Source organism: Balaenoptera physalus (genome assembly GCF_965194825.1).
Source record: "Balaenoptera physalus genome assembly, chromosome: 2".
Lineage (NCBI taxonomy): Eukaryota > Metazoa > Chordata > Mammalia > Artiodactyla > Balaenopteridae > Balaenoptera > Balaenoptera physalus.
In genome coordinates, this window is record NC_138883.1 from 176442930 (window position 1) to 177422779 (window position 979850).

Here is a 979850-nt window from a genome sequence, read left to right on the forward strand (position 1 = left end):
GCTAAAAATTAGAACAAAACAACAAAGATTAAGTAACATGGCCCCTGCACAAGGATAACGCACAAATTCGTGGAGCTGTTGCCTACTTTTAATTAAATGTCCTCTGAGTTCAAAAATATATATATGTAGATCACATCTGAAAGGTTTGTTTATTTTAAATTAAGTCTTCAGGGACTTCCGTGGTGGTCCAGTGGTTAAGACTCTGCGCCCCCAAGGCAGGGGGCCCGGGGTTTGGTCCCTTGTTGGGGAACTAGATCCCACATGCATGCCGCAACTAAGAGTTTGAATGCTGCAAAAGAAAGAAAGAAATTAAGCCTTCATAATCACTGACTTTATGTGGAAATAAATCCACAGGTCTCTCAAACTGAAGTAAGCAGTTCTTGAAAGTACTTTTTTTTTTTTTTTTTGGCTGCACAGCGCTGCTTGCGGGATCTCAGTTCCCCGACCGGGGATCGAACCCGGGCCTCAGCACTGAAAGCGCCGAGTCCTAACCACTGGACCGCCAGGGAATTCCCAGAAAGTACTTCTTTCTTCATTAAATGAATGCTTCCAAATTTTGAAGATTTAGAAGAGAAGTGGATTTTTAAAAATTGTGGTAAAATACACATAAAATAAAATCTACCATCTTAAGCGTTTTTAAGTGTACAGTTCAGTAGTGTTGGAAGAAAAGTGTTTGGTTTGGGGGTTTTTGTGTGTGTGTGTGTACACAGAAATTAGCTCAGGACTGGAAATATTTGTGTCATGATCTACACCAAAATATTTATTTAATGTTCTTCAGTTCATATTAGCTTGATGGAATGATGTTATTAACGTTATAAACTTTCAGATGTTTCCACTGTAGGTAAAATCAGAACTGAGGACAAGTATTTAAAATATTCAAGAAATTAACTCATTTTTTTCACCCACTTAACAGTCAAGAGCCATTGGAAATGAAAAATCAAAATACTGTAACTAAATCTGAGAAATCCCAAATAAGTGCCCATTGTTTCTTGAGCGGCAGACAAGACATCACCAGTATGAGTTCCAGGAAACACCCACGTTACCATCTTAGATATATTCTTTTCTTGCCGAATAAAAAGTTAGGCACACAGCTTTTCTCTACAATAACTGGAATTGTGCACAGCCGCCCTGCATTCTGCTCTGAAAATGAACTTTTGTTTTATGCAAATGTAGGCGAATTAGAATGAACAAAAGGCGCACATTTTAAGGCTGAGAACATTCAACTGAAAATGAAAAACAGATTTTTCTTCTGATAGAAAGCCAGCTGGAAAAATTTTGCAGCAGGCCGATTGGGGGCCGACCTGCGGCCTCTCAGCAGTCCCCTCTTTGCAAGGCAGCTGCCCACTGGCAAGGACTTTCTAAATGCCCCTGTCAGGGGTCCCGAGGTGACCCCTCTGCAGGAATAAACAGGAAGAGGCGGGGCCCTCTCTCTGGTGCCCCCGGCCCCGTTGGGGGGGGAGGGCCAGCTCCTCCCCGCACCCACCGCTGGAACCACCTGCTAACCCCAAGGTCTGAGCCGCCTGCTGGACAGCGGGGCCCACAGAGGTCTGACAGGGCTGGGACACTGCTGTAGACCCTTTCTTTTTTTTAATTTATGTAACCGAAGTATAGTTGATTTACAGTGTTGTGTTAATTTCTGCTGTACAGCAAAGTGACCCCGTTACACATATATATATTCTTTTTCATATTCTTTTCCATTACGGTTTATTACAGGATGTTGAATATAGTTCCCTGGGCTATATTGTAGGACCTTGTTGTTTATCCATCCTATATATAGGAGTTTGCATCTACTAACCCCAAACTCCCAATCCATCCCTTCCCCACTGCCCTGCCCCTTGGCAACCACAAGTCTGTGCTCTATGTCTGTGAGTCTGTTTCCATTTCATAGAGAGGTTCATTTGTGTCATATTTTAGATTCCACATAGAGGTGATATCATATGACATTTGTCTCTGTCTGACTTACTTCACTCAGTATGATCATCTCTAGGTCCATCCATGTTGCTGCTGCAGACCCTTTAAGAGGACTTTCCCAGGGGAGGAAGGAGGGCTGGAGACCCCTGCTTCGGAAGCCTGATGAAAGGATGCTTGGTTATTCAGGAATGTTGAGGTCCTGGTTCCTGAGCCTGGACACAGAGGCAACCATCAGAGAGCCTTCCTACTCTGCCCGCCACACACATTCCAGGGTCTGTTTTCACTCTGATGTCTAACAATCGTTCCATTGAGAACTCTGCGGCTGGCAGCTCCATTGCCGTGTCTTCACGGCTGCAGCCTTGGGCCCAGCCCAGAACGAGGCACCTCTACCCTGTCCAATTCACACTTTCTTCTCCACTCTTCCCTCTGTCCCTTTCCCCCCAGGAACTCCTTCATCCATCCCTTGGATTTGGATGTTCCCTTTGCTCTTCTGGCAGAACACGCCTTCTAACACGTACCCTCATGACTTTAAATATTATCTATATGCTGATAAATCCAAAATCTGCTTTTCCAAGCCTAATTGCTCCCATAAATTCCTAACTCATGTATCCAAATGCTTGCAGGCCATTTGCACTTAAAGACCCCACAGGCACCTGCAATTCAACACGTCCAAAGTGAACTGAAAAAACCCCAGGGATTATGTGCATAAAGTCCACAATTGCTTACTTGAAATCCTTGGGGACAAATGTTTTATGGAATTTTGAGTTCTTCAGAATTTAGAAAAGGTAATACATAGTATGTATATAGCAGTACCACTGAGGTCTAGGCCAGTACCATGGAATCAAACATGATTTTTCTCTTCAGCAAAATGTACCACTATTCACATTCAGCGGAATATGCAAAGGCTGAAAAAAGTGTCATGTCAGTTGAAGTCATGTTTTATTATCAAAAGAGTTGCACCAAACTTACAAAAAACTTAATTTTCAGAGCCTCTTAGCTATTGGACTTGTGAATATGTGATTACTGAACTTTGTCACATATGACATTAAAGGGCTAATATCCCTAATATACACAGAGCTCTTAGAAATTAACAAGAAAAAGAAAGGTGAAAACCCAGGAAGAAAATGGACCAAGGAGGGGACTTCCCTGGTGGTGCAGTGGTTAAGACTCTGCACTCCCAATGCAGGGGGCCCAGGTTCGATCCCTGGTCAGGGAAGTAGATCCCACATGCATGCTGCAACGAAGAGTTCACATGCCACGGACTTCCCTGGTGGCGCAGTGGTTAAGAATCCACCTGCCAATGCAGGGGACGTGGGTTCGAGCCCTGGTCCGGGAAGATCCCACATGCCGCGGAGCAACTAAGCCCGTGTGCCACAACTACTGAGCCTGCGCTCTAGAGCCAGTGAGCGACAACTACTGAAGCCCACGCACCTAGAGCCTGTGCTCCGCGACAAGAGAAGCCACTGCAGTGAGAAGCCTGTGCACCACGACGAAGAGTAGCCCCGCTCGATGCAACTAGAGAAAGGCCACGCACAGCAACAAAGACCCAACGCAGCCAAAAATAAATAAATAATTAATTTAAAAAATAAAATAAAACTTAGTAGCTGTAGAATTCACAAATTTTGCTCCAAAGAAACAGATCGTGACTTTCAATAATAAATCTTTATTTCCATAAACATTCAATAAAAACACACTATAATACAATGTCAAGTACCCTTTATGAAACATGTGGTGCAATATTCTACAGGTGAGGAATCTAACCAAAATTATATGAAGCAATTCTTCTTTCTTTAAGGGGATTATGAAGAAAGAAGAGTAAATGATCTTAAGCTAAAGGAATAGTGCGGAAAAAAAAGATGAAACCAAAAAAAAAGGAAGAAGAAAAATTACATGGCATCTGTCAAGAATATCCATAATATTCACGTATACATGTAAGTGTCTTCTGTCTACTTCCAAAGCAATCCAAAGTGGCTACTGTATATAATAAGATGTGGCCTCACGCAGTGGTCTAGACCCTCACGACCCAAAGTGTGGGCTCAGCATCAGCGGCTCTGAGATCACCTGCAAGTTAGAAACGAAGAATCTCCGGCCCCAGCAGACCTACTGGGCAAATAGTATTGTCCAAATGTAGCCGCTACAATACGTCCCATCCCGCATGCTGTGAGGTTGACCCTCCTGTCATCCAGTGACAGGGGCAATGTCTCTTCCCCTTAAACCTGGGAAGATCTTTAGGACAACCACCACTGATGGAGTCTGGCTGAAGTGATGTTAGGTGACTTCTGAGGCTAGGTCATAAACAGGCCACTTGGTGAAACCCAACCACCATGCTGTAAGGAAGCCAAGCATCCACGTGGAAGGGATACGTGTGGGTTTCCTGGTCAACGCCGGGCCTGGCATCTCAAGGCAATAGCCAGCATCAGACTTCCCCGGCGGTCCAGTGGTTAAGACTCCGGGCTTCCACTGCAGGGGGTGCAGGTTTGATCCCTGGTCGGGGAACTAAGATCCCACGTGCCGTGTGGCACAGCCAAAAATACAAGCCAGCATCAACCACCAGACAGAGTGAGATGATTCAGCTCCCACCTTCAGTATCCAACTTCCCCATCTGAACAGGTATGGGAACCAGCTCTCCCCGCCCAGCCCTGCCCAAAGTGCAGGCCTGTGAGCAATATAAATGATGAATCATTTGATCGCTGTTGTGAGCCACTATGTTTGGGACGATCTGCTGTCCCGCAACAGATAACCAGAACACTGACTGAACTGGTGTCTGCGTTTTTACAAGAGCCCTCAGTGATTCATGTGTACATTACAGTGTGAGAAGTATTGGTTTAAGTAAAATTGGGTAACATGAATTCTCCTACTGCCCTCAACGGCACTGACTGCAAATTATGAAAAGCTGCATAATGAGTGAAACTCATATAAAGAGTAATTATTCCTAGAAAGCTGGGTAATTATTTTCTGTTAAATCTGCTGTGTTCTCTAGGTGTTAGAACTTGTCCAAAGCTTGGGTCAGGCTCACAGTTGGAGGGTATCTTCTCCACGTGAGAGAGAAAAAACTGGCAAAATAATTGAGGCAAGCCAAAAAATTTTAGAGGCCAACAGTCCTGAAAGTTTGCAAAGATGAACACTGAGGATGTGTGACTAATATCTAGTAAACTCACTGTATCAAGGGCAGTAATCATTTTAATAGCAGATGGCTTTCAAATCTTTCAAAAACAAATGGTGTCATGCTATCAAAGTTAAGTGCAGATGAATATATGCAGGTGTTTGCTATTAGTTTTTTAAATATTTATTTACTTCTCTGGCTAGCCGGGTCTTAGTTGTGGCATGTGGGATCTAGTTCCCTGACCAGGGATTAAACCCGGACCCCCTGCATCGGGAGTGCGGAGTCTTAGCCACTGGACCGTCAGGGAAGTCCCAGGTGTTTGCTATTCTTAAAGCATAACGACAAACCTGTCATTCAGATCATCCTCCTGGGGTCGAGTCTGAAAGCATATTAGCTACATGTCTATGGTTTCATAACGCAGTATACAGGGGTAGCTTTCGTACCTAGTAGTATATGGGGGTAATTAGCATCATGCTTAAGGTCTTTGTTCATTTTAGTTTAGTTTACTGTTCTAAGTTCTAAATCAACCCAAATCACAACTATCAATGAATAACGATCATCAGCTGTCACACGATGTCAAACAACTGGATGTTTCACAACATCTATAATTTTTTCATGAATGTTCGTCTCCAACCAGGTGTGTGGCATCCAGTGGGCACAGCCAGGTCATTTAGCTTTTCCTCCTGACCCTCTCAGCCCCACCTGGGATTAGACTATCCCTGCAAAGAATGGTCCTGTAGCTGCTGTTATATTAAGTGCAGCTTGCCTTTTTCATTTTCCAGTTATTAAAAATAACTTACGAGTAAGAGTTCTTAGTTGCAAGCAACAGAAATAGATTCTGGTGTACTTAAGCAGAAAAGAATTTATTGGAAGGCTAGGAGGGGCTCATGAACACTATAGGAGGAGGAAAGGGCAGAGATCAAGCAAATCCCAGCCCCACCCACTTCCCCATCCCCAGTGCCATCACCGCACTAAGACCATCTGCCCAAAGACCCACCCTTCTTGTAGCACCGCCTCCTGGGCCAAAGCCCTCTTGGCTTCCATAAGCGAGAGGTGGATGTTGGAGCTACAGACTGCCCTCCTGCCAAGACTCCTCCCAGCGGGAGAAAGATTACTCCCCGTCAGAAAACTGGGGTGTTACAAAAAGTGGGATGACGCTGGACATCCAAAACCCTACATATGTCTGCTGCAAATAACGTGCAGTGTTGTTTCAATTATAAAATAATGCCTGTTCATTGTGGAAAATACATAGTATTGTCTTTCTATATTTTTTCCTGAAATTGGAATTCTATTGAACTATTGTACTATTTATAACCAACTGTTTTTCACCTAACAATGCACCGTGATCATTTTCCATGCCATTAACTGTTCATCTGCAATGTGATTTTCGATGTTGGGGTGGTCTTTCTTCTCTATATTTATTTTAAGTCACTTAGGCAATTTTTCTTTTACTTTTCACCATTGTAAATGATGCTGGGCTGAACATATATTCCTTGTTTTTTCCCTCTTTGGCTTACGTATACTGAAACCCGTCATGCACCAGGCACTGTGTTAAGTGTTTCGTGGGCATTTTCTCATTTACTGCCCACAGCATCCCTGTGTGGTAAATCCTATTATTATCACCATTTTACCATGAGGAACACGCTGCCTGGAGGCTTGCCTAAGGTCACTTGCCTAAGGTCGCACAGCCGCTGACAGTCACCAGGTAGCCTGCGGGTCACACAGACGGCAGATGTAGAACCTGCCTGTCAACCCTGGCTTGTCCGCTTCCAGGCTCGGGCTTGGACCTCCTACCTTCCTTTATATGTAGAAATAGTTGGGCAATCCACGAGTATTTCCTTAGGGTACTGAATCAGGAGGTGTGGAACTGAGGGAGTGAAGGCTTTTGACACGTACTGTCGTCTGCTGTCCTGAAAGTTACATCAACTCATACTGCTTCTCCTTTCCCACACCACTGGCCAAACCTGGTGGGCATCATGTTTAGCAGAGAACCTTTGCCAATCTAGCTGGTGCAAAAAAAAGGTATCTTGATTTTTATTTATTTTTTTAATTGACGTATAGTTGATGTATAACATTATATAAGTGTACAATGTAGTAATTCACAATTTTAAACGTTATAATCCATTTATAGTTATTAAAAAATAGTTACTATATTCCCTGTGTTGTACGGTATATCCCTTTAGCTTATTTTATACATAGCAGTTAAATCCCCTACCCCTATACTGCCCCTCTCTCCTCCCCTCTCCCCACTGGTAACCACTAGTTTGTTCTCTATATCTGTGCATCTTCTTTTTTGTTATATTTGCTAATTTGTCATTTTTTTTAGATTCCGCATATAAGTGATATCATACAGTATTTGTCTTTCTCTGTCTGACTTATTGCACTTAGCATAACACCCTCCAAGTCCACCCATGTTACTGCAAATGGCAAATTTCATTCTTTTTTATGGCTGAGTACTATTCCATTGTATATATGTACCATATCTTCTTTACCCATTCATCTGTCAATGGACATTTAGGTTGTTTCCATGTCTTGGCAGTTGTAAATAATGCTACTATGAACATTGGGGTGCATGTATCTCTTCGAAATAGAGTTTTTGGGTTTTTTCAGATAAACACCCAGGAGTGGAATTGCTGGGTCATATGGTAGCTCTCTTTTTTGAGAAACCTCCATACTGTTTTCCATAGTGGCCGCACCAATTTACATTCCCGTCAACAGTGCAGGTAGGGTTCATATTTTGGTTTTTAAATTGTGCATGTTTTGTATTATATTATAACGCCAGCTACATTTTATGGTTGTTTACTATGTGTCCGTAGAATGTAAGCCCAGAGAGGGTAAAGACTGGCATCTCTTTTGTTCACTGCTGTATCCCCAGCACCGAGCAGAGTTCCTGGTACCCAGCAGTCACTCAATAAAAATTTGCTGAGTAAATGAACAAATAAGCGAACGTGTGAGGCACCGAGGGCAACCCTCCACCTGGGTTATCTCATCCGGTCCTGACAACTCTCTCTGTTTACCTGGTGTGAATACCGCGCTCACAGGTGTCTCTGACCAGTGGGGGCCCCAAGAGCCTTGCTCTGAACCTCAGGTTCGGCTGCCATACGTAGGACTGCCCACCTCCCTTGGCTTTCCCCAGGGTCCCCAGCTGGCTTCCTGGTATAACACATAGGCTACTTTTAAAGTCACATCACCCCAAACATATCCCCCAATTCGGTGAAAATATGCCCATCCACTTTCCCATGACTTAATTTTTTTTACAAGCCTTTTGATTTAAAAAAAAAAATTAGTATTCAAAAAAGAGCTCATTTTTAAATTTAACTTTTGGTGACACACCATCATGGAAAAGAATATGAAAAAGAATATATACGTATAACTGAGTCACTTTGCTGTACAGCAGAAATTAACACAACGCTGTAAACCAACTCTACTTCAATACAGTCTGCAAAGAAAAAACACAAGTTTAGCTTTTCTGAGTCTGCGCTTGTGCCTGCAATACTTTCCTAGTGATTTTCTGCTCCTCAGAAGAAAAGGGCACTTGACCCTGTCACCGACATGCTTAGCAGCCGGGAGTGGGCCGGGATGACGTGGGCTTTTGTTTTCGGCATCTCATAGGAATGCTCAGTCTCAGGCGCGAACCCCTTGGGGTTGACCCGGGCAAAGGCCACATGCGGGTTCCGGTGCTGCCCCACTCGGCCTCGTGTAAAAGTGAACAACGCTGACGCCAGGGGCTCAGGACCGCCTGATTCGACGGGCGGTTGTGTCGTAAGCCGGCCTAGAACTGTCGCCCAACGTAGACATTGCCACCTGCCTCTACACCCAGAAGGCGAAAAGAAACAGAAGCCTAATTTTATTTATAGAGGTTGGAAAGAACTCTCTGTGTATTAAAAACATTAGCCCTAATCCTTTGCCATACATTCTGCAAATACCTGCCATCATTTTCATTTCCCTGTGAGTTTTATTTATGATATATATATATATTTTAAACTTGCATATGTTTTTCCTCTTTTTGTAGCAAAATCTTGTCTTCCCCTTTATGGCTTTTTTTCTTTCCTGTTATATATAGAAGTCTTTTCTGCTTTAAGTAGGCTAATAAGCATACATAATAACCATTTCTCTTGGGAATTCCCTGATGGTCCCATGGTTAGGACTTGGCGCTTTCACTGCTGAGGGCCCGGATTCAATCCCTGGTCGGGGAACTAAGATCCCCACAAGCTGCACGGCAAAAAAAAAAAAAAAAAAAAAGGCCATAACCAACTCTCTGTGGAATTATCTGGAGTTGGGATAAAGAAACCTTACCTTTTCAATGTAAAATCAAGGTGGTGGTTCACAGAATCCCTCCATAATGGTGCTGCGCTGGCACCACATTAGCTTTGCAACGATTCTGGGGCAAACTACCCACTCCCAGGCTGGGGTGTCAAAGTTCTTGGCTCTGGGGGAGAAGATGGATTCATCGGTTCTGTTTCTTCTCCGGGTCCTACAGACTGCAAAGCATCCACCATCACAAATACTGTAACCGAAAGTGGGGTCCGGCTGCTCCCGCTCAAAAGCCAATAAAGAGGCCAGGCTGGTGGAGAGGAAAGGTTGCTTTATTTCAGAGGTGGGCCATGGGGGGTGGGGCAGACCCCTGTCCAAGGCCAACTCCCCCCACTGACAGCCAGGGGGCAAGAGCTTTACAGGCGGAGGGAGGGGGCTACGTGCAGAAACAGCACGGGCATCTCTGCCAGTCATCTTGACATTGGTCATCGGTGGTCTGACCAGCGTCATCTTGATTGTTTTAAGTACAGTTAATCTTCAGTTCCAGGGTCGGTTTGTTTCCATTTCTTTGCAACCAGTTCTCAGAATTGTGGCAGCTTGGGTCATGGCTACAGTCTGGTCATCATGTAGTTAACTTCTTCCACCTGGTGAGGGTTTCGGTATCTGTAAGACAGCTCACAAGGTATGGCTCAGATTAGTATCTATATCCCTTGAGAAGGAACGAAAAGTCCTTGACTATGCTTGATGACTAAACTGTTATTATTTGGTCTCCTTTGACTGTTTTCCTTTGTTTCTGCATCTTCTCACATCTCTGATTAAACTTATTCTTTGGCTAAAGTTGTTCCACAGCCAAAGGCAGGCTGAGGACATGGGGGGCAGGGAACATAGGGTCCTGCCCCGTTTCAATACTACTTCAGTTGCTTGGGGTCAATAACCTTGCGTGTTACCTGGCACTCTTGTAGGCAGCAAGGAGGTATGTTTGCATGAACATGTATATAGTCATACAATTTTTCTCATTAAACTTCTAAGGACTGAAAAACAACAACAAAAATTAAATAGCTTCAAAACAGTCCTCTACAGTCATAGAAAGTTAGATAAGGAAGGAAAAGGAAAAACATACAAAAAAAGCACAACTCACCCGAATGCGATATATGTTAAAACATGGAATTTTCTATGCACATGAGCGAGAATTGGTTAGGATTGAAGGAATTTGCACCATAAAATGAGTTTACTGGTTATTCGTAATAAATTCTAAGTATTCACTGAATTCCCATGAATTCCAAGTAAAGGGCCCTGCTTCCAGTTTCTTGGAAGAAAACCTGGATCCCCTAAGAAGGTGGGAGGCATATTAGAGGCTTATTTTGAGACACTGGTCTCCCAAAATATACAAGCAAATCAACTTTGTTTTGGTTCTATATCGAGCATGCTAATTGTCTGAATACAGCTATATCTTACAGAAATCACAGCAAATGCAATATCATCCCCTGGGCTATGTAATTATCAAAAGCATCTTCAGAACTTGTTGGAGCCTCCCTCTGTTGTATTTGAAGAAATAAAGTTACAGCAGCAGTGTGAGGTTATGTGGTGACAGGATGGAATGGTACTCAGCTGCTAATTAGAATTTTCTGAAATATTAGGGCAAATATCACAGGACTATATCACTCAATGTTATTCATAAGTTTAAAATGCCCGAGGGTAGCTATTAACTTCCGAAAATAGTAGCAGGTATAAGCCCTTGAACTGAGGTTAATCAACACATCTATGACCTACACAGTTTGCAGAGGCTACAGCTTGATATTTTTATAGAGCGATGTCAGTCTGGTTTTTATACCCAGGCTTATGGATTTATACATTTAAAAATATCTTTTATTTTTATTGTAAAGCTGCTGCTAAAGAAAACTGGCTTCAGTAAACATTCTTTTGATATTGGATTCCGTCCTCTTTCTTTTTTCCTTGGAAATTATTTTAGGCTTTTCATCAGGGAGAGGTGCTTAGGTAACCTACAAACACAAGACATAAACAGATCTCAAAGACAAAGTCATGTTGACCTTATACGGACCTTCAGTTCATGAAGATCTGTTTCAGATCTTTTGAATGAGTCAAAGGAAACTTGGCAAAATGATTCTTTTTAACATCAAATTACAATTGAAAACCTTATTTGAACCATGAAAAAATTAGAGAAACAGTCCAGAACATAGCCAAATAATGTAGTCTTTACCTAGCTACAGGATGCTGTAACTGCTGAATCTTGATTTAAGATTTGTATTTAATAAGATGCATGCAGCTACTATAGAGTCAGCCTACTTACAGATAAAAAAAATACCCCATCGTTTCATCCAGGGAAGAAAAGTTCATTTTCTTCACATTCAACACAGAAAATATTCAAACATATGGCAGAAATCACATATGACATTTTAACAGATTCTTTTGCCTGATCCTGTATGTATTTACCTATTTTTGGTCATAAGAACATAAATATTATCTTACTGCACCAACCCCAGTGTATTAGTTATCTATTGCTGTTTAACAAATTGCCCCCAAATTTAGTGGCTTATAGATTGAAATGTCAGTCTTTCCGTTTTTGTGGGTCAGGAATCTGGGCACAGTTGAGCTGAGTTGCATGAAGTTGCAGGTGAGCTGACAGCCAGGTCTGGGGTCTCATCTAAAGACTAGACCTGGGCAGGGGTGGGTGGTCGGGGGAGGAGCCACTTCCAAGCTCACACACCTGGTTATTATCAGTCTCAGGAAATCGGCTTCCAAGCTCACACACCTGTTTATTATCAGTCTCAGGAAATCAGCTTCCAAGCTCACTCACAACATGGTCGCTGGCTTCCCCAAGTGAACCAGGCAAGAGAGAGCTGGAAGGAGAGTGTCCAAGATGGAACCTGCAGTCCTTTGTCACCTAATCTCTGCATTGAGGCCATCGCTGCTGCCATGGTGTCTTCTCTAGAAGTGAGTCACTAAGTCTAGCCCATGTGGAAGGGAGGCGGGGATCAGAGGGGGATTATTTCAGAGGCTCCTACCACGACCAAAATCAGCCTACGGTGACCTTGTGGAGAGGAAGTAGCGAGTTGTGCTCTGTTGTTTTTGTCTGCCTACTGTCTATTTGGGGAATGACCTCTTCCTCCTTCTCAGTCTGTGTGGCTCTGGAGACTGAAAGCTCCCCTCACCCTGGCTCTTGGGGGGTGGGCAACTTTGTGGCCGGAGGGAGTGATTCCAGGATGAGCCTTTCAGAGCCTTTTTCAGGAACTGACAGGAGTGCTGGGAGAAACAGGGTCTCCTAAGATCACAGGTGCTGTGAAACATGGAAAACTGGAATTCTTCTGTCTTCTATGTCTATATATAGGACTCCTTTGCTCCATGTGAAAAAATTCTTAGTAACAGAGCTGAGAGAAGCAGGGTGAGTGAAACACACCAATCCTCATAACATCTCCTGCCCGTCTGTGCCCAGCTTTGCCTGAAGTCAGGCTTAACTTTTCTTTTTGCAGTTAGTTTTGAATCGGGTTTTTATCACGTGCAACAGCAATAGAAAAATGGTTCTGACATATGTTAGAACCATTTGGGACCCCATGAATAACATGGAGGGGGTCCCAAATACTCTATCTTCCCTTAATAATACCATCATAGCAGTGCCTTTTATGGAATTATCTAAATACTTACAGTATATTTAAAATTTTCAACCTTATCAGCATAATGCTTAGAAAATTAAGCTCCATGTTTTTCCTATTGTGTGAACCATTTCCTTTATTCACCTTAAATTTACTTTTCTCAAGATTCAGGAAATGTCTTCTTGTTCCATTTAAGTTCCCTAAGAGCAGGGAGAAATGCCTTCTTTTTTTAATAATTTTTATTTATTTGTTTATTTTATTTATGGCTGTGTTGGGTCTTCGTTTCCGGGCGAGGGCTTTCTCTAGTTGCGGCAAGCGGGGGGCCACTCTTCTTCGTGGTGCGCGGACCTCTCACTGTCTCGGCCTCTCTTGTTGCGGAGCACAGGCTCCAGACGCGCAGGCTCAGTAGTTGTGGCTCACGGGCCTAGTTGCTCGGCGGCATGTGGGATCTTCCCAGACCAGGGCTCGAACCCGTGTCCCCTGCATTGGCAGGCAGATTCTCAACCACTGCGCCACCAGGGAAGCCCCAGAAATGCCTTCTTAATTATTATTTCCTGTCCAACTTGTAGCGCAATAGCTGGCCACATAGCAGATCCTCAGTAAGTGTTTAATGAATGAATGAGTAAACGAATCTTTTAAGTATCCTTGAGGTTACTGTTCCCTAAGTTCAAGACTTTATTTTTGCCCATATGAAGACCAGTTCAATATTTTCACGCTAACTTCAGGTTATTCCTATGTACTTAGGCTTTTCATAATCACTGCTCCAAATAATTCACAAAAGCATTAAGCAAGACTAATCATAGGAGAATGCCAATGTTTACACTTCTTCCCCCAAGAAGTGCCCTGAATCCTAAACCATTGTTTCTCATCTCTAAGCAACTTCCCTCTGCGTCACCCCAGTCTCCATCATACCATGATGACTCAATTTTTAAAATAGGCTTTTGTGTGGAACTTTGTGAAAGGCTTTTTGAAAATCTTAATGGATGCCATTCATGAGCTTTTGTCCATATGCATATGCACCTCCTACAAGAGCTTTATTAGATCGATGAGGCCTGATCTCCTCTTGGAAAACCATACGTTCCCCTCCAGCTCCTTCCTTGCCTCCCCCAGGTGAATCTGTGTACAATTGTCTTTGGGGGAGAAGGGCTCAGATCTTCTCTGTGGATCTGCTTTGATGGGTCTTTGATCTTTGTCAGGTATTGTAGAATAATGTAAGGTGGAGAAGGCCAAAATCAAACTCTCCTAAAAGGGATGAATAACTATGGTTAAGTTAGCATGTTGAGGTCAGAAACAGGGAAATAGGGACTCAGGTGTGGTCAATATGGGCAGAAAAAAGGAAGTTAGGTTAGAAATATAGGAAGTTGGTGGTTGCCAGTCAAGGGTCAGGAATGTCTCAGGTCCTTTAGGAATTTGATAGTGTCATTGGTTTCCCCTTTCTTCATGTTTCCATCCTGCCTTGGAAAATGTTCCTTCTCAGTCGTTCCCTGGAGGCTTTTTTTGTCTCTTTAATGTGGTTGTTTTCCAGGTTCTGTCCTTGGTTTTATTGTGCCTCCCTCTAATGTTCTCCATTGTCAATTTCATGTCCTCCCTTGGATTTAGGTTGTCTATTTATTCTATAGACTGATAGAAATGTTAAGTCATAACAGCAATACATAAATGTGTAAATTTCGGGCGCACGCTTCTTCTCTGAGCTTCAGATAAGTCTATTCACCTGCCTAGTGGACATTTCCATGTTGATAGCCCATAGATGCTCCAAACCTGTGTCAAAAATCAAAGAACATCTTAACATGTCCAAAATCAAATGCATTATCTCTATATAATTTAAGGCCTTTTTTTTCCCCCTTGGCCACACTGCACGGCTTGTGGGATCTTAGTTCCCTGACCAAGGATTGAACCCGTGCTCCTGCAGTAGAAGTGTGGAGTCCTAACCACTGGACCACCAGGGAATCCCCGAGGCCTTTTTCATTACAGGTGACCAAAACCAACCAAACAAACAACAACAACAAAAAGAAACCCACCATATTTCATGGAATCTAAGGAGAATCTGAACAGGATAGCAGTACAGCTAGGATCAGAAAGACCTGGAACCAGGACCTAAAATCCTGATGATTTCTCTCTCCAAATTATACCTCTACATTCCCCCATTTATCTGTTTCATAGCTCCCCTTGATACAGACTAAATTCCTCTGCTTCTCCGTCTACCTGGTGGGAAACAGCAAAGATTTCCATTTTGCCTGCTTCAGTCATACGGAGCAAGACTGACCTGATTCTTTCTGTGTCTTCAGTTCAAAATCCCAAAGAAGAAAGTCATTGGCCTGGCCAGGGTCAAGGTGTCCGCCCATCAATCAGTCAACTTTGGCCTCACGTACAGGGTTACAATGTACGTAATTTGAAGTTGTCCTGTAGTTCACTGATGCTCTGCTCATTTTGCGTTCAACCTTTTTTCTCTGTGTGTTTCATTCTGGAAAGTTTCCATTACTATGCATTTCTACTCTTTTCTTCACTTGTGTCTTAATCTGCTACTAATCCCATCCAGTATATTTTTCACTGTAGATATAATATTTTTTGTGTCTAGAAGTTGCTTGGTTTTTTACTTTATTCCATTTCTCTACTTAATGAGCTTAATCTTTTGTTTAGATTCTTAAGTATATGGAATATATAATCATATATAATTATTAATATAACAACTGTTTTAATGTCTTTGTCTACTAAGTCTATCTTTGTCTAATTTAATGTCTCTGTCATCTCTGGGTCTGCTTCTATGGATTGCTTTTTTTTAAAAGGGAACTTTATTTTTATTTATTTATTTATCTATTTATTTATTTATTATTATTATTTTGGGGCTGCGTTGGGTCTTCGTTGCTGCGCACGGGGTTTCTCTAGTTGCGGCGAGTGGGGGCTACTCTTCATTGTGGCGTGTGGGCTTCTCATTGCCGTGGAGTCTCCTGCTGCAGAGCACGGGCTCCAGGCACGCGGGCTTCAGTAGTTGTGGCACAAGGGCTCAGCAGATGTGGCTCGCGGGCTCTAGAGCGCAGGCTCAGCAGTTGGGGCGCACAGGCTTATTAGTTGCTCTGCGGCATGTGGGATCCTCCCGGACCAGGGCTCAAACCCGTGTCCCCTGCACCGGCAGGCGGATTCTTAACCACTGTGCCACCAGGGAAGCCCTATGGATTGCTTTTTCTCCTCATTGTTCATTGTACTTTCCTGCTTGTTTGCATGCCTGGTCATTTTCCACTGGATGCCAGATGTTGTGAATTTTACCTTCTTAGGTGCTGGATATCTTTCTATTCCTATAAATGTCTTCTTGAGCTTTATTCTGGGAAGCAGTTAAATTACTTGGAAACAGTTCAATCTTTTCAACGCTTCTCTTAAGCTTTGTCAGGCAGGATGAGAACAGCCTTTATTCTGGAGCTCATTCTGCCATTCCACTGAGGCAATGCTCTTATGCATACTCTACCTGATGCCCTGTGAATTACAAGGTTCTTCTTTCCAAGATTATTCCCTCTGGTCCTACCCTTGAGTAGCTTCCCCACACTCAGGTGCTGATCAGTACTCACCTGAAGACTTTCGGGGACCCTGTGCAGGTCTCTGGGGCTCTGTCCCTGGGCCGTGCTCCCCTCCCTGTGATGCTGCCTGAGATCTCCATGCCAGGGCCTCCCCAGACACCCAGGCTCCACGCTGGCTCCCGTTCTCTAAGGTGCCCCCTGGAAACTCTCCAGGCAGGAAGCTGAGACAATCACAGCGCTCATCTCATTTGTCTCCCCCCTCTCCGGGAGCATTGTCCTCTGCTGCCTGGTATGCAGTGTCTGAAAACACTTGTTTTCTGCATTTTTCCTCCTTGTGAAATTGTTTCAGATGGAGGAGGGTAAAGCCAGTCACTGTCACTCCATCTTGGCCAGAAGTAGAAGTCCAGTTGAATCTTTTGGAACTATTCGCAGCTTTTAAAAACTTTGGGCTCTTGGGGCTTCCCTGGTGGTCCAGTGGTTAAAACTCCACACTTCCACTGCAGGTGGCACAGGTTCAATCCCTGGTCGGGGAACTGAGATCCCACATGTGTGCAGCGCAGCCAAAACAAGTAAAAAAATAAAAAATAAAACTCTGGGTTCTTGAATGTCTGTGCACTTTTATGTCCGCTTGCAATGTCCTTCCTTTCCACCCTGTCTGCCTGGCAAGACTCAGTTCTGGCATTAGCTCCTCCCAAACCTTCCCAGTGCCCTGACACCTGCACAAGCACTCTTCCTCTGTGCTCTGTGACATCATTCACACACCATGCAGGCTGGTCCCCTCAATGAACTCCAAGCCCTGTGTGCGCAGATCAGAGCTTATTCACCTTTGTATCTTGGAATTTAACACAGCAGGTGCTCAACATATGCTTGGTGAAAGGAATTGAAAACTGTATATAATTATACCCAAACAGAGAACAATCTTCGCTGTTTATTTCACAGTATTTTATAAGCTGTTACCTGCAAAAATGGGCTATCACTTAAACATTCCTCTATTCTGAAGTTCTGATATTACATGTCTTTGAGTCAAGTGTATCATTAGCAAAATTCTCAGCCATCAGACTGAGGCGATTCTCAACCAGAGTAGTTTAGTTAGAAGCGTATCCCTCAAGCCCTCCTACTGAGGAGGGTGGCAGACGGCTGGCATATGTCTGTGCGTTTGGTTTGTTGCTTTTGTTGAACATGAGCTCTTTTCAGTGTGTCACAGATTTTGAAAAAGGGCTTGTGTATTTACAGCTCATGCTGAGAAGAGTGCAACCGCAGACTCCAAGCAGACAACTTCATCATTTGCTTCCTCATGTGGTGAAATGCTTCCCTGACTCGAATCAAAGTCACACCACCGTCTCTAGCAGTGCTTCAGAGCCTATGGAGGTGCAATGGCCACTCAGTGGAAATAGATGCTAAAGTTTGACATTAGATTTGTCAGGAGTTAGACCTCTGAGATTCCATCATGTGTCCTTCCTGGACTACACATGTTCTCGTATGGTAAGATCCCCCCACTGCTCCCTTCCCAGACCTCTAGCACACTGTGTAGTTTGAGCTTAAACCTACTTGAGGCCTCAGTGCTTTCCTTTTTAATCTAAATAAAAAATTTACCAGGGGAACTTCCCTGGTGGCGCAGTGGTTAAGAATCCGCCTGCCAATGCAGGGGACATGGGTTCGAGCCCTGATCCGGGAAGATCCCACATGCTGCAGAGCAACTAAGCCCGTGAGCCACAACTACTGAGCCTGCACGCCACAACTACTGAGCTCACGTGCCACAACTACTGAAGCCCGCGCACCTAGAGCCTGTGCTCCGCAACAAGAAAAAGCACCGTAATGAGAAGCCCGCGCACCGCAACGAAGAGTAGCCCCCGCTCGCCGCAACTAGAGAAAGCCCGTGAGCAGCAAGAAAGACCCAACGCAGCCAAAAAAAAAAAAAAAAAAAAAATTACCGGGACTTCTCCGGCGGTCCAGTGGTTAAGACCTCGTGCTTCCACTGCAGGGGGCGAGGGTTCAATCCCTGATCGGGGAACTAAGATCCCGCATGCTGCACAGAGCAACCACAAAACAAAACAACAAAATTTACCTGAAAAATAACTGACATAAATAGGACATGTTAACTGTAAAAGAAACAAAATATGTGTATGAGCAAGTAAATAATAATCACCTATCATCACACCACTCAGAGTGTATTATATATCACATATTATATATCACAAAGTATATAATATGTATCTTACATCGTACCTGCTACTTTGTAAATTGTAATCTCCTCCCGCCCCATATCTTTCTAAGTCAACTAATATCTTTTCTAATTCTCCAAAGCAGTAAAATTTAAAGCAAAGTCTTTTACAAACATTACTTTTTGTTATGCTCCCTCTTTCTTTCTCTCTGGAGTATCTGCATTTTAATTAAAAACTCTTCATTTGCAGCAACATGGATGGACCTAGAGATTATCATATTAAGTGAAGTAAGTCAGACAAGGACAAATATCATATGATATCACTTATATGTGGAATCTAAAAAAAGGATACAAATGAACTTATTTACTATAGAGAAATAGTCTCACAGACTATAAAAACAAACTTATGCTTAGTTACCAAAGGAGAAGGGGGGCAGGGATAAATTAGGAGTTTGGGATTAACATGTACACACTACTATATATAAAATGGATAATCAACTAGGACCCACTGTATAGCACAGGGAACTCTACAGTAAGTCCCGTACATTTGAACGAGTTCTGATCCGAGAGCACGTTCGTTAAGTCCAACAAAGTTAGCCTCGGTACCCAGCTAACACAATCGGCTACATAGTACTGTACTGTAATAGGTTTAGAATACTTTTCACACAAATAGAACATAAAAAACAAACAAACACAAAAATAAAGAAAACATTTTTAAAGATCTTTTTTTTTTTAATTTTTATTTATTTATGACTGTGTTGGGTCTTCGTTTCTGTGCGAGGGCTTTCTCCAGTTGTGGCAAGCGGGGGCCACTCTTCATCGCGGTGCGCGGGCCTCTCACTATCGCGGCCTCTCTTGTTGCGGAGCACAGGCTCCAGGCGCGCAGGCTCAGTAGTTGTGGCTCACGGGCCTAGTTGCTCCGTGGCATGTGGGATCTTCCCAGACCAGGGCTCGAACCCGTGTCCCCTGCATTGGCAGGCAGATTCTCAACCACTGCGCCACCAGGGAAGCCCAAGGAAACATTTTTAATCTTACAGTACAGCCCCTTGAAAAGCACAGTAGTCCAGTACAACAGCTGGCATACGGGGGCTGGCATCGAGTCAACAGGCAAGAAGAGTTACTGACTGGAGGAGGGAGAGTTGGTGGGAGATGGTAGAGCTGAAGGATCGTCAGCAGTAGGAGACGGAGGGCAAGCGGCAATTCCACTCACGTCTGACGTTGATGGAACGCACGTTCGCACCCTTGAGTGTTCTCAACTTTCTCTAGCCTCAGGCCATTTCCTCACACGAATGTGCTGATCACACACATGAAGACCTGAGGGGAACCCTCTGCAGTTCCCCAAAGCTCTCTTTTGTAGTCTTCTTAGCTCTCCAGTACTCCTCCCTGCACATTCTAACCACTTGCATCTCAATCCTATCATTTTCAACTCTGTTTCCTGGACTCAAAGAATCCCTTGGGCGCCATTTGTGTTTCTCCTCCTTGAGCTACAGCCTGGAAAGTGCAGACAGTGAGCTGGGACGATGGTAGAGCTCCCCTCACGTGTTTCCTTCTCTGAGATAACACTGTCTTTTTTTTTTTTTTTTTTTTTTTTGGCCACACTGCCTGGCTTGCAGGATCTTAGTTCCCGGACCAGGGATGGAACCCGGGCCCCGGCAGTGAAATCCTAACCACGGGACTGCCGGGGAAGTCCCAGGAACATTGTCTTAAGATTCTTGTGGGCCAATATCTGTGAACCAGTGTTTCATATATTTTGTCCAGTTTCTTAGTTAAGAGGGTAAATCCAATTCTTATTCCATCATGGCTGGAAGCATAAACCACTTGATGCTTTTTGATCCCACTGAGTGACCTTACTCATGGTGTGATATCTAGTAACAAGACAAACAGGCCCAGGGAATTCCCTGGTGGTCCAGTGGTTAGGACTCTAGGACTCGGTGCTTTCACTGCTAAGGGCCCGGGTTTGATCCCTGGTTGGGGAACTAAGATCCCACAAGCCACACGGCATAGCCACATAAAAAAGAAAAAGAAAAAAACAAAACAAAACCAAAGAACCAGACAAACAGGCCTGTAATTAGACTGATACACTCGGTCAATTATCTGCTGTGTATCAGTGACACTTTGTATCATGGGCTGACAAAGAAGCTCCCTGTTAAAGACTAGTCTCCAGTTTTTTGGATGCCAATTTTTTATTTTAAAACATGTGAACCTATGGAAAATTTGAAAACCTTGAACAATGGAATCCATAAGCCCTTCATCTAGGGTCACAAATTATTAATATTTTGCTGCGTATACTTCATGTCTCTCTATTTTTCAACCAATTAAAAGTAAGTGTTACACCTAAATATTTATCCTGCATCTTCCAAGAAAAGGACATTCTCTTACATAACAATAGCATATCCTCCCTAAGAAATTTGACACTGATACAATAATACTGGCTCAGATATAGCTCGTATTCAAATTTCTCTAATTACCCTTTCTTCTTCCAGAACCACAGTCCAATCAAGAATCATTCACTGCCTTTGGTCTCATTAAGCTCTTTTTCTCTGAAACAATCCCCCTGCCATTTTTGTCTTTTATAATGTTGACAGTTTTGAGGTGCTCAGGCCTGACATCTTGTTGAATTCAGATTTTTAGAAATTATAATTGTGTTAGTAAATTTTATGACAACTTGGGAAAAAGAAACGCCTCATTATTTTGGAATTATATTCATCCTGTCACTTTGAAGACTATGTTAAATTTTGCCTGTGAGTAAATCTCACGTTAAGAACTAGCATATCTGAAAATTGCTCAGTGACTCAAGTGTGCTATTACAGAACTTAGAAGTGGGAGCTATCTAATACTGTATTTCTCCCTGGTGGAGGGAAAGGCAATTGAGACATTTTAGCTGTTTTGTTTTGTCATTTTTCTGTCTTACAGTCACAGGGTTACTTAAAAATGTGGTGCAACTTTTTCACAAGCACTGCTCTTGTGATCATTATAGAAAATCAACACTTTCATCTCTTCAGCAGCTGAACTTGTTGCATACTCCACCCACACCCCCCAAGTGAAATGGAATAGAAAAGTGCTTGTCATTTTAGTATTTTTTTAAACTTTTTACCTTATATTGGAGTAGACTTGATTGCCAATATTGTGTTAGTTTCAGTTGTACAGCAAAGGGATTCAGTTATACCTATACATTTATCTATTCTTTTTCAAATTCTTTTCCCATTTATGTTGCTACATAATATTGCGCAGAGTTTCCTGTGCTATACAGTAGGTCCTTATTAGTTATCCATCTGGTCCAGTGGTTAAGAATTTGCCTTCCAGCGCAGGGCGTGTGGGTTGGATACTTGGTCGGGGAGGTGGGATCCCACATGCCTCGGGGCCACAAAACCAGAATGGAACAGAAGCAGTATTGTAACAAATTCAATAAAGACTTTAAAAATGGTCCACATCAAAAAGCTTTTAAATAAATAAGTAAGTAAATATAGCAGTGTATACATGTCAATCGCTTGTTGTTTTAGAACCCCAGGATATGCATGAGAGAAATGAATGCATTTTTCTCCCGATGAAAACTACTTTACTTCCGGAAATTTCAAAACTACCATCTGGTAGCCAACCCTGTTTTTCCACCAGATGGCAATAACCCATCATGGCTGAGCACGATGAATGGAATGTACACAAGGGCGTGCGCATTAAAAGGGCTGTGAGCTCTCAACGCGTCATGTAAGAAAAATGATAAGCCCCAGGAGAAGAGGATAAACAATGGGTTGCTAAGTCTGGCCCACTGGGGGCTCAAAACAACCATCATAAAAGGCATCACGTCATTCATCCTTGACTTATTAGCGTCAAATTGTAGAAGGAAACAATCTGCACCATTTCTTTTTTTTGTTTCCAGAATCGCATAGTAAAGGAAAGCTGATAGAGTGGAGAGGTTGTTGATATTTAAGTAGAATTAATCACATTCAGGGCCCAAAAGACGTTGTATGTTTTTCCTAACAGAAGTCACGAATTCAGGAAGCGTATTTTAAGAAAAAGGAGGAGGAAAGGAATTTGCAGGAACGGCTGATGCAACCTGGGAGCCAGTTCTCCGTCCGGCTGATACTTCTTTGTTGGTCTTTCAAAATCTGTGTAGTTAGTATATCTCCTTGGTTTCGATTTTAGGTGGCATCACAAAAATCCAAGCCAACACTACACAGTCTCAGGCAAATTATCCGTGATGTGCTATCATCCAAAATCATGGTACACGGTGGGATAGGGAAGATGGGAGGGAGACGCAAGAAGGAGGGGATATGGGGCTATATGTATACGTATAGCTGATTCACTTTGCTATACAGCAAAAACTAACGCACCATTGTAAAGCAATTATACTCCAATAAAGATATTTAAAAAAAAAAATCATGGTACAATTCTATTCCTTGACAGGCCTTATGTGGAGGGACTTTCCACCTCCCACTGAATATCTGTCATTTTCTCCTCCTCTGGGTTCTTTGTTTCTAAGTACTGGATAGGCCTCTGATAAAGGCCATGCTGTTCTTTTTTGAAGACTAAATAGTACCAACTTTTATCATTGTTTTTACCATTTTCCTTTTTGAAAAATAACAATATGGTCACAATTAAAATTTAAAAAGAAGTTCTAGCTTGGAGGGAGATGAGAATTTTAGAGTTCAAAGTAAACTGGAAAGAATCAAAACAAAGCTGTGTTTTAGGGCACATTCATACAAAACTTCTAAGGAAACTGTTAGGAACATTTCTTTTTGTTTTGGTTAATAGATCAATTATCTATTTAGTATAGGTTAGGATAGTATAGAAATCAAAAAAAAAAAAAGTAATAGTTATGAGAGATGAGGTCCAGGGAATTCAGTTTTTCTTTCAGACAATATATTTAAAAGGGGACTATGACGAAAAATGTTAAGCTTTTATCTTTTTATGTTTTTTTTTGGCCATGCCACACAGCGTGTGGGATCTTAGCTCCCCAGCCAGGGATCAAACCCACGCCCCCTGCATTGGGAACCCGGAGTCTTAACCACTGGACCTCCAGGGAAGTCCCAAGCTTTTATCTTTTTTTAAAAAATGCTTTTATCATTATAAAAAGTCCTAAGTGATCAATATGAAACGATTCAAAATACAGAAAAGTAAAAAGAAGAGTTACTAATCTGAAGACAACTCCTATTAACATTAGTGATTTCTTTTATTGTTTTTCTAGAAATAATTTTTTTTTCATCTTTAAGAAAAAGCTATTTGTTTTCATGGTTTTTATGACCTAATTTCTCACATTACATGATAACATATGTATTTTCCTATGTGATTAGAAACAATTTTAATTGCTTCACAATATTTTGGTCAGGACAAGTCATACCTAATTAACCTATCATTGGACATTTATTTAGTATCTCCTTCTTGGTTTAACAAACAGCCCTACGATGAACACATCGCTGTAGACAAAATGGTTTCCATATTTGGACTTTCTTAGAATGGATTCCCAAGAGTGGAATTACTAGTTCAAAAAGCATAAAATATTTTAATGCTTTAATTTTGATTTGCATCACTGCCAATTTTCTTTGTAACAGAGCTAAATCTGTTTCCACTGCTGCTAGCCATGGGCCAGAAAGCAGCTTTCACACTGATGCCAGTGTGAGTATTATCATAAACAACAAACAACCAAATGCTTCGCTAAATGCTCTCTCATTAGTGTTTTAATTTGCATATCTTTGATTACTAGTGAGATGGAATCTTTTCCCACTGTTTGTCACACAGCTGAATTTCCTCTTTTGTGAATTGTTTACTTATGTCCTTTGTCTGTTCATATCTTGGGGGTCTTTGTTATCCCTACTTACAAAGAAGACTAACAAGCACTGCCCAGAGAAAGGCCTTCTGTCTGCAACACTGTGAATTCCTCCCCTTCTAAGTCATTTCAGACTCAGCATCCGAACAGTGAGTGAAGCGGAAACTGGGAAGAGTAGGAAAGATAAATGATGCATTTTCTCTGCTATACCAGGGAAATGAAAGTTCATGTTACTGTGATTCAAAGGCTCTTTTCCTTCACTAAACCCAATTCTCATTTTAATACTGCATTCTACACGTTTTCAAGTATCATGTTATATATATTATAATAACACCAGGAACATGTCTCAGCGTGAATCACTGTGAAGCCATGGTGGCGCCACAGTGTCACCATTCCAGGTAGCTCTTTAAATGACTTAGATGTTATTTAATTTAATTTAACTTGGAGTAGCATCCTTTATTTTGTAACCGCTTCCTGAAAGCCTGGCATTTCCTTGTATTTTTCTTCCCTGGATGCAACGAGAGCAAGTACAAGACAGGGATTTAAATACAGACTCCTTGGCTTTGCAGTGATGGGCGAGGAGCTGAACTATTTATTCTCACCTTGACCTGGTGACTACTGAGAGCCAGCCTCAAAAAATATGCCTCCGGGCTTCCCTGGTGGCTCAGTGCTTAAGAATCTGCCTGCCAATGCAGGGGACAGGGGTTCGAGCCCTGGTCCGGGAAGATCCCACATGCCACGGAGCAACTAAGCCCGTGTTGCTCACAACTACTGAGCCTGCGTTCTAGAGCCTGCGAGCCACAACTACTGAGCCCGCATGCCAGAACTACTGAAGCCCGTGTGCCTAGAGCCCGTGCTCCGCAACAAGAGAAGCCACCGCAATGAGAAGTCCGTGTACCGCAATGAAGAGTAGCCCCCACTCGCCGCAACTAGAGAAAGGCCACGCGCAGCAACGAAGACCCAAAGCAGCCATAAATAAATAAATAAATTTATTAAAAAAAAAAAAAAAAAAGATAAGCCTCCGACCGGCAATGACAGAGCTTTAAGACCAGTAAAAGGGACTCAAGTGTTGATAATGACTCTGAACTCCCCAAATTTCCCCATCTGGAAAATGGGGATAATAATAGTTCCTCTTCTTATCCAAGGGGTATTTTACAGATTACATTATACAAGAAAAATATTTTGAGGTTGAAAGGAAGAGTAAGTGTTATTATATTGTAATGTTATTTTAAAACTTAGGTCAAGACCCCAAAATGATTTCCTTTGTCAAATACCTTGAGGTCATAAAGAGAATCAAGGAATATTGGGGATGAATAGGATCTTAGAATCATCCCAGCCAACTCTGGGAAGAAACTGAGGAAGAAACTGAGGCTGTGAGAGGAATTATCCAAGATGACACTTGTATGAAATGACACTGCTAATTAATGACAGAGCTGGAATGTTAATCTAGGAGTCCTGAATTCCCTCAAGAAATCTTTCTACTGCCTTCCCCTCCCCCAGTGTGTAGAAAGTTACTAAGCGTCATCAAGTAAAGAATTCAATTTGATTTCCTTATCATCTTTGATAGACACTGTTTCCAGCTCCCTTTTTATTCTACCAGAGCTAAATTTTTGTTCATAGTAAAAATAATGACTTCACACAGGCTAAACTATGGATATAAAGATTTCTGATAACAGAATGTGAATCTATGTAAATGTAAAACATTATATGTCTAACTTTAAGAAACAAGCATCAAAGAGCAGAGTTTAATCAAACTGAAGCTTCTTTTGAGACTCCCACGGGCAAGGCACTAGCCTTCTCTATCAGCCTGCGGGGGACTGCAAACACCCAGGAGAACGAAGGTCACCGAAATGAAGTGGAACCAGTTTGGCAGAGGGTAATGCAATCTCATGCCACCAGGTTGACTAGGACACGAAGAAATAAGTTTGTTAGCCACTCCGGAAGAGGGTTCTGGAATCTTTGTGATTTAAGAAAATACCTCCTTCTTTTCAGCTCATTGTTTAAGGAGAAGTGTGTGGACTCTCTACAGGAACGATGCGGATTTGCCATAAGGAAACTGAGTGTCAGTACATCAGAGAATCTTCTTCAGCAAAGACTGGGTGAACAGGCAGCAAGTTGGTTTATTTGTGTGATGCTATGGGACATTGTATTAGTAGGTCCACTCAGATGGTCAAGAGTTCAGACACGTGGTGCCAATGAAGCCACATGCTCAGATGGAGAGCCGAGACCATCTGTCAAATCAAGGGAGTTTTTTTCTTTTTCTCTCCCAATTTCTTTAACTATTAAAGAACTTTAAAATTTTATTTTATTATTTTTTTAAATTGAAGTACAGGTGAGTTACAATGTTGTGTTAATTTCTGCTGTACAGCAAAGTGATTCAGTTATACATATATATACATTCTTTTTAATATTCTTATCCATTATGGTCTTTAAAAAAATTTTTATTGAAGTATAGTTGATTTACAGTGTTGTGTTAAATTTCTGCTGTACATCCAAGTGATTCAGTTTTATTTATATGTGTATATATATATATATATTCTTTTTTATATTCTTTTCCATTATGGTTTATCCCAGAAGGTTGGATATAGTTCCCTGTGCTCTACAGTAGGACCTTGTTGTTTATCCATTCTAAATGTAATCGTTTGCATCTGCTAACCCCAAACTCCCAATCCATCCCTCCCCCACCTCCCCTCCCCCTTGGCAACCACAAGTCTGATCTCTCTGTCTATGAGTCTGTTTCCGTTTCGTAGATAGGTTCATTTGTGCCATATTTTAGATTCCACATATAAGTGATATCATATGGTATTTGTCTTTTTCTTTCTCACTTAACTTCACTTACTATGATAATCTCTAGGTCCATTCAACTATTAAATAACTTGTGCTTTCTATCATGCTCTTTATTGTGGCGCACGGGCTTCTCTCTTGTTGTGGCACGTGGGCTCAGTAGTTGTGGTTTGTGGGCTTAGTCACCCCGTGGCATGTGGGACGTTAGTTCCCCGACCAGGACTCGAACCCACGTCCCCTGCATTGGAAGGTGGATTCTTAACCACTGGACCACCGGGGAAGTCCAATATATATTTAGATATACAAAATTCTCTCCTCTCTTGGTCTGTACAGGCATACACACATGTGCAATAGTATGAACGTGTCAATCAAACTGAAAAAAATGGTGAGAAAGTCCTACGTGGCAAGAACTTTTCTGGTGAATTTTCAAAGTAACCATATTATTTGCCTATTTTTATTGCTTTTGTTAAAATAAATCTTTTGAAGTTTGCACAATGTGGATCCATTAGATGGTTCACTCTGATCTCACAGACCTTGCAGAATACTATGCAAAGCATGGAGACTTTACCACGACTCTGGATTTGAATTCGGTAGTCCTGACCATTTTAGATTCTGTGATGTTATACCAGGAAATGAAGACAAAAAATACCTCATTTTAGCCATTAGTTTCAATCTTGTCTCTTGCTTTCAAACAAAACTGGTAAAGCAGCAAAAAGAGCTGTTTTACTCTCTTACTGGCCTTGCACTCGAAAGATGAAAATGAAGAATATGTTGTAAATATGTTAAAAAAAAAAAAAAAAAGGAATTCCCTGGAGGTCCAGTGGTTAGGACTCGGCACTTTCACTGCTGAGGCACGGGTTCAATCCCTGGTAGGGGAACTGAGATCCTGCAAGCTGGGAGGCGCAGCCAAAAACAAACAAACAACTACAGAAAACACAACTGCAGCATGTTATTAAAAAAAATATGTTTGCCTAAAAGACAAAAAGAAAAGTAAAACCTGCCCATTGGCACAATGTGAAAATTTGCTTCAGAATCAACGAAAATACACTTTACAGGAATATGTAATGAAGCCAACACCTTGCTCTTGTGTAAAGTGTCACAGATCACACAGTGGCTGCATTTTACGTCTCATATAAGGGTGCGCGTACAGCGCTGAGTGAGGGCTTTGGTATTTTCCTGACTCACAAGGACAGGAGTGCGCCACCCGCTGAATCATCTTCCTTGCTCCCTGGGGCGCCTGTGTTCCAAGACACTAATGGAAGATTAAATTCTGGTTACCATGACAGCTACCTAAATGCTGTCATGATAATATCAACAGATGTAGTGCAGTGTTCCCTGGAAGTTGAATATTCTTCCCTTTCAAAACCTCAATGATTCAATCATTGCAAGTGCTTCAATAACTAGGCAGAGTTGATCTAAAGAATTGGTAATGTCCTTTTTCTTAACTAGCTGTATTAGGATACAACTCGTCTCTTTACTTAAAATGTATTCCTTCTAGTGAATGGTGACTGACATATGATGGTGCTTATTGTATTTTTGGAAATTAAAATAAGTAGTATCTGAGTAGAAATAAAAATGAAGGGCTTCCCTGGTGGCGCAGTGGTTGAGAGTCCGCCTGCCAATGCAGGGGACATGGGTTCGAGCCCTGGTCTGGGAAGATCCCACATGCCGCCGAGCAACTAGGCCCGTGCGCCACAACTACTGAGCCTGAGCGTCTGGAGCCTGTGCTCCGCAACAAGAGAGGCCGCGACAGTGAGAGGCCCGTGCACCGCGATGAAGAGTGGCCCTCACTTGCCGCAATTAGAGAAAGCCCTCGCACGGAAATGAAGACCCAACACAGCCAAAAATAATTAATTAATTAATTAAAAAAAAATGAAAAGTGTAATCAATTTTCTTAAAGTTATAGAAACTGAAATTTGAGAAAACAAATCTGAATACCTAGAGCATTAGCTGGCATCTTGTGGTAATGGGTTTTACCTGTGCCAGAGCTGATGTAAATTGTTACATGTAAGGACCTGATGGTGGAGATGTGCTTTTGTGGGGTTTTTTTTGTTTTTTGTTTTTAACATTTATTTATTTATTTGGCTGCATCGGGTCTTTGTTGCGGCCGTGGGCTTCTCTCTAGTTGTGGTGTGCAGGCTTAGTTGCTCCGCAGCATGTGGGATCTTAGTTCCCCAACCAGGGCTCGAACCCGTGTCCCCTGCATTGGAAAGCGGATTCTTAACCACCGGACCACCAGGGAAGTCCTGAGACTGTGTTTTTGGTAGGAAGAAGTTCTGTCCCTCTCCTTCCTCCATTCTGATAATTAGAGCCATTCCTGAGAGCAGAGAAGCAGCTGTAGAGGTTCCTAGCGAACCTGTATTTTTATTTTAAAAACCTCCCTTTGGGGAGGTTTACAGTATCTTTTAGGAGGATTGCTGTGGAGCTTCAACTACTCAGGAGCACTTAGAGTCCTCCAAATAAACATCATAAAAAGATCAGTGACGTCGAGGGTTCTGGAAAAGCCTTTACTAAATGTTTTCCAAACAGCTTGAGCACTAGTTGCTTTTTTTATTCCCCTGCTTTTTATATAGTGTTTTCTCCTTTCATTTCACTTGCCCTCAGGATGTTGGTTATTATTATTATTATTATTATTTTCGCTTAAGTATTCTTTGGAATCCTTCTAATTTCAATGGCACAACATATTACCAATGGCCTGTTATATTTGTTTTTGTCTTTTTTTTTTTTGGCTGTCCCACACGGCTTGAGAGATCCCAGTTCGCCGACCAGGAACTGAACCCAGGAGTGAAAGCCCAGAATCCTAACCACTAGGCCACCAGGGAACTCCCAGGCCTGTTATATTTCTAAACTGTTCCTGGTTAGGAAAACAACCAAATGTATCAGCCAGAATCCTATCAGGAAAAGGTCCAGCTAAATGAATTTAATGGAAGCAGATTCAACATGGAACTATTTCTAGAGATGGGGGCAGGGATAAGGGAACTGATAAGCGGGTGGTGAGGCCTGCAGACATTAGTACAGCCAGGAGTCCTTCCTGGGCCTGGGACTCTAGGTGGAGGAGGAAAGACCAGTGTTCCAGAGCCTGGAGAGAACAGGAACCATGACAGAAAGGCTTCCTAAGGGAACTGCATTTGTGGAGGTGAGCAGCTACCTTTCCAGCAGAACCTTCCAGGCAGGGAGTAGAGAGGAATGAATACCCTGACCTTTCTCTCTTTCCACCCTCTATCCTGTGTCAGTGCCTTCCAGCCAAGAGCCACGGGGCAAGGGAGCCTGGTTGTGATGCAATTCCAAGGGATTAGCCTCCAGGACATAAAGCAGGACAGAGAAGGGTGGAGAATGCATCTGGGGATGGTGGTTGGGATGGAGAATAACCAGCCTGTTGAACTCAGAATTTTGGATCAAGTAAAAGTTTTGTGCATGAACTCTGTTCCACCTTAGCGCTAACTCACCATTTTTTTTTTTCTTATTTTTTGTTTCTCAGCTATTTGGATAGTCTATATTGCCAAGATATCTGATTTGTAGTTGATCTGACTTACAGTTTTGTAGTCATATCATCACATTTGGCTTGATGCTGGGAAACAAAACGGTTATACTTTATGTAGCAATAAAGATGACAATGTGCATTTTAATATTCTAATATTTTTAATATAATTCTGACTGCACAAAAACATTAATTTCTTTTTAAAAAATTTCTATTTTATATTGGAGTAAGTTGATTTAGAATGTTGTGTTAGGGCTTCCCTGGTGGCGCAGTGGTTAAGAATCCGCCTGCCAATGCAGGGGACACGGGTTCGAGCCCTGGTCTGGGAAGATCCCACATGCCGTGGAGCAACTAAGCCCGTGCGCCACAACTACTGAGCCTGCGCTCTAGAGCCCGAGAGCCACAACTACTGAGCCTGCGTGCTGCAACTACTGAAACCCGCGTGCCTAGAGCCCATGCTCTGCAACGAGAAGCCACTGCAGTGAGAAGCCCGCGCACCGCAACGAAGAGTAGCCCCCGCTCGCCGCAACTAGAGAAAGCCCGCTCGCAGCAACGAAGACCCAACGCAGCCACAAATAAATTAAAAAAAAAAAAAAAGAATGTTGTGTTAGTTTCAGGTGTACAGCAAAGTGATTCAGTTATACATATACCTATATTGATTCTTTTTCAGATTCTTTTCCCATATAGGTTATTCCAGAGTATTGAGTAGAGTTCCCTGTGCTATATAGTAAGTCCTCAAACAAATATCATACACGATTATAAGGGTGAATTGGAAGTACAAAGGCTGCAAGCAATGCAAATGTCACAGGCTCAACTAAAAGTGGCCAAGGCCCCTGCTATTGTGGGGCTGGAGGGCACATCCAGGATCTTCAGGAAAATACGATTGTGATGGCCAGCTCCATGCGCACATATGTTTTGAAAATCCCACAAAATCAAGTATGTATTTGAGCTTAGGGCTGCTCAGTTTTATTTGAAAATGAAAGAGAGGTTATTCTTTCCAGCTCCCAGAATTTCACTAGTGGGATTAACCTCCAGCTGCCTGCAGGCTGGATTCAGCACCCTGGATGAATTGCCTTCTTCCCTATCTCACTTCCTCACTGCCAATACTGGTGCTTGCATCACCTCCCAAATAATCTTGCACTTTAATCTCTGCCTCTAGGTCAGCTTCTGGAGGAGCCCAAATTAAGAAAGAGGTATACTTTCATCTCCTGCGTAAATCTGTAAAGGTGTGTCTTCCACGACTTTATAACAAATTACTCTTTTACTAAGAGTTGAAAAAACTCTACAGAACTTCAGTTTTATCATTTACTGACCACTTGCCAAATGTCAGGTGGCACCAAAAGGGCTAGGTGTTTTATCTCATTTAATCCTCCCAGCTGCCCTGATATACCAATCATATGGATTTTAGTAAAGTGATTTGTTTGGGTATTTTATCTACTGTACCAAATTACATAAATTTACATAAAGTTTTATCTGCAAATTTACTTATCACCAGTTACTTGCTAGAACCACCAGTACAATGTTGACTGGAAGTGGTGAAAGCAGATATCCTTCCCTCATTCCCAAAGTTAGGGAAGTAGTTTTAGTTTTAAGTCAAGAAATATTGGGACTTCCCTGGTGGCGCAATGGTTAAGAATCTGCCTGCCAATTCAGGGGACACGGGTTTGAGCCCTGGTCCGGGAAGATCCCACATGCCACGGAGCAACTAAGCCCGCTACTTAGTACTACTGAAGCCCGTGCACCTAGAGCCCGTGCTCCCCAACAAGAGAAGCCACTGCAATGAGAAGCCTGTGCACCACAACGAAGAGTAGTCCCTGCTCGCCACAACTAGAGAAAGCCCACGCACAGCAATGAAGACCCAATGCAGCCAAAAAAAAAAAAAGAAATATTTCTATCTTAGCTATGTTTCATATTGAAACATTGCACTACTGTCTAGCTGTGGCAAATATTAAAGGTTGTTCATGCATTTAAAGTGGCTTAAATAATGATTTTTTTTTTTAAGTTTCCATGGAGTTAAACTTTCTTTTTTTAACTTTCTTTTTTCATCTCTGTGACCTGTGGGAACAGGAGGCAGTTGACATTACAAAGTGGGTGAGTGAACAGATACACACAGAAACACGTGCCTTCGGTGTTTTTTCTCGACCTTAATTAGGAGATGAACAAATGGTCCATACAATTCTAATTTTATTGTTTAAGACAGAGGATCCAAGTCGTTAAAACTTAAGGCCCCACTTTAAGAAAAATAAAGCACTCTTGAAAATGTACCTATATTTGATACGATGTATACTAAGCCTCAAACTGAATATAGTGACTGGATCTTAAATTATTATAGTAAAGAACAGATATTTGAACTTAATGAAAATAACTCAATTTTTAAAAAAGTTTACCTGGTACGTGTAATAATCTACCTGATATTCTTATTCTAACCAGGTAAACTTTGATAAAATAGATGAAGCCTGAATGTTTTAATAACAAAGATACTGGAAAATTTTTAAATTAAACATTTTAATTTGTTTGAATAGATAAATCCTTCTCACGGTTTGAATATCAAAAAGTTTAAATATGAATACAGTGAAAAGTCCTACCTATGCCTTCCATCCACAGATTTCTCATACCTCAACAGTTCCTTTGTCTCAGTTTAATGCATATACAAGCCAATACATTATTCTGTTCCATTTTTCTGCTTTTTTCATTGAACAAAAAAATCTTGGAGAGCTTAATATTAAAACATATTAACAGCTACATAGTGTTCAAATGGATGGATATATCATAATTCAACTAGTGTCTTGTTGATGGATATATTTAGGTTGTTCCCAATCATTTGCTACTCTCAGTGAAGGATAAGGAATACCTTATCATTTCTCATGTGTGGAACTACATCTGTGGGCTAGATCCCTAGAAGTGAAACTGGAGGTTCAGAGTAGGCGTGCATTTGTAATTTTGATAGATGCTGCCAAATTCCTGTTTCTCTATATTTTAGCCAAAGTAGTGATGCCAGATATAATTTTATGCTTTTTTTCATTTCATTCAGAAATGCACAGTGAAAAGTGGGTTACCTATTAAAGAATAAGGAAGCAAGACAAGTTTATGTGGCAATTAACAGAGTACATTTTCACTCAAAGATACATTCAACAGAAATTTATTGTGCATCTACCGCACGCCAAGTGCTTTTAGGCTTTTGGACACACGTATCTAAACAAATCAAACTCAAACCTCTGCCTTTGTGGAGCTTACATCTTGGAACTCTAGGCTACTTCTTAAGAAGCGAGTTAAATGTCAATATCCTGAAAATGATCCGTTGCGATCCTGAGCATTGGCGCCAGACATACGCTACCAGTGTGATTTAAAAACTAACTAGAGGCAATGTTGCATACGATTTCATAGCTTTCCATCAGGTCCTTTTAAACAACACACTTGGGCGAGAGCTCGTTTTATCTGACTCCATCTGCTGTTGGTAGTGATCGGCATGCTGTGGGCATTGTGGTAGCATCTGAGATTAGGTTGTGAAATAGGAAGCGGGGTTACAGGCAGATCAGCAAGGATGTGCAAACTGTTTAGTTCTATCTTTAGCTGAAACCAAGGGTGCCCAACTCAGGCTTGGGGCGTAGGGAAGATAAGGTTATCAGCACATTCCCATCAGGGCACAGTTTCCTTATTGCTGTCTGTCCCTGTTTTGGTTCTACAAAGAGATCACAAGGGATTTTATGGAAAACAGTGTCAGAATCATACAGCAGCAATACTGTGTCTGCTGAACGAGGGCATGGAAAAGGTTACTTGTTAGGAACTGAGGGAGACAGAAAAGACTATTGATGCCAAGGAAAGGGGGTATCGAGTGTATTGGCAGAGATAGTATGGTCTCAGGCTTATGTATCTTTTCTTTCTAAAAGGAGAATATCGTTCAACTTTAGACTCCCATTAGATCCAGATCCAATGGCATCTTCAAGCATGAGGTGAAGAATAGAAAAGAGCCAGTTCCAGAGAGTGGCTCTTGAATCACAGCCTGGCCTTTTTTCTTGTATTATTAAAATTTCATCCCAGCCATAATAGATACGATCAACAACTGGTTACTAATGAATGGTTTCTGCAGTCCTAATACACATCAGTTAGTTTTCTCAGTCGGTGAATCTTAGAGTTTAGAAGGAGACTTCGGACTTGTCAACATGCTCCTTTGACAGCTGAAGCGAGAAGGGTGAAGTGACAATGGCAGAAGCCAGGTCTCTCTTGATTCTCAGGCCAGCACAACTCCCGCCCCCGGATCCCCACGGGAAACCTTTTCACGCCTCTGACTTCCGGAGTCTGTGCTGCCATCCTGCAAGCGCTGCAAGCTGGGGTGACTTCGGGCAATGACACCGTGGCCCCCCCGGGGCCTGCACACTGCAGGCCGGTGGATGGCGGGGCGCGGGGTGAGCGGTCAGGCCGCCCTGGCGCCGCCCGCCCGCCCGCGGAGTGTGCGCTATGGCCCCGCACTCTGCCCGGGTGGTCCTGGCGAAGGACAGCTTCGCAAGGACCGGGTCAGGGATCAGGGCCTCCAGAGTTGCGTTCCGTCCCGCTGAGGTCGCGTGCAGACTTTTCCCGAGCCTCCCCGCGGGATTTCCGGGCGCGGGAACGGCTGACCGACGCCGGCAGCGCTCCCAGCGGACCGAGGAACGGGGCAGACCCTCCTTCCCTGGGCCCCACTTCCGCCACGCCGCGCTCGAGCCGTCTCCCGTGCGCCCGTCCCACGTTTTCCCCACGAGCGCTTCCTCGGCGTCTCCCACTACGCGTTTACAAGGCGCCGCCGCCCCCTCCGCCGGCAGCTCCGCGCGCCCGCCGCGCCCCTCCTTCGGCCTCCCCTCCCCCTCCCGGCTCCGCGCCGCCGGTCCCCCCCGCGCCCGCCGGTCCGTCACGTGGCCGAGCCCCGCCCCCGTCACGTGGCCACGCCCCGCCCCGCCCCCGCGCCGGCGCGCTCCGACGTGCCCTGGAACTCTGTCTCCCGGGGAGGGCAGCTTGCGGGGACGCGCCGGCCGCGGCCGCCGCCGAGTGAGCGCCCTTCGGGCTCGCCTGGGTGCCCCGCCGCCGCCGCCGCCGCCGCCGCCGCCGCTGAGCCGGGCCAGGAGGGAGCCGCCCCCCGCGAGGCCGCCGGGCCCTCGGTGAGGGGGGGAGCGGGCCGCGGGCGGAGGGCAGGTCGGGGAGGCGCTGCACAAAGGCGCCCGGGGCCGGGGCTGCGGGGCCGGGGGAGGCGTGTGCGGGCGCGCAGTGGCGCCGGGGTGCGAGAGGTGCGGCCATGGGCGCGGCCGGCGGGGTCGGGGCGCGGGGCGGGCGCGGGGCCGGGGGCCGCTGCCGGCCGGTCGGCTGACGGGGGCGAAGGGGTTTAAATGGCTGGAAGTTGCGGCTCCTCTGCCCCCCGGGTGTCCTGACTTCCTGTGAGAGGGCAGTGCCCGCCGCCCCGCCCCGCCCCCAGGAAGGAGGGTGTTGGGTTGTGTGTGTGTGTGCGTGTGCGTGTGCGTGTGTAAAAGGCCGGCGGTGCCTCCCTCCTTCCTGGCCTCCCGCCGCCGCCGTGCCCGCTCCGCCAGCGCTGCGGGGGCTGCAACCTCCCTCCCCCGGGAGCCGACCGGGGCCTCCCCTCGAGGGCTGTTGACCTCAGCGCTGGGCACGCGGGGCCCTGCAGCCCTCAGAGGTGCCCCGCCCCTGCTCGGTGGGCTCTTGCTCCTTTCCAGCCCTTCTGCGAGGAATCTCCTCCGGGTCCTTGAGTTTAAAGAATGCTGTGCACTGTCCTCGGGGGTGGTGGGTTGTCTTCTAAGCATGACTGCCTTTGACGTGTTGCGGCTGAAGGTACCGCAGACCCTTTGAGACGAAAAGGCCACTGGGTCATCAGCCCTGAGAAGGGCACGGCCTCCTGGCGTTCTCGAGGCGTGTGATGTTTTCCTTCTGACTGCAGCCGCAGTTTTCAATGCACTTGCGAAGGCGAAAACAAAAATGTTCAGAGCGTGGCTTTATGAAAGTTCTGATGTCTTTCCAAGTAGAGTGTGTGTTGTCGGTAGAGCCTGTAAACACTCGTGTTGCCTTATGGTTAATCATGACGCGAGGAGGTAGACTTTATTGAGCAGTTACGCACATGCTCCTAAGGGGAGGTGACGTAGAGAGGAACGAGCTTTTAATGAGGAGTCGCTCGGGTTCAGATTCTGCCCCCCGCGTCTAAAGGCGAGACCTTGGAAGACTCTTCAGTGTTACAGTGAAAGGTGGTTAAAACAAGTGTCCAGCTCCTAGCCACGCCTCTTTCCCGCTTAAACGCTGGGAAACGGAGGCCTGCAGGTGTATGTTGGTCCATATCCAGTGTTCTTTCCTGATCCGCAGGAGGGTGCGTTACAGGATGGGGCATCTTTGTCTATCTTTTGGTCCCAGTAGACAGTCTGGCTGCTGGTTCCAGTATTTTCTCTTTCTTTTTCTCTCTGTTTTAAAAATGCCTTGGAAATGTTTCACAGCAGGTATTTGGGAGCCCAGAGTAGTGAGCCGGGCTCTGAAGACTTGACCCTGAGTGGGGCACCCCGAAGAGCCAGAGAAGCTGGGCATGTAGGTGCGACCCGTGGTTGCAGGTAGTAGCTCTGCTGCTCTGGGGGGGCTCTCTCTCTGGGGAAAAGTGAGTTAAATACAGTCTAATGTACCAGATTACGTGTGCATGCCCCAGTACTGGCTGATAGGTTTCTATTTATACTTGATCAACGACAGTCGTTGGAGAAGATTGCTAACTCATTGATTCTTTTTTAAAATTAATTAATTAATTAAGTTTTGGCTGCGTTGGGTCTTCATTGCTGCACGTGGGCTTTCTCTAGTTGCGGCGAGCGGGGACTACTCTTCGTTGCGGTGCGCGGGCTTCTCATTGTGGTGGCTTCTCTTGCTGTGGAGCTCGGGTTTTAGGCGCTCGGGCTTCAGTAGTTGCAGCACGCAGGCTCAGTAGTTGTGGCTCGCGAGCTGTAGAACGCAGGCTCAGTAGTTGTGCCGCATGGGCTTAGTTGCTCTGCGGCATGTGGGCTCTTCCCAGACCAGGGCTCGAACCGGTGTCCGCTGCATTGGCAGGCGGATTCTTAACCCCTGCACCAGCAGTGAAGTCCCTCATTGATTCTTAATATGATGCCCTTTATAGAATAGTTGTCCATATATAGTCAATATTTTATATACCTTTAGATTTTTCAAATTACTGCACTAGTTGTTGTGAGGCACAAGTGAAAGTATGTAAACACTGCAGAAAAACAGCGTATTATTTGTAGTCAGTCATTTGGCTTTTCTTTCATTAACTAGAAAGTATCTGCTGAGTGGTTTTTTTAATAGGTTGACAGAAAATGGGTTTTACGAATGTAAGTTCTTTAGGTAATGCAGTTGACGTTTCTGAGCACAAAAGGATAATAAACAGTTTAAGTTAATTCAAACAGTGAATGTGGTGATGTGTAAAATTACTAAGTGGTAGTACTGATTTTTGTTTATCTGAGAAAATTGGTACTAGGAAAAAGCAGCTAAAGGTAAATCTGCCTAAAATAGGCATTACAGTTTTATAATAGTGGGAGAGAAAAGTGAAATTAAACGTTTATTTTATCTTATACTTAACAGTTTTAGTCGTAATTGCAAATACGTGCTGCTTTGTAGAATGAATCATATGTGAGGGCAGGATGGTACCACACAGCATCATTGTGCTTCAAATCATGCTTTTCAAGTCATTCTCTTTTGAGGAACACATTGGGCCACTATCTTTGTGTTTTCTTCAATTGTTGACTGTTCTAATTGTGCCACATCCTCATCTGTGGATGGCTTTGCAGTGATTCAGCCATTTTCTTATTTTATTGACTCAATATTTTGCAGTTTCAGTTTGCAGTTGAGCGGCTTTTCATTTGAACTGAACTGCCGGACACTGATGTCTCTAAGCGCCCTTCCCCTGTTGACAATCTAGTCCTTCTCAGATTTCTCTGTGCACGGGAATTACCTGAACTTCTCATGAGCCCCAGGTGATACCGATGCTGCCCGGACTTCAGACTCCTGCTGTCCAATAGAAATGTAATGCCAGCCACCTGTGTAATTCTCAAGTTTTTAGTACTCACATGATAGGTAGAGTTAAAAAGAAACCATGAAATAAATTTTATTATCATTTTTGTCTACAAGACGTCTTCAAAATCCCGTATGTATTTGACACTTGCAGCACGTCTCAGTTTCGATTAGCCATACTTCACATGCTCAGTAACCACGTTTGCCTACTGTGTTGAACAGCACGGTTCTGGAGTCTAGAATCCAGATCAGTGCTGTTCTAAGTGTGTGTGCAGATTGGCCCTATCAGCAACCCTTGGGAACTTGTTAGAAATGTACATTTTAGGGCCCCCCCCCAAACCTACTCTCATTAGAATATCTGGAGTTTCAGTAACTTGCAGCATATGACTACAAAATGTGTATGTGATGTTTTGGATGGGATCCCAGAACAGAAAAAGTTCATTAGGGAAAAACTAAGGAATATGGACATTATTAGGTATCAGTATTTGTTCATTGAATATGACGAATGTACCATACTAATGTAAGATGTTTGTAGTAGGGGAAACGGTGTACAGGGTATATGGGAACTCTGTACTATCTTTGCAGTAATTCTGTAAAGCTAAAGCTCATCTAAAAGAACTTTTTTTTTTAAAGAAGCTCTCCAGGTGATGCCATCTTTCACTAAAAGTGAGAAGCAGTGATCTAGATCGCTAATATGACCTGCCTGCAGTTTGGGTGGGCAGGATGGAGGCTACTGTTAGGTCTCGTAGGGTAATAATGGTATTTTTTTTTTTTGGGGGGGGGCCATGCCTCATGGCTTTGGGGATCCTAGTTCCCTGATCAGGGATCGAACCTAGGCCCCCTGCAGTGAAAGCTCAGAGTCCTAACCACCGGACCTCCAGGGAATTCCCAATAATAGTATTTTTGTAATAAGAGCTAAAACTTACAAAACACTTAGCATGTGCTAGGGATTATACCAAGTACTTTACACATATTTACTCATTTAACTCTCCCAATATGTGATATGTACCATTAGTTAGCTCCTTTTTTACAAATGGAAAAAATACTGAGGCTCAGAGAGGTTAGGTGACTTGTCTTAGGTCACACAGGTAGCAAGAGGCAGAAACAGGGACGCTTGAGGAGGGACTAATTTAAAAGCAATCAGTTCATTTGTGAGTGTTTTCCTTCTCTACAAGTTTTGCTTCTCTGAGTAAGCATTGATTAATGTGGATGTTCTGTATCATGCCTGGTAGTTTACAAAGTACTGTGTTCTCTTTCCATTTTCACAAGGATCTTTTGAGGTTTGTGTTGTTTCTTTTGTTTTACAGATAGTTCAGGTGCTGAGGGCCTGAGAGCTAATACATGGCAAATCCTGATTTAAATTTCAGTCCTCCGACCCTGAGTTCTCTGTTCCTTTACTACAGGAGAATTCAGAATACATTTAGAAGTTAGAGTGATATCTTTAAAGTTAGTTGAAAATTACCTGTATTTTGCTGTATATTACTGGTTTGTTTAAAAAAAAATCAGTTTTGAGTTAAAATATACATACAGTGAAATGAAACACTCAACAATAAAATGGGGTGAACTGCGGATACATACAAAGACATGAATGAATCTCAGAAGCAATGTTCTAGGTGAAACAAGCCAGACATGAAAGGCTACATACTGTATGTATATATGCTTTTGTCTCCATTTGGCTTCCTTGAGTAAGCTTTTTATCACACTTTATAATTTACTAAGTACTTTTTCATGTTTTCTCTACCCATTTTCACAGGGATCTTGTGAAGTTTGTATTGTTTCCTGTTTTACAGATGAGTGTATCACAGTTAGTTTAGGCGTTCACCAGTTGCTAGGCCTCTGGGTCATTTCCAATTTCTGGCTGTTATGAATAAAGCTGTTATGGATGTTCATGTAAGGCCTTTTCAAGGATTTATGGTTTCATTTTTCTTGGGTAAATACCTAGAAGAGGAATTGTGAGATCATATGTTAAATGTATGTGTAACTTTATAAGAAATTGCCCAAATGCTTTCCAGAGTAGCTGCACCACTCTGCATTACCACCAGCAGTGAACGAGAATTCCAGTTGCTGGTATCCTTACCCTACAAAATATCCTTTGTATGTATGTAAAGCCATTCTAAATATATATAAAGTTGCTCTGCGGCATGTGGGATCTTCCCCGACCAGGGCTCGAACTCGTGTCCCCTGCATAAAGCCATTGCATTACAAGGGTTTTGTCTTAACAGCTTTATTGAGGTATAATTGCTGTAAAATAAACTGGACCTATTTTAAGTGTGTAGTTTGATGAGTTTGGACATATGAATAGCTATGCCTCTAAAATCATCACCATTATCAGGATAGCAAACATATTCATCACTCACCTCCCAATTTCCTTGAGCCCAAAGGTAATTTGTTGCCCTTGTTCCCTGGTAACTATTGATCTGCTTTCTGTCACTATGTATTACTTTGCATTTTCTCGAATTTTATGTAGTTGGAATCATACAGTACGCACTCTTTCTTGTCTGGATTTTTTTCACTCAGCAAAATTTTTTTTTTAACATCTTTCTTGGAGTATAATTGCTTTACAATGGTGTGTTAGTTTCTGCTTTATAACAAAGTGAATCAGCTATGCATATACATATATCCCCATATCTCCTCCCTCTTGTGTCTCCCTCCCACCCTCCCTATCGCACCCCTCTAGGTGGTCACAGAGCACCGAGCTGATCTCCCTGTGCTATGCAGCTGCCTCCCACTAGCTATCTGTTTTACATTTGGTAGTGTATATATGTCCATGCCACTGTCTCACTTCGTCCCAGCTTCCCCTTCCCCCTCCCCATGACAAGTCCATCTTCTACATCTGCGTCTCTACTCCTGTCCTGCCCCTAGGTTCTTCATAACCATTTTTTCCCTTTTTTTTAGATTCCATATATATGTGTTAGCATACGGTATTTGTTTTTCTCTTTCTGACTTACTTCCACTCAGCAAAATTATTTTGAGATTCATCCAGTTTGTTGTGCATATCAGTAGTACTTTTTATTGCTGAGTGATATCCTATTGTGTGGATATTACACAATTAGTTTATCCGGTCGCCTGTTGGTGGACATTGGGTTGTTTCCAATTAGGGACTATTACAAATAAAGCCACTGTGAACATTCACATACAGGTCTTTGTGGGGACATGTGTTTTCATTTTCTTTGGTGACTACCTAGGAGTAGAATCCCTGGGTCATATGGTAGATGTATATTTCAAGCTTTTAAGAATCTGCCCAACTTTTCCCAAAGTGGTTGTACCATTTTACATCCCCACCAGCAGTATTTAAGAGTTCTGGTTGCTCCACATTCTCAGAAATACTGGTATCGTCAGTCTCTTAATTTTAGTCGTTCTAGTAGACGTGTGGTGTTATTTCTTTGTGTTTTCATTTGCATTTCCCTAATGACTAAAGATGTTGAGCATCTTTTCATGGGCTTATTTACCATCTATAGATCTTCCTTGGATATGAACACTTGTCTGTTCCTATCTTTTTGCCCTTTTTTAATTGGGTCATTTGTCTTCTTAATGGCTTATACAGTTACTATATATTCTAGATATGAGTTCTTTGTTGGAGATAAGTTTGTGTCTGAGACATTTGTGTGTTTTCATGAGAGATATTTGTCTGTAGTTTTTTTTACAACGTCTTTGTCTGGTTTTGGTATGAGGATAATGCTGACTTCATAGAATGAGTTGGGATGTTTTCCCTCCGTTTCAATTTTCTTTAAGAGGTTTGTAGAATTGGTATTATCTTCCTTACATTTTGTAAAATTCACCAGTGGAGCCATCTTGGCCAGCAGTTTTCTTTGTGGGAAGATTTTTAAAGACGGATTCAATTTATTTAATAAATATAGGACTATTTAGGTTATCTGTTTCTTCTTAAGCAAGCTTTGGTAATTTGCCAAAGGAATTTATCTGGTTCACTAAGTTGTTGAAGTTATCAGCATAAAGCTGTTCATAATGTTCTCTTACCTTCCTTTCAGTGTCTTTAGGATATGTAGTTATATCTCCTGTCTCATTCCCGATACTGGTAATTTGTGTTTCTTCTCTTTCGTTCTTGATCAGTTTGGCGAGAGGATTGTCAGTGTTACTGATCCTTTTGAAGAACCACCTTCTGGTTTCATTGATTCCCTCTAACGTTTTTCTGTCTTCTCTTTTACAGCTTTCTGCTCTGACCTTTATCATGTCCTTTCTTCTGCTTGCTTTGGGTTTAATTTGCTCTTTATCTAGTTTCTTAGAATGCAAGTTTACATCACTGATTTGAGACCTTTTTCTTTTCTAATTATGGGCATTTAGTATATAAATTTTCTCTAAGCACTACTATAGCTGCATCCCACAAATTTTGAGCTGTCACCTTTTCGTTTTCATACGGTTCAAATTTCCTGTTTGATTTCTTCTTTGACCTCTGAGGTATTTAGAAGTATGTTGTTTAAATTCCAACAACAAATTTGTGGGTTTTAAGATATCTTTTTATTAATTTTTTTTTTTTTGGTTGTATTTCTTTTTTTTTTTTTTTTTAATTTTTTTATTTATGGCTGTGTTGGGTCTTCGTTTCTGTGCGAGGGCTTTCTCTAGTTGCGGCAAGTGGGGACCAGTCTTCATCGCGGTGTGCAGGCCTCTCATTATCGCGGCCTCTCTTGTTGCGGAGCACAGGCTCCAGACGCGCAGGCTCAGTAGCTGTGGCTCACGGGCCCAGTTGCTCCGCGGCATGTGGGATCTTCCCAGACCACGACTCGAACCCGTGTCCCCTGCATTGGCAGGCAGATTCTCAACCACTGTGCCACCAGGGAAGCCCTCTTTTTATTAATTTATAATGTAATTCAATTGTCAGAGAACATTCTTCATATTATTTCAGTCTTTTTAGATTTATTGAGATTTGTTTCATGGCCCAGAATATAATCAACAAAAAATGTATGCTTAGGGACTTCCCTGGTGGTCCGGTGGTTAAGACTCCATGCTCCCAGTGCAGGGGGCATGGGTTCGATCCCTGGTCCGGGAATGAAGATCCCACATGCTACACGGCGTGGCCAAAGAAAAGAAAACAAAAAAGAGAGAGAAAGAAAATGTATGTTTATAAGAAACTACTGAACTGCCTGCCTGTACCATTTAGCGTTCCCACTAGCACTGCATGTGTGTCCAGTTGTTGGTATCCTGGTCAGCACTTGATATTGTCTTTGTTTTTTAAAAATAACTTTATTATAGTTGGTGGGTAGTGATATCTTGTTTTGGTTTTAGTTTGCATTATAGGATATTTAACGGTTTGTAGAATAATTTAAATGGAATAAAACTTAATAATCATGGAATTTTGTGGGTTTTTTTTTTTTTCCCCCCAGTAGAGGACAGAAACCTCTAGGGGATTGGTAGCAGTAGTAGTTCATCATTGTCTGTGTGCCACAGAAGTGCTACTTTTCAGTTTCCTAAAAGGTTGAATGTTTATTTGCCTTTTAATATTTACTTTGAAAGAGGATTTGTAAAAGCTCTATGAGGATTTTAGTGATTTTTATGGTTTTGGGATAGACAGGTATAAGGTGATTTAAACTGCATTCTCCATTTTACATTTCCACCAGCGATGCATAAGAATTCCAGTTTCTCCACATTCTCACCAACACTTGTTATTTTTACAGTAGCCAACCCTAATGGGTGTATCATTGTGTTTTTTTGTTTTGTTTTTATAAATTTATTTATTTTATTTTTGGCTGCTTTGGGTCTTCGTTGCTGCGTGCGGGCTTTCTCTAGTTGCTGCGAGTGGGGGCTACTTTTTCTTGCCGTGTGCAGGCTTCTCATTGCGGTGGCTTCTCTTGTTGTGGAGCACGGGCTCTAGGTGCACGGGCTTCAGTAGTTGTGGCACGTGGGCTCAGTAGTTGTGGCTCGTGGGCTCTAGAGCACAGGCTCAGTAGTTGTGGCGCATGGACTTAGTTGCTCCGAGGCATGTGGGATCTTCCTGGACGAGGGCTCGAACCTGTGTCCCCTGCATTGGCAGGTGGATTCTTTTTTTAAAATTTATTTTATTTATTTATTTTTGGCTGTGTTGGGTCTTCGTTGTGGTGCACGGGCTTCTCATGTTGCAGAGCACGGGCTCTAGGCGTGCGGGCTCAGTAGTTGTGGCACGGAGGCTCAGTAGTTGTGGCTCATGGGCTCTAGAGCACAGGCTCGGTAGTTGTGGCACACGGGCTTAGTTGCTCCGCAGCATGTGGGATCTTCCTGGACTAGGGCTTGAACCCGTGTCCCCTGCACTGGCAGGCGGATTCTTAACCCCTGGGCCACCAGGGAAGTCCCTGGCAGGCGGATGCTTAACCACTGCGCCACCAGGGAAGGCCCTATCATTGTGGTTTTGATTTGTATTTGATTTGCTTATTGGCCATTTGTGTATCTTCCTTGGAAAAATGTCTATTCAAGTCCTTTGCCTACCTGACTGTCCTTATCACAATTTAATTTGAAGTAGATTGGCATAATTTAAGCATTATAATGAGTACTTTTTTCTTTTTTTAAGTAAGTTGCTGATGTCTGACTAGAACTTTGCAGTGACCAGACCATAATAATCACTGTACTTGTAGCTGTATTTGTCTTTGTTTTGTGGACTATATCTTTTTTTAAAGCATGGGATTAGGTAAACATTTGAAAGTGGTTGAATGTAAATAGTCATCTCCGAGATTGAGACGGTAGTGCGTATAGTTTTAGAGGAATATCTGAATGGGTTGGGGTGGTGGTTAATGCGTGGGTAGCCAGTGGAGTTGTGAAGTGAATGGAGTTTCTCTTCTAAAGTGAATTGTTAGAGGATTGGAAATCCTATTAAACTTCTTAAAGACCAAGATTATGATTTTCTCCTTAATATGTAACAACTTGTATAATGATGTGGACTGAGACCCTGGGCATGGGGTTGTTACAACAAGCAGGATGGGCGAGATGCCACAGGGGCAAGAGGAAAATTATGTGAACTGTAAATGTGTTAATTTCTTTCTTCTGGGTTTTTTTTTTTTAGCTGATTATTTTATTTTAGTTATTTATTTTTTTGGCTGGGCCACACGGCTTGCGGGATCTCAGTTCCCTGACCAGGGACTGAACCCAGGCCACGGCAGTGAAAGCTGGCAATCCGAACCACTAGACCACCAGGGAAATCCCTTAGCTGATTATTTTAGAAAGTTCTTAGTGAGAAATTAAAATATGGGACTCAGGTGATGAGGATATAGCAGGAAGAATCCATTGACTCGAGTGCATGTAGCAGGGAGTAAAGAGCTGAAGAATGCAGAGGCTGAATGATGATCATAGAAGGCTGGTTTTAAAGGTTGATGTGGAGCTATTGTTGGTATAGGTAGCTTTTGATGACACAGAATATGAAGGAAAGGGAAGTTTAACCTACTGGTTCAAGAAGAAGTTCTTTTTGTTCCTCAGACTTTTTACTGATTATGCGTTTTTTACCTTTAGGCTATCTTCTTGGTATCCTGCATCATCACATTAAAACTCTTAGTGTGTGCAAATGAATCTGAGGGGTTTAAAAGCCAGTTTAATAGTCTTTGGTCTGAAGGGCTTGATCAGGGCTGTTTTCCTAAAGTACTGAATTTGTGAAATTTTTTGGAATACAGTACGCTCCTCTCTTTCTGCCCAGTGTCAGTTGGGTCAGTAGTTACATTTCCATGTATAAGAAGAGATCATTTTATAATGATTTTAAAGCTGTAACAACCGGTGGTAATGGAGAACTCCTAATACCTCTTAAATAATTGTAATTTGTATTTTGATGAGAAAAGCAGTGTGTAAAAGTAAAGAACAAAAGACATGTAATTTTGTTTAACTTATTTAAAGGTGGGACAGCATAATGTAAGATATGTTAATAGGAATATCAAATATGCATGATACCACTTTTAATTTGAGTTACGGTTTAAGGAGACAGTTGTCTAATGATAGGAAGCGTTTAAATCAAGTACGTAAAAACCAGGTGGGGAGAATGTGTCACTGCAGGCTCCAGGCTCACCTTGTATATTTCCTGCCCCAGTCCCTGAATCAGTCATTTCTCCAAAGAGCCTCGGTTCCTTTATTTGGAGAATGGTATTAGAAACCAAATCTGGGTGCTAGGTGTGCTTGTTGCTGCCAGGGTGTCATTTTTACTGACAGCAAGGATCTGTGTATGGTGTACTAAGCAGTGTATAGACATATACCTGCAATACTTCTTTGTTTTTTTTTTAAAATTTTTATTTATTTATTTATGGCTGTGTTGGGTCTTCGTTTCTGTGTGGGGGCTTTCTCTAGTTGTGGCAAGCGGGGGCCACTCTTCATCGCGGTGCACGGGCCTCTCACTATCGCGGCCTCTCTTGTTGCGGAGCACAGGCTCCAGACGCGCAGGCTCAGCAATTGTGGCTCACGGGCCCAGCCGCTCCGCGGCATGTGGGATCTTCCCAGACCAGGACTCGAACCCGTGTCCCCTGCATTGGCAGGCAGACTCTCAACCACTGCGCCACCAGGGAAGCCCTGTAATACTTCTTTATGTAATCATCTGTATCTGTGGTAAGCTAAAAGTGAGTTCATATTTCTGTCTCCAAGTCTAGTGTGTTATCCCAGGACCATTCTAGCCTTCTCCCTTTGCATGTCTATAAATTCATATTCCAACATTGGGAAACTTGGTGCCCACATCTGCATTCTGTGTACTTAATTCTTCAAGTCCAGTGTGTGTACATGTAGCAGTATCAGGATTTTTAATTCATACCCCCATGGGAAATGTTTTTTATGTGTTAGAACACAGTACTTATGTGCAGTTCCTTTATCTGTGTTCTTATAAACCTCACTTATTTCCAGAATGAGTGAGGTCAGCCTCTCCCTCCATCCCCTCTCCATTCAGTGAGGTCGTTCCATGTATGTGTAATACCGTTAGACTATCTTGTCACATCTGCTTTCCATCCTGGGATTCCCTCGACCTCCTAAATGATTGTTTAGAATTTGCAATCATTGAAGTTCATGCTTGTGTTGTAAAGATTAATGGGTTTTGACAAGGGCATAATGTCATGTGTCCACCATCGCAGTATCATACAAAATAGTTTATTGACCTAAAAGAATCCCCTGTGCTTCATCTATGGAATCCCCCCCACTTCGTCCTAACCCCAGCAATCACTGTCTCTATGGTTTTGACTTTTCCAGAATGTCATATAATATAATCATTCCATATGTGGCTTTTTCAGGCTATGTTTTTTTCTTTCACTTAGCAAAATATATCTAAGATTCATTTCTGTCTTTTCGTAGCTCAATAGCTCTTTTCTTTTTATCACTGAATAGTATTGTAAGTCTGGCTGTCTCACAGTTTATCCTTTCTCCTATTGAAGGACATCTTGGTTGCTTCCAGTTTTGTGCAGTTATTAAGCTGCTCTGAACATTTGCATGCAGGACTTTTTGTGGAAATAAGATTTCAACTCATTTGGGTAAATACCTAGGAGTGTGATTGCTAGATTGTATGGTTAAGACAACATTCAGCTTTGTATCAATAGAAACTGTTAAACTGTCTTCCAAAGTGGCTGAATCATTTTGCATCCCCATCAGCAGTGAATGAAAGTTCCTGTTGCTGTATACCCTCATCAGCATTTGGTGGTGGCAGTTTTTTTGGATTTTAGCCATTCTAATAGTTGTACAGTGGTATCTCATTGTTTTAATTTACAATTCCCTAATGACATAATGTTGAGCATTTTTTCATGTGCTTATTTGTCACCTGCATATATTCTTTCATGATGTCTCTTTTCAGATCATTTTCCATTAAAGAATTCGGTTCTTTTGAGTTTTAAGAGTTCCTTCTATATTTTGGATAAAAGTCTTTCATCAGATATGTATTTTACAAATATTTTCTCCTTGTTTGTGGTTTGTGTTTTCATTCTCTCAGCACTACCTTTCACAGAGCAGAAGTTTTTAATTTTAATAAAGTCCTATTTAATTTTTTCTTTCATGGATTATGCATTTAGTGGTATATCTAAAGACTCACGTTGTCAAACCCAAGGTCATATTTCTTCCTTTTTAAATTGGAATATTTTCTTCACTCTTGTAACAATCCAAGAAAAATTTCTTACGTCCACCTCATTTCTTTCTTTCTTTCTTAAAAAAATTAATTAATTAATTAATTAATTTTTGGCTGTGTTGGGTCTTCGTTGCTGCGTGCGGGCTTTCTCTAGTTGCGGTGAGCAGGGACTACTCTTCATTGCAGTGCGTGGGCTTCTCATTGCGGTGGCTTCTCTTGTTGCAAAGCATGGGCTCTAGAGTGCAGGTCAGTAGTTGTGGCACGTCGGTTCAGTAGTTGTGGCACGTGGGCTCAGTAGTTGTGGCTCGCGGGTTCTAGAGCGCAGGCTCAGTAGTTGTGGCGCACAGGCTTAGTTCCTCTGTGGCATGTGGCATCTTCCTGGGCCAGGGATCAAACCTGTGTCCCCTGCATTAGCAGGCAGATTCTTAACCACTGCGCCACCAGGGAAGTCCCTACCTCATTTCTAAGAAAGACTTGATGGCACAAATCTTTCTGAAATACCCCATGCAAATATCATTTTTATTAAAATATGCTTGCTCTCCCAAGTACTTCTTTTGTTGTTTCCTCATTTTTGTTTCATATTTCAATCTGGTTTTGAATTTCCTTTACCAGTTTATGCTTGGCTGAGTTTTCTGCTGCTTTCCACTTACCTGATTATTTCCTGTATCCTTTCTGCTGTTCCTATTTTTGCTATTTCTTTATGACCAGAATAGTTTATAATAGCAATGAGTATATTTTGCTTCTCTTCTTTAGGCCTAAAGATATATCTTATATTCTATACGTTTGTATTCTTAGAAAACAGGGATCATGCATTAAGAAAAAAACCTTAGGTGCCCTATCATGGCCTATGATTTCTTGTTAAGTATACAGTCTACAAAATTATTTGGTGGAATAATTTCTTATTGTGGAACTTATGCTGGAGTTGTTTTTAACTTTTTTGTTGTGCTCATTAAGTTTAATTGATTTCTTTAGTAGAGGGTTGTTTAAGGAGTGTTAATTTTAAACAAGTACTTTTAAAGCTACTGGAGGACTTGGTGTCAAGAATCGGTGCTTAAATTGTGGTATTTTTAAGTGGGTTAACACGTGTGTGAGGCTATATTAGCATTTTGTTGTTCATGGTGTTAGAATTGCTAAATATGTTGTACATGTATGTATCAGACATAAATTGTAAGGTCATTAATTATGGATACATTTATCCCAGTCCTCTTAAGACTTTGTTGACTTGTTTACTTTTTGATGTACCTGGTAAGGATCTCATGCTGTGAGATGTAGTTGATTAAAGCAGATGTCCTGGGGGAGGAAGATAACATTTGCTGGCTGTGTAATTTGTGCTAGGAAAGAAAATGAGAAAAATTAGTAGACAGAAAGGAGGAGGCCATTAGGTATTAAAATAGCCTGGTAGAAATGAATCTGACTTTGGAGGGGGGGAAAGAAGTTAAAGCTGTAAAAAGTTGTGTGTCTCTGGGTGTGTCTGTTCTTGTTGAAGCTGGAGGAAGAGGACCACTGGTAAGAGGCTTTTCACGCCTCAAAGAAAAGCAGTGGTTGTTACCTAATAGTAGATGCGCAAAAACTCTGTCCTGGTGGTTGGGTGCTTAGTAGTCGTGCGTGTGTGATGAAAAAGGGTGGAGGAGTGTGGTGATAAGTATAGAATATATTTCAGTTGGAGGAGTGTTGTGCTCAGAGGGCGTTGTAGTTGAATAAGATTCTAACCGAAATACTTGAGAGGTTAAGATAGCAGGATAAACAGTGCTCAACCGAATCTAAAGAGAAGAATCCACAGTGGGGGGAGGGATAAATTAGGAGTTTGGGATTAACATACACACACTACTCTGTATAAAATAGAAAATCAAGGGACTTCCCTGGTGGCGCAGTGGTTAGGAATCCGCCTGCCAATGCAGGGGACACGGGTTCAAGCCCTGGTCTGGGAAGATCCCACATGCTGTGGAGTAACTAAGCCTGTGCGCCACAACTACTGAGCCAGCTCTTTAGAGCTCGCGAGCCACAACTACTGAGTGTGCGTGCCACAACTACTGAGCCCGTGCGCCTAGAGCCCATGCTCCGCAACAAGAGAAGCCACCACAGTGAGAAGCCCGCGCACCGCAACGAAGAGGAGCCCCCGCTCACCACAACTAGAGAAAGCCCGTGCGCAGCAATGGAAGACCCAACACAGCCAAAAAATAAATAAACAAAATAAAATTAAAATTAAAAATAAAAGAGATCACTCTTAATTAAAAAAAGAAGATAATCAACAAGGACCTATTGTATAGTACAGGGAACTATATACTCAATATTATGTAATAACCTATAAGGGAAAAGAATCTGAAAAAGAATATATATATAGGGCTTCCCTGGTGGCGCAGTGGTTGAGAATCTGCCTGCCAATGCAGGGAACATGGGTTCGAGCCCTGGTCTGGGAAGATCCCACATGCCGTGGAGCAACTAGGCCCGTGAGCCACAACTACTGAGCCTGCGCTCTAGAGCCCGCGAGCCACAACTACTGAGCCTGTGCGTCTGGAGCTTGTGCTCCGCAACAAGAGAGGCCGCGACAGTGAGAGACCCGCGCACTGCGATGAAGAGTGGCCCCCGCTCGCCGCAACTAGAGAAAGCCCACGCACAGAAACGAAAACCCAACACAGCCAAAAATAAATAAATAAATAAAATTAAAAAAAAAAAAAAGAAAAAAATATATAACTGAAGTGCTGTGCTGTATAGCTGAAACTTACATGATATTATAAATCAACTATACTTCAATAAAAAACTTAAAAAAAAAAAAAAGAATCCACAGTTTGGGGAATAGACGAAGAAACAAACCAAAATTAAAACCACAAACAGGGCTTCCCTGGTGGCACAGTGGTTAAGAATCTGCCTGCCAATGCAGGGGACACGGGTTCGAGCCCTGGTCTGGGAAGATCCCACATGCCGTGGAACAACTAAGCCCGTGCGCCACAACTACTGAAGCCCACGCACCTAGAGCCCATGCTCTGCCACAAGAGAAGCCACCGCAATGAGAAGCCCGTGCACCGCAAAGAAGAGCAGCCCCCACTCGCCACAACTAGAGAAAGCCCGCGCGCAGCAACGAAAACCCAACGCAGCCAAAAATAAATAAATAAAATGAATAAATTTATTAAAAAAAAAAACCCACAAACATTTGTTTTAATACAGCTTATGTTTTTAAATAAAAATAGGTAGCATATGTTATTCACATATATGCAGATAAATTTCCCTTAGATCCAAGTTTTTAGAGCTACCCCACAATTATTTTAATTTTATTTGAATCTGTAGTTTATAATAGGGCTTTTCTCTTCATATTTATTTTATCTCACTTTTCCTAGACCTTGGATTGTGATACATAATTCCTGCTGCGTGACTTTCTAGAAGTTTATTATTTCAGTCGTCTCGGGCTTCCCAGTTCGTCTCCCACCCCCATCCCCGTATTAACTAGAAACCTGTTCTCAGCTCCTGCTACCCCTGTGCTCACTCTTGCTCATGTCATCTGCCTTGTATCAACTGCCTGTTCTATCTGGATGTCTTTCGACTGCTTCTCCGTCTTTCTTGTCCTCCCACTTCTCATTTCCTTTGCAGTACTGACAACTGTAGTTTGGGTGTCCCATGTTGGGCGTGGTGAAGCTGATTTACCGTTTTCCCTGGCTGCTCTTCCTCCTTACCTCTGCAGTCGGTGGGGAAGGTGTGGTCATAAAGCCTGGCAGTGGGAGGCCGGGCGTGGACGCCTCTAGCCTGTGCTGCACCCCACCCCATGGCCCCTCCCCTGCTACCAGGAAACCATGCGGTTTACTCCTTATTCTTCATACTTCCCTTTTCTCCATTCCTGCGGATCAGTGTCTGAGCAGTTGTGGTACACCTGAGCTCCTGTAGCCTTCTGTGTATTCCCTGACTTGTTTCAGTATCTTCAAAAATGTTTCGTAAGTTATTTTATTACTTCCTGGAAAGTAAAAGAAAAAAACGTCACCTGAGGATAAGTATTTCAATGTGGAACTTTGAAAAGTTGTAGTGAAAACCTTTTATGTAGGTAAAAGGATTAAAGTTCATAGTGACTAATGCCCTGGTAATGCGTGAAAATAAAGGCTGATTGCTTTGAAGCTTAGAATTTCTATTTACTGTGTTGGGAAAGACCAGGCAGATTGGGCAGGGTCGGGGTAGATTTTGGATATGGTTAAGTTTTAGGTACCTGTTAGGACACTGAGTGGATTTGGTTGTTGTGTGTCAGTAGTCGCCTTTAATCTAGAAGAATCTCTCTTTCATTTTTCATGAAATTGAGTTTTTGAAGAGTTCAGGTATGTTTCTCATAGAATGTCTCACATTCTGGGTTTGTATTTTACTAACGATTTTACAAAAGTTGTTTCTCATGTTATTAGAAGTTTGAAAAGATATTTCTGTCAGGATAAAAACTAAGGGCAAAAATGAAGTTGAAACGAAGTGGAAATGAAGTAGGAGGGGCAGTGGTAAAGTGTAGTTTGTTTGGAGGGCGGTGCTGGACACAGTCGTGATATGTAAAATTGTACTGTGTTCCTTACAGCTGTTGTAAAAAAAGTTATGCTTCTAAAACCACGAGCAACATTGCATTCTTAGCTTTCTTTAAGCAATCCTGGTTAAAGTTAATGAACTTTATTATTTTTTTTCCTATAGGTTTAAATGTAAGACTGGCTGTTTAGTTCTCCTTCTAAGGTAAGTTTTTTATTTTTATTATTTTTTTTGAAACAACATTACTGTATTAAATTAATTATTCAAGTAGGTTGTCTAGAAAGTAAATTTTAGTTGCTGAAATTGTATGCCTAACTAGTTATCACCTGGGCTTTGTCTGTTTCAGAGGATGTTGTCCCCAGGGGCGTGGTGGTTACTGCACATATAGTGTAAATAGTGTGCTGAGGAAAACTGGGAGGCTATGCGACCTTGTGGGAACATTTCTGGTACATCTCACTAGTCAGAGTTACTCTGGTTTGCCCGAGGATCCTGGAGTGCTGGGTTGAGCGTGTTTTCCTAGGCCTGCTGTAACAAAGTGCTACCAACTGGGTGACCTAAAAACTACAGAAACTTTTTCTCTCACTCTTCTGGAGCCAGAGGTCCTCTGTGCTCCCTCTGAAGGCTCTAGGGGAGAATCCTTCCTTGCCCATTCCAGTTGCTGGCGGTTGCTGGCATTCCTTGACTTGTAGCTGCTTCACTCCCCATTTCTGCCTCTGCCGGGTCTTATTCCCCTCTGTGTGTCTCCTCTCCTTGTCTCCAAGGATTTGAGGCCCACCCTAATCAATGTGAACCCATCTCAGATTGATTGCATCTGCCAAGACCCTAGTTCCAAGTACGGTCACATTCACAGGTCCTGTGTTAGGACTTAGACATACCTTTTTGGGGAACACAGTTCATCCCACAGTAGTTGGGGCTCGACTTGAATTGTAGCAAAATCGAGATGCTGTGATCATTCTGAAGCTTGAATGCTGTGTTTTATGAGGTACTAAAATATTTGGAATTGTAAAAGTGAATCCTAGGTTTCTCAAGCCATTTTAGGGCTATTTCTAGTAGACTTTGCATGGTGTGTGTGTGTGTGTGTGTGTGTGTGTGTGTGTGTGTGTGTAAAATTTACAAATAAAAAGACTGGTTATTTGCTGGGATGTGTGGGATTCAGCTTAACGAGGATGTGGTCATCCTGGGGTGGATGTAAGAGGAAACAAAAGTAAACTAGCAGTTTCTTTTCTCTGTTTGTGTGTATTTTGCCTAAAAGTAACAATGCTGCTTTTTAATCAGTTTATATTAGAAAATGAAACATACATTTGGATAACTTTTTTTTAAAGCTCACTAATGCACTTGATCATTTTAGAAAATAAAGAATGCAGGGTCAGTGAATGAAATTCAGGGTCATTGAAATTCAGCCTTAGCTTCAAAGAGGGTTTTTGATAAGGCATACAGTGAACCTAGAGCAATGCCTGGCCTTGGTAAATGCCTAATATGTATTAGTTATTGTTAGTGAGCCTTTCTAAGAAAGTGAAGGAGGTTTGAGGTAGTCATGAAAGGAAGGAAACTTCTTCCCACCTCTTATTTTTGATAGTTGGACGTCTGGTTGGTTAGCGTATTTACCCTTCCAGTCACTGGTTCAGTTTTGGTCATAAACGACTGAAAAATGTAGATTACAGTTAGAATGAGAGCGTTTGTAATGCAGGACCATACGTACAATATTAGACACATGTTTAATTTCTGGGTTTGAGATTTGAAGGTAATGTTCTTTATTCTGTGATGCTTGTGAATGAATATTAAAAATCCAGACTATGTTAACTTTTTTCTTCATTCTCTTCCTTCATTTAAATAAAAATAGCCGTATTGGTCCAACAAGCCACAGAGCCATAATGTGGCAAAGCATCCTTTTTGAGAGGTGAATATTACGGAACGAAGATGGCTGACAGAGGCGGGAAGATTGTTCCAGGGCAGGTGTGTATTGAAGTGGAGTATGATTACGAATACAAAGTGAAGGACAGAAAGGTCGTGATAAAGCAAGGGGAGCGGTACATCCTGGTGAAGAAGACCAACGATGACTGGTGGCAGGTCAAGCTGGACGAGAACTCCAAAGCGTTTTATGTGCCTGCCCAGTACGTGAGGGAGGTCGGCCGCAGAGCCCTGATGCCGCCTGTGAAACAGGCAGCGGGGCTGCCGAATCATTCTGTGAAAACGACGCAGAGTCTCCACCTTCACAGGTCAACAGAAAATGTGAACAAATTGCCCGAGCTTTCAAGTTTTGGAAAGCCATCGCCGCCTGTTCAAGGAACAGGTCTTATTCGTGATGCCAATCAGAATTTTGGACCCAGTTATATTCCAGGTCAGACTGCCAACCTCAGCCTGGACCTGACCCATAATCATGGAAAGTTCAACAGTGACTCACATTCTCCCAAAGTTTCTGGCCAGAATAGGACACGGTTATTTGGTCCCTTCCCTGGTCCGGAGTTCTTGGACGTAGAGAAAGCTGGCTTCTCCCAGGAGCAGTCTTGTGATTCAGCAGGAGAAGGCTCGGAACGGATACGTCAGGATTCGGAGTCCGGTGATGAGCTTAGCAGCAGCTCCACTGAGCAGACGAGGGTAAGACTGAAAGTGGATGATGGAGCACTTGTGCCACCTTCATAACCATTTAATTATACGTGTTACTCTTTTTTTTAATTTACTTTATTGAAGTATAGTTGATTTACAGTGTTGGGTTAGTTTCTGGTGTGCAGCAAAGTGAATCAGTCATATATATATATATATATATATATATATATACACACACACACACCTTCTTATATTCTTTTCCATTATGGTTTATTACAGATATTGACTGTAGGCTCCCAGTGCTATACAGTAGGACCTTGTTGTTTATCCATTCTTAATTATAGGCTTTATTTTAATTAAAATCTTTGTAAGACTTAGGAATTGTTTGTTTTGCCTTATGTTTTCAGAGTACGTGGGTTTATCCCAACTGAGAGAGACAGAGACTATGTGAAATAACTTGTGGGATGATGGAGGTTCACTTTAGGGTTTCTCTGATTCTTCTTGTTCCTTTATAGGACTAGAACTTCCAGAAGTGTGGACACTTTTCTTCCCCCCTCTATTGATTACCCATTACGTGGAAAGGATTTACTTAGTTTATCCAGGGATGATATTTCTTTTACTGGAAAAAGTATGTTTTCTAGCTGCACTCATTTTGATTTGTTTTCACTAAGTCTTCAGGTAATAATGGATATAAGAGGAAAAATGTCACAGGAATATTAACTACTAATACTAACTCTTGTTCTTTGAAACTTGTTTATTAACCTTGAATATTAAATCTATATATATATATATATCAAGAGAGAGAATGCACAAACCTTTACCTCTGTTCATGCACTTTTGTGTCTTAAGTGTCTTGCATTGAATATTAGCCTTGAAAAAATTTTGCATCTGTGGTTTGATATCCACCCCCCCCTTACCTAACTTTATTTTGAGATGACTTTGTGTCAGTTTGTCAAGTAAAGTGAACTAATTTTAAAAGCACATGCGTGAAACTGAAACTTGAATGTGTTTAGAAAAGTTTAATTACTAGTGAATTTGATAAGTTTGGGCCTAAAGCTCTGTTGTAAGATTTATTCATCAAATTAAGTCAGTGAGGCTGCTCTTAAGGTGTGGTCTGATTGTAATGGAACTAGTATGTTCTTTTTCTTTTATAGGTTTTAATTTTTCTTATGACATTTTGAATGGAGATAGGAAAAAGGGAAGGTTCTCTAGAAAAACTTCTGATGCTTCAGATCAAGGCAGTTACTGTCAGTTTATCATCATTGGTCTTAGTCTTTTCTTCAGTCCTTACGTGATACTTTGACGTAGAATATTTCTTTCATGTGTCCTGGAATTTTTCTGTGTGTGGCTCCTTGTGTATTAGCTGGACTTGGGGAAGACGTGTGTTTTCTCTTCCATCTGGCCATCACCACTGTTTCACACCTGAATTTACGCTTCATGTGTAGGTCTACTAGCAGCCCTGTGTTCTCTTCATTGTGCTCGTCTTAAATGCACTACGTGGAAGGTCGAGGCTCCTAACCTCTCCTGGACTGTTTGGAAATCCTGTTCGATTTCTCTAGCCAGACCTCGTCCTAGCTCTTCGTGGCAGCTGTTTCAAACCTTTTCCGTTTTATTCAGTTCTCTGATTCACCTGCTTTTCCCTGCTATCTTAGCAGATAGTCTTGCCTCCTGTTTCACGGCAGAAGTGAAAACTGTGGGGTGGGAACTGCTTCCGCTTGGGGAGGACGTATGCACAGCAGTTAATCGAGCTGTCTTTAGATTTGAATCCGGGTCCATGTCACTTACCGGCTGAGTGATAATTGGGGCCAATTACTTAACTTCTGTGTGTCTCAGTTTCCTCCTCTTGACATGGGGATCACAAGTGGGTTCCTGTATACCTAGCACGCTTACAACTGTGCCTGGCACTTAAGCAAGTAGAGTAGGTATCTACTGCTGCTTAATAAATTACTCCCAGATCTCCTGGCTTAAAAGAGTAAACATTTATTATGTCACAGTTTCTGTGGGTCAGTCATTCAGAAGCAGCTTAGTTGGTGGTTTTAAAGGCTTAGGGTCTCTCACGGGGTTGGCGTCTTACGAAGGCTTGGCCGGGCCGGAGCAGCTGCCTCTAGGATGGTCACTCACGTGGTGCTGTTTGGGCCTCTTTGCAGATGCTTGAATGTTGTGACTAGCTTTCCCCGAGACACAGCCATCCAAGAGGGAACAGGGTGGACGCTGCATTGTCTTTTATGCCCCGATGTTGGAAGTTGCACCCTGTCATGTCTCAGCGATCACACAGCTCAGCCCTGCTCTGTGTGGAGGATACAGCACAGAGTGTGAATATCAGGCTACGGGACATTGAGGGTCACCTCGGGGCGGGCTATCGCAGGACGCATTCAGCACACAGAGCTGTCATTACTGTTGTCGTTGTCGTTTCTGTTACAGTTATTCCCACCATGAAACCTACAGGTGCACCAGTGTCACGAGTGATCTCCCCCAGTACAGGCAGTGCAGGCGTGGCATCTTCTATCAACGAGCGGTCTCTTCATATTTGCTTTTCCCTCTTTTTCACAAACCTTTTGCTAAACATTGTGTAGCGTTGTGCTCATATGGCTTTAGACTCATTATTTACCAAGTTTTTTCCTTCAGGATGTACATTTGCTCATGTTTTCCTGTTTTAGTAAAGCTCTTCAGCAATACCTTCCCCTCCGAGTATCACCTTATCACTCTTTACTGGCAACTTCTGGAAAGAGTTGCACGTATTTGCTTCTTTGTGTTTGCTCATTTCCTGCTCATTCCTTAACCTGGTCTCATATGGCTTCACCACCCCACCTAAACAGCTTCTGCTAAAAGCTGCCCACGGTTTGTTTCATTGTTGATAAATGTACAGACAGTTAAAAAAAAGTTTTATACATAATCACATCATGATTACAGTGAACAAGATTAATAATCAAAAGGCAACTTAAAATAATTTTTCATTGAGGCATAGCCTGTAATCACGTGTGTAAATTGTCCTGATCTTAAATGTATGGCTTGATGGATTTGTGCTTACGTACAGCCATGAGCCCCTTCCCACTCAGTATCTACACCCTCCCCGCCGTGTCTCTGCTAGGAGATTTTCATTCTTCTGACATGTTAGTACTGATCAGTCTCCTTTAATTAAACTTTCATTTTGAGATGATTGTAGCTTCGTAAGCAGTGGTAGGAAACCATAGTGAGGGGTCCCCTGTGCCCTCTGTCCATTTGCCTCCGTTGTAACGTCTTGCCAGACTGGACTGTAGTATCACAGTCAGGGTGTTGACGTTGGTACAGGCGAGGTGCTGGGCATTTCCATCAACACGGGGACCCCTTATGTTGCCCTCTTAATGGCCACATCCGCTCCCCTCCCACCCCCAACGCCGCTTAACCGCTCGCCACCACTAATCTATTCTCCATTTTTATAATATTGTCATTTCAGGAATGTTATATAAATGGACTCACAGCCTATGTAACTTTTTGGGGTTGGCTTTTAAAAAAAAATATTTATTTATTTATTTGGCTGCGTCAGGTCTTTGTTACGGCACGCGGGATCTTTGTTGCAGTGTGCGGGCTCTTCTTTGCGGCACGTGGGCTTCTCTCTAGTTGTGGCTCGCAAGCTCAGTAGTTGCGATGTGCGGGCTCTCTAGTTGTGGCGCGTGGGCTCATTAGTTGTGGCGTGCGGGCTTAGTCGCCCTGCAGCATGTGGGATCTTAGTTCCCCAGCCAGGGGTTGAACCTGCGTCCCCTGCGTTGAAGGTGGATTCTTAACCGCTGGACCACTAGGGAAGTCCCCGGGATTGGCGTTTATCATTCCACATAATTCTCTGGAGGTTGATCCAGGTTGTTGTGTGTTTCAGTGTTTGTTCTTTTTGTTGCTGACTAGTATTCTATGGTACGGATGTACCGTACTTAAAAATAATTCACCCATTGAAGAATGTCTGAGTTTCCGGTTTTTGGCTATTGCAAACAAAGCCGCTACGCATAAACGTTACTGCACAGGTCTCTGTGTGAACGTACCTTTTTTATTTCTGTGGCATAAATGCCCGTGTGTATAATTGCTGTTTAACTTTTCAAGAAAATTAAACAGCAATTACATGGCATTTGCACGTTTAATTTTTCAAGAAACTGCCAAGCTGTTTTCCAGAGTGGCTGTACATTTACATTTACATCAGCAATGCTTGTGATCCAGGTTCTCTGCATGCTCACCAGCATTTGGTGTTGTCACTTTTTTATTTTAGCCATTCTGATAGGTGTGTAGTAATTGCTCCTGATTTTACTTTCCATTTCCCCAATGGCTAGTGATGTTGAACATCTTTTATGTGCTTATTTGCCATCAATAGATCCTTCTCATTGAAATGTCTCGTCAAGGCTTTTGCCCATTTTTAATTAGACTTTTGTACTGTTGAGTTTGGAGAGTTTTAAATTTTTTAAATTTTATTTTATTTTTTTAATCTTTATTGGAGTGTAATTGCTTTACAATGTTGTGTTAGTTTCTGCTGTACAACAAAGCAAATCAGCTATATGTATACATATATCCGCATATCCCCTCCCTCTTGAGCCTCCCTCCCACCCTCCCTATCCCACCCGTCTAGGTTGTCACAAAGCATCATGCTGATGAGAGAGTCTTTTTTTAGTATAGTCTAGATACTAGTTTTTTGTCAGATATATAATTTGCAAATATTTTCTCCCAATGTCTTTTTGTCCTCTTTTTTTAAATTAATTAATTTATTTTGGCTACATTGGGTCTTCATTGCTGCGCCTGGGGCTTTCTATAGTTGTGGTGAGCAGGGGCTACTGTTCGTTGTGTTGCGCGGGCTTCTCATTGCAGTGGCTTCTCTTGTTGCGTGCAGAGCACAGGCTCTAGGCGCACGGGCTTCAGTAGTTGTGGCATGCGAGCTCAGTAGTTGTGGCTCGCGGGCTCTAGAGCGCAATCTCAGTAGTTGTGGTGCACGGGCTGTGGCTCACGGGCTTAGTTGCTCTGAGTTGTGTGGGATCTTCCCGGACCAGGGCTCAAACCCGTGTCCCCTGCATTGGCAGGCGGATTCTTAACCACTGCGCCACCAGTGAAGCCCTTTTTGTCCTCTTAACAGTGTCTTTTGCAGAGCAAAAGTTTTTAATTTTGATAAAGTCCAATTTATTAATTTCCCCTTTTATGGATCAGGCTTTTGTGTCAAGTCTAAGAACTCGCTATATCGCTCTATTAGGGTTCTCCAGGGAAACAAGCAGTAAGGCGTGTGTGTGTGTGTGTGTTTGTGTGTATGGAGAGAGATTTATTTTAAGGAATTGGCTTATGTGGTTATACAAGTTGGCAAGTCCAACACCTGCAGGGTGGGATGGTAGGCGGGAGACCCAGGGGAGAGCCAGTGTTGAAGTTCAGATCTGAAGTTTGTCTGCTGGCAGAATTTATTCTTGCATGGGAGGTCAGTCTTCTGTTGTCTGTGGGCCTTCAACTGACTGGATGAGGCCACCCACTCTGTTGGGGGGGGGCAACCTGATTTATTCAAAGTCCACCAATTTAAATGTTAATTGCATCCAAAACACCCTCACAGAAACATCTGGAATAATGCTTCACCAAATATCTGGCCCAGCTGAGTTGACACACAAAATTAACCATCACAGTAGGTTTAGATTCTAAATATTTCCCTCAAGTTGTTTTTTCCCCTAAAAGTTTACAGTTTTACATTTGAATCTGTGATCTATTTTGAGTTTAATTTTTGTATGAGGTTAAATCAAGGTTCATTTTTTTTGGCCTGTGGGTATCTGATTACTACAGTACTGTTTGTTGAAAAGCTATCTTTCCTGCAATAAATTGCTTATAAACTTTTGTCCAGAATCAGCTGGCCACACTTGTATGGGTCTGTTTCTGGGCCATCTCTTCTGTTTCACTCAGAGACATGTATGTCCCTCCTCTAATACCACACAGGCTTGATTACTCTAGCTATGTAATAGTCTTGAAATTGAGTAGACTGATTCCTCCTACTTTCTTCTTTTTCCAAGATATTTTTGCTACTGTAGGCCGAAGAGGGGGAGAAGGTCTTTGCAGATATGATTAAGGTAAGGATTTTGAGATGAGGACATTATCCTGGACCCTACATGCAACCACAAATGTCCATGGAGAGGCAGAGGGGCACCACACAGAGGGAAGGTGTGAAGATGGAGCAGAGGGAGGTTTGAAGATGCCAGCTGGGATTCTAATAGGTATCATCTGTAGGTTGATTTGGGGAGTAATGCCGTCTTAACAGTATTAACATTTCTTGCAGGCAGGTCTGGTAGTGCTGAATTCTCTCAGTTTTGTTTCTTCAGGAAAGTGCTTCACTTTGATGCATGATTTCTTTAGATACAGAGTTCTTGTTGGTGATTTTTTTCTTTCAACACTTGAAATATTTTACCCACTCTTGTTTGCATGGTTTCCAGTGAGCAGTAACTCTTATTCTTGTTCTTAGTAGTTCAGTGTTTTTGCCTCTGGCTTCTTTCAAGATTTTCTCTTCATCTTTGGTTTTCTGCAGTTCGTGTGCGTTTTTCTGTATTTTAGTATTTGTGTAAGTTTTTGGTATTTATCCTGCTTTCAGTTTGGGAAATTTCTGTTGACGTACCTTCAAGCTCATTGATTCTTTTCCCAGCTGTGTCCAGTCTACTGATCATCACATCAAAGGCATTTTCTCTTTTCTGTTGCAGTGTTTTAATTTGTGGCATTTCTTTTTGATTCTGTCTTAGATTTTCCATCCCTCTGCTTGCATTACTCATTTGTTCTTGTATGGTGCCTACTTTTTCCTTTACAGCCCTTAAAATATTAATAATAGTTATTTTAAATTCCGCCTGATAATTCCAACATCTGTGCCATATCTGAGTTTGATGCTACCTTTATCTCTTTAGATGGTTTTTTTTCTTGCCTTTTGCCATGCTTCGTAGTTTTTGTTGAGAGCCAGACATGTTTTATTGGGTAATAGGAATGGAAGTAAATAGGCCTCTAGTGTGCAGTGTTATGTTCAACGGGCTAGAAATTGGACTGTGTTTAAGGTTTGATGTAGTTGTAGGTACCAGACAGAGGCTTTAACTTCTTCAAGTACCCATGTTTTTGGCCTTCTCCGAGAGTTCCTCATTAGTGCCTGGCCCCCCAGTACATCTCCCTGCTGCCTACCTGGCCGGGACGGGGGGCGGCGGCAATGCCTCATTCCTTGGCCCACATGCCCTCCACCGACATGCTGGTAAGAGGATGGCCTCCTTGCCGCTCGGCGGTGGTGCAGGTTCTGAGTCTCCAGTAAGCGCCCTCTGTGTGTATGTACGTAGGTGGGAGGGGTCTTGTGACTGTCTGGCAGTGACCGCCCTGGTTGCTGCCTCTGCCTTCGCTGACACCACCCTGGCGGGGGTCTTGGGGTGCCTGTTACAGCCCTGCTTGCCGCCGCTGGTGGTCTGTGGGTGGAATCGGTGGTTTGTTCTGTGGCGTTTGGCTGGACTAGAGCGGTAATGTCCAAAACCTTTCAGTCTTGCTGGTCTTCCCCTTTTCTGGTTCTTCTGCTAGATGCAGAGCAGGGATTTGTTGGGGCTTTTTTGGTCTGTGCCTGTTGGTGTTTCTGGGTTGCTGACTTCCCTCTTTTTTTTTTTTTTTTAATATTTATTATATTTTGGCTGCGCCTGTTTTTAGTTGTGGTGTGCAGACTTCTTAGTTGTGGCGTGCGGACTTCTTAGTTGTGGTGTGCAGACTTCTTAGTTGTGGCATGCGGACTCTTAGTTGCGGCCTGTGGACTCTTAGTTGCGGCATGCATGTGGGATCTAGTTCCCCGACCAGGGATCGAACTTGGGCCTCCTGCATTGGGAGTGCAGAGTCTTAACCACTGGACCACCAGGGAAGTCCCTGACTTCCCTCTTCAAACCTGAGGTGTATGAAGCCACAAGTAAACCCAGGGAACTCACCAGCATGTTGTTCGTTGGGTCCTGAGGTCACAGTTGGTTTACCTTCTCTCTGCCTTTCAGAGTCGTCTTCTGTTTGTTTTATATATTATGTTTTTATTTATACCTAGTGTGCGGAATAGGGTAAAGTACATTTCCTCCTTTTTCCCAGAACTGGAAGTGATCGGTAAGTTTTTAATGGTAGTTTTTAAGTACTCATTGTCTTGACCTCCTAACAGTCTTGGTTAGAGGATGGCCTCTTTGCCACTTGGCAGTGGTGAACGTCCTCTGGGGGATCCTCTCATCACAAGCTTCCATCATGCCCTGTCCTTTTCCTTTGCTGTACTCATCACACTTATGATTGTTTTCTTTCTTCTCACTAGTCAGTCTGTGGTCTCCAAGGCCAAGCTATCTACCGTGTCTTGTTTATCTCTGTCTGTCCAGTGCCTAGCATGGTACCCTGGTACATAGTAGATGTGCTAAATGCTTCTGTAATGATGACCAGTGTTTAGCCACAAATACATGGAAGGGGAGACCTAGATTAATGTCCCATCAAAGATGCATGTTTCTGTTTGAAAAACAGCCATCCAGCAGTGCTATGACCTTTGACACAGCATAGGCTGTATGAAGAATGTTATTAGAGAGGTGAAGTTGGGGGTAGAAAACTGTAATGCAATAGAGAGATTCCAAAATTTGAGTTAAAAAAAAAATCATAAAATTCAGTCTCCCCCACCCCCGCTTAAATTGGATACATCATATGCAGGGTCTCCAACAGAGCAAGTTTATAGGTCATTTCAAAGTTTATACTAATGGTTGATACGAAGATGAAACTGAAAAATCAGTGTTAGTTCCAAGCTCCAAACCTTAGAACAGCCTTAAAAATTATACGCTTTGCTCCTGATGCCCTATTTTTCTCTCATGATCTCATTAATATTCCTTTAATATGTGTGTCTTACCAGCCTTGAGTATCAAGTTTCCTGGTTCCCTGTAGTTAGAAAGTGAGGTCTAAAGCTGGAAAGTCGAGATGGTAGACCTTCGTCTGTGAGGCTGACAGGATGCCAGAAGAAGTGATGACTTTAGGAAGAAGGCCAAAATACTGTAAAGCTGAGAATCATGTTATTTTAAAAATACAGTATGAATGTTTATGATGACTATGAATCTAGAAATGTTTATGTTCTATACTAGCTTTTTTATGTTGGCAGATATATTTATAGAAAGACTTTCTTCATTGACGGTGCTAAACTAATGTATTTCTGGCATTTGAAATTAATTATTAAATTCATCTGGAAAATTTTATATATGGAACAATTCATCAACATTTCTAGGTGTTATAGTACACGAGGTTTACAAAATCAATTCTGTAATTTGTTATAGATTGAAGCTTTGTTTCTAATTGAAAAATATTTAAATATTTGTTTTTAGTCTTTATTCCCATATTATGTGGACTGTTAATACAGATGGTTATTGTACTTAAAAATACAGATTTTAATTATACAATCATACATATATCTGTGTATTTACAAAGTAAGAATCGTACCATATGTGCAATTTCACCATACGGAGTATTTTCAAAATATCTATTATGCAAACAGAATATTTGTTAAACAAAGAAGAATGCTGAGAGGTGTAAATTTTCAGGCTAATTGGATTTTCTGGTTAATTCAGGATTAGGTATAAAAGGTTTCAGTGTTTGTTAGAGATTTTCCTAAATCTGTTTCCACAAAGATGGTGCTGAATCTGAAAACAGACGTAAATTAGCTTTGTATAGCAGCAGCTAATAATGTCCCCTTGCGTCCAAATCCTGGCTCGCTGTTGGTAGACCTTTTTGTGAAGTCCTCCCCTGCCCTGCTGCTGGGACCCCTGGAGTCATTACGTAGCTTCCTTAAAATTCTCTGAAATGCTGCTTTGTCACCTGCTCAGACTCAGCACAACTTCCTGTTCAATTTCTTTGTTGCTTAGAGCAGCTCCCAAATTAGGAATTTTAGGAGATTTGGGTGCTGATGGCTTATACTATATAATGGCTTGAATAAGTTTTAGTGAATTTGTCTGAAAACCTGATCTTCAGCATTTATATCATGATTTTCTTTGGTAAAGTATGGATGAAGTTCAGTGTCTTATTTCAAAGCGGTTGGAATTGTCTCTTGAGTACTGGTATTGTTTATTTTACTTTTGTTGTTGTTGTCTTTTGTGATTTGCTCTCAAATTATGTCTCTTTTTTTTCAATAAATTTATTTATTTGTTTATATTTATTTTTGGCTGCATTGGGTCTTCGTTGCTGCACCCGGGCTTTCTTTAGTTACGTCGAGCGGGGGTTACTCTTCCTTGTGGTTCACAGGCTTCTCACTGCGGTGGCTTCTCTTGTTGCAGAACACGGGCTCTAGGTGCACGGGCTTCAGTAGTTGTAGCACAGGGCTCAGTAGTTGTGGCACGTGGGCTCAGTAGGTGTGGCTCGTGGGCTCTAGAGCAGAGGCTCAGTAGTTGTGGCGCACAGGCTTAGTTGCTCTGCGGCATGTGGGATCTTCCTGGATCAGGGCTCAAACCCGTGTCCCCTGCATTAGCAGCCGGATTCTTAACCACTGTGCCACCAGGGAAACCCTATTTTACTTTTTAAATTTAGGGCAATGTGGTGTCTGAACTTGAGTTAGGACAGATGTGGCTTTTAAGATTTGGGATCTGCTGCTGTGTATCTGTATGTCCGTGGGCAAGTCCCCTAATCTCTGAGCCTCAGTTTTCTTACCTCTAAAAATGAACTGAGAATTGTTGTTATATTCAATGAAATACTGTGTGTGGAACTCCTTGTGTATCTGGCACAAAGGGAAGCCCCAAGCACGATACTAGTTCTATTCTCTCCAAGTCTTATAGTTGCTGGCAGTCTTAGAGATTAGAATGCCCAGACACAGTATGTTTAAGGGTTTCACTGCTCTTTCAGAACCCTTAGTTTTCTAAAACTTGATGTTTTAAGTTAGTATATATATTAAACATCACTAAAATCTTTCTTAGACCTTGAATCATAGGAGATGAACATTTTCAGTGGTTCCTGGATTTTTAAACAATTTTCAAAATTATTTTTAAATGTTTTTATAAAGTAGAAAGCTGTACCTTTACTTATTTGAGTGTGAAGGTGAACTTTGTATTCCTTTTGATAATAATTATTAGTAGAATTGGTGGTATATTTTTTTGCACAGAAACTGGAGTGATTAATATCTCTACCTAATTTCAGAAAGGCGATCTCATGGGTGGCAGATCTACTTAATCAAAGCAACTGGCAGGTATATTTAGTGGCTTTGCTTTAGAAGGCTGGCAAGCTAATTTACTGTCAGATTCTGGGTTTTCTATATCCCCCTGCCCAGAATGCATAATCTAGTATTAACAGTACTTGACTCTTGAAAAATTAGTTAAAACAGTTGACTGTTTTGAGACAACCAAGATAGGTGTATCTGGTGCTTTATCTTTAGAAAATAAAAGGGAAAAAGCTGGTAAACTGGAACTGACATTACATTTAAATAACTAAAATAAATAATAAATAAAAGACTCAATATAAGAATAGATGTACATGAAATCGAACATATTTATAGTAAGCCCTTAATAATCTCTGCCTGTGTTGAACAGGAAATGTATTAATGTGAAATCTGCAGGTGGAATAATAAAATAGTTTTTCTCTCTCCCCTCTTTAATCTTTTTTTTATTCTTTAAACTTACCTTAGCAAGTAGTAATTGATTGGCATTTTAGTCCCATTCCAGTTCTTGGACTGTCCTTTGCTTGTGCATATAAAGTACTAAAGGGGTGGTGGGAAGTAAAGAAAAGGGTTCTGATGATCTGCAGAAATGGTCATCATCGCCACATATGGAAAGTTGTTTGTATTAAGATTGAATCTTATTTCAGTAATATTTTAATTCGTGACATCCCTGGGAGTGATGAGATCAGCAGTGCTTTTTTGGGTGGTTTTGTTAGTTTGACTTTTTCCTTTATAATCAGCTGTAAATAAAGACAGCCATATTTAGGCAAACTTATGAAGTTTTTCAACTACAGTGTCCTTTAGCTTTCCTTTCTTTGTATTTTCCTCCTCTGAATAGCATTTGGGGAACTCCATGTTCTGTTTCTAGGATCATCTTCTTGTCAAATCTTTCTACTAAATCAAAACAGGAAAGAATAAAGTTTTTTTGATTTTATTTGATTGACTACATACATATTTATAAAGTCACAGGATTTATATGAAAAATGCAGTTTGATGAAAAATGCAATCAGAATTTGGTGAAAAATGCAAACTCCTCTCTCAAGAAATGCACATTTACATCAAATTTTGCTCTAATTTCAAGGTATCCAGAAATCCATGTTCTTAAAGTGAAAGTTTTGGGCAAAGTAATTATGGAGTGAAAATTGATGAATCCTCTTTAAGGAAATTTAGGCATAAATGTCTTAATTAGATGGAAATTTGGGAGAGGAGCTAGATCTGCTTGAGATGACATTTGGGTCAAACCTGAAGGCAGAATTAATTGAGATCTCTTAGGATGACTGCTCTTACTCTCTTCGGCATGCCTTCTATTCTCCATCAGAAGAACACCTTGTTCTAACTGCTGGGGGTCTTTTCTCAGAAACTCTTGATATTAGAAAGTAAATGCTTTATCATCTATCAGTAACTTCCTTCTGGAATAAAGAGACTGCTTTAATTTAGCATCGATCTGTTTATCGGCTCCTTCCTCTTTGGTTGGTTGTGACCTTTCCGAGGATCTAGTGAAAGCCGTAGACCATCTTTTCAAGAAAATGACTGCATGTATATTCATGCGTGTGGTACCACTGGGTTCACAGTCCACAGGAAACTCTTTACGTCCACCTCCCTTTCACCTTTTTCCTGACCCTTTTCTCGCCTTTGCCTTTTCTGAGACAAGTTGGTCTCTTCTTTACCTTTCCTATGAACTTTACCTGTCCTTCTGCCTCATGATCCTAGATGCACTTGGCTTTATTTTACCCTTTTCTGCTTTAATTCCTGTCTGTTAGTCAGAACTTAGTGGTAGAAACCCAACTGTGCCTAGTTTAGGCAAAAGGGAGTTTACTGGCTCATGCAACCAAACTAGAGGAAGGGTTTATTCATGTAGGCATTAGGGGTGATTGGACCTAAGGCCTTCTCACTGTCAGGATTCCTTTTATCCTTTCTCTCTTACCTCTGATTCCCCTTCCATGACTCTGTCATTCTTCCAAACAGACTTCTTCCACATGGCTATAGACAAGTTGCTGGCAAGTGCTAGGGTCACATCCTTAGTTTTTCTATTAGAGCATCTATTTTTCCTCCCTTAGTTCTAATTCAGAAAATCTTGGAGAAAGAATTGGCTTGGCTTGGGTTATGCTTATGCTTATGACCAGGGACATGGTTGGACCATACCCAAACTGCGTAGTTGGAATTTGAGGAGAAGCAGTTCCCCCTCAGAAGTGGCAGACGTGCTGCTCCCAGAATAAGGGAGAGGTGCCAGGCAGGCATATAATAGTTGTCGACCATATCTTCTTCTTCTGAGGTCTTCCCAGTTCACACCCATTCTGTGCCAGGTCAGTTATCAAGTGCCATGAAGGCCAGGGGAAGAGCTGGCCAGGACAGAGTTATCAGACTGATTCTAGTTCAGCGTAGGAAGAGCAAAGTAATATTCCCTTTGTGCATGTCCTACTCTCTTCAGATTGTAGTCTTTAAAGCCAAAGATTGTATCCTACCCATTTCTGCCAGCAAACTTCTGACAACAAATAATATAGTAAAGAATCTGTATAGTGAAGGCAATACTGATTTTAAAAAAAGCAACTTAATATGCTTAACATGATATGTCTGCAGTTGATAAGAGGTGAACTTGTGATGGTTAATTTTAAGAGTCAGCTTGGCTGGACCATGGTGTCCAGATACTTGGTCAAACATTATTCTGGATGTTTCTGTGAAGGTGTTTTTTGGATGAGATTAACATGTAAATTGGCGGACTTTGAGTAAAGCATGTTGTCCTCCATTATGTGGGTTGGCCTCATCCAATCGGTTGAAGGCCTTAATAGAACAGAGAATAGAACCTCCCCTTGGTAAGAAGGAATTCTGCCACCAGACCACCCTTGAGCTCGAACTGCTGTGTTTCCCTTGGTCTCCAGCCTGCCAGACTGCTCTGTAGATTTTGGACTTGCCAAGCCTTCACCATTGCATGAGCCAATTCCTTAAAGTAAATCTTTTTCTATGTCTGTCTATCTGTCTGTCTGCCTGTCTATACACATCTTCTTGTATCTGTTTCTCTGGAGAACCCTAATATACAGGTTACAGCCGCTGACTGCGCCACGCTTTTATCATCACAGTCAGATCCAGAAGAAAGACCTGAAGTGCGTACGTGAAATCCTTTGCAGGGACAGCTCGCCTTAGCGTAATTAAGTCTTGTGCTTGTCTCTGGACCAATTCCTCTGGTAGGTGGGCTGAGCACGCTGATGCGTCAGCACTGTGTTTGTTGCCAGCCCATCACAAAGAAGGCGTGAGGTGCGCAGGGTAGTATGATTGGCAGTACCATCAGAATCACATCATTCGGGGGAGGGCACATAACCGAAGAAAGGACGGCGGTGGTGCTCGTACCTGAAAAGAGGGCCTGCTAGGCAGTCAAAACAATACATGTTCATATGGCACAATTATTTGCTACACGTTGGAATATATCTATCTTTTGGAATATGGAATGAGTGTATTCTTTATGTTTTAGAATTCTTGGATACTGTGTAACATCAATTGCATATAAATTTCTTCACTTCTGTAGACCAGTTCTGATGGACTTTAATGCATGAATTTTCCAGTTTGTGATTTTAAGTCTTAGACATGTTTAAAGATCAAAGTCACAGTGTCAGTTGACTTGAAATACTGGAAATTTCTCTCTGTCTCTTTAGATGTATATATGCATATGCGTTTGTATGTATGTGTGTGTATGTGTGTAAGTATGAGTGTATGTATGTGTATGTATGTGCACATATGTGTGTACATATGTATGCATGTATGAGTGTGTGTATGTGGGTATGTATGTATGTGTGTATGTGTATGCATGTGTGTGTATGTATGTGGGGGTATGTATGTATACACACATACATAATTTTAGTATGATTGTAGTAGAGTAGCAGTAGGAAAAGATGGTTGGAAAGATGACATAATTTTAAGAGTCATTTAAAAATGTGTTCATTAAAAATGTTAAAATGTTCTGTGTTTTCACCCTGTTTTCTTCGTAGGAAAGAATTTGCTAATCTAGGTGATATATCAACAAAAACAACAGATGTGGAAACATTTTTGCATTTTTGTTGAGAAAAATCTCATCTGTATGCATAGAATATCTTTAGCAATTGCTTCAGTAAATGCCAGACAGATGGTTTAAACTCAGGATGACTCCTTGAACAATTTTATCACAACAATTATTTTGAAGCGTGTTATAACAACACTCGAGCTCACATTTCTGGAGAATCATGAATGTAACTTGGTACATTAAAGGGAGAGGGAAAGGGCTAGGCTTCTAAACCAGAGAAATTTGTGTCTCAGAGCCTTTCTACAAGATGCTTGACTTCTGAAGCCCTCTTTCTGTAACCTATGGTTGAATACTACCTGTCTGTTTTTCTGTCTCATAGAGAGGAATTCAGTAACTTAAAAGTGGTTGGAAGGTAGGTGAGTGACAACTTGGTTACAGAAGAGAAATAGAAAAATGAAGAACTAAAGGGGATTCATTAATATTAATATTATAGTGAGAGACAGGATGATGGAAGGAACTAACCATGGTTAGTTGAGCATCTTTACTGTGTCAGGCACTAGAATAGATACTTCCATATGTGGTTGCTTCCCAGCTGCTTTGTAAGGCAGGTAGGGATAACTTTCTTTTTACATTGAATAAACTGGCATATTCTCAGTTTATGAAGTCAGGGGAGTATTTATACCTTTAAAAATACTTAAAAATAATTATATCAAAATTCTGACCTTGTTTGATTTTTTTTTAATATTTATTTATTTGGTTGCACTGAGTCTTAGTTGTGGCAGGCGTGGGCTCCTTAGTTGCCTTACGTGGGCTCCTTAGTTGCAGCTCACAGGCTCCTTAGTTGTGGCATGTGAACTCTTAGCTGCAGCATGCATGTGGGATCTAGTTCCCCGACCAGGGTTTGAACCCAGGCCCCCTGCATTGGGAGCGTGGAGTCTTTAACCACTGGACCACCAGGGAAGTCCCCTAACCTTGTTTGATTGAGTTGTGAGTTTAACCAGTTACTTTTTTAATGGAACACCAATTTTACTTGAAAGAATGACTGACAGACTGCTTATTCATAGCAGGGCATTTGTTAGACATTTTCTCAAAAATGAACAAAGTAAGGCCATTGCTTTAAAAAAAATTGATTTTTGTTGCAAATGATAAAAATCAAGCTTTCAAGTGAAAATTAGAATCTTGAAAACTTGTATCTGCCGCCGTGAGCTTATAGTTTTTCAATCTCGAGACTTTCCTGATGAAAGCAGTGGTGATGTTAAAGATTTTGTATTTGTTTTTTTGTTTTTGATACTGTGTAATGAAATGTTCCAACATTTGGAAAATAAGATAAGCCTAACTCAGTGAATTCATATTTTTCAAATGACCAATGCATGATGGATACAAGAGTCATTCAGAGGCAAGATAGACCAATGGATTTTAATGTGACAAAGTACAAATCGTTAATTGATGTGATTTTAGATTCCACATTGCAACTAATCTTTAAGAAACTGCTACTCATTTTAGAGTTTTGGAGGATGTTAAAGAATGTCCACAATTATCTGAAAAGCTTATTAAAATAATTCTCCTTTTATTGTCTGTATGTCTGCATAAGACCATTTTTTCTATATGTGCTTCAGCCAGAACAACATATTGCAAGAGGTTTAACGTGGAAGCAGGTATGAGAATCCAGGTAATGAGGAGATTTGAAACTGCGAGACAGTGCTGTTTTCCTCACTGATGTTCTTGGGGGAGGCTATCATTATTTTTCTAAATACATATTCATATTAACGTGCAATAGGTTTATTATTTTTAAATAAATTTAACAAATAATTTAAAAATTTCCTAGTTTTAACTTCTAATGGTAAATATCAATAGATATGATATTGAACAGGAACAAAAGCTCTTTTGTATCCCAGGTAATTTTTTAAGAGGGTAAAGGGGCTCTGGGATCAAAAAGTTTGAGAATGCTGTTTTGGTGAAAGGGTCTGCACTTAGCTAAGGGAAAGTACTATCTGACTGAGGCCTCACAAGATTCTTCTCCTTAGAATCTAATGCCTTTATTTATAGGTTCAGGGTGTATGTTAGTGGTTTAGGGTTTGATGATGATAAAATTTTTTGGTAAAATGTTTTAAAATTTGGCCAGAGACATTTTGGCTGAACTCTATTTCAGTTAGAGAGATGAATTCTTTGTTAAAATCTATTATCAGTTAATTTGGTAGGCATATAGTCAGTGGTCTTTTTTTATTTTTTAATTTTTAAAATTTAATTAATTAATTTATTTTTGGCTGTGTTGGGTCTGTTGATGCGCACGGGCTTACTTTAGTTGTGGCGAGCGGGGGCTACTCTTGATTGCGGTGTGTGGGCTTCTCATTGTGATGACTTCTATTGTTGTGGAGCACGGGCTCTAGGCGCGCGGGCTTCATTAGTTGTGGCACACAGGCTCAGTAGTTGTGGCTCGCGGGCTCTAGAGCACAGGCTCAATAGTTGTGGCGCATGGGCAAAGTTGCTCCGTGGCATGTGGGATCTTCCCGGACCAGGGCTCGAACCCGTGTCCCCTGCATTGGCAGGCGGATTCTTAACCACTGCGCCACCAGGGAAGCCCATAGTCAGTGGTCTTTTAACAATACATAGAATTAAATTTAATTTTTTTGCTGTAAGCATATATGCAGTGTTATGAACTATAGTAAGATTAAAATGTTGGAAATTTCTTGCATTAGAAATTGTTCATACTTACATATAAAATTATATATAGTTTACATGAAGTCCCATCCCCACAGGGAGGGCACAGCAGGAGCGCACTGAGTTTCAAGATCTGAGAACCCTGACCATGCAAAAATAGAAATGCCAAGAAGTGAAAGACGTGTGTCTCTAGTAAGGATGGAAAAGAGGAAGATTTCCCGCAGTCAGACTGTTTTAAATATTTTTTTGTGCTGAAGGTAGAAAATGGAAAGCTTAACAAAGGGGCTGGGTTGGGGGGAAATCTGCCTTCTGAATCTGTTCTTCCTTAGGCAGAATGAGAGATGGCTCAGTCAGTGCTGGGACTGTTTCTCAGTCCTTTCCTATAACATGAATTAACACCATTTCTCTTCTTTTATCTTTTTAGCTTGTTGAACTAAAATTTGAAGCACGTTCAGGCAAGGAGATAATTAATGTGAGTCTTAGGGAGTAAATAAATATGTAGCTTTTAATGCACTGAAACCTCAGTCAGTTTTTCTGGGGGATAGAAATTTTTGCCTAATTGAATATCCAGTATCTCTGTTTCATTCGGCACCTATTAAAGGTTTTCTATGTGCTAGAAGAGATGCCACGTCTAGTCTGGTTTCTGCCTTTAAGGAGCTCATAGTTTAGTGTATTTCACTCTGCTCTCCAGAAATAGTAAAACTAGCATATGAAAGATTATTGAACCTTCCTTCAAAGAATCAGACGTTTGTAGTCATCATTATTATTACTCTTAGTTGTCTGTATAGTACATAGTATATTTGTTAGTTCATAGTGTCTCCAGGGCATACTCAGCGTTACTTCTGTAGGAAAAAAAATAATTGTACTGTCAGGTGTCATTTGTCTAATTCTGCTAAAGTGAAAATGTTGAAAAATTCCAGGTAACAGTTTTGGTTAGATAGGCTCTAATTACTATAATTTTTTTTAATGTGTATGTTTACTTTTCTTTTTGTCTGATTAAAAAAAAATACATCTAAACCAAAACACTTGTTTCTCCTACTCTGTGATCTCTTTATCTCTGTGTTCATTATTCTGACATTCACTTAAAATCCTATGGATGTGGACTTATTTTGGTGACGCTACCCTCTGAATTTTTTTTTTTTTTTTAAATTATTAACACCTTTAATTATTATTTATTTATTTATTTTTTTTTTGCGCTGTGTTGGGTCTTCGTTTCTGTGCGAGGGCTTCCTCTAGCTGCGGCAAGCGGGGGCCACTCTTCATCGCGGTGCGCGGGCCTCTCACTATCGCGGCCTCTCTTGTTGTGGAGCACAGGCTCCAGACGCGCAGGCTCAGTAATTGTGGCTCACGGGCTTAGTTGCTCCGTGGCATGTGGGATCTTCCCAGACCAGGGCTCGAACCCGTGTCCCCTGCATTAGCAGGCAGATTCTCAACCACTGCGCCACCAGGGAAGCCCTACCCTCTGAATTTTACTTATCATTCTTGGCCTCTTAATGAGAGCCCAGAGCATATGTCTGGCCTTCTTTAGCTCTTTTTTTTTTTTAATATAAATTTATTTATTTATTTTTGGCTGCGTCGGGTCTTTGTCGCTGCACGCGGGCTTTCTCTAGTTGCGGCGAGCGGGGGCTACTCTTCATTGCGGTGCGCGGGCTTCTCATTGCGGTGGCTTCTCTTGTTGCAGAGCACAGGCTCTAGGCACACGGGCTTCAGTAGTTGTGGCTTGCAGGCTCAGTAGTTGTGGCTCACAGGCTCTAGAGTGAGGGCTCAGTAGTTGTGGCTCGTGGGCTCTAGAGTGCAGGCTCAGTGGCGCACGGGCTTAGTTGCTCCACAGCATGTGGGAATCTTCCTGGACCAGAGCTCGAACCCGTGTCCCCTGCGTTGGCAGGCGGATTCTTAACCACTGTGCCACCAGGGAAGTCCCATGGCCTTTTTTATCTTTTTGTCTAATAGCTTCTCCACAGATGAAGACCAGAGTTGTGTTAGTTAGAATCTCATAAGTACCCAAGCACGTAATCTAGTGGAAGGTTGTCAGTGGGGGGAGTTCAGCCTCCCTGTCTCTTTGGGAAACTAGTTGAGTTGGGGGCAGGTGTCCCATCCCTGGCTTTGGGAGAGCAGACAGGTGTGGCACCTGTAGGCAGAAATGTATGTGAAGGTCATTTAGAAGAAAAAATGGTGGGTGTGTCTTGGCAGTTATTTTATAGTTCCCAAGTGATTGTGATTTTTTTGTTACTTCAGCATACTGAAGAGCCATGAAATGAATCTTGAGAATTCTTTTTTCGCTTAAAATTACCTAGTGTCCCGTATTTACAGGTGCTCAGTGACTTGGGGTATTGAATCAAGGAATCTGTTTCCTAGTGAAACACACTTCCGCGCTGTTAATCATCCCGCTTTTATTTTGCATTGCACACTTAGCTGGAGAGCTGGCAGCATTTTGAGCTTGGAATTTTGGTAGTGTCGTGGTGAGGCAGCCGTACTTACCAGACCAAAAGTCACAACATTTGTTCTGATGAGCGTAAGTGAGAATGTACTTCTGGGGACGAGTGGGAGGTAGTATTTGAAATCTGAACTGCATCAAATGGTTGCCGTGCTCGTGGAGAGGAGAGCATTATTTATTTAGGTAAGTATTTATTGCTTACTTTTGCGTGACAGGCATGATTTAGAAATTATAGACCAGTATTCTCAAATCTTTCACTGGAAGATAGGCAAAATGAAATTAAAGTGGAATAACTTAGCACTTAATATTTCTTGTTAGTGTTTTTCTGTGTGTAACTTTAGGGAGAGAGAATGTGCCAGTTCTTAAATTTGAAAATATTTTACACTATGATAATAAGAGTATTTATTAAACACAGCTGTAAGATATGATTACTGTCACTTGTACTTGGTAGGGACAGTATAGGTAGTGAGTAATAGCCTGGACTTTGAAATCAAACAGACCTAGTTTTAAATCTTGGTTCAACAACTCCCTTGTGAGGAGGGAGGAATCATGGGTGCTGAGGACATTAATGACATGAGAGAGTCAAGTGCCTCGAACAGAGTATATGCTTAGTAAATATTCATTGCTATGTAGTATTTTTTTTATTGCTAAAGTAAAATTTTATTTAAAAAAAGACAGTTCTAAACTCTGGGTTTCTATTTGAGACCGTTCAAAAGAGATTTTCTAACTTCTAAGGACACAAGCAAAAAGTTTTAAGAAATGCATAGTTGGCACATTGGGTTAGAATCAGTTTATTTGGCTGTGTGCTTTATGTATTTTGTATACTATATTGGGCCTCTTGTAACACATCTGTGGGCCCAGGGCATTTATTCCCATTTCTCAGCCTATAGGGATAATGTTACTCTCTTAGGCAGGTTTTTTTTTTTTTTACCATGACATTGGTCACTACATTTATATATTATATTTGATAATCCTTTGTCAGTTTTAATGTTCTTATGGAAAGCTGACGTGATATAGTTTTGGGGGGAAAGCCTGTGATGTAAAGTCTGGGAAGTACACTTTACTGCTTTGAGCCTTGCTTGTCATTCCTGAGTTGCAGAGCCTCTCAAGGACAGGGATTTGTCTGTTACTTTTTTCTATCCTGTCCATCAGGATGTATTGAACATTTCTTGAATGAGTAAGTGAATGAAGGAGAGCATAAAAGGCTCTAGTTAAATCAAAAGACATTAAAGAGTATGACTTCTCATTTCTGTTTCTTAATTAACATACGTGTTGTCAAACAGAAATCTTACTTTATTCACTGGCACAAGTCCTTTTCTTGTTTTTCCAATTTAGCCTATAATGTACTTCTAAAGAAGACATGAATTTTTGTGTGGTTTTACATTTTATAGCTCATAACTAATAACTCTTTCTAAGAATTCAATATTATATTGATAACTTTCATAAAAGTTTTTCCCATTAATCAAGTCTAGAGGCAGCATAGTATAAGAGAGGCAAAGAGCCAGGTTGCCTGGGTTCAAAGTTCAGATTGATCACTTTCTAGTTGTCCAAACCTGGACAAGTACCCAAACTTTTCTGGAACTGTTTCCCCATCTGTAAAGTGGGAATAATAGTAGTACCTATGTCATAGGGTTTTTATGAAGATTAGTTGGATTTATATAAGTTCTTAGAATAGTGCCTGGTCCACAAATATACTGTTAAGTGTTTTCTATATTTATGTGTAGGTGTACTCTTACTACTTTGATCTCAAACATACCCATAGAGCTATATGTTTTTGACATTTTAATTAAAAATAGAAGAAAAATAGCACAAGCCTATTTTAATTATGTAGGAAATAAAGTTTACTTAGTAAGTGAATGGATGAATGTATAAGTCATAGAAGTATAATTATCTATCTGATCAAAATATTAAAGGTAGAACTTAATTACTAGGGTTATTTGATATAGATAGTTACATGTGTATCTACATTTGGTTCTTTTCCATGAAGTGATGTCAGGCTCTGTTTTCTGGATAAGCATTTTTCTGAGACCATAAGTCAGGATATTTGAAGATAGAATCTGCAGTGTCTTCCCTGTGTTTCAGAGAGGTTTGGACACATCAAATTAAACAGTAGTTTTTTTCTTCTCTTCCAGTTGTAGCGAGATGCAGTTGACATACAGTGCTGTGTACGTTTCTGTACAGCATGATGATTTGACTTATACACATAATGAAGTGATGACCACAGTAGGTTTAGTGAACATCCATCACCTCATGTAGGTACAACATTAAAAAAAAGAAAACAAAAAGAGTTTGATGAGAACTCTTAGGACTTACTCTCTTAACTTTCATAGGTAACATACAGCAGCATTAATTATATTAACCATGCTGTTCATTGCATCCCTTGTACTTGTTTATCTTAGAACTGGAAGTTTGTGCCTTTTGACCCCCTCCACCCGGTTCCCCCTCCCCTCACAGCACCCTCTTCCCACCTCTGGTGACCACAAATCTGATCTCTTTTCCTGTGATTTTGTTTTTTGGAGTATAATTGACCTACAACACTATGTTAGTTCCCGGTGCACAACATAGCGACTTGATATTTCTATACATTACAAAATGGTCACCACTAGGGGCTTCCCTGGTGGCACAGTGGTTAAGAACCCGCCTGCCAATGCAGGGGACATGGGTTCGAGTCCGGGAAGATCCTACATGCCGTGGAGCAGCTTAGCCTGTGCGCCACAACTACTGAGCCTGCGAGCTACAACTACTGAGCCCACATGCTACAACTACTGAAGCCCGTGCTCTGCAACAAGAGAAGCCACCGCAGTGAGAAGCCCGCTCGCAGCAACAAAGACCCAACGCAGCCAAAAAAAAAAAAAAAAGTAATTAATTTTAAAAACATGATCACCACTAAACAACAGTTTTTGAATACCCACTGTGAACTATCGGCTTTAATAGAACTGTTAGATTTTTTTCATACATATTTGTTAAATATTTTAATCATTTTTTATTTAGAAAGGAAAACACTGATGGAAAAGAATAAAATAAAACAAAAACCATAGCTTTAGATTTAATGGAATAATTAAATAATTCGCATTCACTAAATATTTGTTGAGCACCAGCTGTGTACCTTGTATCGTGTGAGGTTCTGGGGATTTGACGGTGAGCACAGAGCATATCTTTTAATAGAGCCCTACTTTATGAATGCATACAGGATACCTATGTAGAACAGTGGATCATTTCTGTTGCTTCCCTATTATCTCCCATAAGAAAATTTTAATTGGACATTCCCTGACCTCCAGGGGTTGTTAAAAGTACCTGCAGAGAATTGCCGGAAACCTTGTAGAAGCGTGTAGGCGCCGTTACTGTAACCGTGGAGGAGCTGTGTAGGAGATTCTAGTACGGCTTTGGTAGTGCAGGTGGCGGCGATTTTAGTTAAGGAATACATTTGATATAAAAACTACCAGGGCTTCCCTGGTGGCGCAGTGGTTCAGAATCTGCCTGCCAGTGTAGGGGACGTGGGTTCGAGCCCTGGTCTGGGAAGATCCCACATGCCGCGGAGCAACTGGGCCCGTGAGCCACAACTACTGAGCCTGCGCGTCTGGAGCCTGTGCTCCGCAAGAAGAGAGGCTGCGATAGTGAGAGGCCCGCGCACCGCGATGAAGAGTGGCCCCCACTTGCCACAACTAGAGAAAGCCCTCGCACAGAAACGAAGACCCAACACAGCCAAAAATAAATATAAAAAAAAATTAATTAATTAATTAAAAAAAAAAAAACAAAAAAAACTACCAGCCTAGTGTCAGTCTCTTAGTCTATATTGGCTTTTTTTAAAACTGGAGCCGGATGTGAGCGTGTTAGGTGCTTTGTGGGGATGCAGGTAATTAGTAGGGTAAGGCAATGAACTAGGTAATACAAGATCAGAGGTCAGAGGAAAGATACATGGGGAAGGATAAGTTAAATAAGTTAAACAATAAAGTTTAGCAAGAAAGCTAGAGATTCTGCACTTAATTTTTGTGACTATTTGACTTAGGCTAGGTCTAATAAAGTTATATTTTTTAAATAAAATTTTCCTTTTTTAAAGGAAACCACTGAAGTTCTCTGATAAGTGTTTATTTCCGTAGTTAAGGAAGAGAAAATTTCTTATCTTTGAAATAGGTATTAAAACTAACATGTGGATTAAGAAAATCAGTTGAAACTCACTGTTAACATGGAAGTGACACTTGTACGTAGCTGAAGATTGCACTTTCCGTCCGTCCTTTCTGAGGTTTCTAGAGAAGGAGAATGTCAAGGTTGAAGGAATCTAAAGTTTGTAATTATTTGAAGTAGTCGCTTTGGAAGAATGCAGCACAATGCATATGCATCTAACTTTTGTGTGCTTGGTTTTAATAAAATCTAGCTTAGCTTGAGGAGGGCATTTTCACAGGAGTCGGCAAACTTTCTCTGTAAAGAACCGGAGAGCAAATATTGTAGGTTTTGTGAGCTATGTGGTCTCAGTCACAAGTATTCAGTTCTGCCATTGTGGCATAAAGCAGCCAGAGACAGTGGGAACAAAGGAGCATGGCTGTGCTTCCGGCAAGCTTCATTTACACAAACAGGCAATAGGCTGCATTTGGACCGTATCTTGCCTGTCCCTTTACTATAAATAGGGAGATGCCGCAGTATTTTTTTTCCACTTTCATAGTTTTACCTTATTTTAAAAAGTGTAAAATTCAATAAAATACTCAAATACAAGACTGCAGAAACATTGCTATACAGAGAAATCTAAGGCTTCTGAAACAGAATTGTTGCCATTATTTGCTCAAAAAGTTCATCAGGTGGTATAAGACAGTTCAAATTTTATGTATGAAAGGAAGCTTAGGAGTTTGATTTTGAAAATATGGAAGTGCAAGCTGTTTAAAAGTTAAAAATTCTAAGCAAAAGGTCACAGCCTGCACCTATTATGATTACAGCTTCATTGGAGACATCAATAGGTTATACTTGAGTAGTTTTTCTGGAGGGTTTTTTTTTTTTTTCCTTTTTAATTCTAGTCTCTATTTTCCGTTTTTTTATAAAAGGAAGATAGATTTCTTCTTTGCCTTTTATATCTGTATTTTATAATTAAAATCTAACATTTTGTGCAGCTTATTAATACATCACTTTTCTAGCCAGCAAAGTATGGTTTCAAAATTTTATCAGTTACCTGCAAAATATCTCCCTTGAGTATGTCAGGTTTTCCTTTACTTGATTTATTATGCTTACTGTAGAAAAGCATTGAGAAAGACCCATGTCATGTGGATGTTATTGCTAAATATTCAAGTAATGTAACATATACATAGAGATTAAAACTTCTTGTTTTTATATAAAAACCATCTATTTTACGTTTTAGTTAATCTTTCTCATCGACAGTTTTGTTACTATAATTTAAATGAGTTTATGGAGAAAAACAATCAGTTTATTCTTCAGTTACAATAACTTAATCGCCAGCTGTTAAAGAACACGTGACATAATCAAGTGGGGAGGAATGTGACCTTTTTATCTTTTTAGCTACAGCTTTAACGATTTAAATAGGAATTAATAAATCTCAGTGTTCCTATAAAAACTAAATACGCTGTAATTAGAAAAATGGTATGGATACTCTTAAAATAGTTACTTGCTCTGACACATTCGTATCATAGATTTTATGTTAGTGCATTCACCAAAATAGAACGTGGAGCCTGAAAACTGTGATAACCAGACTTGTTCCTTCCTGTGGCCAGCCTTTTCTTCTCTTAAAAGGAACCAGGCGTCTTTATGCCACTTTCAGTATGTCTCATTCTGAAGAACAACAGTATCCCAAAAGGACAAACTAGGCAAGAAGTTAATAAAGAATTTAGGTCTCTGCCGCAGTTGTTCTCTAGAGACTTCTGAACCCTGAATGAAAACCTTTTTATTTCTCCTGTGAATGTTCAGATACCTGATAAAAAGGAACAAACATATAAATAACTGATTTGGGGGACTTCCCTGGTGGCCCAGTGGGTAAGGCTCTGCGCTTCCACTGCAGGGGGGGCACAGGTTTGATCCCTGGTCGGGGAGCTAAGATCCCACATGCCTTATGGCCAAAAAACCAAAGCATAAAACAGAAGCAATATTGTAACAAATTCAATAAAGACTTTAAAAATGGTCCACATCAAAAAAATCTTAAAAAAAAAAAAAAGCGCTGATTGGAAACAGAGGGAGCCACCGTGTCTCAAGTGAGCCTTGGAACAGGGTAGAGTAATTGTGAGTCTTAGATGAGGATTGGGGTTAATTTGACTTATGGGAAACATGTCTTTTGTATTTAGGAATCTTTTCTGAAAATTCTGAACTGAGAGCTAGCTGTGATGAAGAAGAGAGGTTGGAAGGGGCTCTAAAAGGAGACCAAGGATCTTGGAAAACAAACTGCAGCTTTGACTAGCTTAACTCTCCGTTGACCTGGAGTACATTTGTTAGGTGGATTTTGTTTCCTGCATGTTAAAATATAAGTAGAATGTTTTATATTTTTCTCCCTGGGAATGGGGCTGTATGAGGAGGTCAAGAGGAGCAAAAACAAATTGCTTTTAAACTTAAGCTGCTGATTGATTTTCCCGCCTCTTTTGGATTAATGGTCTTCAGTGTGTGTAAGATGTTGGGAAGCGGAAAACATGTAAAGCATCAGTGTTATTTTTAGGTAATGACCTCTAAAGGTAATGGTAAGCCTTACTTAAGCAGTTTCAAGAGAAAAGGGCTCTGGGTATAAATCTATCAGTCAGGGTTCTCCAGAGAAACAGAACCCACAGGGTATATGTAGATACATATCAGAGCATATTTATTACAGGAATCAGCCCATGCTGTTCTGGAGGCTGAGAAGTCCCACGGTCCGCCGTATGCGAGCTGGAGAACAGGAGAGCCAGTAGCGTAATTCAGTCCAAGTCAGACACCCTGAGACCTGGGGCGGGGTGGGGGGCGGGGTATGTCTCGTGGTCCAAGGCCCAAGAACCTGGAGAGCCATCGTCCTGGGGCAGGAGCCGTGGATGTCTCATCTCAAGCTGGGAGTGAATTTGCTCTTCCTCTGCCTTTCTGTTTTGTTGAGGCCCTGAACTGCTGGGTGATGCCCACCCCCACTGGTGAGGACAGTCTTCTTGACGCAGTCTGCTGATGCAGATGCTAATCTCTTCCGGAGACACCCTTACGGACACGCCCAGGAGTAATGTTTTACTGTCTATCTGCGCATCCCCTTAGCCCAGTCAAATTGACACATCCAGTCAATCATCACAGTACCCAAAGGAATTGAAAGCAGGGACTACAACAGATATTTGTATGTCTATATTCATAGCATTATTCATGATAGCCAAACGGTGGAAGCAACCCAAGTTCCATCAGCAGATGCATAGAAAAAATTTTGGGTGTACATACATACAATACGATGTGATTCAGCCTTAAAAAGAAGTAAATTCTGACATATGCTACAGCATGGGTGAATCTTGAGGGTGTTATGATAACTGAAATAAGCCAGTTACAAAAGGACAAGTATTGTGTGATTCCACTTATATGAGGCACCTGGAGTAGTCAGATTCATAGAAACAGAAAGTGGAATGTTGGTTGCCACTGGCTGGGGTAGAGGGGGATGGAGAGTATTGTGTAATGGGTACAGAGTTTCAGTTTTGCAAGATGAAGAAAGTTCTGGAGATGGATGGTGTTGATGGTTCTAAAGAAAGAAGGGCTGGGAATGATTACCCAATGTCTAGACAGGTCTCAGCTTGTGAAACTTTAGGATGAACGGCTCAAAGAGGTGCTAGACTTTTGATCACTGTCATTGTAGAACAATCCCATTCTCCCTACCGTGCTTTATCCACTAGCTACTTGGAGAACTTGCTAAAGGGAGCGCTATTCTCATCGTGGCTTATTATGAGGGTCATAATTCTAAGTTCAGTGACTACATTTTTGGCTTAGAAAGAACCCAAAATATCGATGACCAGGAACAAGCCCTTCCTCCTTGCCTGCTCTAGACTTTCTGGGTAAACTTGAAGTTTTGAGTATTGACTTCCATGGATATCATAAATGTTCTTGCCTTTGTAGCTTAGGCTATAGAACTTCCTAAAGGTCATTCCAGAATTGTTTTGTGGGTTTAAAACTAATGGCCTTTTTTTTCCCACAAATTTTTAATCTTCAAAATAAATGTGCTCCTTGAAGAATAAATTAGAAAATACAGGACTTCCCTGGTGGCGCAGTGGTTAAGAATCTGCCTGCCAATGCAGGGGACACGGGTTCGAGCCCTGGTCCGGGAAGATCCCACGTGCTGCAGAGCAGCTGAGCCTGTGAACCACAACTACTGAGCCTGCGCTCTAGAGCCCATGAGCTACAACTACTGAGCCCGCGAGCCACAACTACTGAGCCCATGTGCCTAGAGCCCGTGCTCCACAACAAGAGAAGCCACTGCAATGAGAGGCCTGTGCACCGCAGTGAAGAGTAGCCCCCGCTCGCAGCAAGTAGGGAAAGCCCGCGTGCAGCAACAAAGACCCAACACAGCCAAAAATAAATAAATAAATAAATTTTTAAAAAGAGAAAGAAAATACAGATAAACAAAAACAAAACAAAACCAGCCGTAATTCCATGAAATAAATTGCAAAATCTTACATAGTGTGTGTGTGTTGTTTTTTTAAAAATAAATTTATTTATTTATTTATTTTGTTTTTGGCTGTGTTGGGTCCTCGTTGCTGCGCGGGCTTTCTTTTAGTTGTGGTGAGCAGGGGCTACTCTTCTTTGTGGTCCGTGGGCTTCGCATTGCGGTGGCTTCTCTTGTTGCGGAGCACAGGCTCTCGGTGCACAGGCTTCAGTAGCTGTGGCTCGCAGGCTCAGTAGTTGTGGCTTGCGGGCTCGAGAGCACAGGCTCAGTAGTTGTGGTGCACGGACTTAGTTGCTCCACAGCATGTGAGATCTTCCCGGACCAGGGCTCGAACCCGTGACCCCTGCATTGGCAGGCGAATTCTTAACCATTGTGCCACCAGGGAAGCCCCTTACGTAGTGTTTTGATCTTCTTTCATGCATGTATGTATGTGTGTGAAAGTATACACATATTTTTATATGTATAGATTCATACTATATGTATTTTAATACGTATTTTGAATATTTTTTAAGGAATTCAGGGCTTAAGTATTTCTTGCTGGGCAATCAAAATGATGGTAAATCATCAATTTTTTATTCACTTTGTATACTTAGACCTTCTTTCAGTATAGCTTTAAGGAAGTAATGATTTAAAACATAACTAACACTCAGTTTGGAATTAATATAATAATAGATTATCCAAGGAGTTGTATTACAGTGTTCTCATGCAGACTTGTTAATGAATTAGGACATGTGGTAAGTTAGAAACCCATTTATTTAGTTGTATTATTCGAAATAACAATTTATAAATTACTTTCCTTAGATAATGAAAGTTTTTCAAAATATTTTATTTCCAGAATCTTACTTTTGAAAAGCAAAAAGGAATAGTCATTTGTCAGAATATTAGAGGAAAGATAGTATGTCAGCCCTTTAAATGTATCCCATATTACTATGGATTAATTTTGTACCTTTTTGAAATTATTATATTTTTTGCTGTTGCCAGATGCCTCAGCTTCTAAGCTTAGATTTGTACATGTAGTACATGCTTTCAATAATTAAACACAGATGCATTTTTTTCCCTTTGTAATTGTACCATAAACTTTTACCCTCTAGAAATTTCAGCAACAGGGTATTCTTTAGTCATCCCCTGGGTGCTGATCCTAGAGTTACCATTCAAGTTCCCAGGGAGGGAGATTTGTAACAATGAATGGCAGTGCACCAGGCCATTGCACTGTTGCTTCATCAGCATAAAATAGTAACTAAGTCTTGTTATCTCAGCATTATGTCCTGCTGAGGAATTTTGTTTGCTTAACTGACCAAGGACAAGCAACTCTGGTTGAATACTTTTAACACAGATTAATAATGAGGTTTCATCAATAAATATTAGTATCTAGCAGCTATTCCCTTTACCTTTCTACTTTAAAACATACTCTGGACTGGGAAAGCAGTTACTGGGAAAACAGAAATCATCAGAGTCTGAGTCAGGGCTTGAGAAGGGATCTTCAGTTCTAGACTTTGAGAGCATATGATGATTAAGACGTGGTCTTGCTCTGAACTCTTCAGGGACCTACAGTTTACTGGGAGGCAGAAGAACAACAATTAATTACTGTGGGGTGTGCTGGGGACAGTTAGTACAGGTGAATACGAAGTGCTGCCAGTTGGCCCTATTTGATCTAGCGGCCACTGGCCAAGTGTGGTAATCGAACACTTTGAATGTGGCTAGTGAGGCTGAGGAACTGAATTTATTTTATTTATTTATTTATTTATTATTATTATTTTTTTTAGAAATTCACAGTCTTTTATTTATTTATTTATTTATTTATGACTGTGTTGAGTCTTCGTTTCTGTGCGAGGGCTTTCTCTAGTTGCGGCAAGTGGGGACCACTCTTCATCGCGGTGCGCGGGCCTCTCACCGTCGCGACCTCTCTTGTTGCGGAGCACAGGCTCCAGACGTGCAGGCTCAGTAATTGTGGCTCACGGGCCCAGTTGCTCCGTGGCATGTGGGATCTTCCCAGACCAGGGCTCGAACCCGTGTCCCCTGCACTGGCAGGCAGATTCTCAACCACTGCGCCACCAGGGAAGCCCAATTTATTTTATTTTATTTCAGTTACTCCAAGTTAAAATTTTAAAACTCATACTTGATTCATTTATGGGAAAACTTTTAAGACTGTTTGGAATCATTTGAGTCTGTGAATCTAGTTTTTAACTGTAAATTTTACGAAATCTGTATACAGATCAAGTATTTTTGATGAAAGTTTAGGATCTGAATTGAGATATGCTATGAAATACATGCTGGATTTTGAGGACTTAGTCCAGAAAAAATAAAATATCTCAATAATTTTGATATTCATTATACAGTAAAATGGTAATATTTTGAATATTAGGTTGAATGAATATACTATTAGAATTCATTTCACCTCTTTATTTTTACCTTTTTAATGTGGTCATTGGAAGATTTTAAACCACCTGGCTCATGTGATATTTGTGTTAGTGCTGCCCTAGAGGCACAGGAAATCTACAAATTCTGCCCTTGAGGAATAGAGGTCCATCTCAAAGAGAAAGTGACCTTTGAACCAACTCGTTATGGTTTATATGTGGTTCACGGGTTGGTGGTTGGGGACAGTATATTGTAGATAGAGGGATAATGATTTGAAGGTGTAACAAGGGAAAATAGCATGACATTAATAGAATTGTGAGTAACATGGCGGTTTTAGACAAAGAATGTAAAAACAGTCGCAATAAAAGGCAGAAAAGATTGTTTGGGACTGAAGTTTTTAGGAGCCTTCAATTCTCTGCTGTGATATTTGAACTTCTACAGTCAATGAAATATTCACTGATGTTTTTGAAGTGGGTGAGTAACGAGATCAGATTTGTTTTTGGAGAATAACTCTTGGGACTGGAGGATCAGTTCGACAAGGTGGAGAAATGGGACTTGTCCTCACTTATTCACTGCCTCGATTAAGGCGGTTGTCTTGGGATAGGAGAGGAAGGAATTCAAGACAGAGTAGGGGGAAGAGTTAGTAGAAGCTCACTGGGGTAAAGAGAAGAGACACAGGGTGACTTTGAGATCTCCCCCTGAGGAGCTCGCGATGCCGCTGTTTGAACTGGTGAGGATACTAGGGTAGTGTGTTATGGACAGAGGCTGAGGCCGAGGAGGTGATGAGTCTGAGCGTCCGGAGGATGCATGCCAGTAGGTCTTTCTTCACAACACGTCTGCTGTTCAGGGGAGGGAGGTGGGTGTTTGAGAGAGAGTTTGATTTTTTCGAAGCAGTGGAGTCAGTTAAGATTTCCCAGGGAGACTGTAAACACAGGAGTAGGAAATTAACTTTAGTGCATGGATTTCATGATAGCTTCTTTAGTTCTATAAAGGTAATTTTCCTTTAAGAACATCCTGAGTGTTTACCGTGCGCGAGTGCTGTGCTTGGCGCCAAAGACGAAGCGAGAAACCAGGCAGCCGTTTCTGCGTGAAAGGCGATCGAGCTCCAGAGGGAAAGGCCGGCAGTCCATGTGGGATGACACTGCAGTGTCGTAAGTTCCACGACAAGCTGCGGGGTAGTTAGGCCCAGGAAGGGCCCACGTGAGGACAACAGAAGCTGACACTGGAGAGGTGTGGGCTTGATCTCCAAGGGGAAATTTGTCACTTGTCCCTTTTTGGCGGATCTTTTACTTGTGATAAACCTCCCAACTGTACGCACACCCCCTCATGACTATGTATGTGTTGGGCCCCAGGACCCTGGTCTCTTCGCTGTGGTGTCTGTCAGCTGCTGTCTACCCACCCTGTAGGTCCAGAGTCTTGAACCACAGTGATTTCTGTTGATGGCGTGGCCCGGTTGCTCTGTTGGCAGCAGTTACGTCAGGTTTGGTGGCACAGGAATGACTCCAGTGTGTTTGTGTGGTTCCCAGAAACGAGCATCCGTCAGGCCTCCGTGCTTTCCCGCCTGGGACCTGCCTTGTTTATGTCTGTCGGGGAGGAGGCATAAGTGACGGACCTGTGATGATGTGAAGGGCTCCTTCAGGTTGTTGGCCACGGTCCGCGGAGCAGGGGGAGGACAGAAGCCAGGTGGAATGAGAGCCCTTAGTAGCTGAATGTAAGACAGCAAGCCCCGGAGGAGTTGGGCAGCCTTGGGTTGCAATAACTAGAAAACCAGTAAGAAAAAGAATTTACTTACCATGAAAACAGCACTGAATTCACTTAGCTGCCGGTTATGTTTCATTATTGAAAGACTGCGTTTCATTTCCGTGTGTTATGTCAGCTTAAACGCCTAAGACCGTGAGTGTTCTTGGAGGGTCCTCACCACCTCTCGGCGCCCCTGGCTTCCTCCTGCTTTCCTTAAGATGCAGTTAAACCTGCCGGGAGCCTTTTCCCGACCACCCCATCTCACCCTCTTCTCTCTCTTGAGTGCTGCTTCTCCGTATAACTCTCAGCTCCTGCCCCTGGAGTCGTGTTCTGCCTGTCTCTTCCTCTTTGCTAGGCTGCTGACCCTGAGGGACAGGGACTGTCTCATGTTCATCTCCCACCGGGCTCATAATTAGTTCTTAAATGATAGCTAAATAAGTGAGTTGCAGAAAATATCAGAATACTGTACAGAGCTTGAAATCTCAGTGCAGCCATGCGTTAAGATATGAACACTTCAACTTGCAAGTGTTTGTATTTAAAAATTATTAAACAGAGGGTAATATATTTCCCTCCTCCCCCTAAAATTTGACTTTAAGTGAGAATATTGTCTTTTGGAAAGTTGCATTTTCCAGTTTAAAGTTGATGTGCAGGGCTTCCCTGGTGGCGCAGTGGCTAAGAATCCGCCTGCCAACGCAGGGGACACGGGTTTGAGCCCTGGTCCGGGAAGATCCCACATGCTGCGGAGCAACTAAGCCTGTGCACCACAACTACTGAGCCTGCGCTCTAGAGCCCACGAGCCGCAACTACTGAGCCGCACGCCACAACTACTGAGCCCGCGCGCCTAGAACCCGTGCTCTGCAACAAGAGAAGCCACCGCAGTGAGAAGCCCACGCACCACAACGAAGAGTAGCCCCCGCTCGCCGCAACTAGAGAGAAGCCCACATGCAGCAACGAAGACCCAAGGCAGCCTAAAATAAATAAATTTTTAAAATAAATAAATAAATAAATAAAGTTGATGTGCAATTTTCAGTTGTGAAACTAAAACAAATTTCAGTCCTATTTTAACTGAATATTGGCTTGTGGACCATATTTTTTCTTTTTGTCCTCATTCTGTTAACTGACCCAGTGTTATTATAATTAGCAATTATGGTAAAGCAGAGTTTAAGCAGGTAAATTACCAAAGGCACATAAATGTCTTTTTTCCACATGAATTAAAATAGAGTTTAAAAAGTAATTAGAATTCCATTTTGGAGTTTGATACTTTGGTATATGTTTTTTTCCCCATAAATCTAAATCTAAAGGTATGGTTATAGGCTGCAGGGACTGATTATTCTAATATAAATTACTGATTATTCAGTAATATAGATATAATTTGGCATTTATGGTAAGGTAGATATAATACTTAAGTATTAGTACAGAGTAGCATATGCTAATTAAGAAACAAGAAGTGTAGCTAATATGTATTCTCCTGTTCTCTGAAGTTTATTTTAGAAACAAGGACTGAATGTCAAAAGTAAAGAGGGGGGCTTCCCTGGTGGCGCAGTGGTTGAGAGTCTGCCTGCCAATGCAGGGGCACGGGTTCGAGCCCTGGTCTGCGAAGATCCCACATTCCGCGGAGCAACTAGGCCCGTGAGCCACAATTACTGAGCCTGCGCGTCTGGAGCCTGTGCTCCCAACAAGAGAGGCCGCAATAGTGAGAGGCCCGTGCACCGCGATGAAGAGTGGTCCCCGCTTGCCACAACTAGAGAAAGCCCTCGCACAGAAACGAAGACCCAACACAGCCATAAATAAATAAATAAACAAATACTTAAAAAAAAAAAAAAAAAGTAAAGCGGGCCAAATCTCAGTATTTTTGGTATTAAAGTAAGAATTCAGGTACAATCAAAGTTTAAAGTTACCTTCTTTATATATGGCTCCCCAGTTTTTCCTTTCTGTGGATAGTGGGAAGACTATTTTCGTCTGCATATAGATAGAAGTGGAACAGGCCAGGTCTTTTTTTAAATATTAAATTGGGTCATGTGCAGAGGTACTGGTCCCAGTTCAGTTGTTAATTAATGACAGATATGACCCATAAAATTAACTTTGTTTCTGTGTTCTCCTTTTAAAGATTTTTTTTTTTTGGTATGAAAAATCCACTTATTTTTGTTGGTGACAGTTCATGAACAAGGCTCTTTGTTCAGTTTAAGTGTGTAATACTTACGTCTTATAAATATTTGAGAACTAATTTTTATTTGATTCATGTATTGGAAGTACTTCTTGTTGCTTATTCTTTTAAGACTTCTTCCTTTGAATTATCTGCAGAGTAAGAAGCTGGTGGTATGGACTTAAGAATCGTCTTTAAGTTTTTTATGTTTTTTTATAATACAAGTATATTGGACCAGGGGCCCGGTTTGCCCTAAGTCCATTCAGAAAGATTGAGTATCTTCTGAATAATAGTATACATAAAGATCACATAGGGTACTTAAAAATACAGATTCTTGACTCCCACCCCCGTTACTCTCCACCCCCAGTAACAAGACTTTTAATCAGCACCCCTAGAGGAGTCTGCTATGGATGACCCACTGACCATCCCGTAAGAAACACTAGTTTGTGTAGTGTTAATACTATTGCTGTCACTTTATGAGTCCAGTAGACTAGACGAATGCCCCAGACTCTTGTCCTAATCAAACTCTACGGGTAATAATTCTCATTGTGGTGAAATTGGGTAATAAAGCACATAGAAAAAAATATAATTGCATTATGCAGAGAAAACTAATTTTTTTAATTTTTGGCCATGCCGAGTGGCTTTGGGGATCTTAGTTCCCCGACCAGGGATTGAACCCGAGCTCTCAGTAGTGAAAACGCCAAGTCCTAACCCCTGGACCACCAGGGAATTCCCGAGAGAACGGATTTAAAAATTTTTAAATTTTAATTAAAAAATTTTTTCTTCCGGTTTTAATGAGATATAATTGCCATACAGCACTGTGTAAGTTTAAGGTGTACATTATAATGATTTGGTTTACATACATCATGAGGTGATTATCTCAGTAAGTTTAGTGAACATCCATCTTCTCATATAGATACAAAATTTAAAAATAGAAAAAATTTTCTTTTTGGGATGAGAACTCTTAGAGTTGACTTTCTTAACAACTTTCATATATAACACAGCAGCGTTAATTATATTTATCATGCTGTACATTGCACTCCTAGTACTTCTTTTTTTTTTTTTTTTTCCCTAGTACTTCTTTATCTTATATACCTTTTGATCACCTTCATCCAAGAACCACCTCTGGCAACCACAAATCTGATCTCTTTTTCAATGAGTTTGTTTATTTGTTTGTTTTTGAAGTATAATTGACCTACAACACTATGTTAGGTCCTGTTACACAACATAGTGACTCAGTATTTCTATCTTCTCTTCCCTTGTGTGACTTCCTGACTATGTTTATTGCTGTGTTTGGATTTCTTTCTCTTTTTTGTGTGTATCTATTACAGATTTTCGGTTTGTGGTTACCACGAGGTTTATATCTATCTATCTATCTATCTATCTATCTATCTATCTATCTATCTATCTATCTATCTATCTACGATTATCTTAAGTTGCTGATCTCTTAAGTTCCAACGAATTTTAACAACCCTGCTCTTTTACTCCCCTCCCCCCCAGGTTTACTGTTTTTGACATCGTATTGTACACCTTTTCGTTTTTTGTATCACTTAATTACTTACTGTGGATAAGATGATTTTACTACTTTTGTCTTTTAACCTTCCTACTAGCTTTATATGTGGTTGATTTACTACCTTTACTGTGTATTTGCCTTTACCTTTCATAATCTTTGTGTTTCTAGTTGTGGCCTTTTTCTCTTAGAGAAGTCCGTTTAACATTTCTTGTAAAGCTGGTTTGGTGGTGCTGAACTCTTAGCTTTTACTTATCTGTGAAACTTTTGATCTCTCCATTAGATCTGAGTGAAAACCTTGCTAGGTACTCATAATGTTTTAGCTTGTTTTTCTTCACACTTTAACATTTTAAGTTGGAAGTTCGATGCACTTTTATATTTTGCTTTTCTCATTAACCTCAATTTTTTTTATCATGTTAAGAAACTGTTAACATTTCATTGCTTTTATAGTATTGCCTTATATATTAGATCATTATTTACTTAACTATTCTGTTGTTGGATGTTTAGATTGTTGCTAATTTCTTTCTGATAAATAACATTGAAATGAACATCTTTGTGGGAAAATTTTTTTCTATGTATACAATTTTTTTCTCCCCTTTCCCCTAAAAATATTTTTAAAAGCTTTTGAAACATACTGTCAAACTGTTTTCCAAAAGGGTTCATCTAGTTAAAGTTACCAGCAGTAAACTAGAGTTAACATTCATCTTCACCAGCATTGTGTTCATTTAAAAAAAACCCATAGTTTTGGTTCACTAGACAAAATGGTATATAATTATGTAAACATCCTTTGTTGTGGTTAATACATGTTTTGGGTGTATGTAAAAATAAGTTTGATATTTTATACTAAGTATTTTTTCTACCAAGAGTTTAAGTTTTCAAGAGTTCTTGAAGAAACTTGTTAGTGATCAATCAGTGGTCATTCCCTTGAATTTTTCTCAGTGGTTTGAGTAGTTGATAATTAACAGGGACAGTGTCTTTTTGCCACAGATCAGAATATTAAAAATACTGAGTCCTTTTCTGTTCTCTTTCTGCACATTTTGGAAATTGAAGGTTTAAGCTGATCATAAGTTTGGAGTTAATTTATTAAGAAAACAAAGTTCTTATTTCTACTAGAAGCTGTTTGTAACAGCAAATGAGCAACATTTCAAATGAACATCTGTCCAAAAATTTAGTGGTAAGAGCGTGAAATATTAAAGTTTTACCATTCATCCACCATCAGTAAACCTCTTCTTTTTTTTAAAATTAATTAATTTATTTTTGGCTGTGTTGGGTCTTTGTTGCTGTGTGCGGGCTTTCTCTAGTTGCAGCGAGCAGGGGCTGCTCTTCGTTGCGGTGCGCGGGCTTCTCATTGCAGTGGCTTCTCTTGTTGCGGAGCACGGGCTCTAGGCGCGCAGGCTTCAGTAGTCGTGGCTCATGGGCTCTAGAGTGCATGTGGCTCGCGGGCTTAGTTGCTCCGTGGCATGTGGGATCTTCCTGGACCAGGGCTCGAACCCGTGTCCCCGGCATTGGCAGGCGGATTCTTAACCACTGCGCCACCAGGGAAGCCCCCTCATGTCTTCTTAACTCCTGAATCTAGTGGTTGTTTCACGGCTCTCGTATTGAAGTCTTCAGAGTGAAACAAGTTCCCCTTGTTTTGAAATTTTCCTTCTCCTTGACTTTTAAATACCATCTTTTCCTGTCAGGCCGTCTACTTCCGACTTTGTTTCCTTTACTGGATCCTCTTACTTTGCTTAGTACCTTAATTATATTCATTGCATCAGTAGTTGTAGTAACACCGCCCGAGGTCACGGTGCCAGACCCCAGGCTAACTTCATGCCTGTGTCCTCACTTTACCTCGTAACGCAGCTGCGTGGTGCTCCCCAGGGGCCTGTCCCCTCTCCCTCTGTGCGCCCTCTTAAGGTCTGGCCCCACCAGTGTGCTGATGGCTTTTATGTTTTTAGCGCTGATTCTATACTGAGCTCCCAATCTGGGTACCTGGCAGTCTGAGCATTTCCACCTGGACTTGAAAAGGAGTTCCAACCTACTACAATCTAAGTGGAACTCCTCTGTGTTCCTCTCTTCATCCTGTTCTTCATCTTGACATTATCTAACCCATGGTTAAACACACACACACCAAAAAACATGCTTCACATAAACAGACATACAATCTGCATGCTAACATAACTTTCTAATTGTTTCTCGCATCTGGCCCTGCTTCTCTGTTCCTACTCCTCTTGTCCTGTTGCCTCTCTCGTCTTCTGTCTGTACCGACCTCCTAACTGATCGCTGCATCTAATTGTGTTCATCTAAAATCTGCAGTATTTCAAAATTTTGACTCAGAATGTACCTCCTGGCTTAACTTCTCCAGTTATTCCCTAAATGCTGCTGGGTATAACGTCTGCTGTTGAACATGACACACAAACTCTCCTTGTTCTGGCATTTGCTTCTCTTTACATCTTTCCCGTGCCTCTCCTCTCACCTGCCCTCTGAGCCGGCATCCTTCCCTGAGTGCACCGTGCTTTTTTTTCAGACGTTTGTTCTTCTGCCTCCTGTGTCCCCTGCTTTGACCTGGCTAATTCTGATGTATTCATTTCTGAGGCTTATTCCCTTGGTTCCAAGTCTCTTTGATTTTGCTCCTACACTGTCCCATGTGTAGCTCTAGCATGAGGTCTGTTATGCATTTAAATGACCTTTGTTTCACGTTCTTTTACTACATTATGAGGTCCTGGAAGACAAGACTAATTTTTAATCGTATTTGTAACCTTAGCACCGCTGCGTGTTTGACGCTTAGTCCACTTTTAGTCCTGTCTTAAATGGTGACACAGTTGTCCATCCTTGTTCCCAAGCTAGAAGTGTGGATGATTCCTAGTTTCCTCTCTTTATCACGTGTAACCGTTTCCAAGTCCTTCAGTTTTGCTTTTACTTGGGTATATATGTTTGCATTCTTTTGTTCACTTGTTTGTTCATTCAACAAATTTCCTTCAGTGCTCCTGTACGCAAGGCTGTGAACTAACTATACTGTGTGCCAAACATTGCATTGAATTTGTAGAATTTATAGATTAATTTTTTGAGAAGGAACACATTTACAAAATTAAGGAACAACAGTTTATCTAGAAGTACTCCTCATTTTTTTTTTAAGCTTATTTTTTTTTAAAGCTTTTTGTTAAGCTTATTAACTGTGTTTTAACAATTCTTAGTGTGAATGAGATTTTTAAAATTCTGTTACAGTTTCTAACTTGTCATTGCTCATGTATCAGAAACTGATTTTAAATGATCTTTTTATCTGGCCAACTTATTAAACTTCTTAGTAGTTTTCATGGACTTAGGTTTTCAAATATTCATTATGTCAGTGACAAATATCAGGGTTGTTTTCCTACTGGGTATTTATGAGTTAACTCATTTTTCATGTCTCAGTACATTTCATATCTTAGTATTGTACATTTGTTGAATAAAAGCCATGGTACTTGGCATGCTGGGATTTTTCTTCTTTTGGCTGCGCTGCGTGGCTGGCAGGATCTTAGTTCCCTGACCAGGGATTGAACCCAGGCCCCCTGCAGTGGAAGCGCCAAGTCCTAACCACTGGACTGCCAGGGAACTCCCCCTGGAATTATTCTTGACTTTAATGAAAATGCTTCTCTCAGTGTCTTGCTGAGTATGATGTTTATTTTGAATAATAATTTAAAAAATCAAATTAAGGAGGCATCACCTGTTCCTCACTTGCTAAGAGTTTTATCCTGAATCCATGTTGAATTTTATCAGTAGCTTTGCTGGTGTCTGTGGAGATGATCAAGTTAATCTGTTAATGTAAAGAATTACAGTAAGAGATTCCAGAAGACGGACTCCCTTAATATTTCTGCTTTTTCCTGATTTATTTAATGCAGTGCTAGATTTGAGTGCTAATGTTTTATTTAGTATATTTTCATTTATATTTATAAGTGAGATTGGTTTGTACTTTTCTTTCATTTAATTCTCTGCTTTTGTTTCAGAATTATGCTAGCCTTATAAACTTTGTTAAGGCATTTCAGTTTTTTTAAATTGGGGAAAACTGTTTAAATTTGAATTGTTTAAACAACAGGAATGAGTTATTTCTTAAAGCTGTAGTACAATGTGTCTCTAACATTGTTTAGAAAGTTGCTGTTTCTTGGCGTCTTTATTTCCCCAAGTCTAGTGAAGTATCAGGAGCAAAGAACTTTAACACTTGTTGAATTTTCTAGATAAGGTCCTGGGAAATGATTTACTATATAGAATTGCTTGTTATATTAACAGAGTTGGTTTTAGTCAGAGAAGCACTGTTATCCAGCTAAGTCATCAGGATCTGGAATTAGTCTGGAAGAGAAACACATGGAAATCTGTCTTCATGGATAGACTTTCTTCATAGAAAAATGCTCTTTGGTGATAGTCTAAATTCAAAGCTAACATTTATAGGAAAATGGTCTAATTTGTATCACTGAGTACAATATTTGCATAATTACCATGTTTAAAAAGACCAAAGGTAACCGTTTTATAAATGTATTCAGGTGTCGGGTTAGTTTTACTATTTTCTTTCATTTTTATTTTTCTATTTTTGGCTGCGTTGGGTCTTTGTTGCTGCACGCGGGCTTCCTCTAGTTGCGGCGAGCGGGGGCTACTCTTCGTTGCAGTGCACGGGCTTCTCATTGCAGTGGCTTCTCTTGTTGCGGAGCACGGGCTCTAGGCCTACGGGCTTCAGTAGTTGTGGCTCATGGGCTCAGTAGTTGTGGCTCGCGGGCTCTAGAGCGCAGGCTCAGTAGTTGTGGCGCATGGGCTTAGTTGCTCCGCAGCATATGGGATCTTCCTGGACCAGGGCTCGAACCTGTGTCCCCTGCATTGGCAGGCAGATTCTTAACCACTGAGCCACCAGGGAAGCCCCTACTGTTTTCTTTTGTAAAGCTTATTCTGTGATTTAGATTCATTATAATTTAATTTATAGGCAAATAATATTTTAGAAGTTAAAGTACTTTAATTTCAGTAAAACTGATTCAGTGTATCCATCTACATTTCCCTTTTATAAAATTTTTATTAGAGTATAGTTGATTTACAGTGTTGTGTTAGTTTCTGCTGTACAGCAGAGTGACTCAGTTATACATATACATATATCCACTCTTTAATTTTAGATTCTTTTCCCATATAGGTCATTACAGAGTATTGAGTAGAGTTCCCTATGCTATGCAATAGGTTCTTATTAGTTATCTATTTTATATCTAGTAGTGTGTCTGTGTCAATCCCAGTCTCTCAATTTATCCCTCCCTCCCTCTTCCCCCTTGGTAACCAAAAGTTTGCTTTCTACATCTTTGACTCCATTTCAGTTTTGTAAATAAGTTTATTTGTACCATTTTTTTAGATTACACATATAAGCAATATCATATGATATTTGTCTTTCTCTGACTTACTTCACTCAGTACGGCAATCTCTAGGGCCATCCATGTCACTGCAGGTGGCATTATTTCATTCTTTTTCATGGCTGAGTGATATTCCATTGTGTATATGTACCGCATCTTCTTTATCCATTCCTCTGCTGAATTTAGGTTGTTTCCATGTCTTGGCTATTGTGAATAGTGCTGCTGTAAACATAGAGGTGCATGTATCTTTTTGAATTATAGTTTTGTCTGGGTATATGCGCAGGAGTGGGATTGCTGGGTCATATGGTTACTCTATTTTTAGCTTTTTAAGGAACCTCCATACTGTTCTCTGTAGTGGCTGAACCAGTTCACATTCCCACCAACAGTGTAGGAGGGTTCCCTTTTCTCCACACCCTCTCCAGCATTTATTGTTTGTAGATTTTTTGATGATGGCCCACATTTCCCTTTTTTTTTTAAACATCTTTTTTGAAGTATAATTGCTTTACAGTGGTGTGTTAGTTTCTGCTTTATAACAAAGTGAATCAGTTATACATATACATATGTTCCCATATCTCTTCCCTCTTGCATCTCCCTCCCTCCCACCCTCCCCATCCCACCCCTCTAGGTGGTCACAAAGCACCGAGCTGATCTCCCTGTGCTATGCGGCTGCTTCCCACTAGCTATCTATTTTACATTTGGTAGTGTATATATGTCCATGACACTCTCTCACCCTGTCACATCTCACCCCTCCCCCTCCCCATATCCTCAAGTCCATTCTCTAGTAGGTCTGTGTCTTTATTCCCGTCTTGCCACTAGGTTCTTCATGGCTTTTTTTTTTTTCCTTAGATTCCATATATATGTGTTAGCATACTGTATTTGTTTTTCTCTTTCTGACTTACTTCACTCTGTATGACAGACTCTAACTCCATCCACCTCATTACAAATACCTCCATTTCATTTCTTTTTATGGCTGAGTAATATTCCATTGTATATATGTGCCACATCTTCTTTATCCATTCATCTGTCGATGGACATTTAGGTTGCTTCCATGTCCTGGCTGTTGTAAATAGAGCTGCAATGAACATTTTGGTACATGACTCTTTTTGAACTATGGTTTTCTCAGGGTATATGCCCAGTAGGGGGATTGCTGGGTCGTATGGTAGTTCTATTTGTAGTTTTTTAATGAACCTCCATACTGTTCTCCATAGTGGCTGTATCAATTTACATTCCCACCAACAGTGAAAGAGTGTTCCCTTTCCTCCACACCCTCTCCAGCATTTATTGTTTTTAGATTTTTTGATGATGGCCATTCTGACCGGTGTGAGATGATATCTCATTGTAGTTTTGATTTGCATTTCTCTAATGATTAATGATGTTGAGCACTCTTTCATGTGTCTGTTGGCAATCTGTATATCTTCTTTGGAGAAATGTCTATTTAGGTCTTCCGCCCATTTTTGGATTGGGTTGTTTGTTTTTTTGTTATTGAGCTGCATGAGCTGCTTGTAAATCTTGGAGATTAATCCTTTGTCAGTTGCTTCATTTGCAAATATTTTCTCCCATTCTGAGGGTTGTCTTTTGGTCTTGATTATGGTTTCCTTTGCTGTGCAAAAAGCTTTTAAGTTTCATTAGGTCCCATTTGTTTATTTGTGTTCTTATTTCCATTTCTCTAGGAGCTGGGTCAAAAAGAATCTTGCTGTGATGTATGTCATAGAGTGTTCTGCCTATGTTTTCCTCTAAGAGTTTGATAGTGTCTGGCCTTACACTTAGGTCTTTAATCCATTTTGAGTTTATTTTTGTGCATGGTGTCAGGGAGTGTTCTAATTTCATACTTTTACATATATCTGTCCAATTTTCCCAGCACCACTTATTGAAGAAGCTGTCTTTTCTCCACTGTATATGCTTGCCTCCCTTATCAAAGATAAGGTGACCATATGTGCGTGGGTTTATCTCTGGGCATTCTATCTTCCCTTTTTTAATTCAGTGTTTTCAAGTGTTCATAAAACGGTATATTATAGAAGTAATTGAACATCTGAATAATTCTAGGACTAATATGGCAAAGGTTCTCAACCAGGGGCAGTTTGTCACCATGAGACATTTGGCAGTGTCTGGAGACTCTAATTGTCACAGTGAGGGGAAGCCACTGTCATCTAGTGGGTGGCGGCTGGAGATGCTAGTGAACATTCTACAACGCCCAGGATAGCCTCCCGCAAAAAGAATGACCTCCTCCCAAATGTTAGTGGTGCTGAGGTTGAGAAACCCTCTTGTAAAAGGAAAGATGTATACACAGATACAAACACACAGTATTAAAAAGGCGTACTTTTTCTTTCAGTAGTTCTAATTCTAACTTAATACGGTTTACAGTGTCCTTCTGCAAAGTGTATGAAGAGTATTCTGCTCTTGACTGACATCTAGTGAGACATTTAAAAATAAAAAGTAAAACTGAAGGTTGAGACTGAATAAGCATGTAAATCAGAGTTACTACTAATTGGTTTTCCAGTCTTAGGAAATTCACAAATAAGTAGACTAGGAAGAGAGTAAAGATTTGTTTATGGCTACTGAGAAATTATAGCTGAGAAGTAGTATGTGGTAAATTCTTAGCTGAAGTATCTCCTTTGTCTTTTACTTATAGTCTTGATTTAATATTAGAGCTTAGGATATGAAATCTTTCTTTTGACAGTTTTCTGAATAAATGCTGAGTTACCCATATGTAAGCTTTTTATATTTTAAAAATTGCCTAAAATCATAGAATTTTAGAGCCTATGGGGACCTACATGGTTTAATCCAGTTTCTTCACTTACAGAGATTAAATAGTTCAGTTTCAGAGAGATGAAGGATCTTTTCTGTTGTCTTACAACTTGTTAGGCCAGATCTTGAACTGGAACCCACAGCTCCTGACTTCTAGTTGAGTATTCTTTCAGGGTGAGGGGAAGTAATTAAGCACACTTAAAAAAAAAATTAATTAATTAATTAATTTATTTTTGGCTGCGTTGGGTCTTCGTTGCTGCGCACGGGCTTTCTCTAGTTGCGGCGAGCGGGGGCTACTCTTCGTTGTGGTGCGTGGGCTTCTCATTGCGGTGGCTTCTCTTGTTGCGGAGCCCGGGCTCTAGGCCTGCGGGCTTCAGTAGTTGTGGCTCGTGGGCTCAGTAGTTGTGGCTCGTGGGCTCTAGGGCGCAGGCTCAGTAGTTGTGGCGCACGGGCTTAGTTGCTCTGCGGCCTGTGGGATCTTCCTGGACTAGGGCTCGAACCCGTGTCCCCTGCATTGGCAGGCAGATTCTCAACCACTGCGCCACCAGGGAAGCCCAAGCACACTTTGGATTCTCTTTAAAGCTTATGTTTTTTTCAAACTATGAATATTAAAACTGTTAAATTCTTATTTCCTTAAAAAGAATATATACACCTGTATATATGTTTTAAAATGAATTAGTATTTATGTTTATAAATCTCATGTTTAATTATAAGCGTTATGCCAGTTTAAACATGGATATTTCACATTTTTCACAGGCGACAACACCTCCAAATCAAGGGCGGCCAGATTCTCCTGTCTACGCTAACCTGCAAGAACTGAAAATATCCCAGTCGGCTCTCCCCCCGATCCCTGGAAGCCCAGCAGTTCAGATTAATGGAGAATGGGAAACTCATAAAGATAGTTCAGGGCGTTGTTATTACTATAACAGAGGAACACAGGAAAGAACTTGGAAACCCCCTCGTTGGACTCGAGATACAAACATAAGCAAAGGAGATTCCCAGAGTCCAGGAGATCAAGAGGTATGAGGAGTTAGGGGGTCAACCAGTGAGTTACCAAGCTTTTTCTCTTCTTGTTCCTCAAAGAAGTGAATAGATTTGCTTCTAACCCTTGAAATCTCTAAGATACTAAATCTTTTCCCCACGTTTTATTATATTACTGCTTGTTGCTTCCTAATCTCTAACTAGTGGACAGCGGCTAGCCTTGTAGCATGCTTACTAGTTCCGGAATTAACTGGGTTAATGTTGCCTAGAGCCAGTAGTTTCCTTCATGCGCTAGAAGATACTAATTCAATCATTGTTATTGCCCAAGGAGTGACATCTTTTAGAAAAAGGAGAGAAGATATGTGATATGATTTAGCCAAACAAATAAAAACAAAGTTATTTAATTGACACTTTTCTTTATGGTTTGGTGGGGCTAGCAAGATACTTGTCAGTTTTTGTTAGAGATACAAGATCACTTTTTATTTCTATGTAGGGGAAATAAGTGTAATTCCTTTGCTGTGAACGGACCACCCTCGAAGTCTGACAGTTCACTCTGTATCGTTATTTTCTCTAACACGTGTCCATGCTGTCTCCCCACCTGCCTTGGTCTCACCCCCCTCCCACCGCTCAGAGGGTGGTGCGGTGAATTGGCCAGCGGGGTTTTGAGAAACACTTATCTCCGAGGCCTGGAGAGAGTCCTTGGGACTGTTCAGATGTGCAGGAGAAGCTTGGGTAGGGTGGATAGAGTGGAGTTGAATCCTGCTGTTTGGTAGACGGCGGCCCCCGCACCCGCACAGGACACCTGCTCTTAGAGAGAGCGGCTGGCTTGCACAGTAAGAACAGAACTCCAGTTAGGTAGGAGCTGGAGAAGTCAGGTAACACATCCTGTATCTAGCAGAATCTGAAAGCTTCTTATAGTTAATGACCCCTCGTCTTATCCCGTTTTTCAGTTGTATATTTATAGCTTTGCTTTGGTGGTAACTTGCATTTTAGTGTTCAAGAATGAGGTGGAGGACAGTGAGAAATTGTTCATGTGTTACTATAATAGGAAGATGTTAGGAAAGTTATTTGAATTTGTGTGTCCAGAAAGATTTGAAAATAAGTTGTCCTGTGTATCAAAGTAAAATCTTATAATTTGGAAAATTTAGGGTAAGGGCCAAATTGTACAATAATTTAAAGAGATTTGAAGTATACATGGGAACTTTAACAACCCTTCTTAGCTTTCTATTTCAGTGACTAGATGGGAGTGATTAGTATGTCAGAGTCTGAGCTCACACCACTCACTCTCTGCAGGTATTGTGTAAAATAGGTATTTCCAGAGTGGCTGGAGCATATCTTCCAGTAACTTCTTGAGAAAGGTTGTGCATGGGAGGCAACACTGAGACTTTGTGTGTGAAGAAGTCTGTATTCTGCCCTCCTATTTAATCGATAGTTGGCCTGAGTGAAGAAGTCTAGGTTGGAAATAAGTTTTTCTCACAGTTGCAAGGCATCTTGAACTTGACCTTACGGCGATCTCAGTTGGCTGCGTGTGGGGCGTCTCCAGGGTTGGAGCCATTCGGTCTTCCCTTTCAGACTGGCCCGTCTCTGCAGAAGTCTTCACGCCTGGACAGTAAGGGCCGCCTGGGTCTTGGTACCCGGCGTTTAGTTTGCACGTAGTTCCTTAGTCTCCCCGCTTTCTGTTTGGTACCTGCATCCCAGCCGTGCCTGTTTTCTTCCAACTCAGCATCCCTCTTGAGAGGGAGTAAAACCCTACACTTGGGCTGGAATGAGGGAGGGGTGCACACCTAGTGGCCAGGCATGAGGAAGGGGAGTCTGGCGATTTCAGCCCTCAGTTCAGTACCCGCGGTTCCAGGAGGACCTAATACTGTCAGTTCCTGGGCCATTTGAAGATTTCGCTCCGCAGACCTGTTGGATTTCATCTTCCCTCCTGGGCGCCCACCCCCCCGACCAGTTTAGATTCTGCTTTCTTTGCGGATAATTTAGGTGTTTGTTCCTCTGCTTCTCAGCCTCCAGAGTTTTGTGGCTGTTGTGTCTCCTTGTGTTCTCCCTGTTCTTGACGGTTCGGGTCTTTCTAGGCTTGTTTCGATACTTTTATTTTAGTAGGGTTTGAGAGGGGGCAGGTGCTCGCCCTCTCATCCGAACTCAGAAGCTTGTCATTTCAGTGGTTGCCCTAGAACAGTGGTTCTCACGTGGGGCAGTGTTGTCTCCGGGGGGCACCTAGGCAACGTCTGGGGATATTTTGGGTTGTCACAACTCAGCGAGGGCTACTGGCATCTCGTGGGTAGAGGCCAGAGAAGCTGTTGAGCATCCTGTGATTCACAAGACAGCTCCTACCGTGAGGAACAACCTGGCCCTAACTGTCCACGGTGCTGCTGATGAGAAACGCCGCCTTAGAAGTTGTAACTGGCGTACTTATCAAAGTCTGCGGTTAATCAGCATCTTCTTGCTCCTTGAAACCGTACAAGAACTATACGTGCAGTGGTGCTATCGTTGTTTATTTTATTTCTGTTTTTTAGCTCCCTTACTACTTGTTCTACATGGTGACTCTTAAAATTTATCCTCATACGTACCACTTTCTTTTTTCACATTTCTTAGGCAAATTAGGTTATCTTGGATAACTTTATACTGTCTTAAGTACCTACTTTTAAATTTCCTTAGTGAGCCTCTGTTAGTGATAGAATCTTAGTTTTCATTTGCCTGCAAATTTATTTTTCATCCTTATTTTTCAAGAATATCTTTGCCTGGTACACAGTTCTAAGCTGATTGCTTTTTATTTTTCCCTTTTTCGTTGAAGACTTTATTCTCATGTTTTCTGGCTTCCATTGTTGATGTGGAAGATTCAACTTGTAGGTCTCTTCTTGCGGTGGCTTTGAGGATCTCGTGTCTGTAATTTCACTATGATGTGATTAGGTGAAGTTATCTTTTTTATTTCCTTCCGGGGCTTTGTTGGGAATCCCAAATTTGAGGCGTTCCATCTTTGATTAGTTCTGGAAAAACTCTTAGGCATTGTCTATATACAGCTCCTGTCCCATTTTCTCTTTCCTCTTGTTTTGGGACTTTGATTAGATGAACGATTAATTTGCTTACTCCGTTTATCATGTCTCTTGATTTCCCTTATACTTTAACATTTTATTGCTGTGTCTCTCTCTGCTTGTTCCCAGTCATTTCCAAGTCAAGCTCCTGTTTACTGTTTTTCTCTTCATCATGTATGTTTGTTTGATATTAAACCAACCCTTGAATTTAAAAAATGTGTTATTTTTAATTTGTTTGGGGGAGCTTCCCCATCTTATTATTTTGAGAAGTTTGAAACATACAAAAAAAGTAGAAAGAATAGTATAGTGAGCTGCCAGGTACCCTTCATCTGGATTTACAAGTTGTTAACACTTTACCACATTTGCCTTATTACTTTCTCCCTCCTTTTACCCTTCTAACTCTGCAGTAATTTTTTTTTTTCTGAATCATTTGGACCAGACAACATCATATTTTATTCTCTAAGTATAGGGACTTTTTCCAGCAAAATCTTTTTGTGTGTGTGTGAAAAATACATTATCACACCCAAGAAATTTAATATTAATATATTATTTAATACAAAGGTAATGTTCGTGTTTCCCACTTGTCAACTCATATCCTTTATAGTTTTTTTCCTGCAGTGAAGGATCCAGTGAAGGATCATATATTGCATTCATTTGTCATATCTTTCTTAAGTCTTATTTTCTACTTTATTTTTGATAATTTCAGTGTATAGTCTTTAAGAGTCTGAATATGCTGTTTTTCTACTGACTCTCACTCCTGGTGTTTGTTTTACATCGTGTGTGTGTGTGTGTTTTAATGTGAGATTATAGTTGTTGGAAATTCATATATAGCAAGTTTAATGCTAGGGTTGAAAGTTTGTTCCTTCAGAGAGGACTTGCTTTTGTTTCTGCCAGGTGCCTGAGGAAACTCGTATGCTGTGAACATTTGAAACTAAATTTTCAGTTTGCGTTTTCACAGGCCACCTAGGTAGCAGTGATTTTGGGTTGCGTGAAGAGTGGCTTGTTGCGTTCTCCCCCAGTTTCCCCTGATTAGTCCCGTGATTTTCCTAGCCTGGAATAAAGGGCCAAGATTTGTCTCTGGTTCACCCCATAAACTGCAGGTATAATTCTTTGGGGTCCCCTTTCTTCATTGTGGGACTCACTGCGTTAGGTTGTTCCAAGTCCTGTTCCCCAGCACTTCTGCATGGCCTTGAAAACTAATGTTCTAGTTCAGGATTTGGCAAATGCCTTCAAGGAGGAAGCTGCTTTTTTATTCTACTTACCTTTCTGGATTCTTCTTCTTCTTCTTTTTTTAAAATAAATTTATTTATTTATTTATTTATTTGTCTACGTTGGGTCTTCTTTGCCGCACGCGGGCCTTCTCTAGTTGCGGGGAGCAGGGGCTACTCTTCGTTGCGGTGCACGGGCTTCTCATTGCAGTGGCTTCTCTTGTTGTGGAGCATGGGCTCTAGGCACGCGGGCTTCAGTAGTTGTGGCTCGTGGGCTCTAGAGCACAGGCTCAGTAGTTGTGGCGCATGGGCTCAGTTGTTCCACGGCATGTGGGATCTTCCCGGACCAGGGATCGAACCCGTGTCCCCTGCATTGGCAGGCGGATTCTTAACCACTGCACCACCAGGGAAGCCCTCCTTCTTTTTTTTTTGATGGTTGAATAATATTTTCCTGTACAGATTGCCTTCTTTTATTCTGTTTCTAAAAGATTTTATTGTACCTCTCCTATATGAGCTTACATTTTAAGTAGTCTCAATTAAATTAAAATAAATCCTGATTTTTGAGTTAGGTGTTTCATTTTTTAAAAACATTACTGTTACAAAACATATATAGCTCACTCTACACAAGGCTTCTGTTAAGTTGTCTATGTCAGTTTTTGTGAACATATTACTAACATTAGGATGTTTACGTATGTTACCTCTACAGCATTGAGAATCTACACATCTTAGTGTTTCAGACCAAATTATGGTAGAAAATCCAGTCTGATTGAGTAGATTTAATTGTAGAAGCTATTTTACCTGAACGTGACCCTGGAAGGGTCATTTGCACATTAGAGTTAGCCTAGTAAATATTACATACTGAATTTTTAAATCTTTCTGTATTGTGTTTGTATTTTCTCAATATTATTTTTTCTCCTTTCAAAGTGTAGTTTTGAATAGTTTTAAGAAGCATTTGGTTGAGTGAGTTAAGAAAACTTGACAGTAAATTAGAACATAAAATAGAGTGTTACAAAGCTAGTGTCTTTTCTCCCCCCATCTCCATCCCACACGCTTTAAAAAAATAGTTCAAGATATATTTATTGAGCACTTTTTGCGGGGCATTTGGCTAGGAACTTGCAATAAATAGGTGAGAAGTTTCAAGAATCTCAGTCTAATGAAGTGCCCTCACCTCCTGCTTTGCTTACACATAGATGTGTGTACACACACACACACACACACGCACCCCTGTCATTTTTTAACCTGATTTCAGTTCAAAAGCAGCATTAAATAGAAGGCAGCATTTTATCTCTCAGTCTGAAAGCATTGTCCTCAATTTCATTATAGTAAATTTTTCTAGGCTTGCATTAATGCGATAAAATAACTTACTAATTTCACCTTACCACTTACAGTGTACCATTAAAAAGACTAAACGATTTGCTTAGAAAACTAAATATTTAAATATATTCAAGATATATTAGTATGTATAACCAAATAAAGTCAATTGCTTAGATTTTCAACTGCTGCATATATATATATATATATATATATATATATATATATATATATATGTTCAAAGAAGAAAAATCCTTATGTTTCTGACTATTGATAGCTTCTTTCATCAGAAGAAAACTACCACAGCATGTGTTACAGCCAGTCAGATAGTCAGTATGGTTCTCCTCCAAGGGGTTGGTCAGAAGAGTTGGATGAACGTGGGCACACCTTGTATACCAGTGACTGTACTAATGAAAAGGTACTTTCTTTTTCTCTCATCTAGTTTTCTTGGCAGATTGCTCTCATAAAATCATTGTGTACTGAAGCTTTAGTAGTATTTTTAAAACTCATGAAAATATTTTCTTGTAATTCTGTAATCATGTCAACTGACAATATGAAAACTCAGTGTAACTACTTATTCATGGTTTTAAACTACTTCCAGTTTACAGTAATGTTTGTGGTGTCAACCTGTTTAAGACAGACCCTTTGAAGAGTAGACCCGTTGAGTGTCAGTCTGCTTACACTTCTTCAGTAAACATATTTCTTTGTGTTTTTCTTGGGGAATAGTGTTTTGGGAATAGTTTTCTCAACATGCTGTTATGACATACCACCTCACTTCCTACACTCCTTTTTCTTTTGTAACCAAGTTACATAAAACAAAAACCATGAATCTAGTATTTTATGATTAATTAACTAGTTTGAGAATGCATGTTGAAATTTTATGTGTTTATCATCAGAGAAGGTAACGGGTTGTTGTGCTAGTTTAAAGAATAAGACCCTTGGGAATAAATGGAGATATGCTTTTTTTTTTTTTTAATTAATTAATTATTTTTGGCTACATTGGGTCTTCCTTGCTGTGCGGGCTTTCTCTAGTTGCGGTGAGCGCGGACTACTCTGTGTTGCAGTGTGCGGGCTTCTCATTGCGGTGGCTTCTCTTGTTGCGGAGCCCAGGCTCTAGGCGTGCGGTCTTCAGTAGTTGTGACACATGGGCTCAGTAGTTGTGACACATGGGCTCAGTAGTTGTGGCACATGGGCTCTAGAGCGCAGACTCAGTAAGTTGTGGTGTGCAGGCTTAGTTGCTCCACAGCATGTGGGATCTTCCTGGACCAGGGCTTGAACCCGTGTACCCTGCATTGGCAGGCGGACTCCTAACCACTGCACCACCAGGGAAGTCCCTAGTTTACTTATTTTTAACAAACTTAAAATGCAAGTCTATTAGTATAGGTTTGTTACATTTCTTTTGCAGTGGTCTTGAGCAAGTAGAATAAAATTCATAAGAATGTCATCTAATATCTCTGGTTGTATAGGCTTAAACTCAATTTTATGTACATTTAAAACATAACACCTGTTTTGTCTTTATAGTGGCTCAAGCATGTTGACGATCAAGGTAGACAATATTACTACAGTGCAGATGGATCTCGGTCAGAATGGGAGTTGCCAAAGGTAATAAACGTTAACACTGGATTTCTGTTTAGAAATAGTAGATGAAATAATATCTGAAAATGGTTACAGCAGATTCACTTTTAAATTTTTATTCAACGTCTAAAAAGCAGCAAGACTAGTTTTTTCAGAATTCATCGAGAATCCTTTGGCTAAATTTTTCTAAGATGTGCATTATCTTATAGCTATATAATACTGATAATCCCTATTTAAAGATTCTTTTGGTTTAACTTGAAATCGGTTTTTCATTGTTCCTGGATACAGTGTCCCCTTCAGTGCCAATAATGCCAATAGTTCCCTTGAATATATTGCGTTTTCTACATGAAGTTGGTCTTATATTTATTTTTTTAAAGAAAGAAAAAAGCAACTCAGTATTCAAGTTTATTCTTGTATGTAGATGTGTGTTGTAATTGAGTCAGTCATCAGCAGCTTGTGGCAATGAGATCTAGGGTCTCACTGGCTCTCTCTAGCTAAGTGTACCAGGGCTGAGTTTATCTAAAGCAGTAGGTTTCATAGTGGTCATATACTTATCACTACTAGTATTCAGATAATTTTAAGTGAAATCTGAGCAAACATTTAAAGTTTAATTGGTACATTATTTTAATGTTTTAGAAGACAAGTGTAAGTAGACATATCTGTAGTGTCAGTTACCAGATAGACTTTAGTTTTCTTTGTCCTGGAGTAAGTCAGTTTAAAGAAAAATATTATTAGTATAAAGATACATGGATATAGAAAAAAAATCATTGAAATATAAAGTGCAGTGGATAGTGTAAACTATAGACAGAGGGACAGGAAGGTAACGAATATTAAAGCATGGTTAGGAGAAATGGAAGATGGGTGGAAAGTTTCCTATATTCATATATCAGGAATTTTAGAAGAAGAAAATGGAGGAAATGGTAGAGAAATAGTATTGGAAAGTATAATTTCTGGGAATTTTCTAAAACTAAAGGAAGGCATGCATTTTTAACTGGAAAATACGCCCTCAATACGGACCAGAAGAGAGAAAAATAAATACACGTGTTGACAGATTTTACTGGATCTATGGAAGTTCAGTAGAGGAGACAATCTTAAAAGCCATCAAAGGGTAGACAGCCAGATTACCTGTGGTGTCAGATTGCAGCATTGGACCCATTCCTTACCCACTCCTGTATCTGTGCTATCTGCTGTGTACCTTTGTAGTGGCCTCCCGCTGTGGATGGGGCGTATTGTCCTGCTGTTACCATGACTGAATCCAGTCTAGTCATGTGACTTGCTTTCACTGGTGGGACATGAGCAAATGTGTCACAAACATGGTATTGAAATGGGCTTGTGCACCAGGGCTTGCTCTTCCGCTTCTGCCACTGCCATGAGAGGAATGCACCAGGCTAGCCTCCTGGACCCAGAAGGAGTAAATACATTTTAAGAAAATCAACAGAGCCTCAGAGATCTGTGGGAAAATACAGAAGATCTAACATTCATTTCATCAGAAATCAAGAAAAAGTGGAGAAAGAGTGTGAGGCTGAAAAATATATGCAGAAACAATGTTTGAAAACACCCAAATGTGGCAAAAGACAAATCAGCAGATTCAAGAAGCTGAATAAATACTAAACAGGATAAACTCAAAGAAATCCACATCCAGATGCATTGTAATCAAATTTCTGAAAATTAGAGACTTCCCTTTTTCCTCCTCCAAAAAAAAATCTTGAAAGCAGCTCAATGAAACAACACAGTACCTGTAGGGTAATAATGATTTGAATGGCAGTGGATGTCTTATCAGAAACCATGAAGCCAGAAGGAAGTGGTGTAACATTTTACAAATGCTTAAAAAAAAACCTGTCAAGCCATAATTGTACGTCCAGCAAAAATATCCTTCAGGAATGAGGGTGAAATGAAGACATTTTCAGATGAAAGTAAACTAAGAGATATATTACTAGCAGTCTTGTTCTCAAAGAATTGCTGTAGGAAGTCCTTAAAACAGAAGAGAAATGATAAATGAAGATAACTTGGAACATTAAGAATGAAGAAAGTACAATGGGAAGGGTGACTATCTGAGGAGAGTTTTGTCCTGAGTTTTAAAAATTATGTTTGACCTTTAAAACAAAAATTATAACATTTCTGAAGAAGTATTCATTGTAGGCGGAGATGATATTTAAAACAACTATATCATAAAGAGGGGAGAGTAGTGTGATGTAATTGTTGGTAAGGTTTCCACATTTCACTTGAAATAGTAAAATGCTGATACTGGTAGACTGTGAGAAATTAAGTATGTACATTGTAATCCCTAGAGCAAGCACTAAAAAACTGTAACAAGAGATAGACTCAAGAAACTATAGGTAAATTAAACTGTAATACTAAAAACTCCTCAGGATAGTCCACAGGAAGGCAGGAAAGGAGAAACAGGAATGATAAACAGAACAGAAAACAAATAAAATAGACTTAAATCCTAACATATAAATAATTACATTAAATGTAAATGGTTTAAACACAGCTGTTAAAAGATTCTCAGAAATGACAAAAAACCATGACCCAACTATATGTTTCTACAAAAAGATCACTTCACATGTAATGATATATTACATCATGCTAAAGGTTATTTATCATATAATCAACAGTAAATCTCATACTTCATCGTGCGATTACAGAAGCTTTGCCAATAGAGTTAGGACCTAGACTATAACTTTCCCATCAGTGTTTCTATTCAACAATAAAATAAGAAAAAAAAAATGAATTGAAAGATTCAGTTGTTCTTTTGATTATTAGAAAATCAGGAGATTCGGCAAACTGAAGAGTGATGGTATTAAAATCAACCTAAAAACTACCCATGTCTCTAATAAAAAGTCAATTTGAAAATGTGATAGGAATAAAGATCTTTTTTACATTAGAAGCAGCAGCAACACTAAGAAGAGTCATAACTAAGAATACACCTGTAGAAGGTTTATAAGATCTTAATGAAGAAAATTTCAGAGCAGAATTGAGGGACATAAAAGTTGACCTGAAATGGTGCAATACACCATTATGACCTTGGGTTGGGACACTTAATTTTATAAATGTCCCCATTGATCTGTAAATTCACTGTATTTCCATTTCCTGTTGCCGTCCCTACCTTTTTTTTTTTTTTTTGAACTGATGCTAAATTTTATTTGCAAACAAAGGTCTATGAAGAACCAAAATATTCCTGAGTAGGGAGAATCTGGGGGCAGGGATGGGGTTCCTGCTGTAGTGATTAAGTTGTGGGCACATGTGTAGAGAAATAGACAAGCAGAACAGAATAGGAATCTCAGATGTGGCATCACAAATCAACAGATAAAGCATGAGCTGTGCAATAAATGTTGCGAAGATTATTGGTTATTCACATGAAGAAATGAAATAAACATAGATCTTGACTTCATACCTAGTAATCAATTCCAGGTAGATGACAGTTGTCAACATAATAAGCAAAACTTTAATGGCTAAAGAATGATATGTCAAAGAATATCTTTGACTTCAGAATGGGAAGGATTTCTTAAACAAGACTGTATAAGGAAAAATTATAAAGGGAAAGATGGACAGATATAACTACATAAAATTCAACAGAACACCTTTTGATACAAAAGATACCATACACAAAAGGCAAGAGATGAGCTTCAGACTTGGAAAAGCTACATTCAACTCACATAGCTTACGAAGCCTTAGAAGCCTAAATATATAAAGAGCCTCCTGGTTCTTTCTGTACACACTAGTGAAAGAGAGAACCCAGTCAAAAATAGGCAAAATATATGACTAAGCAATACAGAGAAGAGGAGATTCATGAAATAAGTATTTGAAAAGATGTTCAAATTTATAAGTAATCAGAGAATGAAAAAGAGGTAACATTTCACTCTTCTAATAGAATTTTAAAAATTTGTGCACATGTACATACATTTATTTTATATACACAAATGCATATAAGTTCAACAGTACCAAGTAGGGCAGTCTAAAGTATTATGTTCTGCTGGTAGAAGTGTAATTAGTACCACCACCTCGGACATGTCCATTTATAACAGAATGGTTAAATTGTGGTATCTGCGTATAATGTAGTGTTACATAGAAGTGAAACACAAATGAGTTAGAGCTGCATACTCACCAATATGGACGCGGTTTTTTTTTGTTTTAATAAAAACGTATTGAGTGAAAACGCAAGTCGAAGATTGATGCATGTGATATGATTCCATTTATATAAAATCTAAAAGCTTACAGGTACTGTGTATTTATAGATACATACACATGTACTAAAGTGTAAAGCGTGTGAGAATGGTGAGCACGGAACTATATGGTACTGTCGGGGAGGGAGGGAGAGGAATGGAATCTGGAAGATGTCTTCAGAGGACTCTAATATTTTTTTTCTTTAAAAAAAAAAAGGTACCTGTTTTATGTTAGATGTGCTGAAGCTTGTGGTGGGTTTTTATTATAGTCGCTGTTCTTTTGTATGTTTGAAATAATTCAAATAAAATCGCAATTAAAATTCTTAAAAGAGAAAAGGTGTTCTAAAAAGATTTCTAAAATGTTGTTTTAGCCATCTTGTTTAACTAGACGTGTGTGTGTGTGCGTGTGTGTGTGTGTATTTTAGCTGTGGTGTCATCTTATTTTTCTTTTCTCTGATTATGTGACACTTTATTTTTGTCTTCTGTCTACACGAGATTTTATATGACATTTTATTGGTGCTTTATTTGCTTTTATAAACATACTGTTGCCTAATAAAATTACCAGCACCTTTTAAATTGTGAATATTACCCCGTTTAATTTTACATTATTTTTCTTGCCCCTTGGAAAGGATTTCTAAACAACTGTAGTTATAAAGCTCAACAGCTAGGGTAGGTATCCATTAAAGTTCATACACAAGCTTACACGCAACTACACGTTTTAATTATTGCTAACGATGATTGTCCGGAAGGAGCTCTGCTTAATAACTCGGTCTCTTTTCACTTAGCGATTTATGGTGCAGAATATTTTGGGGGGAAGCCTTTGAGCTTTGCCTTTGTTCATTCTAGAAATGATCCCTTTGTGAACTTCTGTGACAAATTTTAAGATGGCAGTTTGTTAAGCAACAGTGAACGAAAAACATATACCCATATGTGATTGCCTGGCTTTGGCAAATTTTTAATGTAAAAAACAAAGTAACAGCTTTGGAAACAGTTTGGGGGACCTGTCTGGACTCATTTTGGAAAGTGAAAAAATGGCATATTATGGAGAAAGATGTTGGAAGGTTTTTAAATATTAAAAACAATATAAATAATAATATATTACTGAGATTTAGTAGTATAACTAACATATAATAAAACATAATTTCACTGAAATTACGAGTCATTAAAATTTAAGATTTACTGGGCTTTTTAGAGAAGTAGATATTAGGTATCCTTTGGTTTCAGGGGAAGAATGTATCCCTTAAAAAGTAGACGAATTTTCTTTTGTCATTTTATTATAATTTATTATTTATAATTTATTAAAACTGCCTGCATAAAACAGCATAACTCTTAAACCTCACATTTCTCAAATGTTTATGCCTGGTGGTCTACTTGACATTTCAGACACTCACAAGACCTAATACCTTATTGATAATGTGTTCTTAATTTTATATTTCATTTTCAGTTGGTAGTTATTACTTATCCTTGGTACACAACTGATATGTTCAGGATTGGTGTTTGGAACTAGTACCATCTCCACCTTTTGACTTGGTTATGTTTTACCACTTCAGAGAAACAGATAATAGTGTGTTTGGCCTATATATGGAAAGTAAAAGTAAAAACAAAAACTCCTTTAAATGCGAGAATACTGTTGTATATGAAAGCATCATTAAAAAAACCTGAACCACAAATTGAATTCATGTGGATTTTCGAAGTAGAAGGAACCTTAAAAAATTAATTTGTCCAATGACCTCATTTTATAAATTATAACTACTACTATTTATTGAGAACCTATCAGGGCTACTACATCTGGCACTTTTTATACTGTTTAATCCTTAGAACCCTATTTCTATTATATCTGTTTTATAGTTGATGAAACTTAGCCTTGTGGAGATTAAGTGTTTTGCCAAAGATAACATTAACTTGGTCTCTCCAGTACCCAAATCTCTGATCTTCTTGATTGTGTCACAGTGCTGGTCAAAGATGAGAAAACTCAGGTTAGTGTCACATGGTGAATTTTGCCTAACACCCTGTGTCACTTGGAGCCAGCATGTTTAGATTCCACTTTTGTTTCTGTTATTTATGAGGTATAATTTGTTTTCTTTAGTATAATGCCTCATCTCAGCAGCAAAGAGAAATTATTAAAAGTAGGAGTCTGGACAGGCGGCTGCAAGAACCAATAGTGTTAACAAAGTGGAGACATAGCGCCATTGTGCTGGACACCAATGACAAGGTAGGACCTTCTGAGAAAATCTGCTGCGGACTTTGCCAAGTTCTTTATTCTGTATTTTCTCCTCGGCTGAATCTCATACCTTGGTGATGACTGTTTTATTGTATGTCATATCAGTTTGTCCCCAAGTGGGGTTTGGTTTTGAAGTTTTTTGATTTTTGCACAATGGACTGACTTACATGTGGCATAACGATGTGTTTCGTGATACATTTGGGCCTAGTAGGTGACAGGTGGTTTTTCATCATCTCTTTTTAAAGTCACATATCCATTATTGTTTGTCTTCAATCTCTAGGAGGTTTAATGGTAAAGATGTTTAACTAACTTTCCCATCCCAGGGAAGATTGGAACACTGCTCCTCCTGTTTCCCTAAGTGCTCTTTGCACAAGTGCTTCTGAGAAGTCATGTTCTCTGTTTCAAATAGGGAATGCATTTTGATGCAAACATGAGATTGGAAAAGCCATGAAGTTTTGAATTTCCCTGTGAGTTACATCTTTACATTGTGGCTTCATTTTGGGGATAGAATAGGAAATTAGTACGAATTTGTAGAACAGCAGACATACTAATGTTAAAATCTGAGGGCGGTGGCAACACCCTAAACCTAAAATATTTGTCGCTGGGGACTGTCTGTTATTTTACCACCAGGCTGCTCCTTGGACATAATTAATAGGTTTCCTGCACTTTTAGGTAGTTAGTGAAAACAGGATGAACTCTCCTGAGGCATATTTCTCTGTGTTTGTGTACTTTCAGTCTTAAATTCCTTTCTAAATTATCTCAGTCAGTCAGACAAGTACTTTGAATTTCTACTTCTAAGGATGTTATGTGGTTGAATGTAGGGGGCATATTAAAGGAATGAAAATTTGGAGTCTGTCTATTGAAGAGTGCTTGAAAATATTGGGCTGGCCAAAAAGTTCATTCGGGTTTTTCATAAGCGCTTGTGGGAAAACCCGAACGAACTTTTTGGCCAACCCAATATACTAGCATTGAGGTTAACCTGTGTAGGTAAGAGTCCTAGAGATTTTAATAGAAAAATTCATTTAACTCCAGGAACCAGATTACAGTTCAGTGTATACAGAAAGCGCCTACTGTATGTAATGAAAGCTCTAGTGCAAAAGCCGTTGTTGAGCCAACTCTACTGCCTCTTCGTACTAGAACAAAAAGGATGGTTATTTTAGTGATGTAGACTTAAAATTCGTTACTCCCTTACAGTCTTTCTTGAGATTCATTTTCAGTCTATTGTTAGAATAACCTGCATGAAGTTCTTATTATATATCCTTTTCCATCTAATTGTTTCAGCCTGTGATAACATGATTTTCTTGAGACCAGAGCTCTTCTTATTTTAGGTAGACATGTCTTCCCCCGCCACCTTTATAAATGGAGTCATAGATAGCTACTTCACCAAGTAAACTCTTCTATTTATCATCACACAGTATACACGTTTTTAAGATTTGAGATTGTAAAAGAGAGACTATACCAGAACAAACTAGCTGACTAATATATGATAAGGGGTGAAATGCGTATAACTTGAAAGGTAATCAGAGAAACCTAATACTATGTAGCGAATGTCGTTATGATGATATGGGTTCTAATTCAGTTGCCAGACAACCTTGGTGGAGCTAGGTGTGTGTGCGTGTGTGTGCGTGTGTGTGTGCGTGTGTGTGTATGGATACATCTGTTTGTTTCTGCCTGTGTATGATTTTTACTAAAACCTGCTGCTTGTAGACATTTAAGATGTATTTATATATGCATATACATTTATAAGTATACATAAACAAATGTGTAAATGTAAAATTGTTTATAATAATTATAATCGTTGTGTTTACATTATTACTCCATCTGCTATGGTTTTCATTTCTGGAGGACTGATGCCATGAAAAATAAGTTACAATTACCATTCATTTTATTCAGTTACTAATTTTCTAGTTTATGGGTCACCAAATCTTTCCTCTTTTTCTCAGAGTGTTTTCATATTAGACACCTTTAGAAGTCAAGAAATTGGAAAGTGAAACATCTGAAGCTGTTAGAAAAAATACTTAAATGAGGCTAAACTGATATTTGGACATTAAATGTAGTTAATTTTTATAAAGATATACTTGATAATGATTTTAATGTTTTCTCCATTTATAGTGTAGGTCTTGGATTTTAAGGTTGTTACCGTCAAGGATTTTCCCTGTACAGTTTCACTGCTACCTGGTTTCTGTATTTACGAATTGTACAGGATATAAACCTGAAGACTTTTTTTCTAAGTGAATGGATTTTATTAATGGTTTTTTGTATTGTGATTTAGTACAAATTCCCAGGCTTATCAACAGTACGTTATCCAGTTTCATAAGTATAGTAAAGTAGATGATACAGATGTGAAGATGAATGTCCAAGTAAATTATTTGGTTTTATAGGAAAAATAATAATAGACATTGGCATATGATTTTCCTAATTCTCTTTTCCTGAAATTATTCAAAGCTTCTAGGAGAACAGAGAAAAATAGAGCTTGGCTGTTGGTACCAAAAAATGTTTTTTTCAGTCTTATCCTCCATGAATAGTTTTACAGATATCTGAGGTAGAAATCACATACCATGTTTTAATATTGACAAAGCAGAATTGCTTTAAAAATGCACATTATTGGTTTGTTCTTATGATATATTCTTGTAGGCTTAGACATTAAAATATTTCTTTTTTTTTCCTGGTGAGTTATTAATCTGTAAATCTAAGGTTTCTTCTTTGCATTTTAAACAATCTTGCTTATTTCTAATAATTGGAAAGTTCGCTATAAATTACATTAAATATTAATAGCAATTTAATTTAATTTCTTAATACAAGTTCTCATTCTGGCAGTTGCCAAGTAGTTCCTGTGACTATTCCTTGCCTAATCCTACCAGGATTCATACCAAGAGCACGTTAGTATGGTGACTGTTACATTTTTATCCGTAAGTGTTCAGATTTTACTTATTTTAAATATGGTTAATTTAAGCTCATGCAACATCATGATTTTAAGGCAACATGCATCACTTCTTTTGAGTAATTACGTATGCGGTATTTAAATTTACTGTAATTGGTATAAAATATGCCATATTTCATAAACTTTATGACATCTGTAGTTTTCACATCTGTACCATATTAGTTTCATAGCTGAATATAGAAGGGAAATAACTAGGAAAAAATTTTTCTTAGCCTCCGTTATTAAGCTTTCCCACTGTGAGTAGAGGGAGAAATATAATTATATGAAATAGAGTAACATTTTTCATTACTTATTTCTTGTAGGAATCTCCAACTGCCTCAAAACCCTGCTATCCTGAAAATGAGTCTTCTCCCTCTTCACCAAAGAACCAAGATACAGTTAGTATGATAGCAGCATATAGATAATATAGTCCAATTATTTCAATCAATTTCAGTAAATTAATTTTCTCTAAGTGTAATGTTTAAAAATATCTCTTGGGCTTCTATTAAATTTCATTGGTCTTTCAAAAAATAATCAGATAATAGGTTTAAATTAAAAGTCAGATTTTATTGATTTAAAAATTCCCCCTTTTATGCAAAATATGGTATCTTCGTGATCAACTTGTATACCATATTTGTAAGCAGTGAATTTATGTTTGGCTTTTAAACATAAATATAAAAATCCCTGGAGAATACTGTCAAATTACACTTTACCCTTCCTTCCTCAGGCCAGCAGTCCAAAGGTAAGAATCATTTCCCTCCTTCTTAACGAGCTTAGATGCCTTTTTTTCCCTGCTCAGCTGTCAAGTGCATTGCCCAGCCTAGGCCAGGTAATATTGGCGATGCAGTGACTTCTCTTTAGTTATTCATTCATTCATTCATTCATTCATTTATTCATTTATTTATTTGCTGCGTTGGGTCTTCGTTGCTGCGTGCAGGCTTTCTCTAGTTGTGGTGAGTGGGGGCTACTCTTCGTTGCGGTGCGCGGGCTTCTCATTGCGGTGGCTTCTCGTTGTGGAGCACAGGTTCTAGGTGCTTGGGCTTCAGTAGTTGTGGCTCACGGGCTCTGGAGCACAGGCTCAGTAGTTGTGGCGCATGGGCTTACTTGCTCCGCAGCATGTGGGGTCTTCCCGGACCAGGGCTCGAGCCCGTGTGCCCTGCATTGGCAGGCGGATTCTTAACCACTGCGCTACCAGGGAAGCCCTTCTCTTTAGTTGTAGCTTTGGAGAAATTCTCCTTGGTCTCGGTGCTTGCAGCTCCCCCCGTCCCCAGGTCTTCCCTGTGACTTGCTCCTCCTGCTCGTCCCCTCCAGTGGCTCTCCTTTCCGTTTAGCAGGAGGACTCAACTTTGTGACGAGGTCTGCAGCACGGCGCCTGTCCCAGGTCCTCGTCCCCCCTCCTTGCCCCCCCTTGCGTGTTCTCCTGCAGCCCCGCTGCTCTCCTCTCTGCAAAGGAGCCTGTTCTTCAGCTCCAGGCCCTTCACGCCCTGAAACCCGTCTCCCCCCACATCTTTGCCTGGTCAACTTCTGCTCGTTCCTTAGAGCTTGGTTCAGACTCGGAATTTTCCTCAGATCCTCTAGATTTGGTCAGGTTTCCCAGTGATACTCTTAATAACATTTAATTATATGTTATTTGATTCCATAAAATCGAGTAACTCTTCTCATTTCCTATTTCTTGTAGGAACTTCCAACCCTCAGTTAATGTCTTCCCCACTAGACAAGGGAAAGACTCCTTAGAGCAGGGCCAGAGTAACCCCAGCGCCATAGAGCAGCTGTTCCGTGGAGTTCTGCCGAAATGAAGAAATGAAACTTTTAAAGCTTTCCAGAAGACAAACTTTTATTGTTACTTCCTTAATTTTAAGAAACTATAGTAGACTCTTGGTTATTAAGATACTTCTGATTTTCTACAGGCACAGGTTTTTCACAGATGCTCTTTTCTCCATCCCCTGAGCAAATCAGGTCTTCTGGTTCCCATCACGTGTTGTCCAGCGGTCCTGCTGACATCGCTCAGGCGGGTTCCCTGCCCACCATGGTCCTCAGCCTGTCTGCACCTACACTTAATCTTGTGCTGACCAGTGGGTGACCCCTTAGGGCCTGCCCACGCTCACCTCGGCATAATAACAGCTCTTCTTTTTCTCTGAGCTCTCAAGTCACTGATGGCATTAATGGTGTGAAAATTACCTCGTGTGCCCCTCAGCTCTCTGCTAAGGGTTTAAACTCTGAAGGGACTCAGAGAGAGAGGGGCTGCTTTCTAATAGTTTTTGTCTTTTGCATTATTTAACACAGTCCTGGGTGCATGAACATTAAATAAAGATCAAAGTGAACATGATTTTAGTGGTTTTGTCAGGATTTCCTGTGTGAATGTAAGGTGCTATTACCGCAGTATTCTTAATCTATCCATCCATCTAGAAAAGAAGCAGAAACCCTTTTTAACTTATTTTAAATATGGGTAATACGTAACTTCTGAGAAGACCTTTTATAAATTATTTACATTTTGGTAAAAGGGAATTTCTCGGTAATCCTGGAAACATGAGTTTATAAGTGTTCGCATGGGAGTTACAAAGGACGGTTTGCAAGTTATTTCCCCGGGCAGTTACCCCTTCCTCAAGAGCTTGCCGGTCACCTGACCGCCCCGGACTCGGGGTCCCCTCTCATGGCCACGGCAGGGAACTGCATCAGCAGGATTGCGTTTCGTTCTTCATTCGCCTTCAGGTGGAAGACAGACAGGAGCAGCTCTGTTAATGTTGCCGATGCAGCTCTGTTTCGCTGTAAGTGTGCAGCGTCCTCCCCCCCCAAGCCCCGGTCTAGCCCCCCAGGCTTCTGCTCCCCAGAGCCCCTTCTTTCCTCCTGCAGCCTCTGCCCCCTCTTCTCTACGTGCCCTGTTTGAACGGAGTCTTTTGCCTGCCTTTCCCACTCTTACCCAGTTAATACAAGCAGATTTTTTTCTTTAGTTCTTTGTGAGTTAAAATCCGGTTGGTGTAAAGCCTTAGTGGTAAGAAAAAGAAACTGACATCGTAATCAGTGTTAGTTACCTGATGGCATCTTTAAATCTCTGCAGATTGCCTGTTGACCTCTTGAATCTCTCTTTTTTTATTAAAACCGTATTGAAATATGACTAACGTACTACACTGTTCACCCGTTTGAAGTATACAGTTCAGTGGTTTCTAGTATGTTCGGATAAGTGCACCCATCAGGACAGTCATTTTAGACCATCTTCATCACTTCGAAAAGAAGTACTCGTTGCTGTCACCCCTCTACTTCCACATCCCATCAAGCCTTAAGCAGCCAGTAACGTGCTTTCTATCTCACGAGATCTGCCTCTTCTGGACACTTCACATGAGTAGAGTCATAGAATACATGGTCTTGTTTGACAGGCTTTGTTCACGCAGCATAGGATGTTTTCATTCAGTCTCCTCTAATCAAACCAGATTAAAATTTCATCCCTTAATATAAATTTTAAACATGTTCATTTTTTCTTGTTGTATTTCCAGTTTTCAAATGCATTGTTATTTTTCATAGTCACTTCAAGTCCTTTTTTGAAATAGGTAGTGTATACATTTTTTTAAAATTGATATTTCTCTAAAATCTGACTGCAACACGGATTAAACAGGATTTTGTAGGCTGATCTGAGAACCTCATTCTATTTGTCCCAATGTGCCTATGAGGATGTGCATTTTAAAGTTCTCATTTACTGAATACTGAATACAATTTTAAGTATATAATTTGGAAACTTGAGCTTTTGACCTTGTGTTTCCAATTATGGTATTAAAATGCTTTACTCACTTTGGAGAAAAGGACATTTCAACACGTTCGTTACCAAAAGTGTTTAGTGGACAAATAGGCTAATTTTTTTTCATTGAATATTACTATTCTAAAGCCTTTTTTTTTTTAATTTTTATTATTATTTTTAATTTATTTATTTATTTATTTATGGCTGTGTTGGGTCTTCGTTTCTGTGCGAGGGCTTTCTCTAGTTGTGGCAAGTGGGGGCCACTCTTCATCACAGTGCGCGGGCCTCTCACTATTGCGGCCTCTCTTGTTGCGGAGCACAGGCTCCAGACGTGCAGGCTCAGTAGTTGTGGCTCACGGGCCTAGTTGCTCCGCGGCATGTGGGATCTTCCCAGACCAGGGCTCGAACCCGTGTCCCCTGCATTGGCAGGCAGACTCTCAATCACTGCGCCACCAGGGAAGCCCTAAAGCCTTTTTTAAAAACATGATTTAAACAATTTTTTATAACACTGGTTCTTTAAACATTTTTTTTTAATTGAGGTGAAATTCACATAACATAAAATTAGCCATTAACCACTTTAAAGTATATAGTTCAGTGGCTTTAGTGTATTTACAATGTGTGTAGCTGTCACTCCTGCCCAGTTTCAGGACACTTTCATCACCTCAGAGGGAGACCCCTACCATTAAAGAGTCATTGCACCTTTCCCCACCTCTTCTCCCCTCCCCATGGCAACCTCTAGTTTGAAGGTCTGTATGGATTTACCTACTCTGGAAGTTTTATCACACTGGTTCTTTTTCAACATTATATCACAGGGCAAGGTTACTCACTCTGTATAGAAAGAATCTTTTTATTACATGATTATAACATGATTAACTGAAGGTAAAGATTTTAATGGGAGGTATTGACTTTGATATATAATAATTATTAGCCAAAATTGGGAAATGCTTATCTTACTAAATGAATGTAAAATCAATTAGAAATTCTGGAGCCTGCAAAGTGATTATGAACCTGTGGAAGTTTTCCCAGATTACTCAGTAGAACTGACATTTTGTTGTTTTCTTGCCTTAATTAGGATAGGACAATCTTACTACAATATTTTTGGTTAAAATTTAACTATATTTTGCCAGCTCATATTAAAACATTCCTGCTTATTTTCAACACGAAGTTTCCTTTGGAGTATCGACGTATTTAGACTAAGAAATATTCATGTGTGAGTATGGGCAGTTTTTACAGGACGTAACAAGGTATTTTTATGAAGTTATTTTAGTAAGCTACACAAAAACACTGGTTGACTTTGAATCATGTTAAGTAGAGAAAAGTATACCAAACAGTATGAAATAATAATCTGCCTAAATTTCCCCCTGAAAGCTACACCTGTATAGCCAAACCTATATCTGCCTGCTTGTCACTTTTCTGTCCAGTTCAGAACGTCAGTGTTTAAGAGTTGAAGCTTTATTTTCTGCATCACTGACCTTCTCTTCCACTTCTTGGTAGTGCGATAGCACGGCTGCTTTGCCGGTTAATTACTTCGGCGATCACGTGCTGAGCCCCGGCACCACGCTGGCCGCTGTGCTGGGCGCGGTCGCACAGGGTGAGCACAGCAGATGTGGCCCCAACGCAGAGCCTGGCAGCAGGTGGCGAATAAATAGCGTGTAATTGTGCTTTGCGTCAGGTGCGACGAAGGAAACAAACTGGGGGCCGGCGTCAGTCATTGGAGGGCGGAGGGCTCCTACCGGAGGGGTCGGGGGCGGCTTCTCTAAAGATTGTCGTCGCAGCTGAGGGCCCCCAGCCACCCAGCTGCTCAGGCTGGGAGTCTCCCCGATCTTGCCTCTTACCTCCCGTCCCGTCCCGTCCCTGTCAGTTCTGTCTTCTGATTCGCTCTCACGTGTGGCCTCTCTTCACCCTCTCACGGCCTCTCCCTGGGCCAGGCCGCCAGCACCTCTTGCGTTGATAGGAATTATCAGAATAGCGTTCCGGTGGCTCTGCGTCACCTGCTCCTGCCTCACTCTTTCCACTGCCCCCCTCTCTTGCTGCTGTTCCCCTGCACCCCGTACGCTGAGGGAACTTACGCCTCGTAGAGATGATGCCCTTCCAGCGTCTGTGCCTTTACCCGTCTGTCGTTTCTGTCTGGCCGACTCCTGTTCCTCACTCCTGGCTCGGGGTCTCCGGGAAGCTTCTCTTCCTCCCCACTCCCCTCTCAGGTGGAGTTAGGGATGCCTTCCTCAGAGCACTTCTCACACCGCGTGGTCATGGTCATTGCATTGGTACATTTTGGACGTGGCACATTGTGTTCTTATTTTATGTTCACGTTCGAGTGCTTACTACTTAGAGCATTAGCGCTTGGGTCTTGGTCCCTGTGAGAACTTCATGAGAGCTCTGGGCCTTTCCCTTGATTGATGCGTGTACATGCACGATTATGTGCAGTGTTGGTCCATCCACGACCCAGGTAAGAATCCCTGATCCAGAGTGTCTCTTTCCCCTTTAGGCTTTGGCCGTCTGTCACTGCTGCTGTCCCTTGCATTTTTCTTCCTGTTTGGATGCTGGCATTTCCTTCCTATCTCGGCTGTTTCACCCTGCATAGTTCCAGCTTTGGTGTTGTTTAATAGGCTTATTCCCACCTCCGCCCTTCCAGCGCCTGTGCTCACATCACCAGCGCCCATCCTCCCAGATTAATGTGACTTAGTTCCTAGATCGTTGAAAGGTTTTCTTTCCCTCTCTGCTTCTGATGGTAAATTGGGAAAGTTCTTACGTAACATCCTGTGCATACTTATCACCGTGTCATTGATGTTTTTATTGAGAGGCAACAGAGAGCTCTTATGAAACGTATCAGGCTTGCATGTCTAAGGAGATCCAACCTAAGCTTTGTGAAAAAATTATAGTAATATGGATATTTCCCAAGTTCCCAGTATAACAGAAGTGAATAGCATAATAGTTTGTCAGCTTTGTCTATAGATGTGAGTTATTATCAGACCAGGCGAAACTTTCAAACATTATCTTTTAGACATTAGTGAGAAAATAATGCTATGTTTATCTCTCATACAAGAAAGAATTTTTTTCTAATTAAAGTACATTGAGAAAATAGCTGAGGTAAATAGTTAGAAATAAATTCTGAACGGAGAGTGTTTTTTCCTGTATGTGTGTGTATTGCGTGTGTGTTGTAACTGAAGTAAAACTGACTGCTTTGTCGTTCTCATACAGTGCTCACCCATGGATGATTGCTGTAGGCACAAGCTCATTTTGATTAAATTCATTTGACTGTAGAAGGCTAGCGCAATGAGAAAGTGCTTCTTCACTTCCACCTGGAAGAATTTTAAGATAACATTTAACTTGAGCACAGTGACTTTTGCCTTCCTAGGGTTTGATGATAAAGCTGTGTTGCCGTGTTTTACATCAGCTGACTAATAGATCTAGTTCGTCCAGAGCCCAATTTGCCATCTGATAATATGTTTAATGAAGTACATATTGAATTCTTTATGCCACATTAAGGCCAGTTCTATGCATAGTGCCACTTACTTTTAAGTAATTTATTAAATACAGTCACTGCATTTGTTCTACCTACTTATTTTCACATTCTGATAAAGTAGCTTAGTATCTGAAATAATTTTCAGACTATACTGTTGTAAAATGACAGCAAAGTAAACAGTTCCTTTTCTGTGGTACTTATAGCATCGTATCACTTGCCTTGAACAGGAAGTCATAAATCATTTTTCCAGTGCTGACTTGTAGCACTCATATGGAAATTTAATTTGATTTCACCTTATGGCTGCTATTACTTGAGAAGACCAAGTGTTTAATTACAAAAATAACTGAAAAAAACTTTACAGACATATTAAGAAATTATATTCTTAAGGTAGTCTAGAACTAACCATATTACACACTGACTGATCTTTTCTTTTAAGCTAATATTTAGAGTACCAGATCATTTTGATTCAGTCCTATGTAAGAATTTGGACCTCATTGTATGAATGATCTATAAACAGTAATACCTCTGTTCCATATCATAGGGTCAAGAGAAATATGGATTATTAAATGTAACAAAAATTACTGAAAATGGGAAAAAGGTTCGGTAAGTACACAGATCATTAATGTTCTCACATGTTTCATCTGATTGATATAAATAAAAACTGAATATAATTATATTCTAGTAGAAGTGATTAACAGGTTCAAAGAATTTCAAGTGTATTTTCTAATATCATGTATATAAGATTGTCAGGAAGTAGAGGAAAATTTTTCTTTGCCTTGACGTATTTCTTAAGGTAAGATTAAATTCAGAGGTGATAAGGCAGAGGATTCTGAGCAGGCATTAGCTTTATTAAAATTTTTTTTCAATAAGTAATAAATGCACATGACAAAATACAAACGTACACAAAACGTGTAGTCAAAAGTCAGTCACCAGCCATCAGTTTCCCTCCCCAGAGGTAACCAGTTATGTCCAGTGAGATGTACTGTCTTCCTCCAGAGCTAGAAAATGGATATATTTATATGTGCATAGATTAAATTTTTTTTAACACCATCTTTTAACAGTTTATCTTGGAGATGGTGCTATTTCATTGCATGTACAGCTGGCACATAGTTTTTAACTGCTGCATAGTTGTATGTTGTATGGTTGCATCATAGTTTATTTAACTGTTATTTATTTGAAAGTATGTAAATGTACCTGTCTATTGGTAGACATTTAGGATGTTTCCATTTTTTGCTATTACAAACAGTATTACCCTCCGTGTCTTGCACGGTTCATTTTGCAAGTATGTAGATATGCCTGCAGAACATATTTTATGAAAGTGGAATTGCTAGGCCATATGCAGTTGGTCATTTTCATACAATTCCAAATTGTGCCCTAAGGCCCTCAGTCAGTTCCAACCTCAGGAGCCTTGGATTTCTCCATGCCTTTGCCCATTCAGTATGTTGTCAAACTCTTTGATCTTTGCTAATAGAGATTTGAGAGAAAATGGTATTTTTATTTGTGTTTCTTTTTAGTGGGGTAGAGTACCACAAGCCATTTATATTTCTTTTTTGTTGTTGTTGTTGAATTATCAGTTTATACCCTTTGTCTCTTATTCTGTTGGGTTGTTGGTTTTTTTTTGGTTAATAAATTAAGGAAATTAACTCTTTGTAAGATAAGTTGCATTTTCCCCAGTTTTAAAAAACTGCTGAAATGCTATGGTTTTATAGCCAAAGTGAGATCAGTCTGTTGTTTAAGAAAGAGTTTAAAATTTACATGTAGTTGAGTTTTTAAGATTTGCTTTAATTGAACTGTCTTTGTCAGATTTTGGTACTTGGAAGTTTTTCTTTTAAGTGCTTTGAAATAGTTTTACAAATACTGCAATTATCTGTTCCTGAAGCTGTTCCTTGGTAGAAGTCATGTGAATTGGATCTTTTTTTCTTTTCTCCCTTTTGGGCGTATGTAGTGCAGATAGGTCTTTGGCCACTTTCCCTGTTTTCATTGTTGTCGTTTTTCCTGTGATAATTAGTTTTTTAGATTTTCTACTTATTTTGGAATACTTTTCCTAGGAATATCATCCATTTCATTATATTCAAATTTATTTACATAGAGCCGAGCACAGTGGTGTTTGAATTTCCTGTATTTTAGTGTTTATCAAACATTTTGCTCTGAGGACCTCTTTAAACTCTTAAAAATTATTGGTTAGTGCAAAGAACTTTTGTCTGTATAGTTTATCTGGAATTATTTACTGTAAGAAATTAAAACTGAGAAATTTTAAGAATCTCTATTAACTCTTTTAAAACTAATAACCTGTTACATGTTAACATGAATAACATCTTTTATGAAGAAAACCCCCTGTATTTTCTAATGCAGAAAACTTCCATGAGAAGCGTGGCATTGTTTTATGTTTTCAGAAATATTTACTATTTGGCTTAATGGAAGACACCTGGATTCTCATCTCTGCTTGCAGTCAGTCTGTTGCCACATATTATTTTGGTTGAAGTATATAAAGAAAATGCTCCTTTACATAGATAAAGTTGGAAAAGGGAGGAATATTTTAATAGCCTTCTCAGATAATTGTGCGTATTTTTCTGCTACACCAAAACGCCAAAAATGTTAGTTGCAATGAAGATTCTGAAAAACTATCCTTGAATTTTCAGTACTCAGTTACATTAAAATCCATGGGTCTGTGTTGCATTGTGAATGAATCTTTACCTATACATAATTTTGTAGCATCTTGTAGGTCATTTGGAAAATACTGGTTTACTAGTAAGTTTGCCCATTTTTCAAATGTTGGCACATTTTATTTTATAATATCAAAGAATCATAAATCAGTAATATCATCATCAAAGTCAGTAAGTTTTGGAATATTGTCAACCTCACAGTGGCAGATGTGCCAAGTTTTCCAAAATTCTGCTTTCTGTTTGAAAGCTTTAATTTGTTACTGTGAACATATACTATCATTTATTTTCCTTGAAATGAAAGGCTCACTTCATTTATTTTTGAGATAATGTCTACCTGCCAAGTAGTCAAGTCTAAATAATCACAGTGTATCCGTCAGTTGTTTGTTCAGGAAAAAATTGGTTCCATGAAAAAGGTATGACTAATTCTACCTGCAACTCAATATTTGGATACTGTCATTCATTCAGTATCCAAATATTCAATATTTGTTCTGAGATATACATTCTACAGTTTTTTTGATTTTGAAAATTAAACTCAAAAAGTTTATTTAAAGTGGAAATACATATATATATATTTTTAAAGTGGGAATATATTTTAGCATTTTTCAGCATAGAGAAGTTGGATATTATCTAAAGAAATATAAGATTGAATATAAAATAAATTTACCAATGAAAATAAATCCTTCCAAAATATCTTGAGATCCACACAAAACAAAATAATAAAATAAATGAAAATATAATAAAATGATGACAGAACAGGTACCAAACATATGTGTCATATCAGTATAAATAATGTAAATGCACTATATTCATCCGTTGAAAGAAAAAGGTGCTCAGACTGAAACACAAAGCAAAACCCAATTCAATATTACATACAAAAGAGACATCTGAAAAATGATTCAGAAAAGTTAAAACAAATAAAAAGGCATATCAAAGGCATAAAAAGTAAAGCAGGAATAGGGATCTTAATAGCAGACAGGTTCAACTCAGGGGGGAAGGCACTGAGCATCTTTAAAACGATAAAGCACTGTGGATCAATCCACAGTGAAGATCTTATCATTAGAAATAGCCATTCACTGAGTAAGTAGTGTTAATGACCATAAGCAAAACAACAGGAAATAAAAGGAAAAATAGAGACTCAGTAGGAGTGAACTTTATTTTGCTTTTCAAGTTCAAGTGGACATAAAAAGTCATAAAATAATCAAGTAGGTCTAATTGGTAGATATTAAATTCTACATTCTGAATATGGAGAATAAACCTTCTTTTGAGGGCCTATAAAGTTTTCACAAAACTGGCCATATGTTTGGCTGCAAGGTGAGCCTTAATAAATTCCTGTGGAAGATACATTTGACGTTCATTTTAGCCTGCCAGCACTTATATTGCCTTATAGGGTAAACACTGGTTACCTCTGGAGAGGGGGTTGAAGGAGAAGAAATGGGGCCTTTTTCTGTATACATTTCTACGTTCAGAGTTTTGATGGAGTATGTGTGTTGATTTTGTAATTTAGGGAAGATTTTTTAAAAGCCTCATTTTAGTAATAGTAACCTTAGTTATCAACCAGCATGTAATTTATAAGATCTACCGCTTACCTGGTGTAGCCTTATTAGGGGAAGGAAGATAACTAAGAGATATGAAACAATCTGTATCTACAGAGAATGAGGTAAGATGAGCATGCTTGTCGAATTTTTAACTGTGAATAAGAATTCTTGCCAAATGCAGTGTTCAGTCCGTGTGACTCTAAATTAGCGCCCTTGATCACAGATGTGCTGGATCACCCCCCAGTGCACATAGTTAGGTGTGTAGTTATTCTGATAACTTACATCTCTCATTGACTTCATTTGTTTTGGGGTCGGTAAATGATTGTAATTTCCATTAGAATTATATCCCCAATAAAAACAATTAGAATGTCAGTATGACTGTAAATTGTGGACGACATTGATAACAGCTAAGTAGGTTTTAAGTTTTTGAATTTGGTGGGAAAAACTGGATATGGAGCTTTAATTGGCCATCTTTATCATTACAGAAAGAACTGGTTGTCTTCTTGGGCCGTGTTGCAGGGTTCATCTTTACTGTTTACCAAAACTCAAGGAAGTAGCACAAGTTGGGTAAGTATTTCCTTTCTTTGGAGGCTTTCTACATTTAAATTATGTGGATGGTGTTGCACCTGAACTTCACGAAGTATTCCAGAGTCCTCCTAGCTACCGCTAGCTTGCAAATAAGAGTAAATGAGGTTTTCTTAGTTAAAGATGCATTTTGACTCACAAGAGAAAGAAAAGGGCTACTTAGAAAAGTCTGACTCATATTGTTAAAACCAACCAATTATATTTTATGCATCGAACTGAAAGGTGGCCTTACTACTTGGGCATTAGAGAACAGATATATTTCTTGGTTTGTTTTCAGGATGCCAAAGCTTTCCTGTGTTTGTGACTTGGCTCTTTCAGATATTTAGTCAGAAAATAAGCAGTCATGTGACAAGCCCCACCTTGAATTGTGATCTGACCCTTGGAGACTAGTCAGGTTTCCATGTCTATATATGATATCAGCCAGCTTTGAGAAGAAAAAGAAATGTCACCATTACTTGTGGGACTTTGAAGCTTTTCGTATATTTGAGTGTTTACTATCGTTACTCCTTGGTTATTTGTAATACAAATACCAAAAATTATAATTTGTGACATGTCATAATAGCTAACATTTTTTGAATGCTGAAAATGTATTAGGTCCTGTTCTAAGTGTAGAGGATGGTATATATATTATCCTCTTAACTCTGGGAGAGTACTGTTTATCATTCCCTCTCCCCCTGTTGGAGATGAGAAAACAGTTCAGTGCCTCGCTCAAGGTCTTACAGCTACTAAGTGACAGATCTGGGTACCATTTTGGCTCCAGAGTCCATGCTCTGGATATTTCCAAAAAGGTTTTAAAATGAAATTAGTCTAATGTTTTTAGTCTGCTTTATATCCTGCCTTAACCAGTATTTCTTACAATTACAGAGTTGATTTAAAATTAACAGGATCTATTGACTTTACGTTTGATAAAAGAGAAATCCATTTGTAAAATTCAAGCAAATTTTAGTCATCTACATTTACAGTGCAACCATGTAACATTGTTCTGAGCCAGGACTGCCACAGAGCATATTAGTCCTCTAATACTCTGATATGGCAACCCCAAAAATCTGCTGGATTGAGCACGAACGTGAACTTTCTGGAATGTTTCTCCCCTTTTGCTTCACTGATGCTTTGATTTGCTCTCTGGTCAGCCAGTACAGTGGAACTGACCTGTGATATGCTTTCCACATTAAAAGATTGAAATTTTTGTTTGACTTGTCTTAAAGTAAATTGATAATTATTTCTCCTTTTTCCCCTGAGGTGAAGCATATGGTACTTTTTTGTTTATATTAATGCATTTCTAGAAGAAGATGCAGTTAAATTTCTTCTTCCTACTCGTGGCTCAACTTTTATTTGAAACTGAGTGAAGTGAATGAAAGAAAAGGAATGGAGAAGCAATTAGAGATTAAAATAATAAAAAAGTTCCTGAAGAAAGCTGGATAATGGTCATTTGTTTGATAATTACTGACCCCTAAATATTGAAGGTTGTGGTATATACAGATAAAACAAGTACATAGATCATTTTGGTAAGTGAGGCATCATTGAGGTAGGCAGATAATGTATGTGATTTAAAGAAAATGAAATTTAAAAAAAAATTTGAAGATGTTAAGTGAATACCCTGGCACAGAACCATTAGTACAGGCTGGTTGCATTTTATGAAGGTCTCTTGAAGACCTTACATAATTCAGAACTCATGATTAAAACTAATGCCGACACAGGGTATTTCTGTTTATCAGCTAAAGTTGTGTTATTGCATTACCATGTGGTAATAGCAGAAGCGTAGCTTAAAATTCACTGAGCTAGCCAATTTTGAAATTGGAGAATTCTTAATGGAGTTTTAACTTTAGAGATTTACTCTTTGAATTTTTGCCTTTAAATGAAATTTTATTAATATGTTGTTAATAATACAGTACATTATGGTAATCATTTCAGGTTGGTATAATTAAATAAAATATAGTCACACGGTGTTTTATAGTCTTAAAAACTAAACGGATATGATAAAATGCTTGTTTATACAGTCAATTCTTAATTTTTATTTTATGGCTAATTAAAAAATCTCAAACTGCCTTGCTTTTTCTTCCCATATGTAACACATATTAAGGGAACGAAAACTAATTTAAGTGGTCTAAGTAAAAGCTAGTAAGATTATTCAAATAAAAAGTGTGTAAGTATGTGTAATATATTTTGACATATACAACACTCATGAATATTAAAAATTGATGAAATATGCAAGATGCTTCTTAATTAACTCTGTAATTAGGATTGTTCAAAAAGGGTTTGAAAGAATCCTAGCTATGTTTCCCTGCTCGGTCACCAGCTAGATCTTTCATAGGTAAAATGTTATCCTGTTTATACAGTGAAATCACACCTAACCTGAGGCTAACACATAAGCCCAAAAGACAAAAATCACCTATAGTGAAAATTTCCCTTGAGTGTCTCTCAGGAAGATGCTGTGAGAAGTCAGTCTCTCGCAGAGCCAGTTTTTTCCTTTGATGTTAGAAGAGATTGCTTTTCCTTCAGTTGGGTTCAGATGGTTTGTTCCGGGGCCATGCTGGAGAAGTATGGTTCTTTACAGATTAGTTTCACACCTGGTGCAAAAACCTATACCGAGATCCACTGGAAGAAATAGCCAGTTCAAATCTTACAGTCGACTCCAGGGCATATATACTCATCGATGGGATGCTGGGCAAAATCATCCGTACTGTTTGAAGCTCTGTGTTTAGAAAACCATTCATGCTTTGTGTTTATTTTTGGTCGCATGGGTAGTAAAAACTGAGTAAATGAAATGTGCATATGCCACACGCAGCTCCACTCTAAGATAATTTTACACCAATGCTGTATCATCCAGAATCCAGCGAGCCTTTCCTTCTCCTTGGGATAGGTAGACGTCACTTGTTTTCTGGAAAATATTAGTTATCTCCCGGGTTGTTATATCAGTAACTTAAATTATACTTGCCCTTTTCTTACTTCCTTCACCTCATTTGTTCAGCAGACATAAAAGCCTGCTCTGTTCTGGGCCTGGTGTTAGGCTTGGCGGTTCAGAAGTGAGTAACGTGACCCCCGTCTTCAGAGCTTACACTGTAACAGGGGGACCAGCACGTGCACAGTCATAAGCCGACACGACATACACTGTGTTCCTTGCAGATTTAAATACTCATATTCCTTGAGTATTTCAAAAGTCACCCCACAGATATTGGTAGTTGTTCAAATTCATTTACACGATGCTTTCAGATTTCTAAAAGTAGTGGCTTCTTTGGACCAGATCATACTTTGTTGTGGGGACTGTCTTATGCATTGGGGAGTTCAGCAGGTAACGGCAGCACCCCACCTCCAACTGAAAGCGTCTCCAGACATTGCCAGACGTCCCCGAGTGGCAGAATCGCCTCTGGTTGAGATGCACTGTCCTAGAGGAAGGGGAGGGCAAGCTGGGTGGCAGGGCCTCTCCCGAGAGAGGACACAGACAGGGACCAGAGGACAAGGCCCGCAGTCCACAGGAGGGGCTCAGGGACTCCTCTCCATTCCCCCAAGGCTTCCATTGTGAGTATACGGGAGAACAAGTTAGCTTAAAGTAAGTTGTATGAAGCATTCATCTTAAAAATAAAACATGAATTTATAGAATAAATTCAGAAGTCAGAAAATACTCTGAGATAAATTCTAGGGCCTTTGAAAAATATTTTGGAGATGCAGCTTGGCCTGTGTTACCTGCTTACAGAGTCCTATTTTTGTCCTCGCTGGTTCCGTTACGGTTTTCTCTTGTACGTCACTTTGCCATTGTGCACTGTAATGACATCGTCATTTTCTTCCCTTTTCCCATCAAGTCATTCTGCCGGCAGGGTTCAGTCTCTGAGCTCCTGCTCTCGCTGCTTTCTTCCTGGACAAACTCTGTCAGCCGCCGGCCTGCTGTCGCATATGTAAAATCTGCTCCTGTGTCCGCTGTCACTGTATGTGTTCTTGTTGCATGTCCTTTGCCACGGTAGTTCTGTTTTCTTTGCCATGAATGCATTGGAGCGATGATTACAGTAGAGAAAAGCAGGACTAGATTTTGAGAAATAATGGATAACAAACCCAAAATTTTGCCAACCACATTGAAGCATTTTTATAGCATTCCATGTCATGTGATTGTATTGACATTTATATTTGGTTGCTATAACTTATTTGGTTGGCTACTTATATCTTACCTTATAGCTAACTATCTACAGAGCATGTTATGATGACAAGTTAAATTAAGTTGATTTCTATCATTTTGTTAAATGTGTCCATTTAAGTTTTGTGACGTTTGAGATATATCAGATTTGCTCAGAAAGTTATCTGTACCCATCATAGCTTTATGATTAATTACATGTCTTTTGAATGACAGAAGGTACTAAGGAAGGCAAAGGCTTTGTAGAATTGTTGAAATTTTTGTTGTGAATTTTATTATGATACCACTAATAAAATTCCATGAAATACCCTAAATTTTGTTTTGATTCCACTAATAAATTCCATATAATATCCTAAGTTTTGTTTCGTTATAACAAGTATATTATTTAAGTCCACACTGAAAAGATGAAGTAAGTGGGAACAGATGAAATCAAACCATTTATTAAATGTGAAACTACGAAGTAGTCATTAATGTTATGAATAGCGGTAAGTTACCACAAGATGGGGGGGGGTAAGATCCATTTCCAATGACAAACATAATTTGAAAATATTTTAGCAAATGAAATTTCCTGTAACAAATCTTTATGACCTTAAAGATTACAATTCATCAGCCCTTAAAGACTTTAAAACCCCCAAACCCTACACTAACATAGGAATGCTATTTTCTATTCTCAGTTAACAGACTAAACAGACATTTAAGTTATGATGGCAAGATACAGAGTAGGTCTATATTTAACATAAATGTTCTGATATTTTCTAATCTTGTCCTTATCTGGTTAACAAAATATAATAGCTAAGTGCGGCTTCTTCTCAAACCACCCATGTCAGCTGTTTTCCTCTTCTGTTCACGTTCCTCATTAAATTGCTGAGGCTTTAGAGCACGTGGCTCTAGTTTTTATTTCTAGCAAAGGCTGAATAGAAGAACATGGGGCTTAGGATTTTGTGTTTACAAGTTATTGTTAGTTGTCGACAACATAAATAGTTGATAAGAAAATAACCCTTGAAAGCACAAAATCAGGTTTAGAGAATATTTATTAGGTGGAAAAGAACTTCGTTTTCTGCCAGATATTATTTATACATATATAAGAATATTGCCTTTTGAATACATCATTTTACCTAGTCATAGATAGGTTAGAATAAATTCCAAAAAATAGAATTGCTAAGCCAAAGGATACGTGTATTTATAAATTTGTAAATATAGTAAGCAATTTTTCTTCTCTAGGAGTTCCGATCTATATCCTACTTGCAAATGAGGGCCTATTACTCTGTAGCCTCACCAATGCAGTTTTTCATCGAACTTTTTTTGTTGTTTTTGCACTAATGGGTGAAAAAAGATTTTACTATGGCTTTATTTTGTATTTTTCTTATAATGATGGAGGTTGAGCCATTTTGTTTCCTTTTCTATGAACTATATATAATCATGTCTTACATTTTTCAATTTCAATTTAAAGTAGGAATTGTTATTTTATAATACAAAAAGAGAAGAGGAATTTGAGGTGACCACCTTTTTGATTTATTGTTAATATAAAATTGGCCTTATTCTTTTTGGATACACACATGTACATGAATATAACATAAAGGTTTTTCCTTTTTTCTAAAATGAAGTTTGGGAGTAATCAGTCCAAACCAGAGTTCACAGTGGACCTTAAGGGGGCGACGATTGAGATGGCTTCAAAGGATAAATCCAGCAAAAAGAATGTATTTGAGGTAATAAATTATTCTCTAAGTATAATCCACATTCTTGACCATAGTAATTTCATGTTCTGTTTTGAGTTATTTCGGGAAATGGTCTTTCAGTGTGACTAGTTAAGGCAAAGTTAGTCATTAAGTTACTTTGTATCATAATTTAAGGAAAAAAGCTGGTGTAAAGATCTGGCTTCATTTGCATAAGTCATTGGATCTCAGATGATGTATTACAAGCCTTTGTTCCACAAGTCGTGCCTTTCCCCAGCAACAATAAAAGGGTGTGGTTCCCTTTGCCTACCAACTCTAATATTAAAAAGCAAATTAAAACCTTCCTATTTGTCATTAAAAGCCGGCTGCGGTAATACATGATCCTGTATCAGTTACTTATTGCTGCCTAACAGACCATCCCAAAACTTAGTAGCCTGAGGAAAGAACCGTTTTGTTTGTTTGGTTTGGCCTGTGCGGAGCTGAATGGTTCTTCTGATCTCACCGGGACGTCACCCGGCTTCAGTCATCCAGTGGCTTGACTGGGGCTGACAGTCTAGTTCCCCCCTCCAGGGTTGGTGCCAGCTGTTGGCTGGGCTCCTTCTCACCATCTCTCCTCCTCAAGGAGTTGACCCCAGGCTTCTTCACATGTCAGGGTTCCAGGCGGGCCAGAGTGGGAGCCGCGAGGCTTCTTGGGGCCCGGATGTGAGAGTGAAACAGCAGTGTGTTCCGTGGCCTAAAGCAGGTCGCGGGGCTGCCGAGGATTCACGGCCCCCCGCTGGTGGAGGGGCGGCAACACTGCACAGGGCTGCGTAGGCGGAGAGCAGAGGGCGCTCGGCCCGTCTTTGCAGAGAATCTCTCGTGTCTCAGGTCTTTCCTGCCTGTCGTCCAGGCAGATTAGAACAGTTGATACTTCCTGAGTGGAACCCGGGTTTTCACTCCTGATGAACCTGCCTTTAATACCAACGGCTGCTGGTCTCTCCTTGTCCAATGTTCCCTCTCTTCCAAGACCCACAAGAAACGTTACCACAGCACAGATGCTGCTGCTTTATGCTTTTAACATAGCACTTGTTCTCATGTACCTGGAGCTTTAACATAGCACTTGTTCTCATGCACCTGGAGCTTTAACATAGCACTTGTTCTCATGTACCTGGAGCTTTCATCATCTGTACATAGCACTTGTTCTCATGCACCTGGAGCTTTAACATAGCACTTGTTCTCATGCACCTGGAGCTTTAACATAGCACTTGTTCTCATGCACCTGGAGCTTTCATCATCTGTACATAGCACTTGTTCTCATGCACCTGGAGCTTTAACGTAGCACTTGTTCTCATGCACCTGGAGCTTTAACATAGCACTTGTTCTCATGCACCTGGAGCTTTAACATAGCACTTGTTCTCATGCACCTGGAGCTTTCGTCATCTGTAAATTATTCCCCCGCTAGGTTATTAAAAAAATTTTCTTTTCGAGCAAAGAGACTGCATGTTTTTCCTTATTTTTATAAAGTGAGAACCTCTAACAGAGTACCTTGGCCCACTCTGTAGAAGAAATGCAGGAAAGGAAGTCACTGTTACCTGAGATAGCCTTGTTTCATTCCAGAATGAAGAAGGTCCCACGGTCAATTAAATTTGTGCAATAGTGTATATTTTATTCCTCTGTTACGAGGAATGCGCCCTGGAATAGCAAAACTCCGAGAAGTCTTGAAGGATAGAATCTTGTTTAGCTCTTTTCAATCCAGCATTTCCCAAATTAACATCACATAATGAGTTCTTGATTTTTTTTGAGGAATGCCTTTTAAAACATTACTTCAGGAGCTGTTTGAGGAATATATCTCAGAATGTTGTTTGGGAAACATTGCCATATGTTCCTCTAGGAAAAAAGAAAATCAGACACTTACCAAACAGAAAATAGAAGGAATGATTTCTATAAATACCTCAAAATTCTTCCTCAGTCAGGTGTGAGAAACTTTGAGCCCAGGAGATCATACATAAATGGGTTATTGCGTTCATATAGAATCATATATAGTGTCCTTACTTTAGTTAGTTCTTGATGTGACAATTTAGTGATGTTTCTGTCCAAAAGGGTTGTGACATTTATTGTCTGTGCCCTCTCTTTGTACCAAGTCATTATAATTTCCTATTATATAGTCAATATTGAAAGTCTAACTCTTGTATATTCTCTTTCTACATATATTTTTTTAGCCAGAGAGAGAAATTCTCAAATTTATGTGAAAATTTTATAGATTTTATTTCTTAACAAATTATGTTTCAATTCTCATTTAAAATGCACAGCGTAGATACTTCCACTTATTTTTTAATGATAAAGTATTCTAGATTCCAGCAAGTTTTATGTTGTTTGTGTGACGGAGTTTGGGATCCTAAATTATTAGATTTTCGTTGAGAATTTACTGTGAGAAAAACGTCATGTTTTGTAAAATAATCCAGCTGGTATTCTTTTATACTAAAATAAAAGATAATTCCATCACTGTGGAGTACTGTAACCTTTCCACTATTAATATAACATATGGCATCCAATCTTCTGGTGGTTTTGTAGACTTTGAATTAAATGTATTTATTTACGTCATTGAAAGCACTAACCATACTTTTTTTTTTTTCCTTCTTGTCTCTAAAGCTGAAAACCCGTCAAGGAACAGAACTGCTGATTCAGTCTGATAACGATGCTGTTATCAGTGAGTGGTTTAAAGTTCTCAGTAGCACTGTCAGTAATCAGGTATGTGTTTGATGCAGGTAAGTTTTGTTTTTTGACTTTAGAGCTGTTTTTCTTTTCTTTTTTTTTTTTTTTGCTTTCTAACTGGTTATTATATATCTAGTTTCCAATTTATATTTGAAAAAATACTTTTAAAAAATACATATTTTGACAGAGGTAGGAAAGACAGTGATTAGTTTAGCAATTCCCAGGGGCTGATGAGTGACTTAACATTGTCATTTATAGGATTTTGCCACCAGTAGATTTCACATAACTTTCACATGAGGCATTGGTTCAAAAAAAAAAATAGCTCAGGAGGTAGGGACAGTCTAACTGTGCCTAGTACATAGTATTTATTCATGGAGCGAATGCTTTGGAAATCATCCTATTTGGTGGAAACAGGTCCTGAGCAAAATGGTGAGATGCATGAAGCTGTCGTCTTGTCATTCGTACTTTTTCTTTCCTAGTGACCTTTCTACTCAGAGTACCCTCATGTTCCTGGAAAACTTCTTCTCATGTGTATTACAACCAAAAAGAACCTCGCATTTATATTCTGAAGCTGTGTTTGTAAGAGCAGTAATAAACAACTAGAAGCTGTACTTTCTTAAACTGTACTCTTACCCCCTCACCATATGGGGACATGGTTCCTGATTAAGGATCATGTATCAGTGACAGAAGTGAAATGAAAGTGAATACTTACGGGAGTATGTGATACAGGTTTTAAACTAAATGGAGACAAAAAAAGTTGGGGAATCACTGGCTTTAGTAGAGATGGAGATGTCTTTCAGAGACTTTATAGGTGATGCTTCATTATTCATAAGGTTTGTGATTGTACCAAGGTGTTCTCCTTCTGTGGGTCTCAGTTTTTCTACTTAAAAAAAATAGAGAGATTGCACTGGATTGTCTGCAAGTATCCTTTTAAGCTCCAAAATTTTATGATTCACCCAGTTCAAATCACCCAGATTTGGAATCTGACTATTCTTTAACTCTTCCGCCTCCAACTTTTACCTCTTCTAGCAAATTATTTACCCATCTAGATGTGAATTCTTCCTTTGCAATTTGCAATATTGTGTGATATTTCTGAACCTTGTCCCTTTCTTTCCATTTATTCCTGAAACCATGGACAGGCCTTTAAATGTTGATATTAAGAGTAACCTCCTAAACAGTTTTCCTTATTTCATCTCATCCCCCACCAATGCATTGTTAATGCCACTACTGTATGAAACTTCCTAACGTCACTTTTATAATCCTCCCCTGCACAGAAACCTTACGTGACTCCTATTAGAATTCAACAACCTGAGCCCAGTCTGTCTTCTCAAATGTACCTTCTACTCTACCCAGGACGGGCTTGCAGGTCTAGTCACTGCGATGTGCTCGCTACCCCTTGAGAGCAAGGGTGCCTGCGTCCATCTCACACACGTGTGAGTGCCTTACGCACTGGGGTATAGCAGCGTGCAACCGGATGCTGCACCTTTATGCATGGAGCTTGCAGTCAAAGACAGAAGATTATGGAGGACAGACAACTGAACAGTTAATATAATGAACATATAGAAACTCTGATTAAGTAGGGGCTAATCTAGTGTAGGGATCAAGGGAGGCCTCGCAGAGAAAGTGGCTTTTTAAATTAAGGCCTAAGGGTTCAGGGAATAAGCCAACTGAAAAGAGAGGAACATATAATTGACTCTAAAAATTTTACATGTATACTGTTTACATAGTGGCAAAAGATACTGAGGGCAAAGAGATGGGCAAGATTACAAAACTTTATTAAGAGACATTGACAAAAACTTAAATGAGACGTATATCATGTTCATGGATTAAAAGATTCAATTATGTAAAGTTATAATATTCTTCCAAGTGACTTATAAATTTGTAGGTTTGAGATTTTGGAATCTCATTCAAAATCCCAGTAGGTTTTCTGGTGGAACTTGACAAACTTATTCTAAAATTCATATAGAAATGCAAAGGGCTAAGAATATGCAAGACACCTTTGAAGAAGACTTGCTGTAGCATATGTCAGGACCTTATAAAGCTGTGTATCCATAATGGGATAGATATACAGACCTGTGGAACAGAATAAAGAGCCTGGAGACAGACCCACGTACCTTTGGACACTCTGTGCCAGGTAGAGCATGTGCTGGGTCAGCTGGATGTCCGAGAAGAATTGGAGCCTTTCCTTACACTGTGCACAAAAATAAACTCTGGGTGGAGAAAGGACCTCAGAGTAAAAGGCAGAGCAGTGTTTTTAGCTTTGAGAATTCAGTCTGCTTTTAACTTGTAAAAGTGACTGTAGTTAGGCTGTAAATGAGTTCTAGAATTTCTTTCTTTTTTTAAAAAATTTATTTATTATTTATTTTTTATATTTATCTTTGGCTGTGTTGGGTCTTCGTTTCTGTGCGAGGGCTTTCTCTAGCTGCGGCAAGCGGGGGCCACTCTTCATCGCGGTGTGCAGGCCTCTCACTATCGCGGCCTCTCTTGTTGCGGAGCACAGGCTCCAGACGCGCAGGCTCAGTAGTTGTGGCTCACGGGCCTAGTTGCTCCGCGGCATGTGGGATCTTCCCAGACCAGGGCCCGAACCCATGTCCCCTTCATTGGCAGGCAGACTCTCAACCACTGCGCCACCAGGGAAGCCCCCTAGGATTTCTTTCAATTCCTGATATCCGTAGGTCGTGAGTAATGAGTAATGTCAATTAACTATTGACACAAAGTGCAGTTTTAAAAGATTGTTGGTGTGAAGCAGTTAAGGTACCATTGCTAGTTAGCTTTATCTGTCCTATTATCAACAATGTAGCATCCTCCTGTTCTGTCACCACAGATTATAGCCCAACCTTTTAACTGTTATTACTTGTCACCTGATCAAAATGAGGCAAGATAGCATCACCATCAGTACAAGCGCATTATCCTTGTGAATTATCAGTAATTTTTTCTTTATCGAAATTCAGGGTTAATGCCATCAATGGGGGTGGGGAGAAAGGTATTTTTAAAGATTTATCAAATATCTAAATCGTATATCCTGTATACTAATTGGTTCCCTAAAATCATTTGGAAGAGTTGATTACTGATCATTCTGAGAATTACATCTAAAGTAATAGCAAAAGTAATATGTGTTTGGAAAATCTCTAACCAACAGACAGTAGAACCCGATGAAGCGATTGAGGAGGATATACCAGATTCACCAGGAATAGAAAAGCACGATAAAGAAAAGGACCATAAGGATCTGAAGAAATTGCGTTGTAAGTTTTCTTTCCCTGTGTTGCTAGTGGTTTGAGTGAGCTTATTCTCTTAGCAAAGGTTTAGAGTAAATATATAAAAGCTGAGTGGACTCTCCAGTGTCACAAGACTTCTGAGATTCAGGAGTTGCAGCCTCACTGGTTCAGTGTTCTCTCTCCTCATGAACTCATCATCATTTTTCAGCCTAATCGTATGCACCCCGATGGCATCATATTAATTTTAAGAGATTATGATACCCTTTCAAGAGAAAAAAATGCGCACAACAGAACGCGCTTATGTTGAGGTCTCTAGGAAGCTGAACTTTATTGATTGGAAAATATATAATTACTGTTTAAGATTCTAGATAGACCCTTAGACACTAAGAAGTCAGAAGTCACGGGATATGTACCATAGTTCCCTATTGGATGCCACATAGCCGCCTCTGGACTGGGATATGTCTGTGTATTTAATCTCCAGACCACATATTATGTGTACAGGACCAGAGAAACGCCAGCAGTTGTAAGGATTTCATTTTCTTTCCTTTTTTTTTTTTTTTGGCCACTCCATGCTGCATGCGGGATCTTAGATGGCACCCGTGCCCCCTGCAGTGGAAGCACGGAGTCCTAACCACGGGACCGCCAGGGAATTCCCAAGGATTGCATTTTCTAACACAGGCCTCTTGTGAATTATGTGCTTTAAATAGGCCATTACCCGTGACTTGAACCTGCTTAAATCTATTTTAACAAATCCACATTTAACTGAGAAATTTTTGGTCTTCACATTAACTGAATGATTAGAAAATCAGTTCTCCTTTTTTTCTCCCACATTCTTAAGAAGTTTAGGCCTATTACTGACACTGTCACTGTATAATAGTGTAAACCACGAAACTTTTATTGTTTTAATTCTTTACTAATATATTGTTTGTGCTCTCAACTTTCTTCAAATATGGTTATTTTCAAGAAATTTACTTTCTGGATTTTTATTATTGTAACCCAAAGAGAAATCAGGACTGCAGGCAATATGGAAATCCAGGTGGTCCCATCCTTAGCTCGGAGTAGAGATAATTATGATGAGTCTTAGCTTGAAGTACAAATAATTGTGATGGATATGTATACATATATATCCCCTGACTCCTAGTTCAGTGAGGATGGGGAAGGGTAGGGATTTTGTTTATGTTTTATGGGTTGGTTACTTTATTTTTTGCTGGTCATTTTACCATCTAAACCTGATGGAGAGTCCAAGACTATATCATTTGTGAAATAATGAATATAAATTAGAATGACTTACAAATGTCTTGGCACATATACTAAAGAAGGCACAGTTTGCGGTCAGTGTTTAGTGATAAAAATGAAATGTTTCATTTGGTTTGTCACTTTGAAATTGTGTTAGTTTTTGATTCTTCATGTGTTACTCTTAAACCATATTAAAGTTAGAAAAACTGAATTTATATACTGTGATTTTTTATATATGAGATTAATACGTTTTGGGTACTAGGTGGAAAAATTTTCATCAAAAAAGTATTTTATAAAATGCTTAATATCTATCTGTCTTAAGCCACGAAAGTATCTAGCATAGATTCTTCAGAACAGAAAAAAACCAAGAAAAACTTAAAGAAGTTTCTTACACGACGCCCTACTTTGCAAGCTGTTCGTGAAAAAGGTTATATTAAAGGTAGGTAGAAGTGATGTTTATAATAATGAACTTCGGCCCAAATCGGAAATAAGACATTTTACATTAAAAGCTGAAAATTTTCCAAACGGCAAAAATGTCTCATTCTTTATTCATAAAGTTATCAGGTTCAGTGATTAAAATACATTTGAGTAATTAAAATTGATTTTTTAATGCACATGAAGAGTTTATTTTAACTAAAGCATCGAACAGACATAAATACCAAATTAGCTTTTTAGAAACCCTGTACCAGAGGAGCTACATGGATGTGTTGGGATGGCGTGGCAGATTTTCAGAATGACAGATTTTTAGTTTTGAGATGCACAGATCAGAAGAAATTTCAAATAAATAATCACTAGCTGTAGAAAGAAAGAAAAAATAATGTACAATTTTATTCTTGATTGTTTGCCTTCAGTTCTCATTTAAGGTAGTTTTAAAATTAGGATAAAGTGTTTTTTTCTAACTAATTTTTACGTTTTATTTTCATGTATAAGGACCATAATGTACTAACAGAATTTTTTCTTAATAGGAAAGTATTCTTTAAAATCACATATACTTGTATATACCTTTAGTTTTTACAAGCATGTTTAATTCCAAAGATAAAATTTTCTAACACATGACTCAAAACAGAGACATTTGTTCATAATAAAAATGTAGGAAAAGGTAACATAATTTATACCATATATGTTAGAGCTGTCTTTGATTATGAAGTTTCTAACAAAGACCATTGCAGAAACATCTGTTATGCAAAGCATCTAGATTAAAATACACAAATGAGTTTCATTAAAAAGCTATTTAAAACTTCTAGGAAGAGTCCAGCTAATTAAGTGATTCAAATTAGCGACCTTAAAGAGTTAAGGGTAGACAGGTACCCCCAGATAATGCATGTGAATTTAGCATATTGAGCTTTAGAACCTCAAAAAAAAGCCTGACAAATAAATGAATAGAAACTACGGCTCATTGTTTGTCAGACCTTTTCAATGAGAAATATAAACTGTTGCCATTTTCTGGTGGTGTTCATCCACTTCAAATACTGTATTTTATTTGTTTTCCTGAATATTTAGCACTCATGTGGAATTTCAAAACTGTTGGGTTGAAAGATTACTAGAGCGGACTTTGATATATTTTGTGAAATCAGATGTTGGCACACGATGGGCATGTGTGTTTTTTTTTTTTTTAATTTAATTTTATTTATTTTTTATACAGCAGGTTCTTATTAGTTATCCATTTTATACATATTAGTGTATATATGTCCATCCCAATCTGATGGGCATGTTTTAATAGTTTAAAAAATATTTGAGTATTCGCTAAGTGGTGGACTTGAGCCTCAGTGCTGGGAATACCTATTGGCATTCAAGAATTAGAGGGTCCCTGCCCGCATGAAACTTCTATAAAGATGAGAGACGGACAAGGTAATTCAGAATAATGGTGACTTACGTGAAGAATCTGACACAGTGATAAAACAGAGAGTGACGGGAACTGGGCTTCCTTAGTATGGTCAGAGGGTTCCTAAAAGGAGGTGACATTTTAGCTGAGACCAGGAGTGATGAGAAGAAGCTCCGTTTGGGGGAAGGTTGATCTCTGCACAGGAGGAGAAGGTAAGAAGGGAGCCCGGCAAGAATGAAGGAGGGTGTTCTCGGAGCTTGGAGTCGGAAGAACTAGGCGAGTGCAGGTCAGACAGGCGTGCATTGTGGTGAAAGTGTCTGCATGCAGGGGTATCTTCTGTTGCACTGTGCATCATTTAGCCATTTTGTGAACTAAAGTTTAGCAAGGTGACTCATTTCTTGAAATCTCTTTCAGATCAGGTATTTGGAGCCAATCTTGCTAATCTGTGTATGAGAGAGAATGGCACAGTGCCAAAATTTGTGAAGTTGTGCATTGAACATGTTGAACAATATGGTAAGAAAATGAATTTTTTTTTTTAAAGTTAAGCACACAACCCATTGTTTTGCCATCAGAATCCCTAGGATTTTTATGATTTTGAGTGTTGCAACCAAAAGTTCTTTATAGTCATAAGTTGTCAAGAAAAGCATCTTTTTTGCAAAAAAACTTATTTTTTTTTGTATTGTTTCAAATTAAGACCTTTGCAGTCATCTATTGCATGTTCACTACTTAGGGTTGATTCAGCATATGGTATTCCTTGAAGCCATTGGGAGTTGGCATTGGCTTAAAATGGACGTGGTGATTGTGAAACTGTGTTTATTAAGAAATGATCCAGCAGTGTAAGAGACAGGAGGAGAGAGTGTTTACTTACTAAGGGGAAGTTTCTTCTGTTTATAATAAAAATGAGATGACATTCCCAAACTGCTAAATCAACTCTAAAGTGTGCAAATGGACAAATCCTCTTTATGTCATTTCCTGTACTTCTGAAGACTTAAACTAATTTCTGTTTTGGTTAATTTTAACATGTTTATAATATTTATACTAGCTTTTAGAATAGCAGTATCTTGACTGCAGTCCCATTAACTTATATCAGTATAACATCAGAAATATCTTGTGTAATTAAAATATTTGCATAAACTGTAATTTCTGCTAGTCACAGATCTCCGACTCTCAGCCTGACAATAGAGATGCCAGGCTACTTGGCTTTACCGGAAGTTAAATGAGCAGCACATTAGATAATGTTCAGTGTGTGCGTCATTATCGTTTACTGAATATATGAATTTTCGGGCTTCATTGTGTGAATTTCAAATGATTCTATTTCACATATAAAGGAAATTAATAACGGTATCAAATTATCAGTTGTTATAGAACCATTATTTTAGTTGCTGGCTTGTATTAAGTTTATTTATTACAAGCACTTAATACGAGAAGCACTTTGATTCAGAGAGCACCTTAATATGTACATTTACACTCTCAAATGGCGTGCAAAGAAACGGGTGGGCTGATTTTATCTACTGGCTTCCTTTACTTCTTGAATTATCTTCAGGTGTTTGCCAAAGTTTATCTTAAATTGCTAGTATTTCAAGTTTGAGGTGATTTCCTTGAGATGGTGATCCACAGTCTACATGATAAAGTGGATTTGTTGCTGTTTACCAGACAATTCAGAGTGAATCTCCACCCCTCTCTCTCTGCCAAGCATCTATAAAAAGCCATTTAGAGGAAAAGAGTAATTTTATTTTAGGCTAATGTTAATAAATAAGAATTCTAAAACATGAAAGCATCTTTAGAAGAAGACAACAAGAACTTTAAACATAAAATTATTGTTATTTGTCTCTTAGGGTTGGATGTTGATGGGATTTATAGAGTTAGTGGCAACCTCGCAGTGATCCAGAAGCTGAGGTTTACAGTCAATCATGGTAAGATCATATATTGTTACATACAGAATAAATAACTCATGACTGTTAGAATTGGTTTAAAATAATTTCAAAAACTTTCCCGTTCCTACTGTTTTCCAGATGAGAAATTGGACTTGAAGGATAGTAAATGGGAAGATATTCATGTCATCACTGGAGCACTGAAAATGTTTTTTCGAGAATTACCAGAACCTCTCTTTACATTTAATCATTTTAATGATTTTGTTAATGCAATTAGTAAGTATGTAATTAATGCCACTCAGTTTTTTCCCTAGATGTTGAAAACCCTCTGTAGCTGCTACAACACTGTTTGATATTTTAAACAAGTTTTTTCAAAGGATTGTTTTACTCCAGAAATTTTAAATGTAACCACCAGGTGTCACTGTGTATTACCAAATACCAGGTTCCAAAATAATGTCACTGCTTTCAGTTTCATGCAAAATCTCCAGTCATTGTCTTTTTTCAGAACAAGAACCAAGACAGCGTGTCTCTGCTGTGAAGGATCTAATCAAACAGTTGCCAAAGCCAAATCAGGACACAATGCAGACTCTGTTTAGACATCTCAAAAGGTAAGAGTCTCACCACAAAAGAGAAGGAGTAATTAGGGGGAAAAAGAAGGTCAGAGGAGTGCACAGGTATGAGATGTGGTGCAGGCCCCCCGGGGCCGGGGCCGGGGCCGGGGCCACGCAGACCTAGGTTCAGAGCCCGGCTGTGCTATCCGCTGTCTTTGTAACATGAGAAAGGTGACTTCTCTGAGCCCCAGTTCCTCGTAGGTAAAATGGTTTGGTATAAAGAATACATTGAAGTAGATTTCATATGTGAAGCATTTATATAATGCCTAGCACGTAGTAAGTGTTCAGAAATTGTTGCTAAAAGTTAATTATGTTGAAGGTGAGATTGGTTAAGTGAGGAATATTCAGTTACCTTGAAGTCAAGGTAATTAGGTCAGAGTTACTACATAGTCACTCTGAAACTTCTGACAGAAAGAACACGAGATTACTAAAATAAGTGATCACAGTATGAGAGATTTTTTTAAAAAATAGCATAAAATGAGTAAAATTCAAAGTTTAATCTCTGTGCCCTAATGATATTTTCCCCCCGTCACCCTAGCGGAGGAATCATTGTTCCCTGAATTGTAATAGGTATTCAAGTCTATGTCTTATTTTTAAAACTAAGCTGAAATATCACACATTTAAAGTTTGTGAGAATACGTATACCTTTCAGCTGTGTTTATGCAAAAGAAAGCTTTACATGCTATTCAGACTGAATTCTGTTTGGTTAAATAGTTTATACATACCTTAGGAAAATGAGCATTATTTCTCTTTTCTAAATGCAAGCTGTTTATAATACTCTTTGAAGAATTTCCCCTATTTTAAAATTTTCTCTTTTAACAATTTTTTTTTTTCCTCTTAGAGTTATAGAAAACGGAGAAAAAAACAGAATGACGTATCAGAGTATAGCAATTGTGTTTGGTCCTACTCTGTTAAAGCCAGAGAAGGAGACTGGCAACATAGCAGTTCATACCGTCTACCAGAATCAGATTGTAGAGTTAATTCTTCTCGAGATAAATTCCATCTTCGGACGTTGACTCTTACTGAAGACAGCCTGTGGAATAGAAGCCGGATTTCATCAGATTCCAAGTCCTATACCTGATGTATTTTGTGTGTGGACCAAGCAGTGACTCTTTGATTTTGCACTTTTCTGAGGGATCAGAAGGGAATGGGAGAGTCCAGATGTGTGATAGGCCCTCATATTTGCTGCTTTGTTGCAAGTTGATAGAACTGTGTGTACGTTTGAATTAATTTTATCCTGAATGTTTGCATTTCATACTCTGAATTTCAGTAAAAAGCAAAACTTGCGATTCTAACCAGTCATATACACTGGATAATTTGGTAAGAATACTACATTTTTTCTCCTCAAACTGGATAACGTAGAATTTCTTCTCATGATTCAATAGGTTCATCACTCAATAGAACAATACTTAATATCAGCTATTTTGAAAACGCTCCTGGGCATTTAAAACAAAATGAAGTATATCTGTTTTGAAACCTGTGTATTTTTTGGGGGGGTTTCTGCATGCAGTGGCAGTCTGATTGCTAGGACCCATTATAACCCAGTTGCGATCCCTTGATGAAGGCTTGCTGTCTTTACGGAGTAGCACAGCAGCATACTAATAGTACTTAAAACACTGTGATATACTGGAGTTTAATTTAGCATAAGCCAGTTCAGGGTATTTTGGGGCTGTCTGTGCTACATTGACTTGTAGCTAACAATCCTAATCTACCTGGTGCCATACTGAGTTCTTGGTATGACCCTGTGGAAACCAACGTTATTTGATGTAAATACAGGCTAAAGACTCACTGTCCTTTAGCTTATGTATATAATTGTGTTATATAGTCTCAGAGTACATTCTAACCTCTCATTTCTAATCACGATATTGGTAATTCTCCGTGAATATTAGGTTTCCTCCAGAAATAGGCCGTTATTTGAGAAAGTTAACTGTGTGCACTTTTAGATTTTAATTACATTTACAGGCAAATCACTGTAATGCAAATGGTACTGGAACAATGCTGAATAGACTTGCTAAATGGTAAATGCACTACAAGAGGAACCCTTTAGATTATTTAATATGTACAGAATACATTAGAAAAAATTTATTACAGAATTCTAACTGCAGTACGAATAGTGGAAACCCATATGTAAATTAGAGGGATGTCAGATTGAAAATGACATTGCTAAATTTGAGAATTTCTTTTTACATTACTATTGTAGATTGGTTTGTATAATAAAACAGGGTTTGGAAGGTTTTGTTACAGAGAGCATGGTCTGCTGAAGATTTTTTAAAATGTATTTTTCTAGATTAACTGCTGTATATGAAATGTCTAATCTGAATAAAGAAAACTATAAGAGGTTTAGAGATTTTTCCATTGGAAATGTGCATTTTGGTTTTTAATTTTGTTTCGTTTTTGCATTTACTGGCACACTCTTATAATACCTCATTTAAAAAAAAAAATCAACTGAATCCAGTACTTCCTGTGGCAAATGTTTTCCTCATTTCACACCTTTTGTGCTCCCTGCCATGCCCGTGCCTCTGCCACCCACCCCACCCCTCCCCTCCCCCCTCCCCACCCACCCCACCCCTCCCCTCCCCCCTCCCCTCCCACCCCACCCCTCCCCTCCCCTCCCCCTCCCACCCCTCCCCTCCCCTCCCACCCCTCCCCTCCCCTCCCCCTCCCACCCCTCCCCTCCCCTCCCCCCTCCCACCCCTCCCCTCCCCTCGCCTCCCCTCCCACCCCTCCCATCCCTTCCTCTCCCCTCCCATCCCCTCGAATCCCCTCCCATCACCTCCCATCGCCTCCCATCACCTCCCATCGCCTCCCACCCCTCCCACCCCCTCCATTCTTTATTTCTTCATCAATATTTGAAAGTGAATGATTTGTAGCCAAGACACTTTTTCTTAGGGTTGCATCTGTAATTTACAGATTACTTTTCTTGGGGACAAATATTTTTTGTATGACCTGCGTAAAAACCTCTCACCTGAGTTTTGTGGTGAAAATGTTGTTTGTTGTTGTGATCTTGTTAAATTGATAACAAACCAAGCTACTTGACAGCAATGGGAAAGCATTGTTTTGGGTAGGGAGAAAAAGCTCCCAAATGAGAATGTTTATATTTGCCTAAAGATGTCCTTAACAATATACAGTATGCTTTAGGCCTGGCCTATATAGTGATTGTATGCCAGGAAAACAATTAGACTCAAATCAGTGATGTTCTTTCTCTTGGTAGTTATGACATATCAAAGATTAAAATTGTCCTGTGTTTCTTGTTTCAAAGTACACCTGTGTGTATGTGAAGTCTTAAATGTTTTAATAGTCCACAGCTAATCAGCTTATTGTAATATTGTATGTATAATGAGATCAATGTCTTGTGTTTTCATCCTTTGTGAATTAAAAATTCTCACTTGTTTTCTTGTCATAACAAAACCAGTAATATTTTTCTGTCTTGACAGCTTGATTTTTAGTAGAAAATATATTAAAGGCTGAAATAAATTGTCAGTGGAATTTCATTTACTAATGGGCTTTCCTTCAGAATGTCATTAAAAAAAGTAGTTGGAAATTGAAAGGAAAAAGTATATTCAATATGTTATTATAATCCAATAGAAGGAAAATACTTATTATTTAAATGTTACAGCAGTAAGAAATTTTACCTTTTACTCTAGAAAAATTATGAAATATTTCTGGGAAAAAGATGTTACCTTTTAGATAGAGGCAAATCTATAGATTTTTTTTTTTCTTATGTGAAAAGTACAGATGGAATAATTCAGCCAAACTTTGGGCCTAGGCAGTTGTGTTATATACACGTATGCACATATATGTGTATGTAAATGTGTGTGTGTATGTGTCATTGCTTACATACAAATGAAAACTCATCAATAATAATCATGGCAGATACCTGGAGACCTTTGTACTATTTTAGTTTTATCCTATGATTCTTTGTAAGCCTGTAATAATAGATATTAAGATAGCAGTGAGAGGAAATTTTTCCTAGTTCGTGGGAGAGGCTTCTAATTAAATGTTTAAAGTAAACATGCAGTTTCCCATGACACTGATTGCTCCAACATCTTTGAGCATTTAAAATATATATATATACAGAGGAACCTACAACATGTCATTTTAGTAAAAAATAAGAATAGTCAAATGGGTGTCATCCTCTCACTGATCTTAAAAAGTCAACTGCTCAAATACTGCATCTATATAGAGTTGAAAATGGTAGAAAATAAGATTTTATTGAGTTTACTGGTCTCTGAACTCCAGCCGTCAGCTCTAATGATTCCCTTTTATAGAAAGCACGCCTCTAGTTTGAGACAGGGGTGTCTTAATTAGCGAGTTCAGCCTGTATGTTACGGTCCTGGAGGTGGGGCATCATTTCTGTTTTTGTTTTTTTTTAAACAGTATTCCTATATAACTAATACAGTCGTGTTAAATGCAACTTTAGTTTGAAACCAAAAGGAAGAAAAAAAAGGCAAAGGGGCTGCAAAACCACATCAGCAGCCTTACAATGATAGTGATTAGACACTGTTGGAAATTCACAAGCCGTGAACCCAGGCCGGGCAGAGTCAGACTTCGCCTTCTAGAGAAGGGGGAGGTTCAGAATGCTAATGAGACATTCCGTAACTACTGAAGGCCGGGAGTTCTCCCGAAGAATCTCAATTAGCCTTCTCAAGTGAAGTTTTGTGGACCAGTGCTGGCTGTAAATGTATTCAGCTGCTTTGAGCTTTTACAAATTAGCCTTATGTGAATATGGCACTTAAATGAACTCTTTCATTTCCCTCATTGCTTCCCTTCTCCCACAGGAAAAAAAAAAGAAAAAAGCACTTCCATGGTCCTCATAAACAGAGCACTTCCAGGACAAGGTAACTGTTTAACAAATCACTACAATACGAATTTAAAGAAGTTTGGTTTCTTACTTTCTCTCATCCCCCTGCCCCTCCCTCTGTTTTACTTGCTCTCTCCACGTTTTCAGAAGAGCAGTCTTTGGTAAAGGTTTTAACCGACAGCCAGATCTTCTAGGTGGTTCTAATCCTTGTGGCTGGCACTGCAGGTAGCACTGAAACCTGTAAATTGTCGTGAACCTTGTAATGTTCATGGAACCTACTGACACCAGAGTGACGGCGCCGTGGAAGCTCTTATCAACAGAGCCCTTGCGGAGGTAGAAGTCAAAACAGCTGTCTGGTCAGGGTCATGACTAGTGCGGGTTCCACATGACCTTCAGGGCCTCCTTCTCCTGGGCATTTTGAGAGATTGTTTATATATGTAGTCAAGAGAAATGGGTATCTTGATAGTCTAGTAAAACTGAGTCTCACTGATGGATAAAGCAGGCCAGAACCATAGGGACTCTCACACTCACAGTCTTAGGTTACGGAGGCCCAGAGTGCACGTGAGTGCCTACAGCCTGATGGCTGGTTAGCGGCTCAGAAGCCTGAGGGATCTTGATTAGTTACGTTATTTCTACTTAAAGTTTGTGACAGGGACTTCCCTGGCGGTCCAGTGGTTAAGACTCCACGCTTCTACTACAGGGGGCTCGGGTTCAATCCCTGATCCCTGGTTGGGGAACTAAGATCCCACATGCTACACAGCGTGGCCAAAAAAAAAAAAAGTTTGTGATGAATTTAAGTAAAGCATGTTGTGGCATGTTCACATAAAATCATTTGAGGAGGAAACGTAGCTTGTCTACCTATTGTGGACATCTGTTTTCAAGCTAAATTTTTATGGGACATGTTGAAACTTCTATTTTCTTTCTTTTATATGTTGTGTACATCTCTTATGAATCTGAAGGTGGCCTGTCTCAGCAGTTGCTGTTTGCCTTGGACAGTCAGATGTGTGGCTACTCAGGCCGTATTGGGGCTTGCTGAGGCCCTTGTGTCCACAGTGTCCAGGTTTCCTGGAGAGGGTGGACTTAAAGAGGAATCAAAGGCCTCTACAGAAGCCAGCACAGCTGCGTTATAAAGGGGGACAATAGCTAAAGATACCAATAGCTCTAGTTCTGACTATGAGGTTCCCTGAATTCAACGCCTTACGTTGGGAACCACATCAGATGTGGTGTTTCTGACACCTGGCTGCATCTTATGACGGCCCTGTCTTCTGGCCTGTTACATTAGCCGGATTGATTGCCTGAGCACTGCCAGTACTAGCAGCTCAGCCTTCTTACCATCTTACCACACTCGGAAGCGGCTGGAGCATATTCAGTTGGCATCAGTGGTTCCACAAAGCCAGCATCATACAATATGAAAGTGCTGTTTTAAATAACAGGTAGTACTGCAACATCCCCCACTGAAGAGAATTTAATATAAACAACCTGCTAAGATCGCATTTATTCATTCAACAAATTCAGTGACGTTGTGTTAGGTGTTTACGCCTAGTGTTAACCTCTGGGGATATAGTGGTAAGCAAAACAGAAGCACAGAGTCTTAACCACTGGACCACCAGGAAAGTACCTAGTTTCTAGTTTTGAGATTGGTATTATGACAACTGGTATATATCTAGTTCTGACATAAACCCTTATGGAGTGGGTGAATTGAAATGGTCAGTCTCAGTAGTTTTATTATAAATGTGCCTTCCCAGTCAGCTACTAGTGGCCAGGCCAGGTTGCTGAGATTGAACTAAGATTTATTGCTACGTGATTGGGTATGAGTTGAGAATGACATAATTCTTGAGTACTTGTGGAGTTGAAGTTAGGCAAGTTTGTCAAATAAATAACAGGAGATGTCAAAGGCTTTGATGAAGCATCGTTTCAATGGATGAGGCCTGGTTTTAAACAGCAGATGGATTATCGTGGCATGAAGCAATAAAATGTGAAGTGGGACATTCTCAACTAAAATGTCAGGAAAAGCATTTAACAACATTGTTAGTGGTCACACAAGTAATCCACATCATACCTCCTGTACCAAAATTAATATATGGAAAGGATTCCGGGGAGGGTAGTGGTGATGGCATAGTTTTTCAATTCCCATGTTAAAACAACAGCAAGATGACATTGACAGCAAAGCTAGGTAACAAGATATCTTCACAACCCCCAAAATACGAGCAGCTGGGGATAAAGCACCACCAGCTGCAAGATCTGGAAGGGTACAGTATTTGAAAGAGGCAGTAGGGTAGCATCTGATAAACCTGAGGGCAGGAGAATCACAGTATAACCACCAGCACTGAAGGGGCTGAGTCACTGTCACCCCAGGAATTCTCAAAACTAACTTGCCAGAGATCCCTTCCAGGACAAGGCCTCACACTGAAGAAAAGTTGCTGAGAGTAGAATCAAAATTGGGTGGGTTAGGGACAGTAGATAAAGGAGGTTGTCTAGTTCAAGGTGGGAAGGGGACGTAGAGCCAGGAAGTCCCAGGAATCAAGCTGCCATACTTTTTAACACAATGCAGAAACAACACAAGAATGAATCTGTGAAGTTAACAAAGCTTTCCTGACTCCTTAGTCCATAAGTTCAGGAGAATTAATTTTACATGAAAATAAGCAAAATAATAACATCAAGGCCAGATCCCATATGAAATTATAAGGAAAAAGAATAAGCAGAATAACACCCCTATGGAAAATGGGAGCATTCCAGAAACACGTGCCCATAAAAGGAAACTGTATTTTTTTATTGCAAAATGAGCTTTTTAAGAAATAGTATAAGACATGAAAGAACAACATCAAATCAGAATTATAAGATGACAACTCAGGAAAGAATTAGAAATAAAATATTTTAGGATCATAAATAGAAACATAAGACCAGATAAATAGATAATGCCTTAAAAGAAATAGAAAGTGTAAAAGTTTTTTAAATAAAAAATGAAAGACTTAAAGATTTTTAAAAGATTAAAAAGTGACATTGAAGATAGGTAAAGAAGGTCAAACATAGTACCAGTAGGAGTTCATAAGAAAACCAAGGCAAGAAAAAGACATTAAAAATATTTTAGAAGTACTTCCCTGAAATAAGAAATTATGTATTGAAAGAGCACATCAGATAACTAATATTGACCGAAAATAACCATCAGCAAGATGTACTCTAGTGAAATTACTGGACTGTAAGGAGGAAATTACTAGATTATTAGAATTTTCAACCATACTATTTTATACCAGATGCAGGTGGAGCAATGTGTTTAAGATTCTCAAGAAAAGAAAGTCAAGGATTTCCTATCTAACAAAACAGACTTTGAAATATAAAAGGCACAAATTGTTATCAGCATTTAAGAATTCAAGAAAGCCTCTTCTCATGATCCCATCTTTAAGAATCGATTACAGAAGTTTACAGACTACAGATTACAGAGTTTCAGGCTACCAAAATGTCTTGGAGACATCAGCATAAGGACTGGTGGTTGAGTATTAAATATTTAGTTACTTATAATAGAAATAAGACTAAATGAGGGCCAACAGGGAGGATAGTCCTTAATGACTACATACACCCTTCCAAATGAAGATTTAGTACCATTGTTACGATGAATGGGGAGGACATATGCAAAAATTCAAAAATATTTTTAGTAATTGTACTGGTGGTATTATTCTGGTTGGTGTATGTGTAACAGGAGACTAAACAAATGAACACTTCTGGAATATCCTAATTCTGTCATCCCCTGGGTCCCTGAGAATCAAGATTCTCCAGCTGAGAACAACTGGAAAACCTGGTAACATTTTAAATCAACGTTATTGAGGTACAATTTACATACAATAAAATATGCCCATTTAAGTGTATAGTTTGATTAGTGACAAATGTACTCACCTGTGTAAACCACTGGCACAAACAAGACAAAGACCATTTCCATCACCCCCAGAAGTTCCAAGGGCCCATTTTGGCCAATATCTATTCTCCAGACCTGGTCCCAAGCAAATACCGATGGGCTTTTCTATAACTATAGATTAGATTTGACTCTGCTAGAGGTTCATATAAATATAACCATTATGCAGTTACTCTTTTCTGTCCAACGTCTTTGATTCACTGTAACGTTTTGTGATTCACCCAAGTGTTTGTCTTTTTATTGCTGCGTGGTATTCCATTGTGTCTATTGCATTTGTTTATACATTCATCTCAATATTTTTGTGGGGAGAGGGAATTTATTGGGAAAGAGGCCCAAGGAGTGATAAAATGTGCCATATTTTGATAGATGTGGGTTGTATATTTGTCAAAGTTCATCAAACTATTCACTTAAGATCTTCACATTTCCCTGCCTGTAAATTATGCCACAATAAAAAACGGGGGGAAATGTGTTTAAAACTTTTAAAAGAAGCTTAGCCTCACTGTGGGACCAGAACATCCAGAACATCTAAGTCACAATTTTTCATACAGTGTTTGGCATTCAATTTAAAAAACAAAACAAAACAAAAAAAAGCAGAGAATAAAAGCAATAATTGACCAAAATCAATAGAAAAAACAGACAATAGAAATAGTTACACGTGAGTTCCAAATATTGGAATTGTCCTGTTTTACAAAAGCTGTGATTAGTATGTTTAAGACATTGAATGAAAAGATCGAGAATTTCAGCAAAGAACTAGAAATTATAAGACTCAAATGGAAATTCTGGGACTGAAAAATACAGTAGCTGAATTTAAGAACTCTATAGATGAGCTTACAGATTAGACACAGCTAAAGAGAGAATTGTACCAGAAGATATCTCAACAGATAATATCCAGACTGAAACCTGGAGAGACAAAAGGATAGAAAATAAAGAACATAAGGGTTATATGGGAAATGGTGAAAAAAATATAACATCCATGTAGCAGGGGTTCCAAGAAAGGTGAGAGAGGATATGGTAGAAGCACTATTTGAAGAGAGAATGGCTGGGAATTTTCCAAAGTAGATTGAAAATCGACAAACCATAGTTGGATGGAACTCGCTAAACACACAGGATAAATACAAAAAAACCCCCACATCATTGTAGGGATATCATAGGGAAAGTGCCAAACAGTAGAGACAAAAGAAAAACGACATGTTACCTTCAAATAAGCAATAATAAAATTGGCTACTGACTTCTCAACAAAAATAGTAAAATACTGAAAGTAAACTGCCAACCTAGAATTCTCTACTTGCGTTATTGTGATTTGTAAGAAATATATATTTGGTCATTCAGACATATTTTGGTCATATATATTCAAATATATATAAATTTTTTTTTTCTGTATGTATTTAGTATTTGTCTGCAATTCCTGGCTCACAGCTCCCAAAACACTTGGAATTTCCTGAGAGCCTGAGAGGTAAGAGCAGTGAGAGCATCTTTTGTTATAATATTTGGTCTCTTGTCCTCAGTTCCTGGAAATATCAAAGCCATAAAAGTGAAATGTCTCCCCCTCCTTTTCTGGTCTTCTTTTGATTCTAGTAGTTTTCAATATTTCACTTCTCTTACTGTAACTATTAGCTATATATTTTACTATTTTTTTATGATTAACAGAATAGACAAATCTGTCATAGGCGAAGAAATGATCTCCCTAATATTTAAAGAGCTCTTAGAAATTAAGAAGTAAAAGACCAATAATCCAGGAGAAAAATGAACAAAAGAAGAAAGAGAAGAGCAACCATGAAAGTATTAAGCAATTCAGGCAAGAATCGTCAGTGGATGCTGAACTAGCGAGTGGAGGGTGAATGAGATATGAGGTGTATTCCTCCCTCTTCTTTCAATCATACCCCACACTGCAAGTGCTGTGTGATCTGTAGACTCTAGCCCTCGCTACAGCTTTATTATTATCATTACTACTATTACTCCTCCTCCCCCTCCTCTTCCTTCCCTTTTTTTATATTTTTAAAATTATTTTTTAATAAATTTATTTATTTAGTTAGTTTTGGCTGCGTTGGGTCTTTGTTGCTGCGTGTGGGCTTTCTCTAGTTGTGGCGAGCAGGGGCTACTCTTCGTTGTGGTGCACGGGCTTCTCATTGCAGTGGCTTCTCTTGTTGCAGAGCACAGGCTCCAGGCGTGTGGGCTTCAGTAGTTGTGGCACTGCAGCCTCAGTAGTTGTGGCGCACGGGCTTAGTTGCTCCGTGGCATTTGGGATCTTCCCGGACCAGGGCTCGAACCCGTGTCCCCTTCCTTGGCAGGCGGATTCTTAGCCACTGCGCCACCAGGGAAGTCCTCCTTCCCTTCTTATATCAACCCTCAGTGTCTCTGTGGTAGAAGGAGCTAGGATTGACCTTATTAAGCCTTAGAAACTGCCTTTTACCCTCTTTTGGCATTGATGCTCTTGAAATTACTATCTTTCCGCTTCTGAGAAGACACTATCTTGAAACTGAAGGTTTTCTCAGATTCTCAGCTGCTTTGTTTGGCAACTGGTTATAAGGGATACAATGGTAAAATTAGGACCATTGAAATTACATTTGAAGTGTAAGGAATCTACATTTTTTCAAAGTTGTATTCCACTATTTTTTTTTCAAAACAGAGCATTGGGAAGAAAAATTTCCCCATATGACAGGAATATTTGTGTGTGAGGCTAATCTCAAACAATTTACCTGTTTTTGAAAACTCAATTTCTGAAAAGTCTGATAGGCAGGGGTAGCTGTTAAGACTCTTTTCATCATTTTTGGATGAATTTATACCTGGGCTTAGGGCACCAGAGCATGTGTGACATTTATTAATATATCTCATATTGATGTAAGATTTTCAGTAACTTTGTCATATGTTGCTTTGGGTTGGGGTAACCAACACAGAATTGTCAACTCACTTAAAAAATGACTACATTTTGCGTGACATTCGAAAGGGAAGGAGAAAAACATTTTTCATTTAGTGGCTGCGGAAGTTATTTGTGTGGAGAATGCCCTGTTTCCCTGCATTTCACCTAAACGGAGTGATAAACCTGCATGGTTTTCCAGCTGTCACAGTGATCGTCAACAAAAGGCACATGGTCCCTTTGTCCAAGTAGCTGAGTCTGCTTGAAACTTTAATAGTACTATTTTATTAGCCACACTGCTTCAAGTTTTTCTCTTAGAGAACAGTTATATTTTATTGAGAATAATTGTGCTGCCAGGTAATGGAAAATAAACACTAAACACTGATACTATCATGCTCTTGACTTGTCTAATTTTCCTGGTTCATAATGCATTGGTGGCTAGACTGATGAAATCAAACCATTAATGGTAAATTACCTGTCAGACTGATTTGTCTACTCTGTTCATTATCTTTGGTGAAAATACGGCTGAGGGTGTGTGTGTGTGTGTGTGTGTGGTGTTTTAATTTCCTTGTGCTTGAGGTAGGAGTTGGAAATGTCTCTTTGCAGAAAGTAAACTTAGTATGTGTATATTTAAAATAAAATATCTACCCACTCATAACCTACATAGATGTCCAAAATATAATCATCAAGCACTTACTGTTTGGACTTGTTCTTGTTTATAGTAATTAATCTTAGGGTCCTAGAAAACAATAGTGGAAACTCTTCTGGTTGTCACTCTTTAAAAAAAAAATTTAAAAAATTTTTTTTCTGGTTGTCACTTGTTACCCCCGAGACGCACTGACTTCTGCTCCTTGGGTGATGGACATTGAAAAAAACTTTGCCATAAACACAGGAAGGCCTTCCAAAGAACAAAATGGAAACTGTAAACTGATTCCAAAGTGGACGAAGTGCGGTTCTATTGAAAAATTTAGGAAACAGGACTTTTGGATCTGGAGACAATGGCAAAAATATAAAGCTGGTTTTTGTCTTAGGTTGAAAAATCACTTTTAAAAAACCTTTTGTAAAGTGAAAAAGAACTTCCTTTGGTGTCACCGTCTCCTTGCACGATCTTTTAGACACTCAAGGGCTGCTTGAACACGCCTGTGAGTGGAGGGCAGGGTGAGTGATCGTGAACTGAAGCAGATCTGGGGTGACCTGAGGCCGGTGGCCCCCTTCACCAAAGTCAGGGAGATGCTCTGCAGACCTGGGTTTCCCCAGGAGATCTGGGTTCTTGCCCAGCTGCCCTTATACTGGGGCCTGCTGTGCTCTGGTGACTCTAAACTTCTAGTGAATTTGGGAAGGACATGGAAAACAGAGACCCTCTGGCGTTCCCTCCTTGATTCCAGCCAGCCAGTCAGTTCCAGAGCAGCTCTGGACAAGGGGAAGCTTGGAGAAGACCCTGAGGCTGGGGGTGAGGAGAGTGCAGGCGCTGGGATCAGAGAGACCTGAGTTCCAATCCCACATTTCTCAGCTGGAGTCAAAGCAAATTTCTTGAACTTCTAAGGACTTCAATTTCTTCATATGTAGAATTCAGACAATCACACCTTCTTTGCAGTTTTTAAGACAAGGATTAAATGAGAAAATGTCTTGGAAGCACCTTGCATAGTGTCTGGTTTACAGTAAGTGCCTAATCAGTGTTAATCACAGAGCAAAATATGATATTACTCCAGCTGCAATCCTGTAATAAAACTTACATTTTTCATATATTGGGTTTTACTTGGTCCTTATAAGAACCCCAGGAATTGTGGTGTTTAACAGACATCCTTGCAGTTTAAGATGATACTTTTAAAATAAAATTGTCTCCTAATGATAACTTGAGCCCTGCCACTCCATGGAGAACCAGCAGGACCTGTAGGGTCTTATTTGCAGTTGACATTTTCTATTGTAATTTTGTTCCTGTTTATTTTTCGATTTTTCTTTTTGTTTCACTGGAGAGGAAAGATGACACTCAGTTTTAAATGTTAAAAGAGTACAAGTTGCTTTGCTACAGTAAAACTAAATGTGTACACACAAAAATAAGTCATGTTATTCCATTATACAAGAAACCAAATTTCAGAAAGATCAGTGGCTGACGAAGGTCACAAGACAAGTGGCAAAGTTGGGACAAACCCCAAGTCTTCTGAGCTATTTGTTCAAAAACAATTTTGAGTCCATCCAATGTGTTAGACCCTGGAATTATCATGAATATTACCAGATATGTTTCCTGCTGTCAGGGTGTCTATAGTCTAGTGAGGGATAGAGATATTAATCAAATCATCCCACTAATAAAAGTATAATTCAGAACTGATTTAGGTGCTCTGAAAGCAAGGAACCAGGTTTATAAAAGTGTATTTACAAAGGGGTTTAGGCTTGGGGTAAGAGCAAGCTTCCCTGAGGAAATGCCTTTGGGGCTGAGGTCAAAAGGATGAGTAGGGTGGCAGAGCTGGTGGCAGAGAGAATGTCCAGCCCATGTGGAGGCCAGGGCTAGAGAGCAGGGGGCTCCCAGCAAACGGGAGGAAGCAGAGCTGTGACGGGAGAGGGAGAGGGGGCAGAGGGGGTGTGGAGGGGTGATGGGGAGGCCGTCAGGCTGGCGGCGTGGTGGGCGTGGCTGCTGGCATCCCTTGATCTGTACCTGCCGAGCAGGCCCATCTGGGACCCCCTGACACGCATGCTTGGCTCGAGTTTCCCTGTGAATCTAGGCTGCAAATTCAGTCTAGGGCCAGTGGCCAGGCCTGGGTCGTCCGCTTTCTTTGCTAGCTGCCAAGGCCACTGTCACATGGGCCCCGTGGTGAGTGTGCTTCGGGGGGCAGAGAACGGCTGCAGCCCCGGGGCAGGCCTCCCTGCGGGAAGGGTCTTCTGCTGGGCGCCCTATCACGGTGTGTGTGTGGGAGGCAGGCTTTGGTTTCTGTTTCTTTGCCCCAAGGGGCTGTTAAAGCTAAAACCCGTCAGTTTGCCCATTTTAGCAACAGCCGTTAGGGTAAAAGCAGCCGAGATGCTTGGAAATCTGACTCCTTGCAGGAGTCTGAAGTCCACCTGACGCTCTTGCCCACTGCCCCGCTCCCAGCCTGTGGACGCCTGCAGCAACCTGGGAGTGATGTGGGTTTTTTTCCGCTGCAGAGTTAAGTAACTGAAGATTTTTTTTTTAATTGTGGTAAAATAGACATAACATAAAATGGACCATTTTAACCATTTTAAGTGTACAATTCAGTGGCATTAAGTATATACACAATTTTGTGCAACCATTACCACTATCCAGTTCCAGAACTTTTTCATCATCCCAAATAGAAACTCTGTCCCCATGAAACAATAACTCCCCATTCCCCCTCCCCCAGCCCCTAGTAACCCCTCACCCACTTTCTGTATGACTTTGACTACTCTAGGTGCCTAGTATAAGTGGAATTGTACAACACTTGTCCTTTTTTAACTGGCTTATTTCATTTATCATAACCTCCTCGAGATTCATCCGTATTGTAACGTGTCAGAATTTACTTCCTTTTTTATGGCTGAATAATATTCCATTGTATATACACCATCCGTTGTTTATCCATTCATCCATCGATGGACACTTGGATTGTTTCCACCTTTGGCTGTTGTGCATAATGCTGCTATAAACACAAGTGTACTGGTGTCTGAGTGCCTGCTTTCAGTTCTTTTAGGCATATGCCTAGGAGTGGAATTCCCGGCTCATATAGTAATTCTGTGTTAACTTTTTGAGGATCTGATCGTGTATTTTTTTCTTTCAAGTAGAGTTGATTTACAGTATTGTGTTACTTTCAGGTGTACAGCAAAGTGATTTCGTTATACATATATATGTATACATCTATAGTCTTTTTTTCAATTCTTTTCCATTATAGGTTATTACAAGATATTGAACGTAGTTCCCTGTGCTATACAGTAGGTCCTGTTGGTTATCTATTTTATATATGGTAGTTTGCATCTGTTAATCCCATACTCCCAATTTATCCCTCCTCCCTCCCCTTCGGTAACTGTAAGTCTGTTCTCTATGTCTGTGAGTCTGCTTCTGTTTTGTAAATAAGTCCATTTGTACTACTTTCTTAGATTCCACATATAAGTGATATCGTATGATATTTGTCTTTCTTCACTTAGTATGATAATCTCTTGGTCTATCCATGTTGCTGCAAATGGCATTATTTCATTCTTTCTCATGGCTGAGTAGTATTCCATTGTATAGATGCACCACCTCTTCTTTATCCATTCATCTGTTGATGGACACTTAGGTTGCTGCCATGTCTTCACTATTGTAAATCGAATCATATATTTCTTGAAGTCAGTTTTTTTTTTTTGTCTTGAAGTCAGTTTTTCTGACATGAACTTCATGTCCTGGGCTCCTCCTAGCACAGCTCCTCAAGGCTGATCCTCTCTGCAACAGTGTCCTGCCTGTGTGGTCCTGTAACGCCTACACTGGCCCTATGACCACACAGACTTAGGTGCATCTCCTGGGGTTTCCAGCAGGGCGAGGTCTGTGTCTACTGGACACGGTGCCTGGCAAGCTGAATGAATTCTCTTTGATGGCTATTTTATACTCTCCCTTTCAAGGGTTGTGGCTTTGGAACGTGGCCTCTGAGAACTGTTTCCCCGTCAACTAGACTTAGTGCAGACACAGCCTGATCTGAGTGCTCTGAGCTCAGCCCTGCCCTGACTCTGGCCCCAAGGACACGGCAGCCTTGGGTCTGCCCTGGCTTCTAAGGGTGCGGGCAGAGGGTGCAGCAGGGTGCCGCGAACTGAGGCAAGCCGGTGCTGGGCACCACTCGCTGGCCGGGGCTGGGAGCTCGGCTGGCCTGGCCCTCGGCTCAATGCTGCTCCAGGCTCCCGGGAGCACAAGGGCTTGTGCCATCCCTCCAGAGGCCAGATCTGGAAACCATGGACCAGTCTTTTCTTTATTCCCCTTAGGGGTTTTCCCCATTTAAAAAATGATGGTAAAGTTCACAGAACATAAAAGCTACCATTTTAACCCTTCAGTGTCCAGCTCTGTGGTGTTAGTGCACTCGCAGTGTTGTGCAACTTTCCCATCCGTTTTGGACAGATCTTTATCTGTGCTCAATAGAGGTTTTGCCTTTCTAAATGCTAAAGGGTTTCACGTGAAGGAGGCAGAGTGCCTCCCAGAGTGTGCGGCTCACTGGGCTGGTGAAGAGAGCGTGTGGGCCACAGAATGGGCAGCGCCCTTTCCCTGGGCTCCTGTCACCCAGTCCTGCCTCTCCTCCCCCCCCCCCCCACTTTGTTTGCACAGTATTGGAAGTCGATGTTCACCTCCTAAGGCTTCAGCACCTTTGAGAGGCTGCAGGAACAGTGCTGCTCTGTGAATAGTAGTGATTAATTCCCGCTTTTGTCTGCAGGAGGTGGTGAGGGTTAGTTGAGCCATGGCAAAACTGAAGAGCCGGAGCTGAAGGCTTTCTTGTTTTTACCAAACAATCACTATTTTAAGCTATAAACCCGTTAGCTTTTATTTCAGCGTCATTGTTTCAGAGCACAAGTGCCATTTCAGAAATTAAGCGGCCACAGAGCAGAGCCTTGTTGCCTCGGGCACTGGGAAGGCCACTGAAGCGCCTGGGTCCTGCTCTCAGCTTCATCCTTAACCTTGGGCACATCCGTGACATCTCTGCAGCTCAGGTCTCCTCTTCTGCAAAATGCAGGAAGCAGGCTCAGTGCCTGCCGGGGTCTCTCCACGTTCCGAGGTGCTGGGACCATCTTCCTTCCCACCATCGGGGGAGTCTCTGCACAGTTGTGGACTCAGAACTGGAGGAGCTGGAAGGATCAGAAGGGACTAATCCTGAGCCCATTCTGTAGATGAGTTCATTGTGGTTCTTGGGGAGAAGTGCCTTTTAGCTGCGGCAGATGCAGAAGTAGAAGCAAGCGCCCCGGAGGGAACAAACACACCTTCTCCCTGGCAGCCGCAGGACTGTCTGCACCAGGTTGGGCAGCTCTGGGCCCAAGCTGGCTGCCCTAGGGGTTCTGTTACCACACTGAACTTGGGTCCACTTGCCCTCGGCACAGCAAAGCCAACTTACTGACACCGGGTTGGGGTGAAGGAAGGAATAGCGGGTATTGCAGGCATCAAACAAGGAGCATGGGCAGCTCATGATCAAAAGATCCAAACTCCCTGATGATTTTCAGGGGAGCGTTGTTAAAGGTCACGTCTGGGGGGAGGGCTGCAGGATGCGTGACTGGCTTCTGATTGGTTAGTGGTGAGGTAACAGGGCGACGCGGCAGGACTCTCGGTCGTCAGCCGGTTCCAACCAGTCTGGGGTCTAGTGCTTCTGGTCAGCGTCCTCTCCCTGGGGGCAGGGTGTCCTTAGTTCCTGAAGAATGACTAAAAGGTACCCGCCAGGTTGTTGCCCACATCCCTGGAGGAGGAACTAGGACCCTGCTTTGTTTCTTTTTGGCTGCGCTGCACGGCATGCGGGATCTTAGTTCCCTGACCAGGGATTGAATCCGTGCCCCCTGCAGTGGAAGCACGGAGTCCTAACCACTGGACCGCCAGGGAATTCCAAACTAGGACTCTGTTTTATCCCCGAACCATTGTCATTACTTTTCTTTTATTTTTTTTTTATAAATTTATTTATTTGTTTATTTTTGGCTGCGTTGTGTCTTCGTTGCTGCACATGGGCCTTCTCTCATTGTGGTGAGCAGGGGCTACTCTTCGTCACGGTGCATGGGCTTTTCATTGCGGTGGCTTCTCTTGTTGCAGAGCGTGGGCTCTAGGCATTCTGGCTTCAGTAGTTGTGGTGCATGGGCTTAGCTGTTCTGGGGAAGACGTGGGATCTTCCCCGACCAGGGCTCGAACCCATATCCCCTGCATTGGCAGGCAGATTCTTAACCACTATGTCACCAGGGAAATCCCTGTCATTACTTTTCTTGTTTAACTGCTTTTCCTTTTTCCCTGCATTCCCTCACTTCCCTAATTAATAACGGCTTAAATCTGCTCTTTGGAACTCAGGGAAGGCCTAGGAGACTAAAGCCTTTTTCTACAAACAAGAAACGGAGAAGCAGAGGGGCTTTTGTAGCCAGGAGGGCCCTGAGGGGTCCTGCTTGTTTTCAATCCCCCCTTTCCTTTGACACTCCTCAATCTTGAGGGGAGCTGGTGTAGGACAAGAAAGGGAATAAAGTTTTGGATAGAGAGGGTAATCATGAACTCGGCAGAGGAACTCGGTTTTAGGGGGACTCGGTTTCAGTTCAGAGCCCTGGGATTCTCCCAGGGGCTCAGGACTGGGAGACTGGGGACCCCTGAAGTTCTTGCTCCAGCTCTGCCCTCAGGGCCCTGTTCTCAGTGTTGGAGGACAGCCACTGACCCCTTCTTCCTTTTCCCCCCGTCTTTTCTTAGGCAGGAAGCCTGTTTGGGCCCCAGGCTTGCAGGAGCCTTCCCAAGACCTAGGCCTGATGTTGATTTATGGGGACACGGCTCCCCTGTGTGTGCTGGGCGGCACCCCTTAACGGGATCTGTCACCTTCCCTAACCGCCACACATCTGGGGCCAGAGCAGCTGCCTTCTGTGCCTTTGTCTCTGCTCTCGCCTGCGCAACAGCAGTGGCCCCTCTCCTCTCGCCTGCCCGGAATGAGAGCTCACGGCCCTGCCTACCAAGTGCTCGCGGTACACACAGTTTATGAGAGTGACGGTAAGCAAGTGTCCTTTGTAAACAGAGAGTCGTGGGTGGTAGCATTAGCTCTTAAACATCATAATCAACTCTCCTGGTGGCCTCTTAAATTTGTGTGAGGCTTTTCTTCTCCTCCATAAATAGGAGGAGGCCCCAGAGCTGGTGAGAGAGAGTGGGGAGCACATGTGTGGCCTTTGGAACCTCAAACTAAAGTACAATCCCCGACTCGGCCTGCTGAGAATCCGGGTCCCCCTCCACACATACTTGGACGTGCACTCACAGACACACACATGCACACACACACATTCACATATGCACACACATGCACACACACACACCTGCACACACATGCACCCCCACATTCACATATGCACACACACCCACACATGCACACACACCCATTCACATGCGCACACACACTCACACATGTACACATGCACATGCACACACCCACACATGCACTCACACTCACACATGCACACACCCACACATTCACATATGCACACACACTCACACCTGCATACACATGAACACCCCCACATTCACATATGCACACACACCCACACACCCACACATGCACACCCACACACATGCACACACACTCACACATGCACACAACCACACATGCACACACACATTCACGTATGCACACACATGCACACACTCACACCTGCACACACATGCACACCCCACATTCACATATGCACACACCCACACATGTACACACACACACTCCCTCGCGTGTGTCTCAGTGGGTTGAGCTGGGGGCCCAGGAAGCTGGTGCGTTGGCCACATGGGTTCATGGCAGACTCAGTTGTATTTCCCTGCATCCCGGCCCCCCTCCTTCTGTCAAATCTCAGAGAAGATCAGGTATGGACTGGGAAGGCCTAGTCTGGGACTTTGGTGCTTGCAGCCCCACCTGGGTCTGGGTGGGGAGTGAAGTCCCACCAGGGGGAGGCGGTGTCTCTGAGAGCCGTGTGCCCAGCTGCTGCCCCCGGTGGCCTCGTGCCACACCGGCTGATCTGCCCCATCCTCGGTGGGTGCCAGAGTGTACCTTGGGACAGAGTTCACGACAGACACCCCAGTGACCTGCCTGCCGACTGGTCGGAACTCCAGCCGCGCTGCCTCAAAAATGGACTGCAGGGTCCCCAGACACACACGGGCTCACAGGTCCAGCTTCCCACTTCTGGGCTGTGAGGCATTGGGCAATTTATTTATCCAACTTCCCTGAGCCTGTTTCCTCATCTGTAAACATGAAGATGAAAGAGCCCACCTGCCCCAGGCTATTGATGGGATTAAAAGGCAGCAGGTGTGTAAAGGGCCTGCCGTCTGGGGCTCAATACACTGCAGGTGCAGTCAATAACATCTTCAATTCCTCGTCTCTCTGGGCAGAGGCTTTGCCCCGCGAGCAGGCTGCCGGGCCCAGCGCTGGTTTCCGCAGCGGGCCCGTGGAGCCTCAGCTTTTAGGTGAGAGTCTGAGAGGGAGGAAGCCCAGGCCTTGGGGCAGGGGGTGGCAACCCAGGGCCCCCGGCTCACCCGCTTCATCTCCCCGTCCCCACGCTCCAGTGAGCGCGGGGTCTGAAGCCACCGGGATGGGCGGTGAGTCCCGGGTCACCCCAGGGATGTGCGCTGGGCCCCTGCCAGCCCTGGAAGGCCTCCCAACGCAGAGGTCAGGACGGAGGGCGGGGGCTCGCACCGGCCGCTCCAGGTCAGCCTGGGCGGGAGGCCAAAGCCAGCCCGGCTGGAGGGGAGGCCGGCGGGACCGAAGGGCTGAGCAGGCCCGGGGGGAGCAGGGAGTGTGGCACCGCAGCCCTGGACCACCGGCCTAATGTTCCTCAGGTGCTGGCGCCTCATGTCTGCGTCGCTTGTGAAGACCGACTCTCTCCTGACCCAGCGCCCAAACCACGTTGTCGGACATGCGAGGCCAGGACGTGAAGTCTGGTGAGGTCCCCTTGGAAGAACCGTGTTAGAATAACACAGGTCGTTGCTGAGACCAAGCTGACAGGCAGTCTACCGCCGGGGACAGGGCGGGAAGCTGGGAAGCGGGCCGCGGCCCTGTGCTCCCCCTCCGCCGGCACCTGGTACCCGGCGGGCTTTGCGCAGCTCCTGGCTCACCTGCCGCCCCCGTCAAGCCGAGTCCTGACTGCAGCCCCCCACCTCCCATCCCCCAAGCACAGAAGCACAGCTCTGCGGCTGTGTCCGCTCCCTCGTTTCCAGGAGGACGTGGGCACTCCGCACCCCCTTACCCCGAGGGGGCAGGCAGACACAGGTGGTGACAGCGTGAAGCATTTGCTCCCTGCCGTGTATGTGAATAGATGTCACGTGTGTGTATACACTTTTTTCGTTTTCTTTTAAAATTTATTTCATTTTTATTTATTTATTTTATGCCAGTGTGTCATTTTCACTGGCCCATTTCTGAACTTCATGGCCAGTAAAGTGGATTCCTTGGTCGCTATGGATGTCCCAGGGGTCCTATATGTCATGCACAGCTGTTCTAGATCCTGAATAGGGGTTTTTTTGCATTGCTCGACAACTTGAGTAGGCCTTTTATAATGTCTTCCACCAGTTACAATGCTTTGTGGGCTGCATGTAGCTGCAGTTCCATCACACTGCGTTGCTGCTCTGCCCCCTTCCACAGCCGCGAACAGAAGCCCAAGGGTAGTCTTATTATTTTGCCATTGCCACAGGCCTGAACCAAACCCTTCTGGGTAACTGGCCATGTCCAATTCACAAGCCTGTCCCTGAGTTAATGTCCCTAAAGCCTGTGTCTGTAGTTGTTTAGGGGTGGTAGGTTAGGGGTATGCTTGTCTTTCGTAGGTAATTCAGGTCCTTGCGTTCTGTCTGGATTCACCAGCCAACCCTTTGCAGTCAGATGAGCCACGAGGATGGGGCTGCTACTTTTAAACTGGAAAGAGACTGAGTTTAATAGGATATCATCAACATTATATAGTTGATTTACAATGTTGTGCTCATTTCTGGTATATAGCAAAGTGATTCAGTTATATATTGATATATATATTCTTTTTATATTCTATTATTGTTTATTACAAGATATTGAATATATCACTAGTTCCCTGTGCTGTACAGTAGGACCTTGTTGTTTATCCATTCTCTATATAATAGTTGGCATCTGCTCATCCCAAACTCCCAATCCATCCCTCCCCCACCCCCCTCCCCCTTGGCAACCACAACTCCGTTCTCTATGTCTGTGAGTCAGTTTCTCTTTCATAGGTAAGTTCATTTGTGTCACATTTTAGATTCCATATATAAGTGATATCATACGGTATTTGTCTTTCTCTTTCTGACTTACTTCACTTTGTATGATAATCTCTAGGTCCATCCATGTTGCTGCAAATGGCATTATTGCATTCTTTTTTATGGCTGAGTAGTATTCCATTGTATATATGTACCACATCTTCTTTATCCATTCATATGTCGATAGACATTTAGGTTTTTTCCATGTTCTGGCTATTGTGAATAGTGTTGCTATGAACATAGGGGTGCATGGATCTTTTCGAATTATAGTTTTGTCTGAATATATGCCCAGGGTGGGATTGCTAGATCATATGGTAGCTCTACTTTTAGTTTTTTGAGGAACTCCATACTGTTCTCCATAGTGGCTGCACCAATTTGCATTCCCACCAACAGTGCAAGAGGGTTCCCTTTTCTCCACACCCTCTCCAGCATTTGTTATTTGTAGACTTTAATGATGGCCATTCTGACTGGTGTGAGGTGGTACCTCATTGCAGTTTTGATTTGCATTTCTCTAATGATTAACAACGCTGAGCATCTTGTCATTGGCCATCTGTATATTTTCTTTGGAGAACTTTGTCTATTTAGGTCTTTTGCCTATCCTTTTGAGTGGGTTGTATTTTGTTACTGAGTTGTATTAGCTGTTTGTATATTTTGAAAATTAAGCCCTGTTGGTTGCATCATTTGCAAATATTTTCTCCCAGTCCATAGGTTGTCTTTTTGTTTTGTTTATGGTTTTCTTTGCTGTGCAAAAGCTTATAGTTTGATTAGGTCCCATTTGTTTATTTTTGCTTTTATTTCTATTGCCTTGGGAGACTGACCTAAGAAGACATTGGTATGATGTATGTCGGAGAATGTTTTGCCTGTGTTCTAGGAGTTCTACGGTGTCATGTCTAATATTTAAATCTTTAAGCCATTTTTAGTTTATTTTTGTGCATGGTATGAGGGTGTGTTCTAACTTCATTGATTTACGTGTGGCTATCCAGCTTTCCCAACACCACTTGCTGAAAAATGTCTTTTCTCCATTGTATATTCTTGTCTCCTTTGTCAAAAATTAATTGATCTTAGTTGTGTGGGTTTATATCTGGGCTCTCTGTTGTGTTCTATTGATCCATATTCTGTGTTTATGCCAATACCATGCTGTTTTGATTACTGTGGCTTTGTAGTATGGTCTGAAGTCTGGAAGGGTTATGCCTCCAGCTTTGTTCCCTTTCCTCAGGATTGCTTTGGCAATTCTGGTTTTTTATGGTTCCTAAAATATAAATTTTAGGATTGTTTGTTCCAGTTCTGTGAAAAATGACATGGGTAATTTGATAGGGATCACATTAAATCTGTAGATTGCTTTGGGTGGTATGGCCATTTTAGCAACGTTAATTCTTCCAGTCCAAGAGCATGGGATATCTTTCCATTTCTTTGAATCATCTGGAATTACACTTTTATATACAAAATAAAATTATTGTGTATATCCTGTTTTTGAACCTGATCTTCTCCATTTAGCATATTGTGACTCTGTTCCTGTATCTTTGTATATAGTCTTCTATAACATAATTTTTAAAAACTGCAAAGTATTCCCTTGTGGTCTCCAAAGTGAGGCACATGCAAGATAATCCCCTGGGGTGAGGGAAGAAAATATTGCAACTTCCTCTGCTATTTATTTTTATCCCCAAATAAGCTGATGTCTGGACTCACCATGGTGCTGCATGCAGTCTGTGAGCCTGATGGTACCCATGGTCCTGGGGGAGGCTGGTCGGGGTGGGGAACCCCACAACTTTCTTCGCTTTTAGCAAACTGCAGTTTACTGCAGTTTATGATTTTTGGTTAGAGAGATTTCCAGATCATACTCTTTTAAATAATAACCGTCACAAAATGGCTGAAAAAGCTTCCTGCAAAGAAAATGTAGAAAGTGAGAGGAAAACAAGAAAATAACAGAATAGGTTCTTCAGTGTCTGGTATGAGCTTGTCATAGTTCTTGTTAGATGTAAGAACACCACCAATATAAACAGACCTGAAAACAAGTCAACCTCAAATGTATTAACGTTTTGAGAGAATAATGGATATATTAGCCATTCCGTTTGTAATGGCCTTACCCTAAGTGTACCTTGAGAGCTAATAAGAATATCACCATAAGCAGGACATTTAAAAAAAAAAGGCATTGAGAATATAACGACAAATTTCAACATTTTCCACCGATGTTTAAAGACATGAAATATTTCCGAACTTATACGTTTTGACTCAACTACTACTAAAAAATGTTTAGAAGCTTAAAAGCCACATACCAGGGTAAAACTGGCCAAAATAACACGTGGGGAAAATGTGGGGATGAACTTAAATGTAGTTTTTGCCAGAAAATACTACCGGGTGATGCATAGAAAGCAGTTGCTGAGTATTTGGAGAAACAAGTATTAGAACACACAACACAGTGTGGAAGTTTTGCTCTAGAGGTGGATGAAATCACACACGTTTTCAACATGATTCGGTTACAGCATTTGCTGAGTTATGTTTCAAAAACAAAACACATGAAGTATGTTTTTGTAAGCCACTACAAGAAGGATAACTGAAGGATATATATTCTCAATATTAAATAATGTTTGCAATAATGGTTAAAAACAGCAACAACAAATGTTGTTCTTATACATAGGTATAAGAGGAGATAGAAAATAGAGTGCCCGCTTTTTTTTTTTAATTTATTTATTTAATTTATTTATTTTTGGCTGCATTGGGTCTTTGTTGCTGCGCGTGGGCTTTCTCTAGTTGCGGCGAGCAGGGGCTACTCTTTGTTGCGGTGCATGGGCTTCTCGTTGCGGTGGCTTCTCTTGTTGCGGAGCACAGGCTCTAGGCACGTGGGCTTCAGTAGTTGTGGCAGGCAGGCTCAGTAGTTGTGGCTCGCGAGCTCTAGAGCGCAGGCTCAGTAGTTGTGATGCATGGGCTTAGTTGCTCCGCGGCATGTGGGATCTTCCTGGACCAGGGCTCGAACCCGTGCCCCCTGCATTGGCAGGCGGATTCTTAACCACTGCGCCACCAGGGAAGTCCTAGAGTGCCCTCTTGAGCCACAAGGTTCTTGAACTTCAACAGATAGAGGTAGACACATAGATAGTAGTCTAACAAGTGGGGAACAGCACTGTCCTTGGACCTGGACTGTCATGGTTCAAATTCCAGGGCTGCTGCTTGCTCGCTGTGAGACAGCAAGTTACTTGACCTCTCTGGGCCTCAGGTTCCTCACCTGTAAAATGGGGATAATAATTATATCTGCATGAGGGGAAGTTGCAAAAGTTAAGTGAGTTAATATATCTAAAGTGCTTAAACTATGCCTGACCCATAGTAAGTGCTCCACAAATATCAGCTGATAATTTACACCATGCTTGAAATTTATTTACAAACAAACTACTGTAGCAAGGAATTTGAAACTCGAGTGCAAAGTTCTACGCTGAATATCAGTCACGTGGCTCCATTTATCAAATGAAGCTTTAAACATATAGTAGAATCTTTATAATATTTTTTAAGGACATAGGGAATGAGCAAAAAAGTCTTTTATGTACACAAAGTTTGGATGTGTATCATGTAGCAAATTACTTAAAAGATCTAATAAATACAGGAATTTGGTGGCTTCTCATATTATGTCATTTAAGTTTCAAAACAAATACATGGGATCTGTCCCTTCAAGTTATGGTGACATTTTAACAATGAAAAATAAAATAATGGTTTTTGAGAGAAGTAGTGAGTGCATTTTGATTTCCAATGTTATGTGATTTTTTTGCTGGAAAAAATGCAGTTATATATAAATACTCTCATATTTGCTCAGTTTAAAATGTGGAAACAGAAATTTCTAACTTGTTTAAAGATTTTCCCATAAAAGTTTTCGTGTTTTGGATGCATTTGTTAAAAGTATTAAAAATGTAGGATGGATTAATTGACATCATAGAAGTGGAAAATTTACTTAGCCCAATTCCAGAACAAATCTCTGTATGCTTAGTATATGAGAATGAAAAATTAACTTGATTTATTGTGTGCCCAATTATGCCTTTCTCCTATTTGTATCTGCCTTCATAAAAGATTATTTTCAGTTATGGCAGCTTTATAACCAAGCAGAGAAATATATTGAACTTTCAGCAGTTGCATCACAAAGTGGTAATTACTATTTAAAGAAATAATTGAGCATGTCCAAAATCACTTGCTCTCTCAAAGCCTAAATATTGCTGTGGTATTCATGAATAAAATAAAAATTAAAATATTGCTTAAAATGCCCATATTGTATGTTTTTAAATGCCATAACATTTTTAGTACCACAGTACCCATACACAACTTATTATAAACAAACATACATTTATTTATCAGGATGTGTTCTCAAAAATTATGTTTGCTAGGGGTCTGTAACTGTTGACTCAAAGTAGAAGAGACCATTCAATCCCCTATGATTGGGCACATAGGTTGTTTCCCATTTTTTCTGTTTGCCACATTCCTGGCTTATTTTCTGGGGATGGATTCCTAGAACTGGAAATGCTTATTCAGAGAGCCTATCCATTTTAAGGGAGTAGTTTATATTTATTTATTTATCACAAATTGCCTGCAGAGACGTAGGAAATCCACAATATCTGATGTGCTCACAGGCATCCATGAGAGTGTTTCTCCCCAGCCCTGGGTTTGTCTTCATGTGATCTTATCTGCCTGTTGGAGGAGAGGACGGTGGTCTGTCTCAGGCAGTCGTGGAGCCCAGGTGCCCCAGAGACGCAGTTCTGGGCAGGGAGCCTGGGTGACCTCAGACAGCGGCCACCAAGAGCATCATTTGCCTCAGGCCCTTCCTCTGTGCCAGGATGAGCTTCCTGGGGACTTAGCGGTCCAGCTCCAGGTGGTCAGGGGGGCGGGTGCAGGATGGTGCGGGGACGCGGTCACCTCCCTCAGAGGCGGGAGTGGGATCAGCCAGTGAGGTGCTGTTTCTGGAAACTGTCTGTGGGATGATGATTGTTTACACGCTGCGGTGTCCAGGGATCACATGCAGGGGGAAAGAAGCCTCCTGCACTCAGACCATGTGGAAAGCATTTCTCCCTCACAGGAGAACAAAAGCAACCTTGCCGAGTACTTGGGGCCCTGGCTGTCTGTCTGTCTGTCTGTCTGTCTGTCTGTCTCCCTCCCTCTCCCTCGCCCTCGCCCTCTCCCTCTCCCTCTCCCTCCCCTCCCTCTCCCTCCCCTCCCTCTCCCTCTCCCTGTCTTTTTGCTAACAGAGCAGAGTGGGACTTCCCACCAGAATCCAAAAAGGCAGATTTCGCAAGCGGGGTGGCCTCACAGCAAAGTGCTGGCATTTTCTTCTCCGTTTCCGGGTAGCCTAAGTCGGCACACTGCTCCACGTCAAGCTTGTTTCTCCCTATGGAGGCCCAGACCCCACGAAGGAACAGCCGATCCGACACAGGATTCCCACCAACGTATTGAAAGCGGCTCCTGGTGGAAAGTGTCAGCCTCACACGTGGCAGGCGCCTGGTGGCCTGGATCCCCTGCGCAGGGGCAGCCTGGGCAGTGGGGGACGGTGACGTGGTCAGGGAGCCTTTGGCACCGACCCCCAGCACTCTGGCACCCACCTGTGTGCAGGGAGGGTCCTTGGGGATCCGAGGACCAGCCCTGAGGTTGGGATGGGGGTGGATTCTGCTTCCACCTTGTCTCTGGCCCCACGGGGAGCCCTGACCTGGGGTCTCAGCCGTCACACCCCCTCCTCCTTCCTGGGCTCTCCTAACCCTGCTGCGGCTAGAGGGGGCATCTAGGGATGTGGAAAGCCTGGGCTCCCAGAGCGGGGTGGATGCAGTTGTGGGGTCTGAAGAGAAGGCGATCTATCTGCCCTCTAGGCGCAAAGCACCTGGGGAGATTCTGACGCTTGCTTCAGGCCATTTACGTAGCCTGTATCCAGGCAGCCAAAGAGCCTGGAAGGCAGACTGAGCGCTGTCCCAGAATAAGCAGGTGGCGCTTAAGAGGTGAGATCAATCTCTCCGCTGGCGCTCTTGATCCATCCCTCCTCCCCGGGGGCCCTTCCCTAGCTACCTCCAGCGCGCCCTCATTCTCTCTCTCTCTCTCCCCACACACACACGTTCCTGCCAGCCAGCCATCTACTTGGTTTTCCATTGGTTCATTCAGCAAACATGACGATGGTTTAAAGCAGAGGGCTCCAATCCACTCACTGCTCACAGGACCTCACAGGCGGGCAGGACTTTGGACAAAATCTAGTTCATAGCTTTGCATAAGAGGTTGATTTACAAACCTGGAGGCCCAGAAGCAATACCTCAAGCTAGACTGGGTGGGATAACCGTCCCCTCCTGGGGCAGATTAAAGTGCAGAAGGGGATGTCTACTCAGGCGGCTGCACGGATTTCTTCTCATGCCAAGAAGATTCCTCTTAGGATAATGCTACAGGAGCCCCAGAGCAGCCAGAGCGGGGTTTACAAATGTAAATCAGGTTATGCCTCTCTGTTGCTTAAACCCTGCAAAGGCTCCCCGGCGGCGGTCCAGTGGTTAAGACTCTGCGCTTCCACTGCAGGGGGCGTGGGTTTGATCCCTGGTCAGGAAGTTTTGCATGCCTCGAGGTGCGGCCAAAAATAAATAATAAAAATTTAAAAAATAAAGAATTCATTGTACTTAAAATTCCAACTCCTCAGAGTGAGTTCGAGGCTCTGGGGGATCTGGCCCTGCTTCCTCTGAGCACTTGGCTCCGGCCTCACCTCTCTCTCTGCTCCTGCACCATCCAGCCTGAACCCTTCACGCTCTCCTGTGCTGGGAGCCCAAGCCTGCGGGCTCCGTGAGGCCTGGCCTTGCCTGTCTCGTTCGCCAGCGTACCAGGGCCGGCACAGAGCAGGTGCTCAAAGTGTTGTTTAAATGAACGCGCAGTGCCAGTTAGCGACAGGGTAGGCTCTGCTTTGAACCGGGTGGTAAAAGATTGTGGACTTTGTAGGGTAGAAAAGGATGCATTTTATTTTTTTTTCATTTTTATTTTATCCTGGATTACAGTTGATTTACAATGTTGTGTTTCAGGTGTACAGCAAAGTAATATATATATATACATATGTCTATTCTCTTTCAGATTCTTTTCGAAAGGGATGCAGTTTAGCCCTTTGCCTTTTTTTCTTCTCCCCCTCCTCCTCCCCCTCCTCCTTCTTTTGGCTAGACATCACCATCAACTTCCAGCTTCTATGCAGATGGTGAACCAGTCTGGCTGACTGCTGTTTGGCTCTCTCAGAGCAGCCCTGGACAAACCACGGAGGCACCTGGAGAAGCTGGATTCCAGGAATTGACCAGAAAACTAGGAGAAACCATGGGAAGCCTGCGAAGGGTTTTGAATTGGCGCATGTGATGGGAAGGGAAGAGGCTGCAGCCCGGGTCAGAAGGTGGGCAGAGGCAGCAGGGCAAGAATAGACCTGGAGGCTTCTGAGATTCTCCCCTTGTCTCATAAGTGCTGAGATTGTATTGGAGTTCAAGAAACACCTGATGCTTGGGTAGAGGAGGTTGTCCGAGATGACAGGGAATGAGGTGGGTTTAGTAAAATAAAGGAATGTATCCTGGGATGGCGGCAAGACTTTGCAGGTGCCAAACCCAGTGGATTGTGTTTTGTGGATTTGGGAAATAAGAGGATCTGCTGTACTGCTGAACTCCATCACTCTGCTCTTTAAGGCTTTGAAAGTTTGTGAAACCAGCTGCAAGTCCTGTAAAGCTGAAGCCTTTGTGTTGCAGAATCACTGGAATTTTCAGAGTTTCAGATTATGGCCAAGTTAGAGGCAGCCTCTTCCTTCTTTTTAAAAGGAATGCACCAGAAACTCAGCTTGGTCCTGGCCTCTGAGGTTCCAGGGCTGGATTGTATGTTGCCAGTTATTATTGGACAGTGTGCAAGGAAGAGGAGGAAGACGAGGGGGAGGCACAGCAAAAGGGGGTCCCTGAGTTAAGCAAGCGGCCAGAGCTGTCCACGATGGTGTGGCAGAAAGGATGTTGACTTCCACCTGGCCCGGACAGCTGTGCGGCCTTGCACAAGTCCCCTAGCGTCTCTGGGCCGCAGACTCTTCATCTGTAAAGCCAGGGGGCTGGACGGGATTGTTCACGGCCAATGTCGGCTCTGGCATGAGACACTTCTATCAGTCCTCAGCCCAGAGCAGTCCCGGATCTCCTCGGCTTAGTTGGGAAATTCATCTCCCTTGCAGATTAAACACCTATCGATTTTTTTCCCTCTGGCAAATGGGAATGAGACAGCTATTTCTTTTCCTGCAGACAGAGGCAAAGAAAAACAGCAAAATTACATCAGCCTCCCATTCAGGGCTTTCCTGTTCAAGTCTGAACGCTAAACATCATTGGCTACCCCCCGGGGGCGGGGGTTGTAACTCAGACTCTGCAGCTCAGAGAAATCTGGAGTTGGAAGGGTCCCGACAGACTATGCAGTCCTTCTCTCTAAGCTGAGGAAACAGAGACCCCCGGGTGGGAAGTGACACGGTATCACGGTGATGGAGCCTGAACTCCTGTCTAGACAGACAGACGTCCAGGATCAGCGCAGTCTGTTGGCTCTTCGCACAGACACCATTCCAGGGCCGGTTACTAGGAGCTGCTCGGACTCTCGGTTTGCTCCCTTATATACAGGCGATTAGATAATCTTGCTTGCTTTTTGCTTCTCCAATTGGAGTTTACGTTGACCTCAATTAAGCCATCAGCCTAGGTTTCGTGCACAGAGCGCGGCTCCTGGCCTGAGGGGTCTCTCCACTCTTTGTAAGGAGACGCGGCCGGTGATTGGTGGCTTCGGGGAGCGCCGGGGCGGGCGGCCAGTGGGGCGCGTAGGGAGGCGGGGCTTCCCGGGGCGGGGCGCGCGCGCGGTCGCCGTGGTTACCGCTCCCGCGGCGCCGCGCGGTGGACGCCGGTTCAGTCTCCGCCCCAGAGCCGGGCCGCGTGCAGGAGGCTGAGAGTTCCTCAACGCAGCTCGGACTGCTGTGGTTTTAATTTCACGGCTCCGTCCTCGAGTCTGTCCGAGCGCATCCGCATCACGTGCAGGGCTTCCCGACGGGACTCTGGTGGCTGTGGCTCGAAGGGAGGCTGCTTCCTCGGCCACAGCAAAGCCTCCCCCACGGGCCTGGTGGGAGAGCCCTAAGGCACCTCGGGTGGTCCCTGATGGAGCAGAAACACCGCTCCCCCCGTGCGAGGGCCGTGGTCGCCCACCGGGAAGCCTGGTAGGGATGCGGGGTGGGGCCTCACCTCGAGCCCCGCCCCCACTGCCTCCACCTGTGCTGCCACGCCCACTCTCCCGCGCGCAGGTGGGCACTCACTGTCCCGCTCCCCCGGGGGCGGGCGCTGGAGGGACTTGAACCCCGCACGGCGCCGGGACTGAGGCGGGCTTGTTTCTAAGTCTTGGGCATTTATGACCCTGCTGACCCCCTGGGGCGAGGGCCGCGCAGTCAGCCCATCAGGATCCTAAAGGTCAAGGCAATGCACATTCCCCAAGAACGTGGTTTCACAGTCCTTGTTCTCGTGACAAAACCTGGCAGTCAGTATTTAAGGAGAGTTTCCCTCCTGTCTTCTGGCCACTGAGAGAATAAAAAACTGAAAATAAAAACGAACCTGTAAGTAGAGTGTAGACGTCAGTCTCCTGTCACCTAGGACCTGTCTTGCATCCTCAGAGCCAGCACTGATGTGAAGTGAGTTGGTCTGCATCCTTTGCATTCAGGGTTTGTTTTCCCTCAGATTTTTACAGAATTTCATTTTTTCCACGAGCTCTCATGACGCAGTCTAACTTATGAATTGCACCAAGTAGAAAATGGACCCGTTTGACATAACATCAATTTTGCAATTTTAAATTTCACGGAGCTGGAAGGTCAGGAATAAGGTGTGTGAGCCTTTCAGGGCCTTGAACCTCGTCTCAGTCCCACCCTGGGAAAAAATGTGCTTTCATCATTACTTCTGTGCTCCAAAACTAAGCTGATCCCTGGTTTTGCCCTCAAGTACTAAGAACGCTAAGGGCTGCCTCTACCACCTGAGGCTCTAATGAAACCAAGCAGACGTGCTGTGTTGTCCCACTTCCAGACTCAGCCCCGCCCGGAATCCCTTCCTTTCCTCATCTGATTCCTCTCCACCCTGCAAACTCCCCCTTCTCCATCCGCAACTGGTCAGTCCCACAATCCGGCCCTTAACGGCCTTTGCCTCATTAAGTACTAGAAGAAAGGGCCTTTCAGATGGGAGGGCTGGTCCAGTCCTGGCTGAGGGCCTCCGGTTCCCACAGGGGCTGCCCCTGCCCTTCGTGTGGTCCTGGGTTTGCGGGGCAGCGTGGGAAGGGTCGAGGAGAAAGGGGTCCGTTTGTTGTCAGCGAACGGGGTGTGAAGTGAGGAGGGAAAGTCGAGAGAGGTGCCAGCACAGGTCAGCATCCTTAACTGCTGAGACCTGTTTGGGGTTTGTCCCAAGCTCCATAGTAACCCTAGACCAGACACCAGAAGAATTTGGAGAGCTGGGTTCTTCCCTGTCAATTTCTGACTGGCCGCGTCTGGCCAAGAAAAAGGAGTTGGAGGGAGCATGCCAGGAGCGGTTTGCCAGCAGGCTCCGCCACTAAGGCTGAGTCTGAGACCCAGGCAGGGCCAGAAATTGCAATTAGCTTGCGAATGCCGATCATTTCAGAAAAGAAAACGGCCCCAGCGCTGGTTCCCTGTTGTCTCTTCTCTGCGCTGGCGCCCACCCAGACAGCCCTGGGACGGCCCTTGGGCTCGCAGACCTGCGGCTCACCTGCCCCCGCGGGGAACCAGGCCCTGAGGCTGGGGGCAGGCCCCACCCCCGGCGGGAGGAGGAGGGCCTTCTCCCCCCGGGTCTTCGGGCAGCGTTTGTAGCCGGCCTCCCAAGGAAACCCTGTAGCCAAATCGTGCAGAGTTTAAAACAGGGTCCGGAGGCCATTCACCACCTGAGAAGCAGGTGCTCTCCGTGAGGAGGCTGGGCGCTGAGCTAACATCAGGGGACACAGGGCTTTTCGCCGTTTTTGGCCATGAAGAGGATCGGGTGTGTTTCCACTTTCATCCTCATTTTGCTTGTGGACTGTGGGTGGAAGGGCCTCCGTGACGCCTGCTCTAAGGACGCCGTCCATCACTTGACAGCTCGCGCGGGGCGCATGCCCTGCACGCCTCGCACCCCTCTCCTTCATTAAGTACCGGGGTCACAGGTGATTGTGAGTGGACCCTGGCATCTAGTCAGCTTAGGGAGGCCCCCCCCCCGCCCCAGGAAGGCCTCCCCTAAGTCCAGGAAGAGAACGAGGTAAGGGCGCGGGCGGAGAAACAGAGGCTGGGAGAAAGGCGAGGGTTCTCCCGGGCGGGCCGGGACGCCCGGCGGCATCATCCCGGCGGGCGCTGCCTTCTCCTCTGGCGGGGCTCCCCGGGGTCCTGGCGCAGGTACCGCTGCCTGCGCAGCCCATCAGGTGTCCCCTGAGAGCTGCCAGGAGGGACCTGTGGGCCCGGCGCAGAGAGCCGGCAAAGCCAGAGGCCGGGTGGTGGGGCAGGAAGGGCTCCTGACCCGGCCGGGCTGTGGCCACAGAGTGGACGCCTAGCTTCCTTGATGCCGGCCCAGCGGGACAGCTCCTGGTGCCCGTCCAGCTCTGGGCAGCCGTTTAAACAGTGCAGGCTTCTTGTCCCCAGATGATGGGCCATCTGGGACTTGGAGGCAGACGGACTGGGGTGAGTCCTGGCTCCAGCTTTATTGTCTGTGGGACGTTGGGCAGGTCTGTGTAACATAAAATGTGGGAAACGAGGTCTAAGGAGACAGGGTCACTCTGGCTTAAATGAGATGACGCCTGTGAGGTTCCTGGCGCTCAGGGGGCCGGCGAGCCCCAGCGGAGTCCGTCAGGGTCACATGCAGACGCCCGAACGGCGTTCAAGAGCTCCCTGGAGAAGGCGAGAACCCACCGGGCATCTGGAAACCTGCCTCTGGCTCCAGTGGGTCATGGTCCGGGCGGGGCTGCCCCGCCTGGAGACTGGTCTCTTCCAGGTGGATGGAGGAGCTTGGACTCCGTGACCCTCTCGGTGCCTTCCAGCTCCAACATCCTGTGACTTGTGACTCGGAGCAGAGATCATTTTTAATGGGGCGCCACTGAAGACTGGAAATAGCAGGCAAGGGCCCATCAGATGTCACAAAGGGGGTTTCAGAGGTTTTCCCCAGAGATGGGGGGCGTTTTTGTGTCAATGCACTCTACCCTTGGAGGAGCTGCTGGTTATTTATTTTATATATAGTAGAGTGTATATTTTAATCCCAAACTCCTGATTCATCCCTCCCGCCCTTTCCCCTTTGGTAAACATAAGTTTCTTTTCTACGTCTGTGACTCTATCTCTGTTTTGTAAATAAGTTCGTTTGTATCATTTATTTTAGATTCCACGTATAAGTGATATCATATGATAATTGTCTTTGTCTGGCTTACTTCACTTAGTATGATCATCTCTAGGTGCATCCATGTTGCTGAAATGGCATTATTTCAGTCTTTTTTATGGCTGAGTAATATTCCATTTTATATATATATATATATATATATATATATATATATATATATATATATATATATGTAAACAACATCTTCTTTATCCATTCATCTGTCGATGGACATTTAGGTTGCTTCCGTGTCTTGGCTGTCGTATATAGTGCTGCAGTGAACGCCGGGGTGCACGTATCTTTTCGAATTATGGGTTTCTCCAGAGGTATGCCCAGGAGTGGGATTGCAGGATTGTATGGTAGCTCTGCGTTTCGTTTTAGGAGTCTGCATTTTGATCAGCCCCCCACCCCCCTGCAGGTGATGCTGACGGCTACACAAGGGCACACCTTTGGGACCCCCTGGAGCACCATGTCTGAGAAACATAGGAAACACTCTCCCGAATGTCTTAGCAGCGGGACAGAAATCGCCCCTGAAGCGGCCTTTGACTCAGAGTGTCCTGGCCAGACAGACAGGAGGGCGCTGTGACCCGGCGTCGTGAGCGCTTAGCAGAGCCGGCTGGGGGAGCGCTTCTGTGGGTCAGCACCAGTGGGGCAGAAGGACGAGGCAAAGGCAGAAGGGGCTGTATGCTTTGCCAGGGTGACTGTCACATGGTATCACCGGCGGGGAGCTTAAGCACAGAAATCTATTTCCTCACAGTTCTAGAGGCTGGAAGTCAGGGATGGAGGTGTCGACAGGGTAGCTTTCTTCTGAGGCCTCGCCCCTTGGTTTGTAAACGGCCGGCTTCTTCCGAGCCTTTCACATGGTTGTCCCTCTATGAGCATCTGTGTCCCAGTCTCCTCATCTTATAAGGACACTGTCATGTTGGATTAGGGCCCACCCTCATGACCGTGATTTAACTTGATCACCTCTTTAAAGACCCCGTCTCCAAATACAGTCACATTCTGAGGTGCTGGGGGGTAGGACTTCAATCTATGAGCTTTGGAGGGACGCTTCAGCCTGTGGCAGGAACACCTGGCGAACAGGTGGGGCAACGTCACATTCCCTTCCGCGGGTCCCAGGCTTGTCCCGGGGCCCACCTGGCCTCTCCTGGGCCCCGCCTCTGAGGGCCCACCTTTGTTTGGAAGGGAGCCCGGGGCTTGCTGGAAACCTCTCCTGGTTCCTGTCCCATGTGCCCTTCACCGCCATGCTGTGAGCGGGCAGGGCACGTTTATCTTTATTTTGCAGGGAGACAGAAGTTCAGAGAAGTTAAATGGTGGATTCGAGGACACCACGATTGGCACCCAGAACACTGTTCTTTCCACGGGCCCACTGGGCACCTGCTATGCCTTCTGCGTCCTTATCCTTGGCTTCCAGGGACTTGGGTGCAATGCCTGAGGACAGCTGAGAGCTGCACGGGGCCCCAGGGATTTCATTTCTCTTTTGCTTCGATCACCTCGCACACTCCTGTCTCTAATGCAACTCCTGGGAGAATTAAGCCCGTTCTGTGTCTGTAGCTAAGTGTTTTTCCCTTTTTGCCTCTATTAAAAGCACAGGGCTTGTCTCCTTCATTAATAATACATGTTCCATGTGCCGCGGTGGGGATGCCGAGACGGCTGTAGAGCCGAGGACACCAGGTTGGCTCGCGCTGGGCTGGGCCCCGGGGGCGGGGCCTCGGGGGGTGCATAGCCGAGCTGGGGATTAGTGAGCCGTCTGGAGGACTCGTTCACTCCGCAAGCACTGAACAGGGCTCCCTGTCCTAGGCCGCAAACCAGCACTGCCTCTGCTGCTGTCCTTCTCGGGGCTAGAAACGGAAACAGTCAAGGAAATGGACGATGACGTGGCAGCGTAGTGAGCAGAGTAGTGAGACGCGAGCATCAAGGTCCTCAGTAATGGCAGCGCAGACAGGGCGGCAGACGGGGAGGAGGGGGGAGTCAGGGGATAAAGAAGGAGCTGCGCAGGGAGCGATGCTTACCCCAGCTGTGTGTGTGTGTGTGTGTGTGTGTGTGTGTGCAAACACACACATGCGCGCACACGGGCTCTTCTGGTGTCCTAGTCTGCGCTCCCTGTGTCCCCTGGAACCCGAGCCTGGCAGAGGGAAGCTCTGTGTGATTCCCAGAATTCCCAGGCTGCCCACCTGCCCTTAGCCAGGGCTGGGGCTTCTTGCAGGCCAGCTGGAGGTGCTGCAGGCAGCAGGTGGCCAGTTGGGGAGTGACCAGGACTGGTGCCATGGGGCTCCCCACCCTGTGGTCCCCTAGTTGACAAACTCCTCTGCCTAGGACTTCTCCTGACACATCTCCGAGTCACCGGGGGTGGGAAGGAAGGTGGAAGCATGATCTGCAAAAGCCAGAAACTGGCAGCAAGTGGGCAGACATGATTCCAAGCCACCAGCCTGTGCGGGGCTTGTGAGTGCAGAGTGACCGGCTCTCCTGTCGTACCCTGACTTGGGGACTCCCCCAGAGGCGCGTCCTTGACGGCCCAGGCCCTCAGGACAGGACTTTCTCCTAGACGTGGGGCCCGCTAGTCGCTGGGGAAGAGGTTCCCACAGCGACAGGGCCTGGAGTTCACGTTCGGCACCACCGTCCCCGCGCTCACCGCTTCCTACTCTGGCGCCGTCAGCAGTTGCCTGGAGAGACGCAAAGCCCGGGTTGCCGGAGAGTCTTGGGCCACAGAAAAGTCTGGGACCCTCAGTTTATAAACCGCTCTCTCTGGCCAGGCCAAGGGCAGAACTGCTTGCTTGTTGGTTTTTACATCCTTGCGCGCTAATCAGGGGCCGATGACAGACTTTTACGTCCTCCCAGCCAGGCTCATAGAATCGGGTCTGGATCCTTGATATTGTTTTCCTCCGAAAGCCAATTCCCCATCCCAGGACCGAATCCCCGCCCCCTGCTTCCCCATTTGGTCCAGGCGCTTCGGCCAAGGGCAGGAGAAAAGCTGCCGGGGTCGGGGGCTGCTTCTTCACCAGCCGCCAGGGAGGCTCCAGGCTGGTGACTTGGGGGGGCCCCTCGCTCATCTGCCACTTGCGTCTCCAGCCCCGCAAAGCCCCCATCCCTGCGTCAGACCAGGCTGGACGGGACCCCGCCCCCGGCCGGGGCCCAGAGCTGCACGTCAGGGAGAGGCCCGAGGTGGAGGGAGGCGGGGGACCGCAGCCTGGACGGCCGCCAGCACACAGCTTTGTCTGTGATGCTCCTCCTTCCCCAGACGCCAGCTGCGGGGGAGGGGAGGCGAGACAGGCAAGGGGGGGCGGCTGGGCACAGCTGCGGGCTGGGCCCCCTCGGAGCTCCTGCATCCGCCCTCCAGATCCCGGGGCCAGGGGAGCAGATGTCTTGCTGGAGAGGCCCCCCCATCAAAGCCCCCCTCCCGGCCTCCCCCGCTCCCTGAAGCCCAGCGGGGCAGGCGCCGGCCTCAGGGCCGGCCTGCCAGCTGTTGGCTCCCTCGGGCGCGGGCCTGGCCCTGCCTTGTGGGTGCCAGGCGGCAGGTGCTGGGCAGGGGCCCCGGGGTGGAGGCATCAGGGATGAGGGGCTGCTTGCGGGGCAGCAGGTGGTGGAGACGAAGGGCAGCTGCCTCTTCAGGATTCAGGCCCGGAGGGGGTCCGGAAGGTCCCCCGCCAGCAACAGCTCCGACGTGCGCTAAATACCAGGTGGACGAGGGCATTAAGTCTTGGCCTAAACCAAGGAAGCCACGTCATTCCCTTTTCGCTTGGAGAAACGCCCTCCAACCGTGGTCTCCCCCCCCAGGCCTCAGACTTTCCCAGGACAATGCGACACAGAGGAGGCAGCACGTGGGTGCCAGGGGACATTTCTCAGGCTGGTCTGGCAAAGCCTGCTCTGAAGCGGCCCCTGAAGTCTGCCAGGAGCCACAGGAGAGGCTGAGCAAGTGGCCAGGGTTTCTTGAGGCTTCAGGCCTCTGCTGGGACCGCCCTGGCCCGACCTGCCTCAGAAGCCCTTCAGACACCTTCCCAAGGGTGGGGACCGCAGCAGCTGCAGGCTGCGAGGTCGCCATGGTGACAGGCGACAGCCTGCATCCCCCCCACCCAGCAGGCCGGCTCCCAGCCTCCAGCCCACCGGCTGCCTCGGGGCCTCTTTGCAGTGACAGCTTTCCCTCTGGCAGCATCAATGCAAAAGCAGGGTTCTAAGTTGAGTCACAGGGGCATAAAGGTGTCTCTGGAGGACTCTAAGTCTTTACAAATGTAGGCTATTGTCCCTGTTATAAATAAAATCAAACTCATTACTCAGGAGATGATAAAAATTATGATGTTAGAAAGAACCTCTCCTGGTCAGAGTAGACTGCTTTTCCTCCTGAGGGTCCCCAGGCCTGGTGACTCATTTGTCTGTTTTCTGGTGTCCTGCTGAAATCTGTGCTTTAAGATCGTTTACTTTCATTTTGCCTTCTGAGGTGAACAATGACCGATAAGCTCCCTTCTCAGAAATCTTCAGCTATTTTAAGGCCAATCAAATCTCCTCTTCTTTAAGCTGAGCCATCCCAATTATTCTGACTCAGGCTTTTAATGACTGAACATCTTTTTTTCTTTCAGGAGGATATCGACATATCTGCTCAGTAAATTAACATCAGCTGACTTATTGGGCTCTTCCAAGTCCTCTTGCCGATAGAAAAAAGGGAGAGGAACAGAGGATTAGAGGAAAGGGTAGGGGAGCCATCTCAACATTTACCAAGGTAAGAGGACCAGCACCCAGTTTTTAAACAAATGCGTTACTTTTAACCTTTTTTTGAGGGTCTATTTCTCATATCTTTAATCATCTCTATTGCTCTTCCCTGAATCCCTTCTGGTTCTCAATGTCCTTTTCAAAGGATGTTCATCAAAATTCCCCATTATTCTGGTCAGGGCTCAAGGAGCTACATCAAATCATAGAAGAATTACTTTCAAACCTCTGTAAGTCATACAAGCGTCCCTTATTATAGCCCAGGTATCAGGCTAGCTTGCTTTCTTTGCGTCTAGTAACACTAACTTGTTACTTCACATGCAGCTTGTGGTCCACTGGGGCCCCTGGATTTTTGTTTTTGTTTTCTCTCTTCTATACCTGTGCCTAACTAGCAAGGAATTTTGTGTTTGTATGATCTCTCTGCCATTTTATTTAAAATATTTTCACTGAAGCAGAATAAACACATGCCAAAGTGCTCATATAAGTGTACAACTTTAAAAATTTTCACAAACAGAAAGAGCCCATGTAACCAACATTCAGATTAAGCGACATTACTTTGTCAACAACCCAGAAGCCCTTCTTGTGGTCTTTTACCACCTTTTCCCCCAGTCCGCCTATGTTAACCACTCTCCTGATTGCTAATGCCATAGATTAATTTAGCCTGTTTTCATTCTTTATAAAATGCAGTCAGTGTGTGCGCAGTTCTGTGTCTGGTCCATTCATGTTGCCCTTCATTTCCACTCTTTTATTAAACTCACCCTTTTCAATTGTAGGCCTAGGAGGATCTAGGGACCTGAGGACCAAGGCATTTCAGCCTCAGACCTGTCAGTGTTGACTGCAGCTAACTAACTTAGTCCCTGTGACACACCAGAGTTCTAAGTTAGTCCCTGTGACAGGCCAGAATTCTAAGTTAGAATTTTACTTTAACCATTTATTGGTTATTTTGTCCCTCTTTTTCCTCAAATCAACCATCTCCTCCCAGGTCATACTTTTATGTCAGGGTACTCTCAGAAGACATTGTGTGTGTGTGTGTGTGTGTGTGTGTGTGTGTGTATGTGTTACCATATAAAAAACCCAGAAGGGGGTTTTAACCCTATGGGGAATTATTTGTGCTACTATGAAGGAAATGATTATAGAGAGCTGAGGCTACGTTTAGGGAGACCCTTAATTCAGTGGTTCCGTTCAGCGTTTAGTCCCTAGTTGTGGTTTGTCTAATACACTGTAGGCATGGCAGGGGTTGAGGCAGGGAAATGAGGGTCCCCAGTACCTTAGGGCAAAGCTTCCCAACCTTTCCCACAACATGGCACCACAGAAAATAATACTACTTACATTGCAAACTGGGTACATAGAGGAGATATTTTTGTAGTAGTGGGTGATAAAATGTAATACAATGTTTTACACCATTCAGATATTTACAATAGTTATATTTATATATATATTTATATATAAACAGATATATTTAAATATATTTAGTAAATATATGTAATGTATGTATTTCTATTATTATATGGATTTATATTTAAGGAATCAAATAGTGCCTCCTTTTTCATGTCACATATAATGTTGACTTTTGTGTAGGTGATGATGTGAGTAGAATTTCAAATCCAAGCTAATTTATTTCCCATCAACTGTTTTATTTTTTAAATTTAAATTTAAATTTTTAAAATTAATTAATTAATTATTTTTGGCTGCATTGGGCCTTCATTGCGGTATGTGGGCTTCTCATTGTGGTGGCTTCTCTTGTTGCGGAGCACAGGCTCTTGACGCACGGGCTTCAGTAGTTGTGGCATGTGGGCTCAGTAGTTGTGGCTCGTGGGCTCTAGAGCACAGGTTCAGTAGTTGTGGCGCACGGGCTTAGTTGCTCCACGGCATGTGGGATCTTCCCGGACCAGGGTTCGAACCTGTGTCCCCTACATTGGCAGGCGGATTCTTAACCACTGTGCCACCAGGAAGTCCTGATACTATTTTAGAATAAAGCAGTTCTGATTTGCAGAGTGAACATGCCTTGTTAGAGAGATGCTTCATCAGTTAGCTTAGACATGACTCAAAGGCATGTCACCCAGAATCGCAACAGAACTGTCCAATGTAAGTGAAGCTGGAGGTTGAGTTGAGCCTGTCCGGAGCCCCTGCCCACCCACACGGTCCTTCTCCGGGCACATGGAACACAGGGTCCTCCAGCAGCTCACGGGCCCCTTGTCCATGAGCAGCAGCTGCAGACTTCGTGGCCTGCTGCCCAAGTCCAGGGCCAGGTGGTGGAGCAACGGGTGCGGGGCGTTGCTCTTGTGTGTGTGCCTGCAGGACCATGCGGCATGCCATCGGACCCCGCTCCCCCTGGCTGCCTGCCCAGGAGCCTTTGATGAGGCCACTCCAGCTGCTCAGGTCCTGCCCAGCTGCCCTGGAGGATGGGGTCCTCTCCCGGGTCATTGCCGGAGCTCATTTGCAGCACACTCCAGTTGGCTCACCATTTGGGACCTTCTTCCTAAGATGTTTCAGTGACTGAGCCCAGGGCTCCAGAACCCTTGACCCACTCTGTTTGGGCTCCTGTAACAAAGTGCCATAGATGGAGTAAATTTATTTCTCAGAGTTCTGGAGGCTGGAAATCTGAGATCAAGGTGCCAGCATGGTCGGGTTCTGGTGAGGGCCTCTTCCAGGTTGCTGACTGCAACTTTTTGTCGTAACCTCATATGGTGGAAAGAGAGGATTGTGCTCCTAGGAGTTTTTTGATAAGGTCACTAATCCCACTCATGAGGGTACCACCCTCATGACCTAATCACTTCCTAAAGGCCCCATCTCCAAATATCATCACGTTGGGAGTTAGGATTTCAACATATGAATTTTGGGGAGACACATTCAGTCCATGGCACCCCTCCAGCAAGCAAGTTAGTGTTTGAACCAGTTGAGACAAGTAGGGCCCTGTTGGGCAACTTCTTGATTATCTATTCAGAAGCTGGTGAAAAGGTGTCTGAACACGTGTGGGGCTGAAGACCTTTACACAGGATGCAGACAGGTGAACCATGGATTTACTTTATTGGAATAAACTCTCTGCTGCACTTTCTTTGCACTTAAAGAACATTTTTTCCCTTGTCTCAGGCAACATGTGGTCTATGGTAATGAATAAGGCATTCTGTAGGGAATGATGGTGCTGGCAGTGTGTTATGATCAGGGAAAGCAAAAACGTAGGTAGACTATGCATCTGTTCGTACAAGGGCAAATCACTGCCCCCACGGTGATGGAAAGGATTCAGTGTCATCAACCTGTCACCAGGTGATTGGCTATTCAGCTCAGGTAATAATACCATCTTGGGAGTCTATTCATATACCCCTTCCCAGTCCTCCTTGTCACCAATCTTCCGATCTCATGCTTTCTAAGTCCTTGACTAGTTGGCCAACCCATTAGTCTCTGCTCATGAATCAGTGTAGATCCATACTTCAGTCGTTTCCCCTGTAATGGGTCAGAGCAGCAAACCCAAGTAGGGTATATGTTAGCCCCAAAACCCACAGGTTATCCTGTTTCCCACTGTTTCTCTTTCTTTGTATTAGGAAGCGCATTTTGTCACTCATTCCTGACATCTTTCAGACCCCTGGGTGCCTAGAAACTTTGCAATATGGAACGCCTCTAAACTCTCATGGGGTTTGTCTCCTGTTGCCTGAAGTGCATGTATCTTACTAAGACACCTAAAATATTTGCCACTTCCTGCTCACCAGGTCCAATTTGTACAGTGTCATGAATTAAATATAGTGATGTTCTCTGAGAATCAAGATGATCAAGTTCTTGTGGACTGTAGTACAACAGAGAACAAGAGAGTTGATACAGCCCTGATATAAAGCCTCAGGTGAAAGTGTACTGTTGTCCCTGCCATGTGAAGGCCATCAGCTTAGCTGCTTGGAATTGAAGAAAAGCTTCCTCTAGGATTGTAGCTTCATAGCAGGTGCCGGGGGTGTTTTTGATTTGTCCTAGTAAAGATATTCATCTGGAACTGCTGTTAGACTTGGCATCAGCACATGACCAAATTCTCTATCATCTATACTCATTCTCTCTGATCTATCTGGTTTCTGCACCAGTCAAACATGAGTTAAATATTAATGTGGTCAGAATCACCACTCCTGGATCTTTTAAGTATTTGATGGTTACACTAATCTGTGCCATTCTCCCAGGGTTATGACATTTCTTTGGGTTCATTATCTTGGTAGTGGGGGGAGGGGGAAGTTCCACTTGAAAGGAGACAGTTCCCACTTGGTCCTTCCTGCCATAATGGGCTGCGTTCCATGGGTCAGGGAGCCACTGTGAGATTCTGTGAGTTACTAATGTATCTATTGCTATTATATATTCTGGGAAAATAACAACAGGATAGAGCCTCAGTCCTACTGAACCCACTGTAAGACAGACCTGATTTCCATGGGCTCATACTCTCACTGCGGGACCACTATGGAAATTTGAGTCTCCTGTGGTTAGCATGAGTTTAGAAACAGTATTTACTAGTCCCTGGAAGGTCTGGAGATTTCCCTTTTCCTGTTCTGGTCAATGGTGCCAGGTGTCTTTTGGGGCGGATTGGGGGAAGAGTCATAGTATAGACCTCTGGCTGCATTGCAGGCGCTTGCTCAAAGACAGCCCTACCCCCCACCCCAGCTCCACCCCCCAAGTCAAGGGATTCTGGGCCTTTGGGTCCAAACACTGGGTAAGTTTTGATTCTCTACTATGATTTTGCCCACCAGGTCCAGAATTTTTCTGCTTATATATGTCAAGCAGCATCTTAATAGTCTGTACATCTACTGCAGGCATAGGGACCCCATGATCAGTTAGCCAGGGCCATAGATCCCTAGAGGCCCAAACAGTCCAATGACCGCTCCAGTCTTACGTTATTGCAGTTGTGCGCATTGTGTCTTTGAGACACCTGACCCCTCCTCTGCAGGGATCCCACTTTTTCCATTAACATCAGAGACCCTAATTCCATTGCAGTCTCTCCCACTGTCATTTCCTGCCTGCAGAAAACAGCCAAGAAGAGCTTTTCAAGGAGGCCTGTGAACACTTGACAATGGAATTCTTCTGGCCTCGTGAAGGGAATTATCCTCTGGCCCTCCCAAGGAGTGTGGTTAGGTGTGGCTCTGATATTGTACAGAAGAGACCCCTCCAACATTCCTAACTTCCTGAGCCTTCAAGTTTCCTTTCCTTCAGAATGCTAGAAAAGTCCTCCTTCACTGCCAGCTGCTGTTGAGTCCAGCATAGCTCTGAATGCCCCTCCCTGGGGTTCACGCCAGCACATGAAATCCTGAATCTTCAGTGAGCATGACTGTGTCATTAAATTCTCTCTAACCCAGTTTTATATTTTCTCCATCTCCATCCAATGCCCTTGGAACTCCCTCCAGTAAACACGCCATGATTCCTACTGGTTTCCCTGCGAAACTTTTGGCGTACAGGCTCTCTCCTCCTGTACCAGGCTTTGTCCTTCTCCATCTGGGCTATCCTAGGATACAACTCTGATTATGGGCCTGGAGACACTAAGTGTGTGGGATGGGTCCTGAGGCAACTTGGCAGCCACATCTGTCTCTGCTCCATCGTTCCAACCAATGAATCAGGGTCCCACCTTTCCAACCAGTGGGAAACATAAGAAATCTGGTGGGGTTGAAAATCTAATTGACTCTGTATGTCTGTCACCTGGTCCCCTTTATAATCAGTCCCTGGGCATATCTGCCCAGCAGGAGATCAGTGACTCCCTCAAGGCCACCATGGAGGATTTGGGGGTTTCCATCCATGTTCTGAGTTGGGCATTCAGGACCTTCACTTTGTCCCTTCTTTGTGTAGGTATAGTCTCTGGGGCTGTCAGAAAAGCCATCCACACCACAGACCTGTAATCACCATTGTCAGCACAGACACGGCACTCCATCTGCCAACATCTTGCCTTCCATCTGCATTCTTCCAATGCACTACTGGTGATGATTTGAGCAACTTTGATGCCACCATATTTTATAGATTACCTGTGTTCTATCTCCCTCTGGTAAGGGGGTCATCCCTGTACATCTCCAGTATGTGAGCAATCCCATCCTAGAATCTCATATGAGAGTTATTTTCCTCTGGGGCCATCTCTGGTACCAATGACTTCATCAGTCAGGGTCCCAGTGGGAAAGGGAAAGCACAGTGAAGTGGGGTAATTGAAGAGGGTTTTTACAAAGAGATATTTACAAGGTGTGAGCAGGGTAGCACCCTGGGTCTGGAAAGAGCTGGAATCCCTTGTCTTATCTAGGTCTGAGTGGTTCCCAGAACCTGGAGAGAGAGCTGTAGGTATAGGAAGAGGCCGCAGAAGAGGGTCTGTGGTCTTGGGAAGAGGAATGCTCTTACTGTCAATCCTCAGCTCCAAAGGGCGAGAGCCTGGGAGGGGGGACTGCAATGTTGTCAGGCTCAGGCTGGGGAGGGGCTAGGGAGGGAGAGGGACCAGCCTTTCATCTGCGAGCTCTTCTGTGGGTACAGGAAACCTAGGGGACTCCCATCAGCAAGTCACCCTGGAAATCCTCAAGCTCTGTCTAGACTAGTCACCTCAAAACTGGTAGTGCACACTTCCTGATTTAAAAAAAGAAGTCACCTATTAAAGACCTTTCGGGGGAAATTGGGGAAATTATTATTAGGTAATGTTGAAGACTGAAGCCGTTCTTCTTCAATAGAACGTCTGAAGAAGATGCTGAAGATGTTTTGTTAAGTGTGACGATTTCCCGTGGATGGTAGGATAATGTCCAATTTTTAGGCGCAGTTTAAAAAATGTCATGTTGTCTGTAACATACGTTAAGTTGGTTCAGCCAAAAAGGAAAATATGTGGATGTAACATAGATGCTGCAACGCTAGCAGCTCTTTATTCTGGGTGGTGACTCTGTGGGTGGTCATTGATGGAGTCTTTTTCTGTATGTTTGAAATTTTTCAAAACGAAAAGTCAACACCATGGTAGGATTCTGTGGCCTCCCGTATCCTCAAAGAAGCGGTAGCACGTGGAAGCACTCGACAGCTCACAGCTGTTTGGCAACACGGGTGGACGGCATTGCTCACCGTGGGGTCACTGTATCAGCCTGTATACAGATAACAAGGGAGCTGGATGAAATGCAGATTCCTGGGTACCGCCTGCCTGAATCAGATTGTCCTGTGGGTGGGGCAGAGGCCTCTGCATATGGAACAGATTCCCTAGAAGAGAAGCATAAGTGTGGTCAGTTACCAGTCCAACTAAGGGTCAAGGGCGAAACATTTGGATTCTGTTTCCCACTAAATGGCTGTGTGACCTTGGGCAATTTGCTTAACTTCCCTGGGCCTCAATGCAAAGTGGTGACCTGACATAAAAGCTACCTAACCAGAGCTACCTCACTGGTTAGTTTAATTCCATATTGTATTTTTCTTAATGCTTTCCAAGGTGCTTTCCAGGTAAAGGTGATGAGCTAGGCGGTCAGAAAGAATAAGTGTTGTTTATCGCACATTCATTATGCATATTTGTAAGCATGCCATGCACAACACTGGGTCTGATACTCAGACCAGTGGGGAGAGACAACGATGACCTTGTCTTCCCAGATGAGGAAATGTGCTTGTCCAGGTTTGTGTCAGTTTCCTGCCGCTGCTGTAACAAATTACCACAAACGGAGTGGCTTGAAACTACACAAATTTGGGACTTCCCTGGCGGTCCAGTGGTTAAGGTTCCACGCTCCCACTGTAGGGGGCGCAGTTTCGATCCCTGGATGGTTGGGGGACTAAGATCCCGCATGCTGCACAGCGCGGCCAAAAAAAAAAACCCGACACAAATGTACTCCCTTACAGTTCTGGAGGTCAGATGTCCTAAAATCAAATTCAGCAGGGCTGTGTTCCTTCTGGAGGCCCTGAGGGAGAATCTGTTTCCTTCCCTTTTCCAGCTTCTAGAGACGGCCGGCATCGCTGGCGAGGGCGCCTTCCTGTATCTTCAGCCTGGCAGTGCAGCGTCTTCACATCTGTCTCTTGCTCTCTCTCTGACCTTTGCTTCTATTGTCACATCTCCTCCTCTGACTGTGACCCAGCTTTCCCCTTAAAGAACCCTGTGATTACACTGCCCCTGCCCCCCGAATAATCCAGGATCATCTTGCCACCTCAAAATCCTTAATCACACCTGCAAAGTCCGTTTTGCTGTGTAAGTTGCATCATAGGCTAGGCTTACACTTTAAAATCAAAATGTAAAGCAAACGTCGAGTACAGGTAAAACTAATCTTGAAAAAAATCCTTAAATCAAACTTAATTCATTAAGACCACTGGAAGCTCAAAGCTGAGAGTTAACCATTTGTAGGTCTCTTTGTTTTTCAGCTGTGGCTTCTTTCCCCAGGGCAGTGGGGAAAATATGGTTGACTAGGAAAGGTTAATGGAACAAACAGACGTTTTCCTCCCTGTTTCGCTTCCTCTCCATTCCCTCGCTGCCTCTCTCCCTTCCTTTCTCAGATATAGTTAAATACACATCCACTCCACATTTGGATCTTTCCCGTAGACGGATGCTCTGATGGGTAATTCCGAGACAGTGTGTCCGCTGGGGGCATCAGTGGGGCATCAGTAATGGCATCTCTTCCCATTACTGAGATGAGCATCGGCTGGCGTAGGTGCAGCCTGAGCGCGCCTCCGCCGGTCTCTAGATCCCTGCCCTGGGGCTCTTCTGAAGCCTTGGCATGGGCAGCTGCTGCAAGCCGCTCTCACCCCCAGGTGTGCCATCTGGAAGCGTCGTTGCCCGAGAGGCCACTTGGATCTGTGGCGACAAGAGCCGCTGGGTGACAGCTTCCCCTTCATGCCCAGGTGGGCACTTGCAGAACTGGGTACCAGCATCCACCTCAGGGGACTTGATGACACATCCTCGGGCTGGCTTCCCTCCTTCCCTGTTTCCCACCCCCTGTCCTGCACTGCTGCTTCCAGGGATCACCTCCAAGTGAGCCGTCTCGGGCTCTGCTTTGGGTGAGACAGGCTGGGACCTGGGACGCGGGACCGTTTGCTGCAGTGCTTGCAGCTGGACAGACGTGTCCTCCAGCAACAGAATGCAAAGAAACTCTATGGGACGAGAAATAACTGCACGCAGGCGCAGTCAGGGTAATTACGAACAGTAAGATTCAAAAAGGCCACAGATCACCTGCCACTTCTGAGGGGCTGGGCGCACAAGCAGGGGCGTACTGCGCATGATCCTTACAGGGCACCCCCCCCCAGGGGGTGGGCCGACCAGCTAAGCCACGCCTCCGGCCCCACCCACCGATCTGCCTCCACCCTCACCTTCTTTAAGGAACCAGCCAGCCCTCCTACCCGCGAGCAAGGGCACGCGTTACTTGCTTTCGCTCCCTCCTGCTGCAGCAGGAAAGTCATGCCCGAATTCCTCGTCTGGCCTCTTATCAACTGCTACTGACTAAAGAGTCCAAGGACCCGCGTTGGTAACACGGGGACACCCAAGGTGAGGCTCCAGGTGCGCCCCGCTAGCAAGGTGACGGGGGTTCTTACCCTCCCTCTTAGAATCACGTGGATCACCCCCTTCTAATCTTCACTCGCTGTCACGCAGAACAAGGGAACCTCAGTGTTGTCCTAGCTTACATTGCTTTGACTAACAGTGAGGTTGAGCATTCTCTTTCCGTGGAAAGATTTTTTTCCATGTCATGTAATTCCTTCTTTTATGCTTTAATTATTGAAAGTATACTTATAAGGCTGGGGTTCTAATCTCACTGTGGATTGAGACTTAGTTTTTCATACATGTTGTAATTTGGATCATGTACCCTGTTATCTGGCTACTCGGGGGCCCCTCAGAGCAGTTTTTTTTTTTTTTAATGTTTTTTTTTTTTAAACATCTTTATTGGAATATAATTGCTTTACAATGGTGTGTTAGTTTCTGCTTTACTCAGAGCAGTTTTGCATCTGTTTCTATCAGACAACAAAGGGGCATTACCATTCTAGGACCACCTTTTTTGGAGGTCTAATTGACATACAACATTATATCCGTTTCAGGTGTGTGACATAATGATTCGATATTTGTATACATTGTGGGCTGATGGCCACAGTGACTCTAGTTCTTGACTCCCCACCCCTACCTCTGACAACCACCAATCTCTTCTCTGTAACTATGAGTGGGTTTTTTATTTTAGTTTTTAGATTCCACATATGAGTGAGATCATATGGTATTCATCCTTTTCTGTTTGATTTATTTCACTTAGCATGATGCCCTCAAGATGGTGCAAATGTCAAGATTTTCTTCTTTTTTATGGCTGGATAATATTCCATATTTTCTTTACCCACTTATCTGTTGATGGACACTTAGGTTGCTTCCATGTCTTGGCTATTGTAAATAATGCTGCTGTGAACATTGGGGGGATATATATCTTTTCAAGTTAGAGTTTCTTTCAGATAACTAGCCAGAAGGGGAATTGCTGGATCACATGATATTTTTAATTTTTGGAGGAACCTCCATACTGTTTTCTGCAGTGGCTGCACTAATTTCCATGCCCACCATCAATGTAAAAAGGTTTCCTTTTTTCCACATCCTGACCAGCATGTTGCATTTCCATTTTCACTTGTCTCAAGATTTTTAAATTCTTCTTTTGATTTCTTCTTTGACCTGTTGGTCATTCAGTAGCATGTTGTTTAATCTCCATGTATCTGTGAATTTTCCAGTTATCTTCTTGCAATTGATTTCTAGTTTCATACCATTGAGGTTGGAACAGATGCTTGATACAATATCAGTCTTCAATTTATTAAGACTTGCTTTGTGGCCTGACATATGATCTCTCCTGAGAATATTCCATGTGCCCTTGAGAGGAATACATGTTCTGCTGCTTTTGAATGGAAAGTTCTGTAAATGTCTGCTAAGTCCCTCTAGTCTAGTTTGTAGTTTAAGTCCATGTTTCCTTATTGATTTTCTGTCTGGATGATCTGTCCATTGTTGGAAGCAGGGTATTGAAGTCCCCTGCTATTATTGTATTTCTGTCTGTTTCTCCCTTTAGGTCTGTTATCGACCCCTTTAGAATGTAACCTCCATGTAGGGAGGGATATTCTCTCTTGTGGTCATTGCTGGGGCCATAGCACCCAGCCTGGTATGTAGTCTGCACTCAAAAAATATATGTTGAAAGAGAGAGAGAGAGAGGAAGGAACGGAGGGAGGGAGGGAGGGAGGAAGGAAGGCAGGCAGAAAGGTGGGTCCCCTGATGGGGGTTCAGCATCCTCAACTGTTACCCTGGCTCCCCAGCCTCCTCTCTCTCTCCAGCCTCCCTGCCTCCATCAGCTGCCCATTCTCCTCCCACACCACTTTCAGGTATTCTGTGTTCTCTGCACTTTCACTGGAGTCCACCAAACTCACCTCTGGGAAGGTTCAGGACCAATCACTGTCTTGTTAATATCATGCTTGCTGCTGAAACACATAAAACCCAAAATTTGCTGTGACTTAACACAGTAACAGTTTATTTTTCACTCACATTGTCATCCAATGTGGCCATGTTTGTAGGTGACTGTAGTGCGTTGAACCACGGCCTCCAGAAAGGTGCGTTGAAGTTCTAACCCCTGGTACCTGTACATGTGAGCTTGTTGGGAAAAAGGGTCTTTGCAGATGTCGTTAAGTAAGGCTCTCGAGATGAGAACACCCTGCATTAACTGGATGGAGCCCCAGTCCAATGACAAGTCCTTATAAAAAACATGAGAGGAGGGCTTCCCTGGTGGCGCAGTGCTTTAGAATCCGCCTGCCAATGCAGGGGACACAGGTTTGATCCCTGCTCTGGGAAGATCCCACATGCCGTGGAGCAGCTAAGCCCGTGCGCCACAACTACTGAGCCTGCGTGCCACACCTACTGAGCCCGCGTGCCACACCTACTGAAGCCCGCGAGCCTAGAGCCCGTGCTCTGCAACAAGAGAAGCCACCACAATGAGAAGCCCGCGCACCGCAACAAAGAGTAGCCCCTGCTCGCCGCAACTAGAGAAAGCCCGTACGCGGTAACAAAGACCCAAAGCAGCCAAAAATAATAAATAAAGTTTAAAAAAATTAAAAAAAAAAAACACGAGAGGAGAAGACACAGAGGAGCAGACCACGTGAAGATGAAGGCAGAGATTGAAGTTATGTAGCTACGACCCTAGGAACACCTGCAGCTACCAGAGGCTTGAAGTTTCAAGGAGTCTCCTCTAGAGCTTTAGGAGAGCATGCCTTGATTTGAACTTCTGGCCTCCAGAGCTGTCAGACAACAAATTTCTGTTGTTTTCAGTCATTAGGTAAGTGGTCCTTTGTTAGGCAATCCTAGGAAACTAACACGGTGACCTTCCTTGTGGTCTCCCGGGACCCAGGCCCCTTCCTTCAGGGGCTGTGCTTTTGTCTAGCTACACAGAGCCCTCTCATTCTGCCTGCGCCTGGGGAAGATGACCGTGCGGAAGGCACCTTGATTTCTTAACCCCTTTAGCTTGGAGGGGGCACGCAGCCCCCCGGGTGCGAGGCCATCTGGAGAACATAATTCCCTGCTGGGAAGCCACTTGCCGGTAACTGCTTGTCACCATGAAAGGGCAGCACAAATCTTTGGTGGTCACCTGGCTGTTCCTACCAGGGTCACTTACATTTATTGTACATTCGGATCAGTGTTCGACCTTGGCCTCAGCCGTCTGCCCTTCACTATTTAGCCTAATTGGCGTCTGTCTCCCATTAAGGGAATTGATGGTAGCAGCAGGCAGGTGGGTGAGGCAGAATCCTTGAGGGCTCCTCCTTTGGCCTCTGCGATGTGAAGAAGAAGATAACGGGTTAGAGCAGTTTTCAAAGACAGCCTTGAAAGGGGAAAGGGAGCATCTCAGAAGCCCACCTGAGTGCGAGAATTTTGTGAAACGGGAGGGGGAGGACAGCCTCGCTCATGTGGATCCAGGGACCATGGTCTGGGCTTAATATCGCTTCCCCTCTTACCAAGAACTGAAGTCCTAGCGCTGCTACAGGGGACTCAGGGCAACTGCTGGGACCCTACCTGGCCCCGCGCTTAGCATGGGAGGCGTGTAAGACTCAGTCATTCCCGTCACCTCCTGGGCGCAGAGGCAGGTGCCTGCCCACAGCCGCGGTCGTGTAAGCCGCGTGTTCACGGGCAGGACTTGTGGGTGTGTTCACAGAAGCAGTTCTGGTTTTGGTCTCCCACTGTCCCTCTGAACTTGTCACAGCCGCTACCCTCCTTCTGCCCTGAGTGCAAAGTTCCGGTGGGTGCCCTGACTTTTCTGAGCACTGTTAGATCATTAAAATTGCTGTAGTGAACTTAAGTCCCAAACATAGCCTGGGTTCAGTAACTCCTAGAGAAGACCAGTCCAGACCCGGAACAAAACTCCATCTTCACCCGCAGGTCAGACTCCGCTCAGCTCCCTCAAGAGGCCTCTGCCGGCCGCAGGGGAGGTTGCCTCCATCCCAAAGGCCTTGTCTTCTTTTTCCTTAGTTTGCACATCTTCCTTCCCCAGCTCGGTAATCTGCTTCTGCCCCCTCCGAGGTTGGACGTGAGGGGGATGAAGAGAAGGGGACCCAGAAGTTCTTAGTCCGGTGGTGCCTCTGACTCGCTGACACCGCTGCTTTGGCTTTTCCAGGCTGGAGTCGGCACCAGCCCTGCGCCCCCAGCTGCAGGGACACATCGAGCTTCCTGACGGTCCCCCTGAAGCCTCTCCCAAGGCAAAGGGCAGAGACCTCCCCGCTACAAAGCCACCCTTGAGATGAAGGTGGGACCCACAGCACCCAACTCTTGTTGTGAGTGAAGGGATTCGAGGTTGGGTCACCAGTTTTCAATTATCTACTTCAAAATTCTGCAAACGGCCTCGGATCTCCATTATAACATAGCAGTTACTATAGCTTGGTGCCTTGGATGAAACGTCCAGTTTCACATTCTGCTATGATAATCACCATATCAAGGTGCTACACTAGGGGTTTTAGAAGCTTTGATCTTCACAGCCAAATTTCTAGGTGAGTGTCGTTATTCCCAATTTACAGATGAAGAAACTGAGGCCCGGTTCCTGAAAGAGCCAGTGCCAGAGTCTGAAGCCAAGTGTCTCCTGCTATGTGTGCCCCTTGCTGTGTCACACCCCTGAAAAGGGGTTGGGAGGAGGACCGTCCCCTGCACCCCTCTCTGCAGAAAGATGAAATGTGCTTGTCACAGTTGTCCTTAATTATTTACGTAATCATTTGCTGATAGTTCATTTTCCCGCCAGAACGTTGGCTTCATGAGCTCCACCCCGGGTCTGTCTTGATTACAGCTGGCTCCCCAGCCTGGTCCAGCACCTGGCACCAGTGAGGGCTGCAGAAGTGTTTTTTCTATATCAGGCAGGTAGGTGCTTGGAGTGGAGATGGGCCAGGGTGGGTCTATGTGGGACATTAAGGAATCGGAGGAAAAGGGAGGAAGTAAGAGAAGAGAGGGCATTGTGTTTTTTGTTTGTTTGTTTTGAATTTTTGAATTTTATTTATTTTTTTTTACAGCAGGTTCTTATTAGTTATCCATTTTATACATATTAGTGTATATATGTCCATCCCAATCTCCCAGTTCATCACACCACCACCCCACCCCACCACTTTCCCCCCTTGGTGTCCATACGTTTGTTTGAGAAGAGACGGCACTGTTGTGTGAGAAGGACAGAGGGGAGGGAAGTTTAGTCTGCTTGCAGGAAAGGATGTGTCAACAGCAGAACCATGAGGCAGAGCCTGGAGAGAAAGGTCGCAGTGAGAGTGGGAGAGGCCCTCGTTCCAAGGAACCGAGGCTCAGACGGGGCACCCCAGGGTGGGAGCATGGGTTTCCTGAGACTGAAACGCTTTGGACTTTTCTCTGGGTTCTACAACCAGTAAGAGTGAACTCAACAGCGGACAACCAGGGCATCCCATGATTTGTAGAGATTATTATCTCTTGGAGATCCCTGAATGAGAGCTGCCGTGATTTTTTTTTTTTAAGGCAAAAAGCCTATTGAGGGCCAGCACCAGAATTCTTCTTAGGGAGGGAATTCTTTTTTGTTTGGGAAAATATCTGGACTAAGCTCTTTGGGACACAAAACGAGACCATGAAAGGCACATTTCATTTGCACAGCAAATGAAAGAGCTGTTGCAACTGGACTGCAGGAGAAAATGAAGAGAACTTGATCTCAGTGTGAGAGGAACAGAGAGGAGGGGAGAGGACCCACGAGTTGGTGAAAGGCTGTGTGGCCACAGGAAGCAGGAGGTCTCTCAAAGTGGCTGGAACCTGGGAGCTTAAATGGTCTCACATGAGGAGGGTCCTGAGGTCAGGGGTTCCGGAAGACCCAGGCTCTTCCCACGTCTCTGCCCCGCTGGCCTTGGCCTGGGGATTCTCCCTCCTGGTTGTGCCATATCTGTCCAACTCTGGGCAGATGGTCCTCATGCAGCTGCGTTCAAAGGCAGGGCAGAAAGGGGAGTGGAAGAGAGCTTTTCCTTTCGTATCTTATTATTTTTACCAAGAAAGAAAATACGCTCCAGAAGCTTCTAGGAGACTACTACTGGCTAGCTGTGATTTCTCTGATTTCCTGTGCCCACAGCTATTCCCATCCCTGGCCAAGGTCAATGGGATGGTCAGGCTCACTCAGGCCCATCATGGTTCATCCCCTGGTCCTGTCAAAGGGCTCACCTTTGGAGAGCAGGGCCCCTATGCTTGAATTAAAATGAGGTTTCATTAGCTGGGAAAAGGCAGGAGGTGGCTGTTAGGGAGACATCTAATGGTGTCTGACACACGTGAAGAGTTCGTGAGGTGGGCACTCTGGTGGGGGCGTAGCCACAGTGAATTTTCCAGTAAGAATGATGATATAAGATCGTTCGGTACACAGATGACCTCCCCCCTCGGCTTTCAACAACTTGTACAGCTCACTGTTCTCACCAGCACCACGTGTGTGTGCCTGTGGGGACTCTTTGCCTTGCTGGTGTTCATCTGGTAGCCGTGGTGGGCTCGCCCCGATGTTTACAGCTGGCATCCACTCTGACTGTCAGTGCCTGTGCCGTGATGGGCGGGTATGTCTAGTGTCACCCTGGGTGTGTGTAAGTCAAGGATGGTGTGACCGTCATGTCTTGGTCAGAAAAAAGTGAGTCCAAGATTTCAGAGGTGGAGGCAAAAATGACATGACAACCGAAGCCCCCAAATGCACGTGTGAGATCTCCGGGAATGCTCTGAACACCCGCGAGTCATGGAGAAGAAGGAGAGCCAACCTTATCTAGATCTGAAGTGACGCGAAGATTTAGCTGACATGCAGGTCATCACTACTCACCACTGAGGAGGAAGTACAGGCTCAGGGTCATTTTCAGAGAAGACTCGGATGGGTTTCCCAGGTTACTGTTAAGTACACCTTCCTTGATCTGGATGCTTCTTGCTCCTTCTCTTCGGAGACCATCAAGGTTTGGGGGAGGTCTGTGCAGCTGCAGCCCCTCAAGTCCTCCCCAGACCCCCCAGCCACAGCTTGGAGAGGAGTGGAGTCTCATTTCCCTCTCCCAGCTCTGGAAAGACCAGTGGGAGCTTCCACTTGGAAGGACCCTCTGAGAGCATGGAGGCAGGAGTCAGAGGTCCAAGGCTGGGAGGATTCTCTTGAGGTTGTCAGACGGGGGTCCTTACACCAGCATATTTCCCATGAACTGGGCTCCTTCTCTAAAAGGAATTTTCGGGCACATCCTTCCTCCCATATGAGCTTCTGAGGCATAGCTGCATTTGATTCTCTTGCACGTAGAGCCAAGGAGTTATTTGACAGCAATTGTGAGGAGCTCTGAATAAAACCTACAAAGACAGTTATTAAACTAATCCAGGACAAAGGCAAGAAGGGGTGTTAATTGTACCCGGCTTGACACCAGCCTAATTTCTCTGGCATCTTTCTACAAGTTGAAAGTGGGTAGGAGGTCAAGCTGATACAAAGAAGAATGGCATCTAGTTATGCAGAGCAGGTGACAGCTGCTCTGAGGAACCAGACTCCTCTCCCAGCAGGCAGGAGACAGAACCTCCCCTGAGGAGGCCAATGCTGGGCCCCCACCTTCCAACCTCTTCTCCTCTTTGGTGGCCCCAGATTCACACAGCGTTTGGGGGAGTTGTGCTCACCCTAAGGTTAGCCAGCTCCCTGGGCGCCTTATATCTTATTGCTCCACTGTTTTGGGCTCTGTTTCCCAAGTTTACCTCATGGCCCAAGATGGCTGCTTCAGCTCTAGCACTCACGTCTGCATTCCAGCCAGCAGGAAGGAGAAAAGGGGAAGATACGGGCTTGTCTCCTCCTTTCATGACATCTAGAAATTGTACACACCACTTCTGTTAATATCCAATTGGCCAGAACCCAGTCTCATGGCCTCGCACAGCTGTAAAGGAGGCAAGTTTGCCAAATGAGGCACCTGAGAGTAAAAATTATAATAAATGACAAAGGAGTCAGGAGCAGTACAACAGAATAAGCACAGGGCCTTAGGGAAGAAGGCAGCAGGGGCTCTGGGCTTAACACCAGCCTGCCCTTGGCCCATCCAGACCTGGCCCTGGGCTTTCTACAGGCCTGGGAAGCAGAAACTAAGGCATGGAAGGTATTCCCTGCCAGAAATCGGTGCCTGACATCAAGGGTAGGTTGGCAACACCTCTTTCTGCAGATTTCATGATTAGAACTTCTGAGGTAATAGCATATAATAAGGTTAATCATATAAACACTGTTTTGTTCTGATAATATTTCATCATAAATGATCATGTTACCAAGTCCAAGCTCATACTGCTGGCCACATGAGAGGCCAATAAATCGAGAGACAAGTTGTTGAGGGAATGAATAGCAACTTTCTTCGGAAAGCCAGCAGACTGAGAAGATGGGGGACTGGTGTCCCAAAGTACCATCTAATCCGAGTTAGAATTCAGGCTTCTCTTATACTAAAAGGGGACGGGGTGTGGCAGCTTGTTGCAAACTTCCTGGTGACGGAATCCTTTGTTCCTGCAGCTGTCCAGTAGGTCAGGTCACGATGTTCCTGTAAACCTCCAACAAGACACATGTTATTCTCTGTTCTGCCACGTTTTATCTGTATATGAATGGAAAGGTGTTATGCCTTTAAAGGTCAGGACCTTGAGGATGGGCTATCCTGTATATTTCAGGCAATAGGTAACATTCTTAACTTGTAGCAAAAGCATAGAATACAAAGGTTAGAGTGAAAGAAACAGATCTAATATGGAGTCAGATTTGTTCTTCCCTGTCACAATAATGCTACTGGCAACCAAGTTATACCCTTCATGGTGTAGGACACACTCAGGAGGCAGAAACATAAAGAGTTGTTTCCAGAAACGTTTAAAGTTTCTGTTTCCACTTCCTCTCACAAACTCCACTCTCAGCATTAGTCCATCTGTCGCCAGGGGTGTGTGTGTGTGTGTGTGTGTGTGAGTGTGTGTGTGTGTGTGGTGGGTTTCTGGGTGGTGTGAGTGTTGCTAGAAGGATCTCACTTCTTTAAAGGCTTCACATCTACTCTTGATTATCTCCACATGATGCTCTAATAGTGCTGCATTTATTTATATTTTTGTTAAGTATTTAAAGTGTTTGTTAAATGTTATTATATTTGAAAAAATTGCTTTGACGTTTCTTAATTTTTGTTACATGGAGAGGTTCAAAAATGGAAGTGACTCATGTCTTCCTGTGTCCACCCTGCTGGGTGTATCTTGGCATTTCCTCTCTCTCTGCTCAGCACCACTGATCAGTGATCTGGATGGTGTACCGCCCTCTCTCCAGCCCTGCTCACCCTGCACCAAAGATTCTCTGCCCCTCCCTCAGCCATTTTCTTTCCACCTTCATTAGATTTTGGTGTCAGGGTTATGTGATTTATTAAGTAAATTAAGTTACTTTCCTTCCATTTTTTGTACTCTCTGAAAAAGTTTATGTGACATAGAAGTTAATCACACATTGACAATTTAAAGAAATCTATCAGGAAATCCATCAGAGTTCCAGGTCTGCTTTGAAGGTGGTTTCTGCATAACTTTCTCAGATCTTGTTCTTTTCAAGCCTTCTACGTGTTGTTGCATTGATTTGCATTGCAAAAACTTTGGTTATTTATATTTACTAAGAGAAGCATTTTGGTTTTTGGTAGAGATTCCCAAATTTATTACCATAAAATTGTGAATAGTTTTAACCTCCTTTGTACCTTTATCTCAGATGTTTATCACTTTCTCATTCTAATTAATTTTTTGTTGAAACTGTTTTCTTTATTATATTTGCCAAATGTTTATCAACTTTGTTTCTTGTCAAAGAATCAGGTTTTTAATTTACTTATTTAATTCATTTTTCTACTAATTTATTTTTTTCTGCTTGTATGTTCAATTTTAAGGTATTTTCCTTATTAAAAATTTTTTTAAATAATAAGAATATTTAAGGCTATGATGTTGCCTTTGAGTTTAACTCTTTTTTAAAAACAGACTTTGTTCTTTAGGGCAGTTTTAGGTTAACAGTAAAACTGAGTGGGAGGTACTGAGATTTCCCATAAACTCCCCTCCCCCGCACATGCATCCCTCCCCCATTATCAACATCCCCCACCAGAGTGGTATGTTTGTTACAATTGTCCAGCCTACACTGACACATAACAATTACCCAAAGTCCATAGTTTACATTAGGGTTCACTCTTAGTGCTGTACATTCTGTGGGTTTGGACAAATGCAAAATGACATGTATCGATCATTATAGTATCATAGAGTATTTTCACTGCCCTAAAATCCTCTGTGCTCTACCTGTTCATCTCTCCTCCCCTTTTATCTCATCTTTGAGCCCAGTTGGTTTCAACAGTGATCTCATTATTATCTTTTTTTTCAAAATAGCCTGCCATTATATTCTTAAATTTCTTCTTAAACCATTGCTACTTTGAAGAGTATTTTTCAATATTCATAGGATTAGGGTTTTAAAAATCATTGTTTTAGTGTAAAACATTGAATTTTGGATTTTTTCATTTAAGATGACAGATGAGGGGCTGAAAATTTTATGACCAAAATTTTATTGGAGATTTGTTTTTCTTAATTAGCATTTCATCAATTTTATAACTGTTTCACATAAACTCCGAAAGAATGTGCATTATGTGTTTTTAAGAGCCATCAAATAAGTCAACATAATACCATAGTGGTCAGAAAATACACTGTGTATTATTTCAATCCTTTGATATTCATGGAGACTTATTTACTGCCCAGTTTATGGTCTACTTGCTGAATGTTTCATGTGCACTTAGAAAGAATGTACACTATAGACTTGGGAGTTGTGTTGTAAAAATATTAATTACATAAAGCTAATTGATCATGTTGTTCAAATCATCTATATTTTTACTAGTATTTTTCCCCATCAATTATTGAAAGAAGGATGTTAAAAAATCTTCCACTATCTTTGTGGCTTTGTCTACTCTTCCTTTAGTTCTTTTGATTTTTTTTAAAATTTTTCAATTTTATTTTATTTATGTTTTTATACAGCAGGTTCTTATTAGTCATCAATTTTATACACATCAGTGTATACATGTCAATCCCAATCTCCCAATTCATCACACCACCATCCCTACCTCCCCATAGATTTCCCCCCTTGGTGTCCATACGTTTGTTCTCTACATCTGTGTCTCAACTTCTACCCTGCAAAATGGTTCATCTGTACCATTTTTCTAGGTTCTACATACATGTGTTAATATACGAATTTGTTTTACTCTTTCTGACTTACTTCACTGTGTATGACAGTCTCTAGATCCATCCACATCTCAACAAATGACCCAATTCCGTTCCTTTTTATGGCTAAGTAAAATTCCATTGTATATATGTACCATATCTTCTTTCTCCATTCATCTGTCGATGGGCATTTAGGTTGCTTCCATGACCTGGCTATTGTAAATAGTGTGGCAATGAACATTGGGGTGCATGTGTCCTTTTGAATTATGGTTTTCTCTGGGTATATGCCCAGTAGTGGGATTGCTGGATCATATGGTAATTCTATTTTTAGTTTTTTAAGGAACCTCCATACTGTTCTCCATAGTGGCTATATCAATTTACATTCCCACCAACAGTGCAAGAGGGTTCCCTTTTCTCCACACCCTCTCCAGCATTTATTGTTTGTAGATTTTCTGATGATGCCCATTCTAACCGGTGTGAGGGGATACCTCATTGTAGTTTTGATTTTCATTTCTCTAATAATTAGTGATGTTGAGCATCTTTTCATGTGCTTCTTGGCCATCTGTATGTCTTCTTTGGAGAAATGTCTATTTAGATCTTCTGCCCATTTTTGGATTGGGTTGTTTGTTTAATATTGAGCTGCATGAGCTGTTTATATATTTTGGAGATTAATCCTTTGTCCGTTGATTCATTTGCAAATATTTTCTCCCATTCTGAGGGTTGTCTTTTCGTCTTGTTTATGGTTTCCTTTGCTGTGCAAAAGCTTTGAAGTTTCATTAGGTCCAATTTGTTTATTTTTGTTTTTATTTCCATTACTCTAGGAGGTGGATCAAAAAAGATCTTGCTGTGATTTATGTCAAAGAGTGTTCCTCCTATGTTTTCCTCTAAGAGTTTTATAGTGTCTGGTCTTACATTTAGGTCTCTAATCCATTTTGAGTTTATTTTTGTGTATGGTGTTAGGGAGTGTTCTAATTTCATTCTTTTACATGTAGCTGTCCAGTTTTCCCAGCGCCACTTATTGAAGAGACTGTCTTTTCTCCATTGTATATCCTTGACTCCTTTGTCATAGATTAGTTGACCATAGGTGCATGGGTTTATCTCTGGGCTTTCTATCTTGTTGCATTGATCTGTATTTCTGTTTTTGTGCCAGTACCATATTGTCTTGATTACTGTAGCTTTGTAGTATAGTCTGAAGTCAGGGAGTCTGATTCCTCCAGCTCCGTTTTTTTCCCTCAAGACTGCTTCGGCTATTCGGGGTCTTTTGTGTCTCCATACAAATTTTAAGATTTTTTTGTTCTAGTTCTGTAAAAAATGCCCTTGGTAATTTGATAGAGATTGCATTGAATCTGCACAGATTGCTTTGGGTCGTAAGTCATTTTCACAATGTTGATTCTTCCAATCCAAGAACATGGTATATCTCTCCATCTGTTGGTATCATCTTTAATTTCTTTCATCAGTGTCTTATAGTTTTCTGCGTACAGGTCTTTCGTCTCCCTAGGTCGGTTTATTCCTAGGTATTTTATTCTTTTTGTTGCAATGGTAAATGGTAGTGTTTCCTTAATTTCTCTTTCAGATTTTGCATCATTAGTGTATAGGAATGCAAGAGATTTCTGTGCATTAATTTTGTATACTGCAACTTTACCAAATTCATTGATTAGCTCTAGTAGTTTTCTGGTGACATCTTTAGGATTCTCTATGTATAGTATCATGTCAGCTGCAAACAGTGACAGTTTTACTTCTTCTTTTCCGATTTGTATTCCATTTATTTCTTTTTCTTCTCTTATTGCCATGGCTAGGACTTACAAAACTATGTTGAATAACAGTGGTGAGAGTGGACATCCTTGTCTTGTTCCTGATCTTAGAGGAAATGCTTTCAGTTTTTCACCATTGAGAATGATGTTTGCTGTGGGTTTGCCGTATATGGCCTTTATTATGTTGAGGTAGGTTCCCTCTATGCCCACTTTCTGGAGATTTTTTTATCATAAATGGGTGTTGAATTTTGTCAAAAGCTTTTTCTGCATCTAATGAGATGATCATATGGTTTTTATTCTTCAATTTGTTAATATGGTGTATCACATTGATTGATTTGCGTATATTGAAGAATCCTTGCATCCCTGGGGTAAATCCCAGTTGATCATGGTGTATGATCCTTTTAATGTGTTGTTGGATTCTGTTTGCTAGTATTTTGTTGAGGATTTTTGCATCTATATTCATCAGTGATATTGGTCTGTAATTTTCTTTTTTTTGTAGTAGCTTTGTCTGGTTTTGGTATCAGGGTGATGGTGGCCTCATAGAATGAGTTTGGGAGTATTCCTTCCTCTGCAATTTTTTTGGAAGAGTTTGAGAAGGATGGGTGTTAGCTCTTCTCTAAATGTTTGATAGAATTCACCTGTGAAGCCATCTGGTCCTGGACTTTTGTTTGTTGGAAGATTTTAAATCACAGTTTCAATGTCATTACTTGTGATTGGTCTGTTCATATTTTCCATTTCTTCCTGGTTCAGTCTTGGAAGGTTATACCTTTCTAAGAATTTGTCCATTTCTTCCAGGTTGTCCATTTTATTGGCATAGAGTTGCTTGTAGTAGTCTCTTAGGATGCTTTGTATTTCTGCAGTGTCTGTTGTAAATTCTCCTTTTTCATTTCTAATTTTATTGATTTGAGTCCTCTCCCTCTTTTTCTTGATGAGTCTGGCTAATGGTTTATCAATTTTGTTTATCTTCTCAAAGAACCAACTTTTAGTTTTATTGATCTTTGCTATTGTTTTCTTTGTTTCTATTTCACTTATTTCTGCACTGATCTTTATGATTTCTTTCCTTCTGCTGACTTTAGGTTTTGTTTGTTCTTCTTTCTCTAGTTCCTTTAGGTGTAAGGTTAGATTGTTTATTTGAGATTTTTCTTGTTTCTTGAGGTAGGCTTGTATAGCTATAAACTTCCCTCTTAGAACTGCTTTTGCTGCATCCCATAGGTTTTGGATCATCGTGTTTTCATTGTCATTTGTCTCTAGGTATCTTTTGATTTCCTCTTTGATTTCTTCAGTGATCTCTTGATTATTTAGTAACGTATTGTTTAGCCTCCATGTGTTTGTGTTTTTTACGTTTTTTCCCCTGTAATTCATTTCTAATCTCATAGCGTTGTGGTCAGAAAAGATGCTTGATATGATTTCAATTTTCTTAAATTTACTGAGGCTTGATTTGTGACCCAAGATGTGATCTATCCTGGAGAATGTTCCGTGCACACTTGAGAAGAAAGTGTAATCTGCTGTTTTTGGATGGAATGTCCTATAAATATCAATTAAATCTATCTGGTCTATTGTGTCATTTAAAGCTTCTGTTTCCTTATTTATTTTCATTTTGGATGATTTGTCCATTGGTGTAAGTGAGGTGTTAAAGTCTCCTACTACTATTGTGTTACAATTGTCGATTTCCCCTTTTATGGTTGTTAGCATTTACCTTATGTATTGAGGTGCTCCTATGTTGGGTGCATAAATATTTACAATTGTTATATCTTCTTCTTGGATTGATCCCTTGATCGTTATGTAGTGTCCTTCTTTGTCTCTTGTAATAGTCTTTATTTCAAAGTCTATTTGATAGGAGAATTGCTACTCCAGCTTTCTTTTGATTTCCATTTGCATGGAATATCTTTTTCCATCCCCTCACTTTCAGTCTGTATGTGTCCCTAGGCCTGAAGTGGGTCTCTTGTGGACAGCGTATATATGGGTCTTATATTTGTATGCATTCAGCAAGCCTGTGTCTTTTGGTTGGAGCATTTAATCCATTCATGTTTAAGGTAATTATCGATATGTATGTTCCTATGACCATTTTCTTAATTGTTTTGGGTTTGTTTTTATAGGTCCTTTTCTTCTCTTGTGTTTCCCACTTAGAGAAGTTCCTTTAGCATTTGTTGTAGAGCTGGTTCGGTGGTGCTGAATTCTCTTAGCTTTTGCTTGTCTGTAAAACTTTTGATTTCTCTATCAAATCTGAATGAGATCCTTGCCGGGTAGAGAAATCTTGGTTGTAGGTTCTTCCCTTTCATCACTTTAAGTATATCATGCCACTCGCTTCTGACTTGTAGTTTCTGCTGAGAAATCAGCTGTTAACCTTATGGGAGTTCCCTTGTATGTTATTTGTCATTTTTCCCTTGCTGCTTTCAATAATTTTTCTTTGTCTTTAATTTTTGCCAATTTGATTACTATGTGTCTCAGCGTGTTTCTCCTTGGGTTTATCCTGTATGGGACTCGCTGTGCTTCCTGGACTTGGGTGGCTATTTCCTTTCCCATGTTAGGGAAGTTTTCGACTATAATCTCTTCAAATATTTTCTCTGGTCCTTTCTCTCTCTCTTCTCCTTCTGGGACCCCTATAATGCGAATGTTGTTGCGTTTAATGTTGTCCCAGAGGTCTCTTAGGCTGTCTTCATTTCTTTTCATGCTTTTTTCTTTATTCTGTTCCACAGCAGTGAATTCCACCATTCTGTCTTCCAGATCACTTATCCATTCTTCTGCCTCAGTTATTCTGCTATTGATTCCTTCTAGTGTAGTTTTCATTTCAGTTATTGTATTGTTCATCTCTGTTTGTTTGTTCTTTAATTCTTCTAGGTCTTTGTTAAACATTTCTTGCACCTTCTCGATCTTTGCCTCCATTCTTTTTCCGAGGTCCTGGATCATCTTCACTATCATTATTCTGAATTCTTTCTCTGGAAGGTTGCCTATCTCCACTTCATTTAGCTGTTTTTCTGGGGTTTTATCTTGTTCCTTCATCTGGTACATAGTCCTCTGCCTTTTCATCTTGTCTGTCTTTCTGTGAATGTGGTTTTGTTCCACAGGCTGCAGGATTGTAGTTCCTCTTGCTTCTGCTCAGTTCCTTTGATTTTTTAAATGTGTTTTGAAGATCTCTTATGAGTTGCCTGCATTTGTCTTCTTGAAGAATTAATCCTTTTATTATTAGGAAGGGATCCTCTTTAGTAATACTCTTTGACTAGTAATACTCTTTAACTTAATCCTCTCTGACTTAAAGAGTCAATACTCTTCAACTTAAATACTCTAGTAATACTCTTTGACTTAAAGTCCACTTTGTTTGGTAAGTATATAGCCATACCAACTTTCTCATGCTTAAAATTTGCATGATATGTTTTGTTTTCTACCCTTTTACGTTCAACCTGTCAGTGTCTTTATTTTTTTATTTTTTTATTTTTTTAAATTTTTTTTATTAATAGCTACTTTTATTTATTTATTTATTTAATTTATTTGTTTATTTTTGGCCGTGTTGGGTCTTCGTTTCGTGCGAGGGCTTTCTCTAGTTGCGGCAAGCTGGGGCCACTCTTCAACGCGGTGCGCGGGCCTTTCACTATCGCGGCCCCTCCCGTTGCGGGGCACAGGCTCCAGACGCGCAGGCTCAGCAGTTGTGGCTCACGGGCCCAGTTGCCCCGCGGCATGTGGGATCTTCCCAGAACAGGGCTCGAACCCGTGTCCCCTGCATTAGCAGGCAGATTCCCAACCACTGCGCCACCAGGGAAGCCCAGTGTCTTTATATTTAACTGTATATACTTCATCTTGCTTTTGTATTCAGTCTTTCAAACTCTGACCCTTAATTGGAATGTTTAGTCCATTTTCATTAAATGTCATTATTATATGATTGGATTTATGTCTCCCAATTGAATTGGCTATTATCCATCTCATTAGTTCTTTATTCTTTTGATTCTTCTTTCCTAACTTAAAAAAACACTTTATTGAAATATGATTGACATAGAAAAAACTGTCCATATTTAATGCACACACTTCATGAGTTTGGAGATAAGTACACATCTGTAAAACCATGACCACAATCTATGCCTCAAACCTATCCATTACCTCCAAAGGTTTCCTCTTACCTTCTCTTTTCTTCTTCTTCTTTTTTTCTTTTTTCTTATAGGAACACTTAACATAAGATCTATACTCTTAGCAAATTTTGAAAAATATAATACAGTATTATCAACTATAGGCTTTATGCTATACAGTAGATCTCCAGGATTTATTTACCTTGCATAGCTGAAACTTTGTACCCTTTGACTAATACCTCCTTGTTTCCCCTTCCCATGCATTTTCTGCCCTTTTTGGTGTGTGGGTGAACTGTGTAATTTTTAGTATTCCATTTTATATTCTGTATAGACTTTTTAAATCTTTGTGATATTTCTTGTAGTGGTTGCTCATGGTCTACCTTCTAATAATACACTACTTCATGAGCTGTATAAGAATTCCATTTGCTCCAGCCCATATTTTGTGTTATTATGCTATAAAACCCACAATACATATTATTATTTTTGGTGTAAGTGGTCAATAATATTTTAAAAATTATTTTAAAGTATTATACACATGTTTGCACATGCATATATGCATTACTACAAAGGTGAAGTCTTTTATTTTAACTATTAGCACAGATATTTACCCTTCCTGCTGGTCTTCATTCCTTCTTGCAGATCTGGGATTCAGTCTGCTCTATCTGGTGTACTGTTTCCCTTCAGAAAGATATAACTCTTTAAGTCTGAAAAGTCTTTTAGCATTTCTTGCAATGTAAGTATGCTGGAGACAACTTTTTAAAGTTTTTATGTGTCTGGAAATACCTTCATTTTGACTTCATTTTTGAAGGAACTTTGTATGGGGTATAGTATTTTAGGTTAACAATTTTTTTCTTTCAGTGTTAAAAGAAAAGATATTATTCCATTGCCTTTTGCCCTCCATTGTTTCTGGTGAGAAATGATATGTTATTGTTCTTTGGTTGCTCTTAAAATTTGTTCTTAATATTTGATTTTCAGTAGTTTGATAGTGATGTGCTGAGGTGTGGTTTTCTTTTAATTCATCCTGCTTGAGATTTGCTGGGTTTCTTGGATTTCTGGATTTAGAAGTTTACTGACCATTATCTGCCCAAATATTTTTCTGCTCGTTTCTTTCTGTCCTCTCTTTCTGGGACTCCAATTACACATACATTAAAATGTTTGATATTTGATATTGCCTCACAGATCTCAAATTCTTTGTTTTGTTCTTTTCACTCATTTTTCCTTTTGTTTCAATCTGAAAATGTCTGTTGCTCTGTCTGTACGTTTACTGTTTTTTTCTTTGCTGAGTCCAGCCTGCCATTAAGGCCATCAATTGAGTGCTTTATTTGTAATGTTGTACTTTTTAGTTTCCAGCATTTCCATTTGATTCTGTTATAGTTTCTATGTCTCTAGAAATTCCTCATCTCTTCATGCATGTTTTTCACCTTCCTACTAGGTCCTTTAGCATTTCTATCATAGTTATTTTAAAATCCCTGCCAGAAATATTTAAAATCTGTTTCAGAGATGACTGTCTGTTTCTATTGACTATTTCTTCTTTTGATCATAAATCATATTTTCTTGATTCTTTAGTTGTCTTGTAATTTTTTATTGATGCCAGTCATTTTGTATAAAATAACAACAGAGAGTGAAGTAAAGAATATCTACCTCCAGGAAAGGGGTACTAGAATTGAGGGGCTGAGTTAAAATTTGTGCGATTGGGTCTGAGTTTTATTTATTTATTTTTGGCTGCATTGGGTCTTCGTTGCTGCACGTGGGCTTTCTCTAGTTGTGGTGAGTGGGGGCTACTCTTCATTGCAGTGCTCAGGCTTCTCACTGAGGTGGCTTCTCCTGTTGTGGAGCATGGGCTCTAGGTGTGCGGGCTTCAGTAGCTGTGGCTTGCGGGCTCTAGGGTGCAGGCTCAGTAGTTGTGACGCATGGGCTTAGCTGCTCTGTGGCATGTGGGATCTTCCTGGACCAGGGCTTGAGCCTGTGTCCCCTGCATTGGCAGGCGCCACCTCTCAACCACTGTGCCACCAGGGAAGTCCAAAATGACTGATATCAGATTTTTTTAAAAATTTAATTTAATTTTTTTGGCCACGCCATGCGGCATGCGGGATCTTAGTTCCCTGACAAGGGATTGAACCCGTGCCCCCTGTAGTGGAAGCGCAGTCTTAACCACTGGACCACCAGGGAAGTCCCTTGGGTCTGGGTTTTATTGCAGCTTTATTTGATTGGCAAATAGATGAAAATGTTTTCAGTATATAATCAGGACTTTCCCTTCTCTAGGCCTTGGGGATCTGAGTACTGGTAAGATTCTGAGAATTCTTTGTTCTTTGCAGCTTGGTGACCAGCTTACTGAGCCATAGGAGGTCTCTCCCATTGCTTTATAGGTTATCAGAATTTTGATTTATGAGGCGTTCCCTTTGCTCTCTGCTCTTGCCCCAGACTTTCTATACTATATAGAAAGGTATTCCTAGAGCAGTTTCTCTCAGCTACCCTTCCCTGCCTTCATCTCTTGGCAGTTGGAAATCCAGAGTACCTCATATTGATTTTTCTCAGCTTTCCTACTCTGCTCCCCGCTTCCTTCCCAGATTGGCTGCCTTGAACTTGGTGGGGGCCCCACATACTTCAGGCGATATCTCTCCGAGATCTCCTGTCCTGCCTCTCATCCTTTGGCGTATTGCTCCTGAGGGCTCAGTGAAATCTGTGGGGAGGCATCGGTGGTTGGGAACACACTGACGTTGTGGCTGGGACTCCTTGGAATTCTGATATGTGATGCCAGTCCACACGTGGTTGTTAAAAGGCTTCTACAGCTGGTTTCTCTCTATCCACTACTATGGAGGATTCTCCCTCCTCCTGACCCTTTCCTAGAGACCAGGAGTGAGAGCAGCTGTAGGTGTCTTACCTCCCTCAAATAGCTTCTTACTTTTGGTGGTTGAACTCACTTAGGTTACTTTGTATCCTGAGCTCCAAAAAACTATGGTTTTGTAGTTTATCCAGGCTGTTTTGGTTGTTAGGGTGAGAGTGAGGGTCTCTTGTGACTTTTACACCCTAATCAGAAGCAGACTCAACACAATATATTACCATTATTGTTTAAATCTTTCGATTTACTTTATCCACTATTGGTGCATCACAGATCCATTGAAATATCCCCTGGCAATTGTGTTTCTGTCAATATGTATTTCTAGTTTTCTTACATTATGTGATTTTTGCCATATTTGGCAAATAAACCTTTTGATTATTTTGCTCAGAAAGCAATGGATTGAATAAATAAATCCCAGAATGGTTCTTTGGCACACCCTTAAACAAACAAATGAAAACCCATAAAAACAAATAATTCTCTGGCAAATTCAGTTGATTTTACCTTTGAGAATATAAAATTATTTGATTCAATGATTTGTCTTAAATTCTACTTCTTCTGCTATATCAATATTGCCAATTCTGTTTTCTCTGTGTTCATGTTTCTTTTAAATTTTCATTACCACGATCTTTTTATATTTAGCACTTTTGGGCCATTTATTTATTTATTTATTTATTTTTAAAATTTTATTTATTTTATTTATTTTTGGCTGTGTTGGGTCTTTGCTGCTGTGCATGGGCTTTCTCTAGTTGTGGCGAGAAGGGGCTACTCTTCATTGCGGTGCACGGGCTTCTCATTGTGGTGGCTTTTCTTGTTGTGGAAAACGGGTTCTAGGTGTGTGGGCTTCAGTAGCTGTGGCACATAGGCTCAGTAGTTGTGGCTCCTGGGCTCTAGAGCGCAGGCTCAGTAGTTGTGGTGCACGGGCTTAGTTGCTCTGCGGCATGAGGGATCTTCCCGGACCAGGGCTCGAACCCGTGTCCCCTGCATTGGCAGGCGGATTCTTAACCACTGTGCCACCAGGGAAGTCTGGGGCTGTTTATTTTATATTTTAGATACAACTCTTATAAGCAGAAAAGTTTTAGATTTTGTTTTTCAATTTAATCTGAGGCTTTGGAGAAATTTTAGCTATTTATGTTTATTGTCATAATTTGATGCTTAGTATGACTTTATTGATGTATTTATCAAATATTTATTGAACACCTTTCTGGAAATAAACATATGAACAGAGCAAAATCCTTGCATTTGGGGAGATCACAGTCTAGTAAGAGGGTGTGATAACCACCACTAACAATAACTTGAACCAGGGAAAACGAAAGAGTGATGTGAAAACTGGAGTGTGAAAACTCACTCCAGAGAAAAACTGATTTTAAGTTCTAGTACATTATTCAGTCGAAATGATATGAGGATACAAAACACATGCTTGTTCCTTGTTTCTTTTTATGGTTACATGGAGGACTTTTTTCCCTATCAAGTAATATGTTGTATATATAAAGGAGTTTTCTCGGATCCTGTACTTGGTGTACCATGTTTCTGGAAGAATAATTTTATCTTTGCAACCATTGGATCATTTCAATGTTATTTCAATGTAATTTTTGCCTAGAGGTTGAGGATAAGGTATGTTATAGAATACTATTTTGTAGGCCAGTGGAGTGTTTCTACCCTAGAAAAGAACAATCTTTTTCATGTGAATGAACACATTTCCATCAAACAGTTAAGGCCTTTCTGATTCTGGGGGGGTGGTCTGAGGAGAGAAAAGTTAAAATGTAACTACTTCAGATAATTTGCCTCTGAAGATAGAGGAAGTTGTCTTTTACAAAACTGCTGGCCGGCTGGGTTAATGGGAGGCCTAGAAGGAGATGGCATCTGATCCTCTAGCCTTGCTCAGGACGGGGAAAGAGTCTAGAGCAGTGGCTCTGTCACTGTGTCTGTTAGAAGGGATGATGGAGAATGCCTTTGGCCTGGACCTTTAGACCAATAGCCAAGGATGAGTGAGTGTGGCAGCCCTGAGTCTGTCTTCTGATAGACCCCACAGAGGCTGGCTTGGAATTCCAGCCTCTGGACTCAGGACTCTGCTGGTTTTTGCAGCTGGAGAGAGGACGCTGGCAGAACTCAGGTACTTTGCTGAGAGCAGCTGACAGCTCAGACAAGAAAAGGAACCTGGGTTTCCCCAGTCTGGAGCAGAGCCCCCTTTTCTGGGATGAACAAATCCCCGTTCTCCCCATTCCCGACCCCCGCATGGCTGTCAGTCAGGTGTGATGGCTGAACCGCGCTTACCCTCCTCAGCCCCTTCCACCCATCAGACGTAGGGTCACTCAGGTGTTGCACTGAAAACGAATGGATGCCCGACATTGGAACCAGCACCAACTTAGAGCTCACGGTTCATAGAGCGACCACACGTACCAGTTTGCCTGGGACAGTCACCCTCTACACTTGGTGTTTCAGCACAATTATTAATAGCTTTCCTTTTCACTCTCAACAGTGTCCACATTTAGACAACAAATGATATGGGTACTTTTAACTTCTCATCTGTGACAAGACCCATTCTTTGGCTTATACTGACACCTGTAGGCATGCAAAATGGCTTTGAAGAAAATGAAAACGTGCCAGGCTTTGTGCATCCTCAGTCTCCAGGATTTCTGCCCACCTCCTGAATATACCGAGAGCCCTAGCTGTGGGGCATGTTCTAGAAAGGGGTCCAGGCAGGGAAAGACGTCCACTGGAAGGTGCTGCACTCTCCGCTACCATGAGCGTCCAGGGGTGTACTGACACTTGGAGTAACGTTTTGATCACTACTATTGGTGACAGGAGTCACCCTCAGCTTCAGGTGAAAATATGAGCCCAGATGGCTCTATGAGCTGTGACAGACGTTGCCCGGGTTGGGAGGTGTGATACTCGGGGCCGGTGAACCTTGAGGCTGCAGGTGTTCACAGCTGGGGAGGCTTGAGAGGAGAGTGTAGGCAGGTCAGTTTCAAGGCCCCCCGCTCATCTGCTGGAAATCAGGTGACCCTGGGTCTCCCTGGACCAAGAGGACACGGACAGTGGAGGGCGGATGTGAGCTGTGGTACCCAAGGGCCTCACATTCTCATCCCCCTCAGGCCCCATCATTGACACCTGGATTCCAATCTGAACATCAAAAACAACACAATACACTTAAAAAAAATTAAATTCAGAGGTCAGGACAGCTTCGGGCAGGTCTAATTTGTGTGCTTGGCTGTCATAATGATGGATTTGAGACAGATTAACCTGTGCGCTCCTGAGCCTAACAGCCCTGTAGGGCCCCCTCTCCCTCCATGAAACTGCCTTTAAGGGGGGGCCCCTGTCCCCCCCGAGGCCACCCCTCCCGCTGCCTGACAGCCCTGAGCCAATGGCTCTTGAGGCCGGAGAAGGGAAAATAGACCGTTGTCGAGATAAGAAAGGAGGCTTAGCAGGCGTGTTTGCCCTACTCAGTCAGAGTAAATCAGGATGAGGAAGGGAAACACCGGATGTCTGACTTCCAGCTATTCTTGTAGGATTTTACTGCAGTTCTTGTTTTTGTCTTCTTCTTATTTTTTAAATGATGTTGTAAAGTCCCTGGCAAGATAGAAACCTTGGGCTTCACCAACTTCCTTCGAAAGGGCTTGCGCTGGATTCTTCCAGACTGTGTGAGAAAATCTTGGCCGTGCCCCCTGACCTGCATCTTGGGGATGGGGGGCGGCTAAGCGGGCTGCCTTCTGGCTGTCACTCGCTGAATGAACAGACCATAATGAGTCAATTCTCTGCCGTCTGCTATTTAAAACAACGGGTTCCTTCCTGTTTCCTACGCGCTGACTGAGACTTCTTCTGTGTTAGGGGAAAAAAAGGAATTCCGGGATAAAGTGGGCCCTCTGCGACTGAATGAACCATACATCTCGGCCCGCGATGGCACAAAAGCTCCTAACTGTTTTATCTGTACAGATGGCTCTAATTTGGTGTTGGTGGCATGACTCCGTGAGCTAATTTTCCAAATACTTGGTTCATTGAAGTGGAAGAAGGAAAAAAAAAAAAAAAAAAGCCCTCTAAGCCAAGCGAGACTCCTCCAAAAAATAGAAGTCCTGAATGTTTAACTGCCGTGCTGCTTCCGACGGGGCAGGAGGGGGAGTGAAAACCTCCAGGCTGCATCTGAGGGCGCCCTGGGCTCTGGTTCCTTTGTCCGCCACCCCAGGGAGGTCCAGGCACCCACTGGGAGTGAGGCCCGCCCCCGCCCCTCTCCCGCCACAGCCTGGTCCCCTGGGGAGCTGGACCGGGGAGGGCCGAACGTGGCCTCAGATGATGGGCTGGGGTCTCAGCGATGCCACGTCAGGGCCTAACTCGGGCTGCTTCTCTCTTTCTCCAGCCAAGTGTAAGGATGTAGGAGGGGCGTAATGGTGGTGAGTCTCAGCCGTACCTCCTGGGGCCGCTGCCTGGCCGCTGCTGGGGCCCAACGGGCACCGACATGGTGCCGCTCCGGCCGCCCTGGGGCTGGGCCTTCCTGGGGGCGACAGAGAAGCTCCGAGAGTGCTCGGAACACTGCGGGGACATCCGACCCCTCGTGCATGCAGCAAGCATGCTGGGCCCCGTACCGGCCGCGGGGTGCTTAAGATTAGCGATTCCCACCCCCACCCCGAAGGGGCCGTCATCTCACCGCTCCAGGCAGGAGGGTAGGAGATGCATCAGGGTCTTCACTTGCCCGGGAAGCGGGCGAGGCGTCACAAAGGAGGCGCTGTAGAGCCGAGTCCTGGAGAAAGGGGGTGGGACCATATTAGGTGGAAAAGCACAGAAAAGCTGTGTGTGATATGCTTAAGAAACGGGGGCTTCCCTGGTGGTACAGTGGTTAGGAGTCTGCCTGCCAATGCAGGGGACACGGGTTCGAGCCCTGGTCTGGGAAGATCCCACATGCCACAGAGCCACTAAGCCCGTGAGCCACAACTACTGCTCCTGAGCTCTAGAGCCCACGAGCCACAACTACTGAGCCCTCGAGCCACAACTACTGAAGCCTGCGTGCCTAGAGCCCGTGATCAGCAACAAGAGAAGCCACCGCAGCGAGAAGCCCAAGCACCGCAACAAAGAGTAACCCCAGCTCGCCGCAACTAGAGAAAGCCCGCACGCAGCAACGAAGACCCAATGCAGCCAAAAATCAATCAATGAATAAATTTATTAATAAAACAAAAAAGTGTACCTACTTTATAAAAAGAAAAAGAAATGGTGACAGGTATCAGTGTCGTCTCCCAAGTGCAAATAGTTGGCAGTCTGTAAATAATTGCACATGTGAAGGAATAGATGGCCGTCGTCTACATACGTGCGCGTGTGTGTGCACGTGTGCACGTGGGTGTTCATGTGGGGGGGGCAGGGGGAGGAATATAGGACGCAAGGCTTTGCCCGGTAGGCTGGAACCAGACTCAGAAAAACCTGTTGGCAAAGAAAAGCCTAGAAAAGTTTTCAAAGTCTCGAAATAGGTAAGAGTTGGCTAGAAGGAAACAGTCGGACAGGTATTTCTAAAGCTCATCGTGGATACTGTCTGGGGAAGGGCTGGAGGGGCGCAGATGAGGAGGTGGCCACTCGGGCTGAGGGAAGGGCAGTGGCCGTGGGGGCACATCCAGCGGCCGGGCTGGAGCTGGACGGCAGGGGCAGCAGGGGAGGCAGGGGTCAGTGACCCTGAGACCCCCGGTTCGGGCGGAGGGAGGGTCTGGACACCCACTGGGTGCTGAACACAGGGAGCAGCAGGGGCAGGGCAAGCAGGCGAGTTCAATGTCGTTGGATCGAGGTTCAGAGGGGCAGCAGGGCCAAGCCCATCCCGTGGTCGCTGGGGCTTGTAAACCTAGTGGAGGGCCAGGCAGGGCCCTGGAGACAGGGCAAGGTCTCCGCAGCGGGGAGGGGAGGCCAGGAAGGAAGCCGGAACCGCCGGAGGAGACAGATGCTGGGGCCGAGGGGGACGCAGAGCCCGTCCGGGGGTGGCGGAGGGGGCACGGGCTCCCAGCCACGGCCACATGACCCTCCTGCTTCTCCGCTCGGGTCTGGGCACCTGGACTCAGGGGGCTGGTGGGAGGGCACAGGCGCGGGGCCAGGGGCGGGCACGGGGAGGGACGTGTGTCCCCCCGACATGCTCACCCACATGCGAGGCCGGGTCTGCATCCCGGGCCTGAGCTCTGGCTCCTTATTTCAGGAGGGTCCCCCTCAATGGGGTGGGAGTGAGGGTTGGTGGCGCCTGTCTCCAGGGAAGGGTGGGCACTTTCTACCATGGCTCTCTCAGGACACGGGGCTCCCCCCTTTTCTCAGGGGCGTGGAGCACAGGGGGCAGGGTCCTCACAGGGAGAGGAAAGGGAAGAAGATGGTAGTTTGGACAAAGCAGAATGGCCCAAACCAGTGGGAGCCGGGAGCCACCAGTTGTGGGTGGGAAAGCATCCTTTCTCTGGCCCCACTGAGGGGCCGCAGGCCTTTACGAGAAAGGGGAGCCTTGGAGAAGACTTCAAAGAAGAGAAGGAGGACAGACACCCTGGGGGCTCTCTGCTCCCTCCCCTCAAACAGCCGGATGGGCCGCCACGTCTGGATGAGGCAGGACCACCTACTCTAGATAGGGGTGTTTCGGAGGAGGCGAGGGGCAGAGTGGGTGGAGGGATGGTGTCCAGCTGGGATGCGAGAGAGAGGTGAGGGGAGGGTACAGAGCACGGGAAGGTCAGGTCTGAGCCACCCTGGAGGAGTCTCGGGCAGCCAGGAGCGAGGTCGGGGAGAGGCCAGCGGCGAGGTGGTCAGGAAAGTCTGAGGCGTGAGCCAACACCCAAGGGTTGTGTGCGCAAGGAAGGGAGCAGGAAGCCAGTCCTGGGACGCAGCTGTGGGCGGGAGGCTCGCGGGCAGGGCACCCCACTGAATTCACCGGAGAGCCACGATCACAGGCCAGGGGAGACTCTGGCCTCCTCCGTGGTCAGGGAGAAAAGAGCAAGGAGCTCTAGCCTGGTCTGGGGGACGAATAAGGCTGGAGTTAGAACGGGCTCCAAAGAGCAACGAAGCTGGGCAAGCCATTAGGCCGGTGCCTCTCGGAGCCCCTGGTCGGTCCTCACTCTCTGATGAAAGTAGCTTAGTCGCCTACAGGCCTCACTGGGTACGTGCTCCCTAAAGAACTCCCTGCACAACTGCGGGAACCTCAGCCCCAAGCGTGTGGTCTGAAGGAGAAACCCGGATCCCTTCAGAGAGGCTGGGGGAGCCTCCCGCCCCAGGTGCCGGCACCCAGGAAGGAACCAGCGCTGAGGAGGCCACCCAGACTGCTTCACACGTACAGGAGCGAAAAGGGCGCCCACGTTTCAGGGCCTTCTAAGGCGTTTTGTGCGTGTACGTGTGGACCATTGGACCGCTTTGTCGATTTGGTGAAGCCTATAGATTTCTTCCCAGAAATGTGTGTGTTTTTTTTTTAAATCAAAAGGCATCTTTTGTGTGTGTGTGTTATTTTTAAATGGATAAGATAGACTACTAGATTAAAGTTCATAGTCAAATACAGTTATTAAAGTATAAAAATCGTGATAATTTAATATGCACACCTCTTAATTAACCCATTATTTAATAAGATATAGGGGGAGGTTTCATAACCACCATCCTTTTGAAGTAGTGATGAGTATAAGTGATATTTTGATATAGGCAAAATAACTGTATTATGATGTGAAAGTATCTGATTTCTGTTACAAATACTGCCAGTACTGATGTGACTTATTGACTACATTTATTATTGAAGAAAGTGCTAAATTTAGAGAAAATAAAGATGTAAATTCTTTTCCCATTCAGGTTCACAGTTCTCTTGAATTCTATCTAAGGCTCCTCTGGGGATGCTGGGCCTCTATTAAGAGCCTCTGTTTATCGTATAAAGCCATGGAGATTTGGGGGTTCATATGTTCCAACAGCAGCAATAGCATTAATTATACTAACACATTCGTTGGTCTTATTTGGCCTGGAAGGGGCACCATCCCTACACAAGGAACTTGACCTTCACATCATCTTACTGTGAAGGCTGAATAATGTCCCCCAAAATGCCCATGTCCTCATGCCCAGAATTATGAGGATGTGACCTTATATGGCACAAGAGACTTTGCAGCTGTGATTAAATTAAGGATTTTGAGATGGAGAGATTATTCTGGATTATCCAGATGGGCCCAAAGTTATCACAAGGGTCCTTATAAGAAGGAAACCAGGGATCCCCCTCCTGGTGGTCCAGTGCTTAGGACTCTCTGGGTTCAATAATCCCTGGTCAGGGAACTAAGCATCCTGCAAGCCGTGGGGCGTGGCCAAAAATAAAAAATAAAAAAGAAGGAAACTGGACAGGAGTGGGGATGTGATGACAGAAGCAAGAGGTTGGAGTGATGTGAGAAGAGGCCACGAGTCAAGGGACGCAGGTGGCTTCTGGAGGCTGTGCAGGCCTCCCTGAAGGCTCCAGAAGGAACTCAGCCCTGCTGACACGTTGGCTTGATAGGCTTCACGTTGATAGGCTTCCGACCTCTTTGGGTCGTTTTAAGCCACTATGTTTGTGGTAATTTATCACAGCAGCAGGAAGCGAATACGCTTACGTAAGACACATCATCCCACTTCAAGACATTTTGGGGAGGTGCCCTGTGTGCGTGAAGGGCCGTGGTGTTACTCACAAACTGAGTGACTTTTTACACTTTCTACTCTGTGTAGCCACCCCGGGACCAAGATACAGAACAGCCCAGCTCCCAGAAGCCTCCCTCAGGGTCCCTCCCAGGCAGCAGCCCCGTGGGACCCCTCTTCTGACCTCTGTCCCCGTGGATTAGCTATCAGTTCGTCTGCTGGTGAATAGGTGGAATCGTGCCTTACGTACTGTCTGCTTCTTTCACTCAGCGTTGCGTCTGCGAGGTGGATCTTTGTTCAGTTTAGTCCTTTTATCAGTTTGGTAGGAAATTATTTTTATTTATTTATTTATTCATTTATATTGAAGTATAGTTGATTTACAATGTAGTGTTTTAGGTGTACAGCGCAGTGATTAAGTTATACATACATATATATCTATTTTTTTCAGATTGTTTTCCCTTACAGGTTATTACAGAATACTGAGTAGAGTTCCCTGTGCTACACAGTAGGTCTGTGTTGGTTCTCTGTTTTATACACAGGAGTGTGTATATGTTAATCCCCAACTCCTAATTTACGCCAGCCCCCCAGGAAATTCTTACAACCATGCCCCCAGAAAAAGGTGGAAATAGAGACACCGTCCTCTTCTCCCCCAGTTTCATGGCTGCCCTGAAATGGACCCCAGCCCTCAGATCTCGTCCTTGTTCCTCCTCCCAGAGACCAGGGCCTTGCTCAGCGGCCACAGGGATGGCTATCTGGACTTGGGTTTGTCTCCCTCCAGGACCCCTCCTGACACCATTGCCTGAGCTTTTTGTGGTGAAGATTGTCTTCAGCACCAGAAGGTCCTGGGGACCTTTTATCTTCTCTGTCCTTCCTGCCGCCTCTGACCTTTCACGTAGGGTAACTCTACCCAACCCCCCGGAACCACCCTGCACTCTGTCCCCTGCACTCTGTCCCCTCCTCTGTCCCTTCCACTTTGTCCCCTGCACTCTGTCCCCTCCTCTCTCTGCATTTCCATCTACCTTGATCTGAGCCCTCCACAGGGAGCCCCCTAGTCCCTCCCCACTTTGGCAACATTTCTTTAAGGCAACAGTCACCCTGGCCTTTCCAAGGATCCACCCAGAGGGTCCCTCACTCTGCGAGGTGACATCTTCATTGTATACAGCCAGGGAAGCCTCACGGCGGGGGGGATGCCTCGCTGGCCCTTCCTGCCCCCTCACCCCCCCCTCAGGGTCCCCTCTGGCCTCGGCTCTGCCTGGAGAGGGTCCTCGCTGGGCCATGGGCCCCCCAGCCTGGGGTTTCCGGTTGCCAGAGCGACTCAGTGTGGCCGGGCTGGGGGTTGGTTGGCGGGACAGCGGAAGAAGACGTTTCAGGAGCCGCAGGGCCTGGGCCCAGAGTCCAGGGTGACGGGCCTCCTGCCGGACAGCCAGTCACCAACCTCAGCCTCCGGTTGGCACCCTCGCCCGCTGGCAATTCGCTGCTTTTGTTTTTAAGATCAAAATATCCTATTCATTACTAATAAAGCTGATTGGTGAGTTCGGCCTTCCATCTGCAGTCCAGAGGGTTGCCAGTATCCCTCACTCCCTAGTTTATTTTATTGTTTAATTTTTATTTTGTTTTGGAGTACAGTTGATTTACATGTTGTGTTAGTTTCAGGTGTACAGCAAAGTGAATCAGTTATACACATACATGTATCCACTCTTTTTCAGATTCTTTTCCCTAATAGGCTATTACGGAATATTGAGTAGACCTCCCTGTGCTCTACAGTAGGTCCTTGTTGGTTATCTATTTTATATGTAGTGATGTGTTTATTTTATTTTGTTTTGTCTTAAGCTTATTTATTTCGTTTTATTTTTTCCAGACGCGAAATCCAGTTTTAAACCATTTTTTATTGAAGTGTACTTGATTTGCAACGTTGTGTTAGTTTCAGGTGTACGGCAAAGTAATTCAGTTATACATACATATATATACCTATTCTTTTTCAGAGTCTTTTCCATTATAGGTTGTTACAGGATATTGAATATAGTTCTCTGTGCTATACAGTTGGTCCTTGTTATTTATCTATTTTATATATAGTAGTGTATTTCTGATAATCCCAAACTCCTAAAAGAAATCCAGTTTTAAAGCTGTTGCCGTAGAGAATTTTACATTATTCCTAGTGTTTTCTCAAGCACTTTTTTTTTTTGGCCAGCATTGACAAGAGTCTATTTTTATTTATTTATTTTCTGGCTGCACCGCGCGGCTTGTGGCATCTCAGTTCCCTGATCAGGGATTGAACCCAGGCCACAGCAGTGAAAGCCCGGAATCCTAACCACTAGGCCACCAGGGAACTCCTATTTTGAATTTTTTAGAAAATATTTTTAAAATTTTAATTCAATTTTTAAAGGTTACTTTCCATTTACAGTTAGGACAAAATATTGGCTGTCTTCCCCGTGTTGTATTGATACAATAGTCCCCGAGCCTGTCTTACACCCGGTAGTCTGTGCCCTCCCCTCTCCCACCCCGTGTTGCCCCTCCCCCTCCCCACTGTAACCGCTAGTTTGTTCTCTAGATCCGCCTCACTCCCTCTTTTCATTGAACTGACTCCCGCAAACTTCCAAACTTCCAACCGGCCTGTGTGAGAAAGAACTACAGCCTGTGATTTGAGAATACGGGTCACAACCCAAAGGGGGAGACGCAAGGAGAGAGTCAGGGGGGCCTTTACAAGTTTTATTTAGGGGATGACGGGGGTAGAACAGAAGGAGGGAAGCAGCTCTACCCGTGGGCATTTCCCCCTCCCTCTAAGAAACTCCCCCGCGCCAGGACCGCAGACAAACCCCTCCCTGTAAGACAGCCTGCAGAGCTTTGTTGCGAAAGCTGCTCCCAGGCTGCAGATGCGATGCCTGCCTCCTCCTGCCGCCCTTGCCTCCTGGGGGTTCAGGTGCCTCGGCCTCATCAGGGTTTCAGATAAGAAAGATGTGCTGTCCTTGCCCTCATTAGTTCTTTTTTTTTTTCTTAAAGAAAAATGAGCTCGAGAAAGAGAAGTCTGCGCATAAGAACGTCTCTAGGCCGGGCTGGAGAGGCGAGGAAGGAAAGCTACCTAAGATTCATTCTTATAAACACCATAATAAATAACACGGATTTCGACAGACGGCTATAAATAACATCTGATGTTTGCACTCAACAGTTTCAGGCTCTCAGGTGATGGCCTGGGACAAGTGGCCGCCCGGTCCTGCCCTGCTGGCTCGCTGCCTGGTCACCTAGGCCTCCCTGTTTTCAGAGGTTGTTTTCTGCATCTCTCTCAGAGACTGTAGGAGCGCCAGCCCCTCCCTCGCTGGGCCCCGGGCGATCTCGATCTCGGGGACCTGCCCCTTGGCAGGAGGACATCTGACGGGGAGGCCACTGGGTTACCAGTTTCCTTCCTCAGCGACTCACAGGCCCGCAGCCTCGCAGATGTACTCCCTGGGTTTGTTTTGATAGCTTGTTTGAAAAACAGTTCCTATCCACCAGCTGTTCAGATAATCATATTCCAAGTGGCAACCAACTGGGATTATTTTGGTTGCTGTTTACACTGACCAGCATGGCTCAGCTGGAAAATATGGGCCTGGGTTGGGGGTCCCCTTTCTTGTTCTCGTGATTGCCGCCCAGATTGGCCATAACGAAGACTCCTTTTCCGCTCTCCTCCCCTGGGAGCCCTGTGTTCCCCGGGGAGACGACGAGGGGCAGGAATCTGATGGAAGCTTCTGGAACGTGGGTGTTCTTGGCATCGGTGACCCTTACCCCAAATCAGACCGTTTCACCATCAGTACTGGGACTTTGTGTCCCTGCTTGTGCAGGGCTGGAGGGAAGGCCTGGCTCAGAGGTTGAGCTTGTCCTTCGAACTCTCCCTCCAATGCCCCAAACCTTCCAGGCCTAAAAGCAAACTTCCCACGTGTCCCCCCAGCCCTAGCACCCCTACCCTCTTCCCTCAGCGTGCAGACGGCACCCCCTGCTCCCCACGCACCCACACCAGGCCTGCTGTCCCCATGGCTTTCCTGTCCCTTGACCTCCAAAGTCAGGGGTTTGCCAAGCCCGGCTGATTTTCCCGGGGCGTTTTTATCCTCTGCCTCTATCTCTTCTTTCCCATCTCCACTGCCTCTGCCCACAGGTGCCCCGTCACCAGTCCCTTTCACCGTGGCAGGAACTTTCCATCACTGTCCCAGCCGTCTTTCCTCCTCTTCAACTACACCCTCCCACCGCTGCTAGGCTCGGCTTCCTAACGCTGCCCTCTGTTGTCACTTAGCCCCTGCCCGCTGTGTGCAGCTTGGAGTGACAGGGCCTTGTCTGCTGTCCCAGGCCCTTGGCACTCTGGTTCCAACCTCACCTGATCTCCCTCTTTTGCTCCGTCCTGCTCCCTCCCCCGTCTTGTCAAGCTCACATCTGTGCTTTCTATCAGGACTGATTCCAGGGGCTGCCCCTCCCTTGACAGACTCCATGAACGCACTTCCTGGAGTTGTACGGCCTGTGCGACAAGAGGGCCTCCGGGCCTTTGCACATGCTGCTTCCTTGTTCTGGAGGGCCGTCCTCCCCCAGCTGCCTGTGAAAGCCAAACAATTCTTCAAATGTCACTTCTTCCATGAAGCCTTCGGTGATCATCATTGCTTGAAAGGGTAGCTCATATTCACGGATCTCTGAAAAAAATTGTACCTGACGCTTATAATTTTCTTTGTATTTCAGATTTTGCTTAGAACACAGACCTCCATAAAGAGTATTGATGACTTCCCTGTATATCATTTGCTGTGCCTGGCGCTGGGGCTGGCACATAGTAAGTGCTCCATAAGTTTTTGTTGGATGAATGAAAGAATGAATGACTTATGCTGGGCTTGGCTCTGCCACATTTCACTGTTAACCTCTGGTTGCATTTCAATTCAGGTACACGGCCTCTCCTCATCCTTATTTACTACTAGAAGCAGAGAAGGATTGAGTCGAACCCTAAGGATGGTCCCTCCATTATCCAGACTCAGTTAATGGCGAGGCAGCGATTCTCAGGTACATGAGTCCGCAGAATACTAACTGGTCCAGTGCTTTGCAAACCATCGCTCAGAACACTGGGCCCCAGGATGTGTCTCCAGGGCACGGGGGTCCGGGGGGCAGAGGGCGGTGGATGAGGGGGCGCTGGGCTCCTGCCCCACTACCAGGTCAGCTCTGCTTGTTTCTGTGTCACACCTTGAGGTCTGGTAGAAGCTCTATTCAACCAGAGGCCAAAAAAAATTTTTTTATGAAAAACAGAAACTAGAAAATATATATGTGTAGTTCAACTGGGTAGACATCTTACAAGAAATGCCTGTCTAAACGTATTTGTAAGGCCCTTAAAGCGCATCCCATAGTATCCAATCCAGAGCAGTCACCCACACTGCCACGGGACAGCCCCCCCCAAAGAGTCATCGGGTCCAAGTGGCCCTTTTGTCCAAGGAAAGAGCAGGAGGTTGGGAATCAGTGCCAAGCTTTAGCTCGGCTCTGCCGTGAGCACGTCGTGTAACTCACACCAAGTGCTTTCCCTCCCTAGACGCTGCAGCTCATTTACAAGTGCAAGTGCGGAGTGGCCCCCCCTTGGGAAGGCAGGGCGGCACGGTGGTTAGGGGCGCCCCGGGTGAGCCTGATGGGGGCGGGGGCCGCTGGGAGAGGCGCACCAGGGCAGGAGTGCCAAGTGCTGGGCGCCCCGGCCTCCGCCGAGCCTGGGGATCTGGGAGGCCCGCTCCAGCTCCGTCACTCGGAGACTGACTCAGCTGGCAGCCGTAGGGCCGGTTGCCGGGGGAAATGCTGTCGGCACATTTATTCTGGGTTTGGATATTTAAAGAGCCGGGTGTGTGGCACGGCATTTCGGAAGTGCTTGGGGAGGGAGGGGTTGCGGACTAGGGCTTTTTTTTTTTAACCGTTATAGATATCCTGTCCTGATCTCTTGGTCCACGAGGAGTGATTTTCTTCCCTAAGAATCGGACGTGGGTTCTGCCCATTGTGTCTGCCTGGCGGTGCAGCCTGGCAGGAAGCAGGTGGCCCAGGGTGGGACGTGGCTGCCGTGGGTCCCCATCCCAGTGCCACCCTGCCCCCTGGCCGAGGAGCCTGGCAGCGGCCCCCGAGGTACCGGGAAGGAGGTAGAGCCGTGGTCTGGTTCCCCAAGGGCACCTGGGCTGTGCCATCCTCCACACGATGGAGTGGTCTGGGCCCTCAGGCGTCTCGGGGCCCGGGTGACAGACAGCACAGGTCCCCCAGGGCCACTGGGAGCGCGGGCTTCCTCTTCCTCACTGGCTGTTTGCACTGGCTCCGGAAACTCTGGCTGAAAGCTGGGACTTTGTTTTCAACCCCCTGCGTCATTTTTTACTATTTGAATGGCCTCTTTGGGCTGCTTTTAGGAAGGTGGTTCTTTTGTCACTTTTCTCACTCAGGATGTTGTTGCCAATAGATTTCCTCACAGACGCTGTCTGCTGCCTTTGTTTTCCTTTCCAGATGCATATGGAGAAATCTTCCAGAACTGAGGCCCCGTCCGCGAATTGCACCTGCGGTGCAGTGAGTGGCGCAGGGTAATGCTTCTCTCATGACTTTTATTGTTTTCATTTCTGCTCACAGAGGTCATTTTGTCCACATGCTCATGGTAGCACATTGGAGAAATAGAGGAAATAAATACAGGTGATATAGGAGGAAAAGTAGTACCCCCTGTAGTTCCACGCCAGCCAGAGATCTACACTTGGCAATCTGGCGTTGGTTTCTTTTTTATTTTAACTGGGCTCATCCTGCACACGGTGTAAAGGAACAGGCTTTTCACACCCCGCACTGTAGCGTTAGCGATGTCCCCTGCCCTCGAAGTCTTGTGGGTGCAGTTTGCAAGCCTCTGTGGCTCTCCTTTGGCTCTGCCACCAGCAAAGCAACATCGGAGACATTAGCCCGCGTTAAGGAGGAAGGAGGCCAGGACAACTGCACAACATAATCTGTGTTTGTATGTAGAGCTGAGACGGGTGGGATTGTGGGTGACTTTTATTCTATTATCATTATCTTCTTTCTCTTCTAGAGTTTGCACATTTTTCTGTGACAAACCTGAGAGTAGAGGCAGGTGATGTGATCCGAGGTGCAAGCTCAGTCCTGCCTCCAAACCAGGTGAGTTTCTTGGCCGCCCTGGGCCTCAATTTCCTCACCTCTAAAGGGTGAACGCTGATGCTACCTACCTCACAGGTACATTTTTGAAGGTCAGGTGTAGGTGAAATGATGCCTAAGAAGCCCAGTGAAGGCCCAGGGATGGGAACCATTGTGGCTTTACAGTATAATCATACAATTCTAGAAGTTACAGGATTATAGGCTGAATTATGCCCCCAGAACATTCATCTGTTGACGTCCTAACCCCTAGGAGCTCAGAATGTGAAAGTATTTGGAGACAGGGGTCTTTACAAGGGTAATTACATGAAAATGAGGTCCCTAGGGTGGACCCTGATCCCATGTGACTGGTGTCCTTAAAAGAAGAGTTGATTAGGACGCAGACACACACGGAGGGAAGACCACCTGAGGACACAGGGAGAAGACAGCATCTCCAAGCCAAGGAGGGAGGCCTCCAAAGAAACCATCCCTGCCGACACCCTGACCTTGGACTTCTAGCCTCCGAACGGTGAGAAAATAAATTCTGTTGTTTAAGCCTCCAGCCCTTGGTCCTCTGTTATGACCGCCCACGTGAACTGACCACAGGTCCTTAATGGGAATATCGGTGTCACCGTTGTTCATGGTCTGAATCTCCACCCTGAGGTCCTTACCGTCTAAGCGCGCCGCTGGGAGAGCTCGTCCGAGCAGGACACGGCCCCGTCCCCCTTCCCGCTCCTGGAGCCCCTCTTCTTCCCAGGGGCCCTGCGCTCCTGCTTCCCAGGACCGTCTCTCCCAGGCGATGGCTCTCGACGCCCCTGGAGGGAACTTGCTCCTTCCCCCTTCGGGAGCCTCACTCCGCCGTTTCCCGCCCAAGATGCCCCTCTCGAGGGCACATCTGCCCTTCAATGAGGTGGATTTAAAACTCTCCAAATACCAACAGGAGACTGTGTTCAAGCCTCCACTGGGATCACCAGCACGATGGTCTCTTAGGGTGGGTTTTTTTTTTAATGTTTAACTTTATTTATTTATTTATTCTTAACTTTGAAAAATTTTGGTGTGGTAAGAACACTTAACATGAGATCTACCCACTTAACAAAATTGTGTTTCTGTTTTTGATTTTGTTTCTTTGGCTGCACCGCACGGCTTGTGGGATCTTAGTTCCCTGACCAGGCATTGAACTCGGGCCCCGGCAGTGAAAGCTCTGAGTCCTAACCGCTGGACCACCAGGGAATTCCCAGCAAAATTTTAAGTCTATAATCCATCATTGTTTTTTTAAATTTATTTTCATTTTTATTGACGTATAGTTGATTTACAATGTTGTGTTACTTTCTGCTGTACAGCAAAGTGCTTCAGTTATATATATATATATTCTTTTCCATTATGGTTTGTTATAGGATATTGGATATAGTTCCCTGTGCTATACAATAGGTCCTTGTTGTTGTTTACCTATTTTTATATATAGTAGTTTGTATCTGTTAATCTCAAACTCCTAATTTACCCCTCCTCCACCCCTTTTCTCCTTGGCAACCACAAGTCTGTTCTCCATGTCTGTGAGTCTGTCTCTGTTTCATAAATAAAGTCATTGGTGTCGATACGTATCACGTATCATGTAAGTGACATCATCTGGTTGTAACCCACGACTGCTGACTATTGGTACAGTGTCGTACAGCAGATACTTAGAGCTTGTTCATCTCACTTGACTGAAACTTCATGCCTGTCGATCAGTAATTCCCAGTTGCCCCCTCTTTCCCGTCCCTGGCAACCAGCACTGCACTCTGATTCTATGAATGTGACCTTTTCATTTCAGATACCTCATGTAAGTGGAACCATGTCTTTCCGTAACTGGCTTATTCACTGAGCGTAATGTCCTCCAGGTTCACCCATGTTGTCCCATTTTGCAGAATTTCTTTCTTTTTAAAGTCTGAATGGTGTTGCATCGTATGCCTCTATCACATTTCTGTATCTGTTCACCTATGGATGGGCATTTAGGTCATTTCCACATCTTGACTATTGTGAACGATGTCATAATGAATACAGGAGTGCTAATACCTCTTGGAGATCCTGATTTCAATTCATTTGGATAAACACCTATTAGTGGGATCACAGGGTGGGATCCTGAAGACACGGAGAGGAGATCCCTGGAGCTGTGCCTGCAGTGCTTCCTTGGGTCACAAAGGCACCGCTAGCCCTGCGCTGGAGACACAGGAAAGTGGTTGGGGGCGAGGATATTTTTGTTTTGCAGACTGGAGGCCGGGTCTTTCTCCTGGGCCAGGGAGTTAACCAGTGCACCTCATCTGCTAAGTCATCCCCTGTTTTCTCAGGAGACAGTCTTATAAATCTGGCTAATAACTCTCATTTCATTTCCCCAAACTCCATTAGAGGGAAATTATAATGAAGCTCAAATACTCATCAGGTTATTCACGGGAAAGACCTTTGGCTTTTAAAAAATGCATTTTAGGTGGCCGGATTAATCTAGAGGCGCATTACAATACAGCCCTGCTGAAGTTTTACAGGAGATTCCTGGCACCCGGCATTGTACCTTGCACAGTGCTGCCAGGAGCATGAATTATCTTTACAGGAAGAGGCGAGGATTAATATGTCAGATGGAAAAGACCCACTGGCAGCACCTGATGAAAACCCAGGACCCTGGTTCCTTGTCAAGGTTCTTCAAGGTTAGAGTCATAACCACACGACTGAGGAGCAAGCACCCTCGGCCAGCACCAGGCAGAGCAGCAGAGAAGTTAACGCGCTGCCCCCTTCCATCTGGCCCTGCTCACCCACAGCCTTGGAAAGAGGCACCTACCGAGATGCTTAACTTATGGCAGGCACGCTGAAAAAAACATGCTGATTTCATTCCTTTTATTACCTCCCTGGCAGAGCGAGTTAATTAAAAAAAAAAAGTATGATCGCTGCTTCGTGTTCACTTAAGAGGTTGATTTGCAATGTCAATATATGCATTTGTATGGTATATACATTAATATAAAAGTAATAATAACGATGATAGTATCTATCACTAAATGAGCTCTGGACCCTGGGGAAGGATAACTACACAGATTATCTATAACCCCACGAAGCCAACATTATTCGGTTCATTTTATTGATGGAGAAACTGAGGCTCAGAGTGGTTAAGGAACTTGCCCAAGGTCACACAGCTGATATGTGACGGGATTCCACCTAAGTTATAAGGTAGTATTTGTGGCAGGGTGAACTGAAACTTCTCTCTGAACACTAGGCCCCAATCCCACTTAATCCCCACCAAGGTCAAGGGAGAAACTTGGGCATGAGAGATTGACAGGCCCCTGTTCACTGTTGTGTATATGAGGAAGCTGAGGACTGTAACGGAGAGAAGATCATATCTGCCTCCAAGAAATGCAATGTTATTAAGACACAAGTAGGTTAAGAGTAAAAGGGTGAAAAAAGATATGCTATGCTAATCAGTAATCAGAAGAAAGCTGGAGAGAGAATATTAGTATCAGACAAAGCAGATTACAGAACAAATAAAATACAAGGAATTAAAAAGTCATTTCATAATGATAAAGGGATCAATTAATCCAGGGGACATAACAATTCTAAATGTTATGCACTGAATAACAAGGCTTCAAAATACATGAAGGAGAAATGAATAGAATTGCAAGAAGAAACAGACAAACCCACAATTACCGTCAGAGATTTCAACACCACTCTGTCAATAATTAGTAGAACAAGTGGACAGAAGATCAGCAAGGATGTAGACAACCTGGGCAATGCCCTCCACCAACTCAGCCTGATTGATGTTTATAGATCACATCACCCAACGACAGCAGAACACACATTCCTTGTTAGTGCACACGAAGATTTACCAAGATGTATAATACCCTGGTCCATAAAACAAGTCTCAACACATCTAAAAAGATTCAAGTCATACAAAGTATGTTCTCTGACCACGGGGGAAGTAAATCACAAATCAGTAACAGATATTTGGAAAATCTCCAAATAATTGCAAATGGAATAATACATTTATAACTAACCAATGAGTCAAAGAAGAAATTATATGATTATCTCAGTAGCCATAGAAAAAGCATGTAATAAAGTCCAACATTTGTTCCTGATTAAAAAACAAAACTTGAGTAGTAGAAGGGAACTTTCTCAGCCGAATAAGAGGCAGCTACAAAAAAAAAAAAAAAAAAAAAAAAAATGTATAGCTAACATAATGAATGGTGAAAGGCTAAATCCTTTCCTTTTCTAAAGATCAGAAATAAGAGAAAGATACCTGCCTTCACAACGTCTATTCAACATTTTACTGGCGTTTCTAACCAGGGAAATTAGGAATGATTTTGTTTTAAGAGACTTTGGGTCACTTGCAAAAGTAAGCCCATGTTGCAAAAGTGAAAATTTGCTATTATGTACAATTAAAAAGAAATCTTACTGACCATGAAGATGTTTCTAGGAGCAAACTTACAGCATTGTTGCTGAAATGCATGCTGTCCTCCAAGAGAACTTGTTTATTTGGAATATCACTTCTGAAGAGATTGTTTGTCAAACAAAACCAAACAAAAATAAGTCAACTTCCTTTAGACCTAATCTCTCCCGTCTATCTTCAGCGGGTCATGGGGACTCCTGGGGGCTTCTGTATTCTTATGACTTCCTGGAGAAAGGCCAGACTTTGGTCTCAAATAAATCAACAAAAATGTGTTGTGTGCCCAGCATGGAGGTGCTGATGGAAGCAGAGTATTGGCTTTATCCCTGGAAGAGTTTCAGGACTCAGTGACCAGTTTCTCCTGCAAATAAGTTCCCCTCTCTTGTCAGTATGACAATTAATTACCAGGCACCTACAGGCTACGTTTAACAAGAAGCGCCGCATTTCTGCTAACGTTTTCCTTTCCAAACCTTCATTCATTTACTCATTCGACAGATACACACTGGGCACTTATTTTGTGCCAGGCACTTTTCTAGGTGCTGGAGATACAGCATTGAAGAAAACAGACAAAATCTCGCCTTCATGGTAGCTTGCATTCTAGCGGGAGAAACATATGATAAGCCTAGTATAAATGAAATAGACGGTATGTAAGAGGATGATAAGGGCTCTGGAGGTGAATGAAGCTGGGGAGGGAAATAAGAAGTACCTGCGGGTGGGGGAGGATTTACAACGAGGGAAATCCTCATGGAGAAGGCGACGTTCAAACAAGGACTTGGAGGAGGTGGGGAGTGAGACGTCTGGATTCCAGGGCAAGGACAGCCGGGCAGTGGTAATGGCTTTGAGCTGGGAGGGCTCCTGGTCTTTCCAAGGGACACCAAGGAGGCAAAGGAAAAGACTGTCTGCACTGAGTGAAGTCCTAGTCAGGTCAAATAAAGACGAGTCTTGCAAAGCGGGGTCCTCCAGAGACCCACCAGACAGCTACGGGAATAGGGTTTTGACCCTCTTCAGCCAGGCTGCTGCTTTTCGCTGGGATTGAAGGCTGTTGGTTTTCAAGGCTACTGGGGAACTGGGGAGAGGGGGAACGAGAGTAAGGCAAGTTACAACACCATAAAGCTCATGGTTCTTACTGAGATTCTGCCTTTTTCTTTTCCTAGTAAACACTCCCCGATTGCTGCAAGCCTTTGGTTAATTTTCTGAATTCTGCAAAAGTTGATGGTGATGATTTTTGCCACGGTTCTCAGAGAGGTTGTTCAGAGGTCTTTACACCATCCTTCCCGCCGACACTACTCTAGAAGGGACACTTGAGGCTGGAAATTGACATAAACGAAGTTGACTGAGCAGGATACACCCAGAGTTTTCCATGGTTATGCAACTGTGAGAGGGGAGGAATATTTGGCTGGCTCCGGGGGCCCAGGCAGCAGGATAGTGGGAATAAGGCAGGATGGATAGCTTGGGGCCATGTCCAAACTGGCATTTGAAGCTTTTGAGGAGATAATTGAACATGAATCTTTGAGGAAGATAAAGCTGGCAGTGGGTCCAGGAGGTGAGCTGGAATAGACGGGAGAAGACCAATCACTTTAGTCAGAAGGGAATATTGTATGCCTGGGAGAAGCAATGGTAGCTTGGATGGGAGAGCGTCCCCGAGGAAGCTTTGGTCGATGATGTGTTATTGGGGGAGGGCTTCTAAGTACTGTTGTTTTTTGGAGTTATTGACAGTGAGACACCCCCCCCCCGCCCTAAGTTTTCTTCTTGCCATCCCAGAAATTATGTAGCTTCCAATGGGGCCCTTTTGGCCCTACCCTCTTATACTGCTTGCCCCCATTAAGGACCCTCACGTCTTGAATATCTTGAGCATCTTGAAGTTCATGGCCAGTAATTCCCCCTACAATACTGCTCCTGTGTGGGGAAGCACAGCTGGGTTCGCACAGCCAGGCTCTACCGTAAACACACAGGAAGTTCTTGAACCCTATGGGGGCCCTCATTTCAGGAAATCAGTACATTTGTCATCCATTTGCTGGTGGGCGGCATTGTGCAGACCAAAAGAGGGGCTTGGCACCTTGCTTCCGGGGATCACCGATAACCAGACCCTCTCTTGCGGGTACCGTGGCCCGAACGTCAGGGTTGGGGGGCGGGAAACACATGAGACACAGCAGGTGCCGAGACTGCCCTGTGCTGCTGTGTCTCCCAGGTGGTAGGTCCAAATCCTTCTTCAGAACATTTGGGTCTTTTTGGACAACCTGAGAAAGACCTCAGGTTCCAGGCCAGCTCAGGCCCACAGTGACCTCAAAAGTGGAAAGAATGATTTGGTCAGACACTCAGCGTTTCCCCAGGTGTGTCCCATGGAATTCTGGTCCCACAGGTGTCTCCTCACAGAGAGGTCTGACGAGTGAGGAAATGCTTCATTCTCCATTTCTTTCTAGAAGCGACGCGGTACATGTGAGCACATCGAAGCTCCGAGAAGTCCTGCAGTAAAGGAACTCAGTGTATTTAACTGAGCATTTCCTGCTCGCCGCTGACCCTGGGGCTCTTTCTCCACCCAGTTTGGGGTGAGGCCTTTAACAAGGGCCTCTCCGCCTACCCTGTCTTTCTCTGGTCCTACAAATACGGCTGCCCTCTCGCGTTGATGTCCAAGGGCTTCCATCAGCGCGGGCCCCTTGAAAAAATTGAGGATTTCAGTTAAGTACATAGCAAGTCACTCACCCAGAGGTCACAGCCCCGCTCTGCTTAATTGTCCCCCCCAAATCCTGAAGAGCTTCCAGTTGCTCAGAAACTTGGAAGGCTCTATCCGCCGTCCTCCCTCAGACCTTCCTCAATGGAAAGTGGGGTAAATGGTGCCCGTACTAAGCTCCCAGGATTGTGGAGGTTGCCTAACACATGTTCACGCAGGAAGCGTGCTTGGAACAGCTCCTGGCACCCAGCGAGCTTTCTACGCAAGGAATGCCCATGTTGTAGTCGTTACCGGGAGCTTACTATTGTTCTGTGATGTTAGCGTGGCTCTAGTACTGTTTTTTTTTTTTTTGCATAAATGGTCAAATAGTCCAAAGTAGCAAGACATGACTGTAGGATGTGGGCAAACTCCCCATCTCTGTCTGTCTGTCTGTCTCTTTATACACACACACCCACACACACTCTTTTACTCTGAATTCACCGACTCCCGTTGATCCGTGTCTCAGGCCTGGGGGCCCAGTGACAGACCGGCTGAGGTATGAACTCAAAAGATGAGCGAAAGCAAGAAGAGAGGCTCTTTGGGGAAGATACAGAGGGGGAAGGGGCGGGGCCTGCCACTGTGCAGGACTGTGGTTCAGGGAAGGGCGCGACAGTTTTACGGGACCAGCTCAGCGAGCTCTGGGCCAGCCCTGCCCGCCGAGGGGAAGAAGCCCCTGGTCCCCCTCAATGTCTGGAGAATAAGGTATGTGCGTCGCCTTTTAGAAAATACTGCCCCACACACAGGAGGGAAAAGGATGTAAGCTCGGGAAGGACCTTCTCCCTGGAGGTGAAGGCTGGGGAAGGCCGGGCTCCCTGCCTCCGGAGGAGAGGGAAGGGCAGTTTTGGAAGTGCTTGGCGCTCCTGCCCTTCCCCGCCGCCCCCTTTACCAGAAGTCGAGAGGCTGGCTTTTCCCTGTAAAACACCGCAGGACAGTGGGCCTTCTGCCTGTCACCGGCTAAAGAACATTTCTGAGAAAGTCACAGCCTCCTTGAGGAATGGGAGGAGGGGGGAAGCCCGGGAGGCCAGGGCGAAATTTCCAAACAGAAAAGGCGTGTCCGTGACCCTCAGAGAGCAAGAACCGGGGGAGCCAAGGAGCAGCCTGGGGACCTGGAATGCAGGGCAAGGCGCCCTTGTCTGTGCGCACTCGGGACGGGACGCCGGCCACCTGCGCCGATTTCATGACGAACGCTCCCCCCTCCCCCCATGGATGCTTCCACTTCCATTGTCACCAGCTTACGAATTAAAGATGACAAAGGAAAAACACACGTCGGTGGCTGGCCTTTCCCCCGGCAAGAGGGAAGCTTCAGGTGGAATCGCTCTGCACGGGAGGTTCCTCTTCCTTTTACGCTGTCCCCAGGACAAGCACAGCGCCCCTGACCGTCAGCAATGCCTGGCCACCTGGGCCTGGAAGTCGGGCAGATGCTCATCACCCTGCCGCCAAACAGAACGCGAGGGTGGGTCCCCTGTGAGCAGCTGAAGTCTCACCAGCAGAAGAGGGACATGCCCAGTTGACAGTGGGTCACCGCCTCCGTGCCCAGGCCGGGGAGGCTCAGAGCTCTCCAGACGCCGGCATGCCGCCGCGTCACAGCCCAGACCCTGCTGTGGTGCCCAGGGGCCTCTGGAGGCACTCCCCAGCAGGCTGCCAGGTCTCTCACTGCAGCGCGGGGGTGAAGATGAGCTCCCAGCTACCTCTGGGTTTACTGCTGCTCTCAGGAGGGCTTGCAGAGGACCTCAGACTGGACCTTCACCGCATCTCACAGCATCTCCTGCAGCCAGGCCCCCCTGGAGCTGGGCCAGTCACCCTGGCGCCTCCAGCGCGAGCTGGCTGGTTCGCACGCTCTGCCCTGATTTGTGTCCTTTGGTTCTGATGGAGGAGCCCGCCCTTGGCTGAGGCTTCTGCTGGGCCAGGGCAGGGGGCATTCTGCAGCCCCCCGCACGCCCCCAGCCAGGCCCAGGGCTCTGCTCACAGAGGCTGCCTCTCCAATCAGGGTGCGTCTCTCCCATCTGTTCCGGAAAAAGTCCCCACAGGCAACCTGGGCCTGCCTGGGAAGCCAAAGCCCGGGTTTCCGGGATGGCTGGGGTCTGTCACAAAGCTCAGCTCGGTCTCTGCGCCACTACTGGGAGGCGTGTGGACGCCAGTTCTTCGTGTCCGGTGGAAGAGACCGAAGGCCTGTGTGAGGAAGGGGGCCGCCCAGCTGGGACAAGCCATTTCATCTCGTCTTCCTGGAGGGTTAGGCCAGGCAGGAGCAAGCCCTGGATCTTCCAGCACATTCTGTGCCTGGTGAGCACCCAGAGGCCCCAGCCACGTGGGGCCTGAGGCCGGATGCAGGGAGCCGGGGCTGAGCCGTGATCTGCGGGCCGGGGGCTTTTGTCCTCAGGGCTGGCTGGCCGCCTGCAGAGCTGGGCATCCACGGGCCTAGTGGACGCCCACCCGCCCCAAGACCAAAGCCTCCGTCCATGTCACCCCTTATAAATAGCGCTCACCTAGTCCAAGCGCTAAATTAGATTAGGCTTAAAATAGCCACAGAGGCAACACCTGGTTTACTGCTCCTGGTAACAGCCCCCTCATTGCTAAATGCTCATTTTCTGTGGCCAGGTCCCCTCTTTCCAAAGCTCTCGTGCTTGAATCAAACCCAAAGCTGTTTTCCTTTGGGGCCAGTTGTCGTCATGCGCTAGTAGGCAGGCCTCGTGCAGGACAGTTTGGGAACTGTTGGCACCTTGTGTGTAAGCCTGCATCTCCCCGCTGAGTGGCCCCGGAGACAGGGGAGCTGCCGTCTATTCCTCTTTGTCCCTCCCCGGCCCCCCGGGCCCTTCCCTGTCCCTCGGGGTTCACAGTCACGACCTGCTCTAACCCCTGGCTCTACCCACCGTAACCAGAAGTCCCAACACTCAGGACTTGGTTTCAGGTCAACCTCCCCTCTCTGCTGGGGCCACAGCACCGGGCCTGTCAGCCACGGCGGGGTAGCAGGGGCCCCGTGTGCACGGCTGTACAACAAACACTGATTCGGTGTCAACTACGTGTCAGGCAGTGTGTTACGTGCCGGGGACACGAGGGAAGAGCCACGGCTCCTGCTCCTGAGGCGTTGGAGGCTTTGAACAGAAGAGGTAGCGCTGGTCCTTGACATTTGTTTGTTATTCATTCCAGCTTTACTAAGGGCCTTTCAGGTACCAGGTTCAACACGACGACGCTCCAGGTCCGACATGGAATGAAACTAGTCCGTACCCCGCAGGAGCCTGCAGCCCATGGGCAACATTAGATTCAGCGATGCATACAGCCCAGGGCACCACACACAATGGCAGAAATGTGCACAGTGGACGGGGGAGGGGGGCACCCAGGGGTCGTCTGCCGCAGAAAACTCCGTCCAGAATTCTGGACATGATGCTGGAGTGGAGTTTTCAAGGGCAGTGTGGTAGATCAGAGGTGGCCCCAGGGTCTTTGCACTTCCCCCACTGGGACGTAGACTCTTTCTCTCCTAGAATCTTCAGTGGGCTAATTCGCTTGACCAGTTGGATGCAGCAGAAGTGATGTGCCGGAGCTCCCAGGGCGAGGTGAGAAAAAGCCTTTGCAGCATTTACTTCCAGGCTTTTGGAACTTGTAAGCAGTCTGACCGTGCTGGGGAGGTGACATGGAGGGGCTCTGACTGGCAGTCCTTGCTGGGCCTGGCCTCCCAGCCAAGGCACCAGACATGTGAGTGAAGCCATCCTGGTCTCTCCAGACCAGCCCATCTGCTGGCTGAGTAACACTGAGTGATATCACTGATACCAGAGGAACAGAAGAATCGCTCAGCTGAGCCCAGCCCAAATTCCTGATCGGCAACATGTAACGCATAAGTATGAGGCCTTGGGGACTGCCTGGCGGTGGCTGGTATCCCTGTGATCGTATTCACGTAACAGGGGCAGGGAGGGAGTTCCTCTTGTCCTCCCATCGCAGGACTAGCACAGCCTGCGCCTGGGCTCTCCGGCCTGCCCTCACATGCGTCACCGCCCTCCCTACCCCACAGTTAGGCATTCCTGCGTTGACTGATTCATCCTTCGATTTGTTTGGAATATAATAGTTTGATGTCTATTCATTACACTAAAAACAGGTGTTGACCACTTGTCAGGCCCTGGGTTCAACACTTACGTGAATTATCTAATTTAATCCTCAGGACATCCCCCCATGAAGTAGTTAGTACAGCCAGTTCTGCTATAACACTCGTTTTAAAAATGAGAACTTGTTTCGACGTAATTAATATACTAGGGAACAACTTGAGCATGATGTGAATTTTGCGTTTGCGTCTGTATGATTTTGTCCACACGCACACAGAACTAGGTGAACGCAGAAGACTGCACCCAGCTGCCCTGAGCTTCATGCAAACACACACCGACCCCCGCCAACACCTCCAGCTACCTCGGTTCACGGCGAACAGTGAGCCCCGCCCATGCACACCAGGTGCTACCACTTTCCGTCCAATTTCAGGTAATCCTCCACCTCACAACTCACTCACCGACACCCACTTCCCAAGCAACTTCAGGTCTCGTTCAAGGTAAAGCGCCAGACGTATTCGTAGTAGTTGGGAATTTCTAAACCACGGAACGTGCGTGAACCAGTGCTGCCATTTTTATTAGCTTTTGGGTGTGTCCCTAACCCCATTTTCCCCGTAAGCCCTGTAGTTTTTAATCGTGCGATTTTGCGTAGAGCGGTGATTTTCAGGAACGCCCCTGTCGGATTGTGGCAGAACCGACTGTACCCTTATCTCCACTTTAAAGTTGAGGAAAGTGAGATTCAGAAGAGGCTGGTCCACGCTGGTAAACGTAGGACCCCAACTCAAATTCCTGGCTGAGAAGCTAGACTCCGGCCCTGTGCCCCTCCCCCCGCCCCCAGGTGCTGCGCGTCCCTGTGATGGGAAAGGCCAGGTGGGGGAGGAGCGCTCGGGACGGTTTCCTCACGGGCCCTTGCTCCCGGCCCCGCCCCCGGAGCAGGGGCCCCGCCCACCTGGCCGCACACCTGCCGGCACCTCCCACGAGACTGAAGGCCGAGCTGCGTCTCCCCTCCGGCTCCTCGGCGTGCTGGGCGGGGCCTGGCGCCTGCCCGGGCCTCGGAGATGTTTCTGGAGCCCGACGGGCCTGAAGGCGAGGCTTGGCTGCGGAGAGCCGGCAGGAGGAGGCAGGCTCTCGGGCAGCCCCACGGAACTCCAGGCACGGTCAGGACCCCCCACTTCTGATCAGAAGCCGGGGAGACGCTACCCTGTGGCCTGGAGCCATGGTAAGCTGCCCCAGGGGAGAGTCAGACGCCGGACCCCCCCACCCCCACCCCTCCGGCCACTCGTCCTGTGTCTGACACTCTTCACCCTCCTTTGAGGGCTCTGTCCGGACCCCGCTTCCCCTTTGACGGCTGAACCCACACTTCCTGGGCCTCCAGGGAAACCCCTGCCCCTGCCATCCGCAGGACCCTGTGTCGTCAGGCTCAGTGCCCTGCGCTTCCCATGCTCCTTTGGTAGTGAACCGGGCCCACGCTGTGGTGACTTGGCTCCCCGTGTGCAGGCAGATCCCAGCCAGGGGCGAGCTGTGTTCTCAGGTCACCTGCAAGTGGGCCGCTGGAGTCAGAGCGCGTGTTCCCGTAGACGCTGCTGGGATGGAGCGTGGGCCCCCGGGTGAACTTCTAAAGGCCTAGCAACCCATAACGCGGCTGAGCGGGGCCGTAGCGGGGCTCTGGGTGCCGGGGCACCCAGGACGGGGAGCGGAAAAGAGTTGCTTCTGCCTCAGCGCAAGAGCAGCTGTCAGAAAAAGCCCCAGAACATTGGAAGGGGTGGATGGAAGTGCTTCCATCTCTCCTGGATCGGCTTCCCATTTTCTGTTACCCTCCGCGGCCCCGGGCCAGGTTTGACACAGGAGGTGCTTCTGAAGAAATGCAATGAGAAGCTGTGGGGAGTTGTCTTCAAGCAGGCCTTTGGCTACCGCGTTGAAGGGGCTTTCGATTTTTTTCCCTTTACGTCGTAACGGACAGACTCGGGGGGAGACAGATTTAGATTCAAGTATCTGAAGGAAGTTTATTGTTTATTTTTAAATTGAAGTACAGTTGATTTACAATATTGTGTTAGTTTCAGGTGTACAACAAAGTATGTGTATATATTTTTTCCAGATTATTTTCCATTATAGGTTATTACCAGATATTGAATATAGTTCTCTGTGCTATACAGTAGATCCTTGTTGTTTATGTATTTGATGTATAATATTTACCTTGTATCTGTTAATCCCTACTCCTAATTTATCCCTCCCTACATTCCCTTCCCCTTGGGTAACCATCAGTTCACTTTCTATGTCTGTGAGTCTGTTTCTGTTTTGTATGTAGATTCATTTGTATTATTTTTTAGATTCCACATGTAAGTGACTTCATATAATTGTCTTTGTCTGATTTAGTTCACTTAGTATGATAATCTCTAGGTCCATCCATGTTGCTGCAAATGGCATTATTTCATTCTCTTTTATGGCTGAGTAATATTCCATTGTATAAATATACCACATCTTCTTAAACCAATTGTCTGGTTTTTTTAAAATAATTTTTTAAAAATTTATTTTATTTTTAGCTGCATTGGGTCTTCGTTGCTGTGCCTGGGCTTTCTCTAGTTGCGGCGAGCGGGGGCTACTCTTCGTTGCGGTGTGCAGGCTTCTTATTGCAGTGGCTTCTTTTGTTGCAGAGCACAGGCTCTAGGCATGTGGGCTTCAGTAGTTGTAGCACATGGGCTCAGTAGTTGTGGCTCGCGGGTTCTAGAGCACAGGCTCAGTAGTTGTGGTGCACGGGCTTAGTTGCTCTGCGGCATGAGGGATCTTCCCGGACCAGGGCTCGAACCCGTGTCCCCTGCATTGGCAGGCGGATTCTTAACCACTGTGCCACCAGGGAAGCCCAAACCAATTGTCTGTTGATGGATACTTAGGTTGGTCCCTTGTATTGGTTACTGTAAATAGTGCAGCTATGAACATTGGAGTGCACATATTTTTCCAAATTAGAGTTTTCACCTTTTCCAGATATGTGCCCAGGAGTGGGATTGCTGGATCATAGGGTAGCTCTATTTTTAGTTTTTTAAGGAACCTCCATACTGTTCTCCATAGTGGCTGCACCAATTTACATTCCCAACAACAGTGCAAGAGGGTTCCCTTTTCTCCACACCCTCTCCAGCATTTACTGTTTGTAGACTTTTTCATGATGGCCACTCTGACTAGAGTGAGGTGATACTTCATTGTGGTTTTGATTTGCATTTCTCTCATAATTAGTGATGTTGACCATCTTTTCATGTGGCTGTTGACCATCTGTATTTCTTCTTTGGAGAGATGTCTATTTAGGTCTTCTGCCGATGTTTTGATTGGGTTTGTTTGTTTTTTTTTTTTTTTGAAATTGACTTGTATGAGCTGTTTGTATATTTTGGAAATTAATCCCTTGTCTGTTGCATCATTTGTAAATATTTTCTCCCATTCTGTAGGTTGTCTTTTCGTTTTGTTTATGGTTTCCTTTGCTGTGCAAAAGCTTTTAAGTTTGATTAGGTCCCATTTGTTTGATTCTGCTTTTATTTCTGTTGCCTTGGGAGACTGATCTGAGAAAATATTGCTACAATTTATGTCTGAGAATGTTTTGCCTGTGTTCTCTTTTAGGAGTTTTATGCTGTCATGTCTTATATTTAGGTCTTTAAATCATTTTGAGTTTATTTTTGTATGTGGTGTGAGGGAGTGTTCTAACTTCATTGATTTACGTGTGGCTGTCCAGATCTCCCAACAGCACTTGCTGAAGAGACTGTCTTTCCTCTGTTGTATATTCTTGCCTCCTTTGTTGAAGATTAATTGACTAGGTGTGTGGGTTTATTTCTGGGCTCTCTATTCTGTTCCATTGATCCATATGTCTCTTTTTGTGCCAGTACCACACTGTTTTGATGACTGTGGCTTTGTAGTATTGTCTGAAGTCTGGGAGGGTTATGCCTCCAGCTTTGTTCTTTTTCTTCAAGATTGCTTTGGCAATTCTGAGTCTTTTGTGGTTCCATATAAATTTTAGGAGTATGTGTTCTGGTTCTGTGAAAAATGTCATGTGTATTTTGATAAGGATTGCATTAAATCTGTAGATTGCTTTGGGTAGTATGGCCATTTAAACAATGTTAATTCTAAATATATGAAGGAATTTTAAATGACCCCAGAACTGTTGGAGAACACATGGGCTTCCTTCAAAGATGGCGATGCGTCCCTCATGGCTGTGTGTTTGGGAGGTGCTGGAGGCTGAGGGTCATCAGTTGGTCAGAAAGTGGAGGCAGCGAGGGAATGTTTTGGTTGATGGGATGTTTTGGTTGACCCACGTGGTTTAAAACGTTTGAGCCAACACTAAAGTTTCGGAGATTATACATAAAATATCAGATTTCTGGTGTCTGCTGAAAAATTAGAAGATCTGCCAACACAAAGCCCTCTTTTCTGCATGTTGACCAATCAGCCAGAGCTAGTGGTCTCTTTCCCTTGACCCCAGGCTGCATCCTCTAATTCCTCAAAGTCTTTCCACTCCTGCAGTGCATCCTCTTGACCAGATCGGTTTAGCTCATTTCCATAGCCTGCCTGGCTAGTGTAGGCCTTGGAGTTGACACCCCTGCTGTAGAGGAAGCTCAACTATTAGCCATGGGCACAGCACCCGCTCAGCCTTACTAGCCCTGCTTTCTAACGGGAACTGCCCACCCAGAGCCCCTGCGGCCAAGATGGCTGTGTTTTGTGTTATGTTCCACCACTTTGGACTGAGCAGTTTGGGTTGACACCGGATCCCAGGGCTGTCAGTTCACTGACTGATAGTGACACGTAACTACGTCCATCATTGGACCTGGCGTGGGAAAATGTGCTGAGCCAATCAAACTTTCCCTCTCAGCTTTAAAAACTGAGAAGTACAGTGTGAACCAGAAAGTTGGCAGTGGTTTGATGTCAGGGAGAGGCCAGAGAAGTCACAGAGGGCCACGAGTAAGCTGAAAGTGGGAGGCGGTGGGAAGAAGGGGCTGGTCTTGGGAGGGATGGGAGGGAGTGTGTGGCCTGAGAGGCAAGTCTAGTCACTGGTCTCCAGAGCTGTCTTGGTTCCTTAGAGCTTTTCAGCTTCAGACCCAGTTGATGTGTTTTTCTATAATAAGCTCCTATGCCCTGCACTCGGGATAAGCTCATGAGAGCCACTGTTCAGGCCTCTGCTAACTGGAGAGTCTGTGGTTCTACAAATTGAGTTTAAGGGTTTACCTCCATGGTATGCCCCCCACACTGTAGGCGCATAACACGCAGTGGACAGACAGCAGATGCGTTATGAATCAACCTCTAAGACTACTTCCTCTTCTTTGTCTTCAAGTAGACTGTTTTTTTAAATTGAAATATAGTTGATTTACAATGTTGTGTTAATTTCTGCTGTACAGCAAAGTGATTCAGTTATACATATATGTACATTCTTTTTTATATTCTTTTCCATTATGGTTTATCTCAGGACACTGAATATAGTTCCCTGTGCTGTACAGTAGGACCTTGTTGTTGATCCATCCTATATATACTAGTTTGCATCTGCTAATCCCAAACTCCCACTCCATCCCTCCCCCACACCCCCTCCCCCTTGGCAACCACAAGTCTGTTCCCTATGTCCATGAGTCTGTTTCTGTTTCGTAGATAAGTTCATTTGTATCATATTTTAGATTCCACATATAAGTGATATCATATGGCATTTGTCTACTTCCTCTCCTTTTGCGTCTGCAACAAAGGTATACATACGATTTTCGAGGCATAAACATGCAAGCATCTTAAAATCTAATTTTATTGCATTATCATATTCCCAACGAGAAAAAAAAAGCGTGAAGGTAAAGCTGCTTGTTTTCTTATATACATCTGTCAGCCCTAATCAGACAAACCCCGCTTAAGTGATAGAAAACTATTCAGAGGTTGTCATCATTCTTGTGAACCTGAAGAATATTTAACTTGTTGATTAAGTACTTAACATTACAAATGAATGCAAAACTGTCTGTCAGTTCTGGTGTGATTAGTTTGGAAATGGTGTAAGTGTTTAGGTTGCCGTGACAATGAATGACCTTTGGGATATTTCAGGCTGCCATGTTGCATCACCTTTTCTGTGGAGATGTCGTGCGGGTTCCAGGGAGAAGAAAAGAATGATGCGTATTATAACTCATCATAAAGTCACTGATTTGTCTTCTTTAAGCAACTGCTGTCGAAATGAGATGACAAAGAACTTCAGGCTGTAGCTGCCCCAGTGAAGGGAGCTGAGGAAGGGTAAAGGCAGTGTGTCACTGGGGAAAGCTGCCAACTATGGTGGCATCTCCCTGGCACCAGCCGAACAATCTGAAACCTAAACAGCCACAACGATGGGGGACACACAGAGACAGAACAGCTGGGGAACTGAACGAACTTTCCACTTGGTAGCCTAGTCTCTTGGCGTCATAGAGATTAAGATTTTACTGATCTCACTGGACAATTGTTCAAACCTTTGCCATGCTCTGTTTTCATAGATACTCGTTTCGCATTCCCAGGGAAAAAAACCCCACACCTGCTTAATCATTTCAAACACAATAGATAGAGGGCATTTATTACAAATTTGTGAAAAAAGCGGTTGTTTCCCCTCTCCCCATTTTTTGCTACAATTTCAAAGATTTCCTCTGTCAGAAAAAGATGGCTTGGCAATTTCTAATGATAAAGACAAACTAAAAGGAAAAACTGTGTGAGAGAGAACACGTTTTTTTCTCTTTTTACATGTATTTTTAATTTACGTAAAGTACAACACAGTAAAATTTGCCCTTTGTGGTGTACAGTTGTGTGGGTTTTGACAACTGCATATGCCCATGTATTGTGTTTCCATGAGCATAATCATATAGGAAGAGTTCCACCAGTCCCAAATTCCCTTTGGAGGAGTAGCCCTTCCCTCCATCCCCACCCCTGCCAACAGTGATCTGTCCTCTGCCTTTATAGTTTTGCCTTTTCCAGAACATTCTATAAATGGAATCATACAGCATATAGCCTTTTCATTTGTTAGTAACTTAATTTATTAACTTACTTTTGCTAAAGTTCTCCCAGATATAATGTTCTGTGCAGAGAGAAGAAAAGTGGGAAAAATATTTGGGGGGCTGGGGGAATCTTGGAAGACAAGAACGAGGAAGTGGGGAAGTGGCCACCAGCCTCATCCACAGAATTACCTTCATCTGTGCAAAGAATGTGTCTTCAGGGAGGTGAGAACCCACTGCAAAGATCTGGGCATCCCAACTTAGCTTCTGTGCAGAGCTCGAAGGAAGAATCCGTGGGCTTAGCCTTTGGCTGTCTGTAGCTGCTGGGATCTGACCCAGGGCTGGGTGATTAACGTGTGTAATTAGCTCCTGTTTAGTTATGAGGGCAGTTGTGGTGTAGGCAGCATCAGGCTGGGGGAGAAAAGCGCAAATTAACTCTGCGGTCGTGCTCTGGATCGGCCACCCTTGTTATGCTGTATCAACACAGCAGCTGGATGAGCCCCGCATTCAGTTTGCTTTGCCTCATTATGGTAATTGCCTTGTGAACAATGGCATGTTCCAGCGTGCTTCTCCTTACTAGGGGACAGGATTCGTTTGTACAAGTGGACCTGCTGGCGGGAGGGGCAGCTGGCTGCGCTAATACTTGGGTCTTGAGGTTGATCTTAAATTTTTTTTTCTTTTTTTTTTTTTTTTTTTAAGAAAGCATTTGAATTCAGGGCTGAGTTTGGGGAGGTGAGTTTACATCAGAACTATATTCGGCCATCCAGTCATGCGATGCTTACTGCTTGCATTCCTGTTGGGAATAACGTGGTCAGTTGCATGGCGTCCGGGGACTGGGGCTTAGGTTCCGACTCTTCCATGCATGTGCTGGATGGCTTTAATCGCTCTGCTCTGTAGTCCTGAATTTTTATTTTTATTTATTTTTAAAAAATTTTTTATTGAGGTATAGTTAATTTACAATGTTGTGTTAGTTTCAAGTGTACAGCAAAGTGATTCAGTTACACACACGTGTATAAATATATGTTCTTTTTTCACATTCTCTTCGTTATAGGTTATTACAAGACAGTAAATAGAGTTCCTTGTGCTATACAGTAGGTCCTTGTTGTTTATCTATTTTATATGTAGTTGTGTGTATCTGTTAATCCTGAACTCCTAATTTATCTCCTCCCTCACCCCCTCGCTATCCCCTTTGGTAACCATAAGTTTGTGTTCTATATCTGTGAGTTCATTTCTGTTTTGTAAACAAGTCCATTTGTGATATTAAGTTTTAAAAATCAGGTTAGATCTGCTCTACTAGAGATTCTTGGAAGGCTCGCTGTACATCTAGGCCCTGTGCTGGGTGTATCCACGCACTCACATACGATTAGTCCCATTTTTCAGAGGAAGAGATCTATGTTCCGAGGATTCCCTTCCAGCTTTTCTGCCCCTCAAGGTTTCCCCCATGTTTGTGGGCTCTTGATGACACTGCCCTTTCAGGAGCTTTGACAGACACCCTGCGAGATGGTCACCATGGTGACCGGCTTCTACTCAGAGGTGATGATACCTTCACAGGAGTCACACACTATGTTCTGTCAAAATCCATCCTCCCAGGACATCCTCTGAGAGCTTCACAGCCACCCTGTGAAGTAGACTGAGGGCAGAGAAGCCACATCACTTGAGCTTCTTGGAGCCTCCTTAGAATGGCCGCCGCCCCCGCCTCTCCATGGGATCCTCCAGCTGTGGCTTGCAAGGAGGTTTAGGAAAGACGGCCGAGCCCTCCACCATCCTAACGCGCCAGGGAGTGGTCCCACCTCAGACTCCCTCCAGGGGACCTCGATCCTCATAGCAGTGAGTGAGCCGCTGCCTGGGGGTGTGCTGTCCTGTGGCCCCAGCAGTGTCTGGAGCCCCTGTTAGTCTCTTTGCAAGTGGTTATTTCATGAAGACTGCGTGTGTGTGTGTGTGTGTGTGTGTGTGTGTGTGTGTGTGTGTGTAAAGTGGGAGGGAAGGTGCAAGAAAAGGGGAAAGACAGTGTGGTCTGTTCCTTAGAAAGTTTGTTGGGAAACAAAACCATGGTCATCTCAAACATGGTGGCATTGGTCCTCAGGATGGACACATCCCCACTGGGCCAGATCCTTGTAGGAGTGGTGGGGCTAACCTGGCAGGAGACAAAAAGCACAGGGTCTGGGGTCAGGGAACTGTGGCCTCAGTTTCCGACTTCCGCTTACCCTCTGTGTGACCCTGAGCAAGTTCCTGTGAGCCTCAGCTTCCCCATCTGTAAAACGGAGCGTGGTATGAATACCCTCGTAGGGTTAGTGTGATAAATAAAATCACGCTCCTAAAGCTAATCAGCTGAAGACCATTTGACTCCAAAATCCACGCTCTTAGGCACTAGACGGATACGAATGATTTCGTGTAAGTGTATTAGATAGATGACCCTGTGTGCGCATGGGTTTCTATGACGGCGAGCTCAGCTGAGAATGAAATCCATCGAAGTTTTCTCAATTCTGAGGGTCCGAGGATAAAGCCAGGAGGCTGCATGTGGGTGTGTAAGGGTTGTTAAGAACTGCTAATAAGTATTTCGTGTACAAGACAGCATCTTGGCTTCAACGAGGATTCCACTTAGTAGGGCTGAGAGAGAGGTGGTCTTTTGGAGCTTTGTGATTAAGTGGTTTCTGCCCAACCTCAGGCAGCAAGCGGTGAGCATATAGTGATCTGGACTGAGTATAAAAGCCTGATTATGGAGGGATTTATGTGGCCTGGTTCCAGCCAGCTATTATCTAGTGGGTTTATTTATGGTTAGTCAAGTGAGAATGACAACACAGAGAGCCACCCTGGATGTGATTTTATGTGAGCGGCGTGGTGTGATCCGAAACCACATGGGCACCTCCCATCCCTCGGCTACACTGCAATAAAGCGACATAGCAATAAACAACTGCAAACAACATACACGTCTTCCCTAAGCCATGACCCACACGCCTGCCAACAAAACCCCTGAACTGTGGGTTTTCAATACCTGTTTATAAGAAACCTGCCAGGTGCTCTTTTAAAAAAGAATATTAAAAAATTACCTAAGTTATATGTGTTTATTATAGAAAAATGGGAAAATACGGTTAAGGAAAGGAAATAAAATAATAGTCGCCTTCAAGCCCCCTTCCCCTCCCTGCAAGGTAGCCATGGCTAACATTTTGGTGTGTGTCACTTCAGGATCTTTTAAATGTATGTGTACACATACACAGCACATGGAGAGCCATGTGCGTATGTTTATTTATCGGAATGCGGTTGCCCCACACACGCGGTTTATAAGCTGAATGCTTCACATACTGTCTCATGGATGTTTCCCAAGTTAGGAAGTCTTTGGGGTCCCGTGTCTCTTTATAAGGGGAGCTCCCTCCAACATTAGACATCGATCGTGTCCCTACAGAGCGTAGCCTTCCCGGCCCCCGAGTCTACCCTTTGGGTAGATGTGAATTCAGGGAGCTTGCGTTGGCTACTGGAGCCCCACATGCAAGAAGTCAGCTTCCACAGACACCGAATCAGAACCAGGGCTCTGGTTCCACTTCCTAAAAGTGGACCAGTTCCACTTCCTAAAAGTGGACCAGTCAGCTCGGCCTGCAGGCACCCTGGGCCACATGTGCACATTTGCAATCCGAATAAGGCATCAAACCCTGAGCAGAGAATGCGCGACATAGCCTGCGAGGCTGGGAAATGCTTCCTTGTCACTTCTTTGGCAAGGGACCTGGTCTTCTTACCTCCGACCTACCACAAACCTGCAGTTCTTTTCCCTCTGCGGGAAACCTCCAGCCTGTGGACCCAACTCGAGCGCCACTTGCTAGCAACCTCTGTATTCCTTTGCTCTTTTAATTGAAGTATAGTTGATTTACAATATTATATTCGTGTCAGGTGTACCACATAGTGATTCAGTATTTTTGCAGATTATACTCCATTATAGATTATTACAAGATAATGGATATAATTCCCTGTGCTGTAAATACATCCCTATAGCTTATTTATTTTATACATAGTAGTTTGCGCCTCTTAATCCCCTACCCCACCCTGCCCCTCCCCCTTTCCCTCTCCCCACCGGTAGCCACAAGTTTGTTTTCTATACCTATCAGATTATTTCTGTTTTGCATATACATTCATTTGTATTGTTTTTTAGATTTCATATGTAGTAATGTCATACAGTATTTGTCTGGCTTATTTCACTAAGCATAATATTCTCCAGGTCCATCCATGTTGCTGCAAATGGCACTATTTCATTCCTTTTTATGGCTGAGTAGTATTCCATTGTATATATACACCACATCTTCTTTATCCATTCATCTGTCAGTGGACATTTAGGTTGTTTCCATGTCTTGGCTATTGTGAATAGTGCTGCTGTGAACATAGGGGTGCGTGTGTCTTTTTGAATTATAGTATTGTCTGGACATATGCCCAGGAGTGGGATTGCTGGATCATACGGTAGTTCTAGTTTTAGTTTTCTGAGGAACCTCCATACCGTTCTCCGTAGTGGCTGCGCCCATTTACGTTCCCCCCAACGGTGTAGCAGGGTTCCCTTTTCTCCACACTCTCTCCAGTGCTTGTTATCTGTAGACTTTCTGATGTGAATTCCTCTGCTCTCGAGGGCTTTCGTGCCAGGTCAGACCAGTGAGTCTTGGTGCCTTGATTCTGACACGAGCTGATCCTTGAGGTTCAGTGGAAGAGGGTTCTGATGTCATTTCACAATGAAATGGATGGAATTAACCACAAGTTATCAACCAGCAAAGGCTAGAGATTTCAAAAGTTCTCGCCAGCAGGTGAGGGTGGACTGTTTCTGGGGCGCGGGCTGTTTTCCTGGCTCCTTGCAGGGGACCCTCCAGCCTCCCCTGGGGTTGGGCGGGGGTCTGCCTCTCAGCCTGCCGCTGAGCCCCAGCAGCGGGCGGTGCTGTGCCCTGCTGCCACCTGGCCGTGTGCTCAGGGCTCTCGGTGGCAAGTGGTGCTCGGCAGAACCCGCTGAGGCCTATGGAGGAGAGGATATACTGGGGGCTTCGTGCACTGGAGCCCCGGGAAGGACAGTGGTGTGGGCAGAACCCAGGTGGCCTCGGGGCTGGGGGCCCGCCGCCCGCCTCCTGCCTCTCCTGTTCCCCGAGGGCCCATTTCATTCTCTCCGCGAGAGCATCTCTGCAGCTTCTGCCAACAGGGCCCTCGGGGCTGGTGGGCATGTCCGGCTGGCCTGGTTGGGGTCCCACACCCCTGGCGGGTGGGCCCGGGTACCGTGACAGCAGCCCCTCTACCACCTCATGGGTGGAATGCAGGGGAGGGTCACCGAAAGGCAGTGACCCTTTCTCAGAAGTGGGCAGATAAAAAAGGAGATAGACTCAAGCCTTCCCATCCAGCTTTAGTTTTCAGCTCTGTGAGACAAAAGCCGTCCTCACACTGGTCTCTCCTGGGTCCCCTTCCTCCTCTGACCACCTCTGCTCGCTTGCTGTTGCCCACACTGGTTCCCAGGCCCCAACGCCTCCTCCCCTCCCTGTTTATCCAAGTCCCGCCCGGTACCCGAGGGCTCCAGCTCAGCATGCAGTTCTCCCCCACCTCTTGCAGCCTCTGTGTGTCTCCTTTCCCCACTTGGAGTGATAAACTGCCTTGCGTTCTGCTCCTTCTCCTGTTTCCCGAGTCCGTCTCATCTCCACGGCCCTCGCTTGGCCCCTTGCAGGGAGAGCTGACCCCTTTCTAGCTCTGCTTCCTCGTTTCCACGACAACTTTAGCCCGTCTCACTCTGGGAGCTCTTCCTCTTCACCCGCAGACTCGCCCCTGGCATCCATCCTCCCCAACGGCCACCTCTTAGTTTTTATCTCACTCGACCTTTCAGAAGATCAAGTTTTCAATGAGAAGCTAACCACTCTTTCTGCCTTAAACACTCTCTTCTCTGGGATTTCATGACACCAAGCTCTCTTGTTTCTCCCCACTTCAGATACTCCTAACTCAGTCTTTTTAATTTTTTAAAAAATTTTATTGGAGTCTAGTTGATTTACAATGTCGTGTTCGTTTCAGGTGGATGGCAAAGTGATTCAGTTATACATATACATCTATTCATTCTTTTTTAGATTCTTTTCTCACATCGGTTATCACAGAATATTGAGTAAAGTTCCCTGTGCTCTACAGCAGGTCCTTGTTGGTTATCTATCTTATACATAGTAGTGTGTGTATGTTCATCTCAAGCTCCTAATTTATCCCTCCCCCCGACACTTCCCCTTTGGTAACCAAAAGTTTGTTTTCTATGTCTGTGAGTCTGTTTCTGTTTCGTAAATAAGTTCATTTGTATCACTTTTTAAAAACTAAATTCCACATATGAGTGATATCCTATGACTAACTCAGTCTTCTTTAAAAAAAAAAATAGATTCCTTGTCTTCTATGACCAAGGCTCCTGCTCTCTTTCTGTCTCTCCCCACATCACCGTCACCAGTTCCGTGGTTTGACGTACCAATTACGTGCCCTTGACTCCCAGATTTGTACCTCACCTGCCTCTCCTGAGCTCCAGCCATATATACCCTCCTGTCCAGTTGACGACTTGACTTGTGTGTCTCACGAAGGGTTAGCGCGATAAATAAGATTGTGTGCTAAAGGTAACCAACTGATTAATGTGCTAATCTCCAAGTTCAGATGTCTAAAAATGAACTAATTCCCCAGAAATTTGGCTCTCCTCCAGGCTTCCCTATCTGAGTAATGGTGCCTCTGTATCCCCAGCCACTCGTGCCAGAGCCCGGCTTGACACGGTCCTCCCCTGTGCTACCCGAATCCATCACCAGATCCCAGCTCTGAACTGCATCCCGCTCGCCTCTTTCTCTCTGTCGCCACCGCCACCTCTCATTCTTCACCACCATCCTCTTACTAAACTCTAACTCACCTGTTTTCTTCCTAGTCTCCCTTGCCATCCAGCAGCCAGGGATCTCTTCCCATCATCCCTCTGCTCCAGTGGGAGAGTTATTGCTCTCAGAAGAAAATCCCAAATCCAAACCCTGTCCTATTCAGAGCTGATGAGATGCCAACCTCCTTCTCCAGCTTTATTTCCACACCAGCCTCCTGCCGACACTCCCAGCCACACCGACGATCTTTGTGTTCCTTCAGCCTCCCAGCCCCTTCGGCCCCCGGCCCCTCCCACGGCCTCTCCTATGGTTCCTCAGTCTGGAACTTTCTTTCCTCACTCTTTGCCTGCATCTCTCAGGTCACAGTTTAGGTCACTCCTAAGAGAGGTCGTTCCCTCCCTTCCCCAAACTAAGCTGAGACTATGTAGGATTCTCTGTCACAGTACTTCTCCTTTCCTATGTAGCATTAATGACTTTTTATTCTATGTTACTTGTGTGTCCCACTAAATGCCCCGCTTCACGAAGGCAGGGGGTCGGTCTTGTTTACCCTGTTTCCCCAGGAACACGGTGTCTGTGCAACAAAAAAGCATTGAATGAAGGAATGAATAAATAAATACAACTACATTTTAATATCCACCAGGGACAGAGTGGTTTTTCATTCTTTTCGCCCTCAGCCAAGAGTTTAATAAATACTTATTGACCTCAATACTGTATTGTGAAAAAAAAAACAAGACACAAGAGTAACAACAGCAAGAACAAGGAAAAGAATTACAGCGTTAGAAATCTGTGTGATCGAATGAAAGTCATGGGCTTTGATGTAATTAGTCTTGGCAAATGAGGGACAGGATTATACCCACAGGGTCCCTGAGTTTGTGAAATAGCAATGTGCTTAATAATGTAAGTTTATTATGTTTGGAAATAGCAGATGAATTGGACGCACATCTGGATATTTGGCATCGTGTAGACAAAAACATCTGGATGATTGGCCGAACGCTTCAACATAACTAATGTGTTTTGGAGCTGTGTAAACAGTCACAGAATGACTCTGAAATTATGTTTCTTGGGAGGTGGCCACGTGAATAAGTGGAGAAGGAGAGTTCTCTTTCCAGAAAGATGATGGACTAAGAGACCTGAAATCCCTCCTGTCCCAAACACACAGATGTTCTGAGTAGGTGTGACCCTTGAAAATTGTACAGCTGAGATCATGAGTCTCTGAAACAAGGAGACTGAATATGAGAGCAATGTGGGCCCATGAACTGACCTGGGAGTTTGTTTTCGGTCCTAGTAAACCTGGGGGCTTGGGCTTTAACACGCATTTGAGGACAGGAGACGAGGTCTTGGAATCCTGAGAAAGGTCTAAGTCAGGACGTTTGAAGAGCTGAACTCTCAGTGGAAAGGGGGATTAGGAGAAACCTGGCTCTTGGCACAGGGAGGAGACAAGGAAGCTGCCTCAGCTTGAGTTGAAGGAAACAGTCTCCCTAGAGAAAATTAAGCCCTGGGCTTGCCCTTGGGTTTTGGGTCCAAAACATGTCTTTACTCCACTCAGAAAACCTGCAGATATCTCTGCAAGGCTCAGGAAAACTGCGAGCAGAGAAATAAACATGCCGATCTGTCCCAGAGTGGACACCCCTGGAATGTCTGCCGTCCTAAGTCACCCAGCAGAGGTACTGTGACAGCACTGGCCTCACTGTGCTTTTTCAGAAAATAAGCCTCATTAACGGTGAGCTCATGAGTTTAAAAAATTAGGAAACATACAGTGAAATAATTCGCTGTGAGCAAGAGACAGCAGACACAACAAACAGCAAGATTCCAGTCCCATGAACTTGAGCTAATAAAGGCACAATCAGAGGGGGGAAAAGTATGGTAAAAATGCTTAAAAACATAATAGATGGAATCAAGTCCTGGAGGGAAGATCAAGATGCTGTAAATAAGGAAGGTTTGCAAAATAATGAAATAGGCCTTCTAGAAATGTGAAACATATTCATTGAATGAAAGTCTCAGTGGATGGATGGGACCCTGAATTAGCTCACTGGAGGAGAGAATTGTTAAACTAAAGATTAGAGGCTATTACCTAGAACACAGCACAAAGATAAGATGGAAAACGTGAAACGGAGTTTAAGATAATGAAAATGTCCAATACAAAGCTAATAAGAGTGCTGGTATGTACTCACTGGTGGTATCTCTTAGCTAATAAGACCTAAACAGAGAGAAAGAATGAGAGGAAATATTTGAGGAGAAAATAGATGACTCGGAACTGATTAAAGACATGAACCCTCAATGGAAGAATTCCAAGGAATCCCAAGCTGGGTAATCCCACACCTAGAGACTTCCTTGTATAACCATTAAACACTAAATAAAAGGAGAAAATCTGCAAAGCAAAGAGAGATAAGAGATCACATACAAAGTACCAGTGATTTGAATGACAGCAGATTTCCCAATACCAACAACAGAGATCAGAAGAGAATAGAATGATACCTTCTTAGAGTTATACTATTAATCAAGAGTAAGGGAAAAAAATGAAGACCGTTTTAGCTAAAAATAATGTAGAGAATTTGCCACTCACAGACCTTCATTAAAAGAATGATCAAAAAATGTGTCTAAGAAGGAAGTAGATGGAAGGAAGGAGAAGCATTTACTGGGTAAAAGAACAATAATGAAGGGGCTTCCCTGGTGGCGCAGTGTTTGAGAGTCTGCCTGCCAATGCAGGGGACACGCGTTCGAGCCCTGGTCTGGGAAGATCCCACATGCCACGGAGCAACTAAGCCCGTGCGCCACAACTACTGAGCCTGCGCGTCTGGAGCCTGTGCTCCGCAACAAGAGAGGCCGCGATAGTGAGAGGCCCGCGCACCGTGATGAGGAGTGGCCCCCGCTTGCTGCAACTACAGAAGGCCCTCGCACAGAAACGAAGACCCAACACAGCCAAAAATGAATAAATTAATTAAAAAAAAGAACAATAATGAAGACTTATTTGGGGACTGTTACAACAGATGGATTGATTCACATGTTTCAGTGATTAGAATGGACGTCTTTGGAGGCCACTAGTCTGCCTATCATAGTGTGCTTGGTACTTTTACTTTCAGCATCCCAGTGGGCATGTCACCGGTGGTATCTCCTTGTGGTTTTAATTTGCTTTTCCCTAGTGACTAATGATGTTGAGCATATTTTCATTTGTTTATTTGCCATTTATATATTTTCTTTTGCAAAGAGTCTGATCAACTTGTTTCCCATTTTTATTGGCTTATTATCTTTTTATTAGTGAGTTTTAAGTTTTCTTTATATATTCTGGATTTAAGTCCAGAACAAATAAAAGTTTTATAAGTATTTTTCCCAGTCTGTGGCTTGCTTTTTAATTTTTGAACACTGTCTTTTGAAAAGCAAAAGCTTTAAATTTTGATGAAGTCTAATTTTTCAAGTATTTCTTTAATGGTTCTGCTTAATTTAGCCTACCTAAAAGGTTTTAGCTTAACTCAGAGTCATAAACATTTTGCCATATGTTTTCTTCTAAAAGTTTTATAGTTTTGGGTCTACATTTAGGTCTGTGATCCATTTGAAGTTAATTTTTGTATAAGGTGTAAGGTAAGGGTTGAGTTTCATTTTCTTGCATATGGATATCCAATTATTCCAGCACAATTTGTTGAAAAGACTGTCTTTTTCCATTCAATTATTTTGGTACTTTTGTCTTAAATTAATTGACCATGTACGTGTGGTCTATTTTGGGAGTCCCTATTCATTTCATTGTCGATACCACACTGTCTTATTTACTAGACTTCATTAGTAAGTCTCTAAATCAAAATAGTATAATTCTTCCAACTAGTTCTTTCTCAAAATTGTGGCTACTCTAGATCCTTTGCATGTCCATATAAATATTCAAATCAGCTTATAAATTTCTACCAGAACAAACTCTTCTGGGATTTTATTGGCATTTCCTTGAATTCACAGATTAAATTCAATGAGTACTGACAGCTTAACAATATTGAGTCTTCTGATCCATGAACATGGTATATCTCTCCATTTTTTTAGGTTATCTTTAATTTCTCTTGGCAGTGTTTTGTAATTTTGGGTGCATTGGTCTTGAACATTTTTTTGTTGTTGTTAAATCTTTCCCATATAACTTTATACATTTTTATGCCATTATAAATGGTATTGTTTTTCGATTTCAGTTTCCAGCTATTCCAATATTTTGTATGTTGACCTTTATTTCCACCAGCTTTTTTGTAGATTCTTTAGGTTTTCCTCCGTAGATGATAATATTGTCTCTATGCATTTTATTTCTTTTTGTTGCTTAGTTTCTTTGGCTAGGTACTCCAATATTAAGTTGAATAGAAGTAGTAAGAGTGAATATTATTGTCTTGTTCCCAATCTTAGGGATAAAGCATTCAGTCATTAAAGGTGATATCAGTTGTAGGTTTTCATATATGTCCTTTATCAGGTGGATAAAGTTTGTGTAGAATGGGTACTGTTTCTTCCTTTAAAGTGTATTACAGTTCACCAGTGAAGCCATCTGGGCCTGGAATTTTCTTTGTGAGAAGGGTTATAACTGCAACTTTATTTAAAAACAAGCAAATACTGGGCTGTTGTGCTTATCTTAGTTTTTGAGTGGGCTTTGGAAGTTTGTATATTCCAAGGATTTTGTCTATTTAATTTAAGTTGTCTAATATATTGGCGTAAAATTGTTCATAGTGTTTCCTTATTGTCCATTTAATGCTGCTGGATCTATAGCAATGGCTTCTCTTTCATTCATGATATTGGTAATTTATCTTTTTTTTCTGACCACTTTGGCTAAATGATTGCCAATTTATTGAGCTTTTAAAATGACCAGCTTTTGACTTTATTGTTTTTCTTAATTGTTTTTAAGTTTCCTTTTTATTTCTATTTCATTGATGTCTGCTTTTTTATTACTTCTTTCCTTTTGCTTATGTCGGGCTTAATTTGCTCTTTTTTTTTTTTTTTTTTTGCTTTCTTAAGGTAGATACTTAGTTAGCTGACTTGAAACTTTTCTCCCTCATGTGAGCATTCAGTGCTGCAGACTTCCTCTGACTGCTGCCCTGGCTACACCTCGTAAGTTTTGTTACGCTGTGTTTCCATTTTCATTCAGTTCAAAATACTTTTTCTCTGACTTGTAAGTTACTTAGAAGTGTGTTCTTAAAATCTTGAGTATTTGATCATACTCCAAATATATTTCTATAATTGATTTCTAGTTGTGTGGAATTACATTGTGTTCAGATGAAGTGCTTTGCATGATTCCAATCCTTCTAAATTTATTGAGACTTATGTTATGACTCAGAATTTGGTTTATCTTGGAGAATGATCTGCATACCCTTTAAAATAATGTGTGATCCTGCTGTTGTTGGGAGGAGTATTCTCTAACTGATCAATTAGGTCAAGTTGGTCAGTAGTGTTATCAAGTATTCTAGATAATTACTGATTTTCTGTTTGTTCTAACAATACTGAGAAAGGAGTGTTGAAATCTCCAACTATGATTGTGTACTTGTCTACATTTCCTCTCACTTCTACTAATTTTTGCTTCATGTATTTTGAAGCTCTGCTATTAGGTACATTCATATTAAGATTTATTATATCTCCATGGTAAATTGACCTCTTTATCATTATGAGATGTCCTTCTTTATCTAATATAATCTCTGATAATATTTCTTTCTCTGAAATCTGTTTTATAATAACATAGCCACTCCAGCTTACTTTTATTTTTCTTTTCAAGTGAGAGAACAATGTATTAAATAGGATCTCATCCATGTGAAATTGGTAAACCAAATCATTAACATGGTACATTTGCGGGAAAGGAGACAAAAAAGGGACTTTTGTTTTAACTATATATTTCTTATTGAATTTGAGTGTGGAACCAGGAGTGATTTTTTGAATATCTTTTCTGTATTTTCCAGATTTCCTACAATAAACATATATTAGTTTTGTAATAAATGTCACCCTTTTAATAGTCGAAACCAGTTCATTCATCACCAGTTCACTCATCTTTATACTTCAAAACAGCCACAAGATTTATCAGCTGTATCTGTTATTGAGTTTATCATTTAGTCCAAAAGGGAAATGACATCCTATTATTTATAGAATGTGGTCCTCCTCTTCTGCTGTTTATCAGTGTTTGCCTCACAATAACTTTTTTTTTTATAGTAAGTGTATGTTTACTATTATTAGCCAGCTTACTTTTTTTTTTTTTTTTAGCCAGCTTACTTTTGATTACTGTTTGCATGGAGTATCTTTTGCATTGTTTTATTTTTAATCTGTCTGTGTCTTTCTAAAAATTAATTAATTAATTAACTTATTTATTTTTGGCTGCATTGGGTCTTCGTTGCTGCGCGTGGGCTTTCTCTAGTTGTGGCGAGCGGGGGCTACTCTTCGTTGTGGTGCGTGGGCTTCTCATTGCAGTGGCTTCTCTTGTTGCAGAGCATGGGGTCTAGGCGCACGGGCTTCAGTAGTTGTGGCACGTGGGCTCAGTAGTTGTGGCTTGCAGGCTCTAGAGTGCAGGCACAGTAGTTGTGGCACACGGGCTTAGTTGCTCCATGGCATGTGGGATCTTCCCAGACCAGGGCTCGAACCTGCGTCCCCTGCATTGGCAGGCAGATTCTTAACCACTACGCCACCAGGGAAGTCCCTCTCTCTGTGTCTTTACACACAAAGTGGATTTCTTGTAGACAACATATGGTTGGGTCTTGCTTTTTTCCCCCCCAATATGACAGTCTCTGCCTTTTAACTGTGGTGTTTGGAACATAGCTTTTAATGTATTTGATTATGTCATTGGATTTAAATCTATCATCTTACTATCTCTTTTCTGTTCATTCCATCTTTCCTATGTTTCTTTTTTCTCCTTATCTGTCTTCTTTTGGATTAGGTATTTTTAATGATTCCATCTTATCTCCACTTGTGGCTTATTACGTATGTCTGTTTTTTTGTGTGGTTGATCTAGGGTTTAAAATGTACATTGTTAACTTATAACTGTCTGTCTTCAAATAATATTAAATCACTTCAAGTCTGGTGCAGGACATTTATAACATTACAGTCAGGTTTCCCTTGCCCATCCTTTATGCTGTTGCTGTTCTTAATTATCCTACATAGGTCATAAACCAAACGACATACTGTTATTTCTTTTATTCAGTCAGTCAACTATCAATTAAAGAAATGTTAAACATGAGAAAATCCTTTGAAATTTACCCATTTTCCCCTATTATGGCCTGCTTCATTCCTTTTGTATAACCATCTGCCATCTAGTGTCATTTCCTTCTGCCTGAAGAACTTGTGTTGATACTTCTCGTAGTGTAGTTATGATGACAATTCTCTCAGCTTTTATTTGTCTCAAATAAGAATGAATGTAAGGAAGAATGAGAGGGATAAATGTAAATCTAAATATTTTACTAATTGTGATACATTTTAATATCATTCTGATGCATTTTGTATCAGACTGGATTTTTTTTTTTTTTTTGATGTGGACCATTTTTAAAGTCTTTATTGAATTTGTTACAATATTGCTTCTGTTGTTTTTTTTTTTGGCTTTTTGGCCACGAGGCATGTGGGATCTTCGCTCCCCTACCAGGGATCAAACCCGCACCCCCTGCATTGGAAGGCCAAGTCTTAACCACTGGACAACCAGGGAGGTCCCCAGACTGGATTTTTTAAAATCGTGTTCTGTGCTTTTTACAAGAAACATACCTAAAACATAATGACACAGAAATGTTCTCAGTAAAGATAGATACTAATTAAACTTATGAAGTTACATTAATAACAGATAAAATACACTTTAAGGCAAAAAGCACCATTAGGAATAAAGAGGTTTGTTACGTAATAATCAAAGAAAAATTCAGCACAAGACATGAATCTGAACTTTTAAGTACCTAATAATTTAGCTTCAGATCTTATAAATAAAAAATGGACAAAATTATAAGGACACATTCACAAATCTACAGTTTGGTAGGAGATTTTAACACCCTTTCCCTAGTCATTGATAGATGAAATAGGCAAAAAATTTAAATGATATAGGGATTTGAATAGTGCAATGACAAGGCTTATATATTGAATGTAAATCTATATCTATATATCTATCTATATGTAGAGAGAACCTCAGATCCAACAATTAGAAAATACACATGCTTTCATTCATGTAATTTATAAAATTTATAAGATTTATAAAAATGGAGAAAACTTTAAAAATGCTAAACATTTAATATCCCCCATGTTCTTTACAACAAAGGAAAAAAAAAAATAAATACCACAAGAAAACAAAAACCAACACTGGTAAAATTAAAAACCCAATTCTAAATAACTAATGGTCAAAGAAAGAATCATAATAAAATTTTTTAAATTAAACTTGTGGGATACAGCTAAAACAGTTTTTAAAAATAAATCTATACCTTTAAATGAATATAATAGAAGTGGAGAAGGATAATTATTAATAAAAGAGCAACAGATTAAGTAGAAAGTGTAAGAAAAGAAATAATCAAGATGAGAACAGAAATGAACAAAATAGAAAACAAAGATAGAATTGAAAAGATTAACAAATCGAACAGCTGGTTCTTTGAAAAGACTACAGGGATAAACAAATCTCTAGCAAGGTTTAGCTAGGGAAAAAAATAAGGATACTTAACATATGTATGATTAAGTATATACATATACATAATCATGTATACAATATATACAAAACATATTTAAGCAAATTCTGTGAACAAAACATGACAACTGAAATTAAATAGACAGTTTCCTGGGAAAATTTAACTTATAAAAATCTACTCAGTAATAGAAAACCTACCTGGGTCTGTAACCCATAAGGAAAATGAATCTGAAATGAAGTATCTGCTTGATTCGTATCCTTTGTAAAAACAAAATCCACTGAGTTCTGGCAACACTCTAAGGGACAGATACTTTCTATGTTATGCCAGTTGTTCACAGCATATTAAAATAAAGGGAAAGTCCCCCTCCAGCTCATTTTATGAGATTAGTGTAACCTTGATACCAAAACTCAGAGAGGAGTAATAAGTAAATCATTGACAACCTCAATTATGAATATTGATACAAAATTCTACATAAAATATTAGTAAAATAAACCCATCAATATACAAAATACATTATTACCAAATTCTTGAGTTTTCTGAGAATACAAGAGTCACCCACTTTAATAAATTAATCATTTCAGTAGATGCCAAAAATAAATTTTATGTAACTTAAAACCCATTCCTAACGAAAATCCTTAGTACACTGTGAATAGAAGTGAACTTTCTTAACCTAATAATCTACCAAAACCCTACGGTAAACATTACATTTACTGGTAAAATATCAGAAGCATTCCTTTTTAAACCAGGATCAAGATGAGGCTATCTGCCATCACAACTTGTATTTAACATTAATCTTGAAGTTCTAGCAATAAGAAAAAAGAACTGTATTGATTGGAAAAGGAAAAAATCCTAACTAGTAATATTTCAAGATAATATGTTTATTTGCAGATAAACTATTAGTTGAGTATGAGTATCTAAGCTGTTTAGACTATTAACTAAACTGCGGACAAACTAATGGGAGAATTCAGCAAGGTTGCTATGTAAGGCTTACGTACAAAACTTAATAGTTCTTCTATACACCTGCAATAAACGATTAGGAAATGCAATTACAGACAATATTTTCTATAGCAACAAAAAATAGCAGTAGGATATGATGTGACAAAATAATAGGTCTTTATAAAAAATTATAAAATGTATCAAAAAATATCAAACAAGACCTGAATAAGTGAAGAGGTACTGTCATGATGGAAAGGCTCAATATTATAAAGTTAATAGTTCTCCTAAATTAATTTATATATGCAATGCAATTCCACTCCTGACTGGGAATTTTCCAAATTGATCCTAAAATTATTATGGTAGAGTAGAAAAGGCCATGAATAGCAAAGGTAGTTTTGTGGAAGATTAATGGTGGGCCAAGGTGGGGGATTGTTGTAGATACCAAGACATTGTGAAGCTATGACAATAAAGACAGTAGAACTGGTGGGGGATGGATGAACAGACCAGCGGGACAGCAAAAGATCCCATATTTGTTAAGTAATTTGGCATTTGACAGAAGTCTCATTACCCATTAACAGAGAAGACATGGACTCTTCAATAAATAGTGCTGGGACAGTTGGCTCTCTAGAGAAAAAGAAAAGTACGTTTTTTATGCTAGTTCAGTCCCAGATTACAGACTTGTATGAAAAGCTATAAAACTTTTAGAAGAAAACCTGCCAGAATACTTTTATGACATCAGGGCAGGGAAGCTGTTCTTAGGATTAAAAAAAGCACAAATGACACAGGAGAAGCTTGATCATTTGATCAAATTAGTGTTAATCCTGCATCACAAATGAGACCCTAGACAAAAAGACAAGCCACAGAGAGGGATAACATATCCGCAATCCCTGTGAGTTGACAAAGGATGAATCCACACTGTATAAAGGAATCATATTGTATAAATGAGTACAGTTAAGACAAACACCTCCACAGAAAAATGAGCAAGGGATGTGACCAGACCACTCCAGAAAGGAAACCAGAGTGGTCAATGTGGAGATCTCAGCCATAGTAATAATCTGGGAAAAAAATTAAAATGGCAACAAGTTATTATTTATACCCTTCAGAAAGGCAAAGTTTAGAAGTCTGATAAAAACTGGCAAGGATGTGGGGAAATGGAAATCCCAATAGCCTGCTGGTGGGAGTATACATTAATACAATCCCAGAGGGAAGTGAGGTGCTCTTGTGTTTGAAGATGCGCATATGCTACGACTTGGCAGTTCTTAAAGGAGCCGTGAACAAGGTTGTGCATGGCAGTCAGCCCTCTGTGTGGCAGAGTCATTTCACCAAGGATAATACCACGCAGTGTTTAACCTGAAACACATGGTCTAAATTACCAACCATGCTCCCCACCCCCAAATACACACTTCTTATCCCCTTGTCTTCCTTAAATGTTCTCCTTAGCACTTACCACTGCCTTAATATATTTTTCATACATACAGTGCTTCATATAAATCAGAGTATATATTTTACTTATCTTTTTTATTGTTCGTCTCATAGAATAGGGGTTTTGTCTCTATCCCTTTTTTTTTTTTTCAATTTCAGTACCCCAAAAATTGCCTGGTTTATTGTAGACACCCTATAGCTATTTGTAGCAAAAATAAATAAGTGAAATTGCAAAAACGTAATATTGAGTAAAAAAAGAAAGATGCAAAAGGGTGTGGATACCACACACGTAAATTTGAAAACACATAATAGCACAAAGCTTGTGGCTACCTAATGTGTATGTATTAAAAAGAAGTAAAACATGCATGTTCACTTCAAGATAGTAGCTCTCTCTGGGGAGAACATGTTGGGGAGGCTTTGGAGTGGGACTTTGGTCCCGTCTATAACATTGCATTTCTTAGCGAGTCCAGTGACCTGATGCAAATGTAGCAAAATGTGAACTTCTGTCACCTCCGGTGTGTGAAGCATTTTATATATATTTTTTAAGTTGCAGGTAAATAAAGAAAGAAGAGAAAGGTTGTCAGCTTACCTCCTTATATTAAGGTTGTTCCCTGGGGTTCTGACGCTAAGGCCGCCTTGGGTAGATGGAAATCTTCATATTAACCCCACTCTCCTGAAGGTCACAGACGCCACCCTAGGCCATCACGAACAGGTGTCTCTGTTTCTCTTCATGTTAGAAGATCTAATTCCGCCGTGTCTTATTTAATCAGGGCTCTCTTTTCCTGTGAGGAGAGGGCATCAAGTACCCGGAGATGAGCCCTTCCCTGCAGTCGGCCCCAGCGGCCTGTCCCCCTCCCTGGGCTGGAAGAGCAGACACAGTCACCTCGTTGATCAGATGATGGGTGTCTGCCAGCGAAACAAACTCCAAGGCTGGAGCAGACACAGACGTTTATTAACACAGATAAGTTTTTATTGCATTAAGAGGGAGCACTTAGAAGGCAGACTCTAGAGAGTAAAAGGATTAAGTCATCTTGAAACATTGTTCTCCTGTCACGGGGGCTAGTGAAGCATCCTCGTGGCCATCTGATTCGGACTCTGATTCCGACCCACTCAAGTGCGTGGCATGGCAGCCAACGGCGGCAAAGGAAAGCGCTCACAGGCAGTTTCCAAGAAAAGCCTCTGTTGGTGAGCGTCAGAGATCACCTACCTACAGGACAGTGCAGTGACCAGAATATCCAGAGAATACACTACTCTGATTCCAGAGGAGGGTGACATGTAAGGTACCAGGATTTTTTTTAATTATTAAAGACACAATTAGAAGTGTCGATGTACTTTCCTTCCTTGATCAGTTTCTGTCAATAAGGTTAGACGATGTTACATCAAGTGTCCACCATCTTCAACACTGTCATGGTCATTATTACCCTCATTGCACAGAAAGGCGTGAAGCTCCAGGGAGGTTAAGTACTGCTGGTCATGGGGCAGGGGCGGGACTCCAGGGGCCAGTACTTTTACCTCTCTCGGCTGCTTCTCCTCCCCGCCCCGCCCATCTCCCCGCCCCGCCCCGACACAACACAGATCTGCCACTCTTTGATGACCAGGCATCTTTGGCTCACATTCTGAACACGAAATTGTGTGTGAGGGATGGTTGAACGTGTACTGAACTGAGATAATACTGTATAAACTGCTATTCCAATGATCATTTCTCTTTTCCAAGATTTCTGATTGGTGCTTTTTCCCTGTCCATCTTTTTTTTTGTCTTATAGACCTGGTTATTTATTTAGTCCAGGGCCCAAGCAAGGTTTACACATTACACTGTTTTTTTTTTTTTTAACATCTTTATTGGAGTATAATTGCTTTACAGTGGTACGTTAGTTTCTGCTGTATAACAAAGTGAATCAGCTATACGTATACATATATCCCCATATCTCCTCCCTCTTGCTTCTCCCTCCCACCCTCCCTATCCCACCCCTCTAGGTGGTCACAAAGCACCGAGCTGATCTCCCTGTGCTACGCGGCTGCTTCCCACTAGCTATCTATTTTACATTTGGTAGTGTATATATGTCCATGCCGCTCTCTCACTTCGTCCCAGCTTACCCTTCCCCCTCCCCATGTCCTCAAGTCCATTCTCTAGTAGGTCTGTGTCTATTCCTGTCCTGCCCCTAGGTTCTTCAGAACCTTTTTTTTTAGATTCCATATATATGTGTTAGCATATGGTATCTGTTTTTCTCTTTCTGACTTACTTCACTCTGTATGACAGACTCTAGGTCCATCCACCTCGCCACAAATAACTCAATTTCGTTTCCTTTTATGGCTGAGTAATATTCCATTGTGTATATGTGCCACATCTTCCTTACCTATTCATCTGTCGATGGACACTTAGGTTGCTTCCATGTCCTGACTATTGTAAATATGCTGCAGTGAACATTGTGGTACATGTCTCTTTTTGAATTCTGGTTTTCTCAGGGTATATGCCCAGTAGTGGGATTGCTGGGTCGCATGGTAGTTCTATTTTTAGTTTTTTAAGGAGCCTCCATACTGTTCTCCATAGTGGCTGTATCAATTCACACTCCCACCAACAGTACAAGAGGATTCCCTTTTCTCCACACCCTTTCCAGCATTTATTGTTCATAGATTTTTTGATGATGTCCATTCTGACTGGTGTGAGGTGATACCTCCTTGTAGTTTTGATTTGCATTTCTTTAATGATTAGTGATGTTGAGCATCTTTTGATGTGTTTGTTGGCAATCTGTATATCTTCTCTGGAGAAACGTCTATTTAGGTCTTCTGCCTATTTTTGGATTGGGTTGTTTGGCTTTTTGATATTGAGCTGCATGAGCTGCTTATATATTTTGGAGATTAATCCTTTGTCAGTTGCTTTGTTTGCAAATATTTTCTCCCATTCTGAGGGTTGTCTTTTGATCATGTTTATGGCTTCCTTTGCTGTGCAAAAGCTTTTAAGTGTCATTAGGTCCCATTTGTTTATTTTTGTTTTTATTTCTATTTCTCTAGGAGGTGGGTCAAAAAGGATCTTGCTGTGATTTATGTTGTAGAATGTTCTGCCTATGTTTTCCTCTAAGAGTTTTACAGTGTCTGGCCTTACATTTAGGTCTTTAATCCATTTAGAGTTTATTTTTGTGTACGGTGTTAGGGAGTGTTCTAATTTCATTCTTTTACATGTAGCTGTCCAGTTTTCCCAGCACCACTTATTGAAGAGGCTGTCTTTTCTCCATTGTATATTCTTACCTCCTTTATCAAAGATAAGGTGACCATAGGTGTGTGGGTTTTTTTCTGGGCTTTCTATCCTGTTCCTTTGGTCTATAAGTCTGTCTTTATGCCAGTATCATACAGTTTTAATGACTGTAGCTTTGTAGTATAGTCTGAAGTCAGGGAGCATGATTCCTCAGCTCCGTTTTTCTTTCTCAAGTTTGCTTTGGCTATTCATGGTCTTTTGTGTTTCCATACAAATTGTGAAATGTTTTGTTCTAGTTCTGTGAAAAATGCAATTGGTAGTTTGATAGGGATTGCGTTGAATCTGTAGATTGCTTTGGGTAGTAGAGTCATTTTCACAATGTTGATTCTTCCAATCCAAGAACATGGTATATCTCTCCATCTGTTTGTATCATCTTTAATTTCTTTATCAGTGTCTTATAGTTTTCTGCATACAGGTCTTTTGTCTCCTTGGGTAGGTTTATTCCTAGGTATTTTATTCTTTTTGTTGCAGTGGTAAAGGGGAGTGTTTCCTTAATTTCTCTTTCAGATTTTTCATCATTAGTGTATAGGAATGCAAGAGACTTCTGTGCATTAATTTTGTATCCTGCTACTTACCAAATTCATTGATTAGCTCTAGTAGTCTTCAGGTAGCATCTTTAGGATTCTCTATGTATAGTATCATGTCATCTGCAAAGAGTGACAGCTTTACTTCTTCTTTTCCGATTTGGATTCCTTTTATTTCTTTTTCTTCTCTGATTGCTGTGGCTAAAACTTCCAAAACTATGTTGAATAATAGTGGTGAGAGTGGACAGCCTTGTCTTGTTCCTGATCTTAGTAGAAATGGTTTCAGTTTTTCACCATTGAGAATGACGTTGGCTGTGGGTTTGTCATATATGGCCTTTATTCTGTTGAGGTAAGTTCCCTCTATGCCTACTTTCTGGAGAGTTTTTATCAAAAATGGGTGTTGAATTTTGTCGAAAGCTTTTTCTGCATCTATTGAGATGATCATATGGTTTTTATCCTTCAGTTTGTTAATAGGGTTATCACACTGATTGATTTGCATATATTGAAGAATCCTTGCACTACTGGGATAAATCCCACTTGATCATGGTGTATGATCCTTTTAATGTGCTGTTGGATTCTGTTTGCTAGTATTTTGTTGAGGATTTTTACATCTATGTTCATCAGTGATATTGGCCTGTAGTTTTCTTTCTTTGTGACATCTTTGTCTGGTTTTGGTATCAGGGTGATGGTGGCCTCGTAGAATGAGTTTGGGAGTGTTCCTCCCTCTGCTATATTTTGGAAGAGCTGAAGAAGATAGGTGTTAGCTCTTCTCTAGATGTTTGATAGAATTTGCCTGTGAAGCCATCTGGTCCTGGGCTTTTGTTTGTTGGAAGATTTTTAATCACAGTCTCAATTTCAGTGCTTGTGATTGGTCTGTTTATATTTTCTATTTCTTCCTGGGTCAGTCTCGGAATGTTGTGCTTTTCTAAGAATTTGTCCATTTCTTCCAGGTTGTCCATTTTATTGGCATATAGTTGCTTGTAGTAATCTCTCATGATCCTTTGTATTTTTTTTTTTTTTAATTTTTATTTTATTATTTATTTTTGGCTGCATTGGGTCTTCGTTGCTGTGCACAGGCTTTCTCTAGTTGTGATGAGCGGGGGCTATCCTTTGTTGCAGTGTGTGGGCTTCTCATTGCTGTGGCTTCTCTTGTTGCAGGGCACAGGCTCTAGGTGCACGGGCTTCAGTAGTTGTGGCACGAGGGCTCAGTAGTTGTGGCTCACGGACTCTAGAGCGCAGGCTCAGTAGTTGTGGCACACAGGTTAGTTGCTCCGCGGCATGTAGGATCTTCCCGGACCAGGGCTCGAACCCATGTCACCTGCATTGGCAGGCGGATTCTTAACCACTGTGCCACCAGGGAAGCCCATGTTTCTTGTTTCTTGAGGTAAGATTATATTGCTATAAACTTCCCTCTTAGATATTGGCAGCTCCCCGGCACTGGGCAGCAGGAAGTTTATCCTGCCTACTGATGAAGCAACAAAAGTTTCAGGCTTCCTAACTGAAAGAAATCGACTATGAGAAAATGGCGCTATTTTGTAGCAACTCCATCATTAATATCTGGTCATATCTGGGAAGTAGCTCTGGAGGAGTAACTTTCTAATCTTTCTTGCTGAAGCTGGATTGGGAGCTATGCTGCGGAGGAAGGCGTGCTCGTCACTCGCCTCCCCAGAGCCTGCCCATCCCCCATATGGAGCCCCACTTCCCACAGAGTCTACCTTGACCTCTGCAACCACAGTCACCGAAGCCTAGTCATGGACTAGTACAGGCTTTGCCGAGTCTTTATCCATGATCAGCTTACGGGTCCTATTTCTCTAAATAGATTGTAAGCCCTTTACAGGAACAAATTAGGCATTATGTATTCCTCCCTAACATATAAACACGGCCTATCTTCCAGTGATATTTCCTAAATGAAACAGTGGAACTGGGATAATCTTGCTTTGAGAAGAGAAAATTGAGAAGGAACATAAGGATGTTAAGAGTATTTCTTAACATCCTCAAGTGCAGGGAGGATTCTTTATATGAAGTGTATGTGCATACAGTCTGCAAGTTCGGAAAGTTTCTTAAACGCTATGCTTTATTTCTCCATTTGTAAACTGCAGCTACTAATAGGGTTATTAAAAAGTACATGGGTTAATACATATGAAGTGCTTAGACGATGATCTGGGACATAATGATTGCTCGAATAAATAACGGCTATTATTATTAAGCATGCACTTTCATGTACATGATGGTGAGCTTTCTACTGAGAAACTTGGCTTAAAACAGCAGCATCAGGGACACAGTTACAAGACACTGGAATAGACAGTCAAAGAAACTGACAACACTGCTCTAAATCTACTTTAAAAAAAAAAACCAAGTAAGGCCTTCTGTGGTGGCGCAGTGGTTAAGAATCCGCCTGCCAATGCAGGGGACACGGGTTCGAGCCCTGGCCCGGGAAGATCCCACATGCCGTGGAGCAACTAAGCCCGTGCGCCACAACTACTGAGCCTGTGCTCTAGAGCCTGTGAGCCACAACTACTGAGCCCTTGTGCCACAACTATTGAAGCCCACGCGCCTAGAGCCCATGCTCCGCAACAAGAGAAGCTACCCCAATGAGAAGCCCACACACCGCAATGAAGAGTAGCCCCTGCTTGCCGCAACTAGAGAAAGCCTGCGCACGGCAACAAAGATCCAACGTAGCCAAAAGTAAATAAATTTTATATATATATATATATATAACTTTAAAAAAAAACACAAGTAAGAAAGATCCCTCTCTGTCTGAGGGAAGGATGGAATAAATGCTTCTTTAAGTGAAAAAAAAAAAAAAAAAAAAAAAAAAAAAAAAAAACTTCCCTCTTAGAACTGCTTTTGCTGCATCCCATAGGTTTTGGGGCGTCGTGTTTTCACTGTCACTTGTTTCTAGGAATTTTTTGATTTCCTGTTTGATTTCTTCAGTGATCTCTTGGTAATTTAGTAGTGGATTGTTTAGCCTCCATGTGTTTGTATTTTTTACAGTTTCTTTTTCCTGTAATTGATATCTAGCCTCCTAGCGTTGTGGTCGGAAAAGATACTTGATATGATTTCAATTTTCTTAAATTTACCAAGGCTTGATTTGTGACCCAAGATATGATCTATCCTGGATAATGTTCCAGGAGCACTTGAGAAGAAAGTGTATTCTGTTTGTTTTTGGATGGAATGTCCTATAAATATCAATTAAGTCCATCTTGTTTAATGTATCATTTAAAGTTTGTGTTTCCTTATTTATTTTCATTTTGGTTGATCTGTCCATTGGTGAAAGTGGGGTGTTATAATCCCCTACTATGATTGTGTTACTGTCGATTTCCCCTTTTATGGCTGTTAACATTTGCCTTATGTATTGAGGTGCTCCTATGTTGGGTGCATAAATATTTACAATTGTTATATCTTCATCTTGGATTGATCCCTGATCGTTATGTAGTGTCCTTTGTCTCTTATAATAGTCTTTATTTTAAAGTCTATTTTGTCTGATAGGAGAATTGCTACTCCAGCTTCCTTTTGATTTCCATTTGCATGGAATATCTTTTTCCATCCCCTCACTTTCAGTCTACAGACTATGTGTCCCTAGGTCTGAAGGGGGTCTCTTGTAGACAGCATATATACGGGTCTTGGTTTTGTATCCATTCAGCCAGTCTGTGTGTTTTGGTTGGAGCATTTAATCCATTTACATTTAAGATAATTATTATTTATTTATTTATTTTTTACAATTTTTTTAAAATTTATTTATTTAGGCTGTGCTGGGTCTTAGCTGCGGCACACAGGATCTTTTTTATTTTATTTATTTATTTATTTATTTATTTATGGCTGTGTTGGGTCTTCGCTTCTGTGCGAGGGCTTTCTCTAGTTGTGGCAAGCGGGAGCCACTCTTCATCGCAGTGCACGGGCCTCTCACCATCGCGGCCTCTCTTGTTGTGGAGCACAGGCTCCAGATGCGCAGGCTCAGTAATTGTGGCTCACGGGCCCTGTTGCTCTGTGGCATGTGGGATCTTCCCAGACCAGGGCTCGAATCCGTGTCCCCTGCATTGTCAGGCGGATTCTCAACCACTGCGCCACCAGGGGAGCCCCCCCGGTGGTGCGTTTTGTGGTGTCTGTGAACTTATTATAATTTTAGGCAGCCTCTCTGCTAATGGGTGGGGTTGTGTTCCTGTCTTGCTAGTTGTTTGGCATGGCCTGTCCAGCGCTAGAGATTGCTGGTCATTGAGTGGAGCTGGGTCTTAGCGTTGAGACGGAGATCTCTGGGAGAGCTTTCGCTGTTTGATATTACGTGGTGCCAGGAGGTCTCTGGTGGTCCAGTTTCCTGAACTCAGCTCTCCCACCTCAGAGGCTCAGGCCTGACACCTGGCTGGAGAACTAAGACCCTGTCAGCCACACGGCTTACATGTAAATGGGTTAAATTCTCCAATCCAAAGGTATAGGGTGGCCAGCCTTCTGAGCTCCTCTCGGTCCTCCAGCCAGGTGTCGTCCTCCGGGCCTGGGTGATATGGAGAGCCTGCTTTGGATCCAGGTCTAGCTGCATTCCCTAACATCTAGAAGAAGCAGCTGACACCCCCATCCTCCCCTATCCCTGCTGCAACTCGTCACGATCCTGTCCATCTTTTCTTGTTTCATTGCTTCCTAGTTTTGTTTCAGAAAGTCTTGTTAATATTCTTTCCTGGCCCTCCTTTATGTCTTCAAGAGCTAAACATGCTCATTGTAAATTCCTTTGGAGAGATTGCTTCTATTACATGCATTCACACAGTGGAGGTTTCTCTGTTGATCATTGCTTGTGGGAGCTCTTCCTTGGGGCTACATTTCTGGCATTCTTTAGAACTTTGTTTGTAGGGTGGCCTGGACTGGAAATTGTTTCTGATTTCTCTCTCCCTGGTTTTATGGTTGCCTCCACCGTCCACCTGAGATGGCCCGTGTCCCTGACTTGGGGCTCTGTTCCTTGGTGGTAGGAACCCAGGTGAAGCTCTCTCTGATCCTTCCTCAGCTCTGAGGATGCTTTATGGTACCAGCCACGCTCTGCCCTTCCTGCCTTACTCCCCGGAGCCAGCTCTGGTTTCCCACCAGGAAAGGGAGGCCTTCAAACCCATTTCCCTGCAGGATTGAGTTTGGCCTCCTCTGCCTGGAGCCCCACAGACCTGTGACATCAGCATTCACCACTGTGCGTCTGTTCAATTTCTAGTCCTTGTTTCTTTTGGTTCTAATCGTGACCCTGTCTTTTTTATATAAAGAAAAATTCATCTCTAAGTGTCCTGCTTGGAGAACAGAGGGGACTCCAAGGGTAGACTCAGAATATCGCTTTGACCTTCAGCCCCAAAGCTGCTATTAATTTCTTTTTATTTTTTGAACAGGAGTGAATGTTTTGTTTCACTGTTTTCCTGTCTCCTTTTGTTTTTATTTCACCTGAAAGGAGAGTGCAGAACACACTCCGCTCCCTGTGGGAAGTCTCGATCTCTGAGGGTCCTGGCAGGACGGTGTGGATTGTTTCCAGAGTTTTATGGTAGCACATTCAGCTGTAACGGGTGGAGTCTGGCCCATTCCTGTATTAAGAGGGCTAAAAATTGGAGGAAGGGAGGGAGGGGATGAGAGCTACATTCCACGCCTTATCTTTAGCATTTACAAGAACCATATAAATGTATTCAAAACCCCTCAAGCAGGAAGAGAGTAGTAAAACCCGTGTGTTCATAGGAAATTCCGGGGCTATTTGCTCTGCCGTGGGTTTTGGAAAGAACCAAGAGGTAAATAGCCAGAAGGGAGGTGGCCTGGGGGCCTAGAGGGGCCCACAGTAGCTCCCCCTGGGGCCACCGTGCCGGGTCACCCCTCTCCAGCTTCTCCTGGGTCCCTGTGGATGCAGAGTGACATTTGTGAGCCAGGATGGGTTGGTGGCCTGCTCTAGGCCTGACGCCTGCATCCTTGTGTCTGGATTTTAAAGGGTCTCAGGGTTGAGAAGCTGGGGAGAGTGTCTTCATACTTGGCTGCCCTCCACTTTCCACAATAAAACAGACAAATATCCGAATCTTCAGGCAGCATGGCGCGGAGTTCAAGAGCACAGACCTAGGAGTCGGAAGAACTAGGTCAGCATCGCAGCCTGGCCACGCACTGAGCTGTGACGCTGGCTGCTCAGTCTCCCTGGATCTCAGGCCCCTTGGCTGATGGTAAAACGGGGCTAAGTATCTGGCTCAAGGGAAGCCTCTTGTGAAGATTAAAGGAAGGAATGCATAGTAAGCACTTAGCAATAAGGTAGATTGCTCTGATTTGCATCATTTTATCATCCGGGCTCAGAAAGGCATGGCAGGCAAATTAGAAAGCCAACATTTTTGTTCCTGGGCCAAGTTCCAAGCACTAAACTCTCCCTCCCCCCAGTCCCCACCCCAGTCCTAAGCGGGATGCTCTTTCAAATTAATCTTGTAATTCTAATTGCATGTCTGTGTCTCTTAAGGTTTACTGGGTCTTGATTCCTGTTCCCAGTCTATCTGAAATGCCACTGTTTCCATAAAAGTCAATGAAAGATCACGTCTCCCCAGGGACTCAAAAGCCTGCTTGGGCGTCGGCCGTGAGGGCCCTGAGCCCGGGGTGAACCCGAATCTCATCACACTCCCACCCCCACCCTCAGCCCACTGAGAAAAGACACCGTCCAAAGGAAGCACCGGTGCCCACTTGGACCTTTGGGTCCCGTGCTGCCAGGGCTGCCCGCTGCACGGCCTCCACCCTCGAGCTGCGTGGAAGGTGAGAAATCGTTCTCTCCACAAACTGCAAAGGGCCGTGTGCCTCTGTTTTCAGTGTGAACCGTGTTTGTTGAGGAGAATCACAGAATTGCCTCTGATACGACTCCTGCTGTAATGGAAGCGAGGGCGGGAGTATTTGTGCCTATTTTCAAGCACATTATAGCTAGACTGTGCTCCAGGAATGTAAATATGGTTAATCTTCAAAATAGGATTAATCTTATTTTAGTCGGTGGCGGTTTTTTCCATTAACTAATTATTGCTTCTCTGCATTGCCTACTTTTTTCCCTCTTTGAATCAACAAGCTACTTTCCCTAGTCAAACCTAACCTTTTAGAACTAATTTTTCTACAGATTGGCTCAAATTCTCTAATGATTTTCTGATTGTCCTCTGAGGGCCCCAGAGGTCCAAGGACCAGGGTGAGTGGGGAGGCGAAGGAGGTGGGGAGTGGCCAGGGTTAGTGCGGTTGCCCTACCTTGTTTTAATCCAATCAGCCCGAGTTTTATATAACACATTGGACTTCTGTGTAAGATATTGCTTGAAGGAAGAATTCTACTATTCCAAAACAGCTATTCCACTGCATTTTATGTGTGGTCACACCTAATGTATGAGTGTGATTAAAAGGGTGTAACTAGTTTATCAACCAGAACTCATACCTGTTGTAAGTGGTTCCCCTTTGAAATTATCACATTAAGACACTATAGACGTATCCCTATGATATTGCCATTTCTCAAAGCATTTTGGCATTTTTAAAGAAGTGATTCCAGGGCTAATTTGTATATTCCTTTGGCTTTTTTTTCTTCTTTTTTTTTTTTTAACTAGAGACAGAATCTCATTCATAAAATGGAGATAAAAATAATACTTCTATTGTCCTGATGAACAAAGGAAAACTATGTAGGATTTACTTGGCAAAGTGTAAAACACTAAACAAATCTTATGTTTTAAAAAATTCTCTGAGGGTGGATTAGAATTTTTAAATGGCTCCAAATCATTGTGAATGAAAACTATTAAACTAGATGGATAATCAAACTAGGAAGTGTTGTAAGTGGTCCAAAACTAGGAGTGACTAATGCAATGGGGTTGACTTTCTTGGTGGTTTAACCTTGACTCTGAACACAATTCCAGAAGGATAGCTTTCAAGATTAGAATAATGCTACAAGGCAACACATTTTTTTTTTTTTTTTTTTTTTGGCCGCAGCATGCGGCATGCAGGAATCTTAGTTCCCCGACCAGGGAACTGGTCCCTGCCTTGGGAGCACAGAGTCTTAACCATTGGACTGCCAGGGAAGTCCCCAGGGCAACACCTTTGAAAGACACCATTGGTGGACATGCTCTGCTTGTTAACATTGTAGCCCCATGTCCGGGTATGGGGCTTTGGAGAGTGTGGGTCCCCTAAGGCAGTGACCGTCCCTAACCCTTGCCCCCAGAACCTGGCACGGCAGCTGGCAGGAGACAGGTAAAGAACAGATGTTGGTTGAAAATAAAGCTTTTTCAAGGCTAAGTATGTACATATTTATAGAAATATTGATTCTTAAAAGATTTTTATAAATAGCAAACAAGATTTGAAACCTTTATTTCCCTCATATCTTTGCTCTTTGTCTCGGGTTTTCAGATGACCCAGAGACGCTAAGCGCCTCACGCATAGTCGCACAGTAAGCACATGGCAGGTTGAGGACCAAACCTGGGCTGCTGACTCCCGGCTCAGTGCTCCTTGCATTCTACCTTGTTGCCCAGGACCCAGGCCAGCTTCCTGGACATGTGACCTGTGCGTTCACCCGGGACCCCATGCTTGGTTTAATAATCTGCTATGCCTGTCTTGGAATTTTTAATAACTTTCAAAAAAGGGGCCTCACCTTTTCATTTTCCTCTGGGGCCCACAGATCACGTGGCCTGTCCTGCCAGGACCTTTGTGGGGATGATTCAAGGATTCCTCGTGTCTCCTTGGAGGACTGTGTCCCAGAACCACGACTTTCTAATGCTCTACCTTGAGGATCAAAGACAGAAGCTGACAGCAAAGGAGGATGACCCAGGGCTCTCTCTCCTTGGCCTTGACTTCTGTTTGGCGCTTCATTCATGGCAACTGCTTACCGGGTGACGTCTTCCATGCCAGCTCTTCTGGGGCTCCTCCCTGTGCTGGGAGGTGGCCTGGAGCAGATGCCAGCGACACCGCCAGAGTCGGCCGGCGTCAGAGTAGCTGGTTGAAAAGTGAAAAATCCTCTCCTTAGGCATAAGCACTGGCTGTTTGGTATATTGCCAAGGGAGTTTAGCTATTGTTTTTGTTTATTTTCCTACTGACTCAGCTGATTTTTCAGTGAAATGCCTGAAATGAACAGTTGTTTTCCATGTTGCGTGGGGACAGCTGTTCGTTTTTGTTGTATAGGGTTGGTTTCTCTTCTGGTGGGATCTCGCCAAGTCATAGGCTCAGCTGGTGTGACTAAGCGTGGTGCCTGCTCGTAAAAGCTAGTTTATCGGCTTGACCGTCTTCTCCCCTCCAAGGCTGGTCCTCGGCAGTGCTAGGAGATGGATAACGCCCGCCCACGCTCTCCCCTCTCCTCTGGGCGTTCCCTGACGTTCTTCCTCGCACATAAAGCGCCCACACGCTCAGGGCCACCACCGTGGCCCCGCCTCGGCCTAGGACATGGCTCTGCATTTTCACTATTGCTTTCCCATCGGTTTACCTGTGCTGGTCCTTAGTTCCTTGGAGATCATGCTCTCTGCCACCTGACGGGGAGTGATGTTCAGCTGATGCCTTTACCCCAGTGCCTGTCTGTGTCGGCACGAGAACCACCCAGGGGCTCCCCGGTGACTGTCCTCTGGGTCATGGTTGGTGGGTGCAATGCTCTTAGGGCTCCCCGGAATTGACACATAGGACAGAGGCCACGCTTCTGAGAACACACAGGACTTACGCATCAGAGGCCAGTCATCACTGTAGCTGAGCAAGGGCAGATTGGCCCCGGGGGACACGGACCCACAGAGGTCTGTGGCAATGGCGAATAGCCATGGCGTTCCCCGGGGGCAGGAGAGACAGGAAACCAGCGGGTGTTGCTCGCCCTATAGCAGTAAATGAGATCAGGGGGTACTAAGCAGAGGGTGATGGCGACCACGAGGCAGATGGACATGGCCATCCCTTGCCCAGAGTCCGGGACTGAGCCTGTTCTCAGACCCAGAAGCCAGTGAAAGGGGAGGCCGGGCTTCCAGAGGAAAGACCCCGCAGCACCAGCCAAGTGTGCAGCGTGGATATTCCTCTAATCTGTCCCCAGAGGAGCCGATGGCTATTCCAGAAGGCACACACTGGGAGAAGGGATCAGTCAGAGTTTTTGAGGGCTTTCGGATCCATCGATCTCAAATGTATCAGTTACCTGTTGTGTCACAAATCACCCAACACTTAGTGGCTTAAAATGACAGTTATTGTTTATTATCTCACTGTTGCTGTAGGTCAGGAATTTGGGGGGCCTTGTGAGGCATTATAGCCAGGAAGCAGCCCTCGGCCGGGGGTGAACGGGAGCCGAGCCTCAGGGGCCCGTTGGGTAACTGCGCCGGGTGCTGGCTCTCTCCCTTCCAGCCCTGCGGGCACAGTTCCTGTTGGCACCTCCTGAGATATGCCCCCCACACACTCGCACCCCTGTTTCAGGGTCTGCCTGTGCTGAACCCAGCCCAAGGTGCAGGCCCTCGTGGAATAGGATGAGGGCCACTCTCTCACCTGCCTGGGACCAAGTCTGCCTGTCTTTGGGGCAGAGAAGGGCACACCTGCGGGCAGGCTGCAGGAAGAGCCCCTGGGTTTCAGCTGCCTTTTAAGGAAGGTAGTGAAAAATCAGGCCTTCCCGGGACATGCTGCTGTGGTTTGTGCTACTCACAGTAAGGGACGGCATTGCTGTCACCCTCTCCGCAGGGGACAGACCAGCGGTTGGTGACTGACTCACAGGCAGTGATGGCACGGGTTGGACACTTCGGAAGTGGACGGTGCTGCAGACTGTGTGATTGTGCTGACAGAGGAGCCCAGCAGACCCGCTGCCTGGGAACGTAGTGCTGGGCAGACAGAGAGGGCAGGTCAGCGACTGTGTCTGGCTCCGACTGTCCAGCACGTCTGTGGCACACCCCAGGCGGCAGCGCCGCACATCCCATCGCCTGGGATGCGCCGGGCACCTGCTGGCCTTGTGACCTAACGCGCCACCTGCAACATCAGCGTCTTTCCAGCCAAGGTCTGAGTGATGTCCCAGCCAGAGTCCCAAAGCAGCATCGCCCCGTGGGTCCATCAAGGGGTGGCACAGCCAACCCTCCCCCTCGCCAGCCAGGTGGCCTCCATGGTGCTTCTCCCGTGCGGGGCTAGAGGGAGGCGGGGAGCCCCAGATGCCAACTCCAAGGGGACGCTCCGAGCAGGAAGGTGGGAGGCCCGAAGCTCCAGGTCCAAATTGCCATCCGCGTGTTTTCCTACGGAACCCGGAACAGTAGTTCTCAGCTCGGCCTGCCCAGTATTCTCATCGAGGGGCTTTTAGAAAATATATATTTGCCTGGGTCCCACCCCTAGAGATGTTAACTCACATGTCCTGCTTTGAGGCACAGGCATTGCCGTGTTTTAAAAGTTCTTCAGGTGACTTAAAAAAAAGACTTTATTTTGGGACTTCCCTGGCGGTCCAGTAGTTAGGACTCCGCGCTTTCACCGCCGAGGCCTCGGGTTCGATCCCTGGTCGGGGAACTAAGACCCTGTAAGCCGGCAGCAAGGCTAAAAAAAACCCCCAAACTTTATTTTGAAATAATTATAGATGCATAGGAAGTTGCAACAAAAAGTCCAGAGAGGTGCTGTTTCCTCTTAACCCAGCCTCCCCAGGGGTAACATTTTGTGTAACTACAGTAGACTGTCCAAACCAGGAAACTAACACTAGTACAACGCACAGAGTGTATGCAGATTTCACCGGTTCTGCCAGCATTCTGCGTGTGTGCCTGTGTGTGTCTGGGCACGTCTCTGTGTGTGTAGACCACCTGCACCCCCTTCTACCTTCACCAGCCAGCCTTCAGCTCTCCGCACTTCAGTTCCATTGTTTATAAAACCAAAGAGCTCAGTTTTACTGTGTCTGAGGTCTCTTCCAGGTCCGTTGGTGAAAATTGGGCAACTTGGGTTTGGCATTTGCTCCTGCCGGGAGGGTGTGAGCTGGACCCTGAAGGGCGGAGAGTGGAGGGGGTGTGCAGGTGCTGAGGGTGGGCGGAGCCGAGGCCCCGGGCCTCTGAAGGAGCGCGAGTGGCAGGTGAAGGCCACGTGGTCAGGCCCCCTTCCTTTCTCACCTCGCCCAGCCCCTCCGGACCCCAGGGAAGGACCGTGGTGCAGCCGGGCTGAGGGGCCACTGCTGAGTCTCTGAGGGGCCCGGGTGCCGGTCTGACGCGTGTTTCTGAGCCTCAGAGGCGGCATCTGAGAGCGGATGCTGGGCGGGGCCAGGCAGGGGTGGAGGCAAGGCTGGAGCGCTGCTCTGGGCCGGCTCTGCAGGTGCGTGGGCGGGAGCGGTGGGAAGAAGGGAGCGAGGAGACGGGAGGGGGAAGCGACGGCTGTGAGATCAGAGCGCCCAGGGCTGGTGGCACCGAGCGCTCAGCAGCGCCCAGGACGCAGTCCTGGTGAGCCCGTCGGCGCTGCTCTGAGTCGCGCGGGTAGAGCCCTGGGGTGGGCGCGGTTGGGGCATCTCGAGGGGCCTGGCGCTTGCGGATGGTGGCCTAGAAGCCTATGACCTTGACCAGTTGGTTCCTCTTGACCAAAGGGACCACAGCCTCATCGCTCATTGGCTTTGTGGGTAGAATCTTGCTTGGCAGGCTCTTGGGTGGAGGTCAGGCGCCCCTGGTAAGAAACCAGGACCTGAGTCACAGGGGCTCCAGGGAGACGAGGGAGTGTCCAGAGATCAGGAAGGGGGAGGGAGCGCCCAGGCCTTCAAGGTCAAAGGTCAAGACTTGAGGTGCGAGTTTCAGCCCCCTCCTTGGGTAGAATTAACGTTGGAGCTTCTTTGGAAACGACTTAGAAAACTGCTTTTGGAGTCAGGCCAGAAGTCACTCTTTACTAGCTCTGTGACCTTGGGAAAGTTGTTGCATAGCCCTGGGCTGTTTCCTCCTCTCTAACGGGAGGGTGACAGTATCACTCACCTCCTGGGGGAGTTGGGGCTTAGGCGACATATAGCCCCAGCGCATGCCTGGCACAGAGCAAGTGTCCTGCATGAACTGTGTGCTGCTTTCCTCCCCTCCCCCCGCTGTATTCCGATGCTTTGACATCCGGGGTCTTGCTGACCGGAGGGACTGCCCCTCCCACGCTTAGCCAATTCCTAGAGACAGTAAACAACCTGGCTGCAAGTGCAGTCTTCAAATACAGACAAACCAGTCCAGAGCCACACGCCCAACCCCTTCCTTAATCGGCTTCTGCACTCAGGGCTTCTCTCTACCTGCCCTGCTCACCCCGAGGCCAGGTACCAGGCAACTGGGGCGGCCCCTGTGGCTCAGCCTGCGGAAGTGATGCAAGCCAGCCAATCCTAAGCTGCTTGGCTTCCCTCACCCTCCTTCCCACGGGACCCACAGTAAAGGCTCCTCCCACATTTCCCCTCCCTGGCTCTGTCTCCTGACAGGTGCTTCCCTGTGTGACCCCGTGGCCCCCCACGGCACGAATGCATCCTCTTCTTGAGAACTGTGACAAACTGTCGTTTCACCGGCAACCCCTCCTGATCTATTGGCCTTATCGTACTTCAAATTTTCTATCAATACACTACTTTATTAGACTTTATTTTTTAGAGCAATTTTAGGATCACAGCGAAATGAAGTAGGAGGTGGAGCTCTCCCATATACCCCCTTCTGCCACACGTGCATGGCCTCCCCCATTATCAACACCCCGACCAGAGCGTTACGCTTGTTACAGCTGAGGAATTACACTGACACACCGCTATCAATACACTATGTTTTAAAGCATCTCACAATGCGCACTACTAATACTGCTTGTGTATACTTGTTTGGGTTGGTTGGTTTGTCAGTGTATTCGTCTAACCTTCCTGGGATGACAGACCCCAAAGCAGAGGTAGTCCCCACCTCGGAGGCATTCTGGGTCACCGATAGTTGGAAGCATTAGGGGATGAGAGTAAAGTGCTGGGACAGAGGCAGAGCAGGTGAGCAGCTGGCAGGCCTCTGTAGCTCATTTTTCAAGGAGAGATCGTCAGAGAGGATCAGTTTACCAGGAAAGTATAACAACTTGGAATCTTTATATGTCTGTTTTCACCTACCAACATCACCTTCAGATACTTAAAGCAAAAACTGACAGTCATAAGGAAAAGTCAACAGATCCACATTCATAATGGGAGAATTCAAAATGTTTCCCTCACAAAACGGCAGATCAAAATGGTAACAGATAATTGGTAACAATAGAAGATCTGAACAACACCATTAGTAGATATATAGAGAGAACCCTTTACCCAATACTTTAAAAATAAACTTTTTTCTTCAAGTATACATGGAGCATTTTTTTTTGAGTTCTTTTTTTATTTCATTAATTTAATTTTTTTTTCAGTTTTAATATTTTTAAATTAAAGTACACTTGATTTACAATGTTATGTTAATTTCTGCTATATAGCAAAGTGATTCAGTTACATACATTATATGCATTCTTTTTTATATTCTTTTCCATTATGGTTCATCATAGGCTATTGCATATAGTTCTTTGTGCAATACAGTAGGACCTTGTTGTTTATCCATTCTATATATAACAGCTTACATCTGCTAATCTCAAACTCCCAATCCGTCCCTCCCCCAACCCCCTCCCCCACAAGTCTGTTCTCTATGTCTGTGAATCTGTTTCTGTTTCTTAGATAGGTTCATTTGTGTCATATTTTAGATTCCACATATTAGTGATATCATATAGTATTTGTCTTTCTCTTTCTGACTTACTTCATTTAGTATGCTAATCTCTAGTTGCATCCATGTTGCTGCAAATGACATTATTTCATTCTTTTTTATGGCTGAGTAGTATTCCATTGTATATATGTACCACATCTTCTTTATACATCTGTCGATGAACATTTAGGTTGTTTCCATGTTTTGGCTCTTGTGAACAGTGCTGCTATGAACATAGGGGGGCATGTATCTTTCTGAATTATGGTTTTGTCTGGATATATGCCCAGGAGTGGGATTGTTGGATCATATGGTAGTTCTATTTTTAGTTTCCTGAGGAACCTCCATACTGTTTTCCATAGTGGCTACACCAACTTACACTTCCACCAACAGTGTAGGAGGGTTCCCTTTTCTCCGTGGAGCATTTTCAAAAGGTAATCACACACAAGGCCACCCACCCACCCTGATAAATACTAACACTTCTGTACAATCCCAGCCATGTTCTCTCAATACAGTGCAATGAAATGAGAAAACAAGATTGGAGGAAAAAAATCCCCAAATTTTCCATGTATTTGGAAATGTTAAAGCACTTCTAAATAATTCATAGTCAAAGAACAAATCACTTGGAAAAGAGAAATAGGAGGGAGAGAAGAGGCAGGGAGACAGGTGAGGGGTCAATGGGAGCAGTTGGCTTGGGTTAAAATGGCCATGGATGAAAGAAAAATGGATTTGTGATTTGTTGAGGAGGTAACATTGGTAGAAAGAAAGCGCACTGTGGCTCTCTCGCATCCTCCTGACTAAAGCATGGAATCTCCTTCCGATTTTCTGTGGCATCTCGGTCAGGCCTGGGGAGATGCTGGTCCCCTGGCATCTCCAGCATCTCCAGCTCAGTGTCTGGAGGCACTGAGCACAGCCTGGATCTCTCCCTCCCCCTGCCCTGCTCTGCACGGGCGTCTGTACCTTTTCCACAGCTCTGAGTCCGGGAAATCTGGTGTGCATAGCTGAGGGACACGAGCTCCACTCATCCCCATGGTGCTTTCCTGGAAACCTGACGAAACAGTGTTATAATTAAGGTCACATCCTGACCAAGGACTTAGCAGCAAATAACTCATAGACCTGATATCCCCACCATGTAAATATTAATGCAATGGTTATAGAATTCAGAGATCACCTAATCCAACCTCCTTAATATACAATTATACTAAATGTTCCATAAAGATAACCATGCCGGATTTGCTCACCACTATATTTTCAGGACTAGCACAAAGAATAAGATATAGGTGTTCTAATTGTGTTTTCTTAGATTCTGTCTTTGTCTGCTTGGCATCCATTCATCACTGGGCCAATTATGTTAACTATATTTTCTCCCCCCAGCTTTATTGAGGTATGATTAACAAATAAAAACTGTACATATTTAAGGTATACAGTGTGAGATTTTGATATACCTTGGGAAATGATCAAGCTGACTAACATATCCATCACTTCATGTAGTTACTTTTTATGTGTGTGGTGAAAACATTTAAGATTTACTTTGAGCAAGTTTCAAGTATACAATAGAGTATTTTAGTCACCATATGGTGCATTAGCTCTCCAGAACTTATTCCTCTAGCGTAACTGAAACTTTGTGATCTTTGACCAACATCTCCCCATTTCCCCCACCACCCACCTGCCAGCCCATAGCAACCAACATTCTACTCTCTACTTCTGTGAGTTTGACTTTTTTAGCCCCACATATAAATGAGATCATGCAGTATTTGTCTTTCCGTGCCTGGTTTGTTTCACTAAGCCTAACGTCCTCCAGGTTCATCCAGGTTGTTGCAGATAAAAGGATTTCCTTTTTTTTGTATGGCTGAGTAATATTCCAGTGTGTGTGTATGTGTGTCTGTGTGTCTGTGTCTGTGTGTCTGTGTGTGTCATATCTTTTATCCATTCATCTGTTGCTGGATACTTGGGATGGTTCCATATCTTGGCTGTTGTGAATAGTGCTGCAATGAACATGGGAGTGCAGATATCTTTTCAAGATAGTGATGTCGTTTTCTTCAGATATATACCCAGATGTTGGATTGCTGGATCATGTGGTAGTTCTATTTTTAATTTCTTCAGGAACCTCCATACTGTTCTCCACAGTGGCTGCACCAGTTTACATTCCCACCAACAGTGCACAAGGGTCCCCTTTCTCCACATCCTTGCCCACACTTGTCATCTTTTGTCTTTTGATAATAGCCATTCTAACAGATATAAGGTGATATCTTTTTTTTTTTTTTTGGTTTTGATGTGTATTTCCCTGATGATTAGTAATGATGAGCATTTTTCATGTGCCTTTTGGCCATTTGTATATCTTCTTTTGAGAAATATCCATTCAGGTCCTTTGTCCATTTTTTAATCAGGTCATTTTTTTCTTGTTATTGAGTTGTGTGAGTTCCTTGTGTATTTTGGATACTAACTCCTTATCAGATATGGCTTGTGAATATTTTCTTTTATTCCATACATTGTATCTTCACTCTGTTGATTGTTTCCTTTGCTGTGCACAAACTTTCTAGTTTGATACAATCCCATTTGTTTATTTTTGCTTTTGTTGCCTGTGCTCTGTTTTCATATTCAAAATATCATTATCTACACCAATGTCAATAAGCTTTTTCTCTATTTTTTCTTCCAGTAGTTTTATAGTTTCAGGTCTTACGTTTACGTCTGTAATCCATTTTGAGTTGATTGTTGTATATGGTGGGAGGCAAGGGTCTAATTGCATTCTTCTGCTGTTGATATCCAGTTTTCCCAGCACTATCTGTTGAAGAGACTGTCTTTTCTCCCATTGTGTGTTATTGGCACCTTTGTTGAAGGTCAATTGACCATGATATATGGATTTATTTCTGGGCTCTCTATTCATTTCCATTGGCCTATGTATTAATTTTTATGTTAGTATCATACTGCTTTAGTTATTTTAGCTTTATAGTATATTTTCCTGCTAAAGATTGCTGTGGCTATTCATGATCTTTTGTGGTTCCATACAAATTTTAGGATTTTTTTTTATTTCTGTGAAAAATATCATTGGAATTTTGATAGGGATTGCCTTGAATATGTAGATCACTTTGGGTAATGTGAATATTTTAACATTTTGATTAATTCTCTAACATGGGATATTTTTCCATTTATTTGGGTCTTCTTCAGTTCATTCTATCTCTGTTTTATAGTTTTCATTGTACAGATATTTCACCTCTGATTACATTTATTCCTAAGTGTGTTAATTTTTTGATACTACTGTAAATGGAATTTTCTTAATTTCTTTTTCAAATAGTTCATTGTTAGCATATAGAAACAGAACCGAGTTCTGTATGTTGATTTTGTATCCTATAACTTTACTGTATTTATTAGTTCCAACAGTTTTTTGGTGGAGTCTTTAGGGTTTTCTATATACAATATCACGTCATCTGCAAACAGAGACAGTTTGACTTCCTTTCCAATTTGAATGCCTTGTATTTATTTTTCTTGCCTGATTGCTCTGGGTAGGACTTCCAGTACTATGTTGAATAGGAGAGCATCCTTGTCTTGTTCCTAACCTTAGAGGGAAAGCTTTCAGCTTTTCACTACTTACAATGATGTTAACTGTGGGCTTGTCATATGTGACCTTTATTATGTTGAGGTACATTCTTACTATACCTAATTTGTTGAGAGTTTTTTTTTTTTTATCATGAAAGGGTGTTGAATTTTATCAAATGCCGTTTCACCACCTATTGAGATTATTATGATTTTTATCCTTTCTTCTGTTAATATGTTGTATTGTCATATTGATTGATTTGCATATGTTTAAACATCCTTGAATCCCAGGGATAAATGCCACTTGATCATGGCATATGAGCTTTTAAATATGATGTTGAATTTGGTTCGCTAGTATTTTGTTGAGGATTTTTGCATCTATCTTCATCAGGGTTATTGGCCTGTAATTTTCTTGTCTCATAGTGTCCTTGTCTGCCTTTGGTATGAGAGTAATGCTAGCCTCATAAAATTAGTTTGGAAGTGTTCCTTCCTCTTCAGTTTTTTGGAAGAGTTTGAGAAGGATTGGCATTAATTCTTCTTTAAATATTTACTAGAATTCATCAGTGAAGCCATCAGGTCGTGGACTTTTTTTTGTTGGGAGGTTTTTGGTTACTAATTCAATCTCCTTACTCATAATTGGTCTATTCAGATTTTCTATTTTTTCATGATTAAGTCTTGATAGGTTGTAGGTTTCTAAATGTTGATCCATTTCTCTAGGTTAAGCAATTTGTTGGCATATAATTGTTCATAGTAGTCTTTTAATCTTTAGTATTTCTGTGGTATTAGTTGTAATATCTCCTATTTCATTTACAATTTTATTTATTTGAGGCTTCTCTCTTTTTTCCTGTCTAGCTAAATAGTGGTCAAATTTTTTTTTTTGTTTTAAAGAACCACTCTTTGTTTTATTGATCTTTTAAATTGTTTTTCTAGTCTCTATTTATTTCTTCTCTGATCTTTATTAGTTCCACCCTTCTGCTAACTTTGGGCTTTGTTTGTTCTTCCTTTTCTAGTTCCTTGAGGTATTAAAGTTAGGTTGTTTATTTGAAATCTTTCTATTTTCTTATTGTAAGAATTTATTTCTATAAACTTTCCTTTTGGAGCTGCTTTTGCTGCTTCCCATAGTTTTTGTATGTTGTGTTCCATTTTCATTTGTTTCAAGGTAATTTTGATTTCTTTTTAAATTTATTCTTTGACTCATTGATTATTCAGATGCATGCTATCAATTTTCCATGTCTGTGAATTTTCCAATTTTCCTTCTATTATTCATTTCTACTTTTATACCACTGTGATTGGAAAAGATACCTGATATGATTTCATACTTCTAAAATGTGTTAAGATGTGTTTTGTGGCTTAGCATATGATCTATCCTGGAGAGTGCTCAGTGTGCACTTGAAAAGAATGTCTATTCTGCTGCTGTTGGATGGAATGTTCTGTTTATGTCTGTTAATTCCATTTGGTCTAAAGTGTAGTTCAAGTCCAATGTTTCCTTATTGATTTTCTGTTTGGGCCATCTATGCATTGCTGAAGTGAGATATTTAAGTCCCCTTTTATTATTATATTGCTGTCTATTTATCCTTCCAGTTTATTAATATTTGTTTTGTATATTCTGGTCGTTCAATGTTGAGTACATACACATTTACAATTGTTATATCCTCTTAATGAATTGACCCCTTTTTCATTGTATAATGGCCTTCTGTCTCTTGTGACAGTTTTTTACTTAAAGTCTATTTTGTCTTGATGTAGACTTGTCTGGTCTGCTCTGTTTTGGTTTCCATTTACATGGAACATCTTCTTCTATACCTTCACTTTCACCCTATGTGTGGACCTAAAGCTAAAGTGAGTCTCTTGTAAGCAGCATAGAGTTAAACTGAGTTTTTTAATCTATTCATCCACTCTGTGTCTTCTGATTGGGAAGTTTAATCCATTTATATTTAAAGTAATTATTAATAGGTAAGGACCTACTATAGCCATTTTGTTAATTTTTAAAAATTGCTTTGTAGGTACCTTGTTGGTTTTTTTCTTTATGATTACCATGAGGCTTACATAAAGCTTCTTATAACATTTATTATAGTCCACTTTATGCTGATAACAACTTAACTTACAACCACATACAGAAACTCTACATTCTTTCCTCTCCTTATCCTACGTTTTATGTTTGATGTCACAGTTTACATCTTCTAATATTGTATACCCATTAACAAATTATTGTAGCTATAGTTTTAAAAATGCTTTGTCTCTTAACTTTTATACTAGAGTTAAAAGTGATGTATGTACCACCATTACAGTACTAGAGTATTTGAATTTGACTATATTCTTACCTTTACAGTGAGTTTTGTACTTCCATATGTTTTCATGTTGTTGGCTAGTGTCCTTTCATTTTAACCTAAAGAAATCCCTTTACAGCTTTTTATAAGGCAGGTCTGTTGGTGATGGACTTCAGCTTTTTAATTTTAAAATTTTTTTGGTCTGGGAAAGTCTTTATCTCTTTTTAATTTCTGAAGGACAGCTCTGCTGGGTATAGTGATTTTGGTTGGCAGTTTTCTCTTGTGACACTTTGAATGTATCATCCCACTCTCTCCTGGCCTGTAAGATTTCTGATGAGAAATCCACTGATAGCCTTATAGGAGTTTCCTTGTATGTGACAAGTCACTTTTCTCTTGCTTCTTTCAAAGTTCTCTCTTTGTCTTTAACTTATGAGAATTTGATTATGATATGTTTTGGTGATGATCTCTTTATGTTTAGTCTATTTGGGGTTCTTTGGGCTTCGTGGATCTGGATGTTCATGTACCTCTCCAGATTTGGGAGGTTTTCTCTAATTTTTAAAAATAAGCTTTCTGTCCCTTTCTCTATAGGAGCAGTTCCACGTGTAGATGTATTTCTGATGTATCTGTGGGGAGGAAGGTGATCTCCGTGTCTTACTCTTCTGTCATCTTCCAGGCAATCTCTATCCCTTTCTCTTTCTCTGCTCCTTCTGGGACTTTAATAGTATCAGTAAATTGGTTTGCTGATGGTGTCCCATCAGCAAATTCTTGTAGGCTTTCTTTTTTTCCTGCTTCATTTCATTTTTGTTCCTCTGACTTAGTAATTTCAAGTGACTTGTCTTTGAGCTTGCTGATTCTTTCTTCTGCTTGATTCTCATGTTGAAGTTCTCTGTCAAATTTTTCAGTTCAGTCACTGCGGTCTTCAGCTACAAAAATTGTTTGGTTATTTTTTATTGTTTCTCTTGGTTAAGCTTCTCATTTTGTTCATGTATTGTTTTTCCGATTTTGTTTAGTTTATCTGTGTTCTCTTGTAGCTCACTGAGCTCCTTTAAGATGATTATTTTGAATTCTTTGTTAGGCAGTTCATAGATTTGTATTAATTTAGGATCAGTTATTAGTGCTTTATTTTGTGCCTTTGGTGGTATCATGAGTCCCTTATTGCCTTCTGTGTATTTGAAGAAGTAGTCACTTCTCCCAGGCTTTACACACTGGCTTTTGCAGGGAAAACTCTTCACCAGTCAGTCTGTCCAGAGATTCTGGGCAGGCCAGCTGATGGGTTCCATAGGCTGGCTTGCTGCTGGAGTCCTTAAGGGGCTGGCCTTTTGCCTGTGCCACTGGCTGGGTGGGCCTGGCACCTGGGTCCATTGGGGCCAGCCTGGTGCCTGGGTCTGCAGGGGTGTACCTGGAACATGAGTATACTGGGATGGGCCTGGAGACTGGTCCACAGGTGTGGGCTGGGATGCTGGGTCCATGGAACTGGCCTGGTTGCTGGGGTCCACAGGGTCAGGCTTGGAGACTGGGTCTGCAGGGATGGTCCGGGAACCTGGGTCTGTGGGGACCAGCCTGGTGCTGGGGTGGGCTTTGAGCCCAAGTCCTCAGGCCAGTTTGGCTTTGGGATGGGCCTGATGCCTGAGTCTACAGGGACGGACCTGGTCCTGAGTCTTTGGGGGCTGACTTGGTACCAGGGTCCACAGGAACAGGCATGGAGCCTGGATCCATGGAGGATGGCCCGGTACTGGGTTAGCCTGGAGCCTGAGATCATGGTGACGGGCCTGGAGCCTGAGTCTGTGGGGGTTGACCTGGGGCCTGGGCCCATAGGGGAAGTCCTGGAGCCCAGGGCCATACGTGCCGGCCCAGCACCGGGGTTCACTGGGACAGGCCTGATGCTGTGGTCCACACCAAAGATGGGTGCTTGCTTCACTCTCCTTCCTCCATGAAGTGGGTATCTTTCTCCGCGCCACACTGTAAGGAGGTGGGGGAGGGGTGGCGCAGAGCCTTAGGCCATTCAGGCTCTGCTCCAACAAAACGCTACAGACTGAGTGGATTCTAGACACAGACATTTATTTCTCATGGTCCTGGAGGCTGCAAACCAAAATCAGGGTGCCAGCATGGTTGGGTTCTGGTGCACTGCAGAATGCTGACCTCTCCCTGTGTCCTCACGTGTTGCAAAGGGCAAGGGAGCTCTCCTGGCCCTCTTTCATAAGGACACTAATCTCACGCATGAGCGCTCTACCTCCCAAAGATCTCCCAAAGGCCCTACCACCTAGTACCATCACAGGGGACATTAGGTTTCAACATACGAATTTTGGGAGAACACAGACATTCAGACCATAGTACATGGGGGATGTGAAACTGTCTTTCCTACTGTCTTCATTGCATCTCTTCTTATTTCTCTGCTCTACTCAGGTGCTGTAAACTCTCACCTGGATTCCTTAGCCCTTGTGAAGGTATTTCCATGTGTGGATGGTTGTTCAAATTGATGTTTTTTGAGGGACAAGGGCTGGAAACGATTTTGCCATCTCGCTGATATCACTCCTAGTAAGTATATTTTCCTACTTTATGCATTCCTTTTTTTTTTAATTTTTAAAAAATTTATTTATTTTATTTTTGGCTGTGGTGGGTCTTTGTTGCTGCATGTGGGCTTTTCTCTAGTTGCAGAGAGCGGGGGCTACTCTTCGTTGCAGTGCGCAGGCTTCTCATTGTGGTGGCTTCTCTTGTTGTGGAGCACAGGCTCTAGGCACATGGGCTTCAGTAGTTGTGGCATGCGGGAGTTGTGGCTCGCAGGTTCTAGAGCACAGGCTCAGTAGCCGTGGCGCACGGGCTTAGTTGCTCCGCAGCATGTGGGATCCTCCCGGACCAGGGCTCAAACCCGTGTCCCTGGCATTGGCAGGCGGATTCTTAACCTCTGCGCCACTAGGGAAGCCCCTATTTTATGCATTCTTGATACTCTGGCATTTGGGGGTCTTATAGACCCTGGGCGAGACTGCCCTTCCCAGAACTAGCCAGTTCTTAGAGCTAGCAAAGGGCTTGACCGGGGGCACACCTTTCCCATGCAAATCAGACAATCCCAAGTCTGTCCTCAACCAGCGCTTTATCTAACTCTCACACACCAGGTCAATATTTTCTCTGCCCTAAACCATCCCGGGGCCAGGTACCAGGCAACTAGAGACCACCCATAGTGCCCAAAGCCCACTGGAATCATTCAGTCTAGTCAATCCTGAGCTCTTTACCCTACACTGCTTCCTGCAGAAGCCCCAATACAGGCTCTGACTCAGCTTTCCCTCACTCCCGTCTTCTGCCTCCTGAGGGTCCTAAGTTTCCCCTGTAGCCCTGCTTGGAGCGGTGTGTTCTTTTCTCTTGGGAAAGGTATGTAATAAATTCTTCTTTAAATGGCATTGGCCTCTCTGTGTCTCCTCCTTAAATTAAAACCACACAGTACATTTCAGAACAGAAGGTGCCTAATAAATACTCGACTGTCTCAATGAATGAAAGAGTGAATGGATGAATTAAAAATAATGTCCACAGATCTTAAGTGGCTTGCCCAAAGTCACCCAGCCAGGCAACAGTCAAAAACTGAAACCCTCTGTCACTCGACTTTTATTTGTTGCTGCCTTCCTTTGGGACTCAGAGTACTTGCCCTGTTGGTGAACAAGGAGCTGGCATATCTAAAGAATACACACAGCCAAAAAAATACAACTCTATCATATTGTAAATTTGATCTCTCGAAACCATTCTTTCAGGCTATCACAAAATAAAATGTGTATTTCCGTAATAACTGTATTTGCTTTTTCAGAATTTAAGAGGTTTTTAGGGATGATTCCTATGTTTCTTTTTAAAAGCTGTTTCGGATTCTTGTTAGTGTCCTTTGATGCATAAGGGTTTTTAATTTTGATGAAGTCCAATTATCAATTTTAATTTATTGCTTAGACTTTTGTTGTCCTATTTAAGAAACCATCACCTAATCCAGGGTCATAAAGATTTATCCTGTATGTTTCCTTCTAACAGGTTCACAGTAAAAATTTAACATTTGTGTATGCCAGCTGTAGTACTGTACTACTGTACTTTTCAAGGTACTGTACTGTAAGATTTAAAATGTTTTCTTTAAAAAAAATTTAACATTTGGAAAATAAAATAAAATAAAGCTGTTTCATGGAGAGGTGAATGGAGGCCCTCTTTTTCTTGTAGTAAGTTGCCCTGCAGCAAGTAGAAGCTTCCAGAACTGTCCCACCAGTGAATCTTCTCAAAGGCAGTTCTTGCATCTTCCAAGTTTTTGAAGGCATTGCTATGGGACTTCAGCTGGGAGGGCTTGAAGAACAGGGTCTCTGGAATCTTTTTCATGTTGTTTCAGTGCTTTACCATCTTCCACTAGCAAGGGCAGCCTGAAGGGTGAGAGTGAAGGGGAGGCAGCAGAAGCAAAGGTCTTAGGGATTGAAGACCTTCTCTTGTGACCTTTCTTCCCCTCATTGCTGCCCGAGTGCAAGAGGCCCTGCAGGTTAAACCAAGGAGTGACTGTAGGCTTTGGGGAACTGCTGTTCTATGAGCTGATCTGAGTGGCGGAGGACGAGGGCAGGGAAATGCAGGCTAGAAACCAGGGACTGTCTATATACTGTGATGGCTCAGAAAGGAGTTCTCACGCCAGTCAGACTTGGGTTTGAATTCTACTCGTATAACCTTAAATATGCTGACTAAGCCTCGGAATGTGCATCTGTATAATGGGACTTACAACACCCACCTTCCCCCCTTATTTTCAGAATTAGATGACATAGTAACACAGGATCAATTAAGTGCTCACCAAAAGGAAGCTGTTGTTGCATTTCTTGGGCAGATCTACAGGGAAGTGATAGTTTCACAGAAAAGGTCCTGAACGTTTGATGTTGATGTGAGCGTGGCTGGTATCTGCCCAGGGCCAGATCACCTTAAATGCCCAGGCTTGGAGACTTCAAGGCAGGGGAGAGAATTGCAAATTTGGACAGACTCGCGGAATCACTCCTTCCCGGAGCTGGGAGATCTGCCAGGGGAGGCCCAGCAGATGCTGATCTCATTTCTGTGTTCCCTGTGTGCATCCTGGGACAGAGGTTGGCTGGTCCCCAGCTCGCACCACAGTTAATGGGATGTGCTCAGTTCTAGGAATTTGATAGTCAACACTGGACAGACGTTAACTGATCACCTACTGTGTACAGTGCACTAGGCTTACAGAGTCTATTCTTGTCCCTCCTCATGAACCAAATGAGCAGCTGAACTTTCCTGGAAGCAAACAGGCTGGAAACTACCTGCTTGTGTCCAGGGCTGAGGTTGTCCAGAGCACTGTAGAAAAGAGTCATTGTTGATCATGAAGTCAGTGGCTATTTGTGACTTTCCAATTCAACTTAACCAAAGGTCATCGCAAAACTTCAGGAGGAAAAGGTAGAACAATGTGAGTTTTCAAAGCTGTGAGTTTCTGAGAATTAAAAAAAGTAACAATTCAAGGCTAATTTTTCAAAGATAAGCATCATCCTATTGAATTTTTTCTTATTTGCATAAATGTTTATTTTTAAACTTTAGAAACAGTGTATGCACTCTTACCATATGCAAAAATTAACTCAAAATGGATCAGAGACCTAAAGATAAGAGCTAAAACTTCTTTCTTTTAGGAAAAAACATAGGGGGAAAGCTTCATGACATTGGAGTTGGCAACAGTTTTTTTTGGCTGACACCAAAAGCACAGGCAATAACAACAACAACAACAACAAAAAATAGACAAACTGGACTTCCACAAAATTAAAACTTTTGTGTATCAAAGCACACAATCAACAGAGTGAAAAGGCAACCCGTGGAATGGGGAAAATATTTGCACATTATATACCTGATAAAGGATTAATATCTAGAATATATAAAGAACTCCTACAACTCAACAACAAAAAAGCAATTTGATCCAAAAATGGACTTGAGAGAAAGGACTTGAATAGACATTTCCCCAAAGAAGATATTCAAAGAAGACATAAAATAACCAACAAGCACATGAAAAGATGTTCAACATCATGAGTCATTAGGGAAATGCAAATCAAAATCACGAGATACCACTTCACACCCATTAGGAATGGCTATTATCAAAAAGCCAGAAGATAGCAAGTGTTGACAAGGAATGAAGAAATTGGAACCCTTGTGCTTTGCCGGTCAAAGTGTGAAATGCTGTGGAAAACGGTTTGGAAGTTCCTCAAAAGGTTAAAAATGGAATTACCATATAATCCAGCAATTTCGCTCCAGATAATATACCCAAAAGAATTGAGAGCAAAGACTTGAACAGATACTTGCACACGAACGTTAATAGCAACAATATTTATAGTAACCAAAAGGTGGAAACAACGCAAATGTCCATCAACAGATGAATGGATAAAAAAAACATGTGGTATATATATTCAATGGAATGTTATCCAGCCCTAAAAAGAAATGAAATTTTGACACATACTGCAACATGAACGTACCTTAAAGACATTACACGAAGTGAAGTAAGGCAGACACAAAGAGACAAGTATTGTATGAGTCTAGTGGTCTGAGGTACCTGGAGTTGTCAGACTCCTAGGGATGGAAGATGAAATGGTGGTTTCCAAGGGCTGGGATCAGGGAGGTGGGGAGTTAGTGTTCAAGCGGTACAGAATTTCTGTTTGAGAAGATGAAAACGTTCCGGAGATGATGGTGGTGATGGTTGCACCACAGTGTGAATGTACCACTGAACTGTATACCTAAAAGTTGTTAAAATGGTAAATTTTATGTTATGTATATTTTAACACAAAAAGAGATGAAATTCTGATATACATGATGCAACATGGATGAACCTCGAAAGCATGCTAAATGAAATAATCCGGACAGGGACTTCCCTGGAGGTCCAGTGTGGTTAAGACTCTACGCTTCCAATGCAGGGGGCGCGGGTTCAATCCCTGGTCGGGGAACTAAGATCCCACATGGCATGTGGTGCAGCCAAAAAAAAAAAAAAAAGAAAAGAGCCCAAGGTGTCCTACAACACACACAGTTGGGGCATAAATGACACACGGGCCATCCAGATACTGTATTTCATTGCTTAAGATGCCATCGGCTTAAAGATGCATATACAAAAGGACAGATATTGTATGATTCCACTAACATGAGGCACTGAGAATAGGCAGATTCATAGAGACAGAAAGTAGCATAGCAGTTACCAAGGGCTATGGGGAGAAGGGGTACTAGGAAGTTATTGTTTAATGGGTTTCTGTTTGGGATGATGAAAAAGTTCTGGAAAAGAATAGTGGAGATGGTTGCACAACATTGTGAATATACTTAATGTCACTGAACTGTACACTTAAAATGGGTAAAATGGTAAATTTTAGGTGGTTTTTATTTTACCACAATAAAAAAAAGTAATATGTGCTCGAGTTAAAACCATCACACAATACAAAATAATATCAAATGAAAAGGGAACACTTTGCCTCCCTTCCTCTCTCCCCTCCTTTCATATGTCTCTCGTGGTTATCTCTGTAACTCTGAGTCACCCGTGTATATCTCTGTGCCTTGATTCTCCCAGTGTAGATGGTGTCTGGGCCTCCTCTCAAGGATGGATGAGGGACTGAGAGTACTTCCATTAACTCCCATCAACCCTCTGCCTCTATCACCTGATTGTGGATATTTACACTATACTTTTGGATATTCTAGTGGTTAATTTTTAGCTTTAAATAACACACTTAAAACTTTATCTTCTAAAACTTTTTTATTATGGAAATTTTCAAACATATGCAAAAATAGAAGAGTGTAGTAAGTCCTGTGTATCTGGGACATAGCTTCTACTTGGAACCCATAATCAATCTTATTTTTTCCATATCCTCACTCACTTCCCTCTACCAATTATTTTGAAACAAATCTTAAGACATTGTATCATTTTACCTGTAAATATTTCAGTATGTATTTCTTAAAAGTCAAAAAGATACAACATAACTGCAATGCCATTACCGCACCTAAAAAAAAAAAAAAAAAAGGAATAATTCCTTAATAGCCAGTTACTGTTGATATTTTAGTCTCAGTTTTTTTCAGTTTATTCAAATCAGGATCCAAATAAGGCTCTTACATTGCAATTGCTGGACATGTCTCTCTAGACTCTTTTAATCTGTAGGTTCCTTACTCCTCTTCTGCTTCCTCTTGCAACGTAATTTGTTGAAGAAACTGCGTTGTTTGATCTGTAGAGTTTCCACAAGTCTGGCTTTTGATGATTGCATCTCAGTGGTGTCATTTAAGTTGTTTTTCCCTTGTATTCCCCCCCCTTTTTTTTTTAAAGAATTGGTTTTTTATTGTTTTTTATTTTATTTATTTATTTTTGGCTGCGTTGGGTCTTCATTGCTGCACACGGGCTTTCTCTAGTTGCCGCAAGCGGGGGCTACTCTTCGTTGCAGTGCGCGGGCTTCTCATTGCAGTGGCTTCTCTTGTTGTGGAGCATGGGCTCTCGGCCCGCGGGCTCAGTAGTTGTGGCGCATGAGCTTAGTTGCTCCGCGGCATGTGGGATCTTCCCGGACCAGGGCTCAAACCCGTGTCCCCTGCATTGGCAGGTGGATTCTTAACTGCTGCGCCACCAGGGAAGTCCCTTGTATTCCCTTTTATTTCCTGTAATTTGGTGGTTACAGACTTGCTCAGACTGAGATTTGATTTTATTGCAAGAATATATATAGTTTTGTTAACTTCCACCAGGTGGTACGTCATATCTGGTTGTATCTTTGTAAATGATTCCCGCAGCCACCGATGACCATTGCCTAGATCCTTCGATCCCTTAGGGGTCGTATTGATCTCTCGGTCCTTATTCACTTGGTAGTAGGAATGCTTCTATAAGAAGAAATTTCCCCTTTGACTATTTGGTTATCCTAAAACACAGGAAAAGCAGAAATAATTGCTTGACTCTTTTAATTACCGAAAAACTTTTTTAATTACCAGTTTTGAAAATGTAGAGTGGATTCCCGAGCATCCTCTAGTGGTTACCTTTGAGTCCCTTTTTCTTTCAGGATCACGAAGAACCCATATTGGATTTGTTTCAAGCCATTGCATTTCAGTTCTTACTGATGTTCAAATTGTCCTGTCTTTGGCCCATGAGAGCCTCTTCAGCTTTGGTCCTGAGTCTTCTTGGCCTGATTCTAAGGGTCTTTGGTAACTTCCTCATTTTCTAGTATGAGTAGATGTCCCAGGCTCCTGTGATACATTTGCTGCCCCAGGCCTGGATTAACCATTTCTCTTTTAGTAGAAAATAGTATTTAGAGATCACAGTTTGGGCATTTGAGTGCTCATTGCTACTAGTTTGGTTATTGTTAAATCTTTATTTCTAAATCCATAAAATCCAGACCATATTTGTTAACTCCCTTCCCCAGAGCCTCATTCCCAAGGGACCTACTTTTTTTCTTCAACCTTGTCCATTTCTGTCAGTTATAAAATGACTTTTACACATCTTCAAGACTTGTAGCCTTGACATTTGGCTCTGAGACTATAATTAATCTTCCTCACTTTGTCTGTAGACTGATTATAAAAACTGGAAGCCAAAACCCAGCATTTGCAAAATTATAATTACATAAATATCATCTACTGATGAACCTCAAAACAGTATGATTAGATCTATCACAAAGGAAAATGTGTTCCTATTCCACCACCCTGGAGCTCTGGAATGAAATCTTTGCAAACTTCATGGCTGAATGGATTCTTTTTATAATTACAGTCAACTGCTTAATGTCACTTTTTATTCTGATTCGTGTTTGTACTATGATGTTGTATGACTATTTTCCCTGGAATTTCTAGCTGTTTTATTTGTTGTTGTGTTGAAAAAAGAAACATATATGCTTTCATCTGATTAAAAATTTCTAGGTTCCTAATCATAGAATTATGTAATGGAACTCACTTGCATTTTTAAAACTTACATGGTGGAGAACTTCAGTACTTCTCATTTTAATTTTGGCACACTGTTTTTCAGGCCTGTTGCAGAGTTTCAAGCTAAGGTTTATTTCGGTTGCACTCCTGAGTTAATTTCACTTTTTCGTGGATCACAGATATTCCTCTTTCTTGGATTCCTATTTGCTGTGATGGCATGTATCTTCAAATACTTTTTTTTTTTTTTTTATACATTGATCACATTCAGGGCATTTTAATGTTTATCATTATACTATTACCTAATTTACAATCCATATTCACATTTCTCCAATTATTGTAGTAATCTGCTTTAGTGTTTTTTTTTGTTTTTAATTTTTTTTTTTTTTAGATTTATTGATTGATTGATTGATTGCTATGTTGGGTCTTCGTTTCTGTGCTAGGGCTTTCTCTAGTTGCGGCAAGCGGGGGCCACTCTTCATTGCGGTGCGCGGGCCTTTCACTGTCGTGGCCTCTCTTGTTGAGGGGCACAGGCTCCAGACGCGCAGGCTCAGTAGTTGTGGCTCACGGGCCTAGTTGCTCCGCGGCATGTGGGATCTTCCCAGACCAGGGTTCGAACCCGTGTCCCTTGCATTAGCAGGCAGATTCTCAACCACTGCGCCACCAGGGAAGCCCTCTTCAAATACTTTTTTGTTTTTTTTTATTTTTGAGGTTTATGGAAGATAAACTTTCTGATTTCTTCCCACCTGAAACTATCTTATCTCCTCTTTGATTGATAGTTTGGCTAGGTATAGATTCTCAGGTCTGAAATATATCTCTCCTAGAATCGTAACTGAATTTCTCTGTTGTCTTCTAGCATTTAGTGTTGTCAGTTATAAATCTCATATCTGTCTTTGTAGCAGCTCTTGGTAGTAGACTACTCACCATCCAATCTTTCCCTTTTCCTTCTTACCAAACCCTGATTTTGTTCAAGTGTCAAGACCGTTGTTTTGCCTTCTTCCCCAACCCCAGGGAGGGACTCATGATTTATTTAAACCAATCATGATAAATCCATTCTTCACATCAGAAATTGATTTAGTAATAGGCTTTTGAATGTCTCTGCTTGAGGATTTGATGATTCTAAATTGTTGCAGCCATCCTGTGACCATGAGGAGAACAGAATATCAGAGGCAGCAGAATAGAAAGACTAAAAGAATCTGAGTTATCGATGATGTAATCACACAGTTGAATTAACCAACCCTAAAACTATCTAAGTTGATGCTTGAACAACCCAGGGGTTAGGAGCACCAACCCCAACCCCATGCAGTGGAGAATCCATGTATAACTTTACAGTCAGGCCTCCCGTATCCGAGGTTCCACATCTGGGGATTCAGCCAACCGCAGATCGTACCGTACTGTAATATTACTTAACAAAAACAATCCAAGTATAAGTGGGCCCACACAGTTCAAACCCGTGTTGTTCAAGAGTCAACTGTACTTTACACGGTCAGATTTTTATTTGTAAATAGATTTTAGACTGTGTCTTAGTTTGAGGATCACTTTGCCTCTTGAAGAGATCAGATTTATTACTATTCATAACTCTTATTTTGAATCATTGGCACCTCAACATGGCTGATTTTTGTGTTAAACATTAGGCACCTCAGGCCTAATGTTTCTCCGATCTCTTCTTCATGGAGGGATAAGGAACTTAAAAAAAAAAAAAGTAAAGCATCCGTACAATAAATTTGATAGACTTGCAGAACTGAAGAGGCTGTCGAGAGTTAATTCAGTCTGCTGCCCTGACTCTAAGCAGGTCTCATGAGAAACTACCCCATAAAATTGCTTCATATGCTTTTCATAGACACAGAAATGTCATCACCTCCCTTTGCTGTGGTGCATTCCAGTGCGTTGATGCCAAAGAAAGAGGCACGGTTTTAGAGTTTTATCGTGAAAGAAATGGGGTGGCATTTGTCCTAATAGCACCAGTTGTTAGTCTTAGAATGTGGAAGCATTTCTTGTTGCAAGAAAACCAGCTCATGTGCAAATTGATAACATGGAAAGATTCAGGGAAGTGAGAGTTTGAACTGCAGAAATGACTTGGTTTTGGGAAGGGTTTCCTAGAAGGTTCTTTAAAACACAGAGCTCACTAAATGGATTAAAAATGGAACTTCATTTCGAAAATAAAAATCCCAAATACTGCCTATCTAATGGAGCATTTGTTTTAGGTGATCGTGCTGTGAGAGTTACAGAACGCCCCTATTAAGTGGTAGATGTGGGGAAGCCTCTATTTTGGGAGTGGCACTTGCCTTTCCCCACGGGGCACTTTCCTAGGGTGGGGACCTGCTCGGCTACCCTGATTCCTTCCACATGGAGGCTCCGGCATCTGCAGTTGTAAACCATGATTCTTTGACACGCAAATCCCAGATGGTGCTTTGAATTTAAGGCCCATATTGCCTGCAGATTTCCACCACATGTGGTTTAATTTTTTTCCGCATTGTTGCTCAATGCTTGCTCATTGGGGGGGAAGAAAAGTAGATAAATATGTAACAAAAAGAAAAAACTCTCATAGCCCTATGACTGTTACTATTTTGAAACTGATCCTTCTAGAGGTTTTCTAGGTATATTCATTTATATGTATAACTTTATTTTTTCTTTTTTTAATTGAATTTTTATTTTATATTAGAGTATAGTTGATTTACAATGTTGTGTTAGTTTCAGGTGCAGAGCAAAGTGATTCAGTTATGCATATACATATATCCATTCTTTTTCAGATTCTTTTCCCATATAGGTTATTACAGAGTATTGAGTAGAGTTCCCTGTGCTATACAGTAGATCCTTGTTGGTTTTCTATTTTATACATAGTAGTGTGTATATGTTAATCCCAAACTCCTAATTTATCCCTCCAATTTTCCCCTTTGGTAACCATAAGTTTGTTTTTGAAGTCTGTGAGTCTGTTTCTGTTTCGTAAATAAGTTTATTTGTATCATTTTTTTAGATTCCACATATAAGTGATATCATATGATATTTGTCTTTCCCTGTCTGAGTTACTTCACTTAGTATGATAATCTCTAAGTCCATCCATGTTGCTGCAAATGGCATTACTGCATTCTTTTTTATGGCTGAATAATATTCCATTGTATGTATGTACCACATCTTCTTTATCCATTCATCTGTTGATGGACACTTAGGTTGCTTCCATGTCTTGGCTATTGTGCATAGTGCTGCTATGAACATAGGGGTGCATGTATCTCTTCGAATTATGGTTTTCTCTGGATATATGCCCAGGAGTGGGACTGCAGGATCATATAGTAGCTCTACTTTTAGTTTTTAAAGGAACCTCCATACTGTTCTCCATAATGGACCTTTATTGTTTCTTACAAAAGTGGTGTTGGACCCTGCCCTGCTCCCCATCCTGCGTGTCACACCGTAGGTACTGCGGCTTACAGGTGACCCGATGTACCTGTCATGAGCTACTACTTATGAGCTGCTACTGGGCAAGGGTCCACGAGCCCATCATAGTCAACTGTGTTTATCAACATGAAGGAAAAAGGGGGCCATTGCACCCCAGAGCTACCGTGTATTAAGTGCCTACTGTTTGCTCATGGAGACTGTGCATGCGTTATCTCTGTTTCCCAGACTTACCCTGAGGGAGAGCTGGTTCCCACCTCTTTGCAGATGAGGACACTGAGACTTGGCTGTGTCAGAATTTAGACTCAGATTGATTTGGCACCAGCACCTGTATTTCCTGGGGTCCCACAGTGCGTCCAGCTGGGCAGACCAGTGGGATCTGGGGTGAAGGCGGCGGGGAGGGGAAGACGCTGTCCCCAGAGGAGGATGGAGGTGGGGATGGTCTACACTTACCTGTGATGGACCGAGCGGGTGCCCAGAGGCTGCTTTCTGCTCAGCAGGAGGGGGCCGCCAGGGACCAGAACTGAGCCTCAGGGGGAGAGTCTAGGGTAGGTGAGTCAAGAGGCAGAATGAGTACCTCTGGGCAGGGTTGGCCTGGGGAAAGCCACAGGGCTGAGAAAGCTTGGTTTTCACCCATCTGCAAAGCCCTTGAGCTTGCCCAGTCCCTGAAGGCCCGTCAGGGGCCCCAAACCCCATGCCTGCCTCTCTGGCCTCCTTGGGTGAGCCTCTCCCACAGTGTAGGTTTCCTTCCTGTCACGTCAGAACTCGGTGTCACGTGCGGCGGTCAGTCTCTCAAAAGGCTTTTTCTCCGCTAGAGTTAACTAAGGAGGCGCACGCACACTGTTGGGTTAATGGATATTATTGGCTCAGTATGCTTCCCTCTCCCAAATACTTGCACTGGAACAGCATTGTTGGGACTGGGTGCTGGAAATGCAAAGATGAAGCCACCTCCTCTTAAGCAGCTCATTACAGCGGGGAGACATGACACATATAGTGGGGAGGACATGGGTACGAGGGGATGTGATAGAGGTACGTGCCAAAGGTTATGTTGCTTTGTTGTTCTCGTTCTTGTTGTTGTTTTTTGGTTTTTGCCCCTGGAGAGAGGTGGTTGAGGATAGCCCTGGAAGGAGATAATTGAGTGGGGCTTTGAGGAATGAATAGGAGCTGTATACCAGTCTGAGGGGTCACTGGGCTGGGAAAGCAGCTTACCCAATGCCTGGACGCAATAATGGCCTCTGCCCCAGCTGGCTCAAGTAGGCAGAGGCCAGTAGGCTGGGCCAGACTGCAGAGAGCCTCATGTGACATCCTAAGCCACCAGGGTTGTATCCCGTGGGCAGCTGCCCCCATCAGATTCTAAATCGTTTTAATCAGGAGAGAGACTTAATCTGACTTGTGTTCTGGAAAGATATTCTTGGTAACAATGAGGAGGCTGGATGAGTCACTTGGAGAAAGGGAGGCCGTATTGCAGAGAGTTCGGTAATCTGGATGTTTTCAGCAGATGCTGAGAGTGAGTTTGGGTCAAGCAGGCTTTGTCCCGGGGTTCCAGTGAGAGGAGATCAGCTCGGGCCTCAGGGAGAGAAAGACAGCTTCAGGGACGTGTGGGGATGGCGGCAGGTTCCCAGGGAGGTAAGAGGGGCCGTCACCGCCACCTCAGCCCCCAGCCCTTCTTCCTCCCTCTCGAGGGCGACAGGACCCTGACACTGCCTTCACAGTCCCTCAAAGAAATGAAGGCCTCGGGCATTCATGAATCACAGTAAATCCTGGCCGGGGCCAGTGGCAGGCCCTGGATCCCTTCCCTGCGTTCGTTTTTAACGGCCATCAAGCTTTGTGAAACTCTGTTGCCTCCGGAGGTGGGGAGAAACACAGGAAGCAGGCCCCGGGCTGGGCACGGGTGTCCAGGTGGGCAGAAGGGCTCCGACCCCAAGAGACAGCCAGTCACACACTGTGGGGAGACTTGCAGGCGGGGAGAGCCAGGGTGGGTGGGGCGTGATGTGCCAGATGCCTCCTGGGCAGAATAGTTGGTTTTCAAATGCAGTTGGAGAGACAGTGGAGAGTCCTGGTTCAGAGCCGGGTCTGTGGAGCCAGACTGGGGGTTCAGATCCTGGCCTCACCACTTCCTTGCCGGGTGTCTTGGGAAAGCCACCTCTCTCTCTGTGCCTCGGTTTTCTCACCTGTAATAGGGGGGCGATGATGATGCCCACATCGCAGGTTTGTTGTGAGGAGCGTTCAGAGCAGGGCGCACCGTGCCCAGGTGCCCGTTTGCTTTTCCAGGGACCCTCCTGAGGCCTGAGCTCTCAGGAGGTCAACCCACCCAGACCGACCCTGGCTCCGGGCTCTTTTTCCCCGCCCAGGTAGGCGCAGCTGCACCCCGAGACACCACCTTTCTCCCCCCACTTCCTGCAGATCCACGGACCAACTGATGCCCAGATACACCCAGTCAGCGGGCGGGGCAGGGGCGGCGTGGCACTCCCACCCAGCCGTGGAGCCTCGCCCGGCCGCGTCCCACGCAGCCCAGCCCGCCAGCCGTACCTGGACCCTCCCCCATCCCAACTCACCCGTCGCCTGGAACTTCAAAGTGGTTTATTTTTTTCCTTCTGCATTTGGATTCCAGGAATATTTAATGGGGCGTGTTAGAGCCAACAGCCCCACTTGCAGTCTTCCTCTCGAGATTAAACAGGTGCTCGGGCCTTCTTTAGCCAAGCTCGTCAGCTGCGGCAGCTGAGGGTTCCGGGGGCCTCTGTGGCTTTGGGGCCCCCCGAAATGCTCCTCTCTTCGGGGCCTCCCCCCGACTCCCCCGCCGGCCTGGCCCAGGCTGGGCAAAGGCATCTCAGCTGTGAGGCACAAATGAGAAAACAGGTCGCTGTCAGCAGGTGCCTTTGGCTGAATTCACGTGACTTCCGGGGGTGGGAGGGTGCGGCCCCGCGGACACCCACTGGGACAGGCCCATGGAGCCGTTTCGGTGACTGTCGTCCTCTCTCCCCACGGAGGGCGGACTGCTCCGGCCTCGGGGACTGTCCCCTGTCCCCGGCATCTCCTCGGGTGCCCCTCCTCGGGGGGCATCTCCTCCTGGCTCAGCTCGCGGCCGGGCGCCTCTTCCCCGGGCCCGGCGGCCCAGCTGCCCAATGGCGTGAGTCCTGCCACCCCTCTTTTTTCTGGAATTTTCACAGCCACGTTCCAATGTAAACACTCTCGTGGGAGAGCCGGCGGCCCCTCGGGAGTCGGGCTGCGGTGACGGCCGGCCGGGCCCGCGGACCACGCACAGCTCGCGCCTGGCTCCAGCGGGCCCTTAGCCCAGCCCGGCGGGCGTCGTTTGTCCCCAAGCACCAGGGGGTTTCAAGCAGCTGCGGAGCCACGCATCTGGAACGGGAGCGCAGCTCTGGTGCTCGGTGAGATGCACCGCGGGGCTCCAGGATCCGGCCTCCGCAGCCGCGGGCACGGGCGTGGCGGCCGGTCCCTCCTCGCCCTCCCGCGGCAAGTGCTCGCGCCCGCGTGGGCCACCGTGGGCCTCGGACCCAGGGCACGCGCCGTGGAGGCCGTTTTCCCCGCTGCCCCTCTCCCCGCGACCTCACTTCGGTCCAACTCCCGGGGGCAGCGGTGCGTGGAGCGACGTCCGGAGCCGGGAAGGGTGTTTCTCCCCACAGATGCGACATCGTTTTCCTCTCTTCCTCTGCCCTCTCTCTGTCCCTCGCCCCATGTCCTCCCTCTTCCCCATTTTATGCTTTCTCACCCCAGGGAGGCCTTGCCCTGAGGAGGGATGAACTCGGGTCTGGAGCAGGGACCCCAGCCCACGGTGTTGGTACAAAAAAAGCAAGTGCGGGAAGTAGACAGGGTGTCAGGGGCTGATAATCCGCCAGACACAAGGGCCCGAGCGGGAGGCAGACATGGCAGTGGAAGCAAGGGCAGGGACCCCGTGTGGGGGCCACCGAGAGTCCCCGCGGGAGGGGGGAGGGGGAGGGGGAGAGGAGGGGGAGGGGAGGGGGGAGGGGAGAGGAGGTAGCCAGGGCCCCAGGGCCTCAGGCCCAGTACCGCTGAGCCAAACCCTCGGCTCCGTGATGGGGCTGGACCTCGAGGCAGGACCTAGAGGCTGGAATCCCCTTGGTCCCTTCCAGAACTGCCAGCCCACGCAGAGGAGGCGGGGTGAGAGCTCTCCCCACCCACCCCATGCCCCTGGGACCGCCTGCACCCAGGGAGCCTCTGGGAGCTGGCTCAGCCTCCGGGGCCTCCCAGGCAGTGTGTCCAAGTGAGTAGGAAAATTCCAGAGCCCAGACACTCAGCCAGCCGGGTCAGCCAGCACGCAGAGCGCCGCCCTCAGAAGACCCCGCTTCTCCCTGCCCAGTCAGGGCCCGCAGGAGCCTCTAGTGGACCCTCGAGGGCCACAGGAGATCGGGACTTGCCTCCCATGGTCCCAGCAGTGTCTGTGGACTTGGAGTGCTTCCTACTGGGGGGTTAAGTACTGTGTCGGCCTCAAAGCTGTCTCTACAGGGAGAAAATTCCAGTCTAGGGGACGTCAGCCCTGGCAGGATCCCCAAGGGGCACAAGGAGGCTACCTGGGGACACAGGTGCCCCTGACCGTGGCTCCCCGGACGACCCTCCCAAAGGAGCGACCAGCTTTCGCTAAGTCCAGATGCTCCCCTCCCTTCCCCTCCCACTTCCTCTCCTCGACGGCGGGTGAGGAGGGGACGCAGAACGTGAGGACGCTGCTCGACACACGTGCTCACATGCACATGTGTGTGCAGTCATGTCCCTGACTGAACGTAACCACACTACAGAGCACTTAGGAAACAGAAGGAGGAAGCACCCCCAGTGCTGCCAGGATCTCACCTAAGAGCTGCTGACCAATATCACGAGTATTTCTAAAGAAAGCAATACAGGTCACTAAAAATGAAAAAAGTTTTAAGTGTCCAAAAAAGAGTATTTCTACTTACCCTTTTTTTCTTCTTTTCGTTTTTTTATTTTTCTACTTACCCTTTTAAAAAATTTTATTGACGTATAGTTGTTTTACAATATTGTGCTAATTTCTTCTGTATGGCAAAGTGACTCAGTTACACATATATAAATATTCTTTTTGTATTCTTTTCCATTATGGTTTATCACAGGATATTGAATCGCACAGGTGCTATACAGTAGGACCTTGTTGTTTATCCATTCTATAGTTTGCATCTGCTAATCCCAAACTCCCAATCCATCCCTCGCCTACCCCCCTCCTCTTTGGCAACCACAAGTCTGTTCTCTATGTCTGTGAGTCTGTTTCTGTTTTGTAGATAAGTTCATTTGTGTCGTATTTTAGATTTCACATATAAGTGATATCATATGGGGTTTTTCTTTCTTTCTCTTTCTGACTGAGTTCGCTTAGTATGATAATCTCTAGGTCCATCCATGTTGCTGCAAATGGCATGATTTCGTTCTTTTTTATGGCTGAGTAGTATTCCATTGTATATATGAACCACATCTTTTTTATCCATTCCTCTGTCGATGGACATTTAGGTCGTTTCCATGTCTTGGCTATTGTGAATAGTGCTGCTATGAACATTGTGGTGCATGTATCTTTTCAAATTCTACTTACCCTTTTTAATATGCAAATACTAATTTAATATGCAAATACTAAAACACAGTTCAGTCATTCTTCCCCTGATCCGTGGTTTCAATTACCTGCAGTCAATCACAGTCTGAAAATATTAAACGGAAAATTCCAGAAATAAACAATAAGTTTTAAATTGCATGCCATTCTCAGTAGCGGGATGAAATCTTCCCAGGACATGCATCACGCCTTTGTCCACCACATCCCGCCTGTTGGTCACCTCGTAGCCACTCGGTTGTCAGATACACCGTTGTGGTACCGCAGTGCTTGTGTTTAAGTGACCCTAATTGTACTTAATATTGGCCCCAAAGCACAAGAAGAGTGACGCCGGCAATTCAGGTGTGCCAATGAGCAGCTGTAAGGTGCTTCCTCAAGGGAAAAGGCGAAAGTTCTCCACTTAATAAGGAAAGCAAAAAAATCGTATGCTGAGGTTGCTAAGATGTATGGTAAGAACGAGTCTTCTACCCGTGAAATTGTGAAGAAGGAAAAAAAATTCCTGCTAGTTTTGCTGTCGCACCTCAGACTGCAAAAGTTACAGCCACAGTGTGTGGTAAGTGCTTTCTTAAGGTGGCAAAGGCATTACATTTGTACAATAAGATGCTTTGAGAGAGAGAGACCAGATTTACATAACCTTTATTACAGCGTTTTGTTATAACTGTTCTATATTATTATTAGTTATTATTGTTAATCTCTTACTCTGCCTAACTTATAAATTGAACGTTATCATAGGTACGTAAGGGAAAAACATAGTATATACAGGGCTGGGTACTCTCGCAGGCATCCACTGGGGTCTTGGGACGTATCCTCTTTTGATAAGGGGGGGGGATGACTGTAGAAGCTTTATATATATATATATATATTTTTGGCTGCGTTGGGTCTTCGTTGCTGCGTGCGGACTTTCTCTAGTTGCAGCGAGTGGGGGCTACTCTTCGTTGTGGTGCGTGGACTTCTCATTGCGGTGGCTTTCTCTTGTTGCAGAGCACGGGCTCTAGGCACGTGGGCTTCCGTAGTTGCGGCACGTGGGCTCAGTAGTTGTGGCACATGGGCTTAGTCGCTCGTGGGATCTTCCCGGACCAGGGATCAAACCCATGTCCCTTGCAGTGGAAGCGTGGAGTCTTAATCACTGGACTGCCAGGGAAGTCCCTGTCGGAAGAATTTCAGATGTAGAGTCTTAACAGGTATCACTTAAAATGAGAGATTACTATTCCAGGAAACGGATGTACAGTGGATAATAGTCCACATGTTGTGTTGGGCATTTAAGTGAGTTCTGTTTTTTCGCTGCTCCAAGCTTGGACCACATTTTAAACGGGTCTCTGGCAGAGATGAACCACAAGCTTCACGTTTCTTGTACGAGTCCGGCACTGCAGACGAGGGCCACCGGCTTTCATCCCTGGGCTGAGAGTGGGGGTGAGTCAGTGCAAGCCCAGCACCCCTGCTGGGTCAGCTCAGCCGCCTCCTGGGCGGGACGTTAGAGATTATTGTGCCATCTCGGGCAGGGGACACTTTCTCTCTGTACTCCCCCACCTGGGGGCCCCCTCTCTGTGGTCCGTGAGCTAGCCCTTCCTGCCCTTCCTGCCGGCGTGGGAGCCTCCAGCTGTTTGTCTGTCTCCTCGATTGAGCGTGAGCCCTTGAGCGCGGGGACTACCTTATGCTCATCTTTGAACCCCTGGGAACATGACATGGTAAATTCCTTTTTTTTTTTTTAACTTTTTATTTTATACTGGAGTATAGTTGATTAACAATGTTGTGTTAGTTTCAGGTGTACAGCAAAGTGATTCAGTTATACCTATATATGTATCTATTCTTTTTCAAATTCTTTTCCCATTTAGGTTGTTACATAGTATTGAGCAGAGTTCCCTGTGCTCTACATTAGGTCCTTGTTGGTTATCCGTTTTAAATATAGCAGTGTGTACAAACCATAAACAAAACAAAAAGACAACCCAGAGAATGGGAGAAAATATTTGCAAACGATGCAACCGACAAGGGATTAGTCTCCAAACTTTACAAACAGCTCATGCAGCTTAATATCATAAAAACAAACAACCCAATCCAAAAATGGGCAGAAGACCTAAACAGACATTTCTCCAAAGAAGACATACAGATGACCAAGAGGCACATGAAAAGATGCTCAACATCGCTAATTGTTAGAGAAATGCAAATCAAAACTACAATGAGGTATCACCTCACACCAGTCAGAATGGCCATATTCAAAAAAATCAGCAAACAACAAATGCTGGAGAGGGTGTGGAGAAAAGGGAACCCTCCTGCACTGTTGGTGAGAATGTAAAATGATACAGCCACTATGGAGAACAGTATGGAGGGTCCTTAAAAAACTAAAAATGGAACTACCATACGATCCTGCAATCTCACTCCTGGGCATATACCCAGAGAAAAACATGGTCCGAAAGGATGCATGTAGCCCTGTGTTCATTGCAGCGGTGTTTATAATAGCTAGGACTTGTAAGGACATGGTAAATTCTTCACAAATACCTGGGCTGGAAGGAAGGAGGGTGGAGGGGAGGTGGGACGGTCACTTCCTCTGGCATGGTGATCAAGGACATTTTCATGATCGAGTGATCGAGTTTTTGGGGGTGGTGGGGAGCTCTGTTTATAGCTTGCCAAGTCTTTTTTCTTTTGAATTGGAAGAGTGATATAAAAAGCAGTCACAGACAAGCCTGTCTTCACCAACCTGGGAAATGGAGAGACTGAAGGACCTCTGCACTTAGCCCCGCAGCAGCAGGAATCCCAGCGAATACCATCCCCAGCAAAGGCACGTTTCTCGGGCCTCTCCCTCTTGGAGCCTCAATTTCCTAATGTGAAAATGTGAATAATAAAATCGCCCACCTCGGGGCTGTCAGTGCGGATGAACTGAGCTGCTCCGTGTCGTTCACTCAGAAATCCTGGGCACGTACAAAAGGTCCAGCCCCTCTGAATTGAACCAAAGTCAAAATCTGATCTTTAACGTCTGTAGGACCCCCGCCAGCAGCTGTGAACAATGGGCCGTGATGCGACCATGGACCGGTTGCTGAGGCCTTGCACTTCTGTTCCCAGTGCCGTCCAGGAAGGAGCTGTGGGAGACAGCCCTTCGAGGAGGCTGCTTTCCTTTGATCTGCACCTTCTAATACCTCTGAAGCACTTTGCCATTTTCTGCCTGGGTCAGTTCAGGGCTGTGTCCAGGTGACTGGATCCTTCCTGTTCCTGGGCGGGGGCCGGCTGCCTCAGGCCATTGGGAATGGAACCTCTGGTGCGGACTCCCTGGGTGGCGTTTTTTTGTTTGTTTTTTTGTTTTTAACATCTTTATTGGAGTATGATTGCTTTACAATGGTGTGTTAGTTTCTGCTTTATAACAAAGTGAATCAGCTATATGTATACATATATCCCCATATCCCTCCCTCTTGCGTCTCCCTCCCACCCTCCCTATCCCACCCCTCTAGGTGGTCACAAAGCACCGAGCTGATCTCCCTGTGCTATGCGGCTGCTTCCCACTAGCTATCTATTTTACATTTGGTAGTGTATATATGTCCATGCCGCTCTCTCACTTTGTCACAGCTTACCCTTCCCCCTCCCCGTGTCCTCAAGTCCATTCTCTAGTAGGTCTGTGTCTTTATTCCTGTCCTGACCCTAGGTTCTTCAGAACCATACAGTATTTGCTTTTCTCTTTCTGATTTACTTCACTCTGTAGGACAGTCTCTAGGTCCATCCACCTCACTACAAATAACTCAGTTTCGTTCCTTTTGAAGCCCACGGCGGCTCCTCTCGCTCTGGGCTTCGGCCCCGAGGAAGCGGTAGGAACGGTCGCGGCAACAAAGGCCCTTCCTGACCAGCGGCGTCTCGTGATGCCTTTGGGTTGCTGCCTGCGGAGGATGCTGCTGCCCGCGGCTGCGGCTCTGAACCGACCGGCATGGAGTCCAGCGACATAAACGTGAACTCGACAGACTGCGACGTCGCGGGACGCTGGTGAGGATGTTTGCAAGGCAAACTATCTGAGGTTTCAGCAAAGAGAACGCGCCATGCTTCCTTTAAACCGAACACCACAGCTCCTGTAACTGATGCTTTCACTCCTTGCGTAAGCTGCTGGGGAGCTCACAGCCCAAACTGTGTCCTGCTTCCCTGCACCCGAGGCAGGACATTTAGTGTGCCCTGCTGGGAGGTCATCTAACCTTTATTTTCCCGTTCGTGTTCCTCTTCAGTCCCTCAAAGGTTTCGATGGCTATTATTCCAAATAAAACCGGTTGGTATGAGGTTCATAGGATCGTTTCTCGACAGTCAGCAACCTGGACAACGAGTGCCCCAGCGTCTGTCCTTCCCGCTGTCTGCAGCCCAAAGCGCTAAGGCTGCTCACGGCATATTGACGTTCATTTAAAATCCTGCCCTGGGGGCTTCCCTGGTGGCGCAGTGGTTGAGAATCTGCCTGCCAATGCAGGGGGCACGGGTTCGAGCCCTGGTCTGGGAAGATCCCACATGCTGCGGAGCAACTAGGCCCGTGAGCCACAACTACTGACCGTGAGCCACAACTACTGAACCTGCGCGTCTGGAGCCTGTGCTCCGCAACAAGAGAGGCTGCGACAGTGAGAGGCTCGCGCACCGCGAGGAAGAGTGGCCCCCGCTTGCCGCAACTAGAGAAAGCCCTCGCCCAGAAACGAAGACCCAACACAGCCAAAAATAAATAAATAAATAAATAATAAAGTCCTGCCCTGTCGTTTATTCCCTTTCAGTCCCACGTGGGGCTGGGCTCGTTTTCACAGCTCCTCACGGGACTCAACACCCGGCGTAAAGAGGCCTGAAAGGGGATCTGTGTGCTGGGCACATTTTTGCTGAGTCAAAGTGGTTTTCAAAAGAAATTCTCTGAGCCTTCTGACAGCCTGCTTCTAAGATCTTCCTCCCTCCCTCTCTTGTGCCTTTCTTCTCTCTGGCCCTTCTTTCCTTCCACTCCAAACATATGTCCCTTAGTAGCTGAACACGTTACTTCATTTATTTGAGCCTCAGTGGTTTTTTTTCTTTTCATCCATGAAAGAGAGATTTTAAAAAGTCATAGGATGATTAGGTGGATTAAATGAAATCATTCCTATAAAACACTGAGAAGCAGTAGAAGTGTAATGAATGTTAGCTCTATTCATTTAACACACATTTATGAAATACCGTATGTTAAATGCTGGACATACACAGACATTTCTCAAGGAAAAAGAAGTCTCCGTGTTTAAATGCGTGCAGGCGCGCACACCCACCCACTGCACTCCACCCCACACGGTGATCCAGGGGCAGCGAGGGACGGAGATTCCACTCGTGGTGAGGGTTGTTGAACTTCTGGGACAGGCTGGGAGTGGCACCCCGCTCTGTCCTCCTCCAGAAGCCTTCAGGAGGCTGCTTTCACTACTTCCCATCTCCTTTCCTCACCCCAGTTTATGGCATCCCCCTTCTTTTGCCTGTGAGACCAGCTGTCTCTGGTCTGGGGCTCCCTTTAAGGCCCCAACCCTGGGCCACACATGAGGCCGGGCACTTCTAGTTGGCCACTAGGAAGAACTTTCTTCCCTGAGACTCGGAGAAACTGAAATAGACTACTGACAAGGGTGATGGGATCTTTCCAAGAGAGCTCTAGGGAAGGGACTGAGGGTGGACCTCTCTTGAGATCTGTTAGAGAATTGAATGTCCTCCCTCAGCCCCTCCCCAGTCTAAGGAAAGTTCTTGCACTTGGAAGAGACCTAGCAATCATCTATCCCAACCTCCCTCTCAGTGCCACGTTTGGGATACCTTCTCTTAGCATGAATCCTCCTTAATTGTTCATTTATTCATTCAGTCAATCGTTTCACAATATCTGTGACTCACGGCATCCTATGACCAGATCTTCACTGTCCCAAGCACGGGGTGGGTACAGGTGACAACAGCAAGGTAGTGTCTGACTAACCCAGAAGGATGAGAAAGTTGAAAAACCGTTGTCTCCAGACTGTCAAGTTAATAAAAGCAATAAACCTCCTTGGTTGTTTTAGGGAATATTCTGCAAGAAAGGCTTGGCATTCGAGGGAACATTCTGTCTTCCAGCCAATGCCAGTCAACAATGGCAATGAAACGAAGAGGTATAATCACTGCCATGAAGAAACCTCTCACGTGTGTAGCCCTGGAAATGTGCACCGTGCAACAAAGGATCTGAAACCCCGAATTAGTCTTGGTGAGTAACTCAGAGCCCCAGAGAATTTGAGGCAGTCATTGCCCTTGGACCTTCTGCACATCAAGACATGCAGAGTCTAGCTGCCGCACTTGGAATTCAAGTCGCCCAAAACATGGCCTCAACTTAATTTTCTCCTGAAAGGCTGCGTTAGACCTTTGGAGGACCTAGCCACTGGTAGTGTCCACCTCTACCCTCCAAAGAAGGGGAATATACAACACTATTAAAAACCATAACACAAGTATAAGGAAGAAGTCCAACTCTGTTCTGATTTTCCCCATAATGTCTTCTTGATGCTGTTTTTAAAATATCAAATAAGAAATTCTTAAACAAGAATGGTGGGCGTCCTGGCCGTGTTGATGGCCTGGGTATGTGCTCAGTTTGATGGAAGGTAAGCAAGCGTTGTGTGTTGTGTCCCCATAAGAACCCTCCATTCAGTCCAGCCTGATCTTGAGCCCAGGCTCAAGACCTTGCAGGCTCTTGGACTTCTTTGCACCAAGCATCCCTCTCTCTTTCTTTTCCTCCATTATTCTTACTTTTCATCTAAGGCTCCCACTCACCTCCCAGACCAGTAGTGCCACCAACCCAGGAAGCCTCGGTTGGTTATTCCCACACAGGGAGAGCTCTCCCGCCTCTGATCTCCCGTGGAAAGTGCTGTCTGCATCACCCTACGATACACCACGTGTAACATGTCTCACATTCTTGCTTTATGCTTATAATTAACTTTTCAAGTGTGCTTGTGTTGTTTTACTAATGAACCTATGAATCTTTGAGGGCAGGACTGAGGTCTTCTTTTCCATCTGGTGCCGCTAGGAACAGAGACAGCTTTCACATTTCAAAGATGCTTATCCCTTGAGTCAGTCCTTTCCAATCTGAGGGAGAAAGGGAGTCACTTTAGAAGCAGAAATTTTCTGAAACACTGAACATACATTTCACCTATGAAATACTGCACTAAAGGTTGGTGATTACTTGGTGCCAGTGGGATGGTAAATTGAAACACACCATCAAGCACAGATTAACATGAAAGTGAAAATAAAACCTTAAATGTCATAAAAATGTTTAGAATCTCAGTAATACATCTTTAGCCCCCCTTCCACCCCATTCCTGCCCCCCATCCCCTTCCACTGTAATCCACGTTTGAGAGTGTTATCACAAGAGCGAAATGACTCGCCCATCACCACCTCAACTCCAGCTGTTTCCTGAGGTGAGTCAGCCTCACTTTGCAGGGCACCGGAAGAGCGGGCACAGGGCAGTTGCATGTTTACGGGATGAGAGGAAGGTTGGAAAAGTCTAGAGCTTTAGATCCTGGTACCACTTCTGCAGGTCAAGCTTCTCTGTGTTAAGAGCAAGAAGAACCAGGAGGAAAAGCCTCAAGAGAAGTGTGAGTTTCAAGACAAGGTGGCTGCTGACGCCAGGTCTGCAGACAAGCAGCACGAGGCTAGCAGGTGGACGAGGTTTGCAGGGCTCATCCGGAAAGGGGGAAGGAGGGAGGGAGCCAGAGCACGCAGTAGATTGGGTGCGAAGCAGGAGGTGAGAAAATGGAATTGGCCAGAGTAGAGGGGAAGGGGACAGAAGCTTCTGGATCCTTTGCTTATTTATTTAGTTTTGGGTTAGGGAGATGAGCATATTTGTAACTAACACGACTGAAGTTTCAAGAGAAGTGATGTGACTGATAAAACAAGCATGGCCAGCGTGGGGACTGAATTGAGGAGGAAATAAGTCAGAGACAGGAGGGAAAAGCAGCTTGCGTTATATACGAGGCCTTTGATAATAAGTGAGAGAAACAGCTTGCGTTACATAAGAGGCCTTTGATTATAAGTGAGAGAAACCAATTTATTCTTTATTTTTATTTAAAAAAAATCTTATATTGGAGTTGATGTAAAATGTTGTTAGTTTCAGGTGTACAGCAAAGTGATTCAGTTATACATACATACACCTATTCTTTTTCAGTCTTTTCCATTATAGGTTATTACAGAATATTGAGTAGAGTTCCCTGTGCTATACAGCAGGTCCTTGTTGATTATCTATTTTATATATAGTTGTGCGTATATGTTAATCCCAACCTCCTAATTTATCCTTTCCCCCCCCAGCTTTCCCCTTTGGTAACCATAAGTTTGTTTTCTAAGTCTGTGAGTCTGTTTAAGAGAAACCAACTTAAATCAGTTAAGTTAAAAAACAAAAACAAAACAACAACAGAAGCATGGCTGGGCCTCAGGAGCTTCCAGAATGTTCCAGACTCTCCCTACTTGGCTCTCAGGCCCCCTCCGAATCCTCCTCATTCTTCTCTTGGCCCCTGCAGGTTCTTCAGGCTTCTTCAGTCTTGGTGGGAAACAAGGCTGAGGCGGCAGCCACAGGAGAGGCACTAGACTGACCCTCTCGGCCCCAAACCCAGAATTCTAGGGAAGGTTTCTCACTGGTCCATCCTGAGTCTGTAGGAGTCCAACCGGGGTCAGTAGGTTGTGCGAGGCTGTGCAGAGGTGGCCGGGCGTGAGCACGTGCCCCTGTGGGGACCACGCAGATGGGGGGAAGGAGGGGCAGTCTTCCCTGAAGAGGGGCGTCCGTCGATCCGTGTAGTTCAGAGGTGGAGGGGAGTTTAGAAAGTCTGACAGGTTCGCATCTCAAGTTTGTTTTGTTTTTGTTTTTTGTTCTCAGGGAAGTTAGGGCATCTGGCAAGAATCGGGGGTGGATGGGGATTCGGGCTAGAGAAGGTTTGGAACACTACCGTGAGAAATGAGAAAGCCAGCAGGACAACAGAGCGACGTGGAGAAGCAGTCAAGGGTAGAAAGCCTAACTGTGCAATGGGGTCAACCCAGATTTATTCACTTGACGAACATTATTGATCACAATCTCTATTTAATCTCCCAGCATCCTGGACCCAGTACCAATAAAAACAGATGGTTGGGCTGATCCAACGCTGGAGAGTGGAAATGCAGCTGCTTCAGGTACAGGGGGCAGAGGAGCAGAGGAAGGGGGGAGGGCTGGGGCAGGTGGAGACCTGTCCACAGAAGGGGACACAGGGACATCATCAGGGAGGGGCTGACACTGTCGAGTCTCAGTGGTGTCCTGGTCATGGCCCTTCCCAGCGGAGATGACCCCTCAGGTTAGGTGAACGCATCCTGGTTTGCTCAGGAAAGTCCCATGTAATTATCCACGGCACCTCTTCTCATTACGGACAGGTCCCGATTTGGATGCTGGATCACGTGGTCAGCCCACCCTCGGCCAGGTCTGAGTGACTGGGGATTATGGCCTCCCGGGGATGTCACTTCACTGTGGCTTCCAGGCCTGGTGATCTGGAAAGAGTAAGTCCTGGCTCTCAACCTGCATCACTCCTGTGGGTCCCACCCAGGGAAATGGAGACTTCTGGAAGTGTCCAATGCCTGCAGTTATGAGGTCTGAAGAGAATGAATCAGAGAAGGAAACACAGCTGCCCCGGCCTCTCTGGCTGCTCAAGGGAGGGAGAGGCCCCATCAGCGGAGGCCAGAGGAAACAGCTCCCTTCCTTGCTGGCAGCAGGCTTGGAAATACCACCCAAACCCCAGCTGGTTTCCCCGAGGCCACCTGATACACCCCGGGCGCCTCAGGGCAAGAAGTCCCAGAAACCACGTACAGTTTGTGGCCACCCACTTCAGCGTTTCTTGGCATAGAAATGACAAGGGCCGTGCAGGAATCATCTTTGTTTCTGCCACAGTGGGGACTGACGTCTTGCCCGAAGTAGATTCTTCACACGTACTCATGTGACTGAATGGATGTCCTCTCCAGAACAGACTGGAGCTGTCCTGTCTCAGAGGTGCCTCCGTTGGTGGCCTTGAACTTGGTTTGCAGACAAAAGTGCAACACTGCACCACAGGAGATGGGGCAGGTGAGGATGGGGGTGGGGAGGCTGGCTTGAGTGGGGCAGGGTTTTTTTCCTGACCCCAGCTGGTGATCAGCTTATATCCTAAAGCAGGAGGATTAATAACCAGGGTAGTTTTATCCCTGTTAGAATGTAACTACAGATGTGGGCTTATTGGGTGAAACAGCTAATCCTTTCTACATGTGGCTCACTCGGGAAATACGATGCCTGCGGTTGGCAAAAGCGCTCTTTGCACAGGGGCCTGCTGCTGGGTGTGGCCTCTCTCTCCTGGGCTGAGTGGACAGCTGGCCGGGGGCGTCTGTGCTCTTGCCTCTTGGGTGAGCTGACTTCTCACTGGACTGGTGATGGAGGGGAAGGCACGAGGCCTGTGTGTCTGTGGACCTGAAGGGGGGCAGGGTGCAGTTGAAGGAAAACGTCAGGTGTAGGAGTGGGTGGGTGCACGGAGAGGCTGGAGGGGGGAAAAAACACTCTTGGAAAAATCAAGGTTTATTGCGACTTCAAGTCCCTGAGTCTTGAGGCAGCAGGAGGAGGGAAGGGGGAGCCCCAGATCGGAGCCAGCAGGCACCCAGGGATTTACAGCACGGTATGGCTGGAGGCCCCAAAGCCACGAGACACAATTCATCAAAGAGCTGCTGCTGCTGGAGCAGAGATGAAAGGCTTTCCAGGCCAGTCGGTGATGCGCTTGCAGCTTTCCCCTGGGCAGCCACCTGCGGTGAGTAACAGGAGACACGGCTCCTCCCGGCGCTGAGGCCTGCGAGTCCAGAGCCCCCGGCTGCCCGGGGAGGGAGGCATCCGGGAGCCCAGGGGAGGTTGGGAGGTGGGCGGGGCCTGGGCGGGGGCGGGGCCCCGGTGAGCAGGCGCACGTGACCGCCCCCTCCCTCCCCGCGTCGCCGCCGGGCGTGGCTGTGCCGTCCCCCGGCCGGGCCTCGCCCGTGACCCCGGCCCCTCCAGGGCCGCGCAGCACCGCGCGCAGGAGGCCCCGCCTGCCTGCCCCCCGCCTGCGCGGGACCGGCCGGTCGCCTCCCCCTCCTCCCTCTCCTCGCCCCTCCCGACTTTTCAGTCCGGACTGCGGGGGCCGGAGGTTAAAGCTTCATTCCTGAGTGCTGCGTTCCAGAAACTTTTACAGATGCCCCGGCGTTCTTGGAAGACGTTGAGAGGAAATCGGAGCGTTCGACATCCCCACCCAGACGCTCCAGAACCAGAGGTGGCATCTGCCCCTGGACCCGAGGGGGCTGGAAAGGGCAGAGCGGCCAGGGGGCTCGCGAGCAGGCCGTCCTCCCCTTCCCTCTCACCTGGGTCCGTCATTGACGCGCCCTCCCCCACGCCGCGACCCTCTCCAGCGGGCGGGGGCGGGCCGTGCTGGGGGAGGACTCGGCCTCCCGGGCGGTCCCGGGGTTGGGAGGCTCGCATCGCCATGGCAACGAGCTCTTCCCGTGGGAATACCGAACTCCTGAATGTGCCGCAAATTGGAAAGGGACCCGCTGAGTGCCAGCTGGGGCTCCAGGCGGGCGGGGGCAGGGCGGTGTCTGCAGGGAGGCGGGGCGCGACCGAGCCTGGATGCTGGGCTGCGCGCGGTTCCTCGGAGTCAACTGGGGCCACACACGCCGGACACGTGACGCGCGCTGCAGGTCCCCCCCCCGCCCCGCGGGCTCCGGGTCGGCTGACTGGCTTAGAGCGGCCGCGCCCAGCGTCGGCCGGCTGAGGAGGACGCCTCCCCTCTGGGGGTCTGCACCGGTCCCCTAGCCGATGAGACCAGTAGCTCCTGTTGGGAGGACAGGCGGGGTTGGCTGTGGAATTCAGTTCTACGTGGCTGAGGCCATTGGCTTCTCTTGACAGATTGTTTTTTTCAGTTTTAAAAGTTGTATCAATCATTAAAAAAGCATAATTCATTTTTTTAGTTCAGAAAGGTGTAAAGAAGGAAATGAACATGAGCCACAATCCCCATCTTTCCACCCAAAGATGACCAACCACTGTTAACATTCTGGTGTCATCCTCCAGATACGCCCACACGGTCACCTAGGGATGTACTAGTGACAAAAGTAGATTCCACGATGTTTTGTCGCCTGCGTTTTCACTTAACTCACCAAAGACATAGAAAGATATAGAAAAATCTGCACTGTTATTTCTAATGGCAACATAGGGTTACTATAACTTATTAGCCAATTTGCTATGCTGGAAATTTAAATCACTTCCCCATTTTTACTCTTCTGCATGATGATAAACGTCCTTCTGCATACATTTTTGCACCCAGTCTGTTAATTTCCTTAAGGTAAACTTCTAGAAGTAGGATTACTGGGTCAAAACATATGGGCATTTAAAATTTTGATGCATATTTCTAAATTATGGGTCGTGGGTGGTTTTTTTTTGAGAGCCGATGGACTTTATTCCCGCCCCCCGCTCCGCCCCAATAGGTCTTAGGAATAACAGGGGAAAATTCCTTATACAGTCTGTATTCCCCCCCAAAGCAAGACCTGAAACAGAGTTTGTGTGTGAATAGTTCCTTCCAGGGGCCATCCAGGAAGCGCTCTGAGGGTCAGCAATCAAAGGGTCAGTAATGAACAGGTAACTGCTGGGGGCCGTGGGGTCCAGTGCCGCCGGGGACCCTCTGGGCGACCACGCAGAACACCCCAGACTTGACCCCCATTCGTTTCTGCAGGGCATCAACTCTCCAGATCGTTTGACTTTCTCCACTGTTATTTGGAAAACGTCTGCGGGTAAGTGCTGAGGAAGGCCCAGGGGATATGGCCGGAGCACCTACAGCCTCCGTTACAAAGGAATGATTGCCCCTTGCCCGAACCCAAACCAAGGGACGAGGTTAATCCAGGACAAAATTGCAAAATGGGTTAAGATTTCATCAGCCCCTCCACCTTCCCTCTCTGCTCCCTAAACCATCTCTTGGTGCCAACCCCCAACCCTGCCCCAGGCGTCCGAGGTGTTTGATTCTCCAAGACACATCAAAGAGGTCTTCTCATGATTTTCTCCACAGTGTTAGAGACAAAGGCTGTTAGTTACTCTTCCAAGCATGTTTACGTTTGAAGACAGGCACCAAGAACTCTTCACCGAAGGAATTGGTGATAATGTTGGCATTTCAGGCACGGTGGCAGCTGAAGCCTTTTCTGGCGGGGCACCCAGCCTGAGGCCGGTCCAGCACAGGAATTCTGCTCGTCCTCTCCTGACCTACGGCAGGTGAGAGGCAGCAGGAAGGCGGAAGTGGAGGGGTGGGGGGAGGGAGGGAGGAGTCCAGAGCCTTGCTTTGCCCACATGGATGACACTACCTGGCATGTGGATTTAACTTTCTTTTTTAATTTTTGAATTAAAAAAAAAATTTTTTTGGCCACACCATGCGGTACGTGGGATCTTAGTTCCCCAGCCAGGGATCGAACCCCTGCCCCCTGCATTGGAAGGTGGAGTCTTAACCACTGGACCGCCGGGGAACTCCCTGGCCTGTGGCTTTTAGAAAATGAGGCAGGAAAGAGGAAATCAGGCTGGCTCTGTTGCTGGAGGGGAGGGGAAATAAGTGAGCCGCCAAGGCAAGCGGGGTGAGACCGTTGTTAAGAAGAGGACTGAGCAGGTGAAGAGGCCGAGGACGCATCTCCACGGGCTGTGGGTGCGATGAGGCACTTGGATGAGGAGCTCGTGGCCACGGTCCACACGTTCCCTTCCTCCGGTGTGTCTGCCCTCCTTCCTCCCTGGCTCCTCCTCCTCGTGTCCAGCAGGGGGTCCGCTTTCTCCTGCCTGCCCCCCACAGGCTGATGCTACCTAGCGTTCTGTCCTGTGCCCCTTTTCTTCTCCAGCTGCACACGCAGTCTGGGCGGTCAGCGTCCCTCACAGCTTCTGCTGCCGCCACCGCATGCAGACGCACACAGATGCTGGCCCAGCTTGTCGGGAGCTCAGGTCCCGACTGTCCAGAAGTTGACAGCATTCGGGGCGGTGGGAGGAATCTTGGGCCAGACACGTACTCCCTTTGGGGTGTGGCCTCTGGTTGTCACATTCGAGAGCTCGCGTCCCCAGTGGAGTTGTGAGCTGCGTGAGGACAGGGGCCTTGGCTTTGACTTCCCTGATTAGCCTCCTGCAGTGCCCACGGTGGAACGGCCCTCTGTGGGTGTAGCCTGTAGGGACAGGCAGAAGAAAGCAGACCCCCTAAGGGACACAGAGGAGGAGGAGCCAGGGAGGAAGGAGGGCAGACACACCGGAGGAAGGGAAGGTGTGGACCGTGGCCACGAGCTCCTCGTCCAAGTGCCTCATCGCACCCACAGCCCGTGGAGGTGCGTCCTCGGCCTCTTCACCTGCTCAGTCCTCTTCTTCTTCTCCTCCTCCTCCCCCTCCCCCTCCCCTCCCCTCCCCCTCCCTTCCCCTCCCCCTCCCTTCCCCCTTCTTCCCCTCCCCTCCCCTCCCTTCCCCTCCCCCTCCCTTCCCCCTTCTTCCCCTCCCCTCCTCCCCCTCCTCTCCCCCCCACCCCCCGCTTGCCTGCCTTGGCGGCTCGCTTCTTTCCCCTCCCCACCAGCACCGTTGTGGGGACCTGGGAAGGATGGGGTCCAGCGCCTTCCTATGCAGCACCTTTGTTTTTACCGACTAGCCCCCTCCTACGGTCCACAGTCCCTAGGAACCCTCCGCTCACCACGTCGAGGAGGTTTCCTCTTCTCACTCTCTCTCCTCCCTTTGCAGTGTCTGGCGCTGTTTCCCGCCTCCACCATCTTGAAACGATCCTTCCTTGGCCTCGGTAATAACAGCACACCCGCTCCCCGTCCTTCTGTCCGGTGGGCTGTTGTCCCTCGTCTCCTAAACATAGTTCTCCGCTGCGACTCCAGCCTCTGGGGCGGCGTGAGATAGTGGAAAGGATGCAGGTTTGGGAGCCAGAGTGACCGTCTGATTCTGCCTGTGCCGTCTGTTAGCTGGGCGATCTCTCTGAGCCTCCGTTTCCTCAGCCGTAAAGTGCAGGTTAATCCCGAGGGTTGAAGGTATTGTAGGTAAAGGGCCTGACACAAAGTCGTGGCTAAATGCAGGGCAGCTGTGGGTGTTCTCTGCGACTCTGTCAGGCATTACACAGCCCCTGTTGACTCGCCTCTCGCCTCTCACCTGGGGGAGCCAACACTCTCTCTCCAGCCCTGAATTCTCTCCCACATCTGGTCCCCAACTCTGCTATCTGTAGGTGTTTCCACTTTTGACGTCCTGTCATGACCCGAGTGGTAGCCTGCATAAACCAACCTTGTCATTCTTTTTTCTCCAGAGCTCTTCCTGCCGGGTTTTCCCTGATTCAGCCGTCCACGCCGCTATTTCCCAGACTCTTGGGATCAAAAAGCTTGGGAGTATCTTTCATTCAGCCATCTCTTTGGCCTTTCATATTTGGAAATCACGATGATTATTGGTCCAGTGACTTCACATGCATTTGTGACTTCATCTCAACAGGATTTTGACGTCGGCTGTTACAGAAATGAGGCCTGGAGACGCAAAATCATCTGCCCGAGGAGTGAATAGGAGAGCAGGACTCGACTCCAAGCCTGGGCTTATCCCATTTCTCGGAGGTTCCCTCCCCGGCGTGACTGATAGCCTGGTTGGTCTCACATCCCACTAACTCAAAATGCTGAGGCCTCTCCATCTTAAAGACAAACTGATAAACCTTTGCCAGTGCCTGTCTCCAGCTCTTAGCCTTCTCCTGCTTCCCCCTGTACAGACCCGCAAGCCTGCCTTACGCTCTTGGGTTCCTCAGTCACTGCAAGCTAGTGTCTGCCTCCCTGGAATGGCCCCCGCCAAGTTCCCTCTGTCCCCAGGACACTCTGTGGCCCTCGCCGTACCCGAGTCCTGTTTAACCCCATCACAGCCCCTCTTCCTCCCAACATGCCTCCCCTTAGCTTCTCTCCTGGATTTCCTTCTACCTCTCCGGCCATCCTGCCCTAGTGCCCTCGGCTCAGCCCATCACCTGGATGCTGCAAATCCCCAGGTTTGGGGTCCAGGCCATCTTCCCTTTACAAACCCCATGTTCTCCTTGGTTGGCTCATTTCCTCATGTGGCTTCAGTGACCACCACCATGTCGACAACTCCCCAACCTCTCTCTCTAGCTCAGATATTTCCCTGTAGCTTGAGATCTTCATATCCCTCTGAACATGGAGTTCTGATCCTGAATCCACCACTTACCAGCTGGGTGACTGTGATGGTTAATTTTATGTGTCAGCTTGACAGGGTGCCCAGATATTGGGTCAAACATGATTCCAGGTGTGTCTGTGAGGGTGTTTCTGGATGAGATCAGCATTTGAATACACTGAGCAAAGCAGGTGGCCCTTCCTAATATGCGTGGGCCTCATCTGATCCAAGGGAGACCTGAAGAGAACAAAAGGGCTACCCCTCTGTGAGTGACCGGGGTCTCCTCCTGCTGACCGCGGAGCGGGGACATCGGTCTTTTTCTGCTTTTGGACTTGAACTGAAACAGTGGCTCGTCTTGAGTCTGTTGGGTTGGAACTTACACCATTGGCTCTTCTGGTGTCAGAACTTCAGACTCAGGCCAGAACTGTTCCGTCAGATCTCTTGGGACTCCAGCTTGTTTTTGTTGTTTAAAGATTTTTTTTTTGATGTGGACCATTTTTTAAAGTCTTTATTGAATTTGTGACAATATTGCTACTGTTTTATGTTTTGGTTTTTTGGCCACGAGGCATGTGGGATCTTAGCTCCCTGACCAGGGATCAAACCTGCCCCCCCGCATTGGAAGGCGAAGTCTTAACCATTGGACCACCAGGGAAGTCCCCCGACTCTAGCTTGTTGACTACAGGTCTTGGGACTTCTCAGCCCCCAAAATTGGTAAGCCAATTCCTTATAATAAATCTTTTAGATATAGATATATAATAGATAGATAGATAGATAGATAGATAGATAGATAGATAGATAGATATAAATAGATATATCTCCTATTAGTACTTGAGTTTTCTTACTATCCTAGGGTTTACTCTATAGATCAAGGAACCAGTGAGGTTTCTGTCAACTTATTTATTTATTTATTTATTTATTTAGGCTGTGTTGGGTCTTCGTTTCTGTGCGAGGGCTTTTCTCTCCAGTTGCGGTGAGCGGGGGCCACTCTTCATCGTGGTGCGCGGGCCTCTCACTGTCGCGACCTCTCTTGTTGCGGAGCACAGGCTCCAGACGCACAGGTTCAGTAGTTGTGGCTCACAGGCTTAGTTGCTCTGCAGCATGTGGGATCTTCCCAGACCAGGGCTCGAACCCGTGTCCCCTGCATTGGCAGGCAGATTCTCAACCACTGCGCCACCAGGGAAGCCCTGTCAACTTCTAATATCCATTCCCGTTGTACATTTGGGAAGCAGGAAAATGACCACAGGTGGGTTTGTGGACCACAGTGAGGCGTACATGGATCAGGGGCCCTTTATTACTAGATCATCATATGACACTCATCTAACAGGGGCCATAATGGTACTTTGGGTCCCCATCATTTCAAACCCTGTATCCAACAGTCCTCAGAAGATCTGGGCAGTCTCCTTTCCCCACTGTATGGGTAGCTGGGTAAATGGTCGTAAGTCCCTTTGGAGGAAAGAGTGAGGTGTCACGAGTGACCCAACCTTTCCTTTAGTTGATGGATGTGGGTCTGAAGACTGGCTCAGATCTGGAAACTGGGAAAAGGACTGTGGCTTTCCACCGGGGCTCCTGACATCCTGGTGCTTATTATTCTCGGCCTCTTTTGCTCACCCGTATGTACCAGGCAGTGACTTTGCTGCTTGCCCATCCGTCTTGCCTCTGGGAGCACCATGTTCTAATAGTCATGCCCACAGCTCACCACAGGTCCGGGTCCTTGGTTGCCATTCTGCCTTTGCTGCCCGTTACAATAATTGTGCCTATCCTGTTTCTCACGGTTAAGTGCTGCCCCTGGCCTTTGATATTCTAGGGTCCAGTATCATCCCCATTACCACCGAAAAGCCCAGACTAAACGGCCTCTCTTATCATCAGCCCCAGACTACAGAGGGGTCGCCACTGACTGAAGCATCTTAATGATGGTGGTTCAGCTCTCCCAGTGCTGTCCTCAGCACCTGGGCAGATGTTTGTCCTCCAGGCCCTTCTGAGGGAAAGTCAGCTGGTGTGTCTGGTCTCACGCTAGGCTAGTCCTAGTGCGTCCATGTCTGCAGCCTTTTGATCCCTCCTTCCATGGTTGAGCACGCTGATCCTGGCATTGCTTTTTCCAAGCTTGTAAGAGCCATCAGGACTTCCCTCTCTCATCCTGCCCCTAGGCCCTTGCCCATGATGTGAAATCCTTGTTCCAGGAGAATGGTTCCGTATTAATAAACGTGCCCTGACTCGGAGTCTTCCCTCCGTGACCCGGCATTCTTCAGATGCACCCCCGGCACACACTTGCAGCTCCTGCCCGTTCACGTTCACCCACTCCTGCGGCTCCTCTGGCATAGAATTCTGCCCCCTTCTCAGGCCCAGCGAAGGAGGCTTCACGTGGGTTATCCTGAACCTGACCCCAGTCATGGGTCTGGTGGCCAGCAAGAAGGGGAGAGGGGAGATCCTCAGAGAGCAGTCGTCACTGTGGCGGCTTTTGCCTCATTGGAGGCTTGTGCAGAACGTACAAGGAAAGGCTGCTCTCCTTTAACGAGGTGTAGGGGCCGCTTCTGCAAACTCAGGAGGTTCAGGGGAATCTGGGAGCTTCAGGGTTCTCAAATGCATCCACCCAGAAATACCTACTCCCCCATTTCAGCCCCTCAGTCCCTCCCAGACTGTATCAGGCCCTGACGTGGATGGAAGAGAGTTGCTTTTCTGAAAGTCTTGAGTTTGGTTCTCAGCTTGGTCTACCTTCTGGCTCCAGGAGATGGTTTTTGTTTGTTTGTTTAACAGTGCCAAGGAAGCCTCTGTCTCTCACAGTTTGCTTTGGATTAGTCATTGATTTCCCCCAAGCCTGTCATTTTCTCTTTTCAGTGCCTCAAATGATGGTCAGCAATGGCCACCAACCCCACCGTCCTTTAATTACTCTTTGCCCTGTACCTCCCATGTGCCAGAGATATTGCAGTAAAGTCCATCTCTTTCAACCTGTATTCCCTTTCAGCTCACCCCCCGGTGAAGGTCTCAGCAATTACACTGCTACATCAGGCCAAGGTCTTTCCGTACTCGCACTCGACCACCAGAGATGAGGGTCCTCACTGCCAGCTAGGTGGCAAGGGATCAACTCCGGAATCGCATCTTCAGAATTTCCTCTGGACAGTATTCTTGGTACCAACGGTCTTAGGGTAAGCATCCTTCAAGCAGCGTCTGAGGCAGGGATTTGGGTTACTGGGATTTACTGAGGGAGCGCTCTTAGGAGAAAGGGAGCGTAAGGGAAGTAGGGTGAGCCGGGAACGGACCAAGGCACGGAGGGGGTCTCACGTGGGACCCAGATACAGCTTGATCTCTTGGGTAGCCCTGGAGCATGGCCTGGACCACAGAACCAATCCCACCTTGAAGCAAAGGAGCCAGGCTTTTGTACCCTCATGTCAGTTGGTCATTAGCTGCAGATTTCTGCAGTGGGGTGGGGGGTGTGACTCTGTGGTGAGGTGGCTCCCGGCTCCCGTTTGGCTGAGGACAATTTTCTGGTAGTTCGCAGTTAGGTTCGCTGGCCCGTAAAGTGATCCGGGCAGGACATCAACAACTCCGAAGACGATTGCAGTAAATAACACCCAATCCATCAGTTGCTCAAGCCAGAAACCTGGGACTGATTTTTGTCTTCTTCCTTTTCTTCAATTCTCAGTCCAGTCAATCTCCAAGATATGTCTTTAATTTCCTAATCACCCCAGTCACTTTTTTCTATTCTCACCGTCACGACCCAAGTCGACATCACCACCATCTATTGTGTATATTCCTGCAACAGCCCCTAACTGGCCTCTGGTTTATTATCTGCAAGACAGCCAAGTTCAGCTTTCTAAAATCCCCGTCTTTTCATGTCACTTCCTTTATTAACCCTTCAGTGGCTCCCATCACTCTTATGATAATTTTAAACTGCTTTATGTGGCTTAAAATATCCTGCATGACCTCGGTTCTACTCTCCTTTCCTGGTTCAGCTCTCACTACTTAAAATCTCAAAAAGCTGACCCAAATGGACTTCTTTTAGTTATATTCAAATATGCCACACACTGTCTTTATTTTCTGTCTTTGCACATATTTTTTCATCTGCCTAGAGCACCTTTGCTACCTCTCACTTGATTACCTCATGTGCATCTTTAAGACTCTGCCAAGTTATACTTGCCCCTGAGAAGCCCCCAAACACCTTGTACTCCACTATCATACCCTGCATCATGTGGCACTGCAGTGGCCTATATCTCCTCACTACAGTGCTTTCCCTCTAGCACCCCTTTCCTGAATTTTTAAAGACAAGTTTCCTTCCATTTTTCTCTTCTCTAGTGGTTTGGCAGTAATACATCCAATTTCTACTCTTTAATGGTTTAGCACGAACTCATGTCTACTTAAATCCCAAGCTCTGTGGCAGCAGAGATGATGCTTACATTACTTACTGCTGTGTCATCAGTGCTTGGTGTATGGATGGAGCTCAGTTAAGTGTTTGCTATGTAAAATAATAAATGAATAAAAGTATCTCATCTCCTTTTCAACTGCTGCTCTAGATGCCAGCACCTGCAACTGTGCCTTGCAGATAGTAAGTACTTAATAAATATTTGTTGAATTCAGTAGTGAGCTTAGCTTTTTCCTTTCCATTTGTAGGACAGCTGTTCTGCCTGATTCAGGTCCTCAGCACCTGTGTCCAGAGTCATGTAGCAGAGAGTGACATCAGCAAATTGTAGACCAGGAAGTTCCAAGTTCTCATTTCCCCACAGAAACACACACACACACACACACACACACACACACACAACAGCAAAAAGAAATGGAAGCTGTCTTAAACAACTTTGTAGGAGCTCTAGAAAATAGTCAAATAGTCAAATGTTTACAGCAACCAAGAAAATGCCCTCCAAAAAAAATCCATTTTCAAAATGGTGGGAAAATTATGTGATATTTTTACTCACCCTAGCTCCAGCCCACCTCACCCCTCCCAGCACAGTGGTGATTTTGGTCTTGAGAAGGTGGCAGACCTGTTTCCAGTTTTCTCCCTCAAGCCGGAAAGGGCATACCTGGAGGAATGATGCAAGCCCCTAGTCCCTGTTCCACACAACTTGAAATGCAGGTGGGTAGTGCTTGTAAAAGCTACAAGGCAACTACAAACTGAAAGATATCTGGGTGGAGACATACCGTAGACCATCTAAGGTCAGGAGGAGAAGCTGAAGTTAGATGCTTTTGGAAATTAGGACATTTAAAAGTAACCTTGTATTCAGGAGAATTTAGAAACACATGTGCATATTCAGGGAAGATACATGCTCAGAAAAATCCTGAGAAGAACTTAAGCATTTACATTGGGCTGATCCTTAGGCTCAAAGGAAGCCTAGGTAAGTGGTGAAGGAGTGTCCCTAGAACTGAGCCAGTCTGCAAAGACTAGGAAAGGTGGCTGTTCTCTCATTTTGGAGTCTTCTTTTGGTGTTTTTGTTTGTTTGTTTGAGCTCCTGGCATTTCAGGAAATCTCTGTCAAGATCCTAGCTGAACACAAGCAAAAGAAATAGAAACTTCAGAGATTACATGTGATAAGGCATATAATCTTTGCAAAAATATTTTGGAAAAGTATCATAAATGTACTACTATAGCCTTCAACAATAACCATAGGAAGAGAGGGAGGAAGGAAGGAAGGAAGAGAAAGGAGAGAGGAAACCAGCAAACCCTGAGGAAGGGGAAGAAGTAGAATCTGATTTCCAGAGTTACCACATTATAGTAGTCAAATGCACAATTTTCAACAACAACAAAAGAAATCACAAGGCATAAAAAGAGTCAGGAACACATGGCCCATTCAAAGGAACAAAATTAATTGACAGAAGCTGTCCCTGAAGAAACCCAGGCATCAGAATTACTAGATAAAGACTTTAAACCAACTCTCTAGGGAAAACATGGACAAAGAACAAAAGGAAATTAGGAAATCCATATGTGAACAAAATGAGAATATTAACAAAGAGATAGAAATTATAAAAAGGAACCAAACAAAAATTTTTGAGCTGAAAAGTACAATAATTTATATAAAAAATTCACTAGAGGGGTTCAGCAACAAATTGGAACAAACAGAAAAAACAATCAGTGAACTTGAAGATAGAATGATTAAAAGTATTGAGTCTGAGGGCTTCCCTGGTGGTGCAGTGGTTAAGAATCTGCCTGCCAGTGAAGGGGACACAGGTTCAATCCCTGGCCCGGGAAGATCCCACATGCCGTGGAGCAGCTAAGCCCGTGCACCACAACTATTGAGCCTGAGCTCTAGAGCCTGCGAGCCACAACTACTGAAGCCCGTGTGCCTAGAGCCCGTGCTCCACAACAGGAGAAACCACTGCAATGAGAAGCCCACGCGCTGCAACGAAGAGTAGCCCCCGCTCGCCGCAACTAGAGAAAGCCCACGTGCAGCAACAAAGACCCAACACAGCCAAAAATAAAAACAAATAAATAAATAAATTTATAAAAATATATAAATAAAAAAATAAAAGTATTGAGTCTGTGAAGCAGGGAAAAAGGATGAATAAAAATGCATGGACCATAAGGGATTTGTGGAATGCCATTAAGTGGAACAACTTATGCCTTATGGGAGTTTCAGAAGAAGAGACAGAGAAAGAGGCAGAATGATTATATGGAGAAATAGTGGTTGAAAACGTCCCAAATTTGAAAAAAGACATGAGTTCAAGAAGCTCCATAAACTCTAAGAAGGAAGAACCCAGAGAGATCCATACTGAGACACATAATCAAACTGTCGACAGCCAAAGACAGAGTCTTGAAAACAACAAGAGGAAAGTAACTTGTCACATACAAGGGATCGTCAATAAGATTTTTAGCTGATTTATCATTAGAAGTCATGGAGGTCAGAAGGCAAGAGTATAATTTGTTTAAAATGCTGAAAGAAAAAAAATTGTCAACCAAGAATTATATATCTGGCTAAACTGTTCTTCAAAAATGAGGGAGAAATTAAGACATTCTCAGATAAACAAAAGCTGAAGGAGTTCATTGCCACTAGACCTGCTCTACAAGAAATTCTGAAGAGAGTCCTTCAAGTTGAAATGAAAGGACTTTAGACAGTAGCGCAAAGTGATATGAGATCCGCAATAAAGGTAAATATATGGGCAAACATAAACTTCATCATTATTGCAATTTTGGTTTGTAACTCCATTTTTTATTTTCTATAATATTTAAAAGACAAACACTAAAAATAATTATACATCTGTTACTGGGGACACAACATGTATAATAATAAAGTTAATAATCAATATCAGAGCTAATCTGATGCCCACTGGGGATCCAGAGCCAGGAAAGAAAGCAACAGAGATGAGGTTACGTGGTGCCCAGGGCTCCGTCCACTGTGAGCTGAGCCTGTCACAGAGAAGTATGGGATGTGCTCTTCTTTGAGTTTCAAATCCCAGACAAGCTGTCCATGGCAATGGCTGCTTGTTTTACCTGTTAGGAACCATGCACACTTTCCTTCTCCCTGGTTGACCGTTCACTCCTGTGTTTGTTTGTTTACTCATTTGTTCATTTGTTGCTATCATGCATTTAGAATAAAACTCGAAGTCCTCATCACAGCTTTTCAGGCTCCTAGTTGCTTCTCCAGCCTCATTTCTTACCACTGTTCCCTCAGTCTGGCCTCCTGTCTGATCTTCACACGTGTCAAACATCCTTGGGCCTCAGGGCCTTTGCATGTGCTAGGATGACTAATCTGCTCTGTGCATCTCTCACCTTCCAGCAGGCTAACCTGGGCTTGCTTTCATGCTAGCCTAGAAAGTTTCAGAGAGAAAGAGAGGACAAGGCCTCCCAAGGCCTAGGCTGGCAACTGACAGTTGGTCACATCTGCCACCTTCTACTGGCCGAAGCAGGTCACAGGGCAAGCCCAGATTCAAGGGATGGGGAAAATGCTAAAGGCTGTGTGGTGGAGAGACTTCAGGGTGGCTGCTGGGACCCCTGCCTCCTGGTGTCCATGACCTCGTATGATCCCCCTCTGAGGGTGAGCAGGACCTGTGCTTCTATCTACAGAATATGATAAAGGTAACAAAACATCACTCCTATGATTAGGTTACATTACACAAGACTCCCTCTTAGCAAACAGGGGCTAGAGACTCTCCTTATGAGCTTAATGAAAGATGCAGCCGTGTTGGAGAAGCTCGCATGTCAAAGAACTGTGGGCAGCCTCTAGCGCCCGGGGGTGCCCCCAGCCAACAGCCAGCATGGAGCTGGGCCCTCAGTACAGCCGAGCAAGGGAAGTCCGCCAAGACCCTGAATGAGCCGGGGGGCAGGTTCTTCCCCAGCCGAGCCTCCAGGTGAGGACCGTCCAGACTCCTGCGCACGGAAAGTCTGAGATAATAAACCCATGTTATCTTAAGCCATTAAGTTTGTGGTAATTTGTCATGCAGCACAGAAAATGAATGCAGCCTGGGTTCAGCTGATAAGCAGTAGCTGAGAAATGGAGTGTCCTTAAAGGAGTCTGATGGTTCCTTCCAGCTTTACCGGGGAACCCAGAGCCCTCAGCAGGTGAGTTGCGATGGACCATGTTTGCCTGGTACTGGCTTTCTCACGTGAACTGACCTACCTAAAATTCTAGAGTGGGAACACATAGAAAGACAGACCGTGTTGATGGATGGAGCCCAGCATGGCCATTCCCTGTAGAATGGGATGTTATGAGGTCCAGACGTGTCCTCCCTTCCCACCCACAAACGCACTCAGACCCAGTTTCCAATGGAATCTCTGGTGATGTGACTGGGATACAGTCTTAATCCCAGTAACCTGGAAGGCACGAGAGGAAGAGAAGCTGGTCTCAAATTTGTGATAAAACCAAATAAAAAAAGATTTCAAAATAAGTTCTGTCTTGTCACTTGCAAGCAATTAAAAGAAGATGCAATGGTTAACGAATTCTTGTTAGACTTGCTTTTATGATTAGGGAAGCACCCTTTGTAATTAGCATATTAATTGCTGATATTCATATGAGAGCTTGAAGATTTCAGTTTAAAAAATAGATTAATATTATCACAATCTTTATATTATCAGTTTGTGGTTTGAGAAAGAGAGGTGGTGCAAGGGTAAACAGCATAGCCCCTGTTTAAAAAGTCACAAACGTCAAATGAGCTGGATACAGATGATCGAGTTTTTACTCTGTGCTCAAATGGCAGACCTGAAGCTGATTTTGCCACCCAAGTGACAGATGAGGAGGGCACGATCGTGTCTGTCCACTGAAGCCACGGGTACAGTGCTTCCCCTACGACTCCGCTGGGCTGCCTGCAGTGGTGGGGTTTAACGTTTTGCCTTCTCCCCTCGGAAGGCCCTTGAAGAACAGCCCACAGTCCCCGTAGGATGTGCGATCCTGGGGCACCAAATGGCACCGGATAACCAGATTCTTTCCAGAGAATTTGAAAGTGTGATGCAAAACCCAAGTCAGGAATGTTGGCAGAATTACGAGGTTGCATTGCTTGATGAAGACAGACAAGCAGGGGCGGTTCTGGATTCTGGGCCTTTGTTTCCTCCCTTCTTTCACTGTCACTCCAGAAACCTGAGCTGATGGGGGGCACCCCAAAAAGCCACTGCAAGGAGGGAGCAAGACTTTTCTCTCCAGCACCCAAGGCAGTTCCTTCCACTGGAGAGGGCGCCAGGCCTTAACACTGGCGGCCAGAATGGCAGCCAAGGGGCTTGACGTGAAAGAGCGAAAACTCAGGTTTTGCTAAAACTCACCCCAGCACTGCCTTTCATTCCAGAAACTTGACCTCAGGGCTCCAGGTGCTGAGCTGCTGGTGAAATGCTTAGGTCTGCCCAGAGAAGAAAGGCAAAGGCAGGCGGGAGCAGGTGGCAGCCCCTCTGTCCAACCTAGACGGCCCTGGGAGGCGGACAGACTGCTCGTACCCCGAGCTGTCTCTCGTGCAGCCAGGCCTCTCTGCCGTGTAGGTCCTGCGGCCAGAGCCGAGTTCAGTACCGCTCAGGGCCGGGCTCCAGTCCGGAGGTCAGCTCCTGCAATCCGGGCCTGGTGCGCTCGTCACCTGCTGTGTGAGTGACTCGCCTCCGTGAGTCTCTGAGCGGCTCTGGGCTTCGGGCTTCTCTCCCTCCTGTAGAACACGGTCTGTTCCCATGTGGCCCTGGGTGTGGCATCACAGCAGAATCTCATGACCAGGAAGAAGTCTACTTTTTCTGTGTCTTACACGAAGGAGGGTTTATTTGGCTGCATGTAAAAGACTCCAAATAATAGTAGCTTGAACAAGACCAAAGTTTCTTTCCCTTTGACGTCAAAGCCTGGAGGAAGGCGCTTCAGGGCAGTGTGAAGGCTCCCGGGCCTCCGTAAACTGGGCTCTCCACGCCGCCTGCTCAGCTGTCCAGAGGGTGTGGTTTTGAGGCTCAGGGTCCAAGGTGAGCTTCTGCCGGCTCGACCACGCCCCCAGAGCAGGATGGAGGATGCGGGAAGGAGATGCACGACCCCCACCTTTAAGGGATCTTGTCCCAGAAACTACACACGTCCCTTCCTCACTCTCTGTAGGCCGGCAGTCAGCGGGCTGCAGGAAGGCAGAGAAACGTGGCCTCAAACCCAGCTAAATATCTGCGGATCTATTATTGCGCAAGAAGCAATAAATGATTACTGAGGGAATGGCACTCGGCCTCCGACATGGTTTTTTCTGTTCTCCTTTTCCATATTGATTTTTTAAAATTTCAAAATACTTGCTTACAACACATCAGGCAGTACAAAGATATATAGAGAAAAGCTCTAGGCCTCCAAGGAAACTGGACAGTTTGATGTGTATTCTTTCATGTCTTTCTTGAGAGACATGAAGAATATACAAACCTTTCTGTCTCCCCACCCACTTTTAATTTTTTTTTCAACAGAACTACATTTTAGAGATAAAATATTTTTTCTGCGATTTGCTTGTTTCCAATACATAACGAATCTGTTTACCGGTAACTGTATGTGGCTCTAACCTGTTCTTTGTGATAACTGCATAACAGCTCAAAGTATGGATTTCATAGTTGACTGCACTGTAATTTCTTCTACCATTCCCCAACAGAATATGTAGGTTATTTCCTTTTATTGTCACTGTAAATAACGTTGCAAGAAACAACCTTGTACACATATCCTCAGGTATGTCTTTCTGTAAGATGCTTGATCAAAGGGGCTGTACAACGGAAACCGCAGTCGGTTCCACGTGGTCACTTCCTGAAGACTCATGATTCGCAGGCCGATCTGGGACCCCTGCACCACGCCCCTCGCTGCTGGAAGGAAGAGGAGAAAGGCGAAGAGGGGGGGCAGAGAAGACAGCACGATTTCTGGGAACACGTTTCCTGGTCCAGTGCCCAGAACGTGCTTCATTCTGTCTGCTCTTGGGGAGGAAACAACGAGGCACCGTCCCTCCCGCTGCCTGAGAAGCAGATGAAGTCACGGTGCCCGCCCCACGGGCAAACCTCCCCTGCCCTGGGGAGGCTGAAATGAAGCTTCACGGCGTGAGGAGAACGGCCTGGGTGCCCCACGGAGGCACGGGGACCTTCCCAGCCCGGGACGCACAGAGCCGGGGGCTCGGGGGAGGGTCGGGCTTCGCCCAGCCGTCCTGGGACCCGCCCAAACGCCCCCTTGCCCCGGCCAGACAAGGAGACCCAGGCTCGGGGGCCGCGGGACCAGGCCAGGTTCACGGGGGCAGGGTCTGGGGACCCGCGCCCACGGCCCAGCACCCCCAGCGTTCCTGCCCCTCGTAGTCGTGCCCTGGGCCAGCACCTCCGCCCTTTGTTCGGGGGTGTCCTTTGCTCGGTCCAGTCGAAGGCCGAGGGGCGGCCACACAGGCCCGTGACTGATCGGGGGGCGGGGGGCGGGGTCGAGGAGGAGGCGGGGCCTCGGTGGGGCGGGGGCGGGGGCGGGGGCGGGGCGAGGCTCTGTCGGCTTCTCCGCGCAGCCGGGCCTTGCCTGCGGGCGGGAGGCCCCGGCGCTGGGGGGCGGGGCCTGGAGGGAGGGGCTGGGGGGCGGGGAGGGCCAACGTCCCCCCGCCCCCGCCGGCCAAGGCAGGGAGGGGCCGTGTCCCGCCCTTCAGCCCCATTTCACAGACGGGGGACTGAGCTGCACACCGCTAGCTAGTGAGTGACGAAGTGGGACCCTGAGCTCAGGAAGTGGCCACCCCGCAACCCTCACCCTTGCGTCCTCTCGCCCGCTGGCGGCTCCTGCCTCTCCGCGGAGCGGGGCGGGGCGCCGGGGACGGCGGGCTAATTCTGTAGCCGCGTGGGCACTTTGCGGGCGTCCTGTGCTCCTGTTGGGGTGTGAACACCCCCGTTGGTGAGGACGGGTGACCTTAGGTCAGAGAGGCAGCCGCGCCCCTTCAAAACCACCCAATGCCTCCTGGATTCCTCGGATCCCCCCTCGCACCCCACCCCCACCTGAGGATGCGCTCGATCGTGCCCCGGACCTGTAACAGACACTGACCGATCGTGCCCCGGACCTGTAACAGACTGTCCCGGACCTGTAACAGACACTGACCGTTGTCAGCGGCCAACGAGAGAAAACGAGCCGCACGGTTGGCGGGAGGACGGCAGGGTCTTCCGTCTGTAGGGAGTCTGCATCTTGTGTCTTCTAGCAAAATAAGTGTCATCATTGCCCACGGAAAAATCAAAGTTATTAAGTCTGAATAAGGCCAGTTCAAGAAACAGCCTTTCTCACCCAGGCCTGTCAGCTCTACCTGGCTACCTTAAGATTCTCAGCTTTTCTCAGCCTGGGCTTAGCGCTCGGCCCAGCCCGGCCCGCAGAGTTAGCACGGGGGCCAGCGCCACTGCTCCCTCACCTTTTATCCACAAGTGGCTTTCGGATAGGACTATAGGACACCTCGTTCCCACCAACCTACCGTTTGTTCCTCAGGAGCTTATATTTAGCTGTTGCTTTTCTCACATTTTGAGAAGTGCTGACTTGGTGCTTTTCAGGGAGAAGACAGAGGCCTGAAGCATCTCGTATGTTTGGCTCAGCAGTTCGAAAGCTGTCGCATCTAAGGATGTTTCTGAGTTTGGAAAAGGAGGGGAACAAGACTCTGCAGGATAGCCCTGGATTGTCGGTCGGGGCAGGGCAAGAGCAGGGGCCTATCTTCTCCTTTGAAGTAACGAGATCGTGAGCTCCCTGAAGGGCAGTGGCCGTGTCTTACTGCTGAATCCCCAGCACCGTGCAGGGCCTGGCCCAGAAAGTGCTTGAGAAGTAGGACTGGGCAAATGCAGACAGAAGCTGAGCTCACAGGCAGGTGCCAGGCCAGGAATGACTGGGCCCAGGAACCCAGTGTCTTGGGGGTTCGGGGATCCAAGGGCAGCTGCAGCCCAAGCAGGAGGGGACCCCGTGGCACCACAGCCCTGGAGCAGACTTTTGGGGGAACTGGGGCATCAGCGGCGTGTTTGTACCCTGGCTTCCCAGGCTGGGCCTCCCTGGACGGGGAGGCTGCAGGTTGTGCCAGGTGAGCAGCTGTGCCCACGGAGGCCCCGTGTGCTCTGGGGCGGTGGGCAGGGAGCCCTCCTCCTGAGAAGCTGTCTGGGCTGTTTATTTCTGCAGCACCAGTTCTGCTCCAGGGGCTGAAATCCACTGGTGGGGCTCACAACAGTCACCAAGATAAGCAAACAGCAGAGGAAGCCTGGATCACAGCTGGCTCTCTTTTGGGGATGGCCCTGAAGGAGGTGTGTCGGCCCCCAAAGGGTGGTCTCATGGGGATGGGTAGAGGCAGGGAGCCGACAAAAGACCCTTGGGGTGGCTGTACACGCAGAGATTCACGCAGCCACTTGTTACGTGTAATTAGATTGAGTTAATTTCCTTCTGTGACACAGAGCCGGAGACTCAAGCTTCTCAAAAAACGTTGCCTCATTTTGCATAAATGTCATCATGGCACGGCTGCCCTGGGAAGAAAGAACATTTCTGAGATGTTCCTGGTCCCCTATATGGACTGTGTTCCTTTTCTTCGTCGTTAAAGTCAGTCTGATGCCAGGGTCTCCAGGAGCCCATGCAGGGGTGACGCTGCATTTACGTAATCAGTCCACAGACGCAGAGGAAGGCGATTTTTGTGGATAAATCTAACACCTGAGTGAGGGAGGCTGAGAGCTCAGATGAGGGAGCCCCCGGGGCCCCAGCATCTCCGCTCAGGAAACTGCCACAGTCACTGATCTAGGTTTGTCCCAGAGGGGAAATGACAGAAACGGAGAAATAAACTCAGGGCAGCCGAGTTCCACTTTATTTTTTTTTAAAAATTGATCATTATTATTATATATTTTAGCACTTATTTTAGTTTATTTATTTTTGGCTGCGTTGGGTCTTCGTGGCAGTGCGCGGGCTTCTCGTCGCGGTGGCTTCTCTTGTTGCGGAGCACGGGCTCTAGGCACACAGGCTTCAGCAGTTGTGGCACGTGGGCTCAGTAGTTGTGGCTCGCGGGCTCTAGAGCGCAGGCTCAGTAGTTGTGGCGCACGGGCTTAGTTGCTCCGCAGCATGTGGGATCCTCCCGGACCAGAGCTCGAACCTGTGTCCCCTGCATTGGCAGGCGGATTCTTAACCACTGCGCCACCAGGGAAGCCCCCGAGTTCTACTTTGAATCACTGTCCTTGAGTGACTCTGTGAAAGTAGGCAGCCCTCCGAGACCGGGGCTGATAAATGTTGAGGAACAAAAGAGAATGACTGTGCACTTTATTTATTTTTTACATCTTTATTGGAGTATAATTGCTTTACAATGGTGTGTTAGTTTCTGCTGTATAACAAAGTGAATCAGCTATACATATACATATGTCCCCATATGTCCTCCCTCTTGCGTCTCCCTCCCTCCCACCCTCCCTATCCCACCCCTCTAGGTGGTCACAAAGCACCGAGCTGATCTCCCTGTGCTATGTGGCTGCCTCCCACTAGCTATCTATTTTACATTTGGTAGTGTATATATATCCATGCCACTCTCTCACTTCGTCCCAGCTTACCCTTCCCCCTCCCCACGTCCTCTCTTCTTTTCAAGATGAGAATATGGCACAAAGACCATATTCTGGACCCCCGGGCAGGCAGTGGCAGCCTCCCCACCCCCCTGGCTCCTGCAGGCCTGGCCTCACCCTTCAGCAGTCTCTCCTCTCCAGCTGTCCAGCTGCTGTCTTCAGGGGGACCAGCTGTTGTAGATGCTCGAGCGCCCCCAGAGCAGTGTTTGCCTGGCTCCCTAGAAGAGTGGCCTGGCTGGAGGGACCGATGGCCGTGCCACCTCGGCCGGAGCCCAGCCCTTCCCCCAACGGCTGGACGCTGTGATGGCCGCTCAGAGCCTCTGTTCTTGCCCGTCTGCCCTCTGGCTCTCGCAGTGACCATGGGACGCCTACAGGTTGGGCTCCGAGCACAGCGGCCCCCCACAGACCTCTCCCACATGTAGGTTTCTGGAGGTGCTGCAGTTTGCTGTGCTAGAAAGATCGATGATGGGTTCAGATGTTAGGAGTGAACAGGCCAATAGGAAATGCCCCCAGCTTCCTGAGGAGGTGTCCCCGTGTCTCGGATACCGAGGACCACACACGTCATTCCGTGATGTGCTGGTGTTTCTCCACGTGACGACACTGGCCCCTGTGACGGCCACGTGCTTGTGTCATCAGGAAGATGGCCTGTGGCCGTCCAGCTCCTTCCTCCACTGTGCTGCCCATGCCCCCCTGCCAGGTCATCAAGCCTCTGTCCTCTCCTAGTCTGGATTTCACAGAAACATATGCCCATGGCTTAGGACTGGAAGGGACCTCGGGAAGTAGTTGGTATGTCTGTCATGCTGTTAGTTTTACGTTGCCTTCACGTACCTTTTCTCATTTCCTTACAAAGACTGTCGTCCACCCCGTGGACAGCACGGACACGGACGCTGACACCAAGGTCTGGGGAGCATCAGCGACTTGAAGGTCATGCTGGCTCCACTCCATGCCCTCCTTGGAGGTGCACACCCCTGGGCCTCCTCATCCTCTCCCTCCTTGGATCAGCTCCAGCCTCCGGTGTTAAATGCCTCATCACACCTCGGTCCAGCCTCGGCCGTCCCTGGACGGGGCTGCGGGCGCAGCAGTCTGGCTCGAAGCCTCCTGACTTGAACGGGAGTTTGAGTAGCAGCAGCTGGTCCTCCTGAGCCCCGTCCCGGCTGGGAAGTCTGGAGGCCTTTGCATAAATGCCCCACCATGGGGTCCAGGGCAGGCGCAGCCCAAACGCAGACGGTCTGGGATCGTCTTTGGTCACGGGTCATCCTCGGCGAGCCTGAAACCGCCTAAGCACACGTGAAGCCCTGGTTGTAACCCTAAGTGCGGCTAATGATTTCATTTCGAAATCCTCAGTCACTCTTTGGCACATGCGTCCGATGGCCCAGATGCCCGGGACTCTCACCAGGCTTCTCACACAGACAGACTCTCCCACGGACCTCGGCTCAGTGAGGTCTGCGTGCTCGGGACACCCTCCTTGGACAGTTTTCCAGTGTGAGGATGAAATGCCCAGGACCCGGCAAGGGGAAAGGCCGTGTCTTGAGACTCTCCACTGTGGGTGTTCACAAACTCGAGATGAAAGGAAGGTCCCTTGTTCCCCCAGGCCAGGTCATCACTGACCATCTGCTCCTCGTGGTCTGCTAGGGATTTAGTTCAACCTCAGGAAGTCACCTCTGCTGTCCCCCGCCCCCTGGGAGGCCAGATAAGTGGTGGCAGGAAGGGCAGAGTCCAACCTGTTTTTGAAGACCTGGTCAGCCAGGAGGTCGCAGATGAAGGACGCTGGTTTGTGGTGCTGCTTCCTGACGCCAGTGGGAGTGGGCCGTCCGGTGGTGGACGGTGACTAGGGCCAGCTTGGGGGTGTTAAATTCCCGGGGGGGCAGCTAAGCGAGCTGGGGGAGAGAGGCAGTTGAGGAGTGAGGCGCTTCTGCCAGCCTGGGAAGGGGTGGGGCAGTGGGGTGTGCCTCTCTGGCTGCAGAGATCGAGGAGGGGCCGGCAGGGGGCCCAGCAGGGGCCTCAGACGTGGCTCGAAGGGAACCCGTGAGCAGTTTAAGTCGGGCGGGGACATCCCGGCCGTTCCAACACCACGCTGAGCTGCTGATTGGCAGGATGGTGAGGAGGGTCCAGTTGCAGATCTCGGGCAGAGTGCTGACGCCCAACCCTCAGCCCTCGATTTAAAACATATGAGAGGAGACATCGTTGCTCCTCCAGGGCAAGACGTCTTTGCCCAGAGCCAAGAGACTCAAGCTGGCCTTCTCCCCACATATGAGAAGGTGGTGTCGTTATGGAGCCAGATGCTCTGGTCTACAAAACTTAGCCAACTTGTGGGAGGCTGGGATGCTTCTAGGGGGTTATTGAGACAGGAGACCCTTTTTAATCGTGTGCTGATGAAGAGATTCAGCCCTTCTTAATGGGTTGCAACAGCAGGGTTGGAACTCTGGCCGTCACCAGTGGCCCCTGTGTTCGCAGCTTTGCGGATGGACTTTGGAACCAGAAGGAAGCTGAGGCTGGGGGGAGGGGGGGCCTGGGGCGGGGGAGAGACTCCTTTATGCATCAGTGGACTGGGTGCTGCACGGAATACCTATTTCAAGGTTTCAGATGCACAAGAACCACCACACCCCCCCTCCGGGGCTGCCCATCTCCTCCCCCTAAATCCACTCCTGCACTTGCGACCTGAGAGGCTCTGGTTCGGGCTAAGCCTTCTTTCGCTGATATACAGTAGGTCCCAGCGAGACCGTGGGTTAGATCCATTTCACCTGCCTTCACTAATCAAGGTCGTTTTAAGGCTCTCTTGTCCTCCAAGAAGCACGTAGCCTAAAGAGTAAGATGTTTGCCCGACTTGTTTCCCAGGAACTTGGAGTCAGCTGACTCAACCAGCTCAGTCTAGTTGCAGCTGAGCTGGTTAAGACCGGGTGGAACCACCGACCTCCCAACTGGGCATGCGCGCGCAGCCGCTCTGTGACCGTCTGAGGCCGGGAGCGGAGTTACGCCTGCGCAGAACGCCCGTGTCACACCTTTTCCTGATCACGCTTTCCCCGCTCCCGCGCAAACTCTCTGCTGCACACTTAAGCGTCTCCGCAGCCAGGCGTGCTGTGCCTCGGACGAACAGACCTGCTTGCGGACGCTGGAAGTCCTTTCTTCCCTCTCACGGGCCTTCGCAGCTTGGAAGAGCTGGTACGAAACTTTCCAGGTGAGCTTCTGTACGGTGAAGGCGCCAGGGGGCTGGATGCTCGGGGGAAGAGGTGGTGGTCCGCCGAGGGGGTCGGGGAGCAGCGAAAGGCCACAGCCTGCATGTGATGTCCGTCTAATCTCCATCGGCCTCACAGTCTGTCTGGGCTGACCTGGGCCTTGCCATGTCTCTCCTTAGGCCCAGCAGAGGTGGGATGGCGTGACCCTGGGCCTTCTGCTAGACCTGCCTACACCTCCAGCCCCACTTGAAACCCCGAAAGGTAAGTTGTTCCAAGGAGACCGAGGTACAGACCGTCCTCAGCGTAGGGCCGAGGTGTGCTCTGAACGCTGTTTGTTAATGTGGTTATTTCCTTATAGAAGCAGTGCTCTGCTCGGGGGTGACCTGGGGTCTTGGGTCTGCCCGCAAAGGCTTGACTGATCCAAGAGGTGTCCGGTACAGTTTTGACAGTGGTCTTGGGCCCCGAGCTTTCCTCAGGAGTTCAGCTCCATAGGGGCAGGAGCAGGGCCCTTCCTGGGGAGAGCTTGGGCAACGGAGCGGAGGGAGAAGGGGAAAGAAAGGGCAGGGTGTGCGTGTGTGTTGGCTGGGGTACGGGGTTGGGGGAAGCCAGTCTCACAGCAGGTGCTTGGGGCTGCTCCAGGGACAGAATTCGGCAGGATCAGAGGTGGACACTCACCAGAAGGTACAGGGCAGCTCCCAGGTCTGCTGGAGGCCTGTGCCCTTCCGTGCGTCAGGATTTGGTGTCCCTTTAAATCTGGTGATTTTTTTTCCTACTTAAAAAAAAAAAAAAAGTTATAATTCACATACAGTAAAATGAAACTTTTTAAAAATTGAAGTATAGCTGGTTTACAATGTTTTGTTAATTTCTGCTGTAGAGCAAAGTGATTCAGTTATACATATATACATTCTTTTTTTTAATATTCTTTTCCATTATGGTTTATCATAGGATACTGAATGTATTTCTCTGTGCTATACAGTAGGACCTTGTTGTTTATCCATTCTCTGTATAATAGCTTACATCTGCTAACCCCAATCTCCCACTCCATCCCTCCCCCATCCCATCCCCCAACCCCCCTCCCCCTTGGCAACCACAAGTCTGTTCTGTATGTCTGTGGTTCTGTTTCGTAGATAAGTTCATTTGTATCATATTTTAGATTCCACATATAAGTGATATTATATGGTATTTGTCTTTCTGACTTACTTCACTTAGTGTGATAATCTCTAAGTCCATCCATGTTGCTGCAAATGGCATTATTTTGTTCTTTTTTACGGCTAAGTATTCCATCATATCAATATATATGTACCACATCTTCTTTATCCATTCATTCGTTGAGGGACATTTAGGTTGCTTCCATGTCTTGGCTATTGTGAATAGTGCTGCTGTGAACATAGGGGTGCATTTATCTTTTTGAATTATAGTTTTCTCAGGGTATATGCCCAGGAGTGGGATTGCTGGATCATATGGTAACTATTTTTAGTTTTCTGAGGAACCTCCGTACTGTTCTCCATAGCGGCTGCACCAATTTACATTCTCACTGTTGTGTAGGAGGGTTCCCTTTTCTCCACTCCCTCTCCAGCATAAAATGAACCCTTTCAGTGGACAGTTCTGTGAGTTTTGATGTGATGTGTACAGTTGTGTAACCATCATCACAATCAAGAACATTTCATCACACCCTCCCTCCAGGTACACAATAGTTTTTGTAACTGTTATGAATGATTTTCTATTTTATTTTTAAATTGGCTATCATAGATGAAGAACATTGTATTAAATTTTGTGAGTTAATATTTTATCTTGCAATATTGATGAACTCTCATATTAGTTATAATTCCTGTTGAATTTTCTAGGTAGATTAGCCATCTGCAAATAAAGACAGTTTTATCTCTTCTCTTCAAATTCTTTTAGCTCTTATTTCCTTTTCCTGTCTCAGTGATTGCCAGGATCTCCAGATTTATATTAAGTAGTCATGATGATGGTAGGCATTTCTAAACTTTAAGGGAATATTTAGGTTTTTCTGTTAAGTGTAATGCTTTTGTTGACTAAATATGTTGATATTTTGGTATTTAGATTTTGTTAAAATAAGGAAGTACTTTTATATTCCTAGCTTTTTGAGATTTAAAAAAATAAAAATCATCAGTAGGTGTTGAATGTCATCTGGTACTTTTCTGCATTTATTATCATAATAAGCTGATATTTTTTTTTGCCTTTAATTCTTAGTACCTTAGCCCTTAATGTTACTGCTTTTCTGATCCTAACTTATGCTTAAATTTCTAGGATAAACTTTTCTTGTTGCTGTTGCATCATCAGTACCTATTGGATTTGGTTGTCTAATATTTTGTTAGGGTTCATAAGTATAAAGAACTGTTAACTTTTCTTGTACTCTCCTTATCCAGTTTCAGAATCAAGCATATGATGGGGATTATCTATTCCTTGGAAGTTTGGTAGATTGCACCCACAATACCTGTCTTAGTCAGTCTGGGCTGCTGTAACAAAAATACCAGAGACCGAATGGCTTGAACAACATTTATTTCTCATAGTTCTGGAAGGTGGGAAGTCTAAGATCAAGGTGCCAGTGGATTCAGTGTCTGGTGAGGACCTGCTTCCTGGTTCATAGGCCACTGTCTTCTTGCTTTACCCTCAAATGGCTGAAAGTGAGAACTCCCAAAGCCCCACCTCCTAATACCTTCACATTAAGGGTTAACTTCAACATATGAATTCTGGGAGGACACAAACATTCAGTCTATAGCAGTACCCTTTGGGTCTGGGTACATTTTGGAATGTTTAATTCAATTTCTCTAATAATTATTGGTCTATTCAATATTTCTCTTTTTTCTTGTGCCATTTCAAAAGAATTTTTATTAAGTTAAAATGGACATACAACATTATATTATTTTCTGGTGTACAACAGTATGATTTGATATTTGTATCTATTGCAAAATGATCACGATAAGTCTAGTTAACATCTGTCACCACGTAGTTACAAATTTTTCTTGTGATGAGGACTTTTAAGACCTACTCTCTTAGCAGCTTGCACATATGCAACACAGGATTATTAACCATAGTCACCGTGCTGTACATTATTCCATCACCAATGATTTATTTATTTTATAGCAAGAAGTTTGTGCCTTTTGACCCCCTTCATCCATCTTACCCACCTCCCATTTTTTTAATCTTATATTTTTCCAGAAATGTATTTTGTCCTGATTTTCTACATTTGTTAAAGCTGAGTACTTAATATTTTTACTGTTGTTATATCTCTGTTGTGTCGTAGTTGATCATCTTTTTATTTCAGCGTTGATTTGATTTGCATTATCTCTTTTTTTCTTGAACAGTTGTGCCAGAGGTATATATACCTGATTAGACATATTTATATTTTGATTTGTTCCTAATAGCCAAAGCAGATCCAATGTTCCTTAAAAATTAGCCAGACCTTTCCCACCTACTGGTAGTTCTTGTTCTCTTTTCAGTTTTCAATTTTGGGGAATTTTCCAAAAAAACTTTTAAGTTTTGGGCAACTTCCCAAACCAGATAATTTCTTGGGCATCACATTAAAGGGTTTGAACTATATAAATTAAATGTGATTTAATATACTATATGATAGAAAAGATATACCAAATTCCTTATCTCACCATCCATCCCCATAATTCAGGGAGATTAGGATCCGGGGAAAATCAGGTTACTATCAAATAATCACACAGATATGAAAATTACAACAGTGGTCAGATTTAAGGAGTGGGGAAAGGCTATGAGAGGTGATACAGGAAGCACTGAGTCAATCATGACAGTCAAGGAAAGATCCTCTGAGTAAGTGATAGGAGTTAACCTGGTGAGCAGGGGAAGGAACAGCATTTCCTATAGAAAGAACAGCATGAACAAAGGTCCTGAGGCCAGGAGCCAATGAATGAGGAGAAGGACTAAATAAATACATTCCAGGATTCCTGCAGTCAAGTCTGAAACAGTGATGTTGGTTGTATATTTAGACAGAGAAGTGTTGAGAAAAAGTCCTATGTTATAAACTAAAAGAGATATGTATTAGAGTTGGAAAAAACCAAAAGACAAATTGGAAGATAAAAAATCTTATTTGCATCCTGAGAAAAATAACTGCAAAGAAATATTTTTTTTTTTGGAGAAAAAATATCATTTGTTTATTTTTTAAATTTGTATTTCATATTGGAGTGTAGTTGATTTACAGTGTTGTGTTAGTTTCAGGTGGACAGCAAAGTGATTCAGTTATACGTGTATCTCTCATGCCCTCAGGAAACTCTCCTCTTTCACTCACTACAAGTGCCATCACAAAAATGTCTTTGAAAGGGTTAGAAATTGTTCCTACATCGATTTGAAATAATCAAAACTCAAAATGTTGCAGGTTAAAATTAAAAATAATTTAACATGATTCTTTGGGATGATTTAACCCAAGGTAACATGTTAGATCCAGAGTAAAATTTGTTCAGCTTTCCCATCGTTGCATATTGAAGATGAATATATTTTCAACTTATAAAATAGTATTTGATTTCCATTTAATTTGAGTAAAGAAGAACTGATTAGTTAAATTTCAAAATGCAACAACCAGCCTTCCCCAAGAGCACAAACTCAGTGGTGTGCATGCACTGGCACTTCTGTCTGCATCGCGCCATATACCAGCTTTTTGGTTGAAAGATAATATCCACAAACACTAAATATCTCTTGACGTGAATAAGCTTCAGGTTTGCCTAAAGGATACAAACTTCAGTTGCCCCAAATATGTGAGTGTCGGCTACAAATCTGAACCAAAAAAAGAGGCAAGAAATTGAGATGATGTAATTTACAACTTCTTTTCCAAAGAAGTTGATGCAAGATAATTTGTTCATCTTAATGGCATTTTAATAGATTCTTTCCCGTGACACATATTGCAAACCAGAACATTAAACACTGCAAAAGCCTTATTATGACTGTGGATTTAGTAATGTGACAGACAAATTGCCTTGGTTATAAAACCTGAGATTGCTTCATTTGGTTTTGCAACATATGGAATTCTTCTCGGCAAACCACTACACATGCACCATGCCTTTCTAATTAAAACTAATGATTCCCTTTGTCACCATTTATTCCATCATTTCCTGGTGCAGAAAGCTTCATAGCATCCTAGGATAAAGGCCAAACATCATCGTCTAAAATACAGCTCCTCCACGACTTTCCTTCCTGGTCTTGCCACCCTTCAGGCTCTTGTAGGACCCGAATAGATAAAACAGTCTGTATGCTTTCCCTGAATGTAACTTGTACCTTCCTACCTCTGTAGTTTGTGAAACGCTTCCTGGAAAGTTCTTCTCTTTCTTTCTTCCATCTTGGCCTGCTGAAATCCTTGCAATTCTTCCAGAATGATCTCAGATGCACCGTGCATTCTGGAAGATTCACCTGGTCTTCCTAATTATAATATGCCTCCCAAACTGGGTTTTTCAGAACACAATTCTGTGATCATATAAGGAGGCTGCTTCCTGGAGAGTCACAAAACAAAAGCAGCATCTTAAATGCTCTGAGAAGTTGTACAATAAAGACATCTGTTAATTTTTGTCCAGCTCAGCAGTTCCTAAACTTATTTGACCATGGAATTTTTTTTTCTCCCCAAGTGGCATTCATTAACATCCCAGAGAGCTGACTTTGAGAAATGTTCCCCTGCTAGACTGAGTTCCCAGTTCTCAGGTCCTTATTTATTCATTCACTTAGTCAACAAATATTTATTGACAATCTACTGAGTGTAGAGAAGGATAAAATAATGACTCAGGCTTAGAGCCTTGAGGGAAGCCTAAAGTGTAGTAGGGGAACTAAGACAGCAATGGCCGTCCAGGGTCAGCTGTGTCGCATGTGCTGAGACAGGCACTGCTGAGATGCCATGCAGTCTCGGGGGATGGAAGGTATTCTTTCACCCCAGGGAATATGTCAGTCTGGGTTCTTCAAGAAGCACATTCCAAGACAGGACTAATTGTGCAAGGATTGATTAGGGGGTATCAGCTCTGAGAAAACAGGGAGGGAGCAGAGAAAACCTGGGAGAGCCACCAAGCCCCCCTGCAGCCTGACCCCTGAGTGAAGGAAAGAGGAATTGAGGGTTGAGAGGAAGCGAGGGCAGCCCAAGGAGGTTTTGGCCCGGCCATCAGGAGTCCTCTACCCAGCGCCAGCCTCAGAGCTGTCCTGACGCTCCCGTCACACTCAGTCATGGCCGGGAGCAACCCAGGGGCCACGTGGCCTCCACACGGGGACGGCAGTGAGGTCCAGAGTGAAGCCACGGGTCTGGAGGTCAACCCTGTCACGGCAGGTGCGCGAGGTGTGTTCCCACGGCTGCAGCTGGGAATCAGGGCGGGGTGTGTGTGTGTGTGTTGCGGGGGGGGGCTTTGTTCACAGGCTGGCACCGGTGCTTGACCTTGATGTAGATTTAGAACGTGGGGATGGGAGAGAAGAGTGTCCCAGGTAAGAAGCAGGAAAGTATGGAACTGCCCATGGAAGACTGAGAGCATTTCATTTATGATTAGAACCTAAGGTGTGGGACAGCTGTTAAAAGTTATCAGCGCGGATTCTGGGGTCAGGCAGCCTCGCTGGAATCTCAGCTGCTCCCCGAAGTTGGATAAGCCCCTTAACATCTCTTTCTTCCAAACGTGGGAATAGTGATGGGGCGCTTGTGTCATTCCAACAACAACCAGTTCTCTGACCCTTCGAGGCCAGCGAGGTTCCCTGCAGTTCAGTTCGTTCTGACGGTGATGACCCCGAGTGAGCACAGACCCCAGAGGTGAGGGCTCAGTACCACTTAAGTGACTGCCCGCACTTCGCAGCTGCCGTGAGGCCCCCAGGCTACTTGTGTGTCTGCCCAGCTGGCTGTAAATTCAGGGCTTTCCCGACTCCGCACTCAGCTTTGATAAGTCACTAGAATAACTCACAGAACTCAGAATGGAGCTTTACTTACAATGACCACTTTTTTTTTTTTTTACAAAGGATGCAACTTAGGGACAGTCAAATGGGAGCGATGCATCGGGCAAGGTTTGGGGGTAGGGTGGGGTACAGGGCTTCCATCCTTTCTCCAGGCTCGGCTACTCTCCCAACATGATCAATACGTTTACCTACCTAGACGCTCCCCGAACCTCATCATTCACTGTCATTGAGGCTTCGTTACGTAGGCAGGATTGATGACATCGTTGAACGTTGGTGACTAAACTTCCAGACCAACTCCCCCACTGGAGGTCAGGGCACGGGGTGGACGTTCTAACCCTCTAATAGAGTGCATGGTGGTTCTGGCGTGGCCAGTCTTGCCCTGGGAACTACCCGAGGGCCCACCTTAAATCACCTTGTTAGTATAAACACAGGTGTGGGTGAAAGGGGATTGTTGTGAATAGCAAAGGACACTCCGGTCACTCAGGAGTAATGTAATGTTTATGTAAAATACACATAACATGAACTGTTCCATTTTAACCATCGTTAGCTGTACAGTTCAGTGGTGGTAAACACATGCACGTTGCCGTGCAGTCATCCCCATGACTCTCTGCAGCTTGTAAAACTGGAACTCTCCACCTGCGGAGCAACCCCTCTCTCTCCTCTTTCCCAGACCCTGTCAACCACCATTATACGTTCTGTCCTTGTGATTTTGATTAAGTAATTCCTATCAGTGGGATCATACAGCATTTGTCTTTTTTGTGACTTAGCATAATGTCCTCAGGTTCATCTCTGACATGGTATATTGCAAAATTTATTTACTTTTTAAGGCTAAGTAATATTTCATATGTATCGACCGCATTTTGCTTATCCATTCATCTGTCGGTGGACACTTGGGTTGCTTCCATGTTTTAGCTGTTGTGAATAATACTGCTATGAACGTGGGTGTGCAGCTATCTCTTTGAGACTTTGCTTTCAATTCTTTTGGGTATATGCCCAGAAATGGAATTGCTGGAACTAATGGTAATTCTATGTGTAATTTTTTGAGGAACCAATATACTGTTTTTCATAGCGGCTATACCATTTTACATTTCCACAAAGAGTGCACAAGGGTTGCAGTTTTTCCACATCCTCACCAGACTTCGTATTCTTAAAAAAAGTAGTAGCCATCCTATTGGGTGTGAGGCGATACCTCGTTATAGTTTTGATTTGCATTTCCCTAATGATTAGTGATGTTGAACATCTTTTCGTGTGCTAATTGGCCATTCACATATCTTCTTTGGAGAAATGTCTATTCAAGTTCTTTGCTAATTTTTGAATTGGGTTGTTTGTTGTTGTTGAGTTTTAGGAGTTGTCTGTGTATTCTGGATATTAATCCCTTATCAGCTATATATTTGCAAATATTTTTTACCATTATGTGGTTTGCCTTTTTACTCTGTTGATTGTGTCTTTTGATGCATGAAATTTAAAATTTTCACAAAGTCCAATTAGTCTATTTTTCTGTTGTTACCTGTGCTTTTGGTATCATATGGAAGAAATTGTTGCCAAGTCCAATGTCATGAAGTTTTGTCCTGTGTTTTCCTCTGATATTTTTATTGTTTTAGGTCTTACAGTTAGGTCCTTGATTCATTTGTAGTTGATTTTGTATATGGTGTTATGTATGGGTCCAATTTCATTCTTTTGCATGTGTTTATCCAGGTTTCCTAGCATCATTTGTTGAAAAGGCAACATTGAATGGTCTTGGCACCCTTGTCAAAAATCATTTCACTGTATATGTGAGAGTTTATTTCTAGGTTCTCTATTTTATTCCATTAGTCTATACATCTGTCTGCCTGTACCACACTCTTTTGATTACTCTAGCTCTATAGTAAGTTTTGAAATCAGAAGGTGTGAGTCCTCCAGTTTTGTTCTTCTTTTTCAAGACTGTTCTGGCTATTTGGGGTCCCTTGAGATTCCATGTGAATTTTAGATTGGGTTTTTCTATTTTTGTAAAAAAAATGCCATTGGGATTTTGATAGGAATTTCTTTGAATCTGTAGATGTCTTTGGGTAATATGGACATTCTAACAATATCAAGTCTTCCAATCCATGAACATGAAATGTGTTTCCACTTATTTATGTCTTCTGCAGTTTCTTTCAGCAATGTTTTGTAGTTTTCATTGTACACGTCTCTCACCTCTTTGGTTAAGTTAATTCCTAAGTATCTTATTCTTTTTGATACTATTGTAAATGGAATTGTTTTGCAATTTCCTTTTTAGATTGTTTATTGTTCGTGTGTAAAAATGCAACTGATTTTCATGTGTTGACTTTGTATGGTGCTACTTTGCTGAATTCATTTATTACCTCTAATGGTTTTTTTGTGGAATTTTTAGAGTTTTCTATATATAAGATCATATCATTTGCAAACAGATCATTTTACTTCTTCCTTTCCAATTTAGCTGTTTTTTATTTCTTTTTCTTGCCTAATTGACCTGGCTATAACTTCCAGTATTATGTTGAATAGAAGTGGTGAAAATGGGCATCATTACCTTGTTCCTGATCTTAGAGGAAAAGCTTTCAGTTTTTCACTGTTGAGTATTATATTTACTGTGAGCTTTTCATAAACTGCTTTTATTATGTTGAGATAATTTCCTTCTATTCATAGCTGTTTTTTTTTTTTATCATGAAAGGGTGTTTTATTTTGCCACATGCTTTTTCTACATCAGTTGAGATGATTATGTGGTTTCTTCCTTCATGTTGGTGATATGGCATATTACACTGATCAATTTTCATATGTTGAACCATCTTTGCATTCCAGATGCAATAAATCCCATTTGGTCATGGTGTATAATCCTTTTAGTATGCTACTAAATTCTGTTTGCTAGTATTTTATTGAGGATTTTTGCATTAATGTTCATAGGGATATTGGTTTGTAGTTTTCTTGTAGTATCTTCGTTTGTCTTTGGTATCAGGGTTAAACTGGCCTCATAGAATGAGTTAGAAAGTGTTCCCTCTTCTACAATTTTTTTGGAAAAGTTTGCGGAGAATTGGTATGAAATTATTATTTAAAAGGTATTATAGAATTCACTACGTGAAGCCATCAGGTTGAGAGCTTTTCTTTTTTGGGAGACTTTTGACTACTGACTCAATCTCCTTACTAGTTACAGGTCTGTTCAGTTTTTCTCTTTATTCATGATTTACTCTTGGTAGGATTTGTGTTTCTAGGAAATTTTCCAGTTCATCTAAATTATCCAATTTGTTGGGGGTACAATTGCTCATACTATTCTTATAATAATCATTTTTATTTCTGTAGAATTGGTAATAATGTCCACACTTTCAATTCTGGTTTTAGTAATTTTTTTCTTAGTTCATCTAATGGTTTATCAATTTTGTTGATCTTTTCAAAGAACCAACTTAAAAAATTTTTTTATTGAAATATAGTTGATTTCCAATGTTGTGTTAGCTTCAGGTGTACAGCAAAGTGATTCTATATATATGTGTGTGTGTGTGTGTGTCTGTGTATATTCTTTTCCATTATAGGTTAGTACAAGATATTGAGTATAGTTCCCTGTGCCATACCATAGGTGCTTGTTGGTTGTCTATTTTATATATAGTAGTGTGTATATTTAAATGCCAAACTCCTAACTTATCCCTCTCCACCTTTTCTCTTTGGTAACCATAAGTTTGTTTTCTATGTCTGTGAGTCTTTTTCTGTTTTGTGAATAAGTTCATTTGTATTATTTTTTAAGATTCCACATATAAGTGATGTCATGTGATATTTGTCTTTCTCTGTATGACTTAGTTCACTTAGTATGATAATCTCTTGCTACAAATGACATTGTTTCATTCTTTTTTATGGCTGAGTAATATTCCATTGTGTATATGTACCACATCTTCTTTATCCATTCATCTGACGATGGACATTTAGGTTGCTTCCATGTCTTGGCAATTGTAAATAGTGCTTCTGTGAACATTGTGATGCATGTATCTTTTCATATTATAGTTTTCTCCAGATATATGCCCAGGAGTGGGATTGCTGGATCGTATGGTAACTCTGTTTTTACAAAGAACTAACTTTTAATTTCATTGATTTTTCTCTATTGTTCTCCTATTCTTTATGTCATTTATCTCTTCTCTAATCTTTATTGTTTCCTTGTTACTCTTAGCTTTGGGTTTAGGTCTTATTTTTCTAGTTTCTTAAGTTATAAAGTTAGTTTGTTGATTTGACATCTTTCTTGTTTTTAATATGTTTATAGCTATCAGTTTCCCTCTTAGCACCATTTTTCGCTGCATTCTGTAAGTTTTGGTCTGTTGTGGGTTTATAAAAATAATTTAAACAAAATTAAAACTTACAGAAAAGTTGCAGTGCTTCCATATATTCTTTTAACATATTTTTACCAATTATTAGCATTTTGGCACATTTTTCTTTTTGAGGGTGTTATTGAAGTACAATTGACTTACAATATTATATTAGTTTCAGGTGTACAATGTAGTGATTCAGTATTTTTGTACATTACAAAATGAACACGGTGATAAGCCTAGTTTTCATCTGTCAGCATACGACATTATTTCAGTTGTAATTTCTTCTTTTTCATTTCTTATTTTATTGATTTGGGCCCTCTCTTTTTTTCTTGATGAGTCTGGCTAAAGGTTTATCAATTTTCATTATTTTTCAAAGAACCAGCTCTTAGTCTCATTGATCTTTTCTATTGTTTTTTAAGTCTCTATTTCATTTATTTCTGCTCTGATCTTTATAATTTCTTTCCTCTTACTAACTTTGGGTTTTGTTTGTTCTTCTTTTTCTAGTTCCTTTTAGATATAAGGTTAGATTGTTTATTTGAGATTTTTCTTGTTCCCTGAGGTAAGCTTTTATTGCTAAAAAATTCCCTCTCAGAACTGCTTTTGCTGCATCACATAGATTTTGAATTGTTTCTCTTCTCATTTGTATCCAGGTATTTTTGATATTATTTTTGATTTCTTCAGTGACCCATTGGTTGTTTAGTAGCATATTGTTTAGCCTCAGTGTGTGTGTGTGTGTGTATGTGTGTGTTTTGATTGTTGTTGTTGTTTGTAGTTGATTCCTAGTCTTATACTTTTCTGATCTGAAAAGATGCTTGATATGATTTCAGTCTTCTTAAATTGATTGAGAGTTGTTTTGTGGCCTAGCATGAGATCTATCCTGGAGAATGTTCCATATGTACTTGAAAAGTGTATTCTGCTGCTTTTGGATGGAATGTTGTCTATATACCTATTATGTTCGTCTGATTTAATGTGTCATTTAAGGCCAGTGTTCCCTTATCGATTTTCTGGCTGGATAATCTGTCCATTGACTTAAGTGGGCTATTAAAGTTATTATTATTATTGTTAAAGTTATTATTATTGTGTTACTGTCAATTTCTCCCTTTATATTTGTTAATATTTGCTTTATGTATTTAGGTGCTCCTACATTGGCTGCATGTATATTTAAAATTGTTATGTCTTCTTGTTGGATTGATCCCCTGATCGTTATGTAATGTCCTTCTTTGACTCTTGTTACAGCCTGTGTTTTAAAGTCTGTCTTATCTGATACAAGTATTGCTGCCTTTCTTTTCATTTCCTTATGTGTGGAGTATGTATTTCTGTCCTCTCATGTTCAGTCTGTGTGTCTCTTTAGATTTAATATGAGTTTCCTGAATGCAGTGTATTATTTGGGTCTTGTGTTTTTGTTTTTGGTCCATTCAGCCACTCCATGTGTTTTGATTGGAGCATTTAGCCCATTTACATTTAAAGTAATCATTGATGGGCAGGTACTTATTGCCAGTTTGTGAACTGTTTTCAGGTTGTTTTTGTAGTTCTTTTTCGTTCCTGTGTTTTAATTTTGTTCTCTTTCCTTGTGATTTGATGACTGTCATCAGTGTTATGTTTGGATTCCTTTCTCAATGTTATTTTTGTGTATTTATTATAGATCATTTGTTTAAAGTTCATATTATAGTATAGTTTCGCTATATATTATATATAGCATATATGATTATAATATATATTGCTTACTTTATATATATATATAATAAGTTGCTGATCTCTTAAGTTTGAATGCATTCCAACAACTCTGCATTTTTTACTCTCCTCTCACCATGTTTAATGTTTTTAACATCATATTTTACAACTTTTTGTTTTGTGGACCCCTTAACTACTTATTGTGAATATAGGTGATTTTACTAGTTTTGTCTTTAAACCTTCTGCTATCTTTATAAGTGGTTGATTTACTACCTTTACTTTATGTTTGCCTTTTCCAGTGAGGTTTTTGTTTTTATGATTTTCACATTCTAGTCGTGGTCTTTCTTTTTTGCTTAGAGAAGTCCTTTTAATGTTTCTAGTAAAGCCAGTTTTAGTGGTGCTGAACTCTTCTAGCTTTTGCTTGTCTGTAAAACTCTTGATCTCTCCTTTAAACCAGAATGATAGCCTTGCCAGGTAATGTATTCTTGGTTGTAGGTTTTCTCCTTACATCACTTGAACTTACCATGCCACTCCTTTCTGTCCTGAAAAGTCAGCTTATAGTCTATGGGAGTTCCTTTGTACATAACTATTTCCTTCTCTCTTGTTGTTTTTAAGGTTTTCTCTTTTTCTTTAATTTTGCCATTTTAATTATAATATGTCTTGGTGTGGACTTCTTTGGTTATCTTGTTGGGCATTCTCTTTGCTTCTTGAACCTGTCTGTTTCCTTTCCCAGGTTAGGGAATTTTTCAGCTATTGTTTCTTTAAATATGTTCTCTGCCTCTTTCTCTGTCTCTTCTTCTGAGACCCCTATAATGTCAATGTTAGTATGCTGGATTTTGTCACAGAGGGCTCTTAAATTATTCTCATTTAAAAAAAATTTTATTGGAGTATAGTTGATTTACAATGTCATGTTAGTTTCAGGTATACAGCAAAGTGATTCAGTGTTACATTATATATATATTCATTCTTTTTCATATTCTTTACCCATATAGGTTATTACAGAATATTGAGTAGAGTTCCCTGTGCTGTACAGTAGGTCCTTGTTGGTTATCTGTTTTATATATATTAGTGTGTGTATGTTAATCACAAGCTCCTAATTTATCCCTCCCCACCACATTTCCCCTTTGGTTTGTTTGGTTTGTTTTTGAAATCCGTGAGTCTGTTTCTGTTTTGTAAATAAGTTCATTTGTATAATTTTTAAAAATTAGATTCCATATAAGTGATGTCATATGATATTTGTTTTTGTCTGACTTCACTTAGTATGATAATCTCTAGGCCCATCCATGTTGCTGCAAATGGCATTATTTCATTCATTTTAATGGCTGAGTAACATTCCATTGTATATATGTACCACATCTTCTTTATCCATTCATCTGTCAATGGACACTTAGGTTGCTTCCATGTCTTGGCTGTTGTAAATGGTGCTGCAATGAACATTGTGGTGTGTGTATCCTTTTGAAGTATGGTTTTCTCCAGATATATGCCCAGGAGTGGGATTGCTGGATCATATGGTAACTCTATTTTTAGTCTTTTAAGGAACCACCATACTGTTCTCCATAGTGGTTGTACCAGTTTACATTCCCACCAACAGTGCAAGAGGGTTCCTTTCTCCACACCCTCTCCAGCATTTATTGTTTGTAGATTTTTTGATGATGGTCATTCTGACTGGTGTGAGGTGATACCTCATTGTAGTTTTGATTTGAATTTCTCTAATGATTAGTGATGTTGAGCATTCTTTCATGTGTTTGTTGGCAATCTGTATATCTTCTTTGGAGAAATGTATATTTAGGTCTGCCCATTTTTGGATTGAGTTGTTTGTTTTTTTGATATTCAGCTGCATGACCTGCTTGTAAATTTTGGAGATTAATCCTTTGTCAGTTGCTTCATTTGCAAATATTTTCTCCCATTCTGAGGGTTGTCTTTTTGTCTTGCTTATGGTTTCCTTTGCTGTGCAAAAGTAAGTTTAATTAATTCCCATTTGTTTGTTTATATTTTTATTTCTGTTACTATAGGAGGTGGGTCAAAAAAGATCTTGCTGTGGTTTATGTCATGGAGTGTTCTGCCTATGTTTTCTTCTAGGAGTTTTATAGTGTCTGGCCTTACATTTAGGTCTTTAATCCATTTTGAGTTTATTTTTGTGTATGGTGTTAGAGAATGTTCTAATTTCATTCTGTTACATGTAGCTGTCCAGTTTTCCCAGCACCACTTACTGAAGAGGCTGTCATTTCTCCATTGTATCCTACTTTGTCATAGAAACTATCCTCATTTTTTAAAATTCTTTTTTTCTTTTTTCTGTTCAGCTTGGGTGATTCCCACTACTATCTTCCAGTTCATTGGTCCGTTCCCCTGTGTCATCTAATCTACTGTTGATTCCTTCTGTTGTACTTTTTTATTGCAATTATTGTGTTCTTTAGCTCTGTTTGGTTCTTCTTTATACTTTCTTTTTTAAACTTCTCACTGTGTTCATCCATTCTTCTCCTGAGTTCATTGAGCATCTTTGTGATCGTTACCTTGAACTCTTTGTCAGGTAGATTGCTTATCTCCACTTCACTTAGTTCTTCTTCTCATTTTTGTCTTGTTCCTTCATTTGGAACATACTCCTCTGTCTCCTCATTTTACCTAATTCTGTGTTTATTTCTGTGTATTTGTAATCCAGTTACGTTTCCTAATCTAGAAGAAATTGCCTTATGTAGAAGACGTTCTGTGGGGCCCAGCAGCTCACTCCCCTCTGGTCACCTCACGTAGGCTGTGTAGACTGTTATGGTGTGGTTGGTTTGACTACTGTGGGCACGCTGGTCGGTGGGCCTGATCCCTGGCCCAGTTGGCGGCATGGCCCTAGCTCATGTGGAGGCGTTTGGCCTGCTGTTAGGTGGGGTGGCGTCCTGGCATAGCTGGTCGCATGGCACGGTGGGGGCAGAGTGGGTGCTGGCCTGCTGGTTGGTGGAGCCTGATCCTTGGGCGGCTGGCTGCCAGTCCTGAGGGGTCCTGGGACGGGTGCCAGCCCACGGGTGGGTGTCCTGGGGCTGATGGCAGTCTGCTGGTGGGTGGGTAAGCCCCTGCTGCTAATAGGCTAGAAGGAGGGTTCCACAGTGGTGCTTGTTAGCACCAGTGTCCTGGTGGTAGAACGAGCCCCCCAGAATGGCTGCTGCCAGTTGCCGCCTGCCTCTGCATGATCAACAAGTGGGTTTGACGCAGACTCCCTTCAGATTACTGCCTCTGTGCTGGGACTTGCATTGTGTGAGATTTACTGTGTGCCCTTTAAGAGTCTCTGTTTCCTAGATTCCTCTGGCTCTCCCATGCACAAGCCCTGTTGCCTTTCAAAGCCACACATTCTGGAACCTTGTTTTCCCGGTGCAGGACCTCCAGGCTGGGAAGCCTGATGTGGGGCTCAGACCCCTCACTCTTTGGGAAGAACCTCTGCAGTTGTGATTATCCTCCCATTTGTGGGTTGCCTACCTGGGGGGTGTGGGTCAGATCATCGTGTATCTCTGCCATCCCTAACCATCTCATTGTGGTTGCTTCTTTGTATCTTTAGTTGTGGAAAGTCTTTTCTGCTGGTCTTCAGGTTGTTCTCATAGATAGTTGCTCTGGAAATAGTTGTAATTCTCACATGCTCGTGGGAGGAGGTGAGCTCAGGGTCTTCCTACTCCACCATCTTGGCCACACCTCCATCGTGTTCTCATTTTTACTCATCTCTGAGTATTTTCTAATTTCCTTTGTGATTTCTTTTTTTTTGATCCATTAGTTGTTTAAGAGTATATTGCTTAATTTCTAAAATTTTGTGAGTTTTCCAAATTTTTTGTTACTGATTTCTAACTTTCATCCTGTTGTGGTTAGAGAAGATCCTTTGTATAATATCTATATTTTAAAATGTATTGAGACTTAACTTGTGGCCTAACATATGGTGTATCCTGGAGAATGTCCTATGTGCACCTGAGAAAAATATGTATTTTGTTGTTGGGTAGAGTGTTCTGTATATGTCTCTTAGACTAGTTGGTTTATTGTGTTGTCTTCTATTTCCTTACTTATCTTCTGTCTGGTTATTTTATCCACTATTGAGAGTAGAGTATTGAAGTCTCCAACTATTATTATGGAGCTCTCTATTTCTTCCTCAGTTCTGTCAGTTTTTGCTTCATTTATTTTGATGGGCTATCATTTGGTATATAAATGTTGATAATTGCTATACTTTCTTGCTGTATTAAACGTTTTATAATATGTAATGTCCTTCTTTGTCTCTTATAAGCTTTTATGATTTAAAGTCTATTTTGTCTGATATTACTATAGCCCTATCCCCTGCTCCCTTTGGGTTACTGTTTGCACATAATATCCTTTTCCATCTTTTCACTTTCAACCTGTTTGTGTCTTTGGATCTCAAATGATTATCTTGTAGACAGCATATAGTTGGAGCATGTGTTTTTATACACATGCCAGTATCTGTTTCTTGATTTGTGAATTTAATCCATTTACATTTAAAATAATTACTTATGAGGAGGGGCTTACTTCTGTCATTGTTTTCTATATCCTTTATAGCTTCCCCGCCCAATTTGCTACATTCTTGTCATCTTCTGTGTTTAGTTGATTTTTTGTAGTGAAATGTTTAAATTCCTTTCTCATTTCCTTTTATGTATATTCTATAGCTATTTTCTTTGTGGTTACCATGGGGATTACATTTAACATTCTAAAGTTGTACCAACTTAACTTTATTAACATACAAACACTGCTCCTTTACAGCTCTGTCCCCACCTTTTTTGGTTGTTGATGTCACAGAATTACATCTTTATACATTGTATGCCCCCAAACATAAACTGATAATTATTTTAAATGCATTAGTCCCTTATATTATGTAGAAAACAAGATTTGGAGTTACAAACCAAAGTTGCAGTAATATTAGCTTTTACACTAATAATTTTTTCTTTAAATGTGTTAATTTCTTAAACCATGTAGAAAATGAAAAGTGCAGTAACAAATCATTGTTACATTAATACTAGCTTTTATAATTTTCCATCTATTACTTTTATTGAGATATTCATTTCTCCATGCAGCTTCAAGTTACCACGTAGTGTCCTTTCATTTCACCTTGCAGGACTCCCTTGAGCATTTATTGCAGGGCAGGTCTAATGGTGAAGAACTCCCTCAGCTTTTGTTTGTCTGGGAATGTCTTAATGTCTTCTTCATTTTTTTTTTTTTTTTTTAAATTTTTACGCTTTATTTATTTATTTTTGGCTGTGTTGGGTCTTCGCCTCTGCGCGTGGGCCCTCTCCGGCTGCGGCGAGTGGGGGCCGCTCTTCATCGCCGTGCGCGGGCCTCTCACCGTTGCGGCCTCTCCCGCTGCGGAGCACAGGCTCCAAACGCGCAGGCTCAGCACTTGTGGCTCACGGGCCTAGCCGCTCCGCGGCATGCGGGATCCCCCCAGACCAGGGCTCGAACCCGTGTCCCCCGCACTGGCAGGCAGATCCTCAACCACTGCACCACCAGGGAAGCCCGTCTTCTTCATTTTTAAAGACAGTTTTTCAGGGTGTAGGATTCTTCGTTGACAGTTTTTTCTTTTAGCACTTTGAATATATCAGCCCACTGTCTTCTGCCCTGTAAAGCTTCTGATGAGAAATCTCCTGATAATCTTATTGAGGGTCCCTTGTATGTGATGATTTGCTTCTTTCTACATGCTTTCAAGATTCTTTCTTCGTCTTTGTTTTTTGATAGATTGATTATAATGTGTCTTGGTGTAGGTCTCTTTGAGTTCATCTTACTTGGAGATTACTGACCATCTTGGATGTTTATACTCATGTCTTTCATCAAGTTTGGGAAGTTTTCAGCCATTATTTCTTCAACTATTCTCTCTGCCCCTTCCCTCTCTTCTCCTTCTGGGATTCCCATGATGCATATTATGTTGGTCCACTTGGTGGTATCCCACAGGTCCCTTAGGCTCTGTTCACCTTTCTTCAATCTTGTTTCTTTCTGTTCTACAGACTTGAAAATTTCTGTTGCCCTATCTTCAAGTTTGCTAATTCTTTCTTCTGCCTGCTCAAATCTGTTTTTGAGTGCCCCTAGTGAATTTTTAAATTTGTTATTGTTCTTTTCAGCTCCAGAATTTCTTTTTGGTTTCTTTTTAGGTTTTCTATATTAATATTTCCATTTTGTTCACAGTTTATTTTCTTGGCTTTCTCCACATCACCCTTTGATTCTTTGAGCATCTTTAAGACAGTTGTTTTAACATCTCTGTCTAGTAGATTTGCCATCAGGTCTTTTTCAGGGACGGTTATGTTGATTTATTTTTTCTTTTGAATGAGCCACACGTTCCTGTTTCTATGCCTTGTGATTTTTGCTGTTGTCATTGTTGTCGAATACTAGACATTTGAATCTAATGATGTAGTAACTCTGGAAATCAGCTTCTCCCCTTTCCCCAGGGTTTGCTCTTTGTTATTGTTTTATTTTTATAATCTGTCTCTGAGCCAGGGATTGGTCTGAGGTGTAAACTTAAGGGTTTTTTTTTTTTTTTAAAAGATATATTGATTGATTGCCATGTTGGGTCTTCATTTCTGCGCTAGGGCTTTCTCTAGTTGCGGCAAGCGGGGGCCACTCTTCATCGCGGTGCGCGGGCCTCTCACCATCGCGGCCTGTCTTGTTGCGGAGCACAGGCTCCAGACGCGCAGGCTCAGCAGTTGTGGCTCACAGGCCCAGTTGCTCCGCGGCATGTGGGATCTTCCCAGACCAGGGCTCAAACCCGCGTCCCGTGCTTTGGCAGGCAGACTCTCAACCACTGCGCCACCAGGGAAGCCCAAACTTAAGGTTTTTCTCAAGTCTTTTCTGAGCCTTGTCCTGGGCACGTGCAGTCACTTTCTAATTTTCCCCATATATTAGTTGTTTTTGAATGTCCTAATGTCTGGCTCCTAAAGTGAAAAATGAATGGGGGATGGAAGTCACTTCATCCGGAAGGAGAGGGGCTTGTGACAGTTGGGGGAGGAGTAACAACAATGGCTGCCGCCTCTGTGATCAGAAGCAGGAATCAGTGAACAGAGCACAGGTGTCTGCTGTTTGGAGCACAGGGTCCTTTGTGCCCACCCTGGATCCTGCACACTGTGTGCAAGATACTCCAGCAGCATGTGTGCAGATGCCTTTCACAGGCTGGGGTTGGGGGATAGGTAGCTGCTCCTGGTGACCAAAAATTAACTTTGGAAATTGACCAAAATTAGCTTCAGTTTACTGTCCAAGTTTTCCCTTGGACACTAGTGTCCAGGGTACCAAAATAGTTACATCAGACATATTCTGCCTAGGTAATTGTTGTCTAGGTGGGGAGACAGAGCCTGGTGCTGCCTACTCAACCATCTTCCCACAATCCTTCCCCAATATGTACATTTTTACTATACCACAGGGCCTACCTCATAGTGTCATTATGAGGATTAAACAGTTTATAAGTATAATACAAGTATCTCAGTGTCTGACATAAAGTAAGTGCTCAGTAAATATGAGCTACTAATTATATTAGGGGAAATTAAGGTGTAACTGCTAAGGAATTTGGCTTTTACTCCATAGGCAGTGGTCACACATGAACAGGGAGCTATAATCAGAGCTGTACTTAAGGAAAATTAATGGGCAGTACGTGAAGATGAATAGTTAGGAGAGAAACTCTTCTATTTATTAAGCATCTACTATGTGTGCATATGCTTGAAACATTTGTACACATTTTCTCATTTAATCCTCATGAGAGAGCATATTAAATACATTTTATAAATGAAGAATCTGAGAAGTGATTCCTAACATTCTGAGATTTAAACCTAGGTCTATCTGACTGGAAGAAATAAGTATTATTTATCGGAATAAGTATTATCAAACACAAAACAAAATAACAAGTGTTGGCAAGGACATGGAGAAATTGAAATGCTTGTGCTTTGCTGGTGGAATATAAAATGGTGTACCACTGTGGAAAACAGTTTGGTAGCTACTCAAAAAGTTTAGCTTAGAATTGCCATTTGATCCAGCAATTCCACTTCTAGGTATACACCCAAAAGAACTGAAAGCAGGAGCTCAAAGAGATACTTGCAAGTCAGTGTTCACAGGGGCATTATTCACAGTAGCCAGAAGGCGGAAACAACTAGATGTCTATCAATAGATGAGTGGATAAACAAGATGTAACATATACATACAGTGGACTATTATTTAACCTTGAAAAGGAATGGAGTTCTGATACATACTACAGCGTAGATGAACCTTGAGGGCTTTATGCTAAGTGAAACAAGCCAGACACAAAAGGACAAACACTGTGTGATTCCACTCATATGAAGTATGTAGACCAGTTCATAGAGATGGAAAATATAACAGAGTATAATAGAGGTTAAAGAGGCTGGGGACAGGGAGGGATGAGGAGTTTTGGATACAGAGTTTCTGTTTGCGATGATGAAAAATGGATAGTGGTGGTGGTTGTACAACATTGTGAATGTACTTAATGCCAGTGAATTGTACACTTAAATATGGTTAAAATGGTAAACTTTATATTGTATATATTTTACCACAATAAAAAAGAATATACAAGCCCCAAAGTAATAATAATAGAACATAGCGTTTTCTGAAGCTCCAGATGATTTTTTAAAAATTCTAACTTGAATATGTCTGCATTTAAGAGATAGTCCCCTTCCCACCTTCTAGTACTCTAAAACCGAAAGAAGAAACCTAATCCAATAATAGAAATACTGAGTTACTGCAACACAACTCAAATATTTACTTAGAACACAAGGACAGCACTTACTACCTGTTGTTTTGATCTTTTAATTAATAAAGGAAATGGAGGTTGTGTGAGATTGGCATCAAAAAGTATAATTTTTACAGTTTTTACAAAGGTGTATACCTGTGTGGCCACCACGCTTCATGTTATACTTTGCATATCTGCTTTTCAGATTCATCCATGTTGTTATATGTTACTTATTGCTTATGTGTTACTTATTCCCTTGTATGGAAATTCTGCAGTTTGTTTATTTGTTCCCTGGTTGATAGATATTTGGGTTATCTCCAGTTTGGCTATTATGACTAAAACTGCTATGAACATTTTAATACAGTTTTTGAGTGGACATATGTTTTCATTTATCTTGGGTAAATACCAAGGAGTGGGCTTTCAAGGTTGTATATTAAGAATGTGTTTAACTTTGTAAGACACCAACAAACTATTTTCTAAAGTGGTTGTACTGTTTTAAATTCCCACCAGCAATGTGTGAGAGTTCCAGTTGCTCTATAGCCTGCGCAGTATTTGGTATTACTGATAGTCTTAAATTCTGGCCATTCTCTTGGGTGTGTAGTGGTAGCACATTGTGGCTTTACTTTGCCTCCCCTAATGCCTGATGATGTTGATCATCTTTCCATGTGCTCACTTCCCATTCGTATGTCTTCTTTGGTAAAGTATCTGTTCAAATCTTTTGTCCAATAAAAAAAAATTGGGCTGTCTTATTAATGTATATACATATATTTTAATAGTTTTGTTGAGATATAATTCACACGCCATAAAGCAACCCCCTTAAAATGTACAATTTTATGGTTTTTGTATATTCACAGAGTTACGCAAATATCACCACAATCTAATTTGGAACTTCGACTGTCCCCAAAAGAAACCCATACCTGTCAGCAGTCAGTAGGCATTCTCTCCCCACCCCCAGCCCTAATCTACTTCCTGTCTCTTTAGATTTGCCTATTTTGGATATTTCATATGATGGAGTAACAAAATATTTTATCTTTTGTGACTAGCTTCTTTCACTTAGTGTAAGGTCTTCAAGGTCCATCCATGTTGTAGCATGCGTCAGTACTTCATTCCTTTTTACTATGAAATAATATTCCGTTGTATGGATATACCACATTTATCTATTCATTAGTTGATTGACATTAGGATTGTTTCCACTTTCTAGCTATTATAAGTAATGCTGCTATGAACATTGTGTACAGGTTTTTGTGTAGACACATTTTCATTTCTCGGCTATATAGATATATGTGTGCAAATATTTTCTCCCTCTTGAAGAAGTCTGTGTCTTCCCTCTTGATTTTCTTGACAGTATCTTTTGGAGAGCAAAATTTTAAAGTTTTCATAAATTTCAATTCATCAATTCTTTTCCTCTATGACTCATTCATCCTTTTTGTATCTTATCTAGGAAATCTTTGCCTAATCGAAGGTCACAAAGAATTTATGTTTTCTTCCAAAAGACTTATAATTTTAGCTCTTATATTTAAGTATGCAATCCATTTTGAAACAATCTCTATGTATGGTGTAATGTAAGGATCGAGTTCATTTTCCTGCATATGAATATCTATCAGCAGTACATTTTAAAAGATGATCATTTAACCATTGGATTATCTTGGCACCTTTGGCAAAAATCAGTTGACTATGAATATGTGGATCTCCTCCTAACTCTTAATTCTGTATTCTTGATCTATATGTCCATTCTTATACAACCCTGTATTGTCCATTCAATACAACCCTGTGTTGACTACTGTAGCTTTATAGTAACACTAGAAATCAGGTAGTCTAAGTCCTCCAACTTTATTCTTTTCCAAAATTCTTTTGCATTTCCATATAAATGTTGAATAAGCCTGTTAGTTTCTACAAGTATGTGGCTTCAATTTTCACTGGAATTGTATTGAATCAATAGATAAATTTGGGGAGGATAGGGACTTCCCTGGTGGCGCAGTGGTTAAGAATCTGCCTGCCAGTGCAGGGGACACGAGTTTGATCCCTGGTCTGGGAAGATCCCACATGCCGCGGAGCAGCTAAGCCCGTGAGCCACAACTACTGAGCCCGTGTGCCATAACTACTGAAACCCACGTGCCTAGAGCCCGTGCTCTGCAACAAGAGAAGCCACAACAATGAGAAGCCCATGCACTGCAGCGAAGAGTAGCCCCCACTCGTTGCAACTAGAGAAAGCCCACACACAGCAACGAAGACCCAACAGGCAAAAATAAATAAATAAAATAAATAAATTAAAAAAAATTTTTTTAAAATATATAAATTTGGGGAGGATTGACACAGCAATGACATTGAATCTTCTGATCAATAAACATGGAATATCTTTTCATTTTCATTGCACCTTTAATTTCTTTCAGCTGTGTTTTGTATTTTTCAGTGCCTAGGTTTTGCCCGTATTTTGCTAAATTATCCCTAAATATTTCATACATTAAAAAATTAAATTTCCATTTTACCCCTACTGTAAGAATATGATAGATGTTTGCATAATGACCTTATATCCTGTAACCTTGCTCTCACCTTTTCTAGTTGCTTTTTTGTAAATTCCTTTTTTTCAACATAGACAACCAAGCTGTCTGCAAATAAAAAGTTTTACTTCTTTTTTTTCCCCGATCTGTATGCCTTTCATTTTTCTTGTCATGTTGCACCTGGTGGGACCTCCCGTACAATGCTTAATAAAAGGGTGAGAGCAGACATTATTGCCTTATTCATAATTTTAGGAGGAAAGCATTTAATTTTTCAAAATTATTATATTAACTATGGGGTTTTTTTGCAGGTGCCCTCTATCAGGTTGAGGAAACCCCCTTCTATTCCTAGATTGCCGAGAACTTGTATGACTTGGTGTAGAATTTAGTCAGATGCTTCTTGTACACCTAGTAAGATGATATATAGTTTTTCTTTTTGCTCTGTAAATATGATGTAAATATGTAAAAACTATGTAAATTTTTGGTTTACAAGGTGGTTTTTGAATGCAAAAACAACCTTGCAGTCCTGGGATAAATTCCACTTGGTTGTAATTTACTTTCCTTTTGATAAACTATTCAAAATGATTTCCTAATATCTTGTCAAGGATTTTTGCATCTACATCCAGGGAGCTATTAGTGTGTAGTTTTTGTTTCTTGTAATATCATTGTCTGGTTTTCCTATCAGGTTAATGCTGCTGCACAGACTAAGGCGGGAAGTGTTTTCCTCTTTTATTTTCTGGATGAGTTTGTGTAGAATTGGTACAATAACTTCTGTAAATTTTTGGAAGAATTCACCAGTGAAGCCATCTGGGCTTGGAGTCTTCTTTGTGGGAAGATTTTTGTGATTGGACTAATCAGGTTATCTATTTCTCCTTTAGTGAGTTTTGGTATTTTGGACGTGACATTGTCATCAAAGTTGTCAAATTCATTGGCATAAAGTTCGTAATATTTCCTTTTCATCCTTTTACCCTGTAGAATCTGCAAGAAGATCTTCTCTCTCGTTCTTGGTGATTTGTCTCCATTTTTTTATTCTTTGATCTATATGGTTAGAGGTTTATCAATTGTATTAATTTTTTCAAAGAATCAGATTCTGATTTCATTGATTTACTCAATTGTTTTTGTTTTCTATGCCATTGACTTCTGTCTTTTATTATTGCCTCCTTTCTGCTTGGTTTGGGTTTAATTTTATTCTTTTTCTGATTTCTTAAAGTGGAAGCTTAGATGACTGCACCTTCTATTCTTTTCTAATAAAAGTGTTTGTTATAAATTTTCTTACATGCACTGCTTTTACTGCACACTGCAACTTCTGATGTTGCATTTTCATTTTTACTTAGTTCTTCATAATTTATAACGGTCATATTTTACTTAGAAATGTGTTGTCTAATTTCCAGTAGTTTTGCAGAGGGGGGTGGATTTTCCAGATGTATCTGTTACTGATTTCTAGTTTAATTATTTTGTAGTCAGAGAAAAACCACTTTGTTTGCAATTCTTTTGAATTTGAGGGTTGTTTTATGGCCCATAAGATGGTTTCTCTTCATGAATGTCCCATGTGTTGTTGGGAAAAAATGCGTATTGTTGAGTGGAATGTATTTGTTCACTAGAACAGAGGAATTTATGCTTTTTTTTAGGTTCAGAAGACAAAGACCATATTGTGGTTGTTCTAATTGATCCTAAGAGATCTGTTCTGAGTTTACATTTTCACGTTTTCAAGGCTAATTTTAAGTTTGCACACAGATTTGAAAAACCCTTGCCCTTGCTTTTCTTTTTCACCATGTTATAAACTGTATATTGGTCTTGCTGACATTTTCTACTCATGTTACTTAAGGCCAGGATTGAGTTTAAATGTAGATGGTGTAAGTGAGATGTGAGGCAGGCTAGTTAAGGGCACGGCTCTTAGAGTCGGGTGGACCCATGTTCCAATCTTTATTCTGCTACTTAATATGTCTGTGTTCATGGGCACATGGTCTTTCAATCTTGCAAGGCTTTTGTGAAATCAGCTTTGACAACAGCAGTGAAGCACCTGTGCATGGTACAAGTCAGGGACAAATGACAGTCTTGCTGTTACGGGACCTGGGGGAGTCATGGGAAGCAGCCACACGGTTTCACTGTCAGAACGTGTCTGATGAACCTGGAGGCCTTTGTTAGCCATTTATTTACCCACATGTGTCGAGCACTTGCCTTCTCTGAGCTGCTCCTCAGAGTGACTGTAGTACGCATGTCTCCTAAGAAGGGTTATTTATTCTTATTTTCTAACCCTATACAATGAATTTGTTTATTGGGTAGCTCTTCTCAGTGATGGAAGAAATGAGGCACCATGCTGATAACGATCACCTAGGAACGTGAGGCCATGAAAAGGGGAGGGGGTCCCATCAATTCCTACCAGAGGCCTTGAATGCCTGTGTCATGTACCATTAGGTTAAGCACCAGAAAGACGACACCTGGAAATAAGCTCGCAAATCAGAATAGAAAGGCAACAGGAAAGGTATAGTTTACTATTTGTCTGTTATGTCTGTCTAGTGTTTAGTAGGGCCTGAATAAAAAAATTATTAAATTGCTGAAATCACTGAACATATATAGAAGCAAAAGAGTAGCAAAGAAAGACACAGCTGAGCTCTGTTAATGTGCAAATTATATTCTCGTTCAACCAACGTGGCTGCATGTACTTGGGCTGGGCACTCTGCCGGGCGGGCACTGCGGCGGGTGACCCGGCGGCCGACACGGCCCGTCCCGGTGGGCGGGGTGCGAGCCACAGCATAAGGGCTGAGATGATGAGGCAGGTACAGGGGCTGTGGGAGCCCAGAGGAAAGGCACCTAACCCAGGCTCCCCGAAGGCTGAGAGGCCACGGGATCAGGAGTGAGGGGCTAAGGGTTTCGGGAAGAGGAAGCAAGCTCCGGGGAGGCCGTTCGTTAGTTGTCACCTCTGACCTTCCCAGAAACACCCAGCCGCAGGAAAATTCATGATTTAGCGGGGAATGTCTACACCATTTAGTCTACCCAGACCCAGCCCAAGATAAACCAAGCGCAGGACGACGGTATAATACCCCCATGTATGTCACAGAGTTTTCCAAAGAAAATCTTGATAATGATTAAAAGAATGACAGCAAGTAAGTCAGTCAGGCTTGTTGATGCATTTTATTGTGAGATGGGGGAGTCTGGTAAAAAACTAGAAAATGACCATGGTGTAACAAGGAACTTAAAAATGAAGAGTCAGATTTGTAACTTACATACATGAATACAGGAACAAATTGGCACAAAATGTTAAACGTTGTTCCCAACACTGTTTATATACGGTTGCCCTAGCTTGGCTTATAAGGAAATGAGACTTCATGGTTAGACTAATCTCTTAATAAAACCGCAGAGCATCATGCTGTTAGTCACACAGTGAATTTCAGAATTTAAGAGTTTTATATTAAAAACTGGGTAAAGGTAAAATGACTTGATTGTAGTTGTAAAACTAATACATTCCCATTTAAATTCTGTTCTACAGTCCAAGGCAAGTATAAATGTTAACATAACACTGTTAAATCAAATCTCAATGCAAGAGAACCAATTGCATCTCTACTTTAAATCTTATCAACTTTCCAAATTTTCATACTAAAATATATTATTGTATTAATACAAACTACAGTATTATACACTACACTGTGTAATAAATAAAGAAATATAAAAATAAGACACATAAATATAAAAGTTTTCTAAAACTAAAAGTACATATGTCAGTTAAGAAGGGTATTAATACTGCCAGGTTTGAAGACATACAGTACAAAAATGTTGCACAGATCTATAAACTAAAAGAAATAAAATAATACTGATAGGTAAGAATCAGCTAATGTTGTTAATAAACTGGGTCCATAATAACTAACATTTGGAAACAATTATGAGCCAAATAACAATGGCAGGTCCATGTTTGAAATGCAAGTACATGGATAAAGCAGATTAGAAAATTTCCCTTTCATTTCTGTAGAGAAATTCTGAAAGTCAATTAACGCAAAATGAATACTGAGGAATTATTAAAGGGTGAAACGTCCCAGTGTTTGGCTTCTCTGACAGAGTCAGTGGTTTTAAGTTTTATTTTAGAATTTGATACAAGAAACAAATCAACAAATGCTAGTTATTGTAGGCCACGCACGAACGGAGGCTGGTCAGAGCCCTGAAAATACTGATAAATGGCACTTAGAGCACGCAGGTCTTGCTTAAGGCCAAAGGAGACACAAAGCTTCACCCCACACCCGTCGCATTTGTTTACCACGCACTCAAACGCAGGGACGAGCACCGGTTCTGAGGGCTCTGCTGTCCTCAGCAGTAGCGACACTGTTCGTCCCTGCGGTCAGAGCTCCACGGCAGCCTTCTCAACTCCATTTAAACCACGTGAGTGAGAAACTTCAGCTCTTCTATCGGCTGCTTTCTTAAGGCTAACGATACACTTTGAATGAGAATACGCTCTACTATGACATCTAAATATTAGAAGTTACTACCTTCTAGATTGAATTTAGAAACGGTAGTTAGCACGGTTTGGAACTGCATTATACTTCTCCGTGAAGGGAATTTTGTAGTGCAGAAGTTCTCACATTTTAAAAAACATAATAAAATACTGAAGCGGATTTAGCATATGTTTACCAATAAAAAATTATAAAATTTCTCCCAATTGTACAGCTTAAGAATAAACCAACATAAGAGTGATAATTAATACTGATAAAATGAAACAATGCCAGATGCTTATCTATCTAAGTAATCAGTTTCCTTTAACCTGTTGCATCTTTGCTTTCTGAGTCATTAAGTTTTCTAATCTGCTTCATGTTACAAACTTGTTCCTAACTTTGAAAAATGCATGAAAAATTACTAGGTCTGAGGTTCAGGCACACCCGGATTTTTTTTTTGTGTGGTTTTTTTTTTTTTTTTGGTATTTTGTATTTTTTTAAATTTTTACTTTACACAGTAGTGAACAGAAATCACAGTATACAGGTTACTGTGTTTCCGTGAAAAGCATGTATAATATAGAGCAAACTTCATTACCAATTAGAATTTTCTTTCTTTCTAGAAAAACGATCAGGCTTCGTTTGTTTTCTCTTCAGACACCTGCTCACCGCCCTGGCCGACTTTGTGTTCTAAGCTGCGGGCTGGGCTTCCAGCTCCCGCGCCCTCCCTCGCACCTTCGGAGTTCGCCCCCTCCCCCTCGTGCCCCTCCCCCTCGTGCCCCTCCCCCTCCTCCTCCATCTCCTCCTCCCCCTCCCCCTCCTCCTCCTCCCCCTCCCCTCCTCGCGGTTCTCCACTTTCCTTTTCCTCCTGCAGCTCCTCCGTCTCCCTCTCCTCCTCCTCCTCCTCCTCCTCCTTGTCACTGTCCTCGTCCTCCTCCCGCGTGGAGCTCTCCCTCTCGTCCGAGTCGCCCTGCGAGGGGGAGGCGCGGGCCCCCGCGTGGTGCGCGGGCGGGCCCCCCGGGCCCGAGGCCCCCGGCTCCGACCCCTCGGCCTCCCTCTTGCAGTAGGAGTAGCGGTGGTTCATGTGCTGGGAATAGGAGCCCGAGTGGGAGAAGCGCTTCCCGCACTTGTCGCACTGGTAGGGCTTCTCCCCGGAATGCAAGCGCGTGTGCTCGATCAGGTGATGCTTGTGTTTAAATGCCTTTTTGCAGATGCCGCACTCGTGAGGTCTTTTACCTGAAAATAAGGGCACAGCTATGAAATCAGACGGCATTAAGCCGATAGGCTTCCGGGCACTTCAGGTTATGGAAACGGTTATAAATTTGTTTTTCCAAAACCGCCAGGTTCATGAGCATACGTACCTGTGTGTTCGTATTTATGTCTCAACAACGAGCTACTCTTCTGGAATATCTTATCACACAGATCACAAGCATACATTCCATTTTCTGTCTTTCGCATTTTCTTTTTGGGTGGCGTGGAATCAGAGTCATTCTGATCTTCTACATTTGATACTCCTTCTGAGCTAGTGTCTTGCCTTTCATCCTAAAGGAAAGAAAACAAGTAGGAAAATTTCATTTAAAATTACAAGATAAGCAAGAGACATAAATAAAAGCACAGATTAAAGAACTACTGTGATTTACACTTTCAACAGCTTGACCAAAGCAGGCTCCAAGGGGAGGGCCAGGTGACAGGTGGGGCTGACACAGACAAAAGGGAGGGGCGCTACAGCCACAACCGCAGCAAACCCAGGGCCAGCTGGCGCCGAGAAGGAAGGGCACCAAAAAGAAAACACAAAACGCGGTACTAACACGGTCCACCCAGTTCCATGTGAATCGTTAATTTATGAGAAACTGGCAGAAAGTTTTAACTTACGAGTTTGCTATACAGTCACAGATTTCTGACTGCATCACTTACCTTCACTTTTTCATTCTGGGTTTCACTAAGCAAAAATTAAGATTCTGTTTTTTAAAAGTGGTCTTTAAATTGTATCTTCCAGAACCTTAGAGTTTTGTGAACTAAACTCCATTGTCTCCCTATCACTTTTCTAAGGAGCAACATGGAAAAACAATGTAGGAGGGTCTACATTTTTAAACAAGAACACTTGCTAGACAATGAACCTTCAGAGTTTCAGGTTAGGGATAGGGTTGGGGAGGTAACTTGGGCCTCCTGTCGGTAGAATAATTCTTCAGGGAGCCTGTAGTGGGATGGGGCCCCTAAGATCCTGTGTCTTTTCTGAAGTCTTCCATTCTAAATTAACAAATTTTCTACACATTCAAAGGTTTTCAACATTTCTCACGGCTTTGTAAGGTGGGAGAGGCGCCAACATTTTTCTGGCATTTGCAAGCTGCTAATGGTGCTAAAGGGACTCTATTTTCAACGTTATTTGATCTAGTTGGATGATTAACTGAAATGTTTGTGGTTCCCTGTTTATTATTCAAAGGCGTGAAGAGTGTTTTATACACCCAAAATTTAGACTTAGTAAGAAATTTAGCCATGTGAAAACTTTTTCAAGAGTTACCACAATTACGGGAAGCCCATTGGTAGCAATAGTTAAGGAGAAAAAAGCAGCAAAACACACTTGAACAGGATACTGTAATTATTTTAGCTGCCCCTACTTATAGCAAATATTTGGAAAAAAGATTGAATCAAATGAATACTAGAGACAAATTTAATCAGAAATTGATGGAAAAAAATGGAGAGACATCAAGGTCAGTGACACAGAAAAAGCCCAGACATTGAGACACACAACAGTCACACAAAATGGTTCTATCAAAACTGTCATGGATTTGGGGGGAGTTAAAGAGGAAAATGCAAACATAGATTCACAAGTATATTTCCTCATGTATCATTATGATTGAACACTATTTAGTTTACAGCTTATAAAATCATTAGTAAATTCACTAGATGAATTCTTTATATACTTAATTTTTGTTTGTTTAATTAAAGTCTTTCTATAAACAGAGGTGTTAACACATAAAAAGTGATAGCTAAGTTTGCCTGGTGTGAAACGTCCGTGAACAAATTCTCATTTACTAATGATCATAATCAACGCAGAAACTTAACGAATTTTGGGACTCTAACTATAAAAAGAGAAGTCTGATTAGTGAGCATTCCAGTTTTACTTTCCTCTTCTGTCTCTAGTTTCAGACAGTCAATATCTAGCTGAGACTCATCGACCCTTTTCTCAGCAGAATAACAAAACTGCCGTTGAAAAGTACTAAGGCACACATTCATCTATTTCCTTTCAAAAACGACAGCTTAACAAGCTGCTTGGCTCTCTCATGACTGATCTTTACTAGAAAACTTCGCTGACACGAGTCAGCCGAGCGCTGGACCGACAGGCTGAGCGCGCACGTTCTTTACCTGAGTTCCCTGGGGCTGTGTCCCCGTCAGGGATGCTTCCTGGACCGCGGGGCTGACTGCGGTCGAGTACGCGTACGCGACCTGGGGGATCAGGATGGTCTGCTTGTTGGCCGCCAGCGCTCGCAAGCACGGAACGCTGTTCTGGTCAGCGATGGCCACAATCGTGGGTAACTGGGCAGTGACTGTAGGTATAGCAATATTTATGGGGTTGGCACTTGGTGGGATTACATTTACAACTGGTTCTGAGTCTGTGACACAACTGTCCTTTTGTGGCTCCTTTTTTGCACAAGACAAGTTCAAGGGTTCTTCCTGGACAGAATAAACACTGTTCTGGTAAACACTAGTGATAGTTGACCTTTCCAATAACTCTCCCTGTTGCTTTGGTAGTGAAAGATCAAGAGGTTCGACTTGTGGCTCTTCCTGTGCCCCTTCTGCCGGGTACGAGTAACCCTGTGCGTTTCCGGAGGAGGAGAGGTTGAGGGGGGATGGGGATGAAGCGCCGCTTCTGGAACCATTGACGGCCGAGCCCACTGGTAAGACGGGGGAGCTAGTTATCTTCAGAGGGCTCTGGAGATTCCTTGTGCCGTCCTGGGAGTCATCTGCGTTTGTAGGTTGAGGCTGATCATCGTCCTTTGCAGGGGTGTTGGCTTTGCCTGGCTCGGGAGGAGATGCCTCAGAAGACTGCACTGAAGTCTGCCCCGTCTGCATCTTTTCAAACCACTTTTTCACTACATCCGGCGGTAGGTTCACTGAGTCAGCAATTTTTGAGAGCTCTTCTGCACTTGGCTGTGCGTTCAAGGCATAATATGCTTTCAGAAGAGACAGGAGGTTCTTTAAAGGTGGCTGACTGGGAGACAGGCTGCCATCTCCGGACCCCGAGGGGGCAGAGGCCTCGGGCTTGGCAGCTTCTGGTGTGGGGGGCAGACGGGACTGGGCGGGCTGCTTCAGGTCATAGTGCTTTAGCTCCGGAAGTGCACTGATGTCCCCCGGACAGTCGTCACACAGGAGGCAAGTGCTGTCATTCCCCCCTCCTTCAAAGCTTTTGTCCTTCTCAGATTTAACAGTAAGATCTTCTGGTAACTTTTCACTTTTGCAACTGTTGGTGGGGACTGGATTTTCTTTTTTCAAATTCTGAGGAACAACTTGAAGTTGGCTAGGTTGTTCAAGACTGTAGTTAATGATGATTTTGGTTGTTCCATCTTGATCAACCAGAGGAAGACTAATGGCTGAAATAACAGAATGGCCACCTTGCTGGATGGACGAAGCGTTGATTGTTTCTTGTTCTTTGGATGCAAGATTGGCTTGATTATTCTCCAAAACTTGCCTGATTACATTACCATCTACTGCCACTTTAAGTACATTCTGAATATCACTTAAATTGATACTGATGGGGGACACCAGGCCCACCGTTGGCAGGACAACGGCTTGCACCACACCCTGAGCAGCACTGGTCGCCTGCAAGGGGCCACCGCCACTGAAAACCCCGTTCTGTAAAGGGGTTGAACAGCTGATTCCTGAAGCAACCACTATGGGCTTGAGCTCATAATCCACAGGCTCAGCTTTGATTTGGTTTACGGAAAGTGGTTCTTGGAAGGGCTTATTCTCTGTCTTCTGCCGTATCTGTGGTCGCGTGGGACTGCCTGGTGATGCCGAGAGAGATGGCGAGGGACACTGCGAGGTCTTGAGCCCCGTTCGTGGCCGCCCGTTCACAGGCATCAGGCTGATACATTTCTTACTGCTTATGTGTGAGCTATAGGAACCGGAATGGGAAAAACGTTTCTTGCAGTTTGGGCATTCATATGGCTTCTCTCCTAAACAACAAGAAAAATTACATTCATAAATTTTTATGTATCCACGTTTTCCCTAAAACAAGCAGTATCAATTTAAAAAGGGGTTACCATGTATGTTTGTAATATAATTTTATTTAGAATCATCACTTTACGTTCAAAACCTACGTAAATGTCATAAACACCAGTAAAACGTTAGTCTGAACTGCGTGCTAACCAATAAAAGAATCTTCTCAGCATATGTGTACAGTATTTCTGCAAACTTTTAAAAGTTCAAATCATTCTCAAATACCAAAAAATTATATCCTACTCTTGCAAGTAATTTTTTTCTTATCCTGTTTCACCAATTTATGTAATTTTCTATATTTTATTCTACCTAACCATCTGTAGGAGAAATTAATATTAGAGGAAAGAAAAGTAAATCTCCCATAAGGCTTAACATGTATGAACATCTCGCCTTAACTGTATGAGTCATGAATATCTATCCTTCCCATATCCACAGGTTTCCTTGAAAAGATCTTTTTCAATGGGAAGAAAACTTTAAATACAAGGTATTGTTATAAACCTTGGCTTATTAAACTGGGATGTATGTACTTCTGGATATATCAGGCAATGTTTTACTGGGTATGAAAAGCATCTTAGAGTTTCAATTTTAGCGACAGTGGTTATGATAATTTAAAACATTTAAATATTGAGACACAGATTAGACTATGTTGCACAAATGCAACGTTTCTGTGAAATGTTAGGAAAAAAAACAAGCTTCCCGCTTACAGAGGCCTCCTTTAAGTTGCTTCCCTAGACCTTCCAGGGTACAAGGCATTTATTCTTCTTGGCCACTAGGGATACTTTGACAGAAAATTTTGAGAAGCACTGAGCTACATGAAATATTTACATACAACCTATTTCTGTCTTACTTTTGCTTTAACTTCTAGTTCATCATTTATAATTTAAAGGTTACTGATGCCCATTTTCAGGGAGGGAGCGAACTCCAGGTGTTGTGGGCCGTTTACCTGCACCTGTTACAGTGCTCAGCGGCTCACAGAGATGCCCTTTAAACCTTCTTTAGATGAATGAACAGCTAATTATGAAAATTATGAAATGTGACGATGCTGATTATCTACTCAGTAGCAAAATTAAAGCTCTTTATCTCCCCCCTCCCCTTTTTTGATGTTTATAGCCACTTTATTCTTTTTTTAAAATTGATGTGTAGTTGATTTGCAATGTTGTGTTAGTTTCTGGTATATTCAGCTTTATTCTTTTTTTTTTTTTTGAATTTTTGAATTTTATTTATTTTTTATATAGCAGGTTCTTATTATCTATCTTATACATATTAGTGTATACATGTCAATCCCAATCTCCCAGTTCATCCCACCACCGCCACCCCCCCCAACACATTCCCCCTTTCTTTTTAATAATTAAAAGGAAAGTAGCAAGAAAGTCAGTGTAAGCTCTGCTAGTAATGTAACTTCAATGTTGCAAACTTTAAGACAAGTGCAATATATTTTCACAGAAATTTTTACCTAAGAAATCAGAACTGGAAGGAATCTAGTAAGCCCTCTCTACAGCCTCCTTCTCAATGACGAGTTCAGTTTGTATCATCCTTGGCACTCGCTCACCTCTGCGTACCCTCCTTTATTAAAAGGAGTCTGCTGCCGCGGGACAGCTCTGTGGAAGACAGTCTAGTCTGGCTCTGCTGAGGACCATGGATCTGGGTTCAGATTCCGGCTCTGTCACAGGCTATTTCCTTAACCTTTTTAAGCCTCAGTGTTTTGGTGCATAAATAAACGTAGATACATCCTTACTGGATTGTTGTAGCAGTTATGTGAGATTATATAGCAAAACTCAGTGTGCTCTCAAGAAGTGTCAGTGATTCCTTACAAAAGCAATGAGACAGAGGCTCAGTACTAAGCCAAAGGCAGCTTGTCAGAATGCCTCCTTCCCTGTACTAGTTTGCTTCTGATGCCACACAGAATTGGTTTATTAGCTGTTCTTCCACGAGCCAGACTTCCAAACTGATGAAGAGCTGCCACGTGTATTCCTCCATTTCCCTTGTGTAGGCTGAACATATCCAGGTCTTTCACGCATTCCTCACGGGACATGGTTTTTAGAACCCTTACTTGCTTGTTAACTCACCTCTGGAAATTCTCCAGTTTAATCAATATCTTTCCAATGGGATGCCTGAAATATGATTCAGTACTCAAAATGCATCAGATAAAAATTTCCAGTGGGGGTAAAACAAGGGATATGTCCTAGTGAGCCACGCATGTTCTCCTGCTCACCAGGAAAATAAGCATATGTAACACGGATTATTTCTATCTTTACAAACAGGGAGGTGGAAGAGCACAGTGGGTGCGGCAGTGGCTTTGGAGACAGGATGCCTGGGTCAGGGCCCCGGCTCTGCCATGTCCCAGCTGAGTGACTGTGGACAAGCTAAGCTTGCTGAACCTCCATTTTCTCATCAGTAAAAAAGAGAGGAAATAGTAGCATCTACCTCACAGGGTTATTGTGAGACCTGTATGACTTAATGCATACAAATAACTAGAATGTGGCTGTACATAGTTAAGTGTTCGGTAAGTGCTACTTATCATTATGCTTATTGGGAATCACCCTGATACTTTACCACTCCTGCAAAGAAGGTCTGCAGAACAATTATTCTAGAGCCAAAGTCACTACGTTTGTTAGAAAAACCCTTGTTTCTAACTCTAACTTCATAGCTTTATGGATGACAGCTAAAGTACATCACCTCCCTTACCAGTCGATCTAGGTCAGTGTTTGTAACGACTAAACCCTGGAGGTTATATCAGGAAGGTGTGCTGCTCAAAGTTAGATGTACTATGAACACGGACTTTTGTTTTTTAATGGCTGAGGTGGGTGTTTGGTTGCACCTGATGTAAAAGTTTTCCAGGCTAAAATGACTACAAGGCCGTGGAACAAAGCCAGGTTACTTGCTGGGGAGGATCCCAGCCCAGGCGAAGGGGCTCTTTTGCACCCCCTGTGTGTGCAGGTGTGGTGGCCTTCTCTTCACAGCTCAGTTCCCACCACGTGCGAAGTTCACATGACGGGTGACACACGTCTCTGCAGAGGGTTCATTTCATGGGTATCAGAAGAGACCAACTATCCGGGCAATTTTAGGGCATATAATTGAGGACCCTGACCCTCAATGCCTTTTAGAAACTCACCTGAGAAGAAAAATTACAGAGGTTTCCTGAAGGGTGTGCAGTTCATTCATTATGAGACACTCTACACAGTGCTTTCAAAACTATCTGTGGTGAAGGGCCATTTGTTTTTTCATTAAAAAAATTTTCCAATCTCCTATGGATGAATGTTGTATAAAATATAATGAAATTGTCACAGCACTGTCTTGGTATACTAGCTTCTCCATCTATCTGGGATGACACTGAGTAGCCCTGCTTGAACTCTCCCCTTGGAATAAACCATCAGGGAGCCGTAGACTGGGACGGCAGCCATCGGCCACCCTGGGACGATGCTTTTGCTGAATTGCACTTTGGTGAACTATCATTGGCCTCTATTGAAGAATCTTATTTTAGAGAGAAAACATTGTCAAGTTCTCTGCTGTATTATTTTAAGGATATTTCTCAGGATGATATAAATATTTTGTTCTTTATTTTTTAACTTAATTTTTTAACATCTTTATTGGAGTATAATTGCTTTGCAATAGTGTGTCAGTTTCTGCTGTATAACAAAGTGAATCAGCTATATGTATACATATGTTCCCATATCCCCTCCCTCGTCCCACCCCTCTAGGTGGTCACAAAGCACCGAGCTGATCTCCCTATGCTATGCGGCTGCTTCCCACTAGCTATCTGTTTTACATTTGGTAGTGTATATATGTCCATGCCACTCTCTCACTTCGTCCCAGCTTACCCTTCCCCCTCCCCGTGTCCTCAAGTCCATTCTCTACTGCGTCTTTATTCCTGTCCTGCCCCTAGGTTCTTCAGAACCTTTTTTTTTTTTAAGATTCCATATATATGTGTTAGCATAGGGTACTTTTCTCTTTCTGACTTACTTCACTCTGTATGACAGACTCTATAAGTCCATCCACCTCACTACAAATAACTCAATTTCGTTTCTTTTTATGGCCGAGTAATATTCCATTGTATATATGTGCCACATCTTCTTTATCCATTCATCCGATGATGGACACTTAGGTTGCTTCCATGTCCTGGCTATTGTAAATAGTGCTGCAATGAACATTGTGGTACATGACTCTTTTTTTTTTTAAAGAAATTCACGTTCTTTTTTATTTATTTATTTATTTATTTATGACTGTGTTGGGTCTTAGTTTCTGTGTGAGGGCTTTCTCTAGCTGTGGCAAGTGGGGACCACTCTTCATCGCGGTGCGCGGGCCTCTCACCATCGCGGCCTCTCTTGTTGCGGAGCACAGGCTCCAGACGCGCAGGCTCAGCAATTGTGGCTCACGGGCCCAGTTGCTCCGTGGCATGTGGGATCTTCCCAGACCAGGGCTCGAACCCGTGTCCCCTGCATTGGCAGGCAGATTCTCAACCACTGCGCCACCAGGGAAGCCCCCATGACTCTTTTTGAATTATGGTTTTCTCAGGGTATATGCCCAGTAGCGGGATTGCTGGGTTGTATGGTAGTTCTATGTTTAGTTTTTTAAGGAACCTCCATACTGTTCTCCATCGTGGCTTCATCGATTTACATTCCCACCAACAGTGCAAGAGGGTTCCCTCTTCTCCACACCCTCTCTAGCGTTTATTGTTTGTATCTAGTGTTTATTGTTTGTAGATTTTTTTTAACATCTTTATTGGAGTATAATTGCTTTACAATGGTGTTAGTTTCTGCTTTATAACAAAGTGAATCAGTTATACACATATATCTGTTCCCGTATCTCTTCCCTCTTGCGTCTCCCTCCCTCCCACCCTCTAGGTGGTCACAAACCACCGACCTGAGCTCCCTGTGCTATGCGGCTGCTTCCCACTAGCTAGCTATTTTACGTTTGGTAGTGTATATATGTCCATGCCACTCTCTCACTTTGTCACAGCTTACCCTCCCCCCTCCCCCTATCCTCAAGTCCATTCTCTAGTAGGTCTGTGTCTTTATTCCCATCTTACCCCTAGGTTCTTCATGACTTTTTTTTTCTTAGATTCCATATGTATGTGTTAGCATACGGCATTTGTTTTTCTCTGACTTACTTCACTCTGTATGACAGACTCTAGGTCCATCCACCTCACTACAAATAACTCAATTTCGTTTCTTTTTATGGCTGAGTAATATTCCATTGTATATATGTGCCACATCTTCTTTATCCATTCATCTGTTGATGTATACTTAGGTTGCTTCCATGTCCTGGCTATTGTAAATAGTGCTGCAGTGAACATTGTGGTACATGACTCTTTTTGAATTATGGTTTTCTCAGGGTATATACCCAGTAGTGGGATTGCTGGGTCGTATGGTAGTTCTATTTTTAGTTTTTTAAGGAACCTCCATACTGTTCTCCATCGTGGCTGCATCGATTTACATTCCCACCAACAGTGCAAGAGGGTTCCCTCTTCTCCACACCCTCTCTAGCGTTTATTGTTTGTAGATTTTTTGATGATGGCCATTCTGACTGGTGTGAGGTGATACCTCGTTGTAGTTTTGATTTGCATTTCTCTAAATGATTAGTGATGTTGAGCATCCTTTCATGTGTTTGTAGGCAATCTGTGTATCTTCTTTGGAGAAATGTCTATTTAGGTCTTCTGCCCATTTTTGGATTGGGTTGTTTGTTTTTTTGATATTGAGCTGCATGAGCTGCTTGTATATTTTGGAGATTAATCCTTTGTCAGTTGCTTTCTTTGCAAATATTTTCTCCCATTCTGAGGGTTGTCTTTTCATCTTGTTTATAGTTTGCTTTGCTGTGCAAAAGCCTTTAAGTTTCATTAGATCTCACTTGTTTATTTTTGTTTTTATTTCCATTTCTCTAGGAGGTGGGTCAAAAAGGATTTTGCTGTGATTTATGTCATAGAGTGTTCTGCCTATGTTTTCCTCTAAGAGTTTTATGTGTCTGGCCTTACATTTAGGTCTTTAATCCATTTTGAGTTTTTGTGTATGGTGTTAGGAAGTTTTCTAATTTCATTCTTTTACCTGTAGCTGTCCAGTGTTCCCAGCACCACTTATTGAAGAGGCTCAATTCTCCATTGTATATTCTTGCCTCCTTTATCAAAGATAAGGTGACCATATGTGCGTGGGTTTATCTCTGGGCTTTCTATCCTGTTCCATTGATCTATATTTCTGTTTTTGTGCCAGTACCATACTGTCTTGATTACTGTAGCTTTGTAGTATAGTCTGAATTCTGGGAGCCTGATTCCTCCAGCTCTGTTTTTCTTTCTCAAGATTGCTTTGGCTATTTGGGGTCTTTTGTGTTTCCATACAAATTGTGCAATTTTTTGTGTTCTAGTGCTGTGAAAAATGCCATTGGTAGTTTGACAGGGATTGCATTGAACCTATAGATTGCTTTGGGTACTATAGTCATTTTCACTATGTTGATTCTTCCAATCAAAGAACATAGTATATCTCTCCATCTGTTTCTATCATCTTTAATTTCTTTCATCAATGTCTTATAATTTTCTGCATACAGGTCTTTTGTCTCCTTAGGTAGGTTTATTCCTAGGTATTTTATTCTTTTTGTTGCAATGGTAAATGGGAGTGTTTCCTTAATTTCTCTTTCAGATTTTTCATCATTAGTGTGTATATAGGAATGCAAGAGATTTCTGTGCATTAATTTTGTATCCTGCTACTTAACCAAATTCATTGATTAGCTCTAGTAGTCTTTTGGTAGCATCTTTAGGATTCTCTAGTACAGTATCATGTCGTCTGCAAACAGTGACAGTTTTACTTCTTTTCTGATTCGGATTCCTTTTATTTCTTTTTCTTCTCTGACTGCTGTGGCTAAAACTTCCAAAACTATGTTGAATAACAGTGGTGAGAGTGGGCAACCTTGTCTTGTTCCTGATCTTAGTGGAAATGGTTTCAGTTTTTCACCATTGAGAATGATGTTGGCTGTGGGTTTGTCATATATGGCCTTTGTTATGCTGAGGTAAGTTCCCTTTATGCCTACTTTCTGGAGAGTTTTTATCATAAATGGGTGTAGACTTTTGTCTAAAGCTTTTTCTGCATCTATTGAGATTATCATATGGTTTTTATCCTTCAGTTTGTTAACATGGTGTATCACATTGATTGATTTGCATATATTGAAGAATCCTTGCATTACTGGGATAAATCCCACTTGATCATGGTGTATGATCCTTTTAATGTGCTGTTGGATTCTGTTTGCTAGTATTTTGTTGAGGATTTTTACATCTATGTTCATCAGTGATATTGGCCTGTAGTTTTCTTTCTTTGTGACATCTTTGTCTGGTTTTGGTATCAGGGTGGTGGTGGCCTCGTAGAATGAGTTTGGGAGTGTTCCTCCCTCTGCTATATTTTGGAAGAGCTGAAGAAGATAGGTGTTAGCTCTTCTCTAGATGTTTGGTAGAATTTGCCTGTGAAGCCATCTGGTCCTGGGCTTTTGTTTGTTGGAAGATTTTTAATCACAGTCTCAATTTCAGTGCTTGTGATTAGTCTGTTTATGTTTTCTATTTCTTCCTGGTTCAGTCTCGGAAGGTTGTACTTTTCTAAGAATTTGTCCATTTCTTCCAGGTTGTCCATTTTATTGTCATATAGTTGCTTGTAGTAATCTCTCATGATCCTTTGTATTTCAGCAGTGTCAGTTGTTACTTCTTTTTCTTTCCTAATTCTATTGATTTTTCTCCCTTTTTTTTCTTGATGAGTCTAGCTAATGGTGTATCAATTTTGTGTATCTTCTCAAAGAACCAGCTTTTAGTTTTATTGATCTTTGCTATTGTTTCCTTCATCTCTTTTTCATTTATTTCTGATCTTTATGATTTCTTTCCTTCTGCTAACTTGGGGCTTTTTTGGTTCTTCTTTCTCTAATTGCTTTAAGTGTAAGGTTAGGTTGTTTATTTCAGATGTTTCTTGTTTCTTAAGGTAGGATTGTGTTGCCATGAACTTCCCTCTTAGAACTGCTTTTGCTGTATCCCACAGGTTTTGGGTTGTTGTGTTTTCACTGTCATTTGTTTCTAGGAATTTTTTGATTTCCTTTTGATTTCTTCAGTGATCTCTTGGTTATTTAGTAGCATATTGTTTAGCCTCCATGTGTTTGTATTTTTTACAGTTTTTTTTCCCTGTAATTGACATCTAGTCTCATAGTGTTGTGGTCAGAAAAGATACTTGATACAGTTTCAATTTTCTTAAACTTACCAAGGCTTGATTTGTGACCCAAGATATGATCTACCCTGGAGAATGTTCCAGGAGCACTTCAGAAGAAAGTATATTCTGTTGTTTTTGGATGGAATGTCCTATAAATATCAATTAAGTCCTTCATTTTGGTTGATCTGTCCATTGGTGAAAGTGGGGTGTTAAAGTCCCCTACTATTATTGTGTTACTGTCAATTTCCCCTTTTATGGCTGTTAGCATTTGCCTTATGTATTGAGGTGCTCCTAAGTTGGGTGCATAAATATTTACAATTGTTATATCTTCTTCTTGGATTGATCCCTTGATCATTATGTAGTGTCCTTCTTTGTCTCTTGTAATAGTCTTTATTTTAAAGTCTATTTTGTCTGATAGGAGAATTGCTACTCCAGCTTTCGTTTATTTCCATTTGCATGGAATATCTTTTTCCATCCCCTCATTTTCAGTCTGTATGTGTCCCTAGGTCTGAAGTGCATCTCTTGTAGACAGCATATGTTTCTGTATCCATTCAGCCAGTCTATGTCTTTTGGTTGGAGCATTTAATACATTTACATTTAAGGTAATTATGGATATGTTATGTTCTAATTACCATTTTCTTAATTGTTTTGGGTTTGTTAATGTAGGTCTTTTCTTTCTCTTGTGTTTCCTGCCTAGAGAAGTTCCTTCAGCATTTGTTGTAAAGCTGGTTTGGTGGTGCTGAATTCTGTTAGCTTTTGCTTGTCTGTAAAGGTTTTCATTTCTCCATCGAATCTGAATGAGATCCTTGCTGGGTAGAGTAATCTTGTTTGTAGGTTTTTCCCTTTCATCACTGTAAATATGTCCTGCCACTCCCTTCTGGCCTGCAGAGTTTCTGCTGAAAGATCAGCTGTTAAGCTTATGGGGATTCCCTTGTATATTATTTGGTGCTTTTCCCTTGCTGCTTTTAATTCTTTGTATTTAATTTTTGATAGTTTAATATGTGTCTTGGTGTGTTTCTCTTTGGATTTATCCTGTATGGGACTCTGTGCTTCCTGGAGTTGATTATTTCCTTTCTCATATTAGGGAAGTTTTCAACTATAATCCCTTCAAATATTTTCTCAGTCCCTTTCTTTTTCTCCTCTTCTTTTGGGACCCCTATAATTCGAATGTTGGTGTGTTTAATGTTGTCCCAGAGGTCTCTGAGACTGTTCTCAATTCACTTCATTCTTTTTTCTTTATTCTGCTCTGTGGTAGTTATTCCCACTGTTTTATCTTCAGGGTCACTCATCCGTTCTTCTGCCTCAGTTATTCTGCTATTGATTCCTTCTAGAGGATTTTTAATTTCATTTATTGTGTTGTTCATGATTGTTTGTTTGCTCTTTAGTTCTTCTAGTTCCTTGTATTTCCTCCATTCTATTTCCAAGATTTTGGATCATCTTTACTATCATCACTCTGAATTCTTTTTCAGACTGCCTATTTCCTCTTCATTTGTTCGGTCTGGTGGGTTTTTACCTTGCTTCTTCATCTACTGCGTATTTCTCTGTCTTCTCATTGCCTAAGTTACTGCATTTGGGGTCTCCTTTTCACAGGCTGCAGGTTCTGTTTTTGGTGTCTGCTCCCAGTGGCTAAGGCTAGTTCAGTGGGTTGTGTAGGCTTCCTGGTGGAGGGGACTGGTGCCTGTGTTCTGGTGGATGAGGCTGGATCTTGTATTACTGGTTGGCAGGACCATGTCCAGTGGGGTGTTTTGGGGTGTTTGTGACCTTATTATAATTTTAGGCAGCCTCTCTGCTAATGGGTGGGGTTGTGCTCCTCCTGTCTTGCTAGTTGTTTGGCATGGGGTGTCCAGCACTGGAGCTTGCTGGTCGTTGAGTGGAGCTGGGTCTTAGCATTGAGACAGAGATCTCTGGGAGAGCTCTCGCCAATTGATATTAACATGGGGCTGGGACGTGTCCGGTGGTCCAGTGTCCTGCACTCGGCTCTCCCACCTCAGAGACTCAGGCCTGACACCCGGCTGGAGCACCAAGACCCTGTCAGCCACACGGCCAGGTACGTGGGGAGTTTCTTGCCTTTTGGGAGGTCTGAGGTCTTCTGCCAGCGTTCAGTAGGTGTTTTGTAGGAGTTGTTCCACATGTAGATGTATTTCTGATGTATTTGTGGGGAGGAAGGTGATCTCCACGTCTTACTCCTCTGCCATCTTGAAGGTCCTCCCTGTTCTTTATTCTTAATGATGCTTCAAGGAATAACTTTCTCTGTGGACCTTTAGTATCAGGAAGGGTTTGTGCTTTTTCCAGCAACTGATTCTTTTTACTTACAGTCACTCTGGGTCTTGGTTACTAATTGTAGTTTTCTTACTTCCTAAACCTTAGGGTCTAATTTGTGGTCACTTCTAGATGTGCAAAGGATTTTATATATTCCTTTTTTTCTCATGTTTACTTCATGCCTGTCTTACTTTCTTAACTTTATTTTTCTTAAATGTTTTTAAAATTTTTGCTGTGTTAAAGGTGTACAAGCCTCATAGTAAATAATTTTAAGAATAAGAGACATAAATACATAATGAATGGAGAGCAGAGCACAGTGGGAGTTTTGTGTTCTATGATGTGGCCTAAATTTGCCTTATCTTTTAAAGCAGCAGCATACTGTTAGCTTAACAAAGCTCTTCACCATCAAAACTCCTAAAGTTTTTCTGTAGGTACTACAGATACTAGCTCCCTACTTGATTGAGGTTGATTTCTGAATATCAATGTAGGATTCTGTGATTATTAACTAACTTCTTGTTTCTAGACTTTTAATGTTTGGTGTGATCTGTGCATCCCAACTGTGACTGCAATAGGACCATATGACATTCATTTTGTATGTGAATCTTTCTTACTTTAAGCTTTATTACCCCAATTTTAATATTTAAAAAACTCCCTTGAATTAGCTATATCTCTATCAACAACTTCAAATCATTTCTGATAAGACAGGAGATTATTAAAAATATATTATTGATGTAACACCTATTTTTCTTAAACTGTTTCAAAAATAAGTTTGCAGAGGAAGGGACGCTTCTGAACTCATTCTACAAGGACAGCATCAGCCTGATACCAAAACCAGACAAAGACACTTTATAAAAATTTACAAACAAACTCATAGAAAAAGAGATCAGACCTGTGATTACCAGAGGTGGGGGGGGGAGGGGGAATTGGATGAAGGTGGTCAAAAGGTACAAACTTCCAGTTATAAGATTATAAGTACTAGGAATGCAATGTATAACATGGTAAGTATAATTAACACTGCTGCATGTTATATATGAAAGTTGAGAGTAAATCCTAAGAGATCATCACAAGGAAAATATTTTTTTCTATAATTTTGCGTCTGTATGAGATGGATGTTCACTAAACTTACTGTGATGATAATCATTTCATGATGTAAGTCAGATCACGCTGTACACCTTAAACTTATACAGTGCTATATGTCAATTATATCTCAATGAAGCCGGAAGAATAAAGGACAGTGGTATAAGAGGAAAAAAGATCCATTTAATATATATATTAATATATGTTAATTAATATTAATATATATGTATAAAATTGATGAAAACTGTTCCATGGCACAGGAGCTGAGAAACAGGATCCTGTTGCAGGCTCTAAAAGACAATCTTTACTTTCCAGACACATTAATGTGTGAAAATTTAAAAATGTATTTGTATGAATCTTGGTTTGAGCATTTTTAAGTGGTAACTTTAACATTATTTAGCCCCCAACAACCAATTCAGCACAACTTCTAGAAATGCAGTTCCAAACTAAAATACAGATATCACCAACCAGCCCTCACAAAGCCACCCAACTGTACTCTTTTTGCAGGATATTTGTAAAATCTTCACAAAATAAGCATGTGCAGACACATAATTTCCCACTCATTAGCTAACAGCTGTTTTTCATTAAAATTATTTAAGTCTTAAGTAACATATCAGAATTAATCAGGAGACGAACAGAGTTCAGCATGCGAATGTGGGATACTTTCTAGGTTTTGATAGCTTTTGTGGAAACAAGTTTCTAAAACAGACATAACATTTTTACCATATAGTAATGTTCATTTTGTACGTAAAGCTGCAGACAATGAATAGTGTAGAAGAGAAGGGTGAGATGAGGGCAGAGCACATTTTCCTCTAAGTCCCCCTTCATGCCTCAGTCCGCGCCCCGCTGTGCTGCCCTCTCCTGCTGACTCCCCAGCACCCATGCCACTTCCTGCCTCGAGTTCCATTTCTACTTCTCTCATGTAAAGAAGAGTGTCTTCATCTCCTCCTTTCCTTGTGCACACGGTACCCCTATACCCTTTATCATTCCCTTGTTAAGAGGAGGTGATGAAATTAACATTCACCAGAAAGCTGAAGTGTTTTCAGGTTGTATGCCTGGTTAACGCATGCTATATATTCTGATGAGGAAATTTGGAGTATGTCCTATTGACTTGCTATACTTCAAAGATTAAGATTCCAGTAAAATACCATTTACAAGCAGAAGATTTCTCCAGATTAGTCTTTATCCTAAAAGAAAAGCAGCGTTTCTAATCATGTGTGTAGATCGCATGTGATATTAATTTATTATCATAACTGCTACGATATTCACCATAGACAAAGAAAACAAATATTTACCACTGTGGATTCTTAAGTGCTCTTTTAGATGGTGTTTGTATTTGAAAGCTTTTCCACATTCAGTGCACTTGAATTTACGATTACCCCCAGACTGCGTCACATGTCTCTGTAAGAAAGAATTGGTGTTTTATTTATTAAAGCAAAAAGGCTTTAGACATAAAGAACATCCAATCTGCTAAAAGTAATGTTTTGGTGATTCTTTTGTTTCTTAAAGGCCTCACATTTTAACAGTCACAAAAATCTAACACTTGGAATATTACCAAAAAGGAGGTTGATCATCATGGCAACAGAATTTTGACATAAAGGAAAATTTCCACTTCCTAAAGTATCAGAATCTTAGCACAAATAATGCATACTTTGCTAGGAACTAGAGACCGTCTCGCCCGCACTCTGATTCACAGATAAAGGAACTGCAGTCGAGAACATCCAGTCGTCTGTCTGCAGCACAATTACTTCACAGAAGAACAAGGTCTCCTGAACAGAAGAAAGGCTGGGCTTTGTCAGCACTTCAGCCTGTCTCTAGTCAGTCTGGTATTTCCACAATGCACCTTCATCTGATGGTTTAAGAAGTACTTCCAGATATGGGTTGTTTTAGCTTTCTGCCTGGTTTATCAAGTCCCCTCTTTTATATTCTGTACCCTTTATTAATCTTCCAGAAGCACTGCTGGAATTGAATTATTCAACCAATTCTGCTCATAGATTTCTAGAGGATTCCTCTCCACCCCTGATACTACAGACGCCAGGTTCATAGCCCTGAGCTTCCAGGCTGCTTCTTCACCAACCGCCTCTAAGGAGCCTGTGCCCCAGTCGTCCAGTGAGTCCCAGTCTTCTGCACATGTCCTGCTCTTCACCTCCTTGCTCTGATTTATCCCTTACTTCTTGCCTATGTTTCCCCTGAATTATGACAGTTAAGATTCTACCCATGTGTCAAAGGCTCAAGTTCTGCTTGCTCCGTGCTCTCCCTCACTGGAATCTCCCTTCTTCTGTCCTTCGTACAGGAAGGACAGAGAAATGAGCACGTACCATGTGTCAGGCTCTACTTCACCCAAACCCCTGGCTTTGAAACCGAACATATGGTGACAACTCCCAAATTTCTCTCGCTAGACGTCTCCCCTCCCCTCAATGCCAGGCTCTCACAGCCAGCTGCTTCCTCGACGTTCCCCACTGGGAAGCAACAGGCAGCTGTCAACAGGCCTACGATGACCTCTTCATTTCTCTCCTGGAAGTCGGCTCCTCCTCTCATGTCTCTTACCTTTGTGAATAACCCCCTCATTTATTTGATCATCACTTAAGCCCTGAACTTTGGAGGAATCCCTGATCCCTCTCTTTCCCTTAGACCCTTGTTCAATCCCTCAGCAAGCCATCGTGCACCCACGGTCCCTAACAATGTCATGTCTGCCACACCGACCACCTCTGGCCTACATCACAGCCACAGCCTCTAAGTGGCCGTCCTGCTTCCTTCTTGTCTCTCTCAGTCTACTTTCCACCCAAGAGCCCGTGCTGCCTTAAAACTATAAAGACAAAATGCAGTATCTTTCAGTGGCTTCCCTATCACACTTAATTCTCAGAAGGTCTCCCTACCCTGTAAAAAAAAAAAAAAAAAATAGCTTCCACCACTTTCTATCCTCTTACTCTTGCCTTATCTTCATTCTACCTGCTTTTATATCTTACATTTCTATCACCTACTAATACACGCCTTCTACTGTCAGGGACTTTGCTCATCTTTTTCACTGTTGTGCCTTTAACACCTACAACAGGCCTGATACAGAATCGAAACTGAGATACTTGTTGAATGAATAAATTAATCAGACATGGAAATGCATATCTTTAGGTCACAGCATGATTTTCAAAGGCCAGCAAGGCAGATGGTCTGCCCTTTGGTTTCCTGCCTCCTAACCTAAATTGTTCCCAATTCTGTTACCCTCACATTATTACATTTATCACAGCTCCTTTTGGACGGTGGTCTGACTACATACTTCACATATAAAACCAATACCTTTGCACCCATCAGACAAATCCTCACAGAAAGTGGCCTTCACGGTCATCAGAGATCTTACCATTTTATAGCAGCATCTCCTGCTTTCCCCACCCGTTCCATCTGTCCTCTGAAGGTCCCCTCCTTTGACAAGGGCCCTCAGGGTAGAGGATGTGGGGCAGCAGTGGCAGGACGGGGCCGCTCCCCAAACGTCACCTGGCAGGCCCTTTCCCCAGGGCTTGTCTATAGCGTGGTCATGTCGGGACACCAGGGTGGCAAGAGCGCGCATCTGTATTGTCCCTGACAGGACTCGTGCGGGGCAGATGCGAACAGATGGGCTTTGTCTTCCGTGTGTCAGTTTTCTCCCCTCCTGGCACTTGCTCCACCCTAAGTGCCCTGCGTGGACTGAACCACTAACCCACCTAAGGAGAAGCTTGGTCCTTGCTCCCTGCCTGCCACCCTCCCACACCCCTTGTCTTAGTCCGTGAGTGTTGTCCCCAGAGTCCTGAGAAGACAGGCTGACCCTTCTCATCATTCTGTTGCAGTTTTCTGGTTTGGGGTAACTTGTCCTCTGGGGGATCTGTGACTTAGGCGCACACAGAGCAGACTCTCATGCACTCAGGTAGACAGATGTTCACATCCTTGGATATAAGAAACTGGACATAGCCTCAACATACCCTGTGCAGCTGAATATTTACTTGATTTTTAAATCTAGAATTAAGTAGCTAAATTTCACTACTTGTAGTTGATAGTTATCAGGGTCTTATAAAAAGGACAACTGGCAAAAGCTTCTTTAACTTTAATCTGTACTTAAGTACAGAGCCAACAATTTAAATGTAACTTACACTTATAGGATAGTCTTGGTTTATGCTTCTAGAAATTGAGGCAAAGTGAAACAGAAGTAGAATAAACCATGTGAAATTGAATCTTCAGATTAAAAATGGTTTAGAGTCTAAACTTTAGATTTTTTAGAGGCATGCAGTGTATGTAATCAGTTATTTTCCCTACGCTGAACATTCCAGTAGTATGTATTTTGAAATCCTAAACGTAAGAGAAATATTTGTTATGGTATAAGCAAAACAATTAAATTGAGATGAAAGGGACCTACCTGTAAAAGAAAAAAAACTTAGTTACCTCTAAAATAGTGTTCATATGTGCTTTTAAACTCAGAAATGACCAGATAATCCAAATGAATCATCACTTTCCTTTTCATAAGGCCGTAGACCAGACACTGTCCAGTGCATCCCCTAAATTTTTCAGTATATTAAAACCCTTGCCTTCGGTGGAGGGGTGAGTTCTCAGTGTGGAAAGTTCGTGAATGCAGTCATTCCACTTACTTGATCTCTTCCTGATTTATGGGAGGTCATGTGACGTTCGAGCTGGGTTCTGTATGCAAAGGTGTAACTGCACAGGGAGCAACTGAAGTTATCTTCATTCTTTTCGTGGCGATATTTAATATGTTCTTTCAGAGAGGTAAAGCGTTTATATCCTCTGTCACAATACGGGCAGGTGAGTAACTGGGAAAATGCATCTGGTGTTCCTGTAAAAGAAGGATTGTATATTTTAAATTTAAAACGTTAAAAAAATATTACCAGGACAGACCTTCAAGATGGCAGAGGAGTGAGACATGGAGATTACCTTCCTCCCCACAAATACATCAGAAATACATCTACATGTGCAACAACTCCTACAGAACACCTACTGAACGCTGGCAGAAGACCTCAGACTTCCCAAAAGGCAAGAAACTCCCCACGTACCTGGGTAGGGCAAAAGAAAAAAGAAAAAACAGAGACAAAGAATAGGGACGGGACCTGTACCAGTGGGAGGGAGCTGTGAAGGAGGAAAGGTGTCCACACACTAGGAAGGCCCTTCGCGGGCAGAGACTGTGGGTGGCAGAGGGGGGAAGCTTCGGAGCCACGGAGGAGAGCGCAGCCACAGGGGTGCGGGGGGCAAAGCGGAGAGATTCCCGCACAGAGGATCGGTGCCAACCAGCACTCACCAGCCTGAGAGGCTTGTCTGCTCACCCGCCGGGGCGGGTGGGGGCTGGGAGCTGAGGCTCGGGCTTCGGTCGGATCGCAGGGAGAGGACTGGGGTTGGCTGCGTGATCACAGCCTGAAGGGGCTAGTGTGCCACGGCTAGCCGGGAGGGAGTCTGGGAAAAAGTCTGCAGCTGCCGAAGAGGCAAGAGACTTTTTCTTGCCTCTTTGTTTCGCGGTGCGCAAGCAGAGGGGATTCAGAGCGCCGCCTAAACGAGCTCCAGAGACGGGCGCGAGCCGCGGCGATCAGCGCGGACCCCAGAGGCGGGCATGAGACGCTAAGGCCGCTGCTGCCACCACCAAGAAGCCTGTGTGCGAGCACAGGTCACTCTCCACACCACCCCTCCTGGGAGCCTGTGCAGCCCGCCACGGCCAGGGTCCCGTGATCCAGGGACAACTTAGCCGGGAGAACGCACAGTGCGCCTCAGGCTGGTGCAACGTCATGCTGGCCTCTGACGCCGCAGGCTCGCCCCGCCTCCTCCGTACCCCTCCCTCCCCCCCCGCCTGAGTGAGCCCGAGCCCCCGAAGCAACTGCTCCTTTAACCCCGTCCTGTGTGAGCGAAGAACAGACGCCCTCAGACGACCTACACGCAGAGGCGGGGCCAAATCCAAAGCTGAACCCCGGGAGCTGTACCAACAAAGAAGAGAAAGGGAAATCTCTCCCAGCAGCCTCCGGAGCAGTGGATTAAATCTCCACAATCATCTTTATGTACCCTGCATCTGTGGAATACCTGAATACACAATGAATCATCCCAAATTGAGAAGGTGGACTTTGGGAGCAACTGTAGACTTGGGTCTGGTTTTATGTTTATCTTAGTTTAGTATTTATTATCACTGGTAGATTTTTTTTATTGATTTGGTTGCTCTCTTCCTTTTTTTTTTTTTATATATTTCCTTTTTCTCTTTTTGTGAGTGTGTATGTGTATGCTTCTTTGTGTGATTTTGTCTGTATAGCTTTGCTTCTACCATTTGTCCTATGGTTCTGTCTGTCCAGTATAGTTTTGAGTGCTTGTTATAATTGGGGGATTTGTTTTTTGGTTTGGTTGCTCTCTTCTTTCTTTCTTTCCCCTTTTTTAAAATTACTTTTTAATTTTTTTTTATTTTTAATAATTAAAAAAAATTTTATTTTAATAACTTTTTCTTTCTTTCTTTTTTTCTCCCTTTTCTTCTGAGCTGTGTGGCTGACAGGGTCTTGGTGCTCCAGCCGGGTGTCAGGCCTGTGCCTCTGAGGTGGGAGAGCTGAGTTCAGGACATTGGTCCACCAGAGACCTCCCGGCTCCACGTAATATCAAACAGCGAAAGCTCTCCCAGAGATCTCCATCTCAACGCTAAGACCCAGCTCCACTCAACGACCAGCAAGCTCCAGTGCTGGACACCCCTATGCCAAACAACTAGCAAGACAGGAACACAGCCCCATCCATTAGCAAAGAGGCTGCCTAAAATCATAATAAGGTGACAGACACCCCAAAACACACCACTGGACATGGTCCTGCCAACCAGTAATACAAGATCCAGCCTCATCCACCAGAACACAGGCACCAGTCTCCTCCACCAGGAGGCCTACACAACCCACTGAATCAACCTTACCCACTGGGGGCAGACACTGAAAACAACGGGAACTGCGAACCTGCAGCCTGCAAAAAGGAGACCCCCAAAACAGCAAGTTAAGCAAAATGAGAAGACAGAAACACACTGCAGATAAAGGAGCAAGGTAACAACCCACCAGACCAAACAAGTGAAGAGGAAATAGGCAGTCTACCTGAAAAAGAATTCAGAGTAATGATAGTAATGATCCAAAATCTTGGAAATAAAATGGAGGAAATACAAGAAACGTTTAACAAGGACCTAGAAGAACTAAAGAGCAAGCAGACAATGATGAACAACACAATCAATGAAATTAAAAACTCTCTAAAAGGAATCAATAGCAGAAGAACAGATAAGTGACCTGGAGGCAGAAGAATAGATAAGTGACCTGGAAGATAAAATAGTGGAAATAACTACCATAGAGCAGAATAAAGAAAAAAGAATGAAAAGAATTAAGGACAGTCTCAGAGACCTCTGGGACAACATTAAACACACCAACATTCGAATTATAGGGGTCCCAGAAGAAGAAGAGAAAAAGAAAGGGATGTCCAAGAAAATACTTGAAGAGATTATTAGTTGAAAACTTCCCTAATATGGGAAAGGAAATAGTCAACCAAGTCCAGGAAGCGCAGAGAGTCCCATACAGGATAAATCCAAGGAGAACCACACCAAGAACACATATTAATCAAACTATCAAAAATTAAATACAAAGAAAATATGTTAAAAGCAGCAAGGGAAGAACAACAAATAACATACAAGGGAATCCCCATAAGGTTAACAGCTGATCTTTCAGCAGAAACTCTGCAAGCCAGAAGGGAGTGGCAGGACATATTTAAAGTGATGAAAGAGAAAAACCTACAGCCAAGACGACTATACCCAGCAAGGATCTCATTCAGATTCGATGGAGAAATTAAAACCTCTACAGACAAGCAAAAGCTAAGAGAATTCAGCACCACCAAACCAGTGCTACAACAAATGCTAAAGGAACTTCTCTAAGTGGGAAACACAAGAAAACAAAAGGACCTACAAAAACAAACCCAAAACAATTAAGAAAATGGTAATAGGAACATACCTCTCAATAATTATCTTCAACATGAATGGATTAAATGCTCCTACCAAAAGACACAGACTCACTGAATGGATACAAAAACAAGACCCATATATTTGCTGTCTACAAGAGACCCACTTCAGACCGAGGGACACATACAGACTGAAAGTGAGGGGATGGAAAAAGATATTCTATGCAAATGGAAATCAAAAGAAAGCTGGAGTAGCAATTCTCCTATCAAATAGACACAAGAGACAAAGAAGGACACTACATAATGATCAAGGGATCAATCCAAGAAGATATAACTATCATAAATATTTATGCACCCAACATAGGAGCACCTCAATACATAAGGCAAATGCTAACAACCATAAAGGGGAAATCGACAGTAACAGAATTGTAGTAGGGGAGTTTAACACCCCACTTTCACCAATGGACAGATCATCCAAAATGAAAATAAATAAGGAAACACAAGCTTTAAATGATACATTAAACAAGATGGACTTAACTGATATTTATAGGACATTCCATCCAAAAACAACAGAACACACTTTCTTCTCAAGTGCTTGTGGAACATTCTCCAGGATAGATCATATCTTGGGTCACAAACCAAGCCTCGGTAAGTTTAAGAAAACAAATCATATCAAGTATCTTCTCCGACCACAACACTATGAGACTGGAAAAAAACATGGAGGCTAAACAATACACTACTAAATAACCAAGAGATCACTAAAGAAATCAAAGAGGAAATCAAAAAATACCTAGAAACAATGACAGTGAAAACACAACGACCCAAAACCTATGGGATGCAGCAAAAGCAGTTCTAAGAGGGAAGTTGATAGCAATACAATCCTACCTCAAGAAACAAGAAACATCTCAAATAAACAACCTAACCTTACACCTAAAGCAATTAGAGAAAGAAGAACAAAAGCCCAAAGTTAGCAGAAGGAAAGAACTCATAAACATCACATCAGATATAAATGAAAAAGAGATGAAGGACACAGTAGCAAAGATCAATAAAATTAAAAGCTGGTTCTTTGAGAAGATACACAAAATTGATAACACCATTAGCCAGATTCATCAAGAAAAAAAAGGGAGAAAACTCAAATCAATAGAGTTAGAAATGGAATTAGAAATGAAAAAGGAGACAAATGACACTGCTGAAATACAAAGGATCATGAGAGATTACTACAAGCAACTATATGCCAATAAAATGGACAACCTGGAAGAAATGGACAAATTCTTAGAAAAGCACAACCTTCCCAGACTGAATCAGGAAGAAATAGAAAATATAAACAGACTAATCACAAGCACTGAAATTGAAACTGTGATTAAAAACCTTAAACAAACGAAGCCCAGGACCAGATGGCTTTACAGGCAAATTCTATCAAACATTTAGAGAAGAGCTAACACCTATCCTTGTTAAACTCTTCCGAGGGAGGAACATTCCCAAAACTCATTCTATGAGGCCACCCTCACCCTGATACCAAAACCAGACAAAGATGTCACAAAGAAAGAAAACTGCAGGCCAATATCACTGATGAACATAGATGCAAAAATCCTAGCAAACAGAATCCAAGAGCACATTAAAAGGATCATACACCATGATCAGTTGGGGTTTTTCCCAGGAATGCAAGGATTCTTCAATATACTCAAATCAGTCAATGTGATACATACACCCTATTAACAAACTGAAGGAGAAAAACCATGTGATCATCTCAATAGATGCAGAAAAAGCTTTCGACAAAATTCAACATCCATTTATGATAAAAACCCTCCAGAAAGTAGGCATAGAGGGAACTTACCTCAACATAATGAAGGCCATATATGACAAACCCAAAGCCAACATCATTCTCAATGGTGAAAAACTAAAACCATTTCCTCTAAGATCAGGAACAAGACAAGGTTGTCCACTCTCACCACTGTTATTCAATATAGTTTTGGAAGTTTTAGCCACAGCAATCAGAGAAGAAAAAGAAATAAAAGGAATCCAAATCGGAAAAGAAGGAAAGCTGTCACTGTTTGCAGATGACATACTATACATAATACTATACATAGAGAATCCTAAAGATGCTCCCAGAAAACTACTAGAGCTAATCAATGAATTTGGTGAAGTAGCAGGATACAAAATGAATGCACAGAAATCTTTTGCATTCCTATAACACACTAATGATGAAAAATCTGAAAGAGAAATTAAGGAAACACTCCCATTTACCATTGCAGCAAAAAGAATAAAATACCTAAGAATAAACTTACCTAAGGAGACAAAAAACCTGTATGCAGAAAACCATAAGACATTGATGAAAGAAATTAAAGATGATACAAACAGATGGAGAGACATAACATGTTCTTCGATTGGAAGAATCAACATAGTGAAAATGACTATACTACCCAAAGCAATCTACAGATTCAATGCAATCCCTGTCAAACTACCAGTGGCATTTTTCACAGAACTTGTATGGAAACACAAAATACCCCGAATATCCAAAACAATCTGGAGAAAGAAAAATGGAGCTGGAGGAATCAGGCTCCTGGACTTCAGACTTATACTACAAAAGCTACAGTAATCAAGACAGTATGGTACTGGCACAAAAACAGAAATATAGATCAATGGAAAGAAAGAGCAGAGATTAACCCATGCACATATGGTCCCCTTATTTTTCATAAAAGGAGGCAAGAATACAATGGAGAAAAGACAGCCTCTTCAATAAGTGGTGCTGGGAAAACTGGACAGCTACATGTGAAAGAATGAAATTAGAACACTTCCTAGCACCGTACACAAAAATAAACTCAAAATGGATTAAAGAATGTAAGGCCAGACACTATAAAACTTAGAGGAAAACACAGGCAGAACACTGTATGACATAAATCACAGCAAGATCCTTTTTGACCCAGCTCCTAGAGAAATGGAAATTAAAACAAAAATAAACAAATGGGACCTAATGAAACTTAAAATTTGCACAGCAAAGGAAAACATAAGACGAAAAGACAACCCTCAGAATGGGAGAAAATATTTGTAAATGAAGCAACTGACAAAGGATTAATCTCCAAAATTTACAAGCAGCTCATGCAGCTCAATTTCAAAAAAACAAACAACCCAATCCAAAAATGGGCAGAAGACCTAAATAGACATTTCTCCAAAGAAGATATACAGATTGCCAACAAACATATCAAAGGATGCTCAACATCACTAATTATTAGAGAAATGCAAATCAGAACTACAATGAGGTATCACCTCACACCAGTCAGAATGGCCATCATCAAAAAATCTACCAATAATAAATGCTGGAGAGGGTGTGGAGAAAAGGGAACCCTCTTGTACTGTTGGTGGGAATGTAAATTGATACAGCCACTATGGAGAACATAATGGAGGTTCCTTAAAAGACTAAAAATAGAACTACCATATGACCCAGCAATCCCACTACTGGGCATACACCCTGAGAAAACCATAATTCAAAAAGAGTCATGTACCACAATGTTCACTGCAGCACTATTTACAATAACCAGGATATGGAAGCAACCTAAGTGTCCATTGACAGATGAATGGATAAAGAAGATGTGGCACATATATACAATGGAATATTACTCAGCCACAAAAAGAAAGTTATTTGTAATGAGGTGGATGGAACTAGCGTGGGTCAAACAGAGTGAAGTAAGTCAGAAAGAGAAAAACAAATACCGTATGCTAACACATATAAGGTTCTGAAGATCGTAGGGGCAGGACAGGAATAAAGACGCAGAGATAGAGAAGGGACTTGAGGACACAGGGAGGGGGAAGGGTAAGCTAGGTGGGACAAAGGGAGAGAGTGGCATGGACATATATATACACTACCAAATGTAAAATAGATAGCTAGTGGGAAGCAGCCGCATAGCACAGGGAGCTCAGCTCGGTGCTTTGGGTCCACCTAGAGGTTTGGGATAGGGAGGGTGGGACGGAGACACAAGAGGGAGGAGATATGGGGATATATGTATATGTATAGCTGATTCACTTTGTTATACAGCAGAAACTAACACACCATTGTAAAGCAATTATACTCCAATAAAGATGTTATTAAAAAGAAAAATTACCAAAGCTACCACCAAGGCCCTCTGCTACATACCAGACATTATGCTTTGTATTTGATCCTGAAAACAACACACTGATCTCCCCCTCTATTTTATAAAGAGAGAACGTGAGGCCCAGAAAAAGGCTAAATAACTTCCAAATCACACAGCCAGTAAATGATGCAGTCAGAAGTCAAACGTGTGCTGTGTGACTTCTTCACTACAACGTATTTCTTCTCCTCGTTTGCGCGGTGGATCAGAGAAAAGTGGCACTCTAGTTACAGTCCTCAGAGAGTAAGCAGCGCACGGACTGTGTTTCTAAGATGCCCTTGCAGGGAAGTGTGGCCCTGTGCCCGAGTTCAGACCAAAAGAGTGTGTACTGTGAGGAGCAGTGGGGGCCAGAGCGGGCCCGGCCCACTGAGACGCCCCTGCACGGCTCTTCATGTTCTTTTTCCTCCTGAAACACACCGACACACTTTCTGTACAGTTTTATCTGGATGACTATTACGATAGCTTTCAGAAAATAAGGGCATTATGGATGAATTGTAGTTTGCGGAGTGAACTAGATATTTTTTATATATGGAACCATCTAAGCCTGCCAATCCTAAAAATGTAATACCACTTTGGCCAGTTAATATTTAACTAAGAGTAGATTTCCATATTTGATGTATTTCTTCAAAGAAATAAGTTCCTAAGTGACATGTTATTGTAAATATCATCTTACCTTCATTTTGAATTTCTTAACAGAAAAAGACCACCAAAGAAAATTTCATAACATTCTTCAAATGCTTCATAAACATGTGTCCCCATTACTGAAATTCAAGTCTATGTAAATTAAATGTCTTGCTTAAGGGCAGGCCTGCAAATAATAAGCTGAGCACCTGACTCTATACAGCTAAATACACTGAAATATGTATCAAATATACAAATAAAATCAAATAACCAAGACCCCCATGGTTTATGCTGTTTTTTTTTTGTTGTTGTTATCAGCTAGCAAGGCACCTGGAACCAGAGTTTTCTCTTGGTGATGACTTTGGCATGACCCCCTTCTTTGGGGACTAGAGTAGCCACATGAGGACATTTTGGGGGGGAAATCAAGTTATAATATTTTGTCTAGTATCAATTTCCTATTTGTACAGACAAGTGGGGAACCAACATTTGGGACACTCTCCTTGCCAGACTGTTTATCCTACTGGTCTCAGCGGCTAACGTCAGAGTCCACCGTTACAGGTGTTTGGTCATCAGTACCACAGTCACAGTGTGATTCCATGATTCAAGCTCCTTGTACTCCTGGGTCATAAGCGGTCTGCTTGCATTACATTCTATTTTCTTCTTTACCTTCATGATTAATCCTTCCAATCAGTAAACAAAATACTAATAATTCCGTAAAATGACAAGTTTCTCATACTTAACTAGCAAGTTCTTTTCATAAATCAGTATCTATTGAATGTTCATACTCATGAATCAGTATCTATTGGATGTTCTCACACGTATGAGATATGAGTTTATTCTTTTAGGCCAATTGCATATAAAACAATGAAAAAAATCTAAATATTTGACATCATAAGTTATAGAATGAACAGGTTTAAAAGCTAGAATTTTTGTTTCTGTTTTAAAAAATACTGGACTATTATTTTTTAAAAACTCACTTTTTAGCAATGAAGACTTGTCATGTAAGGGAAAAAAATGTTTCTTTTTAGAATTCCTATAATAAACTTATGGTAGCAATTCAGTACTACTAAAAAATCCAACCTATATCTGAGCATTTTTTGAACCATAATTTCTTTATGTATCTGTGACCATGAATATACTTATTTAAAAAACATTTAAAATTTCTGTATCTTAAACTTCCTTTAGTAGGCAGACTGATATAAAACCTGTGAAAAATTTCCTTGATTTGTTCCCCACTGAACCAGAATTTGTGATAAATCCATCTGTTGGAGTAAAGTTTCCCTGTTTACAACTTATGACGTGCAGGACGGTATGTTTAATCTATTAAAACACTAAAAACCTAAGTGCTTCTGAAGATAATCACTTTTTCTATGTAAACAGATGTTGCTGGTGTGACAGAAAATCTACTGTGAAATACTGTATTAGCAGTTAAATTACATTATATACCTAAAAGTAATGAATTCCTGAATTAAAAACATATTCAATAATAATTAGACAAAGAAAACAAAAAATGTTTTACTATTTCAGAACAGTTAAGGCCTCAATTTTTATGGGATTTTACTGCATTGATTTGTAACAATGGACTTTACAAAGTTTAACCTTATTTGATCTATGCAATGGAACGTTTCTTTAGTTTTCATTATTTTCTTTCACTGATACTTTCTGAAATCCTCTTTGTTACATAAAAATTTTACATAGTTATACGCATCTGCATTTAAAATGTTCTATTTCCCTTTCATATTTATTGTAAGCTACTGCTTTTTCAGGTGAAATGTTAACACATTTTCTTTAAGAGAAAAAAATACCAAGAAACAAAAGTAGAAAACTAAGGCCCTACAGGATTATAATGCCAATAACTACGGACTCTGCAAATATGCAAACAGGTCAACAGAACGCATATCATTAAGCTGAAATGCAGTGTCCCCAGGGGTAATTACTTACAGGTCTCAGAAACGTGTCCTTTTGCCACACTGCAGGAAACAAGTCCTAGAGCACCCTACTTCTTTTTCCTTTGTCACCAAATTAGTTGCAGAAATCCTATCTATTCTGGAGTGAAACTCCTCTTTCTGCTCTTTTGCATAGCTGATTCCTGATTTAAGGAAGGTACAGTTGACTCTTCACAATGGAATCTGTTTTGTTTTCTGTACCGTCCTTCTCGATTTCCTTCAAAAATTTAAAAGTTGATTGATACAACACCATTTACACTAGCACCGAAAATACTTAGGCACAAATCTAACAAATTATAAGATTTATTTGAGGAAAAGTACAAAAGTCTGATGAATAAAATCAAAGAACTAAATAAATGGAGAGCTATTCCATGGTCATGGATACTCAATATTGACTCAATATTGTCAAGATGTCACTTCTCCCCAACTAGATCTACAGAGTCAGTGTAATCCCAATCAAGTTATTTTATGGATAATGACAGACATTCTAAATTTATATGGAGAGGCAAGAGACCCAGAAGAGGCAACATAACATTGAAGGTGAAGAATAACGTTGGGAGACCAACACTATCTGACTTCAAGGCTTACTATATAGCTATAATAATCAAGAAAGTGTGGTGTTGGCGAGAGAACAGACAAATGGGTCAGTGGAACAGAACAGACAGCCCAAACAGCAAAGGCAACTGGACATCCACATACAAAAAAAAAAAAAAAGTAAACACAGACCTTACACCCTTTACAAAACTCAAAATGGATCACAGACAACAACAGAAGAAAACCTATGTGACCTTGGGTATGGTAATGCCAGTTTAGATACCAAAGGCATGAGCCATGAAAGAGATACTTGATAAGCTGGACTTCATTAAATGAAAAAGTTCTGTTCCATGAAAGACAATAACAAGAGAACTAGAAGAGAATTAGAAGATAAGCCATGGACTGGGAAAACTATTTGCAAACGACACATCTGAAAAAGGACTAGTATCCAAAATATACAAAGAATTCTTAAAACTCACTGCTAAGAAATCAAATAATTTAATTTAAAAAATGGGCCAAATCATAGCCCCCTTCCTCCTCCAACTTCATGACGGAGAATCAGGAAATCACCACTGGAACTACTGAGTTCAAGAATACATACCTGAGATTAAAGTAAACCTGGAGGACAAGGTGGTGGAGTAGAAGGACCTGAGCTCACCGCCTCTCACGAAGACACCAAAATCACAACTAACTGCTGAACAATCATCAATAAAAAAGGTCTGGAACCTACCAAAAAAGATAATTCTACTTCCAAAGACAAAGCCACAACGAGATGGTAGAAGGGGCACATTCGTGATACAATCAAATCCCATACTAATTATTTTCTAGTTTGACCCACAAACTAGAAAATAATTATATCACAGAGGTTCTCTCACAAGAGTGAGAGTTCTGAGCCCCATGTCAGGCTCCCCAGTCTGGAGGTCTTGCATTGGTAGGAGAAGCCCCCAGATAATTTGGCTTTGAAGGCCAGTGGGGCTTGACTGCAGGAACTCCACAGGACTGGGGGAAACAGAAGCACCACTCTTGGAGGGCACAAATAAGGTCCTGTGTGAGCTGGGACATGGGAAAGAGCAGTGACTTCATAGGACCCTGGGCAAGACCTACCTGCTGGTCTTGGAGGGGTCTGCTGGGGAGGTGAGGGGTGGCTGTGGCTCACTGTGGGTAAAAGGACACTGGTGGCAGAGGTACTGGGGGGTACTCATTGGCATGAGCTGTCCTGGAGGCCGCCATTTTGACACCAAGACCTGGCCCCACCCAACAGCCCTTAGGTTCCAGTGCTGGCATGCCTCAGGCCAAACAACCCGCAGGGCAGGAACACAGCCCCACCCATCAGCAGACAGGCTGCCTAAAGTCATCCTGAGCCAAGCCACAGCCACCTCTAAACACACTCCTTGACACAGTCCTGCCCACCAGAGGGACAAGACCCAGCTCCACCCACCAGTGGGCAGGCACCAGTCCCTCCCACCAGGAAGCCTGCACAAGCCCCATGACCAGCCTCACCCATCAGGGGGCAGACACCAGAACCAAGAGGAACTACAATCCTGCAGTCTGTGAGACCTCAAACACAGAAAGTGAGACAACATGAGATGGCAGAGGAATACATTCCAGATGAAGGAACAATATAAAACCCCAAGACAACAATTACATGAAGTGATAGACAATCTACCTGAAAACGAATTCACAGTAATGATAGTAAAGATGATCCAAGATCTCGGAAAAAGAATGGAGGCGCAGACCAAGAAGATACAAGAAACGTTTAACAAAGAGCTAGAAGATTTAAAAAACAAACAAGAGTTGAACAATACAATAACTGAAATGAAAAATACACCAGAAAGAATCAATAGCAGAATAAATGATGCAGAAGGATGGATAAGTGAGCTGAAGACAGAATGGTGGAAATCACTGCTGCAGAACAGAATAAAGAAAAAAAAAAGAATGAAAAGAAATGAAGACAGCCTAAGAGACCTCTGGGACAACATTAAATGCACCAACATTTGCATTATAGGGGTCCTAGAAGGAGAAGAGAGAGACAAAGGGCCTGAGAAAGTATTTGAAGAGATAATAGCTGAAAACTTCCTTAACATGGGAAAGGAAACAGTCACCTAAGTCCAGGAAGTGCAGAGAGTCCCATAAAGGATAAAGCCAAGGAGAAATATGCTGAGACATATTAATCAACTTGACAAAAATGAATGATAAAGAGAAAATGTCAAAAGCAACAAGGGAAAAGCAACAAATAACATACAAGGGAATCCCCATAAGGTTATCAGCTGGTATTTCTGCAGAAACTCTGCAGGCCAGAATGGAGTGGCAGGATATATTTAAGTGGTGAAAGGGAAAAACCTACAACCAAGAATACTCAGCAAGGCTCTTGTTCAGATTCTATGGAGAAATCAAAAGCTTTACAGACAAGGAAAAGCTAAGAGAATACGGCACCACCAAACCAGCTTTACAACAAATGCTAAAGAAACTGCTCTAGGCAGAAAAGAAAAGCCCATGAGAGAAAACAAGAAAATTATGAATGTGAAAGCTGACTGGTCAAGGCAAACATACAGTAAAGGTAGGAAATCATCCACTCACAAACATGCTATCAAAACCAGCAATCATGAGAAGAGGAGAGTGCAATGCAGGATATTGGAAATGCATTTGAAATTGAGACCAGCAACTTAAAACAATCTTGTATATACATATATAGACTGCTGTATCAAAACCTCATGGTAACCGCAAACCAAGAATCTACTTATAGATACACACACAGAAAAGAAAAAGGAATCCAAACACAACACTAAACATAGTCATCAAATCACAAGAGGACAAAAGAGGAAGGGAAGAAAAAAGACCTACAAAAATAACCCACCCAACAAACAGCTCATGCAGCTCAATATCAAAAAACAAACAACTCAATCAAAAAATGGGTGGAAGATCTAAATAGACATTTCTCCAAAGAAGACATAAAGACGGCTAAAAAGCACATGAAAAGATGCTCAACATCACCAATTATTAGAGAAATGCAAATCAAAACTACAATGAGGTATCACCTCACCCTAGTCAGAATGGCTGTCATCAAAAAATCTGCAAACAATAAATGCCCAAATCTACAAAAACAACCATCCCCCAAATTAACAAAACAGCAATAAGAACATACATATCAGTAATTACCTTAAATGTAAATGGATTAAAATGCTCCAACCAAAAGACTGGCTGAACAGATACAAAGACAAGACCCATATATATGCTGTCTACAAAAGACCCACTTCAGACCTAGGGACACATACAGACTGAAAGTGAGGGGATGGATAAAGGTATTCCATGCAAATGGAAATCAAAAGAAAGCTGGAGTAGCAGTACTCATATCAGACCAAATAGACTTTAAAATGACGACTGTTACAAAAGACAAAGAAGGACACTACATAATGATCAAGGGATCAATCTGAGAAGAAGATATAACAATTGTAAATATTTATGCACCCAACATAGGAGCACCTCAATATATAAGGCAAATGCTAACAGCCATAAAAGGAGAAATCAACAGTAACACAATAATAATGGAGGACTTTAACATCCCACTTACATCAATGGACAGATCATCGAGACAGAAAATCTATAAAGGAAACACAGGCCTTATATGACACATTAGGTCAGATGGACTTGATTGATATTCATATAGCATTCTGTCCAAAAGCGGCAGAATACACATTCTTTTCAAGTGCACATGGAACATTCTCCAGGATAGATCACATTCTGGGCCATAAAGCAACCCTTGATAAATTTAAGAAAACTGAAATCTTATCAAGCATATTTTCTGACCACAATGCTAGGAGATTAGAAATCAACAACAACAAAAAAAACTGAAAAAAACACAAACGTGGAGGCTAAACAATATGCTACTAAACAACCAATGAGTCACTAAAGAAAGCAAAGAGAAAATAAAAAAATACCTAGAGACAAATGACAGTCAAAACATGATGATCCAAAACCTAAGGGGTGCAGCAAAAGCAGTTCTAAAGAGGGAAGTTTATAGCAATATAGTCTCATCTCAGGAAACAAGAAAAATCCCAAATAAACAACCTAACCTTACACCTAAAGCAACTAGAGAAATAAGAACAAACAAAACCCAAAGTTAGCAGGAGGAAAGAAATCATAAAGATCAGAGCAGAAATAAATGAAATAGAGATGAAGAAAACATTAGAAAAGATCAATGAAACTAAAAGCTGGCTCTTTGAAAAGATAAACAAAATAGATAAACCTTTAGACAGACTCATCGAGAAAAAAAGGGAGAGGGCTCAAATCAATAAAATCAGAAATGAAAAAGGATAAGTTACAATGGACACCACAGAAATACAGAGGATCTTAAGACTACTTACAAGCAACTGTATGCCAATAAAATGGACAACCTAGAAGAAATGGACAAATTCTTAGAAAGGTACAACCTCCCCAAAATGAACAAGGAAGAAACTGAAAATATGAACAATAATCACAAGCACTGAAACTGAAACTGTGATTAAAAAATTCCCAATGAACAAAAGTCCAGGACCAGATAGCTTCACAGGGGAATTCTATCAAACATTTAGAGAAGAGTTAACACCTATCCTTCTGAAACTATTTCAAAAAATTGCAGACGAAGGAATACTCCAAAATTCATTCTATGAGGTCACCATCACCGTGATACCAAAACCAGACAAAGATACCACAGGAAAAGAAAATTACAGGCCAATCTCACAGATGAACACAGATGCAAAAATCCTCAACAGAATACTGGCAAACAGAATCCAACAATACATTAAAAGGATCATGCACCATGATCAAGTGGGATTTATCCCAGGGATGCAAGGATTTTTCAGTACCCACAATCATTCAGTGTGATACACCACATTAACAAATTGAAGAAAAAAAACCATATGATCATCTCAACAGAAAAATCTTTTGACAAAATTTCAACACTCATTTAAGATAAAAACTCTCCAGAAAGTGGGCATAGACGGACTATACCTCAACATAATAAAGGCCATATATGACAAACCCACAGCTAACATTATACTCAGTGGTGAAAAGCTGAAAGCATTTCCTCTAAGATCAGGAACAAGACAAGGACGTCCACTCTCGCCACTTCTATTCAATATCGTTTTGGAAGTCTTAGCCATAGCAATCAGAGAAGAAAAAAAATAGCAGGAATCCAAGTTGGAAAGGAAGAAGTAAAACTGTCACTGTTTGCAGATGACATGATACTATACATAGAAAATCCTAAAGATGCTACCAGAAAACTACTGGAGCTCGTCAATGGATTCAGTAAAGTTGCAGGACACAAAATTAATACAGAGAAATCTGTTGCATTCCTATACACTAACAGCAGAAGATCAGAAAAAGAAATTAAGGAAACAATACCATTTATCACAAAAGAATACCATGCATCAAAAAAGAATAAAATACCTAGGAATAAACCTACCTGAGGAGGCAAAAGACCTGTACTCTGAAAACTGTAAGATGCTGATGAAAGAAATCGAAGATGACACAAACAGATGGAAAGATATACCATATTCTTGGATTGGAAGAATCAATATTGTCAAAATGACTATACTACCCAAGGCAATCTACAGATTCAATGCAATCCCGATCAAATAACTCATGGCATTTTCTGCAGATCTAGAACAAAAACCTTAAAATCTGTATGGAAACACAAAAGACCCTGAATAGCCAAAGCAATCTTGGGAAAGAAAAACAGAGCTGCTGGAGGAATCAGGCTGACTGACTTCAGACTATAATATAAAGCTACAGTCATCAAAACAGTATGGTACTGGCACAAAGACAGAAATACAGATCAATGGAACAGGATAGAAAGCCCAGAAATAAACCCACACACCTGTGGTCAATTAATCTATGACAAAGGAGGCAAGAATATACAATGGAGAAAAGACAGTCTCTTTAATAAATGGTGCTGGGAAAAGTGGAGAGCTACGTGTAAAAGCATGAAATTAGAACATTCTCTAACAGCATACACAAAAATAAACTCGAAATTGATTAAAAACCTAAATGTAAGACTGGATACTATAAATCTCTTAGAGAAAAACATAGGCAGAACACTGTTTGACATAAATTGCAGTAATACCTTTTTGGATCCACCTCCTAGAGTAATGAAAATAAAAACAAAAATAAACAAATGGGACCTAATTAAACTTAAAAGCTTTTGCACAGCAAAGGAAACCATAAACAAAATGAAGACAACCCACAGAATGGGAGAAAATATTTGCAAATGAAGCGAATGACAAGGGTTTAATCTCCAGAACATACAAACAGCTCATGCAGCTCGATATCGAAAAAACAACCCAATCAAAAAAATGGGCAGTAGGTCTAAATATACATTTCTCCAAAGAAGACACACAGATGGCCAAAAAGCACATGAAAAGATGCTCCACATCACTATTAGAGAAATGAGAATCAAAACTACAGTGAGGTATCACCAGTCAGAATGGCCATCATCAAAAAATCTACAAACAGTAAATGCTGGAGAGGATGTGGAGAAAAGGGAACCCTCTTGCACTGTTGGTGGGAATGTAAACTGATACAGCCACTATGGAGAACAGTATGGAGGTCCCTTAAAAAACTAAAAATAGAGCTACCATATGATTCAGCGATCCATCACCTGGGCATATATCCATAGAAAATCATACTTCAAAAAGGTACATGCACCCCAATGTTCACTGCAGCACTATTTACAATAGCCAGGACACGGAAGCAACCTAAGTGTCCATCGACAGAGGAATGGATAAAGATGATGTGGTGTATATATATAGGTATATATACGCAATGGAATATTACTCAGCCATAAAAAAGAATGCAATAATGCCATGTGTGGCAACATGGATGGATCTAGAGATTATCATACTAAGTAAGTTAGAGAAAGATAAATATCAAAGGATATCATTTATATGTGGAATCTAAAAAACAGTACAAATGAACTTATTTACAAAACAGAAACAGACTCACAGACTTTGAAAACAAACTTACGGTTACCAAAGGGGAAAGGTGGGGGCGGGATAAATGAGGAGATTGGGATTCACATGTGCACACTACTGTATATAAAATAGACAACCAACAAGGACCTACTGCATAGCACAGCGGACCCTACTCAATACTCTGCAATGACCTATATGGGAAAAGAATCTGAAAAAGAATAGATATGTATATGTATAACTAACTAACTTTGCTGTACACCTGAAGCTAACACAACATTGTAAATCAACTAACTCCAATATAAAATTAAAAAATTTTAAAAATGGGCCAAGGACTTTGTCACCTCATCAAAGAAGATATACAGATGACAAATAACTGTGAAAAGATGCTGCACATAATATTTCATTAGGGAAATACAAATTAAAACAGCAAGATACCACTAAACACTATCAGAATGGCCAAAATCGGGAACACTGAGAACATGAAATACTGGCCATGATGTGGAGCAATAGGAGCTCTCATTCATTGCTGGTGGAATGAAAAATGGTACAGCCACTCTGGATGATAGTTTGGCAGTTTCCTCTAGAACTAAACATACTCTTATCATATAATCCAGCAATTGTGCACCTTGGTATTTACCCAAAGGAGCTGAAAACTTATTTCCAGACCAAAATCTGTGCATGAATGTTTATAGCAGCTTTATTCATAACTGCCAAAACTTGGAAGCAACCAAGGTGTCCTTCAGTAGGTGAATGGATAAATAAAATGCAGTACATCCAGACTATGGAATATCATTCAACATTTATAAGAAATGAGTTATCAATCCATGAAAAAACACAGAGGAAAGTTGAATGCATAAGTAAGTGAAAGAAGCCAATTTGAAAAGGCTATATGACTATATACTACATGACTCCAACTATAAGACATTCTGGATAAGGCAAAACTATGGAGACATAAAAACATCAGTGGTTGCCAGGGCAAGGAGGAGGGGAGGATGAACAGGCAGAGCACAGAGGACTTTTAGGGCAGTGAAAACACTCTGTATGATACTATAATGATGGACACATGGCATTGTACATTTGTCGAAACCCACAGAATGTACAACACCAAGAGTGAACCCTAATGCAAATTAGGTCTTTGAGTGATTATGACGTGTCAATGTAGGTTCATCCTTGGTTAAAAAAAAAAAAAAGTACCGCTCTGGTGAGTGATGTTGATAATGGGGAGGCTGTGCATGTGTGGGGCAGGGGGAATATGGGAAATCTCTGCACCTCTGTACAATTTTGTTCTAAATGTAAAACTGCTCTAAGAAGTCTTTTAAAAAGTTGATTATTGGGCTATTAAGCTAAATCTATCCATTAAACTGGGAACCCTGGAAAAACCAAACCAGATTTAGGATCTTAATACTTCAAATATCCTCAAACATTCCAAGTATCTTCCTAGTTCTTGGTACAGATACTGTGTAAAATTTCTTACAGGAATATTTTCATCTGTTTCTAGTGCATGGAAGGCAGAATGACAGCATATTTCTTTTCAGGAGAGTATGAACGCATTATTATTGTATTTTACCACTCTTTATATACTGGCTGTTCGTATCAGAGAGGACCAAAGTAGATACAGGAAAACCATCTGTCTCCAAATTAGTATGTTTTGAACCAGACAACCATGCTTTTCTTGCCAGGACAGTGGCGAATGATCAAAGGGCAGTAAGCGTCATCCTAGTTCCCATTTCTACTACTTGCTACCATGTAAGTGAATGGAAATCAATGTCCAGGCACTGCCCTACGCATTCCACATGTGGTGGCATCACACACTATACACGAGAGGCCACTGATACAATGCTATACTGTTACCATGGACAATGTTCCACTGATTAAAGAGATCCCTCTCTACGGCCACCTGCAATAAATTTCGGTTTTCAAAAATGTTCCCTCTAGTAGAGTGGGTTCCCACATAGAGTAATGGAAGCAATAATCCTTTGGAGATGAGGACAGAGCGGCCGTGAAGCTTGTTACCGTTTTCATCGTGCCCGCTGGCCTCCGGCGTGCCCTGCCTCTGGTCCTCCTCGGGCGCCTCGGGGTAGATGACTGCAGTGTCTTGCTGCTGCAGGAACTCTTCAACGTTAGGATCATGGTTTTGTTCATTTTCTGCATCTGAGTCGCATTCATCATCTTTTACTAAAAGAAATGCATACTCTATAAAAACCAATTTCACCACCAAGTTGTTATATAGTTTTCCTAAATAAGAAATTGTTTATCTTGAGAGAATAAATGATAGTTCTTGAATTTGCAGGAAGTATTTACGGAACATTAAAAATTTACTAGTTCTGTTATAATCTTAAGTCCATTTTCATAATTTTAAGATGTTATAAAAGTCTTGACATTGTCACAATATCCCTTTTAAGCTTTAGGTTTGTACTTCTATTCCATTTTACTGATGAACAAGACACAGAGAAGGTTGGCTGAATCCTTAGTTTCTGAATCAATGATAAAGCAAGGAAAACAGGAAAAGAGAAAAATGTAGTTCTCAAACCTCAGTCCTTCCTAGCAACCTACTGTTCATATTTAGTTGGAGTTGTGCTTGAAATTTGAACCATTCTCTGAATAACAAACTGCTCTGAAGTTCAGTTCAGTTATGTGATTTCTCAGAAAATAGCTTTAATAGTTCCCTACAGTTGGAAAGACTTCTAATAAGAGTCAAAGAGTATCAAATTGATAAAATTGCTTCCTATCTACCCTAGTATTCAGATACAGGCAGGGCTATTCTTTCTGTGTTTCTGCCTCAGTAAATGTGTAACTGTGGGGTGAAGGAGGGGCATTTTCCCCGAGTCAGAAGGTTCCGAGCATAACAGCATGTCTTCACTTGGAGAAGGCAGCCCAGAGCGTTGCCACGTTTGCAGAGCAGGACTGGTATCCTGGGGTTCCTGTCCTTTTCCTCCTGGAGAAGGGTCTGCTCCACGCTGCCGCTAACTGTCCTGGGTCAGGGTGGCCCCCGGGTGTCTCACGGCTGACCTCTTCATACACTTCAGACTGAACTCAGTTCTAAATTTATAAAGCAGCAGACTCAACTGGTGCTTAAAATGGTGGGACTTCCCTGGTGGTGCAGGCGTTAAGAACCCGCCTGCCAATGCAGGGGACACGGGTTCGAGCCCTAGTCCGGGAAGATCCCACATGCTGTGGAGCAACTAAGCCCGTGCGCCACAACTACGGAGCCTGCGCTCTAGAGTCTGCAAGCCACAACTACCGAGCCCGCGAGCCACAACTACTGAGCCCGTGCACCTAGAGCCCGTGCTCCACAACAAGAGAAGCCACTGCAGTGAGAAGCCCGCGCACCGCAACAAAGAGTAGCCCCCGCTCGCCTCAACTAGAGAAAACCCGTGCGCAGCAACGAAGACACAGCACAGCCAAAAATGAATAAATTAAATAAATTAATGAAAAAAAATTAAAATGGTGATGTAAGGGCATCCTTTTGTTCGACAGTTACCAAAGCAATCTTGCACAGGAGTAGTAACCCAACTCCTCAGGGTGGCTGCTATTTACAAACTTAGAGCCGATGACATAGTAATCATGACGACTAGTCATTTTTTCCTCCTCTTAAATGCAGCCAAGAGCTATCCATTATTTAGTATCTGCTATACACAGCTGACCCCTGAACAACATGGGTTTGAACTGTGTGGGTCCACTTATACTCGGATTTTTTCAGTAGTAAATACTATAGTACTACATGAGTGTGGTTGGTTGAATCCGTGGATGTGGAACTGTGGACACAGAGGAACCTCGTGTTGGAAGGGCTGGCTGTAAATTACATACAGATTTTCCACTGCGGGGAGGGTCAGGTGCCTCTAAGCCCTGTGTTGTTCAATGGTAACTGTACTGAGAACTGTAGTTTTTAGTTGATGCCTGTAGTCACCAAACCAGGGTTACTTGATCCAGGGGGGAGGAAAAGGCTCTTTCAAAGGGAAACCGGTACTGTTGGTTTAAACGGAATCTACTTCCAGATCCTCAGCTTCCATGCACGGTCCTTCCTAGAATCCTGAAGGTTCTTCTTTCTACCCCTGCTTTTCACAGTCCTTTGCTCTAACTTCAAAGAGGCAGATCCCTCCCCCTCCATCCCTTATGTTAATACAGTGCATTGCCTCGGAGTGTAAAAACCTCCAGGTTGCCGAAGGAAAACGATTCAAAATACCGATTGGGGAAAACCTTCTTTGTTGATCAATCAGGGCGCTCTAGGCGTCCAGCCTTTCCTGTTTACATGGATTTCTATCAGAGGTAAAGTATGGCAATTGAAATGGGGATTATTTTGGCCCTAGTTACAAAGCTCTGAACTCAGCTATATAATATATCCAGAGGGAGTGAGAGTAATTTTCCTTTAATGATCTCACCTGTTTCATTCCCTATTATTAAAAAATTCACTGCTCTTCAGGAGGCTGGTGAGAGCAAAGAGTATTCTCGAAAACCCTTCCTAAGATCTGTCATTAGCTAGAACAATAAGCACTTCTGAATAACTAAAGCAGTACAAATCTGTGTTATTAGGTCTTTTCAATGTAACTTCAAATTTTCAAGTTAAACTAAACTCATGAATGAAATTTTTATGTGAATTTTTATGTGATTCTTTATATTTTATGTGATTTCCTATACAGAAATATAGATTTGACAAGTTACTTAAAAATATTTTTATCAGATTATATTACAAAATATTTATTTCAGTTAAACAGTCTCCACTTTTAAAATGTTTATATTTTCTATAGCCTAGTAACTATATATATGCTAGATGATGGTATGACGGGGTTTTAAATAGTATATGTTTTTCAGAATTATATACGTAATCTGTATTTTATACACAAACCTTGCATCTTTAGTAAGTTATAGGTTTATCTATACACTGGTTGTAAAGGTACCCATTTGGAGACCAAGATTTTTATAAAGCATAACGATTAGATCTAAATAATCTTAATCTCATTATTGAATAATCTATTTATTTATACTTTATATATTCCTCATTATTTATAACATATTTTTCATAGAAAATATTTTATAAAATCCCTTAAAATGTGTATCGACACATTTATTTTAATTAGAAAAATGAAGACACCCTTTTTTTTTCTGACAGAAAGTCTGATTTGGCTGATTGGTCTAACAGTGATAACTGGTTTTACTAGTAAGGTTATTAGGTACAAATTTTCCAGAAATTGAATGAACTAAGTTTATAGCTCTAAGGTATTGGATCAAAATAGTTAATTCACATGTTAAAATAAAAGGATTTTATTAAAAAATGTACTGACAGAAGGTACTAAAATTAGCAGTATTTCAATATCTCCAACCATTTCTGAATATATTAAACAAGGTGCCTCAAAGTGAGGGGAAAAAAGTAACAAAAGCCAAAACAGATATCATTAGTTGTTTGACAAGTAAGTATTGGTAAAGCCTTTTGGCGTATGTCCCAGGAAATGAGAGAGTGAATGATTCTGGTGACTGGGAAACAAATCCTTTAGCAAACTAGGTGGCTTTCCATTTTTGCTTTCAACAAAACTGAAGGAGCATTTAATAGAACTGTCAGTTGACAAGACATTAAAATATTTTTATTGATAGATAGTCTGTAAAGAATCGAATAAATCATTTATAACAAAAATGTATTTCACCTTTTTATGAGAATAAGGTTATCTCAGTGCTAAAGAAAAAAAGGAAACAGAATTAATGCTGAACACTTCTTCCAGAATAAGCAACATTAAACTACTGATATATGGGCTAATTGAGGAATACTTCAGCTCCTTTAATCTCATTTCCAGTAACATTTTTCTTTAATAAGTAGTTGACCCTTGAACAACACAGGTTTGAACTGCACAGGTCCACTTATACTGGGTTTTTTCAATATAGTAAATACTATAGTTCTACACCATCCATGGTTGGTTGCGGCCACGGGTATGGAACCGCGGCCACGGGTATGGAACCGCGGCCACGGAGGGGTCCTGTGTACGGAGGGGCTGCGTCACGGGAGCGCTAACTCCCAGTTATGTGTGGACTCTGGGCAGAGGGTCGGCGCCCCAGTCCCCATGTTGTTCAAGGGTCGACCGTATTTATTACAATTTGTCATGTATGTTGTGATCAACCATGTAGTGCTAATAATCATAGGATAAATCAATCCATAATTTTTTTTTAATCTTAAGAGCTATATCGTTCTGGGAACTTAAGAGAAACTTAGATTTCAATTTCTATACATGTTTTTCTTGCAAAGAAATGAGAGTTGATCAAAAATATCTTCGAACAGGAAATATACACCATGTTAGCATCAAATTCTATGGGCTATGTAGAATGGAAATATGAGTTCAAGGGGTAAACATTATGATATAACATTTCTGACTCTTAAGAAGGGCTTATTCATATTTTAAAAATGAATGGTATTAAATTTCTATGGATTTCAAATATAAGAGTGATGTTAGAAATGTCATTTTTAATATGCCAGAGATTAGGCTGTAAGTACAGCTGGCCCTTGAACAACTCGGGGCGGGTTACGGCCGCCGACCCCCCATGCAGTCCACAGTCCACGTGTAGCTTAGAGTCGGCCCTCTGTACACATGGTTCTGCGTCCTCGGACTCAGCCAACCCCAGACTGTGCGGCACCACAGTATTTACTAGCTGAAAAAATCTGCATATAAGTGGACCTGCACTGTTCAAACCCGTGTTGTTGAAGGGTCAACTGTACTTACACTTAAAATGAAGAATTTTATATGTCCATCAGAAACTTGGGAAGTCATACATGATCCATTTGTATAATATAACATCTGGAGAATAATAACAGTACCTCTTAGGGTAGTTGTGAGAATTAAATGAATTACTACAGTATGTGCTTAGTATTGTACCAGGCACGCAGTAAGTACTATGTAATTGTTATCTATTTTCCTCAAAGCAGTCCTGGCAAGGTGAACATTAAATTGGAGCAGATGATTCAGTATTGGGGGTCTGCTTTCAAATTCTGGCCTCTTTCCAACTAAAGTACACTGTCTCCACGAACCTGCATTTACCAAGCCAATTTCAAGCTAAGACCAGACATTCCACAGTTTTACCCATAAAATTTAAAGTGTTGGGAAGTGCATGTTGTGAAAAGGTCAATTATAAAGCAAAATTCCTCGTCCTAAGACTGATAAACTTATGTGTTTAAACATTAAAGAGATGAGCAAACACAGAGAAACACATAATGATAATTTGGTTTTCTTTCAGGTGTGACAAAACTCAGAGCTAATTGTCGAAGTATAGAATTACAGGACTATAATCATTTGACGAAGTGCAGAATTACAGGGTTATCATCGCAAATTAGAGAAAGCAAGGATAGAGAGACAAGTGTTTAGTGTAAAGACTATATAACATTTTTAACGTGGCCATCAGTATTTCACTCCCATCAGAATAAAGTATCCAACCTTTATCCTCCAATTTTAAAACTCTGCACAAGTATCAGCTATATACACAAAGAAGGGATGCTTAGAAGAACGAAGGATGTTTGGGGTGCATTTTCCACTCCGTGAATACTAAGCTGAGACCACAGTTCTCTTCACTTCGTGAACTGCAGAAGGAAGTCAGCTATAGAAAGAAGCTGACAAAGTTCTAAACTAATGATGGTGACCTTTGTGCCAGGTTTTTGTTGACTCTGTCAGCACATTATTCCCTAGAAGTCAAGGAAGTAACAAAAGCAAAGGCGAAACATAATTTTAAAGTTTAACTGCTCAAAAGTCTCAAACGTCTAATTTCCATCCTTCTTTGCTGAAAACTGCACTCATCGGGGTTTCACTAAATGTCTGTCTACTCCTAACTCCCCATGTTCCAAGGAAATAGTGCACAGGACTCATCGTCTTATGGCAGAGGGTCCTGTGTTTCAGTGGCAACTCTGGCTGATACACAGTGACTGTATCTTCCAGATGTGACTGTTTTGGCGGGGGGAGGGAAATTATGTATTACTCAGTACTTCTAACTGAAAGAATTCATTCATTTTCATAGTGAAGAGCAAATTGTGAGGTACAGTACTGTAAACCTGGAACTGGAAATGTCTTTTTTGCTGGCATTTTGCCTAAAAGGGCAAACGATCTTTTACAGAATAACTTATATTACTCTGGTAATGTAAGTCACCAAATTTTAACATTAAATCAAAGAGTAATAAACAGCATTCTTTTGTGTTCATTAACACTATTTTACTAATAACAAATACCTCGTTTAAATATTTTATATAATGTGTAAGTTAGCCTGACAAATATTTGGTAACAAGCATACCTGAATACATTATTCATGCAAGTTCAACATAACCATATTCAAGGCAGAATACAAAATCTTTGGCTGCAGGCACCGTAAATTATCACACATTCCAGTATTATTTAGTTAATTTGGACTGCACCTTCAGTAACAGTACAAAGACCTGCTCTTTGTTTTACAGAACTGACAAGGACGGGAGGGCTGATGCTTATATTATAGACGCGAATCTATTTTGACGCATTACTATAAAACACACCCGTCTTACACAACACGAGGTGATTTATAAGGCTCTGTGGGACACTCCTAAAATGTACTGCAAAGAAAAAAACTGTAAACGTTAAACCAAAGAAATAAACCAAAATTTAATTAAAACTATATGATAGAAATATCTAATCTATGGTTGTATATACAGAATACAGTTATGCTACTTTTAAGTACAGAATTTTGAGGAAATGTTTTAATAATTTGGAATTTACTTTTGAAGTTTACATTCTAAGACTGACTTATGAGACACAATAATAAGTGCCCACTCTTATCATATATAAGATCTGGATTTAAGATTTGCACTTACTCTTTTGCTTCTTAAATCTGATTTGAATCCATTACAGAGGAATAGCCTTAAGTCTCAGGGAGTATGTACTTTTAGTCACCTAGAAGCAAATTTCCTTGTTTACTATAATTCAACTTCATTTTGGCCTTTTTCAGTCACAGTAATTACAAGAAAAATGTTTATTCTCTTGTTTGCTGTGACATGTTCACTCATCAATATTCATGATTCTCATCTGGTTTCTAGATAACCGATTATATCTGCTTATTTTTCTCTGCTTTTTGTCTTGTGGGCAATTTAATGTAGATCCTGGTAACTAATAATGAAACTCAGAATAGTTAGATCTGTATTTCTATAACTATGGTTAAAAAATTTGATAGAAGTTTAAATTATCATTCAAATACTTATTTTGGGGATTATCTGTAGATTATACTTGTCATCCTTATGGATGGAAATCTGCTGTATTACATGAATCTGTGAGCTTACACTGTATTTAAAGAATATAAACAGCTAACTTTTCATACAATGTCCCACACGCCTAGGTACTTAAACATTTAAAGGGGGCAAGATAAAGAGTAGGAAACAGACTAAATCCAGGACTCACAGATGCAGAAACCAGTGACACAAAAGGCCTGTTCAAGGACGACAGCGTGCGTGAAAAAGGCAAGAGTTACCTGCACCTCCCACTTCATCTGCCCGAGCTTCAGGCCCCAGGATTTCTTGTCCTTCCTTTCCTGCTAAAATCAAAGAACAAAGCATTAAAATAGATCCACCTCTCACCAACACTTTAACTTCTAGATATCTGAAAAGGAAACTTTCAGATTATATTTGATTTGGATTTTTTCCCTTTTATAATTATAGTAATATCTCCTAGTAAGGAAAAGCTTTTTAAAGAAATTAAGCAGATAGTTTTACAAAACTCAGAGAGAGATTTTAGTGAAGCAAAATAAGTGAAGATGTATATATAATTCTGAACGCATACATGTCTTAGAATTATAAGCATACTAGGATTTTAGCTTTTTTTTTTTTTAAGGAGAGGAGCCCTACCTACAGGCAGTAGGATTCCTTTTTGCATCTCCTTCCCGAAGCACAAATTGCTACGTACTGGGCACTGTACTAGATGCCTTATCAACTCATTTCCTTTAATCTTCATAACTACCTTTTTAGAAATTAAAAAATCCCACGAAAACATGAGGCTTTAAGAGGTTAAACAACCTGCCTAAGGACACACGGTTATTGGGTGGGGGAAGCGGAACGTGAATGCAGGTCTGAATGGCTCTAAAGCCTACTTTCTACTCCACCTTGGCTCCTCTCACTAGACGGAGTCCTGGACAACCAGAAAGCAGTCTGGACCAAACTGCAGTGTGCCCAGAGCAAACACCTATGGACTATACTTTTTCTTTCACTGTATTTATTATTCTAACTACTGATAAGTAGTAATAAATGATAATAGTGGTACTAATAAACATTTTAGTTGTCTATTATGTCTCTGCCACCTATATATGTTTGTAATGAACTCATAAGATCAGAGTAAATATGCACATTATTTAGGCAAGCAGAAAGTATGCTTTATATACTTAGGTACATTTTATTCATTAAATAAATAGTTTATTAAGAACCTGTGCACATACACAAGGTAAGTTAAAAACTGCTCTCAGAGTATATATCATAATTATGATCAGAAGACTTACAGTCATATTAAAACATTGTGTAGTTATCTGCACTCCAATCAATCCCATTGAATATGTCAGTCAAAAATCTTGATTTAGATTTCCCCTAAGTTTGATAATTGAATTGAGAAATAGAGCACTAATCAAGTAAAATCTGTGCTCACATTAAAGCATGTATTTCCCTAAGTGTCTTGGATTATCGGGTGGATTTTTTCAGCGGATTTTCTATACTCATTAACTTTTATGTTACTACTTAAAGATGATCATTATGTGAAAAATAGTTAAAATATGCACAAACCTCTTTAGATCAGCATATAAAAAACACTGTCTAAAGTGGATAATGATGAGATTAACTTCTGCCGAAGAATTCTCATTTTGTATTTGCCATCAGCAAAATGACAATTTAAAAATCCCTGGTCAAGTGTTAACAATACCGTAGGATAAACACTAGTATTTGCTAAGTGTCTGAAAATCTCTAATGTCTTTTTTTCCTCTTCCTCCAAAGCATCTACTTAAACTAAAACAGTGTGCCAAGTGGGCAATTATATGATAGTAATACAGGTACTTATTATTGCATATGTGCATTCTCTATTTCCCCTCAAATGAAAATCAAAGCAGGCAGAGTTATGACTTGCTAAGGTGGAAGATAACACTGATACTAAAGTTTAAAATGGTATTTTGGACCTTATTAATTTTACTACTTACAGTTATTATTATAGCTAATTTAAACACTGTGTGCGATTCAGTTAAATTATTCACTTCTTCATTCCTTCTGCTGGAATAAAATCTAGGCTGCTTAGATGAGCATGCGGCATATGTCAGAATCTGGTCCCACACTCACTTACCACAATTTGAAACCCGGAAGTATCCATTCTTTCCCTCATTACTGGGGCTGGAATTTCGGTTCAATAACTAAAACCATGTCAACTAATGAAAACAGAAACGGTGCTGATGCTGGGCTGTAAGGTGGGCACACTCCTCTCGCTGCAGACCGCTACCTGGGGCAGGCCCCTCCCCACTCCGTCCAGGGACCAGCACGAGGGTGTCTTGGAACAGGGGCTGTTCTAAATATTTCTCAAGCAGCGTTCTCCCTCACGTGTTCTGATCTTACTTCTAGTTTTAAGAAATATATGAGTGGTAAAGTAGTTGAATCTACTTGTATATAAGACTTTTACTCCTGTAAGACTTAATAATGTCAACACATGATTGACCCACCTAAATGCAACTTAGGAAGGAAAACTAAAATGCTCCTGAGGCTTTGGCTTTTAGTCTAAATTCCAAAGCAGATATATAAAGGAAAAACTCCTGAGTAACAAGACTTTAGTTTTTTAAATAATGGTAAAATATAGCTGCAATAAGTCATAAAATACTACTCAGCAACAAAAAGGAACAAACTACTGATACATACAACTTCAATGAATCTCCAAGAAATTACGGAGAGTGAAAAAAGCCAATCCAAAAGGTTACATACTGTATGATTCCACTTACATAACATGATTGAAATGACAAAGTTACAAAAATGGAGAACAGCTTAGTGTTTACCAGGGGTTAAGGATGGGGCGGAGGGGAGGAGAGGATGGGTTGTTTGAAGGCAAGTAGGGAGCCCTGTGGTGATGGAATGCTCTGTATCTCGCCTATGTCAACGTTAATATCCTGGTTATGATACTGCACTACAGTTTTAAAAGATGTTACCATTGGGGGAAACTGGGTAAAAGGTACAAAGGCTCTCTGTATTATTTGTAAATCTGAAACTGTGAATTATTTGTGAATCTATAATTATTTCAAAATTGAAAGCTTAGTTTAAAAAAAGTCAATGGCAAATAGCACACATTTAGATCAAAATAGACAGCATTTGTTCATTTTGCCAAAGGATGAAATTCCTAGCAAGTAAAAATAAGAATGACAAATGCAATTGATTTTAATTAAAAATCCAGAAGCTTACTATCAATGGCAAGATACAATAGTTCAAAGTACAGGACTCATTATTTAACACATGTTCTAAATCCTAAACCTTGCATTTCTGAAATTCATACCAGGGTGTTTCTAACCATTTCACACGTTTCTGTGGGAACACTTTGTAGCAATGGCTAATAAGGCACAGTAAGTGGCTAACTGAATCAGATTTTCCTTTCCTGCTTTTGTCTCTTCCTTGATGACACACATCCACATATGCCATGCACATTTATACCTGCCTCTTCTCAAGCTGTTTTCTCTGCAAGAATGCTGTTACCTATTCATCTGAGTAACTTCTACTAATCTGATTCTTTAAAGATCAGTTCATATGTCTCTCATTTTGTAAGTCTTCCCTGACCCTGCTCTCTGCTATCCCCACCCCACTGTTCCTATTACAGGAATACTATCCAAAAAGCAAACGCCGATAATATAGTATAGTATGGTATGGTATGGTATGGCATGGTATGGTATGGCATGGCATGGCATGGCATGGCATGGCATGGCATGGCATAGTATTAGTTTTCAAACTTTATTTAGGGGTGAAACATTTGTTTCATTATGTACCTTTTCAGAATGTTTCCAGAGAGTGCCATCTTCCCTTCTAATATCCTTTAGGTTCTACATATGTATTAATATATTTTTGGTATAACTGCCCATCAATGTCACAGTGAATATAACTCACAACCTCCATGAATACCTGTTAACTTAGACAATGGTAAAAAAAATATATACCTGGGGTCAGCTTTGGTTAAGATGGAGATAAACCACCTGTGTGTCCCACTGGATGCAGCTAAAGCACCTGGGGGAATGCAGGCAGGGGCAGTGTGAAGCCTCTGGAAGGTGAACCACAGCAGGAAGGCAGGCAGGGGAGGAAGACTGGGCCACTGAGCTGGAAGTGACCCCTCCCGCCCCAGCCTGGGTTCAGGGAGGCCCAAAAGCTGGACGTCAACACTGAGGCATGGAAGAGCGTGCTAAGAAAGCCCTCTACTTTAGGCTCAGGGAGCAGGAAGGGGCCCAAAGAAGGGAGAAATATGCATTTTTCCCTCTTTTGTCTTGTGTCCCAGCCCCCAGGTCATTCCACGGTGGTGGGAGAGGCCATGGTGACAGCAGGGGCCTAAGGGTACCTAAAACTCCAAGGGAAAGGGACTTTCTTCTCCAGTCAGAGGACCAGAGCCTGAAGAGGGTGCACAAATGTCCACTGAGTTCCTCCTCCCCGTCTTCTTGCAGCCCGTCTTCTCGCAGTCATAGTTGCAGGAAGTATGCATCAGGTACAGCAACAAAGTCCCAGGTTTTTGGACAGAAGACTGAACAGGGGAGTCCCAAGGAACTGGAAATACTGAGGAGACCGTGGAGAGGGAGGGGCGTGGGGGAGAGACCACACAAAGCTGTCTGTGAGCTCCAGAGTGCATCCCAAGCTTCTCACATGTGGATCTGACCACAGGCTCTGAGAACTGAGGTGTGGGATAAGATCACTACTCATGTCCCAGACTGGCCACTGCATGGCAGATCTGAAAAGCACTGCAAAGGCTTGAAAACTGAACTGATGTTGGGACCACAACCCACAGAAAGCTGCCTGGAACTTACAGCCTGATACACTGAACTGCCTGCTGAACCAAAAATACAAAAGTTCTCCACAGGATTTAAATAACAACAAGAGTCTCATAAGACAGTACTCAAAATGTCCAGGATGCAATCCAAAATTACCTGGCATACAGAGAACCAGGAAAATCGCAGTGCCTGTGGGAAAAGGTGATCAAAAATGGCAACACTGAGATGACACAGGTGTTGAAATTATAGGACAAAGACTGTAAGCCAGCTACTGCAAAGGTGTTCCAAGAAGTAAGGGTGAACACTCCTGAAGAGAGTGGAAAGATAGAAAGTCTCAGCAAACTCTCATCAGCAAATAGAAGATATAGAAAAGAATCAAAAGGAAACTTTAGAACTAAAATTACAGTGACAAAAATGTAAAAAAAAATCACTCAATAGGCTCAATAGCAAAATGGAGATGAAAGAGGAAAGATCAGTGAACCTGATGACAGATCAATGAAAAAAAAATTATCAAATCTGAAAAACAGAGAGTAAATGATTAAAAAATAAAGAGTCTTGAGATGTGTAGGATAATAATAAAATATCTTTCATGTCTCTTAAGTCCCAGAAAGAGAATGACACAGAAAAAAATATTTGAAAAAATAATGTCTAAAAAATCCCAAATTTAACAAAAGACACAAATTAATAGATTCAAGAGGTTAACTGAATCTCAAATAGGGTAAAGCCCCCCAAATCCAGGCCCAGATCATGAGTCAAACTCTGAAAACTAAAATTTAAAAAAATCTTGAAAAGAGAGAAGATGTAACATGACTATAAAGGGAAGAATGATTCAAAAGACAGCAAATTTATCACTAGAAGTTAAGGGTTCCATAAGGAAGTGGAACAGTTTTAAAGTGCTAAAAGAAAGAGAAGCCTCTCAACCCTAAATTCTATATCCAGTGAAAATATACTTCAGAACTGGAGGTAAAATAAAGAGATTCTTAGATAAAAGAAATCTAGCAGAGTTTGTTGACAGGAGACCTCATCTAAAAGAACTGCTAGAAGGAGATCTTCACAAAGAAGGGGAAATGATATTAGAGGGAAACTTGAAATGTCAGGAATGAAGGAGAACATGAGAAATGACAACTACATATGACAACTACAACATAAAGGAAGGAGGGTAAAGGGACCCAGTGGGTGCAAGGTTTCTATATTTCACTTGGAGTGGTAAAATACTGCTTCCAAGTAGACTGTGAAAAGCATGTAACATTCAAATCTATAGAGCAAGTCAGAAAGAGAAAAACAAATATCATATATTAACTCATATATGGAATCTGAACAAATTGGTATAGACGGTCTTATTTACAAAGCAGAAATAGAGACACAGACGTAGAGAACAAATGTATGGATACCAAGGGGGAAAGGGGGGGTTTGGGATGAAGTGGGAGATTGGGATTGACATATATACACTACTGGTACTATGTATAAAATAGATAACTAATGAGAACCTACTGTACAGCACAGGGAACTCTACTCAATGCTCTGTGGTGACCTAAATGAGAAGGAAATCCAAAAAAAGAGGGGATATACGTATACATATAGCTGATTCACTTTGCTGTACAGCATAAACTAACACAATATTGTAAAGCAACTATGCTCCAATAAAAAATTTTAAAAAATAGAGCAACTACTAAAAAAATCTATATAAAGAGATAGTCAAAAATGAAATAAGTAAGTGAAAATGTAATACTAAAACATATCCAAATGGTCCAAAAAAGACAGGCGAAGAAGAAACAGAAGAATGAAAAAACTGAAAACAAATAATATACAATTATAAACCTAAACCCAAACACCAAAAGTTACATTAAATATAAATGGTCTAAGCAAGCCAATTAAGGGACAGAGATTGTCAGAATAGATTTTAAAAAGCAAGCTCCATCTATAGCTCTCTACAAATAAGTTATTTCAAATGTAGTGATACAGGTATGTTAAAAGTAAAAGGATGGAAAAAGATATACCATACAAACACTAATGAAAAGAAAGCTAGGGTGATTATTTTAATATCAAAGTAGGCTTTGGAGCTAAGAAAATTACCAGAGATATAGAGAAACATTATAATGATAAGAGGTCAATTCACCAAGAAGACATAACAATGTTAAATTTGTATGAATCTAGCAACAGAGCTTCAAAATAGGTGAATGAGAGAACAGAAAGCAGAGGCAAATCCATGATTATAACTGGAGACTTCAATAGTCCTCTCACATTAATTGACAGGACAAGCAGACAGAAAAAGTCAGCAAGGATATTAAAGAACTAGGCAACATTAACAACTACAAGATCCAATTGACATTTATAAAACATTCAACCCAATCTTTTTCAAATGCACACAGAACATTCATGAAGACAGATCACATCCAGGATCATACAACAAAACTTAACAAATTAAAAAAAATATATAATACAAAGTATGTTCTCTTACCATAATGAATATGAACTAGATATCAGTAGAAGAGGAAAAAATCTCTAAACACTTGGGAAATTAACACACTTCTAAAGAATACATGGGTCAAATAGAAAAATGAAAAACAATGTATCAAAATTTGTGGAATGTACCTAAAACACTGCTTAAAGGGTAATTTACATTATTAAATGCTTATGTTATAAAATAAGGACTCAAATCAAAATTCTATGCTTCCATGTTAGAAATGGGAAAAGAGGAGAAAAATAAACCCAGGGCAAACAGAAAGGAAGAAGTATTAAGAACAGAAATCAATAAAATTCAAAAAAGAATAACAGAGAAGAAAACAATAAAAGGTTCTTTGAAAAGATCAATAAAATTGACAAACCTTAAGTAAGACTGAGAAAAAAAGAGGGAAGCCACAAATTTCTAATATCAGGAATGAAAAGGGGATATCACTGAAGAGCCAGAAAATATTAAAAGGGTTATAAGGGCCCACTATGAGTCCAAGGAATAAACATTAAGATATACATTTCTGACTCTTAAAGAAGAGCTTATTCATATTTTTAAAAAATGAATGAAAGTATTAAATGAAGGTATTAAATTGCTATGGATTTCACACATAAGAATGATGTTAAAAATGTCATTTTTAATGTGCTAGAAATTAGATTGTTTGTAATTACTTACACCTAAAATGGAAAATTTTATATGTCCGTTATGAAATCTGTTAGGCAGTACATAATCAGTTTACAAAATATAAATTTGGAGGATAGTAACCGTACCTCTTAAGGTAGTGTGAAGATTAAATCAATATAGTATATGCTTAGTACTGTACCAGGCACAAAGTAAGTGCTATGTAATTGCGAGCTATTTTCCTTAAAGCAGTCCTGTAAGGTTAACATCTCTAACACACATGAATTTGAAAACTCTGAAATGGACCATTTCCTCAAAAACTAGAAACTACTACAAGTCATCCAAGATGAGATGGTTAACCTGAATATTCCTATAACTGTTTTAAAAACTGAATTTGGAGTTTAAAACCTTCCCCCCAAACAATATAAAATTCTAGGTCCAGATGGTTTTACTTTAAATTTTACCAGACATTTAATGAACTGTACTAAATTTAAATAATATTTTCAAGAAAATAGAAGAGGAAGGAAGACTTTCCTACTAATTTTATGAGGTCCACATTACCCTGATACCAAAATCATGTAACAATATTGCAAAAAAAAAAAAAAACACCTATATATCTCTCATGTACACTGGCACAAAAATCTTCAACAAAAAATTACCAAGTCATATTCAGCAATATATGAAAACACAATGACTAAGAGGGGCTTTCCAGGGAATCAATCTAAGGCTGGTTCAATACTGGAAAGTCCAGTAATGCATTCTACTGTGTTAACAGGCTAAAGAAGCAAAACTGCATGATCATATCAACTGATGCAGAAAAAGCATTTGAAAAATTTTCACATCTATTCATGATGAAAACTCTCAGCAAACTAGAAATGAAAACTTACTCAGTTTGATAAAGAGCATCTACAACAAAGCTACAGTTAACATTATATTTACAAGTAAAAGATCAAATACTTCCGCCTCTAAGATTGGGGAAAAGAAAAATGTCCACTCTCACCACTCCTGACATCTTTTAATAAAAAGAAATAAAAGTTATACAGATTAGAAAGGAAGAAAAACTGTCCCAATTTGAAGAGAAGACTGTCTACATAGAAATCTCAAGGAATCTACAAAAAATTTCTAGAACTAGCAAGTCTGCAGGATACAAGGGCAACACACAAAAATCAATCATATTGCTTGCTATATAACAGCAATGAACAAATGGAAACTTAATTTAAGACAAAACATTCACAATAGTTTCTCCCTTCAAAAATGAAAGACATAGGTTTTAAGTCTCTCAAAACATGTTAATGACCTGCATTTTGAAACTACAAAACACTGATGCAAGAAATCAAACAATACCTATGCAGGACAAGAAAAAAAATCAACATACAAAAAATCAGTTGCATTTTTATATACTAACAGTGAACTACCTGAAAGAGAAATAAAGAAAACAATCTCGTTTACAACAGTGTCAAAACCAATAAAATACTTAGGAATAAATTTAACCAAGGAGGTAAAAGATCTGTACACTAAAAACTGTAAAACACTGATGAAAGAAATTGAAGAAGACACAAATAAGTGGAAAGATATCTTCTGTTCATGAACTAGAAGAATTAATAGTTAAAATGTCCATACTACCCAGAGCTATCTGTAGATTCAATGCAATCCCTATCAAAATCCCAACGGCATTTTTTACAGAAATAGAAAAAAAATCCTAAAATTTATACACAATCACAAAAGACCTTGAATAGCCAAAACAATCTTGAGAAATAAGAACAAAGCTGGAGGCATCACACTTCCTGATTTCAAACTATACTACAAAGCTATAGTAATAAAAACAGTATGGTACTGGCATTAAAAACACAGACTAATGGACAAGAATCAAAGGCCCAGAAATAAACCCACGTGTATATGGTCAACTAATATTTGACAAGGGAGCCAAGAATACTCAATGGGCAAGAGATGGTCTCTTCAATAAATGGTGTTGGGAAAACTGGACAGGCACATGTAAAAGTGAAACTGGACTCCTATCTTGTATCATTCTCAAAAATTAACTGGAAATGGATTAAAGACTTCAATGTGAGACATGAAACCATAAAAATCCTGGAAGAAAACATAGAGAAGAAACTCCTTGACACTGGTCTTGGCAGTGATTTTCTAGATATGACACCAAAGCACAAGCAACAAAATAAAAAATAAACAAGTAGGAAGAAATACATCAAACTAAAAAAGCTTCTGTGTAGCAAAAGAAATGATCAACAAAAGTGAAAAGGCAACCTATGGGGTGGGAGAAAATATCTGCAAACCGTACATCTGAAAAGGGGCTAATATTCAAAATATACAAGGAACTTATACCACTTGACAGTAAAAAAACAAATAATGATTTAAAAATGGGCAAAGGACCTGAATAGAAATTTGTTTCAAAGCAGATCTACAGATGGCCAAGAGGTACATGAAAAGGTGTTCCGTATCACTTACCATCGGGGAAATGCAAATCAAAACTACAACGAGGTACCACCTCACACGGGTCAGAATGGCCATCATTCGAAAGTCTACAAATAATAAATGCTGGAGAGGGTGTGGAGAAAAGGGAACCCTTGTGTACTGTTGGGAATGTAAACTGGTGCAGCCACTATGAAAAACAGTATGGAGGTTCCTCAAGAAAATTAAAAATAGAACTACCACGTGACCCAGGAATCTTACTTCTAGGTATATATCTGAAGGAAAAGAAATTACTGTCTCAAGAAATATCTGTACTCCCATGTTCACTGAAGCATTATTTACAATAGCCAAGACATGCAAACAAAGTGTACATCAACAGATGAATAAAGAAAATACACACACACAATGAAATATTATTCAGCAGCAAAAAAGAAGCAAATCCTGCCCTATGCAGCAACATGGATGAAACTTGAGGGCATTATGCTGAGTGAAGTAAGTCAAAGAAAGACAAATACTGCATGATCTCACTTACAGGCAGAATCTTAAAAACATAACTCATAGAAACAGAATGCAGATTGGCGGCTGCCCGGGGCTGGGGAAAATGGCAGATGGTGGTCAAAGGGTACAAACTCCCAGTTATGAGTAAGTTCTGGGAACCTAATGAATGGCAATGATGAATGTATTTAACAATACTGTATTACAGTTCGAAAGTATTCTCTCTAATAAGAGAATAGATCTTAAATGTTCCCGCCATACACACAGTGGTAACTATGTGAGGTAAGGGATGTGTTAACTAACCTTATTATGGCAATCATTTCACAATAAAAACATATATCAAGTCATACTGTATATCTTAAACAATGTTACCTAGCAAATATATCTCAATAAAGCTGGAAAAAATAAAGATAGGGACTCCTCAACATAATAAAGATGTCAGTTCTCTCAAAATTGATCTATAGATTTAACACAAGTTAAATAAAAATACCAGCAGGATTTTTTTATATATATAAGATTATGCTAAAATTCACATGGAAAGGCAAAGAAACTATAATAGTCAAAACAATTTTTAAAAAGAAAATTAAAGGTGGAGGAATGTCATTGCCTAATTTTAAGACTTTAAGGATAAAGTCATAGTAATCACATGATGTGGTACTGGCAAAGGGATAGACCCACAGACCACCAGAACAGAGTCCAGAAACAGATCCTCACAATATGGACCGTAAGTTTTGACACAAGTGCAAATGCAATTCAACAGAGAAAGGACAGTCTTTTCAACAAACAATATCAGAACAAATGGATATCCATATCCAAAAAAATGAACCTCACACCTCAACCTTGTATCTTATAAAAAAATTAACTGAAAATGGATCATAGATCTGATAAAAAAGTGAAGGACACAAAGGAGAAAATTCCAATAATCTTGGGGTAAGCAAAGAGTTCTTGGACATGACACCAAAACATGATCCATAAAAGGAAAAATTGTTAGAAAGGACCTCAATAAATCTAAAACTTTTGCTCTGTGAAAGGCTAGGATAAGAGAATGAAAAGCTACAGGCTGGGAGAAAATATTTACTACAACTAAAAGGAACACTCAAAACTTAAACTAAAACCCTGTTTATATAAATGCACAAAAGACATGAACAGACACTTTGCTGAAGGGGATATCCAGATGGCAAACAAACACATGAAAAGATGTTCAACTTCACTAGCCATTAGGGGAATGCACAGGAGAACGACACAGTATAAAAACACACTTATTACAATCGCTGAAGTAAAAAATAACTGATAAAATCAAACAGTGGTGAGGATGTGGAGAAACTAGATCTTTCTGCACCACTGGTGGGATGGTACAGCCACTCTGGAAAACAACTAGACATTTTCTTAAAACATTAAACATACACTTAACATTTTATTCAACAATACCGCTACAAGTTAGCCTTAGAGAAATGAAAACTTTCCACAAAACCCCGCATATACACTAATGTTTACAGCAGCTTTATTAATAATCCTCACAAACGGGAAACAGCCAAATGTCCTTCAATGGGTGAATGGATAAACTGTGGTGCATCCATATAATGCAATGCTACTCATCAATGAAGAGTACAGTATTTATACTTGCAACAAGATGAGTGAATCTCAAAGGCATGCGGCATGAAGGAAGCCAGACACAAAATGTTTTATGCTGTGATTTCATCTATATGACCTTCTCAAAAAACCAAAACCACAGTGACAGAGAAGAGGCCGTGGCTGCCAGGGTTTGCAGTAGGAGGAAGGTGTGACTAAAAAAGGGTACAGTGAGGAGTTCTTTGCTGATGGAACTGTCCTGTGGGGTCCGTGGTCCTACAACCAAAAGGAACTGATTCCGCCAATCTCCAAATGAGTGAGGAAACTGATCCTCTCCTAGGATCTCCAGAAAAATATGCAGCTCTGTCAACACTCAGGTTTTAGCCCAGTGAGATCTGTCATGGGCTATGACCAACAGCGCTGTAAAACCACACATTTGTGTTGTTTAAGCCACTGACTGTTCTGGTAATTTGTTATGGCAGCAACAGAAAACCAATCAAGTGGTTAAATAGTCTTAGAGCAAGGAGAAGAAAGAGGATAACAGCTATTTGCTGGCTAGCCAAGAAGAAGACTGTGATGTAGGGTTCAATATCAGATACCATAGGTCTGAAAACCAAGAATCATCTAGGAATTACTAGGTCCTGGCCTTGCTGGAGGCCATGGGAATGTTTATAGTCTAGAGGGATATACTGGGTGGGCCAAAAGGTTCCTTCAGATTTTAAGTAAAAATAAAAGACACATTTTTCATTTTCACCAAGAACTTTGTTGAACAACATATTCACCTTTTTGTTCCACTACCTTCTGCCATTTTTCAGGCAACTTCATAATTCCATCTTCCCAAAACTTTCTCTTGAGCAAAGAACTGTTCCAGGTGCCTTTTACGGTCTTCCAGGGAACTGAAATTTTTTCCATTAAGAGAATTTTGTGAAGACCGAAATAAATGGAAATCCGAAGGTGCAATGTCTGGTGAATCTGGTGGATGAATCAGAACTTCCCAGCCAAGCTGTAACAGTTTTTGCCTGGTCATCAAAGAAACATGCGGTCTTGCGTTATCCTCATGGAAGACTGTGCGTTTTCTGTTGACTAATTCTGGACACTTTTTGTTGAGTGCTGCTTTCAGTTGGTCTAATCGGGAGCAGTACTTGTTGGAATTGAATTAATCATTTGGTTTTCTGGAAGGAGCTCAAAATAGAGGACTCCCTTCCAATCCCACCATACACACAACATCACCTTCTTTGGATGAAGACCGGCCTTTGGTGTGGTTGGTGGTGGTTCATTTCGGTTGCCCCACGATCTCTTCCGTTCCACACTGTTGTACAGTTTCCACTTTCCATTGCCCGTCACAATTTGTTTTAAAAACGTAACATTTTCATCATGTTTCAGTAGAGAATCACATGCGGAAATACAGTCAAGAAGGTTTTTTTTCGCTCAACTTACGTGGAATCCAAACATCAGAGCAGTTCACATAACCAAGCTGGTGCAAATGATTTTCAACGCTTGATTTGGATATTTTGAGTATGTCGGCTATCTCCCGCGTGGTATAACGTTGACCGTTCTCAATTATTGTTTCCATTTGATCGCTATCAACTTCAACTGGTCTACCCTGGAACACCGTCCAGCGAGAAATCTCCAGCACGAAACTTTGCAAACCACTTCTGACACGTTCAATCAGTCACAGCACCTTCTCCATATACTGTACAAATCTTTTTTTGCATTTCAGTTGCATATAATAAAGCATAATCTGCAGAAAATGTTGTTTTTCTTCCATCTTCAATATTAAAATGGCTACACAAAAATTCACCCATTTTGATGTTTTTTTTTTTTAAATGCACGCTGATATGACAGCTGTCACAATACAATCTAACAAAATTGTTTCGAATGAAGTTAAAGACAACTATGCACTACTAGAGCCATCTTATGGAAAAAACCAAACGTTCTGGCCAACTCAATGTAACTTGCCTACGAGAAGAAGGGAATGAAGGCTTTTACAATTAAAATATAAAAATGAAATACAAACAGATATATGAAGGAAACATAAAACATAAAGATAGAAATTTAAAATAAAATTAAGATTTGGAGGTCATTAAGTCAATTAGAAAGGGGAGCATGAAACAGAGAAGAGTTCAGTGCTGACAGAAGCACCACAGAAGAGATCTCTATGGGTGTATCCTATGATGAAATTACATCCTGTTCCTCTATACATGTATGTCACGTAATGATGTTATATTCAATGTATATATATTTTTTTCTGTTTGTCTATAAGGAAAAGAAAATAGCATACTTTTCAGTCAAATAGATTTGGATTTAAATCTTGGCTTTCCATATTTAATGTGTCATCTTAACAAGATACCTTACCTTTCTGAGGCTCAGTTTCCTTACTTGTAAAATGGAGCTAACACCCTATCTCACAGAGTTGTTATAAAAATTAAAGAAAGTGACGTTTGGGAAAGCAGTCAGCAGCAGGCCTGTACAGGGGCATCCGCTCGGTGTTACTTCTCTGTGCTGACGTGCGAAAGTTGGCTTTCCAGCTGAATGTTCATTATTGTGCCAGCCTTCCCAGCCCTCCAGTGTTTTTCAGAAAAGAGGCATATCTCTCAAAACCCAAACTAGACCCGAATACAAAAGCCCGAATGAAAGGTAGAGTGAGCCTGACTCATCCTTGCCCCCAAAGTTCCAGGTATGGAGACCAGCTCTGGGACAAGGCTGCCCGCAACTTGGAGCAGACAGGGAGGACGGTGAAGGCCTTTCCCGAGGCCTTCAGGGAGGGGACATCAGACATTCTACCAGACAGGCTAAGGCAGGGATGAAGGCCAGAGATCTGGCCAGAGATTCAACAGCATATGCACTCTGTAAGCTGAATTATTACTATATTTCAGTGTTCCTCCTTTTGTTCTATTATTGTTTATTAAGAAAAGTCTTTTTGAAAACTCCAACTTTTTTTTCAGATATACTAATAAAACTCAAAGAAAAGGGGGTTTTGCTTCATTTTGACCAGGATTAAAAAAACCTTTTTGATTTAAAATAATTTTAGGCTTATAGAAAAGAAAAATAGCACTGAGTTCCTGTATACCTTTCAACCGGCTTCTTACATAATCACCATACTATTACGAGAACCATTATAATAACATTAATGCCATAATATTAACTCACGTACAGATCTTATTTGACTTTTGCCAGTCTCCCCCTAACGTCCTTTTCTTTTCTGGTTCAGAAATCAGTTCTGGATCCCACAGTGCATTCAGTTGTAATGTCTCCTCATCCCCTCCAAAATTTGACAATCCAGTCAGTCTCCGACAAGTCTTTGTTTTTTATGACCCTGACACTGACAATTTTGAAGAGTACTGGTCACTTATTTTGTAAGATGCCCTCAATTTGATTTCTCTGACGTTTTCTAATGATTGGATTGAGGAAATACATTTTGAGCAAAACTGTCTCTGAAGCGATGTGCCTTTGTTAGTGCCTCTCACCAGTGGTGTGTGGTGTCAGCGTGTCCTACTACTGGTGGCATTAACCTTGATCGCCTGGTTAAGATGCTGTCAGGTTTCTTTATACTAGTAATTATGCCTTTCTTTATAATTGTCTGGTGGGGAAATACTTTGCGATTATGCAAATACACTTTTTTCTCATTTTACTTGCACCCACTAATTTTAGCATCCATTGATGGTTCTTGCCTGCAACAATTATTACCAAGGTGTTTGCCAAACGGCGATTTTCCATTCCCCTAATTACTTCTTAATTTACAACTGGAATTACACTATAAGGAGGAGCTTTCCCTTCTCCCCCATTTGTATTAAGTATATCAATATGGATGAATGGATATTTTATTTTATAGATTAAAATCCAATACTGTCATCATTAGTTTGCTGCCAAAACTGTTCCAGATTTGGCCATGGGGAGCTCCTTCAAGTTAGCTCTTGTGTCATTTGATATGCCTTCATAAATTTTTTAGCACTTTCTTACTTATGTTCCAGGCTTATCTCATATTTCCCCCCCTCAGTTCTAGAATCAGTCATTTATGCAAGGCGCCTTGGTACAGTCATTCTATAGGAGATGGTATGTGAATCCCAGATCTGTGCACTATAGATACACTCACTGCTACTGGCTCTCATTGCTTCCATGCCTTCTCAGCAGACAGAGCTGGGAGATACACATATGTACCCTAACACCTGCATATACCCATGTGTAATTTTGTATTTATCTTTATAGACATAAAGAACCATGAGTTCACTCTGATACCTCTGATTCCAATCGGACACCACAGGGTTTATTCTAGCCTCCTTTCTTCCCGTTGTTTGTAACTTCTTTCTGACAGCGAGAAATCTGGGTCTCATTATCCTCAACAAACTTATTTGTGCAATTCCAGTGTACACTTTACACATAAAATAGTTTCAAAATAATGCATACCTCTGTGAGTAGCATTTTTATTAACTAGAGGGAAAGCAGGGACTGGGGGGCAGTGTGACACTTGTCTGAGTGTATCTTTCTGCACAGTACACCTTTACAGCCATGACAATGTCCCTGTTCCCCCCCACAAAATAAATCACTCAGCAGACAGAATAAAAAATGAAATACAAACATCAACAAACGAACCTAGCTGTATTATAAATGAATTACACCACACACTGAAGGGGGTGGGGAAGACAAGGAAGAACCTAAGTAACTTGGAAAGCAGTACTTGGAACACGCGCAGCAGAGCTGATGACGAAGGAGCTGCACACACTGCTCTCCCGGCAGCTCGTCTGTTTGGCTGGGATTTGCAGGAGGGCAGAGGGCACGGCTGAGGCTCACACTGCGGGCACAGCCCAGGCTCCTCCACCAGGGCTGTCTCTTAACACTTAGGTATTTAGAGGCACTTAAATATTACTGTTGCATATTAGCGCAAATGGAGTTGGATCCCCTTATAAGTAGAGCTAAAAAATACCTCTGTGGTCATCTGGCCCAGTCCTTTCATTTTACAGACGCAAAAGAGGCGCTCAAGAGGTACAATAGTACAGTGAAGACAAGAAGCCGCGTGGTGAGCTTTTTCCACATCACACACTGTCCTTGGTTGAAAAGTTTCCAAAGAGTAGGTCAGGCTGAATCTTGAGACATGAGGATAATTTGGCTCGATAATGAGTTATATAGTGATTGATGCACTGTTTGCATAGATTACTTATACTATTTTATTATAACTTGTATTCAAGAAAGCCTTATTGCTATGGACTATAAGATCAGAATTTTAGATGTTTTTATTTTAGAGAAGTTTTCATTGACTTGGCATTTTTGTAAACACGTACATTTCTACAGAGTTTAAAAAACTTCAAGTAGAAAAATGGTTAAGTCACTATTACTTGGGATCACTTTTTAAACTCAGCAATTTTAAAGCATTAAGAAATAGCCAATCTATTAAATAATATTTTATACTATTAGTTTCATATACTTTTTAAAAGCTAAAAAAATGAGGGGCCTATAAAACAGGTGTCTCAAAAGTTAAGAGTGTATATATTTAAGAACGTTTAACTGACACAAGCATGAGAATTTTTGGCTGAACCACAAGAAACTCTTGTCAGATAAGTAGGACATGTTGGAACCCTGCCAAGTTACGTTATCTTCCCTACAAAAAAATGTCAAGTTTATAGTATTTTAAAACAACAGGGCTTAAAGAATCTAGAAATTTCATTTTTAGAAGTGAACATGTCCTAGTTAATCTATTATCTACGATGAAACTATTGCGTCTTCTCTACAATCTAAGAACTTGATCCTAACTTGAGATTTCACTCCCAGATACGAATAGATTTTTAAAGGCGCTTACTGCATAATCAACATCTTGATAGCATATAATATTTTCCAATATATTTAGACCCCAGATTTGCACTCTGCTGCAGCTGTGTATCAGTTTCATGTGCTGGTCTCTGGCACAGCTAAATGTCACTGACTGCTTTCTTCTTTACTGTCTCCCCTTTTTCTTAAAAGTCTTTAAAGTAACTAATTGGCATAGACGCTGTGGCTCCTGTAGCTTTCCTTCCTTGTTTCTGTTGTTTGTTGTGTCACACTGGGTAGCAGTTTATTAACAGGATGCACAGACCAGCAGTGGAGCTGGGCCTCCGGAGAGAGACGGTGGCCAGGCCGGGGGGCTGTCTGCCTCCGGAGCGAGCTCCACTGGCCGTGACTCAAGTGTTCTGCTTCTGCACCAGGATCAGGCTGGTCTGGTCAACCAGGTCCAATTTGACAGATAATTTTTCAAATTCAGCCACAAGGACCACCGTGAGGAGCCATAAAACAATTCAAGGGTGGAAGTGCTCTGGGTTTGAGGCCTCATTACATAAACTTTCATTTGAATGAATGATTAAGGGCCACTTAATGGCAGCCAACTGAATAAACCAGTAACAGTTACTAACCTGGATAGTCATGAAGTTAAATTAATTTATTGAGGATTCTGAACCAATATTCCAGCATAAAGTCTTGGTTGCCTTGCATTCCTGGGCAGTGTTGCAAATCTACTGTGCCCCTTTTCACAGATGAAATTCTAAACTCTAGCAGTGGGAAAGGATATTTTTAAGTGGTGGAATGCCAGAATTACCCAGACTTGTGGTTTTCAGTGGCTGATACTGATTTTTCACTTTGGTCAAAACTGTTTACCAAAAGAACGGTTTTATGTTTATTGGTTTGTTCTACTTGGTCAGGCAAGATTGTTTTGAACATGGTGTGACACACATAAACATTTATTTACTTATTTAGTTAGGTGAGGTAAAGCCTAGAATTAGCCCTTTATGTTGGTTTACAAATATAGTTTATTTATGAAAGGAATGTATCTTCAAATTGAGGGTTTTTTCTTTAGAGGAGTTTTAAGTAGTTTTCAGTGTTTCTTTAACATATGTTCTCTAAACAATGCATGTTGAACAATAATGGCTCAAATGAAAATAGTTATGTTCAGGCAGGAATTAGTGTGTAATTCTCAATACCCTATGACTTGAGTATCAAATTTACCATAAGATTTGGTCAAACAGAACTTGAGGTAGCTTGTACACAATACAAATTAGAAAGTACTGATATTTACTCCATTTCATTAATTTTACCTACCCACACTCATGTTTTTTGCTTTGTCATCACACGTAATTGGAAAATCCAGAAGAGAAGGATATTCTACTGCATGTAGTCATATGTTCACGCTTGCCATTGTGCTTTCTTCCTTCCTGATGTCCCAAGATTTCTTTCCTATCACTTCCTTTCTGTTCAGAGAGCTTCTTTTAGCCATTCATTTAGCGTAGGTGTGCTGGAGACAAGCCCTCTTAGTGTTTCTTCATTTGAAAGTGTCCTGATTTCTTCTGCATCCTTGAAGGATCTCTTTTCAGGATATAGAGTTCCAGGTTGACAATTCTTTTGTTTAGCATCTGAGGTGTCCCGTTTTTGGCTGGCTCCATGGTGTCCTATGAGAAGTCTCTGCCACTTGAACTGTTTTCCCCTAAAGGTAAAGGCGCCTCCTCTCTCTGCCTTCAGGATTCTTCCTTTGGCTTCGGTTTTCTGGAGTTAGCCTATGATGCATCTCGGCCTGGGTCTCTTTGGATTTACCCTGTTTGGGGTGTGGGTGCGTGTCTTTTGCCACATTCTGGAAAATTTCAGCCATTAATTCTTTGAATACTTTTTCAGGCCCGTCCCCTTACTTCTCTCCTGGAATTCTGATGCCAGGCACATCAGATCCAAAGGAGTCGCTTAGGCTCTGTTCTTTTTGCAGTCTGTCTCCTGCTGTTGTTCACGCTGGACGATTCTCCTGTTCCAGCCGCAACCTCCCTGATTCTCCTCCCATCCTTCCACGCGGCTACAGAGTCTGTGTGCTGAGGTTCTGAGTTTCAGTTATTGTATTTTTCAGTTCTAAATTTTCCGTCTGGTGCTTTGCCGTATTTTCTATTTCTTTGTGAAGACTGTATCTTTTAGTTTGAAGCATGCTCACAATTGGGCGTTGAAGCACTTTTATCATATGACCACCCACGTCAGATAATTCTAGCATCTTTGTCACGTCGGTGTTGGTGTCTGTTGATTGTCTTTTCTACTTCAGTTGGAAACTTTCCTGGCTCTCAGTGTGACAAATGAGTTCTGAATGACACCTAGACATTCAGCTCTTCTGTAGGGAGACAGAGGCCCTGGATCCCCCGTGGGAAGGCAGGCACGCTCCCGTTCTGGGCCGTGGCGGGGGAGGTGCGGGCCCCTCTCTCAGCCTCTGCCCCCGCCTGGGGAGAGGCGCCGCTCGTTATGGCTGAGCGGGTGGGGTCCAGGCCCCGCCAGGCTCTCCTGATCCCACTCTGGCTGAGACGGGCGAGGCGCCTCATCACTGCTCCATGTGGCTTCCACTGACCCTGCGGGCGGGGCTGAAAGCCTTCAGTCTCCACCAGGCTTCCTAGCAGGCGGGGGGTGGGATGCCTGTCACCACTGGGGGAGGTGGGATGGAAGGCCAGGCTCCCGCGTAGTTTCCACGGTGTTTCCATGGTCACTGCTGCTGAGTGGGGACCAAAGTCCCAGCTCCCTACTTGGTCTCTGACATGACCATGGGGGGAGGTTCCTTGCAGCGAGGGTGGAGGGCTGGGCTCCCCACTGGCCTTTGCTGCAGCTCTGACGTGACCATGGGGGGAGGTTCCTTGCAGCCAGGGTGGAGGGCTGGGCTCCCCACTGGCCTTTGCTGGTGAGGAGGGGCAGCGGGGCTGCCGTCTCCCTGCGGCTGGACTAGAGCAGTTAATGTCCCCAAGCCGCCTTCCTACCAGGTACTGAGGTTCTGATCCACGAGGGACACAGTGGCTAAGAGAACACCCAGGGGACTCACTGCTGGGTTCTTCCTCGGGTCCTGAGGCAACGAGCCTGCCTTCCTCCCTCCACCTTCCAGAGTCTCCTTGTTTACATGTAGTATCCACAGGTTTCGGCTGTACTTAGCAGAAGAAATAGGGAAAAGTATATCTATTCCATCTTACCAGAAGAAGTCTCTATAGTTCTTTTTAAAACAGGTGATAAAGGATTAAGTGATTATCTTATTTTACTACTTCCTAGATGCCTTATACATGGGCCAGCCAAGAAAACTCCTTAATCTCTATTCATATTTTATATAAGAAAAGTTTAAGAAAAGAAAGAAAGCAAAGTGCCACCCAGATGGAACTTCCAGGTTGCTCAGATTTCAAAAGTAAATTTACAAAGAGCAGAAAGAATGTCACATAACCAAGGATGAATATAGGAGTTTAGACAACGTAAGGTCGAAATAGTGTCAGGAAGATAAAAAATGAAGAAGAACTAAAGCTCTCAAAATGTTAATAAGGAAAGCAAGGAAGGGAAAAACATTTTCTTGAAACTGATGGTATAACTGATGAAGATTAAAAATAAAAAAAGGAAAACGTCTTACGTCTTAACTCAGTCACTCATTTGCAGGAGACCTCTTAAGCATCTAACATGCGCTAGGCGTTGGTGGGCACAGACAGAGCTCAACACGATTCAGCGTGTGGCCTCGGGAGTGTGTGGTGGAACAGAGCGATCAGCCAGTCGCAGCACGGTGTGCAAGAGCGACAGACAGGCGCAGCTTTGCTGGCACTTCCTCACTGTGTCTGCGGGGCTCAGACAACGGGCCACAGAGGAGGAGACGCACAGGACAGAAGGACGCCCAGGAGAGGGGGCAGGGCGCGGGAGCCTAGACGAACGGGCTGGACACAGGGCGTGGTACCACACCGAGCCTGGGAAGACGCGGTGGAGCTGGACTGTACAGGCCCTGGTCTGTCATGTTGCAGAGTCTGGATTCAAATCCCACAGGCAGCCAGGAACTAAAAGAATTAGTTTTGATCTTCTCTTCCAGGAAGTATGAAGCTCAAGAAGCAAAAGAGAATCAAACTCATGATAGATACATCACTGTACAGGAACACTTGGTCTCCTGGGTCATACAAAATTATTTTCAGAAAATATAACAGACTTTGAAGATAAATCACTGACCTGATCACTGGTTATGATCTTTCAGTAACAGTGGAGATTAGGAGATATGGACAAAATCATTCAATTTGCATAGTCTACCTTTGACTTCCTTTTGTAAACTACAGATCAGAGATATTTAACTTCCATCCTGAGAATGTTTTCTAGAATAGATTATAAAGGTACTATGTTGTCTGCACTTAAGAAGAAAAAGAAAACATTGACCACTAGCATTCGGGATGGGTTCAAAGAAAAAAAGTCGTATAAACTGGCCTCATATCCATTTTTTAAGGTATTACTAGGAGGCATAATCTCATATGATATTTATTTTTGAAGACATGGATGGATTAAAAAATGGTTGAATAAATTTATTAAAAAAGTGGTGGTTTAGAGAATGATGACAACAGAGGAAAGCTAGTGCCACTAGGTCTGTCGTTGGCCCTACTCATCAAACTTTTGGATGACAGAGGGAAATGGACATGACAAAAGACAGAATCAGACTCAAAAACAGATACAAATGGGACTGGTTCCAACAAGATTACGAGTAATAAATGTGTCATGATCAGCTCCCTCCAAACCTAACTGTAAAACGGAAGAAACCATGGGATCATTTTAAACCCCTCTTCCTCTCACAATCCTGATATAATCCATCAATAAACCCTAGTGACTCTACTTTCAAAGTAAAACCAGAATTTGGTACCCCTCACTACCTTTACTTCTACTGTCCTGATTCAAGCCACTGCCCTGGAGTATTGTAATAACTCTGTGCCGGTCTTTCTGTCCCTACCTTGACCTCTAGGGTTTATTCTCAATACCGCAGCCAGAGTGCTCCTTGTAAAATGAAAATCAAACCACACCACGTCTCCATTCAAATTCTTCTAATGTCTCCTCATTTTAACAAGAGTAAAAGTGTGTCCAGTAGCTTCTAAGACCGCTCAGTGCCCCGGCATCTCACTGCCTCTCTGGCTTCATGCCTGCGCACCCCTCCCTCCCTCCCTCTGCCCACGAGCCTGCTGGCCAGGCTCCTCAGACGCCAGATTAAAAATCACAGTGACTCCAGGACACAGACACACCACTAAATGTAAAACCGATCGCTAATAAGGACCTGCTGTGTAGCACAGGGGACTCTACCCAATACCCCGCAATGGCCTACATGGGAAAGGAATCTAAAACAAACAAGAGTGGATCTATGTGGATGTATAACTGATTCACTCTGCTGTACACCTGAAAGTAACACAACATTGTAAATCAACTAGACTCCAATAAAAAAAGAGAAATGACAGTGATGTCCTGTGGCTTTTGTGTGCCCCCTGATATGAAGTGACGAGAAGGGTACTTTACCACGTTATTCTTTGCAAAATCCCACACCCTCAGTCTAATAATGGAAAAATATCAGACAAACCCAAATTGAAGGATGTTCTACAAGTACCTGACCAGTACTCCTCAAACTGTCAGGTCACGAGAAACAAGGAAAGATGGGAAACCGTCACAGACCGGAGGAGACTAAGGAGACCAAACCAAATGCAATGTGTGCCCTGGACCGGACCCTGGAACAGACGGACGTGAGTGGGAAAACCTGTGAGATCCAAATAAAGTCTGGAGTCTAGGTAAGAAAAGACGGAGTCTTCTCATCCATGAACATGATATATTTCTCCATTTACTGAGGTACTTGCTAATGCCTCTAATGAGGGTTTATAATTTGTTCATGTGGTCTTCCACATCTATTTTCATTTTTTAACTCTTGCTGATGTATAAGGATGACTTTAAATTCAGTATATCATTTGTAGTCAGCAAATTTGTCAAATTCTCTTACTAGTACTAATAATTTATCTGTAGATTCTTTTTTATATATACAGTTGTATCGTCTGTAGATAACGAGAGTTGTTCTTTCCTTTTTAACTGCTATCTTTCTGGGTCTGTTCTGTCTTGCTGCGCTGGCAGCACCTCCAGAAGGCGGCTGAGGAGAGCGGTAAACGTCCTAATCACCAAGGAAATGTTCTCATCATTTTGTCATTAAGCATGATGTCTGTGATAGATTTTACACAGACATACTTCCTTAGATCAAGGAAGTACCTAATTCATTAGTTTTTATGATATCCATTCACAGGTACTGAGTTTTAATAAACATTTTTTTTCTGTGTCTGTTGAAGTGAATTTTGAGTGTTCTCCTTAAGTCTGGGTTAAAGAGGTATTTTTAAATTTTTTTTTTTTAAGTTTTATTTTTGTAAAGATTTTTTTTGATGTGGACCATTTTTAAAGTCTTTATTGAGTTTGTTACAATATTGCTTCTGTTTTATATTTTTTGGTTTTTTGGCCACAAGGCATGTGGGATCTTAGCTCCCCGACCAGGGGTGGAACCTGCACCCCCTGCATTGGAAGGTGAAGTCTTAACCACTGGACCACCAGGGAAGTCCCTAAATTGTTTTAAATGTTATTCTGACCTTGCATTTCATATACGAACATGCATGTATACTGTATCGCTAATATCTTGTTTGGGATTTCTGTGTCTGTGTTCTGAGCAAGTCTGTAATCTTCCTTTCTTATACTTATCTGGTTTGGTATCAAGATTATGGTAGCCTCATTTAAAGAGTTGGGGAATCTTCTCTCTTACACTAGTCTTTGGAAGCACTGTCTAAAATTCTAATTATTATCTCCTTGAATATTTAGAAGAATTTACCAGTGACCTAGTTTACTTTACTAGTTTTCTTTGTAGAGGAGGAAAAAATTTATATATATATATATACACACACACGTACGTATACATATCAAATTATCATGTAGAAAAATTTACTGTTTTTTCTTTTCGTGTACAGTTCTATGAATTTTAACACATGTAGATTCATGTAACCACCACCAAAAACAGGACACGGAACAGTCCCATTATCCCCAACACTCCCTGGTGCTATCAATCCCTTTATGGTCACACTTTCCCTTTAGCCCTTGGCAACTACTGATCTGTTATCCAGCATACAGTCTGTCTTTTTTGAAAATGTAAGGCACGTGGACTCAAACAGTGTACAACCTTTTGGGACTGGCTTCTTTCATTTAGCATAAGGCCTTTGACATTCATCCAAGTTGCTGCTTGTATCAGTAGTATGTCCCTTTTCATCACGGAGTAGTATTCCATTCCATGAATGTACTACAGTTTCCTTACACTTTCACCTGTTGAAGGACAATGGGTTGCTTCCAATTTTTGGAACTTATGAATAGAGCTTCTAATTCTAACATCAGTGTACAAGTTTTCGTGTGAACCTAAGTTTTCATTTTCCTAGGGAAAATACCCCAGAGTGGGATTGCTGGGTCACATGCTAAGTGTATATTTAGCTTTATAATAAACTGCCGAACTGCTTCCCGGAGTGGCACAGCATTTGCAGTCCTAAGAGTCTCAGCTGCTCCGTATCTTCACCAACTCCTCTGTGGTGAGGTTATAGAACTAGTCCTGTTTTCCAATTCTTCCTGAGCCAGTTCTGGCTAAGAATTTCTAATATCCTGTCCCACATTTCCCCTGTAAACTTGTTAATGTCTGTAGTATCTGTAGTTATGTCCACTCTTTCATTCTTGATTTTAGCTATTTATATTTTCTTTTTTCCTTGATCAATCTCATCAAAGGTTTGTAAATATTAATGTTTTCCAAGAATAAAGTTTTGCTTATGTTGATTTTTTGTACTGTAGGTTTATTTATTTATTTTCAAAGATTGTTTTTTTTTTGATGTGGACCATTTTTAAAGTCTTTATTGAATTTGTTACAATATTGCTTCTGTTTTATGCTTTGGTTTTTTGGCCGCAAGGCATGTGGGATCCTTAGCTCCCCGAACCAGGGATCGAACCTGCACCCCCGGCATTGGAAGGCAAACTCTTAACCACTGAACTGCCAGGGAAGTCCCCTGTAGGTTTATTTTCAATTTTATATTACAGTTGATCCTTGAACAACATCGGTTTGAACTGCACAGGTCCACTTACACGCTGACATTTTTCAATAGTAAATACTACACTACTAAGCTATTTGCAGTTGACTGAATCCATGGATGAGGAACTGCATGAACGGGGGGACCCGCACGCACTGAGGGACTGCAGGCATGGGGGGACAGTACACACGGCGGGGACCACACACGTGGTTGGGGGGGAACTGCAAGCACGGAGGGCTGACTAGGCTGCAAGGAGTGTCGGCACCCTCACCCTCACGTTGTTCAAGAGTTAACTGTACTTATTTTGTTTTGTTTTCTTATACTTTCAAACAACTCAGTTTGCTGTTCTTTTTCTAAGTTCTTTAGATGCTTAGTTCATTAACTTTTAGCCAGACACTTCCCTAAAATATGTACTTAAAGCTCTAAATTTTCCTCTAGAAACTGCTTTAACCACATCCTACAAATTCTGATACAGAATATTTTTACCATTCAGTTCAAAATATTTCCTCATTTTCATTATGATCTCTTTATTGATCCATGAACATACATTCAAAAGTGTGTTCCTTAAAACTCCCAAACATAATATTCTATTTATCTTATTTTATAGCTTAATTGTATTGTGTTCAAGGAATATGCTCTGTATGATTTTAATTAATTAATTAATTTATTTTTGGCTGTGTTGGGTCTTCGTTTCTGTGCGAGGGCTTTCTCTAGTTGCGGCAAGCGGGGGCCACTCTTCATCGCGGTGCGCGGGCCTCTCACTGTCGTGGCCTCTCTTGTTGCGGAGCACAGGCTCCAGACGCGCAGGCTCAGTAGTTGTGGCTCACGGGCCTAGTTGCTCCGTGGCATGTGGGATCTTCCCAGACCAGGGCTCGAACCCGTGTCCCCTGCATTAGCAGGCAGATTCTCAACCACTGCGCCACCAGGGAAGCCCTGTATGATTTTATCCTTTGAAATTTGTCGAGATTTGCTTTATGACCCCGTATATGTTCAATTTTTACAAATATTCCAAATAGCCTGAAAAAATACTTATTTTGCAATTACTAAGTACACTGTCCATATATCTTTTCAAATCTTCTGTATCCTCATTGGTTTTGTGTGATTATTCCATCAATGACTAACCAAGGTATGTTAAATCCTCAGCAATGACTGTATATTTGTCTTTTTCTCTTTGTAGATTGTCTATTTTCTCTTCATATATTTTTGAGGCCTTGTTATTAGGTACAAACACATTTAAAATAATATCTGATCAGTGAATTTAATCTTTCATCATTATAAAATGATCCTGTTATCCTTAATAATGCTTTTAGCCTTCAAGTCAACATCATCTGAAATAAATTTAGCTACACCCACTTTTTTTGTGAGTATTTTCATGGGAAATACTATCTGTTTATCTATCTTTACCATGTACTTGTCATTTTCTCTGTTCTTCTTACACCTCAGACCTCTATCAAGGATTTCTCTCTTCATGCCTAAAATATATTCTTTAAGACTTGCTTTAATAAGGGTCTACTGAGAACACATTTTCTGTTTTCATTGCCTGAAACTTGTCTGAAATTGTCACCTCCTTTCTTAAAAGATATTTTGTGAAGTACAGAATTCTGTATTGGCAGGCATCTTTTCACTATGTCTGGCTTCCACTGTTTTTACAGAGAATTCAGCTGTCAGTCCAACTGCCACCCTCTCAAACCTAATCTGAATTTGGGGGGTTTACTTTTAAGAGTTTTATTTTTGTCCTGGATAATCTGTAATTTCACCATAATGTGACTGGGGATAGATTTATTTATTCTTCTTGAGATCCACTGAACTTCATGAATCTGTGGTCCGGTGTCCTTCATCAAGACCGAAAAAAATCTCAGCCATTATCTCTTCAAATACTGCTGCTTCCCTGTTCTCTCTTCTCCTAGAATTAAGAGTAGAAGAAACTTCTATTCTATCCTTCATGTCTCTTATCAGGATTTTTCTATCTGTCTCTCTGAGTTGCATTTAGTATAAATTTTCCCCTATATTCCAATTCATTAATTCTTTCTTCAGCTCTGTTTACTTTAGTGTTAAACCTATCCTTTGAATTTGAATTTCTATTATTCTATTTTTTTAACTTTTAGAAGTTATATTTGGTTCTTAAAATCTGTTGGTTCTACTGTATTTTGTTCTACCACAGCAGGTAATTTCAAGTTTGCATATGTTTTCTTTAAACATGACAGTCATTTTATAATCTGTATCAGATAGTTAAAGTCCTTATGGGTCAGTTTCTGCTTCCTTTTGTTTCTGGTAATTCTCACTCATGTTGCTGTCTTCTTGCTGAATTATTTGGGAAACTTCTACAGTGCTAAGATGAAGGTATGTTCCTCCAAAAGATTTGGCTTTGCTTCTGCTTGGTGTCTATGGGTAGGGCAGCAGGTCCACTTCGGACTCAATTATGGCTTGAACTTTATCAGGCTGCCCAGTAATGTGAATCTGAGCTATAAAGCAATGCATGACAGCTTGTGGTTACTGTTTCTCAGAGACAATCCTCCATTCCCCCAATCCCTAGTCAAGGCAATTTTGTTTGCTAACTCCTGAGCATGGTAGGGGTGGTAGATGGTTTGCTTTTAGTTCATCATAGTCAGGATGTAGTCCATACTAGGGGAGGATCTGCTACTAACTCTTTGGTGGTCCAAGGCTTTGTTTCTTCTCAGAGGCCTGAAAACCACATCTTCGGTTACCCTTGTGAGGCAAATGTCCTCGAGGCCAAAGAGTCTTCTACAATGTGCTCTGCTGACCTCTATGGCTTCCTGTATCCACTTAGATTTATAATCTGTTAATGTCTTACTATCTAGTTAGCTCTTTAAATCTTTCAAGAAGAATTCTTTCTTTTTTAAAAAATTTAATATCATTAGTTATTTTCAGTGAGAACACTGGTCCAAATAATCTATCCTAATGTATTTTCAGAAACAGAACCTCTTCATTGATTTTTTCATCTTTCTTTTTACCTCTAGCTCATTCTCCTGATCTCCCCCTTTTCCAGACAAATCATTTCCTTCTTGCTTCTGTATTAAGACTTCGGATCAATGACACCAATGGATCAGTTCTGGCTACCAACAGTAAATACTTAAGAAACAGTTGCTCCCCAAAGTTCTGAGCTCAGTATTACAATTTAACAGGTTATCAGCCCTGCTGTTAACCAACTGCGATAATAAACAAGCAAGTTAACTTCTCTGGGTTCTACTTTCCAGAAACCTGGGAGTTATGTCAGCCTTTCTTTCTCAATTACACAGAACTACATGGAATCAACCAAATTTAATATATCTTACCCTCTACATTTCTGTCAAATCTCTCCCTTTTATTCCCATCCCAAGGCCCGCTTCTTTAGTTCAAAAACCCTCATCACTGCCTGAACTATTAAGCCTCTTTACTGAGGACACTACCTCCTGCCTCTAGACACCCCTGCTCCTAGGATTCTTTTTCCATATTGCTACCAGACTTATTTCTAAAGTACATATCAGTGCTGTTATTCTCACAGCTTCCAGGATAAAGTTCAAATTCTTTGACTTAGCACATGACGCCCTTCACAGTCTTTCCCTTGTTTACTTCGCTGAGCTCATTTTCTGCCAGGCCCATTTGTTCACATCTTTGTGGTGTCACGTACGTCGCGCCGTCTGCTGCAAGCACCTCCTCTGCCTCTCCTTTGCCTACTGAACCTCTTCTGGTCCTTTGTGACTCAAGCCCAGCACTGTTTCACTCGGAAATTCTTCTAGGACTTCTCGTCTCTCAGGTGTACGTGTTCCTTCCTCGTGTTTCCACATAACTCTTAAATTTACACCTACATCGAACTATAACGACTTTGCGACTTATTTCCCTCTCCCACATTAAGCTGTAAGCACTTTTCACACAGAGACAGTCTTATTCCAGTTTGCAACCCCATTCCTGCAGAGCTGCTGAATGGACAGATGAGTAACGCCATAAGACGAGGGGCTGATTGCGGGATTCCAGAGGTCCTCTGTTAGCTATAAAATTTGTTAACTCCTGTCACCCTGTGCCTCCTCTTTGGACTCCTATCTCAGCTTCCACATTTGGTTACCCAGATTCTTGGACCTGCATACCTGACCCATTTCCCCTGACTGTCTAGCCTGAGTTTTGATATCCTGTCGAGATGACTTCCCTGAATTTGAATCTTGCTGGGCAGCTTCTCTCTGCCTGACCTTGAACTTGGTCCCTTTACCTGCTCCTCTTTGCCTCTGCTGATGCCCCTGAGCCCGATCCCCGATCCCTCTAATTCACAACAACTGCCACGTCCACATCCTTCTGTTTTTATCCCACTGTTGCTTAAATTCTCACAAGATAGGCTAAATAGTTTATTGGGGAAAGTAGAAAGGAGACATTTTAGAGCTGGAAGAAAAAATACGTTCATTTGACAGATGAGGAGGAAGGTTAGACATAATGTTTGCTCACTGAAAGGGCACTAGTGGAGGGCTCCTTACTTTCATTGCTCCTTCCACTCAACCACGCTTTACTTTTGTAAAGGATTTACTCGAGGAGAAATTTAAAGCAAGTGAAAGAACCATGTGAGAGAGAGAAAGAGAGAGAGGGAGAGAGAGGGATGGAGATGCTTACGAACACTAAAAATATTCCCATGATTTACCTGCGTTTGGAATTTTTTGCACACTGAATTATCTTATAATGTTACTATACCAAAATATACTTTGTTGGTTTCTAAGTAGAGTCTTCATTTGAGGTCACAATATGAAATTAAAGATAGGTTCAATTACATCAACAGTATAGGGAAAGCTTGATTCTGGTTTTAAAAAAACTACCAAAATTCAATATCAATATATTACATGCAAGTTATGGTCAAAATAACTTTCATCTCTCCTAATAAAATAGCAATGCATCATCAAGTTTAACACAATGAAGGTATTTTCAGATTGTCAATTAGGCCCATGCATTTCCTATTAATCCCACACTGACTTTAGAATCTACTTTTTGGTAAGTACAAGGAGACCTTCTACTGATTAACGGCAAATAAATTACAGTTCATTTCAAACTTTTCATCCAATTTATCGTTTCAGTTAATGTATTTTTTAAAAGAAGAGGGAAGAGATATGGGAACATATGTATATGTATAACTGATTCACTTTGTTATAAAGCAGAAACTAACACACCACTGTAAAGCAATTATACTCCAATAAAGATGTTTAAAAAAAAAATCCAGAGAATAGAACATTACCAGAAAAACTAAACTCACCGTCGTCTTCCCAGCAGCTCTTCACGTTCCCTTCTCTTGCGCTGCTTCCGGGTACCACTGTCTGGTCTGTTGGCAGGTCATCTTCTGGCACGCCACCTTCACAATCTGCTGCATCCGTGATACTTTCTTCTTCCACAATGTGGAGTTTGTCTTCATCGTCTGAATCTGAATTTGTTTCTACCACAGTATTATAGTTTGTAACTGTAATACAAACAAGAAACAAATAATCAAAACCAACTAGTATAAAAGCTGGTTTTCACACCTTAGTACAAAGAAATTTTATGAAGTACCTAAAACATTGGCGTTCAATAATAGTTTTAGACTGTAAAATGTAAGCAACTAATTTATTTGATAACATGCACGCACACAGCACTTACTAGATACTAGCTGGACAAAGAGGCAAGTAACAGTAGCCACGCTTATTAAATGCTTAGCTATGCGCATGGGCGTTTTCTGGAGAGTAACTCGCTGATTCTTACAACAACCTTGTAGCAGCCCTATGACCACAGGATCTACCTACCGCCTACTGCTTATATCCCTGTTCTACAGAAGCGGAAACCGAGGCACAGGGAAGGTAAGTATCTTGTCCAAGACCACACATCTAGGAAGTGGCAGGGTGGGGATTTGAACCCTAGGAGTCTGGTTCCATATTCTGTGTCCTTAACCACTACATCAAACATCTTCTCCAACCGTAATGAGCTTATATGACATGACGCTGCTTATGTAGAACAAGGGCTTCAAATCTTTAAAGCATTACAATTTAAGAAAAGAGTTCATCTCTCCTAATAAAATAGCAATGCATCATCAAGTTTAACACAATGAAGGTATTTTCAAATTGTCAATTAGGCCCATGCATTTCCTATTAATTCCACACTGACTTTAGAAAGAATCAACCAATTTAACCAAATTCCCACATAATTAAGACATGATTTAAGTAACGTTTATACATAAGTCCGTCATTCTGAAGGAAAAAAACCCCTGACATTCAGTTTTCAAACGGGCACCCTTTCCACATTTTTAATGAGCTTCAATAAACTTTCACACACCAGCACTATAAAGACATATAATAATTCTGAATAACTACAGCTCACAGAACCAAAACAAATTATATAGTCTAGTCAATCTTTTTTCTTCAGAGTCCTTGTAATAGTCACTCTAATGCGATAAATCATTTAGAACCTCATGGGGTATGGTCACTGGAATACCTCTTTTCAACAATTAGCCGGGTGATTCTTACTTGCTAAGATAAGTGTGAGAGGAAGGGAGAAAAAGAAAGCTTTGTTTACGTAGCTAAGCAACAATCACTTCCAGTTATTCTTTCCATTTCTTCCTTAAATTTTCCAAGCATTCTTGAAAGACGATAATCACCTAAACGCTTAAACGATATGCATATATATATATATATACCCCTTCCCATACAAACACACACACGCCCCCAAGAACACAAAAGAAGAAACACAATCAAAAGCATGGATGTGTATGTCAAGGCGAGAACTAATAACCACGTCTCCAAAACTGCTCTGACAGACCCTGGGAAAACCCCTCTGTCCAAAAGAGCACCGGAGCTACTCTTCTGCCCACACTGGGAATTCTTCCGTTATCTGAAGAAAAGTGTCAAGTATTGTTGTGTCTGTAATACTTCAGTGTGAACACAGTTTCCCAGATCTTGCCCCAAGAGCAAATAGTTTTCTCTCTAGTTTTAATGTAAAAGTAATACGTCACTGTAAAAAAATTCAGACAATACAAAACATGTAAAATTAGTAAAATCCCCCTCTCCCAATTTTTCCTTCCTCAACTCACTCTTTCAAGGTAACAATAACAGCAAGGTCTATTAATTAATTCATGCACAGGCAGGCATGACACTAAGCATTTATACACCTTATCCTATTCAACTGTAACATGGACCTCACCTTACACACACATATCACGTATTTAATATCAATCCTATACATAAGTGTATGTGTGCATACTTAAAATACACACATATGGGATCACATTATACTGTTCTGCCACTTAGTTTTTTGCCACTTAATTACATATCCTGGAAACTTTTCTATGTGAGCATCTGTGGAGCTTTCCCATTTTCTTCTGGATGACTACAGAGCATTTCACTGTAAAAGATATAACCTAACCAATCACCTGTGGACAAAATTTAGTTTGTTTCCAGTGTTTAAGCATTGTCAACAACGTCATAATAAATTTTCTTGTAAATATATCTTTGGACATTCCTTAAATACATTGGTCAGATACATTAGTAGGGGTGGAATTGCTGAGTCAAAGGAAAACTTATGAAGTAGATATGGAAACACAGGGAATTCCTTGCACTCCAGCCACACCAGGAGCCATGTAAATTGTGAAGCTGTGTGTGTGGGTAAAGAGCGTGATTCTCAAAGGACAGTCTGCAGTTGGAAAAGGGTTTTCCAATGAACCTTTAACTGAGAGTAGGATACAAGTGTGTGTGTGTATTTGAATGAGGGATCTTACTGGCAAATGATGCACAATGCTATTGGCTTTATTTTTACTGTCAAGGGCTCCTTATTAGTAGCCTACTGAATGACTTACTAAAGTCACTGAAAGTTGGGACAGTATATAAAGGCATTTCTATGCCACAAGCTAAAATTAGAACACAGCTAGTGTTTCCTCAGGGTTAATCGATTCTGTATTCCACTAGACCTGGATGCCACGGAAGGTTTGGCTCAGTGCAAAGCTCTCGTCGCGCTTGGACATTCACAGACAGCTGAAATTCCTACTATTTTTCTGAAGGGAGGTTTCAGTGCATCTTCAGTGTCTTGAGTTGACCATGGGTTTATATTGGTGCTGTTCTTGCCTTTGAACGAAGTATACTCCAGTTTAGCTTTATCATTATCAATTTTGTTAGCTGTAGGTTTTTTTTGTTAACCCTCGATATTTACATGCACACTTAGAGTATTCTAGGCTTGAAAATTTTCCAAAAATTGGGCTTTAAGACATGTATGCATTATGGTTCAAATATTTACTTGCATGCTTCATAGTTTTCATTGAGTTCTTTTTACTCAGCTATTTTATTCTGTCTGAGTCAACTGTAGCCTGAAGTCCTCTGAGAATACCTGTCACTGTTCTAGGACTCTAGCAAAACTCCTTCCTGCCCCCCCAGTACAAGCTGCCATTGTGGTATGGAAGATTATAAGCCAAATAACCAAAACACAGAGACGGCATATATTTTACTATTATCCTGTGAATTTTCCTAAAGCATGTTTTGAATAAGTGGTACAAAACTTGAAAAATCCAGAAGAGCAATACATTTTGCTGGCTAAGATGGAAAAAAGACCAATAACTATTTTCCAAGACTTCACACTGTCTTCTGCTTCAAAGTCACTTAGTGGAGAGAAAAAGTAGTGCAAATCACTTACATTAATTATCATAACTCAGATAACAGGCAAGCCTCCCTGTGTTTCTGGATCTATCCTTTTGTGGATCTACAGATCTAATCTCAAAAGTACAGCCCCAGCACTAAAAAGCATAGAGAATAATACAGGACCTTTATAAATTCTGATAGCCAATGAGAGTGTCAGTGATCTCAACTGTGCCCATCTATCTCCACATCTCTACACTGTTGCACCCTTTGGCTAAAAAAATAATATAGTTTATCTAAAGAGAGGAATATTATTAACCATCACAGGTGATCATCACCTCTTGCTTCTGAGTTTTCATTGAAATAATAACATTTTAAGAAAGAAAAGACAAAGGAACAGAAAAGGGAAACAGCTTTGTAAAAATCTTTAAATATAATTTATAATACACAAATAGTAACATTTTCAATGCATTCTAGAATGGGATAAGGGCACGCTGACTCTCAGTGGTGGCTCGTGTGTGTGTCATTCGCTAACATTAACGCAGATGTAACGGGGCCTCCTGCACAAGGTGGCTGTGAGGAGCTAGTGACTCAGAAATGCACCGCGCTTATCACATCAGCATCTCGTAGGCAGTGAAGACTACAGACGTGTCTGCTGTTACCATCAGCAGCAGCAGCACCTCACTGAGGCTTTACAACAATTCCTAACAAGTAGGTACTATTATAGCTTCCTTTTATAGACAAAAAAAGTAGCTGAGTAACGTGTCTGAGGTTATGTAGCTACTAAGTTGAAAAGCTGGACTCCAAACCTGGTCTGCCTGATTCCACAACCCATATACTTTTACTGCTCTATATAAAGCCTGCTGACAGAAGATGGTTGCACTAATGATAAATATTTTTAAACTTGTATTTTTGTGTCTAGCCTATGCTGGGGCCCTGTAATCCCATACTTAACAATTTGGCACTAAAAACATTTGCAAATGACTAAAGAATTTTAACCATTAGAATCTCAAAATGATATAACAAACAGTATACCATGGGGTAATATCATCATTATAATCAATAAACTTTAAAAGACTAGCACATAGCATATTATTTTTAGTATTGATTGCATGTAGCACCGTATCAACTGCGCTAAACTCCTATGTATCTGTTTCTTAAGTAATGTACAATAATAAAAGAACTAGCTAAATTAGATGAAGACAGTTCAAGAAGAGAGCAATACAATCTCAACTTCCATCACGAAGATATCTGAAGGCTTTACAAATAGAAACCCCACCAGACACTGTCTACAGTTGCTCTGAATAGCAGGTTAGGTTCCTGCACGTAAGTGGGAGACTACGGGCGGGTAGGGGAGTGGGCGGTGGTCAGGTCTGACTCACAGGTTTTCGGTTCCTGTCAGGTGACAGCGGTGGCATGTGTCGGTTAAAGCCACAGGTAAGGCCACGTTTCGACGTATTTTCGGATGTACAAAGGCGTTTTTCCTTCCAGAGGAGGAGTATATCGTGCTTAATTACGCCCCACTCACTCCTACCTAACCCCAAACACACACACATCCGCATGGCAGAAAAGAAAGATAAAACCTCTCTTAGGAAAAGACCTAAGACTGGTCCTTCAAAACTAACAGACTCCTCCTAACAAACTCTTCCATATACATCAGTCTAACCTACTGGCATAATTTAAGAAAGACCTAGAAAAAGAGGTACACTGCAAGTCTGCTCAAGATTATAGTTGGATTGAGCAGCACAATATTTTACATGTGTCTGCACTAGGCTGAGAACAACATGGTTTAGGCATGAGTGCATGAAATGCGGAGAGAAAGGTGGGGACCAGCACAAGTGCTTCTGTTACTCCTTAACATCACTGGGACGAAAATAATGTCAGGTCATCTATTTTTCTTGTCCTGAGCAGAGTCCCTGGTACACTCACTGCCTTCCACACGGTAGGTACAGAATTATTTGCTGAACTGAATCTGAGGCCACACTTCTTTTCTTCTCAGTGAAGTCAGTGAGTATATTTAAGTGTTACTGATAATTCAGGAAAATGACTTGTAAATTAACACATGAAATAGAAAGGAGAGGTTATTTGACAATTCATAAGGTTATAGAAGACTTCTGCGAATATTACTCCAAGAAAGAGGAGCCCATTCTGCCCATAAATGCTACACTCAGTACACGCAGTCAGCAGTTGTTAATCTGGCTTCTGACCTAATGTATAGAGAATATTAACTTACTATCTACATTATTTACTGCATAAAGTTATGATATAACATGCATATTTAATATAACGTACAAGTAATCTAGTAAATACTGTACAATGTGTATATTACCTAATTTTATATTTAAGTCCCTTAAAAAAAGGCATCACAGTGACTGCAGAGTGCTCCAAGCCCTATGAACACGTGAGGTTTTAATAAACACTCATGGTTCAGCCAATTTTGCAGGAAGTTATTTCAATTCCTCTCTAGGTAAAATATTTCTTAACTTAGGGTACCTAATGAACAATAATCATAGACTCTTTTTACATTTTCAAAATAATTTGAAAAACGTAACTTCAGTGAAAGTCAATGATTCTGAAGTTTACCCCTGCAAAAGGGCTGGTGGTTTTCAATGCCTCCAGATACCAGCTATTAATAGACTGAAGGCTGACTTGTTTTCTCCCCTCTCTCATCACACAAAAAGTACTAGGTTTCCGTGGGATCCGTCTTTGGTCCTCTCTCGGTCCTTACTCTGGCCCTTCCCCCATTCTCCACGGGTCCGCTGTCTATGGCCCCCAACAAGAGCCATCCCAAGTGACCTTCCCCTTGTCCTGCCGTATCAAAACTCCCACTCATCCAGGGAGCTTATTTCAGCCAGTGTTAGTACAATTCACAAAAAGGTTGGTGGAACGGTTAAACAGTAAAGTTCTCAGCAGATTAAACTAAATTCAGTTTCACGAACAGGTGAGGAAAATATATGGACTAAAATAACTCACACTAAATTATTAATAACTAATATTTCCTTCATAGGTTAATTCTACATTTATAAAAGGATGCTTTTTAATTTATATTACTTGTTACTTCTGGAATATAGGCAGTATGACAAAATGCAAGTAAAGTGTGAAAAAGAAATTAAAAATATAAACATGGAAATTATTGAGTCAAAAAGTAGAGAAGCCATATAATTGATAAATCAATCCAAAAGCCAGATCTTTAAAGTATCAGTAAAATAGACAAGTCACTAGCCCACTTAACACTAGAAAAAAATTGAGAGGCACAAATATTCGATAGTAAAATGCAAATAGAGAAGTAACTCCAACTAAAAGTAATTTAAGCTACTTACTTTATAAATATTTTGCACAAATCTAAGCAGGTAAATTTGTAAACATGGATGAAATAACTTTTCTGGACACTGTAAACGATTATAGCTACATTTGATAGAATTTATAAAATTATGGAAGAGAGAGCAATGGTAGACAGACCATAGAATAAATTTAGGAAGCTATCAAACAGTTAACCAAAAAGTGCCAGATGTTTTCCCAGGTGAACTTCGGATGTTCAAAGGACTGATAATTCTGTTGACTTTTAAAAAGAGAGAGGAAAATGAAAAGAGTCCAAATTCTTTCTATGAAGCCAGCATAATAACAGTCAACTAGAATCTGAGGAACAGGGACTTCCCTGGTGGCACAGCGGTTAAGACTCCGCCTGCCAATGCAAGGGACACGGGTTCGAGCCCTGGTCCCGGAAGATCCCACATGCCGCGGAGCAACCAAGCCCTGTGCCACAACTAATGAGCCTGAGCTCTAGAGCCCGTGAGCCACAACTACTGAAGCCCGTGCACCTAGAGCCTGTTGCACCCTATGCAACAAGAGAAGCCACCGCAATGAGAAGCCCGCGCACCTCAACAGAGTAGCCCCCGCTCGCCACAACTAGAGAAAGCCCGTGCGCAGCAACGAAGACCCAACGCAGCAATCAATCAATCAATCAATAAATGTCTGAGGAAGAGTACACACATGGCCACTCATAAAATCAGTCTCACACACACTCATAAAATCAGTCTCACTGGTAATCACTGATGTAAAAATTCCAAATAAAATATACTCAACATTAAGAAATATATGAGAGTTCACTACATTAACACAGTAAAGGAGACACAATATGACTTGTATAGAAACTGAAACGCTTTTGAAAAAATTCACTATTCCTTGCTGATAAATGCTTTTTCATAAAAATAAAACCGAAGTCAGTATCATGATAAACTATTATGTATTGGAGGCAATTTTAAGATAAAGATGTTTAACGTCATTAGAAGTTAGCAGTATTCTAAAAGAACAAGCTAATTTTTTAAAAGAACAAAAGAAAAAGCACAAATACTGGAAAAGATAAAGCAAAATTGTTATTTACAGGTGATATGTTTCTGGAGAATGCAAGAAAAAAATCACTAAAAAACTATTAGTAATTAGAAAATTTGGTAAATGACTAATTATGAATTTAACAGAAAAAAATCAATAGCTTTCCAATAAACCAACAATAACTTGCTAAAGACATAAGAAAATAAAAATTCTATTAATAATAGCTACTCAAAGGATAACACATGAAGGAAAAAAAGAAGCCTGGAGGAAGAGTGGGGAGCTTGCACACCACACTGCGTGTGCAAAGATGTGGATGAATGAAGATATCCCTCTTTGGGGTGGAATGATTTCATACTGTAAAGATTCAATTCTACCTAAAATAATCTACAAACTCAATGTAATTCTGGTCCAAATACTAACATGATATTTTAGATTCTAAATCTAGATGATTTAGACCAAATGATTCTAAAGTTTACAAGGAGAGCTAGGAGCTCAGTCTCTGGAGCCAGACTGCTTGGTTCAAATCACAGCTTCCCCACTTACCGGCCATGTTACTCAACCTTCTCATGCCTCAGTTTCCTCATCTCTAAGATGGGAATGATAACAGTATGTCCCCAATAGGGTTGGCATAATGGTAAAAATAATTATATATGCAAAAAACTTAATGTAGTACTGCATGCATATAAGTGCTCAGTACATGACGTTAGTAGTATTATTTTCTGGGAAAATAAACACAAAAATATTCAGGGAAATTCAGAAAACTAATAGTCAGGGTGGTGGTAGGAGAACATGGACTGGCCATACCAGATAGGGGAAGTATCTCAAAGCTACAGAAATGCAAAGAGGTTTTCACAGGCACAGGCACAGGCAAACGATCAATGGACCTGCACAGAATCCAGAAACAGACCCCCAAACACACGGTAGTCCTGCTAATCAGATTCCCACCTCACAACTGTAAGCAAAATGGAATCTGCATGAATCAAAGATTTTAATTAACACGAATGAAACCACAGATATAACAGAAGAAAGCACAAGCAAATCCTTCTACAGACTTGGAATAAGGAAGGCTGTTACAAACATGACGTGAAACCCATGATTATATATAGAAAAAATTCAAGTCAAAAGACAAATGACAAACTGAAAAATATCTGCAATACATGTTATCAAAGGCTGACTTCTTTATTATGCAAAGAATTCTTAAATATCCATGAGAAAAAGATGAACCACCCAATAAGAATATGCAAAGGTAATTCACACACACAACAATATGAATGGCCAATAAGCATGTAAAAAGACACTCAACCTTGCCAATTAAAGACATACCTACTTTAATCCTACACTGTTATAATATCATTACTTCTTATACACACCTTTAACTCTCCTGCCTTTCTCCGACTTCAAAGCCCCTATTCTGATTAAATCTCACTTCTCCAGACTATACCTCAGTCCCTGTTCCCTGCAAAGCCTCCTGAAAACACTGCCTACACTTGCCTCCAAACGTTTCTTCCGATTCGCTCTTATCTGGTTGTGACTGTGAAGGATGTTTACACTGTTAACTCCAACGACAATCATCAGGCCTCATGCTACATGCCCTACTAGCAGCATCTGACATGATGCATCACTCTCTCCTTGTCAAAGCCGTCTCTTCTTCTGACTCTCTTGGCTTTCCTCCTAACCCCTTGCTGCTTTTCTGTTTCTTTCCTCCACCTCCGGGGCGCAATCTGTCTCACGGCTCTAAACCTGCTTCATATCCAAGTCCCGTTTCCCCTCGGAACTCCAGACCTGGACATCCACTGCCTACCTGACACCTCCACGTGGATGATCAATGTGCAAACTCGCCGTATCCCAAAGCCGGCTCTTGGGCCTCTCCCAGTCCCCCTCGCTTCAGTAAATGGCAATTCTGTTCTTCCAGTTGCTCAGGCCAGAAGCCTTGGTGTCAGTTTTGACTCCCTATTCTCTCTTATATTCCACATTCTCTCTTATATTCCACATTAAAATCCATCTGGCATCTGACCAGTTTCTGCCCCTCCCCGCCCCCCCCCCCGAATATCGTAAGGGGTTCCTCTCAGGCCTTCTTACTGCTTCCTTTGCTTTCTTACAGTCAGTCCTCAGGACGGCAGCCAAGCAACCCTTCCACCGCATCAGGGGAACCGTGTCTCCCTTCTCCCAAACCAGCCAGTGGGTTCCCGCCTCATCCACTGCAATCCAAAGGCCCTTCAGGAGCTGTGCCCTCCTCTGCCGCCGCGTGGACTCTACCTGCGCCCTTCCGCCCGCTCCCTGCCCTCCGGATGCACCGGTCAAGGCTTCTGCAGACTGCCCTAATTACAGTTACAGACCTCCTCCACCACGAGGGCACACCCCACTCCCGCGATTTCTTTCTTTTTAATGTACTTATTGCCAACTGCCATAATATTTTACTATTTTTTAATTGTCTCCTCTCACTAGAATGTAAAATCCATGTGGGCAAGATTTTTTGTTTTGTTCACTGCTGTGCCCCCATGCATGTACAATACTGCCCATCAGTACTAACTGTTCATTAACTCATGGTATACGCAGGGGTTGAGGAAACAAATACACGCTTTCATGTTGTTGTGTCAATTTGGCAGTGTTTTCCAAAATTTAAAATGTTTACCTGCTGATCCAGCAATTTCTTGGAATTTACCCTTTAAATGAACTTACACAGGTGTGCAAATACATATACATATGTTTCTCTGCAAACTTGTTTTTAATCACAAAAAACCTAAATAGCCACCCAAGGTATGTCCATTTGTACTAATACAGAGGAGTCCTCCAAAAGAGTCTGATCCCATTCTTGTAGAAAATAAAGACACAGAGTACATATACATGCACCTAAATAATGCATGATAATGTCCAGAAGGACATACAAATGAAGAAATGGAGTAAGAAAGAGTGACCTGTTTTTTTTTTCTATTTTATTCCTTCTATAAGACTGTTTAAATATTTGTATTACTTAAACTTTTTCTTTTTTCTGGCTGCGTTGGGTCTTCGTTGCTGCGCGTGGGCTTTTCTCTAGTTGCGGCGAGCAGGGGCTGCTCTTTGTCGCTGCGTGCTGGCTTCTCACTGCGGTGGCTTCTCTTGTTGTGGAGCACGGGCTCTAGGTGCACGGGCTTCAGTAGTTGTGGCATGAGGGCTCAGTAGTTGTGGCGCACGGGCTTAGCTGCTCCGTGGCATGTGGGATCTTCCCGAACCAGGGCTCGAACCCGTGTCCCCTGCATTGGCAGGCGGATTCTTAACCACTGCACCACCAGGGAAGCCCTACTTAAATTTTTTTAAAAGATAAGTTTTAAATGTGCAGGGAGAAAGTCTGAAATAATATCAGCATACTGTTGCTAGTGGTGAACATCAAAAAACTGAACTGGGATCAGGGGAAACATTTTCTTAATATTTTTGTTACTTGAATTTTAATAACAGTAGATAGGAGGGTATGATTAGAAACAACATGAAGTGAAATCTTAAAAATAAAGGTTAAAAATAACATTTAGGAAGAAAATAAATAATAAGTTGTAAATATACATCCTGCAGATTTTGAAATAAAACACCTTAAGTTCTTAATAGAAAATAACAGCTCTATTTGTCTTACGTATGTGAAAGACGGCTGTCTGTTTTACAGTATGAATAACATTCACCTTTTCTATCCGTAGCTACCTAAAAGTGTGACATCACGCAAAATGAAAAAGGAAAGTGACACTTGCAGAGAGACGTAAGTGACCACCCAGGCCTGTGCCTCCTGCCCTCCCCGCCGGTGCCAAGGGCAGCTGCTCTCGTACTCCGCAGGTGCCCAGGGAGGCCTGTGGAGAGCACTTGCTTCCCCTTGTCAAAGGCAACTGATACTCCCAAAGCACACGTTACAGCAACACACACACCCATCCACACAGTCATACGTTTAGTAGCTTCTGCTGCAGGAGTTGGCATGATTCTAAGTTTTCCTCGATTTACAAAAAAGTTTTAAGACGTATCTTGTCATTTACCAATCCCAGAAGGCACTTTTTCCCTGACTGGTTTTGAGACTCACCGATTTGTGGCTGAACTGGTTATGAAAAATAAGATGAAGGCAGAGGACAAGAATTTTATTCTAAATCTTTTCATGTGAGTTTTCCACGTTCCCTTCAACTAGTAACACAGTGGGTTTAATTGGAAACTTCTGGCCACGTGCTGGACACCGCTGCTCACAACTGGAAAGGAAATCAGGAGAAACGGAGCGAAACAGATCGTAACGCCAAGGGTGGGGGGTCCCTTGCTTCCGGGGGGGCAGCACACAGTGATCAAGCAGGGCTCAAAGCACCACTGCGGGACCTCGTCTTTGAAGCTTTCCTGAGGGCACTGCAGGTACTCATTCCCCGAGTCTAGCCTCATAAAGGCGCTCTCTTCACTCCGTTATGGGCTCATCACAGAGGAACAAGGATCACAGCAGTAAGATCTAAACTGGAATTTACTCTTAATGAAGCATTAAAAACAATGTATAGGTAACTGGATGTTAGTTTTACTGAGATCTTCTAAACATTACATGTTACAAGCTTGTGAGTTATCAAAGTAGAATGAAGACTTTAATTCTGACCTAAGTGCTACAGAAGGTGGGAGGATGAAGACATATGTGGTCTACAGTCTCTGCTTCCGAGATACATGCAATACTTACAAAATATGAATGATATACGTTGAATATTATGATGAGAATGTGACAGTAAACAAATGCTAAGAGTGATGTAGCAAATAAATACTATAGGATTCCCTACCTCACTGTGTCTAATCTTTTATGCCTTGCTAATATGCTACAGAAATAAAATTTTGAATACTTTGGGTTTTTAATTTGAAATACGTTGTTGAGAAGTTAAATGTATTTGAATTTTGTACCAAAGAATTTCTAGCATTTTGTTGTACCTGATTTATCTGAGAAGCAGTTGGAATGGTAACCATCTTTGGACAGAACCTATTCAGAAAATAAACAATATCCAGTAAACCAGAAGATCATGTGAACTCACCACACCTAAGTTTTCATATAAACTTTATCTTAGCGAGTAAATGGCCTTAGTGGTGAAAGAAGTGGAGATTCTTGGAAAAACACACATAAATGGAAACTTTAATACCATAGACAGAAACAGACAAAGAAAGGGGTATTTTAAAAGTATTTAAAAAGACATTATGACCTACTGAATTTCTACTGCTGGTGAAAAGGAAAGTTAAACCAATCAATGCCGCTTACATAGTTTTGCACCCTGCCCCAAGAAGTACTAAGTATTCAGTGTTTTTTTATTTATTTTTTTAACATCTTTACTGGAGTATAATTGCTTTACAATGGTGTGTTAGTTTCTGCTGTATAACAAAGTGAATCAGCTACACGTATACATATATCCCCATATACCCTCCCTCTTGAGCCTCCCTCCCACCCTCCCTTATCCCATCCCCTCTAGGTGGTCACAGAGCACTGAGCTGATCTCCCTGTGCTATGCGGCTGCTTCCCACCAGCTATCTATTTTACAGTGTTTTATAAGCACTGAATCAGTTAATCCTTACAAGAGCCACATGAAGAGCTATTAATATGCTTATTTTATAGATAAGGAAACTGAGACTTAGGTTATGGACCTGCCAAAGGAGACCAGTTACACTGGAGCCAGGACCCCAACCCAAGCCCACGTGGCTCCCGAGGTCCTGCCTGAGCCTACGCCTACTGCGCCCTCCCCAGAGCAGAATGCCAGGGCCAGTAAACGAGCCACACGCCCTCACAAACCAACCAGGAAAAGAGAGAGGGTCACGATGAATTATTAGACACTTCATTGACAAGCACTTAATCAAATCTTTCTGACCTCAGAGTCTAAGAAAATAAAACTTAAAATATCCTTATTATTCGTCTTTACATCAGAATGACACTGGAAGACACAAATAACTAAAAAATCTCAGTTCAGAGATTGTTTTATTCTCGATTTAAATTTCCATTGCATACACCATGAATTCCAAAATCCTATATGCAGCAAATAAGGGTCTCCAGACTGTGAACATTACGGCCTCCATTACCTCTCTATCTTTACCCCTACCATTCTGCCCAAGGTATTCTATTCCCTAGACAACGCTGTATGTTCACGTTCCCCTTTGCCCCTTGTCCTCTACTGCCAAATTCATACTCATCTTTCAGAACTCACATCCAAGCCATCAACAGATCCTGTTGGTCATACCTCTCCATGCCCTTCTCTGGATCCTGTAAGACCTACCTCATCGGTATCCCTGTCTGTATTTACCAGTGGCAGCTAGAATGATCTTTTCAAAACATAAAGCAGAATATGCCACTCTCCTTCTTGAAATCTTTCAATGGCTTTGCAGTGTTCTGTCATGGCCTGCAGGTTCTGCAAGTTCAGGCCCACACCTTCTTTTCCACTCTTCTTACATATTCTCACTGGATGATCTTGTTCTTGGCATGTGCCCAGGCTTCCTGCACCCCAAGCCCTTGTCCCCACCCTCCCCTCTGCCTGGAGTGATGCTCTGTTCCCAGCTCCTTCCTCACTGGCTCTTTTCTCCACATCTCCACCCCAAGGTCACAGTGTCAAATTATCCTTCCATGGCCACTCAACCTAACCTGCTCCACTTGCGTTCTCTCACATCATCCTATTTCCTTCACAGCATCCAATCTGTAAATGTCTAAACTGTTTAGTTACTTGTTTATTTTCTTTCCTTTATATTAGTTTTCTGTTGCTGCTGTAACAAATTACCACAAACTTGAGAGATTTAAAATAACACACATTTGTTATTTTACAGTTCTGAGGTCAGAAGTCCAAGACGGGTCTCACTGGGCTAAAATCAGGGTGTTGGCAGAGCTGTGGTCTTTCTGGAGGCTCTGGGGGAGCCTATCTTCTTGTCTCTTCCAACTTCTAGGGGCTTCCCGCACTCCCCGCAGGTGAACCCCTTCCCCCTTCACAGCCAGCAATGGCCAGCTGAGACTCTCTCACGTCACACCACTGACACTGACCCTCCTTTTGTCTCTCTCTCACCTCCACTTTTAAGGACGCTTACCACTGGGCCCCACTGGATAACCCAAAATAATCTCCCTATTTTAAGGTCAGCTGATTAGCAACCTGAATTTTTTCTGCTACTTTAATTTTCCTTTGTCGTGTAATGTAACATACTCATAAATTCTACCTACTATACTTTCCCACTAAAAATGTAAGCTCCACGAGGGCAAAGACATTGTCTCGTTCACTCCAAGAGTTTAGTTCCAAGCATTACAGGGCCTGTTGAAGGCACTTAAGAGATTTGTTGAATTAATTAAAATGCTACTGCTTTGGTGAAGTTCTTCTTGACTTTTCATGACTCCTGTTTTAATCTTTGTGCTCCTTTATTAAATTTTACATTCTCTGCAATAGTGTGCATATCCCATTATGTTCTCATTATGTTCACATGCTTATATTAGGTCTTTGGTCAAGTGTGAAGTGTTCTGACAATATGTCAAAGGATTAAGTTCTGTGAAAGATGTCTACAATCAATGAATTTTAAAGTGAAAGAGACTTTAAAAGATTTCAAAAAGTTTGTTAATGATTCTGTAACTGTCTTTACGGTTTCCTAATAAAGTGTGGAATATTCTAATAATGTGTCAATAAAGGATCACCCTGCTGTGAAATGTATGTTAAATTAATAAATTTTAAACCTGGAAAGGATTTGAAGATTAAGTTTCAGTCCCATATTTTACACTTAAAACCCAAAGACGCTAAGTAATTTGCCTAGTTACACACAAAAAATTGTGAACCTGGCAAAAGATCCAGGGGACCGTCTATAAAAATCCACCTCCTGAGGTTGCCATGAAGATTAAATAAATACATTTAAAAGCACACAGGGACTTCCCTGGTGCTGCAGTGGTTAAGAATCCGCCTGCCAATGCAGGGGACATGGGTTCGATCCCTGGTCCGGGAAGGTCCCACATGGCGCAGAGCACCGAAGCCCGTGCGCCACAACTACTGAGCCTGTGCGCTAGAGCCCGTGTGCCACAACTACTGAAGCCCGCGCGCCTAGAGCCCGTGCTCCGCAACAAGAGAAGCCACTGCAGTGAGAAGCCTGCGTACCGCAACAAAGACCCAACGCGGCCAAAAATAAATAAATTTACTAAGAAGAAAAAAGCACATAAATGCAGTACCTCGCACAGAGCAAGTGCTCTATAAATAGTAGGGTCAGTAGATGCTCTTATTGGCATGATCATTATCATAAACACTATATATTTCCAATTTCTCAACAATAAAAATAACTTATGCAAAGTTGATATTCAATGAATACTTGAGTTAATGAATGATTAAAATGTAAAATACAAATGAGCATGGTTAAACAGTTTTTTACATGTTAAATGCTTTCCCACTCACTTTTTTTTTTTTTTTTTATGAGAAAAGGCAGGTAAAAGAGAAGCAAAGCAGAGCATGCATATCACACTGACCTCTGTCATGATGCCTTCCCCAACCTGTCCTTGTTAAAGGCACTTTCCCTCCTCCCTCATCGTCTATACCAGCAAGGTCAAAAGCATTTCTATAATACTACTAAGATGCTACATTATTTGCCTTATTTACTCTTTTGACATTCTGCACTGATGCAAAGGCAGTGGTGGGTAAAACTGTTGGTTTTGTAGCACAATTCAAAGCAGTGGCAACAAACTGTATCCTTGTATCCTTTACTGCCACTCACTTCCAGCTTAAAAATAATTGCCATTTCACTTAAGAATGCCTTGATGAAGTAGTAAAAATTATTTTATTAAATCTTTATCCTTTAGAACATGTCTTTTAAATATTCCGTGTGACAAAATGGGATGTACACATAAAACATTTCTGCTGGATATCAAAGCATGCAATTGTTTTGAGTTGCCAGCTAAACTAGCCGCTTTGTTCATGGTACACCAATTTTATTTGAAAGAACAACTAATTATGTTTTTTCAGACTTAAGAATTTGAGAAACATTAAAAAAAAAAAAAAAAGTAAGCCTGTCACTTAAAGGAAAACAAAAGCCCAAATTTGTTTCAATGATAAAATTTGAGCTTTCAGTTATAAGTTAGAATTTTGGAAAACATGTGAGTTTCACAGCTTCCCAATTTTAAAGACTCTTCTGAAGGGACTAGTGCTAATACTGATTTTTTTGACATGGTAAAATGAAAAGGGTCAACATTTGGAAGATCTATACAACTCAGTGAACCAATATATTCCAAATGAGTAATGCATGATGTTATAGACGCATGAGTGTATAAAAGATCCATTTAAAGTTCAAGATAGACCAATGGATTTTAATGTAACAGACTACGAAATCATTATATGGTTTCATGTTCCACTCACATTGCAACTAATGAGTTGCTACTTGATGAGTTTTGGGGTAGTAATCAAAGAATACCCACAATTATCTGAAAAAGCTAATTTCAACTACATAACTGTGTGAGGCTATGTTTTAACATACTTCAACCAAAACAAATTACAACAGATTGAAGACAGAGCAGATACGTGAACCCAGCTGCCTTTACTGTTATTAAGAATCAATTAATAAATATTTTAAGTGTTTTCAGTTTTAATTTTGAAAAGAATAAATATTAATAAACATAACCCAGATAATCAAATGCACTTTGAGGTCTTAAAGTATTCTGAAGAGTGTAAAGGGATCCTGAGATCAAAAAAGCTTTGAAAAGTGTGCTGTTTAATAAGGTAGCCACTAGTCATATATTATTTTTCACATTAAAGTTAATTAAAATTATAAATAAAATATAAAGTTCAACCTCATTCATACTAGACACAGCTCAAGTGCTCAATAACTACATGTGGCTAGTGGCTATTAGACAGAATAGATATAGAACATTTCTATCATCACAGAAAGTTCTATTGGACAGTTCTATTGGATCTATAACTACATTTGGGAGGCAGTTAATCAGCATCTTACTAAACATCACTGGTATAATTCTTTCAGTATTTTCATACCTGTTTTTAACTCTCTAAAAAGAATATATGCCTTTTGAGGGCAGGCACTAAAACACTAATATCTATACGACATGATAATGTTTTATACATATATATATATATATATATATATATAATATTATATGATAGCCCATAATGCCTTAAATATACATTACTAGAAATAAATATGCTGAATAAGATACCTGCTGAACTGAATATTTACTCAGTAAGTATTTATTGAGGGTTTTACATAAGACAGACCCACGTGATTATGTTTATCATCTTTCATATTTCAATATATTCCTGCCCAAATTTATAAGCATTGGGTCTCCACTTTTTCTCTTCTTATGGGTTTACAATATACTACTCTGTCAAGGGTCAAGTTACACTGTTTCACTTCATTTGCATAAACAAGTATTTAAAGACAGTCCTTTCCTCTTATTATCTATTGCTTATACTATACAGGTCTTACAGTTCATAATCGTGAACTACTGATTATGACTTTCAAGTTTTCCAAAGACTTCTGTACATGTGGGTGAAAAAAAGCAATGTTTTTAAAGTTATATTAAAAGTTATAATAAACAATAAAATGATTAAACTTGTTTTGAATAAATTAGTATCACCTGGGGTTTACAGAATGCTTTTATTTCCTGTATAGCCTTGTAGGATTCCTAACTTTTTAAAATTTTAGTGTCTAATTATTTTGATTTGACAATCCTTATATCCTACTAAAAGCAGGGAATGGAATTTGTGGAAGCATATTAAAGTTAAAATTTAAAATAAATTTTGTTTAAATACACTTCTGAGATTTTTACATACCAAGATAATTGCAAAGTACTTAGGGATACCAAAAAGCTAGAGCTGGCCTGTATTTGCCCTCTGTTACTCCTCACTTAGTAGTTAACAGATTTATAGTGTAGTGAACATTGCTTCCTCTTTCCTGTTTAGTTTAAAGCAATGCTCCCTGGCAGGCAAGACCACATTTATAGGAAGGAGAGGAACAGGAGAGATACATAGGCTTCTGGCGGGTAGGTACTTCTCTGGTCAACAACCAAGATCTGTACCTGGAGCTAGGTGAGAGGTTAGCTGCTTGCATCTGTACAAAAGCCCTCTGCCAATTTAGGACTACGCATCATCCCCTCCATACACCCCCTGAAAGATTCTTTTGGGAAAAAGAAGACAATATTTTTTCTTAAATCTGCTTTTTGGGCGAGAAGCAAAAACACGATCCATAAAACTAATATACTCTTAGTACAGCGTGGAGTAGGTACTGATTTGGGCCTTACAAAATCACCCCTCCTCCATGCAAAAGAATGTGTACCGTAAGTTGAATCACAGGAATTTATTTTTTCAATAAAAGCAAATAAAGATAAATTGCTATTAAATGAAGTAATTTTTGTAAACTGTAAACTTTATACTATGCTAGCTTCTAAAGCCTCTGTTTTCAATTTTGTCTTGCTATGTAAGTTCATTCTAAATAATGTTCCTGTAATTAGAAAGGGTTACGATCTAAGTAAGAGTTAACATATTTTCATAAACTGCTTTATTTTCCATATAAAGTGTTTGTGTAGTAAATTATTTTCCAAGGAACTTTATAGCTAAGGGTAAAAATTTGACACTATATTGGCAGTGGTAGAAATTTTTTAAAAAGTAAAATCAGATTTTATGGTTCAAATTGGCTTGTTAAATTTCAACATGGAAAAATTAGGAAATTTAGATAAAAGTCATATGACTACTTAAATAATTATTAAACTGAAAAAAGAGACAATTTTTAGTAAATTCAAATCATGCCACTAAATAGTAGCAATCTAACATACTATACTAAAGGGTAGTATTTGGTTCACGTAAGGAGGCAATTCATTAATAAAAGCCATAAAAGTATAATCTAACAATGTAATAGAGGCTTTGGGGTCCGGCTGATTTCAGTTCAAATCATGGGTCAAACACTCAATGTCTGGTTGTTCTTGGATAAGTTTCCTTCTTAAGTCTTGGTTTCCTTACATGTAACACAATAATAACCACTTATAAGATTGTTTTAAGGACTGAATTAGGCGATTTCTATAAACTGCTTCACACAGTAAAAGATGCACAGTAAGTGATTAATAAATGATCCTACACACCACACACACAGTTTCCCGAGGACACAAATATATTCACAAGCATTTCACTTTGATTCATTTTAGTAATCCATACCTGACATAATATGCTATTTAAATTTTTTTACTTTGTCAAATATCACTGAGAAGTTCAAATAAGAAAATTAAGAGATTTAGATTTAAAAATCGTATGCCATTGCCTGATAAGAGTATCAAAAACAGACTCTCAGAATCCTATGAGACTCCTTCCCTCAAGTAAGAATTCTGTCTACAGTATTCCTGACAGATCCATTGACTTTTTTTTTTAAATTTTTTAAAAAAATTTATTTATTTTTGGCTGCATTGGGTCTTCGTTGCTGTACGACGGCTTCTCACTGCGGTGGCTTCTCCCGCTGCAGAGCACGGGCTCTAGGCGCGCGGACCTCAGTAGTTGTGGCACGCGGGCCCAGTTTCTCCACGGCATGTGGGACCTTCCTAGACCAGGGCTCGAACCCGTGTCCCCTGCATTGGCAGGCGGACTCTCAACCACTGCGCCACCAGGGAAGTCCCAGATTCGTTGACTTTTAAAGCAACTAGTTCAAGTTTCTTATATTGCAGATAGGGGATAAGGGGGGGAGGGGGGAGGGGAAAGAGACATCTCTCTAGAGGAAAGAGAGAGAGAATGAGAAAGGAGGAGACTGAGATTAAGTCCTGGTAATATAGTTTGAGCCCCTGGATGGATCAATACCTGAAGTCATCACCTCTTGTACTTTAAAGTTATACAAGCCAATAAAATCCATTCCCTGCCCCCTCCCCTCTTTTTGCTTTTGCCTACTGATTGAGTCAGATATCTAAAACTTACAACGCAAACAGTCTTTATTAATACACTAATTATAGGTGAGAATACAGCAGGTAGAAAAATGGAGGTTTTATTTCCACAATACCCATTAGAATTGTTTAGTAAATGATGGATTTAGCCTATTTGTATTAAGATACTGCTTCCAGAGCTTGTGCCCTTAATCACATTGCTGGAGTAAACGGCAGCACTGTTACATATAGCCCTGAGATGTAACAATGGAATTCCTTTCTGAATTAAATCAGACACGGATGCACACACCTACATGCATCTGCTTTGTAACCATACACTTTGTAAAGAAAATCAAACAGCAACAGAGAATACAAAGATGCAAATGGTATTTTCCTATTCTCAGCAATTTAGACAAGAAGATAATTAAGAAATTCTTTCTTTTTCCAGAGATTTCTGCTACATTCATAGCAAGAGGTGTACAATTCAAAACCTATTTTCTCAGTTATACAGAAAAACTACAGCCCTGTGTTTGTACTTTAAATATGTCTCCCATCCAGATCAACGGGAAGTGCTCTGCAAAGTGTGACTGCAGACCGAGCTAAGGATTATCTTATTATATAATCTTGCCTTTTTGAGCTAAGAGACTCACCTACAAAAGGTGTTTGTATAGGGAGAAGGTAAATAAACACGCAAACTAGAGATTTCTGTTGTAGAAGGTGCTATACAATCTGGCATTAGAATTTCCAGGCATCCATCCAATTATTCACAAACAGGATATGGGTGGGATTAGCTAGTGCACCAGGAACAGTCAGATCACAGGACGTCCCAGTTGTAAAACTTCAACAACACGAGGGTTCTCTGTACTTACTACTCCCGGGTTATAAAGTTAGACTGACTCTATAATCAGAATATCTCGGTAGTCTAAAGATTCTGGAATGAGTTACAGACATAAAACTGTCTTTCAAGAGAAGTGCTTCAGAAGGCCAAAACGAACTAGAAGTCAGTGAATATCCATAGAGAGCGCCCCAAACTGTCCTGTTTTTCCCAAGTATCTCTTAACTAAGAACAGCTGTCACCCTGAGTCACTCTGGGGAACAGAGAGTAGAGACTCATGTTTTCTCTAGGTCACATGTTTTGCATTTCAACTGGAATCTTCAGATTGACAAGGAGTAAAACAACCCACAACGTCTCCAAACCTCACCGCTCTATCCTGCGGTTTATGAACGACGAAGCACTGCAGCCAGAGCGTCCTCAGAACAAACGAGTGAGGCTGCAGAGCTGGTGTTCTCACCACTTTCTAAGGAAGAGGCGTAGGAAGTACAGTGAGGTGAAAAGCAAACTACTTAAATTCACACAGAGAGTAAGTAGGAAAGTAAGGAGTAAAAGCAGGTCTCTGGAGTTCTCTCCAAAGTACCATGGTATTCCAGGAATAAATAGAAGTCTCTTGCTAGGTGCTTTGAATTTCACATTTAATTTTTCACAAAACCTCTGTGCTGTTTATATGCATGCATCTACAATTCTGTTTGATACCTGCAAACAATTATTCCATCCCTTGGTAAGCATTTGTATTCCAATTTCTCAATATGTGGGTAGACGTTCAGCTCTAGAAAAACACACCCTTAAGTGCCATGAAAATGCAAGCTGCTACAATAATTTTTGAGACTTGCAAAAATGAAACAAGGGGAAAATCAAGTGAAAAGTAAGCTTCAAGCCAGATAGTTTAGAAACTTTCAAATAGGCACTATTTATATAATTCAAAATTTGTGTGAGACTCTGATGCTATAGATCACAACTGAGGAAAGTGGGTCAGGTGAAGAGTTATTTAGTGGAGGAAGTTTGTCATGCTGAGAAATGTGGGGTTTTTTGGATTTTTTTAGATTAAGTAATTTCTCAGGTTTACTGAGGAATACATACGTAGCAATTTTTCTTATGATTTCCCTAGACTCTGTTTTCTATGAGGCCTGATGGTCCCTGCTGCACTTCTGTCAACCCCACTCTTTCTAGAAACCTCACCTCCTGGCTGGTAGGGATCACTGAGTCGTACCATTAAAGTATATCTCCGCGCTCAGTCTTGAATGTACCTCAGTGTTACCAAATGACAAAGTGCTCTGAGTCCATGATGATGGTGGGAAAATCATTTGGTTAATTATTGGCTTACTCAAAATTTATTCAAAATTTTAAAATACTTTCCTACATTTCCTTTTATTCTTAAATAAAAATACTGTCTAATCTAAATCTGATTAATTCAAATTCATGTTTTCTGGTCTCTGTATTTACAATTAATAAAGGTTTACTGAAACACCAGGTACACAACTCTTCTTTTTCGGATACATTGCGCTATCTCAAATTTCTTCAGGAGTACTGACATTCCTCCCAAACTAACAACTGCTGAATATCAACCTTCCAAATGTTTTCAAATTTTCTGTAATAAAAGGGTTTTTTTCCCATTAAAAAAAATTAAACATTGGTTGCATTTATTGTATAGGAAAGCTGCAGGTAGAAGGCCAAGGCCGTGCTTAAGGCACAATCCTGTCTGTACTGACTGTGTGATTGATAACCTACACTAAGGTTATTGTTATGAAGCATAAAATGTTGACTCACAGGCTGAAGAAGATTTAGAACATAAAATAAATCAATAAAATAATATGATTTGGTAAACCAGTTTAAAGAGAAAAACCTACAGAATATATTATGCCAATAACCCACACGTCAAAAAAGAAATTCCCACCTTAGAAAAATAAAGTCCATGTGAGCAGCATAAACGTTCTAACACGAGTTTAGCTGTCAAGTTCCAATAACCTATTATTCACACCTCTTTAATCACTGCCACAGAGTCGATTATAAATAGCCTCATACATTTTAAAATAAGGTCATTCTGAAATGAAACAAAGAAGATAGTAAATATTCTTGTACATAAGGAACCCAAATTCTAATGCACCACAGAACTGTGTATTGCTCAATGTTCAATCTAGAGAAAGCTTAACCACACCTTTCATTAACTATGTCAACTGTGCACTCTGTGTAGATTCAGTGGAATAACTAAATTGCAGCACCATTTAAACCCAGAAGCTTAAAAAAACCCTCCCCAACAAATTTCATTATTGCGACCGTATTCAATACATGTATTGAATGTAATGTATTCAATACATTATTGAGAATAATTTTATTATTCATGGTATAATAAAAGTAAAATATAATAATCAATTTGTTGATCTACCTGAAACAATGCTATGCAAACTCATGATGAAAAGTCTACAAGGAAAATGTATAGTTTCACTGATGACACTGCTGGCTATTAATTACTCCACACAACTGATAACCTGAATGTATTTCTTCAGTGTGAATTTATCTAAACGTGTTAGAGAAGAAGGTATAAAATATTTTAACAGAGTGGCAGAATACTTTTCAGAAAAAAATTAAATTAAAATTGAGAATAAGGAGATAAAGTACCACTTAGAAGGCAAGGATCTAAAATGATAAGCTGAAACCAATAACTAAAAAGAAAGACAACAGAAACAAGAAAAACAAAAGTAACAATTTGGAATTGTATCAAGTGTCCTTCATAACAACTGGTCATTACAGAATTACTAAGTAAAATCTACAGTATCCCCATTATTCCAGAATGGTTTCCTACCATCATGGCACCTGCTGAAATGAGAGGAGGACGCTATTAAAACCCTGCATTTGAGAATTTCAAAGACTAACAGAATCAAAAGACTGGGCCTGAAGAACATTTGATTCCAAGTAACTTGATACAATCAGATTTGCCTTTAACTGACTATTTTAAGATTTCCCATGAAGTTTTCAGACTAAAAATCCTAAAGTTTTCTGATGAACAACTCCCCCCGCCCCCCGCCGCCATTTTTCCATTTCTTCCTACAAGTGTGCCTGCTTATAGATAAAAATTACATTTGGGAAAGAGATAAATTGGAGGTTTGTGACTACTTAGTTCCTGAACACTGATCCTTATGCATTTACATTATGCAGTAACACAACCTTTTTGGAGTGTACCTACTGCATAAACTCTTGTTATCAGAATAATCTGAAAACAAGAAAGAAGTTAGAAAAACTTTTTACAATCTTAAAAAATTCCATGCATGTCCCAATTTCTACTGAATCATTAATTTCCTTCACCTGGTTTTAGAACTGCTAGCTTAAAAACATTATTTCTTGCCTAATATAAAGTCATTCACCTCCCGGACTCTGTTTTCCATCCAAAATAGATTCATTTTTAAACAAAACTTTTAGTTAATTGCAGTCAGTTAGGTACCTTACCTCTGACAAGGTAAGTAGCCAGAGAAAACGGCTGACCACAGAGAAAACCGGGAGACCACTTTCCGCCAGTATTCCAGAAGAAGAGCTACACAGAGCTTTCTGAAATTAACTCGGCATTGTTATCCGTATCAAACTCTCTTAACTCTATACTCCTATGCTACAGCCATCGACATCTGATAGAATTAATTCTCACATTAAAAAGTACACTTCTGATATGGAGGTGATGTTCTTCCAAGGCCATATTTCTAATGATGCTACTGCACCATCTTTAATGCTGCTTTTCAACAGTAAAATACATAAGGATCTTCAGTAGAGACAATAATCTAAAGATACTGTGACTTAGCTGTCTGTTAAGTATGAATATAAAATTAGTTTCCTTAGTAGTCCAAATACTATTCAACCCTAAAATTCTTCTGCATTTACAACCTTAAAAATATAGTGTATATTTCAAAATTTTGGGGATTTCCAAAGATAATCTTTAGTTTACCCCCCAAACCTAGGGATGCTGGCATTATCGTCCCTGTTCTTCTATTTCGTATCTTCAGAAGTTCACCCAAGTGTGAAGAATTATAATGAAAACCCTTGGCTAGTGCTTCACCCTGTGCCAAGCACTTTAGTTCCCACACTTTCTGGAGTGACTGAGGGCTTCAAGACAACAGGCTTTGCCCAGCCATAACATCTTTCTGGAAGACTGGTCTTACGACTTTAAAACATGCTGGTCAGTAGCGGGGAGGGGGAGGGGAACAAGCAGAGAACTCTAAGCTAGAGTAACCAAACTAGCTACAGAAAGGATGGCTAGTATGTAGTTCAAATACATACCCATGGCGCAAAGTAAAAATAGGGTTATCAGGGTCAGTGTCTGCATCTGAGGGAACCAGATGTGGTCACTTGAAGTCATATGGGTGGAAATATTATGACCTGGGTTGGGGCAATGACTGATTCATTCATTTATTTAAAACATTTATTGAGCATCTGTCATAGGTCTGACACCTCAGTTAAGAAAATGAATAAATCAATTTATATCACCGAGGATTCTCACTAGTAGGGTAGACTAACATCTTAAATAAATAAGTTATAATACATCACGATGGGCATACTTGATACAAACATGTACGACCTGGTAGAAAGCAAAGAGAGAAGAAGAAGGATGGACACTGGGGCAGGTTTCTAGAAATGAAAATGCTTTAGCAAGGAGATAACAATGTCTAAGCTTTCTTTGCTAAGCTGGTTCTTAATGGATAAACCAAATAGATAAAAAAAGAGAGATGAAGGTCATTTCAGAAAGAGGCAAAAGGAACTGCTTCTTTCAGACAAATTCCACCAAGCTATTCCTAAATTAGGGAAACTGCAGAAGACTGAAGGCCTTAAGTTATATACAGTATACCCAGTTTTGCTAGAGGACGGAAGGTTGAATTCAGGTGCAAATGCTACACTTAAAAATGTAAGAATGTGTTTCCAGCAATATAATTTGAAATCATTGTGGGTTAATAATAACACACGGTTGCCCCAACCCACTCACGTCTGGCCCCTCTCAACAAAAGCCATGAGCGTACCCACATTCTTTGAAGGTGCCCAGGCACTCCAGGACAATACTCCTCCATGGCTCCATCTTCTAGACCCCCTGCACAACTGCCTCGCCCCTGGGCTGGTCAAGCTTTCCCAACCATCCTCAGGGCTCTCGCCCCCATCCATGCACAGCTTACCCTACCTTGAGTGGCTGGAGCTGTAACCAATCATGACAAGTTAGGGATCTTCCCCTTTCCTCCCAAATGGATCCAAGAATGGCAGGAAGTAGTATAATAGACAGCTTTTGTTTTATTCGTTATCTGATAAGTCTGTGTCCTTCAGCAAGTGACTGGAAAGAAAAGAACCTGCTCTTAGTTTTGTTTTTAGGAGAAGGAAAATGGTCCTCGTCCAGTGGAAAACAATAGATACAGGGTCAAGAAACAGGCTGGCTGGCTAACAGGATGTTCTGGAGAATGTGAACATTTATGGAATGGACGAAGAGAATGGAGAAGGAACCATCAAAGATGTGGAGAGACTAAGAAGACCATGCCTTGTGGGCGGCCAAGAGATGGGAGGAATTCACAGAGGGGCAAGTGAGGCAGGCAGGATTCTATGAGTGACTCCCCTGTGTAAATCCCGCTGTGTGTGTGCGTGTGGACGGAGATATCACTCCCATTATAATACGAAGTTACATGATGAATGTGAAGGGGTTTTGCAGATATAATGAAGGTCTCTAATCAGTTGACTTTGTGTTTATCAAGAGATTATCCTGAGTGGGCCCGACTTAATCAGATGAAACCTTTAAAAGAGGGCTTAGGCCTCCGCTGAGCTCAGAGATTCAAAGCAGTGGAGACTTTCTCTCTTCTGCTGTCCTTGAAGAAGCAAAAAGCCATGTTTTAACTGCCCATGGAAAGGAGCAGCCTTCCTACAAGGGCAAGGAAAGGAATTCCGTCAATAATCTGAAAGAGCTTAGAAGACGACCCTGAACTCCACGTGGGAACGTGGCCTGGCCCAGAGAGGCTGTGCCTGGACTCCCGACCCACAGAAACTGGGAGATAATAAGTATGTGCTGTTCAAGCCACGAAATTTGTGGCAATGTATGCAGCAACGGAAGGGTAATCCATTAAGCAGGGTCCCAGCTTTTCTAAAAGTGAAGGAGAACTGGAATTCAATCTTTAGGTTGTCAGGTCCCTGACACGTTAGGACTTATGAGGGGCTGTATTTTCAGCAAAAGTATTCAAAGTACAAACCTAGGAGCACAGGTTAGAAGCAGGAGGGTCTCCTGGTTCACCCAGAACCTTCCAGATCCTGGGGCTGGGGCAGCCAGGCTAATTCCGCGCCGCGTCGTTTGACAGGCACGAGGCCAATCTACTGCTCACTTTGCTCGGGTCTGGCTAGCAGACCGGCAGTCACCTGACGGCAGATTTCACGCCTATCTTATTCACGATTCTGTATATTCAGCTCCCGGCCAGTACCCGGCACATTTCAAACACTCAAATATTTGTTGAATGAATGAATGACTTTCACACTGGCCAAGATGAAGAAGCAAGTCAAAATATCTGAAGTTTTATGAGGAAAAATTAGGACAAGTCAGCACCACTTTTTGTGACTTCTTAAAAACATTCAATTTAACTCATGGTCAAAGTATGAATAATTTGAGATGTTACAACAGACAGTGATCTAGTCATCATGCAGTAAATCCACACACATCTGCTGTGCCTGACGCTGGGATAAGACTCCTAATTGATGTCTCCGTGTTCATCCTAGCTGTTCTCTCGGCCAATTTCTACACAGCACCCAGAGCAATCTTTTTAAGACAAATCATCTTGTTTCACTTCCCTGTTCAAAACCTTTTAACGGCTTCTCATTATACTGAGGATAGAAGCCCAAGTCCTCAGTGTGGCTTTCCATCATCTGGCCTCTGTCTCCCCCTCCAGCTTCTTCCCTTGCCATCACCTCTCACCACCCATGCATGCTACACCCCTGCCTGGAACCTTCTGCCTTTGCCCACCTCCTTCTCATCCTTCAGACCCTAGCTTAAGTCTCTACTTAAATGTCACGTCTTCAAAGCGCTCCCGAAATAAATTCCCTCTTCTACACATCAGTTATCACACAGCTCGTGTGACTCCCTCCACGACACTGGAAGCTCCATTAGGTCAGGGACTGTCTGCTTTGCTCAGAGAAGTACCACCAGCACTAAGCATATTTAGTACACATACTGTTGAGTACATAAGAGTCAAGGCCTAGGAGACTAGCAACCACACATCACGAAGGCTACTGCCACCACCAGTCAGAAGCCCAGAGCCCTACCTGGTACCCATAACGTCACTGGAGAACGCGGTTCCGAACCTCAGTGTGGGGCAGAGGCAAGCAACCGAGACAACGTCGAACAGCCCGGCGCTCCGGCAGACACAGCTGAACGAGCCTGAAAGCACCACAACTAGAACAGAGAACTTCTCCTTCTGTCTGTCTGTAACATACTGAGCTAGAAGTTTTAAATTTTTAAGAATTCCACTGCTAGGAAAACAAAAGTTTTAAAATCACTGATTTAAGGGATCTAAAATGCTTTTTTCAAAGGATGTTTTTAAGAGTAAGAAGGAATAGAATAACATTTTTAAAAATCTGATTAGTATAAATGTGAAGAAGAATCTAAATTGGGCTTAGAACAATGCTGGTAATTAAACAGGATCACGTCACCCTTCTTTAGCTTAAAACCTGTCAGTGATGCCCCACTGCCCTCCCGATAGAATCCCAGCTCTCACCAAGGCCCGCAAAGGCTGTTCCCTTCACAACCTGGCCCCTATCAGGACCACGCCCTCACCACCTCCAGGCTCTGGCCTCGGAGACCTACTTCCCCCGTGAGGCTCTCTGTTCACCACGCTCCCCGCCCAGGAACGCTCTGGCTCCTCTGTCCTGCAGGATGCCCTCTACTCGCCTCGGCTTAGCCAGCCCTTCCCTTCAAAGGAGCTCCAGAACTTCTACCCGGGTAGGTTTAGGGGCGGCACTCTGGAGGGAGAGAACCCTGGAGACTTGTCTTACAGCTGTGTTTGCAAAACAAAACACACTGTACTTTGATGGTCAGGTTCAGGTGGTATAGCTTTGGGGTCTGAAGGAGAGTCTCAGGGACTAAAATGTCTTCATCCTCTTCTTGGTGCTGACACTGCTTCTACCGGAAAACTTTGCTGGGCAGTCCAGCCCTGCCCAGGTACTACATACACACCACTGTGTATTTCCCTCGATCAGAGAACTTACACTGCATTAGGGTTGTCTGTCCACCCGTCTCTTCTGCTAGCTTATGTACCTGCAGGTAAGAGCACAGACTATCTTTTCATGGCTCTAGTACTGAAGTCCTATGTCTTGGCACATAGTAGATGCTCAATAAAAAAAAAAAATTTTTTTTTTTTTTTTGACAGAATGAATCAAGTGTTTTATGAAAACCTGTTTGCACAAAGTACCATACTAGGTGTTCAGAGTGGGGAACAGAGATACTGCCTGGTTAAAAATATGAAACATAAAATATTTACAATAGCTTCAAATAAACTACCAGCAAATATGAAATAGATGGTAAAAACTAGAAATTTCTATTAACCAGTATTCCCATACATCTAAATTTCTAAGTGAGACACCTGCTATATCATCAAAGAAGCATTAAAGACATTGCAGTACAGTATATTTTGTTATGATGTGAATTTGACTGAAGAGTGCTGTGCACTGTTAACCTATGAAGAAAATGTGATAACCCACTAATTAACTAGAATACTCAATTTCCTGATACTGCTTTCAGGATCCAGAATAAAAGGATGATCCAGATGGATGACTAAACCCAACCTAAACCTCAAACCTCACCAGGTACTGTTGGCTGTGTTTTTAGAAATTGTAAGGGAGGAGGAGTATGGCCTTGAAGAGGAAGGATGAAACACCAAGAAGCAGAAACAGACACAGACTGTGCTGAGAAGAAATGTGACCACGAAGAGACATGTGCTGAACAGCAAGAGTAAGTGAGACTCGGAAAACTCTGAATTCTAGGTTGAGTTCAGTTTTGATTTGGTAGTCAATTAAGGACTATTAACACTCCTAACTTGGGAATGGAAGATATAAAAACATCGCTTAAATAAATGCGTGGCACATGGTAGGTTCTCAAATGTATATGGAACAAATAAATTGAATGTATCAACGTTTGAGCAGGGCGAGACTGAGGCACGGATCCCAGCACGGAAGATACAGTAAACTAGGTGTGAAAAGATGAGAGTCAGGGCTATGGCAACAGCTGCGGAACTGGACGATAATGGTTTTGTAAATTTTCTAACAGCCCAAACGTTTGCCCTGGAACTGATTTCATTAATCAGAGTAATGCCACAAATAGAAATTTCTAGGCTCTTATGGTACAATCAAGAAAATACTTGCTTCCTAGAATCATGTTATATGGCAAGTATGTGCCCGTGTTGCTGAGTCCTTGGATTAACTGTAAAATACGTAACTGAATTCATTCTTTCTATGTACTCCTGTGTTTCTCTCTGATACTCTAAAAATAAAATTTAGATACACCTGTAACATCTCCCAGTTTGTAAGGGGCTTTGAATCTTTAGTCAAATAATATATTTTAAAATTTGATTCAATATCCTCTAGGAAAAATGACTGAACAGTTCATTGAGAATTCAAATTCAACATTTTTAATTTCTTGTTTTCCATTTTAAGCAGACTGGTGCGTTACTCTCATACAGATAACTCTAAGCTTACAGCAAGACTAGAAAATATACGTCACCACATCATCACCCGAGAGTAAAAAATAATATTTTATTTCTTGAATATTTTTCCTTGAATTTGTTTTTATATTTTAACAGCTTTACTGAGGTATCGTTGACATATAAAAGTTACATGTAGTTAAGCTGTAAAACTTGATGTTTTTTGTTTTATTTATTTTTGGCTGCGTTGGGTCTTCGTTGCCACGCGTGGGCTTTCTCTAGTTGCGGCGAGCGGGGGCTGCTCTTCGTTGCGGTGCGCGGGCTTCTCATTGCAGTGGCTTCTCTTGTTGCGGAGCATGGGCTCTAGGCATGTGGGCTTCAGTAGTTGTGGCACGTGGGCTCAGTAGTTGTGGCTCACGGGCTCTAGCGTGCAGGCTCAGTAGCTGTGGTGCACGGGCTTAGTTGCTCCACAGCGTGCAGGATCTTCCCGGACCAGGGCTCGAACCCGTGTCCCCTGCATTGGCAGGCGGATTCGTAACCACTGCGCCGCCAGGGAAGCCCCTGATGTTTTGATATATGAGAAGATCACCACATTCAAGCTAAAGTATCCAACACCTCTACATAGTTACAATTTTGTGCCTGTGTGTGGTAAGATTTAAGATCTAACTTCTCTGCGAATCTCAAGTATACAATACAGTACTGTTAACTATCATACCCATACTGTACATTAGATCTTTAGAACTTATTCATCTTGCATAACTGAAACTTTGTACCCTTAGACTTCCATCACCCCACTTACCCCTACCCTCAGCTCCTGGCAAACACCATTCTACTCTCTGCTTCTAGGAGTTTGATGATTTTAGATTCCACATAGACGTGATATTTCCTTATTTTTTAAAACCTGAATAATATTCCATAAATAATATTCCATTTATATATTCCAATTACATTCCATATATGTATGTATTTATAACATTCCATTTATATATGTAAACATTCCATTGTATGTATATCACATTTTCTTTATCCATTCATATGTTGAAGAACATTTAGGTTGTTCCCATATTTCAGCTATTGTGAATAGTGCTGTGTTCAACATGGGAATGTACGGGATCTCTTTGAGATCCTGATTTCATTCCTTTGGGTATATATCCAGAAGCGAGACTGCTAGATCACATGGTAGTTCTATTTTCAAATGTTTAAGCAACCTCCATAAGCTTTTCCATAGTGGTTGTACCAATTTATGTTCCCAGCAACAGTGCACAAGGGTTTCCTTTTCCTACACCCTCGCCAACACTTGTGTCTTCTCTTTGTGGTAACTGCCATCTTGACAAGCATGAAGCGGTATCTCTTGGTTCTGACCTGCATTTCCCTGATGATCAGAGATGATGAGCATCTTTACATACACCTCTTAGCTGTCTGGGTTACTTCTTTTGAAAAGTATCTTTTTAAATTGGGTTATTTGTACTTTTGGTATCGAGTTGTATGAATTCCTCACATATTTTGAATATTAACTCTGTACTGGATATGTGGTTTGCAAATATTTTTCCCATTCTGTAGTCTGCCTTTTCATTTTGTTGATTATTCTCCCACTTTCAATAATGGATAGAACATCCAGCAGAAAATTAATAAGGAATTTTTCCTTTGCTGTGCAGAAGCTTTTTAGTTTGATGTAATTCCCCTTGTCTATATTTTGCTTTTGTTGCCTGTACTTTTGGTGTCATAGCCAAAATAATTAGTGCCAAGACTAATGTAAAAGAAGCATTTCTCCTATATTTCTTCTAGAAGTTTTATAGTTTCAGGCCTTACATTTAAGTTTTAATCCATTTTGAGTTGATTTTTGTGAATGGTGTAAGATAGGGGTCCAATTTAATTCTTTTGCATGTAGATATCCAGTTTTCCCAGTACCATGTGTTGAAGAGACTGTCCCCTTTCCCCACTGTGTGTTCTTGGAAACTTTATCAAAGATCAGTTGACTGTAAATGCATAGGTGTATTTCTGGGTTCTCTATTCTCTTCCACTGGTCTAGATGTCTGGTTTTATGCCAGTCCTGTACTATTCTGATTACTAATTTCGTAACGTAATTTGAAGTCAGGCACTGTGATGTCTCCAGCTTCGTTCTTCTTGTTTGAGACTGCTTTGGCTATTTGGGGTCTTTTGTGGTTCTATATGAATTTTCGGGTTGTTTTTTCTATCTGTATAAAAACAAAATCATTGGGATTTTGATAGGGATTGCATTAAATTTGTAGGTCACTTTGGTAGTATAAACATTTTAACAATATTAGTTTTTCCAGTCCATGAATGTTGAATGTCTTTTCACTTATTTGCATCTTTTAAAATTTCCTCCATCTATGCTTTATAATTTTCAGTGTATATCTTTAACCTCTTTGGTTAAAACCTAGGCATTTTATTCTTTGCATAGCTAAAGTGAATGGAATTTTTTTGGTAGTTACTTTTTCAGATAGTTTGTTGTTAGTGTACAGAAATGCAACCAATTTTTTTAATGCTGATTTTGCATCCTGCAACTTTGCAGAATTTATTGGTTTTAACAGGATTTTTTGTGGAGCCTTTAAGGTTTTCTACATGTATGATCATGTCATTGCAAACAGGTAATTTTACTTCTTCTCTTCTGATTTGGATGTCTTTTATTTCTTTTTCTTGCCTGATTACTCTGGTTAGAACTTCTATTACTATATTGTTAGCTATATTGTTCTGAGACTTAGAGGAAAAACTTTGTTTCTTCCCCATTGATTTTGATGTTAGTTCTTTTTTTTTTCTTCTTCATATATAGCCTTTTTTGTACTGAAGTACATTCCTTCTATATTTTTCTGAGAGTTTTTAATCATAAAAGGATTTGGATTTTGTCAAAATTTTTTTCTGCATCTACTGAGATTGATCATGTGGTTTTTGTCTTTCATTCTACTAATGTGGTGTACCACACTGATTGATTTTCATATGTTGAATAATCCTTGCATCCCAGGGATAAATCTTATTCAGCCATGGTGTATGGTCCTTTTAATGTGCTGTTGAATTCAATCTGCTAGTATCTTGAGGAGTTTGCATCTATGATCATCAGAGATACTGGCCTATAGTTTTCTTTTCTCGTGGTATCTTTGTCTGGCTTTGGAATCAGGGTGATGCTGGCCTCGTAAAATGAGTTTAGGAATATTCTCTCTACTTCTATTTTTTCTGGAAGAGTTTAAGAAGGGTTGGTATTAGTTCTTCTTTGAATGTTTGGTAGCATGCCCTCCGTGAAGCCATCTGGTCCACAGGTTTTCTCTGTTGGCAGGTTATTACTGATTCAATCTCTTTTTTATTGGTCTGTTCAAGCTTTCTATTTCTTCTTGATTCAGTTTTGGTAGGTTGTATGTCTCTATGAATTTACTAATTTCTTCTAGGTCATCCAGTTGTTGCCATATAATTGTGCCTAACAGTCTCTCACGATTCTTTTTCTCTGTAACGTCTCCTCTTTCATTTCTGATTTTATTTGAATATTCTCTTTTCTTTCCTTAAACTAGCTAAGGGTGTGTCAATTTTGTTTATCTTTTCAAAAAACCAACTCTTACTTTCATTGATTTTTGGGGTAATGTTTTTATATTCTCTACTTCATTTATTTCTGCCCTAATATTTATTATTTCATTCCTTCTGTTAATTTTGGGTGTAGATTGTTCTTCTTTATCTAGGTCCTTGAGTTGTAAAGGTAGAATGTTTACCTGAGATCTCTCTTCTTTGTTTTTTTAATTTTTAATTTATTATTTATTATTATTTTTTTAATGGCTGCGTCAGGTCTCAGTTGCAGCACGCGGCCTTCTCTCTAGTTGTGGCGTGCGGGCTCCAGAGCACGTGGGCTCTGTAGTTGTGGTGTGTGGGCTCACTGAGCTTCTTTAGGACAATTATTTTACATTTTTTTAGGCATTCTGTGGATCTCCATTCTTTGGGGGTAGGTTAATTGGAAGTTTATTCAGTTCCTTTGGTGGTGTCATGTTTCCCCGATTTTTGGTGTTCCTTGTTTCCTTGCACTGGAGTCTGTGCATTTGAAGAAGCAGTCACATTTTCCAGTTTTCATAAAGAGGCTTCCGTAAAGAAAGACCTTCACCTGCAAGAAGGTCTGAAGAGTAGGTGTGTGAGTGCCACTGGAAGGGTGTGCAAGAGTGCACTGCTGCACCAGGTCTAGTTGTACACAGGACATCGAGTGCAGGGGTGTATGGCAGCTCCGGGTTTGGGGGAGGGACCCAGGGGTGCAGCAGCTGAGGTCATCAGTGGCTGTGAGGGCTGGGGTCCTCAACAGTGATTCCACGTCCAGGAGCGAGTGTCCCTGGCTAGGCAGGGGCTAGGGTTGGCTACGAATGTATGCATAACCGTTGGGGTCGGCTGCAGGCACGCGTGTGGCAGCAGGGGCCAAGGCCAGCTGTGCGCAGTTGTTCTGCTGTAGGGGTCATCCACAGACACACGCTCAGTAGTGGGAGCCAGGATGGTGGCAGGGGCCAGACGAGGTCGTGGGTGTGTGTGTAGTGGTGATGGCCAGCTGAAAGCACCTGTGCGGGGACGGAGTTGCAGAGTGTGCTTGCAGCTGTGAGGACCGACCACAGGTGCACACGTGGCAGTGAGCACTGAGGCTGGAAGCGGGAGCTGGGCTGACCATGCTTGGCAATGGAAGCCGGGAGCTAACTTTGCGTGTGTCACAGTAGTAAAATATAATAATGAGGGCGCTCAGCATGTTTAGTTATTCCAATTTTGGCTTAGAAACCTACATCACAAAGGAGAAAAAGATTAAGAGCCTACCCATAAGTATACCTAAAACTAAATTATCTTTCTTCTTTTCCAAATATATGAAATATTCAATTATAACCAATCAAAAGGAACAAAAATATTTAGTCAAGATAGTCTTTAGAACTATGTGTTAGTAGTAAACAGTACACCATATTTAAAATCTGGAAAAAAAAAATCAGTCCTCGGATAATCACACCTCTACATAGGACACAAACTATAACAGAGGAAATAACTTCAAACATTTCAACACATTTTTATACCAGCAATGGTAAGGTGAAGCAGAAAGCCAATAAGACATTAGCATTTATATCTAAGATTATTACAAATAAGTCCGGCCTTGATTAACAATTAGGTATCTCATGCTCTGAAGCCCTCTTACATTTTTGAGTGTCAGCTTGGGTAGCCCTTAAAACACCAGGTAATTCTAAGTTAACTTTTTCGTTAGTGTTCACAATTGAAGAGAAATTAACACTTGCTGCCAATAATCATTCACAAAGGGTTATGAAACAAAATAAGCAATCAATATTAATGATTCTAGATTATCTTTGAGAAGGCAAAAAAGGCAACAAATATCGCAAATACAGGTTTTACATTCAAATATCAACTTCACTTTTCTATATTCAGAATCCCTCAAACTGTATCTACAAAACTGTTAAAGTGTCAAAGTATTGAGTAAATGGTAAAGGGCTCTCTATTAATGTCAGAAATGAAACCATAAATGGAAAATAGCTGATGATTTAATGAAGTCCAATAAGACGGGACTGCCACTTTTTAAAATAAAAAATTTTTTAAAGTACAAGAGAATCTAACTTCCACTTGAGAAAAAGTAAAGGTAAGGAAAAAGACGTTAAAAGAGATGTGATCTCACCACCCATCATGACTTTCTGCCCCCCAACCCCGTGAACAGAGGCCTTTTTCTACACTATTAGTGTAGCTCTACTAGTCCTAGTAGTGTCAGCAGCAGCCAGGATTATTAAGGTATCCTTGTCTAATTTATATAATATACATGGGGCTAAATACTCCTAGCACTACTTCCCAGAAATGTAATTTTTTTATACACATGTATCATACCAGCTGTTCTTAAGAATTTTTTTGCTATTTAGGTTTCTAGAATTAAGTGAGCAAGGTAAAACAAATCTCTCTTTATAGGGCCATGCTGTCTTTTCACAGAAATCATGTTCTCTCTCTTGAACAGTAATTATATTGGAAACACAGACTTTGTATTCCATTGCTGACACTTCAGCAATGCCAACCAAGTCAAAGTTCTTTGTAAGGATGATGGGGGCAGGCGGAGAGAATAGTAAAATGATTCTGAATGAAAAACAATACAGAACTTATAAAACTGTACTGGCTAAAACCTATGACTCTGTTTCTCAATAATCTTGTTTGAATAAAGCTGATGCACTCATGTCAAGGTTCAGTTCCAATCGTTCATCAATGGTTAAGTGTTATGAAGTATGAACAGTGCTTTTACCATTCTTTGAGATGCGTGCTCAGTCACTGTACCAAAAACTCTAGTTGACAGTGCTGCTACTATTTATAACCAAGTGAGGACTGAACTTTTCTTTGCTGAGGGATCTTGAAAGACAGAAGGGAGATAGTTGTGACAGGTAAAGCCTTGGTATGAATGTGATGAAGCCCAATAGGATGTCAAGATGACAGGGATATCATGATTCAGATAATCTATATTACAGGCAGGGACGTGTAAACATTCTTTCACAACCTTGAAAATCACTGAGTCATCGATGGGGACATGGAATTAGAGATGTTGCCTTAGTCTGAGAAGCAAATAATTTCATAACTAAAATTAGAATTAAGTATACCCTGTCTCATGTAGCAACCCCTCTCACTAATTTTCAAACTTATTTTAAGATAATTATGATTTTATGGGTCCACTGTAGGACAGTGATGCTATATTTTGTTATGCCCCGATTAACCTTTTAAAACAACAAGGTAAAGACAAAACACCTCATAATCTATCTAATGAGAACAAATTTACACATAATCCACTGTATAAATACGAACCAAAATTTTGGCAAACACAATTCATTTAAAATTTTTTCTCTAAATTCTCACATTTTCAGTAGAGTTATGATTACCGGTCGATAAGACAGGAAAAACAAATAACATCCGCTGACCGAAGCTCAATGACTGTGTGCCATGAACTATGCTGGGTGCTTTCAAACACCAGCTCATTTACTTCTGAAAGAGCCAGTAAAGTTTTATTATCTCCATGTGACATATCAGAAAACTGACATGCAGAGAGATCAAGTCACCTGCAGAAATCATATCTAGGACTGAAAAGGGTAAAGGGAAGAGAGAAAATAAAAAATGACTCACAGTTTGCTAGTCCTTGGATACAGCACTAGGAGGAAAAGGGAGTCTGGGAGGGGCCAGGGGACGAGCCTGCAGCAGTGGACACACTGACGCAGAGCAGGCGACCAGTGGAGCTGTTTTAGGGGAAGCTGGAAACGCGGACTGGCACAGAGACCGAGACATTTTGCCTGTTCACGTTTATGAATATCAAGCCTAACGACTATAAAATTATAAAGATGTTCGGTCTACAAACAAAGTTAAACTGTAAACAAATCTCATTTTAAAGATACAAACCATCTCTGTATTCTTAACAGCAGTCAAAAATTTTACAGGTAGCCTGAACTAGAGGCTGTATTTCGTCTCTTTCAAACTCTGTCCTGAAGGAAAACCCACAGAGGTGCCTGCTGGTGAGCGACACTGTCGCTGAGCCCACCAGCCTGCTTCTGCTTCCGCTTCCTCCTCAGCTGTATCTGTTTGTCCCAGTAAGTTTTGTTTTTTATTTCTACACCAGCACAAGCCCATGGCCTCTGATTCCTAAAGCCAGCGCTTCCCACCCTCTACACCTGTAAGCACAAACCCTGTCCTTTTCCACCGCACTTGCCAAAAGCACTTTTCCCATCATCTATACACCAACCATCTACAATTCCACCTCCTATGTAAAGTTTTTCGAGGCTAAAGCAAAAGATGCAATTTTTGCTAGACCATTCCAGCAGAAACAAGGGTTTATTACCTGTGAAGCCCAAAATGCACTTACCACTCTATTCTTTGATTTATGCTACTGGTTTAGTTGCTTGCCTATCTTCTATACGCCTATGTTGATGCTGGATGTTTTAGGCTTATGATGGGCAGACATATATTTAACTTCATTTTTACAGGTATTACCCTGTACAATGTCATGAAAAAATAATGTTTCTAATGTAGTTTATCTTCTATATAATCTAAATATGTAATCTTGTAATTCTGGATAAAAATAAGTGAAATAAAAGAATTCTTGTCCATAATTTAGACTCTGTAACTTTAAAAAATTATTAGCTATATGACTCTTTAAAAATCTTCTCTTGCAACTTACGTCAAGTCAGCTGACTTTAAGTTGGTTTCTCTCTCTTAGTTATACTTCCAGGATGTACAAGAGTTTCAACACCTTCACTAGGCTGAGGGCAGTACCCATGCTTAAACCTTCAGCTTGACACTTCCTGACAGCTGTTTCAGGATACTTTACAAACCCAGGAAAGACTTTCCTAAGGACTAATACATTTTCGACGGAAGCCAAGGAGATCTAAAATCGACCCAACGAATCCTTAAAATTATATAAGAAGGAGTCTTAAAGAAATGTATTTTATCAATTTTAAAATAAAAATTCCACAAGTGGAGTCACCTTACAATGAAAATTTTGGTATTCCCTCCTCCAGTTTTAAAAAGTTAGTTCTTAACTATGTTATTAGACACTTTATAAAAGTGAGCACATACTTTTTCTACATCTGCAGAGAAACTGCAGTGTTATTTCTCCCCACTTCTAGCTTTTTCACAATTTTCCTCCTAAAAGAAAGTACAATCTTATTCTAAGTCATGTGGTTTTAAATATAATGAATTCTGGCTGAGGTCTGTGAATGGTAATTCAGATTTCAGGAAATCTTATATTGGTTCACTCAGTTTGCAAGGATCCTTATGAATTTAGGCAATCCCCTCCCTCACCCGTTACGCCACAGAATAACAGAACGCTCAACTGTAAGAATGTAAAAAAAGGTTGATTTTATGTTTTAGCTTGGTTATGCAGTTAAATGAAATTAGCAAACTTGAACAAGGAAGAGATCTGGAAAACGAGTGCAGGTGTGATACAAAGCAATATCTTCCATCTTAAATAGGCAAGTACTATGTCACTACCAAATAAAAGAAAGACACTGGAGAGGGTGTGGAGAAAGGGAACACTCTTGCACTGTTGGTGGGAATGTAAATTGATACAGCCACTATGGAGAACAGTATGGAGGTTCCTTAAAAAACTAAAAATAGAACTACCATATGACCCAGCAATCCCACTACTCGGCATATACCCTGAGAAAAACCATAATTCAAAAAGAGTCATGTACCAAAATGTTCATTGCAGCTCTATTTACAATAGCCAGGACATGGAAGCAACCTAAGTGTCCATCATCGGATGAATGGATAAAGAAGATGTGGCACATATATACAATGGAATATTACTCAGCCATAAAAAGAAATGAAATGGAGGTATTTGTAATGAGGTGGATGGAGTTAGAGTCTGTCATACAGAGTGAAGTAAGTCAGAAAGAGAAAAACAAATACAGTATGCTAACACATATATATGGAATCTAAGGAAAAAAAAAAAAGGTCATGAAGAACCTAGTGACAAGATGGGAATAAAGACACAGACCTACTAGAGAATGGACTTCAGGATATGGGGAGGGGGAGGGGTGAGCTGTGACAGGGTGAGAGAGTGTCATGGACATATATACACTACCAAATGTAAAATAGATAGCTAGTGGGAAGCAGCCGCATAGCACAGGGAGATCAGCTCGGTGCTTTGTGAACACCTAGAGGGGTGGGATAGGGAGGGTTGGAGGGAGGGAGATGCAAGAGGGAAGAGATATGGGAACATATGTATATGTATAACTGATTCACTTTGTTATAAAGCAGAAACTAACACACCATTGTAAAGCAATTATACTCCAATAAAGATGTTTAAAAAAAAAAAAAAAGAAAGACACTGACAGAGCTCCCTAAAAACCATAATATTTGGGATTTTGAATTTCTAAATTTTAATTTCCAAAATCTTTTAAAAATAAACTTTACAAGCACTATAAAGGCAAGAAACCATAACCATGTTAGACATAATAACAATATTCAAAGGAAAAAATTACCAAGTAATAAAGTACTACACTGAGTACAAAATATCAGGCTTTACAGGTGAAGGAAAAGACTATTATGGTTTGCATAAACATGCAGTAGGTTAATTCAGGAATAAAATTCTGTAGTTCCAATCATTTGTACTTCTCAAACTGTGTATATTATGTATTTACTTGGTAAAATCTCTACTGGAAGTCTGGCCATCTTTGATACGTCTATACAATCGTTCTAACAAGCTCCTATCTCCCTCTACCCAATTCTTTGTTAAGTGGCTGGAGTACACAGATAGGCACACGCAATCACTTTCAAATTAGGCTCATCTTGCACAGCTTTTCAATGCCTGTAAGTCACCCTTTTGAAAACAATCCCTATCCTGGCACTGGGAAAAGGAATGAAGAGCCAAGGACGCTGCAGAAATCTCTGCTTTTTTCTCTTGTTATTTTCTGTTGCAGGATCAGCTACAGAATTTGGGAGATCCAGTGCAATGAAAATGCAGGGACACCTGTTTGCAAAGTATTTGAAGACGGTGACAGAGGAGCATTCAGCCCAGGGCACGGCCCCTCGGCGTGCTTGGCCCCTGCGACCTTGCCCTCGCTTCGCACCCTCACCCAGTCTACTGCTGAAGACTCACATCCTCTCCAGTCAGCCCCTCCGCCCTCACCTCTTCCCGCCACCACGTGGCTGACTGGCAGAGACCACATTCTCTCTCTGCACTGCTTCCGCCTTCAGACCAAAATCACAAAAGGAGAGAGGCAAAGGGCAAGGTCCACGGTTTAAGGTCAAATGGTCTGTGAGTGATTTTAATTGTAACCTACACTTTATTGGATAAGAACAGGATATAATAGATGCATAAAAAGATCAACTCGCTAGACAAACTATACAAAGTGCAAAGTAATACATGACAGCAAGCAGATGTAAACTTAAAATGTGATCAAATATATATTTTTTTCCCCTACGAAGGTAAACCGCTCAGGTTGAGGTATGTATTTTGCTTTTAACCAGAGTATTAATCAGTTAACAGCATTTAAAAAAATATTCTCAAGGCCACAAAGCTGGTAACATTTTTAGTAAATTAATACTTGCATAGATAAGTGCTCTATACAGACAAGTAAAAAAATGTATAAAGGCAGATAAACAGAAGCCTACATTTATTATTAACAAAAAATAACCGTTTATCCCTTCTGAAAGAAGAAAGAGAATCACTATAATGAAACAGACTTTAAGAAGAGTGAAAAATAAAACGGTTGTGGAAAAGGGTACACACAGCAATCAGAGAGGCAATGGTTCATTGTATTAAGATACAGTCTTCAACTATAACCGCAATCATAAAATAAATTTGTTATCTCAGACACATTGTTTCTGTTCTGAAAAAGAATGAGTTTCACTATTTTCAAGTGTCCAAAAGGAAAATATACTGGATCTTTCATAACTTAGGTGGAAATTTAATATAGTAAATACAGACCAATCTTTCCATTGTCAACACTTCCATATTTTATCCCTTAAAGACTTTGTGAATTTTCAGCAGTAATTTGCCTTTCATATTTTCTCCATCTATTTTAAAAGGTACTTTTATTATTTCAGAAAAGAAGACTTCTGCAAAAACATGACAGTTTTAACCATTACCATATCATCAGCATTATCAATCTGCTCCTAATTAAAGCAAAGCATAAAAGCTGTTAAGAAGTATCTAAAGTATTTTTTTGAAATTTTAAAATCAATTTCATGAAAGCAAAGCTGAATATGTAATATAAACAATATGCCAGCAAACAATCTTTAATACCCACAATACTGGTTATCTTTTACAGGAAGTAGTGCAAGAAAGATTCTATAGCATGCTGTTTCTGTTATTTTGTCAGATCTAGCAGATTACAAGTCTACTCTTACTTTTAAAAATGATTTTTTATATTAGTCTCAGAAATAACGCCATTTTAAATGCAAAAAACAGAAAGGAAAGTCATCCTAATTTTACACAAATAATTCCTCTCTAATTTACAAGAGTAATTTTGGTGTTTAAAATAGCAGAAGAAATTAGTTCCAACTCCTTGGAACAAAATCATTATTTCTCACTATGGTATAACCTGGTAAAGAAAGAGTCATGAGGGACTTCCCTGGTGGTCCAGTGGTAAAGAATCTGCCTTCCAATGAGGGGACACGGGTTCGATCCCTGGTTGGGTAACTAAGATCTCACATACCGCGGGACAACTATGCCCATGCGCCACAACTACTGAGCCTGCGCGCTGCAACGAACAAACCCACAAAGAAGACCCCGTGTGTCATGTCGCAACTAAGACCTGACACAGCCAAAAATAAATAAATTAAAAAAAAAAAAAAAAAAAACAAAGTCATGAAATTACCCTTAATGCATGCAATTCAAACATCACTAATTTTTAACTCTTTGGGGGGTAAAGTAAAGCTATTCTGTTATTAGTTAAGTGTAGTGGTTCTCAAGGTCTGGTCCCTGGAACAAGAGCATCAGCACCGCCTGGGAACCTGTGAGAAGTTTCTTGGAAATTCTGGGGCCCCACCCCAGACCTACTAAATCAGAAACGATGGGGGGAGGGTCCCTCAATCTTTGTTTAAACAAGTCCTCTGGGTGATTCTGATACAGCTGAAGTTTAAGAACCAGTGGTTGAATGTTTTCAAAACGGATTATAAGGTATTTGAGATAAAACTGTCCAAATCTCGGAGGAAAGATGACGTGAAGACAGGAGATGGTCATCTTTAAGCCAAGGAGAAAGGCCTCAGAGTAAACAACCCTGCCCACACCGTGACCTCCCAACTTCTTGTCTCTAGAACTGTGAGAAAATTTTCTGTTATTTAAGCCACCCAGTCTCTGGTACAGTACTTTGTTTTGGCAGCTCTAACTAAATTAGTGCATAACATTAAAAAATGTTATTTTGGTGGGAAAAAAAAAACTGTCCAAATTTCATGTACGGTTTATGGATGAAGTGTCCCTAGACCACATGAATAGTTTAAGTGCAACTTAGAAGAAACAAGAAATCAATTTTACAAGTACATTAAATTTACTTTTTTCAGCAATGATGTAATCAAACTGTAAGAGAGAGCAATTATGACTGAATGCAATGTCTTGGTTAATAACAGGTAGGAAATTTTTAAAAAGCCACCAAAAATGCTTTATGTAACAGCTGTATAATATATCTTATGAAATGAGAAGTACTAAATGCACAATACTACTGAGCTGGCACCAGGTACAAAGTGCAAAAGAGGAAAAAGAAAGCAATATGCCTGTCCCTTAAGGACCCTGGGATGAAAGGCATCCGTCTGAACACATAGTTATCTTACTTCGGTTTGAAATCAATTCCTGCATAAAACAGGTCCTCTGATCACATCAATTGGCATAAATAATATTTCCATGTTTTAAATTATTCAAAATGTATTTTCTCTTGAATACAAACAAATCTTTCTGCTTCACTTACAAAATATATATTCAAAGCATCAGAATCTTTTTAAAATTTCCTTCTGATTTTTCATCTTTTCCTATTTTGTCTTCCTGATTAACATCTTTCTTGATAAACCAAAAAGTCATTTCATCCATATTTTCTTCTTAGTTTTGAAGCTCATGATATGCCTATATAGTCACTGTTCCCTCACTTGTTACTCTTCCTTCCTCCATATGTATCTGAATAAAGAACTTTCTAGTATAAATCAAGTCAGTGAAGCACATCTACTTTTTTTAGATCCCTGAACAAAAAAAAAAGTTCCCAAAAGAGGCCACTGAGAACCACAGGAACCCTCCTCCAATTAAACACCTAGGGCAGTTCTTCTGGCTCTGGCGTCAGAAAATAATAGATTTGTATACAGTATGACAATTCACTGTTATAACATTATAAAATACAATCGATAATTTTTAAGAAGAAAATTAGCTCTTCTGATTCCCAAAACAAAACATTTTACATTATACGACCTAAACTCCCTAAAAAGTGCACTTCTAGTAATTTTATTGGACTACCGTCTGAATCTAACAAATGTTTTCACAAAAGCAGCAAAAGACAGAAATTTATAGGGAAGAAACATTTCTTTAAAAATAAACATTATTCCATCTGAGACTTGAATATGCTTAAGCTCTAGAAAAAGAATTTTAAAAATAATTCTTTAGTTCTACCAAATCATTTAAGCTGCCAAAAAATTGAATATTAGAAACCCATGGTGTCTTTCTCCCTCCCTCTCTCTCTCTCTGTCTGTCTCAGACTCTGTCTCTCTCTCTCTCTCTCTCTCTCTCTCACACACACACACGCGCACACACACACACACACACGATCCTAATTACAGGACAGGAATACAGAATAAGTACTTAATACAGGCAAGATTTTGAAAAAGTATTAACTAAGTGTATATTATAATAGCAATAGCAATAACTGTTACTGATAATTGATAAAGGTTAGTGTTCACTGAATATCAGGCTATATATTTAGTACTTTACGAACATTCTCTCTGATCCTGATGACAAGCCTGCAAACTCAGTAATGCTATTCCAATTTTACATAGAAAGAAATTAAATCACCCTCTAAAATCAAGCTCTTCATTGCAATTTGCCTAAGTTACATAGCTAATAAAGTAGTAAAACTGATAACTGAACCTGAAATGACTAATTCCAAAGCCTGCTCTTTTCTCTACAGGCTACTGCTTTCTCTATAGGCTAGACTGTATTTGTCACATGTAGTTTACGTATATACTTATATGATATTATTATATTTGTATTGCATTACTTTTTTCCAAATAATTTATTGGGATTTATGGTGGCTAAGAAAAATAAGAACCCCAAAAGTATGTATTAAAGAAAACTCCAGAATGTTTTTTCAAAGTTTGGCCTTAAATCCAATCTTCTCTGTTCTAAATTTTGATCCATAAGAAGTTGCTCATGGCAGAGAAAGACAAAATGCAGTGGCAGTTCTGTACTTCCTGTGTTGAAGTGTTTTGAGTATTATGTAAAGTTTCATCTCCAACAGACTCAGGATTGGGCATTTTACGCTTTTTCATTTCTTGTAAGCCAAACTTTTTACGAAAGGGCACTAGAAACCAATCAGAAGAAACAGTAACGGAGTTCAAATGAAACAAAAGACACAGCAATCATTCCAAAGTTGGGAGTGACTTCAGCCACCACCTAGCAGTGGCCCAACACTTGCTTCACAAGTGAGAAAGCTCAGAGCCAGAGGAGTGACTGGCTGTCCACGGTCCCCACGCGATTAATCAAACACTGTGACACTGGCCTGTCTCAGGACACAAGCCAGTGCTGGGTCTACTCACAGTGAGGCTTCCTCGTAAACTGAGCTCATCGTTTCAGGAGGACCCTCTCCTTCAGCTCAGAAAGTCCTTCTTCCTGATGCTCTATTCTTGTCCTTGGATCACTACTCCTTAGCCACTAAGGATAATACTTTGGAGCAATCTTGGACAAATATTTATTTTATATCCTTTTTATCCTATATTTATGGGAAGATAAATCCTACTGCTTATATTTGTACTTTCTTTTCCATTATTACTGCCACCTCACTGGACAGCAACCTCTAACAAGAGGAGAATACTTTATTACTAGTGAACATCAGCGTTCAAAGAAACTGAAAGATTTTCCATGCTCTTGGACTGGAAGAATTAATGTTAAAATGACCATACTACTCAAAGAAATCTACAGATGTAATACGATCCCTATCAAATTACCCATGACATTTTTCGCAAAACTAGAATAATCCTAAAATTCATATGGAACCATAAAAGATCCAGAATTGCCAAAGCAATCCTGAAGAAAAAGAACAAAGCAGGAGGCATAACCTTCCCAGACTTCAGACAATATTACAAAGCTATAGTAATCAAAACAGTGTGGTATTGGCAGAAAAAGAGACATATGGATCAATGGAAGAGAACAGAGAGCCCAGAAATTACCCCACACACTTATGGTCAATAATCTTCGACAAAGGAGACAAGAATATACAACGGGAAAAAGACAGTCTCTCAGCAAGTGGTGTTGGAAAAGTTGGGACAGCTGCATGTAAATCAATGAAGTTGGAACACACCATCATCACGCCATATACAAAAACACACTCAAAATGGCTTAAAGACTTAAACATAAGACGTGACACCATAAAACTCCTAGAAGAGATCACAGGCAAAACATTCTCTGACATAAATCGTACCAATGTTTTCTTAGGTCAGTCTCCCAAGGCAATAGAAATAAAAATGAAAATAAACGAATGGGACATAATCAAACTTACAAGCTTTTGCACAGCAAAGGAAACCATAAACAAAACGAAACAACCACCTACGGAATGGGAGAAAATATCTGCAAATGATACGACTGACAAGGGCTTAATTTCCAAAATGTACTAACAGCTCATACAACTCAACAACAACAGAAAACAACCTAAATGAAAACTGGGCAGAAGATCTAAAGCGACATTTCTTCAAAGAAGACATACAGATGACCAACAGGCATGTGAAAAGATGCTCAACATCACTAATTATTAGAGAAATGCAAATCAAAACTGCAATGAGGTACCACCTCAAACTGGTCAGAATGCCCATCATTAAAACGTCTACAAATAACAAATGCTGGAGAGGGTGTGGAGAAAAGGGAACCCTCCTACACTGCTGGTGGGAATGGAAGTTGGTGCAGCCACTGTGGAAAACAGTATGGCGGTTCCTCAGAAAACTAAAAATAGAATTGGCATATGATCCAGCAATCCCACTCCTGGGCATATATCTGGAGAAGACTATAATTCAAAAAGATACATGCACCCCAATGTTTATAGCAGCACTATTCACAATAGCCAAGACATGGAAACAACCTAAATGTCCATCAACAGATGAATGGATAAAGATGTGCTACATATATACAATGGAATACTACTCAGCCATAAAAAAGAATGAAATAATGTCATTTGCAGCAAGCAACATGGATGTAACTAGAGATTATCATACTAAGTGAAGTAAGTCATAAAGAGAAAGACAAATACCATGTATCACTTATATGTGGAATCTAAAATATGACACAAATGAACCTATCTATGAAACACAAACAGAATCAGGGACATAAAGAATAGACTTGTGGTTGCCAAGGCGGAGGCAGGTGAGAGAGGGATGGATTGGAAATTTGGGATTAGCAGATGCAAACTGGCATATATAGAATGGATAAACAATAATGTCCTACTATATAGCACAGGGAGCTATATTCAATATCCTGTGATAAACCATAATGGAAAAGAATATGAAAAAGAGTATATACATATGTATAACTGAGTCACTTTGCTGTACAGCAGTAATTAACACAGCATTGTAAATCAACTATACTTCAATAAAAAATAAACAAAACCCTCCAAAAAAAAAAAAGAACATCAGCAATATGGCCTATTATTAGTCATCTAAAAAGATAATGATGGAAACTATAATGAAACATGCAAAAATGGATACCATAATTTAGAAACAAAATGAAATGCACATTATGACTAAATTATTTAAAACTGTTATGCATGTAGTCAAGATGGACAATAAATATGGAAATCGGAAAACCGTAGTTATTTGGTGGTTTCATGATGGTTATTAAAAATCATTATTTAAAAAAGCAATAACTTTAACAAAAGCTATATTAGTAGGCCGACTTAGTATCCATGTTATGCTTTTTGAAGCTTGTAAACTTACAAAACATAAAATAAGGATCCTGAAGAGTACAGTATGTACTATCTTTATAACTCTTCTGTAAATCTAAATTATTTCAAAATAAAGTTTTAAAAACAAAAAAAGAAAATTCTTAGTATTGTACTAAATGACCAACACTTTTAAAGACAAAAAGATTATTTAAAAAAAATTACACGTTGTAGCATACTCAAATAATGATCATATGTAATTTCAAATAATATTTTTTTCAGTATTCTACACTTATAAAATTGAATAATGGTCAAAACCAAGAATTTGTTCAAAGAAGCAAGCTCTACATATGTTATAATATCAGTATATACAGTCATATTTCTAATACCTTAGTTCCATGCATGCTGTTTACTGAAATGCTTGAGTGTTTATTAAATCATCTCTGAACTACTTTTAATTTGGAGGCTATTTTTTAAACGGCATTCATTCGTTTAGCAAATATTAACCGAGCAGCGTATAACATGAACCAGGCCCTGAACTTCTATGTGCTGAGGACAAAGCAGTGAACAAAGCAAACAAAATCCTTGCCTTTACATTCTATGTGGAAAAGGCAGAAAATAAACAGGAAAAGTAAAATCTGCGGGACGGCAGACGGTAGCAGGGCTCACAAGGAAAGAACCATGAAGGAGGAAGAAGAATGGGCATGGAGAGGATTTGCAGTTTTACGCCGAGCGGCTAAAGAAAGCCTAAGCTGACATTTCAGTACAAATCGCCAATTGATGAGGGAATGAGCCACAGGTAACAGGGAAAGAGATCTGCAGGCAGAGAGAAGAGCCAGTGCAAATCCTCTGAAGCAAGAACTTGCCTACACGTTCCAAGACGAGCAAAGAACCAGTATGACTAGAGCAGAGTGAGGGAGGGAGAACAGGAGCTGAGGTCTGGGAATAAGCAGGTGCCTAGAGGAGGAGCCTGGTAGGCGATTTATTGGGTTCTAGCTTTTCTTCTGATTGAGATGAGAAGTCAGTGGAGGATTCTCATCCAGGTGGTAACATAATATGACTTATATTTTAACATAACTACTCTACGTGCTGTCTTAAGAACAGACTGAAATAAACCACAGGCAGAAACAGGTAGACCCACTGTAGGAGGCTTCTGCAATAACACAGGCAAGACGTGAAGGGGGCCTGGATCAGAGATGCAGCAGTGGAAATGGTGATCTGTGACTGGATCCTGGATATTTTTCAGGGTACGGACGACTGACTGGTGACAGACATTTGGGGAATGATCCGACGTGGGATGAAAGAAAGCTAGGAATCAGAGATGGCACCAAGGCTGCCCGGAAGAACGACGCTGCTATTTACCGAGACTCGGAAAACTCAGGAGGACGTGGTGAGGGGGGGCGAAGATAGGGAGTCTGGTTTACTGCCATACATTCTGAGCTCAGAAAATGACTTCTGCTCATGAGCAAATCGATGGTCATCTAAAACCATGGGGCTGGGCGAGGTCACCAAGGGCGTAAGTGTGAAGAGAAAAGAGGTCCAAATCCCAAGTGTTGATGCATTACCAGTTTAGAGGTTGGAGAGGAGAGAAGGACCCAGCAAAGGAGACTGAAACAGAGGCCAGAGAGGTGAGCGCAGCATCTGGAAGCCAGATGAAGACCGCGGTCAAGGCTGCTGCCAGGTCACGCGAGCTGAGGGCCGCGAGGCCCACCACGGGGGTCAGTGAGAAGGACGGTTCTGATGGGGTGGCGGAGGCTACGCAAGCTGAATTCCCAACGCGCGGGCAACTCTTTCAGCGAGGTTAGCTGCAAATCAAAGGACCCTGGGCAGTGACCGAAGGCAATACTGGGAACAGGAATTATTTTTAAGGTGGGAGAAAAACCCAGCATTATTTGTAGGTTGATGGAAAATATCTAGTAGTGAAGGAAAAACTAACGATGCATGAGATGGAAGTCAGGAGAGGGAGAGCTGTTTTTATTAACGTCTTCTGGATTGTCAGACCCTTTAAGACTCCGAGAAAGTCAGCGAGTCTTTTCCTCCAGAAAAGATATACATCTAAACTTCTGCTTCCACTTCAGAGAGATCCAGACTCACTGAAGCCAATCCACAGATCCCAGGGGAAGATCCTCTGAGCCTAAAAAGTGTAATCACTTTGTTCCTGCAGGTAACTTCACAGGTAAAATCTAAATAATTACATACGGTAACAAGTAAAACCTAAGTAATTAATTGATGACAAGTAAAGTAAAATTATACTTACAGATAATCTAAAAATCAATAATCCGTGTTGTTATGTCTGCTGACTTATTGAGCAATTCAAATCCTACTTACCCATCAAGACCCAAAATGAATTCTACCACATCCATCATTTCTTCTGATATTATAGCCCCTAATCTTTTCCCCCTGGATTCACTGCTTCTTCAACACCATTCAATCAGTTAATCCTATAATAATTCGCATCAACTCACTGTTTCTGTATGTTCTGAGTTTCCCAACTAGAGCACTAGAAACAAAGGCAGAAATACTTCCTGGCATCAGCGCCTTCAGCTACACTGTTGTAAAACATGATATATATTTCATAAGTATATGTTAAACAAACTAGTTAACTTCAATGGCTTCTGAAAGTACTGGTCTGATTTCACCATGTCAATGTCGATTACAGGCAAAAATTTGAAGGAAAAAAACCCCCCCATGAAATGAAATGGAGTGTTAATTTTAAAAACAGTACCATCTACTAAGTGATAGAGCCCAAAGCTGGGTAAAACTCTATTAACTGAAAATCGTGATCATGATTGCTTAGGTTTTTTTTCGCTGACATGATAAACTGCCTTGATTTTAGTTCAAACTTTATGGTCTAGATATAGCAGTGAATCCTGATTGGTGTAACAGGGGTAAATGGCCACGTCTATTTGGGATTCCACTGTCAGCGCTACATCTATTATTCCTCTTCCGGTAAAATCTCCCAAGGGTACACCCAGTCCCGGCAGCACTGTAAAGTAGGCAGAGTTCCTTGCTCACAATTCCCACCCACCCTTTGGCGTTCCACACTGTTAAAATCAGGTTCTTTCGTCCCGTGCTCTGACACCCAGTGTCTTCCCCGTGGCACCTGCCATGGCTTGTGCTCACGCTGCAGCTTTCACCTCATTCTCATCTTTCTTTCCTTTGCCCTCCCAAAATTTAATGAACATTTATTTCAGTCACGTTAAGTCCTGCCAAGTAAACAGGTTAATCATTTCACAGAAATAAACGCACTTTAAGGGGTGCTTATTGTGCTAATTAAAACACATTACAATGACAGAACCTAATTTAAGCTCCAAAATACACAAGCAGCTCATGCAGCTCAACACCAGAAACCAACAACCCAATCCAAAAATGGGCAGAAGACCTAAAAAGACAATTTTCCAACGAACAATACAGATGGCCAAAAGGCACATGAAAAGATGCTCAACATCACTATTGATGTGATGAGAATTATTAGAGAAATGCAAACCAAAACTACAATGAGGTATCACCTCACACCAGTCAGTCTACAAATAATAAATGCTGGAGAGGGTACAGGAAAAGGGAACCCTCCTGCACTGCTGGTGGGAATGTAAATTGGTGCAGCCACTATGGAGAACTGTATGGAGGTTCCTTGAAAAACTAAAAATAGAGCTGCCATATGACCCAGCAATCTATCTCCTGGGCACAGATCCAGAGAAAATCATACTTTGAAAAGATACATGAACCCCAATGTTCATTGCAGCACTATTTACAACAGCCAGGACATGGAAGCAACCTAAATGTCCATCAACAGATGAATGGATACAATGTGGCACATACACACAATAGAATACTACTCAGCCATAAAAAAGGATGAAATAATGCCATTTGTAGCAACATGGATGGACCTAAAGATTATCAGACTAAGTGAAGTAAGTCAGACAGAGAAAGACAAATATCATATGCTATCACTCATATGTGGAATCTAATTTAAAAAATGATATAAATGAACTTATTTACAAAACAGAAACAGACTCACAGATTTCAAAAACAAACTTATGGTTACCAAAGGGGAAACATGATGGGGAGGGATGAATTAGGAGTTTGGGATTAACATATACACACTACTATACATAAAACAGATATCCAACAAGGACCTACTGTATAGCACAGGGAACTCTACTGAGTATCTTATAATAACCTATAATGGAAGAGAATGTAAAAAAAAGAATATATATATATGTATGTATAACTGAATCACTTTGCTGTACACTTGAAACTAATACAACATTGTAAATCAGCTATATTCAATAAAAATTTTAAAAATCCTAACACACACACAGCATGAAGGCATTACAATGCCTTTCATATCATGTATATAAGAAAGTGTAAGTCTGCCTGCATATGAAATTAGCACTATTTTAGGGGGGGAGTTTTATAAGATGTGACAAAATCACTCCTACAAACACTTAGAGTATTTGATGAGATTTAGAAGTGAAGAAAGACAAGATTTACAACATTCCCTATGCAGAAGAGCTCCTTGTTACCACACTGTTATGAATGAATGTAAAGTCATGCATTCATTCAGTTCATCAACTGGTATTTTGTTGTATAAAGCAGACCTGTCCACAGTACCTCACACAGATCAGATACTGAATTAATTATCCCCCTCTATCACTAAAACTCAAACAACGATCCACTCCCCTCAAGTGTTAGGGCTTCATAAAGGGACCACCATCCGTTTCTGCCCAAGTCAGAAGCCCATGCGTTACCCTTGGTGTCTCTGTAGTCTTCATCTCCTCATCTAATTAAGCCCCACGCCCTATAAATTCTGACTCTTAAATCTCTAATACGCCCACTTCTCTTCATCCTCACTGTCACCACACTAGTGCAAACCCAAACTGACTGTGAAGCTTACAACTTCACGTGTTTCTATCCTTCATAGGGCAGATGTGGCAGTGTCAGAAAAGCGCAAATCCTGTGGTACATCCGTAATCCATATGACGGAACATTACAGGGCGGTGAGAACGACCAGCAACTACACTCGACAACACGGATGACTCTCGTAATCATAATGCTGTGTCTGGCTTCTTTCCTTGAAATGAGCGGACAGGGGATGCTCCCATTTCTATAACATAAGAAGAAGAAGGTGGGGGACTTCCCTGGTGGCACAGTGGCTAAGAATCCACCTGCCAATGCAGGGGACACGGGTTCGATCCCTGGTCCTGGAAGATCCCACATGCCGCGGAGCAACTAAGCCCCTGCGCCACAACTACCGAGCCTCTGCTCTAGAACCCGCGAGCCACAACTACTGAGCCCGCGCGCCTAGAGCCCGTGCTCCGCAACTAGAGAAGCCACCGCAATGAGAAGCCCGCGCACCTCAAGTAAGAGCTCCCGCTCACCACAACTAGAGAAAGCCCGCGCGCAGCAACGAAGACCCAACGCAGCCACAAATAAATAAATAAATAAATTGAAAAAAAAATACTTTAAAGAAGATTGGCCAGAGGTCTCCTTGGGGGCGCGAGGGGTGGGGGGGGCAACACTGACCAGAAAGGAAAGGTGAGAGGGGACTTCTGTTTCTTCACCCAGGCGATGGTCACATATGTGTATCAGTTTGTGACGATTCATGGATCTATATACTTAGGATAGGTTCACTCTTCTAGATGCGTATTAGGTTTTAATTAAAAGTTTTAGAAAAAAAATACTAACATGATGTTCAATGTCTTCCGGCCGCTCTTAGCTAAAGCCCCAAATCTAATATCTAATACCTAATAATGACCTGAAATATATTTCACCTTCCCCTCTCTCCGTCTGTCTTAAATGTGTTGGCTCTCTTTCTTCCTTCATGGCTTTCACATATGCTTATTCTGCCTTTGCATTTTGTTTGACTAACTCCTAATAATGCTCAGATTCAGCTAGAATTTCATTTTTGCCAGTAAGTCTTCTCTGACCCAAGATGCACTGCTTCCCTCTGCACTGCTCCACCACAAATCTGTAGGAGACTGTAAATTCTCTGAGGGCAGGGAATGTGTTTTATTTCCCACTCTATTCAATTAGTTCTTTATATATGTGATAACTGGTTGAATACATTTATTTACTTCCTATACAAGAACACGGTAGGTAGTGGTGGCAAAGTTTCAGTCCATGAACTGAAGTATAAACAGTGAAATTGCTAAAAGAGTTTTCGATACAGGAACTTAAATGAAGTAAGAGTTAAATGCTAAATTGTTTATATACAGCAAAGATGTAAGCAAGCCATGCACGTGGGCACACAGAGAGAAGCCACTTTTAATACAGTTCTTAAGTTTATTCACAAGTTCTATTTTAAATACAATCTATGGTAATAAACTTCTGGAATAGAATTGATCATAAATAAGCTTTTACTGTCTGCATTCAGATGCTGATTATTTTTAACCTGCTATGCAAACCAAGGCTCCACCGCTGAGTGAATTGACTGAGTACGTCAATTGTTTCAGTTTCTTTGAATGCAAAGAGAATATTTAATATCTGTCTATCTCAACTTAAAAAAAAAAAACTATAAATATTTGCAGTTGTTCCTAAGAAGAATTTGAGCTTTTCTATTTTAAAAACAAAATGATTTGTTGAATGAAAATTAAAACTTAACTCCTTATTTGTTATAATTACCCATGGCAAGTAACATAGGTGGCCTACTGATTCACAAACTGTTCTTCCTGGAAAAAAACAAATTCTGGCTCTCTGAAAAGGTTACTGGCTATAAAGGCCGAGAGCATAAGTGATAATCGCCTTGAGTGCTAATGCCCAAAGGAGAGAAGAGAACAAAACAAAACAAAACAAAACGGTCATCTATTTTGGAAAGCAATGCCATTTTCTATAATGAGCTTTATGCTACAAATTTTAGAATCTTTAAGTATAATTAAATTTAAATTAAAAATACAGGTAATATCCTAAGTTGTCTTACTTTTTTTCTATTCCTTTTGGGAAATAATTGCTTTCTGTGTATCATCCCTCAAGTTTCTTTTTATTCTAATATTCAGTTCATTAAAATTCATTAAATCTCGAATTAGGCAGACTTTACTGGCTAGTACCAGTAAAAGAAAAAGAAAATGATACTTCCTTTATTTTGAGAAAGAAGTATTAGTTTCCTTAATTAGTATACGCCTTACTTATCATTTCTAAAGTGCTACTGTAATTTTTTTTTTATTTTATTGGAGTATGGTTGATTTACAATGTTGTGTTAGTTAAAAGCATCTTACAATAAAAATAATAACCTTAAAATACTCTATCACTGAACCACAACTTGAAGCACACACAGCCTACTACAGAATTTCTTTAACCAGGGTTCAGAACCAGAAGGGGTCCCAACAATGCTCAGTGTGATGTTTATTAAGGCAATTAACTGCTTTTTTAAAATAATCTGAAAATAACAAAAATAACATTCATCAATTTTCTTGAGTTTGAACTCTTTTTGAAGGGAGGATTTGAAAAGAGAAAAACAGGATTTAAATGCTAATAGATAATTCATTTTTTCTTTACTCAGTCTTCAGGAATCTACCACACAGTCTCATATGTACTTTACTGAGGAGTCATTTTCATGTGACGACTGGTACAGACTGCAGTCAAAGCGGGGAACAGAAGAAACTATTAGCAAGCTAAATGCTCCCATTTAGGCTGGTATTTCTCAAGTTGAATTAATTCAAGTTAAAGCTTTTTCCTTCTAAAAATAAGTACAGTGTTTCTTAGAAATAAACTTTAGTTTTTATGTGTATTAAGTTTCAAATGAATGAAGGCAAGTAATATATTTTTTGAACCCCAGTTTATCAGTGGAGTGACAATGTTAGCCCAGATCAGTGTTAACCAAATTTTTTGTTACAAAAACCCTTCAAGAATATGATGAAAAATACGGACATTCTTCCCAGCAAAAAACACATACATACAAAATTTGATTATAATTTCAGGGTGTTCACAGCCTCTCTGAAGCTCATCCAAATACCACTTGGTAAAAAGGGAGCTAGGTTATATTTAAGGTATTTTGTAGCTTTAAATTTAGGTTTCAGAAATAAGGTTAAAGTCTTTAAACAAAAGATAGTCAGTCTTGAGAATGTGAAAACCCAAATACAATTCATTAATTTACTCACTGCTGTTAAAGATATTAGCTTGGAAAGGCTGAACACCTTATCTATATATAGATGCAGGTGCTAATTTGACAAAATAATTCATACTTTAGACATTAGAAGTCAGGTGAAGTAAGGTTCTTACGTAAAGCTAGGGTATTTCTAGACATGGAAATGTGTGACATTCACAGCTTTCAAATGACAATAAGCCGTCTCCTTCCAACCCTCCCCATCACCACGTTCAACTCCTTCTTAGAGTGAGGAAGAAAAATATTACATAACGTAGGCTATATTTGAGATCTTTTAGGTGACTGACTTGAGGGAAAGGGAATACTTTCAGATCCTTAAATTTCTTATTTAAAAATAATTGTTGGATCACTGCCAGAAAAAACCAGAAAACTTACCTGTAATTCTTGTTCTCTGAAGGAAATGCAGTAATTATAAACACATCCACACTCTTGGGTACACTCTCCTAAGCGTGAATGGATTTGGAATGCGCCATGGCTTACACCCAACCGCTAAACTGCCAGACTGCACGGGCAGTGGCTCTCCCTGCCTGGCTGGGGATGAAGTGGAGATGTCACCTAGTCATTCACCCTGGGAGGCGGGTGCCCCCCCCAGAGGGAGTGTGGAGCTGCTGTAATTACTGTCCTTAGAGAACACGAATTATGAATGGTCTCTTCTCTACAGCTTAAGGGGGATGGAGCCACTACTAGAGAAGTTGTTCCATGCTTCAAAAATGGCACTAAAATATGAACACTAAAAATTGGTAAAGAGGAAGAATGGAAAGCTGTTCCTATGTAAAAGAAGCCCTGATGGGGAGCGAATGAAACTGGTATAGGAACTGACTTGTTGTTGAGCAGGTTGGGATCTACTGGTCAACGCCAGAGCAGAGCATCACAGGCACTTCAATACTTTCACCTTGGCATTTAGCAACCTAGAAGTGTGTGTTAACGCTTGCCAACTTGAGAGTTATGTGACAGCTGCAGTGGAAACCAACGGTAAGAAAGTAACTCAAAACAGCCAGGACCCTAAAAACTGCTGAGATCATCACCAAGGGTGAACTGTTTTTCATACGGTCTGATATTAGTAATGTGCTGTTAGACAAGTTCTCGTTCATAAACTCAAGCAACTAATCCTTCAATTTATACAATTTAATAAACCTTACAGCTTAATGTCATAATTTAGATTTTAAATGTTTAACTATATAAGGACTGAGTCCCTGTCATATACGCCCCTCTTTTGTCTCTTAAACATCTTAAGAGAATTAGGAAGAAATGGGCTACAAATAATTCCGGGTTGCATACTGATTTTCGGAGGGCTGTAAAACTTCTCCACAGAGGAAAAGATTCTCTATCCTCTAGTCCTGCACGTTTATAGGCAGCCTGATGTCTTCCACTCAGTGAAACCAGGGTAGGATGGCCAGATAAAATACATGACACCCACTTAAACGTGCATTTCAAATAAATATTTTTTTCTTAGTATATACTAGATATAGCATGGGACATAATTACACTAAATTATTTTTTATTTATCTGAAATTCAAATTACGCCGGGCAACCTGAATTTTTTTCTGTCTTCTGCTAAATCTGGACACTCTTAACCCAGGGGAGCTCACAGGGTTACCATGGACATCAGCATGGATGAGGCTAGAATGGGCCCTCCACTCTCAGTCTAGATCTGTACCAACACGGTGGCCGCAAGCCACGTGTGGCTATGGAGCACTCGAACTGTGGCTTGTCCAATATGAAATGTTCTGTAACTGTAAAATTCACGCCAGATTTTGAACGCTTAGTATTGAAAAAGGTAAAACATCTCATAAATTTCTGTACTATATGTTGAAATATTTTAGATATATTAGATTAAATAAAATGTAATTAAAAGTAATTTTGCCTGTTTCTTTTTACCTGTTTCATGTGGCTACAAAGAAAAAAGAAACCCTTAAAATTACACATGTAGCTTGTATTTGTGGCTTGCATTACATTTTTACTGGACACTGCTGGGCTACATGGCTCCAAGGAGAGGACTGGTCTAGAACTTTCTTGCTGTTCTTTCTCTAAAAAAGTCCATATTGGTAAACATAGGGCTGCCTCTCTTACTTCTGTCCTGCTCTTAGAGTAGGTAGGGCATGTGATCATACCAAGGAAACAAAACTTCTAGCAGGGGCTGTTCCCAGGGATTGGCTGTTATGCGTTAAAAACAAAAACAAAACAAGGCATCCAAATACTAGTGAGAGACAAATCAGAAACCTGGTCTTTGATAAGGTCTTACGTAAGTCAAAAAAAGAAATAAACCCTCGTATGTGCGTGTGTGTATGATTAAGTATGTGCGGGTATGTATAAAGATAAAATCTCCCGGATCCCAGTTCCAGTGGAAGAATCTCTCAGTACTCTCATGTTGGGTTTTCACACCTATGTATTATCAGAATCACAGAACAATAATTTATCTTGTTGTCTAATACAAATTGAGATGATATAGTTATTAATAAGAATTATTGGGAAAAGATCTTATTTATGATGCTCTAGATACTGAAGGCAAGACCCAAAGGTCCCCATTTTTTATATTCATGCTATGTAAATGATGTGATATTAGACCACTGGTTCTAGAACGATGAAATTAATTTTTCTATTTAAAAAGTATGTTACCAAAACTATAGTAAGAGAAAGCTCATTTTAAGAAAGACGGGATGGGGGAGGGGGCCTTTTTAGATTAAAAAAGTTTCAGTTATAAAAAAGCTTTAGCTTAGGTAAGAAATTATAACCTGTTTAGTTATTTTTATACCCCACCTTACTTACATTTTCAGTAGGTTTGACTTTCAATTCAAATTTTTTTCTCAACTGGCCCAAAGAGTTATTAATACATTTGTCTATTCTGTTCCACGCTGTTTTAAAGGTTAAAAATATTCAACATGCTCTCACAAATTAAAAATTCAAAGAAAATTATACAGAGAGATTATTTCCAAATACTTAGTAATCTCCATTTTTCACTAATATAACCTATATCATATCTACTTTGGAGACTGAAATCTTTTAAAGTTGCCTGCAGTTATAATAAGCAAGACTGGTTCCAACTCCTCAACTGTATAACATACAAAAAAACTGGTTCTCAAGGCTTTTTCATAAAAGGTCTCAGAGGTATTTTTACTCATTCTAACAGCAAACACAAGTATACTTTTCCTTCTTAATATCTTTTATTATACAAATATAGGAAAAACAACTGCTTTGAAAAGAAAGTAAAATTATCATAAACCAAAGATAGGGCTACCAGACAAAAATCAGATTTCTCCCAAGTTTAATAGTTCATAAAAATTTCGCATCTTTTAAAGTTTCCAAGATCACTTTAAGAGTTTTAATAAAAGATGAATAAAATTGGATATGGACGGACTTAATTTCTTCATCAGCACTTTAAGTCCTCACTGACAATACAAGTGTCCTGGTGATTATAATCTGAAATGTTCCATAGACATTTGGTCTCCTGGTGGTCAATTAGGATCTGACATAAATTTTATGACCACATACCTATTAAAGATTAAGAAGACGTTCGCCTTCATACTTTCTGAAGCTTAACAGAGATTTAAAAAATGGTTTGAGGGACTTTCTCTGAAGTAAAGGTAAGCTTCAAGAAGATCATGAAAAGCAATTCTTCAAAGCTGGTTATATCAATTTAAGCTATTAAGTCACCAGACTGTTTAAATGCTGTCCTCGTGTCAAAATTCTTGAATGCAAATCTTAATACGTCCAAGAAGAGTTTTTGATGAAGGATCAACTGTGGTAGTTATTAAACTGATTTAAATGCAGACTGAAGTGGAAGACAAGTTTTACTATAACTGGAATTTTTAAAAAACAAAACGAAACAAAAGAGACCCGCACATCTCTAGGACATGTGGACTTCTCAACAAGGAGAAGCATCTCTTCTTGATGGGTGTGGGTGCCCTGCCCACAGGTGCTGCCTACGCGCTCTTCTACGAGAGAAGTAATGGTCTCCAAGCCACCATGGAGCATTCCAAACCCAGTCCTGCGTGGAGCCTGGCCCTGAGCCTGCGCTCGCTGCTCGGAGCTTACCTTTAGAGAACAAGGAGGCTGACAGAAAGTGACCAAGGGCTCAGAGCCCACGCCTCCAAGAACACTGAAAAAGACCCGCAGCGCTCTCCTGGTGCAGGAGGGACCTCTTTTTAGTCTTCTGGTGATGGAAGTTTAAGATTTTCCTGAAGAGGAGAGAAGAGTCAAATATTACACTGAGACCATGCCATGTGGTTCAGGTTTACGTATCTAGAACACAAATGGTAGGCTCTGAAGAAATAAATTAGATAAAATCATGAGTCTTCCAAAAGCCATATTCTCTTCTTTCACAAAAAGTATCTTCCCTAAAGAATACTGCCTGCTTCAAACATTCCTCTTTAAACTCCAAACCTTAAGTGACTAGTTCAACTTCTACCTTTGCACTGAACTAATAGTTGGAAGCTGAGGAAAATACAGAAAGACTCTGGGTTGCCAAATGATTATAGTTGTAAATGCCATTAAAAAAATTAGGAAAGCTAAACTCACTGAAAAGCAATGAGTTAAAAAGAACAAATAGAAATTTTGTCCTGCCTCTATCTCTCTTTAATGACATGCATTTCCTGACAATTAACAGAAAAGTAGCCCTCTGAGTTAAATGCCACATAATCATATACGAAGCAATCTACTAAGTGTAAGCTCCTGGGGGAAAGGAATTTTGGGTGTGTTTTCTTTCTTACACAGATTATCTGCAGAGCCTTAAACAGCTCCTGGCACATACTAAGCACTAAAAAAAAATCTGATTAAGTAGAAAGAATATTAACCAATTAGTCAATATTCTCAAGGTCGAAACTTACACAGAATGAAACAATTAGAAGCCTACAAATGTTCCAAGGAATTTGAAAACTTGTTACTTAAAAATAATATTAACAATATCAACCCCTAATCACACATCAAATAACTTGAGAATATAATGTTTTTAAAATGCTATACCTGAAAATATTTATGAGACAATGCTATAAATATATTATTTCAATCCAAATTCCTGAAAAGGAATGGAATACCTTGTTAAGGTCAGGAAATCACACACTGTACCTTCAAAATATATTACTAAATATCAAACTTAAGAATATTAATATAGAGAAAAAGCAACATGCCTTTTTAATACTTTAGTATTAATTATTTTTCATCTTCTGAAGAGTAGGTCTATATAAACCAAGTGATAATACGGTTATCTATATGCATAATTATGCTTAAGTAAATCATTACTGTAATTTTAAAACTGAAATCAGAAGATGCCATTCTATCAGTATAATTTTCATATATATTATAAGTAAATATGTACATTTTCTTCAATCTCAAAAAAGAAAATTTAAACAGGAAGTGCTGAATATTATTCGTTTATTTGCTTTCCTTTAACTTATAGACTATTACTAAGAACAGAGATTGATTTCCTTCAGGTAGTTTTAACGACTCTTTCCAAATTTGATAAATTAGGGAGAAAAAGAAGAAATGCTGAAATCAGTAACAGATAACAACAATCCTATTGATAAAGGAGTAACATGTATATGTTTTTTAAGTCCAAAATGCAAGGCCACTAGAAGAACAAACTACTACGAAATACTTGATTTCATTTGACCACAAATGTAGAAACGGTCCTCAAAACACACTGGACGGTGCACATGGGCATCTCATCTCTGAGCACAGGCAACCATTTAATGTATAGCCAAAACCACAGTCAGAAGACAGGCAGGAAATCTAGGATTGATGCTGACCCCATATCAGTAAGACAATGTTTTAGCTGACAGATTATGCCTTAATTATAGTAGTAAAGAGCTTTTCGTATTTCACAGAGAATTCAATTTAATATCTCATATCAGGGAATCAGGATTAAATGTGAAAATAAGGAAGAAATTTTAGAACAAAACTTCAGAAGCTCACTTAATTTAGAACAATTTTCCTATTTAGGCACCTTGAGAAACCTCTGAAACTAACTTTGGAGGAAAGGGGTGAAAACAGTTACAAAGAACTAAGTGTAGTATGTCAAAAAGAGCTTAAAAGGGGTAGAGGAAAAAACAAAGTTGGAAATTTTGCTGAAAGAAAAAGATTCCGCTACCTGGTTGAATCCCCGGGCCCAGGAGGGTGAAAAGAGGAAACGAGTTCCCCAGACAGAGGGACTGACTAGGAACTCCTTTAAAATCCCGGTTCCCATTAGTGGGTAATGGGTCCTTTGCCTCAGTTCCACTGGCAGGAGGGATGAAGTCTAAGGTGACCACATTCAGAGACTCAGTGTTCAATTCTGATTTCACTTGCAAGTACAGATCATGAAGCTACAGTAACAAGTGACTTAAGTTTCTTGCACAATTGCCCTAAGCAATCTGCTTTCTCCTTTTCAACCTGACCAGCGTTTTACATAGCGGAGGACGGTTTTTGGACCCATGCTCACGGCCTACTGCTCGTAGCTATTACTTAGCTCAGACCACATGGGGCTTTCCAGGCGGCTTCCTCCAGTGAGACGAAACAGGTGATGTGCTCGGATGACACGGAAGCACGACGCTGCTGTAAAAGGTGCTAAGCCAGCACTGAGACTGAGAGGACGTGGTTAGTCGTGGACAGCGTGGCCATCGCTCGTCCACTGCCCGCACTCCATGGAATGCTGATCTGGGTTAAAAAGCAGTGTCTTCTGATACTATCCCTTATACTTTTTTACTGGCTCAAATTTCCAGTTCTCACTCATTCGTGCCCTTCGAAATCGACTGATCAGTTATCAAGGGCTGGTTCCAGTATATCCCTCCCATCAGTTCCCTCTGCAGCACTTAAAACAGAAGGTCCTGCAGTGGCCGCTGTCCAAACGGAAGCATTAGCCACGTGTGGCTACCTGAAATGTACCAGTGTGACCGAGCGACTGAATTTTTTATTTTACTTAATTTAAATTAATTTGGATTTAAACTGCCACATCGGGCTGGTGGCTACCATACTGAACAGCACAGTGCGGAGTGCTGCATTATTTTCACTTATCTTTTAATTAGCATTTTAAAAAATCACCCATTTCCTTCAAACCTAGCACAAATATTTTAACTGTGGATATCACTTTCCATATGTACATATAGGTATATACACACTTGTAATCATGGCATATAAACTTACTAGTTTATTTCCACTTACACCTAACATTTCTCCACATTTCTAGAACTGCAATGCCCAGTAATGTGGCCACTAGCCCCACATGAGTATTTAAATTTAAATGCTGTTAAATAAAATTAAAAATTCAGTTCCTCAGGTGCCCCAGCTACACTTCAAGTGCTCAGTAAGCATGTGTAGCTAACGGCTATGATATTAGTGCAAATGACAGGATGTTTTCATCTACACAAAAAGTTCTACTGGACAGTCGTTCTGGAGTCTTCAAAACTAACCATTTAAAGACAACATACTATTTACACTGGTGTTCTATAATTAGTCTCTAAATTGGGTACCTTTCTCTATATATAATTAGCACAATATATATTTCCTAAATTCCTACTAGTGAAATATCTAAACATTACTGTGACTCTGAGCATATATGCCTGTATCACTTCCCAGAAGAGTCTGGTATCACCGCTTATCTTGCCAAGATTAGATTTCTTTTAAGGAAATTTAGCCCCTTTAATACAATGAAAAACCTGAATCTCTAAGTCATAATTGGCTCAAATTTATTGCTCAACTTATCAAAGTTTTTTGATAAGTGCATGGGTAAATATTCCCCCTATTTCTTTATTACTCATATTTATTTATTTTCATATTCTTAATCTGTCATACTTTTTCTCATACGTTAGAATCCTGAAGTCTAAATTTGCATATTCTGCAATAATATAAAACTGCCACAGCTATTATCACTTCCTTTGTAACTTCTGATTTAGATATTTCCACAATCTTCAGTAACCCTCTGAATTACAATATTTTAGTCTGACAAACATTTTTAATATTCAGGTGTATCTTTACCTTGCTGAGTTCTACTAATGCTTCAAATATGAGATGTAAAAGCATTTCCTATGCTACTTTTTAAAAAATTCCTATGGTGGTATGAAATATGGACGAAAGCCTTTTTTGGTCTTATCACTTCTGCAGTTGTACCACTATCTAATAACGTTGAATGAATATCGTTTAAGTGGCCTCTCCTATACGGAAGAATATTAAGCTGTTGTAAGCAGATGGGACTAATTTTGGACTCCTCATAACACGCCAGTAATCCATGTTTTACAAGACAGGAAAGAAGTTTACTTTTCGGAATTCCTCTGAAGAAAGCAATCGTATTGACTTAGTAAAGTGTGTGAACAGAAGTGGGGTGAGGGTGTGGATGGGATGCTGGTTACAGCACCTACTCAGCTTCTAAACCGACGAAATGCTGAATTTTTAAAAACCAGTAGAAGGGGCTGATTTCATATCTGTATTGACACTGGCGAAAACCAGGGTGGCCACAGAAGCAAGAAACATGCGGTCGTTAAGTGAGGGACAGGGTCTGCATAAGTCACAGGATGACAGGTATCCCTCTTAACTCTCACTGACCAGGAAGTCAGGGGTTCAAGGAAACTTTCTGTCTACATCTCCAAGGAGCAGAAAAGTCTCCTCTACTATCTGGGTTACCCACTATTCCCGCATCATTACCACTGTTGCTGCTTTAGAAAAGTTCCTGGTATGTAGTAGGGTGAGACTTCCCCTCAGTGTAGAATCACTATAAAATAAATCACTAGAAATTTTGAAAGTTAGAAGTGAACTTAGAAATCTATAAACTGCGTATAGTCAAATAATTTGCCAATATACTCAAGATTCAGAAACAGTTTCTCTTCATGTATTTGAATCTTAAAATGTTCTCAAATGTTTTAATAATTTCTTTCTAAAGGCCTAACATCTTTCTCAAATTTATTGTTAAGTATTATACTTTGTTACAATTCTGAGTGGGGTCTTTCTCCATTATGTTTTCAGCTGGTATAAAGATATAGTATATCCAGAACTTTATTTTTATTGTTTCTAAAAATGGCTCTAAAGCTGACTGCCATAGATTGTCTTAATCAATGATGTCATCTAAAAATGAAATATTTGTTTTATTTTTTATTTTGTTCATTAACAGTATTAAATAAAAATGGAGTTAGTGGTGGTGGTTGAATAAACTAATAATAAAAATGGTAATTGTTTTGCTCCTGAATTTAAGTTTATTAATCTAGCAATATTAAATCATCCCCTATATGCTACCCACCTATATGCTACTACTCTGCTCCGTGATACTGTTCAGCTTGCTGACTTAATGAAGCATCTTATTCCTTGAAGTTCAACTCGTCACTCATTACTCAGTGGAAAGCAATATATTTAACCAAGTAGAACTTGGTAGAACAGGTTCCCAACTCCTAAATGATCAACACTGTACACGCTGACTATGTAAAGTTGTCCTAATACTGACAACGTTCATGACAATCAAATAAGAAATGTCTTCATTCTATAAAAATCCTATAATTACATGGGCACTTCAGTGTTGTGTGCTCTTCGTACCTGAAGTTACTCTTGGATAGTAAACTAGGTATTTAAGAGATGGTATTGAAAGTACCAGGTTTCTTTCCAGGATGAAATACTACAGGGAAATCAAAAAGCCACAGTTTATAAGAGAAATTTCTTCTTTATAGAAATTTCAGTAATAAATAATATTATTTATTACTTTCAGTAATAAATGTAGATGGGGTAGCAGATTAAAATATTCGTATTCGTGCAAACCCGGATGATAGAACTGATTCAGAAACAATCAGCAGTGGATGAAACCACAAGAGGAAAGGGGGGAAAGTCTCCCTGGAGAGACCGGACAGTCAGCACTGACCGATTCTAGCATCGCAAAGAGTGTGACAAGCAGACATCACACGCTACAGGACGTGATCCAGCATGAAGGCACAGCCTCACGTTCGAAGTATTCCCGTCCACCCCACCGCAACCCCAAAATCAAAGCGGAGCCTGGATCTAACTAGGTCTTTTGCGCTAACTTCTAATTTGCGGGAAATTTAGAGGTCAGTGGAATAAATAACTGGGAAGCCACCAAAAAAATCCAGAATGGGGGCTATTCTATGGGACAGCTTACTCAGCTTCTTTGATAAGTCATGAACTGGAAGGAAAGAAAGACGAAGAGAAGAAGGGAAGGAGGGAGGTAAGTAGGCAGTGGGGAAGAAGAGACATTTCAAATTGTGCAGCAGTCCAAACAACCGAACACTACATGGCTTCTGTTTGGATTCTGAGCAAACCACCCAAATGTGACATGACAATTCTGAATCAAAAGCAGGGGGGACTGAATAGGGAGATAGTATCAGGTGATAAGTAAGTTTTGTTGATTTTGTTTGATGTGATAGAGGTGTTATGGTTATATTTAAAAAGTCTTTCTTTCCCTACAGTAGAGCACAGGGAACTATATTCAATATCCTGTGATAAACCATAATGGAAGAGAATATGAGAAAGAATGTGTATATATACATATATATGTAACTGAAGCACTTTGCTGTACTGTAGAAATGAACACAACATTGTAAATCAACTATACTTCACTAAAATACATCTTTTAAAGTCTTTTTTGAAAAAGAGATGACTACTGAAGAAGGCAGGAATAAAAAGACTTGAGGTCTGGGATCTGCTTTAAAATAGTTGAGAAAACAGGAAGTAGATGAAGCAACTGCGGCAAAAATTTGCTAATTGTTAAATCTGGGCCACAGATAGAGGGAGTTTATTACACCAGTCTCTCTTCCTTTACATGTTTGAAATTTTTCATAATTAAAACAATTCAGGCCCCCAGAACATCATCTATTAAGCCAAACACGGTATGAGTAAAAATAGAACTATTATCTACTACCCTGCCAGACATCAAACCTTCTCACCCTGTACAAAGCAAGGGCGCAAAAGATATGACAGACTGCCCTGTGGTTGGCATGGATGTGCCCACATTGTAAAAGATTCATTTTAAAATTAAATTTGACTTGCATATATTGTTACTGTGTGTGTGTGTATTTGTAGAGGAAAAAACTGTAAATTCTAGTCCAACAATACTTTAGGAAACAAAATATCGAAACAAAATAATTTGTACCCTCAAAACAAATAAAAGATACTATGGTTTGTAGGGTACACTGAACCAATCAATGCAAAGTAAATTATTTTGATATCTTACCTCCTTCATATCTCAATAAACTCCTGCTGCCTTCTGATTTTAATGGTACATATTACTTAGGTGTGTATTTTCAAAAACTATCCCCTGATTCAAATGCCCCCCCTCCCCCGCTTTAACCAACTGATATTCTCTTCTCTGAATGAGGCTGATTGGTCTCACCTAAGTGACAGGAGGTTGTGTGTTACAGCCTCACTGTGCTAAGTATAAAATAGCATAATATTTTACACACAGCAGGTACTCAGGTATTCAAGTGAAAGACAGATATAAGTTTAACACCCACACAGACATCTGGATTTATATGTTCCTCTTAAACATTTAAATGACTCTCTAAGGGTAAAGTATGTGGCAGAGATCCCCTGAAACCTGCCCCTCATATGTTCCACCACGTCACCTCCACCACAGAACCTCAGTCATCATTTATCTGTCCCCACATAAAATGTGTTCTACAGCGTAAGAGAGAATTATCTACTTATCTTGTTTTCACAGCAATTAGAGACTTTTTTTTAAAGTTTTTGGCTGCACTTTTACTATTAATGATTGCTTAGTGATGGATAAAACTTTTTTCCACTTGATACCACAGTAAGCAAATCCTCCAAAAAAAGTTTTCTTTGTTAATTTTATATTCTTATAAACTTCAGTCTTCTTTCTCATATGATTGCGTGTCAATATTGCCTCCAGATAACTTGTAAATTTAAGTATTATCCTTGTCCAAAAAATGTTTGCATTTAATGCCCTTGTAAGATTTTAACATTTTAAATGTAGTAGCTGACAATATAGGCATTCTTAAATCTTCTACTAAAGTCTATAAAAGGCAGCTATTTTAACTCTTTGATGTTTTTAATATGAAGAATTATTCTAATTATGACTACAGTAGCATCTAGTAGTTCACTAGGCGTACCAACCAACCTCCTATGTTCACTTGGCTCGGAACCCATAGGGGCCCAGATGCCTGCCACACTAAAGCAGAGCTGGGAGATACAGGGGCCTTCAGTTAGCAGCTCCTAGCCACTCCACTCTCCTTTAGTAGGAGTAGGTGGTCTTTTATAGGATTCAGTGAGATCATCTGGTAAAGCAAGTAAGTGCATATATATAAAGCATATATAGATCATGCTTGCTTATGTCTTTTCCCTTAAAATGCTATAGTCTACTTGAATTAGTAAATTACTCTGAAAACTCATGACACCATTTACACAACTATAAATGCCCTATATTGTTGCAAAGGGCAGAGTCAGTAAGAACTGCTGTAACTATTTAAAACTGGTTTATAAAAAGTCCAGATGTGTAAAAAAATAATTTGGTACCTGTTTGAAACGTTTACTAGAAAAAAGTTTTAATCACGTAACGAGGAAATGAGTTTGAAATTAGGCAGACTACAGGAATTTTACATTTCCCTTGTGAAGTTATGGAACAGTACATAATTTATATGGGAATATCTAAGAGGCCCTGAAATAGTATATGTAAAAATCAATAATGTATTTTTACTTGAAGGCATCATGTAAAATACTTTGTAGAACAGAATTCTTTACTCAGTATATTTAAACATTAAAAAACTTAATGAATTCTTAGCTTTTCATTTCAATTTGGAGCAATAATATGGACTGGATATATACCTATTGTGTGTGTATATATATGCACAGACACGTGCACGCGTGCACACACACACGAATACATAACACATACGTATAAAATGAGGAGACTGAGAGTTAAGACAGCCGCATAATTTTAATAAGTTCATACATCTGAGATCCCTCTATTTATTAGTGGCAGAGCAGGACCTAGGTCTCAAATTTTCTGCTTGATGTCTAAGTTCTTTCCATGGTTTTAGTCTTCCTAAGGCCTAAGCACAGTGACAGCATAGTTCTTTTGGCTACCATGACACTATTATTAGCAAATGCTAGGTAGCTTAGTAAGTTTTCAATAACTTACTAAGTTGATTAATTCTATTCTGCTCTTTTCTATTACTTGTTGATTAATTCTATTTAACTAATTGTGGTCACTGGAAACGATACTTGTAGTAGTGAAATAATTTTCTCTCATTGAGATCTTACAATGGAAGAAATATTTCTGTATTGTAAACAAAAATAAAGACACTAGGTTATGAAATTCCTATTTTAGATTTAATTCAAATACTTCATCTGAAAATGATTCATTGAAGTACTTGCACTTATTATAATAATTAATTGAATTAATCCACAAATACAAAAATTTTCTTTGCACTCTTTTTATCTCCATTTTGCAGATGAGGAAACTGAAGCACAGAGGAGCTATACAACTCCCCTAAGGCTGCAAAGCTTGTACGTATCTCAATTAATACTCAAGCCCAACCAGTCTGACTCTAGAGCCCAATCTCTTATCCACCGCAGCTTGGAAATTTTTAATGTAAAACTGCTTCATATAATTGTATTAAATGACCTGTGTAATGTACAATATACAGGATAGGCTTTATGAGTTTGCTCTGCTCATATTCACATTTCTTGGTACCTTTGAAACTTGAAGATTTTTCCACAGTAGATTCTTGCTTTAAATAAGCTGTACAAAAGCCAAGACTATGTATCAGTCCCCACTAATTTCTGACATCCATCCTCAAAGAGTTTCTGTCCAATTTTATGTCAAAATGAATAACCTCATTTCATGAGGAAAGTAAACCGACTGAATGATGAGCAAACACGATCAATTCTCAAGGTATCCTTAAGAACGTACTGCTTTGTTTTTTTAATGTCACAACTTGAAAGGGAGGTTGGCATCCTTCTTTTGAGTATATCTAGGAAAAACTTAATTTAGAAGTCATTGCAGAGACTGAATTCAACGTAATAATCTGGAGGAAAAAATTAACAACACACAATTTGGATTTTTGCCACCTGAAAAATACTTACATTTATTTAGTATTTTAAATAGCTTACATATTTTAGTAGTAAATTAGGGAAAGATCATTTCTATTATAAAAGTAAGCTTTTTTGATTTTAGGTTCATACTAAATTGTATGCTCTGATTCAATCTGTTTATGCTATCAGCTGAATAAAGAAAAGCTAGTCTTCCATGAGAGTTTTTTTAAAATGTTGACAGAGCGAACACAGAAAACAACTAACTTCATCAATTTTCAAACATCACTTCCCTTAGACAAGATTCTCTGTGTCCTACAGAAAAAGCGTAAACATTTAGGCATCCGAATGGTCTATCATACGTATTTTCAAAAAAGTAATAATTATGTTTTAGAATAAATTATAAAAGAAACATAAATTTTACATTCTTTTCTTTCGGAAAGGAATAAAAGTTGATTAAGGAAATCATGCTATCATTAAAAAATGTCTGCATGTAACAACTCAATGATATAAAGTGAGTGATGGATAAACCCCTGTGCTGGCCTGACACCAGAATGGAAGAGGTGCTAAGGAGGGGACAGTGGTTATTTTATGATTGTCATCCTTTAATAAACTTAAGTTCGGCTGAAGAAATCAGGGTCTTCATTCACTGCGTGCAATCCTACAATGTTATAGGATCCTATAAGAATTCTCCCCAGAAAATGAAATTCTCACATAAAAACACTACTTTGACAAGACTTTGTTGTAAATTCCTAAGAAATCTAAGAAAATAGAATAGTAGCATAAAAAAATTTCTCTCTCCATGGTTGGAATTTAGTCTTCCTGCGTGTTTTGATTAGAAGATATTCATTTAATAAATGATAAATTTTAAAAGTTCAGAAGACAAGTCATCGGTTCATCTTAATAAATGTGAGCTCCCTGCTTTATTCACATGCCAGCCATACTGCTTCTACTCTCACAGCTACTTACACCTTTCCAGAGTGTTGGTTCCAGTTGCAATTTTACATTAATCTGTTTAATTTTATCTAGAGTGTAATCACCGTCTACACTGCAAGTTCAAGAGCAGTTAGGAAGCACCTCTGTTTTGAATCGCACCATTTTCTTCTCGGCACCTGGCTGAATGGCTGGCATGGAGCAGAGAGTCTATATGAACCTGAATTACTAGGTAGGCGGATTAAAGGACAGATGCTGCCATCCAGAGTACTTAGTTCACTGTCAGCGTGTGAACGTTTACATGACGAGACCTGCTGTGCAGAGGTGCTTGTCACACGTGCTATTCCTGACATGCCTGTTATTAAGCTCTAGAAAACAGTTAAGAATATGGTCACATTCAACTAACATCATTTTGACACCTCTAACTGCAAAAAAAAAAAATTATTCAAACTATGTCAATCTCAAAAATTATAAGTTTGACAACAGAATCACAATCTATTATTAATATCTGGCCTTCATCACCATTATCCAGTTATCACACAGCTACTATGTCCACAGACATTAGAGTAAGCTCGGATAAACAGTGCTTTTAGATTTCAACCTTTATAAGATACTAATTCCACTCTTGTCCAAAGTTCATATAACTAATCATGGATCTGATAAGACACAGACGTCCAAATAAAGGGATATACAGGAACCAAACACAAGGAGATATACAGGAACCAAACACAAGGAGGATAAAAATATTAAGTTTAAGGTCACCTGAAAGATATAAAAATATAGCTAAATTTGAACTTTTTTCTCAGTGCAAATGTGTGTATGGCAAGAGAGAGGTGCCTGATTTTATCAGTACAATTTGATACTGTGCTATGTTGTGCATAGCTACTCTATTTTGGCTACACAAACATCTTATCTTAAGAATTTAATATTTTCCACAGAGGTATAGTAATAGTGATACATTTTAAAGGCCTAATGTTAAACTAAGTCTATTTTATTATTAGATATTATACATTCTTTCTTCTTCCCTCTCTATCACTTTATAATGGAAGTAAAAAACGAAACAGGAATCAACAGACTACTTTTTTGCAAAATTTATGACATTTACTGTAAATGAGAAACAGCTATGAAACTAACAGATAAATTCAGTTTGGTGAAAACTTTACTGAAGCAACACTGAAAATATGCTATTTTTAAAAGACGATTAACTACAGTCGAACCACAAAAAACTGAACCTGTTAAACTGATTTTCACACTTAATACTGTTTTCTTATCAACATTAGGCATATAAAATCTTTCATAAAATGACTCCTTGCACTTATTTCACTATAAGTGCATCCATAAGCAACAGACATACAAATTCAAACACTTGGCATTAATTATGTCCTAGATTTTAAAAGCTCTAGAATTTTAATTCAAATACAACGGGTCGGTAAGCTTTACACACACGCACTCACACGCACACACGCTAAGTTAACGGGAAACTCTTACCATGGGTTTTCTCTCGGTAGCTAGTCCCTCCACAGCTTTCTTGATAGGCCTTCCGCTGTCGAGGAGACAGTAGCGAAATCACAGCATGCCTTTTGGATGCTCCTGTCTTCAGATGGGAGTTTTCGGCCAATTGCCAGGTGAGAATTTAAACTGAAACTAAATTACCCAAACTTTATTAAGTTGTTTCCACACCCACCAACTGATAATGAACAAAGACTCTAAGCTGGAAAATTAAGTGAGCTGAGTTTGATTCACCTCCTTCCAAGCAGTCTTAACATGTTTAAGAAGTAATGCTAGGGCAAAGAAAAAAAAATATCTTCAGAGAGCAGTTTTAAGTAAACTTCATTTGCTTCCAAAAAAGTTCCCTCAATTATTCTGTAACCCAAGTTAACACACGATAAGGATGGTATTTATTCAATGATGTATCTATAAACCATAGAGTCACAAACTTAAATTCTGTCAAACAGTGACTCTACCTGAAAACTATCTGTAATGTTGGGAAAACACTCTGACAGTATCACCTATAGTTATAAAGCATTTATTAAATCATCAACTACTTGCAGTCCACATGATGAGAAGTTAAAGGTTACACGCCCTGCCTGCAAGCATCGTCCTCTGTACTGAGAAGAAAAAATGTCTGGCTACCACTTCCAACTACAGTGCACAAACAACTCGGCCCCTTTTCTGCACCAGCTTAGGCTCCTTTTTTCTTAGTTAGTATAGCTAATCTTTGCAGTGCCTGTCAGTTACATATGATCTTCAATCAGTAGGCTTTCTGATTAGGTTTTACAGTCTTTGTTTTGATACTTCTCAAGTATTCGGCATATTACATTGCTCCCAGATGTTGTTGAGGTATACCCCAGAGTCCCAACAGCATTTCTGCCCAGCTAGAAGTTGGCCCATTTCAATAATTATTTTTTCCTGACTATTTACAGCTTCAGCAAATACACAACAGAGTAAAGCTAAAATGAGGACAGGAAAGAAAAGGAAAACACGGTTCTATTTTCCTAAAGTATTATGTTGACTACTGATTAAAAATTGTTTCTGAATGTCAACTGTAACAGGCCCGAAACTCAGTGCACATAACTAGACAGTCATGCAGGACTCAGATCGTTAACGCTGACCATGACACGTCCCCCATCCGCATTCCAAACCCGTCCTCCTCTCACACGCACATAAGGACATGTGCACACGCACATCTATCCCTCCTACACCCTGACAGACTCTCCCCATCAGTAACCTGATACCGAGGTATTACATACAAGAGAATATAAGGTGAATAATCAATTTACAGTTAAACAAGGAGAAACTGACTTCAGAACACAAAGCCTAGAGCTTAACGAAACAGCACCGACCCCAAACAGTCTGATATCCTAGAAACAGGCTTACTTCATTCTATCCAATAATTTTAATCCCAAATCCTCAGGAGCAATAACACTTATGAACTATTCAGAGACTAACAGAGTTCTTTCCTGGGTACTACGAGATACACAGGAAAGGCTAAACTCCTTTCTCAAGGAGCTTTATATACACAGCTGAACATGGGGGTTAGGGAGGAGAAAACAGCTCATGAAGACATGTGAATGGCTAGACTTGCAAGAAGGAAACAAGCACACAGTGGCAGCTTACATTGTTTGAAGAGACTTGTCACATGGGGGGCTGATCTGAGAAGACTTTGTATCAAGAAGTGTTTTTAAGAACAGAAAATATACAACCACTTTATCCTTATTTAGCCTGATGAAGCCCACAAGGCAAAATTTAATTAAATATAGACTACGACTATGGAAGTATTCATGTCCTCACTCTGGAAAAAGATCAAGGATAAATTCCTTAGCCAAATGAGATTACAGAGCATGAAAATACTTTAAAAATCATGGATTCAGGATAAGAGAAGCAATTCTAAATTTGTTCGTGTCACTCATCCTAATGATTCCGATCATCATGGCAGTAATTTAATTTTCAGTACAAGAGACATAATTCTGAAAAGTTACGATCAGAGTAACAAAATCATGAACCAAAAAGCAGAGGATGCGACTCTCTCGGTGTGAATAACATTATCGATAACACACCTACACAACAAAGCTAGTTTCACATTCTAGCAATGACGACTTGCCAGTGTGTTTATGTGCTTGCATATAATCTTAAATATATTCAACTAGTCCACTTATAACAGTTTCAACATGTGACACCATCCTTCATTTTAACGAAGAAACAGGTCCAGCAATAAGAGGACATTATTTGCCCAAAGTCACACAGCTAGTCTGCAGCAAAATCAAGACCCCTTAAGAACAAATGTTTCTTTTATTATAATCAAGGAAAGAAACAGTTACGCCTCAGAAGGAAATACAATTTTATTAGTAAGATTTAAACCTTTTAACCTCAATACTAAATCTCAAACATACACATCATTAGCCCCAGAAAAATGCAAAGAATCAATTCATAAAATTAGGGGAAGAACAGTGGATGATTAATTTAAACCTGATACTCCCTCTTTATAAGCTTTAAGGCAGGCAATTAGTCTTACACCCAACTCTTACAGATTCAGAACATGAGTCTAAGGAATACATAAAATTTTATCGGAAGTTTCTATACAAAAGACAATTTGGTAGATTTTTCCCTGGCATCACATCTATTTTTATTTTACCTCCTGGCACCCTATTTATCCAGTTTTTCTTAGGATTGTCTAGCAATTTAAGCACACCACATGGATAGCATTAGCATTTAAAAGTCTTATCTTGACTGCTTGATATAACTCATCCCAACTATATATAAACCGGCAGTAAGAGAAGTTCAGAAAATGTGTAAATGGGAAATATAGAAAGAAACAGTCAAAAACTGCTTAGATTTAGTTGTAAGGATAAAAGTTGGCCACTAACTCAATTCAGCTTTGTAAAACACAACACAATTTTTTTTAGTACAATTGGTATCCAAAGTCATAGGGTTCATTAGGCAATACCTAAAATCAATCACCAAAACTCTTAGAACAGGTAACGACACCAACAAATTAGTTCCACCCACCACCATGACACAATTCCCCTGACCAGAGTCTGGGAGACAGCCAAAGAGCATGAAATACTCTTACCATTTATTATTAAAAATGGAATAAAATATTCTAGAATATAAAATCCAGATCTATCTTATGCTGTTTAAGCAAAAAATATGTGCTTAAGGAGTTTTACTTATATTCCATTTGGTCACAAAGTAACATCTCAATATATTATATGTATCGATATATATGTGTGTGTACATGTATGTCTATATTTATAGTAAAGAGCAGTTGAGTTGTGTCACAACTAAGACCCAACGCAGCCAAAAAAAAAAAAAATTCATGCAAGTTTATTAGAATGTGTAATTTTTTTAAGTTTTCCTCAATGTGCTAAGTTTGTGTGTGTGTGTGTGTGTGTGTGTGTGTGCGTCTACTTTTTCACCAAGAATTGTGACTGGCCTCCTTAAAGCAATATAGGGTTATCTATGTTTAGGTCTAGCTGTTGAAGTATTCTATATAGGGTTAGCATATCGATATGTAAGAAGAAACAGCTTCTTTATATCATTCACATTATTCACAGCAATCCTTGAGAGAATAGGATTTTTTAAATTAACCAAAGAAATATGCCTCATCTTCTTCATAAATTTACCATGTTTATAAGAAAGTCATCTGGGGGGCAAGTTATCTGATTTATCTCCACCTGAGTTTCTCCATCTGAAAAATGAAGCTAACAGCAGCATCTCAGCTCGCAGGCTTGCTGTGAACATGAGGTAAGTTAACAGCTGTCCACTGGCTGGAGGAGTGCGCCAGGCACACATCAGCTTTCAAAGCTGTCACCGCCATGGTCACCACCACGACCACCACCATCACCACCTCTGGAAGCACCTCCAAGGAGTCTTAGTAAGAATGAAGACTAGGCCACACTCCCAGAGATTCTAATTCAGTATCACACCAAAGTTTGAAAATACTGTATTAAAGAGAAAGCAAATAAATACGCAAAACACTGCTTGTACTGATATGACATTATGAATACAGTATCAAGAAGCAAAATACTTTAAAACAGAAAAGGCTACAGCTTTAAAAGTCCAATAATAGTTTTACTTCCTTCTCTAAAACACACACAAACCTATCCCCAAAGCCAAGAGTTATTTTCTAATGAGCCAACTGCTCTACAGGGTAGACAGGAATGCAGAAGTAAGTAAGGGGTCCTGGGTTCAACAAACAGTTAAAGAAGCTTAAATACTTCATTCCTTCTTGGGTACAAAGTAGCAAGCAATTTTACAAAAACTTCCTGTGAGCAAGGCAGTTATCAGACATGTGCATGCTCACATGAGGTGGTACTCTCTGCTAGGTATTAAGGGGGATAGAAGCATGAGATAGGAACCGTTATTGGAATCTCAGCAGGAAAATCACCTCTCATCACAGAAGTCCTGCTCCAGCTCATGAGTAGTATGTGCTCGGAGCTCAGAGAAGGGATTTTAATTAGGGTTGATGGGGAAGGCTTCACAGAAAAGATCTTTGCTAGACCTTGTAACAAACAAGACTTTTATAGATCGAGATAAACTCCATTTCAGGTCGAAGGCGTGTGAGCAGGAAGCAGCAACTGGGAAAACTACCGCTAACCCCGGAGATCACACATACCGCAAAGCACCGCACTGCGTCCCGCAAAGACGCATCACCTGTCTCACTTCCTCTGCTCAGAAACCCAGTCAGTCCTTCAGAAAGCTTGTTTTGGCAACGGTGTGCATAACGGGGTATGTTAGGACAGCCCAACCCTGGTTTTGAAAAGGGACAGAGACGGGAATCGAAAGGATTATTTTAATCCATCAATCGACGGTGAGGAACAAAACAGGCACCAAAGATGATTTAAGTTTTAAGTCGGGTTTTTCCAGCAACTCTCTCCTCCGCCCTGTCCGCTCAGGATGAAGGAAAGGTAGACAGCAGAAGCCGTCTCAAGTGGACTGGGGTGGTCTTAGAGTCAGGCGGTGAGGACTACCCCGCGGCGGCAAAGGCGGAGAGCAGCTCCAGCAAAGACCTGGAAGTCTGCTCCGGTTTGCCGGAGCCAAACGCTCACAGCTGCTTTTTCTTGATGACACTTCAAAAGGCCTGAAGGGTGTGACTGACGAAGACAGAAAAGGCACAACAGTTTAAGACACGGAATGCCTAAAAATGTCGATCATCTGGTCTAAAGATTATGTTCCCTATATTTAGTAGGGCATACAAATGCATTTTAATACAGTTTATGACATATTCACAAATTCAGCCTGCCCAAGAAAAAAGGATCAACAATAAAACTCTGCTTTATTCAGTACAAATAAACGTATCAAGTACTCGTGAACAAACCTCAATAATAAACAAAGCTCATTTATTTCATTGGAAGTGAGAATTTTTGCTTTGTTAGACTGGACTCACCTTTAAATTTCATATCATTATTCCTGAACATAAGAAAAATGTAACTCATATTTGATTCTCATTTAAACCCTGCCTCACCCCACCCTCCGCCCCCTGGCCTTTTTTGGAAAGTTGTTCATAGGCAAGGTTCGTAGACATCCATGATATCACACGTTTGGCTCTTCTCAGTCAAGCAGGTCACATCACTGAGACGGCTCCTTAAAAGCAAAGGCCGTGCTTTTTTGGGTTTTGTCTATCAAAACTCAATGGCACTAGGGGACTTCCCTGCTGGCACAGTGGTTAAGAATCTGCCTGCCAATGCAGGGGGACACGGGTTCGAGCCCTGGCAATTAGGAAACTAACAAGTGCCCAGCTCTATTTAAATACTTTTAGAAAATTATAAAATTATTTTTACCTAGCCCTGGCTTTTAAAGAAAAGTGCTATATATATTTTTCTATATTTTCTTAATTGCCTACTATGACTGTGTATTACATGTGTTACTGACAGGAGAGGATTTAAAACATAGGAATGTACCAAACAATCTGACATTTTCCTGATCATTAATATAAAAGTTAAATAATGCTTTCAATACAGTAATGCTTTCAAGGGTCCATGACCTACTCAGACTGCTCTTTTCTTATACTCTGAGTTTTCTCTGACATCAACTGTGTCTTGTTTCTGCTGTACTTTGCTGGGAACTGGTTAAGCGAGAACCACTAAAAACAAAAACAAAAACAAAAACAAAAAAAGAGAGAGAGAGAGAACCACCAGACGCCCATTTATATAGCTCACTGGCTCCCTGCTCCCCACACACTCCCATCCCACTCTTGATTTCCCGGTTAAGCACATTTAGACAGCTGAAGCTACAAGAAGCGTGCTCTGAAGCACAAACAAATTATTCTGGTGACAGTGAATCTCTTTTTGAACTTAAACTAAAAATCACACCTAGATAGTTTTGTACTTTTTATAAAAAAAAAAAAATTCCTCATTTCCTCTTTCCTTTTCTTCTTTCTTTCCTTCCTTCTCTTGGCATTTACTTTACCGAGAAATAATTCTGATCTTTTACCTTTGCATTGTGACTGCAGACCTCTATAAAGCAGAGGCTGTAAAATGGAGACCTGAGGGCCAAATATATTCTACCGTCACATTTTTCTCTGTAGTGATGGTTTTAAAAAACATTTGAGGGCTTCCCTGGTGGCGCAGTGGTTAAGGATCTGCCTGCCAATGCAGGGGACACGGGTTCGAGCCCTGGTCTGGGAAGGTCCCACATGCCACGGAGCAACTAAGCCCGTGCCACAACTACTGAGCCTGCGCTCTAGAGCCCGCGAACCACAACTACTGAAGCCCGCGCGCCTAGAGCCCGTGCTCCGCAACAAGAGAAGCCACTGCAGTGAGAAGACCGCACACCGCAATGAAGACCCAACGCAGCCAAAAATAAAGTAAATAAAATAAAAATAAAAAAATTTGAATTAGTTACCTACTAATTTACATAGAAATCTGTATTTCAGGATACTTTTGAAAATTTGAAAAATGTGGGAACACTCAGCCTGAACACTCGCATGGCCACAATCAGGTGGAACAGAGTACTAGCCACTCCCCCCCCCACTTAGAGGAGCATAAACTCCCGAGAACCCCAGGCTCCAGATCATTTCCCTAAATGCTCTAATTCTTCCTGTCAAAGCTCTTACAGGTATTTGTCTATACAACCCCGATACAACAGACTGACAGAAGCCCTAAGTACACAAAAAAATACTGCTGGCTAAGAAAATAGAGCAGTTCATAAGGCATTCAGACAAGCATGCTTTTAAAACTTTTCCCTTCTGAATCTTCTAACTTAACTAGGAGCCTATTTCTAGAACCAATGAGCCAACCGTAAATTCTGATCATTACAAAGGAAAAAGTGTTTCTTAATAAAATGCTATTTGAAACAAAATGGTTTAAATCTAAGTTTCAAGCAACCAATCAGGAATAATAAAACCCTAAATATTCAGTCACCTTTCAGATCTGACGTTGGATTAACAAGTGGTGTGAACCAAGTGACATGCACTCTGTGGGTCCACATCGTGTACGTACAGAACTGCTTACATGCTTCACCATGTAAATACGATGTAAAAGTCTCTTTTAAACGAAGTTCTCCCTAGACTACTTAACGGAATCTAACAAACAATAATAGGAATTAGCTCAATACACAAGTCATTTTTAAGGAGCAGCGCTTTCTCGATGACATTCTGTGTCACGGTCCCTCCCTGGCATTGAGCGCAGGTCACTCAGAGGGTTCCGGAAGCGACCTACAGACGGGACAGCGACAGGACTAGTGCTCCGGCCCCGGCAAACCCCTAGGCCTGGTCTAACCTCCCACAGTTCAAAGCTGCCCCTCTCCCTCCAGCGCAGCTGCTGGACCCATCATCTCCAGCCCGGTCTACAGCAGCAGCTTCTAACGACAGGCTTCTACTTGCACTGAGATCAGACTCAATAGTTTTCAAATGAAAACCTAATCAGGTCACCCCTCTGCTTACAACCTTTCCACGCCTTCCAATATCCTTTAGGAAAAAGGCCAAAATCCTGAACAAGGTCGCACAATCTGCTTCCTGAATTCCTCTCCACCTTTACCTCTCCTCCTGCTGATGCGCAGCCGCACTGGAGTCCTTTCAGTTCTTCCTCTTGCTTTGCAGAGGCTGTTTCTGCTGCCTGCAGCGCTCTTTGACTCATGCTGATTCCTAACAACCTCAGCCTAGAGGTAACTGGCCTTGTCCTTCCCTGACTTGCCCATCAGCACTGCCCAGCAGTCCAGGCCGGGCTAGGTCTGCCTGCTACATACTCTCCTACCGCCTTGTGACTTACTTCTCCCCTAATGCTCATCAGAGTTGTGGTTACTTCGGTCTTTTCCAAAGTTGCTGGTTTCACGGGGACACAGACCTTAACTTCTTACTTACTGTCTTACGATATCATTTAACAGAATGCCTGGCACACAATAAGAGCATTTAGTAAGTATGTGTTGAAAAAATGCATCTCACTAAATTGAAGTTGAAAAGGTGGCATAGTATAGTAGACAGTACACATATCTGGACGTCCTGAAGACCCAATATGTAATCCCAGATCTACCGCTTATTGTGTCACTAAGTCTCAAACCCTCAGATTCTTTACCTCAATAAGAGCAGTGTCCAATGCCCTCTCTGTCTTCCTTACGTAGTTGTGGGGAGGGAAAAAAGAAATGGTCTGTTTTCGAAATTCCACAATGCACGTATTTTTCACTTTAACACTTTTCAAATCAAGAGGAGTCTTACAGTAGACATCAAACGAAACTTGCCAGTCGTTACACATGTTATAACACCTTGTCACTGCCTATCCATGTGTGAACTTGGACATGATTAAAAATATACCTTTTATCTATCACCTCAATTATCTGCATTGATAGAACCACATACAGTTGAGTTTTAACTTAATGTTAAATCCCTAATTACCTCTTAAAATGTCTTTATGAAGATCGCTATAATGCAGCGCTGAAACAAAAAGTTATTGTACATGCAGAGCTGCCTGTAACATGTGGCTAATTTATGTTTAGTGAAGATTTACTAAGTGATAATTCTGAGCAGGTACCAAATACCTGTCTGTGAAATTCTCCTGGATGACTTTCAAGAGAAGTTACTTAACTTCTAGTGATATGTAATATAACTAGTAAAAAAAAAACAAAGCTACAAGCTTAATTAAATAGGAAATGGAAGCGAAACCAAAGTAATTCCTGGATGTGCCTCAGAATTATGCTATCGACCTGAAAAGTGCTCGAGGTCAAGAGCGGCACCCCTACGGCTGAAAGAAATTCAGAATAATCCTTAGATAGAACGCTCCTCCCCCCTCCAAAATAAGTGCTTGATTTTTTCCAAAAAGAGAGTAAAAATGCACTAAAATCAAAGGATATGTCTTACAACCGTCATCTCTCAGCATCCAGAAAACACAGTAACATGCATGAACATGCTCTGCAAATTAAGTGCCACAAATAGGTAACTTTAAAGGTACCCATTGCGTGCTGTGTGCAAAAAGCAGTGCTTTCCATAAAACTTAAAAGCTTCTCCCATAAGTCACTTACAAAGTCAATGTTTAAAAATAAGAAGGTGAACAAGATTCCAACGTTATTGATTTTTTTTAGAGGAAATGAAACGTTCCCTCTAACTTTCAAAAGACAAATACACTTGACAAAACTAAGTCCACTTCTTTAGCCCTGTTCGCACTTTCAGCACTTTCCACATAATCCATAACCCTATCATACGTTCAATTCTTTAAAATATTCTCCTGGGAAACCTTTTCTAACATCTAATCATCATTACTGTCCAAAAGTTCTTCCTTACATCTATCTCCATTCTTCCAATTGTCTATTATATTTAATATAATATTTTATTTGGTTTTATCTTTGTAGATACTGTTTAAAGCCAAATCAATATCCTCTTCAACCTGATCCTGACGAGCAAAGCAGGACTTGTGCTTTCACTTATTTTGTTATAAGCAGCACTGATTTTCTATGACTCTCTTACCTGGTGACCAAAACTCTGTAATGACAACATGACAGGTTGGTGGCACTGGTGACTCCCAAGACGAGAACAAACAGCCGACTCAAACTGAATCAACCTTTGATTGTTAGCACCATGGCTGTCAATCAACCACAGCAGCCGGTATTCACAGCCTCCATATAAATGGCCAGTGGAAAATGACGTATCTCTTCGGACTTCTTCCTCTGATTCGGTCTGGTAAGCCCTACAGCAAGGGACTTGTCAATCAGATCATAAACAAATTCTGGTGACCCGAAAAGACGGCGTGGGAAAGTCACACGACTTCTCTGCAAACCGGAAGGCGGATGGAATGCAGAACGATGGCAAACGGAAACAGCCGATTTGTTTAAACACTCCGGCCAACCAGCACTGAGAACAGTCTGTACAGAACAGTGATGAAGAACTTCTGCACGAGGCAGATGCTTAAATTAGAGCTATCAATTAGATGACTACTGTAGACTCCATTCAGATTAGAACTAGCGAAGTACCCCGATAAGACGGATAAGACTTTAGATGAATTATCGCTTGCCATTTAAAGAACATACTTCCAAGTACTCTCGTCACAAGTACACATATTTATCAGACACGCAGGACAGGGGAAAGGGACGGGGCGGGAGCAGCGACGCCCCAGCGCGACGCCGCGCGCTGCCACACGGTCACCTCACGTCACTGTCGGGTCACCCTGCAGGGCTGACACTACGACCGCCCCGCCGAGAAAATGGCCGCCACCAGCTCCTACGTGGTTCTCGTGTGCGGCCAGCACACGCTCCTCACGGGGGGGACGCCAGCTTGTGACACGTGGTAACGACGACCGCCTGCGTCCCGCGAAAGGCTCAAAGGCTCCCGAAGACGGCTGCGAGAGCACAGGCCGCCGCGCCGCGCCGCGCCGCCACAGCACCGACGCCCCGTCCGGCAGTGCGACCACCCCGCCCCCCTGACCTGAGCTGGCCTCGCGACCTCTTCCGGCCGACGGCACGCGCAGGAGTGGCTCCGGAATCTGGGCCTTCAGCTTCCGGCGCCTCCTCCCTGACAGCCAGCTAACGACCTGGGAGACGCCCGAGCAGCCCGCCAGAGAAGCCGCCCCCGCCGCAGCCTGCGTCCCGGCCGTCCTTCGAGCACCCGACCACGACCCCGAGCGGCAGAAGACTCGGCCAGGCAGCCCTCAAGGGCACGAGGGACGAGCGGTCACGGCGCGTTAAGCCGGAGCCTCAGGGGAGTTTGCTCCGTGCGCAGCAACGGATCAGGGAGATGCGCTCCGTCCTCCTCAGAAGCGCGCTTCAGCGACCCAGCGTCAGCGCGCAGCAGGCCAGCGAAACCCCAAAGCGTTTGGCCTCCGGGGCCAGTGAAGCAGAACTGCGAAACACCCCAGGAAAGCCTAAGCTTTAAGAATCACTGAGGATCACACCTGATTTAGATCAAAAGAACCCAACATGGTTCAGCACTTCAAATCACAATGTGTGAATATCACAATGACTATCTATGAATGCAGTTAATACTGACCGAATCTCCAAGTCCTAAAATAAGCAAGTAAGAAGGTATCGCTTGAAGTTTGAAAAAGGCAAATAGGTAACACGGCAAAGTTTGGTTATATCAAAATACAGCATCTAAATCAGATTTATTAGCCTACACATTATGGACTATTGTCATATGAAGAAGAGCACAGGATAAAATATATAACACTGAATTACGCTAAACGTATTTTATCTTCCTTAAAAACTTATTCAAGGATAAACATTGGTGAGGAATCAGTACACTACAGAAGCAGCAAAATATCAACTGATAAACATTTCCAGTTGATGGAAGTTTGGATTACAGTCTAATATCTTACTTTAAATTTGTCACATAAATGTAAAAAAAGTATCATTACATCATGAAATGTGTTGAATACACACAAGTTTGAAGAAATATTTTTAGATAATCTCTTAAGATATCCAGATACTGATTTATTACAAAAAATAAGTATGCAGTTGATTTATGAAAGATAACCACCATCTCCAGTGGTGTCACCGACCAAGAGATTATCAGGCTGGGAGAAACTGCTTTGATCCAATAAAACATTGAGTCTCTTATGACTTAAATAGCAGAGAAAATAATCTGGCATAATTCCTACTTTGGCACTGTAATAAAAGGTAGAAAAATGGAACTTCACATAAATATTTAATAATATCTTCATAATTCTTAGAAAATAAAAAATTCTCAAACGGCATGTCAAGAATTAAAAATGCTCATGCTCTACCAGACTAACTCTGACAATGTCACAGTCATAATTTAAAGGTTTCTGAAAAACTAGAAGGAACGCAATGATTTACTCAATTTTAAAATTCAACTTTGTCCTGAGGCAGACACTATGAAAGATACTAAAGCCAGAAAGAAGAACGTGTTTTGCTAAAGAAAATTCCCCAGGCAACTTCACCTCGGGTCTGGTCTGACAATGTGTAGCTCCGACAAGGCGTAACTACTCTGCACCTTTCTAGCCGCTACTAGAGAGTATACATTTAAGACAGATTCTTCCCTTTCTCTGGTGACCCCGGCTATGCGGCTAACACTGGGGCCGCAGCCGTGCCCGAGCCCTTGCACATTCACACAAAGTTACTCTTTGGCTGTAAAGGATCCTTTTAAAAGAGAGAAAGCGAATAATGGGGGAGAAAGGAACTGGGGAGAAAGAAAAAGCCGCTTTTGTGCCATATGAATTATTTATTCAGTCAAGCAATGAACTCACTATTTCTACCGCTAACAATCCATCAGGGAACTCTAAATAGTGAACTCAAAGACTAACAAAGTTTAAAAACTATCACTATTCAGTGAACTTCTGCTTTTTTTTCTACTTGAAAACACTTTTAACACTGTAAATTATATTTTTCTAATTTACAAATTTATAAATCAGACCAAAAGTGTCAATTTAAAAACAGACCAGTAAATCAGCTAATAATTTTCATCACGGGATATTAGAAACCAAACTATTTTTTGCTATTCTTTATTGAGGAAGCTCATTACAAAATGCTCATTCATCAATCTTTTAATTTTTATCATTATTTTTGCCCATTTAATAATTAAATGTCTTAAACTGGTTCAAGAAATCCCTTCTCCACTGGTGACGGCGCCATCGAGGTTCAGTTTACGGAAGTCTCTGCTAGGGAGTCCTGGCTCTGGATGAGCTCAGCCAGACTACGGGTCGGGTTTCTCTCACCACCGTTAATGATGTCTGGTTGCCTCAATTATTAATAGAGCTTAAGTCTTCTTTGAATATAGGCAGAGTTAAGGTAGTTGCTTCTTGAAAAGAGAAATAACCAGGCTTATTCTATGTCCAGGTCCCCTCTTCCTACATCTCTGACATCACACACAACTTTTGCCCCCTTTCTCATCACAGAATGAATAATTTCCTCTAAAAATATGAAAATAGTTGGCCTTTGGGTGAATATCTGAATCTTTAACAAATTCTCTCTTTTTTCTCTGGCTTCGACTGAGTCATTTTGTAACCTACAACCTACACAGGACACAACTTCCTTTGAAAAGTTACGTACATGTCTCCTTATACTTTCATTCTCTACTTAAAATTATTTGAAAATCCTTCTGTCTCAAGAGAAGTTGTCTACATGATGTAATTAGACTGGATCCTATTTTTCTTCTCCCGCTAAACCACCTGAAGAGTGAACCACACGTCTTGTTCCTTCGGCCCGGTGCCCTCCCTCCTCCAGGTACATCTGATTCTCCCTACTCCTCCTGCCTTCCTTCCAGACAGATCACCTGGTCAGATGCCAGCACTCATCCTCCGTGTTCAAACCCGTTTTGTAATAGAATGAGAATTAGAGCTGGGAGAGCACTTCGAATTCGTCGAAGTTTACGGTGAGGGAACTGAGGCCCACACAGCTCAGGTAACTAGCCCAGACACCTGCATTAGCACGTGGCGGGACAGAGACTAGGAGCCACGCTTCCAGACGCCACCTGGTGCCCTGTGCTACACGTCCTCACCAGCCTCTCAAGCGGATTCCGTAACTCATACTGGACAGTGTCAACTGGTGAAGCCTTCTGCAGAGAGCATTAGCAGTATGTATGAGGAGGCTGAAAAGGGTTTGCCCAATAATTTCACTCCTGGGACTCTATCCCAGGATACACTGTCAAACCAACTTGATATACAAACATTCATGTCAGGTACTTATAATAAGGAAAACAATTTTCATAACATATGTCCAAGAAGAGGAGCCGGTATATCCACTAAAAGACCTATCATGGAGTAATCTGAATTGTTTATGAAAGTTTTATAAACTTTATAAAAGGCGCTTTCCTATGTTAAGTGGTGTATGCGTGTGGAGGGGACAAGTTAAAAAACTCATGAATGTTTTCAATCAAATGAACCCTCAGCTCTTCATGAGTGAGATTCTATTACATTCAGACTGACAGAAATGAGAGAAGAATCTTATTTTAATAAGAGGAGGTTATGGGGGGAGGGAGGGAGCGAGAGATCTTCCTCTAAGAAGTACATTTGCCTTTTTAAAATCGGCATTTCACAATTCATTTTCTTTCTCTAGCACTTTATAAGGAATAAAAACCTGCCCTCATAATCACTTTAGAGTAGAAATAAAATGAGTTTCCTAAACCCCGACTAAAACCTCAAAAACTTCCTTATCTAAAGCTGAACTGCATTTTACTTAGGACTGGAATAAATACCCTCCATGTGTTTTGAGAATTTTTAAAGTTCTCTTTTAAAGCACCAAATCTCACTTATCAAAGCTTCAAACAATCCTCAGTAGTTAGAGGCCTTTCAAAAATCACACTCTTAAAATTCTGTAAATATTGTCTAATCTTAACTCCAAGGAAAGGGCTGAATGAGCAAAAGTACAGTGTTAGGGTAGAAAAATATTTTGTGCATCTATTAAATGGGCAGTGCAGAAAAATATGCAAAGAATATTCACATTATTTAAGACTCAAAGGTCTGATAACACATTTATTTATTCTGTAACCTATACTGAAAGACAGACCTGATAATTGACATCATTAAACATGTATGGTTATACCTGAAAGACAGAAAATAGGACTTATGTGTAAGTTGACAAGATTTATTAAGTTCCTTTTACACAATAAAGAATAACCAGACTAACAGACAGTGAAAAAATTTATCTTTTCTCTGACAGGATTTTTTCTATGTTAGTTACTATTTCATGCCTCTCTTCAACAAGTGGTCTGTCCTTGACTAATCAAGACATAATAGATAGTAACATTAAAATGCTTTATCCACCTCCAAAAGAGAAAAGAAAAGGGATACATGAAAGTTCTGTTTATATATTTACTTTTTGTTAAAAGAAATATTAATCGTCCCAAATCCATCTAATTCAAGATAAATTGTTAAGGGCAACTGTTAAAACATCTCAAAAAGTTGCTGTTTCATTCAAATTTTAAGTACTAAACTCATATAATTCTGCCTTTATTTTGGGTCTAGGGTTTCCATATATCAACAACTCTTATACGCTTTTGTCTCCCAAAAAACAACTATCCAGTTCCTAGAAATAACCCTAATGGAGTTGAAGTACTCAAGTTAGCAAGACATTTCCCATAATGCACGTTTGTAAAAAGGTCAGTCTTTCACACAAGTCAATGAATAGAGTTTTACTTCTGAAACAGTGTATAAGGAACAGTGGACAAGCTGTAAAGGTAACTAGTAGTCCTTTTGTCATATGATCCCCTATAACCTCCTCACATTTTAACAATGACTGTTCACACTTTTTTACCAACCAAACCCAATGAGGAAATTGTAGTTTTGGCTTCAAACTAGCTCTATGATCTACACACCAAACCACCTAGCTTTCTGAGGTTCTCAAAAAGATAGGTAGACAAATTGCTATTTATAAAATGACCAAATCAGCTGGATTTCTTTAAGGACCTTTCCAATTTAAAAATCTGTCTTTCATTTCCCTCACTCTTTTTCAAATCCTTTTCAAAAGTGATAGTAAAAGAAAATGTTCTCACCTTTTTCTGTTAGTCTGCACAGAAAAGTTTTCTAGGATCTCCCAGCATCTTCAAAACCCTCCTTAAGATCTAGAGAAGCTGATTTCCTTACAAGATAATGATTCTCATACAGGACTGAGGCTTCTCTGCTAACAGCCTCCTCTTTTGATCTCCCTCCCTTTAGACTACTGGTCCCCTCGGTGTTCTGCTTAGTCAAGATGAGTCACATAACCCCCATCAGGGTTTCTCTCCCATAATAGGTGTTAGGATTTGGGGTTTTTTGTCTTTACCGCTTTATGGGAAACATCAAGGCTTCTGGAAAGTAGTTTCGTGCAGCTGGAAAACTTAGAGCATGTAGGGTCTATATTCACCATACTGGCCAAAGAACTGGATGAACTTAGAGAAAAAGAATTAATTCTAGGTTGCTAGTCTACCTTCCTGCCACCACACAATTCTGACGAGGGAAATTAGTGCTCCTGTTTTAAGCAGCTTTAATAATAACACAATTCCCCCCACAGCTGTTTTCATCTATCGCAATGTATGCTTTAATCTTCAGCTAAACGGACTTAACTAAATGAAGCGACTTCAGAGCCCTGTGAATGAAGAGACTCGTCAACAAAGATGCTGCAAACACAAATGGCTTAGTGAGATGCTACAGACTTGGATACTGAGCCCGTCAGTGGTTAATCTGGGCTTAACCACCTCTTCAGCTTCCTTCCCCTACTCCAAAATGTTAAAATCAAAAAAACCCTCTTCTGGTAGAAAATGCTTTCTTCTAATCCAATCTTATTATCTAGACAAATCATTAAATATTTTGATTTTCTATGTTCTCTCATATCAAAATTATTAGAGATCTCCTTTTATGTTAACAGTTTTCATTAAGTTTCAAATCGATATTTATTGTCTGTTAAAAGAGCTTTAATCACTAAACAACTGATTCAGCAAAACAAGAAAAAATGAGTTAAGTTCTGAACCATTCTGAGACTACGGTTCAACATGTTCAAAATAGCCCTGAACAAGCTGAAATGTCCAAGTTAGCAAGAAATCTCCCACAATTCTTGTCTAAAAGGAGGAAGAGCCTTTTCACCCAAGGCACTGAACAGAGCTTTTCTTCTGAAACAAAGTGTATGAGGTACAGCGAACAAACTGTAAAGGTAACTAGTTCTTTTGTCATGTGGTCCCCCTACAACCTTCTTATATTTTAACGATTAGTGACTGTTCGTAGCTTCTAATCAACTATCACCAATAAGGATGTAATAGCTTCTGCTACTGAAAGTCTTGCGAGCCTAAGCATATTCTTAATTTTCAAACAGATTATCAGAACGTAAATCAGAAAGTTTAAAAGAATAAGATTCAAGAATTTTCAATTTCATTATTGTAAAATTAAAATACTAATTAAATACTTAACTATATTTATATTTAAGCATTTGACACTTAAGACTTGACAAACTGGCATAATTACCAGGCTTACAAAAATCCTCGCAGAAAAACACACATATAATCTTTTATTATATATACTATACACATACTTGAACACATGAAAAACCTCTTATGCTATGAACTACCGTGAGGCAATCTAATCTAGTTTGCTGATAAGGGAAAAGGGAGATGCCCCCAAATACAGTGCCTTGGTACAGTATCCTTAATGTGTTTATGATAAAACAGAAGTACCTAGGTCAAATGGGAACCACAAGTACCAACCAGCAGCCCTGGTCTGCTCTCCATTAGTGTATGGAAAGTATAGAGGAGAGGACAGCAAGCCCACCTACACTTGGCTTGCACTTCCTCCTCCGAAAGGACCATCACCCCATCCCCCAGCAAGCCTCCCTAACAGAAAAAGATAAATGGGGTGGAATTATGGCAAGTTGGCTCCAAGCTCTGTTCTCCTCCTCAAGACACGTTCAGTAAAAGACCGGAGCGCACATCTGGTCTGACAAGCACTTAAGCTTACAGAGGAGGTGAAAGTGAAATCATACGTGGGGCACTCATGGCTTCTGTGTCAAAGGTCGCTTAGCAGTATTTCAGCTGCTGCTTACTAAGACCCAAAGTAGGCCGAGCATAGAGAACCACAAAATCATGGTACATCTGCTCCAAAAGGCACCTCTGGAAATCATGTACTCCAACCTTTTTGTTATACAAACATATGGTATAGCATATTTGATTTAACTCTGAATTTCCTAAGAGCTATTACTCATCTGTCGAAAGACACACACATACATAAATAAACAAAAGGATAGGCGGGCATAACTGTCCAACCACAAAATGAAAAAAAGCCTATAAATCAAAAGCTATGATTTAAATTATGTAATAAATAACAAAAATTTAGGTTTAACACAATCCTATAATAAATTACTGGGTTTTTGTATTTTTCTAAAGGGAAATATTCAGGACAGAAATAACAATGCTATGAAAATAAATTTAAAGCCTTTTAAAGCAGATGAAATATCAGGTTGAATAATCTTTTTAAAATGAACCAGAATTGATTGCTTAGGTTTATTGAAACATGCTGAAAACGTTCAACTGAAAATGTTAACTATAATTCAGTGCTAAAATAAATTTTACTTTTTTCTGTGCTACCATGTAATGTAGAAAGCTCTCAAGAGCTTTTTGAAACAGAAGCATTCAAAAGGGCCTTGGGGGAGGGGCAGGGTAAAGGGCCGGCAGGGAACTGGGAACAAATGGCCATCCACTGGGCAGTGACTGAGGATTCGAAGAGCAAGTGTGCTTTGTTCCTGCCATTCTTGGGATGTGGACTCAACAGCTACCGAACAAAAATCCCTGATGCTACAAACACAAAAAATGTGCCCTACGACTATAAAAAGCGAGGTAGGGTTTTTTTTGCAGGGGAGAAACGCAACATTTAGAATTCATACCTTAAGTACGGCTGGAATATGAGGCAAAATTGACAACTTTTGTATTTTTATTCTGAGTACTTTTGCAGCTTTCCAACAGGACTGTCCACATGCGGGAGGGAGTGAAGCCAATCTCTCCCTCTCTCTTCAGCAAGCCAGTTCGCACCCCTATGTCCAAAAGCTGGGAGTCAAAGAAAGAAAATGGCACTCACCTCCCCAGCCCCTGCGGCCCCTCATCTGCACAGAAGGGCACCTCACCCACTGAGGACGGGGTCACTCTCTTCCTCGCCAGCCACATGCCTGCAGAGAACGTCCTCCACCCCACCCCACTCCGCCCCAGAGACCTGCCCCTTGGTCACCACCCAGAACAACCCACCTTCACCTGCAACACCTAACTCCCCGACCATCCCTCCTCTCTGCCTCTCAGGACTTGGTCCCTACCACACGTCCTGGACAGTCCCAGAACGCCTCCACTCTCTACCAGCTCCGTGTCTCGGCTCACTTCCTTCCCTCCCAGCTCTGTCCCTAAGGAGCATGAGCTTCTCAACCTCTCCTCGCCCAGCTCCCACCTCCGTAAAACGGGAAAGATGATATGTACTTCGTGTTCACTCATTTATTCCACGAGTATCTGAGCACATTCTGCAGGCCAGGCACCGAGAATACAACTCCTGTCCTCATGGAACTGACGTTATAGACTCTCCTGGGACAACGATGGTTGTTGTGAGGGTTAAATGAGTTGATACACATAAAGAACGACGCACAGCACATAACATGCGATATTTGCCACAGCTGATCATCTCAACTGCTCTAACTCCAGCACAACTATTGAGTTTGGGGAAACTGCTGAGTTTCCCCAAACTCACAGCTTTCCACTGTGCCAACCTGGTGAAAGCTCAGTCCTGGATTCATGCTACATTCTGATCTCCATCACTGGTTTAGGCTAGAGAGGGCATCACAACTATATGGATCTGTTCTATTGAAAATGTGGCTCACATTTCCAGTCTCAGCTGGACCCTCAGGCGGGCTCACTGATTACTTCATTTGTTCTCGGTTGATTCCTTCTCTCCTTTGTGGGGCTCCTCTTTCCCTGCTTGACTCTGAAACACTGAGATTCCCCAAGAGCCCGTCTCCTGCCCTCTTCTATGTTCTCTGCGCACGGGCGCTCCGCGCAGGGGCTCGTGATTTCAACGGCCTCTGACACGCTGGTTCTCCCAGCCCAGGGTCCTCAGCCACGTCCCACAGCATCAGATTCAAAACGCCGACTGCCCTGTCAGACCCCAAACTCAGAATGCCCCAAACCCGCTCCCTTAGCTTCTCAACTGGTCCTTACTCGTCACGTGTTCGCTCTCTGTTCGGTGTCATCACCATCCACGCAAGCACCTGGCGAGAAACTCTGGAGTCAATCTTATCTACTCCTGCCCACCACCCGCCCCGCCATTTCCAAGCATCAAGGCCTACTGAATTTACTATTAACCAACAACAAACGTACAGAGTCTGAAATCTGTTCCCGCTTCCCCATTTCTGTTAACACAGCCCTAAAGTCCTCATCAGCTCTGAGTAAGCCAACTACCTGGCCTCCCCGCCTCCAAGCTTTTTCTCTTCAAATTTACCATCCATAACAGCTACCAGAGTAACCCATTCAGCTTGGCTGCAATCAAATCAGCCCCTGCTTAAAACTCTTTGACGGCTTCCCAAAGCACAGAATGAGAGATGAAGTTCAAGCTCCTAAAAATGGCATAAAAAAGCTTTCCGTGATCTGGTTCCATAGCTCTCCACCCTCTCGGTCCCTTACTTATACTCCTACCAACACACACACCTGCGTGCACTTCCAGAACACATCTGCTGCTTCTCACCAACACGCCTTCACTCCTTTTCTCCCATTCCCCTCCCCCCCACCTCCGTTCTCATACACACACAGACACATGCACAAATGCTAATTCTCTCTCTCTGATCCTTTAATATTCAGTTCAGACATTATCTCTTCCAGTAATGCTTTCTTTGGCCATTCTTTCCATTTCTCTTTATTACAGTGACTGTACTGTATTACAAATATCTGTTTTTGTGACTCTATCCATTGTCGACTGTGAGTTCTCTTAACTGCAGGACCACAGCTCTATCCATCATTGTATCCCTAGCAATTAGCACAGTGGCTACAACACAGATGGCAATCATTAAATGTTGGTTACGTTATACTGTCTAGTCTCATATCAAGAACAGCAAGTAAGTCATCAAGTGCCAGATTGTAAAATTATATAAAACTGAAAACGAGAAGTTAGGTGATTTTTCCTTTCTGAATGTTAAGCGCTATTACTAAAATGTTATGAACAAGGCTTAAAGATTAGCTGCAGCTCCATTCAACAAAAATCAGACTTTTTACTCTAAAAAAAAAATCAGACTTTTGCTATAGTTTATCCTCCAAATGGTTTCAAGCCTGTACCAAAGGAAAAAGTTTACAATTCATAAAATGTATCCCTAAGTGTTTTGACGTCTGAAAGAAAGAGATCTTGTGCCCAAAGCAGGATGCGCTTGGTAGGGGAAGAGAGTAAGAACATGGAGTTATAAAACCCTTGAATTTATACTGAGTAAGAACATGGAGTTATAAAACCCTTGAATTTCTATAAGCTAATATCAGATTCTCAAAAGGGTGTGACCCTCAGTGGGTAAAGAACTATTGCTCTAAAGGATCTGTCTGATTCTTCTCTCTTTACCTCTGGTGCCTTATTTCCAAATATTACTACTAGCTTCTTCACAGATCACTTACAATTGCCCAATTCTCTCTATTCACAGTCTTAACTCTATCTGATTATAAGAATTTCCCTAAAGTATCCTGTCAACATCCCTGAATCAAATATTGCTGTCCCAAATTTATACATGCTACCATTAAACTTTCTTATTTTAGATTATGACTCCATCAACTCATCTTCAGAAAAAGAAAGAAAGGTCACTACCACCATTTGTGCATGTGGTCAGACCTGCAGTTAGACTACCAGGTACTTTGACCCATCCACTCTTCTCATCTCATGAATACATGGACACAAGTTTCATTTAGGAGTAAATTTAAGCAATGGCTGGAAATATATCATTTACTCATGTTACTTTTCACATTCTAGATAAAAGAAAGGGAATTACATAGTCTCATAGTCTGATAACATGGTGGCAACCTTCAGCAACAATACCCTATTTATTAAACAGTGTTGAAAATGATGGCATGTTTCCCTTGCAGATGTACTTCACATGATCTTCCACAGCTCAGTGGGCTGGAGCCAAGCTGCCCGGCTTTCAGGCGCCACTTATTAGCTGTGTGACCGTAGGCAACAGCCTCTCTGTGTCTCTGTGTCCTTGGCTATAAAATGAGGATAACAATCTCCTCCTCACAGGATTTTAATACAGATTAAATGAGTTAATATTTTCTAAGTGCCTAGAATAGTGCCTGACACATAAAACTATTAAGTGTTTTATAAATAAATAAAACAAAACGGTAATATTCTGAATGCAAATGCAATTTGCACCCACAAATGCAACCGCAGGAATAAAAGACATCATACATGTTTTAAGTTAGAAAAATATAAGGTAAGGCAAGGCCTTTCTCAAACTTCTTAAAATGCAGTCAATAAGTGGAAAACATATGAAAGTAGAAAACTATGGAAATCCAGTGCTTAGAAAAGTGTAAAAGAATTAAAGTTATCTGTACCCCTTGAAATAAATGACTACATGTTGGAGTACCTCACAACCAGCATTAGAAACTATTATGCTCTATTAGATACAAAGATCATATTAAAAACTCAAGATATCCAAAAGGATTCACTTTTCTGTTTCCAGTTATTATTTTCAATTAAATATTGATTGTCAGTGATTAATTTTATAAGTAATTATTAATGGGAAATACTAAAAAACATTTCCATAAAATAAGTTTAAGGTATAAAGAGTAATACAATACGTATGAGTATTCACCATCCAGTTTGGGGGGAAAAAAAAAAATTACCCTTACCTCTTATATTTACTCTGTGTCCTTCCCCAAAGTAATGTTATTCACTTATCCCAAAATTTTGTATTTATCATCCCCTTTAGAGTTGTAGTATACTGGTATCCTTAAACAGTATATTACTTCACTTTGCATGTTCTTGAATTTTATCTGAGTGCAACCATGCTGCATGTTTTTCTATGATTTGTTTTGTACCAACAGTACATTCCTCAGATGATCTGAGTTGTTGGGCACAGCTATAACTCATCCATTTTCAGTCATGAACAGCATTCCATCGTATGAATATACCACTTCGCATCCTACTGAGGATTTGAGGGGTTTTTTGTTTTGTTTTGTTGTTATGAACGGTGCTGTATGGACTAGACACATCACCTGGTATGTCTGTAGAGAGGTTTCCCTAAGACATACTTAGGAATGGAGACACTGGATCATAATGTATGTGCGTCTGCACCTTTATTTAATATCACCAAATTTTTTTTCTAGTGGGTGTTTTTTCTAGCAAGTGTTCCAGTCGCTCCATATTTACATGAACAGAAATATCATTTGGCTTTTAATCTTTGAGAATCTAGGAGAAATGAAATGCCTTCTCATTGCGGCATTTGGTTAATAATATGGTTTTAATATGCACTTCCCTGATTACTCATGAGGTTGAATATCTTATACTATGCTTATTGGCCAAATGACTTCACTCTTTTATGAAGTACACATTTAAATCCCTTGCCCAGTTTTCTGTTGTCTTTATTCCACTGTGTGGCAGATCTTTATTTGTGAATACTAATCCCTATTGTCTTTAGATACCTATTAGTGAAAAGAAATTGTTAATTTTGATGTAGTCATGTTTGCTCATGTTTTGCTCTACGTATGCATTTTTACCTTATTTATTCAGAGTCATTAAAACACTCTACTCTGTTATCTTTAGAAAGTGGTATGGTTCTACTTTAACTATGCCTTTATCTTACCTACAGATTTAGATCTATAATCCAGCCCAGTTGGTTTCTCTAAATATTATGAGGTGCTGCTCCAACTCAACTTTCTTCCACTTAATCAACCAACTACCCCAATTTTTGAAAGAGCCATCCTGTCTCCACTGACTGGCAATACCAATGCTGTTACTGATGATCACGTTTCCTTAATGAGTATCTTACTATTATCCCTTGGATATTTTGTAGAATTTTCTAGTAGCCTGTGTGGAGCTGGTATTTTTGAGAGAGTATTTTTCCTTTATGTTTGAAGACCATTCAATTTCCTATCCCTTCTTGAGCCAATCAATATGAGCTATGTCTTTCTAGGGATTTGTCCCTTTGATCTAAACTTTCAACTACAGGAGCATAAAGCTGACCACTCCCAAGACAGCTATGGGAGCACACTCCCTTCTTCATTCCGGAAGCATACTGCTTTGTGACTTCTCTCTTCCCTTCACTAAGCTTGCCGGCAGTTTTCAATTCTGTTAGTCTTTTCAAATAATCTGTTTTTAGTTGCACTGTTTTCCTCTCTGATTTACTTTTGTTCTCTATTTCATTAACTTGCATTTATTTCCTTTTTATGTTACTTGAAGGAGTACTCTTTTATTCTTCTAATTCTTAAGAATTCAGTTATTATTTTTCAGCCTTTAGTCCTGTAAATAAGCATTAAAGTCTACAAGTTTCCATAAAGCACCACTTTAGCTATATCACACAACTTCTGATATATAGTATTTTATACTGTTAAATTATAAATATTTTGAGTTTTTCTTTGGCCCAAGAGTTATTTTGTAAATAATACACCTGAATTCCCAAACATACAGGGAAATTATGTTATAATTATTGTTATATATATATTGTTATGTACTTATAGTTAATGGCATTGTAAACAGAGAATGCAGTGATGCCAATATACTGAAATTTGTTAAAACTGGCTGTATTTGACCAGAATATTATCAGTTTTTTAAAATGTTCCCCATGTGCTTGTAAATACTATTATTAAAATCTTCTACATTTTTGTTGATTTTTCTCTGCTTATTCCAACACTAATAAGCAGAGAAATTATTTTAAATTTATTAAAAATCAATTTAAATCTCTCTTTAGTAAGGGAGACTGTTTTTAATAACTTACAATGCTGATGGATTTGCCTGTTTTTTCTGTAGTCCTATCTATTGTTTGCTTAATATATTTTGAAAGAATATTATCAGGTACACAGCAATTTAAAATTACCGTTCCTTTTATCTTTTTATCATTATTTGGTGACCCTCACTCTCTAGGATAGTTTTTTTCTCCCAAAGTCAACTTTACACAATATTAACATAGCCACATAACACAACCTTTCTTTAGTAAGTATTATCAGGCATGTCTTATGTTTATCCTTTTTATTTTCAAGTTTTTATATCCTTTTTAAAGGTATGTTTCTTATAAAGAGCATATAACTAGATTTTGTTATTTTAACCAATCTGACAATCAGTTTCCGTTAACAGGAGCATTTTTTCCAATTTATATGCATTTAATTTCTAATATATTTGCATTTATTACTACTACCTTATTTTGTGCTTTCTACTTGTATCCCCTTTTCTATGTTTCTTTTCTTCTTCCTTGTCTTTTTTTAAAAAATTAAGTATTTTTTCTCATTCTATTTCCCTCCTCTACTAGTTTGGAAGATACACATACTATTTCCAGATTTTTATTCCTATCTCAGAAATTTTAACATGAATACATAACTTACCAGGGTCTACAGCTTATCAATAATTTTACCCTCCTCCCAAGCTTTACAGTGTTTGTCTAAACCTACCCTTTATTTATCATTTCCTGGGTTTTCTATCCATACATCTCAGACCTTCCATCTGCAACCACCTTCCTTACCTGTGAGACTACAGTGATCAGAAACTCAGAGAACATAACGGTGGAAGTATGACCACGACTGATAACTGACTGCTGCCTCAACCCAATACACTAAGGACAGGTGGCAACCCCAGGCTCTGCACAACGCAGGTGACCATGAACAGGTGGGGGTTAGTGTGGCCCTGAACCCTGAAAATAGCTGACACCTTGCTTCCCTCCCCACATGCCTAAGGTCCTTCCGAAGAACAGACTGTCAAAGTCTGCCTTCCGGCCATAAACCATTTTTGAAGTTAGTACAGTAAAACTCCACACTCGGCTGCTATGGATGAAAGGAGGATGCTCCTCCCTCAAGAACCCAGCTTGCCACGGTAAGAGCTAACGTTACAACGCGTCTCATGACACTTAAGGTTTACTAGCGTCACACGTGGCACTAAGTTTTATTGTTGTCACACATGGGAAGTTAAACATATAAATAAGGTACAAAAGGTACAAATGAATACTAGTAAGATGAGGTTAGTTAAGTTTTTAAGTTTTGATTTAAAAAGACAGTTTATAACATACAGAGCACAAAAGCCCCTTAATTAACATAAAATTAGGTCCAATGTGAAATACTTAGAGAACATATATAAATAAGATGGTATTTTTTACATAAGAATTATTACCTTAGTGGTTGAAACATGATAAAAAGTGTGCTTTCTCAGCACTAGGTCTAGAGAAAGGCACTAGTTTTCATCTATCCTGTAGCATACAGTGTAATTTCCCAAAGAAGCTTGAATTTTGTTTGTTTGTTTAATAAGAAAAACACACACCAGTCCTACAGCTATTCTGAATCAGAAACATTCAGGTAAACAAAGTGTTATTTTATTTGGAATATGAAAGTTTTGTAGATGCCTAGTTATTTGCACGTAGACAGTAAAAGAGCCAGCTCAGTTATCAGCCTCGTCTACCACAGGCAAGCAGGTATCGGATCACGCCAGCCAAAAGAATGGCAAGCATCATCTACCTTATTTTATTAAATATCTATGGTAGAGAACTGATGACAAAGTACATATAACAGGTTCACGAGATAGAGCTCTACACAGACCATTAAGAAGTGCCAGAAATAATCTAGAAAACTGTCTCGTAATAATAAACGCAGAGGATTTTACATCTTTAGAGAACCATAATTAATGGCAGTAAAACCACCTTATTCCATAGGACTGTAAGTCCACGACACATGTGCATGGGTTGTGATTTACTGATTTGAAAAGAGGAAAAAAATAAAAATACAAAATTCCTCAAAATAGTGCAGAGCTCAAAAGTAGCCAACTTGGCGCACAGATTTTAGCAATCACCTCCAACCAAGGCCACTTCTGCTTCTAGTGAAGTAAGCCTTTTATTCATAGATGATGAAGCGGTAGTGGTGACAGTCATGATGGTGGCCACACCATCAGAGCAATTACTATGTGACTCTCTTAGCGTTATAGCATACAAGCAAAAACTCGGGAACACAGGAAAAATCAGTGTTTACTTTTATACTTTTCCCACTTTTAGTAAAGCAAGCATACATCTTCTTGAATTTTTAATCATTTAACATTTAATACATAAAGAAGATGATGAATTATATAATCGTTGTCACTCTCTGCTTCAAGACCTTTGGCAATTCCCCATCACTTCCAAGATAAAAAACAATCATGGCAATACAAAGCTTTCTCTTCTTCATTTGCTTCCCATCTAATTCTCTAGCCTCATCTCTAGCCATTCCTCCACTCACCCTACAGAGTTTGCCCAAACATGACTTGCAGGTCCCACAATGTGTGTGTGTGTGTGTGTGTGTGTGTGTGTGTGTGTGTGTGTGTGTGTGTGAGAGAGAGAGAGAGAGAGAGAGAGAGAGAGAGAGAGAGAGAGAGAGAGGGAGAGAGAGAGAGAGAGAGAGAGAGAGAGATGCTTTTGCACATACAATACCCTGTCTGGAATATTATTTTCCACATCTTCACTAAGACAACCGACACACATCTTTTAAGACATGGCCATCCCCTCCATGCGTGTGGGACAGAATATCACATCAGTTACCAAACTAAATTCTTAAGGTTTGTTTTCCTATGTTTCTTCCCTAGTACACTGGAAGCTCTTCAGGGCAACATACCGTATCTTTCATCCTAAGAGTCTCACTGCCTTGCACACAGTAATCCATCATGTTCATTCTACAGATGAACACACTTGGGCCCAAATAAATTGAATTATTTTCCCAATTTCATAGGCCAATTAATGGCAGATTTAATATTAGAATCTAAGACTTCTATCTTCCAGTTCAATGCTCTTTCTATAAGTGCACCTAAGGATACCAGATCAGAAGGAATTATGCATTAATATCTATAATGTTCAAGCCAGACACAGAGCTAAACGGAGTATAAAAAAGTGAGAGCTTTACAAACAAAAATAAGATACAAGTTAGTTATAAAGAATTTTCAAGGAATAGGAATAGGTGATAAAAATAAATAGAAAAGTTAGATAGAAAAATACTATCTTAAAAATAAGAATCACATAGGAGTTGGTCCAGTGACATATAAACTTTTTAGGACATGAAAAAGATAAATAGTAAATAAATATATCTGTAATCAACTTCAAAGTAACTAAACATTTTTTTCCTTAAACAATATAAGGGGTAAAGTATGTAGCTAAAAATCAACAAGATCAACCATTTATGCCACGGTAAAAGGAAAGTAGCCTTATTTGGTGTATAAGTTACCTTTTATGGGAAAAAACTTGTAGGAAGCAAGATTTTAACTTAAATAAAAAATCATGGGCTTCCCTGGTGGCACAGTGGTTGAGAACCTGCCTGCCAATGCAGGGGACATGGGTTCAAGCCCTGGTCTGGGAAGATCCCACATGCCGTGGAGCAACTGGGCCCGTGAGCCACAACTACTGAGCCTGCGCGTCTGGAGCCTGTGCTCCGCAACAAGAGAGGCCGCGATAGTGAAAGGCCCGCGCACTGCCTGAAGAGTGGCCCCCGCTTGCCGCAACTAGAGAAAGCCCTCACACAGAAACGAAGACCCAACACAGCCAAAAATAAATAAATAATTAAAAACAAAAAACAAAAAACACCAGTCCAAGAAGAATGAACTGAAGAAAGCTCTCAATTGAGTAAAAATAATATTAACCAACTCAGATGTATACACTTTTAAATATTATAAAATACATAAAATTTTTAAATAGCCTTTCAAGTTACCCTTGGGGCACAGGGGAGCAGGGCAATACAATTCTTCTCCCAGGGTTCACCTTCATTCAACAAGCACTGAATGCCCACCATGTGCCAGCTCACTGAGAGGCAAGAAAGGGCAGCGGCTAGGAGTATAGATCTAAACGGATTCAAATCCCGCTTCTACTGCTTATCAGCTGTGTGAACTTGGGTAAATCACTTAATCTCTTTGCCTGTTTGCTCACCTACAAAAAGGGTCTAAAAACCGTACCAGGATCACCGTGAGAATCAAACGAGCTAGTCAAATGTAAAGCACTCAGAACAGCACCTGGCAGGCGGAGAGCAGCGTAAATGCAGTAGGTGCTGTACCTGCCACGTCACTACTACCACTCGACCAACCCCTGGCATGCCAGGGTGAGGAAGACAGTCTCCGTCCTAAGGGAAACCAGGGTCAGGTAGGGAGGATGACACAGAAACACCGTAACACAGCAGAAAAAGCACAATAAGACAAGTATAAACGATGGATCCACAGGTGTAACAGAAGGGAATTAACTTTCTCTGACCAATGGGAAAGGGATCACGGAAAGCATTTTAGACGAAGAAATACCTGAGATGAACTCCTGTCCACCTTTCAAAACATACCAAAACGTATGGGGTAGTGGGGAAAAAAGTGTGCACCAGGTAGAGGGAACAAAAGTACCTCCAAAGACACGGAGAAAAACCCAGAAATCTGTAGGTCGGAGGGGCCACCAGAGAGAGGAAAGAAACAGCAGGGCAGGACCATAAACCAGGGCCTGGGATCTCATGCGAAGGATCTTGGTTTTGTCCTGTAAGTTAATAAAGATCCAAGGAAGGGGTTTAATTGGGGTAGTGACTGAATCAGACTTTTTCCACAGAGATAATTTTGGCAGCAGCCTGCATGACAGACCAGAGGGAGGAGAAGTAACTGGCTAGTGTAAGAGTGAAGTGCTAAGCTCACTGACACCACACAGGAGTAAGAGACCACCAAGAGAACATCCACACTCGGCTCAACTCTGGCTACTCTCTCTCAAGCATCTTTCCCGGAAACTTTAGCCTTGAACGTCTCCATGAAGTCAAAGTGTGTTGAGGACATAGAAAACTTGAAAACGCTGACTAGACACAATGAAACTGCGCTCAGTTTAAAAATGTATAAAACCAGGAAAGCAGGATTTGTGTTCCTCTACAATCAAGAGCTTTGGTTCTTAGTCAGGTTCTGAAAAATATTCTTAAAAACCTCAAATAGAAATTCTCATGCTGAATTTTGATGAGTAAGATCAAGTTTTTGTCTCTTGCAAACTATTCAAGGCTGTATTAGGCAGGATTGCAGATGAAGATCAAAACAAGGTAGAGACAAAAATTAACCTGAAATGGATCACAGACCTAAATGTTAAAGCTATAAACTTAAAACAAAACAAAACATAGCAGCAAATCTTCCTCAACTGGGCAAAGATTTCCTAGAATTCAAAAAGCACAAAGCCTAAAAGAATAAAATTATAAATTGGACTTCATCAAATGTGGTACAAGCCACAGAAAGGGAGAAAATATTTTCAATATCTATATACAACAAAGAACTTGGATCCAGAATATAAAAAGAACTTTTGCAACTCAATAGTAAAAAGACAAGCAACCCAATTAAAAGTAGATAAATGATTAGAACAGATATTTCACAAAAGAAAATACAGAAATGGCCGTTAAGTACATCAAAAGCTACTCCAACATCATTAGTTATCAGTGAAATCCAAATGAAAACCAAAAGGATACTACTACACACCTACTGGAATTGCCTAATTTATTTATTTTTTTTAACATCTTTATTGGAGTATAATTGTTTTACGATGGTGTGTTAGTTTTTGCTGTATAACAAAGTAAATCAGCTATATGCATACGTATATCCCCATATCCCCTCCCTCTTGAGCCTCCCTCCCACCCTCCCTTATCCCACCCCTCTAGGTGGTCACAAAGCACCGAGCAGATCTCCCTGTGCTATGCGGCTGCTTCCCACCAGCTATCTATTTTACGTTTGGTAGTGTATATATGTCCATGCCACTCTCTCACTTCGCCCCAGCTTACCCCTCCCCCTCCCCATGTCCTTAAGTCCATTCTCTACGTCTGTGTCTTTATTCCTGTCCTGCCCCTAGGTTCATCAGTACCATTTTTCTTTTAGATTCCACATATATGCGTTAGCATACAGTATTTGTTTTTCTCTTTCTGGCTTACTTCACTCTGTAGGACAGACTCTAGGTCCATCCCCCTCACTACAGATAACTCAATTTCGTTCCTTTCTCTGGCTGAGTAATATTCCATTGTATCTATGTGTCACATCTTCTTCATCCATGGAATAGCCTAATTTAAAACGTGGACAAACGTTTGCAAGGACTGGAGCAACTAGAACTTTCATACACTGTAAAAGGTGAAATGTTACAAGCACTTTAGAAACAAGTTTGGCAGTTTCTTGCAAATTAAACGAACACTTACTACATGAGCCAGCAATTCTACCCAAAAGAAATGTAAGCATTTATTTGCAGGAAAAATTGGATGTGAACACTCATATCTGCTTTATTCTACAGCAAAGAACCAGAAACAACTCAAATGCAGGCATACCTCGTTTTCTGGCACTTCACTTTACAGCACTTCGCAGACACTGCGGGTTTTTTTGTTGTTTTTTTAACAACTTGAAGGTTTGGAGCAACCTTCTGTTATCAGATGATGGTTAGCATGTTTCAGCAAATAAGTATTTTAATTAAGGTATGCACACTGTTTTTTAAGACAATGCTATTGCACACTTAACAGAGTACAGGACAGTGTAAACATTTTATATGCACTGGGAAACCAAAAAATTCATGTGACACACCTTATTGTGATATTCATTTTATTGTGGTGGTCTGGAACCAAAGTCCAAGGTCTGCCTGTAGTAAGCCCATTGTAGATGAAGAGAGGAACCAATTCCATCACACGCTGGAAGACTACTGAGCAACACAGAAGGAATGCACTACTGACACAGGCAATAACACGATGAAAACGTTATGCTGAGCAAAAGAGCACAGACAGCACATACTGTATGGTTCTGTTTATATGAAACCCTAAAACGGTAAATCTCACCTTTACGGATCAAAACCAGATCAGTGGTTGCTCGGGCAGAGGCAGGGAGGACCGACTGAGATGAGGTACAAGCAGGAAACGTTCTGTATCTTGACTGTGGTGGTGGTTACACTGGTAGCCACAGGCATGTCAACACTCACCAAAATGTTACATGCATACTAGTGTATACATACAACCTTCCTCAAGCTAAAAAACATATACAAATAGCTATAAGATGAAGCTTCAGTGTATAATGCAAATTATACCTCAATAAAGTTTATTAACACACACACAAAACAGGGTAGCGTTTTAACTTTTGTCTTAGGATTGCCTTGATCCATAAGCACAAGAACACACTATGTCTTAGGAAGACATACAACTGTCTTCTTCGATATATTCCAAACTAAATGAATGAAACCATGAAAAGGTGTGGATGCCACATTCATTAAGCTACTCAATTTTTTTTTCATCTTTTTTTGGAGTGTAATTGCTTTACAATGTTGTGTTAGTTTCTGCTGTAAACAAAGTGAATCAGCTATACGTATACATATATCCCCTTATCCCCTCCCTCTTGAGCCTCCCTCTAACCCTATCTACCCTCCCCAGGTCAAGGTTCTTTGTTTTATGCAATAGAGTAACACTGGGACATTACCCTTGAAGTTCAGGTCAATATTATACATAAAGTAATATGGTGAGGTCTCTCTCAATATAATGCTCTTTAAAAAAGAGTTCAAGGCAGCCTTCCTCAAGCCAAAAAACATATACTAATAGCTATAAGATGAAGCTTCAGTGTATATTACTATTCTATTACTGATTTAACAGACAGCCTTGTTCTTAAGGCCAGAACAACTAAGCAATGTTTAAAGTCAAAGCTATAGAAGCAATGGACAAATTTTATAACAACATCCTTTTAGATGGCAGTATGTCAGTTAAAGTTAATTGTGGACAAGAGAATAAGGAATTAAGCGTCAGCTGATGCAAGATGCATTTAAAACAAACATAATCTAATAATATAAATAAAACAAATATTTATTGAATGCTTAAAACTGTGCTAAGCGCAGTGCTTCATAAACTCTAAGGTTACCATCCCCATTTTACATATGGGAGAATTCAAGCATACGGAGACTAAGTAACTTGGCCAAGGTGACTCATCTAGCAAATTATAGGATCAACTCAAACCCTTAACCACTATGTTTGCTCCCCTTCAGAAAGAAACACTATATTCAAAAATTGAACTCCAGATTCACCAGAGACCTAAATATGAAAGGTAAAACTACAAAACTATTAGAAGAAAATCTAAGAAAATATCTTTGCAATTCATGGATTAGGAAGGACTTCTTACTACCCACAAAGTCAAAAATTTGACAGATGTAAATATATTAAAATTAGGGATTTCCATACCATAGTCAAAGTCAACAGGTGACTGGGATTACTATCTCAAATACACAAGAAATTCTAGGAAATCAACAAGTAGTAACCGAACCAAAAAGAAGGGCAAAGAGTATGAATAAGCCAGACATGGAAAGGGAAACTCAAATGGCCAGCAAGGATATGAAGAAATAATCAACCTCGCTAGTAAACAAGAAAATACATATTAAAGCAACTACAATATTCTATTTAACAACTGTCAAACTAGCCAAATGCAGATGTTGTACAATACCAAAAGCTGACAAAAATGTGAGAAAATAGGAATTTTTATGTAACACTGGTGAAGGTAAAAATTGGTGTAGCCGTTTTAGAAATAATCTGGCAGAATTTAGTGATATTAAACATGTGACTAACCTATAACTCAGCAATACTATGCCTGGATGTATGTTCCCAGAGAAACTCTTCCACAGCCATTAGCAACATGTAAAAAGATGCTTTTTACAGAATTATTTGTACCCAAGAGTTGGAGTCAACCTAGGCATCCCTCATTAGGGGAACTGATGAGTAATTGGTAAGTGCTGACACAAACCATGAAATACTGCACAGCTGGAAGCAATGAGCTAGATGTACTTACAGAACATGAACAGATCTCGAACAACACGGGGTGGCGAAAGTAAAATATACAGCAAAATATCAGGTACACAGATGCAAAACACACAAAGAACTAGATAATTTTACAAGGACAGAGACATAGCCAAGGACATATATAAAACACATGAGATTGGGTGGCAGTGAGGGTTGGGGAGGACAGGGTGAATGGGAGTTGAGGCAGGGAATGAAGAGGGAAAATTACAATCCAAATAACGGGAGCATGCCTCTAAGCAGACCACACCAACCCTCTGCACCCGAAATGTTTTAGGTGATACCGGCACCTCAACTGTGAAAGTGGATGGATTTACGGCAATAATTAGAAATCCATCTTTATGAGGTGACTGAGTATTCTACACAATGCATTTGGTTTTTACTATGACAAATTTGAAAATTCGCAGCTTCTAGTTCTTCCTTGTTATCATCATAGATAAAACGGTCTAATAACGGAATACCAAGCTACTAGCCTGGAAGCTGTAACCTGGTCCAAGCAAACTAGTAACAGGAACTTGGCAAAGCCCTTTCACCTCTTTGAATCTGTTTGTTTATCTGAAAAAAATGGATTTGGGTGATTGTCCCGAATCCCTCCAGCTCCGCAATTTCTATTTTCTTAATTTTTATTCATATGAAATTATTTTCTCTCTGCGCCAACTATTCCCTCCCCTGCAACCAAAAATAAATAAATAAAAAACAAGAGTATCAAAAGAGATTTAGAAAAGTGATGTAGCAATAGGAATGAATAGCAACTTAGCTTTTTAGGGTAGAAAGGAGAAAACATTAGAGATACAGTGATGTTCAGAGAGCCTTTGCAAGTATCTAAGTCAGAGTGACGTTAACTTGAGCCCAGGTTCAGACACTGTATTCCGTTAAGGATTTTACTACCCACTATTCCACGCATCACCACTGCCCCTTCTCAAAACACATATTATAGTCTCGTATGGAGTTTCTACTTGAAGGCCCTAAATTGCAGCTTATCTGTATCAATTTTCAGATTAAAAATGATGATTCCCTAAAAGTCCCTTCCATATTAAAAATGTAAGATTCCAAGAGAATGATGAATTTTTTAATCAACAAACTGGTCACCCTGAGCATTTAATAAAAAACCAAGCATTCAATTAGATTTGTAGATTAAATGGATATAAAGACATTAAAAATAAGGGAAATTAGACTATATTGTGGCTTGCTGACCATGAAGAGTAACTGAGGTATCTAAAGAATAGTGGTGTCACATTTTATAAAAAGAAAATTGATATCACAATATTTAAAATATCTTAAAAGCTGGAATTAGAATATACCTAAAATTTTGAAACTGGAACATTTTAAAAGAGAAAAGAGATGTCTTGCAATATTTTTAGAATACAATAATAAACATGAGAAACTGACATCATTCCCATATTTATCTTCATTCACACTGAAGTTTAAATATGGATGGGGAAGGGGCGGGGGAAGGGGAGTGGGAATTAAGAGGTCACGAAACATCTGTTCCTAATAATTCCAGCACAGATGCAGTTGTTTCAGCAAAAGCGAGGATGAAGGTCCTCCAGGCTGCCCTGCTATGAGGTCTTCCACCCACAGCTACAGTGCAGACCCCAAACCCTGCACATCAAGTCCCAGGAATAGAGTTGACTGTAGGAGAAAATGTGTACATGGACAATTAACTGCATTCCCTATGTCTACAGAGCACCTGTATTAAATAACAAGGAAACGTTTGATGAAATAAACGAGAGGAAAACAACCTCTTAGAGAATGAAAAATAAGAATCTAATAAAACGTTTCATAGCTGTAACGCAAGCATGGACTTGAATTCCGCTTTTTTGGCTGTTCCTTCTGCAATCTTTGGATTTATCTACACCTAAATGATATACTCCAAAATACGTTTTAACAAAATTAATGAAGTGAGTTGAAAACACTAAATTTTTTTCTCTGAACACAATGCACAGGCAAACTTTACTCATTAGAGAGCACCGTGCTATTTAAGTATGTTGCCATACTTCCAAGACACTCCGTTTCAGGTTAACAAGCAGCATAACCCACCCCATCACGTGCACAGCATACTGAAAAACTGCATTTGGTAAAATCGATGTCCTAAGAATGTTTCCTTTGCAGATACAATTCTTCAAACGCTGTCCCATAGAGATGTCTGTCAAAGGGTACAAACTTCCACTTATAACACGAATAAACTCCGGGGAACTGATGCACGGCATGAGGACACTAGTTAACAGAACTGTATGCTGTACGTGAAAGCTGCTATGAGAGTAGTTTTAATGTTCTCACCATGGCGACAACAGAGTGTAATTACGTGAGGTGAAGGGGGTGTTGACTAACCTTATCGTGGCAAACGTGCAATATATACATGTATCAAATCATCACACTGTACACCTTAAACTTACACAATGTTGTACGCCTATTACATCTCAATAAAGCTGGAAAAACTTAGAAAAAAAGCCACTGTCCCATCCAAAGGAAAGATTATTTCCTATAGCAATGCTTGTATAACAGATCACATTTAATTTTAACCAGGGTTGCTACAGAACTTTTCCTACTATGTGTATATCCATTTATTTTCTACTTTTAATATAACTAGTTTAATGATCATTTAGCTAGTTACAGGCACAACATACAGCCTTTTTAAAAGTATTTTAAAAAATACATTTTATTATATTTCCTAATCAGAGTATCTTTCTAATTTAAAAATTTTTACTTTTCTTTCAACAATGAACTTTTGTTTTATTTAGCTTATAGCTCTATTAGAGATGAACATACATTTCCCCATAAATTAGTGATCATACTGCAAGGATTAAGAAACCTTTTTCAGTCCTAAATACTATTTCTACCATTTCACCAAGTCCTCTAACCTCTCACTGCACTTTTGCACACCAATGCATATCTTCTTCCAACATCTGCATGACTTTTCTTCTCCTCCACTGCAATTCACTACAGGTAGTTAAGAGTAGCTAACAATATAATTCCACATGATATTGCATCTGTGTTTACATCTGGCTCTAATCACATGCTTAGAAGTGATTTATACAGGGGAAACCAAAAAAGGAGGGGAAAAAAACACAACTATGAGAAACAATTAAGTTATTTTAAATGTATCATTCTCAACTTGATACAACTTTCTCACCACAGGCTTCAAAGTCACTGAAATTGCAAACATAGGGTATGGCATTTCAAAAACACTGGATATAAGAAAGAAAAAAAGTACTAACCAAATATTTCATATGCTTTTATACTAGGGTCATTTTAACAAGTGATTGGTGCTTTCAATTTATAAGATAGTTTAAGTTTTGCTCCATGCTACAACTGTATATGTCATGGCTTTGTGGTAAAGTTCCTCAGTTCATAAAAAAATAAGTTGATAGTAACCAAACCTATTCACTACTGAGCTCTAGGAGTTAGAAAACCACACTCAAGAACTGTGTCAGGAAATGTAAAACTATATTTACACAAACACACACACACACACACACACACACACACACACACTCTCTCTCTCTCTCGAAGAACTATGACACCCTAAAATGAGAATTCACACAGGCTTACCTGATAATTCACATAATTCCTACTTATTTCAATATAAAGAGTATTACTGTTGCATTATGGTACTGGTGTTGGTGCATTTACAGAAATACCATTAAAAAAAATTAGGGAAGTAAATACTTCTAACATTTGACCTAATGAAAGGCTTCTAAAAGTTTACAGTAACATTAACATAATTACATAGACACAGGCCAAAAAAACATAACTAAATACATTAAATCTCATGCAATACAAGTTACAGTACCAATTTATATTTGTTGAAAAGTAAGAATTCTTTGAATACAAGCATACAATAATTAGTAAACTGCAGAGACTCTTAAATGTATTTAAAACTTCAAAACAAATTTACATTCCTTAATTTACAATTGGTAAATTTAAAATGTATACACTACCTGATTCTAAATCTTAATTAGAAGGGGAAGGAAAAGATAAAAATCGCTAACATCTGAGTGACTGCTGGTAAATACCTTCCTTCAGTAGTTGTCTGCCAACCCATGTATAGTTTTAAGTCTATGTAAGTTATGAAAAAATAATTACACAGTATCACCGATCAGTTAATTTCCAATTTTCTTACCATATTCAAGCATTTACATTTTTTAATGTCTAAAAATATTTATTTCCAGGGATCTTACCATGAATGAAAAAGGAGATTAGAAAATATAGTAAGAATGCAAAATAAATATGGACCAATCATTACATATTCTTCTCCAAACCTAACAACATAAAACAAAACTTTCTTTAAAAAAGCAGTAATACAACTGGTCTAAAGCAAGACTAAATTGACAGCAATCTCAGTTGCAAGATTTAAAAAGACCAAATTTATACAACTGTTCAAGCTAAAACAATCCTACTTCTTTCCAGTCCTAGCAGACTAGAAAATGCTTATGCCTAATTTACCCAGGGCTAGTTTGAAATGAGGGTAAGACCCGGAATTATACGGAAGGTCCCTATCAAAGCAGAGGTCCCAAATCAACAGGAGATGGACAGATTCATGGTATCCTACACCAATAATCATCTTTGTTAGCATCCTCTACTGGTGGTTTCCAAAGACAGCAAGTAGAAATGCAAATGACAGAAGATATGTACCTGTTAGTCCATCTAGAGTGAATTAATCAGTATCTGGTCATCAGCAGCTAGAGTACATTTCTCAAACAGACAAATAAATAAGTAACCACAAAGAGTATAAGTGGAAAATGAGAAGGCAGATTTTTAAAATACAGCAAACAAAGCATTACATTATAAACGGTAAGAAAAAAAAAATCAATTTAAGCCACTAACATCATCACCATAGAGTTACTACATAAGGTTTCAGGCTTTGGCCAAACCTTGCTCAACTGTTTTACCCCTGTCAAGTTACATTACCTGATGCTCCCATTAACATCCTACTCTGCAGATATATTCCGGAAAGGAAATTTAAATGTTTTACTGAAGGCTTAGCAGAAAATCTGCATGCCTTATTCTAAAATGAACAAAAAATTATTTACATATAAATTACAGCATAAAGTATCTCTATGACCATCTCCCACTGTATACATCATTTATTCCTTCATTAAAAAGATTTAAGAGTTACCATTTTCCAAGCGATTCTCTCCAATAAACAACTGCAACTTAAATATGACTGCGTTGCTAAGAAATCTTAACCAGCACCTATCCTGAGGTTTCACAACACAATGGCATACAACTTCATTTTTAATTTGCAAATCATGAGGCTTAATCGAATAGCGTGGCTGTAATAATCAGCAATGGATGAAATGCATCTGAGAACAAAAAGAAATACAAGGACAGAGCCAACACTGATGAAAATGGAAGATACCTGTAGTAGCACAGTGCTATCTGAAACACCTTTTGTTTTCTCAGAGTGATGCACACTGCAGACGAGACATTTTGTGCTAAACAGCCCCAAATCTGTTTCTCTAATAGTAAACACAAAGGAAAAACACTGACAGCAAGCGCGGTAAATAAATCGCTCCCTTGAGAATGAAAGCAGCAGACTGGAGGGGCTGACACGCGCAGGGGAAAACTAAACACCATCTTTTTCTACCTGCGCAAGTTGCCATTTGCTGCAGCCGTCCAGCAGCTCTCTTTCCTGCTGATTTCAAGTACCTTTCGGGATCGCTTTTTCCCCCTAAGTCAGCTGTTGATATGCCTTATGGGTGTAATATTCGTATCACAGGATCTTTAGGAGGAAAATCCATCCTTTCCTGCTCAGGTAAACATGTTTACAGCAGCTGCACAGACGCTGGGTGGTTCAGACTCACATGTCACACACATGTCGTCAGCAACAAGAAAAGCCCCTTTCTCTGGCGACGAACATTTTAAATAAGGTAAAACGCGAACAGCCCTTTCCAAACCAACTTACCTTTCATAAAGCCGCAGCAGCAACAGCTCGATATAGCACACACAATTTGACGCTAAAACAGGAAATTAAAATTGCAATAGCCTGTGCTCCGCTGCGGCCGTAACAAGTCATCTCTCCACAATGAGGACGCCCAATATTAGTTATCGATCATAGCTAACGGAGGTCTTTAAAATGCAAATGTGTATTTGGATAACTAACATCGTTCATGAAAGCGGTGATTCTAATGTCGACTCGAATATATTAAAATTACGTTTACGATTGGAAAGAAACATCTTGAAACCGCCTAAAACCTTCGTATCTGCTTCGAGACAGGAAATCCCACACAAAATCTGAAATTGCCAGGAAAGGTTACAAAACCTCGCGTTTCGCATCCCAGAGGGGAGGGAGAAAGGGGGCCCGGGCGTGGGGGTGGGGCGAGAGCCGGGGAGTTCTGACTTAAACCCGCATTTCCTCATTTTCTGGCGGACACGGCGATCCCATTTCAGGCGCCTTTATTTCCCGACTCTCAGAAACTCGTTTTAAAAATAACGCAGGAACCCACACGAGCCCCTCGGTCCGTTAGGTCCGTGCAATTCCTTATATAGACTCGGCCGCAGCCGGCGGCAGGGCCGTTGCCGCCCATTATTCTCCAAACAGGTACCGGGCGGGCGGGGGCCGCGCTCCAGCCTCGGCCCTGTCGCCGCAGGAACTGTCCAGACAATACCCACCAGCAGACGTTCGCTGCCGAGCGGTGGGCGGGCGGGCGGGCGGGCACAGCGGCGCCCGAGATAAGCAGACATGCAGTCAACTTACACCGTTTCTCCCAACTGCAGAAGGCGACTGTGCAAACCACCACCACATGTTCGGGGCTCGCGCTCGCTCTCTCGTCATTATTGTTATTTTTCTAAACTCTCACGCCAGGCAGGGCGGGTGTGCGTCCCCGGCGCAACGGCACTCATCAGTAAACACCGCGGCCCGCAGCGCAGGCAGCGGCGCCCCGCGTCCGTCGGTCCGGCCGCCCCTCCCCCACCCTCCTTCCACCCGAGATCCGGAGCGCCGTCCAAGCTCCGTTCGCCGGCTTCACGCCCCGCGCGTCCGGCCCAGGTAACAACTTCCCCAAACCGAAAGAGCACAAGGGAGGCGCACGCTCGGCACCCCATCCCGGCGCGGAGGAGGCGTCCTCCCGGGCGGGGACCTGTCTGCGGTGCTTACCGGTCCCGAGACCAGGTAACAACTCCGCAAACCCGCCGCCCCCCGCGGCTCCCGCGGCCGCAGCTCTGCGCCCGCCCCGCCCGCCGGCTCCCCACGGGACGCGGACCGCGCTCAGGGCGCGGCGGCGGCCGCGGGCGCGGGAGAGGAAGGGCGCTTAGGCATCCGCACCCCGCGCCGCGAAGCCCCGTCCCGCGCCGAGCGCGCCTCGCCGGCCGGTCCCAACTTTACCGCCGCCGGCCCGGCCCGTCCGCCCGCCGCGCGCTCCGCGCCGCCCGCGCACACGCGCGCACGGACGACACGCAGCCCGCGGCCGCCGCGTCCCGCCGCCGCCGCCCGCCCGCAGCCCGGCCCGCCCGCCCGAGCCGCGGGGCCCGAGCGCCGGCGCCGGCGGGGCCGCGGCGCGCGGAAGCCACTCTACACAGGCAGCGCCGGTCACAAGTTAGTTCCTCGGCTCCGGGGCCTCGGCGCCGCGGGGACGAAACGCCGAGGGCGCCGAGGAGGAGGGGAGGGGGGCGCCGAGGGGCACAAGAGTGGGGAAAAGTGCGAAAAGAAGCAACAGCCGCTCCCCCGGAGCCCAGAAAAGTGGACGCCGCGTCCCGGCCGCCCGCCTGCGCCGGGGATGCGGCGGCGGCGGCGGCTAACGGTCCAGCGAGGCGGCAGGGGCGGCGGGAGCCGCTAGGCGGAGAGACCAGGTAAGAGACATAACGGTTCAGGGAGAGCGGGCGGCCGCGGCGCGGCTCCCGAGGCGGCGGCCCGGAGGGGGGCAGAGAGCACTACTTTCTACTTTCCCACTCCACTTGGCCCGTCCCTGCCCGGCCGCCCCCAGCCCGGCTCGCCCCCCTCGCCCCCGGGGGCGCCCCGGCCGCCCGGCTCCCCCTGACTCCGCCGCTCCCCGGTCCCCTCCGCCACTCACCGTTATTGCGCCGCGGGTTCGCCTGCTTTCTGCGCTTACACCTGGGGCCATCCGCCATGATCCTCTCGCTTGTGTCTAAATGCTCGAGTCACCTCCTCCCCCTCCCTCCCTCCCCCTTCCCCCCCGCCCCTCCGCCTCCACCCCTCCCCCCTCCCCACCGCACCTGGTTTACGACACTCGCGGCTTTACGACATCACCTTCCTTACACCTAGAGCCGCTCGCTCTACGGCCGGAACCTTGTTGCTAGGGAGAGGACGGTTTGCGGCCGCTGGGGGAGCGGCCGAGTTTGCATTGAGGGGCGAGGGAGAAGTTTCCCCCAGGTGTCGCGGGCTGGGGGCGGGGGCGCTGGGGAGCGGTGCGGACGTGGTCCGAAGGGCGACTGGCCGTCGGAGTGAGAAAGGTAAAGTAGGAGGCTCTGAACCGGCCACACCCGCCGCGGCCGCCAGGGGCACGATCGGGTCTGGCTGATTCTCCCCGGGATCCGGTGTCCTCGGAGCTGCCCCCGGAGTGGCCGGAGCGACCTGTCCTCCCTCCTCCTCACGGGGGGCTCACGCACCCCGGGCCGCCCGGGGACGCCCCGGGATCGGGGACAGGCAGGTCCGGGGAGCGGCGAGGGCCTGCTTCGGGACACGCGGTGCCCGGGGAGAGGCCACCTGACCCCGCACGTCTGACTCTCTGCCCCTCCTCGGACGCACGGTTTTCCCCCGCGCGACCCGGGATGGGAAGTGACTTCAACGAGATAGAAGTCCAGCTGGAGCGACGGAGGGGCGAGGAGTTCCGCTTGCGAGCCACCTCGGCGGTAACGCGGCCTGAGTAATGCCCACGCCGGCCTGTCTCACTTCCTCCTCCGCGCCGGGCTCTCACCTGCTGTCACCTCGGCCGCCCCCGCCCCCGGCCCCGGCCGGCCAGATCCGAGGCCTCCAGACTTAGAGCTGAGGTTATCAACAGGCCGCGGTTTAGTACCTAGACGGGCAGCTGTGGCTGCGAATGACCTTCCGGCAAGAAACGAGGGCCGGCGGGGGCGGTCTTGGGGGCAGAGCGGTGGCGATCTTCTCTGAGGTCTTTGTACAAGTTCGGGGACTTATGAAGGGCCACGTAGATAACACCACAAATACTAAGAAAGTCAGGTCTTAAGTGCTCGGTAGGGACTTAGCTTTCCCCTCCTCCCCGCCTTCAAATGAGGAAATGTCTTTGGGACCAACCTTACGGAATAAATGAGCCGGGCTGCACTTCGAATCGTGCAGTTCCAAGTGAAAACGGTAAGAGATGACAGAGAAATTGAGGAGACCGGAGCGTGACGAAGTATGAGAAATAACCCAGTCACCTAGCACAGTGCTGTCACAGTAGGTGCTCAATAAATTCATGCCTATAATTTCTGCCGTGCCTATGGCAAGACTTTTTTATTATGTTAATCTTCTAAACACTCTCCAGACTTTTAGAAGATTCATTAATAATCTCTTCAAATCTTTCAACTGAAATAAATTTACAGCTGAAGTCTGGTAATTTAAAATTAGAAAGTTTAATCCTGAATATAGATGAAAATTTTCTCTCCCACGTTTGCTTTGGCATTTTGAGAAGTGAATGCATTATTTATTGGTGCGTGAAATGTGACTGTAAATATCTTTTGCTATACGTTATGTCTATATGTCTGCTCCCTTCCTCAAGCCCACAACTAGAATCATCCGTCTTAATGATCATCTTAAGTACAGGCAGCCCTGCCTTTCCTCAGTACCATGTTAATTGATCTTGTACATGTGAGAACCAGAGCCATGGTCGTGCTTTGCTTGGTTCAAGTGGTGCTTTTTCCCTGCCCTCTTAAGAGCTATGTGATGTTCTTCAGTTTCCTTCTGGATCAGCTTATAGACTTTATCCTTTGCTGGCATCTCCCCGCTCCCCCCGCCCCAGCACACAGGCACACACACACACGCACAGCTTTTTTACAGCTACCCTAATTTCCAGTCAGAAAGGAAAAAACAAAACAAAACTTTCTAACTCTAGTGCACATTTCACTTACTTTTAAACTTAGGAAGTGTCACACGTCTTTCTGAGGTGCCTGTCCTGATCCCCCGACTAGGTTTCTTCAGTGTTCATCCTTACCTTGAAATCAGAGAGACAAAGTCAAGGGATAAGCCAAGTGGAAGTCATCTTCCTTACTTTAGTGGTTACTGGTTTAGTTAGTTTGGGCCAGACTATTCGACTTCTTGCGGACAGGTACCTTTTTTGTGTTTTGTTTTTGCTTGTTCATTTCTGTGCCCTCAGCACCTAGCAGAGTACCTAGTCACATAGCAGATGCTTGATAGGTAAATATTTATTTTAAAAGTTAGTATCGTTGACTTTTTCTGAATCTCTTCTTGGCTATAAAGTAAGGGTTGTTTATCTGCCTTCATCACATTAGTTCTTAGGAGCAGTTGAAATCATGAATGTGAAAGCCGTTTTCTGTCGTTTATATTCTGCCTTATTTTGAGACTAATTGCTCTTGATTTTAGATTCTCCATAGTCATTTTTCCCAAATGATTAATCCCGATCACTTCTGGTTTTTAAATATGCACAGGAAGTATTGATGTTCCAAATTTTCTAATACAGAATTTCAATTTTGTAAAATCCTACAGTAATTAGACATAGATTACAAATTTAATATGTGGTTACTGCACTTTATTTACTGTAATGTTCCCAAAATTATTGAACGCTAGACTGGAAAGAAAGCAGGCAAAAGTAAATCTCAAAATAAATTGCTGCTTTAAACCTGATGCGTATGTGATGGTTGCTTATCTCTTACATGTAACTAAAGAATTGGAAAAAATCTTTAGAATAACTTTAGAAAAGGAATTTCTAAATAAATGTGTTAAACTTTAGGTTTATTTAGTTAATTATACCTCAATTTTTAAAAAATTAGGCTTACTTTATTCAAACATGGTGGGGATACTAGTTAGAGTTTAGCATGTGTCCTGTATTGTTGTTGGTTTTTAGTAATCGTAGTGTCATTATACAATATGTATTCAATATGTGCTCCTAGCTCTAATGTCACTGAAATGGTAACACTGCCTCTAGGGAGCACTGAGATTGCACATGCTGAAGGAGAGGTAGACTGCTAAAAATGAATTACTGTGATCTTTTCTAAATTTACAGGGAAAATGTAAATGGGTAGAATATTTTCAATATTGAGTTTTTTTCTATAAATTTTTCATAAACCCCTTGCACCTGCTGTTTGCATTTTATGTAAGATTCATGTATAAGCTAGGATAAAATTTGACATAAAATTATTTTAAGTTTAAAATGTACATACTGCACAGTGTTCCACGTGGAGCATGTGATTTCCACGTACCTCACTTCCTGAACACATTTGAGAAGTAGAACATAATGTGATTCTATAATCTTTGTTAAAATAAGAAATCAGTTATTTTCACGGCAAGTTAATATATGTATTTCATGAAATAAGTTGACTTCGCTAACTTGTCAGGCTTTAATCTTAAAGTCTTGAGACATGTTGTCCATCAAAGGACAGCATGGGGAAGCCCCTGGAGAGCGGTCCCGCAGTCCGTGCTCAGTAGTGACTCTGGGTGTACATGGGTCGCCATGCATTGCAAGAGGGCAGTTCACCAAATTCTGTGTCACCAGATCAGGAAGGAAACAAGGCTACGGGGTGGCACAGAACCAACAGTTGTCCTGAGGACCCACACGCGCTTTTCAATGAAGCCTCCCAGGAGGTAATAATAGGGACAGGTGTTTTCCCCAAACCTCCCTGTGATTTTATTATATATCGCACCACAAAACTGTTTTTCCCTCTCTGGGGAATAAGGCTCCTATTTTTAATATAAGTCCATGAAATGTTAACCCATGGAGCTTCTAATCTGGGGGACAGTTTTTCAGGAACATGTCTAACATAGATGTTAAATATAAATAAACCTAGAGAGAGATAGATGTTTGAAGGCTGTTAATGAACCTCCAAAAAGTAAAGCTGATCTTTTCCTTAAAATCACAGTGATTAAAACGATTGCATTCAAAGGCTGCCTCAACAGAAGATACATTACAGTTTCTGTTATTGAAATCACTTGTGAACTTGAGTAGCATTTTTTTTCTTATACTTAACAACTATAGGTAGGTAATTTGTGCTAGAGAGAAGGAAAGCAACATGCATATTTTGGATTTGAGGGAATTTTAAGAATCTACCGTGGTGTCAGGGGTCTGATATCAGGTTTCTGATATTCTGTTTTGCTGTTTTTTCCCCTTTGTCTCGATGCATTTCTTTTCTCTGGCATCTTGGCTTATTTTTAGCAGCCGACTGGTTCTGCTGCAGAGTATTACTATTTCTTTGACCTACAGTCCTAGCCTTCTGTATTCCACAGACCTTCAGTTATAATCACTGCCACTATTCAATCCTTTCAGTGTACATGTTAAAAATATTTGCAGTCAATAACAGCTTTTAGATGTCCCACCACGGTGTTAAACTCACGTGGAAAAGTTGGCAATGAGAAACACACTGTGTTCAGACACAGCCACAACTTTAAGGCGCCTGGTCGGGCCCTTCAGAAGTTCTTTCATCTTACACCTCAGTTTTTCTTCGCTCCCTCTCTTTATCCCACTTACATAAGTAGATCACACCTGGGCCCCTCTCTGCTCTCTCATGTTTTAATCGTTCTCTTCCTCCATCTTTCTTTGTCCCAGGTCTTGCCCAGATTGATTTGGATCGATTCCCTTTTTCTTTTTGCTCAAGGCCTTTTGAATCATCCCCACCCTGTGAAATACTTTTCCATATTATGCTGGTTATCCTTTGTCCCTCAAAGTCCAGTCTCTGCCTTTCTGTGCTCTGAAAGGCTGATTCCTGTGGACCACATCACCCAGGCTCCTTTGCCCTTTGGTTTCTATTTGATTTGAGCCCATTTGGAGGCATTGGCAGATGATCAGAGGAAGGAAAGAGAGAGAGGTCAGGATATTAATTTCACCTTCCCCCACACTCCCTCCTGCCTGTCTGTGGCTTTTGGCAGGCGCCTGGCTCCTCTACCTAAGGCCGTGGCTCGGGTCAGACAGTCCTGTCCCAGGGCTACAGGTCTTGGCAAGTTCCAGAAACTGCGCCTTCCCTTTGTCCTTTCAGGCCTAGAGAGGGTAATGGTTTCCTCCTGCTGTGAGTCCTTGGGTACTTTATCTCTTATTGGTTCCCCTAAAGCCTGCCCACGTCCTTGTAAGTAGTCTCTTCATCAAACTCTCTACGATTTACCCTTGGGGCATGCCATCTGCTTCCTGTCAGGCCCCTGAGTAGCACACATCTAGAAATAAAATACGTTTTTAGCCTTCTTTTTTTTTTATGATTAAGCATTTTTTAAATTTTTATTTATTTTTGGCTGCATTGGGTCTTCGTTTCTGCGCGCGGGCTTTCTCTAGTTGAGATGGGGGGCTACTCTTCGTTGCGGTGCGCGGGCTTCTCACTGCGGTGGCTTCTCCTGTTGCGGAGCATGGGCTCTAGGCGCGCGGGCTCAGTAGTTGTGGCACAGGGCTCAGTAGTTGTGGCACACGGGCTCAGTAGTTGTGGCACACGGGCTTAGTTGCTCCGTGGCATGTGGGATCTTCCAGGACCAGGGATCGAACCTGTGTCCCCTGCGTTAGCAGGCGGATTCTTAACCCCTGTGCCTTATTTCTTATTAGTCAAGAATTCTGTTTCCATCGATTACAACACTAGAGTTTGAATGTGATGTCATCACTGACAAGCATATACTCATGTTCTAATATGTGTACATGCAAAATCTGGCAAAGCTTAGGAATGTGCCAGAGTCTATGACGTCGTAATTATTCAGTTACTGTTTTTGTAATGAGGGCCCCTGCCTTGGTTGATCTAAAAGTAGGAGAGACTACTTTTATATACTTAAAACCGTGAGTGGGAGGGCATCACAGCACTACAGTGTTAAGGTGGAGGTGGCTGGTTGTCCCCATAGGTTTCTTCCCCTTTTAATAATGGCACCCGCCACACTTGTCACGTGGCCCCTGGAACGGCCGTTGCGCGCACCTCGCTGCTGCTGTGCTGTCAGTCCTGGCCCGTGAGATGTGAGTGGTGCCCTGGCTGATGAGGTCCCTCCGGAGGGAGCGGTTCACCGTTCCTTAGAACTCCTCTTCCTGCTGGCTGGGACCAGACCTGCTGACGAGCGCGCCTTCAGGTTAAGGAAGGCACAGCAGCAAGACCGAAGGAGCCCGAGTCCTTGACGGTGTGGCAGAGCATAACCAGCGTTCGGCTTCTGCCTCCAGAGCTCCGTTACAGAGAGACGAGGAAACTTCGGTCTTCCTTCAGCCGCCATTGTCTTAGGGTTTCTGTCACATGGAGCCAAGGTTAACCTTGTCCGATGTGTTGTAGGTATTGTGTTAGTTTCCTGTTGCTGCTATAAAAAAATTACCACCAACTTGGTGGCTTAAAACAACACAGATGTATTATCTTACAGTTCTGGATGTCAGAAGTCCAAAGTGGGTCTCGCTGAGCTGGAATGAAGGTTTTGGCAGGATTGGGTTTCTTCAGAAGGCTCGAGGGGAGAATCCGTTTCCCGGCCTTTTCCAGCTTCTGAGGCCGCCCACATCCTTGACTCCTGGGCCTCCTCCATCTTCTAGGCCAGCAGCACCGGGCAGAGCCCATCCCATGCTGCCAGCTTGCTAGCTCTATTTCTGCCCAGCTCTTCCACGTCTGAGGGCTTTTGTGGTTAAATTAGGTCCACCTGGATCATTCCAGTTATCTTCCAAATGTCAGCTGATAATGATTAGTGAGCTTAATCCCATCGGCAGCCTTAATTTCCCTTTGCCATATGACCTAACATAACACACAGTCTATGCCTCGGGGATTAGGCCATAGACATCTTTGGGGGCCACTATTCTGCCTACCAGAGTATGCAAGCTCTAAGTTTCGTGATTGAGAAACATGTTTGTATCGATTAATTTGTTCATCTTTAATTGATAAGCAGCTTTAAAGCCTTTTGCTAAGTGGTCATTACTTTTTATATAACATTTAACATTGTGCCACATAGAAGTTCTAATAATAATTCATTGGTTCATTTATTCACCTAATATTCTAGCATTCTAATGTGACAGGCACTGTGTGGGGCTAGAAATGCCTAATACAGTCCCTAACCTCAAGCAGCTCACAGGTCTGTGGAAGAAACAAACTGACAAAGAGCCTGTTACACAAGTGTCGGGTTGGTATAGTACACATAGGAGAGACATCTGAAGTAACCTGGAGTCAAGGAAGTCTTTCTTGAAGAAGTGATGGAATTTGTCCGGAGGAGGAGGGAAGAGTGCTAAAGGCAGAAGTCACAACAGAAGTCTCCGGATGAAGGTCTTGTGCTTTGGAGCAGGGGATGGGGGAGCGGTGCGGGGTGTGAGGAGGTGGCAAATCCGATAGAAGAACTGCAGCAAATAAAAACCCACATGTTCCAGAAGAGGCTGCAGAGGTGGGTAGGCAGGAACCAGATCCCGCGAAGATGCTAAGGTTTGGGGACCTTATACTGACGAATTGTAAGCCATGGAACGGTTTTTGTAAAATCAACGGTGTCCACGTTATATGTGTTGATTAGTGTTCTGGGGGCGAGGGATGGGGAGCCCATGAGCGGAACAGCAAGCGTCAAGGGAGCTTTAAAGGTGTTTTCCTCTGGAATGATCGTTCACTAAGGAATAACTCAGCAAGTAAGAGCAATACGAACACGAGCTGTGACAATCCAAGTGAAGCGCAGGTGAAAGATAACATTTCCAGACTTTATTAGCAAGTAGTGTAATACTGCTGTGAAAAGCAATGTTAAGCATAATTAGTATTGAGTATTTACATTATTAATAGAGTTGTTTCAGTTTATACATTCTTACAGTGCTCTTACTAGCTCCTAGTACTGCATTAGTACATGGCAGGCCCTCAAAATTGTATACTAAATGAATGAATATTTTAAAAAAGGGTCTGCAGTGTGTCTTTTAACACTTGCTTTTTTCCCCCAGTATTATGTTTACTACAGCCTAATGCACAAAAGCTAACATCCTCCCTGTTCAGATTCTGCTGTCTTCCGGATTACCTTACGTATTTCCAGGGAGGCAGGATAGTTTTCTTTCCCTAGATTGCACATTCTCTCAGCAATTTTCCAGTTGTATCAGAATTCGTGGGAATTGAGCAACCAGCCCCACATAGCTAGTAATTCCCTCACACCCTTCAGAGCACTTCCTACCTACCACTGTTGTAGCATTTACTACCTTTACTGGGTGATTGACATCTCTCTCCTCCTAGCCTGAGCTTTTCATCTTTGTATTTCTGATACCTAAAGCAATGCCTGTCTAATGGGAAGTCCATTCAGTTAATTATGAAAAAGAGTGAAAGTTCCTGCCATTTGTGAATCATTCTGGTGGAGGGGTTTTGTGAAGAGCAAATGAGATACTGTATGTGAAGTTTTACATGGTGCCTGGCGCATGGCAAACAGTAAATGATAATACAACAAAAGTAAATTCTTGGGCAAAGATCAGAGTCCAATATTAAGAACATAATCCACTAGAATTCCTACACGGTGCCTTTCTGTTCAGGCTAAAAGATAAGATGATTTTTATCCCTGAAAATGTCACTTCAGGTGTAGGTGGAATGATTCTAATTAAAAGGCAGAAAGAGGAGATGATATTAACATGTTGTTTGTTTAACGTTAGCTGGAATAGTTGTTATATTGTCTAGAGATACTGTTGGCTCACATTAACTATATTATCTATGGAAAATCTATCCACACAGTAAGTGAACTTACTTCCCTAGTATGAGTAACACTGTTTGCAATGCAGTTAGATGACGTGTGGCGCTTTTTAAAAATACAGGTTAAAAATTACGAAAGGAATATAAAAACTCTCTTTGTTTCGTTTTCTGGTTTGTCTGTGGCAGACACCAATTCAAAGTGGCCCAAGCAAAAAAGAGAGGGATTTTTAATAAGGCTGTAAGTGTGTGGGGTTTTTGCCATGGAGTCCGAGAGTAGGAGAGCAGCCAGGTCTCAGGAGGGAGGAGCGGGAGCACCTGTAGATCTGCAGGCAGTGTCCCCCCCTTTCCCACCTCTGCATCTCTCTCGCATCTGATTCATTTTCTTTGCAGACCTTCTGCTGTGCACGAGGGTGGGATGGACACAGGGGAGGTCTATTACACAAGGCTTAGGGTGAAAGCAGGCATCCCTACTCCTGCCCCAATGTTGGGATTATTCACTTTTCACATGTAGTTTATACAGTTATAATAATGCCTGGTTTTTGCCGTATTCATATATAAGAACCGTGTATAATTTAGTAGTAGTATACTGTTTTCATTTAACAAACACATTTTCCCAGGTAGGCACAGAACCTTTATGCTTGAATTTTTTTTTTTTTTTTTTACTTAACCATAACATTCCTGAAATTGATACACAATAACTTACTAAACCAGTTATATATTGTTGAACATTTACATTATTTCCAGTTTTTTTGTTTTGTGAAGAATGGACACTATTGTATGGTTTTTGATCATTTCCTAGGGAAATATTCTCAAAACTGGAATTATTTAGTCAATGGGAATGAACACGGTTGTATCTTTTTAAACCTATTGTCAGCATGCTTTTGAAAAGGGTTGTACGAACATATGATGCCACTAGAAATATATAAGAATTTGTCTCACCAAGACTAAAAATTTTTGAAAATTGGTAGCTTATTCACACCGATTGGAAACATACGAATCACTCTGTGTTTTAGAATATGTATATAGGAAGACACTTAAATGGACTAAGGAAGAACATATTTGACTATATAGTAAATTCCATACTGGATTAAACCATTAATAATTCCAGCCCTGGACCTTGAGACCTATTCAAGCCCTTTCATACCTAGTGTTTTTAAAATATGTGTATGTTTATTCATTTGTTTATTTAAAATTCACTTATTAGTGAAAGAACACTTTGTATTTTAGATTCTAATTAAGCTTATCACTGGATTTTTAAATAAATGTAAAATAACAGTATTTAGAATTTTTTTGAGTTTCACATTCTCACTTGCTCTTATGAAATAATCAGTTAACTGCAAGTATCCCTTTTCTATGCTAGCAAAGGTTAGCAATTTTGGAATACTTGAAAAAGTATACTTGACTATCAAATAAATTAGAGCGTAGTCCAAAGGAATTCCTAGGAATACTATGCCATCACTTAAAAAGAATGAAGCAGCCGATCTGAAAAACTCTCAAAGATAAAAAGTAAAATTAAAGTCAGATAAAATGGCATGATAAAGGACAGCGTGAGTAGTTAGCTACCATTTATTTCATACACACAATTATACACACACACGGCTGTGTGTAAGCTAGAAAGATGACGATACTCAAAATCATGATAAAGTGATTCCATTAAAAGCTGTAGGGTAGAGATACAGCCAGCTCTTAGCCATAGGCATAGCATGGTCTGACAGAACTGCAAATCACTGTTAGCCAATATTTTTACTTTTGATCCACATCCAGACTGTACAACTCTGGCCAGTTTCCCATTTTGCTGAATTTCTATGGCGAATTCTTAACTCAGGTGATTTTTCTTTCTCTGTCAAGATTGCCTTCATCCAGCAAAGGGAACTTAGGGAAGGAAGAACAGTTAGCAAAAGATGGATGAACGAGTGAATGAGTAAATGAATGAGATTTGAGAGTCCACACTCAGTAGTTAACTGTAGGCATAACCTTGGGCAAGTCACCTCACTTCCTCGAGCCCGAGTTCCTTCTCTGTAGGATTAAGCCTAATTTCCCTACATAAACCAAAATTCCCTACATATTCACAGGGTCTTGGTGAGTATGACATGAGATCATGTGTGTGGACGTTATTTTGAAAACTGTTAAGACATCGAATTTTGAAGTTTTACTGTACAAACCTATATCATTATAAAAGATTCTTCCTAAAGCCAAGTATTAATGAGTTTTGAATAATTAGCTCCTTTGTATTTTATTTGAACCTCTGTAGTATTAACTCATTTCAGTAACATATACTGAGTTATTTTTAATTCCTTTCCTTTCTCTTGCTCACCCTCTGATGGAAGTGCCTTTAAACAACGAAAATGTCAAAAACAAAATAGATGCAAAAGACAAAGTAAAAAGAGGTCTGAACTAAAAAGGTATATCAAATACTTGACTGTTATGTCAAAACCACCCTGATAAACTTTTGAAAAGTATTTGCTTTTTATTTCTGAAGGTTTTCGCAAAGGACTGGCTTTGGTTTTACGACCAGTTTTGTCTCTGAAATTATCTGCCAGGATTTCAGCCAACTGTCAAATGCAATTGAATTTAGTCACATTTTTCCTTCTAGGTTACTTTATAAAGTGTCCCTACAGACCATTTTAAAAATTCCCACAAATAACAAAATTATTATTTACTCCTAACTTTGATATTGTTTTACATTTTTGCTGTGTAACTTTAGAGAATTATGTTGTTTTACCTTCAGTAGCAATATTTTAGTTATAGGTAAAGTGATTCCTATTTAAAATAGTATGGAACGCATGCACATTTGGAGTCAACGGTATTCAACACGTTTTGCTGTTACTTACAACTAACAATTAATACTATTTTAATGTAAGCAGTTGTGGAATTTAGTCATTTTATATACATTGAATTAATTAGTCATTAAATAAGTGTCTTTTCTCTTTAGTGGCTCAACTAATTTCCTGATTCTGCCTTTCTGATATGTGCTTTTGATTGGTAAAGTCACTGATGTACCTGTTACGGTCTTTCAAATACTGTTATAATGATATGAAAGATTTTCTGGCAGATATTTTTATTAGCTAACCGGTGACATATTTAGTAAATGCCAAAAAGTAATATATGAATATAAAACATCCAGTGCTCAGCAGAAACCTTATAAATAGCAGAAATGGTGAATAGAAGAAATCACTCAGAAATTGTTTGCTAACAGAAAAAGATAAAAAAAATGGACTATGTGAGAAAAATATAATTAGTCTCATGGGACGGTCGAATAAACTGATTAGTTCTTCCCTGTTTTATTTTATTTTCTGTACCTATAGAAGTCTTAGTGTATCAAGAGAACATACGGCCTGAATTTTTGTTTTCCTTATTCCCTAGTTTACTTATATTTTTGTCCTCCCTCGAACTTATTTTCTCCAGACTTTGGGTATGTTATGGACGTAAATCAAACCACTACAGTCCACTTTGGGGGTTAGTGTTGGTTGTAAAGCCTGTCCTCGTTTGCATCCACTCCCCTTCCATTGCTGGTCAGCATCGAACTGACCAAAATGTTATCAACCAGACAAAAGCGCTAAGTGCAAAGAGTTGGACGACCCATTAGCTAGAAAACCATCCCCTGGATAATTCAAAATCTATTGAAGCTCTTCCCCACATACAAACTTGTGCTGTAGTTCCATTCATTGTTGCAGTTTTCCTTTGCACAGCCTAGGAAAACATAGATCAGTGGTGTAGCAGCAAAAGACATCGTGATACCAAATAAGGAACGAGCTTAACCTCTTAATTTCCAGGCCACTTGATAGCAGATACAGTTCATTACACAGGAAAATTGCTTGATCTCGGGAAAAGAGGGTGCTGGAGGTGAGGGAGAATGAGTTAGTCACCAACACAGTTCACCTTGCAATTCAGTCATTTAGATCTAACTGGAGAGTGATGGCTGTCGCGTTCCAGATGAAGAATGAAAGCTTCTTTCCACAATAAAATGGCGAATCATGTATCCACTGTGTCTAGATTCGAGAGCAAAAAGGAACAAAAGGAAGGAGGGAAATATCCTACGTATGCTGATGCACACTTACCAACATAATAGAGAATGTACAATTTGTAGAGCCTTTGTAACCTACCACGATGGTTTTATTTGAGTTTTGTTACAGCACTAATAGATATTATTTCCATCTCATATGTGTGGAGACAGAATCAGAGAGGCTACCGTCACCTAGTTGATGATAGTCTAGACTGGGATTCCAACCCAGATTGTAACTACAAATCCCACGTTCAAATTCTCTTGTACTCAATAAACATAAAAGCATATCCAGGGCTTTGCCAAGACAGAGTTCTAAAGCATAAAGGAAATGTTAACATTCAGAAAAATAATTATGAGCAGAAATATTTTAGTGAACATTTTGTTATACATTCAGCATTTCTATAAGTTTTCTCATGATGTACAAAATTTTGAATGACTTGTAATTCTTTCTCTATCCCCTCTTCTCTACTTGAGCAGTTCCATGAACATGAGACATTCTCTCATGTTTCAGAAGATCCTTTTTCTCCCCATCCCCATCCCTCCTAATCTGCTTCATTGACTTCTCTAGTCTCCAACAACGAAGTTTTTAATCATCTTTATTTCATAATCAGTTGTTCCCTGTCTTCTCTCTCATGCTCCATTATAAACTCTTTTATGATAGAGACCATGGCTGATAACTCCTGTTATAGTTGATGACTATGTCTGGAACGTATATATATTTTTAAATATCTTCTGTGATAGATAACTACCATCGATGGCTGGTATAAGAAGAGGGTCCTGATTGGAAGCTGATATGGAAGGAGAGCACAATTTGTCTCAGAGTAATTGACCTGAACTTAACCCGATAGGAAGCAAAAACCTGGAAAAGGGGCAGCCCTTTTAAAATGAGCTACCAGGGATGAGCCACCACATTTTATACCATTACGTGTGGTATTAGTACGTCTGAATTCTGAGAGCCAAGGAAGAAAAGATTAATTTGGGGAGCAGGCGTCTTTCACATGACTAGACCAAAAGGAGGAAAACAGCAGTCAAAAGTTGAAAGATATCCATCACCGAAAACAACTTAAATTCTGAATTAGAATTTAGGAGCCCTGGAATAGAAAGGGATCTAGATTGTCCATGAAAGTGGGGACACATGACAATACAGCTTGGGAGTTACGGAGACAGAAAAAGTCAAGAATATATCTTCTAGAGTGAATACTTCTAACGGGCAAAACTAAGAGTTGGGGAGAAAAAATCTAACATCCTATTGTTGCTAACATAACCCACAAACATAATACAAAGATTCTTTTGAAACATAATTTTAAAGTTTTTATGTTAATATAATACATGGAGCCAAGAGTTCATAACTATGGTAGCTCCTTTTGGACCAAAAGAAATTGCCAACCTGATACAGAATTAATTGGTGGGACTGTCAAGGTACTGTGCCTTCAATGTGTACATTTTAAAGTAGCCAATAGAAAGATTAAGAACTGGCAGAAATACAGATGTCGGGGAGGAAACGTTTTTTCAGGTAGCACAAGATGCTTCAGTTGTCATGGAAGGCAACTCCAGCAGCAGGGCCAGATCTCAAAAACATGCACCACTCGCAGCATCCTGTAACCTACTTTTTCAAACCAGGGCTATCTGTAGGCAAAAACAAATGACTGCAGAGTAGGAAGAAATCTCAAAAGCCTACCCCAAAACGGCTTTAAAGGTAAAAGTAAAAATGTTTTGAAGTAATTGTGTCTCAACTAAGACATTACTACAAGAATAAAGATAGTTTTATATAGATGCACATGCACGTAAGATGTAATGATTAAGAATTTGAAAGAGTAAACTGAGATAAACAATGTATTAACTGGATGTCTAAGAATAATGATAAAAAGATAAGGGTCTAGTCACACTATCCAAGAAAAAAATTTGGAAAGAATATAGATACAGGTACTATTAATTTTCCGCAAAGAAATGTCAGCAGAGAAAGAATGCCTTTTAAAAGTCATCCAAGTCATTAACAAAGGTCTTAGAACAAAAGAAATCATAGTGAAATAGAAAGATTTCTAGGTGGAGCCAACTACTGGTTTAAGGCGTAAGAATTATTGTTCTTTCAGTATCAAGAAGGTCAGTGTGGTAAGGTCAGTACAGGAAATATTGCCGGATTGTTTTTAGAAAACTGGACAGTGCCGTGCGCCAAGTAAGATAAAACAGATCAAATATTAAACCAAAGATGTCAAAACATGCCATTTAACCTTATACACCTACCTTGGAACCAAGGGAGAGTGTCTAATCTTTTTAAAGAGGGACACTTAAGAAGAATTCATTTTTTTTTTCATTCATTCGACAAATATTTATTGATCTGCTTCTGCGTGCCAGGCACTGTTCTAAGTTGCTGGAGACACCAAGGAACCAGACAGACAAAAATCCTTGCCCAGCAGAACTTAAGCGCTAGTGGAATGAGACAAATAATAAGCAACGAATACAATAAGCAAATTGTATAACGTGTTAGAAGAGGATTAAATGCTATGGAAAAGGAGAACGGGGTAAGAGCAATTGGAGACGCAGAGGGGTCATGATTCCCTCTGGTAAATTACTGAACAGAATTCCAGTGCGCTGGTAACACGTTCTCAGAAAGGTGCGGGCTGGTATGGCCAGGAGGGTGTCGGGAGAGCCAGGCAGGTGGGGTGTGTTCAGTCCGTGATTGTCTGATTTTAACTGCTCGGTAAGTCTCGTTTGGTTCAAAGCAGGCGTCAGAGCAGAACGTGTAAGGTGCGGAATTCTCATAAGAATATATAGTTTGTTACAAATGCTATAATGAAACCTGTGGTGTCTCCCATTAATTGACTCCCTAACACCTGTTCTCTTTGTTTACTTTACTTTTGTTTTTCATTATGTTAGATACCATTTCACTACTGTTTTAAAACAAAGTAAGTGAACATATGTGCAGTTTTCATCGTAAAACATTTACATTCTTTCCATCAGTGTTAATGATGATATAGTTGCCTGTGTTTGTATGTTGAAGAAAATAGGGCTAATGTCTTTAATTACCCAGAGGGAACATGTAGAGCCTCATCCGTTTGCACAGGGCCCTGAAGAATATGGAGGGGTTTGCTGGCTTAGGCCAGGGGCCGTAGGCTTCATGTACCTTTGCGTGGCTCTTCTAATGTTATCCAAGTATGTTATCCGTGACACGAAAGTCCAAACCACATCGATGTGGGGACTTCTGCCTCCTCTTTCAGCCCTTGAAAGATCATTAGAATTAGGAAGCTGATGGATTATTCTTAAACTACAGTCATCATAGTTCAAAGAGCTTTAGGCTCTTGACCACTGAAAATCTCACTTGATCCTCATAATAACATCATGATGTCAGGAACATTCTTTGGGAAACTGAGGCTCAGAGATGTTGTTTTACCAAGATCCCTCACCTAGTGGGGTGGACGTGGAGAGCACGATGTGTGAGGCCCAGATGAATACTACACTGATCTTAAGAAAAAGAAACCCGTTAAGTTACTTAGGGTTAAGAGATTTGGTTTTGTTGTGAAAACTGGAGCAGTATCTAACAGAGCTTACCAAATCTGGGTGCTGCGACGCCTAGGTGAGCCTCGTCCTTGAATGACTAAGCACCTTTCCCCCTTTGTCCACAGTTGGTTCCTGTTTCTCAGCAGCTCAGCTTACCTCACCCCACCCCTCCTTTTCATCCCCGGGGAGCAGGGTACGGGTAGGACCAGGACTGTTATGATCTCTAATAAAGGAAGCAACCAAGTATGCACGAGAACTTTAGTTGGCTTCTTTCAATGTTATGCTCACCTAGGATACAAACTCTAGAATTTTTTTTTTTTTTTTAACTTGGCCGCACCGTGGGGCTTGCGGGATCTTAGTTTCCTGACCAGGGATTGAACCCGTGCCCTCGGCAGGGAGAGCACGGAGTCCTTAACCACTGGACCGCCGGGGAATTCCCCTAGAATTTTTTAAAGAATGAAACAACATCTCTTGTACAGTCATTCTTAACAATTCATGATTTTTTTAAGATTGAAAAAGATTTCAAACTGGATATTGTAAAAAATTAATATTTGCAAGTCAGTGTTTTGCTGCTTTGTATGTAATTTATGGATCAAGCCAAAACTTTAGAATTTAAATTTGTGGAATGTTCCAGTCTCAATACTTGTGTTAGTACAGAAGCAGACCTGCTAAACCCTGGGTCATTTTAGTCCTTTACTGTGTATTAATACATGTCTGGAACATTCACTGCCATAGGCTTTGCCTCAGGTCTCTATTTCCAACTTGGTCATGAAACTTGCAAGAGAATATCCTATCCCATTTTGTTTATGAAACAGTGAAAAAAAGAAAAAATACTCTCCTTGAAATCTAAAGTTTTTTTCCCGTGCTGTTCAAAAATGTTCTCAGAGGTGTGTGTGTGTGTGTCTGTACTCTGCTGAGGGATTGGTAAACAAGTTTAGTTGCACATTGGATAACGGGATGAAATTTAACATTATCCAGCAGGAGTGCCCTACCCCACTCCCAGGTGCAAAGCATTCTATTGTTTATGGAGCGTCTCTAAAGATTGAAGTCACTCCCCGGGGAAGGAGACTTAGGACCTCATTCCAGACTTCTACAGGTTTATTAGGATATTCTTCCGTATTGCTTACTGTTTTGTGTTTTTGCCTTTTCTTCTGGTTTTCTCCTTAACCGGCCCCACTACGTGTGTACTGAACCTCGCAGCCTCTCCTTCACCCAGGGGCGGAAATTTCCCCCTCGCCTCTGCATCAGTAGCCCCTTCAGCAACACAGCTGCTGCAGCATCGCGAGAGCCGGAGGTTCGTTCCCAGTCCTTGTGACAGCAGAGCTCACGGCTGATCCTCTGTCCTCCCTGAAAGACCTCCGGCACTTGGCCTTTACGAGGGCACACTGGCCTGGTTTCCCTCCTACTTTTCAAGCGACTCCTTCTCAGTCTCTCTGACTTGTTCATCTTCCTCTCTCCAGTGTCTGAATATTAAAGTGCCAGGGGTCAGTCCACGGACATCTTTGCTTCTCGGTCTGCATGCCTTCCCGAAGTGATCTCCTCTGTGTCCTTGGCTTTGGTTCTGATCTCTTGGCCAGTGGCTCCCAAATAAATATTTCCAGCCTGGCCCTAATCCGTGAACTCTGGGCTTACTTGGCCTCTCCATCTGGATGGCCAGTAGACACGGCTGCACCCTTAAACTGCCCCAAACTGAGCCTCTGGTATCAATCCCCCTCCCCCAGCCTGCTCCTTCTGCGGTCTTAATCTCTTATTTCACACAACAATAATCCCATCCTCCTAAAAGGCTCAGGCCTGAGTTAAGCTTGAGTTAACCTTGGAGTTAATCTGGACTCCCCTCATTCTTAAACCCCTTGTTCAACTTTTCAGAAAATTCACATGTTCTCCTTTCAAAATACATCCAGAATTTGACCACTTTGCATCAGCTCCCCCGCTGCCATCTGGGCCAAGCTACCATTATCACTGGCCTGGACCATTGAAGTCACCATTGTCCCTCATGGGGTTTCCCCTGCTTCTGCCTTTGTCGCCCTCCGGCCTGTTTCAGTAGGAGCAGTCAGAGTTACCCTGTTAAAACAAGTCAGCTCACGGTCTTTGCTCAAGCCCTCCAATGGCTGCCCCTCTCAGTAAATTCAATCCAAATTCCGTACAGTGGGCTTCAAGGTCTGCAAGTTCCGCCCACTCCCAGCTCTCCAGCCTTACCCCTGCAGCCCCATCTTCACTCCTTTCCACCACACCGGCCTCCTCAGTCCCTTGTATGTGCCAGGCGTGTTCCTGCCCTAGAGCAGGGGTAGAACCAAGGTCTCTCAGATTCCAAAGCCTATTCCTAAATCTAAATAATTTAATAGAGAATCTCCAGAAATCCTAAGCAGAATGTTCTCATAGAGACATAGTACCTAACTCATATACTAATTTTAAATGCTTTTGTTAAAAGGAATTCTAAACATACGCTTCATTGTGCCGGGCTGTTTCCTAACATGTGATATAAACAGTTATGGGACTGAAAAGAAAAAGATCTAACAGAGTTCTGTGATGTATGATATATACAGTCTAATTAATATAAAAGCATCTAAATGCTATCAACAAATGTTTAGTATCTATTAAGTGCTAGCACCTACGATGCCACCATGGGTATTAAGCCCCATCTTGGGGGGAATGCAATGGTGAATGAGAGAAACAGACAGAGACAGAGAAGGAGGGAGAGGAACTGGAGAGGCCCAGGTGATTTTGCAAAAGGGACTGTCAGGTGCCTTTGTCCAAAAGGGAATAGGCCATATGACTGTTAAAAGAATCTGGGAATGCAAGTCTTATTCAATATTATATTATCAGTTAATGAATTCATCATATTAACAGGTTGAAAGATAAAAATTGTAAGATACTCAGTAAATACAAAAAAAAAGCATTTGATAAAATTCAGCATTCATTTGTGATTTCAAAAAAAAAAAACAAACTCAGGAAACTAGAAATAGAAGGAAATTTACTTAATCTGACAAAGAAGACCTATTAAAAAACACTTATATCAAACGTTGTATTTATTGATGAAAACCTTCTCACTAAGATCAGGGTGAGATAACCATGCCCAGTGTCAATGTCCAATCAATATTTTGATGAAGGTTCTTGCCAGTAAGGCAAGAAAAAGACATGAAACACAGAAGGATAGGAAAGTAAAAAGTAAAGGACATTGTTCACAGGTGATATGATTGGGTCAAAGAAAATCCAAAAAGATCTTCAGGTAAATTTTTAGAGTTAAGTAGAGTATTAGCAAGAAGGCTGAGTATACAATCAGTATACAAAAATCAGTTGTATTTCTCCATACGCAGCAGTAAGTAGGGCCTAGAAAAAAGGAAAAAAATTAAAGATACCATATAACATAGTTTCAAAAGCATCAAATGCCTACAAGTAAGGTTAATAAAAGATGTACACCTCTACATAGAAAAACCATAAAACATTCTTAAAAACATAGAAGACCCTAATAAATGTGTGTGCATTGGAAAACTCAGTGTTGTAAAGACGTTAGTTCTCCCTAAATTCAATGAGTTTCATGTAATGAACATATTCAAACAAACCCAATAAAAATTCCAGCAGGTTTTTATGAAACTGACAAGCTGATTGTAAAAGTTATATGGAAATGCAAAAGGCTGAGAATAGCAAAGAATCTTAAAGAAGAAAAAGAAGTATGGAGGAAGCATGATTTATTTTAAAACAAAGTAATTAAGAGTGTGACCTGGCAAAAGGATTGTAAAAAGACCAATAGACTAGAAAAGATATTTCACAACTAATACATATACATATATGGACTCTTGTGTTATGACAGGTGGCATCTTTGATAAATGGTATTGAGTCAGTTGGCTACCCATACGGTAAAAGATGAAACCGCACCCTTGCTTCATACCATACACAAAAATCCATTTCAAGTAGATCGTAGATATAAATACGGAGTGTTAAACATTAAATCCTGCAGGAAATGAAACAGGATTATTGTTAGGGTATTAGGATAGGCAAAGTTTCCTTAAACAGAACACAAAAAGCACTATCTAAAAAGAGAATGATTGATACATCACATTAAATAGACTACATTCAAATTAAGAACTTACTAACACTCAGAGAAATAATTAGAGAGTAAAAATGAAAGCCACAGAGTAAAAGGCAATATTTGCAACCTGTATAACCAACAAAGAGCTCATATCCAGAATATGTGAAGAACTCTTACAGATCAATAAGAAAAAGATAGATAACCAAAAGAAAAGTGGGCAAGAGACTTGAACTTCACAAAAGAGGATATCCAAATGGCCAATAAAGATATGAAAAGCTGACACCACTACCCTTCAGGAGAATGGAAATTAAAACCATGAAGAAATGTTACTTCAAATCTACCAGAATGGCTAAAATAGAAAAGCCTGGCAGTACGGTGTGGGGAGGATGTGAAGCGATAGGTACCCCTGTATTGCTGGTAGGAGCGTAAATTGATACCGGTAAATTAGAAAACTATTTTGTATTATCTACTAAAACTGAGCAGAGTCATACCTTATGACCCAGTTAATTCCACTCCTTGGTGGAAATGCATATACGTGTGCACATGCACCAAAAGACATGTATAAGAATGTTCATAGCAGCATATACGTAAGTAACATTGTAAGATGTCCATTCAAGCAATGCAAATGAACTAACCATTGTTATTCCATCCATATAATGTTAAAAATAGGTAAAACTAATCTATGGTGATAAAAATCAGAATATTGATTATCTTTCAGGAGGAGGGAGGATTTAGAAATGGAGAGGGACCAAGAGGGGGATTTTAGGGTGGTGGTAATGTTCTATTTCTTGACCTAGTCATAAAGGTGTTCACTTTGGGATAATTCACTGACATATATTAAAGTGAGTTTTCACTTTAATATATGTCTGTTATACTTCAGTAATTTTTTAAAGATTTTTTAAAATTCCCACTGCAATATAGCAACTATTACTTATTAGGTACCATTTTTACCTATTTCGTCAATTGATTTATTTCTGTTAACGATGTCCTGCAGTTCTCAGGAATGGCATTATGTGAACTAATAAATATAATAGCACCTCAGGAAATTATACCCTTGGCCCGAGAAATGACTGGGTTATTTTACTGGATATTTTGTGTTAGCAAGCATGGTTACAAATAAAATTTTAAGAGGCACTTATCAAGTTAACACTTTTTCAAATAATATTTTAATTCCAAAGTAATACATTGTTCTATGGCTCCACAATTAGGCCATGCCTGTGTTTATCAATACATGTAAAATACATACGGTTTTTAAAAAACGAAATGTGATCATAACTTACATACCATTTTGTGGTTTATCTGTGTACCTGAAATATACATGTGAAATCATTCTGTTCATTTATTTATTTTTATAAAGTAAATGTTGTTATTCAAACTCAAAAAGCTATAAGAATGAAAAGTAAATCCCTCTTTACCCCTCCCCTCACCCTCCCCTGCTTCCCAGAATTAATCTTGTTAACACTTTTGTTTTTTGCATCTTTCCGTAAATTCTCTATGTGTATGCCAGTGCAGTTTTTTTTGTTTTTGTTTTTTCTTTTAACAGAGTTTGAGACCATGCTCTTCTGCAACTTAATTTTTTCATCAGTATAGTTTTAGCATATTTATGTGTTTGCATATCAGTGCATAAATAATCTGCTTTTAAATATATCTTGTTTTAAGTATAGATAATGTGTATATCATATTTTTAATGGTTGCATAATATTCCGACATTGGGAAATTTCATAATGTATTTAGCTTTTCTCCTACTAATAGGTATTGATATCACTTCTAGTTTTTTGTTATTACAGAAGTGTTACAACAAATGTGTTTGTGTATGTGTGTCTTTATGTGTCTGAGAGAATATATGTATAGGAATTCCTAGGTCAAGAGTATGCTTGACATACTCTTGAGAATGCTTTTGACATTCAAAATAACCAGAACCACACTTTTGTGAGTAGTCTTTGAGAATTGGATACAGCAGCATAGCAAGAAATTAATTTCATCAAGAATTAAAGGCACCAAAATGGGAACCAATGAGAGTCATTTAAGGCAGGTAAGACATGTTAAATGTTAGTGGTACGAGGTTTTAGTGGAAAGGAAGACATGTGGCAGGTAGTGTTCCCTGCCCCAAAGTCACAGCCACAGGCCCCATTTGAATGTCAACTGTAGAATGTCAAACAACTTAACACAAATCTACAGCCAGTACTCACAAATGGAAATTATAATACAACATAATTAAATCATCAATTTATAGTACCTAATAGTCAAGTAGGATATTTCACTTAGATTCCTTAAATTTAGAAATTGTCTTCTCAGGATCAGGCTACATTTGCTCTAAAAAGCCATCAGTTTTGAGTCATGCTGTTCTAAGAATTGAGTTTTTCTTCTAATGGAGAACTGTTGATCATTTAAGTCTCTACCTACTGCTGATAGTGGTTCTTAGTTTAGCACCAGGAAATGAAGGCATCAGAACCTGTTAGAAGCAGCAGACACTATATGTATTAATGTGCTCTGAAAATTGTTGGATTTAGAAAAGAATAAATAATATTTCTTCTTTACAGCTAGAAAATTAGTTCCCCGGCTCTGTGTTATTTACCTACACTATGCATCAAAATGAAATAAAAGATTGTTAATTGTAAGAGAACAGGGGACATGGTGGACATCTATATACCTGGATGATGTTAGCCTTTGTGGATAATCGCAGCTAATACTTGAGTGCTTATGCTGTGCTTAGCGCTTGGTGCACTTATAAGTGCCCATTTGTATCATTCCATTTACCTGTCGTGACAGCCCTGTGAGTGGGGTGTTACGATAAGCACCGTTTTGCAGATGGGGAATAGGAAGTGTAGAAATGCTAAGCCAGGCAGAAGACTGCTGAGTAGCCGAGCCAGTGTTCAGACTCAGAGCCCCTCCCCCTAACCGTTGCACCAGAGCTGGAGTCTCATCTGGTCCGGAACTTGTGAAGCCCAAGGCTCCACATCTTTTCTGCCTTCACAGCACACAGCCTGAGTGGTCATGAGATTTCCCCCTGCCATTGGGAAGAGGAGCTGGACAAGGGCAGAGGTTTCTGTGTGTGTGTGTGTGTGTGTGTGTGTCGTTTGTAAGATGGGTGTCTTCACCTTGCCTTGCCTTTTAGCGTGCCTTGTTATTTTTTGTGGAAAGCCAGATATGATCCAACTGGTAATAGGAACTGGGTTAATCAGGCTTTTAGTGTGAGGTGTCAGTCTGGCCAGGAGCTGGGCCAGGGGCTTCTATCTCCTCTAGGGTTTTTTGGTTTTGTGTGCAGTGTTTTGTTTTGTTTGTTTTGTTTCTGCTGTTATTTTTCCCTCCCCTGATGTCTTTAGGTTTCCCTAAGGGCTCCTTCTTAAATAGAGTCTGTGTCTTGCAGCTCCCTTGATTGTAATCCACTGATATTACACTGGAGCCTTGTTGACATGGTGGTTAGCTGTGGGGGAGGGGAAGTGTGCTATAATCTTAATGATTAAGTCTCTGCCACTTCTCATGGAAAATTGCATAGCTGTATACTGTAGACCTGATGGAATCTGAAGGAGGTGATGGCAATGTCCAGTCACACACATAAGCTGTGGTGGTACCTGGTAGGCCTGGCATGCCTGGCTGTGCCCAGTGGACCCGGCAGTGCCCAGGAGGTGAGGTGCCAACTAGTCAGGGGGCCATAGGGAGCAAGAAGGGGCTAAAGCCATACACGATGACTAATTCTCTTCATCGACTCTAACCTCATGGTGAAAACTGACCAGACTTGTTAAGGAGCTCATGTGAGACAGTCCTTGTGAACTTCAGAACCCCTTCAGGCAGATTTGCAGAGACCTAGGATGTTGTATTAGCAAGTGACAGAAAGATCCACCGAAAGCAGGATTGCCCTAGTTAGCTATAGGTAAATTTTTAACGTTAGTATTAAAAACCATAAAATAAGAACTCTTAAACATTCTCTTATTTTTGTCTGTTTTTGCTCTCTGAAAATCCTTATTTGCCATTAATCCAGTTCTTTGATGCGACTGCAAACCTGCAGAGTAGATAGTTTAATTATCTTGGTTCAGAGCTTAGATCTGCACTAGAAGCCCGTGCAGAAGGCAGCCAAGGACATGCCTCCAGGACTTGGAGCTTCAAATGCAAGCACAAGAAGTCTCATCCTCTTTCAAAGCTCTTGGCTCAGTGGGGAGCAGGACAGGCTGAATTTTTATTTATCTTTTTTTCTGCCCCTTCCCTAAACTCCATCCAGGCTCGATATTCTGTGGTCTTGTTAAAGGTAATGGATGTTGAAAATGTGATGTCAGTAAATGATGTTTGCAACTATGCTTCCTTAATTTCCCCTTTAGGAAAGTTTCTGTCGTTTGTTCTGGAATAATTGTGTGTTTTGTTTTTCATGATTGTTGACTTGGGAAGTCAGTGGCTATGTGCGGTTGCCTCCCCGTCAGCCGTTATTACCATAGTTCCCAAATTGCACTGATGTGCTCTGGGGCACCACAGAGAACTCACAGGAGCACCGTGAGCTATTTGACACTTGCAAGGGAAGCACTGTAACGTTTGTTGAATGCTGCATGAACTACAATTATTAAGTTGTTTGGACCTGACTACTTAATAATAAAAGCAATAAAAAAGGATCTGTAGAGTATTTCTTTTGACCTAGAGGCACCATGAGAAAATTACTGAGGCACTAAGGGCACCGTGAGCAGAGGAAGTTTAGCACCTCGGCATTACCTTCTTCTCAACAACTCTTTGGGGATCCATGTGGATCTGAGACATTGGATGCAGCACCAGATTTGAGGGGTGGACGGCGTGATCAAGCTAAGTTAATCAGTGCATCAGTGCAGGCTCCCTTCCAGGCCTTCTGAAGAGGCGAATATGTGTCCCACGTCAGCCCAGTCACAGTAAATCTCAAGTCTCGTGCAATCTCCATCTCAATCTCCCTCTCTCTCTCTCACTCTCTCTCTCTCTCTCTCACTCTGTCTTTGGCTGAGAAAGCATGTAGCCGTTGGAGCTATTGACAACCATTTTCAGACTGCAGTGAGAGCCAAGTTTGAATGAAGTTGACACTGCATAAGATAGAGTGGAGAAACTGAAAGAAACTGGGTCCTTGGTAACATTCTTGAGCCCCTGGATCAAGCCCTGCGTGAAGCCTGCTAGTTCTTTTCATTTAATTTTTCTTGCCTTATTGCACTAACTAGGATCTCTGGTACAGTGTTGAGTATAAATGGTAGTATTGGACATCATTGTCTCATTCTCAGTCTCAGGGAGAGAGCTTTCAATAATTCACTAAGTAGTATACTTGCTGTACATCTTGTTTTGTTTTTGTAAATACTCATCAGATCAACAAAATTCCCTCTTATTTCTTGTTGCTAAGAGTTTATATCATGAATGAATATTGAATTTTATCTGTTGAAGCAGCAGTCATTGCTGGACCTGCTGCCCCTCTCCTGGATTGCCCAACAGTGCTCTGGGCCTAGAACATTCTCTTATCTGGAGGCAGGGTTCCAAGTTGTCACTTGGCCCTCGATTCTTCTTCCTTATTAAAGAAACCATTCCTGTTCTGGGTACACAGTGAACTTCCTTTTATTTCTTAAATGTGTGTCACATGGCACGTGGACAACCCCACCAGTGTATCTGCCCCTTCTCCTTGGGAAGGGAATGAGGTCTCCACCTGCAGCATGAGAGAGGTGCCTGAAGTCCATAGCCCTGCACTGGCTCTCAAGAGGGGCATCCTGGCCATGGGAGACCAGCACACTCTGCAGATACTGATTTTGCTGCGTATATTCTCCTTTCTGTGAGTAAAACGTTGTTCCAACCACTGCCTTATAGGCTGAGTCCTTCTTGGCGGCTTCCAACCCATCGAAGGTGGAGTAGGCTGAGGTTTGTGGGCTCCTACTTCTGGTGGTTGGCGTTGTTACGATCTTTGCTGTCCTCCACTTGGTGGGAATCCTCTCTGGGGATTGAAAGCTGCATCTTCCTGCTCAACATTATCAGATGCTTTTTCTGCATCTACCGAAATGACCATATCATTTTTTTTTCTCCTTTTTTCTCTGTTAGTGAGGTAAATTACATGAACTGATTTTCAAACATTATACTACCCTTACATTTCTGTAATAAACTCCACTTAGTCATAATCTAATGCTGTTTTTATACATAGCTGGATTTGACTTGCTGTTATGTGGTTTAGGAATTTTGCATCTGTGTTCAAGAGAGAGATTGGTTTGTGATTTTCATGTAATATCCTTGCAAATTTTGATATCAAGATTATTCTGGCCTCATAGAAAAGTTGTGATTCATTCTGTCTTTTTCTGTTCTCTAGAACTTGTTTATTTGCGACATTTCTTCCTTACAGTTTTTGGAAAACTTTACCAGTGAAGCCATCTGGCCTTGGAGTTTTCTTCATGGGAAGGTTTTCAATAACATAGTTAATTATTTAACATATATACGTGTGTGTGTGTGTGTGTATGACTATTCAGATTTTATATTTATTCCCTTATCAGCTGTAGTAAATTCTGTTTTTAAAGAATTTGTTATTTCATCCAAACTGCCAAATTTCATGGCATAAAGTTGTACAGATTAATACCTTAATACATTCTTTATGTCTGTAAGGTCTGTAGTGATGTTCATTTTTGTATTCCTGGTGTAATTGTGTGCTTATTTTTTAATGATTGGTCTTGATAGGTTTTCATCAGTTTTAATTAGGGGATTTCTAACCTTGTGTTTATTATTTCCATTCTTTTATTTTTCTTAAGCTTTAAATACTTTTCTTTTTCTACCTTCTTGATATTGAAACTTAAAACATTGTTTTTCAGCCTTTTTTCTTTGCTGATAAGTGCGTTTAAGGACATAGTTTCCAAAGTAAAGCTTTAGCTGCATCCCATGAGTTTTGATATATTATTTCTTCATTATAATTCAGTGCAAAATATTTTATATTTATTTTAATTTTCTTTTTTTCCATGAACTATTTCATAACGTATCTTTGTTGTTGTTTATTTGTTTGCAGAGAGTTTGGGTTAGGATCTATTTCCAGCTGAATTCTATTGAGGTCAAAACACATTTAAGTGATTTCTGTCTTGTAAAATTTATTGAGACATTTTGTGTGACCCAGAATATGGTTGAATTTGGTAAATATTTCATGTACATTTAAAAAGAATGTGAATTCTCTCCTTCTTGGTATATTCACTAGACCAACTTTGTTAATTATGTTGTTCAGATTTTTCTATAGTCTTCCTAAGATTTGCTTGCCCTGTCAGCTACTTAGATGAGGGTATTAAAATTTACCCCTTTTATTATAATTTGACCATTTTTGTCTTTTAGTGCTGTTAATTTCTGCTGTATATATTTTGAATCTTTGTCTTTGTGTGCATACAGACTTAGAACTTTATATTTCCTGGTGGATTGATCCCTTTATCATTATGAAAAGTCCCTCTTTATCTCTGATAATGCTTCTTGTCTTAAAGTCTATTCATCTTATACTAGTATTACTAAAGCAGCTTTTTCCATACTTTTACTTTCAACCTATGTCTTTATATTTAAAATGTATCTTTTGTAATCAGAATGTAATTGAATTGTCTTTGTTTTTGCCCCGTTAGTCTTTTACTTGGAATGTTTAGCCCGCTTACGTTTACTGTAATTGCTGACACTGTTGGCTTTAAATCTATCTGCTTCCTATTTTCTCTCTTTGACTCACTTGTTTCATATTCTTTTTTCTCTCCTTTCTTGCCTATTATTGTACTAATCAGTTTTTTATTATTTTGTTTCTATGTGTTCATTTGTTAGGTAGTTATCCTTTAACTCTTCTTTTGTAACTACCCTAGAGATTGCTATTTATATCCTTGTTTTATTACAAGATAATATAAAGTATTACTTTTAATACTTTCCAGGTAATCCATTTATCCCCCTCCTGCCTTTCGTATTATTCTTATATGCATTTTAGTTCTTTATATAGTTTAAACTCTGTAAGACATTATCACCATCATCGTTTTGTACAGTCAATATTCAGTTGTATTTATCCAAAATGTTTACCCTTTCTCTAACTCTTCATGACTTTATGATATTTGGTGTTTTCATCCGTGATAATTTTCCTTCTCTTGGGCTACTGACAACAAATTATCTCAATGTCAGTTTTTGTTTTCTGAAAAGTCTTTATATCACCATCATTTTTGAAGGACTTTGCAGAGTACAATTCTAGATTGGCAGTTATGATTTTTCACCAGTCTTATTTATGTCATACTACACTATCGTTTTTTGGTTTCCATTATTTCTGTTGAGAAGTTACCAAACAATCTGTGGATCCTTTTAAGGTAAAATTTTTCTCTGGCTGCTTTAAATATTTTCTTTTTGTCTTTTTAAAGGCAGTTTTATTCTGGTGTGCCAGTAATATTTATCCTTTGTATTATTCCTTTTTGAGGTTTAAAGGCCTATTGATCTGCATTTTGATGTCTTTCATCCTTTGGGATCTTCTTCTTTATCTCTTCCTGTTTTGTTTCATTCTTTCTTCCAGCTCCTAATGAGACTCCACTTACATGACTGTTGAACCTTTTCACTACGCTTCATGTGCCTTTCATATTCTTGTTTCTTATTCTTGTTGTCCCACTCATTTTTTCCTCTGTTCTTTAGTACTTATGTTCTACACTGACTTGTCTTTGAGTTTACTTTTCCTTTTAATCTCTGTAATCTGTTGTTAAACCCATATGTTGAGTTCTTTTTTTTAATTTTTTTTTATTATTATTATTATTATTTATGGCTGTGTTGGGTCTTTGTTTCTGTGCGAGGGCTTTCTCTAGTTGCGGCAAGTGGGGGCCACTCTTCATCGCAGTGCGCAGGCCTCTCACTATCGCGGCCTCTTGTTGCGGAGCACAGGCTCCAGACGCGCAGGCTCAGTAATTGTGGCTCACAGGCCTAGTTGCTCCGCGGCATGGGGGATCTTCCCAGACCAGGGCTCGAACCCGTGTCCCCTGCATTGGCAGGCAGATTCTCAACCACTGCGCCACCAGGGAAGCCCCCATATGTTGAGTTCTTAATTTCAATTCTTGTCTTTTTCAGTATTTTAGTATATTTTTGTCTTTTTTCTTATATTTCATTGAACATGTTAATTATAATCATTTCAGAGCTCTTGTCTGCTAAGTCTAGTCACCAAATCTCAGAGGTCTTTTTTATCTCTTGAGTTTGGGTTGTATGATCTTTTTCTTGGCATGCTAAGTAATTTTGTATTAATTCTGGACATTGTGTGGTAAGAAATCATAGAGGCTCCAGATTATGTAATCTTTCTCCAGAGCAGTTCTACCTTTTCCTCTGCTGGGCAGAGAGAGTGAAGACTGACCATCTAAATCCAATCAAGGACTGTGCGGTGTTCACAGGAGGTCACATCTCCACAGCTTCCAGATGGAGGCCTCCTGTGTTCACCAGAGCCTCTCCTTCCATCAAGTCTCTAACTTTCTTTTCTTTTTTTCTCCTCAATCAGAAACTCATATCTGATTTTTGCGGTCTTTTTTGTTCTTAGGTTCTTAGTTTCCCACCTCTTGCAGCTTCAGAATTCAGCAGATGTCCTGGGGAAAACCGACCATGTGCCAACCCTAGTGCTTCATGTGCCCCTGCTCTGACTTGTTAAGTTAACTTTTGTTAAGCTGCCCACAGGGTGCTGGCATGGTTCAACAAAAAGCCACAAGAAATCGAAATAGGGAAGTTTATCACTGACAGGTCCTGGAGGAAGTTCATGGTACGCTTCGAGGGGTTACACGGGGAGGTCAAGGCAGGGGGCAGGCAGAGAAAGAGGCAGGACCTGGGCACATGCCTTTATTAGGGTCTGTGGGCGGAGTGCTTTGGGGTTCCTGGGCTGAGATCAGATTGGTCAATTTAAACCAAAAAGAGTAAGGTTTGGTTAAGCTCCAAGGGGCACACAAAGAAGGCCTTGAGAGGCAGGGAGACTGCTGGTGGGGAAGTCATATCAGGAACTTAGGTTGCTTGTGACTCTGGGGCTGTTATCTAGGGTATGCACTTGCACAAGGGGCTAGTGTCAGTGTAAGGCCCCTGCAGGCCCCTTGGTCAAAGCAAATGTCCACGGGGGCAGTGATACCATGGAGCAGCTAAGCTACACTCTCAGCGGCCCCTTTTCAAGCGAGTACTGGCCCTTCAAGTCTCTAATCTTGTGTCCCAGTGCTGCAGGTCTGCCCAGGGCTCTGCTGGTGTCTCTCCCCAGTAGCCCTCTGTCCAGGCAGCCCTCAGACTCTAGGCTCCAGCATCGGCAAACTTTCCCGGGGAAGAAACAGCTACACACTCTCAGCTGCTCTTTCCCTGGTTGTCCCTTTTCCAAAAGCTTCAGAGTCTCGGCCTCCCTTCTTCCTGGTTCCTTCCATTGGTCACTGATGCATTTAAATAGATGCATGTTTTGTGCATCTCATTTTTTTCTATTTTTCTGTTTTTTCTTAGTGGGAACATTGATATACTCTAAGGTACCCCATCACATCCTAAAATGGAAGTTGATTTCTTTTTTCACATTAATCTTTATAACTGAACCGTGTTTTAAGGGATCCAAGCTTTCTTTGTGTTACTGAGTGAGGTCAACTAACACCATTACTTAAGTACTAAGCACTTTATTTCAGATAAGTTACACGTACTTTAGAAGGAGTCTGGAAGTAGTTCTTACTTAAAGGAAATATTACAATATTTTTAGTGTTTGTAATCCAAACAGGGCATTTCAAAAAATGTTTTCGAAATTACAAATAATTTAAGAGAAATCTCTGTACGTTTCGGGAAGGAGGTGCTAGTCAACAACATACAGAAACTGCGTTATCTCTTTTCTTCCCTGTGATAGCCCCTAGGATTAGGGACAGAGAAACATCTGACCCATATCAGAAAGACGGGAATTCCGCTGACTCACAGGAATTGGTCTAATGACCAGTATCAGAAAAGCACACTGAGAATTTTCTGTCATTAGAAAGAAAGAGCCAAGAAGATAGAATTCCTCCAAAGACCAAATTGACAATGAAGGATACGCTACTGGGCTACAATACCGATCTAGAGTTAAGGGTCAGTAATAAAGGTTAGGATAAGCTGTTGCTAGTACATGTGAGCAGCTAGAGAGGTAAATATAGTAGAGGTTTCCAATTTGCCATGAAGGTTATCTTTCTGAGTCTAAAGGAATCCTGTCCCTCACGTCACCCCTATTCTTAATATCCCCAAACACACATTTATATTTAAAGTCAAGATAATATACATTTCTGGAACCACCCTGGACCTGTTAGCAGAAAGGAAGGGATCTGAGGTTGTTAAATCATCAACTTAATAACGTCCAGTCAGTCAATTCTACAGTGATATCCGGACTCCCGCCTGCTTCTCCCTGTTACTGATCCTTCTTTGACGTTTAGAAGCCTTTCCAGCCTACGTTTCCGGCCTTACCTTCCCCTGCTGCACTGCTGGTCCATATACTCCAGCCACATTGGACCGCTTGCATTCTGCAAATACGCCCTGGATTCGTTACACCTCTAAGCCTTTGTTTATTTGGTCTGTCTTCTTCGAAAATAGCCTCTCGTTTCGTCCAGCCCCTTTGCTTTCCTTTTTCCAATCTCTCTGTTTGTGGTAATCTGACTTATTTTTTAGTACCCTCTCCCATGACTCTTTCTCTATTAAATATTTCTATTCCCAGCCAGATGTGACCTGTTCTACCTTTAAACTGCTGTAACACTTTGCTCATGTCTCTCTTGGGACTTTTTTTTTTTACTATCTGCCTTGAAGAAAAACTTTGTGCTCTCGTGTTTTCCTTCTTATTAGCCAGTCAGCCCTCTGAAGAACAGAACTGTGATTTTTTTTTCCAATCCATAGAAGGGCCCACTAGATTGTTACAAATACTAGTCATTGATAAATATTTGTCCAATTAAATATAGGTGACATGTGGTCCCCACGCCAGCTCACAGTAGGATGTTGCCTTCTTCCAGGCCAGCTGAAGCATGCCTCTCTGACTCCTCACGGGCCTTTAAAGACTCACCTGATTAGGTAAGACCCACCCAGCATAATCTCTCTTCTGATTACTCAGGGTCGACTTTTTTTTTTTAAACCTTTTATTTTATATTGGAGTATAGCCGATTAACAATGTTGCGATAGTTTCAGGGGCACAGCAAAGCGACTCAGCCATCCCTATACGTGTATCCATTCTCCCCCAGACTCCGCTCTCATCCAGGCTGCCACATAACACTGAGCAGAGTTCCCTGTGCTATGCAGTAGGTCCCTGTTGGTTGTCCGTTTTAAATATATATATCCCTTCCCTCCACCCTTCCCGCCTGGTAACCATAAGTTCATTCTCTAAGTCCGTGAGTCTGTGCCTGTTTTGTAAATACGTTCATTTGTATCATTTCTTCTTATATTCCGCATATAAGCGATATCATACGATATTTCTCTTTCTCTATCTGACTCACTTCACTCAGTATGAAAATCTCTAGGTCCATCCACGTTGCTGCAAGTGGCATTATTTCATTCTTTTTTTTATGGCTTAGTCATATTCCATCGTATATATGTACCACATCTTCCTTATCCATTCCTCTGTCAGAGTCAACTTATTATTACTTAACCATGGCAGTGATATCTCATCATATTTCCAGGTTCCATCTGTACTCAAGGGGAGGGGCACAAAGATAATGGGGGCCATTTTAGAATTCTGCCAACCATATGACCCTCCCTTTTCTGCATTTTTTTTTTAATTTATGTATTTATTTTTTATTGAAGTATAGTTGATTTACAATGTTGTGTTAGTCCCAGGTGTACAGCAAAGAGATTCAGTTATATATACTCATATATATATATATATATGTGTGTGTGTGTGTGTGTGTATATATATATATTCTTTTTCAGATTCTTTTCCCATGTAGGTTATTACAGAACACTGAGTAGAGTTCCCTGTGCTGTACAGCAGGTCCTTGTTGTTATCTATTTTATATGCGGTCGTGTGTGTCTGTTCATCCCAAACTCCTAATTAATCCCTCCCCCACCCCCGCCCGCCACCTTTCCCCTTTGGTAACCAGGGCTACTTATACTTCTAGAATTCTCGTGAATATAATTAGAAATGATTAAAAAATGACTGTGTAAATTGTGGAATAAGCAGTCTGTGTATATGCTTGCCTTATAGAAAAGGTAATGCATTTTTCTTCTTCTTTTCACACAGTTGAAAGGGCTTCAGACTTCTGGAACTATAAATAATGGTGGCGTCAAAATGACGACCTTTGCTTTAGAACTACCTACCTGTGACTTAGAATTTCCACAGTGTTGCACAAGCTTTCAAACTTCACAATGCATTGGATGAATGGAAACGAGGCTTGAAATATCATTTTACCCAGAAACTCAGAACATTGGGAAATTGATGTAGCACAAATATTTATTAAAGTATAGAAGAAGGAAAGGAAATTTAATTCAGAGTCAAAACCTGTTGCCAATTAGGGGAAAAAAAGAAGAACCCTACATTTCCGAGTAGCCTTTGTCCCAGATCTTCATATCCCCTGCATCCTCCTGTGCCCTAAAGAAGACCCGTCTCCTGCCTTGGAATCCTGCTACTCACACACACGGGGGAGAGCTTTCAGCCTCTTTGGAAATGCTCTTTTTCCCTCTCAAAATGTGTTAGTTTTCTTCGCTCTTTTAGGTATATGTTTTCATGACCCTCCTTTTTAAGGCTCAAAAGAAAAAAAAAAATCAGCAACTAGTTTCAAATCAATTACCAGTAATCTTAAACATGCTTTATTTGCCTGCATTACATCTTTTCCTTCCCATTACTTCCCATCTGTGCACCACCCAGGTGGGGACGACCAGCACACGTGTCCGTGAGTCTCTCTCCTTTCCCGGCTCCTGCTGAGTAATGAGCCTGTCCACAGTCCCGCAGCCTTCAACGTTTACTTCTTTCTCAAGTTCTTTTTTCTAACTTACTTGCTACTCTTTTGCTTTTCGCTCTTTACTTCTCTTCCTCTTACTGAATTATCTCTCATCCTTAAATTTTCTGCTCCTTTTCTATCAGTCTGGGGCATTCGAATCAACTTCCTAAATTCAGATTTTTTTTTTAAAGAGCAGAAAACTGTAATCTTTAACCATCAGATCAGCATCACCTAGTACGGCTCTAAAAGCAGCTTCTTAAAGTTAGTAGCGTCTCTGATGAAGTTGCCTACTCAGGATGAGCCCTTCTTAAATGTATTATTTTATGTGTTTATCTTTATACACGAGCATATTTACATCTTTGGAAATTAAAAAGCCTCAAAGTTCAAGCACCTGGAAATAATATATCTTTATATGTCAGTTATACCACAATTTAAAAACAAAAAAACAAAAAACGAGCCCTGAAAGTCTTGTTGAAAACAATCGCCCTCACTGTCCCTCTTCACCTCCCAGACTGAGGATCCCAGGGCAGCCAAGTTCAGTCCTTTTACCTGCTTCTCCACCTTGTAAGTAATATACTTAGAATACAGTTCCTTGGTTTGTGAATTCTAGGCAGCGTCAACCTGCTATTTTGTAGGTGAGGCTATAGTTACAGTCTCACCCTCCCTCCATCACACCCCCCCCGCCGCCATCTTCCCAATAGAGTGAAATTTCAATTTGTGGCTAAATCAGCAGTCGTGGTTTACATTTACAGGACTACATAAATCTTGTCTGTTGCTCATACAGGTAGTATACTTTGATTGTTTCCCTCTTTGTACAAGTTTTTATTCTTCCTAGAGTTCATGATTGCCCTGTTTATATTTTTATTTGCTTAGTTTCTGTGTATCTGTCGCTCTATACATTTTTTTCTAATGCTGTAACATACCTGTCAAACAACTAAAAATTAACTTTTCCAAATGCCAAACACAGCAAATCAATCAGTTCCCTTTTCCCCTCTCTGGAGATTTCTCTCCCATGGCTTTCCATCTTGCTCGAACATGGACCTGCTGTCCAGGGCTGCCGCACAGCTGTCATTCCGGAACATTCTTTCACTGCCCCCTGGGAATTTCCATAGTCTCCTAAATCCTCTGTTTCCTGTATCGCACATCTTCCTTTTTCTTCATTTACTTCCTCTTTTTTTTGTGGAGCAGATGCTCTAGTAGTTTCCTGAGAAAGAGTATATATAGGAGGTAAAATTTTTGAGCCTCTAAACATCATAAAATATTGGAAATAATTGACAGTTTGTCTGGGAGTAATGTTTTAGGTGGGAAAGAATTTTGCCTCAAACGTTTGAAGAATCTCCTCCCTTATCCTCTAGTTTGTCCTGTATTGGGAGTTGGATGCTATTTGACACCTGACTCTTTGCAAATGGTGTTTGCTTACTTGTCCTTTGGGGTTAGATTTTAGGATCTTCTCTTCTTTCTGATTTTCCTAAATTTCACTGATGCTGTGACTTGGTGTGGGTCTTTTCTTATTTGTTGGGCTGGCCCCTTCAAATGTGGAAACTTTTTTTTTTAATTGATTTATTTATGGCTGCATTGGGTCTTCGTTGCAGTGCACGGGCTTCTCATTGCAGTGGCTTCTCTTGTTGCAGAGCACAGGCTCTGGGGTGCACGGGCTTCAGCAGTTGTGGCACGAGGGCTCAGTAGTTGTGGCTCGTGGGCTCTAGAGCGCAAGCTCAGTAGTTGTGATGCACGGGCTTAGTTGCTCCGCGGCATGTGGGATCTTCCCAGACCAGGGCTCGAACCCGTGTCCCCTGCACTGGCAGGCGGATTCTTAACCACTGCGCCACCAGGGAAGCCCCAAATGTGGAAACTTTTATCTTTTAATTTGGGGGGAATTATTTGTTTATACTTCCCCTGTCCATTTTCTCTGTTCTCTCTGGGACTAGCAAATAATTTCAGTTTCTAATCACATCTTTATAGAACTGTTCAGACCATAAGGCTCATTTATGGCAAATAGTTTTCATGACTACCTATTACTTTGGAGAATGAGGCATAGGGGGAAGAAATCAAGCGTAAATCTAAAGAATGTTTAGTTTATTCAATTTTTTTCTTACTCAGTTTTTCTTATATTTCTTATTTCCCTTACTCAGTTTTTTCCTATATAAATCTTGCTTTTATAATTTTTTAAAGTGAAGAAATTCCTGTTGTTTTACTTCCTTTCCTCGTTAGACATTAATACTTCTAACAGTAATAATGACATTGTGATGATTAATGGTACCGGCTCCCATTATGACTATCATTATGACTCAGGTTTCTCACTGTAAAATCAGGATCACAACAGAATCTGCTGTCCCTTAATACTGTTGTGAATATGAAGGGAGTTTCACACATAAAGTGCTTGGGCCAAATACTGAACACAGTAAGTACTCAATAAGTAGTAGTTAACCTATTTTTATCACTATTTATGATCCAGTTTCTGTAAGGCTGGTATTATCCCCATTTTACAGAGGAGGAAGCTGAGGCTCAGAGAGGGTAAGTCATTCGTACAAGGTGACACAGCTAGCAAGGGCTCTTCCCATTTTGCTGTGTCACCAGTGGGGAGGCCTTCTTGTCTTCGCATCCATGTCCTTTTTCCTACTCACTTATACAACGCACTTGCCTGCCCATCCTAAAACCCAACAGTGTGCAAGGTCAGCATTGGATCACCAAACGCTAGAGCCAGTAGACTTTCTTGAAGACACTCAAGAAGCACATAGAGAACTTTGCCCCAAATACGTCCAGTACCCGCTGTGTGGAGGCGAGGCCTGGAACACACGTTCTCCACACGTGCTGTTCTGTGACATCACGGAAAGCCTAGGGTGTGTCTCAGTTAAGACTGTGAGGATTTTCCGGTTGGTGCACAGGGAGTACTGATAACAGATACCCGCAGCACATGTTAAACAAGCAAGACACGGCATCCTCTCCAGGAGAATAAACGGACTGGCCATCCATGTTCTTTATGACACTTTCCCAAAAGAAAAGGTTCCATGTGTGACTATACAGGCAGTGACCACACGTTCCCGGTCAGGCACACAGAGTCAGTCCCTCGAACCTCACCTGAAATAGCCCCACGCTGTGGCCAAGAGCACTGGGGCCTGAACAGCCTGCTTGTCCTCAGACCTCGCCCTGGAGAGCCAGCTCCGCCCCGGGCCCAGCGGCATCCCATGTGCCCAGCACGGCTGGCTGCTGTGGGTTTCCTTCTAATTCTGGAACAGGACAATGTTCTTTTTGATGAACGTGGACCCACTTTTGGACAGGCCCATTGCACTAGGCAATTTTTGAACTAGAAATAATGTAAATTAGTATGAGATGAAAAGTACCCTTTCCTCTCTCCCCATTCAAAACCTCTTAAAAGTTTTAACAAATGGAAAAAAGAACCAGCATCGAAGGAGGTGATGGGCTGTGTTATTGTTGTGATCCTGAGCATGTGTCCTAGAAAGGAAAATTCCCGGGACAAAAAATTAAAGATGCTGGAAATACAAGAAACAAGAACACAACAACAACATTCAAAATACTGGTCAATCCATTTCCTTATCCTACCCCATCCTTTTCTCATTGCAAATCCAGTTCCTCAGGACTGCTTTCATGCTTTTGACACTAATGAAACACCCAAGAGTCTGGAAGCCAAAGAATCAGGCCGAGAGGAAGGACATCATTTCTGGTCTCAAGGTTTACATTGGTGAAAACGGACAGGCCAATCAGCCTGAGTAACCAGAGGGAAGAGATGGGACACCAGCGGGGGTCATGCCCGCCTGGACCCTTTCCCCACACTTCCTCCTTAATTCCTCAGCTCGGTGAGGTGGTCATTTCTGTTCTCATATTGTACGTGAGGAAACTGAGTCACTTAGAACTTGCCCAAAGCATCTAGAGGAAGAGCTGGGATTAGTCTCATGTGTAGTTTTCCAAGGATCTGCAACCCAAAGTCAGAATACTAGCTGAGTCTCTCACGGGAAAATATCAGATTAAGAAAAATGCAATCCTGAAGGTAGGCAGGGGGATGAAAAGAGCTTTCCATTTCGAATTCTAAATGCCACACAGCCATCCTAGTCTTAATTATAGGACAAATAATCATTATTTGTCGAAATTCTTCTGCGAGTAACAGTTCATTAAGGCTTTTGAGGAGAAATTATTTGGGAAATGTGTTTAACTCACTTTCTACTTAAAATTCACATCAGAGCAACTGTTTTAAGTACAATGAAATGCCATTTTAATAATTTTATAATATGTTTTAGTGATGGATAGCTACTTTAAATTTACATGCCAGCGATGTAAATGGCCGTAAGTGATTTTTCATCATCCTAAATGAAAGAATGGTAAGTAGCTTGAGATACCAATGTGAGTATGATGCAGGCATACCATTTATAGTTGATTAAACTAAAAGGATGCTAATCAGTCTGTATATTTAAAACAACACCCATTGGGGAAGGAGATTGATTTGCTAGGATAAAAAATTATTTTTTAGAGTTAGAATGAACTCTAACAAGGACTTAACTTTAACAAGTAAATTGGCAATGAGAACACACAGTTATATTTGCTAAGGATTATTAGTTTCACCTTAAGAAATTACTGTACCCTCAGAGCTGAGTGGAGTGAGATCTGGGGGGGAAGTCTTTGTAGGATTTCCTAGTAGACGGACTGGCAATTTCTTCTCTCCTCTGGCATAAATAAGACACTCGTGAAAGCATCAGCCCTGAAAATCAGTGTTTGTATATTGACATCTAGGCTCTACACTATATTTCTTTGGTTTTGCGTTTTTTAAAAAGGCTCTTCACAAAGCTTTACTATTAGAAGTAGTGACATCAAAGCAGAAGTAGTTTAGCCTTGAGCAAGCAGCAGTGCAACCTTTTAAAAATCATTATTTGTGAAACAACATGAAATTCTTTTGACTCTTCTCCCGTAAATTTGACCGAAGTCTTTAAGTTACCTGCAGTGACTAGAGATGAATTAAATAACATTTTTAAAGTAAATCTGTTTTTTCACACAGCTAATTTTTCCAAGGAATGCAGGATAGATTTACAAATTGTTTTGACCAGGTGTTGTCAGCAAAGAATCAGGTTTGTTTCAATGGAGGATCAAGCTCTTTGATGCATATTGATTACCTTTTATGGAACACATATTTGCAGTTAATTGTTAGAGCAATATTTTAGCTGATTTGGAAGTTGATAACTTTTCTTGGGAAGAAGAAAGGATAATTTTGGATGTAAAATTAGTTTAAATTGTTAATCCATAATTTATCCTTGAGTGTATTATTTTACAATTCTATGATACTTTAAAGACTGGAAAAAAAAAAAAAACCCAAAGCATTATTATATAGGTACCATCTTTAAGAGTCATTTCATTTTCTGTACTTTCTACATTTTACCAACTTTAATTGTAGACCTATTATGATGTGTGAAGGACAAACCTGGCAGAACATAATTTTGTCTGATGTCATTTAAAAATTAAAAGTATGTAGGATTTTAAGCTTTTAAATACTTCTCTTGGGGCTAACATTACACATACATGGATTTCATTTATTCAACATTCATCCCAATAAGCAATAAGCTACTGAAAGCTTATTCAATATAAACCACTGAGCTGAGTCATGATGAGGTTACAAAGAGGAATAAAATATAGCCCTTGCTGCATGGGGAGTGTCCGTTAGGCTTATTACGTAGCTGCTGTAACAAAGAGATCCAAAATACAGTGGCTTAAATAGGATAGAGCTGTATTTATTGCCCCGTAGCAACCCATAGGTGAGCGTGTCCAGGGTGATGGAGGTGCTCTGCCGCCCTGAACGTGTGGCCTCCAGGGTGCATCCAGCCACCAAATCTTCCAGCCAGCAGGAAGGAGACGTTCAGGACAAGCAACTTGCCATTAAGGGGGTGGCCTGGAAATCACATATATTACTTCTTCCCACTTCTGTCACTGGAGTGAATTTAGTTTTGCGGCCACACCTGAGGAATGTAGTCTCTAATTGGCAGTGGGAACCCAGCTAGAACTTAGGGAACTCCGTCACTGAAGGGGACTCAGTAATTAAAGGGGTCAAAATATCTTTGTTAACTGAAGGCGAGTTGATTTACAATGTTGTGTTAATTTCTGTTGTACAGTAAAATGATTCCGTTTTTATGTATGTGTGTGTGTATATATATATACACATTCTTTTTTATATTCTTTTCCATGATGGTTCATCACAGGATGTTGAATATGGTTCCCTGTGCTCTACAGTAGGACCTTGTTGTTTATCCATTCTGTATATAATAGCTTACATCTGCTCACCCCAAACTCCCAGTCCTTCCCTCCCCAATCCCCTCCCCCTGGGCAACCACAAGTCTGTTCTCTATGTCTATGAGTCTGTTTCCATTTCATAGATATGTTCATTTGTGTCATATTTTAGATTCTTCATATAAGTGATATCATATGGTGGTATTTGTCTTTCTCTTTCTGACTTCACTTCGTATGATAATCTCTGGGTCCATCCACGTTACTGCAAATGGCATTATTTCATTCTTTGTTATGGCTGAGTAGTATTCCATTGTATATATTTACCACATCTTCTTTATCCATTCATCTGTTGATGGACATTTAGGTTTCCATGTCTTGGCTATTGTGAATAGTGCTGCTATAAACATAGGGGTGCATGTATCTTTTTGAAGTATAGTTTTGTCTGGATATACGCCCAGGAGAGGGATTGCTGGATCATATGGTAATTCTATTTTCAGTTTTTTGAGGAACCTCCGTACTGTTTTCCATAGTGGCTGCACCAACTTACATTCCCACCAACAGTGTAGGAGGGTTTCCTTTTCTCCACACCCCCTCCAGCATTTGTTATTTGTAGACTTTTTAATGATGGCTATTCTGACCAGCATGAGGTGATACCTCATTGTAGTTTTGATTTGCATTTCTCTAATAATTAGCGATGTTGAGCATCTTTTCATGTGCCTCTTGGCCATCTGTACATCTTCTTTGGAGAAATGTCTATTTAGGTCTTCTGCCCATTTTTTCAATTGGGTTGTTTGTTGTTTTGTTGTGGAGTTGTATGAGCTATTTGTATATTTTGGAAATTAAGCCCTGTCAGTCACATTGTTTGCAAATATTTTCTCCCATTTTGTAGGTTGTCTTTTTGTTTTGTTTATGGTTTCCTTTGCTGTGAAAAAGCTTGTTATCTGGTACTGTTTTTAAAGTCAAAAGGGTTTGCTGCTGCCTTTGGGGAAGAAACCTCACTTGTGCCCGGCAAAGGGGCCTCGGACTGGAGGGTCCATTAGCATCCTCTGCCCTCACCCCAGTCCCTTCTGAGCTGCCTCCGGGCAACTTCCCTTCTCCCCAGATGCTTGTGGAGGTCCCTCAGGGCCCCATCCTTAGCAGTAAGTTACTCTTGTTGAAAAAGTGGTTTGAGAGTGGGCAATGGATGTCCTCCAAAGTACCCCGCTCCCACTCTGTCCTGCCAACCCCCAAAACTTAAGCTCTTGTTGGACCAGAATTAATACCCTGGGCACTGCAAGCATCTCCAGTGGATCTGTAGAGGGAATCGCCCCGTTTTTTGACACGCCGTGAGCCTGAGCGTCTGGGGTGATCATTTCACGTTCAAGAGAATAGACTGTGCAGGTCTGGTTTTCCTTCTTCTTCAAAGGACTTAATGAGAGCCAGGTGGAAAGTTTCTGGCCTGTGATGCTGAGCTGTACACGGGGGTCTAATATGTGCAGCCCATACCCGTTCTTTGTCGTGATGATTATTCTGGGATGTTCTGAGCTTTGGGTTGGTCCTTGTCTGACCACAGAATTGCTGCATGCCCTTCAGAGGTATTTTACTATGCTCCCCCGAGCCTAGCTGTACTAGTGTTATTATATGATATCACATTTCTCCACAAAATGCCGTTGCCATTGGCTATTCGTTTGTGCACAACAACAAGATGATTTTACTGTGCTGAGTCCATTTTGTAGTATTTGGAGACCTTCACCAGAAGTTCAGAGTTCTTGGCAGGCATCTTTCCCCTTGGCCACAGAGGAACCCTGTATTTCCCTGCATCCTTCCAAGAGATGGGAATGCAACAGCAGCAGCTAAAGATATGAAAATGACTAGGAACAACATAGACACAAATTCAGAAAAGTACTGGGGAAGAACGGTCAGCTGAAGTAGTTATCTTTTGACGCCGAACATTCTGTAGGATTCATTGGTAGGTTGGCTGTCACACAGCAGTTTTAAACAGGAGAAAAACAACTGCCTGTGTCCTGACATGTGATTTCATATTTTAAACACAGATGATAGAGTTCTGACTATAGATTTGACTCTTAGGCCCATGTGGGTGACTACCATTATATGCTGAAATCCATGAAATAATGAGAATCTAACAGAAACTTCTAATATATATATATTTTTTTAATTCTATTGAAGTATAGTTGATATAAATGTTGTGTTCATTTCTGCTGTACAGCAAAGTGACTCAGCTATACATATATATGTATTCTTTTTTATATTCTTTTCCATGATGGTTTATCACAGGATATTGAATATGGTTCCCTGTGCTATACAGTAGGACCTTGTTGTTTATCCATCCTATATATAATAGTTGGCAGTTGCTAACCCCAAACTCCCACTCCATCCCTCCCCCACCCCTTCTCCCCCTTGGCAACCACCAGTCTGTTCTCTATGTCTGTGAGTCTGAGAAACTTCTAATATATTTTTAATCAGACACAAATAAAACTTTAGGATTTCACACAAAAAAATGAATCTAGTGGATGGATGATGTCAGCACCTAAATTTCTCTCAATGCTTTCAAAGTGGGCTTTTTAAAAATGTTTAACAACAACAAAAAATGTTCCACTGATTGGAAAGCCAGCGCTTATTGAGATACACAGTGCCTTTGAGCGAGCGTTCCAAAAAAATGTATACATCCTTCTGGCCTGGATGGTCCTCTCCTTGGCATTCCCAGCTGACACAACCGCATTCCTCCAGTTACATGTTCTGTTACCCTCGAGACTCCTGGCCCGTCCCACCCAAAAGCATTAGCGTTGCTCTATTACCATAAAAGTCCGCCCTGTGAGTGTCATGTAAGAAACAAAGCAAATGGGCTGCATCAGCACATAAAAGCAGCCTCCCCTCCTGGATTGAAGGAAACGTACCCTCCACACTCTGACTGCTGGAGTTTCTGTCTTCCCGAAAGGATGGTGGCTTCTCGAGTGCAGAAAGCCTCGCCCCAGTGCACAGGGATGGCCATGATCTCTGCTTCTGTTTCTCGCGTTTTCCCGAAGGTATTTTAACGCATCAGATCTTAAATCTAAAACTGTGTTTGAGATCAAGAGAAATATTTGTAACATTTATGCGTTCAGTTCGTGATTCAGAGATTTATTTATAGGACTGTTGATTTGGGGACACCCAACTCTTGCATTTAAACTGCCGAAGTGAGTCATGTTTGTACGAGGTAATTGTACCAGAAGGTACAACTAACTTGTAAGCTTCTCTTTAAAATGTCCATTCACAATCTACAATCACTGTAAATAACAGGCTGCCAGGAATTTTGCTCGGTTTTATGGCCGTATATCTTTATTATGCGTGCATTAGGCTGTACCCAAACAGACTTTTGTCACAGAGGGGTTCTCGGAGGAGAAGCGAGTCCCTTTATTAAAGTATCAGTATAGATTTCTGAGGATGTAGGATTGGAAAGATGTAATATCTCAAGGTCTCCCTTCCATTATAGGGAACAAAGCCAAGGAAACAGCTGGCTCAGAAGAGAAATAATAGATTCCAGTTGGTGGAAAGTGTATACGTATGATTCGTGCATCATTAAAGATCAGCTCCAACCCCCTGTCATTATGGCAGGCACTTCCCTCCTTAACACCTCAGTGCCTCGTGCTGGCTGAGTCTGTGTCCTCCTGGGAGGCTCTCTGACTGTCCACTGAGAGATTGATGAAGCCCACGCCCATCTGACCCCCAGCAGAATGGGAAGCTTCTTGTGGCCACAATGTCAGAGTTTCTGAGAACATCCTGCAGTTCGAATACCCATGACTTAGGAGGAAGACCTCACCAGCCAGAGCTGGTATTGTACGAAGGAGAAAGAGTAGGAGGGGATTTGGTGTCTGAAGTCAGCTTATTATACAACGGACAAAGGCCAGCTCTGACCACGTCGTGGTTTTACTCTGCCCTAGCTTCACCTGCGTTTGACTTAACCGTGCTTAGCACACCTCAGCTGTGATGCCAAGGCCTCCCAGTCTCCCCTAAAGCTCCCTTGACTCCTGAGCCAGACACACTTCTTTGGTGGGTTTGAGACTCAACCAGCTCTATAACCAGCCTCCTCAGGCTGCCTATGACCCAGCTGCCTTCTTGGACCTGTTCACATTCATTCATTCATTCATTCGTCCACTCATTCTTCACTCGTTTACTCGTCAGTCATTCAATAACGATTTACTGTCTCCCCTCTGTGTGTCAGTCGTGCTGGGTCCTGGAATGTACCTGTGAGCAAAACCCAGCCCCTGTCTTTGAGGATCGTACTGTCTGGCTGGGGAGATAGCCATGAAAAGTGGCAACTTCAAAACTGTATGATAACTGCTGCGTAGGGGTGAGTGGGTGCTATGGGGACACATCAGAAAGGTGTTCTACCTGATCTTGGGGAGCCGAAAGCACTTCCCATGAGAGCCCACGTTTAAGCCAAGCTGTGAAGGAAGAGTAGAAGACAGGCAGGAGACCTAAGGGGGAGCGAAGATAAGGAGAGAAGGTACAGTACTCTACGGGGAAGGAAAGGGACAAGCCAGAGCCTGTGAGGGCCAGGCAGATCCGTGTCAGAGACGTGTGAAGAGTTCACAGTGGTGGTGGGGGGGGAGGAGCAGAAAGTAGAACAGTTAGCGGAGAGATGACAGAGGAGACGACGGTCCGGGGGAAACAGACGTGAAGGGCCACGTCTGCCACGTTAAGGCGTTGGATGTAATTGGGATCAGTCAGGGGATGAACCCCATGGACCGTGTTCCCATCAGAGCAGCCGTTTCCAGATTTGTCGTAAGCTCGTATCTAAGCATCCAGGCTTTATCCTGAACAGGTTAGTGGACTCTAGCCATCTGGCTGGCTTTCATGCCCGCCTGTCTTTCCACAGTTAACCAAGGCTGTGACCACAGCTCGCCCACTGTTTGCGTCCCCTGACTGGTGGCCTCGCCCAGTTTGTTGTACCTCCTATGGTCACACACTCTGTGCTCCATCTGGGCCCACAACACACCTACAGTGCTCCTATTTTATGCACTTTCATCAAAATGTCTCTCTCGCTTAATTTTAACTCAAATTTAAATCTGAAACATGTAAAAATATAGGAGCTTACCATTCATTCCACAAATATTAGAGTAACTACTATGTGCAAGAGAATGTTCTAGGAGATACAGTAATGACTAAAAAAGACTCAGCCTCCAGCTTCACGGGGTTGAAGACAGACAAACAAGATAGCAGAGAGTGACAGATATTACGTAGAAAATCGTTACGAGATAATGCTTGTTCTGTAGAAAACTTAAGCAGCAAGGGTTGCTGGATGATGCTATTTTACTGTAGGATTGTAACATATACACACAATAGAAAAGACGCAGGCTACCATTACTGTTAGCCTGTATCAATAAGTTTTTTAATGACCTCAGGATTCAAAAATCAGAGCATTCACATAACTAGTTACAAATCATAGATTTGGATAGTAATGTTATTGTCGCTTATCAATTTCAGTTTTTAAGAATCTTTCTGATTTTAAGTTTATTAAATTCAATGTATGATTATAATTTTAGCCTTATAGTGGTATAAACAGGATTTTGCCATAATCTTATGGTCTAAATGTCCCTGGTTTAAATACTGTGACTCAATGCGTTTCTGAATTAGGATTTTGCTTTAAGCAAATAATAGTTAAGCACTTCACTGTTTATCTGGTATCTTAATTGTCCACTTGGAACGATGGAGAAACATTAGCGGTACAACCTTGTGGGCGATAGTAGGGACTTTGATAGGGAGGGACACAAGTCCTCCAATATATGCCCAGTAGGGGTGACAGGAAAGAGGACTGGAGAAGCAAGATTTGAAGAAAGAAGAGCTGAAATTTTCCAGCATGAATCCTCAGATTAAAGGGACAACCAGTAGCAAGCAGGAGGAAGAAAAATAAGTACAACCTAGTGAGGTTGAAGAACACCAAAACTAAAGAGAAAAACTGTAACAGAGAAGAACAAATCTGACTCCATGTCAGATCTGTTTCTTTTACTTTAACCTCCGTGCTCCATTGCCTGTGCTTAGTCCTGCGGGCTCTGTGCCATTTTAAAAAGAACGTTGCCTGTAGCCTGAAATACATCCCATTCTCTAGGCTCTGACCTTTAAAGGTGTAACGCCTTTCCGTTCATATAGAGATAAAAAGTTGTAGAACAGAGAATCACATGTGTGTTGCTGGAGGTTTACAGGAACATTGTGACCTGACCTACGTGGACGGCGGCAAGAACAAGGGATTCTGGCACCAGGAAGTTTGCAGCCGCTAACCACGCCCCTCCCTCACCTGGCCTGTAATATGCTTAGCTGAAACCCTTCTGAGAGCTCGGGGTTTGGGGGGCACTAAGCCACCTGTCTTCTTGCACGGCCCTGCGATAAACCTTTCTCTGCTCCAACTGTGACGTTTTGGTGTGTTTGGCCTCACTGTGCGTCGGGCACACAAACTTGGGTTCGGTAACAAAAACTTTAAAACTATCAGAGATAAAAAGCAGATTCCACGCAAAGGAGCACTCAACAGACTGAGAGCAGACATGTCATTATTACAGCAGATGTGGGGAGACAGTAACGTCCTCATCACCTGGGAGAAATTAACCCTCCAGCCAGCATTTTAGACTCTGCAAAACTATTAAAAATGCAGAAATAGACATTTACGTAATTAGAAAGATTTAGAAAGTTAACCAATCATAGACCCTCATTATAGGATATACTTAAAAGAAAAAGAACCCAGGAAGTATGGACCACAAGATAACAGGAAACACAGATGTGGATAGAAATAAAAGATAGTATATCAACTATTTTTAGTCTAAAGTTTAACTATCTTTTAGTCTTTAATAGTATAATATGATTATTAGAAAAGTTATTGGTGTTATATTAGATAAATCTGAAGTTCTAAATAACAGTATGAAGTATTTAGTGGGAGAAGGTTAAATGCTGACCAACTTTAGACTTGGCATTAAAAACATAGGGAAGAGACTTCCCTGGGGGCGCAGTGGTTGGGAGTCCGCCTTCCAGTGCAGGGGACACGGGTTCGAGCCTTGGTCTGGGAAGATCCCACATGCCGCGAAGCAACTAAGCTCGTGTGCCACAACTGCTGAGCCTGCGCTCTAGAGCCTGTGCGCCACAACTACTGAGCCCACGTGCCACAACTGCTGAGGCCTGTGTGCCTAGAGCCCGTGCTTGGCAACAAGAGAAGCCACTGCAATGAGAAGCCCGCGCACTGCAACGAAGAGTAGCCCCCTCCCGCCACAACTAGAGTAAGCCCGCGTGCAGCAACAAAGACCCAACGCTGCCAAAAATAAATAAAAATAATTTTTTTAAAAAATAGGGAAGAATATATTTAAAAATTTTAACAGTAGTCACCAAAAGAATAGAATCTATAGCTTCCAAAAAAGTAGCAGGGAGAAACAGGAAGACCGAAAACTTTTATCAATCCAGTAGAAGAAAGAAAAGGAGAAAATTGCAAAGGAACATGATAGTAAATTAAAAGTACAAATGTTATGAATATATGCAATGAAACAGTAATCACAATAAATATGAGTGGATTAAGCCAGGAGTTGGCAAACTTCTTTTCTGTAAAGGACCAGATAATATTTAGGTGCTGTGGGTCACATACAATTTCTGCAATTCTTTAAAAACCTTAAAACCATTCTTAGCTTGTGTATGGCTTGCAAACCATACAAAAACATATTTCAGGCCAGATTTGCCCCTTGGGAGTAGCTGGTCAACTTGTGGATTAAACTTTTATCGGACAAGAAAAGTTTTTCCATTTATATTTATTTATTTAATATTGAAGTATAGTTGATTTACAATGTTATGTTAGTTTCAGGTGTATAGCAAAGTGATTCAGACATATATATATATATTATTTTCCAGATTCTCTTCCCATATAGATTATTACAAAATATTGAGTATAGTTCCCTGTGCTATACAGTAGGTGCTTGTTGGTTATCTACTTTATATATAGCAGTGTGTATATGTTACTCCCAAATTCCTAATTTATCCCTCCCCCTCACCTTTCCCCTTTGGTAATCATAAGTTTGTTTTCTATGTCTTTGAGTCTGTTTCTGTTTTGTGAATAAGTTCATTTGTATCATTTTTTTAGATTCCACATATAAGTGATATCATATGATACCTGTCTTGCTCTGCCTGAATTGCTTCACTTAGTATGATAATCTCTAGTTGCATCCATGTTGCTACAAATGGCATTATTTTGTTCTTTTTTTATGGCTGAGTAGTATTCCATTGTTTATATGTACCACATCTTCTTTATCCATTCATTTGTCAGTGGACATTTAGGTTGCTTCCATATCTTGACTATTGTAAATAGTGCTGCAGTGAACATTGGGGTGCATGTATCTCTTCAAATTATGGTTTTCTCTGGATATATACCCAGGAGATGGATTGCAGGATCATATTGTAGCTCTGTTTTTAGTTTTTAAAGTAACCTTTGTACTGTTCTCCATAGTGGCTGCAACAGTAGTGTAGGAGGGGTCCCTTTTCTCCACACCCTCTCCAGCATTTATTATTTGTATACTTTTTGATGATGGCCATTCTGACTGGTGTAAGGTGGTACCTCACTTTAGTTTTGATTTGCATTTCTCTAATAATTAGCAGTGTTTAGGCATCTTTTCCTGTGCCTTTTGGCCATCTGTATGTCTTTGGAGAAATGTCTATTTAGATCTTCTGCCCATTTTTTGATTTGGATTGCCTGTTTTTGTGATATTGAGGTGTATGAGCTGTTTGTATATTTTGGAGGTTAATCCCTTCTTGGTTGCATCATTTGCAAATGTTTTCTCCCATTCTATAGGTTGTCTTTTCATTTTGTTTATGGTTTCCTTTGCTGTGCAAAAGCTTTTGAGTTTAATTAGGTCCCATTTATTTATTTTTGTTTTTATTTTCATTACTCTGGGAAATGGGTCCAAAAAGACCTTGCTGCAATTTATGTCAAAGAATGTCCTCCCTATGTTTTCCTCTAGGAGTTTTATAGTATCTAGTCTTACATCTAGGTCTTTAATCCATTTTGTGTTTATTTTTGTGTATGATGTTAGAGAATGTTCTAGTTTCATTCTTTTACATGTAGCTGTCCAGTTTTCCCAGCCCCGCTCATTGAAGAGACTGTCTTTCCTTCATTGTATATTCTTGCCTCCTTTGTTATAGGTTAATTAACCATAGGTGCATGGATTTATTTCTGGGCTTTCTGTCCTGTTCCATTGATGTATATGTCTGTTTTTGTGCCATTACCATACTCTTTTGATGACTGTAGCTTTGTAGTATAGTCTGAAATCAGGGCAGCTGATTCCTTCAGCTCTGTTTTTCTTTCTCAAGATTGCTTTGGCTATTCGGGGTCTTGTGTGTTTCCATTCAAATTTTAAAATTCTTTGTTCTAGTTCTATGAAAAATGCCATTGGTAATTTGATAGGGATTGCATTGATAGGGATTGCAATGACTGCACTGCCCAAGATTACCTTGGGTAGTGTAGTCATTTTGACAATATTGATTCTTCCAATCCAAGAACATGGTATATCTCTCCATCTGTTTATGTCATCTTCGATTTCTTTCATCAGCATCTTATAGATTTCAGAGTATAGGTCTTTTGTCTCCTTAGGTAGGTTTATTCCTAGGTATTTTATTCTTTTTGATGTGATGGTAAATGGGATTGTTTCCTTAATTTCCCTTTCTGATCTTTCATCATTAGTATATAGAAATGCAGTGTATTTCTATGTATTAATTTTGTATCCTGCACAGACAGAAGTTTTCAGATGGGATTTTTTAAAGCTGGCTGTGTGTTTCTCACAAGATAAGAGCTTTTAAAAACACATAAAAGATTTATAATAAAGGGTAGGAAGATACTCTTATGCATATACAGTTGACCCTTGAACAACATGGGTTTGGACTGTGCAGGCCCACTTATATGTGAATTTTCTTCAATGGTAAATACTACAGCACCGCACGATCCCTGGTTGGTTGAACTGAGGATGCGGAACCACAGATAAGGAGGAATAGGGAATAGGAGAACCCAACTATAAGTTAAATGCCGTGATTGTGCACCGACCCTCTGCACAATCAGGTTCACCCTGGCATCACTCAAGAGTCAACTGTATTAAGCAAAAGAAAGCTGGTTGACAGACCTGGAAGCAAGGTTCCAAGTGCAGATTGTTTGGGAGGTGATTCCGGGAAACACAGGTAGGGAGAAGGGAAGAGAAGGAAGCCAATCCGAGATGTTATCGGCCACTTAGCACCATGGCCGCTGGAGCTCCGCCCCCCGAGGGCTCTGAGAGTCAGCGCAGGATGTGGCTCCGAGCTTCCACCTGAGGAGCAAAGGAGCACGAGCGCTGGCTCTGGGGACACTGGCTCTCCGGCTCTCCTGGCTTGCCCTGTGGGTAAGTAGTGTCCTCCCGTGGCCAGAAGTGAGGCAGCCTTTGCACATAGAGGTGCAGCTGAGGGACTCTGAGTGGGGCAGGGAGTGCCTTCAACTACACCAGTACAACAGCATCAGTATATGAGTCAAGACTGAATTTAGGGCAAAGGGCACTACTAGGGATACAACGGAAAATGACCTAAGAATAGAGGAATAATCCACCAAAAAGCCAAACTAGTCATGAGTTAGCTCAGGACCTAGCATCAAAGTATGCAAAGCAAAAATTGACAGAATTACACGGATAAATTGATAAGTGCACAGTTAGAGCTGAAGATTTTAAACAAACTCTATTAAAAATTAATAGACCAAGCAAACCAAAATGAGTAAAGAAAGCAGAAGATATTGTGGGAAATAGTAAATTGTGATAACTCATACTAAGAATGAAAATGGGGGAACAAATTCTGAGTCAAATGGGTTCCACTGGGCTAACACCCAGGCGTGGGTAGGGCTGCATTCCTTCAGGAGGCTCGGTGGGGGAGACCCACTGCTTTGCCTTTTCCAGCATCCAGAGGTCACGTGCGAGCCCCTTCCTCCATCGTCAAAGGCAGCTGCTAACACCTTCCAAAAGGTGCTGACTCCCTTACCTTTCTTTTTCACTTCTAAGGACCCTTGTGATTACTTTATCCTATCGGCCAAGTCCCTTTGGCCGCGTAAGGTGCCATATTCACAGATTCCAGGATTAGCACGTGGACTTCTTTGGGAGGGTCACCATTCTGTCTACCACACAAGCTATGTCAACTTTTGCAAAATGTATACTTAGAGACAAAGAGATGCATCAGTGTACTCTTGAGATCAGGGAAAACATAGGAAAAGGAAACCATTTTATTTATTCTGAATAAAATAGTAGCAAATTAAATTCAGCAGTGTTTATGTTCAGGTTGGGTTCATTTCAGGAGCAGAGGGGTGATTTCAGAAGGGATTCCAAAATCTTTTGATGTAATATGCTGCATTAAGAGATTTAAAAAATAGCCCCCAAAAATCTCTCTGATCATCTCAGTAATCCCATGATAAGCATTTGATTTAAAAAATCAACATTCATCATAATTTTTAAAAATCTTAGCAAACTAAAAAAAAAAAAATAAATCTTAGCAAACTAGAAATAGAAGACAACTTTCTATACCTAATATCCCAAACCTACAGTAATCGTGTATTGATGAAACTTTAGAAGCATTCTCGTTAAAGTCAGGGACCCCCCCCACCAAAAAAAAAAAAGTATATTTCATGTCACTGCTCCATTCAGTAATGTACTGAAGGTTCTAGACAACCCAACAGATGAATAAAAACATAAGAGATACAAGCATTGGAAAGAAAGACATGAGGCATATTTATATACTACAAAACCTAAGAATCAGTATTTTTCCTAGTAATGAACCAATATAAAATTCTAAAACTAATTTGAAAGCTGGTGCATATTTTTGGATACAAGCTGAGCCTAATAACATTCCTAATAATCCATTAGAAAAGCAATACACAAAACATACTTTTTGCAATGACAACAAAAACTATAATTTACCTAAGGCTAAATCCAACAAAGATGTATTTGATAATCAAAAAGAAAATACAGCATTATTGAAATAACAGAAGTCTCAAATAAATGGAGAAGTCCTAAATAAAAGCCGTGTTTTTGGATTGGAAGTTTTACTATAGTAAAGATAGCAGTTTGCTCCAAATTAATTTATAAAATCAGTTTAAAATGTAATTCCATTTAACATATCATCAGAGTTTTATGTAGAACTTGATAACAGTCCTTAACATTTATATGTAGAGAAAAGGACAAGAATAGCCCAAAAAAAATCTTTAAAGAAGAGCAAGGTAGGAAAGAGATCAATACTTTTTGTAAAATTATAGTGATTAATACAATGTGATTTTGGCACAGATATAGCGAAGGTGCCCAGTGGAATAGAATACACAAATAGAATATTTGTCAGGAGTGGCATTACTGATCAGTGGGTTAATAAAATGGTGGTGGGAACATTAGTTATCTGTATGGAAAAAGATAAAATTTAATTCTTACCTCATTCCCCTGGCTGGATTAAAAACTCAGTGTGTGGAGCAGTATTTTAAAAATTTAGAAGATAGCATAAAACAATATCCTTAAGACCTGAGGATGGAGAGAGAGCGTTCTTAAACAATATACAATAGCAGTCAAGAAAAGAATTGATAAATTTGACTCCTTTAAAATGTTAAACTCCTTTAAAATATATATTTTTTAATGCTATAAATAAAGTTAACATAAAACACAGACCAAAAGAAGACATTTACAATGCGCATAGTTGACAAAGGATTAGTTGTCAGAGTATATAATGATTGCCTGCAAATTAAAGAGAGAAAGAACTGACTTGATAGAAAAATAGGCAAGGTTTCTTTTTTTGGAGTGGGGAGAGATGAATAAATGGAGCACAGAGGACTTTTAGGACAGTGAAAATACTTTCTGACACCATCATGATGGATACATGTTGTCATACATTTGTCCAAACCCATAGAACGTACAACACCAAGAGAGAACCCTACCATAAACTGTGAACTTTGGGTGATAATGATGTGTCAGTGTAGGTTCATCAATTGTAACAAATGTACCTCTTTGGTGGGGATGTTGATAATGAATGCTTGAGGGCAGGGAACATATAGGAAATCTCCGTACCTTCCCCTATCATTTTGCCGTGAACCTTAAACTGCTCCAAAAAAAAAAAAAAAAAAAAAGTCTTACTTAAAAAAAAAATAGGCAAAGTTATATGAGGTTGCAGTTTATAAAAGAGGATTGCCTAATGACCAATAAACATGAAAAATTGTTTCATTTTTACTGGTAATCAGAGACATGTAAAATAAAAAAGTAAGTTGCTATTTCACATCATGAGGTTAGAAAAATATTTCAAGCCTGACAATACCACATGGTGACTTGAATGTGGAGCAAGGAGAACTTTCAAATATTTCTGTTGGAAATGTTAGTTAGTACAAAATATTTGGAGAATAATTTGACCATGTCTCTCAGAGATGAAACTCGGCATTCCCTGTGTCCCAGCATTCCAGATAATTCCTGGAGGAATTCTTGCAGATTGTTGCACAGAGGCACTTGTACAGGAATGTTCATAGTAGCGGTGCCAGTAATGGTAACAATCTGGAAATCGTTTGAATGTCCATCAATAGGAGCATGAATAAACAAACTGTGATACAAGCAAGCGAAAAGGAACCCTACACAACTTTAAATGAATGAACTGGAACCACGGGTATCAACATCTGAAAAACATAATGTAGAAGGAAAAAAAGTTGTAGAATGATATGTAGAGTATGGTGCCACTTATGTAAAGCTATAATCCTTCACAACAATGCTATATAGTATTATGGAACTCCCTAAATGGGTAGTAGTAAAGTGCAAAAACTTAGATGAGAAAGATAAACGCCAAGTGACTGACAGCAACTATCATTAGGGATGGAGCGAGGGGAACAGGATTCAGAAAGGATACATAGGGGTTTCTGCTTTATCTGCAGTATTTAATTTCATGAAAGAAAAAATGTGGAGCAAATATGGCAGTATGTCAACATTTGATAAAGCATGGGGGTACCACTGTGCTTTCTATTTTGATTTGTGTGCTTCTCGGTGCCCATTCATTCAAAATGAGTATCTCGCATGTGCCAAACACTGTTTTAAGAGCTAGGGATAGAGCAGAACCCATCAGCCTCGTAGACCTTATATTCGAGAGTGTTTAAGATATTTATTATTTTTTAAAGGGAAAAACAGAGCAAGAGAGAAATGAAGAAGGGAAGACAAGTTTTTTGAGAAAGATTGGTTGGAATTGTATAGATTCAGTTGTGCTTGGGGATCATCAGTCTGTAGTCTATGGTGGTTAGCAATCTGTTCAGTAACGAGATTTTCTCCAGTGGGATTCCACTGCCTGATTGCAGGCAGGTAGAAGAAGAGCAGTTGGGTTAGTTCAAAGGTTTTGCCAGGTAGGGAAGTGTAATTAATGGGCCGAGGTTCAGAGAGGGTTCTGGGAAGGTGACAGAGGAGGGAGCACCAGGGATCTGTCTCTGCACCTAGACAGCAATTGCACTGGCAGAATCCGTCCAGTGTAACTATTTTGGAACTCTAGCGTCCAGCACCTTCTAGCGGAGGGCTTCCTGGTAAATTGTGGTTAAATTCAAATCAATTTCAGTGCCCGGCATGGTAGCAGCTATCCATCCTCCATCTCTCCATCCCTCCCCCGTCCCGCCCCCACCCCCGGCAAGCAGCCTTGCATGTGTTCCTGTAGCAGCTCGTGTAGCTTTCGGGAGCCAGAGGTCCTGTGCTCTGACTGCTGGTTGCTGCTTCTGATCATAAAGGTGCAGATGAAGAGGTGAGCAGGCACTGTCGCAAGCCGTCCTCCTCTGGCTGAAGTGACTTCCAGGGCATTCAAAGGGCTGGTCCCTCCTGCCTTCATTTTTCCCTTTGTACCCTTTTGGGAGCTGGACACTGAAGACTAGAATGTTCAAGAGCACCTGCACATATGGGACGATTAGAAAGTTACCGCACGTATCCAGGGAACGGGAAAGATACAGACTCAGAAAGGACCTGAGAAGACCCTGAGTTTACACCTCAGGCTGACCCTTAGCATGGAAACAGCCTATAACAACAGAGAGAGAGAGAGAAATCAGCAAACCTTGGGGAAGGCGGAGAATCTGATTTCCAGAGTTAGCACATCATTAGATGCAATGTCCAGCTTTAAACAAAAAATCACAAGCAATACTAAGGAACAGCAAAGTATGGCCCATTCAAAGGAAAAAAATAAATAAACCAACAGAAACTGGCCCAGAGAAACACCAGATGGTAGACTTACTGGGCAAAGATTTAAAGTAGCTGCCTTAAAGATGCTGAAAGAACTAAAGGAAGATGAGGAGAAAGTCAAGAAAATGATATATGAACAAAATGGAGATATCAATAAAAATATATAAAATGTAAAAAGAGAGAGAGAAATCTAGCTAACATGTGGAAGCAAAACAAGTGTCCAGATAAGCAAAGTGTGATGTATATATGTGTGTGGTGTAAATGATACCATGGAGTGTTATTTAGCCTTAAAAAGAAAGGAAGTTCTGACAGATGCTACAACATGGATGAACCTTGCTAAACGATGTCATGTCAGTCTGGAAGTCCAATGTTGCTTCTCTTGCTCAGTGATTTTAAAGAAATTGAGTAGTTCCAGTGTGATTTTTTTCTTTCTTTTCTAAGCTGCATTCCTATTCCCACCTAAGGCATGCCTCTATGTATGTATTGGCTACTATGGTATTTCAAAAAGTGTTTGAGACATTGTACAGCATTCCTGAAATTCTTTATGTTATTTGTCACAACTGTTATTTAAAGAACCAAGTATGTGTTGCATGAAAACATGTGATTTTTTTCCCTTAGTTTAAATAAACTTCAAGATAACTGGAAAAAAATTATTATAATGAAATACGCCAGTCACAAAAAGACAATGCTGTACGATTCTGCTTATGTGAAATACCTAGAGTACTCAAAATCATAGAGACGAAGGAGAACAGTCATTTCCAGGGACTGTCAGGAAAGGGGAATGGGTGTGTTTGTGTGTGTGTATGTGTTTAATGGGTACAGAGTTTCAGTTTTGCAAGATGAAAAGAGTTCTGGCGCTGGATGGTGGTGATGGTTGCATCACTGTGAATGTACTTAATGCCACTGAATTGTACACTTAAAAGTAAATAAGGGCTTCCCTGGTGGCGCAGTGGTTGAGAATCTGCCTGCCAATGCAGGGGACACGGGTTCGAGCCCTGGTCTGGGAAGATCCCACATGCCGCGGAGCGACTAAGCCCGTGAGCCACAATTGCTGAGCCTGCGCGTCTGGAGCCTGTGCTCCGCAACGGGAGAGGCCACGATAGTGAGAGGCCCGCGCACCGCGATGAAGAGTGGCCCCCACTTGCCGCAACTAGAGAAAGCCCTCACACAGAAACGAAGACCCAACACAGCCATAAATAAATAAATAAATAAATAAATAAATAAATAAATTAAAAAAAAAAAAAAAGTAAATAAGATGGTGAGTTTTATGTTTTGTGTATGTTACCACAATAAAATAAATGGCGAGGGCTTCCCTGGTGGCGTAGTGGTTAAGAATCCGCCTGCCAATGGAGGGGACACGGGTTCAAGCCCTGGTCTGGGAAGATCCCACATGCCACGGAGCAACTAAGCCTGTGTGCCACAACTACTGAGCCTGCGCTCTAGAGCCCACGAGCCACAAGTACTGAAGACCATGTGCCACAACTACTGAAGCCCACGTGTCTAGAGCCCATGCTCCGCAACAAGAGAAGCCACTGCAATGAGAAGCCCACGCACCGCAACGAAGAGCAGCCCCCGCTCGCCGCAACTAGAGAAAGCCCGCTTGCAGCAACGAAGACCCAATGCGGCCAAAAATAAATAACATTTTTTTTTAATGGTGAAAAACAAGCAAAAGTACAAGGGCCAAGGGAATTTAGTGTACCTGCAGAAGAGTAGTTGAAATAATGGGCCATGGACTCCAAGCTGGATGGGAGGGATGTCATGAAAAGGAGGAAGTGGAGAGGTCAGTGGATGGAAGTCTCACCGAGGCTACAGGGGATCGGGTGTTTGTAGGGTTTCTTGCACAGGCCAGCAGGAAGGACAAAATACTGCTTGGAGAGGTTTGAACTGGCGATGATATTGGAGGGGAGCATTTCCCTCCCCCCCGCATGCACCATGGATGTTTTTCTGTTTCAGAAGTCATAGTTCTATCATGTGCATTTTAACAGAGCATTTCATTGTATAGATGTGTCATAATTTACTTAACCAGTCTCTTACTGTAAATCACAGTAACAAGTTGATTATTTAAACTAATACATTACAGTCCTTACAGAAATCCTCACCAAGCAGTCTCTGACCTTCTTGACTCGACCCGTGAGAGAAACCCTGGCGCTCCAGAGAAACTCAGGGCCAAAGCTACCGATGGGTGTCCTCTGCACGAAGACGGCACAGCCTTGAGGCGGACAGCCCAGATTCCCTGCACGCTTAGTCACGCCAGAGCAGAGATCAGGTTACTCTAACTTGCCCATTGATATATATGAATTAATTGATTCAACAAAATTTACTGAGTCGCTTCTGTGTGAAAAGAACTGTATCAGGAACTGGAAATGTGAAAGTGCTCTCAAAGACAGAAGGCATAATTAGATGAGGACGTAAATTACTGTAAGACCAAGTTCAAGCAGCGGCAGATTTCGCATGAAGTGTATGACGCCCATGCGTCAGTGCCCCTCACTCCCTTCAACCCCAGGGAGAGACCCTATCAATTTACTTACGTGGCCATACATTTTGGTAAAATTTGAGTTTTGGTGTTTTTTTTCCCCACCTGTGTCTCCCTTCTTGCTTTTCCCCATTGCTGAAAAGGCCAAGGATATTCTTGAGATCCAGCAAAGGAGAAGTTGTGCTGAGGACACAACTAGTTGGGTTTTTTTGAAATGTATGAGTGGGGCTTCCAGACACTGCATTGTGGAATGAACCGCTTCCCACTTGCACCGGTGCAGGAGTGATTTCTAGAAACGTCTCACCACCCCCCGTGCTGACTCACCGGGCGTTGATGCAGGTGCCGAGCAGTGGCTTTATGGCGACAGGAGCAGGCCCCATGGCACTCAGCACAGGAAGTGGGTGGGCATGGAGGAGACACCAGCTGTAAAGTAAATGGAGCCCAAAGCTAGTTGGTGGGAAATTCTTCTAATCAGACACGTAAAACTGTAAACAGAAGATTCACTTCACAGCAGTGCCTGGTCAAAACAGAACTTTCTGAAGTCAGGAATGCTCTCGATAACAGCATAAATAGTTATACAATTATACACGCATCATACATTTTTTTTGTTGTTGTTGATAATACACAAAATAAGAGCATGTGTAGGTATCTAGGTACAACTTGGTGGCCGTAGGACAAAGAGTGGGTACTACGCCTGTATGTGAAGTTGTATGTTTTATTTATTCCACTTATCAACAATAATAAAATTGTGACCAACCTTATAGAAGAAACTCTGAATTATCTTTCCATTTTCTCTATAAAATATAGTTAAGTAACTCCGACAGGTACTTAATTCATGAAAATGTTATTTTTTTCTAGATTTTGTAATGTTTGTTGTATTCATTAACTTGTTAAAACTTGATTTTGTTGTGATTTCTTTATTTTAAACAAATAATCATTTTCACATCTAATTTTTACTAATGACTGTGATTTAGTGATTTTTAACTAATCACTTATAATTATTTTCCCCAAAGAGGTGCCCCCCCAATTGTTTAAACTTTAGGCCCTACAGAACCTGGATCTACCCCAGGACAAATTAATGAGTGTGATACGAGAAAAAGATAAGAGGGGCTGGGGGGGCGGGGTATTGAAAAGGAAGAAGTTATTAATGACAGATGATCGAGGAAGAGTTTCAGCTAAGCTATGATTGAGTGGAAGACTTTGAATTCAGAAACATGGCGAATGGGGTTCTAAATGAAGAAGGGAATTCTTCATAGCTTTTAGATAATGTCTATCCCCAGAACTACCCACTCAGATATTCTCAGTTTGTTATTGACATATCTTATCTACCTTCACATCCTTTCCAATTCCACATCCCAAAACCTTTCCGCTGATGTTTTGTGCTCATGGCTTCAAGTAACAAACTAATGTGAACTTGGTGGGTGTGAAGAAAGAGAGTTTCCCAGGATGGATTCTGGGTAGGAGTTCAAATCAAGAAGTTGGTGACAGTTCTGCAGTGCCACCCAGGCCCTATGACATGAATGATGCGGAAACAAAGCAGACTTTCTCCCTGCTTTTCAACTGTGGTACAATTCGTGAACAGGAGTCAGAAACAGAAAAGTCCTGTTTTTAGGCTCTAGGCCAGAGTCACCTTCCTTCATGAGAAGGAAGCAATAGTGATATTCAGAAGCCAAGGGGAAGAAGCGTTTTCGCATGGGGCAGTGTGGCCTGGATACCATGACACCACATCCTTGACCTGTTAAGGTCGTGCTTGTGCATGTGTGTGTGAGAAAGAAAGAGAGACAGAGCCTGAGACCAACCGTGTCCTGCCCAGGCTTGGGGACCCTGAAGGAAGGGCTACTTCTCCCGCCGGCAGCTCAGCCTTCACAGGTCTGGTGACCCGCCGAGCACCTCCAGGGGCCCTGGATTTTGCGTGACTCAGCCCCGAGCGAGCTCACCGTGAACCTAGCTGACATCAGCGGGGAGAGACAGCATCAGAGACACAGAGGGTCAGCCCCTGGGATCTGGGAAACGAGGCTAGAGGCAGGTGGAAACCGCTGAGTAGTTGTTAAGTCACAGGAGGAAGAGCTGAGAGCCGCGACGCCTGGAGATGGGGCTCTGGGAGCAATGACTTGGGGCCAGGACTTCCTTGCTTCAGGGGCTGAGGCCGTGGGTCCTGCTGAAATGCAGCAGCGCCCTTGTCATCCAGCCAGAGGAAACCTGGTCCTGCTGTGCTAACGCTAGTGACTGCCTTGCTTTCCCAGGCCCCCCGGGACTGGGGGCTGGGCTCTGGCTGTCCCACGCCAGCTCTGGCCAGCTCAGGGTGGTTGTGTGTGTCACCCGGGCCAGGCGTCGTCCTAGTGCTCCACCAGCCTCTAGGGCATCGTCCTCCGATGCGAATGCAGAAGACACACACTTAGCAACCACTGGCCGGGCGTGAAACCTTAGAGTTGGGACTTTTGTATTTGCCACGTAATGCAATTTCCTTCTTTACAACTGTCCTGCAGGACGGGTACAACTACCCATTTTGCAGGTAAGTGAGCAGAGACTCAGAGGCGGTACCTTGCGTGGGTCCCACGGATGATCATCTTCACTCTGGCTTTATTCCTCTCTATCCTACTGCCATGACATGTGCTTTCTTTGCCATTCGTCAGAACTGGGGGGAATAATATCTACAGGATTGTTCTGAGGATTAAATGAAATCCTCACTATGAAAGTGCCTGCCACGCGGTAAATACTTAAATAACAATTTCCTTCCTTCACCCTAACCTGACTTCTGCCTGGAAAACGAGCTCCGCTGACAGAATCTGGGCTTGGCACACGCCTCGTCCAGCGTCAGAGTACGTAGTAGGTTGTAATAAATGTTGGATGGATGAATTAATGGATAGTCAGTGGAAACATTTAGGGTTTGCAAGCGCCTGAAGACCATCCTTTTCCGCCTGCACTGGGCTCCTCTTGGGTCTATGATCGGAACGTCAGATCTGCTCTCTTGCTGGATTTCTCTTCACTTGCAGCTGAACCTCCTTGTGCAGCCTCTCCAGTTCATGAGAACAGGCTTCGCTGTTTTGCACGTGCCTCATTGCCGGGTCGGAGGCTCTCCTAGCTTGCCTGTACCTTTTCTTTCCAAGTGGCCATCCTGATATTCTGGACTAAGGAGGCTGGACCAGAGAGGATGTGTTTAGCTGAGCAAGTGGCCCCACAGGGGCAGGTCTCCTAAGACGCGGACTCGTGTGGATGCAGGCGGCACTCGATGCTTCGTCTGGGCTGAGCCAGGCCACCTGCTAGCTCAGCACCTTTCCAAATAATTAAGCAATCTGCCGAGAGCCTGGCGCTTAGAATCAGAGGGAAGAGCTTTGGATAGAAGTACAAGCAAGGCTTCTGTAGATGCTTCCTCCTCTAGCCAACAGTTCCATTAAGGAAATTTATCACAGTGTTTTGGAAGCCTGAAGATTTTAGTTCAGTCATGGAGACGTCCAGTCACCACTGTCCTCAGTCAGCAGATTCAAAGGCGGCTCAGAGGGGAAAACCCAGGGCCCTGGGCCATCTGTAGGACCCAGGCACACCTGCAGCCACGCCAGGGAGGGGATACCTGGTCCTCCGTTGAGCATCTGTTCGGGGTCGCAAGAATGATACCTGGTCAAGGCAAAAACTGCCTCTGGAACTTGATTAATCTCCAACATTCATTAATCTCCAATTCTCCAAGAATTCGGAAAGGAATAAAGAAATCCACAAAAATAATCGCTAAAGAAGGATGCGGTGACCAAGGAATTCCCTGCTCTTGAAACCCTCATATCCCACAGCTGGGACCTCTTACTGATTACCTGGAGACTCCACTCTGCCTCAGGCTCTGTGATCAGGTCAGGGAGAATGGAGGTACCATTTAGGTATCAGTTTGGGGGTTCAGCATCAGGTCAGCCTTGCTCTCATGCCTGCTCTGACTTGCAGTCCGGAGTCTGGGAAGTGGATTCTCACCTTATGCTTTTTGATCGGGACACCTGTGAGTCAGAAGTTCCAGCCCTGCACCCTTACCTTACCCTTGCATACCTGAGCTCCTACCTGCCTCGGCATTTTCAGGACTGGAAGCTTGCCTTGCTATCTCAAGAATTTGCAGGAATTAGACTCCTCTGTTGGTTTGTCAAGCCTAAAGTAGATTTAGCTCACTCGGAGCTGAAATCTTCCAGGACAACCTGCTCTAACCCGTTGGATCAGCCAAGTTTTGCATCACGACCCGTCACAACTCCATGTGACCAAACCTGATGTTTGACTGCACTCTGATCATGAAAGAGTACAGTTGGGTGGGTTAACCCATCCACGCCCAACTTCTCTATCTGCACGTAGAATCCTGGGGCGTGGGTGGAAGCTGCTAAAGCAGCAGGACATCCAGGAGTCCCGAGGATATCACGGAGCATGAAAAAAAATGAACACTTCTGAACTAAATCCTAAAGCCTGGCTTCTAATTCTGCATATGTCATTCACATCAGCCTTCCAAAGTTTGGGTCCTTACCGTATGCCTTCATTTCAAAGAAGCAGCCAATTAAGGATCTTAAACTGCCGTGAAGCAATAAAAATTTCCCTAAACATTAACCATACAGAGGATCACTTCCAAGACTGAGATTTTTTAATCTCATTGCAGGCATTCTAAATTAAGCCCTGGAGGAAAATTTTACTGCTAATATGTAATCACTTGTAGTAATATGCGTTATTGCTGAGATAATAGGCTCAATATCAGTATCTTCTCATGTTATTGTAACTGGGAAGTAAGATGGGAGAATACTGCTCTGTGTCGCAGGACTGAGGAAAACCAAATGTTAATTTTCATAGTGTCATGTTTGGTTTAAATTATCTATTCTAAAATAAAAGCATGTGTTCACCTTCAGTGCAATGAATTCGTTTGTTACCCAGCCACATGTGATTTCTATCAAATTTCTCTCCAAAACAATTCTATAGGATAGGACACAGAAGAACAAAAACAGTCCACAACTTATCAGTTGACAAATAATACACTGAAGTTCACTAAAAGAGTGTTGATGAAATCTTCGTATTTTAAAAAAGGAGCTTCATAATGAACTTGACAATTCATATGGTGAAAGGTCTAAAAAATCTTAGATTCTTGTGTGTTCTTTCCGTGCAGAGCAACTTTTCAGAATGTGTTGATTTTTGAAAAATCCTGAATCTTGTATATATTCTGATTTTTAGATATTATCAAATCTTCAAGTGGAAAATCACAATCTCTGATTGATCTCCAAGGTTTGAGTTTTTAATTCACCAGAAGGGATTGCTGAAAAATGAACTATTTTTTTCCCTGTGATTATTTTAAAGCTTACTTTAAAAAGGCATTTTTTTCCAAAATAAATTTGGATGGAATGAGACTCATGAGATAATTGACTAGGAGAATCTATGGCCACTCCAAGTCTTTTGTTTCCAAAAGACTTACGGAAACAAAACTTATGATCAAGCCCCGAAGGCCATATAACTTGGTGGGGATTAATAGGGAGTGAGTCGACCATAAATAATCAATTAAAAGAAAGCAACTTAGTACAATGATTTTAAATCCAAGTTCACAGTTTGCCTGACAATGGTTAGTCCAGAGAGATTCACAGTGGCAAAGACGTAAATCTCCACTAAATAAGCATTCTGAAAGAAACACTAAACCAACTATATTCTAGAAAATGGGATGTTAAATAAAAAGAGCTTGAGTTTGCTGATCTTTGTAATGGTGGAACAGCATTAGTAAATGGAAAATAATCCTAAAAGTATTGGATTTTCTTTTCAAACCACGGAGTAAATTTGGCTTCTGTCACTGACCAATGATCCTACCAAAGTGTCTGGGACTTGAAGGACCAATATCCCAGAGAAAAGGGATATTGAGGAAAGCTCCACATTTGGCATCATTTTTCTCTGACCCTATTGAAGCTTAAGCTGTACAGGGCAAAGTCTAGGAAGCTAAGCAGAAAACACTGAAACACAGTGTGGAATTTTCAACAGGCTCATGGTCCTTGGGAAACAAAAGTTGGATTTCAGAATCTGCCAGAAGGGAAGGGGGCCCTAGTGATCTTCCCCTGGAATCCCTGGGGTTTACAGTAAGCCTGTGGGTAAACCAAGCCTTATAAAGACCACAACTCCACCTCATGTCACCTCAGTCCTGGTTGGATTGAACTCATCTGATTCCATTCTGGATGCCTCACAGAGGGTAGGGGAAAGCCTCTTTGAAGAAAAATAATAGCATCCAAGGCCATAAATTTTTAAAATCACGATGTCTAACATTAAATAAAATACCAGGTGGACTCATTTGTGACTCAGCTATTGGTCAGACACATACTTAAAAATAATGAATGTTATTATGTTAAAAAACATTGAAATCAAGATAGAGAATTTTCCAGAGTACTAGATCTTTAAAAAATATCAAATGGAAATTCAAAAACTGAAAAATATAATAATGTGAATTAAACTGTAAATAGATGTATTTTATAATTAATTATATACAACCAAAGAGAGGACTAGGAAATGTGAATGATGTGATAAACAAAACTAACCTACTTAACAATGCACCTAACTGATGGAATGTACTTTTTTTTTAGAAAAGTCAATTTTTAAAAAATTTATTTATTTTATTTATTTATTTTTGTCTGGGTTAGGTCTTTGTTGCTGCGCACAGGCTTTCTCTAGTTGCAGCCGCTCCGGGGGCTACTCTTCGTTGCAGTTGCACGGGCTTCTCATTGCGGTGGCTTCTCTTGTTGCAGAGCATGGGCTCTAGGCGCACGGGCTTTAGTAGTTGTGATGCACAGGCTCAGTAGTTGTGGCGCACGGGCTTAGTTGCTCCGCGGCATGTGGGATCTTCCCAGACCAGGGCTTGAACCCGTGTCCCCTGCATTGGCAGGCAGATTCTTTACCACTGCGCCACCAGGGAAGCCCCAGAATATACTTTTTCTCAAGTCATACATGCCAAATTTTATCAAAATTGATAATTTGCTAGGTCATAAGTCTCAACAAATTTCAAAGGATTGAAATCACATTCTCTTACACAGCGAAATTAAACTAAAAATAAGCAAACAGAAATAATCACTAGAAAATTCTCAAATACATGGAAGTTAAGCAATTCATTTAAAAATAAACCTTGGGTCAAAAAAGAGACCCCAGTGGAGGCAAATGATATTTTGCACTGAATGAAAATGAAAATATGGCATATCAAAATATGGTGAATGCCACAAACGTTGTGCTTATGGAAAACTGTACAACCATCAAATCCATATGTTAAAGAAGAAAGTTTAAAAAACAATGATCTCACTATCCAGCTAAAAAACCTAAGGGGGAAAAAAAAAACAAACTCCCAGCCAATTAAACCCAAGAATGTAGGTGGAAGGAAATAATAAAGATAAGAGCAGAAATTAATGAAATAGAAACCCTAAGTACAATAGAGAAATATCAACAAAGCTGAAATTTGGTTCTCTGAAAGACTAAGTTAGTTTTTTGAAGACTGAAGAGGGAAAAAAGAGAGCCCTTATAATCAATATCAGGAATAAAAAAAAAAAAAATCACTAGAGATCATAGGGACATTTAAAAGATAAGAAGAGATACTGGAACTAAATTTAGGCAAGAAATTTACAACTTTTGTTGAAATGGACAAATTCCTAAGAAAGTACAATTTACCACAACAGTTACAAAAAGAAAAATGGAAAATCTGAATATCCATTTAAAACTTAAATGTGTAATTAAAACTTAAATTTGTAATTAAATACCTTTCCACTAAGAAATCTCAAGGCACAGATAAACTTCATTCGTGAACATTTCCAAACCTCAAGGAATATATAACACCACTCTTAAAAAAACACTTCCCAAAAATAGAAAAAGAGGAAATAAATCCCAATTTATTTTTATGAGGCCAGCATAATATTGATATCAAAGCCTGGCAAGAATAGTACGAGGAAAGAGAATTATAAGCTGGTTCTTCTCATGAACAATCGAGGCATGATCCTAAACAAAATATTAGCAAATTGAATCCTGCAGTGTTTAAAAACAAAACCAAAAACACGTCATGAAAAGTTGGATTTATTCCAGGAATGCAAGGTTGATTTAACACTATAAAAATCAATGAAATGCAATTCACCAGATTAACTGAATAAAGGAGAAAAATTGAATATCATGTCAGATGCAGAAAAAGCATCTGATAAAATTCAAATTCCAATAATGATTAAAAAGGAAAGAATTTACCAAAGTGGATATAGAAGGGAAGTTCCTTAATGGGATGAACAAGTATATACAAAAAACTTAGAGTAAGCTTCATACTTAATTTTGGTATGTCAGAAGTTTTCCTCCTTAAATCAGGAATAAGACAAAGATGCCTAATATCACCATTTTTTAAAATAATAATTATTCTTTATACAGTGTTATTTATTTATTTATTTATTTATGGGGCTGCATTGGGTCTTTGTTGCTGCACACAGGCTTCTCACGGCGGTGGCTTCTCTTTGTTGCGGAGCACGGGCTCTAGGCGCGCAGGCTCAGTACTTGTGGCTCGCGGGCTCTAGAGCACAGGCTCAGTAGTTGTGGCTCATGGACTTAGTTGCTCCGCGGCACGTGGGATCTTCCCGGACCAGGGCTCGAACCCGTGTCCCCTGCATTGGCAGGCGGATTCTTAACCACCACGCCACCAGGGAAGTCCTAATATCACCATTGTTATTTAACGTTGTAATAGAGATCCTAGACAGTACAATAAGGCAATAAAAAAGTAGAATGTTTAGAAAGGAAGAAATGAAGCAGTCATTATACATAGAATATTCAAAATAATCTACAAGCTATTTATAAGTTAATTTAGTAAAGACACTAGATAACAGAACAATACAAAAATCTTTATTTCTGTATATTAGCAATAAAGAATTAAAGGTGAAAAAATTAAACCTACCGTTTATAATAGCATCAAAAATATCAAATATCTAGGATGTAACTCATGAAAATATGCAAGAGTTCTATGTAGAAAATTATAAAACATCATGAAAATAAATTAAAAATACCTAAATAAATGGAGATTTACACCATGGTCATGGATTGGAAGACTAAAATTGTTAAGATAACAAGTCTCCACAAGTTGATTTTTAGAGTAACTGCAAACTCAATCAGAATTTCAGCAGATGTTTTTTCATGTGGAAATCAACAAGCTGATTCTAAAACTTGTGTGAAAATACAAAAGTCTAGAAATAACCAAAGTAATTTTGAAGAAAAGCTAATTTGAACTTATACTCTGATACATTAAAACTAATTATGAGGTTATCATAATAAAGTCAGTGTGCCATTCACACAAGGAGAGACAAATTGAGAAATGAAACATAACAAAGTACAGAAACAGACCCAAATATATAGTCATTTGATTAACTGACAAAGACGATCCTGATGTGCAATGAGAAAAACATGGTCTTTTCATTTAGTGGTGCTAGACCAATTGAATATCCATATTGAAAAAAAGAAATCATACTCAAAATCAATTCTAGGTGGATTATATATGTAAATAAGGAAGGCAAAACCAATAAACTTCTGGAATAAATCACAGGAGAATGTCTTCATGCTTTTGAGGTAGGGAAAGACTTTTAAAAGGCACTGAACGTAATGGATAAATTGGACTTAAGAAACAAGTAAATAATACATATTAATTGATAAATAGGGCTACACAAAGTTAAGAAACTGTTGATCTAACAACATTAGGAGAGTGAAAAGGCAAGCTAAGAAGTTGGGATATGATTTTTGTAATACATGCAACCTGGAAAGGACACATATGTAAATGTGGAAAAAATATATGAAAAAATATATAAGTATAAAACCTCTTAGAAAGAAAGATGATAGAGAAATGGACAAAATATGTAGACAGGTACTTCACAGAAGAAGATATCCAAATGGCAAACAAACATATGAAGAGGTGCACAAAATCATTAGTTATCAGATAAATGCAAATTCAAATCATAAGATACCACTGCACACCCACCTGCAGGGCTAAAATAAAAAGGACAGACAATACCAGGTTTTGGCAAGGATGTGGACCAACCGGAACTCTCATATACTGCTGGTGGGTGTGTAACTTGGTAAAAACCACTTTGGAAAACTGTTTAGCATATCAATAAAAGTAGACTAGACTTATACCCTAGGGGCCAGCAATGTCGCTTCTTAAAGTATTAATCAAATTGATAAATACCTAGCACGGCTGATTAAGGAAGTAGACACTAACCATTATTACAATCAAAAAGGAGACATCAGGCTTCCCTGGTGGCGCAGTGGTTAAGAATCCGCCTGCCCATGCAGGGGATACGGGTTCAAACCCTGGTCCGGGGAGATTCCCGCAATCCACAGAGCAACTAAGCCCGTGTGCCACAACTACTGAGCCTGTGCTCTAGAGCCCGCGAGCCACAACTACTGAGCCCGCATGCCACAACTACTGAAGCCCACATGCCTAGAGCCCGTGCTCTGCAACAAGAGAAGCCACCCCAATGAGAAGCCTGCGCACCGCAACAAAGAGTGACCCCTGCTCACCGCAACTAGAGAAAGCCTGCACACAGCAACGGGGACTCAACGCAGCCAAAAATTTAAAAAAAAAATAAGTAAAATAAATAAATTTATTTAAAAAAAAAGGAGACATCACTAACGATATTTCAGAAATTGAAATTAGTACTTCAGGATATTGTGAAAAAAATTTATGCCAAAAAAATGAAAATTGAGGTAAAATGGACAATTTTCTATAAAAACACAGCTTTTCAAAACTCATATTAAGAAGAAATAAAAAATCAGAGTAGTCCTCTAATTACTAAAGATATTAAATCTGTAATTAAAAACTTCCCCACAAACAAAACTCTATGCCACACGATGTCCATATGGCATCCCAAGTGAAGTCTACCAAACATTTATTATTATTTTGAGCAACAGATAGAATTAAGAAAAAATGCATTTGATGATACATGATGCTAGTGTATCATCTTTTAAGGCGAATGGCACTGTGATCTTGGAACAAGGGAGAAGGAATTTGGCCCTAGAATAAAAAAATAACTATGCAACCATATAAATAGACACTGTTTATTGATTTCCAGTATTAGAATCAATCTATAGGCAAACCTCGAAATATTTAACTATTCTATCAGTAGAGGCAAAATGTACATAACATCAGCCTTGACCGTGTAAAATAGGATCTATCAAAAGTGGAAGTTTCAGGGACTTCCCTGGCGGTCCAGTGGTTGAGACTCCGCGCTTCCACTGCAGGGGGCGTGGGTTCGATCACGGGTCGGGAAACTAAGATCCCGCATGCCGCACGGCGCGGGCCAAAAATAAAAATAAATAAGTAGAAGTTTAAAATTTGTAGGAAAGGATAGAGACAGTAATATCCTCATATTGCAAAGTAAGGAATCAAGATACACTATTGCGAGTTGATGGAACAAGAAAGGGAAGTTTAGATGTAGCATTTTAATTTACAAAGGTAACCAAAAGAGAGGGGAAAATTAATGGTAAAACTGTCAAATACTGAGAGAGGAGGGAAAGGAGATAAAATGGTAAAAATGTACTTGAATTTGCTGCCCTCTGGCAACTATTTACATAGCATTCACAAATATTTACATAGCATTTACATTGTATTAGATCTTATAAGTAATCTAGAGATGATTTAAAGTATACTGGCAGGCTGTGTGTAGGTTATGCAAATACTGCATCATTTTTTATATGGGATTTGAGCATCCTCGAATTTTGGTACCCACAGCGGTCCTAGAACCAATCCCCTACAGATACCGAGGGAGGACTGGACGGCTTTAGCAGTTGAGAAAAAGATACGACTAAATATATATGTATATATACTTATAGGATGGTCATGAGTCTTCAGTGCAATGACGTCTATAACAAGTGCTTGGCAAAGAGCAGCCTTTCAGTGCATGTCAGTTTTTCCTTTTTATTGCAGTCTGAACATTGATTTGGTCCTTTGCTGTTCTCCCTCTTTCCTATTGGATGGTTTGGTCTGTTGCCGTCACATTTTTGCATTTCTGTATAGTAAGAATATTTTAACTTTCAATGAAAATTGCCTTTATTATTAAATGGCTTCCCTATTATTTTTAGAGAATTCCCATTACTTTAAATAGTTCAGCGAGAGCTTTAGGAGAGGAATCTTCTCAGGTAGAAGCGCTGCCAGAGCACCTCAAAGTATTCCATGGAAGGAGTTGCTTCCCTTCCCATGGAAATAAGATAAATGCTCTGTTTCTATGGTTACTCTTCTTCTTTTATTAATGCTAAAAATCTCCAGTTTTAGCCTCCTAAATAAAAGTCAGGAGATGTGCTGATCTTTAATAGCATGAATATGTCATTGACAGTTTCCAGGCTACTTTTACTTATGGCGCTATTCTTTGTGTAGTGCGGCCAATACTGTTGGACTTAACACGTAAACTGTGATTTTCAAGAGTTTCTCAAACAGCTAATATAAAACTGCATGCTTGGCAGGAACTTCCCCTAAAATGTGCCATCCATGGGCATCTTTTCTAAGTATAGGTGATCACTTAGACTATGACCTTTAGATTTCTACTATCTACAGCATATGAAGTAGAGCCTCTTTCTTCTGGACATTTACCAGTTTCTTGAGATTTTCACTCAGTCATATGGATTATGCTGCAGCCTGGAAATGTCTGACTCATATCAACTTTCCTTTAATTCTTACCTCATTACAATGTTGATTACCTGGTCATTTTAAGTGAGAACTGACAGGTACACTGGGAGGGTACCTGAGGGGACCCATCTGGACATTTACACACTAGGTCGGGAGTTGGTACGTGTGCAGAGAAGGACTGAAGGCTGGTGAAACGCTACCACTGCGAGCACATCAAGCCCTGGCCTCATACAGAAAGCCAAGAAGAGGGCAGGAAAGAGAGAGGAAGTGTGATCCCGTTTATGAAGTTCAAGTTCAGGCGAAAGCTCTCTCTACTGATGATGGTCAGGTGGGCTCTCCCTGGCTTTTCAGTCGTCTCTGTTTAGAAATCAGCACAAGCCTAATGGTAGTTCTTTTGTAAGTGACCTTTTTTTCTCTGGCTGCTTTTAGGATCTTCTGTTTTTCTTAGGTTTTCCTGTGATTTTTCAGAAATTCATCCCGGTTGGAATTCACGGGGCTTACTGCATCTAAGGATGGACGTCTTTCAACAATTCTGAAACTTTCTCTGTTTGGACAGTGCCTCTTCCATACTCTGTTTTCTCCCTCTGGAACTCAAATTAGACATATGTTAAAGCTTCCAACTCTATCCCCCTCCCCCTTAAACTCTCTTTCCCATTTCCCATCCCTCTCCTCTCCAGATTTTTTTCATTTCTTTGGGTTTATCTGCCATTTACTTTTTCCTCTCCGAATCAACTATTTTCAACATCTGAAGCATTTGGGGACTTGTTTCTGTGTTGTGTTGTTTCTGGTGAATTTCACCTGTGATGGCTTCTTTCCTTGAGTGTTTCGTGAATGCTGCCTGATGGTTTGGGAAAGTGATCTGTGCAGAAACTCTCCCAGGCTGGATTGGAAGCTGAGTTCCTCTGGAGCAGATTAGCCCTCGCTCCTTGGAGTCACCAATCCTGGCCCATTTTAAATTAAAATTTCAACCTGAGTTTTCTGTACCACCCGGGTAGGGTGCATTTAGACCGCTGGCTTGTGGGTACGAATTCTCAGGGGGGAGGAGGGGCATTTATTTTTCCCTACCTTCAATTCAAAGTGGAGCCAAGTTTCCCTTCTGTTCCCTTCTGAATATCAGAGTTTCCTTCTCACTCGTCCTTACCTTAGGACTGTGGCCTAGAGGCTTCCAGATAACTAGGGGTCTCCTATTTGATCCCCCTCGGGCAGCCCTCTGCTTTACCTTCTGTCCTCTGATAGCAGAGACCATCAGAGCAGCGACTCAGCATCTCTAGGGTTTGGCCACACCCCTTCAGGGCGTAAGTGGAATTTGGTGTTGGCCTACCTCCCAGGATGCCCGTTCTCACTTTCTGCGGGATTCTGCGCGTTCCTTAATTCAGTGCCAGCTCAGCAGTGCACCTAAATGAATGGGGTGTGACTTTCAACGTTTAATCTAGTATTTCAGTTTTTAGTGAGGAAGGTCCTTCGGGGTATCTTATCAATCACACCTCTGGAAACAGAAGCCCCAAAGCCTGTTCTATCGAGGTTGATTATTTCCTGCTAGGTGCTAAGCCTGGAGTTTCAACAGGGCTCCAATTTTATGCGTGCATCGTCCTACAAGCAGCATACGAGTTACTGCTAGAAGAAATGATTCTTTCTTACCTAACCTCAGACCTTAATTAGGCAGGTGGTCGAGACTTATTTGGGGGGAATGTTTGAGTGGCAGGAAGCCTCAGTAATACAGGAGCTACATCTTCACATCTTAAGTCAGCCCAAACATTCTTCACTGTTTCCATTGTTGGAACAGTGGGAAGCTTGGAATGGGGTTTATAATGCAATCATTCTTCCAAATGCATAACATGGCACCAGTCCGAGCACTTGTAACCGTCTCCAGAATGAACAGAATGAGTCCAGATTCTACTGCAACTGTCTGGCTGGCGGGAAAATGATTGGTTGGTTTACAGGGAAGGATAGAGTCCATTAAAGTTGTTGTTTGAGTTTGTTCTGTACATTGTCTTTTCTTTCTCTCCCTCCTGCTCTTCATTTCCTACTTCTTCCCACAGTACATCATATTTTTATAAAAGTCACTGGTTTCGAAATTCCACTTAGAGATCAATAACAGCATTCATAAGTCAAGCAAGATGAAACAGTACATCCCAGTTAGCTATTTTCCAGAATTAGAATCTTCTCTTTTATAAGGAATCTGTTTCTAAACAATTATTCTATGATTGTAAGCCTGGAAGGCATTCAGATTAAGAAAAAGGAAAAATAAGTGTTTCATAATAATTCTCTTTAAATGGGAAATGCGTAAGACATAGTTAACGTTAATAGCATTCTGTTACGATATGTTTTCTTTTTAATTCTCTGGGACACCTGTGAATTCACTGCCAACCCATTTATAACTTACCTGTGTTCTACTCTCTCATCTCGTCCCCTTACTTCCCCACTAGCCCAAATCACCACTATCCTGGATTTTGTGTTTATTCTTCTCTTGACATTTTTAGTTTGTAGTTTTATCAAGTACCTTTGTATGTTTGAACAATGTATTGTTTCGTTTCATCCGTCCTTGAACTTTATAAAAAGGGTATGTAACATTCTGAGACTTGCTCTCCAGTGGTTGAAAGATCAATCGTGTTGTGTGTATCATTCGTTGTCACTGCTGTAGAATATCCTGCTGTTTGAAAATACTATTCCCTTGCCAATGGTCATTGGTGTTGCTTCTAATTATTTTTTGCTATTTTGAACAGTGCTGCTAAGTACATTCTTATATCTGTCTCTGGACGCATGTGGAAAGATTTTGGGGAGTTCTTATCTAGAAGCGGAACTGTTGAATCGTAAAATGTGTAAATATTCAACTTTACAAAATAATGCCAAATTGTTTCAAAATGATTGCGCCAGTTTCTGTCCTAATCCTTGGTGTGTAAGCGATCCAATTCATCTGCACACTCTTCAGTATTTGGTGGTGTTACACTTAATTATTTTTGCCAGCGGAATGGGTAAAAGCAATATATCCTTTATGGTCTTGATTTGTGTTTCTCTGACTCTTGAAAGTTGAGCATCACTTCATATGCTTATTGGCCTTATGCATTTTGTGCTGTGCCTGTTCACATCTTTTGCTCAGTTTTCTATTGATTTGTTTGTCTTTTCGGTATTATTTTTTATTGCTTTGTAGAAGACTTTTAATACAGTCTTCATAAGAAACCTTTATCTGTTATGTGTGGCAAATATAGTCTCTTAGATTGTAGTTTGTCTTTCCGTTTCTTTTAAGTAATAATCTTCAGTGAGCAAAAAACGAGTCCCCCGCCCCCCAAAATGTGAAACATCCATTCAACAAACAGCGAACATTCATTTTGTGCCAACTGCTGCTCCAGGTCCCAGGGATGTTGCTGGGAGCGCAGCAGACCAGGACCTTCCTTGTGTGGAGCTGACTTTGGGGAGGTCCACTTTTGACTTCACCATCCAACAATCTGTGGGAACGTGCAAAACTATTTCAGTTTTTGTCTCTATAAATGGAGTTTGGGACTCTCAGCCCTGCCTTCCTGATGGACAAACCAGAGGCCCTTGCTGACTTTGGTGGAGAGGGCAGGACTAGCCCTCATCGTGTGTGTGTGTGTGTGTGTGTGTTTTATTTTATTTTAAATTGGAATTATTTATTTATTTATTTATTTATTTTTGGCTGTGTTGGGTCTTCGTTTCTGTGCGAGGGCTTTCTCCAGTTGCGGCAAGCGGGGGCCACTCTTCATCGCGGTGCGCGGGCCCCTCACTATCGCGGCCTCTCTTGTTGCGGAGCACGGGCTCCAGACGCGCAGGCTCAGTAGTTGTGGCTCACGGGCCCAGTCGCTCCGTGGCATGCGGGATCCTCCCAGACCAGGGCTTGAACCCGTGTCCCCTGCATTGGCAGGCAGATTCTCAACCACTGCGCCACCAGGGAAGCCCCCATTTTATTTTATTTTAGAATATAGTTGATTAACAATGTTGTGTTAGTTTCAGGTGTACAGCAGAGTGATTCAGTTACGCATATACTTGTTATCTATTGCTTTTCAAATTCTTTTCCCATTTAGGTTATTACAGAGTATCGAGCAGAGCTCCCTGTGCTATACAACAGGTTCTTATTAGTTATCTATTTTAAACGTAGCCGTGTGTACATGTCAATCCCAAACTCCCAGTCTATCCCTCACCTCCCACCCTTCCCCCAGGTAACCGTAAGTTTGTTCTCTAAGTTTGTGAGTCTGTTTCTGTTTTGTAAATAAGTTTGTTTGTATCATAAGCAATATCATATGGTATCTGTCTTTCTCTTTCTGACTTACTTCACTTAGTATGATAATCTCTAGGTCCATCCATGTTGCTGCAAATGGCATTATTTCATTCTTTTTTATGGCTGAGTAGTATTCCATTGTATATATGTACCACATCTTCTTTATCCATTCCTCTGTTGATGGACATTTAAGTGGCTTCCATGGCCCACATTGTCTCATGGTGCCATCACAGGCTTTTCCTTGGGGTGGTGTTCTCATGTCAAGGACCTTATTCTGCCTTCTAGCTCCCCCAGGAAAATCATGAGCTATCTTATAATGAGGTCCGATTCTTTGCCATGCATCACGGGCAGTGTTCAAAGAAAACAAATACCCTTAGATAAATTCAACCCAATATTCTGAGTACTGTTTCAATGTTTGCTGAAAATTCTCTCGTTGAAAAAGTCTCATTTAACATCCTGATGGTGGCACATCCACAGGTGACAAATGTGACAACTCCAGGCTCCGGCGTCCCCCCGTCATATACGGGCATGTGTGCACTCCGGTGAGGTAAGGTGCTGCCTGAGACCGGGGCTGGCAAGCAGGACCCTTAGAGCTCTCTCTTTGGAAAGGTCACCGCGTTATTCTGTAGGAAACGTCTTCTTGGCACTTACCTTGAGGATAAAAGGTGATGCTCCTCGAGTAGCTTGGGCATCAGTGAACTTTCCATATTTGACTTAATTCACCAACGGTCAGAGGTACGCAGGCATGACTGACTTCCTCCTGAGCAAGAATCACCCCCTGCTACAGCCTCTGCCAGTAGTAAACATTTACTGAGCGTTGACCTGTATTCATGAGTATTCAGTCTTTCTGTCTTCACAGCAACCATATGAGGCAGCTGTATTTATCCTCATCCTACAAAGGGAGAGGTCAAGGTCAAGGTCAAGCACTTTGTCATCTTAAGGCAGGAAGGACCCCCTACTCCCACCTTATGTCCCCTGAGGGAAACCATTGACACTCCCCCGACAGTTAATCGCAGCTGGACTCAGCCTGCGAGCGGAACAGCGGGGCCAGGAGCTTTGGCGGCATCTCAGGCGGGTGGCCGAGGGATGGCATAGCGGCGGCATGCTGCCGCGGGCCGGTTCTCCGATGCCAGTGGACCGCTCGTCGCGGGACGGACTCCTCACTCCCCCAGCCTCACCCTTCCGCACCCTCTGGAAGGTGAAAAGAGGGTCAGTGACCAAGTGTTTTTTCAATTAAAAAAAATTTTTTAAACCTTTTTTCAACCAGGCCCTAAAGAACTCAGGGCCTTGCAAGCGTGTCCCAGGAGAGCAGGTAATGACTGGGATGGGAGGAAACGGTAACACGAATCAGCTTGGTACTGGCGCTGATTGGCTGTAACAGTGTCTAAAGCCCTCGCTGCCCGGGCCTTTCCCCTGCCCACTCCCAGCCTCATCAGCCTGGCGGCCTGAGGAGCGGTGCCCGGCCACCCTGCGCCCCGCTCCTGGCTGAGCCTCCCCGCAAAGGCGTAAATCCCGGGGTCCTGCACAGAGGCTGAGTAACGGCCACGTAAGCACCTGCCCAGGAGCTGCCGTCATCCTGACGTTCGCTTCGCTGTCAGCCACTTGCTCTCAAACATGCTGTGTCATCTTGAGGGCTTACTCAGCACTAAGCAGATTGACCGCAAGGCCATAATCGTGAGGGAGAAAATGAACCTTTGCTGGATGAAAGGCACAGATAAACTCCCCTGCTTTCCTTCTTTCTATTCATCTTTTAGGTATTGTCATTTTCCACTGCGAATAAGATTTCCTATAGCAACCGGCAGCCGGGAGGCCGGGGTCTCCAGTTTCTAACTGGTTTACCTTAAAGGATGCAACATTCTGACTCTGTCAGTTTTACTGCTTTTGGCACCGAGCGCGAGTTCCCTCTGAAACGTACACTTGACGTTGTGGCCATAGGAAGGTGCTTTTACAGCTGAGCAAGACCCTGCAGCTGGCAAGTGCAGAGGCCAGGAGTTCTGTAGGGCTTTCCCTTTCGGTTTACTAGCATCATCATCCGAGGTTTATTAGGTCTGTCTGTACGTGACGCCGCTCCAGGTGTTACCTCTACCTTCCACCTGGGAAGAGGTGCCAGAGTTTCTCCTCTGGGATCCTCTAATTTGTAAACGCTTTGCTGAAGATAGTAACACAGGAGTATGCCAACAAGCAACGGCTAAGGTATGGCTGATAGAAATTGTTGAACTAATTGAGTGCGCTGGAAAATAAATTAGGCATATAACCATCCGAACCAATTTTCAAAGAACTGGAGTTCCAGACATAGCAGAAGTGTGCCAGAGATCACGCACCCATTCGTTGATGAAATCAGGAAACATTTGAGGAGCTTGTAAAAAGCAGCTTTTTTGGCACACGAGGGGAACTGCGGAGTGGGCTGACAGCGAAGTGAGTGATTGCTCAGAGCTTAAGGGTGACCAGCAAGGAATAATTATTTGATGAGGGAGACATTTGGGGAAGTTTGGAGAAAAGCGATCAATCATGGTAGATTTTATAATCGCCAAGAACAGGATGTGGTATGTAAGCCATTCCAGGAAACGGGGCCAGAGTCAGAGCCTGGGCTGACCATCGGAGGAGGGCAGGTATCCAGGGCTCCCAGGGAAAGAAAGGCTGCAGGGGGAAGCAGCAGAGCAGCCTGGGCCGCGGGGCGCATGTCACGAGGAGAAGGAAGCCCGGATCGTTACGGGGCCGCCCCGTGAGCCAGGCTCCATCCAGAGCCTGAGGACTGGAGTGGGGGCGGGGGGCAGGGCCGCAATCCCGGCTGAGCAGGGACACTTGGACGGGCTCCAGGACAGAGATGCAGGCACGAGGGAACCTTGGGCTGGGGAATGGGCATTGCCGGGGGAGGACGATTTGATGCGGGATGCCCGAGGAGTGAGTACATCGAGGAAGGGGCCCAGGAGGAGCAGTGAGCACACGTCCTCTCCAGGACGCGGAGGGGCCAGCCTGGCTCGGGGTAGGGGCTTGTGCTACGTCGAGCTGCTGCCTGAGCTTCTCCCAGCCGCGGTTGCAGGGGCTTTGGCTGGGAGCTTCGGCTGTTGAAACTGGCAGCGGTAGGGGCAGGAGATCAGGCAAATCGTCACAGAGGAAAGAACACCAGTCACAGGAGCAATGGGCTCCCCAGTCCCCCACCCCCCAGCACCGTAAAGAGTCCCCTGGGCACCGTCTGAGAAAGAGTGGAGCCCCGATGAGGCCCCCAGCACACGGACCCAGGTGAGGTCCCCAGAGCCTGGAAGTGAGAAGGCACTCAGAGAATGATGGAGAAATGTCAAAATGACCCAGGGGCCAACCTGCAGTGGCTCCCACTGGCCAAATCTGGGATATTTTGAGCATCAAAATATATGATGATATTAACAGATTGTAACTCAGTGAGTAAAACAAGAATGTGTGAGTCCACTCACATGAGTAAATAATCAAGGCACAGGGGAAAGCCCTCCTTACAAGAAAGTGCTGACTCGTAAATGCAGAATGAATGATGGGTTTAGGAAAATCACCATTTGCCAAGGATCCTAGTAATGATTGATTCAAGCAAGGATCATCTATGAAAGCTTGATGAGGCAGAGGATACTTACAGCATCTAAATGTGTCTCCCCCCAGATTCCTTATTAATTACAAAAGGGAAAAGTAACATCTTCCCAGGGGAAAACCTGATGGACTGCACTTTAACCAAGGCACCGGAGTTAACACACTCTGCCTCCAACCCAGCAGAAAATCCTTCAAACCGTATCCCGGCAAACCACCGTCATCCCCCGCTGAGGGATCGCCAATCCCCTCGTCACTCGTGTCCCTGCCCCCCGCCCCGCCCCGTGCACCGAGAGGCCACTGTCAGCACGGCAGCCCGAGGGGTCCTGTGAAAATGGGAGTCAGATGGCATCACTCGTCTGAACAAAGCTGCTCGCCCTCATCTCACTCGCAGCCAAAGCCCAGGTCCCCACAGTGGATGAGGGTCGGGCGCTGTGTCTCCAGCCTCCCGCTGCCGCTGCCTTGGGTGCGTCAGGTGCGTCCGCATCTCCGGGTTGCGGCCCTGGGGCTGCTGCTCCTGCGATGGTCTTCCCCCAGGTACCTGTCAAGCCTGCTCCCTCGCTCCTCCAAGGCGTGGCTCGGCCCACACCTCTGTCGACACCGCTTTCCGTGGACACTGTTTAAAATGGCAACTTCCCCGCTGCCCACCCTGGGCAGTCTCCCCTGCTGTGCATCTGCTAACACTTCCTGACGCACCGTGTGATTAGTTGTGTACTTTTGCCAACTGTTTCCTACAGTAGCATTTGAGCTGGGAGGAATATCTCCCCGGAACCCAGGATACAGTGGACACTTAACCCACACTTGCTGAAACGTTGAGTGGTGGCCTACCTACCGTGCGTCACCAGTACTGTGGTCGGTGTAGCACGGGGTACAAAAGAAGAACGCCTGAACGAAACTAAACAAAACCCATTTGCTGCAGTCTCCAGCTCTCCAGAACCTGGCAGTTCCGTTGGAGAACTGAAGCGGGTACAGACTAGCGTCAGCGAGGCATCGGGTGTTAAGTGCTGGGACCCTTGTGCCCGTGTAAGCCGGGCTCCAGGAAGGGAGGGTCCCAGGGCCGGCGTTCTAGACTGGGTAAGCTGGCTGCTTTGGGGGACAGGCAGGGAGAGCGACACCCCAGACCCAAGGAGAGATGCTGAGGTGCTCCTTCCGGAGCCCGTGGTGAGGGAGGCCACGGGGAGCACAGGCGCCGGGTGGCAGAGTGTGGGTCAGGCCAGGCTGCGGAGGGATTGCGGCTCCCAGGGCCCTTCACGCTCCCCGCAGCTCGGCCCAGCCTGCTGTCCTGGGCCGGGGTCCTCCTTAGTGTGCGTCTCCTGGGAGCACACCGGCGACCGAAGTGAGGCCCGTGCCGCGTTCCTGGGAGCCACCCCAGGAGAGGGGAGCCAGGCGGGAGGAGGAAGCTGGTGCTGGTGCCACCCGAGCAGGGCACCACGGGCCACCACTGCGGCCGGGGGCCCAGCCTGCAGGAGACGAGGCTCCGAGGGTTCTCTGCTGGGACGTGGGAGCATCGTCTCCCCCGGCACCCCCGGCCCGAGAGGCGGCCGCGGCTCAGAGAGCTGCAGGTGACGGGGGGCCCAGAGGAGCAGCAGGGACCTAGAGGCCGGACGCGGCACCGGAGCGTCGGTGCTCGTGCAGCCCACGCGCTGCACAGTAAGGAGGTGCGTGCGCTGTAGGTCCCATAGAGGGAGTGAGAATTCTCCGTGCATCACCGCAGTGCCTTGCCCAGTTTAGAACTCCTGTGAAACCTGGTCCCTGGTACTTTATAAAGACGCGGAAAGAGCTGGCCCATCCAGTAAGGCAGACAGAGGGGACTCGACATCCTTCCAGCTAAAGACTCTGTAAATCAGGACCAGCATCATGGAGCCTTGAACAAGCATTCTCCCCCGTGGTGACTGAGTGTGGAGCGAACAAAGGAAGCACCAGTCACCCCCCAGTTCATTCACAAGGGCAGTGGCACTTGTAATTAGTATTCAAATTCAATTCCATAATTTCCAGATACAAAGGTAAAGGAAAACCCACATGTCTCCTGGCTGACTGTCCGTTTTCGAGGAGATGAAAGCAAGATCACAAGGCCCCGGGCAGCTCAGTGCCTGAAGGGAAGCAGCCGCGGCCCCTGGCTTCCTGTGGGAATCTCAGCGCAGAGGCGAGGAAAGGGGTCTGCACGCGGCTCTCAGTGTCCTGGCCGGCAGACCCTGGGGGCAGAAGCTCGGACTTCATGAGAGCGGGGACCGTGTCTCCAAAGGAAGACAGGCCAGCACTCAGGCCTGCGTGCTGAGTGGGAAACGCCCTTGAACTCTGGAGGTCCGTCAAAACCGTTTCCATCCGGAGCAGCCCCCCTTCCACCTGCTGGTAACTGGAGAACGCGGAGGCACTTCTTGTTCTGGTGGATTTTTCTTGATTCCTGGACCTGCCAGGAATGCGGCTTTGGGGGCGGCCAGCCAGGCCCGAGGTGTGTGAGGCTGAGGCATTTCAACAGCTGCTCCGGGGCGGGGGCACCGGCACGTTTCAGTTGTCTCGGGGCAGTTGCCATAGAGTTTAGTTCCCCCTCTAACCTTTAAAGGGACCCTTTATAATCCTGGTTGGGAATCCTGTGAATGAGGCAGTAATTGGGACCATTTACTTAATCGAGGAGGAGGGCAGAGCCGCAGTTTTGTCCTTCTCTTCAGGGATGCTCTGGGAAGCTCTGCCCAGGGATCTCCCGCCTGCCTTTGGAGCTCTGTGTCCAGGGGGCCCGGAAGGAAACACTCTACTCCTTCCCCGCAGCTCTGGGCACAAAGTGGGTTCCCCGAGGGGGCTGGCCCAGCGATGCCCGCCGGTGTGCATCAGACGTGGGCCGTGGCTCGGGGCCTCAGGAGGCGCCTCCCCTCCAGGCAGCCGCCCGACACCCCGGGGCCTGGGCTGGACTCTCCCCGCCTCTGCTGGCCTCTGTGGCCGTGGTATAGTCCGTCTCCGAACCTCTCCTGCCTTGCTTTCGCCTTCACACTCGTATTCAGACAGGCATCCTCTCACTGGTCCTCATGGAAGCCCTGGGGCTGGTTCCATCGGGGAAGGCAGTGAGGCACAGAGAGGTTGCAAGTCGGCGAGGGACACGCAGCTGGCGAGTGGAAGAGATGAGATTCAGAGTCGGGGCTTTTGTCTCCAATCCCAGGGCTCTTCCCGTTTTACTCCAGGGCCCCCGCCAAAGTCTCCCAGAGAAACAGCCACTTAAAACTGCTGTCACGTAGTAACAGGAAAGGGATGGGTGTTCCCCTCACGCGTCCCTGTACGGGTCGTGGTACCCGAGGACGATTCCCACGCGGCGGGGGCGGGGGGTGGTTCCCAGGTGGAAAGATGACGAAGGCAATGGTAAGGGCAGCATCACTGACCAAGCTCCCCGTCACAAAGCTCAGCGAGGTATAAGCGCCTTCTTCAGATTACCCCTTTGAACATCCCTGTGGTTTCAGTAATATAATCATCCCTGTTTACAGTGAAGAAGCCGAGGCGTGCTTAAATACCGTGGCCCTGGGTCCCAAAGTGGTACCAGGGGATGCAAGCCTCCAGGTCCTGCTACCCCTGAGCTAACGCTCGGGAGGTACAGGGAGGTGCTGGGCCCGGTCCTCGTACGTTCACACACTCACTCAGCTCCAGCCGCTCAGTGCACTCGGCACCGTTTCTCCCCATTTTACAGGCAGGCAGCCTGAGGCACAGAGTCTAAGTAACTCGCCCAAGCGTGCAAGCCGCCAGGGCGAGCTGGGGCCCCGGCGTCGTGGTCTAACCACTCACACTTGTTGCTCCGCTGTGGATGTGGCAGGTCACACCTCGAGGTCAAGGGTGAAGGCGGATCTGGTTCTCTCAATGCCGTGTTCAGAAACCAGGTCCTGTTTGGATTGTTGATGGTGGTGATTTAAAGCAGAGTGTTCGCCGTGGCAGGAACTTGAGAGAGCCTCTGCTTGTCCAGCCTCCGGAGCCGCTGAGAAGCTCTGTGCTTCTGGAACTGGGCTGGAGGGCAGTGTAGACAAGAGCTCTGCTCACAGCCCCGCGGGCAGGGGGCTCCATGGGGGCGTCTGTTACCACCTTTAAAGAAAAGGTGAAAAGGAGAGAGGAAATTTACCTGCCTCCATTTATCTAGGGGTGCATATTTCTACATGCTAGTTAACAAACAGAATGGCACTTGGTCAGTGCAGTCGTTATGCGCTGACTGTTGGGTGAGTGCCGTTCTCAAGTGGCGCTTTGGACCTGAGCTGCTCCCTCCCACGGTGGGAAACGCAGGGCTGCTCTACCCTGGTACAAAGCTCCTCCTGAAAAAAGGCAGTGGTTTTCACAGAAATCACAGAAAACATTCACCAACAGCATCAATAATTAACTTCTGTTCCTTGCTGTCATCCCCCAGGGAGGGCGCTTTTAAGGGAAGATCGTCAAAAGACAACAAAGAGAGCTAGATGGTGGTGACATTATAGGAGTCCGGGACCTCCCTGGAGGAGGTGCCCCTTGAGGCCGAAAAGACGTTAGTCAGGTAGACCAGCTCCAGGATCACAAGATCAGTATTTGGTAAGAGCTAAAGCTGAGGCGTGTGAAGCGAGGAAAAGCTCACCTCGCCCACCCGCTGCTGAAACAGCACAGAGGGCCACGGCCAAGCTGGATACGCCCAGACAGGGGCTCAGCTTTCCTTAAATCCGCCCATCCGTTCCTACCCTCCTTCAGGAGGCTTATTCAGCTACACATGAGGCACTTTTTAAGCGCTGGAGGTGTAGCGAGGGGCAAAACAAAGTCCCTGCCCTGATGGCATTTATATTTTAGTGGGTGAGAAAAAAAAGATACATATATATAATACACTTACCTACATATATACTATATAACATACAATATGATTAGTATATGTGACATTAATGTGTCATAGTATACATTATTCTATATAATTTAATAATATTGAATATGTTTATTAAATATGAAATAAGTAGCGAATCTAAATTTAATGCAAATATTAAATTACATCTATGTTTCATATATATGAAATCTCAGATAGTGATAAATGCTGGTCAGTGTTAAGTGGCAAGTGTAATAGCCCTGCTGTAAATGCCTCCTGTATTTTACCGCGGAATAAAGCAGCTGGGGGCACGCAGCAGTGTTACTGTTTCAGGATGGACGGTGTCCAGGAAGCCACTGGGATAAGGTGACATTTGAGCAGAGACCTGAAGCAAGGAGGGGAGGGCCGTGCTGATCTGGGGGAAGAATTCTCCAGGCAGAGGCTCCGGGGGCAGAATCCCTGAGGTGGGAACAGGCGACGTGTGTGTCTGAGGGGCCAGGAGGAGGCCCCGAGGCTGGGGCAGAGGGAGCGGGAGAGAGGTGTCAGCAGGTGAGGGCAGGGAGGTGACGGGGCCACCGCAGGCACGTCGTGGACCAGTGTCAGGATCCTGGCTTTTACCCTGAATGAGCTGAGATGCTTTGGAGGGTTATTACCCGAGGCGAGACAGGACCCGATCTACTGAAGACAGAACAACACAGGAGCGCTCGGACTGCCGAGTAGAAAATAGACCCAGGGCAGCAAGGGGAGCTGGGAGGCCGTTTAGGAATGTTTGGCGATCGTTCAGGCCAGAGATGATACCAGATGCTGCCAGTGGGCCAAGTACGATGTGACCGAGAACTGACCCCTGGGTTTAGCTGTGGGGAAGCCCTGGTGACGTGGTCAAGGGCAGTTTCAGGGGCGAGGTGAGGATGCAAGGCTGACTGGAGTAGTCCAGGAGAAGATGGAGAAGAGGAGGAAGTGACAGCAGTGGGGACACAGGGACAAAAGAGTTTGCTTTTAGAACGGGGAACAGCAGGGTGTTCGGATGCTATTCCGGAGAGGATCCAGTAGAGAACGGAAAGGTGACTTCACAGGCACAAAAGGAGACAGATGCTGGAGAGGTGTAAGGGGACGGGTCCTCTGTCCCACTGGAGGGGCAGAGCTTAGACGCCGTCAGAGATGGTTCGCAGTTATGGAAGAGAAGGCAGTGTAGACAGGCGGGGGCAGACGAGATGGCGGGGTGTGAGGAAGCACTCCTCTGACCGTCTTCTCTCTCAGTGGAATAGGAAGTAAGGTCACGTTCATACAAAATCAGTAGAGGGTGAATTTGGCGATTCGGAGAAAGAGGATTTGGAGATTTCCAGAGAGAAGAGAAATGGTGAAATAGTCTCCTAGGAGAGCGAGAGGGTGAAGGGACCACAGAATCCTCGTAGGGACACAAAGGTCCTTCTCGAGTTTGAAGTGAAACCAGTCAGGTTGGTTGTGCGTTTTTTTCCAACTACATTCAGCCCGCAGGTTCAAGTACAAAATCGGTGGAGGGCTGGATTCAACTAGAGTTAGGATTTTGCTCAGGGGAGCAGGACACAGGGAGTGAGGTCACGGGCTATAGGGTCAGTGGATTGTAGGTCTTAGTGGGGTCAAAGCATTGCTGGAACTGGGTAGTAGAGAGAGTAAACTGTGAAGATAGGAGAGTGGGTTGCTCGGAGGCAGCATGACCTCATTTGCTAATGGAAGGAAGGTGTATTGGCTTCCTCTTGCTGCTGTAACAGGTTATCAAAATTTATTGGCTTAAAACAATACAGATGTATTATTTTATCATTATGAGAGGTCAGCATTCTGAAATGGGTCTCGCTGGGCTGAAATCACGGTGGGGCCCGACTGTGTTCCTTTCTGGAGGCTCCAGGGAGGAAGCCACTTCCCGGCTCTTTCCAGCCCACAGACGTCACCCACATTCCTTGGCTCTTGGTTGTCTTCCTCGGTCTTCAAAGCCATGTTCTCACATAGCATCGTTCCGCCGTTCTCTTCTCTTCCCTCTTCCACGTTTGAGAACGCTTGTGGTTACATTAGGTCCACCTGGGTACTGCAGTATACTCTCTCTGTTTAAGGTCAGCTGATTAACAACCTTAATTCTGTCTGCAACCTTTATTCCCCTTTGCCATGTAATGCAACATATTCACAGATTCTAGGGATTAGAGTGTAGACCTCTTTGGGTGGCAGGATCATTACCTACACAGAAGGAGTGTAGTTACTGGTAAAGACAAGGTCTAGGTATGACCGCGGGAGTGAGTGGCTTAAGTGGGGTGGAGGACAAATCACTGGAGGAGAGAAGGTTTGGGGGATGAGAGGCTAGGGTATTGCAAGGGGTATCTGAGAGAGTACTGAAATCACCAAGCATTAGAGCGGGAATAGTATTGGAGAGAATGAGAGTCAATCAGGAAATAAAAATCACCAATGAATGGAGAGTAAAATGACCAGGGGATGAAGCAATTTTCATTGACAAGTTGTTGGGTGAGAGGAGGTATTGATAAAACGGATGCAGCTGAAGTTGGTGTCAAGGGAGAAGACATTTTCCAAGCTCTGCTTCTCTAGAAGATTCTTAAAAGGTAATCAAATGACAGAGAATTTCATCAGTGCAGAATTCCTTTATTCCATGTCTCAAGGTGAGCTCTCATACTTGTACGGTATTGTTTTATATTTTTCCAAACATTTAAACATCTATTATCTCCATATATGCTCAACTGTGAGATGGAAACAGACAAGCCATGTTGTCCCTCTTTCTCAGTATGGAAAATAAGGGATCCACTGGTAGCAAATAAGTGGAAACGTTAGATCGACCGTGTGCCCATTCAGTTACTGAGCTGAGTTATTGAAGATACTGTGGAAAATACAACAAAAAATAGCATCTAGTTTCTGTTCTCCAGGAGATGAAACTGTTGGGTCAAAAATCCCCTGGAGAATCTGATGAAAGATACGGAATTTTGCCCCTAAAAAGGCACATAAACACAAAATTTTACTTATAAGTTCATGACATCCCCAGTTTCCCAGAAGTCTCAAGGGGTCCGTGTATCCCAGGATAGAAACCTCTTGTCTAAGTGCTGGGGTAAAACCATACGCAGTAGAAATGGACTTAACAACATTAGGTCACAAAGGAAGGTATGATTAGGCACCAATGAGTGGTACAGAAAATAGGAGTTCCGAGTTCTGAAGAATAAAGCATCACTGAACTGGGGGATAATTAGAGAAAGACTGCATAGGATCTCAAAGAATTGAGATGGTTGCATGAAAAGAGGAGAGACAGAATTTCAGGCAGGAAGAGGGAGAGGAGAGAAATTGGAAATTAGCTTGGAATGTTTGGGAGACAGTCAACAGACCAGTCTGACCATCTGTGAAATGTGGGCAAAATGACTTCTAAGGAATATTTGTGAAAGAGAAAACTCTTGGTGAAAGTATCCTTCAGCCCCCAAAACATTATTAATACGGTAGATGGATTTGATTCAGGATGAACAGTGCATAAAATTAGTATTGTAATTGATTCCGTAGGGATTTCTAAATGTGTAGTAAACACTTTTAAAAGGTCTCTCTATCTTTAAAAGAAAATGTTGAAGCAGAAAAAAGTAACTTTCTCCTATTCCAAGTGAGAAGGTTCTCATAAGATCATATAAGAGCTCCTTGAATATTACATTTTTTCCTGTGACTTTTATGTACCTTTTAAGTGTTCTTAACTTCTTCTGAAAAAGTGATTTATGAAGGCCAAACAAAAGCCCTTGTTTATAACTGGGAAAAATAAGGCTTCCATTGCTCCAAGAGTTGGTGTAAGGTCCCAAGCTCATCTTCTGCTTCTCTTTCCTCCAACTTTCTTTTACTTTCTACAGGATATGAGCCGCCATGTGGCAGGGAGGAAGTAAAGTGGTTAGTACACTGTGGCTACTTTAATAGCATTTAAAGAGGAGTCAAATCTTTGAAGAACACAATATCAAATGAAAAACAGAGGGATGATGATTAATCATTCTATCTAGAGCTCTGAGTTGCCACACTGGAATCCGGATCTGAGGTATCACAGGGAAAAATCCTGTGCAGGACTCATCAAGGGACTGAATTACACCAAAATGCGATCCAGGTTAGCAATGTGGAGACCATGGAGAAATCCCCTAAAAGCAGGTTTTTCTGAGCTAAATTCCCCCTGGCAGCATAACCATCGAGAGTAATTATGAGCATTGCAGAATCATAGCGTGTTAGGACTGGAAGGGATCTCAGTGTCCTCGGGTCTGACTCCATAATTATTTATTTATTTATTTATTTATGGCTGTGTTGGGTCTTCGTTTCTGTGCGAGGGCTTTCTCAAGTTGCGGCGAGAGGGGGCCACTCTTCATCGCGGTGCGCGGGCCTCTCACCATCGCGGCCTCTCTTGTTGTGGAGCACAGGCTCCAGACGCGCAGACTCAGTAATTGTGGCTCACGGGCCTCGTTGCTCCGCGGCATGTGGGATCTTCCCGGACCAGGGCTCGAACCCGTGTGCCCTGCATTGGCAGGCGGATTCTCAACCACTGCGCCACCAGGGAAGCCCTGCCTCCATAATTGATGCTTGAGGTTCCTCGCCAGCATGGCAGCTCCTCTCTGAATAGACGTATCTGGAGACGGGCAAAGTCAGTGGTGTGCTGGTAAATGCTTAACAACTGGACCCCCAAGGAGAAAAGAAAGACTCTGACTGGTAGTATTTGCCAATTTCCATGGCGTAAATACTCCCTCCATGGCCTATTCGAGCTTCCAACAAGACATCTCCTTATGTCGTATTTCCACCGTGTTACATCCGATACAAGTAAATAACCTTAGGAGCATAGGTAATAGTAAAACACAGTAAAATAATTAGAAAGTGATGAATTTGGAATATTTTTTACCTTTTTTTAGAAGTATAATTTAATATAATGATCTTGTAGGATTCAACTTATAATAATGGCTGTATGTAATAATTTGGCCAGGCTGGCTCTATCACACCGCTGACAACAGCCCTAGAAAAGGACTGAGCTCACCCTCCCTAGGAAGGCCATCAGCTGGTTCTGATCAGTGGAGACACCACCCAAGCACTCTCTTCTTGGCCTGTTCTCTCTGCCCCACTCCCACTTCTCTGTAGTTTCTTCCAACAACAAACACCATCCACAAAAATAAACTCCAGCTGGATTAGTGACCTAAATACAAAAGTAAAATCTTAAAGAACTAGGAGATACATAGATGGATATTTTTATAAACTTGGGGCAGGAGAGACTTAAACATGATATAGAATCCAGAAACTATGGGGGAAAAAAAAAAAAAGAAGAATGAGCAGACTTGATTTAATAATTTAAGACCTTTGTATAAGAAAATATTTCGTTAGAAAAGAGTTCAAGGGAATTCATAGAATGGGAGAAAATATAAGTGCTGTATCTAGCAGCTTAGTAGCCATACTCAATAAAAAAGCTCTTAGAAACTAATTAGAAAAGGTATATTCACCCCTGTGTACCCCTGTGTAAGTCACATCATTATTTACAATAGCCAAGATATGGAAACAACCATAAGTGCTCATCAATGGATGAATGGATAAAGAAGATGTGGTGTATATACACAACGGAATACCACTCCGCCATAAAAAAGATAAAATCTTGGCATTTGTAAAAAACCTGGATGGACCTTAATGCTATTATGCTAAGTGAAATAAGTCAGACAAAGTAAGATAAATACCATATGATTTCACTCATAGGTGGAATGTGGAAGACAAACAAACAAAATAAGTGAACAAATCGAACCAAACAAAAACAAACAGGTCGATACAGAGAACAGAGTAGTGGTTACCAGAGAGGAAGGGGTCGGGGGGTGGGATGGCAAAATAGATAAAGGGGGTCAACCGTATAGTCACGGCTGGAAACTAAAATTTTGGTGGTGAGCTCGCTGTAGGGTACACAGAAGTAGAAATATAATGTTGTACACGTGAAACTTACATAACATTAGAAACCAGTGTTACCTCAAAAAAATTATTTAATTAAAAACTCTTAGAAATCAAAAAGAAGACAAAAAATCCAATTGAAAAATGGGTCAAGGACATGAACAAGTAGAAACCACAGCAAAATGATATGATACCTTTTCACCTAACAGGCTAGTAAACGTTAAAATGTTTGATAACCCCAGGGTCGGGGAAGCCATGGGAAACAGGCATTCACACACTGTTGATAAGAGTGTAAATCAAAGCGATCACCTTGAAGAGGGAAAAACAGTAATATCTAAAACAGGAAAATAAGTTAAAACGCATATACCCCTTGACCCAGCAGTTCTGTTATGAATTTATTTAAATTTTTTAAACTGAGGGACTTCCCTGGTGGCGCAGTGGGTAAGAATCCGCCTGCCAATGCAGGGGACATGGGTTTGATCCCTGGTCCGGGAAGATCCCACATGTGGTGGAGCAACTAAGCCCGTGCGCCACAACTACTGAGCCTGCACTCTAGAGCCCGTGAGCCACAACTACTGAGCCTGCACTCTAGAGCCCGCGAGCCACAACTACTGAAGTCCACGTGCCTAGAGCCCGTGCTCCGCAACAAGAGAAGCCACTGCAATGAGAAGCCCACACCCCGCAGCAAAGAGTAGCCTCCGCTCGCCCCGACTAGAGAAAGTCCGCACGCAGCAACAAAGACCCAATGCAGCCAAAAATGAATAAATAAATAAATTATTTTTTAAAATGAGCTAAGGTGTGTGTACAAAAACGTTTGTCACAGCATGGTTGTACCTGTGTAATATTAGATACAATAAATGTTCTCTTATAAGAGACTGGTTGGAAACCTATGGGGTAGACACAAAATATAAGGCAGTTAAACTGTTACTTAAAGATCTTGTATGTGCAAATAAAAATGGTCTCCAGGACTATATCATTACGTGGAAAAAAGGTTCCAGGCACAGTGTTTAGAATTACTCCACTTATGTAAATTTAAAAGGATATGTGTATATATTTGTGTAGTCATGTCTTTTTCTGGAAAGAAATAAAGGACACTGTGAATAGGCATTACTGTTGGGTAGAGAGACTAGAGGTTAGGAGGTGAAAGATGTTTACCTTTCATTTTCTATTTTTTATACTTAAAAAATACCAGGTTCGTGCATCACCTTTATTTAGAGGAGAAACTCTTTTTTTTCCCCCAGAAATAAATCAGGGTGTCTTAGTTTTGGCTCTCCAGAAGCAGACACCAGGACAGAGATTTGCGTGTGAGGGTTCATTTTGGGGGTGAACTTGAGAAACATGAGTAGGGAATGGAGGAGGAGAGCTAGTAGCAAAGGGAAGGCTGTCCATCAAGAGTGTCTGTCAGTCAGGTTACCACTGAGAGCAAAGGAACGCTGAGATCCAGTGAAAGACTCAATACACAGTTAACCCTCCAACGGGTGCGTGTCCATTAGCTCCTGTGGGTCACTGATTGAAGTCTCCTCTGGGGCGTTCATTCCATTGCTCATACACAGACAGAGCAAGCTCTGGTGGCCCTGGGAAGCCTCAGGCAAAGAGTCAGGACAGCCTGCCTGGCGATGGTGGGTGGAGGGATGTAGGTGAGGCGCTGACCACATCTGCTACAGAGACCACAGCCGTCGTACCAGATTCTAATAAATCAACGATATGTGCATATTTGCTGACTTAGGAATCAAGTCTAGGAATCTCCCTCCTGATATATACTAACCTACCTGGGCCCTGATCAACAATATATGTAGGAAGACAGGTTTTATTACAGAATTGCTTTCAATTTTTTAAATTGAAATATAGTTGATTTACAGTGTTGTGTTAATTTCTGCTGTACAGCAAAGTGACTCAGTTATATATATATATACACACACATTCTTTTTCATCCTCTTTTCCATGACGGTGTATCACAGGATATTGACTATAGTTCCCTGTGCTCTACAGTAGGACCTTGTTGTTTATCCATCCTATGTGTACTAGTTTGCATCTGCTCATCCGAACTCCCACTCCATCCCTCCCCCAGCCCACCTTGGAGACCACAAGTCTGTTTCTATGCCTGTGAGTCTGTTTCTGTTTCGTAGATAAGTCCATTTGTGTCATATTTTAGATTCCACATGTAAGTGATATCATATGGTATTCATCTTTCTCTTTCTGACTTACTTTGCTTAGTGATAATAATCTCTAGGTCCATCCATGTTGCTACAAATGGCATTATTTCATTCTTTTTCATGGCTGAGTAGTATTCCATCATATATGTGTACCACATCTTCTTTATCCATTCCTCTGTCGATGGATATTTAGGTTGTTTTCATGTCTTGGCTGTTGTGAATAGTGCTGCTGTGAACATAGGAGTGCATGTATTTTTCTGAATTAGAGTTTTGTCTGGATATGTGCCCCAGAGTGGGATTGCTGGGTCATGTGGTAATTCTAGGAGGAATTCCCTGAGGAGCCTCCATACTCTTCTCCATTGTGGCTGCACCAACTTCCATTCCCACCAACAGTGCAGGAGGGTTCCCTTTTCTCCGCACCCTCTCCAGCATTTGTTATTTGTAGACAGAATTGTTTTTAATACAGTGGAACCAAAACAAAAAATCCAACGCGAATGTGAACCAGTAGGTGATGAATCGAACACATCGTGGTGTATCCTATGTAAGAATCCAAGAGAAAGAGTAAGGTGTATCTTGTTAACTTTCATGACAAAAATCTCTGAGACACATTACACTGTATAATGATGTCCGTAGCAGGGTGTCATTTTTGTAAAGGAAAAAACAAAACAAGCGGGTGAAAACACACACAAACTCCCAGTCCAATATATGTGCACTTATGTGTACACAGAAAAAGATCAGGAAAGATAAACAAGTTGCAGGAGTAAATGCAATTTAAAGTATATGTTGTTGTATGTTTGAATGTCTTATTATATGCTTTAATTTACTGTAAAACCCACATCGTATTGAAAGGGGGGCTAGAAATCCTATATAGTTCATAGATTACTGCAGAGACCAGCTGAGGAGATACATGTAAAATGTCTAGCACAGAGAACCACATGCAGTCAATCTTCAATAAATGACTGGTATCAAAGGAGACGGCTCTTCCAGCCTGAAGAGCCCTTGGGTGTAAAGTGAGTCAGACGTTCTTCATGTCCTCCCACACCTGTTGACTGGTCCATCACTTGCGAGCCTCCCACCGGCCAGGCGTGGGGGATTATTTAGGGAAGAGGACCAAGTCCCACCCTCGTGAACTCACATTCCGCCAGGCAGGCAACAATCAAATAAGTGTGCGACAGGCCACGAGGTAATAATGCTCTGGAGGAAGATAAAGCTGGTGGGGGGGGGAGGGGGAGGGGAGAGTCGTGGGCAGGGTTGCTGTTGTTTACAGATGGTCTCTTATAAAGTGGTGTTTGAAACTTTGAGGAAGAGGACAATATTTGAGGTATCAGCTCTCCAAAAATAGGGAAGAGTGAGTGCAAAGGCCCTGAGGCAGGTGTGCTTGGCCAGTTTGAGGAAGAGCCAGGAGGCTGACGCGGCTGGAGCAGAGGGGACAGGGGAGGGGGCGCCAGTCCCACAGGCAGCAGGCTCTGGAGCGTGTGGGTGTGGGCAGGCTCACGGCAAGGCAGGGGGTTCGCCGAGTGAGATGTGAGGTGATTGCAGGGGGTGGGGCTGGTTAAGCGGCCCGGATGTCTTAACATCACTGTGGTTGCTGTTCAGACAGTGGACGGGGAGAGGGGCAGGTGGGCAAGGGAGATGGGAGGAGGTCCTCCTTTACAGGTGGGAGAAAGAAGACCCTGGGTATGACCATGGCAGTGAGTGCGGGGAAGGAGTGGAGGGGGTCACGTGAAAAAGAGTTGAAAGGTGAAACCAGCAGAACCTGGTAATTCATTAGATGTGAATTATGAAGGAGAAAAAAAAAAAAAAAAGCCAAGAGTGAGGCTGAGGTGACACTGAGACTGCTGAAAGTAACAGCTGTGAGTAACTCTTGAGGGAAAGGGCTCCCAGGAGCCCTTGCACAATCAGAGTCTCCAGCCTCTTGCCCAACGAGATCCCCTTCTACCTAACACACACTTGAATTCTCCAGCTGCACCAAGTTACTGAGTTATCCAAAACGCCTTTGCCCTACTTGGCTGCCTAGGAACTCCTCTTCATCCTTCAAAACCCAGCTCAGGCATCACCACCTCTGGGTGGCTTAATGCTACAGCGCAAGTGAATCGTTTGCTCTTCTGCGTCACTCCGGGCCTCGTGCACAGTCTAGTGCACAGCTTCCCAACCAATGTGAACTAGCACATCGGGTATGCACACAGATCACAGGTGTGCCCTTGGGCCTAGAGTCACCCAAAAGAATGGGGTGACTCCCTAAAAACAGTACACAGGGGCTTTGAGGAAGTATTTGGAGGCTTAACCTATGTCCCTGAAGCTGGCGGGACACCGTGGGCTGGAGTCTGGCTGGGTCTGGAGGGAGAGCCTGCTGGGTCAGCCACCCTGACGGCCGAGCAAGGAGAGGCGGCCGCCTGGGGACCAGCCTGCGCTCAGGATTGGTGGGCAGCGGGCCCACGGCGTTTCCAGATGGCGGGACGAGGCCCATTCAGCAGAAAGAGGGAGTAGGGGGTCAAGGCAGAGAGTGAGGCGACCCTAGTAGGACGTGACCTTGGAGTCCAGGGGCCGAGGAAAGAGTGGAGAGTGGACAGCCAGAGGGGATGTGCTCAGCAGAAGCGGCTGCGGTGAGACGCTGGCGGGACTGTGGCCGAGCTGGGGACGGGGAGCTGGGGGGTCTGGGAGAACCACTGAAGGCGTCGCACGGGAAGGAAGCTGCTGGAACATGAGTGGGGCCGAGAGACAGAGGCCGATGCACTGCTGCTGGTGGTCCAGGAGCAGCTCCCGGCTCCCTGACTTTCCCCCTCATCCCCCCTGCCTCCCCCCTCTCCGCGGCAGGCAGGAATCCGAACCACAGCTGGGGGTGGGCTGGCTGGGGGCACCTTGCTCCTGCTGCCCTCAGCCCGCGGTCCGTGCCAGGGGGAGGGGCGGGCCAGGTTTTCCTGTGCAATGAAGTGTGAAGCTTTTGATGATCACACTTGCCTGGCCATATAAATCACTGAAACGAGCTGGTGTTCTGAGATTTAAATGACTGGGACGTTTCTCATGTCTAAATGTGATCAGGAAAGTCACGGGCCCCTGATTTCCGACCCCCACCCCCCCGAAAGCTCTAAGGGGAGGCTGCAGGTAGAATGGACTTCCCTGCTCGCTGCCCGCTGCGGTCCTGGCTTGTCCGTCCTCACAGGTGCGCCTCTGACCGCATCCTCTCCCCCCTCTGCATCCGCTCCTTGAGGGCAGGAGCCACACTCACGCCTGTCGGCTCCTAGGATTTGGGGCAGCGCTGGGCGCACAGGGGGCACCGTGGAGTTTGGGGGACGGACCCAAATGCCATCCCGTCGCGCTTCATTTCTGTTTCTTTCTCCCCAGTTTTCTCAGTTGGAGCTCCTCGCCTCTGTGCCTGGAAGGAGTTGCAGGTGTGTGTGGGGAGAGAGTGGTCACCCACATGGCCCCGGCGCAGCTCGGGGGCCCCCAGGTGAGTCCGGCGGGGCTGACGGCCAACACCAGTTCCCTTCATCCGCGAGCACCTCTTCGTCCCAGCGCCATCCCTCCCACCTCCCTGCTCGAAATAGTTTTTTCCAGCCTCTCCCCCAGCGGACACCCCGCTTCCTCGTCACCTTAAGGAGCATCACCTCTTTCTTACCTGCGCGAGTTGCATTTGACATCCCTTCTTCTCCATCTTCGTTCACTTAGAATTCCACACACGTGGTGATACAGGCGTCCCTACAGCTACGTCACTACGCCTGTGTTACAGACATCACGCGGAATGAGGGTGCAAGAACTGCCACCTGGCTTCCTCTGAACCACTGCCACGTGCGTCGTCCCCATGTCGCTCCAGACGCTGGGGACGGCCGAGCTCCGGGGCCAGTCAGCCTCCAAGGTGGGACTCGATTTCGCCACGGGGCAACAGCTAAATCATTTTGCTGAGTACCTGAAACTAACGCAACATTGTAAATCAACTCTATTTCAATAAAAGCCAGTTAAAATAAATGATGGGGACAGAGTTAGGAGGTGAGAAAAATTGTCTGATGCCAAAAAGCACCTGAGCTGAACCGGAAAGAAGGTGTTTCTGAGGAACTTGGTCGGAAAACGTGGCAGGCAGTCTTCGGGCTTGGGTTGTCTGTCTGCAGCTGTGACACATGGTCGTGACCGCCTGCACCATTATTTGGAGACTCAGGCAAGACTAAAAATGTCTAATAAAGTGTGCTTCACGTTGATAAGACTCTGGAAGCAAGAATAGAATGTTATTGTTTAGTCTGGCAGAAATTACTAAAACAGTCATAAATGAAAACCGTGCCGCCTGATTCTTTGAGCTATGTACACGAAACGCCCTTAAGTCCATAGGGTTTGGTAACCGGGTGATGACTTGCACTATGCGAACGGAATGATTTCCTCTCGGCCAGAGAATACACGAGGAAAGGAGATTACCCCCCTTATGGAGTATTTGCTGTGTCCCCCTCTGTGGATTAGCCCACCGCTAACCCTTCACTTCCTCTGTCGAATACAAACCCTGTCACACACCTTGCCAGCCACTCCTCACCTGTGGCATCGTTCCTCGGAGGCGGGCAGAGGATGGTCCAGCCGGAGGCAGGACCACAGGAGAGGCAGGAACCTCCAGCCCACTTTCTCCGCATCCCAGTTCCGGGATCCAGGCCAGGCAGCACAGGGGCTCTGCCTCTGGCCCTCTCCCCTCTCAGAGGGAGGACAGGTGCGGAGTTGAGAAACCGAGGGCTACGGGCGCTCCCCGTAGCTTCTGCCCTGGCGCAGGGCAGGCACCGGGGTGCCCTCTTCCACTTGGGGTACCTGCCAGGGATTCCCAGTCCCCCTCAGGACTGCAGTCTTCTCCTTCTTCAGGCCTCGCATGGTCTCTGCTTTCCCCCAACAGGAGAAGACCTCGGCACCGTGACCTCAGGGCCACACAGAAGATGCCTGCCCTTCCAGATCCTTCAATGGGGGACAAAGGCTTTCATTCCGCCAGCAGAGGTGGGGCTGCAGTGCGAACCAGAGCTTCCCAACCTCTGTGCCAGTTGTCAGTGTGTCGACAAACTGGTCCCCTCGGGTGTCGGGCACCTCGGCAGGGCCTGGAGCCTCCCTCCTCATCCCTCTCCGTGGTCCCTGAGATGGTACAAGTATTACCACTCCCTGTGACAGCCATGACATGCAGACAGTCTGAATGACAGCAGATCGTCCTAGTGAGGAGATCCTGGTGAGGATGGGCCCGAGTTCCGCAGGAGGCAACTCCGCCCCTCAGCTTTTTAGGCAGAGCATCACTACCGGCCGGAGGGGCGGCCGGGTGCAGGGCTGGGGGCTCTGCTCCATCCCCGGGGCGCCGGGCGGACCTGAGCCCTGTGGGCCCCACCGCGCTTTTGAAGTGGAAGGTTCCCCCATTATTCTAACCACCCCAGAATCCTCCCTGGCCGCTTTTCTTTTTCTCCAGTTTCACCCAAGGGTAGAGTTGGCCCCAGCCAGCATCATGCCCTCCCCCTTCTCTGGCCCTGTGCTGGGAACTCAGAAGCAGGTGTGGGAGCCCGTGGCTGTGCCCTTAGCCGCAGGTCACAGGGGACACGGCCTCCGTTAGCACGCCGCAGGAAGGCTCCAGAACTGACAACCACGCTCGGCTTTGGGGGGTTTACAAAACACATCCTGCCCCCCAAAAATTGCAGGGATATTTTAAAATTCAAATGGGTTATATTTTCTAAGCAAGAGCTACATTGCTTTCCCAAAAGCAGTTTTCAGACATTTCAAAAACTTTAGCTGGTGAGTCAAAAATCTCCTTTTACTCTTTCTGTTTTCTCTCGCTCTGAAAATACATACGTATGTATACATAAGCACACGCCACGCTTGGAGGCGTGTCTTCTAGGATGTAAATAACAAAGGAGAGTGTGGCGGTTGGAATCCTGGTGCTTGGAAGAGATGGGCCTGTGCTCTGCATCCCAGCACAGCGTTTAGCACGTTGTTACGTATGGAACGTCTGTTCCCTTCACGTGCACCCTCGTCTTCCCCTGCGCTCGCTGACCTGACCCGCGAGGCGGCTGGGCTGACGTCCCGCGCTCGCAGCACGTGCTTGGAGAGTTCCCAAGGCCGGCAAGTCAAATGTTGCGGCCAGGTCATCGCCCGTTTCCAGCAAAATGAGTTCCTATCCATTTAGGCCCGTCTTACTGCTCTTTGTTATAACTATTGCCAAGGAGAAACGAGCAGGTTTGGGTACCACAAGGCAAAATAATATTTGAGATTTTAACATATGCTTATTTCTTAATATTGTAAGCACCCTATTGTGATTTGGGGACTTTTGTGTTAGTCTTCGATCCTTCCCCCACAGAGTCCGGGAGGACTGGGTGCCCTGGCCTTGGCCTTGGGATGCGCGGTCTCACTCCCCGTGCACAGAGGCGGCGTCCTTTGCACACGGCGGGGCTGAGTGGAGGCTCCAAGCTCGTGTGGCCTGAGACATTCCATCGCAGAGGCTCTCCTAGCAACATGGCGATGCCAGCAAACCCAACAATGCCCTTTTGTCATTAGCTCTATAAAGCCTGTGGCATGAGTCTCACCAGAAAATTCAAAGGATATTTTGCAAGCGAAGAGCGATTTCCAGCTGAAGCTTTGAATCGGTTGCTTTCCTCCAATCTGCAAATACCAAACTGGACCGGCACCAGCTTGTCGCTTCAAGAGCAGGACGTACCCAAAGGAGGTGAGTCCGGACCGGCCCAGTCCTGGCTCTGGTTCGGGAACCACCTGTGTACCACCGGCAAGTCACTTAACTCTCTAGATCTCACTGCCCTCGTCTCCACGCATGGGCAGTTACTTCTTGACAGTGCCGGGTACTCGCTAACCGTCCAGGTTCCTGGGCTGACACCCGTTCTCCTGCTGCGTCAGAATCTCTGGGGCTGTGCTCCACAAACGTGACTTTCAACCAAAGGCAAATAGATGACGTTGCTGAACAATTGTAAAAGTGCTTAGGTAACTAGCTTTCTAATGTGTTTACTTGGCATAAAGAGGGCCAGTGCACACTTAGAATTGGCATGTTGTGTATATGGTGGGGAGCATGTTTTTCTCTAATAGATTTTAGAAAGGACTAAACCAACCCATTTTCTTTGCTGTTTCTGATTAGCTGTCCTCTATAACAGACTGTAAATCATGCACCCCTATCAGGAAAACACTTTTGAGCATGTGTTTCCAATATTGGCACTTTAAAAATATTGAATATTAATATCTATTTATATACTATATTGTGCTTTAGTAGGAACATATTATGAATATGTTCCTAATATTTAAAAAATGTTTTTAAAGGAAAAAAGTTGAAATAAGATTTAAGATTTTGATTAGTGAAAATTTTGGTTTAGTACTTTGTGATATAGCGAGATCAAAACCAATTTGTAAACAGCAAAGATTTACTGTATAGCACAGGGAACTATATTCAATATCTTGTAATAAATTATAATGGAAAAGAATAGAAAAAGAAGAATATAGATACATATATATATATATATATATTATATATATATATATATATATGTATGTATAACCAAATCACTTGGCTGTACACCTGAAACTAACACAATATTGTAAATCAACTTCAATAAAACAAACAAGAAACAAATTTCTGATGTTGGTTTTGAATTCGCTATCTTTTATTGCTTAGTTATAATAAATGAAAACATGCTTCACAAAGATATGTAGATTTAAGTGGAAGAAGTGCCCTTTTTTTCTGTACTTACTAAATTATGATACTGATTTTTTAATTCCCTCCACTAATTATCCCAAGGTTCCTTATGGGCTAGTAAATTTCCATTTTTTCTGAATGTCAAATTGATGTTGTTGAAAATTAGAAAGTGTGGCACTTTTTTACATTTCTAACAAACATATTTAAAATGTGATAAAATTCTTCATTTGGAAAAACTGGGGGCAGGTTCAAAAACTCTGTTTCCAGAATTTTTATGTTTGCAGATATGAGTTTTTACATTGTTTGTGACAGTAAAAGCCACGTAAATCAGAAACATTCTCAAACATCCAGTTTCAAAATGCTCTTTCCGTAGCATGAATTTCTTTCAAACGTTATTCCTTCCTCACTCAAAATAACATCATTCTCGCAAATGGACAGATTAAGCATATTTACGTTTTGGAAATGTCTGCCAGACTGTGTGTCAGCCCCTTATAACCACACCCCAAAAAAGCCAGCATATTTGGAACATTTGTATTTGTAAAAGAATAATGACCATTTCAAATTTAATCACGTTTTTAAGTGCTTTGCCATCAGATAACTTATAACCATCCGAGGGCACAAGAGATCTTCATGGTCATTCCCCTATTTCTTTTTTTTATGACATCCGGTAGCATTTGGGGGATCTCTGGTTCAGTGTTTTTGCTGCAGTGACATCCTTGTGACTGGTGCTGGCAACGAACGTCATGGGAGGGACCAGGTCTGGGCGTTTTCCTCGGTGTCCTTTCTTTCTTTTTTTTTTTTTTAATTTATTTATTTATTTATGGCTGTGTTGGGTCTTCGTTTCTGTGCCAGGGCTTTCTCCAGTTGTGGCGAGCGGGGGCCACTCTTCATCGCAGTGCGCGGGCCTCTCACTGTCACGGCCTCTCTTGTTGCGGAGCACAGGCTCCAGACGCGCAGGCTCAGTAGTTGTGACTCACGGGCCTAGTTGCTCCGCGGCATGTGGGATCTTCCCAGACCAGGGCTCGAACCCGTGTCCCCTGCATTGGCAGGCAGATTCTCAACCACTGCGCCACCAGGGAAGTCCCTTTCTTTTTTTAAATTCTGCCAAAGCTGCCACTCCATGGGTGGTTATACTTATATGGATACCACCCCACTCCCACTTCTTTTTTTTTTCTATCTTTATCTTCTCCTTCCAATTTTATTGAGATATACTTGACATACATCACTGTGTAAGTTTGAGGTGTACGGCATCATCATGTGACTTACATACATCATGAAAGGATAATCGCAATAAGTTTAGTAAACATCCGTCATCTCCTATAGATAAAAAATCAAAGAAATAGAAAAAATATTTTCTTTTCCTGGTGATGAGAACTTGTGTTAGGATTGACTCTCTAAACAAATTTCATATATAACACACAGCAGTGTTGATTCTACTTATCATGTTGTACATTGCATCCCTAGAACTTATTTATCTTATAACTGGGCGTTTGTACTTTTTGACCACCTTCATCTAATTAAAGAAGCCATACTTTGATGAGCATATATCTTTGTCTGGCACGTGTGTTCTTTGGCAGCCCATATGCAAGCATTTCTGCAGGTACTCCATTATTGAAACAATCCAGCCGCTCAGTTACGGAGTCGTGTTAGAAGGCTCTCAACTTTCCTTCTTCCGGCAATCAGCCCATAGTTTGTAATTTTTTCTAACACTTTGCTTGTGTCTTCTAAAGGGTCTCTAACTAAAGAGAGCGTTTTCATTTTTCATTATTGCTTTATGTAAATTATTTCTCTGCTGCAGTTTCTCTAACGGTGTATTTGCTATTAGATAAGAAATCTCAAAAGTGGCTTCTAAATATTATAAAAATTTAGTAAATTATTTTAAAATCCTGGATGGAGAATCACACAACCATACACTTCAAACAAAACAAGAGGCTTAGTTTTTTTATATTCTGGAATTTTAATTTTAATTTTTGTTTTGGAATTTTAATTTTAAATTGCTTGCTAACCATGATAATTTTGTTCTGTCGTCTTCTAATATAGCAAAGGAATGCTATACACTTAGGTCAGTGTTCATTGTTAACAATAATAGATGTAAAAAGCTATATTTCAAATAGACTTTTTGTAAAAACTTTTTAATTTGAGAGAATTTTAGATTTACAGAAGAATTGCTAAGATAGAACGAAGAATTCCCATATACCCTCCATTGCAGCTTCCTTTAATGTGGACGTCTGATATAACCATAGTAAATCCATCAAGGCTAAAAAATTAGCATTAATAAAGTATTATTAACTATAGACTTTATTTGAATTTCTCCAGTTCTTCCATTATTGCCCTTTTTTTCTGTTCCAGGATACCATGTCACCAAAAGAGTCAACAGCCAATGCCGCGTAATAATTTTGTGAAGATTTGTTTAGTTAAAACTAGATGATATTATTTGGCATTCCAGTTCACCAAGAAGAGCTCACTGCAAGTGTTACAAGATGCTGAAAGCAGAGGTGGCTTTGTCCCTTTCTTTCCTGCTGTGGAATTAGGACTCTGTTTTCCACTGGACCGGAAATAAGGTTGGTCTAGCTTGTGGGCCAAATAAGGGGCCAGTCTTAATATGTTTATTAAATGTTGGGGAAACTTTACTTCTTCCTTGCCTTTCCTTTTTGAAGACAAAAATTTGTGTCTGTAAAAATTCTCAAATTTCCTTTCTATAGCAAATGGCCCTGCTATAAAGAGAGGGCCAGGGTCTTTTGTACCCCCTGGGGCACCCACATCCCATTTCGGGGAACACTGCCCTATATTATATTCGTGCTCCTTTGGTGGTCCAGAGAATCAGCCCTAAACCCCTGCTCATATTAACAAGGGCTAAACTAGGAAAACTGGACAATTTCAGTGTCTTGTTCTGACATGTGCCTGAATTATGGTCTATAATAAACAATTATTGAGTAACCTATTAAGGCAGTGAGTACACCCAAATAAATTTCTCCAGGAAGCACCTCTTAGACCATCCCTCAACAAATTGTTAAAACTTCTGGTACTTTTGTCAGGGTGGTGTGGGGAAAACCTTTGGGGGGTGAGGACCGATAGCCCTGGGGCACCGTGTCAGTCACACCACAAACTCGTGTGACTAGAAATTGAATCCTCGATAGCTATGTCATTCACTTATTGAAGGAACAGATAATGTTGTGGATACTATTCTGTGCTGCCTGATCCCCCTTCAAGAAGGAGCGACTTCTCCCCCAGCTGCTGGGGATGTGCTAGAAGGCCCTTACCATCGACCCCCTTTGGGGATTGCCTCAGCTGAAGAAAAGTGCCTCACCCCAGGCCCACCTCCTCCCAGAACCAGCCAGCATCCAGTGCCCGATCCATGGGGCATGAAGGCCTGGCCCCTCCTCCCATCTTGGAGCAGCTCTGAGGGGCCATCCAGCTTCTGACTCCCCAGGGGTTGGCTTTGCTGGGAATCCGTCGCAGACCAACTTCTCCCTCCATCCAATCCTGCTTCCCCCTCCCCTCCACAGGATCACCCCCTAACAGATGTTCTGCACACGAGTCTCAGCTCAGAGAATCTGCTTCCCAGAAAACCCACCTGCCACATAGGGAAGTCAAACAAGCCAAAATAGTGTGCAAAGGAAAATAAGCACACCTGTGCTTGCGGATGCACCCAGAGATGGTCCTGAGTGTGTGAATGTGTACGTATAAAAAAAAAATACGTGTTTTGGGACTTCCCTGGTGGCACAGTGGTTAAGACTCCGCACTCCCAATGCAGGAGGCCCAGGTTTGATCCCTGGTCAGGGAACTAGATCCCACAGGCATGCCGCAGCTGAGAGTTCGCGTGCCACAACTAAGGAGCCCACGTGCTGCAACTAAGGAGCCAGCCTGCCGCAACCAAGACCCAGTGCAACCAAATAAATATTTTTAAAAAATGTGTGTATGTATATATGTGTTGGCCATTTTCTTAGAAAAATTGTAGCATCTTATGCTTTGTTATTTATATCATATTTTAAAATCTTAAAATTTATTTTTACATAGTGATACATAAAGTTTTAAAATTACTGCCTACTATGCCATTGTATGGACACACCGTGTAATAGCCACCATTTGAGTGCCGACTGTTTGCTGGGCACTCTTGCACCCTCTTTGTATTTATTCAACATATTTATGGAGAGCCTGTTATGTACCAGGCACTGTTCTAGGTGCTATGGATACTAGCAACTATTATCTCAGGCTTCACTTCAGCCTTAAAAATTAGCTACTGTGATTATCCCGATTTTACAGAGGAGAAAACTAAAGTTTAAGTAACTTGCCCAAGGTCACAGGATTAGTAAGTCATGGCACCAGAATCCATAACCAGGCAGCTGGTCTCCAGTGCTTCTGCTTTTAACCCCTCCACTAGCTCCCTCCCCGAGCCCCCTCCTGATGGGCAGTCAGACTACATGCAGCTGGCAGCTGCTATAAACAACGCTGCAGTGAACATCTTTTCTCATGTGTCTTTGGGTGCCGTTTCCCCACTTTTAAAAAGCACTGAGAAAGGGAAGCAGGTGAGCTCATTAGCTTACCGGATATCTGTTAGCAGTCCCAGGTCATTTTAAAAGGTGCCTTTCTCCAAAATTAGGGATTTAAGGAATCAAAAAATACTACGTTCCATTCTTAATATGAAAATCTTGGGTTAAGCCTTTGAAATACTTCCACGCAGGCCCTGTGTGTTGGATGCATATTTGCAGATAGGGTAATACCTGGATTACCATCGCCAGCATCCCTGGTGGGAAGTGGAATGTTTTTATTAAAATTTCTCTTGTTTGCGTTTCAGAAAAAAAATGAAAGCAGATCCACAAGCCAGGTCTGGTTTTAATCAGAGCATAATCTTTATGAGACAACGCAAGGCTGAGAATTTTTTAATCTGATATTTTGAAAGAAAAATCTGTGTTCCAAAATGATACAAACCAATCAGCCTTAGAAGAACGATGGAAAAAAGAAATCTCTTGCATAAAAGAGAAGCAGGAAATTCCAGAGAAGTTTCACAGGGAGGAGGGGAAAACCCAAGGTCTGTATCGCTATTTATGGGCTTATTTCTTTGTACAGGGTAATAACCTGGTTTTGTTGGACAACCAAAATTCAGTTTAGAGGGAATCACAGCATTCTCTCTCCCTGAAGTGAGAACATAACTGAACATATTACAAACCCACTCTGTGTCCCATGATCCATTGGCCCTTTAGATAAATATTTCGTCCTCTTTGGGGACTCTTCCCACTGTGGTCATAGATCCATCTCATATTAGATGATTTAATACCTTAGTAATTTGGAGCGTCTCTGTAGACATTGCTGAAATTTTTATATTTTCATGTACATTCCACTGATTGGGGGCAAAAGTCCTGATTGGCAGGACTTCAGGGTGAGTTGTTGAAATTTATAATCATTTTCATATAACGCTCGGCTAGAGTGGGGATAGTAAAATCTCAATCTTCCAATAAGCTGCAAAACTATTAATGGATTTCTAGGTCATGTTGTTCAGGGTTAACACTCAGTGGAATATATTTTCCATTAAATATGAAAGTGCTCCAAGTACGTTTTATACCAGGTGTGTTAACTTTACTGTTTCCTGGAGTGTCTATAATTTCAAAATTAATCAAGTCTTCTTTTATGTGCTTTTGCATGAATTCTGGCTTTCTTTTGAACAGTCATAATGACTCAAAGATGGAGACTAAAAATTGGCAAGAAAAAGCCAATAAAAGCATAAAGTCCAGAGTTTCAGAGAAATGAGATTTACCAAATGATATACAGTATAGTTCCCTCGACCAGAGCTTTCAATGTTAAATTTATTCGAAAATGCCTCATTTAGTGTTTATTTTTGCCAGTTTCATAGCAGGAATCAGATCACGAAGGTTCAATGAGCAAATCAAACACCATTTTAAAATTCATCCTTGGAGCATAGGCGTGTCTCTTCTCTTATTCCATTGTCTTATCTCTTTCCAAAGCAAGACATTTACATTTTTATGTGACTAAAATCGTCACATGTCAGAATACCGGAGGGCTTAAAACTCCAAATGTTTTGGCTTACACATTTCAATTTCCTAACTCCACTGCAAAAAGAAAAAGAACACTGGATAAATTAAAATAGCTGATGTTTTCCTATCATTAGTCTCCATTTATTCCTCTTTGCGTACATTATACGTGTTTACTCAGATAAATACAATTGCCTTTTCTTCGGTTGCTTAAATCTCTTTGTCTACGAAAAGTAGAAAGAGCTCATCCATTATTTAAGTTACTATTTCTATAACTGAATTAATACATACATCTACCTGAGCAAAGAGGTTGACAGAGTGAAGGTCCGCACAGAGGTTCCGCTTGAAGTCCCACTTGATCTCTGTATGGATACGTAATAGTGAAAGCACGTTGCCAGAAATACCAGGTTTTAGTGCTATGATGATGGCGTAAATGATACTGTAAGAGGAAGAAACCCTCAAATATTTTCAGCATTTAAAAGGATGTTCTCCTAGTTTAAAAGATGCCTCTCGGGCTTCCCTGGTGGCGCAGTGGTTGAGAATCTGCCTGCCAATGCAGGGGACACGGGTTCGAGCCCTGGTCTGGGAAGATCCCACATGCCGCGGAGCGACTAGGCCCGTGAGCTGCAATTGCTGAGCCTGCGCGTCTGGAGCCTGTGCTCCGCAACAAGAGAGGCCGTGACAGTGAGAGGCCCGCGCACCGCGATGAAGAGTGGCCCCCGCTCGCCGCAACTAGAGAAAGCCCTCGCACAGAAACGAAGACCCAACACAGCCAAAAATAAATAAATAAATAAATAAATAAAATTTAAAAAAAAAAAAAAAAAAAAAAAAAAAGATGCCTCTCTTACTCTCTTAATTCTCCAGGGCACAGAGCAGGAAGTCAGACCTGTTACGTTCTGCTTTGCTGAGCGTAGGTCAGACTGATGTATATCGATTGCCCTGGATTTTTCAGTATAAAAATTTGGAGTTTGAGCTTTCCTTCAAGTTATCAGTCCAACCTCACTCTGCCACTGCTTGGGTTCCCCCAACTTCAGTTTCCTGGCTCTGACCCACAGGATTTACACTGGCCCCACTGGCTGCTTCTGTGAAGGGAGGACAGAGAATTTCAGGGCAGCCCCGGACAGGAAGTCAGGGGGAAAACGTGAAGTTTACGAGAAAGTAGGGTCAGGCACTTGCCCCATAAGCCTCCACAGCTGAACCTGCATTCGTGTATTTGTTTCATAGATGAATTGACATACTTTAAGAGAAGATGTATTCTCTTCTGAAGTATTGCCTTGTACATTGCAGCTCATGGAAGATAGCCCTCTGTAATGGTAAAGTGAAAGCACACACACACCTGAGCTGTTGGCAACATGTATTTTTTTTTTTTTTTGGCTGTGTTGTGTCTTCGTTTCTGTGCAAGGGCTTTCTCTAGTTGCGGCGAGCGGGGGCCACTCTTCATCGCGGTGCATGGGCCTCTCACTATCGCGGCCTCGCTTGTTGGGAGCACAGGCTCCAGACGCGCAGGCTCAGTAGTTGTGGCTCACGGGCCTAGTTGCTCCGCAGCATGTGGGATCTTCCCAGACCAGGGCTTGAACCTGTGTCCCCTGCATTGGCAGGCAGATTCTCAACCACTGCGCCACCAGGGAAGCCCAACGTGTATTTTTAAAACAAATACATGGTAGGGGGAATGTGGGAAAGAGACAGAGAACAAAAGAACTGATCAGTAACAGGTGTCCTGCTTAGAGAGGTTCATTTAAGGAATTGGCCCATGTGATTGTGGAGATGGGCAAGTACAGCATTTACAGGGCAGCAGCAGGTAGGTTAGGCTGGGGCTCAGGCAAGAGTTAAGTTGCGATCTTGAGTCCAGAACCCACGGGGCAGGCTGGCAGGACTTGTGTGTGGAGTCTTGAGGCAAATTCCTTCTTCTTCCAGAACCCTCAGTGTCTGCTTCAACTGATCGGATGAGGCTCACCCGCATCATCAAGGGTAATCTCCCTCCAAAGTCAGCCGATTGTAAGTGTTGATCATATTGACAAAATATCTTCACAGCAACATCTAGACTAATGTTTGACCAAACAACTGAGCCCCATAGCCAGGCTGACACATAAAATTAACCCTTGCAGTATTTCCCCCAATTTTAAAGGAGGAGAGTGGGGCTTGAAGAAGGTAAGTAACTTGCTCGAGGTCAAACCATGAGAATGAAGTAATATCAAACTTTGTCCTGTGCAACCTCAGTGCTTGTGCTCTTAATCACAAACCCTGGCTGCCTGCTTAGATTAATTGCTAAATTAGGGAAGAAGCTCTAAAAGAGAGGCACTTGAACCTGGTAGGTTTTGATTTAAGGCAAGGGTTTGAAACACAGGGCAGACAAGATAGAGTAACAAGGACCAGATTTACCCTCTTGCCTGAAATAACTGGAAACAGAGATAATGTATATGAAACAAGAGTTTGAAAGACCCTGGATAGCGGGTAGTAAAGGGTAGCAATCCTTGAGAGACGAGAAGCAAACCGGGGTTGGGGTGGGGGACATCCAGTTGCCCCAGCCCTAAAGGAGGGTTTCCAAGCAGTGGGGCAGAGGGGGACACCCAGGCAGATCTCTGTGATCTCCCTGTGTTGAGGAGATAGCTGAGAGTCTAGGGAGGCCAAGGTGGCTAGAGTTAGTGGGAGAAGAGGGAGCCATGTGGAGAAAGCTTCTAGAAATATCCAGAGGGTCTCCCCTGAGGCTTCAGCTGACAACCTATCAGCAAGCGTGTGTGAGGAAACTCCTGAGGCTGGGGAAAGAACCACCCAAGAGATAAAAGTAAATACTCTCCGGAGATAACACAGGGCCAGAGCAAAAGCATAATTCATGGAGATCCACGCGTTTGCCTTGGTGGTGAGGCAAAATTAGACCTGGACTACATTCTCTCTGGTTCTGCCCAACAAACCTTAAAAGCAAACTTGAAAGGACTGAACCATTTCCAAGTAATTTAACTGTGCTCTGGAGTAGAGTTCAGGAATAGTTCGAGGAATGCAAAAATAGGTAGTACCCAACAAGGTAAAATTCACAGTGTCTGGCATCCAATCTAGATTACTAGGCATGCAGAGCAACAGAAAATTTTGACCCGTAATCAGAGGAAGAAATAAGCTCATGGAAACTGATACACAGATGACATAGGTGATGGAATTAGTGGGCAAAGATATTTAATAGTTATTATATCTGTATTCAGTGTGTTCAAGAAATTGGAGGAAAGATCATGCATGATTAGCAGAGACACGGAAAACATAAGATACAAACGGAAATTCTATGAAAACTACAATATCTGAGCCTAGAAACACACTGAATGGGATCAAAAGAGATTAGACATGGCAGAGAAAAAGATTAGTGAATTGGAAGACTCAGCAATAGAAAGTAAATACAATGGAACATGGAGAGAAAGACTGGAAACAGTAAACTATCTGTGCACTCTGGGACAGCTTCAAGTGGTCTAATGTATGTGCACTTGGAGATCCTAGTCTCAGCAAACTAGGCATTGAAGGGAATTCTACTTGATAAAGGTTATCAAAGGAAAATGTATAGCTAGCCTCCTATGTACGGTGAAGGACCGAACACCTTCCCCTGAAGATTAGAAACAAGACAAGGATGTTCACTCACCACCTGTATTCAGTATCGTACTGGAGGTTCTAACCAGATCCATCGATAAGGCAAGAAAAACAAAGAAAAGCCATCTTAATTGGAAAAGAAGTAAAACCATTTTTATGCATTGATGACGTTATCATCTATATAGAAAATCTTATAGAATCTGCAAAAAAAAGCCAAAAGAACCGATAAGTGGCTTTAGGAAGGTTGCAGGATGTAAAATCAATATACAAAGATCTGTTATTTCCAAATACTACTAATGAACAGTTCGCTATTGACACTTTTAAAAATTCCATTTACAATAGCATTAAAAAGTGTTATATTCCTAGGGATAAATCTGGCAAAACATGATTAAGGTCTGCACATTTAAAACTACAAAACATTGCTGAGAGAAATGAAATACCTAAATAAATGGAGTGATTTACCAGTTTCATGGGTCAGATAACTCAATATACCGAATATGTCAAATTTCCCCCAAATTAATCTGTAGAAAAAAATGCATTCCCAATCAGAATCCTTTTTGTATAAACTGACAAGCTGATTCTGAAATTCATTTGGAAATATGAAGAACCTAGGGAAATCAAAACAACTTTGAAAAACAGGAGGAAAGCTTTCATACTCCTTTACTTTGATATTTATTATAAAACTACAGTAATTAAGATACTGTGGTATTGGCATCAAGATAAGTAAATAGATTAGTGGAACAGAATAGAGTAATTAAAATAGCATGATATTGGTGTCAAGACAGACAATAAGATCAATAGAAAAGAATGGAGAGTCCAGAAATAGACTCACATTGATAAGGTCAATTTTTTTTTTTTTTTTGGCCTAATCCTTGGGTTTAAAGTTCAGGGCTGCAGGTAAGGGGCAGAGTGGCGAGGCCGGTACAAATGGTAACAGTGGCAAGGAACGCAGCTGGCATTGGCAGGAGCCCGTGCTGGGGTGTTGCAATGCCTATGTCTTGGTATCCTGGCTCTCTCTTTCTGGTTTTCTTTCTTTTGGTAGGTGTCCTGTGGGATACACCGGAGACAGGTGTCAGCATTTCTCAATGGTCAACTTCTCTAGTATGTCTCTTTACACAGGTGTAAAGATAATTCAGAAGAAAATATAATGTTTTCAACTAACGCAGATGAAACAGTTGGATATTCTTATGCAAAAAATAATTCCAGTCCAATCCTGGCACTTATATGAAAAGTAAGTCAAAATGGATTGGAGACCTAGCTGTAAAAACTAAAATTACAAAATTTCTAGAAGAAAACACAGGAGAAAATCTTTGTGGCCTCAGGTTAGGCAAAGATTTTTTTACATTCAACGGCAAAAGAATAACACACACACATAGAAAATTGGTAAATCGGACTGCATCAAAATTAAGAAATGTTGTTCAAAGGGCACTGTTAAAAAATGAAAAGATAAGCCAGAGAGTAGAAGAAAATGCTTATAAATCACATATCTGATAAAGAACTGGTATCCACAATATATTAATAACTCCCAAAACTCAGCAATAAGAAAACAAACAACTGTATTTTTTAAATGAGCAAAAGATTTGAACATACAATTCATCAGAGAAGATATACAGACTGCAAATAAACACATGAAAAGATACTCAACATCATTATGCACTATGGAAATGTACATTAAAACCATAGTGAGATACTGTTGTGTGCCTATTTGTACGTCTATAGTTAAAAAGACTGACCCTGTGAATTGCTGGTTAGGATGCGAATGAACTAGACCTCTGACACACAATGTAAAATGGCACAAATACCTGGAAAACAGTTTGACACTTTCTTTTTATAAATTTATTTATTTATTTATTTATTTATGGCTGTGTTGGGTCTTCGTTTCTGTGCGAGGGCTTTCTCTAGTTGCGGCAAGCGGGGACCACTCTTCATCGCGGTGCGCGGGCCTCTCACTATTGCGGCCTCTCTTGTTGCGGAGCACAGGCTCCAGATGCGCAGGCTCAGTAGTTGTGGCTCACGGGCATAGTTGCTCCGCGGCATGTGGGATCTTCCCAGACCAGGGCTCGAACCCATGTCCCCTGCATTAGCAGGCAGATTCTCAACCACTGCGCCACCAGGGAAGCCCTGACACTTTCTTAAATAGTTATAAACATACACTTTCCATAAGATCCAGGCTTTCTCCTTCTGGATATTTATCTAGGTGAAATAAATGCCTATGTCCATACAAAGACTTGTATACAAATATTTATAGCAGACTTGTTTGTAATAGCCTTAATTAATTAATTAATTAACTAATTAATTAAAACAAAACCAAGAACAATCCAAATGGTTATCATCAGGTGAATGGATAAACAAATTGTGGCACATCCATACAATGGAATAGTACTCAGCAATAAAAAAGGAACGAACTGTTGATACATGGAAGGACATGGATGAAGCTCAAAATAATCATGCTGGTGAAGAAGCCAAACAAAACTCAGCACAGACTGTATGATCCCATTCATACCGTACTAGAAAATGTAACCTGACCTCTGGGGACAGAAAGCAGGTGGGTGGTTCCCTGGATTGGGAGGAGGGGGTGGGAGAGTGATTGCAAAGGGTCAGGTGGACAGTTTGGGGGGTTGGGCATGTTGACCACTTTGTGGGGCGGTTTCGTGGATGCACACATATGTCAGCATTTCAAATTGTACACTTTTAAAACACACCATATACTGTTTGTTCATTGTACCTGAAGCAACGTGGCGTTGGCCCTGCGATCGGAAGAGGCAAGACTGAGGCAGGAAGACCACTCAGGAAGACGCTGAGAAATCCACATCGTCCTTACACCTAGAACCCGCCTTACAGGAACCAATTTTACATAAATAACTCTAATGTAAACATAAGAATTCTGGTCTGTTAGGGGTGAATTCATTTGTAGGAAAGTAAGAGCTAGTAGTGAGTAAGCAAAGCCTAAGCCAGTACATTTGGGGCTTTGGTGCTCCTTACAGAAGGACCCCTGGCTCCTGCTGCCCTGTCACCCGTCACCTGGGTGCCTTTGTGCAGTGCACAGGCCGCACAGCCATCCACAGCAGCCCTGATCCTATAGACCACGTGGTGTGATAGAAACAGCACTGACCAGCAAATCTTGGCTCTGCCATTAACCGTGTGGCCTTTGGTGAATCACCTAAAAGTCCTCATACCTTAGCTTCTTCATCTTGGATTCTGGCCCTTTGGGGCTTGGTTGAGATAAGGACTATGGTTAGGCTTTAAAAACAGGCATGGGCCCCATCAACCTGTTCTGACCAGAGGTGAGGGGAGAGAGGCTGGTCTGGAGTTCAGGTATTAACATTCCCCTAATGATAGGAACATCCCCGGACTCTTTATTAATCTTTATTAAGATACGCATTAAGCTACTAAACAGGGCTGTCTTGGATCAAACTGTGAGAGACGTGTTCCCATTTCTGTCCCCACTGCTACCTTCTGGAGCCTTTTTCTGTACAAGCATCACACCCAGTTCCCCCTGTCACCCCCTCAGCGGCCCAGGGCCCACTGGGAATTCCTTCCCAGCGAGGTTTGCTACCCTGAATTCCCAAGTCAATCCATTCCTTGCTTCCATCTTTCCATCCTTTCAGTGTGTAGATCACAGTTGGGAGGCATGAGGCTTACTAAATGGATTCATGCTCAGGTTGGTATATATGACTAGGGCTAGCTCTCTTAACCTTAACCTTTCAAGAGACACTTATTTTAAACGAGATGCTCATTTACTCCAAGGAATGACTTTCTAATGGTGGAATTTGATATCAAGTAGCTAGCTCTTTGGGCATGGGATTGAAGGAGTGTCTCTCGAAACAAATCTCCACGTTTAGTGCATCCAAATTTCCAAAATGATCTCCAAAATGTTAAGCCATTTACGCTGACTTTTCAACAAGATAAGTTTCTTTCTGTATATCTGCTACAAACTCTGCACAGGAAATAATGGAATCAAATATGGATTTTTTTTAATGTAAGAAACTGATACACTGATTGAAGGCTGCTGTCACAGTGTTTCAGATGCTGCTAGTGGCTGAAGTTCAAGTTGGTAGTTCCAGTAATTTAGCTCGATATACTTGTCAGTGATCTAGAGGATGAAGTGAATGGCAGTGTGAAAGAATTTGCTGATGACACAAAAGCGTTTAGGTTGGTACGAGCTAGGAGGGTTGTGAGGACCTTAAGATGGCTCTAATAAATTGGATGACGGAACAAACACGAAGACTGATCACGTTTTACAGAGAAGGCCAAAAGGTAATAGATATTGAAAGAAATAATTTAAGCTCTACAGAATTTAAGCAGTACACACCGATGGACTTGGAATTTATGTTAGTTTCAAAAGGAAAAGACTTGCTGTAGGAATCAAATTAATAAAAACATTTCAGTAAAGCTATCTAATCTGCAGTGGTCCTGAAAAAAGGCCAAAAGAGTCTAGGTATGTACTCAGAAAATGCAGGGAAAAATACAGGAAAACATGAGGTGGTTGGGCCTGGGTGCCACCCTGCTGACTTGGCCCTGATGTGTTCCTCCTGTTACCCTCAGCCCCAGAAAATGAATCAACATCTGTCTAAAGCAATAGTCCCCGAAGTATGATCCCCAGACTGGCAGCGGTGGGATGACCTGGCAACTTATTAGAAATGCACATTTATTAAGGCCCCATCCCCAATATACTAAATCAGAAATTTTGGTGGAGGAACACAGCAATCTGTATTTTAATAAGCCCCCCAGGAGATTCTGATTCATGCTGAAGTTTGAGAACCACTGGTCTAAACCAGTTGTGATAATCCCATTCCCCTTTGCCAATGATTACATTAAGGATAAGAATGAACTCCCTTCAGGTCATTGAGATACAAGTGAAAGCCTGCTGGAGGATTTTAAGAAAGGTATTTCTCTCGGATGAAAAGAGGAAAGACATTGCAGCCTTTGGCCTTAGTTCTGTGAAGATGTGATGTCTGGAGCTTCAGCATCCATCTTGTGGCTACGAGGAGGCATGGCTGAGGACCACAGAGCAAAAAGATCATGTTTTTGTGCCACAGAATTAGCCAACCTTCCCATGACTCGACATCCAGGATGTCTGGCTATGTGAGAAAAGAAACCTCACTTTTGGTCAGATATGCTATTCCTTGCATCTGAAAGCATCCCCACAAAAGCACATCCCTTTCTTCTCCACTGTGGTACAGGAAGCAAACCTGAAGAGGTAAATGTTCAGAAATAGTGAAAAAAAAAACAAAAACCCAGATCTCAGCCCTTTCACCTGAACACGAGAGAGCTACATTCCCTAACCTTAAAGCAAGTGTATTTTTGAGCCTCTCTGCTCTTATATACTGTATTAGTATAACAAATATTTACTTTTCTCATAGTTATCTGTAAAGCGTCTTTAGTAACAGAGCTATGTGCAAACATAAAAAAAAATCCCTCGTGGGGTCTGCACACCATCCATCCAGTTCAGGGCTGTGTGACTGAAAGATACACAGGGAGGAAAGTTTGAAGGTGTGATCGTTCTTGATCGCAACCTTGGAAAGTTAAAGTTGCACACAGTGCACTTTCATTTCGCCCGCATCCCGTTATGAATGACCATTTACGAATCTGCTCAGCTCTGCATGTTGTTAGTCCTACTATGAACTAAGAGGTCACGCAGTGGACGCACACCCCAGCCCAAGGACCGCTTTCATGGGAAATAAAATGCCAAGACAGCTGTATGGGTGGAAACCTACACTTAGAGGAGGCAAACGGCATCTCCTGCCGACTGTGTCTTCACACCTTGGCAACACACGTTCGTGGGCCTGTGAGCAAAGTCACGACGAAGAGGGCAGAGAGTGTGAGAATCAGCCCGGTGAATGCATCCTTTTCTGTGCCATCCAGCGTAACCTCCGACAAACTTTTAACAGTGAAGCCCCTCAAGTGACTAACTGCAAACCCAGGTGGGGTTGTCATCATGCCCTGTAGGTCAGGAAGATTGGGCTTTACAGGACTGACAGCAGGAATTGTTCCAAAACCAACTGTCCTCCTCGGAGAATTCCCTGTCAGCTGTCAGAGAAGGCTGGCTCTGTTGAATTCAGCCCTCGAGGAGTGCAAAGGGGAGAGAAGAGCTCTCAGAGACAAAAAGCAGACCTCGCAGGACTTTACGGCTTAAGACCAATACCTTCCCCTGCCCTCGGAGCCATTAAGGAAGCCAGCAGCATCTGGAGCCCAGATGTTCCGAGCAGATCTCCCTCTGGGCAGAGGCTGGCCTAGTCTGCCCTGGAGCTCAGAGCAGGTCACGAGAGAAAGTAGTCTTGCCCCGGCCAGGGAAGTGGAAGTGCAGCTCCTGGTCACGTCTTTATCCAGGCTGGAGCCTTGGGTTCAAGGTTTCTCCCATTTCCTACCCTTGGAAGGCAAGGCAATTCCTGTTGCCTGGTGGAGTGAGGATAAAATGGGACAGGGGGTGCGAAGAGCACTGATTGTGTGGCTTATAAAATCCCCGTGGCAGAAAACACTGTTGTGAACGCACCCAAACCTATTTCTCAGATTCCTTGGCAGCTAGGTGGGGTCATGTGACCGAGTCTTGGCCAATGGGATGCAGGTGGAAGTGACGTGCACCACTTCTGGGCCTGGCCCAGGAAACACACCTGGGCCATCTCACTATCCCACTCCCTGGGCTTCTGGTCACGTGCATAGGATCCAGCAGACAAACCCCCAGCTGAAGGGGATGGGGGTCCACTCGATGGCAGGAGCTCAGATCCCTGATCAGCTTCACAGGAGGCCACCTGCCTAGCGGTCTCAGATTGTGCTGGAATGCAAAATAAAGCTCTGATTGTGCTCAACCATCTCAGAGTTTGTTGTCCTATCATGCGTTGTTTACCCTGCTTAATGCAGGCTCGGAATGTGTCCCAGAGAAAGCAGTGGAGAGGGTGACTGGAACCTGGGGCAGGGGTGGGGAGCCAGGGGTAGCAAATACATTTAGAGAGATGGCTCACAATGTCCAGGTGGCATGTGGTCTGCCGCTCACTCAATGATCCTCCCTTATCAATGCTTTTATGCTCTGGATGAACCTCTGTGAGGCTGCCCGGGTGCCCCTCCCCTCCGGCTGGCTGTCAGGATCTATACAGACAGCCAAGGAGGCATATTAAACAGACCTCAGGGAGTTCAGGATCTGAAAGAAATTAGCCCAGGCAAATCGCCACCGAGTAAATTTTTCTTTTTTAGAAGACAACGTTGGCAAACACAAGCCACACCATCTCTCGAAACCTGTGTGTTCACTGCCCTTGCATGCGTCCATGGTGGATGGTTGACAAGTGTAGGGATGGTTGGTGAATGTACAGCAGGTTAATATCAATTTTCATTGGCTTGGTAATTAACCTGTGAGATTTTTTTCTATATGAGCTCTACAGTGTTCTTATTCCAGAGATGGCAATCATTTTAGATAAATATTTTCATGCAAAAGATTCTGCCAGATATTTTTTGTGCATGAATAACCTGATCTGAACAAATTCATTTCTGATCCTCAGATATTACCTCACTTATTTTGGTATTTTTATTGTGGCAAAATATACATAGCATAAATTTACCATTTTACCAATTCTTAAGTGTACAATTCAGTGGCATTCATTACATTCACAGTGTTGTACAGCCATTATCACTGTATATTTCTCAAACTTTCTCATCATCCCAAATAGAACCTCTCAAAACAATTAAGTAATAATTTCCCCTTCCCCCCTTCCTCCAGCCCCTAGTAAACTCTGATCTATTTTCTGTCTCTAAGAATTTTCCTGTTCTAGATATTTCATGTAAGTGGAATCACAAAATATGTGTCCTCTTGTGTCTTCTGTTACTTAGCATAATATTTTCAAGGTCTATCCATGTTGTATCATGCATCAGAACATCATTCCTTTTTACAGCTGCATAATTTTCCATCGTATACATACACTTTGCTTATCCATTCATTTGTTGATGGACATTGGGTTGCTTCCACCTTTTGGCTATTGTGAGTAATGCTGCTATGAAGATGGGTGTATAAGTATCTTTTCCAGTTCCTACTTTCAATTCTTTTGGGCATATACCTAGGAGCAGAATTGCTGGGTCATACAGTAATTCTACACTTAGCTTTTTGAGAAACTACCAAACTGTTTTGCATAGCAAACCTGCAAGATTTTAAAAACCCAGATTAAAGAAAAAATGTAGAAGAAGGCTCTTGTTATGCCATGGGGATGCCTGCGTGATGAGTGCCAGCTGCGTCTGGAGCCCTCATTAGCACAGAGCACATACCTCTCGGCCCAGCTCTCTCTAGGCAATCGCATTAAAGCCTTCACACCTGAGTGACTCCTCTATACAGAGGTAAATTGCCAAGAAGCTGATAAAGCTGAGCTTCAGAGCCCCTCACTTGCCCTGACTCCTTCCAAAGCCCTGGGAAGGGCCCTTACCATATGGTAATTTGTTGTTGTTTTTTTTAATTTGCAAAAGTAAGAGATTTGAAGCAAAATCAGTTAAGACCACTGTCTCTTTTCACTCTAACTCCCCCTTATATTGGGTGGTGTTGGGATGCCCGTGGGCATCTGGGAGAATGTTGATGATTTATTCCGGAAGCCACTGGAAGAAAAGACTCCCAGTTTTTGAGTCAAGTAAGCCTCCAAATAGCTATTGAATGACACTGCAGAGAGCTGGGTTAAGAGCTTAAGATGGTTGAGACCTGGCTCCTGCCCTCTGGGAGCTTCCAGACTCAGCGGGGATGGGAAACACATTAACATTTACAATAAAAGTCAGAACTTGCAAAATGCCATAACAGTGTGTGATGGGTGCAACGCAGGGAGAGATGGCATTGAAAGCGTTTGTGAGTGGGTCCACCTGGGATGGACCTGGAGGGTACCTTTCCCCCAGCAGAGAGTGGACTAGTGGAAATCAAGGCCCTAAAGGCAGGAACGCCCAGGCTCTAAAGACATGAAACTGCAAAGGAAATTTGGGACCACGTTTCAGAGCAGGGGTCAGCCAATTGTCTCTATGAAGGGATAAATCGTATTTTAGGCGTTTCAAGCCACGTGATCTCCGTCACAATGACTCAGCTCTGCCGTCAGAGCACGGACGCAGCTATAAACAATATGTAAATGCTGGGTGTGGCTGCGTGCCAATAAAACTTTATTTACACAAACAGGCAGCAGGCCAGGGCACGCAGCTAAGGAAACTCCAGGCCGTGAGAAGCCACTGGAAGTCTGTGAGCAGGAGAATGACATTGTAACACGACCAAAGGTGTGTATTTGGAAAAGAAATTTGGTTATAGGGTAATCCTTGAGTTGGAGGATGTGGAATTGAGTGTGGAAATAATTGCTGAGAGGCTTTTAGAGTGTCTGGGGTCAGAGGCTGGGATTGGGGCATTGCAAACAGGAGCTAGAAGGCCAGTTTGGTAGGGCAGGGGATCTTTTTGGTTGTAGAGAGAAATGGAGAGAGAGCTGGATTAGAAACGGGGCCTGGGGGACTGGGATTTAGGGGGTCTGCAGGGGAAGCTTGTGAGCAATGAGGGGCTTTGGGGTTGGATAGGCCCCTGGATGGGCTCTGCACTCTGGGTGGAGTGGTTGGGCACCTGGCGCCAGGTGACTGAGGCCCCTTCCTGCCGCCCAAGGCCACGTGGGACACGGCTGCCACGGGCCCCCGTGTCACCCCCAAGGCTCGGAGCAGACAGCGCCTGGCGCTCCGTGAGTCTGGCCGAGCCTGGGCTCCGGGTGAGCCACGCCCTGGATCGCTGGGCCACTGGACACCTCTGAGGAGAGCCCAGGCAGAGCCATTGCCGCCCCGCCCGAGGCGGGCGGAGGCCGTGCCGAGTGACCGCGGCTGCCGGGTGGGTGGGCCCGGCTGCTTTCCAATCACACGGCGCTCCAGACTAGACGAGGCTGTGTCTCTCGGAAAGCATGTATGCGGGGTCAGGGTGAGTCCAGAGGAGGTCAGGCCTCGCGGAAATCGCAGCAGCCAGTCAGGTTACAGAATTCCTAGCATCCGGGGGACTCTGTGTGCGACCCAGTGGCCCGTCAGGCACACATTCTGGAGACTCGAACGCATTTAAAGAGAGCAGGGGATTCTGAAAGAAAATGTGCCGTTTCACCGCGAATATCTCGTCATTTCTCCCAGGAACGTAATATAATACCCTTCTGGAAAAATCATCTGAAGGTTGGGTTTTTGCCTGGGTCCTATAGCGAGCCCTCTCCCCGCTGCTCTGCGTGCTGAGACAATTTAGTTGAAAAGGAGCCGCCTTAGAATTTGCCACATTTATGTTTGACAAAGAGGCAGTTTACTCACTCGTTGCATGCTTTCTTGCTGAGATGCGAGCGTGAGGTTGGCAGATATTGAAAATGCTATTTTGATAGTTTGCGCACTTTCTTGGGAATTTATTTTAGAAGCAGAGTAATGAGAGAAATCTTATGATGCTACCGCTTGGGGTTATTTATTTCCGAGGTAATCAATGAGGAAGTGTTAGGAAATATATTCAGAGTGATTTCAAATCTGATTCCAGTCAAGTGAGTAATCTTTCCATTTTCTTTCCATATGTTGTACGATTTCTTAAAAAGATGAAATGGTAAAGAACTAAAGGGCACTCTGGAACTCAGACCCTAAATATGAAGATAAGAGTGTACATTTTTTCAAGGAATGAAATGGCTTTAATTATGCTGAAACAAATGTTGATAGTGAAACCAAATACTGTTCATTGTATTCATAGGCACAATATTTTATGTTATTTTTAAAATTTATTTTATTGAAGTATAGTTGATTTACAATGTTGTGTTAATTTCTGCTGTACGGCAAAGTGATTTTATATATATATATATATATATATATATATATATATATATATATGCATTCTTTTTTATATTCTTTTCCATTATGGTTTATCCCAGGATATTGAATATGGTTCCCTATGCTGTACAGTAGGACCTTGTTGTTTATCCATCCTATATACACTAGTTTGCGTCTGCTAACCCCAACCTCCCACTCCATCCCTCCCCCACACCCCCCTCCCCTTTGGCAACCACCAGTCTGTTCTCTATGTCTGTGAGTCTGTTTCTGTTTTGTAGATAAGTTCATTTGTGTCATATTTTAGGTTCCACATATAAGTGATATCATATGGTATTTCTCTTTCTCTTTCTGACTTATCAGTACTTTGCTTAGTATGATCATCTCTAGGTCCATCCATGTTGCTGCAAATGGCATTATTTCATTCTTTTTGATGGCAGAGTAATATTCCATTGTATATATGTACCACCTCTTCTTTATCCATTCATCTGTCGATGGACATTTAGGTTGCTTCTGTGTAAATAAACTGTAAATAGAATATTATAAATAGGCTACTGTAAATAGAATAGGCACAATACTGTAAAATACAACTGGTGATTCCAGGCCTTTGGGCAACTCTTGCAGTTTTTTCAAGGTGAAGAGTCAACCAGCTGGGATCCAGTCTCTTCAACTTGGTCCCAGGTGGTCTAGACCAAGTACATCCCCAGTCATTTCAACAGTTGAGTTTCCATTGTACTTACACACCATGGGCTCTGCCTGTACTTGTTGGCAAAAGAGTTAAGAAGTGATTATGAGAAAAGGTTACATGTGGGTCCTTTATGTTTCCTTCCCACCAGGGCCATCAAGGAGGAGAACAGACTAGTGGAGGAGCTTGCCTGGCTAAGTCAGGGAAGGGAAGAGGGGGGAGTTAGTTTGGTCTTCTTGCAGCCCTCTTTCTGATAAGATCCTCTTCCTGGACCGTGTTAAAGGTTATTTCGGCCTTTTGGAGGACCTGATGGAAAGGGCCAGGTGGTTGGAGATTGGATCTAGAGCAGATGCTGCTTTAATATTAGTTCTTCCAATTTGGAGACCCATGGGCCTGTGGATACCTGCCCTTGAAGGCACATCAGGAGCAAAGGTTTGGAAACCCATGGCTGCGTCCCCGTGTCTATAACCAGGTGAATGGGAGCTGGATCTCACGATCGAGTCAGCTCCTCCGGCTCTGCTGGGGGCAGGGTGGTCAGCAAAGTTCAGGGCGAACCGGACACAAAGGCAGCTTTGTTTGCTGTTGACCTTGGTGTGGAGAAAAGTAGCTTCCCATCCACTGAGGGCCCTCACCAGCAGGCCTGCTCTGCTGATGCCAAGAGAAGAACCCACCGATGACCAGGCAAGGTGTGGCGTAGGTGAAGTTGTCTTCCTTTCCCTGCGTGTCCCTTCTGATGCCCTTCCAGATACACTTTTCTTTTTTCCGGGACCCGCGGACCGCCTGTTCTTGACCACCCCTTCCCCATCCCCGCCACCAACTTCCTTCAGAGCTTAACCTCAGGCAAGAATCCGCACATCATCGAAAATCTCGTGGGACATTTTCCACAAGCATCTTTTCCTCTTGGCAGAGTCCTTGGCTCAGATGGTAGAATTAAAGATTTCGTTTCCTGTTTGAGGTTTCAGGCAGCAAACTGGCAGAGGAGGACATATGAGGAACACGTCTGCACACAGATGGCAACCCAGGTTTGGCCCCAGTGTATCCACACCCTGCACGCACACGCTTGGCAATATTTGGAGACACAAGATCACAAGATAGAAATACGCTGATTCTTAGCAAAGAAATTTGGATGCAAAAATCTAGTTCATCTGTGCAGATTTCGGTGAATTACATGGTTTGGACCAGAGCGCATGACCTTTAGGAATTGAAGGCAAATGGAGATAATCCCAAAGTCACTCTCAACAGAGAGAAGGTATCTATCTCTGTGGGTCACAGACGCCTCCAAACACACTCTGCCTGGTTTTCCTCCAGTTCTGGCTTGGCCTACTTTCCCAGCCCCAGTTGACACCGCTCTTGTGGCTGTAGCCTGAGAAAGGAAGTGACCTTCTGAGATGAGAGGGTTCCCCGGTGACATCCATCCAGCTGGCCACAGTGGGGGCTTGTCTGGGGCCCACACAGGCGGGCTGTCGGAATGTGCCAAGATCAGCAATGATAAGGTCTTTGCACAGAATTCCTTCATCGTGAGGGGCAGAGAGGCTGGACTGAGTGACATATCTGAACCCAGCCCTTGCTTCTAACATCTTTGGCCAATGGGACCAAACTACACTCAGAGAATAGTCTGGTTCAAGAGACAAAAGAAGAAATAAAAAGAAGAGGGAAGCCAAGGTCATGGCTGAAAAACTTCGGATATTTTGCAAATCAGGCCAAAGCAGCTATATCAGCTAAAAGGTCAAACATCTTATAGATAAGCTCCAAATGGCTTTGATGCTGGAAAGTGGCTCCTGCCAGAAAGCTTCACTGGGATCTATGAGCGACAACTTTTTTATCTATTTAGCCCTGCACACTCCGGGACTTTATCGTTATTCTCTTCTAATTGGTCTTGATGCCAAGCTCAGGGACCTAATGAAATTAGCCAAAGCAACTCTGAAGGGAAAGAAGAAAACCAACTTGTGTTTGGCATTTGAGGAAACACCTGCCCTAATTGGATACGGAGCTCCAGACCTGGTGTTGCCGGATCTTCCCACAATGGCTCTGTAGCTGGGAGGTGGAAATTCCCATCTGATGCCCACGGGGGCTCCTTGGGCTCCCCCAGAACAGATGGTGAAGGCTTGAATCTAGTGACCTCAGAGAGGTGACTCTCCACCTGCACCTCAAGCTGTCTCTACTTGATTAGCTTCAAGAAACACACGACCGTCCTGCCTTTGGAAGGAGAAATATTTGATGGGGCTGGAAAAGTGGGGAAAGGTTTCTGCTCATTTAGGGAGATGGGCTGTGCTTTCTGACATTTATTGTTACAGAGGGCAAAGTAATGACCCCTCGGGCTGGAGGACCACCCAGGCTGCCCAGGGATGCTTGCTGACACTCCTCAACTAGTTCTGTTGTCACAGGGACCCTCCACCAACTTGTTCTGGAAGCTGACTGTCCTGACTTGATATTCTCAGTCTCCACACTGGTGTCCTGGACCATTTGTTGTAGCTCGGATTCTCTGTGCGTGCATTAAAAAAAAAAAAAAAAAAAAAAAAGCCACCTTGCCTTCTGTTAGTGTTCTGCTGTACAAAACAAGGACTGAGAAAGTCGGAGGAGTTGAAGAATAGACTTAAACTTTCACAACAGATGTTTTTGCATTTATTTCCCTCCCGGGAAGGAGAGGAAATGCGAATTGTTCATTTGAGCAATTTCCATCCTTTTGGATGGCCCCTATCCCCTCGCTGTGAAATGTGCATAGCTCCTCAACCAAATTGTATGGGATCATCTTTCCGAAGGGAGAAAACCTAGTTTGCATACTTCAAGTTAGAGGACTGCGTTAAAGTGTGTGGAAACCAGAGACTCACACCACCCCAGTCCCAACCAACTCGGGCCCTTAAGGGAGAGTGATGCTTGATGCTTAGCGGTTCTGACACCCCAAAGAGGTGGCAGGAGATCTAATGACACTTATAAAAAAATGTACAGCTCATTACACAATGTTTTGAAATTTTCAGTCTTTCTGAAATTTTCAGATCTTTCTTATGCAGGTATACCAGGGATGAAACTTTCAAAGCCTCCCTCTGCACACAGGCTGTGCTCAGGCCAGCTTCCTCGTATCAAGAAAGGGGAAGGAATCTGAACTGGGTTTTCTTTTCCTCAGCATGAAACTACCTCTGCGGCCAAACAGCTGGCGCTCGCTTCCTCAGCAAGTTCAGTTTTCCCTGGAACTCCGAGGCCAGCAGAAAACTCCGGAAACTGAAACCATGAAACCTCCAGGGTTCCCAGAGGAAACTGGACCACCCCAAACCTTTCTAAAACGGATGATCACCGACCCAATTACAAGTCAGGAAAATGGTCTCCGGGGGAGTGAGTTTTCTGAGGTCTCAGAACGTTTTCCCTGGACTGAGAACATTTGGACTCAAGGTTTTGGTTTTGCATCTGCAACGGGAAAAATATCTGGTGCCATTCTCTCCTCAGGATATCAGAGCAAAGGGGCCCATGACTGGACCTGAGGGCTGCAGGGCAGGCGGCAAGGCAGGGCCCGCCCCCCACTCCTGTACCAGCTGCTTGTGACGCGCCATCCCGTGACTCTCTCTCTCTGCAGCCACTCCAGCTGGACAGCCACGTCACCAACGTTCACCGCTGGGCTGGCCTTCCAGAAGCTCAATCCCATGGACTTTTGATGACAGGGATTTTCAGTGTTTAGCTAGTCAAGTTTCAGTGTTTTTCTCCAGTGGATAAAAAGCCCTGACTTCCTTTGTTTCTAATTAAAGGCAGATGGGCAGCAGATGACCTCTCCTTCATTTTCCCTCCATGTGAGAGTGTGGCCGATGGCAGCCCACTTTGCCTGTCACCAATCTGTTGGACACTTTTAAACAAGTCACCTGGTCTCTCTGCAACATGAGAGGAACACACACTTCTTGGTGGGGGTTCTGGGCTCTTTCCCTGTTGGGTGATATTCAGCGCTCATAAAAGTGCCCTCGAAGCAAAGCCCTGGGTTGTCCAAATGCCCATCCATCACCGTAAGCAAATTTAACCCATAACACTTCAGGTCTTTAGAACTAAATGGAATAACTGCAAAAAATCTCTTTGGAATAAAAGGGAGAAGGATCAAGTGAGAGCTTGATCCACGCAGTGAGTTAATGACCCCCCGGGAGTGCCGTCTTTTCCTATTTGGCAGGGTTTAACTCTGCTGGTGCACAAGCACTGGAGAGCACAGACTAGTAACACGTTTCTAGGCCACCAAAAGGCAAACTATTTGCTTGTCACTTTGTGCCTTTTCCCCCCGAAATATGCATCAACACAAGTCATCGTTCTTGTACCGCAGTTGTGGTTAATGCCAGGTCTGTCTTTCCAAGTGAATCGGTGTTTAGTGAACATAAGGTGGTTTCAGAGCTATGGGTTGGGAATGATACAACTGGAGAAGGAGCTCGCGTTTCCCGAGCACGTCCTCTGTGCTGGATACCGTGCTGATTGCTCGAGGGTCAGCTCATGAAATCCACACCGACCCGCGGAGCAGGTAACTCGGAGTCTCCACGAACCTGGACCGTGTGGCCTCAGGCTCCAGCCTTCACACACGCTACCTGCCTCCAGGCTTCTTCAGCTAGTCTGATGGAGGAGACCTGCCCACGTTAGAATTCTGCCTCACTGGCTATTCATCGCCCCGGAATCCAGCGGTCGCTCAGGAAATACTAATTCCCTCTCCCGTCCCTTTCCCGTCAATGCTATCTTACAGCCGTCAAGGAGGACGTATTTGGAAGAAAGACTCTTCTCCGGGTCGGGAAAGAGTAAGAGAACAATCTCTTTAAGAAGATCTTTTCCTCTAAGTGACGATTTAAAGAGTAGAGCCTTGTCAATTACATCTCCACAAAGCTGGGGAGAAAATGAAGTGCCTTGCTTAAGGTAAATCAAAAAAATAAAGAAATGAAAAGTAAAAGGGTAGAGCCTTTCCATGTTGAAATGTTTGCGTTCCAAAATGTTGATGGTAGCTGCCTTAGGTATTTTGGTAACAGATCCTTATCAGACTCTAAAACACTGAGTCACCCCCTCAGTGTGACTCACCAGCAATGTGCTCAGAGCTTCTCAGGTTTGATACACTTGGTTGGCAAAGAGCTCACCCACCTGCTAACAGAAGCCCCCCGAAGTGGTTCCCTGGGGACGCAGGGGTGACTGTGCCGCTCCGCCTTCCTGGGGGTGGCTTTTTGCTTTTCTCTTCAGGAAGGAGTTCAGAAGCAAAGAGGAAGGGTCTCTTCTGCCCTGGAACACACTGAGTCAGGACTGAAACCTATTATCATTCCAGTGCCTCGGACCCATGTCCCCTGAATGAAACTGTGCCAACGATCAGCGGACAGGCTCCACGGCTGGAAGGGCGGAGGGGAGAGACGTTGGCGGGGAGGGGTTAGAAAAGGGACTCCCGCCCCGTCACACCCCGGGCTTGGCCAGGTCCTTTGCAGATCAGCACCGAGAAGTTGTTGCTCCGGGTTTTGGCCATCACTCACGTCCGTCAACCTGGGACACGTGTGGCTTTATCAGGGTGCACGCTGTGTTTTTCACGGCCTTGCTGACGGTTATACGTACTCAGAAGACTGCCAGCTATGAGAACTGCCCCAAATCCCAGTTTCCACTGAAGGAGATTAAAGCAAAGAGCTGCTCAGGGGCTGTGTGTGTGTGTGTGTGTGTGTGTGTGCGCGCGCGTGCGTGCACGCGCGCGCGCGCTCTTTTGTTTTTTTAGACTGGCTAGCACTGTTCAAAGCGTCTGTAGGAGGGGTTTTGCTGGGAGCGCTGGCCCTGCAGACCGCACACGGCCACTGCACCACATCCTGCCGCGCCGCTTCCTCCCCCTCTTTCCCAGCTCCAGGAGCCAAGCTGGGAAGTCTCTCACGACCCTGAGGCTTGGCCTGAGCTTGCTACAGCTGCCTTTCCCGGGGCCTGCACAGCACACGGATCCCTGAGCCTGGGCTGCTTTGCTCGCCTATTCTTAGCCTCGCGCCATGGACCTCTGTGAGAGCTCAGGACGTGTTTCCGTCGGGGCCGCACCCGGGAGGAGACCCGTGTGCCGCCAGGTCTGCGGGACACCTGCACGGGGATCCCGGCAGCAGTTCGATGTGGTGTGTTTCAACCTGCAAAGGAAGAGAAATAAACGCCCTCCACCGGGCCCCTGCCTGTCTCCCGAGAACAAGGGGCCGAGTTTTCTCTTCCTGCTGAGCTGAGGCCCTGGAGGGCGGCCGCGGGTGGCCCGTGGTCACGCCGAAGAGGCAGAGGGGCCGGAATGGCACGCGCAGGACAGCCACTCACGGAGCGACGGGTCAGGCTTCGGCCTGCCCTCCGCCCAGGCCCCCCGAGCCACGCCGGCCGCCCTCCCCCGATCTGATCGAGCTCCTGCTTCTCGGCTCTGCGTCCTCAAGCCCCCGGTCAGACGCCACCACAGGCTCCATCACCTTGGAACGGTTGCTCTGTGGCTGTCGCCCTCACCCGACGGGGCGACTTGAGGGACAGGGACCGCGTCTGTTCACTTTATCTGCACGTGTGCCCGGCGGTCCATGAATGAGGGGAGGGGGTGTGGCCATGCGGAAGGAGGTGTGGTTTGGGGTCGGCTTCTGAGGCACCGCCGGTGACACCCCCCGCCCCCCAGTAGGGAAAGCCGAGCAAATGAACCGACGGATGACGCGCTGCGAGAGGATGTGATGACTGAAGGTCAAAAACCAGCAAATCACCACAGTTAGCAAACCTACACCAGCTAATTCTGGTTTTACTTGTGCTTTTCCAGCTTATTTTAGTTTAAGTAAGACTTTCTGGATTGACTGCATTCATCCATTCAGGAGACTTACGGACCCTAAACCCTGGCTGGCTGGGCCAGTCTCTAAATACGCAGCCTTACGCTGTAAAACAGTGACTACACCATCTCTGACTTGTCCCCAGTCTCAGCCGTATTCAGGCCAGAACGTCATGTCCAAAATAATCAGGCGCGACGCTAGCAATGAAAAACAAAGCAAAACAGTTCACGAGCTGGCAAGGGCCTTGCGTGAGACAAACCGTTGCCGTTCACTCAAAAGTGACAGTCCAGCGGTGACCGTGCGGTGTTCGGACCGAGCTTGGTCACACTGACTGCTGCACGGGGCAGAGCGGGAGGGCAGTGCCCGGGCCGGGCCAGGGAGCGCCGGGGGGCAGCTGATGCAGAGCAGGTCGCAGAGCCAGCAGCGAGAGGCAGGGCCCGGCGGGGCTGCGTCCCTTCAGAGGCCTGCTTTCCGCCCAGGCCTTTAATTGCCCCGCCCCGCCCTCCCCACCTGCAGGCACTTGATAAAGAACTTGCCTCCCACTCCCACCCGGCACTCAGAAGCTGCTGTCAGAGCCCGGTTCACCCTCTCTGTTTAGCTTCCTTGGCGGCGGGGCCTCCCTGCCCATCTGCCCACCTCCTCCTCTGAGCTTTGACACTTCCCTAAATGCCACTTTTCTGACCGCTTTGGCGTCTCCACGCTCCTCAGCCCACAGAACCAGGTGCCCTGGGTCCCCACGGCACTGAGAAGGGGGCTCAGACAGTCATGAGGTGTAACCTCAGAGCCAACCCCAGAAGGCGGGCTTTCGGAGCCAGGGAAGAGGTCAGGGGACCAGGTAAGCTCAGCACAAAGGGGCGCCTCCGGCCAGGGACAGACCACAGCAGGGATGCCCCAGCCAGAGTTGGCATGAGAGCAGGTGGCCAGTGCAGGCCCGACCCCGTGCCTGGGAACAGGCCCTCGGGAGCCCGTGTTACCCCTGGCCCAGGGCAGCTCCTGACATCTTGGGCCAAGAGGGGCTTGTGGCCCTACTGCCCCACGAAAAGGAGCTGATTTGTACAGAGTTCTGGAAAGATCACTAGACCAGTGGTTCATCACCCAAGGGTGTAATCAGAACTAGTGTAGGAGTCTTGTTTTTTCAAAATCCACACGCCAGGGCCTCTCTCTGGACCTGGCAAATCAGAATCTCGGACGAGTCTGGGGTGAGAAGAGCAGACATATGTGACTTTAGAAGATGCCCAGGTGACTCAGATACAACACCTGCCCCAAGGTGGACACCTTCCCAGCTGGGCAGTTTTGGGGCCAGAGACCATGCCTTTCCGAGGTTTTTAAAATTTATTGAAGTATAGTTGGTTTACAATGTTGTGTTCATTTCTGCTGTACAGCAAAGTGATTCAGTTATACACATGTATATATTCTTTTTCATATTCTTTTCCATTATGCTTTATCACAGGATATTGAATATAGTTCCCTGTGCTATACAGTAGGACCTTGCTGTTTATCTATCCTATACTTAATAGTTTGCAGCTGCTAATCCCAAACTCCCACTCCTTCCCTCTCCCACCTTCCCTCCCCCTTGACAACCACAAGTCTGTTCTCTATGTCTGTGCGGTTGTTTCTCTTTCATAGATAAGTTCATTTGTGTCATATTTTAGATTCCACATATAAGTGATGTCATATGATATTTGTCTTTCTCTGACTTACGTCACTTAGTATGATAATCTCTAGGTCCATCCATGTTGCTGCAAATGGCACTATTTCATTCTTTTTTTATGTCCGAGTAATATTCCATTGTATATATGTACCACCTCTTCTTTATCCATTCGTCTGTCGATGGACATTTGTGTTGCTTCCATGTCTTGGCTATTGTGAATAGTGCTGCCATGAACATAGGGGTGCACGTATCTTTCCGAATTAGAGTTTTGTCTGGGTAAATGCCCAGGAGTGGGATTGCTGGATCCTATGGCGGCTCTATTTTTAGTTCAGAGACCATGCCTTTTCACCTTGCACTTAGTACAGTTCCTCTCACGTAACAGACCTAAAATAGTCTTTGTTGATTGATCGAATGAATGAATATGTGAATAAGTGAACAAACACTGCCAGTGACCAAAAGAATTGTTGATGATGTCAACAACATCATTTGTATTTGTATTTGTATTTGTACAAATTTGTATTTCGCCAAATACAGTGAAAGAATGGAGTTTCCCATAGTGGATCTTAGCCCCAGCTGTAAGTAAGTCTACCAGTTCCCCACTCGGAACAACAGCTAAACATGACAACATTAATGTGGATTTTAGGGACGAGTGTGGTTCGGCAGTGTATAGCATCGCTGCAGGAAACGAGGATTTGTACGAGCATCGTAGAAGAGGGCATACAATGAAAGAGGGCGCTCCACTTAGCTCACAATTAATCGTATCATCGGAGGTTTCATTCTGGCTTTGGAAACAATGGGAACCATAATTACATGTCTAAAGCCCAAAATGGAATCCCACAAGTGTTTGACAAGGAGAACATAAGGATGATGGAGTGCTTTACCCATCAGCCTGACCACAGGGCAACCCTGGTGAGTCACGCTTTCAGGCCGCGGTAGGATTTCTCATTACCCTCCATTCTTCTCCCTGAGTATATTGAGCTCATAGCTATTTGATGGATGTGACTCTGTTTGTGAATCCAGGCTGGCCTGCTGTCTTCCTGGATCTGACCCCTATATAGAATAGCCATGTAAATTAGCATGGGCCTTGGGCCCGGAAAAATTAATCCAGGCCTCAATGCAATCAAGTAAAAGATGTCAAAGGGCAAACAAAGAGGGAAGTGTGACTGGGGCCAGGGATGCTCTCTTTTACAGGTTTCGCTACTTACCACCTGGTGATCGTTTTTTGTTTTTGTTTTTGTCACTAGACAAGTCACAGAATGTAAGAGGAGCTGATGGAAGTCTTTCCAAATCTGTATGGGATGAGAAAAGAGTTCATGTTGAAAGTGGAATTAAGGCATTCAGAGAGTGCTTCCCTGGCGTCAGGTCTGGGTGGGCCTACAGGCCGGGCCCCCTCGCCTTGACCTCAGCACCCGTCCGTGCCTGGACAGCACTTGCCACGCTGGGTTGTTTATTCACGTGTTTCGTGGTGTTTGTCTGTCTCCCCCGTTGGACTGAGTTCCCAGGAGGCTGAGAATCACGTCTGTCTTGCCCACCTCTGACTCCCAGTAAGTGGCACAGGCATTGCAGGAACGCACGGAGATGCCAGAGTTGCTACCCAGCCTCCCTCTAACAAGGGCAAGCTCCAGGGTGGGCCGTGCCCACGGTTCGCTGTGTGCCTGTCCTTCACAGAACCCCCTGCTGGCTGGCAGCTCTCACGTCCTGCTTGGGCGTGGGATGCCTTGAACACTCATTAGGTTTTCTTTTAGCCACCCTGGCGAGATGCCTGGTGAAACACCACCCAGAGAAACGGAGACAGAACGTAAGGAGCCCTGGCAAACTGGAGAAGGAAAGGCAGGGGCTGGGGCGAAGGGTGGGCTGGATCCAGAGAGTAGAAGGTCGAGAGAGAGCCAGGTGCCAGGCCGGGGGCCCAGAGGCGCTGGAGGTGGAGGGCAAGGCCAAGTGGAGGGCAAGGAATCAGCAGAGACTGAGCACGTGGGGGTGGAGACCCGGGCGCGGTCACAGGACCCCACTTCCCTGCCTGCAGAGCCCGTGGTAGGAGCAGTAACGGTCACTGACATCCACTGAACTATCACTCTGTGTGCCCCACAGGGTCGCCCCATGGGAGTGACCGACCCAGGCTGGGGACAGGTAATTGTCAGGGCTCAGAGGTCAGAGAGGTGAGGGTTTGACATCCAGGACGGTATTATCGTTAGGGAACTAGCAGTGTCCCAAGTCTCTGTCAGTCAGTCCCCCTCCCATGAGGTTTGATTGTGTGTCACAGCGGAACATCTGTGATGGCGCGCAAGGAACAACGGCAGAATGGCAGCCCAAACACACGGCGTTGTTATCTCCCAGGGCCCCCAACACAGCACTCAGTGGTTGAGCTGGATCCGAGCCTGCGGTCTAGACCGAAGGCCACACAGACACAAAGACCTCCTGCCCCGCCAGGAAATGTAAACGATAGGATTAGTGAATTAAGACTGTCTTAGGGGGAGAACGAGCACATGCGGCCAGCGGTGCCCTGGCTGAGGTGCATCAGAGGGGCCACTGCCTGGGAACACGCCCTCGAACGATGGCGGCCTCTGAGCCTCGCCATTCCGTTGGCGGCTCTTCCTTGGAGGACAAGGGTGTCTCCCAGGAAGGGGCCGGGCCGGGATGCAGGTGAAGGGGCAGAAGCAGGAAGACACGGGAGGGAGACCATCTTCCCCTACAGCGGTCGTAGTAATAGTAATGACGATAATGATGCTAATCAATATTTAGATGCTATCTGCACAGCGCATTTAAATGTACAGTTTAACCTATAGAACGATCCTGTTGGGAGCTGTGTTTTGCCTTGAGATAAGCAGATTGCTTTAGTGACTTATCCAAGACCACAAAGCTAGTAAGTAGCAGAGAGAGAACTCAGTGCCAAGAGGGCAAAGCCCACCAGCTTTCTGTCCACCACGTGGTAACTGAGTTAATCTCGCTGGGGAATGTGATTTGGCTATAAGGGCAGACCTGACACTGTGCCCAGCATCCCAGCCAAGCCCTCTCCTTCCTACCACTGGTCCTTGTAAGCATCTTCCTTGCTGACTCCCAGTAGAGGAAATTCTCTGTCTGGCTATACCTTTCCAATTTACAATTATACGTAATTTAAAATCTTTCCAATAATGGATCAGTTCTTAAAGGTTAGTCACTAGTATAAGATTTACGGCAATAAGCGCCATCTAAATATACTGGTAACTCGCTGTACATAAAACAGCACGTCTAGGTGCTGGGATAGATAGAGCAATGAAACGGGCCTCAGAATATGGTTATTTATTACAACAAAAAGATGTCACTTCAAATTACTGAGAGAAAATATGGACTTTATAATAAACGATGACAGAATAACTTATCTGTTAAAAGAAAATTCAGTTGGATCTTTACCTTACTGCCTCCCATCAACATATAGATGCATCAAATATAAAAATACAAAGCCACAAATGTACTGGATAAAAGCATAGATGACTATTTTTATAATCTTGGAATGAGGAAGGGACTTTTTCATCCCAACGTTATATTGATACAGCACATAATTTTAAATTTCATACAGCAGAAAATTACAAAGAACATTTAAAGAGAAATAATAAACTGGGAAAAACATTTGCAAACTATATAACAGACTAAGAGTTAATATCTTTACTGATCACAGATCTTCTACAAATCAATAAAAGGAAACAAATGGCCCAATAAAAATGGGAAAGGAAACACATAAGCTTCTTACCAAAGAAGAAATACCAAACATATAAAAATATACTCAACTCTTAATAATAAGTATAGTGACACAAATAACTATACTGTTGTGTGTGCGTGTGTTTACCTACCAAATACAAAGAATAAAGAGACTGAGAAAAGAATGTTGCCAGCGTGCTGGGAAATGCTTATTCTCATGAACTGGTAGTTGGCATGTAAATTGACATAACATCTGGAGGAAAGTTTAGTAACATATACCCAAATTTAAAATATACACACTTACCCTTAGCCCAAGAATTTCAATTCAAAGAATTCATTTATTTTTCTTGTGGTAAAAGACAGGTACTATAAAATTTACCATTTTAACCATTTAAAAATGTACAGTTCAGTGGCATTAAGTGTATTCACATTGTTGTGCCACCATCACCACCATCCATCTGCAGAACATTTTTCCTCTTCCTCAGTTGAAACTCTGCACCCATTAAACACGAACTCCCCATTCCTCCTGCCCCCCAGCCCCTGGCAACTGTGTCCTACTTTCTGTCTCTAGGAATTTGACGACTCAAAGAATTAATCTTAAGGAGAAAATTGTGTAAGAGCAACATATACATCCACGAAAGATGTATTCATTCAAAAAACATTTTCTGAGGCCCTACTGTATGCTAGGTAATAAACAAGATAGACCAGGTTACCTGATTTATGCACAAGTCGTGATCAAGATGAAGGTAGACCATGAGCAAACGTGTAAGGAATAGAGCATTAAGTTGCCATAAATACTTTGAAGAAAACAAACAGATTTATGTGACAGTGATTTTGGGGGGTGGGTACTTTAGATAGGGCAGTAAGAAAAAATTCTCTCAAGCACTATTTATAATAGCCAACAAATCAGAAAAACTAAACATCCAAGCAACATCCCTGCTAAGGCGGAGAATCCATCTGGCCAGATGTCAACATGTGCCAGTTTATTATAGACCGCAAGAGACTTTCTCAGAACTAACTCCCTTAATTCAGTGTGTCTTCTGTAGAGTATTTTCCTGGAGGGCAAAAGTTTCCAACATTTGGGGGTAGAAAATAATTTAGCAGGGGTCCACGCCAATGCTGCTTTATTCCGAGAAGGAACGTGTGGATGACAGTTTCAAGTGTTTGATGTCCAACCCCTCCTAAAACTGTAAAATAACAGCCAGGCAATGAAGAGGCTGATCTAAATCTTCTTTCTGTGGTTTTACGTTTGTTCTGGCAGGCTGAGCAACACGAAAAAAATTATAGTGCGTGCATGGGAAACATTCTACCCTTTTTCTTGAGTAACTGACATGTTGGAGGGCCGGCGTGAGTTAGGGGCGATGGTGTTGCTGTGATACATGGACAATCGAAATAGCATCAAGGGCCCGGCCTATCCTGAGCCCAGGCAGGAAATTCAAGGGTAATATAACACTTCACCGTTAAGTAATGCCATTGGAATAAAACCATGTTTGGCATGACTTCTGGCTTTCACTTGGAATTTCTGTTTCATTTGCGTCCAGAAAGAACTTTCCCCCCTAAAGTTCTTAACTTGCATTTCAAAAGATTTTGTAGCTGTATAAATAGGATGTATACGAACTGGCCTTGAATTAAAGCTACATGTCATAGAACATGCTGAAAAACAAATCCAATCCAGGACCTCTGTTTTCACTGTGGGCTCCAGGGCAAGCAGCTTCAGGAAATGGAAAGCGCAAGTCACAGGTTAGAGACCTCACTCTGCTACCTATTAGCCGTGTGACCTTGGGTGGATTCTTTGACCTTGGAGCCTGTAGAAGAGGAATAACAATAGTACCCGCTCAGAGGGGTTTTGTGAAGATAGAATGCAAGAACATGAAAGGCTCGCTGCTAGCTAGCAACACAGCTTTTTCCTTCTTTCCTGGGCTTCAAAACTGAGTCGGGCATGATTGCCACAGAGTAGAAAAAGACTAAAATGGAAAATCAAAATTTATTTTTGTCTGAATAACTTGGCCGTGGTTTGCTTTTCCCTGTTGGGTTTAAGCCATATTCCTCCCGTGCTGCCTTCTAGGCTGAGTTTCCGCATGATTGAAACACCATCTTCAGTTTCAAAGGGATTCAGATGCACTGGAGCATCTCCAGATACTCGGACGGTGCAGGAGACTCAGACCCACGGCAGAAACTGGTGAAGGATCTGCAGGTATTTAACTGGGAGAAAACTCTGAGGGGACATGGGAGTTGCCTCCAAATACCTGAAGGGTAATATCATGTGGAAGAGAAATTAGATTAACTCTGCCTGGTTCCATAAGTGGAGACAGATTCTAGTTTTATGGATCGAAAACCTTAAAAAAAAAAAAATCAGATTGTCAAGGAAACATGCTATCTTCTGATGTAGGGAATTCCAGAGGGATCCTATCCTTCACTTCGTGGGAGTCCTACAGGGAATTCTGCATCAGAAAAGGGCTGCCCTTTAAGGTTCTTTCCAGGTCAGGGAGGCTGCAATTCAGGTAGCTACATAAACGCAACATTTTGCTGCAGGAACTTAGGGAAGAACAGCCCCGGGAGGTGTAAGGCACACACAGGGGCACACAGATCGTGCTGACGCGCGAACTTTAGCCTTCTATAACAAAAGAATGTCATGCCACATTAGAAAAAAAGGCCTTTAACTGCTAGAAACGAAAACGTTCATAGTTTAGCGGATCATATTTTACAGGTTCCTGTAGACACAGGGGCCAAATGAAACTGAGCCACGATCTTAGGCATCAAATTACACTTCACTTTTACCTTTTCCCCCTGTGATTCTGACATACGTGATTAAAAATGAACCCGAACCTTTGACCTACCCATTTGGGTTTAGGGTTCCCCCTCCTTTTTTTTTCTCTGTTCACCTGCAAACCTTTGCTGGTCGTTTCATAGAGACTTGGTCAACTGCTTTCAACAGCTTAACATTAAAGCCACTGAGAGCATAAACAGGAAGCTGGTGTTTAGGTGGGAGTTCCTAGGAATTTTGTACCACTGACCACAGAGGCCAAGAGAGAAAGGAAATAGGAAAAACAGTGTAAATACCTGGGTGACTAATGACTTAGCGCAGCTCAGCTGGCTTTTCTGAACACTTAGCAGGAAGTCCTTCCAGGGGAAACACCCTTCACATTTTTCAGGACCCCGCATGGCACTGAAGGGCCAGATCGGGGCGTTTGCTGGTTAGCCTGCAGACTCTGCCCGCGTCTCCAAAACGCCGGCTCTATTTGCATGCGCGCTGCAGACCGCTCGCTGAGCGCCTGGGCTCCAGGCCTGGGGCTGCAAAGGCTCGGAGGGCCACCCCCTTCCCGGTTCACACGGCGAGCGCCTAAGAGGATTTAGAATCAAGTGGGCACGTTTGCAGGCCTCGCTGTGAAGAGGCAGCTGGAGCGCGGCGCAGCCCCCCGCGCCCCGGGGCTGCATTGTCCTCCGAGGGGCCGCCGCCAGGGCTCCTTTGTGCGCGGGGCCGGCCCTGCCCTACAGCCCGGCGCCCCCGCCGGCCCCCCCCCGACGCAGACGGCTCCCTCTGGCCGCCGACCCGCCGGCTGCCGCGGTCCCCGCGCGGAGGAGCGGGCAGGGCGGCGGGCGGGCCATCTGCACGGAGACTGACGGCGGCCCCGGAAGGTCAGCGCCCCGACGACCGCCGTCTGAACAGCAGGCCACCCGGGCCTCCCAGCAACACAGGGACATCTGCTCCCCTTCATTCGGAGCCCCGGTTCCGATTTCACCAGAGGGCCCCCCCCCGCCGACCCGGGCTCCGCGGAGGGGGGGACGGGGACCCCCGAGGGGCCGAGCGGACGCGCCGCCCGCCCCCCCCCCACCCCGGATCTGGGGCCGAGCGGCTGAGTCCGGCGGGGCGGGGGAGGGGGGTCGCCCACGTGACCCAGGTGACGGCGTGCGGGGGAGGGGCGGCCGGGCGAGTGGGCGCGCGGAGGCGTCCCGGGTCTGCAGACGGGGCGGACCCGGATCCCGCCCTGCGAGGAGGAGGGGACGGGCAGCCCCGCGGACGGAAGGGTCCGGGGCTCGCCCACCGCGGCTGGGAAGAACCGGCGAAGGCGCGGGAAAGTTCGTAGCGAGCAGAGAGAGGCATGCATCAGGGATTCCTCGTGCAGGGCCCCGGCGGCAGTTGTAAGGCCAGCTGTCAGCGGGCAAGGCCGGAATCCTGCCTGGACGGCTGACACCCAAACCCGTCCTGCCTTCTCTGCGCCGTGTTTTGGCGGAATGATGGAAGGAGGGGAGGATTGCGCTTCTGTTGAGTTTCCACCCCTAGATCATAAGCTCCCTGACACAGACGCTGCGTCTTACTCATCCTCGTCTCCCCGCCTCACACAAATGTTTGGACGCTAGGCTAACGTGCGAAGGGCTCGGGGTGTGGTCCTTGTGACCACTGGGTCCAACTGCGGTCGTTTTCCATTTGACTGAAACCAGGGCATTGTGGAGAATGAACTTGGGGCTGCAGGGAGGTGTATTTCATCGCTTTGCGCCCTCTTTCCTTCTCCCCTGCTTTTCCTCCTTCCACAGACATTTTATGGAGTGTCCCTGTGAATGAGGGAAATAAAGAAACAGGACACGCAGGCCTCAAGGTGTGGCCCGTGTGCCAGGGATACTGTGCAAAAGTAAACAGCTAACCAGGACTCTGGGGGATGAGTGCTATTGACAGGAAATGGGGGGGGTCCCTGAAGCCAGCTTCTAGGGAGGGAAGGGGTCTACGCAGAGGCGGGAAGCCGGGGTGCGAGCTCACCAGGAGGAGGCCTAGTTGCTGACGTGGGTCCCTCTGCGTGGATTCCCCCCCAGGTCGGTTTATCTCCCGTTCATTCTCTAGGCCTCGGGTGAAATGTGACTTCCCTGGCGCCTCCGTAAGAGAAGGTCTTCCTATTAAGTGAGCCTGTAGCACCTGGCACTTTTTTTTTTTTTTTTAAATACTCCTGACCAGTCCAGTTGGGCAACATTCATCACCCCTATTCAACTGTAAGCTCTGGAGGCAGAAACCGGCCTTTCTGTTCATGGACAGAGTCTCCATACCCAGACCAGTGTTCCCTAAATCATTTGTTGGGCTGATGAATAATCAGGCTTTCCTTACGTTAACAAGAAACTCGTTGCTAGAGTTTCTGTTTTGGGTGTGAGGGCAGGCGGTGACTGTTCCACGCCGGTACCTCCAGGGGAACCACCTGGAACAGAGCAGCCGTGGTGTAGAATGTATTATTTTCGTGGTCTTCGGCAGCTCGGTGATTTCAGAACTGTTTTCTGCAGAACCATCGTGAGGTCGGGGTGCCATCATGAAGTGAGTCTGAGGAGAGGGCTTGAGGCGGGACAAACAGGTTTCTGAACTGCAAGGAGTTTAGAGCCTTGACTGGCCTGCTGCACTGTGTCCCAACCAGGAGCATCTAAATAACACTTTGCAGCTGAGGGTGTGGACAGAGCGAAATGGTAACTTCGCTGCCCCGGTTCCCCCATCTCCTCCTGGGCCCCGGGGGTGGAAGGACCGGCCATGGGAGAGCCAGACAGGATTAATTTGCCCCCATCAAGGTTGGCTCCCTCATCTTGGCCTCTTTGTCACATCCTGGGACAAATCCCTCCCTTGTTTTATGACGATAAGGGAAGAATCGAGGATGTGGAGTAAAGAGGCAGGCCTCAGTGGCTGGTGCGGCCTGACTTAAACTCCAGCTCTACCACTGCTTAGCTGTGTGACTTTGGAGGCCTTCCTTAGCCTCTCTGTGCCTCAGGCACTTTGCGATGAGAGATAATAATATCGAATTTATGTGCTCTTATAAGTTTTAAAACTCTGGTATGTACAGTTGTCCCTTGAACGACATGAGTTTGAACTGCGAGGGTCCACTTATATGCAGATTTTTTTTCCCAGTAAGTACAGTACTGCACGATCAGCGGGTTGTTTGACCCGCGGTTGCTGAGTTGCGGATACAGAGGAACCTCAGATATGGAGGGTCGGCTATAAATTACACTCGGATTTTCATGGAAGGTCGGGGCCTCTAACCCCCTGGGTAGTCCAGGAGTCAACTATATTAAGAATTCTCACGATAAGCATACATTTGACTTAAATGCTAGTAGCTGATCAATTAAACTTTGAATAGCCAACCTCCAGTAGGTTAACGTAACTACTTAAGTCAAGTGTCAGTAGAACAGGTCACAGAGGGCTATGGTCCAAGAGATGAGATTTTCTCCACCATTGCCTTTGGAACTCAAGTGATGCCTTCTGCACCTTCATCATTACTCTTCCAGCCAGAAGGATTCTAATTCTTTTTTTTTTTTAATTTTTTAATTGTTTTGAGATTTTTAATTTTTTAATTGAAGTACAGTTGATTTACAAGGTTATGTTAGTTTCAGGTGTACAGCAAAGTGATTCAGTTATATATATATGTACATATATGTATGTATGTATATATATTCTTTTTCAGATTCTTTTCCCTTATAGGTTATTGCAAAATACTAATATAGTTCCCTGTGCTATAGAGTAGAATTCCAATTTTTTACCAGCGTTTGCTGAGCTCTCCCTCTAAGTAAATTTAGTTGTGATTCCATTACCCGTTATTCTCAAAGAGAGGGGCAGAGCAGCTGTATATCAAGATTCAAAAATTTTGCCCGCAGTCCATTTTCCAGGACCGATCAGTAGCCGAGTGCTAAGTTCCTCGGCATCAGGGTTCTGATCCAGAAGACCACACTATTTTAAACAGCAGAGACCTACTTACAACGAAAAGTAAATAGGATCTTGCCTTGTTTGTTGCAGCTTAATTTGACCATGAAAAAAATCAGGACTGGATTCTCAGAGAAGAAACATTTTCAGGGGTTGTAGGTAAGAGGACAGTGGGAAAATTCACATTGTTTTAAAATTGCACTTAAACCAGCCAGCCTAAAAGAAAGCTGCTTCTGGAAATTCAGAGGTACTCTGAAAAATGAGTGTAGAAATGGCTTCTTACCCAAATGCGTAATATGAACAGTTTCACTCCTTCAACTGTTTATTTTCTGCAAAGGACATTAACTTGTGCGGAGTTTGCTGGACAAGATGTTTGGCGTAAATCTGTTTTCAGATATAATCTCCGATGCGTTCATGAAGCGTCACACTTTGAAACAGGAAACAAAGGACATACTTTTCAAATGTTGGCTCTATACATACATAGAATCTCAATGCCCAGAATGGTGCGTGGCTCAAATATCCTCACATCACATAACTCTTACTGGCAGGGGGGCGGGGGTGGGGGGAGTCACTTCTTAGGGATTGCTAAAGATCAAAAGATTTTCTCTAAGATGTTCTTTTTAAAAAAATGTTATTGAAGTCTAGCTGATTTACAATGTTGTGTTAATTTCTGCTGTACAGCAAAGTGACTCAGTTATACACACACACACACATATTCTTTTTCATATTCTTTTCTGTTATGGTTTATCACAGGATATTGAATATAGTTCCCTGTGCTGTACAGTAGGACCTTGTTGTTGATCCATCCTATATATACTAGTTTGCATCTGCTAATCCCACACTCCCACTCCATCCCTCCCCCACCCCCCTCCCCCTTGGCAACCACATGTCTGTTCTCTATGTCCTTGAGTCTGTTTCTGCTTCGTAGACAGGTTCATGTGTGTCAGATTTTAGATTCCACATATAAAATATGGTACTTGTCTTTCTACTAAGAAGATGCTCTTAAAGCAGCATCCAGTTTTAGACCTGGAGTACCTCTTGGGTACCACCTCAGTGCCTTTGGGCATCTCTTGTCCTTTATTACAGCCACTGATGCAGGCTCTGAGCAGCTTCCTATGGGGGCCACCTGACAGGGCCCTGCCTCTTGCCCACACCTCACATCTCTGCGGAAGCTTCCAGTGTCTGCCGTGGAGCTTCTCTGAGCCACATGGGGCCCATGCGTTGACTAAGCCAGAAGTTCTGGGGAGTAAGTTTTGGGGGCAAACCTTTGACTGATAGAGCATAAGCGCTAATGGATAAATGCTTTCCTTTCGTCCCCCAGCTGCTGGGAGCGCTGTCAGATGACGGCCCCCAGTTGTTAGCCTCTGGGGTTTGCCGCAGCTAAAGGAATCTGCCTGATGATCTGAAGATCACACCTCCTTCTAGTGACAACCTGCTTTGAAAGGCTCTCTTGCCCTAATTTGGGACAACGCTAAAAGGCTGCCCCAGGTCCAGAGCTCCACATGGGTTGGCTGACGACTGTATCGCATCTCCACTTCTCCCTTTGTCTAATCCTGCTTCCCCCTTTCCCTTCACAAGTATTGATCCTGAGAGCAGCCCTTAATCAACTACTTCCCTGGGAACATGACCTACAACAGCCCGTGAAACTTGGGTCGTGACCAGATGAGATAATTTGTATTTATAGGCTGGTGAGGTCAATGAACGACAAAACTTGGGTTATGAAAAGTACTCCGTCTTATTAATACCAAACTGTAATTGTGGGCATCTTGCTAGTTGTCAATTGATTTTTTTTTTTTTTTAGCTGTCAATTGATTTTGATTAAAATATACATATAGGGAGCAAAGGGGACTCTTTTTGAGAGTTCCTAAATACTTGCAGTCTGGACACACCTCACTTCAGATGCCAGATTTCCAACTCTGCTTGCAATTCTCAGTTTGGATTTTAGCCATTTCATAAAAGAGAATGCATTTTCACAGAGCTAAGTAGATGCAAACATTCCCTAGAGTTTTGATACGTGGTCAGAAGCTTTAGGACCTTTGTGGATTCATATATTCATGTCTGGAATCCTAAGGTTCTGTGCCTCCTTTGCATGTATGGCTTGTTCAATCAGTTCTTGAAACTGAACCATACCGATAAGGCAGATGTGTAATAATTCAGATATATGCCAAGGTTCGCATTCAGTGGGCAACTGCGGAAACTTAAAAACATTAATTTTTATAAACCTCTCTGAATATTCTCTTGAGTTATGACTCCGTATTCACCCAATAGCAGCTCTATGAACTCTGAGGAGGTTTTGGGGGACTCAGGGTTGATCAGAAAGGTGGAATCGGTGTCCCAACCTGCCATCTGTTTGCACACGTGTCCACTCAGGTCTGAGTGCCTGGACAGATCAGCAAGGCACGTTTTTCTTCCTCGACCCTTCAAGTTCAGCTCTCGTCTCATCCGCAAGAAATGTCTCATCCCATCTCGGGATCCTTTGGGAAAAGAACAAGGTGGTTCCTCTGAGTTCTTTCATGACCGAAAGTTATTGATCTGAGGAAGTAGTTTAGAAACCTTCTCCGACAAGTTCGTACAACTCAGCACTGATTATACTAATTCCACACTGCACTGCCTGTTCTTCTGTATGGCCTCAGCATCACAGAGGGGACCGGTATGAAGAAAATGCACACACGATCACTGCTGAGGCACGTGATGAGCCTGAATGGCCATGTTCACGGGCCGGTTCCGACAAGGATGCCGTGGAAGAAGCTGGGGTCAGTTCTTCTTTTTTTTTTCTTAAATTAATTCATTCATTAATTTTTGGCTGCATTGGGTCTTTGTTAGAAAGACCCATTAGAAAGCCAGCACGCGGGCTTTCTCTAGTTGTGGCGAGCAGGGGCTTCTCTTGTTGCGGAGCACGGGCTCTAGGCGAGCAGGCTTCCGTAGTTGTGGCTCGCGGGCTCTAGAGCGCAGGCTCAGTAGTTGTGGCACGTGGGCTCAGTAGTTGTGACATGCGGGCTCTAGAGCACAGGCTCAGTATTGTGGCGCACGGGCTTAGTTGCTCCGCGGCATGTGGGATCTTCCGGGACCGGGGCTTGAACCCGTGTCCCCTGCGTTGGCAGGCGGATTCTTAACCACTGCGCCACCAGGGAAGTCCTCACCTCTTCTTTGGACTTGAGTAAAGAACTGAGAACTTCTCCCCTTTCCATACGATCCTTCCGAGGCAAGCGAACTGGCTTTTCCACTTGATATCAAGCTTCTCAGATCTTTTACTGGAAGGGGCATGAGGGCTAATTCATCGAGGGATGCTGACCTTATACGTGGTCCCGGTGAACCCCACCTCCCATCTTCCCTCCCCACCTTCCTCCATCCGCAGCTCTGCTCTTCATGGTCTGCACGATGCTATCAGCTCTAAACGTCTCTGGTTACGAGAACTGTAAGAACGACCCCCTCACGCTCCCCAGCTTTGAGGGTCGCCGTGCGTGCTGCACTCCCGCCGTCACGGGGGCGGCAGAGGCTGGGAGCGGCGGGTGGACCGGGCAGGAGAGGCCCGGAAAACAGAGCAGGTCAGGGGAGTGATTAGCCCAGGCGCTGTCAGAGCCTGAGTCAGAGCTCGCTTCCGCTGGGCCCTGTGCTTTCTCAGCGAGGTTAGGCCGTCTCCCAGGGAGATGGGCTATGGGAAGATTGAACCCAGCCCTCCTGGTGGCCTCGTCAGCGTACATTAGGATGCCAGCATACTTGCAGTTGTACTTGTGTTTGTCCTTTCCCTTGGACTTTTCCACTGAAAAGGCCGCCGTTGAAAATGATAGTAGGCTTTTCCAGTATTGGCACCTTTGTCATTTCCAGCTCTGATTGGCCATTGGATGGACCATCTATGCCCTTTCGTCAAGCCAGATTTAGCTCCTCACATAGTCACAGGTGGAATAAGGCAGCAGCCCCCAGCTGAAGTCTCTGACTTGACTCAGATCCAAAACAGTCTTCCTTACTTTCTCCAGGTTTGCTGTGCGTACGTGTCTAGAATGGTTCCCTGCGGCCTGTATGTTCCAGACGATCAGGGAAACCACTGTTTCCTTGGCTGCTAGAACAGTGCTGGCACAGGTGACCCTCGGCTACTCTTGGCTGAGTAAATGAAGTCTGCTTCAGGTTCAAGCAGCAACCCTGGCAGGCTCCAGGCTGGGCTCTGAGCACACTATAGGGCGGAGTGACCGCGTGGATGGCAAGAGATCAGAGTTGGGGACGCGGGGAAAGTGGAGAGACTAATGTTTAAACAGATCACTTCAGTACAGCATTTTTAAGTGCTATGAGGCTAGGGGTGGAGATCAGGGAAAGTGACCCAGAGTCCCGAGGACAGTAGGAATTGATCAGTCCATCCACATTCCTCAAGCTAGCGACAAGGGCCATTTGACATCTGTTCCCCTTCCTGCACTTATCTTTTTTTTTTTTAAATAAATTTCTTTCTTTCTTTCTTTAATTTATTTTTGGCTGCGTTGGGTCTTCGTTGCTGCGCGCGGGCTTTCTCTAGTTGCGGTGAGCGGGGGTTACTCTTCGCGGGCTTCTCATTGCGGTGGCTTCTCTTGTTGCGGAGCACGGGCTCTAGGTGCTCAGGTTTCAGTAGTTGTGGCGCACGGGCTTAGTTGCTCCGCGGCATGTGGGATCTTCCCGGACCAGGGCTCGAACCCGTGTTCCCTGCATTGGCAGGCGGATTCTTAACCACTGCACCACCAGCGAAGTCCCCCTGCACTTATCTTTTTAATCTAAGTTCTCCTTACTTCCAGCCAGCGAACCCTTCTGTGCCAGGGAAGCTGATCTGCTTTCTGTGACCCCCAAGGACTGCCTGGATACTGTCTGGCCACTTGCGTCCATGCGAGCCGTTCGCTGTGAATTTATGTTCGTTACATCCCCAAAGGTTTTGTTCAAACCCAAGGGGACAGCCTTCCCTAATGAACTCTCCTCTGATTCCTTTATTTCCCTCCTACGCAGAGCTTATGCTTCTGGCTTGTACAGTCTGATTCTCGGGACCCAGATAAATCACACCGGCACTGAGTGTGAGCTGGATGTCTACAGATAAAAATCATTCAGAGAAAGGTGTCAGGATTCTCCTCAGGTATTTTTATAAAGACAGGAAATGTAGAGCTTGTGCATTGCATTTCAATGCGCAAATGAACACCTCCTTTTCCAGAGACTCCCACCCTCCCTCCCATCAAGACATAGTTCTGTATGTAAATTTAGCACTGTTTATAGATACGAATATTTGGGGGGACGTCTGGAGGGGAAGTGTATTAAAATGGGCTTTGTAACCACTATCACATTTTTATATTTGACTCCCAACTGACTTATAGTCTCTAAAAATTTATCCATCTTTGTATTCCTATAGGAGAATAGTTAAGGAAACTAATAATAACAACTTTATAATTATGTATAGGGCTTTACAGTTCACATCTAAAGTAAATGTCACCTCCTCTGAGCAACTGTCCTGAATCTCCAGTACTCTAATATTCATTGAAAAAAATCCGCAGATAAGTGAACCTGCACAGTTCAAACCTGTGTTGCTTTAGGGTCAACTGTAATTTACGTTACATGCCTGACTCCTTAGCAGACAGACTTCTCCAAAGGGGAACTTGGCTTTTTCATTTGCAGGCTTTTGTGATCTGGCTCATGATAAATAAATAAGATAAATAAATGAATGAATGATATTCCTGGATTAAATATTTGATAAATATTTGATTATGATAGAAAAAAGAAAAATAAAAGCAGGTAAATCGTGCTAAGAACTGTGGGGAAAATATTTGTGGGAGAAAGTTTGGAGTTGTAGATGAAACTCAGTCTCTAAATTTTCCTGAGTTCCTTTATCCCTAGAATAGATGAGGAGTTAGTGGTATTAATTTGGGCCAGCACTTCTGCAGTGTTGTGAAACTGATTTAATTCCGTCCTGTCTTTCCCTAAGACTTAGAAAAGAGAAAGTGTTCCAAGATTCAAAAAAGTATAGAACAAATAGCTGCCGTGTAAATGATAGAGTATCAGGTGCTTCTCTGCCTACTTTCTCCTTCATGCTTAGATGTTAATCTCTGAGTTATGCACTATAATAATAGATCCGACTGAAAAAGTGATTCTGGAACTAATGCATAAAATATGTGCATGCAGTCTGAAGACTGAAAAATGGTTCATTCTTGGGAGGAAGAAGAATGGTATGAAAGTTACTGCCACTCTGGGGAAACAGAACGTGATTCTCTACAAGGTTAGCTGATTTTATATACTGATTGCCAAACTGTTCAATAAAATATGAATACTTATTATGGCAATCCATATCACTCGTTACATATCCTATTTCGGGGGTGATGTGCGCCTTCTTGAAGAAACGTACACTAACTAGGTAATGTCAGACATTATAAAGTGAGTGGAAATTGAGCCTGAAGTTCTTCTTCCCTATTGGTTGCCCAACTAGAGTTTAACCTCTAGGAAAAGACTAAAACTATAAACAATTCTTAGTATCCATGGTAACATGCATAAGAAGGTAATTATTTTTTCTTTACATTCTTAAATTTCAGAGTTTAATAACATATTATATGCATTGCCTCAGGCCCACAGTTCCTCCAGTTGGTCATTAAGTATCAGGAAATGCCCTCTCTACCAGTCATTGTGGCTTAAATAAAGTGCCACTTACAAGCCCCCTGAACAAAAGAGCTACAGTGTCAGTGGCAGGCACACCTTGACTGTTTAGGGAGTTGTTGTACAAAGCAAGGACCCTCAGAGCACCTGGCCCAGGAGCCCGGCTGTGTCCTGAGAGCAACATTCACTAGGAAACCTTTTCAGTTACGGTTAACTGGACTCAAGAAACAGCTCCGTCCTTCAGGTGAACCCACCAGAAGAAAGGTCCCAAGCCCACATTCTCATATGCTCACTGACTGCAGGAGCAAAGCATTCTGGGCAAATCCAACCAGTGTACATTAATTCCACCTGACTACGAAGAACTACTCTCTGATAGGCCAATCAGGAAGTTGTGTTTTGTACTATTTAGCTTTTTTTTTTAAAGGAAAACTCATATTCACAACAAATCAGATAATTGAGAAGGTATAAAGGCAGAATTTACTCAGCAAAATCTGACGTGAGTTCTACACAGGCAGAGTGATGACAGTATTTTAAACTAATCCAGAAAAATCCAGTCCAAGTTGAAACCAAACTCCTTTCTTGATTACAGAGACTCCTTTTTCCTTGGCCCCTGGACACCTGGGTGTCTGACTCCAGACAGGTGGCCCCTCATGGCTTTGGTTTGCCTGCAGAGACGGCCTCAGTAAACCTGTACCCAGATGACTTGTGCAAACGAAAGGAAAAATACGTGCTGAAAACTAGAGCTAATCTAGGAAGTTCTAAATTTAGATGAGATTTTTTCTTCCAAGAGTTTGTTTGTAAATCAGTCTTTGGAACGCAAACATTTTCCCATAAATGTGGCTGTGTAAATGTCACCCTAATGGAAATGAACAAGTACACATTAGCAAAAGTATCTTTTATCAGCTGTGTTTTTTTTTTACTCTTTTCCAGCTGCGTTATGGATTAAGCAGGCCATTTTTGTGGGCTGGTCTGGGAGCTAGACCACCATGTGCAATGGTTTCTATGGGAAATTATTCCAACTCAAAAAGCTGGACGAGAGGAACTCTCCTCCCGCTGCCAAAACCTCACAGAGAACAGGAATTCTCTCCAGCGGTTCTGATAACGCCACCCACAAGCAAGAAGGGGCAGCCCTTTTGGTGTAAGGGACATTCATAAATTTGGTGTTTGTACTTTGGGAATTGCCAGCACTTAATTTAGAAAGTATTACAACTGTAATTGGCTAGAGTTAAACTTCACAGAGTTTAGACCAGGAAGTTGAATAAGAAAACATAAACAGTAAAGCAAAATATAGAACCAAGATTTGAACAGAAGTATACCCTGGAACGAAGAACTTCAGAGAAGGGCTATAAGCAAGACCAGTGTTCCTGGGCCAAACAAGGCAAAGCATGCATTTCTTTACTAGGAAAAAGAGAGAAATTCAAGGGTAGCAAAGTGACGGATTGTGATGCGGATAACACCAGCTCTGTTCTTCCTTTGTCTCTGTCTGTGTTGACTCTAGAAGTTAATAAGTTCTGAGCAGGCTGAGCTGTCATGAAGTCTCGTGACCACCCCAGTCGCCATCTGTGATCCACGTCCCAGCTACTTGCCCCACCCCAAAAAGCTGTGAGCAGCAGAAGCTCTCCTTCTAGACAATTCCCCAGTTGGTTTTGCTTCCACATGGCAAGCATGATAGAGAATTGTTTTTTCAGCCAGAATGAGCGGTGAGGTAGGCTGGGGGGAGGGGAGCAAAAGATGGAGCCACAGCCCATGAGAAAGGTCAGTTAAGAGACTGTCAGGGGCAGGAGTCCTTTTGGAGACAGAGAGCGTAAGCCTGGGGAAAGGAGTTAAAGCAGACGGGAAGGAGGAAGGCAGAGGGAAGCTGTGTGAGGCGCATGAAATGATGCTTGGAATCTTCCAGAAAAAGAACACCAAAAATGAAAAATGTATGTGATGAGGTCAGATTTCTTGTGGTAGCTACGAGGGAGCAGAATGTAAATTCCTGAGCCAGGGCAGCAGTTGTGAGGCTCACCAAGGACTCTGCAGATGGCCATCGTTGGGAGCTTGTGCCCCGTTAACCTCATATCCAAGGTGCACAGCGGTCTCTTCACGCTCCTGGGGAGTAACTTGGCTTCTGTCTTACTCACCCTCCAGTTTGGGCAGCTCTGGGATCTTGAGTTTACGCTCCCAGCTCTAGCCATGACCCCGAGGGACCACACCAGCTGGGTTGGGGTCCAAATCCCCGATGATTTTGAGGAAGTGGAGGGGGATTCAAACACTATGTCCTTTGACATCACCTGTGTCCTATCATTTGGGGCAATTTATTCCAGTTGCCACCAAGAGAACAAAATGGCAGATGAGAGATTTTTCAAAGCTGTTTTTTTTTTAATTGAAGTATAGTTGATTTATAATGTTGTCTTAATTACTGCGTACAGCAAAGTGATTCAGTTATACATACATACATTCTTTTTTATATTCTTTTCCATTATGGTTTATCACAGGATATTGAATATAGTTCCCTGTGCTATACAGTAGGACCTTGTTGTTTATCCATCCTATATATACTAGTTTGCATCTACTCATCCCAAACTCCCACTCCATCCCTCTCCCAACCCCCTCTCCTTTGGCAACCACCAGTCTGTTCTCTATGTCCGTGATTCTGTTTCTGTTTCACAGATAGGTTCATTTGTGTCACAGTTTAGATTCCACGTATAAGTGATATCATATGGTATTTGTCTTTCTCTTTCTGACCTACCTCACTTAGTATTATAATCTCTAGTTGCATCCATTTTGCTGAAAATGGCATTATTTCATTCTTTTGTTATGGTTGAGTAGTGTTCCAATGGTGTATCACATCTTCTTTACATGTATCACATATTCTTTATTCATTCATCTGTTGTTGGACATTTAGGTTGTTTCCATGTCTTGGCTATTGTAAATACTGCTGCTATGAATATTGGGGTACATGTATCTTTTTGAATTATAGGTTTGTCCTGATTTATGCCCAGGAGTGGGATTGCTGGATCATATGGCAACTCTATTTTTCATTTTCTGAGGAAACTCCGTACTGTTCCCCATAGTGGCTGCACCAACTTACATTCCCACCAACAGTGTAGGAGGGTTCCCTTTTCTCCACACCCTCTCCAACATTTGTTATTTGTAGACTTTTTTTTTTTTAATAAATTTATTTATTTATTTATTTATTTATGGCTGTGTTGGGTCTTCGTTTCTGTGCGAGGGCTTTCTCTAGTTGCAGCGAGCGGGGGCCACTCTTCTTCGCGGTGCGCGGGCCTCTTACTGTAGCGACCTCTCTTGTTGCAGAGCACAGGCTCCAGACGCGCAGGCTCAGTAGTTGTGGCTCACGGGCCTAGTTGCTCCGCGGCATGTGGGATCTTCCCAGACCAGGGCTGGAACCCGTGTCCCCTGCATTGGCAGGCAGATTCTCAACCACTGCACCACCAGGGAAGCACAGTAGACTTTTTAATGATGGCCATTCTGACTAGTGTGAGGTGGCACCTCATTGTAGTTTTGATTTGCATTTCTCTAATAATTAGCAATGTTGAACTCAAAGCTGTTTGGAAATCACTTCTCAGGGTCAGTTAAGAAAAGGCCCACATAATATGCTATTTCCACTGCACCAAGACACAAAAGTGGCTGTATGCAAAGATGCTGTTGGAAGAGAAAGGGAAATAGCAGTCTGATGGTTCAGGTAGATTGAAAGCATAAGGTAAAATTGCATCAATGATAGGAAATTTTTCTGCTCCTTTGGACCTGGAATTTTAAGCATCTGTGGGACTGGTCCCTGTATCATTTTTCAGTTTAGTGCTTTCAAATATGTTAATTTCAGAAAAATGCTTCTTGCTGCTTAATTCAAATAATCCCTCCTCAGATGAACGAAGAGAAAAGGAACAGGAGAGTCAATTTAAAAAAGCCAGGACATGGAAGCAACCTAAGTGTCCATTGACAGATGAATGGATAAAGAAGATGTGGCACATATGTACAATGGAATATTACTCAACCTAAAAAGAAACGAAATTGAGTTATTTGTAGTGAGGTGGATGGACCTAGAGACTGTCATACAGAGTGAAGTAAGTCAGAAAGAGAAAAACAAATACCGTACACTAACGCATATATATGGAATCTAAAAAAAAAAATTGGTTCTGATGAACCTAGGGGCAGGATAGGAATAAAGACACAGACATAGAGAATGGACTTGAGGACACAGGAATGGGGAAGGGTAAGCTGGGACAAAGTGAGAGAGTGGCATGGACATATATACACGACCAAATGTAAAATAGATAGCTAGTGGGAAGCAGCTGCATAGCACAGGGAGATCAGCTTGGTGCTTTGTGACCACCTAGAGGGGTGGGATAGGGAGTGTGGGAGGGAGATGCAAGAGGGAGGGGATATGGGGATATATGTATGTGCATATAGCTGATTCACTTTGTTATGCAGCAGAAACTAACACACCATTGTAAAGCAATTATACTCCAACAAAGATCTTAAAAAAAAAAAAAAATAGATGCGTCCCAAGCTAATGAGATAGTTGGAAGTCTGACTTGGTGGGAAACCCTAGCCTCTGGGCCCTGGGCCACGGCAGCCATGCCCTATGGCACAGCAACTTCTCGGCTTCACGATGTTTGGAAAGCACAGTTTGGACACATGGATCATCAAAATATATTATTAGTCTCCTGAATATTCCACCCAGAAAGTTCACGGTCAGGGGAACCCCGCCCTTGTCATCTGCATCAGAAGGGCTTCATCAGAAGGGGGTGTTCTATGCTCTGGCTCATTTCAGAACAGGATTTGCGTCGGGCAAGAGGGATTGTATACGCTATCCTGTCCATTATTCCTAAGCCTAATTGTGTTTATTAATGTATATTATCAGAGTAAGTTTTTAAATGCTCACTGATTCGGATAGGCTGGAAGAAGGTCTTTCTGAATCACCAGTGTCTGGATTATGAAACCATTTAGAGCCCGCATGAAGTCTGATTGTTTTAAGTAGTTCCACTTGACTATGTATTAGACCTCCGTAAGCAACAGTGACTGAGGAAGCTGCGTCAGCAAAACAATGTGATGCGTCTTGACTCGTCTATCTTTTGCTTCTGCCCCGCCTGTGCCCTTGAACGTGCCTGGGTTGCATTCTCTGCCTCTGAGGATCAGCAAGAGGTGGAAAGGGGGAGGGGACCATTTGGTCAGGGGCCGGCAAACTTTCCTGTAAAGGGACAGAGAGTAACTGTTTCCACCTTTGCGGGCCGTTTGGTCTCTGTTACAACTACTCAGCTCTTCCCTTGTGGCAGGAAAGTGGCCACAGATAATACAGAAACAAATGACCATGGCTGTGTTCCAGCAAAACTTTGTTTAGAAAAACAGGCAATAGGCAGAATTTGCTGGTGGGTTTTAGTTTGTTAACCTCTGATCTAGTCCAAATTCCTCACTTTACAGATAAGGAAAAAGAAACCCGGGAAGATTGGGAATTTCCCAAAGTCACTAGATGGTTCAAAGCAAAGTCAGATCCCAAATCTAGACATTGAATCTAGAATCCAGCTTTATTTCTACCATGCTGTATCAGTCTGTGTTATTTCATGAAGCTGCTTCTGCCCTGTAGATGGCATAGGTTTGAATCAGAAAGTGGTATTTGAGGAAATGATGCTCTGGTAACATCAATTATTTAATAGAAAGTACTTTGAAGGAGAGATTTTTATGGGAGATTGTCACTAATTATTGACACTACTCTCGTATGCCATTGTTATGTTTCAAGATGGCATCAAGGGCTTTCCTGGTAGCACAGTGGTTAAGAATCCACCTGCCAAGACAGGGGACACAGGTTTGAGCCCTGGTCTGGGAAGATCCCACATGCTGCAGAGCAACTAAGCCCGTGCACCACAACTACTGAGCCTGCGCTCTAGAGCCCACGAGCCACAACTATTGAGCCTGCGTGCCACAACTACTGAAGCCCGCACATCTAGAGCCTGTGCTCCGCAACAAGAGAAGCTGCCGCAATGAGAAGCCTGCACACCGCAATGAAGAGTAGCCCCAGCTCGACGCAACTAAAGAAAGCCCGCGCGCAGCAATGAAGACCCAACACAGCTGAAAATAAAAATAAATAAATTAATTAATTAATTTTAAAAAGATGGCATCAAAGGAGTGAAAAACTGAAAGATTGTTATTATGTCATAGAGTCTCATTTTAAGAAGGTTTTTCACTAGAGTTGATTTGAATAAGGCTAGAAAACTCGAGGTTGCCATTCACCAAAGAACAATCAGCCTCCAAAGCAGAAGTTCTTAACGTGGAATTCAGGGGGTTAATGAAGCTCTGATATTCATGCACTAGTTTCTGTGCGTGTACATTTTCTTCTCAGGACAGGAGGCACTGTTTTCTTCAGGTCCCCAAAGGGATTTGTGACCCACCCCCCCTACCGCCAAGTTACAGGGTTCTAGATGGTGAAAGATTCTTGTCCAGCCAGCCTGCCTGAAGAAAGAATAAAGAAGCTCTAATCAACCAAGTTCCTTTCTTCACATGTGCCCTCAGTGGCTGGCTCTCTGGAGGGAAGTTAGCTGGCCACCAAAAGTGTTCCAGAGGGGAGGGGAAAAGTAGTCACGATTCGGTCGACACATGTGGATGCACGATATAATCAGTGGGGTGAATTCATCATCAGAGGTCCCAGGAGCGGTGATGCTCAAAGTTAGCGGATGGCGGTGCTGTAGACAGGTTAGCAGCTCGCTCAGAGCAAGACCCCCACCAATGACTCACACGCAGAAGGCAAAACTCAACCCCCCGAGGCTGGTACGTGGGCTCGACTTCTGGCAACATGGTGGGGTGTGTTGACTCATCCACTCCTTCAGGCGCAGATACAATAAGATCCTGGATGGAATAGAATTTTTAAAAAATTGTTGTTTAATGCAAGTTGAAGTTTTAAAAAAAGAAATGGAAACTCTCATATGCCAGAGGCAAAGTGAATTCAAATCAGAATGGTCCACTGGAGCTGAAGCCACATGGCTAGAATTTAATTCCCGTGCATGGATAAGAAACGTGGCCCTGAGTCTACTCAAAAGTAGAAGGAAGAGAGGTTTCAGCTGAAAGCCAGAACTCTTGAAGGGCTGCTGGTTTATGAGAAGGGGTCCAGAAAACTCCATCCAATGGCCCAGACAGGTATTAAGAAAGCGTTGTGCCCTGTTCAGAGCTCTGAGTAGGAAAAAATGTCTACTGTGAATAAAATTAACAGCCAATCTTGCACTTCATATTCAGGGATGGAATCTGAATTTACATGACACACATGGATTGGGAATCTCTGGCTGAGGAAAAAATTGTCCAAATTGGAGAATGCTGGATGCCCAGTGGATACCTGCACAGAACCAGGACATGGACATCACAGCCCATGGCACACAGCCTCCCAGAGGACGATGCTGTCCACTGAGGATGAGCTTGTACAAGAAGATCACACACACACACACACACACACACACACACACACACACACAACTGAACCACCATGGGAGAAACAAAACCTGAAGACGACTGAACGATCTGGAAGAGACTATAAAGTGAGCATTTTAAAAATATAAAATAAGATGTTGAAACCATTAGGAAAGAAGAAATGAATAACAACAACAAAGGTTTGAAAAAGAACCAAATAGAAATGATAAAAATGAGAATCATAATCATTACAGTGAAAAGCTCCACAGACCGGTAACACAAGAGTTTCTATCTGGCTGAGGCAGAAGGCAGACCTGAGGGAATCTCTCCGAACACCCTGCAGAAAGTCAGAGGCGTGGAAATCTGATGTAAGTCCACGGAAGCCCAGGGCAGCTGGGCTATGACAGCAGGACCAACTCCAGACCCATCCAGTAGCTTCCTCCCTACCACCCCAGGGCTAGGGGTCCTGCTGAACCGGTCAGAATTGCTTCAGGAGGGAGGGGGGCCTGAGCCCGAAGGTCTGGGGAGCTCCCGGTGAGCAAAGCTCGGGGAAAGGGGGCATCTTTCCGTCGGGCCTGACACACCTGGCATCGCCTGTCCACCCACGGTCGTCCTGTCCTGAGATCAGCTCCTCTCTGGAAAGGATGAGGGCGTCATCCCGCTTCCTCTGGGCTCCTTACCAGGCCTGTGGTCCTCCCTCCGGCTGAGGAGAGCCTCGCCGGGGCCTTCAGTGCTTCACAGATGGTTTCCTAAAAGCCGTACTGCTCAGTGCAAGGACCTGACCCCGCGGGATTGTTGGGGAGACAGTCAGCAGGCCTGGGAGAGATCTTGTGAGGACCCTCCCCTGAGCGGGGTGCCCCACGAGAGTATGAACTCAAGTTCACTGACAGCCTCTCTCTGTGGAGTCCCTGGGCCAAGCGTCAGTCCCTGACCTACTGCCGGCCTGACCCCTCCACCCAGACCCCACTGACCCCTCCTGGTTCGGCCCTCAAATAGCCACCCTCTGCTGCCTGCCTCTCCCAGGCCTGGGACCACCTCGGCTTTGGCCCGGCCCCCGGCCCTGGCTTGGTCACACCCTGAGTACGATTTTTGCATAGCCAAGCAGGGTCTTTCCAGAAAGCGACCCCACTCTTTGCTTCTGTTCCTAGGTATCCATTCTTTTTCTGAGAACCTCTTGACATACAGGACAGCATTAGAGGAAACACACTTACCCCAGGGGTCCTGGAACAACTTGATTTGGAAGCTGGAGGTGAATTTTCACAGGCCCATCACGCAGGAGACCCCCAGAGAGCTGGGGCGATGAGCATTTGGCAGTGATTTGGGTCACACACGCTAATGGCCCAAGAAAATAACACCATTAGCGCCGTAATGGTGCGGCGTCATCTTTGTCCTCAGGACTCCCGTCGACTGGAGAGGGACCCGGTCACCAGGTGATGTTAAGATGCCCTCTGCTCCTTTCCTTGGTCAACGTGTACTGGTTCCAAAGTGAATCAGCAGTCTGAACTCATCCTGGAACAAAATGAGGACCTTTGTGATCTGAAACTACTTGTGCCATCTAACTCCCTAGACAAAGCCAAATGTCTCTTAATCAGATCACCCTACTTTCATAAGTGTGTAGCACATTATCACAGCGAAGGTTTTATTAGGCTACTGGAAGGTACCCTCAGAGACTCTTAAAAGGGTGGCACAAAGGATGTCAATTTAGTAGGGGGAAGCTGAGGGTCCAGTTTCCTACCAGATGCTAAAATCTTGACTCTGGCTATCTGAACAGACCTTTCTATGAAATGATATCTCAACACCAAATCTGTGGTCAAGATAGTCCTTATTATAATCCAAAATAAAATCCCAAAGAAACCTTCCCTAAACAGGCTGCTTCTGGCAAAGGATGATGAGAATTAAATGTTTCAATTCAGTTTTTGCTCCTATGTAAAAAGTCACAAGGAAACGGTGTCTGTAGTCAACAAGAATGTTTTGCACAGTTAAAAACTTGTTAAGAGGGTAGGTCTCATATTGAATATTCTTACCACAATAACACAAAACAAAGCAAACAAAACGAGTCACAAGCAAGCAGATGGCCTGTTTCAGCTCCCTCCTCCCTCTTCCCCATCAACCAGAGCCAGTGCATTCTGGGCCTGGCCTGCACTCTTCACGTGTGCGCACGACACGTTTTCCGAGGTCTTTTGGTAGGAGTGGAGCCAGAGGCCTGGACTATTTGGAGGATGGGTGGGATGCAGGGAATAGCAACGCCCTCACTGGCGAGCGCCTTCTAGGGAAGCGGTGAGGACTGAGACCCAGTCCTGCCCTGAATTGGCTGTGTGACTTTGGGCCATCACTTAACCTTTCTGTGCCCTGGACTTCTCATCTGGAAAATGAAGAGAATAGTCTATCTCACAGAGTTGTTTGAAGGGTCAATGTATAACACCTGTAAAGCACTGACCTTGTAACCAGCTACTTATTAGCGAAGTGGGCCTCCCTTTGTTGCCAGAGTCAGTACGTAATACCCCACAGCTGAGAGAGGGGTCCCCCCTAAACTGCATGTGCAGAGGAAATCTGTTGTGGTCACTGAGGAAGATACAGACATTTCCAAGAATATTTTGGCATTCTGAACCAAAAGGACATATATTATTAATCAGGGAACAGGATTCTGGTGGATTAGGGCTGTAGAATGTCAAGTAGGGACTGTTTAGACTGTCCTAAATGCAGGTTCTTTTTTTTAATTGAGTAGAGTTGATTTACAATGTTGTGTTAATTTCTGATGTACAGCAAAGTGATACAACTATACGTGTATACATTCTTTTTTATATTCTTTTCCATCATGAGTCTAAATGCAGGTTCTAGATTAGCACCACACTCATAGAGTTATTGAAAACTAAATACAGCGGCCCATGTAAAGGCGATTAGCCCAGGGCCTGGTGCAGCAAAGCTCTCTGTACACGTCGGACGTGCGGTGTCCTGAGTCAGACTTACCCCGGTCCACCGCAGAGTGCATCTTCACAGGTGAGGAATCAGGGGGCCGCGGACATGAAGGGAGCGTTTACAGCAGACGCTGGAGTCAGCGCAGGCCCCAGGGCTGCGGGCTCCAGGGCCAGCGGGTCCCACAATAGGCCTCTCTGTTCTTCCCGTGGTATTCTGAGAGAGTGAGGGCCTTCTGACCCAGTCACAAGACGTGACTCCCTTATGGGGCAGGATTTTTACTGTGTGGCCTCCTCAGCCAGCAAGGTGGCCGGAACCTACCCGAGTAACTCCTGCCTCTGGGGACTCAGGGATGCCGTGCTGAGGGGCTTGCCCATAAACGGATCACCGACAAAGAAGAGCTGCCCCAAGATCCTACAGTGCGTGGGCCCTCCAAACGCCCAGCCCCTGAAAGCATCTCATGACCGCTGTTTGCATAACCATCAACTACTCTCTACAATGTTTCTAAACACACGAAGTTAGCCGTCCAGCCGATATCATACAACAGGACCCCATCCCACCTCACGTAGCTGTCCTTTTGTCACACTGTTTATTCAGCTTTTAATGATGGAGTTTTCACTTCTTTTTTTATTAATTTATTTATATTTTACTTATTTATTTTTGGCTGTATTGGGTCTTCGTTGCTGCGTGTGGGCTTTCTCTAGTTGCGGCGAGCGGGGGCTACTCTTTGTTGCGGTGCGCGGGCTTCTCCTTGAGGTGGCTTCTCTTGTTGCTGAGCACGGGCTGTAGGCACGCAGGCTCAGTAGTTGTGGCTCGTGGGCTCAGTAGTTGTGGCTCACGGGCTCTAGAGCGCAAGCTCAGTAGTTGTGGCGCACGGGCTTAGTTGCTCCGCGGCCTGTGGGATCTTCCCGGACCAGGGCTCAAACCCGTGTCCCCTGCATTGGCAGGCAGATTCTTAACCACTGTGCCACCAGGGAAGTCCTGATGGAGTTTTCTTCTCCTTTCTCTCACCTGCTACTCGTACATGGAATTCATTAATTCCTGTTCGTTATTGCAAATGACCGCGGTGACCGGTGATGTGGTGCTTCTCACTTAAGAAACTCAAAGACCTTAATGATGACAGGATCCAGCCACCTGGCTTTCTTGTTTTTCTAAACAAACAAACCAAAAGGAACAGAAGGCAGGGAGGTCCCTGAAACCTATCCTTAACCTGCACTTGGATCTTGGAATTATTAGGAGAAAAATGCTGATGAGCAGAGCGTTATGGTTCCACTGGTTGATGAATCCGCCTTTGAAGTGCCGACTGGCGTCGTACTGCTCAGTTTAGAGGGCATTTTCGTGAGCGTTACTGCACGTGATTGTACCAAAAGCCTGTGGAGCTGGTAGGAGATTCTACAGACAAAGAAACGGAACCTCCGAGAGGACAGGTGGCGTCCCAGGCACAGAGCTCAGCAGGTGCTCTGACTCCCGGTCCGTCGCCAGCATCCCAGCACAGCAGAAAACGCAGCCAGCCTTGCACCCCAGTACCCCCGGAGAGAGATGCAGTGAGAGCCTGGGCATATTATTAGAACACAATTTGAACAGCTTGATGGGATTTAATTGTTTGGAAGGTATTCAACACGCTATTTCCAAACGCAAAAGGAGAATGCTGGAGACCGTTTTCCCAGATAATGACGCTGCCTTCATTTCGGAGAGTGCTTTCGTGTTTACAAAGCACTTTTGCAGTTTTCTTATTTGATTCCAGGCGCAATCTGGGATTGGCGTGAAAGGTTTCATTTTCATTAACAGATCTGACAACGTATTGGAAAGAAAGAAGATGATGGGGGTGAGCAAAAGGGAGAGAGGCAGGCCTTTTTACATCACCTCCCTCCCTGCTTACCTGCACCTGCAGGCCAGGTGTGCCGATGGGCCGGGCATGGAGCCCAGAGCTGTTCTTCCCGCTTATAGGCACCACCCGCTTGCCTTTCTTGCTGAGGAGGCTTCCTGACCTCGGAGGGAGCCGTGTGTTACTGTCTCTGCAAAGGTGACTTACTGACTTGGGTTATTATCTACAGGGGCTTGTTTGAAACAAGCTTATGGGTGAGTCAAATAGTGCAGATGCAGCTGCTAGGAGAGAGGGTCTGCAGAATGCGTCCCAGGCCTGGAGGGGCCTTAAGGAGTCCCGAGGTAAGAACCCTCCCCCAACTGGTGATTTAAAGGACCCCCAGGTCTAAAGCTAGCTCTTTTTTAAAAGACTCTTTAGCTAAGGGGATACCCTCCCAGGCCTTGGTTGGATGGATTTAGCTGCAAACGCTGCTGAAGCCTTCACACCAGGAGGCTCTGAGAAAGAAGTGGGAAGAGATGGGGCGACTGCTGGGGCCCAGCCCGGGCAGAAGGGCTCCGAGGGCCTGAGTGTGAGACGGGGAAGTGACTCCGTCTGCCCTCTGCGTGTCACTGTCTAAACCTCTCACAGCCGAGCTTGGCTTGAAGGTGGTGGCCCCACCGTTCATCCCCGGGCAGGGTTCTGGCTGTGGTCACCCAGGTAAAGGGGAGGCTCTCTCCCAGGGAGCACTGTCCATCCTCCCGTGCCGGCTGGTTCAGACCACGTCCACGATCACTGACAGCTTCTTTCTTGCTATACGTTTTGGGACACAGACTAGCACGACTTGGTGCTTCAGCGCACACATCAGAATCCGAGTGGATTTTAGCAGACGGACACTAAAGAAACGCGCCGCATCTTCTTCAAATAAAACAGTTCCCTGGGAGCGCACATTTTCCCTCTGGATTATTGGGCAGGTTTCTGGCTGGTCTTTCCCCTCCCTGTGCTTGCTCTTCTGCAGTCTGTTCTCACACAGCAGCCGGGGGCATCCTTTGAAGCGGGTCCTGGCATCCCACTGCTCCAGCTGGTGTGACAAGCCCGCCCCCCACCCCGCCCCAGGCCCCTGCCCCGTTCTGGCCCCGTCTCCTACCCCCCCCACCCCGCTCATCCGTTCCAGCCATGTGGCCTCCTCGTCAGCCCTCTCTCTCCTTTTGAGGGGCTTTTGCTCTAGCTGTAGCCTCTGCCTAGAATGCTCCTCCCCCCTGAAATTCACGACTCCTAATGCAGCCCTCCCCATCCCTTACCTGTGGTCTGTGTTTCCACGGCATCATTCATTTTCCAACCCACGGGGTCACCCATTTATGATGGCTGTTGTCTGTCTTCTCCCCTCTGGAACGTGAACTCCCTGGGGCAGGGGCATCTCTGCTGGCCCGTGGAGGTGTCCCCAGGGCCCATGTCACATCTGCCACACGGTTGCCATTCAGTTAGCCTTGGTTGGGTAAACGGACGACATCCAGCAGGCTGCCTGCAGAGGGATGGTCCTCGGTTCCCGACGCGGCTGCCCCTCGGTGCCCAGTGTCCCCCTCATGTTGGAAGGGGACTCTGCTGGACACTACAAGGGGCCACATCAGCCTCCAGGCTTCTGGAGGAAGGGCCAGTAATGCTACACAGAGGGTCTGGCCATCGTTTCACAAGGACCCGAGGCTGCAGGCGCGGGGGTGGGAGAGGGCTCCAGGACAAGAGGCAAATACCGGCCCAGGGTGGGGCCGGCAGACTCTCTCTTAACCCCTCCGCTGCTCGGGAGAGGAGACTGCAGACATCGCAGCCCTCGTCACGGGGGGCTGGCGTGCTCAGCAGATTGTTCCCAGCCGTCAGGGCCAGCTGGGAAGAGAGCACGACCAGAACCTGTTGTTACACATAACTCGCAGGGATCAGTCCAAAATAAAAATACGGGCTGGCCTCTTGTTAAGAATGTATTCAGAATTTCAAGATGCCGGCAGCCCAGCATTAAACTGGGCTCAGGGCCCTTCTGAGGACTGACCACGCTCACAGCTTTTTACAGATCTCCCTGGGGAAAACTCCCCTCGGCAAACGTAGATCACTGGCGCCAAGGTGCGCGGCCTCCTTCTCCTTGAGGAAGGGAGCCCAAGGGTGCAGTGCGGGACAGTCGGGGACAGTCTCAGAGAAAACCTGAAGGTACCAGAAAACGATATGCCTGCAGCTCGCAAAAGGCCCTGAGGTCACGTTGCAGGCGGGGGTGGGGTGAGGGTGGCAGAGCAGGTGACATCGAAGTGGCACCCGGGGCCAGACAGGGCCGATGTCCATGAACAGCCGAGCCCCCGGACCATCCTCCTTTCACAACGGTGGTCCGTGTTCAGTAATGGGGGGGAGGGGTGGAAGCAGAAGATGCAATCGGAAGGAAGAAAGCGGGTTGGGTCGTGCGGAGGTGGCTTGTTGTGCTGGGAAGCCCAGGCCCTTCCCCGCATCCACTGACGGGGGGGCGTGTCCTTACGCTCCTGACAGCGCTCAGCGGGCACCCGCGGATACTGATGCTGAGGCAGGCGCTACCTGCTTCCGTCTGGAGGACGCTTTACAGTTTTAAAAGTGCCTTATGTGATTTCAGTGGACCGTCTCCATAAGCCTCTAGCTTAGCCGAGTGTCGGGAAGGGCCAGCGAGGATGCTGGAACGCGGTTCTCCTGGTGTTGAGTCCAGCACTTTCTTCCTTTCCTCCACGATGCTCCAGCCCCTGGTGGCTGCCATCTTCCCAGAGTCCAAGGCCAGAGACAGACAGACGGATGCAGGCCAGGGCATCACAGGCACATGGCAGCACGTCGACTGATTGCCTCCAAAGTACCAATGACCTGCCAGCACAGCCAAAGGGATCTGCCGGCGACGCAGAAGACTAACCCCGCCCACAGGAAAAGGTAGACTTTCAGAAGGATCGGATGTTTCCCTCCTACAGACATTACGGGAGCTGCTTTCCGGGGTCATCCAATAAATGTGAACGGCAGATTAAGTAAAGATGAGTAAAGGGACGCTATTCTGAGCCAGCATGCATTTTGAAACGGCCCATTAACCTCTTATCAGGAAGGATTCCTTCCTTCGAAACGTTGGTGGTTTCCTGCACTAAAAGGTGTGAGGATGATTTGCCAGATCACGTTATGATGTGCAGCTAACGGCTTTGCCAAAACTGGTACCCGCAGATGTGAAGTCAGTGGGTTGAGTTCCATACCTCAGCCACTAACATCTCCTCTAAAGACTGACAAGTGCAATTAGCCCGTATTAATGGAATAATCTCTCCAGGAGTTTTTTTTTTTTTAAATCTGAAACTCAGTTTGAATCACACAAAGAGAATATGCACCTTCCAATCATTTCCGTTTTAGGACAGGCACATGTTAAAAACAGCTGGACTTATTTTTCCCCCTCTTCAAATTCTGCCAAATTCACTCCCAGGTTTCCTTTCTAAGCCAAGTTTCAGAGCTGAGCACATTTTTATGGTCTAGTTATAAACCCTAGAAAAACAAGGTTTATAGGAAATGTTGACACAACCTTAACTAAAGTGGTGCTAGCTGACACCTCTCTATTTTCAATTTGGGGATTTCTACTGGGAAAATATAAACGCTAATTCAGCAAAGGAAGCCAACGATAATAAAAATGTTGTAGTCTTCCTGTTCACCCCACAAAGCTCGGCTTCAAAAGATGCCAGGGCAGCGTGGAGGTGAGTTAGAACGAGGACGCTCCGTTTGGAAGGCACCTGCAAATAGCTCAGCCTCCCAGTTACTATACACCTCGCCTGGGAATGCATGACCTCACCGTGAGTCACCGCTGCGCATGGCGGTCCAGTTGGAGAGGTGGCAGAAGATTCCGGATCTTTACGTCAAAGGTGCCTACCATCCTCCTGCGACTCACTTCCAAAGCTACGCTACATCGAGACACATCGGATTTTTCACAGGCTAGTAAGGCCAACCTCCAAACACGCAGAGAAGCCCAAAAAGATGAAAGTTGGAGAAAAGGCAGGCCCCAGAAGGTGGATGTTGAGTGATTCGGGCTCAGGCTGGGGCCAGTAGCAGTGCCAGGGGGACCCAGGTGTGAGGGCAGCCCGAGACCCGGGGACAGAGGGCTGGTGACAGTTCCCTTTTCCCCAGTCCCGCCCCACAGCCCAGCTGAGAAGCACATGTGTTCCATATTTAGGCTTTGGGTTTTTTTTTTTTTTTTCTTCTGAAACAGGAGGTGGGAGAAAGGAGTGAAGTTTGACTCAGGTCCAGAGATAAAGACTGACACACACAAATGGCCCATAATAGGGGGCAAAGCGAGTTAAGCCGAAGTCAATGTTTTCAAATCCTCAGCTAAATAGACTAAACAGCCCTGGCCGAGGAGCCAACAGGGACAGCTGCCGGCCAGGCGCCCCCAGCGAGGAGACAGGCAGCCTGCGAAGCCCCCCGGGTCCCCCTTTGTCATCTGTACAATGGGGGCCCGCATCCACCCAGCCATCGGGACAGTGCAGAGAGTAAGGCCGGTCCCCGGTAGGGCTCTGAAAAGCTGCAAGGCGAAGGGGGAGTGTTACTTTGTGTTGCTTTATTCCTACTTTGGAAAACTACGTTCAGAAAATAGAAATGTTTTCAATCGAGGGAGCAATCCATCAGGATAAAGGAGAGAAAACCTCTCCCTGGCATACTTGTAACCGCTTTTTGTTCATCCTGGGGCTGATCTGGGGCTGCGTCTGCTGCTGATGACTTTGCTTTCCTGTTCAGTCTAAGACTCTACTAACGAGGCCATTTGGGTTAATGCCCCAATTACCATCACATATTTCTAGACTTGCCCAGCTCACAAGGGACCACTCACTTACATATCTTCATGGACACAAAGTATTTTTTCGGATGATTATTTTTTTCCTCCTCGGTTTCTAAGCCTATTGGCAGCATTTTCCCAGAGTGTTTTCAAAAGCTTTCACAAGATATCCTCATAACATTGGCAAAAAGAAAAAAAATAGGAAGCATACTTCAATGCTTAACTTCTGCAGGCCCTGATTTTTTTTTTTTTCAGGTTGAAAAGGAAGACAGTGAGTTTCTGGATGTACCTGTCAAGACTAAATGATTGTTCATTTCCTGTGAATTGGAAATCACATAATAACATGCAGCTGGGGAGCTAGGCTGGGTTTCTTGCTTTTTCCTCTTCCAGAAGCAGGGTCCATTACCAGCTGGGAAGTATTACTATACGAATGTGCTGAAAAACTTAGGGGAAATGAGAAGGGGAGCGTTCTAGATGTCAGCAGTTTGATGGTCTTACCTGTACCCACCAGAGAAGATTTTAACAGCAAACATACAGAAAGATTAATTTAACTAGAAATGAGCTCAGGAAAAAAAAAACAAAAAAGGATTTACAAAGCCACAAAAATCTTTCTCTAGCATTGAGCTGGTTACAATGAATCCTGCTAAAATGATGCATGCCAGTGATGGGGTGAGTTGGAGAGAAACCATTTAAGATAATAAAATATTTTCACCCAAGAGAAAAGGATTAGTACGAATCAACATAGTCATGTCTTGATAATGAAGTTGTTACCTGGAACCAAAAAAACACATAATTTCAATGCTGAGTTTAAAATTGGAATTCAGCAAAATGTCATCCCAGGCACTTACTTGAAATGCACGCTTATACCTTTTTGTATAATAAATTTCATTCTGTGTTTCATTAGCCATTATACTACTCATGGTGATTGTGTTAGATGTTAGCTGCTGAGAGATGGAGCCGACATTTACTTCAGGTGGCTCCTATTCCAAGTCATCATAACAATTAATTAGAGAAAGAGGAGGTAGGGTGGGAGCAGAATTGATGCTGGGAGGGTAGCTTCTCCTGGGAAGGTAAGGAAAAGAAGGAGAGGCCAGGGCCAAGCAAAGTCACTGCCGGTGGAACGTTACAACATCGCTGCCCATTGCACCCAGACGTGTGCTTGGAAGAAAAGAGATCTGGGGTCTGAATGGCGTGTAGGTTTAATACAGCGGCCCTGGATCACCTGGTGTGTGGTTCCCAACCCTGGCTGAGCGTCAGGATCGCTAGTGGAACTTTTAAAAATAGAACCCACTGGGGTCCTGTCCAGTCCTGGGCTAAAGCTTGTGCATGACTTCTCTATGTTTAAAAAATGTTCGGGGTTTTGTTGTTGTTTTTTCAGTACATAATGAAAATTTCATTTTATTTTTTCCACTTTTTTTAAAAATTAAAGTACAGTTGATTTACAATGTTATGTTAATTTCAGATGTTAGTTTCCTGTGTTAGTTTCGATGATTCAGTTATACATATATACATATATGTATAAAAAGAATATATATTCTTTTTCAAGAATGCATATATGTGTATAACTGAGTCACTTTGCTGTACAGCAGAAATTAACACAACATTGTAAATCAACTATACTTCAATAAAAAAATTTAAATAAAGGTATATTCTTTATCAGATTCTTTTCCCTTATAGGTTATTGCAAAATATTGAGTATAGTTCCCTGTGCTATACAGTAGGTGCGTGTTGGTTATCTGTTTTATATATGGTAGTGTGTATATGTTAGTGTCAACCTGCTAATTTATCTCCCCGCTCCCCGCCTTTCCCCTTTGGCAGTCATAAGTTTGTTGTCTATGTCTGTGGGTCTATTCTGTTCTGTAAGTAAGTTCATTTGTATCTTTTTTTTAGATTCCATATGATATCACTTATAAGTGGGATCTTCAAAAATGTATGTTTTTAATAAACTAAAACCTACGATTAATCCTGAGTGCTGAGTCAGGGTTGAAAACCATGGGTAGGTGGAGGCTGGAAATAAACCAGAAGGTGAGTGTGACAGTATTGCACTTTATCTAAATCTCTCTTTCATCTTGTTTGAATCCAAGAAAGAGCTGTATGCCCTGAAGCTTATCAGATAGACATAAGATGGTAAGGATGACAATAAAATAATACCTAGCACTGGCTCTCTGGGGGCTCTTGCCCTAACTGACAGAGCACTTACACATGCATGATGTCATTTCTCTCCCCTCCTCCCCTCCCTCCATGCTGCAAAGCAGGCAGTGCAAGAATCATCACCCCATCTCACAGATAAGAAAACAGGCCGCATCAGCCGAATCCCCCAACAGCGCTAATGACTGGGCTGAGTCCTCTGCCCTCAGGTGGCTTAACGCTCGTGTGGCAGGAAAGAGAATCCAGCAAACACTCAGCCCCCACGTTCACTGCAAATGGAGAAGTGCTCTGTGCCTTGCTTTTACCTTAAAGAGTTGGCTGGACTTCCCTGGTGGCGCAGTGGTTAAGAATCCGCCTGCCATTGCAGGGGACGTGGGTTCGAGCCCTGGTCCGGGAAGATCCCACATGTTGTGGAGCAACTAAGCCCGTGCGCCACGACTACTGAGCCTGCGCTCTAGAGCCCACGAGCCACAACTACTGAGCCCACGTGCCGCAACTACTAAGCCCACGTGCCACAACTACTGAGCCCACGCACCTAGAGCCCGTGCTCCTCAACAAGAGAAGCCACCGCAAGCACAAGCCTGTGCACCACAATGAAGAGTAGCCCCCGCTCGCTGCAACTAGAGAAAGCCCGCATGCAGCAACGAAGACCCAACGCCGCCAAAAGTAAATAAATAAAATTATTTTTAAAAATAACAAAAAACAGTTGGCTTACATCCAGTGTGTGTGATAGATTTTTGGCTTTCCCTTTTACACAAATCCTTTCCTTAAGTGAACACCTCATGCCTCCCAGGTCTCTTCCGTTGCTTCCTGGGGTCCAGTAGAGAAGAGACAGGAGACAGTGACACAGGAGAGACAGTAGGTAGCCTGCCCCACACCTGCCCCCCGGAGGCCTCTTGGTGGCCGCTTGCCTGCCAGCTTCTTCCACATCCCGAGAAGGAGATGGTCCCCAGGTTAAGGATGGAAAAGAAGCTAAGAAGTCTTCCTGTCCTGTTGGGGTTATTTCTCTGCCACCTGTGTAAGCTTTTAGTAGCCTTGGGCTTATGGTTCAACTCTTCCAATGGAAAGAAATAATGATCGCAGCGTTTGAGGCTGTTGACGTTTAGAGCCGGAAGTAACCCTCGTCTGGGGAGGGCTTTTCTGGGAATGGACTTGAGGATAAAGATGTTACAAAGCGTGACACTAGGAGCTAAGCTTTTGCTGATACAATTTACCTAATAATCAAGTTAATTGGCAGTTTATGGTAACATAAAAAAAACCCTTAATAAGATAAGATTATTTTTTGAAGACGACTATTTTTGTGTGATGTTATGATAGCTACTGCCATGGCAAAAAGTGCAGTGTTAAAGTGTGATAGATAAGCAACAGGGATATATTGTACAGCACGGGGAGTTATAGCCATTATCTTGTAATAACTTTTAATGGAGTACAATCTGTAAAAATACCATATCGCTATGCTGTACACATGAAAATAATATAATACTGTAAGTCAACTATGCTTGAATTTAAAAAACTATGATGAATCGATCTCCTCTCAGATACTAATATTTCACAGATCAATAAAACTTAACTGTGCTTACGGGTTTACTCCGTTATACAAAAATATATTTATAAAAAGTATCACTCAGGTTTCTATACATGAGTTGGCGGACCATTCATTTTATCATATTTTATCTTCTACATGTGTGAGTTTAAAAGATTGGTGGTGTTTTAATTATGTATAATCATATCTGGTTTCCCGATAACCTATTGAGAAACACTTTTGACAGTCATAAAAAGGAATTTCATATAGAGCTGAATATATGGAACGTAGCTAACTTTTTAAACCAGGTCTGTAGAGCTATCTTGGGGAACAGGGAGGGCAGCTATGTTTCACCCAAGCACCGACCCAGTGGCCTATCAGAGGTGTTATCTCTGGAAAGCTGGTCTGGGCTTAGCAAGCAAGTATGCCGAGACTGACTAGTGACGCCTGCCGGGGAAGAAGCGCGATCCTGGTACCATGTTTGCCATCTCTGCTGGGGGGAGAAAGGGAAAAATACTGAAATACGTAATGAATGCCTATTTCCCTGGGAACAGAGACTGTTGAGATATGTAAAGAATTCTTCTGATGGCACAGTTTTTGCCAGAGCCGAGCCTCAATCGATAGTCTCAAATAGTTTTAGATTTAAGAGCATTATTTAAAATGCTTAATGTATATCTGGGTGTCTAAAAGAGTAAGGATTATTCACTTTTCTCAACATGCTACACCGTTATGTGAAATTCTGGAATTAAGTCCATCATCGTTAAGGCAGTGAATGTCAGTCAGGATCTTCCAACTATTTAAGCTGCTCACAAATAAGGCTTTTTCCTTGAATTCCATCAGCACTCAAGAACACGTCAGCCTGGTCATTTTCATTAATGTCATTTTTGTTGCACCCAAAGCTGTTGCCATCTTTTCCACTGGTGATAATGGTGCCCATGGGTGATTATGGCGCCCACAGGGAAATCATAAAGCCCATCATATTTCTAAATTCCATCTTACAGTGTTAGTGAGGATACTAGTCTAGTAATGTTGTTTCTTTCCTGTAATAAAGTGGTGGTTATCCCTCTGGAGAAACCCTGAGCTTAAGATGATTAATGTTGCACAGAAATAACTTCCTTAGTGAATAAATGGTCCTTTCATCAGAGTGAGTTGTCTTAAATTGCAAAATTTAATTTCAGAGGGAAGAAAGCACTCCTCAATTACATGGTAAATACTGACATATTTAGACACACATCTTTAAGCATGTTTTCTACCAAAGAGTTATCATTTTAGATCACCTTCATTGTGTGTTTCTTAGTTGCAGATTATCCCTCTTTTCAAATGGATGGGCACTTTGTATTATCTACTGATTGGTCCTTGAAGACATGGGTTGACTTGGAAGGGGTTGGTGCTGGTTATTTTAGACAGCCTGGCAGGTGAACAGAAGCCTCTGGGAATTTGTCATTTCTTTCTATACTACTCTTCCCCCTCTTCTCTATGAGCCATCAAATCCATTTTCTGGGACCCCGATCCCCAAATCGTAGTTCCATATTTCCAACCGCCATTTAAACGGGACCTTCGATCATCTTGCCACATTCTCCAAACCAACGAGAGCCCAACCTGAGGTCTCTTGACTCATGCTCTCCTTTTCACTGAAAGCATTCTTCATACAGGGTTTTGTGGGGTTTGTTTGTTTTTTTGTTTTTTTGCTTTAAGTTATGAAAGTAGTTTGCTTGAGTTACAGGAGGAAGCAGGACATGATTTTTCTGAATTCTTACATTACCTTTTCTGTTTCCATATATCATTGGTCTTCGGGGGTCTCTGGGGACCGAATGCCTTTGTGGTCATGTTTTCAGAGATGGTTGTATTCACCAAAAGGGAAAATTTCTCCGAACTGTATGCAGAGCCTCTGGCAGAATAGATGTGGGGAATACTTGGCCTTTATTCAACCCCAGAGGCCAGCACAGAAGGTCCCCCTGGCAAACAGCCTTCGTCTTATATGGAGATATTCCAAGCTGGGTGAGTAGAAAGTGGTCATTTGCTTTCAGTTCGGCATCTGAGCAGAGTCTTCCTTTCGAGTCTGTGTCAGGACTGCTGGTGCCTCTTCAGATCCACCCTCCCTTCTTACCAGCAATGCGCCCGATGACAGAACTCAGTTTGCTAGCCTCCCTGCAGGTGGGGAGGGCAGGGGGCACAGAGATGGACGCCGACGTTGGGGGTGGAACTTCTTCTGACTGGTCCTCAACTCCCTCCTTTCATCCTCGGTCAGCAGATTGCTGAGCCCTTAAAACTCGTCTCAGCTCACATCCATCCCTGCAACTGTGAGGCCCGCCCTTCCAGGGAGCAGTTTGATGAAGGTTGTTAGGAAATAGAAGGGGCGGGAAATCTGGTCACGTTAATGCCACAGCCTATGAAACAAAAATGCAAAGATGCCACTGAGGATCTTACTAATTTAAATCTGAATACAAACACATTGCGTAGGAAAAATTTAGGTATAATAAATCCAAGTGGGGAGATTCCATTTCACCATTATCTGCATTAACAAGGATAGATCTGTTAGCTTAATAGTTACCAGCGACAGTGCTAAGAGATGTGGTCTGGGACTTTCTGGAGTTGTCAATCTAATGGGGGAAGGCATACAAAATAAGCAATCAGGGTGAAGATGTACAGCTGCACAGGGTGTGCCCTGGCCAACTTCAGGGGACATTATTCCCATAGACTATGGTATAAACGGCCCCCCACTGTAAGGTGTGACCTGTCCAACCATAGATGGTGACCCTTCAAGCAAGCTTTCTAAAGTGAGCTAAATAATCCCAGTCCTGAGCATACATCCAGACAAAACTATAATTCAGAAACGTACATGCACCCCATGTTCATAGCAGCACTATTGACAATAGTCAAGACATGGAAACAACCTAAAAGTCCATCAACAGATGAATTGATACAGAAGATGTGGTACATATATACAATGGAATACTACTCAGCCATAAAAAAAGAATGAAATAATGCCATTTGCAGCAACACGGATGGACCTAGAGATGATCATAGTAAATGAAGTAAGTCAGAAAGAGAAAGACAAATACCATATGATATCATTTATATGTGGAATCTAAAATATGATACAAATGAACTTATCTATGAAACAGACTCACAGACAGAGAACAGACTGGTGGTTGCCAAGGGGGAGGGGGATGAGGGAGGAATGGATTGGGAGTTTGGGGTTAGCAGATGCAAACTAGTGTACATAGAATGGATCAACAACAAGGTCCTACTGTAGAGCACAGGGAACTATATTCAACATCCTGTGATAAACCATCATGGAAACGAAAAATAAAATGAATAAAAAATAAAGTGAGCTGAGTGAACAGTGATAGGGGACATTTTGTGCCCCTGACCCAGCCTAGGAAGTGGGTTCTTGGGGTAAAGGACATTACTGTTGGGACTTAAAGATCAGCCCAGTTAGCCAGACCGGAAGGAAGATGAGCTGCCAGGGCGAGGGAGCAGAATGTCCGAAGACCGAGGACGGGGGTTGTGAGGCTGAGCTGCCCGAGGAATGAACGGGAGGGACACCGCGGCTGCTTCGTCCTGCTGGCTGTCTGGAAGCCTTCTTGTTCTACCTTTACAAATCCAGATCAGCTGCACCCAAACTTGACGGATTCCAGAAAAACAAAAGGGAGGGACTGCTCCCCTCCCACCTCTGTTTTCTGACTCTGTTTCAGCAACATTTGTCCCCTACAGCGTGGGTGATTCAAAAGCTTAGACTAAACGTAACACTCAGGGAAGATCCCCTGCCTTCAGACAGATGGGGCCCCGAGGCTGGCTCCGTTCCCGCCACCTGTTCAACTTTATCAATTGTCAAGCCTTTTGACTCAGACAAACTCCGTCACCCTGATGGTGACACTCCTCTGCTTAAAGTCTCCTATTTTAAGGCTGTGGGCATTTAAAAACAAAATGAAACATAAAAGCATTTTGAAGGATGAAGTTCCAAATTCTTAGCATGGCTTACACGGTAGAGTCATCTCCCATAGGGCAGGGACTCTTCTATCTGGTCCTGTCTACTGTGCTCTGTCACTGGATCGGGAGCAGCTCGGGGGGCAGTGGCCTTGGTGCGAACGTGGTGGTGAGTCTGGAAGAGAAGCAGCTGGGTCCTCGCACGCCAGACGATCCAAGCAGTACTTTTCCATGGCTGCCATTGCCGGGAACACGGCAGAGTCTCTACACACATTTGTTCTAAAAAAATAAATGAATAGAACATTTTCCAAAGTCATCCACAACTCAGAAGAGGTTAAAAACTACTGCTCTATAATTTTCCCCAGGATAAGTTATATACTAAAACCACATAATTTTTATTTTCCCATAAAGTTTATCTTCCTGAATTGGGTGATGGTATTTTGACTTCATCTCCTTGACAGTTGATATAAGAAACATCTTCACAAAACTCATTGAGAGAACCATAATTCAGAAAGAGACATGTACCACAATGTTCACTGCAGCTCTATTTACAATAGCCAGGACATGGAAGCAACCTAAGTGTCCATCATCGGATGAATGGATAAAGAAGATGTGGCACATAGATACAATGGAATATTACTCAGCCATAAAAAGAAACAAAATTGAGTTATTTACAGCGAGGTGGATAGACCTAGAGCCTGTCATACAGAGTGAAGTAAGCCTTTTGAACTTTTAAAGGCCGCTGGGACACATCATGCATTACTCGGTGCCTTCTTTATGAAGATCCACGGGAAAAAATTCTTTCTCACTCAGTACCATGAAGAGTTGTGTTTTACATGGCTAATTCATTGGTATATTTAAGTAATTAATTAAGTACAATAATCAAGTGATTGACAATGTGATCAGAGTTCTCTTTTTTTGTTTGCGTACCTGAAAGCTTGGAACCAAATTGTGGTCCATCTTTGGCGAATGTATAGGAATGCCTACAAATGGTTTTTGTGTATTATTTCAACAAATATTGATTTTGGACCAAAACTTACTCATGGGTTAATCTTATTTTTCTTACCCTAATTCTCTTGCCCCTTGCTCACAACTTATTTTCATTTTCTCTTCTAATATTATATACATTTTAATAGATCACTTTATAGTTTTGAAATATGGTGGAGTATAAATAAATTGGTTGTTGTTTAAGGCTAAGGATGGTAGCCTGGAGATATGAGTTAACACCAACCTTTAGCCTCACATCCCCAAAACATTCCTCTTCACCTCTGCCCTGATGCTCACTGTTTTCTTCTTGATCTTCCATGAGAGTCTTTTGGTTTTTTTTAATTGAAGTATAGTTGATTTACAATGTTGTGTTAATTTCTGCTGTACAGCAAAGTGATTCATTTATACACATGTATATATATTCTTTTTCATATTCTTTTCCATTATGGTTTATCACAGGACATGGAATATAGTTCCCTGTGCTCTACAGTAGGACCTTGTTGTTTATCCATTCTATATATAATAGTTTGCATCTGCTAGCCTCAAACTCCCAGCCCTTCCCTCCCCTTTGGCAACCACAAGTATGTTCTCTATGTCTATGAGTCTGTTTTTGTTTCGTAGAAAAGTTCCTTTGTGTCATATTTTAGATTCCACATATAAGCGATATCATATGATTTTTGTCTTTCCCTGTCTGGCTTACTTCACTTAGTAAGATAATCTCTAGTTGCATCCATGTTGCTGCAAATGGGATTATTTCCTTCTTTTTTATGGCTGAGTAGTCTTCCATGGTATGTATCTACCACATCTTCTTTATCCATTCTATCTGCTGATGGACATTTAGGTTGCTTCCATGTCTTGGCTATTGTTCCACTGGAGTCTTTGCCACATTTTATTACAAAGATTTGCTTGGGGGCCTTGCCTGCCCTGAAGCAGAGCATTTTGATTCATCCCTATTACTGTAGCCTGAAAGTAAAATCACTGTTAATTACCAAGGATCATGGTCAACCAAACCCCCTCTCTTATTTCTTCTCCAACACCCCCCACTGCTAATTGTGGGAAACTTTCACTTTCTACTTGATTAATTCCCATCGGCTTGTAATTTGTATGGGTACACTCTCTTTATCATCAGAGGGAAAAAAGAATAAAGATATATGAACATCTATATCTGGGTTAACCCCTAAAATGTTTTAGTCTTGTCTTCCCAACCCTCATCATAGTGGAGTTTTAGAATTTTAACCAAGACATGTGTACACAGCAGGGAGTACCAAAAGGACAGTTAGAAATTTATTTAAGTTTAGATTTGAGAATAGAAGATCCTACTGTGGACAAGTCATTCCCTCCCTCTAATGTCCTATGTGTACTTAATAAGGAGAATCAGATCAGAAATAATACCAAAAAAAGCAGGAGTGTCTATATCGAGAATGGAATGGCTTCCATTACTAATCAGCTAAATCTGTTTATTACTAGGAAGTAAATGCATTTGACCACTGCAGCTTTAAGGGGGAATCAGAGAATTTGATACGTGGACCATTCAGTTTTCGTGTGAAATCAAGAGAGTGAGCAGACATCTTATTGAGAAAGATTGATGGCCCTGCTGTGATGGGCAAGTGTGTAAAACATATGTTGCCTGGTTTTATGTGTTTTGGCGGCCAGATGGCGCCTAACACCCCCCCACCCCTGAACCGTCCCTCACCCCACCCATGCCAGTCAGGCCTTACCCCAAACCCTCTCCTTCATCCTGCCCAGGCCCCGAAATCCATCCCCCACCAGAAGTAGGGGCCGTGGGTCACTGATGTGTGAGGCCCAGGTATAAAATACAGACATCTCTTTTGCATATTATTAGGTAAAATAAAAAGCTTTCAGTGGAACAATTTATTTTCTAGGACATATGTTGACAGCATCTGAATGTCATGTACCTTTCTCTCCTACGGGAAGCTTGTATTTCTGTCTTCATTGCCAAGACAGTTCCTGGAGCATAGTTCGTGGAACGTTTATGTAATTAATGTCTGTTGGATGAATGAGCGAATGAATAAATAAGTGAATACATGATCAACCCATATAATAACCCAACAAAGAAGGAAATGAGGTGAATCTGGCATAATATGGTGTCTGTAAACCCAAGCTTTCTCCCGGCGTTCTCATCTATGCAATAGGCTGTTGTAGAATTTGTTGGAGACTCATATCAATCTTCTCATTTTGTTATCTCTGAACTGTACCATTTCCCCCCCCTTGGAGAGCTGTGACACCACTTCTCTTTTTCAAAAGATACCCGCGGTGGAATTGTGATCACATTGGCAATCACTTTTCGTTACCCAGATTATAATTCACCTGGTTTTATAGACCCATCTCTCTTCAGGCTACATAGTCTTTTATCGGGCATCAAATCCTCTCTTTTAAAATATATAAAGATATATATTTTTACTATGAAAGTCATGTAGCCACATTACCAAAAGAAGTCTCAAAAGTAGGAATGAAGGGAGAAAAAAAAAAAAATCACTGTAAGACTAACTCTCTAATACAGCCACTTACTAGGATTTCGGTAAATTTCCTTCTGCTACTTTCCCCTGTTCCCCATCTGCTTTTACAGAGCTTCATACGGTTGATTCTGTATACATATAATTTGATTTCCTAATTTTCTGAACTAGTCAGGAAACTAGAAACAACACTATCTAGCAGAGAGAATTTAATATAAGAAATTGGTTAAACAGGTATTGGAGAAGTCCAAATGCATAAGGCAGACCCTGAAATAAGAGAGGAATAATAAGTGCAGGAAGCAGCTTCCGTCCCCAGGGGCTGGAGGAACAAAGGGAAGAAGTGGGTGTCATCAGACCTAGAGGCTTGGGGGAGGGGCTGCAGAGCTGGGACCTCCTGGAGGGGACAGCAGCAGGGCCAGGGCTGAAAGCTCTGAGGGGAGGGCTGCTGGGGCTGCTGCTGGGTGTGGGGAAAGGGCCAGAGACTGGCACCAGCTGCTGATGGACGCAACTGCCAGCGTCCAGGTCCAGAGGGAGGGGCCCCGGTGCATAACTGGCAAGCCAGGAAGCGCGCAGGAGGGGGCCTGCTCCTTCTCCCCACCCCTGCCTCCGATCTCCCTCTGTGCCCCCTGCGGGTGGAGTCGAATCGGGAGGCATCCAGCGGAGCAGAAACTGAGTGTGCTGAGTTCCAGCTCCAGCAGCACAAAGCAGTGGGGGTTCCAAGACGGGCGCCAACGGCTTAACAACCAAGCCATGCCTTAAGCTTTGCTTGGGGTGTTACTACGCTGCCTGCATTTTTTGTTGTTGTTTTTTTGGGGTTTTTTTTTTGGTTTTGTTTTAATTGAAACATAGTTGACTTACAATGTTGTGTTAATTTCTGCTGTACAGCAAAGTGATCCAGTTATACATATATGTTCGTTCTTCTCCTTTTTTAAAAAAATATATTTATTTATTTATTTGGTTGTGCTGGGTCTTAGTTGTGGCTCACGGGTTCCTTAGTTGCGGCAGGCGGGCTCCTTAGTTGTGGCACGTGGGCTCCTTAGTTGTGGCATGTGAACTCTTAGTTGTGGCGTGCACATGGGATCTTGTTCCCTGACCAGGGATCGAACCCAGGACGCCTGCATTGGGAGTATGGAGTCTTAACCACTGCGCCACAAGGGAAGTCCCATGTACGTTCTTTTCCATATGCATTTCCATTATGGTTTATCACAGGACACTGAGTATAGTTCCCTGTGCTCTACAGTAGGACCTTGTTGTTTATCCATTCTCTCTATATAATCGTTTGCATTTGCTCATCCCAAACTCCCAATCCATCCCTCTCCCATCCCCCTCCCCCTTGGCAACCACAAGTCTGTTCTCTATGTCTATGAGTCTGTTTCTTTCATAGATAAGTTCATTTGTGTCATATGTTAGATTCCACATATACGTGATAGTGTATGGTATTTGCCTTTCTCTTTCTGACTTACTTCACTTAGTATGATAATATCTAGGTCCATCCATGTGGCTGCAAATAGCATTATTTCATTCCTTTTTATGGCTGAGTAATATTCCATTGTATATATGTACCACATCTTCTTTATCCATTCATCTGTTGATGGACATTTAGGTTGTTTCCATGTCTTGGCTATTGTGAATAGTGCTGCTATGAATATTGGGGTGCATGTAACTTTTTGAATTAGAGTTTTGTCCAGATTTATGCCCAGGAGTGGGATTGCTGGATCATATGGCAACTCTATTTTTACTTTTTTGAGGAATCTCCATAGTGTTCTCCATAGTCGCTGTACCAGTTTACATTTCCAACAATGTAGGAGGGTTCTTTTTTCTCCACACCCTCTCCAGCATTTGTTATTTGTAGACTTTGTAGACTTTGTAATGATGGTCATTCTGACCAGTGTGAGGTGGTACCTCATTGTGGTTTTGATTTGGATTTCTCTAAAAATTAGTGATGTTGAGCATCTTTTCATGTGCCTGTTGACTATCTGTATATCTTCTTTGGAGAAATGTCTATTTAGGTCTTCTGAACCAGAATATGTTGTATATAAATGCAGACACACTGTATATCCATACACATAATACCTACAAATTGTACATGCATTTCTACATTTATATTCACAAACTATTCCTTGGAGGGCTAGATTCTGCTAACACATGACTATTTCTACTTCCTTTAATTAACTTTAAGAAGACAGATTTCTTGTAGCAGCTTGTTCTATTAAATCCAGGCAATCTCTTCTCAGTTCCCAAATTTATGATCTCTAATTTCAGCGCACCTCATATTTATCAAAACCACGAGAACGAGGGCCCAGATTTCACGGTGACTTAACGGTGTGTTGTAAAGAGATTTTCTTTGTTTTGTCCTCGGGCCGGCAAGGTCGATGCAAGTCTGCTGAGTGCTTTTCTTTTTTCTCGAAGGGGATGGAAGGAAGCAGAGAAGACCAGCCACAGACCTTCCTCAGCGTGAGAGGAGTGACAGCGTGTGGGGTGTGCAGCTGTCACTCGCTATTTTATGGTCCTTCCCAATTTACATGCTGGTCCACAGCTGAGCCAGGGAGAAGGGAGAGGAGGCCGAGTTTGTGGCCGGCATCGGGTTTCAGAGCTGATGACTTTATGCCTTAAAGATAAATAAGTAGGAGAAGCAACGTTTAAAGCCAATTCTGAGGGACGGTCACAATTCTGCAAATATGTGGTCGATAGGAAAGAAGGGTCGTGGAAGAAAATAGAAGTAAATTCACAGGCAAGCACCTCAGAGGCCTGGAAAGAGCGGCAAATGCCCTAGAGCAGGGCTCTTGGAGGTGGGTGGGAGGGCAGAGGGGCAAAGCAGGGGTGACGCATATTTAGGAGGGAGCCCAGGTCTGCACCTCTGTTGACAGAAAGGACGCGTTCTAGTGACACGCTAGGTTGTCAAAAACATGGTGATCAGAAGTAAGAAAAGATATAAGGAACTTAAGAACATCCTTTGGGAGGAGAGCAAAGAGGATTGTTTAGAAAAAAATTCTAGAATGCTCAGGAAATATAATCAAACGAGTTAAGATGTGTAGCGTGTTTGGATAGTAAATACAATGTGTTTGCCGTTTTTATTCTCAGCAGCATCGCGTGGGCGAGATGAGGAAGGGGAAGGTTCAGAGGGAGGACAGCGGATGGAGAGCAGGAGGAAAAGCATGGGGCACGAGTCTGCCTGAGGTTTCGGGGGTGGTGAGGACGGCGGTGCTCCAGGCCACAGGGCACGTTGATAAGAACGTTGGCCAAATACGTGCAGGCTCTGAAAACGGGTTTGGCAGGGGCCTGGGCAGCCCTGAGCTGCCTCTCCTCCCAGACTCTGGAAGAAGTGGATCAGAGCCTCCCAACCTTTTCAGAGCACTCACTCCGGTTGCCCTAAAAGGATAAGCAAACCCCCTGCAGCACCCCTGACCTTAGGCAGCCTCACCCCCTCTGTCACCCAGCCCTCTCCCTCCTGCCTCCCATCCTTTTAATTTGGGACCCAAAACAGACTCACAGATGTAGAGAACAGACTTGTGGTTGCCAAGGGGGAGGGGGGATGGGGGAGGGACAGACTGGGAGTGTGGGATTAGCAGAGGCAAACTATCATATAGAGAATGGATCAACAACAAGGTCCTACTGTATAGCACAGGGAACTATGTTCAGTATCCTGAAATAAAACATAATGGAAACGAATATGAAAAAGAATATATGTATGTATAACTGAGTCACTTTGCTGTACAACAGCAATTAACACAGTGTTGTACATCAACTGTACTTTCAATGAAAAAATAAATTAAAAAAATAATTTGGGACCTAAGCTTTTGTTCCACAACTGAAGATAAAACATATGAATATAAAATATATTAAATATAAATATTTTACATGTATATGTTTTATAAATTAAAAATATAAATTACATCTGTATTGAAATATAAATCCTGAGAGCAGGGCCTAAAACTTACATTCCCTGGGTGTAATTAATCCATCAGCAGCTGTAACCCATTCTCATTAGAACCTCAGCGGAGAGGTCAAAAGCCTGGGCTTTGGCGTCAAACAGACTTGTATTTAATTCCAGATCTGCCCATTGCCGGTGACCTTGTGCAAGTTGCTTCACCTTTATGAGCCTCAGTTTCCTCATCCATAAAATGGGGATAATGATACCATTTACCCTTGGGATTGTTGCAAGGATCCTGTCATCTATTACAAGTAAAGGAGTTAGCACAACCTACGACTCAATACGTGGGCATAGCTGTTGCTGCTACTATTCATAAGGTGAGTGGTTTAGAAAGCAGGACGCTGCTGACCACAAAGCGGGTCGAGGGGTGAAGACGAGAATAAGGATCCTGGATGGGCAGGAGGTGAGCATGTGCAGCTTCCGCCTTGTACGACAGCACCCTTGTGAACGTAGCGAACTTTGGTCATTCAGCTACGTGATGCCCACCACTGTTGCTCATGTAATTTCATTTTAAGGGAGTTTTGCCCCCAGAGGCATCCTGCATTGATGTATGGAAGCCTGGAGCAGGGAAGGGGTTGGAGATTAAGTTTTGAGCCTGTTTACTTCAATCTCAAAATTCAAAAGGTCTGTGTGAAGTTTCTGAAGAAATGAGAATTCCCTCCCAACCCAGATTATTAAATAGTATAAATACTGCACCTCAGAATACCTTAAGCAAAGACATTTGCAAAAGCCTTTAAACTGGAAGGCCCATCCCCACCTCATACTGTTGGCTCTGATCCAAAAGGCGCCCGGCATCCTCTCTGTGCTCCCAGGCTGCATCCTGAAATATTTGCCTCGGTCCATCTTGCTGGCCACTTCCCTTCCCCACCTGGCCCTGATTGTCCAGGTCACAGCCCTAGACCTGTTTCCTGCTCCTCTGACCTGTGGTCTGATACTGCTGCCGTCAGGCTGACCTCTGGCTTCCTTCCTTAGCTGCACTGTTCGCTGGTCCCTTTGTCACAGTGCTTCATGGCTGCTCTGGCCCGGGGTCCAGCCTCTCCCTGGTGCCAGTTCTCAAGCCACAGTGCCTGCCGTCCAGGTCCACTCTGCTTGTGGGAATGGACACTAGACCCACATCACCTTTGTATGAAAGAATTTTGGAGCCACTTTAAAGAACTGGCTGACATTCAGACTTTAGAATGTGGTCATCAATGAAACATAACTGTGGATCGTGTACCTGGAAAGGCCATGTGTATATGAGAATTGACCCTCTAGGTGTGGGTGTGGTGAGCACCAGACCTCACTCATCTATAATTTTTAAAAAAATTTTTGACACACAGTTGATTTACGATGTGTTAATTTCTGCTGTACAGAAAAGTGATTCGGTTATACACATATATACATTCTTTTTTCATATTCTTTTCCATGATGGTTTATCACAGGATACTGAATATAGTTCCCTGTGCTCTACAGTAGGACCTTGTTGTTTATCCATTCTCTATATAATAGTTTGCCTCTGCTAATCCCAAATTCCTACTCCATCCCTCCCCACCCCTCCCCCTTGGCAACCACAAGTCTGTTCTCTGTGTCTGTGAGTCTGTTTCTGTTTCATAGATAAGTCCATTTGTGTCATATTTTAGATTCCACATATAAGTGATATCATATGGCATTTGTCTTTCTCTGACTTACTCTGCTTAGTATGATAATCTCTAGGTCCATCCATGCAAATGGTATTATTTCATTCTTTTTTATGGCTGAGTAGTATTCCATTATATATATATATATATATATATATATATATATATATATATATATATATATATATATATATATACCACATCTTCTTTATCCATTCATCTGTTGATGGACACTTAGGTTGCTTCCATGTCTTCACATGGCTATTGTGAATAGTGCTGCTATGAATATTTTGGTGCATGTATCTTTTCGAATTATAGTTTTGTCCAGATATATGGCCAGGAGTAGGATTGCTGGGTCATATGTAGCTCTATTTTTAGTTTTTTGAGGATACTCCATACTGTTCTCCATAGTGGCTGCACCACTTTACATTCCCACCAACAGTGCGAGTGGGTTCCCTTTTCTCCACACTCTCTCCAGCATTTATTGTTTGTAGATTTTTTCATGATGGCCATTCTGGCCAGTGTGAGGTGGCACCTCACTGTAGTTTTGATTTGCATTTCTCTGATAATTAGCGATGATGTCATTCACCTATAATTAAAGAACAGTAACACATGGTAGATCTTTGCATGTACAGCAGTCAATCCAGTAATCAGGAAGAACTTTTAATTGGTTGCTTAGAAAAGGACAACTTAAAGATGATTTTAATGACTTCACATCAGGTGATGCAGTGCCCCAGCCATGCCTTATAGTGACTTTCCAGGCATACTGTCCACATACCAGAATATGCAATATTTTCTGAGATTATCCTCATTTACAGGTGAGGAAAGGGAAGCACAGAGGCTAAAGACATGCCCAAGGTCACAGCTTGTAAATGTCAGAGCTGGATTTGAACCTAGGTCATTGGGCTCCAGATTCCATGCTCTCAACCCTGACATTAGGCTACCTCTCAAAAGAAGAATTTCCTTCAAACATCTTGCAGCAGTAGTTATTTTTATTTATTTGCTTGCTTTATACGATTCTTCAAGCTGGAGGTAAGTTTATAGAACAAGTGGAGCTGCCTTCTTCAAGGTGGTTACTGGTTGTTTCCAAATGCTGCAAGAATGAAGCTTTAAGGAACCATAAATACCAGGAAGTGAGATTTTTAAATCAATTAATCCAGGCATGGGACCTGCAAGCCATGAAAGACTAAATGTTACATCAGATGTTCAGTAGTTCAGGGTTCTAACTTCTTATCCATGTTTGGGCAACTAGATATAGAAGAACCTAGAATTATCTGCTCCTGGCTTACCAGAATGCTTAATTATTGAATTTATTTTTCTTTACCTGGTCTTTTCATAAAGAGGTCGCTATCCGCAAAATTCTCTGAGAGCCCAGATTGGTTGGTTATTTATGTATTTGTGTATTTATGTATCTATTTATTTACTTAAGAGCAACTTTTGGTGGCCACCTGAGTTCATACAGTTTTGACCCAATCTCCCCCATCCAAATAATCTTTAGTGTGAGGGCTATGAGATGCTTGCACAGCTTCCATTGGGCCCTTTGGACCGTGTTTACCAAGTCAGGAAAGTGGCCATGTGTGCTTGGTGGGTTCCTAAAAGCACTGGCTCTGAAAAAAAATCAATTCCCCCAAATTTCTGGTTGAATACAGCTTTACTATTGATCCAAATGTATTCTTTTCTATTAGGACAGTTACTGAGAAAAATATTTTGTGTACCTTGTCTATATTGAGTGTTATATGCACAGGGGTTGCCATGGGCATTGCCTTTGTAAAATCGTTCCATAATTTTAAGAGAACACCCAGGTTAGAAGCCCTCAGCCAAATGGTATATAAAGTCAGCTGAATCCTAACAACATCTACTGAGCCCCTTTGGTGCAGGATGTGGCTGGGCTAGGTGAGATGAGTTCATCAAAACTGTGTAAGATAGAGTTTTCCAGATGACTACAATATAGGTGACTAGAACACAAAGCAAACTAAAGAGCTGCAACACCATGGAACTCATAGAAATGATCTAACTCAAAAAGGCAAATACCTGGCAATGCACTGCCACACCCCCTTCCTGTATCCAAGACGGACATTATCAATCAATCACACACTCTTTCCACTGATCCCAGAAGTAGCCTTAAGGAAAATCATACCTACAATAATCTCTCTCGTATTCACTTGCATTTCCTTCTTGAAAGGGACAGAAAGGAGTGGAATTATAGCTACCAAGCTGGGAACGCTCATTGGGTTATGCATGCAAACACAAACATTAAACTGTCACATGTTACAGTGGTAGAGAAGGCTGAGTTTGTTTTTTTTTTGGGGGGGGGGGTTGCTGTTTTTAAGTATCCAACTTTTTATTATATTCACTTTAAACATTTTGGTGGCTTCATTCGCCCACTTTTGGTAATTTTAGTAAGAAATTATAGCGCCCCTCCAAACTCATTCCAATTTATTGGGGACACCTCTGTGAGAACACCTGCTCTGGAGGATTAAACTCCCAAGACTGTTCCAGACCAAGGTGAAAGAACAAGCTAATTAGGTAAAGTCACCTTAACACGTTGAGAAGTCACTAACCCGGTCCAAAGCAAACTTTCCCTTCCCTCCACATTCCTGACAGATGTGCATGGTCTTCCTACACTTCGATGCTTTCAACTCTTGGTCATCAAGTCAATTACAACAAGTCAGAGCCAGTACGCTGGGTTTATCCTTTGCAGACACCCCTCTGAAATGTGAGGAGGGCAGGCATGGCAGTGCTCCCTGGCACCTCCGTGCCCCGACCCCGTGCCAGCCTTGACAACGTCTCAGAGTCCTTCCCTACCCTCTTCAGGAGAAAATGCCCTCCACAAGGCAGTGAGACCCTTCACGGAGGGTTCTTGAGGGCCGGTGTCTGCCTTGTCTCCGGCATCTAACAGAGCCTGGTGCACAGCGGTGCTTAGGAAAGACGTTTGAATGAATGAATGAATGAATGAATGAATGAATGAAAAATCAGTAACATTTGCCTTATATTGAGGTGCTCCTATGTTGGGTGCATATACATGTACAATTGTTATATCTTCTTCTTGGATTGGTCCCCTGATCGTTATGTAGTGTCCTTCTTTGTCTCTTGAAACATTCTTTATTTTAAAGTCTACTTTGTCTGTTATGAGTATTGCTACTCCAGCTTTCTTTTGATTTCCATTTGCATGGAATATCTTTTTCCATCCCCTCACTTTCAGTCTGAATGTGTCTCAGCCATAAAAAAGAATGAAATAATGCCGTTGCAGCAACATGGATGGACCTAGAGATTATCATACTGAGTGAAGTAAGTCAGACAAAGACAGATATCATATAATATCGCTTATATGTGGAATCTTTAAAAAAAAATGATACAAATAAACTATACTTCAATTAAAAAAAAAATCAAGAGAAGTCTCCATCGTACATCTCTGGTCCCCTTCCAGAGCTTCTCTTCAGCCACAGGCGGCCTCACCTTGCTCTCCTTACTAGCCCTTCACAGCTCTGGGCCAGCATCTCCTGCTTCCGGGATCTCCCCGCACCCTCCCCCACTCCAATATGTCCCCTTCCCAGGCAGAGCTACAGCTCTTTCCCCAGCCCTGCATCCTCACACCCATCAACTCCCCCTAAACGGTCCCTTCGGGATCCCCCCTTCCTTCAAAAACAGCCAGAAAATTGTGAATAACAAGGAACTCTTCCCTCTCACAGAAACACTGTTCCTATCACACACATATCTGTCACATTCCTGCTCCCCAAAAGGAGAAAGCTCTTTAAAGGCAGGGACCTTGCCTTTCACCTAGAATTCTATGTGCTCCGCGTGACTGTGTGTGTGTGTGTGTGGAAGGGGCACTATTAATGCCAAACTCTGCGGATGTTCTGTGATTCTCAGAACAAACCTTAGCCATGTTAATACTGTGTTTGAAAATGAACGTGTTGGCAGTTAGGGGAATTAAGTTCTTACCTTGTTTCCCAGCAGAGAGAAGGCCTCTTAAGACAAGTGGGATTTCATGGACTTTGAGTAAGGAAACACAAGTTTTCTTTTCTTAAGACCATAATCTAATGCGTATAAACACATTCATTTAGGCAGACTTTGTGATAGCTCTGTAATTCTTTCCAGTAACATTCAAAGAGAAAAAAGAAATTCCTATTTCGCTAGCTCTTTTCTCCTACCTCTTTCTTTCTTTTTCTTTTTTCTTTTTCTTTAATTAATTAATTTATTTTTGGCTGCGTTGGGTCTTCGTTGCTGTGTGCGGGCTTTCTCTAGTTGCGACAAGCAGGGGCTACTCTTCGTTGTGGTGCGCGGGCTTCTCATTGCGGTGGCTTCTCTTGTTGCGGAGCCTGGGCTCTAGGTGCACGGGCTCCGGTAGTTGCAGTTCACGGGCTCAGTAGTTGTGGCTCGCGGGCTCTAGAGCACAGGCTCAGCAGTTGTGGCGTACGGGCATGTGGGATCTTCCCAGACCAGGGATCAAACCTGTGTCCCCTGTGTTGGCAGGTGGATTCTTAACCCCTGTGCCACCAGGGAAATCCCTCTTCTACCTCTTTCAAATGTTCTCCATCCCTGTTCCCTTCTCTTCCCTTCCCTCATCCCCCACCCACACACACACACAGAGGGAGAAACAGAAGGAAAACGTGTTAGAATTGCAGAAAGAGAATTCCACCAAGTCAAAACTATATGATTTACAGTTGAAAAATCTATTTTTCTGTAACCATTTTCTGCTTAGAAAACCAGTTCCAATATTTCAGCTCCTTTTCAAATGGACTTTGTGTGGTAATGTTGTGTATCTCCATTCCATCCCCTGGAACTTAATTTTTATTTGATTTTATTGACGCTGCTCGATTGGAATGTGTATCGCTTGAGCCCCCATGGAGAACCGAGCAGGTGTGAGTAAAGCAAAACATCTTTTGTTAATAGAAGTACACCCTGGGAGTTCATGGAGACACTGTAACTTCAATTGCTTTTATGAAAATTCCCATGTTGTGAATTTCAAACGGAGCTTGGGAGACCAACCAGCCTTTAATACAAGCCAAAGATACGGTTACTTCTATGACTCAAATGAAGGTTCTGCTTTCTTTCTTCCAAAAAAATAAAGCCAGGTATTTAATTAGAATATTGAAACTGGTAGAAAATCATATTAACTTTGAGTTTGGCTCTCGTGGAGAAAATGGAGCTCTTACTGTGATCAGCCTACAGAAAGATGACTTGGAGTTTCCCAGGTAACTTCTCCAGATGAAAGAGAACTCATCCCACCTTCCTTGGGGTCCAGAATGACCTAAGAGCATTGCCCATTCCCAGCCCAAATCTTCGCACATATTTATATTTAGAAACCAAGGGAACGGGAACAGATTCCCCAAAACTCTCAGCTTAAGGGGGTGATGTATGGTTTCTCTGTCTGCCTCTTGGACCAGCTGCCACAGAGAACCCAGGGGTGAAGCCAAGCCCAGCTTTCTTCCTGATTTGGGGCCAGACTCAGATGATGTTGCCTTCTCCCGAGCTGGAAGGAAAGACGTAAGCTCAGTCTATTACAAAATTGCATGTGTCATTAGAAAAAGATGTCAGAGTGCTTTATTTAAAACTTTGTTTTCTCAGGTTGTATTGCCCAAGTGTATCTTGGCACAGACAACCTCAGCTTCAAAAATTCCAAGATATATAAAGAGGTTCACATAGCTGAAGCTATTATAGTTGGTTATATGCCACTAACACCTTTCCCCCGTTCGTTCTTGCAGAGAAGTGAAGTGATGACTGAATTTCTACTAAAAAATTTGTTCTCTCTTCCTTGCAACCACGGGATCTATTCTTGACAGAATCATTTACTTGTTCCAAAAAGAAAAATGGGGAGTTCATAGTGATGTGGGACCCTTGGGGATTTCTTGGACAAGACCTGCAGAGTCAAAGATTTCCACCACTCTTTCAGAAGAATTATCTAGCAGCCTGTCCTGGTAAACTTGCCAAATTGCTCGTCCTTGGCTAAAAACCACAGGCGCTTGAAAGGTTTTTTTCCCTGTAGAACAATACAGCATCTCTTGCCGGAAGGTAAGCACACTTGTGTGATGCCTCTGGGAGCTTTTTCGGGCTGAGGATAAACTCTTGTAAAGGACCTGGATCACCTGCCAGGTTGACATCTTCACATTCACTTAGGCTGAAAAGAAGATCACTTGTGAAGAAGAACAGAAGTGCCTTTTTAAAACACAAGCCTTGCTTGGTTTTCAATGCTATTTGGTAACTAGGTGGAGAAATAAGAAGGGCTTTGATTATTTTTTCCCCAAACTTTAGACTGTTATGGGGCATGGCTATTCTTATGTGGAAAGTTCTGATAGACTTGAGGACGCTTCTGTGCAACACATAAACTTCTCTGGGAACAGTCCTTCTGGGCAGGGACTTTGTCTCGTCTCTTAGGAAGTCCCCAGCCCTGTTGATGACCTCAGCACAGAGAAATGTAACCAGGCTGAGTGTAGCCACGTCTGTCCCCAGGACCTCACTGTATTTCCAAGCTGCATGACCTCAGCTTCTCAAAGTTACCACAAGTAATGCTGGAATTTATTTTTGGTCCCCTTGGCCGCACTAAGAACATTTGCTAGAAAATAACAAATAGGAGTCCAAAACATGATGTTCAATAATCCGTCAACGGAAAGTAAGAGATCTGCCATGTTGCTTTCCCAAGGGCTTAAGATCCTGCCACCAACGCTGATTCTGAGTTGTGATTTTAATATGCCAATAAAATGGAGTGGTGCCTAAGAGGAGCCATCTGGTGACGTGAGAAAGAGCAGGAAGCTTTTCACAGGCCCAGCTGTGCCTGGCATACAGTTCTTGTGAGTCAGGTGCTCGCCCTCTGCCCAGCCAGAGCCAAACCAGCTCAGGGGCAGATGGAAAAGGAGGAGCACTGCGTTAGGACTTAGGACCCAAAGTCAGGGTGCAGAGCTGCCCTGAATGAGTCCTGTGCCCTCAGGTGAGTCACTCTAATCCTCAGAAGCTCCGTGCTCTCCAGCAAGATGAGAGGCCTGGACTGGACAGCCTGTGGCTCTTCTGTCCTGGGACGTGAATCTTCCGCATCTATCTTCACGCTGTGCTGCTCACGATGGCTGACCCAACTCTCCTTCCCAGCCCAGGTAGCCCAGGGAAGAGACCAGCAGGCCCTGGGAAGTTCAGTGGTCAGTGTGCTGGGCTTCTGAGAAGGGCCCAGGGAGCTAGGGCTTCAGAGAACACCCACACGGCACAGGAAGCCGAGACTGGGGGCTGGCTGCACCTTCCATACAGGAAAGGAAGCGATGACCTCTTCCATCGTGGGCGTCCCAGCTGCAGGAATGGCACGCCCAACCTGGATCCTACGCTCGTAAGAGTTGATATGCTCCTTACAGCACCCTCCAGCTCCTGCCTCTCTCCCCTGCTGATGGCAGAAATGCTGGCTTGAAATGTTTTAAAACCACATGAATCGCAATCATTTAGGGAAACATTCACAATGACGCCTAATTACCAAGCAGCACAATAGCGATTGTGTGCGTTAGGGGCGTTGTAACTGGAATGAGATCTATTCAGTTATAACCCTATGCATGCATGGCCTGTTCGTGGATGTTCAGTCTTCAGAGTTCTGGGAAATAATTGGATAGTTGTTCCCATTTATCATCCAGGCACCCAGATTTCTAGAGAACAAAACCTAAACCAGGGCTTCTCTGTTATTAACATGCAGAAGAATGTGAAAGTTTTGGAGTGGCTGTTACTATGCTGATTCCTGGGCCTCGCTGCCAGGGGTGCTGGCTTAGTGGGTCTGGGGAACAGGCTGGGGTCTGCCTTGTCAACTAGCACACCAGGTGAGCCCAGTGCTTGTGGTCGGAGGAGATTCACCCGGGGAGATACCGACCCAAAGCCCACCCCTGCGCCGGCTCCCGTTACCTGAAGGCCCGTCTCCCGTGCTAGACCTTGCCTGGTTCTTCCTTCCTCCAGGCTCCAAGCTTAGTGAACACAAGCTTCCTGAGCACCACGCTGGCCGCAGAGCCAAACATCATGCCTGGTGGCTCAAGAATCCCCTCCCATAAACAAGAGTTCCAGTCTTTTCTGTTACATCCTTTATCTTTCCCTTCGGCCTCATCACTTACTGTCTTGAGCTAAAAGTGGTACCCAGCATGTTTCTACTGTTACGTTATTTGTGCTTATACACCCTAAAATTTCCTTTGGAAGAATGCCTGCCGGTTCTAACGTGGGACTCCAGAGTCTCTTTTCCCAAAGCAAAGACTCTAGGGGCTCCTCAGGCGCCCCACACATCCTGGACAATGGAAACAGGGTCCCCTCACTCCCAGGACGCAGTGAGCGGTTCCGAGGGAAGGGGCTGCCCCTGGAGGGGAGGTGGGGTCTCTGTAGGCGCTCCGCCTCCGGACGGCAGTCCCCTGGGCTGCTTCTTTGCCTGAGGTCAACTGATTCTTTTTTTTTCCCAAGAATTCTTGGGTTTGTCCCATTGCTTTGATTTCCACTGCACCCACCTGTTTCTTGGGGTCAAGGTTTTCATCCTTCTCTGGCTTCTAAGTCTTGGGATCAGCCATAAATACCCTCCTGCTTTCCAACTCCTGAAGTCCACCACAATCCGTTCATCCTTTTGAAGTTGGAAACAGCTGGAAACAGACCGAGGGTAAAAAGAGCTAACGGAGACCCACAGATGTTCAGTGCAAAGGCTCCCAAGCCGCTTTGTTCCTCAGACTCCTCGGCTTGTAACCGGAGCCGAGGCCGGGATGATGGTCCGAACGCTCCTGGCTCTTCAGAGGCCCCTCCCTTGATGTTCACATCGGGGGGGGGGCTGGTCCTCCCTGTCTCTCTCTTCAACGGTCCTTCCTATTTCAGTTTATTTACTCATTTCATGCTCCCCCCGGTCCCAACCTCCCCAGGAGAGAAGGAAATTGGGAAAATGCTAATGATGGATTTCAGGACTCCCAAAGATCCCCAGAAAGATCCCTTCGTACAGGCATCCCTCATCATCCCTGGGGGATTGGTTTCACGAGCCCCACCAATACCAAAATCCATGGATGCTCAAGTCCCTTATATAAAATGAGGTAGTATTTGCCTATAACCTACGCACATCCTCAGGTACATTTTAAATCACCATGTAAGTGCTCTGTCAATAGTTACTGACACAGCAAATTCCAGGTTTGCTTTTTGGAACCTTCTGGAATTTCTTTTTCTGAATAATTTTGATCTGTGGTTGGTTGATTCTGTGTATGGGGAACCCACAGATACTGAGGGCTGACAGGATTAGACATAGTCTAAGCATTCAGCCTTATTATGATGATTTGGCCTTCATCTACCTCACTCACTGTGCTTATGTCTCAGTTTCCCCCCAAGATCCCCAGCACTTTAATTCAAACTGTAGCTCTCTTTCCCATAGCCAGAAGCAACCTGTTTCTTAGCAAGTTGCTTTGTAATTTTTCTAAAAACGTATCCAGTTTAATACCATCTTGATCACATTAGATGACCCACAGTGCAAGTTAGCTCCCATGCAGTTGATCACTAGGAAAGGAGGTCAGCAGGACCCGGAAACGGCGTGGGTTCATGATCTCTTCCTGGGCAAGGGGCACTGTTACCACAGCAATAGAATGATAACCTTCCTCAGAGAAGGAAGAATTAAACAGCCTGATTACCACCCTAGCACTAGGAACCTATAACCTGTACCTTTAAGGAAATAGACATCGTGGGCCTCTGGGAGACCCTCCCCTAGAAGCCAGGTGCAGCCTCTGTGGCCCTCGCCTTGGGGGAGTAGCAAGTCCTGGGTCGCCCACCTTCACAGCAGCCCACAGCCTCCCCGATCTGTGCTGCCGCAGCCCTGCCAGCTCTGTTCTGATGTAAACGTCGCCAGGGATGCCACTCACTTGTTTGCTGTGGCATTTTCTAGACTCCCTGAGAGCTGCCTAACTGGGCTCTGGAGATTATTATTCCAGGAACCAATTTTTGTTTTGATACTGCTCTGGTTACAAGGTTGCATAGTTTAGAATGGCCTGCTGTAATCTTATGTCTTCATAAACGCAGTTCCTTCAGTAAATCATTTTGCAGAGCGCAAAGCTTTGTAAGGAAACACATCACCTTAGAGCCGAAACACCTGTCTTATCTTTACCTGGAAGACACATTTCAACACTTAATTTCGATGTGTCTCTGTGATCTCTGTAAATGGATTGCAAGTCCTTACTTTAAGTCTTGAAGTTACCAAAAAGATAACTTAGAGGTTCATTTGCCTGGAAATGAGATACTGTTCTAATGCCCTTTCGTTCAAGGTAGCCTGGATTCAGTGTTGACTAGTTTCTAAGATCGGGTATAGACACCTTGTAGCCTTCAGTTTCTAAGTTACATGTTGATATCTTTATGAAACCATTTTATTTTTGTGTCCTATTCATTCACTCTCATAGTTTCTCTCCCTCTCTGTCTCTGACTTTCTCTTTCTCTCTCTTGGTCTCTCCCTCTCCCTCTCTCTCTTTCCTTCTTTCTTTCCTTGTCACTCTTGGAGAGGAGGGCTAATTTTATTAAAGCCTGTTTCTTAGTGACTGGTTCTTAGTGACTGGTTCGTTTTCGGTTTTGTCAGTATGATCCATCATGCTAAGATAAGGGATATTTTATATTCTTGGAAAAAGAAATGAAGAAAGAAGATATACCATATTAATAATATGAACTTAGATCTGTCAATATTTCTCACAGAAGGCCTCAGTTACCTTGTCATGTGATGTGTGAGTTATTTGTCTTTAGTGATGATGCCATCAAATCAGAAACATTTAGTTGGTGTTCATATATAATATACCCCTTGCTATGAAATACATACACATCAAATCCTTGTTTTAACATTTATTGACCACTTATCATTTTCTTTATATACATTAGTTAATTTAAAAATCATAATAATATCTAACACATTGCAACCAATGTTGTTCTCTTAATTTATTTTATTGGAGTATAGTTGATTTACAATGTTGCATTAATTTCTACTGTACAGCAGAGTGATTCAGTTATACATATATATTCTTTTTCCTATTCTTTCCCATTATGGTTTATCACAGGATATTGAAGCAGCCAAGGTCGTTTTAAGGCTTGTTATGTGCCAAGTATTCTTCTAAGCATTTCAGTGGTTTTAATTCATTTAATTCTCCAATCATCCCCTAGAAGATAAGTACTCTCATTATACTCATTTTTTCAGGAAAGGAAACTGAAAATGGTTATTGAGCCTAAGGTCAAACAGCTAGGGCGTGGTGAAGCCAAAACTGAAAACCAGGCATTCTGACTCCAGAGCCTGCAGGGCAAACATCCCCGGGCCGTCACCATGCTGGCCCAGAGAGGAAAGAAACGTCATTCCCATTATGCAGTTGAAGAAACTGAGGCTTGGAAAGATAACCTTGTCCAAAGTTGTAGATATTCAGGAGTAGAACAGGGATTTGAACTAAAAACTTAAGCCCTTGACCACTTCAGTTCCTCCTGAATTTTTCTGCTTCTCTGTAATCTTTGGCTCCTATTCCTCCATTAGATCCCCTTGTCTTTTGAATATTTTTAAGACTTCATGTGGAAAAACCTCAGTGCTTTTCATTTATTCCTTTTGAATTTGCATATTTATCATTTATTTCTCAAGTGTATGTAGAAATAAGACTATCTGGTTTAAACAGGAAGTCTTTAGCAAAAAGACATCACTTCGAAGGCATTCTCAAAAAAGTTCTCAAATGTGCAAACACTTTTTTTTTTCCTCTTAAAAACTCTTCTGAATTAACTTGGCAGAAGACTGGCCATTCCTGATAGCTTTGAGAATCCTCCCAATTTCTCCTTAAAATTCCGTGGAAGATAAACAAAAAGATTGGCAGTGGAAACTAAAGCTGAGAAGACTGTATACAAAAGACCAGCCGGATTCGCCACGCCTGGTATCACTCAGAGGGTTTTATAAGGGAGCACACTTTTGGATGAAAAGGCACACACTCCAAAGGCTGAACCAGAACAGGACAGATGCTCGCCAAGGGGACCGGACAACCTTCTGACTCATGCGTTCTGTTACTGTGATACATCGGGTTGGCACCAACAAGAAAAACAGACATAGTCCCCAACTTTTGAACCTGTGAGAGCCACACTTCTGCCTCACATCTACCAACGTCTCCTTCCTGTTTTTGTCAGTTTCTTCAGCTACTCACCTATGGCTGGAACAGGGGTAGAAGATGGGGCGGAGGGAAGGGGGGGTGGTTTTGGAGAAACAGTTTAGGAGCTCCCAGTGGAAGAACCACTTGCAGATAAAGGGGTATGTTGTCCCCAGAAGAAAACAAAATAGGGTTCGGTGACGAAACCTGAGTGGGCTCCAGGAGATCTGCCCTCAAGGAATACTAGACTTGATGAGCTGAGCTGGGCTCTACACACCAATGATAATCTCCAACCTGGAGAGGAGAGATGTGCTCGCCAGTGTCCGGACCCCCATCCCCAGGCTGGGGTATCCATCCTCCAGGTGCTATGAGCTGAACCCTTCTCCAGAGTTGATAGGAGCTGCCTCACCTGGAAAGGCAGGGACGATCCCACCCTCCCCCCAGGTCATTACACTCAGCCAACGACCCGCACTGTGCAAAAGGGCAGCCCCTTGTTCAAGGGGGGACAACCAATGGGACTGTTCATGCTCCAGAGCTCCCCGTGGGCTCAGGTTGAGGTTGGACTTCAAGCTGAATCCACATGTTCACCTGGCTTCTTCCTCAGTCCCATCCTGGACCCCTCGCTCCCTTGCAGGTTTTACCTGCAAACGCTCTCACTGAATCACTGCAAAACAATCCCCGTCTCAGGGGGATTGCTCTGCTTCTAGGGATACCAACCTCAGAAAATCTCCTGAACTAATGAATAATCATGTAAATAAAGCACACTGAATATCATGTAAATAAAGGTGACACAAAAACATTTATACCTGTAGTTTTTTTTCTAATTGTAGAGATTCCAAATTCAACTCCCCAAACTACAGAACCAGAATATTTTGTGGCTCTTGAAATGCATTGCCAGATTATTTTTTGGAGAAATTGTCCCGATTGTACTAACCTCCAACAATGTTTCAGAGCAGAGGTACTAACACAGCAGCCAGCTCTCGGAACCAGCATCATTCAAGGCTCTGAAGGGTATCGTTGCGGCTTTTATCTGTGTCTCCTGGATTGCTAATGAGGTTACACATTTCCCCATATCTGTTTACTCATTGTAGCCCTTTCTTAGGTGCATTTCCAGTCTGAGAAGAAAATTCCATGCCAGGTTTCCAAAGGTTTCAACGCCACGAGATTAATCTCGTTGCGTGTGAGGGCTTTTCAGCTCCATGTAAGACAATTCCAAGTTTAAAAACCGGTCCAAGTCGTCAGGACTGTTTTTCCTGTGGAGAAAGGTTAAAGCAAAGCAGATGTGCAACGGCCTCCCACCTCCTTTCTTAAGCTGCATTGTTTGTCAGGGAGTGTTAACTCTTGAACCTGCACGCAAAAGAAGGCTGAAGAAATCATTTAATGGTTGTTAAAATGACTTTTCACGTCATTTTATTAATAAAAACAAGGGCACTAAATAACCTGAGCTTCCCTGTGATAAGTGACCTCGTTGGCTTTCCTCCCTCAGCCCTCCTGGCAAACCCCCTGTTTTCCTCACGACCTTCTTCCCTTTCTTCTCCTCAAGTGCCCTGAATGTAGGTGTTCCCCCCAAATTTCTGTCCGTGGGCCTTTTGTGGTTCCCCCTTCACCTTTTCTTTTGGTCGTGAATTTGTAGCATGAAATGAATCCATCTGGAGTGGTTTTTCCTGACCTTTCCATCCCACTCAGGAGTGTGGAATTCCTCAGGGTGACCCACACACCCAGCAGTGCTCTCCCAGCGACGGGGACCTTCACGATGAGGACACGTGGTTCGCTAGGGAATGCCACAGAGACAACATGGGTGTTTCTATGTAATTCTCATACCACCACCTGGCCACTGACCTGGGGTGAAAGACGACTTGCTCACCGCGGTCTACGTGCTTCTTGTTATGGGCACAAAACAAGTTGTTGACAAACTGAGCCCAAGGATGCGTGTTTCTAGCCTGTGTTAAGACTTTAAGTTTCTTACCAAGATCTAAAAATTGGGAGATTTCATATCTGATTTCTAGCTTCTCTTAAAGAAAAAGATATGCTAATATTAGGCTCCAAATTCCTGCATGAGTAGAATCTACAAAAGCCTGGTAATGGCTCCCCTCTTGAATGAATCATGTACCCTCCAGGTTAACACGGTCCCCACCCTTCCCCATTGCCTTAGACCTCCTCATACTTCTTTGCCTCTTTGCTTAATATCCATCCTCCCTCATTCTATCCTTCCATCCATCCATCCATGTATCAATCCTTCCTTCTATCTTTCCTTTTTCCTTTCCTTCCTTCCTCTCTCCCTTCCTTCCTATACTAACCCTTTCCCTGTCTAAGAGTCTCTCCTCTCATGCTTCCTTCAACTCACGCCTCTATGTGGCACAGCCTATTCAGTTGTAGAATCCTATTTGCTGTCACCTCTTCTGTAATGGTTTTCCTGACTGCCCACTATCCCCACTACCTAGTTAATCATTGACTCTTCTCTAGCTACTCTCTCTGACATGTATATCTGCATGTATTTATCTACACATATTGGACAACCAAAATGTCTGTTGAGAGAATAGCATGCAATAGGCAGTCAGCGAGGGGCTGCACGTATAAAACCAAACACAATATGGTCCTGGGCAGCATGAGGTGCACAGTGTGTGGAAAGTGTCAGGATAAAAGCTCCACAGAGTGTTGTGGAAAAGTGAGGAAAGGGCCCTCCATCTGGACCAGGCTCTCCAGAGCAAGGGACTTCCTTGATCAGAGATTTGAAGGACAAGGAATTAATTGCTTAGCTAATAAATTGAGGACAAGTGAATTTTAGGAAATCATAATCTGAGAAGGCACAGAAGCATAAAGGGAATTGCAATCAGCTCTATATTGTTACAGATAAGGGTACATTTCCTGAAGCAGCAAAAAATGAGGCAAGAATCATTTTAACCTACTCTTTGTTGAAATCCATGGTTTCCTTTGACTCCATTTTAAATGGTAGAATTGATTAAAGATCACAGTTAAAATACATAGAGGTGACTGTATTTTAGAAGAAAGACTTAATTTTTAACTTAAGAGACCTACATTTTTCATCTTAGTTCTGTGATTTTATGTGACTATGGAGCCCACTCTCAAGCTTTCTTTGGAAGCAAGAGTTTGGAAGGGATTTTGGAAGCAGGAACACAATACAGGCCATTTTTAACACCAAGCCTATCATGCTGCTTTGTTTTCACAAGCACAAATAGAAAAATTCAAGAGAAAAGTTTCACAGATACAGTCATGAAAATTGGATAGGGGTGTACAAGGACAACTCACTTATTTGGGGTAAAATAAAAACTTGTTTTATCCCAAATTTTTCCAAATTATTTTTGGAAGTTACAACACAATCAAATTTGATTCCCCAAATCTTCTCCTGGGGATTGTTTGGCAAATATGAAATGTAAGTGAGGAAAAATTTCCTCCCAACCTTCCAAATGGAGTTTTCTGCCATAATATCAGGAAAATATTACCTGAATTTATCTTGCAGGCAGACTAGATGTTATTTTACCTTTTTTTTCCCCCCTGAAATTACTTTCAAGGATTAAGTCAGAAAGAGAAGTGCTTCACTGGTGGCACAGTGGTTAAGAATCCGCCTGCCAATGCAGGGGAACATGCGTTCGAGCCCTGGTCTGGGAAGATCCCACATGCTGCGGAGCAACTAAGCCCGTGAGCCACAACTACTGAGCCTGCGCTCTAGAGCCCATGTGCCACAACTACTGAGCCTGCGCTCTAGAGCCCGTGAGCCACAACTACTGAACCTGCACTCTAGAACCCGGGAGCCACAACTACTGAGCCCGTGAGCCACAACTGCTGAGCCCGCGTGCCTAGAGCCCATGCTCCACAACAAGAGAAGCCACTGCAATGAGAAGCCCGCACACTGCAACGAAGAGTAGCCCCCGCTCGCCACAACTAGAGAAAGCCCACGCACAGCAACGAAGACCCAACACAGCCAAAAATAAACAAATAAAAATAAATAAATAAATTTATTTTTTAAAAAAAGAAGAAAGAGAAGGGATTATTTTGTACCGATAATGTGTTCTCTCTATAGCTGGATTTTAGTTATCACTGCCTGAAGCATACTTAACAAACATTAACATTGGCGTTTAGTGCTTAAAATTTCAGGTTCCACATACAAAGTTCCAAATATATCTGCCAAATATGGCAAACCCCCATGAAAGTTATTCATTTTGAAAGTTTGAAATGGTAGTTTCCTTGATGTTCTAAAGATAAGGACCCCTGCATTCTTTAGCCAAATAGTTTCTCTTTTGATGGCTAATAAACTTCAGGATGGAACATAAGAACTTTGTCGTGAACATTCAAATATTCACAGAGGAAGGCGTGTACTCTCGCACTTTTCATGGGGTTGACTACCTTGATAACGACATGAGTAGTTCTCATAGACTGCTGGGCAGGGTTTTAGATGCTCACCAGTGAAGAAATCTGATTTTTTTTCCCTGCTGAATTCTTCACTGTGAATCCAATGTTACTGGAACATCATCCCTGCACATTCCAATCAATTTTTTTAAGCTCATTTGTTCAGAAGAATTTTGAAAGGGCGTCAAAGATGTTATTGGTTTGGTTGTAGCCCCAAAGCCTTGAGAAACAGCTTCTTTACTTCCACACCATCTTTAACCACAAGTCACGCATTAAAGATATGGCGTAACACAATGTTCTTGAGGACAATCATAAGATGCATCAGATTAAGGGGAGGAAAAAGCCAGGATGTGATCTTTTGCAAAACTTAAAAATGTGGCATCAACAGGTAAGACTTTCTAATGCCCGACTATAGAATTTGAGGAAAAAAATTCTGGAATAGCTTTGAAATATCCTCTCAAAGAAACTTTTGGGAACACTCAGAATGCATTGTTCCCTGAGAATTTCTCCAGCATTGTGAAGTTTGGTCCTCCAGTGATTAAAAGAGATACTTTATACAATATCTTTACAGCCATTACAGTTTTTCTTAATATGTTCTAATATTGTTTAATATTATATACCACAGAGAACTGCACTCTAGTAATAAGATCTACCCGTATAAAAATAAGGTTTGTGTGAATCCAATTTAAATGCCATGATAAATGAGGAGTTTGGGATTAACATATACCCACTACTATATATGAAATAGATAATCAACAAGGACCTACTGTATAGCACAGGGGACTCTACTCAATGTTCTGTAATACCTTACATGGGAAAAGAATCTGAAGAAGAATGAATATATGTATATGTATAACTGAATCACGTTGCTGCACACCTGAAACTAACACAACATTGTAAATCAACTATATTCCAATATAAAATAAAAATTAAATTAGAAAAGTAAATAAATGCCATGATACCCATGGTGGGGACGACATGGTTCCTTTGATCAGTGTACTTAGGCACAAAAAAGTTGAATGCTTGTTGTCTGTGATAACCTGCTTCCAACCTTGATATACAAGTGAACCTCATCAGATTTGTGTTTTGGCTGGCATCTTCAGTTGCCTTATAGAAAAAATCATTCTTTTTTAATGAGGAGTGTTTCCAAGAGTGCCAAGCTGGTTTTGAAGAATAAAGTGATGCTGATGGCAGAAGACGACCCCCTAGTTTCCCCTCATACCTGAGCCCAGGAAGCAAAATATTTGCTCGTTTTGTGTGTTTACCCATGTCGGCCTAAAACAAGCCACTGTTTAATGGAGACTTAGACAAGATTTAAAATAGTTTTATGATTCTCTGACTTTATTTGCTGTTGGGCTAACTCCATTGTCAAACAATACAGAGATATAAAAAGCAAAAAGAATGATTCCCCTTCTCTTACCAATTCATCCTTCTGAGGTAAATCAAGTTACGTACCCATCCTCTTCTTCATGCTCCTGCAAATACATATTTATATTAACACACAAATACATAGTGTTTTTACCATATAAAAAGAGCGTTATATTGCACATTTTTGTGCAACTTGCTTTATCACTTACCAGCTTCTCATGGGGGAATCCCCCTTGACCATACAGACAAATTACTCATTTTCATTTTAAAGAACACCAAAAACTTAAGATTCTGATTCACTTTGCATTAAAATTTATTAAAATGGGGAAGGAATTTTTTTAATCATACTGTATTTCCATCTAATAACATAAGTTTTCATTTATTGAGGTGTTTTTAGGGTGTTTTTTGTTTGTTTTGTTTGTTTGTTTTTTGGCTACACGGCTTGTGGGATCTCAGTTCTCTGACCAGGGATTGAACCTGGGCCATGGCAGTGAAAGCCCAGAATCCTAACCACTAGACCACCAGGGAACTCCTGGTTATTGAGGTTTTATTTTACATCTTTCAAGAGGAAAAAAAGGTTTTCATGTAGCTTTTGTTAAATTTTTTGTTTTTAGATTTTCTTACGGTCATGAAAAAGCTTTTCTTTTCCATTTATGTTTAAGTGGTTATCACTAGTACGGTAGATTGTATTATTGGTCATTATCTACTTCCTCCATGGTAAGAGAGGTATGCTTGTTGGGTATCATTTGCAGTACCTTCTTAGAGATGAAACATACATCCATCCTATCCCCATTTGTGTTGGCCATGTGACTTCCTTTGGCCAATGAATATATGACATAAGCACAGCAAACGGAAGCTTGAAATTCAAGTGTGTGATAATACTTGTCCTCTTGAGCTCCTGCTCTCTGGCATGAACATGGCCAGGTTGGGCCTACTTCTTCAGCCTAGATCCTGGAACAAGAATGCTCATGAAGCAGACCTGCAGCCAACCCGTAGCTTGGAGCAGAGTAGCTGCCAACCATCAAGATCTGTGAAGGGTGTCATATTTTACTTTACTTTCAAGTTAAGACGTTCATTTGCCCATTGCATGGATGCTGACAGAAGGCACAACTCCTGAACCAGAGACAAAAGACAGCAGCCAGAGTGAGTGTCAGCACGTTTGTGTTGGTTCCCCGAGTCTTCATTCCCATGGTGGGGCCCGGATACACGCCTGAACACAAAGTCGGTTGCATCACAGGAGAGGGACAGTGAACTTGAAATCCCATCATGTCATAGCAAGCAGTAAGCAAGCCTACTCTTTGCCCCAGAGGTAGGTGTTACCTTCTGCCTCAAGGTTGCTCACTGCAAACTCAACCCTGAGGAATGGCTGGGTAAAAAAATGATCAGGGTTTTAAAGGCTTAGCATACCCAGCAGGACACATAGGGACACAAGAGGCTCATGGAAGAGTATCTCCCACCACCAACCCTCGGGCCTCATGGAATGTCAGTGAGAAGTAAATGTTTGCTATTGTATCAGGGTTGTTTTGCTACAGAACAAAGTTAACTGATGCAACAAGTACAGAGAAAAATCTATTGATATTTGTATATTTATCTTACATCTTGCCACCATACCTTAGTCTCTTATTTAAAAAAATAATTTAGTATAGTTTCTTGAGTTCTCTAAGTATAACAACATCTTCTGCAAATAAAGTGAATTCTCTCTGCCCTCCCCCAGTATTTATGTTGATTGTTATTATTTTGTTTTCTTACCTTCAGCATTAGCCTAAGTTTCCAATTTTTGAATAATAATGGTGATAGCAAACATGCCACTCTTCATTCCAAACCTAACCTTTGATGCTTTGCTTGTGATGCTGGGGCTGGAATTCAGCCAACCGTGTTTTTGCTTTGCAAGTTGGCTCCCTGTTAAACTGTGCTGATAAAGAGTTCACTGGCAGAGAGCTCCCAGGAAGGAGAAGGAAGCAGGGATTGTTCCTTACTGTTTGTTTTCTGGTCACTTCTTATTTGCTCCCTGTTCTATGAGCGTCATCCTACCAATGCTGCTTCATCTTGACAGCAGTTCCTTCCCATAGCAGCAGGACAATCCCATGAACAGTTTTCTAACATGTGTAGGAACCACCTCATTGCACCCCCATCTCACAGATACATGACATCTGCGTTTCATTTCCACAAGGCCTTTCTCTAAGCTTCTAAGTTTTAATAACTCCAACTTCTCTTCTTGATCCCACTCCATCATATAGTGGTAGCTGCTTTCTGCAATTGCTACCTCTGTGATCCCAAGTTCTCTTTTTGTTTTTATGCTACCTTGTGAAGTTGACACCTAGGTAATAATTCTTTATATTAAATTCTCTCTGCTAAAATAACTGGTGTGGTGTATGCCTCTTGACTGACCCCTGATTGATAAAGTAGCTATCCCTAACTATTTTCTGATTTTAATGATGATGCTTTATCCATTTGCCTTTTAGCACTATAGCTGCTGGGTTTTGGTTTTTGGTTGATTGTTATTGAAGTTTATCAAGTGTATTTCTTGTATATATTGACAAATGCATTTTTTCTTTCTTGTTAATGAAAAAAACTAGACACTTTTCATAATGTTGAATCATCCTTATATTTCTGGAATAAATAGCTAATAGTTAACACATTTGTAGCACTTACTACATATGTTCCAGGCATTTTATATATATAAATTCACTTAGCAAACCTACTTGGTTATGGCTCATAATTACATTGCCAAATGTTTATTTAGAACTTATATTTATAACTGAAATTGAACAATATTTAGAGTTTTATCTCTTGTATTGTTATTACTTGTTCTTACTAACTTATCACCTCTATCGAACTGAAAGATCCTTGAAAATCAATGTCTTACTATGCAGTCAGTATATCAGTATCATGCAAGAGTGTGTGATTGATGTTTGTTGAATGATTAAACACACTTAATAGATCTAAAGTAAGTCTACTTTATGAAAATTAGCATTTATTCTGTAATATAAATTCTGATTTCACACATTTAAAAATATTTGTAAGTAATCAAAGTACATAAAAATGGATACATTTAATATTAAACTAGACTTCTCTGGGCATATGTATGCATTTCAGAACTCTATCATTTTAAGAATTGTTGCTTATCCTGTCTCCTTAAATATCTCTTCATAGAGTTTTAAAATTCTCCAACATTTTGTTAATAGCAATAATTACTTTTGTATATTTTTGAGTTACGCATTATGTTTTGTGATGTAGATTATATCAAAATTATTCCTTTTTCCAGAAGATTAAAGACAAATTAGTAAAAGATATGCATCAGGGATTCTTAATGTATGAAACCATTTTCAACAAAATGTTTTTTATTTAAGTCAAAATTGGATTTCCATGGTTTAGGGCTTCAGGGCTACTAAGCCATTGCTCCCACAGATTTAAGACTTGAACTAGACATCAAAGGTTATCGTGCGGCCCCTTCAAGGCATTAGCTAAAGTTTTGGTAACTGTTTTCTGTGGTTTAGTTTTGCTTGAATCCTTCCCTTCAAAGCAGCTGTTGCTATGTCATTGAGATTAAGTTTAAGGACAAGATGTGTTATTATTTATTTGTATGTTTTTTTCAATTGTATTTTAAGGCCCTTCTGTGTGCACAGGAAAATACTGGCAGACGGGTAAGTAAAGATGTTATCTTCTACCACCAAGGATTGTGCAACATAAGGACCCACATGCAGACCCACATTTTATATAGAAATAACACTGTGGGACAAACTTTTTTTTGCAATCCCAAAGCAATAGGAAAAAAAAAAAAACCTATCATAAGGAGAGGAGCACAGTGCTGAATTGGTACCCTGAGGATTTTTTCCTTATTTGTTTCTGCTATTGTTGTTTTAATTCTAGGTTCTGATTTTATGTAGTTTGGGGGGTAATGACTGGCCATTTATGATCACGATTACAAAGGATCTTTTTCTCACACCCTTTCGTCATGTTTGGAAGCAGTAATATAAACCATGGTAATAGAAATTATTTTACTATTATTTATTTTTTCACCTTCCCTAATACCCTAAAGTTTATAACTCTAATTTTCATGAGTAGGAATGACATATATGTGTGTGTGTGTGTGTGTGTGTGTGTGTGTGTGTATATATATACATATATATCCTTTTTACTGAAACACGGTAGTTTTATAAAGCTTGGGCTGGATTTATTTGAAAAAATACTCTATTTTAATTCATTATGTAGCCTTTTTAATAAAGTCTAACTTTATTAAAGTGACCTAAAATTCATTTTATCAGTTCAATTCACTTATCTCAGCCTATGTGGTTTCTGTGTGTGTGTGTGTGTGTGTGTGTGTGTGTGTATCATCTACCTGATGGTGGCAAAAATGCCACACAGTTTCGAAAACTACAAATATAAAGAGCTATTTTGATGATCATCTAATTTTAGAAGCAAATTATGGCATAGAACTACAGTTTAATTATATTAAGTATAGTCTCCATTACTATCCTATATTTTTATCTCAGTTTTCACTTTACCTCTGAACATAGATTCCTCTTTTCATAGGTTTTCCTGAATTATGATTTAAAGACAAGGAAATAAGAAATGCACGTAGTTTATAGCGTGTTAAGTGACAGACACGCGGATCTATTTCAGGAAATTAAAATGGCAACCTGGGGGAATTTGTTTTTCTATAAATTAGGTTTATTAAGAAATACAAATTTTCTCATTCACATCAATTACATGATATTTAGAAACACTAGAAAGTTGGTAGTTTAAAACTTCACACAACTGACTGAAAGAAGAGGTTTGTTCAAAGTTTTTCACCAACTCTCTGGAATGCCAGTCATAGGATAAAGCATAAGACATACTACCTATTTTTTTCCGGTGTTAGCACCCCTTTTATTGGGTGGCTTAAGAACTGTTCAGTTTTCTGTACAGTTTTTGATTGCTTTTTAATGTTTTTTTTTTTGTTTATTTCATTCTTTTTAAAATGTTGATACTATTTTCACAGAAAAAAAAAGCATAGACCAAAATAAGAAAATTATGTTGAACAAATGTTAATGGAAATTGACTTAGGTTTTAAAACTGAAAGGCACACTTTTGAGCTGTGAAGTTCTGAGTTTTGTTTTATTTTCATCAAAAATTCTCAGATTTTATGAGAGCAACTGAAGTCAGGAGACCATCCTGAAGGAAAAATTGGGGGGAAAAGGTGAAAATAGAATATTTCAGTTGCACAGCAACATCTTTGCTGTTTTGAAAATAAGTCTTTGCAGGTGTGTTTCCGATCTAACTTTCTTGCTCAAGGAAGAATGTTTATCATTTTCTGAATTTACCAGCAATTGGTGTGCACTGAGGGCTCATTTATTTCTTACAAAATGTCGCTAACTCACTCCTGTCCTCTTAAATTTAAAACAGCTGCTAGCCACTGGCAGGATTTAAATCTTAACAGAGACAGAATTCCAGACTCTCTGGATGCCTGTATTACACTCTTGTTAATAATGATCTCTGTCCGTCAAGGTGACGACAGGACAATGTGGGGCTATACACGTTTTCTCTGTCCATATGTAAAAAGCTAAAGCTTTCATTTTGTTGACAAAAACCCCATGATTTCATTAAATAACCCCTCTGATTATTGGTGTCATTTGATGAAGCACTATAATTTAGTTTTGCTTGAAGCTCCCTAACTTCCAAAGTCGTTTCCTTTCTAGGCAGTTATATTTTTAATATTATCTGGGAGTTAGAGTAGCTTATTTACTGGAAGTAGCAGAGGGATCCAAACTCAACTTTAAAAGGTGAGGCAAATTTGGGAAAAGAAACATATTCTTTAGTTTTCAATTGTTTAGAATTTTATTTTCAGATTCCACTTTCACAATGTAGAATTTATAATCTCAACATTTCCTTGTAAAGAAGACAATAATTTCAACTTTTCCAATGACTGCCTCACTGTTTAAAATAAGAATTTTGACATAAGCTTTAAATACTGGGATTTTCAGTCAAAGATACAATACTGTTTACCTTACCAAAAAGAAATCATTTTGTTTTTCTTAGGTTTTCTTGCAGAACGACTGTTCAATTTCTATAAAGATAGATTCATCTGTTTTGAACGAGGCTAAAGATTATTTTCATGCATAAGATAAATCACTGAAAGAGACAGTAAAGCATTCAAAATGTACCTTATGTTCTACCAGAGCAAAATCCAAATCACTCTTCTCCACAGTGAATTCATGGTTTCCTGCAAGATAAGATCTCATCCTGTTAAGGACTTCATCTTGGAAGAAAAGAGAACATCTCTCAAGGGAACTCCAGTATCATAATTCATAAAATCAAATATATCAAAAAACACAGCTCTAATTTTAAAATAGTCATCCACGTCTCTGGAACCTAGAGCCTAAACACTCGATGTTAAATTGTAGTATTTTATAATAACATAAATCTGTAAAAGAGAACAAATAATTGTTTAATTATTTAAAAGTTTTCATTCTCATGAATAAAATTTAAATGCTCAGCAATCCTTAATTAATACATTTGGAATCCCTTCCTTAGTGATGAGAATTAACTTTGCAATTTAATTTGCCGCTTTACCATGTGAAAAAGAAAGATAAAAAATAAATCTCTTGGGAATGCGAAGAAAATTTCCAGTCTCTCACCAGCCAATCCAGTCTTTAATCAGCACTTTCTCTCTCTGTCTGTCGACATTATTGGCATTTTCACTCCCATTCCTCCCCCAGTTCTGGTTTACAGACATAACTAACTGTACAGATCTGAGGTTTGGATTTCATTTCACCTTGAAGTGTTTGCCTAGATTTGTTTTACTGGTCAACATGGTAGTCCAGGATGCAGAAAAGATTTTAAACAAATTATAGACTCTGCTAAAGAAGATACATGATATTCTAGGTATAAGATATCAGGAACGAAGTATAGCAAAAATTTCCAAATGTTTAGTACTTTTTTTTATAGTGCCCGGCTTATCTTTGTATTTATTATTTATCCATTCACCAAAAATGTATTGAAAATCTATAACCCACTGAAGACGGCACATGGAACCAGAATTCAGTCTTTGCCTAGAGGAACTCACAATTTAGTAGGAGGGTCAGATAGGTAAACAAATAAGTTTCAAGGTTAGATGGTAAATTCTCAGATCAAGGGTTGCATGGTACTGTGGCGACACAATGAGAAGACTTCCCAGAGGAGCTGACATTCCATCCAAGGCAGAACAGAAGGATAAGCAGAAGGTGGGAAATTTATCCCTGGCAGAGAGAAGACCACATAAAAAAGAAGTGGGTCTGGGGAGTTTGGGGATACAGATATATGTTATCTGAAGGACAGAGTCAATGGCGACAGAGGAAGCCAAGGACAGACAGAGAGGGATTGGAGCCAGCCTATGAAAGCCTTTGTAGGCCAAATTCAGGAGTGAATACTTTAGTCTGTAGGCAAAGGATTTTAAGCAGAGAAATAACATAATCAGCTTTAAGATGATCAAAAGTAGACTCCCCTAAGATATAGTCACTGAAACCCTGAGATTTGCATGCAGCATTCAGATGAGGAATAATTTGGGGAACAGTACCTGTGAGAGAGTGAAGGGAAGGAGGGATGGGAAGAGGGAATATGGGGGGCCATGCAGATACATCAGAGGCTGCAGCTGATCCCATGGGGGGATTGGGAGCTGAAACGGCCGTTCAGAGTTGCCCCATCTTGAGTTGTCCCACCAGGTGGCCAGACCTTCTTACATGCCCTGAGAAGTCATTGGATGGGAGCTGTCCCCAGGGAGGAGACAAGGCTTGGGCCAGACTGATTCCCATAGGTGAGAGCAATTCCTGGTGAGGGACACAGCTGGAAGCCATCCCCAAACCACACATCCTGCAGCTGGAGTGAGAGACTCCATCCTAAAGAGGGAGCTGAGTGATGGGTCACGGAATGCACTACAGAGGTTTTATGGGTTTTTTTTTTTTTTTTTTAGTTTTATTGAAATATAGTTGATATAAGGTATTGTGTTAGTTTCAGTTGTACAACAAAGTGATTCAGATATACATATATATATATATATATATATACACACACACATATATTATATATTCAGATATATAATATATATAATAAAACTTTTAAAGATTCTTTTCCATTATATGTTATTACAAGATACTGAGTAGAGTTCCCTGTGCAATATAGTAGGTCCTTGTTAGTTATCTGTTTTATATATAGTAGTGTATATATGTTAATCCCAAACTCCTAACTTTTGTTGTTGTTGTTGTTATTTTTTTAGCCCAACCCTGACTGTAGGGGAAGAATTGTCATCAGTGAGAAAGATTGGCTAGAAGGAGATCAGATTGGACTTTGTGAAAAAGACGATGTTGTGATGATGCCAAAGACACCACGGTAACTCAGTAGGGGAAAGATAGTCTTTGCACAAACAGTGCTGGAACAGTTGGCTGTCTACGTGGAAAAGGAAGAACTTCACCCCTTGCCTCACCCTATACAAACATTTCACTCAAAATGGATCTTAGTTCTACGTGCGAAAGCTAAAACTATAAAACTTCCAGAAGAAATCAAAAGAGAAAAATCTCTGTGACCTTGGGTGAGTCCAAGCTTCCTTAAATCGAACACTAGAACATAAACAATAGAAGGGCTGAAATTTGGACAATACCATTTGGGGATGAGAATGGAAAGGAACCAGAACATTTGTACATTAATGATGAGAATGTAAAATTGTACAGCCACTTTGCAAATCAATTTGGTAGTTTCTTATAAAGTTTAGGATATACTCACCATGAAATCCAGCCCCATTACAAGGTATTTATCCAAGATAAATGAAAACGTAAGAGTTGTGCTCCAAAGTTTATAGCTGTCTAATCGGTAATGAACAGGAACTGGAAACAACTCAAATGTCTGTCAACAGGTGAACAGACAAATAAATTGTGATCTATCCATAAAAATGTATACTGCGGAGGAATACAAAATGTTTGAACTACTGTTACAACAATATGGATGAATCTCAAAGACATTGTGTTAAATGAAAACACCAGACACAAAAGAATATGTTATTCAATTTACATGAATCTATTTCTATAAAGGCAAAGGAACCACTGGTACCAGGGGCCAAGCTGGGGAGGGGACGGGGGGACTGACCACAATCTGGTACAAGGGAACCTTCTGGGTGATAGAGATATTCTATAATACACATCATAATTGTGTGGTGGGCATATGGCTATATATATATAGGTTAAAACTCATTGAGTTGTACACTTATTATTTCTCAATTTTATTCTGAGTATGTAACCTCTAAAAAATAAGCATAAAAATAAATGAGCCACATTTAAATGGCCACAAGCCCTCATTTTCTTCCGTTCTTGTTTCTTAGAAAAGTTCTTTTGTATAACCATCAGTATTCATTCATTAAATGAGGACTGACCATGTAACAGGCTCTGTGCTTTTAAATAAACGGCCCAAATTTATTTAAAGAGAGGGACATCTAGGAATGAGATCACTGTAGTTTTAATGCTTTAGCTACTAGTGAATTGATCACCAAGCCCATATTAAGAAACTGGTCGACTTTACTTGACAAGAATAATATAATATTTTAAATTTAAAAAGAGCCTTAAAAGTAATATATTAAAGAAAAATTCAAAGCAACTTAGTATAAAGTGGGCATCTCTTTTCCTGGATGTGTGTGTGTGTGTGTGTGTGTGTGTGTGTGTGTGTGTATAAGTAAAAATGTAATATGCTCACTTAATTGGATCGATATGGCAGGAATGAAAATTTTAAAGTGAAAAAAACAATTTTTGCTTTTATAAATAAGAAGATACTGATAACAAGGCAGATGTCTAGATAAGAAAATATTTTTCTCAACTGTAAGAGTCAGAAAACACAAACATTTCTCTGTGTGAGGGTGTCACTATGTCTGGGGCTCTTTAGGTATCTTCCTAAGTTTCTGCTGGCATTACTCTGTCTCTGCTTTGTACCTGATCTAAAGGGTCGTTTTGTAGTTACAATCAGATCGTAAGTAGAGCATGAGAACTTGTATATGACAATAAAGCATTATTCAAATATAAGGTATTTTCCTGTACATATATCAGCTTTTGTCACATCCATAACTTAGTGCCATGATACCTAAGTCACAAGAACTATCACATTTGTTTAATTTTTCTGAATTAAATCCAGTGTGACTTAGCTTCCACCCTAGAGAGGCAGAAAATGCTTCTAACTATCTATCTATCTATCATCTATCTCTCTATCATCTATGTATCTATCATCTATCTATCTATGTATCTATTTATGTATCTATCAATCATCTATTATCTATCATCTATGTATCTATCTATCATCTATCTATCATGTATCACCTATGTATCTATCATCTATCTACCTATCTATGTATCTATTTATGTATCTATCAATCATCTATTATCTATCTCTCTATGTATCTATCATCTATCTATCTATGTATGTATCTATTTATGTATCTATCAATCATCTATTATCTCTCTCTCTATCTCTCTATGTCTATCTATCATCTATCTATGTATCTATCAATCATCTATCAATCATCTATCATCTATCTATCTATCTATCTTTTGTATCTATGTATCTATGTATCTATCAATCATCTATCAATCATCTATCATCTATCTATCTATCTATCTATCTTTTGTATCTATGTATCTATCTATCATCTATCTATCTATCTATGTATCTATGTATCTATCTATCAACTATCTATCTATATCTATCTGTCTATCTATGTATCTATGTATCTATCTATCAACTATCTATCTATCTATATCTATCTGTTTATCTATGTATGTATCTATCTATCTATCTACTTTCCTGGTTCCTATTCCCTCCCTTGAGTTGTACACAGACTGCAAAACAATGGAGGAAGAGCCTCTCAGTGCCCGTGGCTGCCACTGCTGGTCATCCCTGCCCGTGGGTCTGTGTAGTCCATTCACAGATAAAAAGCCTCATGCCTCTGGATCAAGTGTGACCCCAGGACTGTCTGTCCAGAATCCTAACGTCTAGCTTCCCTGAGCACACTTACTCCTTGGGGCCCTGTGTACAGGTGAGCCACTGACGGCACCTACAACTGGTGTGGATCCCCTCCCCCACCCCTCCCCTCCCGCCTGCCAACTGTCAGTCCCTCTTTCACCTTTGCAACTGTTCTCCAACCATGGATCCTTGGACCAGCAGCAGCCCGTGAGTATTGCTTTACATTTTACAGTTTACACAGCTCTCACTGTGTAGTCAGGATGGAGAACCACTATTCTGGATCAATGATGAGAACAGAAAGGTTGAGAACGTACATAACTTGAATGCATTTTATTTTATTTATTTTTTTAACATCTTTATTGGAGTATAATTGCTTTACAATGTTGTGTTAGTTTCTGCTGTATAACAAAGTGAACCAGCTATATGTATACATACATCCCCATATCCCCTCCCTCTTGTGTCTCCCTTCCACCCTCCCTATCCCACCCCTCTAGGTGGTCACAAAGCACCAAGCTGATCTCCCTGTGCTACGCGGCTGCTTCCCACTCGCTATCTATTTTACATCTGGTAGTGTATATATGTCCATGCCACTCTCTCACTTCGTCCCAGCTTACCCTTCCCCCTCCCCATGTCCTCAAGTCCATTCTCTACGTCTGCGTCTTTATTCCTGTCCTGCCCCTAGGTTCTTCAGAACCATTTTTTTTTTAGATTCCATATATATGTGTTAGCATATAGTATTTGTTTTTCTCTTTCTGACTTACTTCACTCTGTATGACAGTCTCTAGGTCCATCCACCTCACTACAAATAACTCCATTTCATTTCTTTTTATGGCTGAGTAATATTCCATTGTATAAATGTGCCACATCTTCTTTATCCATTCATCTGTTGATGGGCATTTAGGTTGCTTCCATGTCCTGGCTATTGTAGAGCTGCAATGAACATTGTGGTACATAACTCTTTTTGAATTATGATTTTCTTAGGGTATATGTCCAGTAGTGGGATTGCTGGGTCATATAGTAGTTCTATTTTTAGTTTTTTAAGGAACCTCCATACTGTTCTCCATAGTGGCTGTATCACTTTACATTCCCACCAACAGTGCAAGAGGGCTCCCTTTTCTCCACACCCTCTTCAGCATTTATTGTTTGTAGATTTTTTGATGATGGCCATCATGAACACATTTTAAAGTATTTAAATGAATGAAGTTTTTTATAAGGAAGTTTTAAGTGAACTGAGACGTTACCAGTCTAGTCTCTTAATTAGCTGAGAAAAGCTTCTTGAGAAAAGTGGGGTTTAAGGAGTACAAGCTACAGAATATTCTGGATCTTCTCCTTCCTGCAAACTGGGGGGTTCTTGGAGTTTGGCTGCCATCTTGGATGGAGAGGTGACTTTGAGAATGTAGATCAAGCATTGACTGAGCAACAAGATGGAAAGAGCCTGAATCCCTGGCACCACTGTGGGCGAACTTGTCCTGGACCACGTATATCCAGACATTTTTACACATCGAGAAATAAACTTCAAATTTGTTTAAGCCTGTTATCTCGGGGGTTGTCTGTCACTTGCATCCAAACCTTATCTTGACTAACGTCAACAGCAGTACCTAAAGTATAACCAGACAAGAGAATCTCCCCCAAATAACAGACTTATTAAATACCCACATTCTATACAGCCTCAGAGCTCACTTTAAAGTATAATTTAAAGGTGACTGAGTCTACCATTTGTGGTATAGAACAAAACGGGAACGTGATAATTAACAAGATAATTAACTTTCCTTCTCCCACGTTGTTACCTGAGCACAGAGGCCAAGGGAAGGAGAGAAACTTCTGTGACTCTCTGCTGGGTAAGCCTGTGTGTTCTGTGAACGCAATCTGCACAACACGCACATAGGCCCGGCCATACTGTGCATCCAACCTTCTATTTTGCACTTCAATTTTCTTAAGTATTTTTCTTTTTCGTTTAAATACCAAAAAGCAATATCTTATTGGAAAAATCTCTAATGCACAAAAAGTTTATTCTCTAGAAGACAGACATAAAAACAGTGAAAAATCTATCTATAGGGCAAAATGTAACTATTGAAAATCATTAATTCACTTAGAGCATTAGTGGATTTCTGAGCAAAGATGTTTATTTTGCAGGTTTTATGATCCTTCTTAAGCTAGAGTCTTAAATGATCCAGCCCTTCAGTTTCAAGATCCATCATAAACTCAAGTGTCACGTGGGTAGGTTAAATAGCCCCCAGTTGGGGTTATGGGAAAACCGGGAACATCTGTGTCTCTGAACTGGGCAGCTTCACTCCAACGATGAATGCCCTGAGTGAAGAGGGGGGCTAACATCATCAGAGCCTCTGATTTTTTGGAAGAAGCCAAAATACTTGCTTTTTAAATGTTATCTTCTGATATTCAATTCAAGAATTTAAAAACACAACGTGGACCAAATCGTACACCTCCATGAGCTGAGCACTGTCTCTAGCTTAAAGTCCAGGTGCAACTGGATCTGACCTTGCAAAATCAGATTTTAAAATTTAACTTTAATTTGGCCTCATTATATTGCTTTAATTGATTACAAACTGCCTGAACCCAACATAAAGGGTAAACGATAAATGACGCTTTGTCAAGTAGAGAAGAGACATGCCAAATTAATTACCAAGGGGAACCATCACATACCTTTAGAGCCAAACAGAACTTAACTGGGATAAAACTCAGAGAAGTTGTGACTTTGTTTTCCCAGAACAACAGGGCTTTGAGGATAATCAAGAGTTTGGGTGATGACAGGGATGACTTTTGCCTCCTAGGTGGCACCCACCTGTCACCTGTCAGGGAGATGACATACCCTCCTCAACTGAATTCAAGAAATTTGCCCAATGCCTTTTACATTCCAGGAACTGTGTTAGGTGCTAAGGACACAAAGTTGAGTGAATCAATCTCCATCTTCAAAGAATTCATAGCTTAGTGGGGAGAAAGACGTATAAACATTTATAGAGCAATATACTGTGTGCTATTAAATCAAAGATGCTATCAATGATAAGATACATCATTTTTTTGTAAAATTAAGAAAAAATTAATTAAATTATGTTATCCTTTCCATTTTAAGATGCATTCTGATTTGAGAGACATTTAAATGTCATGTGCTATAGAAGTTTCATTAAGGAGCAGAGAGAAGAGATGGTTTGACCACCTGGGCAAAGCAATGAGCTCCAGTGAAGTATTTAAGGCTGAAATTGGGAGTCAGATAACTTTAAGCTACGTGACGTAGGGCAAGTCACTTAACATCACTTTTTCTCTCATCTGTAAAAGACGTAAAAATAGTAGCTACTCTGAAGAGTTGTTGTGAAGATTAAATAAAGATTTCACATAGAGTGCTGATCAATGATTTAGATCTAAGTGCTCAAAAAAGTTGGCTATTTTTAGCAGAGGCAGTTAATGATAGGACTTGAAGAAAGACTAGGTGTTTTCCAAGAGATAAGGGAGAAAATAGATCCCACGGAGGAAGAACAGAATACACAAAGACTTCAAGCCTGTTTCTGGAACATTCTGCATGACTGCGGTGCTGTGGTAGGTGAGGTTTCTTCCTTGAGGAATTCTGGATCCTTCTGACACCTTCTTCTTTCTCCTGCGCCTTCGTCCCCTGCCCTAGAATCCCAACACACCCACAAGGTAGCTTGGTTCTTCCAGCTTTTCACTCAAAAGCATGCACCTGACCCTTTACTCAGTCATGGATTTGGCCTCTCAGAGCCACACCACTAGTGACTTGCTTTCCTTTTCCCTCCTCACTCCCCCACCCCACTCTTGCCGTTGGGAGAAGCCTTTGTCCAACATCCTTTGTCTGAAAGGATTCACTGCTGTTCCCTAGTGCCTGTCAATTTCTTTCCAGGGACTTCATGCAAATAAGGGTGCAGGTGGCCTGCCCTGATTTCCCAAAGTTCCCTGAGGGCTAACACCCTATTAGGACATTCACTCTGAACAACATTCAGTGATCCTAATCCCCTCTGAAGCTTGGAGGAGTTACTGGATTTCTCCAAATAACTGGGCACAGAAGTATCCAGGCAAGCTGACCTTGTTCAGGGTTTTGTGATATTATGCTGCACCATCCTTCAAACAGTTTTTCCTCCTAAAGGATTTTTCTTCTCGGTATTATTTCTATTAACACAGTGCCCCCTTTTTAGAAAGCAACTAGTATCTTAAGAAACCAGCCAGTGTGTGGATTTGAGGTCATGTATCCATCCATTCATTCCTCCACACATCTTTAGTGAGCACCTGCTCAGGGTAGGGTCCTCAGGTACCAGTAAACCTTTGAGGTTGAACAAGACCAATATTACCCCTACTCTCACAGAGCATACAGTCCAGCAGAGGAGGAGGTGAAAATCATATCCAAGGCCCAGAGCAAAGGCAGTTTAGGGAAAGCTTCTCGGAGGAAGCTTCTGCAAAGGAGAGACCACAAGGATGGGGAGAATTAGCTAAGTAAAGGGATGGGAGAAGAGAGGTGATAAAATGAGATACGAAATAGAACTTTGCAAACCGTGTCACAGCAGCTGTAAGATTGTGGGCTTATGAACGTACATCCCTCTGCAACCCCCCAATCTCTGTCCCCAGTCTTCCTTCCACCAAGCTACCCATCTCTGCTCCTTTCTCATGACGACCTCTCTTTTTTTGGATGTAACTCTTGTTTTGTGGATGTTTATCATGTTGTCATTATTACAGTCTTGGTTTTTGTCCTGGAGACAAGAGCCCTTCTGGATGTAGAAGTGACCTGGTTATTGTGTTGATTACCTCGACCAGATCCTGGAGCTGGGAGGGATGCAAGGGGGTTGGAATGGGATTTGGTTTGTCTTGATCTTGATTCTAAATGATGAAATATGCATAGAAGTCAGGCAAGTGGTGGTTATAATAGTGTTTTTGAAACTTTTTGAATTGAGATCCATGGTAAGACATACATTAACATAGCAACTCAGAAAACACACACATTACTGAAACAGTAGTTTACTGAAGCTTGTGTTTTGGGAAAAATTACCCTTATTGCATGGGATGCAATTTGATACTTGATATTTTGGATTCTGATTAGTGTTTTTCAGGGTGGTAATCCATTAATGGGTCACAAAATCAATTTAGTAGGTCATGATGAGCACCTCAAAAATTGAAATAGAAGTATCCATGCGGAGACAGGCCAGGAAATAGTGAAGAAGATACCCCTACACTGTGGTCAGTCTTTAGGAGCTAGAATTTACAGATCTTGCACTTTCCAAGTCCCTGTTTCTTGCCTTGTTACTTGAAACTCAATACAGATCAGTGGTTATGGCTGCAGATTCTAGAGTATCTTGACTCTGTTACTCAGAGGCTGTGAGACGTGTGACACTTGGTCTCCTGCACTCTGCTTGCCCCATGTGTAAATGGGAGATAATAACAGCACTTTTCTCATCCAGTTGCAAGGATTAAATGAATTAATGCAGTGTCTGGTGCATATAAACACTCGACAAATATTAGCCATTATATTTCAACCTTTTATTTTCCCCTAGTGTTAAGGTTCAGCTTTTCGCAGTTTGCCAATAGGACAAAAGGAAGAGTTATGAAGTAGAGGGCCCTGGAACCCAGCTTGCTAGGGGCAGCAGATACCAAAGTGAAACAACCACCAGGGGAGACTGAAACCCCAAGGGCCAGCGTGAAGGAAGGTCCTTAGTCCTTCCAGGGCTAACCCTTGAATGTCCAGGGTTTTGTTTTGTTTTTGTTTTTTCCTTAAAGAAAGCAGTTCCCCTAACAGTTCCTCTCTCTAATATCAACATACGTTTGACCCCAGCTCCTGGCTACTTATCTAGATCAGATTCCAGTCTGTTACAGAAACTTGACAGTATCTGATCATGTATTTCCCCCAAATTTCTACTTGATATTCCCTGAGGTTCCTCTCCTTGTTTGGATACGCTTTCTGCCTGTCAGTCTTCTGTTGGCCGCATTCCTTCTTTCCTGCATCTAGCAAGACAGGAGGTTTTGGTTTTTGTTTTGTTTTGTTTGAAAATCTTGGGGTATCAAGAGAAAAAACTTGCTAAATAATAAGATGAGAAGAAAGGAATGTCTTCTGTCATACCATCTTACAGAGGCAAAAGTATTTTGTATTGAAGAACTTTTAATGCATTTGGTGTATACTTCTTAACCATTTCCATTCCATACAAGGACAGATGACATAAACGATGTGTGGGACGCTCCCATAGGAGTATCTAGAATCTCCTTAAAAAAGAATTCCAATTTTGGGGATTTTATAAGCATGTAAATAATGAAATTACCAATTTAAAGGTTTCTTAAAATTGTTGTTTTGCAAGGAAAATATATTGTCATTTGTTCAATATGCAGAACTTTTAAAAATTGCTAATTTTTCTATAACTCTGATCCACAGAACAAAAAACTTATTTTTGTTAAAATTGTTATCTACAAACTTTAAAAATTTCTTACATCATTTGATAATGATCGTTAAAACCTTGTATTAAGATAAAATGTACGAATAATATCCAAACCAGAAACTTCTCTAAACTTTAATTACGTGGATTTTTTCCTGAATAATACGTTTATTTTTAACCAGCCCAGATATCAGGCGTTAAAGGCTAACATTCCCCCGCATCACTCTCTCCTATAAAAATACTACAGTATTTTCAATGAGAGTGTAAACAAACAATTGTTTCAGGTTTTATTTACACTGGAGCTGCCGGGCAAAATTCCCTGCTTCATCTAGCTATTTGTCCTGATTCCAAGTAAGTTTTTAAAAGTGATCCTTTCTCTCTTCAGTACTTCCGCCTTAGCGTCTATTTCCAAGGCCTGTTTTTCCCATTCTTTATTTTTCCCCAAGACATATTTGTCTGAGCCACTTTTAAGCATCAAGTTTTTTTTTTCCTGCCTATAAGAGTAATAATATAAGAATCCTACAAGTCAGAAATAAATGTTTAGTATATTGCTGTCGGCTCTTCGAGCCTTCCTTTTTGCTTCCACTGAGCCATCTTCGATCCAGCACTCGTCATCTGTAAGAACACAGGAAAGAGCCTAAAAAGGGGCAGAGGCCCGTGGGATGGGCGCAGGAAGGTGTCGTCACGCGAGGAGGAGGAGGTGGCGGAAAGTTTACAAGAGCGAAGAAGCGAACATCCTTGTTTGTTTGTACAGATCATCGCCTGCTAAGCTTAATAGAGGAGAACGGTAGTCTGCAAGTCGCCTCACTGAGCCAAAGCGGGAAACCCAGTAGGAAGGGGAGAGGCTAAAAACTGAAGTAAAAAGCTAGAGGAGCCGCCGGGACAGGGTGGGGTCGCCAGGCGCCCGCTTAGCCTCGAGCGGGAGCCGGAAGGGCGGGGCCCAGGGGGGCGGGGCCGAGCCGGAGCAGGTCCGGTTGGGGCGGAGCCTGGGGCGGGGCATAACCAGAGTGGGCGGGGCCGAGTCAAGGCCTATCCAGTTGGGGCGGAGTCTTGAGAGTCCGGGGCAGGAGCAAGGGCGGGTGGGAGAGCTGACCCCTCCCGGCCGAGGGGCCCGTGGCACCTGGTGAAGAGCAAATGGCTGTTTCCTCACGTGGAGGACTTTTAAGGAACACGTGAGGGAGGGAAGGCATGTCTGTGGAAAATCTACCTCACAACCCTGGCGTCCTGCTCCAGCCCCCGGGCGAGAGCCCGCTTGCTATGTTCCCAGGGTCTTTGCAGCCACGCGGGCTGTCTGCGCCTGCGCCCGCGCCCAGGGCTCCGCGGCGGGGCGGGGCCGCTGAGGAAGGGCGTGTCTCCCGCCGGCGCGCTGGGGGCGGGGCCGCGGGGGGGCGGGCGGCGGCGACCCGCGGCCTGACCTTCCCGGGCGCTTGGTCCCGTGACGTCACCTCGCCGTGACGCGCACGCGGTAGGAAAACTGTAAGTTTCTGAGGATTCCTGCCGTTCCCCGGGCCTGCGGGGCTCGCCCGGCTGCTCGCACCCCCGGAGTCGGTGGTGGCCGTGGGTTCTTCTCCTGGGGCGGTCCGGGGACCCGCTGAACGCGGTGACGGGACAGGTGCCCGCCCGGGCCGGGAGCGCGCCCTCCGCGGCGGGGGGGACGGGCGTGCGAGCAGGCGAGGCCGCGCCCCGGCAGCACCGCAGCGTCTCCCCTGGGGCCGTGATTGAGGCCGGGGAAGGGGGAGTCCGGGGGGAGAGGCCCCTTTTTTTCTTCCCCGATGGGGGGACTGGGTTCCCCTCTGCACATACTGAGTCAGGGGTGCAGGGTTCCTGCGGAGACCGCCCCCCCCCCCGGGCTTCCTCTGGGGTCCCGCGAGCGACCAGGTGGCTGAGGCGGAGCCGCTTGCAGGGATGACCACTTGCTGCCTCAGTGTCCTTTCCGCGTACACTGGAGGCGAAGCGGCCTCCGGCCTCCCTCCGAGGCAGCCCCAGGGCCGGGCGCGTCGTGAGAGCACGCGAGGTGACACTAGCATGTGACCGCGCCAGGAGAAAGCGTACAAAGGCAGTGGGCTCCTCTGCGAACGTGGGGACCCGCAGCCCTCTGACAGAGGTCTCGTGGGCCGGGGTCCTTGCCGCGGGTCTGCCTCCCGCCTTCCTCCGCCCGCTCTGATCCTAGACCGCCCTCGAGCCCGACGGCCGATCTGAACGTGGTGGACGGGGGCCAAGAAGTCTCTGGAAGCGTCACCGCAGCGCTCTGGGCGGTTAGGAGGCCCCGCCGTGCGGGTTTGCAGAGAGAACTCTGAGCGCCCCGGAGGAGTCGCGGGGTGCTGCCGTGTCCTTTTGGAACGCCCCGCCGTCGTAGCTGCCTGCCCGCCCGGGCTTGGTGCGCCGCCCACGCGTTAGTGCTGTGCCGAACTCGTTCTCAGATTCAGGGCAAGTGCTTGTCAGGAACTTCGAAGGGCAGAGGACCGGGCACCCCCGGCGCATTTATTCAGGAGACTGAGAGATCAGCTCCAGGGCCTAATACTCTCCCATCCTAGTTTGAAGGGCCTTAGACTCGGAACGCAGGGGTTCGAACCTTTGTTCTGCTCGTTACTAGATTTTGCGTCCAAAGATGTGTCACCCAAACTTGGAACTTGCGCCTTCTCCCTAAAATGGGAGGTGATGGTATGTGTACCGTTGCTCTGCTGAGGATCAGATGTGGTCATGAAGGTGAAAACGAGAGGCTGGCCCAGTACGGTGTCGTGATTAAGAAATTCACGCCGGTTCCCTAACCCGGGGAAGAGGTGCGTTGTGCTTTCAGAGTCAGGGCCTGAGTCGGAAGCGGAACTAGAGCAGCAAATGAGACGACGTCTCCAACCTCGTGCAGCTCACGTTCCGGCGGGGCCTCGGGCAGCACAGAGCAAGTACGTGATGTCATTTCAGACGGCGGTGAGGCAACGGAAGACAAGGACAAGAGTGGGAGAGCAGGCAGGTCGCTTCAGAGGGGGTCTGTCTGGGGACACCTCTCAAAGGGGGCGGTAGTTGAATGGACTGACGTGAGAGGAAGGGCCTGAGCTAAGAGCCTGCCAGGCAGGAATAATCGTAGCAGTAAACCTTGCCTGGAGCTTACTGCGTGTGAGGCCCTCGTCTCAACGCTCAGTGAAGTTTGTACGGCCTTCTCAGGTCTGTATTACTATCTCCATTTTTATCGATGGGGACCCTGACACACGGAGGGGTTAAGAATTTGCTCAGGGTGGCGCAGCTGAAACGTGACAGGGACAGCATCTGAGTTTGGGCAGCGCGACTTCAGAGTCCAGTCTTCGAAGGGCAGTACCGCTACTGCCTTGCGGCGGGAGTGACCCCGGCGCAGTGCGTTGAGGGGAAGCGAGGCTGGGCTGGCCGGGGCGTGGCAGGGAGAGGGTGTTCAGAGCAGAGCGAGGAGGGGGAAGGTGGTGGCCGGTGGCGTCGGAGGGCCCTTGTCGGCGTGGGCCAGTGAAGATGCTCCTCCAAGTGTGACGGAAAAGCCCGGGGAGGTTTGCATCACGGGAAGAGCGTCTGACTGCGGTGCTCTTGGACGGAGAGTTAGCCGGAGGGTCGTGGAGCGGGGAGTACTGAGAGTGGGGAGGTGGGAGAGTCTTGCTGCACCCTGGGGAGAGGCGGTGGGCACCTGCACTAGGGGGGTATTGGCGAGGTGACGGTACGGGGTCAAAGTCGTGGAAAGCTTCTGAAGCCGGAAGTGCGGGTGCGGACTTGCTCGTTGGAGGGTGGGGAAAGGAAGAAGTGATGACTTCTCAGGTTTTAGGCTGGAACAGCTGGATGGATAGCGGTGTGTTTCCCGAGACGAGAGAAAGGGGTTTGGGAAGAAAACCGTGCATTCTGTTTTGGACAAGTTTTAGATGCCCGACAGACATAGTAACAGCAGTACCGGCGCTAGGAATAACAGTAAGCACCGTGTAAGCGTGAAGTGTGTGCTCGATGGGGTTTTAAGCGTGCTTACACATGTTAATTCATTTAATCCTTATATCACAGCTGTGTGTGCCAGGAGCCATCAGAGTCCCCACTTTACGCGGGAGAAGACAGAGGCACAGAGAGGTTCAAAGTGACCCGCCTGCTGGCACCCAGCTGGGCAGTGAAGGAGCTGGGATTCAAACGCCACGCCGTCTGCCTTCCAAGCCCACGCAGTTTATCCCTGTAACGCCCTGCAAGTCGACACGTTGAGTGGGCCCTTGGATGTATGGATGTGGAACTCAGGGGAATGGTCAGGGCTGAAGAGACACGTTTGTATTCCTTAAGAGAAAGCCGTCTTTGGTTCCTCGTTAAGCCTTGATTGGCGAGGGGAGAGAGGAACACAGGCGGTTGGCGCTGTGCTCACTGGCCTTTCATTACTTGATTGCGTTCAGGCAGCCGGCGTCCAATATTCCCCCTCCGTGAGGTTCAGAGGGTGAGGTCCGTATCTCTTCTGCTTCTCTGTCTCTAGTCCCGAATCTGGTGCTTGCCATGCAGTAGATGTTAGGGATGACTTTACATGCAGGACGCTGGCTGAGGTTTGGGGGGTTCAGAGAGGAATAAAACATAGCTCTCTTTCTGGAGGAAAGGGAGTGAGGAAGGACCTGTGGGGATAAAACTATAGAGTGGACGAAACGCACGCTGATGAGTTCATCTTGGCCTCCTTGCCGCCCCCGCTCTGCCCCGCACGCTTGAGGGTGGGGCGGGGAGGGGTCAGAGGAGCAAAAGAAGGCCTGAGCGGTCGCGGGATGGATTTGAGGTTCCCCAAGAGTCCTTTTCAAGAAAAGAATGGCTCAGAGCCTTGCCTCGTTTACTATATTTACATTAGTTTTATTTGGCAACCGTATAATTTTTCCCAAGTGGAATACAGTTTGATATTTGAATATCATGGTGGAGTGATGAGTTTTTCCAGTTCTGTTACATCAGTGTTGACAGGGCCCGCTGGTGAAATAAGGGAGTTGCCTTAAAATGTTGCAGCTTGCATAATAGAGGGCGATGGAGGGGTTGTGTGAAGTGTTTAGGCAGGTTTCCGCCCGGTTAAGTGAATCAGGCCAAAGTTCCACACATCGGAATGAGTTTGAGTTTCTCTGTTGATCATCCCTTTAACACTGAGCTGTATTTCTTGCCAGAGAAGGAGGATCTGGTGATATTTGTCATGAGTGGAATTATGTGGAACAATGTGGAAACACAGGAACTTGAACCATACACACAAAAATAGGTATGTTATTTCTGTGGATCTCTTTCAGGGCATACTATAACCTCCATACATTTATCACAATTTTATTACTTCCTAATGTGAGTATTTCACATCTGAACCATTACAGATTATATATTGATAAATTTATACCATTGTAGATTTCATGATTACTTTCAGAGCTTTCCCCCTACAACAGATACAATTATATTTTGTTTAGCTTTTGTAGCTTTAGGTGGGAGAGTTGATCTGAATAACCAAGTCCACCAGAACTCTAAAACAGGAACCCTCCACAAGTATAAAAGTGGAGATGTGCTGTCTCATTTTGCAGTTCACAAAATCTTAAATCTGCTGTTGTAGCGTCCCTAAATTTAATGGAGTTGATGTGATTATCATTACTTTTTTAACCACAATTGCAGTTAGCTTCCTTAAGAACATTAGATATGGTATAAAGTAGAATTGCATCTTAAGTGGCCTATTGATGGCTCAGGCTTTGTCACTTTTTAAGTTCAGGCTCTGGGAGAGCAGGTTGACGATTATTTAATTGTGTCAGGTAGCTCCCAGCAGAGGGGGAGTGATGGTCAGCCGTCCTATTTGAAGACAACAGAAGCCACTGTTTCTAACACTGACCAGGTGAAATATAGCATCCTAGATAACTTATCCAAATTGGGTTTAAAATTTATATTTACCTAGGCAAATTTAAAAACTACCATGTTAAGAGTACCAGTGTAAGTACTGATATTATGGAAATTGTTTCTTGTAGAAAACCATGTGCCTAGCCCAGTGATGGAATGTAGTAGGCATTAAATGTAATTCTTAAAATTCTACTTCGTATGGTTTCTTTTATTTTTGCACATTACCTTCAACATATATATTATATATTTACAGTAATAGCTGAATACTAATTTGTGTACTTTTACTTAATATTTTAAATGTTTGAATATGTTTAATTTTAATAATTTAAATAGATATGTAACACTTAATTTTGATTAATTTCATATTTGGTTGCTTAGAAATTAAAACGTCGAGGCTTGTTTTTTTTTTTTTTTTTTCACGTAAACACTAACGAATAAGAATTAGTAAGTCTGGGTGGAGACTAAGCTTTAGTGACAGGTTAACGAAATTTCACCCCAAAAGAACTCCCAAGAAGAGAATTCTTAGGATGAAGCAAAAACAGCATGTTGATGGAAGAGATAATTGAACTGTAACTCCCTACCGTACCTGTAGTTCTTTTTACAATGTTACTGTCCTCCAGACAGCATTCTTTTCTTGAGTTCTTATATTGCAGAACTGTTAGTTTTTCAGACTGCATTGTAAGCCACCAGTCTATAGGGAGAGAGAGAGAGATGTGAGATAAATACGACTGGAAGGTGGTACTATGGCTGTAGCTCAGTGGATCTCAACTGGGGATGATCTTGTCCCCTCCCCAACTCACCCTGGGGACATCTGGCAATGCCTGGCGACATCTTTGGGTGTCACAGCTGTGTGGGAGGGGTGCTGCTCCGCGCATCCAGTTGGTGGCGGCCAAGGATGCGCCTAAATCCCCTACAGTGCACAGAGCAACCCCGACATTGAAACACGATCTGGTTCAAGTGTCAACACTGCTGCTGTTGAGAAACCCTGCAATGTATAGCTTTCTTCTTTTCCTTTTTTTCCCTGATGCTTTAGAAATTGAAGGGGTAGTTTTAAGTGGCAGACACCCGACTCGAACAAAAGGTTGTGTTGAACTGCTTTTAGTTCATTGGAGAGCTGAGCCAATTTGGTGCGTTTATTGCGTGGAAAAGAATTCTTGTAGCTAATGGCCTGGTGGTTGCCAACGTGTCTAGTGTGTTGGGTATGTTCTTAGGCGTGAAATTTTTTTCTTAGTAAAGTTAATTTAATTGGGGCATTATATAATCCTGGGTTGTAACAAGTTTGTTAGTATGAATCCTCTTCATTTTTGTAGGTGTGGAATTATCTCCCAGTTACATGGGTTTCTGTATATTTGAAAAATCCTTTTCACATTAATCTTCATATGTGATTGTCATAAATACCCCATGAAATGTGTAGGGTATGCATTACCCCACTGTTTGACAGATGAGGAAACAGACTTAGATCAAATGACTTGTCATGTGTATTATAGCAAGTTAGTGACAAAAGTAAATCTAGGACTCAGAGGTCCGGATGCTTAGGACACTTTTAAAGTTACTAGTTATCGTTATCTCTTTTAATCTTTCTGACAGTCCTGTGAAATAATTCCTGTTTTATAGACGTGGAAACAGGTTCAGAGATATTACGTAACTTAATTCAAGGTCACCAAACTCATAATGTAGTTTTGACTGTTTCCCCTGAGCTATGCTACCTCTCCATGGATTCTTCTCTAGAAATAAATTCGACAGTTTCTGGATAAATTCACCAAATCTATGCCTAACCTAACTAAGTAGGCCTCTTGGCACTGTAGGTGAGGGAAAGTTCTCATCCACCCTCTTTGGGTCTCTAGCTGGGCCTGAGAATTAATCTGACATAAAACAGATTAACAGGAGAAAAACATGCACATTTTATTAAACTTTTACATATGCATGGGAGCCTTCACAAGAGAATGGAGACCTGAAGAAGTGACCAGAGCAGGAAACTTTTGCACATTTTAGACAAACGATAACTTTGTGAAGAGTTGACAAGACAAAGGGGTGTGGGCCAGGGGTGGTGAGTGGTGAGGAGGCAACAGCAAGATAAGGGTTACTGAAATAAGGTTTGTTTGTACAGATTTCTCAGCCCCCAGTTCCCCGCCTCTGCTGATAAGAATGTCTTCCTCCTGGTACAGGGAAAGTACCTTTCACGTGGGAGTTTTATCTTTTGCTTTCAGGAGGGACAAAGGAGACTCAGAGTGTCTTTCTTTCACCTGCTATTTAAGTGCCTTTAATTCAAAATAACCAATATGCCAAAATGGCAGATCTTGCGGTGACATTCTGGTTTCCTTTAACGCCTAGTCAAATGTTCATGTTAACTTGAATCAATTGGTAATTCAGTGTTTGTAATCCTACTCTGACTGGACTTGAGTGGAAACTTCACGGAGCTTTGATAAACTGTAAGGTAGCACTACTTGCCATTTAGAATTTATTTTTTGAGACCACTAAGTCCAAAAGGCGTCCGAAACATGGCCCTCAGCCGTATCTGAGTGTACTTGGGTCAGGCAACCCTCTCGCATGATTCACTTTTCCAGTCTGATAGAGGGATTTATATTTGGGATAGGACTCCCATTCATTCTAATTTTCTAATTAGAACCTATATTACTCTCTTCAGCCATCTTTTATGTCAAATTGAGACAGTTTTTCTTACTTTTTCTCGGTGCTGACCTAAACCTCAAACTGACTTGACTTTAGCAACAAACAAAATAACATAATGGTTGGGTTTTATTTGCCTTTCTGAAACATTTAGAGTTCATCTTACTCTAAATGAGTACATACATCATTTTTGTGAGGTGGTAGGAGCTGGTGATGGTCACTTTATTTTCTAGACTGAAAAATTTAAGAAGAGATGATCAGTTTACCCAAGTAAACCAGTTTCAAAGATAGGATTTAGAATTTAGGTTTTCAGATCTTAAAAAACCAAGCCACACTGTCATTTCTATTAGATCAGAAAGAGTATCTACTTAAATATTTGCTCAGTTACCATATTCTTTGAAGACTATTTGATGATACTCAATTTTTGATACAAGTTTCAGTAATTGGAAATTTTAGTGTTTCATATGATACATCCATCGGCTGGGTTTGGACCATTAATAGTGTGAGGTGTGGGTCTGGGATTGAGAGGAGAAGGAAAGGGACCCCTTTGTTAGTGCAGTTGTGTATTGGGCTAGAAGGATTATACTTAGACTTAAAAGGCAAAGACTCTCAACTTTCCATAAAATTGAATTATTATAACAGAAATATTTTTCTTACCTTCATGAAGAAAAATGCTAATAACCAAGTAACCATAATATTTATCGTATTACTGAAGGAAGAGACCACCACTCAAGTGTAGCTAAATCAAAGCTGAATTTCATACTTGCTGAGCAAGGGAGAATTATGCTTGCAGAATATAGTCCTCAAAACAGGCAGAGATATACTTAGGTAGGATTTTGAGGAAGCATGGAGTTTTAGGATTTTTTTTTTTTCAAAAGTGAGACAATTTAAGGATTGGTTGACTTTAAACTTGGAGTTTAGGGACTGGCCAGCTTTGAGGAGTGAGGGTACTGAAGGGGGGGCAGTTCCTGATTGGCTTACTTTCTCAGCTGTGTACTTAAGTGGAAATATTGAGTAGAGTTTAAGGATTGATTGATTGGGGCTTATTTAAAACCGGTTCTGTGTTTACTTGTTCCCAGCTTGGGACAAGAGCCAAGGAATAATCTTTTCCTTTCTTGAAGTTGAAGAATAGGTACTTTAAATTTTCCACGTTTATGTCAAACCTTTGCTAGCTGTGGTGCTAATATAACACTTCTGATTTTGCTTTTCTTCTGAAACTTAAAAGAAAAAAAAAAAAAGAGTGCAGTGAATATCATTTGTTTCCTACCTAGTAGCCTCAGGATTCTATGATATTTGGGACCCAGGCTGTTTCAAGGATTATTTTTATATGTAGTTAAAAAGGTAATATGTGATTTATAGAAATACTTTAATGCCTTAGACATTACGGTGAAAGCTGTGTGACTTTTATGTTTACCTTTCTCTCTTGTGGGGATGTGTTGTGTCAGATGCCTGCCACAATTCGTCCTGATGGAGGCTGAATTATAGATCTAAAAGCTTGCTGTGTTTGCTGTTGTTAGAGGTACCTCCAGAAGTGATCACCTTTTGAAAGCAAACTAGCAATTATCCTTACCAACATTTTAGAAGGGTTCACGATTATATTGCATGTCTTTTATATAAAGGAGGCTGAGTCACGTTAGTATCTGTAAATCATTTTACCACAACTATTATATCAGAGTACCATTCATATAAAGTATTTTGGTTTAATATTTATTTTGAAATATTTTTATGCTTCGGAATGAAATAAAGAGCTATTTATGACTATTTCTCGGAACTGTGCCAAAATGTTGGTCTTTTTCTAAGTTGATCTCTCACAGTAAGAGTTTAGTTTTAAAACTGTTTTCCTCCGGAGATGTTAAAATCAACTCAGAGGGCATTATTTATCCTAGAAGTTCAAGAAGGCAAAATGAGTTGTTGGTGTACTTTGTGTTTTGTATCGAAATTTTATTTAAAATAGCATACATGCTGTATTTACACGAAATAAGCTCATAATATTTAAAAAAGAATGGGTGCTGTATACGTTGTTTTTATAGGCTTCTCCTATTCCCTTCCTTTTTTAAAAAAAAATAAATTTATTTTTTAAATTTATTTATTGTTTGGCTGCGTTGGGTCTTCGTTGCTGTGCGTGGGCTTTCTCTAGTTGTGGCGAGCGGAGCGGGGGCTGCTCTTTGTTGCGGTGCATGGGCTCTAGGCACGCGGGCTCAGTAGTTGTGGCGCGCGGGTTTCGTTGCTCCACGGCATGTGGGATCTTCCTGGACCAGCGCTTGAACCCGTGTCCCCTGCGTTGGCAGGAGGATTCTTAACCACTGCGCCACCAGGGAAGTCCCCCTATTCCCTTCCTTAACCTACAGCTTTTGTGTCTTACCTCTGCCTTCCAGATGGATATCATCCAGTGCTAAAGCTATAGCTGTGATTTAGATAAAGCATTTTTACATGAAAGCTCTTTGAAAACGTGAAGCCTGATTCTTGTTTTTCTTTACAGTCCAAGTTTCTGACCTGCTATGAGAGTTAACCTTAAGAGGTTAATCTTCATCTAGTAGCAAAATTAATGTTATGATGTTCCTTATGAAAGAGCTGTTGATTACGAAATGATACTCAAGCATATTCAATCCTCAACATTTCATTTTTACAAATTTATTCTAAATTAAGTTTTCTAGGAAAAAGTCTATGATGCCTGACCATGGTTAGTGGGATTATTCCTTTACTACCTACTGTATGAAATTATGATTTGAAGTGTGGTTTTTCTCTGTGCACATGCAGTGAATAGTCGGGCTTTTATTGCCTAGTGGTATGATGAAAAAAGAATTTTAGGCTAGGTGATCTTTTGTAATAAAATGGAAAAAAACAGGGTTATATGCACTTCGATAAAAGCCTTGTTTTCTGGACTTTGCTAATATAATGGATATACAATGGCATCACTTAGGTTTAATTTGCTTTTCTTTGATTACTGGTGAGGCTCAGCTTCTCTTCATTCACTTGTTAACCACATGGATTTCACCTACGCTTGCCAGATTTAGAAAGTAAAAGTACAGGACACTATAAAATTTGAATTTCAAATAAACAACAAATAATTTTTTAGTATAAGTGTATACTATGTAGTAGTTGGGCCATGCTTATACTGAATTTTTTTCATTATTTATCTTTAATTCAGACTTAATGGGGCATCCTGTATTTTATCTGACCACTTTGGTTTTATTTTCGGTGAATTGTCTGCTTGTCTCTTATCCAATTTTCAGTTGCACTTCCTGTCTTTTTATTGTTATTTTTCAAGAGTTCTTGGCATACAGTGGATATTAAATCCCTTGGTTTTTTTTTAGATGTTGCGAATACATACTCCCAGTCTTTTGCCTGTCTGTTAACTTTGTCTAGAATGTCCTTTGTTGAATAACAAGTCCTTAATTTTGAGGGACTTGTTGTTATTACTTGTTAAATTCCATCAAAATTTCCCCATGGCCAGGTAAAGCTGCACTTAAAAATACAAAGTCTCAGCTGCCTACAACAACAAAGGTTTATTTCTCACTCATGACATGTCCGTGGCTCTGTTCCACATCGTCTGTTCCACTAAGCCAAAGGAATAGGCTTTTTGGAGAAGCCTATTTCCTTCTGCCTATTCTGTGGCAGAAGGAAAAGGATGTGGCAGAATCAGGTGCTTGGACGTGGCATGTGTTACTTTTGTTCATATTTTATTGGCCAAAGCAAATTAAATGGTTGAGCCTGAAATCAGTCAGAGGGGAAGAACTGTCTCAAGTCACGTGGCCTGCCCTGACATCACTGGGGTGTGGTGGTTTAATCCTCCTGTCATGAGTCAGATGACCTCAAGGTAGCTCACCTTGAATTGAGGGAAAGATGGATCTGCCACAGAAGCCAGCAAGTGAAGGAGGAGAAAAGACACGCTTGGTATCTATGACGGGACTGTCTTTAGTTGTGGTTGCTTTCATGTGGTACTGACTGAAGGCAAACAGACCTGTTGAGTGTTTGAGAGGATTACATTGGCAAAGATAACACAAGTTTGGCTTGTAAAAGCCTGTGGTGGGTTTGACATTGACACCTAAAGCAACCCTTGACCCCCAAATCGGCACCGGCTCTTTGCCACGTCTTTGGAGCGCATAGTTTTCCACATCCACTTCACATATGGCTAGAAAGGACGATGGGAATAAAAAAAAAAAAAAAGAATTTTCCAGAGGCAAAGCCAGGCTCCAGCAGACAAACTGACAAAGGAGATCCCTCCTCTTCCCCCCAGAGAACAGGACTCAGTTTAACCAAGGATCTGGCTTCCCTGGTGGAGGGGGGATTCTTCTCCTTTCTTGTCCAGCCGTATCTCGTCGTCGGTAAGAATGTGTATTTGCCATTCTTTTCTTTTCAGAATGGGAGACTTAACTGCATTCATCTTATTTTCGTTGCATTGTATTTTGGGTGCTGTGGTGGTGGTGGAGAGCAAAAGGTTCCTGGTCTGTTAGTTTGTAGGTCACTGGGCTGGGATGGAGCCACGTCGGTATCTGTTGCAGAGATTGTGCGTTGCCCAGAGATCGTAGACTCTGAGTGGAATCCAGTGATTGGATGGGTATCCCTTCAGGAAGGAGAAGACTCTTCCAGAGTCGGGAGAAGGATACCCTCTCACCTCTGATATTTAGCTTGGCCTACAGAGAAATTGTATTTCTTAGGCTCCTTGTAGGCAGATGAGGCCACATGTCTAAGTTTTGGCCAGTGGGTGGGAGTGGAAATGATGTGTGTAACTTCTAAACCACATTGGTATTCAAATCTGCTGTTAGTCCTATTCTTTTCCCCCACCCACAATAGCAAGGTGTTGTGAGCCAGCTTCTGTCCTGCAGACCAGGGCAGTGTCCACAGGGGGTGGTGGGACAAGACAGAAGGAACCTCGGTCCCTGGACCTTCCCGGGACCACCTGTCTGCCCCTGAACTGTTACATGGGAGAGAAGCAGACTCCTCTTCATTTGAGCCACTATATTCTTGGTTTTGTCACAGCAGATTGGCCTATATCCTAGTTAATACAGATGGCAATGAGGTTAGCAGGAAACAAACAGGGAAAGTTAGATTTGAAATGGTTCTTAGTGATTTTTTTGTTCAGTTGAAGTTTTTCATTTATATAGTCTTTCTATGGAAATTTATTTTTCAAACTGTTTAGCCAAGAGTTTAGAAATAAGCTCTTTTACTGGAACCTCACTCTGACGACAGTTATGATATATTCCTTTTTATTTCATATGCGTATGTTTTACATGTTGATATAAAATTTTGTAGCCTGATATTTTCATGTGATACCCATTTTCTCTGTTGCTTTAGAGTTCTTGTACTTGTACAGTTATTGTTGCATAACATTCAGCTTTACCATGCTTTAATTAAAGTGCAGTTATTGTTGGCTGCTATGGACTGAATTGTGTCCCCCCAGATTCACGTCGAAGCCTTAACCCGCCTTGTCACTGTGCTGGAGATCGGGCTTTTAAGGAGGCGATTAAGGTTAAATGCGATTGGATCCCGATCCTACAGAACTGGTGTCCCCACGAGAAGGGGAAGAGACACCAGAGAGCTTTCTCTGCCACACGAGAACGCGGTGAGAAGCAGGCTTTCTGGATCCCAGGAAGAGCGCTCTCACCAGGACCCAACCGTGCTGGGCTGCCAGCCTCCAGAACGGTGAGGAAGTCAAGTTACGCTCTTGAGGCCACCGAGTCATGGTACTTGGTTACAGCGGCCCAAGCCGACTAAGCCCAAGCCCGGGCTTGTAACTGCTACACCACACAGAAAGGCTTTTCTCAGATCACACAGTAGATAGCAAAGCAGACTGCCAAGAAGGGTCCAAAAAAGTCAAGCACCAAGAAAGAATAATGTCACTGAAGCCAGGAGACAAGCACTTTAATAATGTCACTGAAGCCAGGAGACAAGACAAGATGTCGATGTTAAATTGACAGGTTTAATAAATTCTTAGTGGATTTTCAGCTAAGAAGTCACATGTATTTTGGAGAGAGCAGTTTTGTGTTTGCAGGCAAAATCCAGATCTCAGGGGGTCGAGCAGTGAGTTGGGAGTGGGGAAGAGGAGCTGTAAAAATAGTGAGTTCATGCCGTCTTCCAAGTAAAAATAGTGAGTTCACGCCGTCTTCCAAGTAAGAATAGTGAGTTCACGCCGTCTTCCAAGTAAGAATAGTGAGTTCACGCCGTCTTCCAAGTAAGAATAGTGAGTTCACGCCGTCTTCCAAGTAAGAATAGTGAGTTCACGCCGTCTTCCAAGTAAGAATAGTGAGTTCACGCCGTCTTCCAAGTAAGAATAGTGAGTTCACGCCGTCTTCCAAGTAAGAATAGTGAGTTCACGCCGTCTTCCAAGTAAGAATAGTGAGTTCACGCCGTCTTCCAAGTAAGAATAGTGAGTTCACGCCGTCTTCCAAGTAAGAATAGTGAGTTCACGCCGTCTTCCAAGTAAGAATAGTGAGTTCACGCCGTCTTCCAAGTAAGAATAGTGAGTTCACGCCGTCTTCCAAGTAAGAATAGTGAGTTCACGCCGTCTTCCAAGTAAGAATAGTGAGTTCACGCCGTCTTCCAAGTAAGAATAGTGAGTTCACGCCGTCTTACAAGTAAGAATAGTGAGTTCATGCTGTCTTACAAGACACTTGGCTGCGAAGAGAAAAGGGAAAAGAGGACAAAGGCAAGAGAGAGACCTAACGTCTGGGGCAGTATATTAGTTTTGTTTGTTCATTTGTTTTGTGATGGGAGAGATTTGAGCCTCTGCGTGCAGTGGGGCAGAAGCCTGATGAGAAGGGGAAGGTGAAGATGGGGAGGGGGCAGGTGGACCAGTGACAGGGTAGATCCCTGAGGAGGTGGGCTGGCTCGCGTGCCTTCCAGAGCTCTGGCTGGGGTTAGCTTCGGGCAGGAAGAAGGACATCCGCCCTCCACGCTGCCAGGAAGGAGGCGAGAGCGGGCGTGTGGTCGGTGATTGGAGGGACGGAGGAAACTGAGGGAGTCTGACCTCATGACCTCTCTTGTTCCTGTGGAGGTGATGTCACTTACTGAGTGGAGGGGAGAGGAGGAAGCGTGAAGAAAGTGATGGAAGCCTGGAATTGTTTCTGTCGGCTGTGAGAGAGGGACTGGATCGAGAGCCCTAAAAAAGATGGATGGGCTCCTGGTGGGGGACAGTGTGTTTGCAGAGTTCCCCGTCGGCACGGCTGGGGCTTTTCATAGCAGTGATCTCTGGGTGGCTGCGGTGTGCGAGTGAAGAAGTCGATCCTCAGGCTGGTTGAGGGGAAGGACAGGCCAGCGAGAAAGCTGAGCGTTCAGGGAGAGGTGTGACTGCAGACCTGGGCGGTCAGGTCCTAGGGCACAGTGGACGGGAGGTAAAGCTGGGCGCCGGGCTGAGGGGCCAGGTACGAAGAGAGATGGGGTTGGGGGAAAGCTGGAGGCTAAAGCGCTTCAGATCACCAGGACTTGCTCATTCACTCATTCCATAAACGGCGAGCATCTGTCTTCCAGGCACTGTTCTCAGTGGTCTGGCTCCCAAGACCAAAACTGTGAGCAAAACAAAGTCCCCGCCCTGGTAGAGCTTCCTCCTAAGGGGGAGGCAGACGGCAAACAGGGATAATTTCGGACAGTGAGAAAATGTTAAAGAGAGAAATGAAGAAGGGTCAAGGGTCAGAGAGTGGTAGCGTGAACAGGAAGAGGCGACCTCGAAGCAGACTCGAACGTCATCAGGACACAGCAGCGCACGTGGGTCCGGACGCAGCCCGGGCAGAGCCCCGGCCAGGGCGCGGCGCACGAGTGAGAGGAGAGAGGCGTGGTGTGTCCAGGCTGCCCTGAGGAATTAGGGTTTGGGTCAGGTGTCGTGGGAAAGACACCCACCAATCAGAGGATCGCCGGTTCACTTTCTGATGGTTCACCGTTGGCTGCTCTGCGGGGAGCTGATGGGCAGCGGAGGCGGGGGATCTGGGGAGCAAGGAGAGGGCGAGACTGGGGCCCGCAAGCGGCACTTTGGAGTTGAAGGTTTGAGCAGTTGAGTGCTGCTGGGTGAAGGAGCCCAGGCTGCTCCTTTAAGCAGACGCACCCACTCCACAATAGGCATTCTTTTCAGTGGATAAAGGCCTGACCCTGACCCCTGGCTTATTCCACACCCTTTCCTGTTTTTGACTCTGCTCCCCACCGGCTTCATTATTCATTCTCCCCTTTCTTCCTCACCTAGTCTTTCAGATCTGATGCACATTGTTGTCTGCCTGGCCAAGACTTCCTCTAGACTTAAGGTTTTCAGACCTTTTCGTTGCAGCCTGATTGCAGTCTTCAGAAAATGTCTGTGGAGGCCCAGTACGTAAGACAGGTGAAGTGCAGTGCTCTGCCCGCTTACAGCTCTTCTCTGATCCCCGCGGAGCAACCCCGAGACGCCTCCTAGGTCACAGTGTGGAAAAGGCCTGCCTTGAACCGGGAGGCTGCTGCTTGCAGCCGGCCGTGCCTGGGGTCGCCTTGGGTCACGCTCCCCCAGCTGAGCTGTGCCTCGTTAATCCTTAGGCACCTCTAGCCGAAGGGAGTGTGGGAACCTCCAGTTACTAAGTGACGTGCTGAGGGCGCTCAAAACTAGGAGGCAGGCATGTCTTCCCCAGCGTTAGCTTTACTTGCTGGCTGTTACTTAATTTACTAAATTTGCACAGTAAAGATGGATGAGCAATGAGTTACTGATAAGCCGTGAGTTCTGTCTTTCCTTCTCAACACATTCGTATATTGACCCTCATTAAGAATGGTAAATGGTTTTTTTATAACAAAAGAACATAGATGTATTATAGTTTGGAATATAACATTGGTGGGAACTCTTTAAGAGAAAAAACAGCAGTCTAAGAAATTTAAAGTTTGCCTGGGCCCCTTAGGGCTGGCCCTTCAGTCTTCTGAGGATTATGTGGTCCCTCTGCTTTGTACGAGCAATGCTTTGATAGACAAGGTTAGAACTGCCTTTGTAAGATAGTGGATTTTTGTTCTGTATTTTTGTTTTTATGTTTAATGGAGCTAGTATAACTTTTTTTTGCTCAGCATGGAGTAGGAACTGGCCAGGATAGAGAGTCGGGACCTTCAGGTTTTTCTGATTAAAGGTAAAACAGAGTATTTTCCTCTTCTAGTCAAGTTTCATTTTGACAAATGTCATTAAACTAAGCACTGCTGCATTAGAAAAAGGATTTATAAGAAGCAAGGGATGGCCTATTAAGGCCAATACTCAAAAACAAGGTCGTCCTAGGCCACAAAATAAGTTTGGCACTTTGGATTTTTTTGAAAAACAGGATATCGCTTACATTAAAATCTGTAGTGTTTTTTCTGAGTTGAGGGTGGATCTTTAAGCATTAAGATGAAAAATTTCTTTCTTTGGATTGTTTGCTATTAAGAAATTTTTTTAGGGCTAGGGACTTTGCATAATACTGCCAAGTTATCAGACTAATGAGGGTAAGGATTTGGTCATGTTCAGGAATGCATCCTGAGCTAGGAGTCAAACAGTGCCTGCTACATAACACTTCATAACTATTTTTTCCAGTGAATGAAGAAACCATCTTTGATATAACTTGGAAATAACATTGTCTGGTTATAGATACAAGATAGCATCAGGGTTGAACTGGGGGAGACTTCGTGGACGTTCTGCCGCAGTGTTATCAACATACATTGATAACAGTGTGTATTCATAACAATGAATGAATATCAATATTCATTCATCTTTAAGTGAATAAAACCAGGAGCACAGCCGTAAGCTTACTTTTGAGTCAGCCAGTTGTCAAGTCTGTTTAATGACATGCCAATTCTATCTGTAAAATGGGGATAGCAACACAGCATCTGTTTATTTAGTGCAAGTAGCTGCACTAAGATGAGATGAGATACACAGAGTGGGAGAAAATACATAAAAATTATATATCTGATAATGTACTTGTATCCAGAATTTATACAGAATTCTTACAACTCAGTAGTAAAAAGGACAAATGACCCAATTAAAAAACGGGCAAAGGATCTGAATAGACATTTCTCCAAAGAAGACTTACAAATGGCTAGTAAGCACATGACACGATGCTCAACAGCGTTCGTCATGGGGGTGTGCAAATCACAACCACAGAAGGCAGCACCCATAGCCACTACTTGGCTCTAATCAGAGATAGGTAATGACAAGTGTTAGTCAGGATTTGGAGAAGTTGCAACCTTTATACATTGCTGCTGGGAATGTATAAGGGGACAGCCACTTTGGAAAACAGCTTGGCAGTTCTTTAAAAGGTTAAAAACATCAGGTTACCATGGGTTACCCAGCAATTCCATTCTTAGGTATTTACCCCAAAGAAATTAAAACATACATTCACACAAACACTTGTACGTGAATGTTTATCGCAGCATTATTCCTAATAGTTAAAAAGTGGAGACAACCCAGATGTCCATCAAGTGGTGAATAGATAAACAAAATGTAGTATATCCACACAATGGAATATTATTCAGCAAGAAAAAAGGAACGAAGTGCTGCAACATGGATGAATCTCAAAACGTTATATATTGTATGATTCCATTTATATGAAATGTCCAGAATGGGCCATTCCATAGGGACAGAAGTAGATGAGTAGGCTGGGGGAATTGGAGGCGGGGGCATGGGGAGTGACTCCTGATGGGCAGGGAACTTCTTCTCAGGATGATGCAAACAGTCTAAAATGGCTTGCGGTGATGGTTGCACAACTCTGTGAATATACTAAAATCAATGACTAGTGTACTTTAAAAGGGTGAATTGTATAGTAGGTGAGTTATATCTCAGTAAAGCTGTTAAAAAAAGAATATATGAGGTAATATGTAGGGATATACTTTGAGCTATTTGAGAAGATCCTAGTAATATTATTGTTTGACTCTGAGGCTTTTAAATAGTAGCAGGATGACTTAGATATTTTTCCTTGCTTACAGGCTTGTGATTTTATGCCATGACTCAACTTTATAAGGCTGTAACTCAGCAGTATAAAATACTGAAAATGTTGAAACATAAAATGAAAACTGCTTGGCTTACTATTTTTATTTAATAGGATTTTCGGAATCAGTTAATTAGCAATAAGTAGAATGTGACATTAAGGAGTTAGATTTTAGAATCATAAAATTTTAGAGCTGGACGAAACTTTAGAAGTCATCTATTTGAGGCTCCCTCATATTGTTTTGTAAGTGAGAAAACGGAGTCCTGCAGAGGTTAAATATGATATCTTAGGTCACAGAGTTGAGTAAACTCTAGAACTGAGTCAGTGTTCTTCGGGTTGATTACTATTGGTTTTAGTGCTACTAATAGTATTAGCACTGACAGTATCAATAGCAGCTGTTTAAATGCTTCCTATGTACTTGGCATTCTGTTAGGTACTTTATGTGTGTTATCTTGGCTAATCTGCACAGCAGTCTATGGATGATTTGTTTTACCTGTGTATGAGTTTCCTGTTGCTGCTGTTACAAATTAACAAAAACTTCATGCCTTGAAATAGCACAAATTTATTATCTTACAGTTCTGGAGGTCAGAAGCCCAAAATGGGTCTTACTGAGAGCTGGTAGGGCTGCATTCCTTTCTGGAAGCTTCAGTAGAGATGCGTTTTCTTGTCTGTTCCATCTTCTATAGGCTGCCCACACTTCCTTTGCTCGTGGCCTCCTTCCAATGTCAGTGGCAGATTGAGTCTTTTGGATGCTATTTCTCTGGTTCTGACTCTTCTTCATCCCTCTTCTCCCGTTAAGGACCCATCTCAGTAATCCAGGATACTCTCATTTTAAGGTCAGTTGATTGGCACTTGCAATCTTAATTCCCCCTTGTCATGTAACCTACCATATTCACAGATTTCAGGGATTAGGACGTGGATATCCTTGGGGGAGGTGTCATTATTTTGCCTCCTACAATCAGTTAATTAGAGAGATTGAGGTCCAGAGATATTAGCTAAGTTGTTCAGGGTCCCAACGTTAGTAAATGAAAGAGCTCATAGTTTAACCCAGGTCTGTTATTTAGCATATCTTTCACAGTGATGCGATCTTTTCCACAAATGCTATTTGATTCTTGTCTGGAAGAGTAAGTAGGATGGTTGGCAGTATTCAGGTGGTAAATAGCTATTTCTTCTTAAAGTAAAATCACATTTACTTTAATAATATCAGAAATAGGCTATATTACTATGAAGCAATTAAAAGCATGGTAGAGAATTATATTTATTGATGTGGGAACGTGTTTATGACTCCTTGAGACTTTCAGTTCATTACCCCCCGCCCCATTTCTCTCTATTCAGGAGTTCCCTGTGGTCATCAGTTCCTTCCTTATCCAGGCTTCTGCCCCAGTTCCAGTTACTCTCCTGCAGATTCCCCCCGTCCCTGTGCACCCCTTTGATCTCCTGCCTGGCGAACGCTCAGGACTGGGTGAGCCCAGCTACCTGCGTGTTGGTTTCACGTCAATGGTGCGTACACTCTGCAGCCTCAGAATTGCCGGTAGCCCCCCAGCTGCCTTTTATCTCACTCCCCACAGCATCCCGCCTCCGGGCTTTCAGACCTCTCGCCCCTCCCGTGTTACCTGGCGTCTCAGCAGTCCTCCACGCAGTTGACCACAGTTGCCCATTGCTTCCTTTCGGGAACCCTCTGCTCTTGGCCTTTGTCACACCACCCTTTCCTGGCTCTCCTTTTCCCATTCTGGCTGGTCCTTTTCAGTCTTCTGTGTTGGTTCCTCCACTTCTGCCTGACTTCTCAGTGAGGAGCTCCTAAAGGTTTAGTCCTCTTTTTCTCCCCTCGCCCTTTTGATTTTCAATATGACCTATTTGAGTAAGTCTCCCACGCTCAGGTCTCTCGCCCACGCTCTCTCAGCCCCGGCACTAGTGACATTTGGGGCTGGATGACAGTTTGTTGCAGGGTTGTCTTGTGCACTGCAGGATGTTCAGCAGCGTCTCTGGCCTCTACCCACTAGATGCCAGTAGAACCCCCTCTGTCCCCGGTGTGACAACCGGAAGTGTCAGCACTCATTGCCGAGTATCTCCTGGGGGGCAAAATCACCCCCAGTGGAGACCCACTTACCAAGCCTGAAGCTCCCTTCTGAGGGTCTAAGGATAACGCCTTTTGGCAGCTCCATCTGACTGTCTCCTAACAAATTTAACAGAACCAAAGTGGACTCTTGTTCTTTCTCCCGATTTACTGCCCTCCAGCTTTCCTCATTTCAGATCATGCGTGACCTTGCAGGGCACTGGAGGTACTTCGGCTTTTATTCTGAGTGAACTAGGGAGCTGTCAGAGAGTTTGGGGCTAAGAAGTGATAGGCTCTCATTTAGGTCAGGTCTTTGTTTAGAACAGACTGTAAGTTGGAGGGTTGAAGCAGGAAGACTAGTTAAGAATACTGCAGTGATCCAGGGGAAAAGGTGGGAGGAGCTCGCACCAGGGTGGCGGTAGAGGAGATGGTAAGGAATGGTATCTTTGGTTTACGCCTTAAATACAGGTATCCCTGAGAAGAGGAATGCATGGTGTCATCATGAGATGAACATCTTAGTGTGATTTGTTTATCAAGTATTTTCTAAGATCTAAGGAAGCAGGATTTGGTGGATCAGAGAAGAGAGTAGTCAAAGCCAGGACCTTGTGGGGATGTTACTTGAATGAATGCACGGCAGGTTGGGTGGTGAAATGAGAGACCCCACGGTGTGGGGTGGGGTAAGCAGGGCATCCAGTACAGCTAGGCCCACCTTGCAGTCTTCTCCTGGGCTGGCCCTCCCACTCTAAAACAAGTACCTATGCCAGGGCGGGTAGAACCAACGGAAGTCAGGAGACGTGTCTGCACCAGACCTTGCGAGCAGGTCGTTTGGGCTGTAAGGCTCTCAGCTGAAGTGGGGTGGCAGTTGGCATTTGGGGTGGGAAGGTTGTTGTCCTACAGGGTGGCCCTGCACGTTGTGGAACGCTGAGGATCCCTGGTCCCTCACTGATGGCAGCGTGTGTGTGCTTCCGCATCGTGACATCTAGACCGCGCCCCTGCCCTCGAAGTTCCGCATTCCCATGGGGGTCAGTCACGTTCTGCTGCGAACCACCACAGACGAAGCCCTTTTTATTTATTTATTTATGTATTTATTTAAATTTGGTAATTTATTTTCATGAATTTTTCCCTTTTTTAAAAAATTGGAGTATAGTTGATTTACAGTGTTGTGTTAGTTTCAGGTGTATAGCACAGTGACTCAGTTATATATATATATCTATATATATACATATGTATACATATATATATATATATCCTTTTTTTTTAAGATTTTTTTTTGATATGGACCCTTTTTAAAGTCTTTACTGAGTTTGTTACAGTATTGCTTCTGTTCTGGTTTTTTGGCCGTGGGGCATGTGGGATCTTAGCTCCCTGACCAGGGATCGAACCTGCACCCCCTGCACTGGAAGGTGAGGTCTTAACCACTGGGCTGCCAGGGAAGTCCCTATATAGCTATTCTTTTTCAGATTCTTTTCCTTTATAGGTTATTACAAAATATTGAGTAGAGTTCCCTGTGCTATACAGTAGGACCTTGTTGGTTGGTTATCTGTTTTATACAGAGTAGTGTGTGTATGTTAACCCCAAACTCCTGATTTACCCCTTCTCCCCCCCGCCCCCGATAACCGTACGTTTGTTTTCTATGTCTGAGGGTCCGTTTCTGTTTTGTAAATAAGTTCATTTGTATCTTTTTTTTTTTAGATTCCACATATAAGCAATATATGATATTTATCTTTGTCTGACTTACTTCACTCAGAGTATGACAATCTCTAGGTCCATCCATGTTGCTGCAAATGGCATTATTTCTTCTTTTTTATGGCAGAGTAGTATTCCATTGTATATATATGTACCACATCTTCTTTATCCATTCATCTGTCGATGGACATTTAGTTTGCTTCCATGTCTTGGCTATTGTCAATAGTTCTACAATGAACATTGGGGTGCATGCATCTTTTTGAATTGTAGTTTTCTCCAGATATTTGCCCAGGAGTGGGATTGCAGGATCGTTTGGTAGCTCTATTTTTAGCTTTTTAAGGAACCTCCATACTGTTCTCCATCATGGAGAACCAGTTTACATTCCCACCAGCAGCGTAGAAGGCTCCTTAAGCCCTTTTTTTCAATTTGAAAATTGTCTTCCATAACATGAAGTCAAAGGGCTATGGCATGGCAGACCCTTAAAGAATACCTAGATATTTGATTTCTAGTTTTAGGGGCTTAGAATGTACAGCAGTGAATATTGCCACCAGTACTTTAAAATTAGCATCCCTTAAATGTTTTCTGTCCCCAATATGTACCTTAAAATATTCATTCTTAACTCTTCTATAGAGGGTGTGGGTGTCTCAGGGCCATCTCTAAAGATAGTGCACAGGACACCTGTTCCAGCTGCTGCCTTCCCAGCCTTGTAGTGTGAGGGAATTTGAATAAAATAAGCGAGGAGTTGGGATGAAAGCAAATTCCCTGGCTGTATCTTAGCAAAGGGGTGGGAGTAGGATTGGAAGAGGAAGGTTAATGGCTATGTGTGAATGTTTATGCACATCATGTCTTTATCAGGTCTAGCTGGTATCCAGAGCGAGGTATTTTACAATCACATTTTAGACAAAATAGTAGAAAATAGAGTGTACAACTCATCAGATTTGTGAAAGTTTGATAACTCAGAATTTGGAGCAATGAAAAACTCACCAAAGAAAAGATCATCAGTTTGAATATATAAAATTGAAGACCTGTTCACAATGGAAAAATAATATAACAGACTCGGGGAAATGCTCATATCAAGTGTGACTGAGGGTTATTATCTGTAATACCGGAGGAGTTCTCTCAAACTTAATGAGGAAAAAACTGTCAAGATTTAGGACATAGGTGGACAGAGAATTTTAGCAGGTAGTGAGGAGTACAATTAGTAATAAAAATGGGTAATCAAAGAAGTGCATTTTAAATCAGCCTTGGGTTACCCCTTCTATTCTCTCAGAAGTACTGGAAATTAAGATAATTCCCAGTTCCAGCGAGGTTTTAAGGGATTGGGGCCATTTTCTCTTTTCTGTTTCTTGCGCGGTAGCTACCCCCAGCCACTGCCTTCGTCTCAACATGACATACGACTCTTCTGCCTGGTCCATGTTGCGTCCTTCGCCTCTTCCTCCTGGGCTCTGTCTTCCCTCGAGCAGCAGCCGGCTCGGAGCGGGGCATCCCACCCAGCCCAGCGCTGCGGCGGCGCCGCGCTCCGAGTTGACTCAGCACCGTACTGTGGTCTTGGGTGTATCAGTCAACCCCTGCCACCTGTCTGGGGGGTTCCTGAAGTTAGGGGTGGGCGATTGTGCCTCAGAGCCTGGCGCACAGAAGCTGTTCAACCACATGGTCTCTCTCAAAATTCATGGCTGTGCAACTGAATGTCTCTTCTGAAATTCTGGCTGAGAGTCAACGGTTAGAGGAATGAGATGGACTGAGAGGCCACTGCAGTGTCCCAAACAAGAGCTGGTGGCTCACATCAAGGCAGTGATGACAGCAATGGATGGAAGGAGCGTGTGTGGGACAGTTTCCTGTGTAGACTTAGCGACAGAGCTGATGTGTAGGGGTGGGGAGAACGAGGAGTTGTAGGTCGATGCTTCTTAACTTTTAGTGTGCACGTGCATCGCCTGGGGATTTTGTGTCAAGGTAGCTCCTGATGCAGCGGGTCTGGGGTAGGGCCAGCGACTCTGGGTTTCCAGGAGATGAACAGCACTGCCGGTCCATGGCCCAGTCTTTAAGTAGCGAGGGTGAGAGAACTTGAGTTATCAGCCTGAGTTTCAGGCTCCCGTGCCTAGATGATGATGTCTGTATCAGAAATGGGGAACACAGGAGAAAAGAAAGGGTGGGGCGGGCCTGGGAGATGGAGTGAAGTCCTTGTGGGACATTCAGGTTGAAAATTATAGACAGCTGGACACTTGGATCTTCAACTCAAGAGAAAATCAGGCCTAGAGATACAAATTTGGGAATCAGCACTTCATCAGTTATAGGAAGTAAAAGCCACGAGAATGAATGACATTACCTGCAAGAAAGAGAGAAAGGTATTATTAGAAAATATGCTTATTCCTGCTTGCGAGAATTTTAATGTTCCATTTAAGTTACTTTATAAACCAGCAGTGTGGAGGAAATTGGATAGGTGAGCCTCCTGCATATGAACAAGCTGTAGGTATAAGTTCAGAAGTGGAGAAGTCTCCTTTGGAAAACCCCTTGAGTCCTTGGTAATGACCATAGGTCAGGTTAAGTATTCCATAGATCCAGTTTAAAAAGCATTGGAGTACCTTCTCTTATGAAAATTCATTCATACAAACAAATATGTATTAAACATCTTCAAATGCCAGCCACTTTTCTGATCTCTGGGCTTAAGATAACATAAAATGTGTCCCCGACAAGGCAGAGATTATGGGGGAGATTGGCAAAGTGGGTACCATGCAGTGTGATGCAGACTGTGGTGGGGAAGTGTGGCCGGGCCACACGACTCAGTATGGGGACAAGGGACAGCTTTCCCGTGGAAGCAGCATTTAAATCGAGACCGCAAGTCCGAGCGGAGGTGACTACGAAGAGGACGGGAAGGGCATGACAGCGGCGACTTGGAGGGGAGAACTCTCTGCAGGTTGAAGGAGGGTGGTATGGCTGGACCACAGAGTGTGGGGAGGGAGAGTTGTGAGGGATGAGGCTGGAGAAGGGAACAGAGTCCATGATGAGGCCCTTTCCCCCGGGGCCTGGTGGAGGGTGGAGGGAGAAAAGGATGTATCTTCCAAAGGAAAAAGGATTATTCTGCCTGGGGGTAGTTCAAACAATAGTCCTATGCATATGGTTTCATAAGGCTTTTATGGACTGGCCTAGTAATGGAATGACTCATAGTAACATTGTTTCTGTAGGAAAATGTTTTGGGCTTCAAAAACTTAAAATTTAACTTCCAAAAAAATTTTTTTTCACCATTTGGGGACTGCTTGGAAATAGGCATACAACTCTAGTGCTTTTTGTTATTTGTGCTCCAATCATGCTTTCTCTGGTGTTTATCTGTGTGGCTACAGTGTTGATTTTCCACCCTCTGATAGGAATCAAAGGAATCATTCCACAGATGGAGGAACAGATTTAGAAAATATGTGGAAATAAAAATAGAAATCTTTTTACAAGTTGTTTTGTTTTCAGAGTGTTTGTTCTTTAAAGTTAAGGATTACTCCATAAACTATATTGTGGTGTAGTGTTGTGTACTATGAAAGTATGGAAAATGAAACTGACATGAAAATTGTAAGCAGAAAGTAAGAGAGATTGGTGTGGTTTCACTATTGAAGTCAAATGGAATGCTGAAGGTAAACAGTACACGGATAAAATACCTACTTTTCAAAAATACTTTAATAACCATGAGCTTAGCTTACTTAGCACCGTCATAATTATCATCATCATTATCTTCATTACTAGCTATTGTTATCATTAGAAATACTAGGTTTTTTTTTTTTTAAGCGGAAAAGAACTGTTAAGGCCAGTCCCTTTATAAAATAGAACTACATGAGCTTCATTTTGTTTAATAAGTGGAACTTCAGGCTGAAACTCCTTCAAATTCCTAGGTCTCCAGTAGGCCAAGTTAATTTCATCCACACCCATCTCCTGAAAATCTTTCTTTCTGTATTAGTTAGAATGCTTTCAGCTGACGAATAACTGAAGACTCAACTGTGAACAACTTAAATAGTAAGTAAATTTAATTATCTCATATAACTAGAACTCTGGAAGAAAGATGGTTTTATAGTTGGTTCATGTAGCAGCTAACTGCTGTCATTAGGCTCTTGGGATCTTCCTGTCTTTCTGTTCTGTTATCATGATGAGTTAGCTTTTGTCCTCAAGCTTGTCCCTTCCTGGTCTCAAGATGGCAGGCAGCTTTAGCTCCAAGATTGACATCCTCATATCAAAGCACCCAAGACTGTCTTGGTTCAGGCTGCTATAACAAAATGCTATACACTGGGTGGCTTCAGCAATGGACATTTTATTTCTCACAGTTCTGGAGTCTGGGAAGACCAAGATCAAGGTGCCTGAAGATTTGATTCTTCATGAGCTTGCAGACAACTGTCCTTTTCCTGTTTCCTCGCACGGCGGAGAGAGAGAGCTCTAGTCTCCTATTTTATAAGGACACTAATCCCATTTTGGGGCTCCATGCTCCTAACCTAATCTAACCCTAATAGCCTCCAAAGACCTCACCTCCAGATACCATCACATTGGGGATTAGGGCTTTGACATAGGGTTTTTGGGGGGCACAAATATTCAAGCCATAGCATGTTTCTTATGTCTTTTTTCAGAGAGAAAAAGAAACCTCCAAGAAGGCCTCACTACCCAAATTTACATGATATATCCCATTTCTAAACCAGTCAGTGGCAAGGGATATAGAAGTCCAGTGACTGGCTTTGGCTACTCAAGATTCATGGCCCTCCAGCCCTCCTCCCAGAGAAGAACAAAATTAGGATTCTGGTATCCAGGACGGAGAGTGCACTGGTGAGGCCAGCCACTCGTGTCCACCATCCCTTCCAAGGCCAGCTGCTCTGCCTGCGCTCTGAATCCTTTTTTGCACTTGGAGGACTTTATTCTGTTCATCATTTTTGCTCATCTTTATTTTTAGTCTGTCTCCTCTTTCTCTTCAGGCTTGTTGAAAGAAGGGTCTATGCGTGCTGTCTGCATTTCTTTTCCTCCAGTTTATTCCGTAAATCTCCTGTAACCTGGATCCTGCTGCTCCTAATCGTAAACCTCCGCTTCTGTCATCATCCGTGCCCACCCGATTGCCTGGGCCTTTGCCACTATTACTGCTAGTGTTTTGCAGGACCAGTGCTTCTCCAGGTTTAGCGTGTACATCAGAATCATTTGGAAGGTGATTAAAATACAGACCCCTGGGTTCCATCCCCAGAGCTTCTAAATCAGTAAATCTGAGCTAGGGCTTGTAGAGCTGAGCTTACTTAATAACCTCTCTGGGGACATTTGATATTATTAATTTTACTACCACCTTTCTGAGTTTCAGAACTCAAAATTACTCTCAAACCTGCACTTGTTCCTCTTGTATTTTTTTTTTTTTAATTGATGAATGGCAGTGTCCTTTTTCTCACGTAAGAAACCTGGAGCTCACCGTGATTCTTTATTCTTTGTTACCCCCATGTACAGTCGATTTATGTTCCATGCTCTAAATATCCCTCCAGTGCATCATTTCTTCTCCATCCTTACTGTCTCTGCTTTAGTTTGAGCCGTGTCTTTTCACCCATATTGCTGTAATGCTCTTTAAAAGTGCTTGTCCTGTCTCCAATCTCAGACTTTCTCTTATTTATACTTCATACTGTTGCAGAGTGATTTTTTTTTTTTAATGCAGGTCTAATCACATTATTCCTGAGCTCAAAATTCTTTGGCCTCCTACACCTTCCAGATAAAATCCAGACTCCCTCGCATGCAAGCAGAGTGCTTCAGTCCTGCGTCTCTGCCTGTCTGGCTAGTGCTAGCTTCTCTCACTTCTCCACTTGTCCTGCGCGTTAGTACCCGAACTTGCCATGATTCTGAGTTCTCTTGCGCTTTTGAGCCTTTGCATGTTTTTTCTTTGCCTGAAACACTTCTCTGTCTCCCTTCACTGCTTATCTCCCAGGACTTAGCTCAGGGATGCCTCTACTATCACCCTGCTTCCCTGGTCCCTTTTCTGTCCCTGGGAGTTAGATGCTCCTTTTCTGTAGAGCCATGGAGGTATGTAAATTGTACTCATTTAGCTCTTCAACACACTGCTCAATTCTGGAGGTTTATTTGGTGCTTATCCTCCTCTGGACTATAATTTCTTTCAGGACAAAGACTGTACTTTTCATCTGTTTCTTAATATAGTTCCTAACATAATTAGTCATTGTTTGTTGAGTGATTGAATGTTAAGGACCATTTTTAGTGATAGAAACTAGTCATAAAACCCAATCTGGAGAACTGAGGACCCACTCTGGGGAACAAATTGGAGGGTGACAAAAACACTGTAGGCTTTAGATCTAGTTGGATTTGTTCAAGATTCTGGAGGAAGTGGTGTTTCTTGGAGTCTGTGACAGGGCAGGGATGGGAGTTGGTGATGTATTGTAGAAATCACTTCAGTGGTGTTCAGACTAGGTGGCCATTTTCATTTCCTTGATAATTTGGATGAAATTTGGAGATATGACTGCGGTTAAGAGCTCCCTGTCATATTAAGAACTCTGTCCAGTAAGACAAGAACATCCGATTCCAATGTTATACCATATATAACGTGTACCATATATACCTATGTCTATATCTATATTTATATCTATATATAGATATAGACATATTTGTTTATTTGGTTGTTCTTTGAGAAGTTTATGCAAACTTAAAAACAAATTACGGTTGTCGCAAAGCTGCCATCTTTGTGATATGTACATTTTATTTTAAAATTTTAAAGGTTAGCTTATTCATCCATTGTTCTTGAAAAATACATATCTGCCAAAAATTTTATAGTAGTTGTATGTCCAAGCCTGCATTGTCCATGTGATAACCACCAGCCACGTGTGGTTATTTAAATTTGAATTTAAATTCGTTAGAATTAAAATCAATTAAAAATTCAGTTCCTCAGTCGTGCTGGCCACATTTCAAGTGCTCAGTAACTGTATGGGACAGTGCAAATATAGGATATTTCATTATTATATTGACAATAATTTAGTCAGATGATTAGCATATAACCTCAAATTCCTGTTTTTAAAAAAATCCAAAAATGTCCCTTAAAAAGTGTTTTTATTATAAAATAAAACAAAGGTATGAAAATCACCCAAATCAGATATATGATTTAATGAGTTATTACAATGCCAGTAGCACCCAGGTCAAGAATTAGAACTTCATGAGTCACCCTTGAAATTCTTCCTTGTGTCCTATGTCAATCCCAGCCCTCTCTTCTCTCAGAAGTAAGCATCATCCCAAATCTTCATAGTAATCACTTGCATTTTTCTTTTTATAATTTATAGATCCAGTTTGTTTCCTTCAACACTATAGTTTGGTTTTAACCAAAGTAAAAACATTTTTATTCAGATACAATTTCCATGCTGTAAAATGAATCCATTTAAAGTATACAATTCAGTGGTTTTAGTGTCTTCTCAGAATTGTACAACCATCACCACAGTCTAGGTTTTAGAACATTTTTGTCACACCAGAGAAAAACGTGTACCCCTTAGCAGTCATTCCTCACCCCCATCCTCCCAGTCACCCCAGCCCTGGCAACCATTAATCTGTTCTCTGTCTCTGTAGCTTGCTTATTCTGATTTTTCATGTAAATCAAGTCACACAACATGTGGTCTTTTGTGTCTGACCTCTTTCACTTAGTGTAACACTTTTGAGGTTCATCCATGGCATAGCATATATTAGTATTTTATTCCTTTTTGTTGCTGAAGACTATCCCATTGTATGGATATGCCACATTTCGTTTATCCATTGATCAGCTGCTGGACGTTTGGGTTGTTTGCACTTATTGGCTGTTATGAATAATGCTGCTACGAGCAATTACATACAAGTTTTTGTGTGGATGTATGCTTTCATTTCCCTTGAATATATACTTAGTAGTGAGAATTGCCAGGTCAAGTGGTACTCTATGGTAAATTAACCTTTTGAGGAACTGCCGAACTGTTAGAAAAACAGAGGCTACACCATGTTGCATAACCAATGGCAATGTAGAGGGTTCCAGTTTCTCCGCATCTTCATCAATATTTGTTATTATCTCTTTTCCATTATATCCATCTTAAAGGGTATAAAGTAGTATCTCATTGAGTATCTAATTGACTGTAAATGTATTATGGTTTTCTTTTTTTTAAATTTTAATTATTTTTTTAAAATTATTTATTTATTTATTTATGGCTGTGTTGGGTCTTCGTTGCTGTGCGTGGGCTTTCTCTAGTTGCCGCGAGCGGGGGCCACTCTTCGTTGTGGTGCGCAGGCTTCTCATTGCGGTGGCTTCTCTTGTTGCGGAGCATGGGCTCTAGGCGTTAGGGCTCAGTAGTTGTAGCACGCGGGCTCTTGAGCGCAGGCTCAGTTGTTGTGGCGCATGGGCTTAGTTGCTGCACGGCATGTGGGATCTTCCCAGACCAGGGCTTGAACCTGTGTCCCCTGCATTGGCAGGCGGATTCTTAACCACTGCGCCACCAGGGAAGTCCCTGTATTATGGTTTTCATCTGCATTTCCCCAGTGGCAAATGACGTTGAGCATCTTCTTAATGTGTTTATTAGCCATTTGTAAATGGTCTTTGGAGAAACATCTATTCAAATCCTTTGCTCATTTAAAAATTTTAAATTATAGTTATAAAACAATGATAATTTTGATTATATAATTGTTTACCTTTTTATTAAAGACTTACAAAAGTTCTTTGTAACTGATACCAGTCCCTTTCAGGTATATGATTTACAAGTATTTACTCCCATTCTGTGTTTTTTTCCCCACTTTCTTTATAGTATCAGTTGCAGTACAAAATATTTTAATTTAGATGGATCCCAATTTATCTATTTTATCTTTTGTCACTTGTGCTTTTGGTATCATATTTAACAAACCATTGCCTAATCCAAGACCATAAAGATTTACTGCTCTGTTTTCTTCTAAGAGTTTTATAGTTTTAGCACTTACATTGAAGTCTCTGATCCATTTTTAGTTAATTTTTATGTAAGAAAATGTCCAACTTTATTTTTTTTGCATTTGGACATTCAGTTGTCCCTGCACCATTTGTTGAAAAGACTGTACTTTGTCAATTAAATTGTTTTGGATGGCACTCTGTCAAAACTGATTATAAATGTAAGAGTTTATTTCTGAACTCTTAATTCACTTCCATTGTTTTACATGTTTGTCTTTATGTCAGTACCATAATGTGTTGATCACTGCAACTGTATAGTTAAGTTTTGAAATTGGGATATGTGACTCTTCCAACTCTGTTCTCCCTTTTAAAGATTGTTTGGCTATTCTGGGTTCCTTGCATATCCGAATGAGTTTTAGGATGTTTTTTAATTTCTGCAGAAAAGGCAGCTTGGATCATAATAGTAATTGTGCTGAATATGTAGACCAATAAGGGGAGTATTGATATCCTAACAATATTCAGTCTTAACAGCCCATGAATGTAGCATGTTTTGTCTTTAATTTTTTCCAGCGTTTTGTAGTTTCCAGTGAGTGAGTCCTGTACTATTTTTGTTAAATATTGAATATATTCCTGAGTATTTTATTCTTTTTGATGTGATTGTAAATGCAGCTCTTTTCTTAATTTCATTCTTTTATGTTTGGGTTGGTCATTGCTGTTGTATAGAAATAGATTGAATTTGTATGTTAATCTTATATCCTGCAACCTTGTTGAACCTGGTTATTTGTGTTTAATAGTTTTTTTTTTTTTAGTTGGTTCCTTAGGATTTGCTACAAATTCGTATCATCTGTGAATAGAGATAGTTATACTTATTCCTTTCTGGATGCTGATTTTGTTTGCTTGTTTTTTTTTCTTACCTAATTACAATGGTTAGTTACACCTGCAGTGAAATGTTGAGTAGAAATGGTAAGAAGTAGAACATTGTTTTCTTGCTCCTAATTTTAGGAGTAATCCATTCAGTCTTTCACTATTAAGTATAATATTAGCTGTGATTTTTTTTTTTGTGGATACCCTTTGTCTGGTTTAGGAAGTTCCTTTCTATTCCTGGTTTGTTGAATGAGTTTTATGACAGAACAGTGTTGGATTTTGGAAAATGTCTTTTCTCAATTGATATGATCATGTGGCTTTTATTTTTTATTTTATTAATTTGGTTTGCTAATTTGTGGAAGATTTTTGCATCAATAGCTATAAAGAATATTGGTCTGTAGATATCTCATGATGTCTTTGTCTAGCTTTGGTATCAGAGTATTACTGGCCCCTGGCCCCGTAGAAATATTATCTCCTTTTTTTTTTTTTTTTTTCTTTCTTTTTTTGGGAAGAGTTTGTCAAAGATTGGTATTAATTCTCATTTAAATGTTTGGTAGAATTTACCAGTGAAGTCCTTTGAGTCTGCACTTATATCTGTTGGAAGTGTTTTTAATCACCAATTCAATCTCTTGCTATAAGCCTTTTTAGAGATTCCGTTTTTTCTTCAGTTTTAGTAGTTTGTGTTTTTCTAGGAATTTGTTCTTTTCCTCCAAGTTATCCACTTTGTTGTTGTACAGTTGTTCATAGTAGTCCTTTATAATACTTTTTATTTCTGTATAATCAATAGTAATGTCCTTTTATTCATTTGTAATTTTTGTGTTCCCTCATTTTTTCCTTGGTCACTGTAACTAAAGGGTTGTCAATTTGGGGGATCTTTTCAAAGAAACAATTTTTGTTTTCATTGATTGTCTTTCGTGTTTTTCTATTCTTTATTTCATTTGTTTGCGTTTTAATCTTTATTGTTTCTTTCTTGCTGCTTGCTTAGGTTTAGATTGCTCTTTTTTCTTGGTTCTTAAGATGGAAGTTTAGGTTATTGATTTGAGATCTTTCTTCTTTTATAATATAGGCATTTACAGCTATAAATTTTCCTCTAAGCACTGCTTTCTTTAGCTACATCCCATAGGTTTTGGTATGTTGTATTTTAGTTTTCATTCATCTCAAGGTATTTTCTGATTTCCTTTATGATTTCTTCTTTGTTTCATTGGCTACTTACCAGTGTATTGTTTTATTTCCATGTATTTGTGAATTTCCAAAATTTCCTTCTGTTACTGATTTCTGATTGCATTCAGTTGTGGAATGGATTTTAGTCACATGATTTTAATCACTTTAAATTCTTGAGGGTTGTTTGTGGCCTAGAATATGGTCTCTTTTAGAGAATGTTTCATGTGCACTTGAGAAGACGGCCTTGTGTTGTTGGGTGGAGTGTTGTATAGATGTCTGGCAGGTCTAGTTGGCTTACACATTTATTCCAATCTTCTATTTCCCTGTTGTTTTTCTTCCTGGTTGTTCCATCTAGTATTGAAAGGGGATAAGAAGTCTCCTATTATCATTTTTGAATTGTTTATTTATTCTTTCAATTCTTCTTCCTCTGTTGTTGCAGCTTTACCGCCTATTTTGGCTTGTTTTCTTATAGTTGCTGTTTCATAGTGTGTCACTTTCTATCCTTTTACTTTCAACCTATTTGTATCGTTGAACCTACTGTCTCCTGTAGACAGTATACAGTATATAGTTGGGTTTTTAAAAATACAATCTGATAATCTCTGCCTTTTGATTGCATTGTTTAGTCTATTCACATTTAATATTATTGATATGGTTGGATTTACACCTGCCATTTTGCTTTTTGTTTTCCATAGGTCTTATGCCTTCTTTTGTTCTTTTTTTTTTACTGCCCTCTTTTGAAATAAGTGAATCTCTTCCAGTGTGGTATCTTAACTCCTTTAATAATTTTTAAATTATACATTTTGAATTAGTTTCTTAGTGTTTGCTCTAGGGCTTACAATATAGCTCTTAGCTTAAGAGAATCTACTTCTGATTTTTACCTACTTTCAGCAAAATTAAGAAACTCCTCTCCTGTATAGCTCTATTTCTCTCTCCATTTTTTTGCTACTACTGTTATCCATATTACATCTATATATTGTAGAAACCCAACAATATATTTTTATAGTTTTTCCCTTATGTCAGTCTTTTAAAGAAGCTGAGAGAAGAAAGGAGAGCAGGTGCATATTTATGGAGTTAGTTATATTAACTTTTCTACTTTTCATCCACCTCATATATTCTGTGGGTCTGAGTTACCATCTGGTGTTTTTTCCCTACTCCAGCACAAGGCAGGTTTGCTGTCATCTGCTTCCTCTGTGTTACTGTCATCAAATATATAAAATTTTACATGTTGTTATTAGCCCAACAATACACTTGTATGCATACTGTTTCATTGAATTGCTCTTTAAATCAGTTAAGAGAAGGGGGAGAAATACGCAATTGCAGTCTCTTTTGTAATTATGTACATAATTATTGGCAGTCTGTTTCTTGTGTGCATTCAAACTACTGTTTGGTGTCATTTGCTTTCAACCTGAAGAACTCTTTTCAGTATTTCTTATAAAGCAGATCTCCTAGCAACAAATTCTCTCAGTTTTTGTTTTTCTGGGAATGTCTTGGTTCCACCTTCGTGGTTGAAAGATAGTTTTGCTGGACGTAAGATTATTAATTCACAGTTTTTTATCTTCAGCATTTTGAATATTCAGTCCTACTACCTCCTAGTTTCCTCTGCTTCTGATGAGAAGTCAGCTGTCAGTCTTATTGGGGTTTCTTGTATGTGATGAGTCATTTTTCTCTTGCTGATTTCAAGATTTTTTTCTTTGTTTCTCAACATTTTGATTATATTTTGTCTGGGTGTGGATCTCTTTATATTTATCTGGTTTGGAGTTTGTTGAACTTCTTAGATGTGTAGATTACTAATGTTTTTCATCAAATTTGGGAAGATTTCAGCCATTATCTAAATCTTTGTTCTATGCCTTTCTCTTTTTTTGTGGTGCTCTGTTCATGCTTCCTCATTCTTTTTTTCTCCCCATTCTTCAAATTGTGTATAATCTCTATCAATTTATCTTCAAGCACTCTGATTCTTTCTTCTTCCAGTTCATGTCTACCGTTGGGCTCCTATAGTGAATTTTCCATTTCAGTTATTGTACTTTTTCAGTTATTGTACAATTCCAAAATTTCTATTTGCTGCTTTTTTTCTGTAATTTCCTTATCTTTATTTATATTCTCTATTTGCTGAAAGATTGTCATCATACTTCTCTCTAATTCCTTATACATGGTTTCCTTTAGTTCTGTGAACTTATTTGTAATAGCTGATTTGAAGTCTGTATCTGTTAAGTCTAACATCTGGGCCCCTTTAGAATCAGTTTGTATTGCCTGCCTTTTTTTCCTGAAAATGGGTTTGCTGCTTCTTTGCACATTTTGCAATATTTGTTGAAAACCGGGCATTTTAAATAACATGTAGCAACTCTGTGTAGTGATCACCTTGGGAATGGGGGTTAATACTGTTTGCTTGGTTATTTATATATATTTTTAGTGACTTGGATGAACTGACTGTGTGAAAGCTATTTCCCCCAGTGGAGAACATTGGATGTCTCTACTCAAATTTATTTTCTTGTTTTTTCTTTTATCTTCACTACCCAAGGGTTACCCCTTGGTCAGATAAGCCACTCATTGGTTAAAGGCTGTGCTTATACCCTCCTAGCCAGTTAGAATTTTACTCTTTACCATTAGACGTGCATGTGGTTTGAAGAGTGCTATCATAGTTGAAAGAGTTTAGGTATTACCCAGTCATACAGTTCATAAAGGAAAGGCAGGATAAATTCTTGAGCTTTTTCTTTGATTTAATGGTTTTTAAGATGATTAATTGGTTCTCTATCATCTCTTGAAGATGACCAATTATTAAAAAAATTATGGGGCTTCCCTGATGGCGCAGTGGTTGGGAATCTGCCTGCTAATGCAGGGGACACGGGTTCGCGCCCTGGTCTGGGAAGATCCCACATGCCACGGAGTAGGTAGGCCCGTGAGCCACAACTACTGAGCCTGCGCGTCTGGAGCCTGTGCTCCGCAACAAAAGAGGCCACAATGGTGAGAGGCCCGCGCACCGCGATGAAGAGTGGCCCCCGCTTGCCGCAACTACAGGAAGCCCTAGCACAGAAACGAAGACCCAACATAGTAATCAATCAATCAATAAATAAATCTTTAAAAAAAAAATTATGAACTCTTAGAATTAAACATTTGATGGGTTTTAATCCATTTCAGTTATTATCATTAATGAAGCTCAAATTATTCCATCTTTGGCCAGTGGGAGCCTTTTGAGATTGGCTCCTGAGTCCTAGAATTAGCCATTTCTCTAAGAAGCTCTGGTCTCTAAGGGATGCTCAGTGATGCTGGATTGGCCTTTGTTTGTAGGCCTTTTCTGTAATCAGAGCTAAGAAATATATGCACATATTTAAGATAAAATAAAATACCTCACAAGGTCATATTGATGCTTCCAATTAAAACTCTAGACTACAGTGTATTTGAATCTTCCTTCTATAGTTCCTTTTCTCTGTGCCAAGAATCCTGATTTTTCAAAGACATAAGTGATTATAGAATTAGAAAATCCCATAATTATTCATTTATTTTTATCCCATATTACACATGCAATAGTCTCAGAATGACAACAGTAATACTACTGAAAACATTAAAAAGGATACTTTTGCTTATACTCTCACTTTACAGCATTTAGGACTGGCAGTGTCTTCTGAGACATTGTTTGTTTAGCAAAATGAAATGTTTGCTTAGCAGCATTTTAGAGCACCTTCTCTTTCTCAGACTCCCTGCTAGAAAGGAGGAAGAGACACAACCTTGTTCTCTAAAAGCTGGGTTGTTGGGTTACGTGGTGTCATTCTGGTATAGGAAGGCATGGCCCCAAAATCTGGGTTTTTATTCTTCTTTAAAGGTACTGTTAATGATGTAATTGCATACTTCCTAAAATAAAACTGTTTCATTTTCTGCTCTTATCAGGGAGCAGCTTCCATTGGGTGGAGATGCTTGATACTTCCTAATCTCTCTTACCTAGTGTATTAGTCAGATTGTGCAGAGAAATACAACTAGCAGGAGGTATATCTATGTATGCTATCACAGCTTTTGTGGATGCACTATAGATAGATGGATGGATAGATAGATAGGTAGATAGATAGAAGAATAGGATATACTAGCTAGATAGATAGATAGGGAGAGAGAGTTAGTTTTTATGTTAAGGAACTGGCTCACCTGATTGTGGGAGCTGGCAAGTGTGAAATTTGTAGAGTAGGCCAGCAGGCAGAAATTGTAGGTAAACGTTGATGATGTAGTCTTGAGTCCAAAACTTGCAGGGCAGCACAGCAGACTGGAAACTCAGGCAGGTTTCTGTGTTGCAGTCTTGAGGGAGAATTGCTTCTTTCTTGGGAAAGTTCAGTCTTTGCTCTTAAGGCCTTCAACTGATTGGTTGAGGCCCACCACATTATGGAGAGTAATCTGCTTTAAAGTCAACTGATTGTAAATGTTAATCACATCCACAGACCGTCACAGAGACACATAGACTAGTGTTAGACCAAACAGCTGGGCACCATAGTCTAGCCAAGTTGACACATAAAATTAACCACCAAGGTTAGGTTAACCATTTAATTTATTGCCCAAACTGAGATTCTTTTGAGAATAAGAATTACTGAAAAATAATAAAATTGTATAATTTTATTTGTTGACTAACAGATTTATTTTTATTGTATTTTAAAAATAAGTTTATTTCTGAAACATGTTAACATATTTCCATGTTAATATTTTTTAAAAACCCAAAATATCACAACAAACATCACAACAAAATTATTTCATACTGATTTTTTTCAACTTTAAAAAGACCATAAATAGAATTCTCAGTAGAAGCCCATATACATTATTTAGTTTCTTAGTCATAATTTGTCTGTAGTACTGGGTCTCTGTATGTTTCTGAAAGGAATGTAGTTTTGAAACACGGTTGTATTGTTTTTAATTGTTTCATAAAATTATAGTCTTCAAAGTTTCATTTTATGATTACTAAACTTGAAACTTGATTCTTTTCAGTAGTTACTAATTGCTGTAAATCATAATCTTTATATTTGAGAATATAATATCTGTGTAGATACTAAGGTACCTGGTAAGTTCAAAGCAAATTCTGCTAAATTGAGGTCATTCTAAATTTTGATTGTTTTAGTAGTTTAACAGGAAAATATTCCAGCCCATATATTTTCATAGGTACTGTCTTTTTACTCTATTTAGAGTACCTTTATTCAGTGACATTTTTACAAGAGAAAGCTTGTCAGATAAGTTGTATTTATTTAGAAGTCTTCTGAACATTTTATCAAATTTATTTTTTTTTAATTTTTAAAATTTTTATTCATTTATTTTTGGCCGCACTGCACGGCATGCGGGATCTTAGTTGCCTGACCAGGGATCGAACCTGCGCCCCCTGCAGTGGAAGCACGGAGTCTTAACCACTGGGCCGCCAGGGAAGTCCCCCATTTTACCAAATTTAGATGCTGCTAGATTGTAAGCATTTGGAAGTCCATTTCATCCTGGTACAAAGTATAAACTTATCTAAGTAAAAAAACTGGTTCTCTGTATAAATTAAATCTAAATTAAAGATTTCCAGCTGACTGAACAAAATGAAGCCAAGATACAGAGTGCTCAGCTGAAAAAATTTCAGTGCTATTGATGATTTTACTAAGTGAGTCTTAAAAGCCTCAAAGATTTCTAAGATATGTAGCAACAAGAGAAAACAGGTACTGCCATGTTGGAGTATTTTTTTTATTCGACATTATCTTTGTCACGAGTGACAGTTTCTTTGTGTGTGTGTGTGTTTAAGTATTTGTCAGTTGTGATTGCTAGACTGTCACATCTTTGGTGGATGTAATTGTGGGATGTGTTTGCTTCTACTTTGGTCATATTTTGCCATTCACGTGGTACAGTTGTGAATTATATGTGAATCACAACCATGTCCAAGTTTATTTTTGTTCCGTACTTTTTAAAATTAGTAAGACCATTGTTTTTTACTGTATGATTCTGTGCTTGACCAAAGTTTGTATTTGTGTTATCTCTGTAAAATCAAATATACTCTATCCTCATTATTTATAGATTCCATTTTGCGAATTCTCCCTACTCACAACCCCCAAATCAGTATTCTTGGTCCTTTTGTAGTCATTTAAGGCCATTTGCCGAGGAACAGAAAATTTGGATTGCTCAACACACTTGTTCCCAGCTGAGGTAAAGCAAGGCTTTCTTCTTTCAGCTTTCAAAGTCTAAACAAGTATCCTTTTTGTGGTGCCACTTTTTTTTTTCTTTGTATTTTTGTGCTTCTTGTTGGTGATTTCACTGTTTACAGTGACTCCCAGGCATAGTGTATTGTATATTGTTCCTGAGTGCAGGAAGGTCGTGGCGTGTTGTATTTTACAGGGAAAATACGTGTCTTAAGTAAGCTTTATTTAGGCATGAGTTGGTGCGATGGACTGGGAGTTCAATGTTAACGAATCCGTAATATATATTAAATATAGTGTCTTTATACAGAAGGACACGTAACGCGAGGTTATGTTTGACCAGTCTAAGAAGTTGTAGCCGGAGGCTCCCAGGAACCCAACTCTGTTTCTCCTTTAAGAGCAGGACTTTGTTTGGTATTTGCTAATTCAGTGTTCATGGTGACGTTGTAGAACTTCGTTGCTGCGGTTAATGAAAACTGACTATAACTGCATCTTTGTTGTTGAACTTCCTAACTGAGTTTAAATAGCAGCTACAGCAATGTCAGGTATATCACATAGTACAGAAGGAACTTCCAAAAGATTTACTTTGATTCCATGAATTGGATGAAAACAATCAGCCCATTATTGGAATTAACTGATTTCTATTTAATGTATCTCTTGACACTGATAGAAAGCTGGCATCACTTAAGTGTAAATTTCTTCTGCTAATAGAGCCAACAAAATAACAGCTGTCACTTAATTTTGACTATGTAAACAAGATACTTTGTAATCAGAACTGAGCAAGATTAAAGACTAGTCATTTGATCCAAATGAAAAGTCATGCTTTATAGAATAATATATAAAACATCTTCTTCATCTGCTTTTCTTAAATTGGTATCTTCGAGCTAATCATAGTTGGGGCGGCAGCATTGAATATTTTTTCCACCTCCACCCAAGACTGCAGGATTTAGCTGTCCCTCGGCCTCTCCTGTCCAAGTGTGCTTCCTTTTTCTGCCCATGGTTTGGGTGCTGACCTTGAGAACGAGGTGTCAGTTATAGCCCATCCAGAGAGAGGTCTTTCACATTTAACCACAGGTTAAATTGACAGTTGGATTCACTGCGCGTGTGTGTATCTCACAGCACTCAACAAGATCAGGGCAGAGCCTGGAAGTAAACGTTCTAGCTTATTATAACACTCTCGTTAAAAAAAATCGCTAGAAAGTGGAGAATCCAGGACAAATAATAAACTGGGGGGGGGGGGGGACACTGTGACAATGGACCTAAGTTGAGACTGTCTCAGTCAAACTGACACACATGGTCGCTTTACCAGACACGTGTCTTTTCAAAAATCTCCTAACCCCAAATTCCTGATTGCTGTTTTCCCCTCGCAAAGGCTGTGCCCTCAATGTGATTCACTTGTTTGTGACTATTTAGTAATTTCCACAGCATTATGCACATGGAAAAGAATGTGAAACATTCTTATTAGTCAGTTTTATTCATTGTGGCACTTCTTTTTTTCTAGAACATTTTCTGTTTATCTTAAAACTTGTATTAAATTTTGCATGCCTTCATTTTTAAACTAAAGACATGTAATAAATTTATGGTATTGTTCTTCCTTAAATTAGTTCTTTTGTTATCGTAATAAAAATATCATACAATAATTTTAAAACTTTGGGAATGAAAGGAATACAGTTGTTAACATATATTTGATAAAAATGGATTATCTGAATAGGATTATGATAATACTTTATATTCTATTACAGGATTAAAAGGATTTACCATACATCTTATGACTCTTTACTGGAGCCTTGGGAGATAGGTAAGTGACAAGCATTTTTTGAAGAGATATTTCTGAAACATTAAATGATTTGATCCATAGGTTCCTGACAAAGTAGGCAATGGAGTATATCTTACTTCAGTGATTTACCTCTTTTTCTCCTCAGTAAAAATAGTAGAAATACCATGTTTACATGAATGTAATGTAACATTCTCTGGTATCCAATAAATCATATTTTCCAGGGAGTCTTAGGTTTATTTTGTATAATAATTATACAGAGAACATTGTCAATAAGAGAAACAAGTTAGGCATATTTCAAAACTTAAAGCCCTAAAAAAATCGTTAAATGCAAAGTGGTGTCCTGGATTGTATCTTAGAACTGAAAAAAGACATCAGTGAAAAAACAGGTGAAATCCAAATAAAGTCTATAGCTTAGTTAATAGTAAATGTACCAATGTCAGTTTCTCAGTATTGACAAATGTACCATGGTAGTGTAAGATGTTAACTTTAGGTGGAATTTGGTGAAAGGAATACAGGAACTCGGTAATATCTTTGCAACTCTTCTGTAAATCTAAAATTATTCCAAAATAAAAATTTTTCTTTAAAGCCAAAAAAAATCAAGATTTATTTGAAAATTGTAGTTTAGAAGTAGCTTTTCTGTGTAATTGTTTGAAAAATCAAAATAATTAATTACCTTTAGAAAAACCCAGATTCCGTGCATTAGAGATGCAGGGAAATATGTGACGATAGGTTTCAGTTTTCAGTTCGTGGGAGGCGTGGGATTTCATTTTCTTGACATTGGCCTGGCGTCCATGAACATCTCCTTGAGCTCAGTTATAGACTTGCTCTTTGATTCCTTTAAGGTACTTGTGTGTTCTTTGGTGCTTTAGTACAGCTCTTTCTGTTAACATAAGCAGGCCCCTTCCATGGTTCCCAGTGTACCGCTTTTTTTCTTTTTCTTTTCTTTTCTTTGATGTACTGTTAGAGGCAAAAAGGCCAGTGATGTGACTCAGTGGTTTGGCGTTGAGACCCTTTTAGGGTGGTTTTGTTCAGTCACACCTACTTGAGCTTCTAGGTCAGGTGCTGGACTCAGCTGACCTATCGTTAAAGAGCCATTTCTGTGGTTGAGCCGAAATAATTGATTGCTGTCAGATAATTGAAATTCTCAGTTTCCAAAATGAACTCTGGCAGTATAACTCTTTTAAATTTCTATAAATATTAAAAGACTATAAGAAGGGAGCTCTGTAGTTTGCTGAACTATTACATAACTTGTCATTAATAAAAGTAAAATAGCCCTGCTGGCCTTATAAATGGTCTCCTGCTGCTGTTGCCAACTTTAGTGATTTTAGTTAAACTTAAATTTCATAAAGGGGAATAGAAGTATATGCTACTTAAAGGATATAGACATTTAAAACAGCAGACCCAGGCCTGAATGACTTTTGCAGGCTAATTGTTAGGCTTGGAGAGTTCTGTTTTGCTTGATATTTGTTCAGAATTGGTGTTGTAAATTCTATTGGCATGAGATTGATATCTTTACTTCTTAGTGATGTAGCATAATTGTGCCAACCTTGGTAGGAAAGTTCAGAAAAAGGGAGGAGCATTTTTTCAGGACAAGTTGAAATTCCATTGATCAAATTATAATCCACACATAAAATCAAGCAAAAAAGCTTTTTATTATTCTTCTGTGCTCGAAGAGCCTTGCAAGTGTTATTTCTGGAGACGTGCTTTACCACTCAGCTGGCTGGCTGTCACTTTATGGTCACCTAAAGTATAAACGGGGGTAGCTAATAGGCACTGAGCGCTTTCTATGTACCAGGCACTTTGTTTACAGTGATCTCATTTAATCTTCACAAACACCTATGAGCTAGTTTGGAGCTCCCATCATAGATGAGGCTGGAGGGTAACAGATGTCTCCAGGGCAACGCTGAAGGTGTGGGGCAGAAAGAGCCGATGGCCGCGGTGTGCAGAACCAACAGTTTAGTTCCTAATATTACCAGCTTCCAGGGAATCCTGAGTCTGCGGGCACACGGTAAACTTCAGATTGCAGCAGCTCTTCTGGGTAAAAGGATGTCTGATCACACCGGGTGACCTCGAGCAGATTCCCCCCGGGGTGACGGGCCTGGAGTGGAGTCTCCTGCTCCCCGTTCCAGCCTCGCCCTGGCTCACCCTCTGGTTCCCCAGCATGTCCGTTGTTCTCTGTCACCTGATGCATTGCCGAACAGTCACTCATTGTGTGCTTCATTGATCAGCTCTGGGGAACAGGATCTCAGTGTGCCTCCTGGTCAGCGCTGGGCAACTGAACGTTGTCAGTGGGGGCGAGAACTTGGATTCAGAAGCCAGGACCCATGCCAGAGGCCAGGGATGGGGTAATTGAGCAGCTGGCATGTGAAATGGAGCTCTCCAGACTCAGTCAGCCGGCCAGGAGGCAGAAGGAGAGTTGCACGTGACTTTGAAAGGTAGTCTTTGAAGAAGATTGTGATGGCTGGCTGTGGATTTTGTAGTTTGTAGATATAAAATACTCCCAGTTGCTTTTTGAGGAAGAATGAGAATGTTGCCAACTTACACACCATTATGCTTGTTACAATGGGCAGAAACCGCCCTCTCTGTAGCTTTTCCCCGTCACTTCTAGCCATGTCTTTCTGTGGCTGTAAATCTCCAGTCCTTCTTATACTTGAAAGCATGAAATGCACACAGGATTACAAACTCTCCTTCTCGGTCTCCTCTTCTTCATGGTCTCTGACGGTTGGTGTCCTTCAGGGCTCAGTCCTCGGTTGCCTTCGCTGCTTATTCTCTATGTGATCTCATGCATCCCTCACTTTAAATACCATGTGTCCCCCCAGTTTATTTCTTTGCCTTGATCTCTCCCATGAGCTCCAGGCTCCTATCCGTCTGCCTATCCAACGTCTCTATTCAGAAGCCCAATAAGCATTTCAAACTTAGCGTGTGTGCAGCGGGACGCCTGGACTCTCTTCCCCAGACAAGCCCCCGCATCCTCCTCCAGCTCACTCAGTGGCCCACTCAGTTGCTCGGGCCAAAACCTAGAAGTCGTCTTTGACTTTTCTCTTTGCTTCTTAACCCACATCCAGTCTATCAGGGGGCTTAGACGTCTTCCTTTCAAAACATATCCCTTTGCTGCCATTGCCTCCACTGCTACTCTAGTATAATTATATAATGTAACTTACAATCACCATTGTAAGTTACCTAGATGATAGTAATAGTCTCCTCAGTGGCCTTCCTTATCTCTAGTCTGTGCTCCATAGAGCAGCGAAAGTGTGTTTTGTTTTGTTTTGTTTCGTTTGTTTGAGTTTTAATGTTAAACAGTTCCTGTCCTTCCCCTGTTCAGAACCCTGCAGTGTCTACCCATTACACTCAGGATAAACTTCTCATCCCGTTCTACCAGGCCCTGCGTGTTCTCCCTGCTGCCTTTTCTCCTGCCATTCTCTGCGTGCTCATGTGGCTGTATAGCCACAGTTGCTTTCTTGCTGTCCCTTAAATTCTCCAAGTCCATTCGGAATTGGCTAAATCCCTCGTACCCCCTACCCTGTACCCTCATCCTGACCATTTCAGCTTTCAGCCTGGTGCCAGTGGAGGTAGATTTAGAGAGAAAAGTACATTTCTAAGGCTCTGTAGCACATGTAGTGGGAGAGGTCAGAGGTCACACTAGAAGTTTTGCAGTTTCCTTGTTCCAAGTTTCTGTAATTTGAATTGCTCTCAAGTGTAAGAGGGACTGGAGATGTAGAGCTGCAGAAAGACATTGCTAGAATCGATGGGGAGAAGTTACAGAGAGAGAGGTTTCTGAGGAGAGAGAACATTCAATAAGCAGTAGAAGGAATAAGTTGGTAACAATGACATCTGCATATAAATAGACCGGGCTGCTGCAGAGGACAGTGGGTTCTTTGTCACTGACGGTGTCAACTTGAGGCTGATCAACCTCCTGGGATGTTGCAGAGGAAGATGTGCTAGGGTGGGGGAGGGGAGAGTGGTTTTTCTCCCCAGAGTTGGTCTCCCCAACTCTGAGATTATATCAGTTCTCAGAATCTTCTTTTTTCAGACGACTCCTCCTGTCTTTGTATTGGGACGCTTTCACCCATAAATTATAAAGGTGAACTTCTAGGTGAAGTTCCCAGTATTTGACGTGAAAGAAGAGCTCCTATCAAGGTACTCAGGTGGGCCAAGTCCTCATCTAAGGCATTTCCTTGGAGGCATTTTTCTTTCTTTCATTTTTTAATTTAAAATTTATTTAGTTTGATATTAGGTCTGAAGTAAATAATACACACATACACAAACTCTGTAATAGATTTTAGTTATTAAACAAAAGTGTACTGAGTCTCAGAAGTAAAGAGCAGGATATTTGGAAATGGCCTTTGGTCAGAGTTTGCTAGAAATGGAAAGTTCATCCTACTCTTATGCCAGCAGCTCTTTGAGAAGGAGTGACTGTGCTTCACTGTGTCGTTGAGGGTGATCCAGCCGTTCCCTTCTCTTCTCTTGGAAAGACAAAAATAGGATTTAAATAACAGAGAACTTTAAGTTATAAGCGCTTTTAGTTAGACCCCAGAAAGTCTATTAATGCAAATTCCAGTTTCTTATAACCACTGAACTGTGCAACTTGGAATTAGTGATATAGGAAGGAATGATTTTCGGGACTCTGTGATACTGAAGTACTTTATATTTGATTGCTCTGGTAACTAGCGCCTAAATAATAGGATGACACATTTAAAGGCAGCCTGACACACCTGCCTGTAGCGCCAGGGTCCGGCCCGCCCCCGTGCATGCTGGCTCACCACGTGAAATCAGCGTTCTAATGAAGACACCGTTCTGCCTCTAAGGAAGGTCTGAACTCTGTGACATGTTTTCACCTAGAATCTCTCTGGTTTCTCTGTCTTCTCCAGGCTTCTGACTTTGCTCCCCTCTTTCCCATTAGGGCTACCTCTGTCTTTTAGATTTGACTCCTTCTTCTCTTTTTGTTTTTTTTTTACAGATATTATTATTTTTTAAAAACATCTTTATTGGAGTATAATTGCTCTACAATGGTGTGTTAGTTTCTGCTGTATCAAAAAGTGAATCAACTATATGTATACATATATCCCCATATGTCCTCCCTCTTGTGTCTCCCTCCCACGCTCCCTATCCCACCCTCTAGGTGGTCACAAAGCACCGAGCTGATCTCCCTGTGCTATGCAGCTACTTCCCACTAGCTATTTTACATTTGCTAGTGTATATATGTCCATGCCACTCTCTCACTTCGTCCCAGCTTACCCTTCCCCCTCCCCGTGTCCTCAAGTCCATTCTCTGTGTCTGTGTCTTTATTCCTGTCCTGCGCCTAGGTTCTTCAGAACCTTTTTTTTTTTTTTTTTAGATTCCATATATATGTGTTAGCATACAGTATTTGTTTTTCTCTTTCTGACTTACTTCACTTTGTATGACAGACTCTAGGTCCATCCACCTCACTACAAATAACTCAATTTCATTTCTTTTTATGGCTGAGTAATATTCCATTATATATATGTGCCACATCTTCTTTATCCATTCATCTGTCGATGGACACTTAGGTTGCTTCCATGTCCTGGCTATTGTAAATAGAGCTGCAATGAACATTGTAGTCCATGATTCTTTTTGAATTATGGTTTTCTCAGGGTATATGCCCAGTAGTGGGATTGCTGGGTCGTATGGTAGTTCTATTTTTAGTTTTTTAAGGAACGTCCATACTGTTCTCCACAGTGACTTTATCAATTTACATTCCCACCAAGAGTGCAAGAGGGTTCCCTTTTCTCCACACCCTCTCCAGCATTTATTGTTTGTAGATCCTTTGTATTTCTGCAGTGTCAGTTGTTACTTCTCCTTTTTCATTTCTAATTCTATTGATTTGAGTCTTCTCCCTTTTTTCTTGATGAATCTGGCTAATGGTTTATCAATTTTGTTTATCTTCTCAAAGAACTAGCTTTTAGTTTTATTGATCTTTGCTGTTGTTTCCTTTATTTCTTTTTCATTCATTTCTGATCTGATCTTTATGATTTCTTTTCTTCTGCTAACTTTGGCATTTTTTTGTTCTTCTTTCTCTAATTGATTTAGGTGTAAGGTTAGGTTGTTTATTTGAGACATTTCTTGTTTCTTGAGGTAGGATTGTATTGCTATAAACTTCCCTCTTAGAACTGCTTTTGCTGCATGCCATAGGTTTTGGGTCATCATGTTTTCATTGTCATTTGTTTCTAGGTATTTTTTGACTTCTTCTTTGATTTCTTCAGTGAGCTCTTTGTTATTAAGTAATGTATTGTTTTGCCTCCATGTGTTTGTATTTTTTACATTTTTTTTACAGATATTTTCCTGTAATTAATATCCAGTCTCATAGCGTTGTGGTCAGAAAAGGTACTTGATACGATTTCAATTTTCTTAAATTTACCAATGCTTGATTTGTGACCCAGGATATGATCTATCCTGGAGAATGTTCCATGAGCACTTGAGAAGAAAGTGTATTCTGTTGTTTTTGGATGGAATGTCCTATAAATATCAATTAAGTCCATCTTGTTTAATGTATCATTTAAAGCTTGTGTTTCCTTATTTATTTTCATTTTGGATGATCTGTCCGTTGGTGAAAGTGGGGTGTTAAAGTCCCCTACTATGATTGTGTTACTGTCGATTTCTCCTTTTATGGCTGTTAGCATTTGCCTTAAGTATTGAGGTGCTCCTATGTTGGGTGCATAAATATTTACAATTGTTATATCTTCTTCTTGGATTGATCCTTTGATCATTATGTAGTGTCCTTCTTTGTCTCTTACAGTAGTCTTTATTTTAAAGTCTATTTTGTCTGATATGAGAATTGCTACTCCAGCTTTCTTTTGGTTTCCATTTGCATGGAATATCTTTTTCCATCCCCTCACTTTCAGTCTGTATGTGTCCCTAGGTCTGAAGTAGGTCTCTTGTAGACAGCATATATATGGGTCTTGTTTTTGTATCCATTCAGCTAGACTATGTCTTTTGGTTGGAACATTTAATCCATTTACATTTAAGGTAGTTATCGATATGTGTGTTCCTATTACCGTTTTCTTAATTGTTTGGGGTTTGTTATTGTAGGTCTTTTCCTTCTCTTGTGTTTCCTGCCTAGAGAAGTTCCTTTAGCATTTGTTGTAAAGCTGGTTTGGTGGTGCTGACTTCTCTTAGCTTTTGCTTGTCTGTAATGGTTTTAATTTCTCCATCAAATCTGAATTAGATCCTTGCTGGGTAGAGTAATCTTGGTTGTAGGTTTTTCTCTTTCATCACTTTAAATATGTCCTGCCACTGCCTTCTGGCTTGCAGAGTTTCTGCTGAGAAATCAGCTGTTAACCTTGTGGAGATTCCCTTGTGTGTTATTTGTTGCTTTTCCCTTGCTGCTTTAAATATTTTTTCTTTGTATTTAATTTTTGTTAGTTTGATTAATATGTGTCTCGGCATGTTTCTCCTTGGATTTATCCTATATGGGACTCTCTGCGCTTCCTGGACTTGATTGACTATTTCCTTTTCCATATTACGGACATTTTCAACTATAATCTCTTCAAATATTTGACTCCTTCTTGATTACCATTTTGACCTCACACAAAACTGCTGCGCTGACCTAAAACATAGCATTTGGATTATGTCCTGTGTTATTCCTGTTTTGAATTGAGCCAGGGATCCTGCTAGGAGGAGAGATGGCCAGTGATACCTTCTCGATGGTGAAGGTGACATGATCATGGCACACGTGTCATGGTTCTCAGTCTCTGGCACTGAGGCAGTTAGACTAATTTTTGCACCTGGCCTTGGCAGAAGACTAATGTATCTACACTCATTTAAAGCCAGTAATGAAATAATCAATAAAGGGAAAAGCAGTTCTCAAATGCAGTACACTTCTCTCTGTCAAATGAAAGAGGTATTTGAGCTACATACAGATGATGTTGGAAAGTTCAGGTCTTAAAATGGTATGGAAGGTCCACTCAGAGCCTCTTTATTTACTCGTTTTTCCTCTTAATAATGATAGTAAACACATACATAGCTTACTGTGTTCTAAGTGCTTTATATATTTTAGCTGATTTAGTCCTCACAGCAATCCTGTGAGGTATATATTGGGTGGGCCAAAAAGTGCCTTCAGTTTTTTAAGTAAAAATAAAAGACATTTTCTTCATTTTCACCAAGAACTTTATTGAACAACGTATTCACCCTTTTGTTCTGCTACGTTCTGCCATTTTTCAGGCAACTTCATAATTCCATCTTCCCAAAACTTTCTATCTTTTTGAGCAAAGAACTGTTCCACATGCCTTTTACAGTCTTCCAGAGAATTGAAATTTTTTCCATTAAGAGAATTTTGTAAAGACCGAAATAAATGGAAATCAGAAGGTTCAATGTCTGGTGATACGGTGGATGAATCAGAACTTCCCAGCCAAGCTTTAACAGTTTTTGCCTGGTCATCAAAAAAACATGTGGTCTTGTGTTATCCTGATGGAAGATTATGTGTTTTCTGTTGACTAATTCTGGACGCTTTTCGTCGAGTGCCACTTTCATTTGGTCTAATTGGGAGCGGTACTTGTTGGAATTAATCGTTTGGTTTTCTAGAAGGAGCTCATAGTAGAGGACTCCCTTCCAATCCCACCATATAGACAATATCACATTCTCTGGGTGAAGACTGGCCTTTGGTGTGGTTGATAGTGGTTCATTTTGCTTGCCCTACGATCTCTTCTGTTCCACATTGTTGTACAGTATCCGCTTGTCATTGCCTGTCACAATTTGTTTTAAAAATGGAACGTTTTCAGGGCTTCCCTGGTGGCGCAGTGGTTGAGAATGTGCCTGCTAATGCAGGGGACACGGGTTCGAGCCCTGGTCTGGGAAGATCCCACATGCCGCGGAGCGACTAGGCCCCTGAGCCACAATTACTGATCCTGCGCGTCTGGAGCCTGTGCTCCACAGCAAGAGAGGCCGTGATAGTGAGAGGCCCATGCATCGCAATGAATAGTGGCCCCCGCTTGCCGCAACTAGAGAAAGCCCTTGCACAGAAACAAAGACCCAACACAGCCATAAATAAATAAATTAATTAATTAATTAAAATGGAACATTTTCATTATGTTTTAAAACGTAGAGAATTGCATGCAGAAATATGGTCAAGAAGGGTTTTTTTGCTTATGTGAGACCCAAACCTCAAAGCGATTCACATAACCAGGCTGGTGAAAATTATTTTCAAAGCTTGATTTGGATATTTAGAGTAAGTTGGCTATCTCCCGTGGGGTATAACGTTGATTGTTCTCAGTTAATGTCTCGATTTGATCGCTATCAACTTCAACTGGTCTCCCCGACCATGGAGCATTGTCTAATGAGAAATCTCCAGCACGAAACTTCGCAAACCACTTTTGACACGTTTGATCAGTCACAGGCCCTTTTCCATACACTGCACAAATCTTTTTGTGCATTTTAGTTGCGTTTTTACCTTTCTTGAAATAATAAAGCATAATATGCTGAAAATGTTGCTTTTTTTCCCTTCCACCTTCGATATTAAAATGGCTACACAAAAATTCACCAATTTTGATGAGTCTTTTTTTAAATGCACTCTGGTATGACAGCTGTCACATACAGTCTAACAAAATTATTTCCAATGAAGTTAAAGACAACTGAGTACTACCAGAGCCATCTTACGGAAAAAAACGAATGAACCTTTTGGCCCACCTAGTGTGTATATATGTATGTATGTATATGCTTAGCAAAACGCTGTGAGGACATATGCCAAATATTAACAGTTGTTATCTTCTAAGTGATAGATTTATAGATGGCATATATTTTCATCTTTATATATTTGGCCACCTCCAGTTTTCAGTAGTGAGCCTGCATAATTTTCTAGATATAGTTTATGATTATTAATGTTGTTACAACTGTCAGATAACTATATACTCCAACTTAGTTCATGACAGCCTAGCCTTGGAGGAAACATTTGCTTCCTACCACCGACTTACTTCTCTTCAACCTCCCCTAAAATATCTACTCTTTTTTTTTTTTCTCCATAAATGTATAAGCTATTTAATGGTTTAGAGAGGCTTCATTTTAAGCCTTTACTTAGGTATCTACCAACACAAATAATGAAGCACAAGTATTTTTAAGAATAAGGTTAATGAAATAAATAACTTTTTCTATTCAATTTTTGTATATTTTTTTGTATTCAATTCCTAAAGAAAAAAGAATCTAAATAAATACTAGATATTAGTATTAGATATTAAAAAGATAAAAGATATTACATACATGTAAAAGATATTACATACATATTACATACAAAGGAATAAAGTCAAGAATGGCAGCAGACTTGTCATCAGAAACTGCGCAAACCAGAATGCAATTTAATAATATCTTGCCTCCCCCTCTTCTAGGAAGGTATGCTCAGTAGGTTTCTTAGAGGGAGATCAGTTCTCCTTTCAGCGTTTAAAGTTCAGTAACCAAATTTAAAAGTGAAGTACCTGACTCTTACTATGGAGCAGGGAAGGAAGTAGCAAGGAGACAGGATAGAAAAGCCTGATTCATTTGAAATCTCACCTTCCTAGAGAGGTGGGTGTTGGACAGAGAAAGAATTTCTGAAATCTACATAGGGGGGCTCCTGAGGATCTGCTGAACACCAAACCATGCATGCACAGGATGAAACCCCCAAAAGCTGGAAGGACATCTCATGAGAAATGAAGAATTACCAGGTCACTGTAAGATTGAGCCTTAGAGTTAAGGTTCCTCTATAGAAGCCATAAAAGAGTTTAAAACTAAGCCTCAAAAGAATCATTTTAATCCACAATAACAACTGTCTGCTAGAAATTCAATACTCTTTAAACAAATACAAGAAATCCAGCATTCAGCCACTTAAAATTCACAGTGAATTGCACCCAGTCAAACATCACTAGATAAAGAAAGGAGCAGGAGAAAAACCCCATAACCAGGAGCCAATAGAAATAGACCCTGAAATGACAGAGATGATAGAACTAGCAGATAGGTACTTTAAAACAGCTGTTGTAAATATGGCTCATGTACATACACATAATGAGGAATGAAATAGAAGATAGAAAAAAGAAAATATTGGAACAGCCAGAGATAAAAAAATATAGTAACTGAAATGAAAATTTTACTAGATGGGATTAAGTGCAGATTAGATCTTTCAGGAGAAAAGGTCAGTGAACTTGAAAACATAGTGAGAATTTAACCAAAAGCATAGAGAAAAAAGGTTGAAAAAGATGAAAAGCAACTTGGTTTCCTATAGTATGATAACCATGGGCATAAGTGTAATTGTAGTCTCAGATTTTAGAGGGAGGGTGAAAGAGAAAAAAATTAATGGCTGAAATTTCCCCAAATTTGAAGAAAATATAAACCCATTGATCCAAGAAATTCAACAGAGCCCAAGCAAGATAAACAACACACACACACACACACACACGGTACATCAAGAAAATTGCTGAAAATTAGTGATAAAGAGAGAAATGTTAAAAGCAGGCAGAGGGAATAAAAAGATATTACATACAAAGGAATAAAGTCAAGAATGGCAGCAGACTTGTCATCAGAAACTGCGCAAACCAGAATGCAATTTAATAGCAATTTTCAAGTGCTAGAAAAATTGTCAACCGAGGATTTTACAGCCAGTAAAAATACAAAATAAAGGAGAAAAAAAATAAGGGCCAAATAAGAACTTTTTAGACAAAAACTGAGACAACTCATGACCAGCAGACATACATTACAAGAAATATTAAAGGAAGTTTATTAGGCAAAAGGAAAATGATACCAGGTGGAAATTGGACTGTACAAAGGGATAAAGAATGCTAGAAGTGGTTCATATGTTGATAAACAAAATTTTTTCTCCCTGTTTCAGTTTCTTTAAAACATAAATGTCTCTTTAAATAAAAAATAATGACAGTGTTTATCTAGTGAGATTTATAATGTATGTAAAAGTAAAATGTATGACATCAGTGGCTCAAAGAATGGGATGGGGAAAGGAAGCATAATCATAAGGGTCTTATACATGAAGTGATATAATATTTTTTGAAGGTAGGTTGTCTTAAGCTAAAGAGAGTATTCACTAAAATAGCTAAAAAAGAGTTTTAACTAATAAGAAACCATGGTGGATATGAAGTGAAATCCTAAAAACTAATCCAAAATAAGACAGGAAAAAAGGGGAGAAGGACCAAAACTAGATGGGACAAATAGAAAACTTGTAACAATATGGTAGAACAACATTCAATCATATCAGTAATCACATTAAACGTAAATGATCTACTCTAATCAGAAGGCAAAGATTGTCAAATTGGATAAAAAACCAAGATAACCTTCAAAATAGGTTAGAAACAAAAGGGTATAAAATGTATCCAATGTAAGCACAAAGTGAGAGAAAACTGGAGTGGCTATAGTAATATCAAAGTGGGCTTCATAACAAGTGATATTAAGAAGGTTAAAGAGGGACACTTCATAATAATGATAAATGGGTCAATTTGCCAAGAAGAAATAATAACCTTAAATTTAAATGAAAACAATACTACATTGTAAAAATACACAAAGCAGAAACTGATAGCACTGAAAAAAAAGAAACTGACAAATCTTCAATTGTAGTTGGAGATTTTAATACCCATATCAGTAATTGATGGAAAAAGTTGGAACATGATCAGGGAGGATATAGATGCGCTTAACAACACTGTAAAGCAACTTGACTTCACTGACATTTATAGAACATTCCACTCACCAGTAGCAGAATATGCATTCTTTTCAAGTGCACAGGGAATATCCACCAAGATAGCACCCCCCATCTTCTAATATATAAAACAAGTCTCAATTAAGTTTAAAATGATGGAAACTATGCAGAGTGTATCCTATGACCACAATATAATTAAGCTAGAAATCAATATCAGGAAGATATCTGGAAAATCCTCAACATTTGTAATTACACCACATACTTCTAACTAGCACATTGGTCAAAAAAAAGGAGGGCTGATTAAAAGATGTTTTGAAGTGAATCACAATAAAAACACATCAGAATTTCTGGGATATATGTGAAGCAGTGCTTAGGCAAATCTTTAAATGATCTAAGTGTCCATCTTAAGAAGGGAGAAAAAGATCAAATTTAAACGAAAGTAAGTAGAAGGAAGGAAATAGTAAACAAAAGAACAGAAATTGATAAAATAGAAAACAGATAAACAACAGAAATAAACAAGGAAACCAAAAGCCAGCTCGTTGAAAAAACGATTAAACCTAGCTATCCTAATCAAGAAAAATAAAGAGGAAACACGTTACTAAGTATAATGTCAGAATTGAAAGAGGGGACATCACTACAGATTCTACAGAAATTAAAAGCATATAGAAAGAATATTACAAGCATCTTTTGGACATAAGTTTGACGACTTTGATGAAATGGATACATTCCTTGGAAGGCACAAATTATGTAATGAAATTGACTTCGGAAGAAGGATAAAATTAGAGTAGCACCATATCTATTAAAGAAGTTATATTCCTGGTTAAAAACCTTCCCACACAAACAAACCAAACCAAAACCAAAAGAACTCCAGGCATGGAGAACTCCAGAACATGTTTTAACTGATGAATTCTATCAAACATTTGAAGGAGAAATAATTCAGAAAATAGAAGAAAAGGAAACTCTTCCCAGCTCATTTTAGGACACTAGCATTATGCTAACTAACATCAAAACTAGGTGAAGACATTACAAGAAAAGAAAACTATAAACAAATGTCCTGCATGAACATAGGTGAAACATTTTGTTAACAAACCATTAGTAAGTCAAATCCAGCAGGATATAAAAAATGAGTTTATTCTAGGGATGCAAGGTTGGTTTAACATTGGAAAATTCACTAGCATAAGTTCATCACTTTAACGGAAAAAAGCTATATGATCCTGTCAGTAGTTACAGGAGAAAGCATTGGAGTACATTCAGCAGTCATTTGTGATAAAATCTGTCAGGAAACTAGAAACAGAAGAGGATTTTCTTAACCTGACAAAAGACATCTACATGTAACTTCTAGCTGAAGTCTTATTTAATGTCAAAAGATGGAGTACTTTCCTCCTAAGACAGGACACAAGGCAAGTATGCCCATCTCCTCCATATGTGTATCTAATACTGTAATGGAGACCCCAGCCAGTGTAACAGGCAATAAAAAGAAACAAATGACATACACATTGGCAAGGTAGAAATAAAAGGTCTTTATTTGCAGACAACATGATCATGTATAGAGAAAATGCTAAGCAATCTCTAAAAAGCCACTAGAATTTGTCATTGAATTTAGCAAGCTTGCAGGACGCAAAGTAGATACACAAAATCAGTTTTATGTATATATACCAGCAATGAAAAATTAGAAATTGAAATTTAAAATTTATATCAAAATACAAAGGACCTATAAAAACTAAAAAATGTATTTACAAGAACAATATTGGAAGGTTTTTAGTACCTGATTTCAAGACTTCCTCTACTTTTTAAAGCTCCTTCTTTAAAGCTGCGGTGATCAAGGTAGTGTTGGCCTAAGGTAAACATCTATATCAATGGAATAGAATAGAGAATCCAGAAATAGACCCACACATATATGGTCAGTTGATTTCTGACAGTTGTGCCAAGTTAATTCAATGGGGAAAGGATAGTCTTTTTAACAAATGGTACTAGAACACGTGGATATTAAATGTAAAAACATTAACCTCAACTCTTACTTCTTCTAGATATAAAAATAACTTGAAAAGAATCATGGATCTAAATATAAAAGACTAAAACTATAAAACTTCAAGAAAAAATTACAGGAGAAAATATTCGTGAACTTGGGATAGGCAAAGATTTCTTGGGGCCCAAAAAGCATGAACCATAAAAGAAAAATTGACAAATGGGACTCCATAAAAATTTAAAACTTCTATTCTTCAAAGACATCGTTAAGAAAATGAAAAGGTGATCTTTAAACAGAGAGAACATATTCACAATACATATACCTGACAAATGACTTGTAGCCAGAATATATAAAGAACTCTTACAGCTCATTAAAAAGACAACCCAGTTAAAAATCTAGGCACAAGAAAATAATGAATGCAGCACAGGAAAAGGTGTTCAACATCATTAGACATCAGAAAAATGCAAACCAAAACAATGAGATACCATTGTATATTCATCAGAATAGCTAAAATTAAAAATTAAAAGAACAAGTGTTAGAATGGAACTTTCATATATTGCTGGTAGGAAAGTAAAACGATAAAACTGTTTAAACTGTTTGGCAGTGTGTTATAAAGTTAAACATTTACCATAACATACACAACAATTTTACTACTAAATATTTACCTAAGAGAAATGATAACATATATTTACACACATACTTGTACATGAATGTCCATAGCAGCTTTATTCATAATAGCCTCAAGCTGGAAGCAACTTAAATGTCCATCAACTAATGAATGGATGAACACATTGTGGCATATCCATGTAATAATATACTACTCAGCACTTAAAGGGAACAAAGTACTGATACATATAACAACATGAATGAATCTCAAAAACATTATGCTGAGTTCAATAAGCCAGACACAAAAGAATACAAACTATGATTCCATTTACTGCCCACAAGTATTATACCAGAAAAGCTGCTAAAAAACCCCCAAATAAACAGATTTAATCTATAGTGACAATAAACAGACATGTTGTCTGCAGCTGAGGATGGAGTGTGATTGACCTGGATGGGGCTCAAGGGAACCTTCTGGTTTGATCATCGTGTTCTATATCTCTACAGTTTGATTAACCAGGATGGGGCTCAGGGGAAACTTTTGGTTTCATCAGTGTGTTCTATATCTCGACTATGGTGGTGATTATATGGATACATGTATATGTTTGTAAAATTCATTGAAATGTACACATTTTACCTCAATAATGTTGTTTTGAAAAAAATTCCAAAAATTTGAAAGTTATTTTACTAACAAAACATTAACTTCTGTCTAATGTTAGAAGACCTCTCTGGGTAAGGCTGAAACTGAGTTGACCCGAAAATTCCATTTCGATAAATCAGTATACACAATATAAATAAAAATACATGAATTAAATATCCTTAAACAAGGAAAGAGAGTAGATGAATTCTCAGTGTAGTTAGCCTATGATTTGATGTATTGGAATGGGACCCTAGCATCCTTAAAATTCATTGATGTACCTTTCTAATTTCTTTAATTGATATTTGCTAGTGTCTTTGGCACTAAGAAGAATCCAGCTAAAATGATGTAATTACATATAATCCCCTCTTGATTTTGTTTTATTGTTCTTTTCATTTTTTTAACCAGGAAGAATATGTAGAAGATACTCCAGTGTCTCTTACAATCTATTTTTCCTGTTAGGACTAGAACTCCTAGATTTTACCTGAGCGCATACATGGCTGCCCATCTAGAAACTACATTTCTCTGCTTCTCTTGCAGCAGGGTGTGGCTTTGGACTAATGGGAAGTGACTGGTGATGTGTGTAAGGTTACCTCATTAAGGACAAGCTACCTGCCCTAGACTTTCTCTTTTCTCTTTCTGCTGCCGGGGGTGTTACATCAGGTATAGCAGCCACCTTAGGTCCGGAGATGGAAGCCATGTGGAATCTGATAGAGTTAGCTTGGGTCCCTGAATGATCTTGTGACGCACACCTCCCCCTGCACCCCGCATTGTGACATGAAAAAGAAAAATCTCTAACTGTGGCTACTATATTTTTGAGTCCTTTTGTTATGGTAGAAAGTTTATACCCTAATACAAAATGGAAAGCATTTAAGACTTTTAAGTTTTTCTCTGTGCACTGTTTGGCCATAGCCAGTATATTTTGGTGTGTATTCTCATCTATTTATTTATTTAGGCTGCATTGGGTCTTTGTTGCCACGCGCAGGCTTTCTCTGGTTGCGGCGAGCAGGGGCTACTCTTCGTTGTGGTGCGTGGGCTTCTCATTGTGGTGGTTTCTCTTGTTGCAGAGCACGGGCTCTAGGCGTGCAGGCTTCAGTCGTTGCAGCATGTGGGCTCAGTAGTTGTGGCATGTGGGCCCTAGAGTGCACAGGCTTCAGAAGTTGCGGCGCATAGGCTCAGTAGTTGTGGCTCACGGGCTCTAGAGCGCAGGCTCAGTAGTTGTGGCACACAGGCTTAGTTGCTCAGTGGCATGGGGAACCTTCCCAGTCCAGGGATTGAACCCGTGTCCCCTGCACTGGCAGGCGGATTCTTAACCACTGCGCCACCAGGGAAGTCCCTGATATGTATTCTCAATTAAAATAATTTCTAAAATAGCATATGATTTCATGCCAAGAGTTCTCTTTGATCCAGTAGTTATTTAGAAGACTGTTTCTCCAATTTACAAGTTACTTTTAAAATTTAGGTACTAATTAGTAATAAATTGATACACAACGTTCTGCTTTTCTAATTTTTAAATGTCTTCGTGGACTAATTTATGATCAGTTTTGGTAAAGTTCCACAGACATTTTTAAAGAATTTGCCTTCTTTGTAAGATACTAAAATATTTATTTATTATGTTGTTTAACTTTTCTATAATTATTTTTTATCTGATCTCAAAGGTTTAAATATGTAAATCAGTGATTTCTTCCATTAATTTTTCTTTATATTTCTCTCTTTTTTTGTTTTGCTTTGTGTGTTCATGTATTATTAACTGTCACTATCTCAATTGAGGATTATACCTTTTATCAGGATAATATCACTTTTTTCCTAATTTATGCCTTGTGCTTTGTGTTTTAGCTGACATTAATATTGCTACTTTAGTTTATATTTCCCTATGTATCTGTGTACTTCTTCTTATAGTTATCCTTTCTTTGTCATTTCTTTTAGATATGTTTTCTGTAAGTGGAGCATAGTTGGATTTCATAGTTGGATTTTTTAACCTAATGGGAGGAACCTTTGTCTTTTAACAGGTATTTTAAGTCATTTATATTTATTGTCAAAATTGATCTTTAATTGGTTTTATTTCATTGATCTTGTTTCTTTTATACAAGTCTTTTATTTTCCATTGTGTTTTGGGCTTTTTGCTATTTGATTTAAAGTTTATCTTTGTTTAATTTGGTTTTGAATTTTGCCTGCTTTGAAATCTGCTGCTGATTATTTTTAAGTTTTTTTGAAACCTTAAATCTATGTAATACCTATAATTAAGTCAAGAATGAGATGGTATCTTTTGTTTTCCCTCAGTAGGAAATGAGAAATTTAATAAAGTTTTACTTATCTGCTTCTCAGTTTTCATTGATATCTAAGATTTTTATCTCAGAATATTATTAAATTGTAATTTAAAATAATTTGTAAAATATTTTCATTAATTTTTATAGCTATAGAAATTATGAAAACCCTAAGATTGTCACAACTTTAAATAAATTACCATGTTTTCCAAGTATATATCAAAGTGAACCTTAAGAAAGTCATTAAAAATATGCTATTGTGCCATATTACATTACTTCTCATTATTTTCTTGACCTATTTCTGTATTATATCTTAAAAAGACACTTCTTATTATTGCCCACATTCAGGCCCTTTCCCTTCTCATTAGACTGGGAAAAAAGAAGAAATAGTCAAATTGAAGTTAATGTATCAGATTTTGTATTTGGTGTTTGCAATGGCAAAGTATAAGATTCAGAATATGTTTGGGATTATTGAATTAATGTATTTTATGGTGATGGGTAGGCAAACATTACCAGTTACTCACGAGTAAGCTTGTTTTCTGAGATGTCCCTGTCGGTTACGGTATCAGGTGGCACCGGGCATGGCGTTTACACCCTCCTTAATGTTTGCTCAGTGTCAGAGGCTGTCCTTTTGCTCTGAGTCCCTGATAGAGCATCAGCCCTGCCTTGGGTGCGTCTAGTCGTGTGCCCTTCTCAAGTGGGCGTCATCTCCATTCCCTCACTATGACAAGGGTGCTTGTGTACAGGGCTCTCCCGTTTTTTTCAGAATATACTTGAGGACTATTTATGGAAGCGGCTCTTAGAGGACCCGCAGCCTTGTCTTGGAAACAGTGTGGAGGAAAGAAGCCTGTTGCAAGGGGTAATATCTTTAAGAAAACAGTAATGTGGCTAAGTCACTTTGAACTGGAAGGCTTGTCTTTATTTCTCATATTTTTTTAGCAGTTAATTATGTAGCTGGACTACCAAAATGCAGGGAGTGAGGGGAAGCTGAGAACAGCCTCTTCAGGATTGCGGGTCAGGGTGAAGTTCTTGGCCAGAGACTCCTTTCCGTGTGGCGTGTGGAAAGCAAACGGGCTGAGGAGAATGCAGGAGGACCGTTAGTCTTGCTTTGGTCCTCTGTTTTCCTTTGTGACCATGGCAAACGTCTCAGCCCTTCTGGGCCTCAGGCAGGGTCTGTGCAGTGAGAATGGTGACTGTCCAAGATGCTTTCTCACTTTAAAACTCCGCGCCTGACCAGGGCACCAGGGGTAGCAAGGGAGTTTCCATCTGAGAGCACTTTTATTTATTTCGTTTAAGCAAAGAAGTTAGCTTCATTTCATCTTGGAAAGTCAAGATAAATAAATCACTTCTCTTACCACCTTGAGTAAGGAGAATTGGAAGGATCATATGTGACTCATGTATTTGTGCTCCGACCTGACATTAGCAAGTGACACCCGTTGTGGTGGACTGTCCTACCATAACACCTGGAAGTAATCTAGTAAAAGAATGACTCAGAGGAATGTGAAATCACCATTTGTTCCCCTGAGAAAACTAAGATATTTATCTAGACTCCCAGAAGGTTCTTGCCTTTTTCCCTGGGATGTGTGCATGTTTTGAGATTGAGGGTCCTGGGAGGTAGGCCCGCTGTGCGATCTTCAGCCAGGCATCAGACTGAAGGTCACGCCGAAGATCTTTCATTGATGAGGTCCTGAGTGGTCCAAAGGCTGCTTGCACTGAGTTTCTGTTTCATGAGGTCAGCAGTAGGAGGCCGCCCAAATGGGCTTTTTGTCCTAAGCTGAGCTGGGCATGGTCACAAGCAGGGTGGGCAGAGAGCATTTTCAGATCATGAACCTGTCACAGTTGTGGAAGAGCGAGGGCACAGTGCTGACTGAGTGGAATCTGTACAGCGGTCAGAGGACGACTCTTTCTGAAGAGGGGCTTTGTTCTGTCAGGTTCTGGAGGATGATTCCCGACAAAGGCTCCATCCAGAGCAGCGTGGAAAACAGATCATTGCTTCTTTTCTCTGTAGTCATCACTTTGAGGACTACAAAGTCATTGAAAAGTTTTATTTCCTGCTTTATCAAGAGCTTCTAGGGGAAAAGAAAAAAGAATTGTTTCATTTCAGAAATGCATTTTGTTTCAGTCAATAAAAAGTTGCTGTGAATAAGTCAAAATAAAATGCAAAATAAATTCAAAACATGGATTAAAAAAAGTAGGTGCTAGGCTTTTATTAACTGCCAGAGTGAGGTAGGCCCTTCTAGGGATGCAGAAACCAACATTCAGTAACCTCTGTTCTCAGGAACTGAGCTTGAGTGAGGCAGACAGATAGATGGCTAATACTATGTTTCATTTGGTTTTTTTTTTTTTTTTTTTTTATAACTTGGGTTTTTTTTTTTTTTTTTTTGGCTGTGTTGGGCCTTCGTTTCTGTGCATGGGGTTTCTCTAGTTGTGGCAAGCAGGGGCCACTCTCCATTGCAGTTCACGGGCCTCTCACTATCGCAGCCTCTCTTGTTGCGGAGCGCAGGCTCAGTAGTTGTGGCTCACGGGCCTAGTTGCTCCGTGGCATGTGGGATCTTCCCAGAGCAGGGCTCGAACCCGTGTCCCCTGCATTAGCAGGCAGATTCTCAACCACTGCGCCACCAGGGAAGCCCCTCAATTGGGTTTTTATAGAGCAGCTACTCTATGCAAGACACTGCACTAGGTGTTGAGTCTACAAGGCGAGGTAGATAGAGTCCCTGTTCTCAAGATATTTAGAGTCCAGAGTGAGATGCGTCACCAGGCATGCCAAGCACCAGGTACACGGAGGCATATAGGAAGACATCAGTAATTAGAATGCACAGGAGAGAATACGCAGGTGACTTTGAACTTGCGCCAAGAACTAAGCAGTCTCAAGGCACCGATTCCTGCAGCGGTTGCCATAAGCTGTGCTTATTAACGTTCTGGCCCCAGAGCTACACCTTTCTGACGTTAAGGATAATAAAAATAGCCAAGAATCGTACAGTGCTTGACTCAGTGTCAGGCACAGTCTAGTACTTTACACATAACAACTTATGTAATCCTTGCAACAGTCCTATCAGGTAGTGTTAATATTAGACCAGAAACTGAGGCCCAGAGCAGGTGGGTAACAGCTAGCCTGCGGTGGGTCACCACGGTGCTAGGTTGAGGCTTCTAGAATCAAGGAAGCCAGCTACAGGAGGAGCCATTGTTCTGAGGTTTGCAGATATAGCAGCTTAACATTAATGAGCCCGTAGCTGAGCGTCTGGGAGAAAACAATTGTTGATACATGTGCTTTTCATTTGCTAGAAATAAAGCTGTACATTGTTGTTGTTGTTGAAATTGCCCTATACTAGCTATACATTATATCTAGAATTTTTATTTGAAATTATAGGAAAATAACTTTTGATCAAATAGTATTACCCGTTTATTTACAGAGAAGGGCTTTCTTGAATTATAAATATATCTAAAAGAGATCGTACTGCTTCCCGCAAACACTGACTCCACAGCTCCTTGAGGTGGAGATTTCTATTCAGCCTAATGTCCTTCTGGTCAAGTAAGAGGCTGCTTTCTCTACCTCTCATCTGTTGAAATGTCTGTCCCTTTTTACAGTACCGGAGGTCTTTAATTTATAAGCTGGATTTGTAAATTGCAGGGGTCCAGGCCCGTTGGGCCTGTGGCTTCCCTTGGTGCGTGAACCACAGGAGGCCTGCTATTTGCTGCTTTGAGGGAGTTCGTAAGAGCTTCTGTGACCTGGTTTGCCCACAGTTTATAGGCTCACATCCAGGTGACCTGAAGGAAGAAGAATGGGGTGAAAAAGTCAAAGTTATGGTTGTGAACGGGAAGGAAGGTTAGAATTTTAAAACCAGCATCAAAATGGTACAGACAAGAATTAGAAGTTAGGAAGGGCCTAGGAGGAGAGGTTTTTAATTAGAGCCACCCTCAAGACATTGGAAATTGTTGTGATGGTTTTAAATAGGCAACCCCTTTGGCCTTAAAAAGAATCGGCAACTTGACTTTCTGTATGTGGTTTATGAAATGTAAACACACACAGAATTCAAGGGGAGAAGGTGATCTTTCAGTGTAAAACTGTTTCGATTTATGGCTTCCTGGACATTGAAAGCCTCCTTGCACCTTGATTAAATACATTGAGTGGTTTTAAACTTAATAAAATTGTAAGGAAGGTTCTTTTTGTTTTCTTTTTGCACAAGCAGGTATTTTCAGTGTAACAATCAGGAAGATGAGGAAGATTATTGAAGGCAGTCTGTGACATAAAGCTTGAATGGTATTACTAAATAAAGAAAAGGAGCTTTAGACCTCTTTTTGACTCTATCTACAAATAAAATAAACTTTTTCATGTAATACTGAATCAACTATGCAATCGAAGAAACTTATTAAGATAATACTTTGTGTAAATCTATTTTCTACTTTGCTTTACTAAAAATTTTATTTATAGAAGGAATACATAAATACCCTTCTTCTGTTTTTTTTAAAAAAGCCTTACAAATCAAAGGGATTTAAAGGGATTAAAGTTCCCTTTGACCATCACGGTCCCTGGGTCATCATTTTGCCTTTTATTCTTCCAAATCTTGTTCTGAATACTTACATGCATATATTTGTATGCCTAGAACAGGTATTTATGTTTTGTTTAGATCTTAAAAAATAACCCACAGAGGGACTTCCCTGGCAGTCCAGCGGTTCAGACTCCGCATTTCCAGTGCAGGGGGCGCGGGTTCGATCCCTGGTTGGGGACTAAGATCCCACATGCCACAGTGTGGCCAAAAAACAAAAACAAAAAGACCCCATAGAACGTATTGTTATGCTGGTTCACTTAAATATGACCTTGCATTATATCTTTTGTTTTTAATAGTTCAGTAATGTTACTGACTGCAGCTGATATTTACTGAGTAGTTATTATGTGCTAGGCAAGATGTTTAGCATCTTTCATATAATTTTGTCTCATAATCTTCATAATAAGCTTCAGAGGTGAATAAAAATCATTGACTTTACATGAGTAAAATTCCACCTTCATTATGTCTCACATTTACATTAAATTACTAATGCCAGTAGTTCCATCATTCTTTAATAAGGCTTCAAAAATAAAACATTTGGAATGATTTGTTTAATTGCTAAGAATGTTGACTCTTAGTTCTGTTAGATTTGTTGTTCCTGTGCCGTTGGCCCCTCCACCCAGCCCTGGGAGTGAGTGTCTCTGCTGAGCCAGAAGGCTGGGAATGTGCTCACCTTTTAGGCGTGAACAGGTAGTATGTGTCATGTATGACTCATTCTAAATGATGAACAGACAACCCCCGACGTTTCCTCAGTAGCTAATGATTTTCAGAGTCCATGCCTGTGATGATGTCCTTATTTGGGGGACGGTTACACGATACAAATCCTAAGTGTGAGCAGGTTTGTTTTTGAAAGATGCTTTTCACTGTGCTCTTGGCCGTTCCGGTCTGAGGAAGTAAAGGCTGCTGTCATAGGAACTCTGATTGTTTTTATGGGAATTGGTAGAAAAGGAGTGATGTTGGGTGGGTTGAGAGAAAAAAAGATTCTGCTTATTATGTGTACTCGGATTTTAGAGTTTGGATGAAGATATTTTCAAAATTTCCTGACAAAGTAGAAAGCTTTAATGTCTGGGACAGCTGTCAGAAGAGTTTAGATCTCAGCTCTGCTGCTCAACTAGCTGGGGAACCTTGTAAAAGCCACTTTATGCTGTTTCAATCAAATGATAATAATACCCACTTAATAAAATTGTGGGGTGGAATTAACGTAAAGTGCCTTGTACAGTGTGAAGCACTGTATGAATGTGCAAATATTGGGTGATAGTCTTACTATTTTCATCATTGGAACTGTTGTCAAGGTCGTCTGCAGTTTGCCTCTTTTACTATTGCCTCTGTCCTGAGAAATTAACCTGCTTTCCTCTGTCCTTTATTACATGGAAGGGAGGACTGTAACAGAGCTCTGTGATCTTCAGAATAGCAAAAGGGGCCCTACTGCTGAATCACTGAACAAATATTGAAGTACAGCCAGCATTTCTTCAGGCCTAATGTAAGAACTGAAAAGATCATCTACAGTAACTCAAGAAGCAGAGATATGCCAAAGGTCCCAATAAATATCATTTCATTGTCACCAGTACATAGTGTTTGTAGATGTATTTGGCCTTTTTGTCTTCAAGAGAAAAGTAAACAAGTATTAATTAATATCTGTCTATTTAGGAAAGTGTTTGTTACTAAATTCTGTTGCTGTGGGACCTGGTTTGAAAAAAACCATCAGAAATTATCTTGTGTTCTGGCTTCTTTTTGGTTATAATACTTAAATTATTCTGAAATCTCAAATAACATTCAAAGAAGGTATGAAGTTTTTATGCTTATCAGAAGGAGACATGGGTTAAAGTGATTAAGAGGCCTTCCAAGTAAGCTCTCATTTCCAGATGAGGAGATAGCGCCCTTGAGTTTCCGTGTGGTCCACGCGGTGATGGGGAATTGATCGTTGCTTGGAAGCCCAGTCAGAAGTCTACAGTTGAAATCTCAGTTGCTGTTTGGGTGACGTGCCACTCACTGTACAGAATCACTACTGGTACAGGTTGTTTCCTGGGGAAGCTATGTGTGCTTTGGAGGGGGTACATGCTGAAAACAGAGCAAAACAAAACGAAAAAAATCTTTGGTTTTGTTATTCCTTCTTCTGGATAGTTCTAAAAAACTAACCCCTCTTCTGGATAGTTCTAAAAAGCTAACACCTCTTCTGGATACTTCTAAAATGCTAACCCTTTTAACTTTCATTGGTGGTTTGCTTTGTCATCTCTGTATTCACTTTCATTTATTTCTTGACCTACTGTCTATGGCAAACCATCTCTATCCTGGTTATACCAAGGGAAAAAGTGAAATCTTGTTTCAGAGTGACCTATAAAATTCTATTCCATATTTTAGACTTAGCCCACTGGAGATATCACTGTTGTCTTCATTTTATTTCACTACCCCACCATGCCCTTACCATCCGAGCACCACGGGGTTGTTTGTTTGTTTGTTGTTTTTTTAATGAATCTCACGCTCACCTATTTATAGTAACTGAGCATTTCCGCCTTTCCCAGAGGCAGCTGTGGCGAGAGCAGCTTGTTTTCTTGAGATGGGAGCCAGCAGGCCTCTGAAGGAGTCCAGGATCTGCACAGTCACACGTGCTTCTCCTTAACTAGCGACTAGAAACATTTTAACTTGCCTTGACTATCCCTAAGCAGCTCTTTAAAAAAAGAATAGTTTACAGTCAGTTGAATTCTCTAAGCTTCTGGCTTACAATACTGAAAAAACTACATAGAGTAGATAACGGATGGAGTAAGAATTTCTGATTCGTTTGCATATTATTTATTGTGGAAAGAATGTTTTCCCTACAGACTGACAGGGAACAAGATGTTTAAACATAAGCCAGGGCGGAGACCTGTTTGTTTGGTCAGCTTCAGAGAAGCCACGTTTCCCTACTTATGAAGAGTCTGCCAACTCTTCCATCCTCGCCACCCCCGCCTGATTCTCCACGTTTCCTTGGGATTTTTACTTAGGCCTCTTGCTGGATAAGGCAGTGATAGAGTGCCTACGTGGCAATCAGAAAGGCTACAGGCTTTTTTCTGGAGCAGCATGATTTTATCATGTCAGTATGAGTTTATGCTGTGTGTGTGTTTCTATGTGTGTGTGTGTGTATAAAATGGCTTTTTCCCAGTCCCCTTCTGCTGTTGGCTTGTGTATTCGCATTGCTGGGTGGCAGCAGGACCCCATTTATCACAGGCGGTAGGAGCGGGTACGGAGATATGAAAGGGTTACTGTTCACATTTCCTGTGTAATTCCCTCTGATCTTACTGAGCTGTAATTCCTTTCTTGATGTTAAACATTCCCAGGCTCCTATAACCTTCTCGCCGGGTTGCACTAGCCAAGTTTGTCCCAGGTGATCATGTAGGCGGACCTCCTGTTTTTAAAGATTAGAAATCACTCCTTCGTCCGTGAGATAGGCTACATGCTCATTACTTTTCAATCCCAGAAGAAATCCCTTTGATTTGAAACAAGAACAGAGCACTAACATATTAGTTTTAAAATTCACATTTAGCAGCCAACAATCAAATTTGTTGTCAAATTAATTGTGTAGATTTAAAAATCTGCCGATTGCTGGTTTAGAGAATTTCGAGGTAAATGAAAGCCCGTTGATCTAGTGAAGACTTACATTCTTCCTTCGAAAAGCACACTTGAAAAATGGGTTCTGATTAGAGAAGGGTACATTTTGATGCCACTGCCTTACTTTTAGCTTACGTGATTGGTAGTGTGTTTTAAGTTGCCTCAGATGTAAAGCTGCTTAGCTGAAACGGCAACATTTCTGCTTCAATTCAGTTCAGGAGGTTGTAGCTGAGCATAGGGAGATACTTATTTTCTACTTTTTCTCTGGTTTTTAAAGTATATAGCAGCTCATTTTTATTCCACAACTTTTTAAATATACATTTTTGTGGTTGGCAAAAGGTTTTCTATTTTTGCCTTTTCCCCTTAAGTTTTGGGAGAAAATGTTACGCTCCTGTGAAGCATCCGTATGTGTCAGTGGCTGCTGATGAATTGGTGGGGACACGGAGTACCTATTCCAGCACTGGCCTCATCCAGGTAATGAGCTGCCCTTTAGACACAGCCCTGGGTAAGTTTGCTCGTGTTGTTTAGAGCACATTGCCACGTACCCACCCATCAACTTGGGAACCTAAGGGTTTGGGGATGGATAGAATCGAAACAATGTCTCTCTGAAGGAGTTTCTAGAATAACTTAAGTTTGCTGGCGAAAGCTATTTACATGGCTTAAAGCAGTGAGATAAAATATTTTTTATGCACCCTGCCGTGTGTAATATGGTCTTCCATGAAGGTGGATGGAGGAATTTTTAGATTGATTCTGTTTGAATCTGCCTTAGGGGGTCAGCGTGCCTGTTGATAGTTCTCATTCCCTTTTAGTTCCCCAGTGCCTGAGACAGCCTGTCACACAGGTGGCTTTCGGTAGAGGGTTGTTTGAATGAATGAAGTAGATTACGTTTGTAGATTCTGAAGTGTTCCGTCTGTGCGTTATTAAGCACGTGTCTAACAATGTAACCCTCTCTCCTCTTACTACTTGGTCATAGAGAAAAAGGACATTTAGTCATAAATTACTTAAATTATAGATAGTCTGTTAACATTTCCTGAGACCAGTAAGCCCATTTATTATTCTCATGAATGGAAAATGCTTATATTTTCTCCCATATCATTATTCCTAGGGCCATCATAAAGCACTCAATGGTAATGTTAATTAGTGGACAAATACTTACAGATACTTAGAGAATGCCGACATACACAGCATCGTACCTGGTACTGTGCGTTCTCCAAAGATGTGTGTGACTTTGGTCCTACCACCTGGAGTCCAGACTTCTCAGCAAACAGGATCTGTACACTGGTCAGTTAAACAGCAACTTAAGGTCCATAAAAATGATCATGGGCTATGTGAGAGGCCCGAACGAGAATCAGGTGGCTTAGTGGAGAAGTCATTTCACTTGAGTTAGAGAGCAGTGAGAGATTTCATCAAGGAAGCTTGAGTCGGGCATTAAACTAATAGTTGGGGCTCAGATAAGAAGGAGTGAGGCTCTTTGACATTTATAAATGTGGGTGATCATTATCACACTTCGTGTTCCCAACAGTGGTGAAGAAACAGCAACAGGAAACTTAAGTATGTGGTGGAGACCTTTCTCCATCGGTGACTTATTTATTCCTTATTTTTTACTGAAGTGGAATTTCAAAACAGCTTCCACCAAGGCCATGCAGCAGCTCTTTGAGTTACCGTAAGGACCCACTTCAGTAGGGAGTCCTTCCAAATTTCTCACCCATTTAACATTTCAGCAGAAAGGCAGGAATAAGATACATTGAAAAGTTATCATTCATGACTACACGTTGGTCATAGAGGCCCCATCCAATCTCAGTGGCACGTTTAACAGCTCTCACTGTTGAGTTGCATCTTGATTTGAAGTCTAACATATAAGGAGATAGATCCAAATTGACAATTACTTTTTGCATAGATATTGGTGGTGGTAGTCACTATAGATAAATATAACTTTACAGCAGTTTTTTATTAACCCCTTAAAAGTTCTTCTACAGTACAGCAATAGTTACATTGATATCCCAAACTCCTTTAATCCAATTTGTTTTGGTTTTGTAAAGCAAATTTAAAAATGGATAGAATTTTTATTGGGATCCTTGGACTGTATTTCCTTATTATTACTTATTATTAAAAACAAACACTTTAGTGCGTTTAATTTTAGAGCCAAACTTCTGTCTCTAGTTTCATTCTTTTATTGTATAAAACAGCCAAAGGAAGAATTATACAGCAAAGAAATGAAACCAGTTTTTCTAACACAGTAAGGATAGAATCTTAAGATGGTCTGCTGACTTTTTTTTTAGTCTTTTGGCCAGTAGCAAATTTATGTGGCCCTCTGCATTTCTGAATATCCCCATTTGTTCAGCTATATGAATTGAAGTGTGATCATGAAGGGGAAACTATAGCCAGTGCTTGTTTCCCATATTTTTGTGACTATCTCGGCTTTCAAGACATCACTAAGTGATCCACGATTAAAGAGTTCGGTGGTCAGCTAATTTTATGTAAGGTGAGAGCATTTCAGTGAATATTGATATTTTATTTAACCTAGTATTTCCCAAATATATTTGACTTTGGAAATGCCCACTGCCTGCCTGCCTGCCTGCCTTCCTTTCTTCCTTCCTTCCTTCCTCCGGCTTCCTTCTTTTCTTCCTTTCTTTTTTAAGAACACCTATTAAAATCTCTTGTAGAACAAATTTCAGTAGTTGTCACTATAAACTTTACACACACACACACGCACACATATATATTATTCAGGTCTACTGCTTAGGTCCATTTTCTTCTTAATCTTCACCTTTTCTAGGGCATAGGATGGGATATAGAAGGAAAAATAATAATTTTTAAGTCTTGCTAGCTATTCTGATGTCATGGTTAGTGGGAAAGAGGCTGAGGCTTCTGTCTAAAGCAAGGTATGAGATTTGTCTGATGATTTATTTCAAGAGTTCCTACTCTCTGCATCTTCTATAGCTTTGAACGATCAGTTGACCAAGCGTAACAGAAGTTACCTCTGGTGGGAAGAGTAGGGTGGATTGGAGGTAAAACGAGACTTTCACTTTCTACTATAAATACTTGTTTTGTTTGTATTTTTCCATTAGTGTAAATTCCTTTTTTAACCTTAAAGACAAAGGACAAATTAGAAGCTCTCACTAGTTGCGAGAACCTCTATTTTATGCAAAGATTGCTTACTCCAAGCTTTTGTATACACTAGCCTCTGTGGTGTTTTTAAACTCACTTCGAAAAAAGTCAGAAAATTTAAACCATGTTTTCAGAAACAAACTTATTACATGATGGCAAATCTGATTAAAGTTAATATCCCTTGCCCTTGCCTCCACTGTATCTTGTACATATTTCTGTTGTTGCTATTAATATACTGCACCATCATTCTCTATTTACGTGCGAAATGGGGAACTGTGTCTTACTTATCTCTGTATCTTCAGCACCTAACTTTGAACCATCTCGTAAGCATTCAGTAAATGTCTGTTGATGTGGGTGTAGGGAGTGAGGAGGCTTAGTTTCATATTTATTCCTAGGGGAATACATTAGTGATTGTCACTTTCAAATCTTAAGCGGAATATGTTCTTTTAAAAATACCTTTAAAATATCATTTATTTTATTTTTGTGCAATGTAAATAAATACATCTGTCTTTTCTCAGAATTTAAGATGGTATTCATTAGTGCATATAATGTAAAATAAAATTTAAAATAAATGAATAAAATAACAAAGTTGGAGGACTTTGTTACTTCCCAATTTTAAAACTCACTATAAAGCGACAGTAACCCAGACACTATGGCCTTGGCATCAGGATGGACATACGAGTCAGTAGAGTCCAGAAATAAACCTTACATTTTTGGTCCATTGACTTTTGACAAAGCTGCTAAGACTATTCAATAGGGAAAAGGTTCTCTTTTAAACAAATGGTTCTGTGGAAATTGGGTATCCTTATGCAAAAAAAATGAACTTCCTCATAAAAATCAACCATACACAAAAATTAACTCAAAGTTAATTATGGACCTAAATGTAAGAGCTGAAACTCTTAAACGTGTAAAAGAAAGCACAGAAGAAATTTCATGACCCTGGATTAGGCAAAGAGTTGTTAGATATAACACCAAAAGCATGTGACATAAAAGAAGAAATTGATAAATTTGACTTTATTAAATTACAAGCTTTTGTGCTTCAGAAGACACAGTTAAGGAACTGAAAAGACAAGCCACAGAGAAAATATTTTCAAATCATGTCTGATAAAGGACTGTGTCTAGAACATATAAAGAACTTTAACAGTTCAATAATAAGACAAACAACTCAATTTTAAAATGAGAAAAAGAACTGAATAGAGATTTCATCAAGCAAGACATAAATGACTAATAAGCACATGGAAATGTGCTCAGCATCATTAGTTAGTAGGAAAATGCACATTTAAAACACAGTGAGATAACGACTTTGTACCCAGCAGGATGCCCATAAGTCAAAAAGACAGACGATATCTAATGTCTAGGATATGGAGAAGCAGGAACTCTCATACATTGTTGGTGGGACTGTAGAACGGTACACCCACCTTGGTAAACAGTTTGGCCAGTTCTTTAAAAATTAAACCAACTTACTATATGCATTAGTCAGGTTCTCCAGAGAAACAGAGCGCATAGGATGTGTTTGTATGTGGGACGAGAGTTATTTTAAGGAATTGGCTCACAGGATTGTGGAGGCTTGGTGAGTCCAAAAGCTGATAGGGGAGGCTTGCAGGCTGGGAACTCAGGAAAGGGTTGCAGTTTGAGTCCAAAGCCAATCTGCTGGAAAACCAGGGAGAGTCGACGTTGCTGATGAAGTCTGAAGGCCATCTTCTGGGGAGTTGCCTCTTGTGCAGAGAAGTTGGCCTTTTGTCCTTTTCAGGTCCTCAGCTAATTGGATGAGGCCCACCCACATTATGGAGGACAGTCTGCTTTACTCAGAGGCCATCAATTTAAATGTAAATCTCATCCAAAAACACTCTCCCAGAATAAAGTTTAACCAAATTTCTGGGCACTGTGCCCAGCCAAGTTGACACAGAGAATTAACCATTACACCATAATAATCCAGCAGTTCCACTTCTCAGAATCTACCCAAGAGAAATGAAAACGTATATCCACACAGACTTGTATGCCATTGTTCATAGTAGCTTTATTCATAATAGACACAAATGAGAAACAATCCAAATGTCCCTCAGCTTTTAAATGGATAAACAAAATGTGGTATGTCCAAACATTGGACTACCATTTGGCAGTTGAAAAAAGGGAAAATACTGATATGTGCTGACACATGGATGAACCTCAAAAATATTATACTAAGTGAAAGAAGCCAAATTCAAAAGACTAAAAATTGTATGATTCCATTTGTAGGAGATGTCTACGTAGAGCAAATCAGAGGAGGTTTGGGAGTGGGCATGGGAATTGACTGTATATGGACTCAAGGGAGTTTGGGAGGGTATTGGAACTGTTCTAAAATTGGGTTTTAGTGATTATTGCACACTTCTGTAAATTGACTAAAACGTCAATGAACTGTACACTTACAGCAGATGAATTTCATGGTATGTAAATTGTATCTCAATACTGTTAAAAAAAAAAAAAGAGGGGTGACAAAAATGGGACAGATGGGCTAAGGGTAGGACACACAATGCGTCTCATAAAAGCTCCTTTATTTGCTTGAGGTGATTCACAGATTTTGCTCCGCGCTCTTTAAAGAGACCTCTCCTAAGGTGAGCTGTGTTTTCCAGTGTTTACAAAGTCAAATTTTACCAGCATTTTAGGAGACACCGAATAATCGTACTTCAAAGAGAAGCATATCCTTTCAGTCATGGTGCAGCGCACTCAGCTCTGTCCTCAGCGGCATCCTTGGAGTCAGTAACTGCCAGCGCTCTTCTCCACACCTGTCTCTTAAACCTCCCTTCCGGCAGTCTAGTGGCTGCACATCAAGGGCAGTTCACAAAACACACCAGCTCTGCTTCGTGAATGGGGAGGTGAGCATAAGGGGACAGAGCCAAGAACGCTGCTGCTCTTGGGTGGTCCCTCTTAATCCAGACACGCGGTTAGAGAGCAAAGAATGGCTGGACTGATAGACAGATGGCAGTCCTGCAGGAGATTTCGGTGAAAACTGAGTAACAGGAAGTTTAGCATCTCACTCCCTGGCAAGTACCTAGAATGCAGTTGTTCTCAGTTACAGGTTAGATATGGGGCCATTTGCTTTAATAGCCAGCGAGGTGGGGAGTAGGATTGGCTTCCTCTTAGGAAAGCTGAGGAGGAGAAGTACTTAAATAGACTGTCTACCACCTGTGAGTAGTTGTGGCCTGAAGAAATATGTGCTGATGGGTTATGGTTCTCTCTGAGAAATAATTTTGGCTGTTCTCCAGTGCTTAGACTGCTTAGACCAAGGGCTCATTCTGTCTCTAAAGACAGTAGACTATGGCCACAGACATCAGCTTGGAATGGTGTGCTTTTCATTGTGAATTTTCACAAGTGATGCATGCTTGTTGTAAAACATTTTTAACTATTTAATTCGTATGTCAAGTATAGAATATGTAGAATAAAAAAGTAAGGTCTCCTTTCATTTCTCTATTCCCTTCTTAGCTATTTTCCTATATTTAAATATATATTTAAATCGTTTCCAGTTTTTAGCTGTTATGATGCTGCAGTAAACACACTGGCACTGGGCACTCCATTTAGAAAAAGATATGAGTGTACACATGCGCACACACATACACACGTGTGTGTGTATATATATACGTATATGTTATCACCTTAGTAACAGCTATTACCTGGTCTGTACTTAATAATTTATCTTAATACACCAGTATTTCTTTATGTTCTTTTTTAAAATCACTGCTTGAGACTACTGCAAATGGTCTTAATTTTGTATTTGTAATTCTAGTCTTGTTTTAATCACGAGAAAGTGTCTAAATAAGCATTTGTTAAATGAACTACAGGACAACCTGCGCGTGCATCTTTTGGCTTGATTATATGTGAACAGTAGCTTACTTAGTAAGAAGAAAATTGTTGGTTTTAATTGCAGTAGCTTAGTTGAGGTTTATTATGTTTGGAGAATTGTTTTATAGTATCTCTGAGAATGTTGGCCTTTTTATCTCTAAGAAACCATTTTACCTTATAACGAACTTTGCAGATTACTTCTGAATAAGACCTAGGCTTAGGCTTCTGCTTCCAGTTCGGTTGTAGAGGTTAGAGGCAGGACATCGTGGCCCCTGAAATGACCTAAGTAAATTACAAAAAATCACTGTTTCAGTGATCTGTTATTACATAATAAATTGCGCTAAAACTGAGTGGTTTAAAACAGCAGTTGTGCTGTATAGCTCATGATTCCGTGGGTTGGGAGTTCAGGCAGTCTCAGCTGGTTGATTTTTCTATTCCATGTTGCACTGACTGCTATCACTGGATGGTATTCATTTGTAGATGGATTGGATGCTCTGGAGGATCCAGGATATCTTACTCACATATATGGTACCTGGAAAAAGGTAGAGGACTGTGTTCACATGATCTTTCTAGCATAGCCTCAGGGTAGTCAGACTTCTACTATTGTGGCTTGGGACTCCTAGAGAGAATTTTCCAAGAGATAGGAAGGGGAAGGTGCTTTAAGGGAAGGCCCAAAACTGGAAACTGGCCCCACATCACCTCTGCCATATTGTGTTGGTCAAAGCAGTGCCAGAGCCCTCCCAGTTTCTGTGAGATGGGACATAGGCGTGGCCTCTCAGTGGAAGCGGTATCAGAGAACTTGTGATCATCTTTAATCTACCACAGTTCACCCTCTGGCCACAAATGATCTTGCATTCCTCCTATGTTCAGAATATACTCAACCCCTTCCAAGAATTCCAGAATTCTCATCCCACTGTGGCTTTACCCTCAAGCTTCAGATCCAGGACCTTGTCATTTAAGTCAGGTCCAGATGTGCAGGAAGCTCCTCTGGTGTAGTTCCTCTCAAGAGACAAGTTATTTATTCAACATATAATGGAGAAGCAGGCATAGAATATCTGAAGTAAACATTTCCACTCAAAATCCAGGAAACAAGAGGTACATAGCTTTCACTGGTTCATAGTAATTTTGAAATTCTGATGTTGTACTTCCTTTTTTTTTTTAAAATTTTTATTTATTATTTATTTATTATGTTTATTTTTGGCTGTGTTGGGTCTTCGTTTCTGTGTGAGGGCTTTCTCCAGTTGCGGCGAGTGGGGGCCCCTCTTCATCGCGGTGCGCGGGCCTCTCACTATCGCGGCCTCTCTTGTTGCGGAGCAGAGGCTCCAGACGCTCAGGCTCAGTAGTTGTGGCTCACGGGCCCAGTTGCTCCGCGGCATGTGGGATCCTCCCAGACCAGGGCTCGAACCCGTGTCCCCTGCATCGACAGGCAGACTCTCAACCACTGCGCCACCAGGGAAGCCCTGTCCTTTCTTTATTAGGTCATTTCCACCCCCTTGAAATGATTGTCCATGGCTCCTGGCTTCACTCTAGCAATTCTGAGTCACCCAGCTTTTTCTATAAGAAATGGTTCATGTTTACCAACTGGGTAGTCTTTCCAGCCTTGCTTCCTGCTTGTAGAAATTTGAGAGTCCAGAAGCATCTTTTCAGTTTGTTCTCTCTCTGCTCCTTTCAGTCCGATCTGACATAATTCTTTTGAAAACTTTGTGAGATTCCTGTGTATCAAATTATAATCCACTCCGTTAGACAGAAGTCACACCCACATTTGTTTTGAGATATGCTTTTTTCTACTTCAGATTTTGTGTCAAGGCATTAGAAGACGATACCCATAAGATTCTTAGAAGCTTTTCTGTTTGAAAGAGTCCAAAAGGCACACCCTCAAGATTCCTAGAGGCCTTTTATCTAGAAAAGAGAGTCTAAGATGCACACTCTTAAGATTCTTAGAACTGAACTAGATACAACTTTAAATCATTTTGCAGTCTCAATACAGTATTTTACAGTCACACTCTAGAAATTTTTATCCTGAAACCATGCTTTACTGGCAGAGCCAAGGACTTGATCTTTACTTTGAAGCTATTTCTTACTTTTCTGTCTGGGGAGAATGGGGATGAGAAAATGTTTTATGTTTGAAAAGAGCAAGTCCTGGCTCCTCTAAATTTTGCTTGAAAAATGAAACGATTCTTTTGTTAGCTCTAAATTCTGCTTGAAAATGGAAGAGTTCTTTTGTAACTCATCTTTCTCTTTGCATTCCATATCATACTTGGCTAAAAGAGACTATCACTTTCAGCCTTCTGCCTGGCAATCTCCTTACCCAAGTCTGCCACTTTATTGGGCACGTTTTCTCTTTTCTATTTTATGCAAGGAATAGTGTTGCAATTTTTCCACCACTGTGTAAGAGGGCTTGTCATTTCTCCATCTGTTAACATTTTCGCTAATGTCCTTTAAGCTTTCATTAACAGTATTCTTGAGGCCCTTCCTGTTTCTGCTCACCACCTGGTCCCAAAGCCAATGTCACTATTTTAAGATTTTTATTACAGAGTCCCACTTCCATGTACCAGTATCTGTTATGGTTATCTAACTCTGTAACAAATTACCTAAAAACTTGTAATCTTAGAACAACAACCATTTTGTTGTACTTCACAAACTGTAGGTCAGTGAAAAGGGCAGGCTCAGACGGTGGTTATTCTTCTCCATGTAGCATCAGCTGAGGTTAGTTGGTGGCATTCAGTTGAAGGATGGGCTGGTTTGAAGAGTCCAAGACAGTTTTACTCACATTTCTGATACTTTGACAAGGATCATTCAAAAGCTATTCTTGGCTGGGGCTGTCAACCAGAGTGCCTACACCTAGCTTTTTCAGCATGACAGTCTCACTGTAATTAGACTATGGTGACAATAGCACAAAAGAGAGGAAGGAGGAAATAGGTATCTTCTGTTGTAAAATTCTTACTTATATGTGAAGTGGTGTAATATTATTAGAAGTTAGATTGTGGTAAGTTAAAGAGCTATAGTTTAAGCACCAGAGCAACCACTAAAACTATAAAAGAAACAGGTACATCTAATAAGCCAACAGCGGAGATAAAATGAAATACTAAAAAATATTCAGTTCCAGATAAGGCAAGAAAAAATAGGAAAAGGAAACAAAGGATAAATTCGGGCAAATAGAAAATAGCAAGATGTTTACTTTGAATTCAGTCATATAAATAGTTATATTGAGTATAAATGGTCTAAATGCTCTGAAGGTGGAGCTCATCAGGCTAGATAAAAAAGCAAGACCTACTAACTACATACTGTCCACAAGAAATCCTCTTCATATATGAACACACAGGTTATAAGTAAATGGATTGAAAAAGATATGCCATGCAAACACTAATCATTAAGAAAACTGGACTGGCTGTATTAATATACAACAAAATAGGCTTCTGAACAGGGAATATTACTAGTGATATTGAGAGATATTTCATAATGACAAGAGAATCAATTTATCAAAAAGACATGACAATCCTAAATGTCTATGAGCCCAATAACAGAGCTTCAAAATACTTGAAGCAAAAATTGACAGAACAGAAAGGATAAATAGGCAAAACTACAGTTGTAGTTAGTCTCAAACACTTCTCTCTCAGCATTTGATTTATAAGTAGGCAGACTATTAATAAAAACTAGAATCTGGAACAACACTGTTAACCAGTGGACTTAATTGACACTTATAGAATATTGCACTCAATAATAGAGGAACACACATTCTTTTCAAGTACACATGGAATTTTCATCAAGGTAGATCATATAACAAGTCTCAATAGATTTTAAAAGATTAAAACTATACAGGATATTTTCTTTTACTATTTCTAAATTGAACTAAAAATAAATAACAATAGAATATCTAGAATTCCTCCCCCAAATATTTAGAAATTAAACAGTACACTTTAAAATAAACCATGGTTCCAAGAAATCACAAGAAAAATTAGAAAATATTTTTTAACTGAATGAAAAATGAAAACACATTATATCAATATTTATGCAGCTAAAACAGTGCTCAGAGGAAAATGTATAGCTTTAAAATACAAACATTAGAAAAGAAGAAAAGTCTAAAACCAATTATCTAAGCTTTCACCTTAAGGAGCTGGAAAAATCAAAGCAAAATGAACCCAAAGTAAGTGGAAGGTAGAAAACAAGAAGTAGAAATCAATAAAATAAAATATTATAAAACAGACAAATAATAGAGAAAATTGATGAAAGCAAAAGCTGTTTTATTATTGTTTTTTTACCAGATCAGGTTAGTTGGCCCTTTTTAGTGTCAGTTCAGTGCCTTCCATATATATATTCCTAGATATAAGTGGTTAAAGTTGTCAGTGTCTTAGGCTCTAGGCTCAGAAACTGGTGTCTTGTCATATCCACCATATTTTATTGGTCAGATAAGTCAAAGAGGTTACCCAAATTCAAGGTTGGGGAGAGACATATATACCCACTTCTCAGTGGGAGAGGTTTCAAAATGTTTGTGTCACTCTTAAGCACAGTCATATTTTTGAAGACCTCAGAGAGCTATGAAAACAAAGAGTGATGAATGAACTGAAATAGCAGAAATGGAGGAGCATGTAGGAGATGAGATTGCTGGCAGTCATTCTTCCCGAGCGTGTTTGCTCAGAATGGACACTGGCTAAGGATCAAGCTTGCTATGGAAGTGAAACTCTATGAGGGGAAAGAGGAACCATGGGAATTTTGATGGTCACATAGTCTGGCATGGTGAACTGGAACCTAGGGAGGCCTCAGACACACAGCTAGTTTTCCCCATAGGTTGTTTGCTGAGCCTGGGGGTGGGATGGGAGGTTGGGAAGTTGAGCTGGAAATATGCAGTGAAGTCTTCTGCAGTCCTGCAGTGCTTAGGAGACAGTCTCCATGTGATGGAGTAGGGTGCAGCTGCAATAAACACACAACTGATTTCACCTTTGAGATGTTTTACACCAGAAGTAAGCTGATTAGATTGAAGGGAGCAGCTTCTCACCCTACCGGTCTAATAGAGGAAAGAATGGGCCCTCACTGGGGAAGTTAACATCAACCACAGTTTTATGGCTGTTACATTGACAGTATTGATAATAAACTAAAAAGTTATGTGACATGTGAAAAGTAAAAAAAAAAAAAAAAAAAGTTCAAAGAAGAAGGTACAAGAGAAGCAGATCCACCAATGATATAGACTTCGGAGTTACCAAACAAAGATTTTATAGTTGTTGTAAATGTGTTAAAGGAAATAAAGGAAGAGGCTAGCAAAGTGGATGAAAAGATGAACAGTCTCAACAGAAAGTTGGGATCTGTCAAAAAATAATCAAATTGATATTCTAGAGCTGAGAAATATGGTATCTGAAATTAAGATTTGAGTTTAAGAGCAAACTAGGCACAACAAAAATAACTAGAACTAGTGAACTAAAGGACAGTTCAGTGGGAAAAAGTACAAGCTCAGAAAGAAAAAGGAATGGAAAGAACAAAACAGCTTAAGAGACATAGGGGATTGAGTCACTTCATCTAACGTACATGTGATTGGAGTCCCAGGAGGAGAGAATGAGCAAAAGCAATATTTGAAAAGATAATGACCAAAGGTTTTCCAAACTGATGAAAGATAGCAATCCACAAGTTCAAGAAGCATAAGAAACTTAGTGAACCCCAAGCAAGATTAATATGAAGAAAACCACACCTAAGTACAACTTAGTGAGACTTGTGAAAAACAGCTATAAAGAGAAAAATCTTAAAACAACTGAAGGAAATAAACCACACTACCTTCAATGGAGCAACAGTAAGATTGGTGGCTGATTGTCCTACAGACATTATTAAAATCAGATCATAAAGGAATGACATCCTTAAATTTTAAGTGCAGAAAGGAAAAATATGGCAAACCTGAAACTCTATACCCAGCAAAAATATTTTTTTTTTAATTGAAGGCAAAATAAAGATGTTTTTAGACAAAAGGTGTGACACTTTCTCACAAGTAGACCCACAGTACAATAATACTAAAGAAAGTTATTCAGTCTGAAAACAAGTAATCCCAAGTGAACTATAAAAGCTCAGGGAAAAATGAAGAGCATAGGGAAGCATAAATATATGAGTAAATATAAAAGATTGAATTCAGACCATTGAAAGCAACAATAATAATGTTTTGTGGGGCTTTAAACATACGTAGAAATAAAATATTTGAAAACAGTGGAAGGGCCAGTAGGTGTAAATGGAGTTAAACTGATATTTTTGTCTTGCTCAGGAAGTGGTAAAAGTCAGCTGTAAATCAAGGAAGTATTTATAATCTGTAAGATAATTGCTAAAAATATTACAAAAATGTTTAAATGAAAAAAAAAACTTCACCAAAGGTAAAATGGAATAATAAAAAATTGATTAATCAAAAAAAGAGGAATAAGTGAAGAAAAAAGAGCAGATGGAATGAATAGAAAATTTATAACAGAAAGGTATCCTTAAATATAATTAAATTACATGTAAATAGGCTTATTCCTCCAATTAAAAAACAGATATTTTTGGAATAGATTTTTTTTTTTTTTTTTTTTCTGTTCTATAAACTGCTTTTTTACTTAACAAAATACCATGGTGTATTTCTGTGTCAGTACAACTTTTTTTTTTTTTTTTCCACACACATACACTGTATTTTATTTTTACAAGAGATAAATAGACTGTCACCAAGCATTGTACATGGATGACCACAACAAAAGCAACAATGATTGCAATTACCAAACATGAAACACACTCATACTATGTCATAATATTGACATTCAGTCCAGTAATCCTCCACTGTAACAGCTCCTTTACTTTGCAGTGAAAATTGATTTGTATATTCTTTGCCTCTGAGTCCTTGTGGGATTTTTTTTTTTTTTAATTCAGACAGAAAGTCACAAAAATTATACTCGTCCTCATCAGTTCACTCAGTCCCATGTAATTAATTGTTGTTTTTCATCTTGATCTTTTGTTAGCACTTTTATGAGTTCATCAGTTTTTCATCAGAGTTCTGAAAATGCTTATTCATTCAGTTCAGCAGTATAGTCAGTTACCAGAAACCTGTACTTGTCAGAGTCTTTTCCATGAATTTCTTGTAGATGAAACCCTTTTATAGGAACATATTTGCAAAATCATCAGAGTACACCCAGAACTGTCTGTAAATGACAAAAGACTTAAAAATGACCACGGTAAAAGATTTGATGAAAGTTCATAATAATGCAGTTGACAAGAAAATTAGTTATTTCTGAGATATACATTTTAAAGTAATAACTAGGATTGTTACTTATAACATTATACCAGAACATGTAAGATTTTTAGAAATTTCATGTAATGTCTGAAACATTTATATTAACATATTTCCATACATATTTCCATACAAATACAAGATTTTTAGAAATTTCATGTAACGTCTGAAACATTTATATTAACATATTTCCATACAAATAACCCAATGAAAGTTTAGTATTAGTTGTTTTGTTTGCTTTTTTATACTGCAGGTTCTTATTAGGCATCGATTTTATACACATCAGTGTATACATGCCAATCCCAATCGCTCAATTCAGCTCACCACCATCCCCACCTCACCGCAGTTTTCCCCCCTTGGCGTCCATATGTCCATTCTCTACATCTGTGTCTCAACTTCTGCCCTGCAAACTGGCTCATCTGTACCATTTTTCTAGGTTCCACATACATGCATTAATATACGATATTTGTTTTTCTCTTTTTTTAAAAAGAAAAAATATATAGTTTGCATAAGTTATATATCACATAAAAGGGTATGGGAAAAAAAGAAAAGGTACACTATACAAATACTGACTAAAAATACTCTTGTATATTAATATCAGACAAAGCAGACTTTATGCCAAGAAGAATTATGAGAGATAAAGGGGGGCATTTTATAATGATAAAGGATCAATTCAGTAGGAAGACAGAACAGTTCTAAATTTATATGTTCCTAACAACATAACTTCAAAATATATAAAGCTAAAATTGACAGAACAAAAAGGAGAAGTAGGTAAGTCATAGTTGGAGAATTTAACAACCTTCTTTCAACCACTAATATAACAAGCAGATTTTTAAAAAAAAAATTTTTTTTATTGTGGCAAAAGTCGCATAATGTAAAGCATACTATTTAAACCATATTTAACCGTACAGTTCAGTGGCACTAAGTGCATTCACATTGTTGTGCAGCTCTCACCATCATCCATCTCCCAAATTTTTCACCTTCCTAAACTGAAACTCTGTCCCCATTAAACACCAACTCCCTATTCCCTTCCCCCCACCCCCGGGCTCCTGGCATCTACCAATGTACTTTCTGACTCTATGAATTTGGCTATTGTAGGTGCCTCATATAAGCAGAATCAAACAGTATTTGTCTGCACCTAATGTATATTAGAATGCAGATATGATTTTGTTATTTAAGGTTAACTTAATATATGTCCAACCAGCAGATTTTTAACAATCAGTAAGGTGATAGAATATTTAAACAATGTGATTAACTTGACCTATTTATAGAACATTATTTGCTATTTATAGAACATTATTTCCAACAATTGCAGAATGCACATTCTTTTCAAGCATGCATGGAACTTTTACTAAAATAGAACATGTGGTAAGCCAAAAAGCCAATCTCAACAGATTTCAAAGGATTGATATCATACAGTATATGTTCCATGGTGGAATTAAACTAGAAATATATAACAGAAAGATAAAAAATTTCTCAATTTGCATGGAAAATAAGCAGCACACTTTTAAATACTCCATAGGTCAAAGAAGTACTCACAACCACAATCAGAAAATATATTGAACAGAATCAGTATCAAAACGTGAGACACAAAGTAGTACCTGGGGAGAATTGTACAGCTTTAAATGCATTTGTTTAAAAGGTAACATTAAAAGCCAACCATCTAATCTTCCATCTCAAAAAGCTAGAAAAAGAAGTGCAAACTAAATTCAAATAAACTGGAAATAACTAACAGAAAAAAAGACAAAGAAAATTAGCAAAGTCAAAGGTGTTTCTTTGAAAATATTAATAAAATTGATAAACCCCTACTTTAAAAAAAAGCTCAAATTAACAATATGGTATAAAAAGGAAACATTACTAGAGATCCCAGAAATATTAAAGGATAAGAAAATACTATGAACAACTTTATGTCAGTACATTTGACACCTTGTATGAAATGGACAAATTCCTTACCAAACTGACACACAAAAAAGTAAAAATTGTAAATAGTATTATACCTTTTAAAGGCATTGAATCTGGGACTTCCCTGGTGGCACAGTGGTTAAGAATCCACCTGCCAATGCAGGGGACACAGGTTCTATCCCTGGTCCGGGAAGATCCCACATGCCGCGGAAGAACTAAGCCTGTGTGCCACAGCTACGGAGCCTGCGCTCTAGAGCCCGCGAGCCACAACTACTGAGCCCGCGCGCCCTAGAGCCCACGTGCCACAACTACTGAGCCCACGTGCCACAACTACTGAGCCGGCGTGCCACAACTACTGAAGCCCGCGCGCCTAGGGCCCGTGCTCCATAACAAGAGAAGCCACTGCAATGAGAAGCCCACACACCGCAACGAAGAGTAGCCCCTGCTCGCCACAACTAGAGAAAGCCCGTGTGCAGCAACGAAGACCCAATGCAGCCAAAAACAAAAAAGGCATTGAATCCATACTTTGAAATCTTCCCATCTCTAGTAATATTCTTCACCTGAACTAGGTCTCAGTTTTAGGTCTCTGATGTAAAACTTCACTGTGGCTGACAAGGTTTAGAATCAACTCCCGTTCCATATAGTTTCCTTCAGATTGATTTCTGTTTATCTACTTTTCATCCCTTTTTTTGGAGTTTGAGGGGTCCAATTAATTATATCACATTTTCCTTCTGCCAGCTTCCGAACCTTTGAGAAGCAGACATAACTCAGGTTGGCATAAAAATGTCAGCCTTATTTGTGGGGAAACTGGGTAAAAGAGCATCCTTAGATCTGACTCTAGTCATCCTACCCCTTCGCATTGGACTGACCTAACTTGCCCTTTTGAGTCTGCCGTGTGGATGAGAGGGGAATGTATGCAGGTTTGGGCAAGCAAGTTCTAAGAGAGGGTGAGAGACTGGTCACATGTGTGGTCAGTCTTTCACCCTCTCTCACCAAACAGATAAGGCAGAGAGAGAGAGAGAGAGAATGGTGTTTTTTCACCTATCAACCTGGGTGGAGCCCTACTCTTATTACCCCCTTTCTCTAAGAAGTCAGACCTACCCTGTTCAGATGGAGCCCCCAGTTCCACTGCCGACCTACTTCTGGGTCCGCATGTCATCTGGACCCCCTGCTCTATTTTGAATAAGTTTTTATAATTTTGATCTTACCCCCAGAATTCTTCCCTCTCCTCTGCAGAAATTTAAACCTGGCTTTCGTAGGCAGTGCTATTTTTTAACTATATACTATAACAAGTTATATTCTTTAACTTGATCAGTTCTGTCAACCAGACTCATTTCAAGATCTCAAATACTGAAAGTCCCTCTGTTTTCCTTTCTCCTCTTCTCTGGCTAGTTTTTTCCCTTCAAAGCCTCAAATTCAGATATTTCTTCAGTTATATACTGTCTCTCCACCTCTCTTTCCCTCCCCCCTCTCTATCACAGTAGATGGCCCTGCCATTGATCTTAACTCCCTCCACTGTACGCCCTTATACACAATAATTTTTATCTATATCCCTCACCCATCCTTTCTTCCATTTCTAACCATAAAGAAAGAACAGTTGCTCCTCTTAACGTGGCGAACTCTCACCAGACTTCTTTTCCCACCTTCTCTTGACTTTGCTCCGTTATTAACCTCTCTTCCTTTTACTGGCATTAAAAATGAAAACAACAACAACAATTCTTGTTAAAGATTCAGCTTTCCTTTCAAACTATGCCAGCCCTCTTGGAGTAGTTAATTCCATTTCTCCACTTTCTTTAATTCCCCCAATTACTGGAAGTTTTTGTTCTCTCTTCCTGCCGTCCTGAAATTTCCTTCTGAGCTCACCAGTGGCTCTTAGGTTATTCTCGGTCCTCCTTCTGCCCGGAACAGACAGGACAGCGTGCTCCCTCCTTCGGCTCTTCTTCCTTGACTTCACTGATGGACCTCACACTTTGGGGAAAGCTCCCCCTCACATAAATAAACCTTTTAGAAGATAAGCAAGCTGTCTTATTGACTTGCTGTAACAAGAGAGACCACACAGATGACTCTGAAGGACTGCCTGCTTTAGGAAATGAATTTAGGATTTTTATAGGTTGATCATAGGTTGGGCTTTCAAGTTCTAGGGTAAGAGGTCAGAAGTGAGCTGAGTCTTTGGACTGGCTGATGTCTTAAAGTAATGATCAGTGCACACACGCAAGGTTGTGCTGGAAAGGGAAGGTCTGTGGAGGCCGAGGACACTGCGTTCGTGACCGTCCGACTGGATGCTCGTGACTGTTCCAGCCCGCAGTCTTGCATAACTGATGGCGTGGTTCTTCTCGTTCTCATTTTCAAGCACGTCGTCTTCAGTGTATTTTTGACTTTTTAATTCCATTGCAGTTGCCCTGGTTTCCTCTTGACTACTACAGTAACAAAACAGGTCTCATCTTTCGAATCTTCTCATAGTAACTCTAAAACCAGAGCCATCTTTCTAGAATACAAATTCGAATGAGTTTTCTACCGAAAACCCTTGGTGGCTCTTTTTATGTATAAAATAAAACTGCATATACTGAATGTAGTATTCAACCCCTTTTCCAGTCCTTGTCTGTCTGTTGGTCTGTGGGTCTCCTGCTCCCTCCCTCCCTCCTGCTTTTCCTCCCTCACTCCCTCCCCTCCCCCCTTTTCTCTTCCTCACCCCCAGACTATGCTTTTATTATAGAAGTATACTGACTTTTCTGAGCTCATACCCTGTATTGTGGCCTCTGTGCCTAAAACAAAATAATTTTTGTTTCTTCTTGGAACGTTATTTGTTTCTAAACCTTACCTTTATCCGATTGTTAAAAGTCCTATCTCTTTTCAAACTGTATTTCCATGTCACCTTTACAGAGCATGTTACTTTGCTGGGACTATGTAGCAAAATACTACAGACTGGGTGACTTCAACAACAGAAATTTGTTTGCTCAGTCTTGGAAGCTAGTCATCTGAGATCAAGGTGTCGCAGGCTTGATTTCCTCTGAGGATTCTCTCCTTAGCTTGCAGGTTTCCGCCTTCTTGCCTTGTCCTCACGTGGTCTTTCCCCTGGTGTGTCTCCTTGTGTCCTAACTTCCTCTTCCTATAGGGGCACCAGTCAGATTGGATTAGGGCCCACCCTAAAGGCCTTATTTTAATTTAATCATATCTTAAAGGGCCTTATCTCCAAATACAGTCACATCCTGATGTACTGGGGGATTAGGGCTTCAACACATGATTTTGGGGGGTTAGAAGACACAGTTTAGTCCATAACACAGAGCCTCTGCACGTTTTCCCTGTAGTAAGTAACCCTCCCCCAAATCCGAAGCACTTTGTACCACTTGTAGCATTTATAGTATTTGCCTTGATGTGGAGTTTTTCAAGTTTGTCTGTCTGTCTCTGGTGGTTTGTGGGTTTCCTGAGGACGGGAACTATCTCTTATTCAACTTCATCTCTCCCTGCTCTCTAGTACTGAGTAGGGCTTGATAGTTAGCTAAATTTTAAACGACTCAGTGTAAATCAGGCTTAAATATCTAATAATATATTTTCCAGAAGTTTTAGGAGATTGACATAAAAAATATAGGAAGGGAATATGTTACCCTTCCTATTTTAGAAGTCTTTGAGCATAGCTTGAGATTTTTATCTTAGGTTCTTAAATTATACATAATATAAGTAATGTCAGTTTTATAGAACTAAATATAACTCTTTTATGATGTTTAATCATCTAATTGGCTTCTGTAAGCTACCTATCAATTCTTTCAATTTTATTGCTTCCATTACATTTGTTTTCAGATAAAGATGAATGTCATGTCTCAACCAACACTGAAAGTGTGACGTTTAGGAGACGTTTGCTACGTCAAGTCACCTCATGTGATCTGCTCACATCCCTCAGCATCAGCTTAACATTGATTTAAAACATAAAGAATTAAGTTCACCGCCTTTGAGGCTTTCTCAATGCTCGAATTGCTCAGAATATCTTAGAGTCCCCTTGTATATATTGAATCACTGGTCTTGGAAAATAGTGGAAAGATGATTACTTACTAAGTTTAATGTGCTTATTAAAAATAGAATGTTTAAAATCAAGGTATTATTTTAAAACTGAGAGTAGCACTTCAAAATCGTCCTTTCTTTTGTATCAAGTCTAGGCAACAAGTCCCAGCTGTGTGCCAAACTTAATGGTTCTAAAACGGTTTTCCGTTGTAACAAATGTTTTGTTTTCCAGTTTCTTAAGTCTTTGTATGGCTTTTTTAAATAGTTCTTGATCATTAAAGGGTGATACTTAGTAACTGGAACCTTAAATGGTTAGCTATTTATTCAAAAACTGTAGCTTTGAAAAGTCATCTTAACCAATCCCAACTATTATAATTATCTCTTAATGGTCTTCTGTCTTCATTCTGTCTTCTATCCTGTTTTTGTTGCCAGACAGATCTGCACGTAGAAGCACTCCAATAATTTTAAAACCCTTTACTGGCTCCCCACTCACTGCTGGATAGAATCCACGCCTTCCCCTGGCATTCAAAGCCCTCTCCCAAGCTCCTAAAATACCCCCGCCTTAGCCAGCTGAGCTCCCTCCTGTTCTCTGACTTCTCATTCTTGTCCGTGCCTCTGCGTCTCGACTTGGACTGTTTTCTTGGTGTTTCTCTTTGACGTCCTTTGCTCCTCCCTTTCTGGTTTCTCTGCCGGTTGAAATCTTGGCGCAAGCTGGCCCCTCAAGGCTCAGCTCAGGTGTGGACCCCTCCACGAAGCTTTCCCTGATCACTCCAGCTAGAAGCACGAGCTCTTCCCCTCTCTGCTGGCTTCACCCAGGATTTTGTTTTTACCACTGTTTCAGCACGTTTTACCCTGCAGCTTTAGTGTGTGTGTTCATGTCTGTCTTATCTCCCACCCGAGGTTGTGAGGGCCAGAAAATCAAACCTCTTGTCTAACTTATTTTTGTCTTACACAGCATTCGGCAATAACCTTTAGTAGTGCTTGGTAAATATTTGTATAACAAATTGAGAATGTGCCTGGACTTTTCTCCCATCATTCCCTCCGTCTTTCATCCCTACAGACACATATGGTCCGTATTCATGGCAACTGTTCTGTCTCGTTGTGCCCTCCTGGCAGACCTCCACACTGCCATCTTATCCTAGGAAAACACTGACCGTGGTGTAATTAACAAGATACAGTCAGTTCCCAGCCTCAGAAATAAACTGTAGTCCCAAAGTTCATGTCTAATTCTGTTGTTTGGAATGCAGAAAGCATTTTTCCACAAAAACAATGTTATAAATAGTGGTTAGGTTTCTCAGCCAGCCCTCCCAGGACTAGTTAACCCAGAAGTACCAGGGCAGCCTCCGTGTATCACATTGTTTTGTAGAGAACCTCTAACTCTGGATATGGAAACACATCTCTCATTCCCTAGAAGCAGAACAGTAACTTTCTGGACAGCCTGAGCAGTAGGAGGGTCTGAGCTGGGGCTCTGGCATGCCCCCACCCCCCATATTGGATACCCTCATACCACTAGCTTTTTGGTTTTCAGTATTTGCATAAGAGACATTTACCTATAGGTCACTGATACTCTCATGTCTTCTGAATTGAGGGCAAGGGGACACTTGCTCTTCTCATCCTCCCCACAGAAGATTAGGATGGTAAATAGGGCTTCAGCTGTCCTATCACATGGGTGGGTTAAGTCAGGTATTGACAGATTAGGAGCTGTTTTACTACTCCTCACTTTCAGTTGTCCTGTGGACTTATGGGAATTAAATATACAAACATGGAGAATACTTCTCTCTATAGGAAAAACACATTTCTAGGCATCAGCTCTATATTTGACATGACATCAGTTTTGTGGACAAGTGATTATCATTCCTACGTGGGCGTAGTGATGCTTTGCCATGAAAAGCACCCGTGTATGTAAACAGCCCTGGAGGCTGACGGTTTCTGTTGTCAGGCTGTAAGAAAAGCACTCCATAAAATTTAGAGAATTTAATATGTTCAGTCATCTTATGAGCTTGGAGCACAGGAGTGAGTGTCTATTTTATGTTTAGTACTGTCCTAGATGCTGGGGACTGGGGAACGGGAACCAAAGATAATATGAAAAGTGTGCTTTCCCCTCCAGGAGCCTGAATCAGGGAGCAGAGTATGAAAGAAACATTCACAGTGCAAACAATGTGTTGTTAATTGCCATAAAGTACTTCAGGAAGGTAACAAATGTTCTTAGGATGATCAGAATGGCATGATTCACCATGGTTATAAAGATAGTGGTGGGATTTCATTTAGTCTTAGAGCAATGGTGAAGGTCTAAATAAAGAGCTAGGAGAGGAAATGATATTCCAGGTTGGATTAACAGAATGAGCAGAGGACTAGAGTTACAAACAAACAAACGAAACAGCATTACTGGCTGGAACAGAAGGTTAGTTTATGTCAGTGAAATAATAGGTGGGAAAATGGCACCAGCGGTTCCACCCTGGCAGTGAATAAGAGTTCATCCGTAGATCTTTTTAAAAATACAAGTCCCTGGATCTTACCCCAGAACTAATAAATAGAATTTCTGGGGCATGACACATAAGCCTGTTTATCTTTTAAAGCTCCCCCAGTGGTTGAGAACCACTGAATTAGAAGGAGGGGCCGAACATAGGAGTCAGGCCTCTGTCCCTCAAGCAGTGGGAAGCCCTCAGGGGCTTCTGAGACGGGTGACATATGAGCAATGGGCGTTTGCCAAGATAAAGGATTCGTCAACTGCGTGTGAATGGCAGAGAAATAAGAACCAGCTTGAGTTTGAGAGTGGTGGTGGGAAAGCAGAGAAGGTCACATGTGTACGTGTGCTTGGATGTATGGGAGTCAGTGATGTCAGGCGTGATTTCTTTTATAAACTGATTATACGACTTCACCATTAGTTTGATCTCTTTTCTCTTACAACCTGGCAACTTAAACAGTAATTTCCGCCAGTTTGCGTTTAGTGGAAGGAGACCATTGTCTACTCATGTCCACGTCTAACTCATAATCATAAGTGAAGTTGTGTGTATGGGGAATGCGACCTGTAGCGTACTCGTAAAGCGTATACTAAGCACCCACATGTGCAGTAAGACCACCTCAGTTCTTACTGGGCAGGATTGTGCCAACAGCTGGAGTCACATGTACGATACTTACTGGCACATAATTCTCTAGCATCTAGTTGAAATTTGAAGAAATAGTCTAAATTATGCTATGCGCTTTAATATTTTTAGCAACAGATTTGATAAGCGCTTCACTTTTCTGGTAGCAGACCCACGCCTGCTTCCTGCCAACAGCAGCTGTCCTTCCTCTGAGTTTCCGCTTCTCTCCTGGCCACGTCTGCAGACCCTCCCCTCCCCTCCCCTCCCCTCCACTCCGGGCCCACCCCCTGCTGATGTCAGTGCACCACACCCCACCCCATCCTCACCCGGGGGCAGCAGAGAGGAGATTAAAGCAGTCAGAATTTCACTTCTCCTTTGCCACTGACAGGCCGGCTGACCCTGGGGGCTCACACTCCTGGCCAACGTGGGAAGTGAAGGCTGCCAGCGTATCCACACTCAGAAGGCTCAAACCACGCCTTAGTCGGACACGTTTCCCATCTCTTTGACGTATTTTAAATAATTTATGTTTGGCAACAATGGGCCATGTTTATTAGATGGCAGAGAATAAATTCAAGGTGTGATGTTTTGATGTGACCTGTCCCCTTTGAAAAAGGATTCAACATCATGGATTTTTTAAAAAGAACCACTCTTTTGGCTATTTTTTAACAGTACATACTGTGACAGCAGTTTCTGCTCTGGTCTTCTTTGCCTGTGGCAGTTAATTTACTCTTGTGTTATCAATATCTCCAGATCTCTTGACTTAGCTTTTTTATAACAACTTAGGCTTTCACTAACTATCCAAATGTTTAACCAGAAAATGGATGGTCTGCTCAGATTTCAGGGAGCCTGTAGGAGAAAGGGAAGCGCGGAGAACTAAAATTTGTTGAGTACCCACTCCGTGCCATGTCCTTTACATGTCTTTTATGATCTTAACTCCATTTTACAACGGAGGAACTTGGGATTTAGAGAGGTTTAAAAAAAGTATCTGATGTCAAAAGTCTAGTCAGCGATAGAACTGGGTTTTGATCCCAGGTCTGGCTATCTAACTGTTTAAGCAGCCTGATGCTACAGGTCTGTGTGACTTTTATTTGTTGGGAAACATCAGTGAACTTGGAATTGGTGGTGGGGTGGGTTGGGTGTAAGTTTTACCTCCCTCACTAATAACCGTGACCATTTTAATGAATTTTTTTAACATCTTTATTGGAGTATAATTGCTTTACAATGGTGTGTTAGTTTCTGCTTTGTAACAAAGTGGATCAGCTATACATATACATATATCCCCATATCTCCTTCCTCTTGCGTCTCCCTCCCTCCTACCCTCCCTATCCCACCCCTCTAGGCGGTCACAAAGCACCGAGCTGATCTCCCTGTGCTACGTGGCTGCTTCCCACTAGCTATCTATTTTACATTTGGTAGTGTATATATATCCATGCCACTCTCTCACTTTGTCACAGCTTACCCTTCCTCCTCCTCATATCCTCAAGTCCATTCTCTGGTAGGTCTGCATCTTTATTCCCGTCTTGCCCCTAGGTTCTTCATGACCATTTTTTTTTTTTTTTTAGATTCCATATAGATGTGTTAGCATACGGTATTTGTTTTTCTCTTTCTTACTTCACTCTGTATGACAGACTCTAGGTCCATCCACCTCACTACAGATAACTCAATTTCGTTTCTTTTTATGGCTGAGTAACATTCCATTGTATATATGTGCCACACCTTCTTTATCCATTCGTCTGTCGATGGGCATTTAGGTTGCTTCCATGTCCTGGCCATTGTAAAAGAGCTGCAATGAACATTGTGGTACATGACTCTTTTTGAATTATGGTTTTCTCAGGGTATATGCCCAGTAGTGGGATTGCTGGGTCATATGGTAGTTCTATTTTTAGTTTTTTAAGGAACCTCCATACTGTTCTCCATAGTGGCTGTATCAGTTTACATTCCCACCAACAGTGCAAGAGGGCTCCCTTTTCTCCACACCCTCTCCAGCATTTATTGTTTGTAGATTTTTTGATGATGGCCATTCTGACCGGTGTGAGGTGATATCTCATTATAGTTTTGATTTACATTTCTCTAATGATTAATGATGTTGAGCATTCTTTCATGTGTTTGTTGGCAATCTGTATACCTTCTTTGGAGAATAATGAAATTTTAATTTAAAATATTTAATGCTCTCAGCTTCAGTTTCCTCATCTATCCTATGGGGATAAAACCTGCTTTACTGACCATTTGGGTTGGTTGTGAGAATAATAAGCTAGTGAATTTCAGTATGATTTTATAGGTATGAAAATCCTTGAAAGATTGAGAGATTTTTAATTTAAGCAAAAAACAAGCAAAAACCCGCAAAGCATTAAATGAGATGATTTGGATAGATTTTGTGGTATTTCACTTCTTAACATTGCTCTACAAACTTTCCAAATACTATTTGTCAGTTTTGTAAGTCCCCACCACCATGGTTTGCCAAACTGCGTCACTGCATTAAACATCTCAGTGCAGCAGAGAGAGTCCTGGCTACATACCAGGTACCTCAGCTCACTTACCAGAAGCAATCATTAGTTTCTGTACCATATCCACCAGGCCTGAAGTCTGGTAGATACTGAAATGTTCATAGCCAACGAGGACTCAGAAAGTTCTGAGGCTGCTCAGTAGTCACTGACTTACCGGACTAAAGTTACCCTTAACATTCTCAGGATGATTCTTTATATTTTTCAAGTTTTTAATAAGCCTGAGTAATAAAGTCACATTTTGTAAAAGTACTTTTCACAAAACTGCTATTCAAAAGTGTTCCCAGGTTTCTGGGCAACGTTCATAGGTTACAGGATGGTGAATACTGAAAGAGAGCTCTGAGCTATTGTCATCCACTTAAACTTCTTTCACGTATACAGAGAAGAGATAAGAAATGTAGGGAACTCGTTAAGTTACAAGGACAAGGTTACGAATGAAGTGGCCATGAGCCTGAGAAGTACCAAGGTCATGTCCTAGGTTTACCCCAAACCTTTACCCCATTAAAGCCCTAAGTCTCTCCTAAAAGGCACATGCCTTAGGAAGACCAGCCGAGACCATGGAAGAATAGTATTGGAGTAGTATTCAGATATGGATCCGGAAGGCTGCACCTGTTCAGTCTTGGACCCAGAAGTGTGTAGGGCTCTTCCGCATCGGCCGTACATCCCAGGGGGGGTCCCTAGTCCTGAGGTGCTGACTCCCACCTGACTTCTAGTGCCAGCACCGCGCCTGCTTCCTACATCTGGTGGATGGATGCCTTCGGGAAGGGAAAGGAGACACAGGAAGCAAAGTAAACATACAAAGCAGAGACTGTCCGTAATTGTGGACCATGTTTGGCTTGCACAATGTTCGTTTTAAACATGAATTCGTTATTAACTAGTATTAGTCTAACTAGTTCCTAATTGAGTTTGCTGTTAATTAATTTAATGTGCGAATCCAGATTTCTGGGTTCTCTTGAAAACTGTCAGATGTGGCAGCTTTAGTCCTACCTTTGCCGGTGGCTGTCGTCCGTTAGAGCTGACGGGAAGTCGCCTCAATGAGATGGGAGCCTATGCTTTCCAGTTCTCACAGCCCCACCCCTGGCTGTTGATTTCCTTTAAATAGAATGAAGAGGAAAGTTAAATGTTGCTTATACTGCCATTTGTGTTAAAGTTGGAAATAACAGGTTGATAGGATAGCGTATTTCAGTATAAGTGAAAGACTGTGTTATCCTCCTAGGGCTGTTGTAACAATGTACCATCAACTGGGTGGCGTCAGACAACCGAAGTTTGTCCTCTCGTTGTCCTGGAGGCTAGAAATCTGAGCTCAAGGTGTTGGCAGGCTCCTGCTCCCTCAGAGGCCTCGGGGAGGATCCGTGTTTCCTCCTCGAGCTTCTGGCAGCCCCACGTGCTCCTTGGTTTGTGGCAGCGTCACTCCAGCCTCTGCCCCCATCTTCTCTTGGCTGTCTTCCCTGTGTCCAGATTTTCTTCTTATGAGGACGGCAGTCATATTGTATTAGGGCCTACCCTAATCCAGGACAACCTCATTTTAACTGAGGTACGTCTACAAAGACCCTATTTCCAAATAAGGTTACATTCACAGGTACCCGGACTTAGGACTTAAATGTAACATTTCGCAGGGGCACAGTTCAACCCATAACTGATGGCATATTTCTTGGTGGAGTGCAGAGTAATAGTTTCAGGGCAGAGATCCCTGGAACAGGGTGCCTGGATTCGTACTTAAAACTTGTTTGCTCTGTAATATTGGACCAGCCGCTTACCCCTCTCAGTGACTCCATGCCCTCACCTGTCAAATGAGGATGATGGTACCCGCCTCACAGGGTTGAAGTGAAGACGAAGTGAGGTAATACATGGAAAGTACTTGGAACAGTGTATGGCACATGCTAAGTTTCAATAAACTGAGCCATTCTTATCTTCATTGTTATTCACTCTTACTCATATACACAAGTTCTGTGCATGCAAGGAGTTTCCGTGCCCAAAGCTGTTATTTAAGATAGCATTATGAAACAAGCCATGGACAAAGTAGAAATAGTAGATAGAAATGCTGCATGGAAAAAAAAAAAAAAACTTAAACCAATAAAAAAGAGAGTGAGAGAGACTGGAATGTTAATAAGATTTACTTTTTCCTGCAGATAAGATAATCGTAATACATTAAAAATGTTTAGCCTCCTCACTGTGTTGGATTACCTGCCCAGCCTCTGGATGCACTTGAAAGTGATAAAGACCCAGGTAGGAACTTCAGACCTAGAGGCTTAGATGTTGACTGTTGGGCTGGTGAGCACAGTGGCCTGGAGATAACACTGGGGAGGTTAGTCCAGGGGGCACATCCAAGGAACACATGACTTCTAAGTATCCCCGCCTACCTCCTTGGAAGCATGTTATTACTGTCTGCCTCCTTCCCATAAACCCTTGCGTTGAAATTATCCTGGTTTCCAGTCTCTGGGTCAGAGATTGAGGCCGAATAATTCTTTACATTTAAACCCTACTTTTCTTCCAAAGGGACCAAATATTTTGAGATATATTATTTCATTTTTCCACGTAGCATTTATGTAAGACAGCCGTACAACTTGAGTTTTATTAAAAACTGAGAACTCCAGTAGAGAAGGTTTAAAGAAATGACAAGACTTTTTGAAGTCCCTGGAAGAAAATTGTTCTACGGGTTAGGGCTATTGGGTATGCAGTACTACAGAACGTGTATGTGGCTCATTCTCCAAGGTAGTACTGTCCTGAAAACATGAGAATATTCAGATAAAATCAAAGTATCTTACCTAAATGGTGAAAGGGGCATATGGGTATGATATTTACTATTTGTGATTTTATTTTAATAAAAGAAGTTAGGCTGTTTAATTTTTGGCAAAGAAGTGGTGTTGTATCATTCAATTATTAGTAATTTGGAACATTTCAATTAAATGATGAATTCATCAGGACTCCTTCAGTTGCAAATGCAAGAAAGCCAGTTCAAGCCAGCTTATGAAAATCAAAGGAACTTAATTGTTTATATAACTATGGTTTCCAGAGGTACATCTGGCGTCAGGCATGGCTGCAGCCAGGAACTCGGATGATCTCATCTGGACTCTTTTTCAGCTCTGCTGGTTTCTTTATTCGTCATTCTCCAGACAGCATGTGATCAGTGAGATGACCGGCAGCAGCTTGAGACTGTCGTCTTCCCAGCTGAGCAGTCCCAACAGAAAGAGAACTTGTGGGGCTAAACCCCTTGCCGCCTGCCTTAGAGAAGATGCGAATCAACCCTCCTTGACCCCTGTGTGATGAGTCATCCCTGAGGCCCAGCGGAGGGCATGAGTCCCCGTGCTGCAGTGAAGAGGTGTGGCCCAGGGACCGGAAGCCCCCCGGGGTCTCGAGGAGCGAGAGAGGCTTTCTCCCAAGGAATTCAGAGAAGGGCGGTGGGAGTGTGTGCTCAGCAGACCAGAGCTGCAGTGGCCTCAAAGCGTTACAAATGGTGTGTGAAATCAGGTAGAGACTGTAAGTTCTGATCTTAAGGTGGCAAATAGAGAACTTTCTGCCTTCTCCTATTACAAAATCCATCCAAAACAAAGGAACTAAGAAAAAAAAAATTCCACCTCTATCTTTGATAAAACGTAGGTGACATTAGTAACTCTGATCCACAAATATGAACACAGAAGTTATATGACCCTGTGACTTAGCCGAGGACAGTGAACACCTAAGCTCCCACAGGGGAGAGTAACATGACAGGAAGCGGTTTTGCCTTGTAGAACCTTAGGAGGTCTCAGGTTAGGCTGGAGGAGGAGCTAAAGCATCGGGTTAGAAACAGACCACCAGTTGAAAGTCTATGAAAGGACCAGTTGGACACTCGGACCCTTGTCTCACCCCAGCCAGATAACTACCTTCCCAACAGCCCAGGCAGTGGAAGGTTTATTCTCTGGAGAAGTTGAAACTTCAGAGAATCGAGGCTCAGGGACACGGGAGCAGTAGAGGGCGGGGTTAAGTAAACATCCGCCCTGCTCTTAGAGCGTCAGGAGCCAAACTTCTAAGTCCCCAGTCAGGTGCTGGAGGATTCTGCAGAGACCCTGACCGGTCCCAGGGGAACTTCCTATAGGGGTGCCCCACAGGGAAAGCCCACTTGCTATTCAGTGAAACTGACCTTCAACAAGCTCAGCCCACAGGCAGAGCTGCCGTCTTGCTTTACTAATAATTTACACTTAAATAGGGAGAGTCAGCCTAGGATCAACAGATATTTGGGAATGCCTCGCATATGAAAGCAGAGATAAAGCAAACAGAAATAAAGAACTCTGAGGAGACAAAACAGCAGGGAACTTAAGAAACAAACTATAATTACTATCTCTGAAAATGTGAGAAAATTTTGCATAGCAGAATCCTTTTTAAGAAGGAGAATTAAAGGAGAGGAAAATTAAAGAACAAGAAGTAACTCACAAAAATTAGAAATGTGATGGCTGAAATCAATTCCTTAGAGGGATTGAAAAATAAATTTGAAGAAGAAATAATTAGAGACACAGTCCAGAAGATTCTGTCACTCACTAATACAAGAGAAAATTTGGAGAGAATTATCGAAGAAATAATACAAGGCACTTTCCTAGAACAGAAAGAAAAGATAAATGGTAAAGTTTCCAGAGAAGAAAAATTGTCATATACAAAGTGTTTTTGGATAAGAACAAACAAGGGACTTCTCAACATCAGTACTGATATAGAAACATAAATTGTGAAATATTCTCTTAAGGGATAATTTTTGTCATTAAAAAGCATTTCTTCTTTTACCTGAGAGTTAGTTACTGTCAAATATCTCTAGTTTCCTTAGCACATATAAAATATTCCACTTACAAATTTTCCATTATTTAAACTTATTTAAATTTTTTATATAATCTGAGGTACACCTGCAAATTTGTGTTTCAGAGATTTAGGATATTTTATGGTGCTTTTTTGCACCATAAATACATAAATATTTTATGTATTTTTTGATTCACTAATTCACTCAACAGGTAATTGAGTGATCTTTTTTCAAGGTACTGTGGAGTTGATATTTCTTGGTTTTGTGTGATAGCCCAACATCTGGTCCATAGTTTTATAGTCAGTGATAATAAATATGACTGATTTAGAAACTCACTGATGATACTAGGGTATGTGGTAGCAGGACCTGTAAAATACTTGTCTTTTTTTTTTTTTTTTTGTCCCAACATACTGTGATATCTTTTTTTTTTTTTTTTTTTGGCCATGCCACATGGCTTGTGGGATCTTAGTTCCCCGACCAGGGACCGAACCTGACTGGCAGTGAAAGCTCTGAGTCCTAACCACTGGACCGCCAGGGAATTCCCAACAACATATTGTGATTTGAAGTGACAAAGTTTGGGTCCTACTTTTCAAATATGTTTGGCTCTTATTTTTATACATGTATAAAAACTATATTAATTATGAGTAACAAAGTATCAGTGTAGAATATTAGTTTTTGTCTTATCTTTTATCAGTGTAGAAGACAGAGTCCTGAGTGCTAATTTCTTCCAGAAATTAGAGGCATCAAAAGTTGAAATTTAGCAAACACTTTTTTCAAATTTTAATTATTTGAAAAAATAATATTTTTAGGATTTGATGAATATTATTTTTGACTATATAACTAATAAAATGTATTATTATGGTATTTTTGGATTAAAAATCTTCTCCAAATAGCATTTTGGTTTTTAAAACATTCAAAATTTTAGGTTGTGAACATTACAAAAGAATTGAAATTTTAAGTGCAGTGCAGCTCCCTCCTCTTTTTGGACTAGTTTCGAAAGCCTAATGAAATGGAAGGCAAGTGTCTTTTTCCACTTAAAAATGGTTATATTTTATTCCTTAATGTACTATAATGAGAACAAAGTAACATAGAAAAGTCAAGAAATGAAAAAGTGCCAGGATTCTTCTTGCCAATATAACTTTTTAGAATTGTGCTGAGTTGCTTTTGCTGTAAAACCAGACCCAGTCTCTTATGGATTCTCCAGGTAATGACATTTTGTGGAGGATTTTTGTAGTTCTTTTGGCTCAGCAAGGTCGAGAATTTTGAATTAGAACTGGAAGGCATCCTCTTATTCATTTTACAAATGAAGGAACTGAAGTCCGGAGAAATCATGATTTATCCAGGGTCATACAGTTAACAGTGAGGGTTGGAGGAGAAACATGGCCTCCTGTCAGGCAGTTCAGTGAGTGATCTTTGTAAAAGACTCTTTGGGTTTATTCTCACCACCATCACGTTGTGTGTAGTGTCCATAATTTATTCATTAGGCCCAAGTTGCAACTTACAAGTTTGTGTTTAATTTTCTGAAGCTGAGGGAACATTTAGAATTAGGAATACTGACAGTGACCCAAAAAAATGGAATGGCAAGAAACATTTGGAAGAACTGTTGCCTGGGGTAGAAGCTGTCCCTTGCTTAGACTCTGGCCCTGCTCTCTAGAAGGAGCTCCATTGTTCATTATTCCCTAGGACCTGAATGTCTTCTGGAAAGTTCTTCTTTGCCCATCTTCCTCCAAGGTCACACTTATATGGACATTGGGGGAATATTCCCGCCTTGGAGGCTGTGTAACCTTTGTTTCCTACTTTATGATCATGCAGTTTTGGTGGTTAGAGCATTGTTTTAGGAGTCAGCTGGAGGCTTAGAGGCAAGGCTTGGGGGTTGGGGGGCTGGCAATGTTATTCCCTCAGAAACTTAGCTGGCTTCTGCTCTACCTCCTTGTAGTTGACTCCATATGCCAGACGGAGGGATTACGTGTCCCATCTGTCAGGGACAGTCTCAGTTTATATTCCTCGTGCAGGTTAAGTGATAATGCCCTCTTTCACTCTCAAAACTGTCCCGGGTTGGACAGTAAATTGTGTATGGTCGCTGTAGCCAAAAAAGCATTCCGGGAAGTCCCACGCCTAATTTATTCCTTTGCTTCCTTTCTCCTATTCCTCCCTCTCTCAATTTATGGGGGCCCTTGGATGGCCATTTGAAATAGGCTTCCTGGGAAGTTCACCTACTCAGCCTGATCAGCAGCAAGGCTGACTTCCCTCTGTTCACCTTAGAAAACCTAACAGGCCATTTTTGCTCAAAGCCTTTTTCAGTCTTCTCTCTTACTGTGTAAAATCCGGAAGCGGTCAGATTTTCTAACCCTGCGAGCCTCCAGATTTTTGGATTCTCTGCTCCCTTTCAGTTCTGCTCTCAAACCTGTCAGTTCTTGCCTGTGCAGATTTCTTTCTTGTAAATTCTCAATAAATGCGGCAAGTAATAATGTTATTCTGATATTGTTTTCCATCTCTTTTTCCCTATAGGCTTAGTTAGACACTTAGTTAACACTTAGTTAGAGCTACATAGCTCTGAAGCTATCTCATTCGTTTTCAAGCATTGAGGTGTAATTTACATAGAGCAAACACACAGCTTTCGGTTCAGTGAGCTTGACAGTCGTACACACCATGTAGGCCGCCACCAAGACTACGATGTAGAGCATCTGCATTTCTCCAGACGGAGGCCGCTTTCCAGTTAGCCCCCTGGAGACAGCCACTTTTCGGCTTCTATCACCATGGATCCCTTTTCACAAGCAGTACTTGTATTAAAAGTTTTGTGACTGTGTGACATGACTGTCCTTCTATCCTTTACTCGGTCTCTCCCTTTCCTGCTGCCGGGCTCCTAAGCAGTTGTCATATATTTTAGATTTTTTTTGTTTGGTCTGCACCCCACTTAAAGATACCATTTTTTATGTTAGTTGGGGAAAGCTAAGTGCTATAGTAAGTGGACCACAAAAAACGTAACAGCTTCAACCTAGTTAATGAGCAGTACACTGAAGGCGTCCTCCATCAGTCGGTAACTTACTTTCGTTAACCTGGGCCTTTGAGTCCTCCAGTAGCTGGGGAAGGAGCAGGAAGCTACCTCACCCGCTTCTGGAAAGCCTCAACCTGAGATCTGACACTCAGCCCCATTCTTTTGGGGACGGCTCTGCACAAGACCACATCTGGTGCAAGGGAGGAGGGTTTGGAAATGTGGACTCTGGCTTGACACTACTTCTCAGTGACAGCTCCACACCATGAGGCAGGAAAGCAAAGTTTGGAAGATGTTAGTTGTCTACAAGGTTAATGTCACAGCTTTTATTTTCTTTTAATAACATAATACCATACTGCTTTGCTTTTTTGTCTTCACATTACTTCTTTTTCTCTGTGTTGTGTATTCTTTTATGCTTTTCAAATAAACATTTTAACATTGGAAAATTTTTTAAAAGGGTATTGCTATCTCTATGATAGAAATGTTCAAGGCAAAAGCAATTTAGTTTCCTTAGATTATTCTGATGAAATTAAAATTATCTCTGGCTATTAGCAGATATAATTTAACCCTTAAAAGATAAGGGTCCATGATATCACCATTTCTAATCAATATTGTACCAGAGATCCTAGCCGGCAGAGTAAAATAGGGGAGAAAAACCTAAAAAAATAAAAATAAAAAAGTGTAGGAATGGAAAGGAAGAAAAAAACTGTGACTATTGGCAAATGATATAAATGTCTATGTAGAAATTTTCCAGAACTCTGCAGCTAAATTCTTAGCATTAACTAGAGAGTTGAGCAAGGTTTTTGGATACAAAGTCTGTGTGGAAAAGCCAATTGCATTTCTATGGACCAGCAAAAACAGAAACAAAACAGAGGATGTAATTTTTTAAAAACATTTTATTTTGAAATAATTAACATCCTACATAGCCATGGTATATCTTCTCAAACTAAGAAATTAACATTGATACAATAATATTAACTGAACTGTGGCTTTATTCAGATTTTCCCAGTTTTTCTACTGATGTCCTTTTTCTGTTTCAGGGTCAAACCCAGGTAGCTGTTATCTCTTTAGTCTACTCCAAATTGCAGCAATTTCTTGTTCTTTTCTTTCTGGAACCTGACGCTTTGAAGAGTAATGGTCAGATCCTTTGTGGAATGGACCTCAATTTGGGTTTGTCTGATGTTTTCTCATGATTATGTCACATCCAATCAACATGACATCACTGGCGATGTTAACCTTCATCACTTGGTGTCGCCAGGTTTCTCCACAGCGGAGTTACTGTAGAAAATGCAATTTAAAAAATATACAATTTACAGTAGAGGCACAATGTAAGAAGCATTTGAATAAATCTAACAAATAATGTCTACAGCCTTTATTGAGAAAGTTATAAACTTTTATCAAAAGACATTAGCTACAGTCCAATTAAATGGAGACAAACACAGTATTAATGGATTGGAAAACTTAATGTTGCAAAGATATTAATTCTCTCAATGCACCTAGAATCAAATTCCTAACAAATTTGGGGGTTTTTAACATTACTACTACTAGTAGTATTATTATTCATCTTTATCGTTGTTATTTTGGTGATGCTTAACATTATAATTTTGAACTTAACATGGTAGAGGAGTGGTCCAAGAATTACAAAGACAAAGTGAAGACAAAGTGTCTTTCCTACCTATATTGTGACTTAATGTAAAATTATAATAATTAAGCCAGTGTATGGTATAAAGATATACAAATCGGCCAATGGAAAGAATAGAGAATTCAGAAACAGATCCATCTATATATGGAACCTAGATTTATAACAAAACTGGTATTGTAAACCACTGGGGGAAGGGACGGGTAGGTTTTTCAATGTATCAAGTTGGGGCAAGAGATTGCTTATATGAAAGAGCATACTGTTGGATTCCTATGTCATATCACACGCAAAATGGGAAATGGTGAAATTATCAGTTATAAATTAGTAATTATAATTAGGTTTAATTATAAAATTAGAAGCAGAACCCAGGAAAAAACAGTTGAAGGAAAAAAACAAAACTACCAAAGGAGTGAAAGCAAAATTGGAAGGCGTGGAAGGGAAAAGAGATGATACAGAAAAAGAGTGAGGTCATAGGGATTAGAGATGTGAGAAGGGAGCCAAGTCTGACAGACATTTGAAAGATGATGTAACGCCTTTGGGTTTAAAATATCAGTGTTTACAGTATGCCAGAACTGCATCAGTTATTAACTTTTCTCATCCTTCTGAGTTATGTGCCAGAAATCAAAAAGCGATCTATAAATTAGTTTAATGATCTATCTACCAACAACTCAATTACTCAATCATTTGTGGAAAGCAAAGAATTGGAAACCATCTGACTTTGAAAGGGATTTATTATCACTTTCTCAGTTTGGGAAAGTTTATTAAAAAGGCTTAACTAAGATTTATCAAATAACTGTTATATTTATTACTCTTTTACTGAGAGGCACCTTGTTTAACCCAATATGCTTAGAAAGTGTTATTTAGAAACATTATTAATTTTAATATATACTTACCAACATACAATGAGTTTTTAGAGGAATATTTTGTCTTAACATATGTTTGAAACGTATTTTTATCAAAACCTTGCAGCTATAGTGTACATCACTCAATTTAGGGAAAATGGTTGCCATTTAATCTAATTGACAAAGCTTAGTCATCAACTTTAAACTTATCTTCCAAGTCAGACTTCCTTCTGTCAGTAAAAATCCGACTTGATTTTTCAGCTCAAATAAATATGTTAATGTACGTTTCCATGACAACCATCACACAGCTGAATTCTAATTCTAACACAGACAAATAGATAAGGCACAGAGCCTTGCCACGTGTTGCCTGGATACCGTGATGCTGCTGCCTTCAAGATTTCTTTGCTTTGCACTCCCTAAAGTCTCCCAGAGTTGGGTTGTATCTTTTACAATAATAAGGGTTTTGGAAGGTAATGTCCTTAAGTAAAAACATTCTCACTACTGCTTCATTCTACTATGTATCTGATTTTGTAATTTACTAACATGGGCCCACATACTCCATTTCTTAATAAAATACGTAAGTTATATGTATGGTGGGGAGTGAACAAATCCTTATTGTAGTGCTTTGATTAAAGGAGGATTTACAGGTTTGGCTTCCTGGAGGGTTTTTATATTCCAAGGCAATGCACTAGCCAGGATTTGTGAGTGGTATGCATTTCTTTTGTAAAGTGGGAAAAGAGTGATTGTGAAGGAGGGGAAGAGGGAATGAGAAGAGGCTGGCATGGTACCTTAGCTTCGGGTACATTCCGGAAGAGATCAGTCATAGGAAGGATGGAGGTTGAGGATCTGGAATTTGATTGCCTTTAAACGACCTGTGCCGACGTATCTCTTAGTCTTCATATAGCTCTAAATGTACCTCAATTTGTGGACCGCTGATACAGAAGACAGGCAGAACAGGTCCATCATATATACAATTGTAGATACAACAAGACACCGAAACTAATGAAGTAAATCCGATATTTAGAGATTAAGCTTTTCTGAAATAAAAGACAACTAGAATCTGCATATTAAAGGGGCATACTGTGTGTCTGTGCCTAGTAAAAGTGCTGGACCTCAGAGGTAAAGAACGATTCCTTTGGGGAACCAGGCAAATAGGTTGAGTTTTTTTTATAAGGGGGGAAATTATGTTGGCCTCAGATGTCAATCAATGCAAGAAAATGGAATATACTTAAAAGATTTTGAAGAAAAGAATAGGTAACTTAGAGATTTTTGTATCTGTTTAAACAATCCTTCAAGTATAAGTCAACCAGCAAATAGTTTTGAACTTAAAGAATTTTCAAAAATGATTCCTTTGGGCCTTTATGGAGGCAATAATAGAGAACAGATTTTTTTTAATCCTGGCTTTGCAGGGTAAAGATGTACTTGGAGCTGCCAGAACAGGATCTGGCAAGACTTTGATTTTCCTTATCCCAGTACTGGAAGCTTTTTATCGTTCTTAATAGACTTTGACAGACAGACTCTGGGTCCTGATAATACTTTCTATGAGAGAACTTATCTATTTCTCAGGTCTTTTCTGAGAATTAGGAAAGAATCATGGCTTTTCAGCAATCTCATCATTGATGGAAAGACCTGAGACAAGATGTTTGAGAAGATCAACCACATAAATATATTATACTTGTTTGCATACAGGTTTGACTGTTGAACTCAAGGATGAAACAATAAGTGTTCATGATACCAGTCTCCAAAGGTTAGTTCATGATGAAGTAGAATAGAATCTTAGGCATGGACCTTTGCTGACACTATGAATGCTGTTATCAAAAAAAAAAAAAAAAGAAAAAATCTTTCTAAAAAACATTGACTTTGCTTTCTTCTAGGCAAAACAAGTCAGATCTGTAAAAGACCTTGTACCTTGTGTGCTTGAGCTTGAAAATCTCTGAATATGTTTGAGTTGGTGAGAAAAGTAAAATATAACATCCCTGTCCCTTTGGAACAAAACTACATAGGTTGTGAGCTGAAGTAAGAAATAAGTATCCTATATTCCTTTTTGAGAAGTATTGTATTTTTTTCCAGTTGTCGAGAGGTTCGGTCCCTAAACCAAGTTTCCTACTGCCTATACTCTGGTATTTCTATTCTTGACTTCTGTGGTTGACAACAGCAGATGAGAAAAATGCAAGTCTGTAATAAGTTTATCTGCAAGAGAATGAACTGTGCTCTTTGCTACTGATACTATAGCCGGGGTGTTGGATATTCAGGCCACGAATTGAGTTCTTCAGTTTGATTGCCCAGAGGATACCAACTCATATTCACAGAGCATATAGACCTGCTTTATTAATTTTGCTTCCCTCAGAAGAAAAATAAGGATAGTACAGCAACTTCTTGAGTAGAAAGTGCTTATGAAAGAATAAAAATCAATCCAGAAAAATGTATGGACATCTAGAAAACAAAAACAAAAACTGGAGTCATCTTTAGCCCAAGATCAACAATGAAAAGAAAGAGGTCAAAGGTATTTTGTTTCTTACATATGTAAGTATATCTGATGAAGGATGGAGTATTTGATTTGAACAAGTTACATTTACCCAAATAGGCTATATTTCTTGGTCTTACTATAAGCAATTCCTTGGATAAGATTCCTTCAGAAAGTGTAGAAACAGCTGACCAAAGAATTGTTAATGAGCTTAAGGCTCTATCCCTCACCAATGATTAAGTGGAATAATTTAGAGCTTATTTCAGTGAGAAAATGTCCATCGTTAAGTAAGGTAGAAAAAGGCCAGAAGCAGGAGAGGAAGAGTACAAGCTGGCCAATGGTATTAATAAAGAAGAGGAGGAAGAGGAAGGGAGGAAGAGGAAGGGAGGCAGATGAGGGGAAACATGGAAGCGAAGATGGTCAAACCAAAAGGGCCTCAGACTCAGTCTGCTCCTAGTACTGATGAGGCACAAAAAATCAAGGAAATTGCAGAAACAAAAAAAGTAATGAAACACTTTAAGTGAATAAGAAAATAACACTACTGATGAAGGGAAGTTGGTTCATCAGTGGCCGCCAATGTAGAAATCCATTGTGAAGGATACTAAGGAAGAGGATTATGGTAGTATCAACCTTGATAAAGCAAAAGATAGGCTTCAGGAAGAGGGCACATTTGATCAAGAAGAGTATGGGAAGAAAGTTAAGGCAAAGCATATGGAGAAAAGACTTCTAAAAAGTGAAACCAAAAGAGAAGCTAGCAAGAGGCAAGCAGAGGCCAAAGATGAAGGGAGGGATGGTGCCTTTTAGGGCTGGATGTGATGTGTGATGAAGGATTTGATCCATTCACTCCCAGATCCTGGTAAATACAGACGTCTGAAAAATCAGACAGTGAAGATGGAAAATGAAATTAGTGATAACAGGAAGAAGCAGAGAATGAGGAAGAGGACAACAGTGAGGTGAAAGGAGTGAAACAGGTTGCAGTAGAAAGGAGGCCACATGGGAAACCTACGAGCCTTGGGATACAGGCCTGTCTTTAGCAGAGGACAAAGGGCTTGTGTTATATCTGCTCAGAAGTCGAAGCTAAATACTTCTTGCTCTACTCTTCTTGAAACCTTTGGTTATGATTATGTGGGCCAGAAGTCAAAAAAGAGTTGGTTTTGGAACAGTGAGGTACCAAGAGTCCCATCCTTAAAAGATCAATGCAGCTCCAGATAGAAGTGGTCGTATATTTAACCCCCTTCTTGCCCCATCACAGAATGTACTTAAAGTGAGTGGATTAAAGAAACTTCCTGATCCCATTTCCAGCATGTATGCTCTTGGATTATATCCATTCCTTTATTTTACTGTCAAGTTGTGGAGTCCTTGTCCCATTTTTTAGAAATTTTTGTCTTGCTTACTATTCAGAACATACTATGTTTATTCATTTGTTTATTAAACAAAATTGCTCAGAATTTTGATGTATTTAGTATTTCCAAAAAGAGTGTGTATGATGGAGGAGCCCTATTTTGCATTGAGATTATCAATAATATGCCTATTTCCCATTTTTAATAAAAGTACAACATCTAAGAATAAAATTAACAAAAGTCACGCAAAAATTTCTACGTTGGAAATAATAAAACATTATTGAGAAAAATTAAAGCAGACTTGAATAAATGAAGAAGGATGGCATGTTCATGCATTGGAAGACTCAATTAGATGACAGTTCTCCCCTAATGGACGTATAGATTCAACTTAATCCCTATCATAATCCCACAGGCTTTTTTTTTTTTTTAATTGGCAAGCTGATTCTAAAAGTTATATGGAAATGTAAAAGACTGAGACTATCCAAAACAATCTCAAAATCATAGCTGGAGGAGTTGACTTCATAACCTAACCATAAAGCTACAGTAACCAAGACAGTGTAGTGCTGCCATAAAGATCAACAAGCAGATTGATGCAACCGAATAGAGAGGCCAGAAGAGACCCACAGTTATATGGTCGTTGGATTTCCAACAAAGACCCAAAGCAAACAAGTGGGGAAAGGAAAGGTTTTCAGTAAGTGGTGCTGGAATAACTGGATATCCATATGGAAAAAAAGAAATCTCAATTCCTACCTTGCACCATGCACAAAGAATAATTTGAGATGGATCATATTACTTAAATGTAAAAGCTAGAACCATAAGGCTTTTAGAAAAAAACATCAGAGAATATCTTCATGATTTGGAGGTAGGCAAAGATTTAAATGTAGAAAGCAATAACCATAAGAAAAAAATATATAACTTAGATTTTATCAGAATTAAAAAAAAAACAAACTTGTGGTCATCAAAAGACACCATTAAGAAAACAAAAAAATGAGCCACAGACTGGGAGAAAATACTCACAAAACCTGTATTTGTCAAAGGGCTACATAGATAATGAATTTATACAACTCCATAACAAAAACACAGATAATCAGAAATGAAAAAGTGGGGATAGGGGACAAATGATTTGAAAAGACACTTTATAACAACACTCCACAACAGAAGGTATTTGAATGGCCAGTAAGCCTGTGTTCAGCATCATTAGTCACTAGGGAAATGCAAGTTAAAACGATAGTGAGATACCCACCAGAATGGCTAAAATTAAATAGGTTGGTAACACCAAATGTTAATAAGGATGTAGAGCAACTGGAGCTCTTACATATTGTGTGGGAGGGTTAAATGGTACAACCTCTTAGGAAAAAGATTTGGAAGTTTCCTTATAAAGCTAAACATATACTTACCTGGTGACCCAGCAATTCTACTCCTAGGTATCTACCCAAGAAAAATGAAAATATAAGTCCACAAACTAAGATGTTCACAAGAAGTACATAGCATATGGATACGTGATTTCATTCATAATAGCCAAAAACTAGAAGCAGCCCAGGTGTCTCAGTAAGAGAATGGATAAACAGACTGGTGTATTCATAAAATAGAGTACTACTCTGAGAGAAAGAAACAGCACTGATCCCAGCAACAACATGGCTGAGTCTCGTCGTACTAACTGAGAGGAGCCTCATCCAAAAGAACACATAGTGTTTCTCCATTTCTATGAAGTTTTAGAACAAGCAAAATTTGTCTGTGGGAGAAAAGAATCCGAAGCGTGGTCGCCTCTAGGGGATGGAGCAACGAATGACTGGGAAGGATCATGAAGGCACTGTTTTTGAGGTGTGTTAATGGTGGGGGTTACAAGGTGTATGCGTTTGTAGGAACCCATGGATGGTCCACTTAAGATTTGTGCGTGCCATTGTATGTAAATTTTACTCCAAAAGAGAGAAAAAAACTTAAAAAAATATCTCAAGGAGGTACTATTTTATATCCCGCAGACTGGCAATGCAGTGGGGCACCCTGACCCCTCTGACCCTCACTAGTGGTGGTGTCAGTTGGATCGACCTTGAAAAACTTTGTCATTATCTAACAACTTGCGCATATACCAACCCAGCAGTTCCACTCCGAGAGACAGAAGCTCTTGCAAACATACATGGAGAAACGCATATGACAATGTTCCAGAAAACCAGAAAGAACTCAGATAGCCATCAATAAGAGAAGGCATAATTGTGCCATGTTGAAACATACCACCACAGGTAAACCTTAGGAATGTGTAAGAATGCTTCCAATATGATTCCAACCAATATAATTCCATCCCAAATCTTACAGAATTTAAGATTTGATTCTTGATTTGATTAGGGATACGTATGCTAACACTATAAAGGAAAGTGAGGGAAAAAATTCAAGGTGTTTGGGGAGAAGGCATGGCAAGAAGGAGTGGAATTGGAATGGGAAAGACCACAAAGATGACTTTCGAGTGACTGGTAATGTTCTATTCCCTAATCTCGGCAGTAGGAAGACAGGTGTTCGTGTTATTATTTTTCATTATAACTTACACATATGTGAAAATATTGTTTGGTATATATTCAATATTTAATAATAATTTCATGAAAGAAAATGTGCATTTTAAAATTAATCTTTAAGAATTCTTTATTAGCAACAATATGATATGCAAGATATAAGAAGTTGGCTTTCTGATATCATTAATTCAGTCATTTATTCAAATGTTTATTAATTGCCTGTACACTGCCCGATAGGGATGTGACATTGGTTAAGCCTTTATTCGGAGACTAAGGTTTCCGTAGCTGTATCCTAAAATGAATTTGAAAAACGACTGAAATGGAAGATGATTACAGTCTAACATGGGCCCAGCTTTGACCTCAGTCCCCTAGTGCTAGTGCAGGGGACGTCTGAAGGCACACTTTTAAGAATCGGAATGTCACTTGGACTGATCATTGACTAGTCATTAAATTTACCTTACAGCCGGGTCATGGAGAATGTCTCCCATCGTTTATCTTCTTGAAACTTAACTATGATAAAAATTCTCAGGATGCTGTGGCTAACACTTCGATCTTACTGCTCTTCTGCTGAATCTTAAGCAGTTTCAAGGTATTTATGGATTTTTCATTTCAACATTTCCTGCAAAATTTGTGAATAATTTTCATTAAATGAACTCGCCAGAAAATAAAGGTTGAACTCTGTAGCTATAATGTGGTCCTAAATTCGTAGCTTAAAATGAAAAGGGCTTACCCCAATCCTTTACTTTTTATAAGTATTCAAACATTCCTTTGGATGCCAAATAATAAATTCATAGTACTAGATATCCAGCAAGATGGCAGTCTGGTTGCCTATATGAAGTACTTAAATATACCCAATTGCAATTCCAAAGCTTTATTGCTTCATTTATCACAGGAAATGCCAGAGTTCTGAAATATTTTGTAAGGAAAGCTACCCTACTTGTATGACTCCTCATAGGAATTACCAAGAATATTATGCCAATTCAATCCTAAGTATTGAAGTTAGAGCTCTAAATGACATTTAATAGTATGATTTATTTTCTGTCTTAAACTTTATAGGTCACATAAACAAGATCCTATCCTTTCATATTGCTTTTTATTGTTAAAGTGTCTGAGTGATGATAAAAATCTCAGCTTAAGAACTGTCAGATGATTTATGATATTTCATTTATTTTTCAAAGGATTGGGGTGTCACCAATAAGCCTATTAGAATTGTAGGTTTAAAGTTCCTCAATTTTAAAAAAGACCAGCTGCGTAAACAAGTGTGTTAGCTTTGTAATTTAATTCCGTGTGATTTTTTATAATACTTCAAAGTACCAAAGGAGGCAGTTTTTCTTAGGTCATAAATGCTTATTTATGTCATTATGATCTCAAACTTTCAAGTGCATTTCAAGATCTACTTTTTAAAATATTAATACGTTTTTATTGTGTTCTTTATAACCTCAAGACATTTCTCCTTTTGTCGACCTAAATCTGCCTTTCTTCATGGGCTGACATCAACAGCATGGAATGTGGATGAACTGGAGGAAAACTACTTTAAAAAATTAGAATTCTGTAGTCGGGGATGGATAATCTAAACTATCTTTGCGAGTGTGCTGTAAGCACCTTAAAGCTATTTTTTTTGTTGTTATTAAATTGTAAATTGGGGATAATTGTAAGTTCACATGCAGTTAGAAGAAATAACCCATGTACCCTTTACATAGTTTCCCCCAAATGTAACTTCCAGGATATTAACATTGATACAATGCAGATCCTATTCAGATTTTCCTAGTTTTACTTGAACTCATTTGTGGATGTATATATTTAGTTCCTGTGCACTTGTTATCACATGTATAGCTTCTTGTGTCTACTGTAGTCAAGATACAGAGCAGTTCCATCACAAGGATTTCTCAAGTTGCCATTTTATAACTGTACTCACCTACCTCCCCCACTTGCCAGCTCTAACCCCTGGCAACCACTAATCTGTCCTCTGTTTCTATAATTTTGTCATTTCAATAATGTTATATAAATGGAATCTTAGAGTATATAATCTTTAGTGTTGACTTTTTCATTTAGCGCAATTCCCTTCAGATTCATCCATATTGTTGTGTGTATGAGTAGTTTGTTCCTTTTCATCATTGAGTGGCATTCCATCAAAATCTATTTTGATTTTTAGTCTTCACATGTACACACACGTAAAATATGAGATAATTAAAATATCAGTTTAAAAGTGGTTTAAGATATGTTACTATTAACCTATCAATTAAAATTCCAGTTAAGTTTTTAGTATCCTTTCTGTCATTTCGATTGGACTTGTCTGCGTCTTAACGTACTAAGAGCAGATGATTTGCCAGCTGTACACTGAAAACACATTTCCAGTAGGAAAAAAAAAGAATGCTATTTTCTAACAATAACTCATTCGAATAAAAATTGGCAAGATTGGAGAAAAGACAGTAGCTGATACCATGCAAGACAGGTCCTTGTTTTGAGTGCAGCAGATTTACTGTTGAGTTTTTTTTTTCTTTCATATAGCCTATGATTACCCAACTAGCTCTTTTCATACAGCCTATTATTATACAAGTAACTCTCCTTACCCTTGTGCCTGTGTTTCTTAATGTGATAAATAAAGCTGTAGATGTGGATGAGCTCTCCTAGGGAGAGACTATAAAGTGACACCCGATGTTTACCTTGAGGAGCTCCAAGACTTAATGGCCAAGGATGGCCGGAAAGGCAGCAGGACAAAACCAGGGGCTTCTGGTTCATGACAGCTAAGAGAAAAGAGGGTGTGAAGAAGGAATGGCCTCAGCTGAATCTTCTTCCCCACTTTCACATGTGGTCACTGTGCTCTTAAGTCTTTCTGCATCCAGGCATGGGTAGGATGCAGAGACCTCCAGGACCTCTCTTCTCCAGAAGTGCTCAGTTGAGCTTGGGAGCCGCAGGAACCAATGTGAAAGAACATCTAGCCAGGCACACTGTGAATAAGAATAAATGTACCTGCTATTACCTTCATTTTGGTCATGAAGACAGTTTCAGAAATCTCTTTGCATCCCTGTTATTATCGCTGCCGTCTATGTGTACCACAGTTGTGTGGATATATTCTGATGCGGTTATCAAAATTGGAAGAAGGCATGATGTACCAGCATGACAAATGTATTTTTAGATTCAGGCCAGTGTTTCATGGTGGTTACCGTGACTGCATAAGCCACAGCTCCTTCTAACATGCCTTTACGATACTTAACTTTCTCACACGTGGTTAGGTCATATAGTTAATGTCATTACTTGGGGATGGAAAGCACCCTTCTATTACTAACACTACCTTGAAATTTATAAGTCTGAAAATGATTCACCACACAGTATTAAGAAGTAAAATGCTTTTATTACTTTCAGTAAGAGGACATAGGATATAAAGGTGTTCAGGGTGAAAATGAAGAAGAGTGAGTAAGACTAGGACGAGGAAAAGCAAATTAGAGTAAAAGGTAATTTTCTGAGATTTATCATTTCAGGTGTTAGGTTTGGACTTTGAGTTCTGCTTTTTTGGAAATATAAAATCTCAGCCCAGAACCAGGAACTGTGCAGTTTAGTCAGTTAGAAACTTGTGATGTATTTTTGGAGTCGAATTTTCCTGTTGCCCAAGTAAAGATGTCAGTGATTTAGACGCAGCTCATGGATATTATGTGTGAGTTACTGTGTGTTGATTATGTGATAACCAGAACCAAAACTTAACCATGTCTTTGGATTTGTAACTTCATATAATTCAGTAGTCATTATTTAGGTCATATTCACATATATGTACATTGAGAAATCTTAGTACTTTACTAAAGTGGTAAGCTTTTATATTATACAGTAGAATAAGGTAGATATTTTTATGGATTTTGCTTAAGATCCTAAATACTGTGTCTTTTTTTTCAGTAAATGTAGATGTGACCTTCATGCTATAGAAGTGATATTGTTTTGCATTTTTCTCTCAAGTTTGAAAATCCAATTATGTTTCCTAAGTATGTTGAAGAAAATCAGCAAATTTTATCTTCTACACATTTTGAGAGAAATAACTGCAAACCTTATACAAGAATAATACAAAGATTTTATTAGAAAATTTTTGCACACTGATGTATCATAATTTCCATATTTGCCTCATAAGGCCTACTTTTGAAAAGTCTGCAATGGATGCTACTTCCAGAGTATATTTCATAAATGAAGTTTCTATATTGTGAAATTTATGTTTGCTATATCAGGCAAAATATGATCTTTCTTTCAGAAAGTGCTTGGGCAAACTAAATTTCAGTATTAGTTGTTTAAAATAGCATTTCACATTTCACTGCACTTGTACTAATTTTTTTTATTTGCAGGGTTTTTGAAATCATTTTTTTGACACCATGGCCATGAGATAGATGACATTAATCAGGAAAGGTAGAACAGCTACATTTATTTCCTACTTTGCTCTCCTTAGAGTTTTTCAAAATAAATGTGTTTAAGGGCAAATCCGAAGTAAAGACTTCACTGTGTGTACCTCTTACCGTTAGGGTGATACTAAGTGGAGTGGTGAACACTTAGAAAGGTAAACCAACTAGACCTAAGCGCCATGTATAGAGCACTCCATTCAACACAGGCAGAGTACACGTTCTTTCCAATGCACATGGCTCCATCTCCTTGATAGACTACCCGTTAGGCCATGAAACAAGCCTCCATAAATGTAAAAAGGGTCGAAAACATACAAATTATGTTCTCTGACCACAGTAGAATGCAATTAGAAATAAGTAGCAGAAGGGAATTTGGGAAATTCACAATTATGTGGAAATTAAACAGCATACTCCTAAATAGCCAGTGGATTAAAGAAGAAATCACAAGAGAAATTAGAAAATACCTTGATATAAAGTAACTTAAAATACAACATGCCAAAATTTACAGGATGCAACTAAAGAAATTAGAGGGAAGTTTATAACTATAAATGCCTGCTTCTTTTTTTTAAAGGCCACATGTTAAATGATTTTATTTATATGAAATTTCCAGACTAAGGAAATCCATAGAGACAGAAAGTAAATCAGTGATTTCCGGGGACAGGCAGTGGGGTAGAGTGATGGGATATTTTGGTATTAGATGGTGGTGAGAGTTGTACAACTTTGTGAATATACCAAAACCCACTGAAATGTACACTTTAAAAGGGTGAATTTTATGGTATGTGAATTGTATCACAAATATAGATAAATAAATCTTAACTGAGCCCCTCCTGGGTGTTCTGTTACTGTGCCCCAGATGCTTTGGTACCATATGAACACCAAGGGTTGCGAACCCTGCCTTCTAGAGCTGCTTGTCTGTTGGGGGTAGTACCCCTGGTCCGGGGTACTAGACACGATCTAAGTGTAATTACAATTGTGGTCAGTGGTCTGAGGGAAAAAGATAACCTGTTCATTATTAACAGGGGTATCTCAGCCAGACGAGGTCAAAAGACGGTTCTCCTAAGGAGGTGATACTGCCTTGAGATCTGAAGGATGGATTCAGGTTATCGCGAAGAAAAGAGGCGTCACAGGGAGGGGGACCAGCATGTAGGCATTCTGGGGGCGACAGAGCCACGGTATGTTCTGGGGGTTGGAGGAAGGCCAGCGTGGCTGGACACAGAGAGTGGGGGTGAGGAGTGCAGGAGGAGACGCAGAAGCGGACCAAGGCCGGACTGTGCGGAGCCTCGTGGGCGCGTTATGGCTCGTAGCGGCTTTCCTTCTGGACGGCACGGCACGCTCTGTGCTATGAGAGCATCACTGTGGCCGTGTGGGTTGCAGGAGCAGGAGTGGAAGCAGGTAGAAGGGTATTCAGTGGTCTCTCAGGGGATGGTAGAGCACCTGGCGCCAGGTAATTGGCAGTGGAGCTGAGAAGAAATGGACGTATCTGAGGGCTTTTTTTTTTTTTTTTTTTTTTAAATTTATTTATTTATTTATGGCTGTGTTGGGTCTTCGTTTCTGTGCGAGGGCTTTCTCCAGTTGCGGCAAGCGGGGGCCACTCTTCATCGCGGTGCGCGGGCCTCTCACCGTCGTGGCCTCTCTTGTTGCGGAGCACAGGCTCCAGACGCGCAGGCTCAGTAGTTGTGGCTCACGGGCCCAGTTGCTCCGCGGCATGTGGGATCCTCCCAGACCAGGGCTCGAACCCGTGTCCCCTGCATTGACAGGCAGATTCTCAACCACTGCGCCACCAGGGAAGCCCATCTGAGGGCTTTTTAAGAGATAAAATTGACACGATCTGGTGAAGGCCTAGAGATGGGAAGTGAGGGAGGGCGTGTAAGGCATGGCTCCTGGACGCTGGGCTTTTGAAAGTGAGTGGGTCAGAGGGTCATTTCTGAGCCAAAGGTTTTCCTCAGTCCCACTTTGTATGGACAACTTCAAGTTACATGAATGGTTTTTTTTTTTTTTTCTTTTGAGAACTAGCTCTTTCTTACCAAGGCAGTCGCACGTTATGTAGAACTATGCAATTTGCTGATAGCAAATATTTGGGGAAAGTTAGAAAAATTTTTGAGAAAACTAGATACATTTTTTAGTATTTGCCAGATGAATTTCGGTCTTGGAGCCTCTTTTGGTCTTGGAGTCTCTTTTGGCCTAGCCTGCATCTTCAGGGTCTTATAATGTACTTGGCCTTGCTGATGGTCCCCAATGCTGTAGAGATCATCTGTCATTTAAATTTCCTCATTTTGATGTAAGTATTGAAAATAGACTCTGAAATAATTTTCTGGCAAGTAACTACCTTCCAATGAGGAATAACTGAAATGAATCCAGTTTTAGCAATTCTTATTTCCTTGGCCAGCCAAAGTCTTAAAATGTCAAGTTCTTCAGAGATGTTTTTATTCTGCAGTTGTATGGAGCAATAACAGTTTATTATAATTTCTAAAAGCCACTTTGGCAATTTAAGACTACACGGAAATAAACTTTAATCTGTACCCTAAAATTTTTTTCAAATGACCTTTAAAGAGTTAGTTATTTGGGTATCCACTTGCATTTGGAACATCAACATACAGAGCCAACAGATGGATAAAGGCTTGACGAGGAAAACAGATCGTGCCAATAGGTTGTGATTTAAGTTATGTTTTACCGTAACTGTTACGAGGAAGGCGTCTCTGCTTGCAGTGTTTATTGCTAATCTACCAGTAATAGACAAACCTTGTAAATCTATAAATGCCACTGTGGACAGCAAAGCAGGAGGCACATTTAAATTAGGAGAATAAAGAGTCATTTAGAGAAAGTCTTAGTGACCTGCCTTTTGCAGCCCTCTTCTGGGGCATTTTCACTGATGTTTGTTCTCATGGGCCAACACACATAGGAGGGAGTCAGACTGTTGTTCATAATTTTTGCACGAGAACACTGAAGCTTGCATCCATTTGAATCAAGTTTCCTTTTTTGTAACTAGCAATATAGGCTCAATCTAAGGATTAGCTCTTTACTGGTAAGCATTAACTGTACATGCTTATTCTACTGTGCATTTTAATTTCTGAGAATTGTCCTTTGAAATGGGGACTTTAAATGCAGACCTACTAGAGAATGGACTTGAGGATACGGGGAGGGGGAAGGGTAAGCTGGGACGAAGTGAGACAGTGGCATGGACATATATACACTACCAAACGTAAAATAGATAGCTAGTGGGAAGCAACCGCATAGCACAGGGCGATCAGCTCGGTGCTTTGTGACCACCTAGAGGGGTGGGATAGGGAGGGTGGGAGGGAGAGAGATGCAAGAGGGAAGAGATATGGGGATATATGTATATGTATAACTGACTCAATTTGTTAATAAAGCAGAAATTAACACACCATTGTAAAGCAATTATACTCCAATAAAGATGTTAAAAAAAAAAAAAAAGAAATGGGGACTTTAAGAAAAGAACAGGGAGGGCTTCCTTGGTGGCGCAGTGGTTGAGAATCCGCCTGCCAATGCAGGGGACACGGGTTCGAGCCCTGGTCCGGGAAGATCCCACATGCCGCGGAGCGACTAAGCCCGTGCATCACAACTATTGAGCCTGCGCTCTGGAGTCTGTGCACCACAACTACTGAGCCCGTGTGCCACGACTACTGAAGCCCACGCGCCTAGAGCCCGTGCTCCCCAACAAGAGAAGCCACCGCAGTGAGAAGCCCGCGCACCACAACGAAGAGTAGCCCCCGCTCACCGCAACTAGAGAGAGCCTATGTGCAGCAACGAAGACCCAACACAGCAAAAAATTAAATAAATAAAATTTAAAAAATAAAAAAAAGAAAGAAAAGAACAGGGAGATTTGGAGGTTAGAGGCAGTTGTGGTTAAAAGCAGAACCTAGTACCTGTCCTCAGACCTCAGCTCCACCATCTTCCTAGCTGTGAGAGCTTAGATAAGGTACATAACCTCTCTGTGCCTAATTCCTTATATGTGAAAGGGTGATCATAAAACACCCAACCCAAGGCTGTGGTGAGGATTAAATAAATTAGCACACATTTAAAATGCCTAGAACACTGTTTGGAAGATAGTAAGCTCAAAATAAATGTTAGTTGCTGCCGCTGTTGTTATATTGATAAAATATAAAATAAATAAAATAGTAAATAAAATATAAATTAAATAAATAAATAAAGATAAAATATTAACTCTCACCTGAAAACTAAGATGTTATAGCTCAGTTATGGTGGTCGTTTTTGTTGATTTTGTTTGTTGTTTGGGCTTTTTTGGTGGAGCAAGGACAAGGTTACACGGCTAGTAAGTGGTGTAAACCAGGTTTCCTGGAGAGTTGGTTTAGGTCAGGAGTTAGCAAACTATGGCTCACAGGCCAAATTGGGCCTGTTTTTATACAGCTTGCAAGCTAAGAATGTTTTTACATTTCTAAACCATTGGGGGAACATCCAAAGAAGATAATATTTTGTGACACATGAAAATTACATAAAATTCAAGTGTCTATGTCCATAAATTAAAAAGTTTATCGGTACATAGCCATGTTTATTCATGCATATTGTCTCTGGCTGCTTTCACGCTACACCAGCAGAAAGGAGTAGCTGTACAGAGACCATAGGGCCCATAAAACTGAAAATATATACTAAATGGCCCTTTACACAAAACGTGTTCTATTAGTTATATTGACTGAATGAATGAACTGTCCTGCTTTGACAAAAGATGTAAGCTTGCATAAGAAAGCAAATGACTTTAGTTATCCTTATGGCCAGAACACTTTTGTTTTGTTTTGATTTAGAAAAAGTATAATTTTCCACCTTGGTTAAAATTCTGTTGAACCTGACATACAAGTTCACGAGTAGACTTAATTCAACTGTAGTAGATTGCGTAAGTGCAGACATGCCAAAAAACATACTTCTTCAGTAAAGAGTATTAAGATTTGGATTCCTTTCAAGAACTGTCAGAACAAAAGTTCAATTGTGTGTGTGTGTGTGTGTGCGTGCACGTGCGCGCGTGTGTGTTTAAGGATATTTGCCATCCCATAATTCTTTTTTAAAGATTCTTGAAATAGAAAGAATTCTGAAACAGTCTGCTAATAAGATGAACTTTACAGTGATAACATACCTTAAGAGTACAATGTTATAATCCCATTTCAGGAGTTACTTGTAGTTAGTTTTCTCAAGGCTTTGGCTTTGTGACTCAGAGCCTAGTATTTCTAAGACAGCCAAAACTGCGGAGGCTTTTGGCAATTGAGCGTAGAGAACATATGCTTTGATTTTGTCCCACAGATCATTTAGGCAAATAACCTTTTCTTCTCTCCTTATGCTATTTTTAACTATGATGTGGATCTTTTTTGTTTTGGTTGGTTACATAATCTTTATTTAGGATCTGTTTTGCTCTTGAATATCTGTAAATCTTGCAACTCCTTTTGTTTAGGTTTACATCTTTCAAAGTATATTCATCAAATGCTTTTGAAAGACTTCTCCCCTGCAAGGCCCCAGGGCTAATGGGAACAAGACAGAACTGGGCCCTGCCCTTGGAGAGTTTTGAGTTTGTCAGGATGATAGATGTTAAATTAACATAAGTATCATCAGTGTTGGGAAAGAAGAATTAAATTGTGTACTGGATTCATAAACTAAGAAAACCTAAACTCATCAGGGGAAGTCAGAGAATATTGTTCCTTTGGATTTTTTTATTTTTTAGTTTTCTGTATTTGAAAATCTGTTCTCGGCTAAATGCCTGTTACTAAGCTGAAATTATTTTGAGTTTAGCAAAAGTACTGAAATAAGAATTTTAAGAAATTACATCTAATGGCCCTCTTTTTGACCTACGCACAATTTCCTAATTGCTCTTTATTGGTAGACATTAGATGGTTGAGTGATGAACCTCGTGCATTTGGTTTTGACAGAAAATTACTAAGTGTAATAATGATCACAGTAAATTTGGGATGAGGAAAATACAAAGTGAAAAAAGACTACCATTTAGTTTGTTAATTATCACTTGAAAATCAAAATATCCATTTATCCTTCTTGAACAGGAATGTTTTAAAAGTGGATTCTAGCTAGTTTTTTTTTTTCTCTCTTTTGGAACAGTTTTTGTTTATAATATAAAAATAGATGGTTATATATTTTATACACACATACACTGTGTTTATGTGTATGGGTGTATATATAAACACACACACACACACACACCAAAAAATGTACAAAGAAAAAAGGGAATTTTCACCAACCCAAGTCCCAAAGGTAACCACTGTTGACAATTTGATGTTTCTCTTGGAAATACAACTTTTTTTTTTTTTTTTTTTTAAGACAGATAGCATCAGAGTATACTCACTGTTCCACAGTTTGCTTCACTTAAGAGTATTTCCTGGATGTCTTTCCCTGCCAGTGTTTACTGAGGACCACCTGCCTCTCCCGATCTACTTCATTCTTGTTGTTCTTATCACTGATAATGTTATTTTAAGTAGTCCATCCATAAGGTAAAATATTCAGAAGGTTTGCTTACAGAAGAGTATGCAGTGGAAGTCAGCCTCCCGCCCAAACGTGCACCCCAGTCCTCTCCAGGGGCAGCCACCCTCGGCAGTTTCTTATCCTTTGAAATCGTTCCTTTATTTTTATATGCCTTTCCTTGGTGAGACTAAAATTAACCCCCTGCTCAGTCATTTGTAGGGAAACTGAATGCTTAGTGAATTTCCAGCAGCAACCAATTGATCTTGTAACGTCAGCGTTTAAGATTGCATACCAAAATGAGAAACGATTTCCCGCTAGTTGTATTTCAGTTTTGGATTTCATGCCATGTGATTGTTTAGAGGCTATAATCTGTAGGTGTACAATCTTTGCCAATGTTTTAGATCCTTGAAATGTAACTGAATGTTCCCAGCGGAAGCCCCACAAGGCCTACATGCCCCAGAGCACCTCCTCCCACCTGCCCTCGCCCACCCACGTCTGCTGTCTCTCTGTCAGCGTTGTGAATACAGACCCAGGTCTTGGGCGGCCTTGCTGCTTTCATCTCAAAGCTAACTGAGGGACTTATGGCTAATCTCTGAGATGCCTATGGTTATTCTAATCTGGAACCACTTGGGTTCACTTCATACCCGCAGCTTAATTTGGGTAGTGCCAGAGCCTGGGGAGGGGAGGGGCGTGGCTGGGGGAGCGGGCAGTGGATTGAAGCGGGGGGCACTCACCTCTGCCTGAGCCAACCTGGACCTGAGAAGATGGTAGTTAGGGAAGCACTTGCCCTGTAACACTGGGTCTTTTGTCAACTGCTGATACTAAAGTACCTCATGAACAGAGATGGTCTAGAAACCCCTGCCTGTCTCATAAACTCACCAGAGAACATGGGGTGATACATGTTTTGGAGAAATAAAAAGAAGTAAACCAGATCCAGTCTTCAGAGTGGCTGTGTTGACATGCATATGGCCTGAGGAGCCCTAGGCTGGGACTTCCTGTTTATAGGCAGTATTTACTTCTGTGTAAAATATGTTCCTCAAAATATACACAGATCTGTGAAAAATGCCATTGGTAGTTTGATAGGGATTGCGTTGAATCTGTAGATTGCTTTGGGTAGTATAGTCATTTTCACAATATTGATTCTTCCAATCCAACAACATGGTATATCTCTCCTCTGTTTGTGTCATCTTTGATTTCTTTCATCAGTGTCATAGTTTTCTGTATACAGATCTTTTGCCTCCTTAGGTAGGTTTATTCCTAGGTATTGTATTCTTTTTGTTGCAATGGTAAATGGGATTGTTACCTTAATTTCCTTCTGATTTTTTGTTGTTAGTGTATAGGAATGCAAGAGATTTCTATGTATTAATTTTGTATCCTGCAGCTTTACTAAATTCATTGATTAGCTCTAGTAGTTTTCTGGTGGCATCTTTAGGATTTTCTATGTATAGTACCCCAATGGTCATAGCAGCACTATTTACAATAGCCAGGACATGGAAGCAACCTAAATGTCCATCAGCAGATGAATGGATAAAGAGTGGTACATATATACAATGGAATACTACTCAACCATAAAAAGGAATGAAATTGGGTCATTTGTACAGATGTGGATGGACCTAGAGAGTGTCATACAGAGTGAAGTAAGTAAGCAAGAGAAAAACAAATATCGTAAATTAATGCATATATGTGGAATTCAGAAAAATGGTATAGATGACCTTATTTTCCAAGCAGAAATAGAGACACAGAGGTAGAGAGCAAATGTATGGATACCAAGGGGGTAAAGGGCGGGTGGGATGAATTGGGAGACTGGGATTGACACATATACACTGTTGATACTATGTATAAAATAGACAACTGATGGGAACATACTGTAGAGCACAGGGAACTCTACCTAATGCACTGTGGTGTCCTAAATGGGAGGGAAATCCAAAAGGGAAGGGATATATGTATATGTACGGCTGATTCATTTTGCTGTACAGTAGACGCTAACACAACATTGTAAAGCAACTAGACTCCAATAAAAATTCAGAAAAAAAAAGAAAAGAAAAAAAACACATACACAGAAGTTAAGTGTGTAATGCCATATAAGAAGATTCTATCACCAGAGAACTAGTAAAACATTATACAATTCCTTAATACATCATTTTTTTTCACATAGATATATGTGTAGTATAAATATTGTATCTTTGTAAATATTCTTTAATTTTATTATTTTTCTTCACAATTGAAGACATACATACCTGGCTAAAGTCCACTGTGCTTCCAATATAGGTTAAAGATTTGCCCACTTAAAATATCCTAAATGATTGCCTTTTTTGCCTAAATTTATGTGGGTCATAAGACCTATGCTTCTTATCACTAGTATAATCACACTTACTTTTTTAAAACTGTAAAAAAAAAGCATAACAAAATTTATCATTTTTCCCATCTTTAAGTGTACAGTTCAGTAGTGTTAAGTATATTCACATAGTTGTACAACCAATCTCTAGAACTTTTTCATCTTGCAAAACTGCAGCCCTATACCCATTAAACAACAAATCCCCATTTTCCCTCCCCACAGCCCCTGGCAATCACCATTCTACTTTTGGTTTCTATGAATTTGACTACTCTAGGTGCCTCATATAAGTAGAATCACAGAGTTTTTGTCTTTTCTTGTCTGACTTATTTCACTTAGCATGTCCTCAGGTTCATCATGTTGTAGCAGGTGTCAGAATTTCCTTCCTTTTTAAGGCTGAACAGTATTCCATTGTATGCATATACTACATTTTGTTTATCCATTCATCCATTGATAGATAACTTGGATTACTTCTGGGCGACTGTGAATAGTGCTGCTATGAACATAGGTGTGCATATATCTCTTCGATATCTTGCTTTCTTTTCTTTTGGATATATACCCAGAAGTGAAATTGCTGAATCGTACGGTAATTTCTAGTTTTAATTTTTTAAGGAACCGCCATACTGTTTTCTATAGCAACTGTACCATTTTTCGTTCCCACCAACAGTTACAGAAAGGTTCCAATTTCTCCATAACTTTGCTGACACTTGAAATTTTCCTTTTTTTTTTTTGGTAGTAGCCATCCTAATGGATGTGGGGTGATATCTAATGATGGTTTTGATTTGCATTTCTCTAATGATAAGTAATATTGAACATCTTCTCATATGCTTTGTGACCATTTGTATGTATCTCCTTTGGACAAACGTCTATTCAGCTCCTTCACCCACTTTTCTTTTTTTTTTTTTTTTTTAAACATTATTAGAAATTAGAGCTGTACCATGGTAATTCTTTCTTTCTTTCTTTCTTTCTTTATGGCTGTGTTGGGTCTCCGTTTCTGTGCGAGGGCTTTCTCTAGTTGCGGCAAGCAGGGGCCACTCTTCATTGCGGTGCGCAGGCCTCTCACCACCGCGGCCCCTCTTGTTGCGGAGCACAGGCTCCAGACGCGCAGGCTCAGTAATTGTGGCTCACGGGCCTAGTCGCTCCGTGGCATGTGGGATCCTCCCAGACCAGGGCTCGAACCCGTGTCCCCTGCATTGGCAGGCAGACTCTCAACCACTGCGCCACCAGGGAAGCCCCTCACCCACTTTTTAATTGGGTTATTTGGTTTGCTGCTGTTGTTGAGTTGTAGAGTTCTTTATATATTCTGGATATTAACCCCTTATTTAGACAAATGATTGCAAATATTTTCTCCCTTGCCATAGGCTGCTCTTTCACTCTGTTGAATGTTTTCTTCGATGCACAGAAACTTTTAATTTTGATATGGTACAGTTTGTCTATTTTTACTTTTGTTACCTATGCCTTTGGTGTCATATTAATCACATTTACCTTTAATCTTTTGAGCTCCACTGATCTTTCTAAAAGAATAAGAGCGAAATGTAAGGAAATATTTAAATAATCATAAAACCATTGCACAGACATAGTTGGACACGGCTTCAGAGTGAACTCTTGGCTGCTGGGCTGTGCCATCATGCACTAGCTTAAAAAATTGCTTCATCAGCTAATGTGACAATGTATGTGAAGCCCAAACGGCAGTTTGAGATGTGGATCTATAAAGTGTAAAGAAATAGATTTGGGGGCCACGGTAAAGCACATGAAAACAAAGGATCGGGAAGCACTGGTAATCATATCCTTTAATTGGAATCCCTGTGTATGCATGATGAACCATCGTAGAACGGCTTGCAAGACAAAATGTTCCTCTGTTTCCTTCCGCATTCTTCTTTTTCTCGTCTTTCCTATGCCGTGATGCCTCATGGTCCGTTAACACTTCCAAGCAAATAGAGATAATTTGAAAGTTTTATTTGAAGCCTGACTTTTAAATTTAGAGCAATAGAAGATGCTCTTAAAATACTTAACTTCACTTGGCTCACCTTAAATTTTAATAAACCGTTGCAGTTGATCAGCAACAAGACCATTTAACAACCAGCCAATGGTTATTGACTACTTAGACCACCAACAATGCACAGTCTATAGGTGTCTTTCTGGCTGCAGCAGAGAGAGGAAGAGCTGGTTCTTAACTGGTTTTCTGTATCTTCTAAGATATTTAAGGAAACTGGAATTTAATGCTTTTTTTTTATCACAGGCCATTTCTCCTTCTAAAATAATGCTGCCATTGTTCCTGTTTTCCTCCCACTTGCTTTTTCTTTCTTTTGTGATTGCTGCTCATTCATCTTTCCCCTGCTCGTTATCCCACGCGGATGTTGCCCGCCCTTCTTCTTGCCGGATTTTCCTTCCCACCCACCCAAACTCATCATTCAGTGTCTTCAGCCCTCCTCTCTCTTCCAGCCTCTGTAGGATTAAAATGAGCCCAACGGAGTCTCTGTGGATACCATTTCGGATTTCAGGTCACTAGTGGACACACACAGCAAATACTTCCTAAGCACCAGGTCAGGTGGCTTCCTCTGCCACCTGGTGCCCAGGTGTTGGTCAGGCAGCTACCGGGAAATCCTTCAGCTTCAATGTTGCCTCTGGACCATCGTGTCCTGCAAACACCTAAAGAAAGCAGTTTGAGTCTTGGAAACTTAAGCAGATACTGAGTCATCTACCCCCCCACTCCCCCCCCCAACCCCCGCCTTTATTTTCTTTTAGGTATAAATAAATAGGAATCTTTTTGAGCAAGCCTTAAGTTGACAAAATAGACAACAGAAAACAAGTGAACACTGCCCATGACAGATAAGACTCTTAGCTCAGTCTTCTATCCATGTGAGGATTTTACTCCTTAAATAAGACTTTGTAACAGATACAGAATTTTCTGCAATAAAATTCCATGTGTGCTTATTAAACTTTTCAGTTAAGCTTTAGGTGAATGAGAATTCAGGTTACTGAGTGGTTACTGAGTTCTAGTAGTCCTCTGGTGAATCGTTTTGCAGTATGAGAGGATGCAGTAATCATATTTGAGAAGTTTTATTCATTAACAAAAGGTACCAAAATAAATTTAGCCGGGGTCACAGCGTTTAATTTAATAGTATTACAATAATAACTACCATAATTAGTTTCAGATTTGCCTTCCTTCCCAGAGGACAAGATTTTTTAGTTTTTTGATGCCTATTTAAAGCATGAGAATGACAGGAAAATTAATGTCACGACCTTTAGAGCCTGTTTATGGTTTTTCCCTGTCGTACCCTAAAGGATTGGGGGAGTAGTGTGCATCTAAAATAAACCACTTAGTACGGACAAGGAAAAATTGGGTTAATTGGGTTCACCTGATCCTCAGCTGGTAGCACCTCAGTCAGGACCCCATTTCGTATTAGACAGAGGAGCACCTTTATACACTATAAAATTATCTCTTAAACTACACCTGTTACATTCTGCGATGTCTTGAAAAGAAAAACATCTTTAAAAGGACAGTGTTTCAGATACGTAGGATTTTTTTCCTCCTATAACTTTATCTGGCTTTATCTGGCTTGTCTGCTTCAATTAGGAAATCACTTTGTCTTTCCATTTTCATAGCAAAAATGCGCTGACACCAACTCGCACGCCGCACTGCCTGACCCGCATACCCACTTCCTTTGGGCGACTCGGGGCAGCAGCGCTGACTGTTTTTCCCTTTTCTAGTCCGTCAGGGACTTCCCATAAACAATCACTCTTCCAGACCCTTGAGAGGTGAAACTTGTTTTCATTTTATTGTCAGGGTTTGTGTATTTCAACAGAGAGCAAGGTTTGTCTATTCAACTAGAGTTGAGAAAAAATATCTAGGCAAGCTGGACTCTCTGAAGCTGTTGGATTAGTTGATTGAACTAATTCTGTGGCAAATTCGGCAAATAGTGTTTGGGAAGGAGTCTCATACGTCGTTGGGTAAGTCAGTACAGCTTCCTTGAGTGACAGTACGGCAGTGTCCATTAAAAACTTTAAATTGACCCAGAAATTTCTTACCCTGACTTCACCCTTCGGATGGACTTGCATGTGCCAGCTAGGCTGTGAATATAAGGATGCAGGCTGCAGCTTCGTGGGTAAGGCAGAAGGCTGGGAACAGTCTCATTGTCAGTCGGTAGGTAGCTGGTTAATAAACTGTGGTTCCATGCAACGAAATACTGTACAGCCTTTGCAAAGAATGAAGAGGACCCGTAAGTGCTGATATGGAGAGCGCCTGAAAATATATTAAGTGAAAACAGAGCAGCAGGTATAATCTGCTCTAATTTGGGGAGGGGAGAACGGGTGATAGAGCATACTTCTACACGTTAGCTTGTGTACACACAGACTGTTGCTGAAAGGATTTCCACAAAGGTGCTAAGAGTCGCTGCCTCTAAAGAGGGGAGCTGGGGGGGTGGTGTAGGTTGAGAGTCAGGCTTGTTCATTTTTCCTTCACTTTTTCCATGTCGGAGATAAGCATCGTATGGTAACCTGAGCGACAGACCAACGCCATCAGTGGCGGCAAATAAAAGAACAATTTAGGTGATGCTGCAAAGGTAGACGTGTGACTGGGGTGTTCCAGGGAAAAGGTGAAAGGTTACTTTAGAAGAGGAAGACAGATCACCAGAATCATTCGTGAAGCAGTTCACACACTCACAGGAACATGAAAAACTATGGAGCATAGATGAAGTTAGCAGGAAACAGAGCAGAGCAGGGGGTTTTTGTTTGTTTGTTTGTTTTTAATTGAACAGTCATTGTAAAGTTAATTGATGGGATTTTAATTCAGGGCAGAAATGGTAGAGAAGAAAAGAGCTAGAGATGGGAGCAGAGCTGAGAGGAGTGGGCGCCCTGGCAGTGCTGTGGGAGGGTGGAATTCCCAAAGACAGGCAGGCGGTAGAAATAGTTGTTGAAAGGACACCAAGTGGTCTGAGGTGATGCGACCAAAACTCCCTGGTGCTCAGCAGCCGAAAACGGATGTGAGGGATCCAAAATGATCTTCAAAGTATATCAATTTCCTGTAAACCTGCTTAGTTTGGAGATGATTTTGTCACTGAAGGTAGACAAGAGTGGGGGAAACGATCATTTCAAAATAATGAATTAAATCCAAACGGTTAGAAACACTGCCACCAGACTGCTGGAGGGAAACAAAATGCTGACCGATTTCACAGCGTGTCTCTATATCGTGGACGTGTAAGTGACAGCCTCTGTATTTGATAGTATTTATTTTACTGTCGAGTGTCATTTCTTACCAAATGGTGCAATTCTCTTTTGAAATGCTTTCATCTTCCTCATGATGGTAACCTCACAGCCCAGAAGGATCCATCCTTTTAGCATTGAGAAGCCAGGCTGGAAATTCCAAAGATGCTCTGTTTGATGTAGAAAGAACCAAATGTTTTTCTTACATCTTTATCTTTTACATTTGAATAAATAAGGGATGGAAGAATGCCCATTTGTTAAAACTTGCCTAAATTTTGGGTCTTTTTAGACTTAACTAAAATGCACTCGGGCCTTTTAACAGGAAAGCAGCATTGTCAGATTACTTCATATATAGATAATTTTGGGAATCATTGTTTCCTACGACTTGTTATTGATAGTTAATGACACTTAAAACAATGTTGATATATCTGAAAAGTCCCACACCTGCTACTAGAGAAACTGAAGAAACGAGGACATTTTTTACATTTACGTAGGATAATTTTTAAGTCATTTTAGGAGTGGTTCAGTCCTTCTAAAAACACACCCAGGCAATCTGCAGAGATCAAAGGAAATTTATTACTGAAAAAATTAACTTAGTCACTTATCTGTCACTTTAAGTTATAGAAAAGTATAGTAATGGCAGAATTAATAAGATATTGCTTCAGATTTCAAAAATCACTATTCATTTAAAAAGTGACTCAGAATTGTAGAAACTCATCTATTGAAAATAAAAGATTTAAATGGTATGAAAAGTACTAGATGGAACCGTGCAAGTATTGTTAAATAATTTCTAGCACTTATTTTTACAGGATTATTGACATTTATTCATTCAATAAGCATTTATTAAACCTTATTATAAACCAGACACTTCTAGGTTCTGGAAGTATAAAGATAAATATGGCATTATCCCTGCCATCAGGAAACTCACAAATTTTAGGGGAAAAATGGGACAGATTTAAGCAGATGCTGCGTCCTGAGAGAGCCAGTCAAAGTGTGTTGACAGGTAATGGACAGATCAGTAGAAATTTCTTGAATGGGCCAAGAAATTGTAGACATTGCAGAGAAGTTGAGTAGGAATTGTCTAGCAGGGCAGGGGCGAGAAGGCTGTTCATGAAGAACTGTGGAGGCAAATGAGAGCGGCCTTTTGAGCTGCAGCTGCTAACAAATGGAGTGGTGATAGCCACACAGGCCAGTGCGCTAAAGGCCCCGTGTGCTGGGCTGAGGAGGTCGGGCTTCATCCGTGGGCAACAGGGAGCCACTGATGGACTTGAAGCACGAGGAAAACATTTTAATGCTTAGATTTGCATGAAGAAGACCCTTCACTACTGGACTACTGGGTAAAGGTGATAGTGGAACTCAAAGATAAAGTAAAGGAATTTTTCCAGAAAGAGCAAAATCAAAAGGGGTGAAACATGGGACTTCCCTGGCCGTCCAGTGGTGAAGACTTTGCCTTCCAGAGCAGGGGGTGCAGGTTCAATCCCTGGTTGGGGAGTGAAGATCCCACAGGCCCGGCAGCCAAAAAACCATAACATGAAACAGAAGCAATATTGTAACAAATTCAGTAAAGACTTAAAAAAAAAATGGTCCACATCAAAAAAAAAAAAAAAGAACTTTAAAAAAAAAGAGGTGAAACATGTGAAAAGGGGAAAAAAAGTGTTGACAGTCCAGGGAGGGTAAACATCGGAATAAGAAGAGTTCAAGGGGAAAAGAACAGAGAAAAATAAATTAGGAAATCTTAGAAAAATAATTGAAGAAAATGTCCCAGGATCTAGAGTTTCCAGATTGAAAAGGCCCACCAAACACTTGGCAAATGGTTGAAAATAGGCTGAGAGACTTCATTGTGAAATTTCTAAACCTTGTTTCCATAGAGAAAAAAATAAAAACAGATTGCATACGAAGGATCACAAATAGCTTTGGATTTCTTAACAGCAACACTAGAAACCAGAAGACAGTGGAAATTTCAACCTGGACTTCTGTGCTCAGAAAAATTATTAAGCAAGATTTTTGTTGATTGAGAGATAGGAATAGAGATAAATCTTCAACCTTCACAGTGGGTCACCAGGAGGTACTGCCTAACGCTGAACAATCAAGAAGTCAGATTATAAGCATGTTATTGACAGAATGGAGGTATAAATATAAGAAGAGTCAGCTCTAAGAATTCAAAGTGCTTGTTTCTGGGGAAGATAGAAGAATAAGCTCTGGGGGTCTAATGTACAGCATGGTGATTATAGTTAGTAATACTATGTTGTGTTCTTAAAATCTGCCAAGAAAGTAGACCTTAAGTGTTCTCGCCACAATTTAAGTGTTCTTACCACAGGGGGGGAAAAAAAAAAAGTAACTATGTGAGGTGACAGATATGTTAATTAACCTGACTGTGGTGATCATTTTACAAAATATGCATACGTCACGTCATCACATTGTACACATTCGGTGTATACAATTTTATTTGTCAATTAATTATACCTCAATAAATCTGAAAAAAATTTTTTTTAATTTTAGGAGGCAGCAGCTGCATTTAGTTTGCAGGTAGCCAAGCGGAGCTGTGTAGTAAGCAAAGAATATTTCACCCTGGAACCTGGGAACCAGAAATACAAATTTAGAGCTGTGGTTAGAGCCTTAGAAGTTGAAGTAGTCTTACAGAAAATCTGTGGAGGGAAAAAAAAAAACTAGAGTCTAAGGCTAGAATATATTTTCCTGGGTAGATTTTTATTAAGTTAGAAGAATGCCCTCCTAAACACTATACCCTGCCTAGTTCAGTCATATGTGGAACACATGTGAAAGAACACAAATATCTATATGTGCTTGCATTTTACGAGGGTAAGTGATTAGATCTTACAGTTGAAAATGACGTTTCTATTTCTAAGTATATTCTAGTATATTCCTTTTTTTCCTTGGAAAAAACCAAATGAACTTTTTTGCCAACTCAACAGTAACCTTTTTTTTTTTTTTCCTTTTGGAAGAATCCTGCAGAACTTTACTACCATATATAATACCCTGTTTTTTGAATAGTTTTTTTTTTACAAAGTATTTTCAACACATAGTCTTCTAAGTTTAATCCTTTCTTCAGCCAAATGGGTTAAGTAGTATTATCTCTCCCTTTCCAATTCAGGGAAACTAAAAGACAAAAAGATTGAATGACTTGTTCAAGCTCACACAGAAGTTTCAATTAAAAACATACATCTCCCCACTTGGTTCACTGATCCTTCCACAACTTCTTAACACATTGCACAGTTGAGGTGGGGCTGGAACACGGTCCTGAAAATGAAGGGTCAGTCTAGTCTTTTCGGGTTTTGGTTTGGGAAACAGCAGTGAATATCTGGTGAGACCACCTTAGCAATAGGTCTAAAATTAGGGGAAGTGGGACAACCCAGACTTTCCCCAACGCTCAGTAGAAAAGAAGTTGCCTTGGAGGGACTTGAACAAACTAGTCCCCCAGGACAACTCTGTAAAGCATTTTACTGTGTCAGTGACTGACATTCAGAAATATCTGAATTTAAAGAGGCCCTTTTTTTTTTTAAACTTATTTATTTATTTTTGGCTGTGTTGGGTCTTCATTGCTGCGCGTGGGCTTTCTCTAGTTGCAGTGAACAGGGGCTACTCACTGCGGTGGCTTCTCGTTGCAGAGCACGGGCTCTAGGCGCGCGGGCTTCAGTAGTTGTGGTGCGCGGGCTTCAGTAGTTGTGGCACGTGGGCTCAGTAGTTGTGGCTTGTGGGCTCTAGAGTGCAAGCTCAGTAGTTGTGGCGCACGGGCTTAGTTGCTTCGTGGCATGTGGGATCTTCCCGGACCAGGGCTCAAACCCGTGTCCCCTGCATTGGCAGGCGGATTCTTGACCACTGTGCCACCAGGGACGCCCAGAGAGGCACTTTTTTATTGAACTCATTAGCAGTGTTCAACCACTTAGGGGAGGAAGAAGATTGTCAAATACATTATATTAATGCAAATATTAATATAGGCAGTTAAGAATTTTCTGAGTGGATCAGAACTCATTCTGTAGATTATCTTTCACCTTTTCTAATCCTTTTGTGCCAATTTCAGAATTTTATTATTTGTTTCTTAAATAGGACAGATTGAGATGGGAATAAGCATTTATTATAACTGAGCAAATGACTGCTACTATTAGTCAGAATCTGGGTACCATAAGATTACATTATTTTCGGAAAATTGAGCTTTAAGGTATTGGGATCCTCTCATTTATATAAAGATCTTGAGAAACTTGAATTCCATCCATGCTTAAAAAAGTTATTTTTTTAAATCAGTGAAATATAGTACAACTACTTTAAAAACAGGCAGTTGCCTATAAAGTTAAACCACTCGGCAGTTTCACGCTAGGCAGTTTCACCCAAGAGATATGAACATGTTTATCTACACAAAGACTTGGACACAAATATTTATAGCAATTTTATTCATGAGAGCCAAAAACTGGCAACAACTCAAATGCCCAACCGTGGGTGAACGGATGAGCGAATTGCACTAGAGTCATAGGATGGAGTACCATTCAGCAATAGAAAGAAATGATTTTCTGATACGTACAATAAAAGAATGTATACTGCTTGATTTATATGAAATGATATGAAATTCTAGAACAGACAAAACTAATTTATGGTGACAGAAAGCATCAGTGATTGCCTGGGGCCAGGGAAAGGGGGTGGGGATGGATCATAAAAGAACACGGCGGGGGGGCTTCCCTGGTGGTGCAGTGGTTGAGAATCTGCCTGCCAACGCAGGGGACACGGGGTCGAGCCCTGGTCCGGGAAGATCCCACATGCCGCAGAGCAAATGGGCCCGTGAGTCACAATTACTGAGCCTGCGCGTCTAGAGGCTGTGCTCCGCAACAAGAGAGGCCGCGATAGTGAGAGGCCTGCGCACCGCGATGAAGAGTGGCCCCCGCTCGCCGCAACTAGAGAAAGCCCTCGCACAGAAATGAAGACCCAACGCAGCCATAAATAAATAAATAAATAAAATTAAAAAAAAAAAAAAAAGAACACAGGGGGTCTCTGAGGTAACGAGGGAACTTTTTGACGTTAATGTTCTGTATTTTCTTGTAATGTATCTGGGATTTGTTTTAATCGGGTATGGTAGGGTTACAGACACAGAGACAACTGCCTTTGAAAGAAGAATTTATTACTTACAGTTCCCAAGAAAGGGGGTGTGCCAGGCATTCAGGGCCACATGGGGAAGTTCCCAGGGTTGGAAGTTCCAGGGAAGGAGGGATGGGAAAGCATGGCCTAGAGCCTTTATTGTGGTCTCCCTGGGGAAGGCGAAGCAGGGCAAAACAGTTTAGGATTGGCTAGTTTGAATGATGTCAGCGGTTCCAGGCTCTAAGGTAGTCCTAGCTGTTCAGTGCCTGGCCCTGGGGTGATTGAAGCCAGGGGAAATACTGGCTTGCTGTGTAAGAGTTCCATAAAGGAAGTGGTTGGGGGTTTGGACTTTGCGTTGAAAGGTGTTCTCTCTGGAGGTGGTTGGCTGTCTCTAGGATTACCTAGCCCTGGAAGGGGTACTCTGTCCAGCCAGCCAGACCCCTAGTATGTCAAAACATCATCAAATGTAGAAAGAGAAGAATGTAATTACTACATAGGTATATATACGTTTGTGTGTGTGTGTGTGTGTTTGCTGTATGTAAATTATACCTCAATAAAGCTGATTTGAAAAGTTTTTAAAAAAAAATAGTGAAATATAATGGGCGTATGAAATTAAACAAGGTAGGAGAATTCATCCTCAAGTGCATTAAACATTTTCAGACAATACCCAGGTTTATAAAAGAACAAGAGCAGCATTGAATACTTCATAGGTACAAGTTCATTCAGACAGTTCCTTTCTTTCCCTCTCTGTCTTATGACTATTTCCTTATTACAGTAAAAGAAAGGTGGCTTTTTCACTTATATGATGTCTGGGGTTATGCAGCCTTTCTGAGGCCTTTCCTGCCATGGTCCTGAAGTATACGATGAGTGGTTCTTAGGGCTGGACAAAAAAGGCTTCAGTCAGCTTCTCCTTCAGCGTTTTCAGTGACAGAGTTCAGTATTTCAAATAGCATGTTACGGAGTAGGCTCCAGAGTTGAATGTCGGTAGTCATGAGAAACTGCTTCCTCACATCCGGTTGAGGTTTGCTTCCGTGTAACTTGTCTCCCTTCCTGGTCTGAGTACTGCCCACTGGAGTTACCTAGTGTCCCTCGAATCCTTCCTCCATGTAACTTCCCTTCAAATATTTCAAGATGACTATGGCTTTCCCCTGAATTCTCTCATTTCGCAGGTTCACTCCTTTCCCAGCTTCTCTAAATCACTTTTTCCCTGTTACTTCATTCCCATTCTTTGTTTCACTGATTTTCCTTTAATTCTAGTTTCCAGCAACAAACCTTCTCTCCGTATTTCCATTGACTTGGTACACACTTGTACAGGTGTTCATGAGACAGAAAAATGGAGGAAAGATGGAGGGGAAGGGAGACTGAATGCAGTGGCGCAGGAGCACGTATATGAATTTAGGGACCAGACACACTTGGAGAATTGGTTCTGGCTCATCCAGGTGACCTTGAGCAGGTTACTTAATTTCTTTGGGCCTCAGTTTCTTGACCGTAAAGATGAGGACAGTGCTGATTACCTGGTGAAGAGCTATAGTATGGAATACAGTGGAGGGGAAGGTGTCTTCTGTAGATTCACCAACTCTGGCTCTAGCCTCAAACCTAAAATCTGTGGGACAGTCCCTGTGCAATGCTTTAAAGTCCAGAGCCACGAGATCACCATAGAATCAAAACTGAAGGAAGGCCTGGGAGAAGAACAGCTTCCCAATCAATAGGTTAGTAGCGTTATCTTCATATATAAAGAAGAACCTGTTACAAACGACCCATAGTTACACACCCAAAGACTTTATTACCTTTTTAAATGTTTTCATGTTTCAAGTTCTTCTGACCACTTTCATTATATGATGGCGCTTATCTGAATGACAGTGTTTATTCTTTAGGAAATAGTTCCCTAGAAATAATTCCCTAATGCTAATCAGTTAATATTAAGTTCCCTTAATAATCTAGAGTAACATCCACATTGTAGCTCTCTGGATGGTGCTCACGTACACACACAAGAGCGTGCACTTACACACATACTCACACTCTGGGTTAATGGTAAGAAGCTTATTGAGCATAGAGCAAACAATTTTCATTTATTCGGTAAGATTCTTTATCTAGATGTGTTTTGAGGAAACTTGTCAAGGCAGCATAGCAAAGACAAGGCAAGGTGTACCTTAGGTTTCCTCAACCAGGAATAAATGGAAGATTTCCATTTCCAGCACCATCAAGTTGTCACTTCTCAAGTAACCAATTCACCTAATTTTCATTTTTTATCAACTCTGTTTAAATGTGACATATAAACTAAAATTAAAAGTAACCGTATGAGTGATTTATAAAGCATATTAAGTCTTGCTATAATCGATAGTATTCACTCATTGTGTTCTTTAATTTTTGCTCCTTTCCAATAGGTTTTTCTACTTAATGTACTTTTCAGCATTTAAGTAGGAAAAGCCAGGTTATAATGATCAGAGATTCTCTAGACTGTGAAGGACACAGTGGCTGCTAGTACTGTTTCATAGTACCTTGAGTCAAGATGCCCCTTGACTTTGCTTGTGTGATATTTGAAAACTACTGATACATCTTACATAACTTTTTAATTCATCTTTCCTGTAGAACATTTATATAATGGCCTTTTATTTCCAGCCCAATCAGAAGGTGAGATATTGTGATTATTCAGGTGTTTTCTTTAATAAGCATTAGGTGTATTTATTGCACTTTTTTTTTGTTTTTCGTAATTACAGTGGAATTAAATACAATCATGCTTTACGTGGCAGAAGAAGGTAGACTCCATTTGAGTGAATTTTCTACTTTAAATACCAAGATATTGGGGGTGTACAGTTGAGATTATTTTACTGGCAATCCTTATCTAATATAATATTCCAAAACAATTAAAATAAAAACTTGATTTTTGTTTTGCTTTTTTTCAGTCGCAGAGATAGTACTTGTTCATTGGGGAAACATAGCAATATGTCCATAAGCATAAAAAGGAAAGTTAAATAACAATTTAATTCCTCACTCAGAGATAGCCACTTTTAACATTTGGTAGTTTCTGCTATGTGTATATGGGGGAAAAAAATTGAACTGTACCACTCTACCCAACTCCTCTCATATAAAAATGTGTGGTAAACATTTTTCAAATTTTTAAATATTTTAAGAAACAGTGTTTGTAATAGTTTCATTATAAAAATATATCCTAATTGACTTGGTGTATATCTTAAATGGTACCCTGAAGAATTTTAAAAAGATAATGAGGATGATGATAGTGAAGATGGTAGTATATAGCTTTGCACATTATCATGATTTTCTGAAGTGGAAGGAAGCTCTAGATTAAAAGGAATGCAGAACTTTAAGCCTCAGGGTGCACACTGCAAAAATACCCCCCAAACACTTTGCACGCACCTCTCTGTAGACTTTTTCCAAGCATGCATTGCTTTGTCTTTTTTTATTTTTGCCATTTTTTAGGGAAAGAAATTTAATTTTTTTTTTTTTTAATTTACGTTTCTTTGGTTATTAGTAAGGCTGGACATTCTAATGATTTACTAGTTTGACTTATATAAGTCTGCTAGTTTTATGGAGTGCTTTCTCATTCTTATTAATTTGTTTATAACAGACCTGAGAGTGCAAGGATCATTTCTACCATATCCTTGCATAGTTGCACCTCATAGACTGTTTGTTAAATGAGTAAGTGGGTGACTATATATCTATTGTAAATTTTCCATTTTTTCCCAGTATTTGCCTTAATTTTTGACAGCTGTATTAAGGTGTAATTGGCATACAATAAATTACACGTATTTAAAGTGCGATGCGGTATGTTTTGCTATATGTATGTAACACCCATGAAGCCGTCACCACAATCAAGGTAGTGAATGTATTCTTCACACTAATAGGTGGATGTATGTTCGTCATGCCCAGCTGTAGGCCCTTCCTCCCAACTCTCTGTCTTCCTGTGCTCAGGCAACTATTAATCAGCTTTTCGTTCCTACAATTTGCATTTTCTAAACATTTATAAAAATGAGGTCATAAAATATGTACCCTTTCTTTATCTGGCTTCTCTCATACAGCATGATGTTTTCGCAGATTCATTCATATTGTAGTGTGGATCAATAATTTATTCCTTTACATTGCTGAGGAGTGTTATGTTGAATGGATATACCACAGTTTGTTTAACTGCTCACCCGCTGGTGAACATTTGGGTTGTTTCTGGTTTGGGGCTACTATCAATACAGCTGCTGTGAACATTCTTTGTACATATGCTTTCTTATCTCTTGGATAAGTGGGAAGGAATTGCCTGGATCATATGATAGGTGTATCTTTAACTTATGAAGAAAACGCCAAACTATTTTTCAAAGTAATTGTACCATTTCACATTACCACCAGCAGTGTAAAAGACTTCCACTTCCTCTACATCCTTGCCAACCCTTGGTATAGTGGGTTTTTTTTTTTTTTATTATTTTAGCCATTCTAATAGGTGTGTGACTTTCAGTTACACTTGTGGTTTTAACTTACATTTCTGTAATAACTAATGATGTTGAGCATCTTTTTATGTCCTTGTTTGCAAGCCATATCTTTTTTGGTGAAGTATCTCTTCAGATCTTTTGCTTGTTTTTTTAAATTGCATGTTTGTTTTCTTATTGAGTTTTGAGAGTACTTTATTCTGGATATAATGTCTTTACATATTTATTATTTGCAATTATTTTCTTTCATTCTGCAGCTTTTCTTTCCCTTCACTTAATAGTTTTTTAAAGAGCAGAAGTTTTTAATTTTGGAGTCCAACTTATTAGTTATTTTGTGGATTATGCTTTAGATGTCCTATCTAATATGTATTTACATGATGAAAAGCCATAGTGTTTTAGAAGTTTTGTAGTTTTAGGTTTTACATTCAGGTGTATGTTGCCTTTTGGATTTGTATGTGGTATGAGGTATATCTCAAAGTTTTGTTGTTGTTTGTGTATGGATATCCAATAGTCCAAGCACCATTTGTTGAAGTGACTATCTTTTCTCTACTGATTTCCCTCTGTACCTTCATGAAAAATCAGTTGGCCACGTATGTATGGGTTTATTTCTGGACTCTCTAATAAGTCTTGAAATTAAAATAGTATTATCTGTTTGTCTTATTTTTAAAAATGATTTTGGCTATTCTGGGTTCTTTGCATTTCCATGTGAATTTAAGAATAAGTTGGTTAATTTCTACAAAATGTCTATTGGGATTTTGATTAAGATTCCACTGAATCTATAACTCTATTGCAGAGAATTACCATTTTAACAATATTGAGTCTTCTGACCTGTGATCATGGTATATCTCTCCATTTATTTACGTCTTTAAAAATTTCTCTCATCATTGTTTTGTAGTTTTCAGTGTTTCACATCTTTTTTTCAGATTTACCCTTATGTCATATTTATGGTGTTGTTACAAATAACATTTTAAATTTTAATTTCTGATTTATTGTTTCATTTCTGATTGTTACTAGTGTATGAAATGTAATTGATTTTTATATATTGAACTTGTATTCTTTAACTTTGTTAAACTCACTTAGTTATTTTTATAGATTGCATTGAATTTTCTACGTAGATAATCATGCCATCTGCAAATACCGTTTATGTCTTGTTTTCCAGTGAAGATGCATTTTATTCATTTTCTGCTTTACTGCATTGGCTAGTGCTTCCAATACAATATTGAATAGACGTGGTGAGAGTAGATATCCTTCTGTTAATTGTAAACTTAGAGGGAAAGCATTCACTTCTTCTCTATTGGCATGATGTTAGCCGTAGGTTTTTTCATAGATGTCCTTTACCAAGTTGGGGAAGTTTCCTTCTATTCTTACTTTTCTAGAAGATTTTTTTTAAAGGAATGAATATTGGATTTTGTCACATGCATTTTCTACATCTATTGAGATGATCACATAGTTTTTCTTTTTTTACTTTGTTAATATGGTGAATTACATTGATTTTGAATGTTAAATAAGTGTACATTCCTGGGATAACCCTACATGGTCAGGATGTGTTAATATTGTTGGATTTGATTTACTAACATCTTGTTTATAATTTTTGCATTTGTGTTAATGAGGGATATTGTCCAGAGATTTCTTTCCTTCTAGTGGCTTTTTGAGTGATTTTGGTTTCTGGATAATGCTGGCCTCATACAATTAGATACGTAGAATTCCCTCCTTTTCAGTTTTCTGGAAGAATTTGTGTATAATTGATATTATTTCTTCCTTAAATATTATTTTTGTGTATAATTGGTATTAATTAATTGGCATTATTTCTTCCTTAAATATTCAGTAGAATTCACCAAATAAACCATTTGGGCCTAGAGTTCCTTGAGGGAAGATTTTTAACTAAAAATTCAATTTCTTTGAAAACATAGGGCTCACTTTTTGAGTGACCTTTGGTAGTTTGTGTCTTTAAGGGTAACTGTTCATTTTATTTAAATTATCAAATTTATTGTCAAAATGTTGTTTGTAATGGACCCTTATGTCTTTTTTTGTAAATAATTATTTATTTATTTATTTATTTATGGCTGTGTTGGGTCTTCGTTTCTGTGCCAGGGCTTTCTTCAGTTGCGGCAAGCGGGGGCCACTGTTCATCGCGGTGCGCGGGCCTCTCACTATCGCGGCCTCTCTTGTTGGGAGCACGGGCTACAGACGCACAGGCTCAGTAGTTGTGGCTCACGGGCCTAGTTGCTCCGTGGCATGTGGGATCTTCCCAGACCAGGGCTCGAACCCGTGTCCCCTGCATTGGCAGGCAGATTCTCAACCACTGCGCCACCAGGGAAGCTCTTATGTGTTTTTAATAGTGGTAGTCTGTAGTGATGACACCTCTCTCATTCCTGATATTGGTCATTTGTGTCTTCTTTCTCCTGATCAGTTGAGCTAAAAGTTTATTAATTTTATATATTCTCAAAGAATCTGCTTTTGATCTAATTGATTTTATCCATTTTTCTGTTTTCCATTTCACTTATTTTTTCTCTGATCTCTTATTTCCTTTCTTCTACTAACTTTGGGTTAATTGTACTTTTTTTTTAGTTTTTAAGGCACAAACTGAGACTTCAGACCTACCTTCTTTTCTAATATAGATGCTTAGTGCTCTAAATTACCCCCTGTGTACTGCTTTAATGTAATCATACAAATTTTGGTATGTTAGGTTTGCATTTCATTCAGTTCAAAACACACTCTAATTTTCTTTTTGATTTCTTCTTTGATTCATAGGTTATTTATAGGTGTGTGATTTAGTTAACAAATATTTGGAGATTTTCCAGATACATTTCTGTTACTTTGGCTTCCACTTTTATTCCATTGTGCTCAGAGAACATACATTATGACTTGAATCCTCTTAAGTGTATTGAGCCTTGTTTTTATGACCCAGAATATGGTGCCTTAATAAATATTTCGTGTGCACTTGAAAACAATGTGTATTCTGTTGTATTGGGTGGAATGTTCTATAAATGTCAATTAGGTAAAATTGGTTTATAGTGTCATTCAAATCTCCAGAGTCCTTAATGATTTTCTGTCTGCTTCTTTTATCGATTATTGGTTATTAATTATTCTCTATTTCTCCTTGCAGTTCTACCAGTTCTTGCTTTATGTATTTTGAAGCTCAGTTATTAGGGACATAAACATTTAGGATTTTTATAGCCTTTTGATGAGTTGTCCTTTTATAATTATGAAATGCCCTTCTTTATGCCTGGTAATATTCTTTGCTCTATAATCTACTTTTTCTGATACTAATATAGCCACACCACCTTTCTTCTGACTAGTGCTAACATGATATATCTTTTTCCATTCTTTTACTTGTAACCTGTTTGTGTCTTTATATTTAAAGTGCCTTTCTTATAGGCAGCATGTAGTGGGTCTTGCTTTTTTATCCAATCTATCTTTTAATTGGGATACTTAGATCATTTATGTTTAATATGATTATTGATATGTTTAGGTTTTAATCTATCATCTTGCTTTTTGTCTTCCATTTGTTCTACCTATTCTTTGTTCTCTTTTCCTGTTTTCCCTTGAAAACTGAGTATATTTATGATTCCATCTTTTTGTTGTTGGCGTGTTAGATAAAATTCTTTGTTTCGTGATTTTAGTTGTTGCTTTGGGGTGTATAATATATATCTTTAACTTATAATCTAGCTTCCAGTGATACTATACCACTTCACCTGTAGTCTAAAGAACCTTACAATAGTATACTTACATTTCTCCCCTCTCTACATTTGTCCTGAAATTCTCATACATTTTATTTTTACATATGTTATAAACCCCACAATGCAGTGTTAATTATTTTTATCTAAACCATTATATTTTAAAGAGATTTTATTAAGAAAAAAGCCTTACATGCTTATCATGTAGTTCTGATTTCTAGTACTGAAATCTTCCTTTCTGTATATAGATTCATATTTTAATCTAATATCATGTTCCTTCTACTCAAAGGGCATCATTTAACATTCCTGTAGTGCAGGTGGGCTTGTGATGAATTCCTTTGGCTTTTGTGTATACAGAAATGCCTTTATTTCTCCTTATTTTTGGAAGATACTTTCTGTGAGCATAGAATTCTAGATTACAGATCTTTTTTTCTTCAAGTACTTTAAAGATGCTGCTCTACTGTCTTCTTACTTGCATTGCCTCACTTTAAATCTTTCCTTTTTTCACTAGTTTTGAGCCATTTGGTCATGATATGCTTTGGTGTAGTTTTCATGTTTCTTATGCTTTAGGTTTTTTGAGCTTTTTGGATCTGTTCATAGCTTTACTCAAATTTGGAAGTTTCTGCCACTATTTCTTAAAATAATTTTTCTGTCTTTCCATCTCTCTCTTCTCCAGTTACTGATATACTAGACTGCTTAAAGTTGTCCTAGAGCCCACTGATGATCTATTCTTTTTTTTTTTTAACTCTCTTCTTCCTGAGTTTCATTTTGGATAGTCTCTATTACTGTGCCTTCAAGTTCACTAGTATTTTCTTCCGACATGCCTAATATGCTGATAATCCTATCCAGTGTATTTTTCTACCTTATATATTGTAGTTTACGTTTCTGGAAATTTTATTTGGGTCTTTTTTTATATCTTTCCTGTCTCAACTTTTTGAACATATGAAATACAGTTATGCATTGAATGATCTTGTCTGCCAATCCTAACATCTGTGTCAGTTCAAGATGTTCAACTGTGTTCAACACAGTTCAACTGTGTCAGCTTTTATTATTTTCTACACTATGGCTCATATTTTCCTGCCTCTTTGTATTGCTTGATACTTCTTTATTAGATGTCAGACATTCTGACTTTTACTTTCTTGGGTGATGGATATTTTTGTCTTTCTATAAATATTCTTGAGCTTTGTTCTAAATACACAGGTAAGACACTTGGAAACAGTTTGATCCTTTTAGGTCTTGCTTTAAGATTTGTTTTGTGAAACCAAAGAAATGTTTGGTGTAGGACCAATTCTTCCCCTTTATTAAAGCAAGATTATTCTTTGTACTCTACCCAGCATTCTGTGAATTAGGAGTTTTTTCAGTCTGACTTGTAAGAACAGACAGTATTCCTGTGAATACTTGATGGGAACCCTATTTATTGCGCTCTCTCTCTCTCCAGCTCTTTTCTTCATTACTCTGGGAATTTCCACCAGCTTTCTCCCTTCCTGCACTGTGGATGATAGCGTTCACCTCGTTTGTTTACTGTCTCTCAAAGATCAGTCTTTGTGACCTAAGGTCCAGTGTTTCGAAATATTGTTTCGTGTATTTTGTCTGTGTCTTGGTTGTTTCAGGAAGGAGGGCAAACCTGGTTCTGTTATTCAGTCTTGGCTGGAAGCAGAAGTCATGCCCTTCTGTTGTACCTAGTTTTCTATTTTAAAAACATTTAAAATTTTCAGTGGAAAAATTCATCAGTCTTTACCTTAATGGCTTCTGTCTTTGGCATCGTGCTTAGAAACACTTCCGTGTTTGAAGGCTTACAAAAATATTTACCTATATTTTTTCAAGGACTTTAATTGTCTTATACATTCAAATAGTGTATTAATATGGAACCCCGTATTCTAGACAATTTGGAAAGTAGCTAAAATGGAAGGGAAAACACCTGTAATTATATCACCGAGAACAAGGCTAATGTACATATTAACATATTTCCTGTCCTGCATTTTTCCGTGCCTTCGTTTTTTGTACAGTTGTTGTCCTCGTGTGTATGTCATTTGGTGTGTGCATCCAGTACATTATATCGTCACCATTTTCCATGTTGCTACGTAATCTTCAAAATTGCATTTTAATGACTGAATTATGTTTCATCAAATGATTATATTGCAGTTATACTGCCTTTACTTATATTGTTAAATATTTTAGTTATTTCTTAAGCAGAATCTATAAAACATAATTATCAGGCAGGGCATTTTTAGGGAACCTTAACTGCCTGCTTGCACATTTGCCTGACCCTACGAGGGCAGAGAGGCTGGTACAGGGCCCTCTCAGTGTGTCATTGCTCCCTCGCCAAGCCCACACCAGTGCATTCAGTAAAATCCTGTCTGTATAAAAACTAGAAGGAAAATAAAAACTTCAGTTTCCCAATAGTTCAGTCCATTCCTTATTACTCATATAGTTATAAATAAAAAGCTTGTAATTTATATTTTTCGTATGTGTTAACATGGCATCTCAGTTATTTTCTAATTATTATTTGTGCTTGGTTATTTTTAGGCAAATTGTTATTCAAGTCAAAAACATCATAATGCAGAGTGCTTTCTCAGTACCACCAAAAGATCAAGGTAAGATAAGCCATGCCAGGGAAACCGGTAATGGTGTGTGTCGTAAAGAGTTTGAATTAATGCATTTAACGTCACTGCCCTCTAACCATAAGGTGACTTATTTCCTGGAACTAAGAACAAAAAATCCAATTACATACGAAAGTTGATTTCTTTTGGTAAATTACTTGAGTGTCTATGGATTCTTGGTTTATCAGACAACGTCCCCTTTACTGAGAGCAGGCCATCTCATTCCACATAAAACTCACAGACCCCAGCACCTCAGCTAGCAATTTAGCTGGCGCTAACAGATATCAAATGAAGTGACAGAGTATTGGCTTTAATGAAGCAGAATGACACGTGTTCTAGTGAGAAGGATGTATACAGTATATATATTCATGCACACGTATGCACACACAACGCACATGTAGAGAGAGGGAAGATGTTCGCTTATACATTTTTGACCTATTTCTTCCCACATACCCGTTTAACAAAAAGAAACATAAAAGAAACCATTTCCCCTCCATATGAATTTTTAAAAAGAAAATCATGGTTTTCTTTTTTAGCAAGAGCTCCTGGACCTTTCAGGAAAGCAGTTTACAGGTAGAGATAGAGTCATTTCTGAATAAAGAATAACTAAATTTTCCTCAGTATAAACGGCAAAGTCTAACCTTTAAGAGGAATTCAAGTCTTTCCCCGGCCTCTCCTGATTCTCTTCCCTGCAGAAGGTTCGATATGTGTGTGAGAAAAATAATGCCTTTAAATGATTCAAAACTGGGCTTCCTTAGTGGAAGGTGTAACTGTTAGTGAAAGGAGGGCATTTGCTTTAAAGACCCCTGAACTGGAGAGAACACTCTTTGTTCGCTCTGCCAAAATGAAAGGTGGTGGCGTAACTGTGAAGAGCGTGGCGTCTGTCTGAAAGTCATTTCTGCCCCTGAAGTGCATAACCTTGGGTACATCACTTGACCTTAACTTTCTCATCTATAAATCTGTAAAATGAAGACAGTAAGCCCTACGCTCTAGGTGATGTGGGGATTAAAGGAGGTAACACATGTAAGTCACTCTGCACACTGCTCCCCGCCGAGCAGGCCCTTACGAGGTGACAGCGGCTCTTGCTCTCAGGGGTGCTTCTTAACATGTGGGCCCTGTCCGCCTGCGGAGGCCCATGCGGGGAGATGGGCACGGCTGCCTCCTGCTGGGGATGGCTCGCAGCCTTCAAAGGCCACGCGTGATCCAGGGGCCCTCATGGGAAGTGAACGCAGAGCAGACCCCTGGCTGCCTTCTCATCCAGGCCCGTGGCCAGAGGGAGAGTAAGAGCCCTTGAGAATCGCACACGTCCTAGCCCCAGACACTAGCGCAAGAGAGCGGACGGGGGTGATGGGGGGTGGGGAGAGCAGGCCCTCGCTGGAAATTAGAAGTGTGCATGCCCGTGAGCGTTTCGGTATGTGTCCCTTGGAAGATTTCTGCGCTTGTAGCTGATCAAGGGTTTGGCAGCTCAGCGTCCGAGCTGGCATGACCTCCTTCCTCCGAGCAGGCGAGGAGAGGTGTGGCTGCTTAGAAGAGAGAGTGTTGGACTGAGCGTCAGGAAAGCTGCGTCCTGTCCCGGATATAGCTCCAACCAGCTGTGCGCCGCCAGACGAGTTATTTTGCCCCTAAGCCTGGGTTTCTTACTAGCGAAGCCAGGATTCCTTGCCGTTCTTTCCCAGCTCTAGCAGGTTATGAGTCAGGGTGAGTAACTGAGCAACGAGCTGCTGGGTTTCTGGCTGACACAGGGACGTAAAGCTTGTCTCCACTCACACCTCTTGCCTACTTTGCTCTCCTCAAGGTTTACTTTGTTTTGGTTTTGTGTCTACCTCTCTGAGCTGCTGTGTAAGCTTAGTTATTACCTCCATTGACTTGACCAAAGTATAAGATGCCCTCAGGCCTAGCGAGGAGGATTCAGCAGCTCTCGCAGATTCTGCGTCTGTCTTTCCTGGGACCAAAGATGTGTGAGCCCCAAACCCAGAATCTGACAGAGAAAGAGATACAATAACTAAAAGATCTCAGTTAATCGAGGGCCTCAGTGTAATAGTCACTCTACCTACAACTTGACATCCGTTGTTTTATTTAATGCTCACAATATAATCTTTATTTCTGTGGTTCAGGGAGATAAGATTTTTTTTTACCAAGGTCACCAACCAGTTCAGTGACTGAGCTAAGATTGGAACCTAGATCCATCAAAATCCAAGACTGTTTGTCCCCTGTGTCATACTGTAAATTTATAAAGAAGATCTCTAATCTATTTTTAGATCATCCCCCTTTTTTTCCTCTGATGAAACATTGTGCTTAATTAAATATATGAATGCTTAAAGCTATTTCAATCCAAAGTAAGCAGAAATTAGAATTTGTATCATGGGAAATTATATTGGTAAGGAAAACTATGAGGCCTAAGAATTGCCCGGTTATTCATTAATTTACTCATTTATCAAATGCTTTCTGTGTGTCCTGGATTACTATTAATATTTTTTAACAAAGAAAAATGCCAGATTTTTAAATTATGATTTTGTTTTCATTTCTTTCATCAAATATAATCACTAATGGGATATGAGAAGTTTGCTGATCACATGTCATTCATTAATTAAATGCTGAGTGATTTATGTAATGAACTAGTGATGGCTGTCTATAAATTACAGCACTTTCAGATTTCAGACTTGTAAGCACACGCACACGCACACAGGCGCACACATGCACATTATACATGTTAATGTATGAAATTCAGGTAGGACATCACAACAGAGTTGTGGAGCTTAAGAAAATCCATGGCATCATGTATGACACTATCTTATAACAAAATTTCATACGGTGCAAGCAGATTTAATGATCACCAAGACAGTACTTACCAGGAGCTATGCCAGATGCCATGAGGGATCCAAAGATAAATCAGACAGAAGCCTGCGCTCTTACAAAACACAAAACCCTAGTAGAACAGCAGACATGTGTGTAATTAACCAGAATAAAGCATGACAAATGCTGTATTAGACCTGAGTGGGACGTACTTGGAGAACAGTCGGTTGAGCCAGAAGTTTGAGGCCAGTCAGGAAACACGACAGGAGGTAGCGTTTGCTCAGGATGTGAGCACAAGTGTAGAAGTCAGTCAGGTGGGGTTTAGGGGTCACAGGATGTGGATTAAAGCTAGGAAAGGACTAGAGGAAACTAATTAGAAATTCCAGTGCCTTCTATTTAAATGTTTCCTAATTTTGGATAAAGAAGTTAACATTGTGACATCACTCAGGTAATCTGTACTATATTAAAAGCTTTCCATAATAATAGTGTCGTTATTATCCCTTTCTGTGTAAAAGTATTACTTATAGAATCTCCAGAAGTTCATCAGACTTATTGTTACAATTTTCTATCTTCTCATGCATTCAGGATTTGGAGATAGGATTTATGGTTTTCCCATACTTTCTTTTTTTGTTTGGTATTTTCAAATGATAAGCTAATAAAAATTTAAGGACATGTATTTTGTGTTGAAAAACAGCAAATTGTAGCAAGTGATAAACCATGTTTTGGAAAAAAAAAAAAAAGGCATGAAAACAACATGATAAGGCCAACTACAGTCATAACTTCCACTTTAAATTTGTTCAAGGAAAGAAAACCACCACAGTGATTGAAAATGCAAAAGCATTGATTTACTTGCCAGATGAGGAAACACACAAGTGAGCAGCCTTGCCAAATGGTTCTGTTAGAGGGACAGTTTACGTTTGTTATGTGCCAGGAAGAAGTTGACTGTAGTTGTGCCAGTTAAGGATTGAAGTGAGCACCTTGGAGAGGGCAGGATGAGTGTCAAGTCCCCACACAGTTAATTAATACAAGTCCCACTGTTCATTGGTCAGAAAAGAGTCTTAGGTCCAGGGAGGGTCTGTTTTGCTGGAGCCATTCAAAACTCTTAGATACTCGCCAGCTTTGCAATTCAGTTTTGCCATTTCCTAGGCAAGTCTGCTGTGAGTAGAAAGGTCTTAGAGGTCTTCTAACACTTTTCTCGGCTCTGTCATAACATTTGTATAGTTAAAACATAGTTATCAAATTGTGAGTGCTATTTTTATTCAGTGAGAGTAAGAATAAATGGCGCTGAGAAAATGGCAGATGCTTTGAGGCATCTTACTTCTTTTGAGTAAGAAGTAGTGGGTCTTAATGACCCCCTTCAGAAACACTGCAGTTAGCTAAACACGCTCTGTACCATGCCTACTAATTTTCAAAACCTGTGCATTATTTAACTGTGACGCCAATAGCCATTACTGTCTTTCATGTGAATTCAGGTTTGGAGCTGTGAAAAAAAAACAAACAAACCTAGATTTTTCTGATTCAGTGAAATACTTTAAAAATAATCATGGCACAGCCTAAAAATATATTCTTATGTCTTATAGACGTAAAAAGCTGTACTTAACGTCTTGCAGAAATAAACATTTTCGGTATTAGTGAATATAGAATTTTTGAACTAAAGGAACACTTGGGCTAGGTAGTTAATAATGTTCTAATTGGGGCTTCCCTGGTGGCGCAGTGGTTGAGAATCTGCCTGCCAATGCAGGGGACATGGGTTCGAGCCCTGGTCTGGGAAGAATCCCACATGCCGCGGAGCAACTAGGCCCGTGAGCCACAATTACTGAGCCTGCGCATCTGGAGCCTGTGCTCCGCAACAAGAGAGGCTGTGATAATGAGAGGCCCGCGCACCGCGATGAAGAGTGGCCCCCACTTGCCGCAACTAGAGAAAGCCCTCGCACAGAAACGAATACCCAACACAGCCATAAATAAATAAATAAATTAAATAATGTTCTTTTTTTTTAAGTTTAGGAAAATGATCTTACTTATTTTAGACTCTTAGTATCAGTTGGGTTCTTTATGTAAACTTCTTAATGAATTTTCTGTCTTTGGCGGACTTCAAAGTATCCTGGCATGTAGTGGTTTCTCAAATACATATTAAATTTTGTTAAAAGTGCTTTAAACTCTCAAACATTTTTTTAAAAAATCATATTGCTCAGATGCTATGAAAAGATTTTAATCTTTGTTTTTTATGAAACACCAAGCTGAAGTTGTCAAGTCTATGTGTTCACTTAACAAATATTTATTGCCTTTGGAGGGGCAATGAGCAAGGAGCAAAGGGGGAAAACGGAAAACCAAACTAAGCTCTACTCTCTTATAGCTCAGTTTCAATGAATAAAACTGGGCTGTCTATCCAAGCAGGAGTTGACCTTTTATGAGGATTCAACCTAAGAATGCCTTATTGTCTTGTTACCTAACTAAAGTTTCACCATTTGAACATGGTATTGGAGATGTTTCCTAAGCTCCTTTCCTGTCTTTTGTCCTCCCCTCCCCTCTCAGTCTGGGGAAAGAACACCAAGCAAGAGCTGGACAGCTGAGCTCTGGTTATTCTTCTGCCCTTCTTTCTAGGCTCTGTGATCTTGGCTAAATCTGTGAGCCTCAGTCCTTTCATCTTTCAAATGGGGATGTTAGTTTTGGTCTGGCACAGTCCAATGAGATAAGGTACTGTTGGTTCTCGTCATTTGCAGCCGTCACATTCTGTAAAGTCACCACAAACACTGAATTAGCTAATACTGCACCGTGGCTCCTACGGGAAATGCAGGGTTAGGTTTCCTGTGCGCCTTTGGTCATTTTCATCAGTTATCAACACAAACCCTGGCTTTATGTGCGTTTCCGTTTAAAGACACCTCACTGAATGTATCTTGTTGATTCCTTGACATTAATTGGCCTCACAGACGCAGCATTATAACTCATGCCTGAACAAAGCTTATTGAACACACGTATTTTTTTCCATGAGGCACATCAGACTCTTCTAATGCTTAGGAACACTGCACAGCATATCAGCACTATGCTCGAGGGCTGTTTTAAACAGTGAAATCACTAACAAAAAGGAAAAAAAAATTTCTAATGTGGTGCTAAATAGACTGCAAAAAGGACACTTGTTTACAGTATGGAAGCAGAAACAAGGCAGAGCATCAACTACTGCTAGGAATGTGACGCACACTTTTTGCCTGTGCATGTCTACACATGACCATGACAGTGCCACCAGTATGGATTTGGGGGTTGCAAATAAACTTTAGCAAGCAGGTGAATGCACAAATATAGAATCTGCGAGTGAGGCTCAACCATGTATGAATGCACTTTGTAAACTCTTAGAGCACAATATAAATCTCAGAGTCAGTTACAGAATAAAAGTTCTTTTGGAAGGCAGATGTAATAACTTTGTGTAAAGTTGATATGATCAGTGTCAGGTTAATCAAGTAATAAGTATATTATTTGAAAGTGACCACAAGTTCTTAGCTCAGTAAAGCTACAAAGACAACTCTTGCTGTGAACTCTGGCTCTTCAGGGCTCACATTTAATACACAGTAGCAAAGAGAAGCACTGTAATTTGATGCTTTGCACTTAGTGGTTAAGGTGGCTTTGTGACCTCTTTAAAGGGGGGGAGGGGCATTCCCTATGTTTTACCAAAATATTATGTTTCTAAATATGTGACATTCATATGGAAACATTTTGATCTTAACTATTGGTGTAAGTGCTGTTCTTGGCCTTTTGGTACCATTTTATATTGCAGACCAAGTACAAATTGACATTTTCAAGCTGGTTTTGGTTAACTCCTTAATGTTGGAAATTGGAACTTTCCAGTGTAATAACCTCTGCAAAATACTGCTGTATTAGTATGTTATGCTGTCGACAGAAGTACAAATGGAAAACACACACATACCTATAGAAATTTCCTTGTAGAACAAAATGGAAATGACTTGGGTGGCCTAAACCTTATCAGGTAGACCTCATATTGGGAGTTATTCTTCTATTTGAGATAAAATACTAGAGTCTGGAATATTCTTTTTAGTAAATTCGGTTTATGAGTATCTCTGTTGTTTGAAATAGCCAGATTTCCACTGCGTAAAAAGCAGGCTACCCACCAGATCATCTCCTCTGGCCTGTATCAGTGTCACTGTAGCCACTCGGCAGCAGAGTCTCTCAGAAATTCCAATTAACCATGTAAATGTATTTCATAGCATCACATCTCACTTTGTCAGAACCCCTGCTGCCTTTCTATCATTAACATAAATGCAGGTGCAAACAGCATTTATGTACTTTGATAGGAAGCAGTTGGAGACATCTCACCGTGGGACCCAACATTTTCAGATTGTATACATCTGTTCAGATAATGTATGCGGCCCCAGCGACATGAACACAAGGATGGGAACATCTGCCCCCGAGACCATTTGCCATATAGCAGGTGCTTACATCTTTATTTATGCAGATAGTTGGTGTGATAAGCTGAGTGGGGATAAAGGAAAGAATTTCGACAGCGGTATTTAGATGTTATGCAAACCAGAAGTACAGGCTAGGTATTTTATGTTTGTAAAAGTCTACTACTAATAGGAATAGAAATTTGTAAGTCTAGTCATGCTTTGAATGAACATGTTGTTCTTGTCTTTAAATTAATTGGCCCAAAACCCTAAAAACATTTACAGAAATTCCGACATCCAACTTATATTAGAAATAGCAACTTATTATTTTGGTTTTGATAAAGTAACTTTAAATGATTTTGAATGCATTTTGCTAAAAGTTCTGAAAGAAAAACAGTGCTCTGTTTTTTTCAAAGAGTATAATACTACTAAGAGAATCTTGTGGTGATATTTCTTAAAATTGGAGAAAAATTAAAATGTCATTAGTTTAAATATGTTATAAGATGTTCCATGAATATAAATTGAGTAAAATAAATTTCAAAGCATTAATATTTATAATATTTTTGTCAAAAAATTTTTTTATTTAAGCTGTATTCTAACATTTCCAACTAGTGATATTTAATTATAATTTATATTTTTATTAGGATAAATTACCTTTGAACACTTTATTTTCACAACTCTGTCTCATGAATCTGCCATATTATATTCTCACAAGGGAAAAGCGTGAAGGAAACAAAAACTTATCAACTAAAAGCAAGACATTTCCAGATTTTATTTTCTATTCTCATTCACATACACAACAAAAAAAATCAGAATCTTGAAAGAACTTGAACTAGATTTCATATAGTCGGCAGTTCTCAAACATTTTAGTTTCAGGCGCCTTTACACTGGAGGACTCAAAGAATATTTGTTTATGTCAGTAGTGTCAAATGGGATTTACCATATTTGAGATTATAAACTGAGAAGCTATGTATTTGTGAATTCATTTCAAAATAACAGTAATCTCACTACAGCTTAACATAAATAACATATTTTGTGTAATTGGCTATATTTTCCAAAGCAAAAATATTAGTGAGAAGACTAGCATTGATTTATGTTTTTTGCAAATCTTTATAAAGTCTGGCTTCACTGAAAATGGTAGGAGTCTCCTATCTGGTCCTGCATTCAGTATGTTGTGATATATTGTTTATGTTGAAGTATTTGAAGAAAATCCAGCTTTACAGTAACTGGAAAGGGAGGGAGTATTTTAATAGCCTTTTCAGATAATTGTGGATAATTTTCTTTGCTACTACACCAAAATGTGTCAGATAACTATACCTGAGTTTAAAGGAGTCAGGTAACAGCTTAAAGTTTAGTTGTAATGTGAAATTTGAAACCATGTCAGTGTACTTCTTGTATTCTGTTACATTTTGGTCCATCGTGCAATGTGTATTAGAAAACAGTTCACTGAGTTATGCAGATCTTCTATATATGTCATTTTATACAATATTTTAAAAATCATATTTGTTAAAATAACCCGCAGTCTCACCTGAAAAATCACTAAGTATAGGGAAGCTTCAGTCTCCTGGTGATGGATTCAAGTTTTCCAAAATTCTAATGCTGCTCGAAAGAATGATTTTTATCATTGGCCATGGATACTGCCACATGTTTTTTCTTGTAATGACAAGCTTCATTCATTCAGTTCTGAGAAAATGTCCGTGAGGTACCCAGGTCTGAATATGTTCTCTCAACATATGTCTGTCAGATGTTCTTTCAAGTCAAGATGGTTATTCCATGAAGAGCAGCTAGTTCAGCTTCAGACCATCACGTGAGCACTGTTCCTCGTGGCCACCGTCATGCCTCAGTGAGCAGCGGAAGTGCTCTGGGGGGGATGAACTGTGTCATCGTACAGAATTTTTAAAAGGCCTGTAAGGATCAAGGTTTAAGAAAACTGAAAGTTCATCCTGCCTTTTTGTTCTACTGAGGGAGTATGGTGGCAAAGGATATGGCTGCTTGGACAGTTTGCTGTCGCTGCCTGAGTTCACTTTTACCCAGTTACCTCCTTTGCTCCATCAATGCAACACGTGAAGAGGCCAACAGGGTAGAAAAGGCAAGTGACATCTTATTACAAGTATGAAAAGAGAGTGCGGGGACCCTCCCCAGGTTGGCAGACCATACTTTGAGAAACCATGCTCTAGTCTAATCCTCCCTTGGTAAAAAGAGAAAATTAAGGCCAGGAAAGACGACGAACTCGCGCAGGCTCACTCCAGCAGTAAGTGAAAGGACCAAAGCCAGGCCTCTGTTCTCCTTCTTGCATGGAACGCAACTCGTCTTGTTTCCCCCGAGGAGCTTCCCCCTCACCACCCAAAAAAGGAAATTTCTCAGATGCTCTGTCCAGTTGACTAAAGGGGCGGGACTTACCACATGAGGAATTTAGAAATTCTTTCAGCATTTTCAGACTTTTTCATTCAGTCCTAATGTTCTTCATTGACCTCAGTTTTGGAAGCAAGTGCAATAGGATTTGAAAAAAATCTGGGAAATTTATATTATAACTGAAATTATAAAAGACCTTAGTAATGATTTTTTTCCTGTCATTTTTGCTCATCATAAAAAACCTCTTTAAGTCGGTACTTAAAAGTGTTATTAAATTGATTGTGTAATTGATGCTTTAAAAAAGTTACATTTTGACATAAGCCTGGAGGGTTTGTTCATCAGAAGCTCTGTAAAAGGCCACCATGGAGTTTGGGATTAAAATATACACACTACTGTATATAAAACAGATAACCAACAAGGACCTACTGTATAGCACAGGGAACTCTACTCAATATCTTGTAATAACCTATAATGGAAAAGAATCTAAAAGAGAATAGATACACATGTATACATATAACTGAATCACTTTGCTGTACACCTGAAACTAACATAACATTGTAAATAAACTGTATTTCAATAAAAATTAAAAAAAAAAGAAGAAAAGAAGAAGAAGAGGAAGGCCACCATGGAAGAAGACTGGCTTTTAAGCACTAGGGCATTGTGAAGGGACTCCCTCTGTGTTAATTTCCTTAAAATCTTAAATTTCCTGTAAGCCTCCAGTAACCATGCTGTAGACTCCTGTTAGAAAAAGGAAGCGCACGCTCTCTCTCCTGATGGTCACACTCTGATTGGAAAAGGTTAGTCAAAAGGATCTTTATTTTCCCAGCATAGAGATGGATGGTGTGGCACTCACAGCCGCTGGAGGAGACCGACAATATGAACAGAGTCATCGCCAAACCCCTTCCTTAAGTTCAGTGTGTTGGAACGGAAGGAGAGCAGCTTTGGGGCCAGAGTGGCTTCAAGCCCGTCTCTCACCTACCAGCTTGTGACCTCGCCAGGAACATTCAGGTCCTGCATCTGCGGCCCAGAGACGTTACTCTCGAGAGCGGGTGGACGATGAAGTGAGACCAGAGCTTAAGCACCGAATCTGACTCTTGACGGAGGGACATTTCAGTCCTTCACAAGGGGGTTTAAGGGTTTAGGGTGAGGAAAGATAGCGTTAATAAGTAGAAACGGGGAGCATATACTCTGCCTATGGTAAATTTTCTCACAAAGAAAAGAAAGGCGATAGGGCGGTAGCTTGAAGAGGAGAGAAAGCCCAAGGATTACTTATGGTTGTTGGTTTTGTTTGTACAGTTTCTTGTCCAGCAAAAGCACAGAAGAAAGCAAGACAATACAGCTGAGAGCTATCAGGTCACTCATTTAGTGAATAACATATTGTGTGATGGCCACGTACCAGACAGGGACTAGGGACCGAGGTCCTGGCAGTGAACAAAGCCAGCCCCTGCTTTCTTGGAGCTTACATTCTAGTGGGAGGAGACAGGTAATATAATCTCATTATAAACATAAGTGCTGTGAAGGACAATTAAAGAAAAGAGTTGAGCGCCTTGGGCGGAGCACTGCCTTCAGGTGGGATGGTCGGGAAGGCCTCCTGAATGCCGGGGCTCGCTGATGGTGTAGGAGCCTGGAGGCAGCAGAGGGGCCTGGAGACAAGAGTGGGTGCAGCACAGCATTGGGAAACCCCATTTCCTGATTCTGAGATACACATCTTCTCACCTTTTGTGTTTCAGGACTCGGGGCATATGGTGTATATTTAGAGCAATAGGGCCTCGCCCTCCTGACCCCCACCCCAGGAAAAAGTAACCATATTTGTGTTGTATAATTAAAGAGGAGAGTTTAGAAGTAGGAAGCAGGGGCAGTGACCTCTCTCTTCCGCACGAGGTGTCAGTCACTTGAAGCTGCTATAACAAAGTACCATGGACCGAGTGGCTTCCAAACAACAGAAATTTATTTCTCAAGTTCTAGAGGCTGAAAGCCCAAGATCAGGTGCCAGCATGGTCAGGTTCTGGTGAGAGCCCTCTTCTGGGTGGCAGGCTGCCATCTTCTCAGTGTACCCTCCTGTAGCAGAGAGAGAGGAAGAGAAGTCTCTGGGGTCCCTCTTATAAGGTCACCAATCCCACTCATGAGGGCTCCACCCTCGTGACCTAATTAACTCCTAATACCATTACACTGGAGGTTAGCATTTCAATATGTGAATTTGGGGGTGGGGAGGGAAGGCACAAATATTCAGTTCATTGCAAGGTCAGTGCCAAAAATCACTGACAAGAGCAAGAGCCATGGGGGAAGGGTAGGGTGGGGCAGAGGGGCGGGGCCTCAGACGAGCAGTGGGAGAAACCTGGGCTGGTCCCAGGGAGGGACTGAAGGGAGTCTGCTAGGACAAGAAACTGGCTGTGGAATCAGTCTGCAGTCTCAGACTGGAAACCTGACATTTATGATGTTGTCCCGTGTTCACAGTGGTTGGATTTCTCCAGCACCAGGCAGCAGGCAGTGGGAGTGGAAAGCACGGGGGAAGTAGGGGAACCAGGCGGGGTAAGCACTGTGGAAAGACGCACAGCATGCTGGGAGTATCCAGGGATGATCAGGCAGGAAGCCAACTCCAGGACCAGGAGTATTTACCTAAGCACACACACCTATGAACGTGCAGCGCCTCGGGGAAAAGAGAACGCAGGTGGACTGTGTCATCACTCCATCCCCCCGGAGAAAATGGGGAGTTAACTCTTACACGTTCCTAACCTGCGGACGAGAGTAAATGTTTCCTTCAGCCAGGTCTGTAGTTGTCATCCAAAGAACAATAAAGATATTGATGGAGGAGAAGCCGGGCAGAATTCAAAAGGAAAGGAGTCCAGATTGGTCCCACAGCTTTCACACTCCGAGGCCTTCGTGGTTTTGTACCTCAGAATCTGTACAGTATATGAGGGTTAGCTCACGGAGGGCCAGACTGGTCAGCTCCATGGGAATAACTACCACAAACCCAGGACCTCGGTGCCAGCAGTGCCTGGTGCTTCCTTTTCTTTCTCTTTATTTTCTTCCAAGTGTCAGTATCATAGATGGTCTCTCTGTGTTAAGGTAAGATGTACCTTGATTGAAGAAATGAGGAACAGTAAAGATTTAGCAAGCAGGAGTTTTAGGGAATAGTTATCCACATAACAAAGAAATACGTGGTGCTGTACATTTGTACTTACAAATCATGAACTATTTGACATAAAAGCTGAGGTATAGAAAGACTTGCAGCAAAAAAAAAAAAAAAAAAGTCCTAAATCAGTGTGAGTTGAAGATAAATCAGAAGTGAAGATAAAACATCTGTAAAACTCTACCATAAAGCAGTGGAACTGTTATTTCATTTTTTAAAATGCAGTTTGCACATTCTTTAAAAATGTCTGTTCTATATATATATACAGCAAATCTACTTTTGAAATTATGGTATAAAAATAAGAGTACCTTTGTGATTCCAGTCCCTTGCTTTTAACTATCCTGCTGTTGAAACATTGTGATCTTTACCACTTTAGTTTCATAATCATGGTATTTTGACCAAAAGCAAGAACTTTCTGCACTGTCCTAGTTTAGTTGTTCCAACTGACTGCATGTTCTGATGTTGAAACCTTGTCTTTCTGTTCATCCCACTAAGGAAAAGGTTTTCTTCACCAACTGTCATCCCAGATATGTAACTGTTCCAACTGATATTGAAATATAAGGTGTAAACAGAAGGGGTCCATTTTTAACTCGGTGGTGGAAGATTTCTTGCCCTGAGACGTTTATGTAGCTCACTAAAGCCCTTTTGCAGGAGGTGTTTCCCTGCTCACCAGTCCTGTTGAGAAACAGCTGATTCAGAAGAAGTCGGAATCTCCTGGAAAGACAGCATGCACAGGTATTTTTTATATGGGAGTTAGAGCGTCAAACGAAGTGATTTGCTGCTTTCACCTTGATGTGGTTCAGTTAGCAAGGCCTCAGTTTCAGCTGTGTGACTCAACTGAACATTCACAATCCTAGCAATATTAACAGCAAAAAGAATAACAAGAGGATGGGCTTAATAAAGCATCCCTCTGTCTTGCTTTGCGTTCCTCATAGATCATTAGCTCTTAGTTAAATTCTGGTGCTACTCAGTCATTCTTAGATTTGGGTAAAGATACCAAGTTGACTGCTTTGTAATAGTGAATAAAGTCTTGCTCATATTACAGGGTTTTTTTGGTATTTTTTTTTTTTTTTTTTGCCGAAAAGATAAGTAACTTCATCTTTCTCAATGCATTAAAAATAAGAATATTTCATAGTTTTCAACTGTTTTTCATCAGAAGCACTTGAAATTAAAAATAGTTCCTCCCAGAAATGAGGACTGATACAGGGGGCTTAATTAAAGTGAAGGAGAAATTCACTGAAATTGAGCATTATTAAAATGTATTTTAAATGTAGTGCTTTTTAAATTTTCATTTGGGACATTAATTATATGACCCAAAAAGAATAATTAGCTACTTGAATTTAACAAAAACCACATTGTGTAATTTTTTTTTCTTTTATTGCCGTTAATGTTTTAGGTAACCAGCTTTTAAATTTGTTCGTAAAGAATGCTTGTTTCCTCGTGCTTCATGGCATATTCACATATCTAATTTGTTCAATTTTATGGGCTACAGACCCTCTTTGGAGGCCAGACTTTTCTTTCTATAAACAAGCTATCTTAAACTTACTTCTTAATGATTCCCCACACCACCCCCCCACCCCCCCACCCCCCCACCCCCGGGCAGCATACTGAAATCTACAAGTGCTGTCAAAGTTCTGGTTGCCCTGCCCCACCCTCTGAGAGTCCCCGTATTTTCTCTTCCGAATTGAGAAACCCTGTGGCCACTGCTCTCACCGTCCTCCTGAGATGTGGCCAGAGTCGCTAGTCCCACTCTAGACCCCGTCCCTCCCAGGACCCATGAGACCTGGGCTTACCCCCATCCCCTGAAGGGCCACTAGGGGAGTTTTGTCCCCTGCTAAGCTGGAGAAAAACAGCAGTTAGCATCAGTACTCAATATAAACAAAAGCAGAGGAGGGTGTCCCCAGAAAACAGCTCTTTACAATGCACATATGTTCACTCCTATTCACTAGAACTGTTCATCTGATTAGCACTTTGTCAACTGGATGCAAAAATTGGGGGGCAGGGCAGGGAAAAGAGAGCCTGATAGGCTGGATCAGACGTAATAGGTGAGCTGCCAGAGAGAGGCCAGAGAGAAGTGCTTTACAGGTTTATGGGGCGCATCATTCACAAGTAATAGTTATTTCTTCCCGCTTTCCTTGATTTACCTCTCAAAAAAGAAATACCCGTTTAAGGGTTCAGGGCTGCTGCCGTATGATTCACGGTCAAGATTTGTGCGCTTTTTCCTCCCACCAAAAATAAATGTCAGGAGCTTCATACTTCTTGGCAAGAGAAGGTAGGAAACTGCTGAGAATCTGACATGTGGTAAGCACTACCCTGGCACGTTTAATGGGTACTTTCTTCATTTAATCCTGACAGCGACCAGATACTATTATGCCCATTTCATAAATGGGAACATTCAGGCTGAGAGAGTAACTCTCCCAAACCACGGGACAGAGACAGGAGTTGAACCCACATCTGTCTGAACCCCCAAACCCATGATCTTATCACTAGAGACTGTGATGGTGACTGTCACCACGCGTAATAGCTTCCAGGCAGCAGGTAGAGCTGGGAAGAGAGCCTTTGGAGTCACGTGGGCCAAGGCTTGAGTTCCAGCCTGTTACCCACTGGCTGCAAAATCTTTGTCTGTAAAATGCACGTAACAGTAATTCCTAACTTGGCGCATTGTGGGGATTAAAGGAGATAAGGCATGCGAAGTATTTTGCACAGTACCTGACACATAAATTGGGAATATGCTTGCTTCCTTTGTACAGTGTCAGATTTCCTGAACTTGGGCTCCTAGTAGAATGACTCCAGGCGGGCTGAGCGCTGTAGACGTGTGGACTAGAGTGATGCTTGGCATCCCGAGTCCTTGGAAACAAGGCACCCATGTGCCTGCGTTGCCAGCACACTCTACGGTGCCATCTCTCCCGCCAGCACTCAGTACCGCCCTGTAGACGGCGCCGCGGAGCCGGGACATGCGGGGGAACGGGTGGGCGACGGCTCCACGTGTTTGTAGGTTTTTCAACAAAATTAAGTTGAGCTCCCTTGTGTTCTGAGGCACTTCTTTCATCTCAGATTTCTCCGGGGTTTTACCATGCTTGTTTTAACCAGAGACCATCCTGGGAAACAGTTTGAACCCCAACTGGAACTTATTATTGGAAAGCCAAGTGGGAGGGAGAACAGGGATGCCAACCAATGAAATTGAAGATCGGGTTTTTCAGTTTAATAAAATTAAAACCTAAACAAGCCCTAAAAGTTTTGGCTCTTTTGTGGCCAAGACTTGGCAACACTTTCGCTCTGAGCCTGGAGCCAGGGGCTGCGTCAAGAGCGGGGGCCCTCTCTCTCCACCTGCCCTCCGCTCCGGCTTAGCCGCGGGCCCTCGGGTCCCCACAGATGGAATGAGGGGGAACCGTGCCCGAACCAGCCAAGGGTCGGGCGGGAAGAACTTTGTTCACAAGCAGCACCGCGGGCCTCGGTTCTGCCGGTGGAAGTCAGGAAGTGAGCTGCTTGCAGCTCTCGGGCAGTCGCCTGCCCCGTGTTCCTGTCTCTTAACACTGTGTGCGGGGCCACGTTGTGGAACAGTCTGATGGGGCTGGCTCAGATGAGGGTGCGTGGTGTCACTGGGCCCTCGGCTTCCCTCAGGGCAGCCGACACGCACCAGCCCCGTGCTCTGGAGGAGATGGAGGAGGACACACAGGGTGCTTTCTCCAGGCAGAGACCTGGCCGCCTGTCTGGATTTGTCAGAACCCTGTGCATGGGAAGTGGGAAACTCAGCTTTGAATATCTGCTTTTACCTTCAGGTGACTATTACCTTTTCATCACTCCTCTAATAAGTGGGCTGTTGGAAAGAATCATTTAATGGTAATTGAAGTTTGGAGATAGGACAAGCCATTGCTATTTCAAATTTTCTTTTTTCTTCTCCTTAAAATTCAGAGATAATATATTTTGGAGCTAATTAGGGCAATTTTGTAAAGAATTTTCCCCCTTTTGAGGGGCGGATGAAGGAGAGGAAGGGAGGTCATTGCTTCACATTGGAATGGGACGGACCTGGGTTGTGTGGATTTTGGCATGTAATTAACTTCCCCAAGCCTCTTTTTGCCTCATCTGTAAAAGGGGACAATAATGTTTATTTGCAGAGTTTGCATAAGGATTCAATTAAGAGATGAGCACAGATTCTAGACCATAATAAGGACTCATTACCTCCTCGTTTTCCTTTAATCCACAGTTAGATCAAATTCTCACCAACTGTAAATGTCACTCTTCAAAATAATTGTTTAATATGCTTAACATATTAAAAAACAGTCCACATTTAAAATCCTAATACTAAGTATTTGCATTGTAGAACTGTGCAAAAATTAATTTTACTGAGTGAGCCTTTTATGTTTTCAGTTAATAAAAGTCCATGTTTAGTGCCTGAGAGTCCTGTGGGTCTCTCTAACTGTGTTATGGGTAATTCCGCAGGATTTCCAGAAATGATGAATGTCAGTGGAAATTTCGACTTACCATTTAGTGCACAGTTCTATGAAATCTGTGATTTAGTAGGTGACGTGGTTTAGATCACACCATCTGGGAGAGGCCTTGTAAATGTGTCGTGGAATAAACCACTGTTGCAGCTACATGGCCAAGAAAGACTTCCCACGATCAGACATCGCAGTGTTTTAAAAAACTTAATGGCATTTGCAGTTTCTCTAAACACTCCTATTGTTCAAACCTCTTTAAAAAGAAAAAAAAAGAAAAACCCTGCATAAATGACCTTTATTGCAAACTGCCTTGTTCTATTTTAAAGAGCCAAATGTTGGGAGGAACAGTTCTCAGGACTTCGGTTGTCCTTCGGAGGTAATGAGCTCTGATGCTTCCCAGGGCTGAACCTTGGTGGGTAGTGATGCACTGCCTGTCAGACGATTCGATTCGATTACTTCCCTTATCATTAGCAATTCTTATCATTAAGTAGGCAAGGAAAGTAAAAACCCGAGAGGCTCTCAAGGTGTCATCTGGACACAGTCATTTACGTACGGACGCACAACTTACCCATCACAAATATCCCCACGGATACCCCTTTGCAAAACGGATCCAAAAGGGAAACTTTCATTTTCCTTTTATTCGTTCAAAAAATATTTGTAAGTACCTCCTGTGTGCCAGGCCCAGAGAGTATTCAGTGGGAAATACACATTCATCTCATCCCAACCTGTACTTCCCCCGGTGGATCCACCCCGAAGGCCACACTAAGACCAGTTTCTTTGGTTTCCTTTGAGAGATATTCTGTGTATATACAGGAATAGATTTGTGTGTGTTTCTCACTGCTTTTTTTTTAAAATCCAAGTGATAGCGTACGGTAAACCTCACATCTTGGAGAGTATTCCGTATCAGTCTAACTCGTTCTTTTTTTCCACTGCGGCATAGTATTCCATTGTATGGTTGGATGAGTATTGTATTAGTACCCTGTTGCTGGACGTCTTAGTAATTCCTGGGGGTTTTTTTTCCTTCTGTTTTTGTGGCCTCGACGTCTTTCTCCTGCCTTGCTTTTCTTCTGATGCATCGTTTCATTCCCTATCACTGCACCATTAATGATTCTGGGAGGTGGGACTCAGCACCACCTTCGTGAAGACCCCACCCTTGTATGTAATTCCCAACAGATCCGGGCAGGCATGAGTAAGTTAGTTCACTGTGCAAGGCCTCATCTTTTCACCCCCCAGATTTCTCGTGATTAGCTTGTGATTAGTGTTCATGAAGCCAGTTGATACACTTTTCTACGCCAGCACCCACTTCTCTGAATCGCAGGGAACTTGAGGAGGATGATTCTGTGTGGCAGGCCCTGTACCTCTCGCCAGGGCTCTGTGGTCTCAGGCCACCAGGCTGCTGACCGATCAGCGTCCTCTGTTGCCGGGACAGCTGGTTACCCTAAGGAGCTTCCTGCGCTGCTGGACCACGGCCGGCCTCCTTTTCTTCTGCCTGCCATTGCTCTTCCTGTGCGATTTCATTTTCACTGTGATGGAGGAACTCTTGAAGATCCGCTGAAGCACATCCACTTTACACGTGTCATAATCAGCTCCCTCCCTCCCCTTTGCAATGGCTCAATAAAGATAGTTGGTTTCATTGCTGGAAACCTTAACCGTCAGAAGGTTGCTTTCTTACACTTGGTCATAAAACCTAGGAAGCCCCTTCCCAGCTGAGGTCTTCGGGGACTTTGACGTGGCCTTGACAACCGGCTGTTGCTTCAGCTGCATCTTCTATTCTGTGTTATTTCTGCTCCCCTTCGTGCTGACCTTGCCATTCTCTGCCTCAGAGGGTCGGTTTTCTGTTTCTAGCTGTTCCTCCTCTCTTCACTGTAATCCCCTTCTTTTTCCCTCCTCGCATGTCTGTTTTCTTTAAAGCGATGTCTTCTCCAGAGCTTGTTTGTTTCTGTCACTGTTTGTGGGGTTCACATCCCAACAGCATCACTTACTGTCTCTCTTGTTAGTTTCTCAGGTGGCTCGTCTGTTGGCCTCACCTCTCCCCTTTATCTTAAAAGGTTTTGTTGTTGTTTGGTTTGGTTTTTCATTTGTTTGTTTGTTTTTAAATCATGGTGCAAACCCATTTCCTTATGCTGGCAGTGGGCAAATTTCCAAAAGTAATTTGGCATTGTTCAAGTTTGCTTTTAAGTTATGATCTTTTTTTTTTGCTTTCAGCCACTGGTCACTTTATCACAAATACCACTTACAAATTCAGCAAATAATTATCAGATTTCTGAGCCGATGCCTAACCCTGTTCCAGGCCCTGAAGAGGCAGATAAACTCCCCTCCCTCGAGGAATTCACTCCAGTGGGGGGGGGGGGGGGCTGCGGACCATAATGAAGTCCGTGAGCACGTGTGCGGGAGAAAATGAAAACAGGAAGGGGGGGCAGGGAGCTCAGAATGGGGTACAGGTTACTGAGGCGCTCGGGGAAGAGTTCATCACGAAGGGGCCGTTTGAACAAAACTTGAAGGGAATGCTGCAGCAAGTACCGGGGTCACCTAGGGATGCAGTCAGGGCAGTGAGAGCGCGGGCGAGGACCAGCCACGGGGTGGGGGTGGGGGGCGGTTGGCGTGCCTGGAGGCGGTGCGGGTCAGAGCGCTCCCAGGAGCCGAGGGCAGCAGGCCCTGGAGGCCCCTGCGAGCCGACTGCACAGACTTGAGCAAGACAAGTGACGTGTCTTGTGCTGCGATGCATATTTGTCACATACTATTTCAAGAGGACTTGCGACTAATTAAGGCCAGCATACCCTTTCTTCCAGCTCTTCTCGCTATAAATATTGTGTGCTCGATCCCTTAAGAGTATGGCCTAGACAGAAATCACCCAATGTTTCTTCTTTTTTCCCTCCCTCACCCCTGATAGGTTGTGTAGATGCAAAGACCGTTGTGATTGTTAGTGGAATTATTTAATAAGCCTTGTCCCTAGGCAACCAAAAGCTTTCAATAATTTTAAGCTCTCTGCAAACTTTTACCAGTTCTGATTTAGTATATTTATCAATATTTACAACTTACGTCAGTACTTCTTCCAAAAAGATGAGATGAGGCTTAACATGAAAGATGTTTAAATTTGAAGGCTGTGAAAATAGAAGTAAAAAATGAATTAAATTATGCAGGAAGATGAAGCAAATGTAGCATATCAACTTGGGTGACTGTTGTGAGGTGACCGACCAGTCAGTTTACCCATGAACTTCATGGTAGCAAAGACAAAAAGGAAAACAACAGATTACATAATTATCCTTGTCTGATTTCCCCAGACCGTAACACAAGTCTTTTTCCTTCTTCCTCTAATGTAAGCTACCAAAATAAGCTGGTCAGTCAGTATATATTTCAACCTTATTCCTACTGTGCTATTTTACTTGCAGAGTGTCATTTTTGCTGAAAAAAATCAATTTTCTGCTAAAATTGCCAGTTCAGTAACTGTAGACATGAAAATCAAGGTTGATTTTTTTTTTTTAATGTTTATTTGTCTGCTTTACCAGATTGCCAGCTACCTAAGGCAGAAATTGTATCCATTCATCTTTATATCCTTGGTGGCCCCTAAAGAAATAGTTCTTCAGTCCTCTTCCTATGACTCCAAAATCTAACAGGCTCTGAAAACAGCAAATGTTATCAAACGTTGGGTACCAAAACTGATTCAGAGGCAAAGCCTGAACTGAAATAGGATACTTCAAAAATCTTCATTTTTTTTTTTCCCCCTTGTGAATACTCATGTTTTACTACAGAAGTGGTACTAGATTTAACTAGGGGTATTCTGCAGACTCTGCTGGGTGTTATGTAACATTTGGTGTGAGCATCTTACTACTTTTCTAAAATTTGAAAGTGTAAATTCCAAAATACATCTGGCCGCAGTGGTTTCAGAAGAGGAATCATGGGCCTGCCATATCCAATGTCTAGAACAGTGTAGGTACCTGGTAAACACGAGTTGAAGTGAAGCTTGACTAATATGAGGTACTTAGAAATGGGAAGCTCTTCTGCAGCCAGGCCTTACGGAGCTTGAGGCCTCAGGGGATAAAAATCAATGAATCAGCCCTTAGAAGCATCGAAATGTTTCCTTAATTGTTCCTCAGAGCAGTAATCACTGCTCTTCTGTCAGCCTAATAAATCTCAGGAATATGAAGTGTTAGTCTGTCAGTTAAAATTGTTCCTCTTGGTGTCCTGGAAGGGGCTTTTTGTGTGATTCATGTATTTTTTTATGTTGTCTCTGTATCTTATCACTTGTGTATCTTTTTGTTTTTCTTCCAACATGTTTGTAAGGTGTCACGTCAGCTTTTTTAATACTGGTGATGTAATTGCAAAAGCACACATAAACAGTTTGGAAGGTGTGAGAAGAAATCCACAAGTCACACGGGAAAACAGCCACCAAGCCAGCCTTCAGGCTGGAATTCATCCACTGTGCAGAACCAGTTGTGCTGCCAGTGGGTCAAACTGTGTATCCTGAAATTGAGTGAAAAAGAAGTTTGATACAAGAAACATTTGTTTCGTACCAAAGATACAGTGGGAAATAGCAAGGCAGATCCAATACGGGCTTCACGCTCACAGAGCTTAATAGGGAAAGCAAGACATTTATATGAAAGAAATAGAGTACAGGGCAGAACATGCCAGAGGGCGTGCAGCCCGGGAGCTCGGGGGAGGGGTGGGGTCGCCCTGGCGGAATTAGGCCAGTGGAGAGGACGGACTTGTGGAATACAAGGAGGGGGCAGCCCCAGCTCTCAGGAAGCTCTGTGTTTAGTCGTAGAGATGCATAAACAGATAAATTACCGTGGAAAGTGGTGAATGTTATCACTGGGGCCGTGGAACCGTGGAGGACAGTCATCAGTCCCTGGGAAGGTGGGCAGGAGCTGACCTTCAGGCTGGGTCTTGAGGAACACGGGGTTTGCCCCCAAGGGCAGGGCTGGCTCTAGGGATGCTTCCAGGCAGAGGGAATGGTAAGATGCTTATGTGACACCAGCGTGACCTTTCATACTGCATTGTCCTTGCAGGTGAATCAAACAGCCCTCCTGGAACGATTCAGGGTGGGAAGGGTCTGCAGGGTAAGAGTCAGTTTAGAACCATCGCTCCAAAACTTGCGCCCCAAGTCCTGGCGCCCAGAGTGCTCCCGGGCCCGGCGCCCTCCCTCTCTGACCACGCGCATCCAGGCCCGTCCCTCGGCTCGAAGGCCCTGGGGATGCCCCCCCAGAATTACGCGCTGATGCAGGTGGCCGGCCAGGAAGGGACCTTCTCTCTCGTCGCTCTGCCACACGTCGCCTCGGCTCAGCCACTCCAGAAACCCAGACTGCCTCTGCCCAAGAACCTGAAGCTGCCCATCCCCCGGTACCAACGCCCAGGACATAGCAAAGGAGCCAGAAAGAAACCGGGGTTCAGCTCCTCCGACAGGGGCTGTAGCCAAGCTCCCGCCCAAACCCAAGCGGCCCCTGCCCTGCCTGAGCATCCCGAGGCCCCGCACAAGCCCAGCCCACCCAAGCCGGCGCTGGCACCCGGCCAGGCCCCGGCCTCGCTGACCAATGGGGGTGGCCATGGAGACCCTGGGCCTCCAGGGACCAGCGACCACGGAGGTCGGGACCCTCCCGCCGCCCCAGCGCTGTCCACGCCGGAGGAGCCCTCTGCCGAGCGGGGCCTCCCGAAGAGTTCAGGGAGAGCAGGCGTTGCAGGCAAGAAGCCCTCCAGGAAGCCTGCTGTTTCCAGGGGAGAACTTAGAGAACAGGTCGACCTTGCCAGAGCTGCGAGCCATTTGTCGCCAGGCGTTATTGGAAACGCGGTTCAGGTGGTCTCTTCCATCCCCGGAGGTAAGGTGCCCATCCTGCCCTACTCAAGAACGAGGGCGTCGCAAGTTTACAAAGGCGGAGCAGCTGTGAACCTTGCGGATGTTTCTCTCCCTGAGCTCGGGGCAGCCGGTGATAAGACCTCCTCCGTCCCGGAAGGCTTCTGTTCGGCCCCCCAGGTGGCCGACAGGGGACCTGCCCCACAGGCGTCGAGGCAGAGCCCCTGCGACAGGGCCTACTGTCCGGCCACCAAAGCCGACCTCAACCACAAAACAAAACCGAACGGCGGGGCAGCCAAGAGAAGAGGAAGAAAACGCAAAGTCCCGGATGAACTTCTGACATTTCAGGGTAAAAGGAAGAAATGTGTCATTAATAAGTGTAAAGATGGCAAAGAAAGAGCCAAAGCCGATCCCCAAGAATCCAGGGACCAAAAACCTGGGGCTGTGAAAAAATACCGTAGCATCATGCCCAAACCTGTCCTGGTCCTGCCGGCCCTGGCTCCCCTGGCCTCGCCCGCAGCCACGTTACAGCCCCCCGCGCCCGGCAGCCGGGGGCACGCGTCGTTCAATCACTCCCTCGCCCCCAAGCATCCGGGCGGCAGGCCGGACGAAGGCCCCTCCCCGAAGCCCGGCTCGGCCTTCAGAAATGGGTTCTCCGGCCTCAAGAAGCCTTGGCACGGATGCCACGTGTGCGAGCACACCTTCCAGCCCAAGCAGCACCTCCGCGAGCACGCCGGCACGCACGCCGACAGCCGGCCCTACAGCTGCCGCCTCTGCCGCAAAGCCTACGTGCGGCCGGGCAGCCTGAGCGCACACGTGCGGCTGCATCACGGCGACTCCCGGCCCAGGAGGCTCGTGTGCTGCGAATTCTGCGCGAAGGTGTTCGGCCACGTCAGAGTCTACTTCGGCCACCTGAAAGAGGCGCACGGGGTGGCCGTCAGCACCGAGCCGCAGCCGCAGCCGGGGGACCTGCTGAGGACCAGGAAGCAGACTGCCCGAGGGATGGAGGGACCGGTGGACAGGTGAGTGGGGGGTGCTTCGGATTAGAGGTCAGGGCCAGACTCCACATGCAGCAAGGTGGGTTTGGAAGACCCTACCCCAGGTCAGGATTTCATAAGGTAGCTGCCACCTCTTCCCCGTTCTGTGAAGAGTGGCCGCATTCCTCTCTGGTCTCTGATCATTAGTGATTTTTGATGACTCCGCCTTCTACGAGCCAGGACACAGAGGTCCCTTTGAGGGACGCTGGGGACAGTTGGGCAAGAGATGAATTTTGCATCTGAAATATGAAAGAGTAACTTAGTGTCTGTAGCTCTGGTGCTTTGGACAAGTCATCTCCTCCAAACTCTTGGCCACAGGAAGTACACCCAAAGAGCACCACTGGGCCCAGAATACGGCGTGACAGGCGGCGGGGGCTCAGCGCAGCTCTGCTGCACGGACCCGCCCCCAGGTGCAGGCCTGACTGCTCAGCGCTTGCCCTGCTTCCCCGCCAGGCCGGGGTAACTCTCTCCTGTGTCCTTGTCTGTGCAGCGCTGCTTCCCAGCACCGTAAACGAACCAGCTGAGTCATTTGAAAGCCTGCCAGGCGGGCCTGAGAGTTGTGAGTAAGCCAGGGAAGCGCCCTCGGTCTGTCCACCTTGCTCTAGGTGATGGGGGCGAGGTTGCATTGAAGTGAATACTTGTCAGCGCCGTGAAAGTTAAACATTTTCCAGCACTTTAGATCCTCGGCCCCTCACCATTCCCAGCTGTCCTAATGGTTCTAAATCCTTTCTGTTCAATTTCAGCTTGGTCTGTCATATTCATTAAAACTAAGTTACGCCTGTCCTGTTTCCTCCCGGCTTTTCTGGGGTTTCTCTGCGTCTCTTTAGGCATTTCTGGCCCTTTTCCGATAGAGGTACATAGCAGCCTCCCCAAAGAAACCTCACTTCTTAATTGTTGAACGGAGTCCGTGCTGAGTTTTAGCGAAGATGTCCAGACTGCACTGGATGCTCAGGGAGAGGGAGGGCCCTGGGGGGGTGGGGGGCGGCGGGGGACAGTCGCCTCAGCTGGACCCAGTGGGCTCCTGCCGCGCTTCGTTTGGGACCTCCCGCTCTCCTGGTGCGCACACCTGTTGCCATGGTAGCCAAAGAACAGGTGGCTCCCGGGGGAGCCTCTTTCCGAAGTGGACCCTGCCGGCGTGGGAAGCGTGAGGCCCCAGGCAGGACTGACCTTGGCCTTCACCGCAGCCTCTGCCCCCCACGCGCTCTCTGCTTGCCCCTCCTTCGGCCCCTCCTCGGTGCGTGTGTCTTAGATCCCGGAAGGCCAGGAACTGTAAGGAGAAGTTCCGGTTGTGTTCTTCCATGAGAGCTGATACAGACTCTTTCCCCCCTTTCCAGGGAGACCAAGTCCAGCCTGGAAGAAGACCTCCTTCTGAACCAGGCTGATGAGGTCAAATTCCAGATCAGATGTGGCCGCTGTCAGATCACTGCCCAGTCTTTTGCTGAAATCAAGTTCCACCTGCTTTACGTTCATGGAGAGGAGATCCAGGGCCAGTTGCAAGAGGAGATCTCACCCTCCCCAGGAAGCAGGGGAGCTCAGGGAGAACTGGTTCCACAGGCTGCTCCTTTCTGGAAACATCCTGAGAGAAGAAAGCAGCTTAAGCACCGTCCCTTGGACGGGGAACTCTGTGCCGTCCCCAGATTGAAAAAGCAGCTCTACCTCCGTCATCAGAATGATGTGGAGATACTTGCGAAACATGAAGGTGCCCAGCCAGGACCCAGTGAGCCCGGAGGACACCCCCAGGGCAGCGAGGGCCGCGAGGGCCCCGAGGGCCCCGAGGGCCCCGGCCCCGACGCTGCCCTCTCCCCGCCCCGGCCTGGCTTTAACTGCGTCCTTTGTGCACAGACGCTGGGGAGGAGGGAAGAACTGCTCCTGCACTGGGAAGAGCAGCACAAGTGCGAGGACCCGCCGACTCTCTGGACGCTTCTCAGCGCACTCTCCAGCCAGGGCGCCGTCCAGCGCTCCGGCGAAAGCGGAAAGTGAGAGAGACCGGAAAACGAGACGGCGAAAGCGGAAAGTGAGAGAGACCGGAAAACGAGACGGCGAAAGCGGAAAGTGAGAGAGACCGGAAAACGAGACGGCGAAAGCGGAAAGTGAGAGAGACCGGAAAACGAGACGGCGAAAGCGGAAAGTGAGAGAGACCGGAAAACGAGACGGCGAAAGCGGAAAGTGAGAGAGACAGACCGGAAAATGAGACGGCGAGCCGAGGGGGAAGGGGAGGCGCTCTCTCCGCTTCCTCTGTTCCGTGGAGGTGCTTCACGACAGAAATCAAGCAAGTTAGGGTCAGCGTTAATGAGCAGAAGTGATTTCTGTACCTACTTTTATTCTTCTATGAAATATATATGTACATATGCCCTTGATGCATATTTTTCTAACATAAAGCAGTTTTATTTTAAAATTCTATGTCCTGTTAGTATCTGAGACTTTATCTCAGATTCAATAAAAAGATAAATTTGCAGATTGAAATGTAGAGTATTATAGGCTATCCTTCAAGTACAGTTTTTAGTAAAAACACGTGTGTTTGAGTTATTTCCTGTCTGTGTGTGTGTATGTGTCCTTTTGTTCACATGTTTTCTGTTTAAGTAGGTCGACAAATGTGATAAATGTCCAGGTGACAAAATCATTTCAGGCTCAACCCTGGCATATTGTTGATCTGTATCAGATTCTCTAGTTTATTTGAATATGCCATAGAGCAGCGTGTTAAATAAGGTTCTCGTCTGTCATAATTGAAAGTCCGTGTTTTCAGGACTTTGATTTTTTTTTAATTCATTTTCTTAAATGCACGTTCCGTTGAAGCTTAGATGCTAAGTCTTATCCCTGTACTGCTCCCTGTCCAAGTAATCAACCATTTCTTCGTACTTCAGCTAATAGAAAAACCACTTTTTTGTTAAAAAGTTATTTTCAAAAAGTCTTTTGAACCAGAAAATTTACAACCTGGAGAGTGAACTGGGTAGTTCAGCCCAGATGTCAGGTGTCTCAGCGGCCTTTCCTCTTCCCCAGTAACTTCAGAGGGCTGTCACTGGCTGATCAATTTTAGATGCAACTGTGCCTTTCAAGCCCGGGTCCTCTTTGAAAGTCAGGAGTAAATGATTGCCTGTTAAATTCTTGGGAAATTACCTCGAATCAGAAATGTTGCCATTTGAAGTTTCTGGCCATCCTGGCTGCAAAATCGTTTTCTCGGAATGGGGGAGTCTGAACACTTCAATCCCGGGCTTCAGTTGAAAGCGCCGCGCACGTGGCCAGCCCTGTTCCTGAAGCTGGGCCCGGGCACCGTCATAACATTTTTCTGTGCTAAAGGAAGTTACCTAAACGGAGGAAGACCTAAATTCTAACTGATGAGCTAGCGGGTCTTAAATCATCTTTTTGAATGTCTCGTTTTAAAACCAAGTGTTCATAAGCACAGTTTGGGTTCAAATAGCGCAAAAAAGGGAAAACTCAACCCTTGGGTTTTTTGCAAATAGTTTTATAAATTTGAGAATAAGAAGGTAGGGATAGAAATCTCGGAAAGATTCTGCTGTGGTTCATCAATCGATCACGCTGCACCCAATCTCAGAGAGATACTATCAGACCTCCACTGTGTGAATATTTTTAGAACTCGGCTAGTCACGGGACAGCTTTACCATTCAGCGCAGCATCTAGTTTGTTTTTGGAAGAGTGGTCTCGAAGACACCAACAAATGAGATCTACCACGAATACTACTTGAGTTCAAACCATGAAATTTGACTTAAACTCTAAAGTCGTTCTTAGACCCCTCTGTCTTCAGATGCTAAGCAGTATTTCTGAAATACTGGCCAAGAAGGCCTCGGGCAGAGGAGCGAGTCTGGTTGGAGACAAAGGTGCGGGGGGCAGAGTGCATCCACCCCGCACGTAAAGGAGAGTCCGAAGTCCCCAAGGTTGTGAGGACTCTCCCCTGTGGCCCGTGTTTAATCCCATATTCTTGCAGTGAGAGCAAGACAGCGAGGGCTCAGCCTCTGGAAAGAAATAGAGGGTTAGGATGGGTCAAGAGCAAAGCTGGGGAGATGCAGTTGGCTCTTCACGAAGCGCTCTGCCTTGGTCCCCTTCTCTTCAGGACGCTCCCTGCGTTTCGCCAGGAGCAGCCCGGTGCCACCTAGGTCAGGGAGTTTCTGGTCCTTAACGACGGCGCTTCTTCAGTGGGAATGCTGCGAAGAGGGACTCCGACGGGGGAGGTAGGATAAAAGGGGATCATTCAGCTAAAGAACTTTGGGACCAGCTCAAGTTGATTCCCCGGGGGGTCTTGATTGACAAGCCTTCCGTGAGTGCAGACGTGGTCCTGGCACAGTCCCAGCCTACGTAGGTGACCCACAGGCAGTGACGTGTACAAGAAGGTGCTGTGAGGCTTACTGCCCGTGAGTTACCTTTCGAGGCTCCATTCTCCCACCGGTAAGATGGGAGCCATGACCGCTCCCCCCACAAGGCATCTGTTGTGAACAGTCGATGCCACACAAATAGAGCGTCGGGCACACTCGGGCCATGGAGTAACTGGTGGCAGTTATTTATTATACCTTTGGGCAGACTTGCAAGAAGAGGTATGTAATGCCGTAGAAGGGTAATTTAAAACAGCTCAGGTCGGCCCCACATCCAGAATTCAAGGATAAAACCTCTACGGAGAACCACAGACATTTGCATCTTTGCATAAGAAGTGTATTTTAATTTTTAAATAATCAAACTGGGATTGGGATCACATGGAGGTTTGGTGTCTATTTAATCAATACAGGAGGTAAAATTCACTAGATGATTTCTGTTCTAAGTTACACTTTGGGCCACGAATTCCTCCCCGTGGCTGCCCTCCGTGGCCTCCGCTGGCCCTGGTCACAGCTCCCACCCCAGTGTCCTAATCCTCACAGTGGGCTTGTCTGTTTCCCACACTGGACCATAAGCCTCTTGAGGGCAGGGACTGTGTCTGCTCAGCACGTAGCCCCAGAGGATCCAGCCCCTGACAAGGAACAGTGTACAGTATTTGTTGAAAAAATAGATACATGAGCAAAAAACGAATAAAATTGTCCCTTTCCCTTTCTATGAATAAATCCAGCTTCAGGAGCTCCCCCACCTTAGAGCTAGGAAGGCACAGGCAAATTTGGTCTTAAATGCAACACGTCCATTTCACTTCATGTCTTTTGCTTCTTGGCAAGTTGTCCCAGAGCCAGAAAAATGAGGGGGTTTTTTTGTTTTTGTTTTTTCTTTTTCTTTTGGCCCTAAATTATTTCTGAAAGTTACAGCATTTTAGATTTGTATTGTTTCATTAGCTGTCGCTTTTATTCATGACCTCTTTTGTTCCTCTCTCTTTCTCTGGACCTCTTCCTGCTCGAGCTTGACCGTTCCTCTCATATGGAAAGTTGTCTGTTCATCAGCACGCCATAAATAATCCAACCTGCGTGCATTCCACTGTCTTCCCTGGCTCCATGCTCCCTCCCGCCCCCCAGCTGCCCCGCTCCAGTTTTCTGTGGCCCCAGTGACATGATCGTTGGCAATAAATGCTCAGCTTCATTTATTTACTGGAATTCTCAGATCTGGACCAGTTTGCTCCATTCAAGCTGCTGACGTGTTTTGTTAGGTACACATTTTGTAGAATCTCCCCTTTGTGCTGAGCTCTGAGAAAAAGGGCCCTGGTAAGGATGAACTGGGATTTAACAGATTTTTAGCTTCAACTTTATATGGACTTCCCTAACATCAGGCAGTTGGCAGCTTATCTGGACTTGGGGTGCAATCCAGTACATATTTGAACCATATTCACCTCTCCAGGAATGCTCCTTTTGGAGGTGAAATGTTTATTGTATCTCATATTTGGTCATGGTCATGGTTATCCCCATAATAAAACTATAACCGTGGTTTTGCAAGCATATTTTAAACTTGTGTTTAGGATGTTAGCTAAGTAGTACATCACATCTTCCATGCTCTGAAGTGTGAGAATGTTTCAACGTGTTGCCTTAACCCTAGGAGAAAATCCGGGGTCTACTGAAGGAGACCAAATGTGACACTTGTTCTGATTTTGATGTGGAGCTAAACAGGTTTGGGATTTTTTTTTTTTTCAGTGAAACTTGCTCACATGTTCAAAATTGCCCACCACGCCTTGGTTAGCTTAGCCATAAAGAATTCACCTGTAATAGGATGGCAGTACTTGCCTCTTTCAGTACGTTCCAAAAACAAAATTGCAAGCAATTAGCATCATGATAGATCATGTTTTGATAAATCAGCCACTAAGTGCTACTCAAAAAAATGAAAGATTTTACCTTCTGTCATTAAGTAGGAATTTAATCTCCAGTCAGGTGTTGCAAAGAGACCGCCCACCAGGTGTTCTAAGGGCATTTGCAGAAACAGCAATGAACTTGATCTGATTATTGCCTGAGTTGTCATGCAGAACTTGCCACAAAAATTTGGCCACGGAGGAGATCCAGATGCTCAAACATACAAGCTGCAGGACCCTCCCTAAGCTCTGGCTGTTTCCGGAAGTCATTGCTAAGTGTGTGCTCCTGTGAAGCTAATACACTGCCTTTTCCCAGTCTCATCCAAATTAAAGCACAGTTAAATTTTTCCTAAGACATTCATTGAAGCAAGCCTTTTTGACAATGGTTACAACTAAAGAAAGTTGCAATATCCAAGAAGACTTAAGTCTTTTGAATGGTGTTGATTCTTTCTTGAAGTAAAGGGTGGGTAGGGGGAGCAGGAGGGCAGCAGTGCCATGTCAAGACATGGCATGAGGAACTTCTTGATGATAAAAGGAAAGGCCCAGTGGGGTGCCGTAGGGTAGTGGGGAGCCTGGATCTAGGGCCCAGGCAGCAAAATGGCATTAATAGTTTGGTACCACCTCCATGGAACAAACCAAATTTGACAATTTCTATCAAAATCTTTTTAAAATGCACAGACTTTTTGACCCAGGAACTCCACTTCCAGGAATCTGGCCTATAGATATTACTGCACGAGTTCACAGACAGATGTGGATAAAGAAAGTCGCCTGCCGTGTCAGTAAACAGAGTATGTTGCAGCCATCAAGCTGTCAGCCACTGCAGCCGCCGCAGACTGTGCGCCCTGAGCGGATTCAGGATGGAGAAGCCCAGGATGCCGGCCCCAGAGAGCTAAGGTGCATATCAAAGGAATCATTTCAGTGAGCCCAGACCCTTGCGTCTTCCCATACACAGAAAATTGCTAAATTCATTAATTTGAGATGTCTGGTTTTCTTTAATTAACAGTCATCATTCGATGTTCCGACGATCTGGGTTTGTTTTTTTTTTGCATAAACTCCTATATATCCTGGCTTCTCCCTTACAGTCCGTCCAAGCGATCTGAGAGCCTCTCTCCCGGGCCTAAGTGCTTAGTATGTCCACCAAATAAGACATAATTCTCAACTTCAAGGTTGTGGGGTTTTTTCAGTTGACACATATGTGAGGATGTTCAGTGCAGCATTGTTTATAAGACTGAACACAAATTTAAATGTCCGTCAGAGCCGGTTTAAAGAAGCTTCAGTGCTCCAGGGGATGGAATACTATGCTGCAGGAGAAAAGATGGAAGTTGCACCTCATGTGCTGAAATCTGTATTGTGCGCAGGAAGCAAGATGCAGAACACGTATGGTGTGCTGTCATGTGAAAAAGGAGGAAGTAAGGGTGGGCGAGAAGGGGTCGATGTGTGCTTGTAATATGCATAGGAATTTTCCGGAAGGGGGCTTCAGGAAAGGGATACCAGGAGATGGCAAAGTGGGACACTTACTTTTGCATTATTGGAACGTTTGGCTGCATTTTATTTATTGTTTTTGGGTTGCAAAATGTCTTCACCGGATTAAGCAGTAGCTGGGCTGCCATCGTTCGGGAAGGGCTCGGCAACGCTGTGAAGGAAGGAAAAGTCGTCTGACCCCTTGAGCTTGAGCACCTGCTGCCTGACGGTACCGCACCACGGCCCACAGGTACAAAAGTTTGATTTCGTAAAAATAATACAGCCTACATAATCATGCACTTTGCATCTTGAATGTTCTAATTTCTTCCTTTAATTCTGGCTCCCTTGCACTAAATTGATCTCATGACCCACCAGTGAGGCCCCAATCTGAACTAGACTGCTACAGGCATCAGACTTGCCACCCTCCCTGCCCCTTTGTGGCCTTCCTGGGCTGTCTGTCACCCAGGCCCTCTGGTCCCTGCTGTCAGGGGCCTGATGGAACACCCGCATCTCTCCCCAGATTTGCATTTTATAGGCCTTCTGAAGGGTGGCCTCAAGCCAAAGGGATGACTAATGCTGGGAAGTTCTGAAGCCCTGTGGCCGCTAAGAAGGCCTTTTGGTGCCTCAGTAACGCCCTGGGGGGCTCCTGAGTGCCCTTTGGAAAAGAGTGAAGCCGTCACTTAGGAACCCAGAGGCATTGCCACCTGGCCCGGGCTCACCCTGAAAAGCTCTTCCAAAGTTTCACTTGACCAGAGTTGCTGACTCTGGGTTTGGGCTGGGTTTGAAATCGTCTCTCATTTCTCATCCTAATTCAAATAAAATGGTGCAGCAGAAATCTAGTCCTCTGAAGAAGATGCAGATTCTGACGGCATTGGAACCTACTGGAACCAACAGCCTTCCTCTCCCCTCTGCCCTCTCCCGCTCTCCTCGCCTGTGCTAAGAAGCCCACGTCGGGCCAGGTTTTCTGAGGATGTGGGTATGACCCCTCCTTCTCGTCCTCCTGGCCTCACTGTCCTGTCAAATGTTCTGCCGTTTTGCCAGGCCTGCAGTATAACTGGGTCACAAGGGTAGAACGTGGCCGAAGAAAGAGCCGCTTAGACTTCAAAATGATCTGTATCCTTCCATCATCTCCAGGGAGTGATGCTGAAATTAGACCAAGTCTCTCACTGATGCAAACAAACTCCCACCCCCTCCCATGTCCAATACCCTGTGCCGCCGTGAAAACAAAGTCTGCTTGTCACGCAGCTGTCACTTGGCCCAAACCACTCAAAGTTAACACCTAGTTAATCACATTCTCCTGTGTGTATTCCTCGGAGGGCCATCTTTCTCAATTTTAATGTGTTGGCTTAAATAAAATCGGTCTGGTTCCCCTTTTCATAGCAGCTTAAATCTGTCCCAAGTTGCCCAAACAAGTGTTTATGGAACTACTCACGGGTCCTCCAGGGAGATTTCCAAATCAACACTCACGCGTGAGCGCCCAGCTCATGTGGAGACCCACACCCTAGCCCACTTGGGGCCCCCTGGAAAGCCAGCCCAGCACAGAGCAGCACTGGTCTGAGAAGATCCTCCGCGCTTCCGGTCACATGGGGTTACCCGGGAGATGCTGGTGCCCAGCTGTACTTTTCCGTTTGCACATGGATGGGAGCATAGGCTCTGACTCTTTCATTGATAGTAGAAGGCACTAGGAGAGAAGGAAATTGGCAATGATCGGATGTTTTCATTTTGCTTTGATTTTCATCAGTGCCCTGAAAACACTATTTCAGACGTCTTCATCATCTCATACGGAAAATAATAACCTCAGTAATATTTGTTAACTCTGAAGGCCCTTATTATTGAAGAGGGCAATCTTATGCCAGTTTCACAACGGACTCGTGCTTTTCTGCGTCGGGTGGGATTCACTGGGGATTTCAGTCCACTTACAACTGGGAAAATTTCCCCATCACAAAATCCATTGCCAAAATGGACACCAATTGGCCTCTTGGTTGACAATCCCAGAAGGGAAAGCTCTGGGCTCCAAAACTAAGCGATTGGCTCAAGAGTTGAGACAGTAGCAGGAAATCATGCTGTCTTGACCCAAGGTTTGCTCTCTGCTGAGGATAACGGAGAGTTTGGGGCTGCAGGGCCATCAGTGTCACAAGTAATCCATTCAGAAATAGCAAAAGGCCTTCTACTATAACAAGGAATTTAAAATAGTTTCAGCCGGACTTAAGCATACTTGGGCATTAACAGTCTTTTAACTTAGGAGGGAAAAAACCACTGCGTCTTAGTTGGTGGCGAAGCTGATGGAGGGGGAAGATGAAAGAGCTACTTCTGAAGTGAGCGTGTTTGACAAATTTCAGGAAAACAGGCTAATGGCTCTCTTTCTACGCCTTGTGGCTGGAGGTGTGATTTGCACGGACCACATCAGGTCTCAGGTAGAGTGAATCGGCTCCGCTGCGCTGTGAGGTTGGCATTAAACCTTTCACGCCTGGGCCTTCCCCGGAGGTCCAGTGGTTAAGACGCCGCGCTCCCACTGCAGGGGGCGAGGGTTCAATCCCTGGTCGGGGCGCTAGGATCCCGCATGCCATGTGGCACAGCCAAAAAAATTAAAAATAAACCTTTCACAGCGGGCAGCCCTACAGTCCAAATTGCAGCCAATCTAGCTGAGAGCTGCCAGTTTCCTACTAAGTGCAGCCTGACGCGGGTTCCTGTACAGCCAGCAGCAAGCTTATCCCAACATTTTGTCACATTCAACAACATCTTTGAGAAAATGTCTTAAATGGACAATTCTTTTAGAAGACCATAAAAATAAGATCAACAACCACTGAAAAGTCTGTGGAATCTGAAGCATGTAGAAAATCACCCCCTGTACCCCATGGGCTGTATTATTTCCCCCTTTTAAACCAATATTTATCATATAACCGTGGTTTTACAGCCAAGCCATCCTGAACATGCCCTGTCCAGGGAACACGGGTGGAAATGACCCCCCCACCCCGGCTCTGAGACCCCCGCCTTGGAGCTGAGCCTCTCCCGCCCCCAGCCCTGCTCTCTCCCCTGCAGGGAGGGGCTGCCTCCCCCCGCCCCCCGACTCTGCTCTGCTGGCCTCGCCTCTCCATCTGTGCGCCTGTGGTCCACGTGGCCACCCGCACGTGGTCACTCGCGGTAGGACCGTTCCCGCGGAGGCCGCCGAGCTTCCACGCCAGCCGCGGGAGGCTTCCTCCTCCTCCTCAAACCGGGACACGCTTTTTTACGGGACCCCGAACTGGGAGGCAGCCCTCGATTTCTCCCAGTGAGCGCTTATTCTTTGTTTAGTCTCCCTTTCTGCCCGCCCTTGGGTCAAGCCTAGGGGAAGGCGCTGGGAGCCAACCCCGCCTCAGCTCCCCAGCGGCCTGCGAGCTCTGCTCCCACCTTCAGCACTTCTGGGTGGGTCCTCTGCACCCGCAGCTGCGGCCTGGGGGTCGCCAACAGCCGTGTCAGCCCCCTCGCGGGCTCGCCCTCACCCCGCCTCCCCAGCCCCTCCCCAGTCCGGGGGGGAGGGGCCCGGACACCCCGAGAGACCGGCAGCAGCTCCTCCCGCCCGTCCCGTTCCAAAGCCCGCTTCTACTGCCTCGGCTTGTGATCCACGCAAATGGGCGTGGAGTGGAGTCCCGTCTTCGTGGGTGAGTTTGTTGACTGAAAAAAAAAAAGCGCAGCCTGAAAGTTGCCAGTTCAGGAGTCTTACTGAGGACTCTAGCCTGGGGATCAACCTCTGAGATCGCTCTGAGGGGCTGTTCCAAACAGGTAGGGAGCATATATAGGAGGTTCTGGGGGAAAACAAGAAAATGCAGTCCAGTGTGAAAAGATGGCTGTTAATCACAAGAACAGACATCTGAGGTTAGTGATTTTAGTGCTCTTCTGGGTATGGGAAGAGGCAAGAGTCTGGGCTCATTGAAATGACCCCTTTCGTAGCATCTCCCCAGGGCCGGCGTCTCGCTTTCTCCCTCCTGAGTCCCCCCACCAGGGGGCAGCTGCAGTAGCTGATGGCTTGACGGCGGGCAGAGTTCACTGTTTACCCGAAGGGCAGGCAACACTCTTTGTCCGCACGTTCTCACCTCCCCAAGGAAGGCTAAAATCCTCAACTGTCAGACCTACCTCTATAGCCCAAGAAGCACAGTTCGCTGGGTTTTGTGAACACGATGCTATCAAGTGATATATACAAAGTGCAAGAGACAAGGTACCACAGGCACAGAACATACACGCAAAATGCACGTTTTCAGGACGTTTAATTAAGAGAGAGGGGGCTGAAGAATGAGACTTCAAAGGAAGCATTCAACCTGCACCTTCCCAGAGTGAAGTGGGGACGGGTGGTTTCCAGAATAGATGCCCAGGTGGGCATTTGAGCTGTGTCCTCTCACTGGATCACCTGCCCTGGCTCTAGGGGCATCGGAGGGCCACTTCTGGTAAATGAAAAGCAGGCATGTGGAGACTCTGATGAACGTCTTCATTGAAATCGTCCTGCTGTGGAGGTCGAGGAAACCCGCGGAAGATTCTGGTTTCCTAAGTAAGCTGTGCTTCTCAAGTTCAAGGTGCTGTTTCTTTCATGGAACTTGATTAGCAACTAATTAAACGGAGGAAGGGCAGTCCACAGCACAGGTGACCAACAGGGTTCCCGCTGCAGACAGGTCGAAGCAATTAAATGTGTGAACCACGCTGTTTGTGTGTTTCCGGGGCCGTAAAAGTGATGGCCTGGCTAAGCAACAAAAACCACAACCCTTGAACACCACGGCCAAGGCCCACTCTTCTATAAAACATGTGTTCCCTTCTCCGAAGCAGGGAGCATCGCCAACTCAAAAAGTTAAGCCCAGGACCGGTTTCTTCTGAGGTGGGGAGCAGGGCACAGCCCACCGACAATGGCCGATTGTGATTTATTAGTGGAGGGAAATTCGGAATTGAACTTCACCATTGGGATTTACTTGCATTTGAAGGCAATGCAGTTAGCAGTCCATCTTTCAACACTGAAAGTATTTTGTCCACTTTTCTATCCTTCTGATGAATTAAGGGCTTATGAAAGGTGAGGGGTTGAAACATGAGCAGCTGAAGCTCTGAGTGGATCTACTTGCCAGTTCGGGCTGGATGGAAAAACACAGGGGCCAGTTTTACATTGTTTCCCCACCAATTCCCATCAGCCATGAACTATGATGCTTTCCTGCGTCTGCAATGAGTGGATAATAGGAGTTCCCGGTCCTCCGGTTCTCCAAGCTGTTTTGAACGAGGTCTGCTAATTGAATTCAGTTGTTTGCAGTTTTAAATGTTCCGTATTTTCCACGGAGCAAGAATGTATTAAACTCATTTCATCTGTCATCCAAGAAGAATTGGAGCCTGCATTTTTATTACCAACTGACTCGTGTTCACCTTCATCCTCGAATTTTTTCTGAAATGTTTACAATGTAATTAAAAACAATCAAGTCAAATTATCTGTTTGAATTGGTCCCTTTGGGGGAAGATGAAGGAGCAGGAAAGGTGCCTGCGATGACATCATTTTGCATCGTTGCCTTCTCACACAGAAATACATCGTGTAATCTGGTCACCAAGAGCATTCTGTAATGTCACTGCTGATTTAACATTACAGAATATTGTAATTAAATGTTCAAACGCTCTCGTAGGTTTTCCCATTACAAATGATCCTGGAACTTGATTAATTTCAGTGTTTAGAAAGGTCCCGGATTTGGTAATGTTGCTTCCTGCCATGCACACCTCCAGGGAAAACTATGATCTGAATCCTGAAGTCGGGCCCAATTAAACTCTTGCATCTTCCCCACTGCGGCCGTAAGACGAACCACTTTTTCAATCATGGCTCAAACAGGCCTGTCGGGTTTCTAGGGCTCTGCATGCCTACTGCCAGCCGAGAAAAAGCATTCCCTGGGAACAGTCTCATAATAGGGAAGAAAAATGATAAACCCACAAAGGCAGGAGCCACAGCGCCTGATGCTGGGCACAGCGCTGGCTAAACATCGGGGCAGCTGGACCTGGTTAGGAGCCCGGCTGCTGGCACAAGAGTTTGCTACTTTGCTGGGCACAAAGACGTAGGTAGCTGGGACATCATAGAGCAGAAAAATGAAACTTCTGTATTGAAACGTCAGAAGAGGAGAAAGGCTTACAACCCAATTTGCCTTGGGGCTGACTAATTACAGGAGCAAATCCTTAGATAAGATGTCAAATAGGAAATTAGCAAGCAGGAGCCATTGATCATGTCTCCTTGTTTTTAAAATTAGTTTTAATGATTCCCCAGACGATGTACAGAAACCACGTTCATGCCTTGAGTTTCTCCTCCAGAGAGTTGAATGTTGGGTAATGTTGCTCCGTATGACTTTTCCCCTGACTTTGGTATTAAATAAACAAACACCACCAACAATGAAAACCTCGGGGCTAATTAAGATCAAGCAAATGAGTTGTCAAAAGAAAACTACCTTCTCTTCCTGGGAGGATGGTTGCCAGTCTGTTTGCTTTGGAGGATTTAGACAGCTCTGCCCTGCTGGGCATTAAATACAAACCTCAGATTTGCTGCAAAGAATGTTGTTTTTAAGAAGGAGATTGGGGAATTCGCTGGCAGTCCAGTGGTTAGGACTCCGCACTTTCACTGCCGAGGTTGCAGGTTCAATCTCTGGTCAGGGAACTAAGATTCCGCCAGCTGCAGGCTGCCGAAAAAAAAAAAAGATGTTTTTTTGCATTTTCCTCTCTGACCTAAAGCAGGAGGTCTCTGGCATGTGATATAGATGCCAACCTCTTTTATCACTCTTAATTTATAAAGCCATGGGACATGAGGTTCACAGCGTCAGAGGCGAGGACCAGGGGGCCAGGCCATCGTGATGAGGCCTGCGGGACCCTGAGCCCCTCACCAGTTCTGACACCCAGCACCTGCACCCCATGGAGTTGCTTCATCAGTATCAACTCTGCTTAACCTGCCCCTTCTTTTTTCTCCTGCTGCCCATGCATTAGTACATCTTTAAGATGAGCCCAAATCCTTCTATACATTTCCCCAAAGTTCAGCAAAGAGTGGTGGTTTTTTAAATGTGATTTGAGCAATAATTAGCTAATTCTTTCTCATTCATGCTGGTTCATTATTAGCCAGGCGGAGCACGGCAGCCCATCCTTTGTGTTTAGAGGGATGTTCCATTTGATGTCACGACCCTTCTCAAGGAGCTCGCTTTCCAGGTAGGCTTCAGCACCACCACCCTGGGGTCAGAAGGGAGGTGGCCACAGGCGTCCCGCGCTGAGCAGAGCCAGCCTGGACAGGTCTGGAGCTGGACAGGCCGTGCTGTCCTCCCGCATGTCTGAGCTGTGGTGTAGGAACATTCCGGAGTGTCCACCAGCCGTGCACTGGGGTCTGAACAGAGACTGCAGTAGCACCCAACAGCCCGGGGCAGGACACAGACCATTACCCATCCACCAGGAGGGCACGGCTGGGGCATGCGGGAAAGGAAGTCGGGAGAGGCCCCGAGGGCCAGCCGGGCTGCCCAAGGCACGTGCGGAGGCTTTGCTTTTGCAGATTTTGTTCCCGGACTGGATGCTTGCAGCATCTCCAAACGGGAAGCGGCTCAGGCCACCCCACAGCCTGGAGAGCCAGGTGGACCCAACACCTGAGGCTCTTGTTAAGCCCGCCCCAGTCAGCTCCTGACCTGCCAGCCACGGGTGCCATGGGGCAGAGGCTCTGCGGGGCGCCATGGGCGGGGGAGAGTTGGATGGAAGGGGTCAGAGGGTGTGGAAGAGGAAGAAAAAGGGGTGGAGAAGCTGAGGGTCTCCAGCGGAAAGGGTTAGGAAGGCCTGAAGGAAAAGGCCAGTTTGGAAGGAGGCCAGCACAGAAGGACCCTTCAAAGCCCGAGGGGCTGGTCCAGGCCAGGTCCCAGTACCCAGTCTCCTGCAGCTCCTCGGCCCGCAGGGAATAAGCAAGGAGAGCTCTGCCAGACTCAACACTGTTTTCTGAAATGAGGGATGCTTGAGCTAAACCAGATCTCCATCTTAGTGCTTCGGGGAAAAATCCCATTAGAACTTCTGAAGCCCATTCGGATTTATGGCTGGAGAGGGCTGGATCCATGGGGATCGATCTGTTTGGTACACCTGCCCCTCCTCCCTCCCCAGCCAGCCGCCAGCCAGCCGCTGCTAAAAAACCCTGAGCTGGGCTGAAATGCGCCTTGCTGGAGACGATGGAGATAAAACAGGATTTAAAGGCAGTGCATTTTACAGGGCAACCTTATCTGGCTTAACTGCTCTGGGTTTTCAGCTGTGTGTGGATGTGAAGGATAATTACCATCGCGTGTTACCTGAGATTACAGGGTTGTGTTCCAACTAATGATGCCACGAGAACCAAGCGGTTGTTAATATTTAATCAGTCTGTGGGCTTAACAATTGGATCAATGAGGTATGTAATTACATAATTATAAAAGACATTTCAGATAGGAATGGCCGGTACTGGTATTAATACCAAAGGTGAGAGCTGGTAGAAATACCCCACCGGGTCGTTTCAGAAATACCACCAAAGAAGGACCTTCGAGGGGAGGGTATCCCTTAGAAAATGATGAGCACAGATTGAAAATCTTTTCCAGCATGGGCTTTTTCTCTTCTTTCAGGCTCCCCATATGGAACCTCAGGCCAGATGTTTTACTGACGTCACAGATAACTATCACTGCAGTATTTAAATGGACCCCAAGAGAAAAGCTCCAGAATTTTCTTAATTGCATTCTAAAGGTGAGTGATGTTTAGTGGCTATTGGTGCCGGTGGATTTTTGCTTCTTTATTTTTTATTTTTGGTTGGCATTTAGGAGAGACTGACCAAAAATCGGGCAGTGAAGCCCCGTGCCACCTTCCTGGGGCTGCAGCTCCCCACCCGGGGTGGCACCTGTCTACCAGGGGAGCAGCCCACATTGTCCCTGCTGGGGGATGCTGCGGGCACCCCTGTGCTCTCCCTGGGGTTCCAGTTTCTCCCTGGTGCTCGTGGCTCCTCAGTGGAAAATGCCATTTCTAACCGGGGGGCTGGGGGAGGGGGGTTGGGGGGGGGCAGGCAGCCAATCAGCTGAGTGCTCCTGCTCCACGGCCTGTGCCTGCAACACATGGCTGAGAGCCCATTAAAGGCACCCGGCAGATGTGAGCACCGAGACTGGAGCTGCAGTCGGCCAGGACAGTGGCCGTCGGAGGTACGAATCCGAGTGCGTGTGTGTGGAATTTATTGTGGGAAAATCCATATCCCTCAAGAGCCATTTGTCAAAGCTGCAAACAAGCCCTCTCCCCTCGCTCCACTCCTGCATCACTTTAGGGATCACCTGGATTCACCTGTGCGGGGGCTCAGAGGTGCGTTACAGCAGCTCGGGACACCCATCCCATCCCCCCATCTGGCAGCCCAGCCTCCACCCCCTCCTCCAGGGCTTGGGGCCCCCAGCCTGTGCCTTCCCTTCTTCCTGGGCTGAGGGAAGGATGGTTCCAGAAGCCGCTTTGCACCTTGCCTGTGTAGCAATGTCCGTCGGCACGTTCCAGCGCTGGCTGGGAGCAGGGCCCTCCTGGCGCCCCCGTCTCCACGGAGGGTGACCCTGCAGTTCCGGGAGATGCGTGATGATGCGGAGGTCGGAGGCCACCCTCTGTGGAGGCCTTCCCCAGCTTCTGTAGAGAGAGGGTCCGTCCCCCCTTGCCCCGGGCCCCGCTGCCTTTGGGACGCTGAATGGCCCGTCAGGGAACCGCGGGCCCAGGCGCCAGGCAGACGTGGGTTCGGATGCTGGCTCTGCCCCTCACTGGCAGCGTGAACCGGGGGGTGACTCTCCGTCCCACGCCTTCACTTCCCCCTCCGAAGAATGGGCCGATTCCACTTCAGTCAGAGGCTTGTGGGCAGTAAGGGGAAGCCCAGGCCTGGGGCAAATACTCTGGAGACTTGGGTTTTCTTCCCCTCAGGCTGCCTTGGGTGACTCATTGGTACCACCGACGGTGAGTTCCTCAGAGCAAGGAGGGGTGACTCCTTATCACACCTCTTCCAAACGGCCTGTTGGGGCATCATGTAAGGGACTGGCATCCTTTGCCCGTGGCCAGAAGCCACGGTGTCCCTCTGCAGCGAGCTTCCTGATGGTCAGCGTTTTCACCAGACAGGACGCCAGTGACAGAAATGCAGCTCGAAGCGGGGAAGGTGGGGGGCAGGGTTGGCTAACCCAGCCAGGAAGTTCATGCAGCTGCCGCCAGATGCCCAAGTGGTGATGTCACCAAGGCTCCATCGCTGGTCCCCTCCGGCTTGCTGGGTTTATTCTCCAAACAGGCCTGCACGTGGGGCTGGCATGGGCCGGGCCTTCGAGCTCACGGCCGCACCGAGCAGTCTCCCCGCTCGGCCAGCAGAATGTCCGGGCAGGCCCTGGGGCCTGGCCATGGGTCTGGGCTGTGTGCTGTCCCTCCTCAAGCCCCGGTCACCTGCCCGCTCTGGGTCTGGGACAGGGCGCAGTGACTAGAGAGCCCCCCGGAGCACACAGGCACACCCGCTCTGTGGAGAGAGGGCTCCCCCAGGGAAGGCGTGCCGGACACACACAGGCAGACGTCCGTTCCGGTAAGCACATCGCCCAGGCTCCCTCTTGTGTCCACGTCTCTTGCAGAGAGGGTTGCTTCATCCTTCCCAACCAGAGAGAAAGCGGGAGACTCCAGTTGGAAGGCCCTGGGTGGGGTTCGGAGGGCGGGGAGGAGGCCCTGATTCCATGAATCTCTTTTTATGAGCGTGGCCACAGCTGTGGCGTCTCTGGTTCTCCGGGGGCCCCCGGGGTGGGACTGACAGCCTCTGCCTGGAGACAAGGCCGGGCTGCGGGGACCGGGAAGCAGGGGGTGAGCCGGAGACGCCTCTACTCCCCGGGCCCGGCTCCAGCCTGAACCAGGCTCATCAGTCAGATCCTTTATCTCTCGGATTGAAATATTTATCGGGCTTTTTCAAAGGCCACCGCGGCTCTGGAAACCTTTCCCAGCACCCTTCCATGGGGCCGGAATCTGTCATCATGGAGCCTCGTGCTGGCGGGGCTGCAGTGGGGCTGGGTGCTGCCTCTGAAGGGCGGCCAGGCCACTGACCGGCCCAGAGGAATGAGGTCTCAAGTTCAAGGGCAACGTGCAGTCTTCCTGTGTCCCTCCATCCTCACCCTCCCTCGTGCTCTGCCCAGCAGCTGGCAGCTGAATCATCCCGTGGAGGGCCAGCTGCCCACACCGGGAGGGAAGGGAAGCGGGGCACAGGGGGCTCTCAGGAACCGGGTGCGTGCTGCGGGACAGCAGAGGAGGGCTTCCTGGGGGAGGCGACGTAGACCGGGAGCCTGGAGGAGGGAAGGCGCGCAGGGAGGACGTGACGCTGACCCGTGGGTGCCGGCAGGTGTGGGGGGCACTGGCGGGGGGCGCTGAGGCCGGCGGGCCGGACTGCGCACCCTCGTCTCGGTGGCAGTGCGCACCCCCGGGGGTTTCAGACGCAGGGTCTCTGGGCTTTTCATCTTCTGGAGCCTCGGCTGTGTTGAGGATGGACAGTCAAGGGCAGGGAGAGCCCCTGGGAGGCCGCGAACTCGGGGGCCTGGACCGAGGGAGGGAAGCAGGGCCACTCCCTTCTTCCATCAAGGCCAACGTGCCCAGGCGCGCACCTGTGCTGGGGGCTGAGCCCGGACGAGACAGGTGGGCTTCCCGCCCTCAGAGGCACCCCGCCCCGCCCCGGAGCCGCCGGACCCGACTTCCTGCGGAGACCAATGAACTAACTGAAGTGTCCGCGCGCAGCCCTTTGCGGCTCCAGACTGGGCGGCCCAGGCTGGAGGGCGGACGGTGGGTCTGGGGGGGCCGCAGGCAGGCGGGGTGCGGGGAGGGGCGGAGGCGGCCTGGGGGCCACTTCCCAGGGTCCCGCTTCGGGGAGCCGAATGGGTGGGGACGCCAGCCACGCGGGGACGGCCCCAGGGGCCGACGAGCTGGACTCCGACAGGGCGAGGCTGAGGTGCCCGAGGACCGCCCGCGTGGCCACGTCCTCCTCCCTGCGCCTTCCCTTTCCTGCCTGTGCCCCGCTCCGCGCTCTGTGTCCGCCCCCGGAGGAGCTCGGGAAGCCTGGCGGGCGTCTGCGCTCCAGCCTGGGGGCTGCGCGCGCGAGGATGCTGGGGCTGCCGCGGCTGGACCAGCCCCGGCCCAGCGAAGCCACGCTTGAACCCTTGAAAGGTGAACAGGGCAGGTGGCTGGCGAGGGCCATCCTGCCGAGCAGGGAGAGCCCAGGCGGCACGCGCGCCCCCAGCCCACGAGCCACCAGGGCAGCACAGGAGGTGCCAGACGCCGACTCAGCCGCGTCGAATACGTGCTCAACCGAAGAGGTAAATCGTTCCAGGGACGCTGCCGCGTTCTTTTCAGAAGGCAGGGCACTGGAGCAATCGACGTGCTGCCTCGTTTTGCCTGGGCTCTGTAGGTCATTTACTTTATTCCGTTGGATAATATGCCATTGAAACATGCACCGTGGCAACCCCTGCGCGGTTTATGCTCCTTTGGACTCTTTTCAGGTGGCAACTTGCCCCATAACAGGGCGGGGACAAAGGGAAGAGCTTAGATGGGGAGCAAACTGAAAGAGCCCACGTCACCTCGGAACTCACCGCAGGGGAGCCAGGCTCAGTCCCATTGACGGAGCCTGAAGGATGGAGCCAGCTCCATCCTTCCGGGAGGACTTGATTCCACAGCCCGAGGCCCCTCCCAAGTTGGTCCCCACCTGCCCCTCCCCTTTCCCCACCTCTCTGCGTTCCCCTTCCCCCTTTCCCGTGTCACTGTGCCCATCTTCTTCTCTCCTTCCGTCTTCTTTAGAGACGTTTGGACCAAAGCTGGTGGTGGCAGCACCTCCTACTCCCACCTTGACTGCAGCCTGCATCCTCACCTCCATGTGACGACGTCCTTGGACTAGATTCCCTCCAGATTTCTCCCCAGCGCCGTCCAACCCGTAGCTGCAGCTCCCACCTCTTCACCAGACCCAGTACCACCCCTAGCTCTCAAAAGAAGTTCTACAGGCAAACTTTCCCAAGAATTCTAGAAACATAGTAAGTCCCTAGTCCCCCAAAGAATCGAGGAAATTTTCTTCAGGTCTTTGGTGGAAAAACTTCACTGCCGTAGTCAAATCATTTACTTGCTTCTCATCTCTCTCCTCTTGCTAGAAAGTTTGTGCCAAGAAAGCAGCACGTCTCTTCTGCTCCACTTCTGTATCCCTGGGGCCTGGAAGGTGCCTGGCATAAAGGAGAGCCTCATACTATCTGCCGAGGGACAGAGGAACCTTATCTTGGCTTGGGTCAGGTTCAACAGCCTCATGCATTTGAGACCACGCCACCCGTTTGAGACGTGGCCCTCCACACAAAACGCAGCGGTGCGATGCTGCCTCTGAACTTGGGTGAACTTGAGAGAATCAGAGGGAAGCTGTCCCCTTAATTTCCCATAACAAACAAAGAGACTTTGCTTGTTAACTCGGGCCATCCATTATCAGTGTCGCTGTCCTGCTCTCCTAGGCAGATGAAATGCACTTGGCAGACAGGGACGGGCGTCTGTAGAACATCTGCAGACCTTCCAGCAGGAGTTAATAAGCCATACTAATCAGGTTAGTTCTGGGCCTTTTGCTTTAAAAGCATCATCCTGCTTTCAGTATAGAAGACCCCAAACAGGAGGCAAACGCCCATCTGGGAATTCCTCTTGAAATTCTCCAGGAGTTAGTTAATGATAAACACAGCTACAGCGAGTAATGGTTCAAGGGATGATTTCTCCATCACATATGTTATTGGGTTGAACGTTTCTGCTCTGGCTTCTTGGAGTTTGTTCCTAAAAAGTACCCCCAAATATGTTGATGGAGGCAAGACTCTGAATAAAAAGGTCAATCCAAAATGGCATTTAATCAAAATGAGTCGCTTTCTAGGCTGGAGATTGAGGGCATAGCCAGGGAAGGGGGAGAGGGGAACACTGGCCTAGATTGGCAGGAATAAACCATTCCTAACCTGCTCATTTCAGTAAAAACAGGCATGAGGGTGAAAGCAAGTTTTGAAACTGAATTCTCCCAACATGACTCAAGGGTTGTCTTTCTGATGCCAATTTGCAATTTGGTTTTTAATAGGTGGACGGAAGCCTAATCTCCACATGAAGAATAGGACATCTGACATATCATGTGAGCATGAAGTTGAAAGGGGCTCTTCACCAAAACCTAGAGAAATATTTGAATGCATATTTTGGAAAGGGAGATAATGTCCAGTGGGTCTGTTGTATAATGCAGCTGTGTACGGGGCAGGGTGAGGGAGAGGAAATAGGATTTAAAAATACAACCGTCTACTTCAGAGACGGGTTATAAAAGCATAGGTTTCTCTTTCAGGAGTCTCTGAAGTTGGAAAGTATGAATTACATACACTCATTAAAACTTTTTACGTTAAATTCAAAGAGTAAAATTAGAAGTCATGTTAATGATCCCGCCATCCAACAACTGGTCAGCAGATGTTGGAGGTTTATGGTTAAGAGATTACATGGTTCGAGACGACGATTTACTGTATGTGTCCCTGGCCAAGAGGAGGTGTAACAAACATATTATCAGACACAGAAAATATGCAGCCCTGGAAAAGGGACGTGCAAATCGCACTGCCCGTGATGCTTTCAAAGCTGCACATTTTTCCACTAAACCGCTATTTCGGAGAATTAGTTGTTTTTTTTTTTTCCTTTCCTAAGAATGAAGAGTTAATCTTATCCAGGTTCAGAGCCAGAAACCTGTCATATGAAATCCCAGCGAAGACCGACATTCTTTCCAGGTTCGTTACTCGCCGTGGAGCTGAGTTTTCCAGTGATGCCCAAGCTAAGTAGCTGTCAGGCAAAATGGAGCCATTTGTGACCACTCTGGGGGGCTCGGGGGGACGGCTCTCCTGGTGTGCGGGTTCCTTTTGGGGGGGGAAATGCCACTTGGGAAGCATGAATAAGGAAACCTGAAAGGCTGGGAGGGACTGGGGGGTCCCGGTTTACAGACACGAGGAGGTCACAGGTTTGGTCCCCTGCAAAGGTGCCTAGCACACTGATGGAAAGTGTCCCAGGCTTCAAGCTTCAAGCCTGCAAATTTAACTCCTACCCTTTCCAACCATCAGAAGAGGAAAAGCTGCAAGAGAGCTGTGAACAGAGGTGTGTCCACAGGAGGGGGCGGGGATGCACCCAGGCTCCCCATCCGGGGATGCGTGCAGGGCGATGGGCGCAGGCCGCCCTTTCCATCCTGTTCTCCTACATGAGCAGAAGGGCCGGCGGGGGGAGGTGTGACACGATTCTGCTTGGTCTGTGCGTCCAAGCACTTTTCTCTTTTCCAGATTGCTTGCAGCACTTTAGTTCTTTCTTTCGGGAACCGGGCAGGGCTCCATTGTTTTTCTGGATTCCAGGGTGTACCCCACAAATTACCCGGGGTGGGTGGGAATGAAGCCACTCTGCAATGTTCTCGTACGTAGCAGTCACAGCTGCCTGACCTCGAAGGGAGCAGTGGATCCAAGAAACCAACCACGAGGCAAAATCTGGGGGTCCACACCCTCCAGTCATGCACCCCCTACGGAGGTGCTGCTCAGGCTGGAAGCTTGCAAACGAGGAAGTGCACCAGGGGCCAGGTGGCGACTGCCTTGCTCGCCTAACTAGCATCTAACCAGTACCCACCTCGTGCCAGCTTCCGAGCCAGCCACTGGGCAGAGAAATGGACCCCCGCCCCGGGGGGCTCACGGTCCAGTGGGGAGACACACCTGACACGGGGGTCCCCCCTGCTCTGAGCTCTGGGGGTGTCAGGGTGCTTCCCACCTGCCTGCCTGAACTTCCTGTCCCAGCCCGTCACCTGCCAGCCCGCGGTGGGCAAGCCTCCAGCTGCCGTGTCACCTGACTGCTTCTCGGGACGCCTCCTGGTCTTCAGGCTTCCCTAGGGCCCCGGCCAGAAGAGGAGATGGTCCCCGTGTCACGGCTCAGATGGCCCTGTTGGCGGTCCTCCCCGACCCTTGATGGCTGAGATCCGCAACGCTGGGACTAAATGGAGAGGTGAGCCTCCTGGGGGCCTGGGAAGTACCGGGGCGGAGACCTGCAGGTCTTCAGTTTGGAAATTGTGCATCTTAACCGTGAGGAGGGTCCCCTGTGTTTGGAGAGCGCGTTTCTCCATAAAGCGCAGGACAGGCAGGGTTTTCAGGTGACAAAGAGGCATCAGCACCTACTTGGCAGCAGGCAGGAGGTGCCCAGATGGGGAGCGACCAGAATGGGCAAGAATCCCTGCTCCTCCTCCCAAGGAAGCGGACAGATGATGAAGGCAAAGAAGTAAACTGTGTGGTTTATTTGCAGGGAAACTGTTGCAGAGAAAGAGGAATCAGGCAAGAGGGAGAGGATGACGCGTCACGGCCGTTGTAAGTAGAGTGACCCGTGAAGGTGGCAGTTAGAGCACGAATTTGGAGGCGAGGAAGCAGCTACTCGGGTATCTGGGACGCGCACTCCCAGTGGCGGGACAAAGGCCCTGAGGTCGGAGCCCCCCGCCTTGGGCTGGAGGGAGGAGGGGGAGAGCATAGGACATGAGGCCAGGGGTGCAGCAGGCCAGTCAGGGGTCTGAGCTCTGAGTGTGTGGGGCCTCAGAGGGCCACAGGGGACGCACAGGGTGAGGGCTCACTCTGCGGAGTGGGAAACAAGGGCAGGCGCCACAGCAACAATCCAGGAAAGGAGGCTCCTGATCTAGATGCCAATTCGTGGTGGACTGGATATGAAAGAAACCAGGGACAACGTCCAGGGTGCTGGCCTGGGTGCCTGGGCGGATGGGGTTGGCATCACCCAAGGGGGGCCAGGCCTGGTGTGGGGCGATCGGGGTGAAGTGTGAGACACATAAAATCCACGCGAGGATGTCAGGCAGGCAGGAGTTTAGTGCAGACAGAAGGCTGGAATCCCCAGCACAGAGATGTTTTTCAAGCCCCCAGATGGCGGAGCTCATGGGGAAGTGGGTGAGGCTAAAAGAGGCCTGAGGCCGAGACCTGCGGGCAGACAGGTTAGACCCACTTTACCCACCAAGGTCCAGAGACGTCTCTGTCCAAGGCTGCGGAAGGGGGTCCGTTTGGCCGGCCCCCAGCTCCTAGGGCCCTGGGAGACAGGCCCCCAGCCCACTTCCTCTCGTCTACTGGGCTTCTCCCAGGCCAGGAGCAGCAGTGATGGCTGGTCTCCAAGTGTCACGCGGGATCAGGGTGGGCAGGACGCTGCACGCGGACCCGCACAACCCCCGAGGCTGCCAACCAGACAGCAGAGCGCAGTGTGGCCGCAAGCCCGGCCTGGGCCCAGGAACAAAGGCAGGTCGGTCACTGCACAACATCTGCAGTTCTGCACAGAACGGGCCCTGTTACGCCCTGGGGCTCGGAAGCAGCCGGTCAAATGGGCTTCCCAGCAAACCCCCAAACCCGATCTCTTTCCTGGGCCAGACCCCAGGACGAAGGTTCCAGAAGGTTCCAGAAGGTCCCTCAGTCCCTTCCCCCCTCCAAATTCTCCCCACTAGGTGGCTGGGAGTTAGGGCTACATTCCCAGGTAGCATTTCCTCAGACATGAAGCCACGTTTCTCAAACCCAGGCGCCTGGAGATCCCTCTAGATTCTTCGATTCCCACATTGTTCTAGAGGAAATTCTGGTCACCTCAATCCACGCTGAGAATTACTGACTATGGAAATCCACATGTCTGGTGTTTGTTTTTGTTTTTTTGAGCCTGAGATTAGAAAGGCTTTAGGTCCTGAACCTTTTCCCCGGCGGGGACGGTGAGTGCCCAAGAGTTCGAAAGCCCAGCTCTGGATTTCCTTAGCCTCTTGGTAAGGCCTTACTCTCCTCATCCGTGAAACAGGAATAATAACCAGCCCTGGCTCTCGGGGTTAAATGAGTTAGTAAGTGTCAAGTTCTTAGAATAGTGCCTGATATAAGGAGCCCTCACGAAGTCCCAGGGACTCTTATTACCCCTGCAGGAGTGTGACAAATGGACAGAGCCCTCTGCCTAAGCCAGGTTGGAGCCGTAGTCAGAAAACAGAAATTTTCGCATTATTTAAGCCTGGCCACCGCGCAAGCCGAGGCCTGCGTCACTTCGAACTGCAGTGTGAAGGGGTCAAACGGGGACTTCTTTAGAGCGACTGAAGTTTCTCCCTGTTACACTTTAAACACAGTCTTGCCAGGTGTCCTGGGAGCAGGACGAATTAAGATACTCTCGGCCAGTGAATGAAATCCAGGGTTTGGAATCCGAAGAGACAGAAGCCAGATCAGCGTCAGGCAGCTGGACGGGCAGAAAATTGTCCCCTTTCTGGTGTTTTCTTTTCATCCACAGACTTTCTTACATGTCCTCAGGCATCTGTCACTTCCAGGGACCATGGGGCTTGGCGGGAGAGATGCAGTCCTTGACGCCGGGTTCTGAAGATCAGGGAACATGCGTCCATTGCTGTTGTTTTGAAAACCAGCTGAGCTTCTGTGCGGCTCGGCCCCCCTGGGTGCTGGCTGGAGGGGACTCGGGGGGCCGGAGTGTATGCTCAGCCTGTGATCCCGCAGCCCTGCCTGCCCAGCCCCAGGGACCAGTTCCCTCGCAGTCGGGGGACATTCCTGGGGGGATTCCTGAATTTTCCTGGGCATCTACAACTGCAGTCACCCGCTCACAATTGTCATTTCTGCTCCCACCTTGTAAACTTTCGCAGCCAAGCATTTGCCAGAGCCCTGGGGCCACCTGCGTTAGCCTCCAGCGAAGCAAGGACATGCAGGGAGGCATAGACTTGAGGTTCTAGTTTACATTTTTTCGAATAAATGTTAAAACAAAAACATAACTACTGAAATTAAAAATGCTTGTCTGTGCCACACCAAGGTCACCCAGCTTGCCTTGAATGGACCGTCATCACACTTTGGGACGAAGAAAGTAAACATGACGGAACCGTGACCAGAGCCAAATAAATTTCATCTTTGTTAACAAAATAAATTGACTAGGACTTTAAAGAATTATTTCCTCATGGCATTCCTTTAAAACTTAATTTCTGGGGCTTCCCTGGTGGCGCAGTAGTTAAGAATCCGCCTGCCAGTGCAGGGGACACGGGTCCAAGCCCTGGTCCGGGAAGATCCCACATGCTGTAGAGCAACTAAGCCTGTGAGCCACAACTACTGAGCCTGCGCTCTAGAGCCCGCGAGCCACAACTACTGAGCCCGCGTGCCGCAACTACTGAGCCCACGTGCCACAACTACTGAAGCCTGCGCGCCTAGAGCCTGTGCTCCGCCACAAGAGAAGCCACCGTAATGAGAAGCCCACGCACCGCAACGAAGAGTAGCCCCTGCTCGCCGCAACTAGAGAAAGCCCGCGCGCAGCAACGAAGACCCAACGCTGCCAAAAATCAATCAATCAATCAATAAAACCTTAATTTCTGTGTTCTTAGAGGAGGTAATCATGTCATTGTTCATAGAATAGTGGTTTCTGATTGTGTGTTGCATTTTTATTCCTAAACACACGTTTTCACATAAAAAAAAAAATTGGTTTTCAAAAAAAGTGCAAGAGACTTTCACTGCCAGACCTGCGAGGGTCCTTAAATGGTCAGAGAACCCTGTCTGAGACATGAGTACACTGAGGCTCTGGGGCAGCTGAAGGGAAGTCCACGCAAAACAAGGTGAGGCGCCGATTCCCCCTGTGCCCCCTCCTTCCCAGAAGACGCCCCTTGCTCCCTTGCCCTCTGCCGGATCCCAGCCCCGTACACCAGAGGCCTCGCTCCCACTCTCCCTGCCCTCCTGGGAGCTCTGTACACCCTCTGGCTTGGGCACCTCCTCCTGGCTGCTCTCCAGACCGTCTTCCCCTGACCCGCCACATCCAGTGTATCCCACATTTACAGGTGGCTCCCTGCAGTCCACCCTAGAGACACAAAGGGGAATGAAAGCCAGTCCCAGGCTCGCACCAGCGGCACTTGGCCTCTGGGGCGACCCTCTGGCCTCAGCCTCAGCCATCACACCCTCAGGGCTGCCGAGGGTCTCTGGCAGGACCTTCCTGGAATTGTGATTCCGGAGGTGGGAGGCCTTGGTGTCTGGCAGAGGGAACCAGACCACATGGGAAGATGTCTGCTCAGTTTGGGGGGTTTTGTTAGATGCTCCACAGCTGGGGCTCTATTAGGTGGTCCCAGAAATTGGAGTCCATGGAATGCCAGTGTTCCTCGAGAAGATCTATGAGAAGCAGGCCCTGTGATCAAGGCAATTTGGGCAACACTGCAGACTCTAATCCCCCTTTGGAGCATGATACCGTGCTAACTTACAAAGGACTCCAAGGAATCCTAGAGTCGAGAAACTTGTTCAGCCCAGCGTGTCCCCATCTTATTTGATCACAGAATCCTTTCCTGGCAGACGACATCTGGAGAGGATGGAGAACACTGGATTCTCTTACGGTCCAGCTCAATACCCCGATATCTCGTTTCCTCTGATCTGGTGGCGAGCTCTCAGAATTTGGGACAGATTGATTTTTCAGGGACGGTAACAATTTCTGATAATTGCTGCTTAGAAGCCTTCCCTCCCCCTCTCTCCCATAAGAAACTTAACCACAGGGGGAAAAAATGAAGTTCTGGCCTCAAATGGAAGTAAACAGCTGGAGCTGATGAATTCCAGAAGCAAGTATTCCTCTAAGCGTCTATGTGAGAGAGAGATGGATGCCACGGAGGCTATGTAAATATAATTATTTCTAAGTAGAATACCTTCAGCATTTTCCATTTTCCATTAGGTAGCAGGGAGGTCACAGTGAGGCCAGTTGTCCAAATATGGCTGCCGATTCCTCTGAGTCAGCAAAGTGTATTAAAAAAAAGATCTTTGGGAGAGAAATTTCTAATTTCATATTCTAGTAAGTCTCTCCAAATGTATGGGATATTATATTTAGGGCTGTGGTTTTCAAACCTGTTTTCAAAGCATGAAAAACCCCCCTTTCAAGGAGAATCTTACTCAAAACCCCTTCCCACAAGCCCCAGGCCAGCTTCTGAGGCAGCCTCAGGAGACCCCAGGAATCCGGTCTGGATATCTGTTTTCTAGGGCCTTGGTGCTCAGAGGGCAGGCCTCAGACCAGAAACTTCTCGTCACCTGGGTGCCTGTTAGAAATGCAGCCTCTGGGCTCCACCCAGACCTGACCAATCTGAGGCTGCCTTTTCACTCCACCTCCAGGGAATCTGGGTGCACATTAATGCTGAAGAGGCAGATATGGGGATTTCTTCCTCTATTGGATCATTTCTAAATACCAGAATGAGGTTTCTTGAAAGTTAGTCTGGAAATGTTCGACTCCCAACCCAGTGACCGCTCTAAGTAGGGTAATCCAAGATAGTCCTGTCATCTGCTTGATGGTTCTTATCTGCAAAATCTACTGTGTACCCCTCCTCTCACAGAAATGGCAAGAGAAGAAGTGAGGGTGGCCTGGAAAGAGGCAGGAGAAGAGAGAGCAAAATGGTTAAAAGTAGAGAGTGTGAACCAGAGTTCCGGGGCTTGAGCCAAACACTCCCACCAGCTCCCCCCCACCCACCCCCGGGTGGAATCGGGAAGGTTGATGAAGGTCCTGTCCTATTTATCCCCATCATCAAAGGGGGGTGGGGGATGATGACGATGATGAGGAAGATGATGGTACCCATGATGATGGCCATGGTGAGGAGGAGGATGGTGCCCAGGAAGATGACAGTGGTGAGGATGATGATGGTACCCATGATGACGACCATGGTGAGGAGGAGGATGGTACCCAGGAAGATGACAGTGGTGAGGATGATGATGGTACCCATGATGATGGCCATGGTGAGGAGGAGGATGGTCCCCATGAAGATGACAGTGGTGAGGATGATGATGGTACCCATGATGACGACCATGGTGAGGACGATGATGGTACCCAGGAAGATGACAGTGGTGAGGATGATGATGGTACCCATGATGACGACCATGGTTAGGAGGAGGATGGTACCCATGAAGATGACAGTGGTGAGGATGATGATGGTACCCATGATGACGACCATGGTGAGGAGGAGGATGGTACCCATGAAGATGACAGTGGTGAGGATGATGATGGTACCCATGATGACGACCATGGTGAGGAGGAGGATGGTACCCAGGAAGATGACAGTGGTGAGGATGATGATGGTACCCATGATGATGGCCATGGTGAGGAGGAGGATGGTCCCCATGAAGATGACAGTGGTGAGGAGGAGGATGGTACCCATGATGATGGCCATGGTGAGGAGGAGGATGGTCCCCATGAAGATGACAGTGGTGAGGAGGAGGATGGTACCCATGATGATGACCATGGTGAGGACGATGATGGTACCCATGAAGATGACAGCGGTGAGGATGATGATGGTACCCATGATGATGACCATGGTGAGGAGGAGGATGGTACCTATCAAATGACTGGTAAGCAGGAAGCACCTGGAATCACCTGGGCGGCTGGTCAGGGCTTTCACTCCTGAGTCAGTAGGCTCTAGACGCGTGCCCTGGGCGGTGGTTGGTGAGCACCTGAGCTGTGAACCCTTCCGGGCCCGGGGGTGCAGTTGGGGCCTGAGTGCACGCAGGGGCCTCCCGGGCAGCCCCTCTGCAGGGTGTTGCTGGCACCCGGAGCCTCTCTGCATCGTGCTCGGAGCCTCTGCAGCCTCTCTGGTTTCTTGGCCCTGTGAACCACTTGGTCTCAGTCCAGGGATTTGCTCTTATAGAAAAGAGAGGAAAAAAATAGAAAAGTTGTGGAAAACTGACACAAGGAATTAGGTCACCCTAGAAATGCTAAGACATCAGCAAAGCTCTTGATTAGCAGGATTTCATCTGGGGACCTCTGACGGCCGCCAGGCCCTGGCTGTGTAGGCAGAGAATTCCAGATGGAACAGGCAGGCGGATGAAGGTCAAGACGATACACCTTCTGACCTCTGCCTTTCTGCTGCAGAGGGCAAGCTGCGGGGCCTGCCCCAGGGGTGAGGGTCTTGGACCTGGGATCTGGGAGTTTGGGATCCTGATGCGGTAACCGAAGCAGGCTGCCCCCCCTCGTGGGATTCAGCATCTAGCTCCCCTACCAGCAGAACACTAAGCTGCCCTCCCCTCCTTCGGGGACCTCATCATTGGACTTTCGCTTCCTTGGTTTTGATGCCAACGTCGTGTTCATGGAGATGGAGCAATTGTCACCATTTGCCCTGCAAAACCCCTCGAATGATGAAAGCTAGTCTTCCACTCTGCTGTAAGCCTTTAAGCCACTTATCAGACTGTTTTTACTATAAGTGCATCTTTGCATAGACAATCACCAGCCTCTGGAACACATCCACACCTTGGAGCAGCGGAATGCATTTTAATTGCGTTAATAAGAGCTGGGACCGGAGCAAAGCGGTAAGGCCCTCTCTTGCTCAGTTAAAGGTGGCTGGATGGGGCAATGGACCACCTGTCTCTCAGGAGCCGGGCTGCAGGGAAAGGGACGCTGCGACCCATCCTGAGTGAGAAGGAAGGGCCTGGAAGGAAAGGGGGCTTATAGGTGGTGGTTGGATTTAACCGAAAACAGAAGCAAAGGGAGAAAGCCTTGTGATACGGTGGAATGAGCACCGGGCTTGAGATTAGCTCTGAGGCTAGTTATTTGCCTGTTTCCCCATCTGTAAAATGGGTGCAATGGTATCTATCTACTCCTGTGAAGAAGATAAAGAGGAGGTTTCCGAATCCATTAATCACCACATCATACGGTATCTGCTGTTGATCAGGCACTGACCAGGAGACCGGCCCTGTGTTTGCAGCAGCCCTGAAGGAAGGCAAGGATGGTTGTGCCCATTTTACAGATAAGGAAAGCAAGAAGGTTCCCTAACTTGCCCAGGGCCACGTGGCTGGCAGGCGGTGGAGCTGAGCTTTGGATGCAGGGCTGCCGG

General features: G+C 42.4%; 5 protein-coding genes and 8 long non-coding RNA genes across 74 annotated transcripts; 7 read left to right on the forward strand and 6 right to left on the reverse strand.

Annotated features, from left to right (window-relative positions):
• The first annotated feature begins 35501 nt into the window (after positions 1–35501).
• On the forward strand, positions 35502–149172 carry ARHGAP12 (Rho GTPase activating protein 12). 11 transcript variants are annotated; one of them, XM_082452820.1, is made up of 20 exons: positions 35502–35695; positions 53209–53247; positions 54884–55638; positions 100944–101207; positions 106997–107137; positions 108241–108321; positions 114544–114669; positions 117922–117996; positions 118326–118340; positions 125330–125391; positions 129472–129553; positions 135296–135397; positions 137993–138091; positions 141195–141297; positions 142829–142945; positions 144743–144841; positions 146164–146241; positions 146341–146475; positions 146705–146807; positions 147652–149172. In XM_082452820.1, exons 3-20 carry the CDS (start codon positions 54961–54963, stop codon positions 147824–147826), a joined length of 2535 nt encoding a protein of 844 aa, XP_082308946.1. In that variant the 5' UTR covers positions 35502–35695; positions 53209–53247; positions 54884–54960; the 3' UTR covers positions 147827–149172. The 11 variants fall into 11 exon arrangements, with proteins under 11 accessions (XP_082308946.1, XP_082308949.1, XP_082308951.1 ...); XM_082452823.1 differs by lacking the exon at positions 118326–118340 and having other exon boundaries at positions 35503–35695; XM_082452825.1 differs by lacking the exon at positions 114544–114669 and having other exon boundaries at positions 35503–35695.
• A 77531-nt stretch (positions 149173–226703) lies between these two features.
• LOC309656419 (uncharacterized protein) lies at positions 226704–239774 on the forward strand. 3 transcript variants are annotated; one of them, XM_082452934.1, is made up of 9 exons: positions 226704–227198; positions 228714–228801; positions 228909–229626; positions 229918–230114; positions 230481–230554; positions 231040–231125; positions 231445–231627; positions 231856–232089; positions 232257–239774. In XM_082452934.1, the coding sequence occupies exon 9, from the start codon at positions 238700–238702 to the stop codon at positions 239675–239677; it is 978 nt and encodes a 325-aa protein (XP_082309060.1). In that variant the 5' UTR covers positions 226704–227198; positions 228714–228801; positions 228909–229626; positions 229918–230114; positions 230481–230554; positions 231040–231125; positions 231445–231627; positions 231856–232089; positions 232257–238699; the 3' UTR covers positions 239678–239774. The 3 variants fall into 3 exon arrangements, with proteins under 3 accessions (XP_082309060.1, XP_082309061.1, XP_082309062.1); XM_082452935.1 differs by lacking the exon at positions 229918–230114 and having other exon boundaries at positions 226704–229025; XM_082452936.1 differs by lacking the exons at positions 226704–227198; positions 228714–228801; positions 228909–229626; positions 229918–230114 and adding an exon at positions 229647–229839.
• A 28896-nt stretch (positions 239775–268670) lies between these two features.
• LOC309656466 lies at positions 268671–876026 on the reverse strand. The gene is made up of 2 exons (XR_014261386.1): positions 872497–876026; positions 268671–268759 (listed from the first exon to the last, which is right to left on the reverse strand). It is a non-coding gene; the product is annotated as an uncharacterized lncRNA (long non-coding RNA).
• On the reverse strand, positions 301284–683896 carry LOC309656472. Its single transcript, XR_014261392.1, has 2 exons — positions 676695–683896; positions 301284–301388 (listed from the first exon to the last, which is right to left on the reverse strand). It is a non-coding gene; the product is annotated as an uncharacterized lncRNA (long non-coding RNA).
• On the reverse strand, positions 320340–322318 carry LOC309656449. The gene is made up of 2 exons (XR_014261347.1): positions 321162–322318; positions 320340–320576 (listed from the first exon to the last, which is right to left on the reverse strand). It is a non-coding gene; the product is annotated as an uncharacterized lncRNA (long non-coding RNA).
• LOC309656434 (uncharacterized protein) lies at positions 320455–334751 on the forward strand (the record flags this gene model as incomplete). Of its 6 annotated transcripts, XM_082452965.1 has the most annotated exons (9): positions 320648–321073; positions 322335–322416; positions 322526–322583; positions 322856–322872; positions 322962–323055; positions 324535–324589; positions 325276–326658; positions 328907–330484; positions 334308–334751. In XM_082452965.1, the coding sequence occupies 6 exons, from the start codon at positions 320996–320998 to the stop codon at positions 324566–324568; spliced, it is 363 nt and encodes a 120-aa protein (XP_082309091.1). In that variant the 3' UTR covers positions 324569–324589; positions 325276–326658; positions 328907–330484; positions 334308–334751. The 6 variants fall into 6 exon arrangements, 3 of the variants coding, with proteins under 3 accessions (XP_082309090.1, XP_082309089.1, XP_082309091.1); XM_082452964.1 differs by lacking the exons at positions 320648–321073; positions 322856–322872 and adding an exon at positions 320455–320581 and having other exon boundaries at positions 322367–322416; XR_014261329.1 differs by having other exon boundaries at positions 322339–322416; positions 322856–323055.
• Positions 360019–365427, forward strand: LOC309656478. Its single transcript, XR_014261397.1, has 2 exons — positions 360019–362004; positions 362324–365427. It is a non-coding gene; the product is annotated as an uncharacterized lncRNA (long non-coding RNA).
• ZEB1 (zinc finger E-box binding homeobox 1) lies at positions 371143–566621 on the reverse strand. 3 transcript variants are annotated; one of them, XM_082452745.1, is made up of 9 exons: positions 566520–566621; positions 451789–451989; positions 420690–420749; positions 413250–413411; positions 393764–393966; positions 390452–390557; positions 375805–377615; positions 373803–373983; positions 371143–373677 (listed from the first exon to the last, which is right to left on the reverse strand). In XM_082452745.1, exons 1-9 carry the CDS (start codon positions 566575–566577, stop codon positions 373073–373075), a joined length of 3387 nt encoding a protein of 1128 aa, XP_082308871.1. In that variant the 5' UTR covers positions 566578–566621; the 3' UTR covers positions 371143–373072. The 3 variants fall into 3 exon arrangements, with proteins under 3 accessions (XP_082308871.1, XP_082308870.1, XP_082308872.1); XM_082452744.1 differs by having other exon boundaries at positions 420690–420752; XM_082452746.1 differs by lacking the exon at positions 566520–566621 and adding an exon at positions 564416–564812 and having other exon boundaries at positions 420690–420752.
• Positions 398858–412839, forward strand: LOC309656477. Its single transcript, XR_014261396.1, has 2 exons — positions 398858–400745; positions 401261–412839. It is a non-coding gene; the product is annotated as an uncharacterized lncRNA (long non-coding RNA).
• Positions 565978–771805, forward strand: LOC309656443. Of its 2 annotated transcripts, XR_014261336.1 has the most exons (9): positions 565978–566298; positions 660937–661046; positions 662456–667785; positions 670020–670253; positions 673126–673206; positions 686367–700012; positions 700338–700466; positions 766413–766448; positions 771035–771805. It is a non-coding gene; the product is annotated as an uncharacterized lncRNA (long non-coding RNA). The 2 variants fall into 2 exon arrangements; XR_014261337.1 differs by lacking the exons at positions 565978–566298; positions 660937–661046; positions 686367–700012; positions 700338–700466; positions 766413–766448 and adding an exon at positions 661058–661447 and having other exon boundaries at positions 662453–667785.
• Positions 644782–657943, reverse strand: LOC309656476. Its single transcript, XR_014261395.1, has 2 exons — positions 648529–657943; positions 644782–647860 (listed from the first exon to the last, which is right to left on the reverse strand). It is a non-coding gene; the product is annotated as an uncharacterized lncRNA (long non-coding RNA).
• ZNF438 (zinc finger protein 438) lies at positions 781201–974970 on the forward strand. Of its 42 annotated transcripts, none has more exons than XR_014261319.1 (16): positions 885762–885783; positions 924393–924460; positions 937784–937867; positions 946578–948378; positions 955271–955486; positions 956185–956303; positions 964636–967813; positions 968527–969599; positions 970107–970157; positions 970706–970785; positions 971031–971146; positions 971326–972028; positions 972323–972384; positions 973155–973309; positions 973711–973811; positions 973962–974970. XR_014261319.1 is itself a non-coding variant. In XM_082452794.1 (10 exons), exons 7-10 carry the CDS (start codon positions 924424–924426, stop codon positions 950371–950373), a joined length of 2568 nt encoding a protein of 855 aa, XP_082308920.1. In that variant the 5' UTR covers positions 781202–781607; positions 785243–785331; positions 796746–796869; positions 821933–821988; positions 839716–839798; positions 890805–890930; positions 924393–924423; the 3' UTR covers positions 950374–950430. The 42 variants fall into 42 exon arrangements, 35 of the variants coding, with proteins under 35 accessions (XP_082308923.1, XP_082308920.1, XP_082308902.1 ...); XR_014261320.1 differs by having other exon boundaries at positions 974335–974970; XR_014261321.1 differs by having other exon boundaries at positions 974352–974970.
• LOC309656467 lies at positions 808531–820184 on the reverse strand. The gene is made up of 2 exons (XR_014261387.1): positions 817161–820184; positions 808531–816857 (listed from the first exon to the last, which is right to left on the reverse strand). It is a non-coding gene; the product is annotated as an uncharacterized lncRNA (long non-coding RNA).
• Positions 974971–979850: the final 4880 nt, after the last annotated feature.

Coding starts and splice junctions, on each gene's coding strand:
- ARHGAP12 (XM_082452820.1), top strand. CDS start 54,961: ATGGCTGACAGAGGCGGGAAGATTGTTCCAGGGCAGGTGTGTATTGAA. Junction 55,639..100,943: donor GCTCCACTGAGCAGACGAGG/GTAAGACTGAAA, acceptor CATTTTTCACAG/GCGACAACACCTCCAAATCA. Junction 114,670..117,921: donor TGCTGGACACCAATGACAAG/GTAGGACCTTCT, acceptor TATTTCTTGTAG/GAATCTCCAACTGCCTCAAA.
- LOC309656419 (XM_082452935.1), top strand. CDS start 238,700: ATGAACTCAAAAGATGAGCGAAAGCAAGAAGAGAGGCTCTTTGGGGAA.
- ZEB1 (XM_082452744.1), bottom strand. CDS start 566,577: ATGGCGGATGGCCCCAGGTGTAAGCGCAGAAAGCAGGCGAACCCGCGG. Junction 393,967..413,249: donor CAGCGGGCACGATGAAAACG/GTAACAAGCTTC, acceptor CTTCTTTTACAG/GAACACCAGATGCATTTTCC. Junction 373,984..375,804: donor CACAGCCCCAGGGAACTCAG/GTAAAGAACGTG, acceptor TCTTTCCTTTAG/GATGAAAGGCAAGACACTAG.
- ZNF438 (XM_082452772.1), top strand. CDS start 785,291: ATGTGGAAACACAGGAACTTGAACCATACACACAAAAATAG. Junction 785,332..924,392: donor AACCATACACACAAAAATAG/GTATGTTATTTC, acceptor GGTTATTTTTAG/GCAAATTGTTATTCAAGTCA. Junction 924,461..937,783: donor AGTACCACCAAAAGATCAAG/GTAAGATAAGCC, acceptor GCCCTTTTGCAG/GAGGTGTTTCCCTGCTCACC.